Below are 1,153,433 nucleotides of genomic sequence, written 5' to 3'. Positions count from 1 at the left end.
CCGTAAGAAATTTTCTCCAGCAAAATATATTTTGCAACTGCAACTAATCTCTTTTCTCAGTGAAGATCCTCTTTAACTTGTAATTATCTAGGCTCCAAACACATCACAGTCTAACGAGGCTATATGTAAATAGATACTCCAAGATCACATCGAAATCTAGGACTGTTAGCTGAGTTTCGTTTATCTAAAGTATTGCTTTTTTTCCTGTGATGTCTGCAAAACAATGCAAAGTAGTAGTTGAGTCCCCTTCCATACCTGAGCAATATACTTGAATTCCTTCAACAGCTCTTCTTGCATACGTTTCTAAAAAATTCCAAACACAAGCAGTTCGAAGTGTGGAATCAAAATCTGGGTCGAAGAAAAGAGCGTTTTTGATGAATGAGGAGGTGGGAAGACATGGCGTGCATATGACACGTTATCAAACTTCTGAATCTGTCGTCTGCTCAAGTTTTTCCTTTACATAAATCTGTCAAATCCTCGGTAGGTTCTTGGGGAAATGGGTCGCTATTCATATCTTCGAATTGACATGCGAGACGGAGAGAGCTTGTGTGGTTTCCCCGTCTGCATCTCTTTGCGAGCAAGGGTTCAAGTTAGGGGAGGAGTTGAGTGAGGTTTATTCTTTAATGCAACCTACGAAAGCCATTCCTCTTCTGCTAGGATATCTGTTATTATTTGTTACTTCTAAATTGTCGGGCGAAGGCCAATCTATCCAGTCCTCCCCACAGAGTAAGCAATTTCTATGTTGTTACCTTCCTCTCTCCACACATTCAGTGTTGCCAGTCTAATGTCTTACTTCAGAATAACTTAAAATTTGCATTTTTTAGAAATAATAGTCCATATGCTGGTAAAATGCCATCAATAATTACTTATACTGGGTAATATCTCTGCTGCAGGTAATGCTGAGGAAGCCCATGCTACTAAAAGTTCAGTTTGTGTTCAGACGAAGCCTAAGGATGTATGCTGTAAGGAAATTAGTAGTTTCTTCAATTCTAGAGCTTCCCGAAGTTTCGGAGAAACTTCATTTAGTCTCAGTGAAACAGAATGCCTGTTCTGCTCTTGAGATATTAAGCCAAGAGCAGAAATGTGATTGAATCGCCTGGATTCGTAAATCACAACTGAGATTCAACTGAAGAAAAAATAACTCTAATCTGACCTTATTCTTTCAATACACCAGATCACAGAAATCGCAATGAGAAAATTGTCAGAAAAAACACAATCGTTTCAGGTGTTCAGTTACTGATGTCTTCATGTGATGAAACGCAGAAAGCTTTTCTCTGAAGAATATTCACCTCCACCTGCACAGGACGCTGAATTTTCTTCAATTTTGAAACTTATTCCTGCTAAAACGCCAGTTGCAGAAATCGCAGTTCGGAATAGCTGTGTTTCACTACTAGAAATCGCGGTTTCTGAACATAACTAATTCACTCCTTGGAATCCAATCTTCATCGACGGAGCTATTTCTAGCATGGTGATTATCAAAGACATTGCTTTAACTGTGTGTGTTGCTACGTATCAACACAGCCTACCCTATGTGGAGGTTATTTATAGTGATAGCGTCGTCGCCTTGTAATCAAATGATTAAGAGTGCTTTTCCCTCAGCTTCAGCAATAGTACGACATTGGGTGGTTTTCACTGCTCTAGATAGTAGCCAGTCAATAATATGTCAGTTATACTTGAGGTTTTGTTGGGGTCTAATGATGAATTGCGATAACATGAAGTTGGTTAAAAAATAACCACATGCACACATAGACGGGGTACAAGACCCACAGGGGATTATGCTGGCTAAGAGTCAAGACGCCAGAGCCTCGTTAGTCTGCAACAATACAGTCCAGGGTGTACTATGTGGAAGTGAGGTTGACATCAGGGTGTCTTTAGATAGGGTCACCCTTGTTTACGCGCAGGCCTCATCTCAGGAGGGTAACAACTAGGGGCAAGATCCGGCACCTACCTACCTACCTCTTGGGTAAGAATGAATTAAGCCATGAGCTTAATAAACCTTTTCCTTCTCCCCCAAAATAGGCAATAGTTAGGCCGGAGAGTTTAATGAACTAACGGATCTCTAACTACGCACTTGTTGGTAAGGTCACCCATGCTTGCCTTGAATATCTATGTAGAAAATACTGTAACGCTAAGCATTTTTAATGGGAGTTGTCTGTTTGGCTGTTCCTGTTTGGTTTATATGTTCATTTATGCACCACAAGAATGTTATTGCATTTAAGATTGCTAAATTACACCTTATTTTGCGTCTAACTTCCTCTAGAACAAGCATCCCATTAGTTATTTATGCATATCTTACAGCAGAACGAAAATGCTGCCATCTGCCGGTTAATTTCTTAAAAACCATCTGCTTTACGGCAATTGCCTTAAACAAGCCTCGGTTTAAACGAGATGAGAGTAATCCAGCATTCTCAAGCTTTGTCGCCCGATTCTCATTTGTTAATTAGTCTCCCGTGAGTGACACCGGCGTCGCTACTAGCTAATCTCGCACTAATTGGTATCACTTATGCTCTGACGTTGTGTTCGCTCCACTTAGGACGTTGCAAATTGTCCCCCATTGCGTCGAGGCAGCGTTTCAAGCGGTAATTTTTCGAAAGTTTCCGAGAAAAAGAATATCTGGAAACCCTGGGGTTAATTAAATTGGCAGACGCGTCAATATGGAGCGAACACGATTCTCGCATATGTGATCCTCCTATTAACGCCTCATCAGATTCATTAGTTGCGCCCTCTAGCCGCTTCGACTTCTATTATAACGTATGCATATGGAAGCAGTGTTGCCAGGAGATGATTTTTTTTCAAAAATTAATCAAGATAACTTAATTTAACAGAGCATGTGATTGTGGCGTATCTTTTAAGGGCCCTCTTGTCCCTTAAAATAACCCAGATGCGTGAAATATGATAAAATATAGTTTGGCTATGAAAATTGAAACTGTAACGCCTTCTGCAGAAATTCAGACCATATTCATGCAGAGAAGGTTCAGTGGTCTAATTACTGTCGCGCCACTGTTGGTTACGGGTTCGAGTCCTGGCTTGAACATGAGTTTCTTGCGTGTGTGTGTCCCTTTATCACTGATTGATTTGTTTATTTGGTTTATTTTACTTTACTTTCCTCCCGCTTTTGTCTAATTGCTATGAGAAGGAGCGATATGATTAACTTAATGAAGGGACACTCATAAAGAACGCTCATGAACACGGCGGGATTCGATCACATTAAAAACTGAACAGTATACGTTACTCTTTTGCACGTTCCCCATGCTTTGAACGACTTCAACGCATCATAGCGTCGTAAACACAGTAGTTCTCACAAATCTCACCAGATGGCATATCGGATGATTTGAATCGCGAATAGGTTAACTCTACCTCTCGCTCCCTACATTTGCAGACGATACTGCCATTTTACAGAATGATGGCAGTGTTGCCATAAGCAGTACGTTTACTCCAAATGTGGTCCACGTCGCTATTGGATTAACGAGGCGGAAAGTCGACGTAGAATTTTAAAAAAATATGTCACTGCTTACAGGACTCATTTGGTAAAACCTGATGGTAAGAGGCCAGTAGAAAGATCAAGACGAATTCGACGGTCAGTAACCAAGTTCAAACAATCCAGGAGGATATTTTCCATTTTGTTTTCCAACTATACTTTCTCGATAACGAAGACGGGGATCCCATGCCCCCCCCCCCCACCCCGTTAGTAAACTGTAGCTTATTTTAGAACAGTTTTTGTGGTTAACTGCTACTTATACATGGAACACTATATTCTTGGTAAAATGACTGAACATGAAAACACTGCTGTAATGCATCAAAATGTCACTTTCAGGTAACCCTTTAAAAAGTATAGCTATTTTGAGTAAACACTGCCATCATTAGATAAAACAGCAGTATCTTCTGCAAAGGTACAGAAGCGGGAGGTAGAGTTAATCTATTCTCGAAACATTTCTGGCCATATCGTCTGGAGAGCTACTGTGAAAGTCTTTCCAATTGACATTCCAAAGCAGACTCCTCCCATTCGACGTTTTACGACTTCTAGGCGCATGCGCAGGAGCTTACAGCGCACGTCACTGCACAGGCAGTTCTTCTCTATACTCTATCCCTGGAATCTCTGGAGCAAGGGAAAGAAACAAGCCTCTAGGCAAGTAGGGACTCGAGAGGGCTTGGCCAGATAACGCGTGAGAGGAGAAAACGGGCTGCAGCTACCAGCCGTTTGCAGCATCACGCACTGCTTTGCTCCAGCTCCACCCTTTCGGTTTCCCCCTTCTCTACCGTTATGCGCGATCTTGCTATATAGATTTCCGAGACAGAGCGTAGGTTCGCTATAGATGCCACAATTATAGAATTCTATCCAACAAAGTGTATGGTAGTTTCCCTACGTCTGGCAACCCTGGAATTAACTTCCAAATCTGTGGAGATATGAGTTTACTCCAGACTCCTTTGCGTGTTGCCGTGATTTTCTTGACGCTTCCTCATAAGGTTCGTGCAAACCGAGGCCGGGATGAGCGACTAAGAACATCACGCAAGCGTATGTGCTGCCATCTGTTATCGAAATCTTCCACTGGACAGTTAATACAAACGAATGGATTGAAAGAAAAATAGATTCCATTCTCCCATTGTTGTAGAAATCAGATTACATTGTTGTGAATACGTCCTTTTCCCAGAGGGAAGAAAGAGAAATTTTCCTTCTCCTTTGTGATGAGTTTTATCGCAAAAGTCACTCACGAATGATTAAAAGAAGAAAAAATAGTAATCTTTGAAGTTCTTTCGCTTCACAGACAAGATGAAAGTAATCGTGAAAATCGTCGTTTCCTTTTGAAATGGTCTAAAATATACATCCATTTTAGATGTATTTTTTTCAGCGCTTGTGAAATTTTGTAGTGTACATTAATAACAGGAGAGGCAACAATGGCACGCTTAATGGGGCGTTAGATGTAAATAAAGTTTATCTCAAGATCATCTATTTTCTTTTACTTATCGCCTGAATTCGTGTGAACAATTTTACTGGTTATAGCCACACAACCACTAAAGGACAACCTTTGGTTATTGATTTTTCCATGGGCCCTGTGTGCTTGTAAGCGGGGAAAACACTACCTGGTGTATAATATTTTAGCATGGAACCGTATAACTAATGATTGTGTGCTATGTCACTTTTAGAGGCAAGTGGTCTTCTCGTTAAACCTCACCACCACTCCCATTAGTGTATATTGGAATACGACAACGTTAACCACTACCCTATCCTGAAGCCAGTCGATCGGAACAATTATGGAGTGTGGTGCTGATCACAGCTCCTATGTACCTTACTAGTTGATTGATTGATTGATTGATTTTGCTTTATTTTACTTCACTTTTGTGCCACTTTTGGCTAATTTGCGAAGATGGGGATGAGTGATGATATGATGAAATTCATGAATGGACACTCACACACATCCATGCCCCAGCCAGGATTCGAACCCGGGACCCCTGGCGTCGTAGCGCGATGTGCTAACCACACTGCCACGGGGGGCAGCAAACCTTACTGGCATGTTGTTATATACTAGGAGTGACCAATTCAGAATAAAATTTTATCCAGATATCGGATAATTTTACATTCCGATTTCAAATATCCGGATATCGGATATTCTGATACCCAGATATACGGATTATCCAGATATCCGAATTGTCCTGATTATCCGAAATTTCGGATATGCGAATCTGTGCATTATCCGGACAGTTTTATCCGTCCATGTTTAAGGCTATCCACATATTCCTTATTCTTAATTTTCGTATTTGACTGTACGGATTTTCTACAAATCCTTGATCAAATCTGTTCTATCCGAATGTCTGGATATTCGAGGTATCCTTTCCATCCGAAAAGGGTATTGAATAATTTCAAAATTCAGATATCATTATTTACTGATTTTGTGGCCTTAATATATATATATATATATATACATATATACATACATATATACATACACACACACACACACACACACACACACACACATATATATATATATATATATATATATATATATATGTGTGTGTATATACATACACATATATGGGGGTGAGGGAGTACCCCACATTCCCAATCTCGTCCATTTACGCAGGTTATGTGATCGACTGCACGCTCTCATCACCTTCAGCCTCCCAGGTGAGGCTAGGCGAATACCAGAGCCGGTCCATGCAGGGACAAGTCTAACAATTCATAACTGTTACATCATCCCGCTCCAAGAATGAACCCATGGTCTCCAGCCTGGCAGTCAATATAGGGGGACCCCTGGATTACAAAGCGACATCGTTAGCCACTGGTACTCTGTACAACCTCCGACACTCCTAGATCTTAATGACAGTATCGCACGGTACTTATGTCCATCCGCACTTCCGGATCGACCTCCAGCTTGAAACTTTTATAACAATTTTTACGTCCTCGTTTCGGGAAGGCCACAAGAGAGGTCCTCACAAAGCAATTTCAAAATGGCGACTGCACAAACACGATACATCACTTCACAAGTTTAGATGCTAATAACTGTTGAAGAAAAGGGGAAATAATGTTTTCCTCAACAAAGAATAGAAAAATAGCATATGCAGCCCGTAGCAGTGAATGTAAATACATAACAAATTTTATTTTAACCTGATTTTGCCACTTTGCACACACACTTGTATAAAGTTTGTATATGTATATTACAATAGAGGTTGCATATTGTAGCTTTCCTTTGGGTGCGCGCCACTGGATTACCACGTCACGGTAGCTGCCCAATCCCCGTGTGCGGCAGAGTTATGAGACTCCCTTAACGTTATTGCTCCACTGAGCAGTCTCAGGACGTGCAGTTAGAAAATATAACATATAACTAGCTTCTTTAGTGCTTTCACCAGTTTGATTGTGTAATGAATATACTGCAACTCCGAAGCATATTATATTTCAGTGCGAACTCTATGAAGCATACAGAGAACAATATTTACAGGACTTGTACAAGAGTGGACAACAAGCGCCACTGACATTGCCTTGTTTACTGACTTCTCCTTCATACTCGGTAATCTACATTCTTACAAAATATCTCAATAAGTCGAATATAATTCTGTAAATGTGTAATGAAATTTTATAACTATTTATTATGAAAGAAATAACTATGTGTAAATATTATGTGCATACATGTATATAATACCAATTGATAAATTGTTAACTGGTGCATGAATATTGTCCACAATCAATGGATATTTTACATAAAAAAGCCTAGCTTCTTGCCATTGTACGACGTTTAATAAAATAATATTCCTTTAAACATTCACTGCAATATAATGCCACTTTACTCACTACAGCAGTCACATTACAATAAGCTGCGGCTTCTCTTTTATAACAGCATTTTTCACAAAATTCTCATCATCTCACGCAACTTCTTCTTCTTTATTTTTGGGTCACACCTCGTTTGCGATTTCTAGCCAAAGTTGCTGAATTCAGGTACTATTGCTATTACCGTATATGTGTTCCAAACTGTTGTTAAATATCATTCACTTTCTTCGAAACACTAATGACTTATTGAGTTATGATATAACGGTTTTTCGAGGTCTTATTGATTTAAATTGTCGTGCGGGTCATCACGACTGTCTAGATTGTAAACCTATGTTTTCTAGCGAAGCTATAAAGAATCCAAATAACTGCAATGCGAGGTTCAGATATAAATTTTAAATCTCACGCAACTCAACTTACATTCAGTCTTTTTACATACTGTTGTCATGCCAACTAAATCAACAACAGATATAACTATGCCAGACTGGATATCTTTACAAATGTCTACAAACCGGAAATGACTTCCGCTTGCGGTATCATTTTTAATAACACATAAAACCAGAACGTATAAAGTTGATAACCCTAACAACAATATTAACGCAAACAAGTAAATCAAACATATTACTGCGAAAATTGCAAATAAAACATATACATTGTAAAAATAAACAAGGTGTATGAATCTTCCAATGAATCGCTCTCCGTACGGTTTTGAAAATTATTCCCCAATACGAACTAGTTAAATAAACTACATAAACTTTGCAACAATATTTAAGTTGATTACATTCACGTTACATTTACATTTCTTTGGGCATAAAATACTTACTTTGAGATTTACTTTGAAAGCCACGAAGCAGTATTTAAGTACAGTAAAATCTCGTTAATCCGGACCCCGATAAGCTGGAACTTGCTTAATCCGGACAGGCAAAAAAAAAAAAAAAAACAACAGAATGCAAGGTTTTTATTGTGGCTAGAAGTCAACAAGAGAAATTCCCAAAGAAAAGGCAGTCAACCACTGAAGAAATTCTGTTTCCCGCAGACTTTGTACTGTATAGTGTATTTGATTGATTGATTGATTGATTGAGTTAAAATTTATGGGTGCGTCGGCACTTAAGGCCATTTCGCACCCTTCTGTGTATAGTGTATTTAGGCCTATAACCTTTAAATACACTATAATAAACGTGTTTTGTTGCTATAAACCGAGTTTTAATGCACTTTCTACTGTTCTTTTAGGTTATTTCAGTTAATTCGTACTTTCGTTAAACCGTTCAATTTATCCCCCATTAGTCCGAATTAACGAGGTTTTACTGTAATTGAAAAACAATAACCATATATCAAACAACACTACAGATTTATTTAATGCAGTGGTACAGCACAGTCGGTATTACAGTAAGCATGCGCGTTCGTACAGTTCAAAATTTTCGAATGGGACTCTGCAATAGTAACAATATACCAGTAGAAAATTTAGACACGTGGACTTTTTATATAAAACAACCATAATTAGAAAACTCTTCAAGGATTATAATAAACCGTTTCCCCATGATGCATTGGTCGTAAATTATCTAAAAAAAAGTTGCCTAAAATAGACAGTCGAACATCTATTGCGCTTCCTTTTGTTTTTATTCCTGTTTTAAGTTGACCAGTGCGCCCCTCAGCGTGTTGGTAGTTTATAACACCATTAAGCCTTGTCTCCATGATATAAAAACTAAATATGCTGACCAAGGCAGAAATTTAATTTATTATAAAACATAAACTAAACGTAACGTTTCAACCTTCTAGCAAGGTCTTCTTCAGACTCTGTAGCAAGTAGCTCTGTTCCAAGACTCTGTACCATTTTTTGGTAGTTTAGTGTACATGATGTTTTTAAACATCTATAGGCACCAGCTGTAGCAACTTGGATATATATATGCTAACAGCACCAAAGATGACCTGCCTAACCTACTCATGTATGCATCAAATAGCAGAAATAAACATGTAAATATGTTAATTAGGATCGGTTTCGCTTATGTTTGGTACGAAATGCATGCATGAGTTGGTTAGGCAAGTCAGGTTTGGTTCTGTTAGCATATAGTATATCCAAGTTGCTATAATTGTCGCTAGCCGTTCGCTGTTTTTATAAAGACGGGTTTTTAATTCGGTAAATATGCGATAACGCCCGGACACCTTTAACTCATTTATTTCCTTAATTTTACCACTGGTACTTACTTTTTCTGCATTGCGGAACATTCTTTAAGGTGAAGTTATGCCTTTTTCCATAAAATAGTGTCAACTTTTCATATTAAGAGTGATTATTTGTCTTCCTTGTTCCGCTTGGATAACAGACAATATGGCATGCGCTCGTCATGGATCATCGCGCCGTGCTTGTGTTTTGTCGTTTTGGAGTGGGTATGCAGTGTTTCAACCTTCTTAACAGAAAAATACCTACTTTCGTGTTCATTATGTCATCACAAACCACTGACGGATAGACCCAAAAAAACATTCACGATAGCCCCACAAACCATTGCCTAATAACCCCAAAAACCATTCACGATAGCCCCAAAAACCATTTCTGGCAAGGTTAGGTTAGGTTGGGTTAGGTTAGGTAAGAATAGTTAAAAAAAAAAGAAAAAAAAATTCTCGTAAAAAAATGCACGTCTGGAAACACTGACGAGACCGTGTGACTTTCGACGCGCTCGTCATCTGCAGGTACACAATGGAAACAACGGCATAATATGGCAGGCAATGCAAGTTTTTAGTTTCCCGTGAAAGAAAATACCTCCAAGAACGTCCAGAATGCTAAACAAACTCATTTCAGTAAGTACTTTCTCCTGTAAATTTGAAGAAATCCGTCCGGGCGATATCGCATATTTACCTTTAATTCTGTCGGGAAATGAGGACGAGAAAGCTCTCACATGATCTCGAAGTAAGGAAACTGGCTGTTTATCCTGAACTGAGGATTAATTTAAGTACCGTGCGCTACTGGCTTAACAATCTAATTTACTTTCAATGGGGTCATTATACTAATGTATACGACATCAGAACCAATAATTAGTTCGTAATCGTTGTGATGATCTTTGATTAAATTTGATAATAAATACAATAAATAACTTTTGCCCTGTGGTAGAGCCATCTCTTGGGAACTTATTAGTATTTTCCGAGCAGAAGCATTGAAAAGCTCTATCAGAGTGGTGCTTTGGAGGACAGGTCATGTCATATAGAACAATTCCCATTATGTCACTAATCTTCCATTTGTGCCATTTAGTGTAATTTGCAGAGGGCGAAAAGTGTTTACAGATTGTTGATTTGTTTGCCGCACCTGTGCCCGGGGAGAGTCCTGAACCTGACTCCCCCCACAACCTGACCCCCCCATTTAGGGGTCAGCAAAATCGCATGAATATTTGAAATATTTCGACATTAACAAGCAAGTGTGCGGGGGCGACGTTAATTTGATTTCGGTAAACACGTATGTTGCATATACAGCATTTGTAGTGGGTGAGTGAGGAGGGGAAAATGCATGCGCACGTACAGGGAATGCTTCTTTCCAACCCGAGAGGATTGGATGCAGTGTGTGCAGGCAGGGTTGCCAGTAGTATGTAAATTTTTGGTGTTTGACATTTTTACGTCGCTTTTCTACCTCTTCAGATTCACGGAACAAGCACAATCTTTCTTTCTCTAATATATAAAAATGGATGTATGTGTGTGTGTGTGTGTGTGTGTGTGTGTGTGTGTGTGTTTATTTGTTTCGGCATAACTCTCGAATGCCTGGAGCGATTTCAACCAAACTTGAAAACTTGGTACACATATCACTTGCAATCTGGAAAGAAGTTCTTTGGGGGTAAGACAATCCTGGCACCCCTAGGGGTGGGGGTGGGAAGAGGATGACATGTAAAAATAATCGAAAACGACCGATATTAGTGTGGAATCCATAGTTTTCGGGGTCGCTAAGATGAATAGTGACACTCCCAATGCCGTTCAGCTCCAAGACCCCTCTGGCACCCCTAGGGGTGGGGTGGGAAGAGGATGACATGTAAAAATAATAGAAAACGACCGATATTAGTGTGGAATCCATAGTTTTCGGGGTCGCTAAGATGAATAGTGACACTCCCAATGCCGTTCAACTCCAAGTTCATTTTAGACTATAGTTAGAATTCATTATGTTTATGTCTAATAGAAGATTGGGATAAATAAATACCCGGGCAACGCCGGGGAATCAGCTAGTGACTTACACTCCTCCATAGAGAATGACTTTTGATGTCGGAACTGAACCAGAATTCCTTGAAAGAGAATGAAGAAATCGCTTGTTGTCTCGTTTAGTCACACATAAAGGTACATGCATGAGAGAAACAGAGTAGGAGATAGAAAAACATGGAAAGAGATCAAGGCAGAGAGATTGACGAGGTGAAGAGGCAGGAAAGGGAGCAGATAGAAAAGAATAAGTACGGAGAGAGGGAAAGCACGAAGATTGCGAGACCGAGGAGAAACAGGTTTAGAAGGCCAGAGAGAGAGAGGGAGAGAAAGCTAAGATGAGAATGAAAGAGGTGAAGAGAGACATATGGAGGAAAACGAAGAGTGAAAGATGAATAGATGGAGACGAGGGGAGAAATATGGAAGAACATGCATGGAGAGGGAGATAATAGGGCGAATGATACAGAGAGAGATGGGGGTAGAAGTAAAGATAGAGAAGAACAGGAAAAAGCAGAAGAGAAAAACCTGGTGATAGAAAAAATGGAGGAAAATTCAGAGATCAGGTGCATGCAGAGAAGCGAGTAGAAAAGAGCAGAAAGGAAAAGAGGAAGCGAAGTAAATGAGAGACAAATACAAACAGAGAAATAGGAAATCAGGAATGAATATGATTAGGAGAGCAGAGAAACATAAACGTAAACATAAACAAAAGATGGATACAGACGATGACATGAAGGTGGCCTATCAGGGCTGGATTTAAAATGGTGTTACCGCCTCAGACTATATTTTTTTGTTTTTGTAGCATGTGTTGATGCTTAATACTGAAGAATTAGCTGAGTTGTTGATGTGGTAATAGACATGAACAAGATAACAGAGAAGGTTACAAAGGTAAAAGAGGAGAGCGGAAATAGGCGAATGAGAGAATATATGTCGAGAGGGAGAATCATGGAGAGAAACAAATGCAGATATATGGATAGTGGTAGTAGTACCATTGGATGGATTCAGGTACAATCATGGAAAGAAGTACAGACGGATAGATGACTACTGGTAGAAACATGGATAGGAACAGAGACGGATAGATGAATTCAGATAGAAGCAGGTAGAGAAGTACAGAACTATAGATGGAGACTGGTAGAAACATGGATAAGAACAAGGACGGATGGACGGATAGTGGGAGTACCATGGATAGGAACAAAAACAGATGGATACAGATAGAAACATGAGGATGAACTAAGAAGTTGATATGAACAGACACAGGGAGGGTGTAGGATGGAGACAAGGAGATAGAAACAGATTCAGAGAGGGGTGGGGGTGGGAGTGAGACCAAGGCGCCGGGGATGCTTCTCATACTTCCACCATTCTCTTAAAGAGAGCAACAGGGCCTGGGGAGTCCTAAGGTTGCTCTGCTCCTCTCCAGCGATAAGCCGACAAAAGACTAGCAACCAGGGCAAAGCATTCTGGGAAAGAAGGAAAGCAAGATAGAAAGAGAAGGGAGTCCTCTACAGAAAAGGCAGAAGAAAGTCGTTTGTCTTCATTTCGGGGCCCCTCCCCATTCTCAGGAAAAGTGTAAGCTGCAAGAGGGAACAAATTGGAAGAGACTGTACGGCAGTGTTTCCATACCAGTGAACTTGTCACTGAAGTTTCTACTTTATCTTCCCTTCCCTCCCGTTACATGGATTTTTTACAACTCGAAGAACGTGGGGGAACTTACCGTAAAAATATATCCAACGTAGGGATTGCATCGAGATAGAGGCAGAACTCTTCAAAACGACGAAACCAGACCAGACCAGGCTTTGGCATATAATATTTTTAAAACTTGCAAAAAGTCCTTCAGACGTACGAAGTCGATATCTCCTTATTATTTACCGATAAGTCATATACATTACAGCCGGATTGCGCACACTTTTCCGGTTTTATCAGTGGTATCTGATAAGCCGTTGACAAGCTGTCACAATGTACAGGATTGCGCACAAGAAAATGAGGCGATGTTGTCAAGGTGTAAAATGTTCTCAAGCCGTTCTCACTTATGTTGTGTTTGTTTGTGTGTGTGTGTGTGGACTTACACGTGTTTTTGATGGAAGGGTAGCATTAGATAGGCATAGAGGAAGAACCTTATTGGTGGAATAGAATGTAATGGTCGGTGTATCTCCGTATTTATACCGAAGGTCACGAGCTTCGATTGACAGAAGTTTTTGTTGTGCAGTCATTAACCTAACCTAACCTAACTTTTGTTAACCTAACCTAACCTAACTTTTGAGTTTGAGTAAATTGATATGAAAATTGTATCTTGAACACATCAATAGTGGCTTACTGTATTATGTAAATTGGTGTGAAAATTGCATCTTGACTTGCTACATTTACTGGTCAAATTATATTTTTTATTTAATCCTTAAGAGATTTACTATTTTATTTCTATTTTCTCTCTTCTTGTCTAAAGAAACAAAACAGTTTTGCACACAGACTTCAAATCTATCAAAGTGGCAACGTTCGATCAAAATCTGTGCGCAAAACAGGTCAGTGAGATTTGTGCGCAATCCTGGATCTAAAGTGTGCGAAATTCGGTTGCGGCGTTACAAATCAATCCTTTAGTCACCCTTTTAAGCTTGTACTGCAGGTTTCTAAATATATTCAGGATAAAATTTAAATTTTCGAGGGCTTATTGTTATAAAGGCTGTCATGAAAGGCAGCATAGGCGTAGCTACTGGGTGTGCCGGGTGTGCCTAGGCACACCCTAATGGGCTGCTTTATCAAAGAGAATTAAAGACTGATATATCAATAAGAGAGAAAATAAGCGGCAGTTTGTAAGAAGTTGAAAATGTCATTACTTGGTACAAACGTGTGCATTATCGCTGATGAAACGAGTGTCTATAGATTTTCGATTTTTTATGTCATTGGAGAAAGAAGATATTTACTGCATTCTACTCTGTACTGCAGCGCTTTTCTTCTGTACCTGTCACAAGCTACACGTGAGAGAGAGAGAGCTTTCTCCAAGCTTACCCAAGTTAAAACTAAATTAAGAGCAACTCAGAAGCAGGATAGATTGGAAGCCCTGCTCTTGCTATTTGTGGAACAGGAAAAAGCTTAGTCTATTGATGTAAATGAAGTTATTGATGAGTTTAAGAACATTGTGCCTTTTGACAGACGTCTCTTGTTATAGATGACGTGTATTTTGATGTATTTGTTTGTAACATATTTTGTATGTGAGTAATTTATATGCAATTTGATTTTTTTCTACTACATATATTCAGAAATTTCCAACACTGTCATTTAGTGAATTTATATTCCTTTACAAACATCGGTGCAGTTAAAGAGCCAAGTGATTATGTTGCAAAATATGCTATCAAAAAGGTACAAGACCTCATTTTTTTTCTTTGTGCACACCCAAATATAAAGTTCTAGCTACGCCTATGAAAGGCAGTTGTCGTTCATATGTAATTCTATATATTTCATTCATTTATATACGACCACTCCGATGACGTAGTGGCAACGTCGTTGCATTGTACTCGTAAATCAAGGGGTTTGGGGTTTGATACCCGGTGGAGGCACATGGGGGTTCGGATCCCACTTTAAACTGTAGGTCCAGTCCCGATTACCCTGTCTGTGCATAAAGTGCACTTGAAACAAGCACTCGAACAAAAATACTCATCCATTTATTTGAATACACATACGAGGGTGATTCAATAATTATTGTCCCCGGCATACTTAAAGTATATGAATTGCAATGAATGATGGGGATATTGTAGCCTAATGTCTTAGATGCCTATATGCAAAATCTCAGAACCGTAGGTGCTATAGTAAATTTGTTTTCCTCGTTTTAGGTATGAGAGGTGGCACTTAGTTTGAAAAATAGAGAAAACCGAACAACGAGCTGTCATCAAGTACCTCCAGAAAAAGGGGCTAAGCCCAAAGGAGATTCATGAGGACATGGTCAGTGTGTTGGGTGATGGGGCTCCTACTTACCAGGTGGTAAAAAACTGGTGCCGCGATTTCCGTTGCGGCAGGGAAAGCTGTCAACAGGACCCTGGTGCTGGTCCTCCAACAACAGCATCCACCCCAGAAAACATTGATGCTGTGCATGACATGATTATGGCTGACAGAAGAATCACGGTGCAACAGTTAGCAGACATCATGCACATCTCTGTAGGCTCAGTGGAAACCATTGTGCATGAACACTTGGGATTCAGAAAGGTGTCAGCGCGATGGGTCCCCAAAATGTTATCCCGTGAACAACAGAAAGATAGAGTTCAATGTTCAAGGGCTGGTTTGGAGCTGATGGGGGCAGACCTGAAGCAGTTCTGTGATAGATTTGTGACACTGGATGAGACATGGCTCCACCACTATGATCCCGAGTCCAAACGACAGAGTATGGAGTGGCGGCACAGCAATTCACCTCCCCCCCGCAAATTCAGGGTGCAAGCATCAGCACGCAAGGTTATGGCCACAATTGTTTGGGATGCGAAGGGTGTGCTCCTTATTGACTACCTGGTGGGACACACTGTTACTGGGGACTATTATGCAGCCCTAATCCCTAAGTTACGCGAAGCAATAAAGGAGAAACGGCGTGGGATGTTGCGGCGAAAAGTGCTGTTTCACCACGATAATGCTCCAGCACACAGAAGCCATGTTACTGGTGCCGCAATCCATGCTGCTGGTTTCCATGTGTTGGAACACCCTCCCTACTCACCCGACCTCGCCCCTAGTGACTTTCATTTGTTCCCGAAGTTGATGGAGCACCTCAAGGGGACGCATTTTCCCTCAAATGCTGCTGTTATGGACGCTGCGGAAGAATGGCTCACGGCTCAGCCACAGACATTCTTTGAAGCTGGCATAGTGGTTATACAGCATAGGTGGAAGAAGTGCATTACTGTGAAGGGGGACTTTGTGAAAAAATAATACTGCTTATATGTCAGGGACAATAATTATTGAACCACCCTAGTATTTATAAGGGAGATTGGGGTATTATCGTGCATTGAAACACTGAAATATGTTTCGGGGGGGGGGTCTGAACCAAGTGTCTCGGGATTAATAATAATAAAAATAATAATAATGTTTAATTTAAAATAATTATATTAAATCAAATTAATACTAATTACAATATATAAATTAATATTATATTATTATTACACGAATAGGTAAAAAGACTGTATAAGAATAGATATAACAGAGCATATTCTTTACGTAGCTTACCTGTAGTTAAGATCGGAATAATTTACATAAAAACAAGTGCCCTGGCAATGAATTAATGTCAAATAGATGAATAATTGAATTTTTATGAAATAACAAAAATGATGTTACATGTAGTTGGAGAAAAGTAAGTTTCTGATTAATATTTTATTCATATTGAGTAGTAGTGTACATAAATCTTCTTTGTAATGTCATTCAAAGCCGTATGATCCCAATATAATCCTTGCCTTCTAAAAGGTTCAGAGGAAATTAATAACCATGGATTATGCAACAAATGCTAATATTTTCATTACTTAATTTTAGTACTTGGTAAGTCTTTCGGAGGGCACGGATCCCTGGAACCCCCTAAATACGTCCTTCCTGTCCTTCAAAGCCCTATAATCCCAATAAGTTCAGAGGAAATTATACAGCAAAGGTTAAGCGAATGTATTTTTCATTATTTAATTTTAATGCTTGATAAGTCTTTCGGGGGGGTCCGGAAATGATTTGATTTTATCTCTTGTTATTTAGCGTCGCTTGTGCTGCCACTTTGACTAATCGCGACCCGGGACTGTGCTAACCATTCAGCCACGAAGGTCACATACACGAAAATGAAGCCCGCCAACGTGTTTCACTTGAAATTCTAGGCCATTTTCATAAATAAAACTAAAGTAGAATCCAAGATGAGATGGACGCCATATTGGTGAACCACCCTATCCGGTTTCCCCCTTTCCTGTACCACGTATCGGTAGGTTTTACTCGCGTTTCACCGTCCGTATTGGTTTTAAATGGGTGTCTCCATACTTGATATATTGCTTGATTGATTTGATGGATTGAATTAGTGTTTTAAGTCCACTTTATGCACAGTAAGGCTAATCGGGACTGGACCTACAGTTTAAAGTGGGATCCGAACCACTATGTGCCTCCACCGGGTATCGAACCCGGGACCCCTTGATTACAAGGCAACGACGCTATCACTGCGCCATCGGGAGGCCCCACTTGATTTGGTTCATTTCGCTTTTCTGTCACTTTTGACATACTGCCAAGATAAGGATGAGTAATGACATGACCACATTGATGAAGGAAGACTCACAAAGAACATCCATACCAAAGCGCTAACCACTCCGCCACAGGGCTCGGCGTCTTTGCTTACTCATGAACCACCTTGTGTTTCGAGACTCTACTCGAGACCGAGACGAGAACGAGACTGCTGTTTACAAATCGGGACGAGGCTGAGAGAATGAAAAATATCGATACCATCTCTAACCAGGAGCATTTCTGCAACTACTTTTAGCCGTATAACCTGTGATTCTTTCCCCGACACGGAAATCCCCTGACTTTGCACAAAGCAACTGCTGATAGGAAAGGGTTCGAGAGCCAAAGGGAGACAGAAAAAGGGATTGGGAAAGGGAAACGGAAGAAAATTAACCCCCTCAAATAGGAATTTGATGCTTCGTCGTTTGCTCTTCGTAGCATATTCCCGTCGAGAGAACACCCTCATCAGCGGTAATAGTATGGGCAATTTCGGCCTCTTGGATCCTCTCGACGGTGGCGCCATCATTGACCGAACGGCAGTAAATGGAAACACCTCTTGGCCGTTCTGTGTCGTCCGCAATGATGCGTTCCAGCTCGTTGTTACGGCCAAGATTGCATCGCGGTCGGTCAGTGTTGCCAGCCGGCATATCTTGTCACTAAAAAAAAATGTGGTGTAGTTCTCTCACCTTAATGCAAGGGTATCCATGCCCCTAGTCGAATCGTAAGTCATTCTGAAAGTTTAATCATGATCCACGCCTGGCATAATCTGCCACCTGGGTGGTTGATCACATTAAGTAGTGTGTTTTGAAGTCTACTTGAGAGGTGCCAACTTTTGAAAAATATTCCCTGGGCTCAAACACTTGAGTTATAAGTTCACAAAGAAAATTCTCAACACTTCATTGATATTGCACATGAACAATGAAATCTTACTTATTGCTTAGAAATCTGTTACTTACTAATTTCAACAAGCACCCCAGCACGAATCACGATACCAAATTTATCATAATAATAAAAAAACCACAACAAAATATTGGGGAAAAACTGGCGCCACTGATCTGCTTTATGAACAGAATGAATAATCGGGACTGGGCCTACAGTTCAAAAAATCCTTCCCCATGCATTGACCTTTCATGTTTCATTTACCTTTGCTCGAGAGCGCTCGAACATTCCCACTGACAGGAATGTCTTACTTCTCATTCGTTGGCCATTTCCGTTGTGAGTCCTGAATGACAGTGTGTTACGAAAATGAGATCCGCACCATTATCAACGTCCACTGGGTATCGAAACCGTGACCCCTTGGTTACAAGGTGACGAAATTACCACTACACCATCGGGAAGCCCCGACAAGTGTCTTCTCCCTCGAGCTTCACCGATTTGATCTAATCATTAAGTGTATTTTTGTTATTTAGCGTCGCTTTCTGCAACATTTGGATAATTGCGACGATGAGGATGAGAGATGATGAGACAAAATTGATGCAGGGACACTCACAAGTAACACCCATGCTCAGATTCAGGTTTCGAAACGGGAAATGCGGTATCGAAATCGGAAGTCGACCACTTAACACACTCGTCAATTACTAAATGTATTTTTTTGTGTGATGATGATGCCCTCCTCCACACACATATGCAGTGGTATGTGTTTATCGCCCTAGTTTCTAATATGATACGCTTGGACGTCAGTTTGCATCTTGTTATCAATTGTTGTTTTTTTCTAAAAAAAATAGTATACACATTTAAAATAATAATAACAAAATAATACAACATACAGGAAGTGAAGAAAATAAACATAGAACATAGCATTCCAGCTGCTTTAAGGGTTGTTGGCACTGCGGTGCATTTCCAAATAGATGCTACAAGTTCCAAATGTACTGCCTAACCTTAGCAATCCTGCATCCAAACCTTCCTAATTCGATGGGTGTGGTGTAATCAGCATCATGCTTCAGCCACCTTTAACCCTCACCGTTACCCACAGATGTTCACTGACTAGAGGCCGAGAGAGCCCCAGACCCGCTTGACGAGAAACTTACATTACCTACATATTTATAACGTTGGCCGCGGTGGCTCAGTCGGTAACGCGTCTGACTACCATGCTAAAGGTCCCGGGTTGGATCCCCGGCCGGTTCAAATCCGGGAACTTTTCTAACGATGGAAGCGGCCCCGGCGCCCACCCAGCGTCGAATAACATGGGTACCTGGGGGAAACCCTGGGGGTAAAGGCGGTCAGGGGCGTGATGCTGATCACATCACCCCCACTCACGACCGGATCAAGAAAGTGTGGGGCGTTACCCCCACACCCCCTATACGCCTTCATGGCGTGGTGCTATGCACAGGGGAGGACTTTACCTTTTTTACCTTTTACATATTTATAACTAATTACCTGAGAAGGTATCTAGAAGACAATCTCACTTCCACGTAGTACATCTTGGTAAGTTCAATCTTGCAGGGCAACGAGGCTCTGGCGCCTTCACGGGTTCCTGTGTTGGTTCATCTGTGTGCTGAGTGCGCCCTCTACAGCCTAAGCTTCTAGGTAGGGTATCAAAATTTAACCTCCGAAACAGTATAACTTTATTTTTTGCTAGTAAATGTATGATTTTATTAGTTTTAAAAATTGAGTGAGGGAGTTCTTGACAGACAAATTTTATTTTCTTGTTAAGGTCATGGCCTCTGTATTGCATGAGAGGCTTATTCCTGTATTCTGTGACGGACAGAAATTGCCTATTGCAGAAGTGCCTATAAATGTCAAAAGACAATCAAATCCAAAGTACCTGACCAAAAACAGCAAAAGATTTCGTTTATTACTGATCAGCTTATCGTGCTACGAAGTCACGGGCATAAGATTTACATCTTTATTAACCAATGCCTTCATCAATTCATCATTCATCTTCATCGTTTGGATTCACTTAAAGAGTTCGTAAAGCAACATAGAATGAGATACGAACATACATGTATGCCCGTAAAATATCAAACGAATGTTTTAATCCCATCCGTCACCGACTGCTCATCGCCACGGTTGATCTACAGCGCAAAAATGCGCGAAGGTACATTATCACGAGACTATCCAATTAAGAAGACCAGTTCTGGTGGTTTTTTCCTTAGCTGAGTTGGCAACGCCGCGCCTCCAGGTCTGGTCTGCTCTTCAAAGGTACGTGAGGATTTCGAAAGACGTCCCCCCCGGAATGAACCAATTCCTGGCAATGAGAACGGCTGTTTTAATGCCTAATACCTTGTAATATCCTTGTAATGTTCAATTGCTGCCTGGAACTCCAGCCATTTTCCAACAATGAAAAGGAAACGGGTTGTTCTGTTCTCTGCAATTGTCTTCCTATTCTCAACAATGCGACCTTTGCAGCAGCAGGAAGCTCCACGAATGTGAAGTAATTTTTCGTGAACTTTGATATATTGCTTTACTCTACGTATATACAAAGGAAAGGTATACAGACATAAGGAATAAGTAAAGATTATCCCCTTTCTAGCGTTGTTCCTCTTATTTATATCTCTTTTTCCTTTTTGTATCTTTTTTCCGAGTTTCTATCTTCTTCTCTCAGTTGTAGTATCTTTTCTTTGTGCTACATCAAGTTTCTTTCTAAGTTTTTCCTTCCATTTTGTATTTTTCCTTGCTCTCTCTCTCTCTCTCTCTCTCTCTCTCTCTCTCTCTCTCTCTCTCTCTCTCTCTCTCTCTCTCTCTCACTACCCCATTTATTTTTTTGTTACTCCTCCTTCTTTTCTTTTCTATTTCTCCTCATCATCTTCCTCTCTCTTGTCTATTTCTGTTTATTTCTCTATCTAATGCTTATATTTCTCTTTTCTTTTAGTTTACCTCACTCTTTCTCTCTCTCTCTCCATTTACTATTCTCTTCCTTTCTCTATCCATTCTCAATTACTTATATTTTTCTTTCATTTCCTTTTATCTCTCTCTTTCAATCTCTGTCTTCATCGACTACTTCTCTTTATTTATTCCTTATATTTTTCTTTCCTTCCCTTTTATTTCTCTATCGATTATTTCTCTCTCTTTCTCTACCTATTCCATACATTTATCTTTGTCTCGCTTGTCTATTTCTCTTTCTTTCTCTGTCTATTACTTACATTTCTCTTTCCTTTCTTTTTATCTCTCATTTTCTCTCTCTCTCTCCCCCTCCATTGACTATTTCTCTTTTTCTGTAAATTGTTTGCATATGTATTTTTTTCTTTTTATTCGTGAAGGAAATGCACAAAGTGTACAGTGCTTGGGTCATGAATATACAGCACTAGATTGTACGATAGTTATAACTCAAAACATGATTGTTTATAGTACTCTACACTCAGCATATTTTCTTTTAACAGTTTTCCACATAAAGTTCATATTTTATGAATTATTTGCAGAAATATCCCCGCGATATGAAAATACTAAAAAATGCATTAAAACACCATATTTTTAATAGTTTGAGAAACCGCATTCTTCTGTGGCATATATAGTTTGCTCTCGACAATACTTTTTTTTTAAGGAAGTACAGCTATTCAATACGGCAAATTCCTTTCGAAATGTTGGTGAAGTTTAAACGTAATTTTTTATATTAATCGGGATTTAACGTTCAGCTTTGCTGTTGTGAATTTATTTCCTTAATCATAATCACAAAGTCCTATAGTGAGAAATGCTACACAGCACCAAGTGAAAGTATCAGAAGAACAAGGATTTCTAGCACGATAACACTCCTCCCCATCTCTATGCCTTTGGCTTTGTTGAGCAGTTGAGCTGGAAATTAGTATACAGTAAAAAAAAGAAGAGGGAAGACAGAGAGGAAGCTAGAAAGAAGCGACAGGCGAGATTTTATTGAGAAGAAAAATAAATAAAAAAAAGAAACTCACGTTGCGTCAGCTAAAGTATTCTAATTTCCCGTTTTTTTCTGGCGAAAGAATGAAGCAGGGCCAATGGCAGATTGTGTTGAATGCGATGCTCCAGACGAGCTGGAATCTATCAGGGAACACGGAGAAAGCGAAAAAAAGCGGTTAAAAATGAGAAAACGGAGAGATAGAGAAAGAAAGGGTTTATGTGGAGGCGGGGGAACGGGTGAAAGTGGCAGACGTAAATCGATCAGCGCGCCATCAAACGGAGATTCGAGGAATCAATAGCGGAGCGTGGTTGGTGACATCATGAATGGGTGCCGGCGGATTTTTTTTTTTTCCTTGTACACGTGCCACGGTAGGAAGATCTCACCGAGTTAGAACGCTCACCGAAACGAATTGAATTTTAATGTCGGGTGTGGTGGCAGGGGGAAGGGGGTGTAGGTTATGTATGTCCGCTTCTTTTGAGGTTTTTCCACCCCGTTTTCAGACCACCCCGGTTCGCCTTCCCCAGTTTCAGCGTCCGTGAAGTGGTTGGGCGCAAACGGCGAATTTACAACGGGCTGAAAGTTCGCGACACGGTGCATTTCCCGGTGAAGTTATGCAGCCCGGAATGCTTCCCAGCTTTGCGGGATGCATACACTGCGGGGGCTTCTAATATGGAAAAGAACTGTTCTTTGTAGCTTTATTAGTGCTATGTTCCCAGGTTCTTCTATTTTACTTCACTTTTCTACATCCTTAAGCTATAATCTGTCCAGGGAATCTCTGTAGTGAACGAAAGCAAAGTCTCTGCCGTTATCCGCAGCTTTGCTACAGATAGAGTATAATCGAAACCAAAAAAGTGAGGAATGATTAGATGAAATTTATGAAGGCTTTGTTCATTAGTAGTGCTAATGATGAAGAACGAATCTCTCAATAACTTGCCTATTGATAGAGTACACAAAGATATAGCTTCCCCCTATGCACTGCAACATGCCATGATACATATCGGAGGGGTAGGCCCTCACATTAACAGTGTCCTTCATTTGTGTGGGTGCTGTGACCAGCACCACGCACCCGTTGCCTTTACCCTCAGGAAACCATTCATTAGAGGCTGGATGAACCAGAGAGAAGTTCCATTCATGGACACTGCTTGAAAAAATTACACCCACTGAAGTAATAAGAATACACCTTGAAAGGTCCACCTGTCCTCACTAAAAGAAGTGAAAACTAATTCTGATTTGTCCTTGAAAGTGTTATTTTACATTCTTACAAATTTTTACTGAACTTTGAACAGGAGATTTTGTTCAAACATCACTTCAGATATTTCTTAGCATCCTAGCTTGTAAAGTGTGATATAGCATTATGATCAAGACACACACTATAACTTAACTACAGAAGAAATGGTTCGTTATTTCATGCGACATGTTGAAACAAAACTGAATGTAATGTTTCATCAACACGCAGACAAGGAAAACTATTTCAGCACCGTTTCATATTCTCCCTTACACAACCTTGCCAAAGTCATCCTGACGGCGGGGTCTTGGGTTCGAATTCCGGTCTGGGCATGGCTGTTTTGAGTGTCCCTTCATCAATTTCATCGTATCATCACTCATCCTCATCTTCGCAATTAGAAAAAAGTGGCAGAAGTGCGAAGTGAAATATACCCAATTGATCAATCATCCCGACAGCCTTTCCTGGCCATGCCCCTGTAAAATGCGGTACTACTGCAGCGCACTCAAGTGGGATTACTGGAGATATGTGTCGTGAAGAGCTTTCACAGTGAAATAACTGTTGAATTTGTGCCGAGTAGTGCATTAATTGTGAGACTACTGCAGAATTTGTGCAGTACATTGACTTAAATTTGTGCCGTGGAGTGCCTTCATTGTGAAAATACTGCAGAATTTGTGCAGTCCAATGTCTGCAATGTGAAAGTAAGGCAGAATTTGTGCATTGCAGTACCTTCAAGTAAACTTACTATTGAATTTGTGCCAAGGAGTGTTTTAACTGTAAAATTACTGCAGAATTTGTGCAGTGCAGCTTTAAGTGAAATTACTGTTGAGTTCCTGTAGTGAAGTACCTTCAAGTGATAGTGAAATTACTGCAGAATTTGTGCACCGTGAAAACCATAACAACCACTGTATTGCTCCGAAATACGTTAAAATAAATGTATCTGTTGGAAAAGTATAGTTTTGATGAAGAGAGGGTGTATTCATAAAGTCTTCAGCTCTCTATCCGTTATCCAGACATTATTCTGGAAGGGAATTAACTTAAGAAGAACCATCAGGATGACTAGGACAGGAACCAAACCGTTGACGTTCCTAATGAAGAACTCGTAACAGAAAATTACTCTACCCTGACGCGACAGAATTTCGGAATTCCACCATTAATATCCTTGATTTAGCCTCCCTTGTTATTACTCAATTCTCGTTCCAATTCGGTTAAAGTCGGCAATAAAAGTGGTTGTCGAGGGCTTGGAATATCTACTCCGGGAGGGTGTCGATAACGTGAACCCGCCAGTCGATATCCAAAATCTCGAACCAGATTACCATTCTCGAGATTTAAGCTGGGGGGAGGGGGTGGGGAGGAGGCTCCACAAACGAAGTGGATTTATGGTTGATAATATCAGCACTGCGACTTCATCCCAGTCTCCAACTTACCTTGAGGCGATCCCTATGTCGACAGTGGCGCTCTTCCTAGACTGTGAGGACAGAGGTGGAAGTTGAAAGTTGCTTAAGAGAAAGGGTTGGTTTGCTTCGCCTGCTAACGTTTGTCAAAAACTAGAAAGAGTAGTCCCCCTTAAGGAGGGAAATTTTGTGCTGTTCTGTTACTGATGACCTCAACTGAAGCGTAAAGCTAAAATGACATCGATTTGTGGTGAAAAAAAAATAATACAAGTGTCACTGTCAATCTTGTGCAGTTTTACCTTATGTTGAACTTGGGTTGTAAAGGGCGGATTTTACAGAAGGCACTGAAGTGTCACCCTCACTTGCAGGCAGTACACCCTGGTCTCCATTGTTGCAGGCTAACAATGCTCTGACGTCTGGACCCATGGCCATGTATGTGCCCTGCCATGTATGGTTTTGATTATTTGATTTTGATTTTTGTTATTAAGCGTCCCATTTCTGCCACTTTTGGCTAATTGCGAAGATGAGGATGAGTGATGACATTGCAGCACTAGTAGGGTCCCGATACTACCATTAGGGTTATGTCGTTCAGTTAGTTAGGCTTATAGCTGGAAGATAATACATCTATTATTTGGTAGAGTCTTAATACTAAGTAGGAGAACCTGTGGGGGTATAGTCACAAATACGCACATAAGTAATAGTTAACAATAACAGATTTATTATAAAGAGTAGTTGTTATTGATATATGAAGAGTATCTCTATCTAAGTGTTAAGTAAGCTGCTTGGAAAGAAAGGTAGATTAGTGAAGCGTACAGATCCTTGTCCATTGTCTAAGTGCCTGAAGAGAGCCTGGACTTAGCCGGGTGGATAACCATTCTGGGTCGGAGACTGGACGGCGCCTCAGGCCGCACTTCAGCTCTGCTGGTCGACTTCCACACCTCTAGTTCTGTGACTAGGGTTTACATACTTCGGGTGTTGACTCGTGTCGTTCTCAGGAAGTCTAGAAGGTCAGGGATACGTGGACAGAGGATCCTTGCTATCGTGTCATCGGGTCGTTCTCATGTGGTGTCCTCACATGTAGCGCTGCTGTCATGTGGGGTAGCTGATCGCAATCTGTTCCAAGTAACCAACGCAGTAACCACACCGCACTGAAGGGTAGAGTGTGCATGTGGACTGAAGACAGACGAAGATAAGATCCACAGCGCCTGTTGTGAACCGCATCCAAATCCAAGTTTGCGGAAAGTCATGAACGTGCGGAAACTTGCACGTTACAATATCATGACATTGATGAATTAACACTCACAAAGAGCATCCATGCCCAGGCCGGGTTTCGAACCCGGGACTCCTGGCGTCGTAGCGCGCTGTGCTAACTACTCCACTATGTTTTTGTGATTATCTATTTATCTATTTCATCTCATCACTACTCATCCTCATCTTCGCGATTAGCCAAAACTGACAGAAAAGCGAAGTAAAATAAAACAAATGAACAAATCAATCATTATGGCGAATTCTTAATTGATTGCAACAGCGTTTCGTTATCTTTATGATTGCTGAAACTGAAATTTGTCCACTTTAGTGCTTTCACTGTAATATTATCGCAGAATTTATGCAATGAGATGCCTTCACGTGAAGGCACTCCAGAAATTGTAGTACAGTCTCTCCGTCATGAATGTACTGCAGAATATGTACAGTGAGCTACCTTCACTGTGAAGTAACTGTAAAAATATGCAGCGCAGTGCTTTCGCTGTAAAATAACTGTTGGATTTGTGGATTTATTTTGTGTAATTACCATTGTGAAGTGTAGTTTATTCATTGTAAAATTGGACTTCACTTTATATATATATATATATATATATATATATATATATATATATATATATATATATATATATATATATATATATATATAGATAAAAGTACCTTCGTCATAAAATTATGGTTAGAGGTGCAGAACATTGCCTTCATCGGAAAATTACAGTTCATTTCATACAGTGCAGTGTCCTGTTCACCATAATAATACGGTGGCTCATTGGAGACCGTTCAGTTTCTGACCTGAAGTGAATGGAAGATGTCGGAAGAAGAAACGAACGGCCAACCAAAGATAGCAATATGTTTACTACAGAATTGAAGAGAGGAAGTAGAAGATGTAAAGATAACCACGATAACTGCAAGAAGAGGAAATATAAGGAAGTGGGAAAGAAGCGAAATCTTTGTCCCGTTTTTTTCTCCACGCCCCTTCTCTTTCCCTCTCATTCAAGAACGAGCGCACGCGCGCTATCTGGAGAGTAATCTAAGCGAATAAGGCACTGCTTAACAACTTGTGAAATAAGAGGCGAAAAGGAACAATCAGTTCCTTAAGGAATTTCCGACAACTGTTCTTCTACAACCCCCGCTAATACCGACACTTATCTCCCTTTTCTGGAGTACTGGAAGCGATCCAGGAAAAGAAATGGGACAAGAAGATTCGTGTCTCTGGAGTAGAGAGGGTTCTTGAGGCTCCAACAAATGTGCTCCTTTCTTCCCTCTGGAATTGTACGCTGAAATGGTAAGTTGAGGGAATTTTATATTAGGAAAGGGATATTTTTCTTAAAATGGCGAAGTATTTCTTGTAAAACGAGACATTTTAAAGAATCGTATTTTTTAAAAAAAATTGTACAGAAAAAGTTACTTCTTTGTCGCTTTTAAAAACAAGAGGTTATCATAGTAATCCTCTTCTGCGTATCAGGGACTTAAAAATCTTTACAGAAGAGACAAATATTTTTACGCTCTTATAATTTTTGCTCAATTACACCTAAAAATCTATACAGTCATTTCCTCACTTTTAGAGCTGTGATAATTCAAAATGGTTTTCTTGACAGAATTGGCCTAAACATCTCTTCAAATTTTCTTATTTGACCTTGTATAGGTATACTTTGTGCTTTTAAGGCGATTCTCAGCAACATACACAATATACACAACCATACATTTTTTAATCCTTGTCCCGAGGTTCAAAACTTGCAGTACCTGAAGTTCTGTGGATGCTAGTTTAGGCAATAGACACGTACCTCTTCAAATTACAACTTAACGCCCATTTCCTTTTACATATATATAGGTTTATTCATATTATGTTTACAGAAGTTAATTTCTTGACCGTTATTCACAAAAGTACATTCCCGTGTACCCTATCCCCCCTTCCCGAAGAGAGTGTGTAGACTCGCGTAGCCACTGGCTCCACGAGTAAAAGAAAAATAACCCTTCAGTACCAAAAAAGGTGGCTAAAGGTATGTGTATATGTACCCGGTTTCCCACATGAGATGTACTATTGAATTAAACGTGAAAAAAAGATCAAGTGTGTGTATTATAAGCAAGAAAGTAAGTTAAAGTATCCGCCGACTCATAGTATCAAGAAAAATTCTTCGCTTCACCCCATAGAGAAAATACACCTCTTTACCTCGCCGTATTGCACCAAAACATCTGAGGCCGACTGCTCCCTTCCCTTCCTTTTATAGGCCCCGCTAATCACCTAACCCTTACTGGGAACTTTCCGCTTGTCGGCTGTCCAGAGACACACCTACCTACCCAACGGCCAAGAATACGCACGTACATGAATACATAGACATCCACAACATTACCAAAATACATGACACTAAAAACCGACCGATACAATTTAATTAATTAATTACACATATCAAATAAAAGTGGATCAAGTAATGATTCGCCTCATTACAACCTTTGACCCATTCAATATTTAGAGATCTTTACAGGCATCCTCTCCTTGCACAGTTTGAGTTAAATATCTGTACAGCCGTTCTATCTTTGACTAATTAGACTTTTGAAGACCTTTACAGTTATTAGTCTTGATCCCTGTTTCTGTCCAATGAGAGACTTAAATGCCTTTACAATCATTTTCTCATTCACCAGTTAGAAACTTTTACAAAGTCGTTCTGTCCTTGATCAGGTAGAGACTTAAGGCTTGGTTGGACCTTTGGCATTCGAGTGGTCGAATTTTCTTTATATTTTCCTCTTCATTAGAAAAACCTTTTGGATATTTCAAAATATGAAAAATTACATACGCTTAGAATTCCTTCTAGAGCATTGGCGGGAATTTTCGTGTAGTTAGTTTTCACTGTTGTCTAGATATTCTCAATAGTTTCGCGATTACGTAAGTCTATTAAACTATTGATAATATCTAGACAACAGTGAAAGAAAACTACACGAAAATTCACGTCAATGCTCTAGAAGAAATTCTAAGCGTATGTAATTTTTCATATTTTGAAATATCCAATGGAGAGGAAAATATGAAGAAAATTCGACCACTCGAATGCCAAAGGTCCAACCAAGCCTTAAAGGCTTATTACAACCATTCTCTCCTTGACCAAATAGAGATTATATACATTTCCAGTTGTTCTCTCCTTCTCAAATTAGATACTTAATGAACATTTACAATTGTCTCTCTTTGATCAATTAGAAAATAAAAGAACTTCATCTCATTGACCAAGAGACTTGAAAACCAAATGAAAATTACTTCCAGCTTGTAACGTCATTCTCGCCTTTTGTACATCGGTATGAAATTGACCGTGTTTATTGATTTAATTAAAGTGCGTAATCATTTCAAGTGCTTTTTAAAATATTGATAAATTTTAAGTAAGTCATGAAGCTTTCCTGGTGAAGAATGATGAAAAGATTCTCTCGGGCTATCGACCAGGTGAGTTGTGGGAAGGATTCCAAGCTTTTGAGAGCTACACTCACTCTCATCTTCAAGGTACTTCTACTTCAGAATACTTCTACTACAGCGCCTTGAATAACGTAGTGTGGAAAACGGCACGGTTCTGGCCCCTCTGGATGGTTCCACTCGAAAATGATACCGCTAGAGGCGCTGGTGTTTGTGCATGGTATTCGTCTGCTTATAATGGAAGTAAATGGAGTTTTCGCTGCAACGTCTGATTCTTTTACATGAATCATTTCTATGAATGTGATAATTGCTATGATATTTGGTACAGTGGTCGCGAAGATATTAACGAACATTCCAGACAGTCGACCACGTCCTGTTATCGTCATACTTTCGTTAATAATACGGGAGAAAAAATACGCGTGGAATGCTCTTGGTAACTAAATTTACTGTCTCTTTTCTTCCGCTTTAAACTAATCGCGGCAATGATGATAATGATGATTGCATGAAACGACAAGGGGAAACGCACGAGTCTAAGGAAACTTTCAGACCAATGGGACAAGCGACACGGGATGTTCACACTGATGTGACTAGTGAAACTGACACTTCCAGACTGTAAAATAACATTCATTGCGCATGAGGGTCGAAACAGCAAACGATACGTTCATATGTCGTATTCGCATGCTACTTGTTACTTCACTCGGAAATCTCCTTAAAGGAAGGGTGCTCAGACCGAAGCTACAGGGGGAGTTCACAACTAAGTGACAAGCGACAGCCTTGAAGCGGCACTTCAGTCTATTAACAAGCGTTTTCTGCTAATTGTGCGAAGAACAAATCTGGGCGACACGATAAGCCACACGTGTCGCTTTGTCGCTTGTGTGCCGCTGAAACTGGGCAATTTCCTCAATAGCTTGCAACGTGTTGCCGTGATTTGTTGTTCGCGCATGCGCGATTCAATGAGTATCTTGCTTTAGGAAGATTGCTCACCAAAACGGCAAGCGACACTTATAGCTTGAGGATTTCACCAACAGAACGCTGGCCTGTACTGCCCGTCATGCCTTTACAATGTGAAATGGTGTTCTTGATTGGCTCGTTTCCAAGCGACATGTGTCGCGTCTCGCTTCGGTATGAAAGTTGCCTTGGACCGAAGGACCCGTGTCGCTTTGGTGTGAAATCCTCGTATCGTTTGTCGCGTGTCGCTTTGGTCTAAAATCTCCTTGAGGAAACGGTGCAGTCAAAGCGTGTATCCCTACGGTTCGAAAGGCTGCATTGATTACCGACTGCTCGCTTCCAAGCGACACTTGTGGTTTGTCGCCTCGGTATGAAATATCTTTCAGGATACTATTTATATTCTAATAACATAGAAAAATAAACTCTAATACACAGTCCAAGACCTGACGTCCGGAATCACATTGCGATGTTTCTTCTTGTGCTATTTATTTATTAATTTTATTTTACTTTTCTTTGAAAATTAATACCATTTCGTGACTGCAAATCACTCCACAAATATAACTGTTTCCATCAATTCACTTACCGCCTTTCAAGACAAACAAATCTACACAATATATTACAAAACTAACTAAGCCGCATTACTTTCATTAGAAAATTAGCACCGATACTGATCGCACTGCCATCTATGTTTCTCATCCGTCTCGGGAACCAGTTTCTTGGGTCGTTTTCCTCACTACGTTATTCAAGGCGCTGTACTTCTACACTGATTATGAGAGTGTCGTTAACTCTCGAAAGCTTGGAATCCTCCCCACAACTCACCTGGTCGATAGCCCGAGACAATCTTTTCATCATTAATAATATTGATTTAAATTTAAATTAGCACAAAGCTTGTAGTTTCCAAATGTCACTCACTAAACTCTGAATTAAGCATCACCTAACATTGGATAATAAGGAACGTAACTTATGTTAATAAAACATTAAAATGCTAACCAAGGCTAAATTTATTGTAATAAAAATAATCAGTAGCAACGTAACGTTTCCACCCTCTAACAGAGTCTTTTCAGACGAAGATTCACAAAAAAATGATGAAAGATCCAACCATCATCTTATATATACACTCCCAGAACAGGGTCCATACACAAAAGAAGATGAAGGCGCCAGTCCTTATCAGAGAACATTTCCTGTCAGGAATTCCTGAGTATGGAACCTCCTGACAGGTAATTGACACTACCTGACAGGTGATTGACAGGTTCCTGGTGAGAGTTTGTGCCCTATCAATTCCTCAAGGTCTGGATGTGGACAGATTCCTTATCTCCTGGACTCCTTCTCTCCTCTTTTCTTTTTGCCTTCTTCTTTCCTCCTTCCTTTCTCTCATCCTTTCCACTCTTTCTAACACTCCTTTCCATTCTTTGTTGATTTTCAGTCCCCCATTTTTTCGGCATATGGAGGGTAACAAGGAGGCAGCTGGACATATTTATGAAAGAAATGGAAGATGAAGCACGAGGGATATCGCTGGAGCTGGAGCTGGAGCTGGAGGAAGAGAAGATAAGTTTCCTAGATATAAGAATGAGAAAGGAGAGAGGAAAGGAGATTGAGACCACTTGTCATCAGAAGAATTGTGCAGCAGGGAGTCTTCTGTTACAAGAGAAGTGATGTGAGTGAGGGGACAAAAATAAATTTTATAAAGAATATGGAAGACAGAATCAAGAAAATATGCACAAACGATGAGGAAAAAGAAAGCAAAATAGAGATGCTATGGAAGCAGTTAGAAAAGAATGGGTACGAAAAGGAAGACAGACTTGACGTAAACAGAAGAAGGAAGAAATAAGATAAAGAAAGAGGAGATGGAGAAGAGAGGGAAAAGGAGTATGGGGAAAGCCACAGAGACGATAAGCAAAGTACTTAGAAAAGCGAGCATAAGAACATACAGAAACGGAGGCCGCAGCATTTTAAGGATAGCGAACAAGAAGAAGGAATAGAACAGAGAAGAGGAAGAGGAAGGGATTATCTATGAGGTTCAGTGAAAGGAATGTGATAGTGTGTACATAGGGGAAATGAAAAAGATACTGAAAGAAGGTTAAAGCAACATAAGGATGACGTAAGACTAAAGAGGGAGAAAAATGCTATATTCAAGCACATAAAAGAAATGGAACACAACATAGAATGAGAGGGAGAAGAGAGGACTAGTGAGGAAGTGGAAAGAGGCCAAGGAAATAGAGAAAAAAGGAGAGGAAGAAATAATGAACTGGAATGGGGGACTGAAAATCAACAAAGGATGGAAAGGAGTGTTAGAAGAGTGGAAAGGATGAGAGAAAGGAAGCTGTAAAGAAGAAGGAAAAAAGAGAAGAGGAGGGAAGGAGTCCAGGAGATAAGGAATCTGTCCACATCCAGACCATCAGGAATTGATAAGACGCAAACTCTCACCAGGTACCTGCCAATCACCTGTCAGGTAGTGTCACTTACCTGTCAGGAGGTTCGGCACTCAGGAATTCCTGACAGAAAATGCCCTCTGATAAGAACTGGCGCGTTCATGTTTATTTTGTGTATGGACCCTGTTCTGGGAGAGTATATATAAGATGATGGTAGGATCTTTCATTAATTTATTGTGAATCTTCGTCTGAAGAAGACCCTGGTGGAGGGTGGAAACGTTACTTTTTTTGTGTATATTTTTATTACAATAAATTTTGCCTTGGTCAGCATTTGAATGTCTTATTAACATGGAAACAAGGCTCAAGAGTGTTAACTAAAATATTTATGTATTTGGCGAATTAATGGAAGAGCAGAATGTTACCCAGTTCATAAAGATTGTACAGATAACGCTGAAAAAACCTGCAGAAGTCGAGTGCTGAAAATAGTACGCTTATTGAACCGCCATGGCTTGTTCTCCTTTACAGGCTCCGAACGTTACACATTTCGCTGAGACGACACCCGACGCGAATCCATTTGCATCAGAGGAATCCTTCACAATAGGATGGCAACACTGGGCTCCCCTTGTCTTTGAAGATTTGCTTGTTCAAGTTACCACATTATTTTCTCCCTGAGAGTTTCTCTGGTTTGCGAGCGACTTGTCTCCACGATTTGCTCCTCGCCGCGCGGCTCGTAATTACTCCGGCAACCGGGAGCAGGAGGTGTAAGCGCGAGTGTCTCGCTAACAATGGAATCACACTGTCCTCATTTCACGGAGTACTGCATTGTAGGTTCCTTGTTAGAGTACCTGAGCCTCGGCACCCGCCCATCCACCCACTGCCTTGTGGTTTCTTAATTAAAAGACATCAGGGTGCTACCCTCCCTCGCGGAGCGACACGGCAAACACAGGTTGCCTCAGTGCTACGAATTTGACTTAATGCATCCGATTCTGGTTGTGGAATTGCTGATGTGACTGTCATGGGTGGTTTAGGGTTGCGAGGAGATTGAATTCGGACTCTAATGTTTCTATTTGTATCTCCTTGTCTAGGAGTGCTGCAGACGTCTACAATGCTTAGAGCTTCATGTGTATTCTATGGAATCTACAGATGGGATTGGTGTTACTTATGGCGGTGTCTTGATCATTACCAAATCCATTACAATAACTGTTCAGCTATGCATAATCCTCATGCTACTCATACAGAAGCTGTTGCATTGGAAGTGAAACCAGGAAAAAGTATATTGTATTGTATTGTAAACTGACAAAATATATCGGGTGGCCAGAATTAAAGTTACCCAACTGAGAGCCCTCTGTAGCCTGTTTGAGGCATCGTAGAACGCTAAAATTTTGTAAATCCACTATGCAGACCATGGGAAAGAGGATGGCGATAAAAAATATATAGTTCAATTTTCCGGCATTGGAAGTGAAACCAGGAAAAAGTATATTGTATTGTATTGTAAACTGACAAAATATATCGGGTGGCCAGAATTAAAGTTAGCCAACTGAGAGCCCTTTGTAGCCTGTTTGAGGCATCGTATAACTCTAAAATTTTGTAAATTCACTATGCAGACCATGGGAAAGAGGATGGCGATAAAAAAATAGTTCAATTTTCCGCCACCAGGTTAAAATGTGGCGCTGTGTTTCCATGATGTGTTGTACAAATAATCACATTAACTGATTTAGCTGATTTATTAATTAGAAAGACATTTGTTAGTGGCTGGAAGTTGCGAGAAAATAATCTCTCGTTTATTCCAAGGTTGCAAGGTAAAGGCAAATCCATAACCAATTGGAGCAGTTTACGTCATTATTACAACCCATTATGGAAGTACAGCGCCACATTTCAACCTGGTGGCGGAAAGTTGAACCTTTTATCGCCATCCTCTTCCCTATGGTCTGCATAGTGGATTCACCAAATTTCAGAGTTCCACGATGCCTCAAACAGGCTACAGAGGGCTCTGAGTTGGGTAACTTTAATTCTGGCCACCCTGTATATACTCTTTACTGGTTTCACTTGCAATGCAACAGCTTTTGAATGTGTAGCGTGAGGTTTATACTTATGGCATCTGCCATGTTACATTAATAACATTACATTAATAAACAAATACTGCAATACGGTAATTTCTGCTAATGCCAAAGTTCCTTCTCTAACATTTTTCTCCCATTCGCTTCCTCACCCTTTATCTGCGATGGCCCAAGTTCTAGTTCTAGGAAATCATACAGTGAAATAATAATGTCTTCTTGAATATAGTAGAATTGTTTAGTGGTTCCACAAATCCTAATTCCTTGTTTACTTGTTGTAAATTATAATTTGCAATAATCTCGATTCTTAGGGCAGAAGATGTCATGTGATAATTTTCCCTACAATATCCCTGAATAAGTGGCTCTAGGATTCACCTGTCCTCGATGCAACGGCGATCTTGAGAAGCATAGTAAAGATGCCTGGAGCGTAGATATGATCACAACATATTAGCTATAGACGAGATCGAGAATGTGTGGTGCCTTACGTTCGTATTCATACCCCCTTCGTTCCTTCATGGTACGGTACAATGCTCTGGGAATATTTACATTTTCTAAATAGAACTGTATGAGAAATTAAGTCTGAAGATAAGGACAATATTGTAATTAATATAGATGGCGTTATATGTAGCACACGGCAAATAATGTTCTGTTGATTTAATAATCTTGGTATAGATTGTAATGTGTAGATTATACTGTTCGGTATGTTACAACCTTCTCCACGAACCTATTTCTTCGTGTCTTTTAGGTCCTGAGAATTATACCATATTTCCAAAAATGATTACCAGCTTCGGTGACGGATTGATCAATAAGAAGTCCCAGATTTTAACACGGAATATGGCACTTTGTTTTTCCAATCATCTGCCAACCATCCTCATCGTTGCGAGGTAGAATATCAGCGTAATTAACAGCAAAAAAGCCACAACTCTTGAGGGAGCATTTTTTACATGTATATATAATACTGCAGACCAAAAAGTGTGAACGTCGTCACCTTTCAATCAGGTTCGATACCCAAAGGAGACGCATAGTTCGGATCCCTCTATAAACAACTGTAGGTCCACTCTCGATTAGCCTTTCTGTGCTTAAAGTGGACTTGAAAAGAAACTCAACAACAATAACAAGAATTATGAAACTTTACAGTGCGGGGACACGTCCCATGTATCTCTCCCGCTAGCGACGCCCGTGCACATAACGCAAATAGCATCACCTTTCAGAGCGGTCCGCCACATTCAAGCAAATCTTCTTTCTGGATCACCACAACCTGCTGGTAAGCAGTCTCCCCCTCCAGTACATCATCCTAACCATTACCCGCTGTTTTATGTTCGACTTACCCGAAGATAAGCCTCCCCCACCCCCTGCATCGTGGAAACTCATGCCGCCAGTTTCGGCCTTGCGGTTTCACGAAACGTTCACCTCAGATAGACTTCTTGGCTCCGCAGGCAATGCACAAATCAATCCGCAGAGCAACAACAGCATCCTTAACCCCCAGGAGATAAAGTATCCTTGTTCGTTGGCAACCTGGATTGCACGACATGAGGACGGCCGTAGTTTGTTTATAACTCTCCAGTCTGTACTTCCGGATCTCATGCGGTGCCAAAGAGCAGAACATGGACAGAATAAGGCTGGAGCTACGTTCACGGCTCATAATCATGATATCTAGTGGGTAAACTAAGGATGATGCAACGGATTCTTCCTCCAAATTGGTCCAAAAATCCATGGCGACCGATTCTTAGTTTTCGTTGTCGGAAGAGCTGGAATTCGATTCGAGAGGAAACGAAAAGTACCATTTTTTTTTAAGACGTTGGTGGTGATATATGATGCAGAAAGTGATAAGGATCAATACGTTTGTGATTTTTGTTTATAAGAATACCTCTTACGGTTTATTACGTATATTATAGTACTATACCATATCCTGGGCCAAATTCCATAACACCTTGCTTCTATATAATTTTTCATTCTCTTGAAACTTATGCTCATATTATATACAGGGCGATCCCCAAAAATTAACCGACATACTAACTGGTTAATTCTTCCGTTTACATTTCTGGCAACCCTGGATTTGAAGAACTTGTAGGTATAGTGTAATGAAACTTGTAATACAAAAAACATTTCTAATTAACATATACTTAGTTATTCGCACAAAACAAATGGTATTTCAAAGCGCCTTCTTTCCTCTACATACTGGGATGTCTTGAAAATCGGAAACGGTGGAATCAGGAAGACGTGATTGGCGTGAGTAATAATGTACTTACTAGCGTTACATTACGACACACAAACAACAATTTCAGTGTCGGATAATAATGTGTAATTGGATCGCAGACAGGGGTAATGTACGTTAACAGAGATAGTTACTGTGTCGTTTACTAAGTGGTTATTTGCGTGAATTGCCTGATGATTTTTTTTGTACGGACATATATTTTCACTTGACAACTACATTTAAACATAATTTTAAAATTCTGTCAATAAACTTAAAAATGATCGAATGTATTAATCGAGTAATACTCTTTATGATTATTCCAGAATGTATTTGTTAATGTTTCATTTCAAGGTCACGTATTAACTAATGTGTAGGTGGGTTTATGTGACGTCAGGATGAGTACAGCCGCCATGTTTGAGGCCAATTTTATTTGTTGTCTATCACAGAAATATCCACTTCGATTGTTAAATCTGCACGTACTGCACGCTTGTTTTAAATCACGAATGTCTGTGTTAGTATAGATCCATCAAGCTTTCTGAAACCTCGGAAAATTTGCGAACTACAGGCTTCTCCGTAACTTTAACTAGCGACACTAGCGCCACTGCTCCCGCGCCTACTAGCTTGAATTCCGTATGCTTGCAAGAACTGGCCTCAATCATGGTTCCTCGACGCCACAATGCAACAGTTTGTGACATTTTGTGTGGTTCACCTACAAAGCTAAAAAATAAAATAGAAAGATATTTACCAGTAAAATTGTTCGCGTCGGGGTATCGATTTTTAAAAGTATTTACCGGGCGCGACTAGTGATGTGCCGTAGACTATAAGTTTACGTCCACATGAGTTGGCTACACGTAATCTACGCGTATATTACATTGGGTTGTAGTTTACATAGACTACGTAGACAATCTAAAGTGCATTAAAATTAATTTTCAAGGGTTTCATGAAGGGAAAGTGACATTTTCAACTATATTGGTTCCTACCGAACTGAAAAGAATCCTATTTACAACAAAATTTCTCTTCTCTTCTTTCATCAACTATGGAAGAAGATAAATTGTATGCAAAAAACAACAACAGATGGTAGTCGTGAGGTAAGAGTGGTCTTTTCCCCATAAAACACTAGAATATTTCCTATGTTAGGTTTTTTCCTAGGTGAGAAATTGTTCTAATATGGAAGAAAGAGTATGAAAAGTTCTCCTCACACATCAGCAACTGATACGCAGTATATATATATATATTTTTTTCACGGCGCCCTTTGCTAAGTTATCACCTTTCGCCATGTTGTTTACATAGATTACGTCATCTACGTGTATAAAATAGTCTACATGTAGAATGTAGACTATCGTTGTTTACGCGTAGGCGCACATCACTGGGCGCGACCTAACGACGGTTGAGAGCCACAACTTTATGTGGTCCGAAAGTAGCCATTTGCGCGCGAATATTAAAATATAAGAAGTGTAAACTACAAGCATAGGAACATTCTCGCCCCGGGAGAAGAAATATCCAAGCACATCCCTGCTCTGTGTGCGACGCATTCGTCCATTTATGTTCCGCGTGCCCCCCGTGCATCCCAAAGAAGCTCCTTCCCCGTCACGGATAGGTCGATAGTCACTTGTTTCTTCCCTTCCGCCATTTTCATTTTCATCGCAAGTAATGCAATATCCCTCTATTTTTTTCTTCTTTTCTCGTAACGATAAAAGGGTAGGGAGAAACGTTTTCTGCGTGATATATCTTACAACCCACTTTCGTAGTTTTCCTCTTCTTCTCTCCTTCTATTTCATTTCTTCAATTTGTTTCGATTATCTTTCACGAAGACTTGAAAAAAAAAGCCCCCCTCGTATATTTTTTTTACTTCCCTGCAGAGACTGAAAGAACAGAACAAAAGACGATCTATAAATTTTGCGTGACGTAATTCATCCTACATTTTGCATCCCCAGTGGAAAAAAAAGGGCGGGGGAGGGAATGTTATACACCCGTTTCTGTTGCCGCTTCAGTAATCGCCGCGGAGCGGCGCTGCAATCGCGTTAAACGACAAAAGCCTATCGGAAAACAAAAGAATACGTAAGGGACGAGCAATCACAATCTCCCCCTGCAGACGCGGAAATTGCAGGAACGTGCGCACTGCATTGTTGTCCCGCCTTCAATTGTTGCCGTATTCATCAATTGTAAAAGTTTTCTCCCCGACCCCTCGCTCCATTGTTGCGAAAGAAAACCGAGAATAATGTGATATTTGGAAAATGGCTATTGTTATGGTGAATGAGTTCTCCTCTGTTATGTGGTATGCATACCTTTCACGGGTGTAACGACTGTCCAACAATCATAGGTGTTTTTACTGCCCACTTTGAATATATAAGCAACAATGCCTCTGCGAGTATATTATTTATTTTGCAAAAGCTCTTCACACTTCGAATTGGCGAACAATGCTCCATATTTTGTGTTTTTGAAAAAGCAAATTGATAATTGTATGGCTAACTTTAAATTAATGCCTCGTGCCTCCAGCCGCTTGAATATAAACATTAAAACAATCTGGGCCGTGCATTGAATCTACGAACAATGGATTCAAATGGTGGAAAACGCATACATGAAATTTTCATCAGTTTTTTTTTAAAAAAGGATGGTGTTTCGAAAGTTTCGTCGCCAATTTTTAGGTTTCGAAGCTGAACTATTTACTTGTAAAAAACGTTTGCCTATTTTAATTTAAGCTCTACCAAAGTGCTGGCAAATCGTGAAATAAAGTGGACAGGCATTTATTTTATCCTCTCGCTTCCCCTTAGTTTGTAGCCAAGTGCCCCAGTGTTGCCATACGTATAATTTCCCTCTCTTGCGTCTCTGCTTTCGATGCCTCGCTAAGACCGCCTGAAGCTTGGTAGTAACGTTTTGTTCCTTATCTAATTTAAATTAAAAAGAGAGGTACAACTTATTACATAAAATTGATTATATTAAGCTAAATTTTCCCTCTACGGTTATCTTCATGATGATACAAACGTTTGACAATGACTGTGTGCCCAGAAATTTTTTTCAACATTACAAAAGTTTATTAAGAATCGTAGAGGAGATGGTCTAAATATGGGCGAAGGTTTAAATATGAGTGTTGGAGATATCAGCGCTCCCGGGTGCTGCAGCCTAGCAGAGGCTATTGGAACTGTTTATCTGTGAAGGACGAAGGTTGCGGCGCCAATTCGCAAGAGAAAGTGGTGGTGGACGTTGTTATAGAATTGCGACCTCCGAAAACTTTTTGCAGGTATGTTTTAACTCGGCGTTTTCTGAATTCTCATCTGCTTTGTATAAATTATGATATTAGCGGTACGTAAAACAAATGTGGGCTTTTATAATGCCATGATTTGTTTGTGAAATACGTACCACAAAGAGCGAAAATAAATTGAAGAAGAAAAATAGCGTGATGGTCTAAATATGGGCTATGACATGATTTCTAATGTTGAGATCACATTTTCAACAAATATTTGGATGTTTTTCTTAATTTCGGTTTTTCCCATTCCACGTGATTTTCAAAACAACAGATTATTCATAAATATGAATTTTATAATATTTTAGCGATAAATTACTGTTTTTCTAAATTTTAATTGCTTTTTGTAATATTGCCACTAGTAGCCCATATTTAGAACCCATTTTCAAATACATAATTTTACCACTTTTTGCAAATTGATTTTTTTTAAAAAAATGGAGACCTTGTATACTTTAGCATGCTATTACATTTAAGTATATATTTCATAGATATGCATTTTAAAGGCAGGTTCTTGATATATTAATTTTTTCACTCCGAAAGTGACAACATAAAAAGGGGGGCCCATATTTAGACCTTTTCCTCTACTATATTACAGTTACAGCTGCATGACCTGTGGCAAAAGAAAGAGAAACGCACAAAGTTTTTTTTCCCGTTATTCCATGTATTTATTTCTTGAGAAAATTCCAGACACAGCACAGGTGGCCATGTTACACTGAAATTGCCAACAATGAAAATGGAATGATAATAATAATAATAAGCCAAAAATATAATAAAAGTAACAAAGTAACACAAAAGTGAATAGCAAATTAACAAAAAATAAGTAGAAAAGGTCACTATTTCATATTATTAGAAACATGTTTTCTAATAGAAGACCGAAAGGCAAACTCGGAGGAAAATATATCGATTCTTGATGAGAGATCATTGTATTGTGTGGCAAGTCTGTAAAGGATAGATCTTTTTTGAATTTCAATTTAGGTTTTTCTGTATAAAATAATCTTGTATTGCGAGTTGAGCGCATAGGTACTCTAAAGCGGAATTCATCAAGATGTGTGTTGCTGCGGATTTCGCCATTCACAATTTTGTAAAAATAACTGAAATCATTCTATAAACGTCTCTGATATGCAGTTTGTAAGTTTAGAGAAGGCAAGAGATGCGGAGATGAAAAATTGCGTAATGAGGGAACCCTGTATCGAACTATAGCTAGGAAGAAGTGAAAGACTGAATCGATTCTAGAGAGATGAGTGGGACATGCCATGGACCAGACGGGAGAGCAGTATTCTATTATTGGGGAAATGAATGATTTGAAGTACAAGGTGAGGGCTGAGATGTCACTAATTTCAGTGAAACGGTACAGAAAACGGTACAGTAAACATGGCCTCTTTAGTGGTGCCTAAAATTTGTTCCTCAAATGTGAGCTTTTGGTCGAAAACAATGCCTAGGTCTTTGTGAGAGGATACTGCTTGGATGTTATTGCCAGAGACGGGATAAGATGACTTTAACAGGTTCTTCTTGAGAGAGAGATGGTGATAGTAGTACACTTTTCAGGATGTAATGTAAAGCCCCATGTTAGACACCGGAAAGTAAATGTTGATATGTCATTCTGAAGAATATGAGTATCGTAGGAAGTGGAGATTTCTCTGAAAATGTTACAGTCATCTGCGAAAAGAAGGTAATTGCTAGAGGCAGCTGTGAGATGGTTGGCAAGGTCGTCGACGAATAATATGAAAAAGAGAGGTCCTAGAACACTGCCCTGTGGAACTCCAGAGAGGACAGGAAGAAAGTTAGATACAGTTCCTGGAAGAACGATACGTTGTTGGCGATCGCTAAAGTAACCTGTGAGAAGGGTTAGAAATTGGCCATGAATGTTGAATCTATTGTAGTTGTACAGGCTGAGTTGGCATAAGAGGCGCTGCAGTCGCTACAGCTAAAAATGGCGTCAACGCATAGCTTGAACACCCACCCCTCTTCAGTTAGAGATTGTTCCAAATTTCGTCCAGGGCAATTTTTTCAGCACGACGATACTCCACCTCACACAGCACTTACGTACAGATCGCGAATAAACTATCAACGTTTCCAAGAAATTACCAGCCTGAAGCAGATCTGAGACATCAAACGAAGGATGACACACAAACATTTCCCATGATGCGTCACTGCCGCCCCCTCGCAGCCTCAGAAACGGCCCTTTCTTTATCGTCCTTCCAGAGGAGCCGCCTGGAAGAAAGCATTTTCTAACTGACTGACCGCGATATGAAATTCTGTCGCGTCATTTCCTGATATTAAAAGCGCCTTAACATAGAAATGGGGGAAGGAGTCGCTGATGAATTGCTGCTGCAAATGTCACTGGCTTCATCGAAGTCGGATAAGGATTGGACAAGCGTATCTTCGCTGTTCACAACGCGCATAGGCAGCTTAATTATAACGAATGGATTTTTCATGCAAGACCTGTCGCGATCTTCAACTGTCTTGTTAAGCTTTTAATGGCCTATCGTTACGTCTCCTCCCCCTTTTTTTAGCATTTTTTCCCTCATTTTTACAACTTTCCGGCAATTAGCTTTTGATCGTTTCTTCCATCAGGCGAGGGGAAAAATTAAATAATAACTCAGAGTTGAGTTAATTAGCCATGAACCTGGACTTAATGAGGAATTAATAAAAAAAATATGATCTCCTGATGTGTTGAGAAGGAAGAAATTATGATAGGGAATTCACCCCCATTATCACGTAGCTACATGGTGTGAGTCAATCTCAACAGAAAAGCTTCCTCGGTATAAAACAGTGTCGTCTTGTAATCAACGGTTCCCGTGTTCGATTCCCGTTGTATTGTAGAGTGCTTCAGGTTCCACTTCAAGCTGCCGGTTCTGTGGCTGAGCGTGTTAATGCTCGACTTTCAATTTCGCTACCGAAGTCTCGGGTTCGAGTCCCTGTCCGGGCAGGGAGATGGATTGATTTGGCCTATTTTATTTCGCTTTTCTGCCACTTTAGGCGAAGATGGGGATGAGTGATGATGTGATGAAATTGATAAAGGGACACTCACAAAGAAAGCCCATGCCGAGGCAGGATTCGAACACGGAACCCCTGGAGAGAGAGAGAGAGGAAGAAGCAGAGAAGCGAGAGACAGAAATATCTCTCATCCTCATTCTTTCATTCTCTTTCTCTCTCTTTCTCTCTATCTATTTTTCTCCCCTCTCTCACTTTTTCTTATAGGTGTTATTTGTGAGCTGTCCTCCATCAATTTAATCTGATTTCCACTCATCCTAATATTCCCGATTAGCTGAAAGTTTCAGAAAAATGGAGTACAAAAAACCAAATCAATCAATCAATCAGTCGATAATCTATGTGAGAAGAATCCGAGTTACAGTATTGTAACGAACCTAAGAATTTAAGGTTTTATATTTGTAAGAAGTTAAGATTTTTAAAATGTATGTTACTTCAAATAATGTGCAAGTTGACACAGTCAACTATAGTTAGATTGATACAGTTGTGGTTGGAACTTGTGTATATGTTTATAAATACGTCATAATCTGTTCGTGTTGACGTCACTTTCCCATCTCAGCAGAGGAAGTGAACCCACCTGAATGTTTTTCACCTGACGACAGACTCAGTCAGAAAACAAGTGAAGGTGAGAAATCAACAGAAACGTGGTAACGGTTAAGGGAATGCCCGAATAGCGTAATTGGTAATTATTTTCGTTTCATTCTGGCTATACTCGGAAATAATACTTAAGTGATGCTATAGAATTGTCCTTTACGTCTCTTCAGGCAGAAACGTAAGCAAATCTGTACCTTGCTTGTAAGTCCACATACGATAGGAAATATGAGTGATTATAAAACTGCGTTTAACTTCGAATGCTGTGTTGTGTTTCTTTTCTAGGAGCGAATTAACAATATAGAGAAAGTCTCCAATTTTGTTAATTTTCGGTATACTAACTAATTTTGACCCCCTAATCACGAATCTGTTGTAAAAAACCGGGGATCACGTCTGGAAATTTTAAAAAAAGCCGATTGATTTTTTATATATATATATATATATAGGTCTATATGCGTAGTTTTACGAACGAAAATGTAATCTCCTGTCATTGTTTCTAACCACGCCGTTGTTTTACAAGAAAATTATTTATGATGTTCAATTCTAGTACGAACCCTATATTTTTCGATGAATTTAGGGGTGAAATGAGAGCTAATGGAACCTAACCTAACAGGCCTAACCTAACCTCGTGTGAATGGTTCGTGGGGCTACCCGTGGATGGTTTTTGGGGCTAACGTCAATGGTTTTTGGGGCTAACGAACAATGTTTCATCAAAATGTACAATTTTCAGACGTGACCCCTGGTTTTTTGCAACAGATTCGTGATTAGGAGGCAAAAATTAGTTACTATACCGAAAATTAACAAAATTGGAGACTTTCTCTATATTGTCAATTCTTACCCTTTTCTACCCAGCAAGCCCTGATGATTTGCAAAGATTCTCATGTTCCTGACTAAAGGAGTAGCGGACTAACTTTCTGACGACTTGTGTATAACCGGGGGACGTTGCAGTATCTTTTAATGGAGCTCTAAGAAGCGCGTTGCTTTCCACTAAGAGAAGTCACACGTCGATTGCAGCCTGAGAAATTTGTATTTGCCGATGTGGAAATTTGGAGAGTGGTTGACTGAATTAAGTTATTTTACGTCGCTTTCCTGCCACGTTTGGCTAATCGCGACGATGAGGATGACTGATGATATGATGAAGAGACACTCACAAGGAACACCCATGCCGGGATTCGAACCCTGGAGCTCTGTCGTCGTAGCGCGCTGTGCTAACCACTCCGCCACGGAGGTCGGCTGGAAGGGTAGTACACGATCCAGCAAACCGCACACTCAATGACTGAGACCGTCGTTACGCAAGGAGACCGCCACCCAGAGCAGGGAAAGAACGATACCATCATAAATAATGCACGCTACAAACCTTCTGCTTCACGATAACGCACCTCCACATCTCTTCTAAGCTGGTGAAAGTGTCTACTGGAGGATTACCTTTTTTCCCGCGGTCCTCAGCGCACAGCTTAACACGGCCAGCTACCAATTTATTGATACTCCCGAGGCTAAAGAGTGAACCCTCCCATCCCCTCCGCTACCCTCTCTCTCTGCCTTTTTTTTTTCAGTAGAACGAATCTGGACTTGTTTTTCGGCTACGACCAACTCAAGGGTTAATTGACATTCGATGTTGAATTCTGCATTATTCATCCGGCCAACTCTGACCACTATCTGCATCGTTAAATTATTCACAAGTTCAAACCCTGGCTCCGTGGTCCCACGCATTGCCATATCCCACTCGTCTCAACACGCATCAGCCTTCGGATGACCACACAAGCATTTTTTCCCCCCGTGCATTTGCAGTTACGTCACTAGATTGCTTATAATGCATGGGTGGTAAAGTTTTATCCATCCTGGCAACCCTGCAGTGGAGTTGATAAGAGTGCGAGTTTATAATTGATCAGAGGGCATTGATGCTTTTTTCCAGAGAGGATGTGTAGGTGTGGGTTCACTTAACCCCTAGAATACGAAAAATTGTTATACTAATTTCCGTTCCTGTTTTTCTCTTTGTTTGCCAACTCCCGTGGCGGAGTGGTTAGCGCTGCGCCGTCAGGAAACCTCGTTCGAATCCCCAGTCCTTCGTCAATTTCACCATCATCCTCTTCGTCGCGATCAGCTAAAAGTGGAAGACTCTAAATAACAAAATCAAATGAAATCCAACCCTCTTTCTGTTTTGCTTCTTTCTCCAAATTTTCGCCTTCCTACCTATCTTTTAGTATTTTTCTTCTTTCTTACTCTCCCTCCTCCTTAATTATTAATGTATTTCCTTTCATGCCGTTCCTGTTCATAAAGCCAGTCCGTCCTCATTTCCGGATCGTCCTTCAGCTTGAAACTTCCATAAGAACTTTTACTCGGGCGCCTAGCGGCAGCCTTAGCAACTTGGGAGATATATACTAATGGCCGCGTGCACCAACGCCGATTATTTCGAAGTTCAGATGAACGAGATCAATTTTAATCCACTCTAAATGAACTTGGTTTAAAGATTTGCATTGCACCAACGAAAAACGACGTTCACGAGATTCCGTTCAACTGATCCGAGATTAATTTGTAAGGCTATACCTGATTGGTTGGCTAAAACAAATGACAATCAAGAACCCCACCGAATAGTGTGATGTGTTAAAGTATCAACGTGTAGGAGAAGAAAGTAATTCGAGTCGCAAAGTTATCTGAATTTGAGAGATGTACTAATCAACCTTGTCAATATGTACAAGGATGTTGTGGAGTGTAAAAAAATAATAATAATAAAAAAGAACTGACGGCACAACACAAAAGGAGAAGGAGAAAGCATGGAACCTTCTTCTACGGGACTTTAATGCCTTACGAAATGCATTCGATATTGAGAGAACAGCGTACGCTGAACCTTGCCCGCTCAATAAAGATATATTATTATTATTTCTGTTATTATTATACTGTGGTAAGTATTTGAATTTTTCATTTCTTAATTCTTATAGCTATATTTATATTGTCGTGTCGTGTAAATAGCCAGTAACATTATATATATTTTGTGTTCTGGGATAGAAAGTACAGTATTTAGAAACATTACCACTTTGCACCACAGAACCACAAATTATTATTATTATTTTGGCAGTTTTTAGTTTACATAATTCTCGAATTATCAGCATTGTACATCCAACATCTCTATCGTTTGCACTCCCTCGATATCACTTTCCGCTCTTTTTATATTAAAAAAAAACAACTGCCTGCAGTCGAAGCGTCAGTATCGTGAACCAGGATCAGCCACCAAAACGGTGGCGAATGGCCGATCAGAAGATAAACTCACTTTGATGTTCCTAGATCGCGATCAAGTGTTGAACCGTCTTCGTGCAATGGAATTTTCCAGTGATGCTTTCCCGATCCGAGTTTAAATGATCTTCGATCGTGCACACGGCCATAACAGCGCCAAACCTGACCTGCCTAACCTATTACCACGTATGCATATGATAGCTTAAATAAACAAAACTGCACCTGCCTAACCTCTTTACATGCTTATTTCTGGTATTACATGCCTACGTGAAAAGGTTAGCCAGGTCAGATTTGGTGGCACATATCTCCCAAGTTGCTACGCTAGGCGCTTGTAATTTGTACACCTATAGTTCGGGAAGGCATCGAGAGGGGTCTCCACAGCAGTTTTCAAAATGACGCTTGAACAAACACGGTATCTCACTTCGCAAGTTTAGGTGCTAGTAAGTGTTAAGTAAAAGGAAAAATAATATTTTCTCCCACAAAAAAATATATTATAACATATGCACTATATGCACTGTTGAAAAAAATTCTGCAAACCAGAATCGTGCCTAGGACGCCAAATTATCTAGCTACGGTGGTGGAATTTGTCCTAGAAACTATGTAAAAACGCTTGAAATTGATCTTGACACTAGTAAGCGCATTTTCCCCAGGAATATCTCTTGCAAAGCTGTGCGTTTTGGGTGGAAGGAACTGAACATTACGATAATTAAACCTGACACCTAGTTAGGGACAATGTTTTCCCTGGGTATGCAGCACGTTTAAATTGTTTTCTTCTTCTCTCCCTACGCCGTTCCCGCGCGCGGGAAATCCTAAGGACAAAAGCCCCCTCTGCAGTAATAACAGTCTTAAGTGCCCTTAATTGGCAGCCTTCAATAGCTCGGTTTTTTAATTCAGAAACCGTCCGCTAGGAGACGACAAAGTCCTAATGGCCCCGATTGACCACACAATGCCCCATTTGGCACGCACAACGGGCCCAGTTTTTGGGGAGGAAACAAATGAAAGAGCAAATTTCGATCGTGTTTGCTCCCGCCCTTTTTTTCCATTCGTTCGTCTCTTCGTTGTTAGGAGGCGCTGATGGAAGGGAGTCACGTGATATTGCGCTAACTATTTGCATATGAAATTGGCACTGGTAATTTTCGGGGACTGTTTAGCATGTCGATTGCACTGTCCACCCGCTGAGTGTGGGGGGCTGGGGACGAGGGCTTCCTTTTGCACCAATCGGACACCAATGTGTGTTGTTACACAAAGGAAAGTGTGCGGGCACGTCCTGGATACTTTTTCCTAATGTCCGCATGACCGCACCCACACCTGCTTTGCATTATGACAAAGTTGGTGGTCAAATCGAAAATCTTCCCACGCAGGAATTTCATTGGGCACCGTAATTATAAACGTGGAAACCTTAAAGTTATGTAAAAACCATTGGTCTCTCATGAAAAAATTATCTCAGATTGCAACACTATTTATTATAAAATACGTCATGAAATTCTGCTTTCAATTTTCAAGGGAAATCGAATGGATAAATCTCCAATATAAGTGTGACGTTGGCTCTCGGAATCTCTGAATGTTCTCCAGAATGTTCATTGCGGTAAACCGAGAGGACATCTTAACTTCTCTCCCTGAAGATGAGAGATGCAAGCTCTCGAATTCTTGCAATCCTCTCCAGAATTCGCCTTGCGGTTAACCGAGAGAACATCTTCACTTCTCCATATGAAGATGAGATTGAGGCAAGCTCTTGAAATATCGGAATTTTCTCCTGAATTCTCCTTACGTTAACCGAGAGAACATCTTCACTTCTCTCTATGAAGATGAGAGTGATGTAAGCTCTCGAAATCTTGTTTTCTTCTCCAGCATTCCCCTTGTGGTTATACCGAAAGAATCACCTCTTCACTTCTCTCTATGAAGATGAGAGTTCGGTAAGCTCTTGAATTATCTGAATCTTCTCCGGAATTCCCGTTGCGGTTAATCCGAGAGAACACCTCCACTTTTTCCCGTGAAGATGGAAGTGACGCTAGCTCTTGAAATCTCAGCAACCTTACAATTACTCATTCAGTAGTTCGAAATGGCAAGATAATCGGAATTTACTGTATCTTTCATTCTAAGTAGAAGATTTTGAGGTATTAATTGCTAAGTTGGCATTGATTGTTGACAATGAAGTACTATTTCAGTATTAACATTTCAACTGAACTGCTTTGTTAGGTGAAGAAATTCTGACGCATGTCTTTCCTTTTTCTTACAGGTAAGGACCAAAATTCATCTCTTGATTTCAACCAAGCTGGACTGGATTCGTAAGTGAAAAGAACAGCTTTTAATGGTGCATTTTATATCAACCAATGTCAGCTAGTAACCCCCATCCGAGATTAGGGGTGCGTATCTTCCGTGTTTAGGTAGCTGAGAGTCTTGCAATCAGACAGACCCGGCAGTGCAGAAGTTCATCCGAACCGGTTCCGTTCAGCTTGGTCCAGTGAGTGTACCATAAACCGGTGCCAGAACGGCACAGCATGATGAGTTGGAGGAGCCAATGCCAGTACATACAAGCAGAAGTGTCCATGTCGTAGGAGGTGTATTTTCCTCACACTCTGATCCTTCTCAGTGAAGCTACACTTCCATCTCCTGAATGGAACCTGTTCGACTGAACGCTTTCTCTGCGCGCTACGACGTCAGGTGTCCCGGGTTTTTTAATCTCGACCTGGACATGCTTGTTCTTTGCGAGTGCCTGTTCATCCCCAGCGTCGCGATTAGCCAATAGTGGTAGAAAAGTGGAAGCTAAATCATAAACATCAAATCAAAATCAATTTAATGTTGGTTAGTAAATTGACCAAGTTAGTACCGTGTACACAACTTTATTTTTGTATTAAATATTGTCTGTACGGCTTTATGATTGCAGAAATAATAAAATAATTAAACCTGTGAATTTTGTCAACCAACTCATGGCCACCCTGTATAATACATATAATAGGTAATGTTAACCTTCTTTGAACAAATTGTAGTTTTCGCTTTGCAAATGCGAGTAAAAACATATCACCAAAATTATTACATTATCCAGAATACATACTCGAGCATCAGACAAACATCAAATCAATCAATCTATGCAATAAATAGTAATTGTAGTTAATATGCATAATTTATAATGTAAACACAGTGCTCATACGAACATTTCACGCTTGCTTTTGCCTGAAGGGACAAGCAAACATATCTGCTCAGTTTTCAACCCCAAAACTACCCCTCTCTCGCCCCCCCCCCTTTCTCACACCTATACGGACATCAATGAAATACGCTCCGCATAAAACAACGATTATCTCAACAAGCGTTGACATAATGTGACGTTGTTTGTCCATTCTGCGGGTTTGTTCGTGACGTAAATTTTACCGTCCTTTTGCCACGTGACCAGCTCGGTAGGAATCGGCTAATCCCGCTGATCACGTGATAGCGTGTTGGGAGTGATTTGCCGCTGGGATTTTTTGGGACCAAAGAATTATCACTTGTCACGGTATAGCTCTGTTTACGTCACTTTTGCTTAACAAGTTGTGTTGCAAATGCTTGAATTCTCTATTATCTGGGCCCGTTTTCGAGTTGACACCTGCATAAATTTCTCTTTGTAGTGGGTGAGACACAATTTCTCGAAAAGTTCAATTATATTTTTTTTCTATTGTGTACGAGGTCTGTTCAAAAAGAAACCTAAATATCATCACTTCACATTCTTTTTAGTTTGCACCATTTCGTTCCTACATTCTCGTTTGTTTTATTGATTTCATTCGACTTGACGCTTTATTTTTCCTAGCAATTAAATAAAATGCAACATCTGTACAATATATATTTATTATTAAAGCCACGGTTAAGTATATGGATCACTTTGCAGGACAAATAACAAGGTAAATATTGCTTGTGCAACATAAACGCACTAACAAATCTTTCTTACGTGTGGAATGTCACACTTTCTAGCCATGTTTTAGAGAAAACCCGTGCAAAATGCTTTGCAAAACTTCAGAATAATAAAAACGTAAACAAACTGTCAATAGTTTGTAACATACATATCACGAGCCCCATTCTTACGGACTCCCGCCAATAAGACTGCGTGAATCGATTACTCGCCCCTCTAGCGGAAATTCCCAACACCAAACAAACAAGAGAATAACATTACACGACACACAGATATCTGCTTCAAGTTGTACAGACAAGATAGAGAGATACAAATCAAAAACTTTTCAACATTCGTAATAAGAATACAGTGATGTTATTTTTTCTTCGCAGAATGTATATTTACCTATTACACAGATTTATTTGTTCAAAGTTGTTACAACCTTATTCGCGTAACGTTTAAACATGTATAATACAAAATTTGTTCATTTTGGAATTTCCATGTCTGATGACTTCATGATCACAGTTGAAAGGTCTATATGTGTTCTCCTGTATGTAATTCACTGACGAAGGAATGTTGGCAATTCTAAAATTTTTGCATGTTTGTTATTGTGTTTCCGGTACCAGTTAGATATACCGGAAACACATTTAACTTGTTTATTTTTAAATAAAATTCATTTCTACTTACCTCATATGCATAGCCGAACATTTTTCAACTAGGGATTACTTTTTTTTCAATGAAAAAAGCTTTATTTTTAACATTATAAGTATTTATTGGTCGTTGCTTATTGGCGGCCAAATTTTGACTCACGTTGTCTATCGTCAGCTGATATGCTGTGTCGTCAGCTGATATGCAGTGTTTCCAAACTTATGAATCGATAAATGCCGCACAAACTATTCACAAAAGGTTTTTAAGCGAAAATTGATCCACAAACCATTCACGGAAGGTTAGGTTAGGTTCAGATAGGTTAGGCAAACATAGAAAATTGAATTTAAAAAAAACGCTCACACGTCATCTTGTAAAACTACCGCGTGGTTGTTACACTAACACTTATTAACCGAAAAATGATTGTTTTTAATCCACAAACCATTCACGGAAGGTTAGGTTAGGTTCAGTTAAGTTAGGCAAACATAGAAAATTAAATTGGAAAAAAAATTCCCCTCACACGTCATCTTGTAAAACAACCGCGTGGTTGCTATACTGACAGGGGGTTAGGTAATCGAACGCACGGAACATTTGATTCACGTAGTCGACGGTAATGGTGGCACGAGCTATCGTGCAACGGAGATACATGAATGTCGAAAAATACCTTATTTACAGGCCGAATAACTTGCACAATTCGAGAAAACACTTTTCACAGCTTCAGAAAGTCCACAAGAACTAAATTCCGTAAGTACTTTCTCATCTTTTCTCCTGTAAATTTCAAGAAATGTGTTTCCGGTATATCTAATCGTTACCGTGTTTTCATCTAACATAATGCTATTATGATAAAATGAGAGGGTTACGATGTTAAATGGAAATAAAAGGACGCTCCAACAGGAAAAGGATAGCATATATTTTATTGTACTTATATTTGGTACACCGGTTACTCTGGTGTAACTAAATACTAAAGAAAGTAAACAGTTTCGCAAACGAAAGGAAACTTTTGGAAAGAAAGTAACATGCTATTCCTGCAAGCAAAAGTGAGGCCCAAGTTCCTTTTGTTTTACTGCGATTTGATCATGCTACGATTGTAATTTTTGCATGTTCCATTTCGATTTACATCTGTTAACACATACTGCGGAGTTTTAGTGATTACCAGTGATGTGCGTCTACGCGTAAACAAGGATAGTCTACATTCTACACGTAGACTATTTTATACACGTAGATTACGCAATGTATGTAAACAGCATGGCGAAAGGTGATAACTTAGCAAAGGGCGCCGTGGAATTAAAAGGAAATTATACTGCATATCAGTTGCTGATGTGTGAAGAGAACTTTTCATACTTTTTCTTCCAAATTCGAACAATTTCTCACCTAGGAAGAAACCTAATATAGGAAATATTCTAGTGTTTTATGGGGAAAATACCACTCTTACCTCACGACTGCCATCTGTTATTGTTTTTTGCGTACTATTTATCTTCTTCCATAGTTGATGATAGAAGAGAAGAGAAATTTTATTGTGAACAGTATTCTTTTAATTTCGTTAGGAACCAATATAGTTGAAAATGTCACTTTCCTTTCCTGAAACCCTTGAAAATTAATTTTAATGCACTTTAGATTGTCTACGTAGTCTATGTAAACTACCACCCAATGTAATCTACGCGTAGATTACGTGTAGACAACGCATGTAGACGTAAACTTATAGTCTACGGCACATCACTGGTGATTACTTAAGATATTGTTCAATATATGCTTTCGTAGTTAGGTTAAGCAGGTCAGGTTTGGTTCTCTTAGCATTAAAAACAGTCCCTAAAATCCGATTTACTTCTACATTAATTCCCACTACTCTAAGGTACTTACAGTTGCTTGTCAACGGAAAGTACAATGTTCATGAAAGCGTACATGCTTGCGTAAGGTAATTTTTAAGATTTTCCTTTTCAACATAAATAACTTCAGTAACAGTTTCATACATCGGAGACACATTTCTTCATTTTTACAGAAGAAACTACTTACGGAAATAAGTTTCTCTAAGGTTTCCAACTTAGTCGAGGTATTTTCTTTCATCGTGGTATCTATTTGACCGGGAAATCATGTCAGTGTTTCCAATACCTTTCTCTTAAACTATGCTTGCCTAACCTAACCTTATCGGAATGGTTCGTGGGGCTATCCGTCAGCTACCCGTGCATAATGTACAATTTGCACACGTGACGAACACGATAGTAGGTATTTTTCTGTGAAGAAGGTTGGAAACACTGATATTAGAAAACAAAAGAAGCTATATCATTCGCAAAGTAAGCGATATGCACCGTTCGGTAGCACTTAGAAAAATGCGTTATTTTAATAGAAAAAGTGTTTCTTTTCGTGTAAAAAGCATAATGGCACCTTGAACTATGTTCCGCAATACACAATTGCTAAGTACGAACCATGCGAAACACAAAATATCCGATTTTAATGCGTCTCCGATCTATGAAACTGGTACCATAACTTCTTTTCGAAATCCAAACAGTGCTCATTACTTTAAGCAAGGTTCAAATTTTGTGTGACAATGATTGCCAAAATTCTATGATAATTAGTCTCTCTGCTGGGAGAATTTGAAAAAAGCGTAAAACAATCGAAACCGTTATCCAAAGTGACGTTAACGCAAAGGTTTAGAAACAAGTAACGCTTTAATGTTAGCTATAGCACGTTATTTTCTCTACATAACTGTCTTGTTACACAATTGGCTGCCAAAGAACAACAGTTATAGAGGTTTTTAACGCTCGAATATATATTGTGTTCCAATAGTTGTAGCGGGTACTGAAAGATCCATGATGCACCATGATGCAGTTGACATATTCAGGAAGCTACGTTGAATGATGTTCTTTATCGCTTGCTTTGCTGAGGGCGTATGTATTGACAATATATAGAGACAGTGTACCAGCTCGCAAAACGAATTCAATTACTGACGGGACTTTTTTTTAGGCTCAAACTGAAGCAATGCGACAGGAAATTGGTTCAGGAAGTGGCCAGGCCTCTGTAAAAAGCAGAGGAAGAGTAAAATGTGGGGGCGTTCAATCGGGGTGGCATGAAAGGGTTGGCACAAAACCGGTCATGAAGGGTGGACAAAGTGAATGGCGCTGGGGAATTCAATTTGGGGGATGTAATGCCGATGGGATACTGCCTGGACAAGGTTCGTGTAGGTATTACAAGCTATGTCAAATATAACGAAAAATATGGATGTCCTTAGGTCAGTTTTCCTCAGTACAATCTGCATGAACAAATGTGTTGCGTACCTCCACTAGAGAAATTATCACTGCAACAGCTTGTTGTATTTCTTCATCTGTTTTCGTCTCTTTAATGACTCATTTCGCTTTTGTAGTGATATTAACATAGCACTACATGGAATAATAAGCAAAATAGATAAAAGAGGAACAATATTTACGAAACTTAGCCAAATTAACGCATATGCCGACGACGTAGTTATAATATCCAGAACAGAAGAAGAATTAAAGAGAACATACAGGATATTAGATGAAGAAACAAATAAAATTGGGTTACAGACAAACATGAACAAAACTAAATTCATACTACTGACACCAAAAGAAGGTAAAAATCGTTAGCACCAATTTAGAATAGATGCCAAGAATTTCGAAGCAGTAACAAACTTCAAGTATCTTGGAATGACGATAAATTACCAAAATAATATGCATGATACAATCAGAGAAAGAATAAACGTAGGGAACAAAGCATATTATGCCAATATAGAATTACTAAAAAGGAAGTTAATTAGCAGATATATACTGTAGTGCCACCCTAAATTTTTTTTTTTATTATTTTTTATTATATAATTTTGGCTTTTCGTTTGTTTTTTTATCAGTTAGTTTACCAGTTTTTTTTTTTCAAAGTCGCACCCAGTCCCTTGCTTGGCATGGCGAGAGGGAGAACCGGGCTCTTCAGGCAAGTTACACTGGCTAGGGTGTCCTTTTTTTTTCTTAGTTTTTTCTTCCTTTTGGGTATTTGTGTGTTTGTGTGTGTGTGTGTGTGTGTGTTAGAGCCACTGTACAAGGCTAAAACCGGCAACATTGGAAGAACACAGGGGAAGTTTGGGCGTCTTTGGGGAAAGACGGGACATAAGGATATAGAGGTGAGACGAGTGAGGAGCTGTATTTCGAAGTGTGGCTAAACTTTGCGTATGGCATCCAGCGATGCAAGGAGACACGTTACCAAAGTAGGTGAAGTGTGGCTGTTGAGCAGCCGGCAGGACCGTGCAGCGGAAGGAGCGGTGTTTTGTTCCTGTGTAATTCGAGCTACTTCCCCGTGTTAATCACAACATGTCGCAGGAGCATCAGCCACCAAAGTAGGTGAAGTGCGATTTGTGACAGCTGACAGCACAGTGCAGCAAGAAGAGCTGTGTTTTAATTTTGTGTAAATGGAACTACTTCCGTGTGGTTACTGAACAATACATGAAGCAGATCACACCATGTGACCGGAACATCAGCCAACCTGACCTGAAGCCGTGAACAATCCTCTTTTACCCCCTTCAACAACGAACCACAGCCATCCCCTTCAATCTAAAGTAGGAGCAGTGTGTGTGAGGAAGTGCATCGCATAAGTGACAATAAAAGGTAAGGGATCCCAACAAACATTTACTTATGGCCATAAGATACATAAAGGTTATTTATTACTTGTGTTTGTATTTGTATGAGCTATGCCGGGTTAATCTACATATTTTCTTAAGATCAATAATAATCTTCAGAACAAATTTCATGTTATTTACATATTGCCCCACCACAATACAAAACTATTGATTTACAAAACGCTTATAAGACCGGTAATAACTTACAGTGCTGAGGTATGGACAATGAATTTAGAAGATGAACAACAATTAAGGAAAACAGAAAGAAGAATAATCAGAAAAATATATGGACCAATCAAGGATGGAGATTTTTGGAGAAGTCGAAACAATGAAGAGATAAATTCCTCTTAAACCAAAAGGATATAGTAAGATTTATGAAAGCCAGAAGAATTAGTTGGTTGGGTCAACGTATGAATAAGAATAGAATGCCGCGAAGAATCATGTATGAGAGAATGTACTCCACAAGAAGATGAAGGTAGACCCAAACTAAGATGGCGGGATAGTGTTGTACAAGATCTACAAAGAATGGGAGTCCATGGATGGAGGGAGAAGATATTGGACCGAGATGCTTGGAGGCTGATAGTACAGGAGGCCAAAGCTCACCCTGAGCTGTAGAGCCAGTTGGTAAGGTATGGTAAGGTAAGTGATATTCTTAGTCTTAAGGCTTTGATGGACATTTCATGTACCTCAGTGAAGCCGATTTTCGCAAAAAAAAACTCTTCTTTCCCAAAACCTGTATGATCTTCCAATTCTGAAAAATCCCATCTGCTTAGAATCACTTTCAAACTTTCAAAGCTTTCACCTGACACTTCGTGTGGACATTCAAACTTTAAAAGCATTCACCTGACTCTTTGTGTGGACTTTCAAACTTTCAAAGCATTCACCTGACTCTTCGTGTGGACTTTCAAACTTTCAAAGCAATCACGTGACTCTTCGTGTGGACTTTCAAACTTTCAAAGCATTCACCTGACTCTTCGTGTGGACTTTCAAAGCATTCACCTGACTCTTCGTGTGGACTTTCAAACTTTCAAAGCTTTCACCTGGCTCTTCGTGTGGACTTTCAAACTTTCAAAGCATTCACGTGACTCTTCGTGTGGACTTTCAAACTTTCAAAGCATTCACCTGACTCTTCGTGTGGACTTTCAAAGCATTCACCTGACTCTTCGTGTGGACTTTCAAACTTTCAAAGCATTCACCTGACTGTTCGTGTGGCTTGCTTTCGCTGTTGTCTAGATCAGTGTTTCTCAACCGCCGGGCCGCGAGAGGTTTTCCTGAAGTTTGTGACTTGCAGTCCGAGCTGGCAACCACCTGGGAAGATGACCTTTCGTTCGGGGTTCACCAGCGGTAAGAGGAAATCATTTCTCGCCAGTGCTGGTGAGAAATCAAAGAGAGGGGATTGTCACCCGTGCAGCCTCCAAATTTGAGTTTTAACGGGTGGGTATTTCTGAAAAAATTGGAGGCTCTAGAATCACACGGCCGTTGCGATTTAGTAAATGTTAATTTATTAGTTGAGAATAAATGAGACATTGCCTTCTACAACGTAGTGGCAGCCCAAGTTGTGAAAAAAAGGAAAAGAGTTCGAGGAAATGTCAAAACAGGCATTTTAGGCAATATTACACAAAATAGGCACTGATCCTCAAAATAGTCATGTAAAGGCACTATAAATATTCGTCATTCGGCTCCAAGCAACATGAATTGAATTTTAAACATTGAAACCTATGTTTTACTACATAGGGATAAATCAGGCACAAATGCGACCTTTAAAATATAAAGATTGAAGTACTCAAATTAATGTATCAGAGCCTCCTCGGTAGTCTAGAGGCAACGTCATCACCTTGTAATCAAGGAGCCTTGGGTTTGATACCCGGAGAAGGCACGTGGCACAGTAGTTCAGATCCGACTTTAAACTGTAGGTCCAGTCCCGATCAGTCCTTCTGTGCATAAAGCGGACTTAAAACAATTAAAACAACAATTCAATTCAATTATTGCACAAATGTCAAAGCAAAAATATTATGTCAAGGCAATAATATTATATTATGATTTCAGGGACCATACGATCTTTCGTTGTAATGTCAGATTTCAATCAGTTCTGCTAAGTTTCAAGCTTTCATAAAAGTTTTCTGGCTTTGTGTCAGAGGTAGTAAAGAGGAAGGAAGATTTCACTGTGCTTTTATTGGTCGAGGGTTGAGATAAACCCCAGAGAACACAGCACCTAAGACCAAAGCTCTCACGAACAGCGATAAAACATCATCAACTCCGATACACACTTATCTCTTCATTATGAAATCGGCTCACCACATAAACCCCTGCTTTCGCTGAGATAGACAGGCTCGGAGAACTCAAAAGAACACGGAGACCCTTTGACGGAGGCAAGAAATTGGCAACCGCCAACGTCAACAGAGAGAAGGGGAGAGAGGGAAAGACGAGAACGAGAAGAAAACTGATAAAGCAGTCCATAAAGGACAATAAAGCGACGTAGAACATAAGCCCCGCCAAGTATTTTGATGTTCTGTTAAGCACTTCATCAAGAAACGTCAATTATCCTTGTCTCCTGCAACCCGCACATCTCGCTCCGGCCCCTTTAAGGTCCTCGGATACGCTCCGTTATGCTTCGGCGTCCTTGTAAGAGCAGCAAAGGAGGCCGATGAGTTTTTCTTTCATTAAGAAACTAATGCCTTCGTTGTTAAAATCTTCTAGGGGAACTTCGGCGCGAAGTTTCCTCCTACGTCAGCTATTTTAATAAATTATCCGCCGTCAGGAGCTGCAGATCTGTTGTTTGATGATGTTCCGCGGATATCTTGAGAGTAGACTACATGTTCTGACTCCACAAATTCTCTCTGTGCACTCACCTCATTTAGTACTCAGGCAGTTTGTATCTTTATACAGCCTATTTGCAGATGATACAATTCAAACTACAAGTGTATCAATATACGCTGTATAAAACACACCTCATTACTAACTTTGTTGACCCTGTACATATTTCTTGCGATATTTAGCAGTTTATTGACATCTTATATTTTCAATTTTGTTCTTAGATTTCCTGTTTCCATGCATTTTCTGAGAATCTCTTTCGTGCTGCCATCTTTCATCAACTTTTAATACTTATTTACTTGCAATTCTTTTACATTTGTCTAGATGGAGCAAAAACAGAATATTAATTCCTTAACAAATTTTGTTATTTATATTTCTCCCTGAGAAAATATTTAGTCTATTATTATCAATTTTTTCTCGTAATTTCAGTTTAATTTAATTTTTAGTTTTATAACTATGATACGTATCGTAATGGTTGGGTAGGTCCTGCCATCTAATGCCTTTATTTGATACCATTTAACAAAATCTGCGTAACTAATCATACACATCATATGCTAAAGTGATTTTATTTGCCAGAATAGCATACAATCCTAATTAGACATTATTCTTCGTCGAGTTTGTCCACTGGCTATTGAAATAAATAAGATTTAACCTAGAATAATTACGTATGTATGAACAAGACTATGGATAATATCAAATTCAGATCGTATACTTTGAAAGTCACATTTAGATAGATATTTAAGTTTTCGTAACTGGCAGTGCTACATCATGTACTGATTTTCTGCCTTGTTTCATCACTGTGGTCAGTGATCATGTCATGTGGTAGAGTACGTGTCGAAAAAAACTAGATGCTAACAGATTATTACGTTGCGAATGAATTTCTCGTGTAATAATTGCCCTCAATTTTTTAACTTCATGTCTGTATTAACGGTAATTATTTTATTACCACATTTCCTTATATTCTAAGCGTAAGATGAGTGTTCCATCTACTGTAGTTTCCTTTTTATGTATCTCTATTACTTCAGCTCAACAACTGTCCTGTAAAACGTAACTCATGGTATTGTTGTTGTAGTCACCGGTAATAAAATGGGACAGTCAAAACCTGAAATTTTCGCTTCCCTGCATGTGTTGTCTAACTCTAAAGTGCCAATCGGAGCTTGCCATTGGAGATTTCCTATTGAGGTTCTCTTATAGCTGTAGAGTTAGGCAACACACCTTACGCCGTACAGGGAAGCTATTATTTCAGGATCTGTCAAATTTTTATTGCTGGTTATTGTAATGCAGTGGCGTCAAACGAAATTTTAATTTTCTTCAGAGAACCTTCGATGTATATCTTGAGAGTAGACTGACTACATGTTCTGACTTCACAAATTCCCTCTGTGCACTCCCCTCATTTAGTACTCAGGCAGTTTGTCTCTTTATACAGCATATTTGCAGATGATACAATTCAAACTACAAGTGTATCAATATACGCTGTATAAAATTACAGCGTATATGAAAATGTATCCTGAATTTATATATTTGTAAATACGTATCATCTTGTCATTACGCTTTTCGTTCTACTAACAGCATATACTACAAAAACTGGATATTTGTGGCATGCATTTATGAATATTTATTAAATTATTTTCCAACTTCAACCATTCCTTCTAATTACTTTGATCCTTACTTTCTTCTTTTCTAAAAGTAGTTACATACTTCCATCTATCGTCTTTTCTTTGAACTATTTAAAACATTCGGACTATTCATGGATATCAAATGCCCAACGTAATTTTATTGATTCAGCTTTCGCAAATACACATAGTATAAGAGAAGATGGAAACACTGATTCAGTCTCGTGCCGAGTTCGTAGCTTCGCACCCTCCGGCAGAGAGCAGCACTTGAGGGGGAACATGGAATGTTTCTTTTCCCAGAGAAAAACGATGTTTATTCAAAAGGAACAGCAATATGCATCTTACGAGTGGAGAGAACGAAATAAGAATTCCGGGCTAGATGCTCTACGAAGGGGAAGGGGGGCTACTTGTGTTGTTATTGTAAACTTGAAATGACTTCTTGAGTCAATCTTAAGGGTTTTCCTGCCTTGGTTTATATTAAACTAAGATTGCAACGTTTCGGTGGCTAAGGAGGAGACACATGCTAAACAAATGAAAAGCAGTTTTGGGAGAAATGTTACAGTATCATTCCCCTTCTGAAGCGATTTCGTTAATCCAATATTCTGCTTGTAGTTAATCTTTTCTCGTGTAGAGGACTCTTGCGTTTTTATCTTACGGAACGGAATTCTCGAGAGAGACCATGAAACTACTGGCGGATTAAAAAAATATAGATACTAGAGTTTGGACTCGAATTAAAAATTAACCAGTAGACCTACATAAAAACAAGCTACATCAAAATTTAGCTTATTCAGTTCTGCGTTAAGCTATGCTAACCAAATTTTTTTTCGAGTGTCGATTTTTTATCGTCCTGAGAACAAGAAAGTGCCTTTTTTTTTAAATTTCACAAACGGTCGCTCTCTTTGAAATTCTATAAATAGAAAACGGTTTGTCTGATTGTTATGGAATTTTACTACGGTAGAGGCAGAAAGGTCTTACACACAATAATTTTCAGATTTTTAAAATTTGTGAAAGAAACGTTCTTATGAATTTTTTAAAACAACTTTTCCTTGGTATTGGATAGTCCTACAAATACATATTGGTCTTTGTTTTGAAGCTCTTTGCGTCTGTTTTTAAGACTCATTATCATTGTCAATTCACATTCTGAAACCGATTTTATACAGAGTTTTATTGAACGAAATAAAGATTGGAAGAATTTGGCAACCCCGCACACAGCGATGTTCGTTGAACCGTGGAAACTGCGGGCTGGCACAGCGAGTCGGTGCGTACGTTGTTGCCACGTTCTACGTTCATCTTTACTCGGTTGAATAAAAATCTGTATAATATCGGAATTTTTTAATTATTCTCTAATGTTACTTAATAATAATTATTGAGCTGTATTTTTAGAAGGAAGAAGCTTTGATTTTGTGTGTAAACTTTTGCAAGGTTGTTTCGACATGAAATAAAAGACAATGGTGTTTTCAAGCAAACCGTAGACGAGGTATAACCAGTGATGTGCCGTACACTATACATTTACGTCTACATGGCGCTATCTACACGTAATCTACGCGTAGGTTACATTCGGTTGTAGTTTACATAGACTACGTAGACAATCTAAAGTGAATTTAAATTAATTTTCAAGGCTTTCATGAAAAGAAGGTGACATTTTCAACTATATTGGTTCCTAACGAACTGACAAGAATCATATTTACAACAAAATTTCTCTTCTCTTGTATTATCAACTATGGAAGAAGATAAATAGTATGCAAAGAAAACAACAGATGGCAGTCGTGAGGCAAGAGTGGTCTTTTCCCCATAAAACACTAGAATATTTCCTATCTTAGGTTTCTTCCTAGGTGAGAAATTGTTCGAATTTGGAAGAAAGAGTACGAAAAGTTCTACTGAAACATAAGCAATTGATACGCAGTATAATTTTGCTTTAATCCACGGCGCTTTGCTAAGTTATCACCTTTCGCCATGTCGTTTACGTAGATTACGCCATCTACGTGTAAGAAATAGTGTACGTGTAGAATGTAGATTATCGTTGTTTACGCGTGGACGTACATCACTGGGTATAACACACTTGAGTGAATGTTTTGAGTTAAGATAAGGATTAAGTTAAGCGTTAACTTAGTCTAGGTGTTAGAAAGTCGATAAGCCTAGTAGACCAGGATCTGTTGTTGATAGTTAATGCTGTCGTTGGATGCAAAGGATGTGAAGGCTTATTCCCAAAACTTCTTTCAGCCGGTCCCCGTGGCGTAGTGGTTAGCACTGCGCGCTACGACGCCAGGGGTCCCGGGTTCGAAACTTGGCCTGAGCACGGGTGTTCTTTGCGGGTGTCTCATCATCAATTTTATCCTATCATCCCTCATCCTCATCATCGCGATTAGCCAACAGTGACGGAGAAGTGACTTTTTTTCTTGCTCAAGAGTAGAGTTTCTCACAAATGACCGTTTGGGACATGTCACTTCCAGAGAGAGAGAGAATGAAGCTAATTTTGGATGATTTTTTTATCATCAATTCGAAAATAATAATGTTACACATGACATGCTACAAGGACTGAGATTCCACCCTTGAGTTAACTTGATTTTTGTTACTTCTCGTGGCTTTTGTACCATTTTTGGCTAAGGATGACTGGTTTTATGATGAAATTGATGAACAGACACTCACACACAACACACAAGTCCAAGCCAGGATTGAAGCCCTCCTATCCATAAGAGGGGCCTCCCCGATGGCGCATTGGTAGGGTCGTTTCCTTGTAAAAAAGGTGTCCCGGGTTCGATTCCCGGTGGAGGCACATAGTGGTTCGGATCCCACTTTAAATTGTAGGTCCAGTCCCAATTAGCCTTACTGTGCATAAAGTGGACTTAAAACACGAACAGTCGGCCCCCTTGTCGAAGTGGTTAGCACATCGCGATACGACGCCAGGGGTCCTTGGTTCGAATCCCGACATGGATGCTTGTGAGTGTCCATTCATCAGTTTCATCATATCATCACTCATCCCCATCTTCGCAAATTAGCCAAAAGTGGCACAGAAGGCGAAGTAAATTACAGCAAGTCAATCAATCATAAAAACACCAACTCAATCAATCAATCTTCCATACGAAGTAACACGCCACAACTGGCATTGTATGTGATGAAAATTAAGAAGCTGAGCGGAGCGTCAACAAGTGGTCGATCATTGCGCAACAACGGCAACCTTTACTGCAGTTACAATCGCCGTAACAATACCCTCAGAAACAATATATAGATGTCGGCGGTTTTAGAGAGCCGCACAAAGTGGCTTGGCTGTGTACGGGATTCATACCACGAAGCCATAACACTGGGTTGAGTGCCTTCGCCATAGCAGCACTAAAACTGCACGGCGTTTGATGGCCTCGACGAAAGTTACCGGTTAACGACCGATATAAAGCTGTACTTGGGAATGAGCTGTAAAGCACGCAGGGAATTTCCCAGAACAAGGGTTTTGAATTGGGCGGGAAATGAACCAGCAACAGGACGTTAAAGGAGAGAGTTTTTTTCCCGGCAAAAGAACGTGATGGTTCATTTTACCCTTTATCGCGTAAGTATTGCCTGTTGGTGGGAGGTGAACTGGGATAAAATGTTTCTCCTGCGTCAAAGACCACGATCCACAAAAGGAACGGCAGAGTAATTGAAATCAAATGTCTCTGACTCGACCTAAATTCAAATCTAGTTCCTAAACTTCTTTCTCGATCTTCATTTCAACATAAATGATGAAATTGTAATATTACGTGTACCATTTGCATATGGTACACGTAATACGAACTCTCCGATCTGAAATGCCAAACAGAAATGTCTTCATTACTATAGGCGACATAGCTTTAGTTAGGTAGAGTTTCATACCCGTTCAGTATATCATTAGATCAGTGTGTCCTACATGGGTGTAAGGCCGTTCTTCTTGTAAGGCGGGGCCTCGCCGATGCCGCAGTGGTATCGTCGTTGCCTTGTAATCAACGGATCCCGGGTTCGATACCAGGTGGAGGCACATAGTGGTTCGGATCCCACTTTAAACTGTAGGTCCAGTCCCCATTAGCCTTACTGTACAGTTGTGGCGATTAGGGGGCAGTTGCCGCTTCGCCCCCCCCCCCCCCGTACTATGCTATACCTTATGTACCAAGGGAAAGTAAACTGTCCTTGTCCCCATCCTATTGCACCAAGCCGCCCTAATTTTGGAACGCAATCGTCGCCTCTGTTACTGTGCATAAAGTGGACTTAATACACCAAATCAATCAATCAATTCTGTTAAGGCACCGAAACGTCAACCTCACTGCCACTTAGTACACCGCTGTAACTGCTTCTTTCAAGTTAACGAGGCTCTGGCGCCTCAACTCATACCCAATCCTTTTGTGGGGTTGAGTTGTCCTGTGTTTGCTCTTCTGCGTGATGAAGGAAGCCTATTACAGCCCCAGATTTTAATAGGTAAAGAGATTCTAGTCCTCAGAGACAGTGTATTTATAGTTATTGTTACATGATGAATGAATGAATTAGTTTTAAAAATTGAATAAATTTTAAAATATAGTTTTATTTTTTTCTTACAAGCCTGTCTTCAATATTGTTTTACTTGCAGGGCTTAGCCCCGTATTCCGTGATGGGCAAAAAAGCCTTTGGTGATGTGGCCCTGTAACTCCATTCCTCGCTTGCAAAAATCTGAATCAGATTGTGTGCTAGTAGTTATACTCTGTCCCAGCTAACTGTGGAGCAAAGCCGCGCATAGCGTCAGAGAAGCGAAGGAAATCTATTGGCCAGAGCGAAGCAGTAAACGCTGCTGGGAAGGCAGTCGCTTTCCCCCCACTCCACGTAATTCCGTTCCTCTCGCGTGTTCATTGGTGGAGCCGTCTCGCGTCAGTACTTGCGCAGGGACTTGATTTTGTTTGCCTGCTCTGCAGATAGCTGGGACAGAGTATAGTCGTTTTTTTGGTGGGGGAAGTATTATGTCACATGTCACGTGACTGATGGAAGGGAACCCTCTCGCGTTTGAGTGAAGGGCCTCTCTCTCGTTCTGTTCTACCTTGGATTGGTGGAATCGGTGTTTTCTGAAGTGATCGTCTCGGTAATGGTAGTATTAATAATATACGTAATAAAGTTTAATTTAAAGGTTCATCTATTCATATTACATGCGTTAGTTAATTATTTTTCTTTTTTGCGCTATTTGATTATTTTGTGTTTGATACTATCATTTCTCAGATGGTTATTTTCGATTTAATCAATATCTACTAATCATTCACGTTCATTTAGATTTAGAATGTCTCCCTTGCAAAGTGCTGATTGATAGATATTTTCAATTTAAAAATAAGACAACGCATTGAACCAACGTCAAAAGGAGAAAAGAACTGATTAACATTAATAATTATAATCATAAATGCTTATACAGGCCAAATACGCGTGTACCAGAATCAGATAGCGCAAGTTGGACCCAACGTCTGCCAGAGTGAGTGAGCAACGAGAGCCCCCCCCCCCAAAAAAAAAAAAACCCGACGAACTACTAGCACAGACCATACTGTCAAAATCAACCAATCAGTGTGTATTACACAAATACATATATTGGACCTGGAATTAAGAAATTGATTGAGTTGGTGTTTTAAGTCCACTTTATGCACAGTAAGGTTAATTGGGACTGGACCAACAGTTAAAAGTGGGATCCGAAGCACTATGTGCCTCCACCGCTGGAATTAAGAAAGATCTGTATTGTGTAGTATGGTGTGCATTGTGAACGGATCGGAAATGTGAGCATGCTGTGCAGTATTGGAACATACTGAAAGAATTTGAAATTAGGATTTGGATGAGAATGATAAGAAACAAGTGCTTGGAGAAAATTAAAGAAGACAGAACTTAAAAGTGATACTCTTTCCTCTCAGCAATACTGAGGAAGGAAGGGAAAAAAAACTCTTGGATGATTTGATGATAAGAAAGGGATACGAAGTATTATAGATGAAGTCTGTGAATAGAGAATGATATGGATAACCCTATCCCTATTTACTCAACTCATCAGTGCCTCTACTCAAACAATACAAAGTAGTCGATATAGTGAAGTTCTGCGAAGCAACCCTGGGTTTTCCTAAGATTGTTCATCTGCTGTGTCTGTTGATAACCTTCCTCTCGCCAAAAGATCTGGGCGAGATAACGAAGATGATTTTGTCACAAATGCAGCATCCTTTATGGATCTCCCTTGGGGGAAGACGAAACCGTGGCCAGAGAAGATTCTTCCTTCGCCGCGTCGATTAGATAAGCCGAAAAGAAACATAAATAAATCCTTGGAGAGAGTCACTTCTCCAATTTCCGTCTATCTCCAAAAGTTTGTGTGAAGGCTGCTTGAGTAGATATTAAATATTGCAGAGGACGCCGCCTCGCTTTAAGAGGGAAGTGCTTTAAGCATTAGCTCTTCGGTGAGCAGCCAGCGCCTAAGCCTTGCCTTATTATACCATGAAATTATTATAGCAGCGAAGGAGTGCGCCTGATGCTGTGATGCTGTAGGCTTCTTTTTTTAATCTTCTGGGTGGGTTCCTCATTTGGGGCGAGAGCGTGTCTCTTGAAGAATAAACTTTTGGAACATCGTTCTGTGTTTTTACTCAGTCGTTACAGGCAATTGTGGCATCACAAAACATCCTTGTTGCGTTATTCTGGAAAGTTTAATTTCTTATGTTCGGGAGCGCCGACCGAATTCGGAAATTATGGCGCCCAACATGGGCTCCTTTTCTCGTGGACATTAGCTCATTTCAGGACTTTATAGTAGAATTCCACATATTCAAATTTCCAAGGTGGAGTAGTTATGGCATGCACTGCAAAGACCAGACCTCTTGAGTTTCAATCCTGCGTATAGCATATATATTTCATTGTATTAGTTCCTTCAGCTAATTCAGCAATTCACCATTCATCCAGTAATCTAGAGGGAGGAGTAATGGAAAATAATGAAAATCCAAATGAAATATCCAAATGTATACTAAACCACTGATCCATTAGTTTTTTTAGGTACTGGTAGTGAAATATTTGTACGCCATTTGATATAGATTATTACCAGAAATATAAAAATAATAAAATATTCAAGTAAACATGAGAAAGAAATATGTAGAGAAATCGACAAGCACTTTCTCAACATTTGTTATGAGGTGTAAAGGGTGAGATCGGAAGGCACAGATATATCTAACTCTTTACCAACCTCCCTGCATTTTGCACAGACTAAAAAGGCTCTGCCGTCTGAAACCTCAGCCAGTATAATCATCTGTTGTAGGACTTCTAGTTTTTCCTATTCATACATGACTTTCCTTTTATCAGTTTCATCTAATCATCTTTCATTCTCCACAATTTACCAAAAGTGACACGAAAGCGAAGAAAATTACATCGAGTCAAATGAATCAACATTATTTAGTGTTGATTGAAATCTTTGTTGTTCTGTACACTGTGTTTTCCATATATCCTTGCTTTATATGAAACTGTATTCCTCATTGGTGTTATATGTATTTTCATTGCTGATTTTAGGGGGTCTCACGATGGTGTGCTGGTTCTCTAGTTGCATCGAAATCAAAGGATCCCGGCTTCGATGGTCGGTGGAGGCACATAGTGGTTCAGATGCCAATTTATACTGTAGGTCGAGTCCCAATTAACCTATCTGCGCATAAAGTGAAATTGAACTTGATTACTGATTTTAATTTACTCACAATTAAACTACTATTTCCTGCTTGAACTGCCTTTGGTCCCTCTTTTATGTTGCCCCATACTCCCTCCGTCCTTTGTCTTCTGCCACTACAATCTCATCCTCATTCCTTTTCTCCTTTTAATAATCTCATCTTTGTTATTTTTTCTTGCATCCGTCAGGTGTCTTAACTTGGCCAATTCACAGATCTTGCACTTTTTTATTACTCCTTATTATCAATGCATCACATTCTTACATTTGTCCACAAATCTTTCAAACGATTTTCCCTCAACGATTATGAGCAGTATTTTCCTCAGCTGTTCCCCTAGTTCAGTGGAGACCTATCCATCTTCTTTTCTCCTCTTTTCCTGGGCAATTGTTGCACCTTTTCCACCCACGACTTTCAGAAGTCTAGGTGATGGGAAGAAAAATATATTCAGCCATTCCCAACTGCTGATTCACGTGTAAAATCCATATCATCTTGCAGATGCGGTCTTCTTTGTGCCAGGCGCCCTCTAACCATTTCAGTTCCACTTAATAAACACTCCTCCCATACAAAACCCACAGAGGATGTGATCTGTGCTCAGGTGCCTTGTGTAATTCCAAGACGAGGGTGGAACTGCGATTCCACATATCGCAGATAAGTCCAGTTATGTCTGAGGCTGGCGTGTTGCTGGGACCGGAGGCAGTTTCTAAAACACGAAGAGGTGTGCTAGGAGCTTATACATCGATCCATCTACTTGGCGGAGTGTTTGCTGTAGCACGTTGGAATTCTAGTTTTGAATCCTAGGTATGCATATTTCTATGTGCTTATTTCTGTGTTAATTTCCTCAATCCATCTTCGTACTCGCGATTGCTCTAAAGAGAAACACAAATCAATTGTAAATTGCTTCCTCTCGCGTGTGTGTCCCTTTCTTTTCATCGTCTCCAGTTTTCCTCATAGTGCGACTGAACGGTACAAATAAGACACGTTAATTACACCAACCCTCTTTTTCACCTTTGCATGCGAGATCCATAAAACTATTTTTTCTTTTACATAAGGTATTCCGAAGTTTTCAACCAATTCCTTTCAGAGCCACTGCTCTTGAAAGAAAAATTCATTCATTATGTAATGTTAACACTGTATGCACGTCTTATCTCGTTTTTCTAAGTCTTGAGAGCTGCAGAGAGTTCAAGCTGCGTTTGATTAATGGTCCAAGGTCCATTCTTATAGTTAATATTCTAAAGCACGCAGCGAGAAGTTGCGGTGTTAAGAATCTTGACTTTGTTTGAACATGAAGGATAAGGCATTAACCCTTGAATAACAAGGAGTGGCACCTACTTTACCTGATCGATACAATCTTTGTTCAACTCATCATGACAGTAGCTTATTGGTGTCTCCTCTCCTTCTTTTTCTAAGACTTCTTGCTCTTTAATTTTCTTACCTTTCCATGTCCTCATTGATTTTCTTCCTTTCCTTCTCTTTGTCTAGGTTGGCTTTTTTCTTCTCTATCCTTTGTCATTGCCTCCTATCTTTTTCCCTTCCTCTTATAGAATCTTCTGCTTTCTTGAATTTTTCTGCTTTCCCTGTTTCCCTTTTACATATTATCCTTTCGCTAACATTTCGTAGTCTTCTGCTGTATTTCTCTAAGTGGCCGCGGTGGCTCTGTCGAAGTTTGATGCAAGAATTCAGTTATGTGGTGCTTCCGCCAAAAGGTGAAGAGATAAAACTCTCTCAATACTTATATACACTGTTTCACAAACAGTTGCAGATACCGACTCACCGCATTGAAAAACATTTTCCCAATAACAGATGGCAAAATATTTAGAAAAATTTAAATAAGAAATTTCTGGATACATTAGTGTATGGTGTTTGGTACAATGTAATACATGATATTATACCAACTAATGAACGCTTACATAATATCAATAGACTAACAACTAATAAATGCCACATATGTGGAGAGATAGACACCACTGAACATAGAATAGTAACATGTAATGGAGTACAGGGAATTTGGAAATGCCTAACGACATATCTAGGACAAATATGTCGAACAGCACCCCAGTGCCTTCAACCGTGTGAAAGTCGTCGCCCCCCTAACCCTCGTTTCTATCCGGCCCTCTGGATTACTTCCTACTTTCATCCCTCAATCTCTCCTTTCACCTCACCCTGGGTGCCAAGCGAGCAGATTATATTTGCGCCGGAATTACAAAAGGGGGGGTTTCACATAACAATTTATATTTGTATGTCCCTGGTTCGTTTACACATATACAGCAAGTGAATATACAATTGGTTAAATGGACAGTACCGCAGTTCTTGAAATTATAACATTCTCGTAGGATATATTGGTTTATTATACGTAGTTATATATATACATATTTTACAGAACGTTTCCATGAGTGTCTTGCATAGACCAAAATTACCAAATCTCTAATAATATAGTTGCGCACCTATGGCATAACCATCGGCACTTCCCTTACCACCGAGTTAGCAAAACTATCTCGGCGGGCCTATCCTCAGCTTAAATGATATTCCGTTACAAATGCGTTTTCTTACGCCTTCTCTCTTTCTTTTGGGCATCAATTAATCAAATCCGGAAATATCCACATAATCAAAGCTTTTTTCTAAAAGGGGACTTGGGACAGCAACAGGGGCTGGCATAACCAGATGCTACAGTATTTTATCCAGTCTAGCCACCAAAAGTGGACTAAACTTGAGGAGACGTTCCTCTTTCGTCGATCAATGGGGAAACACTGTTTTTTGCTAAAGCCCACTGGCCTTTTTATAGCCGGGGTAAACGTCCGTGGACGTGGACCCCGTAGTGATGGAAAATTCCACTGCCAACGGTCTTTTGTAAGACAGCTAGCTCCCCCAACCGGGGAGGTAAAAACAGGGGAATCTAACATCCAGCAAAGCACAATCCAATAATATACACTTACATGCAATAATAACATAAAAGTACACTCATGGAAGCATATTACTAAACCCTACACCTTGTAGCTGGCCAGCAATTAATTATTACAATATACCAAAACCAGTAATGGTCAATCCGACCGTTACATAGTTCCCCCCTTCAAGAGGAACAAGAAAAAACAATACACTCAAAACAAGATTACCATATTTACAAAATTATCCAACACAATTACACAATACCCACTAAAGTATTCAACTGTTCTCAGAGTATCTGAAAAATGAAATAGTCACTAGTTCATTCACTTTATCACATTGTCCACAATGTTCACAGATTCACCAAGCTTCCTCTTCCTTGTGAAGTCCGCCACTGAAGTATCCTCTCTAGGATGAAGTCTTCCTGACAGCATCTTCCTTGAAGTTGGTTTTCTCTGGTTCCTGGTTTGACTCCACAACGAGTCCCTCGTTCGACTCCCGACTGAGTGCCTGGTTCGACTCCCGACTGAGTCCCTGGCTTCGACTCCCAACTGAGTCCCTGGCTTCGACTCCCAACTGAGTCCCTGGCTTCGACTACCAACTGAGTCCTGAATGTGTCTTTCTGTTCACAACTTGGAGACACGCAAATAAATAAACAGTGTTGTGAAAATGAAGAAAATGGGGGTAAGTTATATACAAATGAAAACTAAATAAAAAATAACAAATAAAAAGAAGATCCGCGGTCGGCTATTATGAGAGCTGGGATTGCTGGATAGGCGGCCAGACGGTAGTCTTCCTAACCCTCATTAGGAGTTGTCGCGTGGCTCCCCTTGGCTGTTTTCTGTCCCTCCACCTCGCAGCAAAAGCTGGTGGTTTATGGCTGGACAACTGGCCTGGTTCAGCTTCCACAATCGGACAATCCTTCCCATTCTTTGCCCTGAAAGTATCTTCTCTTCTCTAATCCTTCCAGACATTAAACATGGACCTGAGTGTCCCGTTTCAAGTTCACCATTAACGCCACGCAATCTGCCAGATGTAGTGTGCTCTTTCAGCCACACCTTGTCTCCAATGCGAATTTTACATGGCTTACGTTTGATCTCGTTCTCTTCATCCTGGAACACCTGAAGTAAGGCTGGGCTCGTTTTCTTATATTTCGGTCTCACTTCTTTCTTCATTTCGCTGGAAACTGTACAGGGAATGCAACTTCTGACGTAGCGAGCGGTATCTCGTGTCATTCCAAGCCACGAATATTTCTCCCTGACTTTCGACAAAGTTTTCCGCTTCCCATTGTGTCCTGCAAATTCAGAATCGTGATGTAACGTCAATATTTGAGATTTCAAACTCAACGGGACCCATATCTTGGCTGTTCCCTTAGAATCTTGCTTGCAGACTATCCTCCTGCACAAAACTCCCTCGTCATCCAAAAACGACTGATTAGCCAACTTAGCAACTTTCTCCTTATACTTCCTACTTCCAGAGAAATGCTTTCCCTTCAGTTGTTTCATTATATGAGATAACAAACTGTCTCTCATTTGCTCTGAAACAATCGATGAAGTTTCTTGTAGCCTCTCAGAAACCAGTAATTCATCATTTTCATTGTCCTCTAAAGCAAAAGGCAAAAATGATAATGCATGGTTCTTCTTGTCCGTAGAAATGGAATTTTTTCGAGGAAATTTGCATTCCCTTTTTATTTCCTTCCTCCGTTTTCTCTTTACCTCTTTCGAGATTTTCAGAGAGCATAATGCACCAGCGTTTGCAGTCTTCTGAACTTCGAGTCCTTGGGAATCCACTAATTGGCCCGTATCCTCATTCGTAGACTTCCCGCTATTCTCTTGTGCATGTGTGTTGCATCCATCCAGGCTCGAGGGATCTGACGAGTTATTCCTTTCCTGTACCACGTTATTTCTTTGCATAACTGTAACAGCGAATTCTCGTTTACATGCACGCTTCGAGAACGTGTAAATCACGTCGCTATCCTTGAACGACCAACCGTTCTCCTCAATGTGCAAAATTATCCCACTCTGCTTCAAAAAATCCCTTCCAACGATTATGTCACGGAAACAATTCTCAAGGATGATAAATTTATGCTTAAATTTCATGTTATTAATACAAACAGTAGCATACATTTCGCCAACTGATGTAACGCTGCCCACAGCCAATGAAATGTTCCATTTTCTCGTTTTCATGAATTTATTTCCATCCCTCTCTAACAACTTGGCTGTCTCCAAGCTTAGCGTAGAAGCTGAAGCTCCCGTATCTGCAAATAATACAAAGCGTTTGTTGTTAATCTTACATTGAATGAGAGGTTCGAGGTCTTGCTGAAAACAGCCTTCTCCATTCAAAAAACGGCCTTTGTTTCTGCGTTTTCTCCCGGCGGGCGACAGAATGTTTATTTGGGGACGCTGCTGACCCCCCTTTCCAGCGGGTTGGTTCCTTTTATTGGCCTGTTGACATTCCTGAAGTTTATGGCCCTCACTACGGCAACCCCAACAAATTATCTTTGCAGAATTTTTATTGGCCCCCGCTTGTCCAAAAGTCGCATCAAAAGAGGGTCTCTTTTGCCCTACGGTCGCATCACCGCCAATGCCCCTTCTTAGAAACGCGGTTGTTTCACAGCCCTTGATCCTTTTTCCTAAACCTGGATTGAGAGAGCATAACGGTAGCTGGTCACTCTCGGTTCCCCCTTCGCTTGCCCTCGCGGACAAAGCCAAATGTTTTACTCCTGTTCTTCGCGAGGTGTCCTCTTCAGTGTTGCAAACTTCAGAAAAAGATAATTCCGTCTCACCGGCGAGTGGTGAATAATAAAGCCTTTCTGAATACAACCTCCTCTGAACAATGGCTGCTTCAGATTCCAATTCCTGCAAAGTCTGAAATTGCATTCCATACAAATGCCTTCGGAAACTAGGGTGTGCATGAGATAGAATATGCTCGATAACTTCACATTCCTCTGTCTCTTTTTGCCTCATAGAAAACAGTTTTCTCATTCGACGAATAAACAATACAAGAGATTCTTCGCTCATTTGGAAGCGATTCAGAATCAAACGGTCAATTTCATTCTTATAGTCTACAGAATAATATTCTTCTAAGAAAGCATTTTCAAAGCTCTTGAAATCTTCAAACGGGCGTGAAAATCTAAACCAATCCCCTGCAGCCCTCCTTAGCGAAAACGGAAGAATCTTGTCAAACAATGACTTCTCCGAAATGCTCATGACATCTTTATAATTCCGCAACTCCTGCAAATAATCATGCGGCGAAATCTTGTCATCGCTCCCTGTGAAGACTGGAATCGGTAAATTTGACTTATCGAGAATTTTCTGAACTTTTTTCTCCTCTTCCTTAGCACTCTGCTGTTCAGTGCGAGATAAAGCAAGATTATTTAATTCCCTAATAATTTCCTCCTGAGATTTATCGCTTATATCCTGATTTCCCAATAGCTGTCCAAGCAAATCTCTATCAATTTGTACTGCCATTTTTTCTACTTTACTTTTTCCACTACGTAATAACATTCACTTCTGTACGATCTTCGTTGTAACAATTAAAAAATATATCCGTCCGTCAGTCCGTCTATCTTTCAAACCTATAGACCTGACGACAATTTATACAACAAGATATATCCTGGACAATAGAGCCCCCATATGTGAAAGTCGTCGCCCCCCTAACCCTCGTTTCTATCCGGCCCTCTGGATTACTTCCTACTTTCATCCCTCAATCTCTCCTTTCACCTCACCCTGGGTGCCAAGCGAGCAGATTATATTTGCGCCGGAATTACAAAAGGGGGGGTTTCACATAACAATTTATATTTGTATGTCCCTGGTTCGTTTACACATATACAGCAAGTGAATATACAATTGGTTAAATGGACAGTACCGCAGTTCTTGAAATTATAACATTCTCGTAGGATATATTGGTTTATTATACGTAGTTATATATATACATATTTTACAGAACGTTTCCATGAGTGTCTTGCATAGACCAAAATTACCAAATCTCTAATAATATAGTTGCGCACCTATGGCATAACCATCGGCACTTCCCTTACCACCGAGTTAGCAAAACTATCTCGGCGGGCCTATCCTCAGCTTAAATGATATTCCGTTACAAATGCGTTTTCTTACGCCTTCTCTCTTTCTTTTGGGCATCAATTAATCAAATCCGGAAATATCCACATAATCAAAGCTTTTTTCTAAAAGGGGACTTGGGACAGCAACAGGGGCTGGCATAACCAGATGCTACAGTATTTTATCCAGTCTAGCCACCAAAAGTGGACTAAACTTGAGGAGACGTTCCTCTTTCGTCGATCAATGGGGAAACACTGTTTTTTGCTAAAGCCCACTGGCCTTTTTATAGCCGGGGTAAACGTCCGTGGACGTGGACCCCGTAGTGATGGAAAATTCCACTGCCAACGGTCTTTTGTAAGACAGCTAGCTCCCCCAACCGGGGAGGTAAAAACAGGGGAATCTAACATCCAGCAAAGCACAATCCAATAATATACACTTACATGCAATAATAACATAAAAGTACACTCATGGAAGCATATTACTAAACCCTACACCTTGTAGCTGGCCAGCAATTAATTATTACAATATACCAAAACCAGTAATGGTCAATCCGACCGTTACAACCGTCGATGTGTACAAGACCAGATTTCAAATATTTTCCTGAAAAGAAAAACAATGCAGTAGTTTGGTTAATAGCTAATACAATATATTATGTATTTTGTAAAAAGTATGAGAGCAATAGCATTTTGTTCACACAGTATTTAAAAAGAACCAGATGGAAAATGCTACAATATCCAAAAATGTATGAGTATTTTGGAAACTACCTCAGTGTTGTTTAGACAACAATAATTGTATACTTGTGGTGTGAAAGTGTAAACAGGTATTTTATATATGAAGAAACGTATATTTGTATTACAGGTACAACTGCATGTTTACGCCAAAAATCTTGTATCAGATAGCGAAAATGGGACTCTTACTATATTACTTACTATGTTAAAAATGCTATACAATACTTTTAACAGAATTTATGTAAGAAAGCAGATCTATTTTGTATATATGCTGATAAAATAAAAGTTTGTTAAAAAAAAGAAAGTCGGTAACGCGTCTGCCTACCATGCTAAAGGTCCCGGGTTCGATCCAGAGCCGGTTCAAATCCGGGAACTTTTCTAACGTTGGAAGCGGCCCCGGCGCCCACCCAGCGTCGAATAACATGGGTACCTGGGGGAAACCCTGGGGGGTAAAGGCGGTCAGGGGCGTGGTGCTGATCACATCACCCCCACTCATGACCGGATCAAGAAAGTGTGGGGCGTTACCCCCACACCCCCCTATACGCCTTCATGGCGTGGTGCTAAGCACAGGGGAACACTTTACTTTTTTTTTTACTCTTGTATCCTCGATTTTCTTACAATACTACTTACTAACTCTATATTGTATTCTCCTACTTTTCGTTCAAGCTCTTCTACATCCCTCTTTGATTCTCTCCTATTTTCCGATTCCAGAGACACACCAGGAATGTATGGAGCATGAAACTGAAAATAACAATTTCCAGTTCTGTAGCTAATTCAGTGGTTATTAGGAAGCATAAGAGGATAATGTAGTTCCATGAGTTCAGTTAAGAAGGTCCATTTCCTAGCTAGTTCAGAGGTTCTAGGGTTTTAATTTGGAACTGTAACTCCGAGGGCAGTGAGTTTAAGACATGTAAGAAGTAAAGGACTATTGCAACTAGGTCAACCGCAACAGTGGCAAAGAATGAAGTGAGGAAGCAGCCAACTGACCACATGATGTTAATGTTGATTTCAGAGGATGCTAACCGTAATATGATATCTTGAAAAACAACTTCAGGGGACTGTTCCGTCCGACCTTCCTTTTGGCCCCAGAGGAAGGTCCAGGACCTGGGAAGAACTTATTCCCCCAAGCGGAAAGGACTACAGGCATTCCTCATCTTCCGCCAATATTCTTCCAGAATTTCCCTCTCCCTCCCCTTTATCCATAATAATCCGAGTAGGTTCCCGGAAAATCCAGGAATTCAGGCTACTAATTGCTGCTAATGTTCCCCCTCCTTTTGTCTGAGCGGGAAGGTGTCGGAAGGAGGGACGCCATTTCCTTGGTGGAGCATCCTCGCAGTGTTTCCATCTCATTGCGGAATATGTGCCCAAATCTTCAACGAAAGAGAACCATCTAGCAGCGTCGATGGGACTAGATGCACTGACTACGCGGCAACCAATGGAAAGCCACATTGCAGGTATTGGTCCTCAAAAGGATGTTGCTCCAAGGAATTTAAGTTCTTTCCTTTACTTCTTATTGTGAATTGGAGTTAGTTTAACCATTTTTGTCTTGGATTCAACGCATCATATCTATCCCAAAGCTTCGTGCTACATGTTTTCCTACAGATTAGACTCATATGTCATGGGCGCCGATTTTGGGTGGGTGTGGCAGGAAGAGGAACACGCTGCCTTCCATTTTTCTAAAGAGGCATATATAAGGTATGCCCAAATGAAAAGGAGACCTTTGCTGTAGCGGCGTTGTATCTAATCGAAGAAGGTAAATATGATTGCCGATAGATGGCGCGGTGTTTGTCCCAGTTTGCAGGTGTAGGAAACGTCTTCGCCTGCAGTTTCCTCAGTTGGCGAGAGTTGTTTTGCGTGGACGGGTGCATTATGGATTCCTCCAGATCAACGCAGAGAGCTGTAATCCAATTTCTTCGCGCAGAAGGCGAGCATGCTTCACAAATTTATTGCAGGCGGTACAGCAACACGTTGCTGATGCTTAAACAGGGCATCAAAAATAAGCGTAGAGGTAAGCTCTCTAAGGGGATAGTGCTGTTCCAGGACAACGCTAGGCCACATGTGGCCAAGAAGACACTCGACCTGCTGAGAACATTTCAATGGAAAGTCCTCACACATCCTCCATACAGCCCCGATATTTCCCCATGCGACTCCCATATCTTCGGCCCCTTAAAACAATCACTGACAGGTCAACTGTTCACCTGTGACAAGGAAGGCAGAACACAGTGGAAAACTGGATCCGTAAGCAACCAAGGAGTTTCTACACTGAAGCCATCCACTCACTTTCTACGCGCTGGGATCAGTGCATCAATATCAATGGCAATATGTGTAGGTATCATGTTACATATTAATTATAATTCACTTATTATGTAATGCAAATATTCTGTAATATAATACTCTTTAGATATAACCGTAGTCTCCTTTTCCTAACGGTGAAAGCGGCCCCGGCGCCCACCCAGCGTCGAATAACATGGGTACCTGGGGGAAACCCTGGGGGGTAAAGGCGGTCAGGGGCGTGATGCTGATCACATCACCCCCACTCACGACCGGATCAAGAAAGTGTGGGGCGTTACCCCCACACCCCCTATACGCCTTCATGGCGTGGTGCTGTGCACAGGGGAGCACTTTACCTTTTTTTTTACCTTATATTAAACATAACAATATCATGTGGCGCTACTAGCGTATGTACTCTGCGTGTATTCTAAAATATCGCGTATTGGACTTCAGTTTCATCTCATCATTGTTTTTGTGACTGCCGTTTCATCAATTTCATCCTCCTCTTCGCGATTAGCCAAAAGTTACCAAGAAGCTAATCAGTGAATCGATAGGCGAGCTCTCGTAACAAATATAATCCTGTAATATTATGACTAGAAATATAGAACGAATCAGAAATTTGGAAATATCAAGAGAATTGGATTTGAAAAGTGTGTATTTTTCCTTATAAATTTTGTGGGCGGATTTAAGGAGTGTATGGGAGGGAGAGGGCACTCCCTGCGACCCACAGGAGTTCTGGGGCTTATGCCCACCCTCCCCTCTGGACGTCTAGAGCGCCATGCTTTTATGATTAGGATTTATTTCTTCTTTGGGGTTCCACTTAAAGTACTATGTTTTTCCTACACAATAAAGTCTTATCAGATTTCACGAAGATCCACATATGCATTAACTTTGGTTACAGCCATCTGTAGATGGCAACACTGAGCATAAGTGAGCAACCAGGGACATCTACGAAACAAGAGAAAGGGCAGGCCGAGAGAAGAGAAGAGAAGAGAAGGGAGCTAGGAAGGATATGAACAGACGAGGCAATTTGGGTGCGCATTTCAAAGACGTTTTCGCTGGAGTTAATAGTTCATGACTCTTCGATTCTTCGTTTGAGGCCAGCCGCTAGGGGCAGCACCGTCTAGTTCTTGGAGTTACAATGGCCATTCGTGTGAATTACGTGGAATTTCCTTGGCAAGGTGTCAGGTTGTTCGTTGACTTTTACAGAGAGATGGTTTCGAATTGCTAAAATGGAGATCTCCAGTAATTAATCTCAAGTCCCTAGAGATCCAGCATCCTCAAGAGGTCCTTCAACTTGAACCTGCGTCAGGTTACAACCACGTTTACAGCTCTACGTATAAGGTTTACAGATGTCTGCTATCTCCCCACTTGGATCCAATTTGCACAGGGCATTTTAGAGAAAATGCAACGAATATTGCATATAACGTGGACTTTGAAGAAAGTCCCAAGATGCATAAAGACTGTGTGTGGAAGGTCATAACTTTCTTTAACTATAGTTTTCTTTCTCTTGTGTTCCTTGAACTACTGCGATTTGATTTCAAACCGTAAAACGTGTGTGCTAAGCACACTCATGGAGAGAGGTAATGTTTGGAAAAAAAAATACTTCAATTGCTTTTTTTTGTATAATAACTCAATTGTTTGTTTCTTTGAGTTTCAAGTCCCCTTTATGCATACATGTATGACAGACTATATTAAGTTTCAATTATCTTTAAATTCTGTCGATGTCGGTTTTGGTTTGTGGAGACCGGACAGCAGGTCTAATTTCAACCTTAACGCACGAGTTTTATGCCATTTCAAATGCTTTTCTGGGATTTTTTTTACAGATTCTCTTTTTAAATCCACTTAAAACTTGACGCTTCTATCTATGTAATTTTCCGGTGGTAGGATTAACATAGCAACCAAGGTTACAACGATCTAAGAAACTGTAACATCACATAGTAATACATCTACCCATCGACCTCTGAATAGCAGTTACCAGTATCACTTGATAAACAATCACAGTGGCTCCAACACCCATCGACCTCAGAACAGAATTTACGAGTATTACTTGATGAACAGAGACAATTGTTCATTCACCCATCGACCTCCGAACAGCAGTAACGATTATCACTCGATGAACAAACACAATTGCTCATGCACCCATCCACTTCCGAACAGCAGTTACGATTATCACTTGATGGACAAACACAATTGCTCATGCACCCATCCACTTCCGAACAGCAGTTACGATTATCACTTGATAAACAAACTCAATTGCTCATGTACTCATCGACCTCCGAACAGCAGTTACGGTTATCACTCGATGAACAAACACAATTGCTCATGCACCACCACCTCCGAACAGCAGTTACGCACTTGATGAACAAACACAATTGCTCATGCACCCATCCACCTCCGAACCGCAGTACAATTATCACTTGATAAACAAAAACAATTGCTCATACACTCATCCACTTCCGAACAGCAGTTTACGATTATCACTTGAAAGACAAACACAATGGCTCATGCACCCGTTCATCTCCGAACAGCAGTTACGATTATCCTTTGATGAACATACACAATTGCTGATGTACCCATCCACCTCTGAACAACAGTACAATTATCTCTTGATAAACAAAAACAATTGCTCATACACCCATCCACTTCCGAACAGCAGTTACGATTATCACTTGATGGACAAATACAATTGCTCATGCACTCATCGACCTCCGAAGAGCAGTTACGCACTTGATAAACAAACACAATTGCTGATGTATCCATCCACCTCTGAACAGCAGTACAATTATCTCTTGATAAACAAAAACAATTGCTCATACACCCATCCACCTCCGAACAGCAGTTACGATTATCCTTTGATGAACATACACAATTGCTGATGTACCCATCCACCTCTGAACAGCAGTACAATTATCTCTTGATAAACAAATACAATTGCTCATACACCCATCCACTTCAGAACAGCAGTTACGATTATCACTTGATGGACAAACACAATTGCTCATGTACTCATCGACCTCCGAAGAGCAGTTATGTGTATCGCTTTATGAACATATGCAAGCTCATACTCTTGAAGTCGAAACGTCAAAATTTTCAAGGGGGCGCGATTGTGATGTCCCTCCAGGAGAGTTATGAAGAAATTAGTAAGAAGTCGCCCGCTGCTCGGTGGCGCCACAAATCACCAAGGACTTTAATAAGAGAGGAGAATGATGTCGTCCCCGCCTGCGGCAATAGACCTTCGGAGCCCAATATGGCGGTATGATGGGGTGATCGTGGTGATGTGTGGGTCTCCGAAATGTCCTTTTTAAGCCCTCGACACTTTGCTCCCTCCGCATCCCTTGAAGATGGTGGATTAAGGACTGAAAGGGTTCTCAAGATGGAAGTTCATCTTGGGGCTTGATCGCAGGTTGCAGCTTCACCAAGGTTCTTCCACGCTCACTCTGGATGCAAGAGATTATGAGTGTCATGTACTCTTATTTCAAAATCTTCACAACGTAACTCTGTCTCCATCACCGAGAACTGAGCTACTCTTAAACATGTGATTTCTGTTACTTCATTGCCTTTTCTTTTGGTAATAACAGGGTCCAAAATTAGTGATCGGTAGTCGCAATATGCGACAGTAATTACTAGTTGACGCCAATCTTAGTTCACTAGATCGCCAATTTTGGCGACTGCAAAATATAAACTTAATGGAAATTTTACATTAGGAGTACTATGAAGGGACCACAAGGAAGAGAAGCTTCAGCAAGAAGCCTTTGCTCATCTTCCCCACCATGCGTTCAGCTCGGACCACTCACTACTCCTCCAACTGAGTGCGATGCGCAGGTTTTCCTCTCTGTGGTCCCACTAGAGAATATATGATGTTTTCAGGTAACTAGACAGTGACGTAACAAACGTAAAAGTGTAGAGCTGCAGAAAGGCTTAAATCGATACTATCTTTTTTTGCTGAAAATTAAACGTTAAGACTTGCCTTACTATTTGGGGGGGCGATCGGCGTCGTTCAGTGAGAGAAAAAGCTTTCAACTTACAGCTTCGCACGCAGATCACGTGATCACTTCAAAACCAATAGCAGGTTCCTTCGTGGTCGATAGTAAGTCATAGCCACGCATTCCGTTTACTTCAAACAGGACGCTGGAGCCAGTCTGGAACTTCTACCGTGTTGGTAATTACACTCAACATTTTCATTAATCAGGTTAGTTGACTTTCAAGCGGTGGTGGTATAGGTGTAGCCACTTCACTTTTCAAACTTCTGCACAACAACCACTTGGATGCATGACGCCAGGAAAACAATATGCTAAAGACAACAAAATATAAAGCGTGTTCCGTATACGACGCCGAATTAGAAAATTAAATAAAAATATGGAAAATATCATGAAAATAGTTATATTTTACATATATGTAAGCAGTAACATGTACCATTTACGTATGAAAGACAATGTCAGGCATATGTCCACCCCTACTGAGGTAAAAAAAAGGTAAAGTGTTCCCCTGTGCATAGTGCCACGCCATGAAGGCGTATAGGGGTGTGGGGGTAACGCCCCACACTTTCTTGATCCGGTCGTGAGTGGGGGTGATGTGATCAGCATCACGCCCCTGACCGCCTTTACCCCCCCCCAGGGTTTCCCCCAGGTACCCATGTTATTCGACGCTGGGTGGGCGCCGGGGCCGCTTCCACCGTTAGAAAAGTTCCCGGATTTGAACCGGCCGGGGATCGAACCCGGGACCTTGAGCATGGTAGTCAGACGCCTACTGAGTCCGCATGCATTTATACGCTCCACAAAATTATTGATAACCCTCTCGCAGATGTCTGTCCCGATGCCTCCAATCACCCGTATGATTTCCGCCTTCAGTTCCAAAAGGGTTCGTGGTTTGTTGGCGTACACCTGTGATTTCACAAACCCCCGTAAGAAGAACTCGTAGGATGTAAGATTACATGAAAGGTCATTCCTGGTATTCGTCTTGTGCCAGTGTTAGGCTTCACAATAAGAACACGCTGCTCAATCGTAAACAGTTCCATATCGTAAGCACAACAAACGAGTCAAAACAATTGAGGCTACATTAATCGGCATGACAACAGATACCAACATTGGTAAGAACAGGTCTGCCAACCTCGAAACAAGACAATAGCACTCGATTCAAATTCGGCATCCTATACGGAACACCCTTTACTGCTCCCGTGAATATTAGGAGCGGGATTTCGACCTCAAGTAAAGCATCTTCATATTTTGTTTCTTATGACGTGACTTGTCAGAGGTACGCAACCTAATTTAACCCGTTAAGGCTCGGCTGGACATTTGACCGACGGCAACGAAGCTGTTTTTTAAATTTTCTGTCAGTTCAAAAAACTGCGGCAACGAAGCTGTTTTTTAAATTTTCTGCCAGTTCGAAAAACTGCTGTGATACTCCAAACTCAGAAAAATCGCATGTGCTTAGAATTTCTTCTAGACCATTTATGTGTGAATCTCCATGCGGTTTGTTTCGCTTTGGTCTGGATATTCGTAATAGTTTAATAGGCTTACCTATACACAAACTATTGAGAATATCCAGACAACAACGAGAGCAAACCACTCGAAGATTCACACATAAATGCTCTAGAAGAATTTCTAAGCACATGCTTTTTTTTTTGCGGTTCTGGTGCGGGTCACATCCAACTGCTAATAAACCACTAAAATTAATTGCTAAAAGATCTAAACTTAACCGAATATGTATTAACCCTGTTAGAACTAGCCAGAATTGTAGGTTAGGAATTGTTTAGATCTTTTAGCAATTAGTTTTAGTGACTGTTATAGAATTTTCAGATTTTGGAATATAATGGCGGTTTTTCGAAAAGAGAGGAAAACGGCTTCGCTGGCGTCGACCAAAAGACCAGCCCAGCCTTAGTACAGGATGTCCCAAAAGTCACATAACCAAACTTTTGTACAAAAAGCGATATGGACATGAAACTTATACTGGATATTAACTCTGTGTATGTGGATATTTTTTTCGGCAAGAAAATCGTGCTCTACATGAACATTCGGTATGCGAAAAAAGTTACTAAGGTGTAGAAAAGTTTTTGTAGAAAGTAAATAGCATGGATAAAATGCAGCCGTGTGTGTGTGTGTGTGGATAGTTATCAAACTCATAAAATATGATACATTTTTATGCATTTTATGTAATGTGGGGATGACAAATTTATTTAAAAAAGTATATTTTTCGAAATTTCGAGGAGGTGTACTGGCAACATTGGCCATGTCAGAGAGCAGTACCGGGTGTGCTCGACACCTGGCTATGTTTTGCAAGCAATACGCAGATGATAGCAAAGATTTGAAATTTATCGTACAAAGAGATATGTAGGTTAGGTTCTTCTGCGATACATTCCTTTTTTCTAAGAAAATTGATATTTTAATTCTTACTTCATGGTTACGTGTTAAACAAGAAATAAATTTTACTGACTTTTCACCAGAGGCGACGCCTGTTGTTTTCCCCTGTAACTGGATATACAAATCGGTTTTCACGCAGTTTCGTCACGTTCTTACCCCTTTTGACCCCCGTACGGGAACGATTTTCAATAGTTCCATTCGCCCAGCCTGGAGCAAAGAGTTCATCTTCCACAACAGATGGTCGCTGCCTGGCTCTTGCCGGAACACTCCCTGCGGTACGTCAGTTCAATACCAAGTAGCTTCGACTACGTGCCACACGCAGCTCCACTCCACCTTAATGGCTGGAACAAGCTAACGCCGCATATAAAGCGTGCATTTATTTCAATCTTCTCAATTATATCGGAACAGCGGGGAGGATTTGTGACGTTGCTCCTTGTTACGTCGCCGTGTAAACAGGGATTTATATGCAATTGTTAATGCAAAGCGACACTAGCCCCATCCAGTGTGTAGAAGATCATTGTGGTATACTCCAGGCAATCTCTGGAGCAAGTCAACGAAAACAACTCTCTGCGTAGGTAGTGTCTCGAAAGGGCTCGAGCAAATAACACTTAAGAGAGGAAGAGAGTATATGGAGGAGAAAACGCTGCTGCAGTTACCACTGCGTATGGGGAATCTTAATGGGAATGTAGCTCACTCAATCATTCATCCCTGATGGTAGAGCAACTAGTTGCTCATTGTGAGCTCGATGGTAAGGAGCTAGAGGTACTAAATAATAGGGTACATTAGCCAAGAAATAGAAGTAACTAGAAATGACAAACAGTTAACATTTCGATTTTGAAACCTTCGAACCTGAATCATACATGGTAGGATAGGATAATTACCTATCTAGATGAAGTCTGATGATCAAGTTGAGATGAAGCTATAGAACGAAGTGTAAGCCTGTACTGAAGGCTTGCTTGTCAGGCTAAGTCAGTAACACTGACTTCGTTCGCAGATAAAATCGGAAAGCTGTTGCTTATTCTCCAAGATTCCAAAGAGTAATCCTTCTACCTTTCTCCTCTGTCCCCGTTGCCAGTGGAGACTTCCTCCATGCTGATTCGTCAAGTTTCTGACTTCCTATATCTTAGGAAAATTACAACCTGTTTACCTGTGAGCAGAACTCCAGGAAGTATCTTTGCACTTGATTCTGCATATTTGACATGCCTAAGAAGAGCAACTGGCTGGTAGAATAAGTGAACGACCCTTGGTCAGATTGAAGCTTTCAAGCTCCTAGAAAATGTACAGGCTTACGCTTCGTTACGACTGCTTTGCTCCGCACGCTCGCTTTCTCTCCTCTACCGTTATGCGTGGCTTTGCTGCACAGTTTCCAGACAGAGTGTACATCCCAAAATCGCGCATTGCAGTAGAGAAGGGGAGAAAGCGAGTATACAAAGCAAAGCAATGCTCACTTATGCAAACGGCTGGTAGCTGCAGCCTCGTTTTCGTTTTCCCTTCATGCAATCATCCCTTTCTCTCACACGCGTTCATTCGTTGACACTCTACGAGTCACTACTTGCGCAGAGAACTTGCTTTCGTTCGCTTGTACCACAGATTCCTGGAGAAGAGTATAGCTGCGCATGCGCTACCAAAACACCGAGACGACATGATGCACGTTTATTTTACTTCGCTCTTATACCATGCAGGCTAGGACTCGAACCCAGGCCCAATGAAGTCGTAGCGCGCTGTGCTAACCACTCCACCACGAAAGTTTCATGGGAGTGGTGGTGGAAAAACATAGACAAAGTTGGAAAACTCAATATGCTAACCAAGGCGGAAATTTATTTTATTTTAAAACATAAACTAAACGTAACGTTTCAACCTTCTCGCAAGGTCTTCTTCAGATTCTGTACCAAGTACAAATTAAGCAAAGTACAAAACAGAAAGATATATATATATACACAAAAATTACTCCCCTCCAGACACAAGATTATTGGAAAGTTGTCTTTTCTGGAACATTCCAGCAGGTCGCCTTCCCTTGTCAACTGTACTTTCACCTGACAGGCGATTTAGCTAAACATTTCCTATCATCTGGAAAGTGGTTGGATTCTTTTATCTCACGCTCTATTTCCTTCATTCTCCTCTCCTCTTTCTCTCTTGTCCTTTCCACTCTTTCTAACACCTTCGTCCATTCTTTGTTTATCTTGAGTCCACCATACCAGTTCATTGTGTCTTCTTCACCTTTCTTCTCTATTTCCTTGGCCTCCTTCCATTTTCTCACTAGTGCTCTCTTCTCCCTTCCTATCTGCTTAGCCTCATCCCACTCTATGTCATGTCCTGTTTCTCTCGTGTGTTTCTCCTATATACACACTCTGACATTCTTTACACTTCACTTCGTAGATAATCCATTCCTCTTCTCTGTTTTCCTTTTTCTTGTTTGCATTCTTCGCTATCCTTATGATGCTTCGTCCCTTCCTGTAAGTTTTAATGCCCGCTTTCCTAAGCACAAGTTAAGCAGAGATAAATAACAGAAAGAGTATTAATAGGTGCGATTTGGGCACTTTTAATGTATTTTATTAACATTGGTGATCGTTTATGAACGTCAAAGTGCACTATAAATGTTACTGTGGCGTCAGTTGCGCTGATATAAAAATTTATGTTTTTTACAGATTGTGACGAAAATTTGTGTGCACCCTGCAACCCTGTTTTAAATTTCGATCAATGCCCGGAACACTTTGAGAACAATATAAAGGTTACGGTGGTGAGCTTAATGGTCAGAGAACTGTTTCGTTAGGGATACGGGGAGGTGGAATAGAGAGAGACAGGCCAAGTACAAGGAAGAAAGTGGAGGATGGGGGAGGGGGAGAGAAGGTGGAAATCCAAAACAAGAAACAGAATCGTGTAAAACTTTGGGGAGAATGAGGTATCGGGGGTTCTAGGAGACCGCCGGGCGTGACTTAATTTGTTTCGAACTGCAGAACTTGGTTCATTTGGGAAAGTGACCCTGAGCTCAAGTTTGAAGAAGTTGCACTGAAGTAATCCGTTTTCTTGTTCTTTTCGTTGTTTGTATTGTTCCAGGTAGATTGGGTCATGTTTCAGTGTTGAGGCGATGTCCAGGGTATCATTGCGGGATTTGCAGAAAAGAAAACGAAATTTAATTAAAGGTATCTCACCGCGTATGAACCACACAGTACTAAATTTCGCTGCCATTAGTGTAACTACATTTTCGTAGATCCAAACCCTTATACCCCGGGACTGATTTTCCGTGTTTAGGGGCCTACGTCTGGGGGGAATTTAAAATTCCGCAAGGTTCAAAACAACAACAAAATATTTCGGGAACTGCAGACCCTAGAGTTGTAATTATTGTCTCCAGGGGGACAGGCAAAGTTCAAATTTCTTGAACTTTTATAAAAAGCTTCCTCCTTCTTGTAAGTAAAAATATAAAATTAATTTGGGACAAAAAAACAAGGTACGATTTGTAATTCTCCCATTCGTAGCGAACTACCAAAATATTAAATTAGTCTAAAGCTGCAGAAAATTTCAAATTTCGCGCTGAAAACACGCTGGGCAATGATGCTAGTGCAACGTTAATAGCCTGAGCGTTTAAAAATTAATCCACTTTCAATTTAATTTAATCCAATGTTTATATCAACAACGTTAATTTAAACGGGCAATCCATCAACAGTGTATATTTTTCGAAGTCATTACCTGAGTACACTGAAAACTCTTAGTGTAAGATTCTCAGTTTAGCGTTTGGAATGATACAGAATTGAAAGAGTAAACGTTAGCCTCCGCGATGACGTAGGGGTAATGTCATCGCCTTGTAATCAAGGGGTCCCGGGTGGAGACACATTGCACAGTGGTTCGGATCCCACTTTAAACTGTGGATCCAGTCACGGTCGGCCTATGTGTGCATAAAGTGGACTCAAAACAACAATCAATTCAATTCAATTGTTGCACAAATGTCAAGTGGAAAAACTGAGCACTCGGCAGAAATTCGACCGCACACCGAAACACGTTAAATCGGAGTTTCACTGTAGACGCTCATCCGACTGTCAAATGCCGGGATCCTCTTCTGGGAGACTGATGCGGTCTTTACTCACAGGGAGCCACCACAATTTCAGATGCGGCCGTGTTTTATCTCCCGAGAGGACGATGCGAAGGAGCTAAATTTACCACGACGGGGAAACGAATTGATGCTGCGCTGTTTCTCCAAATCAAACGCACAAAAGCTACGGTTTAGAGGCTCGTAACTTCCCGGTTCGCGTTTGAAGAATAATGAGACGGAATCAGCTGTTCCTCCCTCAGACGGAGAAGCCGAGGGAAAGCGATTCTCATTCCGTTAATGGTACGCGGCTGCTCCTTCATTTGTCTCCCTTGCAAAACAGGCTAGTCCGAGAAGAAACACTACTTTCTCTCCCCCCTCTCCCCTCTCTTTCACCCTCTTCATCCTCAAACGTTTCTGCGATGCTGGAAAAGATGGGGCAGAAAAAAGTGTCGTCTCTGTATCTACAGTGGAGAGGAGAAGCGACAGTGAAGAGCTGGCGATATAAGGAGAATAACTCAGAGCTGACATATGTTACGATTCAAAGGCGCCACTTTGATCTAGAGGTCCCTTAAAAAGAGATACGGTGCATCTCTGTGAGGGGGACGATTGTCATTTGTCGCCGATTTTTGCTCTTCTCCTATCATAAGACTGTGATTGAGATAAGAGGCCTTTCCTTGACATGATAGTGTCTAGGGTGACGTACCATATTTCTCTTCCTAGTGCCTCCCCGATGGCGTAGTGGTAGCGTCGTCGCTTTGTAATCAAGGGGTCCCGGGTTCGATACCCGGTGGAGACACATAGTGATTCGGATCCTACTTTAAACTGTAGGTCCTGTCCCGATTAGCCTTAGTGTGCATAAAGTGGACTTAAAACACGAATTTAATCAATCAAAATAAATAAATAAATCAAAAGCAACCAATCAATATCAATCAATAAATCAAAATCAATGATTCAATCAATCATTTCTTTTCCTGTCGCAAGATTTCGTTTTATTGTTATTATCGTCCTAATTAATTGTTGTTGTAACATCACAACAAAAGAAAGAGGGAAGCTTACCTACACAATGCCTCAACTGTCATGAACATTGTACAAGTAGTACCTCAGATATTGAACTTTTCAATCATACTCATTGAGTTTCGATATGGATTAATGTCATTGCATATTCATTACCTTTTAACATAACATAACCCGTGCCGCTACAGCTCTGGAAGAGCCTTGGCCTATCTCCCGACTGCCAGTCTCCCTCTGACAATCCTACCTAGAGGTGTGGAGATCTTCAATCGGTAATGGGGCTACGTGTGGTCACCACGTCGAACCCTCATCCGCTATAGGGGATTTTCCAGACCGGGTTACGCTACTCACTCGTAGCTTCCCAAGTTCCTCACGATGGTGGGTTGCCACCGGTCCTATACACAGGTCGAGAACCCAGAGACTGAACCCAGGCGGACTCGAACCCATGCCGTCCCGCAGTCGGAGCCCAAAGCACAGCGCCTTAGACCGCACGACCACGGAGGAGGACTATAATTACCATTTACGTTTATTAAAAACATAATAAAATTATCGACAATGATTAAAAAGTGTCACCTCAACAATAACTTCCTACAGTTAGTCTTCGCAACAATCTGCGAGAAAAGAACAACAGAAGGCCGAGATAAATCTTTGTTGAATCGACAATGGGATACAAATACCAACTTTCTACTCGTTAATACTCACTTGATAGATAATGCAGGCGCACCTACCACTCGTCATACTGCAAGTAGTAGGGAAACAGGGTACCTGTAGGTTAAACAAGTATCCAAATAGCGAGTTTCTACTCTCCAATAAGTTCCATGGATTGGTTTACATATGTTGTGGACGGTTTGTATTGGACGATGCTTTCCTTACATTTACAAACATGCAGAGCCGAATTCGCTTATTGCGTGGATTCGTCTTTTTATACAGTAATACCGCTTCTAACCATTGTAGCTGCTAATATCTTATTATGTGAGTTGGAAGCTAACATTTTGCCAAACCACACCTCTTTCTATAGAAAAAACAAAACATTCACATCACCAAACGTTGCAAAGGGCTATAAGATCCATCTGATCTCCATCTCTTGCAATAAAACCAGTCCGCGAACTTTCTGAACGAACCTCGTATATAAACACGAACATATAATCACGAACATAACGCAGCTGTACCAGCAGCTATTAACATTTCTTATCAGTACCCAGGAACCAATATGCCCTTCGTATCGCTACAGATCTCCCAAAGGCCTTTGTACAGTTTCTCCCCTTGAAGAGGATATTGAATGGAGAGGGAACAGAATCTGCATTTGCTCTTCATCTTTCTCCCATCCGGACCAATAAGACGAAGTGAAAAGTTTTCCGTTTTAGTTCAGCCCGCGGAGGGAAGCTTGAAGGGAAAGAGTTTCTCTTCTTCATCTCTTTTTTTTCCCTCTTCTCTCTCTTCATCCCCCACCGCACCACATATCTGAAGATGAGATAATAAATTTAATTTTGCTTTCCATCCGGGACTATTGATCTACGAGTATTAATATAAAGATGGTCGCTTCGATAGATTATCGCTCTTGTGAAGATTGTGTTGAGTGGCGGGATCGGTCTGAAGGGTTCGTTCGAATGGAAGCGTGTATTAAAAGTTGCCTCCTGTGCTGTGAAGGCGGGTGAGGTAGGCAGAAGATAAGGCTCCACACATCTCCATCTCGGCTATGTGGAGGGTTTTTTTGTTGTTTGTTTGCTTAAGTTCACTTGTGCTCTATAGGCTAATCGGGACTTCTAAGTAATTTGTATTACAGTATACTCTAAATTCCAATTATGATGTCTTATCCAAACCTAGAACACTACAGTCCGTAAAATTTACGTATGCTTTGCGTTCAAATCCCTCCCCTACCTCCCACCTCGCACCCACTCACCCCTCCACCTAGCAGTTCCTCGAGCAGTCTGTCAGCCAAAAGGCAGCACTGTGGTAAGGAGGGTGCAAGCGCTGATCGTCTTGATTTGGTCTGTTATGTTGTGCACTGTACATCAATTTTTCGTAGCTCTATTAAAACGAGAAAAATCTTTCACGTAATTTTGGCATTCGTAAATTCGATTTGGATAGTTAGATTTTGAAAACAAAACTTTAGAACCATGCACTATTTTCTTGTAAGACTTTAAAATTACTTTTTGCTTTCATTCTTAATGTACGTCAATCAAGACATTCTCTTAAAATATTCTGTGTTAAATAAAACCATGTTTATACATTTTAAAGTGAAGAATAAAATTCCAATATAAGGAAAAATAAACAAAATAATGTTCACAAAGAATCGTCATTTTGTTTTCATGATGTAGAGGTTGTGTTAAAAATAGATTCCTTCATGTACGTAAAATTTACGTAGCGCAAGTTACACTGTAATATTGGAACACGACAGTGTTCTATGGTTAAACCGAAAACAAATTTCACATTTTCTAACAACAACCATCAATATACATAAACAATTTCTAGAACTGAAACAAAACTAAACCAAGATACTTAACTCAAACTCTCTAATTTTAATTTGCAATTACAATTTAGATTAAAATAATAATAGGCAGTACAAAACTGAGTGTGTAACAGACCCGTACTGGATCCCAGAATAGACCTGGAACAAAATTACTTTTGTGACAAATTGTGACATGTAAGCTCAAATGTGAATAGGCACGCGTAAACGGGGGAACCGCAAATCAGAGAAAACTAACGTCTTGGTATTTATTTAAAGGCACCAGGGCAAAAAGCGCCACCTCCTGAATGTTCACGGGTGGGGGCGGGCTCGTCAGGTGGACCACCACTTTTTCTAGTTTAAAAAATGGTATCCGAACCAATGTAAGCAACTCATGGTGAAACAGGTGTATCTGAAAAACTCAATATGCTGACAAAGGCAGAAATTTATTTTATTATAAAACATAAACTAAACGTAATGTTTCAACCTTCTAGTAAGGTCATCTCTTCATTCCTTATTAGTTTGTTTATGATGTGCCATACCTAGAGTTCATCTCAATTATGAATAACTTTGACGATAACAATATTGTTCGTCCCACTTTAAATTGTAGGTCCAGTCCCGATTAGACTTACTGTGCATAAAGTGGACTTGAAACACCAAATCAATCAATAAAATCAACAATATTGTTCGCAATTCTTATGTGAGGTCTTTCTACATTACAACTGCAGCATGAACAAACCCTCCAGAAAAATTCGCATCCACACGGCTAATTAAGAAAAGCGAGGGACTTTACGGAAGCAATTGTACTCTGCAAACAAGCAATTAATATGGCAAGTACGAAATCAACAGCGATTTCTCGAGAATTGTCTCCGTGTTTCAAAATTAAAGCAAGCAAGATTGGACCCTTAACATTACCCAACTTCGTCTTACTTGGAACTTAGGCGACTTTGTTGATTGTCGCCTCGTCCGACTAATCGGGAGAAGTAATTATCAGTGTTTGCCCAACCCTCCACCCCCCACAGGCAGGAGCATCCTGTCTCATTTATGCAACACTGGCTTCAACCACTCTTTTTTATCCACCGTTCGGAGCTTTGCACCAATTTGCATGTTTGTTTGATCAAGCGAGAGATTTGCCTGTTACATGTTTTATAATAAAATAAATGTCTGCCTTGGTCAGCAAATTGAGTTTTTCTAATCATGGAAACAAGGCTTAAAGGTGTATCTGCTTCTCGTCGTACAGCAATCAGTGGTCAAACAGAGTACCTATCCAAATACCAACGTTATACTCCCTAGTGCACACTCGATGGGTGAAAATTGTGTGTCAAGTTTATTTTAAGTGTCATTCGAACAGGACCTGCAGTTTTAAAGTGGATGGGGGTGACCCCTAACTCGGTGACGAAGTAGTCATCCTCTGATTGATTGATTTGATGTTTTAAGTCCACTTTATGCACAGTAAGGGTAATCGGGACTGGGCCTACAGTTTGAAGTGGCATCCGAACCACTATGTACCGACACCGGGTATGAAACCCGGGGCCCCTTGTTTGCAAGGCGACTACGCTATCACGGCGCCATCAGGAAGGCTCGATGTAGTCATCGTAGCGTCCCGGCTTCGAATTCTGTATAAGGTAATCTACGACTTCACCAAGATTCGAAACCGTCAGGCTACGATGACAACTTCGTTACCAAGGTGGGGTCAGTGACATCGCAAATGTGTGTGTGTACATATATAAGCTATAAATATATACAGGGTGTCATTTTAATGGCGCCCACGAACCACAGATTCGTATAGAGGACATCAAAACAAACAACTTTTCTTAGTAACACTTTTCTCGTTGGTGCGTCGATTGGACGCTACAGTCGTTCAAAAAAGACCGTTTTGCCGCCTGGATGCTGGCAACACAATACAACATTTGATCGTATCTATGACGTCATTTCCTGTTGCGAAACAGCGCACGGCAGGGTTGCAAGGAACACACAAATTTTGTGAAAAATGACAAACTACCAACCACATTATTAGCTGTAAAACGAAGCGAGAAACGCCTCCAGAAGACCGAACGTCATAGCCTACCAGCCAGAAGATCAGCAGTCATCTCAGGGGAAGGGGGAAGTGAACCATCGATATGGAAATGGTAAAAAAGTATTGAAAATGAAGTGTCAATATCGGATTTTGTCTCAGCCTACATGTTAAATATCAACAACAATACATTTTATTGGTAAAGAAGGTAAAGTGCTCCCCTGTGCTTAGCACAACGCCATGAAGGCGTATAGGGGGTGTGGGGGTAACGCCCCACACTTTCTTGATCCGGTCGTGAGTGGGGGTGATGTGATCAGCATCACGCCCCTGACCGCCTTTACCCCCCAGGGTTTCCCCCAGGTACCCATGTTATTCGACGCTGGGTGGGCGCCGGGGCCGCTTCCATCGTTAGAAAAGTTCCCGGATTTGAACCGTCCGGGGATCGAACCCGGGACCTTTAGCATGGTGGTCAGACGCGTTACCGACTGAGCCACCGCGGCCAACCAAATTTTATTGGACTTACAGCTTATATGTGGCTGTTTACGCCCAGCTACATGTCAAATATTTGCAAATCTCGTTGCAAGGTTGATATCTACATGTTTGTGTCCATATGCCTTGTGGTACTTTTGTGCTTATAACGGAAGTATCCGAGGTTCACGTTGTTACATGACGGCTAAAACACGTACAACCACAGTAACAATGTAATGATGAATCAGTAAGGAATATACTGCCCTGTTCACAGTCGCAAACAATTACATGTGTATCCGGTGCATAGATAAACACAGTCGTCTCAGAGCTTGTATTATTACTATTTATATCCCTTTATTTTCAACCATTTTTCTCTCTTGCCTCATAATGCTCTGAATATACATTATATTATGTGTTGCTTACCTTTGGAATTTTGAGTTATTTCATATCTATTTTGTCATCTGTTCAGTGTGTCACAGACAACTAGCATCAGAAGGACGAAGTGGATAGACTAAATTGTAGATGCCAACTTGGTAACTAGATTTGCAAATATTGGACATGTAAGCTGAGACAAAATTCAATATTACTACTTCCACTTGGATTCTAATTTGTTTCTACCATTTTTCGTATCGTTTGTTTACTTCCTGTTAGGTTACAGAACGTGTTTTCTTGTTTTGTTTTACGGTACATATTGTGGCTGATTGTAGCTATGTCATTCTTCACAGAATATGTGTGTTCCTGGCAAACCTGGAACTCATAGCTTCACGCCGGGATATGACGTCACAAATGCAATCAAATGTTGTGTGTGGTTGCCAGCATTCAGGCGGCAAAACGGGCTTTTTTGAACGACTGTAGCGTCGAATCGACGCACCAAGGAGAAAAATGTTACTGAGAAAAGTTGTTTGTTTTGATGTCCTCTATACGTTTCCGTGGTCCGTGGGCGCCATTAAAATGACACCCTGTATATATGAGTGTGTGTGTATGGGTGGGTAGGTGTGTATATACGTATATACGAGGGACGTTCCGAAAGTAAGTTTCGTCATTTTTTTCACAGGGAAGCTTCATTTCAATCAGAAGAATAAAATGTCATAACAAAATACAATCTTTGGCTATTTTTCCACATAGTCGCCACCGAGATTGATACATTTGTCGTACTGTGAAATCAATTTCAATAAACCATCCTGGTAAAGATAGGTGCCCAGCGATTTAAGAAAGTTCTTCACAGCCTGTCGCACCTCTTCGTTGCTTCCGAAGTGACGTCCCGATAGTGCAGGAAAAAGGTGGAAGTCTGATGGGGCAAGATCGGGGCTGTAGGCCGGGTGATTCAATCTCTCCCATCCCAGACGACGAATGTGTTCTGCAGTGACCCTTGCTGTGTGGAGTCTTTCATTGTCGTCCAAGAACAAAACCACTCGATTAAGAGCCCTGGTCTCTTGCTTCGAATGGCGGACTTCAATTTGCTTAGTGTGTGGCAATAGCGTGCCGCACTTCCATTTTTGACCACGTTTCCAGCACACGTCTTTCTGACATACTGGTTTGCACTCGAATGAGCTCGAGCACGTCGGTCTGCTGCTTATCTCTATTCTTCGCCACTCTGCGCATGCGCCATCGCTCCTCTACTCTCGCTCCTCCTGTCGTGAATTCAGAAAGGATTGTCTTTTGTTATGGCAATGTGCTTTCTCACTTTGTAATACAGCTTCCCTGTGAAAAATAATGACGAAACTTACTTTCAGAATGTCCCTCGTATATGTATGTATGCATGTATGTATGTGTGTGTGGGGGGGTTGGGTGTGTGTGTGTGTGTGTGTGTAAGTATTGAAATCGTTCCCTGTTTGGCATGGAGATTGTTTGTAGTGCTCTTTTCTATATATATGTGCATTAATTTATAAAAAAGAAACAGAAAAAGCTTCGGGAAATGCAAGTAAAAAAATACATTTGTTCCTTTTGATATGAATGGTACCGAGTACCATTTGAAAAAAAATATATATACAAAACGATAGATACATATGGCTGATTATGCCTCTTCCTTTGTTCACGTTTGTTGGGTGAAAGAGAGAGAGAGAGAGATAGCTGCCGATGCTATCTGATAGATGGATCGCTCGCTTTCACATGCGTGGTTAAGGTAGGGGGGTGGATTATCTGCAAATGAGACAGTGTCGGTTTCGAAGTGTGGGGGTGGGGGAATATGCATACACGCTAACTGCCCTAGCTTTCTGCAATTTCGTAAGTTATCTTTGTCGAGCAGGCGGCGTGCCGTAATCCAGCGCCATTATAATAAATTTTTCCGGGAGCGATTTCGTTGTTTCTCCCGCTCGGCATTAATGATCTCGTTCGTTCGTTGGATGTGGAGGTGCGGCGTCATGTTGGAAACAAAGCGGTGAGATTTTTTTTGCCGGGCTTTCACGCTGTACAACCGATGACATTAGTGGTTGTGTAATTCTGGGAATTAAAGCGTGTCGGCGCTGCTGTCGCTTGTGGACCCGTGAACTATCGATGTACAGTGTCAGTCTAAGGGAGATAAATCATCTGTAAGGAGTGATCTAAACATAACGTGGACTTAACTGGCTACAGTATGGAACATAGTAGACCTTTGATTTAACTTGGAAAGATGAAATAATAATCCTTCATTTCTATTGAAACACAAATTAAATATTCGTCTTTACCTTGTATTGCCTTTACTTTCATTATTCCCTTTAGCTTCTTTCTTCTTCATACTTTTCCTTTTCTGTAGCGTTTTTCTATTTTTAGCCTTCATTGCTATCTCTTTCTGTGTATCTTCCTCTTTCATGTATCCTTAGTACTCTGTTCATCTTCTTTCTTTCCTTCTCTTTCTCACATTTCTTTTTAATTTCTCCCAATGTCTTTCTCTGCTTATATTTTTTTATATATCTCTCTCCCTTTTTTCATTTGTATTTGTTCCTCAGTTTATGTTCTTTGCTTCTTTTCTTCTCTTTCCATCATTCTCTCCTTTCTATTCATTTCCAAGTTTCTTCCTTCCATTTCACTCTCTCTCTCTCTCTCTCTCTCTCTTTCTCTCCCGTTATTTTCTTATTTGTATCTTCCTCTGTCTCATTCTCCACATCTTATCTTTTGTATATCACCCATAATCTTACAGCGAGATCCTGTGTTTGTCTTTCTTCCCCAGTTGCAATATCATATTTTCTTTTTCTATCATGACTTCATGTATTTCTCTCTATATATTTCCTTCTCTCTTTCTTCCTTCTATTTTTATAAATTTATCTGTTCTTGTGTTTCTCATTCTGTCTCCCCTTGTACCAATTCCTGACCTGTCGTTGCTGCAGGCTGTCTTTAAATTTTATTCCTGTCTCTCTCTCTCTCTCTCTCTCTCTCTATATATATATATATATATATATATATATATATATATATATATATATATATCCCACACACGCAGATAGAGAGTTCTACTGAAAATTTCTCACGTAGCCTATTGGGACGTATAAGAAGAAGGAGTAACACAACATCATGATGGGCTACAACCCACCCACACCCACCAAGAGGCAACGCCATTGCCAAATTAATACAACATTGAAAGAGATACACGAAAAACCCAATCTATTTCCGATCCAGCATCCGACGGTACTAGAACACATTGAAGCGACGGGGAAATCCATATTCAGCGGTCCTCAGCACGAAGGAGATGGGGGAGGGGGTGGTAATGATTACCTTGATTCATTCTCCACCTCCTTTTACCCCGCTTTCCTCTGTATTTCGCCCCTTCATCCTTCACCGGAGGTCCAATATCCACACCCTTTGTTCCACGTAAGGTATGTTGAAACGGGGATGAAAGCATTTTTAAACCTCCTCTCTGCAACGCGGGGTTATTGAATTCTGCCCCACCTTTCCCGACCCCCTCTTAGGTTTAACCGCGGTGCGACACCCCCTTCCCCTCACTCAACCTTTTCGGACCGGGCTCCGTCAGGATTTCATCGCGTGCCTTGCACTGATACAGTTCTCTTCATCTCCCTTGTTCCCATCTACACAGCATCCCTTTGTCCCTCATAGTCCTCAAGGTGTTTTATTATATTGAATCAATGAATGGTCTCCTTTTTTTAAAGAGAAAAATGTAATTTTGAAAGTGAAAAGTTATTTTCTGTCCTCCTCCCTCTCTTCATTATTTTCTTTACTGGTTTCTTTCTCTATTTTTCTTCCTCTGTTTATCTTCATTTACTCCTTCTATCTCTTTTCTCTCCCTTTTTACTTTGTTTATCCATTTATTTCCTATTTATATCGGTTCCATTCCTCCTTTCTCTATTTCCTTTGATTTTCTATTTGTATTTCATGTTCTTTCTTTTCCTACTCTACTTCTTTCTTCCCCTGTTCCTCTATTTTTAGTCCTCTGTTTATCTTCTTTTTCTCCTTCTCTCTCTTTTCTTTCCCTTCTTTATTTCTTTCTTTCCCTATTTATTTCCAATGTTTATCTGTTTCTTCCCACGTTTCTCTCTCTCCTGTTATTTTTGTATCCGTATTTCATGTTTTCTCTTTCCAACTCCCCTTCTTTATTTTTCTGTTTCTCCAAATGTCTGTCTTTATAACTTTCTCGCTGTCTCCTTCTTCAGTTGCTTTTCTCTTTCTTTCCACCTCTACTTTCTTTCCTTTTTCTCGCTCTCTTTGTTTGTTCTCAAGTTTATCTCTTTTCTCTCTCCCTTCTTTCTTTTGTATCCTTCTTCGTTTCTCTTTCATCCTCTGTTTATATTCTTCCTTTTTTCGGTCTCTCTGTTTTACATATCCGTCTGCATTTCTTTCTCAAAATAGTGTAGTGTAGTTTCTGTTGGAAATCAATGAGTGACGTCACAGCAGGATTGGTCAACGAGATGTCGCTTTTGATCCTTTCTTTGATGTGATTCAGGCTCTTAATTTTCTTATCATTCACAATGGCCTTTACTGGTCCCCACAAGTAAAAATCCAGTAGCGTTAGTTCTGGCTACCCTGGTGACAAACCACCTATGTAACCTGACTTTTGACTCATTCTGTACTGTGACTCATTTTAACGTTTTGTACAATCACGCTTGCTTGTAACGATCCCATTGAGAATCAGTGGTGGCGTTGCAACCCACAAAATGTCCATGACTGTAAGAGCAATTAGGAAAGTTAATGCGTTCACCAAGAGAAACTAAAATTAATTACACGAGGTGACTGAAAATTCTTCTCTACACCTTCCTTCCTCTGCTTATCTTATTTCTTTCTTACGCTCCGTCTCATTTCTTTCTTTATTTGCTTCTTCTCGAATTCTCCATCTCTCTGCCTTTGTTTATCTTCTATCTCTTTCTCTCTTCATTTCTTTATTTACTATCCTCTGCCTCTCCGTCTTTCTTCATCTGTTTATCTTCTTTCTACCCTTCTCTCACTTTTTCTTTATTTCTTTTTCCCTATGTTCATCCACATTTCTTCCTCTGCTTCTCTATTTCCTTTTAATTTCTATCCTTACTTTCTATCTTGTCTTCCCTTCGTCCTTTCTTCTTCTGAATAAAGAAGAGAATTGCTATGGAACAGTTTACTTACATTTTACCTCACTGTAATGAAAGATTGCTTATAACTATGTACAGCCACCTGCAATAAAATGACACATGGAGATTCTGCAATACTCGTTTCATTAAAGTGTTTTGTGTACGACGATGAAAGTTGTCAGGCTATTTTAGGTCTTGGAGGAGATTAATGGGGAGGATAGGAAAACAAACATACAGAATGCAATGGGAATGAAGGGATGAGAAATAAATTAAAGTAAAGGAAATAATGGAAAAGAGATTTGATTTTCCGTTGTTTACCGACGCTTTTCTGCCTCTTTTCGCTAATCGCAACGATGCGAATAAGTGATCATATGAGGAAATTTATGAAGGGAAACTGACAAAAACATCCATGTCCAGGCCGGTGTTCGAACCCAGGACTTCTGGCGTCATAGCGCGTTGTGCTGACCACTCTGCCACAGAAATCGGCGCGTAAAAAAAATAAGTTAAAAGAAATGAGGAAGGTGAAATAGAGAGATATTCAGTTTACAATGCTACAGAGCAAGTATTATGCTTTTCAACTTTGCATTTTAGTTATAATGTACACTTGCAGTAAAATTGTACATATTACATCATAGGTACAGTGCACTTCATTAAAAGTGGTTTTATATGCGTTGCCTACGTAATATTGTCATTTTAGAACTCAGCATATCAAAATAATGAAAAAATACTATTTTTAGTTTATAAAGAAAACAGATACTTGAATTGTGTAGGTAACTTTACATTGAGACCTGAAGAATTACAACTCGTATAATTCCTCCTGTAATATAATTCGATTGCATGGTCCGTTGACTATGTATTTAGGATAGAGCTATGTAAGGAATTATAATTTTTCGGAATTAAGGACCTCGGGGCGTTTGATTAGACATTTATTTAGCGTCGCTTTTCTGCCACTGTTGGCTAATTGAGTATGAGTGATCATATGATGAAGTTCATGAATGCGCACTTGCAAAGAACACCCATGCACAGTCCGGTATTCGAACCCAGGACTTCTGGCGTCGTAGAACGCTGTGCGAACCACTCCGCTGCGGAGGTTGGAACATCATGGCATGGTTGTCCTAAATGATCTGTGGAAGCACGATGATAACTAGGAAAATTCACTATTGTCTCGAAAGATGCTGTGTTGTTTATTCATCAAATCACACGCCAAAAGTGTAGATACTCTTAATTCACAATCTACAACTCACAACAAAAAAATGTTGCGCAAGTTTCGAAACACCCTGTTCTTTCATACTGATTAATTTCACACACAAACGTGCAAACATGCTTTTGTTTTCTGTTCAATGTAAAAGTTTAGCTTAAAACTCATCTGCTCGAAGAGACATCTGTACGTAAAAGAACGAATCGATATAATCACCTTCTTTGTTCTATACAGCGTTTTCACATTGTCCCGTTACAGATCTAATTGAATTAATTCCTGACATGTGACATACGAGCGAATTTTCTGTACTCAACAAGCTATTTCACTAATGCATTTAAAAATTCTGTTCGTTTGAATTACAGTGCTAAGCCCTTTCTATTCGATGTGTTACTTCGTAAAAATAGGAAAGAAAAAGCAGTAAAACAATTTCGCCCGTTCTCCGCGTTAAGCTGCCCGATCCTGTGAGTTCCAAGGAATTCCGCTAGATGGCAGCACTACCATCGCATCGAGCACAGATTTTCCTTGGAAAAGTGGTTATTTCAGCCGTTCAACAGATGGCGACACAGTGTGCAACTTTCTCCAGAAGTGGAATTTGTTCAGGAGAGAGATTAAATGAAATTGTAGTTGAAAAAAGAATGTTCTTACAACTGTCTGTGCAAAAGAAGGTACGTTTTTGGTCCGTCGAGTTAAAAATATTTCTAATTCTAGTTTCCACGTCAGCGAATTCTCCCAGTAATATCTTTAATATTTGTGCTTGTATTTGTTATTTCACAGTAGCCAATTAGTACGGTCTTGAGTGTCAAAAAGTCTATACCATTCCTTAAAATGTAAATTACATTGAAAAAATTATATTCCAAAGTGAAGTGCCATTACAATTTCTGAATTTAAGCCAACAGAATACATTTACGTTCGGAATGTTCTTCTTTTTCAAGTGGCTCTCCAAATGCTCTCACCGTCCAGCGTCAACATCAGAATTTCAGAGCTCCCACCGCTGATCAAACCCGGTACAACTCGAAACAATGACGAGAGCGCTAGCAATTCTGCTAAGCGGAAGAATCTAGGGAAATCGAAAACTGTACCTCCGAAAACAGCCTAACTGGAGTTACATATTTTCGCTTATTTCCTGTAGAGTATGCAACCTAAAATACTTGAGATCACAGCGAGTTGCATAAGATCACGGCGTTTTCAAATAATGCGATACAAAGTATCTAACCGAAGGCAGAATTTTTACTTTGGGATCTGTGCTTTGGGGTTTGTAGAATATTTTATTTAATACAACTACAGACAAGGGTGTGTGTGTGTGTGTGTGTATATGTATATGTATATATGTATATACACCCTTATCTATACACAACGCAAAAATGGAAACAAGAATGATTGGGTATGATAAATACACATCGTAGAACTCACGGTTTTATTTTCTTAATACCTAGGAACATGTTGGCAGAATGGAATAAATGCTCACTTTAAATAAAGTGATTTTTTTGTCGGTTAAACAGGGGAGTTGTTAAATATTTCAACTTCACAAGAGCTTTGTAAATAGTTCTGCAAAAATATAGAATATGAAGATATGTATACAAATGTTCTCTTTTCTTCTCTCTCTTTGTACATTTTTTACTTTTGTTCTCTCTTTCTCTCTTTGTCGAACTTAATCTCTTTAATGCTTTCTCATTCCCTCTCTCATCCTCCATTTCCTACTCTCTATCAATTTCTCTCCTTCTTTACATGGTGTTATTTTTGTCGTCCTTCTTGTATCTTTCTATTATTATCTGTTGTCTCTCTCTTTCTCGTTTTTTAGGTCTTTGCCGTTCTTAGTTTTCTTTATTATTTCTCTCTTACCCCTTCATCTCATTCTCTTTCTCACCATCTTTCACTCGCTTTTTTCGCTCTTTACCAATCTTTTCGTCCTCTTTTCTGTCTTTGGGTCTCTTTTTGTTCCTTTCTTTGTATTTCTCGCTGTCTCTCTCTTTATCTTATTTTCTCTATTGTTCTGCCTCTCGATCGCTTTCCCTCTCCATTTCTCTTTCATTTCTTTCTAGTTCTCTAACACTTTCTCTCTTAATCTTCTGTCTATATTGTGGACTCCATCTCTCCCTTCTTCACTCTCTTTTTCTCTCTTCCTTTCCTATCTTTCTCTAGCAGTCTTTATCTCTACATTATATTGCTCCCTCTTGATTATTCTTCCCTCTCACTCTGTCCCTATTTCTTTTCCTCTTGGAGTTTCCTCCCTCTTCTCTCTCATTCTCTCTTCGCGTCACTTCAACTCTCTCTCTCTCTCTCTTTCATTCTGTCTCTATCTCGTTCTATTTATCTACTTCTCTCTGTATTTCCCCTTTTCTCTCTTCTTACATCGGCATCGCCTTGTAAACAAGCTGTTCCCGATGCGAAACCCTTTGGAGCCACATAGTGGTTCGGATCCCACTTTAAACTGTAGATCCAGTCTCAATTAGCCTTACTGTGCATAAAGTGAACTAAAAACAATTCAATCTCTTCTTATAGTTTCTTTCTTCATCGATTTCCTTTGCAAACTCCTTCGTTCTCTCTCTCTCTCTCTCTCTCTCTCTCTCTCTCTCTCTCTCTCTCTCTCTCTCTCTCTCTCTCTGTGCTTCTCCATCTTTTCTCTCTCTCACTCTTCCTCACAGTCCATAAAGGCACCCTCCCATATCGCATCCCCTCCAAGAAGTCCAGCTCCAAGTGCTGAATTGCTAAATGAATCCTCGCGAGAGAACAAGCAACCAAGAGCCCCGTAGACATCCCCCATTATATCTTGAGACACCGGTTGTTCATTCCGTGACAGGTGGATGAACTAAGGCCGTGCCTGGAGAAGTCAAAAGGCGTTCACTTAACTCCTCTTCTGTCCGTTCCGATTGTTCACGTGGGAGGGTTCTGAATGCAGGGAACAATGGACGAGGAACAATTCCCACCTACGGAACCCTCCGGATCGTGTTTAGGGCAGCTATTGTTGCCCGCACTTCACCGGAATCCGGCATTGTTGTCCTGCTAGGTCTTCAGATTGTTCGCAATTGTTGTGGAGACGATGCGCGTGTCTTTTGTTGGCGGAGGAAACTGCGGAAAGGTGTCTGGAAGCCTAACAATGGTTTGTCGTAGGACAACAATCAACCTGGCTGAAGCTTTGAAAGAGCTGGAACTCATGCTAGGCGTAGCCAAAGTCTTAAAGTCGTCCAGGTGTACAGTGGGTGCCTCTTGGTAGCACAGGGCATAACAGATTTGCCTTATGATGTAGATTCCGAGGTTCGATTCCAGGGATTGTACTTCAAACTGTACATCCAGTCCCAGTCCCGACGGTCAGACGATGCTCTCTTTTCTCTTCTTTCTTTTTTCTTTTCTCTATCTATCTCTTTATTGTCCTTCTTTCCCTGTGTCTCCATCTCTGTTTTCTTTCTCTCTGTGTTAAAGATTTAAATTGCCTTACTTTAAATCCAATGTCGCCTAGTTGGCAGCCCAGAAGCAAGGTAAGAATGAATAGCAATATATCAGTGTTGCCAATTATAATGAGCAGAATACCATATTTAAAAAAAACGCTTGAAGCTATGGCTTTAAAAATGACCGAACTCAACTGGAGGTATATAAGTATGATATATATACAGGGTAATTCAAAATGAATGTAACAACTTTACACAGTTATCCAGTTACTATTTATGATAGAAAATCAGATAAGGCATCGATATAAAAATAAACCCTGTAAGTTTTGTTCCCACTTAGCGGGCTTATTCTGCTTAGCCGATGATCCACCAGGATCGCCAGTGTCGCAAAATGGGTAATGACCAGTAGAAGGCGTGTTGTGTGTTGGAGCTATCGGGAACTGATTCAATCACAATGGTGACATTTCCGCATGCTTTGCGGTAGTAATGCATATGTTTCACCCTTCAGAAAGATTTGCCAAAGTTCCAACTGCGAATTGTTAGTGCCTTCGAAACCGTTGACAACGACTTGCTGTCTCGTGCATAGCAAGTACTTGATTATCGCTTGGACCTTTTCCGCGTTAAACGTGGTTAGCATGTTGAATCTTTATAATGTGAGTCCTGTGAGTAAAATTTACAGAGTTCTTCTTAATATTGACGCCTTGTATGATTTTCTATCATAAATAGTAACGTCATAATAACTGTGTAAAGTTGCACCATTCATTTTGAATTACCCTGTATATTAAATATGTAATACAGTTTACATATCCAGCGGGCTTGAAATCATTATCCCTGGTTGGGATGTGTCAATTAAACCAGAAGGCTCAATACAGGGAGCAGATCCTTCATTCCCCTGTAGTGGCCATGTCTATTTATAACGAATCTGCAAAATTTGCAGCATGTGTTTGTTTGGTATTTTGTTATGTTGTGAATTGTTATGTGACGGGGAAGGCGATGTTTAATTGTTTCGTATCGACTAACCTGTATGTAATCCACTAATTTCTGCAAATTGAAAATGTATTTTCGCTTTTGGAAAGAGACAAAAAAAAATGGATAGAAACTCAACTGTTAGAAGTTATAATGTTCAATGAACGTATCATCAAATAGTTTATTTTAGTATAAAGATGATGATGATGATGATATAATCTTGGGTTCAGACGGATTGGAGCGTAAAAGCTCTGGTATACAAACACTGACAATTCAAGAGTACTATAATTTCCTTTCTAACGTCTGGAATCTCTAGAGTAGGCCCACAGAACCTCCGTGAGTGTAAATAGTTGGCTTGGAAAGTCCAGGAGGGTTCAGCTCAGAGAGTTCTAATATTATGATCATTCTGACTGGAATCTTTAGTCAAGTACTGAATAAACAATTCTAGACCGAGTATCCTGCTGAAGTATGTGTTTTTACTCTGACTCCAGTGTGTGTAAGTTATCTCCTCTAATAATAAACTGACGTCACTGTGTTCGAGTTCCCTGTTTCCATGTTCCTGGGGTGGCCTCAGAGTCGACACAGGGTAGATCAATGATTCCCGCATCAGGAGCGAGGTGTTTCCTCAGTGTTGGATCTACAAATTTTGGGCCCTCCCGCAAAATATTAGCAAAGCTCTCCCTCTTATCATCTACCTGTACCTCTCTCTCTCTCTCTAGGCCTCCCCGATGGCGCAGTGGTAGCGTCGTTGCCTTGTAATCAAGGGGTCCTGGGTTCGATACCCGGTGGAGGCACATAGTGGTTCGGATCCCACTTTAAACTGTAGGTCCAGTCCCGATTAGCCTTACTGTGCATAAAGTGGACTTAAAACTCCAAATCAATCAATCAATCAATCTCTCTCTCTCTCTCTCTCTCTCGTGTGTGTATATATGTACCGGGTGTTTCATAAATATTTGAGGGGTTACAAAGATTCATTTCAAGTAAACTATTGAACTTCTGTTAATGAAACCAGTCCAGGATGGTCGAGGAACGAAAACAGTTTGTGCGTGTAGGTTTTGTTATGCTGAGAGTTCATATTCCAGCCGCTAGGCGGCACTCAAATCGCTCACAGAGTTTTGTGAAATATTTTGGTCCTCCAGATCACGGGACCTTCCACCGTGTGACTTCTTTCTATAGGGTTTCATGAAAGACAGGTTATTCGTCTCACCAATGCCGCAGCTCTAAGGGAGCGTATCATTGCAGCGATGGACACTATCGACAGGCCCATATTGATGCAAGTGTTGCATTAACTAGACTAGCATATGGATGTGTGCCGTGTCATCCGTGGCGCACGCATTGAACATTTGTATGTGTTAAAAAACTGTTTGAGTTCCTCGTTCGTTCTGGACTGGTTTCGTTAACGTAAGTTCAATACTTTACTTGCAATGAATTTTGGTAACCCCTCCATTATTTCTGAAACACCCTGTATACATATGATAGGAGAGAGAGAGAGAGAGAGAGAGAGACGCTACAAATGTTGATGAAATCAACGAAGGAACAAATATAATGTATTCACTGTCTTGTTTCGAACACGCAGGCTATAATGTTATAATAATATATTTATTGTAAATTTATCCTAGGTGTGTTAGCGCACTTGCAAATCGAGTCCACCCCACATAATACTGGTGCGAACCCCTTACTGAAAAGTAAATAATATTGAGGGCTTTTGCAATAAAATGAAAAACTAAGTAATTCATTATCTTTGTATATGTATGCCCCCCAAATTGAATAGTAATTCTTTCCATCCACGGGGTTTTCGTCCCTTGTTCTGACATGCTGGCTTTCTAGTAAGGCCTCTTTCACCTCAGTTGTACGCACAATCTCAACTAGTAGCCCCATACCACAGAGGCATGGAAGAGAATGTTGTTTATACGGAACATTAAACATAAGATATTAACCGAAAAAGTACTGCATGATTGACAACCTGATTGAATAACAAATCGTCTTACCTTTCAATATTTAGGTGGTTCTACCTTTGCCTACAGTTCTGGATAAATTACTTCTTTATTGTTTTACATGCACACTTTTAATACGAACAGTATCTTCCATACATGGCAAGGTTCACCCTAAATGCTTGCGGGGTTTTGTGGTTTGAAGATGCGTCACTGCTGTTACCTGTAACTGAACAGGAGGAACGTTACACCCCCCCCCCTCTTCAAATCGCACTCTGCTTAGTACAGTCAACGGCAAACATAATGGTAAGCAAATTGTCCACAGCCATTTTCATTACGTTTTTATTCTACATCCTGTGTTGTTTTAAGGAATTAAACTATGTTGCTTATTGACGTCATTATTTCAATTCATTGTCATCACATTGTGTAATACAGACCGAATGAAAAAGGTGGTGGACAATTCGCCTACTGTTTCTTTCGCCGTTGGGTGTACCATGCTGCCCGGGGGGAGGGGGTGGTGGAATAACCGCTAAAGGGATTAAGCGCGAAACCAAAAGTGAACACAGGAATAAGCGCGATAGTAATAACAGCGAAACGGATTAATCGCCAAACCAAAAGTGAACACAGGAATAAGCGTGATAGGAATAACAGCGAAACAGATTAAGCGCGAAACCAAAAGTGAACACAGTAATAAGCGCGATAGGAATAACAGCGAAACGGATTAAGCGCGAAACCTAAAGTGAACACAGTAATAAGCGCGATAGGAATAACAGCGAAACAGAATAAGCGCGAAACCAAAAGTGAACACAGTAATAAGCGCGATAGGAATAACAGCGAAACAGATTAAGCGCGAAACCAAAAGTGAACACAGTAATAAGCGCGATAGGAATAACAGCGAAACAGATTAAGCGCGAAATCAAAATAGAAGACAGGAATAAGCGCGATAGGAATAACAGCGAAACTGATTAAGCGCGAAACCAAAAGTGAACCCAGGAATAAGCGCGATAGGAATAACAGCGAAACGGATTAACCGCAAGAATTTCACTTTCGCGCTTCATCCCTTTTGCGGTTGTTCTGGCGACCCTGCCCGGGACCCCTGTGCCCAATCAGTACGCCCCTGCCTCGAGATTTGCTCCGAGGAGAACACTGAGGGGACAATCCTTCCAGGCCTCCATTGTGACTCAGATTCAGTCGCTTTCCTTTGTCCGTTTCCGGCCAGCGGAGGAGAGTTATTCTCCGGCGACCTTTTGTAATTCGAAACTTAGGTGCAGATCACGTTTCAATTCGGAGGGGGAGAGATTGGAAAATAGAGACGGTTAATGAATGACTCTCGCGTAATTGCCCCGGCGGTCTCCCAGAACTAGTGGAGACGGAATTGTGAATGCGATAGAGCGCCCTGCATTGGTTGGCTTTCGAGTGGTCCCCCCATGGCAGTGTTGCCAGGCCAATATCGATAAATCCTCACAATTTAACACTGTAACATTAAAAATTCCTGTTAACCTACAATAAAACACGATATTGATAGGGATTACAAATAGTCCACAATACACAAACACACACACACACAAGAAATGAGATCTCTAATGTTGGGTTTGTAGAATTCACTTCTTCAATTCTTACTGTCATAGGATCTTTTATACTTCTTTCCTTATCATCGACAGATGTGTAAAGAGTAACTTTTTCTAAATATAGCTACCCACATAACAACTCATCTTCCATGTAGTGCACCGTGGTCTGCATTTTAAACACTAACAATGTTCTACGTCTCGACTCACAGCCAGTATAATCCAGCTGAAAAGCAAACAAAAAGCAGTTAAATCAATAAATTATTGCATCCTGAAGCTGCCATGAACCCTCCCGGGTGGTGGAATTTGATAGAAAGCCAATGGACTCTGATGATATAGCTTTACAAGACATTATAGTTTGGAGTTGTTCTTGTTCGTTGTGTAGTAGATGTTCTCTTCTCGGAAGAAGAAAAGATTGGAATGTCTCTTCTTCATTATCCTCATTTATTTACATGATTATGTTGCTAGGTCTCTCTTTTCCTCCGTTGCTACGTCCTGTTGGTTTCTCCATTGCTAGGTCTTGCTTTCCCTCCGTTGCTATGTCTTGTTGGTTTCGTTGCTAGGTCTTGTTTTCCCTCCGTTGCTAGGCCCTGTTCTTTATACCCGTTGCTAGGTCTTGCTTTCCCTCCGTTGCGACATCCTGTTGGTTTCTCCGTTGCTAGGATCTTGATTTCCCTCCGTTGCTATGTTCTGTTGGTTTCGTTGCTATGTCCTGTTGGTTTCGTTGCTAGGTCTTGCTTTCCCTCCGTTGCTACGTCCTGTTGGTTTCGTTGTTAGGTCTTGTTTTCCCTCCGTTGCTAGGTCTTGCTTTCCCTCCGTTGCTACGTCCTGTTGATGAGTCGATCCTTGTATCATGGTCTTTGCAGCAGCAACGCCAACCTCTCTTCAACGGAGCACACCCTGAAATCTGCATTCATGCAGTCTAACAAGGCTGTGGCGCATTGACCTTTCCATTGTCTCTTCGTCCATTTCATCCCCTCGCTCTTCATCCACATCATGGCTATTAGTAAAATGACAGGAGACCAACGTACTGCAAACAACTTCAGCAACATCCCAACATTTTTCTTCAATGCACGTGGCAACACTTCTAAATCTGTGATTCTCTTACGGCCGCTATCGTGCTCGATAACTGCAACCCTTGCAAGGTCTGAAGGGGGGATCGAATGTCGCAAATCCCTTCTTTGTTTGCTGAAATTCTTTCAGCCAGGTTTCTGAAAGAGTAAACACCACCTTTCCTGGGAGCGAGGCATGCCTCTTACAAGAACACTCCGAGTCTAAACAGCGGAAACTCTGATAGGAACCCTTCATGCGTAACGCTACTAAATATTCATGTATTCCAGAGGTTTGCAGGGTTGCCAGTAGAATGAAAATTATGATTTTTCTGTAAAAAAAAATATTGCACTTCAAAATAACATGCACTCAAGTAGGAACAAAATTTGAATATTATAAAACTAATTGTTCATACTTTATTGTACAAATTTTCTTAATATCTGGAATAATCTTTTTCCATTTCAGGTAAGGAACGCTTTTCTCCTACATAGTAGAGTACTGAACTACCGTGTGAAAGGTATGTAACATAATATTAGAAACCATTTATTTTAAACTTTTATTTTGAATACTGGCTCATATACGAATTCTATTTTATGTCGCGTATTTTGTAGCCTAACGAGGTTTTGGCGTCTGGATTCACAGTAGCCTCTGTGGGGCTCGTGTTGTTTCGTCTATGTGGGTTTGTGATTGTCCTTGCACCAATTTCATCTTTTGCCAATTCATCCTCATCTTCGCGATTAGCCATAAGTGGCAGAAAAGTGACGGGAATGAAATAAAATCAATGAATCTATATTCCATGTCATATCGTTCTAGAACTAGCTTCGTGCCTTGGAATTGTCGTATGTGGCGCTGTGGTCGGTTAACCATGTAATTGGACCGAGCGGTATGTAGTACATGAGAAAATGGGAAAACTCGTAGTAAAAAAGGATGTTTTGTTTTTTTAACATGAAGTTTGTTGTGAGTGATTATTAGGAAATAAATAATGCATGATTATGTAGTACAGCCACGGACACTTTCAATGGTATCGTTACATCCCAGAAGTGTCCGTAACTGTACATGTTTGAAGTTAACTCGACATCTTGAGTATGATCTGCGCGTGTTTGGATAGACAACAGTGATAAAGGTTTCCCTGGTTCGAATCCAGGTTGTAACATTCCTGTGGTTTGTGTCCCAGTTAAAATCTATAGTCGACCCCGTGTCGGATTGTTGCGCAGTGTGCTACGACGACAGGGGGCCCAGGTTCGAATTCCGACCTGGGAATGGGTGTTCTTTGTGAGTGTCGCTTCATCAATTTCAACATAGCATCACTCATCCTCATCTTCGTGATTAGCCAAAAGTGGTATAAATGCGTGGTAAAGTGAACCAAATCAATACAATTAAATTCCAGATATGTTTTTGATTGGTTTGGAGTAGTGTACGTACTTAATACAATCTGACAAACTGTTTATTAAAGGAGTGTATTTCAAATGTTTTTCCTTGCTTGGTTACAGTCCATGCCATTCTTGGATAGGCTAGTTTCGTTTGATTGATTGATTGATTTTGTTTGTTGTACTTCACTTTTCTGTCACTTGTGGCTGATCGCGAAGATGAGGATGAATGGTGACACCATGAAATTGATGAAGGGTTACTCGCAAGGAACACCCATGCCCATGCCGGGATTCGAACCCGAGACACCGCGAGCACTGTGTGTTAACCACTCAGCCGAGGAGTGGAGATAGGCGTATAGGCTACATGGGATTGGACCTAAAGTTTGGTTGATTTCAAATAGGCACTTCAGCATTATCACACGGTAAAAGGACAAGTGCATAGTTAGAAAATGGCTTAGTTCATCTATTTGCCTATTTGAGTAGGGCAGGCAAAATGCAAGCAGTCTTCCTTGACTCTGTCTCATCCACAGTGTTGCCAATGCCTGGGTTTTTCTCAGAATGAGATGGTTTCTCGGAGAAATATCCTGTTTCAAGATTGAAGCAAACATTTCATGTTGATTGGTTAGGTAACAATCACTTTGCACATACTGAAGATTGCATTGCTATTGTTGCAAGGTCCATTATATTGTCATCCTTCAGGGATATCTAATTGGCCCTTGGACGCTGCACGTGTCCTTACCCCTAATGCTGATTGGCTCTGCTTTTGTTCCCCTAAAGATGAGACGAAAGCTTGCGGTGGAGAAGACTCGAAAGGAAAGATAAATTAGCTGAGAGTAGAAGATGAAATTGATGACGTCATGACATGTAATCCTATTTATGGCATCAGTCCTGTGATGATTTGGATCTGTGTGTTCTGGTATAGGGTGGGGTGAAATCCTATTTTGAGGAAGATGATCTCCAATTTGCAGCTGCTACTAATCTCGCATGCTTCCTGTTAGCCTTGTTGTAATAATTATGTACGATTGATTCATTCTGTTTATCTGTGTTGCTCACCAGCGTCTCCACGATTTGTCTGTTTTCTACGTTGCTGCAGCATATTTTCGTGTTTAGATGTTTCTAACTTGTTTGTGTTATATTTTCCCATGTTGTCCCTGCTTTTCTGTTGAACACTGAATTTTTCCATGTTTTCTTGTTTATAGTTTATGAGTGCATACTTTTTTAGGTTCGTACTGCTTGTAGGTTGTGAGAGCTGCAATTTGTGTTTTTATCGTTGTTAAGTCAGTTCTGCAGTTTTCATGTTTTCTCTGTTAAATTGGAAGTCTGCATTTTTTATCTCTGTTGTTAGTACTGCAATTTTACATGTTTAGCCTGTTCTTAGGTTGTGAGTGCTCCAATCATCCATGTTTTCCCTGATGTTAGGTTGTGAGGGATGCAATCATCTATGCTTTCCAAATTGTTGGGTTTCAGTGTTGCAATTTTCCATATTTTCCTGTTGTGTGCTTGTGAGTAAAATAATTTTCCATTTTGGATGTTGTTAAGCTTGGGAATTGTGTTCGATAAACACTTAAATTAGGAGGCACAAGTAGAATGTATTGTGAAAAGCTGTATGGGGAAACTTAAATCTTTGTATCATACTCTGGACGCTAATGTTAAAGATCGCCTTATGCAAGCACTCGTCCTATCCACAGTAGACTATTGCGCTCCAGTGTACAGTACAGTAATATCTCCTAGGGCCTAAATATGTATCCCCCTATTTAAAGACACTTTCTTGGCTATACATTAACAATAGAAGAAAATACTTAATACTCACTTTGATGCACAAAATACTTAAGAGTGCCCACCAAAATACTTATTCGATAAGATCTGTTCTCGTAGAAGATCGGTCGAACAAAATATCCGCAAAAAGCACAATCTAAAAATCCCGAAACATAAAACCGCCACATATAACAAGTCCTTCATTGTTACAGGGATAAGGGAATGGCAGTTTGTTCCTGCACCATTGACTAACATTATTTGCCATCAAAGTTTTTAAGGAAAAACTAAAGAACTTACTATTGTCCCAACAACTACATTAACCTTCATATATTAACAATTGCACCTGTACTTACAACCATACAATGCATACCTAACACCCCCCCCCACCCGCACACACACACAATGAACTACTGAAGACTTATTACTTATCTTTACACCACAGTATATAGTATACTAATCAATTCAATGTATCATTTTATTATTGTATAATCTTCATATTATCTTTATTGTATTATCATGATGAATGTGTTTTTTTTCCTCTTTGTTTTTATTCATCTATTGTATCTTTGACAAGGGTTGATTGTAAGAACGGCCCACGAGGCCAAAACACGCCTGCTTAAATAAAGACCATTCTATCCTATTCTATGTTGTGAGTGATGTAATCATCCATGTTTTCTCATTTGTTAGATTGTCAGTGATACAATCGTCTATGTTTTCCTATTGTTACGTTGTGAGTGATGTAATCATCTATGTTTCCCAAATTGTTATGTTGTGAGTGCCGTAATCTTCGATGTTGTCGATGTTGCTAGGTTGTGAGCGCTGTGATCGTCTGTATTTTCACAGTTGTTAGGTTTGTGAGTGATGTGATGTTCCATGTTTTCGGATCCAATTTTACGTTCCACTGCAATTGCTAAATTTTCATTATGGCGTTCAATTGCACGCCAAACGCCGTGCACAGTTTCTCATATAACTCTGTTCCTGAGCAATCTATATGCACAAAAATACAATAACTGCATATTCCACAAGGTCCATAGAGTGGTGTAAGTAGTGAATAATTGGAGCAGGCCTCTCCGATAGCGCAGTGGTAGCGTCGTCGCCTTGTAATCAAGAGGTCCCAGGTTCGATACCCTGTGGAGGCACATGGTGGTTCGGATCCCACTTTAAACTGTAGGTTCAGTCCGGATTAGCCTTACTGTGCATAAAGTGAACTTAAAACACCAACCCAATCAATAATTGGAGCACCCAAACAGCGTAATGACTACGGAACGGAAGTTTAGGTAAATAAATGTTTTCTGCGATAAGATAGAGATCCTCGTTTTTGCCAAAATTCTGATCATAGCCTTATATGTCAACACAGCAAATTTTATTTTACATAAAAACACACATTTTCCAGTTTTCCGTATGCAAATACATATTTTGCGGATTTTCATTTTAAATACATAAAATCGCTCATTGACTTCAGCTACCTCGAAATCCTCGAAGGAAAAATGTTTATTCTCCTCACCTCTTTCATATCGAGAGTGTTAGGTTTGTTTTGTCTTTGAACACGCTCGCTGGCAGACTTCTGACGCCTCGTCTACGATCTTATTGGAGGAAAATATTACCCCCACTGGATCTAGCGCACAAGTGATAATGTCTAAATGTACATATATTTTTGGGAAAAACCAAGGTTTTCAAACTTTCTGCCAAATTGCACGTGTTTTGGAAGGAGGTGAAGTAGAGGAAGAGGAAGCTTTGGAAAACTTCAGCGTTAGTGGCATTTCGTGCTTCAAATATGCAAGAATTGTTTCTTGTGACGTGGAGCGATCTTTCTCACAATATAAGATGCTTTTTAGAGATAATCGTCACAGATTTACAATGGAGAAGTTGGGAAAAACTATGGGGATCCACTGCAACTCTTCCAAAAAATAGCTCACTAGGAGGTAAGCATTTAGAAACTGATTTCAGGTGTTTAAAATGCGTGTAATATTTTGTTTTTGTTACCAAATGTTTTTTATTTGTGTCACATAGTTTCCTGTTTCTATCACATATTTTCAACATTTATGACACATAAAAACATAAATATTTCTGATTTTTTTGCACATAAAGTTCCGTTCCCTAGTAATGACCAATACCGCCTCCCTATAATCAGGTTGTCTCCAGAGTTACATTCATGGGGGGTTTATTTAACTTCCGGACCAGTCCTGAGTAGTCTTTGTGCCGAAAGTAAACTCAGCCTGCGGAACCCTTCTGCAAGATGCAACCCGCAAATAGCCTTAGAACCTCCACAGCCCTTCATTTTCCAAGAAATGCATTAAACAACTGAATTATTTAGAGAGAATACAGCTTGATTAAAAATGCTGATAGATGAAGGAAGAGAAGGGGAGGCATGCAAGCATCACGCACCCTTGTCCGTCATTTGTTAATTAGCTTCCTCTGACTGACACAAGGCGGCGTCCCAGTCGCATTAGAGCGAGGACCATGATCCCTTGCGTTTGGTCACTCGCATCTCCTGGGGAGACCGACAAAGGATAAGTTGATTGGCTTAGGAGGAGGGAGGAAGGCGCCGATGGCAAATGGGATTGCGGGAGAGTGCTTATGTCACTTAAGCCTGTTTCAGGTTTGGCCTTACTGTAACGTTACACCTCTTCCCCCTTCCCTATCTTTTACGTGTGACGCATTTCACTTAACGATGGTTTCATGCGGGGTGGCTGTTGACACAGTGAAGCACCACTTCTAGAGTCGCTAAAAAATGGTGGTGCCTGGTTGAGGCTTCATTCTGAGCGGGTATTGTGTACTTTCTCGTCTATCCATGAATTTCTCCATTTTCCATATACAGTAAAACCTCGGACCCCGATAAGCCGGACTTCGCTTAACCTTTAAACAGCCAATGGGTCATATATGACCCATGGTGCCGATTACAACATGCACGTGCTTTTAGGACCTTCATACTTGTATGTGAGGTTGTAAACGCTGACAGATGTTGAGATAAGACTTTGAAATGTCATGTGGAAGAAAACCCACCCCCTCCCCCTTTCTCTAATATGCAAATTAGCTATTTTTAGCCAAAATGCAAATTGTACATATTGCGTCATGTTTCAGCCTGTATGAGAACTAGGGACTTGAAACAAGTTTCACTTTGTTGCAAAAGGTCTACTCTTTGAAAACAATGCACAAGTTCGGCCGAACTCCAGGTTTTTTTTTCATTGAAAATTGGGGACTTGGCCCCTTTCAACCCCGTTTTTCTGACTTGGGCTGTCTGAATTGTACACGGGCGCGTGCTCCGATGTTCTTGCTTTCAAACAAAAGCTATCTGAAGTAGATTGCTCAAGCAGTCTCAGAGATATAACGTTTTTCTGAAATAAATGTAAAAAATTAAAAATCGCGCGCAAAGGCCGCGTTGAGAAAGGGGTTACCGGCTCGGCTGTTTAAAGGTTAATCCGGAAGTGCAAAGAAAAAAGAGAAGAATGAAACGTTTTAAATGTGGCTAGAAGTCAACAAGAGAACTTCCCAAAGAAAAGGAAGTCAACCACTGATGAAATTCTGTTTCCTGCAGACTTTATACTGTACTGTATAGTGTATTTAGGCCTATGCCCTTTAAATACACCATAATAAACATGTTTTGTTGCTATAAACGGAGTTCTAATGCACTTTCTACTGTTCTTTTAGGTTATTTAAGTTAATCCGGACTTTCGTTAAACCGGTCAACTTATCCCCCCATTAGTCCGGATTAACGAGGTTTTACTGTATTTTCAAAGTTTCCCTGGTGTATGCACTCTTCTTACGTTGCCATGTGAGCATTTATTGGAATTTCTGGCTCTGATTCGTTATGGGAAATTGTATTCACACGTCCTCCGTTTAATTTTAGTAGAACACTTCTGGATATATTTCCCTGAGACTTTATTTCATATTATTCCGCTCACATTTCCCGCTGGGGGCTTGGAAACAACCAATCAGCGATCAGTTGAAATTATCTTCGACTGACATCGAATATTTTCGTGTCATAAGACACCAGTGTTGCAACAAATTGATGGTATAATTTCCCTCTGCTGGGAGCAGAATTTTCCTTTTTCGACTAATTTTTGCTTTCATCTAAAAATATAATACGCATAATAATAATAATAGTTTATTTTAAGTAAAGACAATAAGTAAATAATAATAATGTAAATAAGTAGTAGCTAGTAAAGTATTTTTGTTGGTCCATATTCGCATTTACGAATATTTATAAATTAATTAAAAATATTACATAATCATGCCAGATTTCCCTGAAGTGTTGGTATTTTTCATCAAAATCTACTCTTCCCTTTTTGCTTAAAGTTCGGTCCGATTTCAAAATAGGAAATTTCCCTTCATGTGGCAACACTGCAAGAGACCCGAATGTTGCTGGCCGGATGAAACAAATGAGCGTCGGATACACAGAATGTTGCCAAACGTACTGTCAACCGGGAGAGAAAGAGAGAGAGAGAGAGAGAGAGAGTTGATTAGTGCCGTTGCTGGGTAAAAACTATTCAAAGTACACAAAGCACGGAAAAATAGTACACAAAATACCCCAAACACTGTACAAAGAAGCTAATAAAAAACATCTGACATAAAAAGATGTACGCTTGGCAACGTTGTAACGGGAGAGCGATGTTACCCCTACAGCTTTAACTCCGCAACTGAGGTTGTTGACACTCATCGAGCTCCACACCTCCAAAGACGATTGGTGGACAGGTAGCCAATAGTAGGTCAGCCGTCATTTGGGCCTGCGATTAGTATAAGTCCGATTTTCTCGGGACATTATTAAGAGAAGCTCTGTTGAGATTATCTCCGTTTATGAATCCTTACTAATGCTCTCCCGGTGTATTCTTCAACAGAGTTTGAGGTTTCAAAGTTTATCTCACGCACCGCGGTAGCTCAGTCGTTAGGGCGTCTGACTACCATGCGAGAGACCCGGGACTTTTTCAACCTGTACAAGAAACTCCGGCGCACACCCAGCGTCGTATAAAGTGGGTACCTGGAGGAAACTGTAGGGGGGTAAAGGCGACCAGAGGCGTGGTGCTGATCACATCAACCCCAGCTCTGCCGAGATCAATAAAGTGTGGGGAGTAGAGAGGCAGCACTTCGTTCCTACGCGTCAGCAAAAATTCGATGCGACTGGTGTTATGTTACATCCGGTGTAGCGGCGTACGAGCTGTTTTATTGTTGAGTCAGCAGAACGTGTCTGATCAAGTTGAAGACATCGGAAGCGGTGGGGGAGGGGGTCAATGGATTTGTCACGTTGTTTCTTGATGTATGCTAACCTAACACGTGCGTATGTTTGTGTGTGTGTGCGTGTGTGTGTGTCTGTGGAGGAAATGCGCGCGCAACCATTGCGTATGATGCAAACACATGAAGAAATGATTTAAAGATGACGCCGAATTTTGCTGTACCCCGAAAGCTTAGCGGCTGAGGTTATTGCTCTGTAAAACAACAGGCGACGAGGGTTCGATTCCTGGTAGAGTCAATATTGATTGATTGATAGATTGAGTTAGTTTTTTTAAAGTCCACTTTATGCACGGCAAGACTAATCAGGACTGGACCTACAGTTGAAAAGTGGTGATTCAGACCACTATGTGCCTCCACCGAGTATCGAACCTGGGACCCCTTGATTACAAGTCGACGATGTCAATATTGAATGATTTCGATTAGCCTGTGTGTACATAAAGCCAACAAAATGGCCGAGTTCGAAAATCGAGTTGGGTTAGTGGTTAATGTTGTCACCTGGCAATGAAGAGGTCGCGGGTTCGATTCTCTAGGTAGTTAAATTAGGCCAATTGTTTAATCCCGCCATTATAGGTCGCGATTAGTCCATCTGTGCATAAATAGTGATTGAATAAAATCAATATGGCGGCCTTGGGTTAGTGGTTAATGTTGTCGCCTGGTAATGAAGAGGTCGTGGCGTTCGATTTTCTAGGTAGTTAAATGAGGCCAATTGTATTGTCCCGCCATTATAGGTCCCGATTAGTCCATCTGTGCATAAATAGTATTTGAATAAAATCAATATGGCGGCCGCGTTTTGTGTTTAGCGGCGGCGGCGGCGCGGCGAGGGCGGGGCGGAGCGGGGCGGGGCGGCGCGGCGCGGGGGTTGTTTTTTATTCCGCGAGATGTTTTAACCAAGTGGTTGAGGGTTCGATTCCCAATGTTGGTGAAAATTGGGTATTCAATTGTATTTGTTTAAAAGTTCCGATTAGCTTTTTTTTGCACAAAGAGAAAATGAACTAATTGGAAGTAGGATGTTTATGCTGTAATGAAAAGGTCCCGGGGTTCGATTCACAATGTCAAATTGGCTGATAATGATGTTGTTTTTAAAATAATAAAAAAAGAAGTGCGTTGAGTCCCCATTAGTGTTTATGCAGGAACAAATATTAAAAATCAAAACAAAATGCCTTTTGATTACAACGCAAAGATAAATTAGAATCTGTTGTTTTGCCGTGTGGGGCCCCAGTACCGATTAGCTTAAATGCATAAAGAGTAGGTAAAATAAGCAAGATGGCCGTCACTATTGTTTTGTGATCAAAGAGGAGTCACAGGTTCGATTCAATCAAAGGAGGCAACATTCTATGTTTCAATTCCATGTAAAAGTCTAAAGTTATGTTTCGATTAACCTCAATGCATAAAGAGGAATTAAACAAAAACAAGCAAAATGGCGACAGATGTGATAAAAGAAAAATTGAATTAGTTTTTTTATAGTGACAAGAAAAAATAGCGAATCACTGTTAGAAATAGAATGAAAATAAAGATACTTGCCTTTGCGTGTCCAGCGCTGTGCAGAAAAGCTCTCATGCTTTATCTCCGACAAGTCCACAATACGCAATTTTTTTTATTGTATAGTTAATTATTAATGTTGTTATTAACACAGATTCTTACCAGTGTGAAGAAAAGCTCTCATGCTTTATCTCCGACAAGTCCACAATACACACTTTTTCATTATATAGTTAATTATTAATGTTGTTATTAACACCGATTCTTACCAGTGTGAAGAAAAGCTCTCATGCTTTATCTCCGACAAGTCCACAATACACACTTTTTCATTATATAGTTAATTATTAATGTTGTTATTAACGATTGTTACCAGTAAAAATATAAACCATGAGGATTTTTAAAGGGGTGATAAGTGAAAAAAAAAAGCCAAGACATATATTTTATCCCTGTTTATTACCAATATTTACAAAATTCAAAAGAGCCGCACACACACACACATACATATGTAAAATGTTTATATTGTGTCACCAGTTTATCAGCATGTTATTTAACAAGTTTTTATTCTTCAAGTTTGTTCACTCACCCACATAAGGAATTGTGTCACTATCATATCCATTTTCTGCTGCAACCACTGAATTAAAATGTTTCACTATTTTTTCCACAAGCATGTTCTCGCAAAAAACAAACACTTCTTTGGAAAGTATTTTTCCGTCGATGTTTTGTATAGACAAAGGCTCAGGTTTTGTACATCCATGTAGATGGGAAAGCACAAACTTCTCCTTATTACATGCATGGACAGGGGAAATATCTGTGCAACCGAAACATTGTTCGCGAAGGTCGAGAATGCAAGATTCCACACAGTTTCCAAAATATGATTTCAGATACGGCGACACTGTTTCACACATAACTTTCGCATGCTCGATGCACACAAATATCTTCATAAAGTTCCGCCACGAACTTTCTGCGATGAACACTATCTCCAGGGAACCGTAAGCTGGTTTCTTCCTTATAATGATCTGACGGCGATTGTACAGTGTGGTTATCAGCAATTCATGTTGCTCACTTAGTGGGTAGGAAACACGAGGCTGCTCACCTGGAATAGCGATGTAATTGTCGATTACTGGAAACAATTCCTGAAAAGCGTGCCACTCCTGCAACTGTAGTTCAACACCGGCCGCCCCGCTTCTGTGTAGCCTGACCACAGGTTGGAAATCCAGATGAGAGGAAAGTCCGATTGAGATAACCTTTGTTTTCGAAGCATTCAAATAGTAGACGTGATCAAAAAATATCGACTGGCGTATAAGACTAGTTACTTGTTTTTGTTCTTCAGGTAAATGCTGATCGCTCTCTTTCTGAAGAACCCCCTTGAAATTAGTGTACGGTTGAAATCTTTTTTCAGCGGCATCGAAATAGAGGATTCCATGACTAAGAACTGCGAGATACTGCATGTCGCAGCGTGCAGGTATACATTTGAAGAAATGCGTGGGTGTGTTTTTGAGACGCATGCGCGCGTAGCAAACCAAGCATGTGCTGGACAAAAAAGGTGGAGGGGGCGGGGCCTTACAAAGATCAATGGTGAGAGAAAAATCAGCAGAATATCATAAACGTCATATAGAGGAAATATTGGGTAACAAATATTAATTAATTTAATTAAAGCATCAACCGCATTGTCGATCTGAAATTAGGTTTATGGACAGGGGGCAAAATGGAAAATATCGACGATGTTCTAGTATTGGATTGTTTCTGTATTTCCATCGGTATAATCCTCCACCACATTTGAAGCATACTGTTTTATCCTCTTTTTGAATGTAAAATAATCCTGCTTCGGACAGAGCTTCTACAAACGGGAATTCTTTTGATTGCCAGTTTCTGAAAGAGGACAATCTAGCATTGAAAGATCCCATCTCTGGATATTGCGTCATTGTTCTGTAAAGACACAAAACAAGATAAATATTATAAGTAAGCTGTTGTAAACTGTAACGCTACAAAATTATTAATATACTATTAGGACTATACGTAATTTGTATAAAATTTCAAACAGTATTTAGTGTCAATATTTTCTAGTGTACGTACCGAGTATTATAAATTTAATTTACGAGTCAGCAAATAAGTTGTTATAATATTGTCGTTTTTTATCGGTACTGGGAATAAAATTTGAAATTTATGCATGGGTTTACCAGAGGCTCTATAGAATAAATACAGAAAACAGTAATGCCCACAGTACACAGACCCGTAACTTTGTATCTGATGAGTGTTGTACGTATAGAATTTAGAGTTACTTTCCAAAAATCGCAAATGGTTATGCACATGTGGAGGTTTTCCGTAACTATCAAAAAATTCCCCCCGGGAGTTACTGTCTATGTAAATTGCTACCCAGTGCTTCCCGGGGCTATCTTTGGGGTCTGTATTTACAATCAACGCTGCTGGTAGTTCCACATGTACAGGTAATTCATTAGCTGCGAAAACCCCCACATGATGATTGTCAAAGGCTCTATTTGATATTAACCCGTGAAGCAAATTTAAAGTCGACAGCATTGCTGGACACTAAATAGTAATATTGTGCAACTCACCTTTTTATACTTCAAAGTAGACGGTACACGTCGCAGTAGATTCCAGAACCAATTTGATCTCGACCACCAAGCTGTTTATCGTTGTTGAAACAATGGAGAGCTATCTAACACAACGCTGATGCTCGGAATATGTAGGCGGGTTTTACAAACGCGCATGCGTACAGTGTTAATGCTACCTGGCATTTGTTGTGCTGTTGTAAAGTGAATTTTGTACTATAAGAAAATTGTCTCTATGTGTGTGTCTGTATATATATATATATATATATATATATATATATATATATATATATAGAGACACACACACATATTTATTTATTGATGTAGTATATATATATATATATATATATATATATATATATATAATACAATACAAGATAATATATATATATGTGTAATTTGAAGATACAACATATCAGTAAAATCTAACAACTAGAAAAATATTCATAACATTCGATTTTTATATTATATGTAATTTAAAACATTCTTCACAGTTTGAGAAATGGAGTGCTTGTGGAAACACCCGTTCTCTGCAATATTGGCTGGTCCATCAGGATGCGGAAAGACATATTTTGTGAAGCATTTTCTCCAGTGTTTACCCCAAATGGTAAATGTAAAATTCAACAATATTTTGGTGTGCTACGGGGAATGGCAATCTGCATACAATGATTTCCCTGGTTTTGTACAATTTCGGGAAGGAATGCCTAATATTGACCAATTTGTGCCAAATTCTGGACCTCATCTTATTATTATCGATGATCAGATGAGGGAATGCGATCAAAGAGTCACAGATTTATTCACAAAAGGGTGTCATCATCGTGATATTAGTCTTTTCTTTATCACTCAAAATCTATTCCATCAGGGAAAAGGGAATAGGGATATATCTTTAAATAGTCATTATATTGTATGCTTCAAAAATCCAAGAGACAGAGCCCAAATTAATTATTTATCTAGACAAGTATACCCGGAGAATCCAAATTTTATAAAAGATGCATATTACAATGCCACCGCTGAACCCCATGGATATTTGCTGTTTGATCTGAAGCAGAACACTCCGGAAGAAGTACGTTTTCGGTCGTGGATATTTCCCGACGATGATATCAATTATGTATATATTCCTACAAAAAAGCAAGCATAATCACTAGTCGTTTATTCTGTCATCATGGCTCCAAGAGTGAAACACGCTAAAGTGCTCCAAGTTTTGTCGGATGCTAAACCAGCTCTTCGCACAGCGATATTACAAGCTGCTGATTCTTCCTTAGTTAATTCAATCTGTGAGTGTTGTTACAATGTTCTAAAAGGGAATGTTCCTCTTTCAACACCTCAGAAAACTAGATTGAACCGGTACAAGAAGGTGATACGTAATCTCTCTGCCAAAGGCCACTCTACAAAGCAGAAGAAACAGATACTAGTGCAACACGGAGGATTTCTACCTGCGTTATTAGCCCCTTTAATAGGAGGTGTGTTATCAAGTTTATTTAAGTGACAAAAAAATCTGCACATGGAGCATGCCAAAAAAAATGGTTATAATACCTCAATAATTTATGGATAACATAAGACATCCTGTTATGTCTGCACCGTCTACATCCTTATCGCAATTGGATCAGGATATGCAAGTAATTTTGAATCTCAAAGGTCTTTCGGATGATGAAAAATGGAATCGTTACAGCATTGTGCTTCAAAAATTTCTGTCTATTACTCGAAAACAAAGAGAACCTGTGTCGCTACCGATTACAGAATCTACTGAGAAGTTGACTGATATGAAAGAAGAAATTCTAGCTGCTACACCTAGCATGTATCGTAGAAAAGCCGAACTGTTGTATGAACGTCTTTTACATAATAGTAATATTGATTGGGATAAATATGGGGCAGTTTTTATTAACAATAATAAAATTGAATGCTCAAATATTGTCGATCTAGTATCGGATATAATTCGACCACGAAAAACAAGCAATCCTGTTGGATGGCAACTGTTCAATAGAGCTCTGGCGTTATCTAATATTCCTCAAGAATATATTGGAAACCCCCGGAGACAGGATTTTATTCAACAGATTGTTTTTGGCGACCCCGGACGCCATGTTCCGCTGTCCGGAGCTAACCAAGAAGAGGCACAAGAATTAACAGAAGCAGAAGAAGAAGAAGAAGAAAAGGAACCAATTTCTTTTGTATCATCATTTCCAGGGCATAAACGTAAACGTACTGTTCCAGTTTGGTCAAGATACAAACCATGAGCGAAAAAATATTAGAGAATATCTGGTACAATCCATCTCATCCAGCATCCTATTCTACAGCTTCAACACTATGGAAAGCTGTAAAAAAATCCATACCATTGTCAACAATCAAACATTGGTTGACAAAGCAAACTGCATACACTTTGCATAGACCTGTAAAGCGTCGATTTCCGAGAAACTTTTATTTTGTGCATAATATCGATGACCAATGGCAGGCTGACTTGAATGACATGCAGAGTTTGCGGAATCACAACAAAGGGTACAGATATATACTCACAGTTATCGATATTTTTAGCAGGCATGCTTGGGCTGTCCCTGTAAAAAATAAAACTGGTGTATGCATAAAAAAGGTTTTCCAGCAAATTTTCAAACAAAGCAAAAGAAAACCTTTGAAATTACAAACTGACAAAGGGCGTGAGTTTACCAACAGTATTGTGCAGGAATATCTCAAAAAACAAAATGTAATTTATTTTACAACAAAGAATCCTGATATTAAAGCTAGTATTGTTGAAAGATTCAACAGAACTTTAAAGGAACGCATGTGGAAGTATTTTACTAAGCAAAGAACCAGCTGTTATGTTAATGTACTCCCAAAGCTTTTGAAAGCTTATAATCATAAAATTCACTCGAGTATTAAAATGGCACCAGCAGATGTTACTCCTGAGAAGGTTTTGAAAGTATGGCACAATATGTATGACAAAAAACTCAAATCTGATTCATCTCCACTATTGTCATTGAAGATGCCATTCAAAATAGGAGATACAGTGAGAATAACAAAAACCAAAAAACTCTTTGACAAAGGTTACATGGAAAATTGGACAAGAGAAATATTTGTGGTGGAACGTATTTTGAAAAGAAATCCTCAAGTGTATGAATTAAAAGATCCAAAAGGACATAAAATCGATGGAACATTTTATACGGAAGAGTTGCAACTGGTCCGCTTACCGGATATGCATGAAATTGATAAAATCCTTGCGACCAAAGGTAAAGGAGCCAGTAAAAAGTTGTTAGTTCATTGGAAAGGTTACTCCAGATTATTTGACAGTTGGATTAGCGCATCGTCCTTGGAGTCAAACAGAGAGAGAGAGAGAGAGGCATAAATTTTTGTAGGTATTCTCATCAGTGGTACAAATAACCTTCATAACACATCATGAGAAAAGCAAACGCTTTCTACCTTACTTTGCCTAGTAACAGTTCCATGAAATATATCCCAAGTAATACTCTAACTAATTACACCACAAAGCTTCAGAACCGTGTGGAGTTGGACACCAACAAATGGGAGATGGCATTGGTAGAAGTGCATTATCCTTATTCAATACTAAACATTACAAGATTTAACAACTATATTCAATATAAATCTATGGATGATGTCAAATGGAACGAACTTCGAATATCCGAAGGTTATTACGCATCTATAAACAGCATTGTTGCAGAAATCAATAAATATTCTGAAACATTAAATTTTAGTCTCCGAAATCATCCTGCGTACAAACATGTGACTGTTGATATATCTACCAAGCAGAGAAACATAAATGTACGATTGTCACCTCAACTGGCACGGATATTAGGTTTTAAACCGACCGATGATCCATCAGAAGTAAAAATTGGACGCTCGCCTCCAAATGTTGTGAGAGAAATTCCTTCCCAGATGTATATTTACACAGATATTGCGGAATCACATATGGTGGGAGATGTTGTCGCCACTCTATTACGTATTATAAACATTAATCCTATGGAACATACTTTTGGAAGTGATGGTGTGCAAATTTTCGATTTACCACATTACATCCCAGTGCAGAAACATAATTTCGAACAAATAGAAATTGAATTAAGGGATAGCACTGGTGCACACATCCCATTCTCCTTCGGACTAGTGTGTTTGAAACTTCATTTTAGACGTTGTGGTGAAAAGCTCTGATTATGAATGACCCATATTTTCAATACTACCATCAACAAGCTGGATCTGGTGTGGGTAACATATATTACGGTGCTGCCTATCAAAAAGGACATGGCATTGGAAGGTTTCTTGGAGGACTTTTTCGGTCAGCTTTGCCTCTTATCAAGAAAGGAGCGAAAGCTGTAGGGAAAGAAATGTTAAAAACAGGGGTAAATGTGTTAGGTGATGTTGTAGACAAAACACCCCTAAAACAGTCACTACAATCCAGAATTTCGGATGCCAGATCAAATCTTAAAAGAAAAGCTGAAACAAAGCTAAAGGAAATGATTGGTTCAGGTTATCAGGGGCATAAACATTTCAAAAGGAATCACTCTGCTTCGGGACAGCGAACTGGAAGGACCGCTCAGAGAAAGAAGAGATCCAGTGCCAATACAAACACCAAGAAAACAACCAAACGCAACCGTAAGAAAATTCAAATAACATCAGATATTTTTGATTAGATATGGCGCTAATTAGGGAGAAATCATGTGAGTGTTTTAAAAGTGAATTGGATATTTTCTCGGTAAGACCTACTCAGACAAGCATCTTAGAACACCACACCATCGGATACAAACCTGTTAGTTCTCTGGCAGATAATGCCCCCACCGAGTTTGTAATACCTGGACATGGTGATGATTATATGAATTTAGCACACACAATGTTGAATATAGATGCCAGAATTGTAAAAGCGAATGGTCAGTTATTGCTACCCACAAATAAAACAATTGGGCCTGTCAATGATTTTCTCAATGCAATGTTCAGCGAAGTACAAATCTACTTAAATAACAAACTCATCTCGTTTCCATCTTACATGCACCCATACAGGTCTTATTTTGAAAAAGCACTGAACTATGACAGATCTGCAAAATCATCTCATCTCCAAAGTGCATTGTGGTACAAGGATACAGCAGGCGCTTTTGATAACGTTTCGGAAGACAACAAAGGCTTTACAAAACGTAACCAACTAACAAAACAGAGTAAAACATTTGATATGTTTGGTTACTTGCATTCTGATATTTTCAATCAAGAGATATTTTTGATCAATGGAGTGGAAATGCGAATAAAACTGATTCCTTCGAAAAACACTTTCTGCTTGATGGGATTAGATGACAGTGAAGGCAAAGTGGAAATTCTGGATGCTACACTATATGTGAGAAAAGTATCGGTCAGTTCATCCATCAAACTTAGTCACAATCGCATATTGCAAAAACATACAGCAAAATACCCTCTAACAAGAGTACAACTTGAAGCTGTGACTATTCCAAAAGATATTGTTTCAAAAACAATTGACAATGTGATACTTGGACGTCTTCCGAAACGATTAGTTGTGGGGTTTGTTACCAACGATGCATTCAACGGCACTCAGTCTACAAACCCATTCAATTTTCAACATTTCAATTACAACTTCTTTACTTTATATGTTGATGGAGTCCAAATTCCCGGCAAACCACTTCAACCAGACTTTGAAAACAACAAGTACATAACAGCATATCACACATTATTCTCTGGAACAGAGATACACTATATGGATGAAGGAAACAATATGTCGCGTGAGGAATACCCCCAGGGATACGCATTACTTGTTTTCGATATAACACCAGACGCAGCTGCAAGTGCCATATCCCACTGCAGTCTTCAACGGCAAGGGGCTGTTAGCTTGGAAGTCCACTTCAAATCGGCTTTGGAATCTACTGTGACTTGTGTTATCTACTCTGAATATGATGCGCTCATGGAAATTAATAATCAAAGAGATATTCATCTGGATTAATTGTATAACAAGGTGAGTTGCACAATATTACTATTTAGTGTCCAGCAATGCTGTCGACTTTAAATTTGCTTCACGGGTTAATATCAAATAGAGCCTTTGACAATCATCATGTGGGGGTTTTCGCAGCTAATGAATTACCTGTACATGTGGAACTACCAGCAGCGTTGATTGTAAATACAGACCCCAAAGATAGCCCCGGGAAGCACTGGGTAGCAATTTACATAGACAGTAACTCCCGGGGGGAATTTTTTGATAGTTACGGAAAACCTCCACATGTGCATAACCATTTGCGATTTTTGGAAAGTAACTCTAAATTCTATACGTACAACACTCATCAGATACAAAGTTACGGGTCTGTGTACTGTGGGCATTACTGTTTTCTGTATTTATTCCATAGAGCCTCTGGTAAACCCATGCATAAATTTCAAATTTTATTCCCAGTACCGATAAAAAACGACAATATTATAACAACTTATTTGCTGACTCGTAAATTAAATTTATAATACTCGGTACGTACACTAGAAAATATTGACACTAAATACTGTTTGAAATTTTATACAAATTACATATAGTCCTAATAGTATATTAATAATTTTGTAGCGTTACAGTTTACAACAGCTTACTTATAATATTTATCTTGTTTTGTGTCTTTACAGAACAATGACGCAATATCCAGAGACGGGATCTTTCAATGCTAGATTGTCCTCTTTCAGAAACTGGCAATCAAAAGAATTCCCGTTTGTAGAAGCTCTGTCCGAAGCAGGATTATTTTACATTCAAAAAGAGGATAAAACAGTATGCTTCAAATGTGGTGGAGGATTATACCGATGGAAATACAGAAACAATCCAATACTAGAACATCGTCGATATTTTCCATTTTGCCCCCTGTCCATAAACCTAATTTCAGATCGACAATGCGGTTGATGCTTTAATTAAATTAATTAATATTTGTTATCCAATATTTCCTCTATATGACGTTTATGATATTCTGCTGATTTTTCTCTCACCATTGATCTTTGTAAGGCCCCGCCCCCTCCACCTTTTTTGTCCAGCACATGCTTGGTTTGCTACGCGCGCATGCGTCTCAAAAACACACCCACGCATTTCTTCAAATGTATACCTGCACGCTGCGACATGCAGTATCTCGCAGTTCTTAGTCATGGAATCCTCTATTTCGATGCCGCTGAAAAAAGATTTCAACCGTACACTAATTTCAAGGGGGTTCTTCAGAAAGAGAGCGATCAGCATTTACCTGAAGAACAAAAACAAGTAACTAGTCTTATACGCCAGTCGATATTTTTTGATCACGTCTACTATTTGAATGCTTCGAAAACAAAGGTTATCTCAATCGGACTTTCCTCTCATCTGGATTTCCAACCTGTGGTCAGGCTACACAGAAGCGGGGCGGCCGGTGTTGAACTACAGTTGCAGGAGTGGCACGCTTTTCAGGAATTGTTTCCAGTAATCGACAATTACATCGCTATTCCAGGTGAGCAGCCTCGTGTTTCCTACCCACTAAGTGAGCAACATGAATTGCTGATAACCACACTGTACAATCGCCGTCAGATCATTATAAGGAAGAAACCAGCTTACGGTTCCATGGAGATAGTGTTCATCGCAGAAAGTTCGTGGCGGAACTTTATGAATATATTTGTGTGCATCGAGCATGCGAAAGTTATGTGTGAAACAGTGTCGCCGTATCTGAAATCATATTTTGGAAACTGTGTGGAATCTTGCATTCTCGACCTTCGCGAACAATGTTTCGGTTGCACAGATATTTCCCCTGTCCATGCATGTAATAAGGAGAAGTTTGTGCTTTCCCATCTACATGGATGTACAAAACCTGAGCCTTTGTCTATACAAAACATCGACGGAAAAATACTTTCCAAAGAAGTGTTTGTTTTTTGCGAGAACATGCTTGTGGAAAAAATAGTGAAACATTTTAATTCAGTGGTTGCAGCAGAAAATGGATATGATAGTGACACAATTCCTTATGTGGGTGAGTGAACAAACTTGAAGAATAAAAACTTGTTAAATAACATGCTGATAAACTGGTGACACAATATAAACATTTTACATATGTATGTGTGTGTGTGCGGCTCTTTTGAATTTTGTAAATATTGGTAATAAACAGGGATAAAATATATGTCTTGGCTTTTTTTTTTCACTTATCACCCCTTTAAAAATCCTCATGGTTTATATTTTTACTGGTAACAATCGTTAATAACAACATTAATAATTAACTATATAATGAAAAAGTGTGTATTGTGGACTTGTCGGAGATAAAGCATGAGAGCTTTTCTTCACACTGGTAAGAATCGGTGTTAATAACAACATTAATAATTAACTATATAATGAAAAAGTGTGTATTGTGGACTTGTCGGAGATAAAGCATGAGAGCTTTTCTTCACACTGGTAAGAATCTGTGTTAATAACAACATTAATAATTAACTATACAATAAAAAAAATTGCGTATTGTGGACTTGTCGGAGATAAAGCATGAGAGCTTTTCTGCACAGCGCTGGACACGCAAAGGCAAGTATCTTTATTTTCATTCTATTTCTAACAGTGATTCGCTATTTTTTCTTGTCACTATAAAAAAACTAATTCAATTTTTCTTTTATCACATCTGTCGCCATTTTGCTTGTTTTTGTTTAATTCCTCTTTATGCATTGAGGTTATTCGAAACATAACTTTAGACTTTTACATGGAATTGAAACATAGAATGTTGCCTCCTTTGATTGAATCGAACCTGTGACTCCTCTTTGATCACAAAACAATAGTGACGGCCATCTTGCTTATTTTACCTACTCTTTATGCATTTAAGCTAATCGGTACTGGGGCCCCACACGGCAAAACAACAGATTCTTTATCTTTGCGTTGTAATCAAAAGGCATTTTGTTTTGATTTTTAATATTTGTTCCTGCATAAACACTAATGGGGACTCAACGCACTTCTTTTTTTATTATTTTAAAAACAACATCATTATCAGCCAATTTGACATTGTGAATCGAACCCCGGGACCTTTTCATTACAGCATAAACATCCTACTTCCAATTAGTTCATTTTCTCTTTGTGCACAAAAAAGCTAATCGGAACTTTTAAACAAATACAATTGAATACCCAATTTTCACCAACATTGGGAATCGAACCCTCAACCACTTGGTTAAAACATCTCGCGGAATAAAAAACAACCCCCGCGCCGCGCCGCCCCGCCCCGCTCCGCCCCGCCCTCGCCGCGCCGCCGCCGCCGCTAAACACAAAACGCGGCCGCCATATTGATTTTATTCAAATACTATTTATGCACAGATGGACTAATCGGGACCTATAATGGCGGGACAATACAATTGGCCTCATTTAACTACCTAGAAAATCGAACGCCACGACCTCTTCATTACCAGGCGACAACATTAACCACTAACCCAAGGCCGCCATATTGATTTTATTCAATCACTATTTATGCACAGATGGACTAATCGCGACCTATAATGGCGGGATTAAACAATTGGCCTAATTTAACTACCTAGAGAATCGAACCCGCGACCTCTTCATTGCCAGGTGACAACATTAACCACTAACCCAACTCGATTTTCGAACTCGGCCATTTTGTTGGCTTTATGTACACACAGGCTAATCGAAATCATTCAATATTGACATCGTCGACTTGTAATCAAGGGGTCCCAGGTTCGATACTCGGTGGAGGCACATAGTGGTCTGAATCACCACTTTTCAACTGTAGGTCCAGTCCTGATTATTCTTGCCGTGCATAAAGTGGACTTTAAAAAACTAACTCAATCTATCAATCAATCAATATTGACTCTACCAGGAATCGAACCCTCGACGCCTGTTGTTTTACAGAGCAATAACCTTAGCCGCTAAGCTTTCGGGGTACAGCAAAATTCGGCGTCATCTTTAAATCATTTCTTCAAGTGTTTGCATCATACGCAATGGTTGCGCGCGCATTTCCTCCACAGACACACACACACAGACACACACACAAACATACGCACGTGTTAGGTTAGCATCATACATCATGAAACAACGTGACAAATCCATTGACCCCCTCCCCCATCGCTTCCGATGTCTTCAACTTGATCAGACACGTTCTGCTGACTCAACAATAAAACAGCTCGTACGCCGCTACACCGGATGTAACATAACACCAGTCGCATCGAATTTTTGCTGACGCGTAGGAACGAAGTGCTGCCTCTCTACTTGGGGCCCTAACCCCACGCCCCCTATACGCCTTCATGGCGTGGTGAAAAGCACAGGGGAGCACTTTACTTTACAGGTAGCTAATCGGGACTCCATCTACAGCGTGCTATGACGTCAGGTAACCTGGGTCTGACTGTTTTTGTCAGTGTCCCTTCATCAGTTTCATCATTTCGTTACTCATCCTCATCGTCACGATTAGCCAAAAGTGACGGAAAAGCGACGCTAGATAACAAAAATAAAAAGTAGGTCCCGGGTTCGAGTTTCGGCCTGAGCATGGGTTTCTTTCTGAAGGTTTGTAATCGATTTTGTACAGTCTGGGTTGTAACAAACGTATTGACTTTCAATGAGATCGTCGCAACACAGAAATGTCCGTGACTGTACAGTCAAAGGATTCGAACTCGTGGCTTGTTACTTCGTGACAAGTAGCGCTAACCGATACACCACGCAGGGCACTCTGCTTAAAGGGATTGTAAGGGTGCGATGCGATCTGATATACCATAAAGGGATTGAGGATTCTGAGTTGGCCAATTAAATTCGAACACTTCCATTTCCCATGATCCTTTTTTTGGAGGAGTGGACCGTATTTCGGTCGCGCAAGTAAAAAAGAGGGGGTGAGGAGGGTAAAACGAGACAGAAAGAGAAGCTGAGGAAAATTGGTGCGAAACAGAGTGGCGACTGGGAGGATTAGAAGTTCGCACACAAAGAGCGCATCTCCTCTCGCCTCTGGTGTTCGATACCCGTGCGATAATTTGCAGTCTATCGTTGCTGGTTGCCGACCAGCGTGTCCGATGAGGGTCACGTGATTATCAAGGGTGTATTGGCGCAGCTGTCAGTTTCACAGGGGGGCACTTTCCGCACCCCCATCGATGCTGCGGAGTCTGGAGCAAAGGACTCTAATTCCCTCCCCAACACCCAAGGGATTATTTCAGATAATGGGGTAATCTTGGTTTTGGGTCAGAGCCGTTCTGTGCAGCGTTGGGAGGAACGGTTCTTTACGATGAATCGGTTCATTAAAATCTGTTCGCCGTCTTTTAAGACTGAATAATATTGCTCGATATAATAAGGAACATTTGGCCTCCCAGGTGGCGCAGTGGTAGCGTCGTCGCCTTGTAATCAAAGGGTCCCGGGTTCGATACCAGATGGAGGCACATAGTGGTTCGGATCCCATTTTAACTCAGTCCCGATTAGCCTCACTGTGCATAAATTGCACTTAAAACGCCAACTCAATCAATCAATAAAGAACATTTATTCAGGCTCTCACAAGACTTTTAGAACTGAATGATTTATTTATTTAACAAAGGATTCCAAATACAGCAGTACCCATTTCACATTAGAATTGCATTTAATAGAATAATGAATACTTATTTAAGATTTCTAAAGGTTTTTAGAACAAATGTTCCAAGTTACATTACAGTACATTAAGCAATCTTGACGATTTAAAAACTGAATAATGTTACTCGCTGCATTATAATACAGGGCTAGCATAAATGATTCATTCGTTTTGAAAAGGCTATATTTTCAAAAGTATTACACGTACACACATGAAAGATATATGAAAAGAACCACAAAATCAACAAGTTTATACACCCTCTACAAATGTTCGATTTGTGCCCCTTTGGTTACACGACACACGTCCAGACGATACTCGAGCTCATTCCATACATTTTGTAGCATAGTCCTGTCAATGGTCTGCACTGCAGCACTGATGTGTTCTTTGAGCTCGACTAAGGATTGCGGTAGAGGGGGTACGTAAATAAGGTCCTTAACGTACCCCCACAGGAAGAAGTCGCAGGACGTTAAATCAGGAGATCTGGGTGGCCAGGGGAACCAAGCTAGGCCATCCTCACAAATACGCCCAATCCAGCGATGCGGAAGTTCATCGTTTAGGTAGTCACGAACTGGGATGTTCCAATGAGGGAGTGCCCCGTCTTGTTGGAAGAAAAAATCCCTGAAGTCAAAATTGAGTTGCGGGAACAACCACAACTGCAACATATCCAGGTAACATTTACCGGTCACAGTTTGCTCAGTGTAGAAAAACGGCCCATACATCTTTGTTTGTGACACTGCACAGAAAACATCACCTTTGGCGAATCTCTTTCAACTGTCACGACTGCACGTGGATTTTCTGTGCCCCAGAATCGCACATTATGACGATTCACGTTCCCGGATAAGTGGAACGTTGCTCCATCGCTGAATATCAACTTGGAAGCGAAATAATAGATAATAGAAAAAGATAATGATCTCGTGCTGCCACCTGTAATACACAATACAAACTTGGTGAGTTTGTGGTTCTCTTCATATATCTTTCATGTGTGTACGTGTAATACTTTTGAAAATATAGCCTTTTCAAAACGAATGAATCATTTATGCTAGCCCTGTACTATAAAACCCATTTTTTAGACTTTCTCAAGGATTTTAAAACTTAATAATGTTCCTCGTTGTACTATAATACTAAAAAGAAGCTATATTTTGGCTTTTCCTCTTCTTCCAAAACTCAGTAAGTTTCATAGGACATTGTAATACAAAGAAAACCTCTATTCAGACTTTTTCCAATATGAACAGTTCCAGCGACTGTGAACAGTTCTTACAGAATAGATGAGTTGAATCGCGCCGTGAGCGATTCTTTTAGTTCTATTGAATTTAAATTTCGAATGAATTGATTGTTGTTGTACCGAACAGAAACTGAGAGCGGTCCTTGCTCACATACCAGTTGCGTCGTTAGAGTGATTCAAGTGCGTCGTTTCTTGATTTGGCGGAGTGGCACCATTGTGTAATTTTGAATTGACCTCTTATTATTTTTTTAGCAATCGAATCACTTAGAATTTACTACCAAGAGAGTTGATGGCCTGCCTTACTATTTCACGGACTGTAGTTCCAGATTCGAGTCTTCAACTGGACATGAATGTTCTTTATTTCATGTTCCTTTATTAATTTGATCTTTTCATTATTCGTTACGGGTCGAGCGCAGGTCTCATTAGGCTAACCGCGACGGTAAGGATAAGTGATCATTAGTCAGAATTGATGAAGAGATGCACCCATTCTTAGGCCAAGACTCGAACCTGGAACCTTTGTAGACAAGTTCGTGAGTCCACCATTCGTCGCGTTCAGCCACCGAAGCTGCTCCCATTCGATAGCTTCAACGACCGGTACCAAGGGCTCCTGCGAAGCCAGATGACGCTCTCACCTTCGGTGAGACCGGTCCTGGGTTCGGTTCCTGGTGAAAGCCCAGGACAAGTGGAGAACTACTTGGAAATAAGTAGCGGGCTCTGGTCTCGAAACCCAGAAAAAACAGCAGCGATGGGACCAGTGCCGGATCTACAAGCCGCAAAACCCTGCAGTGCGGGGGGCCCGGAGATAAGTAAACCTTTAGGGGGCCCTAAGCCATTGACATAGTAGTAGTAGAACGAAATTAGTTACTCAGGGGTACAGGAACGAATACAAATATATACAGGTAAATGAAAAGCTAAATTCCATGTGCACATAGCACCGTGCCATTAAGGCACATTTAGGGTAGGGTTCCACATATTTTCAATGTCGGTCATCTTGGATGTGATGTGATCAGCACCACGCTGAGGCCGCCTTTACCCCCCGATACCATTTGATTTGAGGCTGGGTGGCCCCTCCACTTTATGTGGAGACAAAGCCGGAAAAATTTCGACCTTAGTCACACACCCCAGATTTCCCGCGTGACAGTCAGACTAGATTCAAACCAGGCTTCTACAATTTCACGAGAAATGCAGTGGTGAAGTGAAGGTTTCTTCAACCTATCTTTAATCAGGAAATAGTTACGACTGCATGATTGTAACAAATGTATCGTTTTCCAGGTGTGAGAAAACAGTGTACTATATATATATATATCACATAACCCCCTTCCCATTTAAAAATTTTTGAGCTGGGTGGGTGTGTGTGGGGGTAGGTAGATGGTGCCTTTGATAATATTTTGCGGGGGGGTCAAGACTTGTAGATCCGCCACTGGATGGGACTCCATACGCTGACTGCCCGTCACCCCATGAAAAATTTGCTCTGCCAGGCCTTAGAGGTATATTGCGTCATGAAGAGAAGACCGATCCAACCAGAGAAACCTAAATTACATTCTGATGCCAGAGAGGAACAGCAAAACTCGCAGTGTTCAACATCGCCAGACCATTATGACGTCACATGGTACCCGTTCCGACAACAGAATGTCCCTTGCACCCACCCTTCCCTGCAAGAGATGGAGAGAGAGAGAGAGAGCGAGCGAGAATAAAAACCAACGAATAAAGATGCAAAGAAGAGAACAACGGTCATAAATTGTTTTGTCCATCTTGGCGTAACACGGAAGGGGAGTAGCACCGAAATGATTTACTCCCAGTCTCCATTAAACCCCGCTGGATGGCAGCACCGTCGCGGCGGGCCGAATCCATTAAATTGGGTCCGTTATTAGCGTCGGGGGTTAATACAACGCCCGCCACCTGACTCCGTTAATCCCCTGTGCATTAGCATCTCATCAAGTGTCATTGTCGGTCGCCCCTCACTTCTGCATCACGCATCGCAAGAGGAAATCTCTCAACAGATGGCCCTAGCGCTCTCTATGTTATAAGGCAACTAAAACGTGATCACGAAGTTCAAATATGCAGTAGTAGGTCTCTACGCATTCAAATCTGAATGAAGTGCACCATTCTATTAAAATGCAACAGGTTTTCTCTTCATATTCACGTCTGAATAAAAGTTTTTCATACCCTGAACTTTTATTCAGACATTCTCTGCGTGCTTACGTCTGAATAAAAGTTTATCAATCTTTTAAAATGCAATGATGAACCTTTATTCATGCTTTCTCTGCATATTTACGTCTGAATACAAGATTATCATTATGTTAAAATACAACCGTGAAGTTTAAACCACTTTCTCTGTATGTTTAAGACAATAAAAGTTCATCCTTATATTAAAAAACAACGAATAAAGATGCAAAGAAGAGAACATTCAGGCTTTCTCTGCGTATTAAAGTCTGAATATTTGTTTGGTATTATAATATAATCATGAAAATAACTCAGACTTAAATACTTAGAGGAACACGGAATGAAGGTTCTTAATTGTATTTAATGTAACAAGGAACTTTATTCAGACTTAAACACGTTGTAAAATCCTGAACAAACATTCAGAGAACGTTTAGTTTTTCCCTTTCAATCTCACCATTCAGGTCTCAGGTTCGAGTCTTGGCGTGGGCACGGGTTTCCCTGTGTGCGTGATCCATCTATAATATCATCTAATCACCGTTCATCCTCATTGCCGTGATTAGCCGCAGGGACATAAAAAAGAGGAAACCATGTCTATACAAAATCTCATTGAGATCGAAGTGCGTAGTGAGATTCTGAATGAAGGTTTGTCATTGTAGAGTGCAATGATGTAATGGTAAAATCAAAGTGCAACGAAGGCTCACGGGGCTCACACCCAAATAGTACACATAAGAACTTTTTAGACTAATATTTATAGTTGTGGAAGAATATTTTACATACAGAGGGACGTATAAAGGGTTAGAAAAGAAATAGAGAGGAAGAGTGACACAAATAGAGAGGGAAAGATGGGAAAAATAGGGCACGACATGAAGACAGAAAGGAAAAGAACCAAGGGGATAGATGGATAGAGAAGCACAGCAAGAAAGGGACAGAGAGAGAAAGAAACAATGAAAGAACCGAACGAAGGGAATGGAAGGTATAGACAAAGTGAAGACTTAAGAGGCAGAAGGGAATATAGCGAAATAAAGTAAGAAGGAAAACAAAGAGGGGACGGGATGGGAAGAAATAATGAAAGAGAAGTAGAGAGAAATTAGCAGAAAAGAGATGGAAGGGGAGAGAGGGAGAAGGAGATAGACAAGAAAAGAGAGTGGGTGAGTGTGGTGTGTGTGAACGTGAACCAGACCGCAGAAACAGAGTCCAGATCAATACATAGGCGTAACTTGGCGGGAGCAAGAGAGGAACTTGCCCTCCACCTCCAAAATTGCAGATTTATCATTAAATTTTCCTTAAAATTTACAAGTCAGTGGTACTTTTATTAACCTCCTCGCACCTGAGAACCAAAGTAATGAGCAAAATTTATGATTTCGCAAATTTAACAGTTACTTGGAAAATTATTCTTGCGACGCTATTGTTATTCGATAGAACAATTTTTCATTCTGCACCCCCTCCCCAAAAGTTAAGACCCAAGTTCGATTCTGTCCTCCCAAAATTAGGTTCCACGTTACGTACATTACTTTAAATATTTCGTCCATCCTTGTCAGGGGTTGCTTTATGTCCAATTTATGCACTGATAGGCTAATTTGGACTGGATATACTAGAGTTACATGGAACCACTTTCTCTCGTCCGTACTTGTTGAGTCTGCCACGGTTGAGCGTTTACAATGGAATATCATTTTAATATGACAAGAGAGAACCCACAGCACAGTCCACAAGCATCCGTTTCATTTTCATATTGTATTGTATTGATAAGATAAGAGGCGTATACTGTGCGTTTTGCCTGTCCCAGTGTTAGGCTCGCTTTAGACGAAAGCATTTTCTTTAACATTTATGCCATGACCAAAATGCTACCGTGCAAAGTGAAAAATCTTATGGCTTTTCAGATGCCATGGCATATTTCATGGCATTTATCAAGGATAGGCTCGGCCCGTATCATTTTTCGTAGCGTAACCAATCAGAAGCGACCTGTAGGTCAGGAGTGCAGTTGTAATGGCGGCCGCGTGAGATGTAAACAAAGTATCACTTCACATTTTTAAATGCCGATAACTATTGAACCGAGAGGAATATCGTTTCGTGTAAAACGTCATTAGGTATAAAACAATGGCGCTGCTTAAATACATACTTTACAACGTTTACTGTACACGTATGGAAGAATATTTTAGTTGTTTCAATTGTAAACATCGTGCATTCAGCATAGATGGTGTAACTCGATGTGCCTTTCATGCTGTATATGTTATACATTGTAATCGCAAAAGCTAGCCGAAAAGTTACATGAAATGTTTGCGTGTAAAATATCTGCTATAAGATTTTTGGAAGCTTTTACATAGCATTTATGCTAGCAAAAATGCTAAAGGAAAGGCTTTCCTCTAAAGCCGGCCTTATTCGCTCGAGCAAAGAAGCTCTCAATTCCGTTCCGTACCCCATCTAGCGTCGTCCGTAAGAACTATTTGGCGCTCCAGCGAAATGCTCTTCCTACAGCACTCTAGGACTTTGAACCATCATGGGTTCCTCCAATGGGATTGAACCCGGAACCTCCTTTATCCTTGACGCCCCCCAGAAGAAAATTATATCCCGACACCACTGACAGTGGAAAAGCGACATAAAAAAAAAACAACTAAAAGTAGCGAATAGTTTTCATTAAAAGCCCCAGCAGGTTGATAGCCGGTGCGTTCGTTGCTGCGACACGCACCATATTAACGCATGGGAGCGGAGGGTCGCATCGACAAATACGGGACGCGTGGGTTCCGCGTCCCTGCGCCTCCCGAGGGACCCCCAATTAGAGCGGTCCCCCACCGACACTGAGTCACACACGCATGTTTGCGAAAAGTGCGTACGGCGTCCGAAGATCTCGCTAATTGAGGAGACGCGTGTTTGCCGATTTTGGCAACGCGGGGGCTAACGTCGTTTGTTGTTAGTAATGAGTCTGTGCTGGTTGGCGATATTCTGTGTTCGTGTGAGAACGATATGGTCTGCGAAGAACAGGACTTGCGATGTGATCAGGCTCGTAGTCGAGGAGCACGTTCAAGCTTTCTCTGCTTATTTACGTCTGAATAAAGCTTGTTCATGTATTGAAATACAACGAGGAATTTTTATTCAGGCCTTCTCTGCCTATTTACGTCTGAATAAAGCTTGTTCTTGTATTGAAATACAACGAGGAATTTTTATTCAGGCCTTCTCTGCCTATTTACGTCTGAATAAATGTTTGTCCTTGAATTGAAATACAACGAGGAGCTTTTATTCAGGCTTTCTCTGCCTATTTACGTCTGAATAAAAGTTTATCCTTGAATTGAAATACAACGAGGAGCTTTTATTCAGGCTTTCTCTGCCTATTTACGTCTGAATAAATGTTTGTCCTTGAATTGAAATACAACGAAGAGCTTTTATTCAGGATTTCTCTGCCTATTTACGTCTGAATAAAAGTTTGTCCTTGAATTGAAATACAACAAGGAGCTTTTATTCAGGCTTTCTCTGCCTATTTACGTCTGAATAAAAGTTTGTTCTTGAATTGAAATACAACGAGGAGCTTTTATTCAGGCTTTCTCTGCCTATTTACGTCTGAATAAATGTTTGTCCTTGAATTGAAATACAACGAGGAGCTTTTATTCAGGCTTTCTCTGCCTATTTACGTCTGAATAAAAGTTTATCCTTGAATTGAAATACAACGAGGAGCTTTTATTCAGGCTTTCTCTGCCTATTTACGTCTGAATAAATGTTTGTCCTTGAATTGAAATACAACGAGGAGCATTTATTCAGACTTTCTCTGCCTATTTACATCTGAATAAAGCTTGTTCTTGTATTGAAATACAACGAGGAGCTTTTATTCAGGCTTTCTCTGCGTATTTACGTCTGAATAAAAGTTTGTCCTTGAATTGAAATACAACGAGGAGCTTTTATTCAGGCTTTCTCTGCCTATTTACGTCTGAATAAATGTTTGTCCTTGAATTGAAATACAACGAGGAGCTTTTATTCAGGCTTTCTCTGCCTATTTACGTCTGAATAAAAGTTTGTCCTTGAATTGAAATACAACGAAGAGCTTTTATTCAGGCTTTCTCTGCCTATTTACGTCTGAATAAAAGTTTATCCTTGAATTGAAATACAACGAGGAGCTTTTATTCAGGCTTTCTCTGCCTATTTACGTCTGAATAAATGCTTGTCCTTGAATTGAAATACAACGAGGAGCTTTTATTCAGGCTTTCTCTGCCTATTTACGTCTGTATAAAAGTTTATCCTTGAATTGAAATACAACGAGGAGCTTTTATTCAGGCTTTCTCTGCCTATTTACGTCTGAATAAAAGTTTGTCCTTGCATTGAAATACAACGAGGAGCTTTTATTCAGGCTTTCTCTGCCTATTTACGTCTGAATAAAAGTTTGTCCTTGCATTGAAATACAACGAGGAGCTTTTATTCAGGCTTTCTCTGCCTATTTACGTCTGAATAAATGTTTGTCCTTGAATTGAAATACAACGAGGAGCTTTTATTCAGGCTTTCTCTGCCTATTTACGTCTGAATAAATGTTTGTCCTTGAATTGTAATACAACGAGGAGCTTTTATTCAGGCTTTCTCTGCCTATTTACGTCTGAATAAATGTTTGTCCTTGAATTGAAATACAACGAAGAGCTTTTATTCAGGCTTTCTCTGCCTATTTACGTCTGAATAAATGTTTGTCCTTGAATTGAAATACAACGAAGAGCTTTTATTCAGGCTTTCTCTGCCTATTTACGTCTGAATAAATGTTTGTCCTTGAATTGAAATACAACGAGGAGCTTTTATTCAGGCTTTCTCTGCCTATTTACGTCTGAATAAAAGTTTATCCTTGAATTGAAATACAACGAGGAGCTTTTATTCAGGCTTTCTCTGCCTATTTACGTCTGAATAAATGTTTGTCCTTGAATTGAAATACAACGAGGAGCTTTTATTCAGGCTTTCTCTGCCTATTTACATCTGAATAAAGCTTGTTCTTGTATTGAAATACAACGAGGAGCTTTTATTCAGGCTTTCTCTGCGTATTTACGTCTGAATAAAAGTTTGTCCTTGAATTGAAATACAACGAGGAGCTTTTATTCAGGCTTTCTCTGCCTATTTACGTCTGAATAAATGTTTGTCCTTGAATTGAAATACAACGAGGAGCTTTTATTCAGGCTTTCTCTGCCTATTTACGTCTGAATAAAAGTTTATCCTTGAATTGAAATACAACGAAGAGCTTTTATTCAGGCTTTCTCTGCCTATTTACGTCTGAATAAAAGTTTATCCTTGAATTGAAATACAACGAGGAGCTTTTATTCAGGCTTTCTCTGCCTATTTACGTCTGAATAAATGTTTGTCCTTGAATTGAAATACAACGAGGAGCTTTTATTCAGGCTTTCTCTGCCTATTTACGTCTGTATAAAAGTTTATCCTTGAATTGAAATACAACGAGGAGCTTTTATTCAGGCTTTCTCTGCCTATTTACGTCTGAATAAAAGTTTGTCCTTGAATTGAAATACAACGTGGAGCTTTTATTCAGGCTTTCTCTGCCTATTTACGTCTGAATAAAAGTTTGTCCTTGTATTGAAATACAACTAGGAGCTTTTATTCAGGCTTTCTCTGCCTATTTACGTCTGAATAAATGTTTGTCCTTGAATTGAAATACAACGAGGAGCTTTTATTCAGGCTTTCTCTGCCTATTTACGTCTGAATAAATGTTTGTCCTTGAATTGAAATACAACGAAGAGCTTTTATTCAGGCTTTCTCTGCCTATTTACGTCTGAATAAAAGTTTATCCTTGAATTGAAATACAACGAGGAGCTTTTATTCAGGCTTTCTCTGCCTATTTACGTCTGAATAAATGTTTGTCCTTGAATTGAAATACAACGAGGAGCTTTTATTCAGGCTTTCTCTGCCTATTTACGTCTGTATAAAAGTTTATCCTTGAATTGAAATACAACGAGGAGCTTTTATTCAGACTTTCTCTGCCTATTTACGTCTGAATAAATGTTTGTCCTTGAATTGAAATACAACGAGGAGCTTTTATTCAGGCTTTCTCTGCCTATTTACGTCTGAATAAATGTTTGTGGGCAAGTGCCGACCCAAAAATTCCTGTGCCCACCCAATCAAATTCAATAAATATATACAATTAGGAAATGTAAATGGTTCTGTAAGTATAGGCTGGTCTTCACTCCATGCATATTTTACTTGTGAATATTGTCGATACTAGAAAGTTCACAAGCTTCATCCCATAACAAACTTTGATGTCTAGTAAGTAAGTTTACGAAAATTTGAACAAATATCCTGTTGAAGGAAATCAATTTAAGCTTTTCTTTCTTAATTTTGTCATTGGAAAGCTAAAGGTACTATCGGAACTCTCTTTTAAAATATGATCTAATTAACACTGCTATGATTAAAAGCAATCAAAAGGCTTTGTAAGTTATATGGGACACTCACAATAGTGGGCTTGGGTGTTCTGTGAATGCCCGTTCATCATTCGGTGTCATTAGCCTAAAAGTAGTCATGGGATAGACTGGCTTCGACAAAATTGAGTGGATCATGTAGCATGTATTTACAGTAGATTTAGTCGCAGTCAGTTCATCTTTTCATCTTCCATCATCGATTGTTGGAACATCGGAGTGGATGAATCGATTTGAACAATGAACATTATCCGCTTAAGAAGATGCATTCAATCCTGTGGCCACTCTGTCACGCTTTTATTTTTTTTAAAAGTTTGTTTTCATCCTTCATCACGCGACCGGCCACGTCACAACAATGGCAACGTTAACAATGCTTTTTTCAAAACCGTTTCCCCATTTGTCGAAACGTCCTTTGTGTCCGCCGCGCCCCCATCAAATTAATCTTCGGCTTCCAATGCCGCCGACGGGTGTGGTCGCGAGCGCTTGGGATAAATTGCTGTTAGGGGAGGCGAGTTTGTCCCAGAGCGCGCAAACAACACCTAAAAGTGACTTTTAATGACCCCTAGACTTGAGGTTCGGCGTTCAAATGTGGATAATGTGCTTTTGGGGGCACAGGTAGGGGCGTTGCGTCAGTTAATTTCTTTGTTCCAGCCGTCACGACTACAGGAAGAAGGTTTGTCTGTGGTGACGTTGAACATCCACGTGTGACCTTGAAAAGTTAGGTTTTCGCAATTTTTCTAGATATGTTTACGTTTTATTGGAAATTTGAGGCTAGGATTGCATTGATAACACTATTGATAAACCAATGTCGCCATTTTGTTGATCGTACCTGGCCGTGTCCGAATCGACAGCTGCCGCCACTAGAGTCCGAATCCGCAAGAGGTGGAAGGCGCGACAAGTGAACGCTTCAACTCGCTATAAAGGCTACAGGGCTTCGCTCGTCAGCCATATTAGAACTTTCACTTTGTAGAGCCGACGTTTTCTGAATAGACAGGTTTACCAGGCGTCCTTAATTTACCGGACATGCCCTACATTTCAACCTTATGTCCGACGTCCGAGAGGAATTTGAAAAAAAAAAAAAAAAAAGATCATAAATGTCGTACATTTTGAGCATCATATAATTTGAATATAAGGAATGCATGTTTCTGATTTCGCACAGAGAGAAACCACAGGGAAACAACATTCAAGTTGCAAGTACATGGACTGTACTCCCAGACTCAATAGTGAAATTGATTTTGATATAGTATGCAAGTTAAACTGGCTTGTTTGATGCATACGAACCTTGAAGTAAGCGCGCAGTGGAAGATTTCCGCCTTAAAGGTCTACTTATTGGCTGTGGGCCAGCTATGCTATTCGAATGTACAGGTACAACACTGTTCCAGATTATGCAAGTTTATTTCATAATGTGCAAGCACAATTACACTACATAAATAAAGTTTGTTCGACAATAAACTCGCTGAAAGAAAAATATTGCCATATCACTTAGGCCAGGTTGATGGATATTCGTTTAACTAATTAACAATGAACTAAATCTGTCTTTTGACTGTCAAGTCACTTCTTCACGTATAGAATAGAAGAGATAGATCCTGAACAAAATATAATTGAGTGAGTGCGTGCAAGATCGGAACTTAAAACATTACTGAAAGTACTTATCTTTCCTTCTCCTCCATATCGTGGTTCCTCGGACACCTTCTCAAAGTGTGTACCTTGAGGGAAACAACTTCCTCTCCCTGGATCAGAATCCAAAATGCGCAGCCTGAAGGGCACACTGCAAAAAATAGTGTGTTGTGCGATTACAAAGACCGAAGCTTTGAACAAAGTTTTTGGTGCACATTATATTGATGTCATTGTTCAATGTCTGATCATAATTTCTTGCTTTGGTATTTATACCGACGGAAGTAATCATGGATCATATACACGGTGTTTTCCATTCTCATTCAATATTTTCATTGTAAAGCAGCTGGTGAACTGAATAGTTACTGCACCTCAAGTGATACTTCTGGAACCATTTCAAATTGGTGAATATCTGTTTGCCATTCCAAATCAAAACGCAAAATTTCAGAGAGTATTTTCATTAATTTCAGCAGAATGGACTATTGAGAGAAATAAATTTCTCGTATTCTGTAAAACGGTTGGCACTGGTTTAGTATTATTTCAAAGAGTATATTTTCAGTAAATCTGAAATTTTGAGAAAAATTTGCTCCTCTCAGAAGTACGACTGAAAACAAGTGAATTAAGGAAAGTTGTGTTTAATATTAATTAAAAGTTTTGGGAATTTGTATTTATTTATTGAAATTTCCAGTACAGCAGAAGTCATTTTAAACAACAGTAAAACAGTAGACTACCAAGGTAAACAGATAAGTTTCACAAATGCATTACTTATGTACAATTTTTTTTCTACGTTCGGTGATAAAAGATAAATATGAACTGAATATATTCACTTGGTTTGAGATGATATTGAATTGGTTCGGTAGCCTATGGAATAATGAACGTTGTATGAGTGATAGTCTGGGAGTTGCAGTGTGGAAAGTCTCCTTGCTCCGTGTTTTATGTCCAGGCACTCTGAGAGAGAGAATTCGTGGAGTGGGATGCTGCATCTTAAGTTTTCATTAATGATCTTGTATAGCAATTTCATATCTGCAACGTATCCACGAGTTTCTGGAGTATTTAAGAAATAATTTAAAAAATCAGTATTTTTAAAAACTGAAAATGTGTCAGTTTTACACTATTTGCTAACATGTTCTACATGTGTGTTATTTTCTGTGAATGATTTTTGTCCTACATTCTGGGACAGCGTGTGCTACTTTTCCTTATAGTGATCTGGTAACGCTATGAATACAGGTTCTAAAACTTGCTTCTACCTTCACATTTTACCAATGACGCTTCATCGAGAAGATCTGTATAGGAAGAAATATCGTGCCACAATTTCAATGTAAGTAGTAAATAAGTTGTAAGCATTGCAATATTTGGTTGACGATTGCCTTCTGCTTCCGTACTGTGCACCTGCGCTTCAGAGCATGATGAGCTTAGATATAAGCTAACAACACCAACCTACTCAGGTATGCATGTAATAGCAGATAAACATCTGAATAGGTTAGGTAGGTTAGGTTTTGTTTTGTTAGCGTCGCTTGCTCAGCATACAATAGATACATTACGTCACAACATCACATTTCCCAAGTTGCTCCGCTCGTGCTTGAGTCCCATTACACTATTGATCACCCAAGGCCGCCATTTTGCTGGCCCATTGTAGTATGTTTGAAGACTTACTTGTATTGTTCTACCGATAAGTGAAATGATCTGAATATGAGATGGAATCAAAGTGGTAAAAATACTAAGTTATAAGCGCGAGAATATCTAAACGACAAACGGAAATGGTGGACATTGTTACGTTTCATCCAATAGGAAAGATCACCAGCTTATTTTACAGAAATTTGGTACACATCGCATGGAACACATCTGAAAAATAGTCCGCTAGATGACTCCCATGAACCTGTCGTCGGATGAAAAGGAGTAACAGATCTGCTCGGCAGATGGCACTGTATTCCCGATGAACCTAATTAGGCGCACGCGAACTAATATGACGCAAATATGTTCTCTTCTTTTATTGCTAACATGTGAGAACTTTTATTTTAAACATTACGCTTATCGTATTTTAACTGCTGAAAGCTTTTATATGGATATAAGTCAGGGTTTCTTGAAAATATCCACGACCAGAAGACTTGGAAGTGGATATTTATTTCTTCAGTTAATTTGTCTGTAAAGTGTAATCCTTCCTTGGGCAGGTACTGTACATTGACTAATGTAGTTTAAATTTTCTTTATAACTTCTGTAAATCCTGAGACTTTTCAGATTCTACATCCCATTAACAAATATTTACACAATCCGTATGGATGAAATGCTTTTTATAATTTAGAAAAAAAAGTTTAAATTATTTATGTACATCTCTGCCCTGAATCTAAATTTGCATTCAAAACCTAGAACCAACCAAATTTCATGAAATTAAAATTTATGTCATAAAATCTTAAACTTACTGATGAAAGCAGAAATTCTGAATTTAAATTTACATGATTTTTTTTTATAAATTTAATAAACTTAGAAATTCCAAGCGATTTCGTTGGGTATTTACCCTACCCATGACATAAATATGGAAACAAATATACTTCTGTAAATTTGGAAATTAGAGGGAAATTCATAAACGCATATTTACATTCCCTAATAGCAGGCTTGTTAAAGGTCCAGGAATATTAAATAAATTCAATTCCGGTCCAGGAAAATTAAATAAATTCAATTCCGGTCCAGGAATATTAAATAAATTCAATTCCGGTCCAAGAATATTAAATAAATCCAATTCCGGTCCAGGAATATTAAATAAATTCAATTCCGGTCCAGGAATATTAAATAAATTCAATTCCGGTCCAGGAATATTAAATAAATTCAATTCCGGTCCAGGAATATTAAATAAATTCAATTCCGGTCCAGGAATATTAAATAAATTCAATTCCGGTCCAGGAATATTAAATAAATTCAATTCCGGTCCAGGAATATTAAATAAATTCAATTCCGGTCCAGGAGAGAACATCAGCAAGCGTAAAGGAGTTCTGGACCGTAAAGAACCTTTATATCTGTAAAATATTTCAATTCGGTCCAGGAACCTTTCTTCCGGATGAATTTAAATACGGTCCAGGGACCTTTTTTTTCGGGTCAATTCGAATACGGTCCAAGTTCCCTATTGAACTGAAACAACCCCTTTTTTTCTAATTTACCACATCAAAACTTCGCACAGATATTAGCTTACCGCTCATTTCACCCCCTCATTTCCCAACCCTTTCGTTAACCCTCCAGCACTTATGGACGTTATATATGTGACATTCCGTAGCGCCTCCCCTAGAGGGGGGAGTAAATAAATTTCCACAGACATGCCACTTCAATTATGAACGTCTGCATATAACAAATATATTAATACGCGTACCTTGCGTGGATGTGAGATGTGAAAAATGACCACAGGTTATTGCGAATCGTTGTATCGTCTGCGTACGGGGTATGTTTGGGCGGCAGGGCTGCTACTCATACGAATAAAGGGGTAATTATCCTTCTATATTGGGGTTTATTGCAGAAGGGGGAGGGTATTGTTAACAAACTATTGTTGCGTACAGCCCCCTCCGTACTTTGTCATATATTTTATGACACTTATTGCTTTCGATGACTTCAATGCTCTCTGATGAATATGATTTGGTTTTAGAGGTACGGGCTATTTTCTGCATTTAGAGTACGGGATATTGTTAATTGGGCTATTTTGAAACAGTAAATGCCACCCTTACACACACACGCGCGGAGGAAGTGTTTCGTTTTGGGATCCATGCGCTGAGTGGATTTGCTGTTGCGAATAGTGACGTAACCACTGTGAATGGTTTGAGTACTGAACTTGCTGGTCGATGTATCTGTTGGCCGGTGCTTTCCTGTAGCTATGATGTAATCTGAGCGGATTAATAAGTAAACGCCATCGGTAACTAAAGCAGAAGAATGAACCAATGCAGCAACAGGATTTGGGGCGGTTTTTGCATCAGGGAGTCAACCAAATAATATAATCTGTGCGCATTTTGTTATAACCGAAATAATAATAATAAATCTAGTAATTAATATTATATCAGAATCAGAAATTATTCACAAATAATAAATACAGGGTGTAATACAGTGGCGGCTTGTAATCACACATTCGCGATTATCTCGAAAACGGCTCGTTTGCAGACCCATGTTTACTGAGACTTTTTTGCTTCTATTATCGTTTCACCTGTGTCAGTTTGCACTATTACTTTTGAGACACCCTGTATAATTCCATCTTCCGTAATTCAATATCCATGCAATAGATAATAAAATAAATACATCCCGAATTCCAGCAGCATAAGAGCGAACATTTTGATAATAAATTACTAAGCAATATGAGACTAATCCTGGCCCATCCCATTCCAGAATAATTTTAATTATATTAGGAGCAATAGTTAGAAATATCCAACAAATAATAAAACTAAATTAATAAAACGATTTGTTATAATCACCCTCTATAATATATATAATAATATATATAACTAATCCTTTAAAAATTAAAGATATCCAATCAACCAATTAACCATTTAATCTAACAATATTTCACTCAACAAAAATTATTTAACTCAAATTCATCTAAAAAAATAATGTTTTCAATTAAAAATATCGTTCCTAATAAAAATGAAACTAATATACTAATAAATAATCCCACTGAACTCACAGCTGTAGTAGAAAAATTAAAAATCGTTGATCTGAGGATTATATTAATCCCTGTTAAAGAGACATACAAAGGGGATATGTGTGTACACACACACACACACACACACATGTACACAGAGAAAAACGCGAGATGAAAAGAAAAATACAGAGATTGTGATGCCATGAACATTTCATTACAATTGTTTGTTACTTATATTTGAAATTTTGATTGATCGATTGATTGATATGCTTTATTTTACTTTGCTTTTTGTGCCACTTTTGGCTAATTTGCGAAGGTGGGGATGAATGATTATGTGATGAAATTGATGAATGGACACTCACAAACATCCATGCTCAGGCCGGGATTCGAACCCTGAACCCTTGAAATTTTGAGTTCGTTCATATTTTATGTTGTCAACTACACAGTGTGTCATGGACAACAAGTACCAGAAGGACTAACCTGTAGATGCCAACCTGGCAACGAGGTTGACCAATAATGAACTGAGAACATATCATCATTTATTTAAAATACACATTTTGAAATCTCCGAATTGTGACTGTGTTAAGGGGTGATGCTCATCATATTATTTTGGAATGTCCAATTCACTCAGAGAAAAGAAAGACCTTATATAAAACTTTGTCAAAAATCAATGTTCCTTTTCCCATTAATATGACTTCAATGTTGTATGCTCTAGATGTTAGAATTGGATATGTTATACTTGCTTTTTTGAGAAAAGCTGATATAAAATTATAATATATTTTTGTTACTGAATGAGTTAATGTAGTAATATAAATTTTTTTTAAGAGCGTTTATGAACTTTGTGTGAAACATTTATATTAAAAATCTTATGTACTTATAATGTATGCTGGGCATAAACAGCCACCTGTAAGCTGTAAGTCCAATAAATCTTAGTTGAGTTGACTTGTCAACAGTCTTGCAATATCCATGGCAACGAGTTAACAGACATCTGGAAAAATACCGACGCTGACTTTTAATCATGTTCTCTTAATCTTGTCAAAACGTTGTACGTGAGTATACGAGGAATGAACCTTTTATTAAGGTTGCATCGAGTTTCGTTTATCTCCTCGTGAGATTATCACTCTGTTTGCTCACATTAGAAGATACGGGTTAATTCCTAGCAGACACTTGGAGGTGTGTAAGAAGATAAGTATATGTAGACACACACAGAACAGAATGTGATAATTCGTCTCTCGATTGTCTTGCTGGTCTTCTTTTGTTCAGATAAGTGGATTTGTGTTTGAAAACGATGCCACATCCTGAAGCAGAAGACGCTTGACCATTCCTTTAAAGTGTAAGTTCAAGTTTGTTTAACTCCCTTTTCCTGCCGATATTTTTACTACTGTACTGCACAATGTAGGTACATACAGGCAATACTGCATTCCACCTTTTAATTATATTTCTTTCCGGTGCTTCCGTCTTTTCCAATGTTATTCTACATAGTCCGAATTTTTCTTGTAATTCGAGGTAGTCTAGGTCCCTTCCAGCTTGAATTATCGAGAGTCTACTGTGTATATATATATATATATGTATGTATGTATGTGTGTGTGTATGTATGTGTGTGTGTGATGTGTATGTGTGTTGGCTAGCTATATGTGTGCAGATACAGTGAGTCGGATACAAAGACAGAGAGAAGAAAGGGAGAAAGAATGATACAGAGGACGAGCAAGAGAGAGAGAGAGAGAGAGAGAGAGAGAGAGAGAGAGAGAGAGAGAGAGAGAGAGAGAGAGAGAGAGAGAGAGAGAGGGAATGAGAGAGCCGCTTTGATGAGCGACCAGGTTGAGTGTTCGACTCACGACCTCATCACTAAATTGTTCGGTTTCGAATCTTGGCCCCTGAGTGTTCGTTAAATTTATTTAAACGTTATTCGTCCTCATCGTCGCTATTATCCATAAGTTGAAGAAAAGCAACATAAAATGCAAGAATATCACACATGTAAGCCGATCTGAGCACAAAAGTGGAGTTAAAACAAAGTGTTGGAAACTTATCGTCCTTCGTGTCACCCCTAGCTAGGATTTTCCATAAGGCACAGAGATTTGCTCTTACAAATTCGTAAAAGCAGCAACTTGAAACGATTCTAGGTACTTTTTTTGGTATCATTTGGCTCTTTTTTAAGAACCTGGTTTGGCAACACTGTTTAGAATTGCATACTTAATTAAAATATATCTCTAATTAAAAGGGGAGTGTTCTGTCATGTACAGAGGATGAGGCGCATTGATACCAGTAAGCATATAATGATGTACCTCACTACAACATCTCTACGGGCAAAGCAGCATCCCATCTTCTTTTGTCTTCATGTGTCATTCTCCCTCACGAAAATCTCATAAAGACACGGCCCCACCTTTCTCCAATCACTGTCACCCCCTTTACGAGATTCCATTCAAATCGCTTTGATCGGAAATGAGGGGAAAATGGTGAAGGGGTGGCGAAGGAATTCCCCTCCTTCATCCTCTTTCGCGGAGACCACCTTCATCCACTTCCGTCGTGTTTTCCTTCGCTGTCGCTGCCCTTCCAGCTTCGCAGGTGATTCATGGGTTGAGGAATTCGACACGAAAGGCCCTCCTGACTCTTGGAATGCTCTCCGGGACTGCGAGAAGACTTGATTGGGGAGGACGGAGATAATGGCGTGGCGAGGATGTCAGGAGGAGCATGTCGAAGGACGGGAGACACTCTTGAAGGACATGATTAACAAGGGAAAGTGACGTTGAGTTTGATGTGAGCTCCTTTCGTTACAGAGGGTCCTTGCAGTTGCTTCTTTTGTTTTGACCTGCCTTTTCATTTTCTCTTTTCAATTTATGATTCCCTCTTTGGCTCTTTTCTTCGTTCCGAATCCTTCATCCAGCAAAGGCAGCATGATCTGAATGTAACGTTCTGCAATTTTTGTGAATTGTGAATGTAGCATCCTACAAAACGATAATGTTTGAATGTAGCATCCTACAAAACGATAATGTTTTGAATGTAGCATCCTACAACACGATAATGTTTTGAATGTAGCATCCTACAAAACGATAATGTTTTGAATGTAGCATCCTACAAAACGATAATGTTTTGAATGTAGCATCCTACAAAACGATAATGTTTTGAATGTAGCATCCTACAAAACGATAATGTTTGAATGTGGGATCCGACAAAACGATAATGTTTTGAATGTAGCATTATACAAAACGATAATGTTTTGTATGTAGCATCCTACAAAACGATAATGTTTTGAATGTAGAATCCTACAAAACGATAATATTTTGAATGTAGCATCCTAGAAAACGATAATGTTTTGAATGTAGCATCCTACAAAACGATAATGTTTTGAATGTAGCATCCTACAAAACGATAATGTTTTGAATGTAGCATCCTACAAAACGATAATGTTTGAATGTGGGATCCTACAAAACGATAGTGTTTTGAATTTAGAATCCTACAAAACGATAATTTTTTGAATGTAGCATCCTAGAAAACGATAATGTTTTGAATGTAGCACCCTACAAAACGATAATGTTTTGAATGTAGCACCCTACAAAACGATAATATTTTGAATGTAGCATCCTACAAAACGATAATGTTTTGAATGTAGCATCCTACAAAACGATAATGTTTTGAATGTAGCATCCTACAAAACGATAATGTTTGAATGTGGGATCCTACAAAACGATAGTGTTTTGAATTTAGAATCCTACAAAACGATAATTTTTTGAATGTAGCATCCTAGAAAACGATAATGTTTTGAATGTGGGATCCTACAAAACGATAATGTTTGAATGTGGGATCCGACAAAACGATAATATTTTGAATATAGCATCCTACAAAACGATAATGTTTTGAATGTAGCATCCTACAAAACGATAATGTTTTGAATGTAGCATCCTACAAAACGATAATGTTTGAATGTGGGATCCGACAAAACGATAATATTTTGAATATAGCATCCTACAAAACGATAATGTTTTGAATGTAGCATCCTACAAAACGATAATGTTTTTAATGTAGCATCCTACAAAACGATAATGTTTTGAATGTAGCATCCTACAAAAAATAATGTTTTGAATTTAGAATCCTACAAAACGATAATGTTTTGAATGTAGCATCCTAGAAAACGATAATGTTTTGAATGTAGCATCCTAGAAAACGATAATGTTTTGAATGTAGCACCCTACAAAACGATAATGTTTTGAATGTAGCACCCTACAAAACGATAATGTTTTGAATGTAGCATCCTACAAAACGATAATGTTTTGAATGTAGCATCCTACAAAACGATAATGTTTTGAATGTAGCATCCTACAAAACGATAATGTTTGAATGTGGGATCCTACAAAACGATAGTGTTTTGAATTTAGAATCCTACAAAACGATAATTTTTTGAATGTAGCATCCTAGAAAACGATAATGTTTTGAATGTAGCACCCTACAAAACGATAATGTTTTGAATGTAGCACCCTACAAAACGATAATATTTTGAATGTAGCATCCTACAAAACGATAATGTTTTGAATGTAGCATCCTACAAATCGATAATGTTTGAATGTGGGATCCTACAAAACGATAATGTTTTGAATGTAGCATCCTACAAAACGATAATATTTTGAATGAAGCATTCTACAAAACGATAATGTCTTGAATGTAGCATCCTACAAAATGATAATGTTTTGAATGTAGCATCCTACAAAACGATAATGTTTTGAATGTAGCATCCTACAAAACGATAATGTTTTGAATGTAGCATCCTACAAAACGATAATGTCTTGAATGTAGCATCCTACAAAACGATAATGCTTTGAATGTAGCATCCTACAAAACGATAATGTTTTGAATGTAGCATCCTACAAAGCGAGGATGTTGTGAATGTAGAATTCTACAAGGCAAATATTCTCCCAACGTAGCATGTTGCAATGTGATGATGCTGTAGGTCTAACTGCGGGTTTGAAGCATTTTTTATTCCAGGGAAAACAAATTTGAATTAGTCGATTATTTTATGCAAAATGTATTCAATTTATAATGTTTCGAAAGCGCACACTCACATAACAAGTCTCGGCCAATCTCCTCTTGAATTTTGGGCTGTGTTATCGATATCGTCCAGAATTCGAGGGAAGACTGAGATTTTTCTCAGTACCACCCCTCGCACATAATCACGTTTTGGTCGAATGATGAGCAAAGAAATAGACAAATTGGTAATACTTTACAGCGGTACGTACTATCCTAACCTCTCCAGAATGTTTTTGAACTACCCTGTAGTCTGGCACCCTCACTTTGCAACCACCTTCGCATGGAAAAATATGGCTTTATCGACCAGTCCTGCAGTGCTCAATGATGAAAAGAGTCGGAATCCACTAAAAACAAAAGAATGCGAGGGGAAGCGGAAAGAAGAAGGATGTCGGAAGAAAGACGAATAGATTAAACGATGAAATATGTAAAACTACCCCTAGGATATCTCTTCATCTTGTAAATAAAATGTTCAGAAAAATGTTTTCTCTGAGAGTCCGCCTCGGGGCTAACTTCCCTTCGTAGAGGATCTGTGGAAAGACTCCTACGAAAAGCTTTTTTTGTCTTCTGTAACCAAATGTGCTTGGGAAGACATGGGATGAAGAAGTACCATGAAATGCTATGGTCTGTGCATTAACTACTCAATTTAGCCCCTGTTCTCGTGTCTCAGGGGGTGCATTTGTAAGCTGACCCCTCCCTGGGGTGGCATTCAACCCCATCCGAAAGTGAGGAGCTACCCTTCTCGTATGGATAAGGGAGGTGGCAGTGCATGTGAAATCGCCTTAGCAATGGCTGCCAAGTCTTAAACTGGACTTGTAGAATAATATATACTTTATAGAGAGTTGCAGAGTGACCACCAAATTGTATAGTTGTTTTAGAGTACTAACACGCTTGGCAGCATGGAAAAGATAGTTTTTCTTCTACTGGTTTTCTTTAGTTTTTCATTTCCCGGACTTTGTTTCAGCAGTTTTTTACAGTTTCTTGTACGTTTCTTTGAAAATCTTTATCCTTGTTTTAGTTCCGCTTTGTTCATTTTCAATTTCTGTATATTCTCTCTGGATTTTAAACGTCATTTCTTACTTTCATAAATGTCTCACTTCCTCTCTCACTCTTATCTTCTTGTTAGTTTATTTTCCTACTTTGTTATCTCTGTCTCATTTCCTATCTCTGTTATCTTCTCGCTTCTTCAGTCGCCCTCATTCTTCCATCTCTCAGTTTTGTGTTGTACTGCCGTAACTATTGCAGATGTTTGCTCCTTTCTATCTCGTGTACGTGACGTGGACTTCAACGTACCCAGTTTCGAACGCACCTTGGTTCTGTCGACCCTTTCTATTAGAAGATTATCTGCAGGCAACGTGGTTGGAAGTTATTAACTCCCGAAGCATAACATTTTCAGGACAACGTTCATGTGTTAAGGCGAAGAGGGACAATTACGCACCAGGCATGCATTTATTCCAATATCGTCGGAATGAGCAATGCTACTAAAAAGATCTCCGCCAGAAATGAAGAGTACGAATTTCACCCCATGTGGCAAGTGGAAGCGGTTTCCTAAGTTGATTATTAAGCCTTATACGATCATCAACTTCAACTTCAAGTTACGGCTCATCAAATGGGAGTTTCGACTTTTCCTACTGCTATGACATAGTTCAACGTGTCCTTTTTCCGTCCGTGTACTTTTCCACGTCATCGGATGTTTGATATTCCCGAGAGAACGAATAAAATAATGCTCCCATAAGCCTAGTGCATTTCTCCTTGCCTCCTACGGCCATCCTGGCAGTGTTGCCAAACCTGATGAGCTAAATTTCACCATTAATATAGCTAAAGAGGACTTTCAAGGAGCTAGATTAACGAAGGCTGCATAAAGTGCCTACTAGGGTAATTTTAGTTGTCAGAGGTGTGGGGCTGCTACTATTACCGTTAGTTTTAAAGTGATGGCAATTTATTCTTAGTTTTCACCGCCTAGATTTGGCGGCATCACCCATCTCAATAATCCAATGATGTTAATATAAAATCGAAAATAAAGGGTTCCCGGATAAAAAAAATTGTCATCTTCATCTTAGCCACAGCGCTATATATAAAAATACATGGGGAGGAAAGAAGAGGTGGGTGACGCAGCCTATAGCTATACGAATATCACGTCACGTGCAAAATGTACACTCATGGCAAACGTTGGTATTTATGGGCCGGAGCCAGTGGTGGCATCATAGTGGGGCAGAGAGCGGGTGTCACAGTTCACAGTCAAACGAGTGCACGAAAGAGCCAGATCTGACTCCAAAAGAGCGAAGTTGGCAACAGTGATCAGCAGCTGTCCCAGCGAGAAAGACCTATGGGAAATTGTCCCTCCTCGCCTTAAGGTAACATTTTCGTTCTGTATAAACGACTCACTACGCTAACAATCCACTGGCCATAGCACGTAGCGCTATAGGGTAAATTTTTCTAAGAGCTCGCGGCTTCTAAGAGTACGCAGCTTGATTTTTGAAGGTTGGCAGCATTGCAGAACGCTGCCGTTTAGTCATCAGAAGGCTCCACAAGTTGACTGTGTACACGTCGTACAAGGTGGAGATTGTAGTGTTTGGCGTGAAGTTATCGGCAAGTTTCTGTCTTTTGTCTGTTCACTGTAACATTGAACTCTCACATTTCAAGGGTTATGATCTGGTAATGGTAATAACTTGTTTTAAGTATGGTAATAAGTGTTAGTATACACCACAACGTCGAACATCAGACATATTTGAGAACGACCCCCCTGCATGCTGCTGCTTCTGGCCGATGAATTCTGAACCTCGTCTTGTTCCTTTAAGAGTACGCAGAGCATGAATAAGTCAGAATATCACAAGTTCTCACATCTTCACCGTACAAAAAACTTACTTCTAGCTTCAACTTCCGGGACTTTGCAAAAACGGAACGACACAGTGTAACAACTAAGCCAGTACCTTCAAGGAAAATTGAGCGAACCCCTGATGACGCAACTACATCAACGTCAGCACAAGAGAGTTTCTTCTGCTCTGGGTGTGATGAACAGTGTGTGGAACCCATAACCGAAGACTGGGTTCAGTGCGTAGGTTGTGTTCAATGGTGGCACGAAGCATGCTTCTTTTGTGAGGGTATGGGTATATTTAAATGTGACATTGGTTACTGCGTACTCTTGAAGAACCTTGTGCGCACTCTTAGAGGAACGGTCCTCTAAGAGTGCGCAATTACATTTTTTCATAAATGTTTAAAAATAATAAAAGTTTATTATTACCTGGAGCTTTCTTCATATGTATTCGTAAGTCAATGTATCAATATGTCTTTTAGTGCAAACTGTTTGTCGCTACAATTATTTATTTAGCTTCTGTGAGGTTGCAAAGTGCGTACTCTTAGAGGATTTCCCCTTATGTATGTAATAATTCTCATGACACAAAGCGTAATGTCAGATCTATTTATCGCTACGTTTAATTAGTGATATTATGAATAAATGCTAATTTCGCTGTTATGATAAATGATCGTTAGTTTTCTTCGATGTAGACTTCTGACTCAATCTGCCTTCTACCTATATCGTGTCTCTCTCTCTCTCGCTGTAATGAGTCTTTTCTCTCCCTCTTCTTTTGTATTATTCTCTCGCACACACAATTTCTTACTTTCATTTTTCCCCATTTCTCCTCTCCCTCTCTCTCCACATTATTATTCCTTCCTCTATATCTTATTATTTTCTTTCTTCTTTCTTTCTATTATCCTCTAATTCTCCCTCTCTCTCCAGGTTGCTTCTTAACCTTCTTAATTTCTCTCTCTCTCCCTCTCCCTCTCTCCCTCTCTCTCTCTGATCCTTTCATCTCCCATCTCTTTCTATCATTTCTTTCCCTCTCTTATAGTTTCTTCTTTTTCTCAATTCTTTCTATCTCTCAGTTTTTCCCTTTTTCTATCCAATTGTTTCTTAAAGTTTCTAATTATTCTCCCTCGTAAAAACAAATTTTTCAGGTTAAATCTGAGTGTTATGACTGACGTTTTAACCGGTTCCACCTAATTGAGCGTCTACAAAAATGTAACAAATGACATGTGACATGCCCATAATGGCCATTAAAATAAATTTTGAATCTTAGGGGCTATCAGACCGGACTCCCTCCGAAGTGTCGTATAGTAGGACTATGAACATCTGTGTGTACTCTTCTATAATTCCTTTCTTTGTTCTATCTTTTGTCTGATTCTTGCGAGATGCATTGCTAGGATGTAGATAGATTTCTTGAGCAAGTTCTCTTTTTCAACAGTATGCCTTCCCTACAACCTGATAAACTCTCATGAAGTAAATATGATTGGGAAATACCAAGATAAGCTTTAATCTTGGATCTGAAGCAATCTAAAATTCTCCGTAGCCTTTTCCGGGTTCTAATAATAGCAGATGATGAGTCTGCGAAAAATTTTGCCAAGCGTAAATCCCAGATTGGAACGCTATTAAACGTGTTTGTAAACGATTGCTGGAGTTTCTTTTGCGTAATCGAGGAAAAGATGAGGAGGAAGAGTTGGGGAATCACTGGGAAACAGAGAGATAAACCAGATTCCAGATGTTCATTTGTTACAGCTGCTGCGAAACACTTCTTTCCCCTCCCCCCGAAGAAAAGCAAACAACAGGATATCTTCTTGATAATCGTCTCTCGAAAATACTGTTCACATTCCTTCCTTCTCCATAGAGTCCCTCCTTCCCCTTTCCAGAAGTTCTGGAATTTATCCAGTCGTGTTGGCACGGTCTCCGGTGGATCTTTTTTAAAGAAGCTGGGAAGAGATTTTGGAATCTCATTGCGTTGTTCTTTGTCTCCGTTCCTCTCCGGCTTGTTTGTTCTTCCCCCTCTTCTTCTCTCATTTACTTCTCCGTAATCTCCTTTCTCCGGGATTACCGCACTCAAAGGGTACTTGGGCGGGCTGCAATGCCAATAAAGCGGGCTAATAGATGAAGTGGACTTCTTAAATAACTTTGTAGCGGTGGCGCAGATGTGCGCGGGTACCTCCTCGAATCTGCTTCAGTATTTTCGCCAGAAGATCGCTCCTCTCTTCAATTGTTTCATGGAGAAGAAGCCTGGGGCTTTCATCAGATTCGTCCTGTTAGAACTAGATTTGAAAGAGTTTTTCACAACATGTCTTCACTTAATGAAGAGATTCTCTCAGGATATCAGGCTGGTCAGTTCTGGAGGAGATTCAGAAATTTCGAGAATTGTTACTTATCTTCAGCGACTGAAGTTAGGAGTTTCTCCCTGGGTAACTACAAGGTGAATTCTGGAGATGATTTCGAAAGTTTACTTCACATTCATCTTTATGGACGGAAGTAAATATATTCTCTCTATTTTAACCACAATGTGAATTCTGGAAAAGATTTCCAGAGTTTACGTCTCTCTCATCTTCAGAGACTAAAGATAATTCTCTCTACTTTAACCACAAGGTGAATTCTGAAGAATGTTTCGACAGTTTACGTCACTTTGATCTCTAGAGACCTTCTATTGGTTTAACCACAATGTGAATTCTGAAGAAGGTTTCGACAGTTTACGTCATTTTGATCTCTAGGACCTTCTATTGGATTAACCACAATGTGAATTCTGAAGAATGTTTCGACAGTTTACGTCACTTTGATCTCTAGGACCTTCTATTGGTTTAACCACAAGGTGAATTCTGAAGAAGGTTTCGACAGTTTACGTCATTTTGATCTCTAGGACCTTCTATTGGTTTAACCACAAGATGAATTCTGAAGAACGTTTCGACAGTTTACGTCACTTTGATCTCTAGAGACCTTCTATTGGTTTAACCACAATGTGAATTCTGAAGAAGGTTTCGACAGTTTACGTCATTTTGATCTCTAGGACCTTCTATTGGATTAACCACAATGTGAATTCTGAAGAAGGTTACGACAGTTTACGTCAGTTTGATCTCTAGGACCTTCTATTGGTTTAACCACAAGGTGAATTCTGAAGAAGGTTACGACTGTTTACGTCACTTTGATCTCTAGAGACCTTCTATTGGTTTAACCACAAGATGAATTCTGAAGAAGGTTTCGACAGTTTACGTCACTTTGATCTCTAGGACCTTCTATTGGATTAACCACAATGTGAATTCTGAAGAAGGTTTCGACAGTTTACGTCACTTTGATCTCTAGGACCTTCTATTGGTTTAACCACAAGATGAATTCTGAAGAAGGTTTCGACAGTTTACGTCACTTTGATCTCTAGGACCTTCTATTGGTTGAACCACAAGGTGAATTCTGAAGAAGGTTTCGACAGTTTATGTCACTTTGATCTCTAGGACCTTCTATTGGTTGAACCACAAGGTGAATTCTGAAGAAGGTTTCGACAGTTTACGTCACTTTGATCTCTAGGACCTTCTATTGGTTGAACCACAAGGTGAATTCTGAAGAAGGTTACGACAGCTTACGTCACTTTGATCTCTAGAGACCTTCTATTGGTTTAACCACAAGATGAATTCTGAAGAAGGTTTCGACAGTTTACGTCACTTTGATCTCTAGGACCTTCTATTGGTTTAACCACAAGATGAATTCTGAAGAAGGTTTCGACAGTTTACGTCACTTTGATCTCTAGGACCTTCTATTGGTTTAACCACAAGATGAATTCTGAAGAAGGTTTCGACAGTTTACGTCACTTTGATCTCTAGAGACCTTCTATTGGTTTAACCACAATGTGAATTCTGGAGATTTACAGAGTTCACGTCGCTCTCATCTTCAAGGACTGAAGTGAAGATATTCTTTTAGTCCAACTACATTGTGAATTCTGAAAATAGAGATTTCAAAACTTTAGGTCACTCTCATCTTCAGGGACTAAAGTAAAGATAATTCTCTCTAACCACAAGGTGAATTCTGAAGAAGATTTCGACAGTTTGCGTCACTCACATCTTTAGGAGTTTCTATTGGTTTAACCACAAGGTGAATTCTGGAGAAGATTTCCATAGTTTACGTCCCTCTCATCTTCAGGAACTAAAGTGAAGATATTTCTCAGTCCAACCACAAGGTCAATTCTGGAGATTTTTCGAAATTTCAATATTTTTTTCGTCAATCTCACTTTTATGGACTAAAGTGAAGAGAGACTCTCGGTTCAACACAAGGCGAATTCTGGTGAGAAATTTCGAGAACTTACGTCACTCTCATCTTCAGTCCCTAGAGATGAGACTGACTTCAGGTTAGAATTTTAACTGCCTGGTTGATATCACAATGAGTATCTCTTCTTCATTCGCCACCACGAAAGCTTCACGAAAGTCTTCACTAATCTAACACAGCTAGACCCAGGGTAGAACTTGACCGCAAGACTAAATTCCCGGAACGTCCTCTACCCATGTAGTACCGTACAATTGGACATATTTTAGGGAAAAATCTGGCCAGAAAATAAAATTGAAACCTTCTTGAATATGATTCTCGAATGTCCCTGAACGTATCCTGAGAAATTCCAGGATGAAAAGTCGACAATTTTGAAAAAAGTTAGCATATTTTGGATTCTACAACATCGGTTAATTTTCAACATAACTCCTATATTACTCAACATAGAGAAGAGCCTCCATCCATTATCGTTCTTTATAATATACCCAGTATAAAATATTACATCCTTTTCTCTATGTGCAATCATTTTTCTCATTACAGAAGTACTGTAAGTAATAATACACAATTGAGGTGAAAGAATAATTTTCGTTACAGAATATTTGTAGAAGAGAATACCACAGATGGAATGGGGGGGAGGATTTGTAACCTGTTGCCAAATGCATTCAAGGTGTCTGGATTTCTATATTAACGTGCGGGAAATATTGATCCGATGGTAGAACAGCGTGTAGAGAAAATGTAGGGGGCACAGGTGTTTTAATCCGCCTGATGTTTCAAAAGGGTTGTCGTGAACTCTATGGAGTGACCGTTTTTAATATTTCACCCTCTCTTCGGAATTTCGCGGCTGAACACCTTATATATATATATATATATATATATATATATATATATATATATATACATCCTTTCAATTTCCCTCCCTCCAACCTAGGGTGAACGTGCGTGTGCGTCAATGATGGAAGCTAAACCGATTATTTCCCTCACCGTAGAGAAATCTCCCTCCTCAAAGAGACATTTCACTCATACAGGAGTATTTTCTTCGTTGTGGAAAAAATTCCCTTCCAATGTCAAAATTTCCCTCTCCATATCAAACTTTCCCTCTCGATGTCAAAATTTCCCACTTAATGTCAACATTTTCCCCATTCATGAGAAATTTCTCTCGTTGAACGAATGTGCATCTTCGTGTGGGTAGATTTAGCCTACTTCGGTGTAAATTTATTTCATCGATCAGGAATATTTCCCTCGTGCTAGGGATTAGTCCATTTCAGCAGATCATTTTTCCTTCCGTTTCTATCGTCGTAGAGAAATATTTTCTTCGTAGTAATGCTTCCTCGTAGTCAGAAAATATCCCCCATTCTTAATACTTCCCTTCTCATAGATACATTTTCCTCGTAATATATATCGCTTGTCGTAATTCTTATTTAGCGTTGGAAGGAAAATAATTTCGTAAAATTTTACGTAATTTTCCCTCGGCATGGAAATATTTCCCTCTTGGGAAATTTCAGTGGGAATAAAAATTATCTTCTGTTGAAGATTATTCTTTGTATGGGAAATTCTAGTCAGTGTACGAATTTGGACTGAAACAAATACAATACTCGTCGGAATTTTTCTTAATTTATGTACGAGAGAAAAATTGCTCGTAAAGGGATTTTTTTCTGATTCAGTGTGGGAATTTCTCCCAAATGAGGTTGCCAACGCTGTCTATGAGGAGAATGTGCATCCCCGCTCGTGTGTCCGACAGTGGAGGGAATTATGGACCGAATGGCGGTAAACCAACACTTTTATGGGCTTTCAGCGGGAGTTCCCCTTCACGAACGTATGGAAACCTTTCGAACGGCAGGATTATGTTTTAATCTTGTATGCACTTTGTGAACCCCAGCGGACCCGCTTTATTATTTTTTTTTTCATATAAAAATTGATCTTCCCCAGAGATGCCGAAAATACATTTCTCCTACGGGTGGTCTGGATTTTATTTATTTTGCTCCGAAAGTCAAACCTATTCCAGATTTGCGTGTGACAAATTTCTTCTTGGTCTGTAAGAAATTCTGAAATGCAATGTGTTTTCAAAGAGTTATGCAATCTGTAGTACAGAGACGTGTTACGGGATGCATAGATATCAAGGGTAACAATTTGACATTATGCGCATTTTCAATTTGCGTATTTGGAAGACAAGAGAGAGAGAGAGAGAGAGAGAGAGAGAGAGAAATATGGGGAGGAAGTTAGATGGACGGAGAAATAGATAAATGTAGAAATATAGAATATTTAAATCGAAATGACGTAGATGGACAGGTCGTGTGTACAGGATTATTGTTGGGAAACCTGATGGTAAGAGACCTGTAGGAAGGCCAAGACGAAGATGGAGGAATAACGTTGAGATGGATCTAAAGTAAATTAGTAAGGATGGAACAGATTGGATTGATCATTCCCAGCATAGGGTTAGACGGAAGGCTTGCGTTGTTACAGCCATAAACCTTCGGGTTTTAGAAGACTAGAGAGTTAGTTAGTAGGAGAGAGATAGAAATCAGAAGAGAAAACGAGCAAGAAACTAATAATCAAACTCTCTTTTCTCTTCATATCTTGCTCTCTTGCACCATTGAGATGATAAACTTCATCCTTGAACAAAATTTATGAAATATGTTTGCGCTGGGATGTATCCAGAAAGATGGGATTAAGAGCCCAAGTGGTGCATCTCTAATCAAGACAGTTTTGATAAAAAGGCACATTTGTAGATAGCTTTGGACTATGTTTAGCTATTGGAGCACAATCATAGTGTTGGATCTATGAGCAAGAATTTTAAACTTACTTCTAGCACTGAAATGTTCATGCTTCACAGTTCTAAGATACACATGGATCTCCATTTCCATGAAAAGTGGAGTTGCGCCCCTTGCGCACCTTGCGCTCTGAATCCCTCCTGTAGTGTGGCAGAGAGACAAAAAGGCAGGACGCTAGAGTTTTAGAAGAAAACTGTGGAGAGATAGTTTTATTTGGAAATTATCGAAAGATTGTGAGAGACAGGGAGAGGGTTTCAGACGAATTTGTGGAGAGAAGGTAAGAGATTGTTTTGAAGGAAATTATGGAGGAAAGGAGGAAAAAAGCTTTAGAAAGGAATTGTGGAGAGGACGAGATACAAGATCTTAACATACTTCAAATTATTTTTTTTACTTTTCTAATAAAAAAGTAGTTAATATATACGTGAATGAATGAATGAACTTTCTTGTTTAATAAGTGAAAGTGTTTCTTTTGATTTGAGTTTCTTTCTGTTCACTTTATGCACAGGTGTGCTAATCAGGAATGGACCTACAGTTTAAAGTGGGATCGGAATCACTTCTGCCTCCACCGAATCAATGTTTCATCAATAAATTTCTTTAATGTCGTAAATATATGAAGACCTGTGTACCAGAGAAATAAGTGATACACATAAAAGTCTATATATATATTAATTATATCACAATTATTATTAACTAGCCTTCTTAAACCCGAAGGTTCATGGCTCCAGCAACACAGGCCTTCCATCTGTCCCTGTCTTGAGCAAGATCTATATACCCTTTTCCATCCCCACCGATTTCCTTTAGGTCCATCTCAACGTTGTCCCTCCATCTTCGTCTTGGTTTTCCTACAGGTCTCTTACCATCAGGTTTCCCAACACGAATCCTGTAAACTCCTCTTTCCTCTCCCATTCGTGCCACATGGCCTGCCCACTTAAGTCTTCTTGATTTAATCATTCTAATAATATCTGGACATGAATACAAATTATTTATTTATTTATTTATTTATACATACTCCCCATAACAGAGCTATTGCTCCACTTACAACGGGGGCTTACAAGTAAATAAACTATGGTACATAATATCCATATACATAAACATATATTAACATATACATAAACATAAATATTAACATATACAAACACATAAACCAATTGCATATACACAAATAATTAAATGATATTAATGCCTATTTTCAGTTTGTGTTATATTATATTGTATTATAAAATTATATTTAGCATTGATAAAATAACTTGAAATATAGAATTACAATTTTTTAAACAAAATACTAATTAAGAATAAAATTGTTTAATGACAGATAAATATTTCTTGTAGGACATAGCAAAATCAATATTAACATTATTTTGTATTAGTACATTATGAGCTTTACATATTTGAACCATTACTGAATTCTGATGTACAATATTTTTAGAATTAACGAAAGAAAATGGCAAATAAGAACGAAGCGTTCTAGGTTTAATTGTGAATCCTATCAACTGAAGACAATCTTGAGCATCAATTAAGTTATTTATAAATTTATAAAGTAAAATATGTTTGGCTAGTTCTCTTCTTGATTGTAATGAAGAGAACCCAAATTCAGATAAAATAGTATTATAGGATATTCTTTCTAAATATGAAGATCTTTTAAATTTTTTGTAATATAAATATCTTACGAACTTATTCTGAACATTTTCAATTAAATCACGGTAGCATTGAAAATAAGGATCCCAGATGACACTAACATATTCTAACTTACTTCTTAATATCGAATTGTATATTGAAGCAATAGCTTGAATATTATTAATTTCTCTGGTAGTTCTAAATATAAAGCCTAAAATTCTAAATGCATCCGATACTAATGTTTGTACGTGCTCTCTGTAAGTAAGCCTTGAGTCGAGTAAAAGTCCCAAATCCTTTATAAGTTTAACTCTATTTAAAACTATTCCATTCATAGTATAGTTATGAGTATAAGATAAGTTATGTCTGCTAAACGTAATAGTTCTGCATTTACTTATATTAAAATCTAACTTATTGGTGACACTCCACTGAAAGCAGTTGTTTATATCTTTCTGTAATTGCGCTAAATCACTTATATTTGTAATGGATTTAAATATTTTTAGGTCATCAGCATAAAGCAGATAATTAGAATTTTTTATAACAGAGGATAAATCATTAATAAATATTATAAAAAGTAAGGGACCCAAGTTTGAGCCTTGCGGAACACCAGATGTAACACAATATAAAGGGGATGATTCAAAATTGTAGGTGACATAAAATTTCCTATTTTTTAAATACGATGCTATTAATTTTAACAGTGGAAACGAAAAACCGAAATTTGCTAACTTATATATTAATATATCATGATCTAACTTATCAAAAGCTTTAGCAAAATCTGTATAAATAGTATCAACAGAGTAACCATTGTTAAATGAGTCTGCCAAAAATTGGGTAAATGAGATAAGATTAGTTAAGGTTGATCTTTTGGATATAAAACCATGCTGATGGTGAGTTATATACGGTTTAACATGATAACAAATTCTATTATATAAAATGTGTTCAAAAATTTTTGCTGGTGTTGAAATTAAAGATATAGGCCTATAATTGATGATTTCATTGGCGTTACCAGATTTTGGTATAGGAGTTACTTTACTTATTTTCCACCTATCGGGGAAAATTTGGGTGGTTATAATCAAATTAAATATGGTGCATAGAGGAAACAATAAGCAATCAGTACATCCTTTAAATATGTAAACTGGTATACTATCTGGACCACTAGCTTTCTTCGATTTCAGTTTTCTAATAGAAGTTTCACATTCAGATTCAGTAATACTATCTAATACCAATGGTTGATTTACTATCATAGGTACTTCACTAGGAATTGAGTAAGTTGGAATAGAATCATTAAAAACGCTCTTAAAGAATTGCGCAAAACCATTAGCTATATCTTTGTTATTGTCAAGTAATACTCCATTATAGGTTAAACTACACTGATTATTAGTTGATTTCTTTTTACCCTTAATATAACTCCAAAAAGACCTAGGATTATTTTTTATGGATTCTTCAGAATTCTTTATGTAAATCTTGTAAGCTTTAGTTATCATAGATTTTGATTTTCTGCGTAATTCAACAAATTTCTTCTGGTTATATTCTGACAATTTACGTCTATGTCTATAATATTCTTTATATTTAAGTAATCTTATAATATCCAGTGTAAACCAAGGCGGGTAAGATTTTCTCTTATTACGCTTCCTTATGGGTACATTATTACGAATAATTTTATCTAAAATTTCATAAAAGTAGTCCAATGCTACGTTGGGATTCTTAAATAATGTTAAAGGATTCCAATCAGTTTGATTAAGATTTCTATATATATTGAAAAAATCGGCATTACGGTAATCATATGTATAAATAGAACGTGACTTAACATTATGAATAGTTTTGTCATAAAAGCGGTGGACTTGAAGTAATAAGGGAGGATGATGAGCATCAGGGCTTAGAAGAGGGAAAGAGTTATGATTAACCACGACATTGTTAGACAAGTTGGTCAGTACCAAATCCAACGTTTTTCCGTTGTTATTTTTTACATTATTTATGCTTTGTAATTCCAGTAAACTTAAAAATCTAAATAATGTTAAGGAAAGAGGACAACCATTTTCTAAGTCGTAATTAGAATCTACAATTTCTGGAATATTAAAATCTCCTACAATAATCAGACCACAAGAATGTATATTACATAGCTCTTCCATTCTGGCAAAAAACATATTGTAAATTATAATTTAGTATTAGGTGGGAAATAAACTGTAACCACTATAATGGAAGAAACACTAGTTATTATCTTAACACAAACAATCTGAATATTTTCTATAGTTATTTCAATGTTCTTGGTCCTCAAAGTACTCTTTACTGCAATTAATGCGCCACCACCTCTTCTATGTAACCGATCTTGCCTAAATACAGCATAGCGAGTATCAATAAATTCACAGTTGTTAATAACATTGGAAAGCCAAGTTTCTGTAAAAACAATTACATCATAGTTTTCATTTAGAATACTTAGATATACATCATTAAGCTTAGTATTAATACCTCTTACATTTTGATAGTATAAATTCAATTCATTATGTGATTCATTATAATCCGTGACTCAACTCACCATGATTACATAATATTTTGTATATCTGTTTCAGTTTTTATTACAAAAACTTGCCTGTCATTTGGGGTCTTTCTTAAACGAATAGAGCCAGAACTATCAATCCAAAGATAGGCATAGTTTTTTTCTCTTTGTAATTTCCTAGCTTGTCCGAAAATGGTTTTCCTATATGGAGTAAGGCTATGATTAATATATATTGGCTGATTATTCGTAAACCCCAGATGATTTGTATTTAAATTTCTTTTTACCTTGCGCTTTTCAATCATTTTATCCTTATCCACTCTTCTTACAAACTTTACAATTATACCCGGAGAATTATGATTGCCAGAATTCTTAAGCCTATGACATACATCTATCATTTCCTCTTTAATTTCCAAATCAAGGGCCCTACCAACATCCATAACAGTTTGATAAACATTTTCGTTAGATTTTCCTGGAATACCAATAATTTCCAATGCATTCCTTCTGCTATATTGCTCCAATTCATCAAGTTGAACTTTAGTGTTTTTTAATTCTTGTTTCAACTCGGTATTCTCCTTTTTCAGTTCTTCGATGTGGGCGAGGCAGGCATTGATTTTGTCCGACTGGGATTTTATTAGATTAGAATTATCATCCATTTTTACATGTAAGTAACAGTTCTAATGATTTACCAAGTTCAATTTCCGTCTCCTTAGTTGTTTTTTTAACATTAATAAGTTCTTCCTTTAACTCTTTCACGGAATCAAAAATGTTTTGCAAAGAGGGAACACCTTCTACTAAAGGTTCTTCAGAATGCATAGATCGTCTTTTTTTAGAGTTGCATGATTTACACCTCCATGGTCGATTTTCAGATTTATAAAACTCCAGATCGGTTTCATTAATGTTCACACATTTAATATGCCATAGCTTGGAACAGTCAGTACATACTATTTTGGCGTTAACATCATTCCGAGAAACTGGTTTATTACACTCACCACAATTGCTCATTCTTTACGTTAGAACAAACACACAAACACACAGCACAGTAAATGTCTATATGGACAGCAACTGAGCACCCACTAAAGCACAAGAAGGTGATAGTCTGTGAACTCCGATGCAGATGAATTGGCAACACTGATAACAAGTGAATGTTTGTTTATCAAGACAGTTTAACGAAAAGATCAAGTTTTACGTTCATAACTCATTGAATATGCACTTATATTGACTTTTAAGTAAATGTCAATAAACTTAGTATACTTACATAACAAGTCTCAGCAATATATAGTCTTCAGTTGCCTGTTGTAGTATTAAAATAGAATTTCATCGGAGCACACACCTTACTCACTTATCACATACTCGCCATGATGCTGATCATGTAGTTCTAAATTATGTAACCTTCTCCACTCACCTGTCTCCTCATCCCTTTAAGGTCCAAATATTTTCCTAAGGATCTTATTTTCAAATACTCTCAATTTATGTTCCTCTTTCAATGTAAGGGACCAAGTTTCGCATCCATATGTTAATACAGGCAAAATTACGGTTTTGTATATTTTAACTTTTAGTTTCTTAGATGTTAAACGAGAAGACAAAAGTTTATGAAGAGAAAAGTAACATGCATTTCCTGAATTAAACCTGATTTTCATTTCCTCTTTAATATCATTATTATTAGTGATTACTAATTATGTCTTACTTTTCAAGTATAGTAAATGTGTTTGTCTTTACAAATTAGTGGGTCCCGGGTTCGAATCCTGGCCTGGGCATGGATATTTGTGAGTGTCCATTCATCAATTTTATCATATCAACTCTCATCCCCCATCTTCGCACAAAAAGCGAAGTAAAATAAAGCAAATCAATCAATATTCACAAATTAGTAACTTTAACTGTAACTCAGTTACTTTTTTAACAAAGTAACTGCAACACAGGGATTTTTAAACAGTAACTTTCAAAACACTGGTTTTGTAATGATGGCTTGACTAACGGCAGAAACCAGAAAATTTTGAAACCGTGAGTATAGTTTTGGGAGCTTCTGGACAAATAACACTGATTGCGGTTTTGCAGAACTTGTTTCACCCGCACATCGCAGAATTCTTCCCCACAATGAAACATCCAGGATCACCAATCCCTTTCCTTCCTCTTCCTGTTTTTATTTATCGACCTCATCCCGCTTCTTCTGAAGATTCATCTCGATTTCTCCCGGTCGTTCCTTTTGTCTCGATTCTTTATTGGTCCTCCTAATAAGAGATAGCGCAGGAGACAAATGCTCGAAATAAGAGCCTTCATACAAAAGGTAATCTTGGTCTCCTTTTGAGGGATGTTCCCTTTTTGCCTCCTCTAGATTGCGGGAGAGGAAATTGATTTGGGACTACAACGGGCGTAATGCAATTTGTTAGGTTCCAGGTAGCCTCAATTTGGAGTCGGTTTTTCTTTTCGAGTGATAATCTCGTTTCATTTCCGGCTGTGCTGGAATGCAAAAGGTACCCAGTTAGCATTCCTTGCGTAGACGGATAGATCTCCGAGCCATAAGTGTGTAAACAGCCTACAGTGGGAGCTCCTATATAGCATATTGGCTAAAGCTGTTGCCTCCTAATCAAGGGTTAGGTTTCTGGTGAATTCGCATTGGATCGCCAGAAGAACCGCGAGAGGAATTAGAGCGAAGCGGATTAATCGCGAACGAAACAAGAGCTAAGGAATAAGAGAGGAAAGATTAACCGCGAAAGTGAAATTCTCGCGGTTGTGCCTTTCGTGTTCAATACGTCTCGCACTTAATCTTTCTGCTCTTGTTCCGTTCGCGATTAGTCCGTTTCGCTATAATTCCTTTCCCGCTTAATCAATTTCGCGGTTCTTTCTTTCGCGCTAATTCCTGTGTTCAAATTTGGTATCGGTATTAATCCTGTTCGCTGTCATTCCTTTCGTGTTTTTTTCCATTTCGCGCAAACTCCTTCGCGTATTCCGTTCGCGCTTAATCTGTTTTGCGTTCAATCCATTTCACGCTTAATCTTTTCACTCTTATTCCTTCGCTCTTGTTCTGTTCGCGATTAGTCAGTTTCGCTCTAATTTAATTTCCCGCTTAATCCCTTTCGCGGTTCTTCCTTTCGTGCTTATTCCTGTGTTCAATTTTGGTTTCGAAATTAATCCGTTTCGCTGAAGTCCCTTTCGCGTTTAATCGCTATCGCGCTTATTCCGTTGGCGCTTAATCCGTTTCGCGTTTAAACCTTTCCCGCTTTTACCTTCGTGTTTATTCCGTCCGCGGTTGTTCCGCTTAGCTCTTGCTCCTTTCGCGTTTAATCCTGAGTTACGTTTCGCGGTTGTGCCCTTTCACGCTTAGCCTCTTTCGCGGTTAATCCACCAGCCTGGCACATTGCATACATACTATTTCACTCAGAGCTCAAAAGGTGTACACTCTGCTTCGTGAATCTGTGAAAAAAAGGTCGCGCGTAACGATAGAGAAGTTGAGAAAGCGAGTGGACGGAACAAAGCAATGTGCTAACCAATAACTCTATGACGCTCCATGGCTGTCAAAAAATAAACAGGTTAGTTCAACTGAAGACGAGAGTAAACGTATTGTTTCGAAGCGTCGTGTTAGAGAACAACTGTTTAGTTCACCTGAACACGAGAGAAAAAGTACTGACTCGAAACGTTCAGTTATAGATCAACTGTTTAGTTCGCGTGACGACGAGAGAAAATGTACTGTCTCGAAACGTCGTGTTAGAGATCAACTGTTTAGTTCACCTGAAGAGGAGAGAAAACTTACTGTCTCGAAACGTTGTGTTAGAAAACAACTGTTTAGTTCACCTGAAGACGAGAGAAAACGTACTGACTCGAAACGTTGTGTTAGAAAACAACTGTTTAGTTCACCTGAAGACGAGAGAAAACGTACTGTCTCGAAACGTTGTGTTAGAAAACAACTGTTTAGTTCACCTGAAGACGAGAGAAAACGTACTGACTCGAATCGTTGTTAGAAAATAACAGTTTAGTTCACCTGAAGACGAAAGTAAATGTACTATCTCGAAACGTTGTGTTAGAGAATAACTGTTTAGTTCACCTGAAGACGAAAGTAAGCGTACTGTCTCAAAACGTCGTGTTAGAGAATAACTGTTTAGTTCACCCGAAGACGAGAGACCTAGCCTAGCCTAGCCCTTGGCAAAGTAGGAAACATATCGAAAAATTCCGAAAATTTTTGGACGGTTCATTTCATATCTATTTAAATTCACCCCCCTCCCACTAGGCCCTCCTTTGAAAAAAATATTTAAAGTGTTTTTTGGAGCTCAGCCACACTTAAAACATACTGTCTCGAAACGTCGTGTTAGAGAATAACTGTTTAGTTCACCCGAAGACGAGAGAAAATGTACTGTCTCGAAACGTCGTGTTAGAGATTAACTGTTTAGTTCACCTGAAGACGAGAGAAATCGTACTGTCTCGAAACGTCGTGTTAAAGAACTGTATACCGCGTTTGGTAGAACCTGTCCCGTTTCCCGCGCTAGGGAGCGCTCTACAGTTTCGGTGCTAATGAGAAACGAGGAAAAAATCGTCTGCTGGGCAGCGAGGAGCGAATGGAAGCCAGAAGAGAGGCGCTTACGTAGACGCTGTTGTGACGTTGCGTATTTTAATTGGCTGCCTGGCTTTGACTTTCCCCAGCACAGAGAAAAGGGAGCGACCAGCTAGCGCGGGAACCGGGACAGGTTGTAACAAACGCGGTATAGTTAGAAGCACTAGACAGTGGATAATGTAAAATTAACATTACATGCTAATGCAGAACCTGACTAATTCAAATAGAAAGAAAATGGAAAAGAAGAGCATTTTTCTGTGCAGCTACTTGAGACATATTCAAGACTTCCATCCACTGACATTTGTCTAATGCTACTTTGTCTATGAATGAATTGTCGTGATAGGTCTCGCAAATTGTAACTGGTGTCGTAAAAACAGTTCCAACGTTTTCAGCTTTTTGTTGATACGAAGACAAACCACCACAATATGGCTTCTCTTACATAATTTTTTCTGCAGCGGGTTGTAAGCCAAGAATTCCCTGGTTGCATGTAATACACTAAACAACAGGCAGAAGTGAAGTTAGCCCCGAAGTTCCCCTCACCAAAGGTTTCAGGTTTCACCTGGCAGTAAATCGTCGCGAAAGAGGAAGGGGACGATGAAATAGTACGCCGCCGTCCAAGTGACAAAGCCAGCGCCAGATAATTGTTTATAATTAGCGACATAACGCCGGGATTTCACTCAACACCACTTGCCCTGATTTTGATTGGAGGGGCACAGACGGAGGGCTGTTTCAAAACGACGATTGGGGGGGATGCTCCCCCTCCATTCACAAATCATCACTAGTGGTTCTGCAAGCGACGGAGTGGATGTTTCTGAATGATGCTTGAATCGGAAAGTTTCGCAACTGCGAAATTTCTCTGCCGCTACAGTTAGGCGGTGAAGTTAGCCCCAGATTTCCATGGCCAAAACCGAACCTACAAGCTTCTTTTGTCATTACGGTTTCTATCATGACAATTTTAATTCATACTCATCATCATATTTACCTAAGCGTATGTTCAATCTCCTGCCAACCGTACTAGATTAACTTATATCTGGTAAAATTGTTAACAAACTGAAGTACTTGCTTTCCTACCAGCGGCGTCGTCACAAGATGAGCGAGGGAGGCCTAGCCCCCCTTCTTAAAACATACAAAAAGAAACCAGACTTTAATATATTGCATAAATTTGAAGAATAGTTACAGGTGTATCTGTGGCCGACTGTTGAAAACATCTACTATATTGCAAAACGGCGGCTCCTGGAGTGAATGTGTAAATTCAGAGGTGCCAACAAGCCCTTTAATCATTCCTAAGGACCCAGAAAACGAAATATATTGGCAGGGTCTCTCTAACATGCTCCCCATGATTGAATTTATATGCATTTTCTTCAGTTTTCATCTGTTACTAACATAAAATTCCTGTATAATCAAAATATTGAAGTGTTTGCGTCGATATCTTGTATTCTTCACAGTTCTAATAAACTCGCATCATTTTTCTAAACTTATTCTTCACCCGTACATTTGGAAGTTTACTGAAAATGAAATTAGCAACGTGCGGTTTCAGCAAATGGTCACTAGGCTACACCATGCAGTGTCAATGAACTTACTGGATACACGTTTTCGATGGATCGAAACATCTCGGAAGGCATGTGGCCATCTCGTTCTCCGGAGCTAATTCCATCGGGATTACATTTCATTATCGATTTTGCCGGGAACATGTTCGGATATTGGCTGACAACATTTGCAGCAATTGCTGTGAGGTTAAGTCGATTGTTAATCTTCTTGTTGTGTTGGATGACAGGTGCATTGTTACTTTCAGAAGATACTGGTCGATGGCTAACCCCCTTTCTAAATGAAACCTAATTACGCCACTGGCACAGCATCACTTAATTGCCTTAATTTTGCACAAGAAATTTCGTGTAGAGGCGATTGGCGCCGTCCTCAACAACATTTGCGTTGCTAGCGTCAGTCTGCACATGTTCATGGGACCCGTAGCTTTAATAGGAAGCTCTGAAAACGAAATCAAAGATCAATTAAAATCCTTTTGGCTTTTTTGCGAGTTTTCAAAGGCATTCGAGGTTAATGACAGTTTCCGTTTCGTGCCCGAGTACAGAGCGCGCTGCGATCGCTCCATGAAGCAGTTGATTCCAGTCTTTTGTCCCTCGTCGTCTATTGACTGGTTATGAATAGCAACGCGCCAGGCCTGTGACCGTGTAATAGTTACCATGGCTATAGTCTTTTTTGGCCAGACCTCAGGGGTCAAACTGTTTATAAACAAGTCCACATGAGTTACAATCGATCCCAGGAACGCCAACCACAAATGAATAGACACGACCACCACTACTACTATTGCTAATAATACTAATAAATGCCCCTTAAAATAACAATGGTAATTATAATTATTACTATTATTTTTAATGACTATCTGATTACCCGGCGTTGCCCGGGTATTTATTTATCCCAATCTTGTATTATACAGGAAAATAATGAATTCTAACTATAGTGTAAAATGTAACTAATTTTAAATGTGATCGTGAATGTCGCCGATTAGCTTAGCGACTCCGAAAACTATGTATTCGACAGGTCATTTGTGGCATTTTATTTTTCACCCCCTCTCACCCCCTATGCTGATAGGTCATGAATTTGAAGTTGAACCGCATTCGGAGTGTCACGACAACTATGGATTCCATTCGCAACACCGCCTGAATGTTAGACAACCCGAGAAACTCTATCGTTGTGCGGATTGCATAGAATCACGGATGTCTGTTTGTGCAGAATTTAAAATCGCTTGTTCTTGATTACTTTTACATGTCGCCCCTTCCCACCCCACCCCTAGGGATGCCAGGGGTGTCTTATCCCAAAATATTATTTCCAGATTGCAAGTGATACGTGTACCAAGCTTGGTTGAAATTGCTCCAGGCGTTCCAGAGTTATGCCGGAACAAACAAATATCCACACCCACCCACCCACACACAAACATCAATTTTTATATATATAGATAGATATTATCATCAGTGTTTTTTTTTCTGGGAAGAAAGGGTTTGGTACCCTTGGTATTATTAATTGTTATTGTGTTCATCATAAAAACTACTCTAAGTATTGTGGTACGTTCATATACCATGTACAGGCACTTAGTGGTTTGGATCACACTTTAAACTGTAGGTCCAGTCCCGATTAGCCTTACTGTGCATAAAGTGGACTTAAAACACCAACTCAATCAACAAACCATATAGCCACATAGACACACACACACGTGCACTTTTCGTTTGCTAAAATAAAATGTTTTTAGTTTTATCATCACATACAAAAGGATGCAGTATCGTGTATCACCAAAAGAACCAAGGATTATTATTTTATTATTATTATTATTATTATTGCATCTAAAGTTAAATATAAGCACAAGCTCTATCACACCTGTCATTGCTGGAAATTAGGTTCTTTGAACTTAGAAAAAAATATTATTTCTTATAAATTTCCGGACCGCACACCGACGAGAGAAAAATATATTTATATATTTATATTTTCCATTTCATCTATTGTTTACAAGACTGACACATTGCAGAGTGATTCGGATCCCATGTCCAGTCCCGATTAGCCTATCTGTGCATAAAAGTGGACTTGAAACTAGGAATTAAGAAGACAAGAGTCTCGGAAGGGTACTTTATAATCGTTTAGTCTACTTCGGCGACCTGTATGTTAAAAATGACATATTTGTCAGAAATTTATAATTGCCACATGAACTTCTTCTCGATATAGTCACCCAATCATTGTTAAGAGACTTGTGTTGCGTATTTGGTTATTTCTGTGTTCAGTTGGATATTTAACCAGGGAATCTTTTTTTTTTTTCGGCCTTATGTAGGAAAATCAATTCGCAGGCAACAGTTTCAAGGTAGCTTTATTTAAGGATGTTTATATCCAGTTTGGGACTATGTAGTTTGGAGACCAGTAGGGTGTGTACACTAAAAAGGTAAAGAGGTAAAGTGAGTGGGGTGATGTGATCAGCACCACGCTCCTGACCGCCTTTACCCCCCAGGGTCTCCCCCAGGCACCCATGTCATTCGACGCTGGGTGGGCGCCGGGGCCGCTTCCAACGTTAGAAAAGTTCCCGGATTTGAACCGGCCGGCGATCAGACGCGTTACCGACTGAGCCACCGAGACTCAGTGTGGTTAGTAAGAAATATAATAGCATGAGCTTAAATAGGAAGATAACATTTCTAAATCGGTGCCAAGTTCAGCGGCTAGTAAGGAATTAGTACGAAATCTAGTGCGGAAACTAGTGGTGAAACTTGACACTGTACTTTGAAAAACAATTTCACCAACGAGTTGAAAAAGCAAGGAAAGAAGGCTAATTTTCAGTTATGTAAATAGTTGAATGGGTAGTGAGGCAATGCCTTCGAGAATATCTTTCTAAAAACATTCAAAACCGAGACATCCTGTCTTGGCTTGTTGAGACTTCTCAAAAGCATTTGATACCGTTCGGAGCAATTTGCAAAGCAGGCTGAGGTAATTAGAAAACCATTTCGCTTCGTCTCGGAATCCAGGCAGACTCGGATCTGTTTGACGAAGCGTGAATCTCTGCCCGCTTTAAAATAAACACTCCCCCTCCCTCCCTTCCAAGGCATCTACGTCTTGGATTCCGAGTGTCTGTCTCCCTGGAGCGAGAGGGAGGGGGTGAGGGATGCTGCTATTGATTGACTGGGTCAAACTGAGCGAACACAAAGTCTTCAAGTACAGACAGTTGAGAATCAATAGCGGAGAGAGGAGACAGACGTGGATGCACCGGCTTTCTTGCGCGTCTGACTACCCTAAATGTCGTTTGCTGAGCAGGGTTGCCAGCTGCAGTCATTTTATTCGAAGCAGTGGAAGTTGTACCGGGAAGGGATAAAGTTGGTACCGAGACTAGACGAGATTTTACCACAGGCTTAGAATCCTGTCTCGTTATCGGTTTCGTCTCTGTCTCCAGGAGGTAGGAAATCTCGGTTTGGTCTTGTACAGTCAACGGCAAAGATAATTTCATTGCTATCTTATTCTACATCCTGTATTGTTTTAAGGAATGAAATTATGTTGATGTGAAGCAGGTGACATTACTGGGGCTCGGAAATTGAGGAGAATTCCTTTTTTTCCCCAGTGTCCGAAGACTAGGCCCAACATAATATAGGTATGTTCATTTTGGGTCATTGTAGGCCAGAAAAAGGTGGGTTTTATTTGTCCTTTTTTGCCTTTTTCGGCGTTTTTTTGCTTATTGGTCCTTTTTTAGCCTTTTTTTTAGGACTTAACGGCTTTTTTTGCAACTTCACCTTCTTTCGACTTCGTTTTTACTGCCCATTCTCAATTCGAATCATCATCAGTTCATCACCTCTTAAACATCCTTTCTGTAGTAAAGAAATGATATATATATATATACCCAACTGAGGTAAGGTTTCCGAAGGCCTATTTCTGTAACCCTAGTGTTACAAATATGATTCTTCAAATATGATTTTTCAAATTATGTTAATCTAAAAAATATACAATGTCTGAAAGAAGATGCATTTCATTCATATTTTTTTTCGCACTGTGTGTTCCATACCACCAGAATTTTTTATTTTTTTACGCATTAAATATGTAATTAAAACTGAAGTTATTAATTAATTTGGATCACATTTATACGTCCTTTTTTCCGTTTTTAGGTCCTTCTTTTATATTTTTAGGGCTTTTTATAGTTTTTTTTTTTGCAATTTATAGGTCTTCAACTTCCGAGCCCTTGTTATGACTCTCTGCTTATTGACTGACGTCTTCATTTCAATTTATTATCATCACATTTTGTAATGCAGACCGAATTAAAATGCCGTTGGGTGCACTATCCCTAAAATGGTGGTTAGACCAGGTATCTGGTGACGTTAAGCTGGGCTGCAGACTTTTTCCTATTTGCCATTTATGTTCCTTCGTACATCATAGATTATAATGTGTTAAACCCGTTCATAACTCATTTCACATTATCTATAAATACTGTATATGTTTCGAGGTTCCGTGCATATTTTACATAAACGTGCCTATATATGTAGTTTTTTGCTTATTCTTGTTTTCTTCCGCCACTATTGTCTGAGAAGGCACCCAAAACATCGCACATCCCGGTTACAGCAGTATTGCAGGCTAATGAAGCTCTGGCGCCTGGATCAACAATTGATATAATCCTCTGTGCTGCTTATGTTGTTGCCCAAGTGCGTTTGTGATTGTCACTTCATATTATCTCAGTTTGTCCCCAAAAGCGGCCAAGAAAACAACCTAAAGTAAATCAAGTCCATCGTCGCGATTGGCGTTGATTTTGTTGTAGGGTTTGACAGTGTCTGTTTGATACAGGAGAACAAACTTGTCTCCTACACGTAGGACATCATAGAAACTGCATTCTTCAAGTCTGACGAGGAGATGCTCTGATGTCTGTCAAAGTCAAGACAACCCGATGTAATTTTGTGTGTGGCATAAAGTCTGGGTACAATGGAGTATTGATGCCAAACGAGCTTCACATGTACCCCACCAGTCTGAACACACTTCCACAAACGGTTCAACAAGTTTCCTTGGTATATTTTTAAAATCTGAGGATGCAGAGAGCACGGATACGATACACACAGCGCACTTTTCGCAGCATACACTTCAGATTTGATGATTCCCCATTTGGTAAAGTGCATGGGTTTGAGGTGGTGTTCATTCTACAAGGTTCCACGGTGCTTTATTGCCATCCTGTACTGTGAGTCCTTTTACGGCCTTAGCATTCATAATTACAGAAGGAGCTGTTTTGTTTGGCCTCTTACACATATTGCTTTTAGACTTTATGAGGAAATGATCATGGAGAGATGAGTTTAACCAAAATATCCTACTTAAACTCGTGGAGCTGTATCGAATCTGCATAACGTTAAGGAGTTCAAGAAGCCTAAAGGCTAACATGTCCTTAATTTTAATGCCAATCATTCTCGAGCATGTATTCTCGTATACTTGCTCAGGATCCGAGCCTAGGAATCTTTTGTCTTCGCTGTACGACATACCAATCCTGCATCACCAACACTAAGTTGGTTGGTGCTTATAATGTTACTGTAAACTGGTTAAATGAATCAATAAATTCTCGACAACCAAGTGCAAGATCAATCACCCTTGGACCTCCCCCCCCCCCCCCGCCACTTGGCAGTTACGTCATCTTCTGACTTGAGCCTAGTTGCTCAGAGGACTATTTTCCAATTTCGTTTTTCTAAGAAAATAATTGTCTGAAATTCCCACCTACACGTGGAATCTAAGCAGAAATACATTACCTTCTTTGTAAGGTAATGTATTGAAGTGGTGTATTTTAACCCCCTTTGCTTTTACTTTAGAGAAATAATTCAGTGAATCATTTTCATTATTATGTGTTGACAAAAATATTACATTGACCCATCAAGCAGTTATTAACCATTCGTCTTTCGAGTGCACAAATTTAGTTCGAAATACACCATGAAGTGCAAATTTATGAAAGCTTGCAATCAAGGGATGTCGTATTCGAACCACGTATTGGTTCGGATCCCACATGAAACTGTAGGTCCACTACCGATTAGCCTATTCTGTACACAGTGTTGACTTAAAACACACTTTGACTATGGCATACCTGCCAAAAATTTATCTGTAGTGAACATGATAATTTCAGCACACTCGACTGGCAACAGTGACGGTGGAATCCCCCTGTCGCAATAAGCGAAGAAAGTGCGAGTTGCGAGCTGCAGGGATCGACGAAATTGACGTAAAGCAAGAAAATGAAAGGCTTCTCCAGAGTGAAGGATGGGTAGAACAAGGAACAGAAGCGAAATGGAAGAACGTTACACTCGCAAACTCTGCTTTGGGTCTGAGCCACATGTTTGTAAAACGTGCGATAATATTGGAAATAGTCCTTACCGCGTGTACTTTAGAGTTAACAGAATAAAAACATAAAGTAGAACAATTTGAAACTTGATGCTGGCAACGAAAGCTGAGTATAAAGAGGCGCTGATGTGGATTGCTGTGATTTTTTCTAATTTTATTTATGTTATTTCGCGTGTCATTTCTGCAACTTTTGGCTAACCGCGACGATGAGAATGAAATTGATGAAGGGACTCTCACAAAGAACATAAATTCCCAGACCGGGATTCGAACCCCTGGGTGTCCTGGCGAGCTTTAATAACGAGAACCAGAGAGATGCTTACTTACCAGCCGGCCCCCGTGACGGAGTGGTTAGCACATCGCGCTACGAAGCCAGGGGTCCCAGGTTCGAAATTATATTTCTTCCTTATATTTCATTAACAATCAAGATTGCGAAATTTAAATTAATTCCCATATAATACAAGTTTAGCCTTCGGCGAGCGGAACTGATGTTATATCTTTCAGTAGTTGATTGATGTTAGATTCTTGGTTCTGCAGCATCGGTGGACAAATATATGTAAATAAGGACTCAAAAACATGCAAATTTGTAAATTATTTTCTCCGTTATGACCTGTATATATATTATAGCGCTAAAAATTGACAACATTTGTCGCGACTAAATCTCTCTTAAATTCATTGCCGAAAGCTGGCCACTCTACTGTATTCGAGGGCGAGGTGAGAACGAGACAGGCATTTATCACTCGCGACGAGACCGACACAAGTAAATCTCGGCTCGATACTAATCCCAGTTTGCGGGATGAGCTAAGTTGGAGGTCTAAATTTATCTTCTATATACAGGGTGCCCACAAATGATTGAAGCGGTTTCACGGTGTTTCTGTGCGTGTATTATTGAAAACATCGTGAAGTAACTTCACAGTTTTGTAGAGAAACTCAACAAGTTTTGGTGTCCCCCTTTGTGATTTTGCAAACGTCAACTCCATAATCAAGTTCTTCCCAAACGCAATGCAGCATGTCGCTATCAATTCGATCAGAAGCACTGCAGCTCTGCTAGAGCACTCGATAACGTAAGCACAAACATTAAATCCTTCACATAAACCCACACGCAAAAAAATCACACGGAGTTAAGTCAGGGGGAGCGTGAGGCAATGGCAGCAGTTGTTGATCATCATTTCCACAACGACCGATCCATCGGGTTGACACTCTGGCGGTTAAACATTCGTGGACATCGTGATGGAACTGGGGCGGAGCACCATCCAACTGGTGGATAAAGTTCTCACTGCCTGTCTCCAACTGTAGCATGAGCAAATTTTCTAACATGTCAGGATACCCGCATTCTGTAATGGTTGTTCGCTGAAGAAGCAGGGGCCGTAAACTCTACATTTTGAGATTGCACAAAAAGCATTGAATTTCGGAAAGTCATGGATACGCTTAACGTCGCCACGGAAACAGAAAACCCCCATAACTTGTAACGTGTCACAAAACCTAATAAGTATCTCTACAAAACTGCAAACTTACTTCGTGATACGTTAAAAAAATACATGTACAGTAACATCATGGAACCCGTTCAATCATTTCTAGACACCCTGTATAACCACGAATTGGACTGTTGTGAAAACTGTTCCGAGAAATTTGGAGCGGTAGGGCGTGTGGGTAAATTACTACCTCAGAGATCCAAGCCCCAACAAGTGGTTCTTCCTTAGCTGAGGTGTCTTCACAATTGTCTTCACAAACGTAAAAATTTTGAATCGAACCCGAGATCACTCGCACCAGATATGAGAGCTGCGCAAGATCCGGTACTAACTTTATCGAGGCATGAGTCCCGTCCTGTTGCTCTGCTGTAGAGTGTGTCTAAATGTGCGGGCGGTGGCCGTCATCCGTTTCCACACTTGTGGAACGCAAAGTATTCGTGGAATGGCACGGTTCCCTGCTCTCTCCACTAAAACATTGAACGCGGAGGAAATGTGAAATGACAAGACCGGGCATCTGCCCCTCCACGTACGCCGGGATCCACCTCTAGCATGCCTCCTGACGCTGTTGGACATCATGCTGGCGTGTCTGTGCTAAGTATGTATTTCCTCAGCAATGTCAGTAGATACGTGACCACTAACACTCACTATCGTAAATATACAGGGTGTCCACAAATATCGTCTGCGGTCAGGCCCGTATCCAAGTGAGGCCAAAGGGAACATGTCCCCCTCGAACTATGAATTATTTTAATGTGAACCGATGAACAAGCTACAAAAATAACTGACAATGTTTCCGATCTTGGAAGTTTTGTCCTTGGATAGAGGCAGTCTACACAAGTCTGAAGTCTTCAATATTTAGTAATTTTAGTTTTGTAACCATTGATACAAGGCTGAAAGTTGTTCCGATTTAGTAGGAAGTGTCCATTCTTCGTATCGATCTTAATCGAGCTGCAGTCGTGACTTGAAAGTATTTTTTTTAAAGACACGTTCTTGATTACAAGAATCATTTTTAATGTGCATCATTGAATTTATAAATACATTTTTTTTCTAAACATAGAATTATCATAATTGTTCAATGGTACTGGTATAAGACAATTAAAGCAAATTTGGATACACTGCTAATTTGCGGAATACAGTACTGTTCGAATACTTCAGAGAATTGAATGTAAACAATAAGCACCCAGCTGTATACCATGTGACAACAGCCTTTGTCTACGAGTGACTGCTTTACTTATTGTTGGGTCAGGGATCTGTGGGTGAGTTGAATTTTTCCTGTTACTTTGGATTCTAATATTGCAACACTACAATTGTACATCTAGCTGAAATACTACCATAGCGTTGGTTGTCAGATCTAGTGGGGCATTTCCCTGCCTCCAACGATCTTGTTCTGAAGTCCACCTCCACTAAAATTTTCGGAAGAGTTGAGTTCTTGTTATAACAACAAAGGTAAGCAGTTTGTTTTGACTTCAAATGTACTTTACTAAGAATAATATCGAAAACACACCCAAAGAACGAAGATCAAATAACAAAGTCTGTCATTGTAAACGTTGCATATGTGTATATATATATATATATATATATATATATATATATATATATATATTTGTTTCCTTCTTTCTTCAGAGCTGATAACAGCAGTAGGTTAAAATGTAGCGCTACACGTGTAGTCATAGATTAGATTTTAAAATTACTTCAAATTGGACTAGTAAGAAGAAACGGAGCTGTACTTGCGGGGGGGAGGGGCGGTGGCCCCAAGCGCTGAGGCAAAGAAAAGAGTCCCAATTTCTAAAGATACTAAAGCCAGCAATGATGGGGCTACAAAACCATGTCCGGCCATATGACCGATGTACCTAGTCACGGTAATCGTTATGGCGCCCGAACAGGGACTCTAATCCTGGAACCCTACTTGCCATGTGCAAGGCTCATTAATGTGCATTTATTGAACTTTGCTTTTCTAAATTTTAATCCCTCCTCATAGTTTACTGTCATATCTAGCGGAGGCGCCACGGTGAAATAGCAGGACTTAATCCCCCTCTCTCTTTTCAAATCATGCATGTATGACTATCAAGTACAGTCACCGCCAATAAAATCTGGACATCTATGTCCTGAAATTCTCGCTTGCCTGCATTGCGTTGTATGTGTTGCTAACTGTACGGAGTTGACGGAAATTGCCATTGAAAATTTTGCTAAAAAAAAAAATCACTTATCTCCTTAGAGTTAGGCAACACACACAACGCTTTAGAGAGAAGCTAAGTTTTTTTTTCTATTTAAGGATCTAGGTGTCCCATTTTTATTGCCGGTGGGTGTACATATGTTTCTTCTGATGCCTTGATGCTTTCATTGCATTAAGTACAATTGTAACTGTGCTGCACGGTTGCATACGTACTGGGTTAAAATTACCATCTTTTGGAAAGATGTCAAGAAGAAAAACGTTGCTAAGAAAAGTTATTCATCTAATGTTGGCTACACGCGTGACAGAACCTCACACACAGCCTCATTCAGCTCACAGACATGTTTGTCATAAGTTCACGACGCAAATATCGTTACGTTACTCTTCCCCCGGGCAGATCTAAGATGGAAGTCTTAATTACTTAATTAATTCTGCAAGCGACAGGGGACCCCTGTTTCGGATAACTTCGATCGGGAGTTTCGATCATCCCCGCCCTTTTCCACATCCCACAGGCGACAGGGATTAAAGGTCAAAGTTCAGGAGTCTTTCGGGTTTGTAGGTGGGAGAGTTTCCAGCTGGAGGTAAGGATAGAAAAATGGATATTTGTTGTCTCAGATTTGTGGTCATGGATTTTAGAGTGTTGAAACCCAGAGATTTACCATGAATTATGAATGTGAGAACATTTTTGAGGGTGTGCTTGTAACTTTTGTCCAAAATTGATCACCGATTAGACGTTTGTGGAAAAAATTTCAGGTTTTTCCTTTATATTATATACAGGGTGGTCCTTTTATAATGATAAATATAAGTATCTCAAAAAATATACGTTGTACGGAAATTATTCTACAGCTTACAAAAAAAAACACATTTGAATTGGCAAGTGAACCTCTCTCCCCTCACAACAGTACGATCTCGATGCGTTACTCATGCGTTAGGAACGTTCTGGCACGGTTTTCTCACACCAGGATTTGAATTTGAATATAAAAGTTTTTGTGTGTCAGCACTTGCGCTATGTTGGTACCGTCACATAATACGGGATCCAGCCCCTTACCGTAACTAAAATGACTGTAATGCCGTGTAACTAAAATATTTAAATATTCTGACTTCTGTTAAAAGTTGGGACTGCACACATAAGGACAAAAAACAGGACAACACACAGAATTATACTGGCCATGAAGCCAGACGCCGGAGCCTCGTTAGTGTGCAAGATGCAGTCCAGAGTGTACTACGTGGAAGTGAGGTTGACAATTGGGTGTACTACGTGGAAGTGAGGTTGACAATTGGATGTACTACGTGGAAGTGAGGTTGACAATTGGGTGTACTACGTGGAAGTGAAGTTGACAGTTGGGTGTACTACGTGGAAGTGAGGTTGACAATGGGGTGTACTACGTGGAAGTGAGGTTGACAATTGGATGTACTACGTGGAAGTGAGGTTGACAATTGGGTGTACTACGTGGAAGTGAGGTTGACAATTGGGTGTACTATGTGGAAGTGAGGTAGACAGTTGGGTGTACTACGTGGAAGTGAGGTTCACAATTGGATGTACTACGTGGAAGTGAGGTTGACAATTGGGTGTACTACGTGGAAGTGAGGTTGACAATTGGGTGTACTACGTGGAAATGAGGTAGACAGTTGGGTGTACTACGTGGAAGTGAGGTTGACAATTGGGTGTACTACGTGGAAGTGAGGTAGACAATTGGATGTACTACGTGGAAGTGAGGTTGACAATTGGGTGTACTACGTGGAAGTGAGGTTGACAATTGGGTGTACTACGTGGAAGTGAGGTTGACAATTGGGTGTACTACGTGGAAGTGAGGTTGACAATTGGGTGTACTACGTGGAAGTGAGGTAGACAATTGGATGTACTACGTGGAAGTGAGGTTGACAATTGGATGTACTACGTGGAAGTGAGGTTGACAATTGGGTGTACTACGTGGAAGTGAGGTTGACAATTGGGTGTACTACGTGGAAGTGAGGTTGACAATTGGGTGTACTACGTGGAAGTGAGGTAGACAATTGGGTGTACTACGTGGAAGTGAGGTGGACAATTGGGTGTACTACGCGGAAGTGAGGTTGACAATTGGGTGTACTACGTGGAAGTGAGGTAGACAATTGGGTGTACTACGTGGAAGTGAGGTTGACAATTGGATGTACTACGTGGAAGTGAGGTTGACAATTGGGTGTACTACGTGGAAGGTCACCCCTTGCACCCCTCTCACACCTGGAACATGAGACAGTTGAATGGAACGACAGGCAAAAAAGCCTGCGCAAACCCGCGACTCCTGTGCATGGTACTCCCGGGTATAGGGGAGGGACAGAGTGGAGTATGCTTCCTTATGGCCCGAGTTGAACCGTGAGAGGGGAAGGTGCGCGGAGACTTTTTGGCCAAAGGTTATTACTTTGTGGTCGCTGTGTACGATCATGCTAAGTTTTCTCCTCCTCCTACGACCATCCATCGCACTGACCTCTCGCGGGGTAAGGATAGGTAGGGGAGGAGCAGTTCAGGGTCCTCGCGTCTGGCTGAATACGGAAACTGTTCCTCTTGCCCTTAAGGACATTCTGGCTCATTCCCACAACTCCTCGGTTCGACATTCAACGTAGAACGCTCCAGTAGCTTCCGAGGCCACAAAACACCCAAGATGGCCGATACCTGGACAAAATCAATTAAGGAAGAGTCGCCTCGTGGCAACGAAACACAGGATCTTCCACAGGACCCTTCCGCCTCCTGAAATTTTAAAACCGGGAATAACGGTTCCCTTAGTCCCAAATGGGCATTAGCACCGCGGGGGACGCTAAATCCTGCAAGTGAACGTAACGTCTCCGTCCCACCCTCGAGTTGTCGCAGCTTCAAGACCCACTAAAGACGGTTTTATACCCTCTTTACAGAGGACATCACTTTCTGGAAATGCTTCTAAAGGAACGTACGTCAGGGTTTCCAACTCCATCAGCAAAAATATCACTAAATTGTCGGTGACACTTACTAGAAATTCAAATTGGCTAGCGTGTCAAGTCACTAAGAAAGAAGGGTGTACAACTTTAGTACATATATTGCGGACAAAATTTACAATATGGAAATTACTGTGACTGTAATGAAATTACTCCAATATCTTAGAGTTTACTATCCACATGGGTATCGAAAGGAGGATTGAACCAGTCCGTCGATGCCCCCCCAAAAAAACACACGCAGAAACTGACATTGTTTATTTCAAGTTACAAAAATCCACAAATCCTGTTGTTTTTATTGTTATTATCAAAAATAAAATTCAGATTGTAAGTGTTCGAAGAGGATAACGAATTAATTACCGGACCACTCTTTAATTTCTATGAAATTTCACCTACTCACTAATTGTGAACTCCTGATCACGAATCTACATGTAATAATTGGCGGTCGAGTATGGAAATCGTTAAAAAAACTAAACAAAGTATGTTTTCTTAACGTAACGTGACCCTACCATGAGAACAGTAGCTCCACGGAACACGCCATTCCCCCCGAATGGGTGTTACTTATCGCACAACACTTTAGCAACGGTGTTCTGACGTCACGGGAGAGAGCTTTTTCATGTTAGGCAAGACAAGGTATGGTTCTCTTAGCCAAAATATTATTTTTTTCTTTGTATTTATGATAGTGGAACCTAACCTAATAGGCCTAACCTAACCTCGTAGGCATTCCTCGTCTGACGTCAATATTCAAGGGTAGCAAGATTGTTGTGCGTAAAGGAAGACCATTAACGAATTGCGAAAGAAAAATGGTTCCCAATTGCTGTGTATGGACAATGACCGTGGTAAATCGCAAGGTTATTTTACAAGTTCTACACGTAAATGTACCATTTTAACAAGTGACCGCCAAATACGTATGAACTACAGATACGTCATCAGGACACCGAAATTAGTAAGTAGGCGAAATTTTATAGAAATTGGAGAGTGGTCCGGTATTGTAAACTCATGCCAAAAATGCTTTTAAATCGAAAGGAAATTGGTGTAAAATACAGTATAAACTTTATGTTTTTTTATTCTACCCTTTAATCCAAAGAATGAATGGTTTCACAAGATTCAAAATTTCAAAACTTAAGAGTTTTATGAGAGGTCACACAACATAAACACTGTGATTAAAATTTTGCCCTATCTTAAAGTTTTTTTCTTAAAAAAGGGGTGTAAAAGTTAAATAAAATTAAATAACTAGCCATTTCAACACAACAACCATACGAAATGTAAAAAAAGTAATAAAAAACAGTTGTGCTGGATATTCACTTATCTGATGAATCAAGTAGAAAAGTCTCCCTCCCAAGATACAACAATAAAAATATAACAACAAAAACTCTATTTTTAAAATTAAATGCAATGCTGTGATTTTATTCTACCTTGTTAGTCAACAATCTGAAATTGTCATTAGAATAGGAATTCAAGTATTAAACATAATTAATGTAGAAGTTAGAAGTATTTTACATATTGTTCAAATATAACTTTTCGATTTACTTTTGTTTTGTATTGTGTCCCGCCCGATTTACTTTTGTTTTGTATTGTGTCCTGCCCGATTTACTTTTGTCTTGTATTGTGTCCCGCCCGATTTACTTTTGTTTTGTATTGTGTCCCGCCCGATTTACTTTTGTCTTGTATTGTGTCCCGCCCATGACACCAAAAACCAATTCCTCCTCTAACTATTACATTTCCTCTTCAACACCACTTCCTCTCTTTGTCTTAAATAATTTATTTTCATCATTTGAAGATTCACATAAAATAAAATAAAGTACTTGTTAAGGAAAGGGATCTGTCGCAACCGTGACAATAAATTACTCACCTGTAGCTATTAATCTGAGAATCTAAGGGTAAGTTATGTTCAATCAATGGTGTTTAGTTCTATAATTCATTGGACAGATATTGTAAGAAAATGTTTGCTTAACTGTTGATAGAACAGTAACTTAAATGTGAAAAATGTAGTCTATGCGTCTCAAACCATGACAATTCAAGTTTTATCAATGGCCTGACCCCCCCCCCTCCCTTTCCCCGATATCAACATTTCTGGCGACGGCCATGACTTTATATTCCAATTTAGTAAACTCTGAAAAGAGACGTCTCGAGAGGTCAAGTCTTGTTCTCGTCTCGATTTGATCAATTTTGAAATCATCGATTCAGTTTCGGTTTCGTGTCGAATCCTCCTATCGATACCATGCACTGTGCAAGTATCACATCCTCTCCCGATCAGCAGAACAGCGAGATGCACGATGGAGATATCCGTGAAATTGGCGAGCAGCACACTCATCAAATGGTCCCGGACGCCGTTCGAACACAATGCCTCAACGGCCCCAGACGAGGAACCGTGCTATGATGGATGAAGCGGCAACCACACGTCGATAAACGACTTAAGAGTCACGTGATGGCGCCCTCGCAAAGAAGTGAAAATCCTTTGCGAAAACTCGCTCGCGTGTCCCGGATTTTCCGGTGCAGTGATCCCGCGAAGGTAGCCTGTCCGATCGGATAATGTCAATATTTAACATGACGTCATTCTTAATGATTATATATGGCTTGCTCTTTGCTGTAATCTCTCGCTATGACTGGGCGTGTTTTCTCCCCAATTTCCTGCCGCTTAAGCTTCTTTTCCCATTTATATATTGGGGAGAGGGCAAGGATATTGCATAGGGGGAATATCCCAATCCTCTTTTTGTTGCGTAGGTCAGTTTCACTCTACCTGACTGTTCAACCATTTTTAGATATTTACTCATCACTTCCAATGTTTAGAAGTACTCAATGCTAAGTTTCGCCCTGCCTTCTTGTTCATATATTTTTTTGTTACTCATCACTTCCAATGGATAGAAGTACTCAATGCTAAGTTTCGCCCTACCTTCTTGTTCATATATTTTTTTGTTACTCATCACTTCCAATGGATAGCAGTACTCAACGCTAAGTTTCGCCCTGCCTTCTTGTTCATGTATTTCTTAGTTACCCAACAGTTCCAATGTTTAGAAGTACTCAATGATAAGTTTCGCCCTGCCTTCTTGTTCATATATTTTTTTGTTACTCATCACTTCCAATGGATAGCAGTACTCAACGCTAAGTTTCGCCCTGCCTTCTTGTTCATGTATTTCTTAGTTACCCAACAGTTCCAATGGATAGAAGTACTCAATGCTAAGTTTCGCCCTACCTTCTTGTTCATGTATTTTTTGTTACCCAACACTTCCAATGGATAGAAGTACTCAATGCTTAATTTCGCCCTGCATTCTTGTTCATGTATTTCTTAGTTACCCAACAGTTCCAATGGATAGAAGTACTCAATGCTAAGTTTCGCCTGCCTTCTTGTTCATGTATTTTTGTTACCCAACACTTCCAATTGAAAAGAAATAAAACAAGTCACTGCGCAAGTGCTCGACTAATAAACGTTTGAGAGGGGAAGTGAGTGCACTGAGAGGAAAACGCGACTGCAGCTACCAGTCATTTGCAGCAACGCACACTTCTTTGCTCTGCTCACTCGCTTTCTACCCTTCTCTGCCGTTATGTGCGGCCTTGCTCCACATATTTCCGGAACAGATTATAGAAGTAGTGAATCTTCACAACTTCTTAGGTAAATTTTCAGTATGTCTGCCTATCGGGAATTTGTTGAATTCCGGAACTTGTGAGGGAATTATTTTCAAAGGAAATGAAATGTGTATTTTGGGTGAATTTTGTTCACTAAATTGAAAACTTAGATGCACCAATATTTCATTCTAAGCAAATAAAACGATCACTGTATATTCGCTAGGTTGATTCTTGTTTGTGTACAACAAGAGAGACTTATATTTAGGGTGTGTTGGAAATTTTGGGATGAGTGTGGGAGTGGTGGATAAATCATTGACACGGACAAGATGGTTAGAACCCTTCCATTCATCCAAAGATGTTAAGTGGCCTGAGAGAGGTAAGTTGTAAAAGGAGTGGAAATAGAAGAAAGTAGTGGAAAAGGAGAACACAGAAATGGTGTAGAGAGAAAGATAGCAGAGTATGATCTCAATGGTAGCCGGTATGAGAGCGTTATGATGATGACTGGTATTAATCAAGATGATATTTCGAATAGTTTCGCAAGAAATATCCAAAAAGAAAAGAGAAAGGAACTGGTTACACCTGCCAATATTTCTAAAAAATAATTTTTAATATATAGCAACTGCATATTCTTTGAAGAACTGCCTAAAGTATAGTACAGTGAGTTGCAAAATCTTGAACGGGCTGCCAGAGCCCATGTTCTCGGTACAGAAAGCCTTGTAGGAAGGGTCGAGACTTGGACGGTGGATCCAAACTAAGCCACCTTCTGGTTTAAGATTCTGATTTACGCTCCCTAATGCATCCCTGCAATTAATCTTTCGGGCGTCTCGATTCCCCCGGGGGGTTATTAATGGTGGCCACTGGCCGTTGCGGCCCTAATGCGGTCGGTTATTAATAACGGCCCTTGCGAACGTGGCCAGTGATTCCACGGGAAAACAGTGTGGTTTGACGTCAGCGATGCAGTACAAAGCACTACTGTCGCCTTCACTGGAATACAAGTCTCTTCTTAGCCCTATCTTTTCTCTCTGCCTACACCTATTTCTCCTTTCAGCTTTCTTCGTTTTACCTACTGTTCACAATTGTCTTGTGCAGTCACTTGAACCTTCCCTTTCCTTATCTGAAATTTTCCTCTCCTTGTATCTTTTCCTTGCACTCCCGCATTTTTTTCCTTTGCCTCCTTTTCTTCAACCTTCCAGTATTCTCCCCTTCCTTGGTGATTTCTTCCTTTGTACTACCTGCACTCTCTTTATCCAACTTTCCACTGAAACTAATTTGCTTCTCTTGAAGTTCTTTTCCGGTCTGAACCAAGTTGGTCACATGTTCTACTCTTTCCGCCGTGGAGATTATTCGCCTGTCATTTGTAGTATGCAGGGTTTCCCCGGTGGCGTAGTTGTAACACTATTTCTTCATAACCAACTGAGTTCCACTTTACACTGGAGGTCTAATTCCTATTGACTTTTCTGATTATAAACTGGACTTTAAACAAACATTGACAGGCTCTGGCTTCTGATATGGATAACAGTATGGTATAGTGAAAACACATTTCACTCGTTTATTTCCTAAGTATTTACATTTGTACTTACCTGTTATGCATAGCGGAACATTTTTGAACGTGGGATTATGCTTTTTTCACTGAAAATAGCGTAATTTTTCACATTACAAGTATTTTTTGTTCGTTGCTAATCCGCTTTCTTTACACACAATATGGCGGGCAAATCTTGACTCACGTTGTCTATCGTCGGCTGATATGCAGTGTTTCCAAACTTATTAACCGAAAAATGCCGCACAAACTATCCACAGAAGGTTTTTAAGCGAATATTGATCCACAAACCATTCACGGAAGGTTAGGTTAGGTTCAGTTAGGTTAGGCAAACAGAAAATTAAATTGAAAAAAAAAACCGCTCACACGTCATCGTGTAAAACTACCGCGTGGTTGCTACACTGACAGGGGGTTACATAATCGAACGCATGAAACATTTGATTCACGTAGTCGACGGTGATGGTTGCAAGAGCTATCGTGCATCGGATGTACAATAATGTCGAAAAATAGATGATTTACCGGCCGAATAAGTTGAACGAAGGGAGAAAACACTTCCACGAGCTTCCAAAAGTCTACAAAAACTCAGTTCCGTAAGTAGTTTCTCCTGTAAATTTAAAGAAATGTGTTTTCACTATACCATATGATATATGTTCTTTGACGGAGCAAACAATATATGTGGCAACCGTGAATTTTGCACTGTTGTCTGGGATAACAATACTGGTTTCGAAGGACAGATAACATGGTAACTATACTCTGTCCCGGTTATGTCTGGAGCAAGCGAACGAAAACAAATCTCTGCCCAAGTAGTGACGTGAGACGGCTCCACCAATGAACACGTGGGAGGGAATGGGATTTCTTGGGGGGGGGAAAGCAACTGCAGTTACCAGCGTGTACGGCTTCGCTCTACCCACTCGATTTCCTCCCCTTCTCTGCCGGCGGTCTTGCTCCAAAGATAACCGCGACTGAGTATAGATAGAGTTGTTGATTTCAGTCCACTTTATGCACAAATAGGCTAATCGGGACTAGACCTGCAGTTTAAAGTGTGATCCGAACCACTGTGTTCCTCCACCGGGTATCTTACCAGAGACCCCTTGATTACAAGGCGACGGACGACTAGTGGCGTGCCCATGCGGGGTGGTAGAAGTCATAACATCCCCACCTTTGGTCCAGAATTCCTAAAAAAGAACGTCAAAGGTAGGAAAAGATGGCAAAGTGGCTACTAACGCCCCATTTCGAAAATCTTTGGCACTCCACTAGCGACGACGTTATCACTTGCAACGTCCCCCGGTTGTACACCAGTCGTCACAAAGTTAGTCCGCTACTCCTTTAGTCGCGAACATGAGAATCTTTGCAAATGATCAGGGCTTGCTGGGTAGAAAAGAAACACATTGTTTTCAAAGTTAAACGCAGTTTTATAATCACTTATAGTTCATAATCACTTACCAATGAAGACACTAGAACATTCAATACTAACGTTAGGCAATTTACTCACATATAGCGAAAGTCAAATTACATAATTAATTGCTTACTTTCAACTTATCGGCAAGAAGAAAACTCGAAAACCGAAAATCTATACTTGAATTCTCTCCGTTTCCCAGTTCTTATTGATTCTTCACCTTCACCTGTTTTCCAAACTCAGTCTGTCGTCAGGTGAGAAACATTCAGGTGGGTTCACTTCCTCTGCTGAGATGAGAAAGTGACGTCAACACGAACAGATTATGACGTATTTATAAACATCAATACAAGTTCCAAACACAACTGTATCAATCTAACTATAGTGGCCTGTGATCATTTGCACATTATTTGAAGTAACAAACATTTCAAAAATCTTAACGTCTTACAAATATAAAACCTTGAAAATTCAGAAACATATATGAGGCCAATTAGAGTTCTACACTGCATTCAAATTACAGTTTTCTACACTTGCAGGAAACAGGGATCGTCCCAGCAGTACACGTGGATGTCAATATATTTTCCAAGAAGACCTCTTGCACAGCGAGGTGAAAAAGCGTGGAGGTCTCGCGAGATAAGCAGGACTCTCAGGACCTACAAAGGTTTCTGAAGTGGGAGGAACGCATGAAGTGTTGATGAAGCTTTCGCATCCAGCAATTTACTCCCGGCTCCCTGTAATGGAGCTCCAGAAGATGTGGGTGGAGGAGGAGGGAGGAGTGGGAATTTGATTTCGTCCCCTCCCTCGTCACTCTCTAACGAGGCAGGGGCGCGTGACGTCACTTCTTAACATCTGCGAGATGCCGGTAATCGAAATGTCAGGCGCAACTACAGGAGGACCTTCTTTTCAGAAAATTAACCCCCTTACAGCATGGAAGAAGCCGGTGGAGCTTTGTGGAGAAAATTCTCGTGCACCATGTTCATACCTGCTAGGCAGCAGAGTTACCTCCCTGCAAAGTTCGTGAATACATATCCTTGGATTCACGAGATATTACCAACCATTTTGATATTCCCCGTCTGAAAGTTGTGGAAGAGCTATTGATCTCTCTACATGTCAGTTGTACTTACCCTCTCTCAAAGATCAGGAACATTTTTCTCGCAATGTCTCACTTATATCCATCCCCATATGGTTATTATCCCACTAACTCTAACTTTTTCACCCCTTTCCGTGTAGCTACACTTTTTCTATGAGTACCTCGCTAAGTGTATTTTTTACTCCTTTCCCTGTAACTAAAGATATTTTCTCTGCGTACCCCCTTTCTCTATATGGTTAAAAGTATTTTTCTCTGTATATGTTACCAACTCCAACTTTCACCTCCTTTCTTCCCTACAGACATTTTCTCTGCATCTGATTAACTCTTTAACCCTTAAGCAGAAACATCGGTCTGTCAGACCTTTAGTGTTTTGTAGTTCTACAGTGTGGCAACACTGATCGAGCTGCGTCTCCCCCTCCACAGTACCTTATTACCAACAGCTTGCTTACACTCTGCACATGTCACTGCTCAGTTTGTGACTGTATGCTACGAGACACTTATTGTTGTTTGACAACGTGCAGGTCTAACAGACCGGCTATTTCAATGCCAAGGTATGATCAAATGAGTTAAAGTTGGAAGTGATTTACATAATACATTTTCTTAATTTTGTTCCCATGTAATTTTAGTTTTCAATAAGTTTGAGTTATTGATCATGATTTTGCTCTTTTATTGTCTAAAAAAAACTTTTAAAAATGTAATAACAAATATTAAAAAATAAGGTATCTCAGACCGCATGTTTCTAATTATGAAGTAAAGACCTATGTCTCTATTTAAGGGTTAATACCCCTTTTCCCTAAGGTTAGATTACTCCCATTCTCTCTCATGTATGTATGTATGTATGTATTATATGTAAACTAATTCCAACCTTTACACATTCTTTCCCTATATTTGCTTATTTAATTTCCTTTGTTTTCCTTCCTTCTTTCTCCATCACTACACTGCACAGAAAGCCCATATGCTGAAGAACAGATTTGTTTTATTCAGCAAATAAAAACAAATATAGTACACGAATACTACAACCTTACCACCAGTCAGCACGGATCGCAGAAAACATCGTGCTCCGCCCACAGTCTGTACAGCAAGTGGCTGACGTGAATCACTCGACCCCGTCGGTCAGCTGTTGCCACTTGGCAGTGCTGCCCTCACACAATGGCGGAATTTACATGTACTACACACCTTATCGTAACATGGTCACATACCTTTCCATTTTATTATTTACCTCCCGCTATTGATTTTCTCGTATTTCTCTTCCTTTCTCGCCGGCACATCGCGCTACGACGCCAGGGGTCCCGGGTTAGAATCCTGGCCTGGGCAAGGATGTTTGTGAGTGTCCATTCATCCATATCATCACTCATCCTCATCTTCGCAAATTGGCCAAAAGTGGCAAGAAAAGCGAAGTAAAATAAAGCAATTCAATCAATCAATCTTCCTTTCTCCTTCTCTTTCTCTCTCCCTTTCTATGGGCGCTTGCATGTGTGTTTGTATTGTTTGTTGCTTAGCGTTGCTATTCTGCCACTTTTCGCTAATCGCGACAAGGATGATCATGATGATCATGTGATCATGAGATGACATTGGTGAAGGGTCTCTCACCAAGAGCACCCAAGCCAGGAGTCAAACCCGGAAACTTTGATGGCGACATCGAACGTGTCTATCACTTAACTACCTAGCTAGCTCTATGCGCCTGCGTGTCTTTTAATGATGTTGATTTCTTTAGTCCTGCATACTTTATGTTCTTTCCAGGCCCGTAGCTAGAGGGGGGGCATGGGGGCAACTGCCCCCTTGAGACCCTCCTTTGCCCCCCCTGTGAAAAATACAGAACACATTCGTACCTGAAATTCTCACTAATGTTTACAACTATATCAGGTGTTACTCTAGCAACATAACAAAGACACTTATTGATTTTGTGATTTATTAGGGTATATGGGATCCCGTATAATGTCGTATCAGGATTGGTGGGAAAACTTCAGGAAATGATTTCACAATTTTCAGTACCTAGAACAGTTGTGACATTTTAAGTAGTCTTCTATTAACGGTGCCGAATGTTTTTCTTGGGTGTGTTGCTATGAACGTGGAACTGCATAAATTTTTGTTTCCCAAGTCTACCTTTTTGCAATAGTGATTCATGTGGTAGAGGGAGGGAGTGGATATTTGAATTTTGTTACTTAGCGTTGCTTTTCTGCCACTTCTAGCTAATCACAACAATGAATGATGACGTGAAATTGATGAAGAGACACTCCCCATTCCCCCGACCTTGGACGGAAGTCCATTCTAGGGGAAGCAAACATTGAATTAAAAAACAAGTCTAGGAGAATCTAAGAATAGCAGGACTATTGGATACCCATGATGGAATTAGTTTTTACGTGTTCCTTGCATTTTTCTTCCAGACGGCCAAGGGTACTTCCAAGGGGCACAGAGGGGCAATTGGCCCCCCTCGATTTCAAATTTTATACAAATAAAAATACAATTTGTAAAATTTTCTTCCTCGCTTCGTTCGCAGTCTCTACTATTCTTTTAGTCCAAGTTCAGAGCCATAGCTATGGGGCGGCGGGAGTCGGCCCTGGGAGCCAAACGATCCATATGAAAAAAAAATATATTAAAGAGAATACCATGGCACCTGGAAAGGTCATTATCGAAATATTGCTATTTGATGTTGCTCGAAGTTTTTTTTCTTCATTGCAGTTTCAAGATATCATCCCTTGTCTGTTACTTATAACTTTTGGGGGAGGGGTCAAGTGCCTCTGTGACTTTGCCCCCCCCTACAAAGAATTCCTGGCTACGGGCCTGGTTCTTTCTCTCTCTCTCTTTAACTGTTTTCTTCTTGTCATGAAACGAGGACATCTCAAGTTTTTGATGTTGACCACTCTTGGGGAAATTCTCTGCAGTCGCCCACGGTGTCACAAAAGAGAAGCATTAAATATATTTGTAATGCTAATACACGTGCATAGAGAGGCATTCGTGATGCATTAACAATGAAGCAACGAACGAGAATTGTGCTAGGGAGAGAGAGAAGGAAAGGGTCTCTGAGTATAAACACTTGCAATCCTAACGAGAGGAGACCCAGCTATCCCCAACTCATTAGTCTAAGTGGGCTAATTGAAAAGCGACAAGCGTTCCGAATCAATGCACACTCTTAAATTTCCTCCACCCAACCAGTGGACATTTTGATTTATGTCCCTGCATTCTCTGGCTAATATATTCGCATTACGGTCCAAATGCCTCCACTCCATACACTTTCAAACCCCTGAAGGAGCGCGCCCGATATTGAGAGCCTGTAGCGACTCCATTGGCGATAAAACAAAAGTCATTTGTTCAAACTTCACCAGCTGTAGCTGACACCACGCAATCTCCACTCTGAAAACAACCCCGCTTCCTCCCCACCCGCACACCCCTTTCCATCAACCCAACCACTCTGTCTCGATCCTCGTCATTCAGGGAGGACAAGGCTTTAATATTCCCTCCAATGAGAAATGGTTTACCATAATGGTTCGACCATTACACTGTTTTCAATTAATGTTTTCCTCGCTTGGGATTAATTGTCTGTGGTTCAGCCTCTATGATCTCTTGTTCTAGCTGGATTTCTTACTCAAGCTTCTGGTTTATTCGTTTTGGCTGGCTTTCTGGTAGTTTGAGACTGATCTGGAATCATTGGCTTCTCCTTCTTCATCTGTAACATGATTGTTTATTGTCTTGTCCACATTGTTTCTTGATAACTCGTCCATAACCTTTCTTGCTTCCCAATTTCATGAATTATTGTCATTTGACTAAGTTTTCCCCGTTCATTTCTCCTTACTGCTACTATACTCTTTCACTATTTATCCCTTTTCTGCCATACTAATGCTTTTTTGTTCGTTTTGTCAATATATTTTCTCCCACCGCTACTTAAGTGGATTTTTCTTCTACACTTCCTTTCCAAGTTTCTCCTTTCCGTTTTGCCTGTGACGTTGTTTCTTTTTCTCTACTCTTATTCCCTTTCACTACCGCTGGCTGCCTCGATCCACTGTTTCCATTTTTTCTGTTCCTGAATATCTCTTTCATCTCTTGAAATGTCTTCCCTGTTTTGTTTTTCTATTTCTTCAAAGAAGAGTGATTTTCCTTGATTATTTATTCCACTATTTTTCTTTTCTAACTTGTTCACGTTTTACAAGTTTGCTTTGTCAATAATCTTGCTTGCTTCTAGTACACTTTCTCAAATTTTTCCTGTTCACTTCGACTACAATTTTTCCCTGTCTATCTCGCCTGTGACTTGTATTTCCTCCATCTCATACTTGGATTAAATTATTCCTTGTTTGCTTTGTCCATGGTCAGTCATTCTTCTCTACCTCATGAAGTTTCTTATTCACATCGCTGTCTGTCTTACTCTACGATTAGTCCTAGTTTTTCTAATGCGCCTCATTGATTATTGTTTATTTTTTCTCTTCACTAACTAACAAACTTTCCAGCCTTCTTAAACCCGAAGGTTCATGGCTGCAGCAACACAGACCTTTCATCTATCCCTATCCTGAGCAAGATCTATATTCTCTTTTCCATCCCTACCGATTTCGTTTAGGTCCATCTCAACGTTATCCCTCCATCTTCGTCTTGGTTTTCCTACAGGTCTCTTACCATCAGATTTCCCAACAAAACTCCTGTAAACTCTTCTTTCTTTTCCCATTCGTGCCACCCTAAGTCTTGTTCATTTAATCATTCTAATAATATCTGGGCACGAATACAAATTATGTAGTTCTAAATTATGTTAACTTCTCCACTCACCTGTCTCCTCATTAGTTTTAGGCCCAAATATTTTCCTAAGGATCTTATTTTCAAATACTCTCAAATTATGACCCTGTTTCAATGTAAGGGACCAAGTTTCGCATCCATATAATAGTTTCTTATATATACAAGTTGTATATAGTTTCTTAGATATTAAGACAAAAGTTTATGAAGAGAAAAGTAACATGCATATCCTGAATTAAGCCTGCTTTTCATTTCCTCTTCTTTCGCTTCAAGTATGATTATTAATTTACTTTTCATCTGCAACTTGATGTTCTGAATTTACACACGATTTTCCTCGCCTGCGTTGCTTTTGCTTGTCCGCTTACACGCAACATTTTATTGACCAAGTGGTTCTCATTGCTCACAGTTTTCTTCCTCCATGTCTCAAGATTATCCTTCTTCACATCACCTCTGTGTGTCCGAGGCATTTCACCTAGTTCTCTACTGTAACTCCGATGCTGTTCGCAACAATACACGCATTAGTCGAAGGTAATTGTTTACAATAGATTTCACGTTCCTGATCAATACAATTGCAATCCAGCTTCCAGCATAGCAACCTCACTGCATTACTGCACATCCCGGGAATGTTAAAATGTCAACAATCATGCATCCGCTGTATAAATATCCATGGAATTCATCTCCGACTCCAATTATGAATGTGATTAAATTCTTCCGTTCCCTCGTATTGATCCCATTGGCACTTGTCAACATTATTAATGCATATCGAAAACATCTGTTGTGTACGCCATGATTGCATACCTGTCATTCGTTTCTCTGTTGTTTTGCGAGTGGGGAAGAAACGTAACGTTACCTTTTTTTGGGTGGGTAAATGCCGTAGTTTCGTGTTACAGGAATTTTATAAGTTCGGAAAGTAAGTACCGAAAGGGTGTAAAAAATAAAGTTAAATAGTTTCGTACCTTTTTTTATTTGCATTGCATTCTACAGACCTTAAACTACTTTTCTACGTAGTTTCCACCATTGTTAAAGCATTTATCGTAGCGTGGCACTAGGTTTTGTATCCCATGATCATAGAATGTTCCCGCCTGTGACGAAAGCCATCCATGCACTGCTGCTTCGACGTCGTCATCCTCGTCGAAACGCTGACCAGCAAGAAACTTCTTCTTCAGATGAAGAAAGAGATGGTAGTCACATGGTGCCAAGTCAGGGCTGTTGGCGGATGAACAAATTGTTCCCAGCCGAATAACGTGATGAAATTTTGAGTTTGTTGGGCCGTATACGGACGAGCATTGTCGTGAAGCAACACAATGCCTTCCCTAAGCATCCCGCGTCGTTTGTTTTGAATTGCACGACGCAGCCGGATTAATGTGTCACAGCAGGCATCTTGTTACTTTACTACAGTAAGAACTGGCTGATTTCCTCGCTGTAACGAAGAGGAACAGAGATTGATTTCTTACTAGTGAAGGGGTGTAAGGAGTGACCATTTGAGAAAGCACCGTAAGGTCAACATCCAGATAGCTACAATCTTGCAGGCTCATGAGGCCCTGGCGTCGGGACCTACGGCCAGTATAATCGTCTGTAGGGTTGTTCATTGTCCCGTGTTTTGTCCTTCTGTGTGCTGAGTGCCCCTTTGCAGCCTCGGCTTTCAACATATATATTTTAGTCCTCAGAGATGAGTGCTGAGTTTAGTTACGGTTAGGGACTGGTCACCGTTTAAAGTGACACCTGCAAATAGCCTATACCCTGTCCCAGCTAACTGTGGAGCAGGGTCGCGCATAGCGGCAGAAGAGGAGAAGGGAAATCGAGTGGTGGCTGACCGTAAATCTACGGAAATTTCATGACATGTACGGACGTACGGTCCAAACCTTAGTCCGTACGCTAAATGCACGGCTTATCAAAATTTGCGCTTGCCATTGTATCCCTAATATTTCCCTAAGAAATTCTTAAACCAACCTTACTTACCTGGAGACAAGAATACGGCCGTGTGCGTACGGTATTGTCGCTTTCGAAAGTTTGCAACACTGCAGAGCGAAGCAGGGAAATCGGGTAACTCCCGTCGCCCATTACGCAATCCCATTTCTCTCCCTGTTCATTGGTGGAGCCGTCTCGCGTCACTACTTGCGCAGAGACTTGTTCTCGTTCGCCTGGTCTACAGTTAGCTGGTATGGTCTGTAAGCACTGACGCACCCACAATTTTAATTTCAATCAATGTTACAAATGAAGTAGGTTATGGTATGCGTTTCTCAGCTCATATACACATATGAGCGTAAAACAAGTCACCCCTTTTCATCAAGCGGTTTCGACAACACTGCTTTCTGTACTTTTGTCCACTCAGGCATTTAATTAATTTAATATTATCGTCGCGATTATCCTGTAGGGACATAACAAGCAACGAAAAAACAACAAAAGTAATTTTGTGCAGTCTTGCTTCTTTCCCCTATGTGAAATTTAATTTGAAGAACCCTTCCACACGAAAAAAAAAAGTGTTGGGTGGGGGAGAACTTGTAACATCTCTTCTGGAAAAAAAGGGAAGGCTGTCATAATTGATTTGGGTTCCCCCAAATTTTCTCCTCTTAATTCTTGCGACATTTCTTGGTAGCGTGATTAGGGCGCGTGAAAGACAAATGAACGAACATCGCTATATGCCAAGAGCAGAGGCTATCTGGGATTATTTATTGCCGCGGAGCACGTAAACCAGTTACTGCAATTAGAGCAGCCTGACCTATCTGCGAGCTGCTACGTCTTTATCGCCCGCTTCTTGCAAATAGCCGGGCCGGGTCGATTAAATGAGGCTGACGTCACTGTAATTAATTAACTTGGCATCGCGGAAACTGAGACGTGACGTCATCGCGGCGGGTGGAGGTTTCCGGTCGTGGATGTTTTTCACGCTGCTCCTTCGTCCATTCATATTTTTCCAACGGGTCAAGTAGAGTCAAAAGAACTAAGCCCCGCGACAAGTTAAGTTTGCAGCAACTTTTCGCCCATGTAGAACCAAACGTGCGCGCAGAATATAGTTCCGCTGCAATACTGCCGTTTTTCTCACTGCCTGTGATATCAACAGCTCGGCGGTCGAGGCAAAACTCGCACGGGAATTGCTGAACGCTGTTCTCGCGCGGATGAATACATAAAACCTGCTGTAAACTTAACCTGTCGCGGTGTATAGTTCGTAAGGTAGAGTAGGGACACAGGTCTCGTCTCGAGATTCGAGAATTTGTCAAAGTTCAGTTCAATTCAACATGATTCTCTAACGAAGGAACGGATCCTAGAGTGAACTGTTTGCCGAAATGACTCATAAGAATCGAATCTTCCGAAAGACTCAAATTGGCTTCTTCCATTCGTTCAAATGTCCCGTCTCCAGACTAGACGGCAGTGTCGGGGATATGCCCCCACCAAATAAAATATCCCCTTCAAAATACCATTATTTTTATCCCTGACAGGGTATGTTTTTTGTCCCCTCCCTCAAAGAAAATTGAATTGAAAGCATTTCATACCATTTCTTAACAATGTAACAAGCACCATTGAAAAATCATGCATGTCCATTGTTGGTCCATTAATCAAAGACTTCCCTATCGCAAAGTATGCAGCAGGGTACGAAATCCTGGGGAGAGTTTTTCTTCCAAAAAAAAAACAAAAGATAAGCAATTACTTTTAACTTCAAGTATACTTTATTAAGAATAATATCGAAAACACACAAATTAGTATAGATGTGAGCATTCAATGCCATTTCTCTCGCAAGAGTTCATGAACAAATTTACATCAATATGCACAATAAAAGTAAAACAAGAATGCAAAACAATAATAACTATGAAATCTAATTGATTTATATTAACATAAAGCAAAAGCTAAATAACAATTTTACATAATGAAACCACTTCAACTATTTCATAATTTATTAACATCTTTAACCAGTTAGTAAGGAAATTTGTTTGCTATGTTATAATATCTATTATATGTAAAAGTAACAAATTATTTTCTTTGTGTAATTAATAATAATAATAATAATAATATATTTTTAATTTAGTAACTAATTTTTACTTTTAATAACATTATAAATATGTATATCGTCTAATTTATATGTATGTTTGTGGGGGAGGGGGTTTGTAGATTAAGATCTTTCTTCCCCCCCCCCCCCGCCAGTCTTACGAGTAACGCTGGTATTTTACATGTATTAAAGCGTACAACAATAAACTTGTAGGTGCGTTAGAAGGACATTAAGTTTGAACTTGGGATTGAAGATTTGGTCAAGTTTCCGGTGCTTCGAAAGCTCCTTTTTGTACAATGGGATCCATGAGTGTTACCATGCAAATTGTCCATGACTATTCTCATAAATTTCTTCCATCCTCTGTGTTCTTAAACGATGGATTTTTATGCATGCTGGTGCAGAATTTGCCAACAGCTTGTTTTGATTTTTCTTTCAATTCTGGAAGCTCTTATTGGATCAAATAAAGTGCATGAACATGGTGATGGTCAATTTGCACAGTAATACTCATGGATCACACTGTACGACTTTGGGTTTTCCTACAATGTAAATATGCTATGTGTTTCTAAGTTACGTGTAGGTAATTGTTGTCATAAGAATTAATGATCTAGGTTAGAATCAATATTCTATGTACTTAGATCCGCAAGGTAATAGTTTAGTTTACTGATTGGTAACATATACAGGGTGTATCATAAGTAAAGGCGCAAACTGACACAGGTAAAAGTACACGATAATAGAAGCAAAAAAGTCTCAGTGAACATGGGTCTGCAAACGAGCCGTTTTCGAGATATTAGCGAATGTGTGATTACAAGCCGCCACTGACTTCATTGTTTGTAAACGTCGTCCTAGTTGGTAAAATGCTAATAATGTGTGTGAATGTGTGGTTAGAAGGCGTCACTGATTGCATTTTGTAAACACCGAGTGCTTTACTCCTTGAACGTTCCGAGGATTGTTCTTTGTTTACAAAACAGAACATTTCCGAGAGATGGCGTTGTAATCAAACAGGATGGATACAATCAGTACAGAGAATTGTACATGCTTGTGACCAATTCCGAAATGATCCGGGGGTGTTCGAAAGAATTCGAATCTCAAAGCGGAATCGCGTACAGTATTGCATCCAGATGCAAGGACTACACTTTGAACACCTCCTTTAACCGGTACGAGAATACAGTAATTGTAACATGTAACATAGTAACGTTTGTTAAAGTAAGTAGAATGTTTAATAAAAGCAATGAGATCTCCAATGACTTTTCTTACTGTATTATTAGCATTTTACCAACTAGGACGACGTTTACAAACAATGAAGTCAATGGCGGCTTGTAATGACACATTCGCGATTATCTCGAAAACGGCTCGTTTGCAGACCCATGTTTACTGAGACTTTTTTGCTTCTATTATCGTTTACTTTCAACTGTGTCAGGTTGCGCCATTACTTGTTCCATTTATTTGCATAATATACTTTGTTTCCTGCAGTAACTCTTTTATTTATTCTTCTTATTATTTTTTTTACTATTACTTCACCTTATTCGAACCATTGAAGTGATCTGATAAGACTCTACAGATAAGTTTGAGTAACGATTCAATTGAACGGTTCTTTATGGATCCGTTCACAAGAATCGAATCTTCAGAAAGACTCCTTGATCTGGTTACTAGAGCGCAGAAATATGAACTCAGCTGGCTTTCTCGACTCACTGAAGTGGTCAGATGGAGTATGCAGATAAGAGCTGCTAACGGTTCTCCGTATAGTTGGTGCCCATTAATTGATTGCATTCTTTACTTCCGGAAGCGATTCTTCGCGGCAGAGATCTTATCTCCACAGCTCGGCCATTATCCTAGCTGCTCATGGCTTCTCGTCATTTCGTTTTTAGGTCTTTAGTATATTTTCCGTTGGTTCACTTCGTTACAAGCGAGTGGGACTTTGCGAGCAGAACCATAGCAGGAAGAGACTCACCGTACAGAGTCATTCTAGAATTTGTTACCGTATTTTCTGTCTTGTTATTGAAATCTAAGGAAGCTTTCAAACCGAAGCGACAAGCGACATTTGACACGGGCCTCGTCAGTCTATATATGATTTGACTTTTGTTAATTTTGGTCGCATTTCTGCCACTTTTGGCTCATCGTGACGATATGATGGAATTTATGAAGGGACACTCACAATAAACACCCATGTCCAGGCTCGGATTCGAACCCAGGATCCCGGGATCGATACCCAGTGGCGGTACATAGAGGTTCTGATCCTACTTTCAACTGGCCCCGTGTAATTCGCTACACTTTTTGACACCAGGCGTAGTGCAGGTGTCAGGCTGGTACACACAAAGAAATTGCGTTCAACCAAGAAGACGCTGTATGGAAGAATAGCGGTGTAGATTCACCGAACGCTTCTCGGCTGCTTTAAATGTATTTTGTACGGTCAATAAATAACCGGATTAATGCTGTGAAAAAAAGTGACAGAGAGATGAAACTTACGGGATATGTAGGCCAGGCTGGGGTACGCCACATGTCTGCGAGACGAGTTCGAGACCTCGTCGCTAGGTGGCAGCACTGGCAGGGAAGGTAGGTTGTGTATGTGTAATTTGCCTCCAAGGCGCCAGTCAGTCATTCAGTGAGGTGCGTGAGTCATGGCGTTCACAGTGGCAGGTGCCTCAACAACGTAGGTGAGTATGCCATTACGGATGAGTCCATTTCTGCCGTCGTTGACCTCATACGGGAGTGTCGGGGGAATTAGTCTGAACCAGATTGCAACCGCACTCGGCATTAGTCATGGTACAGCATACACTATTGTTCATGAACACCTTCACTATGGTGTTGCCTTCTGCCGTCAAAAACTGTATCAAGGATCGCTGAACCTCCTTTGTGGCACCTGACACTGAGAATGCCATGACTCTCTCACCTCACTGAATGACTAACTGGTGCTTTGGAGGCAAATTGCACATACACAACCCCCCTTCCCTGCCAGTGCTGCCACCTAGCGACGAGGTCTGGAACTCGTCTCGCAGACATGTGGCGTACCCCAGCCTGGCCTACATATCCCGTAAATTTCATCGCTCTGTCACCTTATTTCACTTTTTTACAGCATTAATCCGGTTATTCATTGACCGTCCCAAATTCATGTGATTGTTTAGCACGCACCACGTGACCCTCGGTCGTACATCGGTCCAGAACGTGGTGCAAGCGGTGCGGACACCAAATACACTACGTGAAATCATATCAACGAAGTAGACTACTCTGTGTTGCTCTTTGTAACGAACTACACGCATGAGTGAAAAGAGAGTCAAACAATGAAGCGAACTAGACGAGGCTATCTTAAGTTTTGTCCCGATCCTGTCCAAGAAACGCACTTTAAAGCGAACTCAACAAATTCCAAACGAACCCGCTCACCTTTCCCCTTGATCATCTAAAATGCCATAGCTCTTTCCTAATGTATTACACTGAAGAAAGCCTGTCACCAAGTGACAAAATTTTCCAACCGCCCCCACGAGAGTGGGTCGTTAATTCGCCACTGTAATTGCATGGTAACTGTTAAGGTCATGGTGAGCCATCAGTCCGCGTTAACAAGAAAAAAATCCTATAGTTTAGAAAAACCTCTGTGATTTTTCCAAATTCTCAAAAATTCCTTCCGCCTAGAATTCCTTCTAGAGCATTCAACTGTGTGGTTGTGTCCGCTATTGTCTACATATTCGTGATAGTTTCTCCCACAGGTATCTGGACAATGTCGAAAGTAGGAGGAACTCTAGACATATGTAATTTTTTTAAAACGTTTGGCTTATCATGGAAGTTTCTCGAAAGGGAGGAATTTTGTAATACTACCTCGAAGCGTAGGTAGAAGTTCCAACGCATCCTTAAAACCTATCTGTTAAGGGTAAAGAATACCCCTTAGTAGGGCTATCAGAGATGTCGTGCAATACGATTTGTTCAAGCCCGCGGCGGATCATGAAATAAGCCCCTCCCTCCCAGTTCTCTGCATGCTTTTGGGAACCGACAAAAGTAGCCTGAAATATGGGAAAGGACGGCCAACATACGTCTACTTCCGGCGACCATTTTCTGTAAATGCTATCAATTTGTCTCCACCGTCCACAACCATTTTCCAGCATGAAAGAAGGAACGGAAAAAAAGTTATAAGTTGCAAGAGAAACAACGGGTTATCCTGTCATTATGCAACCACGCAGTGCTTCCCGGTATGAAAGCAAGAGCTAGGATTGCACATGAGGCTTCTACACGGTCTCCCTCTACTCTTCCCTCACTAACTTGTCCCACCCGCCATTAAAATGTTCCCCGCAACAACTTCTGAATAAACAACAGCTGCGAAATCCACAGAATTTGCAGCGACGGTCTGGATTTTGCTCAGATGTACGACGAACAATAGCTGCAGGACCCTTTGGCTTCCGCATGAATTGTTGTTCTAAGGCTTTGCTACCTTATCTCCCGTTTTCCGGTCGCCAAATTCACTCTCCTCCCCCTTTTCGGCGGGAGCATGACAAGTGGCGCCATTGTTTAAGCGGCCAGAGCCTCAACCATAACATGGCGGCGGGAAAATCGAATTCTGTGTCCACTGGTTTCTAAAGTGAACGACAGAGGACTATAGAGTTACTTGTGAGGGCCTGGGGATTCCTGTGTCCTCCAAATTACGCCGTGATCCGTTATTTACTATTTTTCAAGCTTACGTAAGTGAAACAAAAATACATGCGGCGATATCCAAAAGGGAATATTCTGTAGGGTGTGAAGGTACTCGGATGTACGTGATTCCTCAAAATCCCTGCAACGAACAAATTGTACGAGTCGCACCTCAATTTTATGACCTTTCTAAGAATCTTTCTTTCTAAGAAAATTGAGAATTGTATAAATTTAAGAAATGAGTTCCACCTCTATTTTGGAAAACTTACTTTAGGAATATACTTTTATTAGTTTATTTCTTCTCCACCCGTTTTCGCTAGCATCGCAGACCCTATATAAGGGCGAAAGCTTGGCTGGCAAGTTAGTTAGACTCCGCCTGCGGGCGAGAGAAGGTGTGCTCCGATACGGCGAGAGACCAAACACCAGAAAGGGAGAAGGACTCCGCTTTCGGGCGAGATTAGGTGCGCTCCGCTCCAGCGAGAGACCAAGCACCTCAAAGGAGACTCACTCCGCCCTATCCAGCGAGAGACCAAGAGTAGTAGGGGTCCATCTTCGGATGAGAGAAGCTGAGCTCCGTCTCCGGACGAGAGATAAGAGGTTGGACTCTGTCCTCTGGTCAGAGAATCCGCTCCACTTTCGGGTGAGAGATAGCCTCGCTCCATCTTCGGATGAGAGAAGTTACGCTCCGTCTTAGGACGAGAGAAGTGAACTTGGCACTGCCAAGAACACACTCCACCCTCGGGTGAGAGAAGTGACTAATCAGCTTTCCTTTTACTTCCCCCCCATCCTCCAACCGCGAGGTAGAAATTTATGCTCTAATAGGAATATTATTTTAGGAGATACATTAGTAACAGGTTTAAAACAGTAACACTCAAAAACATTCAAAATATTAAGAGAAGGCTTGTTTCACGTTTGTCCGGCGTATCGAGCACTCGAAAACCTTCAAAAGATTACGAGAAGGCTGGTTCGACGTTTGTTCCGTGTATCGAGCACTCAAAAACATTCAAAAGATTACGAGAAGGCTGGTTCGACGTTTGTTCCGTGTATCGAGCACTCGAAAGCCTTCAAAAGATTAAGGGGACGGTTGTTTCACGTTTGTTCCTTGTATCGAACATTCAAAAGCCTTCAAAAGATTAAGTTGACGCTTGTTTCACGTTTGTCCCGCGTATCGAGCACTCGAAAACCTTCAAAAGATTAAGAGAAGGCTTGTTTCACGTTTGTCCCGCGTATCGAGCACTCGAAAACCTTCAAAAGATTAAGAGAAGGCTGGTTCCACGTTTGTTCCGTGTATCGAGCACTCAAAAACATTCAAAAGATTACGAGAAGGCTGGTTCGACGTTTGTTCCGTGTATCGAGCACTCGAAAGCCTTCAAAAGATTAAGAGAAGGCTTGGCTCACGTTTGACCCGAGTATGGAATACTCAAAATCCTTCAGAAGATTAAGAGAAGGCTTCTTTGACCTTTGTCCTGTGTATCGAGCACTAAAAAATCTTAAAAATCTTCAGGAAATACTTTTTTTATATAAAAGATTTGTCTCGTGTATCGAGTAAAGTGCTGTCGCTGAGTGACCGATGTGATGTGATCAACACTGGGCTCCAAACACCTATACAGTCAAAAGACACATTTGATTTTCCTCAGACTATTGTCATGTAATGAGAAAGTCCTTGTTTCGTTTCCGAGTGGGATCTGTTCCTTTGTTTGGAAGCCCACAAACTGTAGATTCAGGCCCACTTACACTGGATGGGGCTGAGTTGATACCAGAGCTGCTTGGACGAAGCAAAAGTGTTCAAATCTCCGATAATTTCCTCACAGTCCTCCTCTCATAGCGGATAGTCTTCCAGCCGTGGCTACATTTGACCAAAAGCGTAACCATAACAGTTCTACCAGTTAGAAACGTCTATAGATGACATAATTAAATCACATGTTACGTCCATGCGTTTTCAACGGTCTAGAGGCTTTCTAAACACCCTGTACTCTCTCCTTTGAAGACACTGTCCATCATTTTGGGAGGTAATAATTTTCTGCGACAAGCTTTTGCCTCGTACGTCTAGAATTTAACTTCGTCACAAAGGGTCACGTGGCCAAGGAGGCAGGAAGAGTCTGTGTTGCTCTATACCGAGCTCGCTCAACCGTCGTAGGAGATAATTCGATTAGAGACGAGGGACGTCCCTTGTAGAGAACAGGCCGCCATCTTGGTTCCCGCAGAGGCGATCCGAGGCGAGGCGATGCGATGCTAATTGGGAGCTGCATAGAGAACGCCGTTGCTTCGTCCGTAGACATTCAGAGCCATCTCTTGGTAAGCAAGCGAAATTCTTCAGTGTACGGTAGGGTCTTAATTCAATCTGCGGAAACAGGTCGTAGGGAAATCGTACATGTGTACTGCATCTGTGTGATGATTTGATTTTTCTTTTATAGCGTCGCTTCTCTACCACCCATCGCGACGATGAGGATGAGTGGTGATGAAATTAGATGAAGGTACAGTCACAGGCAATAAAAGTGGGACACATAGTTCCTGAAATACTGGCTTCACTGTAGAGCGTTATGCGTGTTCCCATTGACTGTACACTCACATAGGACAACCATGCCCAGGCCGGGATTCGAACAAGGGACCCCTGGCTTCGTTGCCTACTAGTTAGGCTCTGGAATCTATGCGTGCGGTGTATATTTCAACCAATAAAACACCGTGATTTACATGTTTATTACTACCTGTTTGCAGTAACATTGTATTTATACTTGCATTATTTATTTTGCTTATTTTATAAGTATACAGTAAAACCTCGTTAATCCGGACTAATGGCGGGATAAGTTGACCTGTTTAACGAAAGTCCGGATTAACTTAAATAATCTAAAAGAACAGTAGAAAGCGCATTAAAACTCTGTTTATAGCAACAAAACACGTTTATTATGGTGTATTTAAAGGGCATAGGCCTAAATACACTATACAGTACAAAGTCTGCGGGAAACAGAATTTCATCAGTGGGTGACAGCCTTTTTTGGGGGGAAGTTCTCTTGTTGACTTCTAGCCACATTTAAAACCTTGCATTCTGCTTTTTCTTTTAAACACAGTCAAAAAAGTTTTGCATCACCCGAGAAGTGATGAAAATAGTGTCCGCAACGTGCCGAAGCGGACAGGAAACGATGAAGCAGAGCTCATTGTGCGAAGTAACGCGGTCGACGTGCAATACCGATCACCACAGACGACTACCGGAGTCGGTAAGCGCATGCGTGTGTTCGATTGTAGCACCACGTAGTCGGCGAAGGTTAGTTAGGCGTTCCTTGTGTCCAGTTAGCGAAGGCGAGCGAGTGCAGCTGTGTGCAAGGCATGCCTAGGCGTACGATAGTGCTGTTTGATCGGGCCAGGATCATCACGCTACTGCAGACTGGCATGTCACAACGGGCTGTAGCTAGGGCTGTTGGAGTGGCGCAAAGCGATGTCTGTAGGACCTGGAGGCGGTATATAGACACAGGAACAGTAGCAGATCGTCAACGGACAGGTCGTCCACGGGTCACAACACCAGCACAAGACCGCTATGTACGACTCTCAGTTCGGCGAAAGAATACCATGACGGCAAGGAACATTCCTCCAGGCAGCCTCTGGTGTGCGTGTGTCAAACCAAACTGTCCGTAACAGACTCCGAGAAAGTGGTTTACGTTCCAGAAGACCTCTAAGGCGCCAGTACCTATTGCCACGACATCGACTCGACCGTGTGCATTAGGCCCGTGCACATCGAAATTGGGGACCCGATCATTGGGCTCATGAGCTCTTCACCGATGAATGTAGGCTCTGTCTAAGGCCAGATTCACGAAGAGGACGGGTGTGGCGAGGCCATGGACTGCAGGAGCGGCTTCGTTGTGTCCAGGGGGTCATCCATACCAAGGAAGAGGAATCATGCTGTGGGCAGGGATCATGCTCGGACGTCTAACGCCCCTAATTCCTTTTAGAGGGAGATTCTACAGACGACTGTGGAACCATTTCATCAGGAAATTGGTGACGAATTTGTCTTTTTGGATGACAATGCCCGTCCACACCGCGCACAGATGGTGCACGATTATCTGCAGGCGGCGAATATCCGTCGCATACTCTGGCCAGCGCAAAGTCCCGACATGAATTGCATCGAACATGCATGGGCGATTGCAAACCGTCCTGTGGCTCCCACCAATCTTCCTGAAGTTCTTCTTGCGGCACAGGACGAATGGGATCGCTTACCGCAAGATCAGCTTGATCGTCTCATCCTCAGTATGCCACATCATGTTCAAGACCTTCTTGCAGCCAGGGGAGGACACACCAGGTGGTAGACAATGTTTCTGGTGGATCCGCTATGACGATCAGTCTTCTTGTGGCAGTTCTCTGTTTTTTCGCCTCCATCATGAATTGTGCCATTTTCGTTTTAAACACATTTCTGAGAAAAAAGTACGTTTTTTGTTCCCTTTTCATTCAACATGTCTTGTTCTTCATCTTTTTATTAGTATTCTCACTGTCATTGTCAATTAACCTTGTGCTTCATATATCATTTGTCATTTTCCGTCCTGATGCAAAACGTTTTTGACTGTGTTTATTTATTTATTGCCTGTCCGAATTAAGCGAAGTCCGGCTTGTCGCGGTCCGGATTAACGAGGTTTTACTGTACTTAGCAGTTTTTTTCCCACACACATGAAAAGTATAATGTTAATACTTCCCCAATATAGGCTACTACTGTATAAGCAAAATACAGATAATGAAAAAGATGCTTATAAAATTAAAATAATAGATATAATTTCGTAAGTGATTTCCATAAGCGACTGACTGTAAATCAGTTACAAAAATTCCTGATCCAAAATCGACAGTTTTCAAATAGTAGTTAATAAACTGTAATTATATTACATGCAGGCTAAGCGGGATTGGACCTACAGTTTAAAGTGGGAAGGTAGCGAACCCGGTACGTCTTTATTACAATGAGACGACATTTCCACTACGCAATCCGAGGGTAGTGGGGGCGGTACAATAATGCAAGTATTGTTGAAACTTACATGCAATAAATTAATTGTAAGAAACGTAGTCGACCCCACCACTGATTTGAATTTTTCTTGTGAGAGTCCAATCATGGATTTCATGTAATCATCACCCATGCTCATCGTCGCGATCCAAAGGTGGAAGACTAACTCTTACTTAGTTACTTCTATTAAAAAGAAGAACCTTACAAAGACTGAAACAGAGAATCAAACGAAGTCCTCAATCAGGGAACAGTTAAGAGTAAGAGAATGGGGGAATAGGTGCGCTGGCATGGTTCAGACTAGGGGGATGGAAACAATTAAGGAAGATAAACGAAGACGGGGAAACGATATGTTCTATGTGCGATGGAGAGGAGACGGACGAGCATATCCTCCTGAACTGCCCTGTCCTTCTACACGTGATCTAAGGGACAAGTTTCTGAAAAACTTAACAGGGAGGGAGGTGATAGAAGTGGTAAACGATAGAATAAAGACAAAAGAAACGGGAAACAAGTGGGGAAGGAAGAGAACGGTGGGGGAATGCTATTAGAGAAGACAGCGAAATTTGTGATCATGCTCAAACCAAGCCATCTTTATACTGTAACGTAAAGTGTGAACGCCCCTTATCACATAAAGAAGAGGGGAGAATGGAAGTGTGAAAGGCAGCCCTAGAAATAGTGCAAGGGGAGAGTTTGTGTGGGAAGTGAAAGATTGGAATAGAGGTATATAGAGACTGGACACCAAAGGAACCACACACATAACTTTATTTGATTGCTAAACTATACTTATTATGTCTAATTTTCATATTTTCTTATATCTGATCAACTACTAAGAGTATCTGTATATTAACATAAAGAGGGTAAAAGAATGTCTAATTTTCATATTTTCTTATATCTGATCAACTACTAAGAGTATCGGTATATTAACATAAAGAGGGTAAAAGAATGTCTAATTTTCATATTTTCTTATATCTGATCAAGTACTAAGAGTATCTGTATATTAACATAAAGAGGGTAAAAGAATGTCTAATTTTCATATTTTCTTATATCTGATCAACTACTAAGAGTATCGGTATATTAACATAAAGAGGGTAAAAGAATGTCTAATTTTCATATTTTCTTATATCTGATCAACTACTAAGAGTATCGGTATATTAACATAAAGAGGGTAAAAGAATGTCTAATTTTCATATTTTCTTATATCTGATCAAGTACTAAGAGTATCTGTATATTAACATAAAGAGGGTAAAAGAATGTCTAATTTTCATATTTTCTTATATCTGATCAAGTACTAAGAGTATCTGTATATTAACATAAAGATGGTAAAAGAATGTCTAATTTTCATATTTTCTTATATCTGATCAACTACTAAGAGTATCTGTATATTAACATAAAGAGGGTAAAAGAATGTCTAATTTTCATATTTTCTTATATCTGATCAACTACTAAGAGTATCTGTAAAGAGTAAAGGGTAAAGGGTAAAGGGTAAAGGGTAAAGGGTAAAGGGTAAAGAAGAATGTATGTAGTGCGTACAGCTCGCACAAGGAAAATACAAATAAAATATTCCCTCATCCGTCACCATCTTACCCTGGCTCCCACACGACACTTTCCCTTTCCTGTGAAATATTCTAAGCCCAAAGGAGTGGGAAGAGCCTCGCCCTGGTCAATTTGACAGGAGGGAACCTTTTAAATTGCATTGGTATGTGCGACGAAGACAACAACGTCACGGGAATTAAAAAAAAAAGAGGAAGAGAGATGTAACAATTGAAAAGATCTTTGCGTGTTCTGACGAAATAACATAAGAAAGCGAGCATCTGCTGCAATTTTCTTTCTTCCCTCCCCACCCTCTTTCCTTGACCCACTCAGCTCATCCACCCACGGGATCGGTGGACTCTCTGTGAAGACCAACGCGCCTTGGATGCTGGGGAACTGAAAACATGCTCGAAAAAAATCCACAACTGATCTGTGTTCGTACTTCAATTTTTTTTACAATGCATTTTGTAGAAACAATCCCAGCATGGAACTATTTAGACATAAATGTAGCTTATGTTCTATTTATTGAATTGCTGATACAATGCAAGGACATATTTAGGGGGGTCCAGGGACTCCGGACCCCTCCGAAATACTCACCAAGTATGAAAATGTACTTATTGAGAATTTGTTAGAAAGGTTAACTATTTCCTTTGACAAGGATTATTTTAATGAGTTCAATCCTGCTTTTAAGAACACTACCAAGGAACATATATGCACACTACTGCTTTTGATAATATGCATAAAATATTGATCAGAAACTTAACTTTTCGTCCCTTTCTTATTATTCAATAAATATTCAATTTCTTAATTTTTTTGACATTAATTTCCTTGTTTCATACAAATTTTGACGATCTTAAGTAAATACAAGATAGGTAAGAAAATACGTGCTTTCTTATACCGTCATTTCACCTATTCATGTAATATAATGTTAATAAATGTACATATTTTAATTAATATTAATAATTAATTAATTACTTTAATTTAAACATTATTAGTAGTGTAATTGGGCCGGTTCTACGCCGTACTTGGTACGAGCCCTTTTTTTTTATGGATTTAATCTCAGTGGTAGCATATTTTGACGATTTTTTTGTTGATTTTATAGCGTTTGACGACTTTTCAGTGCAATTTTCACCGCATCTCATTTTTTTTCCCACTCGTACTTGGTACGAATGCCACGATCTTACGTGATATAACTTAACCTATCTTTTTTTTCTTACGATTTTTTAATTTTTTTTACGATCTTATGTGATATAACTTAACCTATCTTTTTTTTATTTACGCACCGAACTAACCTACATTGGATTCTGTTTGTTTTAATATTTCAGTATTTTAAGGTTCTTTAACCTAAAATGTGTTGGATGTTGATTGGTACGAACCCTTTTTTTTTTTTATGGATTTAACCTCAGTGGTAGCATATTTTGACGATTTTTTTGTTGATTTTATAGCGTTTGACGACTTTTCAGTGCAATTTTCACCGCATCTAATTTTTTTTCCCACTCGTACTTGGTACGAATGCCACGATCTTACGTGATATAACTTAACCTATCTTTTTTTTTCTTACGATTTTTTAATTTTTTTTACGATCCTAAGTGATATAACTTAACCTATCATTTTTTTTTTATTTACACACCGAACTAACCTACATTGGATTCTGTTTGTTTTAATATTTCAGTATTTTAAGGTTCTTTAACCTAAAATGTGTTGGATGTTGATTGGTACGAGCCCTTTTTTTTTTATGGATTTAACCTCAGTGGTAGCATATTTTGACGATTTTTTTGTTGATTTTATAGCGTTTGACGACTTTTCAGTGCAATTTTCACCGCATCTAATTTTTTTCCCACTCGTACTTGGTACGAATGCCACGATCTTACGTGATATAACTTAACCTATTTTTTTTTCTTACGATTTTTTAATTTTTTTTACGATCCTAAGTGATATAACTTAACCTATCATTTTTTTTTTATTTACGCACCGAACTAACCTACATTGGATTCTGTTTGTTTTAATATTTCAGTATTTTAAGGTTCTTTAACCTAAAATGTGTTGGATGTTGATTTTTTTTAGTATGTGACAATTTTTTTTTTACGAATTTTTTAAAACTGTTCCGTCACCCTCTCGTTCTTCACGTCGTGGACGAAGGACTTCTCGGCGACCAGGATGACGCTGCACACGGTGTCCTCGGGCAAGGCTTCGTGGAACTCGCAGACGATCTTGATGTTGGTGCGATCGTTGACCACCACCTGCTTCCTCTTCGTCGTGTTGATGACGAACATCGGCCTGCGGATTTTGAATTCGCTGGGAGTGTAGTACACGTCCACGCTTCCCTCGGTCACGCGCTTGTAAGCCGTGTAAGCTTCGTAAAGTTTGAGGTAATCGTCTTTGGTCATGTCGAGGTTGTAATTCTCGCGCGGGAACACTTCGTTGCGTCCATTCTTGAGATAAACATTCTTGATCTTGCAGTCGTCGAACTTGCTGGAATCTTTTTCCTGGTTGTTATCGCGCCCGGTTTGAAAGAGCACTACGACGAAATCTGGCATGTCGAACTGTATGTTGTTGAACTGAGTCGTCACGTCGAATTCCATGTGACTTCCCGACGCCAACTTCTGCACGCACTGGTAACCGTGAAAGTGAATCGGCACCTGCGGACTCTTCAAGATCTCCGCTTTGTACTTGAGGGCGTAGTTTGTTTCGTATTCCACGATCGGCATTCTCAATTCCATGCTCCGGATGACGCACTTGGCTGCTTCGGGTAATGTGTTGACTATCGGCGTGCCGTCGGCGTTCAAGTTGGTGTATCGCATCAGTGCGTCGTTGTCGTTGGCCGCTCTTCGAAACGTGACGCGCAATCCTCCCTTCCACATGATCTCTTTGTAGTCGGAGAAGAATCCCGGTAGCAGACGCATGGGAAAGAGCACCGTGTGACTTCTCGTCGATATTTTCGTTCCCGCTTCGAATCCTCCCGCCTGGTAGTATGCTGCGTCCGTTTTGGATAATTTCAATGTTCCCACTGCCGTCGACGTGATGCCTGGATAATCGATTCTGTCGATGACGGTGTTGTGTTTCCTCACCTCCACCTGCGAGAACAGGTGAGGCACGAAGTTGTCCACGAGTTTCAAATTTGCATTGGGCGGAAATGCTTCTCCGCTTTCCTTTTTCACCACGTCGAATTGAAGGTAGAGGTCCGCTCTGTGAGGATGAACAAACCCGTCCCCTACATCCACGTCGTATTCGATCTCCCTGTTCGCTTCGTTGAGATTAGCGAACGTGCGACGGTTGGGAGGGAAAGATTGCAATTCGTAACTTTCGATTTGCTCCATTTTTACTATGTATGGTTATTTATTATACGTTGATCTCCACGATGGCCGTCGTAGTGGCACCTGCGAAATCCACCACGTCTCCTTTCTCGTTCGTCACCACCAACTCTATGTCGTCTATGCGGTTGCGGCATACTGGAAAATAGATCGGCGAAGAGGGTGTGTAGATGATCGGTTCCATGAATTCGGAACTGGGTTTGAATGTGGCGATGATTCCCGTCTGCTTGTGACTTCCCAGCAACTCCCCGTCCGAGGATTTCGTGATCATGCCTTCCGCCACGTTGCAGTGAACGTTCAGAGTCTCTATGGCCAGAAATTTAGGAATGTTTGCTGCCGTGTGCTTGATGCCAGCTTCGAGTTTGGTGTCGTTCTCGAAACCTAAAAGTTCTCCCATGGTGCCCAGGTTTATGGTCTCCGTCGCCGATACGATTTCCACTCTGTGCGTGACCGAATTTTGAGAAAAGTACGTGCCTTTGGGTAACTGAGCTTGCAAAGTGGAAAGATTGTATTGGCCTGGCGTGACGACGATGTGTTCGCTTCCGACGCTAATTTTGTTGTTGTGCTGCGTGACGTTAGGTATGAGGTACATGCTGTAGAATGCACGCAGAGCTACGGATTTAGGATAGACGATGTCGTCGTGCAGCGTGAGTTTCAGGATCGAAGATTCGCTCGTGAGATGGAACACGCCCATCGTGTTTAAGATTCCACAATGCTTTCTGAAAATGTTCCACCGACGGGTTATTTATTTTAGACATGTATGCGAGAACAGAAAGGCAAAGGTGGCCACAGTTAACATCGGTGAAACCCTGGATGCGTTTGTCATTGTAGTAGAGGTTGGCAACACTGAGATACTTCACCAACCTGGCAGGTGGTGTGCCACCGAACGAATCGAAAACAAATGCATTGTTATCGTTAATTTTGAGGTAGCATATCCAATGTGTACCAGGATTTTTGTAACTGTCCAGGTTGACCACGCCATACTCCTTTTTCTTCACAGCAGAGGGTAGAGAATCGGACATGAAAACACCCCTGAAGTTTTTTATTCCCAACAGTTCGATTAGAGATTCAATATCGAAGTTGGACAGGGCTTCTTCTTTTTTTTATATTTTTTCAAAGCATCGAGGTTGCTTTTTTGCTTTTTGGTTATACCTTTCCCCTTCTTCTCCATAGCCAGATTGTGACGTTTTTGTTCTTCCAGTTCCGCCTTGTTCTTCTTCGAGTCGATGACGGTTTTCGCGATGGCGGCGCTTCCGCCGGCCAAACTTCCAACGGCCCCCAATGCTGCCAGGATGGCCGGGATGCTGAATATGAAACCTCCGATTTTTTGCTGTTTCCGCGAACGCTGCAAGCGTCTCAATTGAGGGGTGCTGAGAAGTAATTTCATTCCGTGTCCTTTCGTCAAGCAAGAACGTTTCTTCTCGCGTTGTTTCTTGGTGAGTAACCCATCGAGGGCACCTAGATTTTTCAGATTGGAGTATGGTATCTGGTACACGACACCCTTAGGCTTCATGTTGATGCTCTATATGTTATCTTCACGGTATGTTATTTATATATATGTTCTGAGATTTTTTTTGTTTTGTGTAATTTTTTTCGGTATGTTATTTATATATAAATGTTCTGAGATTTTTTTTGTTGCGTGTAATTTTTTTTTCAAGGATATACTCCGCGCAGAGCCCTTACACAAATTCTATTACGTGCTTTGTTTTCTTACCAAGAAGTTCCTTTGTACCCTTGTACACGATTTGAGTTTTGTTCTCGATTAAAATAGCTAGCTTCTCGTCGGATAACATGTTAGCGTATCGATCTGGTAAAAATAGACTGTATTGTGCGTTGAGCAACAAACGCGCCTTGGGACCATACTGGGTAGAAACAATTGAACCGGAAGTTATCGTGTAAGGTTTGTCCACTTCCAATTCCTGAATTTTTACATACTCTACTGACAAATTTAGCATTTGTTTTAATGCTTGGAGGTCACTCATTTTTTCAGTCGTCATATTGAAGAGAAATTTTTAGTGTGTGTGTTAGAGAAATTTAATTTTTTTTCACAATGTGTGTTATTTATACATACACTGAAGATTATTTTTTTTTCACGATGTGTGTTATTTTATATATATTTTTTTTTCACGAGATTTTTGTATCGAAGATTTTTTTTGTCTGTGTTAGAGGAAGAAAGTTTGTGCTTCGGAAAATGCGATGATGTGCGTGATGATATCTTCCATCTCTTGTTTCGACTTATGCCAATCATCTGTGAATCGTCTTCTCCCCTGCCTCGCCTCATGCAGTTCATCTAACCTATTGTTTAATTTTTCCCCTGCGGCCGAAAAAAGAGTGTCGAGATCGTCGCACCTCATGCCGCTAATTTCCCGAAGATAATCCTTGACAGCTATTTCACAAGGGATGCGAAATTCCGGCGTTGATCTCGCTACGATCAAAAATTTTCTTATATCCTCACAATCTCCGTTTACTACATGTTTGAATATTTTACACAGTAGTTCGTGTGGCAAGTCGGTTATAGCAGACATGATGTTTTTTTTTTTTTTACTGTATGTTATTTATATACCCCACCCAAGTTTTTGTTTCGTGTTCATGGCGATGGTGGTGCCCAGTGCTGCAACTCTTTCTCCCAGCGAAGCGTCTCTGCTAACGAATCTTTCGAAAGCTGCGTGCTCTAACTTTCTGTCTGCTTCGTGACGTGCATCCAGATCGGTGCGAGTGGTGTTGTAGGCGATGTCGTGATCTTTGCATGCGGCGTCCAACGGATTCACACCCTTGTCTCCTCTCTCCAATCTTTTCTCGAGTTTGGTACCCGGTCCGCAGTACTGGTAGCCGGGTAAATGCATCTCGAAAGGTAACTTGTTGATGATGTCGTTCACGAGTCCCTTTCCTTCGACCATGTTCCAGAATCTCGGAGGCAGCGTGTTGATAATTTTAATGAGGTAACCTATGCCCTTGTCGTCGTTCACGATGAAGTTGGAAAGTTTGGCGCTGATCATGTCCACAATTCCTACCTTCTCGTTGTAGAAATTACGATTGCCTGCATTCTCCTCTCCTGCAATAACCAACAATCGGTCTATGAGCTTGCGCACGTCGTCCACCCAAACGAACTCTTTGGGTAGGGTGTTGTAGTTTGACGCCGCTGCCTGTTTTGACCTGGTTCCATATCGGCTTGATGAGATTTCTGTACTTCTCGCCGCTGCTCGATTTCACCCTATTCTGCGAGGCGTCGTTGTTCTGGTACAAGGCATCCGTCATGATCAAAATTTCCTTGTAACTCTGGTAATCTTCGTCGGTGTAATCTTTCGGCTGCTTTTTGGCAACGAGTTCCCACAGTCCCACCGTACCCGGATACCTGTTCCAACTATCCTTCTCGCCTAAATTAACTTTAATGTCATTGCCTTCGAAGGTCACCTTCGATTTTCCAATCTTCCAAACCACACCGCCGCCCTCGTTGCTCTCCATGCTCGGATACAATCCGAACACTTCATCCTTGTCGAATTTCCCCGTGCTTAGGTAGTCTCGTGCCAAAGGTCCCAACTCGATCTTATCCAAAGACGACGACGTGCTACCTATGGCTCGACGTCGTGCCGGTACGTCCCTTAGTTCGAACGGCGTCGAAGGAATGCTCGATATAGGCGTGGGTACGGTGTAACTTTTAGCTGCAAGTGGTACGAGTTCGTTGATCAAATTTTTATTTTGTTCCGTGACGCCTTTAATTTCTTTACCTAGATCGCTGATGGCGTCGATCACAGGTTGATCTTGACGTTTCTTCTCTTCGTAGAATCCGCGATTCTCGGATTTCCAACCTTTGAAGCGTTTCGCGAGGTAATCGCGAAGCTTGAGATTTTCGTCTTCGATTTTTCGTTTCGACATAACGTTATTTATACACGTCGTTTCTCACAACGTTGCAACGTTTAGAAAGTCGTTGATTTTGTTTCTGTATTTTCCGTCGTTGGGTTTTCTCGTCATGTCGATCGTCGCGAATCCGAAATCGTCACTGTTCCAACAGTGGGAGCAGCAGCGTTCCGAAAATTGATTGTAGTTCATGTCTCCGCTTACGTAGTCATCGTACGCGTGCTTGAGGTTGGTGTGATCTTGACGAAACAAACATATGAAATTAGCGTTGTCGCGTACTAACTGTTTTGGAATTTTGGAAAACGTTTGAGCTAGGAAGAAGCAATCTATTCCTTTGTGACGACCTTGCGTGAAAAAGTTGCGAATTTCATTTTGATTTTCCAGGATGACATCGTCGAACACAACGACTGAATTTTCACGACAATCGTCGAGTGGCTTTATTTCCGAAGCGAACGTTGCAATGTCCAGACCATCGTACAGTTTCATCAGTTGCTGGTATTTGGATTGCTCCAAACTTTTCGAGAACACGTACAGGTGCCTATTCTTCCAATCTAACCAATTCGGTGCGAGGAGAAAATTGTCCACGAGCAGTGTCGTTTTCCCACACCCCGAAGGACCTACGATTAGACAGCGGATGCTGTCGGGAAGCAACTCGCCGTTCCTTTTTTTTCGATTTTCCGAATCAGGTAGACGTTTCACGACATTCCACGCACTCATAGAATCACTTCGTTTGAATCGATCCAACTCGTGTCCGGAAGTCCCAGCCATTTCACCAAAAGTTTGTCGCCTCTCTTACGCAAAACTTTTTCGATAAGGTACGTGTCGGGGTATTTAGTTTTAGAGAGTTCCTCCTCGTAGAAGCGCCCCAATAAAATTTCACCGCCACTGTCCTTTATTATATACGTGTGACGGTTTCCGGGTAGAACTCGAACCACGGTAAAAAGTTCCGTGCTCCAGTTTCTTGTGAAACCCCTGTCGAACGTTCGCTTCAATTTACTGACCCTCACCTGGTCTCCAATTTTATATTTAGGTTTTTTTGTCGTGGGCGTGTACTTTGGACAGTAAATGCTGGAAATTAATCGCTGCTCGTCGGACTTGGTAACGTCAGCTGGCTTCATGCCTATTGTTCTGTGTACCGTGTGATTATAGGTATCGACGAGTTCCGGCAGAATATCAACCCACTTGTAGCTTCCCTGAAGCGTGAAGCGTGACCACATGTGCGATTTCAGAGTGCGATTAAATCTTTCCACGATGCTGGCTTTGATGTGACTGAAAGTCGAATAATGTCGAATGTCATGTTTTTGAATAAACTTTTGGAATACGGCATTGTAAAATTCTTTACCGTTGTCTGTTTGCAAAAACCGTGGTCGTCTGCCGCCGCTTTCGCGAAAAATTGTCTTGAATGCTTCCGTGACGCACGTCCCCGTTTTCGCCTTCAAAGGTAGAGCCCATGCGAATTTCGAAAATGTGTCTATGACTGTGAGGAGGTACTTGTTGCCCTTGTTCAATTTATGTACGTTTTTTAGATTGCCGCTGCTCATCTCCACGAGGTCACTTTGCCAGAGGTCATCGATGCCCTTGGTTACCACCGCCAAACGTTCGTAGTTGCGGCGTGCAGGTTTATGCAATTCTTGGACGATGGCTTGCCTAGACATTTTTTTAGAGATTACGTTTGAAGAGAAGCACCAGCGTGATGGGATTCAAAGAGGGTGGCACCTCACCTGTGTTTTGAACGATCAGCTTATCGCCGGCACTTACGTCGAAAACGGTAAGATCTTCGTCTTCGTGTATTTCATATACGTTGCGCGTTTCGTTCCAACGTGCCAGAGGAATGTTTCCTGCTTTCTGAACACCACGATTCGATATTAAGGTCATGGTGGGAACGCTAGCTTTTCTGCCGTGAGACCAGTACGAAAATTCGTTTATCTGAATCGTGCCATCGAGGAGAAACTTGTAGTACGGATGATAAGGATGCAACATGTACAGTTTGTTACCTTCGACGAACGTGGAGATTCTCTGTTGATTGGGTACGCTGTTGATTTCGATGGCTTGCAGAGAATGCAGTTTAGCGAATTTAGTATCGACGCTAACGAGGTTGCTGTGAAGCTGTCCCAGTGTATTTTGTACGGGCAACAAATGCTCGACTATGGTATCCGTTACGGTAGAAAATGACGGTTTGATTTTCACTTCCACGTTCAACTGCTTGTAGTTTTCGTTAAGTTCTTGTAACTTGGCACCGAAAGAGGCCAGCGTCGATTCCTGCGTGGATTCCAGCACTCCAACTTGATCCCTGATGTTGACGACAATACTCTGAAGGTTCTCGACTTGATTCAATTTCGAGCTCTTCTCGGTAAGATCGCTCACGATGCTTCGCATCTCGGTAAACTGCGTGTGAAGGTCTGCGACGCTCTGCGAAGTGGGCAGCGTTGACACCAGCGAAGCAAGTTCGTCTCGAATCTGTTCCACGTTCGCCGTTTCCGTTTCCAATCGTTTCAGCATACGTGATATGCTCCTTTTTAAAGCGTGTAATTCTTTGGAGGTGGGGAGATTGGCCACCCTACTCTCGAGATCGCTCAACGAACTTTTGATGTTGCTCGATTCGGATAGTGCCGTCACCGCCGTTTTCAATTTTTCCAAATCTTCGCTCGAAGGCACGCTCGTCCGTAACGATTCCAAGTCACCCTGTATGTTGTCCAGCACGTGATGAAAATGAGCAAGATTGGATTCGACGTTCAAATTTTCTAAATATTCGATCTTCTGCTGAACCGTGCTCAACGTGTCTTGAATGCTCGTTAACGCGTTCGCTTCAGCGTGAATATTTTTAATTTCTTCGTTGATCAACTCCAGAGACGCCTGAAGCGTAGCGATGGTGGTTTGAATGTGTTCGAAATCTTGATAAGCCTCCAATTGAATTTTTATGTTCGCGACGCTTTTGCCGATGACCTGCAGTTCGTCTGACGATGGTAGGTTCGTCATGGTATCTTCCAAAGTTTGTAACTTGGATTTAATTTCTTCCAACGTGCTGGTGAATTCTTCTTGTAATTTGGAAACGACGACGTGCAAGCGTTCTACATCGATATCCTTCACGACGGTTTGAAGTTCAGAGAAATTCTTTTCGATTGCGGAAGTTCGTTCTTCGATTTCGAGTTTCAATTTTTCCAAATCTTCATTTTTCGATTGAAATTGCTGTAATTTGGCCAAATCATTTTGAAGCGAATCCACGCTCAATTGTATATTTTGAACGCTGTCGTAAGAAGGTACGTCGACATAATTTTTTATGAGCGTTTTCAGTTCGGAATCGATTTTCAGAATGGGGTCGAGACATTGCGTTTGGAGCGTAGCGATCTCGGACTCTAAACTTTTGTTTAAGGTCTCCTGCAAAGCGATCAAATCGCTCCTCAACTTTTTAATTCGGACGTCCAACATAAGAATCTCTTCTGCGTGGTCTACACGCTTGGTGTGGCCGAAAATATCGTTAGGCATTTTGGTTAACGGTTATTTATAATAGGGTAGACGATTCGTAATTCTACGAAGAGAGGAACGAGTTTGTCGTAATCTCCTAGGAGTTCCACGTATAAACAATCTCCTGCAGAAACATCGTACGTAATGCTAGAAAGCATCTTGTCGTGCTTGATTCGAAAAATGTTCTTGCCGGCAGATATTTTGATTTCGCCTGCGTTCTCCGGATTCACGGTGATCCGAAGTTTCCCGTCGATCGGAATTTCGTAAAAATGTAAATTGTTATTGAAGACGTAAAAGGTTTTACCCACGTCCTCATCCAATTTTGTCCAAATGCTGTTGAGGTGAATGATCAACACACCGTTGAGTTTAGTTAACACGGAAGGTAGAAATTCATGATCTGTCGTGCGGTGTACAGTTTCCATTATTTGCTTTCGGAAACCAAAGAGATTCATTGTCCTTGCTAGTTATTTATTGTGTATGTGAGACAGTTAAAGTTGTTTTTTTTTATTTAAGTTATAGTTATTTAAGTTTATTTTTTTTTCATTTGCATTGCCTACAATTTTTACTAATTTCTAAACAATAGTGTCCCCAAGGCAACGTGTGGATTCCACAAGACAAAATACATCTTTTATCGTCATTCGGATCTAATGCTACTTTCCTAACTTTGTTTGTGGTAAGCACGTGGTCTACGCTTTGTATCCTTGTCTCCAAACGTAGAATCCTCGACTGTGAATAGAGGCAATTGATGTAATCCTCGAACACAAGCTTGTTTTTCACGGTATTTTTACCAACACCTTTGGCTTTTTTGGTGATGCTGGTTTCTGTTTTCACCACATACATTTTGGAACGTAAGCCGGCGAACTCCAGAATGATTTCTCCGTTGCATTCATCCTTCATTTTACCAAGCACTTTTTTATTGCGAGAAGGGAGATCAAATCTGTTTGGTTGAGGGAAGGAAGATGTGTCGAAATGATCAATCATTTTCGATTGTTTCAAATTGTTGTAGAGGTCAGATGTCTGTACGGAATAAATAAAACTGTCCGTGTCCGTGTACAAAAGTGTTATATTTTCATTATAGAAGGATTTCATGACATTATAATGAAATTCAAACATATGCAGTTTAGATAAATCCAAAACCGTCGCCCCCACGTAGATTGGTTTCTTGAACTTGATTATTTTTTTATCCATCACAAACAGGGTCAGGTTTTCATCATATATATTTCGTGATTTGAATGTCGGCGATGCTATCAATTTTCTACATTTATTTGAATCGAGAACTAATCGCACGTCCACGTGCTTCCTGACGTTCTCCATTGTTTTTCCGTAAACAGCATTATTCATGAGTTTAAAAAAATCTTTATCTAAATCTGACGTGGCGCGTGTTCTATGATACGTATTTTTTTCAATGTAAGGTTTTAACCACTCGGAATGTTTGAATTTCATTATTCTTCTCACATTTACTACTTGAACTCCCTTCTCAATTAAGAATTGAAGATTTTTGTAATGGAGAACGTATCTCTCTTTCCTATCCAATGTTAACAGAAGCTTACGTTGATTTGAATCAGGAGAACATTTTAGTTCGGGTGCAGGAGGTAGATCTTTGAAGTAATCGTGTAGATGGTCGGGGAATTCGAGGTCCACCTCTATAAACAAGCCAAATTCACAGTCGTTGAAATTATTAATGTTAATGGAAGTGGTATCCACCCATTCGAACCCGCCGTAAGGAAGTTTTTGTATCATAGCATGTCCGTATAAATTATTTGCATCCACATAAAATATGTATTTCGATTGTTCGTTAGGATCGTATTCTTCTGTCATGTGAACGTTATTTGCTTTTGCATGTCTCTGTACGCATTGCACCATTCCACCTCGTATCCCTCTCTCGATAAAATATAACATGTCCACGTCCGGTATCAATTCGAGTTTTATTTTTGTCTGTAATAACATGGCAGACCACGCTAAGCCCGAGAGACCGTAAAAATATGCAGGATCTAATTTGTAAATATTCGCCGACGTTTTCCTGAATGCTTGAAAAACATCCGCGAGTATTGTCACGTCCAGTTTTAAGTAGGCATCGTGATAATCGCCGAGTGTCCTACATCCTAATTTGTCCCACATCCGTTGCGCGTGTTCGTATTCATCGTCCGTGATTCCTTTCTCTCTCAGTCGACTGTAAAATTCTTTTTGAGGTGGGAGGGTGTCGTCGTTAAATTTAGAATTATCACTGACATATTCGTAAGGATAAATACCTTTACGTCTAATCATTTCTATGTCTACGGTGGGAAAATTAGCTCTCGTTATTCTAAATTGTTCAGCCGAAAGTTTGCTTGCAAGAGCGTCCAAGCTCGCAGATAAAAATCTGTAAGAATCTAAAAATCTCATCTCCACAGTTTCGTTTGTTCCCGGAATCAATACTCGCTTGCTGACACTGATGTACCTTTCTTCATTCTCTGCTAGAATATTTACTTTTTGTCTATCATATCCAAGATTCCGTATTAAGAGATGGAAGTCGTAACCGCTGCCATTATGAAGGTATATGGGGACAAACGTAGGTTTTTGGATCTTTAGATTACACGTGTTACAGATTCCACCGATGTAGTTTCCGGTGAAGTGATTATGGTGAAATACTTTCCGGTTCTCGTCGGTGAAACGTTGATCGCACACCGGACACGTTTCAATGTTATTGTGAGATTGAAGTTCATCGCTGGATAATGGAAGCATTGGTTTCGATTCGCGTAAGAGGCTGCCAATGGTCTCAACCTCTTCAACCATCTTTTCAAAAAAATGTTTGATTACGTCTGGTCCTCGGTAAACATACGGTTCATCTATCCTATCCTGTCGCACGACAACATATCCGAAACTCGAGGCTTCGTGCAACTGATACGGTGTTGTGGAAGAAAGTTCGGGATCTGGTTCGCAGTACGACAACGGTTTGAGAAAAAACTCAAAATCAGCAATGATGATTGCGGGATGTTCTAACAATGCCTTGTGCATTTTGAATTCTTCGACCTCTTTTGATTTCGGCATCAACATGCGAGTCGGTCTGTTGTCACCGCAATAAATTTTATGTTCGGCCAGTTTCTCGATAGCAATTTGACGACTATGAAGATTTTGATGATCACGTCGGTCACGATCGTCGAACGTGGTTAGACATCTCGGGCAAACTTCGATGCAATGTTCATGCTTGGTTGTTTGGCTTCCTAGTAATCGAGACATTGAACGAATTAGCGTGTAGTGATGAACACTGTCGTTTGAAATTAGAAGAAGATTTATTACACAAGCATCGTCATCGTCGATATCGCTTATCCTGACGGGATGCACGAGATATTTATCTGACGTGAAGGAATATACATTAATAGCGATGCGTTTTCCTGCACGATTTTCGAACTTTGTTATATCCGACAATGTCACCGGGTATTCAATGTCAGACATTACACTTTGAAAGTCGGTCTCGTATTGTTTGTAATTAGAAACCCGTTCTGGATGATTTGACCAATGAACAGGATGCAGTGCAGCCAATATACACCAAAGGAAACACTTGTTATCGCTGTTCTGTATATTTAACACAGCCCTCTTGTGTTGAATGTTCGGTGGAAGAGGAACGTAGCTGGAAGCGCGAAGAGGCGAGAATTGGTTCACGTAAACGGTTAACGTGTGAGGACTTCCACACAGAGACCATCCCGACCCTTTAGCCTCGAAATCGTCGTGTTTCTTAACCAGCTCGTTGGAAACTTTATAATAGAAGTTGTCCAAATTTTCGACGTCAGCAAAATAAAGTGTCTGGTTTTTTGTACGATGATAAAAAATACTCGTTGTGCCATCAACTTTCTCGTATTCAGAAAACAGAACAACGTATACTTTTATAGAGTTGTTTTCAAGTTTATATTTCAAAATATTTAGTACAGATGTTTTCATTTCGTTCAAGAAACTTAGAATGTCACGGCCTGGTTCTGACTTAATTGAAAAATCCTGGAGTTGGTCGTTGAATGCAGATCTAATTGGTTTGCATTCATTAGATAATTTAATTTGCTTGGAAGTGGAAGCTTCCGTTTCTGAATTATCGATTTTCCTTTTCGATGCTTGTCCGGTCGATGGTTTGCAAATTTTGAGGTGTTTACTTAAATTTGTGATGCTAATCATCTTTCCGCATCGAGCACAAGGCTTAGAAGGTAACGAACGATTAATTCTCGAACCTGTTTCGCTACATCTTGCCCTGTGCTTGCTAATATTAGTTTTAGATATTAATTTTTCGCAAGTAACACATTCGATCAAACTGGTGGATTCCATTATGCTTTCTCCAAAATCACAGAAATCAAAAAGTCTAGTATATAGCGATACAATTTTCAGGTATGTTATTTATATAGAATTTCTTGGGTGCGAATACAAAACTGAAAAATTCAATGTACTGTGAATACAATTTTCAAGTATGTTATTTATATAGAATTTCTTGGGGTGAATACAAAAACTCAAAAATTCGATGTACTGTGAATACAATTTTCAAGTGTGTTATTTATATAGAATTTCTTGGGGTGAATACAAAACTCAAAAAATTCAATCTACTGTAAATACAATTTTCAAGTATGTTATTTATATAGAATTTCTCGGGGTGATTACAAAAATCAAAATTCAACTTAACATAAATATAATTTCCAGGTATGTTATTTTATATAGAATTTCTCGGGGTGATTGCAAAAAATCAAAATTCAACTTAACGTAAATATAATTTCAAGTATGTTATTTTATATAGAATTTCTCGGGGTGAATACAAAACTCAAAATCCGAGACAGTTCAGTTTTAATGTGTTCATATTTGAAAAAAAAAATTTTAAAAAAATGCAAAATACCCCGACAACGTTTCAGCTACTAGGACCTCATTACCATGAGCCTAATCCTAGTAAGCCACATACACACCTGTTCTTCGTATCGCATATGCTAGTAAGTCAGATGACATCATGGGAGAATCACATTTCCCCCAATGATCCCACCACAACAAACGTCGCACATGCTAGAAGAAACAGGATCAGGATATTTTATGCTAAATTTACGGCTGCCTGTATGCAGTTATAGGCAAATCATTAAAAGAGCGCTCTAATATACAATGATTTCTCCTACCATGTACCCTAACATACAATTTAACATAACAAGTAAAATTTCGATTCGTCTATATATACCCAACAAAACTCAGAAACTGTCATACGCGAGAGCTATATATTTTGCAACAACTATAATTACCCAACACTAGCAACAAGAACAAAAAAAATATATCAATTACTTGTATAATATTAATTAGTAACTTTAGATAATATTAATTATTACTTTTCAGTTGTAATTAATTTTAAAAAAACAATTAATAACATGTTAGGTGATGATAACCAAGTGCAAAAAGCATTGCATTCTTTTTTTACACACAAACAAAGCACCACTTAGTTCACAAAACCTCTAACAGATGGCAGATAGTTACATGGTTCTAGTTAGGATGATGATTTTTGGGTTGTTGGATTGGGGTTGAAGAAGACTATTTGTTGTAGTGCCCACAGTATTGTTTTTTTTTTTTTTTTTTGTGTGTGTGTTTTCTGTTCTCTTACGAGAATTAATATAGGTTGTCATAGAACCCTCCAATTCATGACTTAGGAAAAATCTGTTTAGTGATTCATCATGTACACCTATATGTGAGAAAAAGTAAGAATATAACCTATGATCGGAAATCCAAAATGGCGACCGGAAGTGGGATTATCTTGGAAACGGTAAGACTTAGCAAGAATCTGTTTGCGGATTCATCATGTACACCTACACGTGAGAAAAAGTATGAATAGAACCTATGTTCGGAAATCCAAAATGGCGACCGGAAGTGGGGTTATCTTGGAAACGGTAAGACTTAGGAAAAATCTGTTTGGTGATTCATCATGTACACCTATACGTGAGAAAAACTAAGAATATAACCTATGATCGGAAATCCAAAATAGCGACCGGAAGTGGGGTTACCTTGGAAACGGTAAGACTTAGGAAAAATCTGTTTGCGGATTCATCACGTACGCCTATATGTAAGTAAAATGTGAATAGAACCTATGTTCGGAAATCCAAAATGGCGACCGGAAGTGAGGTTATCTTGGAAACGGTAAGACTTAGGAAAAATCTGTTTGGTGTTTCATCATGTACGCCTATACGTGAGAAAAAATATGAATAGAATCTATGTTCGGAAATCGAAAATGGCGACCGGAAGTGAGGTTATCTTGGAAACGGTAAGACTTAGGAAAAATCTGTTTGCGGATTCATCACGTACGCCTATACGTGAGTAAAATATGAATAGAACCTATATTCGGAAATCCAAAATGGCGACCGGAAGTGAGGTTATCTTGGAAACGGTAAGACTTAGGAAAAATCTGTTTGCGGATTCATCATGTACGCCTATATGTGAGTAAAATATGAATAGAACCTGTGGTCGGAAATCCAAAATGGCGACCGGAAGTGAGGTTATCTTGGAAACGGTAAGACTTAGCAAGAATCTGTTTGGTGATTCATCATGTACACCTATACGTGAGAAAAAGTATGAATAGAACCTATGCTCGGAAATCCAAAATGGCGACCGGAAGTGGGATTATCTTGGAAACGGTAAGACTTAGCAAGAATCTGTTTGCGGATTCATCATGTACGCCTATATGTGAGTAAAATATGAATAGAACCTGTGCTCGGAAATTCAAAATGGCGACCGGAAGTGGGGTTATCTTGGAAACGGTAAGACTTAGGAAAAATCTGTTTGCGGATTCGACGACTGCAAGATCAAGAACGTTTATCTCAAGAATGGACGCAACGAAGTGTTCCCGCGCGAGAATTACAACCTCGACATGACAAAAGATGATTATCTCAAACTTTACGAAGCTTACACGGTTTACAAGCGAATTCAAAATCCGCAGGCCGATGTTCGTCATCAACACGACGAAGAGGAAGCAGGTGGTGGTCAACGATCGCACAGTAGTAGTATTTACGGTACTATAAACCCGAGAAAGTATGAACCCCTCCTCAAGCAGATTTGCTATACTTAAAACAAGCTTAACATGAGCATATGAGCTTTTTGTTCAAGTGTGGAATCTTGTCTAATCTAAGATTTTTGTGAAAATGCCCTCGGGAATTTCCTCAGAAAGTATGACCCTCTCAGATTGATTTGTTTATACTTACAAAAGGCACTTCTGTGAGATTGTTATCCATAAATTTGTTAAAAATATGCCCCTCTTGATATTGTATGATATCTTAAGTATAGTAACTGTTATAGTGCCCTAGCATGTATAGATTTCAAAATATTAACAATTTTGTTAATATTGCATTTTTCAGAAAATTCTATTTATAAAAATTGGACATTTACAGCTTAAGTATTGCATATATCAGGAAAATTATAGAGACATAAAATGTAGAGAATCATGTCTAAAATATGCCTACAAAATTTCAAGTCTCTAGTACTGATAGTTTTTGAAAAATCTCAAATCCAAAAAATTATCGATTTTTTAACAAAACTTCTAAATCTCATCCAGAATTGAAATAAACAACTCCCATGCCTCTATCTTGAAAAATAGGTAAGTTATTTAAGATCTAGAGAACAACAAGATATTTTGAAAAATTTATAGAGACCAAAAAGTTGCATCTTGCCATGCCCAGTCCAAAGCAACAAACCCCATGTCTCTAGGATTCATGGTTCCAGAGATAATCAAAATCCAAAAAATTATCGATTTTTTCAAAATTTGAGTATGTTGCTCAGGGGGCTATGCTGAGTCACCCCATAAAATATTACTGGCCTAGGATCAAAATTAGTGAAAATAGCAAAAATAAAACAATCGATTTTTTCAAAATTTCAGTATGTTGCTCTGGGGGCCATGCAGAGTCACCCCATAAAATATTACTGGCTTAGGATCAAAATTAGTGACAGAATGCAGAAACAAAAATTATAATAGGGCTTGGATACAGCTACCAGCCACTATATTTTTATTTTGAACACAGCACTTAAAACTAAGCCAAGATGCACCCCCACTCCTACCCACCCCCACCCCTACCCATACACACACATACACACCCACACATACATACACACACACATACACACATACACACATACACACATACACACATACACATATTTATTTCTGGTTTAAGTTCAATTGGGCACCAGGTTCAATTTACATATCTAATATTAAAACAATGTAATTCTTCTAGAATTGCTCCGTGACAACAGACCCATCTATGTGCAAATGCCTGAACTCGGTGAATACTTGGGAACAAGTCCATTTTTTTCATTATGTCAACATTTTTAACTTCTTTTGCCAGTAATAGGGAAATGGTAGCAAGCATTAGACAAAGTACTTTGGAGCTGAATATTCCTTTTCTTAGACGTCGTATATTACTAAAATATTTTCAATTCACATATTTCTCATACCGCTGTATCTTGTTCTATTAGGCCTCTTCGAGAACATTGCCTATTAGGACTCTTCGAGAACATTGCCTATTAGTGAAATAATAGGACAAGCATATGGCGGTATGGGGATATGTGAATTGTTGGTTTCTTCAATTCACATAAAAGGATTGAATAGAAACTAGGATATTTTGCATTTGTTATATTCAATTTATTTGTTGTAATCTGTTCATATATAAAATCAAGCCCCGAGAAAATATAAGATCAATACTTGAACAATATGTGCGCATGACGGCCCCAAAGCGGTGGGATCGATACTTTCTGCACAGCGATCAGTTCATTTCGAGCCCAGCACCGGCGTGTCGATCAATATTTGGAGCAGCGATCCTTTACAAATTAGTTCCAGACAATTCCGCTCCCCTAAGCGTGGAGGCGCTGCGGTCGGGATTGCATGTACGCTCAGCAGAAAAACGGGATACACTCAGAAGAAAGTACTTCGGCAAAAATGTTAGAGAATAGCTCATGTTTCTGAATATACCCCTACAGTGTTTCTATTGGCTCTGTAAAACTATAAAAGCTAGGGTACAGTGCAGATTCTTCACCATTGCTGGATTGGCAGTGGAACCCACTGCTCCACCAAAGTATAGGAGACTTGAAGCATATAATTTGGCGGAATAATCCAAGTAAGGTCATATATACATATACATACAAAGCACAGTGCTGAACTCAACTGATCCAGCATAGAGTTTTGAATTTGAACCCCAAGAAATTGTATATAAATACCAAAGCCAAAACTATTAATACACATACACACATACACACACACACAAAGCACAGTGCTGAACCCCAACTGATCCAGCATAAAGTTTTGAATTGAATCCCAAGAAATTGTATATAAATACCAAAGCCAAAAAATATTAAGTGTATACACGCATATATACATACACACACACAAAGTACAGTGCTGAACCCCAACTGATATTTTTATTCAGTATAAAGTTTTGAATTGAAACCCAGGAAATTGTATATAATAAACAACAACAAAAATGCCGAATCAAAAATATTGTAATCAATGCAATAAAAATATATCCAGCCCCAATTGGGCCAAGCATCAAAAAATTTGTAATCCAGACAAATACAAAACTCCCACAAAAATTTGCCCCAAATGCAATAGAAAATACAACATGGAATATTTCACATATAAACATAAAGATACTTGCTCTGCATTGCCCTCTCAACCATCTACATCTGGTCTGAAAAGAAGGCACGAAGCACCTGTTAATGCCAGAGCAGCAAAACAGCCACGCCATGAACCTACCCGTAGCAGTTTTAATGCCCAACTTAAGGATTACCAGTTTGTATCAGAGCTAAGATGCGGCATTGAGAATTTCTTGAACAGTATAAATTCTGATCTGCAGGCAATTCTTAATGCACAAAATGGCTCTTATAAGCTATCCCTCAAATTGTTTGTACAATATAAGAAACCAAATGGCACAAAATTTACACAGCCCCACATAACAGAAACTGTACCGGTATATTCAAATGCAAATTCAGACAAAATAATAAGCAGGTTGATTGATCAATTAAATATCAAACACTCTGAATTTGCGGCAAAAGAGTCCGGATGGAGCCTATGCGGTTCATCACACAAGTTATATGTTAATATTTCTGAATTCACTCCATTACAAGGATCCACTTATCTGCCTTTACCTGCCAATATTAAAAACAGAAGAGCCGTGGTTAATATAGAAAATACCGACCAGAAATGTTTTCTGTGGTGTATATTAGCTGCTTTGTTTCTAGTTTCAAGGCATCCTGAGAGAATAAGTTATTACAAACAGCATGAACATATTTTTGACGATGCAATGAAGGGTTTAGAATATCCAATGTCAGTTCAGAATATTGATAAATTTGAAAAAAGGGCCAGGCACATCAATGGCAAACAATTATCTATTAATGTTTTTATTTGTTCTACTGGACGTGGCAATTCTTTGATAGAACCTCTCAGAATCAGTACACTTGATGATGAATCTGCAATTCCGATTGATCTGCTCTTAATTGAAGGGGATGGCACATATCATTACACTCTGATACACAGTCTTGAAGCTTTAGTCAGAAAACAACTAGACAAAACTCATACAATATTCAAGTTGTGCAGAAGATGTTTGACTGTATTTGATGGTCAAAAAATGGTGAAGGGGGTTCGGGAAGAGAATGCAGAAATTGCAAAAAACAAGTTAAAAGAGCATCTGAAATACTGTGGCAACCATAAACCTGTTCATATGGTGATGCCCAATCCAGGTGAAAATTGCAAATTCAAAAAGTATGAAGCCCTGTTGGAACACCCAATATATATTGTCTGTGATTTCGAATCGAACCTCAAACCTATTGCATTCTGTAGCCCAGATCCAGAAGAATCATCAAGTACACCATACCAGCAACATGAACCATCCAGCTTTTGTTATGTGGTTATACGGGACGGTGTTGTTATTAAAATAGATTCATACATGGGAGAAGATGCCATCAAAGAATTTGCACATAGAATGGAAAATATGTGTCGTGACATAGCATCTAACATCTTATTAAAATCAAAGCCTATGTTGCCTTTAACAGAGGAACAGATTGAGGATTTCAACAATGCAGAAAAATGCCCGGTATGTGATTCTGAATTTTCAGATACAAATATCAAGGTGAAACACCATTCTCATACAGATGGTAAATTCTTAATGGCCCTGTGTAATAGCTGTAATATTAAGATCAAGAGACCAAGATTTATCCCCATATTTTGCCATGGAGCATCCAATTATGATTTCCATCATCTGATCAAGTACGAGGGGTTTGAGAAGCAGAATTTAAATATTTTAGCTGAAAATGATGAAAAATATATATCTATTAGCAAGATAATTAAAGTTGATGGTGTTCCTATTCAATTAAGATTTCTTGATTCTTACAGATTTTTACCTGCTAGCCTGGCTACACTGGCCTCTCAATTATCTGATGATGACTTAAAAATCACACGTGCATTGTTTCCAAATCAGGACCTGAAATTAATTAGGCGGAAGGGTGTATATCCATACGACTATGTCACAGATTCTTCTAAATTTGATGAGTGTTCCCTGCCACCACAAGAAGCATTTTACAGCAAAATCAGAGGATCTGGAATCAGTGATGAAGATTATCACCATGCCCAGTTGATGTGGGACAATTTAAATTGCCAGACATTTGGTGATTATCACATGGCTTATTTGAAACTTGATGTCACCCTCTTAGCTGATATAATACAGATATTCAGAAAATCTTCTATGCAAAATTATGGACTGGACCCAGTGTATTTTTACAGTGCCCCGGGCCTAGCATGGGCTGCAATGTTTTTCAACACCAAAAAGCCATTGGATCTGATCCACGATCAAGAAAAGTATCTGTTTATGGAGGAATGTATAAGAGGGGGGATGGTGCAATGTTCCCAGAGATATGCCAGAGCAAATAACAAATACATGCCTGATTATGATCCAACACGGCCATCAAATTATATACTGTATGGAGATGCAAACAACCTCTATGGTCACGCTATGATGGATAAATTGCCATATGCAGAGCTTGAGTGGGTCGAAGATTTCAATATTGAAGATCTTAAGGATTTTGATGACAGTGAGTATGGCCTCTTCTTAGAGACTGATCTGACAATTCCTGATCATTTACACAACAAATTTTCTGATCTGCCCCCAATTCCCGAGGTTCAGTGCTCACCTGGCTCTAAACAGAAGAAGCTCATGACGACACTGGAGCCGAAACAGGGTTATGTCATATATTATAAAAACCTCCAATTCCTGATGAAACATGGTGTCCAAGTGACCAAAGTTGGCAAAGTCTTGAGGTTCAGGCACTCAAGATGGTTGAAACCATACATTGATACAAATACGGAGCTTCGAACATCTGCAAAGAGCGAATTTGATAAGGGCTTGTTTAAATTGATGGTGAATTCAGTGTATGGCAAAACAATTGAAAATGTCAGGAAACATACCGATGTTAAAATAATTACTGACCCCAGCCGGAGCAAAAAATTGGTTGCAAAGCCCAACTTCAATTACAGAAGAATTTATGATGAGTACATGGCACTTTTCAACATGATGAAAACAAAGATCAAGTTTGATAAACCTATTTATGTAGGGGCTGTGATATTGGAATTGTCCAAATTACATATGTTAATATTGTATTATGATGTGCTGAAACCTTTTTACGGTGATCGTGTAAAATTATTGTACATGGACACGGATAGTTTTATTCTTGAAATTCAAACAGAAGATGTTTATCAAGATATGTCACAGCCTGAATTGTTTCAATACTTTGATACCAGTGAACATACGAGAATTCAACAACACCACAACAAAAAGGTGCCTGGCAAGTTAAAAGATGAGACACTTGGTGATGTTATTGTGGAATTTGCTGGGTTAAGAGCCAAGATGTACAGTTTTGAAACATGTAGTGGTGCTGTTGCCAAAAAGGCCAAGGGCATTGGCAGAGTAACTGTTGAAAAAGAGCTTGTATTTGAAGATTACAAAAATTGCATCAAATCACAGAGTTCAATCAGAACATCAGAAAATAGAATTCAGAGTGAGGATCACTTGTTGACTTCAAATGTTGTAAGAAAAGTGGCCCTGGACCCTCATGATGATAAGAGATGCATTTTATCATGTGGCATACATACTCTACCATGGGGTCATTGTGATTTGAAAAATGGCAAACAATGCACAAACACAGAGCATGATTTGAAATAAATAAACATGCCCATGAACTTATTTGGGTTCAAAAAACAGGCTATTATGGACCTGCCAACACCACAACCCTCTTCTGATTTACAATCTGTAATGTCTAAACTGAGTGGCTTGTTAATTATTCATCTGAACAGCATACTTACAGATATTGATGATGAAACAGGCAAAATATTGTACATATTTAACAATAATTTAAATCATTACCAATTACCTGTAGGTGGGCAATTGCAATTTATTACAACCCCTGAGGGTGATGTTAAAATTTCAGTAGGGAGAAATATTTATAGAATTAAGCACTCAAACATGGTTTCTGGCACTGTATATACTGTTTCTGCTGGTGACTGCTTATATATTGAGGTCCCGGGATCATATGACAAGCTTATACCCTTTTTTATAGAATTAAGAATCAGATACTCTATAATAAATAACTACTAAACAAAATGCCTAATGATATATTTGGCCATACAAGGCATGAAGATCACAGTGATGAGATTCTGATGCTTGATGTCAGAGTCAAGAAATTAAGAAGTGATTTACAAGCTTTACAAACCACACTCAATGCCAGTCTTCAATTAGAAATTACAAATTTACAATCACAATGCATGGACCCTCTTCTCAAAATTGATTCCGAACTCAAAGTGTTGCTTCAGAAATATACTGATCTGGCTACATTGGATAATTTTCAAAGTTTGGAAGAAGCTGTAGCAGCTCTTCAAGCAAAATTTAAGACCCAGGCCACCAACTCTGAGCAATTGAAACAGCAATTGGAAGAACAAATAAATAATGTCCAGACACAGCTCCAAACAATTGTCAAAAGCATAAAATCACAAGAAGATTTTGATCTAGTGATTTCCACTCTAAAAGAACAGATTCAGTCACTCCAGATACCTAATCTGGATCCTCTGCACAATGCCATAGCCGAGGTTAAAGAAAAAATTGAGACACTTGAAAATTTTATGAACAACTTGCCATCTTCTGATGCTTTGAGTGCAATAACTCGGAGTGTAGCAAATATTAAGCTGCAACTTGAAACATATGAAGATTTTGGAAAAATTCAAAGTACCATAACCCATCTTGAAGGTACAATAGCAGCAGTGCAAAATGATTTGGCAAATGTACTAGAATCTCGCCTGCCTGGGATTGTAGATACCCTTGTCAGTGTCCAGCAACAGATCACAAAGCTTGAAAACCTCAACACTGAATCTGAACTATCTCATTTTCATCACTTGATAGATGATATCCAAACAAAACTTGAAATTTTACAACAATCAACACCCTCTCAGGCAGATATAGCCCTGCTCCAAAATGCTATGCAAAATGTGGCTGATGCTTCTGAATTAAACAATGTAAAATTGGCACTTGAATTTTTGCAGAATACTGTTTCAAATCTTCCCACATCACAGGAACTTAAAAATATTAAGAGGGCAGTGAATCGCATATTGAAATCAGAAGATATCAAGAATATCCAAGCAGAGATCAAACAACTCACTCAGACAGTGGCCACTCTACCAACAAATCAACATATTAATGAACTGCATGCCCTGTTTGAGGATATCAGAAGACAGGTCCATGATCTTACTGCTCAAAATTCAAAATTGGCAGTTGTTGAAAATTTGCAACAAATTGTAGCTAATATCAAGCAACAGCTAGGAACCATGGAATCCAATCAAGCAAATGCCCTGTCTGTTTTTGCCACCCAGCTTCAAGAGATTGTGCAACAATACAAGAGACTTGCTGTGGACATAAAAATAAAGCCAGGCCATGATGATGTTGTTAGGACCATCAATGAGCACCTTGAATCTGTAACAAGCAGATTGCTTACAGCAGAAAAGGAAATAACAGGCATAATCGAGAATCCAAAACATACAGTAATTCTTGAATTGTACAGCATCCCCAACAAAGAATATGATTCACCATTTACACCAGGAGGCAAAATATATATGCTGTCCCCTGCACAATTTTATTATCAATTTTTTGTTGGAGGCACATTGAGACCAATCAAGATCAAATATTGGCATCAGCCACAGTCACACCACTACCCTACCTTATCAATAACAAATGCTGACAACAAACCAAAAATCACCAGTGTAGAGTTGGAGGATTTTACAGACCCCAATACATTAGAAACAGCCTATGCTGAAGATGATGGATCTCTGGAATTTAAAATACAAATAGGGGATAAATTATATTTAGAAAATCCTGCAGTCTCAGCTGCTGAATACCCCATAGTTGCAATATTCTTGTTTTCATACCATGTCTAGACAAATTATCGTTGATGAATTACACAGACAAGCCAGACATCATTTTAAGAGACTGCCAGTAGTCACAAAGGGCATAGATGATTTATGGCAGAGCGACTTGATTGAAATGGCAAGTGGACAGTTGAAAAACTTAGACAAAATCAACAAGGGCTACAAGTATCTACTCACTGTGATAGACACATTTTCAAAATTTGCCTGGGCTGTGCCACTCAAATCCAAGACTGGAAAATGTGTTACAGAAGCCTTCAGGACAATCATCAATCATTCAGGAAGATCCCCGCGCTATTTGCAAACAGATAATGGCAAAGAATTTTATAATTCAGTGTTTCAACAATTTATTAAAAGCCAGGCAATAAAACATTACTCGAGTTACAGTGACCTCAAGGCCTCAATTGTAGAGAGATTCAACAGAACCCTAAAAAATCTTATGTATAAACAATTTACACTTCAAGGTAATTATAAATGGCTTAATATTCTTCCAGAACTTCTACATAAATACAACAACTCGGTCCATTCCACAATCAACATGAAACCCTCTGAAGTAACTCCATCTGATGAGCAAAAATTGATCAGGACTGTTTATTATCCTAGATACCAGCCAACAACAAGAAGGGCCAAATACAGGGTGGGCGATCAAGTAAGAATCAGCAAATATAAGCACTTATTCAAGAGAGGCTTTACGAGAAACTGGAGCACCGAATTATTTACAGTAGTTCAAGTTAAACCCGGGACCCTTAACACATATATAATAAAAGATCATCGAGGAGAAATTCTCAAAGGCAGGTTTTATGAACAAGAGCTCAGCAAAACTAAACAGCCTGACACATATCTCATAGAAAAAATCATCCGCAGAAAAGGCAACAAGTTACTTGTCAAATGGCTGGGACTTCCAGAACACAGCTGGATCGATGCAAACAAAATAATAATATGAGCACCTGGGATGTTATAAAGAGGCTGCCAGAACCTGAACAGCAGAATAAGAGAAATGGAGTGCTGCTGCCTGATAATATTAGGTGTCTTATTGTTGGGCCATCTGCTTGTGGTAAAACTACACTAATGGTTGATAATTTTTTATTGGCACCCAACTGGTTAGACTGGAAAAACAGGCACTTGTATGTCTTCTCTAAGAGCTTGGAACAATTAAAATATCAGCAGCTGATGAAGCTATATGATGGACTGGATATAGCCACTTTTGAACCAGATGTTAAGCCACTTCATGAATGTCTCGATAATTCTGTTGTTGTGTTTGATGACATTATACTGGATAATCAAAACAAGGTTAGAAATTTCTTTACACAGGGCCGACACAAGAACATTGACTGCTTCTACCTGGCACAGACTTTTTCTAAAATACCGAAGCAACTGATCCGGGACAACAGCAATTTTATATGTGTGTTTCATCAGGATCATACCAACCTCAAACACATACACGATGAATATGTAGGTGGGGACTTGAGCTACAATGATTTTTCCAAATTTTGCAGCAGGTGCTGGAGCCAGGACAGTTATGGGTTTGTCACTATTGATATGACAAGAAAACCCAATAGTGGCAAATACAGAAATAAAATCAACGATTTTCTAGACGTTGAGACATAAATAAACAACCATGAAACGACCAGTCATTGATGATCTTAAGTTAAGAGATTATCTTGTAAAAAGATTTAAGGGATGGAAATCAGAGAACCGGGGAATTTATGAAAAACACAAACAAACAGAACAGCCTGTCATTGATGCTATTAATAATTTAGGTAAGAATATCAAAACTGTTACAGAGCAAAATCAAGATTTGATCACGGAGCTTGTGCCTGTAGCTGCAAGGAACATATTAGATTATCCATTCACCCCACTTTCCAGCATTCATACACCTAGTCCTGTTGCCCCTCGAAGAATTGAAGCTACTCAGGATCCTATTGAATTGGGTCTTCTTGCTCAAAAATATTTAACCACACCTAAAGACAACAAAGATGAGGTGTTTGGCTTATATGCCGACACAGAGCTTGATGGCAGTATCATACACAGAATTGGTAATTTCAGAGTAACTTTTATGGGAGATGATCTGATTGTTTATTCAGAATCTCGTCTCGGAGAAAAAGGTGGTTTTGTTAAGTACCCCGGAACACCTGGATTGTGGGAACTGATGACTAGGAAAAGGCCTGGCAGCTATACAGATCAAGATTATGAGCATTACAAAGAAATATTAATAAAATCAGATGCTCTATACCAGAACAATGATCCCACACAAAAAAGAGTCAAGTCGAGCAGTGGAGCAAAATACAACAACTTAATCAAACCCATATGGTCACAGATCAAGACTGGCAGTGGAATCAAACAATACAATACTCTGCCTAAAGAATTTGTCTGGGTTGATGATGTCAGGAAACTTGTAGATAGGTTGCTGGTGATAGCTGGGGAGGAAAATGCTGGCAACCACAATTTTTACAATGAAAAGGTTGGAATTATGGACATGATAAGCACCAAATTGTCTAATTTTATAGTGAATGACCCTAAGGGGATTGGATATCTTATAAAAATTATTAATACTCTACCACCTAAATTTTGGAATATCTCTGAGGGTCGGGGCCTTGTTAATGACATTATAAACAAGCTGCCATTTGAACTACACATTCCAGGCTATCAGTATTGTGGTCCAGGCACAAAATTGGATCATAGATTAAACAGAGGTGACCCTGGTGTTAATCCTTTAGATGCTGCTTGTAGAGACCATGACATTGCATACAACACACATTCTGATCTTGACAAGAGACATGTTGCAGACAAGAAATTAGAAGAGGCTGCATTTGGTAGATTTGTAAGCAAAGATGCTTCTTTAAGTGAAAAAATAGCAGCATTGGGGACCACCATAGCTATGAGCACCAAACAAAAACTGGGGTGGGGGTTGTGAACATGTATATAATAAACCTACAATGAAGGCCAAGGGTGTTATGTATCAAATACCTTATGCAGGTCTCAAATCTCTTAAAACTATTGACAGTCTTTTGACCAAAAAGCAGCGCAAGAAAAAAAGCTCTTGTATTGCAAAGGGGCATGGTATGAAATTGTTGCTTAGTACCCCCCAATTAAAAAAATTACAGCAATCAAGGAAAAAATCACATGTGGGGGGTTTCATATTTACTATCCCGGCCATCTTAGCTGCTCTCGGGGCTGTTGGGAGCTTGGCTGGGGGTTCAGCTGCCATAGCAAAAACAGTAATAGATGCCAAGAAGAATAAGGCAGAATTAGATGAGCAGAGGCGCCATAACCTGGCCATGGAGAAAAAGGGCAAAGGTCTTAAGAGAGCCATGAATAAGTTTAAAAAAAACAAGAGGCGCTTACAAACCAAGATATTGAAGCTTTAATCAAGCCATTGGGCATCAAACATTTTAGAGGTGTGTACATGTCTGATTCTTTACCGGAACAACCACTCAACAAAGAGTGTGGCATTGTTAATTTGGATGAGTACAAAAATCAGGGCACTCACTGGATTTGTTATCTTAAATATTTAAACGATGAGGCATTTGTATTTGATTCATTTGGAGGTGTTCCACCTGAAAATTTAATAAAATATCTAAATTCAGCTAATCTTTATTACAATAATGCCCGTGTTCAAAACTTCAAAGATGTTAATTGCGGACATTTGTGTTTATCTGTTCTTAGATATATGTCTCAAATAAATAAACCATCAATTGAAAATTTTCAAAAAGCCTTGTGGTATCTGAAACATCATGGGGGTATTCCATCTCACCAGCCAAAATTCAATATTAAAACTCAAATTGCATGATGATATAGTGTATCCCAAAACAATAGCTCTCAGAGCATTTTACGGCATGTACCTGATCCCTAATATTACACACCACAACAACACAATTGCAGTAGGGAATCAAAAAATTGTCATCACTCCAGGGCAGTATAATCTGTCCACTCTAAATGCTCAATTACCCAGAGGTATAGTATTAAGTCAAAATTCTGTCACTCACAGAGTAGAGATTGTATCTGCTACCGAAACAGTGCAGCTGGGTACTATAGGAGAGCTGTTAGGCTTTGAGAACAACACAAAACTCGAACCAGCCATCAAACACACTGCTATGAATATACCTAAATTCTTAGCCATAGAGACTCTGAATATTCACTGTAATGTGGCCGAGGGTATGATCACCAAATCAAATGGCATAGGCACTCACAAACAAACCGGCATCATTGCAACATTCAAACCTAATTCTGAATTCATGGAGCCCATCATCTACAATCCATCCCCAACATTATATTTTCCTGTGTGCCATAATAGAATAGATTATATTGAATTGATGGTCACCAATGAAAAAGAAGAATTAGTTGATTTTGCTGGAGCCACAACAACTGCAATCGTAGAGATTAACATTTAAATAAAAATACATACAATGGAAAATATTGAGAGTTATGAGCTACAATCATTCCCCCCAAACAGGAGGACATTTGCAAATTTAAATCAACCCAACACAGAAATTGAGGTTGATCTTGATGTAGGGGATGGATTTATACACCCCCACAGAGCAGATCTATACATCAAATTTGATGTTGTAAAGCTCGATGGTACAGATTATCCTGCAAATTCAAATATAAGATTGGTAGATAATTTTGTGCCGCATCTGTTCTCTGAAATTGAGATCAGAAAACATGGTGTTGTTATAAACAGAATAGATTATCCCGGTATTACCTCCACAGCTTTGGCCACACTAAAATTATCCAAGACCGAGGCTTCATACTACCAAATAGGTGGATTTGAGGCTGGTGATAAAATTTTATCCAAGAGCCACACAGTGCTATTTCCCATGCGCCTGTTGCCAGGATTCTTCTCGGATTACAAAGATATTATGTGGAAGGGTGGTTTAAGAATCACATTTAGAAGAGCTGCAAATGATAACAATGCTTTGATGAGGTACAGCACATTAAACCCTACAGGAGAAGCTCTGCCTAATACCTTACCAGATGCAGGCAAGTGCATTATTCAGACTATGGAGCTAAGAATCCCGGTTGTTGAATATGAGGCCAGTTACGCTCTTAAATACAAAGCAGATATAATAAAAAATCCACAGATTCCTCTGCAATTTTACACATATCAATGCGTACAGAAGCCCGCATCTGGTACCTATTATGAGTTTGATGCCACAAATTCATTCTCCAGTATTCAATACGACATGCCGGATTTTGTGGTGGTATTGTTTCAGACTGGAAGACACAATAATCAGGAAAAAAATTCAAGTAGATTTGATAACTGCAACATCAAGAACATATATCTTAAAAATGGCAGAAATGAGGTCTTTCCTAGAGAAAATTACAATTTAGACATGTCCAAGGATGATTTCCTCAAATTATATGAGGCTTTTTCGGCTTTCAAAAGGGTCACTACTGGCAGTACTGATATGTATTACTCACCAGATGAATTCAAAACACGGAGACCCATGTTTGTAATCAACACTTCAAAAAGGAAACAGGTTGTAGTTAATGACAGGACAAACATTAAAATTATCTGTGAATTCCACGAGGCATTACCCGATGACACCATTTGTAGTGTCATTCTCATAGGTGAAAAATCATATGTTTATGATGTAAGAAATGAGAGAGTCACGGAGCAATTCTAGAAGAATTACATTGTTTTAATATTAGATATGTAAATTGAACCTGGTATCCAAGAACTTAAACCAGAAATAAATATGTATGTGTGTATGTGTGTGTGTGTATATATGTGTGTGTGTGTGTGTATGTGTGTGGATGGCCAGTTTTAAGTGTGGCCACAAGAGGGGCATATTTTTAACAAATTTATGGATAACAATCTCACAGAAGTGCCTTTTGTAAGTATAAACAAATCAATCTGAGAGGGTCATACTTTCTGAGGAAATTCCCGAGGGCATTTTCACAAAAATCTTAGATTAGACAAGATTCCACACTTGAACAAAAAGCTCATATGCTCATGTTAAGCTTGTTTTAAGTATAGCAAATCTGCTTGAGGAGGGGTTCATACTTTCTCGGGTTTATAGTACCGTAAATACTACTACTTCGCACCAACATCAAGATCGTCTGCGAGTTCCACGAAGCCTTGCCCGAGGACACCGTGTGCAGCGTCATCCTGGTCGCCGAGAAGTCCTTCGTCCACGACGTGAAGAACGAGAGGGTGACGGAACAGTTTTAAAAAATTCGTAAAAAAAAAATTGTCACATACTAAAAAAAAATCAACATCCAACACATTTTAGGTTAAAGAACCTTAAAATACTGAAATATTAAAACAAACAGAATCCAATGTAGGTTAGTTCGGTGCGTAAATAAAAAAAAAAAATAATAGGTTAAGTTATATCACTTAGGATCGTAAAAAAAATTAAAAAATCGTAAGAAAAAAAAATAGGTTAAGTTATATCACGTAAGATCGTGGCATTCGTACCAAGTACGAGTGGGAAAAAAAATTAGATGCGGTGAAAATTGCACTGAAAAGTCGTCAAACGCTATAAAATCAACAAAAAAATCGTCAAAATATGCTACCACTGAGGTTAAATCCATAAAAAAAAAAGGGCTCGTACCAATCAACATCCAACACATTTTAGGTTAAAGAACCTTAAAATACTGAAATATTAAAACAAACAGAATCCAATGTAGGTTAGTTCGGTGTGTAAATAAAAAAAAAATGATAGGTTAAGTTATATCACTTAGGATCGTAAAAAAAATTAAAAAATCGTAAGAAAAAAAAAGATAGGTTAAGTTATATCACGTAAGATCGTGGCATTCGTACCAAGTACGAGTGGGAAAAAAAATTAGATGCGGTGAAAATTGCACTGAAAAATCGTCAAACGCTATAAAATCAACAAAAAAATCGTCAAAATATGCTACCACTGAGGTTAAATCCATAAAAAAAAAAAAAGGGTTCGTACCAATCAACATCCAACACATTTTAGGTTAAAGAACCTTAAAATACTGAAATATTAAAACAAACAGAATCCAATGTAGGTTAGTTCGGTGCGTAAATAAAAAAAAGATAGGTTAAGTTATATCACATAAGATCGTAAAAAAAAAATTAAAAAATCGTAAGAAAAAAAGATAGGTTAAGTTATATCACGTAAGATCGTGGCATTCGTACCAAGTACGAGTGGGAAAAAAAATGAGATGCGGTGAAAATTGCACTGAAAAGTCGTCAAACGCTATAAAATCAACAAAAAAATCGTCAAAATATGCTACCACTGAGATTAAATCCATAAAAAAAAAGGGCTCGTACCAAGTACGGCGTAGAACCGGCCCAATTACACTACTATTATTATTTTTTTCTTGGTTCGGACCCCAACACCTTAGAAATATATTTCTACATACATGCCTTTTACCATGTAATTGAATTGTTGATTCAATTAGGACACCCACTTTCGGATGTCTATGTGCAAGTCTCGTCTTTCCACACCATGTTTGACCGGTTTCCATTTTCACAATGTTAGCAATGTCCGCTTCACTACCACAAAGGCGTAAGTTGAGCCGAACAAGAGTTGACAATGAGTGTCGGTAGTCCTTCCCACCATGGGTGTTTATTGCTGTCGATTTGCAGTCAAGCTTCAACGGGTTCAAATCCTGGCTGAGACACATTTCAGTGCCTCAGTCCATGGCTGTATTTAGAGGGGGGGGTTGTTTCTAGGGTTCAAACCCCCCGAAACTTCTGACATGTTGGATTAATGGAAGTTCAGAAACCAAAATCTGTAACCCACTTTCAATTTTTTTTTTCGAAGAATCACAAAAATACATGGAGACAATGTTGAAACGATCGAGCTAGAATTTTCATACATTTGGAATTCTGAAACATGAGTGAAACAGGATTTTTTCTCGTAATCGTAGCCCACCCGCGACCCCTCCATTTTCACTTCTGCTGTCCCCTTTCCAGTGCTGTTCCTGCGTCACAAAGAATATAGACTGGAAATTCCCTTATGATTGTCCCAAAATTCCCTTTCCAACTTTTTAATTCCCTGCCCGATAAAGTCGAAAATTCTCCTTGATAGGAGTTCAAACATAGGATCTCCAGTTTTCTAGCGCATTTAGTTCGCGATTGAGGTTACAATCCATGCACCAGGCTAAGTTCTTAAAAAGAATAACTGGTTCCACACTTTTCAAAATTCCAAAAACAACAAAAACTTTGACTAAAATTTCCATCTAACTTTTAAAGCTTTTTCTAAAAGGTAACTAAAGTTATAACAAAGTATAATAATTGTGCATTTCAGTACATACTGTATGAAACGTATGCTGGATATTCATCTGCTGGATGCTCATCCCCCTCAAGGGTATAATAATAACAATAATAATAATTATTATTATGGAATAAAATTGTTTTATTATTATGAAATTTTAATTATTATTGTAGCTATAACTATTGTTATTATTTCTATTAATCAAATTACTGGCGACGCGCATGGGAACAATTATGAATGACCCCCCCCCCAATTTTTTCCTGCCTACAGCCATGCCTCAGTTGCCAGTCCCGGTTAGCCAGTCTGTGCGCAAGAAGACCTTGAAACGAGCAAACAAACTTTCGTCAGCTTTTGACAGAAAACACACCACAAGGTTCGTAGGAGATGTGTGATTGTGCGAACACGCATCCCTTTTGTCTGGTGGCGTGCGGCTGGGTGATAGATTGAGACATCTCAACCTCTCCCCACCCGCGCGGGGGATTGTGGGTCCCTGGAAACAGCCACACGTGCTCCGTGAAGTGTTTTACGAGAAACTCAGCCGACGATGTCTTCCTGGAAGGCCCTCAAGAAAAACACAGAGAACGGGCTTCCTGATGGAGCAGCACAAAGCAACGGGATAATAAAGACTTGGGGGGAAGGAACGAGGGAAGATGTTATCCCGTGAGCGGTTCAAATTAAGAATCTCCATCTCTCTCTCCGTGTTAAAATTAAACCGAAATATACTCATTTTGCGTGGAGTTAATTAATAACTGCTTCTGGCGATTTTTCTTGCCCCTCTCTGTACAGAAAACCTCTTGCCTTTTGCTCCAGAGTATGCGTTACCACTACTTCATTTTATGTGCATTTATAACGAAACAGCAGGTTTCGTGTATCGTGACAGAACAGCCATAAAGACCTTGTAGTTTCGAAATCACCAACAAAAAAAAATGGCTTGTTCTGAGTTGCCAATATCCTTTTCACGTTTCCTGGGATGAACACTCGACATTTTCCACTTGTCCCATCAAACAAGGTGTAGTGAAAGAGTCAAAACAAACAGTGGGGGAAATTTTCCTCACGGCAGAGAAATATAGTTCATTGTAATGTTATATACCTTCGGTATGTGGTGCTTTTTTTGAAAGGGCACGTCTGTGTGAGAGGATATGAAAATTTCCCAAATTCCACGCATCAAAGAAATTACAAGTAAGAGTAGATTTCAGAAAACAATCAATCATAAGCAATATGTGATAAATTAGACGCATAATATCTTATATACAGAGTGTCCCACAAAGGGGTTTACACTATTTGAATGTTAATAGCAGAGTAAGTATTACAGATAACATGATGGAACTTCTTGTATCTGGATCTGTCATGATTAGTGCTTGTTGTCATTCATTTGTTTTTCTTTTCTATCAGTTCAGTTGCAGATAGTGACAAGTAATTGACATGATGGCTGGGAACCTTTCTGGTGAGCAACGGAAGTGGATTTTAAAGTGTTTTTGGAAATGTGAGAACATGAAAGTAGTGCAGAGACGATGGCGGGCAGAATTTGATGTATGGACTTCTTGGGGGATCTTGTGAAAGTTTGCACCACGGCTTCCATCCCTCTCTCGTCCGATACCGATTTGTTCCATCCACACCGTTCCTGATCACACACAGTTCCTTCCCTCTCAAACTTGTCGCGTAATTTCGTAATTGTTACACGTGACGGTGGCGCAGTATCAAATTCTGCCCGCCATTGTCCCTGCACTTCTTTCATGTTCTCACATTTCCAAAAACACTCTAAAATCCACTTCCGTTGCTCAACGGAAAGGTTCCCAGCCATCTTGTCAATTACTTGTCACTACTGGCAACTGAACTGAAATGAAAGAAAAACAAATGAATGGCAACAAGCACTAATCATGACAGATCCAGATACAAAAAGTTCCATCAGGTTATCTGTAATACTTTCTCTGTTATTAACATTCAAATAGTGTAAACCCCTTGTGGGACACTCGGTAAATGTATGTGTGTGTGTGTGTGTGTGTGTGTGTGTGTGTGTGTGTGTGTGAATACGTAAATAGATATGTGTGGTTGTAGATGAATGTAAAAGGTATCCAATTGTACAACAATAAATAATGAAGTTTTTTCGATAGTAAGGAGAATGAAAATTACAACTTTGAATAAATTCTCTGGGGCAATCGATCAGTGAGTTCTGGAGGGATTTCCAACCTACCCCGAAGATGAGAGTGACGTTAAGACTATCGACCAAGTGAGTTCTGGAAGGATTTCCAACCTACCCCGAAGATGAGAGTGACGTTAAGACTATCGACCAAGTGAGTTCTGGAGGGATTTCCAACCTACCCCGAAGATGAGAGTGACGTTAAGACTATCGACCAAGTGAGTTCTGGAAGGATTTCCAACCTACCCCGAAGATGAGAGTGACGTTAAGACTATCGACCAAGTGAGTTCTGGAGGGATTTCCAACCGACCCCGAAGATGAGAGTGACGTTAAGACTATCGACCAAGTGAGTTCTGGAAGGATTTCCAACCTACCCCGAAGATGAGAGTGACGTTAAGACTATCGACCAAGTGAGTTCTGGAGGGATTTCCAACCTACCCCGAAGATGAGAGTGACGTTAAGACTATCGACCAAGTGAGTTCTCGAGGGATTTCCAACCTACCCCGAAGATGAGAGTGACGTTAAGACTATCGATGAAGTGAGTTCTGGAAGGATTTCCAAAGTACTTCGAAGATGAGAGTTGCGACACCTTGGAAATGTTTCCAGAACTCATCTGTTCGATAGCCCGAGAGAATATATTCACCATTCGTCTCCAGGAAAGATTCTAGACTTAACTTTAAAAAAATACATTGTCTGCTCAGGCGACACATAACAGTATTGGTATGCTTATATCTATTTTACAGACTATTGTAATCTACAGAGTGTAAAATAAATTTCTATGGCCATATTCTATCAGGTTGTATAACCCCTTATTTATTCTGGAGTCTTGTAAACATTCTTATCTCTTGTTTTTGACGGTGAAATATTTTACGCCTGCAAGATTCTGGGCTTTAACTGAAACTTTAATGAAAACAGAAGCCTGGTTGTATCTTTAATGAGGCACATAGTCGCACGGAAATCCATTTTGTTTAGCTTCTTACGCCCGCAGCGTTTAAGTTAGACAGTTTTTTGCTGTAACAGTTTACTTATAACACAGCATCGCATCTTCCGATGTTGTAAAAGAAGAATAACGTGTAAGGCGAGATGTCTGTGAAGCATCCCACGCGAGCTGTCATATATCCATCGTCACGTTTCGAGTAAATGTCAGGAAGGTCTCTGGCGGCGTCTTGCAAGATTTTGGAGGGGGCGGTGGGGCGAATCCCCTGGCATCAATGGGCCGTCAAAGGCCTATTGATAGCAACAGTCCCCACGCAACACAAACGGCTCATCGTCGCCTGCGTTCCGAGAGAATAAACAAAAGACTGCGCTGACGGAGGGCGCGAGAAGCATGACTCCTTTCTTGCCGCCCCTCTGCAAAGGAGGTTGTTGCAAATGCCACCCACTTGAAGGTTAATGTGGCTCTTCGAATCTCGTGGTCCTTCGTAGCTCACGGAGACACTGGTGAGCATTCGGCAAATTTCGAGGCGAGACCGTTCGAGACGTGCCAAGACATGATCAACAACGAGACCTGCTGTTGTGTGTGAGCTGGAGAGCTGTAAAAGATTTGGAAGGGTCAGATCTTCAAATAACAATATATTTTCATGTTCATGTTTTTATTATGTTATCCAAGCAAGGAAGATCACAGGCATATTCTTGACTATCTACATTTTCATTTCTATTTAAGTATATTGAGTTTGGGTGGTCCATGCCCCACTCCACTTGTAAATTCGGGACGAGACCGAGACTCTCGTTCAAGACTTGAGCATGATATTTAAACATTTAACCTTAGGAGTACCGCAGAAAAAATATAGCATTTGGTACCATCTGGGTCTCTCAGATCCATTACACTGGTCTACGTCCATTTTGCTGACTGGAGGCTGATGGTTGTTCTTTAGTAATTCGAGGGTGGTAAATCCAAAACTGAAATCCGTTTTTGTCTATCACGTCAGGTTTCGGAGGAAAATAGAACATTATCTAATATTAGGGATGTATATTTAGAGCAATGAAACAACGTAGTCCGTAAAGAGGTCACAAGATGGCAGCACATGGAATATTATAATGATTATTATTTAAATCAGTTATTCGAACATTGTCAACCCCAAAACAAAGGACAAATATTACTGACTTTGTAAGGAAAGCATATAGTGCATATTTCGGAATTAAATTGGGTGACCAAAATAAATCCTGGACATCTCATGAAGTATGCAGGACCTGTGTAGACTAAAGGAAAGAAATATGTTGGCGTCTGGAACAACCTTCATGTATCGGGACAGAGAGAAGCATCTTTTAAGATATTTTCAAAGGGACGAAGAATATGTCTATTGTACAGATGTGAAGGGACTACTTGGAGCTATGGGATGTACGTATAATGCAGAAGAATGGAGGCTTTTTATTGATAGCTCGAAGAGGAGTTTGAAGCGTGTGTTGCTGCATAATGGCAATAAGTTAGCATCCATTCCTGTTGGCCACTCCGTACATTTGAAGGAAAGCTACGAAACAATGAAAGAACTGCTTCGATAGAAAAAGTATGCAAATGACAGTTGGCTTGTGTGCGGAGATATCAAGGTCATTTCAATGTTACTTGGTCAAGAAGCAGGTTTCACGAAATATCCATGCTTTTTGTATTTATGGGACAGTCGAGCAAGGAACGAACATTGGATAAGAAGACTGTGGTCTGCCAGGAAAAGCTTTGAGGTCGGGGCGAAAAACATCCAGAACAAGCCGCTTGTTGATCCTAAGGAAGTGTTACTTCCTCCACTGCACATTAATTAGGGATGAATGAAGCAGTATGTAAAAGCTCTGGATAAGAATGGGGCTTGCTTTAAATACATTTGCTCAAAATTTCCTGCATTGACGCATGAGAAAGTAAAAGCAGTTATTTTTGATGGTCCTCAGATAAGGATGCTAATGAAAGATGAAGAATTCTTACAAACAATTAACCGCACAGAGAAAGTTGCATGGTGTGCCTTTTCTGATGTCAATGCAAACTTTCTTGGAAACTTCAGGGCGCACAACTACGAGGTTCTAGTTGAAAATTTGTTGGTGACGTTTCAAAAGTTAGGAGTAAATATGAGTGTCAAGCTTCACTTCCTGCACAGCCACTTAGATGTATTTCCGTCCAATCTTGGTGCCGTAAGTGAAGAACAGGGCAAACGCTTCCACCAAGACATAAAAACCATGGAGCACCGATATCAGGGGAGATGGAATGAAAACATGATGGCCGACTATTGCTGGTGCTTGCAGAGTGACGTTCCTGAGGCCACCTACTCCAGAAAATCAAAGCAACGAAAATTTTTGCCTAAGTAGGTATGCATGTTGTGCTATTCTGTGGTGTATTTTAAGTTTAGCATAAGTACAGGCATCAGGTGGTGACTGTATGTGCTCGTGAAACAAATTGATCAATTTGCCGGAATTGACTAAACTTTTTGTCCTATTGAGAAAATAGAAACGTATGTTTGTTAAACAACGTGACATGATACTCTGCATGGACATCTGACTACGTCGCATTCTCTTTGCAAGTGCTGTTGGAATGTAGCTGGATATAATTTTCTAAAAATTTTGAAATGTGACTTGTCAAACAATGCAACTTAATTCCTGTTATCAGCTCCGCCACCTATGTATAGTCCTATAATTTCATTATGTGCAGATATCTATATGGAAAATTGTTGGAGTTTAGCCCAGTATTATAATATTGTGAAAATTTTCAAATGTGATTTGTGAAAAATTGTGACGTGATACAAATTTTCTGACTACATATTTGGAATCAGCGACCTCAAATTATATAGAATCAGTTAAAATATCTAAGTCAGCAGAATTTTGTTTTTCATATGTAGACCAGTGTTATTAAACATTGTGGTATTTACCTGGGAGAAGTATAACAATAAACAGATTTTGATTTAAGAATCTTTATTTTATGTGATTATGTTTTTATTTATTCATTTATTGCACTTTATTACATTTTGTTACAATTACAGTTCTACTATATTCTGTTTTATTACATTATCATGTGTTATTTTATTTATTTCCGTTTTGCTACATACATATTCATATGTTTTATTACACTTTATTCAGTTTTGTAACATTATTATTTTGTTTTATTACAATTTTTATTTTTATTTTATTTGTTTCTGGTTTTATTACACTGGTACAAGAACTGCTGCACAGTATGCAATTTATCATCTTCATCAGAATTTAGCAAATCTTCTTGAAGTAAGTCTGCTAGTCGAGACAGCTTGCTGACGCAGGCGAAAATTTCGTGTTTGAGTTTGCCAGTAGACTTCTACAGAATATAATAGCAACTGTTACCAACTAGGCCTTTGAGACCCACTGATATTTCCCATTTGAATATGTAGATGGCGCTGGGGAAATGGTGCTCGTTGACCTGAAACTATTTTGCTATTTGTCGTAATAAAAATGTTTCTTGTTGTATAACATATTTGCATTCAATTAGGTTCCTGTCTTATTTGTAGCGGACGGTCTTCAACTTGGTGGGCACCTTCTCTTTTTGATCGCGCAAGTGGTTTGCTCATAATAACAAATGATAGTGTGGTCTGCGCACAAATTGTGTCGTACTGAGAATCACTTACACCGAAACGTTGATTTCTTCATTCAATTTTCTAAATTTTCGCCAGCGTCAGCAAGATGGCTCGACCACTATGTGAAAGCGATATAACAGACTTACTTCAAGAAGACTTGCCAAATTCTGGTGAAGATGACAATGGAAGTGAATATGTCTCTTCCACGGATGAGAATGAAGAAGATGCTGTTATCCCTTTCGATTCTTCTTCCGAAGATGAGGGCAGGGACATTCATGACATTAGTTTCAACCAATCCTTCTTGCACTTGCATATTTCCTCCAGCAGTTGGCGTCGGAAGAACAGCAAGAAAGAGGAACTTTCACTATCGCATTCTCTGCTGGAAAATCGGCTCGGTCCTGGTGGGTTCTTGATAACATTGCATCTGCTGGCTCTGCCGGATGGACCTGAATAAGGTTCTGCCAACCAAACTTCTTCGCCATTTTTGTGATAGATAGGAGGTAGCAAGGCTATTGATGGATTGGTTGAAACTAGTGTCATCAATGTCTCTGACCTCATCTTCAGAAGAAGAATCGGAAGGGATAACAGCATCTTCTTCATTCTCATCCGTGGAAGAGACATATTCACTTCCATTGTCATCTTCACCAGAATTTTGGAAGTCTTCTTGAAGTAAGTCTGCTATATCGCATTCACATAGTGGTCGAGCCATCTTGCTGACGCTGGCGAAAATTTAGAAAACTGAATGAAGAAATCAACGTTTCCGTGTAAGTGATTCTCAGTACGACACAATTTGTGCGCAGACCACACTATCATTTGTTATTATGAGCAAACCACTTGCGCGATCAAAAAGAGAAGGTGCGCACCAGGTTGAAGACCGTCCGCTACAAATAAGACAGGAACCTAATTGAATGCAAATATGTTATACAACAAGAAACATTTTTATTACGACAAATAGCAAAATAGTTTCAGGGCAACGAGCGCCATTTCCCCAGCGCCATCTACATATTCAAATGGGAAATATCAGTGGGTCTCAAAGATCCAGTTGGTACCAGTTGCTATTATATTCTGTAGAAGTCTACTGGCAAACTCAAACACGAAGATAATCTTAACATTTAATCTTCACCGAAACTGCAAAGTCACATGACCTCATAGTCCCTGCAAAATTCCTTGCAAAAGTACAGACATATGAATTCAGTTATGGGTCTCAGAGATTCGGTTACTACTCGGAGGGTTAAACCAAATTTTCTTTGCTGTGAAGGAAATTGAGATGAAGAGAGAGAGGAACAGAGAAGAGAAAGAAATAAATAACAAGAGAAAGAGAGAATGAAGTAGATAAATATAGAAAGAAAGGTGAAGAAAAAGAGAAGGGCAGAACGAGAGAAAGCGGAGAATAGAAAGGGAGAGAAAGAGATGTAGAAAATGGAAAGAAACAAAGGGAGAGGAGGAGAAAAGGATAATGATGTTTCGACCACTCAACGTACTGGGTCACCAATATGGCGTGGGGTCCTTGATTTAACCTCACATCCCCAATATTCCCCCCTCAGAGTTTCGCGACACTCCCTTAAAAGTTTCACATCAGTCCAATTTATAGTCATTCTGGAGATAGATTTGCTTCATATCCTCCTAAAAACAACCTCACAGTCCAAAGAAAGGAAAATTCTGGATAACCCTCTGCACCCAGATGCAGATAAAATGAAGACGTGTAAAAAGAAACGGAGACTTTAGTCTGTAACCTGTGGTCTTACTCATAATAAATATTTACCTCAGGTCGTGTAGGGTTTGGGTATGTGCCCACATTACCCCCTTTATGTCTACCTCTCTCTAGTCACTTGAACCTTGTTGTTAGTTATTAGCTTTGAAGATTGACAATATTTTCTCATTTCTTACAGGTAATGTAACCTAACCTACACACAGGAGGAGACGCCAAACTCATAATCCTTTTACCTTGTCACCAGGTAAGTGTTTCTCTCGAATATGTCTTCCAGTGGTGGTGGTACGTCAGCACCAAGTTTGCAACTGAATCGAAGTCAGGAATTCTCCAGTGATACGTTCAATTTGCCCCATATGCCATTTCTCCAACTCCAACAGTTCTTGCGCCAGGAGACAGTGTGGCGGTTGCAAAATATGATATTATATTTTTTGTATATTTTCACTATATTTTGTTGATTGTGGTACCGAGACGTGAGTGAGATCGTCGTTTTAATATTCCAAGGATGCGACAGATCTAAGTGACGAGAGAGATGTCATTTCATCGCTACGAGATGAACCATAGTATTCGAGACTTTCTTAAACTATAATGTACGATTTTTTAACTTAATTATTTCATATTTAATCCGTTGTTCCATAGCAACGTCTGTTTCCATGGTCAACAACAAACTTGGTAAAGTCTAAAGAATTGTTTGTTATTATACCTCTAAACATTTAATTAAAACAACCACGATGTAGATATTTTCGTATTGAGTACCAATATCTAGACTTGGATTGAATCGCGTTATGTAGATGTCACTCTTGTTTGAAGCACCTTTTCTAACCAGGAATTTATTCATCTGTGTGTTATTGATCTGTGAGGTAAAAATGTAGAGACAATGAAGACTGAAGGTAACAATGTGTGCTGCTGAAAATGCCAATTGAAACGGACGATGCTAAGGACATGAAAAGGGGCATTTTGACCCTTAAAATATGGCTGAGTGATTTTTAAATTTTCTCGGCATTTTGGGACAATTTCATGGGGGTCGTAATAGAGCATTTTTTGCCTCCGGGGCTTCCTTCATGGAGAACATTTATGTCAGTGAGTGAGTGAGTGAGTAAGTGAGTGATTGGTGCGATTGGGGCATTATATATCCGGGTTCATAGGGTCAAAACGAGGAATGAAATAGAAAAAATCAGTTCAGAAAATTCGTTTCTTTGAAGGACTTTTATTTGTCGTGAAAGTTTGAGTGTAGTGACACGCTGCATATATTGGTTATACCAGGGTCACAGAAATTATGGACCGCGGGCCACACCTATCCTGCCATGGTTTATTACGTGGCCGCCATTGTACTTATAACAACACTTTTTTTAAAATCTGTTGTGTATAATTAAAACGTAATATTTGCTTGCTACTGCAGTTACTCGCGTAATAATTGATCCTGTATGTATGTACGTATGTAGGCTGGGTGTGTGTGAGTATGCCTATACACACACACACACACACACACACCATAACACACACATATACAGGGTGTATCATAAGTAATAGCGCAAACTGACACAGTTGAAAGCACACGATAATAGAAGCAAAAAAGTCTCAGTAAACATGGGTCTGCAAAGGAGCCGTTTTCGAGATAATTGCGAATGTGTGGTTACAAGCCGCCACTGACTTCATTGTTTGTAAACGTCGTCCTAGTTGGTAATATGCTAATAATACAGTAAGAAAAGTCATTGCAGATCTTTACTTACTTTAACAAACGTTAGTATGTTACATGTTACAATTAGTACACTCGTACCTGTTATAGGAGGTGTTCAAAGTGTCGTCCTTGCATCTGGATGCAATACTGTACGCGATTCCGCATTGAGTTTCGAATTCTTTCGAACACCCCCGGTTCATTTCGGAATTGGTCACAAGCATGTACAATTCTCTGTACTGATTCTATCCATCCTGTTTGATTACAACGCCATCTCTCGGAAATGTTCTGTTTTGTAAACAAAGAACAATCCTCGGAACGCGCAAGGAGTAAAGCACTCGGTGTTTACAAAATGCAATCAGTGACGGCTTCTAACCACACATTCGCACACATTATTAGCATTTTACCAACTAGGACGACGTTTACAAACAATGTACGCTACCATTGCGCCATCGGGGAGGCTTATATATATACGAGACATGCATATAGTATATTCATGCATTTATGTGTATAAGTATGTACACGTATGAAGGGTCCTGGTTTCGATACCGTGAGGAGGCACATGGTAGTTCGAACCCCACTTTACCCTGAAGGTCCAGCCCAGATTACCTTATTTGTGCATGAAGCGGACTTCAAATTACAGACAAGGCTGAGAATTCGACCCAGCAGCGTCCCTTCTACAATTTTGTCTAATCACTATTAATCTCCATCGTCACTATTAGCCAAAAGGCGAAAGAGGAAGGGAATTACAGACAGGAAAGAGAAAGACGAGGATGAGAACAAGGGTAATAAAAGAGAGAGAAATAGAAAGTGAACAAGTATTGTTTGATTTGTTGTTGTAAGTCCACTTTATTCACAGAAAGGCTAATCGGGACTGGACCTACAGCTTAAAGGATCCGAAACACTGTACAATGTACATCTCCCAGGTTTCTCTCCATTACAAGGCGACGACGTTACCACTATGCCATCGGGGAGGCCCAGAAAGTGAAAAAAGATAAATGGAATGTAAACAGGGGAGAAATAGAGAGAGAGAGGAGAAAAAGAAGATAGGTGGAAGAAAGAAAAATAGAAATTAGAGAGGGAACAAAAAGAAAACAGAGAAAAGAAGAAGAATTCTACGAGAACATGATCGGAGACCACCAGAACGGAATTCTGTTACGACACGCTGCCATGCGGAGAAAGAACCACAAGATCATCGTCAGGAGAGGTCTGCAGAGGTTTCCAGGCCCATCTGCCATTGATTACGCAGTTGTGACGTCGCACGCAGCATGCGTACAGGGGTCAGGTCACGCAACGACAGGTGACATTGGGGGAAGCCCCTATCCGGAAGGCACGTGGATTCTAGAAATGGAATTCTCAGGGAGGAGCCGAAAGAGAAATTGCCGACAATGCGTTTCTGGAATTTCCCAAGAATATATACCCATGGAACACACACACACACACACTCCCTGGGGAAGTAAATTCCTTTCAGCTTCCCTTTTTGTCTTCTTCTTCCTTCCTTTCGTCAAACCGCAAGCGGATTGTCTTTCGTCTTTTCGTAAAAGAGGGAGGAGGACAAATGATCTGCCTGGAGATACCGGAAGTTGGCTGTAACGATCTTCAAACGACTTCCGTTCGTTAGAACAATTTCCCGTACGGCGCGCGTCTGAGATATTCCTGAGGTACTGTACACTGAATTGCATATGCAAGGAATTTCCTACATAAGTTTGCGACATAAGAGATACAGTACCACATTGTAACAATATCAGTAATAATGGGTCGACGTCCGTGGCGAAGTGGATATCCTGCAACATGCCAGACTCTTTAGCCCACAGGTTAACGAAGTGTCGAAACTCCTCCACGGCATGGAACAAATTGAGAACAATGCTCAGTCGTATATGCCGCACCTCATTAACAAAGTTCAAGGACACAGATATAGTTTTCCCTGATTTCAATTTGTTTCCACCAACAAGACAACGAGCAGTACAATGGTTGATAACTGAATACTTATTATATATATTTCACAATGACGAGAGCAGTTTTCAGAAAATAATTCAGTATTTTCTTGCAAGAACAATACGAAAAGATTCATCTTCAAACAAGGAAGAAATGGTATGCAAATGTCTCAATAGTGCTTTATACTTAATTTAGGTCAAACAAAAATGTTAAGGTTTTAACCAGAAAGAAATACAAATTGTAATAGCAGTAATACATTTATGTAAACAACAATGTAATCCCACAACATGTATATCAGAATCAGGAAGAAAAAGAAAAAGTGGTTAGCACGGCGTGCTCCGACGACAGGGTTCGCCGATTCGAATCCCAGCGTGGACATGGGTGCTCTTTCTGAGCGTCCCTTCAACAGTCATCGCCAAAAAGAGGCAGGAAAGCTAAATACAATGAACGAAATCAATCAATAACAGTAATACAATTGATTATTTCCCCCATGTCACATCTCAATAGATATACAGTCTGATGCAAATGTTTGTACAAGTATCAAGAAATAATTTCATGACATGTCGTCAAGCTAAATTTTCACAACACATAGCGTTAAAATTAGGGAACGAATTTTAAGATGAAGCACCTTTCAGAAAATATAGCTGTTTTCAAACCGATCGTTGTGAGATATGTATTTTAGGACATGAAATCAAGTATAAGGAACACACTTTGTTGCACCTTTTCCCATCCTTTTCTTTCATGTTTTGTTAAAAAAATTGGTTAGAAAAATAAATGATTTTCACTCTTCTTGAGCAGCTATATAAAATCCTATAGTCTCATTTTGTAGAGCAGAACGAGAGCAATAAAATGGTATAATATAATCATTGCAGCCCCAAAAGTTTCCAAGATAATGTAGCATAACTAGCTAGAGAAAAAACAAACTTCGACAAAACCTGTTCGGCATAACCAACGTTCTCTCTGCGGTCCGCGCGCATTATATACAGAAGGCGCAGAAAAAAATAGCATTGAATAAATACATTTTATCAGCACCTTTTTTTTTGCACCTTCTTGAAAGCATTTTCAGGACCTTTTTATCCCCTTTCCCAACCATAATTTTGCACCTTAAAATCCTTTCCCTAGTGATGACTTTCACAACATGGTTTCCATGGTTAATATAGGGTGTTTATGCAAGCGAGTGCCGTGTCCTGAAGCGTACAAGATGAAACAGTATCCTGCCCCGTGAGTGTTTCTGCTATTGGTAATATACAGGGTGTTTCACTCGGGGCGGAACGCTGTATTTCGGTCACTAATAAAGATATTACAACGAAATTTGGAGTGGACTTACCTCCGTTCATGCGAAGTCGGGTGACATCATAACAAGTGTTGGAAATGGCCACCATTGGAGTCCAGGCAGCATTGGACGCGGCGTTCCATGTTGTGGAAAGTCCGTCTCAGTACGTCACGTGCCACTGCTTGGATGGCCGCACTGATGTTTGCTTTCAAGACCTCTATGGTTCGCGGTTTGTTGGCGGAAACCTGCGACTTCAAATGTCCCCACAAAAAAAAAAAATCAGGGGCCGTGAGATCGGGCGAGCGCGGTGGCCAAAGTCCCCGGATTTCGGCCATGCTTGCGCGCGAGGTGTGCAGTGTTGCTCCATCCTGCTGGAAATAAATAATAGATAATTCCTCATCGTCCAGTTGGTTCACAAAGCAGTTGAAGATGTCTAGGTACGCTGCTGTATTGATTGTCGTGTCGAAGACTCCAATGGTGGCCATTTCCAGCACTTCTTATGCTGTCACCGCATGGACGGAGGTAAGTCCACTCCAAATTTCGTTGCTCGTAGTGTCCGAGTTATGACCGAAATACAGGGTTCTGCCCCGAGTGAAACACCTGTTATATGTAAGAAGCGTTCGATTTCGTTACAGTGCGAAAATACAGAAATATGTTTTCATAGAAAAGAAGACATCTGCAGTTCCAAAAGGGGAAAATACAGGGACAGCATCGTTATCTGTTTTGTTTGAAAGTTTTCTTGCACAAAAAGTACTAGGAAAATCTATTTTTGTTTTAAGTGAAGCGACTAACCGAGTGGATGTCTACAAAAATAACTAGAAAACGGTAATAAAATTAGTTATGCGACGAGATATTTCAGACCGAAGTTACAAGCGCCGCTTGTCTCTTAGGAACGAACCTGCTGAAATAAATGCAACTTTTCGTACTGAAGAAACATGGCACGTGTCGCTTGTCGTTTGCGTGGTACTCGGACTGGGGCGTTTTGCCCAATGTCATATAAATCGTGTCGCATTTGTCTGTTGGTAGTGCATGCGCAGTGAAAGCTTGCTTTTAGTAAGATTTCTGACGGAAGCAAAAGGCGACAAGTGGCACGTGTCGCTTGGAAACAAATCCCCAGTAATAAATTCAGCCTTTCGAACTGAAGAGACATGACAAGCTGCACGTGTTGCTTCTCAGCTTGGGCTGGGCCGTTTTCTCAATGACGTGGATCATGTCGCTTCGGTCTGTCGTTGGCGCATAATCGCTGAATGTTTTGCTTTGGAATAAATGGGCTCATGTCGCTTGCCGCTTCGTTCTCAAAGCTTCAATAGACCGAGAAGGTCGTACGTCGCTTGTCGCTTCGGTCTGAAGATTGGAAGTTTTTTCGTGCGTCGAAACAGAAATTGAGTGTACAGCTGATATAGTAATTAACGGAAAAAGGGAGACACACTTCTCTGACTAATAAACATACCACAACACCTTCACAGAAATAATTGGGCCCTGAATTCACCTTGTGTTTACAATATGCGGATGATATTACACTCTGATGCACAAAACAAGACAAGGCAACAGGTGAACGCCCTGTATATATGCAGCCGGTGGGAATGTTCGAAGATGCATCTCCGTAGATGAAGGGTGCACTTATAAAGCTGCACCTTTGAGCTTACAGCATCCGCCACGTTTTATTCATAATCTTCTCCCTCCCTTCTCCATTTTTTCCTCTGTTGACTCTTCGTTAGTCCTTGTCACGAAGACGCCTACCGTCCTGGATGCGACACTTTGAGGTCTTTTCGGTGTCGCTGATGACGTCAATGATTATGCACGTCCCTCACGCCCATTCGCTGTTGGTAACCTCTCTATGACGTCAGCGACGAAGGAAAAACCAACATTAATATTGAACAGCCACTCAAGGCACCTTCTCCTCTTGCAAGGTGTCGCTGTAATCAGGTAGGTCAGAGTGTCGCAGAGCAGAGGTTGGTAGAGGGAATTATTGCTTCAAAAAGGGAATTTTCCTGACAATGTGGGAATTGTTCTACGAAAGAGGGATTTTTCCAGTGAGATCATTCTACGGAAAATAAAACTTGTGCTTTCAAAAGGATAGATTGTCCTTAGTAACAGAAGAAAAAATAGAAGTGAGTCAAGGCGATGTTAAAATGCAAAATTTAAAGTTATTGCACAGTATTGTAAATGGTAATAACAATGGCTTTTGAATAAGAATATTTTTTTCTTAAATTTGGCAGGATTCTGCCGTATTTCTTCAGAGATGCCACTGAAAAATACCCTTCCAATAAGGCAATTTCTGTTTCTAAAATAATAAAAAAATTCCCACGAAGGGATTTTTGAAGGGATATTTTTGCGAGTAAAGGGTTTTTTTGTGTGGTAAAAGGGAATTTTTATAAGGAAAGGGAAATTTTAAAGGAGAAGTGAATATTTCAATGTAAACGAATCTCTCGTCACTACCCGGTGAATTTTTGAATCTCAAAGAAACGGAAAATATTCTGGAAGAGAGTTGGAGGTTGCCTTACTCAGTTTTGTATTAACATAATGCAATAATGAATCTTAAACGGAAATAGAGGTCGGCCCCCGTGGCGGAGTGGTTAGCACATCGCGCTTCGACTCTAGAGGTCCCGGGTTCGAATCCCGGCTGACACGCACGTATACTGTTCCTCTAGAGCCTTGAAATTGTCACAACTAAGTTACCCAAATCGGACTCAGTTAGCTAATAGGGTAAACAAATGACAGGCCCTGACTGGTCACTGGTGTCGGATTTTATACCATTCTTTTAATTTGAAATGAAAGGTTATGAAACTTCCAATAAAGTTTGATTTATTATCTTTTTAAGCACAGTATACAACAAAACATATCCACTGGTAATCCTGAATCGAGTTGACAGATGCAGATCTGCATACAAATCTGTAACACTTCCAAGATTATTCACGGTTTGATGGTATCGCAAGAACCCAGAGCATGAAATTGTCCCAAGCATAAGCAGAGCCCGACATGGGGCACAGTCAGTTCTCCCTACGAGGTTAGCTTGTGATACCAGCCTAACAGCAACCGGGTAAGAAAGCCGAAATATACAGAAATCTTGTTCTCTTTTATACTGAATGCTTGTTTACAAAATACCAAGTAAACTTAGTCGATATTTACACGTATCCATGGATTTCCTCAATTACATCATGTAATTTAGACTTTTACAATATTTACATAAAGTTATTAAAGTTGTAAATTACATACCTTCATAAAATAGTTTTTCAATGCCTAAAAAGATCACTTTATAAATAATTTTGTTATCTTAAGAATTGCAGATTAATTCCAGAACATTCGAATCTCGTGCAAGTCACAGATAATGTATGCACGCGCAGATGATGAGCTCCTGCTTTATAAATGGAAGCATGACCAGATTCGACTGGGGCGACACACGGCTTGGGCATGAACTTCATCATATCATCCCCATCTTCGCAATTAGCCAAAAGTGGTTCAAAACCGAAGTAAAATAAAGCGAATCATAAATCAAATCATAAAACAGAACTTGAAAATCTTGCCTCATTCTATTTTTTTTCCTGATTACATCATTTGACACAAAATTCATCCACATTCTTGCCAGTTAAAACTCCCATATCATAGTAATCAGATACTGAAGCCTCCGAAAGTGTCTGAAATAAGAGCATCACCTTGACCCGACACACTTCGCATCTTCGCTGCCTATTTGTGATACTCAATCCCGGCGGCGAGCTTCAAAGGACATCCCCACAAACATGGCCGCTGTGTCACGCGACGCTGCAAGTGGATGAGAAAACCTTACATCAAAGCAGCGCCGTGATGTCATCGGTCACGCAGCTACAAGGGCGACATCTGTCAGGATGTGTGAGAAATCTGCGGGAACACAATGGCACCTACTGATCCAGATATTGCAACATCTCAAGGGGGAGAAGGGAGGGAAAGGATCTATTGTTGGGGTTGGGGATTGTTAGAATACTTGCCAATCCATTAGTGCGTTCTTGTGCTGCTTTTCCTCTCTCTCTCATTTTTTTTACTAATTCTGCTGTCAAAAGTTTGTGGTGAAGTGAATCGTTACACTTTTCCTCTTATACAGTGTTTCCAACCATATAAATATTTATTAGAAAATATGCCAGTGTTTCCAGTCATGATAAAAAAACTTTGTTAATTAGCTTCACACACTTTTATCACTAAGATAATGCAGTGTTTCCACCTCGTAAATTATTCTTAAATGTTGGCATCGTATTTCCATTGTTAAACCAACGTTCAGTGTTTCCAATGCCCATATATTTCTTGATTAGAACTTGATTAATTTACGCTAAGTGCTATGTTGGTGGGACAGCCTCTTCCAGTGTTTCGGGCCTCCCCGATGGCGCAGTGGTAGCGTCGTTGCCTTGTAATCAACGGGTCCCGGGTTCGATACCCGGTGGAAGCACATAGTGGTTCGGATCCCACTTTAAACTGTAGGTCCAGTCCTGATTAGCGTTACTGTGAACAAAGTGGACTTAAAACACAAAATCAAATCAAATCAATCTTCCAGTGTTTCCAACCCTATGAATTGGTTAACCTCAATCTCATCGATTGATGGATGAAATCGGATTATTTTACGTCGCTTTTCTGCCACTTTTAGGTAATCGCGACGGTGGAGATAAATGGTGCTGCGATAGGATGGATGAGGGTAGAATCAAAAACATGTACGGACGACGCAACACATATCCTACAGAGAATTATCATGAGTGCAATTCCAGGCTTCAGAGCCTCGGTAGCCTGCAAGCAATGGTGCACTAAGTGAAAAAGAGATTGACATTTGGGTGCCTTCCGAAAGTGTCACCCAATACGTACGCGCCCGTACGTTCGTACAGTCACCGACAAAAAAGGGATACCTAGATCCTGAATTGCTCCCTTCCCTACTGTAGACGTCATGTGTGTTGCATAGCTCTACGGCGGCAGGAGAAGTTGCCTTTGTAAATTTGCTGTTAGATTTAGGCCACAAGCATAACACCTTGCAGTGTCCCAATTTTATTGCCTGTGACTGTACATCTAGACTCATTGGCGAGATTTTAGCATGTTTGTATGCTCGGAAATTAGATGGGGTTCTTCATAAACGTACAGTAAAACCTCGTTAATCTGGACCGGTTTAACGAAAGTCCGGATTAGCTGAAATAACCTTAAAAAACAGTAGAAAGTCCATTAAAACTCCATTTATAGCAACAAAACACGTTTAGTATGGTGTATTTAACCTTAGGACACTACCGTGTTCCAATATTACAATGTAACTACCGCTACGTAAATTTTACGTACATGAAGGAATCTATTTTTAAAACAACCTCTACATCATGAAAACAAATTTCTATTCTTTGTGAACATTATTTTGTGTATTTTTCCTTATATTGGAATTTTATTCTTCATTTTAAAATGTATAAACATGGTTTTATTAAACAGAAAATATTTTAAGAGAAGGTCTTGCATTGTAAATGTCGTACATTAAGAATGAAGGCGAAAAGTTCGAACAATGAAACACAAACAATAATACTATTCATAACACTGTAAATAAGGAACAAATGTAATTTTAAAGTCTTACAAGAAAATAGTGCATGCTTCTAAACTTTCGTTTTCAAAATCCAATTATCCAAATCGAATTTACAATTGCCAAAATTACGTGAAAGATTTTTCTCGTCTTATTACAGCTACGTAAAATTGACGTACAGTGTACAGCATAACAAACCAAATCAAGACGATCAGCGCTTGCACCCTCCTTACCACAGTGCTGCTGCCTTTTGGCTGACAGACTGCTCGAGACACTGCTAGGCAGAGGGGTGAGTGGGTGCGAGGTGGGTGGTAGGGGAAGGATTTGAGCGCAAAGCAATCGTAAATTTTGCGTACGGTAGTGTTGCAGGGTTAAAGGGCATAGGCCTAAATACACTATACAGTACAGTACAAAGTCTGCGGGAAACAGAATTTCATTAGTCTTTTATTTGGGAAGTTCTTTTGTTGACTTGTAGCCACATTTAAAACCTTGCATTCTGTTTTTTTCTTTTTCTTCTTCTTATTCTTCTTCTTCCTGTACGGGTTAAGCTAAGTCCAGCTTATCGGGGCCCGGATTAACGATGTTTTACTGTATTTCTAGTTTTGGAAAATACAACTTTTAAGGCGACATAGACACTTATGATCACATTTTCTTATAAGGTCCCAAAATTTTAGGAGGGAACAATTTTTCTCCATTGCAACCTAGAAATCCCATGTAGTGTCGAGCAAAATCAACAGTGTGTCCAACCTCACGAACGACTTTTCATTATTCTGTGTTTCTAGAGCTTACCCAAGTTTTCACAGTGTTTCCAACCCTAAAATTATTTTCTTCAAGTTAGTTCATTTGCATTGCACATACCCGCTACTTTGACGCGCACCTCACGTGGAGTTATTTCGTTCTTGCACTGCCCTCGTGGTACAACCGCAAAGTGTTTGTGGGGGCTGATGTGTGGAGAATGGTTCTCTCGGTTCTTGACAAGGATACGTCACCGCTTTGTGTGAGTGGTCTCGTGCCAGGCTAATGAGAAACAAAATTAATGATGCCCGGATGACGACGCGGAATTTGGGTTGCAACGGTATTATACAGTAAGGCACATGCAACCTCTGACAGTGTTGCCAGCTCAGGATCTTGGAAAAGGCTACGAGAGGACTTTCCTCTTATACAGGGTTATTCCAAAAGAAAGAGCAGATTTCAAATGTTTATTTCTCACGAACTATAAAAGATAGAAACATGTGCCATACATCAATGAATAGACGAAGGTTCAAAGTTTCATTGTTGAAAGTTGTAATGTATGCACTCAACATGAGCACCATGTGTTGCCCGACAAACATCAAAACGGTACTCCATTTCTTGCCACATACGAATTAACTGCTCCCTAGTCATTGAATTGATAGCTACAACAATTCGATGTGTATTGAATGGAACTAATTGGCATGATTATAAAACTTTGAACCTTCCTCTATCCATTGAGGTATGGCACGTGTTTCTATCTTTTATAGTTCGTGAGAAATTAACATTTGAAATCTGCTTTTTCTCTTTGAATAACCCTGTATTTTCAATTTCAGGCACACTAGCAGAAAATTAATATTATCGGTTTGAAACACTGCTACCACATTGCTACACCCACCCGGAGCAATAGGAGTATCCTTCAACATTCTAATTAAATATTTTAGCACTTTTTTTTAATATCCTGAGATGATTTTAGGATCATAGGGATTGTGTGGATGATTGTTCTATACATGGAATCTATATAGAAACAAACATATCCATGGCCTTGCCTAGCTCAAGACTGAAATCAAAGTTTTGGTGGCGAGATCTTGAATTATGTTCGGCCACTGAAACAGTGCTACGTCAACTGGGTGAAATATCCGTCGTCTGCTTCCTATGTAATGAAATATACAATCCCCAATGCAGGGCACCATTGGAATTTCCATGCCATAAGCACGGAGATTTCTTTGGAAGAATCGTTTACATTCGCTGCTCCTCGGAAATCACTCTCGTGTCATTCCGGGTATCTTCGTGCAGGTCCGGCGTTTCTTTAAGGCAGTTGTGATAAAAACACTGCGTTTCGGAGCGGAGCGCTCCATGGGCTTGTCTAGACAGAAAAAATATCCCGTACATCGTTTCAGAACGTTGCAATTTGAAGCACCATAGCCTTGTGGATGACATTCTTAAACTGTGTCAAGTAAATGTAACATTTATTCAAGCAATTCAATGTTTAAGCTTCGATGAAGTGAAGCATGCTCCTGCTTTCAAATATAACTAATTTCGTCAGCAATTATACATGGTATCCATGAAGGTTGTCTTCTAACCCTTCGTACACCAAGGTGGGTTAAAAATTGTCCACACTTTGATTCGGATAAGAATTTTTATGGATATTTCTTTAGTATCATGTCATAACTCAGGTTTTGGGTCAAAAATAATATAAATTTTATTTTCTGTCATTCAATACTTTTAATTTCTAGAAAATAACCCAAAATTTAAAAAAAGTTTTCGTGGTGGACATAAAGTACCCACCCTTGGTATAACGTGTTACCATAATGTGCATGTAAAAGAACCGAGAACAGGAAGAGAAATATGTGTTCTTTGTTGCAAAGAAGCCAGATCAAAAAATGTACAGTTGAACAAGTTTGCAAAAACAACAATTGTATGTGGAAAATGTGAAGCCTTTGTTTGTAGAAAACATAGTGAAGAAAGTAACGTGTGCCGCTCTTGCAAACGCAAGACTATTGATTCAGAGTAACCAACAATGACTTTTGGAAAGTAATATAAGACAATAATGTTTACTCTGTAGCTTCCAACAACAAAAATAATTTATGTCTGTAGTACTACATCATTGCTCTTATAATTCGGGAAATATGTGAATAGAATTTCCATAATGTTAAAATATATTGAAAGAATAACAAATAATAAAGGTGATATACTTAATACCTGCTCTGTTCGTAGCCTTCAGTTGTCTTAGTTTATAGTTACTACAAAATAGAGGAGAATATTAAATTTTCTGGGACAGAAAATAATGATTTATGTGGTGGACATTTTTTAACCCTCCCTTGGTGTGCGGTGTTACGCGTAACCCCTTTGTGTACGTAGGGTTAATCAGAGGGTGCAGGGTTTGATACCCGCAATGGAGGCACATTGCACGGTGATTCGGATCCCACTTTAAATTATAGGTCCAGTCGCGATTAGCTATACATGTATAAAGTAGTCTCAAAACTCAACTCAACCAACTCCAAAGAGTTTTTATCTCAGATTTTTCGCCAAGACGTCGCACCACCACACGGTGAGAGACGTCCTGAATATAGATCCTACAGCACGTTGGATTTATATAGCTGGTCCATCACCTGGCCTCCTAAGTCTCCTGATTTCACACCCCTGCGCTATTTTACATGGGGTTATGTAAAGGATAAATTGAACCAAACTTGTGCTTAATCTTGATGATTTAAAGACCAGAACAGACAATGCTACTGTTGACGGAGACAGGTATATGGACAGCGTTGAAATATCATTAGATGAACATGCAACCAGAGGTGAACTGTCAAAAGGCATACTTCGTATTGTCAATTACATTCTTGGTACTAAGGTGTGAAATTGTAAACAACCTTTACGGACACCCTGCATGCTTAATTGCTTCAATTAAGCGAAGGACTCCTCAGCACACAAATGCATCAAATCATCGCCGCAATACATCAAGACGAAGACTTAATTCATCAAGCTGAAGACTTCATTCGAGAGCAATTTAATATTTAAGTATGTCAGTGTGTTTGGGAGAGAAACGAAGAAGCGTCATTTCCCACGTAGCGCCATGAAATTTATATAAACGCGGCTGTTCGCTTTGATTTACGATGTCTCCGCCAGGATCGCCCACGTCGGCTTCTTTATAAGATCCAACCGGTGATAAATCATCTTGTTGTCTACATAGACAGGCGTTTGTCTTCTCCTTGCTTTCTTCAACTTCTTTCTTCACGCCGTTTTGCCCCGCCCACTTTTCTCACGGGCTCTAATTTGACACACAAACAAACAATCGCTAATTGCTTTTAATCTGTGTACAACGGTGGCTTTCGGATTTCAGGCGGTAAACTGTGCAGGAGTGGCGAGAAAAATCATCGTCGTGTTTTCTCATTGTGACGTCACGTCATATGAGTTCTGTGCCCAATGGCGTTGTTTGTTCTCCAAGAAGTGGGTTAAGTTTTTTCTTTCCGAATTTGTTTCCTGGTATGTTTGTTTGTTTTACCACCGATAGAGATGGGATTTCCGCACTTTTGTTGGCCCCAATATATTTATATACGTGTGGTACAGAATAGGTCCACAAATAATGATGAATTAGGAATGGGCTCACAGTGTACAGTGCGATTCTGAAGACTGACATGTGTCTCCATTGGGAATGTAATTCGGGCGGTAGCGTAACTAACTCGCTCTCCCCCCCCCCCCCCCAACTTTCAGTTGTGCGCCCCTATTCATTTCAGAAAAAAAGTTTTCTTTTCTAAAACATTAATTCATGCCTACATTTATATTAGGTGTATACAAATATGAAAATATATACATGATAATTAGGGAGCGGAAGTTGATGAAATGTCATCTTTTGTCTGACTTATCGGACACGATGCCAATTAAATATACACAATATTACACTTCGTCTAGAACCCAAAAAAGGTAATTTTAAAGTGCAATTGTTTGGCATTTTTTGCATATTTTCAGGTTTTAGGTAATTTTCCCGGATTTTCGGCATTTTTCGCAATATTCGATGCATTGTTTCGTCATATTTTGTTACTTCTTTCATTTTGTTAATATTCTTGAGTCGCAGGATTGCAATTTACGAGCAAAAGAAATACGAACTGGTGACAGTCTTTGCTGCATCGAGGGAAACCATCAGGTGCCCGTCTGGGGCAAACTCAGATATTTCAAACAATTTCTGATGTTAAAACTTACTTTTCCGATGTATTTTTTCCTGGGGCGGGGGGCGTGTCTATGAACCCTTTCCCGGATGCGTCCCTGATTTTGTATTCCCTATTCTTTATACAATTTGTTAAATTTCTAAACAAAAATTGTCTTACGTGGATCGTGATAATTTATTTTTCTTTACAGTGCAACAGAAACACACCACATTAAATCACCCAGGCAAAGATGCGGGAAATTAATGCCTTTTACACCAATTCATTTAGTCTATACGACTTTTTCATTAAATTGTTTTAAAATTATTCGGTTGAATCCATTGGAAATCCTCGTTGCATATGTTAATTGGATATGCATGTGCTTTCATTTGGTGCCTTTTTTTTAAAAAAAAAAGAACAAAAAAAAACAAGATTGCATTCTTTTCATATCAATTTTTAACCTGAAACAAACAAATGGAATGGTCATATTTTGCATTTTTTACGTCATTTTTTCCAATTTTTTAGGATATTCTATAGGTCATATACCTATATTTTTTAGGTCATCAACTTCCGCTCCCTAATGATAATCAATGTAAAAACTAGTACGAAACGTTCAGACAACAGAAAAACTGTAAAAAAAGTATGTATTGTAATTATATATGAAATTATCGTGTTAATACAAAAATTACGATATTGTTAAATGCACATTACCAGTCCTCTGTTAGCCTTCTTGTGCTAGTTTGGTCAAGTCCAGTTTTCCAGCCCGATTGTTTTCGATGCTTAATAGCGCCACTGCACTCAATCTCACTCTTGTCATTTTGCTTCTCAAGTAATTTTTGATCATTTGTAGCTTGGAAAAAGGCCTTTCAGATTATGTGACAGGTAGGGTCAAATACATCAGCAGCTCATACGTCAGGAATTTGTATTCTAGAAAGAGGAATTCTGCAAATTTGCTGATGTTCGACATGATTCTTCTTTTGATTTCAGTTGACACTACATTCCGAAATCAAACTATTTCTGTAGCTGTAGTGCAAGATAATCCTGTTCCTATTTCTTCCAGAAATTAGTAGCGGATTCCACAACTACATTGCCAACGCATTTTCTTGCCTGTCGTCAACCTTTCGGTGATACAATCAATGACTTGAACTATTCAGCTCATGAAGGTTCACATTCAACTTTTCTAGTGATTAACATTTTCTGTTTGAAGTTGTAGGGGCATAAAAATATATATTTTAACACCGAAAGGAAAACTTTTGTGAACTATCGGTCTTTCTTAATTTTTCATTCTTACTGCGCCCCCGAAGGTGATGCGTTCCCCGCACCACGGGGGTTGCGGAGGTCTTATTGACGCCACTGCTGGAACCCTTGAAAACAGGCAGTGATTTATTCACTGCAGTGAAGGGCTCCCGGTGGAGGCATATGGTGCAGTGGCGTGCCCAAGGAAGGGTTGGTGGGTGTGATAACTAGGTGTGATAACTCTGACACGTTGCCCATTAAATATACCCACTATTACACTTCGTCTAGAACCCAAAAAAGGTAATTTTAAAATGCATTTTTTTGCATTTTTTGCCAATTTTCAGGTTTTAGGTCATTTTCCCCGATTTTCGGCATTTTTCCGTCATTTTTCGCAATATTCGGTGTATTGTTTTGTCATCTTTTGTCACTTCTTTCGTTTTGGTAATATTCTTGAGTCTTTCCACCAAGGCGAACAAAGGCCTATATATCTCGCAGGATTGCAATTTACGAGCTTCTTCATTAAATGGTTTTAAATTATTCGGTTGTTTCCATTGTAAATTCTCGTTACATATTTTAAGTGAATGTGCATGTGCTACCATTTGGTGCCTTTTTTTTCTTTTCTTGAAAGCAAGATTGCATTTTGTTTAATTTCCTTTCCATTTCAATTTCTAACCTGAAACTAACAAATTTAATGGTCATTTTTTGAATTTTTTACGTCATTTTTCCCATTTTTTTAGGACATTCTATAGGTCATATACCTATATTTTTTAGGTCATCAACTTCCGTTCCCTAGTGATAACCATCCCTTTGGCCGAATATTCGTATACCAACGACAACGGCATGATACAAAAAATCAAAATGAGGGGTGACTACTAAAGAAGAGTTCACATAACCCTCCCCTTTTCTAACATTCTGATCACACCATTGAGTTATAATATTTTGTATGTTCCGTGCTTCTGTGCTGTTGTTCTCGGTAGTGTTAAAAACAATAGCAATAAGCCTCCACAGCCCCACCTTTCGTCCAACCCCTGTAGCCAATTTCACGTCCATTACTCTAGACTTACGGGCATTGGGGGAGGGGGAAATTGCACACAGCTGCGTTGTGTTGGGGTGGGAAAAAAATGGAACACTAATGATTCTACCTTTGGTGCTCCCCTCCGCAAACATTAGCCCCCTCTGCCCCCCGCTGGCAGCCAGCAATTATATTCTGCGGGTACTTTGGCGATGTCTAGCCTGAAGGCTGTCATTATAGGAAGAAGCACGAAATGACTGACTGACTGAGGGACAGACGGACGTCCCGATGAATGGCCTAGAAGAGGAGGAGGGAGGGAGATGAATTATTGACATGGGTGTAAACTTGTGTCTGGTGGGAGAGCCCAAATGAATGAACGCCAGGGGAGTTGTTCGAATTGCTCGCTAGATGTCTCTATCGCCGCGTGTCTGCTTTGTGGATCTTTTTTTGTTCTGTTCTGCACATAATGGCGGTTGCTTGCCAGGGGAGAGAAGTGCAAATTCGTTTGTTAGAATGCAATTCTGCGTATGTTCCGTCACTGCACCTGAGCGTGTGTGGCTATTGAGGGACACGTGTGTGTCGCGTGGAAATATTGTAGTGCAGAAGTTGTAACTAACGACCTTGTACAATTATAACAAGACTGGACATGCAGCTAGCTATAAGTTTGGGCGATGGATATAATGTAGACCTGCGTTTGGAACTAACAAGTTAGTCATATTACATATGTGTGAATTAACGAGGGATTTCTCCCACAAAAGAGGGAAATATTTTTTTTCCCTGCCAGGGATATTTTATAACCCCCCCCCCTCTTCCACAAAGAAAATCGAATTGAAAGTATATGGTTTATGTACATTTCCTTACTATGTAACAAACTCAATTGAAAAATTATTCGTGGTTAGTAGCCGCGATTAGGGGGGGGGGAGTTGCCCCCACTTTTCGCCACTTTTGCCACGGCATTATGCGAAACTTTATCTACAAAGGGAAATATACTGTCTTTGCCCCCCCCCCCCGGTTTTGGAAACCAATCGCCGCCACTGTTCGTGTCCATCATGGTTCGAAAGATTTTCATGTCGAAAATTTTGCAGCCTTGTGAATTAGAGAATTACACCATTCTGCAACTCAACAACTCACCGAAAGAAAGCAACAGGCTGAAGTTGTTCACAACAAACTTGTAGATTAGGTAGGTTAGGTGGACATTAAGCTTAAACTTGTCAATAGAAAATTAGGTTTAAGTTTTCGGTGTTACTAGTTCCATAACTCTTTGTGTATGAGTTTGAATTTTCTTAGAATGTAAATACACTGTTTCTAATTATGTGTAAATGTTGTCACGATTTTATGATGTAGCTTTTAGAGACAATGTTCTAACATACTTAGAAACTGAAGGCAATAGTTTACTGACTGTAACATATGTATAAATTTGCATACACCCCCCCCCCCCCAAAATATCCCCAAAGTGAAATCACAAACACGCCACTGAGGTGGCATTCCCTCCAAAGCAAGAAGCTTAATTCGCACACTGATAGACAGTATGGTACTATGGCATGGAACAAAACCCCCAATTATATCCTTTCATTCATTGTAAACATGGAAATTTGTGACACACAAGTGAAGACACGGTGACCCTAACATGAGACAATAGTGAAAACACAAACATTATTCATACATTAAGAGAGACTGTGTGATGTAAAGGTTTGTATTTCTACTTTGGAACATTACAAAAGATTAGTAAAGGATTGAAAACTAATGAGAATAAAATTTACCTTTCAAATCATGCAGTATTTTAATTCCATAACAATTTTTTTTTAAAAAATAACTTACATGAACACAAGTAATGAGGGAAAGGAAAATCTTGCATTATTTGCTTTGACAGTAAAGGCACAAGAATGAATACTGATTTTCCTAGACTTTCTTCAATTTTTTAAAGAAGTTATAAGCATTGTAAGGGTTTGCTGCCACTCTTCCGTCCTTCAGTTATAACTTTTTAAGCCTTTTATCTTTTGACTAATGTTTTCAACTTCTAATATGGACTGGAATCAAAAGTGTATTCTCCTCTTATTTCTTTCAGAACCTTCAGTTTTTTCCCACCACGTTTTCCTTGTTAACAATCGTCTTATCTGTTACAGGTGGATATTTATTATATTATTGTGGCGTAGGGACGTGACAACCTCATCGCCCAGTGACTTGTTCACTGCAGTTAGTCAACCAACAGAGTGAAATGGTCAACATTTTGTGCATGAAGGTTCCTTTCACGTGAGTCCCTTTGTATTCGTCTAATAAAGACGGTAATACCTAATGGAATTTTAGTTTTTCTTGTATGTACGCTTTGCTCGCATTGTAGAATTATTTTCCTGTAGTTTACGGTTATTACAAGCATAAGAAAACAGTTTTTCGTTGTGACGTTTCAGGAGAACACACGCTCCCTTTATCAGACATTTATTTTCATTTTGTCTAAAGATACAGTTATAACAATGGTTAGCAAATTTTTTAAACAAAAAGAATCCGTTATATAATGGATGTTGTCAATGTTACATTGTTGTAATATAGCAACTTAACTGTGAAAAGAAGCAGTCTGTTTTATTTTTATTTCAGATACAAAAAGAATTGATCACATTATTTTTTTATTTAAAATTATGAATCCCAAATATCATCAGGTAATTCAAGGTCATCATCGTTTTCACAAAGTCTCTTGATGTTTTCTGTTATATTAAATTTTAAAGATGGTGGCTTGTATTTTTATGTTTTCTTATGCTTGTAATAACCGTAAACTACAGGAAAATAATACTAAAGGAATTTGTAGGCTTTGTATTCTTTTTTTCAGATCATCCCTCGTAATTTCAGAATTGTAAAACTTTAAATAAATTACAATAGAATAAAGTAATGCATCATGCATTAATTCTGAAGAAAAGAACTGGCATGTATTTTCATATTTAAATTGCGTATGAAACTTTTGAGATGATGAATCACCTCCTTACTAATGAAAGAACAAAGGAGATAAATTTATGTTACCAAGTGAGGGTTAATATAGTCGCTTTATTTATTTATCAATACATACCCGCTGCCCAGCCGCCTTAGTAAAAGCTCTGCCACCTGCCATGTTCCCAGAACGCACACCAAATTCAATACTTCTTAATCAACAACAAGAAACCAACTTAACAGCTTGTGTCACGTATGCTGTCAACAATATTCTGTCCCCTCCACCATTGTTAAACCTGTCTACCATTGTTCGTTGTTGCCAAGATGCAAAGATTAGGCCAAGGTATTTTGCATAGATATTACAGGGCGCCGAATCGAAAGGAAGTGTTTCTGCTTGATTCCAAGAAGTATTCGCAACGCGGGAAAACGAACAAAGGACGCCGCCAATCTCTCTTCGCTGACTCATGGTCGGGCGTTACCCTGCTACTGTTGACAGTCAACAATGGCGCGTGGGGCAGCTGCATTATTTAAAGGGACAAGATATGGATTATTTATTGTTGACCCATATTTCATATACATCTGTTCTTGGTGTGCATTCAGTGTTTGGTACTGGACGGTTGCAACCAGTGGCGGCGATTGGGTTCCAAAACTAGGGGGGCAAAGGTGCAAAATATATATGTATACTGATGATGGGAAGCTCATACGAAAGGTGTAATATGTAAACTGTGAACACATTGAAGACAGTTTGAAACAACATAGGGATGATGTACGACTTTAGAGAGAGAGGAATGCGATATTTAAACACACGAGAGAAACAGGACATGACATAGAGTGAGATGAGGCTAAGCAGATAGGAAGGGAGAAGAGAATACTAGTGAGAAAATGGAAGGAGGCCAAGGAAATAGAGAAGAAAGGTGAAGAGGACACAATGAATTGGAATGGGGGACTGAAGATAAACAAAGAATGGAAGAAGGTGTTAGAAAGAGTGAAAAGGACAGAGCAAGAGATTAGAAATGAAGGAAGAAGAATGAAGAAAGAAAGAAAAAAGAGAGTTATAATATAATAATAATATAATATAATATATGCCTTGGGCAGCATATTGAGTTTTTCATATCATGGAAACAAGGCTTAATGGTGTTACATTTCTCTCGATTTAAAATTCAATATTTTTATACTCAAATATTGCAAACATTTTGTGTAGAATAATGTACAAAATACTAATCATGTTAAACCGAAAATAGTATCATTATCATTAATATATATATATATATATATATATATATATATATATATATATATATATATATATATATATATATATATATATATATAAAGAGACAGAGGAGAGAGGAAACACTCACCGGACAAAGAAAAAATTCAAATTTTCGTGATGGTATGTCACATCTTCAGGAGTAGAGAGACGTTGTAGAACTAAGTGACTAGAGGGAAGAGTATATATAATGTTACAATTATAAAGTACATCTAGAATGTTTTATTTTATTGGAAGAAAAGTTACTGAAATTATGTAATATAGTTTCATTAACACGCTCAACAAACATTTCCATAGTAGGTTCATATATACAATATCAGAAACCGAAAAATATATATTTTCGTGTATTTTTTTAATTTCCTTTAGTGAAACTGTTCAAATGTTTTATAGGGCCTTTACTAGAAAGGGCCTCTCTATAAAAGAATATATATATATGTATATGTATGGTGTCAAAAACAATAAAAGCAACTTAAAACTGAAAAATTGATTTAAAGTAAAAAATCCGATTTAAATTTTAAAAAAATCATCAATAATGATTTTTTAAAATAAATGATTTTTTGTACTGCAATTTCTGATTGCATAACAGGTGTTGTAATACTCTGATGTACTTCTTGAATATTTTATTAGAAAACTCTCATAAATTGATGGATAACATTGCAGTGGAATGCTCTTCACAAATGTTAATCGTTATATTCAACAACTTTTAATTGTTACAATTTACAAGCATCGGTGTGAATCGGTCAGGGTATCGGTACGGGTATCGGTATCGGTTCAAAGTGGTATCGGATCAGACCCAATAAAAACCTAAAGGCTCTTGCCAGTGGCGGCGATTGAATTCCCAAACTGGGGCGTCAAGGAGAATTTACTTCCAAAATTGGCAAGAAGTGGGGGCATCTGCCCCACATCCCCCTAGTCGCCAACATTGAGAGAGAGAATTCTACAGCTATTAATTGCCTTAGGTGGGCAGGCCATGTGGCACGAATGCGAGAGGAAAGAAGAGTTTACAGGATTCTCGTTGGGAAGCCTGATGGTAAGAGACCTGTAGGAAGGCCAAGATGAAGATGGAGGGATAACGTTGAGATGGACCTAAAGGAAATCGGTGAGGATGAAAAAGATTGGATTTACCTTGCCCAAGAGAGGGGTAGATGGGAAGCTTGTGTTTCTGCAGCCATAAACCTTCGGGTTTAAGAAGGCTAGAGAGTTAGTTAGATATTAGTTGCCTTGCCTTCAAATTGAACAAAATTAAACTAGAAGCCGCGAAACGAAAGGTCTGTGAAGGGCAGGTCATGCCAGGTGATTTTTCGTTGGTTAGCGAGTGGTCAGCACATCTAGTCCCACCTAGGTGCGGCAACACGAAGGGAAATTTCACTTGGTGCAGAGGGAAAAGGGAAAATGTAAATTTTGTAAAAAATATGAAAGATTTAGGGAAATTGAAATATATCCCTTTAATTTAATTAAAATTTCTAATTTAGCTCTGAAACAATCAATAGTTTTCCACTATTAAAATTATTTTGACATCACAACTAAAAACGTGATGAACATTTTCCAAATTCCTATACCTTACTCAAAGTTGATTCGATGTTTGTTATTCAGCGTCGGTTTTCTACTACTTTTGACTAATCGTGACGATGAGGATGAGTAATGAAATGATGAAATTCATGAAGAGACGGACGGTCCCAAAGAAAATCCATTCGAAGGCCGGGATTCGAACCCGGGAACCTTAGAGACGTAGCGCTCTGTGATAACCACTCCTCACATTCATTCAATCAATCCTAGTATTCTTGTAAGTTAACGTTTTTATTGTATGAATTGAAATGATAGTTTTGTCACAGACATTTAAATTATTCTGAGATGAATATTTGTATGGAAAGGGATTTTGTGCTCATTGCTTATGGCAACGCTGGTTCCACATTTGCTGTTGCCTGTTGTTTTTTTTAAACCGGAAATGAGATATAATATAAATTAAATATAATTCTTGATAACTTCGTTTCTATGTTATTGTGGAAAATGAACATTTTTCCGTTACTTACTTTCAATATGAAAACCTCTTTGTACGTATTCTCTCATCCACATCGCCGCGCTTAGTCTCTGGAAATGCAGTATAATAGAGCCGGTGGTTGCTGATGAACGCAGGATTTTAATGGCGAGGGTCTGGAATTAATTGATTTGCTTTATTTTGCTTCGCCTTTTGTGCCAATTTTAGCTAATTGCAAAGATGGGGATGAGTGATGAAATTGATGAATTGACACTCACAAACAACCATGCTCAGGCCGGGATTCGAACCTGGGACCCCTGGCGTCGCAGCGCGATGAGCTAACCACTCCGCCAAGGGGGGCAGTTACGAGGGTATGGAATTATAAAGGTGGGTAGTACGTATTGTACACTGGTTTCTAGGGGAAAGGTATACACAATAAGATATTTCGTTTATTTAAGACTTTCCACTCTCAAAAATGGCAATCCAGTGTTATTTTAAAGGGTTTTTCATATACCACTCAGAACCTCCCCGATAGCGTAGTGGTAACGTACTCACTTTCGCTTTGTAATGAAGGGGTCCCGGGTTCAATACCCGGTGGACAGGCACGTATCTAGAAATATGTCCGAATCAAGTGTCTCAGGAATAATAATAATAATAATAATGTATAAATTAAAATAATTATATTAAATCAAATTAATACTAATTACAATACATAAATTAATAGTATATTATTATTACACGATTAGGTAAAAAGACTGTAGCTATCAAAATAGAGATATAACAGCGCATATTCATTACGTAGCTTACCTTTAGTTAAGATCGGAATAATTAACAAAAAAAAAAGTGCTCTGGCAATGAAATTAATGTCAAATAGATGAAAAATTGAATATTTATCGAATAACAAAAATGATTTCACATGTAGTTGGAGAAAAGTAAGTTTCTAATTAAAAAAAAGTTGAGAGGAAATTAATAACCATCGATTATGCAACAAATGCTAATATTTTCATTACTCAATTTTAGTACTTGGTAAGTCTTTCGGGGGGTCCGGACCCCTGGACACCCTCCTAAATACGTACTTCCTGTCCCTCAAAGCCGTATGATCCCAATATAATCCTTGTCTTCCAATAAGTTCAGAGGAAATTATACAACAACGGCTAAACGAATATATTTTCCAATATTTAATTTTAGTATTTGTTAAATCTTTCGGAGGGGGAGTCCGGACCCCCTGGACCCTCCTTCAATACGTCCTTCCCAGTGGATGCACAGTCGTTCGGATCCCACATTAAACTGTAGGTCCAGTCCCGATTAGCCTATCTGTGCATAAAATGTACTTAAAGCAACAATTCATTCACCACTCTAGTTTTTCCCGAGTTCTTCACAGCTTTTATTAAAAAATGTTCTTTTTCTCAAATTTCGAAGGGGGCTGTAGCCCCATCAGTCCCCCCTCTGCGTACGCCATTGCCGGTGGTGGCCACAACCACCTGCGTTCGGTCCTTCTCGTCTGCGAAAAGGAACGCGAAATGCAGAAAAATGGCCAAATATAGGATTTGATTTATTGATCGGTTGTTATAAGTTAAAACATAATAATAATAAATAAAGGCATGGCGCTGTCTCTGGTAAGCCGGCCGCGACTCGAACTCGGAAACTTGGGTGGCGAGATTGAAAATCAGACCCACTTACTTCGTGAACACCCTATTGTTTACATGCCCGACAAAAACACGTCAGCAACGTGTAACTTGTCCCACGAGTCTAGGATTTTCCGCATTCCTTGTCTTATCTCACGGCTGGTCCAAGTGCCAAGTCCGAAGTTTACAAAACAAACGTTGCCTGTGTATTTTCTTTTTTCATACACACGCCTTTTTTTCCCTTTATCAAAGGCAGATAATCTTCAAAGCCCCATTGCCTTCTTCCGAGCGAACCAGCAGAAGCGAAAGGACAGACAAGGAAAAGTCGAAGTTTCCCAGTTCGACCGGTAGATGACGCGCCGATCGTCGAGCTGGCGTTTTCTGTTGTTCTGTGACGTAGACCTTTTCGTTTCAGTCGGTGCGGTGATATCATGGTGTACGGTTCGCGTTGGACGAAGTTTTCGACTCGATCAGCGTGTTTCTGAATATCGCGTTTGTGTTTATTTTTGTGTTGACAGTATTTTCTTTGTGCAGCAATGGTGGATAGCAGCACGATTATTGAAGGGACTGTGAAATTTCGAGACGGGAGAAAGGTAAATATCAACACTAAAGTTTGGCGTAAGTTTTGTAGAAATTGAAAGTATTTTTAGAGTGTTTTCGCGTGTGTGGCATTTTCCTTCCACCATTTTTATGGAAACTGGTTGTAGGTCAAGAATATTCAGGCATACATAGAGCATTTGCTTGCTTTTTACAATATCCCAGTGCAATATAGTTTAACCAACGTTTTTTACAGTGTTAAATGGAAGAGGATAAACGCGGCATGTACCAAATAGCGTGTAATTTTTATTCTTATTTGACGTCACTTGTTAGGCTCTCTAGGCTGACGACTAGGGAGCGGATTAATAAGCACAAAAAACGTGTAAAATAGGCAAACAAAAAAAAAGAGCGCTGTAATAGGCACTTCTTACAAATTTTATTTCTCTTGTATTTTTATTTTTGCATCGCTTTTTCGCTACTTTTAACTAATCGCGACGAGGAGGATGTGTGATGATAAATTCGTGAAGGGACGCTCGTGCAGAAATCCAAAGTATCGAAATTTTGAGTAGAACCAAAATTACTAAACTTTGTGTCTTTTATGAATAATTTTGAGGGCGTCGAAGAAATTTGAGGGGGTCTTGGGTGCATAAATCACTGATAACGAAAGAGAAAAATACTGGTAAAAGATTGTGCTTGGTGCATATTACGAGGCACTACAACACGAAACGATGAAGAAAACAACAACATTAAAGCCCATGTTTTAATACAAAGAATGAAAATGGCATACGGGGCAAAAATCTGCCCGTTGCTGACAACCGCATATGCGAAATAGATTAATTTGAGAAAGGGACTATTGTAAAAGAACAACCATGTCCATACCGTGACTCGAAACCGGAACATTTGATGACCGGGTCGTGAGTTGACTACGGATTCAACCCAACTAAAGATATTATATCAGGCCCGTAGCTAGAACTGACCTCCAGGGGGGGCTCACGGCTTATCAGGGGGGCTTTGTAAACCAAGTCCATTTTCAAAAGTTTAATAGTATTAAATGAAGGTAAATTATGTGTGTCGGAGTCATTAAGTTAATTTAAAATATAAAATTTAGAAATATCATTCAAATACTAGTATTTTTTCTTATATATATCTTCTAAAACATCTCTTGAAGTGCTAATGAATGCTACTGACACCATCCCTTAATACACACTTCAATCATAGTGCCTAACGTACATTCCGCCCCCGGCCAAAGCAATAAACCTTGGGATCTGTTGAGATTTGACGCAAATGCGGAAGGAATGTGGATAATGACATCAAAGTCCCAGATTTCTGTCAAACGAGTGGCTGCAACAGGGGCAAGGAAGGTACAGATAAAAAGGCTCCCTATGAAGGGACTTTCTAAAGTCTGGAGAATCTTCTAAACACTTGCCGCTGCTTAGACTTCTGCTCATAAACAAGATGAACGAACGAAGTTGTGAACAAAATAATATCTGCTGTCTACATTTTCACTCTTCACCTCAAACAAATTAGAATACAAAATAGTTTTGACTAATGTCAAGGGGGCTGGCGACCCTGTTAGGGGGGCTGAGCCCCCCTGGCCCCTGCCTGGCTACGGGCCTGTATTATATAGTAACCCTATAGCGCTACAGCCCAATATTGGGCCCTGGCTTACCTACCGACTGCTTGCCTCCCTCCCACGCGGTCACCAGGGGGTCGTGTAGATCTGCAGCCAGATTAGTGGGACGGGTGGTCAGCCCGACCAACCCCCAGCCGTGTTATATACTCCTACTAAATTAGGTACGCCTAAAACAGAATTGCTGTTCAGAAATTTGTGTGCAGAAGCTTTACTTTCTATTTTAAGTAATATTTGTGCTCATTTTTATGCCCATTTTGATTTCCAGACGAGATAGTGTGGTGGCTATATATCGATTGGTGGCGATGAAATGGAACGGACCCCCCCCTTTCTACATGCCCCCCACCAAAATAAGTGAAATTCGAAATTTATTGAAGTCCGTTTTATGCTCGCATAGGTTTAATCGAGACCACATCTACAGTTTATAATGTGATCCGAACCAATGATTTTCCCAAGTATGGAGAATTTTATATGCCGAACATTACAGTAAAGAGAAAAAGGAAGAAGAAATTAGACGTCATACACTACACATTTTTTTTACTCACGGCTGCTTCAGTTCAGTGGCGGATCCCGAAGTTACAGTTGGGAGGTGCGAATTCATTTGGGTACCTCACCCAGAATCAATTCTAACCTTCACTTGAAATAATTTATATAAACAAAATAAACTGTAAACAGGAACCAAGCTGACTTGCACGTTCTAGAGATTAGCGTATTGTTTTGCAATTCGTTCGGGAGGGCGTCCGAACCACCAAGTGTTTCAGGAATAGTAATAAAATTAAAATAATTGTATTAAATAAAATTAATACTAATTACAATACATAAAATTATTATTACACGAATAGGTGAAAAGATTGTATAAGAATAGAGATACGACAGCGCATATTCATTACGTAGCTTACCTGTACTTAAGATCGGAATAATTTACATAAAAGCAAGTGATCTACCAATGAAATTAATATCAAATAGATGGATAATTAAAAAAAAAAGGTAAAGTGCTCCCCTGTGCAAAGCACCACGCCATGAAGGCGTATAGGGAGTGTGGGGGTAACGCCCCCCACTCTTTTTGATCCGGTCGTGAGTGGGGGTGATGTGATCAGCATCACGCCCCTGACCGCCTTTACCCCCCAGGGTTTCCCCCAGGTACCCATGTTATTCGATGCTGGGTGGGCGCCGGGGCCGCTTCCATCGTTAGAAAAGTTCCCGGATTTGAACCGGCCGGGGATCGAACCCGGGACCTTTAGCATGGTAGTCAGACGCGTTACCGACTAACAAAAATGATGTTACATGTATTGAAGAAAAGCAAGTTTCTGATTAATATTTTATGCATATTATTTTGAATAGTACTGTACATAAATCTTCTTTGTAATGTCCTTCAAAGCCAAATTATACAACAAAGGCTATAATAATATATTTTTCATTATTTAATTTTAGTATCTGTACCCCTGGACCACCCCCTAAATACGTTCTTGGTTAGACCATATTACTGTATGCCGATGTCATAATTCCTCTCGTTGTGGCAGTAAACGGAACGTTAAGACCAGGAATAAACTGAAAGACAAAAACATATTCTCTCAAGAGGTCTCTGGTTCGATTCCCTTTTCAGGAATAATACAAAGTAGCTCTGTTCCAAATTTAAACTGTAGGTCCAATTCCCATCAGTCTATAACGAGCGTAAAGTGCACTTATTCCTCTTGTAGTGGGATGTGATCGGTTGAAATGCCGTATTTGGTTTAATCTGAACTCGGCTGATTAATTGAAATGAAAAGTATAAGAACTTCCAAGTTACAAGTTCTAATTCATGGTGAAGTCATTAAATAAAGCACATTTTGTAAATTTAGTGTCTAATAGAAACGAAATAAATTACGTACATAGTACAGTCATGGACACTTCTGGGTTGTAACAATCACATTGAAAGTTAATGGGATTTTTAGAATCTAGAAGTGTCCGTGACTATACAGGATTTATCCACCACAATTAACATACCAATAAATGACACGCATTCCTCAAAGTGTTTACAAGGACTAACTTGACACTAAAGGTGCAAACCTTCTAAAATCGTTATCGAAATCTCCGGATAAATCTTCAAGCGTTTTTTGTATGTACTGGAAAGAGGGAAAGGGATTGTTTTGGAATACGACAGGGAATTTTCCCTCTCAGCCAGGAAAATCACTGATCCGAACCCGTGAAATATGCCTCTTGTTCGGATCGAACCCGGTCCTCTGCATTACAAGTCGACAGCATTTCCACGACGATATGGGGGGGGGGGGGGGGGAGCAAACCAGTGAAGCATGTATGACGGCCTTGTTGATTCTGACTACTCTCACTAAATATTCACACCTCCTACAGTGTCACCCATAGCAGTATCTCTTAACGTCGTTTCTAATATGCATATGTGCTTTACAGCTTCATGTTTGACCTTGAAAATTACGCTCTTTAAGGCATTTGTGCTTTACAGCTTCATGTTTGACCTTGAAAATTACGCTCTTTAAGGCATATGTGCTTTACAGCTTCATGTTTGACCTTGAAAAAAAATATGCTTGTAATGTATCTAGTGTATTCCACGTCATTTTCCAACCTTTAGGTTAATCGTAACTGTGTGAATGCGTGGTCAATTAACGACACATGAAAAGGGGTGGAACGTCCCAAGGACGTATTTAGGGATTGTTCAAGGGATCTGGACCCCTTCCGAAAGACTTAAATACCAAAATTAATGACAATATACTTGTTTAGCATTTGTTGTATAATCGATGGCTCTTAATTTCCTCTGAACTTATTGGAAGGCAAGGATTATATTGGGATCGTACGGCTTTTAAGGAGAGTACCAAAGATTTATGCTTGCACACTACTGTTTATGATTATATGCATTAAACCAGAACTTTACTTTTCGCCAAGTGGATCTAGCATTCTAATATTCAATAAATATTTAATTCTTTATCTTTTTGCCTTCTGACATTAACTTCATTATTTTTATATATTTTTTACGATCTTTACTACAGGTAAGCTAGATAATGAATACATGCTCTTATATATCTATTCTTATGCCCTTTTGTACCTATTCGAAGAATAACAACGATACAATATTAATTAACATATTTTAATTAATATTTAATTTAATAAAATTATATTATTTTAATTTAAACATTATGATTCCTAAGACACTTGGTTCGGACACCCCGCCCCCGAATTATATTTCTAGATACGTGCCTTGGACCGTTCATAGGGTTCGATTGATTGATTGATTGATTTAATTTATTTTACTTCGCGTTTTGTGCCTCTTGGCTAATTTGCGAAGATGAGGATGAGTGATGAAAGGATGAAATTGATGAATGGACAAACAACCAAGCCCAACCGGGATTCGAACCCGGGACCCTTGGCGTCGCTGCGCGATGTGCTAACCGCTCGGCCACAGGGTGGGGCTCATAGGGTTCGAACATGCGACCCCTAACTAAGGTGTGCCCTACGGTAACCACTTCGCAACTTGCAATCAAGGGTTCAACACTCGGTGGTCGTTCGAATCCCACTTTAAACTGTAGGTCCAGTCCCGATTAGCCTACGCTTGCATAAAGTGGATTTAAAACTGAAACAAGATTCGGACTGGCCAGTTTTCATGAATTTGATTGCGTTATGACAATCAAGGGTATAATAATATGGCTGCTCTATAGTTTTGTCACCCCTGTCGCAGCCTAACTTGCTTACGATGATTTTACCAGTCAGTGTTCGAGGCTAAGAAGGGTTCTGGGTTCGAGTCTCGAGTAAACACAGTTGTTTGTCAACATATTCTCTCCGTCGAAAACAATATGACGCCTATAAACTTAGAAATGCAATACAATAACACATAATACTGTCAGCAGCATGATTTGTTACTTTAGGTGTCCCAAGTTCGGTTCATACTGTACAGGGTGAGTCAAAAGTCCCTGACCACCCCTTATAAAATGAAAGGGAGTGTATATTGCAGCAATTGGTCATGGTAGTACTATGTTAGGCCTAGGGGAAAACGTTTTGGTACATGTCATGACAACGTCCGCCATCTTGGTAACCGCCATATTGGATTCAACTTCATTTCCTTAAATGGGAAGGGGGGCATGTGGGGTATGGTTTTGGGCTAGAATTTCACCAGGAATTCAGTAGTGAAGTCGGATTTATGAAAACTTTAGAATGGGTCCCGTTCGCGAATTTTCTTTTTCCAGTCAACTTGTGAATGCTGTTTCATTTCTTGTTCTCTGATTGGCTGTTGGAAAGTTACGGTGCTGTGATTGTGAGAATGTCTTATTTACTATTTTAAGCGCAAATTTGCTGCTTTCTAATCTAATCTAACCTTACCTAACCTAACGTACAGCGCAAACAAGATATTCTCACAATCACAGCACCGTAATTTTCCAACAGCCAATCAGAGAGCAAGAAATGAAACCGCATTCACAAGTTGACTGGAAAAAGAAAATGCGCGTCCCGTTCAGCCTAATTGATGTAACGTGGATTTAATTTGATGAGGTTGAGTGACATAATTACATGTAAGGACACTGGCAAAGAACATCCATATGCCCAGGCCGGGATTCAGAACTCTGAACCCCTGGTGTCCTAGCACGCTGTGGCAGCTAGTATTGGGTGTCGGGAAAGGGAGGGGAGTCGAAGTGGTCCGTGGATCCCCCCCCCCCCGGTGAAATTGGCATAGTTCATATCATGTTGCTGCTATTTTAGGAGAAAGTTTATTTTTATTGAAACAAAGTTCATGTAGTTAGTATGCAAACAGAATAACAAAAGTAAAAAAAATGCATTAGATCGAAAGAGATTGAGTGAAAAATACAGGAACCAGGTTGCATTGTCATGTTCTACAGAATATTAAGTCACAAAATAACTGGTTCCACAAATTTCAAAATTATAAAAATTTTAGCTTTGAGTGAGCTCACACGATATAGCCTATACCTTGATTAAAATGTTTCCTTAAGTTTTAAAGCCTTTCTTGAAAGATGTGTAAAAGGGATTACAAAATACAAAACTGAATTTCAGTACACTAATCGTATGTTATGCAAAATAATAATAATAAATAGATAATTATTCAAATCAGTTGTGCCGGTTCTCTAATAACAATAATAACATCACATTTGAATACAATTAGTTTATTTTTATTAGTTAATAATATTTATTATGTGATGAATTGTAACAATAATATTAATAATTATTGTTTTTATTTCTACTATTCAACTTTTATCAGTGGCCTGACCCCCCCACCCCTAATTTCTGGCCACATCCATGTGAGAACCCCTTGAATGTAATCGAATCGTGATCCTCATCTTAAAAGGGACGTAAAATAATACAATACAAGTAGAATAACATTTTTACAAATCCTTATTACCACCAATAACATATGGCAGTAGTAGAGAAATGCACTTAAAGAGGAACCATAATTCAAATAACAAATTTTACTTCGAATGGTGATGTATAGATGACTCTGTCAATTTGTAAATAAAACAAGATTTTTCCTAAAATCTACAGAATGGTGATAAGTTTTCTTTTAGTAGCAGAAGAAAGAATTAAATACTTTATGCCAAGAAATGTTCACATGTTTGTTCACGCAGCGAAGTTAAAATGTATTCTCTACAATGTTCGGCACACGCTGTATTATCTTGCGGCAAAATTGAGATAAAAAGAATGGCAGCCAACTTCTTTTCATTAAAAGTCGTGTTTTACATCACGATGGGATAACCCAATTTTACACGACTACTTTCGTTTCAACTTCTACGTAACGAAGTTTTTAGTACATGTATAAGCCGTTGCGATTGGTTTAATTAACCGTCCCCCGTGGCGGAGTGGTTGTCACATCGCGCTAGGGATCCCGGATTCGAATCCCGGCTGGGCGTGGATGTTTGTGAGTGTCCATTCATCATGTCATCACTCATCCCCATCTTCACAAATTAACCAAAAGTGGCACAAAAAGCGAAGTAAAATAGAGATAATCAATCAATCAATTACGTCGTTTGACGGTCCTGGATTCGAACCCGGATCTTCCGCATTGTAGCCAGATGCTATACTAACAGAGCTACAGTGGTTCGTTTCTTTCGTATATATGATGCTAATTTTGAATTGCATCGTTTAACTTACCAAGATGAATTGATAAATAGATTTGGTTATTACTTCGCTTTTCTGCCACTTATGGCTAGTCGCTAAGATGAGGATGAGTAATGATGTGATGAAATTGATTAAGGATACCTCACAAAGAACACCCACTCAGGATTCGAACCCGGGACCCCGCCCGAACCCTAGCCACTACGAACACTTTCTCTACATGCTCTGTGCCATTTTACATAATACAGCTGATAACCGTTGCGTCATGTAAGAGAACGCGCCGCCATTGGTTGTTGCCATTATCCATGTCCAGAGTTGCGATTTCCGCATGGGTTTTGTAAATATGGCGTTCAGCAAAGGTGAAATCCCTGATTATTCGGCTACGCAGGAAACTAATGAAAAACACACCGTTAGTCTTAATTATGCACGAAGCTGGATCCAAACACACCAATCTCTGCCAAAAATCGTGGCTAAAGAACCGGACAAGCGCCAAGCCATTGCATAAGGTCTCGATTGCGCAGTTCCGCTTAGCGTTACGAGGCGACGCGACGCCACGCGAATCGCCCAGCCCGACCGTAACGCCAACCTATATCGCGAGAGCGTAATGAGAAATTTAATTAATTCCCCCTCCCCCCCTTTCTCCCGGCTCCCTTACATTCGGAACGATTAACTCATTTCACCCTCCCTTTCGGGCGTCCGACAAACAGCTTTCTGCGTAAACCGTTTTGTTCGCAAGCGGTGATTACTTGCCCTTTCGTCGCTCGCTAAACAATCGCGCCGCATCGCGCTGGCTCCTTTTGTGTTCCCTTTGCCAAAATGAGGCCGATTAATTGCTCGGTGCGTTTGCATAACGTCGCCTGATTCTGCCCGTCGGGATGACCACGGCGATGAGTTCGTTTGTAACCCACTGAATCCACAGCTGGGCTAATCGGGGCTGTAGAGTGAGAATATTTTCGTAACATCCCTGTCCGTTTTGCATTTGCAGCTTGGGAGCGAGTCAAAAGGTCCGAAGCCTCCAATCAAGAAGCGAGCCGCTGACGTCACTTCAACCCAGCACCTATCGCTAACTCTCCCGCTCACGCTCTACACTGTCGGTAGGCTCGTTTGCTGGACTCGAACAGGAAGATGGAGATGTTTCGAAAGCAATCGGACTATACCTACGGTTTAAAGTGGGATCCGAAGCAATCACCGCCGGGTATCCAACCCAGGACCTCTTGGTTACAAGGCGACGACGTTACCACCGCGCCATCAGATCTCTAGATGCTATCAAAACGCCAAATAATCAGACCCAGACATTCCACTGCTGATTTCACTATAGTTAGATTAAACATTTTTTCCCACGATTTCCAACTAATCGCTGAACTAAGTAACCAACCTACTGGAAACGAACCACTCCTTAGCTAAGCCTCCCCGGTGGCTTGTGATGGCGTCGACGCCTTGTAATCAAGGGGTCCTGGGTTCGATACCATAACACATAATGTTTCGGGTTCCATTTGAACTGTAGGACCAGTCCCGATTAGCCTATCTATGGGAGTGGTCGGCTGTCCTGTACGCATCTATGCTGGAAATACCGTAAGAAGGGATGAGTGTTCTCAGTTCAAGCTGCCCCTTGAAAGTTGCTAAAAGGAAGAAATCATTGAAGATTCTTACCCGAAAAACTAATTGCATTACATTTCGAGCTAGTCAATCAAGATAGTGTTGTTAGTAACTTTTTACTACTGGCTTGCCCTGTGAACCTGGACGATGAAGATGAATTTATGAAATAGATAAAGTAAGAAACACAGTGAAACTTTCGTAGCTTACTCAGATTTCTGACTACAAAGCTCTCCATTTTAACCACTAACTAACTTATTTCCACTAGATGTGAGAAATGATACGCGAGAATAAAGAAAAGTTATCCCTTGCCCATTGCATCGTCCTATGGGTACACATGCGGTGTGTGGAGATGTCTTACGGCCCTACACATCCTAATCTCCTCATTGCATTACTCTCCCTCCTCCCAGGTAAACATTGATCAGTAGCCGCGTGAAACCCGGAGTCAATTTATACAGTGACATTATCAGATCAATTTAACGGCCCCGAGTTCCATTACGATTGCTGGGGTGGAAAGTCACCTAGGCGAGGTTTGAACCTGCCCCCCCCCCCCCTCCTGAACGCAAGTTCGTTATCTTTAACAACTTTCCCAACCCGTACGATTTACAAACGTTGAGAAATTTCCGCCCTTTCACTCCCATACAAGATTTCAGGCACCTCTATACGCAGACGATACTTCAATTTTCGCAGTGCAGTAAAAACTGCTATTAGTTTAGCCACTACAAAGAGTGTAGTGGTTACATATGCACCTCCATCGAACCCATCAGGCTCGAGAGTGCATTAAAAAAAGGCCAACCTCTTCACGGAAATGGGGGCATCGCATCCTAAACGGACCGCAGACGCGTTATCGAATGTCTGCTCCAGTTTCGTAAAGGTTGAGTGGCTGGCCCGCGTCCAATGTTGTGAGTTCAAACAAAAGGGGACTTTGTGTCCTAGGTGTTTGCATTGCGCACGTGGCCCACCGATGAAAAAGAAGTAAGTCCCTCCACAAACACTTTTCCGCAACGCGGAGCCAGAAGTTTATCTGGCTTCTGTGTTGGCAGTCTTCGCCCAAATACTTGAAGATGTTCTTTCCCGCCGCTTCTTGGCGCGGTTTCTAGACTTCACTGGGTTCTGGTGCTCCACAGAGCACTCAAATCCAAAGCAGAGAGTTAGAGGGTTCGAATTTTGATCGTAATCAAGAACATTCCCCTTTTAAGCGGCTCTTTCTTGTTAATCTTTCTCTTTCTGACCCGACCCCTTCAGCAATCTCTCACCTCCTGAGACTGGGATTATTCAGTTCTTCCTCCTAGATGCTGCTGTTTGCCTTCAAAGCCACTACCTTACCAATTGTTCTACACACTTCATTTCTTGCATATCAACATCTTCATACCTTCTCTTACCCTTCTTCCATACGGAAGATGTGTAATTTTTTTTCTCAACAAATCACAACAAAAAAACTGAAATTGAGATGTTTCATGACCACTTTAAAGCTTTACGTATGCCTGAATATTTTAGTAGTCTGATTGTTAGACATTTGCAGCTTATAGATAAGAGGACAGACAGTATATATTTCTTGATACTATAGGGTGTTTTTTTTAGAGTGATAGAACTTTGAATTGAAATAAAACCCATAAAAAAAAAAAGTTTGAAGCCAATTGTGTTTTTATTTGAAAGATAACTTTCTGACTTTTTTTTTTACTTTTTGAAAATAATTTCCGGCATATGTCCACCACGACTAGCTGTGATGAACCGGATTCGATCAGTCCAATTTTAAACCACTTTTTCAAGTAATTGGGGACGTATGTCGTTAATAACACGAGTTATGTTGGCTTCCAAAGCGTCAATTGTTGCTGGTTTATCAGCATAAACCAGAAACTTTACATATCCCCAAAGAAAATAATCCAGTGGCGTTAGGTCACATGATCTTGGAGGCCAATTCACCGACAGCACTGATATTTCCGAAGTGCTCTATACGTTTGGCGAACAGAACTTGATTTTGGAAATATATTTCCACAATTTATAAACGTTGTTGGGGCGTCAGTCTTTCCATGATCATTTGCCTATGCTCACTGATATGAAATGACAAAACAACATGTCATCAAAACAAATCAAATGACAGCTATCCCTATCGAAAGTTCTATCACTCTTAAAAAAAAACACCTTTATTTCCAAACATAATTGTCAGTAATTGTGCATTCTATACCCTCAAACTTTGTTGTCTGCACCTCAAAATAAGTGTGTGTTTTTTAGAAGCAGCTGCGGTCTTGTCATGGTTAGTTGTATGTATAATAACTTCATGTAAGATTCAGCTGTTGTTAATATACTAAATTATATAGTTTGACTTGCTATCATGAACCATCATCAACACACTTTGTCGGTGGTTCAATTGACTTCTTTACTGATAACGATCCATCTTAAGAAGTACTCAATTTATTAATCCTTGCTCAATTAATCATTATGAATGATGTATCTTTTATCAGTTCGTTCACTGATGTAATCACGTTAATTTTTGCGAGTTTCAGCCATAATCGATTGTAGCTTTTGAATTTATGCTGACGAAATGGATTTTTGAAATGTTACAAATTGAGCGCATGTGATCGATCTGAAGCTCTAGTTACGTAAGATGGTATTAAGGACTCCGGCTACCACAGATCTTAAAAGAGTAGTCTGCACTTTAATGTAGCTCATTTCAAACACAGGGTTTCTGTGTGAATGTACTTAAATAACATGCCCTAATTTCTGTCAAGTGGGCTCATTCTTGAAGTGTGTGTCCAAATGCAGAAAGAAAATGAGGGTTTTGTCCCCTCCAAGAACTGTTGGAGGTCAAACGAGTCCTCAGTTTCTCCTACTTTAGACACAACCTACCATAGGGCCCACTAGACCGTCACGTACTGTATGCTAATCAACTACAAAAGTAAGGTCCGTTTAATATTGAGGGAGAACTCTGAAAACAAACTTTGATATTGCGAGAAGATTGTAGTTATTGTATGAAGCACAGTGGATACTTAAAGATATTGAATATTTGGTATTTTATAGTGACAGTATTCTCAATTCTGCAAGCAAACCAGATAAATTCTTAGGTGAAATAATGTTACACTCTGCTGGCGCCACACTGCGGACAACAAATATACGTAATACACATTAGTAAATTGAGGCAAGCATGGATGCGTTTCAGAAAACACTCGCATTCGTTACTTCTTTATTCCTTGAGGGCGTCGTTTGTGGAAACATAAGTTACGGTAGAATTAACTCCATCTGCTTGGATGCATTAACTGATTGCATATTGTTCCTTTCTATTTACAGTGGAAGTCAAGATGGTGTGTTATGCGGAAGTTGTCTCCAGTTGCAGGTATGTGTGCATACGTGCGTTCACTTGTTTTTTGTTCCTTCCAGTGAAGCTTTCTGCTTTGTTAAACAAGAGGATTACAGATATGTCTGTGTTCTTCAGTTTTTCGAGTTGTGACCTATGCTGTAATTTAGAGTAATCATTGTGGATCTTTTAATCAGATGTTTCATCCACCATGATGCTGTTTATTGTGATTTCGATTCTTGGATTTGTCAGTAGATTACTTACAGATGGACACCCAATTAATTGGTGGTTCAACCAAATTTCACAAGCTACGTGTTTGACAATTTGACAAGCTGATACTTTAGATCATGAGGTCTGTTCCGTGGGTTTATTTCACTGAGGATATTTTAACAACGTAAGTGCATGTATAACCATTGACATGAATTATATTTATTATGCCATGTTTGATGGTGCAGTTTTTGACTTGATCAAACATAGACTTCGAGGCCATAGCAAGTCATTATCTGAGGGGGGACTGCGCTTTTCAACAGATATGCAGGGTTGTCTGAACCGAACATTATTTGAGGCTATGGCAGCTGTCTCTGAGACCGAAACGGGGCGGTTTCTGGGGCCGTCTCTTTGGTCTAACTGTGTCTGTCTCTGAGGCCGAGCCGAAAATGTCTCTGAGGCAGTCTGTTTGGCCTAACTACGTCTGTCTCTTTGGCAGAACCGAGGCTGTCTCTTTGGCAGAACCGAGGCTGTCTCTTTGGCAGAACCAAGGCTGTCTCTTTGGTCGAATTGGGGTTGTATCTTTGGTCTAACCGGGGCTGTATCTTTGGTCGAATCGGGGCTGTCTCTTTGGCAGAACAGAGGGTGTCTCTGGGGTCGACCGGGGGGGTGTCTCTGAGACCGAGTTGGGACTGTGTCTGAGGCTGTCTCTTTGACAGAACCGAGGCTGTCTCTTTGGCAGAACCGATGCTGTATCTTTGGCAGAACTGAGGCTGTCTCTTTGGTCGAACCGGAGCTGTCTCTTTGGTCGAACCGGGGCTATCTCTTTGGTCGAATTGGGGCTGTATCTTTGGTCGAATCGGGGCTCTCTCTTTTGATGCTGTCTCTTTGGCAGAACCGAGGCTGTCTCTTTGGTCGAACCGGGGCTGTCTCTTTGGTCGAATTGGGGTTGTATCTTTGGTCGAACCGGGGCTGTCTCTTTGGTTGAATTGGGGCTGTATCTTTGGTCGAATCGGGGCTGTCTCTTTGGCAGAACAGAGGGTGTCTCTGAGGTCGACCGGGGGGTGTCTTTGAGGCCGAGCTGGAACTGTGTCTGAGGCTGTCTCTTTGACCTAACTGCGGCTGTCTCTTTGACAGAACCGAGGCTGTCTCTTTGGCAGAACCGATGCTGTATCTTTGGCAGAACCGATGCTGTATCTTTGGTCGAACCGGGGCTCTCTCTTTTGATGCTGTCTCGTTGGCAGAACCGGGACTGTCTCTGAGGATGTATCTTTGGTCGAATCGGGGATCTCTCTTTGGCAGAACGGAGGGTGTATCTGAGGCCGAGCCGGGACTGTGTCTGAAGCTGTCTCTTTGGCCTAACTGTGCCTGTCTCTTTGGCAGAACCGAGGCTGTCTCTGATTCCGAACCGGGCTTGTCCCTTTGGAGGCTACAACGGGGCAGTTTTTAAGGTGCTAGATCAAATAGCAATTTATTAAACCTTACCACACCCCTACTTCATCAATTCCTGTCAATCTTGGGAAAGGACCCTGGATTAATATGTTTCCGTCTCCTAAAAAAATGCAGTGAAGGAAGCTAAGTCACTTACCGTCCACGCAACTCTCTTCTCTTGACAGCATTCTATTTACTACTAGAGTTCCAGCGAAGAGCACTGGGCGGAAAAGAAGGAGTGACTTCATAAATCTAGATGTTAAATAACCGGCTAGGAGAGCAGATCGTATTTTTATGCAATGACTAATGACTCTGGTAAAGTATGGCGTTGTATATGACATCATTTTTTTCTTCTGTTGTGTGTCCCATTAGATTCTTTGCTGAAAGCTTCAAGATGGTGGATTTTGAGTGTTCTCCCCCCTTTAACTCTATGCGGCTATTGGCTAAATATTATCATTGCTCGCGGACCCGTTCCGGGGAAGAATCGCTTAGCAGAGTCAATTAGCCGGAATGTCAACTTCTAAAATAAACAACGTAACATATCTCTCCCTCCTTTTCCGTGTTTTCAGTTCGTTGTCGCCGAGTGTTGCCAACTCAGAATAGAAAATGGACAATATTTTCAGACTGTACTTCACCGTTCTGTGGCGTACTGTTGGTGTGGCTGGGTGCCATGTCCTCACTTCTGCTACAGTCAGACTCGTAAGTTATTTTCCCCTTCAGATGAAGCTTTGCTATTTTTAAAAATCATATGTCATCAGCATATAGACAAAGTAGTGTTCGACAATTGGGGGGGAGGGGGTACCGTCCACAATAGAATCTGTAGTTCGTTAATGGCATATCCTTAGCTAATAAGGCATTGGCTATGTTCTGAGTTACAGATTGCATCCCAGAAAGTCCCGATTGTATTGCCGCAGAGTAGGATGGTTGTGTAATTGGATGTTCATTTTTTTTTTTAGTTAGATTGTCGTACTTGCACCATGCACTACTCTCTTGTTTTGCCAATTGAGAAACCCGTGTGGGGTGACAGAACTTTCATTTCAAAAAGCCACGTTGCAAACTTTGAGCTTGAAGTCCATTTTATGCACAGATAAACTAATCGGGACTGGGCCTACAGTTTAAAGTGGTGTCCGAACCACTACGTACTTGAACCAGGTATCGAACTCGGGAGCACCTGATTACAAGATGATGGAATTTACCACTACACCATCGGGGAGGTCCACGGTGGAAGCGGATGCATTGGTTGCGGTTTTCTCCCGTCATTTTGTTGTACTGCGCATGCGCCAACCCCTCCGAAGTAGCCACAAGGTTCACGTCAGAAAGCCGCGCTGCCAAGTGATGGGTCCAATACAGCTATACCAGGGATCTAAGTCAGCTGATTATGTGAAGATTGAAGGTAGGGGGGGGGGGGGGGGGGTAAGTTCGATTCACATGGAGGCCCTATATTTCTACAGTGAGATCTCACAGTCTCGGTGAATGTGTGCGTCCAGTGGTCGACTCACGACTCCGGGTTCGATTCCCGGCTTGGACAAGGGTGAATGTTCCTCCATCATCGCGATTCGTCGAACAGTAGCAGAAATAAACGCAGAAAATTGGGATTTGGTTGGTTCTTTCAGTCCATATTAGTGGTGACGTCACAACAGATAACTTGAGCATGATTTGAGTCCAAACAAGACTGTCACGTGGTTTGGTCGTAAACTTTAGCATTGGAGTTTTCATCGCAAGATGTACGTAGCTTTAAGGGTTGTGACAGCAGTTACAAAACACAATTGTGACGTATATCCATATAAAGGTGAAATTTCGGAGAATACGTCGATATTAGGGCTGTACCGATACCTTGAAAATTGTAATAATTAAAAGTTTTTTCAAAATAATAATAATAATTCCACTTTCTCTATGCACAGATAGGCTAATCGAGACTGGACCTACAGTTTAAAGTGAGATCCGAACCAATGTGAAATGTGCCTCCACCGGATACTGAATTCGGAACTTCTTGATTATAAGACGACGACGTTGCCACTGCAATATTAAGTTATATGTTATCACAAAATTCAGTTTTTTCACACAAAACTGGTACAAAATAGAAGAAAACTTCGAATTTTGCATAATTTACAGGATATTTAGAGTCCGCGAAAGATTTGCGCGACATTTTAGCGGAGCCCGTGAAATACTAAATTCCGGAAAAATATGGGCCGGTATCTGCTAATAAATTCCAACCGAACCTATAGAAAATCGAGCAATTCAGTTTCCGAACACAGCCGAAGCTCAACCGTGCCAGGCCGAGCTCACCTCCAGCGACGCTGCCGATATGAATTCTGGGAGTTCACAAGCTCACGTGACTGCAGCGCCGCCGCCTATTGGCTGCTGTTTCGTATCGGATGCCACTAGGAACATTCGCCTTACTCGATTGCTTACTCCACTAATTCTTTTAATTCTCCTCTGTAAAGTATATGCAATAAATCGACGCATTCTCCGAAATCTTATCTTTATATCACAATTTTATCTTAATAACTGCTGTCAGAATTCTTATCGTTGCCCCTTGCAATGGTAAGCCCAATGCTAACTCATAGGGCAAAACCACGTGAGAAGCTTGTTTGGACTCAATCTTGCAGCGTGACGTCACACAAATACTTACTGCTAGGGGCGGTACATGACTCCCGACGTCCTTTTGCGAAAGAACTGAGTTCCGGCATGACAGAGCTTCGTGCGTAGTGGAGAACTAAAAAGAAGTATGGGGAAACCAGCCCCACTCTCGTCACGTGCCGGTGCCTTTGTAATGGATTCTCAAGGATGCAGGAAACGTCACAGAGTACTCCTTTCGATATCATGTCGTTAATGGAAGCGAGAATCCAGCTCAGCAAAAATCAAATTATGTTTAACGAGATCTTCGCGTAGAAGCTAAGTGGATTTACAAACACTAGATGTCACGTGGATCTGAAAAAAGGTAATATTACAGCGTAGTATTCTTCATGGGTACTTGTATGTGTATCTTTTCTGTATTCTTACTCAAATGCCCTACTCGCTACTTAACTGGGCACCAAACTGGAAGTTGATCTCCCTTATTTAATTGATTGATTTATTTTACTTCGAGTTTCTGCCACTTTTGGCTAATTACGAAGATGAAAATGAACGGTGGTGAAATGAAGGAGATGAAGGGACAACACAGAGGACTATACTGACCATGGGTCTAGACGCCAGAGCCTCGTTAGTCTGCAAAATGCAGTCCAGTATATACTACGTGGAAGGGAGGTTGACATTTTTGGGTGTCTTTGCGAAGGGCCACCCCTTACAAACAGATCTCGCTCACGGAAATACTACTTACTTAAAAGGCTTACTGGCCGCTGAACTAGATAGCGATCTGGAAATGAATCTCATGTAAGCCCACGCATGCGCCTGATTTTTAGGAGTGATAACAGAAGAAATCCAGCTGTGACATTTGCTAAATCGCAATTATTGCTCTTACTTTGCTACTAGGGACGTTCAATATATAAGTTTCCCTGTGCTATAAAATATTGTATAAAGCAATGCCATTAAAAAGAAGCACATGGTTGACAAGCGCCATCCTTCGTCTACAAGGAACAACAATCGATTCGTTATCAGACGTGAAGGCGCAAGGCTCAAGGGCGAAAAGTAAATGCTTGTTCGGAAAACGCGGGCTCGCGTCATAAGGAGTTCAGAAGCATGGATGCTAAGGGCGTTGTGCTTAAGGACTTTTTGGAAGGAGGAAGAACAATTAATGCTGACCGTTATTGTAAAACATTGAATAAACTGTAAAACGCAATTCGACATAAGCGACCAGGTCTCCTGTCAGCTGGTGTCATTCTTCTTGACGATAACGCTCGCCCCCACTCAGCAGTGCAAACACAACACAAAATTGAAGACTTGGGGTGGGAACGGCTGCCCCACCCTCCAGACAGCCCCGATTTACCGCAGAGTGATTTCCATCTTTTTCCGGTGTTATAGTCTGAATTGCAAGGTTACCGTTTCGAAACAGAGGAAGAAGTGAAGCGGAATGTGAGAATAGTGCTCAATAGCCAGAGCCCTGATTTTCTTGCAAAGGGTATGGACAAATTGGTGCAACGGTGGGACAAATGCCTGAATCTCTATGGGGATTATGTGGAGAAGTGAGGAAGGATCCTCCTACACATGTATGTATAGTTTTCTAATGTATCTAAAAAATAAAAATTTTTACAGCATACGGAAACTTATATATTGAACGACCCACGTATTATGTTTAACCACCTAGAACCTGATCCAGGAGGTTAAATAACCTGAAAATTTTGAGTAGGCAAGTTCCCCTCCATTGCCCCCGCCAAGAAGCCCACCGAACTATACCAAATGCCTAATCCACTGCCAGCTGAATTGTGGTGACCGCGGATTATTTCACGGTGAATAGTGGTAGCCAATGTTTGCTCCACGGGTGAAGATGAACCCATCTTTTTCACCTTCGCCTATAGATGTACACAAAAGAACAACGCAAAATACAAACCCAGTGGTTTTTGATTATGCACATGGGTGTCGTTGACACAATCTGTCCGTACGATTATTTACGATAAAACCGCATTCCTCTTGAACAGGTCGTCCTATTCTCGTAACTACATTCGTGTTAACAGCTTGTTGGCTTCCACTTGAACCGTTTTTCGTCAATTTATAAATAGGAGAGAGGAGAGGGGGGGGGGGCTGAAAAATACCCTTTGTCCTCACGTAATTACTTCTGTTCCTTCAACCCTTGTATCTTTATTTTTATCCCCTCTTCTCTTCTGATCCCGTTCGACGGTATTGGATGCTGAAGACATTTCCAAGGAGGAGAGAAAACATCGTCATCTATCTTAGCACCTCCAAATTGCCTCCTAGGAGGAGCGGGGTGGTTTATTAGAAAAAAACAGGTGCTTAACAAATGTGTCAAGATCCTTACGCCGCCCTCTATTTATCGGAATTACAGGGTTCCAATAAGTTGGCAGGGGATGGGCTATTTTTAACGGCACACCCTAGGAGTTTGCTTGCTGTATATCCCGTGGGGGATGAACCGTAACGTCCCAACGGCTCCTTCGATTTATCGTTTCTGTTTAGCAGCGTTCCTTATTGGAAGACTTGCGTCCTGCTTGTGGTCGGCAATTTGTGGTGATTAAGGGTGGCTGGAGGTTGCCAGGTTTTGTGGAGGGTCATTTCTCGGTACTAGGAGGAACAGCAAGGTTCAATATTGAACGCCAAATAATATATATATGCTCCAGCTGGAGTTCAATTTTTGACTTGGTTATTGTGGTCCACGAACCAGAATCAACTGTATTTAGGGCACAGCTTTTGAAAATAATCGCTGTTGTTATGATTTACTTTTGACATGGCTGGAAACGGTGAAGACTTACTAAACTATTTCTAACTCTCTCAAAGTATAATTATGTAAATTCTTTTTACCTGTGCTTCAGTTCCAGCGCGTTGAGTGGATGACTTTCGATCTCGCCAATAAAGTTTCCGTGCTCGATCCCCTGCATGAGTATAAGTATTCTTTGTGAGTGTCCCTTCACCAATTTCATCTAAACTTCAACGTCGCTATTAACCAGAAATGACAAAAAGTGAAGCTTCAATTTCTGTAGATGGATATTATGCATCGCTATTGATTCCTTCTTTTCGTTTCATATTATCGTCAGCGTGGCTTATTTCCTCCCAGTTTTTTTTAACTACTCGTACCTTCTCTGTTATATTTCCCGATTGGGATTTTCTTCCCCGTTTCCTTTTACTGTAATGTTCTTCCCCGCTTCCGTTTTCTTTCGCAGTCGTTCATTTCCCCCCATTATCTTTCGTAGCTGTTAATTTCTTTCCCATTTTCTTTCGCAGTTGTTCTTTTCTTCCCCATTTCCTTTCGCAGTTGTTCGTTTCCTTCCCGTTTCCTTTCGCAGTTGTCCATTTCTTCCCTGTTTTCTTTGGCATTTGTCAATTTCTTCCCCGTTTCCTTTCGCAGTTGTCCATTTCTTCCCAGTTTCCTTTCGCAGTTGTCCATTTCTTTCCCGTTTCCTTTGGCAGTTGTCCATTTCTTCCCCGTTTTCTTTGGCAGTTGACCATTTCTTCCCCGTTTCCTTTGGCAGTTGTCCATTTCTTCCCTGCTTCCTTTGGCAGTTGTCCATTTCTTCTCCGTCTCCTTTGGCAGTTGTCCATTTCTTCTCCGTTTCCTTTGGCAGTTGTCCATTTCTTCTCCGTTTCCTTTGGCAGTTGTACATTTCTTCCCTGTTTCCTTTGGGAGTTATCCATTTCTTCTCCGTTTCCTTTGGCAGTTGTCCATTTCTTCCCCGCTTCCTTTGGCAGTTGTCCATTTCTTCCCCGTTCGTTTCCTTTGGCAGTTGTCCATTTCTTCCCCGCTTCCTTTGGGAGTTATCCATTTCTTCTCCGTTTCCTTTGGCAGTTGTCCATTTCTTCCCCGTTTCCTTTGGCAGTTGTCCATTTCTTCCCCGTTTCCTTTGGGAGTTATCCATTTCCCCGTTTCATTTGGCAGTTGTCCATTTCTTCCCCGTTTCCTTTCGCAGTTGTCCATTTCTTCCCCGTTTCATTTCGCAGTTGTCCATTTCTTCCCCGTTTCATTTCGCAGTTGTCCATTTCTTCTCCGTTTCCTTTGGCAGTTGTCCATTTCTTCCCCGTTTCATTTTGCAGATGTTAATTTCTTCCTTGTTTCCCTATTCTGCTGGTAGTTTCTTCTTCGTATTATTGCGCTGTTATTCATTTCTTCCCTGTCTCCTCCGCTATGATTCATTTCGTCCACGTAACCTTTCTCTCTCGTTTATTTCCTCCCTGTTTCTCATCACTGTGGGAGAATAGAAACAGATGTCCTAGTTGACATAATCGTTTTAGAAGTAAGAAGTTGTATTTTTAGAAGCAGCGAACTGGATAGGAACTAGTTCCTTTTTTATCGCAGTGAACTTGATAAACATCTATTTCTTATGCTTATTGCTGTGAACTTGAGGTGGAATAGAGTTTATTTTCAGAAGTAAGGATCTAGGAGTAAAACCAGTGGAATATTTCGATGAACTTCCAGAATCTGATTCACAGTGTAGAACATTTTTTGAAAGTTTGAACAGCCGTGATAATGAATTTGCTTTTATCCGAAGAGCAAATACTTTTCACTGCTGTACGTCGCGTGCAGAAAACACAGATAGGGAATTTCCGTAGGTTGTAAATGGCGTTCGAATCGTGGTTCCCAAACACATAAACCAGGGAAAAGGTATTTCGGAATTCATGAATGGCTGAACGTTGCCCTGGGGTTGTGTGTGTAAAACAAGCAAGCGCCGAGAACTGCAACACGCAGCCACACGTCATACGTCCAATAGCTTCGTTCTGCATCAGTGTTGCTATTTGATTTTCGGAAAATGTCCAAATTTGGACAAGAATTTTCAATACCCATATAATATTTTATGCCAGTTCTGATATTGCATGGGGAAAATTCTGTTCCTTCTCAAACTCTACACCAAAGTTTCTTGAAATATATGAATTTATACACGGTTCAATGGTCTCTAGTATTGCTCTGATTTTCATGAGATGGAATTCCTAACTACTGTAGCAATAACTATAAACTCGTGGGTCTGTTCTCATTACAAGATTACTTCCCAATTGATTTTTATTAACCGCAATTGTAACAGATTTATGTAATCCATGACTAAACCTGTGTGTTTATAGAAGCAATAACTGTAAATTTTGTCTTCCTTTACGGAATAATTGACTGTAATTGCTGTGTTGATTAACTGAATCGTCGGCTGCTGAATTGGTTGCCTTACGGATTCGTCTATCGTAACCGCTGAGAGTTTCTTTACCGATTCGTCTTGCGTATCTAAGGAGAGTTGCTGTTCGGAATCGTCTATCGTAAGCTGCGGAGAGTAGTTACTTTACGGAATCGTCTATCGTAAACTGCGGAGAGTAGTTACTTTGCGGAATCGTCTATCGTAAACTGCGGAGAGTAGTTACTTTGCGGAATCGTCTATCGTAAGCTGCGGAGAGTTGTTACTTTGCGGAATCGTCTATCGTAAACTGCGGAGAGTAGTTACTTTGCGGAATCGTCTATCGTAAGCTGCGGAGAGTAGTTACTTTGCGGAATCGTCTATCGTAAGCTGCGGAGAGTAGTTACTTTACGGAATCGTCTATCGTAAACTGCGGAGAGTAGTTACTTTACGGAATCGTCTATCGTAAACTGCGGAGAGTAGTTACTTTGCGGAATCGTCTATCGTAAGCTGCGGAGAGTAGTTACTTTACGGAATCGTCTATCGTAAACTGCGGAGAGTAGTTACTTTGCGGAATCGTCTATCGTAAGCTGCGGAGAGTAGTTACTTTGCGGAATCGTCTATCGTAAACTGCGGAGAGTAGTTACTTTGCGGAATCGTCTATCGTAAGCTGCGGAGAGTTGTTACTTTGCGGAATCGTCTATCGTAAACTGCGGAGAGTAGTTACTTTGCGGAATCGTCTATCGTAAGCTGCGGAGAGTAGTCACTTTACGGAATCGTCTATCGTAAACTGCGGAGAGTAGTCACTTTACGGAATCGTCTATCGTAAACTGCGGAGAGTAGTTACTTTGCGGAATCGTCTATCGTAAGCTGCGGAGAGTTGTTACTTTGCGGAATCGTCTATCGTAAACTGCGGAGAGTAGTTACTTTGCGGAATCGTCTATCGTAAGCTGCGGAGAGTAGTTACTTTGCGGAATCGTCTATCGTAAACTGCGGAGAGTAGTTACTTTGCGGAATCGTCTATCGTAAGCTGCGGAGAGTAGTTACTTTACGGAATCGTCTATCGTAAACTGCGGAGAGTAGTTACTTTGCGGAATCGTCTATCGTAAGCTGCGGAGAGTTGTTACTTTGCGGAATCGTCTATCGTAAGCTGCGGAGAGTAGTTACTTTGCGGAATCGTCTATCGTAAACTGCGGAGAGTAGTTACTTTGCGGAATCGTCTATCGTAAGCTGCGGAGAGTTGTTACTTTGCGGAATCGTCTATCGTAAACTGCGGAGAGTAGTTACTTTGCGGAATCGTCTATCGTAAACTGCGGAGAGTAGTTACTTTGCGGAATCGTCTATCGTAAACTGCGGAGAGTAGTTACTTTGCGGAATCGTCTATCGTAAACTGCGGAGAGTAGTTACTTTGCGGAATCGTCTATCGTAAACTGCGGAGAGTAGTTACTTTGCGGAATCGTCTATCGTAAACTGCGGAGAGTAGTTACTTTGCGGAATCGTCTGTCGTAAGCTGCGGAGAGTAGTTACTTTGCGGAATCGTCTATCGTAAACTGCGGAGAGTAGTTACTTTGCGGAATCGTCTATCGTAAACTGCGGAGAGTAGTTACTTTGCGGAATCGTCTATCGTAAACTGCGGAGAGTAGTTACTTTGCGGAATCGTCTATCGTAAACTGCGGAGAGTAGTTACTTTGCGGAATCGTCTATCGTAAGCTGCGGAGAGTAGTTACTTTGCGGAATCGTCTATCGTAAGCTGCGGAGAGTAGTTACTTTGCGGAATCGTCTATCGTAAGCTGCGGAGAGTAGTTACTTTACGGAATCGTCTATCGTAAGCTGCGGAGAGTAGTTACTTTCCGGAATCGTCTATCGTAAACTGCGGAGAGTAGTTACTTTCCGGAATCGTCTATCGTAAACTGCGGAGAGTAGTTACTTTGCGGAATCGTCTATCGTAAACTGCGGAGAGTAGTTACTTTACGGAATCGTCTATCGTAAACTGCGGAGAGTAGTTACTTTGCGGAATCGTCTATCGTAAACTGCGGAGAGTAGTTACTTTGCGGAATCGTCTATCGTAAACTGCGGAGAGTAGTTACTTTGCGGAATCGTCTATCGTAAACTGCGGAGAGTAGTTACTTTGCGGAATCGTCTATCGTAAGCTGCGGAGAGTAGTTACTTTGCGGAATCGTCTATCGTAAGCTGCGGAGAGTAGTTACTTTGCGGAATCGTCTATCGTAAGCTGCGGAGAGTATTTACTTTGCGGAATCGTCTATCGTAAACTGCGGAGAGTAGTTACTTTGCGGAATCGTCTATCGTAAACTGCGGAGAGTAGTTACTTTGCGGAATCGTCTATCGTAAACTGCGGAGAGTAGTTACTTTGCGGAATCGTCTATCGTAAACTGCGGAGAGTAGTTACTTTGCGGAATCGTCTATCGTAAACTGCGGAGAGTAGTTACTTTGCGGAATCGTCTATCGTAAACTGCGGAGAGTAGTTACTTTGCGGAATCGTCTATCGTAAACTGCGGAGAGTAGTTACTTTCCGGAATCGTCTATCGTAAACTGCGGAGAGTAGTTACTTTGCGGAATCGTCTATCGTAAACTGCGGAGAGTAGTTACTTTGCGGAATCGTCTATAGTAAACTGCGGAGAGTAGTTACTTTGCGGAATCGTCTATCGTAAGCTGCGGAGAGTAGTTACTTTGCGGAATCGTCTATCGTAAGCTGCGGAGAGTAGTTACTTTGCGGAATCGTCTATCGTAAGCTGCGGAGAGTAGTTACTTTACGTAATCGTCTATCGTAAGCTGCGGAGAGTAGTTACTTTACGTAATCGTCTATCGTAAATGCGGAGAGTGGTTACTTTACGGAATCATTCACCGGAGCTTCTTAGTTTTTTTAGTGACCGTAACTGTAATTGTACGGTAGCTATGAAGTTATTTGTAGTGTTCGAAAGCAATGACTAACTGTGAGTCTCGTTTGAATGAGGTTTCATTTGGTGTCATAAGCAGGTAAATGAATAGGCGAAACTAACTTTCACAAAGTAACAACACTTCCTTTTCAATCCATTTCGTTAGCAATATGTGACTAAAGCAAGCTATTTATCCACACAGTTTGCAACATTGCTCTGCAGTCTTCATGCTTAGCAAAAATGCTTCTTTTTTCAGGTATGAATTTCGGAGTTGGGGAGAATCTTATTGTAATTTTCCTTCTACCCACAACTACCTGGTGTTACGTGGTGTGGCGGAAAGAAAACAAAAAATTAAGAAAAAAAATATATCTTCAAGGTTGCCGGTGGCTTACATAACAGGTTTTCATGTATACGAAATAGCATTTTATATGCGGTGACAAGTTGAAGGTCTGTTTGTGTGGCGTGGTTTTCCCTTTATCTTCGTTCTGCTTTGTTCCGAGGTTATCGCAGATTGAAATCGACACCCCAGACATCTTTGCTCTCTTTCTGCTTTTGTTTTGGTTAATCTGGAAGGAGGGAATTCTTTGTTTTTGCAAAGAGACTTGTTGACAATGGAAAAAAGTTGTAATCTGCCCAGGAAAACAGTGAGTTAGAGCTGCGCTTTGTATTGATGTATTTTGCTAAATCCGGCTCACCATCTACCTCAAAGTCGTACGTTCCAGGTTCCAGTCCCGACTTTATTAAGTCCAATTCGGGATTTAGTATCTCGGTTGACTGATTGGTTTGCTTTATTTTGCTTCGCTTCTTGTGCCACTTTTGGCTTATTTGCGAAGATGGGAATGAGTGATGATATGATGAAATTGATGAAGGGAGACTCACAAATATCACTGTCCAGGTCGACTTTTAGTATCTCGGAACTGGATGTCTACTGTGTCATGTCATCACACTAATCCTTATTGTCGCGATTAGTCAATTGCCCTATTATTAAGGCTTGGAAGCTGAAGACCTTAAAATAGCCAAACAAAGAGCTATAAAAAGACCTAAAAATATAAAAAAAAAAGGATCTAAAAAGGGAAGAAAGGACGTATAAATGTGATCCAAATTAATTAATAACTTCAGTTTTAATTACGTATTTAATGAATAAAAAAAATCAAAATTCTGGTGGTATGGAAAACACAGTGCGAAAAACTGAAAGCTTCAAAACAAGAGAAAGTTGCCACTTACAGCGCGACCTTCCAGACAAGTTAGGGTTAAAGGACCTTGTACCGTACCTGCTTCAGTCGTTCAAAAATATATTTATTTATTTCTTTTTCATTTCTTGTCTACAGAAAGGATGTTTAAGAGGTGATGAACTGATGATGATTCGAATTGAGAATGGGCAGTAAAAACGTAGTCGAAAGAAGGTGAAGTTGCAAAAAAAAAGCCGTTAAGACTTTAAAAAAGGACCAATATGTAAAAAAACGCCGAAAAAGGCAAAAAAGGACAAATAAATCCCACCTTTTTCTGGCCTACAATGACCCAAAATTAACATATATTATGTTGGGCCTCGTCTTCGGACACTACGAAAGAAAAAAAGGATTTTTCCTCAACTTCCGAGCGCTACCTATTATGCTACAGTGGCGTATGCTGAGTCTTAACACCTGTACTACGACACCTGGTCCTAGACTATGGAGGAAGGGAGAAGACTAATATAGTGGAACCACAAGCAAAAAAACCTGCGCAGAAGCACATCGCGCCGGCGGGTGTAAGAAAGGGCAGGTGGAAGCAACATTCGCGCTGGCTCACGTCAGCGTTGCCAGGCCTATTGATTTCTCGGGAGAATTCCTTAATAAACTATTGCTATGGAACCTCCAACGGCCAGCTCAAAAACACGTTTCCTGCTCATCTTACTTGAACATGGAGGGGTGATGTGGAGTGGAACTCCACTCAGCCGTGAAAAGTGCTGTTTGAACTGTGAAATTATGTCAAACGCTACTCAATTGTGCTAGGACATTATTTTATTACTTTTACTACATTACTATTTTTAGATGGGTGTATTTTATCCCACCCCAAAATCTATTTCTATTTTTTTTACTTTACGTCGCTTTTGTACCTCTACGGGTAAGTACGACAATATGGATGAATGAAAAACTGATGAAATGGCTGATGTGACACAAACACAGTGAAACGTCCTTGCCTTACGAGGTAGAAACACTGACTTCGTAGCGTGGGCAAATTATGTTATACATGTATGTGTTTGTGGGTGTGTGTGTGTGTATTTCTAGCAGACGGGGAGGATGGGTGGCACCCTAGCATAAGCGTTGCTATCTTGAATTATTGAGGAAGACATGCGGTCTAATTCACCATATATATTTCACATACGTAATGCATTTTCTCATTATGGTGCAGGACGCGTGCCCACCCCTATCGATAGCTGTACACCGAACACCAGCAGAAGGCAAATTGATTTGTTATTGTTAGCATTCGACTTGAAAGATTGTGGAAAATGGCCGACAACGAAATGCGGTACGTTAGCTTCATCTGTGAACACAACTTTCTACCATTTCCTGTCATAAAAATTCCTCGCGATAATAGAGGCATCGCAAACCCCTTGTGTCGGTGCTGAGAAAGGGCAAATTTGAGGGTGTTTTCCGGAAAATGCGGAAGAGATGAAAGATGTTGGTCGGTTCCCTCGGGCGGTTTACTTTCTTTTGTTTGAAACGTGTCCACTCCTGAAATGGAGATCTTCGGTATATTTTCGCCAAACACAGGGTGCTGGGTTTAGCACCATTGTTACAAAAGTATCTGTGACGTTTACAACGTAAACAATGCGCGCCACTCCCTTTGCCCCCCCCCCCCCCAATGCGCACGACAATACCGCCCCTCCGCCCCCAAGAACGTTGTTCATCCGCTACTATTAGATCATCGGATTTTGTAGCAGATCTTATGGTTTCCCAAGGAACAATCTCCCGAATTTTTCAAATCTGACCTGGCAACACTGCCCCGAACACCGATAACGGCAGGGAAGTTGCGCGAACGCTTTGGACGGAAGGTTTTTTCCTTGTGGTCGAGCTATAGTAATAGGCTCATTCTTGACATCTTCAAGGAAGTCACGTTGCCATCCCAACGGTAGTCAGGTTGCAAACTTATAAAAGTTCAGGTGGCCAACTCCTAAGAATTGAGGTTGCCAACTTCTGAGAATTGAGGTTTCCAACTTCTAAGAATTGACGTTTGCAACTTTTAAGATTTGAGGTTGCCAACTTCTAAGAATTCAGGTTGCCAACTTCTAAGAATTGAGGTTGCCAACTTCTGAGAATTGAGGTTGCCAACTTCTGAGAATTGAGGTTGCCAACTTCTGAGAATTGAGGTTGCCAACTTCTGAGAATTGAGGTTGCCAACTTCTAAGAATTGAGGTTGCCAACTTCTGAGAATTGAGGTTGCCAACTTCTGAGAATTGAGGTTGCCAACTTCTGAGAATTGAGGTTGCCAACTTCTAAGAATTTAGGTTGTCAACTCCAAAGAATTCAGGTTGCCAACTCCAAAGAATACAGGTTGCCAACTTCAGAATCGCCATTATCTTCAGTATTTTACTTTCTAGGCTTCAGGCTTCGCAGATATCCTAGCTAGCCTGCAATATACGCTCCTGTTATACTATGTATATCAAGTCTGATTACTGTATTCATATTAGCCTAGATGTTGTGTAACATATTAAACACATATACCAGGGAGCTGTGGGGATCTATTGGGTATGGTGTCTGACTGCCACGCGAGAGACCCGGGTTCGATTCTCGGGGTGGGTGACCTAAGGTCGGAATTTTTTGGGCCTTGTCCCCGCATAAAGCGGCTCTGGAGCTCGCCCTTCCTCAAATCATTGGGTACCTGTGGGCAACCTTGGGGGTAACGCAGTACCTGTGATTTCCCTAAATCACCATTAGGGACTAGAATCACAGCTTATTCGCCATGTTGGTTCTGCCTGCTTCGAAATGGCCGTCTCACTGTTAACCAAGCACCTGTCCCTGAAGAAACCTGGCCGGAGAGAACGCTTGCTTATTCAGACGAAGGAACAACAATTATTCTACGCCTCGAGCAAAGCTAACGGTTTCACTGTGCCGCCACCTGTAATTATGTAGTTTCTCTGTCCGTGGTGATTTTGGTCTTGCCCTGTCGACAGTTTTTTTCTCCGCAAGACTTGTAACTGGTGTTTTCGTCGGACTTGACCGTCGGTGTCAGAGTCCTAATTCGGCGATGGGCGTTCACAGGGAGCTGTAGCGCTGACAGTGCCACCTGTGAGCGGGAGTGTGCGGTACTGCGTTTCCGGCACCGTTAGTACATTGTCAGGTAAGTTAATTGCTCTAAATTAATATCTCTTCCTTACACCGCAATTTCTTTGCAGTGGGTTTGAAGTTCCCCATATTGAAACGCGTTGGTCAATTTTCCCCACATGCAGTACCAGAACTGATCATCTTGAAACGCGATGATCAATTTCGGTCTGATTCTAAACCAGACCTGAACATCTTGATACATCTTGAGAAGCGTTAAACAATATCCCTCACATGCACTACGCAGCCAAGACAAAGGTTTGAAAGTAATGGAATTTGGAGCTATGAGAGAGATAGAGAGAGAAAGAGAGAGGATACAGATATCTGCACTGTAGAGGGTGCGGAAGTATGGTCGCACACATTCTCGCTCACGGCCGCAGCACAGACGATGTAATCAGCGGCTTCCTGATCCCTTCCAGGTACACATTGATTAAGAACCAAGTGACACCGAGGGACATTTCACACGTGACAATCAAATGTTATTAACTTTTTTTTTTATTTGGCTTACCACGACAATGAAACTGAATGATGAACAGTATAATATGATGAACAGAATGAAATATCCATGCCAAGGCCAGGATTCGAACGTCGGCCCTTCGTCCGTCATCGTAGAAACAATTTGACCAATATTTTGTTCAAATGCTGGTTCTCAATAAAGATTTCATTTCGGACTTTGCACCTTTCTAATTGGGTGAAATTTGTGCCAGCATAGACGTCCACAAGAACAGGGGGCAAAGGGGTCACTCCCCCTACTAGAAAATTAATATCAGCCAACAGTTATAATTTATTCTAATCACAGTAACTTTTCCAGCCACTGACAGTCGTTTCAGCAACTCTATAACTTCCAGTTGAAGCAGCGAACGGTGTCGTCCTAATTGCGAACAGTCCTAATTGCGAACACTTCCTGCCTAAACAGGATTAACCTCGAAGGGCAGTGTCCTAATTGCGAACAAAATTTCTGCCTTTGGACCTACAACTTTCTCTTCCACTTCTTGTGTTTTTTTAACGAATTTTTTCAGGGACTTTCAGACTAGTCGTTGTGTAGTGTAAATAATTTAATAATAAAAGTGTGGCCTATTTTATATAACAACTACATACTGCACACTCCTTAACTGAAAAGAGCTTTGTCATTTAATAATATATTAATAATTTCAAATTCAAATTTCAAAACATATGACACTGTACTTAAAATTTATGTAAACCATCAATCCCCTCAAACGTGTTAGTGCTCCTAACAACTTTTTCGTAAAAAGAAAGAAAAAAAAATCATCCATCATGATAAGTCAGTCAGGTTGGCTATTGTTGCTAGTCAAACCAGCTGTCTCTCCAAGTCACTACCCATATTACTTTTTGAAAACAGTTTTTTCAGTTACATGTGTTCGCAATTAGGACATGGAAGTATTTCCTCACTTTTGTGTGTTCGCAATTAGGACACAATCGGGGAGAGTTGGTTACCGCTTGCACGCAAAACCCAGAGGACGTCCACGGGTGCTAGGTAGCCGGAAACGCAGCTCGAACGTGTTTTCTTGCACTTGCATATCCTCCAGCCTTGTCGGTGTCGTATGGACACGCCTGGTGTAAAACAGGTTTCATTTCACAAGAGAGTGTGAACATGTTTCACACCCACACTCGAAGGCCACGCTGAGGATAAGTCTGTAAGGTCAGGAGTTGGTAAGAAAAGTAAACGCCTCGGGCACTAACCACAGAGCACGATTTTCGCGAAGGGATACGCAGGAGGCGTGTATGGGAACAAGGTGAAGGAATGCTCTGGATAGACGAAACAGGATTTGGTCACTCACGATGTTTCCTCCTTTGTCTCGTGAGTCACCAGGTGGAATTTACCTAAGAAGTGTTGTGGCGACTTTCCCCTTTGTGTATCGCCAGAGAAGGCAGAAATTTATGGAGATTGATTTTACTACTTGTGTTTTCTTTTTAATATTGCTGCCAATGGAGCTTGTTGGAGATTATTTTATTCTCTTGGCGTAGATAATTAAAAACAGAATTCTCACACATTTACCCACATGGACGTTACGTACGATCCACTAATACAATATTTCACATAAAATATTCAATACGAGTTGGTGTTTTATGGTAAGTCCACTTTATGCAGATTAAGGCTAATCGGGACTGGACCTACAGTTTGAAGTGGGATCCGAACTAGGGATGGCCAGATCCGGATCCAAAAATTTTTCGGATCCGGATCCGTTTGGCCATCCCACATGAGCGCTTCTTTGGAAAGAAAGAATGTGTTAATAACATATTGTTACCTGCTAATATATATATATATATAGTGCGTGTGCGCGATTTGTAATTAATACACGTTAGTCTTACACTTTGTAATTATATAACACTGCATATATTATAATGTTTTATTTTAGTTTTTAAAACTAACTGTATAACAATTGTATAATTTTTGTATAACATTTCTATCTTGTTAAATGTGTTAAAGGTTTCATCTCACATTTATGTGTGTTTCCATTTCCATTACATTCGAATGAATACATATTCGTTTCAATGGAATTTACAAAATCACCTCTGAAATTTTATGTTAAACAAGTAAGATTATTTTTGTCCACGAGTGCGTTAGCCAATGAGTAGCAAATTATTTTAGGAACAACACTTGAAAAAAAATCTTGTAGGACTAACAGATGAAAAAATTCTTTGTAATCGAAGATCATAATACCTTTTAAGGTGTGGTAATATTATAATGGGATTGAGATACGAAACTCTCGGATCCGGATCGGATCCGATTGGCCATCCCTAATCCGAACCACTATGTGCCTCCATCGGGTACCGAACCCGGGACGCCTTTATTACAAGGCGATGACGCTACCACTGCGCCATCGTGGAGGCCGTAAAATATTCAATACATCTGGTAAAGGTGTGTTGTGTTGTGTTGTGTTTAATAAAAGAATGATTGCCAGCACTATTTGCAATATACAGTATTAGGAGTTTGTTCAGAATTTTGTCTCTGGGGTTGGGAGTTGGGGGTGGTAAGTTCGTATTCAGAACCAAAGTGATCATAAATGGCGTTTATGAACAATTCTAGGGTGTGTTGAGGAAATTTGGGGGTGTTGGGGAATGTGGATCACTGTATTATTGTATTATGGTTACAGTGTGAGAACCACTACTGTAAATTAACTATTTTATTTGCACTAATATTGTTTTCGCTTACGTTCATACTGGACTGGTGTTGATATACAACTTTTTCTTACCAGTACTGTAGTCAATTATTAATTTCTTGTAAATTTTATTGTATTTTCCCATGCATTTTCTCTCAAATTATGAGTTGCACTCCAATTGTGTCTTGAACAATCTTTGAGTCTGTTTTACACACTGGAAGCCCAATCGTTTCAAGAAGAAGAAGCGTTCAGCATACGGATTACGCTATACAGGAAAACGATCGTGATAATTCGAGATTTGTAATCATATTACGCATTTCGGATATCATTTCACGATTGTCGGCATTATTTTAGAACAGATCATTAGTTAAAACCAGGGTTGGCATGTTTAAAAAAAAAGGTTTTAAACAACTTGTTTTAAACGCTTAAAACACATGGCTTTGTATTTTTTTTCACATGTTTAAAACAATTTCAGACTTGTTTAAAACACATTTTGATCCTTGATGGTTTGTGGCTTATTTGCGTGTTTTGTAACAATGCTTTTTCATTCAATGCGTGCCATTCTGTTTACTGTGTATAGAAATCTGTTCAGTGGTTGAAAATGTATATTGAATTAACAAGGAAGCATATCGTGATGAATACGCGTGTATCACGTTTAAAGCATCTGGCACTGCAAAACGTGCACATTGTTGTAAATGTCAATGTTTAGTTGCATTCACGATAAAATGTCGCATTAAAAAAACAACAGAGGACAGCTATTACTTGGACTGTTGGGCCTGGCAACTGGATTAGTCAGTTCTCAAACTGCCTACGTACGAGGTTTAAAGGAACAGAGTCCATTCTTGGATGATTAACAGATACCTTATTAATCATTCGTGTTAGAAAATAAGTCTTCTTGGCATTATGTTTTAAACATTTTATTTGTTTGAAACATGCTTTTTTCGGTTCTTGTTTAAAACACTGTTTTTAAAAACATGTTCAAAACATAAAAGACTTTGTTTTGTTTCTTTCCAACCCTGGTTAAAACGTTTAAGTTCGCATATTAAGTAAAATCAAGTGTTTATCTATAGTGTCGGGATGTAATGATACTCTTTCCAACATTCCTTCCACCTTGTACACCCTGTACTGCAGACTAGCGAGGTTCTGGCGTCTGGTCAGTATAATCCTCCGTGGGGTTCGTGTTCTTTGCTGTCCTTGTGTGTTCGTCCTTTCATTCCTTTTATTTTATTTCCTTTCACGTTCATCTTCGCGATTAGATAAACCAAGTATGTAAAATCAATCAATATTTTTTACGTCGCTTTTCTTACTACTACTTGGGTTAATCGCGTAGATGAAACCGACAACTAGACAAACTATCTCATTCGCAAGTATTTTGTGCCTCAGTCAGTCACGTAGCCAGGGGGGAGGGCTACGCCCCCCAGAAATCCTACAAATATCTAATTGGAATAGTATATAGTTGCCATTAATGTTACTTCCTTAGCAAGATTAAACATTAGATCGAAAAGTTTTAATGTATAATAGAGGAACCAGTTTATATTCTGCCATTCAATCCAAAGAATAAATGGATGGATCCAGAGCTCCAAAAATGAATCGTTTTCTCTGTGAGAGGCCACACAATATAAACTTTGAGTAAAATTTGCCCCTAACTTCTAAAGCCATTTTTTGAACGGAATGTGTTAAATGTTAAAGTTAATAACAAAATACAATAACTAAATTTCAGTGCGCTAATTGTACGAAATGTAAGAAAATTAATAGACAACAGTGTTGGATATTCATTCATACGGTGGATCGAATAGCAAAGCCTCTCCTCTCCGTTCGTATAATAATAATCAGGAGCCTATATTCCAGGCTAGCTAGGCTATCTGCGAAGCCTGAAGCCTAGAATGTAAAGTACTGAAGATAATGGCGATTCTGAAGTTGGCAACCTGAATTCTTTGGAGTTGGCAACCTGAATTCTTTAGAGTTGGCAACCTGAATTCTTTAGAGTTGGCAACCTGAATTATTTGGAGTTGGCAACCTGAATTCTTTGAAGTTGGCAACCTGAATTCTTTGAAGTTGGCAACCTGAATTCTTTGGAGTTGGCAACCTGAATTCTTTGGAGTTGGCAGCCTGAATTCTTTGGAGTTGGCAACCTGAATTCTTTGGAGTTGGCAGCCTGAATTCTTTAGAGTTGGCAGCCTGAATTCTTTATAGTTGGCAGCCTGAATTCTTTATAGTTGGCAGCCTGAATTCTTTAGAGTTGGCAGCCTGAATTCTTTGGAGTTGGCAGCCTGAATTCTTTGGAGTTGGCAACCTGAATTTTTATAAGTTTGCAACCTGACTACCGTTGGGATGGCAACGTGGCTTCCTTGAGGACGTCAAGAATGAGCCTATTAGTCTTCTCCCTTCCTCCATAGTATAGGACCAGGTGTCGTAGTACAGGTGTTAGACTCAGCATACGCCACTGATAATAATAATAATAGCAACAACAACAATAAAGTTGGATTAAAATTGTTTTCTTTTTTAATAACTTACAATAGTTATTATTGTAAAATGGATGGTCTACCCCCTCCCTCTATTTCTGGCGACGCCTCTGCTGATAAGGGATGATCCTCCCCCCGAAATAAATTTCTGGCTACGGGCCTGGCCTCAGTATTATTCGTTCATGTAATTTTCGAGTACATTACATGTCCTCACCGAACAATAACTGTACCGATAACCTCCGACTAGGTGCACCAATCACTCGCATGCCATTTCTGGGAAGCTATATTGATTGGCTGTCAACGCACCCCACCTCAAGAGGAATTTCCCCGTGATAAAAAATGGAAATTGAAAGGCTTCATTATCCCCTTCGTTATATTGCTAATTAATAGGTCGAACCGCGTTAATGTTTTATTTAACTCTCGGTTTTATTGAAAGTCCCCCCCCCCTTCTTTTTCTATTAATTTCATGAGAGGCGAAATGGTTTGCGCAGGATGAAAGCATGGCCTGCGGCGCCTCGTGTATGTCCAAGCGATGTGAGCATATGAATTTATTCGTCGCATTTTCTGACGTAGTGGAATTAATAATTGATCACGTAATATTGCAGCCAATGGTGGGCCTAGCTTTGTAAGGGTAGCCTTCCAACCTTCACTGATTAGAGATGTTTCATTTTGTTGTTCAAATAGTTTTATTCCTATCTAAGCTGAAGTGGCGTGTCCAGTTTATTGTAAAAACATTGTCGGTTTCGGAAGCCTAATCCCCGGATCGGTCTTCGAGGCAGAGACCCCCGGATCGGTCTTCGAGGCCGATTCCTCCGGATCAGTCTTCGAGGCCGAGTCCCCCGGATCGGTTTTCGAAGTCGAGCCCTTGGATCGGTTCTTGAAACAGTTTTCGGTTCCCCAGAGTGGTAATTGATTTCTTATATGCATATGTTCGGTTTTCAAATCCGTTTTTCTATTTTTTTTGTTTTCGAACCAAATATCCGGTTCTTGTTGCATTTCTTTACAATATGTAAAGGAACATAGGAACAGTGCTAACCTTTTATTGTGTATTTCATCAATGAATTGAGAGGGGGTTGCGCAATATATGGATGTCGAATCGATATTTTTAACACTCGATTATAGATTCAATGTAGATTTTTAGTCGATATCGAACTTTGATATTAAATCGATATCGCACAGCTGAAATGGGTCCAGATAGTTAGGACACATTTTGGTCTAGCTCAGAGTGGACATGAGTGTAATGAGGAAACTCTAATTGATTTGAAACAGGAGTCGATTGTTAGCAGGTCACGATAACGACAGCATCGTTGCATGCCAGACATCTGATAAGAAACGGTTTTGTGTTACTGAACCACTTCCGTTGAACGATAAGCACACTAATGCAGTCTGCGGAGACATTCTGGTGAAGAGATAGAGGGGGTTGGAAACCTTGACGCACGCGACACCGTGTGTGAAAAAAGCACATCAGATTTCTTTGTGTGTGTGTATTGCAAATGACTTCATGTTTCACGATTGTCTACGTGTTTCGAGCCTTATCGCTTGAATAATTTAAAATATTAAATTGAAACTGGCATGTTTTCTGAGCCGTTTTGACAGATTTTCAGATATTTTGTTTTTGACGTTCGCTGTTTAGAATGTGCGCATGCGCGATACATCCTCTGCGCCATATACTTAGCGAGGAATTGCAGGTTGAATACATGCATTTTAATTGGCTCCTGTGAAGCAACGGGACCGGATTTCATCTCCAAAGGTGACAATTGTTTTGAAAAGTGTCACAATACAAAATGTTTGAAACGTGATAGCAATAACTTGTATTTACTTGGCCTAAGTGTTATTTTCTTGAATTTTTCTTATTAGGGTCGATTTGCTGCCATTTTTGTTTAATCGCGACAATGGTGGCTCGGGACTTTGTCCTATAAAACTGCAAAATATGTATGTAATTATGTCATAAAAATTGAAAAATATGTAATGAAAAATTAAAAATATCAGAAAAATGCAGAAATATTTGCAGTAAGGAAAAAATACACACAACAGTACTTTCGAATTTCCCATTATATGGGATGTCAGTATCTTCCAGGGAAGCGACCAGGGTGGGTGGGGTATTGAATGAAGTCAGAATTTCTTTAACCGAAGAATTTAGTGGGGAAAATACTGAAAATATCATGATCTTCACTGCAATTTTCCTGTTTCATTTACTATTATGTCAGATTTACATCTTTCTGGAATCTAAAACACAATTGGCAGCTCGCTAGAGCTGTGGTAAATCTGACTGATTGTTGTGAGAAGCGAAGAAAGGTAAATAAGTTAGAACAATTGAAACTAGTTGATTTCCCGTCCGGTGATTCTCGTGCCCGCACAACAATGACAGAGTAAATTTTTCCTCAATAATGTTCGCATGGCTATCAATTGTCAGCGGAATAAAAGAAATGGCGGTATTATTGTTCTGTACTAGTTGATAAGAAAATACGGAATCTGCTCTTAATTCCTTCGTTCGTAATTTCCTTTTCCCGCCATCGATAATACGAACTATCCGTTGCGCTAAAGGTACGAAGAATAAATTATAAAATAACCTATTACATGCAAGATAATTATGAAATTATACAGAAATATGTCTTATTACAACAAAATTGAAGAAATATGTTGTAAAAACACAAAATTGCTAAAATATGTCAAAGTATGCCTTATCAAGTTCGACTATTTCGGCTGATGTTCATGAGATATGTAAAGATCTGACCCCAATATTCGATCCGAGACCAAATAAAAAATATGTTATAACATAAAGTCTTGGGCCCTAGTGATGAGCATAGGCGGATCTAGAATTCTTTTCTACAAGGCGCACAGTTATATGTGCAGATTTTCCATAAACTAAAAAGAGCGTATACGTAACGTTCACAATTACAAAGGATATATTTGGTCCAATTTCTGTTCTTATAAACTAGTTATGATTAATCGATATACCCGGTGGAGGCACATACTGGTTCAGATATCACTTCAAACTGTTATATGCCCGTTTCGCCTTATGCCTTTAGAGCACACAGAAACCGCTTGCTTAAAACCAGAGAGAAGAAAATAATACACCGAAGCAAGAGCGCCCGCAGAGGAAAGACTTCATATAATTCAAATTTTGAAATTGTAGCGTGAAAACATGGACTTGTAGTGTCGCGAAAGACATTAGATTAAGTGCCTATGCAAATTATTCTAGTGCTGGGAATGCTTTATGAGAATTCTCTTAACTGGGGGAAAGCATCACACCACATTTACCCACCTTTATGCTATTGTGTTCATCTTTGAGATGTGTAATTAATTGTTCATGAGTTTTATATTTCCATTTGCGTTTAAGTTACCAAATGTTTAGAATAAGTGTATAACTGATATAAGTAGCCCTATATAATACAGGTCTACGTATCGACCTGAATTCTTTGGAGTTGGCAACCTGAATTCTTTGGAGTTGGCAACCTGAATACTTTGGAGTTGGCAACCTGAATACTTTGGAGTTGGCAACCTGAATTCTTTGGAGTTGTACTAAGCATGTTAACTGACACAGTCTGCCTTTTTCTATGACATTTGCTTCTCCAAGGCGCCCCACTAACGAAATTCCACCACCCTATTGGTGTTTCCAGTCCTCGCTTGTCTATGTCCCCTACCTCAGATTCACTATTGTACAATACAGAGTGGCCCAATAAAGGTAACTTTTTTTGGGTCACCCTGTATGTACAATATGGTAACTTTAAATATGTGGCAACACTGAGTACCAATGTTTACCGTCTTGAAGTACGAGAAAGCAATTAAATGCTCACTTCTGTTAACTCGCCGTCGAAGATGTTTTTCCTAGCTCAGCTTCGAGAGAAAACGGGGTCACATAACATGTCCGCTTTGCGATGGTCGTCGCCTGTCCAGAAAAACATGTATATCACCTTCCGCATTCTGACTTCCCTCTCCACAAGCGTATTTTGCACAATACTGTTTTCAGATCGTTGTTTACGAACGGAGGGACAACGTTGCTATTGTTTGCCTACTCGTCAGCGTTAATTAGGCGTCAGTCATGGCGGCGACCGCTCTTCGGGTGAATTCGGTCCTCGTCCCGAATGTTTCCGAAGACTGATTAACTCGGAGACGAGCTCCATTAAATATCGAAATGTAAAATAGGTCAGCACTTCAAAAAGAACATCAGGGATGTATCCTTAATGCCAGGGGTGTAAATCCGTATTTAGGTGGAAGGGGATATCCCATTTCGCCTATAATGGCGACCAGGTCATGAATCGCATTATCTCGTGCTGATAAGCAATTAGGCGAGACGGGACTACACGCATTCTACAGGACCGGAAAAAGACGTCGAAAATCTGTAAAAGGATACATAACAGAAAGAAGGGAGTAAGCAGGAAGAAACAGATGCTAAGAAGTAAGAAAGAAACCTTAAAATAAGCGGAAGAAAGGCAGATCAAAGAAATACAGCGTGTTTCAAAAAGAATCATCCGATTTCCAAGTCATTTAACTCAGTAATCGTTCGCTAAAACACATAGAACGACATACTGTTAGGAAGAGGCTATTTGTGAGTTTCAGATGATTGCCGGCAGGTAGCAGTAGCGCGCTCCACCCCCCCCCCTCCTCCCCGCGCTCGCATCAGATTCAAGCACGATGGCGACGTCGCAACAAAAAGCTTTCTGTGTACTGCGCTTTGAAGTGTGTGAATCTGTTACAACAGTGCAGCGTTAATTTCGGCGACAGTATGGTGTTGAACCTCCTATACCGCACAGAGTATTCGACATAGGTTGTCTGTGCAAAGAGAAATCAACAGCAGTGACTCCAGACATGCTCGCATCTGTATGGGACGAATTCTCCTACCGTATGGACATATGCCGAGCGTCCAAAGAAGGTCACATTGATCACTTATGAAAAAATTAGGTATAGCTGTGTATTTTAAAGGCAATCCCAAGTTCCTGGTTTGATAAATAAGAAATATATAGCCTTTTGAAATCGGATGATTATTTTTGAAACACCCTGTATAAGAAGCCGTTTTCGTTATTCTAGCTGAAGCAGTGCCCCCTTTTGACTCTCCGTGAGGACACCACTTCATAAAATAAGAACGTGTAAGTGAGCAAGTAATGGTAGCCCTTTGAGAACCCACAGAACTATACCCCCCGTGAACGTCTCCTAGCGTGTCCATTTGCCAGTCTTCGTAAAAATATATACCTTTGTGTTATTAACAGTTCGCTTGCCTTTAAGGGGCCGATATTTTCATTCATTCTTTTTGTTCTTTTTTTGCTGGGATCGTAACCGTCACGCACCAACCTACAGTGATCCACACACGCACGAGTCTGCACGCATGTCAGTGTGGCCAGAACTGCATGCGATCTTTCCTCACGAATGCCAGAGTTCGGAAAACACATGCTTGTTTGTTCTGTGGAATGGAAGGAACTTGTTTCTTGCCGCAACCTGCTATTAAGTCCCTCTGCAATTAGGGTATCTCATCATCTGGCACCCATGTGTGAGACAGGGTTTGTGGCCAGTTTCTGTGGTGTGTTTTAGCAACCTTATTTGGAACCAGTGTTGCCACCGGAAGGGAAATTTCCCTCGAAGCAATACCTTCTGAATGAAGTTGGAAATGCATTTTCCTTTCTTTTCTCCGTAATTTTATTAAAATATTTCAAATTAGCGGCTTGGAAAACTTATCCTCACTATCATATAAACTTTTCAAATTATTCCAGTGCCTAATTCATTAAGTATAAAATAAATCTAATCTTGGTGACAAAGTACAATTTGCTATCAATATTCTCATTATTGCCTGATTTTCATGTATTCAACATTGCCTATTCTAACATTTCCAGGAATCAAGCGATTTAGAAATTATACTGCCGCAGTTAATATAATAATAATAATAATAATTTATGATTGCAATTTCAATTTATCTTATATCGGAAATTCCACGTAAAGGGAAATTTTGAAGGGAAATTGTATTTCTTATTATGGCAACACTGTTTGAAACACTGTTTTCGTTTGTCGTCGCAGAGATGTTCGGTTATAATTTTCGGTGAAAAAATCTAAGGGGGGTTAATACATCAAGACTACATGGACATTTGAAGATAGATATTAATTCAAGTATGAGATTCAAATTCTTCGAAAATTTTAGCCAATTTTTTAAAATATATTTTTCTGCACTATACATTCTACAGTCAACTATGGGCAGCCTATTGAGTCACTGCCTGCATATGAAGCTCTGGGGCTTACCCATGGTGCAGTGCACAATGGATACCTTAACTTTTAAATTTCAAGTCAAACATCTCTAAAATATGTTTTCTGAAAGAACAGAAAAGGAAATCTGATTCACCCCTCTTGATCGAACGATTTGTAAGCACTTGAATTGAACTTTTCTAAATTTGAATGTTTCTCTCCGCTCCAAATGGGAAGAAAATGGCGTCGTTTTCACAGCACTTGGCCGTTGGCTGCGATAGACCCAAAATCTCCCAATTCTTAAAACTTGCATCAGGAGCCTAAGAATTATTCTCTCCGCCTCGGAATAAAAATCTGGACCCGTTCGATTCCCCGGGGTTCGATCTGGAGACCAGCGGTGCGAAGCACTTGGTGCTTCATAACGTCCAGCGGCTGACCTGTGGGTCCCAGCGGGCCTATAATGACTCGCCACATAAACCTCAGGTTCTTTATCCTCCCTCGCGAGAGGAAATCTTAAAAAGCTTGCGGTCGTTGCTCTGTGGTTGATGTTCCGTGGTGAGCTCGCTTGTCGTCGACTTTGGGGGTGTAAATTCTGATCTCGTAGGGGTGTGTTTTCAGCAGGGAGTCAGTCACCCCTTTATCCATTTTTGCTGAGAGCTGCAGGGAAAGAGTTGTTGAAATTGGTGGATTATACAGGGTGTTTCCGGGATGATGACACAAACTTTCAGGGATGATGGAGAAGGGCACATGTATCAATTTGAGACAAGGAACCATGGTCCGGAAACGACTTAGTCGAAAGTTATAAGCGAAATTCTGCGTATGAAGATGTAATACTTTTATTACCTGCACAAGTTTCGCTGCAGGCATGACATCGTCGCTGACGTACCCGTTGGAACAACCCCGGAATCGTTCGAACAATGTCACAGGCAGCGAGAATTCTTGCCAGGAGATCCTCTCCAGTGTACTACTGGTGTCTCGTACACAAGACTTTTCACATGACCCCACAAGAAGAAATCAAGTGGGGTCAGATCAGGTGACCGAGCTGGCCACGGAACAGCTTGTGAAACTTATGCAGGTAATAAAAGTATTACATCTTCATACATCGATTTTCGCTTATAACTTTCGACTGAGTCGTTTCCGGACCATGGTTCCTTATCTCAAATTGATACATGTGCCCTTCTCCATCATCCCTGAAAGTTTGTATCATCAGCCCGGAAACACCCTGTATAAACAGGATAGGTTTGGGATGACGTGTGTGTCATCTCTCTATTCTGCTCGACTTTTCTGTACGGCGGGGACCTCTCCGATGGCGCAGTGGTAGCGTCGTCGCCTTGTAATCAAGAGGTCCCGGGTTCGATACCCGGTGGAGGCACAGTGGTTCGGATCCCACTTTAAACTCTAGGTCCAGTCCCGATTAGCCTTACTGTGCATAAACTCAATGAATCAATTTTCAGAACGGTGGACACCAACTGGAAACTCCAGTCGTCGCTGAAGAGCTTTGGTAGCCGTTGGAACATTCTGGTGATCGTTGGAATGTAATGGTCATTGGAATATGCTGGTGTTCGGCCATATGGTCTGGTGGTGGTCATTGTTGGAATGTGAAGGTTGTTGTAAGAATGGTGTGTGTTAATTTCAATGCGCTATCGGTCATTGAAATGTGCTAGCAGGGTGTCCAAAAAGTCGCGCAACCGAGATTTTGACTTGAATCTTGTCTATATGGATGTTTTATGATTCTCTACACGAACGTTCAGTACGGCGAAAAGTTGCTAAGGTATAAAGAAGTTTCTTTACTAAGCCAAAACAAACATGAATGAAAGGCAGCTAAGGAGTAGCTTGCAATTATTTTCGATGTGTATTGATGGTGTCTGTGAGTATTTATTGAATTGATGAAAGAGCGATACATTTTTACGAATTTTGTGCATTACAGGACGATCTAAGGGGTTAATTATGACATTCACAAAAATGTGTTTTTTTTTAAAAAAAATTACGAGGTGTAATGGCAACATTGGTTGTGTCAGAGGACAGTACCAGGTGTGCCAGGCATCTGACCATGTTATTCAATCAATGCCATGAAATAAAACATTTGAAATTTATCGAACATGTGGCTAACTTACTTCTCTTCTTGTACGATAAATATCAAATCCGATGAATTAAGACATTTGAAATTTATCGAACATGAGGCTAACGTACCTCTCTTTTTGTACGATAAACTTCAAATCCGATGAATTAAGACATTTGAAATTTATCGAACATGAGGCTAACCTACCTATTTTTTTGTACGATAAATTTCAAATCCGATGAATTAAAACATTTTAAATTTATCGAACATGAGGCTAACCTACCTCTCTTTTTGTACGATAAATTTCAAATCCGATGAATTAAAACATTTTAAATTTATCGAACATGAGGCTAACCTACCTCTCTTTTTGTACGATAAATTTCAAATCCGATGAATTAAGACATTTGAAATTTATCGAACATGAGGCTAACCTACCTCTCTTCTTGTACGATAAATTTCAAATCCGATGAATTAAAACATTTTAAATTTATCGAACATGAGGCTAACCTGCCCCTCTTTTTGTACGATAAATTTCAAATCCGATGAATTAAAACATTTTAAATTTATCGAACATGAGGCTAACCTACCTCTCTTTTTGTACGATAAATTTCAAATCCGATGAATTAAAACATTTTAAATTTATCGAACATGAGGCTAACCTACCTATTTTTTTGTACGATAAATTTCAAATCCGATGAATTAAAACATTTGAAATTTATCGAACATGAGGCTGACCTGCCCCTCTTTTTGTACGATAAATTTCAAATCCGATGAATTAAAACATTTTAAATTTATCGAACATGAGGCTAACCTACCTCTTTTTTTGTACGATACGTTTCAAATCCGATGAATGAAAACATTTGAAATTTATCGAACATGAAGCTGATATACCTCTCTTTTTGTACGATAAATTTGAAATCCGATGAATTAAAACATTTGAAATTTATCGAACATGAGGCTAACCTACCTCTCTTTTTGTACGATACATTTCAAATCCCCGATGGCGTAGTGGTAGGCATATCGCCCTGTAATCCGGAGGTCCGGTGGAGACACGTAGTGGTTCGGAAACCACTTTAAACTATAGGTCCAGTCCCGATTAGCCTTTCCGTGCATAAATAGTACTTAAAAGCACACTCCATCAGTCGATAAGGATTCGTGATGGTTAGAAGGTACTTGTGTTAATTGTATTGCTCTATTGGTCATTGGAATGTGCTGGCAGCAGCCGATAAGGATTGATCGTCGTTACCATGTCTGTGTGTTAATTGGAATACGCTGGTGGTCGTTGGAATGTGTTGGTAGCAGATGGCAGTTCGAATCCAGTGGAGGTCACTAACAAGCTCTGGTGGCCGTTGAAATGTGCTGACCAATTTTGAATATGCTTGTTGACGTTGGGTAATGAGGGAAATTATGAAGCAATTTGATGGAAGTAAAAAAGGGAATTTTCTCAGGGGAAAATAGTGCGATTACCACACATTTATTTTGAAAGAGGTTATTTCTTTCAGTGTCTCCAACTTTACTCTTTCCAAAGAGACGCTCATCAGTTCGTTGGTTCTAGCAGCTCCCTTTACTGATGCCTAAACATTTTGACAATAGCATCGTAAGCATGCACCTTCTAGAGTCAAGTATAAAGGAGGATTTTTGTACATGGGCAGTTTTTTTCTGTATACCCATCGTGAAAAAAAAGTTCTGGTACATGCATTTAAAAGTGAATTATGGCTAAAAAGAATTGTGCAGGTGTAGTGTTTTTTTTTTTTTTAAAAAAGGGAAATTTTTCCCTTGTGGGAATAAATTATGCGATAAACGCACGTGCTTACGGGAGAAGGGGAATGGCCCCTCCTTGCTCTTGGATTGTCTGCTTACGCCACGGTGTTTAGAAAAGAATTTAAAACGAAAAATTGATTTCAGGTCGTGAGGTCATCAAATACAATGCAAAATTTACTGAATTCTCTATGGACTGTTGGATTCACGTCGAATAGCCTGTGCTCCATGCTGGACAAAGGAGATTTTGGGGTGCATCAAGAATTGACGAAAGCGGACATATTTGTCTTGCGCACCGCCGCGGCAGGGGGTGTTGTACTCGCCGTACAATTTCCGCCCCATTATGAAACTGTGCCTCGGGGACCTTCTCTCCTGCACCACCGAATTAAGTTTTCAAAAGGTCCCGTTGTTATTTTGCAGGACGTTTTTTTGTTCTTTCATGTGCGCCCCCAACCGAAAGTGGCTCCACAATGATCCAGGGTCCCCAAGCCCTGCATGGTAATGGGCTATGGGCGGCTGCCGTACAGAGACCTTGGCGGTTTATGGTGGGTCATAAAGGACCTTAGGGGCTCCCATCAAAAGGACCTGCGAACGCGTACGTTTTGCGGGGCGGTCTGGTGGTGTTCTTTTTGGGATGGACAACAAGTGGGCAATTGAGTGATACTGCTGTCAAAACTGCGATGGAGGGTGGAGGAGGGAAACCTGGAAGGGGCTGGTGTGGCGGGATAATTTGCAAAATGGGAGAGGAGAAATGCGAGTAACAACCGCCAAAGGGAAAATGAGGAAACGAAGTTTGAATGCATGACGATCCTCCTTGAGAACACAGATAACACTGGGGAACAAAAAAAATATTTTATTTTATGGCATAAAGTTTAATAACAGTTTCAGCACACAAAACAGCTGTGATTGCCAATTGTATGATTGGTTCAGTTGAATTGACTCCAGTTATAAAAATAAACACACCATGGAAAATGTAGGAGGTAAAATTACTCCACACTTTTCTCGGGAATATCAAAATTTGATAATGGGCTGAAATTACCATTAAGAAAGTTATTTATTTATTTGTAAATTGTTGTAAATTGTTGCTAGGCAACTTATGAATCATTGCTAGGCAATATATCTCTTGATGTTTAATTTTGTAGTATAACTAAGCGAGATGCGTTTAATCTGAATACATTGGAAATATGAGTTCCTCACGTAGTAAGTGTTTCAATAACCCAAATGTTTTTTGCTATATATGTGGAATATATTGTCTACCATCACAGAGAAGCAATATAACGGATGTAGTGAGAGATTTGTATCAGGCTTATTTTGCCAAAAATCTGGGACAACAGAATAAAAAATGGGCCCCACATATAGTTTTCAAAACTTGTTTGGAATCACTTCGTTATTGGGCCCAAAGCGGACGAAAGGGACTCAAATTTGGAGTGCCCATGACATGGAGTGAACCAAAAAATCATGTCAATGATTGTAATCACAAAAAGAAATATTAAATTGTTGTTGGAAGTTCATTTATATGTATGTCTGATGTTTCCACCATTTTGGTTTAGTTGCATTTATTTCATAAATTAGAGCCAATTCAGGCAATATATTATTATATCATTATTCAGCAGCATGAAATCGCCCTAAATTAGCTCTCAAACACTGTGCCGCAATTTCACTGTTCCCCAGTGTAATAGATAGAACATTTTGAATATCGAAACTTTGACGCAGCTCTTTGCTTTGGGCGAAGGATATTTGGAATACGCATTGTAGTCATATCAAGGGATGTGAAAAGTCGTGATAACAAAGAAGGCCGCGTTGAGCATTGCAATAGACGCAAAATGTCACATTGAGCATTTTAATACACGTGAAATGTTACATTGAGCATTTTAATACATGCAAAATGCCGCATTGAGCATTTTAAAGCATGCAAGAGAACATACTGGACAGTTCAGTGGCCCAAAAACACCGTGCCGAACAGTTCTTTGGGCCAAGAAGACCGTACCGAACAGTTCATTGGGCCCAGAAGGCCGCGATGAACAGTTCAGTAGCAGTGTTGCCACACGAATGGAAATTTCCCTTTTGCAGGGAAATTGGGACCGAAAGTTTAGCCAAAAGGGAATTTCGATGAAAAACACCACAATTGCAGGGAAATTTTAAGGTCATCTGAGTACATTATTACAGTTTATGTTAATTTTGAATTTCATATCTACATTTTTATGTTATTTATTTATTTTGTAATTCCTACTTGTTTCTGCTCCTTTAACTTTATTGTACGTTGCCTTTATGCATCTTTGGATAAATAGTAAGGATGAGGATTAACCTGCGACGTCTGGTTAGGAAGTGAGGAAACCGAAATGTGATTTTTTAAAAAAATATTCTTTATTCAAACGAATAACGAATTCAATGGAATACTTAACTGCTTCCACCACCACCACTAATAATGCTGCTACTACCACTACTACTAATTATTATTATTATATAATTTGCTTAGGTGAAGGGAAACAATGGTCCAAAAAGGGAAATTTTGCTCTTTGGAAAGGGAAATTGTGGCAACACTGTTCAGTAGTTGCTAAATCCATGTTTAACGGAACAATAGGTACAATACAACAAGCAGTGTGCGTACAACAGTGCAATAAGCGCAGGTCATGCTGAACAGAGCAATTGCAGCCAAAACCCATGTTCAACGGTGCAACAGATGCAAGAGGCTATTTTGAACATTGGAATAGACACAAACGTCTGTGTTGAACATTGGAATGAACATGATTTGAGAACGAAGTAGGCGGCGTGAAAGAAACAACCACGGACGTGACGATGATGAATGATGACGATAGGACACTCGACAACGAGACATCCATGCCCAGGCCATGACTCGAACCCAGAATCTTCCGAGGCGTTGTCGCTACGAAGCCATAGATCCTACCTTTGTCTCTCCTCAGTAGAATCACCCCCTAAATCCAATCTCTTCGTCACGATTAGGCGGGAAACGTGGACAAATCCTCAGCGTTCTTCTATTGTTCGGTCATGGACATTTTCCCTCACCTTCCCACCAGCGCCGATCAGTTGATAGATGTCCACAGGTGCGAGAATAATAATCCTGCCACGTCAATGTTTGCATATCCCCTCCGCGTGACGCAAGCTCGGGATCAGTTTGATTGACAAAACCGTGAACATCTCCCGACAACACTATGCGTGGGTGGTCGCATATGGCGCTTTCCATTGATACATCGTTAGCTCGTGTAGCGAACAAGTGCTGCCGCCAATAAAACAAATTCGCCATGCATTGTGGGTATCGTCAGCTCGTTCCTGTCAGGCATCCCCCCTCCACGAGGCGTCTGATATCGAATAACGGCAGATTATTGGAATAGGCGCGAATGTCCCCAGTGTATGTTTATTGGCGTTCGATTAAAGTTAGGGATGGGGGAAAACTGGCCCGAAATAACCACCCGGCGTCCGTATTTTAACCGACGGATAATTCAGTTAATATCTCTCTTGCGGATATTCATAGGCTATCCAGATGTCCGTCACGTGATGTCGCGCTAAAACTCTTTCTTCAACACATTCTTTTAGTAATAAACATTTTGAGTGTGTTTGTTGAAAATTGGGAGGTTGGCTATTACAGCAACTTACTTCCCACGTGAATTATCGCATTACTTTGATATTAGTGCAGAGCTCATACCGATGTCTGTGTTATCGGTATCGGCAAGTATCGTTGGATTATATTTGCAGATACTGGTCGATACTTTTCCGCCGTTTTGGGGCCGCAAAATGTTACGAAATACTATCCTGGAAGTTATGCAAGATTCGAAGTTTCCATCGATTATGTGTAAAAGAAACTGTTTTTGTGATTACATAACCGGTATGTTTATATCCTGACATATAATTTTCAATATTTTAAAGGAAAATTCTGGTAAATTGGAGGGCTATAATTGGGGTGGGATACCTATCCACTAGTGTCGAGCTTCCGCAAACAAAAGAACCTCAAGTCAAAGCCTTCGCGCATCTTCCCCTCCATCCGTTCAACTCTGCCTACAAGGAAGCATGCTCCACTCTCCTCCTTCCCCCCACGCGAGAGTACGATGCACCTGCGAAGGTTATTTTGCGTGTACTAAGCTATAAGGTAATACACAGCTCCACGCTTGGAGAATCTATAGGCACCGTCGACGTCATCAGTGTTTCAAAGGCAGCGGCTCCCGCTGTGGTAACACTGACAATTTCACGCAGGTAAAGGTGAAAGAGCAAAGACGAAAGTAGGAGTAGCTTAGTATACCAGAGACTCGGGTTCGAGCCCTGGTCGAGCCAGCATTCCTCTAAATTTCTACGTAGTACATTTCCTGTGTGCCAAAGTATAAAGTGAACATGAATATGTAACTTCTTTATTATCTTAATGTCTTCCTTCCATATTCTAACAGTTAAATATTTTTCAATATCGTAACAGCTAGATATCTGCCGTCTGGATTGCCGTAACAACTTGTCATCTGCTGACTGGATTGTCGTAACAACTTGGCATCTGCTGACTGGATTTGTCGTAACAACTTGGCATCTGCTGACTGGATTGTCGTAACAACTTGTCATCTGCTGGCTGGATTTGTCGTAACAACTTGGCATCTGCTGACTGGATTTGTCGTAACAACTTGTCATCTGCTGACTGGATTTGTCGTAACAACTTGGCATCTGCTGACTGGATTGTCGTAACAACTTGGCATCTGCTGGCTGGATTTGTCGTAACAACTTGGCATCTGCTGACTGGATTGTCGTAACAACTTGTCATCTGCTGACTGGATTGTCATAACAACTTGTCATCTGCTGACTGGATTGTCGTAACAACTTGGCATCTGCTGACTGGATTGTCGTAACAACTTGTCATCTGCTGACTGGATTGTCGTAACAACTTGGCATCTGCTGACTGGATTGTCGTAAGGCGATAGCGGACAGCGAAAAGAACTAAGAAACCGCATAAAGTGACCCTAGCTTGTAATACGTGTACTGTGGATCCAGCATTGTGCAATATATATATATATATATATGTTTTTTTTTCATACATGTGTAAAATGAATGACCAATGTGAATCATCATGTAGTGCGTACAGCCAGCGGCTCGCAGAAAGAAATTCAAATAAAATTCAAAAATAACTATAGGCATCTGTTGACTGGATTGTCGCAGTGTTCGAAATCATTGAAGACTAGTGGGGGAGAAATATCTTAATCTACAACCCCCCCCTCCCCCACAAACAAATATAGGTTTATAAATTATACGATATGCATATTTATAATGTTATTAAAAGTAAAAATAAATTACTAAATTAAAAATATATTATTATTAATTACATTTAAAGAAATTAATTTGTTACTTTTATATATCAGATATAAAGTAGCAAACTCATTTCTTTACTAACTGGTTAAATATGTTAATAAATTATGAAATAATTGAAGTAGTTTTATTATGTATAAGTTTTCATTTAATTTTTGCTTTATGGTAATATGAATCAATTAAATTTCATAGTTATTATTGTCTTGCATTCTTGTTTTACTTTTATTATGCGTATTGATGTAGATTTGTTAATAATCTCTTCAGAGAGAGAAAGCATTCAACACTCACAACAACACTATGTGTGTTTTCGATATTATTCTTAGTAAAGTATATTTGAAATTGAAAGTAATTGCTTACCTTTTGTTTTTTATAACAAAAACTCTCACCCTCGGAAATTTTTGGTGGGGGGATTTTTGATGCCAAGATTGTTGGCGGGGGAAAATCCCCACCGTCCCACCGCCGGGATTTCGCACCCTGCAACTAGGTATCTGCTGACTAGATTGTCGAAACAACTATAGTGGAGGAGGCCTTAGAAAGAGCGCTTCGCGGGCTAACAGCAGACGTCGCTCGCACACTATTGCCGATACTCTCGTGTCGTCTGCTCCTCAGCCGAACAAACAGGCCGAGGTAGCAAGAGGCAGAGGTCACTCACCCTTCCAGAAGGATGCAGCGAGCTAGCTGTGGCAACCGGGCTCGCTCATTCGCGGACCTGATTGGTTCTCGCAGACACACCCCCATATTGTCATCTGCTGTAAGCCCGCGAAGCGATCTTTCTAAGGCCTCCTGCACTATAGGCATATGTCGTCCTTATTGTCGTAACATCTACGCATCCGCCATCTACCGCTTGATTCATCGCGTTATTAGCGTAACTCAAACCTTCATTTCGAAGTCGTTATCACAGCGCGCTACGACGCCATGGGTTCCGGGTTTGAATTCCGGCTTGGGTTGGTATTCTTTGTGTATGTCCCTTCATCAATTTCACCATATCACTCATCCTCATCGTTGCGATTAGCCGAAAGCGGCGCTAAATAACAAAAATCAAATCAAATCCTATGTCCCTAATTGTCAGATAACTGTCATTTGTATCATTGTTATATATAGATGGCCGTAATATCCAATACCTGACATTGGTGGGCCTCCCCGATTGTGTAGTGGTAACATCGTCGCCTTGTAATCAAGGGGTCCCGGTTTCGAATACCCGGTGGAGGCACAAGTGGTTCGGATCCCACTTTAAACTGCACGTCCACTCCCGTCCCGATTAGCCTATCTGTGCTCAACATGGACTTAACAATTCAAACCTGACATTGGGATAATGAGAAGGTCGAAATATGTATGTAATGTAAGTGAAACATACGGATGAAACCAGGACGTCATTACACTCGTAGCAATAATAAGGCAAGTTTGTTCATCTGGAAATTTCCAGCATTTTTTTTAGCAACCCGAGACAAAGTCGAGAAAGATCTTCGCGTAGTCTCGGTATCGTGCCCAGAACATTATGAATTCCAGACGATTCCACGGACCGACGCGGAAGAGCCTGGGGTAAGGGTCGCGGGAGAAAAACGAAGAAAGAAACGAAGAAGAGATGGAAGAGGAGTGTTTGCACTGGATCTTCTCTTCTTCCTTTACATTTCCTTTCAGCCTCCTCCGCGGCGTTGGCGAGAATCCGCCACTCTCCAGAATTTTGAAAGGGACCTGGAGGTGGTTGGGGGAGGGGATCTCTTCACGAAGCTCCAGACGATCTATGGAAACCTGGATAATAGTGTTTTGAGAGCTTCCAGAACAAGAAACTGGTCTGAAGGAAACGGCGGTTGCTGGTTTCTTGAAGACGGGAGAAGAATTTCAGTCCAGACGGGGTTCAAATTTCCCTCCATTTCACCCTAAAAATGTTCGTTCTTCTGTGGGTAATTTGATTTCTAGAGCTTTCGCTTATATTAATATCCATATCACATGCCTTAGGCCAACGTTCCGATATAATCCAAGTGATATAAGGAAAGCATTTGTCACTGTGAGCCTTCGGCGATCGCTCATTGGAAGTGGCGATGCTAGCGAGACCAAGGTGTCCATGTAAAAAAAAAACGTTTGAACGAGACACACCTCTGTAATATCGAGACGAAACAGTCATGCACTCAAAATCTAGTTGTTACGACAATGAGCCGATGAGTCACTCCAAACGACTCCTCCCGCCTCAATTCAGTCACTCCAAACGACTCTTCCCACCTCAAATCAATCACTCCAGATGACTTCATATGTCAGTTCAGTCACTCCAGACTACATTTTCTTCCTCTATTCAGTCACGCCAGATGACTTTTCCCATCTCAAATCATTTAACTCCAAACGACTTTTCCTATCTCAATCAAGTCACTCCAGATGTATTTCCTATCTCAATTCAGTCACTCCAGGTGCCTTTTTCTGTCTCAATTCAGTCACTCCAGGTGCCTTTTTCTATCTCAATTTAGTCACTTCAGATGTACTTCCTATTTCAATTCAGTCACTCCAGATGTACTTCCTATTTCAATTCAGTCACTCCAGATGTACTTCCTATTTCAATTTAGTCATTCCAGATGTACTTCCTATCTCAATTTAGTCACTCCAGATGTACTTCCTATTTCAATTCAGTCACTCCAGATGTACTTTCTATCTCAATTCAGTCACTCCAGATGTACTTTCTATCTCAATTCAGTCACTCCAGATGCCTTTCATGTCTCAATTCAGTCACTCCAGATGCCTTTCATGTCTCAACTCAGTCACTCCAGATGCCTTTCATGTCTCAATTCAGTCACTCCAGATGCCTTTCATGTCTCAACTCAGTCACTCCAGATGCCTTTCATGTCTCAATTCAGTCACTCCAGATGCCTTTCATGTCTCAATTCAGTCACTCCAGATGCCTTTCTTGTCTCAATTCAGTCACTCCAGGTGCCTTTCTTGTCTCAATTCAGTCACTCCAGATGCCTTTTTCTATCTCAATTCAGTCACTCCAGATGACTTTTTCTATCTCAATTCAGTCACTCTAGATGACTTTTTCTATCTTAATTCAGTCACTCCAGATGACTTTTTTTTATCTCAATTCAGTCACTCCAGAAGACTTTTTCTATCTCAATTCAGTCACTCCAGATGCCTTTTTCTATCTCAATTCAGTCACTCCAGGTGCCTTTTTCTATCTCAATTTAGTCACTTCAGATGTACTTCCTATTTCAATTCAGTCACTCCAGATGTACTTCCTATCTCAATTCAGTCACTCCAGATGTACTTCCTATTTCAATTTAGTCATTCCAGATGTACTTCCTATCTGAATTTAATCACTCCAGATGTACTTCCTATCTCAATTCAGTCACTCCAGATGTACTTTCTATCTCAATTCAGTCACTCCAGATGCCTTTCTTGTCTCAATTCAGTCACTCCAGGTGCCTTTCTTGTCTCAATTCAGTTACTCCAGATGCCTTTTTCTATCTCAATTCAGTCACTCCAGATGCCTTTTTCTATCTCAATTCAGTCACTCCAGATGACTTTTTCTATCTTAATTCAGTCACTCCAGATGACTTTTTTATCTCAATTCAGTCACTCCAGATGACTTTTTTATCTCAATTCAGTCACTCCAGAAGACTTTTTCTATCTCAATTCAGTCACTCCAGAAGACTTTTTCTATCTCAATTCAGTCACTCCAGATGACTTTTTCTATCTACAAATTCAGTCACTCCAGATGACTTTTTCTATCTTGAGTGAATCACTCGAGATGACTTTTTCTATCTCAATTCAGTCACTCCAGACGACTTTTTCTATCTTGAGTGAATCACTCGAGATGACTTTTTCTATCTCAATTCAATCACTCGAGATGACTTTTCATATCTCTATTCAGTCACTGCAGATTACTTGTACCCTTTGATTTAGATATACTCCATTCGCACTTTGATTCAGACCATCCTCATATTTTCTTACTCTGTCCCTCTACATTAACCTGATTAGGATTTCAAGAACAATGCAAGTGCACTCTCTTGTTGTAAAGCCACCAGCACTCTTTTTCAAAGCAAGAGAAATGATGTTGCGCCTTACAAACCTAAAAAAGTGCAAGGCCTTGTGAATTTTCCTCTCTCCTCTTAAGAATAATTGAGAGGGCGTAGGCATAGGACTTTCGCCGCGAACGGGCACCAACGCGGAAAACATGCAGCCCTATTATCTTCCTCGGGAAAATTGTACGTTGCGTCTCGATCTCAGTGCCAGATCACGTACGAGAACGTCCTTCGTCTTCATGAATTAGCTCAGATCACATCAGGTGAACTGTTATTGCTTGTAACATAATGTGCGACTCTATAGCAAGAGCATCAGTCGAGAAAGTCACTCAAACCGCTTTTGACAAGACAACGCGCCGCCTCATTAACCTCCATATCATGTGAACGGTGTTACAAAACCCGTGGCAAAGCAGGTGTGGTAGATTTCTGCATATGTGACACATACTGACGTTTGTAATGACGTAAGAGCTACCGGCTGGGTTATTTATTCTTGTCGTTCACGCTTCGAGGCGTCAGCTGGCGGAATATTCCCACAATGCTTTGCTCGTGGCTTGAAAGTAACATTGTAAAACTGGGGCAGTGATTCTCAAAAGGCATGGGCGCGATACGGGCTGCTTTAAATTTGACCATGGTGTCCAGAAAACAACAATCACAATTTCTGTCAATGCTCTATTTCGGGAATCTTTGGAGCAAGGTCACGCATAACGGCTGAGCAGGAGAGTAATTGAGTGGGCGGAGCAAAGTAGAATATTCTCCTGCAAACAGATGGCAGCTGCAGTCGCTTTCCCCTCGACGCTTTCATTGGTCAAACCCTCCCGAGTCACTTGCGCAGAGACTTCGTTTTCATTCGCTCGCTCCAGAGATTCCTGAGTCAGAGTAGAGCCACGATATTCGTGATTCTTCGTTGCACTCGAGAAGCCATTCTGGATTGTTCATCTGTCTGGACGTAATATTAGACACTCTTCTTCGAACCCGACGCAACTTTCGGCATTCTTTCTTAGACTCAACGCGACTTTCGGCATTCTTTCTTAGACTCAACGCGACTTTCGGCATTCTTCCTTAGACTCAACGCGACTTTCGGCATTCTTTCTTAGACTCAACGCGACTTTCGGCATGCTTCCTAGACTCAACGCGACTTTCGGCATTCTTTCTTAGACTCAACGCGACTTTCGGCATTCTTCCTTAGACTCAACGCGACTTTCGGCATTCTTTCTTAGACTCAACGCGACTTTCGGCATTCTTCCTTAGACTCAACGCGACTTTCGGCATTCTTTCTTAGACTCAACGGGACTTTCGGCATTCTTCCTTAGACTTAACGCGACTTTCGGCATTCTTCCTTAGACTCAACGGGACTTTTGGCATTCTTCCTTAGACTCAACGCGACTGTCTGCATTCTTCCTTGGACTCCAAGCGACAATCGGCATTCTTCCTCGGACTCGAAGAGACATTCGGCATTTTCCCTCGAACTCGAAGCGACATTCGGCATTCTCCCTCGAACTCAAAGCTACTTTCGGCATTCTTCCTCGGACTCGAGGCGACATTATACATTCTTCCTCTGACTCGAGGCGACATTCGGCATTCTCCCTCGAACTCGAAGCGACATTCGGCATTCTTCCTTAGACTCGACGCGACTTTCGGCATTCTTCCTTAGATTCAACGCGACTGTCTGCATTCTTCCTTGGACTCCAAGCGACATTCGGCATTCTCCCTCGAACTCGAAGCGACATTCGGCATTCTCCCTCGAACTCGAAGCTACTTTCGGCATTCTTCCTCGGACTCGAGGCGACATTGTACATTCTTCCTCTGACTCGAGGCGACATTCGGCATTCTTCCTTAGACTCGACGCGACTTTTGGCATTCTTTCTTAGACTCGACGCGACTTTCGGCATTCTTCCTCTGACTCGAGGCGACATTCGGCATTCTTCCTCGAACTCGACGAGACTTTCGGGATTTTCTGTTGGTCTTGTCAAAAATAAAAGAAAGAGAAAAATAACGTTTGGATGGAATTTCACTCTGCTGAAGAAATCGTTGTAGTTAGTTGGCAACACTGCTCTGTCTAAGCTTCATTTCCAATACTTCACGAAAGAAATTCTTAACTTCCCCATTTAAGGGAGATAAACATTATCACTTAATGCACCCTTAACCATAACGCACCAGTGTCTTTGAATCCTTCACATCTACATTACAAGATAATAATTGCATATTTTGCGTAACAATGGCGTCTCAACAATAAATCCGTGCTTGATTGTTCTCATCTTGCGGCAAATTTGACATTTCGCTTGATGTAAACCAGCAAACCTGCGTGTTTGATGACTGCAATAAAGCGACGTTGCGGGCGCACCTGCTGCTTTATGGAGGTCCCCGGCGTAATTGTTATCGATAAGCATTATTGGTAGCTAGTAACGCATGCAACAATCGACTCGTAATATCTTCATTTACGACGGATTTCCCACGGTTTGGGCAGGCCTTAAAAGCTGACACAAAGTTCGCCGATGCATGGGTCAAACAAAGAACCTGGATGGTTTGAATAAACGAACGCAAGATGGCTCTGTGCACGGTGAGAGTTCACATTGATTACCTCGATCCTGTGTTAATATTCATCGGTACATTTATTGAACCCGAATTTACAATGCTCACCGGAAAAGCGGGGGTGGGAATCGTTTTCCGCAATCATAACTTCCACAGGTAAACCGGGACAAAGGGAGGGGTTGCCAGCAGCATACTTTTTTACCGTGTTTAACTGATATTTCCGAACCGGACATTAGCTTCATGATTAGTTCCTCATTTGTTGTACTTTTTTTATGTAGAAAGAGGAGATTATGGATTTATATTGATGTGCAGAGATTACCTTTGACAGTCAACACCTGTCAACAGTGGCGGTGATTAGGGGGCAAGAGGTGCAGTTTCCCCCACCACCACCCCTTTTGCCCCCGCGCTATGCTAAACTTTTATCTACCAAGGGAAAGTAAAGTGTCCTTGCCCCCCAGTTTTGTTAGCCAATCACCGCCACTGCCTGTCAACTGTTTTTCTTTTTCCCATTCGGCGACGCCCAGTGGCGGTGATTGGGTACCAAAACTAGGGATGGCGACAGGGGAGTTTGCTTTCTCTTGGTAGACAAGGCTTAGCACTAAGAAGGCATAGTGAACAGGCAAAAAATGAGGCCCGTAGCCAGGCAGGGGCCAGGGGGGCTCAGCCCCCCTTTACACTAGATAAACTATTTTGCATATTTGTTTTCAGTGAAGAGTGAAAATGTAGACAACTCACAACTTTAAGGATAAATCCACAGAATATGAACAGTATCTATTACATTCGCTCATTTTGTTTATGAGCAGAAGTAGCTGCAAGTATTTAGAATATTCTCTAGACTTCAGAAAGTTCTTTCATAGAGGAGCTTCTCTATCTGTACCTTCACTGTCCCTGTTGCAACCTCCCGTTTAGACAGAAATCTGTGACTTTGATGTCATCATGCAAGTTCCCTCCGCATCTGCGTCAAAGGTCAACAACAGCTCCCAAGTTTTGGGAAGGAAGGGGAGTTTAATTGCTTCGGCCGGGGGTGTGATTAAATATTGTGCGTTTTTTGAGTGTGATATACATATCTGTATCATCTAAAATAGTATGGGGTGTGTAAGGGATAATTTCAGTATCAGTCAATTAGCACTTCAAGAGATGTTTTAAAAGATGTAGAAAAATGTAGTATTTATGTAGTATATGATATTTATAAATGAATGAGCGCCCCCCACACATAATTTACCTTCATTTGATATTTTTTTAAAAAAATGGATTTGGTTTACAAAGCCCCCCTGATAACCCGTGAGCCCCCCCTGGAGATCAATTCTAGCTACGGGCCTGCAAAAAATGCGTGTGTAGGGGAGGGGGTAACTGCCCCCCATAATGTGGCGATGCTCCATTTAACTATCTTGCGTAAAGTTCGCTTTTTCTTTCAAGTAACCAACAGTTGCCCCCATGAACATCGACCAACACCGACAGTTTGGAACCCCTCCTAAAAAAACTGATCGAACCCGGTACCCCACACACCAAAGGTTTGAGCTCCAACCATTCAGCCATAGCCTTATTTACAACCAAACCAGTTTTTTGTTCCTTAATCAGAAGTATTTGAACACAATTTTTATGTAGCAATTTGTTTAGCGTGAAACACCGTAAACAATTAATTTAATCTGGCGCGGGGCTTCGGGCAAGTGCCCCAGTTGCCCCTGGGCCATCGTACCCATTAATTTAATATGATATACTTGATCAGTAACACAACATTACAATCCCAACCTCCGTACCCACAGTTCATTGCAACCAGCGGTGCACTATGGGTAAACAAATTCACTAACACTAATTTCCGAAAAGCAATCGACACAAGGACCATCTTCAAAGGGGACCTGTGTTTGCATAATTGACAAATCAATATCGGCAGACCAACAATGAGGGAGGGGGAACTGATTGTTGATCATAATAATAGGGAGAGATCATTGCCAATACACGGCTGTAAACTCGCATTGGAAATTCTGCAGCGGAAACCTATTTCAACTTTAAATGTTAATCATGGAGGTCGCCACTTAAATAATCGAAACATTCGCAGCTTTATTGCTATTGGATATTTAATTAACATCGGTCTCTTTCATTATTAGCATCGTTTTTTGATGAGGGATGATTAAATATTTTTTTGATATTTTGATGCAGGGAGCAGAAATCTTCTTTCATATTTGACCAGCTCCACTTCGCGTCTATAGTTTTAATAATCTTCCATATCATATATTCACACAACTGAAATATGAGGCGCTGTTTTTTTGGGATTTCCGAGTCTGAAGTCGGAGGGGATTCTTTCCTCGCTCCGTGTTTATTTGGCCTTCCCAATATTTGCCTTGCTTCGTCTCTCCCCATATATTTATCTTGCTTTGTGTTTTTCTCTCGTATATATGTCTTTCTTTGTCCCTCTCTCTCTCCATATTTTATTTGCCTTGCTTTGTGTGTCTGTCTCCATATTTACTTTGCTTTGTGTATCTCTCCCCATTTTCGCCTTACTTTGTGTCTCTCTCGCCATATTTATTTGCCTTGCTTTGTGTATCTCTCAACATATGTATTTGCCTTGCTTTGTGCAACTCTCACCATATTTATTTACTTTGCTTTGTGTCTCTCTGTCTCCATATTTGCTTTGTGTATCTCTCCCCATATTCGCCTTGCTTTGTGTTTCTCTCGCCATATTTATTTGCCTTGCTGTGTGTCTCTCTCGCCATATTTATTTGCCTTGCTTTGTGCATCTCTCGCCATATTTATTTGCCTTGCTTTGTGCATCTCTCGCCATATTTATTTGCCTTGCTTTGTGCATCTCTCGCCATATTTATTTGCCTTGCTTTGTGTATCTCTCGCCATATTTATTCTCCTTGCTTTGTGTATCTCTTAACATATGTATTTGCCTTGTTTTGTGCAACTCTCACCATATTTATTTACTTTGCTTTGTGCAACTTTCACCATATTTGTTTACTTTGCTTTGTGTCTCTCTCCCCATATTCGCCTTGCTTTGTGTTTCCCTTGTCATATTTATTTGCCTTGCTTTGTGTCTCTCTCTCGTCATATTTATTTGCCTTGCTTTGTGTATCTCTCGCCATATTCATTTGCCTTGATTTGTGCATCTCTCGCCATATTTATTTGCCTTGCTTTGTGACTTTCCATTCGTGTTCTCTTAATTTTCCCTCTTCCTTACGTCAACTACCTTCTTTCTTTGTCTCCTCTCCCTCCTCTCTTTCTGCTTTGCTTCACTCTATCTTCCCGAAGTAATTTTATCTTCGCTTTGTCTCTGCGCCTTTTGTCTGCTTTTATTTCACCGTGTTTCGTTCTGTACATGTAGACTGTAATGGTAAGCTAATACCTCCTCACACAGGATGACTCTTGGAGGCAATCACAAGATATCAAAGAGTAATGTAATCATTTTCCCTGGTTTATGCCTATTGTTTTGAAGCCAGATAGGAACATTACGTTCAGTTCTCCAACAGACAAAACCCGAAAGAACGAATTACCGGAGGTTTTGCAGATAAAATTGCACGTTTTAGTGATCGCTCGCATCCGCAGACCTTGGAGCGAGAACAATCGCGTCGCATCGCATCGCAGGAACCTCCCACGCGGGTTTAATCAAAACGGAGGGGAAAAAATGACAGACCGAAAAAAAACAGAAGGCAGTAAATTGACTGGCGCAGTTGTTGCGGAGGCCAAAGCAATTTCCGGCGATCAGGTATGGCTTCCTCTGCTCCATTGACGTACTTTGTAATGATACGTTTCGAGTAGTCTGTGCATATCGTAATGCTGCAGCGCGTATGGCATGCGGTTTATGTAATCTGAGCGATTTGCAGATCATTTTCTTCGCCACAGTGTGTGAAACGTTTTACGAAGACTGAAAAAAGGGGAAAAATACTCTCGAGGTGGTGCCTGTCTGTCTCAATTGTCGATATCTCGGGAACTACCAGAGCTAGAAAGATAGAATTAATTCAGTTGTATAAAATAACTCAATTTAGTGGCGGCCACTCAGGTATAGTAGAGCAGGGGCACTTGATCACATATTAATGTACCAAATGTTTTTATTAAATTATACTTACCACGTATATTAGTATTCAAAGAAATGTTTTTGTGCATTGTAGTGTGTTATAGTTGAAGCCCTGACTCGAACGCCACTTTCCTTCAAAGAGAGTTCTGAAAGATCAGTTCCCTCTGTCACAGGAGTAAACAACCACCCGTTACGTCCGCGTGGAGACCAATATATCCTCCCCTCAAACCTTTCTCACCAACGGCGTCCGTTTTAGGAACTGACAGCTTTTGTCAAGTCCACGTGGAGTAAAAGAGATGTTGCCAATTCAGTTTCTTTAGAGATTTCTCAACGTAAGGTTGCGGTTGCGTTATCTTGGCTAGGTTTTGTTACCGTGTTGTGCTATTTTCTTGGGGGGGGGGGGGGGCAGTATAACGTCGCAGTGAATTAAAAAAAAAAGCACGCGTCCGGTCGGCTTCCTCTTGAGCTGTGTCAAAGATACTGAACTGGCGTTCTAATCAGGACTTGAACTATACACGGCGCGCCCTCGACGACAACAATTGCATCACCGATCCATCTCAAAGTGCATAGTTCTAGTTGGGAAAGCGATATTCATGCACATAAAGGTAGCTTTGTTACGTTGGTTACCATGACGACCGTGACGAAACTGCTTATACGAAAATGAGAATGTATTGAAATATCTAAATATAACAATAATGCTGTTATTAATAAATTAAACTTACCGAAACGGTCCGTCGCCGTGTCTAAAGCGACTGAACTGGAACGTTCCAGATATTCACGTACCGGAACGCCGTTCCGGTCCACTCCGAGCTCTGGTCAAAATTAGAAAAATTCTAAAGAAGTCAAATTTTATATGAAGCCTAGAAATGGCACGAGGAGTCCTCGTATTGAAAAATTGCCGTCACGTAGAAAGTACGCGAATCTCAAACAAAATTGGAAAGAAGAAGTTTTATATCACAGAAACGCTCGGAAGTTCTAGTGTAGCTTCATCTCACAGTTGGAATCACTGCCGACCGATTGACACTAGTGTGACGTATATCGCATCTACCACGTAATCATTCTTTTGAGATGCAGCTTTGCGATCCCACCTACGCCGAAGGTTGCAAGATAAGCTTGCTTCACACGTGTAATCATACGTAATATGCATTCGTGTAGGTCACCAAAGGAGGGGAAACAGCTTCGAAGCAGTAAAATGTGAACAGCTGATAAAACCAGTGAGCTGGGTTGGAAAATCGTGCCTTCGCCTCGAACAACTGATTGTAATCTTAAGGTTGATTATCGCGTGGCTTTCACTGGAACAATGAACCTTATGGAATCTACTAACGTTTCATGATAATTATCAACATTAAAAGTTGTTTTGAAGGTGAAGATAACGGTACTGATTTGACCATTTTCCATAACTCTTTGTTCGGCTATGTTTTTGGAGCTAAAGAAACGAAACTCGCAGGAATATCAGGGCACCATTTGCAATGTGGTTTAGCAGGGCCATTTCATGTGAAATCAAAACGTCCTTAACCGTACATTTTTGATTCATTTGAAACTTGGCAAACTGATAGAGCCACCTGTGGTAGGTAGGAACTTGCAAAGTTGCAAATCCATATAGTTCGTATTTCTGAAATTACAAGGGTGCAAGATGTGCGATTTTGACAATTTTTCACCAGCTTGTTAATTTTGCAATACTTAGGCAATTATGGTACCTATGGAAGTGATTCAAACGCCATCGGAAAGGTTCTGAAGAACTGTTTCGCACAAGATAATACTTGCTTATGTCAGGTGAAAATTATCTTAAAGGTGGCGTGATCAAAACTTGGGTTGCCATTTTCTCAAAAACGGGTCTCTTAATTTTTTAAAAAAATGTACATGCCATGTATATACAGGGTGTCTCAAAAGTAATAGCGCGAACTGACACAGGTGAAAGTACACAATAATAGAAGCAAAAAAGTCTTAGTAAACATGGGTCTGCAAACGAGCCGTTTTCGAGATAATCGCGAATGTGCGATTACAAGCCGCCACTGACTTCATTGTTTGTAAACGTCGCCCTAGTTGGTAAAATGCTAAAAATGTGTGCGAATGCTTCTAATGTTTGATTGCAACGCCACCTCTCGGAAATGTTCTGTTTTGTAAACAAAGAGCAAACCTCGGAACGCGCAAGGAGTAAATCACTCGGTGTTTACAAAATGCAATCAATGACTGCTTGTAACCACACATTGTTAGCATTTTACCAACTATGACGACGTTTACAAACAATGAAGTCAGTGGCGGCTTCTAATCACACATTCGCGATTATCTCGAAAACGGCTCGTTTGGAGACCCATGTTTACTGAGAATTTTTTGCTTCTATTATCGTGTACTTTCAACTGTGTCAGTTTGCGCTATTACTTATGAGACACCCTACCCTGCTATATTACTCAGTACTTCAAAATTTGAAAAGCAATGCATCAGGAGTTAGATTTAGGTTAGGTTAGGAAATGCAATACCCAGTGCCGGATCTACAAATCTTGCCCCCCCCCCCCCCCGCAAAATATTACCGAAGGCCCCTCTACCTATAGCTCGACCACAAGGAAAAAAGTCTTCCGTGAAAAGCGTTGGCGCATCTTCCCTGCCGTTATCGGTGCTCGGGGCAGTGTTGCCAAGTCAGACGTGAAAAAATCGAGAGATTGTTCCTTGGGAAACCAGAAGATCTGTTACAAAATCCGATGATCTAATAGTAGCGGTTGAACGACGTTCTCGGGGGCGGGGGGCGGCATAGGCGTGCACACTGGGGAGCAAGGGGACGTCCACTGATTTTTTCCAGCGAAGGGGGAAACAATGTATTTTTATCAGGTGGGTAAACGAAGCATATTACCCCGCAATATGTTGCCCTCTCAGAAAACGCCACTTGAGTTTGAAATTATCACGTTCCGACATCCCTATTATAATAATGGATGTAAATTACTGTGACTGAAATTAACTCGTACATCTGAAATAATTGGTACTTTTACGTCAACATTCATTTTCCAGAAGGGGGGCGACCATCCTTGCACTTCCTTCTGGAAGGCCATGCCGCTATATAATTTTGTAGAAAATTAAGTATTTAAGAATAGTATATTATGGATAGAAAATTAAGTATTTTCAAGCCGATGAAAGTTTATCTAGCAAATTTCTTGTTATTTTCACTCACATGCTTTATTTGTCAGTTATGCTGCCTCTATGTTGCTGCATTCAATATATATACACATACATACATACATACATACCTGTATAAAATAATTTGCCCACACTACGAAGTCAGTGTTTCTACCTAATAAGGATAGGACGTTTCACTGTGTTTGTGTCACTTCATCCATTTCATCAGTTTTTCATTCATCCATATTGTCGTACTTACCCGTAGACACACAAAAATGACGTAAAATAACTAAAATAGAAATAGATTTTCTAAAAATAGTAATGTAGTAATAGTAATAAAATAATAATAATGTCCTAGAACAATTAAGTATCATTTGGCATAATTTCACAGTTCAAACAGCACTTTTCATGGCTGAGTGGAGTTCCACTCTATCTCTCGCCTCCATGTTCAAGTAAGATGAGCAGGAAACGTGTTTTTGAGCAGGTCGTTGGAGGTGCCATAGCAATAGTTTTATTATGGAGGGTTTTGCGGCTTGTAGATCCTGCACTGACAATACCATAGGTTAGGTTATAAAATTCCATCAATATCATTTATTCTAACCACTAGATCACAGGCGACAAGGGTCATTTTATTAAATACATTCACTACAAGAATATGACAACATTTGTACAGTGGGATCCATAAGTATTACCAAGCAAATTGCTAATCACTACGTTTACTCTCTTTGTTTTATGCAATGAGAGCTTCAAGAACTGACACAAACCACCAATCTAGCTGCTTACAACCTCTGAACCAGTATGCGTACAAATACAGTCCTTAAGAATACGTAGGGTGAAGATATAAACCAACGAAAATAGTCATGGACAATTTGCTGAGCAATACTTATGGATCTCACTGTTCCAAAGTAGGTACATATATGAGCAGTTTTGTGTTCGGAAATTCCACGTTGATTTTTTACTAATACATGTAGGTCTAGGTCGCAGCAATATTTTTCACTGATATTTCTTACCTGCAACAAGCGTGCGGTAACTAACGCCATCTAAGTGACAAGCATTTGAATGCGAAAAGGTCTGAAGTAATACATGTAGGTCTAGGTCAATATATGACGTCAATCTACAAAGACGGTTAATTTTCTCTTCAACGTTTGCCCCTTTATGTGTAAGGATGTGGTAATATTTCAAAGTTGAAATAAGTATGTACTGAACATGGGTGCGCGTGAATTTGACACCAAAGTGATTCTAGCACATGCGCCCTTCTGCTCGAACGCATAATATTTGCCCCGGGTAAAGATACCTCTTTCTGACCTGTCAAAAAATAATAAAAGTATAAAAAGATACCCAACATTTGTGAAGCTGTCAGTTGCCTGCCCTAAACGTAATCAGTCACACGGGGGCTAGAATCGGATCCTTCCCCTCGATGAATATGGATCATCACACATCACCCCTAGCAACACCCAACGGACGGAAAACACGTGAATGGGAGCGGGGGAGGGTGAAAAGGAAGGGTAGTTGTAGCGGACATGCTTCATCGAAAGTGTGGTAACCAAGGTTGCCAGTAGTAGGTTAGTGTTTCGTGTCTTATGCTGTTGGTGTTCTCATTGGTGTATATATAGTTGTTATGTCTTATTCAAGAGTGCCCGGGGATTTTTTCTCGGGGGTAGAGTCACAGAAACTATTATTATTATTATTGCTATTATTATTTTATTCTTATTATTATTATTACATTATTATTATTATTATTACTACTACTTACGTTTTTTTAAAAATTACATACATTTGTAATTTCCATATTATGTATATATACAATTTGCATAACTGTATACTTAACATTAATTCATGTAGGACAACAAACTGTTTTTTTAAATCAGTGTAAAATAGACTAAGTTTAAATATAACCCTATTTCAAATAATAATAATAATAATAATAATAATAATAATAATAATAATAATGATGCTGTAACTTACGGCCTGTAAATCACAGAAAACAATATTTTCTGTTATAAAATATCTCTACAATGTTACCATTCGCATTACATTAACGGGCCTCCTCGATGGCGCAGTGGTAGCGTCATTGCCTTGTAATCAAGGGGTCCCGGGTTCGAACCCGGTGGAGGCACATAGTGGTTCGGATCCCACTTTAAACTGTATGTCCAGTCCCGATTAGCCTCACTGTGCATAAAGTGGACTTAAAACACCAAATCAATCAATCAATCAGCATTACATTAACTCCTTCCAGAAATCTCAAGGGGAGGAAGTGGCCCCCCCCTGGCCCCTCCCTGCGGACATTCATGGTCTTAATCTTAATGACATAAACATAAGTACACATGCCAAGAGTGGAACTTCATAAATAATATATTTTAACTGATAGCAAAGTGGATTTACATCTTAACATTTAAATACGTACATTAAACTTACACATAAACACGGTGCATATTAGTTGCTATGCACAGACTAATGCACTTGACCATAGCTGCCAGTTCACCATGCATAATAATGCATGTTATGGTATATAACAGTAGTGGATAGCGCTGTCGCGGTGGTTCTGTTCACAATGCTTCGGACCCCACTTTAAACGGTAGGTCCAGTCGCGATTAGCCTGTCAGTATTGGTTAGACGCGATCATTAAATAATATATATATTTACTTATACTATTTTTGTTACACGTATTTGCTGCACAATTTTGTTTCAAAATATTTTTCTGCCATTGTAACAACACTTGACGCATAAGAACACCACATTTTTTTCACCCCTGTAGTACGATATATATATATACAAGATTTAGTACATAATGTTTGTGATATTTGCACTGTAAAAACTTTGTTCATTGATTTCCGTTTAAATTACACCACTACGTAATATATCTGTATCTATATATTTACTAATAATATTTTATGACTGGGGTCTATTAAACCCAATTGCTGATTAAATATTTAATAGGTTAGAGTGCCGAGAAGAGACACTAGTGCCATCTTCTGTTAAATGTCTGAAGTATCCAAACAGAAAGTAAATGATATTTGTGGTGACGTCACGAGCAGGCAACTGAGCAAACTTGTCCAAACCTGCCACTTCGCTTTTACGTATGCGATATCATTGTATTGTGCATCGTAAGGGGTAACTTCTTAAATTGTGGCAGCGGTTATGAAACAAAATTGTGATGTGCATCGTATATCAATATAAAGATGAGATTTCGTAGAATACGCCGATGCATTGCACATACCTTACAGAACTTAAGGTAAAGAATAATATATGCATTTTTATTGCCACGCCGATGCCGCAATGGTTGCTGGGAGCCCAGCAGCCTCACGTGACCGCAGCAGCGCCACTTATTGGCTGCAGTTCCCTGATCCGATGTCGGACCATCACCTGACAGGTTTGTTTGGACTCATTGTGACGTCACACTAGCCGTGCCATAGATACGCTTTGTTTTTGTCCTGTGCTGCGTTGCCAAACGTAATAGCCTTGACGGATTAGCATTAGGGGATGGGTATGAATGAAAGCAACGAAGTGGCAACACTGCACCCACCCTTGGGCTCTCATTCATTTGGAAACATAAACTCCGGTTCTGTGGTTCTGTCCCTGCATCAGGTGAACTGTGTGAACCTCCCAGTTCTAATTTGAGTGGTCCTGTGTTCCGCTTAATATTTTGCCGGTGGAAACAGAAAAAAAACAGTGGTGCTGGCAACATTGGCTTTTATGTTGCATCTCGTTCCCCTTGTGGGTGGGACTCTCGGCTGATGGATTGGTCGTTCCGGTGTTTTGGACGAGATGAATGCATATACGGAGAGAAAAGAGAAGGTTCTGCCGGCACACGTTTGCGAGTCCTGTTCTTGAAAGTTTCCGCGCGTCCATCTGCATACAACTCCCTGCCTGGTTGATGGCTCGCCGTGAAATTAGTAAGTTTCACTTTATGCGCGGCAGATGGCGGCGAGATCGCTTAGGGATGCGTGACGAGGCAAATAGTGGCACGGATGTCACTCAGATATAATTTCAGGAAGGGTGAAATGGCCATGAATGATTTAAGCTGCCAGAAATGTTTGTGAGAAGTGAATTTGCGAGATTAGATCACCTTTGTTCCCTTTATTTGAAAATCTCGCCAGTGCAAACTTATATTTTTACATGAAATACAACCGTTTTAATCATAATTAAATATGTATGTCTTGAATCACAATACAATGAACTGTGCACCGTAGTTGCATACATATCTTACCAAAGTAATCAGTAGCGGGTAGTGGGTGCTCGAACTGAAGAGACAAGGACAAGTTCACTTTCTGTTCGTAGACAAGACTTAGCAGTAACGTCGATGTCTTGTAATCAAGGGGTCCAGGGTTCGATACCCGGTGCAGGCAGTGGTTCGGATCTTACTTTAAACTGTAGGTCCAGTCCAGATTAGCCTATGTGTGCATGAAGTGGACTTCAAAAAACAAATCACACAAATTTAAGGCCACAGATAAAATTTTATCTGGATTTCAAATATCTGATTTGCCCGGATATTCGAATGTGTCCATTATCCGGACTCGTTTATCCGATTTACGGGTTATCCATGTATTCTTTTATTCGTCATGTTCGTATGTCTGTATTATCCGGATACCCGTACTATCCGGATATTAGGATTATCCGATGCATCTGAAACGGATATCGGATAATTTGAAATACGGATATTCGTTATCCGGATTTTGTGGCTATTCCTAATCTCGACATTTGGTCGAACTGTTTGACTGGCGAAGATCTCGCGATACACACACACACACACACACACAGATGCCCCCTTCAAGGCCGTGGACGCATCCCCCCAAAGTCGTTCATCAACCCCCCCCCCCCAAAGAATTGTTCATCATACCCCGCCCCACAATACACACACGAATATAATTTGGATAAACAGTTGTTGATTTTTGTTTGAATGTGAATAATTTTATTTCATTTTTTTAAAAAATATGTTTTCGAAATATGTAAGCTTTAGACAACGAAAACTGACATTATTTTACAATTATCCAGTCAGTCGTAGCACAGAAACAGAAACAAGCGAAACTAATCGTGCCTGAAATCATCCAAACGCCAAAACTGAAAGAAAACACCAGGCATTGTTTATCGCTGGTCGAGATGCCAACAATCGAATAGCGCATGACATTCGAAACATTTCATTGTAGTTGAAATTAAATTACTAAAGAAAGAAAAAGCACGGCTCACTTTCAGTTTCATGTTTGCTACAGGAAAGTAGAGTACAACACACATATCTTTGCCGTTGCGTAGATACCAATTTTCGTTTCGTCTCCCTCTCTCTTAGCATCACGTGTTCTACCCTATTCGCCAACCTTCGCAATTGTTGCCATATTGTCATTCCATTCCTGGACACACTCGCGCAAACATCATTGAAAACAATTGAATAGCGCTCCAGCTCGCGGTTCACACCGTTCGGCAGGGACGGTAATGTGGCAATATAGCACTCGTAGTGGTTGCTTCTTTTATGCAGTGCATGTTCATTGGCTAGCTAGTAACTAGTGTTGCAAACTGTAATAATGAAGCACTATTTCTGTCACGGAAGGGGAAAGGCAGGTAATATGACGGTGAGTTTTGTTGGATTGGAAGCACCATATTTTTATTTTATACTAAGTATTTGACCGGTTTGACGTTGTGTGCGAGTGATTCTGAACTGTAGACAATTTACCGAACCCATAGCTGTGTTCAATGTTATCTACTGGTTATAATCAGGGCTAGGATTTATAGGTAAATACATACTTTTAGTTTGACGAAATATCGCTGAAATTTTGTGATATCTTTGCGAATAGTAATGTTTGTAGTGATTTAAGGTACATTTTATTGTCAATATTTGTCCATATTTCTAACTTTAATAAATACTTACTTTTACATATTTAAAATATACTTAATTTTACATATTTCAACAGGTTTAATTCACAAATTGTTCATATTTCAAAATTGTGGAATTGTTCAAAAATAAATAAATTATGTGGCTCCAACAGCATTTCAACTCTTGGCTCCGGCACGTGTTCTTGTAGAAATTGCATAGAGGAGGCTGTCATTTTTGCTGCTTAATGCGATGCATATTGTTTTCTGTGTTAAAATTGCCATGCTTTGATGGGTGAACGAGTTCATAGCAAGGCCGGCGGAAGGGGAGGACGAACCGTGCCACCGCCCAGAGCGGCAAATTTTCAGGGCGGCAGAATTTAAAGAGAAGAAAAAAATAAGCCTATTGAAAACTGTGATCGAGCGAGATATTCTTTTGCTCTTAATAGTATTGTAATAGCATAAGAAGTCTCATTATTTATTTTATAGTTTGATGTTTTACTTAGGAATATATTGATTTTCAATTTCCCGTTGCTGCGTAATGACGGGGGGGTTCGAAATGGAGCGGCATCTGCCGCCGCCGCCCAGGGAGGCAAAATGACTATCGCCAGCCCTGGTTCATAGCAAAAGAAAAAGCCGCGCAGCTTATCGTCTAGTGGCAGTATATGTACTTGTTATTGTTGTGGAAGCCGGCATCGTTTGTAAATGTACACAACAAAGGCAACCGACTGTCGCTGATCACAGAGAGGCAATAATAGTGCTTGAGGAGGAGTGTTGTGGTCCAATTGTCGCGGTTTAACACGTTCGCATGTTATTAGTTCTCAAAGCAGTGGTAGTGTCGGTCGTGTATTAACTGTCGTTGCAGTTCCGTACCAGTGTAGACGATTTTTGGGAGTGAACTGTTAGAACGTGTAACATTCCAAATATAATATATTCAATTTGGGAATATTACTCGTACCTTGTCGTACGTCTATAGAGTTTATTTTGGAGAAAACAAACTCTCCACCGCAAAATACGATAACGCTACGGCATTTCGATGGTGTTGCCATCTGTCGTAGATAAGCTAAACTATACTCTCCTCCCCCTTCCCCTTTTTTCTTGCACGATACCCGATCGTCAGTAAAACAGTTCGCTTCCGGCCTTCGAAACAGCCACGTACAATCGACTAGTAGCGGAGCAGGATCGGCTTGCCTACACGCAATTCCTTCGCCCACGTATTGCAATGGTGAGATGGGAATACAACTTTGGAAGCCACGATTTCTAGACTCGTGAAGAGGCGTACGAATGCAGTTACGTGATCCAGACCATGTGCTTGTGATTGTGATAAGGACCATCAGAAGGACTGCATTAAGGTATAGTGGACGTTTATAGATTTCGATCCTGTTACCGACTTGCCCCTTTTTGAACTGTACAATTACCCCCCTCTCTTGTGATTGTCGAGCGAGCTGTTTGTTTGGAGTTTCTTCTCCAACATATTACCCCCCCCCCTTTTTTGACTTTTTTGGATATAAATTAACGTGCCGAGTATATTGGTACAGTGCTTCAGATAGTGAACTTTAATAATTTATGCACGCATTTTTTGGAACTGATAATAATACCAAGTCAAAGTGCGCCCAACACGAAGCGTTAGGCATTTTTTACTCCAATGTTTCGTATAAAAGTCCAATCCCAAAGAAAGAGCGATTAGCTGACTATCCTCATGCCTTTTGGAGAATGAATAATCGATTGTGACAAAAGAAAATAAATTTGTTTTCTTTACGCAAGGAGTTGCTGTATAGACCCAGTTGAAAGATAGGAAACAACGGTTTAAATCACGTTCGTCAAATGACACTGCTCATTTTTGTAATTCTTCCCCTTTTCCCCTCTTTAATAAGTCATATCCCCGGAACACCTTAAACAGTAGCCTCAAAGCCATGCACAATATATATATATATATATATATATATATATATATATATATGTGTAATATACGTTTGCATGATTGTACGTAATTGTTAAAGATTCGTTGTTGTTGAAGAACACCTCCATAGATTGTTATCGGCCCTGTGTTGCCTTTTGTTAAGTAGTACAGTTACGGGAACGTAGATTTACAATTGGACGTGTTCCTTGTACTCGTTTTTGTAAAGAATAGTCCCCCTCTTAAAAAGAGAGGTTGAGGGTCATGTAAATAATATTTAACTTTTCACGTTGTTATTAAAAAAGGTTAAGATAGTCTAAAACTGTTGAAATAAAAGGAGGTTAAAATTGAAGTCCTTTTTTCTTTTATCTCTGCTTGCTTGCTTCCGTCCTGTTAGAGTTAAATCGAGCACATTGAAAGAATGCAATATATATAAATATAGGTTTTTGAATAAGAACAAGGATACTGCCCTTGAATGGTTAAAGTCATTTACACCTTTTTGACTGTTCTCTCCCCCCCCCCTCTTTTGCTTCTTTTGAAGATTACAATGATTATTAAATTATGCATTCCTGTTTGATCAATTAGTATTAAGAGGGTTAATTGTGATTAAGTATTTTTGGTGTCGTCTTTTGTTACAGGAACATTTCTGTTGACAGCATAAATAAGCAAGGTAGTAATTGGAACGGAATCTTCGTGATTTTTGACCGTTCCTCGGTTTCCTGCGTTTAGCGGAACATGACGTTGCCTTTCTGTTGATGGTTTACGTGTTTGGAACATATATGCCCAACGGAAACGTAGCGTCAAAAGGTGTTTGTGACCCTTGCATGGAGCAGGCACTAACAAGGGTATATTTACCACGCGCTTCCATTGACTATCATTAACGTACCGGGTTAGTTAGTTGCCTTAACCAGACAAGCGTCACAAAGTTTTGGTAGCAGAGCATGGTTTAGTGATTTACTTTACCTTTGTCAAGTAACCTTGCAGAAAGAAGAAATTTTTACACAACCCCCTCCCAAAATTTTTTTCCCTACTTAATTATTCTTGTATTTTTTTTCTTTTTTGACATAATGACTATTGATGTACCATCCCCGTATGAACAATCAACGTTACCCCCCCCCCTTCTCCCTCCGTCTTGGATTTCCTTCAAGGTGTCATTCTTCCACAAAATTCCTCGCCTTTACGAGAAACAATTCGTTTCCAGACGGCATCCTTCCTGTTTAAGGGAGTGTCTCCTATCACCGGTGAGGATCTTATCCCTTTATATAATTTTTTGACCCTTCTCCATAAAATCATTGCCTTGGATTTGATGGATATTGAATCTCTCCTTCTAATGGCGTTACCATTTACCTTACACCCTCTTCGCGAAAGTTGGATGGAAGGTCTCCGACAGAAGTTGCCGTGGCATTCATTTTTGACACTGATCTGGCTCCAACTTATACCTGCTTCAGACATGCAAACATTTCGATTTTCTATCCTTCACCGTATGCAAAAACCAGACGAATCTCTGTATTCTTTTCTCCGAGATGTGTACGATGCTACCCAGGTGCTGGCCGTTGAGTGGTCGGAACAACATTTGCTTGAGGTTTTGCTAGAAGGGGTGAATTTCCCTGCTCGTTCTTTACTTTTATGTTATCCCCGTCCCCAAAATATCCGTGAGTTTTTTAACTTGGCTCAACAAATGTTTCAACCTGAATTAAAATGGCATACGCACATGTATTCAGAGTCCCATACAAAAACGTGCCCATCTTCTCGTTTTGTAGATGCTTCGGATAGGCCTTGTGAACCCCCCCCCTCATGTTCCTCAACATAGGGTCTTGGCAAGTTCGCCGCCCTCAATTTCACATATCATGGAGTCTCCCCAGGAGTACTCACACCCTTCCTCTTGTTTGCCTTTAATACAGTCTGATTGTCCTTCATTCCTTCCCTCGGTGGTACCACAAGAAGTAGTTACGGATTCTCCGTTACCAACGAGTTTAAATACCTCGTTACATGATCCTGTTCCCTCTCCTCAGTCATCCTTACGGAGTTCTGTCGGTGAGGATGCTCCTCCGCTTCAATTGCATACAGAACACCCTTTTTCCACCGACAATAGTTTGTTCCCAACGATTAAGGTTCTGTTAGGAGATCAACCGACAGTTGCACTTCTCGATACCGCTTCATCGGTGTCGCTTGTTTCTTCTGCATTGTTGGGACAGATTAGAAGTGGTTATTCTATTGATCGAAACGCGACGATGGATTTAAAGGACGTAACATATCGGGTATTTTCTTTGCACTCTCGAACTGAACTTACGCTCCATTTGGGTCATTTATCCTGGAAATGGTGTTTTTGGATAGTGGATTTGTTACCGTATCCGCTGATTTTGGGAATGGGTTTTTTTTCTCATGCGAAGGCGACCATTTCTTTGGAATCTTGGATTATTTCCTTCCCTTATTTTCAACAGGGTCTGTCATTGGATAAAAATCCCCATCATGTGTCATTTCCCTTTTCCAAAGAAAGTCCTCCTGTTTCTGGTCGAGAAGCTCCGCACCTCCCTTCTTCTTCCTCTCAATTACCTCTTGATTTGCAAACTTTATTAAATAATTTCGCTGACGTCGTTACGGATAAGGTGGGTGAATGTACATTACCTCCGGTGTCCATTCCTTTAGTATCTGATATTCCCTTTCGGGCTAAGCCTTTCCAATTGAACCCTGTTCAAACGGATATTATGCGCACACAAATTAAGGAGTTACAGTCCCAAGGTATCGTGGAGGTTTGTCGGTCACCTTACGCCAGCCCGGCCTTTTTGGTGCCGAAGAAAAATGGTGGTCATCGTTTGGTTTGTTCATTCCAATCCTTAAATCGATTAATTGCATATGATCAATTCCCACAGCCCCGTATCGACCTATTATTCCAACATTTGCAAAATGCCGCAGTGTTTTCCTGCCTTGATTTATGCCAGTCCTTCCATCAGATTAGGTTGGACGAAAGGAGCAAGGACTTAACGGCATTTGTGACGTCCTTTGGTCAATTTCGATATACGCGCGTTCCCTTTGGCATCAATTTGGGTACGCAAATGTTGTCCCGCGTACTGGATGAAGTTCTGGGCAAGTTTAAATATAAATTTCTCCTTACGTATGCGGACGATTTGTTGGTGTTTTCCCCTGATGAGCAGTCCCATCTTTTGCATTTGAATGAGATACTCTTGGCTCTTCGGGAAGCTGGTCTTACGGTTAATCCGGTTAAATCTACCTGGATGGCCAAGGAAATCAAGTACTTGGGATATATTATCCGCCATAAACAAATGGTCATGGACCCTGAACGTATTTCCGCCATTCAAGATATACCGCCCCCTAAATCCCAGCGAGGAGTGGCACAGGTCATGGGTCTTCTTTCATATTATTCCCGTTTTCTTCCCCGGTTCGCTGAACGGACTAGCTTCCTTACTGATAAGCGCAAAAAGAATCTATCTTTTGTTTGGTCCAAAGAGGATCAGGTCCGTTTTGATGACCTAAAAGCTGCCTTTTTGAAACATACTGTATTGGCCTTACCGGATTTTTCCCAAGAATTTGTTCTTCAGACGGACGCTTCGAGTTTAGCCTTGGGGGCTACTCTGAACCAGCGTGATTCGGAAGGTTTTTTACGACCAATTGCATTTGCTTCCCGCAAACGTACTCTTCAGGAACGTCGGCAATCAATTTATGAAGCTGAATGCGCGGCTATTGTCTTTGGATTTAAGAAATTTGAGACGTATTTAACCTCCAAACATTTTACACTTCAAACAGATAACCAGGCGTTGTCGTGGTTGTTGAAACACCCCGAACAATTCGGTAAATTTGGACGTTGGTTATTGTACTTATCTCGTTTTTCTTACAATGTGGAACATATTCCCTCGTCCAAGAATCCTGTTGCTGATTGTTTATCACGGATGCATTCTCCGGAAGATTTTGTCATAGCTCCCTCTTCAGTTACTAGTCTGGCATGCGCCGCACCTAAGTTTAGCATTATCCCCTTTACCAAGTCCGATATTATTGCCCTTCAGGAGCAGGACTCTACCTTACGTCCCATTATGGAACAACTCCGGGATAATAAAACAGTCCCTAATTTTGGTCTTTTCCAGGATCTATTGGTTCGTTCTTCACCACGTTCTACTACTTCTCAGGTTGTTATACCTTCATTATTGCGTAACGTTATTTGTCGCTATTACCATGATACTCCGGTGGGTGGTTCTCACCTCGGAGCTAACAAAACAACCAAGAAGATTTCTGCGCTTTTCTGGTGGCCTAATTATCTTGCTGACATTCGACAGTATGTGCGCTCATGTGATGTTTGTCAAAAGGCCAAATTGGCTATTCGTAGGCCACAGGGTTTACTTTCTTCTGAAGTGATACGCCACCCTTGGCGGCGTCTTTATATTGATTTAGTGGGTCCCTTGGTTCGTTCCACTCGTGGACATACATATATTTTGGTGGTTGTGGACGCTTTTTCCAAATGGGTTTCCCTTTATCCCCTTCGTTCGGCGACTTCGTACGCCATTGTTGATAAATTGAAATCCCTTTTTCTTTCCTTTGGAGCTCCATGCGAATTAGTATCCGATAATGCTTCCTATTTTCGTTCACAAGTGTTTAATAATCTCCTATTCGAATCTAATGTTCGCCATATATATACCAGTCCCTATTATCCAAATCCTTCCTTGGCAGAGCGATTTATTCGTAACCTTAAGTCATCCTTAATTTGTTTCCACTCCAAAGATAACTCCAAATGGGATCTCCACTTAAGTAGTATTGCTTTTGCCTTTAATACTGCTATGCATGATGCCACTCACGCTACGCCGGCGAAGTTGATATTTGGCCGGGATATTGACGGTCCTCTGAATTTTTTTTGGGACTTACAATCTGAGGAGGAACTGGCGGCCCCCCCATCTTCAGATCGGGCACAAGCTTGGGGTGAGGCTTACCAACACTTGCTGCGTTCTTGGCATTCACGCCGACGTAAATATGATCATCCCCGTGTTCCGGTTTCTTATAAACCTGGGGACATGGTTCTATACCGTGTTTTTCCCTTAAGCAACGCCTTTAATAAAACTTCATCTAAACTTCAGGAACGATGGTCGGGTCCCGTACAAGTATTCAAAATGTTAACACCGGTGACGGCCTTATTGGTGGATCCCGATACTCAACAGTTGATCCGTAAGGCACATGTGACTCATCTCAAACCGTATATTATACGGAACCTTGACTCTCCTGTGTCACCTGTGGTCTTGGCACATACACAGGTGGGTCAGACACTACATAATTCTGCTGCCCCCTAGACCTACTTATGTATCAACCTTTTTGGTTTTTTTTTTAATTATTTAAATTGCCAACATAAGAAGTGTCTTAGATGTAAGGGTATTATGGTAATTTTTATATGCATTATTGTTATTAAGTGTATTATCCATATAAATGTGTTTGTTTTTCAATATGGAGTGATATTATGTAAAATTCTTATTGTCTATAGTTGGGTATTTTGGTTACTCACAAATATTTGTAATGCATGCGCTCTGTAATGATGCTACTTCCTTCTCTTCCTTCCTTCTGTAGGTTGTAGTCTTAACTTTCCTGTTTCTCTTTCTAATTTCTACCTTTATTATTCTTGATTTGATTCCTTTCCTTTTTTTTCATATTTTCGCGAGACTACGACTATTCTACAATTACGCCATGGGAGACTTCCGTTGCATCCTTGCTAGTGTGACCATCTTGCGACGAGTGTGTACTACGCCTCGGAACATTTCGCAGTGTTGCGCATCGCTTTAATTAATGTGTAGGCCTTTGCCTGGTAGTGATTCTGTGTTCTGGCGTCGCCCAGTTTGAAAACATTTTTGCTATCTGTTTTGCTATTTGATCTAAATGTGATGAAATTGGTAATTTTTGCCTGGGTATGATCTCTTTGCAATATTGGATCCGGGATGGCCAATATGGAGTTCCAGGTTAATTTAAGTGTCTTGTGGACTTTGATATATCATCTTTGTTGATATTTATGTAGGCATTTTCAACCGGTATGTTATTATACCTTGATGGATTTCTTTTTGCCACTATTAATATTATTCTAACTATTCTGGGTGTTATACTCTGAGCTTGATATTCATATTATGTTTTGGTTCAATTTATCATATGTAAACGCTTAGGAATTTTTTCCCTGCAGGTTCCTTTTGGGGGATTGTACATTGTTGGTGTGCGTTTCTATTTTAATTGTATTTTCTCTGCTCATACATGTATTCTTGCGTTAAAGCTGAGAAAATTGTCATTTTATAAACTATATATACTAGGGTGGTTGTTTTATGCATATTTTCATAATTTAAGTTCAACTCTTGGCTTGTAAGACTTTGAAGCTACTTGGTCGTTTAGGCCATTGTTTCCCTGTTACTTTATTTTGCGGGCAATTTTTCTTTCTTTTCCCAGGGCCCGGGAGTTTGTAACATTCCAAATATAATATATTCAATTTGGGAATATTACTCGTACCTTGTCGTACGTCTATAGAGTTTATTTTGGAGAAAACAAACTCTCCACCGCAAAATACGATAACGCTACGGCATTTCGATGGTGTTGCCATCTGTCGTAGATAAGCTAAACTATACTCTCCTCCCCCTTCCCCTTTTTTCTTGCACGATACCCGATCGTCAGTAAAACAGTTCGCTTCCGGCCTTCGAAACAGCCACGTACAATCGACTAGTAGCGGAGCAGGATCGGCTTGCCTACACGCAATTCCTTCGCCCACGTATTGCAATGGTGAGATGGGAATACAACTTTGGAAGCCACGATTTCTAGACTCGTGAAGAGGCGTACGAATGCAGTTACGTGATCCAGACCATGTGCTTGTGATTGTGATAAGGACCATCAGAAGGACTGCATTAAGGTATAGTGGACGTTTATAGATTTCGATCCTGTTACCGACTTGCCCCTTTTTGAACTGTACAATTACCCCCCTCTCTTGTGATTGTCGAGCGAGCTGTTTGTTTGGAGTTTCTTCTCCAACATATTACCCCCCCCCCCTTTTTTGACTTTTTTGGATATAAATTAACGTGCCGAGTATATTGGTACAGTGCTTCAGATAGTGAACTTTAATAATTTATGCACGCATTTTTTGGAACTGATAATAATACCAAGTCAAAGTGCGCCCAACACGAAGCGTTAGGCATTTTTTACTCCAATGTTTCGTATAAAAGTCCAATCCCAAAGAAAGAGCGATTAGCTGACTATCCTCATGCCTTTTGGAGAATGAATAATCGATTGTGACAAAATAAAATAAATTTGTTTTCTTTACGCAAGGAGTTGCTGTATAGACCCAGTTGAAAGATAGGAAACAACGGTTTAAATCACGTTCGTCAAATGACACTGCTCATTTTTGTAATTCTTCCCCTTTTCCCCTCTTTAATAAGTCATATCCCCGGAACACCTTAAACAGTAGCCTCAAAGCCATGCACAATATATATATATATATATATATATATATATATATATATGTGTAATATACGTTTGCATGATTGTACGTAATTGTTAAGGATTCGTTGTTGTTGAAGAACACCTCCATAGATTGTTATCGGCCCTGTGTTGCCTTTTGTTAAGTAGTACAGTTACGGGAACGTAGATTTACAATTGGACGTGTTCCTTGTACTCGTTTTTGTAAAGAATAGTCCCCCTCTTAAAAAGAGAGGTTGAGGGTCATGTAAATAATATTTAACTTTTCACGTTGTTATTAAAAAAGGTTAAGATAGTCTAAAACTGTTGAAATAAAAGGAGGTTAAAATTGAAGTCCTTTTTTCTTTTATCTCTGCTTGCTTGCTTCCGTCCTGTTAGAGTTAAATCGAGCACATTGAAAGAATGCAATATATATAAATATAGGTTTTTGAATAAGAACAAGGATACTGCCCTTGAATGGTTAAAGTCATTTACACCTTTTTGACTGTTCTCTCCCCCCCCCTCTTTTGCTTCTTTTGAAGATTACAATGATTATTAAATTATGCATTCCTGTTTGATCAATTAGTATTAAGAGGGTTAATTGTGATTAAGTATTTTTGGTGTCTTTTGTTACAGGAACATTTCTGTTGACAGCATAAATAAGCAAGGTAGTAATTGGAACGGAATCTTCGTGATTTTTGACCGTTCCTCGGTTTCCTGCGTTTAGCGGAACATGACGTTGCCTTTCTGTTGATGGTTTACGTGTTTGGAACATATATGCCCAACGGAAACGTAGCGTCAAAAGGTGTTTGTGACCCTTGCATGGAGCAGGCACTAACAAGGGTATATTTACCACGCGCTTCCATTGACTATCATTAACGTACCGGGTTAGTTAGTTGCCTTAACCAGACAAGCGTCACAAAGTTTTGGTAGCAGAGCATGGTTTAGTGATTTACTTTACCTTTGTCAAGTAACCTTGCAGAAAGAAGAAATTTTTACACAACCCCCTCCCAAAATTTTTTTCCCTACTTAATTATTCTTGTATTTTTTTTCTTTTTTGACATAATGACTATTGATGTACCATCCCCGTATGAACAATCAACGTTACCCCCCCCCCTTCTCCCTCCGTCTTGGATTTCCTTCAAGGTGTCATTCTTCCACAAAATTCCTCGCCTTTACGAGAAACAATTCGTTTCCAGACGGCATCCTTCCTGTTTAAGGGAGTGTCTCCTATCACCGGTGAGGATCTTATCCCTTTATATAATTTTTTGACCCTTCTCCATAAAATCATTGCCTTGGATTTGATGGATATTGAATCTCTCCTTCTAATGGCGTTACCATTTACCTTACACCCTCTTCGCGAAAGTTGGATGGAAGGTCTCCGACAGAAGTTGCCGTGGCATTCATTTTTGACACTGATCTGGCTCCAACTTATACCTGCTTCAGACATGCAAACATTTCGATTTTCTATCCTTCACCGTATGCAAAAACCAGACGAATCTCTGTATTCTTTTCTCCGAGATGTGTACGATGCTACCCAGGTGCTGGCCGTTGAGTGGTCGGAACAACATTTGCTTGAGGTTTTGCTAGAAGGGGTGAATTTCCCTGCTCGTTCTTTACTTTTATGTTATCCCCGTCCCCAAAATATCCGTGAGTTTTTTAACTTGGCTCAACAAATGTTTCAACCTGAATTAAAATGGCATACGCACATGTATTCAGAGTCCCATACAAAAACGTGCCCATCTTCTCGTTTTGTAGATGCTTCGGATAGGCCTTGTGAACCCCCCCCCTCATGTTCCTCAACATAGGGTCTTGGCAAGTTCGCCGCCCTCAATTTCACATATCATGGAGTCTCCCCAGGAGTACTCACACCCTTCCTCTTGTTTGCCTTTAATACAGTCTGATTGTCCTTCATTCCTTCCCTCGGTGGTACCACAAGAAGTAGTTACGGATTCTCCGTTACCAACGAGTTTAAATACCTCGTTACATGATCCTGTTCCCTCTCCTCAGTCATCCTTACGGAGTTCTGTCGGTGAGGATGCTCCTCCGCTTCAATTGCATACAGAACACCATTTTTCCACCGACAATAGTTTGTTCCCAACGATTAAGGTTCTGTTAGGAGATCAACCGACAGTTGCACTTCTCGATACCGCTTCATCGGTGTCGCTTGTTTCTTCTGCATTGTTGGGACAGATTAGAAGTGGTTATTCTATTGATCGAAACGCGACGATGGATTTAAAGGACGTAACATATCGGGTATTTTCTTTGCACTCTCGAACTGAACTTACGCTCCATTTGGGTCATTTATCCTGGAAATGGTGTTTTTGGATAGTGGATTTGTTACCGTATCCGCTGATTTTGGGAATGGGTTTTTTTTCTCATGCGAAGGCGACCATTTCTTTGGAATCTTGGATTATTTCCTTCCCTTATTTTCAACAGGGTCTGTCATTGGATAAAAATCCCCATCATGTGTCATTTCCCTTTTCCAAAGAAAGTCCTCCTGTTTCTGGTCGAGAAGCTCCGCACCTCCCTTCTTCTTCCTCTCAATTACCTCTTGATTTGCAAACTTTATTAAATAATTTCGCTGACGTCGTTACGGATAAGGTGGGTGAATGTACATTACCTCCGGTGTCCATTCCTTTAGTATCTGATATTCCCTTTCGGGCTAAGCCTTTCCAATTGAACCCTGTTCAAACGGATATTATGCGCACACAAATTAAGGAGTTACAGTCCCAAGGTATCGTGGAGGTTTGTCGGTCACCTTACGCCAGCCCGGCCTTTTTGGTGCCGAAGAAAAATGGTGGTCATCGTTTGGTTTGTTCATTCCAATCCTTAAATCGATTAATTGCATATGATCAATTCCCACAGCCCCGTATCGACCTATTATTCCAACATTTGCAAAATGCCGCAGTGTTTTCCTGCCTTGATTTATGCCAGTCCTTCCATCAGATTAGGTTGGACGAAAGGAGCAAGGACTTAACGGCATTTGTGACGTCCTTTGGTCAATTTCGATATACGCGCGTTCCCTTTGGCATCAATTTGGGTACGCAAATGTTGTCCCGCGTACTGGATGAAGTTCTGGGCAAGTTTAAATATAAATTTCTCCTTACGTATGCGGACGATTTGTTGGTGTTTTCCCCTGATGAGCAGTCCCATCTTTTGCATTTGAATGAGATACTCTTGGCTCTTCGGGAAGCTGGTCTTACGGTTAATCCGGTTAAATCTACCTGGATGGCCAAGGAAATCAAGTACTTGGGATATATTATCCGCCATAAACAAATGGTCATGGACCCTGAACGTATTTCCGCCATTCAAGATATACCGCCCCCTAAATCCCAGCGAGGAGTGGCACAGGTCATGGGTCTTCTTTCATATTATTCCCGTTTTCTTCCCCGGTTCGCTGAACGGACTAGCTTCCTTACTGATAAGCGCAAAAAGAATCTATCTTTTGTTTGGTCCAAAGAGGATCAGGTCCGTTTTGATGACCTAAAAGCTGCCTTTTTGAAACATACTGTATTGGCCTTACCGGATTTTTCCCAAGAATTTGTTCTTCAGACGGACGCTTCGAGTTTAGCCTTGGGGGCTACTCTGAACCAGCGTGATTCGGAAGGTTTTTTACGACCAATTGCATTTGCTTCCCGCAAACGTACTCTTCAGGAACGTCGGCAATCAATTTATGAAGCTGAATGCGCGGCTATTGTCTTTGGATTTAAGAAATTTGAGACGTATTTAACCTCCAAACATTTTACACTTCAAACAGATAACCAGGCGTTGTCGTGGTTGTTGAAACACCCCGAACAATTCGGTAAATTTGGACGTTGGTTATTGTACTTATCTCGTTTTTCTTACAATGTGGAACATATTCCCTCGTCCAAGAATCCTGTTGCTGATTGTTTATCACGGATGCATTCTCCGGAAGATTTTGTCATAGCTCCCTCTTCAGTTACTAGTCTGGCATGCGCCGCACCTAAGTTTAGCATTATCCCCTTTACCAAGTCCGATATTATTGCCCTTCAGGAGCAGGACTCTACCTTACGTCCCATTATGGAACAACTCCGGGATAATAAAACAGTCCCTAATTTTGGTCTTTTCCAGGATCTATTGGTTCGTTCTTCACCACGTTCTACTACTTCTCAGGTTGTTATACCTTCATTATTGCGTAACGTTATTTGTCGCTATTACCATGATACTCCGGTGGGTGGTTCTCACCTCGGAGCTAACAAAACAACCAAGAAGATTTCTGCGCTTTTCTGGTGGCCTAATTATCTTGCTGACATTCGACAGTATGTGCGCTCATGTGATGTTTGTCAAAAGGCCAAATTGGCTATTCGTAGGCCACAGGGTTTACTTTCTTCTGAAGTGATACGCCACCCTTGGCGGCGTCTTTATATTGATTTAGTGGGTCCCTTGGTTCGTTCCACTCGTGGACATACATATATTTTGGTGGTTGTGGACGCTTTTTCCAAATGGGTTTCCCTTTATCCCCTTCGTTCGGCGACTTCGTACGCCATTGTTGATAAATTGAAATCCCTTTTTCTTTCCTTTGGAGCTCCATGCGAATTAGTATCCGATAATGCTTCCTATTTTCGTTCACAAGTGTTTAATAATCTCCTATTCGAATCTAATGTTCGCCATATATATACCAGTCCCTATTATCCAAATCCTTCCTTGGCAGAGCGATTTATTCGTAACCTTAAGTCATCCTTAATTTGTTTCCACTCCAAAGATAACTCCAAATGGGATCTCCACTTAAGTAGTATTGCTTTTGCCTTTAATACTGCTATGCATGATGCCACTCACGCTACGCCGGCGAAGTTGATATTTGGCCGGGATATTGACGGTCCTCTGAATTTTTTTTGGGACTTACAATCTGAGGAGGAACTGGCGGCCCCCCCATCTTCAGATCGGGCACAAGCTTGGGGTGAGGCTTACCAACACTTGCTGCGTTCTTGGCATTCACGCCGACGTAAATATGATCATCCCCGTGTTCCGGTTTCTTATAAACCTGGGGACATGGTTCTATACCGTGTTTTTCCCTTAAGCAACGCCTTTAATAAAACTTCATCTAAACTTCAGGAACGATGGTCGGGTCCCGTACAAGTATTCAAAATGTTAACACCGGTGACGGCCTTATTGGTGGATCCCGATACTCAACAGTTGATCCGTAAGGCACATGTGACTCATCTCAAACCGTATATTATACGGAACCTTGACTCTCCTGTGTCACCTGTGGTCTTGGCACATACACAGGTGGGTCAGACACTACATAATTCTGCTGCCCCCTAGACCTACTTATGTATCAACCTTTTTGGTTTTTTTTTTTTAATTATTTAAATTGCCAACATAAGAAGTGTCTTAGATGTAAGGGTATTATGGTAATTTTTATATGCATTATTGTTATTAAGTGTATTATCCATATAAATGTGTTTGTTTTTCAATATGGAGTGATATTATGTAAAATTCTTATTGTCTATAGTTGGGTATTTTGGTTACTCACAAATATTTGTAATGCATGCGCTCTGTAATGATGCTACTTCCTTCTCTTCCTTCCTTCTGTAGGTTGTAGTCTTAACTTTCCTGTTTCTCTTTCTAATTTCTACCTTTATTATTCTTGATTTGATTCCTTTCCTTTTTTTTCATATTTTCGCGAGACTACGACTATTCTACAATTACGCCATGGGAGACTTCCGTTGCATCCTTGCTAGTGTGACCATCTTGCGACGAGTGTGTACTACGCCTCGGAACATTTCGCAGTGTTGCGCATCGCTTTAATTAATGTGTAGGCCTTTGCCTGGTAGTGATTCTGTGTTCTGGCGTCGCCCAGTTTGAAAACATTTTTGCTATCTGTTTTGCTATTTGATCTAAATGTGATGAAATTGGTAATTTTTGCCTGGGTATGATCTCTTTGCAATATTGGATCCGGGATGGCCAATATGGAGTTCCAGGTTAATTTAAGTGTCTTGTGGACTTTGATATATCATCTTTGTTGATATTTATGTAGGCATTTTCAACCGGTATGTTATTATACCTTGATGGATTTCTTTTTGCCACTATTAATATTATTCTAACTATTCTGGGTGTTATACTCTGAGCTTGATATTCATATTATGTTTTGGTTCAATTTATCATATGTAAACGCTTAGGAATTTTTTCCCTGCAGGTTCCTTTTGGGGGATTGTACATTGTTGGTGTGCGTTTCTATTTTAATTGTATTTTCTCTGCTCATACATGTATTCTTGCGTTAAAGCTGAGAAAATTGTCATTTTATAAACTATATATACTAGGGTGGTTGTTTTATGCATATTTTCATAATTTAAGTTCAACTCTTGGCTTGTAAGACTTTGAAGCTACTTGGTCGTTTAGGCCATTGTTTCCCTGTTACTTTATTTTGCGGGCAATTTTTCTTTCTTTTCCCAGGGCCCGGGAGTTTGTAACATTCCAAATATAATATATTCAATTTGGGAATATTACTCGTACCTTGTCGTACGTCTATAGAGTTTATTTTGGAGAAAACAAACTCTCCACCGCAAAATACGATAACGCTACGGCATTTCGATGGTGTTGCCATCTGTCGTAGATAAGCTAAACTATACTCTCCTCCCCCTTCCCCTTTTTGGAACTGATAATAATACCAAGTCAAAGTGCGCCCAACACGAAGCGTTAGGCATTTTTTACTCCAATGTTTCGTATAAAAGTCCAATCCCAAAGAAAGAGCGATTAGCTGACTATCCTCATGCCTTTTGGAGAATGAATAATCGATTGTGACAAAAGAAAATAAATTTGTTTTCTTTACGCAAGGAGTTGCTGTATAGACCCAGTTGAAAGATAGGAAACAACGGTTTAAATCACGTTCGTCAAATGACACTGCTCATTTTTGTAATTCTTCCCCTTTTCCCCTCTTTAATAAGTCATATCCCCGGAACACCTTAAACAGTAGCCTCAAAGCCATGCACAATATATATATATATATATATATATATATATATATATATATATATATATATATATATATATATGTAATATACGTTTGCATGATTGTACGTAATTGTTAAGGATTCGTTGTTGTTGAAGAACACCTCCATAGATTGTTATCGGCCCTGTGTTGCCTTTTGTTAAGTAGTACAGTTACGGGAACGTAGATTTACAATTGGACGTGTTCCTTGTACTCGTTTTTGTAAAGAATAGTCCCCCTCTTAAAAAGAGAGGTTGAGGGTCATGTAAATAATATTTAACTTTTCACGTTGTTATTAAAAAAGGTTAAGATAGTCTAAAACTGTTGAAATAAAAGGAGGTTAAAATTGAAGTCCTTTTTTCTTTTATCTCTGCTTGCTTGCTTCCGTCCTGTTAGAGTTAAATCGAGCACATTGAAAGAATGCAATATATATAAATATAGGTTTTTGAATAAGAACAAGGATACTGCCCTTGAATGGTTAAAGTCATTTACACCTTTTTGACTGTTCTCTCCCCCCCCCCTCTTTTGCTTCTTTTGAAGATTACAATGATTATTAAATTATGCATTCCTGTTTGATCAATTAGTATTAAGAGGGTTAATTGTGATTAAGTATTTTTGGTGTCGTCTTTTGTTACAGGAACATTTCTGTTGACAGCATAAATAAGCAAGGTAGTAATTGGAACGGAATCTTCGTGATTTTTGACCGTTCCTCGGTTTCCTGCGTTTAGCGGAACATGACGTTGCCTTTCTGTTGATGGTTTACGTGTTTGGAACATATATGCCCAACGGAAACGTAGCGTCAAAAGGTGTTTGTGACCCTTGCATGGAGCAGGCACTAACAAGGGTATATTTACCACGCGCTTCCATTGACTATCATTAACGTACCGGGTTAGTTAGTTGCCTTAACCAGACAAGCGTCACAAACGAACCAGTGCATTAATGCAATGAAAAATAATATTTTTTAAATTTTGTTTGAAATCACTCAAATAAGGAATCGTATGAAGAAGTCTTCTTTGCAGCATTTTTGGTAATTTTACGTATGTGTTAGTTCATATTTTGCTAATTTTTAGTCCATATGTATGTAGCTACATACAAAGCCACTTGTTAGTACATATTAATCCTAGTCCTGGTATAATGCATGACGTTTAAAACTCAACGTTAGATAGACCTGAATTCTCTAATTTTCTTGTTGTGCGTAACAGCTGTGCATCGGCGCACTGCAGCGATTTTTCTATCTGCTCCATTAGCAACACTGCTTCTTGAGTTGTGTCGCGCATCGCACGGCAGAAATATCTGTGTTGGACTCTAGTATTGTTGTGGAAGTTGTTAAATCATGAAGTAGATGCTGACCATCTAATAACCATAACTCAATCAAACGGAACATTTTTGTGTGAGTATATGTAGAATTGGTATGTAGGTATGCAGGCGCATCACGAATCCCCCCTGTGGGCACCCCCGCACACACACACACCCTAACACCCCCAAATTTCAGCCCCGCTAAAATTTTCCAATTTATGGTAATTTTTGCATTAAATTTGCACTTTAACCCCACACCCACAGATGGAAATTTCTGGACAAACCATTGCGTCACACACACACTTAGAGCCTCATATGCTGTGCACCTCTCCTAGCATAACACTGAAAATAATTGAATTAGTTAAATCAATTTATGTTCTACTGTGCCCTTGCCATTTAAACCGTTGTTGCAGACTTTGTAAATCAAAATTCACGTCCAGAAAGTGCGGCTACGACAAAACTCGCCTTGAGAAAGGTCATATACCACTTTACCAATAGTCCCGCGAACTCATAACACGACAGCAGCGCCGCACAGCGTTGATGGAAGGTGGCGGCAACTCGCAGAAGGGAAAAGGTGTGAACGTAACAAAACCTCCCCCCCCTCTTTTCTGCTAAACCATTCTCTGCACGCGCCGAGGCAAAACTTCACCTCTGGTTTGTCATCGGTCTCGGAAAATATGGGCCTGCAAGAAAGGTATATTTCCAGTAAAAGCGGTTGTTTGAACTACTCGAAGGGGGGTTTGGGGTAGATCCCCCCCATACAACCACCCAATAAGAGAAATATGGGGGAAAACACTTCTCCATTCAGAGTGTTGGCTCTGTGAGTGCTATATCACGTCTTTCAACATAAATATTTCAGGGTTTCTTTTCTGTATTGCTCACGACTCCCTCCATGCCAGGGTTGGCAGTGTTTTCAAGAACATTTCCGTATGCTCATCTTCAGCTGGGGGCCTCCCCCATGGCGTAGTGGTAAGGTCGTCGCTTTGGAGTCAAAGAGTCCCGGGTTCGATACCCGGTGGAGGCACATATTGGTTCGGATCTCACTTTGAACTCTAGGCACAGTCCAGATTAGCCTATTTGTGCATAAAGTTGACTTCTGACTTTAGTTCAATCCCGCGCAAAAATTACTGGCGACGCTCGTACTCTGTATCCACGGAACATATCACTCCAATCCGTAAACACAGCTCCAACATGCAATTAGTAAGTCTACCTGTCAAGCCATGTAGAGAGCCTGACTCATAATCTCGTCAAAGACGGATCAAGGTTCGAGTCCTGATTTGGGCATGATTCGCCCCGCACCAAATTTCATCACCACCCCATATATTTTTCACAAAAGCCTAATTTATAGTCACTTATGCTTAATCTACCCTTTCAACCTCTTAAATACGAACTTACCCCCACCCCCACCCTTTCCCTGGACAAACCTCTGGGATGTTGGTTTCTGTGTGAGCGTCCTTTCATCTCATCCTCATCGTCGCGATCAGGTATTTATCTAGAAATTTCCATCTGACGGGGGTGTAAGTTCGTATTTACGGTGTTGAAAGGGTAAATTGTGAGCCAAAATGATTATAAATTATGCTTTTGTGAAATGTTTTAGGGTGTTGACGATATTTGTGTGTGTGTGTGGATAAATCACTGGTCGCGGTTAGCCAAAACTGGCAAAACATCAACTCTGAACAAGAGAAATACAACATTCGCAACCTAAATAGCACACAGATTACGAGTATCCGCGCAGACGTGCATGTTGATGTGAAGTGCTGTGCGCCTCCAAGTGGCCAAGCCTGAAACGAGTGATGCCTATGTAAAGCTTGCTCTTCCACAGTATTTACACAGCGGTAGCATTTATCCTGTCCAGTTAATACGCATTACGTAATAGAAGTCTTTTCCTCCTGGAGCAGAAATGAAAGTCAACGACCACTAGTTATCAGGTGAGCAGTGTAGCAATCTCGCATGTGAAATGGCCAGGTAAAATCCTTCAGCGTAAGCAAACTAATATTGCTACTCTGCCTGATCCTCCTAGCGGCCCTGCGCCCTCGCTCGTATAGTAAAGTATATTTGAAGTAAAAGCAGTAGCTTATCTTTAGTTTTTATAACAAAGAAACTCTCACTTCTGATTATTTTAGTGGGGGGGGGGGATTTCTTAGGACAAAATATTGTTTTTGGAAAAGCCGCACCGTACCTCCGAAATTGGGTTTCGTTATGATTAGTGGCGTGCCAAAGGAAGGTGAGCGGGGGTCGTAACCCCTCCTTTGGTCCAGTATTCCTAAAAAGGGACGTTAAAGGAAGGAATAGATGGCAAAATGAGAACTGATTTGATTGATTGATTGATTGAGTTTATTTTACTTCGCGTTTTTGTGCCTCTTGGCTAATTTGCGAAGATGGGGATGAGTGATGAAATAATGAAATTAATGAATGGACATTCACAAACAACCAAGCCCGAGCGGGATTCGAACCCGGGACCCTTGGCGTCGCAGCGCGATGTGCTAACCACTCGGCCACAGGGTCCGGCGAGGAATGACTACTAAAGAAAAACGTATACATAATGCCCCGCTTTCGTAAATCTTATGCACGCCACTGCACTGATCATAACATCATAAATATTACAGCAATAATAATAATTACATTCATAGAACTTGAATAGTAGAAAAAATAATAATTGTTATCATCAGTCAGTATAGATAAGATATTCCAAATACATTATCATTATTATTATCCTTGGAAGAATTTTGTTCCCAGTTCACCAGATGAGCTAATATCCAGCATTAGCCGTTCTCGTTACTTTTTTATTTTTTTATAACACCTCATGCAGTGTACTGAAATGCCTATTTATTATTTAGTTAACTTTTATACAACTCGTTAAAGAAAGCTTTACCCCCAAAAGTTGGTCTTTACCCTCTTACATAAAATTCTAATATTGCATTTTTCAAAACTGTAGAACCATTTATTATTTGGATTACATAGTACAATGTGATAAAATCTTATGCTGGTTCCTGTATTATTTTATACTCAATTTTCTCACCATTAAGCCTTGTTTCCATGATTATGAAAAAATATAAATATGCTGACCAAGGTAGTAATTTATTTTATTAAAAACATAAACTAAACGTAACGTTTCAACCTTCTAGCAAGGTCTTCATCAGACTCTGTATCAAGTACAAAAGTCTACTTGTAAAGTCTACAACTTGTACTTGATACAGAGTCTGATGAAGACCTTGCTAGAAGGTTGAAACGTTACGTTTAGTTTATGTTTTTAATAAAATAAATTACTGCCTTGGTCAGCATATTTATATTTTTTCAATTTTCTCGATCTGCTGATGCCTGTTTTACTTTGGTTCTTCTGTTTGAACCAGTGATGTGGGTCTACGCGTAAACAACTTATAATCTATTCTACGTGTAGACTACTTTATAACGTAATCTATGTAAACAACATGGCAGAAGGCGCTAGATTAACCAAGGGTGCTGTGGCAGTATAACAATTATACAATGTGTCAATTGTTGAAGTATGATAAGTAACCTGTGTACTCTTAGTTACAATTACGAGCAGTTTATGAATGAGAAAAAAAAAGACAAATGGTTAATATTATAGTGTTTTATGGTGAAAACCTTACTTTTGCCTCACGACTGCCATCTGTTGTTTGAATACAATTTAGCTTTTCGCTACACTTGATGATAGAGAATGAAAATAATATTTGTTGTTGTAAATAAGGTTCTTGTAAGCTCGATGGGAACATATATGATTGTAAATTTCACTTCAATTTCACAAAAGCCTTGGAAATTATTTTTTAGTCTAGTTTATATTTTCTACGTAGTCTATGTAAACTACAGCCAATGTATTCTACGCGTAAATTACATGTAGGCAACGCATGTAGAGGTAAACTTATAGTCTACGGCACATCACTGGTTTGAACACTAACCAAATGAACTTTGTTACTAGTATTAACAATAAAAATATGAAACTTTCTGGTTTTTTTTTTTTTTTTTTTTTTTTTTTTGCAATTTGTAATGAACCATGCCAATTTCCGGGTGGAGTATTTGTGGTCTCCCCCCTCCCCCTCTCCCGATACCCGTGTAAAGAAGCGACGCGAAATAACAGAAATATAAAGAAACGGAAAGTGCTTCAAGATAAGGCAAGTTGGAGAAAAGTGAATATCGGCGGTCGACCACCCTGTCCCGAACCCACCTGGCCACTTCCCCCTCCCCTTGCAACCGCCTGTTTCCGCTCCGGTTGCTGTTTTTCTAAGGGTTTTGGAACGCTGCTCGCATTGCCTTGGGTTACAGCAGGTTTCTCTCGGTGCGGGAACAGTGGTGCCGCCTGGGATCAAAAAGTGCAAACTGTCAAACTGGGGAAACATGGAAGTACATCACAAGCTGAGGAATGTTAACCGCATTCTTTCTTCCGGGCAACGCTCACGTCCCAAGATGTGTAAGGCTAACTGTATATGGTTAGTTTGTAAGACTAAAATGTGATTTTCCCATTTGATGTCTAAATTCTGGTGGTTACAAAGACTGCCAATGCAATGTTCATGCCCTTACTTTGTGTTCATCATGATTACATCCGTACAGGGACGTTTGTGAAAACGCTGCCGCTTTGTAATCAAGGGTGACACGCACCTTCTGCCTTTAGGGCTTTATGTTAGTCGGTTACAACCAGTGATGTGCCGTAGACTATAAGTTTACATCTACATGCGTTGTCTACACGTAATCTACGCGTAGATTACATTGGGTTGTAGTTTACATAGACTACGTAGACAATCTAAAGTGCATTAAAATTAATTTTCAAGGGTTTCATGAATGGAAAGTGACATGTTCAACTATATTGGTTCCTAACGAAATAAAAATAATCCTATTTACAACAAATTTCTCTTCTCTTCTATTATCAACTATAGAAGAAGATAAATAGTATGCAAAAAACAACAACAGATGGCAGTCGTGAGTCAAAAGTGGTCTTTTGCCCATAAAACACTAGAATATTTCCTATATTAGGTTTTTTCCTAGGTGAGAAATTGTTCCAATTTGAAAGAAAGAGTATGGAAATTTTTTCTTACACATGAGCAACTGATACGCAGTATAATTTTCTTCTAATTCCACGGCGCCCTTTGCTAAGTTATCACCTTTCGCCATGTTGTTTACATAGATTACGTAATCTACGTGTATAAAATAGTCTACGTGTAGAATGTAGACTATCGTTGTTTACGCGTAGACGCACATCACTGGTTACAACCCTTTTAACGGACTTCTCAAAGGCTTCTTAGGGTTAGAAGGACCAAGCCCTTGCGAGGTCTGTGGAGCAGGATTTATTTTTAACTATCACCTATGTAGGTTTGAAATGAAAGATCATTAAGATATTTTACTCGAAGATTTATTTAAACTTCCAATGATATGCAAACACTTTTCAAACAGACAATTCACCCGATACAACTTGTAGGCCTAAACCTATTAGTTGTACCGAAGTTTATAACCCTGGTCTTTTTGATGATGCAGGAGAACGCCTTATTCAGAGTTGGGTTTGTGAAATATCTGCCAAATGGAGCACAAGTACACCAGCCAATCCGAAGATTGAAGCAAGATATTACCCAACGTCCCCTGAACCATCAGCCTTTCGGCAACCAGGAGAATGTCCCGTAGGCTTACAAAAGTCTAGCTCTTTTATATAATACTTTTGTTTACAATTTACCATGGTTACTACATAGTTGTTTTATATTTCCATAGTTTCAGTATTTTTTATTAAGTTAAACAATTCATTACCTATTGTAACATTAACAATAATATTTTTATGGCAAGAAATCGAACAATCTTTAGAAAAAAAGATTGAACACTAATTCTTAACAACATTCATTTTTATAACATAGACTGAATAGTTTAGTGCTTAAAAGGCATGTGTTGACAGGGGCGACACAAGGAGTCAGTGACGTCACAGGACAATTATATTCCTGTAAGCTCAAGGGTGGACTTTCTTTGGTTGCCATGGGTACCAAACTATTATCTCTCTCTCTCTTTGTTCATCTGCTTCTATCCATATTTCTTCCTCTCTTCCCTCCTGAGTGATTCTTCTGTACTATAAATTACAATAAAATTGTATATGTGGGTACGAGGCGGGGGTCTGTGCCCACCCTCGCTCACCCGTTGGTGACGCCACTACAATACTCTCGAGAACCCGGCTGGAGGAATATAGCACCCTTTTTCTGACCCCAATTTAAAGTATAGGTCCAGTCCCGATTAGCCTAACAGTACATAAGGGAACATTTGCATTTATCCAAGCACCCTGTACAAATTCATGGTTGCCAGTGATATTTCTTATTTTGGCGATTATGAAGATCGATAGTTCGCTTTGGAAACAGTGTCATGGCAGCACGTAAGGGGAAGTCGCTATTTCCTTAATTATTGCATTTCTTATGTTGCTCTTTATATTTGATAGTTTCTGTATGAAAGTAAGGTTCGGTAAGTTTTATACCGAGTTATCAACAATGCAGACGATTGTCTTTGTCTAGATTAGCAACTAGTAATAATACAGTCATACCCCGATTTTACGTTACCGGATATTACATTTTTCTGCACCATGCATTCATTCAATCTTCACTGCCCAATAGAGCCCAGTATAATTTTTTTTCCGCATTTTGCATATTCCCTCATTTAATGTTTGTTTACAGTGGTCCTCTTGAAAAACGTAAAATAGAAGTTTCACTTTACTTTCAGACAGAAAAGTAAATATCAGTGGCAACCATGATTTTACGAATCGTGGTTGCATACATACAGGATAGAAAGTGATGGTTATTTTTTACCGGGTCTGGTAGCATTCGACATGAGGCTTGAACGACCAAGAGCTGGGTACTTAGAAAGAAATTAATTACAAATTCCAAAACTACGGCTCGAAACCACTTCATTCTGAAAAGCGTTTTAGCAGTCTCTTCCCGGACTGGCAGAGGGAGAAAGAGAGAGAGGGAGAGGGGAAAGAGAGAGAAAAAACAGTCCTCTCTCCCTCCCCCACATGAGACAAATCAAGTTACGAACCCCGTCTCACAGAGACAAAGGAACGAAACAAGTTTAGGAGCGGCTCATAAGCCCACAATCCTCAGCCTAGAACCACTGAAACCGTGGTTTTTTTTTATCCTCCCATTTTTCGAGGAAAGAAATAGGCTTTTTGCGACCGGATGCTGTATATGTTCGGCACAGAGACGCCGCATTGGTTTTCAATAAAGGATCAATACGTAGTGTAATTTCCGACGCTGCCGAAACATTACCAGCCAATTTGTTTTGCTGTGAGTTCTTGCGTGAAGCGAATAGCAGACGTATTTTGCGTGGGGAGAAACTCTCCTACCAAATGCTAACTTTATCTGGGCTGACGTGAGTGTTTTCAGTTCCTCTGCAATACTAGCTGTTGTGCACGGGTGGAACTACTATTGTACGGTCACGTACACTTCTGGGTTGTAACAATCCTATTGACTATCGGTGGGGTTATTACAACCCAGAAATGTCTGTGACTCTACATCCATGTTTTTTTCATTCGGAACGGCAATGCATTGTAGTTGAAATTTGTGCTTCAGCAACTTCAGCTTGTCACTGGAGTCGATACTGCAGCAACTGCATCTCATCAGTGGAACCCATAGCCACAGCGGACTGTAGCTCGTTAATGGAGTCGATGCTGCAGCTTGTGCCTCGTGTTCTTTGCAGCAGCTTGTGCCTCGTGCTCCTTCCTGCAGCTTGTGCCTCTTGCTCTTTGCTGCAGCTTGTGCCTCGTGTTCGTTACTGAAGCTTGTGCTACTAGCTCTTTGCTGAAGCTTGTGCCTCTTGCTCTTATCTGCAGCCTGTGCCTCTTGCTCTTATCTGTAGCCTGTGCCTCTTGCTCTTTACTGCAGCTTGTGCCTCTTTCTCTTTGCTGCAGCTAGTGCCTCTAGCTCTTTGCTGCAGTTTGTGCCTGGTGCTCTTTTACTGCACCTTGTGCCTGGTGCTCTCTGCTGCAGCTTGCGCTTCGTGCTCTTTGCTGCAGCTTGTGCCTCTTGCTCTTGTCTGCAGCTTGCGCCTCGTTCTCGTTGTTGCAACTTGTGCCTCGTTCTCGTTGCTGCAGCTTGTGCCTCTAGCTCTTTGCTGCAACTTCAGCCTCTAGCTCTTTGCTGCAGCTTGTGCCTCTTGCTCTTATCTGCAGCCTGTGCCTCGTGCTCTGTGCTGCAGCTTGTACCTCTTTCTCTTTGCTGCAGATAGTGCTTCTAGCTCTTTGCTGCAGCTTGTGCCTGGTGCTCTTTGCTGCAACTTGCGCCTCGTGCTCTTTGCTGAAGCTTGCGCCTCGTGCTCTTTGCTGAAGCTTGCGCCTCGTGCTCTTTGCTGCAGATAGTGCCTCTAGCTCTTTTCTGCAGCCTGTGCCTCGTGCTCTTTGCTGCAGCTTATACCTCTTTATCTTTGCTGCAGCTTGTGCCTGGTGCTCTTTTCTGCAGCTTGTGCCTGGTGCTCTTTGCTGCAGCTTGCGCCTCGTGCTCTTTGCTGCAGCTTGTGCTTCGATCTCTTTGCTGCTGAAGCTTGTGCCTTGTCCTCTTTGATGCAGCTTGTACCTCGTGCTTGTGACTAAAAGTGACTTGTAAAAGTTTTAGTAAGTGTCTTTGCTCATAATAACTAAATGATGCAATTTACAAGCCATTGATTTTCATCCCAGCAGCAGCAGGGGCTTCTGCTACTGTTACTACTACCATTTTGTACTTGGCTAGTATTCAGTGAATTGTAGCTGAATCGTTTTGAGGAAAATTGTAAATCCGTTTCAGTATCTTCTGAGGGTGGAGATCCCACAAGACGCGCTGTGGAGAGACCTGTATTGAACCTAAATTTATGTCCCTGTGTTTCCAGAAATTTTGATGTATGGCCCTTCACCTGAAATGCTACAGCTCGCGAGGAAATTTTCCGAAAGCACTCGATGCTTTGGAGGGCTTCGAAAGCCAAATGGATCGTGATGCGGAACAAACATCGTTAGCGTTGCCCGCTTGGTCGCTCTGAAGGGGCCTTTTCCTTCCGCTCGCTGTGGAACAGCAATTAACAGGGAATTTGTTACTTGTTACTTTTTTTGAACAAGAGAAGGCTCTGCCTGTCTTTAGCATCTATACACAGTTTTACTCTCTCCTTCCGGTTAGTGGTCTTCGTCTTTCCCTATGCTATTATTCGTGGAACGTTCACGAAACAGATTAAGCTAGGAAACAGACATTTTCGCGCTTATTTCGCTTCCACGCTTATCCCATTCTCTTTGCTTCGTGTTTGTAGGTCTGGTTTTCCGTTACACATTCGTTGCTTCGCTCTTCTTCCGTTTCGTAATCGTTGCTTCGCCCTTCTTCCGATCCGTAATCGTGTTTCGCCCTTCTTCCGATCCGTAATCATTGCTTCGCCCTTTTTCAGTGTGTTTCACAGTTCTTGCCTTTCTCTTCTTTCCGTTTTGCAGTTGTTGACTCTCACTTCTTTCCCTTTTGCAGTTGTTGCCTCTCACTTCTTTCCCTTTTGCAGTCGTCGCCTCTCTCTTCTTCCCTTTTCGAAGTCGTCGCCTCTCCCTTCTTCCTTTTTCGCAGTCGTCGCCTCTCCCTTCTTCCCATTTCGCAGTCGTCGCCTCTCTCTTCTTCCCTTTTCGCAGTCGTCGCCTCTCCCTTTTCCCCTTTTCTCAGTCGTCGCCTCTCCCTTCTTCCCTTTTCGCAGTCGTCGCCTCTCCCTTCTTCCCTTTTCGCAGTCGTCGCCTCTCCCTTCTTTCCTTTTCGCAGTCGTCGCCTCTCCCTTCTTCCCTTTTCGCAGTCGTCGTCTCTCTCTTCTTTCCTTTTCGCAGTCGTCGCCTCTCCCTTCTTCCCGTTTCGCAGTTGTCGCCTCTCCCTTCTTCCCGTTTCGCAGTCGTCGCCTCTCCCTTCTTCCCTTTTCGCAGTCGTCGCCTCACTCTTCTTCCCTTTTCGCAGTCGTCGCCTCTCCCTTCTTCCCTTTTCGCAGTCGTCCCCTCTCCCTTCTTCCCTTTTCGCAGTCGTCGCCTCTCCCTTCTTTCCTTTTCGCAGTCGTCGCCTCTCCCTTCTTCCCTTTTCGCAGTCGTCGCCTCTCCCTTCTTCCCTTTTCGCAGTCGTCGCCTCTCCCTTCTTCCCTTTTCGCAGTCGTCGCCTCTCCCTTCTTCCCTTTTCTCAGTCGTCGCCTCTCCCTTCTTCCCGTTTCGCAGTTGTTGCCTCCCTTCTTTCTGTTTTGCAGTCGTTGCCCCTTTCTTCACGTTTCGTAGTTGTTGCCTCTGTCTTCTTTCGGTTTCACAGTTGTTGCCTCTCCCTTCTTTCAATTTCGTACTTCTTTCCGTTTCGTACTTTTTTCTTTTCTTCTACTTTCCAGAGATAACTTATCCTTTCCCACCTCTTTACCTTTTCGAGCTCCTCTGTTAGCTCCTCCTTTCAGTCTCCCGCTTTTTCTTCAACGTCTCTTCAACTTCAACACATGCTTTTGAACACACCACTCTACATAGTTTCAACAAAGAAGAGCGTCAAATGCATTATTTCATTTGCGTTTTTTGGGCACAGTTCTGAACTGAATTAGTGGGAATGTTGATTACACCTCTATGAAAATAAGCTTTGTCGCGTGCAACAGGTCAGGCGACTGTGTTTGTGTTCACAAGAATTTTCCTCATTTAACGTTTCTCACTTCCTAGTTTGTGTTGCGTAACAGTTTTTAATTGATGACCTGGGAAATTGGGGCATTTCCGTGCATTTTGCGTGACTAGTGTCTGCGCATTTGTAATGGTTAACGTTTGACATTCTTTATGCTTGACCCACTGTGTATATTGAATAGTGCGGTGCACGTAGTATGTGTGTTGTTGGGAAAATTTACATTGCGTTTAGCACAGATAAGTACAAGTTTCAAGTTCTTGGATGTGGAATATTTAATTTGTTCCCAAATATCTTTCCCAAATGAAATTGCCACTGGCACGAACGTTTCTGGAGAACGGTAGCAAGACGAGACTAAAAATCTCTGATTTTGGAATCGATTCTCTAGACTCTCGAATGAAAGTCTGTAATATGTACAAGAAATTAATGAAATGCTTATTGAAACAAGCTAAAATGAAAGTTGTCGATATTAGAGAACACACACAACCCATTTTATTCATCATGGAGACAGTTGTTGTGTTTACGTACCTGTGATATAAGGAAGTTATTGTTATTCACTTGCCAGGGATTTAACGTTTACTCTGATTTCTTCTTACTTTCTTAGCCTAAAGTTACAATTTTTATTAAGTATTACAACGTTCAATATTACGTTTTAATATTGTTCATATTATTCAATCTACCTTCCAGTATTTTGAGATTTTCATGGTTCTAGAAGCGACTTCTTTTGCTGCCATCTGGGAAGCCTAGAAGTAAGCTTCCAGTCAATAGCTATAGAGTAAATGCCCTGTTATTTTCTAATTAATAGACAATTTATTATTATATCTTTGGGGACACTTTTAAAGATTTACTAGATGAGTTACTATCCATCAGAACAATTTTTCTGTACTTTTTCATTTCATCCAGTTAAGAAAATGAAATATATAGTGGTGCTGTTCTTGTTATTATCTTTTACATACTACGTTGAAGAAATATCTTGGAAAGTTAGGGACGAAATTTTGATCATCAAAAGTCTCGCATAAAAATGTCATTCCTTGGACTAGGTGGTCAAAAATGAAAAAAGAAATGAATTTTTGACCTTGTACCAGGCACGTATCTAGAAATGCATTTGGGTGGGGTCCGGCCCAAGTGTCTCAGGAATAATAATAATAAATTAAATTAATTACATTATAATTATATTAAATAAATACTAATTAAATATTTAAGTTAATTTACATTATATTATTATTACACGAATAGGTAAAACGACGGTATAACGATATATAGACATAACAGCACGTATTCATTGTCTAGTTTATAGATCGACCACAAGGAAAAGGACCTTCGGTGAAAAACGTTCGCGCATCTTCCCTAACATTCTCGGGGCTATGGTGCAGTGTTGCCAGGTCAGACTTAAAAAATGGGGAGATTGTTTCTTTGGAAACCAGAAGATCGGCGATAAAAAAACTAATGATCTAATAGTAGCCGATGAATGACGTTCTGGGGGAGGTGCATGGGCGTGCGCACTGGGGGTAAGGGGGGCAATTGCTCCCTAATCTTGGGCGTCCACAAGGTATTTTTCCAGGAAGGAAACCAAGGTATATTATTCCATCAACTATATCTGAAATAATGTAAACCTGCTTCATTTGGTTAACATTCATTTTACGGGAATGGGGGCGGGGGAAGGGGGCTATCCTTGCACCCCATGCCGGATGTCTGTAATTTTATAGAGAATTAAGTATTTTCAAGCCGATGAAAGTTCGAAGCAACTACGGGGACGGGGGGCAGGCTGTATTATTTTCTTTGTAATTGAACAGAGGTTCTTTCTACCTAGTAAGGCATTAACGTGTTATTTTGTTTGTGCCATCTCAATTCATCAGCTCCTTCGAGCCTCCCCGATGGAGCAGCGGTAGCGTCGTCACCTTGTAATCAAAGGGCCCCTGGTTCGATACCCGGTGAAGGCACATAGTGGTTCGGATCCCACTTTAAACTGTAGGTCCAGTCCCGATTAGCCTTAATGTGGATTTACAACACCAGCTCAATCAATCAGTTCTTCATTCATTCTTATCGTCGCACTTACCCGTAGAGGCCCAAAAGCTATGTTAAATAACCAAAATAGAAATGTAATGAAAGAAAAAAATAGTTATTATTTTATAATATTATTCTTATTATGTCCTAGCACAATTGAGTATCGTTTGGCAAATTTCACAGTTCAAACAGCACTTTTCATGGCTGAGTGGAGTTCCACTGTACCTCTCCCCTCGATACCCAAGTAAGATGAGCATGAGCAGGCCCTTGATGGTTCTATAGCAACAGTTTATTAAGGAAATCTCCAGAGAAATCAATAGGCCTGGCAACACTGACTCGGACCGCGCTGAAGGATCCTTCCCCCTGTCCTCCTCCACACCCGCGAGCGCGATGCGGTTCTGCGCAAGTCTTTTTCCCTGTGGTCTCACAGTTATGCCGGAACAAACACACACACACACACACACACACACACACACACACATCCATATATATATATATATATATATATATATATATATATATATATATATATATATATAGATAGATAGATAGATAGATAGATAGATGAACGCTAGCGGCACGCGGCTGAAGTGTATAAACCTCCACTCACTCGAAACTTACATCCTTTCTGCATATATTACAACAAACTGCTCAGAGATGCGTGCATTAACCTATTGTACACAACGGTTTACTTTTCTGACATTTCAAACGGATCACTCGATATATTCTGTTGACTCCTTTCTAATTTGATATGAACGATGCCATCCATCCACTCCCCTTCGCAACACGCATAGCATGGACATATTAATGTTTCATATTACTGGAATATTTAATCATTTTTATCGACATGTCCATTCGTAGTATCTCTTTAATTACTCCCTGTAACCGATCTTGCAGCCCCACTCGTGGCACAAGCCTCAACCAATCTCCCGCCTTCGCGACTTCTGACGTCTTCCGAAATTAATTCATTGTTATGCTAAATGTCTTTGTTGTTAGGTTAAGCTTGTTGGGCTTAGTTCTCTTAGCATTCATTGTTGGCGAAGCCCCGAAAAACTGCAGACAAGGTGATAGGCGGGGAGGTAGGTTGAGGCTTGTGCGATAAGTGAGGCACCTCGACTGGATTTTACAAGAACACCGCCATCTTAGAAACAAAGAAAGGAGAAAAAGAAGAAAATACTTGGCCGGGGATGCGTTGTTTAGGCTGTAATCTCTCCCCCTATATCTTCCAACGAGACTGATAGTGTTGTTTTAACGGAGTTGGATTTACGTTTCGTTTTAACTTTTTTTTTCTTGGTTCCGAAGTCTGGCTTATTCCAACAAATGACTAACGCTTTGAAGCTTTCCTAAGCACCCTCTTCTCTTTCCGAAGAAGTTCATCAGTTTCCGACTTGACTCGACTTCGCGTGGGAAGTTTCTGGCGGAGGCCATCTTTCTTTCTTTCAACCCTGTCTTTCGTTTACGCCACAATGAGTGTTTTCGTTCCATTCCACGTCGTCTTTTGTTTTTACCTCCAGGTTGTTGGCGAAACGTTACTAATCTTCCCTTTTCCAGAGATGAAAAATTGCAAACCTTTCATGTAAAGTAGCGCGTGTTCCTTTCTCAATTAGCGTTTAGAGGCGTTAGAGCTGCGGCTACGGAACTGGTTCAGTTATCATTGGAGTTATTCCCTACGTAGTGTCTCTGAAACCCATGATACCTGTCTAATGTTGAAACGGAATATTACCCTCGACGTAGTATGTGCGTTTCCTGCCTAGTTTAAGTCTCATCTGTGTATTTTGTATGATCTTTCTGCTATTGTAGACTCTGGTGTCTGTACGTTGTACTTTGAAAGATAAACATGCAGATCCGTGTGTACTGTTCTGTGTGTGTGATATTCTTGACTTGCCTTGCCGATCATTCCTTGGCGCTCGACGTAATCGACGTTGCGAACAAGCCAGGGCGCTCGACGTTCTCGACTTGTTGAACAAGCCAGCGCTTGACGTTCTCGACTTGTCGAACAAGCCAGCGCTTGACGTTCTCCACTTGTCGAAACAAACTCGGATGCTCGACGTTCTCGACTTGTCGAACGAAACAAGCCCGGATTCTCGACGTTCTCGACTTGTCGAACAAGCCAGGATGCTCGACGTTCTCGACTTGTCGAACAAGCCAGGACGCTCGACGTTCTCGACTTGTCGAACGAAACAAGACCGTATTCTCGACTTGTCGAACAAGCCAGGGCGCTCGACGTTCTCGACTTGTTGAACAAGCCAGCGCTTGACGTTCTCGACTCGTCGAACAAGCCAGGACGCTCGACGTTCTCGACTTGTCGAACGAAACAAGCCCGGATTCTCGACGTTCTCGACTTGTCGAACAAGCCAGGGCGCTCGACGTTCTCCACTTGTCGAAACAAACTCGGATGCTCGACGTTCTCGACTTGTCGAACGAAACAAGCCCGGATTCTCGACGTTCTCGTCTTGTCGAACAAGCCAGGACGCTCGACGTTTTCGTCTTGTCGAACAAGCAAGGACGCTCGACGTTCTCGACTTGTCGAACGAAACAAGCCCGGATTCTCGACGTTCTCGACTTGTCGAACAAGCCAGGGCGCTCGACGTTCTCCACTTGTCGAAACAAACTCGGATGCTCGACGTTCTCGACTTGTCGAACGAAACAAGCCCGGATTCTCGACGTTCTCGTCTTGTCGAACAAGCCAGGACGCTCGACGTTTTCGTCTTGTCGAACAAGCAAGGACGCTCGACGTTCTCGTCTTGTCGAACAAGTAAGGACGCTCGACGTTCTCGTCTTGTCGAACAAGCCAGGACGCTCGACTTGTTGAAACAAGCCTGGATGCTCGACGTTCTCGACTTGTCGAAACAAGCCAGGGCCCTCGACGTTCGCGTCTTCTCGAACAAGCCCGGATGCTCGACGTTCTCGACTTGTCGAACAAGCCCAGCCCGCTAGTTCGACGTTCTCGACTTGTAGAACAAGCTTGGACGCTTGACGTTCTTGACTAATTCTGTATATATTTACTTGCAATATAGTGATTGCTGATTGATATGCAACAAAATGTAGAAACTCCTGTTCGCTATTTTCTTACAGCCATGAATAAAATCATAACAGTTTATTTTTTGCTCTTACAAATTGTACCATAACAACAAATCAAGAACTCGAATATTTGTGTAGGAGATTTAGTCTTGAAACGCAAATGGATTGAATTTATGCAAACCTTTCACGAGTTACGCGTCGTAGTGGACTAATCGAATGAGTGTGTCCGGCCGTATTAATTGCCAGTGATTTCCTTTAACGATGTCGTCCAGCCGTTGGATGGCGCTAGTGAGGCCCGCCTTTATCTTGCTACATAGAACTGACGCATCCTTACATAGATTATTGCTGGTTTAATCTGAAACTGTATGCTGTGAAACAATGATGCATCGGCATGCTACCCCAAGCAAATATTTTACATGTTGCTTTTCTCATTGGATGACTCCAGCGGAGTGCTTATTGTCACGCTCTACGAAGCCAGAGGTTCCAGGTTTGAACCTTGGTCATTGTTTTTGTCTTATCATTCATCATTATCGTCGCGAATAAGCCAAGATGCACAGAAATAACGCAAACTAACCAAAATGGAAATAGTACTGCAAGACTAGTTGTTCAATTTGCTTGAACAAAAGACAATCGATTTCAACCCTCACATAATTCTATACCTTCTATATTCGTTGCTGTCAAAATGTTTTAGAGACTACGTTGTATTGTAGATATGAATGGAAAATTTTTAGGTGTATTTACGTTTTGATGCTCGGTTCAATCGTGGCTGTGATATATTAATCACAGTCTTGCAATGTACTTAACACCATCTGTTCTTTATCTAATGTTGACAACTCGATAAAGTTTTCGTCACCCAAACCAACTTTTTCTTTCAGAAGAGCACTGTTGGAAACAAAAGGCGAAGTTCTATTTTAAACCTCAAACTACCAAAATAGCTACCTTATGGCACCCTGAGAGGTCTTTCCTTTAATCTTCCTCCCAGACTTTCGCGGGATCAAGGCGCTTTTGTTTTCGTCAAACTTTCAGTGATTAATGTCCCCAGTTTGAAACACTTGCCGCGCGCTATAAGAGTGAAGTCAAATCTCCTGATCATCGTGAGGACAGCTATGTCACCTCGTGTAAACCCTATGATTGATGGGACGGCTGAAGATACTCGATCCTAGAGAGGAGGAGAGGGGGTGATGTAACGTAAACAAAGCATAACGGAGTGCAATCCTTTTGTCCCCCCCCCCCAATGCAGTTTATGCTGTTATCAATCAAATCTTTGACGTCATGACTATTTTGAGATGGGAGTAACTTTGGCTTTTTTTCAGGTGATGTCCTGTTTCTTATAGGTTCCCGTTATCGTATCAATTAATCAATATTTTTCCTTATCTTATGAGTGCTAGATTGCCAGAATTCAAATAAATATGAGCATTTCACTTTATTTTAAAGCATATAATTGTGTTTACTTAGTATTTTGGTTACAAAAGAGTACTTATACTATTTTTTCTTCTATTTTTAGGTAAGCTGTGAGGCCGTGCATTGTCGTGTTGTAAGTACTTGATTCAGTAGTTGATCCGTTGTAGTATGTCTTTTTAAGTCTGAGGGGAAGAGGGCGGCGAGTAGAAGATCAGTGATTCTGGTGGTTGATAGGAATTAATTTCACACAATTTATTGTATTTAGGAGCAGTGGCGGCTTCTGTCTATGCGCACAGTCGGACGTGCACACCCAAATAAATCTGTAATGCGATTAATTTTATTTCTTCGTTGTAATTCAAAGTACAATTTCGGACAACTGTCACCACATGCTCCTTGGATGTTGTAAGACAGTGGTGGTCGGTGGATAATTCAGTTTCGTAGGGAATGTTCGGAAGGTGGCACGAGAGAAGAGGCCGATGGAATACAAAAATATGGCAACGCTACAAATTTAGCACCAAACTGTATTTCCAAACTCTCTGTTGGGGAAGTAGGGGAGGTTCTGTTGACTGTACCTGATATTTTCTTAGTTTTGCCCGGACTTTACGTAATGACCTCCATGCAATGTGAAAGTCCTCCCCCCCCCCCCAGTGAGACAATGTGTGTATTACATAGAAATTTCAGCGACCATGACTCGAACCTGGGTCTTTGATATACCCTATCATTTCTCTACCAACTGAGTTACTGAGCCAGTCCTTGGCTTCGCCTGATTTTTCGCTCTTGCTGTTTGACTTGCGTAGAATTGTCACTGTTGGTGTTACCGCAACGGGATCTGTTGCCTTTGAAACTCTATTGATCTGGACGGTGCTTCGATTCCCCACCGTAGAGCTAGATGCGGTGGCTGCGATTGAGTTTCAAATCTAGGGGGACAAGGTGCAAAACGTCTAGGGGGGGGGGGTAAGGACAGATTACTTTCTCCTTGGTACATAAGGTTTAGCATAGTGCGGGGGCAAAAGTGGCAAAAACTTGGGGGTGCACCTGCCCCCTCGCTCCCCCTTATCGCCGCCACTGGCTAGCTGTATATTACAGTTGCAATAGCTTTGATTAATTGATTTATTTATTTTTGTTATTCTGCGTCGCTCTTCTTCCATTTTTTGGCTAATCACGACTTTGAGGATGTTTATTTATGCCCGCCTTCCTCCCAAACAAAATAGTGCCGCGTCTGGCTTCTTTTAACTAGCATGCCTCGCCGTCTAGAGAATAAAATACAGGAGAAAAATCGATCGGGAAATGTAAATAATATTATTCATATAAGTGAGATGATGATGCTGATTCTGGAGTTGGCAACGTGATTTCTTATGAGTTGGCAACGTGATTTCTTATGAGTTGGTAACCTGATTTCTTATGGGTTGGCAACCTGATTTCTTATGGGTTGGCAACCTGATTTCCTATGAGTTGGCAACCTGATTTCTTATGGGTTGGCAACCTGATTTCTTATGGGTTGGCAACCTGATTTCTTATGGGTTGGCAACCTGATTTCTTATGGGTTGGCAACCTGATTTCTTATGAGTTGGCAACCTGATTTATTAGGAGTTGGTAAATTTATTTCTATTCATAGCCTAGGACCACGTGACATAATGAGATAGCCCATATCTTGGACTCAGTATACGCCACTGCTGTTCATGGTGCCCTGTATGTATTCTACACTATTACTTTCTTACATACACCGAATAAATATATAACCTTGTTTTAAATATCTATTACCTTACACCTCAGTTTAATTTAATTATTACAATTGTCTTTCAATTTACTCTACTTCAAATATTGTGCATGTACTAGAAGAATATGTCCATAGGATGAGGATGAATGACATGATGAAATTGATGAAGGGACTCTCACAGAGAACACCCAGGTCGGGATTCGAACCTGGGACACCTGGCGTCACAGCTCGCTGTGCTAACCACTCCAGCACAAAGGTCTGCACAGTTGGAGCAGGACTGACAGAGGCAATTCCATCACAAGTAAAATCGGTGAAAGCTGACAATCAGGTGAAACCAGGACTGGCTCGGTAGTGAAGTTGGTAGAGAATGGCACGATCCCGGTTCGAGTCCTGGTCGTGCCTCCATTTTTCACAGACATGTCTACGTAGTACATCACCTGTGTGTGTGCCAAAATATACTGTATACAGGATGCACCATAAGTGATAGCGCAAACTGAAACGGTGAAAAGTACACGGTTGTAGAAGCAAAAAAGTCTCGTTAAAACTGAAGACTGCCGAACCTGGAACATACTGTACAGTACAATAGTTATTTATTGAGTTTGTGTTTTAAGTCCACTTTATGCACAGTAAGGCTAATCGGAACTGGACCAAAGTTTAAAGTGTGATCCTAACCACTATATGCCTCCACCGGGAATCGAACCCGGTGATTACAAGGCGACGACGCTACCACTGTGCCATCGGGGAGGCTGTATAGTACAATAGACCTTTGTATTAAAAGCAACAGTAATGTGTAGCCAGGTGAACCTCTTAATTCTGTTATTTGTTACTAAGTAGAACTATGGTATGTGTAAAGCATACGATGTGCACAACCAATCAAGTCAGAACCATGGAAACGGTTCGTTTTCTTTAGATTCACCTCAACATTATCCCTCCATCTTCGTCTCGGCCTTCCTACAGGTCTCTTATAGTCAGGTTTCCCAACAAGAATCCAAAAATATTGGATTGATCTTGCCTAGGTTATGGACAGATGGAAGGCTTGTGTTACCGCAGCCATAAACCGTCGGGTTTAAGAAGGCTAGAGAGTTAGTTAGTTTACCTATCTTGCACTTTTCACCGTTTCAGTTTGCGCCATCACTTCTGATTGATTTGCTTTATTTTACTTCGCTTTTTGTGCCACTCTTCGCTAATTGCGAAGATGGGGATGAGCGATGGTGTGATGAAATTGATGAACGGACACTCATAAACATCCATGCCCAGGCCTGGGTTCGAACCCGGGACCACTGGCGTTGTAACGCGATGTGCTAATCACTACGCCACGCCACGGGCTATCACTGCTGGTGTAGTGGAACCACAAGCAAAAAATCCTGCGCAGACTCCTGCGCACCGTACTCCCGCGTGGAGGGGAGGGGCAGAGTGGAGCATGCTTCCTTATGGCCCGAGTTGACCCGATGGAGGGGAAGGTGCGCGGAGTCTTTTCGACAAAGGTTCTTTTCCGTCTGGTCGTTCTATACACCCTGCATAATTCGTGGCAATACCAGAACGAGACGAGCTTTCAAATCGAGACTAGAGCGAGAACAGGACGAGCCTTTCAATCCGAGACTAACTAGAGAACGAGAGTGCCATGTCTGGTCTCTCTCTCTTATGCTATAAACTCTGCTGCCACCTAGGGAAAAGCGAGGTTTTTATGTGAACTAACTGACGTAACGAAAAAGAGGCAAACTTCCCATAGCTCCGTACGCAAGAAGCGGAGACTTACTGGAAGTTGATCTGTGGGGTTTATGGACCCCCTCTTTCCATAGCCTCCTCCTTCCGGGACTTCAGGAGAGACTTAGCATCAGTTGGTTTAATCCTCTTATAACCGGCTTTAGCTTGTACTTCAACTCTCTCGACGCCTTCCTCTATTTTTCCGCTCGTATCTTCTTCGCAGATGCTAATTTCGGTGCGCGTCACAAAATGCGCCCGAGATACTTTGGACCCCTTTTAGGAATGCGAGGATCTCTAGTTGGGCACGGGAGCGTGCGTCTTGCCTTCCGGATTCATTATCATACGTTTCTCCCAGGTACCGGATTGCATTTGCATCGGAAAGAAACTTATGGGAGTTGTAAATAATTTATTTCTCTTGCTTTGCATTGTGGTCGTGTGCGCGTTGCTTCGAACGCCGTCACAAAGTAACGCTTACTATTTTCGTATTGGAGCTTACAGATATTTTCTTGTAACTGCGGTTACATGTAGTGAAACAGCTGTTGTTATTTTTTGGATTGGCGATATACTGTTTTTGGAACAGCGGTTACCCTTGTCGAACTGTCATTACGCTGTTTTTGGGACGGTGGTGGTTATAATCTCGGCAGACGCTCTCTGGAGGATGTTCTCTTTTTAGAGCGGCATGTTCTTCTTTTTTTAAATTAAAGCTACCTTTGTCTAACAATAGTGACTTGTCTTTTGTAACTGCAATTACCTTTGTCGAACGGCGGCTATTTTTGCAGGATAACAGTCACTGTCTTTTTGGAACGGCATACGCTATTTTTATGAATTGGCTCTCCTTTTGGAACATCTGTTATGTCTTTTAGAACGGGGCTACATTTGACGAATGGCGGTTATTCTCTTTTGAATGGTGGTACTTAACGAACGGCGGTTACTTGTGTCTAACAGCGGCTACTGTGTTTGTGGAACGGCGGTTACTTTTTTTGAACAGCGGCTCCTGCCTTTTTTTTTTTTTGGAACGGCGGCTACCTTTGTCGAACAGTGATTACTGTATTTTTGTAACTGCAATTACCTTTGTACGACAATAGTCACTGTCTTTTTGGAACGGCGGTTACCTTTGTCGAAGAGCGGTTTGTCTTTTTTGCAACGGCGGTTACCTATTTCGAACTGCGGATACTTTTGTCGAAGAGCGGTTTGTCTTCTTGTAACTGCAATTACCTTTGTAGGACAACAGTCACTGTCTTTTTGGAACGGCGGTTACCTTTGTCGAAGAGCGGTTTGTCTTTTTTTGGAAGGGCGGTTACCTTTTTCGAACGGCGGATACTTTTGTCGAAGAGCGGTTTGTCTTCTTGTAACTGCAATTATCTTTGTAGGACAAGAGTCACTGTCTTTTTGGAACAGCGGTTACTGTATTATGGAACGGCATACGCTATTTTTATGGATTGGAGAATGCTCTCCTTTTGGAACAGCGGCTCTCTCTTTTAAAACGGTACTACCTTTGACGAACGGCGGTTATTCTTTTTTTGAACGGTGGTACCTTTGACGAACGGCGGTACCTTTTGTCCAACAGCGGCTACTGTGTTTCTGGAACGGCGGTTATCTTTTTCGAACAGTGGCTCCTGCCTCTTTTTGGAACGGCGGTTACCTTTGTCGAACAGAGATTACTATCTTTTTGCAACTGCAATTATCTTTGTCTAACGGCGGTTACTTTTATAGGGCAACAGTTACTGTTTCTTTGGAACGGCGGTTACCTTTGTTGAACCACGTTTACTGTACTTTTGGAAGAGCGGTTGATCTGGTTCTGGAATTGCCATTACCTTTATCGAACAGTTGTTACTGTCTTTTTGGATCTGCGGTTACTTTTAACACTTACACAGACATCTCCACTGGACTTGACACGAAAATTCAGCTGAAGCTTCCCCAAATGATGTTTAATTTTAATTTTTTGATTTGATTTACTTTACTTAGTTTTTTGTGCCACTTTTGGCTAATTTGCCGAGCAAGACTGGGCGCTCGACGTTCTAGACTTAAATCCGGTACTTCCCAATTGTCCAGAAGACGTTGGGTGAGTGTCGAAAAGATAATTCCTACGCGAATCGAACCCAAGAGCATTGACCATCAAAAGTAGACTTTCTTTCAAAATTTTACAGGTGCTAGAACTGACTGTTCCATGAATCAGTTCGTGAATCAGTTCGTACGACTTGAATCTTCAGAGAGCAGCTCCTCACACGACCTGGTCCAGTGTTGCAGGGTGCATTATTAATTCTAGCGATGCATCGATCTTGTGGTGTTTTTTACGACCAGTTCATTGAGTGGTTCCCCCGTTGTTGGTCTCAGGTGCGAGAAAACCGCATTTTCTCGTTTCCTTGACGCGTTGAATTCATTTTTCCTAGAAAAAGCCAGCTCTGATTTATGCATGGAGCGCTCGCAGCGCCTCCAAGCGGGGGGGGGGGGAGCGAAATTCCGTGCATCATGCACTGCCCCCCCCCCCTCTTTGAGGCGACGCCTGCACTGCAGGAACTAGGCAGGTAATCGATTACGATCGAGAATAGGGTCGACCAAAATCGAGGTTCAGCCAATGTGAGCGTGAGATGCGATTGCGTGCTCCAAAGACACGCACAGTGGTTTGTTTACATGTTGGTGCACTAGTCTGAAATCTGTTCGTGTGTTTATGGAGTATCTTTCAGGACTGTTATGCACGTAGTTTGCATTAAAAAATAGGAGGAGGATTGTAACGTTTACGCAGGTTTTTCTAGCTCTGGAGATTGATCGCGAAGATAGGATTGTATAGTAAATTTCTCGTTTGGTCCCCACATTTCCAGTTCACTACATAGTTCAGAAGCCAGTAGAGGATGTAGTTCCCCGGGCTTAATGAGCAGGCGTGTTTCTCGTATAAACGCACTGCCATGAAATTAGGCGGGTGGCAGAAGTTTGCGCTGTTGCCACGTCGGAGCACAACCTCGTGTGTTCGGAGGTTAAAGAGAATAAAAGATCTCGTTGTAGAGTTGGTCGTCGTAATCCATGTGATACAAACTGACAGTATTTGCTCGAAAGGCCAGGTACACAAAAGTCTCCCAGAGAGAAGTCGGTCTGACGCTCGAACTAGGCAACGCACCCCGGTTGACGTTGCCACACAGAGCGCGGGAACCAGCGACTTTTGTCCCGCTCTCGCTTTTCTTTTCCCCAGTGTTGCCACAACATGAGCACACTTTCCCTTTCCAAGGGGCAAAATTTCCCTTTTTGGACCAATTTTTCCTTTCACCTAAGCAAATAATACAATAATAATAATAAGTATTAGTAGTTGTAGTAGCAGTAGCTGTAATTATTATTATTATTAGTGGTGGTGGAAGCAGTAGTAGTAGTATTTCCGTTTTTTCATGTCAGTGTGAATGAAAAATGTTAACATCGCTTCCTGAAATGTCCCAGGTTTGGTTTCTGGCAAGGAATCCATTTAATCGTTAATCCTCATCGTTACTATTATCCGAAGGTGCAGAAAAGCGATGTACTTAACAGAAATATAAATAGATGCAGGCTATATTCAAGGGAGCAGAAAAAAGAACAGAAAAATGTGAATACGAAACTGGAACTTAACATATATTGTAATAATGTAGTCAGTTGTCTTAAAATTTCCCTGAAATTGTGGTATTTTTCATCGAAATTCCCTTTTGGCTAAAATTTCGGTCCGAATTTCCCTGCAAAAGGGAAATTTCCCTTCATGTGGCAACACTGCTTTTCCCATATGTGGCACCGGCGCAATTATGCCCAGCCCCCTATTTTCATAGCCGTGCGTTTAGTATCGGGAATCTGTGCAGCAAGGCCGTGCACAACGGTAAAGAGCAACTACAAACAAAAGAATCTTCGTCTAGAAGCTCTCACGAATCTCCCTCTTCATCCGTTCAGCTCTGACCACTGGGTAGCCTGCTCCACTCGGCCACCCTCCCTACCCGCGCGAGTACGATGCAAACGACACGCGGTTCTGCGCAGGTCCTTTTGCCTGTGATCCCACTATAGAGGAGGGGAGATTGCGCGTGGGCGGAGCAACGCAGTGCGCGCTGCTGCAAACGTCTGTCGGCTGCAGCACCGTTTCCCCCGTTCCTTGGCCGAGCCCTCTCGAATCCAACTCGCTCAGAGGACTTGCTTGTTGTAGTTCGCTTGGTCCGGAGACGATTGATTGGTTTAGTTTATTTCACCTCGCTTTACGTTTTGAGTAATCGCGTGTATGAGGATGAATGGTAACAAGATTAGATTGATGAAGTGACAATCGGAAACATTTATTTAGGAGACAAGAGCCCCTGGACTGCAGTGATAGTAGCGTCTTCGCCTTGTAATCAAGATGTCCCGGGTTCGACACCCGGTGGAGGCACATAGTTGTTCTGATCCCACTTTAAGCTGTAGGTCCAGTCCCGATTAGCCTTTCTGTGCATAAAGTGGACTTAACGCTCGGCTGGACGTTTGGAATTCGAATGGGCGAATTTTTTCAAATGTTCCTCTCCATTATCAATAGTTTAATAGACTTACGTAATTGTGAAATATCTAGACAACAGTGAAAGAAAACTACACGAAAATTTACGTCAATGCTCTAGAAGCAATTTTAAGCGTATGTAATTTTTCATATTTTGAAATATCCAATAGGTTTTTCAAATGGAGAGGAAAATTTGAAAAAATCGCCCAATCGAATGCCAAAAGTCGAGCCGACTGAACCAACCAACCAACAACAAGAGCCCGTCACAGGATTACACTGGCTGCGAATCCAGCCAGATGCCAAAGCCTCTCAAGTCTTCAAAATGCAGTCCAGGGTGTGCTCCGTGGAAGGGACGTTGACATTTGGGAGTCTTCGGGAAGGATCACCCCTTGCACCCCTCCCGGAACACGAACAAAGTGTAGTTCAGCGGACAGTAATCATTCTAATAGAAAAATCTGCATTTAGTGAGTAAAGTGGGGTTCGTTGAATGATTTTGAACAGAGATGCGCTAGAAGAGGATAGAAGCCTGAAGGGGATGCACAAGATGAGCGAGAGAGATGGTGAAGCAGATAACTTGAAGACAGCCCACAGACGATTGTTTGTAAATTCTTGGCTGGTGTTTTCTCTTGGACACCTGGTTATGTTTACACAAGGAGAAAATCACTTTTCTCCCCTCTCTTTCCTTGGGGGAGGAGGGAGAGTTGGCGTGCGGCGTCCCTTTGTCAGTGAAGTGGCAAGGAGAAACTTTTTTAATTCATCCCCGTGTTTGTAATGGACTTCGCTGTCTGCTAAGCTGTTATGGATTACTTCTTTCATCAGCGGACTATCGTTGTTTACATATGCTGTTAACTTTCCAAGCCTTTGAAAAGACCTCAACGGAGTTCTGTTGCTAGAAGTATTCATGAGGTGGAAGAACTTGATGAACTGGTTGATAGGAATGGTATAAATTGCCAAGACGACCAGTCCATTGTATCTCTGCCTGTACTGTGCGTTGCACCGTACCATGAATACGCACACCTTGTGGAAGGGGAACCTTACACATTCTCAACAACAGCCATTCTAGAGATGCTGTGAACCGCCTTTACACCCTTCCACCCGAATTTCCTCAGTTTTAAGGTAAAATGTCAGAATTTTCCTTTCCGAATGATTTTGCGCGATAATGAAAATGGAAAAAGGCAAATTTCATTTGAATCAAACTTCTAAAATACGAAAATATAAACTTTTACACGAAACATGTACAGACTTTTGCGAAAAATTTCACCCTTCCTGAACTAAAATGTCCCCTTTCAGCAACAAATTTCCCTAATCGAATTTGCTTTTGCAAAGGGAAAAAATGAAAACATTTTGCAATAAATTCCGCTCACCGCACCTCAAATTTCCATTTTGTAGATTTTTTTTTATTATCACGACATCCTCACTCAAAATTTCCCTTTTCGCAAAAATCCCACATCCTTTACAAAAAAATCCCTTTTGTGGGAAATTTTTCGCCACGAGGGAACGCCATGTGGTGCTATGAGGTTACAAAACTTATGATAGCGCTTCCAACATCGATCACATTCCGCCACCTAAGCACGCTCTCAAAATCCTCCGCAGAATTTTAGAGAAAGAGAGAGCTCCGAAGGAAATGAAAAAAAATCCGAAATCTGCCTCCCATTTTCATTTCCGTCGGCATCCAATTCCATTGTCCCGGGTTTTCCCTCCTTAAAAACCTCTTTTTTTCCCTCGTCCTCATGAAGAATGCGCTGCTAATTAAACAGAACGGGCGATGTGGTGAAGTTAGGCTGTGCATAATCCGTCCAGAAACTCCTGCAGAGCGTTTTAGCGAATAGCTGGGCATTTTTTTCTTTCTTTTATTCTTTCGTCAGAAAACTAATTTTCGATATTAGTTCTCTGAGGTTTCCTCCTCCCGTTCGCTGACGTGTGGGACAGGGAGCCGTCATAAGCGGAAAGTTGGTTTGGCACGCTTTGAATGTTTTCACTTCAACTCCTGGTGGCAGTTTTTTTCAATCTCTGACTTTTCACCGGAGTTCTTCCTGAGCCATAATTGCAGTTTTTCCATCAAAAGGTTATCATCCATAGATTTTTTTTTCTTGTGAAGCCTGAATAGAGTCCATTAAAATATGTCTAAAAACATCGCCATTCTTCTGGTGTTCATTTTCTTCCATTGCATTCTATCGAGTCTGTTCAACTCTACAATACCTCTGACTTTCAAATCGTCCAGTATTTTGTCCATCACTACCCTGTCCCTCTTGAAACTACTTGATTCTTAATTTGTTTTCGTCATCTGCTGTCTTATCCATCTTCTCGCTGTTGTTTGAATTTGTCACTTATCTAGTTCTTTATTTGTGTTTATGTCTGCCTCAATATCTTTTCTCTTCATTTCTTTCCAAGTTCTTAATCACTTGCTGCGCCATCGAGTTTCGTTTCGTTATTGTGTGCGTTTGGTGTCTTTAACTCATTTCTTGTCCAAGTTTTTTTTGTGTTTCGTTTCTTTCTTCTTCTCAAGTACATTTTTATTCCATGCAGTTCATTTTTCCAGATGTTGTCATTGGCCATTAGTTTATCAATTCTTCCGACCTCTTACTCAATTGCTATTTATCAATTTCTTCGTTGATTTTACTGTACATATTTTAATCCTTTTCTCTTAAATTCTTCCCAGATCTTCATCCTCTGCTATCCATCAAACCCTTCGATATTGTTTGCGTCTATTACAGTACATATCCTGCTATTCCTCGTAGGTGCTTCACAATTTGTCATCTATCTAGTTGTAGTTTTCTAGAAGTCATTAATCACCCTTTATCCTCAATTCCTCTGATTTGACATGTCTCCATTTTATTTTTGAACCATGTTGTTCACTTCAGATTCATTGTCTTTCCAGTTCCCAGTTCTCAACGCCAAGGTCCCGGGTTCGAATTCCGGAATGGGTGTCCTTTGAAATTGTCCCTTCATCAGTTACATATCATCATCATTCACCCTCATCGTCACGATTAGCTAAAAGTGGCAGAAAGCAAAGAAAAACCAAATGAATCAATCAGTTCTGAGGTATACATACCTCTTGGTTATTTCTCATATCCATTCACTCCTGACAGTGGCGCAGGAACGTTTTTCATTTGGGGGGGTACAAAATTCAGCCTCCCATATATATATGTCCAATCAAGTGTCGCAATAATAATAATTAGGATAATTATATTTAATTAAATTAATATATTAATTAAATATGTACATTAATTAAAATTGTATTGTTATTATTACATGAATAGGTAAAAGATAGTAAAAGAATAGAAATATAACAGCAAGTATTCATTATCTAGCTTACATGTAGTTAAGATCGCCAAGATTTGCACAAAATCAACTGCCCTGGCAAGGAATTCAATGTCAGATGGAAAAAGAATTGAATATTTATTGAATAACAAAAAAGGAGTTAGATCCAATTAACGAAAAGTAATGTTCCTGATTAATATTTTATGGATATTATCATTAGTAGTGTGCATAAATCTTTGGAATCCTTCAAAGCCGTATGAGCCAAATTCCTTGCCTTCCAATAAGTTCAGCGGATAAAACCATCGAGTATACAGGGTGCAGCAGAAATAACTCCCGGATTTCATTCGTGAATAACAAAGCAACGATAGATGTTATGCAAATTTTTTATTTCACAGTTAGAAAGAACAAGGATTACCATTTTGTTTCCCATATGTACCGAGACAACTCCATGAGGAAGACGGCACGCAGTTAATGTAACGTCTGAACGTGATGTATGGATGTTACGCAACTTCCTGCAGCCGCAATCGAACGAACATGGCAAATTGGCTGTGTGGTTTCAACAGGATGGTGCCACAGCACGCGTATCGATGAACGTGCTACGTGAAATGTTTCCAGGGCATCTGATCTCACTTTTAAGTCACCTTCCATGGCCAACTCGTTCCCCCGAGCTCGCACCCTGCGACTTCTTTCCGTGGGAGTACCTGCAGGCTAAAGTTTACCAAGGAAGGCCGAGGACAGCCAATGATCTGAAAGATGGTATCAGACAGGAAAGAGCGGCAATACCGACCAGACATGACTAGGAGGGTAATGTAGAACTTCAGGGCGAGACTTCAGAAATATGTACACTGTGCAGATCGGCATTTGGACGATATCCTTTTAATACAAAGTCAACTATGTCACCCAAAATGGTGACTTGTGGCAATTTTGTAAAAAATAATTGGAACATTTTGTTCTTTGCAAATGTGCAATAAAATGGTAAACCTTGTTCTTTCCAACTGTGCAATAAAGTTTTGCATAACATCTATCATTGCTTTATTATTCACAAATGAAATCCGGGAGATATTTCTGCCGCACCCTAACTTTTAATTGTTACGCTGTTCAAGCATGGTATTGGCAATGATGAAAATTTAGTATAACAAATGCTAAACAATTATATTTTGATAAATTACTTTTACTACTTGGTAAGTCTTTTGGGGGGAAGGGGTCCGGACCCCCTGGACCCCCACAAAAACGTCCTTGATACCTAGGAATAATGTGAAGCCATGAGAAATATTTTCTTTTAGAACAGCACACACGAATGTCCTGTTATTTAATGCAAAATATGCATAAATATTTTTCATTGTTTTTGTTAGAATTTAAGTTAAAAAAAAAAACAGATTTTAAAATCAGATAACAATTCTGAAACCTATAAGGCTAAGCTCTGGACCTCATTCTGGGCTTATTTGGATTTCACGGAACAATTTATGGCAGGTGTGTACCATATCCAATGCCTTTTAGAATTTGGTATTTTCTCAGACATCTATAGGGTGTTGTATTAAAAAAGAAAAAAATGAGTTCAGATGGTTCCCAATCAACTCGTAAGAAGTCTAACTTTGAAATATTTGTGAAAAATATGACAAATCATTTATTTGTAATATAATTAGCTGTACCTAATGACGCTCTTCAAGTACTGAAAGTAATTTCATTCGGTACATTTACAAAACCGAAATCCTTCAGCTCTCAGAGGAAGCAAGGAAAGCCATACGCTCAAAAGTTTATTCTTTCTTTTCAATTTTTGGTGGACAATGTGAAGAGCCGGCCAAGGTTTATTTTCATATGTAGTGGTATTAAATGCAGATACGTGCGTGTGTTTTAGGACGACATGTCAATTTCTCGTTTATGTGAAAATGTAAACTTTAATGTAAGCAGAAGCATGTGCGCGTCACAGTTAAAGATTTTCGCATCTACAAAGAAAATCCAAAACACATTCCCACCTCGCCGTACTCCGTGGCGGAGGGGTTAGCATAGCGTGCTATGACACCTGAGGTCCCAGGTTCGAATCCTGGCCTGCCTATGGGTGTTACTTTTGAGTGTCCATCAATTTCATCATACCATCATCACTCATCCTCATCTTCGCGATTAGCCAAAAGTGGAAGAAATGCGAAGTAAAATAAACCAAATCAATCAATCAAATATTCCCATCTTACTCCCAGAGACCTTGTAAATCCAATCCAAAATCTACCAATAGAACCTGCAGCGAGTCTCATTTATCTCGTGTATTCATCTGACTAATGTAATTTTCTTACAATTTGACTTTAGAGTTTAACATAAAATGGCGTTGTGTTTGTGTTGCATTCGATATCACAATTAGATTTTAAGCAATTTATGTCCAATTATAAGTATACCTAATACGTAAGTAGAAAATAGTCCCCCCTCTGATAAAATCGCAAATTGCACCCTGTTTAAATGTCTAGGAAAGATTTCATTTCACCTAGGAATGGTATCGCGATGCGATGAGTCGAGAACTGTCACAGCCTCATCTTGTATCCTGTGTGGTGAGGTCCTTCTCGTTCTTGTTTGTGCTTATTTTTCTTTCGGTTTCCACTCTGAAGTTATGAAAACTTATTCCAAATTTACCTCATTCTCAGATAGGCTAATCGGCACTCTATTTTTTTAAAAAAAATATATCTTAATATATAGGCTTAAGTATAGTTTTCCCAACACCATCTTACAAATTTATGAAAAATATGGGTGAGGTACAGGAGTGCATTGTAACCCCCCCCCTAGTTGGTCTGTCGTGTCTCGTCTCGTTCATGTAAGTGTTCCGTTTCGGAAAATTCCATTATAAATATTCAAAAGAAAATGGGGTCAGTCATATACTCTTCTGATGAAGATTCGTATCTTATCTTCGAATCGACGCGACCACTGCTTTAGAAATGTGTACCCCCCCTTACGCAAAGCAGCAATCGTCTGCAGCGTAATTGTCTGAGAGTCAATCTGATTCCATCGTGCCACACACATTTTAAACAATTTTCATCTCGTTAATGAGGTTTCCAAGAACTTAGGTCCATGAACTAACTAGTAGCAAGCACAACGTATTATAATAAGTTTACAATTAAATGTTTTGAATTTCTGTGGTAAGGACTATAATGCTTAAAATTTATAAACAATAATACATTTTTTATTGGGCGAATTGATAATAGGTAATTTTAACAGTAGCACCTTCCGTCTGCTGTCAAATTACCAAAGGGGGGTACAGGGGGTACAACTCGATTTACGGATTTAGGGGGGTACAGTACCCCCCTTCAAACATTTGCGGGGGTACAATGTACCCCTGTACCCCCCCGTTCCTGCGCCACTGACTCCTGATGCTGGGATATAAGAGTGGGACTTTTTCGCAAGTTACTCAGATGACAACCTCCCTTCCAGTGTTACACCCAGTGTTGCCACATGAAGGGAAATTTCCCTTTTGCAGGAAAATTCTGACCGAAATTTTAGGGAAAAGGGAGTTTTGATTAAAAATACCACAATTTCAGGGAAATTTTAAGACATCAAACATTCCCGGAACAGGGTATAGTTCTTTCCATATGGTATTGTACTATTGTTTCTCTTTAATCCTGTTCCATTTTCCGAGAGTACTTTCTCATTTCTTAACGGATTTATCAGTTCCTCCTGTAATGTGGCGTGCCCAGAATTTTCGAAAGGGAGGTGTTACAAATAGTTTCTTTTAGTAGTCCACCCTCATTTTGCCACCTTTTCCTACCGTTGACGTTCTTTTTTTTTATAGAAATTCTGGGCCAAAAGGGGGGGGGGTTATGACCCCCACCAACCCCTCCTTGGGCAAGCCACTGCTCCTGTACTCATATATCCCTTTACGTGTATCTTTTGCTGTACTCGACTCTACCTCACAAGTTTCTCCTGTACAGAAGAAACACCATGATGGAAAGCGTTTCTTGCAGCCTGCGAACACATTGCTCTGTTTGCGAAACATCTGCCAAACGCAACGCCGCTATTGAACGCGTACAAAATGCTCCTTGAAGTTACATCCGGAAATCGGTACCACCTGGCCGCATCGTGATCAAAGTGAAGTTCCTACTTCGGTGGGGGCGGCGGCACATCCTGTGTATTATCGAGCGTCCATTGGAGGGCCACATGCTTCCTGCAACAGTGAGTTCCTCTGGGAAACGTCAAAGCTGACGGGATGTTCATGCTCGCCAAATGCCCCATGAAGCCATATTGGAGGGATTAGCAGGGGTAGAGCGGGCTAAGTGGAGACAAGAGTTCGTCTCCGGACAATTGGCAGGTGGAGGGCAGTACTTGGAATAAATACACTGCCAGCGAATACTTCAGGTCGGTTGGGATTTGGGCGAACAGTTGTTTTGAAGCCTTTGTGTATATATTCCTTGCCTGGAAATGGTTTCTTTGCGAGTGTTCATCGGTTCATCTAATCATCACTCATACTCACTGTTGTGATTGGGTAAATGCAGTTTGCAATATAACGGGGAGGATGCCAATAATTTTATCGCCCGCAAAACGAAACTTATTTTTATCCCTACCAGGAATGTTTATATCCTCCATTCTACTGGCTGGTAACACATACAAATTTACATACCCCCAAAAATATGCCCTCCTAATTGAAATCACAAATACGCCACTGAGTTTCATCACCCCCCCCCCCCCCAAGCAAAAAGCTTAATTCGCACAGTGGGTAAATATGACAGAAAAGTGCCATAAAATGAGGAAAGGAGGATTACTTAGTTACTTGCAAGATTGAGGATATGCATATTCATGGATTATATACTAGCACTCCGGTCACTGGGAGTATTTTGACGGCTACATCGAAGCTATGGAAATGTGAAATGTATTGGTGTAAACGCACGGAAACGTGACATTTAATGGCGTAAAACAATTGGAACCTGAAATGTATCGGAGTAAAAATCATGGAAACATGAAATGTATTGGCGCAGACGCCACGGGAAAATGTATTGGTGTAAACGCCGTGGTAAGTGAAATGTATTGGAGTAAAAATCATGGGAAGTGAAATGTATTGGAGTAAACGCCGTGGGAACGTGAAATGTATTGGGGTAATAGTCATGGGAAGTGAAATGTATTGGAGTAAAAGTCATGGGAAGTGAAATGTATTGGAATAAAATTATGGGAAGTGAAATGTATTGGGGTAAAAGTCATGGGAAGTGAAATGTATTGGAGTAAAAGTCATGGGAAGTGAAATGTATTGGGGTAAAAGTCATGGGAAGTGAAATGTATTGGGGTAAAAGTCATGGGAAGTGAAATGTATTGGAGTAAACGCCGTGGGAAAATGAAATGTATTTCCGTAAAAGCGCCGGTAACGTGAATGTGTTGGCGTAAAGGATATTTGTTGGTGAAATAAATTGCCTTAAATGCCATGGGAATGCAAAATGTATTGACAGAGATGAACTGAGCACTTGGAATTCTCTGCCAGGAACTGTCTGGCTATTTAGCACATACACACATCTAATTTTACACATTTATCAGTACCCGCGCATGTTTGTCACATGATTTATACAACACACGGAACAAGAAAAAATAAAAACGGGAACAAAAAGTAAATTCGCATACACTCAGATCTCGGAAGAAGCCGTCTTTAGACGCGCAAGATGTTGTACAGTAAGTTAAACTAATGATAAATCCTAACCCAGTTCCTATGCAATCCAGCAATGCATCAAACTTGCGAAATTTGCAGGAGGCCCACACTGGGCTCTCCAGTGCTCAACGTTGACCACTTATTGCCGTTATTACCCCCTCATAATTGCCGACTCAGGCATGGCCTCTTGCAAGGGCCGAGAGAATAACCGCCCTTTCGGGAGAAATTCGATTTAAATTAATAATCTGGATACTTCACTCCCTCTCCCCGTCCCCACGAACCACGTATTCATTAAAGGGAAAGTAGGCGCACTTAGTTCGAGAATTTCGCCGTCGAGTGGCGCTGAGAGTGCTTCAAAATTGCCGTCCAAGCGGGCAGGGGAGTAAGCAATTTGGGAGGCCGCTGGGCCAATTCTCGAAGCCCCCCATTTACCTTCGTTTAAATCAATAATCCCCCGGCCTAAAATTTAAGTTATTTCAGAATTATTTACAGAAAACCTTGTATTTACAGACTTCACAAAATGGCACATGCTAAGAGGAAATCCGTATTTTAGTCTAAACAAATTTGAGATGGCGTAGTGGTAACGTAACAGCCTTGTAAGCAAGAGGTCCCGGGTTCGATCTACAGTGAAGCCATGTTAGTCCACTTTGTGCACAGATAGTCTAAACGGGACTGGACCTACAGTTTGATTGATTGATTTCGTTTATTTGCTTCGCTTCTCTGCCACTATTGGCTAATGGCGAAGATGACAGGCATGAAATTGATGAAGGGACACGCACAAAGAACATCCACGCCCAGGACGGGATTCGAACTCGGGACCCCTGGCGCTTTGATAACCATACCGCGACGGAGGTTGGCGGACCTACAGTTAAAAGTGAGATCCTAACTATTATGTGCCTCCACCGACCACTAACCCTGGGAATGAATTGGACAGAACAAGCGTCGATTACGTTATTTTGGTCCTTGGAATTTTATGTTTATATCTTTAGTAGTATGAGTAATTGATATGTATAGGATTTTTTTTAGAGTGATAGAACTTTGAATTGAAATAAAACACATAAAAAATTAAGTTTGAAGCCAATTGTGTTTTAATTTGAAAGATAACTTTCTGACATTTACTTTTTGAAAATAATTTCCGGCATATGTCCACCACGACCAGCTGTGATGAACCGGATTCGATCAGTCCAATTTTGAACCACTTTTGCAAGTAATTGGGGACGTATGTCGTTAATAACACGAGTTATGTTGGCTTCCAAAGCGTCAATTGTTGCTGGTTTATCAGCATAAACCAGAGACTTTACATGTCCTCAAAGAAAATAATCCAGTGGCGTTAGGTCACATGATCTTGTGAGGCCAATTCACTGACAGCACCGATATTTCCGAATTGCTATATACGTTTGGCGAACAGAACATTGATTTTGGAAATATATTTCCACAATTTGTAAACGTTGTTGCGGCGTCAGTCTTTCCATGATCATTTCCCAATGCTCAATGATCTGAAATGACAAAACAACATGTCATCAAAACAAAACAAATGACAGCTATCCCTATCGAAAGTTCTATCACTCTTAAAAAACACCCTTTATGTATTGACCACAAGAATGTAACAGAACTCATGAGAGATTATTGGTATTTTATAGATGGAATATTTTACTGGATATCTCAATTTCAAAAAAATATGTGGAATGCGAACTTTGGATTCTTTTAACAAAAGAAAGCCTGCATATAAAAATAAAACAAGTATCGTGAATAAAGTAAATACGGAATAAGGATGAAATATACGAACAGAAGCGGAAATTCAGAACTAGAATCTCGAAATAGGATGAGGAGTCGTCAGACTTGAATTCAAAATCGTAAAAAAGATTGATTCATTCATTGATTGAGCTGGTGTTTTAAGTCCACTTTATGCACAGTAGGGCTAATCGGGACTGGACCTATAGTTTAAAGTGTGTGCCTCCACCGGGTATCGAACCCGGGACCCCTTGATTACAAGGCGACGAGCACCATCGGGAAGCACTCGTAAAAAAGAAAGGGCAATAATCACTTTTAGGACTTTTGAGAAAAGGGGTTAATTGCACGAAGCGATTTGGAGATATGGCGTCTGGAATTCCGGATGATTTAAGGTGGACAATTTTGTCGGTCCCAGCACAAGCAACTCGAGGGCTCACCCAGCCCTTAACCTGGTGGTCACCCTGGGGGAAAAAGAGGGCACAATATTGATGTTGATCACATCATCATTACCTTCACATCCATACCCGCGTTCAAAACAGTGCAGTGCATATGGAAGAGCCTTAACTTTACCTGCACTGTTGAACTCAAAATCGTAGAGGGGACACTGATTTAGTGTTTTTTCATCGTCCACTTACGTTTTCGTACTTGAGGATGTTACTTAACCTCCCAACTAAGTTTAATGATTGCCTCGTTTTCCTTTAAGTTTTTTTCCGTGTATATTTAATACCGTTACACGACCTCCCTTCTCTTCATGTCTTGGAAAGTCCAGTAATAACCTTTCCCTCGGCAGCCGGAAGTGCCCCTGGCCGTAAAAGTCAACCGTAATTAGATATTAAGGCAAAACCAAGGAGAGGAAAGAAATTGAAAAACTTCGGCCAAAACTTTTCCCCACAGCCTCCTCGTTGCAGTGGTGTAGAGGGAGTATTAAGCGTGCCCTTCCCTCTAAACAGGGTGAGTTTTCAGTTTCCGTGCTTGCTTTCCTCCCCCCGTGCAAGGTAGCGACATGTAAATGTGCTTTGGAGGGGCCCAAGGGCCTGACAAGTTGTAGGGTTGTCGAGGGAGGTAGTTGGATCTGTTGTTGCTGCACCGGATCAGTGATGCTGACACGCTGACAATTTTCTTAACCTCGGAGGAGTTTAAGGTTGAAATGTAAAGTTGAAATAAAGATTGTAAATTCTGGGGAAATTTTAGCCCAATAAGGTACAATTTGGGGGGAAATTGAGACTAAAAAAGGAGAATTCGAAAAAAAATGACCACAGAGGGATATTTTGAAGAAATTTGTATCCATCAAGAATGTCTTAAGAAAATCAACACTGTAGATGGAATTTTTTTTAAGTATCGAGGCTAGAAATACAATTTTGGCTACAGAGAAAACGTTTGACGAAAATTGAAGTTACAAAGAAAATGTTGGATGATAGTTCAGGTTGCAAAGTAAATGTTAGACGAGAGTTGAGGTTACAAAGAAAGGGTTTGACTAAAGTTCAGTTTACAAAGAAAATCTTTCACAAAATTGAGATTACAAAGAAATGCCGATAACTGAAGTTACAAAAAGTAATTTTTAAGAAAATTTAGGCTATGGAAGGAAATTTGGGAAAAGATGGACCTTCATACATGACTGACTCTGTAATTTCGTGTAGGACATGATGACTACTGCATATTTCTTACCTTCATAGCAATGTGATTAGTGTAGTACACCAGGGTTCCTAGGTTCGAATCCTGAGTAAAACTTTATTGTGTGATTGCATTTGTCCCTTCATCTACTTCGTCAACTCACAATCTCCGCGATGAACCTAACGCGGTAGAAAAGTGACAAAGTAGCAAACCGCCAATACAATGTATACCAATCGTATGTAGGAGATCCCCAACACAGGCTGGAATAAATATTTCCTTTATACTTTGTCCCAATTGTTACTGGCTTTCAACGAAAAATGACCCCCTTTGGTCCCTGAAAATAATAAATTACTGCCCGCATTTTACAGAGCATTGATGTGTTTCAGAGCAAATTATAGACTCTGATCTCAATAGATGAGTTGAAAAGTTTATCTGAAAAAGGAAAAAAAAATGGACACACTTTATACCCGTATGAAAGCAACGTCTCAATTAAGACATTTAGAACGCGGGAAGGGGCAGGCCTCTACAACTTGAACTTGCAAAGAAATGAAGTCTATACGGGTAGTAAAATAGAATGCAATTACATCTATGCTTTTAGCGTGCAGGAAGTTCTTATTATGGCGCCCAACGTGGGGCTACTTTCCCTGGGGCTCGGTTGGTACAAAGTGTAATTCATATCAAGCTCGCCACACAGGAGTGACGACAGAGTCGATAAAGGCATGAAATAGTCTGCTTCAATTGATTATTAAAATTCATATTGTACACACGTAGAGTAATTGCGTCTGCTTGTTCAGAAGTGGGCTGTGAATCACAGAATTGCCAACCTGCTGAGTTTGCTTTTATTATATTTACACTTTCGTATTGTAGAATGTCGGGAACATAGCATGGCAGGTCGAAATGTGCGTGTACAGCGTATGTACTAGTCCTTCCTGAGGATTTGGCAGCGTTAGCATCTGCACTTTCTAAACTGTAACCACACGACACCCACTTACCTCACTGGAAATTGAAGCATCAGGTGTTCCAAAATTTCAATGTTGACCCAGGATCATAAGGACAATTGAGGATCTGCTGGAAAGCAATAGTAGCAGACTCTGGTCTCGAAAGCCAGAAAACAGCGGGAATGGGACTCGATGATCTGACCATGTATCACCCAGTGACGGCCCTAAAAGGAATATTGCGGCACGAAGCAAGGAGTAGTAATCGTTGCTCTTTCTGTCACCACAAATGGGAAGAATGCATATCAATCACTTGGTTACAAATTGCTTTAGATTGTTCCACTGTCGCACGTTTTTCAGCCATATGAGTGAGAGATACCTGTGGGAGACTGCGATATGGAATTTCCCCTCAAATCTGATGGTATTCTGATGAACAGTTTTGGCTGTACAGGAGACGAAAGAAACCTCCCTTTGGTATACCATTGCAATTCGAGACACCCTGATGCGAATCTCTAATCTACATAGACTACCCACCAGCCTTCGTACAGTACTATTGCTGTACGTCGTCGTCACGGTAAGGTTGATGAACGGAAATAAACCTTCGTGGTACCGCTCCTATGAACAAGTCTATTATTTTAGAAGAGAACTAAGTAACTATTGGATGTCGTAGGAAAATTCTGAATAACCTGAGCATATTTCTAAACAAGGTGTTGCGCTAGTTGTTCGCAACGAGACAATCCCAGCAAAACCCTGACAGGATGCCAAGGGATGGCAACACTGATCGGAGGAGAGGGAATTGAAGACAAAGTGACGTTTTTCCCTGCTTCGTAATAAAGGTTCCCCGTGCTCGCTACATCTGGGGCGAGTTGACAATGGTTCCTGCAGTGATGGGGAGGGGGAGGAATTTGTCTCCCCTTCCTCGACGAGGCAGAGTTTTGGGACACTAATGAGAACAAGCAGAGCGACTGTCTATTGTTTTCTGGCCTGTTGTTTCCTCCTGTTTGACACCTTTAGCAGCTTTGCAGTTTTTCTGCCCATGGTTGCCATAGTCGCGTTCTGGATTGTTTACTAAACATAAATTATATCGTAGTAACTAAGCTAGTATTAAGCAGTTGTTATAAATAGGAAGACAGACACCTCCTCCGAGTAAGAATCACAGTGGAGCAATGTCTATCTTTCCGAAATCTTCATGTAATTTGCATTGAGATATACTAAAGCGTTCAATGGAATGAGACTGTAGAACAAAACTGCTTGGTTGTAGCCGCGTATTTCGGAAAACATCGAGGCTTACTGGTCACCACCATCCTAAAATCTGGTGTTTAACCAGAATTTTCCATCGGGTGGTGTAAGTTCATACTGTATGGATACTTTTAGAGGCATAATACACATAAATTGGGCCTTCGTGAAAAATTAAAGGTGCTGTTGAGGAAAATTTGGGATAAATTAAAATAAAATAAAATAAATCGGCAATATTCATACCAAGATATAAATTGATGTATATTCACTGTTTTACACAGATAATATACCCCTGAGCCCAGGCCCGTACACAGAATTTTATTTCAGGGGAGGGGCGCTTATCCCTTATCAACAGCCTTCATCCAAAGGCGAAAAAGTGGGGCAATAGAAACCCTGAAGATAAATTTGTCCGTATATTCAACTTATTATGCAAGATGTTTAATCCTGCTATGGAAGTAAAAATTAATTTGGAGTGGGGCTTCAGTCCCATGAGCCCTCGCCATGCCTACGTTCCTGTCCGAGGCAGATCTCTCTCCATACGGAAACGAAACCCGTGATCCCATGACTAACGTCCGACACGCTGTATGACTTTTGTTGTCACCTTACTTTTTGAACACACCTCGTATCTTGTTCTTTAAATCGCAATATCAATAAAGGAACCGATTGAACTAGTTGTGGAGAACGGGGTTTCTCGTTGTACCAGGAGAGAAGGAATCTATTTCACCGGAAATCCAGTTTCTTCCTCAGAGCATATGGCTCTCGTTCAGATAACCTGGGAGAACTTAATAATTCAATAAAAACACCTCCTTATCTGCAGTATGGAGAGGCAGGGAGTTCTCAACACGCTATGGTATCAGAGGATCGTGACGCCGATATCTAAGTGGCGAGAATTGGAAAGAATGAAGCCAAGATAAGGTTCTCCTGGAGGAAGAGTAGGCTTGGAACCTCCAGGAAATCATGTTAGGAAGGGGAATTGATGATGTGCAGGAAGCGACTGAGGTGGGGGGGGGGGAGGAGGGGAATCGGATTCTGAAAGACGTGGTTTTGCCGGGTAGACGAATGTGTGAGCTTCATCCTGCGAAGCCGCAACCCGCATCAAATATATTTTTCTTCCTTGTCGCAGCGGACGGAAAGGGAGGGGCTGGGGGGAGGGGGGTCGAGGAAGGAAAGCAATATCCCCGGCAAAATCGTCCGCACCAGATGTACAGCATCTTGGTTTTCACTATTTCGGGTAGTTTCACTGTCATTTAATGGATGGCGCTGGTGTACACTTAGAAATATGTCCCATGCGGTATTCTGCTGAAATTTTGGGTCTCTTTCTGCGGTTTGTATTGATATGATATATATCGACAGTGCTTGCGGGCATAAGAGAGGGACTTATGCGGACATCGAGTGTGCACATCTTGAAGAAGCATTATTCGATAGCAAATAGGAACAATATTTCTGCTCTTCAATATGCAGTAAAACCTGTCTATCCCTTCTTATACAGGGTTGACTTTAAATACAGTATAGAGCGCTGCAGGAAATAATGGAAAGACAGATTTACATTTCGCATTACTTATAATGTAGAGTACTAATGCATGTACGTACATGAATAAAAATGCGATACATTCATCGATTTCATCATATAATCACTCATCCCCATCTTCGCAAATTAGCCAAAAGTGGCACAAAAAGCGAAGTAAAGCCAAGTAAATTGGACACTCACAAACATCCATGCCCATGCCAGGATTCGAACCCGGCACCCCTGGCATCGTAGCGCGATGTGCATAGAGGGAATGATAAAGATTGAAAGATGGAATATGAGAGGTGAAGAAAGATTGAGATAAAAGTGAAGAAAGAAGAAAGAAACAAGGAGAGATAACAAGAAAAATAGAAAGATGTCGAAAGAACAGAGGAGAAATAGACAATAAAAGGTGGAGAAAGAGGGTAAGAGATGAAAGAAAGAAACGGAATCATAACAGCTATGAGTATTGTAGCGCATTCTTTCATATCGACAATGTTACCGATAAGCGAGTGGCAACAGAGGTGTGTTCCACTTACAGTATTGCATTGTTTTCTTGCCAGAGAACAAAATAAAGGAAGAAATTTCCGTCTTACTGAGAATAAAAACATCTCGTTGGTGTTCCGTTTCTTAAGCAGGTCATTTTCAGGCATAAAATCGGTCCGTTCTGGGGACTATTTTTTCCGTATTTACAGGTTTCCTTCTTATAGAGGTTCCGGGATATGCGGTTTTTACTGTATAAAAATAGTTACAGGTTTCCGAAGCCTCGTGTTCGTAGTCAGGGTAACTGTTATATGTCTTAGTATTTTTCTATCCTTCTTTCAATGTATGCCTGCAGAAAACCTCAAGCTTTTAATATACACAGTATATTTATGTATTGAAGAGGGACAATGTTTCGTGTGTTTCGTTTGGTTAGTATATCAACTATTTATCACAATCCGCAGTACAGACGCTGCGAACCTTTCTGGAGAAACACCATCTGATAATAAGTGTGCGCCCCAGAACCTACGAAGCCTTCGGAAGAAACATAATCAATGCGCATGCAGTGTAATGTTGCTCACGAGACGAGACACGAGACGAAACGGAATTTTCATGAGATGAGACACACCTAAGTCTCGTCTCCTCTCATGGACAGCATTTGTGCAGTGCAAAACTTTTAAAGCCTTTTGAAAGAAAATAATCTGGTAAAAAATGTGCAGTGCAGAATTTCTGAAGCCTCGAGAAGGAACACAATCTGATAACAAATACGCACGGCAGAACCTGTGAGGCCTTCGGAGAAAAACATGCTCTGATAATAAATGTACAGTGCAGAACTTCTGAATCCGAACGCGATCTGATAACATGTGTGCAGGGCAGAACCTGCAAAAACGTTGGAAGAAACATGCTCTGATTATAAATTTACAGTGCAGAACTTCTGAATCCTTCAAGAAACACGATCTGATAACAAGTGTGCAGGGCAGAACCTGCAAAACCGTTGCAAGAAACATGCTCTGATTATAAATTTACAGTGCAGAACTTCTGAATCCTTGAAGAAACACGATCTGATAACAAGTGTTCAGGGCAGAACCTGCAAAAACGTTGCAAGAAACATGCTCTGATTATAAATTTACAGTGCAGAACTTCTGAATCCTTGAAGAAACACGATCTGATAACGAATGTGCAGGGCAGAACCTTTAAAAACTTCGCAAGAAACACGCTCTGAGTTGCGTTTGTATTGCGTCGGCAAGTATTATTTTCCGAAATGTATCTTCTCTCGAGAAATGAACCGATATTTTAAACTCTAAAGAGGTAAATCTATTTCCAATTCCTTGTAGGGCTTTCAGAAGAATCGTTTACATTAAACAGTTGTTACAATCGACAAACAGTTCACTGTTTACGTAGAATTTAATGAGTTGTACTGTTTGTTCATTTACATTTTCGCCGTGCTGCAAAGGTACGAATGCTTTGCAGCTGATCAAGTTTTCAGCACACCTCTTAAAGGGGACCGCTTGGTTCGAAATCGTTAGGGAGGTGTTCACAGACTCCGCCGGTTACAGGGAACTGAACCATATTGGGTTAATACGGGCAATATTTCAGCTCCTGTAAAAAAATACCTCTTGGAACTGAATTAGACATATTTTAAATCGTTTTCAACCCCTTTCCGCCGAGTCCAGTCTGTATAATAGCCACATCCCGACTGGCCGATCGCTCCCCAGGCTATAATGGATAAACCAGGTAACTCCATTACCGAAGCTCCAATTAAGACTCGATTTTAAAGGGAGGGTAAGAGTGGGGTGAGGCGGAAGGAGGGAGAGATCGGAATGGTTCCCCCCAACCATCTTGTCATTGGAGAGTCCAGCGGCGTCGACAATGGAGACAGTGGACCGTGTAGAGGTGGGTTTAGGCCCGGAGGGCATTTTCCTTTGTCCTGGGAAAAGAGATGTGGAGAGAGAACATTAATTACTTCCTGGTCGTAAAGTTGCGTAAGTTTTCGCGTTTTTTTAATCTCCTCTGCTGTTTTTGTGAACCTGCGTAAAGATGCCGGTGACAATTTTCTTCCACAGCTGTGAAGCCCATACAACGATCTGCCAATATTGTATACAAGGCATGCATAACACAACATAGAATAATAGTGTTACACTGCACTCACTCTCCTCTTTTTTCTGTTCCATTCATATATGTTCTTCTCTCGCCATCGTATTTCTACGTTTCTTCTGCTCACTTCCTATACATATATATGTTCGTTTTCTCTCTTCATCCTCCCATGCACTCAATATTTATTTTTCTCCCTCCCCATCTCATTTTGTCTATGAATCTCTTCCTCTCTCTCTCTGAATCTCTTCAGTATCTCGTCCTCTATCTTTCACTCCCTCTTCTCTTTCTGCGTGTCTCATTCTCTCTCAATCTCTATCTGTGTCAAACTCTAATCTACCCATATCTCTGTCTGTCAATCTCTTGCACAATCAATCAGTCATAATGTACTATCTACTTCTGTGGCGGCCTCCGTGGCGGAATGGTTAGCACACCGCGCTACGACGCTATGGGTCCGGGTCCGAATCCCGGGCAGGGCATGGTATTTTTTGGAGAGCCCATTCAACAATGTCACTCATCCTCATCTTTGCGATTATCCCAAAAAGTGTGGCAGAACAGTGAAGTAAAATAAACCAAATCAACAAGCCTATCTACTTCTGCCTCTCTCGACGAATACCTTTGGCTCTGATCAACGAACTTGCCGAAAACAGCTTCTACATATGTATTCAACAGAGAGAACGGGATAGTGAATCAAATATCCAGTCATCAAGTTGTCATTTCCTTGTTTCTTCAGTTTCCGATGTCACCATGACCGTCTTTTAATGCGAGTGTTCTATGTTTTGGGATGTGTTTCTTACAAATCTTATTGGACGTTCTTACTTTTTCTTTTCCTGTAACAAGATTCAACAGACTTCCTTTTCTCAGTATTGTCTACATCTTTGTGTGTCTCTTCCTATCTACTTCCGAAAATGAGGAGGTGAAATGACTGGGAATTTAATGGCGAACCATACTTCCTATTCTGAAACCTAAGATTGACTCCTGACAAAATTATGCGGACTCGGAAAGAAGACATTCAGTGATGAAACTTCCACCTCATTTTCTTCCTATGAAGAGGAATATTGCGAGCAGTTCGTTTACCCCGCGGCTATCCTCCGTCCCCAGAAGCAGTCTCTAAAAGGGTTCATCTTTCCCGTCGTTATCACCCCAACCCAAATCGACGCTCAATCCAAGATGGCCGACCGACTCTTTCCTATATTATCACGCCACAGACTCTTTCTTTTTTTTCTCTGCCACCAGCACCAGTGGATGAAGAGACTAACGGAAACGGTGCACCCAGTCTCCCCCACCCCCAAATCCTGATCACGTGACCAGGATGAATCCGTAGGATCGATTGGGTATCTCCGTAATTGCCAAGTTCCGTAGGGCAATTAGCAGGGATGAGAAGCCCCTGCGGGGGGGCTAGAAGGGGGCTTGAGGGAGACGCAGCAAAAGGGATGCTGAAAAACATACAAAGATGATTGCACAGGGTGGGTGTACGATCCGCGGGGCGAGAATGCAAGTTGATCCGAACCGGAATGCAATTACAGACCGGCGGGGATGACCCTTTGACGTCACGGCTCTCTCACGAATTACCTGCAATCATTACGGGCATTGAGATCCGGTATAAGCCGCGGTGCTTTGGAGACCTTGAACGCGGCGACCCATTTCGAAGAATGTTTTCCGGGTTTCCGGGAATGACATCCCGTTTTCCGAATGGTGCCTGAATGGTCCTCTGGATTTCATGACCGCGTCCGTGGATTTTTGGGAACTGTTTTTTGCCGCTTGTATTACAAGAACTCGAGAGATGGAAAACACATTCGCTGTCACAATATTAACTTTGTGGCTGTATGTTTGGTGTCAATGTACTGTCATCGAAAAAGTACTTTCCCCATAGAGCCTTAATTCCAGTAGTCTTATGGGGGAAGCATTTATTCTCACGACTGTACACCAAAGAGCAAAAGTGCGCTATAATAATACATTTCATTCTTAAGTGTTTCGTACTATGTTTGGTTTACCCAAGTTCGTTTTTTGCTGTTCTAGAATTTTACTCCTTCCTCCCCATTATTTCCCTGCTTACTTCATATTTGGTAGCTTTTCGGGTGCGAGAGTGGCAGTTGCCTCCCACTCGTTGCCAGTTTTTGCCCCTGCACTGTAGCATCTTAAAATGCTAAGACTTGTCTACCAAGAGAAAGTAAACTGGGCACCAAATCGCCGCTACTGTCTTCTCTTCTTTCTTCCTTGGCATTTCTTTCCAATGCAATGACGGGAGCTTGTTAATATTACGTTATTCTTACTTTGTTGCATTCCTGTAACGTATTTATTACTCTGCACCTTTCGCAATTCACATCTTGAACGATTTGTTTGATATATTCGATCTTGGTCTCGCTAATGTGGGGGTTTCTCTTCTATTCTTCCCTCAATTACTTTTCATGATTCCTTCATATCTCAGTATATAGCCTACCGTAGTGCATCTTCTCTGGGAAATTGATTTCCAAACGATTCTCTTGTTTTTGCACGTCTCAGAACATCCTCGTTTGTATATCTGTCTGATATTCTACAAGCCCTTGTTCTGAGCGAAGGAACTCTCTCTCTCTGATATTCTACAAGCCCTTGTTCTGAGCGAAGGAACTCTCTCTGATATTCTACAAACCATTGTTTCGAGCGAAGGAACTCTCTCTCTGATATTCTACAAGCACTTGTTCTGAGCAAAGGAACTCTCTCTGATATTCTACAAACACTTTTTTCGAGCTTAGGAACTCTCTCTGATATTTTACAAACCATTGTTTCGAGCTCAGGAACTCTCTCTGATATTCTACAAAACCTTGTTCTGAGCTTAGGAACTCTCTCTGATATTCTACAAAACCTTGTTCTGAGCTTAGGAACTCTCTCTGATATTCTACAAACCCTTGTTCTGAGCTTAGGAACTCTCTGATATTCTACAAACCATTGTTCTGAGCTTAGGAACTCTCTCTGATATTCTACAAACCATTGTTCTGAGCTTAGGAACTCTCTCTGATGTTCTACAAACCCTTGTTCTGAGCTTAGGAACTCTCTCTGATATTCTACAAACCCTTGTTCTGAGCTTAGGAACTCTCTCTGATATTCTACAAACCCTTGTTCTGAGCTAAGGAACTCTCTCTGATATTCAACAAACCCTTGTTCTGATCTCAGGAACTCTAAAGCAAGCAACACTACACGTTGAACGATGAAGAATTCGTGTTATGTATATTTCTGAGTGCAACTGTACTTTTTACTCAGTATCTAAGGTTTTATGCATATACCACGAACTCAGCAAAATTGATGTATGCTAGCTTCAACAAGTTATGTAATAATCAAGGACGAATTCAAATATTGAGGAGGGCCTCCCCGATGGCGTAATGGTAACTCCGTCGTTAAACTGTAGGTCCAGTCCCCATTAGATTATCTGTACATAATGTGAAGGTGTTTATAGTATCCTGACACACTAAAGTAGCCAAGGTATTATATTTACTTGTTTTGCACTTGTCAGCAGACAATGAGTAGTCGATTAGAGCGAGAGAAAAGAGGACTTGCTTGGCAAGGTTTGGTTTGTGGTGCTATTTTGAGTATTGCTTATGTTCAATTAACGTTAGATGACTTCATGTGTTGTGTTATTTCTATATTTTCAATAATGTTTCAAGTAGTACTACTGACTCGAGTTCTCTATGTTGGGACTTCTTTTCCTAAATTATATTTCTACAGTACGGTAGATATTCGTAATGATCAGTTTGAAACCATGTGTACTAACAAGGGTTTTAAGGATAGGAGGTTGCACATTTTGTCTGAACTTCATTTATTTATTTATTTATTATGCTTATATTTCTTAATGGTGCCAATATGTAAAGTAGGAGGTGTTAAGTCCAGTTTTACCAAGTCATATTATGGTGTCGGTAAATACTGTAAAACGCTATGTTGTCCAGTACAGTATATTACCTGTGGAACTCTTACATATCGTCGCTCAAGAAAACCTCTTTTTTTCAAGAGTTGCAGACAGCTAATGTTTCTTTCTGTATGGCTGAGAAGCCATTCAGGCTAAAATATTCAAACAGATGTACAATATGCCTTGATTACCTTATTAATACTCTATGCCTGTATCTTTCTATTGCAAGCGTGTTCATATCAACACAGCAATCCGATCGTTACGTTCTATCCCTCATTTTCTTGTCTCCATTTGGAGGCAATTTGACAATGCCCTATCATTATACAGGGATAGGCGAGCAGTTCCTACTGCGAAGTTGGAGAAATACATGCACGGGGCGAGGGAGTGGACTGTTACTCCCCATACATCATGTCTGACGCATACAGCGGTAGATTGCTGCAAGATAATGCGCCTCCTCGTAAATAACAGCTACCTGTTTCTCCATGAAGGGTGTGTGGCGTTACGATGATTTATGGTCTGTATGTGTAATCGGGGGAGTAGGAACAGTTGTCCAAAAATGAATTTTTCCCCTCTGCTGTTTCTGCGTAAGCCTCCCCCGCTGGCTTATATCTTTTCTGCGATGTACTAAATTCATTATACAACCTGTCCTGAATCCATGGATAGCTACACGAATCGCTAGATAAGGAACCTACACGTGACCTGAACTTCGTACACTGTTTGGGTGTACCAGTCCAGGACCGATTCCAATGGAACTTACAGACAACTTAGGCACGCAGATCTTAAGCTGGTACGAATTGAAGCACGTTGATAGTGACGAGTCCAGGAAAGTTTAAAGAGAGGGGCTTAAATATAAAATCATGCCCTGTGGTCTAGTTGTGAAAGCTCTCACCCCATATATATATTTCAGTTGTGTTTTCAAATTTTATTAACGCGATCCCTAGCAAAACACACCAGCTAAGGATGGTATCCAGCCAAGAGAAGTCTGAGACTCATCTCGAAAATCCGAGAGGTTGCCATGACGACCTGTTGAAAATCTAGACGAGAACAAGACTTGTCGACTCTAAGCCGAGAAGAAAACTTCTGTAAAATCGAGATGAGAGTCCAATACTCTCTCGGCATCTACCCTCTCCTTTTTCTATTTACGTCGCTTCTCTACATCTTGGTTTAATTGCGACGATGAGGATGAATGAAGAACTCGATTCGCTCTGCCGTGGAGGCTGGCGAAACTCGAGGTATTGTTTGAGGCTCTGGCGAGTCATAACATGAAGAAATGTTACTTTGGTATGATACCATTTCAGCCACCCCAAGCAGGCCGTCTCTAACAGCAGCACACAAGGGTGTTCTGAATGATTTGGGTGCAACGGCACCATCTTTAAAATGATGGATTTTAATTGACAAGATTTTGAAATGTCAAGGGGAGAGCTCGGTCTTAATGGGTCCATCCCTAAATCCGCCCCTGCACGGATCTAAAGCGGACAGAAACAGAGGCACACTGAACTCGAGCGGATATGAACTGCAGCACAATGATCTTCACCGGGTAGGAACTGTCCCACGTTGATCTTCAGCATCAAAAACTGTCCCACTCTGATCTGGAGCAAGCAGGAACTGTCCCACGTTGATCTTGAGCGAGCAGGAACTGTCCCACGTTGATCTTGAGCATCAAAAACTGTCCCACTCGGATCTGGAGCGAGCAGAAACTGTCCCACGTTGATCTTGAACGAGCAGGAACTGTCCCACGTTGATCTCGAGCCTCAAAAACTGTCCCACTCTGATCAGGAGCGAGCAGAAACTGTCCCACGTTGATCTTGAGCGAGCAGGAACTGTCCCACGTTGATCTTGAGCGAGCAGGAACTGTCCCACGTTGATCTTGAGCGAGCAGGAACTGTCCCACGTTGATCTTGAGCATCAAAAACTATCCCACTCTGATTTGAAGCAAGCAGGAACTGTCCCTCGCTTATCTTGAGCGAGCAGGAACTGTCCGACGTTGATCTTGAGCATCAGAAACTGTTCCACTCTGATCTGGAGCGAGCAGGAACTGTGGCGCCCTGATCTTGAGCGGGTAGGAACTGCGGAACACTGCACTGGTAAGAATTGAAACACAAGGTATTCAGAAGATACGAACCGAGGCACACCGATCTTGAACTGGAACTGAAGCACATGTAGATTTTGGCGTTGTTTGGACAAAGAAAACACAGATCTTGAAGAATTGTAGAAAATTATAGCTACGTTGCCGACGCATAGTACCTAATGCAAATTTATCCTTACCTTTTCAATTCTCTCCTAAATTCGCCCCTGATACTTGCAATCAATCAGTTAATTGAAATACACAAATGTTTTCCAGAATATTCTAAGACTGGTCCTAAAACGTCAGTGCAAAAGAAACTTCATACGTGGTCCTTCACATCCTCCGTTCTGCTTGTTTACATGGCAAGTTTCCCCGCGGGAGTAACTGGGTAAAGTGTCATTTCCGGTGCTCATTCACTGATCTGCGTGATCTGCCCAAAGATTCGACGACCGTTTATCGGAGAAACGTCCTTTGTTGTCCGGCCGCCCGACAAACATTTCGGAATGGACAAACTGACATTGTCCTCCTACCTGCTGATGAGGGAAATTACAGCCAAAGCGGGGGATCGAAGCCAAGATCCGAATCGTCAAACACGAATTACCGTATGCTGTTTACGTTGGCGGAAGATATCCGGCCAGCGCGGACCGCAGAGTAAACCGCTCGGCGCCGCGCTCACATTGGTCTGATTAATCGAGGGCTTTTCAGTTGCCTCGGCGCTGGGGGGGGCTTAACCTACGGTTTGCAGACCTCGTTAATTACATCGTCGTAATTAATTAATTAGGATGCAAGGTCGGGCCAGATTTTCAATGCTCCTTCCAGCATTTTTTTTTTCGTTCGTGCGTATATCCACAGTTGTACATCTTTCCCCGCGTCGTCCGGTGCCCTCTGGAGTCCATATATAAGCCAGACGCTCTCGGACGAGAAATTGAATTTAATATTCGTCCGCCGTGGCGCAAGGGCTGTGACAAATATCTGTCCTGGTTGGCTGTATTAATCACGAGAAGCTCTCGGCGTATAATCCCACTTAGGAGACATGCATCGTTTTGCGTACTGAAATATGCGTGCACTCTTTCTCCCCAAAACTTGCGTACTAAGGCGGCTCAATTATCTACAGGATTTGTGTTTCTTCCATGATTAGTGCGTCTGATCCTGCTGATACTCGAACGATAAATCTATCGTGTAGAGATATTTAGCTATTTGGGTTGAATGTTCCCAAGGTCTGATTACTGTGTTTCATTTGATAATCGTATGAGTGCGCAAGCACTGAGGCTACATGCACAATCTATGAACACCATACCGCGAATAATGAAAACTGCAATTAAAATTTGAAATTACTGTATTGGATCTGCATGGGGGCATTCAGAACAAATAAAGAAAAAAGCCAAATGGACCATCAGATGAAACTGCTGAAGAGACAAAAACACAAAGCAATACCCGGACTATAGCCCAGGCTACTCCATTGACACGATTGATTGATTTGGTTTATGCTACCTACTATTGTGCAACATTTGGTTAATCGCGAAGATGAGAATGAAGGGTGATATGATGAATTGGTGAAGGCCTGGGTTAGAACCTCCAGCGCGGAGGTTGACTATCATTGGCATGATAATGAGTGGACGTGCTAAGCCACCTCAACGTGTGCAGCAATATAGTGGTAAACAATATGGTATTTAAGCAATAGTTCCTGTGTTCGATTCATGATGCATGATCATGTCAAAAAAATAAGACAGGGGTCACGAGTTCAAACCCCGGCCTGGGCATTGGTCTGGCCTGGGCAGTGCCCCAGAAAAGCGAAGTATAAAAAACTAAATAAATCAATAAGATTAGAAATGAGCGATCGATGTTGAACCCGAATCTAGTGGAACTCAAATCTTGGATTCGTTACCCGGTTCTAAATCCAGGATTCGCTACGTGATTACCGCGGTTGTCGAAATCGATGTCCAATGCTTCAAGGAAATGGCTCCTCATATTTCCAGTCCATGTCCTATTTTAAATTGTAAGCTCTGTCCATTACTTTCGAAAGACGAGGCAGGAATATTATAAAAATATTGAAAGTTAACCATCATCACTTGAAATTGATCTATAAGTGCACAGTCCTCTCTACACATAATCGGACTGGCTAAATTCGTTGCATCATTGCCTGCGTTTTGTTATTGACGAAAATGGTCCAAGAAGAGAAAAAATCCCAGTTGTGTTACCGTAGTTTCTAAGAACATTCGGACCTCTACCGCAAAATTTGTAGCATCCATTACTTTAAAACAGGCAGTTTCCTCTTCGTAGCCTAGAGCAAGTAGAGCTCCCTCTCAACCTTAGGGATTTCCCCCCATTTGCGAATTCCAATTAGCTACATCTCCCTATGCTATCAATAACACCAGATCCTGTGTTTCAATTTCAAATCCGAGAGATCTGTTGCTCCATAAAAAACTGCTTTTTTCACGCGTTTCTGGTCAGTTGGGTGCGCGAAGGGGCGAACCTCGTGGCTCTGTAATATCTGTTAGCCTCTCCACCTTCGCGGGCGTCAGAATGAATGGGTTTTTGGTGGAAATTTCCAACTTTGGGTTGCGTTTCTCTGCCTCCCACCCCTGTCCTTCCTTCACCTCCGCCTCTCTTTCTGGTCCATCCCCTTCACACCGTGTGCTAATTTACAAACCCCTGGATCCCGTGCGTGGATTATGTTTGTGGATGGGGATTTCTGGGAATAGTAACCTGCAGTGTTGCTATGCTTTTTTATGCCTAAAAATACAAGGGTCGTTCAAGGTTGACCGGGACTTTTATTTCTGCAGAGGAAATAGGTAGCAGAAGAAACACCAAACTATGTCAGTTTTTCAAAGTATTCTCCGTGCGCGCCGAGGCACCGTTGCCATCGTTCTGGCAGCTCCCGAATTCCTTTGGCGTAGAAAGAACTTGGTTGTTGTCGTAGCCACTGGAGGACATCGCTCCTCAGTGCTTCGTCTGTCGTGAATTTCTTCCCTCCCAGATGGTCTTTAAGGGGTGCAAACAAATGATAATCACTGGGGGCTAAATCCGGACTGTAAGGGGGATGGGGCAGAACTTCCCAGCGCATGTCGGCCAGAGTTGTTGTTGTCACATTGGCCGTGTGAGGGCGGGAATTGTCATGGAGAAGAATGACATTTCCAGACAACATCCCAGGTCTTTTCTTGCGAATGGACTTTCGTACAGCACCACTCAACAATGTGAAGTAATACTGGGCATTAATCGTGCTCCCTTTGTCCAGAAAATCCACATGGATAACGCCCTTCATGTTCCAGAAGACACTTGCCATGATCTTTCCAGCGGACGGCTGCGTTTTGCTTTTCTTGGGGGGCGGGGAACCTTTATGCCGCCACTCCATGCTGTGTCCTTTGGTCTCTGGGGTTGAATTGTGCAACCATGTTTCATCACACGTGATGATGGATTGCAACAATTCATCACCTTCTGCTCGAAACCGATTCAGAAGCTGTTCACAGACCGTCCTGCGTGTCCACTTCTGATCGAATGTCAGCTGGCGGGGAACCCACCTTGCACAGATTTTTCGGAAGCGTAAGTGGTCGTGAATGATTGTCTCAACACTCCCGACACTGATATTCACCGCGGCAGCAATATCCCGCACTGTTACTCGCCGGTTCTAAAGAATCATTTGCTCAACACGTACGATATTCACTGGTGTGACTGCAGTCAGGCGAATGTGTCCATGTGCTTCATTTGTCACCAGCTCCCGTCCTTCGCGAAACTGCTCACACCATTCGTACACTCTTGTCCGCGACATCGTTTGTTCACCATACTGTGCTTGCAATCGTCTGAAAATCTCAGCTGGTTTCACTTTCTCCTTCACGAGAAATTTGATAACACACCGCTGCTCCACAGCCACAGACACACTGCTTGCCGCCATGTTCGCTGCAACTGCTGCGCATGCGCGAAATACGTCATGCCGGGCGCTAGTTACTCGCGAAGGAATACATTACGTCACCCGCACGTTTCATCATGATCCGGCTATTCATCGATTTTTTACGTACGAAAATCCCGGTCAACCTTGAACGACCCTTGTATTTCCTCGTGGTTCGTTTATTTGTGGGTATAGTTTGATAACTGAAATTGAGACAGGTGTCAATATAAATGCCAGATTAATAATCTATGTTGTACTAGTTATCTGCAGGTTGAATTTTCCTTGGATACTCAATCTTAAAGCTAATGATGCAGAATCAATGTTTAGGACCAGTGTCACCTGCAAAATCCATCTCAGGATGAATGCCAGCCAGCTACAGCTACGAGACTGAATTCCTTTCGCTGGGTGACAGTGAATTCACTCTCTCAGAAAAATTACCGCTGGTAGGCGACAGTGAATTCACGCGTCCAGCTTAGCTGCTGCGCTCGAGGAACAATTCACTCGTTCAGCTGAACTGGTTATGGTCTCCGTAACTGAATTTATTCGTCCAGCTGGACTACTACAGTAAATTCACCCGTCCAGCTGAACTAGCGCAGGTGAGCGACAGTGAACTCACCCGCCTAGCTGAAGTGCCACTGGTGAGAGATCATGAATTCACCCTCCCAGCTGATGAGCGCTGCACATGAGATACAGTGAATCCACTTACCCAGCTAAACTAATGATGATGAGCGACACTGAATTCTCATCGCCCTAACTCCTGCTGGTGGGTGCAGCTACTCTCTCACCAACAGCTACGGGTTTGCGGACTGCTTTATCGCAGAAGAAACTGAATCGCGCTGAACGAACAGGGCAAATCTGGTTTTGGATTACAACGTGACGTAAAATTCTGAACAGCAGCAATAACTGTACAGTTCACTCATTAAATTCCTTTTAGTGATTGTATAATTTATTACAGATACTGCACCAGTATTCCCTCTCGGATCCAAAAGAAAACAATGTGTCCGTGGTGCCATCTGTGATTCGTAATTGAAACTTGGGAGAGAAGTCGGGAAGTCATACGGAGGGGTCCACTATACAACACAGCTCTGGCTCCGAAATCCAAGGCTTTGTCGATTGATTTCTTTTGTCTTCGCAGTCCGCACTCACGGAGCGTCATCTGTCTCTCGACAAAGCTGTTTTCTTTTTTCCGTCTCCTTCACATCGCGACGTTCGTCGTCCCTTTAACAAGTTCTTGCGTCGCGAAAAAGCCGGGCTGCGAGGGAAGGAGGGAGGGGGCGTACAGATCCAATAAATAAAAATCTTCCTCACGCGGGTGGAAATGCGTTTATTTTGATGAGGAACATCCTGTCTGCTCCCACGGGACAAAATCCAAATTCGGGAACTACTGCTTGTGTTCTTTTTCCTCGATTCGTTGACAATCTCCTCTCGCAGCGTCCTTCTGTGCCCACATCAGTGGCTCGATTGAAGATTTGACGCAGGTTAGTCACCTGAGTTTTCTCAAGAAACCGGTATACAGGGCGCACCAAAAAATGACACCACATCTTTAAAGCTCTCCTGTATTTTGGTTCAGAGCCCAACGTGATGGGTGATCGAGTCGTAATTTATTCACCAGAGAGTTCGGTTCGAGTACCGGCTTGTGAATGTGTTTGTTTGTGTGCCCCTTCATCATTTCTTTTTTTCTCTTTCTCTCATGTCTCTCTCTTTCACACACACACATACCCTCTTTTCTGTTCCTCTCTCTTATTCTCTTTTGCCCTTCTCTTGTCCTCTTTTCTCTCTCGTCCCCTTTTCTTTCTATTCCTTTTCTCTCTCTCTCTCTCTTGTCTCCTTTACTTTCCAGTCATTTTCTCTCTCCCTCGTCCTCTTTGCTCTCTGTCCTTTTTCTCTATACATATTCCTTTTCCTCTCGAGTTCTCTTTTGCAGGGCCGGACTGGCCAATCGGGACACCGGGCAAAATCTCTGTACGCCCTCTCAGTGCTCTTCTGAAAACACACATTTGGCGTCGTTTTCCCCCCAAACTGCTTACAATCGGCGCCCTGTTCATGAAAATTTCCACCGCCCTCTTGGGAGTTCCAGTCAGTGTTGCCACATGAAGGGAAATTTCCCTTTTACAGGGAAATTCGGACCAAAATTTTAGCCAAAAGGGAAAAGGGAATTTCGATGAAAAATACCACAATTTCAGGGAAATTTTAAGGTCATCTGACCCTACATTACTACAGTTTATGCTAATTGAATATCCACATTTTTATGTTGTTTTATTTATTTCTTTTGCTATTCCTACTTGTTTCTGCTCCTTTAAGTTTATTGTACGTTGCTTTTATGCATCTTTGGATAAATAGTAACGATGAGGATTAACGATTTTTGAATGGATTCCTGACCATGATTCAAATCTGGGGCATCTGGCCAGGAAGTGAAACTAAAATGTGAATTTTTTCAAAAAATATTTTTTATTCATCGAACATGAACCAACGGAATACTTAAGTACTTAATACTACCATAGAATATGCTACTACTGCTTCCACAACCACCATTAATAATGCTACTACTACTACTACTACTACTACTAATTATTATTCGGCCATTATTATATACAAGGGTTGGATAAAAAGTAATGGCAACACTGGCATAATTGCTACTTGACTGTATTGGCAGAGGAGCACGTGTTACATTCCTTCAATGTAATCGTCCCCCCATCTCTACGACCTTCTGCCACACGTATGGAAGGCGTCGTACACCGTCAGAGCGTCCATCTCTGTCGATGTTCCGCAGTGACCGCCCTATAGCACGTATGATGGCTTCGCGCGTGTCGTAGTGCTTCCCGCCCAGTGGTTCCTTCATTTTGGCAAAAAGGTCGTAATCACACGGTCTCATACCGGTGAATACGGCGGATGTTCCAGTACCTCCCACTACCAGTGATGCAGGAGCGCCGTCACAGTGTTCGCAGTGTGACACCTTGCATTGTCAAGCAGGATGATGGGACACCGTGCCGTCGCTTCCTTCTTAATGCGAGACGAAGGTGGTGTTGCAAGAAGGTGCAGTGGTAGGCTGCGTTGACCGTCTGCCTGAGAGACGTTGTTCTTCTTGCCTAAACATATTGTTAGGGCGCTTGCACTCTCGTCCTCTGCTTCAGAGCACTGCTGTTTTTGACTGAATAACATACAATCGCTCCCACTCACTATACTTCCTCGTCTGACATTCCTTTATCAGCCACGAAACGGTTGTGGCGCTGTGACTCGCCCCTTTCACGGGACAGCAGTGTTGCCATTACCTTTTATCCAACCCTTGTAATTTGCTTAGGTGAAGGGAAAAATTGGTCCAAAAAGGGAAATTTTGCCCCTTGGAAAGGGAAATCGTGCCCTCATATTATGGCAACACTGGTTCCAGTCCGACAATGCTCTTTTGTCTGTCTAGTTCTCTTTTCTCCCCCTCTTGTATTTTTTCCTCTTTAGACCAGCGGTTCCCAACCTGTTCTCCGCAGAACCCTTAGGGCTTAGTACTTCCCAGGGGATCCGCGGTCGCTCCAGGAAAATAAAGTAAAAATAGAATGAAATTAAAGATTAAGAAACAAAAAAGTACAATCAAAATTAGAAAATTAAAAATTACATTCTGAACGGAAATCTATTTCCCAATAAAAAACAGAGATACGAAGAAAGTTACTTGAATATGGGATTCAGAGAAACAAATGATGGTCGGCCTCTGTGTGATTTGCGGAAATGTGTTGACCAACAGTCCCATGTTTCTTGCTAAACTGCGGCGTCATTTCGAGGGAAACCATCCCGAGTTCCAAGATAAACCGTCGGAACATTATTTTCCAACAGCCTCAAGACAAGGTGCTTGATGACTTACTGAATGTGTTCACCGTGAACAAAAAAAAAACAAAAAAAAAAAACCAGCTTAAACCAGCGAAATACGAGATCTTCATAGATTTGACATCTCGCAGGGAACTAAAAATCGCGTTTCAAAACCGAAGTCTACCGGAGTTTTGGCTTCATTTACAAGATGAATTGGAAATCTAGTCTGAAAAAGCAGAATTAGTATTGCTGCCTTTCTCAACTACATATCTCTGTGAAGCGGGATTCTCCGCTTATACGGCTACCAAGACAAAATACAGAAGCCGCTTAAATGCAGAACCTGACATTCGTCTTCAATTATCAAAAAATGTGCAAGAAAATGCAACCACAGGTGTCTCATTAAACGTTTGTACATTATTTTAAAGACTTTATTGTTGCTCTCGCCAACAATGTAAAAATCTATTGTAACTGAAATGGTTTGATTTATTGAAGTTTGGAAGAACTTTTATGTATGTCCAAGTTTTGACAATATCATGTGTATTGGTGGTAGTTGAGAATGAATTGAGTATTATGGTAAATTTCGAAGTTTTTAAAATATAATTTCATTGCATGGACATTGACTTTGCTTTACATTCCCTTACTATCTAGCCCCCCCCCTCTTCCTCAGCTCCGTAACATTACTTCTAAACACCATTAACTTGTAAGACATAGGGTATAGAAATTGATTATAAATAGGGCTCCGCAAGTCAAAAAGGTTGGGAACCACTGCTCTAGACCTTCTCTCTCTCTCTCTCTCTCTCTGTCTGTCTCCTTTCTGTCTTCCTAGTTTTTTTGTCTCCCTCTCGTTCCCTTTCTCTTTCTTAATTTTTCTATCTCTGTCTCCTTCCCCTGTTTCCCAGCATCCTCTTTTCTCTCTCATTCCTTTCTCTTCCTCAGCTTCCTCCTTTCTCTTCCTCAGCTTCCTCCTTTCTCTGCCTCACTCACTTTCCTTTCGCATCGTTCGCTTTTCTTTCAATCTCCTCTCTGCTTCAGAAGACGGAAAATGCTCTGATAGTGCAAACTTCGATGAGCTACTCCTGTGTAGAGTTGCACCTAAGACAGTGTAGGATGCCGTAGCTTTTGTGCAGGAGCTCCGCGTATTTTTTAACTATTTTTTCTGCTTTCGCCTCCCTTTAGGCCTCTTTCTATTAGGTTTCCCCAATAAGGATTCTTTCTAAACCAATTTACAATTCATATGCTTTTAGTGAATCTTACTTGCAGTCCTGCAGACCAATTTCAGCGAGTGGCTGTTTGAACAAATTTCACAAGACGGTTCATTTAAATATGATCCCTGCGTTGGGTATTTCAAATTGATTTCCTTTCTGCCACTTTGGGAAAACCACTAGCGACGTTATTTTGTTACATTTTGGAAGGCAGAGAGTTATTTTCAATCGCTGCCACCCATGATATGTACTCGGATATGGACACCACCCGTCCCTTTCTCCACGTGCGGATCATTGAATAGGTTCCAGTCGCTCAGGAATCCAGAGAGACGGACAATGGCTAGCCCTCAAGGCTCTGTCCGTTCCATACGCTCGCTACATGCCCAGGAGAGACTTCAACCTGATCGAATATCTATCCATGGATTCTTTTCAATAGCGATCTGTGCTTCCAGCAAACTCATGGCTGGAAGATTGAAGCAATATAGCCACTGGTATTATCGGGGAAGAAGATTTGTTTCTCTGTTACCTGTAGGCAGCAGCGACGACACGATGATCATTGGCTTTTGCAGAGATATTGAAGTAGAGCTTTGGTTGATCTACTCATGTTGAAACAGAGCGATGATCAATGATTGACATTTTGGCACAGTGATGTAGAGGTTGAGGGATGGTAATTATTGCAGAAATATTACAGTAAGTGATGATCATTTGTTGATGCAGACAGGCACGTATCTAGAAATACATTGGGGGGCGGGGGTCCGACCAAGTGTCTCAATAATAATAATCGTAATAATAATAACTATTATTATATTAAATAACATTAAAACCATATTAATTAAATAGGTAAAAAGATGACAAAAGAATAACTAGAGATATAACAGCATGTAATAATTATCTAGCTTACGTGTAGTTAAGATCGCCAACATTTGTATAAAAACAACTGCCCTGGCAAGAAAATTAATGTCATATAAATAAATAAAGAATTAAATATTTATTGAATAACAAAAAAGGAGTTAGACCCAATTGTAATAGCCAAAAATAATTGTACGTTGATCACTAGAGCCCGGATGTTCAGGCACTGAAAAGTACGAGGAGCATGCCGAAAGTTTTTAGCAGCGCAATAATGTAACATCGCAGCAACTGTGCATGTGTTGCATTTGACAGCCTGATGTTTATTGACCTTGAGCAAACAATGGCTAGAGTGAGTCAGCGATAGTGGGGTGAGGGGTAAGAGCGATAAAGCAGCGCGCGTCGTCCATTGTTGTTGTTAGTCATGGAGTTGTCAAGACGTGACTTTCGTGCCACGCTTTTGATCGATTAAAAAAAAAGGCTTAACCGCAGAGCAGTGCGTTGAAAGTTTAGTGAATACTTTAGGGGAATCTGCCCCTTCACGGGTATAACCCTATGTGATCGAGGGGTTATACGGGCCAGTGTTAGAAATTGGTTTCAAGAATTGAAAAGGGGTCGTGTGTCACTTGAAAATGAACCTCGTGCCGGACGGCGTAACTGCAGTGACACCCGAAAACATCGAAGCTGTGAGGCAAATGGTGAAAGATGATCTCCATATTTTTTTATTTTTTTTTGGAGATAGAAACGACTCTCAACATTGGGTCAACAGCAGCACAGACAATTGTGCATGAACACTTGGGTCTCAGGAAAAGGTGTTCTCGCTGGGTCCCACATTCACTCAAGGAAATGGAAAAAGAGGGGAGGGTAGAGTGGTGTGAATTTATGTTGGAGAAATTCAACCAAGGTGCAAGTCCTGATGTTTACAACCTCGTCATGGGTGACGAAACGTGGATTTGTTTGCCATTACGATCCACTTACAAAGCAGCAGTCGCAAGTGTGGTGCTTCGAGAATGAAGAACCCCCAACAAAAGTGAAGAGAACTTGAAGTGTTGGAAGTTTCCAAGTGTTGGAAAGAAAATGGTGGAATCTTTTTTTTCTCACGGAAGAGAGATATTGCGACAGTTTCACTTGAAAATCGGCGTACAGTGAATTCTGAGTGGTACTCAACAGTTTGCCTTCCCAATATGTTCACAAAATGGAAGGCCCAACACCCAAGATCAAAACTTGGTCATCTGCTGCTGCATCATGACAATGCAAGTTCCCACAGTGCTGCAAGAACCGTAGGCTTTTTGAGGAAGGAGTCAGAGTGTTGCCACATCCACCCTATTTGCTGGACCTGGCCTTGTGCGATTTCTTTGTGTTCCCCAAAGTGGCTAACGGATAATCTTAAGCTGCTCATGAAACTGAAGGATGGTGCGCTGCGTAAATACAAGCGAAGCAAATTAATTTCACATTGGGACGAATATAAAAGATTAAGAAATTTTACCACCTCTGTTATGAGGCAAGAGAAAAAAGCTTATTTTTCTTTTATTGTAAATAACAATAAGAGAAATTCAAAGAATATGTGGAATAGCCTGAAAACAATTGGTATCGGTAGCAAACGGAACGCGGGAGAACTTCCGCCTCACCTGAGCAGTCCCTCTGAAATTAATAAACATTTTGCAAATGTCTACGACAGTGTTCCTCGAGACAAAGCTATGATTCCAAAGGAGTGCAAGTATTTCTTAGAGAACCGCTTTCAAAACGATGCAAAAGAATTATCCTTTCGCCAGGTTCAAGATTCTGAGGTTGAAAAGGCAGTGTACAGTATTCGATCAAATGCTGCAGGAGTGGACAACATTACGTGCAAAATGCTTAAACTGGCCCTTCCCTTCATACTTACGGCACTCACTAACTAACTAACTAACTCTCTAGCCTTCTTAAACCCGAAGGTTCATGGCTGCAGCAACACAGGCCTTCCATCTGTCCCTATCTTGAGCAAGATCTATATACTCTTTTCCATCCCTACCGATTTCCTTTAGGTCCATCTCAACGTTGTCCCTCCATCTTCGTCTTGGCCTTCCTACAGGTCTCTTACCATCAGGTTTCCCAACAAGAACCTTGTAAACTCCTCTTTCCTCTCCCATTCGTGCCACATGGCCTGCCCACCTAAGTCTTCTTGATTTAATTATTCTAATAATATCTGGACATGAATACAAATTATGTAGTTCTAAATTATGTAACCTTCTCCACTCACCAGTCTCCTCATCCCTTTTAGGTCCAAAGATTTTCCTAAGGATCTTATTTTCAAATACTCTCAATTTATGTTCCTCTTTCAATGTAAGGGACCAAGTTTCACACCCATATAATACTACAGGCAAAATTACTGTTTTGTATATTTTAACTTTTAGTTTCTTAGATATTAAACGAGAAGACAAAAGTTTATGTAGAGAGAAGTAACATGCATTTCCTGAATTAATCAGGACGGCACTCACGCATACCATAAATTTTTCTCTGAAAACCAGCCAATTTCCAAATGCATGGAAAGAAGCTCGAGTTATTCCGCTCCCCAAAAAGCAGACGTTAACCTCTCTAAGCGATTTAAGACCAATCAGAATTCTATCAATATTTTCAAAAGTCACAGAAAAGATAGTATCTATACAATTAAAAGAGTACATTGCAAAATATAAAATCTTACCTGATTCTCAATCAGGTTTCCGTACTTCTCATAGTACAACCACGGCATTATTAACTGTCACGGACAATATTTTACGTTCGATTAACAATAAAAAACTAACTATATTAGTATTATTAGACCTTTCTAAAGCTTTCGATCTTGTCAATCATAACCTTCTCCTAGCAAAAATGAAATACTACAGTTTTTCGAAGCCTGTAATAAACTGGTTCCAATCATATCTACACGAAAGAAGACAAAGGTTTTTTTTATCCTGCCGACACCGGATCATCACCGATAACATTAAATGGAGGAGTCCCGCAAGGTTCCATTCTGGCCCCCCTTTTATACACCTTATACGTCGCTGATATATCAAAGACCATCAGCCATTGTAATATACATTGTTACGCGGATGATACGCAGTTGATGATATCGTCATCACCATCGGATTTGTTAAACAAGATAGATAATCTAAACAATGATCTACATACCCTTAACAAGTGGCTCACTGCAAATGGGCTCGCAATTAACCAGAATAAATGCGTATACACAATTTTAGGCTCTAACTATTATCTTGAAAAAGTAAATTATGATACAATTAACATCAAAATTAAAAACCAAAACATAATTTATGCACCAACCGTTAAAAATCTAGGCCTTACTTTCGATCCCAAATTTTCCTGGGCAGGACATATCTCAGCGCAATGCACAAAAGCACTAACAATAATGAGATCACTCTACAGGAGAAGAGACTTTTTCACTAGAGAAACGAAATTATATCTCATCGAAACCCTAATATATCCTATTTTCGATTACTATGATGTGGTGTACGGCACGAATTTACAACGTAAAATATCGAACAGAATACAAAAAATACAGAATTCTTGCATTCGTTACGTTCTCTCGATCAGGAGAAATCAGCACATCCTACCCTTGCTCAATACATACAAAATCCTTAACATGTCTAGGCGACGCCTCCTGCATCAGTGTTCTACAATATATAAGGTATTAAAATTGCAAACACCTATATATCTCCACGAGAAACTGACATTTAGAAATTCCATACATCCATACAATACTAGAGGTCGGCGAAAAATAGACATTCCCCGCCACTCTGCAGTCAGTTTCGAAGGCTCATTCTCCCTCTGGTCTGCAAAGGTTTGGAATGTTCTTCCCGATTATGTTTCTTTTGCTACAACACCCAAAAACTTCAAAGAACAAGTCGTATTATTTTTATTGCAAAGACAACAATTGAGCATTAGCTCGTACGGCTAAGCAACAGGAATCAAGTAAAGTAAAACCATGTATTTTGCAAACACTTATCTGACGCAACGAATATTTCAACCTGTGTGCATGCTATTTTAGTATCGATCTGGAAATTGCGTATGTACACGTGTGTATGTGTGTGTGTGTGTGTGTTAATGTATCTGTCATTGCACTCTCTTATAATTTTATTATTTTTCATTTATGTCGTATTCATTCATGTTATGTTATTTGATTTCAGTATTATTCAGTATTATAAATGTATGTATTGTAACTTTTATTCACCAGAGTTAGGTGGTACAGCAGCCCAAGGCTGAATCTCGCTCTGTAGTAAATAAAAAGACTTTTCAATTCAATTCAATTCAAAAGTGAAGGAACAGTTGCGTGGATGTCGCTTTCATCTGATGATGACGCCATTGCTGCTTATTTGGAGGCTGTGAACAACATTGCCGAAAGTGTGTGGAATGAACAATTTTCTAAGTGGTTTCAAAGGATGCAAAAGTGTATTCGTGTCCATGGAGAGTACTTTGAAAAAGTGTAAATGTCTGGTTTCAGTTGGATGATTTTTGTGGGCAGAGCTAAAAACTTTTGGCATTAAAAATGGCAGGAAAAAAGGCAACGAAAAACGAAATCAAATAGAAGAAGAGAAATATAATTTTAAAAAAATTCCTTGTCGGAATGCTAAAAGAGGCAAAAAAGGGCAACATAAAGTATTGTTCAGAATGTTAAGAACCTTCGGAATGGTGTATATTTGGGATCAATTTTTGTCTACCAGCGTCGGAAACGAATAGGCGTTTTGCCTAAAATCCGGGCTCTTAGTGATCACTTTTAGTTCCATATTACAACTGACGTAATATTTTATGCATATTATCATAAATCTTCTTTGGTACTTGAAACCTACACATTTGTATCAACATAAAACTAGATTCCAATATTAATATTTCTTGTATTTATAACTTAGATATGGTACATAGCTTTTTACAAACTGCTTACTATATTCGATAGTCATGTGTTTCATTTTGAACACGTACGTTCATAAATTCACATTACAAACTCACCATAACTCAACATAACACAACATTGTAACTATTGTGCTCGTCACATACTGTTCTTCAGAGCACATACAATTCTTGCCTTCCAATAAGTTCAGCAGAAAAAAATAACCATCGATTATATAAGAAATGGCTAAACAATTGCATTTTTGATTATTTAATTTTTGTACTTGGTAAGTCTTTCGGGGGAGGGGGTTGGTTAGTTGCATAGATTTTGAAGTACGTAGAGGGACGATATGTCTCCTCTCTCAGACTTTTCGATCTAGGAGGGTGTAAAGGCAAATTTGGCATGATGGCCTGTGCGAATACTTTTATGGAGGCGTGTCACAAAAAAATGATTGGTTTGTTAATTGGGGGTGGAAAATCTTCTGCCACTATTTATTTCTATTAGATATTAAATTTACAAAATTTGTTTTACCCTCACCTTCACTATTAATTTAACTTAAAAATTCTTACAATTTTCATTTTATTTAATCAGCGGAGTTCAGACTGAAACTGAAGACAATATGTAAGGTGCTTATATTGCACTAGAAGAAACAGTGAGTTAAAAACAAGTAATTGTGTAGTGTATTGTGCATAACGTCTAATTTCCTTGTTTCTTACACATTTTTGGATGCTTTTCTCCTTTTTCCTTTCATGTAAGGGAAAGTTTTGACTCCGAAAGGGAAAAGGAGAGAAGCATCCGAAATGAATAAGAAATAAATGTAATATGTAATAGAAATATTAGTACAAGATTTATCCACCCCCAATTAACATACCAATCAAGTTTTTGTGACATGCCCCAATAAAAATGTTAAAAAAAGGACTAACTTGATGCCAAATTGGCCACAAAAATCGTTCGTACACCCTCCTAGATCGAAATCTCGGCATGAACACCCAATAAAGTGTTTTGTGTGTGTATTTTTGTGAGTCGAAATGGGAAATTTTCGAAAGACGACAGGAACGTCACTGGCTGCTCCAAAGTTTTTCTGTGCTGGAAATTTTCCTTCAGTTACTACAATTACCCTTGCCAGGATCCAAATTACCTTGTACAAAGCCAAGTGTGGGAATCGTGGACAAACCCCCCGCTAGGGCTGAAAGTAGGTAAGTCCAAGATCAAAAGAAGCTTTGTCTAGCGTTCCGTTATGAACAGTGGATCTTTCCCTTCCTCCTTTGCCTGTTTACAATACCCCCTACAGCGAGCAAAATACGGCTTTCCCTTTTTCCAGGGTTGTGTGGGGCTTGTCATAAATTTTTGACTTCTCCCCGGTTTTCTCCAAGTGCCGCCGCCTGACCTCCTGGCAGCTGCTGGAGACCAATTTTCCGTCCGCGGTATCGGGTGTCAAGTCGAGGAGAGAACGCGCTGAGGAAAATTGGTGAAGCCGTCAGCGGGCAGGGGCTGTGGAACTCCTGAGCCACCCTTTTCTCTTTGCAAGGGAGAGGGGGTCGCTGAGGACGTAAAAATTGTGGCGTGTGAAAAGGCAGGGTTGCCAGAACACGCTACCTGATTTTCCTTAGTTCCCTACCTGATGGGTGGTAAAGTTTTTGTTTTATTTTCCTGGAACATAGAGAAGAAATTTGTTTCTTGGATTGTGACAAAGAGAGGAAATTTTTCACTTAGCCTTACGACGAGAGTTTCGTTTTGTCGGAATGTCATGAGTTCGTTTTTTCTCGTAAGTTGACGAAGAAAATTTCGCTTTTTCTCGGGGTGTAACGACACAAGTTTAATTTTCTCGGGACGTAACGACAAAAGTTTTCGTTTTCACGGGACGTAAGAACGAAAGTTTCGTTATGTTTTTCTCGGACTAACGACGAAAATTTAGTTTTGTTCTGGACACAACGATGAAAAATTAGTTTTGTCTCTGGACATAACAATGAAAATTGAGTTTTTATATGGACATAACGATGAAAATTTAGTTTTTTTATCGGGACATCACGATGAAAATTTAGTTTTTTATCGGGACATCACGATGAAAATTTAGTTTTTATCGGGACATCACGATGAAAATTTAGTTTTTTTATCGGGACATCACGATGAAAATTTAGTTTTTATCGGGGCATCACGATGAAAATTTAGTTTTTATCGGGACATCACGATGAAAATTTAGTTTTTATCGGGTCATCACGATGAAAATTTAGTTTTTATCGGGGCATCACGATGAAAATTTAGTTTTTATCGGGACATACCGATGAAAATTTAGTTTTTCTCGGTACGTAACGAACAAAATTTAGATTTTCTCGGGACGTAACGATGAAAATTTAGTTTTTATAGGGACATAACTATAACGATGAAAATTTAGTTTTTCTCGGGACATAACGATGAAAATTTAGTTTTTCTCGGAACATAATGACGAAAATTTAGTTTTTCTCGGGACACAACGATGAATAATTAGTTTGTCTCTGGACATAACGATGAAAATTTAGTTTTTATCTTATCATAACGATGAAAATTTAGTTTTTCTCGGGACAGAACCATGAAAATTTAGTTTTTCTCGGGACGTAACGACGAAACGTTCGATTTTGTCGGAACGGCACGAAGTCTGGTACTGGAACGGAGCGAAGAAAATTTGTTTTTTCTCGAAATGAAAGGAAAGTGTGGTTTTCCTCGAAATGAGGGAAAATTAGCTTGGTTTGTTTTTTGTTGCAATGGGACGAGAAAGTTTGGTTTGGCTTTTCTCGGTATGGGATGAAGAAAATGTATTTTTCTTGGAGTGTGGGGACTAAAAATCTTGCTTTTTTCTGAACAGGACGATAATAAAACATTTTCTCGGAATGGGATGATAAAGACAAGTGATGGAAGCGTATTGCCAGGTATTTTAATAGCATTTTCCGTCGATAGAATGGACAAATCGAAACATTCGCCTTTGTGAAACATTTTAGGTAAACAGTTGAGTAAATGTTTTGGGGGAGTGACATGAGGGGGTTGCTGGGGATGCGTGGATCAATCACTGCTTATTGCCCGTTTCCAGAATTCCCTTCAAATATTAAATACAAAGTGATGATTATTTCAGACTTGCTGTAGAAACTAGTAATATTTCCCATGTACTGGCAACACTGCATTTCATAGTGCATAAAAGCGATCTGGCGATGTCGAAAGCAGTTGGCAGCCCTGGTGTGAATGACATGGGGAGGGAGGTGGCTACCATGGTTACGATTGCCTTATTCGTGGGACATCTGCGGTCTACATAAGACCTGATGCCTTGTCTCAAAGAAATATAAAACAATCATTAATTTTCACCATGGCCTCCAGGAATTGATATACGCGACACATAATGGCCCTTGGAATGATAAACTCTTGACTCAGACCGCTATAGTGCAGCTGGATATATGGAGTTTCCCCCTTTTCATCACTGTGAGGAAATTGGGGCGAGAGATGTGCTTTTGTAGGCGTTTCCTCGTGAGGTTTTGTGCACTTCTTTCTTCCTGAATCACACAAGATTTTTGAAAAATCCACCTAAATGTCAGCAGTGGTCACGTTGTGGGTTTGACTTGATCAGGCGCGGATCCACTTTTTGGATACATTATTATGCAGGCCCGTAGCCAGAATTTTATTTCCGGGTGGGGGGGGGGGAGCTCATCCCTTATCAGCACGGGCGTTGCCAGAAATATTTTGTAGAGGGGGGTCAGCCCATACATAAAACTTGATTACTACAAATAATGATGACAATAATAATTGTTATTTTACAATAACTATTATAAGTTAATATACCAATTTCAGTCCAAATGTATTGTTATTACTACTAAAATGGAGAGACGTTGCTACTCGATCCACCGTATCAGTGAATATAGAACACAATTGTTGTCCATTATCTTTCTTATATGTTGTACAGTTAGTGTACTGAATATCATAGTTATTGTATTTTGTTATTAACTTTTACACAATCGTTGAAAAGAAGGCTTTAACACTTAGTGGTAAATTTACTTATAAAGTTTATATAGTGTGACCTTTCACAACGAAAACTATAAATATTCGAAGCTTTGGATCCATTTATTCTTTGTATTAAACGGTATAACCTGGTTTCACTATTATACACTAAACTTTTTTCGATGTAATGTAGTTTTTACTGTGGTTATAACTTTATGTTATTGACAATAAGAATAACATTTAAATTAGATATTTGTAGGATTTCGGGGGGGGGAGCTTCAGCCCCTTAGCCCTCCCCCTGGCTACGTGCCTGTTATTATGCCTAATATTTTTGAAGACTCAAGTGTTCTGAGTTTTATCATCAAGTATAACAGGCTCGAGAATATTTTTAAAAGTTTATTTAATATCCATAACATGCTCATGATAGGCTAATCGGAATTTGACATAGAGTTTAAATTTGTATCCGAACTACTGCATGCCTCAAAAGGGAATCGAACCTGAGATCCTTACAGAGAATAGATTTCGGTCTCCTTATTTTATCCTTCAGTTACTGTGGCAATCGTCAATTTGGTCTATTTTACTTCGCTTTTCTGCCGCTTTTGGCTAATCGCGAACTACTGTGTCAATGTGATGAATTATAATAACGACATACAATAATAACGATCTATTCCAACCATAGACTCCTATTTTTGCAAAACAATACTCCAATCTCTAAAACACGGAAGTCAGCTTGCTTCCTGGTTATGTAAAACACTGGAAGTGTAGGTTATAATTGAAAGTAAACTTTATGTGATTAAGTTGAGTTGGAAACTTTACTTTGCGCGGATGAATTGAGTTGGAAACTACTTTGCACGGTTCAATCGAGTTGGAAACTTATATTGCACGGTTCAATTGAGTTGGGAACTTATATTGCGCGATTGATTTGAGTTGGACAGTTTATATAGCGCAATTGAATTGAGTTGGACACTTTATATAGCGCAATTGAATTGAGTTGGAAACTTTACCTTGCGCGATTGAATAGAGTTGGAAACTTTACCTAGCGCTATTGAATAGAGTTGGAAACTTTACCTTGCGCGATTGAATAGAGTTGGAAACTTTACCTAGCGCTATTGAATTGAGTTGCAAACTTTACGGTACTTGATTGAATAGAGTTGGAAACTTTACCTTTGCGCGATTGAATAGAGTTGGAAACTTTACCTTGCGCGGTTGAATTGATTTGGAAACTTCACCTTGCGCGATTGAATTGAGCTGGAAACTTTACCTTGCGCGATTGAATTGAGTTGCAAACTTTATATTGCGCGATTGGACACTTCATATAGCGCAATTGAATAGAGTTGGAAACTTTATATTGCACGATTGAATAGAGTTGGAAACTTTATATTGCACGATTGAATAGAGTTGGAAACTTTATCTTGCGTAATTGGATTGAGTTGAAAACTTTAATTTGCGAGGTTGAATTGAGTTGGAAACTTTACTTTTGTGCGATTGAATTGAGTTGGTAACTTTAATTTGCGCGGTTGAATTGAGTTGGAAACTTTATATTGCACGATTGAATAGAGTTGGAAACTTTATCTTGCGTAATTGGATTGAGTTGAAAACTTTAATTTGCGAGGTTGAATTGAGTTGGAAACTTTACTTTTGTGCGATTGAATTGAGTTGGTAACTTTAATTTGCGCGGTTGAATTGAGTTGGAAACTTTATATTGCACGATTGAATAGAGTTGGAAACTTTACCTTGCGCGATTGAATAGAGTTGGAAACTTTACCTAGCGCTATTGAATTGAGTTGCAAACTTTACGGTACTTGATTGAATAGAGTTGGAAACTTTACCTTTGCGCGATTGAATAGAGTTGGAAACTTTACCTTGCGCGGTTGAATTGATTTGGAAACTTCACCTTGCGCGATTGAATTGAGCTGGAAACTTTACCTTGCGCGATTGAATTGAGTTGCAAACTTTATATTGCGCGATTGGACACTTCATATAGCGCAATTGAATAGAGTTGGAAACTTTATATTGCACGATTGAATAGAGTTGGAAACTTTATATTGCACGATTGAATAGAGTTGGAAACTTTATCTTGCGTAATTGGATTGAGTTGAAAACTTTAATTTGCGAGGTTGAATTGAGTTGGAAACTTTACTTTTGTGCGATTGAATTGAGTTGGTAACTTTAATTTGCGCGGTTGAATTGAGTTGGAAACTTTATATTGCACGATTGAATAGAGTTGGAAACTTTATATTGCACGATTGAATAGAGTTGGAAACTTTATCTTGCGTAATTGGATTGAGTTGAAAACTTTAATTTGCGAGGTTGAATTGAGTTGGAAACTTTACTTTTGTGCGATTGAATTGAGTTGGTAACTTTAATTTGCGCGGTTGAATTGAGTTGGAAACTTTATATTGCACGATTGTATTGAGTTGAAAACTATAATTTGCGCGATTGAATCGAGTTGCAAACTTTACGGTACTTGATTGAATTGAGTTGCAAACTTTACTTTTCGTGAATGTATTGAATCGGGAACTTTATGTGATTTAATCGAATCTGAAATATTGTTACGTGACTGAATTGAGTCGGGAACCTTGCGTCATGTAAATTTCGAGAGGAGAAAAGGTAATGGGAATGTAACTTTTTTATCTGTCGCTTAACGGGAGCAATTTTTTACGCCAAACGTATGGAAAGGGTGAGAAGTGATTGCATTTCAGATGAATTTATATAGTGATCTTCCTCTGAACATTTCATTAGCCGTAATGAATAGCTTGGTGCTGATGCACTCCTACCCCAAATTAATTGAAACGGGACCGCGTTGTTGTCCTTTTTTTTTCTTCCTATTAATACGACTCCTCGCCACTTCTTCTGAGCAGGCATTCCTTTGTTTTTGCTGCTTTTTTTATAACCTTGATATATTAACGTTGAAATCTTATAGTGTCTAATGGGTCCTCTGTTTAAAGAAACTATCCCCCACCCTTCTGTGATATTGTTGCCAAGTTCCTTCACATATTTCTCTATATCGCTCCTAATTAAAGTGAACTTCGCCAAGAGTTTGAGGGGTTAGGGGAGCAATCGCAGGGGGTAAGAGAGACAAGATTCCAAGGGTGATAAAAAGGGGGGGGGGGGTAGAGGAGCACTCTCTCGTCGCAGACATCTCCTGATCTGTAAAAGTTCAGCAGGAGGGAGGGGTTGGTTCACTAAGAATGGTTCGTTTGCAAGTAATTAGGTGGTGGTTGCTGCCAGACTGCAGTGTTGCCATCTGGTGTCCATGTCGGGAACAACACACTGCATAATAGTACTTTCGTTTAGTACCGTCTACATGCTCAAACCAGTCACATTGCCCTATAAAAACTAAATTTGCTCAGTAGATTTCTCGGTGATTTTTATTTTTTTGTTACTGAAATCTTGCGTTCTGAAAATCACAGCAGTTTTTGTCGTAATGGATCGCTCATCGCTCACGGTGATCATTGTATCGCTGTTTGCTCAAAATCACAGCGATTTGTTTCGTATGCTTTTCGTTTACCGTCACTTTGCTACCGAATGTGGAGCGTTACCTCGCTTTGAGTTCGGCAGGGTTTGAAATATCATATCGGTTTTAAATTATGTTCTGATGAAAAATTTTGGGGGCATGTGGATAAATCATTGTCGAAACTTGCCGATAATCACGGTGGTTCGCTTCATAACTGCGTCTCAGCTTCCCGAAAATCACCTTGACACGCTTCTTTACTGCGTCACAGCTTTTCAAAAATCACTGTGACGCTCTTCGTACTGCGTCGCAACTTCCCGAAAATCACGGTAACACGATTCGTACTGCGTCGCAGCTTTCCGAAAATCACGGTGTCGAGCTTCGTACTACGTTGCAGCTTCTCGAAAATCACGGTTGCACGCTTCGTACTGTGTCGCAGATCTCCAAAACTCACGGTGACGCGCTTCATACTGCGTCGCAACTTCCCGAAAATCACGGTGACACGCTTCGTACTGCGTCGCAGCTTTCCGAAAATCACGGTGTCGAGCTTCGTACTACGTTGCAGCTTCCCGAAAATCACGGTGGCACGCTTCGTACTGCGTCGCAGCTTTCCAAAAATCACTATGACGCGCTTCGTACTGCGTCGCAACTTCCCGAAAATCACGGTGACACGCTTCGTACTGCGTCGCAACTTCCCGAAAATCACGGTAACACGATTCGTACTGCGTCGCAGCTTTCCGAAAATCACGGTGTCGAGCTTCGTACTACGTTGCAGCTTCTCGAAAATCACGGTTGCACGCTTCGTACTGTGTCGCAGATCTCCAAAACTCACGGTGACGCGCTTCATACTGCGTCGCAACTTCCCGAAAATCACGGTGACACGCTTCGTACTGCGTCGCAGCTTTCCGAAAATCACGGTGTCGAGCTTCGTACTACGTTGCAGCTTCCCGAAAATCACGGTGGCACGCTTCGTACTGCGTCGCAGCTTTCCAAAAATCACTATGACGCGCTTCGTACTGCGTCGCAACTTCCCGAAAATCACGGTGACACGCTTCGTACTGCGTCGCAACTTCCCGAAAATCACGGTAACACGATTCGTACTGCGTCGCAGCTTTCCGAAAATCACGGTGTCGAGCTTCGTACTACGTTGCAGCTTCCCGAAAATCACGGTGGCACGCTTCGTACTGCGTCGGAGCTTTCCAAAAATCACTATGACGCGCTTCGTACTGCGTCGCAACTTCCCGAAAATCACGGTGACACGCTTCGTACTGCGTCGTAGCTTTCCAAAAATCACGGTGACGAGCTTTGTACTGCGTTGCAGCTTCCCGAAAATCACTGTGGCACGCTTCGTACTGCGTCCAAGATCTCCAAAGCTCACGGTGACGCGCTTCATACTGCGTCGCAACTTCCCGAAAATCACGGTGACATGTTTCGTACTGCGTCGGAGCTTCCTGAAAATCACGGTGACGCGCTTTGTACTGCCTCTTGCTTACAGGAAATCACGACGTATATCCGAACCTTCCAGAACTACTCTCCATTGTGTGCCATTGTAATTCAAGCATACCATCAAATATTCTGCGGTTTTAATATTCATCCCTCTTCCCCCTTGCCTCCTTTAGAAACTCCCCCCGCGAATTTATTGCAAGTTCTCTGTGACGGTGAAGTACTGAGGGAGGGGTAGGCTGTAAAAACCTTGCATCCACCCTCTGCCGACCGGGCCGTGAAATGACGCCAATTACGCTGCAAATGACTGTCGTAAATATCCATCTTCCGAGATCTTGTTGAAGGAAAAATGCACATTGCGACAGTTCTGTCATCCATCGGGAAAATTCCAAAACCCAATGGGGTTTTATTCCTGGTGGACTTTTATAATTGGTGAAGCATTCTGTGACATTTATTTTAGCCTGGTTTTGCGTGGTTTTTAATGCATATCAATAATGTAGGAACGTCAGCTGGTGCTTTTAAATATTCTGTGCCATTTAATGTTACAAGGAACAGTGTGTGTTTTATGATCCGTCCGGATTTGTTTTGTGAAGCGAAAAATCTATGAATTAACCTTCACGAAAGCCACAGCAAAAACTATATAATATGCTGATTCAATTATTTTCAAATTATACAAGCTGTATATTAGAATCACTCTAACATCCCAGCAGCGTTACCCATGCATACATACATACTACATGTAAAAAATCACAGTGATATATGAAATACGTGTTGTCAGAGCTTCCCATAATATAGTGTACATTACGGAATCGTCAGTGTGTGTATAAAATATTGACAGGTCCACCTATACGTAATACACATGATCAGTGGCGGCGATTTGGGCTGGGGGGGAAGGTGCCTTAACTGGGGCACAGCTTACTTTCCCTCGCATACGTGGGTTAAGTCATAAGTCATGGCAACTATTTATTTTCTCGCGAACAGGGGACAACACTAAAAATCTAAGATATACACAGAAAAAACTGGTTTGATTGGAATTACCAAAAGAAGTTTGGTTGAGCTGTTTGGTTATGCTTTTTGTTTCCGATAACCAAATGTTGCTTGTAATTACTAAATAATTTTGTTTAAGAATACCAAAAAATTTGGTCAGACGAAATGTGGTACTCGTAAACAAAACGATACATATGTAAGTAAAGAGAAACAAAACGTTTGGTTAAATTTACTATATGTGCGTGAGCGTGCTTTCTAATTTGAAATAACGATTATCCAGTTTCGTCGAGTGTAGTATGAAAGTCCTTTGTCGAAAATTGAAACTCATATAGATAGATAATTACTCCAAGAGAGTCTTTATGTTGTTGTGTAACCTAATATTCTGAAAAAAAAAAAGCTCAGAATATACTTACTTTATACCGAGTTTCCTACACCGGCCGCTAGAGGGTTCTGTCAAAATGTGTTGAGGAAACATAAGATTTTGTACAACAAATAATGGTACGTTTGATTGTAATCATAGTGAAAAATTGTGCATTAACATTCTTCAAAAGATATGTGAACATCAAAGCTACAAATTAAAGAAGAAAATGTACTGCAGTAAACGGTTAGTTCATGTGAACGTTCTATTCTGAATGTTTATTTTGAGATCAGTTAGTTTCTACAAACTATCCACCCTTGCTAAAATTTATTTAACAAATCGTTTGGTAATTTTGACTAAATTATTTGGTTTTTCTAAACAAATGGGCTACATTTTGTTAGGTTTACCAAAATATAATATTTAGTTTTGGTAACCAAAATATTGTTTACGACAAACCAATAGAACTTGACCAAATATTTTGGTACTGGTGAACAATTGTTTGGTTGATGCCTATTTAAACAAACGATTTGTTCACCACTACCATTTTTTTGGTTAATACAAACAAACATTTTTCTCTGTGTACGTTTGAAAGAGTATGGAATGTATTTTCGAAAGAAGCCACCAGATGGTGTATGTGAACAACGGTGGGGGTAGTAAGCACGTACCCAAGTTTAGTCTGTGAGTGACAGCGTACGAGAATGGAGGTCATGAAGCAGGAGCAACGTTCGTACGTTAAAATAGCAGTTCTCCGCGGCAGAAATGCATGGGAATGTTATACAGAGCTACGGGAAGCATTGGGTGTGCATGCCATGCCCTATCGAACAGTGGTTAACCAGGGTGAATACTTTGAAGGTTGTTAAACAGTGTAGTCTTGTGTACTTGTTGTTCATGCCATAATAAAACACTGTTGTCCAACGTCCTGTGTTCTGACTCTTCCCTACGAGAGTCTCCTGCATCCAGACTTCATCTGGTGACTTCATTCGAAGGATCATTCCATACACTTTCAAACGTATATCTTAGATTTTACGTGTTGTCCCCTGTTCGCGAGGAAAAAAATAGTTGCCATGACTTATGACTTAACCCTCGTATAAGGTTTAGCATAGTGCAGGGGTAGAAGTGGCAAAACGTGTGTGCCCAACCCTAATCACCGCCACTGCACATGATAGAATCACTATGGCATACAAGATATGGCGGCTGTTTTCCACACATATTGTAAACCACAGAATCACCATGGCATACATAATGTATTGGCAGTTCCTCATAAATATTGCACCTCACACAATCACCATGGCATATATAGTGTATTGACAGTTACCCACACATACATATTTCACCGCATGGATACTCAAAATGATTTATTACTGAACTGTCTTCGGTGCAAGAGGATGCACGGAATACCCTTGAATGTACGTTGAAATCGAATGAATTGTCCATATTGACGCACATCATTCTTCGAGACAGTTTAAGGAACATTTTTTTTTGGGTCTGAAAAGAAAGTTTGCTCATTAGTTTTTATTGATTGGTGCATTATAGTCGAAATTTTACACTTGAAGAAATTTCACTACGGTGTTGCGACGAATGGACTTAACAAAATTTAATGTTTTGTGTGCAAGGATCGTCTGCCGCTATCATTGGTTTCCTTATGAAAGGCTGTAAACCAAATTTTGGACTGAGAAAACAGGGTGCGATGATTATGCGGAGAAGTACGTCATTGCACATTACAAAATCGCTATAATATGCTAGCGCACACAGCATATTCACAGAATAAACGCAACGTATATAATGTCTTGCAGAATTACGCACATGGTAACAATACACTACTTCTTTCTCGCTTAATTCAATTTTCTGGCCCGCAGACTGCAATTAACTCAATTGTCAGCAATTCAACAAGCTAAACATGACTTTTTTTTACCTCTCCATGCCCGTCTCTCAGCACCCGAAACTACCAACAATGCAAGTGCTCTTGCAACAATCGTTCTCCCATTGTGGCGTAATGAGATTCGCGAACCTAATTTAACATAGCCCGGAGTGAACCTCTCGGCCAGGAGTGACGTCACAGCGCCATAAATTTGCCCATTTTGGAGTTACATAGCTCGTGCACGGTGTCGTGAACGCAGAGCGTTGTTCTTTTGTTTCTCGTTGTCATCGAAAGCAGGGATTATGAATTTTCAGACGCAGGAGCCGAACTCGATACTGAGGCCGTGTCCCAAAGGTGGAAGACCGTACTTGAAGCGAGCATCCCCCAAGTATGGTCTTGGAGTGCGGTCTTCAATTCGTGGACTGGAAGTGAAAGTCTTCCGATTCGACTGCAGCGCCAAATACGTTCAGCAGATAAAACTGAGTACTCGTTCTTTTCCCCACGTTTTAAACACTTGTTTTTCACCATAGAAATCATGTTGCATTTTCAAATGTTCGTACACTTACATTTCCACACATTAGAAGCACTTTAACCAACAACTTGCTGACCCATAACGCATATTTAACCCGTGTTGCTGGCTTTCTATCTCCGCCATTTAAAACAAATGAACAACGAGTGTGGATATCACGTGACCTAGTCACCAACCATCTGCGCTGCGAGCTATGTACTTGCGTACTCCTGTTCTTGACGCTTTCGAACTGCAGGGTGACGTCACTTCCGCCAAAACCATGCTTCAAGTACGTACTTTGTACCATTCGGACAGAGCCTCTAGCTCCAGTGTTTAGAAACGTGTTGGTTCTAATTACGGACGCATGGCGGCGCGCTGTTTTGGCCTAACGTCGTTCTGTGAGTGGATTTAAGCTTAATTGGTCTAATTCGCTACTAGACTAAGTGTATTGAGGGGTGGGTTCAGAATTAGTGCCGTCATCAAAACGCTGAACGGCTTTGTCAGTTTGTATGCTACGGTTCGATTTCCGATCCTGTTGGAAATAAATGTCTTGTCTTTGTCTTAGATTCGAATGCCCTTCTCATTTGTCTATCTTCCTGTCAGTCTATTCGCCAGTGGTGTACCCAAGTTGGTGGGAGTCATACCACTCACCCCCTTGGCCCAGTATTCCTAGAAAAATGGACCTTAAAGGCAGGCAAAGTGAGGGCTGACTACTAAAACATATAGTAAAACTGCGATAGCGTCCCAACACCTCTCAGTCGTTTATTTCGTCATCTTTAACATTCGTACTTACCTATTCTGCATTGCGAAAGATTCTTCAAGGTGCTATTTTGCTTTTTTCACGAAAAAGAGATCAATTTTTGACATAAACCATTGACGTTAGCCCCAAAAACCATTGACGTTAGCCCTCGGGGACGAGGTATGCCTACGAGGTTAGGTTAGGTTCCATTAGCACTCATTTCGTTCAATTTAGCATATACGGACAAGATCGTTTTTTCTCGATGAAAGACAATACCAACAAGAACTTCTAAATACTACAGAAACTCATTTCAGTAAGTAGTTTCTTGTGTAAAAATGAAGAAATCCGTTGGGACGCTATCGAACTTTTACCTCGAAATGTGAAGTCCGGCCTCCTTGCGGAAGTGGCAAGCACAGCGCTCTACCATACCAGAGGGTCCCGGGTTCGAATCCATGACTGGGCATGGGTGTTCTTTGTCAGTGTCCCTTCATCAATTTCATCATACCATCACTCATCTTCGCGATTAGCCAAAAGTGACATAAAAGCGATGTAAAATAAACAAAAGCAATCGAAATATGAAAAAAAAATTGATTTGTTTAGAATTCTCCCCTGGAGTTTTAGGAGAATCCTTGTGAGAATCTATAAAATCAGTATAGCTCTGATACCGGCAAGATCTTGTCAATGTGACACAAAGCAGCTAGCGATAGGCTAACCTTGCGAGAGCAACGTCACCGGCTAATTTCGCACAATGCAACTTGACATCACGCTCCGGACTCCCGACCGAGAGAAACAATTTCCAGTAATGATTGGGTTTGCTTGCATTGGATTGCTCCGTAAATTGTCATCGCCTTGGTGATCCCGGATGCTCCCGCAAGAGGACGTGACCGCACGTTCCACAGAGGGCGTTCGTGACGCCAAGAATCGCGCGAATCCTAACGTTTTGAAACGTGCTCCAAGCGTGGGGATAAACAGTGATTTTTCAGTCACCGGTGGAATTGTTGCGATTTTCTTGTATTTCTTACAAAGATGCATGGAGTTCGTTTCACACACGTATTCCGTTTATGGATTTGTTCATTCCTTTCAGGTTATTTCTTTCTCCCATACTTATTGAGATCGTTCTTTTCTCGCATGCTTCTTTATTTAGATTGTCCTCTTCTCACGACCCCTTCCTTGTGGTTGTTCCCATCGAACGCCGCTTTCCTTCTTGCTGTTCTCATCGAACGCTCCCTTTCCTCCTGGTTGTTCCCATCGAACGCCCCCTTTCCTCCTGGATGTTCCCATCGAACGCCTCTTTCCTTCTGGTTGTTCCCATCGAACGCCGCTTTCCTGCTGGTTGTTCCCATCGAACGCCCCCTTTCCTCCTGGATGTTCCCATCGAACGCCTCTTTCCTTCTGGTTGTTCCCATCGAACGACCCCTTTCCTCCTGGATGTTCCCATCGAACGCCTCTTTCCTTCTGGTTGTTCCCTTCGTATGACTCCTTCCTTCTGGTTATTCCCTTCGTATGACTACTTCCTTCTGGTTGTTCCCTTCGTATGACTCCTTCCTTCTGGTTGTTCCCTTCGTATGCACACTTCCTTCCGGTTTTTCCTTCGCACGCTCCCTTTCTTCTGGTTGTTCCTTCGCACGCCGCCCTCGTTCCGGTTGTTCCTTCGCACGCTCCCTTCCTTCCGGTTGTTCCTTCGCACGCGACTTTCATTTTTGCTTGTTTCCTTCGCACGCTATCTTCCTTCCGGTTGTTCCTGTTGTTTCTTCACACTCCTCCTTCCTTCCGGTTGTTCCCATCCTCTTGCTTTGAGGTTGTTCCCATCGCACGCTGCCTTCTTTTGATCTTGTATCTTTCTTTGCACGTTACCCTTCACATAAGCCGTTACGCACTTTCCCCTACCCCACCCTTTCACTGTATATGCAACGACAATCCCAGCGCCCCCTATCGTCGAGCGAACGACCGTTTCCATCTATCCTCCTCCACAATCCTTCGCTCCTAACTCTTTTGCGACAAAAGCTCCTTGTTCCCTCTCGTGTTAGCTTAGAGTGCGTGGCAGGTGCGCGCTGGATTACGGATAGACATCTCCCAGCATCCATCTCGTTCCTGGTCAGCGGGAGACCCAGAGAACCTGATTCCTCCATAATCCTCGGGATCAGCTGGAGACGTTGCCGGAAATTCTATCCTCTTGAGTCTCTCACTGGTTTGCACCATCCTGATCTCGTCTGTCATTTTTTTTGGGTTGCATATCCCCCCTCCTTAAAGTGATGTTACACTACACTTCCTCAGATTGTATGTGATGTCAGATCCTGATGCAGCTGCGGGTGAAAACACGGTGAAGCAAATGCACATTGCACAGCACACTAAACTCACGGGGAAAAGTTCAGTGTAAAACACACTGGAAACGCGGTTTGATTGTGAACCGCTTGTGCCCCCTTCCCCCGCCTCTCCCCCAAAATGCACTTCGATACATTTGCTCCATTTGAAACTTAATAGTTTACATTTTGGTAGTGATTCCCAGTTACTTCATACGTTTCAGAGCAACAAACCCACAAGTAACGATAAAGTGTCTACTATAGCTGAGGCGGTATCTATTCCGATACTCTTACCCACCGATACCGGTGCTTGAGAATTGTGACAAAAGTTTTCAAAATATTGGTTAGAATTAGTGTCACACTATGTATTCCAATCCAATATCTGAACATCAATTTACCAGAGTTTTGCTTTAACTATTTTAAAAAATTACATCAGGATACAAAAAACACCTGATTGTACAAACTCATTTGATACTTCAAAATTATCCGACCGATAATCCACGATACCGATACCACTGGTATCAGGTCGGCCCTAGTATCTACATTTCAGTACGTTTTTCCCCTAGTATCTACATTTCAGTTCGTTTTCCCCCTAGTATCTACATTTCAGTTCGTTTTTCCCCTAGTATCTTCATTTCAGTTAGTTATCCCCTAGTATCTACATTTCAGTTAATTTTTCCCCTAGTATCTACATTTCAGTTCGTTTTTCTTATAGTATCTACATTTCAGTTCGTTTTCCCCCTAGTATCTACATTTCAGTTCGTTTTTCCCCTAGTATCTTCATTTCAGTTAGTTTTTCCCCTAGTATCTACATCCCAGTTCGTTTCCCCCCTAGTATCTTCATTTCAGTTCGTTTTCCCCCTAGTATCTACATTTCAGTTCGTTTTTCCTATAGTATCTACATTTCAGTTCGTTTTCCCCTAGTATGTACATTTCAGTTAATTTTCCCCCCAGTATCTACATTTCAGTTCGTTTTCCCCCTAGTATCTACATTTCAGTTCGTTTTTCCTATAGTATCTACATTTCAGTTCGTTTTCCCCTAGTATCTACATTTCAGTTAATTTTCCCCCCAGTATCTACATTTCAGTTCGTTTTCCCCCATGTATCTACGTACATTTCAGTTTATTTTTCCCCTAGTATCTTCATTTCAGTTAATTTTTCCCCTAGTATCTACATTTCAGTTCGTTTTCCCCCATGTATCTACGTACATTTCAGTTCGTTTTTCCCCTAGTATCTTCATTTCAGTTTATTTTTCCCCTAGTATCTTCATTTCAGTTCGTTTTCCCCCATGTATCTATGTACATTTCAGTTCGTTTTTCCCCTAGTATCTTCATTTCAGTTAATTTTTCCCCTAGTATCTACATTTCAGTTCGTTTTTCTCATAGTATCTACATTTCAGTTCGTTTTCCCCTAGTGTCTTCATTTCAGTTAATTTTTCCCCTAGTATCTACATTTCAGTTCGTTTTTCCTATAGTATCTACATTTCAGTTCGTTTTCCCCTAGTATCTACATTTCAGTTAATTTTCCCCCCAGTATCTACATTTCAGTTCGTTTTCCCCCTAGTATCTACATTTCAGTTCGTTTTCCCCCATGTATCTACGTACATTTCAGTTTATTTTTCCCCTAGTATCTTCATTTCAGTTAATTTTTCCCCTAGTATCTACATTTCAGTTCGTTTTCCCCCATGTATCTACGTACATTTCAGTTTATTTTTCCCCTAGTATCTTCATTTCAGTTAATTTTTCCCCTAGTATCTACATTTCAGTTCGTTTTCCCCCATGTATCTACGTACATTTCAGTTCGTTTTTCCCCTAGTATCTTCATTTCAGTTAATTTTTCCCCTAGTATCTTCATTTCAGTTCGTTTTCCCCATGTATCTACGTACATTTCAGTTTATTTTTCCCCTAGTATCTTCATTTCAGTTTATTTTTCCCCTAGTATCTTCATTTCAGTTCGTTTTCCCCCATGTATCTACGTACATTTCAGTTCGTTTTTCCCCTAGTATCTTCATTTCAGTTAATTTTTCCCCTAGTATCTTCATTTCAGTTCGTTTTCCCCATGTATCTACGTACATTTCAGTTTATTTTTCCCCTAGTATCTTCATTTCAGTTTATTTTTCCCCTAGTATCTTCATTTCAGTTCGTTTTCCCCCATGTATCTATGTACATTTCAGTTCGTTTTTCCCCTAGTATCTTCATTTCAGTTAATTTTTCCCCTAGTATCTACATTTCAGTTCGTTTTTCTCATAGTATCTACATTTCAGTTCGTTTTCCCCTAGTGTCTTCATTTCAGTTAATTTTTCCCCTAGTATCTACATTTCAGTTCGTTTTTCCTATAGTATCTACATTTCAGTTCGTTTTCCCCTAGTATCTACATTTCAGTTAATTTTCCCCCCAGTATCTACATTTCAGTTCGTTTTCCCCCTAGTATCTACATTTCAGTTCGTTTTCCCCCATGTATCTACGTACATTTCAGTTTATTTTTCCCCTAGTATCTTCATTTCAGTTAATTTTTCCCCTAGTATCTACATTTCAGTTCGTTTTCCCCCATGTATCTACGTACATTTCAGTTCGTTTTTCCCCTAGTATCTTCATTTCAGTTAATTTTTCCCCTAGTATCTTCATTTCAGTTCGTTTTCCCCATGTATCTACGTACATTTCAGTTTATTTTTCCCCTAGTATCTTCATTTCAGTTTATTTTTCCCCTAGTATCTTCATTTCAGTTCGTTTTCCCCCATGTATCTACGTACATTTCAGTTCGTTTTCCCCCATGTATCTACGTACATTTCAGTTAATTTTTCCCCTAGTATCTACATTTCAGTTCGTTTTTCTTATAGTATCTACATTTCAGTTCGTTTTCCCCCTAGTATCTACATTTCAGTTCGTTTTTCCCCAAGTGATGCGAAACGTCCCCTAAGATTGGCGCTGAACATCACAGCGTTCTCTTGGTATCATTTTTCTCCGAGACCCCCCTGATGTGGTTTTCTTCAAAGTAGTGAGTGATGTGCCCCCACAGCCAGCAGGGGTCATTAGTGCGCCGACTTAGATAAGACAGGGTGCTGAGGTGGCATCAGAACTTGATAGCGTGTCATTTGTTCCCGAGGAAGCGTCCAGATATTTCTGACACTTACATTCTCTCTCCCCTCTATCCACATCTTCCATCTCCGAATGTGACAAGTTGCAGCATCCGACTGGAGCAATTAGGTGGAGGAGGGGGAGGGTGTCAGTTTGGGTGACAGTGCTCTCTTCGGAGTTCCTTGTGTGGTTTCCTTGGTTCGTGACTCCTTACATTGCTAGGCTGTCGTGCTGAGTTTGAGAAATTCGCTACTCTTCTTTTTTCTCAAACGGGCGGTTGAAGGTCACGTCGTCGCTGACACTCAGTGTTGCCGATTAACCATTTTCACCAGAAGATCTGGTAGTTTAAACTTGCGTACCTGTATTTTGGGCATTATTGCCGTGTCCGAAAGGTGTAAGACCAAGATGAATAAAAATCATGAATTTTATTAATAATATCATATTTAATGATTTTTTATGTATAAAACACACTTAAAATTGCTTGTGTGTTTTTTCGCACCACACACAAGGATACATGTTTTTACAGAAAATATTTGAACAGTTTCATTAAAGCAATTGGAAAACTATAGAGTCACTCGGGGTAATATGACCATCGGGGTTACTAAATGCCCACCCCCTCGTATCTCGTGCAACGTTAATGTTATGGCAACTCTGCGACTCTTGTTTGAAAGCGCCCTCCGTGGTGAGACGAGGCAGCAGGTTTGGAGCTTGTGAGAAGAATCTGAAGCCATTCAGGGTTAATTTCATGAGGTAAGAAGACAATTTTTGAGGCAATAATTTTTTGGACTTTGCTGTATTAACAGTGTGCAATAATATTCCCAAGAGAGAAAGAAACAATTATATTTGATGTAAAGATCAAGAGTCAGGAAAACATATCTGCAGAGTGAAACTGCCGCATGGTGCTCAGAGTTGCCAACCCAGTGATTCAATTTTCTGCTTGTAGCTGTGGGGTGATATGCTCACAGAAATTAATTACAATATGCCTATGGGCATTATTATGAGAAGAAAGGACCACAATGTGACTGGATCCAGTGTATTCGTTGTAGTATGTGGATGCATGAAATATGTATCAAATTCACGTCCATGTGTCCAAAGGGCAATGCAATTTCTCACAAATGTAAACAGTAAAAGAGGCTATGGTAAATTCAAAATAAATGTCTTAGAAACGCTATGTTTGTCTGTACATATGATGTTCTGTTTATTTTCCTTTAAATATGTCATGTGAAGTATTACAACAATTGTTTCTTGTATTGGGCATTTTACCCCTAATGGGTGGGCATTTTACCCTGAACACGGGGTGATTTGCCCGAATTGACGTTCATCTGTTTATTTTTCTATGGTTCTTTTGCTAAGAGACTTATAGTAATAAAACTTATAGGTAGCAATAACAAAACATGTAGATTTCATTTGACATCGTTTTCATTGCGACACTCCTTCATTTAGTGAAGCTATAAACCGCCAAAAAAAAAAAAAAAAGTTGAGCGTATTCCCCCGAGTGACTCTGCAATTTTTTTGTTTCTGATACTGTATATATGAGCCTACTATGGAGAGGTTTGTTGAGTGTGTTAATGTAACTATAATAATTTCATTAACTTTTCGTACAGTGAAAATAAAACATTCTGGATGTACTCTATATAATTGTAACTTTAAATATTTGTTATAGTCTTCGTAGCTGAAGTTTGGCAATTTTTTAAATGAAAGTTTGCAAATTATCAGCTGCCACGTTTATATACAGTTTAATGATAATGAGACATTATTAACGGTTTAACATGATTAGAAATTTGTATGCTACTCTACACAAAGTGTTTGTTGTTTTTGCCTATTAAATTAATGAGTTTTAAATCAAGAAATATTTACATTTCCTTTCGTATGAGCTTCACCCCGTCTGTACATGTATTTTGTTTCCTTTCTTAGAGCCTAATAAATACCATTAAATGATTACGAGATTAATGCACGTTCACCACAAGTGATTCTGATATCTATAAAATCCTTGTGTACATTATTGTATAAATTATTTATTATTGTTAGCTATTGTTGCGAGTGTTAAGCTTCATGAAAGGGTTGCCGAGGAAACTTCCTACAGTTCATTTTTACTTCTTTCCAGTTCTCTACTTTGTAGGACTTTAATGCGTGTTATAAAATTATGAGCGCAATGCACGTGCAATTGCCTAGGTCAGCTACTGTCAAGAGTTGACAGCTCTCGCTCGCCCAGTAGCAGTCCAAAGGGCTTTTCTGCCGCTCGCTGAGGAACCTCGGTGGAAGAAGCAGTGCAAGGTGTATGTTAGATTAGATTTATTTTCTTTTTGTGCGAGCCATAGGCTGTACGCACTACATATTTTTGATTTTTCTACACTATTTTGTTACATTCAGTTTTCGTTTAAGCTGTCTCTTACTTTGTTCCCTATATACACATTCTTCCCCTCCCTCGGAAGTTCTTCTTCTAGTCTTTCTCCTCACTTCTCTTTTCCTGCACTATCACCAAAACACGCATACATTTTGCTTTCCACACACTTACACTATAAAGATGGCTCGTCTGTAGCATGATCACTCATTTCGTTGCCTTCTCTAATATCTTTCCCCCGCCGTTCTCTTACTTCTCCCAGGTATTTCCCCACTTCCTGCCCCGCTTCCTTCATCTTTATTCTGTCGTCTACCACTTCTATCATCTCCCTACCTGTTAAGTTTTTCATCCATTTGTCCCTTAGGTCACGTGTAGAAGGGCAGTTCAGTAGGATATGCTTGTCCGCCCATCGCACAAAGGACATATCGTTTCCCGTGCTTCGTTTCTCTTTCTTAGTTGTTTCCATCCCCCTAATCTGAACCATGCCAGCGCGCCTCTTTCATTTTTTCCCACCACCTGGATATATTTTGCTTTCCCCCATTCTCTTACTCTTAGCTGTTCCCTGATTGAGGTCTTTGTTTGGCAGTCTGCTATTATTTCTTGCCTGTCTATGTCGAGTAACCTGTCCCTGATTTGATTTTCTGTTGAGATGCCCCCCTTCCTCCCTCTCCCCATACTCAACCCATTCCGCTATTATATAAGAGATTTTTCACTTCCAGGCCCCAGCTGTAAACGTTATCCTCTCTTGTCTGTATTTCCAAACATTGTCCCCTCAGCGTAGTTTGGCCCTCTTCTGATAATCGCATCCAATATTTAACAACCCTCATCCGTGCTTGTACCGCGTCTCTGTTCAGTCCCAATTCCTTAAGAATCCCACAGTTGGCCGTGCCTCTGCTTACGCCCATTACTCTCTTATAAAATTATGTTTGTATGCCAATTATTGTGTTGTCCCCCCTTAAACCCACAGTTCTATTCCATAGTTTAATGTACCTAATACTATTGATGAATAGATGTATTGAATGACCGGGAAAGGCATTTGAGGTGCCTTATTTATTGTCCTTATGACTTGTTCTATTGCAAATTTTGTTTTAGTTTTTCTTGCCCTTATGTGGTGTATCCAACTCCCTGTCATGGAGAGTGTTACCCCCAGGTATGTGAAGTTTTTAACCCGCTCGATTAACTCTCCCTCGTATGTTCATGTCTCTTGTCTGCTAAATATGTAGCCATTTTTGAAAGCAATAATTTTTGTTTTTTTAATGTTTACCTTCATTTTATATTTGATGCACCCCTCATATATGCTATCTATGCCCCTTTGAAGCCCCTGTATTGTCTCGGACAAGATGACTATGTCGTCTGCATACACAAGGACTGGTATACTTTGCACTCCTATACATGGGATAATTTCATGCGCTACCCAATCTATGAACAATGAAAATAGCACTGGTGAAAGGATGCATCCTTGTTTCAGTCCCCTGAGCGAAGGCTGCAGTGCCGAGACTTGGTTTCCTTCGCATCTTACTCCGAATTCTACCCTCGCATATATTGCTTGCAGTGCTCTGATCATGCGCGCGGACATTCCCTTCTCATACAATTTTCCCCACAAAATATCCCTATGAACTTTGTCGAATGCTTTTTCAAAATCAATGAAACATGCGTACAATTTCCCCCGCTTCTGTTTTATTTTCCTCTGTACGAGAGTTTGTAATATGAATATGTTGTCTAACGTGCTGTACCCTTTCCTGAAGCCCGCTTGTAGTGGTGAGATTTTGTCGAATATTTCTGTCCATTTCTGGATCCTACGGTTTAAGATGTGTGTGTAAATTTTACGGGAAAGGTTACGAAGATGATCGGCGAGAGTCGAGGAACCAGCAAGAATTCCCTTAATCAGCGATGCCAACCCCAGCTAAATGTTACTAAACCAAGCACAATTTGATCTTTGTTGGCACTTAGCACCGTTTCTAGCATAATCTGCAAACGCCAATCCCTGCGAGAGGGAAATCGAATTCAAAGGAATATGTTTTCAGGAAATAAAAATAAAATTATATCCAAATGTCATTTCTACTTCACCAGCGGACATGTTTCAAACGAAAGGGAGTATGCTGATCCAGCGGAAAGTTATTTTTACAACGATGCCACGATCCATCCTCTGTCACTTCTTCATCCTGCCCGATTTAGTTCATCAGGAGATTTGATGGCAGGGAATCGGTAGAAAGTTGTGGGTAAACAATTTTCTCAAACCCTTTAAGTTCGATGTTTTCAACCCATGTCGTTTGTTGCACCGCTTTAAACAATTTTGGGGGGAAATTTACACTATTACATAACTGTTAAAAATAAGTAAGGCAAGTTCAAAACTCTAGAAAAGCAGATGCAGAATTACAATTATCCGAAAAAAAGTAAATAATTAGTAATAAATCCTACCAGAATTTAGAAGCATTTAGCATTATTTCGAAGTTGACATGTCCTTCCCGGACGTATGAACAGACTGTTGAAGTACACCATCCCGCCTGATAGATATGAATCTTGGATGGAAGTTACGAGATTAATGGAAGTGCATGAGAGAGAGATTGTGCTGTTACTGTGATTTTTATTTGTGAGTTTCGTTATGATGTACAACTTTGGTTCTTTTTAAATTGCATAATCAAGATAAGTAGATTCTGAATTCATATGTTAAAACGTAAGTTCTGTGTTTTTGTTTCTATTTACTGTAAATCTTAATGTTTTCCGTGCCCTGGGAGGTATCACGCGTATACCAATATACAGTCTCATGTTGCTTATTCTCAATTTGTATTGGGATAAATATATTCTTATGACTATTAATAATATCCTATGGTTCACTCTGGCACGACCGTGTCAAAGTTTAAGCAACACTTTTTATTATCGTCATTCTACACGACAGGGAGGGGGAAGAAAATATAAATTCTTGCAAAATCTGAAATATCGTCAATGTTATTTTCGTAGATTTTTTTTATGTTAACATTTAAATATTTCGTAGTTCAAAGTGAGGAGCAAGGGCCTCTTGCCACACCATGAGCATGGGCCTGCAGCTAACATTCTAAATGCAATGTGTAGTACAGGCAAAACGTGCGAGTGTAATTGAAACCATTTTTCAATCCTCGGTTTACCATAACTTCTTCCTACACTCCGAAAAAGCCACGAGTCGCTACTGGCGTGTCGCTGCGGTCTGACGTGCATTTCACCATAACATAATACATAGATAGACGATCCACATGCTTGCAACAAAAGGCAAGTCGCACAAATCACAGTGTTGAGGCGGGTGTCAATCCTTTCTTCGCTCTGCTTGTATCAATAGGTTTCATGTCTCTACGTCCTTCGGAAACCTTCGAAGTGATACTTGACTCAATAAATTTGTTCCTTACCGAACTGCGCAACCATACACACAGAAAACTAAATGCATCATATCGATCGATGCACCAGAATGCATCGATTGATGCACTAAAGTGTGTTTCATGGCTTCTTCAAAGAATCAGATTCACATTTGATGCATTTGGATGCATTTTTGTATGTCGTGAAAGAAACACCAAAGTGCATCATTTGATTCAAGTGAGGATTTCTCTCAGTCGAGATGCACTTCGATGCATCAGTTGATGTTCCTTGATGCACCTTCCTGCATCTTTTGGATGATGCACTCAAACGTTTGGTCTTAGCTACAGAGTTTATGTAGCTCAGACGAAACGTTTAAGGGCATCATCAAAAAAAGATGCATTCTGTGCATCAATACGCATCAACTGATGCATTAAAGTGCATCTCGACTGAGAGAAATCCTCGCTTGAATCAAATTACGCACTTTGGTGTTTCTTTCACGACATACAAAAATGCACCCAAATGCATCAAATGTGAATCTGATTCTTTGAAGAAGCCATAAAACACACTTTAGTGCATCAATCGATGCATTCTGGTGCATCGATCGATATGATGCATTTAGTTCTCTGAGTGTATGCTGCGTCATGAGGGGACAACATTTTGTAGTTTAGTTACAAATTCTATATATCTTCACACAAAATGGGGGATCGTTTCGTTCCATTGACTTGTTGTTGATTTTTAATTATGGTTATTATGTACAGTTTTTCAACCTGCCTGTGGTGATCGCGGGGATGGGATTGAAATAAAACAACACCTCTTTATGCCTTTAGAATCGAATTGGAATGGGGTGAGGACGTCCTGTTCGCATTAATACAAGGTTAACCAAGCAGACGAGCAAACTATTAGGAATAAGGTTCAGCACACTAATAATTTTAAAAGTGGTGCAAAATCAGGAAATTTTCAATAAGTTTGCTGCAACAACTTTGCAGCGTCAGAAGTTATCATTTATGTAAAATGTTATTTCAATCCAAATCAAAGTAACAGGACAATATACATTGCTTAAATATATCTGAATTATATTGTTCCACAAATTTTGCCTCACCAAAAAAAAATTGAGTAAATAATTGTGCATAAAGGGGGAGGAATCTTCTACCTTTTGGGGGGGCTGTCATAGGCTTTGGGGGGGGGGGATGGGCACCCCTGTGCTGCACAGCTGGCACCCTTTTTCCTTGTAAAAGAATCTCCACTGCGCCGTTTCTTATTAACGTCCATAGCATCGTCAGCGTAACCGGATGTTGAAAGGGAACCAGATGAGTGCGCATGCTCCGCAGTAGCTTCACCTTTTTAACCGTCTATACTCTGTCCCGGCTATCTATGATGCAAGCGAACGGAAACAAGTCTCTGCGCAAGTAGCGACGCGAGACTGCTCCAACAATGAACACGTGAGAGGGGATGGGATTGCGTAGAGGGGGAAATCGACTACTGTTACCAACCTTCGCAGCTGCGTGTACGGCTTCTCTCTGCTCACTCGATCCCCCCCTCCGACTGCTGCTATGCGCGACCTTGCATCACATATTCTGGGAATAGAGTATAGTCACCCTTCGCCAGACCTGGAAGTAGAAGGATGGGGGGGGGGGGGTCAAGTAACCCTCCCATCTGCTTTAATACCACCTGTTCTTCCCTTACACAAAAGTTATCATTTTATCCTGAATATTATGCAACACGTTTAACTTGCCTGCGACGTTTGGCCATTTGAAAACTTTAGAATCACTTCAAAGGGATGGTCTTTTCAAGTCTCGTAATGCAGAGGTAATGCTGCAAAGAGGACAGACAGAAGTCGAACATTATGTACTGTAATATTCACCGTTTTCAATTTTGTTCCAGTGCTTCGTTACGCGGATGACGTCACGCGATACTCTGTGGAAGCAATCATGGCCGGAGCGGAAGTGGCGTGTAAACACGAAGCACCCAGCCTGATGACATCATGAAAAGGGAACACACGCACACGCGTAATAGTTAATGACTCAGTGTCCTTTCCACGGCGTAAAAACTGCTCTTTCTAAATAATTACTCGTCTCTACGAATGTTCCTTTTCTCCCAGTCCTCTACGAGTCAAAAAAATTAAAGAGGTTCCAAGAAGTGCGTCCCTTACCCTCTACGCACTTTGTAGACTGCGTGTGTCATGTGAGAGCCTCGGTTGATGGATGAAAATTGTTATTGCGTGCGAAATGTTGAATAAACCGTAAAAAAAGGGAAATGCAGTCGTTGTTTTCCCCTTTTTTCCAGCTCTGTTTTTGTGTCCTGTCGTTTCTTCCTTTGTGAATCACAAATTGAGACGCTGCGGATCGGATTACAGTAGACGCGGGCTGCTTTGGAGGTAGAAGGAATGCCTAGAGGCATGTGGATCTTTATAACCAATCAGAAACTATTCCGCTTATGCGTTAGGCGACTAGATTATTTATAACCTAATTCTTCTGTATCGAAAATAATTCATAAGTTTGTGTGTCTGCTCTTTGATATGCCTATTTCCTACAGTGAACCGTTTAGACTGTTGATCGAAAGGATTCAGTTCTTCACTCTTTCTCTAAGAATAGTGATCTGCTTCCTTCACAGTAAGCCCTCAACTCTGTCCTCTCTCTACCAGTCTTAACTTTCACCTCTCTCTGTGTTATTGTAGCCTTATGCGAGCCTTGGACTCTTACACTATCAATCTTTTCTTCCATTTCTCAATCTTCCTTCTGTCGTCCCTAATTTGATCTCTCTCTTTGACTCTACAGCCGTTGATCTTCAGTCAACCTCGCCTCTCCCTCAGCCTCTTAATATTCACATCTCTTTCTCTCTCTAAAGTGGTTCCAGTGAGAGACTGGACTTGAGGAAACTCAGACTTTCCGCCTCCAGTTCAAGGGGGGAAAGCGGTGTTGCTACCGGTTGCTACACGCCTGATTTTTGTCCAGTCGTACACGACACCTCTTCCTGTCAACAACGCCCCTTCGCTCGCATTTGAGGGAGAGGCAGGGAATGGGCATCGTTATGGGAGACCCATTCGCTTGCTACGCGGAGGCAACCATGAGGCTTCGCCGTGCTAGCTTTCATGAGGGTTCCACCTGTTTCGAAAACGACCCAAAACGAAAAATTTGGCAACGCAGAATACCCCGAGAATTCCCCCTCACCACGGCAACTGGACAAAGCCGATTGGTTCAGCTGTTCATGTGAACCTCCTTGGCTTTGGACGGAAAAGACAAAAATAGAATTTCCAAGTCCGTTCTCTCGCCGGAACCACTTTAGCTTCCACTCTTATATATAGTCTATAGCTCTATAATCCATCGGCGATCTCCTTCTTTCACGGTAAGCCCTCGACTATCTCCTCTTTCTCCCAGACCCTTAATTTTCACCTTTCTCTCACTACAGCCTGTGGTGAGCATTGGACTCTTCCACCATAGGTCTTTTCAGTTCTTATGGCGGACGCTCTAGAAGCTGGTAAGGGAAGTGAGGAGCGGGGGATTCGCCACAGACCAACCAGGCAACAGCAGTGGCGCCGAGAGATACGACGTGGTGGAAATCTACTGGCTGCTGCGTTTCTAATCGCTCTGGATTGGTCGCTTCCGCGCTCCCCATTTCCCTTGCCAGCTTCTAGAGCGCCCGCCATAAGAACTGTAAAGAGCTATAACAATGTTTTCTTATATTTTTCAATCTTCCTTTTGTAGCTCTTAAATTTTATCCCTCTGTCTCTATAGCCATTGGTGATCAGCTTCCATTACAGTCATCCTTCACCCCTCTCCTCTTTATCATTCTCTTAAAAATCACCTGTCCCCCCCCCTCTCCGACAATACTACCTTTCGTGAGGCTTGACCTCCATCCTCAAATCCTCCCTATTTTCTGAACCTTCTTCAACGTCTTATCATCATCACAACCCCTCTCTGGTACAACCACCCTTGTCGAGGAGCCTTGACTTCCCACATACTCATCGACACCAGCATTATGCAAATTAAGCTTTTTGCTCGAGGATTGGGTGGGGGGGGGGGTGATGCCCACTCAGTGACGTACTTCATTTTGCGAGGAAGGTTTTCTTGGGTATGCAAATTTATGTTACCTTACCAGTCATTAAACAAAACTATTGCCTGCCAGTTCTAAGTATCTCAGAACATTGGTTCCAACCTACGTCATTAAATCTTTCGATAACATTTACACATAATTTGGAAACTTTATATTTACATTTTAAGGAAACCCAAACTCTTACACCAAAGACCTATCGAATTAGCAACACAGAAAACTTGACAAAATTTCTATTGCCAAGTTCAAACTTAATGTCCATCACAAGTTTGTTGTGAACACTTTTCCATGTGAAATATCAACACTATGCCATGACAACTTAAGTGGAAAACAGCCTGCTGCGTGTTGGCTTGGTGAATTGTTCAGTTGCAAAATGTTGTCCTCCTTTAATGTACAAGGCTGCATAATTTTCATGATTTAAATTTCTATTGTGTTTAGCCTATTACGTACGATATGCTTTGAATTTATTTCATTTTCTTTGAGAGGGATAATTTTTTTGTGTGTGGGAAAATTCCCGGCATCCCTTCCCGTTAATTCGCACACTGTATACCAGTTTTTCATCACTTGATATCTTTTCATACACTTACGGCCAAAATATTCTACAGTATTGTTTACCCATTGAACTCTATATAGTTCAATGTGTTTACCTCTGTATCAGAATTTATCAACAGACACCTACCAGATATAACCAGGGAAAATAGTGAGTGATTTTTTGCTCGTAACAAATTTGGCCATTGGGAGCCTCTAATATATGGAAACGATCAATATGTTTAAAGTGACTATTGGTAAAACTTTTTCCTCTCTATGAAGATTAGATCAACAATGAAGCTTAGGGACATAACCATATTGAAGGGAAAGTATTTCTCTATTAACTGAGGAGCCACTATGATTCTCTGCTTAAAACATGGCTTTATTGTTGCGCATGCTTGAACTTGCTGCGGTGACGCCATCTAGTTATGAGCTCAGATAATTCAATCATGTAGCTGCATGGCGTGAAAACTTTAAGTTCCTGTAATGACCCTTGTTCTTAACATGTAGTATATCGCTGTGCAGTTTCTTGAATGTAAGTTTGAATTTCTTTTTACTGTTTGTGTCGCTTGTTTTTCATTCCGATTGACGGGTTTTATATCTTCTTTCCAGGTATGTATCTGCTTGAGTTATCCTAACGGGGAGGTTTTCAACACGAAAGACAAGTAACTTGTTTCACTGCTTGGTTGTCACACCGTTGACGTCACTTCCGCGTAAGTACAGGGTGATCTGTAAAAACATGCGCATTTTCTTGTAGTGAATGGATAAGCATCCTAAACACACGTCTTTCAAGTGATATGTTAAAATGGTTGTAGTCATTAAGGTTTGATTTTTATGTTGCGTCGTTTTTCTGCATGGTTTGGCTAATCGCGACGATGAGGATACATGATGGTATGATCAAACTGATGAAGGGACACTCACAAAGAATACACATGCCCAGGCTGTGCTAACCACTCCGCCACGGAGGTTGGCTTAGTTATTAAGGTTCTGGATCTGAATTGTCAATACATTGATATTGTTTCTCTTGTAGATTCCATGATAAACGTGTCTTGTAATCAAATTTCAAGCTTCGACACACTCATTTCTCTGCAGTGAATCATATGAACAGCTCTTTTGAACGGCTCGATGAACCGGTTCATCGCGAATTGGTCGATGCATTGAAATGAGGCCCTCCGTCGTTGTATGACCTAGGGAAGCTAAGAGTGGCCTTCCCTTTTGTGAACCAATCTCGGGCGGAGATATTCAGGCCCCAAGCGCATAAAGTTCCTTATGAGGCACCCTGCTGATTCACTCTACGGGACACGAGCAACAAAGAAATGAAAGGGTTACCAGAACAAACAAAAGGCCAGGGGATCACAATTTCTTGCCTTCGCAGTGACCTGCTCTTATGGTTGCTTGTGTTTCGTCATTCTATTGTCTGGAAGAACCTTACATTTTCTCCCCGCCTTTTGAACCAGCCCGTGGAGCTTTTGTTCGGCACTGTTTTTCCCAGCCACCTCCAGATGTCTCTCACTCTCTCCCCTACTTGACTGTCTTGTTTTTTTTTTTCATTCTTTCTCCCCCCGTGGACAAATTGGGTGGCGGAGGGCGATTGTGCCGAACCCTGACCTAGGCAAGCTTCCTTGGACGCTCCCGGAATTAATGAAGTTGATAAAGATGTCGGAAGCAGACAGGCGGACCCTGGGTTGACTCACTTTGGGGCCTCAGGATTCTCAGTTCGTGTGTGTGGTGTCTTTTTTATTGCACGTCAGTGTCAGGGGTTGGGTTTTCTTCTCTTCTCCAGTTGTGTTACGCTGCGTTCCTTCAGTAACTTCTAATTCCCCAACAAGATTGCAATTGGCGTTCTTAATTTTATTCAGCAGAACCGTGTAGCAATCATTCAAATGAATCAGTCGTTTGTACGATCCGTTCTGTGGAATGGATCGATACTGCAGGATCCGTTCGGTGGAATGGGTCGAAACTGCAGGATCAGTTCGGTGGAATGGATCGATACTGCAGGATCCGTTCGGTGGAATGGGTCGATACTGCAGGATCAGTTCGGTGCAATGGGTCGATACTGCAGGATCAGTTCTGTGGAATGGGTCGATACTGCAGGATCAGTTCTGTGGAATGGGTCGATACTGCAGGATCAGTTCTGTGGAATGGGTCGATACTGCAGGATCAGTTCTGTGGAATGGGTCGATACTGCAGGATCAGTTCGGTGGAATGGATCGATACTGCAGGATCCGTTCGGTGGAATGGGTCGAAACTGCAGGATCAGTTCGGTGGAATGGATCGATACTGCAGGATCCGTTCGGTGGAATGGGTCGAAACTGCAGGATCAGTTCTGTGGAATGGGTCGAAACTGCAGGATCAGTTCGGTGGAATGGATCGATACTGCAGGATCCGTTCGGTGGAATGGGTCGAAACTGCAGGATCAGTTCGGTGGAATGGATCGATACTGCAGGATCCGTTCGGTGGAATGGGTCGAAACTGCAGGATCAGTTCGGTGGAATGGATCGATACTGCAGGATCCGTTCGGTGGAATGGGTCGATACTGCAGGATCAGTTCGGTGCAATGGGTCGATACTGCAGGATCAGTTCTGTGGAATGGGTCGATACTGCAGGATCAGTTCTGTGGAATGGGTCGATACTGCTGGATCCGTTCGGTGAAACTGGATGATCCGTTCGTTGGAATGGATCGAAACTGAAGGATCAGTTCGTTGGAATGGATCGAAACTGAAGGATCAGTTCGTTGGAATGGATCGAAACTGGAGGATCAGTTCGTTGGAATGGATCGAAACTGGAGGATCAGTTCGTTGGAATGGATCGAAACTGGAGGATCTGGTGGGTTTAATGGGTCGATACTGCAGGATCCGTTCTGTGAAACTGGAGGATCAGTTCGTTGGAATGGATCGAAACTGGAGGATCAGTTCGTTGGAATGGATCGAAACTGGAGGATCTGGTGGGTTTAATGGGTCGATACTGCAGGATCCGTTCTGTGAAACTGGATGATCCGTTCGTTGGAATGGATCGAAACTGGAGGATCAGTTCGTTGGAATGGATCGAAACTGGAGGATCAGTTCGTTAGAATGAATCGATACTTCAGGATCTGGTGGGTTTAATGGATCGATACTGCAGGATCTGTTCGGTTTAATGGATCGATACTGCAGGATTCGCTCGGTCTAACGGACCTAAACAACCGCAGCACACTTTCGGTCAAGTGAATCAAAATTGTAGACCTAAAAGCAAATATTGGCAGAGCACGGTGCTGTTCGCACAATCTCCAAAGAGGCTTACGTTGAGAATACCACAACCCTTACATCTTTGGAACTTTGTGTCCATAATTAATCCAATTCCCGAGAGCCCACCCTGTACACAGAGTTTCATCTTTATGCTGTTACTGCTGTTGCCTAGTAACATGAGCGTCCCTTGTAGAATTCCCAGCTCAGACCCTGCAAAATTCTTCACCAAGATGGCGTCCCCTTTAACTTGAAAATTATTTCAACGCTTTTATCGCACACCTGTTGAATTTATCGCTAGCTTTGTATTTTCTTAACAGTCCTCCGTCTTCTAGTTTACTAGAAGCGACTACACTTGGAAGAAAATGGCAGATTTACAGCGAGGGACTCGAAAATTGAAACGCACGATAGGCACCAGGAGCACCGTGTCACTTCCAGAATCCCCCGCGGCTGGCGCTGGCATCGCCGTTGGCCCTTAGCTGGGCCGGAAGCAAGATAAGGCTGGCGATGCTCTTATCCCAAGTTTTTCGGCGTTGACGCAGCAACCGAGAAAGGACCTGCACGTTTATTCTTTTTAATCTCGCCTCTCCAGAGATCCATTTTGGCTCCTTAACCTTATCTCTGGGTTTCCTCACGACCCGCTCTGATAAACCTGGCTCTCGTGTCGTATATCTTGAAAACTTCAGCCGAGTGCGGAAAGTACCGGAGATGATGCTAGCTCGGCTCATACGCAATTCTGGTGCGGGCGTTTAGAAGTGAGCTGTTCGTTAAAGTATTGCTCTTATTGAATTGGCTGCTGTTGAATCGTTGATAGTGAACGGTTCAAAAGTATTGTTTGCGAAGAATTGATGAATCGTATGAAAGAACAGTTCTCGGTGAATCAATCACCTTAGAGAACGGTTCATTCGCCCGTGAACAGCCTGAGCGAACGGTTCATTCGCCCGTGAACAGCCTGAGCGAACGGTTCATTCGCCCGTGAATCACCGGAGCGAACCGTTTGCACCCCTTTCCCCTCGTCACAAACACCATCGGCGTAAGCCTGAATGAAAAACCTGGCAGGGTTGCCTCCCCTAGCCTCCATAAACAGCGTCGTCATATGTTTCCCACATTACACCTTGCAGTGTTGCAATCTAAATTCGTATGTTACTAGGATCTGTTTTTGCTTGTAATTAACAATTAATAATACCGCGCGTCACCTACGCATCTGAAACGTGATTACCAGAGAAGAAAATTAAAGAGCAACTCCTAATTTTTGGAAAGAAAAATCTGCGGATAATATTTGGATCAATTAAGCTAAATGAAGACACATTCCTGTGTTTTGATAATGGATAAGGGATATGCAGACAGAAACAAGACCCTAGAAGATAATTTAGTTTGGTCGTATTGAAAGAATGGATGAAGCTCGAACTCTTAAAAGGGTAACGAATTAGAAATATATCCATTTGCATGACAACAGAAAAGGCACGAGAATCCAACATACATGACAACTTAAGAGAAACGAAAGTTAAAAAACAAAAGCAACAATGGACAACAACATTGAGCAGGCCAATAGTTTTACTGCCATACATAAAACTCATCGGACGTAGAAGAAAATGATTCGTTCTCCATAATGTTGTCGTTTCATTTCTCTTAAGTACTCTTTCTGCCATAATAATATTGAAAGTAGTTTGGTATTCATGTCTGTTATCAGTATTATTTTTAGTTTAGTAATAGCGTCTTAGTTTCGCTTCTAAGCTATTATTTTAATGCAATAACGGAGCCTCAGTTGCATAAAACTCTTTATACGAGAATCAGGACAAACGATTACATTGTGCAAGAGCGTGCGTGCTGCCATCTACAGTTATTTTCCTAATCAAGCTGATGTGGCAACATTGACAGGCGCCTGTCGAACACCTGCCCAACCCCCAATTGTGCACCTCGACCCTCGTTCTGTTTACGTTGGGCAGTGAGTATATTATGGCCTGTACCCGAAACACTCGATTACCAAGCCAAGTTACACAGGGGGGGATTACAAACCGGAGATAATCCTTGTTTTGCTAGTACATATTTTGATCGAGTGGAGGGCCTTAGTTCAAACAACGGCCACGTGGAGGCGTCCTTGGAGCGGGACAGGTAACAGAGCGTTTGTTTGCTTTTTTCATGTTGTCCCAGAGATTAGCCTGTTGTCGATACTGGAGCTATCACGTATGTGCGTGTTGAGAGTCCAGCCACAGCACATTTTCAACGGTGATATATGATGGTTAAATAATTTGGAAAATACCTTTTTCTCGTTAGACGTAGAATGAGCATCTGATGCTCGCTGGAATTCCATAAATTCTTCAACCAATCAACATACTGCTTTTTGAACCAGTTAACGGAATAACGATTATTCTTTCACCAACTAACGGAACGTGGATTATTTTTTTTTGTCAAGTAAACGGAACGTCGATTACTTTTTCACCAGTAAACGGAACGTCGATTACTTTTTCACCAGTAAAGCGGAACGCCGATTACTTGTTTCACCAAGTCAACAGAATGTTGATTACTCTTTCACCAAGTAAAAGCAACGTGGATTACTGTTTTCACTAAGTAAACGGGACGTCGTTTACTTTCTCGTAAAGTAAACGGAAGGGCGATTTCTTTCTGATAAACAAACGGAAGGACGATTTCTTCTCGTAAAGCAAACGGAAGGACGATTACTTTCTCGTAAAGCAAACTGAAAGACGATTACTTTCTAGTAAAGTAAACGGAAAGAAGATTTCTTTCTCGTAAAGTAAACGGAAAGAAGATTTCTTTCTCGTAAAGTAAACGGAAAGACGATTTCTTTCTGGTAAACAAACGGAAGGACGATTACTTTCTGGTAAAGCAAACTGAAAGACTATTACTTTCTAGTAAAGTAAACGGAAAGACGATTTCTTTCTGGTAAAGTAAACGGAAGGACGATTTCTTTCTCGTAAAGTAAACGGAAAGACGATTTCTTCTCGTAAAGCAAACGGAAAGACGATTACTTTCTCGTAAAGCAAACGGAAAGACGATTACTTTTTCGCCACGCAGCGGAACGTCAATGATATTTTTAATCAAGTAAAGAGACGTCAATTACTATGTCATCGAAGGATTGGAGGTACCATGTTAGGCTTTATGGCCAAAGAAAGTCGCAGGAGCGTGTGACATTGGCCTAATACGATTGAATTTGAAAGTATTCCACAGGTCTTTGGGCAAAATATGGACTCATATTCGCTTGTTTGCTTTCTGATGCATTTCATCAATTTGACATCTGCCCTTATCGCCATGACTGGACTGGAGAAGTTGATACACAACATGTTGTTCGACTACAGAAAACGCACGTATTTCGAGTAGACGAATCGAAACTCGAGAGGGGGAGTAGGTAGAGTGACGTGCCAAAGGGGAGGTTGACCCAGTATTCCTAAAGAGAAGAACGTCAAAGGCAGAAAAATATAGCAAAATGAGGACTACTAAAAAAAGTATACCCACTCCTTTTTCGAAAATCCTGGGCAAGCCACTAGAAGTTACGCCAGTGAGTTTCTGATCAGTATTTCACTCCTATGCATTTGGTAGTTATTTTCTTGTTTGTTTGTGATTTGTAGGGCGTGGAATTTTGCCTATTTGCCCCATCATAATTCCTTTGTATTAATACTGTAAATAGGCGTTGTCGTTCTGAAATTGGTCTCATGATTTTCGAGGCTGATTACACATCATAGTGCCTATAAATGCCTATTTTGTTATATTTTTGTTTATCCTCGCTTCTATCGTCACGGTGCACTGTTCATCAGTTTCATCATTCCTTCATCAGTTTCATCTAGTCACCCTTCATCAATGGCAAAAATAATTTTAAAGTCATAAATTTGTAGTTGACAAGGAAAATTATTATACAAGTTCGTGTTCATTGTCTATTTTCGGCCATTAAGTAAGTGCCTATTTGGTCTGCCTGTTTTACACTGCCTCTAAATCAGCAACATGATGATTTGTGATAGTTGTTAACAAATCCTAACAAACTATTTTGAAACTGAACAACGTTGATATTAGCGGGATCTCATACACGTCTCAGTTCCGCTTGCAACCATCACCCCTATTGCCGCTTAGCGCATGCGCGCTTGCGTCGATTCTCGCGCGGACTGCAACGGGGCACGTGCAGTACGTGGAAAAAAATATTAAGGTTTGCGAACTTTTGGATCGCACCTTCGCCTCCCCCACCTGAACCCCAACTGCGGTCGAACACAATTTCCCCTCGAGGAGTCGACGAACTGGAAACCTGGGAGAAGCGCGTATTGTGCGTACAGTGATCCTCAAGCTACCCCCCCCCTCCTACGCACCCTTACGCAAGTAGAGAATAAGGGAAGGGGGTGATCGGTATTCAAATATCAACCCCCCTCCCCTTATGGCGCTTAGTAGCTGTGTCGTCGAACTCTATAACAACCCTTGTGAAATCCGACACCCTTTGCCACCGTCGACGCTGTAACGGTAGAAGAGGTTTTTAGGGATGTGAGGATTGGGATGGAATTGTGTGGCGTAACCCCCCCCCCCTCTCCAAACTCTTCTTCTGTAGGTTACTCCGATATCATCTCAGGCCCTTTGATATCAGGAGAGCATGGTTTGTAGAAGTGTTTGGTCGATGTAGACCTGAAGCCTTTCTGGGTAGCAAACAAAACCAGAAAATTTTAATATCTTCATCGGATAGCACGTTCTCTACAGATAGTATAACAAAGTGATTTGTCTTGCTAACAGGCAGTGTTGCTCCCAGCAGGGAATTTTCCCAGGAAAGGGAAATTTTTCTGCCTGGAATTACAGGAAAGCGGACAAATGGGAAAATAAATATCCCGAAAAGAAATGTGCATGGAACAGGGAACTTTGACGTCTCATGCATTAATACACTGCACTCCTCTTCTAGTAAAGTATACTCATCTGAAATGTCTTATTTCGTTTCGGTTTGGATTCAGCAGAAAAATTTGTGAGAAAAAGTGTAAGAACGTTCAATAGCTTGAAATCTATGCAAAAACCCTCACTAAGTTTTTTTTTTTTAAAAAAAAAATCGTTTGGGAAAGGGAGAATTTTAAGGTCGGAAAGGGAATTTTTTGGTTCACTGCAGGGATATTTCCCTCTGAGCCAGGAGCAACACTGCCGGCAGGTACGGCTCGCCCAAGATGAGAAAACCCCTAGCAAACTCGCGAACCAAAGTCAGTCATTGGTTTTCTTCCGTTGCTTCCCCTTCGCTTGTGTCCGAGCGCCACAGTGTTGCAATATGTGTAACTTCCCTCCTCTACATTGCTGTCAGAAACTCAACAACTTGAAATGCTACGTCTCTGCTTTCGTTGTGTACGGTTTTCCCCTTCGTGATTACGCACACATTTGACATGGCAATTAATAAAGGCGAAGACGATGTGTTGAAGAACGCCGCACATTTTGGCAACTCAGGGGCAGGATTACATGGCAAGCAGCTGATTGCATCGCCCACACTCCCTTTGTGAAGGAGGGTTTGTTCTTATATTGGTCAAGCTGTAGTTTCTGGGAACCATGTGTACCCACTAAGTTTTATTTCTCTAGGCCTTATAATTCCTAAGGTACTGACCGGAAAACTGAACCATTTTCGTGTATATGCTTAACTTTTCCTGAATATAGAAGGCGCTGGGCTGGTAATAGAAAGGGATAACCAACTTTTTAGGTCATACACCCCACCCCCCTCCGGACACTGCTGCTATGTTTGTTTCTTTGAGTGCGAAGTTTCATTCCTTTGTCCTTTGTAGTTCCTCATATATCGAACGAAACGCTTAACCGTGGAGTGATAAAGAATCCAACAATTGGCAACACTGCACAGAGCAGCGACAGTTGACAATGTGGTAGGCCTATCCATTTTTATTAAGAAGTAAACTTTCACTCTTGACAGGTGGCGAACATCCGCAGATTTTCTGTCTAATTGCTCCAGTTTGGAATACTGTGGCGTTATTACAAATCAGTAGATTTTGGAACTACTGTAGTTGGCAACACTGTTTAGAGCAGGCAATTTTTTTGACGCTATTGCGTCCTTTTTATATTTTAGTGACTAACCCCTCTAGTTGGAAACTCTGCGGCTGGCATCCACACCCTTGACAGGACAGACAGGCCTTCAACAGGAGGAAATAAAAAGAGAAGACAGAAAATGGCCGATCGTGGCTTCATAAAGGAATCAGCGAAGCAACAACGTCGGTATTTCTTTCATCCGAATGAATCGAAGCTTGAAAATGACTCCCTGTTTCTGCGATTAGAATATCACAAACATCCGGCGAAGAATGAACAGGAAACCACTTGCATTATTTTCACGGTCGCGGTCACGTGACACGAGGTGCAACAGCCTACACGTCAGCTTAGTTTTTGCCTTTTTATTTTTCAAATAACCTCCCGCACATGGTTCGTTACGTCAGACTTCCACTTTCAAGACTCGTTCATTCAGACCAGCGAACTACTTACTCCATCTGGTTTTTAACTTTGTTGTGTTCTAGGAGAAATTATGCAATTTCGAGCCTGAAACACAGTTTTCCTGCCAATTTTTTTTTAAAGTAGTAACATTTTCTTTAAAATAAGACCCTTGAATGCGTATATATGTAATCTGTAATATATGGGCACCATTTTGATGATGAAATGTGTACAAAATGGCCGACGATAAGTTTTTGGCGCCAAAAAGTGTTTTCAGGCCTTTTTGTCGAAATTACGCAATGCAGAGACATAGAAATAATGGCAGTGAATGGCAAATAGTATTATCTAGACATTCGAGTCTCCGATTTGATATTTGAAACTTAAATAATATATATAAGACTCGCGCACTTTCGACGTGGCCTGTGGCCACGTCTCGTGCGCTCGCCGACGTGGTTCGCTTATTTGGAAAGTTTTGAACGTAAATTTATGTGTGTATGCGCTGTAATATGTACAAATAATCAAAATATTATTGGTTTCTTTCTTAATAATAAGCTGGGTAAGTAATAACAGTTTCAGGATAGTTAGTTATATGTTTTATGTAAAGGAATTCAAAAGCGACACTAAATTGGAAAAGTAACATTTTACTTCTGTAGTCAGTTTTACATTTTTAAACATAATTGAAATAAAGAAATGTTTTCCTTCATTCTTCGCAAATTTCTATCTCTCCTCTGCAATGAATTCTGATGCTCACATTTTAAAATTCGAAAACTCTAATACTGTGCACAAAGTGGACTTAAAACACCAAATCAATCAATGAATCAATCAATCAATCGAAAACTCTAGCATAATTCCCTTACGGTAGCATTCGGGGTGAAAATAAACTTTCTTTAAGTTCCCTAGCAACGTCCGTTTCCATGGTGAACAACAAGCACGGCAAGCTCTAAGGAATTGCATGTCATTATTCCCCCTAAACATTTAGTTGAAACAAGCACGATGCAGATATTTACGCATTGAGTATAACAATATATACGTAATTGTATCTGGGCTGAAACTCCTTATTATGTAGATGTCACCCTTGTTTCAGGCACCTTTTCAAAACCATGAGTTGATTCATCTGTGTGTTACTTATCTGTGAGAAATATGTAGCTGGACAATTAAGAATTGAAGGAAACAATGTGTGCAAAAGAAATGCCCGTGGCAACGGTTGCTAAGGACGTGAGAAAAGGGCATTTTCACCCTTAAGGAAGGGCCGATTAAGAGATATTTTAATTTTCTCGGCCTTTTGGGACGATTTCATGGGGGGTCGTAATCGGGCGTTTTTCGCCTCCGGGGCTTCCTTCATGGAGAACATTTATGTCAGTGAGTCAGTGAGTGAGTGGTGGGATTGGGGCTATATATATATATTGGATACACACATATATGTCTTGCTTAATGATGGTGTAACTTATTTTTAAGTTTCTTAGGTGGAAATTTGGGAACGTTTACTTCCTTCCCCTAACCTTACTCCCTTACACCGGCCTACGTGGCGGAGTGGTTAGAACAGAGCGCTACGACGCCATCGGTCCAAGGTTCGAATCTCAGCGTTGGCATGGGTGTTCCTTGTCAGGGGTTTGTCCAGAATTTTCTATCCGGGGGTGTAAGTTCATAAATAGGTGTGTGTAAGTGAACATTTAGAGCCAAAATCGCTACCAATTTTGCCTTTGTGAAAAAGGTTATGGGGGGGGGGGCTTGGCGAGAAAATTTTGAGGGTGTATGGATAATTTACTGTTCTTTGTGATTGTCCTTTCATGCATCTCATAACTCATCCTCATCGTTGCTATTAGCCGAAAGTGGCGGAAAAATTAATTAAAATATATCAAATCAAATCAATCATCATAAATACGAAGTTTATCTGTACAGTAAGGTATTGCAGACGATAGGGCAAGAGAGAAGCAAGGATGATCCTTGCACAGTGCAATCAATATAGGTGAGTTCTAACTTGGTAGGAGCATTACGTCAACTTGGGGAACACCTCCGAGTATAAAAGACGGAGACGCAACGCCTCGAGCTCTCATTTCTATAACGCTTGTCATCGGTTGTGAGTGCGTGTAAGTGAACTATATCAACCTGGAGCCTCCACGTGTATCGAACCCGGGGCACTTTGATTACAAGGCGACAACATTACCACTACGCCATCGAGAAGGCCCTTGTAAGATACAAGTGCCTAGTGGCGCAACCACAGGGGAGGCAGGGGGAGCATTGCCCCCCCCCCCACCTTGGTCGGAAATGAGTTCTAGGAGGGGACAAAGATTGACGGCCAAGTGTACCTGCAGGGGCAATTACCGCCCACAACTTCAAATTTTATGCAAATAAAAACACTTTTCGTAAAATTTTCTTGCCCGCTTCGCTCGCAGTGCCTCCTTGCGCGGAAAGATCTAAATGAAAAAAGTCGTAAAATTCATTGATTTGTGTTTTTTTAAAGTCTACTTTATTCACAGAAAGGCTAATTGCGACTGGACGTACAGTTTAAAGTGGGTTCCGAATCACTATGTGCCTCCACCGGCTATTGAACCCTGGACCCCTTGATTACAAGGCGACGATGTTACCACTACACCATCGGGAGGCACAAAAGTTATAAATGATATAATGCGAAGGCGTTCCCTGAAATTATTTGCGCCCTATTAAATTACAAATTAGTATTAATTCCAGCCTGCATATATGTGAAACAATACCGTGCATGAAAGTTCTGTTAATGAAAGAAAAGAATTATATTTGGAATTCATTTATCAAGCATTTTCTGTCTTTCAAAAGTAGTTTATGTGCTCGTTTTCCGTTATTAATGTGAAATTGAACGTGTTTAAAAAATAATTCAAATCGTTTGTTCGAACACAAATGCTTTAGCACAAACTTCTACCCCCTTTTTACGTAATTTACGAGGATAATAACGCCTTTGATACTACCACTACTAATAGTAATAATAATGTTGGTCCTGGGTTCGAATCCCGGCTTGGGCATGGATGTTTGCGAGTATTCATTCATCATTTTCATCATGCCATCTCTCTTCCCCATCTTCGCGAATTAGCGAAAAGTGGCACAAGAAGCGAAGTAAAATAAAGCTAATTGGTACGTATATCCTGGTACTTGTCCCCCCCCCCTCCCCGACAAAAATTCGTGGTTGCTCCTCTGTCACTAGATGGGTGCAAATAGCTTCAATGTTGATGAACCTTCAAATCAGAGGCTGGCGTCATTCATGCTCATCTTCAATAGTAACTTCAGAGATGGAGAAACGTGTAACTGAAATGCAAAAAGAAAGAAAAATGGAAGTAAGATTTCCTCAACTGTTGACTTTTTGCAGTGTTCTGTCATTTTTCACATCGCAACCTCGGCAACCGTGCGTCTGACAGGACGAAAAATGGGCCGAATCAAATCTTGGATAATCTTTGGAGGTTGATCCGCTCCTATTGTCTCGGCTCCTTCGTCCCTCTTCTCCTCCCCACTCTTCAGAAATGAACGAGGAGGATAAAAATGATATTTCAGTTAGTACCGCCAAGCTACATGCTGAATTCAAATGGCAGCCATGTTCCTGGTTTGAATTATTCAAGGAGATGAGTCGATGAAGCATTGAAACGTTTTTCCACCCATCTCCCCCCCCCCCCCAACCTCCCCATCCTTGGTGGTAATACTACAGGAACGATTACTGTCACTCCCTCTGCCTCGTTTTAGTTTTTTTTTTTTTGTTCTCTATGTGGGATTTGTTCTAAAGAAGAGGGAAGATTTTTTTTCTGCATCTTTTATGGGCTGTCGCTTTGCATTCCCACGCCCTTTCAAAAATCCTTCACCCACCCCGTTGTCCTGAAAACCGGGAAAAACACATTCTTAACGCAAATTATTTCGCACAGAGAGCAATTTTGCAAGCATTTTTTTCCCATCTCTGAATTAGGGATTGTCAAATCCGGATAATTTTCTATCTGGATATCGGATATTCTGATGTCCGGATTATCCTGATTATCCGAATTATAGGGAAATACTATTTCCGGATATCCCATATTTGCATTATTCGGACAGTATTATCGTTTGTCCGTTTTACGGGTTAACCACATGTTATTTTTTCGTCATGTTCGTATTTTACGATTTTTCTACAAATCTTTCATCAGATCCGTACTAAATTACGTCATGACAAATTGTAGACTAGCGATTTGTTAAAATTGCATACGTCGCTGCTGTATTTATTTATTCAGAAAATTTCAGATACAGCACGTAGCCATTTTATACTGAAATCAGTAACAATGAAAAGAACAAAAATAAAAATAACAAAATATTAATATAAATAAGTCAAGATAGCACAATTAAATATTATTTAGCAACATATGTTCTGATGGTTGACCGCAAGGCGTACACTTGATCGGAGGTCGTTATATTGAGTGGGAAGTCTGTGGAAGAACGATCTGCTTTGAATTTCCAATCTAGGCTTTTTTGTGTAAAAGAGATTTGTGTTGAGTGTTGTGCGCCCAGGCACTCGAAAGTGGAATTCCTGGAGGAGCGGGTTGCCACGGATTTTGCCATTGACATTTTTGTGAAGATACCTAAAATCATTTAGTAAACTGCGCTGATAGGGAGTCTGTAAGTTTAGAAAGGACAAGAGATGTGGTGTTGAAAAATTGCTTAATGAGGAAACCCTGTAACGAACTATAGCAAGGACAAAGTGAAGAACAGAATCGATTCTGGAGAGCTGAGTGGGACATGCCATGCACCAGAGGGGAGAGCAGTATTTTATTATTGTGGAAAATGAACGATTTGAAGTACAAGGTGAGGGCTGAGATGTCACTAATTTCGGTGAAACGATACAGTAAACCTAAGCGACGCATAGCCTTTCTTGCCGTCACTGTAATATGTTCTTCTAATGCGAGTTTTTGGTCGAACGGTATGTCGGGCTCCATGTGAAATACGTAACGAGTCGAATTTCTTCTGAGAAAAAAGTGGCTCGTCTTCCAATTAGGCGACGAATTTAATCCTAATATGGAACGTGCTGAAGTTATCCACTTCTGAAGGCGCTAGTTTGCAAGAAGCACTTCGCATTTGGCACGAAAAGGCGACGCCCGAGTTGCTCTCCTGGAAGACATCTATGAAAAGGGAAGCGGAATCTCTTGCGAAACGAGGTTTTCATATGAAGACCTTAGCAGGAATGGGAAAGGATCTTACTCGGAGGAAAGACCAGCGAAAGAAACTCTTGCACAACGTATTCTCGCAGTCTGCGTAGACCAGTGGTTCTCGACCTTCGTGATCCCGCGCTCCGGTAAATTGGATTTTAAAGGTCGAGTTTCACCGCAATCTGTTTCTTCGATCGAACTCCAGACGCCTCTGAGTAGGAGAAACAAAATTTTATGCGCCACATTTCCACCTGGTGGCGAAAGTTTGAACTACTTTTTTCTACACTAGCGTTTGCTTCCCCATGGTCTCCATAGCCTCTGTACAAAGTTTCAGCGAAATTCGTTGCTTCGATATTGCTCCAGAGGGCTCTGAGTAGAGAATTTTTAATTTCCAGCGCCACATGTCCACCTGGTGGTAAAAATTTGAACTATTTTTTCTCTCCTTAGTATACGCTTCCCCATGGTCTACATAGCCTTTAGTACCAAGTTTCAGCTCAATCCGTTGTTTCGAATGGGCTCCAGAGGGCTCTGGATATGGCAACTGTAATTGTGGCCACCAGGTATGAAGAGGACCAATAATAGTGAGTTATAATTAAAGACTTGCTATTGTTGAAAGTTTTTAGAAAATTACGTTTAATTTTAGACGTCGAACCACAGAGCCATCTGTGACAATTGATGATTTATTTTGTTCGTTTAAGGTGTGTTAAGGGGGTCACCGCCCCCGCTAACCCGCCCATGGAGGGCAAGGAACCCTGGCACTGCAGGGAACCTTCTCCATCGTACCCTTTGCCAATAAATATTGAAGGCGGCTTAGTTCATAATAAGAGTTTGCAAAGGTGTGAGGGGAAAACGCCACCTTGAGTCCCCCTTATATTAACCCATCTTCAGTTTTGCACAAACGGAACCCACCCGCACCACAACCGCCGCCACCACCTCGTTGTTATGTTCTCTTCTGTTATTGGCTTCGTTTCATCAAGGCACGAGCATTGTGATCGAATACAAAGCGAAACGGCGCACAAAATCAATTTGGCTAACCCACAATTCGTCCCCCGAAGCTGTGAGCCTCCCCTTTTCTTTGCTTTTCTTCGTTGTTCTTGTTAACATCGTTTTCTTGGGCTGCTGAGGGGGAGGATGTTTCAATTTATCGTTACATCGTTTAAACAGAACAGCTTTCCCCCCAAAGGGTCTTTAGAAGAATAACGAGCATTTTCCTTGAGGTTATGCTATCCGCATAACTCGTGCAGTGCGCAGGTTGCATACGGGCAAGGATAAAAGCCACTGCATGGAAGCTGCTCGTTAAACGCGCGTTGTTTGTGAACACATGGTTTCGTTCACGTTATTGGACAGATATATTTTGGTAATACCTTCCATTGTATTAAATAGTGAACTAGGCAATTATACAGAACCAAAGACATGGTCAGAATGTATATAACTTATTCTTTAGTGTCGCTTAATGATTATTTTCTTTAAAAAAAAAAGGACTGAATTTCATGGGATGCTATCTCTAAGAAACGCTACAGACACCTTTATAATATTCTAAGCTAAATAATAAGCCTCCTTTAAAACTTCTTTAAACCTACATGTTGGTGAGATGTGCACTTGGCATAAGATCTTACAAGGTTACCCGATCCGGCTTCCTCCCACTTCTCTGTAAATATCAAGTTGTTTCTACACAGCTCATGTGTAGAGCGGTTAGCGCTCAAATTTCTTAAGCTCTGATGATCGTTTATGTGCGAGACTTTCGATTTAATTGCCGTGAAACAAATTTCTTGATGCCTGAAACGGATTTCTTGATGCCGGAAAACAGATTTTAAATGTGAACTTGATTTTTTGATGTGAAACAGATTTTTTGATGTAGTGAAACATATTTTTTGGTGTCGTGAAACATATTTTTTGGTGTCGTGAAACATATTTTTTGGTGTCGTGAAACATATTTTTTGGTGTTGTGAAACATATTTTTTGGTGTAAAATATATAAAAGATTTTTTAATGTCTTGAATCCGAGATTTTTAATGTGAATCCGAGATTTTTTAATGTCGTGAAACCGAGAATTTTTAATGTTGTGAAACCGAGAATTTTGATGTGAGACAGAATTTTTGATGCCGGGAAACCGATTTTTTGATGCCGTGAAACAGAATTTTTGATGCCGTGAAACAGATTTTTCGATGTCGTTAAACAGATTTTTCGATGTCGTGAAACTGATTTTTCGATGTTGTGAAACAGACTTTTTTATCGTCGTGAAACAGATTTTTTATCGTCGTGAAACAGATTTTTTTATCGTCGTGAATCTAGATTTTTCGATGTCGAGATACAACAATTTGTTGCCTAGACACGGACAGTTTTTGCTTCGTAACGTGTCCTTATTTTCGACATGACGGAGTGCTGTGATAGTGTACAGTATCGTCGAGAAACTGGATATTATTATCTAGTAACGATTGTCTCTGGTTGGGAAAAGGGAATTGTCGCCGAGGAACGGGTTTATTTTATTTGTTCGACGAGAGGGAATTTCTTGGCAACGAACCCACGATGACTGACTCTACCGACTGGGCTCCCCATCTGGGGCAATCACTGGGCCTGGGGAACGATTATGCGCAAGAAGGGTCTGTCAAAGCGATGCTCAGTTGTTCCAAGCCACCCTTTTCTTCCCCCTGAGAACGCCAGAACCTTTCGAACTCAGGCGACGGGGTTATTAGGCAAATCAAAAACTGGTCTCACAATAGTGATTAATTACCTATTGGGAATTCCGCCTTTTCTTAACTCCCCTTCCCCCAACCCTCCCTTGGACCGACTTAGGCGGCTAATGCTCCTAATGAACCCTTCCTATCGAATGTCACCGCATGACATATCCCCTCCCCATCCTTGCACTCTCAGTGTTGCAAATCCCGGTGGAAAAAATACACCAACACCAATGCAGAATTAGAGGGGTTCGGAAATGAGATTAAGATGAAAAGCTACAGGGAAGAGCAGAGAAAGGAAGTGACGAGCTAAATAATGCTAAGCTACATAACGAGAAAAGCAATGTAAAAAGTAGAATAAATAATAAAGACATGCGAATTTGGGAAGAGCATAATTAATGCAACAAAAGGAATTGATTAAATAATAAATAATGAAACTGAATTAAGTATACGAGAAAATTGTATCGGAAACGTACAAGGCGAAAATAAATTATAGTGAAATACATAAAGGAGAGAGAGAACTAGAATTAAATTCAGAAGAGAGAGCCGCAGTGAAATGAGTAGAGGAGACTGTGAAACAACTATGAAATCACTACAGGACATAGGAAGACATAAACAAAATAAACAAACAGAAGAACGTCAATGAAATAATGGAGACGGGAAAACAGGAATGAAATAGATTCTGAAGACGGGAAAACAGGTATGAAATAGATGCTGAAGACTGGAAAAGAGGAATGAAATAGATGCTGAAGACGGGAGAACAGGAATGAAACAATGCAGGAGATGAGAAAACAAGAATGAAACAAATGCAGGAGATGGGAAACAGGAATGATGCAATCGCAGGAGACCGGAAACAGGATTAAAGCAAATGCAGGAGACGGGAAACAGAAATGAAGCAAATTCAGGAGACGGAAAACAGGAGTGAAGCTAATGCAGGAGACGGGAAACAGGAATGAAGCGAATGCAGGAGACGGGAAACAGGAATGAAGCAAATTCAGGAGACGGAAAACAGGAGTGAAGCGAATGCAGGAGACAGGAAACAGGAATGAAGCGAATGCAGGAGACGGGAAACAGGAATGAAGCAAATGCAGGAGACGGGAAACAGGAATGAAGCAAATTCAGGAGACGGAAAACAGGAATGAAGTGAATGCAGGAGACGGGGAACAGGAATGAAGCGAATGCAGGGGACGGGAAACAGGAATGATGCGAATGCAGGAGACGGGGAACAGGAATGAAGCGCATGCAGGAGACCGGGAAACAGGAATGAAGCGAATGCAGGAGACGGGAGAACAGGAATGAAGCGAATGCAAGGGACGGAAAAACAGGAATGAAACGAATGCAAGGGACGGGAAAACAGGACTGAAACGAATTCAAGGCACGGGAAAACAGGAATGAAACGAATGGAAGGGACGGGAAAACAGGAATGAAACGAATGCAGAAGACGGGAAAACATGAAAGAAACAATGCAGAAGACGGTAAAACATGCACGAAACAAATGCAGAAAACGGGAAAGCAGGATGAATATGCAGGGGACGGGAGTACAAGAATGCAATAAATTCGGAAGAGCAAGAGTCTTATTTCTTCTGTATTTCAAGAAAAATGAACAGTCCAATCTCAAGGCAATACAGTAGAACGTCAATGAAGTTATGGAGCCAGGAAACAGAAGTTCATCAGTGCGAGAGAAATTAAAATAATAAAATACATGTACGCTTGCTTGAGTGGCATCGACATTACATAAAATAGTGAACATTTCCTTAAGCAATCATATAAATATATAAAGCAGAATATGAGCACTGCCAGAATAAGATAAACACACGATACGAGTAAGAATTACGTCACAAGGAAACAGAACTTGGTTGAGAGTTTAGTCTCAGGTGCGAAGCTTGCAAAACTGACTCTCAGCGCGAGCATAAGTTAAAGGCACTCACTTTTCTCCCCCCACACCTCCCAGTAATACCCAGCATCGCCTCATTTCTTCCAAAGTGTCCCCCCCTATCTTCGATATTCGCCCAAGGTTGCCAAAAGAGCCGCTCATTCAGCGCCGTTTCCATGCAAAACGTGAATTTCTCTTCCTTTCCCCACCGATTGGTTTTACCCGTCGCCAAACATTTTTCTTCCTACCCCAATGTCTACCTTCCCCCCTCCCGCTTGAACCGGGATGCTCCTGGATTCCTGCAGGATTGTTGGGAGAGCATCATGGGAAATTTCGAGGGAGGTTATTATCGTCTAGGCCGAATAGATCATGGTGGTAGCATCACAGTGGGAGGGAAGTAGTTTCGACGTGGCAGACCAGTCTCCTTCTAGGAAGATGATCGTCTGCACACACCTTACATCACTCTATCATACTTTTTTATTTTTCACATATCCTCTCTGCTCACCTATTCATTCGTTAAAACTTATTTCACGTTCGTTCATTGATTATAATTATTCCTTGTGTTGTGAAACTTTGAAGATGCAGCAAGACCTCGTTCATCCACTACCACTTGATGATTCTTATTCTTCTTCTGTCCAGCTGTTGGAAGATTTCAAATCTTCAATTCGTCTGTGTACTTTATACACAGGCAGGCATGCACGGTTTGTTTGTGCCATGGTGAGGGCAGTTTCATTACTACGCTACACCTCCTTGGTTCAGTAGTTTTCAAAGGAAGGCTTATTAATATCTGAACAAGTTAAATGATTTACACTTATTTTGCTGTAATGCAAACCAAAATACCAGAGGAGCTTTGCGAGAAAATAAAGAAAAAGTTTTTAGGTTATGTTTCGATTTTAGCCCTCTTAACTTTTGCACGTCTGGCTCAATCAATCTGCAGAAACACTTTTCATTCTATAGTTATTCTTCAACAACACTTCTCGCTCATAGTCACACCGCATCAATATTTATCTCTCTCTCAGCAGTCATTCTGTATCAGCAAAAAGCGTTCTATGTTTGAAACTGATTTATTAACAAATCTTCAAAAAAATATTTTTTGACTTATGGATTTCAGTGACTGTGAATATCTAATGTTAAAAAAAAAAGAAATAACATACATTTATCATGAAATTTCAAGTACACGTGAATCGGAAAATGATAAATGATAATGGTATAATTTCTGTTCGAAAATCCTTCTAATTGTGTGGTGGTAGAGTAAAGGGGTGAAGAGTAGCTAGGTTCATAATAATTGTAACAAGTACTTTGTCTTCTATCTTCAAGGAACATTCCCACTGGTATAAATATGTATATCCAGAAGGCAGACCCTTGCAAACACCCAGTTTCTTTCCATTCGAGAATACTGTGTTGTCTCCACGCCATCAACCTCTGCTTAAATGGAAATTTCTACACAATTATCGTACTCTAATGTAACAAGAAAACAATCCGCAACTAACAAAATTGTGTAGGAAAATTGACCAATCAGAACCCTTCCACCGATTCAATCGGAATAAGTGTGTGAGGGAAAGAGAGATTGCCTCTTCATCCGCTTTTTTTTTTAAATGACAAAACTAAAACAAAAAGAGCTTAAGTAATATGTTTAATGAAGGTGGATTTGTGACGCACAGACACAAGATAAACAAGGTGTGTGAGAGAGAATGGAGAAGAGCAGGTTTTTAAATCTCCTATCGATTGGATTTTTGGTGCTGACGCAAGAGAAATATCAGGATAATTCATCTGCTAAAACTAGGAAAACAAATGATATACGTCACTTGTATGAAAGCCAGGAAGAGTGGAGAGAGAGAGAAAAACAGAAAGCTTTTTATCTCTGCCCATGCCAGACCACCAACCGATTTGGTCCAGTTTCAATAATACACCCAATGAACTGCCAGCTGTTAATTTTGTCATAACGAGATATGCACTTTGTCAAGATCAGATTCAGTTCATCGGATCCAATTTTTGTGTGTGTGTGTGCTTCTATTCCCTTTTTTTTTTTCAATTTTGAAGGGAGGGGAAAATGTTCTGACCAATCCTTCGTTTATTGAGCTTCCATTTAGCAGATTGTGTACTGTGTTTCTCTTGTACGAATGTGAAGAGGGATGGAGAAAATCTAACAATTTATTATCCAGCTACCGGTGGAGAAATCAGCTCTTCACAAAAGACCTCATTTTTCGTTTTCATCGTTGATGATTTTGTGTCGTTTCCAGATTGCTTTTTCATCAAGAATAGATAAATATTTTCCCTCTGAATGAAACTCACTTTCTTTCAACACGATTAAGCTCCTCCTCACGCTTTATACTAAAACATTTCGCGAGTTTCAACAAACAAAACGCTCCATACTTGAACACATGGGCGAGGTACACAAGAGCTTATTTTACCAGTTTAGAGGGAGAAAAGTAGCTGCTTAATTAGATATTATAGGATGACGTGACGTCTAGGTACATAAACAAGCGTTTTAATTTAATTTCGTAAAACTAGAAGTGAAGATCGGAAGAGGTTCGAGATAGTGGAGTAGTGACTCTGCAAGGTGGAACAAGCAGTTGAAGAGAATATGTTCAGAGAGACTTTCAATGAGAACATACAGTGCTGTAAGAGTGGGAGAAACGACAGAGAAGGCCAGGGCTTCGGTCAGAAGAGTGGGGTAGATTGGTTTCTTGCTGGCTTGATTTATTTTACTTCCCTTTTCTGTCACTTTTTGCCAATCGCTTGTCCCTTCATCAGTTTCATCACATCACCACTCGTATTCAACTTCGCGATTAGCCAAAAGTGACGAAGGGAGAAGTATAATAAATCAAAATCAATCAAACCAAACGCCAGCGAAGAGTGGGTAGAGATGCTTGTGGGAAGAGAAGAGAAGGATTGGAACACAGTAGAAAGAGGAGAGTGGTGGAAAAACACGACGATAAAGAAGAGTGGAGAGTGTGATAAAGGGGTCAGATTCGAACACAGTAAGTAGTAAGAAAGGAGTGGTGGAACATTCGATATTGAAGAAAAGTGGAGTGTAATAAGAGGAGGCCAGAATTGGAACAAAATAGTAAGAGATGAACTGTGGAACGACAGAGATAAATTAAGATGTTTAACTTCTGTGCTGACCCAGCCAGGGACAGGATACTGTTGAGAAGGATAATGAATAACCTTCACGATACTTAATTTTAAAATGTGGATTTATTATAACAACATAATTTTGAATAATTTGTAAACCATCTTTATCTCGTCTTGACGTGATGGACCTGCCTCGTGAGGCTTGTCAGTTATTTTCCATGCATTCAGAGTTGTTATATATTTCTTTCCGCACCTTCTGCAAACCTCTGGATACTTGGAAGAGTAGCCGGCTGCTTGCCTCTTTCTGCTGTTCTCGCAGAAAGATCTGGTGATAATGGAGTAAGGGACGATAGACAGTAATGGGAAGTGGGAATTGATTGGAAAAGTATGTTTATGGACTAATGGAGGAGGAGGATAAAACTGCAAACAAATACAGATTTATTATAAACGTAACACATTTCTTTGCCAAAGGGTGCTTTTTTATAATTAAGTAACGGTAATTATATATTTATTCTGATGCATTACGTAACATTTTGTGTGAAAGCCCAGATTATTGTTCTATTTTGGGAGCTTGGTGCTATTGAAGATAAGCAGTATTTCGGTAATGAGGCAGCATGCATAAATTGATAAGACAGAGCTGCCATCTGTTGTTAAGAAAAGTTAACTTCTTATTTTGTCGGTGGCGGATAAATAATTTGTAAGAACTTGTTGAAACAACTTGCAGTATCTTCTTCCCAAAGGCGAATCGAGGGGACAAACTACAGGAAATTGAAAAATTACAAGGAATAAGAGAAGGAAAGGGTCGTCGAGACAGAAATATGACTGAGAATTTCGTTGGGGTGGAAAACTTTTCTCTGCCCCGGGCGTGGAGCTTTCGTTCTCCTCGGTTCAAAACTGCTCCTCGACTTTGCCTAACGAATCCCTGATCCAGGGAAACGAGGGAGGATTGAAAGGATTCTCCATGTTGACAAAGTGAATTACAGGGAGAGCTACGGGACAAAAGGGAAGATGTTTCGTAGTGCTCTCTGCATTGGAATAGCATCGCTCCGGAAGATGCATCTGCCAATTTCGGATAATTTGAGTTCCAGCAGCTGCCAAATTGACTGGAATATATTGGAGTTATGAAGATACGGGTCTGGGAGAAGAAGACAAACTTTTGCCATCTACTAAGGAAGGGGCGCTTTAGAGGCTAATCAGGATTGGAGCTCCGTGACGTTATGGGTTCACTAGTTTATGGGCCAACTGAAAGGTTGGATCGGTGTAAGAAAAATCTTCAAAAGGGTAACTTTTTGATCTACCAAAAGTTGTCTCCAGGTCAACTTTATGCTCATAAAAGCCAAGGAGGACTGAGGTTAGATCAGAACCAAGCTGGGAATCGAACGTGGTACGACAGGTTCATGAGCGCTCGCAGAAAATTTTCTGAAAACTCATGTGTGAAAGGGAAGAGAAAGGATTTCCAAAACGCAATAGAGAATGAGAAAGAGGCGAAATGAAGAGCCAGACAACTCAGTAAAGAATATGTGAAGCTGAAGAAAGATACAAGGAAGGCACAGGAAAAAATATTACAAATAAAAAGGCTAAAGAAAGAGCAAATAAGCAAAATTTTTCATTTTCCACAAGGGCTCGAATGAAACTCTCTGCTGGACCTAATGGACGGAGTCAGCTATTACTATGTTCAGCAAATCCAAGAGAATTCTGATAGATTTCTTACGAGACGTTCAATGAAAGTTACGGGTTTCGTTCCTTCAGTTGGTAAAGAGTTTACTTGGTACAAAAATCGGAACAACATTTCATGCAGTTTACTCAAATACTCACACGATCCTCAATTTATGAAATAGAAAACGTACGCTGGATTGTTCATTTAGCAATCCAAAATAGATGCTGTTTTATGAATTAACTAGTGAGTATCGGAAAATTTCGGATAGACGAGAAATATTTTTAAAATAGCAGCGAAAGCAACATGAAGGCACAAGAAGTTACAAATGCAAATTTACATGTCTCAGCTGGGTGTTGCTTCCTATGAAGTACATAGAGGAATCCAAACTCAACATGCAAAGAAACGGAAAGGGATTTAATTTAACCTGAAAATACAAAGGGTGTTCAATAAGTTTTGCACAGATGGTTATAATATTTTTATTAGTTGCAATATGATGATGACATTTTAGGTGAACATACTTCGATCCTTTGGCTAGAAGACCGTGTCACTCAATGTAGCCTCCATCTGCTGTGACGCATCTCGTCCAACGTTCTTTCCATGCCTTGAATGCACTTTCGTAAAATTCAGGTGGCTGACTTTTACACCATTGTTTCACACAAGAAATGAGGTCCTTGTCACTGTCGAATGTTTTCCCCCGCAGGTGGGCCTTCAGACGACCAAACAGGAAGAAATCCGAAGGAGCCAAGTCCGGACTATAGGGAGGCTAAGGGACGACTTCTTATTCCATTTTCATGATTTTTTACTGTGTCATAACTGCTGTTTGAGGCTTGGCATTGTCATGATTGAGTTACGACGTGCTCTCCAGACCAAGAGACTGGAGCTGCAAGGTAAGGTCATCAAACTCCATCATGACAATGCAAAGCCTCACACAGCAGTGATGACACAGCAAAAAATCATGAAAATCGGATGGGAAGCCGTCCCTCAGCCTCCCTATAGACCGGACTTGGCTCCTTCGGATTTCTTCCTGTTTGGTCGTCTGAAGGCCCACCTGCGGGGAAAAACATTCGACAGTGACAAGGACCTCATTTCTTGTGTGAAACAATGGTGTAAAAGTCAGCCACCAGTGCATTCAAGGCATGGAAAGAACGTTGGACGAGATGCAACATCAGATAGAGGCTACATTGAGTGACATGGTCTTCTAGCCAAAGGATCAAAGTATGTTCATCTAAAATTTCATCATCATATTGCAACTAATAAAAATATTATAACCATCTGTGCAAAACTTATTGAACGCCCTTTGTATAAGTACTTTCAGAACTCTTGTTTGGCTTTACCAGATAGCGCCAAAACTTGCTTGCATTAAGAGTCGTGTATTAAATTAAAAGGGATTTGCAAAACACCATTTCTGATATAAGTGATCAAAGCAACTCTCTTTCACTTTCTGCAACGAAGTCCCTCTTTAATTGCATTTCCACGTACCTTAAAGCATTTATGATTTGTTACTCTTCCCTTCAATATACATTGTTTACTCTCTCCCGTCAGCGATTGGCTTGACCAAGCTTTCCTCTTTTTATCGCGGGGGAGGTAGATGTAACGATAAAGAAGCGAGCCTCTATATCTGCCTTTGTTACAGCCCTAGTGTCTTCCCTTTGATCACCAGTGAAGCTCGAAATCGAAAACACTCTGCTAATACGGCAATTTCAAACCACTCTTCTCGTTCCTTTTCATCCTTCGTATCTCCATGTGTGTGTGTGTTCTGTCTTCTCTTCCCCCTCTCCGTAATTCCATTTCACTTTTTCTCCCTTCTTGTACCCGGTGGTCCATGTGTGCTCAGAAGGAAAGAGGAATGCTTCAAAGTCAGACGGTCACTTGGGGGTTTCCCCTGGATCTTTTCACATTGATTTCGGAGTTGGCCTCACAACGCTGATGCCGCAAGAACGCTGATTCCGGAACACCAAACCGTGACATGGTGTATGTTTTGCAACACTAGATTTCAAGTGGGCCTTTGTAATCATAAGCCATGAGGAGACAGTTTTCAAACTCTGTACTCGAGCTCGAAAGACTGGCTGTTTCACGGCAAAACAGTTTCGATCTAATAAAACATTTGAAAGTTCCTCTTAGTCTTGCCATATTAACAGTGTAACTGCACTGGCTGATTAATCGAAGTGTTATAAGAATTTTGGATTTCTCATGATATTCAAACCCACATGTTCGGTATCATATGCTTCTCGATCTTACTACGGATTGCCACTTCAACGTGTCTCAATTCCACTTAAAATTTTATGTACAAAACTGTAAAATGAACTCAAAGTCCACTTCCCTGAAATAAGTTAAGAACGGTGTCCGAAGGAGAATTTGGAGTTACATCTGTTCTTTCTACTCTGTGAACATTTAGGATGAAAAATGCAAGTCTCCAAGAAGATGGTGTTTCCATGAACTATCACTCTTGTGTGTGAACAATACTCATTCTTGAGAAAGCTTAGTGAAAAGGCAGAAGCAGGCACTCCTGGCGAAGAAGAACGATGCGAAGCCTAATTAGTCTTTGCTGCTCCCAGAAAAAAGAGAGAGAGAAAAAAAAACAATGATCAATTCACCTTAAACTGGTTCCTGTTATGTGGTTTTATTTTTGTCCTTTTCCTATAATGCTGTTGAAGACACTTCAGTAGTAAGCTCCTATTTTTCAGACATAATCTACAATTATTTTCAGTCTAGTTTCCTTTCATAAAGTTAGAAGAATATATGACTTTAAAGACTCTTTAAGCCACTTCAAGTAGGACTTAGCATTCAGATCGCCACTCGCGGAAGACCATAGTAAAAGAGGAATATATTATATTGATCCTTTCAAATACTTTGGGGAGCATGAGTGAAAAACTCATTTAAGCCACTTCAAGGAAGTGCTCGGTCGTTGGACGTAGCCTTTATAAGAAAGACATTATCGTGAAATCTGCATTGATGGAGAATGTGGCTCAGGTTTAATTCACAGTTCATGCTTTTCCCAGAAAGCCTCATAGCCTACTAAAATTCTGCAGTCTATAGTGCTTGGAGAACAGTGTGACTAAGGTAAGTCATAGTGTTTCTTCCAAAAGTGACATTTGCGACCGACGAGCACATGGCTTCCCGGTGCAACCATCCTACCAGATGCCGGGAAGGGGCAAACTCGCGTACCTAGTACTACCATTGAAGGAGAATAAGGTCGGTCGTCAACACCTGGAAGAAATATTCCGCCTGGAAATTTCCTCTGGGTTGCAGTAACTACTTCATTTTCCTACAACGGTTTTAACTAGGTACATTGACACAGTGGGTGAAGTGCTGAAATGGACATTTCTCGCAAAAAGAACTGGGTGTGTGGCTTTAATCTGTTCCGCCACGCTTCTGGAAACAGTTTATCATCACCTCTTCGTCTCGTTGCAAGAAATACCATATCTTTCGCAGTTCCTGTCCCATTCTTATGTAAGAAATGTCCTCTTCCCCTTCTCATTTCATTAACACAAAGCATTAGCGTTCAAGGTGACATCTGGCGGTGAAAAATGAAGAAACCTACCGCCTCTCATGAGATCCATAATTTCTTTGCAAATGTTAGGCAACGTCAGAGTTCAGCATGCTTCGAGTACGAATAAAAAAATGCTAAGCGTCACGGTAACTTTGGTAGCTTGTAACCAGCATGGAAATTTCAGTCGCTGGCAACAGCCAAGCTGTATGGCGGAAAGCAATTCTGTTGCTGCGTTCTTCATTTCATTCAAGTCGGCCCACCCTTCTTCTTTCTTTACTGTGATTTTTGCCTCTGCCTTTACACCATTATGTCGTCTCGTTTCTGTGTTTCACAATATTATTTTTGAAACATAGTCGCTGCTTGATGCCATGTTGAGAAGTTTCACTTACACTCTATTCCGACAATCTCTGGAGCAAGAGAACGAAAACAAGTCTAGTAGTGACTCGAGAGGGCGCGTGAGTACAGTTGAGAGCTGAGAAGACTGCAAGGCTGAGGAATGCGAAACTGACCTGCCTGTTGTCGCCGTGTGCAGCCAGCTCGTCTTCCCTTCAGGGTGGCAGCGACATAAATAAAAAAGGCATGGTACGAAAACGCATTGGAAATGAATGGAACATATTACATAGTAACAAGTGAAAGCAATACTAATAATGGAATAAAACTTCACAAATCAAAGCAATCTGCTTCCAACGTGACTAAGAAAGTAAGGGTGTGTGCGTGCTTTTTGTGTATTTCCTAGCGTCTTATTAATGCTTCTTTCCTGGACATGGATCAATTAATTTTAACTTATGCAGGGTAGTACATTTTCTCCCTCGTTTGTATTTACATTTTGGTATGTAGCATCGATTTTCTGCAACTTTCGGATTATGGAACATGAAGTTGTAATGTCTCGGCCCCATTGATTTATCCACCAACTACGCCCTAACACCTATGGGCGTCCGCAAGGGGGGGGGGCAAAAGGGGGCCAAGGCCCCCCCTGGAAAATGAATGTGTACATAAAAATTATATAATTCACACATAATTTCATTTCAATCACAGTAATTTATGTTAATTATTATAAATTCGTCGAAAAAACATGATAATTTCAGACTGAAACAGTGTTTTTTGAGGGGGCATCACTATTTTAGATGAAAATATGTGTCCTTTGCCCCTCCCTGGAAAAAAAAATACCTTGCTTGCCCCTCCCTGGAAAGAATCCTGCGGACGTCCATGCTAACACGCCACACAATTTTTATAAAAGGACAAATTTATGGTCATTTTGGCTCTAAGTATACCTTTTCACACCCATAAACACAAACTTACACCCCTCAAATAAAAAAAAATCTGAATAAACCTTTGCTCAACCCCCGAGCCAGATTTCCCGCTTTTCGTTGCATGTTAATTCTATTGATAGTTAACCTTCAGCGACCCAGTTTACTAGATATAGTCTGCTCTATACATATACATTTACTTATACACACACGCCAGAACATTCATTCGATTTTTAAAACAAATTCATTTCGGAAAACACGGAAGAAGTGTGAATTCCTATGCCGTTGCTGGTCTTTGAGATGTCCCGTGGCTGACATCATCCGTGGAGGTTCAAGAATGGTTCCGAACTTTTCCGAACGCCAGACTGCACCTCACACTGTAAGTCCCGATTCCATTATCAGATTCTCACCCTTTCCTACAGGGACTTCTGCATGTCTGGCAACACTGAAAAATTGAACACCAAGTCGAAGCTTCCCTCCCCACAGTACCTCCCCGTTCACCCCCGTACCTCACCCCGCACTGGCAGTCTTCTCAGCTCCCAACTGTACATGAAGAGGAAAAGGCAACTGCTGCTACCAACCGTTAGCTGGAAAGCGTACTGCCTAGCTCCGCCCACTCGCTTCCTCCCCTTTCTCTACCGTTATGCGCGGCCTTACTCCACAGATTCCCGGAACAGAGTATAGAAATATTTGAGTTAACTTGTATCTAGATATTAGAGAAGGCATGTTGAATAAGTTGCAGGATATCTCGAGACTTTTTGCCAACTTTTGTGACGGGATTCATATTGTTATGCATTTCGTAATATAAACGATGTTTGTATCTTTAATATTTAAGTGCCTCTTTCACACCAGTACTAAAACTGTCTTTTCTCTGTTTATTTGCAGGTGAGATTTACTCTCCAATGTCTTGTTCTGTGATTTTCATGAGGGTTGGTGAGTACTTGAGTGTTAGTGATCACTGTATCTTAGCTGCAGAGAATTTCTTCTCTCGTAACAGCAGCCACGGCACCAGAAGTTTTGGGTCTACTACCTTTCGTCGCCTAGATAAATGATCGATCCTCTAGCTCAAACTCAAATATGCATATTGTGTGTGGTATTTAGGCGCACATTAGAGCCGCAATGGTCCAGTCGGTGGAAGTCTGACTGTCACGCGGAAGATCCGGGTTCGATTTCTGGTGTTTGGTGATTTCTTGCAGCAACGCTCTGGGACTCACCCAGCATTGGGGGTGTAAAGGCGACCGGAGCGCGGTGCTGAACACATCGCTTCCACAAATAGCCGCGATTTTGGGCTCTGCCTCCACATCCCATCCATATGCCTTTATGGGACGTTGCAAATATTCAGCGGCAGCTTTTTATTTACGCTTATATTAAGTGTAACCCTCCCCCAATAAAAAATATGAGCCCCAATGTGTGTGTCTAGTAATTTTTCTGGCGCCATCACTATAAAGGAGAAATAAAATTATAAAATTTCTCATGTTGTAGATCATAAAGAGTATCAGTGCTTGTTTGTCATCTTGTATGTCTAAAGCACAGAGTCTGTAAATGTTTACATGTATTATATGTCAACATGTATACTAAAGATTTTTGAGTTTCAATATGTTTTACTCTATTTCTCTTCTAGGGAGAATAACCTGCCTTGGCTCGGCCCATTACTTGTCTTCGTTACTTCCCCAGGCAAAATATCTAGCAGAAACTGTTCAATCGAGTATAAAGACATAGAATAACTACCATATCCATTACCATGGATATTAGGGAAAACTCAGTTCTATTATCTCAACGATACCCAGACGTTCAGTTTAAAAATATATAAAAATAATATTTATTTCGTTGATTAAATATGTACAAAGAATTAAATATGAAGTAACCCCACATAAGAAAATGACATGATCCTCTTTAATTGCAACACTGTAATATATATATGAGAGGTTCGTACGCTGGTCTAGACCAGCAGTACGAGTTAAAAATGTATCTAGCTTGTCACTATCATACATGACACGTTTCTCTAATTCCCTCCCTGTCTTGTTTATAATGAAAATTGCCACGCAACAGTAGACTATAACTTGGTTGAAATTGCAACAACTGATTATGCGCTGTTCTTGAAAATATATAAAAGACCAAACTGATACGATTTTTCCCCACGCTGTCACTGTCCCTTTAATTCCAGATTAAATAAAAACCGGACCCTTGACAGATTCGAATCAACAAATTTAAACCAGTGATGTGCGTCTACGCGTAAACAACGATAGTCTACATTCTACACGTAGACTATTTTATACACGTAGATTACGTAATCTATGTAAACAACATGGCGAAAGGTGATAACTTAGCAAAGGGCGCCGTGGAATTAAAATAAAATAATACTGCGTATAAGTTGCTGATGTGTGAGGATAACTTTTCATACTCTTTCTTCCAAATTCGAACAATTTCTCACCTAGGAAGAAACCTAATATAGGAAATATTCTAGTGTTTTATGGAGAAAAGACCACTCTTGCCTCACGACTGCCATCTGTTGTTGTTCTTTGCATACTATTTATCTTCTTCCATAGTTGATAAGAAGAGAAGATAAATTTTGTTGTAAATAGGATTCTTTTCATTTCGTTAGGAATCAATACTGTTGAAAATGTCACTTTCCTTTCATGAAACCCTTGAAAATTAATCGTAATGCACTTTAGATTGTCTACGTAGTCTATGTAAACTACAACCCAATGTAATCTACGCGTAGATTACGTGTAGACAACGCATGTAGACGTAAACTTATAGTCTACAGCACATAACTGATTTAAACTAATACTTTTGCGCAACCAGTTATTTAGTTTTTCTGACACGCATGGACATATGCTGTACTTGAAATTAAACGTGTTCCTTAATTCCCTCGGGTACGACGTTTCTCTAAGAATAATTCAAATGTCCACCGAAAACTAAGCGTTGGCTTGTCACCAAACGAATAGAGAAAACATTGCGTGGACTTACAAGGGTCGTTCAAGGTTGACCGGGATTTTCGTACGTAAAAAAATCGATGAATAGCCGGATCATGATGAAACGTGCGGATGACGTAATGTATTCCTTCGCGAGTAACTAGCGCCCGGCATGATGTATTTCGCGGATGCGCAGCAGTTGCAGCGAACATGGCGCCAAGCAGTGTGTCTGTGGCTGTGGAGCAGCGGTGTGTAATCAAATTTCTCGTGAAGGAGAAAGTGAAACCAGCTGAGATTTTCAGACGATTGCAAGCACAGTATGGTGAACAAACGATGTCGTGAACAAGAGTGTACGAATGCTGTGAGCAGTTTCGCGAAGGACGGGAGCTGGTGACAAATGAAGCGCATGGACACATTCGCCCGACTGCAGTCACACCAGTCAATATCGCACGTGTTGAGCAAATGATTCTTGAGAACCGGCGAGTAACAGTGCGGGATATTACTGCCGAAGTGAATATCAGTGTCGGGAGTGTTGAGACAATCATTCACGACCACTTACGCTTCCGCAAAATCTGTGCAAGGTGGGTTCCCCGCCAGCTGACATTCGATCAGAAGTGGACACGCAGGACGGTCTGTGAACAGCTTCTGAATCGGTTTCGAGCAAAAGGTGATGAATTGTTGCAATCCATCATCACGTGTGATGAAACATGGTTGCACAATTCAACCCCAGAAACCAAAAGACGCAGCATGGAGTGGCGGCATAAAGGTTCCCCGCCCCCCAAGAAAAGCAAAACGCAGCCGTCCGCTGGAAAGATCATGGCAAGTGTCTTCTGGGACATGAAGGGCGTTATCCATGTGGATTTTCTGGACAAAGGGAGCACGATTAATGCCCAGTATTACTTCACATTGTTGAGTGGTGCTGTACGAAAGTCCATTCGCAAGAAAAGACCTGGGATGTTGTCTGGAAATGTCATTCTTCTCCATGACAATGCCCGCCCTCACACGGCCAATGTGACAACAACAACTCTGGCCGACATGCGCTGGGAAGTTCTGCCCCGTCCCCCCTACAGTCCGGATTTAGCCCCCAAGTGATTATCATTTGTTTGTACCCCTTAAAGACCATCTGGGAGGGAAGAAATTCACGACAGACGAAGCACTGCGGAGCGATGTCCTCCAGTGGCTACGACAACAACCAAGTTCTTTCTACGCCAAAGGAATTCGGGAGCTGCCAGAACGATGGCAACGGTGCCTCGGCGCGCACAGAGAATACTTTGAAAAACTGACGTAGTTTGGTGTTTCTTCTGCTACCTATTTCCTCTGCAGAAATAAAAGTCCCTGTCAACCTTGAACGACCCTTGTATCTATGTATTTCGATGTAAGAAAATGGTTGATCCGTGACCGCTAGCCATTTGACTAGCCCCGTCACTCTATCGGCACCGATGAACCTTCCAAAGGTCTCCTCCTCTTGCCCAAAAACACGTAAGAATGCCAACCCCCGTTACTCAATCGGTTCCCTTATATACGCGATTCGAAAAAAACCAAGAAACGGTACTTTTTTCAACCCCCTTCAGGTTGAAAGGACAAGATTTTAAAACTAACAGCCTTCTGCTAGCTGGCTTTCACCGTCACGTAGGCCAGTCCTAGTAAGAGGTTACATTGGAAACTGCATAAAAAAAGAAGCATAGCTGTCACTAAAAAAAATAACATTGAACATACATAAAAACTAATAATAGAAAGGATCTTGTAGTGATTCTATCATTACAAATTCAAGTATTCTAAAACCCATGTCTCCCCATATGTGATAAAGATGTTGCACTGCATAACAACTAGCACTTCATATTGTGATTAATTGATAATTGTCTCTCTCCACAATCAGTTGGAGACTTAACCGTATGTGCAACACAATGTAGTCAGTTTATATTTTAAAAGACATTGCGTGATTTATCTTATTCCTTTATTGTACGTGCATTTAGTGATTCAGTGATTAAAGCCACAAAATCACAAATATCAGCTAATCACAAAATATATAACAAACTTAAATTATATTTATCTTTGATCTGTGAACATTGTACTGATATTGGTTACAGAAGTCACTGGCAACGTGCTGTATGAAAATCACAATTCCAGAAATCACAGTGTAACCTGTGATCGACTTCAACCTAAGTTTTTCCTATCATCTATGACTAAACCTACCTGCTACTTAAAAGTAAGCAAACCGCTCCCTTGACGTATGTTTGAACTCTATGTATGGATTACCAACTCGATTTTAATAAAGCTTCAGGTTTAGTGATATTCTTAAAGATGTATAACTCACTATTAGATGTGCTGAATAAATCAAGCTAATGGCAAGTGTTTGTTGTAAAACCCTAGCTACAATATAAACGTGAAATAATTTATCTGAAGTGCTTTGCCACCCCGCGTAAGATCCATGAGCCAGAAACTGTACAAGAGAAGCTAGACCCTGGCGCCATCTCTTGATCGACAGGTGCAATTTTCATAGGCCATAAAAGCAGAACAAAAGAAATAATATTTCCTTTGTCCAGGCAGAGGGGAAAGAAGCCATTTTGGATCCATTTCAAAGAAAAGGGGGATTTTCCCGGGACAATCCCAGGGGAAGTCCCAAAGTTACCGGGAGGAGATAAGTGAAAAATTCTTTGCCATTGTATTCAGGGGGGAAGGACTGCGTAAACGACGCGTGTGTTTGCGTGGAATGCGTGTTTTGGGTCCGCAGGCGCCATAAGGTCGGATTAGCATACGCAATGAACCCCTCCCCCCTGGCCCCCGTCTTGGAAACCCCCCAAGGCATAGACTGGAGGTGGAAAAGTGGATGGTCATTACGACCCTTTGAATATATTGGTCTCCCTCGAAAAGAGAAGTCGGGTATTTACGGAAAGCTTTCGTTTAGATTATTTCAATGCCAAGGTTTAACTTGGTCCAGGGGTTCCCTATGATAATCAGAGTTTAACGATTCGGGGTACTTGAACGAGGGATTGGTCTGGCTTATTATATCAAAATTTCGATCATATAAATATATCACGTAGGGCTGTGTGGTCAATGTGTACTATTCGGTTGCGAGATGGGACTTACCAGTGTGTGACGGCTCGTATATCATGATGCCAGGACGCCTTCCTGGCTAATACTTAATGTTTATTGGGGATGTAGGCACCAGTCGTAGGCTGTGGTTCCTAGTTTGGTTATTGTACCACTAGGTTATCCTCAACAGCGAAGAATGAAAATCAAGAGCTACAGCTACAGGTTTTCATAAAAGCACAATCCCTGCAGTCGTTACCAGTGGACAGCTTGCAACACCGCGACGGAATGCTGGTGCAAAGTGTCCAATACAAGTTTTACACGAAATTTGTTCGGAATATTAGCCTCGTACTTATGAAAAGCCTTGTTCAGCCCCTGAATGCTATCGTTGACATTGGGAGGATAACGAGTCGGGAGCGCAAGTGCACAAGTCAATGCACAACAAGGTGAAGCAGACAAGGATTACTGATGACTAGATGCTATTTGTGATGGTTTTGTTCGTAATGTATTATATTCTTTAACATGGCGTTTGTGCTGCTGTAGTTTAATTGTGGCGAAATGTATCCCTGCAAGGAAAGAGTCTTGACGATGGTGTGGTTCTGCATACATGTTTCTTACGATGCACGGGTATCCCGACGACACTGCGGTTCCGCATGCAGCGAATACATACAACTCCGGTTCCCCGTGCAGGGAATCCCGGCGATACTGCTTTACCACATGCAGGGAATCCCGACGGTACCTCATTTCCGACGATGCAGCGGTTTCGCATTAAGAGAATTCCGACGATACTGCGGGTCCGCATGCAGGGAATTCAGAGGATACTGCGGTTCTGCATGCAGGGAATTCAGAGGATACTGAGGTTCTACATGCAGGGAATTCAGACGATACTGCGGTTCCACATGCAGGGAATTCAGACGATACTGCGGTTCTGCATGCAGGGAATTCAGAGGCTACTAGTGTTGCCCACGAGACGAGACTTTGGCCTGTCTCGTCTCGTGGAAATGCTGTGAAATGCTGTCTCGTCTCGAAAATATACGTTTGTCTCGGGACACATGATCAATCTCGTCTCGTCTCGAAATTTTAAAAGCCTGTCCGGTCTCGTCCCGTGGGCAACACTAGAGGATACTGCGGTTTCGCATGCAGGGACTTCAAACGATACTGAGGTTCCGCATGCAGGGAATTCAGAGGATACTGCGGTTCTACATGCAGGGAATTCAGACGATACTGCGGTTCTACATGCAGGGAATTCAGACGATACTGCGGTTCTGCATGCAGGGAATTCAGAGGATACTGCGGTTTCACATGCAGGGACTTCAAACGATACTGCGGTTCCGCATGCAGGGAATTTAGAGGATACTGCGGTTCTACATGCAGGGAATTCAGACGATACTGCGGTTCTACATGCAGGGAATTCAGACGATACTGCTGTTCTGCATGCAGGGAATTCAGAGGATACTGCGGTTTCGCATGCAGGGACTTCATACGATACTGCGGTTCCGTATGCAGGGAATTCAGACGATACTGCGGTTCCGCATGCAGGGAATTCAGAGGATACTGCGGTTCCGCATGCAGGGAATTCATACGACACTGCGGTTCCGCATGCAGGGAATTCAGAGGATACTGCGGTTCTGCATGCAAGGAATTCAGACGGTACTGCGGTTCCGCATGCAGGGAATTCAGAGGATACTGCGGTTCCGCTTGCAGGGAATTCAGACGATACTGCGGTTCCGCATGCAAGGAATCCAGACGATACTGCTGTTCGCATGCATAGAATGCAGACAACGCTGCGGTTCCCCGTGAAGGGAATCCAAAGACACTGCTGTTCCTTGTGCAGGGAATCCCTACGACACTGCACTTCCGCATGCAAAGAGCCTTGAAATCCTCTTGTTCCTCAACGAAAGTGTCTTGGCGATGTTTTGACTCTGCAGGCAGGCAGTTTGTGGCTCTTCCGCATTCTACACCATTTGCGATGGGAACTAACTAACTTGCTACTCGTCTGCAGAAAGTAGATTTTGAAATATGAATACATATATCACAATACGAAGAGTTTTACATAAACAAGCGAGGGAAATAGTACAGAAAGTCTCAAATGTCTGGGGAGCAACAACTCCTTTGACCCACTCTCTTACACTATCTTTACTGCAAATGCAGAACATCTGGTTTACATTGAAAACAGTTCTTATTTCTAAAGACCATGTTTAGTCTTTCGTTCCAGAAATACAAAGGAGAAAAAAAAAACTCGTAGTAAGAAAGAAGCGGCGTAAAGTCACCCGCACTCAATCATAGTTTCTTTTGTCTCGAGCCACGCTTGCACTGATTGGCAGGTCGTAACGGGAGGTCCCATGGGCATCCCAAAGTTTAGTTGGGAGCCTTGGCGATATTTTTACCCGGTAGACTTCTCGAGAGAAATTGATGGCCAGCAGTTTTCGGAAGGAGGAGACGCCATGAGGATGTGACGTCAGCAATAACTCAGTCTTCCTTCCCGAACCGCCTTCGGATCGCTTGTCTCCGGGAAACAGAAGGAAGGAATTCACTTCTTGGGGGAGTGGTGCTCATTAAATTACACTAAGTACGTTATTCCGTGGATGCAAGACGATATAAATGGCGCCTCTCAATGCGCCCTTTTTCTCTTCTAGACGGCTCCTCAGAAGAATGTTTGTCTGGTTGTCTTCTGCGTACGATATCTTCAAGATGGTGGAATTTGATAGGTGGATTGTTCTCTGGATTGGTGCCTCTCGGAAGTGTGCTTTTTCGCGTGTTTTGTGAAAAATCTGGAAATGTTTCGACTGAGGTTGCGAAAGTGCGTGTTGACCACTTTGAAGAGTGTTCTGATGTTTGGATTAAGTGAACGTGTTTGTTATAAATGTTGACTCTCATTGTGAATGAATTTCAAATACTTGTATTCAGTGGCGGCCGGCGGCAACTATGATGGGTAGTGCCAACGTGATCAAGAAATCGAAAAAAAAAAAATCCGCAATGCCCCTCCCCCTCCTTGAGGTTGCGCCAGTGACCAAGATGTTTATTCTCGTTTGGTAACGTGGAAAATAATGTGTGTTTAAGTAATAACGTACTAATCCGACTCATCTTCACTCACTAACCTATCTTTATACACTACAGGAAACTTCCCTAAAAATATAACAATTACAAGAGGAAAGGAAAAACAAATCCTATCACCTTCTCCTCCCCCATGCACACATATTCTAACTGGATGTCGAAAATATCTTTGTTATGAAAAGAAATTGTCGAAATGCCAAAGGAAACTCGCATCATCATAGGATTTTTTACTTTTATATTTTTGAAAAAGTCTGGATGGCGCTCTATTATCAAAAGGGTTCATTTAAGTTTGGAAAAACACTAGGTTCGTTTCTCCAAAAGTAGGCAGAAATCACTTCCCCAACGAGTCTTACAAATCAGTCGTATTTAGCGACTTTTCTCTGAAGGTGGCAACTGTGTCATCACTGCGAAAATTCCCTCGCCGTGCTAGGCGAAGACGGGCACGGTTTCTTATGGGCTAAGCCCGCCCCCTGCCACTTTGTTCTCGGCTCATGGTGGAAATGTTTCTCGCTGAGACTTCTTCAACCCTCTGCACGTGTCAACTTGGTTAGGTCCATGGGTTAGGCCAGCTCTTGGGCGGCACGGACTGTTGCCTCGCGAGGGTACGAACGAAACAGCTGGCGATGCAGTGAGGAGGTTGGGACGGTCGTCACGTCAGCTTGACCGATTGCAAGATTCGAATCACCTTGTTTGTAAACTATCAATGTATTCATTTAACAATACTTGGCGAGGTATGCGTTTCTTCTGAGGGTAGTGCCATGGCAAGGCGGCTCTACCCTTTGAGCCGCCGCTGCTTGTATTTCGACTCAGCCTACGAAATAGTTTCCGGGTTTTCGACTCTGACTGAGAAAACGTTACAAATGTTTCGGTTTAGCGAAAGTTTTTCTGATGTTTCTCCACTCTGGTAGAAGATATTTTCTGATTCGGATTTAGTTAGAGAAGCATCTCTGATGTTTTGACTCTGGTCGCGAAAGAGGGGCTGATATTTTGTCTCTCGTTGAGAAAGAGTCTGATGTTTCGACTCTGGCTACAAGAGTCTCTGATGTTTAGACTCGACTAAAGTATCGTTTGTTGTTTCAACTCTGGCTAAAAAATTCTCTGGAGTTTAGACTCGACTAAAGTATTTTTTTGTTGTTTCAACTCGGCTAAAGTGTTTTGATGTTTCAACTCGGCTAAAGTGTTTTGGTGTTTCAACTCGGCTAAAGTGTTTTTGATGTTTCGACTCGGCTAAAGTGTTTTAGATGTTTCGACTCGGCTAAAGTATTTTGGATATTTCAACTCGGCTAAAGTATTTTGGATATTTCAACTCGGCTAAAGTATTTTGGATATTTCGACTCGGCTAAAGTATTTTGGATATTTCAACTCGGCTAAAGTATTTTGGATATTTCGACTCGGCTAAAGTATTTTGGATATTTCGACTCGGCTAAAGTATTTTGGATGTTTCGACTCGGCTAAAGTATTTTGGATGTTTCGACTCGGCTAAAGTGTTTTGGATGTTTCGACTCGGCTAAAGTGTTTTGGATGTTTCGACTCGGCTAAAGTATTTTGGATATTTCGACTCGGCTAAATTTTAGATGTTTCGACTCTGGTTGTGGAAGAGTTTTGATATTTCAAATTTTGAATCGAAAATTTTACTGTATGAAATCGTTTATGGTAATTACAGTGACGGGTATGAATGTTGAGTAGATGACATGTACATGAAGCAACAGCCATGTTTTCCCCTGACAGCAAATGGAGAAGGCAGAAAGTGCCACATATTCTCCGGTTAGAAATATTTCAGTCTTGTTCCCGATTTAAGGAAAGCATATATTCAATTTCATTTCAAAAGTATGAAATATATTTTGACTTCCTTTCGGAAAATATCTAGAATGTTCTCTGAATGTTTGAGATAGACTTAAGCAAAGCGTTTGTTCCTATTTAACTTTGCTTGAAAGACATTCATATACTTCAGACCGAAGGGAGGAATTCCGTAGCTGGAAGGGAAACGGTAAATAAATCTTCCTGAGAAATTGACTGCTCAAACCAAAATTTGCAGTCGCGGCGAAATCGACCACTGAAAAGTGGAGAATATTATTTCTACATCACAGCCGCCTCGGATGTCCTCATTACACCAAGCCGGCGCCAGTGTCCCCTAAAAAAGAAGGGAAGATATTCTTCCTCCCTCTGTTATTCTGTCCCGGGCAGACCCTCTCATACGAACGAACGAATGGACAGATACGAGGAGAGAACATTGCAGAATTGGAAGTACTAAATTAAGTCCTTCTTGCCGGAGCTAATAGCTATTTGGACATCATTCGCATGCAGAGCACGAAGAGACTGCTAAAGTATAAGGGGGGAGATTCGACCACTGCAACCCCCGCCTGGGCACCCCTTTACGCCTCCCTAAATCAATATCCTAATGGTCCAGACCAGCGACATGTGCTGTTAATGTTAAAACTGGCATGTGTGGTGCAATATTACCACCCCTCCCGTCTGGTTACCCCTTATATCCTTCGCCAGTGGACGGCTATTATGGGCAGTAATTATGGGGGACCTTCTGCCCCCCTCCCTCGATCTCCCTTAAACGGGGAAAAAGGGCCAATGGAGAAGTTAGTGTGTCCTAGTAATAAGTACTGGCTTTCCCCAACTGACACTCCTCTCCCCCTCTATGCAAAAGGAATCCCTTCTGTAACCCTTGATAATATATTAGAGGTGTAATTCCGCTGTGCGAATTTTTTTGCGAATGCTCTTTCTTCATGCACTCAGGCTGGGATCGCTAAGGGTTGGAAATGTTTTGACTGGTTCTAAATCTCGTAGAAAATCGTGGGTGTAGTTGCAAAGGTGATGGAATTGTTTTGAAGGACTGCCAAGATAGGAGGATACTTATAACTGCAGTCAGTATTATCAGCTAACGTGACTTTACAGGGAAGTGTCTTGGGGACATTGCGGCGCTGCAGGCAAGAATATTGGCGACGTTTCGGCGCTGCAGGCCAGGGTCTTGGCGACGTTGCGGCGCTGCAGGAAAGCGTCTTGGCGACGAGGAAAAGGTGTTGGCGACGTTGCGGCGCTGCGAGAGAGGGTCTTAGCGACGTTGCAGCGCTGCAGAATAGGGTCTTGGCGGCGTTGCAGGAAAGCGTCTTGGCGACGTTGCGGCGCTGCAGGAAAGCGTCTTGGCGACTTTGCGGCGCTGCAGGAAAGCACCTTGTCGTCTTTGCGGCGATGCAGGAAAGCGTCTTAGCGACGAGGAAAAGGTGTTGGCGACGTTGCGGCGCTGCAAGAGAGGGTCTTAGCGACGTTGCAGCGCTGCAAAATAGGGTCTTAGCGACGTTGCAACGCTGCAGAATAGGGTCTTGGCGGCGCTGCAGGAAAGGATCTTGGTGACGTTGCGGCGCTGCAGGAAAGGGCCTTGCCGACGTTGTGGCGCTGCAGGCAAGAGTTGTGGCGACGTTCCGTAAAAACATTATTGTAGAAATTGTTGGAGGATTGGTATTTGTGTTTCGAACCGTTGCATTGTAGAATTGAAATTTTGACTTGGATAATTGACTCCTGGGGTTATAATTCTCAAGTGAATCAAACGTGAGCCAATAAGTATTGCAGATGCCACTTTTTTTAACAGGAGTTACAGGAGTGCACTAGTCGTTAGTTTACAGAAACTCCAAAGTCAAAGTTTAAGTCCACTTTGTGCTGAAATAGGCTAATTAGGACTGTACCCAACCGTAGCACACACATAAGGCTATAGACAAATTGTCAACTTGTTCTAAATATGTCAAATTTCTATAATATTTGAACGTTACGAGCAGCATAAAAAGCGGACTCGATTAGACTTTGATCCTAATTCGTCTCCAAAAACAACATAACTTGGTTTCAATACTAATTCTGCTCGTATCTTCCACTGTTGCAGACGTTGCATTTTCCTTGTAATGAGGTTTTCCCTCGGCCTTTCTGCTAGGCTGTTAGCACATGAGATTACAGCTTATTCCCAACCCCTCACACAGAACTCGACGCCTTCTCTTGTTCTCTAGAGAGAAAAAAATTAGAATTAAGAGATGTGATTACTCAGTCCGAATTCGCTTGTCCTGTTGTTTGTACAGCGTCCTGGACTTCAAACAATGCAGAATCATCTCTGCGGAAGATCCTTTTTTCCTCCCCGGCGAAGGGAGAAAAGTGTTGCCAACTGTCGTGGAAAATTGCAACTCGACCTTAACTTTCCTTGTGGTCACGCTGTCCGTCGAGTTAATGGATTGTGGTGGCGCCTCGTACTTGGTTCGTTTAACGCTCTGGCTCGGTTTTGAAATTTGCTGCTTTCGGCTTTGTCGTGCAGAGGGGATTGTAGAGGGTTTCTTCAGCGGTGCGACGCCTCCTTTGCTGAAAATAAAACTGGTGCAAGGCGCTGTCAGCGCCATGCTCTGCAAGTGGTGATCACCCCTAAAGTGCAAGGATGATGCCAGAACCTCCATTCAGAATTCGTCGTGACAAGAATGGGACTTGACGAGACCAGAGACTTGTCGAGACAAGTTTCATTCTGAAGGAAAGTAGATAGACCCTTAGTCTGCTCTCTCTTTCAGTGGCGTGCTCAGGATTTTTCGTAGGGGGGGGGTTATGTTATGTCTTTGGTGGTCAGTCCTCTGTCTTACCTAACATCTTTTTCTTTTTTAGGAATTCTGGTCAAGGCTGCGGGAGGTGGGGGATGACCTCCACTAATCCCCTTTGGGTACACCACTGTTTTCGTTCCAGATTTCAAAACTTAGAATGTAAATTATATGAATATTCTAATTAAATCAAAATTCCTTTTCCATGTAATCTAAGACATATGAAGGCGGTGAGCTTTCAAGAGGTGCAAGGAAGTTCTGAAAAAAATCGAAGGGTGTTAAGGGCGTGTGTGTGTGTGTCGATCAGAGCACTGAGAGAGGTATATCAAATTGGAGGCGACACAACCAGACTACCATTTGCAAGACGGTACCCAGAACAAGATGAGATGAGATTAACGTGATTTGCAAAAAGAAAAGTCTGTGATGATTCTTTTGACCCTGGTCTATGAGAGGGGTGCCTGAAGTTTCGACTCTGGTCGAGAAAGAGTCTCTTACGTTTCGACTGTGGTCGAGAAAGAGTCCCTTACGTTTCGACTGTGGTAGAGAAAGAGTCCCTTACGTTTCGACTGTGGTAGAGAAAGAGTCCCTTACGTTTCGACTGTGGTCGAGAAAGAGTCCCTGACGTTTCGACTGTGGTCGAGAAAGAGTCCCTTACGTTTCGACTGTGGTCGAGAAAGAGTCCCTTACGTTTCGACTGTGGTCGAGAAAGAGTCCCTTACGTTTCGACTGTGGTAGAGAAAGAGTCCCTTACGTTTCGACTGTGGTCGAGAAAGAGTCCCTGACGTTTCGACTGTGGTCGAGAAAGAGTCCCTGACGTTTCGACTGTGGTCGAGAAAGAGTCCCTTACGTTTCGACTGTGGTCGAGAAAGAGTCCCTTACGTTTCGACTGTGGTCGAGAAAGAGTCCCTTACGTTTCGACTGTGGTCGAGAAAGAGTCCCTTACGTTTCGACTGTGGTCGAGAAAGAATCCCTTACGTTTCGACTGTGGTCGAGAAAGAGTCCCTTACGTTTCGGCTTTGGTCGAGAAAGAGTCCCTTACGTTTCGGCTTTGGTCGAGAAAGAGTCCCTTACGTTTCGACTGTGGTCGAGAAAGAGTCCCTTACGTTTCGGCTTTTATCGATAAAGAGTCCCTTACGTTTCGACTGTGGTCGAGAAAGAGTCCCTTACGTTTCGACTGTCGTCGAGAAAGAATCCCTTACGTTTCGACTGTGGTCGAGAAAGACTCCCTTTCGTTTCGACTTTGTACGAGAAAGAATCCCTTACGTTTCGACTTTGGTCGAGAAAGAATCCCTTACGTTTCGGCTTTGGTCGAGAAAGAGTCCCTTACGTTTCGGCTTTGGTCGAGAAAGAGTCCCTCACGTTTCGACTGTGGTCGAGAAAGAGTCCCTTACGTTTCGGCTTTTATCGATAAAGAGTCCCTTACGTTTCGGCTTTGGTCGAGAAAGAGTCCCTTACGTTTCGACTGTCGTCGAGAAAGAATCCCTTACGTTTCGACTGTGGTCGAGAAAGAGTCCCTTACGTTTCGACTGTCGTCGAGAAAGAATCCCTTACGTTTCGACTGTGGTCGAGAAAGAGTCCCTTACGTTTCGACTGTGGTAGAGAAAGAGTCCCTTACGTTTCGACTGTGGTCGAGAAAGAGTCCCTGACGTTTCGACTGTGGTCGAGAAAGAGTCCCTGACGTTTCGACTGTGGTCGAGAAAGAGTCCCTTACGTTTCGACTGTGGTCGAGAAAGAGTCCCTTACGTTTCGACTGTGGTCGAGAAAGAGTCCCTTACGTTTCGACTGTGGTCGAGAAAGAGTCCCTTACGTTTCGACTGTGGTCGAGAAAGAATCCCTTACGTTTCGACTGTGGTCGATAAAGAGTCCCTTACGTTTCGGCTTTGGTCGAGAAAGAGTCCCTTACGTTTCGGCTTTGGTCGAGAAAGAGTCCCTTACGTTTCGACTGTGGTCGAGAAAGAGTCCCTTACGTTTCGGCTTTTATCGATAAAGAGTCCCTTACGTTTCGACTGTGGTCGAGAAATAGTCCCTTACGTTTCGACTGTCGTCGAGAAAGAATCCCTTACGTTTCGACTGTGGTCGAGAAAGACTCCCTTTCGTTTCGACTTTGTACGAGAAAGAATCCCTTACGTTTCGACTTTGGTCGAGAAAGAATCCCTTACGTTTCGGCTTTGGTCGAGAAATAGTCCCTTACGTTTCGGCTTTGGTCGAGAAAGAGTCCCTTACGTTTCGACTGTGGGCGAGAAAGAGTCCCTTACGTTTCGGCTTTTATCGATAAAGAGTCCCTTACGTTTCGACTTTGATCGAGAAAGAATCCCTTACGTTTCGACTTTGGTCGAGAAAGAATCCCTTACGTTTCGACTTTGTTCGAGTAAGAATCCCTTACGTTTCGATTTTGTTCGAGAAAGAATTCCTTACGTTTCGACTTTGGTCGAGAAAGAATCCCTTACGTTTCGACTTTGGATCCCCGACATTTCGACTCTGGTTCGAGATAAAGTACCAGAAGTTTCGAATCAGGTCGGGAAAAAGTATCTTCAATCGCAATACAGTTTGATTGATTTAACTGATAAGTTGTTTTAAATTGGCTCACAAGGAGTTTGGAATATTGTTACATTAGCCATAACAAGTTTGGAATATTTTATTATATTAAGGAAAACGTGATAGGCACGGTGGCATATATCTGCGAAAAGACGAGGACGTCCACCTGACACATACCATGTGTTGTTGCGTTTCAAGACTGTGTCTATCACCTATTGTCTAATGTAACAATATATCAAACATATTGTGAGGAGTGTATTTAGAACTAACTCACTCTCTAGCCTTCTTAAACCCGAAGTTTTGTGGCTGCAGCAAATCAAGCCTTCCATCTGTCTTCTATATTTAAAACTAAATTATGCTTTTCTTAACTTCCAGAAATGACCTACGACTGCTAAAAGTATATTTTGTTAACATTACACAGCTCTGGATTCCATATTTTCGCATTTTGGAGTTACAAGAAAAAATCTGACCGTATTAATACCATACAATGCATCCTATTATAAAGAGTGTACACTAACGGACATTTCTTGGTTGAAACGATACCATTGACTTTCAATAGAATCTTTTGCAACTCAGGAGTGCAATACGTGTACATTGCATGAACTTCGCAACCGTTTTAATCTGCTTAGTGTGAATGTGCCCGCATGTGACGGTTCCGCGTAGCCGATTGTTTATCGAATGAGTATGTATACCCCTCCCCCACTCTCTCCCTCCCCCTGGCCTTTACCACGCCACCTATGATCGGGTGAACGTCCTGCTCAAAGCTGTGTGACCACCCGTGCATCACCCCGCAATCATTGTCCGACATTATGCAGTGTGATTGCAAGACAGGTTTGCGAGCGAAGGTGAAGTGGATATTTCTTTTCGGTCCGTTATTTTACTGAAACCTTTTTTCCTTCGTTGTTACCCTTATGTTGCATTTCGTGTTTAACCTCTTCACTTTTCTCCTTTTGTGAAGTTGTTTTATTATAATTTTCTTGTTTTTGCATCTTTTTTTCCTTTCTCGCTTTGCATTTTCCTGTATAAAAGTCCTATTTGTTTTAACCTTTCGATTTTTATTGTAATTGTAGTTTTTTTTCTTGATTTTTGTCGCTCTAATTGTCTTCCTTTCATAATTGCTTTCACAAGTTTTGTTTTCACCCATTTTCCTTTCTCGCTGTAAAGCATTTTCTACCTCGTTTTCATTCGCTTATCTTTCGAGTTTTGCCCATTTTCTTTCTAGGTTCTATTATTTTTTCTTTTTCGTTCCCACCCATTATCCTTTTTCGCTTTCATCCGTTATCATCTTTCGTTTTCACCCGTTATCCTTTTTTTATTTTCACCCGTTAACTTTTTTCCCTTTTCACCCGTTATCCTTTCTCGTTTTCATCACTTATCCTGTTTCCTTTTCATCCATTATCCCTTTTCGCTTTCGCCTGCTATCCCTTTTCGTTTTCACCCGTCATATCCTTTTTTCGTTTTCACCCATTACCTATCCTTTTTTGTTTTTATCTTTTGTCCTTTTCCGTTGTTATTGTGCAATAAATTATTTTTGAGCTTCAAAAAGGCTAAATTTATGATATGGGATGCAAAAAACTTATAATTTCTGTGAAATTGTTATACCTTCAGTAAAAAAAAGTACCCGGAATTTGGCTGGTAAAAGTCCCACATTGGAGGTATCGAGAATTCATTCTGTCCGTAGGATGGCAGCACTGTAGTGAATAACCACGTGGAGGGGTAGAGTATCTATCCATCAATTTGTGCACGGCAACTGTTTAGGTTAGTTGTGTTGACAAGTGTCCTGCGATTTGCAGAATGGAGACAAATATCGAGCAAAGAATTTGTTTGAAATTTTGTGTTGCCAACGGACTGTCGTGTGCTGAATCGTTGAAAATGCTACAAAAGGCCTTTGGTAATTCGTGTCTCGAAAAAACAAGCTCATGCATGGTTTAAGGCGTTCAAAGAAGGCAGAGAAGTTGTTGCTGATTTGCCCCGTTCTAATCAACCGACGAAAACGTCGGAAAAATCAGGACAATGGTGCCTGAAAACCGGCGTGTGAGTGTGAGAGAGGTGGCTCGTGAGCTTGACATATCACACATGCCCGTTCACAACATTTTGACTGATGTGTTAGGCATGAAATGCGTCGCGGCACGAATTGTTCCGAAGGAGCTGAATTTCCTGCAAAAAACACATGGGATGTTGCTGAAGACATGATTTCGCGAGCCTCTAGTGACTCAACCTTCAAGAAACGCATCATAACTAGTGATGAGACATGGGTGTATGAGTATGACATTGAAACAGGTCAACAATCTTTGAAATGGCGCTTCGAAAATGAACCAAAACCCAAAAAACCACGCCAAAGTCGCTCAAAAATTAACGTCATGCTCATTGTTTTCTTTGATTATCGTGGTGTTGTGCACTCAGAATTCCTTTCAGCGGGACAAACTGTGAATAAAGAGTTTTATGTGACCGTTATGAGGCGTCTGCGTGAGAATGTTCGTCGGAAAAGACCAGAGTTATGGAAAAAACAATTCTTGGATTTTGCACCACGATAATGCGTCGTCGCACACGTCGACTCTTGTTCACAAGTTTTTGGCCAAAAACTCAACACTTGTTCTCGCCCAAGCTGCATATTCTCCAGATATGGCTCCGTGTGATTTTTTTTCTTTCCGCGAATCAAGCTACCACTTCGGGGAAGGCGTTTGGAATCAATTGAATCCATTAAAGGAAATTCGCAGAAGGAACTCAGGGCGAAATCGTATTCTGCGTTCGAAAAGTGTTTTGAAGACTGGGTTAAGCGTTGGCATATGTGTGTTGCATCTGATGGGGCCTATTTGGAGGCGACAAAATAAATGTTGATGATTAGCCACGTATTTTGTGATTTATTCACAAATTCCGAGTACTTCTTGTTCGTAGTAGTATTTTTTTTTTTTAAAAAAAAACCTTTTCCTTTTCAACCTAAAGTTTTATCGTAATTTCTCCAATACAATTTTGCCACAATTTCCCTTTCTACTAAAATTTTACAATTTTTCTTCCCATAAAAGTTTTATCATAAATTCCCTTTCCGCAATAAAAAATTGTCATAAATTCCATTTCCACATAAATGATTCAGATATCATTATAGGGGAAACCGGGATGAGTTGACAAAGTGTTTTTTTTTTTTTTTTAATTCCTACTAGAGGAGAGTTACCAACATTTCAGGTTACTGTGAATATGTGTCAGCTCTAGAGCCAACTCACAACTAAGAAGTTGAGTGTCTTGTTCACGAAGTAATGTAGTGCATGACAAATAACATCAATTCTTACTTGCGAAGTAAATTTTCTCAACTCTATATTGTTTCTTATATGTTTTTAAAGTAAATAAGCACATAGTTTATGGTCAGGCTATCCAGAAGACTATGGTAAATTGTGCCGATACAACATTTGGATACTTTGTTAAACTGCAATGTTTAGCAGCGGCACGACCAGAAAGTCCAATATTGCGATCGGGGTGAGTTGACGATAGGAAGGAAGAGGCTAGTTGACAATTCTGTAGGCCTATTGAGAAAATTGTTCTTCAATTAATTGTTTCATCAGAAACGTCTTAGCATATAGACACATTGTTTGTAATAATATATATTAGATTAGGATTATAGGACAGTATATTGCATTTGTATTTGTGATATAACAATAAAAATAAAGACTGGGTAAAAAATTCAGTAAACACTTTTGCAAACTTTTTTTTTTTTAATATTTGGAACATTTATATCTCATCTTATACTGTTCATTTGAAAACATTTTTGTAATCTGTAATTTTTAAGACAGTATATTGTTTGAAATAAAATATTGCAATTCATAAAAGGGGTAGAATTACACCGTATTGTCAACTGACACCGCACATATAGTCAACTCACCCCATATACGGGGTGAATTGACAATACTGACACGCTTCGAAAAAACAAGCAATAACTTTACAAGTTTTAGCATCATGGCGTAATAAAAATTCACGGTGGTCAAGGAAACTACAGGTATTGCTCGTAGCATTTCATCAATAGTAGACAGCCCGACCCTGTGGCCGAGTGGTTAGCACATCGCGCTGCGACGCCAAGGGTCCCGGGTTCGAATCCTGGTCGGGCTTGGTTGTTTGTGAATGTCCATTCATCAATTTCATCATTTCATCAATCATCCCCATCTTCGCAAATTAGCCAAGAGGCACAAAAACGCGAAGTAAAATAAACTAAATAAAAAAAAAATCAATAGTAGACAGTAATTTTTAAGAGCTACTCACCCCGGCCTCCCCTACAGTCCATCCATGATTAGCTTATCTGACCAAACGTTGCCAAACTTTTAGCTGTCCTTTGTATCTAAAATTTTGCCTTAATTTCCCCCTCCACCTAAACTTTTACCTTAATTTCCCCTTCCCCTAAAATTTTGCCTTCATTCCCACTCCACTTAAAATTTTGCCTGTCTCCCCATCCATATAAAATTTCCCCTCAATTTCCTCCTCCACCTAAAATTTCCCCTCAATTTCCCTCTCCACCTACAATTTTGCCTTAATTTCTCCCTCCACCATAAATTTTGCATTTTCCCCTCCACCCAAATTTTTGCATTTTCCCCTCCACCCAAAATTTTGCCTCTATGATGATACAGTGGTGAAAACAATTTTTGCATATTATGATTGCATGCAGTTTGAGTCGCGATATCCCCAAAAGGTATACAATGTTCATTATGTGAGCAATGCCCGAGACAGAAACCGACATAATGCGCCAAGTGAGTTCGATATTCCGCAGATAGAGGGCAGTAGTTGCCACATGATCCCTTAGCAGATTTGAAAGCAGCCCGATGGGAGGCATTGTCCGTGTTTTATCCGCACTTGTAAGTTGGAAACTGCACAGAGAGCGGGTGGAAAACGAAGGGCAACATGCCTCGAGCAACCATTTCTGCTACGGACCGGATTCGAATTGTAACGCTGCTGCAAGAGGGATACGGCCAAGTAGACGTCGATGCCTGTGTCGGAGTAAGCCAAAGTGATGTCTCTCGAGTGTGGAAGAAGTTCAGGTAGACACAATCAGTTGCTGATCGACCAAGGACAGGGCGGCCACGCAAAACAACACGCAGGGAAGAGATCGGCACGTCGTCGACCCACTGCAACTGCTACCAGTTTGTGCCAAGATCTGCGGATAGCCTCAGGAGCGAATGTTTCCAATCAGACAGTGCGGAATCGAGTTCATGAGGAAGGATTGACGTCAAGAAGACGCATACCCAAGTTTCCTCTTAATCCACACCATAAGAGAGACCGTGTAAGGTGGGCAACAATGCACAGTGAATGGAGTCAGGAACAGTGGGAGCACACGCTGTATACAGACGAGGTCACCATCAGTTTGCGCCCGTTAAGCAAAAGCATAAGGGTTTGGAGACGATCAGATGAGAGATTGAACGAGCCCTTCATCCAGGAACGTCACCAACAGCAGGGGGGCTCCATCATGTTTTGGGGGTGGAATCATGTTTGGTCGACGTACGCCCCAAATTCCTCTCCAGGGTCACGTGGCTGGTCTGATGTACAGAAACGCTATTCTCGAACCCGTGGTAGCAGATTTCTCTACAACTGTGGGGGATGGCTTTACTCTGGTGGATGATAACGCTCGACCACATCGAGCCAGAGTGGTTCAAGAGTTCCTTGATGTGCATGGCATTCGACATATGGTGTGGCCGGCGTATTCACCAGACATGAACTGTGTGGAACATGCATGGGGACACCTGAAGCCAGCAATTGTCAGCCGCGAAAATCCTCCTGTGAACAAGGTGCAATTGCGGGAGGCTGCCATTCAAGAGTGGGACAGTCTTCCTCAGGAGAAGTTGAATGATCTATCTTATCCTTAGCATGCCCCGTCGTGTCCAAGCATGCCTTCGGGCTCGAGGTGGCTAAACACGGTACTGAACTCCCATATGTTGATCCCAAGCATACCTGCGAGCCGTAGGTACACGGCATTGTACTGCCTTCTTTTGTGTTTCGCATCCCACATTTTCAATCTTGTTCTTGTGGTGCGATTCTGGTATGATTTTGTTTCAACTGCATGGCTGCACTGTTTTCTTCCTGTTTGTATGTCTCCCCTGTACTCTTAAATATGATTCCATGTATCTAGTACAATAAAATGATCACAAACCCTGAATATGCAAAACTTTTTTTGAGCACTGTAATATGATATGATAAAAATTTTCCTTCATATGAAAACACTGATGTCTGGGATTTGTCCAGGCCACTGGGGACTTGGTTGTCTGGCGACCTCCGGGGCAGTCGTCTCCGCATTGCTGGAACTGGAACGGAGGCTCCGGGTAAATGGCCACGTTCTCCTCCAACGTCCTCCAGTAATGGGTGGGGATAGATATTTGCTCTTTGCCATTTTTTTTTTCCTTCAGTGTTCTCGGACGCTCAAAAATACATTTCTGCAGAGCGTTGGAAGATCCTCTTTGTCTTCTCTTTGAGAACTCGTTCGAGTGTGAAAAGATGGCAGTGTTGCCATAAGACACAGTGAAATTGTCACTGTTTAGAGGACTGCCCGATCTTGGAGTACTCTACAGTTGCTTTTAGAAGTCATGTTCGACGGGGAAGATATATTCCTTTTACAGGAATAGCAGTTATTGAACTTCATGACTTATTTTCTGTATTTAAACACATTTTATTCTAATCGAATAAAGTTCTTGACCTCCCCGGTGGTGCAGTGGTAACATCGTCGCCTTGTAATCTAGGGGTCCCGGGTTACATACACGGTGGAGGCACATAGTTCGGGTCCAACTTTAAACTGTAGCTTCACTAGCGATTGGCTTATCTGTGCATAAAGTGACTCAATCTCGGTGAGAATTTCTTAAACATGCAGTTAGTAGAACACTACGACAGGTGAAATAGGGGAAAAGTTGGATGCACTGTCGGGGGGAAGCTAGTGCCAAATGTTCAGGGAAGGAAAGTCGGGCAAACCCAACTGTTCGGGGAAGGAAAGGTTGAGCCCAATGCTTCAGGAGAGGAGGGTCTGAGCCCAACAGTTCAACAGAAGAAAGTCTAAGGGATGAAAGTTTGATTCCAACGTTTCAGAAGGAGAAAAGTCTAATCTTAAGGGTTCAGGGGAGGAAAGACTGTACCAAACGGTTCAGGGGAATGGGAAGACGGTGCCCAGCGGTTCAGGGGAAAGAAAAACTGTGCCAAGCGGTTCAGGGGAATGTAAAACTGTGTCCAGCGGTTCAGGAGAAGGATAGACGGTGCGCAGCGGTTCATGGGAATGTAAAACTGTGTCCAGCGGTTCAGGAGAAGTATAGACGGTGCGCAGCGGTTGAGGGGAATGTAAAACGGTGCCCAGCGGTTCAGGAGAATGTAAAACTGTGTCCAGTGGTTCAGGAGAAGTATAGACGGTGCGCAGCGGTTCATGGGAATGTAAAACTGTGTCCAGCGGTTCAGGAGAAGGATAGACGGTGCCCAAAGGTATAGGGGGAGGAGAGACGGTGCTCAGCGGTCCAGGGGAAGGATAGACGGTGCGCAGCGGTTGAGGGGAATGTAAAACGGTGCCCAGCGGTTCAGGAGAATGTAAAACTGTGTCGAGTGGTATAGAAGAAGGATAGACGGTGCCCATCGGTTCAGGAGAAGGATAGACGGTGCCCAGCGGTTCATGGGAATGTAAAACGGTGTCCAGCGGTTCAGGAGAAGGATAGACGGTGCCCAACGGTACAGGGGAGGAGAGACGGTGCTCAGCTGATCAGGGGAAGGATAGACTGTGCGCAGCGGTTCAGGGGAATGTAAAACAGTGCCCAGTGGTTCATGGGAATGTAAAACGGTGCCCAGCGGTTCAGGGGAGGAGAGGCGGTGCTCAGCGATTCAGGGAAAGGAAGGACTGAGCCCAACTGTTTAGAGGGATGAAATAATGAACCCAACGGTCCAGGGGGAGGAAAGAATGAGTCCAACAGCTGAAGAAATCCAAGTTAACAGCGGAAGTGATCATTTAATTGTTGTGTAAATTCGTTGTTGATGAAAGTTTCAAGCATTGCACCTACCCAACTGTAACTCTTCAAGTTGGTGGATTATATTGTTAACCTGAAAGTTACTTTCTTTATGGCAACAGTGATACAGTCTCACAAAAATGCAACCAGATTTAGAGGCAAACGAACATGATTGGCAACCCTGCCGGAAACGAATGGCATAGTTATTCTCCTCCACTTACCGGTTCGTTCCGTCGCGGAGACGGGAAAAGGATGATGCTGCGGAGTCCTTCTGGTGACGTAGTTTCCGCCTATCGTCCCGGGAGCGACGCCAGAGAAAGAAAGAACAGTCTTCAATGACGTCATCATGGGGAAGCCAACTTCTTTTGGAATTGGCCATCAAAGCTAAGAGCTTCGCCAAATGGGGGAAGGGGGAAACGTCGCTTACGGTCTGATAATGCGATGATTTCTATGGGATGTCTGCATCATCCTTCATCCCCTTGGCTCCGGTCGGGGGTTTTCCTGTGATGCAGAAAACTGTGAAATGGGCTGCTTGGAGTCTTTTCTCCCTCAGTATGCAGTAAGATGTCTGTCTGTATTTGTAGTTTCCTCGTACCCTTTCTACCTCTTAGGGCAAGCCTGGACAACCCGCATATTTGTGAAAGAGCGCTTTCATGTGCATTAGGAATGTCCACAATATCCGGATATCGGATTTCAAATTATCCGATGCAACGGATAACCTGGTTAATTCGGATATTCGGATAGTACACACAGAAAACTAAATGCATCATACCGATTGATGCACCAGAATGCATCGATTGATGCACTAAAGTGTATTTTATGGCTTCTTAAAAGAATCAGATTCACATTTGATGCATTTGGGTGCATTTTTGTATGTCGTGAAAGAAACACAAAAGTGCATCATTTGATTCAAGTTAGGATTTCTTTCAGTCGAGATGCATTTCAATGCATCAGTTGATGTTGCTTGATGCACCTTCCTGCATCTTTTTGGATGATGCACCTGAACGTTTGGTCTGAGAGCTCAGACGAAACGTTTAAGTACATCGTCAAAAGAGATGCATTCTGGTGCATCAAAACGCATCAACTGATGCATTTAAGTGTATCTCGACTGAAAGAAAACCTCACTTGAATCAAATGATGCACTTTGGTGTTTCTTTCACGACATACAAAAATGCACCCAAATGCATCAAATGTGAATCTGATTCTTTTAAGAAGCCATAAGACACACTTTAGTGCATCAATCGATGCATTCTGGTGCATCAATCCATATATGATGCATTTAGTTCTCTGAGTGTAGAGATTTGATGAAGGGTTTGTAGAAAAACTTTACAGTGAAATACGAACATTAATAAAAGGATATGTGCATAGCCGGTAAAATAAAAACAGAGGACAATCGGAATATAGAATATCCCGACAATTTGAGCACCCTGACAATCAACACATTTTGGATATCCGAATAGAGTATGCCGACCTCCGTGGCGGAGTGGTTACCACACCGCGCTACGACGTCAGAGGTCTCCGGTTCGAATCCCGGCATGGGTGTTCTTTGAATGTCCCTTCATCAGTTTCATCATATCATTTATTTATTTATTTATTTAATAGAAGATTCCAAATACAGCGTTAGCCATTTTACATTGGAACGTACTAACAACAGAAAATAACAACAAAAATAATAGTATAAAATAAGAAAAAATAACATGAACTAAACTTATATACATTTGTTGAAGAGACTCGCATACTTCTAATCAACAGTCTTCTAAAATGTGGCAGATTATCAAATATGTCTATTTGGCTTTTCAGATTATTATATTGGCTGGGCAGTCTATGGAACAGAGAGCACTGGATGAGGCACAATCTCGGCTTCTGAGAAGCGAAAAGTTGAGTGCTTCTTGTTGAGCGGGGCGGGGCGGGGCGGCACTCGAAAGGGAATTTCCTGAAGAAGGCGGTCACTTCTGATGTTACCATTCACTATTTTATGCAAGAATTATGTGGTCAGCCAGCCTATGTCTCTCGTGAGGAGTTTGGATATTTAACATCTTCAGAAGATCGGGCTTTTGCAAGTGTTTTGTGGATGGAATTCGGTGACGAACAATGGCCAGGAAGAAATTTAGGACGGAATTAAGTCTATCTAAATTTGAGAGCCATGCCATAGACCATATCGGAGAGCAGTATTCAAGTTTTGGTGAAACAAAACATTTGTAAAAAGCGCTGAGAGCAGACAGGTTGTTTATTTCGGTGAAACGATAGAGAAGACCCAGGATACGCATGGAGCCCTCAGTGACTGCAGAGATGTGGTCAGAAAAGGAAAGTTTCTCGTTAAATATGACGCCCAGATCCTTTTGTGCGGCAACTCTTTGAACACAATTATTATTTATGAAATATTTAATATTTAATGTGTTTTTATTTAAGGAGAAGATCATCATGGTAGATATTTGAGGGTTGAGTTTTAAGTTCCATAATTCACACCACTTTATTAGAGAATCCTAATTCTTTTGCAGAAATGCCATGTCACTGAAATTTGAGATTTTACTATATATTTTGCAGTCATCAGCGAACAAGATAAGATTTTTACATGAGTCGGAAAGATATTCTGGAAGGTCAGAAAGGTGCAGGATGAAGAGAAGAGGTCCAAGAACACTGCCTTGGTACACCAGAAGATACAGCTTGATAAAAAGAGCAGATTCCGGAAAGAACAACTTTCTGTTGTCTATTTTGGGGGTAGTGTTTGATCAGAGAGAAATTTTCCATGAATGTTGAATCGATGAGATAATTTATGTCGTCACTCATCCTCATGTTCGCGATTAGCCAAAAGTGGCGAAAGAACCAAAGTACCTAAACCAAATCAATCAACGTGTATGAGTATCCAGTGCTCGATGTGAGGGGGATACAAAGGTATGGCCCCCAGGTACCAGAATTTTCGCAAAGCATCTCCCATCTGTCTCATTGCCACCACGTTATACCGCAGATAACATTTTCCACTCCAGACGCTGGGAGCATCAGAAGTTTTTCTGAATCGCCTGACGACTTTCGATGCACCCTGCGTTTCGCAGACGTCTTCCTGCTCCCTTGGATACATACAGCAACTACGCAGCGCGATTGAGCTGCAAGATGTGGTAATATGTGCGTCAAAAGTGCAAGCAGGGGTGAGATTTGCGTAAAAATAGGCCGTGCGTGCAGCTCTTTCGCATAAATTTAGTCGTGACTCTATGTTCGGATGCGCCTTAATGAAGTCACGTGGTCGCCGGCGGAGTATGTTGACACCTGCTCTGAAATTCCAATGAGGATGCATCATGCGATGCTTTAAGCAGTGTCACCTCTGCTCTCCTTGCGCGTATGTCATTGTCCGTTTGCGTGTACAGTCGCGAGCAAAATTGTGTTGTCTCTGTACAGTCGACAGCAAAAAGTTTGCTGTGGAGGATATGGATAATGGAAGTTTCCCACCTTGAGCAGATCTCCGGTTCGATTCCCAGCCAGGGCGATCTCAAGGAGGAATTTTACAGTTGCGTCAACCTCTGTTCTGGAGTAAAACGAAGCGGAACCTGCATGTATGCATGCATACCTCCAATCCATTCTATTCCTTTATGGCACAGAGAACATCTCTAACTTTCCTATTATTGTGTGTAAGACTAGAATAAGCAGAAAATTCTCAGATGTGATACCATTCCCCGAATTCAAATATATATTTTTAAATATTTTTTTTATTATTTTGTATCATGCCGTTGCTTACGTTTCGATAGATTTTCATATGATTGTGTATTTTATCTTATTTACATCTCTTTTCTGTCACTTTTGCATAATTTTTCACATTATTTTGTGCTTTTTATTTTGCTTTTCTCCTATTCTCGATGCTATTTCATTTCATTTTGTGTTTCTATATTATTTTACGTAAATTTTCTGTCGCTTTTGGATAATCTGTTTAATATTATTTTGTATTTTACTTATTTTAATGGGTTTTATGCTATTTTGGATAGTTTTTTCACGTTCTTTTGTATTTTTATTGTTTCGTGTCACTTTTGGATACTTTCTATTTTCATTATTTTGTATTTTCACATATTTTACGTCTTTTTCCCGTCACTTTAGATAATTTATTTCACCTATATTTTTTCATATTTTGCATAGTTTTTTTTTTTGCTATTTTTGAAATTTTTCTCATTATTTTTACGTCCCTTTCCTGCCAATTTTTGATAATTTTTATTCTCATAATTTTGTACCTTTCTTATTTGAAGTCTCTTTCCTGCAACTTTGGATAACTTACTTCACACGTATTTTGTATTATTTTACCGTTTTCTACTATTTTGGATAATTTTATCACCTGGTTCTCTATTCTTATTTTGCGTTTCTTCTCTGCCACTTTCGGATATTTCGTATTCTCATTATTTTGTATTTTCCTTTTTTACGTATCTTTTCTCCCACTTCGGATAATTTATTCCACCTGTATTTTGCATTTTCATAAATTACATAGTTTTTCTGCCATTTTGGATAATCGAGTAGATGTTAATGTGTGAAGATACAATCGATGAAGCGACACTCGCATATAAACACATGTCCTGGCCAGGACTCGAACTCGGTACCTTCAGTATCGATATCGTGATTCGACTGCTCCTCGCCACTGAAGGAGCTATATTAATTTCCGAAATAAGTTACCCTTAAAAAAAAACAACAAAGAAACGACAAAAGTAAAAACATGCACTTATGGCAACACTGATTTTGCGTCTAGCCGAAAACTCGCGAACGCGCTGAACGAAATAGCAGTGATGCTGTTGCAGAAAGTTTCCAGTGAGAGGGACTCTGTTTCGAGCTAAGGGCAGAGGCCTCCTGAGTAGATTTGAATCGTTGCCAGATCCACACTTTGGGCGAATGAGAAATTGCTACACCGTTAAAAGTCCTCTAGAAAAGCGTCGGAAATTGTTTACAAGTAGCAGTTGCAGTGTGCCAAGTCTCATCTCCAAGTTTAGCGTCTGTACAGCCGCTGACAGCTTAAGTGAGTATGGGGTTTCGGTTTCTCTGTGAAATTGTTTACTAAATCGTACGTTCTTGTGCCTGTTCATATGGTTTATGTACAGCGTGTCCCTGATTAATTTATGACAATATAGAGGACAGTCTTGTCACACCAGAGCTGCCATCTCCTTTCTGGGAATGAATTTCTTAGAATGAATTGTCTATTGTCATCTGACGTCTGTCTACGTGATTCTCGTCTGGACGAATTGTCGTCGGCGGTCTACATGAGTTTCGTCTGGACAAATTGGCGTCTGTCTGCATGATTTCTTGTCTGGACGAATTAGCGTCCTGCCTGCATGATTTTCGTCTGGACGAATTGACATCTGTTTACATGAGTTTCGTCTGGACGATGGCATCCGTTTACATGATTTTCGTCTGAATGGATTGGTGTCTGTCTACATTATTTTCGTCTGGACGAATTGACATCTGTCTACATGATTTTCGTCTGAACGAATTGGTGTCTGTCTACATTATTTTCGTCTGGACGAATTGACATCTGTCTACATGATTTTCGTCTGAATGAATTTACATCTGTCTACATGATTTTCGTCTGAACGAATTGGTGTCTGTCTACATTATTTTCGTCTGGAAAAATTGACGTCTGTCTGTATGATTTTCGTCTGGACGGATTAACATCTGTCTACATTATTTTCGTCTGGACGCATTGACGTCGGTCTGCATAACTGACATTTGAACGAATTGACGGGAGTCTTTATATCTACGTTTTGAGGAGGTAATATCCCGCAGTGACAAGTGGACAACCAACTTCATACATTGAGAATTTTTGGATGCATAAACTACGAGGTTATTTCCACCCTTTGCATTATCATTTGGTTTGAAAGGTGTACTGGAAGGTAGAGAGGAAGACATGTGCCTTTCATGCATGTTACAATACTAGAGAGAGGACTTGATCTTCACCTCGTAATTTTATTTCTGCAGCGTGCAAAACTTCTTTCCATTTGCTCCTCTTCCGCCGTCCTCTATCAATAGAAGGAAAGAAGGGACAAAAAGATAGAAAGGAGACAAGTTTGCGATCTCAAAAACCAAACAACGACTGTAGAAGACGGGACCTATTTAAATTACTTTCAATTTCCCATGACGCCTTTCGAAAGAGCGACGACATTCTTTTTCTCTCTCATTCTCCGATTGAATCTTACTCTTCACAAAGCGGAAAAGAGTCGGAGTGAGAGGGACGAGAAATAAATAAAAAGGCTGAAAAAAGAGAATAAGATAGGGATGGGGGTAAGGAATACACAATGGAAACTCCAAATGGATTCCTTACTGAAATGAGGAGGGGCTCCATCATGCTGAAAGTCGCGGCCTCGCGAAAGAAAGGAAGACAAAACGGAATCAGCGCCAGATGTTGATCTCTCGAGGAAATTAATGATTAGAAACAAAAGAAGAACGAAACTTTTGCCTCTCGGGCGTCTCCTATCTCGGAGGAGAATTCGCAATTTTATCCTCTGCGTGAAGATGCTATTGGGTAGCTATTCCATATGTGAATTTGTAGTTGCTTTCAGTGCCTGTAAGCTTGTGAACGACCCAGGGTATTGTATAGTATGAAAGGCAGTGCTCGTTATGCATGTGCTTAGGTTATTTCGGTACCGAGATGTCTAAAAGTTGGTCTCGTGAACGAGAAAACCTCTCTGGGTGTCGGTCTCGTTACAGTGTTTAACTACTCCTCTTAGTCGAAGGATAAGTCTGCATTAAATTTGTAAGTGGGGGCAATTTCTCCTTCTGTTCCCGGGCGTACGTCGCGTCCCCCGCTGTTCCAACGGAACGCGTGCCATTTTGCCCCGCTGTTTTGATGGAACTAAAGCCATTTCCCCCGCTGTTTTGACCGAACTAAGGCCAATTTCCCCCGCTGTTTTGACGTAACTAAGGCCAATTTCCCCCGCTGTTTTGACGTAACTAAGGCTGATTTCCCCCGCTGTTTTGACGTAACTAAGGCTGATTTCCCCCGCTGTTTTGACGTAACTAAGGCTGATTTCCCCCGCTGTTCTGGCGGAACGTGTGCCATTTTACCCCGCTGTTTTGACGGAACTAAGGCCAATTTTTGCCGATAAATTTTGTAGGAACTGAGGCTCATTTCCCCCCTCCCCCTGTTTCGACGTAACTAAGGCCGAGTTCCCCCGCTGTTTTGACGTAACTAAGGCTGATCCCCCCCGCTGTTTTGACGTAACTAAGGCTGATTCCCCCCGCTGTTTTGACGTAACTAAGGCCATCTCCCCCCGCCGCTGTTTTGATGGAACGCCCACCATCTGCATCCGTTGTTTGTTCTAACGGAACGCGCATCTCCCCGCGCTGTTTTGCTGAAGCGCGAGCCATTCCTGCTGCTTTTGCTTCATTGCGCGCCATCTCTCAGCTGTACCAGAATCGTGTGTTACTGCAAGATTTCTCATGCTGTTTGCAAATCGTGCGCAACTTCTACTGCACTGTAAGTATTCGTATGGATTGTGACACAAGTGCCTCAGTTACCGGATCAATAAATAAAGCAGAAAGGAGAAGTTCAATGGCAACAAAAATATCTGGTGAAACTTGCGATTAATAAGAAACCACTCTGCACCAACCGAAGCCGCTCGTCAGGTGAGAAGACATGCTGGAAAGAGAGAAAGAGAGAGAGCGAGAGAGCAAAAAAATGTCTGTTGCCGGAACAGCTGACAGCGACACGGCGGCTTTTGTGGTCTGCCGTGGATAAGAGGATTAAGCCGTTAGTGAGGCAAAATCAGGAATTCCTGAAGCGACGGAACGCCAAGATAGAATACAGGACTACATGCTCGTGAATAAAAAATATAAAAAAGGTTAGCAACACTGTAATCTCTACCGGAAAGTTTTAGACAAAGAAGAAAACACAGCAAGTTTTGTATATATCATCGCAACATGTTCCAACAAAACACTTCATTCTTCTCTGGTCTCATACAGGGCGTTTCAGCAAACCATGCCGATCCTTTGGCGTTTATGTTTCGGATATCCAGGATTGGTCTTGCACTTCATGAAGCGTTGCTCACAAAATTGTTTCCTTCTCAGAAACATCAGCCTCTGCCAGGTAATATAGTATCACTCTGACACCAACATTGCAAGTCAGCGTGACAGACTGCCGTAGGTCCCAGGTTCGAATCCTGTTCAATATATTCCATCCACTACTTCACCAGGTCATCGTTCAACCTCATGGTTGCGATTAACAAAAGAGGCGATGTTAAAATGTGTTACGTCAAAAGAAACTCCTCATTTAGCCATTTAATAATAATAATGTAGAACATTTGTTCCTAAAATAACTTTGCACATTGGCACTTGATAAGAACGAAAACGTCTCGGTATACATTTACTGAGCTAGAGGTATAAGTGAGTAGTAACAAGTATTTTTGTTATGAAAGTAGCCATTTTTGTCTTCGAAAAGGGATTTTTATTGGCAAGGTAAATTCCCACTTCGTCAGACGAAATTCCCTTGACACGAAGTTAGCAACACTGGAATCCAACCAAACTACTCCTCTACAACTGTAGTCCACAACGTTTCTCCCCCGAACAAGCCCAAGCGATGTTAAATTTGCTCATGTATTTGTATCGCGGATTACTTTCTTCGATGCCCGACTCCCATTCAAAGTCCCAGAAGACTGAGTAAACGTTGATAACGGTTCCCGGATTCTTCCCCCGGAAATACCGTTCAGTTCCGGGACAATGGATTCCGGTAAACCACGGAAACACCGCTCCGAACAAAGGTGGGATTAGAGACATTATCTTGAGAGCAGAGCGTGGTTTGTGTGCGCGGGCTTTTCGTCCCTTTGTCGACTTCCGAGGGTTGTGGATCTCTGTCCGCGTTTCGCAGCCAGTCTCAGCGTGTTGTGTTGTGGCCGAAGCTCAAAGTTAAGTTGCAGCCCTTTCATTGGCTGGTATACTGCGCGCTCTAGGGTCACTTCAGAAACTTGCAGCGTCGTCATGTAGACACTACTTGCTTCATAAGCTCCATTTTCACCAGTTTTCGACATATGATTAGTTCGCAAAAGATAGTGTTGGTCACATCTCGTCTAAAAGAAAGAATTCGGACTGCAGTTGTATCCTAACAGCTGCAGAAAGAGATGAGTTAACTCTGATGGCAGATACAGGTTCAGATGTGTTAACTATTATGGCATCTGCAGGTCGAGATGAGTTAACTCAGATGACAGCAGCTGCAAGCCGAGGTGAGTTTACCCCAGATGGCAGCTGCAGGCCGAGGTGACTTAACCCGGATGGCAGCTGCAGGCCGAGGTGAGTTTACCCGGATGGCAACTGCAGGCCGAGGTGAGTTTACCTGAATGGCAGTTGCAGGCCGAGATGAGTTTACCCGGATGGCAGCTGCAGGCCGAGGTGAGTTTACCTGAATGGCAGTTGCAGGCCGAGATGAGTTTACCCGGATGGCAGCTGCAGGCCGAGGTGACTTAACCCGGATGGCAGCTGCAGGCCGAGGTGACTTAACCCGGATGGCAGCTGCAGGCCGAGGTTAGTTTACCCGAATGGCAGCTGCAGGCCGAGGTGAGTTTACCCGGATGGCAGCTGCAGGCCGAGGCGAGTTTACCCGGATGGCAGCTGCAGGCCGAGGTGAGTTTACCCGGATGGCAGCTGCAGGCCGAGGTGAGTTTACCTGAATGGCAGTTGCAGGCCGAGATGAGTTTACCCGGATGGCAGCTGCAGGCCGAGGTGACTTAACCCGGATGGCAGCTGCAGGCCGAGGTTAGTTTACCCGGATGGCAGCTGCAGGCCGAGGTGAGTTTACCCGAATGGCAGCTACAGGCCGAGGTGAGTTTACCCGGATGGCAGCTGCAGGCCGAGGCGAGTTTACCCGAATGGCAGCTGCAGGCCGAGGTGAGTTTACCCGGATGGCAGCTGCAGGCCGAGGTGAGTTTACCCGGATGGCAACTGCAGGCCGAGGTGAGTTTACCAGAATAGCAGCTGGAGGCCGAGATGAGTTTACCCGTATGGAAGCTGCAGGCCGAGGTGAGTTTACCAGAATAGCAGCTGGAGGCCGAGATGAGTTTACCCGTATGGCAGCTGCAGGCCGAGGTGAGTTTACCCGGATGGCAGCTGCAGGCCGAGGTTAGTTTACCCGGATGGCAGCTGGAGGCTAACTTGAATTTATCAAGCCAGCAGCTGTAGGCTGGTGTGAATTTGTCCAGGCAAAGAATCTCAGGCTTCGCAACTGCTTTGAGGCTTGCAATTAATATGTTGTACATGTACAGTCACAGACACTTCTGGGTTGTAACAACCTAATTGACTTTTAATGGAGTTATTACAACCCAGAAGTGTCCGTGACTGTACATGACTTGCCTTGCGGAGATTCCTATCAACGTATTATTCATTCTGGACTTAGTTTCAGGTATTCTTGTCGTTGCTTTGGAAAGTAGGAAAATGTCATTAAAATAAAAAGAGAAATGTAAAAAAGAAGGAAAGAAAGAAGGAAGGAAAGAAGGAGAGAGAAAATTGACCCCCATTTTGTTAGATCTGGAGCCAATCAAGTGAAGATATGCATACACGTTCTGGGCAAACGTGTCGCCGCTATCCAATGTAGGACATACAAGCAACGTTGCGGGGTATCTTATAGAATGATAAACTAACCCTTTTCTTTCGTGTGATCTAGTCCCACAGGCCACCATCGGTAGAAGCTAGATCGAAGCAGTTTACATACCAATTACAAAGTTATACTTTGTTGGGCCTGCGCTTGAGGTGTATTTTTGTTGCTCAACTGAGTGTATAGCCTAACAATTATGCGCACAGTGTGACCAGGTAGAAACAGAAATTGTGACGTTTGCTAACCAAGCCTAGACATACATTGAACCATCCTTGGAAAAAATCTTAGTCGGGGTTAAGAAACTCAAAATGGTTGAACCTGAGCTTAAGAAAACCTTTGGTCAGATCCTATGGAGAAACCCCGCGGTCCCGATTGGCTCTCCGATGAAGATTTTGCCAACCGCGCAGCTAACTTCCCGACTTCATTTGCGCCTCGAGTTGGAAGCCACATGAACTTGACGTAACTCGATAGTTTCACTTTCAAACGCTCCCAACTTGGAGGTTTTTTAATTCCTCCCTGCCTCGTTGCTTCTGGGTGAGTAATTAAATTCAATATGGCGTCCGCCCTCGCATAGTTGCGTCTGCTCTGGATGTAGCCCCGGGACATTCTGGCAACTCCCAGCATTAACTCTTCGGGAAGATTTAATTCATATCGCTTCACCCAGAGGGCAGCGTATTCGCTGAAGTAAATTCCTCAACGTTACCCTTCCCGCCCCCTCTTTTACCCCTTCCACGGCTCCTCCCCTCCCCAGCCGTGTGATCTCGGAGTTAGTTAACAGTAATTAAACAGTCTCTTCCGAAAGTTCCTTATGAGTTGCGAATCATAATGACAATTCTGCAGGTTAATATTTAAAGGAAGCTACGGTAACGCCATCTATTAGCAGTAAATGGAAGCTTTGGTTTGTCTTGGTGGTCTTAATGTGCTTCTGTACCTTCCTTAATGACTTTACGGTTGATACTGACAAAATACAATGGATTAACTGCATTGTTTTGATAAGTTTCTTCACATGCGCATATATTTTTAATAAAATTATATAAGAATTGTTGATATGTAATTATCATAGTATTTTTAGGAGACCTGCTGGTCATGCTACCAATCAAAATAATACAGGAAAAATTTCAATTAAAAGGTAAAAGAATATAGTGGACAATTAAAATATGTTAGAAGAAAATAAATAGCTAGTGTAAAGAAGCAGATGTAATATTTATTTTAATATTTAAAAAATAATAGCCATTTATATAGTTACATAATTGTATTTAATCGAACAATAATGGATTCTTCAATTTCTTGCCGCCTTATCTGACGTCTAAAATTTAAAACCTCCTGAAACAATTGAGAGAGAGAGAGAGAGAGAGAGAGAGAGAGAGAGAGAGAGAGAGAGAGAGGGGGGGGGAGGGGGGGGGCATTGATTCGGTCCTCGCCCTTCCCATCTAAAATAAATCGATCACCATTTGGGGACGACGTCTAGAAGTAATACATAAGACTAAGTAGTGATTGCTCCTTTGGCGTCTAAACTTATGATCGCCCCATGGTGTCTAAAATGTAGTGATCACCCCGTGGTGTCTAAAACGAAGTGATCACCCTGTGGTGTCTAAAATTAAGTGATCACCCCAGTGCTGTCTAAAATTACGTAATCACTCATGGTGTCTAAAGTTAAATGATCGCCCCCGTGATACAATTGAATGAATACTTCGTGACACACCAACAACTAACATTAATCCCTCAATACATCTAGTAGGTGGCTGCTAGAAAATTGACCCCGCCCCCCTTTGCAAGAGTGGGTAGTTGATCTGCCATTGTATCGGAAGTTTCTCCATTTTTGGAATTGGCTGAAAATTCAATTTAGTTGTTCGATAGGTTATATATCATGTCGTCCACATTTCTAATTTTTTTTTCTTCAATGGTCATTACTATACCTCTGATTTTAGGTTTTTAACCTATTTTTTCCTTTACAGGTAGGTAAGAAATAATAAGATATGTCAGCGTTTCGTTAAAAAACGCAACAACTGATGAAGTTTTATAGCGCCTAAAAAAGAACCTATTTTATGTTCATACGCCTAAATCAAGCCTTTTTTTAGGTGTTTATATATTTTTAAAGGGTTTACAGGATCTTTGTCACACAGAGGCATTCGCTTTGTTTGGTCACGAGAAAATTCAATGACGAACGTGTTTGAAACCTACTCTCTGTCGATTTCCCCTCCTCCAAGTCCATGGTGATGTTTCAAAGCTCTGAACAAAGCAAAATGTCTGGTGCCACTGATACCTGTACAATCCAAAGTGGTCTGATCTGTGTGATCTTGCTCACTTTCGCGTCACTTCGGTTCTTTTTGGCATTCACGCCTTCCAAACTAACATTTCGGCATTGAAGTTTGCACCACTGACTATGTTTTTGTTGAAAGATTATTTTCAGCATATACGAACATGATCCTCACAGACAAAATTACGGAGTTTGACTGTGAATAACATGAAAAAAGATTGCTGCCTAACTATACGGCGAAGAGTGGATTTTAATTGCAAATTTCCAATGGTAAGTTCTGCCATCGCCGTAGGGTTAGGCAACACACACAACGTTATGCAAGATAGTGCTTAATTCAGGATATAGATGTCCCATTTTCATTGCAGTGACTATACCTAATCAGCATTTTTCAGGAATTTTGAACTACGTATTTTAAGTTTTTTTGAACCTACTTTAGGTTTTTCGAGGCTAACAAGGTTTTTAGGACCTATTTTAGGATTTTCAGAACCTATTTTCGGATTTTTAGAGCCTATTTTAGGATTTTTAGAACCTATTTTCGGATTTTTAGAACCTATTTTCGGATTTGTAGAACCTATTTTCGGATTTTTAGAGCCTATTTTAGGATTTTTAGAACCTATTTTAGGATTTTTAGAACCTATTTTAGGATTTTTAGAACCTATTCTCGGATTTTTAGAACCTATTCTCGGATTTTAGAGCCTATTTTAGGATTTTTAGAGCCTATTTTAGAATTTTTAGAACCTATTTTAGGATTTTTAGAACCTATTTTCGGATTTTTAGAACCTATTTTAGGATTTTTATAACCTATTTTAGGATTTTTAGAGCCTATTTTAGGATTTTTAGAAGCTATTTTAGGATTTTTAGAGCCTATTTTAGGATTTTTAGAAGCTATTTTAGGATTTTTAGAACCTATTTTAGGATTTTAGAGCCTATTTTAGGATTTTTAGAGCCTATTTTAGGATTTTTAGAATTTTTAGAACCTATTTTAGGATTTTTAGAACCTATTTTAGGATTTTTAGAACCTATTCTCGGATTTTAGAGCCTATTTTAGAATTTTTAGAGCCTATTTTAGAATTTTTAGAACCTATTTTAGGATTTTTAGAGCCTATTTTCGGATTTTTAGAACCTATTTTAGGATTTTTATAGCCTATTTTGGGATTTTTAGAGCCTATTTTAGGATTTTTAGAGCCTATTTTAGGATTTTTAGAGCCTATTTTAGGATTTTTACAACCTATTTTAGGATTTTTAGAACCTATTTTAGGATTTTTAGAACCTATTCTCGGATTTTAGAGCCTATTTTAGGATTTTTAGAGCCTATTTTAGGATTTTTAGAGCCTATTTTAGAATTTTTAGAACCTATTTTATGATTTTTAGAACCTATTTTCGGATTTTTAGAACCTATTTTCGGATTTTTAGAACCTATTTTAGGATTTTTATAACCTATTTTAGGATTTTTAGAGCCTATTTTAGGATTTTTAGAACCTATTTTAGGATTTTTAGAACCTATTTTAGGATTTTTAGAGCCTATTTTAGGATTTTTAGAGCCTATTTTAGGATTTTTAGAACCTATTTTAGGATTTTTAGAACCTATTTTAGGATTTTTAGAACCTATTCTCGGATTTTAGAGCCTATTTTAGGATTTTTAGAACCTATTTTAGGATTTTTAGAGCCTATTTTAGGATTTTTAGAACCTATTTTAGGATTTTTAGAACCTATTTTAGGAATTTTAGAGCCTATTTTAGGATTTTTAGAGCCTATTTTAGGATTTTTAGAACCTATTTTAGGATTTTTAGAACCTATTTTAGGATTTTTAGAACCTATTCTCGGATTTTAGAGCCTATTTTAGGATTTTTAGAGCCTATTTTAGGATTTTTAGAGCCTATTTTAGGATTTTTATAACCTATTTTAGGATTTTTAGAGCCTATTTTAGGATTTTTAGAACCTATTTTAGGATTTTTAGAGCCTATTTTAGGATTTTTATAACCTATTTTAGGATTTTTAGAGCCTATTTTAGGATTTTTATAACCTATTTTAGGATTTTTAGAGCCTATTTTAGGATTTTTAGAGCCTATTTTAGGATTTTTAGAACCTATTTTAGAATTTTTAGAGCCTATTTTCGGATTTTTAGAGCCTATTTAAGGATTTTTAGAACCTATTTTAGGATTTTTATAACCTATTTTAGGATTTTTATAACCTATTTTAGGATTTTTAGAGCCTATTTTAGGATTTTTATAACCTATTTTAGGATTTTTAGAGCCTATTTTAGGATTTTTAGAGCCTATTTTAGGATTTTTAGAACCTATTTTAGAATTTTTAGAGCCTATTTTCGGATTTTTAGAGCCTATTTTAGGATTTTTAGAACCTATTTTCGGATTTTTAGAACCTATTTTAGGAACCTAAAAGCACACTTTTTAGAACCTTAAAATCCAAGGTCTAGTTATTACAAGTGTAACTTTGGGAAAGGTCACCCCGTACACCTAAAGACAGTCAAGTATTATCATCTTAGGCACAACATCGTCGCCTTGCAATCAAAGGACCCCGGGTTCGATACCCGGTGGAGGCACCCAGTGGTTCGGATCCCACTTTAAACTGTAGGTCCAGTCCCGACCAGCCTTACTGTGCATGAAGTGGACTTAATTAAAATCTGAGTCAGAAAAGCGACATAAATCCATTCAAAAATTTGTAACACCGGCCTCAGAGGCTACGAAGCCAGAGGTCCCATGTTCCAACCCTCGTGAGGCGCGGATGCATCATTCTTCATTCATCCTCATCGTCAAGATTAACTCTAGCTTCCTCGAGGTTGTAGGGGGCTGTCAGGCCCACCTTTTCCAATTTTTCAACTGTGAATTTTTTATTAAAAATGAAAATAAATTACATTGTTCTCTATGGTGTTCAATATATCTGTATTAATTTTGTTCATAAAAGCAACTGTATATAGCAGGCAAAATGCACTTGTTGGGTCTATCAGGCACCATCTTTGAATGCGTGTCACTCATGCTAGCGACAGTGTACAATTGGTTGGTAATGAAGGTAACTTTTGCAATTATTATAATTAATAAACAACTGCACCCCAAAAACATTAATGAAAAATTATTGTTTTTTGTGAGTTTTAGTGAATGGTAAATTATATGTGTGAAACTCATGCAATATATGGTTATTACTTCTTACTAATGATGGTAATTTTTGTAATAATTATAATTAATATATAACTGCATCTGTATCGTATAGACAACAAAGGAAGCAGTGATTCAATAAAGAAAAGTAGTTTCTTGAATTTTAGTGATAAAGAAAGTGTGTGGGCGTGTGAAACTCCGCCTCCCCTCTCAGATAAGTAAGTTTCTTGTACGGCGGCACGAGTAACTTAGGGTTAACCTTAAAGGTAGAATTGCGGCATTAAAGAACATGTATATTAACGAAGAGAAGGAGTAAATGTGATTGGAGAGTGGTGCTGATAACATCGAATTATGACAAAGAGATCGGATATAGGCATGAAATCGTCCGCGCGCGCGAGAGATATGTTTGTAAGGAGGATCAACAGGGTTGTTACTAGCCTGCCCCCCCCCCCCCCCCACACACACACACTTTACCTCCGCACTCGAGGTTCGGTGCACTTCGTACTCGGCTCAGATTTGTCTAGGGGTATCTTTCTTTGTACGACAATGCACGTGGGTTGCTACAAGTCAACATAATTATATAATTAACTACAAGGGACAACGGATAACCTTTGCGAAACCTTATTGCTATAGGGGATAAATTACCTTGTCCAGCATCTGTGAAATTAAAAACTGAAATTTTGGATATTTTCTATAGTTTAATTAACGTAAAATTTGAAGTATATACAAGTCGTATCCGAACGTTCATTTCTCCAATTATTTATCGGGCCAAAACTCTAATTTTGATGTTGGAATCTCTATTGTTTGTAACTGGATGCTTTACATTTCATGAATTACATCTGAAGTACGCTTGTCACAAGATAGACTCGCGTTACTCCAAGAAACGTCTTAACAGGCGCGAGGTCGCCCGACGTGTACATTTCTCAACCTCCACGGTGACAAGGCACTAGGCTGCCCGGCGCACCGTAATTACTGCAAAATAACATCCAGTACAAAATACCTTTTTACCTGTAAACTGGACACCAAGGCACTAGCTTGCCCGGCAATCCAATCTCTTACAGCATCCGTTTCAGGAGACCTGTCCTCCGGTCCTAGCTGACCGAAGCGAAAACAGCCTCTCCCTTCCAAGTCTCAGTTCCAACAGCCACCTCCCCCACTCTCATCTGGGAGATTATATATGTTTGGTTGGCGTCTGTTGCCAACCGCCCTTCTTTCAAAATTTTTAATCTTTAACACCTAAACTGCCCGCCTTTCTTTTGAACGTTCGAAACACGAAGAAAGAACAGACAGCTACATGGTATTTATACATGGAATAATACGAATCTAAAAATGCATAATAAATTGATTTACACTAATCACACATGTTTATACACTTGATTACCCAATTAATTTACATATTAATAAATATTTCAATAAGGAAAAAAAACATTGTTGCCCTGACATGGGGGCAGTGTAACAGGGTATACACTTAAGTGTGTAAACACTACCTTAGGGAAGTTTCATATTTGAGTAAAAAGTGCTACACCGGTTCCTGTGACGTCATGGCGTCCCGTGAGGCAATTTGCGATAACGATGCACGCCGCAGATGTTCATCTGGTGGTGATCTTTCAGACAACGCTCCGTCATCCGTTTGTCAGCAAGCTGAATAAACATGAACATGAGAGGGAGGAGGGGGTGCCCTCCTACTGCGTACTTATAATGACTACGCCAATTTGTCCTTTTTGTGTGTCTGCGCCACTCTCTTCAGTGATATGTTCGGCAATTCAGTTGGAGAATAAAGTTGCATGTTAGTTGGCAACGCTGCAGTTATGGCGAAGCCGCAGGTGTAGCGATATAATGGCCTAGTGCCATGAGATTGTACACTAACGAGGAGAAATGAGCTGCAGTTCAGATAACTAAGCTATAAGGAAAGATTTGATTTTGGTGCATAGCTACCATGGTTACTACCCATAAGATTTTACAATCCCAGAGGAATAATACTTGCAATTCTTTATTTTGTATGAATGTGTTTACTGGAAGTGTGAGACAGAGAGAAAGAGAGAGAGAGAGAGGAAAAAATCACGCTCCGCCCTCCTTTACCCCCCAGGGTTGTTCCAAGGTACCGATTGATTTGAGGCTGGGTGAGCACCGGAGCCGCTTTATGCAGGGATAAGCCCGGGAAATTTCCGACCTTAGATCATCCCCCATGGGAATCGAACCCGTGTCTCCCGCGTGCCATGCCTGCTGGACCACTAAACTAAACAGAACGAAGATTAATATTGAAGGATATGATATTTTCGTAACGCCACTGTTGCGCAGATAAATTCGTTTTCATTTGCTTGTTCCATAGATTTCCGGGGACAGTGTAGCTATTATATTATAACCTTTTGAATCCCAAGGTCATTTTCACATGTAACCCCCTTGGTGCCCAAGCCGATTTTGAGCAAAATGCAGTTTCAATTAAATGAGTGTAGATCGGAGACTAATTGCCCTAGAGAGATGAGTGATATACCGTTGTACGCGGAATGAACCAGAGATTCAGACTATATGAAATTTATGCAAATTCGGTGTATATATGGAGGGGGAAAATGGGGAAATCCCCTGAAAATACTTTTTTTTAAAAAATGAGGTTTCGGCCCCCTTCGCCCCCCGAAAAAAGGATATGAAAAGTTCAAAATGCACATAGAAATTATCGCTGGCATGTATGGAACACAAAAATATTTGCATTATTATCATATGACCAATGTAATTGAGTTGTACATCCCAAAAAGGAATGGTCGGCACGCCACTGATTCAAGCTTCAAAATGCAGCGGTACCTTGAAATTACTTTAGCTCAGAAACTAAATGCCCTAGAGATATGAAAGATATACCGTTGTACACAGAATGAATCACAGATTCAGACGATATATAATTTATGCACATTCGGCGTACATATGGAGGGGGAAAGGGGGGAAATCCCCTCAAAAATACTTTTCTTAAAAAAATGGCGTTTCCCCCCGCCCCCCCCCCCAAATATTTCAAAATGCATAAAATGCAAAATTTATGCAAATTTGGCGTATATATGGAGGGGGAAGGGAGAAAACCCCCAAAAATTATTTTTAAAAATTGTTGAAATGTTTGAAATTTATATTTTCCCTTGAAAAGAGAAGTCCCTTTTCCCGCCTTTTCAACTCCATTTTCATGAAGAAAAAAAAGGTGCAAGAAACATTTCTGTTAAATACATGTGTTAGGAACAATATAAAAAAATTGAAATTCTACCCAAAAATAGAAAAGTTATAACGTAAAAACTACGACCTTGACACAGCGTCTCGATCGAGACGCTTGGGACCGTGAGGATTACAGTTGGGTATCTCGTTCGAGACGCTTGGGATCCAAAGGTATCTAAATCAGGACTGGATTGTGTGTGTGCCAGTGGTATCAACTTCGACCGGGAATCGAGCCAGTGAATGTTTCATTACTACAAGATGATCGTATTCTCCCTTTCGCCTTGTATTGCTCGTTTTATAATAGTTCCATCTGTGACGTCCTACATCTTCGCTTCTTTCTTCACTTCATTTTTACGCTCTTGTTCATTCGGTTTCTCCTACCTCGTCTCGGCCTCCCCTTTGAGCCGCACGAAGGAGCGGTACAAGAGGAAATAATAATCTCTCAGAAAAAGAGAGGCGTCCGCCCTTTCGCCGATACTTAGGTCCAATTTGAAACCCTTTCCCTGCAGCCTTGCACAATCCCTTTACGAACGCCCTTTTGTTGGTCCCAAAGACCGCCGACCATTTCCAGCGGGAACGGCGGGGCGAAAATTGCAGTCCGCAAGGTGATCGAGGTTTCCCTTGCATCCTCAATTTTCCTCCGTTTCGTTGGAGGTCCTGCACAGTCAGCAAGGAAGTTGTCTTTTGCTACAAAGCCCTCTCCCCCCCCCCCAACCCTCTTGCCTTCGAACCGAGCTTTTCCTATTCGTTTCTTGTAGTTTTGCCTTGTTCAGTGTCCAATGACGCAAGTTTCTGCAGAAATCCAATCTCTCGGGACAGTGTTGCTAATCGGCTCACGGTTTCACTCGATATAGTTCTCTATATTGGGTTTGCTAATAACGGCGAAAGCTAGAAAAGAAATAAGAGCGATATAATTGCCCCGAATTACCTGGCTTTTCCTATTCGTAAATTCTAGAGCTTTTCCAAAATTCATGTCACTATCTGTTAAAATCTCTCTTTATCTCCAATTGTTTATATACCTTACTGTTTTGGAACTTCTATTTCATAATTTTCATCACTTTTCTATTTTGGAACATCTATTATCTCTAAATTTTATTTCCCTTACTATTTTGGAACTTCTCTTATCTCCAAATTTTATTATTAGATTGTTAGTTTGGAACTTCCCTTATCTCCAAATTTTATATATTTTATAATTTATTGCATATCTTCGAGAATACAACTTTCTCCTTTGTCGTTGAAAGTGCCTTAGTGTGATAGCCTGAAGCGAAACACGTCTGTTAGTGACACGTGACAGCAACAGTGTTGCCTGTGTCCCTCGTAATATTGTGAAAACATCATTTTTTGGAACAGCCCATTTATTCCCTTGTGCAATGTTTTTGAAACTTCGTCAAAGTTCGTTTTCTGTCAAATTCAATAGATGGCCATCAAAATTGTTCGTTGGTATTGTGAAATGTTGCAACAATTTACCTCAGTGAGTTCTGTGCATCAATACACACGATTAAAAAAAAAAATCCGCCTTTGGCAACACTTTGCTTATTTGTTATTAAAACATACATGTTCTTACATATGTTTGTCTCTCTAAATTTTCCATATATATAGGGCATTCTCTTGGCAGAAAGCTTTTCTTCTCATTCTGTTTCGCTATTCCGTTATACGGTCGTAAACACCGGGTTGCGTGACTTTTCGGACACTCGTTAGTTTTTAAACTTTATCACCAAACTGTATTATTTTGAAATCTCTTATCATTTGTGCCTTTTGATGATACAACGCCATACAATAAGAAATTTCTTTATTCTCTAGTACATTTTTCTATCATAAATTCTATCACTTCTAAGAAAATGAAGACATTTCACTATTTATAGAAACTACTTTTTCTCCTAAAAAGAAAATTACAATCTCTATTCACTGCCAGTACTTCTATCGTACTTGATATCATTACTGTCTGATACTCTGATATATCTCTCCGCAATGTGAAATCGTTTGGTTTTCCCATATTCATATATACTTTTTTCAACATTTATTTTCTGTAATAAATTCTGTAATTGGTCTAGTTTTTTCTGCTTTTCTCGCTTGATTGGCTATACATTTGCACATTTCATTTCCCTTGAAATTATGTTTTTAATTTTACGAGCCACTTATTCTAAAAATAACATTCTGTGATACTGTGTTCGATTATGTGAAATTACATATTTCTATTCCATCCTCCTGAAATATGAAACTTAATTGTAAGTATGAGGAATATGAGGGGGGGGGGGCTGATTTTGTAATAATCTAGCATTCTATATTCATTAGGTTGCATTTTACAAATTGAAACATGCAATTTCTCAGAATTTATTGCTAATTAGAATATTTTGGAAACTAATCATATCTCTAAATTTAGTAGCAATTTCAAAATTTTACTTTCCATTGAATGGTATGTACGACTTCATCCAGTTAAATTTTCTGAAGTATCTTATTCACTCCCCGATGGCGCAGTTGTAGCGTCGCCGCCTTGTAATCAAGAAGTCCCGGGTTCGATTCCCGGTGGAGACACATAGTGGTTCTGATCCCACTTTAAACTGTAGGTCCAGTTAAAAGTGGACTTAAAACACCAATTCAATTCATCAATATCCCTGAACTAGCCACATCCTGTACGAAATATGTGTGCATGTTTTATAATTTAGATTTCTCTTCTAAACTTCTAGTTTCTCCAATTATTTTTTTTCACCAATCTTCAAAATTTGTATCAGTATTTTATAATTTTATGTTCCTTCAAAATTGTTACTCTTCAACATTATTCATTCCTCTTCTTGTGGATACGCGATCTCGTACATTTTCTTTGTCAGGTACCCTTCTGGAAATGAAACCTTTCTAAATACAAAGCCAGGCTTATCGTAAAGTATGCGGAGAAGCATTGCCGTGATGAAACTTGCAAAAACAAAAGAGCGATTACAGTATGGAAGAATGGCATGGAACAGATCAATATCGCGTAGCTTTGTCTCTCAGTAGAAAGGTACTGGTAACCCTGTGCTTCAGTTTTCGAACTCCACTTGCAACACTGTCCATCAGTTTGCGTCTGATGGGATGATATACGACCTGGATGAAACTCGGGAAAGAGGTCGCAAATAAATGGCGGATGATGGAGGATGAAAAGGAAGGGAAGCAAAATGGATGGTTGATGAATTTTACTGCTATCGCAACCTGGAGGACAAGACAATGCTTTCTCTTCTCATTTTTTTTTGCCATTGGCTTGGTTGGATGGATGCGAGATCTGTCGTGGAGAAATGTGCCCCCATGTGGCCCCGCATTTTTTTGGTCGTTCCATTGGATGCTTTTGATGCAGAGCTTAAATGAAGCGTGCCAGTTAATCTTGAGTTTGCAATTTAAATATCTGCATGTTAATCCGTCTATGTTTCTGTCTCCCTGTGCATTGTGTTTTCATTCTCGAAATTCTTCTGCTTCTCTATCTTCACAGTTGCCTAACCTTTCTTGTTTCTCGTGCAGTCTCTCTTCTATTTCTTTGATTTTTCGTATCATTTCCTCCATACTTTCCCTTTCTGTTGTTCCCCTTTTAATTTATATCTCCCCTTTCTCTTTATCCATCTCCATGCATTTGCATTATCTTCATCCCAATTGCGGAAACTAAGGTGTCTTCTCAATTTCTTTATTTTGCCTATCTTGTCAAGTACTTACTTCTCTCTCTCTCCACTAACTGTTCTTTCCACATACACATTGGTATTCTCTTTACCCATTCATTTCCACTCCTTGTGCCCTCCATGGACCTTCCCTCCTTTTCGTATGTCCTATCCTACTCACTTCCACTGCCGTTTTTCCCACAGCTGCATTTTGGGCTTCACCTTGACTCATTCTCGCCATTTCTACCCCAACTGCTAGTCTTTGTGACACCATAATCTATCCTTATGTTGGTCTTACCTTTTTACTCCTTCCAAACTCCTTATGTACTCTCTGTCAATTTTTCTGGTCCCATCCTCATCATATATCCATTCTACTTCTACTCTTGACTACTTCGTGCTCCACCCCCATCTTGACCTTCACTTTGGTCCTCTTCCACTTCTCGTGTCCTCCTGGGAACCTTTCTTTCCCATCATCTTGCAGAAACCACCTCAACCCTGTCTGGCTTATTCTATCTTTCAGCTTCAGTGCCACTTAGTTGAATCTTCCCATTCCTCAATCTGCATTTTTTGGTCATCGCTAGTAACATCTTAAAAAAAGAAGACTTCTCCACTACCTGTACCTGGTTTCTCTATGTGTTCGTTTCATTGCCCTCACTTCTGCTCCACAGTAATTTTATATAAGACGGATTTATGGGTCAGAAACGTGGACTTTAGTGAAAATGGATGAGGACTTGTTAAGAAGATGGAAAAGAAAGATCTTAAGAATTATTTTCTTGGATCAGTTGGAGAAAATGGATTGTGGGAGAATAAGACCAAACACAGCTGCTTGATCTACGTACATAAGGGTATAAAATTTAGTGACCGAAATGAAGACAGGGCGAATGTGATGATTAGGACATGTGTGAAGAATGGATGAGAAAAAGTACTTACTAGCAGGAAGACCAGGAGGAAATAGGAAGAAGGGAAGATCACGGAAGGGATGTATTGAATACATTGAAGCTTTAAGGAAACTGGGAATGAGAAGATGGAAAAGAGAAGTAAAGAATAAAGAGGAATAGAGGCTGGTTGTTAAGGACGCCAAGGTTCTTCATGGGATCTAGCGCCAAGTAAGGACCATTGTATATATTGTATTTTAGTAACATACTTGGAGATTTATGTTAGATATGGAGGAACTTTCTGAAAACTGTATACGATGATTTATTCTCTCTGTACATCTTCAAGCCGTTTCACTCATTAATCGGGATCATCGAAATAAAATTCCCCGATTGCCCTGCCACTCATCCCGAAGGAGCGAAATACAAGATGGGGAGATAAAAGCCCACCAAATCAGAAATTCATCCTTATAAGGGAAGCAAAAAAGGGGTACTAAGATTGATGATTGCAGTAAATATTTTGCGGAGGAATTTTTGCAGGAAACGCGGGTCATAAAGAAGAGGAAACGACTTTCTCGGAGAAATCACCCTCCGATGGGGGGGAATGGGGGGCGGGGCCCAGAAAGATTCTGCGGAGGATGAGAGAGTAGCAGTCAGTGTTGCCACTGCATAGTAGACGGAAGAAGAGTTTCAAAGAAATTGTCAGTGCATGCAATGTTTTTTTATATAAATGCTTATGGGTTTGGGAAATTAGTTTTCGGTGTTGCCAGTAGATCGTTAAAAACTCCAGCTGTGTCAGTGTTGCCAGTAACCTCTTGTGAAAGGTGCCACTGATAGAGCTAGTTTTGGTAGTAGGTCTTGAAGATGCTGTTGGAGGCAGCAGCAGAGATCTTAGTGTGGCAGAAGCCAAATTGTAATTAGTGGAAACTTGGGCATGGGTGTTCTTTGTGAATGCCTTTTCATTAATTATATCATAATCATCACTCATCCTTATCGCGATTTGCCAAAAGTGGCAAAAACGCGATGTAATGTAAACTAAATCAATCAATCTTCTTCTTCTTTTCTATTTTTTTTTTATTCCACTTCATCTAGACATCTCGACGTGTGTCTTCCTTTTGGTTCCTCGTATATTGTGATGTTCTCTCCCTTCCCTGACTTAGCAACCTTGGTCTTTTTGAGAATGTGATTGTGTCCTTGTACAGTCAACGGCAAAGATAATTGTACATTGTTATTTTCATTACTTTTTATTCTACATCCTGTGTTCTTTTAAGGAATGAAATTATGTTTGTGCGAAACAGGCATTGCTCTCTGCTCATTGACGTCTTTATTTCAATTCATTATCATCATATTGTGCACTACAGACTTAATGAAAATGAAATGGTGGGACAATTCGCCTACTGTTTCTTTTGCCGTCGGGTGTACCGTTAGTGCTTGTAGGGACATGATCAAGCCACGTATGATCTACAGGAGGAAGTAAAATGAAATCGAAATTATCGTGACGTCGATATCGTCATACAAACCATGTCGATCATCGATATCGAATGGTATTCATTCAGAGGCCGAATTGGAAATAATTTACTGCCGGTATGCTCGTATGCATAGACCTATATTTTGATACAATCCTTTTTGTGTGTGTGATTTCTTAAATATTACTATCGATTCTCATTCTCTCTCTTTTATAGCCACAAATTGCGCTCCTTTGTTATTTGTGCCACGAATGAATTCGACGGGTTAACGTTACAGTGGTGTAAGTCACTTTTTTTAAAAAAAGACATAGACACAGAAACCAGATCTATACGAGGGCCACTATTTATATTTTGAGCCTTGGCAACACTGATTGAAGTTAGGCGCGATTTGACGTTTGGAATCGTCTGGCATTATTGACCATAACGTACTTCAAATGTTTTGTCAATAGCTTCATTTGTGTTGTTTATGTTGCCTTGGAGATTGCACGACAACAATAAAATGGAATTAACTCGTGAACATTTTCGTGCGATGATTTTTTTACGATTTTTGACGTGGATTATCAAGACAAGAGTGCATCGATCAACTTACTTCCACATTTGGCGATGAAGCCCGATCCTTTGCCACTGTGAAACGCTGGTATAACGAATTTAATCGTGGCCGCCATTCGCTCACCGACGAGATTCGCGAAGGTCGTCCAAAATCAGTTGTTGTTCAAGAAAACATTGATGCTGTGCAAAACCTAATACCGCAAGATCGTCATGTGACATATCGTGAGATTGAGGCAAAAGTAGGCATTAGTTCCACCAGCATATATAAAATATTACATGATCATTTAGCTGTGAGAAAGGTATGTTCTCGTTGCATCCCACGCAATTTGACAAAAACTCAAAAAGACGCTCGCGTCAATTGGTGCAAACAAATGCTCAATAAATACAATCGTGGTGCTTCAAAAGACGTATATAAGATTGTAACAGGTGACGAATCGTGGATATATGCATATGAGCCGGAACGTAAACAGCAGTCGACTGTATGGGTGTTTCAAGATGAACCCAATCCAACAAAAGTTGTTCGCGCTCGAAGCACATCGAAACAAATGGTCGCCTGTTTTTTCGGGAAAACTGGTCATGTGGCAACTGTGTCTTTAGAGGAACGTAGAACGGTCAACTCTGAATGGTACACAACAATTTGTTTGCCAGAGGTCTTCGGTCAAATACGGAAAACAAACAAACGCCGTCGGATCATTCTTAATCAAGACAATGCCAGCTGTCACACATCTCGTCTAACAACCGACTTTATGAACAGTCAAAAAATCGAATCGATGGGTCATCCGCCGTACAGTCCTGATTTGGCACCCAGTGACTTCTTGTTCCCGAATGTCAAAAATAAATTGCGTGGACAACGATTTTCGTCGGCGGAAGACGCCGTTGATGCGTTCAAAAACCATATTATGGAAGTGTCTCAAGAAGATTGGAAAAACTGCTTTGACAAATGGTTCGAACGAATGCAAAAGTGTATTGACCATAAAGGAGAATACTTCGAAAAACAATATAGCAGTTTTCAATGCCAAATTCCTGTTTTTTCATTGTTAGGCTCAAAATATAAATAGTGACCCTCGTATAAGTCAGTCTGTTAACAGAAAACGTGAAGTAAGTCAGAGATTCATTCAACTGTCAACAGATGACAGTTTAAGGTCTAGTGATAAAAGAAACAACTGTTGTGTTTATCAGCAAAGTGCAGTGAGTCAGACCTTTTTTTTTTTTTTTTTTAAGAAAGTGACTTACACCACTGTAACTTTAACACGTCCAATTGTAATAACTAATAATGTACGTAGGTATTAGACATTAAACCACTGACTACTGCAGAAGTTCCTAAGAAGACAAGAATCAGCCACAGAATTAACATGCATGATCACTGTGACGTATCCTGCCAACTGATACATTGTTTTCATTAGATTATCCTCAACAGCCTCTGGATAATATTCATTTTCCTCGTTATTCGCACATACTCAATGGGAAAGTTATTAATTTATATACGCAGATGGATCTGAAAGTGAGTCAGGAGTTGGATGTGCAGTGTACGATCCACAACTAAAACAGACCTATTATTTCGGCTTCCACAAGAATGCTCAATATTTACAGCAGAATCTTACGCAATTTACCAAGCTTTATGTCCAAAAGTTAAATTTCCGAAAGTTCTTAATACTTACTGACTCGCAAATTTTATTACAGGCCCTTAAATCCTCTTACAAGAGTCTTTACAAATTATCCCCTTACATTATAAATTGCATACAATTAGTCCAAACAATACAAAAATCTGGAAAACTATTGAGTTTACTTGGGTTAAAGCACATAGTAATATTACAGGCAATCCTCATGTAGATGAATGTGCAAAGAAAGCAGCGTGTCTTCCAAATATTACGAACTTATCATTATACAATACTATAGGGATCTTCTCCCTAGAGTACAGAAGAAAATTCTGAATGAATGGTTTGATTGGTGTCGAAATGAACTTACCAAAGTTGGAGAATCATACAGAACATTTGCTGAATTCAAAACACACAAACCATGGTTTTATCATGTAAGTGCTACAAGAAATTTAATTGTATTAATTAATAGACTGAGATGGGTTCATTTGTGTACTAGGCAACATTTATCCAGAATTGGAATAACGAACAATATGAAATGTGAATGTGGCTGGGAAAGTTCAGATGTACAACATATAATACTGGAATGCTCAAAATATAATAGAGAGAGAAATATCTTGTATAAAACTATATAATCTAAAGGTTCAATTTCCAACAAATTTGTTTGGTTGTTAATCCAGATGTGCGGAGGTTATAGTTTATCATTTTTAAGGAAGTGTAGCATACAATTGTAAAAGCCAATGTTTTTTTTAATATAATACAGTAAAACCTGTCTATCCCGGAACATGATGGTTCCGAGCAAAATTTTCCATGTTAACAGTTTTCCTTCTTATACAGGGTTGACTTTAAATACAGTATAGAGCGCTGCAGGAAATAATGGTTGATTTGGTTGATTTGTTTCTTTAAGTCCACTTTATGCACAGTAAGGCTAATTGGGACTGGACCTACAGTTTAAAGTGGGATCCGAACCACTTGTGCCTCCACCGGGTGTCGAGCCCGGGATCCCTTGATTACAAGGCGACGACGCTACCACTGCGCCATCGGGGAGGCGCAGAAAATAATGGAAAGACAGATTTACATTGCGCATTACTTATAATGTAGAGTACTAATGCATGTACGTACATGAATAAAAATGCGATACAGTCGCAATAAGCATAGCAGAGATTACAATTATGTAACTACACAACATGTTGGTACACTTTTTACAGTATTGTAAGAACATACAGTACGTACTTAAGTATATTTTCGAATCCGGGACCCCTGGTGTCGTAGCGCTATGTTTTTGATTTGATTTGATTTAGTTTATTTTACTTCGCGTTTTGTGCCTCTTGGCTAATTTGCGAAGATGGGGATGAGTGATGAAATGATGAAATTGATGAATGGACATTCACAAACAACCAAGCCCGACCGGGATTCGAACCCGGGACCCTTGGCGTCGCAGCGCGATCTGCTAACCACTCGGCCACAGGGTCGGGCTCGTAGCGCTATGTGCATGGAGGGAAAGAGAAAGATTGAAAGATGGAATAATGTAAAACAATTATGTACATTTTATGTGTGTATTGTGATGGACAAAAAAAGGCATAGAAGCTGTTAGGTTCAAAATAAAGGAATGAATTAATGTGGTAAATATGTAAAACTTACCAATATTCTACACACGTTACTGGTTGATTCTATGTATTCTTAATTTCTTTCGCGGTAGTTCTGGCAACCCAGTGTGTTAAGTTATTTCCCTGTTTGATTCAATTTAGATCTTTGTAGCACATTCTCGGCGCTATCGTTGGTTTGTCATGCAGTACGATCGACAAGGAACGTTTGGCCATGGACGACGTGGAAAGAGTGCAGAGGCCTGTACGGTACTCAAACGTGCAAGAAAGAGAGAGAATGATCAAGTACATTGTTGGCCATTGCGTAGCTACTTGTACGATCTCCTCCTATAGATAAGTTCCAATTTTAAATATTTTCTGCCGGTACTTTTTGGCAACTTAATCTACTACCGGTCGGCTCATGCCGGCCCAATTCGATCACTGGGAGTATTGAAACTGGGATCATCTTGAATCGAGGTGCATATGTCATGAAAAAACGTAACGTGGCTTAAAGCCTTGAATTTGATTTGATTTGATTTAGTTTATTTTACTTCGCGTTTTGTGCCTCTTGGCTAATTTGCGAAGATGGGGATGAGTGATGAAATGATGAAATTGATGAATGGACATTCACAAACAACCAAGCCCGACCGGGATTCGAACCCGGGACCCTTGGCGTCGCAGCGCGATGTGCTAACCACTCGGCCAAAGGGTCGGGCTTAAAGCCTTGAAGGATGCACGTAAGGATTGTGCCCAGTGATGTGCGTCTACGCGTAAACAACGATAGTCTACATTCTACACGTAGACAGTTTTATACACGTGGATGACGTAATCTATGTAAACAACATGACAACTTAGCAAAGGGCACCTTGGAATTAAAAGAATATTATACTGCGTATCAGTTGCTGATGTGTGAGGAAAACTTTTCATACTCTTTCTTCCAAATTCGAACAATTTCTCACCTAGGAAAAACCTAAGGTAGGAAATATTCTAGTGTTTTATGGGAAAAAGACTAATTTTGCCTCACGACTGCCATCTGTTGTTTCTTTTGCATACTATTTATCTTCTTCCATAGTTGATGATGGAGAAGAGAAATTTTGTTGTAAATAGGATTCTTTTCAGTTCGTTAGGAACCAATATAGTTCAAAATGTCACTTTCTTTTCATGAAAGCCTTGAAAATTAATTTTAATGCACTTTAGATTGTCTACGTAGTCTATGTAAACTACAACCCAATGTAATTACGCGTAGATTACGTGTAGACAACGCATGTAGACGTAAACTTATAGTCTACGGCACATCACTGGTTGTGCCTTGGTTAATAATGCAGCAAAAAGAGATTTAAAAACAACAAAGTCTCGGACACGGGAGTCCTGGAATATAGAAGGAACAAGTCAAATAAGAAAGGGCACAGAGGACAAAGGAAGCGAAATTAAAGTTTCACTAAAGGTGAACGACGAAATGGAACACTCCTGAAACATTAATATTTATTGCATTCTCTTTGTGTCCCATTGTTTTCCCCTATTCAATTCGAGACAATAGAAAGAGTGAGAAGTGAGGGGAATGGGGTTATTTCCTTGTCGTCACTTGGAATCAGAATTATATATAGTTCTGTTAGCAGTTCGAAAAGCATGTCATCTCATTCGTTTCGGTTTTGATCTGGTACTATAGTATTATTATACAGGGTGGTCCAAAAGTGTGGAGACACCCGAATAAAAGTTGAATGACATAATGTTCCGCAATACTGGCATTGTGGGTTTGTAATAGGGGTGGGAGAAAATGTTATAGGACATATGACGATGACGGCCGCCGCCATCTTGGAACCCGCCATCTTGAATTCAACTTCAAAATTTTAAATCTGAAGGGGGTGATATGATACATCAAATCAAGCTAGAATTTCACGAGAAATGCAGTGAAGGTTTTTCGACGTATCTTTAAGCAGTAAAAAGTTATATCTGAATTCTTGTACCAATTTTCTCCTTTTGGAGGTGTCAGAAAAAAGCATTAAAATGTTTTTTAGCGCGTCAGTAACGCATCGAGATCGAAGTGACTTCTAAGGAGAGACGTTCGCATGCCATTGTATACGATTTTAATCAGATACGTCCACGAAGAGTTGCGAATTACGAATGGTTCTCTCGAACAATTACAGTGTGATGCTTCCATTGAATTAAAAGTCCTTCACAGTGACACAGTTCGAGGGTGGGGTGGCCTTGGCCTCCATGGCCCCTCCCCTGGGTACGGGCCTGAGTGCAAGGTTGGGTTTGTTTTTCAATTGTAATTGTTAGTGGTGGGACTATTACTATCTTGTTCAGAGCTTTGGAAACAAGCTATCCTGAGGTTCCAACTCAGTGAAAGAATATGTATGTCTCGCTGGTCTGTTTTATATGCAGACGACATGCAGTTTCACAGATCCTCAACTTGCGACGAGTAATTAATCACTCGCTGTGATTGGCTGAGAGAGACATCCCTCGACCTGTCTTTACCGTGGAAAACAGGCATTGTAAAATGAGGATAACCAGGGTCTGCTTTGTCCCCCTGTGTATACGCCACTGAATTCAGGGATTGGCTTCTTTAGGGAAAGTTCAACCCATGTGAGAGGAACAGAAAACGCAATGAAAGTGTAGCAGAAGGCACCATACCGGAAATAATACCGAAATGCCTCTTACGATTCGAAATAAGGTCTCCAGCCCTTTCCCCCCCGAGTCCCAGCCCTTATCAAGGCTCCCCTTGGTCCCCACACCCCCTGAAACAGACTCCCTCTCATATTTGCCGACTCTCGCCCCCCTTTCACAGATAGAAACGGAATTGTTTGCTTTATCGGTGTGTCTGGTGGGATTAATTGAATCCCAGCTCTCCCCCTGCCCCTATTCCACGCAGCCACCTATCTTGAAGTACTATATCTTGATATGTGCCACTTATCTGCATTTGCGTCCGCTAGATGGCTCACGAGTGCGTCGGTTGTTTTATGGGACAGAGTTTCCAACTCTGTGCTGCCATTTTCAAAGCAGCCCGTTCTGAAAGTTGGCCTTTTTGTGTCCTTTTTCACAGTATTGATTTTCAAGAGGTGCCCTTGCGTTTGCTGTACTCAAATATGCAACATTTATTGCTGGTTGCTGGGATTTCCCTGTGGATGTTCCATGTATTGATTTGTTAACATTTTACTCCGATGAAGAGACACATCTTTGCCACCTTCTCAAGCAAAGCTACATTATTATTGGGAATAATAACAGTAATAATGTAGATATGAGAACCAAGGAACTGATGTGCTTCTCTTTGCAACTGTGCCAGTGAAGCATGAGAACAGGTACGGTGTGAAATAGTTTCCAAACTCCCTAATGTTGCAAGCAATGTTTACTTCAGCCAACCACACAAGGATGCAAGTAGGTTTGAGTAAATCCAAGATAAAAATGTGTTTATATCCTACGCAAGTACAGAGTTACGCTTTCCAAATGAGAAATTGGTAGTATATACGCATAATGAATGATTAAGTCCTCTGTTCTGATTGTTTTGTGTTATGGCACTTTTATTACACCTCCAACTAATCATGAACATGAGGATGAATTGTGATAATATGATGTGGATGAAGGAACAATCGGAAACACACATGGGAGGAACACAAACCCCACAGAAGACGTCAGGTACTAGTTTGCCTACAAAAATGCAGTTTTCAGGGTGTTTGTGTGCAAGTCCCCTGTTATCTCATACACGATAAACTATATGAACACACCAAGCAATTATCAGGGTGATAAGTTGAATCGGAATCCACTGTGAATTGAGCACCATTAACACTCACATTGTGGGAATTAAATAGTGCATCGCAACGCTTCTTTTAAAAAGTTTTATTGTTCGTTTGTTTTGACGAAATATAAATTTTGCAAGCAACAGTTGCTCACAAGGTGCTCAGAGCACAAACTTCCTGTGGGTTCAAGGTACCACGAAGACTACTGTAAACGCCTTTCGAACAGTTTGCCAACTTCCGAGGGAAAGTTTCAGATAAAGCTGTTGCAAAGTTCATGAACTTCACAAGCACTAGCTGCCAGGATCTTTCGCCCAAAGCGACCTCTTAGAATTAAATGGAGCGAGAAATATGGTGATAACGGCTGCGCTTAAACTTTGCCAAGTGTTGATAACGGCTACTCATCGAATTGCTGACCCATATTGACTGACCTGCATAAATGCTATTCTGCTAAAGGTCGGTTAAGGAGATACACACACTGATACACAAATTTCAGGAGGGAAATGAAGTGTACAGGATAACGTATAGAATTTATTAAGAAATGTACATAGAGAAGTCTGCAAAATATGAGCTTATTTGAAGATGAAAATATGAGATGAACACAGAATTAAATATGCATGTATACAATAGCATTTCCCCTTTAGGGAAAATGTGCAAAATGTTCAAATTTGCTGCAAGCAAATTGAGCAAGAGTAGAGCATTTTCCCCCTTTAGCAGCATAACCGATTCTCAAAGGTCAAGACACCGCACCGAATTATTGCTGCGTATTCTGCTGCCAAGGAGTCCAAACGCACATCTTAGATGTTTAAGTTAATTTATAACTCGCGTAAGTTAATCGGAACTTGAGTTACAGTTGAAAGTAGGATCCGAAACACCGTGAATCGAACATCCGCTGAGGATCGAAGCCGGGACTCTTGGCCAGAAGGGACAGCGTTACCAACACCCCACAGGGGAGACACACCACCTTCGAGGAAGTACTTCAACCTGGGCCTTTGGTGAATGCTACAAGTGCTGGTTGAAAGATATAATCCGAGAGGCTTTTCTGTCACGGTATCTAGTGACATGTAAAACGCAGTTCGATAAAAATTATTTTTGTTTATTGATTCATTTATGTTCAAATATAAAAGTGTGAGGTTCTTTATTTTGTGGATAAATTTGTATCCGAGCCATACGTCGGAAGTTGGGGACGGGTTTTTCTTGAGTGACAGCGGAACTGTCTTTTCGGCTTAGGACATGACATATTTGCACCGACACGGAGATACGAAAGGAATATTTTCGTCGAGACCGGGCTTCAACTCAGCGGGCGGTCGAACCCATGTTCACGGATGACCAGGTACACCAGCTGGAGCCCGAGCCTGCAAGGATCGAAGACGCCTCGGTGACCGAGTTTCAAGACAATGGACACAGGTCATTCGCGTCTCCTCCAAAAGCGAAGCCAAGCTACCTGAGCGTGGGTTTCAACGGACAAATTTGATTCTCTTATAAATACGCGGTGCTACCATCCCAGACACAGTTTTTACCCGGATTTCATAGAGAGAGCATCTCCGCGCTACACTCTCGCGTGATCATTGCTTTGTGTCCGTGAACTTTGTTTCCTTACGTACGGTGAGCGACTTGCAGATAGAGAATTATCAGTGTGCGCCTTATTTTGGTGAAGATTACGCGGTGATTTGTTTTTGCCAAGCGTGGACTACATAAGGATGGAGGGCTAAAGAAGATAGAGAAGGGGGGCGTCGCTTCCCTGACGCCTGCAACGATGCATCGCCATCTTCCGATGAAGCCAGTCAGCCAACGCCAAAGACGACATCAAAACCAAACACTGCCCAAAGCCCGTTACCAGAGAGAGAGAGAGAAGGACGTTTTCCAGCTCGACGTTCCAACTGAAGCCCGCTACCAGAGAGAGATGATTGCAGATCGACGTCCAATTGATGCCCGACACTAGAGATATCCCGACCGGCGCGTGACCACGTACATCCGACGCTAGTGGCAAGAGGAACGCCCGAAGTACTAAGGAGGTGCAAGTACGCCAGATCGTCGCAATTATTCTTCGTCGCGATCGACCTCGGAGGACAATTTCGCCACAAAGGAACCGTGTGCAAGTCCCGCGTTCAGGAGAGATGAATGACCACGCCATGTAGCAGAGTCTGGTACAGTATACTTCAGAGGGTCTCATGTACATGTAAACGTGCGTCGTTAGTATCAACACCGTACAGTTAACGCCGAAGCCTCACTTATTAGCAAAGTTACTCAGGAAAAACCTAAACCTAACCCCGCGTCTGATAATTTTTGGTATTGTTATAAAAAAAGAGTTATTTCATGTTCAGATGTGCTAATTTAATTGTCTGCATTCAGCGTTAGAAGCTCCATTTCATTTCTTTAATATTTAGTATAAATTGTGAAAGTGTGCTCCATTTCTTGTGTAACCGACCGCCCCGTCGCGCCATTTAATTTGTCGATAGTTGACTGGTGAGTCCCTTTTAATTGTGGAAAGCGTAGTTGTTTTTATTGCAAGGTCGTGTGCGTGAAATAGTATTATTTGTTGCATAGTGGTTTTTAAGGTAATTTTTGCTCGCGCCGACGATTGATTAGTGTATTCCGGCAGCTGGAGCCAATTAAGTTTTTGCATCATTATGTAATTGAGTAGTTGTTCTCATGGGACGAGAGAGGCTTGTGTGTAATGCCCCCGTCCGGGAAACTTGTATAATGTCGAGCTTGCGACTCGATGCATACGTTCATTCGAACGAAAGATTTAACCACGCCGACCCAATTGTCTTAGTTAACCGCTTTCCGAGGGCTGGCACTTAAGTTAAATTAAAAGAGCACAGGAGCTGGCAGACAAATGCCCTAAATTCACATAAAGGTTTAAAAATTAAAAGGAATGATATGTTAATGAGATCCGTAATATGTATTTATACTTCATATGTAAAAATACCTCATGTGTGTGAAAGAGAGATAGAGTGAATGTTGGGAGAGTTTGAGGAGGCTTTGTAAACAGTTGTTGATTGCAATATTTTTGTTGTTACAATATATATTCACTTTTTTACCGTTCGTCAGTGTTGTTATTTGACGTTTTTCAGGTACCAGATATTATGCTATTAGTGTTTTATGATTGTTCGAATCTACATATCAAAGGTAAACAAAACAGTGTAACATTTCAAGGTATTAATCTCCGCCTCGCAATACTATGACAATAAACGACCGTCTCAGTACCGAACTTGAAAACCTGGACCGAGAGTCACGACCGGTCTCCCGTACACATAACGACGTTTGGCCCCGTGCCGGGGTATGATTGACACGTCATTTCGGGGATCGTGAGTGAACTCGTTACATTTCTTTGAGAATAACAGCTCCTATTCTCAAGTGAGCAAAATCCTTCGGCTTACATTTTTCCCAATGCACCTCCAGCATCCATATCGATGCGCACATTCGCTCTTATCTTGTGTCTGCGAAGCAAACTCCTTCGTACGGGAATTTCGGAAGTCTGCTTACATCATTGATTAACATTAGCATCTGGTATTAGTGCTGATTTCCCACGAGGCAGAGTGCAAAGTTTGATTTCTCGAGCTGAGCAAACAGAAGTTCTCGTGACCGCGAGACCTTGGTTCGTTTGATACAAACATACAGGAGTTCCTGGTGCCATCTCTGTTTAGGAATGTAATGTTCGGTAAGGTAGGTGGATCTACGTGTATCCAGTGTAGATGTTTCTTCTGGGTATTTGCAAGTTCAGATAAAGGATGGCTTGTTGATTTGTATCAATGTTTATCAGTAGACTACGCTTCGAATGCTATTTTTATAGCAATGAAATTGTGTTTTGATGCACATCTGTCAGATTTCATCAGAATTCTGAATTCGATACTTATTGGCAGAATAAAGGTTAGCCAAACAGGAAGTGACAACACAAATCACGTATAAGATTGTGTCGCCATTTTGTTAGTGAAAAGTACACATAGAGCGTAAAATGAGCAAAATGTGACTAGTGAATAACATAGCGCAAAAAGGGTCAAATATGAGTGGTGGGTAAAGGTGAAGTTGTATTCTTGAAATCTACTGTCACGAATGTACAAGGTTACACAATTATGAAACTATGGTTGTCTCGATGCCTTTCTTAATCGAAGACCGAAATTTTACCTGTTCACATTGCAAGTAAAATGGCGGACTAGGCCTTCACTTTAGTCTTTTTCTGTAAATATATAATCTATCCCACTTTTGATGGTGTAAAAAGTAGTGAGCAGAACCGAGTGAAAAGTCACGAGACCGTCTGACATCATGCGCAGGGATGCCTGAATCTCGGTCACTTCTGCGCAGCTTGACGCCAAACTCCACAGGACTCCGTTTACATCTCCTGTTTATGCAGCGGCTCTTTATCCTTATTGATTCCCTCGCTAATAATCTTCATTCACCTTCCTCTCACCCGATCTATTTGTCCTCCCACGGCGGGTGATCGGGAATGTTTGACACTCGGGGTTCCGGAATCCCACCGTGTCTTCAACCACTGTCGTCCCTCTTTCTTCTTTACGTCACAGCCGAAGACACGTCTCCCCCCTCCCCCACTCCTCTTTCTTCGATTGTCAAAACCTTTTCCATTAAAGGTATGAGATGTCGGCGAGAGATGACTTGGTAATGAAAATTGATTAAGAGTCTGTCCGCCAGAGGGATTCCTATTGAAAGGGTTCTAATGATGTTCTTTGGAGAAAGCCCAATGTCAGTGTTGCCATCTCATTCTCACCTCAGTGGTGACATTTTCTCTTCCTTCCCCGTTTCCAAGTCGTCCCTTTAAATCTTCATCCGCCTCAGGAATGACTTATTCTGAGAAATCAGATTGGTTAATTTTTTTCTAGACCATTCTGAATAATATTTTTGTCAAGTTTTGTGTCACAATTTCCTGATGGTCTAAACGCATCTTCTTTTACTAAATACGTAGATATAGTAAGGTTATTTGACATTGGTTCTCTCTCTTCATCTTCATCTTAGTTGTAAGGTGGATGAATTTGCTGTCGATTTTCAACAGATTTTGGCTAATCGCGACGATGAGGATGAATAATTTGTTTAATTGAGTGGAGAGGAGAGGATCTCTGTCTCCTGTTTTTCTCCCTTCCTCCATCTCCCCCTCTTTCTCTGAGAGCGAAGAGAGAGAGAGAGAGAGAGAGAGAGAGAGAGAGAGAGAGAGAGCAGAGAAAGCAAATATTGGAGAGGTTAGAAAAAGCAATGGATAGAGAAGAGAGAGAGAGAGAGAGAGAGGACAGAGAAAAATATATTGGTTCAAAACCGAAACCTATCAACATTTCAACCCTCTTTGGCACAGAGAGCTGTTGTGGTTCTCTGGTACTGATCTTGCTCGAAGACTATCGTGAAGTAGGCCTCCCCAATGGCGCAGTGGTAGCGTCGTCGCCTTGTAATCAAGGGATCCCGGGTTCGATACCCGGTGGAGGCACATAGTGTTTCGGATCCCACTTTAAACTGTAGGTCCAGTCCCAATTAGCCTTACTGTGCATAAAGTGGATTTAAAACACCAACTCTACTCTTCTACTACTCTCTATCGTGAAGTGTTTCTTATTTGCAGCCTTTTCTCGCTGCCGTAGTTCCGTACTTGTAGATGTATTCCCTATATTTTCACCTACTCTCTTCTTGTGAAACAGATTTTTACTCTGCACCCCTCCCACACCCACAAATACATACGTTCATATAAGTGACAAATATGTGCATGGCAATACATTACTTGTTTTGTCGCTCATTGCTATTTGCTGTAGATAGGTAAAGGTTGCAACACTGTTGGAAGTTCTTCTTTCAAACAAGAAAAACTTGGGAGGCGAGGAAAGTTCAACCACTCAGTGACGCGTTTACAACTATTTTTCCACATTATCCATTTTTCACCTATTCGCGTCTCCTTCCTTCCCTCTTTTATCCGTTTTTGTTTTGTTGCATCCCGCTTCGACACGGAGCACAATGGGAATCGATACGTAGGCGATGATTAATAATTCAGTGACGTCAGAGGGTGCTTTTTTTGTTTGTTTGCCTTTATGCTCCCTCGGATCGTGAGCAAGAACAGGGTTCTCATGTGACAAGCTCTATGTCAGGATTGAGCATTTATACATTCAAGTCGCAACTTTCCTTCTATGTTTCCGTGTCTTCACTTGAAAACTTTCTTTAAAGAAATCCAGTGTTATTTTCAAGCTTTAACTAAGTGTCAAAAGTAAGATCTGGCAAGACTGATGCTTCTCACCAATCTTACATTTTGTCACATTATATTTTATCGGTTGTCCAAGGCGCGTACTTTCAGACAAATCACTGATGGGCAGTGAACGATCACTGGTTGACGAAATGACGTCACTTTAGGACGTGAAATTTTGAAATTCATGAGCAAGACGATGACCAAGAAGATTTCACGGAATACAGTACGAGAAATCTTACACACAGACATCAAGTTGCATACAGAGGCATGTTTGTAGCCAATCTCTTTTCACTCTCTGCTTGGTGGCGCTAGTGTTTGGAACATTAGTTTTCCAGAAGATAGTGACCCATCCTATTTTTGGGTTATTTTGGGGGGAAAGTGTAGAAAGACCGATGGAGATTTGTAATTGGCACATCGGTTATACTATTAAGTAATTTGTACCTTAGTCTTTAGCGCATTGCATAATCATTTGAAACAACGAAAGCTCGTCGTTGCAAGGCAGCAAACTGGCAAACGCTAAAGCAGTGTGCGGTATTACAGTATTGTGGTTACACACCACTGACGTAATCGAAGACGAACTTTGAGTTTTGATTTAGGTGGAAGTTTGCCTAAGGAACGTCAAAGATTGTGTCGACGTTTTGGTAGTGAGAAGTACACTTAGAGCGTGAAATGAGCAACATGTGAGTGGTAAATAACACAGAGCGTAAAATGGGCAAATGTGAGTGGTGAATAACAGAGGGTAAAATGGACAAAATGTGAGTGGTGAATAAAACTGAGCATAACTTGAGCAAATGGTGAGTTGTGAATGAAACAGAGCGTAAAGTGAGGAAACTGTGAGTGGTGAATAACATTGGGCTTAAAGTGGGCAAAATGCGAGTGGTGAATAACATGAACGATTAATTTGGGAAAACAACAACTCTTCATTTTCAAGTACAGAGTTGTTGTACCAACGATTTACTTCAACAGACTTTGTATTACTTGTGACTTATTAGGAAGCACATACTTCCCAAGTTCCATCCGTAGATGTAATCCTCGTCAGCGTTTGACGTAAGTTCACCCCTCTCTCCCTAGATGTCTCCAGTAGCGGCTCGTGCCTAAAATAACAGGTGAAGAAGTACATTTATAGGCAATGAAAAACAAATAGTAAGTTGAACTGAATCATGCTTGACTCACCTACGTTTTGTAGATCAAATCGATCCTTCTATCTTTCAGGGCTGCAAAACTTAATGTCTTCATGGAAGGGGTAACGTTCAATAAGTTCGTTCAAGAGCTCCTTTTGGATTGAAACGTTCGCCAAAGATGAAAGTCGGTTCTGTGATGTAGCGCTTCTTGAGTAGGTTTTTATTCTCTTGAGGCACGAGAAACTCCTTTCCACTGATGCACTGGTTGAGGGTTCGACCAGGGAGAAGAGTTTGTAAGTTTCCTCGAATACATCTCGATTTGCCCTCAAAGAATGAAGAACTTCTTCAGGTGTGCAATTTTTGTACTTTAAATGATCATTGTAAAAAAGAAACAGCTCAATTTTAAGACGCTGAGGCTTATTGAATATTTGGGGATAACACTGTTGTAGCTGGCATAGTGCATCGGAGAGGAAATTAATGGAATGTGTCTGAAATTTCGATGTGTCTACAAGACAGAGGAACTTCAATTTGTCACAGTCTTGAAACCGAACACTTATTTGCATCAAAATATTATCAAGTTTTTCAAATAGAGGATTCTATAATTAAGGAAAACTTCTGATTGTTCTCTTCCGGTAGTCACACTCGTGAGTTTGGCTGCGTTTTCAAACAATGTACCGAAATATTGTTCGTTCCTTCTTGCCGTTAGAATATCAGTCGTACTCTTGATTTTAGCCACGCAGAAACTGATGTCCAACGATCTTTTCTGAAGAACATCGAAAAGAACGTCAGTCATATTAAAAATGTCATTGAAAACTACGGCCAGGAAAGTGAACTGAAAACTGTTCATTTCATGAAGAAAACCTTTGCTTGATCGAATGGCCTTTTCACCAGATTCTGGATCGTCCATAATTATTTCAAATACATGTTTCAGCCTGTCCCAGTCTTCAATGATCACACGAATGAGTCTGGAATGGGAACTCCACCTCGTCTCAGTTAAAGTTGGAATTCTTTTGGCCAAAACTGAATCAAGAACATGCGTTCGTTTGGCAGATTTGTGAAAAAAATTTGGAAAACCACTGATACTCGCAAAAAATATGCGGCATTTTGAATTGCTATTGCAACTTTGTTTCAGAACTATATTTAGCCGATGGGCTAAACAATGGACAAACATTGCTTGAGGTGCTTTATCCTTAATTCTTTTCTGCAGTCCGTTTAAGTGCCCTGACATTACACTTGCCCCATCGTAGCATTGCGCAACTAATTTACGTTCATAATCAAACTCTTTCAATACACCGCCTAACAAATGAAAGAGTGTTTCTGCAGACCTATCAGCACTTGCGTCAAAAAAACTAAAAATCGTTCAACCAGATTCCCCTCTTCATTAACATATCTCACAATAATGGAGCACTGTGATATCTGGCAAATATCTGTGGTGTCATCCACTTGATCAGAAAAAAAAACCTGAAGCTTTAATATCATTCCTAACATATTCCTGTAAGTACTCAGAAATGCATGCAATGAGTTCGTTTTGTAATGTCTTAGAGTCACCACTGAACACGTTTTTTTTTTCTTGCAATGGTTCTGTATTTCTAACGAACTTCTCGATATTAATAATGCAACAAGTTCCTTGAAATTCCCACGATTAAGCGAAGACACGCTTTCGTCGTAATCCCTGAACGCAAGTTCTTGTTTAAATAAATACAGCGTTGCGTCAACTATTAATTGTAGGAAAAGCCTATTTAATCTTACATTTTCATTGAACCGTACATTTAAAAGCCTACTATTTTCTTGAAGGGCATCTGCTATGGTATTCCTGTTTTTTTTTTCAAAAACTTTGAATTGTAATTTACACTTTAAATGTTCCACCGAATCATGCTTATACAGAGAACGCGTTATATTGACAAAATCGTTATACCCTTCTTTATTCCACACATTGTATTTGTTGCTAAACAGTAAACAAAGCCAGCAGAACAACGATTGCAAATATCGACTACTACACAATCAAGGAAAGTCGACAAACTAGGAACTTTTAAATTTAATGTTGTACGATTTCCCTGCCTTTTTGTTCTCTCGCTTAACTGATATTTGAAGAATGTCAGTGGGCCACCCACAATTTAAAACGTCTTTTTGCCTTCATCCGTCCATCTGGAAAATGGTGTCTGCAACAAATTACACACTAAGTCATTTACTGGGTTCATTGTAGAAACCACAGCTCAACACATGAACACAACACACGATAGGAAACGCGAAACACACACGCGGAACAAGATCTCCCGAGAACGCAAAGATTTTGCCACAACCACTGGATGCTATGTTTTCTCCGACGAGAGAACTGCTGCACCTAGAAGGCGACACCCGTTCAAGGCCAACGCTAGGTGACGTTACCGTTGCCATGACAACCGGCTAAGTTTTCCGCAACCTGGCGGCGTTTGCTCTTGGGTTGTTTATGCTACGACGAACTCTTCACGTGCGTAGCGCCGAGCGGCGAATTATTTGAGTATTATCGTGTGCGTTCTGATGGGAAATAGTTTAATTTAACAAGCAAATGAAAAATATCAATATTAATTTGAAAATTAGGTGAAAACATCTGCACTTGTTGCACTTGGCCAGCCGCCACTGGATGTCTCTGTTGTAGCGAACGTAAGGGTGCACCCTCCACGCAAGAACCATTCCCACAATTCACCTTGGAACAAATGATTCTTTCCCTCCTTTCCTCCTCTCCTGAGGAATGTCTTTCACTTCCTGCATTTCTTCTGGCTTTTCCCTCCTCCCACTTCTTCTCTACCCTTCTCTTCCCTTCTACTCTGGTTCCGAACTGCCCGGAGGAGCATTAACTGTCCCAGCCAGCTTTTTACGGGGTTGATAAATTTCGCGAGTGATGTCTGCTTGTGAAAGGGTGATGCTACCGAGATGTTCTCTCTTATCCTTCTTTTGCAACCCTTAACAAGTTTGACTTCAAAGATTGGCTTACCGTAACACAAGGTTTGTTTACGGTGCTTAGGTCACTAATTTTGTTCAGCGGAAACTCTTGTTAAGATAGTCCCTTAAAGTAGAATCAGAGCTGCTTTAGCCTTAAAGACACACCAGAGGTTCATTTCTATTTCTAGCTGTTAAGCTTCCAGAACAAATGAAACGTAGCTACTGAGCTGGTACTCTATTTCTTTCAGTTTTATACGAATGGACTCTTGAACTTTCGATGTATTACATAAGTAAATTCAAAATGGAAACTCAATATTTACTTCTTTTGTCAGTTCTACATTTTTAGACATAATTGAAAAATGATTGGTTTCCAGTCAAAATTCCTATGTTGCCTCTGTAATAAATTCTTGGGGTCATATTTTGAAATACGAAAATGCAGGTATCACTCACCGTAGTTTTCGAGGCGAAAATATCCTATCCTTAAGTTCCCTAGCAACGTCCGTTTTCATGGTCAACAACGAACATGGCAAAACGACATTGTTACATCTCTAAAAAATTTAAAACAGCCTAGCTATTTTTGTATCGAGTAATAAGTTTTACATAACTGTTTATGTAATCTCTGGACTGAATCTTCTTATATAGACTCTTGTTTATGCATGTTTTTCTACCTTGGAATTGAATCAACTACGTTATTCTTGATCTCGAGGGTACAGTGTGATAATTTTTTTTCGGATTTTAGCCCCTGGAAACGAACGTGAAAAGAGGGCATTTAAAATGGGGGTACGTAAGTGATTTGTAAATTTTCTCTGTGTTTTGAGCATGTTTTGCCTCCGGGGCTTCCTTCATGTGTCCGTGAGTGAGTGAGTGGTGATATTGGGGCTTTATATACGAGGGTTACGGCAAAAGTCATGCCACCTATTTTTTTCCCGCGATAATGCGGGTCAGGGAAGAAAATGTAAAATATACAATTGGAAAGTCACGATATAGGCTAACGTTTAATGTATGAATTTTGAACAACGTAGAGATCTGTATCAGGATAGAGAAAAAGGCAAAATAAGAAACGTCAATCGTTCGTAACAAATGTCCTGAACGTTGCATGTCGGCAGTTGCTTTTCTTCCACGCCCGAATGCTGCTGCCCACCTCACAACAGTTCGGTATGGTGTAGTGGAACCACAAGCAAAGAAACCTGCGCAGACCCGCGACTCCCGTGCACCGTACTCCCGCGTGGAGGGGAGGGGCAGAGTAAGGTATGTTTTCTTATGGCCCGAACTGAACGGAAGAAGGGAAAGCTGCGCGTTCACTTTTCGGCGAAGGTTCTTTTTTCTTGTGGTCGATCTATAGAGCATCACTTCCTAAAGCTTCCACAAGCTCAGTGTGGCATTATCTCGCATTCCTTCCACGGAGAACTGCTATTTTCACATACGAACGCTGTTCACGCCGGGTCACATTCACCCTGCACGACTGTTAAACAACCACTGACTTCCCATTTCCCTCTGTTCAATGTCTCGGCAGCCACTGCCATCTAGTGGCGTCACAATACATTGCATGTGACGGGGTCTCCACTGTATATTTTCTGACCCGCATTATCGTGGGAAAAAAATGGTTGCCATGACTTTTGCTGTAACCCTCGTATTATGGATGGACCAACATAATTTTAAAAATGTCTTGGCTCAGCGTGCATCTAGGAAATTAATTGTGCATATGCAACGAATACAAGTGTACTTAACCAATTCTTTGCGTTCCTTACAATTTGGAGCAGATGCTAGAGGGATGCCTCTAAAGGGGATGTCTTCATCCTAGAGAAACAGGATGAGGTGTGTAAGGGGTGATTTCTGAAGACACCCAACCTCCCTTCCACCCAGTAAACCATGTACTGCATTTTGCAGACTAACGAGGCTTTGGCGTCATTCCACATGTGTTTGTGACTGTCCTTCCATCAATTTCATCATATCTCCATTCATCTTCATCTTGACGAGTAGCCATAAGTGGCAAAATCAAGAAATAGGATGGACCATAGCTGTCGACTCCACCTAAGAAAAGAGAACCAACCGACAAACACTCTCTATTACCACCAATTCGCTTAAATTCACAGACTCTGGTGCTAGGTGGGTAGTATATTTACCTGCATATTCTGAAGCAACCTTCTCTACTCTCTAGCGACCTTCCTCTCAGCACAACTCTCTATCTTCCTCCTAAACTCTTGTTCATTCACCCCTCTTCGTCACCCTTACCACATCTTGCCCTCTCACCGCTTCTTCCGTACTCTTGGGCTTCCCCGATGGCGTAGTGGTAACGTCTTTGCCTTGTAATCAAGGGGTCCCGAGTTCGATACCTCGGTTGAGGAACACAGTACTTCGAATCTCACTTTTAACTGTAGCTGAAGTCCTGATTAGCCTACAGGGCCTACCCGATGGCGCAGTAGTACCGTCGTCGCCTTGTAGTCAAGGCGTCCCGGGTTCGATACCCGGTGGAGGCACATAGTGGTTCAGATCCCACTTTAAGCTCTAGGCCCAGTCCCGATTAGCCTATCTGTGCATAAAGTGGACTTAAAACATCAAATCAATCCTGATTAGCCTATCTGTGCATAAAGTGGACGAAAAATTTAAATTCAAATTCCACCGTACTCTTCATTTCCTAACACACCACAATATATTCTGCAACGTACTTTAAAAGGTTGCACACCATATTTCCTAAAAAATAATGCTCAATCAGAACACAATGCGATTATCTCAACTCGCGAAGACAGTGTTCTCTCCGTGCAAGACTGCCGAGTGTGTCTCTGCCTCCCAGATGGCGCAGTGGTAGCGTCGTCGCCTTGTAATCAAGGGGTCCCGGGTTCGATACCCGGTGGAGGCTCAGTGGTTCAGACCCCTCTTTAAACTGTAGGTGCAGTCCAGATTTGCCTTACTGTGCATAAGGTGGACTTAAAATACTAACTCAATCAATCAATCAACCAAGTGTGTGTATTCCATTTAGCAGAATTGCGATTACATACTCTCAGCATGGTCCTCTTGACTGTGACTGAAGTTCCCACAGCGTGGTCAGCCAGAACTAGTGGCAGATTCAAAATTTGAAGGATGTTGCGTCAGGAACCCACAAAAGCAACCCCCCACGTTACTGCATTTGACTTTACACAGTTCCTCCCAACAATTAACCCTGAAGTTGGAAACTCAGGAGAACATAATTCGATCTTTACTTTCTTGTTTGTTTTTCATTTCCTCCTCCCGACTGAAAAGTCCGCGGAGGAAGAAATTTACGTCTTTTTAAAAGTAACAACAAAAGCAGGAGGAGAAAGTAGAGAAAGAAGAAAGTGTATAAATATACCCACTCGGAGATGGTAATCTGGGAGTCCATTACTTCATTTATCTCTTTTAAGTGACTTTCCGAGTTTGTGCTGGCCTCTGGAACTCTTGCCTTTTCCCTTCTTTCTGGAAGAGAAGTCAAAGAGAAGAGACATAGAAGCGGGTGGAGATCAAACAGGGCGTCTGTGTAATTGTTTCCCGGCCCCGGATTTTCTTAGAGTTTTGGAGTTTGGTAAATGGCTAAACTTCATGGGACCTGGCTCCTTTTTTACTGAACGGCAGACGATTTGTGCGTAAGTTTTCTGTGGAGGCGGTTCTTCTTTTCAAAGTACTCGCTGGTTTAAAGGGTTTCTGATGTAGGAGTAACTCAAAGAAATGTACAGTACAGCAGGCCTTTCTCTCATCAACGTTTTCCAGGAAATTTATGAAACTACAAAGATATAGGAGGGCTTCGTTGATGTGCGTTTCTGTACACTTCCTTCGAAAACGGCCCCCTCTCTCTCTCCCGTGCCAGTCAGATTCGCTCTCGAGTTTCCAACTCTTCGAGAGCCAGCGTCAAAGATGAGATTAGAATTATTTAAAACATGGTAATTAACTCGAGATAAATTTGAGTTATTTTCAAGAATAAGTTCATAGATCCACTATGAAAATTAGAAGTTTCGTTACAGTTTCCTCTTAAATAGCAAGCCAGAAAACCCTCAATATCTCTCCGGATCACCACGAGAGGGACATCTCGAAATTATCCAACTTGGGGTCTGTCCTGAGTCTTTGCTCCGGATAATTATGGATCAGGGTTCACGATTATCAATTTCCAATCAGGGTTTCCGATTATCAGTTCTGGGTTCTCGGTTCTCAGTTTCGAATCACGAGTTCCCGATTCCCAGTTTCGGATCAGATTTCCCGAATCCCAGTTTCGGATCAGATTTCCCGAATCCCAGTTTCGGATCAGATTTCCCGAATCCCAGTTTCGGATCAGAGTTCCCGATTCTCTGTTTCGGATCAGAGTTCCCGATTCCCGGTTTCGGATCAGAGTTCCCGATTCCCCGTTTCGGATCAGAGTTCCCGATTCCCCGTATCGGATCAGAGTTCCCGATTCCCCGTATCGGATCAGAGTTCCCGATTCCCCGCATCGGATCAGAGTTCCCGATTCCCCGCATCGGATAAGAATTCCCGAATCCCGGCTCTAGATCAGGGTTCCAGGTTTTCCGGTTCCGCATCAGGGTTCCAGGTTTTCCGGTTCCGCATCAGGGTTCCAGGTTTTCCGGTTCCGCATCAGGGTTCCCGGTTCCGGATCAGGATACCCGATTATCGGTTCTAGATTCGAGTGCACAAATTTCTGTTCCGGACTCGACTTACCCGGATTCGAAAATGTTTTTGTCATCCTTACTCGACCTTTTCCACAAAACATAACTGATCTTCCGCGGAAGACGTCAGTAGAGTCAATACAGTTAGAAGTATGATAAGCTCACAGATCTTTACTGAAGGTCTGAGTGACGTTAAATCTTGGAAACCTTTAAGCTTTGTTAACAAGTAAAGCAGGCCTTATTTCATAATCTCAAGTGGAGTTGTTCTGTTCTGGAACTAATTATACCCTAACGTGCTTGATAATCAGTAATCATCTACTGAGAAAAAGTATAACCATTCAAGTGATCGAAGATTGAAGTGGGGACCAGCACTCCTACATCGAAAGTTAACCTCTTCACGTTGTTACATTCGTTGCTGTCACAAACTCCTCCTGTTTGATGCCACCAACCCACGCACCCTTTCTGTTTGTCGAATTTGTTTTCGCTTGCTCCGTCCCTTTGACTAATTAGGAAAGCTGACCATGACGGTGTCTCAGCGGGGGGAGAAGACTTCTTTGATGTTCCCCTGCGCGGAAAACAGGACAAACAGAACCGAAAGTAAAAATGTCCACTCTTTTCCTACGAAGGGGAGTGACTAGATGTTTGTGCAAAGTTTTTTATTTTATTTTTCGGCTCCATGATGCTCAAAGAACCCGTCGTTTCTTATGAATATTTTAGTTCGTAGGGAGTAGCAGTGGTGTCCTCTGTAAAGTCAAAGTTCCGATCTTTATTTATCTAAGGGAAGGGATATTCCCCCTGGGCTTAGCTGTATGCTATGATGTGGAGAATTGAAGCCCAGACGAACATTGAACCAACGTCAAAACATCTCAAAAGTTTTTCAGTTTTGAAGGATGACCACGTTATTCAGCATTTCGATAGAGGTGCATCTGTCTGCTTTTCATACAACTGGAAGGAGGAAAGGCTTTTTAAGAATGCTTTATTAGTGTAGTCTTTGGCTTATTACTCTTGTCGGTTAACGTATCTGCTAAGTAAGCATTTGTCGCCTGTGATTACCTGGTGCGCGTCCACGTACCTGACTGTCCGCCTGCGGGTACCTGGTGCGTGTCCACGTACCTGCCTGTCCGCCTGCGGGTACCTGGTGCGCGTCCACGTACCTGCCTGGAAGCCTAAGGGCACCTGGTACGCGTCCACGAACCTGCCTGGCAGCCTAAGGGCACCTGGTGCGCGTCCGGGTACCTGCCTGGCAGCCTTAGGGTACCTGGTGTGCGTCCGCTTACCTGCCTGGCAGCCTAAGGGCACCTGGTACGCGTCCACGAACCTGCCTGGCAGCCTAAGGGTACCTGGTGCGCGTCCGCTTACCTGCCTGGCAGCCTAAGGGCACCTGGTACGCGTCCACGAACCTGCCTGGCAGCCTAAGGGTACCTGGTGCGCGTCCGCTTACCTGCCTGGCAGCCTAAGGGCACCTGGTACGCGTCCACGTACCTGCCTGGCAGCCTAAGGGTACCTGATGCGCGTCCGCTTACCTGCCTGGCAGCCTAAGGGCACCTGGTACGCGTCCACGAACCTGCCTGGCAGCCTAAGGGTACCTGGTGCGCGTCCGCTTACCTGCCTGGCAGCCTAAGGGCACCTGGTACGCGTCCACGATCCTGCCTGGCAGCCTAAGGGTACCTGGTGCGCGTCCGCTTACCTGCCTGGCGGCCTAAGGGCACATGGTACGCGTCCACGTACCTGCCTGGCAGCCTAAGGGTACCTGGTCCGCGTCCGCTTACCTGCCTGGCAGCCTAAGGGCACCTGGTACGCGTCCACGAACCTGCCTGGCAGCCTAAGGGTACCTGGTGCTCGTCCGCTTACCTGCCTGGCGGCCTAAGGGCACATGGTACGCGTCCACGTACCTGCCTGGCAGCCTAAGGGTACCTGGTGCGCGTCCGCGTACCTGCCTGGCAGCCTAAGGGTACCTGGTCCGCGTCCGCTTACCTGCCTGGCGGCCTAAGGGCACCTGGTACGCGTCCGCGTACCTGCCTGGCAGCCTAAGGGTACCTGGTGCGCGTCCGGGTACCTGCCTGGCAGCCTAAGGGCACCTGGTACGCGTCCACGAACCTGCCTGGCAGCCTAAGGGTACCTGGTGCGCGTTCGCGTACCTGCCTGGCAGCCTAAGGGTACCTGGTGCTCGTCCGCTTACCTGCCTGGCGGCCTAAGGGCACATGGTACGCGTCCGCGTACCTGCCTGGCAGCCTAAGGGTACCTGGTGCGCGTCCGCGTACCTGCCTGGCAGCCTAAGGGTACCTGGTCCGCGTCCGCTTACCTGCCTGTCGGCCTAAGGGCACCTGGTACGCGTCCGCGTACCTGCCTGGCAGCCTAAGGGTACCTGGTGCGCGTCCGGGTACCTGCCTGGCAGCCTAAGGGCACCTGATACGCGTCCACGAACCTGCCTGGCAGCCTAAGGGTACCTGGTGCGCGTTCGCGTACCTGCCTGGCAGCCTAACGCTATGTCCAACGTGGATACGGGCAGCACGGTGCGTGCGGGGCGATGCGAGCAACGCGGCAGTCGTATCCGATCAAACCTGTAGTCAGAAATGAGCCCGTCCTACGTAGACACGTGACGCGTGCGATTCGTCCGCTCGCAACGCACGCAACGTTTGATTTTCAAACAGGTTTGTTTTGTATCGCATTTGCCGTCCGGTGGCCAGTCGCCGAGAAAGATGGAAGGACTTATTGCAGAAATGCAAAGAAGAAATGTGTTGTGGGATAAAAGAAACCCTCGTTACAAAGATCGTTTAATTGTAGATACGGAGTGGGATTCCGTAGTTAAGAGTACAGGAATTAATGATAACAAGCACCATCCAGTCTTTTCACAATATAGTCAAAGGTGTTTATTGTCATTCTTGTGTACTGATGAAATGCATTTTCATCTGCTCGTAGCTGCGGATACAGATGATGAAATTCTCCATACGACAACTTATTCCTGAAGATTGTGTGCGTCTTTTGTCTGTGACGTCTCTTGTGTTCCTTCAATATTTTCATTTTAATTACACTACTTTCCATTAATAGCACGGAGCGCACCGAACTGGAAGCCATGTTCGTCGCAACTGCTCAACACAATCGCACGCAGTAACGTTGGACACTCCCTGCGTTCACGCACATATCTGCGGTGCGGCGCTCGCATCACACCGCACGCACCGCGCTGCCCGTATCCACGTTGGACATAGCGTAAGGGTACCTGGTGCGCGTCCGCGTACCTGCCTGGCAGCCTAAGGGTACCTGGTACACGTCCGCGTACCTGCCTGGCAGCCTAAGGGCACCTTGTGCGCGACCGCGGTCCTGCCTGGCCGACTGAAAGTGCATGGTGCGCGTTCAGGTACCCGCAGTATCTCTCAACATAATATGAAATAATACGCAAACATTTGTATTTCGAAATTCAATTCTGATTTGTTCGTATGTTTTGTCTTTCCAGGTTAGTATCATGCAAATTCAGTTTCGACCTTTGCAGTCCTGCGCACAAATCGAATCTTGCGATGGCTGAATGTAGCTTTCGGGTTTTGCGAAGACATAACAATAGTATGTGCAACAGTGGTAAGTAGACGGCTTCAGTTTTTTTCATACTTGACCCGTACAATTTGTAGAGATCACATATGTCTATCGGTTCCTGAGATATTACTAAGTTCCATATTGTCGATTGTTGACACAGATGAAGATGATATGCTTTATCTGGTTCCGTTTCCAAGTAATTGGTAGTTGACACGATCCCGACAGTTTGAAAGCTGTACAGATTAATAATACAATGGGATTGGTAGTTAGTCCTCACCAGCCGATCATTGCTAGGACTGGCGTATTGGAAGGGTGTTTTGTAAATAATATTTACGTACAATAGTAATGGCCAATCTTTTACAGAGCGTTTCCAATACTTTGGAACATAAATGAAAACAGTTTAGTTGCCGAATTTAATTCTCAAGCTCCGGAGACATGTTCCACCCCTTCTTACAAACTTACATTCAATGTTCCCTCAGGATAAGAGGTTTTTGTTCTATCAGATCATTACTTGTGCATACTTGGTTGCGCAACGAAACTATGAACGCTGGATGCACCAAATTTGGAGGTAAGAACGACAAAGGACCACTGTATGAGGGTGTATAATGATCTTGCCCCAACTTTGTGAAAAACCGGAAGTTTCGGCGTCCGGAAATTTTGCGGGTATTTGCCTCCGCTTCGACGCGGAGTCAATAAACAACATCTAAACGCGTTCACCAATCTTCGACAGGTAATGAATGCATTAGTAGTCGACCGAGGGTGGTCGAACACTGGATCCGAGTGTCGTAGGAATCTGAATTTTAGACCTGACTCATTTTTCACTCCATATACTGGTCATTGGTAATGTGAACTAGTTTTATTTAACATGTCCGGTATTTGTATTTGTATAATTTGTATTCATGCCCAGATATTATTAGAATGATCAAATCAAGAAGACTTAGGTGGGCAGGCACGAATGGGAGAGGAAAGAGGAGTTTACAGGATTCTTGTTGGGAAGCCTGATGGTAAGAGACCAGAAGGAAGGTCAAGACGAAGATGGAGAGATAACGTTGAGATTGACCTAATGGAAATCGGTAGGGATGGAAAACCTTCGGGTTTAAAAAGGCTAGAGAGTTAGTTAGTTATGTCCAGTATTTAACACGGGTGTCGAACTTTGGAGCACTCATAATATTCTTGTCCCAATGTTCGACATAGTTAGTCAAAGTCTTCGATTTTTAAAGTGTCAAAAATATTAACCTACATACAAGCACATTATATTGAAGTAAAAACGAAAGATGGAGAATTAACTGTCAAATAAGTTACACTTACCTTCAATAATATTGTCAAGGAAACCAAGAAAAACAGTCAAAATTTGCGGTAACAATATTGTTATCTAGACAACAAACGACACTCCTCTTGTTGAACCGGCTATTGTTCACACGACAGAAATCGGGAGTTGTACGGTGTTGCCAAATATTTTCGAGTGTTGCCAGGCTCTCACATTGCCTTGTTTCTTGACTTTTAAAAATGATCGATTACTGGTACATGGTCGAGCACTGGGATATTTTATCTTACCGTTCGGTGGAATAGAAACTCGTAACGTTCGGTGGTATAGAAACTCGTAACGTTCGGTGGTATAGAAACCATTACTGTTCGGTGGTATAGAAACTCGTAACGTTCGGTGGTATAGAAACTCGTACTGTTCGGTGGTATAGGAACTCGTACTGTTCGGTGGTATAGGAACTCGTACTGTTCGGTGGTATAGGAACTCGTACTGTTCGGTGGTATAGAAACTCGTACTGTTCGGTGGTATAGGAACTCGTACTGTTCGGTGGTATAGAAACCATTACTGTTCGGTGGTATAGAAACTCGTAACGTTCGGTGGTATAGAAACTCGTACTGTTCGGTGGTATAGGAACTCGTACTGTTCGGTGGTATAGAAACTCGTACTGTTCGGTGGTATAGGAACTCGTACTGTTCGGTGGTATAGAAACCATTACTGTTCGGTGGTATAGAAACCATTACTGTTCGGTGGTATAGAAACTCGTACTGTTCGGTGGTATAGTAACTCGTACTGTTCGGTGGTATAGTAACTCGTACTGTTCGGTGGTATAGAAACTCGTAACGTTCGGTGGTATAGAAACTCGTAACGTTCGGTGGTATAGAAACTCGTACTGTTCGGTGGTATAGAAACTCGTACTGTTCGGTGGTATAGGAACTCGTACTGTTCGGTGGTATAGGAACTCGTACTGTTCGGTGGTATAGGAACTCGTAACGTTCGGTTGTATAGAAACTCGTACTGTTCGGTGGTATAGAAACCATTACTGTTCGGTGGTATAGAAACTCGTAACGTTCGGTGGTATAGAAACTCGTAACGTTCGGTGGTATAGAAACTCGTACTGTTCGGTGGTATACAAACTCGTAACGTTCGGTGGTATAGAAACTCATAACGTTCGGTGGTATAGAAACTCGTACTGTTCGGTGGTATAGAAACTCGTACTGTTCGGTGGTATAGGAACTCGTAGTGTTCGGTGGTATAGAAACCATTACTGTTTGGTGGTATAGAAACTCGTAACGTTCGGTGGTATAGAAACTCGTAACGTTCGGTGGTATAGGAACTCGTAACGTTCGGTGGTATAGGAACTCGTACTGTTTGGTGGTATAGAAACTCGTACTGTTCGGTGGTATAGAAACTCGTACTGTTCGGTGGTATAGAAACTCGTACTGTTCGGTGGTATAGAAACTCGTAACGTTCGGTGGTATAGAAACTCGTACTGTTCGGTGGTATAGAAACTCGTACTGTTCGGTGGTATACAAACTCGTAACGTTCGGTGGTATACAAACTCGTAACGTTCGGTGGTATAGAAACTCTTACTGTTCGGTGGTATAGGAACTCGTGCAGCTCGTAAGTATAAAACATTCCTACAGCTCGGGAGGTATAAAGCGTCTCCTGGTGCCTGAGGGAAAAGTATTTCTGCTGAATGGGAAAAATTCTGCCTCTTACGTCGAATATAATTCTCCTGTAGGGAACTAATACTCTTTTGCCGTTCGTTGAAAAATTCTGCTGGTACTCGAGATATATATATATTTTTCCGCCTCTCTAGAGCAGATAATTCTCTAGTCTTACGATAAGTGCAAAGATAGTAACGCGAGGCCCAATTTGGCACAGAACCTAGCCTCACCAATTGGCCTGCATTCCGCTGTCAGGATCTATCTCCGAGGCGGAGAGATCGAACAAATTGTTGCAGACAGTGACGTCAGGCGCTTTTGCGGACCCCCGACAGGGAAAATTCTTCGAGTCAAGCTTGAGACGAAAGCACAAGGACAGGAATTTGCGCATATATGCGTCAGGGAAGGAGGGAGGGGGGGGGGGTTTGCTACTTTTGTTTCGCTTGGCTGTGACTTGGACCTTTCAACAAGAAAGGTTTTTTGCATTAGGGGTTGAGATCCATGAGATTTGTTCAACAGTATTGCTTGGGTTGTACTGAGGCTCTTGTGGAAACTAACCCCCGCACCCTCTCAATATTCGCGCTGTTCATATTGAACACTTGCCGGGGAGATGTCAAACGGCGCTGGAGAACTTCCACGAGATAGATCTCGGTCGTTTGCAGCATCCCTCATCAGACCCGCAGGAAATTTATTCAGAAAGATTCCCGCCTGCAACCCGAAAGGGTTCCCAAGTTTCCCTCCCATTCATTAAGGGTAGGTGCTGAAGGGGTGAGGTGGCTTCAGATAAGATGCCTTCCTAACTCTGGAGTTCTTGGTCCATGCTTCTTCCCCTTTTTTTCATCCGTCGTCTTTCAGTCTCCTCATCTCTTCCAGAAATTTCCACTCGCGTTGCTTCTGAGTCTCTATCTTCTCTTCCGCAAACTCACAGTACTTGTAACTTCTTGCCCTCTCTCTTCCTCTCCCACACGAATTTCAAAGCAGTGTTGCCAGTGGTACAATTATTTCACTGCACCAATTGGAAGTTACGCTCGAGACAATTGAATATAGAACGCTTTGTGCGGACCGACATTTCCTTATATATATATATTTTTTTACATTTTCCTCTATAAAAAATTGTCTCTACCCACCACCAGCAGCGTAACTTGAGACCTACCTAAAGTCCCTATCACACGGAACTGGATTTCTAGTAGGGATGCCCTAGTTGGCGCTGAACTAACTTTCTAGGTAGCAATCATGGCCGCCTGGCTGACTGCTTGACTGGCTTCGAGGATAAGGACATGTTCTAATTGCTACATGCTTTCCTCGACTGGATTCTGTGGAACAGCCAATCAGAACAAAGTTTGGCCATGTGAAGATAATCTGTGAGTGTGCAAAGGAGCGTTTTTGTCTGTGGTTTCCGAGTGTTACTCCAGCAATGTATAACGTATACAGCATGAAAGGCGCGTTGAGTTACACCATGTATGCCGAGTGCACGGTGTTTACATTTGAAACAACTAAAATATTCTTCCATACGTGTACAGTAAACGTTGTAAAGTATGTATTTAAGCAGCGCCATTGTTTTGTACCTAATAACGTTTTATGCGAAACGTTATTCCTCTCGGTTGAATAGTTATCGGCTTTTAAAAATGTGAAGTGATACATTGTTTACATCTCACGCGGCCGCCATTACAAGTTCCCTCGTATGGGAACAAATGTCTATCGACAAGTACGCTGATAAGTATCGTGTGAGGCGAAAACTAGCAAATTGGTAGCCAGTCCAGCAAAAACTAGGGCATACCTACTGGAAATCCAGTTCCGTGTGATGCGGGCTTTCGGCAGTGCGGAACACGAACTCCAGGTCCCAAAAGTTTAAGAAAAATACCCTTAGCTGGTACATTTTAATAAAATTGAACATTTGGTTTTATGCTTATTTAAATCACGCCTACATGTACTACTCTATTCTTCAAAGAATATAGCCGGCCCCTGTGGCAGAGTGAATAGCACATCGCGCTACGACGCCAGAGGTCCCGGGTTCGAATCCCGGCCTGGACATGGATGTTTGTGATTGCCCATTCATGAATTTCATCACATCATCACTCATCCCCATCTTCGCAAATTAGCCAAAAGTGGCACCAAAAGCGAAGTAAAATAAAGCAAATCAATCAATAAATCAAAGAATATATTCTCAAAGAGTACCTTACGAGCATTTTATCCCCAACCTCTGTTTGTATGAATATAGATTTATTTCCTTCTGCCAGCCACTTTACTCCTCATATTTAGCAGTTCTCTGTTTACTATTTACTCATTGCTCCACACAAATGGTTGGTTCTTCCCTTCTTCTCATCCTTTCCGGTGATGTAATGAGTGACTGACTCTTTCTCAAGACACCCAAATGTCAACATCTCTTCCACTTAATGTACCCTGGAATGCATTTTTCAGACCAACGAGTGCGTCTAGTAGTATCTGGACTCACAGCCTGTATAGTCTTCTCTGGGACTTCTGTGCTGTCGACGTGTGTTTCTTACTTTCCTGTCATCAGTTTCATCTCACCACCTTTCATCCTCATCGTCGCGATTAGCCAAACGTGGTAGAAAAGCGAAGTAAAATAGTCAATCAGTCGAAGAACATGCCACCCTCTGAAAAGTCCCACTGTTGCTCCAACATTTTCCCCAACAATAGTTACCTACCGTGTCACTCGTGTTTCATATCAGGTTTCACTTTTATGATAAATTATGAGCTAGACGTTGAAGGTTCTGGATTTGGTTCCCTTCCTTGTTTGTCTACCAGTTTCATCCAGTCACCATCAGCGACAATGTCAGAGGGGGGCAGGGGGCGGGCGCCTATCCTTCCGCCTCCCCCCCAAACTGATGTTAATTAAATCAAATATATTGGATTACTGATCGAAGATAGTATGAATTTTATCATTTCTAAGTGGTGTATTCTGCATCCTTGACTAACAAAGATACATACACCATCTGCTTGCTCATGATGTCTGTCCCATACACCTGACACAATTGAAGATGGATTTGGATTGGTGCTATGCCTTGTATGCCTTGTGCGTTCAAAAACTTTATCACCGACCGAACCTCAGAGTCAGCGGGAGATGGAATAAGAGCCGCTATCACGGTGCTACTGTGAGTTGTCATGGAGTACTGCCTGTTGCATACGATTGCCACGTCATGCATCTCTCACGCATGCGCACTAACTTCTCGCAACGCATGGCCATTCGGGAAACTTACTTTCTGGATCCGCCTCGTGTGTATATATATATATTAGTATACGTAACTGTCCCCTACAATATTTTCTCTCCCTCCCTCCCGTCACCTTTCCCTGGCGTCGTCACTGGTCATCCTCATGGCTGCACCAGTTTTACGTACAGGAACGAATTGCACATGGAATGTAATTCACACGAGAGAAAACCTGGAGAATCTTATTTCAAAACTTCGAGGTCGTTCCAGAATCCTGAATGAGGTACGAATGTGTGTCCTTATCATCTGTTTCATCAGTTCATTCTTCCTCAACATCTGAGATCTTGATCTGTTACTGCACTGACTGCTTATGACTTCGTGTCATTCTTTAGAATGAAGGGATCTGAACCAGTTAACTGATGGGGTGATGTAACTACTCATCATTCATCCTCTTGATGAGACCACTCGTCATTGACATGACGAGTTATTGCTTGGCATGCGAAAGGTACAAATTACTCAAAGGAAATAAACTACTGAAAAGACAATGGCAACTCGTTGGATTTTGTGAACCGTTGAACCTGTATCATGGCTGGGTGTAGGATAATTACCTGTCTAACTGAAGTCTCTGAGCTGAATGAAAATAGCGAAGTCCTCTGTATGCTTCTAACTTGTTGACCAAAGCGGGCTTCCACTCTCGACCTCCTGTCTTGCTGACCTCCTCTCTCTACCAACTCAATTCCCAAAGTCCAGTCACTTCCCAGCTTGTCTCACCTCTATATTCCCTGGCCATCGAGCTCTTCCTCGATGCCGAATCGCCGAATCGTGTTTATTATAATTGCTACCATGCAAACCGCTGACACCAAACCCAGAAGTATTACCTGCTTCCTGAATACTCAGGAGGTTTGCATGGCACAACACAATGCATTGTAAACATGCCTAAGAGGCTTGAGACAGCTGAGAAAAACAAGTGAATGCCCTGGTCAACATGAAGCGTTCAGAGAGACTTAAAAATAAACATACAATCTTAGGGATTGATACGTTCGCGCCCTCTAGGAAAAATTTTCTTCTTTGAAAATTTAAAAGTCAAATCGCAAAGCTTGACATGACTCAGGTTCGCCAATTCCATATATTTTCTTAAAAAACCCAAATATACAAAAGAAAATCCACCAAAACATAACTTCCCTTGTTTGCCGTAGCCTGAAGGAAAGAAAAATTTTTATTCCCTAAACTCTATAATGAATAATACCCTTAATACTAACAAATTCGTATGTTTATACGATGTAAAAAACAATAATATATACTATTATAGGACTAGAAATCACAAAGGTTCGTGTCGTTAAGCGAAAAACTCTTAATGTACCACATTTTGTGCGTACGTACTGTTTATTATGTATAATTGCTCATCCATTTGCTCCGAGTCAAGAGTCTGTGATGCCTCGCCACGCGGTAACGACTCTGTGTGTTCCGCGAAGCTAACGGCTGGAGGGAGCATCTTGCAAGATTGAACGAAATTCACAATGTTAGTTTATATTGTCACTCGATATAGACTCTTCAAATAGATAGAAAACCGTAACAAGGTGCACAAGTAAGTACACGTAAGTAAGCATGTAAAACATTGTCACATCTCACTGTTTTGTCCGTGTGAAAACCTGATCATATCAAAGTACAAACTGCGTAGCCACTGTACTCCTAAAATCGTTGAATATATGAGCTTGCACGGCTGTGTTGCACATTCCAAGGTAGTATTATTATACAATATTCAAATGCATATAGTGAGTTACACTGAAAACTGTCGCTGGAAAAACTTATGTATAGCGTTCAATTTTCTTTTCTTCGTTTAAACTGTACACTGTATACACAACTATGGCGTGGTGAATACCTTTGAATGACTGCACACAAAATTAATAATCTTCCAAGTGACAAAACTATGTGCTTAAGTTATAAATATTAAAAATGTTTTGCGAACAAATATGTCGCTTTCAATATTCCATGTTGGTGAGAAGAAAGAGAAAAAAAAAATAACAATAATACCTGCATGCGACAAACATATGCATAAAATATTGGCACTAAAGCATGCTTTCTAAAATGTTCGAAAGTGCTATAATTATGTTATTTGTGTAAAAAAAAATTATGCACTAATTGATGCTAACACTGGTCAATTGACACCACTGGTGCGTGTCGCTTCCTTGTAGTATGATGTACACTTGCATGCATATAAAACTAGTTCTTATGCATGACACAAAACTAAAAAATGTATATAAGGGCTATGGAAAAGTATTGTTTCCCATAATGCATGTTAAATAACCAAATAGATACACATGATAGGAGCTCGCATGTGTATGTGTAGAAACACTGTAGCACAATTCTGTAATTATTGTTTGTGACCAGAACTGCTGTTTGTAGAATGTATGTTTTCTCTGCTTCCTCTTCTTTCTGGATTGCTTGTCGTCTTGACTGCATTGGGCAATGTAAAAATGTAGTAAATTACCCGTAGAACTTGGGAGATGGGGAAAAGTTGTAGTTCGAACTGCAGTGTGGAGGGAAATTTATCTAGCTCCATCACTAGCTGTTGTTGATAATGTGTAGTCTGTTATACTGGGAAATGTATGGTTGACTACATCCTTCCTGTAAAAGGTAGTCTCCCTGTAGTAATTAGAAATGTCTGCATGTCTCCCTCAAATTGGTGGTGACGAGTCTCTTCTTGAAATAATATTTCAAATGTCTGCATGTCTCCCTCATAGAATGGTAATCAGTCTTTCTGCCTGGTAATAGACTGCCTGCGGATGTCCGTCACGAAAAATGCCCATGGATGGTGTAGGCATTGCTTGTCCATGGTGCTCCGTATAGACAGGTTAGGTTAAAAGGAAAAATTATGACAAAGAAAGGAAATTGCAATAGGATGGGTATATATAATTCAAGTATGCATGTACACAAAACCAACTAATTTCCACTGCCTTTTCTTTAAAATTAAATTAAATTGTCTCATCAAAATTAAATATAATTAAAATAAATAAATAAAATAATTGCCATAACTCTTTGAAAATAAATAAGGAAAATTTAAATAAAATATCCAACCGTAATTAAAATATTAATGTCCATGATTAATGTGTTGCCTTAACCTATTAATTATTACTGTGCTGCTCTGAATTAATCTGTTTCGCAAGCTGATGATGCTTATAAAAATAATATCCTAAGGTTGCGGTTAATAACACATTCCAAATAACAAAAACTAATATAGACATAGGCAAAGGGTTTAGAATTAATTCTTTAAATGAAATGCTCTTACTAATTGATTGATTAAGTTGTTTTAAAGCAAGTTCAAGCGAAGTCCATTGGGGAATAGTGAAATCAGATAAATTCTTGGGAATATTAGGTAGTAACTCAATTTTCTTCATTTTGACTTGTTCGAAAGCTAAAATTCTTGTGTGTAAAATTTGTTGATCCACAATAATTTGCGAAAAATCCTGATAATTAAAAAATAAAGATTCCCCTTCGTTAAGCTGAATTGATCTGTGTGTGTTCAAATTATTATTCAAATTCTGAATAACAATAAATTGACCTGAACCGGATATTAAAATACCATTACGTGTCCTAATAAACTGAAATAATTTATTGTCAGTAATAGATTTCACTTCAAAATTACAAAATGTAAAATTAATAAACAAAAATAAGTGTTGCAAGCATGTTCTAAATTCCGTTGAAAATTATAAAATAAATTATGTTGTGAACCCTTAAAATAAATATATAAAATTTGTGTTGCGCAAAGCAAGCTGTTAGAATCTAAAAGGTTGCTTTGGCAAACCTCTAATGGCCTCCTAATAAATGATAGGCCGGTGCAATTTGCCGTGGTTCATAAATATGCAATGTAAAACAAAAAATTCAGTAAAAGCTACTTCTGACTTTTGTTGAAACTCCAGGTGATAACAAATATGGCATTAGGGAATTAAAAAGGTGATATTCAAATTTGAAACACAATAAAAATAATAAAAAACTTTCTCAATTCCAAATTTTCTTTAAACAAAAGAAATTTAACCACTCAAAACTTCTTGAGTCCGCCGTATACCTCAAATCACTTGGTCGTGTAAACAGACCCGCCGCGGAAAAGTATACTTGACCCATATAAGAATGGTGTGTCAATCCCTTAGGTATGTTTAAACAAAATAGATAGAGAATAGTTATGCAATATATTAAAATATAAATAAAAATTAATAGTTATTACCTACTGTACTAACATTAACATGAAGTTAATCAGTAAGAAGTAATGAATTTCTTGATGCATTGTCGAATAAGGTGCAAATTGGGTAAATGAGCTAAATTTCCTAATAATAAATATTAATAATAATAATAAATTCTCAAATGATAACATTGTGGTAAACCACACTGTTTAAATTTGGAAAGGCTAACGATGCCATGGCGACTTTTGCTGCACATGCCTGTGCCAATCACCGAGGCTTAGCCTGGCATGTTGCTAAAAATCTTGATTACTCTAAGTGCATAAAGTGCTAAAATTGCCCTTTTGTAGAAATTTCCCTGATTTTTTCAAAATTTCGTTTGACTTTATCCTGATTTAAACCAAATGTACGTCGATTTCCCAAAAAACTTACTTACTATAAATATCTCTATGAAAAACGGGAAAATTTTGCGAGAAAAACGCAGAAAATTCGTCGTGTTGTTCCTTTGAAAAATTATTGGTCGTGATTAACCTGAAGTGCATAAATGCGACGTTTTACGGAAAAATTTATCTATATAGAACAAAATATCCCTAACATTGTTTACATGAACTTCTATCGTAAAAATCAAATTCTGATGGCTATATGCGTAACTAAACTGATTCCCTAAAATTTTACTGAACGAACGCCACTAACTCAAAAAAAATATTCAAAGCTTATGGTAAGTGTTTTCTGACTTCCAGCGTGTTCAAAGTACTCGGGAGAGAGCTTGAGTGCAGAAAAGGAATTTGCAAATTCAGCTGCAATGTATTTCTGCTTATCGTTGCATTCTTCGTAGTCGCTTGGATGGACTGAACAAATTTCTTTACAGCGACAGGCGTGATCGGCGACTTCGGGGAAGTTCGGGTTCCGTTCGGGAGGTGGAGGGAAAAAGGTCGCTGCTTCGGGCAGCGGGCATAGAAACTGAGAAGAAAAATGCAACGCCAGGATTCGTTGATACCTGGAATGACGCGTAACTGTTTACAAAACTTTAACTTACTACGAACAAAGTCTAGTAAGCGCTGCGGGAGTTCGAAATAAAGTCAAGGTCTTTGAAATGACGTAATAAATTGGATGGAAAGAGAGAAAACTTCGTTGTGCTTGCGACAGCGTGTTCACTTGAACACTTTCGTGCTGGTAAAATAACAACAGTTGGGAAGCTGTTAGCAAACTAAATGACTAATAAACATTGCATAAGGTACAATCAAACGTAAAAAATGAATTATACTTAAAATTTGAATCGTAATTAATATAAAATTCTAGTCGAACATGAAGTCGTAGAAAATATGGTCTGTAAACGATACAACAGGTTCGGAAACCTGAGAATTTGGCTTACTTTCTGCTTTTAAAGTAACACTTGAAACTTTCTCGACTTTTACGGGTGACTGATTCGCAAATAACTCTTTAACTTTGACAACTGGCTGAACACAGTGTGAAATAGCCAATTCACTTTCCATTTTGCAACTGTTTTGAACAAAATTAGGACCCTTGTTTACGGCAAATTTCTGAACTCTATCTTTAACGGATAAAATATTCTTAGGCAAATCTATACTGTCGTCTTTAGTGACTAAACTATTTCTGGATAAATCTTGAACTTCTTGTTGTACAATATGTGGAATAATAATGGACTGAGGGAGTGGAGAGGGGAATTGGCGGGTGACTCGTTTTTAATGGTACCACTTCAACAATCGGTGCAATATCGTCGTAAATCTGCTCAATGGGCGGTGAATCATTATTAAGTTTGCTTAACTGTAATTCGTTGGTACACTCATGGTCATAAGTAATAGATTTCTTGCGCTGACATTGAAAATAACAGATTATGAAAATTATAAAAATACTAATAATAAATGTTGTTAATAATAAAATTGTAATTATATTATAAGGATAGTCAAAGGACTTGTTCAACAGATAAATAAAATTAGAAGCTTTTACGTATGGAAGAAATCCGTTTAAAATAACTAAAATCGCAATGATTTTCATGTTGCTTAGGCAATCAAAACAAACAGTTCTTCAAAGCTAATACGTACTTTAAGCTTGCCTAGTCTAATTAGTAGATATTTTAACTCAACTTTTAATTATTTCTAACTCTAGGCTCAATTTATCTGCGTGATTTATTTATTTAATATAATTTATTTATTCTCTAAATTTATTAGCACTGTTTAACTTATGTTATTTTAAATTTTACTGCAAACTTCTCTTATTCTGATTTCAGGTGTTATATTTAAATACTTAAAATTAATTGAACCGTACTAAGGTACAAGGTAAGGAAAAATTGAGTCTGATTTACTCCTGACTACCTGAAATAAAATAATAATTATTATTTATGCGATCTTTAAATGCATTAAAATACTAACATCACTAAAACTTGAAGAATCTTTAATTCTCTCTACTCATTCTAAAATATGCTGAGCATATTATCGTGGCAAAGCTTTAAACTAAAACCGTTGTGGTTTAATCATAATCATTCTGCGATGGCAGAATGGATTTCCAGGATTATCGGTTGCAATCCAATATCCGAAGGAAAATACTTGTAACTGGAGCGCAATAAAAATCTTGACGTCGACGTCTACATATTCATATAATATAAATATTCTCATAACTGGCGCTTAAAATAAACTTTGCTAATATAATCATATACCTTCTTCTGAAGAGTAACTATAAAATTCTAGTGATGTATTCGCTGAGCTAGTATTATTACATACTGCAAAAAACTTTTGTGCCTAAAGCACATTATTAAATAATAAGTCTGCTTTTAATTGTTAATATTATTAGTGCTATTCTATGATAAATTATTATTATTATTATGTCATGCAAGTGAAATTAAAATGTTAAACCTGTTACTTATATGAATTTTCAATTTTAGTGACCATTATCCGTGCGTGAGCCCGCGTTGTCCTCTTGATGATCTTCATCTTCACCTGCCAAATTCTCTTCGCCTTCACCGTCATCAGGCGCATAATATTTTTTGAGTCTCTGGACGGCAATAGAGTCCACTAATGTCTTTCCGCGCTTGTTTTGGAATTCCACCAGGTATGTATTGGGATTTTCTTCTCGAATAACTGTGGCTGGGCCTTTATAAATACCTGAAAAGCACCGTGCGGTTCCAATTTTCTGGGTGCTGTCAAAAATTAATACTTGATCACCTGGTTGAAACTTGATCTGTTTCCTCTTCTGATCATAATATTTCTTCACTTCAACATGTCGTTTTGCTAAGTTATCCGTAGCATTGGTTCTTGCTTTCTCCAATACTCGGAACCGTACGTCATTTTCCACATTTTCACAGCTTGGTGTGTGTAATGCAAGCTCCCAGGGCAAAGTGGGTTGGAATCCATGTACTAAAAAGAATGGGCTATACCGCAAATTCTGATTCCTGGTAGTATTGTAACTAAATACACTTGGCTGTAAATATTGGACCCAATCTGTGTGTTTTGAATTGACATAACACTTCATTATACTCTGTAATACCCCGTGGTTACGTTCCGAAAGACCTATCAAATTATGAAGACCGACTGGTGAAAACTTGATGTTGATTCCCAATTTATTGCCAAGTTCCTGGAAAAGCTTAGATTTAAATGCTGATCCGCGATCCGTGTAAATATCCTGTGGGACTCCGTAGCGTAACACTATCTCTTCATACACAAATTCTGCTGCTGTACTGGCCGTGCAATCTGCAACTGGTTTGGCTATTAAATAGCGCGTCCCAAAATCTGTGGCAGCGATTATGTATCGATGACGAAGATTGGATGAAGGAGGATATGGACCTGAAAAGTCCAGACAAATCCGCTGAAATGGCTTCTGTGCTGGAAAAGTGCACAGTTCCCCTGCTGGTAAACCTGGGCGGCGTTTATTCTGCTGGCATGTTATACATTCCCTAATTTTCCTCTGTATAAACAACTTCATATTTGGAAAATAAATTCTTGGTAAGGCCACATTGTAACACTTGGTAAACCCAAGATGAGAACCTCCTATGGGTGAAGCGTGGAGTGTCTCAACGACAGAATCACGTAATGTCATCGGAATGCATAATAATTTCTTGGTAGTAGCTCCTAATTTCTGTTGTCTATACAATAATCCATCTTCCAACACATGATGATAGACCTGCCTCTGGATGTATAGAGGTAATGTTCCATCGTCCCTGTCTGGGTCCTCCAAAACTTTAATAATTGGGCCAAAAAATGAGTCCTGTCTCTGATGTTCCGCGACATCTGTGCTTGCATCAAATAAAGTAAGTGTCCTGGGTTCGGGAATGTCCTCTTCAGTGTTGCCATCCTCTACGTTTTCTCCACATTCTCTGCTGAGGGGATCGGCGATGTTCTCCGTAGTTTTAACATGGATCGGTGTAAATGAAAAATCCTCCAAAAGGTTGCTCCATCGAAGAAGCTTTGAGCTCAAATTACGAGATGTCCTAATGTACGTAATTGCTTTGTTGTCCGTATATAAATCAAAATGGCGCCCAACAAGATAAAATCTAAATGATTTGAAAGCATATAAAATTGCTGTTAATTCTTGCTCAATAACACTCAATCTTTTTTCAGTGTCGGTCAACGTTCTACTACAGTACGCACATGGCAAGTACTCTCCTTCTGCATTGGGCTGCATTAATACGCCACTGACCGCATGAGATGAAGCATCGGTGAAAACTTTGGTGTTCTTCGCTGGATCGTACGGTAACAAAACAGGTGCAGTAATTAGAGCTTCCTTTAATTTCTCAAATGCCGATTGTTGTTCAGGACCCCATGTAAATTTCTTGCCCTTACGAATTAAACCCTGTAATGGTGATGCAATATCAGAAAAATTCTTGACATATTTCCTCACGTAGCTGCAAAGACCTAAAAACATTTTAACCTTTTTTGTGGTGGTGGGAACCTTATAATTCTTAATGGATGACAGTATTCTATCACTTATACGATAGCCATATTTGCCCACATTGTGGCCCAAGGCAATTGTCTCATAATATCCAAATGAACATTTAGGTACAGCCAATTTCAATCCGGCAGATCGTAAACATTGAAACATTTTCTCTAAATTGACCAACATATCCTTAAATGTATTGGCAAAAACAAACATGTCATCGATATAAAAGGCGAAATTATTGTCGTTCATCCCCGCTGTAGCGAGCTGAACACATCGGGTCATTGCCGCGGGAGAAGTTACATGTCCCATAGGTGTAAAGTTCATCGCAAATTGTCCCCTGGCTGGTATAGTAAAGGCAGTGTACTTTTTCGATTGTTCTTCTAATGGTATTTGAAAAAATCCTTGTTTCAAGTCAGCACTACAGTAGTAGCTCTTACCGGCCATATTGTGCAATATCTCTGAGATGTTTCCTATAGAAACTGCATCGAAAACAGACCTAGCATTTAATAATCGGAAATCCTGCACCATGCGATAAGCTCCTGATTTCTTCTTGACAAGAAAAACTGGTGAATTGTACGGTGATGTTGTAGGACTAATGACCCCTGCTTCTAGCAAGTTGTCAATTTGCTGGTTAATTTCCTTACGCAGGTGAACTGGTATAGGGTAGGCTGGGACGTGAAATTCCGAATCGTCCTTTAACTTTATACGATGCGTATAATTAGTGGCACAACCAATGTCCTGCTCGGACCAAGAAAATACATCTACATATTTCTCTAATAATTGTCTAAGTTGCAACTTCTGATCGGGTTCTAATGCTGGATTTATGTCAAATTTAGTAATGTCGTGCACTGGTTTTGTCACGGTGCCAGTCTCCTTGGTCACCATAACGTTAGGTCCTTCGTCGTCTGCAATATGACGCGAAGCTGGTACTGGATTTTGCCATGCCTCTGCGGTACCTAAGCGTGCCCCTTTCCTAATTTTAATTTTGTAAGAATTTGGATTAGTAATCCAAATTAAAAAAGACTCCGGATTTACAATGGCTCGAGGCACCATTAAGCCTGTGTCCATTTGAAACTGTAAATCTGGTTCCAAATAAGTTAAGTTTTGATTACTAGAATTTGTCAATTTGACAGGAATACACAAATGAGATCTAGGTTTGATTCTAATTTGTCTGGAAGTTACAAATTCCGGCACATACAAATCCCTGATCAGACTAGCAACTTTTATGGAAACGTCAAAGGTCTTTCGGTGTTCCGTCCTTAACTGGTTTCGCGGAGGAGTACCAAATCTCCTCAATGTGAGTCGATTTTGATCAAAATCCAAATTTGCTTTATGAGCTCTTAAAAAATCGTTTCCCAGAATTGTCCCATGTTCAAAATTTGGAATCATCCGAAAAGGATGGGTAAAATTGCGGCCGTTTATTGCAAAAGTTAATAGGACAATCTCTTTAATTTCAATTTGTTCTTTTGCTACTCCCCTTATGGCCGTATGAATTTTAAATCGTTTGGCGGTTGAAGGAATGCCTCGATCACTGGTGACGGATACTTGGCTTCCGGAATCCACAAGAAACCTCTGGCGTTGTCCCCCTAATACTGCGTTAATATAAATTAGTTCCTCATAGGGGAAAGTAGAGACTGATATCTGTTTGCCAACGAAATCTGCGCATACGTCTCTTCTATGGGCAGTCACTGTTCGTTTAAAGCCTCCGTGTTCTGAAAACAAGTGGCTGCTGTGTGATTAGGGTAATTGCAAATTGAGCAGCGTGGTCTCCCCCGTTGCTCTTCCCTGTTTTCCTGGTCTCGCCCTGCTGACGACGAGGAACCCCGCGAGTTCTGGCCACGGAAGTTTCCACGTCCTCGCCATTGTTGGGAATTTCCATATCGCCTATTGCGATCTGAGTTGTTGCCATTATTATTACGTCCATTCCTGTACCCCCTATTGAATTGTCGTCTATTATTATTACCCCGATAGGAGCCTCTATAATTATTACTTGACTGACAATTATCCTTATTATAATGTTCTCTAAATTGTTTTGGAGTAGATGAGTCGGTGCCAGGGTTCTGCTTTTGATCCTTCATGCTATCCAATCTCAAAGTGGGACTGGCTAATCTCGCTTCCAGACCAGTTTCCTGAGCCTGGACTTGAGCTTTGGTATTGTGAGGATTGTTAAATAATTTTAGTTGCTCAACCTCCTTTTGCAATGCTTTGAATTTTGCCTCAAAGTCTGAAGTGGGTCGCGCTTGCGCTGACTCAGCAGTAGCCAGATTGTTACTCTGCAGTAAAATCTGCTGCTGTTGCGAAAGTGCTGATGGATTATGCAAAGGAGAGAATAAACTCTCTCTTTGATCTTCGTACCTCAATTCCTTCAGCTTGCGCTGTCTCATCAAAAATTGGAGTTTCTCAAAAGATTTTAAATCTTTAAGCAACCCATGCACGGACTCATACTCCTTATGGTGGATATCTTTCATATAATCCACCTGTAAGCCTAATATGATCTGTTTGATCTGTTGTTGGATACTCATTTTAGGGTCTGCCTTGAGTAGAAGTAATTGTTTGTCCCGAACATAATTCGTAACTGGCTCAGTTTCTTTGTGTAATCTATATCGAATTTGCTCCTCGATCTGGAGTTGATCTAAGGACCCTGTAAATTCGTCTTTAAATTTCTTCTGTATCTCCTCGTAAGTAACTTCCTGATTTTCTGTACCATCCTTCCAGGTCTGGTACCATCGTAATGCTGGCCCGGCCAGAAGGGCTGGAAATAATTCCTGTTTACGGGCATTATTCCATCCATTTAATATGGCAAGGCTATCCACTTTATCTAAAAATTTGGAAACGTCCTCCCCGGCTATCCCCTGAAATGGGATACCCTCTAAAATAGTTGGGGGAACAAACTGCGACTGAGCCATTGTTGCGAATTGTGTTTGGTCTAAATCTCTAAAATCCTGATCTTGTAGCTCTAATTGTGGTTCACATTTCTGTTTTTTCAATAATTCTCGCTGAAGGCGTCTAGTTAAAATTGGGCTACGTTTAAACTTGGGGGTGGAACTTGCAGCTGGGCCGCTGACATCTAAATGAAAACTTGTAGTCCCTCGTGCTATATCTAATAATTGATCTAAAGTTTCGTCGAGTTCATCAGCAAGGTGAAAGCTCGACATCTATCATGGCACTAGTAAATTCTTCTCCCCCCATAAATGCAAAAGCTTTAAGCCCTATGTATTTTCAAAATGAATTTTGGCAAGGATATACCAAAAAACTAAACAAATGAGCAACATTTTAGGGTGGGTTTGAATTTAAAACCATGTAACAAAATTTGGGGTGGGGTTGAATTTAAACTGGTTAAAATTTAACTGCAACTCTTTTCATTTTCTGAAAGAAAAAAATGAAAAAGGCCCGCAACTCTACCACGTGTCAAAATTTTGGGTGGGGTTTAAATCCTAAACTGGTTAACAAACTCTTTTCTCATCGCATTTCCGAAAAACTGCATGAGAAGCCCTAGCAAATCCACCACGTGTCATTCTTTAGAATGAAGGGATCTGAACCAGTTAACTGATGGGGTGATGTAACTACTCATCATTCATCCTCTTGATGAGACCACTCGTCATTGACATGACGAGTTATTGCTTGGCATGCGAAAGGTACAAATTACTCAAAGGAAATAAACTACTGAAAAGACAATGGCAACTCGTTGGATTTTGTGAACCGTTGAACCTGTATCATGGCTGGGTGTAGGATAATTACCTGTCTAACTGAAGTCTCTGAGCTGAATGAAAATAGCGAAGTCCTCTGTATGCTTCTAACTTGTTGACCAAAGCGGGCTTCCACTCTCGACCTCCTGTCTTGCTGACCTCCTCTCTCTACCAACTCAATTCCCAAAGTCCAGTCACTTCCCAGCTTGTCTCACCTCTATATTCCCTGGCCATCGAGCTCTTCCTCGATGCCGAATCGCCGAATCGTGTTTATTATAATTGCTACCATGCAAACCGCTGACACCAAACCCAGAAGTATTACCTGCTTCCTGAATACTCAGGAGGTTTGCATGGCACAACACAATGCATTGTAAACATGCCTAAGAGGCTTGAGACAGCTGAGAAAAACAAGTGAATGCCCTGGTCAACATGAAGCGTTCAGAGAGACTTAAAAATAAACATACAATCTTAGGGATTGATACGACTTATAACTGGCAAGCTTACTTTTAAACTAATGTGATAGCATAATTGAACTTGTGGTTTCTCTTATACAGTCATTGAACATCGTGTAATACTTGCAAAGAGCCATAGGAGCTTTCTTGGTCCACAGCAACATTCTCTGGAATCGAATAGAACAATTGTATTTATTGTTCCAGTAATCCAACGCACACACTGATGAACGAATTAGGTAATTTTCATTAAAGCATTCAGATATATTTAAGGAAATAAACATTTATTTATCCAGCATCAGCCGAGAGTGGTTAGCTCAATAAATTGTAACGCCAGGGGTTTCAGGTTTGAATGCCAGCCTTGGCATGGGTGTTCTTCATCAATTTCATCATATTACCAATTATCCTTATCGTCGCGATTAGCCAAAGTGGCAGAGAAGCGATGCTAAATAACAAAAATATAATAAAGTGTCTCTAGAATCATTAGTTCTGAGATAAGTTCCATTAAGATAGTTGAACACATCTGCCGAGAAAGCAAAGCAGCATTAGAGCTGAATCGAGGATATCAGCAAATCGTCTCCTGGAAGAAGCAGTCTTCTACCTCTTGGATACACGAGTGGAAAACATGGCAGAAGTTGTTAACTTTGTCGCCCCCTTCTGTACGCCTTTGCACAGTGAGCTGTGAGGAAGTCTTGGGAACAGAAGACGAGATGCAAAGGAGAGAGAGAGAGAGAGAGAGAGTTAGTTCCTTCCCTCTTCCGAGCATGAAGTTTCTTTTCAGGGAGGACGGAAGTTAAAACATTGTTCCTGCCATTGTTCATCTCGTCGGAAGGATGCTGCGGGAACTTCTGACACTTTCCCCTTTCTTCGTCTGACGTCTGCCAGGTAACTAATTATGGGAGTCCAAGTTTGCGCGAGGAGTGGGATGATCTAACTTTGCTCCTACCTGCCTTTTTCCGTTCCTAGATGTGTCTGATTTGCAGTTAAGGAGATGAAATGTTGATGGAAGGGAATTCTGTTCTCCCATCCCTGTGTAAGAAGTCTCTAGCTCGTGTGAACGCGTGATTGGTCATATCCCGCTTGTCTTCTCAGCTTGAAAATCTCAGCTCTGTACCCGGTTAGTACCTACCCAGTAGCTGACACAAGCTTACGTACTAATCTAACCGCTGTATGCTATCCGCTTTCCCGATCCTTGTGGATGCAAGGTGCGAAACCTTAGGTTTCAACTTGCCATTACCCATTCGATGGTTTGAACAGGTTTACCTCCAACTCTATTCATTCCATCGAGTCCTGTCATATTACCATTCTGTTGGAGGAAAGTAGAGATATCAGAATTCTGACCACTCAGACCTTCCAGGTGTACCTGATACTGTCCATTACATTGAGTGTGTTCCTATCGTAGCGCACACTGGTTTGCAATAATAGCTTATTGCCCGCTCATTCCCACTAGGTTTACTGCTACTCCATCCATTCAATAGATTGCGGCCCCCTTTCCTGCTCTCTACTCGCCTGTACTCGTCAGGTATGTGATCAAATATCCGCTACTCACCCTACTCGTGCTGCATCGAGTATCCGCATGTACTATACTATGTAGAAACTAAGTGTTACCTAACTTTATATTCGCCTAGATCCCACAAAGTAGCTGAAGTAGGTTTACCAGATACTCGATCTCTTCTACCGAGTACTGTACTATTTCAGCTTTCTACTTGCCCATACCCAACGGTGTCAAGAGTAGATTCATTTGCTATTCGATCTGTTCCACCGAGTACTGTACTGTTAAAAGCTATCTACTTGCCCATACCCAACGGTGTCAGGAGTAGATTCACCTGCTATTCGATCTGTTCCACCTAGTACTGTAGTGTTTCAAGCTTTCTACTTGGCCATACCCAAGTGTGTCAGAACCAGATTCACCTGCTATTCGATCTGTTCCACCGAGTACTGCACTGTTTCAAGCTTTCTACTTGCCTATACCCAAGGGTGTCAGGAGTAGATTCATTTGCTATTCGATCTGTTCCACCGAGTACTGTACTGTTAAAAGCTATCTACTTGCCCATACCAAACGGTGTCAGGAGCAGATTCACCTGCAATTCGATCTTTTCCACCGAGTACTGTACTGCTAAAAGCTATCTACTTGCCCATACCAAACGGTGTCAGGAGTAGATTCACCTGCTATTCGATCTGTTCCACCGAGTACTGTACTGTTAAAAGCTATCTACTTGCCCATACCCAAGGGTGTCAGAAGTAGGTTCACCTGCTATTCGATCTGTTCCACCGAGTACTGTACTGTTTCAAGCTTTCTACTTGCCTATACCTAAGGGTGTCAGAAGTAGGTTCACATGCTATTCGATCTATTCCATCGAGTACTGTATTGTTAGAAGCTATCTACTTGCCCAAACCAAAGCTTCTATTTCTCTCATTACATTTAATCTCTCTCGCTTTTTGTGGTAAGTAAGTGCCTACCACTTTAGACACTTAATTTGAAGAAGCAAGAAAAGAGTGCTGACAAGGGGGATAAAGTAGTGATCGTTGTCCATGTAAGATTTCTGTACACAGTAATTAGTACAAAGAAGACTGACTATTCGTGATGATACTGGTATACTCAGTACTCATGTAGTGGCAGCGATAACATAATCTTTAAAATGGATGAGATGTGACCTCAAAGCCTGTACATGAGACTAAATGTGATAGCATCGGATCCATTCCTAGTCAGTGAGGTCACTTTCTCCACACTTTCTTGTGCACACTTGATTCTTTCGATCCATTGGGCGATAGAAGGGTCTCTGCGGTTTGAGTTGAAGGTTTCTCTCAGTTTTGACAGCTCAATCTTTCTTACCTCCCGTCTCCTGAATGGTTAGGTCATCAGTATTCCGTCCGTGGTCCCTCTGCGATCGAACCCTCGGCAGCTGTCGGCTTGGCCAGACGATTGTTCCTCGCACCGCAACAGATTTTAAATACGAGGGGAGAAATCCGTCACGTTCCTCTCCCTTCAGTGATGTGGAACCAGGAAGCCGGTTCTGGAAGACACGTTCAGGTGATTTGAATGGTCGGCTGCTGAGGCATCCAACACCCCATTTCCTCATGAAAGTGAATATGTTGATACAGCTGGGATAATACTGACACGTTGTGAAGGGATGGACCGCTGGTAGCTGTCAGGGATGATTTGGAGAAGGGTAGTTTATCTTTTTTTTTTTTTTTACCGAGGGAGTGTTGATTTAGTCACCCATAGAGTGGCGGGAACATTATTCCGAAGCGGGTACAATGTAAACATACAGTAGATTGGCTAAGGTTAACGGGGGAGGTCAATCTGAGGATCTGTCTAAGAACTTAGAGAATTGTCCGCTAGATGTCAACACCTTTCTCGCAAGCGCGCGGAATATGAACCGCGAGACACTGAAAGTGTCATATTGATGGAACTTGAGGCTCGAAATAAATAATAATAAATTCATACTCAACGTGGTTCGTTCACATTTTAGCTTAATGTGCACATATTGAGAGTATTTTTATCTGAACATGAGAATAAAAAAAAACAACAGGTATTGCCTGTCTGTGGGTACTTTCCATCTAGGTTATTTACCACGTTTTTCTGCCTCATGTGTTGCTCGCGACGGATCATTGATGAAATGTACGAGGGCAAATCGAAAAGTCTTTGCCCCATTTTTTTTCAGCCGAAATAATAAACATGCAGTGAAATCAAAATATAGGAATTGTTCTATGTACCTTGCATTAGTTTTCCACATAGTCACCACAGCGGTTAAGGTCCAATCGCACCACTAGTTTGGAGATGCCGCTGTTGTAGAATTCGGCCGGTTGATCTTGGAACCACCGCCGGACAGCGGTCTTTCTCATCGTTCCACCTTAAACCGTTTGTCTAGACCTGATTAGCTTTTGCCAGGTTTAGTTCAAATGAATGCATTTCCTAATTATGAGTCACTAAGATCATTGCTTACACAGCTGTCCCTACTATCCGTAGTGCATCCTGAGATATGTCACTCGACACGGACCGACATAAGGGCAGTTTTTCAGCCAGACTGATTAATACCCTTCAAAAAATGGATCTAGGCCGCATTGTTCTCGAACAATGACAAAAGAAAGACGATAAAAACTTCGATTTGAGCACTGAAGCAGCACACCCCAGCTGCGGGGGGTGATTACGGACTGGGGCGCCTACCCCAATGACGAAATTGTTACCCCTGTGAGGCAAGTAATGGAGAATTTCTTCTGCATCCCTTGAGGGGTGGAAGAAATGAGGTGGAAAATTCGCTATTTCATTATGAACCGATTTTATTCGCACACTGGGGTGAGTACCCCCCTTGTGTCATTGCCCTTTGTGCGACGTCGCCTCGTCCGCGGGGTTGTAGGGGAGGAATGTTAATGAGGGGAAACTAATTTTGGCCTTGCACCCTCTGGACGAATTCTACATACTGTGAGAAACTGGTCTGAGGGAAGGTGACTACTGGAAACTTGGGCACTTTCCCGGATGTCTTAGTTAGGCTCTTGTAATGAAAGCAAGTAGTTCTTAGTAGGATATTGTCCATTGTTTAGTATACCCTTTAACTATTCCCGATGAAATTTACCACTTTTGCGCTACTTCTGTTTGTAAGTCCATTTTATGCACAGATAAGCTAATAGAGACTGGACCTACAGTTTAATGTGGGATCCGAACAACTATGTACCTCCACCGGATCTCGAACCCGAGGCCCCTTGCTTACAAGGCGACTACGTTACCACTACGCCACTGGAGAGTTATTTTGGCGCTAGTGTCGCTATCAGTAACTGCCATGTGGTATTTGATAGGACAAGATTATATACAATATACTGAACAGCAGATCTCCGTGACGGGCTCGTTAAAACAGCGCGCTACGACACCAGGGGTTCCGGGTTCGAGTCGCAACCTGGGCATGAGTGTCCTTTCATCATTTCCATATTATCATCACTCATCCTCATTTCGCGATTAGCCAAACTTGGCACAAAAGCAAAGTAAAATAAACCAAATCAATCAATGAATGTACGATGAACATTTCTCAGTTCCCAGTCGTTGTCCTGAAATTATTGTTTTTGTGTCATAGAATTTGTGTGTGTCTCTGTGTGTGTGTGTGTGTGTGTGTACAATCACAAAATTTGAAAAATATAGGAAACGTTACTATGGATCCAAAAATATTGATAAACTAAAGCAAACAAAAACTATTTCAAAAATAAGTTTTCCCTAAAAATCCGCTATCGTTACTAATTTGTTTTTATTGTTAGCTGTCATCCCCTTCATCTTTCACTGTTTTTTTTTTCCTATTAAACTTCATTGGTATTTTCTATTAAGCGAATAAAGGAACAGATTGTTTGCAAAGCTTACCATTGTTTTTGGCACATACCTACTCTCTTTCTGTATGCAATTAATGCAATTTTTTTAAAAAAAAAAAAAAATTATCTGAGAGTCAATACCTTTTACCTTTGTGGGGCAGAACATGTCGGTATGATGTGCTACATTCAATATTAAGGAAATTTTGGATTTGTGGAACGTTCTCGTATGTTTCGAATGCAATGCGGGCTGCAGGATGTATAGAGAAGCAGGAAGTTTCATACATGCAAATCTTTAACTTGACATTATGAACAGATTTATAGACAGTGCAGAAAGTTTCATCCAAGCATAGCTTTAATTTGCCATTATGAACAGAATTATAGACAATACAGGAAGTTCGACTCAAGCAGATCTTTAACTTGCCATTATGAACAGAATTATAGACAATACAGGAAGTTCGACTCAAGCAGATCTTTAACTTGCCATTATGAACAGAATTATAGACAATACAGGAAGTTCGACTCAAGCATATCTTTAACTTGCCATTATGAACAGAATTATAGGCAATACAGGAAGTTCGACTCAAGCATTTTTTTAACTTGCCATTATGATGAGATAAATTGATTCATTTCTTTTACTTACGTGTTAAAATCTATTTTCTATGTTGTCTTTCTGATTGCTATCAGTATAAGGATATGGTTTAGATAAGAGCATGACTTGAAGAAAGCATTTGTGCAAGTGAGACATAAGCTTTGTTGGACAGTGACGTATCACGTAGTCCCTGTAGCATCGTCCTGGCGTAAAATTAAGTGTTTTTCGATCAGGGATGATTTATTTTTCAATCTCCACTTCAGATAACCAACTGAAAATCTAGTTAGCATATTCCTCCTCCCCCGTCCTGTCTCCTCCCAAACCGTTGAGAGAAAAAATCCCTCTGGCGGGAAAATCGATGATTGCCGATGACATATGTGGCGCCAGTTTTGGCCACATCACGTCTGGTTCAATGACTTCAGTTTTTGTATATGTATTGCGAGGGTTCCCCCCAAGAAAAAGGGGGGTCCCTGTGGGAGGAAGGGAGAGCCTGGAAGGAAAGTTCTGAAAAGAGGTCGAGTTTGTGGGGTGGGGAATTTTTTTTTCTCCTTCACGACTTTATGCACAAATACAGAAGGACTTACACATACGCGATCGAATGCTATAAATAATAGCAATTCAGGACTGCCTGCTGGAACATGTAGGATAGGAACGAAGGATATGATTGGGGGAAATTGTAAATGGTGTTACAAACTCCTGTGTTTTCTCACCAGTATTAGTTACTTTCTCTGGTTTTTCACCTCTCTTGCTGGTTGCGAAAATTGTTTTTTGGATTTGTAAAGGAATACTGGTGCAAGATGGGCACTTGAGGAACCCCGAAGAGTACTGGTGCCAAATATGCATTTTTAGTAACCCTCAGGAATATTCGTGCCAAATGGCCACTTGAAGAATCCCCGGAAGACTCGTGCCAAATGAGCACTTTGGAAATCCTCAGGACTGTAGTAAAATGACTAACTTGCTAACTAACTCTCTAGCATTGTTAAACCCGAAGGTTTATGGCTGCAGCAACACAAGCCTTCCATCTGTCCCTATCCTGGGTAAGATCAATCCATCCATCTTTACAGATTTCATTTGCCAAATTACTACTTGAAGAATTGTCAGGAGTACTTTTGCGAAATGACTAGTTGAAGAATTGTCAGGAGTATTTTTGCCAAATGACCACGTAAATCTTCAGGAATAATGGTGCCAAATGACTACTTCAGGATCTCTCGGAAGTACTGGTGACAAATGACTACTTGAGGAGTAGTCATAAAGAATATGGTGCCAAATGACCACTTTAGGAATCTGCTAAACTTGTGACAAATAAGTACGTGAGGAATCGCAAGGAGTCCTGTGTGGTTATTTGACGAATTTCAAGTTTCACTTGGGAGGGAATACTCATATCAAATGATTATGTGGCAAGTGTGAAAAAGTAGGTCCCTAGAAGTGAACGAGAAGGACATATATACCAAATGAGTTCCAAGACGAAATAAATCATTTACAGTTAGAACACTTGACTCATGGCACAAACACAACGTACGTTCTGTGATTATTATTGATCTCCAATATCCCTTATCGTATCGTCACATTATCGGAATTGGACATGGCTACACTGGCTACCGACTGAGAGATGGTTGCGTCTAAATCAAGCACATTGTCTGGAGGAGAGGGGAAGTGACGATCCATAAGGGTTGCACCACATTTGCCAACAGGGAGGGGGTGCGGACCCCCCCTTTCCGCCTCAAACGATCGACCCCCTCAGGCCTTTATATTATTTGAAAGGAGCCCAGGGAGAGAGGTTTTCTACAATGTCACCAGAATGGGAGAAATTGTTTTCTGATAAGCAGTGTTGCCAGTGGTCGTGATATTTCGCAAACTGTGGAGATGTTTATAATTTGGATTCCAGGTTACAAATGTTTTGTTTTCTCTATTTTTTTTTCTGGTTTGGGAATCGAGTTAGCCCGCCGAAATGAACCGAACGAGGAAATATTTATTTGTAGGTCATAAAGAGATGGAGAACGTCGATAAGAATGAGATGTAGAATTATAACACCATTAAGCCTTGTTTCCATGATATGAAAGTACTTGGTACAGAGTCTGAAGAAGACCTTGCTAGAAGGTTGAAACATTACGTTTAGCTTCTGCCTTGGTCAGCATATTGAGTTTGTCATGAGATGTAGAAATAGAGCAAGTGACAGATAAACAGAGAATGGGAGAGAATGAAGAAGGAACAGATAGGGAAGCAGAGAAATAAACAACATAAAATAGTAACATAAACAGACAGATATAAGCAGAGGATGAGAGAAAGATAAATTGAGATAAACAATGATATACCACCGAAACATATCAACCTGATGGCATATGGTTCGCCCGTGAGGCCACGTGGAGGAAATTCCGTAGCAACACCTATGATTAAGGCAGCGTTGTTGCCGGATCTTTCTTCAGGAACGTCCCACACTTTTTGATCGCACCTCGTATATGTGCAGATTTTACATAACGAGCCTACCAACACTGATAAAACTCCCAACTGTTTCTCCTTCCGACTTTTATTTCGTTTTGTTCATACATTCACCCCATACCACCTCCCACCCCCAGTCGATTGTTCCACGTGTTTGGTTCTGATTGGGCGTCCATTGTGGCCGTGGGACCGCGAGGGCTGCTCCAACAATTTAAGGGCGATTGGGACACCCGCTGCCCGAGGTTCAATCTAGTTGTGTGGGGTGTTGAATGCAGTCATCGGAGGTTTATAAATTGTCCGTCAGATGGAACCGCTATCGCTTGTAGAAGTTTTCTATGTTGATCCGAATAATTTCCTGCAGAGAATGTAGTAGTTGTCACAAAATACAGTGTTTTTTTTCCACATAATGATAGTGTAGTTAGTGCATGTGGCATTTGAACCCGCGCAGAATCTTTTTTATGCGTCTACCTAACATAATTGCATTTGCCAGTAAGTATAAGATAAAAAATGAATTAAACTTTATGTAAGGGTTGAAGTCTGTATGTTTCTGTTTTCAGGAAATTGTAATCAATAACAACATACAAATTCTCTGTTCAAGTATAATTACAAATATAAACTATAAATTAAAAACAATGAAACTGGAAATTAATTTCATGTACCCGAAAAATGGGGAATAATGGCAACTTACTACTTAGACAAGGTTTAGGCTCTGGGTTACGTCTAGATTTTCTTGACATTACGTATATTAAACAACATTTAACTTACATATATAGTATTTACCTGAATTTTCTATCAATTTAACAAGTGTACATGCACTGAACTTTGATACACCGCTCGAGCGTGTCAATAGAAATAAATTTTTCACATAATCTTCAGTGGATAAGATCAATAGAACTAATAGAAGTTACAATAAGAGTGGTCTTGGTGTATTTCAAATTTCGTTACGGAGGAACTTTCTACACCAACTTGTAACTACAATAATATTGTTAGACTTGGAGACAAGAGTATGTTACTTTCATCACCAAGTTAGTATATCAAATTCTACTGCCATCTATTGAGACACCGAGAAAGCTTCTATAATCTCGCCTCCAGCATCATATTACTTGGAAAGCAAGCGTTCATATTTTGCCAAAATCTTCCTCCTAAATTCAAATAATGGAATATTTCGCTCGACTACATTTATCTCTACTGCAATTTCGTTCAAAAACAAATGACCATCGCTTGCTACAATATTGTGCTACTTCCTTCGTTTCTCTTATCGTTGGGGCTTTTTTGGCACTATCTCCGGACCTCATGCACCCTTAGTGTTGAAGATAGTGCGATAGTGTTCCCCGCTTTGGTTTGAAGAACGGTATATAACGTACTAGAAGATGGCAGAACCGTTATGGTTCATGATAATTTTAAAGTTCAACGAGAAGGAAGGAATGTGTGTAAAGAAGTGTTCAGTTCATTTTAGTGTTCAGTAAATAGTTATTTCTCTTTGCTGCCTTTCATTCTATATAATTTATGACCATTATACTTTTTAATATTCTCAGTATTACTAGCTGAGGTATGTTGTATCCTGTCATGTTAATAGATGTATCTAATTCAGAAGCCAATATTATGATTTCTTATAATCTGGGGCTTCAAATGTAATTTTACCACTTCATCCGTTGCATTCACAATGGACGGGTCCACTGAACTTATAAGTTGTTCAAATTTAAAGGGACTTGTGTATATTTTACCTGTATTATTGTATTGTATACATGAATTTGAATTAGGCAATCATGAAATAACTACAAACAGGAGTCAGTTCAAAAAGAATGACTTCAAATATTGAAGTGCAAAAGAAATAACCACTGACGCAAGAGAATGATAGCAAGCAGAATTTTGCGCAAAAGGAATAACCGATATAAAGATCAACCGCGAAAGCAATAGCCGCTAACAGGATTAAGCGCGAGAGGAATAACAGCTAACGGGACGAAGTACGAGTGGAATAACTGCTAACGGGACGAAGTACGAGTGAATAACCGCTAACGGGACGAAGTAAGATTGGAATAACCGCTAACGGACGAAGTAAGAGTGGAATAACCGCTAACGGGACAAAGTAAGAGTGGAATAACCGCTAACGGGACGAAGTACGAGTGGAATAACCGCTAACGGGACGAAGTACGAGTGGAATAATCGCTAACGGGACGAAGTACGAGTGGAGTAACCGCTAACGGGACGAAGTACGAGTGGAGTAACCGCTAACGGGACGAAGTACGAGTGGAGTAACCGCGAACGGGACGAAGTACGAGTGGAATAACCGCTAACGGGACGAAGTACGAGTGGAATTACAGCTAACGGGACGAAGTACGAGTGGAATAATCGCTAACGGGACGAAGTACGAGTGGAGTAACCGCTAACGGGACGACGTACGAGTGGAGTAACCGCGAACGGGACGAAGTACGAGTGGAATAATCGCTAACGGGACGAAGTACGAGTGGAATTACAGCTAACGGGACGAAGTACGAGTGGAATAACCGCTAACGGGACGAAGTACGAGTGGAATAACCGCTAACGGGACGAAGTACGAGTGGAATTAACGCTAACGGGACGAAATACGAGTGGAATTACCGCTAACGGGACGAAGTACGAGTGGAATTAACGCTAACGGGACGAAGTACGAGTGGAATTAACGCTAACGGGACGAAGTACGAGTGGAATAACCTCTAACGGGATGAAGTACGAGTGGTGTGAAAGTACGAGTGGAATAACTGCTAAGAAGATAAAGTGCGAATGGAATAATCGCTAACGGGATGAAGTACGAGTGGACTAACCGCTAACGGGATGAAGTACGACTGGAAAAACCGCTAACGGGTTGAATTACTAATGGAAAAACCGCTAACGGGATGAAGTACTAGTGGAACAACCGCTAACGGGGTGAAATACGAGTGTAATAAGAGCTAACGGAATTAAGAGCAACATATATAACCGCTAACCTCGAAGGGAATAATCGCTAACAGAATTAAGCGCAAAAGGAACTAGATTTACCGCAATGGATGATCCGGTAACCCTTCTACTATCCACCTCGTAGTAACTTATCTACTTACTTTTATAATTTTGTGCGTTATCGTGGACATCTGGGACTGCCTCATCTCTTGGTCTCCTCTAGCAACTGATTTTGTCTGATTTTTTAAAAGCACCGAGTCTATTTCTCTCCCTCTCTCATTTCTCCCCTCTATTCCTTATCAGCATTCCGACCAGATTAACAAGAAAAATGCGTGTTAACGATTCTTCACGCAAAATGATGTTTTCGTTACAAAAACAGGCCAGCCTCGTCGATCCAGCTCTGAATCCATGCAGGGAAGCTCAGTGTCGCGTCTGCATCGTATCCCAACCCTCTCTAGCGAGCGCTGCATGCTTTTGTTTCGCCTCTCGCTGTTTATCAATTGTTTTCGATCTTCTGTGCGGGCCCGTGCACCTCTTGTTTTGTAAAATTCTGCCCCGTAAATCTTTTTTCCGCTCCCCCTTAAGACGGCAGCTTCCTTTGTTTTGGAATTACGGCGGAGATATTAATATAAGAAGACCCCGAGTTTGTAAACGAGAGTGCATTCGTCAGGAATGTTTGCTCCCAGCGTTAGATGTCACCCCAGTCGAGAACACTCTTCTTAATTAGGTCTACGGTGAAATATAGAGGGCGCCGGCGTGGAGAGGACACAAAACAAGGCCTGCGAGTGGCAATCTTGGTGGTGGAACAAAGGAGAAACGACTCGATGGTGTCTTTTTGTTGCTCTTGCAATAAATGTTGCGTACGCCTTCGGTTTGAATCGTCGTTTGTTATGCGTCACCTTTCATATGGTTCTTCCCGCTTCCTCGTCATTAAGGGAAAACGTTAAAAACGAGAAAGGAAAGGTTGAGAGTTGTGGTTGAGGCTTTCCATCCATGTGCGATGTGTCGCTTTCCGCGTCTGCTAAGGCGTGATGGTGAGGTTTCCGTGTATGGAATGGGAAGTCGTGAGACACAGAATAGCAGTCTCGGAGGCTGAGCGCTTGTCTCCGAAAATTCGAGGCAATACCTACCCTTTGTCTGGATGTTCCATCCTGTACGTTTATTTCATTTCGTCATGGCAATTAACCTGAAAGACCGTAAATAACAAAATACATACAAATAGAGTACGAAATGTAGGAGAGGCAGCATTAATTTAATCTTCCAATAGATTATATCCATTACCAATTTTTCTACAGTACCACATGCAAGTGATCAGAACACCATACTGTTCTTTATTCCTAACACGAGTGATCGTTGTCCTGAGTCACACTGAACACTAATTGATTCTTTGTTCATTTTCTGTCGTATTTCCTAGCATGTTGGTTCACGGCATTGAACTCAATCATAGGCGTAACTTGGCGAGGGCAAGGGGGACGCTTGTACCCCCAAATTTTCGGGTTTATTAAAATTTACAAGTTAGGGTACCTGAGGAGCAATGTTATAAAGAGTAATATACGTCACAGTTATTTAACAAATAATCCTGAATGCTGCTTTTATGGGATGGAAAACTTTTTCAGTCTCTTCCCCCAAAGCCCCAGGTTTCTGTCTCCTCAACACTAGGCCCAGTTTAATTCTGGCCCCTCAAAATTAGGCCTAGTTTAATTATGCCGCTCAAAATTAGCACCAAGTCTGATTCTGCCCTCCCAAATTAGGTCCAACTTTAATTATGCCCCCTCAAAATTAGCCTCAAGTTTAATTCTGCCCCCTCTAACTTAGGCCCAGTTTAATTTTTCCCTCTCAAAATTAGACCCAGTTTGATTGCTCCCTCAAAGTTAGGTCCCAAGTTGCGCCCATGAACTCAATAATCATGTTGAATATTCGCTGAAATGCTGTCTGTTCAAGTGACTCGAGTTACACAATATTCAGCCAATTAACAACATAATTGTTCACGCTTATCCCGTCGAATGAATAGCTTTGTGTGTACAAATCGTTGTAAATCCAAATAACTAGATATAAGATAAGTCGACTAATTTGAATTACATTTTCTATCGTTCTATTTGGTCTGATGTTTTATTTCTTGTCGCCTTTAATATGAATGGTCATAATTTTATTTCCAAGTGGAGGGTCGGGGTTTTGTGTTGGCTGACAGTAGGGAGGGGATTTACACATAATTGTGTAACTCGTTTTTTAAATAATAATCCACTTTCCGAAAGATGACCCTCCAAATTGCACCATCTACTTCAAACTTGTACCAACATATAAATTGCAGTTTTTTGATGTATCTATCACCTCGAAAAAAATTAACCAGCCAAAAATGAAAATGTAGAAAATATAGTTGGAAAATTCAGAAATCTTCGAATTAACCATGGCATTTCAGAACAGCTCTCTTCTCGGACCACGCTGTTATGACGTCACAGCGACGGAAAGACAGGCCTGGAAATCGGAAGGCCCCGACGAAGCGTTCGACCCGAAATACAATGCAAGGCGCGGAGAGTGGCAATCGGCCCATGAATAAAGGGTCCCGATTCGGGTCCAGATGTCCCGGTTCTCAGCATCCGTCTTAGAATGAAACAAAGCTACTTTCCCCCCAACGATCTTCTGCTGCTCCTCGTTGGAGAGATGCAAGATTTTCCTTTATTTCACGCTTGCTCCTCTGTGCTTTGTCTCTTTTAATCAACAGAGACGAGGCGCAAAGCTCGCAACGGGAAATCAACATTAACTCCCTGGAAAGAAGCTTCTGGAATTACGAAAAGTACAGCTCCAAGGAGTCCGCTTTGTTGATTTTTCTATTTCAAGCGGTGCATGAAATGCTAAGAAGCTCCCTGGGAAAATTAAAGCTGGGCTGGCCTTTCAATCAGAACAATGTAAGGAATTGTAAGTGTAAAAAAAATGTACAGAAACAGAGATTCTTGCATCTTCTCTCTCTTCTCCACTGGAGAACGACTGATATGTTTAGTTATTGCAGTTTGCAACAAGTAAATTAGTAATTTTATTGTATCAGTTTGCAACAATTAAATTAGTTGTTTGTTTTCTCGATGGAATGTGCAACAATTAAATTAGTAATTAGTTTTCTTGATGAAATTTGCAACAATTAAATTAGTCGTGATGCATATTGCAACAAGTAAATTAGTAGTTTTCTTTCTTGATGAAATTGCAACAAGTAAATTAAACGTTTGATTTCTTGATGTAATTTGCAACAAGTAAATTAGTCGTTTTTTTATGGATTTTGCAACAATTAAATTAGTTGTTTGTTTTCTTTATGTAATTGCAACAATTAATTAGTTGTTTGTTTTCTTGATGTAATTTGCAACAAAATTAGTTGTTTGTTTTCTCGATGGAATGTGCAACAATTAAACTAGTAATTTGTTTTCTTGATTAAATTTGCAACAATTAAATTAGTCGTGATGCATATTGCAACAATTAAATTAGTCGTGATGCATATTGCAACAAGTAAATTAGTCGTTTTCTTTCTTGATGGAATTGCAACAAGTAAATTAAACGTTTGTTTTCTTTATGTAATTTGCAACAATTAAATTAGTTGTTTGTTTTCTTGATGTAATTTGCAACAATTAAATTAGTTGTTTGTTTTCTTGATGTAATTTGCAACAATTAAATTAGTGGTTTGTTTTCTGGATGGAGTGTGCAACAATTAAATTAGTAATTAGTTTTCTTGATGAAATTTGCAACAATTTAATTAGTCGTGATGCATATTGCAACAAGTAAATTAGTCGTTTGTCTTCTTGATGGATTTTGCAACAATTAAATTAGTTGTTTGTTTTCTTGATAGAATTTGCAACAAGACAGTCGTTTGTTTTCTTGATGGAATTTGAAACAAGTAAATTAATAGTTTGTTTTTTTTGATGATATTTGAAAACAAGTAAATTAGTCATTTGTTTTATTGATGGAATTTTCAGCAAGTAAATGAATCGTTTGTTTTCTTGATGGATTTTGTAACAAGTAAATTAGTCGTTTGTTTTCATGATGGGATTTGCAACAAGTAAATTAATAGTTTGTTTTTTTGATGGAATTTGCAACAAGTAAATTAATAGTTTGTTTTCTTGATGGAATTAGAAAACAAGTAAATTAGTCGTTTGTTTTATTGTTGAAATTGGCAACCAGCAAATTAGTAATTTGAAACAAGTAAATTGGTCGTTTTGTCGTTGCAGTGAGCTGACGTACGTGGCTGAGTAGTAGGTTAGCTAAGCGCGCTACAACGCCGGGAGCCCCGAGTTTGAATCCCGGACTGGGCATATGTGTCCTTTGTGATTCTCCCTTCATGAGTTTCATCATTCATCCTGTCCATCGCGATTAGCCATGAGTGGTGGCAATAAAGCATCTCCGATGCAACCCCACGCTGCCATGCGAGCGATTTGAAGCTCTTGCCCCTGAGTTTATGCAACCTGAAGATCAAAATCGTTCGGTGTGTTGCATAATGCACAGGCGTTAATATGCCGATGGCAGTGCAATGTTTCCAGTTCAGCGGTCGTTGTGAGCATTGGGCGTTCGTCAAGCGCATTAGATTCCAATTGGTGTTTACAACCCGTGTTGTGTCCCTCCCCCCCACGTTTCCGGTACAGTGGGAAGAGCAGGGATGATCGTCACAACCTGCTTGTATCGGTAGGATCCGGGAGCGTTTTTGTAATCATGTATAGGTTCTACGATTGTTTCTTTCTCGATGAAGTGATAATTTAGTCGCAGCTGGCAATCTTGAGCAATACGAAATCCGTGAAAAAATTACATTTTCTGCCGGGAAATACTTATGCGATACTGGCGATTCAGCTGGGTCGCCAGAATAACGACAAAAGTGAATGTCTTATTTCTAGAATTTTCGCAGCTTCTCTTCGCGTCTATTTCCGTGCTGAATTTGGTTTCACACTTAATTCTGTTACCGGATATTTCTCACTTAACCCATTGAGCTTGGATTGTTCGATCTTAAATCTTTCGCATTAAAAAAACAGTGTGATATTCTTCTTCGTATCTGTCTCTGCCAGTCATAATGTCATAACCGCTAACGTGAATAAGTACGATACGAATAACCGCTAACTGGATTAAGTACGAGAGGAATAACAGCTAACGGGATTAAGTACGAGAGGAATAACCGCCAACGAGATTAAGTACAAGAATAATAACCGCTAACGAGATTAAGTACGAGAGGAATAACCGCTAACGGGATTAAATACGAGAGGAATAACAGCTAACGGGATTAAGTACGAGAGGAATAACCGCTAACGGGATTAAGTACTAGAGGAATAACCGCCAACAGGATTAAGTACGAGAGCAATAACAGCTAACGGGATTAAGTACGAGAGGAATAACCGCTAACGAGATTAAGTACGAGAGTAGGCTAATAACCGCTAACGGGATTAAGTACGAGAGGAGTAACCGCCGACGGGATTAAGTACGAGAGGAATAACCGCTCTCGGGATTAAGTACGAGAGGAATAACCGCTCACGGGATTAAGTACGAGAGGAATAACCGCCAACGGGATTAAGTACGAGAGGAATAACCGCCAACGGAATTAAGTACGAGAGGAATAACCGCCAACGAGATTAAGTACAAGAATAATAACCGCTAACGAGATTAAGTACGAGAGGAATAACCGCTAACGGGATTAAATATGAGAGGAATAACAGCTAACGGGATTAAGTACGAGAGGAATAACCGCTAACGGGATTAAGTACGAGAGGAATAACCGCTAACGGGATTAAGTACTAGATGAATAACCGCCAACAGGATTAAGTACGAGAGGAATAACAGCTAACGGGATTAAGTACGAGAGGAATAACCGCTAACGAGATTAAGTACGAGAGTAGGCTAATAACCGCTAACGAGATTAAGTACGAGAGTAGGCTAATAACCGCTAACGGGATTAAGTACGAGAGGAATAACCGCCGACGGGATTAAGTATGAGAGGAATAACCGCTAACGGGATTAAGTACGAGAGGAGTAACCGCCGACGGGATTAAGTACGAGAGGAATAACCGCTCACGGGATTAAGTACGAGAGGAATAACCGCTCACGGGATTAAGTACGAGAGGAATAACCGCTCACGGGATTAAGTACGAGAGGAATAACCGCCAACGGGATTAAGTACGAGAGGAATAACCGCCAACGGGATTAAGTACGAGAGGAATAACCGCCAATGGAATTAAGTACGAGAGGAATAACCGCCAACGGGATTAAGTACGAGAGGAATAACCGCCAACGGAATTAAGTACGAGAGGAATAACCGCCAACGGAATTAAGTACGAGAGGAATAACCGCTAACGGGATTAAGTACGAGAGGAATAACCGCTAACGGGATTAAGTACGAGAGAAGTAACCGCCGACGGGATTAAGTACGAGAGGAATAACCGCTCACGGGATTAAGTACGAGAGGAATAACCGCTAACGGGATTAAGTACTAGAGGAATAGCCGCCAACGGGATTAAGTACGAGAGGAATAACCGCTAACGGGATTAAGTACGAGAGGAATAACCGCTAACGGGATTATGTACTAGAGGAATAACCGCCAACGGGATTAAGTACGAGAGGAATAACCGCTAACGGGATTAAGTACGAGAGGAATAACCGCTAACGGGATTAAGTATGAGTGGAATGACCGCTAATGGGGTGAAGTACGAGTTGGATGTGCTGTTGAGGCACATAACACAGTGGTTCTGATTCCACTCTTCTTCCTGTTTCGATTGGCCTATCTGACCATAAAATGGACTTAAGCATTGACCAGCCATAGATTGAAGAATATGACACAAGGCAGTGCAAGGTCTCTTGAGCTCTGGAAGCGGAAAAAGTATTACTACTGGCAACATTGACTCTGCTTCACAACAGGCAACAGAGAAAGCCACAGTCTCTCCTGGCTCAAAGGTTTTGTCACTCTTTTGTTTTGCAAACAACGTTTTCAGTTTGTTCGCGTTTTCTGTCTCCAGTTTTGTGTTGTTTACCGTTGCTCCTCTTTCTCGGTGTCCTTTTCGTTTTGTATTTTTATTATTTAGAGTCTCTTTTCTTCCACTTTTGGCTCTACTCGACGATGAGGATGAGTAATGATTAGATAAAAAGTGATGAAGAAAAAATCCATGCCCAGGGCGGGACTCGAACCCACGAACTTAGGAAGTCGATCACATAACGCGCGCTCCCACTGAGCCGCTGTTTTCGTAGTTCACTGTGTGGCTATGCTTTAACAGGTGCAGTAAGCAGCAAGTACATAAGATGTCACCGCCACCGTACCTCATTAGAATTCTCGCGTCCAACCTTAGCAAACTTCCTGCCTCAAACTCCTCTGTGCGCAGGGGCGTCGCCCTGGCGAAAACCGAATCCACATTTCCTAACTTTGCGAAAGCTTGCCGCATCGATTCTTTGTCTTCTATTCGCTCACACGTTTGCTGTTAGTTAGCACGGCAAATGAGCTGCAAGTGACGAAGCTAATTACCATCACGGCTTACCGCTTTCGGGGAATCTCGTGTCGTTTAGAAACGCGCGTGAGAAACATTGTTGTCCTCCAATGATATTGGTCTGTTGGGACTTTATGCATTGTCGAGTGCCTCTGCTACTTACTCTAACACTCGAGCGAGAGCCTTTTCTATCGTTTACAAATGTTTTTTCTCTCTCTTTTCCTTCCTCTTCTTTTCACTTTTTATTTTCCCTCACTCTACTAAATTTCTGTATTATTTCAGCCTGTTATCGTTCTTTGTGCTTCGGTCTCTCTCTCCATTACTCTTATTTTTGTCTCCCTCTTTCTTTAATCTTACTCTCTCTTTCTTTGTCATTCTTTCCTACTCTCTCTCTCTCTTTCTTTTCATTCTTTCCTACTCTCTCTTTCTTTGTCATTCTTTCCTACCTCTCTTTCTTTGTCATTCTTTCCTACTCTCTCTCTCATTCTTTGTCATTCTTTTCTACTCTCTCTCTCTTTCTTTGTCATTCTTTCCTACTCTCTCTCTCTTTCTTTGTCATTCTTTCCTACTCTCTCTCTCTTTCTTTGTCATTCTTTTCTACTCTCCTCTCTCTTTCTTTGTCATTCTTTTCTACTCTACTCTCTCTTTCTTTGTCATTCTTTCCTAATCTCCTCTTTCTTTCCTTGTCATTCTTTCCTACTTTCTCTTTCTTTGTCATTCTTTTCTACTCTACTCTCTCTTTCTTTGTCATTCTTTCCTAATCTCCTCTCTCCTTCCTTGTCATTCTTTCCTACTCTCTCTCTCTCTCTCTCTTTCTTTGTCATTCTTTCCTGCTCTCCTCTCTCTTTCTTTGTCATTCTTTCCTACTCTCTCTCTCTCTTTCTTTGTCATTCTTTCCTACTCTCTCTCTCTCTCCATTCTTCTCGTCCGTTTTCCCTCGCTCTTTCTCCATCCGTATCCTGCTCCTTCCCCTCATTATGTTCTCTCTCTGCCTTGAGCTCTTTCTCCGTCCCTCATTTTCTCTACCTCTCCCTCGCTCTTTCTCAATTACTTTCTCTGTCTCTTACCCTCACTTTCTCTGTACCGCTTTCTTTCTTACTCTCTCCTTCGCTCTCTCTTTCACCGTCTCTAATTTCCTCTCCCTCGCTCTTTCTATCTCCATTGTTCTATTGTCCTCTCTCCCCTCATTCTCTCTTGCTCTATCGATTCCTCTGTTGTTCTCTCTGCCCCAATCTCTCTTTTTCCGTCCATCTTTCTCCTCCCTGTTCTCTCCATTTCCCTCTCTGTCTCTTCTCTCTCATCCGCCGTTCTCTCTCCCTCACTCTCTTCATTCCATCTCCAGCGCTTTCTCACTTTCCATCCCTACCTTGTTTTCTCTATCATCTCTCTCTCTCCCTCTCTGTAATTTACTCACGTTTTTCTCCAATTCTCTCTTTCTCTCGCTCTTCCCCGTTCTTTTTAGTTTCTCTCCCCACCCCACCTTATTTTCTCATTTGTTAAAAGCTGCTGGAACCGGGCGAGTCCTTATCTTATCTATCAGAGCCTTTTAGGAAGGAAACAGCATGCGTGATCACTCAGTGCTATCACCCAACAGACATATCTCATGGGTGTGAATATGTTTACGATTCATAAGGCGACGACATGTTAACGGTGCGTGCATTCTGATCGTTTGCTTCGTGGCTGCGAATACATGATGAATGACATCTGTGTTACATATGTACGTGTTATCTTCCTGTGTATCGAATGGAAGCCGCCAAGAGGTGCCTGCAGCGAATCTAATCACTAGAATATTTTAACGAGGTCTGAGGAAGATAAGTTCTTCTGGGGGGGAGGTTTCTGCAGGTTCATAATAACCGCTGCAGGCCACTTTCGTACTCCATGATGTAGTGGCTGGAGGTTCTCGTTTCAAAGCCGAGGCCTGGTTGTAAATAAGTTGATCAGTTGTTTTTTGTGTGTATTTAGTAGGGCCGAGTCGATACCAATACTTGTATAATTCCCATTTGAAACAACAAAGGCTATTATAACATTATATATAGTACAGGGTGTCCCACTCGTAAGGGGCCCCGGAAAAAGTTTTATAAAACTCTTAATAAAAGAGGATATGAAACCAACTTTGTACATGACATACCTTTATGGTTGAGAAATGAAGGTGCATTACAAGAAGTGCTGGAAGTGCCCTCCCCCCACCTGTATACACAGTTCAACACGGCGCTGCATGTTCGTGAATGTTGTTGCCAGAGTATTCGGCGTGACTGCACGTAACTCGTCGATGGTGCGAGGTTTGTTCTTGTACGCCGTGAAATCCAGGCAGTCACGCCGATACTCTGGCAGCAAGATTCACGAACATGCAGCGCCGTGTTGAACTGTGTATACAGGTGGGGGGAGGTCACTTTAACCACTTCTTGTAATGTACCTTCATTTCTCAACCATAAAGGTATGTCGTGTACAAATTTGGTTTCATATCCTCTTTTATTACGATTTTTATAACACTTTTTCCGGGACCCCTTACGAGTGGGACACCCTGTATATATATATTGTTGAAAAATGAGATCTAACATTAAATCATCCGTGAACACAAGAATAATTGGCGATTTACCAGCCCCGGCCGGACACGACATCTAAAACTAACAGTAAAGCTTTAATGTAAAACCAATCTCGTCTCTTTTTTTGTCTTTTAACAAAGAGAATAAAAATTTGTAAACGAAATCTAAGGGGAGAATGATAACTTACCAGTCTCTTGCTTCTATATCAGGCGATTGACTTCAGTACAGTGATATTCCGAAGTGACTTTGCTTTCGACATGTACACTTTCGGCAACTGATTTCTAAAAAAAAAGTAATTGTATAGTTCTATCCATTGGCGTGGAGGAAAATCCAAACCCATCACTACACGTTCCTGCCATCATCTGTCGTTCTAAGAACATTATCCCCTTGACGCGTCCCTGTGTCGAAACACGCCTGCTGAAACTCACTTATCCAGGTCGGGATAAACAAAACTTAAAAGTTGGAAAGGAAAGGGGGATTATCCCAGGTATTTTGAATTTCCACCACGTGGGAGATGACTGTTTTGACTGCTGGAGGTATCTAAGGAGAGAGATGTCCACAATTTACCAGGTGCCTTATTGGCACCGGGACCTTATTGGGATTATTGTTACACGAGACCGCATCTGTGGGAACAAAACGTGGCAGACGTCGAAGGAACTCCTATGCGGATAATTTCACGTTACCCTCGATTTGCAAGATACTTGACCGCGAGTCTTATCTGCGTGTGGATTCTCTGTCACGTACTTGCCGTTTTTCACGGAACTTGAGTCCAACGAACAAATGCACAAATACGTGTTTTTCAATTTTTTTCAAAGCCAAAGGTAAGTTGGAAAAGGTGAATGAACCTTTGAAAAGGAACAAATTTTTGTTTTGGCCACGCTTCTAGCGACGACTCAAAGACAATGGTATCGGTGCAAAAATATAAACCGATACTTTCCGATATCGGTATCGCCTCAGCCCTAGTATTTAGTTGATTAACGCCATTTTCAACTTACTTAGCTTAGTCGCAACGTTGAGGATGGAACAAGGCTATGAAAAACTCAAGGCTGGGACTCGAACTCAGAACCTTTCCTTGGCCTCATCATTCGTCCACTCCGTCATGATTGGCTTAGAGGAAGTGAAGCAACGTCACGTAAATACAGAAGTTGCAGAAACAGAAGAAAATCGATGATTATAATATTAAACTAATTTATATAGATTCTATGTGGGCTGTAAGGGGTGGCCCTTTGCAAAGACACCGAAATGTCAACCTTTCTTCCACGTAGCACACCCTGCACTGCATTCTGCAGACTAACGAGGCTTTGGCGTCTGGACCCACAACCAGTATAACCATCTGTGGGGCTTCCGTTGTGTTCTGTCCATGTGTGTTTGAGACCGTCCTTTCATTAGTTTCATCTTAACACCATTCATACTCATCTTCGCGATTTTCCCAAGTGTGAGAAAAGCTAAGTCGAATAAATTAATCAAATCGAATTTTATGCAATAAGTATTAAATAAATATTAACAATAAAACTATAATAAAATCAGTTGCGCATCCAGGGGAGTTGAAGTTTGTATAAGCTTTTTTGACCCAGCTTCTTCAATTAAGAAGTGCCACACTTTTCTGTAGTGCTTTGTGTTTCATTAACGCAACCGTAGCCAAAGTTTTAGTTATTTTTTTTAAAAACTACTCAAATTTACACTACAAAACCTTAATCTAAATCACCCAAGACCTTCCGTGAATTTCAATAACAAATCAGATTGTTTGAAAACACCATGTGATTCACAAGTTTCGACACCTTAAGCACGGAGCTGCCTTAAGCTGCTCGTGCATTTTGAATCATTCTTTCTAAACCCAATTGAAGATAGCAACATTGACAGTTCCCATTCAACAAGCTCAGTAAGCTCCAGTTAACAATAAGTTTTAATTTAAAACTACCATATAAAAAAGAAACTGTATAATTCACCTTCCACTTTCAGCTTCCTGCAATCTACCCTCGACCCCAAAATAACCTCGTTCCCGCTTGTATCCGTGCACACTACTGCCATCTATGATGGTATCGCGTTAACACTCCCCGCACTGTTACAATAACCTCCCCCTTCTGGTCTGGCGCACCTTTTATGAAGCTCTGGATGATATAAGTCGCCCCTCGCACAACTACAAGGTTGAAAGGTGTTGGTTTAGTGTAGGGGAAGTGCTTTTGTACTAAAAAAAAACATTCACCGTACCGTAATCTTCATTGAATTGACTGCCGAATTCAACAGTGTCATGGCGGGGTTCGTACAGAGCGTCGAAAAAAAGGGGGGAATTTGTAACGTGCACGTTTTTCACTCCAGCATGCTGTACATTCAGTCTGACGTGTTTCATGGTCGTTGTCGATTTATGCCCAAGCATTTAGAGCGTGCTCTTATGAAACATTACAAATTTATCCTGGCTTCAGACACGTTAAAGATACGGTTCCCCACGGAGCTTTTATAAACGGCTTCATCAAGTCTTGAATTCTATCCTACGAGGTTGGTGATTCTTCGTGTGAAAAGACCGCGTCGATCTCGTGCCTTATCGTGGACCTTATGGATGGTGCAATGGGAGCAGTGTTTCCAACCTCAGGGAGCGTTAAAGCAGCTTTCCAAACATGGCCTAACATAACGAGAAATGTCGTGGATGTTCCTTATAAACGTGTAATCACAGAAATTATTATTTACGGTGTTACAGCCGTGTATCTCGGGTTTTGTGGTTCTTTTTAACCATATTTTTATCAGCTAGTACAACGGCGTGCGGAGAAAGGGACTTTTCGAAATACCTTCGACAACTGCCAACTTGTGCCATATATACACAGGGTGTCCAAAAAATAAAACCCGGATTTCAACTTTTCACAGGTTTTTAGTGCACGAAGAGCAGATTCGGTGCAGAGGTACGGAAGCTTAGTTTTCTTCCAGATACACGGAACAATATATTCACGTCACTCCATGCACTCAACGTGGGTACCTCTGAGATGAAACTTAAGATGCCAAAACGGCATTCTGACTTAAGCTACGCAGTTTGTAACATTTGGAACGTGACACCTGCAGTTCCAGGCGTGATGTGTGCTCGCAACGTGTCCAGAACATATCCCTACATATACCCATAGCAAAAACAATTCTGTGTTTTCGTGTGCAACAACGCCACTTCCAAACTCTGCAAGAACAGCACTCCTAGTGGCGAAATTTGGAATTATCCACTTGAATTACAGCAAAACAACCAGAGCATCGGAAAATTAGGGACAACTATAATCATATTTTGGTGAACACCCTGTAGTGTGTTTTGCAATCTTCCCCATTTTTTTCCTCGACAACAGAACTGGAACAATGGTATACAAGTAACCAAACGAGAATGTATTATAACCCGTGGTTCAACAGCCCATTGAGGGCCCGGCCCTACCGACCGAGTGATGACGTGTGGTCAGCACAACGAACCCCGGGTCGTTGTAGGTTTTCATGGCTACTCATTCGCAGCTCCCCAATTTCCTCACGATGGTGGGTGGTCCCATACACAGGCCGAAATCCCTGGAGAAAAGTTGTTACGCTTCCCCCAGGAGACTTAAACCTGCGCACGTCCTGTATTATAGGTAAGTAAGATTAACATCTGCCATACAGTTTCGAAATTATTCCTAGTGCATGTTCATTTTGACGTTTTTATCTATTACTTGCTTATTGTAGCACGTACTGAAATTATATTACTTCTAAACGCAGCAAGATGATTTGTGACATGTAGGGGTGCACGGGTACTTTTAGTGCACCCTGTAGGTTAAAGGACGAATCGAAATCAGGAACAGCATTTCTGCCTCATTTATCCGTCAAATAACTTTACAATTAACAGCGATAAACCATTTTCAAGTACATCTAATTCAGCTTTGTACACCCTTAATGGGTCGACTGGGGCATGAAGAACAATCAAAGCCTTGTTAACGAGTGCTGCTGCGTCGCACGACGAAACAAAAGATAGTCGCAACGCGTTGCGCTGTCTTCAACCGCTGCAAGGACGCGAGCAATCGAGTGGAACGAAACATTAAAAAAAAAAGAGGGGGAAATTTGTAACGTTCCCGCAGAGCGATAATGCTGAGAATCGCTCAGTTTTATTCAATTATCTCCTTCATTCGGGTCGGCGGAATTGGGAGCCCAAATGGTCGGGCGGAAATTGCGGTGAGTCATGGCCTTTTAAACCTCCGGATTGCAATCCCGCTACGCGACTGACATCTATCGACGAGTAATCGGATTATGACCTGGTTCCATTCGCTCTTCACAGCCGGTTGGAGTAAAAGAGAAGGGAAGAAATTAAGTCGGAATTTCTCCTTAAATCTTCCATTTCATGCTTCGCATGGGGTCCACAAAAGGGTAGAATAAATCTTTTGCGATTGAGGGTTGGACTTCTTACGTAGAGGAGGGGGAGATTAGAGTAGAAGAAGAGATTGGTGTGTCAGCACTTGGGCTACTTGATCTGTTCTGATAAGAGAAGCATCTTAACGTAAATTCGTTCTGTATGTCGTTCTTTACATCTTGGTTAATCCAGATAATGAGAAAAGATGGTGGGCGGGATTTGAACTCGGTAAGGATTGTGCTGAGGCAAGAACCAATGACGCAAGTCTGGTCTCAAAGGGCAAGTCTCGGTTATACATATAACATATTTTTATTTTATTTTAAGAAATTATTGTTATACGTACAAAATATTTTAAATATTTTTTTAAAAAATTAATGTTAGGAAAAAAATATTTTTATTTTATTTTAAGAAATTAGTTTTATACCTACAAAATATTTTTATTTTATTTTTTTAAAAAATAATAACACTAGAATGGCAGAAAGGAGTAATTTTGACCCCTCATAAGAAATACATTTAAAGATACCAAATTATTTTGAAATGGGAACCTTATTTAATTTTATTTTAGTTGATTACCCGGCGTTGCCCGGGTGTTTATTTTTCCCAGTCTTGCATTAGACAGGAAAATAATGAATTCTAACTTTTAAATGTGATCGTGAATGTCACTAATTAGCTTAGCGACTCCGAAAACTATGGATTCGACACTACTCTAGGTCATTTGTGGCATTTTATTTTTCACCCCGCCCCCCCCCCCCCATGCCGATAGGTGATGAACTTGGAGTTGAACCGCATTGGGAGTGTCACGAAAACTATGGATTCCATTCGCAACACAGCCTGAATGTTAGGCAACCCGAGAAACACTATCGTTGTGCGGATTGCATAGAGTCACGGATGTCTTTGTGCTAAATTTAATATCGGTGGTTCTCGATTATTTGTACATGTCACCCCTTCCCACCCCACCTCTAGGGGTGCCAGGGTGTCTTACTTCCACAGTATTTATTTCCAGATTGCAAGTGATACGTGTACCAAGGTAGGTTGAAATTGCTCCAGGCGTTCGAGAGTTATGCCGGAACAAACAAATATATACACCCACATACATACATTTATATATATAGAATCAGTGTTTAGTTGGTTTGTGATACATTTTAATTACAAACTGAACATCCCAGAGACTATCATTTCATCACTAGAAACTGCTCCTTGATGCGAAATGTTCGGAGACTCCTTCCCGGTCCAAGAACACTACCTACATGTCGACGTGCATGTGACAAGTGGGAACATGTTCAAGACAGGATGTTACAGTAACCGCAGCCTGACGCTGATATTGCAGCACGTATAAATGAAACTTTACATGGGTCAAAATGACCCCTCCCGTTGTTCTAGAGGTATAACCTGAAATTTCACAGAAAGCATAAAATAGAGTTATGAAAGTTTCAAAATTTCGAGAAACAATGAGAAAAACGGGATAGTTATTTAAAAATACATTGAAGGTAGGGGTCAAGGGTCATTTTGACCCCTTACGCCGTTCTAGTGTTAAAACAAATTAATTTTTGCGTATTTCCCAACACGTATGGTTTATTGGTGACCGAGGCAACATTCGTGGCGGAGTGTTTAGCATATCGCGCTAGAACGCCAGGGTTTCAATCCCGTCCTGGGCACAGTGTTGCCACAATCTGAGGACATAATTTCCCTTTCCAAGGGTCAAAATTTCCCTTTTTGCTCTGTTTTCCCTTCACTAGAAACCTTTAAAAATAATAGTAATAATTTTGAGTTTGTTGTTTTAAAATTAGCATTGAATTTTGGTATTTTTCATCCCATTTCGTTTAAAATTTAGTTCGAGTTTCCCTTCATAAAGGGAAATTTCCCTTCATGTAGCAACACTGCCTGGGCATGTGTGTTCTTTGTGAGTGTCTCTTCATCAACCACATCGTGTTATCCCTCATCCTCATTTTGCGCCTATTTCTAGGATCAAAAAGGAGATAAATTTCTGAATTCATTTGCTCACTTATTAAAATTGCTGAATTCATTTGCTCACTTATTAACTTTCATAATTGTTTCATATACGAGCATATTCTTATTTATCTTAATTGGCTATTTACAACATTTTATGCACTCCTTCTATAATTTTTATACTCTTCCTTTATATATTTTGCATTTATTATAATATATATAATCGCTCTTCTCCGCTCCTAGTTTCTACAATGAGCTCTGCTCTTCTTTATATGGCGTGCTGTCATCTATCGTCGCTTTCAGGAAACATTTGTTCCTTGCATTTTGCATTGTGTCGTCGGAACTGGCACGTGACAGCCAAGAGTGATAAAAAAGGGAAGTAAAATAATCCAAATCGATTAATCGATCGAAATCAAAACCCTAGGGCAGTAATTTTCGATATTACACATCTGTGTCGTTATTATATCGAAGTATATGGCCTAGTTTCCTTCATGATTTTTAAATTGTAACCGCAACGTACAAGATTTCCGAATTGCCTTAATCTCTTAATTTTGTCCTAGCCCACCCTCACGTATTTAAAAAAAAAAAACTCCCTGAGCTCGCCACTGAATCCCCTCAACGGAATCCGCCAAACCTTTCCAACGGCGAAAATCAAACTCGATACCTCGAACGACCTAATCGATATGCCGTGCCCGCTCTCAAAGAGGTCCCAAATTCTATTTGATCTGTCATGCGGAAACCCGCTGCTACTGGAATTACACGGGCAAAGCATTCCGACCATCCTCTGCTACTAAAAAAAAGAAATAAAATAAAGCCACCACAATTCCCTGCCATACGGCCGTGCTTGCAAATCACGTGATTGCGGTGCCTTCCGTACTTCCGGTGATGGCTAAATCCTTGCGCCAATAGTTGCACAATTGCACCGCGTAATAATTTCGGTTCGGGTTGTATTAAAGTCATCTAGGAATATCTACGTACGATGGTAGATTGTTTTTCAGGGCACAGCACTCTGGTGAAATTGGTCATAAGTTCAAGTTTTTAAGGGTACCTCAACTTTTCGGTATTGTTGTCTCCAAAAATCCATTCTTATGCTCGGTCTATTGTTCTAATTATCGAGTAGGAGGACTTAGGTGTTTAATCCCAGACGAATAATACCTTGGAAATGGTGGTAGCAAAACGCACAACTCTGAAAAATGACATTTCATTGTTCACTTTTGTGTCTCAATATTTAAATTGCAAATGTTTCAATTTCTTGCCGGTAGATGGAAGAGAAGTGCTATTTAAAAATTTATTCTGAACTTTAGTCCCACTCACATAATTAGATGGCCTCGAAATGGAATTCTTGACGGAAAGGAACGCTTTCCTTTCGCTAACATCGTGTTGTGTCATCATTAATAATAGTTAATGAAAAGTTAATAAATAGTATGTACATAAACATGAAATATAGGAATTTAGACTGGATTATAATGGTTGCACAACATTGGAGATTTTCTCTTGGTTACAAAATGTGACAAACGTAAGCATTTAACAACAATTACATGCCTTCAACAATGCCTTCTTTTCGAGGACATAAACACTTCTTCTTTTCTGCCTATGTGTGTTTGTTTCGTACTTTTGAGTGTTGCTTTATAATTTTAAAAAAATATCATTCCTTTACAGTTTGTCGATCTTCCGGTCTCTACTGTTGCCAGAACATGATAATTTTCATTTCATGAATGTAAACCCATATGTTGCTATCTTAACACACTCTTTGCTCTATCCCTTCAACTGCAGCTATCGTCTGTTTCTCCTAATCCGGGTATCTGCTTTTTCGATGCGCTTCATTTTATATTTCCTTGCCTTCCTCTTTAACGAGCTTTATTTCCGTTTCCTCGGACCAGTGTTCTACATGATTATTCGCCTGTAACTTCTCCCTTCGCGAAAAAGGGAGGAAAAAATTTACAATAAATTGCAGACGCTTGTAGCTCAGTTGCTGGAACTCTTCCAGGGGATCTGATTCATGGCTTCGCCATCTCCAGCCGTAAATAACCAACAAGATAGCGCACTTTTTCTTTTCTCTCGGCCCTTATTCTTTATTTAAATATGTTTTCTAGTTGTTTCTCCTCTGGAGCCTTTCCGAGGCGATAGTTCATAATTGTCTCGTAGATGGATGCACTGTCGCTGAGATTTGCTGTAGTGTGCAGCTCTGGACATTTTGTCTATGTTGGGAAGAAAGTATAGAGAAACAAGTCTCGCTTCGTAATGGTTGCGCTGCCACGCTGTTAATTCTGGCGTTCACTACTAGATGGCATTACGTGTTAAAACAAAAGGGGTGTAATATCATTGCTTTCATTGGTCAGTAATACGTTAACTATTAAGGTTAAACTAACTAACTATAAAGGTTAATTATTAAGGATTTAACCAATGAGAAAACCACAAATATCGGACACTCTGCTATATCATTTATCTACTATTACCTGTATCTGTTATGTTTATCCTATTCTCTCTCATATACAGGGTGTCTCAAAAGTAATAGCGCAAACTGACACAGGTGAAAGTACACGACAATAGGAGCAAAAAGTCTCAGTAAACATGGGTCTGCAAACGAGCCGTTTTCGAGATAATCGCGAATGTGTGATTACAAGCCGCCACTGACTTCATTGTTTGTAAACGTCGTCCTAGTTGGTAAAATGCTAATAATACAGAAAGAAAACTGACTCCCACAGTACGATTAGACTGTGTACTGATTGTATCCATCCTGTTTGATTACAACGCCACCTCCGAAATCTTCTGTTTTGTAAACAAAGAGCCAACCTCGGACAGCGCAAGGAGTAAAGCACTCGGTGTTTACAAAATTCAATCAATGACGGCTTGTACCCACACATTCGCATACATTATTAGCATTTTACCAACTAGGACGACGTTTACAAACAGTGAAGTCAGTGGCGACTTGTAATCACACATTCGCAATTATCTCGAAAACGGCTCGTTTGCAGACCTATGTTTACTGAGACTTTTTTGCTTCTATTATCGTGTACTTTCACCTGTGTCAGTTTTCGCTATTACTTTTGAGACACCCTGTATATCCTATTATCTTTCTCTCCTATTCTTTCTTTCTCCCCTATTCTTTTTCTATCTCCCCTGTTCTCTTTCTCTTTCTCGTGTTCTCTCTATTCTCTCTATATATATCTTCTATTCTCTTTCTATCTCTCCTGTTCTCTTTCTCTCTCCTATTTTCTTATCTTTTTCTGCCTCCTATTCTCTTTCTGTCTATTCTATTCTCTCTCTACTTCTCCTATTTTCTCTCATATATATCCTATTCAATTTCTCTCTCCCCTATTTTCTTTCTATCTTTTCTATTCTCTATATACATGTCCAATTCTCTCTCTCTCTTTGTTTCATGAAGAACGAGATTAATAAAGAAATGCGGAAAGATAGTCAGAGAAACTTTAAGAGGGGAACAGATCGTTCAGTCTGTCCCTCTTCTATCTGTGTAAAGAAAATGGCAATCAGATTCACACCTTGAGATGGTGATTATTTTACATTGCTTTCCTACCTATTATGTTCATCGAGATGATGAGAATGAACTGATGAAATGGTGATTTGACAAATAAAATGAAAAGTCCATGCAGCCATTATCAAATGCGACTTGATCCTCTTATTATTTATTTATGTTTCATCTTAAGAGATTTTTGTGTCTTATTCTTATGGTATACTTTCAGAGTTGTATACATTCTTCAAACATTTCTAATTTCTTACTTCACGGCGATTTTCTGTCTCTTGAGACCAGTCACAGCGACGTGATGAAGAAACTCAACCCTCTTACCCATTGAGGCTTCAATTGTTTATATAATGAAAACAAAATTTCTATTTCCAGCAAGTTAAATGTTGCATTTGACAGAATCTACTCTCTACTAATTTAACAAAATATTTTCCTTGCGTGTTTTCCTACTATTTGTTTCCACTCGATCATTCTGCGTTCCAGTTTTGAAGCATGGTATTCTTTCGCTGTTACACGTCTCGCTTTTCGTTGCTCATTTGTTAGCAGTCAGCTGTTCCGTTTAACAAATCGCACGTGTACAAAGCAACCGATCATTCTCGTTTACCCCCTGGCGCTGGCGTCACTAATCGCGCTTCATTTTTTTGTCTTCTTTTTAATACATGACCCGTCTTCACGGTATGGTAATTCCGAGCATTCGTTTTTTCGCCGCTTCGTTAACCGGTGGCGCCACCGTCGCTAGGTATCTTCCAAAGCAGGCGGAGACAAATTGGAACAGCTGAAGATCGTTGCACGAAACTGCGTGTGGAAGTCAAAATACACTACAGGGTGTGTCAAAAGAAGACTACTTTTCTTGTTCAAGGTAAATTCAAATCCTCCAGTGTCCAGTAGAATTGGAACACAAAACTGTAAGAAAGAGCTATTTAAATTAACGATGGATTACAGACTTGTTCACGCCAGTTCGGTACATACTGGAAATAAGTCCTACTACCTTCTTGGCGCGAAGATGTTGCCACGTTTAAAGTGTAACAAATGAAAAGCAGCAAGCGCTCACAGCGCTCACTTATTGTTTCAGTGATGAAGGAATGTGAGGTGCACGCAAAAGCACATGCAATGATCGGGCGTAACCCTGAAATGCAGAGGAAGCAATCATTTCTTGGCAATTTAAACAAACATGAATGGGCATTGGAGCCAGACCCGCATTCAGGTTTGGGTCGGAAAATGACAACAATTGAAACAAACTGTCGGTTACTGACAAAGCCTGCCGCATGTCTTACAGCTTCGCACTCATTCTTTACTTTCAATTTCTCAGGTGTATTCGAATATTCTATTCCACAAATTAATAATGTTTTCGCTTTCCTTTGATTCCGCCATATCTGTGCTACTGAATAATCACTATATTTCTATGTTTAGTAAGTAATATATGCTTTTGGTAAATGCACAATCTCATAGATTAATTAAATGGTACAAATAAAAACAACAATTTGACAATACAACAACACTGCAACACGAATAAATCAAGAAACTAACGAAAACACAGAACAACACCGTGATAACGAACACAAGCCGAAAGATTTCAGAGCGCGCTTTTCACCCTCGGAACGTCAATGCGTTAAAATGCACAGAACGGAAAGGCATTGCAAGTGGTTGCAACACCGCTGGACCTCTACCATTCAGCAGACGACAGAGAATCCGAGCTTTCGCTCACCAAGCGCATAAGAGGGCTGGAGGGGAGAAAATCTGAGAGATCTGACATCGTTGTTTTCTGCCCCCACCTCACCCCTCCGTTGCACTACCCCCGCGCTCGCCAACGAACTGATCAAGCGCTTCCGGTATGTACCGAACTGGTCTGAACTGGACCATAGAGATAAATGTATGATTGTCAGGTGTGTAAAGGGAAGGGGGAGTACCCTGTGTCAGAAATGTGTCTGTTCTTCTTCCCAATGCCTTGTCGGTAAGCGGTAACATCAGTCACCATGCTGTTAATTCTAATCCGCAATATAACAAAGAGAACACGTTTTTGTTGCTTTCTGATAAATAAAAGTAATCTGCCTTTCAAGCAGTGGCGGCGATAGGGGGAGGGGGCGTGAGGGAGCAGTCACCCCTTCACTTTTTGCCACTTCTTCCCCCCACTATGCTAAACCTTATATACAAAGGGAAAGTAAAGTGCCCTTACCTTACCCCCACTCCCAGTTTTGGAACCCAATCGCCGCCACTGCTTGCAAGCGATGGTCGAGAAAAGTGGCTTGAGTGGTTAGCACGGTGCACTACGACGCCAGGGATCATGGGTTCGAATCCCGGCCTGGGCGTTCTTAGTGAGCATCATTTAATCAATTTCATCATGTCATCACACATCCACATCTTCGGGATTAGACAAAAGTGGCAGAAAACCTAAGTTCCAAATCAATCAATCATTGAGTGTTTAAAGAGTTAAGCAACATTCTGGACAGAAAATCTAGTGAATGAGAAACTTGATGGCATTTTCTATTCTCTGACGAACTTACCTGTTGAATAGCAACTATGCAGGAGCCTATCTCGCCCGTTTAATGACTTTTTACTCTATAGTGGTCGGCCCAAAACAAATCAAAGTAAGATTTCATTGTACGATTAGCGAAATACTCAGTAGTGGACGTCCGCCAGTATCCGTGAGAGTTCCTTGCCGAGAACTGTTAGGAATCACTAAACTGACTCAACCAACAAACTCCCTCCGAAAATTTCAAAACAAAAGATGAACCATTTATATGCTTCAGATATATTAGCACGGTATTATATTCAAATTCAAGAGTGAAGTATCAGCAAGATATTGAATATTTCCTTTCATTTTGCAGTGTCTAGTAAATTTATCATTCACGCATGTCCTACTTTCTAATGACCATGATTCTAAGGATTTTACCGTCGCAAGAAAAACTCAGCTTTGAGAATATCCTAGACATCAGCTTCTTTGAAAAATGTTTTCCTAATTCTGCCATCTAGCGGTACGATTTGAAGCTTGCATTTCTTTACCTGGCTCCAGAGCAATGTCTGCATCTTGGATGCAAACGGTGCGTGTTGAATGAGTGTACGCACCTTCTTTGAACCCTGGGCTTCCTTCGATTCACCTTCAACGAACGATCAAAAGGGTCCATCCCAGGCATCGCAAAATACGATACGGCGGCGTTGCTTTTAATATTGACGAGTGGATGTTCAAAAGGAAAGGAGGTACAGGCTTTGAAAAAAAATTGGAACCCTTTCTCGGTGCAAAGTTGCCAGTGCATATGAAGTTTTCGTCTCCCATGCACAAAATCGTATATTCAATTCCAGTAACTTGGTGGCCGTTTTAAGCACTAGGAAGTGTCTGAAATTGCTTTTCAATGAGTCACAGCCTTCTTGTATCTTTCTGTTAAAATAACAGCAATTCTGTCGCGTATAATCTCTGAAGGTACAATATTCCATCGCTGCTATGACAGCTGCTCTATCGTCTGCTTCAGTTATTTTCACTGTCGAAATTCACGGAAACCTGAAGTTAAGGAACCATGTGCATACAATAATGCTTCTGCACAGCCTTTATTTAGGGAGCTTCGAAAAACCTACTCTTTTTGTGAAGAGCTTATTGCAGTGGCGAGTGAAAGTAGCAAAGGTGTTGATGCCGCCAGTCTTTTGGTAGGCATCAGTGTATGCATATCTTACCTTAGTATTTTCTGCATAGAGTAGATTGTGTTCTTTTTTCTTTGCTCTACTGTATTACTAGCGTATTCTCTTTTTTCTGTTTCATACTGCCTTCCTCTATTTCTTAAGTTTCTTATTTCTATCCTTCCTTTCCGGTTTTCTTTCCATCTTTGCTTCATTCCTGTTTCATTTTCCTATATCTTTTTCTGTATTTATTTGTCCTCTCTCTATTACTTCTGGCCTGTCTTCCTTTGTTCTTTCTCTTTCTTCCTTAGCTTGCATTCTATGTGTTTTTATCGTTCTCTATTTCTTTTGTCATATTTCTTCCTTCCCTTCTATCTTCACTCTTTTTTCTCTTCCTTCTTTCGTTGTCCATGTCAACTTTCCGTTATCTATTAGTTTCTGCTTTTCATTCTTTTATTTTCTTTCTCTGAGCCTTGGCATCCACTTCCATAGTCAACCTCCAGTCCTATGTATCCACAATCCTCCTTTTCCAGATTCTATTCAACACCCTCAAATCTTGAGAAACCACTCATCTCAGTCCCAGTCTTCCCTTGTCTTCTCACATCCTCATCCGCTCCAAGCTCATTTTTACTGCAGTAACGACAGTGACTCAGCGGTGCTGCAACCGCAGCTTCATCTCCATCACAACCCCTCAGCGAGACTAATTAATTTCCCTCCTCGCCCAGTACAACTTGTCGGAAATGTGAAACACACACTCGACAAAACGATTCAGTGCAAATGAGGGGATAAAAAACCGCCGTTGATAATTTTGTTTTTGCATGTGACAGAATCAGTTGAAATGTTTCCAAAAATTCTCTCTTCCCCCAATCTACCACAAGGGATGGCGCCTCGACCGCTAAATGCGAGGGGAGAAAAAAATAGGTGGCCAATGGACACAGAAGTATGACGTAGCATGTAAACAGAGATCCGTTACAGTCAATTGAATAAATGTTTACAAGCGATATATCTCTCTCCTCTTTGTGTGTTGCCAGCAGAATACCGAATCAGTGGTCTGTCTGCGCGAATTGTGCATTGTTTTGGCGACGAAAAAAGGATCATAAATCTGATATTTGGCGACAAAAATAGAGGCGTAATTGGACGTAATTGACGCCAGAGAGAGAGAACTGGAAACGTGTCCAAAGTGTCTCTGTTCCTGTTATGTTCACTTCACGAGTTAATAGTTATCGAGCTGCTGAGCTCGGCACTCTGCCAAAAGCACTATGATTGAAAATCAGAAGTCGTAATGCTTGATGTAAAAGGTTGAATAATGAATTATGTGCACATCTGCTTTGCAGGTGCTGATCGCAGGGGCGCCTCTGTTTTGCAGGTGCTGATCGGAGGGGCGCCTCTGTTTTGCAGGTGCTGATCGCAGGGGCGCCTCTGTTTTGCAGGTGCTGATCGGAGGGCGCCTCTGTTTTGCAGGTGCTGATCGGAGGGGCGCCTCTGTTTTGCAGGTGCTGATCGGAGGGGCGCCTCTGTTTTGCAGGTGCTGATCGGAGGGCGCCTCTGCTTTGCAGGTGCTGATCGCAGGGGCGCCTCTGTTTTGCAGGTGCTGATCGGAGGGCGCCTCTGTTTTGCAGGTGCTGATCGGAGGGGCGCCTCTGTTTTACAGGTGCTGATCGGAGGGGCGCCTCTGTTTTGCAGGTGCTGATCGGAGGAACGCCTCTCTTTGGAGGTGCTGATCACAGGGACACCTCTGCTTTGGATGTGCTGATCGGAGAAGCATCTCTGCTTTGCACGTGCTCGGAGGAACACCTCTGCTTTGGAGATGCTGATCGGAGGGACACCTCTGCTTTGGATGTGCTGATCGGAGAAGCGTCTCTGCTTTGCACGTTATCAGAGGAACACCTCTGCTTTGGAGGTGCTGATCGGAGTGGTGTCTCCAGTTTGAAGATTCTGATCTAAATACTCGGATTCTACTTGCGATTTTCAGAGCTGAGGGGCGCCTCTGTTTTACAGGTGCTGATCGGAGGGGCGCCTCTGCTTTGCAGCTGCTGATCGGATGAACCCCATAACTTTGGAAGTGTTAATGTGAGGACCGCGTTGACTTTGGAGTAAATTTCGAAATTGTTGAGTGGATGCATCTGGAATTATCCATTTTGTAAGAGACTTGTGTTAATTTTCGTTTCTTTTTATCTGTCGATTTGAAGTCGAGACATACTGAATTAATCTAGCAAATGAATAAAGTGTTAGAGACAAGTACTTTCAGTAATTTTTTTTTTCGAGATAATTATGCCTAAATTCACATGTAATATCTTAGACTCAATTGTAGTAGTGACATTCTAAGTTTACTTTTCAGTGGGAGATAAATTATGAAAAGATACATGTGCACACAGAAAGTCAAGTTTTGTTTCACGTTATCATCTCTCTTCATCTGTAAACCTTCCTATTCTTCTTTCTCTGTTTCCTTCACGAACTACAGAGAAAATGACAAACTGGTTTTCAAAAGTTCATAGCCAAATAACATCCTGGTATTTCAAATTGAATGTTTGAGCTTATTTTCTGGCAACACTGTCAGCATAAGTTTTTCCTAGATACTTACTAAAGGAAAGAAGGCGGATGAAGGAACCAAAACATCTTTCCTTTGGTGTTAAGCTTCGTTTGGCACTGCTTACCTTGTAGACCCAACAGATCAAAGGCTCGTAAGACACGCAACGTCGGCTGGTTCCCTTCTCCTTCGCAGAGAAAAAGCCAATAACGAAAAAAAAAAAAGTATGAGAAGAGATGTTGCATAACCTCCCCTCTTTCGAATAATATATATGAAGATGTTACAGCCTTTCTTTTGGACAAAGAGCGAGAAAAATGAATAGGTAGTCTGCCCAGAGGTATTGATTTTCATTTGTTTGAATGAAATGTAGATGAAAAGGTCAAAGGGTTCAGGTTTCATGGAAATTTTTAATAACTGAGATCAAGATGAGAGCTGCTTCCCCCCCCCCCCCCACTCACTCTCGATTTCTGCTTCGTGTCAAAGGTGGGGAAAATGTCAAGATTTCTGATTGTCAGATGTTAATGAATCAGAATGAATTGTAATCAGAGGTATTTGTATTCTTCTCCCGGTTCATTTTGTGAACATGTGTTCATTGCAAGTCCGTACCCAAGAAGCGGGGGTGGGGGGACACTGGCCCAATATTTTAATGCGAAACTCCTCAAAAAAGGTACGAAATTATATTGACTGTTTTTTCAGATTTTGCAAGAACTCCGCTTCTGGTTACAGAAGTTTTCAGCCTGCAATATTTGGAAATTTTTGTTTTATAGCCATTAATGTAAGCTACCAGACGTTCCTACGTAGTCGAGACAGTCCATTTTTAATACCTGTCCCGATTTTTATTTTCGAATTGCAATCGTGATGGGAAAATGCTCCCCTCCCTTTTTGTTACGAAGGAACTACAAGTTTTGAAAATTCATTTGACCCTAATCGGTTGAGCACTAGTTGTGGCGGTCATTTGAAGGTGAAGGTGAGGGTGATGGTGTGTAAAGGTGAGGGTGACGGTGTGTGAAGATGAGGGTGTCTGAAGCAGAATATGTGGGTCGAACTCATTGTGGGAAATAGAAGACCTGATAAATTTTAATAGTTTGATCAAACACGCACTTTAGCTGCCCTGAATACTTCAAATCCCATAAGATAAGAACCAGAACTTAAATCACTTAGTATTATTTCATACGCTACGATTTCATGCTATGCAAAGCTCGAGAGACCCAGCTGTGCGAAACGAGCCTCCACAAACAATTTGATTTGTTGTTCTTTGCGAGGAGATGCATCCAGAACGACCACCATCTGCCAGAAAGAAACGCAGGCTTTAGTGCCCCATTTGACTACCAGATGGCAGCAACGAACGGCGTGCTTCAAAGAAGATTGGGCCGCCGTTCTCTCGCAGCGCCATTACACTGACAATCTTATCGTTTATGTGTCTTTTAAAACATCAAGTTTCCTCTGCTTGGTTTAAGGACAGAAACGGCGAAATGATTTGGGAGGTAGCAGTAAGTGGCGGCATCCTGTGGGAGATTCTTGGAACTAAACGGTTTACAGCGCTTGCTTTTCACTTTATGCATTTTATATTCGTGTTCCGGTGCTTAAAAATGTTATTCGTTCTTAGAAATTTGCTCAGGCTCTTGGCTGAGAAATATTTTTGCGGACATTTATGAACTGCAATGTTTGCTTCTTCGGTGAGAACCTCGTAGGATGTTTCAATTTGTCCACCAGTGGAAGTTGTCAGTGTATCATCCTACGTACTGCCATGGACAAAGGTGCTTTGTAACTAACCAGGCGTAATGAAAAAAAATGTTGGTAAAAAAGTTAAATAGAAGTTGATTGTAGTGTGTTTCGTACAGTCACAGGTAAAAGTTTCTTGTTTCTTGTAGTCTAGCGTTACTGATATCAGACTTGTCACATTGTCAGTACTGTTCGTTATGGGAGACTTTCTAATTTATTTATCCGATTACCGTTTTATTTCTACACGTTAATCGCGACGATGAGGACCAAAGAAACTAACAAAAGCAGTGAAATGTCTATCCAGTACCTAAGATTCAAATCTGGGGTTGCTGGACTCTCAGCGAGCCAACCACTCTGTATGTCCAGTCCAGATTAGCCTAACTGTGCTAAATGCAAACATTGATTATATACAGGATGGCCCCGAACAGACGGACACAATTCAAATTTGAATACTGCGCCTGCGCGGTAGCTTGTCGTGGCTGGCGGGAACGGTAAAGGAGATGTCTTTGCCACCAACAAGAGGCTCTGCTCAACAGCATGCATACAGTGTCTATTCTGCAAGTGCAAATATGGTTGGGCAACCAGCTGACACCTGAGGCCTGGGGATGGAAACGAGACGGAACCCTCGAATCTATCATGACCAATGACCCTGCAGCTCCTGACTCAATCATGAAAACCATATTTTGCAAATGTACAGCTGGTTGTGGGGTAAGATGCGGATGTCGTAAGGCTGGGATAACATGCACTTCAGTCTGTGGCAATTGGTTGATGAAGATGTAGCCGAAGACCCAGACCAATGAGTTTCCACAAAAACCATTTGATTTTACTTAAAGTTTAATGTATAATATCAATATGATGCTCGGTAATTGTCATAATTTCATTCAAATCTACACATTTGCTGTAAATTTACTTATGAAATGCCAATAAAGGCTTTTTTTTTAAAAAAAAATGCCTATGTTTTGTCTACCCTACAACTTTGAAAGTATCCCTCCTATAAAGAAAATGAATAGGGCCTTTTTTGTAGGAAATTTTGTCTACTTGACTTTTGTGTTTGGATAAATTTTCTGTAGGGTTGATATTTACGGAGATATAAGCAAATAACGAGGAAAAGTTACCTTTAAACAGCTCCACCAACCCCCGCTCGCCCCCCATCCTCCAGGACTTTTAGTATGTTGTACTGTAGGTACCAACGAACAACCATACCAATTTTCAAAACTCTTGGATTTTTTCCCCTCGATTGCCATCTTTCTGTCTAATTTGACTGGGCTAAAAACTATGATCATTCACCTCTCTCCGACAACACGCTTACCACCTCGTTCTTCCTTTTCCACCAAAACTACGATCATTCACCTCTCTACGTCAACACCCTTACCACATCTTTCTTCCTTTTCCACCAAAACTAGGATCATTCCCCTCTCTACGACAACACCCTTACCACATCTTACCGCATTCTAGCTCGTGCTGACGCTTACACTTCTTCGTTCCTCATTCTTTCCAAACATGCCACAATGGTCACGTCCCGTCTCGGAATACCATATTGACAATGTTTGGAAGTAAATAGTTACAAGTAATTCAGTTACAAGTAACAGTTACTTATTTTGAAGAAAAAGATATGGTTTTCACAACATTAATTAACGAACAGCCCCAGTTCTTTTCTATTTTCATTTATTTTTTTATGTTTCAATGCAAGAGGCTCCCTCTGGTGCTACTCTGTTGCACGGAGGCCGATGAGTGCTTCGTGCGATGCGAACTTCCCGCCTGCACAATGCACCTCAAGAGCAACAGAGTAGTACCAGAGGAGGCTTCTTCTTGCATTGAAACAAAAAAAAAATGAATATAGAAATTAACTGGGGTTGTTGGATAAATGTCATCGTTTTCGCAAAACCACCTCCCGTTTCTTCTGCGATGATAGAAGGGAGTGAAAGAGACATCAGATGACGAGAAGTTTTCCATCGAAGGAACACGACCGACGATGCCTCCTGCCCCTCCCTTGCAACGCTACAGCACCCCTGCATTCGAGAACGCTCCTTCACAAATACGGCTGGTGGACAAATCCCGTTTTTCCTATTGTTTTAATTCACTTCATAATCTTGTGAAAACCATATCCGAGCAAGTGTCGCTATTTTATCTTTACAGAGTGTAGTTACTTTTAAAACCAAGAAGCTGTAACTGTTTCCAATAGAAGTAACGATTCAATAGTTACTTTTACAGAGTTGCATTTAGTTACTTCATGACACTTAAGTTGCTATATAAGTATCTTAAATTATTGGTGATTTAGGACTTAAAGGGAAACAGAACCATCGATAAACTACAAGTTTCTGCCGCGATACAAATGTTCATCCTTTCTTACATTAATTCCTGCAAACAATAGAAGAGGAAAAGAGAAAGTTGTTGAACTGAATGTGTCTCCTGTCCGTGGCCAGTCGGTAGGCTCTGGGTTCCACGCATTTCAGAGTGGCAGGTTTATCGCATGTTTCATCTTTCGTTTGGTAGTCCTCAATTCTAAAGCGATATATGCATAACTCGGATGAGGGGTGGATTTCCCAGAAGCAGGAAGATGAGATTACGAGGAGGATTCTTTCCTATTGCTGTCAGTTTACCTTTGTCAGTTGTGTGCTGTGCTGTGTGTCTAGTTTCTGTAGTTTCTTCCTCTGTGGCCTCATAATTATCCTCCTTGTGTAAGCAGCATCCGATAGATTTTTATTAATTTTTATTACAATTTGTAATCCATTTGTGTAATTTGTTTGCAAGAAAATTTCCAGTGGAAAGTAGGTACTCTGTTACTTTTTTAAGCAGGAAACTGTAACTATTTACCTTTTAAAGAAGTAACTTTCCGAACACTGCATATTGGTTTGAAGAAATTTGAAGAAACGTATCATGACTATTAAAAACTAAAACAAGCCATTGTTGACGACGTTTCGGCTATCGATGAGCACCTACGGAGGCGCGTGTACCGCAACTTGCAGACACGCTTGCAGTGCATTGATGTAAACGGAGGCCATCTGCATGTGTATTTCTCAAAAAATAATAAGTGACATAATACTTTTTCTTGTATGTACGCATTGCTTGCATTGTAGAATTATTTTCCTGTAGTTTACGGTACTTACAAGCATAAGAAAACAGTTTTTCGTTGTGACGTTTCAGGAGAACACACGCTCCCTTCATCAGACATTTATTGACGGGGAACACAGAGTTGAATGTCTGGGAAGCTTCGTTCATTGCAGAAGAACACTGGAATAAATTAAATAATGAAAATGGTAACATACATCCAGTATGGAGTTGTTGTTGTTTTTTTTTTCCACAAATGGAGTAAGCCACCATCTTTAAAATTTAATGTAACAGAAAACATCAAGAGACTTTGTGAAAACAATGATGAGTTTGAATTACCTGATGATATTTGGGATTCATAATTTCAAATAAAAAATAATGTGATCAAATTATTTTTTATCTGAAATAAAAATAAAACACACTGCTTCTTTTCACAGTTAAGTTGCTATATTACAACAATGTAACATTGACAACATCCATTATATAACGGATTCTTTGTTTAAAAAATTGCTAACCATTGTTATATCTGTATCTTTAGTCAAGATGAAAATAAATGTCTGATGAAGGGAGCGTGTGTTCTCCTGAAACGTCACAAAGAAAACCTGTTTTCTTATGCTTGTAATAACCGTAAACTACAGGAAAATAATAAATGACATACTTGGACAGTTTCGCTTATTTTCCCGTTTGCATATATCATGTATGACCATTTGATATGTATCAGTCGGTTCGGCGCCACCCTCTACATTAAAATGTGCATAAAATGAACTGGACAAATAAAGATCTCTATCATCGATAGATTTTACGCTAACCACTACATCAAGAAACGGTTATGCTCATTCGTTTAGCATAGAGTAGCCTACCCAGAAATTTTGAAGGTATGCTCTTTTTTTAAAGCAGTTAGTCCTGCATTTGGTAATTTCTTGTAGTAAAGTATGGTCAAAGGATTATGGTCCCTACCAAGCCCGCATGTGCACGCCATTGTTTATCTACTGTTGTAATTATACGACAAAGTTGAATTATATTAAATAAATAAAACATTAAATAAAGTAAATGTGTACGACGTTGCTTGTATACTTTGTTTTATGTTTGTGAGACATTTAAAAAGCTTTTAACAGTGGACTAACGTTTTCTCTCTCTCTCTTTTCAGGTTAGTACACGATTAGATGATGTGTTCTTGTAAGGTAAGCACTGCTCATATATAAGTTTATACGAGGTGTTAACAAAAAGTTCCCCGGAAATCACGCACGAAAGGAATCCAACTAAAATGTTCCCCTGCACAGACACACTTGTTCCGTCTATGTTGGAAAAACTTGTGAAACGCCTTCTTTGGCTTGAACTGCATATTATCTTTGTTGCCTCCGGCTTCTGGGACACGTTCAGCTCCTTCGAGAGTATAGAGCAGCAAAAAGTTTGCAATGCCAGATCAAGCAAGTAAGGCGGCTACAGTATCAGCGAGATATTTTTCATCACCCTGAACTTGGAAGTTGCTGGAATTACAACACTCCGCCACACGCATGGGGCAGAGCCTCACTCGGAGCCCTTCCTCTCACGACTGGGACACATCACAGTCTTCTTACTTGGCACGAGAGCCCTCAAGGTCGCCTTGTATCATCGAATGAAGCACGTTTGGCAGCACCATTCCGGATCTTGTTTTGACAGTACCTTGTATAAGTGTTCATACGGTTGTTTCTCTACCGGATACGTCATGCCATCCAGCACAGAAAGTGGAAATTAACAGAACATGCCATGAGACTTGAGCAGCGATTATCTAACGCGACTTTCCATCTGGTTACGCATTCTGTGTCGTGGAAAGATGACGTACCGCCGAACGGTTGCGAAAAAAGCCGACGTTTCACTATCGCAAGATAGACTAATATGCAGCCACTTGTAGGATATGCATTTCACTTTATTTGCTTCATACGTTCGTTTCAGTGGAGCAGTCTTTTGCATGCGAATCTCTCTTTCGATCCCCGCCAATCCGAAATTCGAAAATTGTGTGTGGAGAAGAAATGTAAAAATTGATCTCGTGGAGCTAATTTGGTTTGCGGTGCAAAATGTTCTGGAACCATCCGATTTTCCTCCAATCACATTCTCTGTTTTTAACGGAGGAAGGGGATGAGGTGGAAAGACACTTGTATCAATAGGTGCCATCTTGTTTCTGGTTCGTGATTAGAATTGCCTCTTGCGATTTCCAATTCATATGCAAATTTTACTTCCCTCCGACTTTCGTACAGGAAATAAGGCCGTTAGGAAAAGAGAGGGACTGTAAAAGTTGTATTTTCTCTCTATCTTTGCTTTAGCGGATGAAGAATAAAGAAAACTGCCAATAAGTTGAAGTAAAGCCATCTATTTGTTTACTAATCAGCATCACTCTTTATCACTGTGCTGTTTTACGTCCACTTTATGCTGTTAGGGTAGCAGAGCTAGTCGAACCATTGTGCAATGTGCTCCTACCGGGAATCAAACCAGGGGCCCTCTTATTACAATATGCCCTTTATCTGGTCTTGATTTCCAACCTGCCTCATGAAGTTTCTTCTACCTTTTGATAGTTACTGAGCTAATCTTGTCTACAAGCGTGTCAGCAAAGTCATTTCCGAAAAGTTATCTCAAAAGGTACGGTTACAGTGTTCCAAATTCCGCATTATAGAATTCCTTCTAGACCGTTCAAGTTAATCTTCGTGGGATATATTTCCGCTGTTGACTAGATATATGTAACAGTGATATATCCACACAAACCTCCAACACCCGCCTGACACCCTCGAAAAAAATATTGTTATTTTGGCCTAACTTTTATACGTTTTGTCTAATGTGACCTCTGAACTTACACGAAGAGACCATCTTTTTTGCTATCTGGTTAATGGAGTTCCTGAGATGTTGGGAAATATTTTAATATCGAAAACTGAAGCTTGTTTATAGGTCATGGGCATTCTTTCTCGCATCTTCAGGTCAAAGACTCTCTGCAGCATCGCCGCCTGTCTGTATGTCTCCGAAACAGCGAGATTGGATATCTCTCTCTTTCTCACCCTCTCTCTCTCTGAAGACCCCGGAAACGCAAAATCGAAGAGTGACCATGCCTGGAAAGGAGAGAGGGGACACGATACCTCTTTTTCGCTACGAGGGTGGAATCCCTTTTTTTACATCGATGCCACCATTTTTCTTTTTTTCTTTTTTGTGCAGGAACTTTTTGCCGAATTTTTGGATACTGAAGAACTGGGGAGACGACAAATGGGATATGCATCATTCGGGTACCTGGTAACCGCCATCTGAGGTTATATTTCGCAGGGATAGCATCCACCGCCAAAGAAGTTTATAACGGATAAACCGGTTTACTATATGCGGATGATCCGAGCTGTCCTCACATGCGAATAAGTTTTATACGTTTGATCCTATTTTTCTTTATCTTTCGATAAGTTTTGTACGAATAATCCGGGCTATCTTGACATTAGGATACGTTTTATAATCGTAGTTTTCTTCATCTGCCAAGGTTTTATGCGGATAAACATTTTTTTCTTTATCTGCAGATTGGTCCGTTACGGATAATCCTGGTTTTCTTCATCTATAGTTTAAGTTTTATACTGATAATGGTGGTTTTCTCCATCTGCAGATAATTTCTCTGATCCTCACCAAAGTTTTCTTTACCTCAGAGAGATTTGTTTTGAATAATTCTGGTTTTCCTTAAGTTCGTTGTGGATAATTCTGCTTTTCTTCATCCGGAGATGTGTTTTGTTACGGAGAATTCTGGTTTTCTTCATCTGGATATATATTTTCTACGAGAAATGCTACTGGTTTTCTTAATTTGAAGATTTGTTTGTTACTGATAAGCCAGGTTTTCTTTATCTGCCGATAATTTCTATATGGATAATCCAGCTTTTCTTCATCTGCAGATAATTTTCATGTGGATAATCAAGGTTCTCTTCTCCTGCAAAAAGGTTTGTTATGGATAATTCTGGTTTTCTTTATCTCGAGATTGGTTTGTTACTGATATTTTTTCTTAATCTGAAGTTAACTTTTCTGATTATAATCAAGGCTTTCTTCAACTGCATATAGGTTTGTTACTGATAATCCAGGTTTTCTTTACGCCGAGTTTCCTATGTTTCCTACTTGTTATCTGTATGTGTACGAAGTTTTATATGGATAATGCGGGCTTTCTAACCTCCGTGGCGGATGTGCAGGATAGTGCCATACGAAAAAAAGAGGTTTTGGTTTGAATCCTGTGTAAGTCGCGTATGTTTATTGTGCTTGTTTTCTCACAAAATTCTTCTTCACTCACAGGATATTCAGGATAGTATCATGTTTTATACAGATAATCCGCAAGACTTTCTTCTTAGTATATGTTTGTTCAGGAGAGAGAGAGCTTTCGTCTTCGAGTAATACTGAGCACTGTGTAATTGAAGGGAATTATACTTCGTTATCGTGTGGGCATACTTTGAGTTGTTACGTAAATGCCTTTCAACTCAACAGATTTTTGTGGCAGGTTGGAAACCTTGTTAACACGTGTGTGATTGTGTACTTGAGCGTTTGGATGACGTCACTCGCGTGGAAAACATATTGGTAATCCCTCGTGTATATTGGATGACCAGTATCTCGCTTGCCATGGGAGGGATTTTTTTGAGGGTGCCAAGGAGAGGATTTATATTGGCTGTTAATTAGTCTGTCGGGAACTCGGGGGAGGTTTTACTGTCGTCCGAAAAAGCGAGATAGAGACAGAAGCGGATTTGTTATGATATTTTGAAATATTCGATGCGAATTTGCCGGCAGATTGGCGCAATAATTCGCAACATATTACGTTTCCAATCTACGAAAAAAAATGGTCATTAAAAAGTACATCGCTCCCCCACCCCCTATATCCCACTGTATGTGTGTCTTTTATACTCTAAGTTTTTCTGTCATGTTTCCTCTCGCACTTTCTTGGGTATATCTGACTCTGTCTTGTTACCTAACTCGCTATTACACACTGTTTTTCTCCCACTCTCTTCAGTCTTACTCCTTTGGTCCTCATTTTCTCTCCATTTTTCCCTTCTGTTTCTCACAATCTACTTTTTTTCTACTCTTTCTCATGCTACCTTGTTTCCTGTTTCTCACACTCTATCTTGCTTCTTATTTCTCGCACTCTATCTCGTTTCCTCTTTCCAACACTCCGGCTCGTTTTGTCTTTCTTACACCCTGTTTTAATTCACTCTGCCTTATTTCCTCTTTCTTACACTCTGCCTTCTTTCTTCTTTACAACACTCTACCTTGCTTCCTCTTTATCACACTCTACTTTGTTTCCTCTTTATCACGCACTACGGTACCTTGTTTCCTCTTTATCACACACTACCTTGTTTCTTGTTTCACACATTCTACCTTGTTTCCTCTTTATCATACTCTACCTCATTTCCTTTTTTTCTCACACTCTACCTCGTTTCTTGTTTCACACACTCTACCTCGTTTCCTCTTTATCACACTCTACCGGGTTTCCTCTTTATGACGATCTACCTTGTTTCCTCTTTATCATACTCTACCTCATTTCCTCTTTCTCACACTCTACCCTGTTTCCTCTTTAACCCACTCTACCTTGTTTCCTCTTTATCATACTCTACCTCATTTCCTGTTTCTCAAACTCTACCTCGTTTTCTCTTTCTCGGACTCTGCATTATTTTTCCCTGTCACACATTGTACTTTGTTTTTTCCGCGTATAACATTCTACCTCATTTCCTCTTTATCATACTCTACCTCATTTCCTCTTTCTCACACTGTACCGCATTTCCTCTTTAACACACTCTACCTGGTTTCTTCTTTCCACGCTGTGCCTCGTTTTCTCTTTCACCGACTGCATTATTTTTCCCTGTCACACATTGTACTTTGTTTTTTTCTCGTATAATATTCTACCTCATTTTTTTCCCCTCGCAAATACCACACGTTTTTCTCCCTTTACCTTGTTTTCGATACCTCTTAGTGAAATATTTCCAGTTTTGCACCTACTGCAGCATCCAATAGCAAGTTTTAAGTAGTAAAACTATTCGCCTGAGCTTAATATGCACGTTTATTTCCAATTTTGCACAAAGTTCCCAGCGCACGATGTGAAATTAGTATTTGAAGGTTGAATGGTGTCTCACCTTAGAAAGTGAATCAAGCACCATACTCTCTCGTAAGGTGCAGAACAGGTGCATCCGAAGCCCTGCCATGGACGGATTAACATAACGTAACTCCAAGTGCTCGCACCGCGGTCTCCATGGCAACCCTTATAGAGAGCGCCCTTTTGAATGTTGTGGGGGGAGGAGGGAGGGTTCTTTTCCCTTCGCTTCTTGTTAATATATACTTCAAGAGTCTTGGCTGGCCCCATTCGGCCTTTGTAACTGAACCGTGGCCTTTTGAATGCCTGGGTACAAAGTGAATATGCCACGGTGCTGGTTTTCAGCGACCAGGATTCGAGAGAGAATTGCAGAGGGACTGACGTGGGTGGGTGGGTGTGCTTCCGTCCGGAGCGAAAATTTCGCGCTTATTCCTTCGCATTTACTCCTCTTGCGTAGAAATGGTACCAGGACGAGATTTTGCACAATCTCATCTCGTTAATGAAAAAAAACAACTTAATATTGTTCTCGGTGTAGTCTCGAATTACTCATTAGAGCAATACAAAAAAAAAACAGTTTTTCTTTCTTTTTTTCATTAAACCAAGTCTTTGTTATGTGTCAAGTAATTTTTAAGTACCGAAAGACGGGAAAGTGCTTAGACACAAAGGAGAAAGTCCTGGTACGACCCATACCTCCCAATTTGAACCTAATTTTCTGAAGTAATTATGACAATTTCCATCCATTTTCCTCTCATTCCGTTACGCATTTTTTCCACAGCTGGCCGGACCCGAAGTAATAAAAAAGAACTTTATTTTACAACTCCGGACCAACAACTCAAGGTCGAGGACGAAACAGGCTTCTGCAGATATAGATCGAGGAACGGACAGGTTCCTGCAGCCAGTAATCAAGGAAGGGGCACGCTCTTGGCAGCTGGAGGACGGGACAGGCTTCTATAGACATAAGTTGAGGACCGGACATGTTCATGCAGCCAGGGATCGAGGATCGGACAGGCTTCTGCCATGGTGGAATGACAAACAGGTGGATGCACGCGCATGGCTCTCAGCCATACGTCAGAGCTCTGACGTCAACATAGTGGCCACAGCCAGGAGAGGGGCTGCTTTTCAGAGGGTGGCAAGTGGATTTTCCGGGTTTGTTCTTTTCTGTACACCATTGAACTGAGTGTTTCTTTTTTTGTTGTTGTCTTCGTTTCACTTCTAGTGAGAAGAATCAAAGTGCATTGCGAAAGAAAATATGCCTATTATAACTGTGCTATTTACGGCTGTAGCAATCATTACAAAAATACGAAAGGAACGAATATCAAGTATTTTGGGTTTCCTGTTAAAGAAGAATTTTGTTACGAATTGTTATTGGCTTGCAGGCGAAAGGACAAAATAAACAATTTTATCTCTCTCTCTCTCTCTTTATACACACACACACACACACACACACACACACACATACACACACACAAATACATATAATATATACAGTATGTGCATGTATTGTGTGCTTTCACGTATCACTTTTTACGTTGCTTTTCTGCCTACTTGGGCTGATTGCGGCGAAAAGACTTGATGGTCATACGAAATTTGATCAAGGGACAAACACAAATACTCTTACCCAGTTCAGGATTCGAACCCGGTAACTTCCGTGGCAATATCGCGAGTCAAGAACCCGGTGCCCTCAATCACCGAAGCGACTCACGTATATGTATATATTCAGTCTTAGGTGTGTGTATATTTACGTATATGTATGTATACGTACTATACATATGTGTATATATAGGGTTTTATAATGCAGTCTGTGTTATATGCTCTTTCGTGCCTCAAATTTATTTCTAAGTTCCCCGTGCATATAGTACCGTACCATGAAGGCACATTTTACAGGTTTTAGGTGTAGGGACACACACATTCTAGATCTCGGCCATTTAGGAGGTGATGCAATCCGTACCACGCTCCGGCCGCCTTTACCCCCCCCCCCCTTTCCCCCGTGGAAGGAAGTCTTCTATAGAATACAGCTGGATCGCGAAACAATTATTGCACAGTGAAGACCCTTCCGTTCCCAACACATCTAATGTTTCTTCTCCCAATATGATCAAATGCTTACTCATTTAGGTATCTCCATTGACGTGCCCAAGGGAGGGTTGGTGGGGTCATTACCCCATTTGACACAGTCCTTAAAAAAAAGAACGTCAAAGACAGGAAAATATGGCAAAATGAGGACTGACCACCAAAAATAGTATGCGTAACCCCTCTCCCTGCCGAAAATCGTTGGCACGCCACTCTTTATCTCGGACACATTTTTAAAAACAACTCGCCAGAAGTTTTTATAATTTCGTATTACAGACTGAAGTAAAGCACCTTTAACACGATCAAATGAATCATGCACAAGTCCTTGAATTGAACGCTTAAAAGGAAATGATGTCGGAGACAGCGCCATTTTTCTCTTGGATCCAAGCTTCGGTCAAAGAATTTCTATTTAGGAATGGTTCTAATTAACGCGCATTTATATCCTCAGTATATTCTAGAACGTTGCGCAGATACATTATTTATAAATATTACCAGTAGTTCGACTCCACTTATTGAAGAACATTCCCTCTCGCGCCTTCCAGAGATTAAAAATTACAACGAATCGCTCTACGTGTGGCGATACCTTTGCTGTGCAGCTTCCAAATGCTGACAAGTCTCTACATAGTTCTCAAGTTTGCTGCGACAATACTGAAAGCTCAAGAAAAGTTTACGTGCAATATTATCAACAACAAGGTTATAGAACATTCTTCGTCTTCCCTTGATAAGTATTTCTCCCCTTAAATTATCGTCACATTATTCAAAAAGCAAAAATCCTAGTTTTATCTAATGTAAACAGAAGTATTACCTGAAGGTGTGTGTAGGGGGGGGGGGGCTCGCGCCCCTTGATTCCCACCTTGGATACGCGTTATTAACAATAACAGGGTTATAGAACATTCTTCGTCTTGCCTCGATAATTGTATCTCCTTAAATTATCATCACATTATTCAAGAAGCCAAGAACCTAATTTTATCTAGTGTAAACTGAAAAATTTCCTTTCCTGGTGAGGGGGGCTCGAGCCACCTGATTCCCACCTTGGAGACGTGCTAGTAACAAGAACAGGGTTATAGAACATTCTTCGTCTTTTCTTGATAATTATTTCTCTCAAATTATCATCACATTATTCAAGAAGCCAAAATCCTAATTTTATTTAATGTAAACAGAAAAAAATATCCTGAAGGTGGGGGGGGTGGGCCTCCAGCCCAATGATTCCCACCTTGGATACACGCTATTAATAATAAGAGGGTTATAGAACATTCTTCGTCTTGCCTCGACAATAATTTCTCCTTAAATTATCATCATATTATTCAAGAAGACAAATACCTAATTGTATCTAGTGTAAACTGAAACATTTCCTGGGGGGGGGGGGTTGAGCCATCTGATCCCCACCTTGGATACGCGCTAGTAACAATAACAGGGTTATAGAACATTCTCCGTCTTTTCTCGATAATTATTTCTCTCAAATTATCATCACATTATTCAAGAAGCCTAAATCCTAATTTTATTTAGTATAAACAGAAAAAAATCCTAAAAGGGGGGCTTGAGCCCCCTGATTTCCACCTTGGATACGCACTATTAACAATAACAAGGATACAGAACATTCTCCGTATTGCCTCGATAATTATTTCTGTCCTTAAATTATCGTCACATTATCTTATTTCACACCACAAGAAACAAAAAACCTCATTTTATCTAGTGTAAACCGAAAACTTTCGGGGGAGCTCGAGCCCACTAAGCCCCCTCCTTGGATACGTGCCTGGCTCAGTACACCATGGTTATGGTTATTCCGCGTGTTTTGAAGTTACAGTAGAGCGTCGATTATCCGAACGTCGGTCAACCGAACGACCGCTTAACCGAACTGTGTACTCGCTCACTTTCAGATATCTGTAATGAAAAAAGTACGTGACTTAGCTGCTCGTAAGCGTGTAGGCTTGCTTAGACAGACCAAAATAAAGGATTTTTTTAAACGTTAATTTTGTGTACTGTGTGTATTGTTCATGCAAAATGCGTATGTAATATGTACATATTTTTGTTTAATAAACTGTACCACATACTATATATTCCTACTAAAGTTGCCTTTGTACGTTACTTTGTAATACATACTTAAAGAGATGCCTGTTTTTATGAATAAATTTACTGTACAGTACTTCTTTTTGGCAAATAAACATGTACAGTTCGATTATCCGAACAAACCAGTTTTCCGAACACCCATGTCCCCCAATTACTTCGGATAATCGACGCTCTACTGTATATTGAGTCTGTAGTTGAAATTTGTTTCACGAAGAACGCTTCACTGTAAAGCGAACGGACTCCCTTTAGTCCTCTCCTGCAACGATGATGACGTCATGCGCCGGAAGGGAGAGTTTTCAGGATCGGCTTGCATCCACCTCTTTAGTCTTTACACCATGGGCTTCTGCAGATATAGGTCGAGGACCGGACAGGTTCCTGCAGCCAGGGATCGAGGATGGGACATGGCTCCTTCTGCTAGAGGCCGATGACCAGACAGGCTCCTACAGATCTAGGTCGAGGACGGGACAGGCTGCTGCAGCTAGAGAGCACGGACGTGGCTGTCACTTGCAACTCTCGGCCAAGAATATCGAGACTACAATCACGAGATGTGTGTGTTTCTGTTCTCAGCAGTTTTTGGCAACACAAGTAAAGAGTACGCAAAATATCACAAAATTACAAGCGTGCTACGATTGATTCATTTGCCTCGACACTAGCGGCAAATAACAGAAAAAAAGCGCGCGAACAAGAATGCGCATATTTTTGCCCAACAGGATAATACGTGCAAGAGCCTCACAAAGCCATGTAATTGCACACATGTCATCTCTCATTGATGTACATGGCCTAACCACCTATCATTACATTTTCAAATTACCCTCTGGCAGGTAAGTACCTAGAAGCGTTATTACCGGTAAAAGGGGGAGGGGTTGTAACGTTTTGTATGCAAATGAGGCCTGCTGTAATCATGCAAGGTCGCTTGTTCATTCGAAGTGAAAAAGGAGCGGAGAGTGTATTGATAGATGATCACCCGCTTGTCATTCGAAGCTAGTGACATCTAGTATTATAACCGCGCAACTTGAACTGTGTTCGACATCACACATTTCCGTTGGCCACGTGATCTATTGAAAGGGCGATGACAGGTCAATGAGGTATAATTCCTCTTCACCCCCCTGGTCCGTTGTCCACGTTCCCCTTCTATTCAACGGCGTCTCTGTGAATGATGGTTCATTTCCATTTCATTTCCAAAATAACTGGTTGCAAATGAAGCTCTATATATCTTTTCTTTATATCCCGTGTTATATCTTTTTGTCCCCAGGCAGAATATAGAATATATTTCAGTCAAGATGAAGTGTCAGTTCCTGTGACATCGCAGGAAATGATTCCTTCAAAAAGATCCGCGGAGCAACTGAACAGTATCGGAGCAGTCTGTTCAGATCAGAAATGGAATTTCAGAATGTCTTTTATCAGTGCGGAAACTAACATCGTTCTAGAAATGGGTTCTAGTTCCTTCGCACACAAACGCTGAAGAGTTCACCTGTGTTCTTTTGTATCGTGAATAAAAAATTCTGTCACGTGTTACATGTGCCTTACATACCTTAAGTATGAAAGTTCACGCACATTTAGAGTACCTGTGATGTGGTCACATACTGTTACTTCAGTAGTCTTCGAATCTCGTATGTAGTCAGTTCAGTCATTGTTGCCTATAAATGACAAAGATCGCGTTTGATTAGAAATGTTGCACATTTGGTTTTGATTTATGTAAGTTTAACTCAGGTTTGGTTGGGAATTTTGCAAGATTTGCTCAAGTTTGATTTGAAATTTTGCAAGGTTAGCTTAAGATTCGTTAGTTCTTTGTAAATTTTGCTGAGATTTTGTTCGATTTTTTTCAAAGGTAAGATTAAGTTTTGCTATTTATTGTGTAAGTTCGGTTTTCTTGCAATTTTTATGTTTGAAATTCGGTAAGGTAAGCTTCGTTTTTGTTCGAATTGTTCTAAGATAAGCTTCGTTTTTGTTCGGATTTTTGTAAGGTAAGCTTCGTTTTTGTTCGGATTTTTGTGAGGAAAGCTTAATTTTTGTTCGAATTTTTGTAAAGAAAGCTTAGTTTTTGTTCGAATTTTTGTGAGGAAAGCTTCGTCTTTGTTCGAATTTTTGTAAGGTAAGCTTCGTTTTTGTAAGGAAAGCTTCGTTTTTGTTCGAATTTTTGTAAGGAAAGCTTCGTCTTTGTTCGAATTTTTGTAAGGAAAGCTTCGTCTTTGTTCGAATTTTTGTCAGGTAAACCTAAGTTTTATTCGAATTTTGTAGGTTATTTAGTTGAGGTTTTTTAAATCCATTTTATGCACATGAAGGCTTATCGGGACTGGACCTACGGTTTAAGTGATACGCGAACCACTTGTGTCTCCATCGGTTATCTGAACCCGGTACCCCTCGAATTTTGTAGTGTCAATTAAAATTCCATTAGGATGTTTGCAATGCTGGCTTAACCGTTGTTGGGATTTGGTTAAGACTTGACCATGTAGTCACGCAACAATTAAACCGCTTCAGCGATCAAGGAAACTTAGGGAAGTCGTCAACAAAACCATTGTTTCAAAGTTGTATGTGAACTCTGTTCAGTTGTTATGGTTTTTTTCTAACTATATAACTGAGAAGAGTAATTGTAGCCAAGAAAAAAGTTGATTGTTCAGGACATGCAGAGCAATAAGGTCCTTCTGTAAGAAGGTTCTCTCTGGTTTTCGCATCCTTCCCCAAAGGAGATCTGGTCTCCTGGAACTCCATACTTATGACGCAGTCTGCTTCTGGAAAGAGGATGTGCATTGGAAAGCGATAGCGCGAGACCCCAGAGGAGACGGCATATGTTCAGTACCAACCCTCTTCACCCAACCAATCGTCGACAAAAGAAGAAAGGAAAATTTCTTGAGAGGGTGAAGCTAATTACTACATTCCCAACTCCCTCGTCGCAAAACTGCTTTTCTTCCCTTCTGGAGGCGGGACCGGGATGCTGTGGGGGATAAGGAGAGATAAACAGGAAGATAAAAAGGCGTCTCTTTCTCCCCACATCCCATGGCTGCCGATAGTTCATGCTGGTGTACCGGGATAGTTCGAAATTCGCCGTCTGGAAGCAGTTCACTGAATGAGCTGTGGAAACGGGTGCGAGAGCTATTGATTTCAGGAGTTGATGAATCGTTCGCAGCTGTCTTTGTTCTGATCGTGTTGCTAAGGGTTGACTGTGAATCGGTTCTCTACTGATAGCAGTTAGAAAGAACCGTTCGTTGCGAACTAGCTGGGGAGCCAGCCATTCCAGAGAACTGTTCATTGTGATTCGGTTTTACATTAGGAGCTGTTCAAATGAACCGTGTATTGGAAACTGGTTCTCTTCTATAATTGTTCATGTGATTCAATCCGAGAATTGATGTCTGTGAATCGTTTGCAGTGCACCCTCAAGGAAAGAGGACATTGATCACCGATTCACACGGTCAGCGGCGTAACAAGAAATATGTTCAAGGGGGACTTTGACTGAATTATAATTCTAAATTTAAAAAATACACGTGGAAAAAGTGCTTTAACGTTAGTGTAATTTTTTCGGAGGTATTTCTAGGTGTTAAACTGCCCTAAAAAAGAAAAATCTCGTCATGTGCGTAATGCAGTTTTCGTACACACGCATAGTGAGAGTGTACAAACAAAATGTTGAACATCCCTTTTGCACTCTGTCCGGGGAATCTCTGGACCGAGGAAGTGAACGAAAACAAGTCATCTGTGAAGCAGGACTCGAGAGGGCTCGACCAATGAACACGTGAGGGGGAAAACGCGACTGCAGCTACCAGTCGTTTGCAGCAGGGCGCGCTGATTTCTTCTGCCCACTAGCTTTCCTCCATATACGAGGGTCACTATTTATATTTTGAGCCTAACAATTAAAAAAACAGGAATTTGGCATTGAAAACTGCTTTATTGTTTTTCGAAGTATTCTCCTTTATGGTCAATACACTTTCGCATTCGTTCGAACCATTTGTCAAAGCAGTTTTTCCAATCTTCTTGAGACACCTCCATAATATGGTTTTTGAACGCATCAACGGCGTCTTCCGCCGACGAAAATCGTTGTCCACGCAATTTATTCTTGACATTCGGGAACGAGAAGAAGTCATTGGGTGCCAAATCAGGACTGTACGGCGGATGACCCATCAATTCGATTTTTTGACTGTTCATAAAGTCGGTTGTTAGACGATATGTGTGACAGCTGGCATTGTCTTGATGAAGAATGATCCGACGGCGTTTGTTTGTTTTCCGTATTTGACCGAAGACCTCTGGCAAACAAATTGTTGTGTACCATTCGGAGTTGACCGTTCTACGTTCCTCTAAAGGCACAGTTGCCACATGACCAGTTTTCCCGAAAAAACAGGCGACCATTTGTTTCGATGTGCTTCGAGCGCGAACAACTTTTGTTGCATTGGGTTCATCTTGAAACACCCATACAGTCGACTGCTGTTTACGTTCCGGCTCATATGCATATATCCATGATTCGTCACCTGTTACAATCTTATATACGTCTTTTGAAGCACCACGATTGTATTTATTGAGCATTTGTTTGCACCAATTGACGCGAGCGTCTTTTTGAGTTTTTGTCAAATTGTGTGGGATCCAACGAGAACATACCTTTCTCACAGCTAAATGATCATGTAATATTTTATATATGCTGGTGGAACTAATGCCTATGGTTGCCTCAATCTCACAGTATGTCACATGACGATCTTGCAGTATTAGGTTTTGCACAGCATCAATGTTTTCTTGAACAACAACGGATTTTGGACGACCTTCGCGAATCTCGTCGGTGAGCGAATGGCGGCCACGATTAAATTCGTTATACCAGCGTTTCACAGTGGCAAAGGATGGGGCTTCATCGCCAAATGTGGAAGTTAGTTGATCGATGCACTCTTGTCTTGATAATCCACGTCGAAAATCGTAAAAAATCATCGCACGAAAATGTTCACGAGTTAATTCCATTTTATTGTTGTCGTGCAATCTCCAAGGCAACATAAACAACACAAATGAAGCTATTGACAAAACGTTTGAAGTACGTTATGGTCAATAATGCCAGACGATTCCGTGCAAACGTCAAATCGCGCCTAACTTCAATCAGTGTTGCCAAGGCTCAAAATATAAATAGTGACCCTCGTATTCCTGGGACGGAGATAGAAGGGCTGCCACGTAGCTTTTGGTATACGGAGTCCCTCCTATAATCTTACTTTAGCCCTCAATTAGAGGTTTATCCAGGATTTTCGACATCGGTGGGAAGGAGGGGGTGAGTTCTTGATTAGGTGGTGCAAGAGTGAATTCAGAGACAAATTTACCGTACTTTGTGGGCTATTTGTGGGGGAAAATTCGGAGGTTGCTGAGGAAATTTTGCGGAAGGGTGCTGGTTGTGTGTGGATAAATCCTTACGATGCTTGTTCAGCTCCGAAATTCTGTGGCTGCCATCAGGATTCGAAGTCAGGGCCGTTGGCGTATCCAAAAGCCCCAAGGTGTATACTGATGCACACAACACACATCTGATATGGAAATGTACGGCGCACTCCCACATCATGATGGTTTTCGTAGAATGCGTATCGTCCCTGTCAGCCCCATTCCCTCACTTTTTTTTTTGCGCAGGAAGAGGTTGGTCGCCGCACGGCCATTAAAAGAAATCCAGGCCGCCTGTCGACAATTGGACCGGCTTCTCGACATCTGACAAGGACCACGACAATATCTGACTCGGCTTCTGCAAAGAAAGCCAAGCGGGGTTGGGAAGGGAAGAGCCCATCAGGCCACTCCCGCTGAGACAACCCTTCCAGAGGACGGAGCCACAAAACGAAGGGAAGAAAAGAGATTTCTCCAGATTGACCAGCAGGGAGGAAGTCTGAGTAATAGTATTTCGCGTTACACCGCGGTAAACGTCCCCCATAATCCCCTTCTTCGCCTTGTTCCTCCACGTAACGAGCCGTGCTGATGTTGATCTGTACCGAAAGACCCGGTCGTCTTCGGAGATTCCCAACAGATGGAGATAGGGAAAGAGGAAATGGATGGTTTTGCGGTGCCTCGCATTACCGAAGCAATCTTCCGTCTAATTTCCTCCTCCCACCCTTCTTCGTTACTTGGATGTCCTCCTCCCTATGACTGGATCTTTTCTACGATGCCTTCTTTCGCGGGCATTTCCTGTAATTTGATAAGCCTCAGTCTGCAAGAAGAACTAGCGAGACGTTAATGAAAACCATAGTCAAACCCATTGTACCTTATAGGTAGAGCCATAGTGGTAAACCTCATTGCACGTTATTGACCTGACAATGCAGTGTAAAGGTACCAAACTAATGAATGAAAGATGATATGAGAACAACAAACCGATTAAATGTTACTGACCAGTGAATCGAGGAAGTAGACATAGCAGATAAACAAATCAGTTGTATGTTTACTGGCCAGTGAATGGAGGAAATAGACATAGCAGATAAGCAAATCAGTTGTATGTTTACTGGCCAGTGAATGGGGGAAGTAGACATAGCAGATAAACAAACCGATTGAATGTTACTGGGGCAGTGAATGGAAAAAGTAAACATAGCAGATAAAGAAATCAGTTGTATTTAACTGGCCAGTGAATGTTGGAAGTAGACATAGCAGATAAACAAATCAGTTGTATGTTACTGGCCAGTGAATGGAGGAAGTAGACATAGCAGATAAAGAAATCAGTTGTATGTTTACTGGCCGGTGAATGGGGGAAGTAGACATAGCAGATAAACAAATCAGTTGTATGTTTACTGGCCAGTGAATGGAGGAAGTAGACATAGCAGATAAACAAATCAGTTGTATGTTTACTGGCCAGTGAATGGAGGAAGTAGACATAGCAGATAAACAAATCAGTTGTATGTTTCTGGCCAGTGAATGGAGGAAGTAGACATAGCAGATAAATAAATCAGTTGTATGTTTACTGGCCAGTGAATGGAGGAAGTAGACATAGCAGATAAACAAATCAGTTGTATGTTTACTGGCCAGTGAATGGAGGAAGTAGACATAGCAGATAAACAAATCAGTTGTATGTTTCTGGCCAGTGAATGGAGGAAGTAGACATAGCAGATAAATAAATCAGTTGTATGTTTACTGGCCAGTAAATGGAGGAAGTAGACATAGCAGATAAACAAATCAGTTGTATGTTTACTGGCCAGTGAATGGAGGAAGTAGACATAGCAGATAAACAAATCAGTTGTACGTTTACTGGCCAGTGAATGGAGGAAGTAGACATAGCAGATAAACAAATCATTTATATGTTTACTGGCCAGTGAATGGAGGAAGTAGACATAGCAGATAAACAAATCAATTGGATGTTATTGACCAGCGAATGGAAAAAGTAGATACAGCTGATAAACAAACCGATTGTATATTACTGACCAGTGAATGGAGGAAGCAAACATAACAGATAAACCTATCCTACACTTTCCTTATCGGTCCAAACATGCACGTCTAAATGGTATCTAAACTTCAATATCATTAGCACTTTGCACGTAGCAACTTGGCTAAAACAAGACATTGTTTTCTCTGTTATCTTCCTCGCTACTTTATCTCTATATCTCGGCTCTTACTGTTGATCCTTCAGAATGAGTTTGTTCATCAACTTCCTTTATACGCTGGTTAACATCTACAGTGGGTTTGTTTATCTGCTATATTTACTTCCTTCATGCACTGGTCAATAACATGCAAAATAGTTTTGTTTATCAGCTATGTCTGCTTCCTTCATGCACTGGTCAATAATACGCAAAAAGTTTATCTTCTGTGGCTACATCCTCTATACGATGTCCTGATATCATGTTTTACATTCACTAGTTTGACACCTACATTTTGTCGAGTGTTCTCGCTTATTTCATGGTACAGTTACAAGATTTGCTCTAAAATGTATGTAAGAAATATGCATTTTGTATGTATTTTAAAACCGACCAATTCGCCTATGATTACAGTTTTTAAGTTTTCATTATTGTTTAGTAATTAGTAACAACTAAGTTCGTTTGTGGAGTAGGACCATTTCTCCAATCTTCAGGAAGCAGTCATTTTTCATCTGTAAGAATTTGCACTTTCACAAGAAAGTGAGCGTTAATCTTTTGCAAATCGTTCCATTCTTATGATATTTAGGAAGTTATTGCGACTGCCATCTCTTGATTAAAATTTGAACTAATATGTTTCCATGCAGTCTGTGCTTCAGAGGTAGATTATTTATGAAACGAAACTTCAAAAACAGCCCATTTATATGATTTTTTCGACCACTTCGGCACTAATGCCCCCTAATCGCCAAAATGCAACGATTTCCTTCCCTTTTCCACCCGCGACAACTTAATGATACATCATAATTACTGTGGCTATATTTATTGCACTGGTTACTCCGCATGTTCCCACTAATTAATATACACGTACGCACACATACTGCGTCCGAAAGTAATTAGGACCACATGTCTCCACGCTGGAGCCCTAACGACTTCGTTTTGCATCAGAGTGTAATTAAGTATTTAATGAAACACCTTCGTTCCGTACAGTGCTTGGTAGACACCCCTTTACAATTGTTTGTAGGAAGAGCCAAACCTGCACGACTGTTCTTTGGGCAACGAGTAGTGAGATGGCTACGTTTCCTTAGCTTTATTTTTCACATGTATTAAACAATCTCAAATTTGGTTATGATTAGTGTGAATGTTAAGTTAATTTTCATGGGTGAAAAGAGTTAGAATTGTTTTGGTTTTGATTGATGGGATATTAAGTTTGTTTTTGCTTTGATTGATGGAATGTTAGCTTTGATTGATGGAATGTTAGCTTTGTTTGTGCTTCGATTGATAGGATATTAGGTTCGGTTTTGCTTTTATTGATGAAATGTTAGGTTTATTTTGCTTTGATTGATGGAATGTTAGCTTTGTTTGTGCTTTGATTGATGGAATGTTATGTTTGTTTAGCTTTGAAAGAACATCAGCTTTCGTTTTGCTTGTGATCATGGGATGGATGGGTGGTTTTGCTTTCATTGATAGAATGTAAGATTGATTTTGCTTTCATTGAGGGGATGCTAGATTTGGTTTGCTGGTTTTTCTTTGATGGCTGCTGGGTTTGGTTTGGTTTTGGGTAATTGAATGTAAGTTTGATGCAGTTTTCTTTTGTTTTGATTGACGGGGCTAGGTTCCGTTTAGTTTTCATTCGTGGAAAGTTTGGTGTAAAATTAGGTTTCGTTTAGTCGAAGGTTAGGTTTGGTTAATATTGTGTGGTCGAAACTTGGATTTGGTTTGATTGGTGAAAAGTTAGGTTTATTTGTTTTATTAGTATTACTTTGTGAAACAATTTTTTTCAAATCTTGTAATTGCCGTTTCTACTCCTCCAGAGCGTTAAATTTACCAGGCCGACCAAACATGCCTGGTAACGTACGAAAGGGCTACAGATTCTATCACTTCTATCCTTTGAAATCTAGAACGCAGGGCACTGCTGTTCCGTGTACTGTACATTGTTAGTATAACTCCTGCTTCTCTTCTGCAGGTTTCGTGTGGATACCAGGTGTGGTTGTCATGTTCTTCCAGAGTGTCAATAGTGTTCCCATGCACCTAGCTAGAAGGAAATGCATGTGATAGTGCACCGTATGCTGCTGTTTTTAATAATGCATCGTTCGCAAACGTCAACGGATATTGCTCATCTGGGGGAGTCGGTCCATGAAATATTGATTCGCGAAAAAGCCGACAGAGGGATCTGCTTTCCTCCTCTAGGCTTTTGATAACGATCCTCCTCCCCTTTTCTCTGTAAAAATTGAAACATGACAAGTCAATAGGAGGCTCTGGATGTTTGCAAATTTGCTCCGCTCGGTTGCACAACGTCGAAAGCGGCTGCTTCTGGAAACAAAAGAAGGAAGAAAATGTTAAGGTAGGGTAATACGGTGCGTCGGCTAATATGGCATGCTATATTCATGGAGGGGAGGGTCCACCAGCTTCTGTCCGAGTGGTGGACACGTCATATTTAGGGGAGGGGAAATTCTCAAGAGGCCTCGGCTTGAGTGCAAGCGTCATTACTTCGACGCCCCTGCCCTCTGGAGACGGAAAGGGGAACCAAGCTCGAAATGCTACCCACCTTGCAGCGTTGTCCGGTGTTGTTATTGCGGGCAGCCTCTGGCGTGTCGTTACAAGTGCCGGGAGGTTGTTTTTAACTCCTACGGTTTGCAAATGGAGGAAGTCGAGAATACTCACCGTTGTTAGAGTAGCTAGATCTGATTGGTCAAATTGCTCTTCTAATTATTATGTGCAGGTCTGATGTAAAACAGAAATGACCAGAGTCTGCGTTGTTGTGTAGCTATCTGTATCACCTCCTGGGAGGGACTTAACGTTTACGTGGGGACTTCATGAAGGGGGCTTACGCACAGTAGCCTCGACAGGTAATTTAGTTTGGTGGACTGAAGTGCTCCGGCTTTTGTAGTCATAGAATTCTCATTCTTTTCCTTTCCTTCGAACTTTACACTTTGTCATTTTTCTCATTTTCTCTTCGCCTTTTCTTCTGTCCTCTCTCTTGTACCCCTACTTTGTTTTCCCTTTTGTCTTCTACTTTTTATTTCTTATCTTTACCCTTTTCCTCTGTTTCTCTTCACATTTATCTTACTTTTCCTTTCTTCTCGCTTCTGTTTCTGTCAAATTTCTTACACTTTTCTTTTTCTTGTCTTTGTATGTTTCTTTTCACCCGTCACTTCCTCTCCTTCTTTTTCACGTCCTCTCTTCCCACTTTCTTTCACTTTCATCCCTTGAATTCTCCCTTTCACTTCGCCTTTTCCTTTGTCGTCTCTCTCTCACGTTTCCTCTTTAGTTTATCGTCCATCTCTGATTTTGTATTCTACAAATTTCTATTTTTTTTTCATTTTATTCTATAGTAATTCTTCTTCCCTCTTCCCCTCCCTTACACCGGGGGCCGCGGTGCCTCAGTCGGTAACGCGTCTGAATACCATGCTAAAGGTCCCGGGTTCGATTCCCGGTCGGTTCAAATCCGGAAACGTTTCTAACGTTGGAAGCGGCCCCGGCGCCCACCCAGCGTCGAGTAACATGGGTACCTGGGAGGAAACCCTGGAGGTTAAAGGCGGTCAGGAGCGTGATGCTGATCACATCAACCCCACTCACGACCGTTACCCCCACACCACATATAAGCCTTCATGGCGTGGTGCTAAGCACAGGGGAGCACTTTACGTTTTTTACCTTTACCTTATTCCGTTTTTCTTTCTTTTTTAATTGAAAATTTGTAACCGGGCTATTTGGGTGAGTAGGAAAAATGAGCTAGGATTATTTCACGGTGGGCTCTAGCCTACTCTCACTCCCTTGGTGGCGACGCCTCTTGGTTCTGCGCTCTCGATGAAGCCTTACTGCCACGTGCATTTACACACCACTGTTTCCAATCATTGTAAACGTTCTTTTGAAAAGAGTTTATTTTACATATTTCCATATCCCTCTTTTGCGCGTTCGGGAGGGAAATTTGCATCCCCCGCCCCTCCTTGGACAATGATGAGAATCGTGTACAACGTGACCTCCAACCCAGGCCCTCATCTCCGCATTAGCATCTTCCAAGTTCCTCTAATTTATTTCTCCGTATCCCGCACCGCCAGATCCTCGCTGCTGCTGTGGAAGAAAATTTGGGTTTTTATCAAAGACTTCGAGATGAGCTTGAGGGGCCGTTGTTATGGAAATTAACTCCGGAAAATTGGGCGAATGAATGCGCCAATCCGCCCTTGTGCAGAATTCTGCCCATAATACGCAAGATGAAACGGTAACCTGCACAGGAATTCGCACGGTAGTAGATGCGGTTCTTCAGGTGGTGTTGTATTTTTTTTCCATATTTTCATGTCGGACTATTTTGTGAGTTGGGGCAGTGGGAATACGTACGTGCTTAAAAATCTACGTTATGAGCATTAGGTCATCCGTAGAAATGGCTGAAATGTAATAACAATGTGAATTGAACCCGAGGACCCTTGATTGATTAGATGGCGGTTGTTGATCTGCAGCAACTTTATTTACAGAGACAATCGCATAAACTCTAACAGGGAACGGAATGAGTAAGAAATGTGGTGAATTTCTCAAAGCATTGCGAGCCAGCGAGCCCACTGAGAAAATAGGAGCCAGCGAGAATTTCAACCATGAGCAAGCAGCAACAGTGGGGTTTCTCACCGGGAGCCACCATAGCAAGAGTGGGTTCCCCACCGTGAGCCACCATAGCAAGAGTGGGTTCCCCACCGGGAGCCACCAGCAAGGGTAGGTTCTCCACCGGGAACCGCCAGCAAGGGTGGGTTCTCCACCGGGAGCCGCCAGCAAGGGTGGGTTCTCCAATGGGAGCCACCAGCAAGGGCGAATTCTCCACCGGGAGCCACCAGCAAGGGCGAGTTCTCCACCGGGAGCCACCAGCAAGGGTGGGTTCTCCACCGGGAGCCACCAGCAAGGGCGAGTTCTCCACCGGGAGCCACCAGCAAAGGTGGGTTCTCCACCGGGAGCCACCAGCAAGGGCGATTTCTCCACCGGGAGCCACCAGCAAGGACGAGTTCTCCACCGGGAGCCACCAGCAAGGGCGAATTCTCCACCGGGAGCCACCAGCAAGGGTGAGTTCTCCACCGGGAGCCACCAGCAAGGGTGAGTTCTCCACCGGGAGCCACCAGCAAGGGCGAGTTCTCCACCGGGAGCCACCAGCAAGGGTGGGTTCTCCACCGGGAGCCACCAGCAAGGACGAGTTCTCCACCGGGAGCCACCAGCAAGGGCGAATTCTCCACCGGGAGCCACCAGCAAGGGTGAGTTCTCCACCGGGAGCCACCAGCAAGGGTGAGTTCTCCACCGGGAGCCACCAGCAAGGGTGAGTTCTCCACCGGGAGCCACCAGCAAGGGCGGGTTCTCCACCGGGATCCACCAGCGAGGGCGGGTTCCCCACTGAAAGCCACCAGCAGAAGTGGTTCCATTCTCCCCATTGTGAGCCACCAGCAGAAGTGGTTCCATTCCCCCCACTGTGAGCAACCAGCAAAGGTGGTTTCCCCACAGGAAACCACCAGCAAGAGTGGGTCTCAGACCAGTGCCAGCGAGGCTCAGATTTTATTTGCAGGAGCCAACGAGAGTTGGTTACGTTGTTTAATCTTGAAATGAAAAGTGGTGTCGAAACCAACGTAACAGAGTCGAGTTCGAGATTTACTGTGCGGCATCCTCTTTTGCGAGAATGTGCCATATCTGGTCTCTCTAAAATCAACTTCAAAGCTCCTTGAACACAAATTACCCACCACTGTTTAGGAGACTCCATTTTACATTCCATGATCTTGCAGGAGGTCAATTTATACTTGATGTATAGAGAGGGTACTTAACAGCTTTGCTGGTACCCTCAGTCCACATTATGCAAAAAAGAATGAGTATAGTGATGGACAAATTGAGCATACTTATCTTTGAACCTAAGTCTCTTATTCCTGGAACAATCTAAGGAACCATGGATTATACGGGGAAAGGGTTAGCCACACTTGCATTAGGTAATGTCTGGGAAATATTGCATGAGATCCATCTACACAGCCAAACGTAAGAAGAGGGTGCCACACTGCATCTGGCAAATCTAAGAAGTCGCAGAGACCGTATCAAAGCTCTCCACACCAGACCTAATGGTATCTGTGCAAACACAATTCTCCCCGTATTCACGAAAGAGGGGAGAGAGAATCCCACGTGAATTTTATTGTAGCATTCTTCTTTCTCAATGCCTTTATCCCGTCTCCCCTCCACACTTCTTCTTGCATCAACTCTAATTCGTCCTCTCCCTTACCTTTCTTCTTCGCTGTTTAATCCTCCTCCCCTGGATTCCTCATTCATTCTTTATTTTCTTCTTTCTCTTCCCTCCCCCTAGTTCAGCTTCCAATCTGTTAGTTGGCAGTTTGTTCCCAGTGTCGCTGTCAATAATGCCAAAAGTCTCCAATCCCTAGGGAATGGAGGTAAGGAAGAAGCGAAGAGGGAAGATTTTCTGGGAAAGGGAGAGGATGGGAAAAAACGGTGGTCCTGTAGACAAAATAGAAGGATCGTGCAAATCTGGAGCTTAAGGAATGAAACGGCATGTTTATCGGTTGAATCTTTTGTCAGCGTACTAAAGGAGGAGGTAAGGTCTTTCAGTATTTGCAGAAGCAATTATTTGTTCTATGATCAACTCTTTTTCAGATATAGTAGGTTTCTTAGATTTGTTCTATTGATGAAGATGACTGAGAACAATAGTCTCCACAGGTTGGATTCCTGCATGTGTGTTTTTGTCCGGGTTAAAAGCTTGTTTTGGAAGTCTCCGCTTTCTTGCTGAATGATAATGGGATGATTGCTAGCTTAACTCTTTCGCTACCAAGTGGGCATTACCTGATAGCTGCAATTCTTCTTGGCTTAGTATAGTTGTTGCAATGGGCTCAACAGGTTTTTAATCTGTCCAGTGGGTATGAGTAAGTTGGGTCAGTTCATCTAATACTTCTTGACTGTCTACACCATATACTTCCATCTAACATTCAGTGACATGCACAAGGAGGGGGTGGGAGTCATGAACCTCACAAAGTGGGAGGCTTTGGCCCACTATTCCTAAACTAAAAAGAAAAAGAGAAGAATACCACTTAGCGCTACGCCATCTGGGGAAACCTAGTTGAAAAAGAGATATTAGAGCAGATAAAAGTGCGTATAGGGGCTATCTACGAGTAAACAAAAACATATCGAACGGCACAATCGATTGTGGAACTGTAGCACAACAACTTCCGGTTCACAGCGGCCGGGTAATTCAAGTGCGTACTTGTGGCCTTTCTTCTCGTTTTGTATACCGGATGAAATGGATCATATAAAAGCACTTGACGACGAGGAGAAGAAGAGATGTATCAGGGCAAAGTAGAGGCCTTTGCATATCAATTGGATGAGCAACTAGGAAGATACGGCATTATTCCAGGATGAGATCCATTTGCTGATCGTCGTTGCATTGGCGATATTTGTACCCTACATATTTAATAGAAAGTAATTTTTCCTACAGAGCGAGAGCGCTTAAAGCATGTAAATCTTTGGATGCATACATTTATGTTTTAAGTGAAAAAGTGCGAGATGTACGGACATATCTAAAACGGAAAAAGGAGCTTTTTGTTCTTCTTTCTTCAGTCAGAGCGAGTCGGAGGGATGCGGTAATGCACACTTGCTGGTTTCGTTCCCGTTTGAATGCAGAAATACAAAACGCTCATTGTTATATTAAGTCAATTTTCTGCTATTTGTGTTAAACATGACGATGAAGATGAATAATAAACTGGAAAAATGAATGATGAGACAAACACAATGACGCACCATTGCCTGACCATGGTGTTCAAACCTAGGACCTCTTCTCTATCAATGTTGAAGAGATTTCCATTCCAAAGACGAAAATTAATAATAGTACTCGCACTTAATTTTCTGGTTACACAAAAAAATATTTCCTGTGGTTGCACAAAAATTTATTTCCTCTGGTTACACACACACACAAAAAAAATCTGGTTACACAAAAATTTAGTACAGTTCGTGTGTACTTCAAGAACGTAACGTGTAACCTATCTGACTATGACCGAGCATCTTTTGAAAGGAAAAGTAATGTTTTTGCTCATATCACTAAAACAGAGACACAATCGAGATTTGAATGATTTATCTTCTACCTTGAATGAAGTGCAAGGGGTACGGGACGGAAAATTTTTGGTTGGGAAGGAAACAGGACGTGGTATTTTTAAAGTCCTGACGTTCAAAACTGGAAAAATAATGTTATTTCCCGACTAAATTGGGAGATTATAGGAGTGGAAAATATTAAACATTACCCGATACTAAAAAAAATGTTAATTATACACACAATTTCATCCTCGGGTGATGATTTATTTTGCATTTCTGGAATAAAAACTTCTAATTTCAATAAATTTCGGACATTTAGTACAAAAAAAATACGTAGGGAATAAACTACTTTTAAACTCTATCATTTTTTCCGAAGATTTTTTTTTTTCAGGACCCGACTTTTTGGGTTCCTGCACATCCGTTGTTATTACTGCGGAGTCTACTTCTGCTAATGGGCTTGCAATTTTCACGACTGACAGCTAGAATGCAATAATTTTGGCGTCTAGGTCTCGAGGAAATGAATGAAGAGAGATCCGTGAAAGATTATTTAGCCCTGATCGTAGTTTACATCCTCCTTGTACACACCCATTCGTTCCTTTCATACATGACACAAACTCAGCTCTCTTTAGCGGCATGTTGTGAGCCTACGAACCGGAAGTTGTTCTGCTACAAGCATGGCGTCCACGCGAAGGTACTTCCTTGCGGTGGATAGCCCCTATAAGCAGTAGACCAGTCTTGGTCAACACAGTGTATATGTGAAAGAGATCTCTCGTATTCACGTGAGGGCTACAGAGCGAGCAGTTTCTGTAGTGTTTAAGAGGGGAGGAAAAGTGTGAGTGAGCGAGACAGAAAGTTTCGTCGTGAAGTGGGAAAGCAGTGTTGCCACCTGAAGCGAAATTTCCTCAGGTACTGAAAAATGAGGCAATATTTTAGGAAAAGAGGAAAAAAAAAAACAATTTTATAAATATGTGCAGCGTGTCTGCAGAAACATTCCGCCATTATAAACACATACAGAATCGCTCTCGGTACTCATATTTATATAAAATTGGTGCCATTAGAAGCAGAAACTCAAAACTTTTAATACCTAACTACCTACCTCAGTGGCACTCAATGTGTGCTCCTCGTGTCACGCTGCAAACATCAAGGCGATATTCCCACTCGTGCCACACGCCTTCCAACGTATCTACAGTTACGGTCCCGATGGCGGCAATAATACGTCGTTTCAGATCTTCCAGATCTTGAGGTACTTATACAAGATCTTTTATCTGACCCACTAAGAAAATTATATACACATACAAGTCAGGGGACCTCGGTGGCCACTTGCAGAACACAGCATCTTTGTTTTCGGAGCGTCCAATCCATCTTCTTTAAGTTTCTCATTTAGAAAATTCCGAACGTCGAGATGGATTTGGGACACGGAGGATTTAGGAATGTTTAACTGCAGGCTAGCTCTACACAATTTGCTTCTAACGACAATGACATTTACAATAACACATTAACAATCGAAAGATTTTTCCTTTTCTTTCCATTTTTTCATTCTTTTATTGTTATGCCATCTATTTTTGTAGTTAACGCCAACAATTACACATGCGCTAAATTTCTTTTGAGTTGTTCTTTCGAATGGTATCAGTACAAAATTCGTAATATACATAATTAAAATTTTGTGGTCGTTTATAATCACGGAATATTTTACCTTGGGTAAATTAACAAATGAAAATTATATGAAAGAGGAAATAAAAAGTAGGCTTAATTCAGGAAATGCATGTTACTTCTCTCTTCATAAACTTTTGTCTTCTCGTTTAATATCTAAGAAACTAAAAGTTAAAATATACAAAACAGTAATTTTGCCTGTAGTATTATATGGGTGTGAAACTTGGTCCCTTACATTGAAAGAGGAACATAAATTGAGAGTATTTGAAGATAAGATATTTAGGAAAATATTTGGACCTAAAACGGATGAGGAGACAGGTGAGTGGAGAAGGTTACATAATTTAGAACTACATAATTTGTACTCATTTCCAGATATTATTAGAATAATTAAATCAAGAAGACTTAGGTGGGCAGGCCATGTGGCACGAATGGGAGAGGAAAGAGGAGTTTACAGGATTCTTGTTGGGAAACCAGATGGTAAGAGACCTGTAGGAAGGCCAAGACGAAGATGGAGGGACAACGTTGAGATGGACCTAAAGGAAATCGGTAGGGATGGAAAAGAGTATATAGATCTTGCTCAAGATAGGGACAGATGGAAGGCCTGTGTTGCTGCAGCCATGAACCTTCGGGTTTAAGAAGGCTAGAGAGTTAGTTAGTTAGTTTTTTATAATCACGGTATGTTTTTGTGGACACGCTGTATATTGATTCAAACTCTTTGAAGTGATTTTTTTTTCTTTTCCTGCGTCAGGTACTTTACACCTCAAATACACTTCGATTGCCTTGCCTCGGGAATAATAACACTGGGGAACAAAAAAAAGATTTTATTTTGCGGCATAAAGTTTAATAACAGTTTCAGCACACAAAACAGCTGTGATTGCCAATTGTATGATTGGTTCAGTTGAATTGACTCCAGTTATAAAAATAAACACGCAAATGGAAAATGTAGGAGGTAAAATTACTACGCTTTTCTAGGTAATATCAAAATTTGATAATGGGCTGAAATTCCCATAAGAAACTTATTTATTTATTTGTAAATTGTTGCTAGGCAACTTATGAAGCATTGCTAGGCAATATATCGGACACTCAACAAACCGTAAGGAAGAATACCAAAACATAAAAATGGTTTTAGAAAAAAATTGAATATGCTGAACATAAGTGGCTCGTGTGTGTGGATTTGAAGATGGTGACAGGACAGCAAAGTGGGTACACAAAGTGTCCCTGTTTCCTATGTTTGTGGGATAGTCGTGCTAGAGAAAAGCATTGGACGATAAAAGTTTGGCCCCCAAGGGAAAATATTACAGTGGGAAAAGCTAATATCATTCATGAACCGCTGATAGATGGGGACAAAATCATCCTTCCGCCACTGCATATTAAACTTGGGTTGATAAAACAGTTTGTCAAGGCCTTAGATACAAGTGGTGATTGTTTCAAATATATATGCCACACTTTTCCAGGACTAAGTATTGAAAAATTGAAGGCAGGAATCTTTGACGGACGACCACAAATTCGTACACTCATAAATGATGCCAATTTTACAACTTACATGTCTTACATCGAATCTGAGGCCTGGCTGAGCTATGTGTCCGTCGTCAAAAACTTTTTGGGGAATCACAGAGCACAAAAGTACCCCGATATAGTTGGAAATATGTTGAAAAATTTTGAGAAATTGGGAGCTAATATGAGTGTGAAGATACATTTTCTACATACCCACATTGACAGATTCCCTGAGAACGTTGGTGATTTTAGTGAAGAACGGGGAGAAAGGTTCCATCAGGATATAAGGATAATGGAAGAAAGGTACCAGGGACGGTGGGATCGCCACGTGATGGCCGACTACTGTTGGAGCTTACAGAGGGATTGTCCTCAAAAGCAATACAGCAGGAAATCGTATAGAAAACGTTTCACATAGTTTGTTACTTCATTGTGTACATATTTTCTTAATTATTATGATCATAGGCCTATATAAATTTATTTTTATAATAATGATTGTAATCACAAAAGGAAATATTAAATTGTTGTTGGAAGTTCATTTATATGTATGCCTTATGTTTCCGCCATTTTGGTTTAGTTGCATTTATTTCATAAATTAGAGCCAATTCAGGAAATATATTATTATATCATTATTCAGCAGCATGAAATTGCCCTAAATTAGCTCTCAAACACTGTGCCGCAATTTCACTGTTCCCCAGTGTAATCAATACTTTTCCATTATCTAACTTGTAAAATTATCGCAATAACTCACTTAACGTTAACCTAATGTTACCTGTTGCCATGGACTTTTTCATATTTCCTAGATTTTTCGCAAAATTTACAATGTGATATCGTTAATTTTGCAGACCTCCGCGGCTGAGTGGTTGTCACGGCCGCGACGCCAGGGGTCCCGGGTTCGAATTCTGTCCTGGGTATAGGTGTTCATTGTGAATGTCCCTTCATCATTCATCCTCATCGAAGTAATTAGATGGAGAGAAGTAAACACTGTAAGCTGATGTGGACTGTAGTTTGGCACACTCACCTGAAAATGGTATACCTCTTCTCGTAGGTTAACTTGGCAGTTCCGCATTCAGAATCTCGAGAGACAAAGATCATGTCCTGTGGAGAAGGTTGTCCCATTCTTATACAGGCTAAAAATATAACCACCACATTCTCCTGCATAAACTTTCATACCTCTGCCCCTCCGCTGCCTCATTCTACAGCTTTTGTTTCTTTCTATGGATCGGATTAGGTGGCGAGGAGAGTCGAAATTACGTCGCGTTCCAACGCGGCGTATAAATTAAATGAAAAACTCCGAAGGGAAATCAAACCGGGACCAAGACTTAATAAATGTCAAATTCCTACGTCCCTTAAATTTGGGATCCTAATTTCTACTGCACATAAAGATCCGTTTGCCACGGAGCAAGCAGGTCTCTTTGGGTTTCATTACCATTATGCAAAGTGAGATGGTCTTGGTGTATTGTTGGGTGTGCGCGTTCTTCAAGATATGCACGAATGTGGAGGGCGTTTGGGGATGTTGAGGGAAGGAATGGTTGAAGTTTTAACCGGACAAGGCGTGATTGCAGCTGGGTGCAAATTGCAGGCGAAACAAATGACCACATTTTTGCGAGGGAATAAGTTACAGGGTTCCAAAGAAAACTTACGACGGAAGGAATCATAGAATTTCGCAGAAATCGACGTCGAACAGAGTCGTAGGTAGGACTTTGCAGAAATCGACGTCGAACAGAGTCGTAGGTAGGACTTTGCAGAAATCGACGTCGAACAGAGTCGTAGGTAGGACTTTGCAGAAATCGACGTCGAACAGAGTCGTAGGTAGGACTTTGCAGAAATCGACGTCGAACAGAGTCGTAGGTAGGACTTGCAGAAATCGACGTCGAACAGAGTCTTAGGACTTTGCAGAAATCGACGTCGAACAGAGTCGTAGGACTTTGTAAAAATTGACGGTGAAGCGAGTCGTATAAGTTAGCAGAAATTGACGGCGAAGCGAGTCTTAGAACTGCAGAGATTGACGGTGAAGCGAGTCTTAGAACTGCAGAGATTGATGGCGAAGTTAGACATGTCTATTTCTGGAAATCGACGCCGAAGTGCCTACGTCCTTAGCCGAGTGGTTATCAGGGCGCACTACGACGCCAGAGGACCCGGATTTGAATCCGAGTGTTCTTTGTAGATGTATGTTCGTCAATTTCATATCATCACTCATCCTCATCTTCGCGATTAGCCAAAAGTGGCAGAAAAGCGAATTAAAGTCAGCCAAATCAATCGGCGACGAAGCGACTCATAGTACTTTGCAAAATCGAAAGCGAAAAAGATCGTAGATGGTGGTGAATAGAGTCATAGAGCCTCGCTGAAATTGACGGCGAAACAAAACCGTTAGATCTGTTCACAAACTGCCGACGAAATATGGTGCGGTAAGTACTATTCACAAACTGTCAGCAGCAAACAGTTTCTTCCAATCGCTCCAGAATATTATTACTGAAACGTTGAAGTACTTCAAGCAGTCGAATCCTTATCATGGTTGCATGAATTAATGCGATTACGACATTCAAAAGGCCACTGGCTTTAGAGGAAAAAGGAAGATGAGTACAGAAGAAGGAATTCACATCGGTTAGTGCGTTTGGTGGTCATCCTAGCGGAAAACAACCTCCTGAGTTCCTCATTGCTTTTGAAGAAGACCAAGAAATTTGATGCGGAGGCTGGAGAGAGAGAGAGGGAGGGAGGGAAAATATTTCTGGATCTTTGAAGATGATGATCGTGTTGGAGGTCGGAGCAGTGTTTCTAACTCGCGCTTCTAAAAAAAATCGAAAAGTTGTCGGGACTTTCGTCTCTCCTAATAGATACGACGGACGTACTAGCAGTACATTGAGGTTGGAGCTGCGATTGCGGCACCTTGTGCGTCTTTGTATCATTATTAACACTTACTTTCAATAAAATACTAATTAAGTCTCTAGGCTTCTTAAACCCGAAGATTTAGCGCTGCAGCAACACAAGCCTTCCATCTGTCCCTATCCTGGGCAAGATCATTCCAATCTATTCCATCTTTACCGATTTCCTTAAAGTCCATCTCAACGTTTTATCTCCCATCTTCGACTTGGTCTTCCTACAGGTCTCTTACCATCAGGTTTCCCAACAAGAATCCTGTAAACTTTTTTCTCCTCTCCCATTCGTACCACATGGTCTGCCACTTAAGTCTTCTCGATTTAGAAAGACTGACTTCCAATTCCATTGGATTTCTCTCCTGATGTTTAAAGCTTCTTGTAGAATATGTTTCTATACGTTTGATGTATGCTTATCTTCCAAGTGTTTTCAGTGCGTACGCATGTCATTTTATGCTCACTTTCTCTCCTTGTGCGCGTTATTTCTGGATATTATATCCTCAATTGAATATGTTGTGTACCTGCCAAATCTAGTAGGTCCTACTGTCATTCATAGCCACAACACAGGTTTCAGTCCTACTAAACAACATTTTTAGATGAGTTTCGTCCATCTGCTTGCATTGTCTATTTTAGAGGTTTTACGGTGTGCTTTGTGTTTTAATATCTAGTTATGTATTTAGTGTCATGAGTGGTCAACTCACAATCTCGATAACGGAGGTACCAGGTTCAAGCCTTGTATAAATTCCTACATCAACTTCAACTAATCATTATTCATCAGTATCGTCACGACGCAATGTAAGAAAAATACAAGCGTAGTTTAGTGTGCATTGTAAAGATGTTAGTGTCTGTTTCCCATGATTTAACGCCGATCTTCGTAGAGGAGTGGTTATCACAGCGCGCTAGAACGCCAGGAGTATGGGTTCGAATCTCGGCTTTGACATGGATGTTCTTTCGGAGTGTCCCTGTGCGAATTTCGTCGTCGCGATTAGGCAAAAGTGGGACAAGACGACATGAAATAGCCTAAATCAATCAATCTCATGTGTTAATGTCTTCCATTCCTACTAATTTAGAGGTTTTGTAGTTTGTCTCCTGATACTCTATTTCTAGTTGTCCGTGCTTGTTTATGTCTTCAAGTGAATATTAAGTAATTTTTTAGAGTCTACGAATGTGTTCCTTACGCACGACCAACTTTATGCTGGTCTGACGCGAAGGACAACGGTTCGGTGACTTGAAGAACACGCGCAGCGGGGCGAGGGAGCATCCCCTGGCAACACTCAACGGCTGGTCCAGATAGCATTTAAGTAGCTCCGCCGGTGACTGCGGAGTGCATAAAGCCAACTTTTTTCCCCTCTTGACATTTCAGGGATCGTGAAAATTTCATTACGGTACACAACCATAAAAGGTCTCGAGCCCTCGTCTCTATTTCCGGTACCCGAGGGCGAGGCCCCAGCGCGCGCCATTCAAAAAGCCCTGGTTCTCCCCCTAGTTCCTGAGGGAGATCTTCTATGAGTCCCGAGGGAACAGAGCTCCTTCTCCCCCTCCAAAAAATGCAGGATTGGGAAAGCGGAACACGGAGGCCGTGCAGTTGGACATAAAAATCCACCAACAGAGAATAATAATTGGTAATTCTCCTTCCTCAGCCTGGTATCTGATTCAGAACTTACCGAAATACAGGTTAAATGTTGGTCAAGTTAAGCCTTGCTATTAGGTCCATCTATACTAACACAAAATTTAGATGCTCGTATATATTGTACCTGTGTATGCTTACAGTGTGTTTTTTGTCATGAATTGGGATATTTTGAGGCTTGTACCTGGTAACATTGCAGAGTAAGATTGTTGTGGCCAAAGAGATATATTCAGATATTTTCTATGCAGTAGGCGTTTGTTGCACTAACCGTAAGCAAATCATTGAACATGTTTTAAGATCAAATTATGCATTTCATAATATCTAAGGAACAGTGACAGTTAAGAGTCACTCCATCAGTTGCCTTGAGTGAACAATCTATATATCACATCGACTTTAAGAACCATACATTCTCCCATACAGCATGCACGTGAGAGATGTATTGATTGATTTGTTTTATTTTACTTAGCTTTTCTGCCACTTTTAGATATCTCTAGTATTATATCAGGTAGTTACATTGTCGGTCAAATCACTCCGCATACGTAAAACCATATAGTGATCAAATCGTTCCATCTGTACTGTCGCCATCTTGTTTAAAAAATATGGACCCATTTGCGCGTTCAGTGTGGCTGGTCGTAGATCTGTGTGTATAATATGAATCTTAAAGGTTGAAAAATGTTGGATTTGTGGTTATTAATGTACGCTTTCTGAAAGTGTGTATTTTCATTTGGGGGAGTTTTTATGTGCGATAAAATCAGGTGTTTTATTTCGTTCTTGCAACATTCAGAATATTTAACTGCGGTTAAACTTGTTCCCTACCTTAAACAGCAATATCATCGCTCAATTGAAGCACACTTGTAAATAGACCTGGCAGGAAGCCATGTTGGAACCGTAATGTTACACCGTGAAGAGAACTTCCCTGAATGTGGAGATTACATGTTCTTCACCGTAATATTGCTCAAGATTCTCACCATACGTAATTTATATGCGCTCTTATGGGCCTTGGGTTGTTTTGCCCTAATATATCATGGCGGACGGAGGTTGCGCTTCAGCCTCTCTATAGCAATTCTAACTCGTTGGGGATTATAACCCAATCCCTGTGCAAGAAGTTATCTCCAAAACAAGCAGTTCTTAGTTAATTCTCGCTCGTGTACTTAGTTTAAACATTCAGCCTGTTATTTTCTTCGTTAAAAATAACGTACAAGTTTCCTTACTCGCAAATTTTGCCCTTGCACGACTAGCTTTAACTTGCGATAACAGGCTTCCGCGGGGGAGTTTAAATCTGGTCATAAAATCGGAGCTTTTCCCCTGGGGATATTCTGGTAAGGCGTCCTCTTTACAAACATGGTTTTATTGCGACTGCAATGTTGCCAAGTTGTGAAAACAAACGACTGGTTCGTACAAGCTGGGATGTGATTGCTTCGTGCACTCTGCCGTCATAAATCATTGAGCGTGTGGTTATTTTGTGCTATGTGTCTGTATGTGCTGGTGTTTATCTTTCAGAAATACCCTTTAATAAAATATTTTTCGAACATTGTAAGCCGAAAGTACATTCGCAAGCACGCCGATGTAAATAGTCTACTGTAGTGATTTCGATTGACCTTCTTTTTATAAAGGTCCAGCGCTTCGAAAATCTCACCAATAGTAGGCCTATTGCCAGATCTTTCTAAATATAAATTTCGTGTAAAAGTAAAACGTCCACCAATAATCTAGAAAATACCGGTTCGATGATCGAGCTCGTTAAACTGTCTACTTTCTATTTCACCACTGAAGTTCCCGGGATCGAGTCCCGGCCTGGGCAAGGCTGTTCTTGGCGAGTGTCATTTCATCTCATCAACACACACATCCTCTCTTCGCGATTAGCGAAAAGTGACATAAAAGCGACGCTAAATAACATAAATACGAATACTTTTCTATATTTTAATTCAAGCCCAACACTATTGATTGCTGTTACGAGCAATCAAGGTTCTATTATATCTAATTAGAAGTAACTTCTTCACTATTTGTTTTTACATCAAATGTCACGGTTATAAAGAAATTAGTACTTTTGATGAACTACTAATAAGATTAAAGGACCTCCCAGATGGCGTAATGGTAACGTCATTGCCCGGTGGAGGCACATGGCACAGTGGTTCGGATCAAACTTTAAACTGTACGTCCAGTCCCGATTAGCCTTTCTGTGCATAAGGTGAACTTAAATAAAACAACAACTAATCAATTAGATTAAACATAATTGATTGGCGAGTTCCCATGTGAACACTACGTAACAAAGTTTCGAACGCAACGGTAGGTGGCATTGTAGTCAAGTCTTATACTAACAGATTACATTTACTGGGTAGGAAGTTTGTAATCCTGGTTTATTATTGATAAAAAAGGCGTATGTTTATTAATATCTTGAAAACGGTGAAATCAGAGAACAGCCAATATAAAGATACAATATTAATATGAAGATAAGCCATGCTATATTTCTGAGGAAGCAAAGTTATGGTAAACATGATGTTGTTGGGAATCCAGAAGAATATAATGAGTGTTATGTAAAAACAATCCAATGCGAAGTAATATACACTTATTTCCTGATTAAAAACTTATCTGAATTTCGGAGTACAGAAAAGACTAAAGAAAGAATAAAAACAATGTGATCAGTAGAGCCCGGAAGTTTGGCAAAATGCCTCTTTTTATCTACTGCATATATTGATAAAATTTTTCCGGATATACGTTTCTTATGTTGTTTCGAATGTTTTGGAAGCCTTTTCATTTTGCCTATTTTGCCTATTTGGGACCCCACTGCCTATTTTTAATAATAATACCTTTTTTGCCTTTATCAATGAAATTTGACATTTTTTTAAAAAAAATGTGTATATAAATTATTTTTCTCCCAAAAAACGTTGTTGGCATTTATTTTTCTTCCGTTTATTATGTGAATAATTTTCGCCTTATTTAAGTAATATTGAACTCACGCATGTTTCAACATTGTTGAAGGAGAAAAGTGTGAGAAAAAAGTATTTCATGCTGAGTTAGGATATTGCCTTTCGGTTAACATTTCTTGTGCATGATTGACTGCTGAAGTGGACAGGTTGATTTCGAACACAAAGAAGATATTTCTGAAATCTCCCTCTCGAACCCGAAAATTTCAGGAAGTTGCGATTGAGCTTAGTTTACCTCAGCAACCAGTCTTGACGAGATAGGGAACCTGGATATCAGCAACTATATATTATGCTAACAACCTTCAAAAAGTCAGTGAGGTGATCGATGCTCTTCCAGAAAATGAAGCGGCTTTAATTCGTGAAGTGAAAAAACTCCTGTGCTATTCAAGTTTACTTTTGCACATTATGGTGCATTGCCAGAGACAATTACAATTATAGCATCCATGAAAATCTTCGAGGAATCTATGCAGCAGATGATGGAAGTGCCAGGAGAAAAGGGGTGAGCTGTTGCGGAAAAGTGCTAACGGGTAGTGAGTGCAAATGAGGACTTGAAACAATTGAAAACAATTTGTGATATTCTAAAAGGTGAAAATGCTGTTACCAAAATGAGTCCAGCTACATTAGCTTGTTATATGTATGCTCCAATAACTTCTGTCGAAGTAGAAAGATCATTTTCTATTATGAAAAACATTCTCTCTGACAGACGACTATCAATGAATGTTTAGAACTTAAAAAGCACCTTGTAGTTATGTGCAATCAAGACGGAGAAAATTGAAATGCTCTTCCCAATTTAGATTTTAACATTTTGCCAGAAATTATAGATAAAAGTAAGCGACTTCTAAATGTGCCTTTTTTCGGTTTATTTTTAGTGCCTATTTACCACATTATAAATGCCTTTTTGCCTGCCTATTTTAACGAAAATAAATGCCTGAACTTCGTAGCTCTAGTGATCAGCAAAGAAAAATTTACGCTATAGAGATTTCAAATGAATGTAATTCATTTCGTAAGTTTCTTTTTTTTTGTGATATTTGCGGCCTTAGAAAATGCTTATGAGAAGTATTTGGAGTTGATGCTCTACAATTTATAAATGTTCGCAGTAATGATACGTAACACCATGAAACAGATGTCGGAATGAGATGAAAGTGTGGCGTCATCTGTAAACTGGTTATTATTAATCCAATATTTATCTAGAAATATAAACATTTTTTTTGATACAGTCAGAAATTTAACTTCAGAATTATTAAACCTAAAACTAGACAAGGTTCAACAAGAAACTAGGGAATGGTTTTAAAAAAAAACAGCACCGCGATGTTGGTCGCAACAGTTTTGCAAGCACTCCACGTAGACACATAAACCCCTCCTCCTTCCTACAGTTTTTATATTCCCAATAAACGTGCGGTTTTTCCATTTTACAGCTGTTTGCGGTTTTCCTCCGCATAGCCCCACCTCCCCCCTTCTGGTCCGAAGCGAGAACCGCAGAACAATTTGGTTGCTTCTGTCTTGGCCGATTTATAGCATTTTCACCTTTGGCGCTGTAAAATACCTGTAAAATCACGTGCTACAACATGAACTGAATGTTCTCACTTGATAATTCCTTGTTTGAGAATCATTACGATATTCTGCAGTGTAATCAGCCAAAAGAAAAAACAATAGACATCCTTAAAGTAAAGGGACATTCCACGAAAAGTGGTCCTACTCCATGTAAATAGTAACAAAATTTGTGAATGCATATAATTTGCACATTTCACCAATAAAAGTTACTAGCATCTGCAGCCTATGTGCTTCACAGACAAATGAAGTCAAAATTTGCTACATTTTTAAAGTTCACACACGTAACGCACTTTTGTTAATGCTTTTCATGCATTCAGCCTATTCAGCCAGTCTTTTTAATTTGTTAGCAGACACCATAAAGTACTTCATAATTCTATGAAATCAGTTCATTATGAATATTTTAGTGCAATCTCATGTCTAGACTCTTACATTTTACGTGTGAAATGTCACACACTTAACCCTGGAACTTTGTAATTATGAACGGGTTCTAAAGAAACAGCACTGACGTGTATAATGATATGTTATCAATGTGCGATTCGCAAATAAACAATATGGATGACAAGAGGAAAACAAAAAACAGTGATTCAAATCCTGGAAAAAGAGAGCTCTCAGGCTCCAGATATCCACAGAAGACTAGCCACAAATGTAGTGGCAGATGTGACCAAACAATGAACGAATTACCTCATTAGAGCTATACAGTGGCGTGTTCAAGGGGGCGGCATACGTAACCCCTACCCCTTGGAGCTATAGGTTAACGTGTTTCAATATGACTGACTTGAAACCTGCCATTACCATTATCTCTGTATCTCTTGAACCAAGATGGATACAGATAGGTTGGTCCATCGGGCGTTTTTGTATGTGTTCAGGAATTTTCGCGTAACGGTTAGCAACGCCAGGTGTCCCGTGTTCGAATCACAGCCTGCACACTGTAGTGTTCTTTGTGAGTATCCTTTATCAATTTAATCACTCACCCTCATCGTCGCGACTAGTCAAAAGTGACAGAAAATCGACGTTGTATAACAAAAATCAAAATCTAATCAAGTAATTGTGACAGTTGACGATACTCGCAAATTTCCACGAAGTGCCTTTTGAAAGTTTAGAATTTTCAAGTATACGCAGTGACTTGCATAAAACCGTTAAAATTGTAACACTATTCGTCCGAAAGTCAAGAGCCTACAGTCTGTAACGTCATTTAGTAGTTGAATTTTCCTGACGGATCCACCTCTACAAATTCTAGCTTAGTCTGCAACTAGAAACGGCAGTTTCAGTGCGTCACAGGGTCGAGTATTGAAAAGTGTAACTGCTGAAATAAAGTAAGAGTTTATAGCATCGCAAAAATCCCTTGTATTTTCTTTTCTTTATTTTTTCTTTTTTAGTTTTACAAACCCAGCTCGCACGCTGAGACCAATGGGAAGAGGGTGGAAAATCACAAAAAACACAAGTCTTTTGTTTCTGCTCGACTCTCTTTTGTTTGAGATTGTATTTCTTCTTCCCGTCGCTTGTTTTTTAACATTACGACTTAACGTGAAACATTGCCCCCCCCCCCCCCTGCTTTTTTGTCCTGTGCTGGAATTCGTCTTCTCACTTCCTACAACCTCAGGCAGCAGACGTAATATGTAAACAAGCAGAAAGTATGGGAGAGGCAACTTAGATTTAGTAGGTCTCGCACTGAGTGGAATTCCCGTTACTATGTCAGCGCCGCGGTGGCAATTACACGAATTACTGGCATAGAACAGATCCTCGAATTAACTTCACTTGTTGTTCTTTCACACTTCGTCCTTTCGTAGGTCGTTTGTCCGTTAATTTCTCTGCCTTTTATAAATGCTGACGTACAAGTTCTGATGACTGAAACGGTACGAGACTTGGGCACAGTCTCGTCTCGAATATCGAAATACGTAGTTATTACAAAAATGTTTAAAGCCAGTCTCTTATCTGACGATATCCTATGTCTCACGAAGTCGTAGAGTTAATCAATTTTGATTTCAGCAAAATGTTTTTGTAATTTCGTTGTAATTTACTAATGTCTCGAAAATAAGACGAGCCTCGGACAGGAAGTCACGTTCTTATCTCGATTTTACGGACTGATATCTGGAAAGCTGGCGGTTGTAGATTAGACATTTTTCTGCCAGAACAGACACTTCTAGACGAGAACTGACCCTTCGAGATTTTGCGTCACCGGAACGAACGCTTCGATACCTTTGCGTCGCCAGAACGAACGCCTCGAAAATAAACACTTTCAGATTTGGTGATGCAGGAACGGACACGATGGAACGACACTTCTAGACCTGGCGAGGCAGCTATGTTCTCGTTTACTTCTCGGGAAGTCTCGGAACTGTCTGTTCTCTTTTAATAAAAGATTATTTTCTCGGTTTAGACTCGCAAAAGTCGGGACGAAAGTAGCTTGTTCCCGCACATTGTGTGGCAACGTCAACCGGTCTGTGTTGCCTAGTTCGAGCGTCAGACCGACCTCTTTCTCTCCGGGGCATTTTTGTGTCATCCCTGACCTTTCGAGCAAATGCTGTCAGTTCGTGTCATGGATTACAATGACCAACTGTACAACGAGATCTTTCATTCTCTTAAACCTCCCAACACACGGGGTGTGCTCCGACGTGGCAACAGCGCCAACTTCTGCCACCCGCCTTATTTCATGGCCGTGCGTTTAATTATATTATATGTACAAACATTTCTGCTTCTAATTGTTGTACCGCGCCTAGTAATCAGTGGGTCTCGGGTTCGATACCCTCACACCTACTTTAAAACTGTAGGTCCAGTCCCGAATAGCCTTTATGTGCATAACGTGGACTTAAAATTAAAACTGGTACGTTTTGTGTTAGGATCTGTGTCAGCGCAGTTCCTCTTCCTCTTTTACTTTTGTTCCTGAAAAAGAAAACCCTTTCCCGTTAGCATTGTGCGTGAGTCTCGGTTTATACACTGTGCATCTCTGTTTTTTTCCTTTTCTTCGAATCGAATTTAATTAAATGTAACCATTCGTTCAACGACTCCCCCGACCCAACATGACCCAATTAACTCGCAGTGAACTAAGCGGCGAACCGAACAAACATTTGCGTCAGAAAGAAAGAAAGAAGAAAAAAGTTTGGTTCAAGTATCTTTCCAGTGTTTGCGTTATCCCAGTTTTGTAAAGGCTTGCTCCTTCAAATTGGATATTTTTTTCCCTTTTTCCGTTCCGCATTTTTCTGAGAAGCGACAGCGAAGAAAAAGAGCCCTAGCAGATACATTTCAAGGGAGGGGATGTTATTAGTTAACGCTGTTGATGCAAAATAATTCTTTCTTCAGTCGAAGCATGAGTGCAGCAGGGCGGAAGAAACTGCTGGGCAGTGTTGCCAAATGGAGGCATGAAAATATTACCAGATGCACGCTTTTTTAGCACTGATAAAATGGGGGCAGATAATAGTTTATTCTACGTATGGTTGTGCTCTGTCTTGTTCAATCGCTAAACAATCGGTCTCTTTGTTGATGTACAGTCACAGACCTGAAATACTAGCTTCTCTGCCAGGCGTTATGTGGGTTGCCTAACTCGAAGTTGTCATTGAAAATTTGCTATTAAAAAGTCACTTATCGCCGTAAGGTTTGGCAATACGCATAACGCCATTCAGTTAAGCGAGCATTTCAGGGTCTAATCGCACGACCATGAAAATAGGCAGCTGGGGGAGAATTGCGCTGGTGCCACACATGAGAAAAGCGCTGGTTCCCGCGCACTGTGTGGCAACGTCGACCGGGCTGCGTTGCCTATAGTTCGAGCGTCAGACCGACTTCTCTCTGGGGCACTTTTGTGTCATCCCTGACCTTTCGAGCAAATACTGTGAGTTTGTATTACATGGATTACAAAGACCAACGCTACAACGAGATATTTCATTCCCTTAAACCTCCGAACACACGGGGTTGTGCTCCGACGTGGCAACAGCGCGAACTTCTGCCACCCGCCTGATTTCATGGCCGTGCGATTAGGTGTTCCATTTGTATTGCTGGCGACTGTACACAAAGATCAGTCTCTTTGTTGATACACTCTTTTGGCATGCCTGAATATCTCCCAGTAGTTGAGCAGTTTTGTGTTGATCGAAATTAGGGATACAGTGTAGACCCTAATAGATGGAAATCTCAAAAGAATGATTTATTTATTTGCTTTCGCTTTTCTGCCATTTTTGGCTAATCGCGAACATGAGGGAAATGAAACCCGCATAGAACATCCTTGCCCAGGTCGGGATTCTAAACCGGGACCCCTGGTGTCGTCGTGGCACACAGTGATAACCACTCCGCCACGGAGGTCGGCTAAAGTCTAGGACGAGACTAGGCGCTCGGACAGTAGTTTTCCTTTTCGTCTCGAATTTCAAGCAATATCCAGATTTCCTAACAAGCAACCGAAGTCTTGTTTTCATGATGTGTGCGAGAAATTATATCCACGTACGTTTTCGGCATCATTTAATTAATCCTAGAAGCTGTAACTAATATATGGAGTTGGTACCACTGAGCATATTTTAAAAAAATATGAAGAAGGGGTGGAAGATTGGACCAAAGAACTGAAGTAGCATCTAATTGGCATGAAAACGAATGAACGAGTCAAAGTGACGGAGAGGGAGAGAGAGAGAATTCGACGAAGACTTTTTGAAATGAAAATGCGACATTTGCTGAAACTTTTCTGCAAGGGGAAAAGCTGATCGATAAGTTGTAGAAAAGATAATGATGGGGAATTTCCCCCTTCCACCCCCTAAAGGTAAAGCGATTTTCCCTCCCCCGCCCTCTTCCCGCCGTCTTAGTTGAAGATTAGAAGCTGTTACGGCTGAATGTTAAGTTTTCCCTTTTACACCGATGCTCTTTTTTCTCTTCTTCTTTCTCAAAACAGTTTCGTTGCCTTTTAGTGATTTTGTAAATGGAATGTTCCGTAGCGTCTCGTAATCGCAGTTCAAGCGATACGTTCCAATGCGAGGCGAGTACGTAACAAGTCAGTCAACCATGCACTTAATGTGATGGAACGTTTTCGGCATAAATTGAAGCAAAGGTGTATCCATTCAGGTTGGTCATTCAGAAGGAAGTAAACGAACATTGGCTGACGAGAGATACGTCGATATAATATATGGGAGGTGGTTACAAAGCGTAAGTAGAAAAGCAAAACTACACGCCTTCAGATACGCTGAAGTATATATATGTTCTTTCGATAAGCAATGACCGCATAGATGCGCATGGTTTAGTTTCAAAGAAAGATGGACATACATACTGTTATTTCTAACAGTTGAACACGATGATTGCATTCAAGTAGTTTTATACATTGAAAATATCAATCTGAATGACAACAAAGAAACTGAGATCTCTTCTAAGTAAAAACCAACCGTACAAAGTTGTAATGAATTAACTTTTGACTGGAAGTTTAAAATGCGATACAGCTGTTAGCTGTTAACGTTGGCTAAAATCAACATAAGGTTGATAGGGCCAGAAGAAAGAAGAAGAAAGTTTAAAATGAAACTAACCAATCAGTGCTGTTATAAATCCAGAGTTGAAGATGTTTCACCGTTCATAAATCGACAGTCATGTGTAGAATTTATTAAATCGTCGTGCAAGAACCAGAGTGACGTAACTCAAAGTTATCAAATGTACAGGATAGAGGAAATAATGTATTCTTAAGAATATGTCTGGCTCTTAAAAAGTCATGAAATTGTAGATACGTGACTCCACCTTACTGCTAACGATTAGAAGTGGAGATAAGTCGATCTGACTCCAAATATAGATCTTCAGAGGAGTTTATTTAAACAAAATCACATTTTTTGGAGCTACGTTCCTGTTTCTCATACGACGAAATTATACTGTTAAAATTGTAATTAATCTTTAGCGTGCGTAAGATGCAGCGAAAATAGTATATTTGTACTGATCTGTGTGCTGGTACTTTCTTTCATCCAATTATGCTAAGAGAAGAATCTGATGAACACCAAATTATCCAAAATATGTGAATCTAAGTAGCTACTTGCTTATAGATTTATGTCCTTTCGATTATGTCGTAGATAATTTTGATAATTATAAAAGAACATTGGTTATTCTTTCTTGTTTGACGTTATCCTGTAACCTTAAGTAGGGGTATAGACCTGTTGCCCCATCTGTTGAGTTGTAACTGGATTATGTTGTCCATTGTCATGAACGGCTAGCGACAGCTATGGCACCTTGGAACCAGTGACTGTTGTGACGACCCATATTTATTGTCTGCTGCCGTGTAAGCTACGCTAAACCTAACTAACTACACTAAACCTAACCTACCCACATGCTTATTTCTGCTATTAGGATCATTCGTAAGTAGGTTAGGCAGGGAGGATTTGATGCTGTTAGCATATATCCTTTGTTATAGATGTCGCTAGCCGGTCGTCTCGTTTAGTCCTGCATTAATTCTTTTTTCATGCTGTATGCAATCTCGTGAAAACTTCTAGTATCCGAATAAAAGTCCTCGGACGTCGGTAAAGAAGATGGTCGCTTTAAACTACAGTGGCACTACCGAAGTTTCATTTGCTTGTTTCCCCGTTATGTAAGGGCGGGGAGGAGCTGATAGGGCATTCACAGCAGGAAATGTTTCCATGAAAGGGAAATGTTGAGTATTGTAGGAAATGAAAAATGGAGAAACATTTAAAAGTAAGCGATACCCCGAAGTTAAGACTCTATACATTCATGCGCTAAGACAATTCTTCTTTCTAACTCACGTTTTATTCCGTTTTCCGCTTATATGAAGTATATACTAACGCCTGAACTACCCAGATCTTCGTCTTTCGTTTGCATTCGAACTCAAGGCGACCTCCTTGTGCGAGTGGTTAGCACAGCGCGCTACGACACCAGGCGTCCCGGTTTCGAATCACGGCCTGGCCATGGGTGTTCTTGGTGAGTGTCACTTCGTGAATTTTATAATATCTGTGATGACTAGGGCTCGAAAGTTGAGGAAAAATCCTTTTTTTTTTCCTAGTGTCCGAAGACGAGGCCCAATATAATATATGTTCATTTTGGGTCATTGTAGGTCAGAAAAAGGTGGGTTTTATTTGTCCTTTTTTGGCTTATTGTTCCTTTTTTAGCCTTTTTTAGGTCTTAACGGCTTTTTTTTTTTTTTAGCAACTTCACCTTCTTTCGACTACGTTTTTACTGCCCATTCTCAATTCGAATCATCATCAGTTCATCACCTCTTAAACATCCTTTCTGTAGGAAAGAAATAACAAAAGAAATAAATAAATATATTCGAACCGATTCCTGAAACGAGAGAAAAACATTTTTGGACGACTGAAGAAGGTACGGTACAGACGGGATCAAATGAAATGTACTTCCCTTTTCCTACCAACTCAGAAGCGAGTTGGAAACTCTTCATTGCTCCTGTATAGATAAGAAAGTGGGGGAGGGCAGTAGCCGACAAGGCCAGCACGCAAACTTGTTTCCAGCAAGCTTTCTGTTGGAGTCTTGGCAGTTTGTGGAAGGATTTTGTGTTCCTATCCCCCGCCCCTCTCTCTCTGTCTCTCTTTCTCCTTGTGTTTGTGTGTGAATGCGTGTGTGTGTGGGCGCGCCGACACATGTTTCATTTTAAGTTTGACGTATTTTATTGCATTGACTAATCGCTGTTGTGACTGGGTATGAACCAGGTTAGCAATGGAGACATACTGAAGGATCAAAAATACAAAAATTCATGGCATGAGTAGTTAGTAGTAGTAAAGGTATGGTAAAGTTCCTCGTCCGTATAGAACCGTGCCATGAAGGCACATTTAGGGGATGTGTCAGTAGGGCGCCGCAAATTCTCGAGTTCGGCCATTTTGGAGGTCAATGATCAGCATCACGCTCCAGCCGTTTTTACTCCCCAAGGATGTAGTAGAAACGAGAAAATAAAAATGTTTTACATTTCGCGTATGTGACAGTATTCTTTGGATATTGTCTTGGAAGTGTCTGTTAACATCCTAATTTTGTTTAAGGATAAAACTGGCTGAAGACCGCGAGTGTTCCTGAGGAGTAATGAGCATATCAATAATGCCCAATAGTTTGGCTTGCGTTTTTCGAAAATAATAATAATAATAAAAACAAAATATACAAATCAATTTTACGAATGCTTACGTCATTGTGACCATGGAGTGCATTTTGCACACTAACGAGGATCTGGCGTCTAGATATAAGGTCAGTATAATGGTCTGTGGGGTTTAGAGACTGTGTCCTATCCATCTACGTTTTTAGTTGTCCTTTCACAACTTTCATCTTAACACACCTTTCATTACCCAAAAGTGGAAGAAAAGCGAAATAAAATAAATAAATAAATCGGTCATTGTGTCCCTGCATTTTTCAATTTATCACCATGACCGAAAATTAATGTTTCACTGATGTAATGCATCACTATAATCATGTTTGATTTGATTTGAATTTAAAATTTTGGGTGCGTCAGCACCAAGGCTATTTTCCATCCGTCACATTGTACGGGGTCCAGCCCCTTATCGTTACACATAACAACTCTAACGTTGCATAACTAAAATCATAAAATATTAAAATCTGCTGACTTTCGTTAAAAGCTGAGGCTGTAAAGGAGCACAGCACAAGTAAGGACAAAAGACAGGGCAACACAAACAAAATTATACTGGCTATGGGACCAGTCGCCAGAGCCTCGTTAGTCCGCAGTCCAGGGTGTACTACGTGGAAGTGAGGTTGACTATTGGGTGCACTACGTGGAAGAAACACCCCTTACACCCCATTATAATTGTGTAAATTATTTTCCGTCATCATCGTTTGCATAGACTCTAACGCTGTTGTCCTTAGTGTAATTGATCTTATTGTGTGGAAGTTTTGATGTAGGCAAAAGAATGGTTAGGAATAAATCTCAATTGATAGTTCGAAATTTAAAATATAATAACTCCGAGGTGACGCATATTAACTGTTCTTAGTTCGATGTCAAAGAACGATTTTTCCTATACATTAAAAAGGATTCCGGCCTCCGTGGTAGAGTGGTTAGCACAGCTTGCTTAATGACCGGCCTTGGCATTGTGTTCATTGTGAGTGTCGCTTCATTAATTTCATCATTTCATCGACCATCCTCATCGTCGCGTTTAACCAAAAGTGGCACCAGAAGCGAATTAAAATAAAGCAAATCAATCAATCAATAGAACATAGGGTTTCCGGTTTCATAGAGCAGTATGCAAAGCACTCGGTCATAAAGGCCCTCAAAATTGAAATAATAATTGCAACAGAAAACCTGATATTAGAGTATTTTAAGAGTTTAGGCATATTAAAAATTTACGTCAACCAACAGCAATTTCACCTGTATTGTGTGATATATGGTTCTGCCCTAACAATGGATTGATTGATTTGCTTTTATATCACTTCGCTTTTTGTGCCACTTTTGGCTAATTTGCGAAGATGGGGAAGAGTGATGATATAATGAAATTGATGAGTGGACACTCAGAAACATCCATGTCCAGGCGGGATTCAAACCCGGGACACCTGGCCTTGTGTATGGGACCGGTAGCCATCCACCGTCGTGAGGAAATTGGGGAGCTACAAATGAGTAGCGTGACGCGGTCACGGAAACCTACAACGACTGAAGACTTGTCTTGCTGACCACACGTCACCCCATAATTCCCACCCAGGCAGGTGGAAGTGAGGCCGGCAGTCGGTAGGTAAGACCTGGCCCTCACGGACTGTTGCGCCACGGGTTATTATTATTATTATCATCTTCAAATAAAGTTTCATCGTTATATATTACCGTATTTCATCGCATAATCGTCGCACCTTGTTTCTTAATCCCAAGAGAGAGAGAGGCTGGGGGGGGGGGGATAGGAACACAAAATCCTTCCACAAACTGCCAAGACTCCAACAGAAAGCTTGCTGGAAACAAGTTTGCGTGCTGGCCTTGTCTGCTACTGCCCTCCCCCACTTTCTTATCTATACAGGAGCAATGAAGAGTTTCCAACTCGCTTCTGAGTTGGTAGGAAAAGGGAAGTACATTTCATTTGATCCCGTCTGTACAAGATCCTTTAACCGTAACTTGTCTGGAAGGTCGCGCTGTAAGTGGCAACTTTCTCTTGTTTTGAAGCTTTCAGCAGGGTGTATAGGATCAGACAGCACGCGCCTGCAAAGATCTCAAATCAGATAAGGAGGTGCTGCGCATATTCATTAAATATGTAATTAAAACTGAAGTTATTAATTAACAGAGTTAGGATTTTTAGGGGAAAATTTCATTGGGAAAAAGGAAGGGAAAAGGTGCTAAAATAAGACCCAAAAAGGGGCAAAAAAGGTGCTGATAATTATACTATTTATTAAAACTTTCCCTCCTATTTTATTAGTCTACGCTATTCACTCGAAGCTGTGTACACATCACACACATGGTTGTGTTACAGTTATGCACCGTAGTCGGGGGGAAAACACAAAGCTGTTGTACCTTATAACATTAAGCATTTCTAAATTTTTAAAAGTGAGTTTGTTCCTTTTCGGAGATAAAATATCTTTATATAAGCTGAAGCTTCTATCTACATCCACAGAAACAAGTGGGGCAAACTTAGTATTCACTCGGAATGGGAACTCTTTGGAAGTGGCAAATTCCATAACATCCGGATTCTTGTCAAGACTAGCCTCAAGTTTGTCTCTGGCAAAACCAAACAGGTTACATGCTTTAACTTAGGGGACAACGGCTTCAATTGGTTAAATGCCGAAAGCATGTAGGGAGCCTGGTCAGTAACTACAACAACAACTTTTTCGAACTGAATTCCACCGGGCCACAGTTTTTGACAGAAATCCATAATGCTTAGAGCTGGGAATATGTTGCTGGATGCGATCTCTCTGGTGTTTTTCATCTAATGTGATTCCCGTATCACAAACAGTGCATCAAATAACAGTTCCATCACTTTCTATGAACTCGTGCTTAAATTCTTGAGCCAGACTGAGAAATCGGGATCTGGGCACTTTCGACATGGTAAAGTACATGCACTAACAGGATCTAACAGAGTGAAAAAGCAGGTAAGGAACTTACATCCACAAACAATATCTGTCCACTGCGCACACATGAAACGTGAAACCCACCACTTCAGAAACACATTGTTGCATTCACTGCTTCCAAGCGTTTCCTTCTATCTTAAAAAAAATAATAACTGCAATCTGGTCATATCAGTAGCGGTCTTTCCATTGTTGATTTCAAATAGGCAACAATCAAGCACAGTTTAAATACATTCAACTTCAGTTAACAATGTGAAAACATCTTAAAGAGAAAAGTGTCACGAAAAAAGAAAATAAAAATTCAATGATTTGCTGAGGAAATATATTTAACAATACCGGTAAAAGGACACAAAAAGGGGAGGAAAGCGATTAAGAACACGAAAAAGGGAGAAAATAGATAAATGTCCCAGAAAAGGGAGGGAAGGGGAAAGATTATCAAAAAAGGGGAAAAAAGGTGCGGGAAAATTAGATCCATTCTCACGTTGAGGCAACATTTCACACACTGAGTCCTTCCAGAGAGGTCTCACTTTCACTACGAAAAAAAGGTGCGCACCTAAAAATCCTAACACTGTTAATTAATTTGGATCACATTTATACGTCCTTTTTCCGTTTTTATGTCCTTTTTTGACATTTTTAGGTCTTTTTATAGGCCTTTTTGTGGCAATTTATAGGTCTTCAAATTCCGTGCCTTAGTGATGACCATTGTATTTTGACTCCAAAACGGGACATCAAAATGATGCCAGGTTACCCCCCCCCCCTTTTCCTGAAAAGTCGGTTAGGCCTTATTATAAAATAATTGTTATTATTAGCATATTACTTTGTAATATTAATTATAAAATAACAAATATTTTATAATTAATAATTTAATAAATTTTATTAAAGTCTGGATCACATAAATGATACATCATAAACAATAAATGAAATACTACGAGGGAGAGTCCGAAAATAAGTTTCCCCTGGCGACTGTGGACAGAGATGGGAAGGAAAAGCAAAAAACGTAAATGAGAAAAGGAATAGCATACTTACTTTATTTTTCCACATAGGAACCCCGGACATTCAGACATTTGTCATACCGCTTGATAAGCTTCAAAAATCCCTCTTGGAAAAAATGAGTGTCCTGTATACGGAAGAAGTGTTGCACGAAATGTGTCACCTCAGCATTGCTTCCAAAGCGTCTTCCTCCGAGAGCCTTCTTCAAAGCCGGAAACAGATGGAAGTCACTCGGCGCGAGATCGGAACTGTACGGCGGATGGGTAAGGCGCTCCCAACCAAGGGTTGCAAGATGGTGTTGCGTAGCCCTCGCCGAGTGCGGTTTCGCATTGTCATCCAACAACAGCACGCCAGATGTGCGAAGGCCAGGCCGCCTACGCCGAATAGCCTGCTTCAATTTGGACAGGGTGTGACAGTAACGTGCAGTGTTGATGGTTCCTTGTTCCAAAACGTCCAGCAACAAAACACCATGGGCGTCCCAAAAAACTGAGAAGCACCTTACCTGCTGACGGAGTTGTCTTGAACTTCTTCCGGACAGGAGATGACGGATGTTCCCACTCCATCCATTCGGCCTTCGATTCGGGTGTGCTATGGTGGATCCACGTTTCATCTTCCGTCACAATCTGAGAGAAAAACTCATTTCCTTCCCGGTGATAATGCATGATATGTTCCATATCTGCCGGGCCACGACTGAGAGGCACCTCCCTCGTTTGCACGGACTACGCTCACGCCATCTGTTGGATCGCGGTCGTACTTCACCCACTGGTGTATAGGTGTCTGTTGTGTTCCAACACGGCCTGGTTTCCCCCATTGCTGTACGATTTCCCTGGCAAAACTGGGGGGAAACTTATGTTAGGACTTTTCCGTTTTCAAAAGATATTAATTATTATAATATCGGTGTGGCTTATGTTTTTCTACTCCCATCTGATGCTCTGATGCTAGTCCTACGATGAAGTTGAGGAATGCCAGAAGCATTCATCAGGACATCTTTATTCTTCACCAACCATTCAGAAAACTCCCCACAAATCTGACACACAATGATTTGTCTTTTGAGTTTGTGTCAAGACAGGAATTTAAATTCTTGTTGCAGGCCAGTATTGGAAACTACATGTGCGCTTCATGGCCATGCTTATTCACTGTTATACAAATAAGTGAACGCACAAAAAAAAAGTACAACCCGTGACGCGAGCTAACTTAAACAGTAAACCGCTGTCTGCTCGAAAGTTCTCCACGATAATGGAACATTTTGATTGTTATGGAAGTGCTTGAAACTCAGACCAAATTCCATCAACGTTGTTTTTAGACTTGGTTTTCAAGATAACTCCTAGACTTCTATAAAACGGGACAAATCGTGCTTTTAAATAACATCGACGGGACGACCGGGACACGCCTCTGAAATGGGACTGTCCCGGTCAAAATGGGACGTATGTTCACCCTAATCATATCATCACTCACCTCATCTTCGGGAACGTCCACAAGTGGCAGAAAAGCGAAGTAAAATAAACCAAATCAACTTAGTTCGAACTTAGTTGATCTCAATTAAGCTGTAAAAAAATAAGTTTAATTAATAATAACGACTGAATATAATGCAGATTTTGCCAAATGTAACGTCAAACGTAAGTAAATATATACATACATTTTAGCGGTTCTATAAATTAATAAAAATCACAAGGATTTAATAGAAACTGCATTTTTTTCTCAATTATTGGGGGAGCCGCGGCCGCACATCTCCCCCGAATAACAACGCTCGTGACTGCAATGGCACAACATTTGTATTTCGGAATTACCACAATTATCAGATCATACTGAAACGAGGAAATAACTTAAATGCTGTCCATTAAAGTCGAAAATACACACGAGTTTTTATCGCTTCGTGAAAATAGCTGCAAGGGGTGTCCAAACGATTTTCTTGTTGGCGCTGTTTTATTGCGATCCGCACTGCTGCTTTTTTGTACAGCGTCCCACTCCCCCTCCTGACATAGACCATGCTGCGAAAAAAAAGTTGAAGGAACATGTGTGAGCGAGATTATACGAAACAATTTCGCAACCGATGGCCGGTGTCCGCTTCAAATTGAAGAACCGAAATGTACTCGTGGGACACGGTTTTGTATTGTTTCTGCAAGTCGAGCGTGGAAAATGAGAAACATGATCTGGCTATCCTGCAGCGCTGGTAGAGTCCTCTAGAGGATCGTTACAGAAACTCAACAACTTCAATACAACTTCGTGAAACATAAAATGTATGTGTTCCTTTACTGCAAAAGGAGAATTGGGTTTGAAAATAACATTTTTTTTCTGCTTCTACGTTTTTGTGTCCAAGGGAGTGAAAATTCTAGCAAAGAACGATTGTGATTGTAGAATTTCGGTATGGAAAGAGTTGAATTCACTATTCCTTTTCGTTAACTTACGGCGACGAGTTTTTATCGAGTTCTTGACGACAAAGTCATCTGCTGAAATCAGGAAAGCTGTGAAAAAAAATGAACCGCTAGCAGATCCTAACAACACGACTGTATAAGTTTTATTCTTAACTCGGAAACAATATGAGAGATAGAGAATTGAATTTTGTAAACTGAGTGACATAACAAGTTCTAGTTTAACGGAAGAAAAATGTTCGCGTCTGCCTGTCCGTGAGGGCCAACAATTTGAAACTTCGTGAAAGAGAGATTAAATACTGCTGTAAGGCCACGAGGAACAGTTTGTGTCCAGCCAGACACGAGGTTAAATCACCCCTCCCCCACCGTCCTTTCCCCACAGCGAGCTTGAGAAAGAAAGCGCTGGATGATTGTAGGAGGGGGAGAAAAATTTGCATTACTCTTATGGGAGTATTATTATACTTGCTCTCTTGGGAATACCAAACTACCGATGGCGTAGAAAAACACATGAACGGAAAGAGGACACGTTGAAGATGTTATTTGTCGTCGAAACTTCTATTCGATTAGCTGTAACTTGAATTTGTTGATTTTATTCTCCATAAGGAATGCATGGCATTCTTATTCATCATATTTTAAACACCGTGTCTAGCTTAAGAATCAACTTGAAAAACCGCTTGCAACATTGGGGAGAAATTCATAGGTACTTTCTTGTAAAGTCGTTTTTCAGTAATAGTACCCCGAAGATATTGAAATAAATGCTCACCTGGTGCATAATGCGTCACGAAGCTCAGTTTGCGTGAAAACGAACAATAGAAAACATTACTCGTAAACGACTACAGCTAGAGATGTGACGTTTGGTACAGTCGTAATAGTGAACCATTTTAATTACTAGAATATTACTAATCGTAAAACATGGTCATTATATCTTATCCTGCGATCTATAATCAATCATTAGTGCACAGCTTATAATATAAAGTCCATAATTATTTCGAAAGTTCACACTGTCAACGTTTAGATCTCGACGCTGTCAATGATTTTAATGCCTGTGTTAGCATATCGCGACAACATTCGAATACCCCACAATAGGTTTTGTCTATCTGCTAAAAAGAAGTAAATTAAATTATTTTCCCTCGATAATGGCATCCGTTGTGAACTGATTGAATGCCGGTGAAAATCAGGTATCCCGTGGTAAATTTCTAAAGCGATTAATTGAAAATTGCTCTCAAAGCACACAATAGATGGCAGCACTTAATTTTTTCCGCTAGGTGGTGCTGTTGTAGAGGTTTTTACCAGAAATGGCCATCCCGGCTATAGAACATCTCAACTACAATGGCCCTTTCCTGCCATTCAGCCATCGAACGTCGATTTTTCTCTCCGTTTCCCCCCACGACTTCCCATGTCCATTTTTTATTTTATATTGTGATTCGTTCGAGTACAGTTGGCCTCGGCGAAATTTGTCCGTGTGCCGTAGCTTTGGAGGAAATAGTGACGTCATCATTTCCCATGATCCCTTTTGATATTGCTATCCCCAGGAGCAAGAAAGCTATTGATTGCCGAATGTGGGTTTAACAGGAGTGGGTAGGAGAGGTCCTGTGTAGGGGGGAAGGGGGAGGTTTTGTAATGGTTTCCAGAGAATCAATTGTGGTACAGAGCGGCGAGAGAGAGAGACCAGTCTACGAGAAATAACATATCGGTGGGCAGTGTTGCCAGCTCGTACAGACGAAGACTGAAACTGTTATTTTTACTTTAAACTGCTATCGTGTGTGATTTTCGTGGGATCGTAGCATCTGGGTTAAGTAACAGCCTCGACGAGTGACGTCAGAAAAGCAAACATCTGACCTGACCTATCCACGTAAACATACAGGAGAAAATTACGCACCGGAAGTAGTTTTCACGCAAGAAATATATATGTCCGTGGTTCTTGGTGCTTTGTTTCTCTGATGTGCACAAGGGCGGACTTTTACCCGACAGTTTCGTCATTTATATTAAATATAAGAGTCTGTCGATAAGTGGCGTAGTTAAGAATTTGATGAAAAGGTATGCGGACGTCGCACGTTTTAGCTGTTTGTGGTATAATTTTAAGCAGACTTCAGTAATCAGTAACCGTAAAATTGCCAGAAAGAAATTGAGTGGGGAAGCAGAGAGAAGGAGGGCGGGAATATTCTATGCAAAGGGCATCCAAATCCAAATTACTATTTCAAAAAGTGTATTTTCGAGTTAAAAGAGCGTTTATCTATCTAGTTGTATTTATTACCCACGCCTTCCATTCCCCCCCTGTCAATATATATTTCAAGACTAGTTCAGTTCATTTTTTTAGTTTTATGGGTATTATCTTATTTTAATGGTGTTTTAATCGATCCCAACAATAAGGACGAGACGAGTGTCGATAGGTAAATTTTACGGAAGGACAAACACAAAGTTTTTGACTCAAACTCAAGAGCCCAAACTTTTGATTGTGATATCGTGATTCCATTACACTCGAGGTGCCAGGTTATTACATTATATTCTAAATGAGAGAATATGTAACACTTAAAAGTTGAGTAAAATACATGTTATTGAGTGAGAATATTTAAAAGGCAGTAAGTAGTGTAGCCTATAACTTCTACTGACAATTTATTTTCCATGTAACATTTGCTGCTTAAATGTAACTGGAAAAAGATGAACAGAATTACAGATTATGCATTAAACACATAAGACACTAGCTGGAAATCTCTTATACAACTATTTGTATTTATAAATTCTATTACCAAGATGAATACATGACCTACAGGTTGGCCCGTTTGCCTTGTGTTGAGAAGCTTTCATGGGATATAGGTTGAACGCCCTCACGATTTTGTACTGCAGTGTCCAGTCGAGGCTTTCTATAGAAAAGCTCAATGTAAAATTGATGCATATGTAGGAAATCAATAACACAAAACTGGTAAAATAGACTACGTTTATTCTGCAGATAGCACAATCCTCGGTGTGATCTTCGGACGGATCCATCTCTATAAATTCAGTTTTCCTCTTTCGCAATCTCGAGCTATCTAACACTGTGACGGTGAGTAACATTTGACCTTTTTCTGCCCAGACACGTTAACAAACCATGGTGTATAAACGAGCTGTTCATCCTTCCCAATATGTTGATTTTTCTTTTGCCACAGCTGGCAACTCTGCAGACGAGTTTACGCAAATCCTAGGCCCCCAGAAGGTGCAAATGCATAATTAAAACTCATTCACCTCCAAATCATTCATTATTAAAACTGCCTGTGTTTGCCTTAGCTAATCAAGCTCAAGACAAAATGTGACGTCACAGAGAGGGGAATCGATTGACGCTCTGTTTACATAGCAGAAAATAAGTGTACAGTAATTTCCCGTGGATGATGAAGCAAGTTTTCTTAAAGTTTTTTTTAACCGTATGCATTGGTGCTGTGTTCACAGCACAAGGTGTACAACGGAGAATGAAAACCATGCAGTGTGCACAATCAGTTTTGAATGTTGTAATGAAGTTTTGATTGGCAATCTCTCAGTCTGTGTTTTGTGTGTTATAAACAGTGGTGGATATGAGCAGATTCACTATTGAGGAACGTCTGGTTGTGAGCATATGCACAGGCGTACGCAGATAGGGACTGATGGGGCTTCAGCCCATATCGAAATTTTGAGAAGATCAAAATTTTCAAATGAAAACCGTTAAAATAACTGAAACCCCACCTCAAAATGACGCCCGGTCATAATTTTTGTCTTTGAACAACCATTAAGACGAAGGTTATAAATGGTGTGAAATATTTTATAGTGTGCCTCCCCTCTCCTTAACAAATCTAACCCTCTCCGAAAAAAGCCTGCATACGCCAGTGAGCATATGGGTGCATGAAAAGCGACGAATAGGTGAGACGTATTATTAAGAAATCAGGGATATTGTTTTCATCGCTTCAATAAAGAAACAGCAGTCACCTTGCAAACACAAGGCAGGAAACCAAAAACATGAGTAACGCCACACGCAGCCACAACGTGGCTTTTAAATGTAGCATATCGGACGGACCTCTCTATCGGAAACTCTGACTCCCAACCACAGCATTGGGATTGACTGGCCTTTATCGGAAAACAGATGAATTATTACCAGACATGTTTGAGGATGATAAACATCCCTTTCAACTTACGGCAACTTTTTACGTTAATTTCGCTTGCGAAAAATACGTTATTGATCTTTAAATAGTATCCGATCGTGACTTTTGGCCCAGGGTATACACGCGTGACATACGAGGTGTGGCCACAAAGAAACCGGACGGTTGCTACAAAATCTTTTATTGGTTATTTTGTACAATACGAACATTATCCCCTTCAAAGTACTCCCCGGTACTATTGATACACCGTTCCATACGAATCTTCCATCTCTGGAAGCAGTTCTGGAAATAATTTTCTGAAACCATGCTCATGACCTCCGTCGCTTTTCTTTTCACAGATCCTACGGTCGTAAATCTGGTTCCTTTCATTGCTAATTTGACCTTTGGGAACAAAAATAAGTCGTACGGAGCGAGATCCGGCGAATAGGGTGGATGTTCTAACACTGGGATCCCATTATTGGCCATAAAAGCCTTGACTAACAATGCCGTGTGGGCAGGAGCATTATCCTGATGAAGAATCCATTACTTGCTTTTCCACAAATCAGGTCGTCATCGCCTTACTAGCTCACAAAGGGTCGTCAGCACCGCTTTGAAACCCCTCAAACACTTGCGTGGGTGATAAACACTCATCTCCGTACACTTCCTTCAACAAACCATACGTTTCTGTGGCGGATTTTCCGAGTTTCATAAGAAACTTCGCATTGATCGCACAGATGTACGGTTCACTTCGTCCACAAGCTACAGCGGAACTGACTGCCGCGCACCCTGGCCAATAACACAGTCGATAGGCAGGATATCACGTTATACACTCATGCACCGCTTGACCTTGACGCGCTTGCCGTTTGTCGACAGCAATATCAATCCAGGTTTTTTTTAGCCACACCTCGTATATCGTTTAGTTTACACATAGAACGTACTCTCATCCTTACTCGTAAACGCACATCACTGCGAGTGGATATTCTTACGTAGATATCTCATTCAACCTATTAGTTCCTGTACTGAGTCGGACGGCAGGTAAAACTGATTCCTGACTGAATGAGTATTAGCAGCTAGATTTGAATTACAATAATTTAATAAAGAGAACTTAGATGGGCAGGTCACGTGGCACGAATGAGAGAGGAAAGAAGAGTGTACAGGATTCTTGTGAGACCTGTAGGAAGGCCAAGACGAAGATGGAAGGATAACATTGAGACGGATCTAAAGGAAATCGGTAAGGATGGAAAAGATTGGATTGATGTTACCCAGGACAGGAACAGATGGAAAGCTTGTGTTGCTGCAGCCGTAAACCTTCGTGTTTATGAAGGCTAGAGAGTTAGCTAGTTTGATTTGCATATCTACCATTTTACTTGCTTCGAGTGGTAGGTCGGAAATAAAGAAATCTTGTTTCGCTGTGAACCAAGTGGACAATAACAGTTAAGCCCCTATCACACGGAACTGGATTTCTAGTTGTAATGCCCTAATTGGCGCTGAACTAACTTTCTAGGTAGCAAACATGGCCGCCTGGCTGACTGCTTGACTGGTTGGAGGAATAGGATATGTTCTAATTGCTACTTGCTTTCCTCGACTGGGTTCTGTGGAACAGCCAATCAGAGCAAAGTTTCGCCATGTGAAGATAATCTGTGAGTGTGCAAAGGAGCGTTTTTGTCTGTGGTTTCCGAGTGTTACTCCAGCAATGTATAACGTATACAGCATGAAAGGCGCGTTGAGTTACATCATCTATGCTGAGTGCACGGTGTTTACATTAGAAACAACTAAAATATTCTTCCATACGTGTACAGTAAACGTTGCAAAGTATGTATTTAAGCAGCGCCATTGTTTTGTACCTAATAACGTTTTATACGAAACGTTATTCCTCTCGGTTGAATAGTTATCGGCTTTTAAAAATGTGAAGTGATACATTGTTTACATTTCACGCGGCCGCCATTACAACTTCCCTCGTATGGGAACAAAAGTCTATCGACAAGTACGCTGATAAGTATCGTGTGAGGCGAAAACTAGCAAATTGGTAGCCAGTGCAGCGCCAACTATACCGCATTTGTTAGAACCTGTCCCGTTTCCCGCGCTAGCGATCGCTCGACAGTTTCGGTGCCAATGAGAAACGAGGAAAAAATCGTCTGCTGGGCAGCGAGGAGCGAATGGAAGCCAGAAGAGAGGCGCTTACGTAGACACTGTTGCGGCGTTGCGTATTTTAATTGGCTGCCTGGCTTTGACGTTCCGCAGCACGGAGAAAAGCCAGCGATCAGCTAGCGCGGGAACCGGGACAGGTTGTAACAAACGCGGTATAGGGCATACCTACTGGAAATCCAGTTCCGTGTGATGCGGGGTTTAGATAGCTGGTGCTGAGTGCGGGTAGTGGGTCAAACAACCTGTTAAACCTGTTTCGCTGTGAACCAAGTGATTGAAACAACAAAGTAAATCCGTTTTCCTGTGAGCCAAGTGGGTATTAACAGTTAGAAAGCTATCGGGCAGCCTGTTTCAGCAGGCCGACCAACAGGAAAACCTTATGACGTAACTGAGTGGACTAATGGGTATGAAAACCCTCAGGTAGAGGTATCCACGCAACAGAAACTGCCAAAATCTCGACATAAGTAAAGAACCTGCGAGCAAAGCCTGTCACACGAGACCGCAAAGCAAACACACCTGTCCTTTGGCATCTTGCGTCCATTCCTACGTGGCCGGACAGTCTGTTTTTGCAAACGGGAAGTTCCTCGTGGCTTCAGTTAGTATCCAGCAGTACCTGCGCATAAATAGTTAAAAACTCGTGAAGTCTTGTTTGCTCTCAGGGTTGGGTTGTTTCATGAATGCTTGATGACCAACTTCCCCCTCCCTCCCCCCTTTCCCCACTCGAGCAGGGGTGGAGGAAGCTTCTCCGAGCTAGGATAAGCCAAAACCTCTAATTAATTCTCTGCTCTGGATTAATTTCTTGCTCAAGACCTCCATTTCCTTTTGTTTCCGTTCATTTCCCGTAAGGACTGTTAGCAAAGTATGACGACTGTCAGGTTTTTTTTTCTGTCCTATCCCTCGGATGTAATGGAGGTAACTTATTGCAGAGCAGTTACGTCACAGCTTTTGACTGTAATGCCCTGAACTTGTTTGATACACATTTTTGGAATTTTGTGTTCAAAAGTTTGTCAACAACTCTTTAGTGTGTATAAGAGGAAAAATTCGTAATGTAATTGTCGTATTCTCTCATTGGTCTCATGTTATCTGGACCAAGTAGATGGACCAACCTGTAGATGCTAACCTTGCTTGTTATTAGGGTATTCCACTGGATAGAACAACCTTTAGATGTCAACCTGGCAACAAGATTTACAAATAATGAAGTTATCAACAGTCCTGTGATATCACGGCATCGAATAAACTGGTATCACTCCCCCAACATTTTTGAAACTTTTGCCCCCGTCCGCCACAGTTTTGGAACCTAATTGCCGCCACTGGGTATCACTGAAAAAAATAGTATAAATGACGACACGGGCCTTACTCATGGTCTATTCTGTTATGGCCTTTTCAAGCCAAAAAATATATAAACTTATATTAAAATTGTAAGCAAATATACGAGGAATGAACCTTTTATTAAGGCTAGATTGATTTTGAGTTTCGTTCACTACTCAGTTGCTCCATCCACACTTATTTTAATTTGAAGGAGTTGGCAATATTGCTACATTTCTTATTTTACGCCGCTTTTCTTTGCTGTTCTGGATGATTGCGACGAAGAGGAACTATTTTTCCCGTTTTATAAAAGTCTAGGAGTTATCTTGAAACTCATATCTAGATTTGAGATCATTTCATGCTAAGAAAGTTGTATTGTTTTATGTGTTTCGTTATTGCAGCTTACGGAATTGCAACTAGAATTTAAAGTTCCTGCGTCTTGACACACATTGTATAGTTGTTTGTCCGATATGTGGGTTAAGGTTTTCGGAAAGATTCATAAACGGTTGATGAAGAATGAAGCTGCTCACAAGAAGATTGGTTCTGCTTGTGGCATTACTCAACTTCTGCGTAGAACTAACAAAGGTTCATCAGAAAGGACGAGAAACTCTACGTTAGTAATACCGAGATTATAATAATTAATACGTTTTGACAACGGGATATTATATTTCATGTATTGTTTATGATGTATCATTTATATGATCAGAGGTGTCTAATGAACGCATGCGTCATTTGTGGGAAAAAGGACAGCTTGCTCTGCGACGACATTCATGAGCATTTCTACATTCTAATTCCTTCATATAGGAGAAGTATTTATTTTACACGAAAGCGCTGAACTAAGCTTATATTACATTTCTTGGATCTGGAGTGAAAGAAAGTAATAATTATTTTCCCACAATTGATGCATGCGTCACTTCAGATCCAAGAAATGTAATATAAGCTTAGTTCAGCGCTCTCGTGTAAAATAAATACTTCTCCTATATGAAGAAATTTGAATGTAGAAATGCTCATGAATGTCGTCGCAGAGCAAGCTGTCCTTTTCCAACAATTGACGCATGCACCGCATGCGTTCACGAGACGCCTCTGTATATGATCCATCCTTTAATAAATAATAATATTACGTTAATAATAACAATAATTTTATAATTAGGTCTAACCGATTTTTTAGGAGGTAAACTGATCTCCTTGGGATGTCCCGTTTTAAGTCAAAATATTATGGTCACCTTAACTAACAATATGTCGATGACACACATGATACAGTGTCTCGTCTTGATGTATAAACATCCGTGACCGTGTCATAGAGTAAGTCTTGGTCTCATAATATAATATATAGACCTTTAATAAACAGTTGGTACGCTGAATAAGTCTCACTTTCGTTATGTGAAATTTTCAAACTTGTTTGCTAAAGTCTCATTGCCAAATAGTGATTACCAGTGCAAGAAAAGTGGAAATTAAAATTATGCCTGGCAACACTGCACATGAACACACCAGTTTTTTTTTTGTTTTTTTTTAAAAAAAACAGGTTTGTGTTGAGAACATGTCAACTTTGTCCTTTCGCGCTTGTAATATTGTTCTATCACTGTTTGTTTCTTCAGAGAAAGTGTATCAATCGTCATCGGAGAGATTGTTAAAATGTGCTACTTCCTTGTAGTTTTCCTTTCATCGCGATCGTTGAGTTTGTTTTTCTTTCAGAGTCCATCCATTTTGACTGTTTATCTGCTGTTAACTGTGCGAGAGTAGGAGGTGACGTGGCGGAAAAGTGGAAGACTGAAGTAGAAGTGTGGAACAACACATTTTATGGAGGCTTATCGGCTCTGATTTTCCTCCTCTACTCTGGAACCATAAAAAGACCTTTTCGAAAAGTTTACTGTCACAGCGACTGAACATTATAAAGACGAGATAATGCTCTGTTCAAAGACGAGGAGTGAAGAAATTTCACATAAACATTGCCTCTTTAAGGCGAATCTTAAAGGACTTCTTGTTACGGACCGTGACGGTAGATGGCAGTAACGTCTGTGAAATTCGCAATAAAAAAAGTTAGGGTTATTTTCGTACGTATCAGAAATTGAATTATTAACTAACTTTTGCATTATTTTACGAAGCGGCGTAAAGTTTTTTACCATTTAATATCTTTTCATGTACTCCACGTAAGCCAGTGAAGGAAAACTGTTCACTTTAAGTAATTAAGAAGCATTCGGTTATGTAACTTTGTTGTGCCATTTGATTTTTGATCGAACTGAAAATATGGAGTCGGTAGTGTGTTTAAATTGGATTCATGTTACTAGCCCAGTCTATGAAGGGGAAAAAAGTCCGTAAAAGCGGGATTTTGGTCATTTGTTAAAACACTACTAGGAGTGCAAAATCCCCTCACCAGTGCTTCCCCTCCAGCGCCCCCACCCTCCCAATCTTGAGAATCACAGACACTCAGTTCCTGACCTATATCTCTGTAACTAATGGTCATAAGCAGATAATCTTTTTTTTCTTCAGTCTTGATCCTCATTGGATAGGCTTCAAAGAAAATCTCTTTGATTTTCCGCTAATGTCAGTGGTTTTGCCGTAATTTAAAAAGTAATCTTTGAAAATTTAACTTTTCTAGTACTTTGTACCTTATAACTTTTGAATAAATTATGTGACAGGAAATTGTTTCGAATAACAGTTGTAGCCTAATTTATAAGCTTTAAAGCGATGTTAGCTTTAATGTACTTTTACCATATGTCGTATGCCATAACATGTGTCCAAATGGCGGATAGTCGCAAAAACTGTATTTATCACAGTCCGGCGGCCAATTCCCGAATAATTGAGTTTTGATAATACCAAGAAAATTGATAGAACAATTATCATACTATGTAAGATATTTTCAGACGAGTAGCCAATCGCCATCTGCGTGCTGACGGCTGCAATCTTGAAAAGAGTCCGCCATATTGGATATTTTTTTTATTTGATATATCTCGGGAACGATGGCACCTATCAACACCCAGTTTCCTCAGAAATGCTCCAAGTAGTGTGAACTTTCACAATAAGTCAATAAATCTGTTTTTGAAAATAAAGATATTACCTTTGTAGAAAAATAAATCACTATTTATAAGCAGGGTTGTTTAAGATTCAGTAACCCGTAAATTCGAATGGGTTCTATGGAGTTCCGTAATAGGACCGGAACTTTTTTCTCGCCCAATTTAAATTCGGTCCAAATTGCGTATTGTTTGATTTCAATACCGAACTTTGACAGTATTTAAATTGATCCAGAAAGAAAGTTTACGGACCGAATTGAAATACCTTACAGATAAAAAAGTTCTTTACGGTCCAGAACCCTTTTCCCCTTCCTGATTTTCTCTCCTGGACCGGAATCGAATTTATTTACAATTCCTGGACCTTTAAAAACCCCTGTTGATAACATTTTATGAAAATAACTGCGAGTTGAAAGTTTTAATAATTCTCGAACCAAACAATTGTTGTTGTTTTGTTTTTTTTAAAAATTAAGGTTATGAAATGTTTGTTAGAAGACTTTCGACGAACTGAACCCTTAAAATACTATTTTATTGATATTTATGAAGCTACCTTAAATAATATTTTAATAGATACAATATACGTACAAATCAATTCGATTCGCTTTTCCAAAATGGTTTATTCCATTGTATCAAAAGTGCTTATTTCTTCGTTGCTAAATACATGTATGGTTATAATTTTCAGATCATCCCTGAACACTTGTGGCGTATTTAATGTTCAGGTCAGTCGTAAGATTCACTAGAGTAATACTCAAGAAGTATTTGTGCTTTCATTCCAAGATTGCGCAATATAATTCTAATTTTCTCTGGTGTTGCAAAAATTGGTAGCAGGTGGCGCGTCTGTACTCACATTGGAAGTAGATGTTCAGTTCACCATCTGTACGATCTGTGGTAAGGAAGCTTTCAAAATCTCAAATCTACCCCACGTACATTTCTATCTAACAAAGAGAAAGAGTCTGTGAAAGATGATTAAGTCTGTAGAAACTACTTTGGGACAGAGAACGGATCCTTTTTCAAATTACGCGGACTCGAAAATTAGTGGATTCATATGCATAATTACTGTCTTACTTAAGAGGGTGAAGCTAATACCGGATGTGAATAACGTTTCCTAAGATGGTTAAATCTTAGATTACTTTGTGTCGGCGGAGGGGGGGGGGGGTTCTGTAAATGGTAAAAAGAGCTTACATTAAGGTGATTTTTTGAAACTAGTTTTTACTCTTCTATTTCATAATCTCCCAGCCCCTTCCCAAATTGTTTCATTTTCTGAGGTGTTTGTGAATTTTCTGTAACATTCCCCAGTGTTCTGAAAGATCATATTTCAATTATATGATTCAATTTTCAATTTAGTAACGCTGTTCTAAGTTTTCAAAGTAGTGCAACATAAATGCTCAACATAATTTCGATTGGTTTGTTTTTATCATCGTCTGACATCTATATTCATAGCCTGGTTATGACCGAGTAAGGTAAAATTGTTGTAAGGTAGCATGATAATCCTTAAAAGCCTCTAAATATAACTGTATTTCAATGTATTGTTCATAATAACAAATCATGTCAACTCAAACTGTATGCAACTAATATCAACTACTGACTTATTTAAGGATTTAGGAAAATAAAATTAATGAAGTCACTTTTGGGAATTTTCAATATTGTGGGTTGTAGAATGAACCTGTAACGTATGCTACAATCAAGATTGCTTAAGGGTATCAACTGCTAGTATTTTTTTGTTAATTTAATGGCTACGAAGTGTATCATGTAAGGTTCAATCAATTTGGTGTTCTTTGTAGACATTTTGTCATGATTTTATTTCAGGATGTAAAGACAATTGTATATCACTCATCGCAATGATAGACAACATAGCCAACGTTCTATTGTACATTTCATGTAAGAATTGCTAAAAAAAATATCGGGAACAAGCTGGCAACAGTGTTTAATATTCCTAACACGCTTGCAAAGTACGAAGCTTACCCCTTTATCTGTTAGATCTTCATTTGTTAACAGTGACGTAGTTGCCCAAGGAACTTTGTTTAACCTCCCCCTTTTCCTACTTGGAGCCACAATAACCACAAAGCTCTTGCCCTTTCGATTCAATTTCAGAGACAATAAACGAGGCTTGGGTTTCAAAACGCTTTTCCGAAAAGGACCAAGAAGGACATTTCATGTGTCATTAAACTGTTCGTATGTCGGTCCTTGTGATTTCTTCCATCCTTAAAACTAATTATTCAGTTGGGTGAACGGGACCTAAGGGCTGATGGAAGCATAATAATGAGATATGAGACTCCCCTTGTACCCCTCTCCCCTCGCTTACTGGTGCTCTTTAATTGCATCGCCCAACCCTGACTTTGTTTTTCCCTCGCTTTCCTGGTCGTGCGTCATAGTTGCCAGATCTGTAGCAGAATTGATTTTTCCCCGATGTTGGTGTTCTGACGTCTCATGTGTTTCTCGTGACTATGGAGTCTCCCGTGGTGTAATGGAAATTTCCACTACGGTATTAAATATATTTTAAATCCATTCTTTTTTTTACTGAAAATGGTACAAAAATGAAGCGTGCAAAATATTTCCGCGATATTTGTTTTGGTTCTTGATTGTTTGATTTGCTTTATTTTACTTCGCTTTTTGTGCCACTTTTGGCTAATTTGCGAAGATGAGGATGAGTGATGACATGATGAAATTGATGAATGGACACTCGCAAACTTCCATGCCCAGGTCGGGATTCGAACCCGGGATCGCTGGCGTCGTAGCGCGATGTGAGTTTTGGTTCTTGAGAAATGGATCTTGAAGCATTGTTGAAATTTACGTCGTATGTCACTGAAGTACGAGTAGAAACATCCTCTATTATAATATTCAGTATATAATAGAAGAATAATCATTACAAATCATAGTAATATTCAGTATTTAATAGAAGAATAATCATTACAAATCATATTAATATTCAGTATTTAATAGAGGAATAATCATTACAAATCATAGTAATATTCAGTATTTAATAGAAGAATAATCATTACAAATCATATTAATATTCCGTATTTAAGAGAAGAATCATTATTACAAATCATAGTAATATTCAGTATTTAATAGAAGAATAATCATTACAAACAGGGTGCGATATCCTGGGGGATTTCCCCCACCAACAATCTTGGCCTCAAAAATCCCCCCCCCCAAACAATTTCGGGGGGGGAAGTTTTTACAACAAACAAAAGATAAACAATTACTTTTAATTTCAAATATACTGTACTAAGAATAATATCGAATACATACACAAATTAGTGTAGAATGCAAAACAATAATTACTATGAAATCTAATTGATTTATATTAACATAAAGCAAAAACTTAATAAAAACTTACACATAATAAAACCACTTCAACTATTTCATAATTTATTAACATCTTTAACCAATTAGTGAAGGACGTAGTTTGCTACTTTATAATATCTGATATATTTAAAAGTTACATTTTTTTTGGTAATTAATAATAATGATATATTTTAATTTAGTAATTTATTTTTACTTTTATTAACATTATAAATATATTTATCGTATAATTTATATGTATGTTTGTGGGGAGGTGGGGTTGTAGATTAAGATCTTCTTAAATGATTTCGCACCCTGATTACAAATCATAGTTTCGTCTACAACTATTGATCCTTCTACCATTATTTCATTAATTAAATCTGTACAGCTCGCAAAACTGCCGTACACGCTGTCTCTTCTTTGGCTCTACCGTGAAGAGCAGACAACAAAGTAGCTACGATTCATTATTCTGTGTAAAGGAAATTACGTATACAACATCAGTAGGTAACTATAGGCTATAACTTTGTGTAGAACGAGTTTGTGTGCAAGATATCTCACGGAAAATGACGGAAATAAATCGAAATTTGTTTTTAGTCCACTTTGTGCCTCCACCGGGGATGGAAACCGGGACACCTTGTTAACAAGATTACAGCGTTACCACTACACCACCAGGAAAGTCCTGCAAGTGTCGAAGAAGATATTGCCGATTTTGTATTTCTGATATAGTTTTTCTGCCTTTCCAGTTTAATCGCTTGACGAATTACAAGGGAATGTCCAGGGGGAAAATTCGGGTAGAAGGGGTAGGCCTTTGATAGGGTCATAATTTTCATGAACGGTATATTGGTATATATATATATATATATATATATCGTGTAGGTATGTATATGAGAGATACTTAGATAAATATTTTTAATGTATGACCATTCCCTACTCTTCGGGATTCCGGCATCAAAATTTAGGGAACCACGATTTGCAAGAACTTCAAATATGAGATGATACCAAGATGATACTCTCTTCGTCGTTTGCAAGGCAAAATTATATTACATCTCGCTTACTTACTGCTTAAAGAAAGCTAATTTTTCGTGCGTAATATCATTTTAGTACTACTATTTCGAAGATACTTGGGGAAGGGCTGAACCCCTAACCACTCCACCGGCACGCTCTTGATGAAATGGATAAAAAACACACACGATCAGAAATATTCCTTCTCCACTGTTCTTGAACATAAAATATCAGCCAACAAAAACATTGCGAGAATTAATAAAACTTTGCCACAAAGAAAAATTCAGTGCTTCCTTAGATGCAATCTGAGTTGTTACTTTACAATGAGAATAAACAAGAAATAAGAATAATTAAGTAATTTGGATGAAATAGCATCTCAAATTCTTCACAGTCCGTTCTACGTAGTAAAAAAATCAATTCAAAACATTGTGTATGTATTGGCAACACTGTTCCGCCAATCCTTATTTTCGAGAGGGTTCTGTGGTTTCGTACCTTAGTCTGAATCATACAATCCCTGGGGCTAACTCACCACACTGACCAACCAATCATAAAGGACTCAATAATTGAAAGTCGTTAAAAATATAGGAACAGAGGGTGGACTTTTTTAGGGTGCAACAAGATTAGGGGAGGGGTGGAGCAAGAACAGAGGACTAAATCACTAGAAGGGATCCCTAGGGAGCTCATTATATTTCGCGCGGTTGGAAGAAAAGAATACGCCAAGATGAAACTTCCGTAATGATTTTCAAACATTCTCATTGTGTCTGACAAGTTAATGAAACGTCAGGGCAGAGACAGTGTAAATTTTGAAAGAATTTTTAAATGTACATTAAATTAGAATAATACTATTCTAGTACATCTTATAAAGTTTCTTACAAAGTTCTTTGTTGATCTGGGAATAAAAAACTACAATAACTGTTGGGCCTTTTGAGCTTGGCATTGGTGTTCATTCTTGCTGACTTTCAAGAAAGATAGATTGCATATACGTGGATCCGCTGGAAATTTTGTGAGTTCATAAATTTACACGAAACTAAACGAGAGTTCTGTTAACTTCAGTTAAGATCCAAGTAGGCATACTATACAGATACAAGAAAGAGACGTAAAATTAATAAAATCAACAGGACGAGACCAGACCCTTCTAGACTAATCGAGACAATACCGATAACGAGACAGACTGCAAATCCTGAACGATATCGCGATTTCCTCTCGGAGAGTTTCATCTTCTTCGAGGCTTGAGTAAAGTGGAATGCAAAGTAATGAAAATTTCGGCAACGTCCAAATTACTTTGTCTTTGGTCGAGACGACATCGAGATTAAGGAGGAGACACGTGTTTGCAGTTTACACGAGTGGTTTCCTACTTCACTACACGAGACCGTACCACCCTATTTTCAAGCATATTTTATCGTAAGTTAATTAGGGCTCGATCATTATGCTTCGAAAACCAAGTATCTCCACGTGACGCCATTTAACCATACGTATTCGTCGACTGACCCAACCTCCATGTATACACTTTTCGATTTGATAAATTACAGCGCTGTACATAAAAATGACGTCTAAAAATTCATGAAAATTCCTTTAAAATGTACTAAATTAATGACAAACTCGCGTAAGAACAAACGGGATGAAAATTACTTCCGGCCACAACATGACGTCACGACGCGCTTCGAACTATGGGGTAATTTCACGAAACTTTGAGAATGTCCTACCTCATTCACAAGATACCTTGATGCACTTGTGTTATAAAGTTTCTGGTAGACCTGAAGGGCGTGCGTAGAGAGCCAAATGAAAGGAAATTAATGTAAAGCAGAGAAGAAAAAAGATTTGCACTGATTCTTAAATCATATTAGACTTGCTTCCTTTCTTTTTTGTCTGCCATTTTAACGTCATTTCTTGTCAGCTCTTGGAAAATTAGATTAGGGTTCAATTTAAAACTTCGCAGCTAAAAGAGAAAAAGGACCTGCTAATTTTATTTCACCTCTTCTGGAAAAGAGATGGCAGGCTTGTATCTCTTTCTTACTTGTGGCACATTTGTTGGTTTCTCATGTATAATGTCCATTTAGAATCAGTGTATACTGCGCACAAGCATAATAATGAAATCTAATAAAGTTATAGCGTGCTATTATTTACATGCGCACGCCCATTAAACCGTTTCACCTAATTTCTTTTCTCTCTCTTTTCAGATTGCCTACATCTTCAGCTATACAGGGATAGTAAGGATAGATACAAACAGGGTCAAACGAAAGCTTCTCTCTCGCTACAACATTTTCTAGGAATCGAATCAGGTAAGTAATATTAATAGCCGTAACAATCTACAGCTCTATTTATAAAATGTCTATATCGTAAAAGTGAGCATAAAAGAGGTGTCACGAAAGCCTGTATTTCTTTATTGCGTAAATCTTTCGAATTTTGAGTAAAATTTAAACTTTTTTTTTTTGGCAGAATCATTTTTTAAATGACCCTTACTTGCAAAGTAATGTGCAGAATATCGCTACTGAAAAACCCATCCTCACGTACAGAAAAAAATAATTGAAAATCTTACGTAAATTATTACTTATTGATTGATTGATTGTTTTAAGTCCACTTTATGCAGAGAACGGCTAACCGGGACTGGGCCTACAGTTTAAAGTGGGATCCGAACCACTATGTGCCTCCACCGGGTATAATGCTGGAAGTTCTATGCCATGTCTTACAGTCTTAATATAAATCTTTCTATGGTCTTAAGGTTTATCCACAGTCTGTAAAAAAAGAGTTAATTGACTTCGACAAGGCGCCACTTCCTGCCACACTTACGTCACTGCGGCATTGATCGGGAAAATCAAAGATGACAAGTGATTTTAGGATTAATTTTGTTATCCTCTATGGTTCAGAACAGAATGTGCCTCTTTTTCTAGTAAAATCTAAAGTCAAGTTGATGTTTAAGTAAAGGCAAGAATATTAAAATTTTCAAAAGTTATTTTCAGGATAACGTGTTATTTAAATATATTTTGCACTTGCCCCCTCCCCCCCCCCCCCGAGATATCAGAAGAAACCTCATATAATTCGTATGGTGGAATTGTAGCGTATTGAGGTGTGCTTCCCATGATAGACAGCAGAATAAGTGGTATCTGTGCATCGTGAAAAAGTACAAAAAGATGAAGCAAAAAAATGATAGATGTTTATGGGAGCAAGTCAAATCCATACTATTTAAATATGAGTGGATTCAAACCTGAACTTGAGAACAACGTCCAGGTATTTTTAATCCAATTTGAATTTCAAGATTTGTGAAAAAAAATAACAATAAAAGGTAAGATGTGAGTTTTTATGACTAAATTGTAAGGTAATGATTGATTTGCTTTATTTTACTTCGCTTCTTGTGTCACTTTTGGCTAATTTGCGATGGGTATGAGTATGATGAAATTGATGAATGGACACTCACAAATATAGATGTCCAGGCCAGGATTCGAACCTGGGACCTCTGGCGTCGTAGGGCGATGCGCTAACCTCTCCGCTACGGGGGCGGCATTAAGATAATGAAATTTTATCTTTGCTCGAAGTGGACATTCCTAGCTTGGGTAGATGAACATGGACAAAATGCGGATGCTTTATGAGAATTATTTTAACTGGGGGATAGCATCTTGCACGTTTCCAATTGTGATAAAGTTTTTGAAGAAATCACGAATATTAGCATCGCGGGTTGAATGGCATTTTGTCGTATCTCCACGTTGCGTCCAAAATGAATTGACGACGTTATCGTATTGCGTACATGTTAATGCATCATGTTCCGAAGCGACGTATCTGAATGTCAAGTGATGTTTATTGTCAATAATAATAATAATAATATTAATAAAATCGCAAATATCGTGTAATGCATTCAAAATCCGTAAACGGCAAACGGTTCTCCTGAAATGTTAGTGCAGATGGACCTACGACAAAATAATATTTAGCTTGCAATATGTGGAATGCGTATAATCGCTTACCTCTCTTCGTGGGACGTACGGCAATTCTCAGAGCAGATAGACTCTGCACAAATACAGAATTCAGCAGCAACGAACTTCTTCCATCACACTTTCCAACTCAACAAAGAAGAAGCAAAATATCTTGCTGTAAGACGAACGATTCCTTGGCTTCTTATCCGGTGACAAACTACATCAAAGGTGAATTCTTTACTAACTTGATTTCGCATTTCCACACTCTCACTATTTTTTTTTATCGTAAAGCCTTTGTTTGCCAATAATTATTTCGTATTCTGCACGCTGATCGTAACAATTTGTTCCACAAGAAAGGTTTTATCAAAATATTACCCAAAACAAGTTTCCAATTTCAAGTATGCAATAATGCGTCTCAATTATTGAAGATATAAGCAAGAACAGGCCAACCTTTTCAAATTTACCAGTCCATTACTTCAATTATATCGCACGAAAACCAAGGTTATTAGAATTATATGACGAAAACTACTATTTTATATGACGTTCTTCAGGCGCGTGGTACCAGATCATACAAAATTTGTACAAAAAATGAGTTTGTTTTTAGAAAATTTGATCATGAATACACATCTTAATAGACATTAACATTAAACAGTTGAATAATGTCCACATTAAAGCATATCAAATACAAAGCCATTCTTCGTCACAAATGAAATATTAACGAAAAGTAAGAAATTAGTGTGTTCTTCCAGTGTAACCATCTGCTAGAAAAGTTACACTAGAGCCATCTATTGGACATTTTTTAGAATTCTTGCAACTATCATTGCTCACGAACAAATTACGTAAGAACAGCACTTACAATGCCATCTATCGACCATCACACATATCACAAGCATCGTTGAGGCACGACACACGGTCATAATACGTACTACTATGAAATAAATGGTTAATATACATGTGCGCTGATAAAATATGTTTTACGGATTTAGATTAAGCATAGAGTTAACATAATAAAATTTTATTCATGTAGTTTTTTCTTCTTGGTAATTTTATAGTACAACCTTGGTGACAATGAAGTTCGACCAGAAAGGAATACGTGATTAAATGCACAGAGGCATAGGCGGTGGAATGGGTGACCCGCAGAAGTGACGCATGTGTGTAAGAGGAGGCGTGTGAGCAGGCAAGAATCGTGATCCCAGCATGTTGCACCCAAGGTCACGTAAAGAACGAAAACGGGGAACAATACGCATGACATTGAACTTCGACCAGGCACCAGACCCATACGGTAAATTCCAGATAGTGGCGCATTCGACGGAAGCATGACGTCACGGACACGATAAGGGAGTCCGCCGTATATAAGCGCGTGCTGTGCACCGAGGAACCGCAGTGCATCATCACCATGGCCAGTGGCAAACTTATTGACAACACCGTGAGGAGAAGAGTGGTGGAGTTGCAACGGGATGGACTCAGTGAACGGGAAATAGGGCGCCAACTGAACTTACGCAAGTCAACCGTCCACTGCATCATCAAACACCACCAAAATACGGGTACTACAGAGCCAGGTAAGGCCCCCGCTCGAAAACGCCTGCTGAGCGTGCGTGACCTACGGATATTTAGGCGCTATATCCAGACCAACAATCATGTTTCTGTGGCCAAATTACGACTGTGGACTCGAGAACGCTTTCACATTGAAGTGTCAACCAGAACCATTCGCCGTTACCTACAGCGATGCGGTTACCGAGTGTACAAGGCGAAACGTAAACCCTTCCTTTCCATGTTGAACAAAGGCAATCGACTACGGTGGGCACGAATGTACCGGGGATGGACATTTCGGCAGTGGAACAGGGTTTTGTGGACGGACGAATCCATTTTCAATGTTGTGTACGGGAAAATACGGAAAACAGTCATTTGTCGGAAGGAGGAACAGAATGAAGCAAAATGTTATGCACGTCGGGTACAGAAACCTGCGTCAGTGATGGTATGGGGATGCATGACGGCATCTGGGGTTGGCCCACTACACGTCTGTGAGGGCATTGTGAATGCACACGCCTATACACGCATACTGGAGCGGCATCTTCCCACAGTGCGAAGGCACCTGTTCCACAGGCGGCGTCTCATCTTTCAACACGACAATGCCAGGCCTCATACAGCGCGGCTGACAAGAGAATGGTTGACTCGCCATCACGTGCGAACTCTGCCATGGCCACCATCGAGTCCCGACCTCTCGCCCATTGAGAATGTGTGGCGTGTTCTTAAGCGACGTGTGCAACAGAGGGGACCCACGACAGTGGCTGCTCTTATCGCCTGCCTGCAGGAGGAATGGCACCGCATCGATGTGGAATACCTTGAACGACTCGTCCGCAGCATTCCCCGACGCATTGCCACAGTTATTCGCCGACGGGGCGGCGTCACACCATGGTAAACAGGATCCCCTCTAACAGTGGTCGAACTTCAATGTCACGTGTAGATGGACGAAAATGTTTTATTTTGTGTGGACACCATACATTGCTGCGTTGCAGCGGAAATTTATGTTTTCCTTTGTTCCATGTAGCCTGCTGAATAAAATATATTCAGCATATGCATGTGTTCTCCTTCTTTCACAACGCACTCCTATATTTGTGACTGGTCGAACTTCATTGTCACTAAGGTTGTAGATAGCTATATTATGCAGAAAACGGTGAACATTGGATTTTGCATTTATTTATGAATATTGTTTACGTACTTTCTTATTTTATATAATGTTATAGTATTCTTTGAGGTGAGCGCAACATTCTGAATTAATAAAAGAGAACAATTTAGCCAATTACGCGTCTACAGTGTGTTGCACGAAATGTAAATTCTGACGTCACGGGAGCTAGTGTGAGGCGGTTATATTTCAAAGGCCCCGATACATAGCCGATATCGGGGGATATATAAGGTCGTTTTATGGGGAGGGGGTGTAAAGATTCAATTTTTGCCAAAATGATGAGGAATCTCGGACTTCGTGTAAAATTTTACTGGGTGTGAGAAATGGTTGGTTTGAGGTGTGTGGATAAATCACTGTGTGGGAAGAATTATAAACAGCTCTAAAATTTCGAAATGAGACACACTTAGGCCTAGTAGAAAAAAAGAATTATGTTATTTTTCAAAAAGTCAATTGTTGATTTTATGGCACTCTATGCTCGGCTAATCGGAACTCGACCTACAGTTTGTCAGATTTCCACCACTCCTCAATGTTACCGGGCAGAAACCCGGTTTCCTTTATGACAAGGCGACAAAGTACCACTATGTATATAGGCCCCTTTTCGTTCTCGGATAAAAAATAAAACAATATTAAATATAAGCCGACGTCTATGGAAATTGCCCACAGAAATAACGGGTTACGGGTTTTATTATAACAGGCCTATATATTTACCGAAAGGAACTTCAGTGTCACTTTCACCATTTTCATTTGACCCCAATCGCGCTACGACGCCACGGGTCCAAGGTTCGAATCCCGGTCTGGGCATGCGTGTTACATAGGCCTATGTGAGTGTCCTTTCATCAATTTCATCATCACTCATCCTCATGGGCGTAATTTGGGGCCTAACTTTGGAGGGGCAAAATCGAACTTGGCACTTAACTTTGTGGGGGGGGGGGTCAAACTTAGGACTAAATTTTTGTGGTGGCAGAATCAAACTTGAGACTTAACTTTCACTTCCGGGGGCAGAATAAAACTTGGGACTTAACTTTCAGTGATAGAATCAAACTTGGAACTTGGGGAGCCAGAATCGACAAGTTTTCCATCCCGTAAAAAGTCCAGAACTATTTTGCTAAATAACTTACATTGCGCAATCATAAAATATACTCTTCAATACTTTGCTACTCAGGTTCCAGGAGGTAAAAAAAAAAAAGTATCCTTAATTTTTAAATTTAGTAGGCCTAACCTGAAAAATTTGGGGGCCAAGTGCCCCCCTTGCCCCCGCCAAGTTACGCCTATGCTCATCCTCATCTTCACAATTAGCAAAAAGTGACACAAAAAGCGAAGTAAAATAATCCAAATCAATCAATTAATCAATTGACCCCAATTTCATTCAAGGAAGCCCAACTGGTAGGCGTATCTAGACCACGTCACATTTTATTCATCGTGTGTTGACTCGCTGTTGTTCATATTTCACAACAAACCGTGGCATTAAAAAGGCTCGCATATATTTTATGTACTGCACATATCTATATCAAATAGGTGATACTTTTTTTTTAAAAAAAAATTAAGTTAAAGTGTACTTGTAAAGAGTTTTGAGAGGTTAAAATTTCAAAACAAAGTGCACAGAGTCAACAATAGTGATACTTTTTCTTGGAAGTTAATACTGGAGCCTTTTCTATGTATGATAACCTAATTTCCACATCCTGTGCCAAGTTACAGTATCCAGCAGCACTGCTAGCCCCAAGACTCAAATTTAAAACACAGCTCATATTTATACTTTCTCCTCTATAGTTTATATTCGACTGCTGAATCTGTTGCCGGGGTAAATCTTGAAACAATCGCTGTAGACCCTATCCGTTTCGCATTGTTGACGAACGAGTTTTGAATGTCCCAGCTCGGTCGGTCCATAAATCATGCACAAATATCCCCTCTGCTTTGTGTCACAATGAAATAACGAACCAGCCCCCGCCTTTTCCCTCTCTTTGCGAAGACATGACGTAGTTTGCTCCCTTGAATACCGCCATTTTCAATCTTGCTAATTAATCATGACGAGTGGCGCAGAGGGAGAAGGGGGCGGCAAAGAAAAACCCGGCTAAAAGCTCCCCCCCCACTTTCACCCCCTTGTCCCTTTCATGTTGCTATTCATACAAAACTCCAGGAATACCGAAACGGCAAACAAATGTAGGTTATACACACACCTCCAGATCCGAATTAATCCAATTTGTCGTGGTCATTAATTAGCAACGATTCTCAAAACCCCAAAACTGGTCTTTGATGTCGTCACCGTGGTGGCTTTGGGCGGGTTCGTGAAATATGCATGTACGTCTACGGCATGAAGGGTATGGGTGATGAATGATGCAGGGGAAGTTTTCCCAGAATGCAAAGTTTACTGAGAAAGATTGATTTTTCATCTCCTTTTTTGTTAAGTTTTTATTAGTATTCTTTCTTTATAAAAAGACCCAAAGGGTGAGTTGTAATGCATATTCCGGTGTGTTACGTCAAAAGCAGGCAGCAGTGCATTCCTACTGGAAAGCCAGTGCCGTGTGATTCGGCCTTTAGTTGTGGCGACTAGACCAATCAGAGCGAACGTTTGGTCATGTGAATTGATTGTTTGATTTGCTTTATTTTACTTCGCTTTTTCTGCCACTTTTAGCTAATTTAAGAAGATGGGGATGAGTGACGATATGATGAAATTGATGAACGAACACTCACGAACATCCATGCCCAGGCCGGGATTCGAACCCTGGACCCCTGGCGTCGTAGCGCGATGTGTTAACCACTCCGCCACGTGGGCCGGCTCGGTCATGTGAAGATAGTCTGTGAGTCTGCATGGAAAAGCGCATTTTGTCTGTTGGTTGTGCGATTTTTTCGTTCGTTTGCTTGATAAAAAAGAAAGTGTCAGAAATTAAGTGCATTTGTGTTTATTATTATTTAGGAATTTATCCACAGCAGTGTGATAAGTGCGTAGTTAGATATCGGTTAGTTCATCGAACTCTCCAACCTAAATATTGCCTCTTTTGGGGGTAGCAGAGGAAGGCCAATGGTAGCACCGTCGCCTTGTAATCAAGGGGTCTAGGTTTCGATACGCGATGGAGGCACAAGTGGTTCGGATCCCACTTTAAAATGTAGGTCCAGTCCCGATTAGACTTTCTGTGCATAAAGTAGACTTAAAACAACAATTCAATCAATCATCTCACCTAACAGATCGCTAGGTGCCGGGGCTTGCCTCGCGTTGATACCTCCCTGGAGATGAGGCCTTCTCGAAAAATGTTTTATAAGGCACAGCAGTATGATGTTACACAACAGATTTGATTACCTGATAATAATAATAATTCCTGGCGCAACAACCCTTGAGAGCCACGGCCTACCGAACCGACTGCCGGCCTCACTCCCACATGCCTCAGCAAAGGTGGACAATCATCCTACCAGTTACGGGGTGACGTGTGGTCAGCACGACGGACCCCCATTCGTTGCTGTAGGTGTCCATGACCCGCTTTTTCCTCACAATGGTGGGTGACCACTGGTCCCATACGCTGGCCGAAATCTCAGAAGTTCATGGGCGTCCGTAAGGGGGGGGCAAGGGGGAGCGCCCCCCCCCCCTGGAAGATGAAAGTAAACCAAAAATTATATATTTCACACATATAATTTCATTTCAGCCACAATCATATGTGTTAATTATTGCATGAATATGATAAATTCAAAATACGATCCTTGCCCCTCCCTGGAAAACAATCTTGTGGACGTACATGCAGGAGTAATGCTTCCCCCAGGAGACTCGAACCAGCGCGCTTCTCGTAGCCCCAACATAAAGCCGGACGCATTAGACCGCACGACCACAGTGCGGGACGAATACCATATAATGAAAATCTTTATTATTCTGCCAGTGTATATTTTTTTAATGAATGCGAATCTCATGTATGAATGCTTACCAGAGTTAATTTAAAAAAAAAAAAAAAAAAAACATGTTGAGTATGCTTTCATTACCATTTGTACTTTCCAGCTAATTTCTAGTCCATACTTTTTTTCTCATCTCTACGTTTTTATGTTGTTGTTGTTTTTTTCAAAATCGAGGAACAAATAAAAACAGCCAACACTCGGAAACCACACACAAGAAACTCTCATTTGGCAAACTCACAGATTATCTTCACATGGCCAGACTTCCCTCTGATTAGCTGTTCGAGAGAATCCAGTCGAGGAAAGCCAGTAGCAATTAGAACATGGCCTATTCCTAAAAACCAGTCAAGCAGCGAGCCAGGCAGCCATCATTTCCGATCAGGTAGCAGTAGTTCAAGTTCAAGTAGCAAATCTAGGAAGAAACGTTACCTCATGTGATTCAGTCATAAGATTCTTCGTAATGTAAGCTTGTAATTTCTGTTTACACTACAAAATATGTAAATGCATTGTGCAGAAGATTAACAATCCATTTTTGTGAATTTTAGGTTTCACTTTGGATAAGGAATCCAATACCATAGCCATCCTATGCCAAGATGTCACAGTAATTCTTGCTTTTGACACCAGAGAGCGCCTCATTCAGTGGCAAGTAAAAATATCAACTAATCTCGGAGAAGGTAAGACAAAAATGCTATTTCTTCCAGTAGATATCTGATACGATAAAATTGAATAGTAGAAACAATAATATTTTTTATGATTATTATACAATAAAAACTAGTATACGTTAATATAAATAAACAAAGTTTATTAGAAATTAAAATTATTGTAAACTTGGCGGGGAGACTTTTTTTTTACTAGATCTGCCAGATGAGATTATTACAGTGGATCCATGAGTATTAGCGTGCAAATTGTCCATGACTATTTTCATTAATTTTTCTCTTACATCCTATGGTTCTTAAGCGATGGATTTTTATGTATGCTGGTGAAGAAGTTGTCAACAGCTTGTTTTGAGTTTTCTTTTAATTCTTGAAGCTGTTATTGGGTCAAATAAAGTGCACGAACATGGTGATGGACAATTTGCAAGGTAATACTCATGGATCCCACTGTACAACCGTTGTCATTATTTCTTATTACATTTACAGTTAGTGTAATGAAATGCACAATTATTCTATATTTGGTTATTAACCTTAACAGCCTCATTCAAAACTGTGGATCTACTTATGGGTAAATTTCTCGTATCGGACAAACGGATTTCTTCAAATTTACAGGAGAAATTACTTACCGAATGCAGTTTCTTTATAGTTGTGGAAGTTCGGGGAAGTGTTTTCTCGCATCGTTCATTGAATTTTGCTGGTTAATCATCTTTTTTTTCGATATAAATGTGTGACCGTTGCACGAGAGCTCTTGCATCTATTTACTTCCAGGTGGATGTAGCCTGTGCGTGATGACGTAATGTGGGCCAGTGTTTCCAAATATGCGTTTATGTAACTGGTCACACGTTTAAATACCTATGATCAGTTGAACGTGATCAACGTTTTGAAAATGACGTGTGCAGGATGCTAAATTGAACGAAAGGAGTGCTAATGGAACCTAACCTAACAGGCCTAACCTAACCTAGTATGCATACCTCGTCCCTGTGATGGTCAGTGGGGCATCCAAAAACCATTGACGTTAGCCTAAAAATTCACGAAAGCCCCACGGACCATCACGGGGACGAGGTATGCCTACTAGGTTAGGTTAGGCCTGTTAGGTTAGGTTCCATTAGCACTCCTTTCGTTCAATTTATGATTCCCGAACACGTTTCCGACATTCGGACAACATCGGCTTCTAGCAGCAGCAATAGCGTGTATTGTGCTCTCGTGCAGAAAGCAAATAGCGGCAGCAGCAATAGCTCGTCGGAAATAGATTTTCGTAGAAAACCACATCCATTCGCATTAAAATGGATCAAAACTTCATTCCCGAACACGTTTCCGACATTCGGACAACATCGGCTTCTAGCAGCAGCAATAGCGTGTATTGTGCTCTCGTGCAGAAAGCAAATAGCAGCAGCAGCAATAGCTCGTCGGAAATAGATTTTCGTAGAAAACCACATGCATTCACATTAAAATGGATCAAAACTACATTCCCGAACACATTTCCGACATTCCTCCTCACCGGTAAATAATGAGCAATTGTGCCGATTTCGCTTATCTTGCACTTTCTACGCGTGGTGGGGTGGAAACATTGCATATGGACTACGGTGGTGAAACTGTGACGGCCATTTCCCGTCTTACGGAAGGGAAGAAGCAACCAAGAAAACTTACTCGATATGTCGCAAATATAGCTATTTTCGGTGAAATTAGCGAATTCTCACCTTCAGGAATGTTTGTGAATGCAGAATACGTAAGTACGAATATTAAAATCAAAAGAAGTAGGAAATTTCAGCTGTTTGTCCGATACGAGAAATTTACCAAATTATCTTCTCTGTGATTTTACCCTCAACATGTTTAGCCGTAGAAATAGATTTGCTATTGAAATTTTCATAGCATTAATGTTTCACACCTGTTTTATTATTGTGGTATTGTTTCCCCACCTCTGGCAACATATGCGACACGTTTATATGTTCATCGATGAATCCATCCCTTTTCATCATGATTATGCTGCGAAAAATTTAATAAACTGAGGGAAAAATCAAGCACAAAAACACATTTTGCCAGTCAATTCAAACAACACACACTGACATGTGCTTTGGGGAATGGGAGAGGGTGCCAGTTAAAGCTGAAATAACATGAACCATGCAGCCACACAGGCATAACAGTTTCAATTCTGTCATGAACAATTTTTCATGCTTGCCAATGCAGAAAGTGATTAGGTCAGGCAAAGCAGTTGTTTGCATGGGAAATTTTGTTGTATTTGAAGAGAGGGGGGGGGGGGGGGAACTCATGGCTAAAAATATAAATTTCACTTAAATACGAAAATAATACCTTCAAATTGTCCATTGCCAACATTTTTTTTCTTTTACATCCCGTATGTTTTTAAGGGATGGAAATTCACTGTTCCTGCTTTTGTTCCATAGCCTCATATTGCATTAAACAAAGAGATTGAATCTAAATTATGTATCTGTACAGAGTTAAGCTGTAACTACTGGTGTAGGTGCAGGTGCTGGCTTGTGGGACACACATGTTTGCTCCCACGAATATCCACCCATAGTTAGTAATTTTTATTTTGAATGGAAAGAACACACATATGAGGGGTTCGGAGCACAAGTGGCGTAACTCCACTGTTCGTAGAAATGGAGTAACATGTTTAACTTAGAACTGTGAAGCATCAACATTTCAGTGCTAGAAATCTCTTAAGTTTGAAATTCTTGTTCATGTTGGTGCTCCAACAGCTAAGCATAGTATTAAGTTATCTAAATGTGCCTTTTTATCAAAACTGGCTTGAGTAGAGTTACACCTCTTGTGCTCTAAACCCCTCAATGTACAATCACCAACAATTCTGGGTTGTAACAATTTTGTTGACATTCAATTGGATAATTACAACCCATATGTGCATATGTATATGACCAACTTGTTACAGCATTCAAATCAAATTGGAGTTTGGTTATCGCATTGCAAGAGCCTTTCATACTGGTGGTTTTTATTTATTATACTTCCTTGCAGGATAATTTGCTGAACAACTAATCATTTAGAGCATGTATCTTCTAGTTCCCAAGATTTGACACTTTGTTTTCTGGTACTGAGATATGAGTGAAACCAATTTACTGCATTTCTAGTAATGCTATAGTAACACAGTAGCCAGTAGCAAGTAATGATAGCCTGGAATCAGATTTGTAGAATGATCGAATTGGAGATCTTCAAATTAATATTTATTTTAGGTTGACTTTCTGTTACTCGTGGTTAATTTCAAGAATGAGGATGAGTTATGATTAGATGAAATTGATGAAGGGATGTTCACAAAAAATGCCCATACCAAGACTCGAACCTAGGAACTACTGTAGTGAGCCTACTTAACATGTCTGGCTACCAAGCCAGCAGATGTGAATGCACATACATTTCATAAGTTCATTAGCCTTACTTTAATTTCTTTTTTTTTTTAAGTTACAGCTCATTCTTTTCCATGGAAAATGACATTTAATATAAATTTTACTTTGCTCAAATGTAATACAAGTGAAGCGAAAACTATAGCAAACCCTTTTGCTTTCAGACCAACAGTTTTTGATACAAATTACAACTGCACCACCAAAGGCAAAGATTGCAACTGGCCCAGCGAGACTGCACGTTCAAGATCAACGATTCTGTATAACAACAGGTGTCCCACCTCGATTGATAGGTTTCTGGGAAATTGGACATTTGAGGTATGGCGTTTCTATAGTCTGACTGTAGTTTTGTCTTTTTGATTGATTACTTATTTTCACTGAAGAAATGGGTGCTTGGAGATCAGTCTCAGTTTCCAGTAAATAATAATTGCTGCCAATACATGTATACAGTTTTGGTGCATTGCTATTTCAACTTGATATTTTTATACACTCTTTGCTTATCAGTTGTATTTACGTATATTAGCATAGAACGATATTTTTTCTATTATCTAAATTCAAAAGAGCGTATGGTTTCACTTTCTTTACAGTTGTTTCTACTCCAGCCCTTAAAACATTTATTTACTGTCATAAATGCATATGTGTATTTCCTTGCTTTTTAAATTGTATTCATAATTCTGTTTTCTTATGAATGAGTTTACTATGAATATAATTCACATTCTTAAACCTACATGTAGATTGGAAACGGATGTTACAAAAGAAGTTTACAATATAATTTTTGCTTTTCATCTTAACTGACCACTTGGAGCACCGCACCCAGTTGAAAGCAAAGTCTGTAAATTTTTTTTGTAATAATTCAGTAATACCAACATACTTAGAATAACAATGTGTAAATCTGTAACTTAGTAAACTTCCAATACATTTTGAGGTTAACGTGGTGCTTTTCTTGCAGACGCTATGGAGTGGTGGATGGCCGATTTTGCTTTGAGGGAGGTTCACGGTGTGGAAAGGGTGAAGGACTCCATGTACTTGTTACAGATCAAGGCGAGGAAATCACACAGACTATTCAGTTGGCATCTCAAGGAAAACTGGCTTCTAAAAGACGGCCTATTGCTAGGAAAATGTCCGGTAAGTGTATATTGATGAAATGTGCTGTGTTATTCTTCCCATCAACAATAAACTAAGCCAAACTCCATGATGCAACAACCCTTTTGCGGCCAAGGCCTGATGTGCAGTTAGTACAAATCACATGGTATAAAAAGTTAGGATGTCATAGTTAACAACAATGGCAGTGATAGGGTTCTAAAACTCAAAAGGGGGAAGAGGACATTTTATTTCCCCTTGGTAGAAAAGGTTTTTCATAGTGCGCAGGCAAAGTGACAACCAGTGGGGGTCCCCCAAGCCTCCCCTTAATCGCAGCCACTGGTTAACAAGGTAAAAGGGATAGAACTTGGAATCTATGTGTCATCATCATTTGGTGTGAACAGAATTCTTTTAACTATAATTCAATCAGGTTTGGAACAACAGAGATCAAACAAACCAGTAAAATTGGACATATAGCTATTTTTTCCATTAGTGTTTAATTTGACGTCTCTGGTGCTGTTCAGTTCTTATTATAGAGCAGCTCCTGCATATGTTATGCAGAAGGGGGACAATTATCAAAATTGGAAATCTTGCATCTTCATATGTCTTACTTAGAAAGCTCTTTGAATTTACTGATGTCATCTATGCAATACGTTGAATATTTTCAATGTCGTTATGCACTTTTAGACCATAGATACTTTGATCTCACCAATGTTTTACTCAAACAATTTCAATTTTATCGTTCCACATGCAAGATGAATCCATCACTGTGATTGTATCGGAACTCCACTTTTATGTTTATTTGCTATACCTTCAATCACCATAGAGCATAATGCTGTAAAGTGTTCCCGGATTTTAAATTATCCTTCATTTTAAGTGTTTTCACCTTGCTCCCATGAAATAATGTAATGCTTGTCAAAAATCTTTTACAGAAGTTAACAATGGACACATGTTTTCTCTCTTTCAGCCATGGAAAGTCCTCGGAAGCATATGCACTCCAGGGCAGAAACAAGAGCATCGGATCTGAGCTACGCTGAATCTTTCCATCCACTTCTTGCAGCTGATCTGAGTCGTAGCTTGTGTGAGGTGTGCTCCGAAAGTTCCCATGGCCAGGAGTCTCAAAGTGCCGAAGATCTGTGCCACTGTGGACAGTCTCCCTTCTGGTCATCGGCCGAATCTGGAAACATGGACCTAGAGAGTTGCGAGACCATGTCTGTGACAGTGAGTGAGATACCAGAGTACCAGGTTCACATGGAGGGTTGGTCGTGTACACCGGACGGACCGCATCCCGAAAGACGGGCCATTCTGGAGAGATGCTCAAGCTGCATGAGCAAGCTCGGTGGTCCGAGAACCACGCAGAAGTCTCAGGATGGTGGACTCTTTAGTCCCGCATGGACAATGGACAGTGTTGCCAACTTCTCACAAAGTGTTCACTCGCAAAACAGCTGCCATAGCCACAGCACCGGCAGTGACAGACTATCGCTCTCCTCGCAAGGGAGCAGTAGCAGTGCTAGTACATCCGAGTATTGTGTACCCAGACCATACGCCGATTCTTGGTATGACAAACCCCGTACCATGGGAATGCCAAATATGCCAATTGTCCCGCCGAAGAGCCCGAAGACTTCTCATCCAAGGGATGTGGTGGCTTTGCATTCAACGTGCAGTCATCCGGCACTGCACCACGGCAGCACCGCACATGAACTTCACAGAGGACTATCAACAACCACTTTGCCAGGTGCTCACAAGTGCAGGTGCATGGTTGCACCAGCAAGGCCCCCGAAAGCCTCTCCGATGTCACCTCCGCAGATGCGATCACCGTCTGTTTCACCAAAGAAGACTAATCAGCCGCATTCTCAAGTTAGCGATGCAGCCAAACTACCAAAAATGGTTCCCCTGCCTCCTTGTCTGTGCCATCAGATGTCACATCAGCAACCGCCTGCTGATCCGTATGAAAACTATGATGTTCCACGGGCAGTTTTACCTCAAGCTTATTTGAAGGTAAGTTTAATCCAATACAACATTTGCTTGGTTGTGCCACCATTCGCTGGAGCTTCACATGGTATATTTACCCCTGTGTTACGTGCACAGCTTTCTGTAACGTACTTGGGCATGTGGATGATTCTTGTCAGCCAACCCTTTAACTACGAATTCTTGCTTTCCTGGTGACATAATTTGAACAGGTATTCTAGAGGTTAAATTGGCATTAGCATCCAGGATTTCAAGAGCATGCACTGCTATTATCATCAGGGAATTTCCTGGATTCTAATACCGATTGAATCTGTCTGGTAACCTGAGAACATTTGTTCAAAATACACTTTAAACTAGGGATGGATCGATATGAAATTTTGGCTGATACCGATAAAGTACTGATATAAAATTTACCGATACCAATAAACAATATTCGTCCGATCCTATATAAAATTCCAATAAAGTTAACATCAGTTTCATGGTTGTATGACAACTGTCTACTACATACTTAACAACCCCAGCAATGCCATGTTCACTTTCAGTCACGTTGTTAATTTCATATTAAATTTTGTCACACACACACCACCGTGCACTGTGCGAATTAAACTTTTTGTTTGGGGGGGGGGATATGTCCACTTAGTGGCGTATATGTGATTTCATTTCGGGAGGTGAGCCTTTTAATGGAGAATTTGCAAATTTGTATATGTTACAAGTCGGTTATTGCCTGGCGGTTCTCCTAGCAAGTACCTTAGAACATTGGTTTTAACCTAGGCCATTAAATTTTATGATAACATTTACATGTAATTTAGAAACACTTAGTGCATATATTTACATTCTAGGAAAACCAAAATGCATACACAAAAACAGCTAACAAATTAGTAACACCGAATAACATGAACAAATTTCTATTGTCAACCTACCTACAACTTTCTTGTGAGCTCAAATACATGTAAAATATATTCAGGGCATAGCGGTAGCGTCGCCGCCTTGTAATGAACGAGGTCCCGCTCCCAGGTTCTATACCCAGAGGAGGCACATAGTGGTTAGGATCCCACATTAAACTGTAGGTCCAGTCCTGATTAGTTGCAAAATAGTTTTCTTTTTTAATTGACAAGGCTACATACTATTCAACAAATAAATCTTTGATTACTGTACCATTAATGGACACAAATGTTTTTCAATCATGTTTCTTACAAAGTTTTTTTTAGGAAATGGTATTCTATGGGTATATGCTTTCAACTCCATTTTCTTTGAGGGTGAAGGGGATAAGAACATCCCTGGTAGAGATAAGAATTATTGTGAATTGAAAAGGTTTTCTCCGTCAATCAGGCAGGTGATTTCTGGCTGTTTGCCCGAGAAAACCTTTTCAATATTTGCCGCCAGGAAAGCTTCAAGAATTATTTAAGAATAATTGTCTTTTGCCAGGTATAAAATTCTTTGTGTGTGTGGGGGGGGGGGAATCTCCAGCATCCCCCCTGTTAATTTACACACTGCCTCCGTATCATCCTCCTTAACCCACTTCCATGGAACATCTGAATCTGCTGTGTGCTCCGTCTATGGACGCTACGACATTTTTATTGTTATGTATTTAGGTGTGTGGTAGACAACTGTAACTCTCACTAACTTTATACTATTACGTCACTCAGAAGTGCAGTAGAACTATGCTGCTGGGGCTTGGAACAAAGAGAAAGTAAGAATATAGAGCTACATGTGCACAATATAGTTCACAGTGTTGCAATCTTGCAATGAATACCAATAGATGACTCTGGTCACCAACATGCCTGACAAAAGCTTAAAGTAGTGTTAGGAATCATCTCCCTCTGGCAAACAGAATTAATGTGCATTTGGAAACTAAAATCGACAACTTAAATTTCCAAACATACAAGGTTCATTCAATAAATAACCGGAAATATTTTTTTGTACAGAATCTATTATTAGAATGGAATACAAACATGATTATTATTCAACGTAGTCCCCCTCAAGTTCAGTGCACCTGCACCAGCGCTCGACAAGCCTCCCAATTCCACGTGAAAAGAATTATTTTGGGCGTGTGCGTAACAGTCATGCACTGCTGCCTGGATGTCTTCATCATCCTCGAACCTTGAGCCACTAAGAGCGTGTTTAAGTGGGCCAAAAATGTCATAATCTGAAGGTGCCAGATCCAGGGGCGGGGTAAGCAGACAAACTTTAGGTCATTGATGGTAGCTAATGTGACTCTAGCAGTGTGTGGTCTCGCATTGTCATGCAGTAACAGGATGCCACTGGACACCAGACCACATCGCTTCTTCAAAATTGCTGGTTTCAAATTTTCACGCATAAGGTTTGCGTATGTCACACTGTTTACATTTTGACCTCTCGGCATGTAATGTTCAGGAATTGTTCCCAAATGATCCCAAAACAAAGTCAACATGACCTTACCAGCACTTATTTCAGCTCACACCTTCTTGGGTCTTGGAGATGAAGAATGTCGCCACTCCATTGTAGCCTGCTTTCGTTCAGGTTCGTAAAAATGTACCCAACTTTCATCTCCCGTGACAATACGGTGAAGAAATGCATCCCTATCAGCCTCGTACTGTCGCAAAAGCTCCCCGCACGCATCCATTTCTTTCATTTCTAGTGTCAAATGTTTTGGAACCCACCTCGCACACACTTTCTTGAACATCAGTACATCATGAACAATATGGTGATCTGATCCGACACTAACGTTCATCTCTGATGCAATCTCACTCACCGTAATATGCCTGTTTTCCCGTATCAACTCGTCAACTCGCAATGTTGTTCTCCGTGACTGCAGAGACAGAGCGTCCTGGATATGGCGAATCTTGAACACTTGTTACACCCTGTTTGAACTTCTCTGCCCACTCGTACACTTGTGTTCGACTCAAACATCTTTCACCATATTGCACTGCCATCCGACGGTGAATTTCGATTGGTTTCAACCCTTCAGCTAACAGAAATCTAATGACACTTCACTGCTCCAAGTTGGTGCAAACCTGCAAGGGTGCTGCCATCTTGTTTCACTGATTCCCAGCACCCCGTTCACGAGGCAGGTGTGCCAGGCCCATTTGTTAATAGTTCTAGGATGCCATCACAAAATAACAAAGAAACACCAAACATGGTCATATTTTCGATTTTTTATACAACTTTTCCGGTTATTTATTGAATGGACCGTGTATATCCAAAGCTTTATTAAAAAAAAAATGCTGAGAGAACCACTTAGGACAATTGAGCCAGAATTTTCAAATGTTTGGAATTCACGAAACTTATGCAAAATAGGAATCACGGCCTAGCCACAACCCTTCCACTTCTGGCAATCACATTTAGTATTCCTGGTTCAAAGTGAAATTTCCCTTATGATTACCTCAAAACTCCCTTTACAACCTTTTAATTGCCTGTGATATCACATTACTCTCAATACCTCACCCCACAGAAGTGGACATAATATACACCTAGGTGGATTTAATAAATATTGCTTGTATAATGAACACAATACTATTGAGTACAGGATTGTTATGAATCTCCCAACTAAAAACCTTTTTTCTGCTTATGGCTATGCACCTGCATCAACAAAGATCCTCAAAATTTCGAAAAATGAAATATCTGTTTTGAATTTCTTTTAGAGCATTCACGTGAATTTTTGTGTGGTGTGCTTTTGAAAAATGGAATTATAGCACCACAAAATTATCACAGATATCTACACAACACAATTTGGAATGTTGTAGCAGTTTTTGAAAAGGAGAGAAATTTTTGAAAAGTCTTATTGATGTACGTCACAGGTCTGGTGAAACCTTAACAGCCATAAATAAGCATGCAATTCTGATGTATTGTGAATTTTGTTATTAACAATATTATCCTTCAATAGGAGCAGTGAGAGTGATGATGTAAAAATATTTGGGAACCACTGGTTTTAAGGTGTTTCGAGAACAACAAATAAAAAGCATTACATACTTAATTTCTATTTAAACTGTTGTTGTAAACTGTAATTAAAATATTTACCTTGAATTATTTCAGGAGCAGAACCACAAAGATGAGCAACAGAAGTGCACAGAAAGCATCATGGCAACCAATCAGAGCTCAGCTGAATATTACGATACACCAAAGAAGGTCAAGGAGTGTCTAGCAGCTTCAGCTGAGAAGAAAATGCATGAAAAAGAAAATTTATCGCAGTTTGCAAACTATGATACCCCACCGGCAGCTAAAACTCTGAAGAAACCGTGTGGATGCGTCATCAAATATGCAAAAGCAGTAGTGCCAGTTCCAGTGGAGCTGAAACTCGCCGAGGAGAACGTGCGGAATGCCGAGTGTCCTTGCCAAAGAGTGATGTGCTGGGCCGAGAACTGGATGCCTTGCAGACGAGGAAGTGGGATGGAAAACACGGGAGTGCCCATTCACAAGGTCAAGCTGAGCGGGGAAGGCAAAATGCCAGTCATGAGCCCAAGTGGAGAAATTGCCATCTATGCCACTGTAGACAAGTCGAAGAAGACACGCAGATTGCTACAGCAGCCTTGCGAATGTGCCGACAATGCTGAGAGCATGGAGACGGATGGCCAAACTGACAATACGAAGGCTGAGAATGTGGCAATGAATGTGGATGACGGTGCAAAACCGGCAAACTACATGAATGTAGAGTGTGCTATGGAGGAGGATAAGCCTGCTCCACCATTGCCGAAACGCAATGAGAAACCTAACTATGCAAATATTGATTTTGCAGAGTCTCTAGAGTATTACGAAAATGCTAAAGATGTTCTTCAAAGAGTTGGGATTACAAAACCGGAAGCTGATTCGGATGAATCCCGAGAAGATCAACCATTACTTACGCAGCATGGCTCAGACTCGGACATGGCCCTTGTTGGTACACTGTCATTTACATTTGACAATGGTGTTAAGATTTGCAACAAGTGTGGGCATGCTGCGCATGTAGTTAACCAAGCACAGAAAAGACCTGAGCCCATACAGCAACCAACGTCAAACCAAGATGAGTACCTGCTTATGGAACCAGCCACTAGGAAGACTTCTGCACCATCGCTGAACGAAACCAAAAATTATCCAGGATACTTAACAATGTCGCCGATAACGTGCAAGACTGAAGGGAGAGGAATGCCTTTCAAACCAGGTTTGATGAATGGCTTACCGGAGAAGTCTGCAAGCATCCCGAGTTTATCTGGGCCATTGGTGGATAGAAGTAGGAAGCGTCATGATTGTGAGTTCCCACGAATCCCAGGTTCTGCTTTGATGTACTCGTCAATGCCTGGTCGGAAGCTCCTCGAGTCAAGTGAAGCGAACGATCAGCGACGAAGAGTGTTGATGCGGAAACGATCTAGCTCAGCCGATTCATCGAGATACCTGGATGAATATGAAGAAGAAGAAAACCTTGTTCAGCCTCTTCCAGACTTCAAGAAAGAGGCTGCAACCTCTCCGGTGCCATCGAACCAAACTGTCAAGTCCAAAGAACAGTCTGAAGACGTCAAGTCACAATCAGATGAAACCAATGTTCCTACAGAGTGTCATAATATTGTTAGAACTAGTGAACCTGCTCAAACAGACTTCGAAGAATCCAATAATAGTGCTTCCCTAAGAACATTAGTGCAAGAGTGTCTCGCCGACCATTTACCCCAGGCTGTTAATATTAGGAGGTCTTCGAGTGTTCCTTGTAAGTCCAGTAACAGAGACTCTTCTAGTTCGAACGATTCCGGTGTATCGACAGGGTCTCCGAAACATAGGGAGTTTGTGGAACTGGATCACAGACTTCTGGCTGCCTGCCTTCATTCGTCATTACCACGCAGGTCAAAGTCCTCTGATCCGTTGCGAGAACTCAACAGCTTCCAGGGGTTGAAGCCTAAAGTTCCACCCAAATCATCATCTGCAGAAGCGGAAGTGCCTATATGCATGAAGAGGGATAGTATCAAAGGTGGGTTCACAATCAGTACTTTTTTTATTGTAGGTTATGAGAATTAAGCTTTAGAATATACTGAGCAGAGCAGATATTAGTGTTGATAAAATCTATAATATATTTCTGTATATGAATGAAAGTATGCATGAACCACAATATTGTACATATCAATCTTGCTAATTAAATTTCCTTGCACTTGCCCATGTTAAGCATAGTATTTATTTTGTGAGCTTCGATTTTTATAATAAAAGAGTGTTCTTTCTTTGGTATCTAGTCCATATTCTCAAGTCAAACCAAAACTTAACATTTTCCAACTTTATACATTTTTCCTTTCTGATCAAAATGCATCAAATGCTCTAAAATTATCTTCCTTGTAAGTTATTTAGCCACAGTCCTGGAAAATAATGGTTCGACTGTAAAATTTTAAAATGTATTAATGCATCTCTTGGAAACTACTTAAATTCAAGATTAATTTATACTGCAGAAAGAACATGGTTTATACATGGAAGTCAAAGTTTACAAAATGTTAACATTGCCGATAATCTTATCTTCTTTCGTTAAAAAAATAGGTTGTTTTCAAGAAAAGACTTTGTTGGGATATTAACAGATCAATTCCAGATAGGTTTCTGAGCTTTTGAGAGGCAATGCCTCTCTCATCATCTGATTAGCTCCCAAAACTAAGAACCCTATGCGCCACTGGCCAGGTCGATATTCTGAGAAGCTCAAAATCTTTTGCTAGGAAAATTTCAAGATGTATTAGGTTGCCTTGTGATGCTACACCTTGAATAACGTAGTGTGGAAAATGGCACGGTTCTGGCCTCTCTGGCTGGTTCCACTCGAAAATGATACCGCTAGAGGCGCTGGTGTTGGTCTCGGTGCATGGTATGCGTCTGCTTATAATGCAAGTAAATGGAGTTTTCGCTGCAACCAGTGGCGGCTCGTGGTGATCCAAAGTGGAGGGGCGATAGCTCACAAATTTGTTCTATTGATTTGCTTTATTTTACTTCGCCTTTTGTGCCACATTTGGCTCATTTTCGAAGATGGGGATGAGTGATATGATGAAATTGATGAATGGACACTCACAAAATCCATGCCCAGGCCGGGATTCGAACACGTGACCCGGCACAAATTTGCTCTACTAGTAATGTGAGTTTAAGTGATGAATTTCGTATAACAGCCAACGTGATAAGATATTGATACGTTCGTGTTTACCGAATATCATGTTTTACATGTTTTAAATTAATAATTATTTAACAGTAATGCGAAGAAGATGGAAGAAGGGATATTAATTTTTACACAACTTGATAAGCACAATGACGAATATTTACGTGCATTGATCGTGAAAATTTCTAGTAAAAAGTTACACAGGAAATGTCTCCTGTCCTAATTGACTAATTGATATGTGAAATAGGGCACCAAAATAAATATCTCACTGGAAAGGTGATATCTCCATTACCAGAAGCTCTAAAGTAAAAACTTCAAACTTACCAGAAATCTTCAGACATGCTTATATTCATCCTTCTGTCCTTCAACGCGAAATTTGCGAGTGAACTCACGACCTCCCTTCTTTGACACTTGTTCTAGATTCAAATTCGGACTAGATTTTTTATGTTTATTTTTCATCCAGACTTCTCAGACTTCTGGTAGAAAAACTTCGCACCAACAATTTATCCACACTGTTCATCGCGACAAATGCACAACTACAGAACACAACTACCGAACAAGCTTCACTTTTCCATGGAAAACGTAGAAACAAACAAGTGTCAATACTATCGTCGTCCGGTCGTTTTATTGCTTCGGGGTTGCTAGACAGTTTTGCCAGATTTTAAGTTAAGTTAGTTTACAGGTTCCCGTAGCGGCTCTTGGTGAGTTTAGATGACGAGTTTCTAATTTATTGAACATCCGCCTTCAAAAAAGAAATTGGAGAACTTTGTCACATTATCAGGATTTTTTTCAAACGTGCTAATCAAAAACATGTATTTAAATCTACATGATGTACTCCACATCATTGTAATCGAAATGTACTTTTCACTAAACTCAGAAAAAATACAATGCATGTATACGATAATTTTGCGTGTAACAAGAATCTATAGCAGACTTCCGTGGCTAGCATACCGCACTACAAAGCCAGGGCTCCTGGGTTCGAATCCCGGCATGGGTATGTGTATGTTCTTTGTGAGTGCCCTTCCATCAATTTCATTATATCATCACTCATCCTCATCGTCGTGATTACCAAAAAGTAGCAGAAAGTGACGGTAAATAACAAAAATCAAGCAAGAGTCTGCACTTTTTCAGTTATCGACATTTTCTTTCCTCGTTGGAAATTGCGTTATTTATTACTCTACTCTTATGTCATAAGTGAATAAGATTATGGAATACAGAATGATTTTTTTCAACTGTTGGTAATTTTCTTTCTTATGTTAACTTCATTGCTTCTGGCAACACTTCATTGTTCACCGTTCTCCGGCCGGAGAGAGGGCCAGTTTCGCCTAGGGGGTGGATTTCGGATGACAAACCCTCCGTCCTCCCAGCCACAGATCCCGCGCGTGCTATTCCTCCAGTTCCCTCGCCTCTTGCCCCTCGTGGCCATGCCTGAGAATGCTCTACGTCTCGTAAAGTGGGAGGACGGCACCCCGCCAGATTTCTCTCGGAGTTGCGTATTCCCCCGCACGGTGGCGTGCAAACTTTGCAATTGTCGCGGAAGAATGAATACAGAACCGACTAACCAATGATCTATAAGCTATGGCATATTTGCAATTCAGACAATGTAAAAGCTAATATATAAATGTTAATGAAATGTTTGTTCACTTGTGGTTGCACACGGCAGTGCGGTGTCCGTATCGTCCTTATGACCGGGTGCCCCTGGCTGCAACGTCTGATTCTTTTACATGAAGCATTTCTATGAATGTGATAACTGCTATGATATTTGGTACAGTGGTCTCCAAGATATTAACGAACATTCTAGACAGTCGACCACATCCTGTTATCGTTATACTTTCATTAATAATGCCGGAGAAAAAATATGCATGGAATGCTCTTGGTAAATTTTTATGTATGAATTAGGTTCATAATTATTATCATCATCATCATTTCTTTTAAAGATATACACACTGAAGCATTTATATTTTTTATATTTACTATCTATTTTCTTCTGCTTTAAACTAATCGCGGCAATGATGATAATGATGATTGCATGAAACGACAAGGTAAGTGAAGTCGACCTGAGTGTAAGGAAACTTTCAGACCAATGGGACAAGCAACATGGGATGTTTACACTGATGTGACTAGGGACACAGACACTTCCAGACTGTAAAATAGCATTCATTGCGCATTAGGGTCGAAACAGCAAACGACACGTTCAAATGTCGTATTCGCATGCTACTTGTTTTTTTGGTAGGAAAGCTCCTTTAATGAAGGGTGCTCAGATCGAAGCGACGTGCTACAGGAGGAGTTCCCAACTAAGTAACAAGCGACAGCCTTGAAGCGGCACTTCAGTCAATTAGCAAGCGTTTGCTGCTAATTGTGCGAACAACAGATCTAGGCGACACGATAAGCCACACGTGTTGCTTTGTCGCTTGTGTGTCACTCAAACTGGGCCATTTCCTCAATAGCTTATACAACGTGTTGCCGTGGCTTGTTGTTCGGGCATGCACGATGCAATGAGTGTCTTGCTTTAGGGATATTGTGCACCAAAGCCGCAAGCGACACTTATCGCTTGTGGATTTCACCAACCGAATGCTGGCCTGTGCTGCCCGTCATGCTTTTACAATGTGAAATGTTTCTCTTGATTAGCTCGTTTCCAAGTGACATGTGTCGCATCTCGCTTCGGTATGAAAGTTGCCTTGGACCAAAGGACCCGTGTCTCTTTGATGTGAAATCCTCGTATTGTTTGTCGCGTGTTGCTTTGGTCTAAAATCTCCTTGAGGAAACGGTGCAGTCAGAGCTTGCGTCCCTGCAGTTCGAAAGGCTGCATTGATTACAGACTGCTCGCTTTCAAGCGACACTTGTGGTTTGTCGCCTCAGTATGAAATATATCTCAGGCTTCCATTTATATTCTAATAACATAGAAAAATTAACTCTAATACACAGTCCAAGACCTGACGTCCGGAATCACATTGCGATGTTTCTTCATGTGTTACGCACGCATGATATTTATTTATTCATTTTATTTTACTTTTCTTTCCAAATTAATGCCATTTCGTGACTGCAAATCACTCCACAAATATAACTGTTTCCATCAATTCATGTACCGCCTTTCAAGACAAACAAATCTACATAATATATTCCAAAAACTAACAAAGCCGCATTACTTGTATAAGAAAATTAGCACAGGTTCTGATCACACTGCCATCTATGTTTTTCATCCATCTGGGGAACTAGTTTCTTGGGTCATTTTCCACACTACGTTATTCAAGGCACTGTAACTTAAGCTTGGAAATTTGAAGTTTATTATGCATATTATCTCAAATTCTTTTTAGAATACTTAGTTTTCTTGTAAACTTAAGACATTACACAGGTTTACAAGAGTTAACAAGCACTCATGAAAGGAAACTACTGAAAATCACATGATGTGTTCATAACACCAGTTATCTGACTTCAAGAAACAATGTTCATTGTGGCCATAATATTTTGACCCATAAACGGGACATCCCAAAGAGATCAGTCCCCTCTCTTCATAAAAAATCGGTTAGTCCTAATTATAAAATTATTGTTATTATTAACGCATTGTTATTATTTATTAAAGGTTGTATTGCATAAATGATACACAATAAACAATAAATGAAATATGTCAAAAGGTATTAATTATTATAATCTCGCTATAATTTACATAGTGTTTCTCGTCCTTTCTGATCAATCTTTGGTGTTAGTCCCACGCTGAAGTTTAATAATATTAGAAGTATTTAGCAGAAGAATCAATCTTCTTGAGAGCATCTTTGTTCTTCATCAATCGTATATAAATCTCCCCAAAAACCTTAATCTACATATCAAACATACAACTCTAGATTTTCTTTTGAGTTTGTGTGAAGATGCAGGAAATTTAAATTCTTGTTGCAATTCCATAAAGAAACTGCTTGCTTATTCACTGCTCTTCAAATAACTGAACACATACAAAACAATGCATCTTTTTGACATGAAATGTGTCTGAAATTTAGACTTGGTTTTCAAGATGACTCCAAGACTTTTATAAATGGTACAAATAGTGGCTTTTTATTAATATGGATGGGACGACCGGGACTGTTCCGGTCAAAACGGGATGTATGGTCACCCTAATTGTGACATATCTTCTAACGTCATAATAGTGTAATATGTTAATAGAAAATCAGCATATTAAGACAGATTGATCTTACCTTCAGAGTGGTTCTAATACATATTCCTTCAAGGTGATATTTGCCATATTTTACTAATTCTATTTCTGTTTTTCAGGCTATGGAAGCCCAGGTACTGATCCATCTATGGTTCCCACGTACATGGATTCTCGAAGCACAAGTAGTGGAACATCAGACATGTCAGACTACATCGAAACACTTTCACTGTCGTCACACAGTTCCTCAGATACTCCAGATAGTCTTAGGTATGAATCTTCACATAGAACTCCTCTCTTTTAGTTTCTTTGTGTATATGCAGTGGCATTCAGTGAAGGCAATGGTTCCAATTTTTTTCACTGTTATACAAGGGCTGTCCAAAATAAAACCGAACTATCAAAATATTGAGAAAATGGTATTATTCACCAATTATTTGGACCTGTCTCCTTCAAAGTACACTCGTCCACTGTGTACACAGTGCTTGCAGTGTTTCTTCCAGTCCTGGAGTGCCCCCTGGAACTCCAGTTTTGGAATGACCTGTAGGTCTCGTAGCAAATTTTTGATCCCTTCTATTGTCTGTAATCTATTACCTTTGAAGGTTGAATTGAACTTTGGGAGGAGAAGTCTGCTGGTGCCAAATCAGGGGAGTAGGCCAGTTGTGGGACAGCAGGTGTCTAGTGCTTTGCCAAAAACCAAAAACTCTTGGACAACAAGTGAGGAATGAGCTCATGCATTATCGTGATGAACCATCCAGGACTACTTCTGCCACATGCTGCACCTTTTCTCATAATTGTTGCATGACGTTAATGTTAAAATGCTGCAACTTAACATGTGAGATGACTGTCTGCACGTATGACTTCCCACACCCTTTTCACGTAATCGATGTTGGTAGAGGTGGATGGACGTCAAAATTTTGCATCATTCTCGATGGAGGTTCGACCTGATCTGAAACATTTGTAACAATGTGTTTAACTGAAACATTCCTCGCCACAGGCTTGATGTAATTTCACACATAGTCACTGCTCTTCCAGTTCCTTCCTTACTGAAAATCGCCATGATCACTCAGCATACCTGCACTCAACGCCATCTACTGTGTTACTGTGGTTACCAACAGTTTTGAAACTGGGCCAAGTTAAAAACTAAGGACACTGCCAGTTCTCTTCAATGAATTTATATACAAACTTTACAAAAAGAGTTTGGTTTCTTTTTGAACAGGCCTTGTATTTCTTCAAATTGCATGATTAGTAGTGAATACTGAGTTAGCAATGTGTGTGTGTGGGTGTAGCCTGCATGAGATGTAATGATTTAATGATTGTAGCCGTATGGTGCAAAAATTGACCAACCAATTCACACAGCATAAGCATGGATAACCAGAAGGAGGAACGGCCATGCACCTCTCCCCTGGAAAATGAATTTCAACTTAAAAATATATATTTCACACACATAACTGAAATTTAGTCACAATAATTTATTGTACTATTTGTCACACACAGTACTATGTAGAAATTTCAGCAAAAAATGCAGTCTCAACCAGGACAGACAATTCCACACAGGTGAAACAGCAACAGGGAGAAATCACACAAAGTCAGGTACAGCTCTGTTTGTAGAGCAATGGCACGGTATGCCAGAGACATGGGTTCATGTCCTGGACAAGGCTGCATTTTTCATTGAAATATCCACAGCAATTTATGTTAATTATTGTAAGGGCATTACAGGAACTTGAAACTTCAAACTGAAAGAGTGTTTTTTGTGAGGGTGGCACTATTGTGTGGGGAAATATATACCTTGTTTGTCCACCTTCACCCCCTTGGAAAGAATACTTTTTTGCCCCTTCCTGGAAAATATCCTGCAGATGTCCTTGATCATAAACTAATATAGTGGAACCTGGATTTAACAGTTTTCAGGGAACCAAACTGAGAAATAATAAGATGCTGGAAAACATAAAATTGTGGAAGATTTTGTAACATTTTACTGTGTTCAGATCAAGAAGATTGGGTGTAAAATCCCAAAACATAAAACTAGGTTTCCACTGTACTAAGAAGGTGAATCATACATTCTTACCTGTTAAAAATCAAGAGTAAAAATCACAGCATACGATAACACATTAAAACACCAATGTTTCACAGTGCTTGAAGTGCAAATTCTCATCTGGGAAAAGAGGAGGGGGGGGGTGCCAGGTAGAGTTTTGGCGAAAGGTGGTGGATGCTTGCATCATCCACATGGAGAAAATTAAGTTAATGAGAGAATGCTTACACATATGTTACACAAATTTTCTTAACTGGGGAGCAGGTGGTGCCCATAGAGGGGATTCATGATGCGCCTGCATCATGGGAATTTATTGAGGGGGGACAAGATTTTATACCAATTCTATGTATCTTCACACAGAAATGGGGGATCCTTTCTTTGATTGACTTGTTATTGATTGTTAGTTGTGGTTATTATGTACAGTTTTTCTACCTACCTGTGGGTGATCGCAGCGATGGAGTTGAAATGAAACACCGTCTCTTATGCCTTTAGAATCAGTTTGGAAAGGGAGGGGGGAACATGCCGTTTGTATTGATACAAGGTTAGTCAAGCGGACAAACTGTTAAGAATAAGGTTCAGTACACTAACAATGGCAGTGAACATTCATGTTAGGAAACATGAAAGCCTAAAGTAAACATATATTGTTCCGCAATTTTTATCTCGCCAAAAATAAATTGAGTAAATAATTCGGCATAAAGGAAGGGGGGCAAGGGGAATGTTCTACTTTTGGGGGGGAGTGCATCATAGGCCTTTGGCGCGGGGGGGGGGGGTGGTCTTCCCACTTAGGCACTAATGTTTAATGAGTTTCTAACTTGCATTGTGAAGGATGAAATGGGCATATTGAAGTAAAGTACCAACTTGTAAATTTGCCAGAAAAAACCTATTCAGTTTTTCTTACATAAGTACAATACAATTGTATTTACCTCTGCTACACAAAATAAAACTTTCAAAATTATTGAAATCAGGAATATCATATTCATTTACAATGCACATTCAGTCTCAAGAATTTCATGAATAGTGTGGTAGCTTCTCTCCCATTTACATATCCCTACTTGCCACCATGTAAAATGTATAATTGTAAGAAAGATATAATGTTGACCAGCAATCAAGAATGAACAGTGAAAGAAAATCATATTTATTATGTATTTTGTGCATGTTAACTCTGTGCTTATTACATTTTCAGGAATGGTCGACAGGCGACCACCACCCTAAGGCCGCGATCTGGGAAGGAGTACCAGAAGATTGACAGGTCCATCCTTGATGGAGATTACAAGGTAAAAAAATATTATATTGTTTCACTAGATTTTGCACTTCCTAAAGTTCAGTAGAAAATTGCCATCTTCAAGAAGAATTTCAGACAGGTTTGAATGGAGAATTAGGAAATACATTGTGATATTAGTTGAATTGTAAATTCAAGGTCACCTAATGTATGATCTGAAGGCCACATCTGACCTGGCAAGGAGCTTCAAGTGGCCCACCTTGGCTTAATTTTAGTGTGAGGCATTATCTTATGTGTAAACAAAATGTAATATGGCCTACAAAAAATTGCTGAAATAGTAGGTTGGCTCCGAATGCAAAAATGTTTGGACACCCTTGGTATAATTTGTAAACATGTTATATACAGGGTGTTTCACTCACTCTTGGCCCCTGATTTTTGCTTGTAAGAATCAATCTATTGTTCATAATGTAGTGAAATATGCTATGGACATACTTTAGTGTATGAGAAGGTCATTGGAGATGGCGCCACAGTTTCTCTAGTTCTTATGTTTTCATACATGTGTGTCTGGGTGATTCTGCCATTAAATGCCAATTGTACGGACGTGTGCTTTCAGTCTGAATTCATGGCCCTGCTGTTGTGACGTGCCTGAGAGTGGTTTGGGTTTGTTCAGGTCAAAGCAGTACTGTAATCACAAACAACTCTCAGGCACGTCACAACAGCAGGGCCATGAATTCAGACTGAAAGCACACGTCCGTACAATTGGCATTTAATGGCAGAATCACCCAGATTCATGTGCATGCCAACACAAGGACTAGATAAACTGTGGCGCCATTTCCAAGGACCCCACCATGCTTCTCATACACCAACGTATGTTCATAGCAAATTTCACTACATCATGAACAATAGTTTGATTTTTATAATTGAAAATCAGGGGCTGGGAGCAAGTGAAACACACTGTATAAAAGAAATGAACTAGCACATGGTAACTGTGCAGCATGTACTCTTAATTTGCAGATTTTCCATTGCATATGCGTTCGTAACAATTTTGTCCATAACATTAACCCTTTCAAATACAAAATTTTACCTTTGAGTCTTACCTTATTATTTTGTGCATTTTCACCAAAGGGTACCCTAGTGGAGAAGGGTTCGATAAGAAGTCTCCCGCAGTACGCCAACATAACTCCTGTCCCTGAAAAAGCAGAGTCGCCATCCCCGGGATACATGAGTGGTTCCCCAGGGCAAGAAAGGGAAGATCAGCAAATTCAAACAAATGACGAGCATCGATTTTTATTCCCAAAGGTAAACTGCATCACATCACATTATTTTTATTTTGAATTTATGTTTCTCAAATTGTTTTTCGAAGCATAGATATTTCTTGGGCCTGTTCCAGCTACATAGATCCACCTATTATATCTGTTATCCTAGTATTAAATGTGTAACTGTCATTGGTGAGAAAAGCTGAATAGTTCTCAAACAGTAAAGGAGCTACTGGAGCTCTTGATCTTCCCATGTGTTGACAAGCAGTGTTACTGCAACATTCATTATTATTATTTGGAAATTAAGACATATCCCAAGTAACACAAAGTGGTTGGCCCAACGTTGAGCCTACAGTACTGAAAATGGTTGGCCAAACGTAAGAACATAACCATTGTGCATCGGTAATTTTGGCCATGGTTCCAACGTTGGCCCAACATATGGTTTTTTCGTTGGGCCAACGTACTGAAAACTATAAAATAAAGATAAGTTTGTGTTCTGATATATATAATATATTGAGAGGCCAAGTATAAACTCTAGTACAAATTATTTGTGTAAAATAAAATTTAAAAAACAGCACTTTCTTATTCATTGTTTTCAAGGAACCTTCAAGTGGTAGCACAAGAAAAACTTTCTAGAGTTTACCACCTTTCATGGAATTTAATCTGCACATAACATTGTTTATTTTACATACATAGATCTTGAACCACCTTCACAAGAATTCATGTAGAAATGTTCTTGTTCTGCTACGGCTAAGCAGACAAACAATAAGCAATTGCCAGCACAGAAACATCTTTCATCCATGGCAACTGACAAAGGACTCATGAGTGACTGCAAGTTACGAGTAGCTTCTACTTTCATTAACAAAATATTATATTTCCAGTATGTGCTGTGACTGAAATATTCAAAATGAAGCACTGTTACATGTCACATATTTTACACACTAGAATTTACAGCATACTCTAGAAAGTTGTCTTAACTGGAGAAAGTAGTTTTTAAAACTGATTTTGACTCACTTTTCCATGGTTAGGCAAGCACTGGCAACAACCGTTGGCCCAGCGTAAGACCAACTTGAATTTGCCAACCAAATTAAACCCAACCTTTCCCAAGTAAAAAAACTCTATTTTGCCCAATGGTTGTGGTCATTTGGGATCAATGTAAGGAATATTTCACATAGAAAGTGACAAGCGATGTGTGTTTCACCGAATTGAAGGCAGGCTTATGTGGTCTGCCACACTAAGGTGTGAAACATTGCTGTTTATTGGTTCTTTTCCAAGTGACATTCCTTGGTGTGAAATCTCCCTTAACCCTGCGTTGGTCTCACACAGTCTCTAGTTCTGGGTGTGTGGTAATGTTGTTATTTATAAATAATTGTTTTGTCAATTACCTTCCACTTTTACACCACAATTTTGTTTTCAGTGTTAGTAAGATATTCGAGCCGCCAGAGGGGTTTCGTTGAAAACCTGGAGTTATACGGGCTTTTATTATGTGGATAATGGGTTTCACACCGTAGCCATGCAGTCTGGGCTCCGGCTATGGGATGCACATAGGTTCGAGGCTTCCTGGGGAAACATAACAATTTTTCTCTGAGATTTTGGCCTGCGTATGGGACTGGTGGCCACCCACCATCGTGAGGAAATGGGGAGCTACGAATGAGTAGCGTAACCCGGTCATAGAAAATCTACAATGACTGGGGGTTTGTCATGCTGACCACACGTCACTGGTTAGATGATCTCCTACCTCGGGTGATTGAGTGAGTAGGATCAGGTGGGACTGAGGCCAGCAGTTGGTTGGTAGGCTCGGGCCCTCAATGGACTGTTGCACCATGTGTTATTATATATTACAGTAAAACTTCTCATAACAGACACCTCTGAATAGCGGACACCACTAAATTACGAAAATTTTTAAATTCCCCGGCAGAAATACATGGGGTTAAATGGCAATATTAAATGGACATTCTTAATAATGGAAGCAGACACTGAAAACTACCTCCCAACGCAAATAAAACTTCTTAATAATGGACAGCCTGAAAGAAAATTCCTGGAATTCGACACAACAATGGCCAGTATTTCGAACTAGCGTGCATTGTTTCATGTTACACCGAACATATTTCTTTGCATCTGAACTTGAAACACATATTGAAAGGACAATTGTAAACAGAAAAATATTGATGATTATTTTGGACAATCTGGGTCTGGCCAGAAATAGTTAGTCTATTGAAAATGAAAGATCATTTTAAATGCAGTAATTTAACAAAGGATTACACTACATGTACTGTATTTTTCTTTTTTGAAATTTGTAATGTATGTAAGGATACTTTAGTAAATTTAAATTCACCATATGTAGTATAGTAGTTTGTTCCTTGAATATAGGGGAAAAAAAAAACATTATGTTCGTAAAGTACGTACTGTAATATGCTTATCCTATTGTGTAACATCCTACACTTTTTTTCTGAATAGCGAACACTTCTTAATAACGGACATTTATTTTTCTTCCGCCTGTCCATTATTGAGAAGTTTTTATTATTATCTTGGTTATCTTCCCTGATAATGCAGAAAAACTGGTGTAAACACCCCTTACCTTACCTTACCTTACCACATGGCGCTACAGCTCTTCATGGGCTTTGGCCTCCTCAACTATGTGCCTCCATCTATTCCTGTCCTGCAATCTCCCACCATCTTTTCACCTTCATGTGACGCAAATCTTCCAGGACACCATCTAGCCATCTTGTCATTGGTCTTCCTCTTCTTCTTGTTGAATAGATTTTTTCTCGCATCACTTTCCTTTGCATTCTATCGTTTCCCATTCTCTGTACGTGACCCAGCCACCGCATTCTTTGTGATTTAATAAATCTCACAATATCCTCTTTCCCTAGTATATGGTTAATTTCTTCATTAGTTCTTATTCTCCAGAAATTATTTTCATTAACCGGTCCATACATTTTGCGTATCACCCTTCTCTCAAATCTGCGCAATGCTTCCTCTTCTATCTTATTCATTACCCATGTCTCTGAACCATATCTTATTATAGGTCTTATTAACGTTTTGTATATGGTAATTTTGAGATTCCTGTTTATTAGTTTGCTCTTTAATAATTGCATAATATGCTCTATTCCCCATGTATATCCTTTCTTTCATCATGCTATCTTTTTTATTTTGTTCATTTATGGTCAGCCCTAAGTATTGGAATGACCTGACTCTTTCAAATTCCTTCCCATTTATTTCTATTCTTTCCTCTCTATATTTGTCAGGTTTTTGGGTAACAATCATGTACTTTGTTTTATTGACATTTGTTTCTAGTCCTAACCTGTTTGCAGTTTCTTCTAATCTCTGGTATGTTTTCTTTAAATCGTTTCCTGTTCGTGCTATTATTGCAATGTCATCTGCATATGCGCATATTTGAGTGCTCTTTGTAAAAATTGATCCTCTCTTATCTACCTTTTGAACGGCCACGTGTAATGCTAGTATGAAGAGTGTGGTTGACAGTCCATCTCCTTGTTTGACTCCTCTGTAATACGGAAATTCTCTACTTGTTTCATTTCCTATTTTCACTTTTGCTCTGGTCTGTTTCATTGTCATTTCTATTAAATTTATTAACTTGATGGGGATTTTTAATTCTTGCATAGCTCTACTCAGTTCGGGTCTCCTTATACTATCAAATGCTCTTTTGTAGTCAATGAATAGAATTAGGAGGTCTATTGCATATTCATAGTGTTTTTCAATTATCTGTTGTATAACGAATAATTGATCTGTTGTACCCCTGCCTGGTCTAAATCCACATTGATATTCTCCTACTATAGCTTCAGTGTATTTCTTCAGTCTTTCATTAATAATACTGGTAAGGACTTTGTACACCACATTTAGCAGCATTATTGGTCTATAGTTACTACATTCTGTTCGATCCCCTTTTTTGTGTATTGGGCATATTATTCCAACTTTCCATCCTTCCGGCATTTGTTCTTCTTTCCAGATCCGTTCCAGGAGTTTATGGATTTCAATTTTCATTGTCAGTCCTGCCATCTTTAGCATTTCTATTATTATACCGTCTTCTCCTGGTGCTTTGTTATTTTTCGCTTTTCTAATTGCTATTTCTATCTCCTCCATTGTTGGTGGGTTTTCAATGTTTCCCTCATTGTATCCATCTATTCCTGTTGTTCCCACTAGATCCTCTTCTTTTCCTAGTTGATCTTGATAATATTCTGCCCATCTCTCTAATTTTCTATACTGATCTATCACTGCTCCGTTTTTATCCTTATAGCCAATTTCCTTTGGTTGGTATCCTTTATTTACTTTTTTGATTGCTGTATATACTTTTCTTGTTTCATTTTGTCTACTCAAGTCATCTATCTCCATCAGCTGTTTCCTCATTATCTCCTTCTTTTTCTGTTTGCATGTTTTATTAGCTATATTCCTTTTTTCTCGATACCTTTCGACATTTCCTCTCGTTTTTCTTTGTATAATTTTTTGTCTAGCTTCGTTCATTTCCTTTATTACTTTCTCACAATCCTCATCGAACCACATTTTTTCCCCTACTTGTTTATCTTCTCCTATTATTTCTTCTGCTACTTCTTTTAGAGTTCCTTGTATTTTCTCCCAGTGTTTCTCGGTTGAGCTCCTCTCCTCTGCTGTCCAACTTTGTGTTTTTTGAGCTATTGCATCTTGGTATCTTTGTCTGATTTCTTCTTTTTTCCCTTTCTGCATATTCCATTTTATTCTTTTTAGTTTTTCTGTCTGTTGTGTTGTTCTTATTCTCTCTCGAACTTTTACTTTCAAAAGAAAGTGGTCAGAGTCACAGTTAGGTCCTCTGCAACTTCTAATATCTGTGACCTACCAAAACATGGTCGATTTGGTTTGTTGTTGTTCCATCTGGCGATCTCCAGGTCCCCAAATGTATATCTTTATGTGGGAAACAAGTGCTTTTTATTATCATTTTGTTTCTAATTGCAAACTGATAGAGTAGATTGCCATTATTATTGCTTTCTCTATGTAAGGTATAGACTCCACTTATTCCTTTTCTCCTATCCTCCTTGCCAATTTGTGCATTAAAATCTCCCATGATAATAATGGAATCATATCTAGGTGTCTCTTCTAATGTTTCCTCCAGTTTATCATAAAATTCTTCTCTCTCTTGATCATCTTTGTCTTCTGTAGGTGCATACACTGTTATAATTGTTATGTTTCTGAATGGTCCTTTAACTCTGAGCTTGCTTATTCTATCACATACTGGCACAAACTGCAGTATACTTTTTCTTGCTTCCTTAGTTATTATGAAGCCTGTACCTCTCTGCCCTGTCCTTTGTTCTGTTCCACTATAAAACATTGTGAAGTCTTTTTTGTCTATTCTGCCCGTTCCAACCCATCTAATTTCCTGTACTGCTGTTATCTGTATACCATCTTTTTCTATTTCTTGTGCTACCTCCTGCAACTTTCCTGGGGCTAGCATTGTCTTTATATTCCACGTGGCCATATTCATGTCCGTTATCCGTTTAGCTGGTCCGTCATCATGTTTATCCACTTTCCGAGGCACAAGTTGTGGTTTCTGAACGATTGATTTTTTCCGGATAAGGTTGTCAGCCTCACGCCAACCCCCAACCTGGAGGACCAGGTAATTTTCTGTTAGGGTTTTCTTCCCTTAGCCTTTATAGATCCCTCTATGACTACAAGGCAGCAGTATTTGGGACTAGGAAGGAATATTAGGATAGGATATGGTAAAGATGGGACGTTGTAGAACACCTTAGTCTGGCTTCTCTTCTGAGACCTGTCCAGCATGGGTGACCCTGCTGGTAGATTCTACCGCTGGCATAGCTCTCAGCTTCAACAAAGCACACAAACCCCTCCGCCCGCACGGTCAGTGCTACTTTAAGGCGGTGTTCCCTGGAGGGGAAACACCCCTTGTAGTTTTTGTTATAAACAATTTAAGTTAGTGTTGTGCAACTTCTGAAACACCCTGTACTAAAATCGTCAAAGGCTTACATAACTCTAGAGGCACTGATGGTATACAGTTAACTTCTCCACAGTTTTCAAACTTTCATTACAAGGGTACTGCATTGGTGATAGAACAATGTAATGTTACTTGCACTTCTTTTGTGTTCATTGGGTACATTGTGCCTACATAATCATCTTTGTGTATTAATGTGTTTCATTCTTCCTAGGACAGTAAGGAGCTAAACTACATGAAAGTACAGCATGCACGAAGTGAACCTTCTAGTCCAATCCATAAGAAGAAAGACATTCAGTATGCCGTTATAGACGTTATGGCGACAAGTGCAGTGAAAAGGACGAATGAAGAACATGCACAAGATCGCCAGGGTGAAAGTGTATAATACATATCTTCTATTGGGTGTAAAAGAACATGTGTACAGATTTTCATGGTGAAATTTTAAGTTAAACCATATCTAGTGTGTAGAAATTAGATATGATGCACGTTCGGACATGCAAATAGTGCTAGGCAGAGGAGATATACCAAGTATTTCACTAAGACTTGTACAGAGGGAATAAATCCCACAAAAACATAAACATGTTTGTGTTTTTATAGATACGTGAACACGTGGATAAGCACAGTGTATTAGGATATTATATAAATATACACACTTCAATTACCTACAGATTAAATGCATCAAATTAGCGTTAATATGCTCAGACCTGCCAATGATACTGTAGCATGAGCTTACGAAAAATGAAACAATAATATTTTGATACCGTAGAAGTATGGCAGATGGACTAAAACAAAAAAAAAAATCTGTATATAGTTATATATATTTCGGAAGGTTTATCTGTACTAATGTATACAAAAGTGTAGAGAGGTCCAACTCCCGTAACACGTGTTCTTCTTATTCGCATAACCACTGCTGGATATTACAAAAATAAGGTAGTAAATGTTCTCATTAAGGTGGTTCTTATTATTGAGGTGATGTTTATTCTGCTTCCCCAGAACTTGAAAGTGTGTAAGCTGCTTCAAGTTCTGGGGGAACCAGCATGAAACATAGCCACGAGAATAAACCCCACTTCAGTAGTTCCATTACTAAATCAAACTGAGAAATATTAACCACTATCCTTGCACATATGGGGTTTTGAAACTGACATACTTTTTCTGTTCATTCCGTTTTGAATGTTTTCAGTTGTGGTAACCCTATCAAATCATTTCATTGCTTGTATATCCCAGTCTGTTGTTTAGATTTTGTTTTTGTGCAGGTTATAATGATTAGAAATTGTTCAGTTTTAATTCTCAAGAAGTGAGAAGCACATTTCACTTGATAGTCAGTGCTGCTGAATGTCGACGAACCATATAGAACTTTGTTTTAGCAAAGTTTCCACTCAGTTACCATGGTAATAATTTTATTGTGTACAGCCAAATGAGTCAGATACTAACCACTTCATTTTATTATTATTATTTTTTGTAAAAGAATTTGGTATATTATGTTAGGTACCATCAGCATATTAAAACGTGAGATAAGATCCAAACACGTAAAACATGCATCTTGTTTTGTCCTCCGAATTTTTTAACTGACCTCAGTCCTTCTTCAGGGATGGGAGAAAAGAAAAGAGTTGTGGAAGGGTTAAAGCATGGTAACAAAATTAAAAAATATAGAAACATGATGTCCTGATCATGTCTCATGTCATTGGACGACAAAACAAGGCATGTGATGTGATCTTATCTCGTATGTAATAATCATTTTTATAGTTAAAAAAGACACAACAAATAAGCAGCATGATACAAGATACTTTAAAAGTTTGTCCGAGCTTATGACTCGATCACAGAGTTATCATCAGGACTGGTCAATGTTCTGAATGTGTACAGATTTTGTACTTCCACATCTCCCTATGCCTTAAAAGGCATGGTGAAATGAGTTTTCGTTCTATGCATAATATTATGTTCGTGTATTATACATTTTCAGTCAGTTGTATTAATGCTATACTAACAAATATGGTACAGCTTCGTTGCAGCTAAATGATTAGCACCTTCTCTTTGAAGCGTACATTTCAGTGTCTCCTCAGTGTTGACACGGCATGGTGAAGACAAAAGCTGCTTGGTAGTCGATAGGTCTCAAAAGGCTGTTGCGCCATAGAATTCATTTTTCGAACGTTTATGTGGCATCATGGCCAATACAATTTGCCCCCCATCTCCCCCGCTTCAAGGCTACAATCTTGGTCAAATAAAATGGCCATGCAGACATATTTCATTCGTAGTGTGTCACAGCTGAGAACAGATCTAATACCCTTTTTCCTGGCCCATGGTGGGATAGTCAGCTCACACAGAAGTCAAATGTTCTACATTTGAACTCTAGTTGTAACATGGATGTGTCATTATGCTTCTCCCATTATCGACATCTTCACTTGATCATTTATTCTCATTTTGCTATAAATTCAAGACAAAGAAATATCCAAAAATAGAAACAAAGAAAGGAAATGCGAAATATTTCTCTTGCAGTCTACGGTTGTTACAAGACTAAAAAAAAAAAAACGTTTTTTGTTGTGACGTTTCAGGAGAACACATGCTCCCTTCATCAGACATGCATTCTCAGTTTGATTAAAGATACAGTCATAACAATAAAATGAGAAAGCAATTGAATCTGTTATATTCACAGCTGACAGTTGTACAAACTAATTCAATACTTATTCTGGCTTCCTCGATGGCTTAGTGGTAATCGATACCCTGTGGAGGCACATAGTGCTTCAGATCCCACCTTAAACTGCAGGTCCAGTCCCAACTAGCCATACTGTGCATAAAGTGGACTTAAAAAGAACACAAACTTTTTCTGATGCTCCCAAAAACATTTTGCAAACTTTATGCAACATCAACTATATTATTCCTAAGTCACGAAGTTTTATTAAAGGAGGACTCATCACCAAACTCTCTCCCTCCACTAAATAAAATTATCAGCACTTAGGCTATATTAAAAAAAAATCCAAAATGAAATTACTACTTGATGAGCTTGTGAACTTTAGGAACGACTTGAGATGACCGGACCCCTCTCCGATATTCTTCATATTTGGATACTCACTAATTGAGGCCTCCTAATCACGAATCTGAGGTTAAAAGTTGTCGGAAACAACTAGAAATTGAAAAATAATCTAAAATAAGGCGTTAGTTTTCGGAATGGAAACAGTCTATTTTCGCGAAATTTTTTGTTTCACAAGCAAATATATATATATATTCCTGATGCTATGACAACACCAAATTTTAACTATGTTTGCCTAACCTAACTGAAACTAACCTAACTAAACGTCAATGGTTCGTGGGGCTAGCGCCAATGGTTCACAATTATTTCCAATTTCTAGATCCTGATACTACCACGACACGAAATTTTAACTATGTTTGCCTAACCTAACCAAAACTAACCTAACCACACGTCAATGGTTCGTGGGGCTAGCATCAATGGTTCGCAATTATTTTGCAATTTCTATACGTTTCCGACAAATTTTAACTTCAGATTCGTGATTACCAGGCCTCAATTAGTAACTATGTCAAATATGAAGAAAATCGGAGAGGGGTCCGGTCATCTCAAGTCATACCGAACTTTATCCCCAGCTGCTGTGGACTTCGTAAATGATAACTATCCTATCCTAAATCTACATTCTGCAGTGCTATCTATCAAGATGATTTGTATTCCGACAACACTTTCATGTAGTGTGTTCATGAAAAAGTCTCCAGCTTACCATATATTTATGAACTATATCAGTATAATAATGATGATCACTTGTATAATGATGATAATACAATCCAAAACAACTAAAGTCTGTAGGATATTTAATAAATAACCTCAACATTTCCTAAAGTGCCGGTAATCTGTACAATAAGAACTTAATGATACATGGGGGAGTGGGGGGTGCATATTTCTAACTATTTCTTGTGTTAAGGCTTTACACAGGTAATGTTTTTTCTACTAAAGATTAGATTAATAAGAAAGGAAAGGTTTGTGTGATAGTTTTTAATGTAACCCTCCTTTGTGCTAGTCATGTGTTTTTTGTGTATTGTTAATGGAACATTTTTTGGTGAAGCCAAGTGCGCTACTGTGGCACTAATGGATTAAGTGGTGACAAGATAATCAATGATGGGCTGCTGCGAGGGATTCTGCACTAACTCTAAGAGTTCAAGTGTGTACTTAAATTGTGTTACCTTCATCATGCCTATATATATATACCCTTTATAATATTTTCGTGTGTGGAGGGGCATTGTCTTGCTGGAGAGGCAAAAATTATTATGCAGCAAGGAGGCAATTATTCTCAGGTCTAATAATAATCCGTATCTTCAGTATGAGGAAGGAAGAATATATATATATTATGTACAGTTAAGACGTGTCCTTATATAGAGCTTATGTTGCAGGATAGTTTATGCAAATTGCCTGATGGTGAATTATTGATCTGCCCTCGTATTTTTCCATTCGGTATGACAGGTGATGTCATTCCCTCTTGTCTGCAAAGCATTACCTTGTAGTCAAATACAATTTTGTGTATTGTGCACAACAGTATACTGTACAAAGTAACATGAAGTATTAAATTATTCAAATTGAGATTATTGTATTATTTCAACATTGCATGGGTCTACACTGGATATTAAACCTGGGATACCTTGATTATAAGGCAACGACGTTACCAAACTGGCCTTGCATGCATGACTTGCTGGGCCAGACAATGGACTAGTGATGTAAATAAACACTATGCCAGGTCTCACAGACCCAACTTCACCATTCTAGGGTTAAACAGGGAAGAACATTAATGAGAATTCCTTTTCATAGTCTGACTAGATATTTTATTGACTAGCAGACAACACAATAGACATTTACATGCTCATAAACAACAATTAAATGTTTACGTACACTTTAAACAACTAGACAGAACAATGATTAGATGTACATCGAAGTTTCTGTATAACAGAAATATTAAATATAATACAGCACCATATTACAAAGATGCATATTTGTGCAAAGTGTTAGTTAGAACTTGGTTTATATAATATACAATTATAATACATGTGACTTCACAGCAGGAACAGTGGGGTGCATTTAGCGCTAGTGCTGTGTAGTAACTCTTGTCGACCAGCATTTGTGAATGAGCTTCCATGTAACTAAATGGCTATCTCTATTGTCTTTGATGCAAGTGGTCTCTGGTTTGATCCCATTAGGAGTTCCAAAATTTGTATTGACCAAGCATCGTTAAGGCAATTGAGGAGTTGCAGGTTCTGGTCTCAAAAGCCAGAAAGCTGCATCGATAAGTCACTCATGTGTACCGACCAGACATTCACCCAGAAAAGAGCAGGACAGGTTCCGGCACCCGTAGGGATGTTGTGCCATGTACTTCAGTCTAGATATATATCTATAATAGATAGAAGCAGTGCTCAAAGCCAGGGGGGGAGGGGGACATGAGGGAAAGCTACCCCCCAGTTACAAAGGATCCACCCCAGCTAGAATAAGTTGCATAAGCATCCCCTCACTTGCTTCATTGTCTCCATGTTAATATACTCCCTTCATATCCCCTAACTCGATCAAGCAAACTCCCAAATGGGAATTTCCAATTCAAGCTTCAGCCTTTATCTATGTTACGGCTGTGCACACGCTACCAACATGTAGTGGAGAACATTCTTTTGCTTTGACTGCTCACTTCCTCTCTCATGTTCTAATAGTTCCCAGAAGAGTGGTTTATTACCCTTATGGAAAAATCCACTGTTCTTTATCGTAGAATGGACCAGTGGCCGAATTGGAAATGAATCACTGCCGTTATGCTTGCATGTACAGACCTGTCTTTTGATGCAATCTTTTTCTTCAGGTGATTTCTTAAAAAAAATAGTTTGATTCTCATTCTCTCTCTCTTTTATCACCACAAATTGTGCTCCTTTTTCATTTGTGCCGCATTTGAATTGTAATAAACTAACAATGTATTAAACATTAAACCACACTACTGCAGAATATCCTAAGACCACAAAAATGAGCCACCAAATTAGTAAACATGATCACTGTGATTTTTCCTGCCAACTGATACATTGTTTAATTTATTGCAAGTTATGTCATGTAAATCTGTATAAGGCCGTCCTTTCTTATCAATATTATATACAAATCTAAACACGTTACTGGTTGATTCTGTGCATTCTTTATTAAGTGTGTTAAGTTATTCCTATATTTGGTTCAATTTAGAACTTTTTAGCACATTCTCGGCGCTATTGTTGCTTTTCTCATGACGTATGATTGACAAGGAGCGCTCGGCTGTGGACAGCGGGGTGGGAAAATAGAATGCAGAGTGCTGTATGGTGCAACTCAAACGTGCAAGAAAGAGGGAGAGAAAGTAAGCGTGTACATTGTTGCCCATTGCACAGCTACTTGTGCGATTAGCTCCAATAACTAAGTGGCAGTTTCAAAATTACTGCCGGTATCCTTTTCAGCATCTTAATTTACTGTCGGTATGCCATACCAGCTCATACCGGCCCAATTCGATCACTGGGATGGACACTTCTTTCTCACTACATACCAAGCTCAGTACAACAAAGGGTCTCACCATGACCAGATGGTTATGAACTGTATGTCATATTGTTTTCATGCATGGAATAGAAATACTAATAAGTTTAGAGGAAATTACTTATGACTCTTGTTTGCAAAGTAATGTCGATTTTCAGTACTTTTCATAATATAAAAGCGAAGTAAGAGTGTACCTTACTGTCAAGCCTTAGAAAAGGTACATTATAACATTTCCAGTTATCTGTCAGAACAACTAACATTTCTAACAACCTGCAGAACTTCAGTTATAATTCAAACCTATCTTCCAGTACAGGAAAGCTATTAGTATACATAATAGCTATGATTTATCAACAAATGCATGACAGTGTGTTCATTAAAATGACACAGTGTTACAATGTTACTTGTTAAGCTTTCTGCACTCAAGCCAGAAATATTGAAGACTACTGCTTTGATTTAACAATGCAGCACAATAATGTGCATAAAAGTCCTGCTGTAGATTTCAAATGGGTAACATATTCCATAATACCCTGTCACTCACGTAAAGTTGCAGTACAAAACAGATTTCAATACCTTTAAATACAAGTGCAAAATGGCTTACTATAACAAAACATGAACCATTCTATACACCATAATGCGATTCCTATAATGCAGTGGAGTTGCAACTCCATGAATTCAATGGTAACATTTTCAGAATGACACTTATGATATTGGCATAAGCAATCGTTGCCAACATACTATTTCAGCTACTAGGCTACAAAGAGGTTGGTGAAAATCCTGACTTATAGAACAAATACACTGTTCAACAAGTGCTATATTTTCCTAGTAATTGATTTTATCCAGTCCAAATAATAGGAAACTCTTGTGTACACTCCAGGTCTGTTCTTCTTTGCACACCCATCGCCCCATGAAATGACTCCCGTTAGCATGAACCTTCCTGGAAATGGAAACTTTTGTTAAAGTATTATCGAATAGATTAGTAGAAAGATGAAGTATTAGACTGTATAAATTTTATTGTAGCCTGTTCAGTTACACACATGCATACTGGTCAGAGGCGTCTCCTGAATGCATGTGGTGCATGCTGCACATGCGTCAATTGTGGGAAAAAGGACTTGCTCTGCAACGACATTAATGAGCATTTCTACATTCTAATTTCTTCATATAGGAGAAGTATTTATTTTACACGAGAGCTCTCAACTAAGCTTATATTACATTTCTTGGATCTGAAGTGAAAGAAAGTAATAATTCTTTTCCCACAATTGACGCATGCATCTCTTCAGATCCAAGAAATGTAATATAATCTTAGTTGAGCACTCTCATGTAAAATAAATACTTCTCCTGTATGAAGAAATTAGAATGTAGAAATGCTCATTAATGTAGTCGCAGTGCAAGCTGTCATTTTTCCCACAATTATCGCATGTGCAGCATGCACCACATGCATTCAGGAGACGCCTCTGATACTGGTAATGATAATACTAAATATTATGAATGGGATCTGTTCCTTAGTGTACAGTACTTTTCTGAGACACTAATTATATTTACAATAACAACATTATTCTTCATTATGTACATTTAATTATTTTTTAAAATTATATCTGTGCGTTCTTATAATTTAAAAAAATATGAGTTATTACCATTTTGCAGTTTATTTTATACATAATGAAAGCCGATACAGATATGAATAAAATAAAATTATTGTCCATGAAGAATATGAAATTATTCATTATATCTTTGGATCAGCTCTAAACTGTTATATTTTCAAAATGAGTTCAAGTAATACCTAGGTATAGTGATTTGAGCAAATGTTGATTCAATGGCCCCGTTGTCAGGCTGATGCAAGAAATAGACATTCAATGAAGTAGACTGATAGCAGTGTTCAAGTTCAGAAGATTCAACAAATACCTGTCGGCTGCTTTAAGCATTAATTTGATTAGTTGATATGCACCACATGACCATACACCACACACTACACTGCTAGTGCAAATAGTGCAGACACCAAATACACTACTTGACTCCAAATCAACGAACTCGATGACTCTTGTGTTGCACCGTGTAACCAACTAGATGCATGATTACAGATAGAATCAAAAAGTGAAGTGCAATACACTAGATGGGGCTGATAATTCTATGAATACAAAATATTTAAGCCAATAGGATGAGGTTTTGACCCCTTAAACCCTGCCCTTACATACAACCATGCCAGTAGCTTGCAATGGTTTGGTAATTTGTAGTGTTGGCTAACAGTATTGCCTAAGCAAGGGGTACTGAGTTTAATTCTCGTGCGGGTAATATTACACCATGGTTTGCATATATCTTTAGAGCAGTAGGGCCAGTCCAGATGAGTCTGTAGCAAATCTAGTTTAACACATTGTGACTTACCATTGACTTCGCAAGCAAGAGGACCACCAGAGTCTCCTCCACAAGCATCCACACCACCTTGCAGAAGGCCTGCGCACACCATGCTGTCTAGTATTGACTGCTGTCTGCCACCATAGACCTCATCCAGCCTGCAGGTCTCGAGATCGAGAACAGGAACGGCTGCTGCTTGTAGAATCCGTGATAGGCTCCCTAAGTCATCAGCTACATCAAATGAGATCAATAGTACATTTCAGTCTCACATTTCATTAATGTTCTATCTTTTATAAAAATGTTCCAAATCATTTAATATCATTGATTTAAATGGCAACATAGCCTGCGAGAAATTTTATATTTTTTTTATTACAATCTATTAACTCCAATGTTAAGTCTTTTTAATGTACCACTACCATTAATTAATCATAGCCATAAAATCAAGGAATTCTGGTCAGATTCACAGGGTGGGTGTCTATCTAGCTTTGTCAACAATATGTAAACACTTTCTATAAAAAAAAGTAGTTTGACACCCCTTGACTATAAGTTATTTTACTGGTGCGACCATCCTGTGACCTGAGCTGTGTCTGACGTGTTTCAGTGACCAAGAAAACGAGTTGTGAAAAACATTATATATGGTGCACATCTGTCTTACTTCGATAAGGGTGTAATAGATGGAACCTCAGGGGGCTGTCCAGTAGAGCAATAGCTGCTAAGCTAAAGAGTCCAAATCAACTTTGGCATTCGTCCTGTGTAAGTGGACGTTAGGCGAACATTCTGGGTTACCAAAAATTCTGGCCAACAGAGATCACCGAACCCCAAACCGTCAGATTATAAAAAAAAACTGACATATTTAATGGTCACCATCAGACAGAAGTTTCAAGCATCAACAGGGGTATCCGTTTCCATTGGAATATTGTGAAAAGAGGCCCATCACCTCTGATATTCAGGCAAAGCATCTTCACGTAAGCACCTTAAGCTCGGAAGCTAACGCTGTGTTTGGATTGCACTGTTGCAACTGGATACTGCAACAGTGGAAATCCATTCTGTGGAATGATGAGTCGAGGTTCACACTGTTTCGGTCCAACAGGCAACTTATATCAATGTGGCAGTTACCCGGGGAACTCCTTCTACTACAGTGCATAGTGTCCACAAGCAAATTTGGTGTTGGTGGAAATATGGCATTGGAATGTTTCACATGCTACAGTGTAGGACAACTGGTGGTTGTTCGTGGCAGCATGAACGCACAGTCATGCTGTACAAATGTAGACAATGAGGTGCCCCAAACATTGTGGCGTTTTTTAAGGAATCGACCTTGTTACTACTAGGATGGCAATGCCAGGTGTCATGTTGCTGATGCTACTTTGTGGTGGTATCAAAACAACAATGTTCAAAGCTTGGGTTGGCCTGCCCTGAGCTCCAGCCTCAATCCCATCGGAACACCACTTGGACAAGTGGAGCAGCAGGTGAAGTCTGAGGAGATGTGGCCATGTTCCTTGCCAACCTGTCTGAGATTTTGCGAGATGAATGGCGAAACATTCAGATGACGTCCTCCACAACCTAATCAAGAACAAGCCTAAGAGGGTGGCTGCTGTTATAGAAGTAAAAGATGGCGCCACCAGGTTTTGACAGAACCTGGACTCTGGACAAACATTTCATGTAGGTGCCCAATTATTGATTGATTGATTAATTTTTGTTTTAAGTACACTTTATTCACAGATAGGCTAATCGGGACTGGACCTACAGTTTCAAGTGGGATCCGAACCACAGTGCAATGTGCCTCCACCAAGTATTGAACTTAGGATTCCTTGATTACATTTGAATAACACCAGTGGCGGCAATTGGGTTCCAAAACCGGGGGAGCAGGGTGCCAAAACTGGAGGGACAAAGACAGTACATTTCCCTTTGTAGATAAAGTTTATAGTCAGGGGCAAAAGTGCCGAAAAGTGGGGGGCAACTGCCCTTTCTCGCCCCCACTAATGGCCACCACTGAATAACGCCGCAGGGTCTGGGAATGGTGGGGTATGCACAGATCATGAAGAGACGGGCTGGGAGGGGGTGATGTCCAGGGGGGCTGATGGTGCTCGTGAAGGAAAGCCTACGTCCGCAACTGACGAAAATAGAGATTGACTGTAATGGGATTTTAGGCGTGCAGCTGTGTATAGACAATATTAAATTATGTTTGATTGCACTTTATAACCAACCAGTCTCGTCCAAGTACCACAATGACAGATTCTTCGAGCGAGTAGCTGATTTTCTGCACCTTGTTGAAGATAAATATCCACAAACGGACGTGCTGTTGCTGGGAGTTTTGAACTAGAGGTCATGAACGGGAAATACGGGAGGGATTTCGAGGGAGATTTCACATTTGTGTGCGAAGCCGGGATGTCTGTGATTGATTATATTTTTAGAACTTGCAGATTGGCCAACAGGGTGGCAGAGTTCTATGTTGACGAGCAGACAGAAATGTTGGTGACCAGAACATTAGTTTAGACTTTATGTTTGTTAATAACTTTTGTTAACATTTTGGCTGCAAGATGCAGACTGTGGAGGAAGTTGTACGCTATGTGGCAGCATGTGTCATTTTGGCGCAACAGAGAAGACCAAGGAGATTCTGGGTGAGCCCTTCATGCGGGCAAGAGCTAATTATAGCGGAAGTGACCTGTTGTTTTTTTGTTTTTAAATTGTGGATAAGATTAGTGTCTAGTCCCAAAGGACAGGCTTCCCGCGGAACAATTCAGCTAAGTTCAGCACTTGATCCTTTGACCACTCCATCTCACTCAAAAGATTTTCCATGATAAATAAATTACAAAACAACACATCTCGCACTCGCTGGCTGGCTGTCACTAGTGTGATGGTGGTGGAAGGGGAAGCGGGGGAAATGTTGCTAACATCGAAAAGGCTCTGTTGACATGTGTTGGTAACAAATGTACATTCTTTGATCCTTACTGACTTCTTGTGGATAACAAAACTTCTGTTTCTAACATGAGATATTGGTAAGAAATTCACAGGCGTTTTTCGAAATGTTACCAACAAGTGTTAGCAACCCCGGTGTAAACGTGGCTTTACGGCTCAAATTCCATCCGGAATTGTTAAAAGTTACGTCAAAAAATGAATCTGTGATGGTGGCCCTCGGTAACCCCTCGAGAAACTTGAAAACTTTTAGTGGGTTGGAAAGATTGTTATTCATATGAACGTTTCTTGTTGTTTTTAGCATGCGGAAATGCATTATAAGCGAGTAATTGGTGATCGTATGAGGTAGAGGAAAAGGTCTGAATATGGGCCCTCCTTGTTCTGTTGTCATTTTCGGAGGAAAAAAATTAATATATCAAGCACCTGCCTTTAAAATGCATATCTATGAAATATATACTTAAATGTAATAATGCTAAAGTATATAAGGTCTCTATTTTTTTTAAAAAAAAACAATTTCCAAAAAATGGTAAAATGATGTATTTCAAAATTGTGGTCTAAATATGGGCTACTATTGGCAATATCACAAGAAGCAATTAAAATTTAAAAAAAAACAGTCATTTATCGCTAAAACATTATAAAATTCATATTTATGAATAATCTGTTGTTTTGAAAATCACGCGGAATGGGAAAAATCGAAATTAAGAAAAACATCCAAATATTTGTTAAAAATGTGATCTCAACATTAGACCTTATGTCATAGCCCATATTTAGACCATCACGCTATTTTTCTTCTTCAATTAATTTTCGCTCTCTGTGGTACATATTTCACAAACTAATCATGGCATTATAAAAGCCCACATTTGTTTTATGTACCGCTAATATCATAACCTATACAAAGCAGATGAGAATTCAGAAAACACTGAGATAAACCATACCTGCAGAAAGTTTTCGAAGGTTGCAATTCTATAACAGCGGACAAGGTCGAAACTAACCACCACATTCTCTTGCGAATTGGCGCCGCAACCTTTGTCCTTGACAGATAACCAGTTCCAATAGCCTCTGCTAGGCTTCACCACCCGGGAGGGCTGATAACTCCAAAACCTATATTTAAACCTTCACCCATATTTAGACCTTCTCTATGATTTATGACGTCATGCACATGAGGAATGCCTACGTTATTAAGTGATGCCTGTTAGGTTCGGTTCTCTTAGCATAAATATCGTTGATTATCTAATTAACTCTCTAGTCTTCTTAAACCAGAAGGTTCATGGCTGCAGCAACACAGGCCTTCCATCTGTCCCTATCTTGGGCAAGATCTATATACTCTTTTCCATCCCTACCGATTTCCTTTAGGTCCATCTCAACATTGTCCCTCCATCTTCGTCTTGGCCTTCCTACAGGTCTCTTACCATCAGGTTTCCCAACAAGAATCCCATAAATTCCTCTTTCCTCTCCAATTCGTGCCACATGGCCTGCCCACCTAAGTCTTCTTGATTTAATCATTCTAATAATATTTGGACATGAATACAAATTATGTAGTTCTAAATTATGTAGCCTTCTCCACTCACCTGTCTCCTCATCCCTTTTAGGTCCAAATATTTTCCTAAGGATCTTATTTTCAAATACTCTCAATTTATGTTCCTCTTTCAATGTAAGGGACCAAGTTTCACACCCATATAATACTACAGGCAAAATTACTGTTTTGTATATTTTAACTTTTAGTTTCTTAGATATTAAACGAGAAGACAAAAGTTTATAAAGAGAGAAGTAACATGCATTTCCTGAATTAAGCCTACTTTTTATTTCCTCTTTAATATAATTTTCATTTGTTAATATTACTCCTAAGTATTTGAATTTGGAAACTGGTTCAAACGAGTTATCAATAATTAGATTTTGATTATTACCTAACACTTGGTTTCGGCCTGTAAGCATATATTTAGTTTTCTCTTTGTTAACTTCCAAACCTATCTCTTTAGCAGTTTTGAAAAATATTTTAGCATTATTCTTAGGGCCGGTTTTTCAATGTTCAGTTAAGGTTCATGTTAGCACGTAACTGGAAGTTAGTGAAAATTTCGGTTTTTCAATGTACAGTTAGCTCATAACTGGAACTCTGGTGGCGATTATCTTTACTGGTACTTCTTCTTGCAGTTACCTGCCTAACTGGAAGTTGCGAAGCAAAATGGATGCCTCGTGCAGCTATCGAAGTTCCACACTCGCAACTTCAATGTCAGATTAAACAAGATATGATTCATAAAACTTTCAAATTGGTACAGAAAAAGACTTGTTTTGTTTGGCAGAGCTTACCAACGTCCATGCAAATATGGAAATTAAGCAGCGTAGTTGCTAGAATTCGCTTGGCAAGGTTGTGTTAGAGAATTTGTGGCCAGGATATCCAGTCTACTAGGCGTGATAATCTCCAATCGGTAATTTGGTGTAGTGGTTAGCGACACCAACTTTCGGAGCGTATTGTGTTTTGTAATACGAGTTCGAGTCCTGGTCACGGGTATTTTTTCTCTTGTCAATTATTTATTACGTGTATTGCATTCAATTCACTCTTTATTGTTGAATGATCTTCTCGGATAAATATTACAGTAAATTTTAAAATTGTTTTTGCTCGTACCTTCATATTTTTAGAAGTTTAGAAAGCATGCTTACTATCAACATGTTGTTTTTTCGCTCAACAACATGCATAGAGAGGTACAAAGCATGCAGTCAAATGTACAATATTTACATATTAATAATAATAGTAGTATTTATATCAACAAACAGTTATTATTAATGTCTCGACTTTCGAGTTCTTCACATTTCTTCTACAAGAAAGTAGCTTCACTTGCGCCTCATAACATCATTTCCTCCACGTGGAATTGGCCTTTATTAGAAGAAAACTAAATTTGTAGTGCTGTCTTTCGTTAATTTATTTCGTAAGCATACAAAATGGATGCGCTGCCATTGTTCATATCGTTTCACAATGCAATAACGTGCTTTCGAGCGCGGCGTGCTCGTAGTTCTACACTTAAACGCCAGGCTGTGTGCCAGTCGACGCAGTTTGAAACTATACTAACAGATGGCGCGCAGATCGATTTCCTGTAATTTCCGTGCTTCAGAATTGCCAACACACTGTTTCGGAGAACGAACCATGGTTTAGTTAACTTGTAGTTACTTTCACATTGAAAAACCCGGTGCTGGTTAAGACTGGCTATTACCTCCTACTGGCAGTTAGTTAACAGAAAGATTAACAGGACATTGAAAAACTGGCCCTTAATTGTATTCACATCATCCCCCAGTAAGTCTACATCATCTGCATATGCTAACAACTGAGTCACACCATTTAATTTTAGTCCTTCTTTAGTTTCTTTTACCTTCCTTACAGCATATTCTAAGGCAAAATTAAAGAGCAATGGAGATAATGCATCTCCTTGTTTTAACCCATCATGAATTGTAAATTTGTCAGACATATTAATACCCACACGAATTTTACTTTCTGTTTCACTGGTGCATATTTTTATCATACTAACAAGCTTCTTAGGTATTCCAAACTCTACTAATATATTATATAATTTATCTCTTTTGACCGAATCATATGCTTTTTTGAAATCAATGAATAGCTGATGGACATTTTGATTATATTCCCACTTTTTTTCAAGTGTCTGTCTGATGTGAAAAATTTGATCTGTAGTTGATCTGTTACGTTTAAATCCACATTGATAATCACCTATAATTTCATTAGCATATGGGGTTAGTCTTGTTAAAAGAATGTTAGACAATATTTTGTATGTTGTTGAGAGTAGAGAAATTCCACGGTAATTATTGCAGTTCATTTTATCACCTTTTTTAAACACAGGAACAATTATGGATTCTTTCCACTGTTGAGGGATTTCTTCTTTATTCCATATTAAACAAATTAATTTATGAATTTGACATATTAATGAATTTCCACCATATTTAATTAACTCAGCTGGTATTAAATCAATGCCAGGTGCTTTGTTATTCTTTAGCCTTTTAATAGCATCTTTAACTTCAGTCAAGTTAGGTTCTAGAACTAAAGGTTCTGCTGTGTGTACTTCATTTACTTCTGATTTATCTCCTACATGGACATTTAAAAGGTCATTAAAGTAGTTCTTCCATCTATTTAGAATATCGCTTGGGTCAGCTAGAAAATCACAGTCTTTATCGTTTATCAAGTTTACTTTAGGTTGCCACCCCTTTCTAATTTCATTTACACCTTTATATAAATCTGATATTTTTATTTTTGCTGTTTGTTTCAATTTCATTAATTTTGCTTTTTAAGTAATCTCTATTTTTTACTTCTAAAGGTGTGGTTCAGTAGCGGCTCGTGCCTAAAATAACATGTGAAGAAGTACATTTATAGGCAATGAAAAACAAATAGTAAGTGTCAGTGGGCCCCCACAATTTAAAACGTCTTTTTTGTCTTCATCCGTCCATCTGGAAAATGGTGTCTGAAACAAATTACACACTATGTCATTTACTGGGTTCATTGTACAAACCACAGCTCAACACATGAACACAACACACGATAGGAAACGTGAAACACACACGCGGAACAAGATCTCGCGAGAACGCAACGATTTTGCCACAACCACTGGATGCAATGTTTTCTGTCGATGAGAGAACTGCTGCACCTAGATGGCGACACCCATTCAATTCCAACGCTAGGTGACGTCACCGTTGCCATGACAACCGGCTAAAGTCTTCCGCAACCTGGCGGCATCTGCTCTTGGTTTGTTTATGGTATGACGAACTCTTCACGTGCGTAGCGCCGAGCGGCGTATTATTTGAGTATTATCGTGTGCGTTCTGGTGGGAAATAGATTAATTTAACAAGCAAATGAAAAATGTCAATATTAATTTGAAAATTAGGTGAAAACATCTGCGCTTGTTGCACTTGGCCAGCCGCCACTGGTGTGGTTAACTTCTCGCGTTATTCTATTATAATTGCTTAGATTTGTATCATCCGAATTATTTAACCACCTAAGTCTAGCCTGATCTCTTATTTCTATCAGATTATGACATTCATTATCAAACCATGGCTTACTTTTTCTTGGTTTATGGTATCCTATGCTTTCTTTAGCTGCTGATTCTATTGCATTACGTATGTGCTCTCAATTCTTATTTACGTCTGTCTCATTTATATTTTCATCATCATTTAAATCCTGCAAAACATCAAATCTATTTGACAGTTTAATTTGGTAATCTTTCTTAATTCTTTCATCAGTAAATTTTCCTGTATCAAATTTTATAACTTTTAGATTTTGTTGCTTATGATTTATCACTGAGAGTCTTTCTCTTAATTTAGCAATTACTAAATAATGGTCACTGGCACAGTCAGCACCTCTATGTGTACGAACGTCAATTATACTAGTATGCCTTCTCTTATCAATGAGAATATGATCTATCTGATTATGAGTTTTACCATCTGGAGAAGACCAGGTATATTTATGGATATCTTTATGTTTAAAAGTGGTACTTTTCACAATTAAATTCTTTGAGGATGCAAAAGTAATCAATCTTATACCATTATCATTACTTAATTCATGAAGACTTTCTTTACCAATCGTGGGTTTAAATGTCTCTTCTTTGCCAATCGTTGATTATCATTCATATTAACGTTTCTCGTTGTTTTTAGCGTGCGGATTTTCAGAACGATTTTGAGCTATGATTTATGACGTCACGCACTAGGAATGCCTAACCTAACGGTTAGGCCTGTTAGGTTTGGGTCTCAGCATAAATATCGTCGAAGTGAATGTCGAGAGTGGAAAGTGTGATATTAAACATGTTGCAACGTTTATACGATATTCAAATTTACGATTTCTTCAATAGAAAGCCTGCGTGTACATTCGTGAGCTGCCAAGAATAAGAAATGTGTGAAGTATAGCAGATGTTATTTTTTAAAATTTACACTTTTTTTTCATGGTGATGGTAATTATGCATTATCCTTCGATATCTGCCGTAGATTTCTTGCGTGTATGACGAGAATTTCTTCAAATAAGTGGCGAAGGTGGTCCGGGATGCGAAGAATTGGAAGTGCCATGGTCACATTTTGAGAATTCTCACTTATTTGTGGTGTCCGCATGTGAAAATCACTTTCAGACACCTTAAGACGTGTAAATGTAGAGATTGGAAAGAAGTAAGTTGGAATTTTCGAGGGGGTACGATCGGTCACCAGCCCCCGGAAGTATTGCGAATATCTAGATAACAGTGAAAGGAAACCATATGAAGGTTCATGTGAATGCTCTAGAAGGAATTCTACGCATATCCTAATTGTTCCGGTTTTGAAATATCATAGCGGTTTTTCGATACGAGAGGGAAATTGTAAAACAGCTGCCCTAGCGTTGGGCAAAGATCCAGCCGAGCCATAAGTTAGTTATATTGGAGTGTGTTATAAACAGGGTGGTATTTGTAGGGGGATGGGGGGATTTCCCCCTCTGCTTGATAAATGTTATCCATGGGGGAAATGTTATATGGCATAAAGTCATTATCTCATGCTGTCCCTAGAATTTCCCTCCACTGGAAATTTCTTAAATATCATACTGGTTATAAAGTTAATAGGAACCGTTTGGAGCGCATCTGTAGGAACATTACGTATCTTTGAACTATAGAATGAGAGTGCTTTCAGATTAAATTTCCAATCTTACGCAACCAACAAAGAAAGCTGCAGGAATGAGTTCGAACGGAAGTGACTCCAATTCAATTCATTACCGTTACCAACCCGAATAAATTCCGAACGTAGTCGTTTGCGGCAGTTCCCCTGCTTGAGCATCTATTCGCGAAAGATTTTTGTTACGTATTGTTGTCGTATTGCAAAACAAAACTCTTGTAGTTTATTTTTTTAAACTTAATTTTTCAAATGAAAATCATAATTGCCAAATGTACTTGCGAGTCTAGTGTTTAAGCTGGGAATATAGTATTTGCGATTGAAATTTACGACGCAAGTCGTACGTGTAAATCCCACCGGGATGGGGGAAAGTATTCACTAGCTTGTTTTATGATTCAAAATCCAGTGATTTATGCATTAACTCTTGGATTAGTGTTTTTCAACCAGCGGGCCCTGGCGTAATTTATTCCGGGCCGCGAGTGATTCTACTGAAGTTTGAGACTTGCGGGCAGAGCTGACAACTGCTAGAAAGATTGACTTTCGATCCGGTTTAGAGTAGTGATGGACGATATCGGAAATTTGATAACGCGATATATCGTCACGGACGATACGATATTTTCTCTGTATTGTGATATCGGTGATATATCGCCAAATATCGTGACGATATGTCGCTAAAATATCATGACGATATATCGCCAACAAGATATATATATCGCCAAATATCGTGACGATATGCCGCCGACAGGATATAACGCCAAAATATCGTGTCTTTAGTTGATATCGCCTCGACGATATTTTTTCAATATCCCGCGGGGGCTTTTCTTCCCGCCTTCGAATTTAAAAGTTGACGAACGAGCACCATATTGTCAATTTATTTGCTCAGCAATTTTCATTAAGAAATTTATTGAAGTGTACTGATTAATTGCAATTTCTAGGTGTCCGAAATGGAACATTTCAATAAAAATCAACACTTTCCAAATTAATTTAATGATATTGGCCAGAGGAAGCCAAAAGATTCTATTACATCCAGTCATTGTGAACTAATTTAAACCAAATTTTGTATTGTCAACATTTTAACCTTAATGTATACAACAAATAAGAATTGTTGACGGTAAAAAAGGTAAATTTTTCAGGATACGCCGCTGGTTCGGACCCCACTTTAAACTGTAGGTCCAGTCCCGATTGATCTATTTAAACTTTTGGTAAAAGCAAACCATACATTTACTTGAATACTCAGGAATTCTAAACAAGTATTTTAAAAAAAATCTGGAATATCATAGTTTTTTTAAAAAAGAACGCCTATCTGGTGCAAGGAAAAAAAGTTCAGTATGAACTTAATAAACCATGTTTATGAAATTAACATTAGAACTTACGTTTTCTAATTCCCCATCCAGTGATTGTACACCAGGTCCCATCTGCATATGCGGCTTTAGTTTCAGGAAGACATATAGGCTTCACAAATGAATTGAAGTTGATTCCTTTCCCATTTTCTGGATAAACTTTAATCAGAGCTATGTCATTGCTGTAAGGTCCAACTGAAAGAAAAACAATATAGTTAGGTGTACCTTTAAGGTGCAGGAACATTTACATTGCAAGCCAGGGTGGGAAATCATTTAAGACTGGTGGGGGGAGATAGATCTTAATCTACAAACCCCCACCCCCACAAACATAGGTAAAATTATACAATATACATATTTATAATGTTATTAAAAGTAAAAATAAATGACTAAATTAAATTACTAAATTAAAAATTTATTATTAATTACCCAAAAATATTTTTTTTTTTACTTTTACATATATCAGATATTATAAAGTAGCAAACAACGTCCTTTACTAACTGGTTAAAGATGTTAATAAATTATGAAATAGTTGAAGTGGTTTTATTATGTGTAAGTTCTTATTTAGTTTTTGCTTTATGTTAATATAAATCAATTAGATTTAATAGTTATTATTTTCTTGCATTCTTGTTTTACTTTTATTGTGCGTATTAATGTACATTTGTTAATAATCTCTTGAGAAAGAAGCACGGAACACTCACAATTACACTAATTTGTTTATATATTCGATATTATTCTTAGTACAGTATATTTGAAATTAAAAGTAAATGTTTATCTTTTGTTTGTTGTAAGAAAAACTCTTCCCCCCGATTTTTTTTGTGGGGGGGATTTTTGAGGCAAGGATTGTTGGTGGGGGTAAATCCCCCCGTCCCCCCAGGATTTCGCACCCTGTGCAAAGCTGTCAGTTTCACTTACAATTGAGGTGTTAAAGGGATTCATTATGAACCGTTGGCATGTTAGGCACTAGACTGGCCTATGATTGACATTGAAAGAGCTCATCAAAACACAAGTTTATAGTAGTGGTTCTAGAGTGTTCGCAAACACCAATGATTGGTTTTAATTCTCAGGGAGGCATTCTAGCCATTCCACTCATGTGCCGATCTGAACTGAAGTGTGTGATGTCATGGGCGGCTCAATATAAAACTTTCACGCGGGTGGAAGTGTAGCGCCCCCATAATTCAACTTTCCTACTCCCTAACACCCTTAAAAAAATTGACTGTGTTACATATTTATGGTTGTAATGAGAAAAAATAAAAACCTTAAAGACTTAAACAACACGTTTATTATGCATGTATGTATTTAATACCTACATAATAATATCACAAGGTTGAATAAACATGATTAATTTAACTACTCCGCAAGGTTGAAGACACACTTATTTATTACAGTGGTCTGGAAAATGTCTGGAAATGTTAGGAAATTTCGGTATGCAGAGTCAGTGTGAACTGAAATATTGTGATAGAAAATCATGAAAACATTCAACCGTTAAGGAACGTCAATTTTTTTTCAGGGGAACAAGCTGGAAAATATTAAAATGTGTGAAAATATAAAATCGAGAAAAAAATTATAAGAATTTGCTACATTGGGACCATCAAGATTGAATGTATAATGCCGGAAAATGTAAAATACGAGAACGTAAAATCGGGGTTCCACTGTATATGTTCAGTATAACCGTTTTTCAGATATATAGTAATAAACACAAAAGGAATGACAAAAATTTAACATGAGAAGTCATTCTGTCAACTATTAGTTCGAATAGCATAAGTTTATTTAAATTATATCATTTTATAACAAAAACCTTAACAATATTCACAAATATGCATACCTCTTCGAAAATCTGGGTGGATATAAAACTTATCAACAGCGAAAATCTGCTCATAGTCGTCATGTTCGTCAAGATTGTAATCGCCAACAATCACTCGCATCTGGTTAGGTTGCACGTCTCGGAGACAGTGAGCTGCTGTCAGGACGAAGTGCTCTCCGATGATGGCGCCACCGCAGTGGTGGTCAAATGCCCCCTTCTCGGGAGGCCACATCTGGATTTCTGCCTGAAAATATCAAATGCTGGTTTCAAGCTAGGGAAGATATTTACATCAATTATGTGTAACGTATGGTGGCCGCGGTGGCTCAGTCGGTAACGCGTCTGACTACCATGCTCAAGGTCCCGGGTTCGATCCCCGGCCGGTTCAAATCCGGGAACTTTTCTAACGTTGGAAGCGGCTCCGGCGCCCACCCAGCGTCGAATAACATGGGTACCTGGGGGAAACCCTGGGGGGTAAAGGCGGTCAGGGGCGTGATGCTGATCACATCACCCCCACTCACGACCGGATCAAGAAAGTGTGGGGCGTTACCCCCACACCCCCTATACGCCTTCATGGCGTGGTGCTAAGCACAGGGGAACACTTTACTTTTTTTACTTTTTACTTTACTTTATGTGTAACGTATGCAATAAGTCCGTGGCACACATCTGCACTGGTGTACGCATTAATACACACTATCCTTAATATTTAAAATCTGGTATTTACTGATTTCAATACGCCAATATATAACAGTAACATATATAATAATAATAATTACACGACAAATTATTGAGTGTGCTCTGCCCTTACGGACACCTACAAATTGGCTTACTGATAGCAGCTATGTCCTCTCCACCTATACAATTCCAGCCCTCCCGAAAAAATAAATCCTGCGTACATCAGTGCATGTCTGCATTTAGAGTTGACGAGCTGTATCTTTGCGGGTGGCCTTGGCTACTCCGCGCAGAGTGTGAGAGAGATACGTTTACGTAGTTGCCACCTACTCGCCCTTTGGGTGGTGAATAGCAAGGACAGACAAAGAATTTTATTTCCTAAACAGTATACAAGATATGGTTACATAGAACGATTATTATTTTTTTTTATGTATACGGATAAAAGTAGTCAAGCTACTTTCGGAGGTATGTGCTTATGCCCTGGTACCTGAAAATTAACCCAGGGCGTCAGTTCCGTGAATTTTTTACGGATTCCCCCGCTTTTCTTTGATTCATCCTTGATTTCCATTATTTTTTTAATTACAATATTTCACTGTGACATTGGCAAGAATGTCCCAGTGTGAAGAACCAAATTTGTTCGGTTTTCCTGAACAAATTTGGTTTCACATCATTCTACAAGGTAAGAAGATTAAGATAAAGGTTAGAAATAGTAGGAAGTAAATAAGTGTTAGTGTTTAACATTAATATTATTTATGATCACAGATACGAAATTACATAAGTGTGTAATTGGGTGGGTAATGTTTTCTTAGGATAAGTTTTATTGTGTGTCGTGTGCATTAGTGTTGATGGATGAGATGAGGAATGGACATTAACACGATTCTATGAATGTTAAGCAGGGTCTATGTTCTAGTATGTTATGTTTGAGATAGTGAGAGTATTATTGGCTTTGAGATGTACGTATTAATAGTAGGAAGAGATATGAAAGAACGAGTGGTACCTGATTCAAAGAGACTTGCGGGAGACCAGCAAGAGTTGGTCGGACTGGGATGAACATCGGTACGACGGTTGGTACCCGGGACATCATCAGGAAGGGAAGAAGTAGGGAGGGATTTCCTGGGAAGTATCGGGTACATTAGTACGTTCGGTAGTGGAAATATAGAGAATTGTCAAGAATCAGTGAGAGAAGTTTGCAGTGTGTTTAGTAACGAGAATAAAGAAGGGGGTGTAAGATTACAATTTAAGAAAGAAACAAAAAAGAAGAATCTTGGTTAAATTCGGTTGGTTCCTAGGTCGAGTCCTTGCAGTGTTATCCTTTGCCTTTCTCCGGGGAGACGTAACCTTTTTTTCGTTTTGGCGTATCACTGTCTTCTGTATTAGTGTCTCCTTCTTGATGTTCCTGTGGGAGGTTCTGCTTCATTATCCTCTTGGTGATCTTAGTCCTAAGGAGGGATGTCCTGTTGTTGAGTTTGTCGAAGGTGGATTCTTTGTGATCTTCTGGGGGGTATATTACGTTCCGGAGGTAGGGGTTGAATGGGGAGGTGAGTGATGCCGGACAGAAGCAAGGATAATGACGAGCAGCCGGTAGCTCCTCCCCCATGCTACTGCGCAGCCGGTAGCGCCTCCCCCTTGCTACTGCGCAGCCGGGCTTGGGCAGGGTCACCCGCAAAGATACAGCCCGTCAACTCTAGTCAGGGTGGCTCGGTCGGTAGGACGTCTGACTGCCATGTTGGAGATCTATGTTCGTTTCCAGAAGTGAATGATCTTACTGTGGATTTTTCCAAACCTGTCCCTGCATGAAATGGTTCTGGGGTCCCCCAGCCTCTTATGAAATAGGTACACTCGCCTCAATTAGCACTCCTGCAGTTTGTTTCTTTATACAGCATATTTGCAGAAGATGCAAGTGTACCAATATACACTGTATAAAGCACAACTTATTACTAACTTCGTTGACCCTGTACCTAGGCTAGAGTTCAATGGCTGAGATCGTGAATGTGTGGAGCCCCGCCCTTGTCCCTTCATTGCACAGTGCAATAGCCTCCCAGATGGCGTAGTGGTAACGTCGTCACCTTGTAATCAAGATGTTCCTGGTTCGATACACGGTGTAGGCACATTGTATAGTTGTTCGGATTCCACTTTAAACTGTAGGTCCAGACCCGATTAGCCTATCTGTGCATAAAAGTGGGCTTAAAACAATACTTCAAACAATGGCACAGTGCAATGAGCACAGATAACCCCGTGGCGGAGTAGTTCTCATGCAAAGGCCCCCAGGGTTTGAATCCAGACATGGGTATTCTTTGTGAATGTCATTCTATCAGTTTCATCACGTTATCACTCATCCTCATCTATGTGATTATCCAAAAATGACAGAAAAGTGAAGTGAAAGAAACATTCCTGTCTCTATGTGGAGTGAAGTTGCTTGTTGACCTTCACATGTCACATGGTGATTATTAGGATTTAATTAAGCAATGTTTCTTTGAATAGTGATGCAAAAAACACTATATCTGACCAGTGGCGTGCGCAAGGGGGAATTGGTTGAGGTTATAACCCCACTTTGGCTCAGTACTAAAAAAATAGAACATCAAAGGTAGCAAAGAGATGCTGAAATGAGAACAGGCTACCAGAAAAAGTGTACATAACCCCTTTTGAAAATCCTGGGTACGCCATTGTATCTGACCAAAGGGAATAAGAATCCTCACAAAGTCTGTTAAATATGCACTTTGTATGCAAAACGAAACAAAATATGCAATATTAATTTGTTTCAATTTACTAACATTTTTGTCACAATGCATGCAAAAAAAACAACATTATTTTGGAAAAAGACTTTCCTGATAAAATACAAACGTGGATCAACATCTTCATTCTAGTAACAAATGAGTAAATAACAGAAGATTTGTCAGGATTTTGAAACATTCTTAGTGTCAAAATACCTCTTGAATACTTGTTCATAATGTTTTGAAGTTTTACCTGCCAAGGGTAGGCTCCATAAGGAGCAGTGACACCACCAATTATCTTAGCAATCGGTCGCCTCTGCTCCCCTGACTTTTGAGGTTGGTGAAAAACATCCCTTGTTCCACAGCTCATTCTTTGGGTGAGAGGAAACTTCGGAAACCCTCCACTCCTCTTGGGGCGAGTTATGTTCCTGCTATGCATTGCTGTTTCCTGTGCTGGATGTTTTGCTGTAAAAACAAATCACCTCTTATTTTCCAATAATATATATTAATACTTCGTTTCCTGTGGATATAAGATGAACTCCATAAGATTACCAGAGTCGTGCAAGAAACTTACTTACTTAAGGGGGGGGGAGTGGAGGCTCAAGGCCCACACATTTTTTAAAACTAAAATTCAAGAAACAATTTTGTTTGATTGATTGATTCGTTTGTTATTACGTAGGTGCAGTTATATAATAATTATAATAGTTACAAACATTGCCATCATTAGTAAAAGAATACTAACCAATTATTGCACGAGTGTGACATATTTCACCATTCACTAAACCTTGAAAAAAAAACATTAATGTTGCTTCAATGCTTTTTTGTTCATATATGTGCAGTTATATAGTAATTACAAAAATTGCCATAAGAGGTGATGTTATGCCAAAAGGCATAAGAGGTGATGTTTCATTTCAACCATATCGCCACGATCACCCACAGGTAGGTGGAAAAACTGTACATAATAACCGTAACTAAAAATCAATAACAAGTCAATCAAACGAAACGATCCGCCCCCCTTTTTTGAGTGAAGATAACACCCCTGGTAACAGGCATGAGTGTCATGTCGGAAGAATTTTGCTCCTATGTACATACGTTACAAAAGTATTACCGAAACGTTGGGAACACCCTAGGGAACGATGTCATTTTTCATTTTTTTAATAAAAATAATTATTAATTATAAAAATAGTTTTTAAAAGTTTTGCATGTAAGTGAGCAGTTCTTTTCAGTATATTAATTATCTTACATTATTATGCTACTAAATGCTTTATAACAAAGTTAGTGGTATTATAAATAACAGATTGGGCCAAATGTGACTCACAGGTTATACTTTGAACTAAAACGATAAATGCAATAGGGAACTTTTCCCTAGGAATTATTGAATATAATATTTTAAATCATACATGAACGGCATTAAACATGTTACAGAAGATAGTTAATAAACTTAATATTTTTAAGATACTGACATTGCTGAGCATGAATGTGCAGTATAAATGAACTGATTATGAAAAATAATCTGCAATAAATCATACCTGACAATAAAAGGTGTGGAGCATTATTGGCAGTAATTGGTGATGCTTCCACTACATGGCATAGGAAGAGGAACAATGCTTGTAATTCTGGGTAGTACATTGTTGCTTCTCTCTGAACGGCCACTACGTTAGTTGTCCCGGTGTACCTGGACTCTCGGCTACTTGAAATATCTTTATGCTGGTTTGTCTCTGCAAAGATGAAGGCCAACAAAGGTCTTAGTGACGTAATAATCGTGGTCGTAGACAAAAAAAACTTTAGGAGAGAAGGTTCATTCATAATTGATCCTAATGCCCGAGCGATCAAACAACCTACTTGAAATTCTATTTTTGGCTTTTCCGTCGAAAGGCAGGGACGTTTGGTCCAGTTGCCAAGGCATGGAGAAATTCATGTGGTATTCTGCGTTGCCAAACTTATGCCTGACAGCAGAACAAAAGGCATCCCCGTCAAGGCCTGCTAAGTCTAAAGGTCATCGCCGGGTAGCAAATGAATGAGTCTCCGATTTTCTGTCTCTCTCTGAAGGGTGCAAGTTGACAGCAAAATGTGTCATTTACGACTGGACAAAAATCAGGCATGTGGCAACACTGCTTTTTACAATTGGAAACTCCCACATCTGGAGACGAAAAGTTTGGGTTGGTTCAAGTTGGTTCTTTGATCGCTCGGACTTTATACTATACTATATAGCTATACAGCCATTATGCATAATACAAACACATGTTTTATGTAACTAAATACAGGTTATGCCTAGGTATACGTGCGGATCAATTCAGGGGATGGGGTTGGCGATCATAATGCGCTACGAATCAGGAGGTGCGAGGTTCAAACTCGTGTCAAAGGGGACTAAAACACCTTATCCAAACAGCGCAGGAAATTGAAGGTCGGAAAGGAAATTTTGGAACAATCATAAGGGAATTTTCAGTTTGGATCGGGCACTGGAAAGATGATGAATATGATTACAGTCAGTTATCATCTGAAGAAGACTGTTAACTCAATGGAAATTTGTGTTAGAAATCAAATGTGTGCCACAACCGATAATACTAAAAGTAAGAGAAAACCAATTGATTAAGGGACTAATTATTATCATTCTTAATAATGTTGGCACAAGGATTAAGCTATGCTTTAATAATTACAGGTAGTTTTTATCTCTTATATTATTTCATTAATTCTGAGATACAGGTATTCATAAGAAATAAGAAGAGGACAAACAAAATTCCTTTCTATCACTGGCATAAGCATGCATTTATGAAAAATATTGGTGAATTGTTAACATCACTAAATATAATAGAGCCATTCGTATGGATGTTTTTCTAGTGGCATTTATTTCTACCTTTCTAGAGGAATCTGCAGAATATTGAGGGCCAGTTAATTCTCCTCCAATCATCTGCTTGTCTGTTGTGCAGTCTGGAAAGAAAGGAGAAAATTGTTTTACTGTTCATTTTATGTACACTTTGGTACATTTTGCAATATTCTCATTAAGTAAGGCATGTAAAATTATTGGCGAATTTGAAGAGATATTCTCCAAGGTTTAGCCTTCTCCCTTAATAAATGTCTTCACTCTCCAATTACTACATATGATTATAATTTGTTGACTTAAATATCTTTTTGTGAAAACACACATACTCCCTATGTGTATAGAATGAAATGATAGTTAGAAACAAACTTATTTATGAACACAAGACACGTTCAGTCCAACAGATTAGCTTTAACACAAACAGTCATATTTTTATATTATCACAATTAATAATCATTGATTATGTGTAATTTGTTTGCAAAAAAAAATCCAACGGAAAAAGTAACTTGATTAATTATCAAGTACCAGTAATTGTAACTGGGTTACTTATCAAAATGAGTAACTGTAACTCAATTCATTTTAAAACTTAATTTTCAGAACATTGGTTAAAATAACTCCCACCCAGACCCTACACAGCACACTACTTATTCGACGAATTACTCCCACCTTAATATTGTTGATGAATCTGATATTTGAACAGTAGCAAAGCGTCAATTTTGACAAAGTAAAGGTCTCCTACCTTGAAATCTTATGATTATTGAGATGCAACACATACTATCTACAAATAATTTCCATACACTAGAGTAAGAGACATTTGATACAAATACCCGTGCCCTATAATAAGAAATACCCTCCTTTGGCCTGGACTATGGCTTGTACTCTCTGTGGAAGGTTCTCCACCAATTTGCGAGTGACGTCAAGCAGAATTTCTCCCCGTTCCCACAGTACAGTCGCGTTGAGTTCCGCAAAAGATTTTGTACATATTGATCTCGACTCCAGCCCAATTCAGCCCATGGATTAAGGTCAGGACTTTACGTGGGCCACGGTAGTCGTTGAACGCCCATATCTTTGCATCATTGCATAACATCTGCAGCTTTGTGGCAAGGTGCGTTGTCTTAATAGAAAGAAATGGTTCATGGTATGGAACCACCACTGTGTGGGATGCATCCTATTGACCAGAATGTCAAGACACTGAGCCGCCATTGTGGTACCATGAACTTTCGACCAGTGGTCTAACCAGTCTCTGGAGTCAAATATACCGGGCCGCTAGAGGTTCTCCTGAAGTTTGCGACTTGCAGTCCGAGCTGGCAACATCCCTGGAAGATGACCTTTTGTTCGACCTTCACTAGAGATTAGAGAAAATCCTTTCTCGCCAATGGTGGTGAGAAATCAAAGCCGCTGAAAGGGGACTGTCACCCGTGCAGCCTCCACCTTTGAATTACAATGGAGCAGTTCTCGTGTTATGGGCAGAAGAGTGAAACCACTTGCAGCATGAGCTGACAACCACCTAGAAAGATGGTCTTTCTTTCTGGTTTCGAGTTCGGCTGCGATAACGGGAAATACTATCGCGATAGTGGCGGTGAGCGATATAACTGGGGGCTTTGCTCCCCGCCACCAAATTTGGAGGTTGACGGACTGGCACTACGGTCAATGTAGTTTGTGAATTATATTTAAGTGCAACAATTTGGTTTCATTAGACTTTTTCAGTGTCTGAAATGGAACATTCCAATGACAATCAGAACTTACCGAATTCATTTAATGATTTTGGCTGGAGGAAACTAAAGTATTCCATTAGATCTAGTTGTTTCTCAAATAATTTAAACCAGATTTTATATTTGTCAACAAGCCTAGACATAATCGAACTGATACTCTTTCTGATTATGCGAAATTATATATTGCTATTAACTTTCAAGAGTGCATATTAATTAACGTAAAGGTAAAAGTTCCCCGTGCATTTTGGACTATACCATGAGGCATATATAGGGCATGCGCGTGCACTCCGGTACAGCAAGGCCAGCAGTGGTGGCACACGGCATAACTGTTACAAATTAATTCTTTAACTTTTGGTTTCTCATTATTTCTTCCGGGTTGCCTCAACAGAATATCAACCTGCAAGCCTCCAAGGCTCGTCCTTTTCCGATATGGGGCCATCAACACCCCCTCACGGCGTGTTGACAAAACATCTGCGTAGTATCACCCTGGCCATCCTGTAGCCTGCAATGCCACCAGGAGCCCGAAAAATCTCCCGGCGACCTTGAAGGATCCAATGGGAGGGTAGGTTGTGTGGAGGCAAATTTTGTTTTCCAACCCGTAAGGGCTGGAAGAAAGCAGAGAGCACTGCTGATGTCCTCAGTGTTGCGAACTGCACGATTAGGTGTCCAAGTGTACTGTATAGTGTTAGCGATGTAGCATATCCACCAAGCTAGTTAAAATTTATATTTATAAATAAACTATAAAGTTTCAAACCACAGGAGAAACACAAAAATATGATTGCTGACATATTCTATGTGAAGATAAACATTTACGAGCGTTCGGTCTATTAAGACAGCTAACATGTCCATGGACACATCCGCCAAAAAGAGTTGGTAAAACTCGCTGGCCGCGGTCACACTTTTTTCAAGCTGTTTGCGAGGTGAAAAGTTACGGTTTTTCAGGCGGGTGAATTTCTATTCGTTTGTTTCAAAAACTTTAGTGTTGGCATTGTTTACTATTTACTACGGAAAGAACTACGTGGTGCCAAAGTGGATTTGTGAATATTGCAACGTGTGAAAATCTTGAAAATTGTTTCAATCATCCGCGATCGTCTGTTGCATTAAATACGTTTGACAACAGACCAATTGAAATTCGAAAAAAATGAACAACTGCGCCAGGACATTCATCTTTCCCCTAAGAGATGTTATGTAAACAGTATCAGGTAGAGTGCTCATTTTTTCATTATAACGTACCATGTAGAAGCAATGAATTCTTGGTTTTCTTAATTTTTTGGGATCTGCTTCCGCAACGGAAAATGTCACCGCACGCCACTGAGGGGATGTGAGGGATAGGACCTCACACAATCTTCGATCTCGTCCACTTTGTGATCAGCGCTACACTCTGGCAGCTTTTGTCCTATCCACAAAGGAATAATAAGCTATTTACGAGTTAAATTGTTGAGATCGGAACGTCGACTTTTATGAAACCAATTTACCGCGCCGTGAGCTCACCACTGGCCTAAGTTCTTGAATGCACTATACGCCCACTGAACTTCTCTGTGGCTGCATGGCAGTCTAGGTGGCCACACACTGGGCGCAGCATTTGATTCGAGACACACTACGACGGGTTGCGATCTACCAACAAGGGCACCCGAAGGGCCCCCCCTCCCCTGAAATATCTAGAAAAAGTTCATGTAATTTAAATGCTGAAATTGTAGCCATATTTTATTACAAATAACATTATTTTCTGAGATTTAAACGCTGTCAGTTATAGCAATTAACTGCCATGTACAGTCATGGACACTTCTGGGTTGTAGCAATCCCTTTGAAAGCATATTGGGCTGTAACAACCCAGAAGTGTCCATGACTGTACAACAAAATAACGAGGAAACGTTTTCACAAGAGGCATTAGAATCACGTTGACTGCTGTAACTAGGGGTGGGTGGGACGGAAAACAATTGGTCGGGACGGATTGAGAAGGAAACATTAATAATTCTGACGTTCGGGACAAATTATTCTCCATTTCTCGACCAATGCGTTGAAAATATCGAATTGTAAAACATTGTTTCCCCTTCAATTAATTGTTTTTGTTCATTTTAAGAAATTTCAGACAATTGTAGTGCAGAAAATATAAAAAATTAACTTCTTTTAAATAAGATCTTTGGAATTTCTTGGTTGTTCGGGATTACGAAAAGTCGGGAAATCATTTACCTAACCTTCATAACCTTTGAATTATTACCTTTTTTGTACAGTACCGGTACCATGAAGGACAGTCGATTACATGTGATCTCTGTTTGATATCTGTGCATTGTGAAAAAGTATAAAAATATAGTGATTCATGTTTTCTGATAGGAAGCAAGTCTATTTCAGTTTTTTAACTAAATAATAGACTCGAGTCTGAACTTGTATGCAACGCCAAAGTATTTACAGTTTAATGAGTAAATTTGGGGGATATTGAGAATGTGTGGACAAGTTATTGCCACTGAAGGCATTTTAAAACACGGAAAGGTACCTACTTGTATCAAGAAAACGTTTCCATTTAAAAATATAATGGGAATATTTATGTTGGAGATGAGAAAGTTCTTTACTTGAGTCAACTGAGGTGGGTACCAGTACCATGCTTAATATTTGAGAAACATAAGTCTGGAACTTCAGTTTCGAAGCAACTGTTCATTCTATTGTTCACACAACTTCACTTTTATTCACTCTGTTTCCACAGTGTGATGATTAGGGAAATATAGCTGTTTTCATACAGATCGTTTGAGATATGTATTTTAGGGCGCCGGCCTCCGTGGCGGAGTGATTAGCACATCGCGCACATACGACGCCAGGGGTCCCGGGTTCGAATCCTGGCCTGGGCATGGATGTTTGTAAGTGTCCATTCATCAATATCATCACTCATCCCCATCTTCGCAAATTAGCCAAAAGTGGCACAAAAAGCGAAGTAAAATACATAAATTTATTTATATATATGTATTTTAGTGCATGGAATCAAGTAAACTTAACACTTTGTTGCACCATTTCGTGAGGTTAATACATTCATCCCCTTTTTACCCCCTCTTCAGCGCCTCCTTCCTTTCTATTCTTTCATGTTTTGTTAAACAATTGGACAGAAAAATAAATGGTTTTCACTCTTCATGAGCAGCTATATAAAATCATATAGTCTCATTTTGTAGACCGGATCGAGAGCTACAAAATAGTATAATATAATCATTTCAGCCCCAATAGTTCCCAAGATAATGTAGCAAAACCCGCGAGAGAAAACACAAACTTCAACAAAACCACAGCTCTCTATGAGGTCCGCGCGCATTATAGTATACAGAAGGGCCAGAAAAAAGAGAGCATCGAATAATGGCATTTTATCAGCCACTTTTTGAAAACATTTTCAGAACCTTTTCTTTTACCGACTATAATTTTGCATCTTCAAATTCTTTCCCTAGTAATGATCATGGATTGAAATATAAATGTCAATAAACATCATCAACATATTTCCATTACTTTAAAAGAAAACAGTATGTAGAGTGTAAACGAATAATACAATTTGCCTACTATTATATTTGCCGCTGGCTGTACGTACGTAGAAACTATGTGCATTTCCCCACCAACGAAGCAAGTTCTTCGTACGCCCAAAAGCAAGTGTCGCGTATTGAGTGCTTAAAACTGCTCCACAATGCGAAGAAAAACTTGATTGAGGATAACATGGGCGGGCGATTCTTCGAATAGCAAGTCGCGCGAGTACAGAACAACAAGGTCACAGATAGACAACCTGGATGTTTCGAAGTAGGCCTACGAAAGTGACACCACACCTCTGTTCGTATCACGCTCAACCCAGTAACAGCGAGGAAAGGAATGTTTGCAGAAAGCTGGTTGCTCGTCAGGCTTTTGTTTGAAGGCACGATGCTGTTTTGTTTTGTGTGATAACATCGGTCTGCTGTCTGGGAATTCGAGGGGAGTGAAACTAGCGATATTTTTACGAGTCACGGTAAACGTGGGCAGGATACAGGCGAATCAAGAAATATATTTCGGGGGTATATATAGTAATAATAATATAAATGTTTAAATCGGTACGTTAATATAATTTATATTATAATATGCAAATTAATTAATATTGTGTTGTTATTACATGAATAGGTAAAAGGAACTGTATACGAATAAATATATAACCACGTATGATGCAAAATTTGTATAAAAGCAAATGTTCTGGCAAGGAAATTGGTGTCAAAAAGATAAGGCATTGAATATTTACGATCAACAAAAAAGGATGTTAGATCCAGTTGACGAAAAGTAAAGTTCCCGATTAATATTTTATGCATATTATTGTAATCAGTAGTGTGCATAAATCTTTGGTACTTTAATTGAAAACCGAATATTTTCAATAAGTTCAGCGGAAATGAATAAATCAACAAATGCTAAATAATATTTACTTTCCGAACCAACCGGACCCCCCGTAAAATACGTCTTTACCAGGATAGTGTTCTGGATATTAAACTTTCACTGATTAAGAATGTAAATAAATAATATTTTTGGTGAAATTCAACATTATACGCACAGCGATGCAAAAATATCACCAGGCGAATTGTCTATCTGTCTTTCGTTTTGCAATGCAAAATCTGGTTAATTTCCTACTATCCAATGTGTTATGAATATTGCGATTGAAAATTTCCTGGTATTGTTATTACTAGGGTTAGGATTTTTATGACATAAAAATCACCAAAATATGCAAAATAAAATATGCTCTTATGACCTAAAATTTTACAAAATATGCACTAAAATTTGAAAAAATATGCCATTATAACTGGACTGTTTCAAACATCAATATCTAAATGCTGAGATATTTTCACTATTTTTAGTTCACTTTATGGGCCCCGAGTTGCAATGCACAATTAATACTTTCTCTAAAATTTCAAATTAAAATAAAAAAGATTTTGCTACAGTCCAATCTCGAGTAAACGTGGGAGTAAGAAAGAATCCACTTCGAAAATGACTGTATATTTCTTGAAAATGCAAAAAATATGCTGAATATGACCAAAAAATCCATCAAAATATGCTCTATCACGAAGAAATGGCCAAATATGCCCTTAAATAGCCCCTTAATTTTATTAGTTTCTTCATAATATGAATTTCTATATGTTTGGGGAACACATACCCTTAGCAAAAAAATATGCTAAGTCTTGAAAATGCTAGCCCTAGTCATTACAATTCACTTTTTTACACAACTCACGTCTTCTATCTTTGTAACAAAAATGTTTGTGGGGAAAATTGTGTCCATGTACATTAGAGGACGTTCAATTATACAGGTCACTCTTTGGGATACATCTTAACGCGGATAGAAATAAGTTACTATTTTCGAGCTAGTTACTTTTTTTGCAATCAGTAACTGTAACTCATTTATTTATTACTTGTGACGAGTAAATGTATTTGATTGATTGATTTTATTTTACTTCGCCTTTCTGTCACTTTTTGGCTAATCGTGAAGAGAGGTTGACATTTTGATGCCTTCAGAAAGTACTGTAACTGAATTACTATTTGAGCAAAGTAATTGTAACATTAACGCAGGGTGCTTCTAACTTCACCAATAATAATACTGGCCTGGATGATGGCAAATTTTCTGTTTTGTTTGTCTAACAGTGAAGTACTCCCCTAAGCATCGCAACGTGTCATGAAGGAGCTGTGGAGGTAGGGCTTCACACATTCTCGGTTCCGTTCATATTGAAGGTGACGTAATCTTCAACAAGCTCCGGTCGCTTTTAACCTCCTCTCTGGAGCAGCTTATGCACGGATAACAAGGGTAACCCGAATCTCCAAAATAGCTGTCAGACATCCTATAAACTGTGATTCCGAGCGTTTCTTTACTTCGCTTTCTTCTTTTTGATTACTTACTTATTAATGAAGACACGGTTAATCGACTATTTGCAACGGAAGATAGCAGATTTACATTATATGTAACTTTTCTATATTTTCTCAATAGATGGAGCGCAAGTCATTACCCACAATAATATGCAATTTTGATAGCAAAAGAAAAGGAAAATATAAAGTAAATAATACAGAAGTAGTCTAATATTATATTTAGTAAACTTTTGTAGCATTTTTAAAAATAAACTGGACATTTTTTTTCAACATTTATTAAAATACTGACTTTCTTGATAATTAAACTGTAGGAATGTATCTATAAAATGCCTTGGCCTTTGTACGAGTTGCTGAAAGTGACATCTTCTTTCGTGTGCATTGATGGGGAATGAGTTAGTGAGTTGGTTCATTGAACTGTCCAGTCCAACAGATCGTTCTCCGTGATGGAGTTGTTGGTCCAGCATCTACGACGCGTGGGGTCAGGGATTCAATTCGCCTGGGCAAGGGTGTTTTTTTGTGAGTGTCCATTAATGAATTTCATCACTCATCCTCATCTTTCACGATTAGCCAAAAGTGACAGAAAAGCGAAGTAAGAAAAACCCAAATCAATCATTGCCCAACCTAGCTAATGTCCGTCTTAGAGGGAGCAGGAAATATGTAATTTAAATTTCCCGCCTTGACTCATTCTCGCCCAACGAGTTGGCAGATACGTGGGTTCTCACTGGAAATGCCCTCTAGTAGATGAGGCTTGGAGGGTTTTTTTCTGGAAGAGGGAGATGGGCACAGCAACACACTGTTTCAGTTCTTGAAGCTCGCATCGAGTAAAAGTAAAAGAATAAATATGGTGAAGGACAATTTGCTTGGTAATATGTATGCATCGCACTCTACCTCAATCCATTAAAGTACTCCTCTGGCTCCGTTTTATTGTTTTCCTCTTGTGGACACCCTGTTCGCGTTCCTGAATCACTTTGAGTATTTCACTACGCACCTGGTCTATATCGAGAAAGGCCTTTTCAAAACCTCCATCTATTAGAACATTAAATCCACCAATACCTCAATATCTTCAACTCCTAACACGTGACGCCACTATAACGACGCTCGCTGAATCACAAAATAGGCCCACCTTTATATTCCACCTTGGATCATTTCACAGAATATTACTTACCCTCAATGTCCGTATGTGGCACAATACGTTTCATAACTATCACAAGCACAGACTATTGCAGACTGTAATCGTTTTGGTGAAGGGAGAACATTTATACTGCAGAAGAGATGTCCTCGTTTTTGTTGATTGGCCAAGATCTTTCAAACTGTGGCGTGGTTTTCGATGCAGGCAGCTTTGCGGTGACAATGCAACAGAAGGGGAAGGGGTTGGCGGGTAGGAAGTGGCAATGAAATACGTGACAGAAACACCGGTTTGAGGGGAGAAGGGAAGAACCACACGTCAACATGGGAGAGTGTTACATCACAACAAACCCGCAGGAACCCCTCTTTTCCTCTCCGTTGTGTTTTCTTTTTAGCAATTACTTTCCCTGCCCCAGTTGTTGGCTTCAATGACAGTGGAAACATTACTTGATAATAGGATGATTTCATCAGACTTTATTTCTGGATTTGTACTGCAATAAGATTGTTCGGTGACACAATTATTACGAATTGAGAGTTTCCTATTCGTGTCATGAATGTGAGCAGAGGATTATAAACTTCTTTCCATACTGAGTTCAGGTCTTTGAATCGGAGAGTTGTAAATCCGATTTGCGAATCTCAGAAATTCTGTCACTACAGTACCAAAGCCATGGGCGTCACCATAAGCTTCTTGTTGGGGGCGGGGGACAGGCCATTGAATAGTAATAATAATAATTATTATATTATAAAATATTAACTATAAAAAGGAATAAAATAACAAATTTATTCCAAATTATGTAGTATTATTGTTACTATTATTTTACTATTAATAAACAAAGGTATAGTAGAAGCTCTTGTTGAAAACTATCGTGTAACTCAAAATGTAAATATGTTGCTCTCACTTGCACATATCACATGTCTTATCTGCGTAATTTTGTACTTTTTTACTTGACTTAGTGGTGTACTAGGTTTTATACTGTGTTTAGAACGTAAACTGTTGCTACCATGGACGTCCGCAGGTTTTTTCCAGGGAGGGGCAAAGAAGGTATTTTTTTCAGGGGGGCAAACAAGGCACATTTTCCCCAATAATAGTGTTGTTCCCTCAAAAAACATTGCTTAAATTTAAATTTATCATATTCATACAATAATGAATACATATTATTGTGGCTGAAATGAAATTATATGTGAAAAATATATAATTTTTGGTTGACTTACATTTTCCAGGAGGGGCCACGACCCTCCCTTGCCCCCTCCCGGTTCCGGACGCCCATGGTTGCTACTACTATTATTCTTGTTATAATCTTGGGAAGACTTTTCTACTCGATGGATGGATAAATATACAGGACAACTGTTTTTCATTATATTTAAACAATGCATACAGTTAATGTGCTGAAATCCATAGTTTTTCCATTTTGTTATTAAGTTTTACACGCCTTGTTCAAGAGAAAGTTTTAAAATTAGAGAGAAATGCTAGTCATAAAGTTTATTGTGTACCCTCTCACCAAAAACTATTTAAGTGTTGCAATTGTGACAACTGTGGAACCATTTATTATTTAGATTAAATGGTAGGATATGAAAAAGCATAAAGTGGCTTTTCTATATTACATTGGAGATTTTCGACCTAAAGCATTTTTTACTTTGTTATTCTGTTCGAATGCTAATTAACTTAACGTTATTTCTGTTATTAACAGTAAAAATAACAAGCTTACTGCTTTTTTGTAAGATGAAACGAACGATCTAAATTTTACACAAACTGAAAATGCATGAAATAACATATCGAAACGTGTAATCTTGTTTTCTTTAAAATTGTCTTGACGTTTGATACATCTTAGTGTGGCAATTCTTTGCCCGATGAGATTTTATGCATCTAAATACATACTTTTCAATTTATGCACATATAGATATGCATAATCACGTAGCAATTGTTTGTTGAATTTACGTATCCCATAGAAAGGTAATCTTGAATGCTGGCTATAATATGAAAGGAATTTTGAAGTTTCAGTGAACAAACTGGTCAAAAAGTAAGACAGTACACTTTATTAAACTCTCTTCTTACACTTGGGACTATATGATTTTTCTTATTGAGTAAACCGAGAATCTCGCCACGTTCTAGACATTAGTAATTATAAATGAAATTCGTATAAAATAAATAGAAATTAAAATTTCGTAAACAAAAATTGCTGTACTTTCGAACTTAGTTGGAAAGACATATCAAAAGGATGCCTATCTGATAATTTTTTGTTATTAGTTTCATTTAATATTTTTTTTTAAAAAAATATTTGTATTATTTCGAGACGGGAAAAAAAATTCTGGAGACTGGAAAATTTTCATTTCGAAACGAGATTTCTCGAGACGAGACCGGGAAGTGAAGCAAGCGGATTATAATTTATCAAGTTTTAAAAATCCTGGAAATCGTTTGCACATGATAGGTCGTGTTGGCTTCATAAAACCACAAAGAGATAGAATCATGCCACGAAGAAATCATTTCTGACAGAAACAACGCAACGTGTGTTAAAGTAGGTCATGGGTTTTCTACTTTTAAGCTTACCCCATAAGCTTATCTGACAACTGAAATTTTGCAATCTATTAGGCTGTGTTTTATACACCATTCTGTGTAACTGAGCATACAATCTGTGTCACGGTTGTCAAAAGTATGATTCAGAAGATATCAAGTCCCATATTTGTAAATGTAGAACAGAGTTTTGTTTACCAATAAGCACACATGATTGTAAGGAAGTGAATAAGTTGAACGAATTCTCCAGTAGTGTGAAATGGCAATGCTCACATTTACAAGTATGATTCAGTTTACTGCATTACGTACTGCTTATTTGAAGACATTTCGAGTTTCGATCGAATGATTTATGACGTCAGTGCTGGCATCTGGTGGCAGTTGTGAAACAGATGCATTAATGACGTAGACGTGGTAAAGATGTTTTTATGACGATTAATGAAAACATCGCAACTTATAGAGTTAAATATTCGTCTTTGTACTGTTTTTTGGTCAGAAGGGATGGTGAGGAAAGTTGGGTTGTTTTTTATGTCATGTACTGAAAGAATTACAGCAATTGTTCAAGTTTTTGCTCACCTCTTATCGGAAGAATTATTTCTCGTTTTGCGAGTGGACGACGTAGAAGATATAGACCTACTTCTTTCTCTTCTTTTCTTTTGTTTGTTGTTTCCCGCTCATTTTCTTCAAGAGTCAAGGACGGTCAATAGCAAGCAGTGAAAGTTGGGTAAATTGCGAATGTTTTTCCAGGCGCTCTCTTCAGTATGTGAAAGTAAGTACTTGCGCACTTAACAGGAGATGGTGTTTTGTTTTGCTGACCTCCCTTCTTTTTTGTGATACGTACTGTTTACAGCGAGTGAAATGCCACCGGTGCGAAAGCTTGCTTCCGGAAGTACACAAATCACAGTTGCCAAACCAGGTCATTAAGAAAGAGCCAAATCGCACGTAAAATAATGTTAAATTGTCCATATTTATTCTCGTTCATTTAAAGGAATTGACTTGTACTGATCCTGGTGCCTGATCCTCCACTTTACAATGGAAGCATTGTATCATTGTATAAATCGCCTCTGCTGTATTAATTGGTAACTTGTGGATCCTTCATACTTGTGGCTAATCGCGGCGATGACTGATGATATTATGCCGTGCATATACAGAAATTATTGGAGAGGTTCAACTTCAAGCAGCTCAAGGATAGCAAAATTTTAATAGTTACAGAAAGTTAATAATAATAGTAATAGCTATTGCTTAATAACATTATCGTTAAGTAGTTTACAATTAATCAATCATGTATGTCCTTTTAAACAATTTCATTGTTTGTATCAATGTTAACCTATTAAAAAACATTGTTATAGCTACTTCATTACGTTTATTGTATGATTGTATTCATATGTCTATTTTTAACTATTGAAAAATCTATCAAAATATGTATGATTTTTTTTGTTTTTGAGACTACATGCAATTAATCATTGCTAATTACAGTATCTTTTTTCCATAAATTCTAAAACGTGCTTAGGTTATGAAGAAAATATGATTTTTGTAATTGAATATGTGACCATCCATTATAAATAAACCATATTTTTTTTTCAAAATTCTTCCAAGCAATATAACGAAATTATTAAGTGTTGATTTGATTGTGTAATTAATGCAAAATATTGACTAAGCCAATGAGAGGGATTGGACCCACTAAATCCTACCTTTACATACAGCCATGGATAATGTGATGCAATTAATGAAGATACACTAAGAAAGAACACGTAAGTGCAGTCCGGCATTCGAACCCGGGACCCCGGCGTCGTAGTGCGCTGTGCTATCCACTCCTCCACGGAGACATTTCGAGTGGCAATTGCCTAATTTTAGACGTCACGTGGAAGATCATAATTTAGGTCTAATTGACAATTTATTGTCAGTGTTAGATGTTGCAAGAAAGGGATCTGCCCCTCCCCCCTTCTCACCCTTAATCACCTGTGACTTTATTAAAATGCAAAATTTGGAGCAAAACTTTCCCTCGGAAACATTTGGTGATTTTAGAACTAACTTAGAGTCAATAGCGCGAAGTTGGCAACAGTGTGAGAGCTTCATCTTTAATTGAAGAGAAGTTAAAGAAATGTGGTCTGTTTTCTATTAGTTTTGTAACTGCTCTTGGCCTTCTGATAGTGAAAGGAGAGAGAAATAAAGAAATCGAATGTGTTAACAGTTAAAATATGAAAAGACGGTTGAAAGAAAGTGACTAAAGACGAAACTGAAGAATATTGATTTAACCTTTTGATAACAAATATAAAAAGAAATTCGATACGAAGCTAGGCAGTAGACAATTCCATATAGGCAGATTAACTATTCACATTTTGTTCAGAAAGAAGACTTCTAGAGTTCCTATTAATATATATGTATACTTTCGCATATTGCTACACTGCATTGTTTAACGTAAACTAGTTCCTTACCGAAAATAAATATCTGGTAGCCAATTATACATTTACTTATCAACCAATGTCCATTAACTAACAATCGTTATATGTATATGTGTGTCTTATTCAGTATGTTAGTGCATTTTATTAAATTATTAATGTTGTTACTTCACTTACATCTGAACCACGTGTAGGATTGTACTGTACTTCTGGCTATGCTATACTCGACATACGTACTCTGTGGACCTATACATTTGAAAGGAGATGCCACCCGGACACATTATATGTAGTGAATGTTTTTTTTTTTCTGAGCGTCTGACTGCCACGCGGGAGACCCGGGTTCAATTCTAGGGGCAGGCCCGTACCCAGGGGAGAACAAAGGGGGCCATGCCCCCCCCCCCCTCGAGCCATGAAATATTTTGATGCAAACCTACAAAAATAACATGGATGTTTTTTGAGATTTTGCAAGAATTTTTCCGCCCTTGTCCCCACATAAAGCTGCTCTTGAGTTCACCCAGCCTCAAATCAATGCGTACCCGGGGGGTAAACGCGGCCGGAGCGTGGTGCTGATCACATCATCTCAAAAATGGCCTAGATCGACATTCCCTAAATGTTCCTTCATGGCACGGTGCTATATTCAAGGGGAACTTTACCTATTTTACTGAATATTTTTTCAACAGTAATGTCTTCCTTTAAGTTATTTGACTGAATGAATTAATAAGTTAACATTTTTTGATACATAGGCACGTATGGTCATTTTGCACCCTTGAAGGTATGCGGGGGGGAAATATTCCTTTATCTAAAATCCTTACCTGTAAGTTAAAAATGGGTGGGTGTAAAGAACCCCTTAAGAATGGTTAAAAGTGCAGGATTTTAAGGGGACATGCACAGGACATTACCCAACACAATAAAAATGTAAGGACACACTTCCCCAGAGACAGTGTAAAAGGCCCACACTTCTCAAAAAGCTAAAAAAATATTTGTTAAAACACTGTCATCTCCTCCCAACATGCATGACAAGGAGTTGGGAAGGTTAAATGTTTGTCTGAGAACAGTAAAATCGACGTATTCTATAAGAATGTGCCGAACATTTTTAAGTATCATTACATTCACGACAGACATTGCAGCAAATGACCATGGGTGAGTCTGTATTTTCTCTCTACCTCATAAAAGCTTAACTGGCAGTGAGTGTGAATATTGGGATTTAATCAGAATTTGCCTTGTGCTCCGAAAGTTCGCGTTCGTACCTACCATTGACGTAATTTCCTTTAAACCAATGGGCGTCAAGTACAGGTTATGGCCCCACCTTCAGCAGCAATAGGGAGGCATAATCGCTTTTTTAAGCAAGGATAATTTAAATATAAAAGACCTCGCAAGGTCGTTATATCATAAGAACATAATGGACAACAGCACTCAATAGTGTTTCGAAAAAAGTGAAAGTATTAATCAACAGTTTGGAACATATAGGTATAATAGTACCTGAACTCAGCACCTTTGGCTAGAAATCGCAAAAATACGCGGTGTGAGCCCTTCCCCCCCAAAAGGATAAAATCTATTACGTGTTTATTTTTCGAGGTCAATGCTCCATAGCAATGTTTGTAAACAAAATGCTTGCCCGCAGACCTAAAATTTCCCCAACAGAAGTGCAAACGGTAAACACGATGCAGTTTTGAAAGTGAAAATATTCTAGGAAGGGCGTCGGTATGACTTAACAATCCACATTCACATGCGGGTCGATTTTTATGTTCTAACGCATGCTCAAAGCTTCTGGCTATGACTGACGTACGAATAACATAAGTTGATATTAGTCTTTTAGATTGGAATGCCGTATGTAGCACGTCTACAGGTTGTGTCCTCAACTTCCTGCTAAGCAAAGCAAGGCTCGACAGCACTAGAAAGGGCCTAGGCCTATCTCCCGACTGCCAGTCTCCCTCCCACAAGCCTACCTACAGGTGTGGAGTTCTTCAACCGGTAATGGGGTGACGTGTGGTTAGCACGTCGAACCCCCAGTCGTTGTAGGAGATTTTCGAGACCGGGTTACGCTACTCACTCGTAGCTCCCCAATTTCCTCACGCTGGTGGGTTGCCACCGACCCTATACACAGGCCGAAAATTCCCGGAGACTGAACCCGGGATCGAACCCATGCCGCCCCGCAGCAAGGTGCCTTAGACCGCACGGCCTCGGAGGAGGACAAACAAAGCATAAAGACTGATTTATTTCCATTTGCGGGAAGGGGATGAGGGCGAACAAGTATTTTTTAAAATCAGTAGTAGAGACCCAAGAATATACACACTTGAGTTAACCTTTGAGAAACAGGAATTACAACTACTAGCTCTGACAATAATAATATTCATATCAAGGTACATCGAACTTGATGAGCTGGCCAAAAAAATCATCAAATTGTGATTATATTGTAACTACTTTATATGTAACTTTTGATTGAGAATTTTTTCATCATCATATTCTATTTATATACGTACTGTAGCCTACATTTTAGCACAATCCTTTTTAAGGGAGTTTAATATCTTCACAGATGCTCACACACATGCACACAAACATATATTTTAAATATTGGTTACGCGTTGTATAAATATGTAACATTAGTTACAGTAATGCAATATGAAGTAACATCATCACTCATCCTCATCTTTGCAATTAGCCAAAAATGGCAGAAAAGTGATGTAAAATAAACCCCAAATCAATCAATATCCGCTCTCGCAATTATTTTCCGTCTTTTTCACTTTCTTCTAAGGGAACTGGATATCCAGTTACTTGGCGCTGAACTGGCTATAACAACTAAGTCCGTCGTAGAAAATCTCTTAAAACATTGTGGTTAGCACAATCGGCAGACTCTTTATACCGAAAAATCGGTGGACACTGCAGTCACGGCGCCAGGATAAAGTGACTTGGGTTGGGGGCGGAAGGGTGCTGAGAAAATATTGTAAGGGGCAGTTACATTAAAACACTGTACAAAGACAGTATGGTATTTTGGGTTTGTCCTTTATGCAGAGTAGCCTAAATTTAATTCTTGATTATTATATCTCCATATGATTCGTTTTAATAAAGGCATTAGTTTTGTTTTTATGCGTGGGAACTGCCGTAAGTTGCATAGTGGTTTATTTCAGTGTTGGGAAAAAGGTAGAAACAGCTCTAAAAAAGTTTTCCCATTTATAATTTCTTACTTGAGATGAAACTATTGATATAAATATTCAAGTTATAAGATATAATTTTCTTGCAAAATAAACATGGAAGGAAATAATTTTCTTCGGCATTATTTATTGCAATTTCCAGTACAGCAGAAGCCATTTTAAACCAGAAAGACACAACAGTTAAACAGTACCCTAGTGTTAAAAAGAACACGCGAAACAAGATAAAATAAAATAAACAAAATATAAACATAAGCAAGCCAAGACAGTACCAAGGTAAACAGATTACTTTCACAGTGCATTACTTATGTACATTTTTTTCTAAGTTGGTGATAAAAGACGAATATGAACTGAAAATATCTACTTGGTTTGAGATGATATTGAATTGGTTCGGTAGCCTATGGAATAATGAACGTTGCATGAGTGATAGTCTGGGAGTTGCAGTGCGGAAAGTCTCCTTGCTCCGTGTTTTGTGTCTGGGCACTCTGAGGGAGAGTTCGTGGAGTAGGATGCTACATCTTAGGTTAACATTAATGATTTTATGTATGAACTTCATATCTGCAACGTATCAACGTGATTCTGAAGTATTTATGTTAAAGTTTATAAGCAGATCTTTCTTAGGTAGGTATCTCAGGGCCGGTATTCTATATCGAACGATGGAGAGGAAAAAGCTGAGAACACTCTCGATCTTGGAGGTATGAGAAGGGGCAGCGATTTTCCAGATGGGTGAGCAGTATTCTAGAATGGGGGACACAAAAGTTTTGAAGTAAATGGAAAGTGCTTTAGGGTTATGGATTTCGGTGAATCTGTAAAGTAAGCCTAGCATACGCATTTCCTTTTTTGTGATGGTTGATATGTGAATATCGAAAGTTAGTTTAGAATCTATGAGGATACCTAGATATCGGTGTTGTGCTTCTTTACTATAGAGGGATGTCGGTGAGTGTATAATTACCTTCAAGAATGTTTTGCTTCAACGAAAGTCAGTTATTGAAGTGCAATTCTCCTATTCATATGTGCTTTGGAAAACGCATCGACCACCTTCGATACGCCCAAGACTTGACATTCCTCCTCCTCAATCGCAAGGACAGCCAAATGTAGGATTCTGTTTCGAGCAAGACTTTTCAAAGGTTTCAAACACGAAAATGTTTTTCAGCACGTTGCACTAGAAACTGGTATTGTTACAGACACTAGAGTGTGAACCTCAGTACCAATACACTTTTCTAGGAAATCGACGAAGCCCCTTAAGTGGACTACTTTTGTTCCATATTTCAAGAGTTTTAGGCATAATCTTCATTTTAGTTTTCAGGGTAATGATATCACAGCAATAAAAATTTGAAACGGGTACAGGTATCTCATATTTCAAGAAATATTCTGACTTTGGTACACTTCTCACTCTACCATCATAGCACTAGCCCCAACGTGTTTGTGCTACACAATTACAGGTATCTGTGGGCATAGGCGTGCGCACGGGGGGCAAGGGGGCAAATGCCCCTCATAATCATTTACGTCCGCAGATTTTTGCCACGGAGGAACAAGCAAGGTATTTTTCCATGGGACATATTGTTGCCCTCTCAAAAAACACCACTTGATTTTGAAACTATCGCATTAATGTAAATTTCTGTGACTGAAATCCGATTATATGTGTTAAATATACACTCTTTAGGTTGACATTCGATTTCTAAGGGTGAGGTGTGCCCCCCCCCCCTTTTCAGGTGTCCAGGTTCCTACATTATTATACTATAACCTAGAAATTTAGTGTAGAGGAATCTTATCGTCGTTATTAAAGGATATTATACTCCAAGAAAATGAAGTATTTTGAAGCCTATTAAAGTTCAAAGCAACTACGGATCAAGGGGTGAGTGGCGCAATCGCAGTGGGGCAATGGGCATTGACCCTCCCCAACCTTGAACGGAAATGAATTCTAGGGGGGACAACGGGGAGCAAACATTGAGGTAAAAGAAAGCAAGACAAGTGGAATCTAAGAGTAGCAGGACAAAAGGATACTCAAGATGGATTTAGTTTCCACGTATTTCTTGCATTATTTCTTCCAGATGGCCAAGAGCACCTGCAATAGGGTACAGAGGGACAAATGCCCACCTTGATATCAAATTTTATATAAATAGAAATACATTTCGTAAAATTTTCTTGCTCGCTTCGCTCGCAATTTCTACTTTTCTTGCAGTCTTGTCAAACTCATAGCTTTCAGAGCTGTAGCTAGGGGGCGTTGCCCTGGATGCCGAACAATCTAAATGTAAAAAAATGTAAAAGAGAATGCCATGGCGCCCCACGATATTTGTTGTGCCATATTAAATCAATATTTTTTCCAGTTTGCAAAAATTTGGATCCGAAAATTTTCTCGCTCGTTTCGCTCGCAATTTTCTTGTTTTCTGTAATGCATTGTAAATTACCAGGGAGAGATGTTGTAACTACTAAGTATTTCACACTCCTTCTGCTACAGTTTTGTGTTAAATGCATTAACACAATTGTTTGGAGGGAAAGGAGCGTGGCACATTTCAGAGGCAATTTATTTATTCGTTATGGTGAGCCTATGTTGCTGCATTATACAGGGTGTTCCGGGAGGAACCGGCAATACTTTGAGAACTGGTAGTATGGGTGATACTAAGCAAAAAAGTTCATATGAACATGGGTCCGATTTTGAACGATAACGGAGATATGAAGAGAAATAAAAATGATGTAGGAAAACATAAACAAAAACAGTAACATGTAAAACATGGCAATGTAATGGTAATTGTGTAAGTAAATACGAGAAGGGACATGCTGATACTAATATTTATTGCATGAATTTGTGGTGTAGCAGTAATTAGTACATGATAATTAAGTAATGAAGCAAGCAATAAATGTAGAAAAATGAAATGTTAACTCCTGCTGGTCAGTACTCACATGAACGAATGTAAGGAGGGAAAAGTCCACAGAAATGATAGCAGGTCACAGCAGATTCTCAAAAATACCACCACCAACATCAATGCACTTCTGAGCGCGTCGGAGTACATCTTGTGTTGCACTACAAAGTTCCCGATGATGTTCCCGGATTAACGCAACAGCATTCATAATGCGAATGTGCAGTTCATCCCTTATATTCACCCTTTCCCGGTAAACCTCCTGCTTCATTCACCCCCATAAACAGAAATCAAGAGGGGTTAGGTCGGGAGAACGAGGTGGCCACGGAACCAGACCACGACGACGACGACAACGACCAATCTATCGATTAGGGTAGGTGGAATTCAGATGTTGAATGATCAACCGACTGGAATGAGCAGTTCTACATTTATTGCTCGCTTCATTACTTAATTATCGTGTACTAATTACTGCTACACCACAAATTCTTGAATTAAAAAGGTTAGTATCAGCATGTCCATTCTCGTATTTACTTACACAATTACCATTACATTGCCATGTTTTACATGTTACTGTTTTTGTTTATGTTTTCCTACATCATTTTTATTTCTGATCATATCTCAGTTATCGTTCAAAATCTGACCAATGTTCATATGAACTTTTTTGCTTAGAATCACCCATACTACCAGTTCCCAAAGTATTGCCGCTTCCTCCCGGAACACCCTATATATATATACACACACACACACACACACACACACATCCATCGGGGTGTAAGGGGTGACCTTCTACGTAGTACACCCAAATGTCAACCTCACTTCCGTACACCCTGGACTGCAGACTAACGAGGCTCTGGCGACTGGCCAGTATAATTTTGTTTGTGTTGTCCTGTTCTTTTGTCCTTATGTGTGCTGAGTGCTCCTTTACAGCCTCAGCTTATAACGAAAGTCAGAATATATTATGATTTTAGTTATACAACGTTATAGTTATGTGTAATGGTAAGGGCCTGGACCCCGTATAATGTGACGGGTGCAAAATAGCCTTAGTGCTGACGCACCCAAAATTTTTAATTCAAATTCAAATTCAAAACACACACCCATCAATGCAATGAAACAAAAAACAGTGAGATAAAATGAAGTTTTTCTTTCCCGACTGAACCTTTGCCCCCCCCCCCCCCCCCCCAATCAGAGGGTCTGCGCACGCCTATGACTGTGGGGTTCTTGGAAAGAAGTTCTTTAATATACGCAAAGAGCAAACTTGCATCTAATGATTGAAGAGCGGCTAATCCTAAAAAGCGTTCTTCTACCTGCCCGACTGACACCTATTTATTTCTCGCGATGTCTTTTGTTTAATCTGCCATCAATGAAAATACTTTCGCTTCTTCCACTTCCTGACTTATTTTGCTGAGAATAAATGTGGACATTACGCAGATTAATTTGTTTTGAATCGAATTGTGAGTACAATTTGTATTTTTTTTAATGCACATCCTATAATAATATTGTCGCATTTTGATATTAGCTTGCAAGAAATATCCTCTGTTAAGGCTTGCCACAGACTCATCATCGTCTGGAAAAGCAAGCCCCTGAATGCAGTGAACTGGCATGCAGTGTCAGTTTTCTTGAACCACCTTTGAATATGTTTCATTAATTACCATAGCCACTGACAATACACTATTAGAAAAACTTAGTAACTTACCCGTACTTCAGATGAAGTTTTGTGGTCCTGAGAATTGTCATGATGTTTCATCCACGTTTGAACGCTCTTTTCCAGTTCTTCAAACTGGTAAAAACTTAGCTTAATCGCGACAATTACAGGACATGAATGAATCAGGAAATCACCTACTATGCCCAGGTCGGCGCTGGAATATTGAACGAGTCACACACACACACACACACACACACACACACACACACACACAGATATATATATATATATATATATATATATATATATATATATATATATATATATATATATATATATATATATATATATATATATGAAGGGCTCGGTGCAAGAAGGAGCTAACCCTCAAAAAGTTGTTTTCGAGATATTAGCATTTGAAAGTTTGAAAAAATCCATAAATCTGAATTTTGTTTGTATTATTGTATAGTTGATTTCAAAAGCATGTCTGAAGTTTCAAGTTTACATGGACACAATCAAATATGGTACAATTATTGCAAAGATGATTCAATTAGTTGTTTTTTTCAGTTCATTGTTTCCCATTGTTGGTTAGATCCTTATTGCATCACAATCTTCGGTGTCAGTTCTGTGGAATAACAACAAACAGGAATGCATGACCATTATATTGTGAACAAAAAAATATACATAAGAATGAAAAATCAAAGTTAATTTTGTAGGGAGAAAAAAATGACATACAAGTTTAATTCATATGCAGTGTCAACCGAAATATTCTCAGCACTGACACCAAATAGTGGCATATGAATGCAGGTCATACAAACTATTCTGAATTCAACTGATCCAGGCCCTCCTATTGTAACAGTCATCACGTCCATCCAGAATTTCTGCACTCTCCTCGGCAGCTACTTCCGTCGGAACAAGGCCGAGATAAAAATTATGGTATATTGGAGGGATCCATTCCAACAGGGACATTATGTCTGAATATTTCCGGACATCTATGGGAATCTGTTCCTTGTACTTGCATGGCAAATCACTTAGGGGTACCTCTGGCAGTGGACAGCCTCTTTTCTTTAAGGTGCACCTAGCCCATACTGGCGCTTCTTTCTGGTATGAATGACTCTCATGCAGAATATGGCGAGTAGCGGATTCAATCATGAACACCGCAGCCTCTTTAAACTTGAGGAACTCCTTACCATCTGTGGTGGTTTTCTTGGTAATTGATGCCACAAGTGGTGCGAGATGATTGAAGTCGGTTTGCTGCATGCGTGTTACATGAAATTTCTTCTTTCTGTTTGCACTGCTGATCACATCTGCCCATTCATCTGTTGTATATTGTATATTATAGGAAAATGTGAATGACCTGGAAGATTGTCCCTTTGTGTAGGAACGTTTCGTATTCTGAATTCTAATATTTTGCATGAGGTATGTGTTCTGTGTTGCATAATCAGCCAAGTCCTAGAATGTGTGAAAAATGAACTCTGCATCCCCCTTAATTTTGTTCCAGCATTTCTTTGGACAAGTACATGGCTCGCCTATCTTCCTGGCTGGAACAACATCCTTTGTGTACCCAGATGTGTACTGCTCCCCTTTATTTCTTCTTCTCTTACGTTTCACTCTCTCCCAGTTATCTTGGTCGCATCGTCTGTATATGGCTGGAGGATGTTTCACAGGAGATCGCTCTGTCGTCCTTGTGATGTGAAGGTCATTCTGAAATGGATCAGAGTAACAAATGTATTTGAAAATGTAAACTAGCACGAAGCAATAACAGTCCAATCCACTCGACAAACAGAAATTTCCGAAACACATCATTTTTGCAAACGACAAAACAATTCTGATTATTTATCTTTACATTATTTCTACAATACCTTTCCTGTTGATTGACTGATTGATTTGTCGTTTTAAGTCTACTTTATGCACAGTAAGGCTAATCGGGACTGCATCTACAGTTTAAAGTGGAATCCGAACCACTATGTGCCTCCACCGGGAATTGCACCTGGAACCCCTTGATTACAAGGCGACGACGCTACCACTGCGCCATCCGGGAGGCCACCTTTCCTATTCTATACGATTTATCGCAATGTCGTTGATGGTACGTTGTCAGAATTTGTCATTATTAGGGAACCATGTACATGTGTCATGTCGATTTCTTCGTGATTAATCATTTCAGCAATATGGTTCTAACCTACATTCATTATGTTAGCAGCAGTTGTCAACAGAAAAAAGTTCATGGTTTTACTGTACCAACTTGCAAGAGGCCTGACGAATGCATAGTGAGCTGATTTGCGCATTAACATGCACATCACGACGCACACTTACCAACCGTTTTCACCGTGCCCAAGTCTGATACAATAAGGTGTTAACCAACATTTTCAAAAAAATACCAAAAATAAAAACTTCTTTCTTACCTCAGAAAGTGTGGGGCGTTACCCCCACACCCCCTATACGCCTTCATGGCGTGGTGCTAAGCACAGGGGAGCACTTTACCTTTTTTATCTCTTTTTCTTACCTCAGAATCGGTGCTATCGCTGCTCGACACTCCACACACATAGTCTGGGTCACCAAAGCTATTGTCACCGCACAGAGGGCCATTTTCCTCATCAGAATCACAAATATATGAGGAGGTGCTCTGCAGACCTCCCTCGTTATCCGACACCTTGTTGCACAGAACTTTCCGTTCGTACGTTCCTTTCGAAGAAGTGTACCATGTGATTGCGCGCGAATGTGACACAGCACCACCTCTTGGTGAATGCAGCAGACGTTCATGCCTCACGTTCTGCACGGTGTATCTCAATTTTGACAGAAGTGGGGGTTAGCTCCTTATTGCACCGAGCCCTTCATATACGAGGTTTGGCTAGAAAAAAACCGGATTGATGTTGCTATTGGCAAACAACGAATGCGCGAAGGTTGAGCAATGCATGATTCTATACTACCATACCCTGCCTACAGAATAACTAATTGCTCTGGGTGCAGTCCTCTCAGTTTCGCTGTGGCACTTGGACAAAGCGGAACGTGCGTCTGTGCTCCGTCGGAAAAATGCTGAGTATTAAAATGGAACAGCGTGTCAATATGAAGTTCCTTAACAAACTGGGGAAATCCGCAACAGAAGCGTACGACATGTTAAAATCTGTGTACGGGGATGAGTGCTTCTCACGCACACAAGTGTTTGAGTGGTTTAAACGGTTTAAAGAAGGACAGGAAATGATCCAAGACAACCCACGTTCAGGACGACCATGCACGTCGAAAACGGAAACAAACATTCAAAAAGTGAGTGATGTGATTCGAAAAGATCGTCGATTGACCATTAGAGCAGTTGCTGAAATCACAGAATAGACAAAGAAAGTGTTCGAAAAATTTTACACGAGAAGAAGACGACGACCTGATTTGTGGCAACAGAAGTCATGGATTCTGCACCAAGACAATGCTCCTGTCCATACGGCCCTGTAAGTGTTTTTGGCTAAATATGGCATCCCAGTGTTAAAACATCCGCCGTATTCGCCGGACCTTGCTCCCTGTGACTTCTTTTTATTCCCCAGAGTGAAGTCCGCCCTAAAAGGAACCAGATTTGAGACAGTAGAAGCTGTGCAAAGAAAAGCGACGGATGTAATGAACATGATCTCCGAAAATGACTGGCAACACTGCTTCCAGCAATGGAAAATTCGTATGGAGCGGTGTACAGATCGTGCAGGGGAGTACTTTGAAGGAGATAAAGTTCCTGTTGTACAAAATGCCGAATAAAAGATTTCATAGCATCAGTCCGTTTTTTTTCTAGCCAAACCTCGTATATACTCTGAAAAGAAATTAATTTTTCTTAGGTTGGTATTGTAAGTAGAAAAAGTTATATCATGCAGAATACCATCGTGAAAAAAAAAAAATCACCATACCCTTACAAATGAAGACCAATATTACTCAATATTACCCTCTGGCGTCATCACTGGACTGGTACAGTCTCGGACACTTCTGGGTTGTAATGAATACATTGACTTTCAATGGAATCAATACAACCCAGCAGGTCCGTGACTGTACAATGCCAAGAAACCAACAGCAGACTGACTGTGATCGTACATTTACCGCTGGTGATGATAACCCTTGATCGTGAACTGAGCGTAGAGTAGTAGATGTGAATTGTGAATAATTCTTTAATACATATGTATAATTATATATTTAAGAGAGTTGTCCGGAATTACAAACTCTCCCCAAAAATTTAGTCAAGAACGTTTGCTTGGTCAAGAACGTTCGTCAAGAAAGTCAAGATAAAAATTAACGAAATGCAATTTTATTATATACACACATTGTAAAAGTTATTTACATGAGAGTTCGCAATGCTTCAATTTTTTTGCAAACTCTCTTTAATTTTTCAATGGAATCTTTAGAGAGTTTTGGAAAGAAAATATTTTCTCATTTATGACATTAAAATTGCCAGGACTAGCGTGATAGTAATATACAATTTTGTAAATGTTTGAAGTTAATAATAACACTGCCATCTAGCGAGAAAATTTGAAATCACAGGAACATGTGTAGATTCTCTGCCTGAAACTGTTGGAGGAAGGCCGGGTTGTTTCTATATGCAGGCACGTATCCAGAGGGGGGGCTTAGGGGGCTCGAGCCCCCCCGAAAGTTTTAGGTTTATACTTGATAAAAGGAGGTTTTTGGTTTCTTGTGGTGTGAAATAAAATAATGTGACAATAATTTAAGGAGAGAAATAATTATCGAGGCAAGACGGAGAATGTTCCGTAACCCTGTTATTGATGATAGCACGTATCCAAGATGGGGCACATGGGGCTCGACACTCTCCCCAGGAAATTTTTCAGTTTACGTTAGATAAAATTAGGTTTTTGGCTTCTTGAATAATGTGAAAATAATTTAAGAAGAGAAATAATTATCGAGGCAAGACGGAGAATGTTTTATACCCCTGTTATTGTTAATAGCACATATCCAAGGTGGGGATGAGGTGGCTCGAGCCCCCCCTTAGGAAATGTTTCAATTTACACTAGATAAAATTAGATTTTTGGCGTCTTTAATAATGTGATTATAAATCTGAGAGAAATAATTATCGAGACAAGACAGAGACTGTTCTATAACCCTATTATTGTTAATAGCACGTATCCAAGGTGGGAATCAGGAGGCTCGAGCCCTACTTCAGAAAATTTTTCTGTTTACACTAGATAAAATTAGGATTTGGGCTTCTTGAATAACGTGATGATAATTTGGGAGAAATAATTATCGAGACAAGACGGAGAATGTTCTATAACCTTGATATTGTTAATAGCACGTATTTAAGGTGGGGTTGAGGTGGCTCGAGGCCCCCCAGGAATTTTTTTTATTTTTCACTAGATAAAATTAGGTTTTTGGGTTTTTGAATAATGTGACGATGATTTAAGGAGATAGACAATTATCGAGGCAAGACGGAGAATGTTCTATAACCCTGTTGTTGATAATATTGCACGTAAACTTTTCTTGCGCTTTCGGTGTTGTCGCAGTGCACTTGAGCACTATGGAGAGACTTGTCAGCATTTGGAAGCTGCACAACAAAGGTAGCGCCGCACGTAGGGCGATTCCTTGTAATTTCTAATCTCTGGAAGACGGGAAAGGGTACGTTCTTGAATGAGAGAAGGAGTCAACTACTGGCAATATTAACGAATCGTTTTATCTGCGGAACGTTCCAGAATATAATGAGGATATAAATACGCGGATTCAATTTTTCGGTTGATCTGTACAAAAAATCGGTTAATGAGATTTCAGAGGTAAGACAATTCATACAGTCGATTGGTGATCAGATCAGTCAGCGTCCTCTGATTGCTTTATAAGATATAGTGATTCGAAAATGAAGACATTGACGACAGCAGAACTTCTGGTGCCTCAGTGTAGTGCTAGTTCGGGTCGAGGGCCGAAGAGATCAAGGCCTGCCTCTGCCTCTCTCTCTCTCTCTCTCTCTCTCTCTCTCTCTCTCTCTCTCTCTCTCTCTCTCTCTCTCTCTCTCTCTCTCTCTCTCTCTCATACATGTCCTGTGTATATCAAATCGTAAGGTGTTGCCTGTATAGTGAACAAGCACAGAAAATATAGGAGAAAGAAGAAAACTGAGGAACATTCCCACCGGTTGAGGAGAAATGTTTTGTTCTGTGGTCAACAAGAGCCTACTTCGAGGTGACAATGACAGTGGCCTAATACGGGAGATTTCACACCGTGTCGCCTGAAGATTAGGTTTGTGCGGCCTTTTGTGTCGCTACGGTGTGAAACGTTGCTGTTGATTGGCCCATTCCAATCGACATGTATCGCGTGTCCCTTCGGTCTGAAACCTTCTTAAGTCTTGAAAATCCAAGTCACAAGGATGGAAAATTAGGGCCTTGTTAAGGTTAGGTGTGAAGGCAGGCAGACGACAGCACCCTAAAGGATCATATCCAAACCTGCAGGAAGAATGCATCTTACTTCAATCTCCAATGCGGAATGATAAAAACTGCTGGTGAGTTGATTTTAAAAAATGTGCCCAGGATTTTCGGAAGGGAGAGGGGTTACGCATACTATTTTTGGCGGTCAGTCCTGATTTTGTATTTTTTCCCCTGTCTTTGACGTTCTTTTTTTTTAAAAAAATAGGAATACTGGATCAAATGGGGTTATGACCTCACCAAGCCTCCCTTGGGCACGTCACTGTAGATAAATGAATAAGCATTTGATCATACTGGGAGACGAAACATTAGATGTGTTGGGAACGGAAGGGTTTTCATTGTGCATTAATTGTTTCGTGATCCAGCTGTATTCGAGAAGACTTCCTTTTTCGTGCCGATATATGACAAGACAGCGGAAGCAGTGACAGGCATTTTTGAACACTTGTGAGTGCTAAGGCCTGAATCTGAACAATTTGGTGGGTTTCGGCTTTTATAAGAGCTGCAAACATGGGAGGACAAGACACGTTAGTGGTGTTCAGGCTCGAATCAGAGAGAAATATTCGAGAGCTGTCTGCATTCAGTTTGCAGCCCACAATTTGATTCTCGCGTTGTCGAGTGGATTGCCCACATCCCGTGCATGTGTAACAGCTTCGTAAAAACACTCAAAGTCACCATAGATATTTTTATGCCTGATGAGAAGAAATGGACAAACACACGTACTGAGATGGTTCCGGCACACAATGTTAATGCATGGAAACAGAGGAGTCGAGTGGTAAAAAATGTTCTGATTTCACGTTCTGATTAAAATGACAACCTTACAGTGGCGATGATTTAAGGGATAGTTGCTCCCCATTTTTTTGCCTCAACATTATGGCCTCTTAATGTTAAGCCTTGTCTACCAAGAGAAAGTAAACTTTCCTTCCACATCCCCCCCCGTTTTGGAACCCAATTGCCACCACTGGTCTTAAACATACAATTATGAAGTTCTTACTATACCCCTTAAAAAAATGGTGTTAAACCCCCCCCCCGAAAGGAATTCCTGGATACGTGCCTGTCTATATGCATTTCACTGTCAATCAGGGACGGCGCTATCGGGGGGTCCTAGAATACGTCTCAGCCCCCTAGATTTTTTTGTAGTACGGTAGACACATTTTGACCAATATCAAAATTTAAAAAACAGAAGTTTACATTTTCCACTAAAAAACATTCATTGGAGCTAGTAAAATATTCAAGCACATTTCCTACAGGTGGGGGAGGGGTAAGGCAGATATGCCTGGATATCAGTTGCCACTGATCATTTGATACTAAGCAATTGGCCAATCATGAGTCGCCATACTTACTACGGAATATGTTACCTCTCTGGTAGGTGCACGGATTCAATGGCAGTGGGATGAGATTGGTCTTTAATTGTTGGCATATACAGCTAAATGGGTACAATCCAGGCACATATTTAGAAATATATTTCGGGGGGGGGGTCCGAACGAAGTGCCTCAATAATAATAATAATAATAACAACAACAACAACAATGATAATAACGGTTGAATTAAAATAATTGCATTAAATCAAATTAATACTAATCTAATATATAAAAATGGATGTATGTATGTGTGTGTGTATGTTTGTTCCGGCATAACTCTCGAACGCCTGGAGCGATTTCAACTAAACTCGGCACGCGTATCACTTGCAACCTGGAAAGAAATACTGTGGGGGTAAGACACCCCTGGGGGTTGTAAGGGAATGACATGTAAAAATAATCGAAAACGACCAATATTATTGTGTAATCCATAGTTTTCGGGGTCGCTAAGGTGAATAGTGACACTCCCAATTCCGTTCAACTCTAAGACACCCCTGGCACCCCTGGGGGTGGTGGGTGGGAAGGGGTGAAATGTAAAAATGATCGAAAACGACCGATATTAGTGTGGAATCCATAGTTTTCGGGGTTTCTAAGATGAATACTGATACTTCCAATGCCGTTCAAACCACAAGGCACCCCTGGCACCCCTAGGAATGGGGTGGAAAGGGGGTGACATGTAAAAATAATCGAAGGCGACCGATATTAGTGTGAAATCATAGTTTTCGGGGCCGCTAAGATGAATAGTGATAGTACCAATGTCTTTGAACCACGAGGCACCCCTGGCATACGTAGGGGGGAGGGTAGAAAGGGGGTGACATGTAAAAATAATCGAAAACGACCGATATTAGTGTGGAATTCATAGTTTTCGGTGTCGATAAGATCAGAATCAGTAACTTGGAAAGGAAATCCCAATATCAAGAATTGGAAGTGTCTGAAGAATCCAGTGAAGTGAAATTTTATAAAATGGGCCCTACAGCGTTAAACAATGGAAATTCTATGTAAAATCACTACGAGGGACCACACCAGAAGACTCAACAACGTAACTCTGGCTGGTGTTGGCAGACATAACAACCAAGGAACCGTCATGAACTAAAAGACGGTTCGCAATTGGCCTTAGTGGACCTCAATGGATAGTGTATTCATGGAAGACTGTATGAGTATCCCTAAGTGTAGACTTAAAAGTAAAGTGTCATATGTGGGTCCTGAGTGTGATCACTCCAAGAAGCCTGGCAATGGACCACGGACTACCGAAACTTCATCCACGGATCTGTCATGAACTTTACATTCATCCATTGGATGACGTCCAGGAACCTCTAGATGCGGAAGACTAAATCCAAGTCGAAGAAAGGAGATTGAAGAAGAAGCCATCATCCGGTCTAGTAACTCCCCTCACTTTGGGAGGCTAAAGGATCTAAGGATCCACAGTATTAATCTTAATTATGTATCAATGTTCTGTGCTTCGTATACTGTATTATATTTCTTATATTTCATATTATTTATTCTATTTTATATCATATCAGATTCTATTATATGTTGCTAAGCAACGACAAGGAATTCTAAATTGTGATTGTGATGTCTTAAATACTTTTACTAGAGCAAACATCATAGGAATAGGTCTAAGGACCATGACTGAATAAGTCAATCATTTCTGACATATCACTTTCATTATTATTTTCTATATTATTTATATATGTTGTTTGAATTTATTAATAGTATTTATTCTTTCATTCTTTCTTATCTTTGTTCTGACACAAATACTATACATAGAGAAAACATCCAAACAGTAAACACACCTTGGTTTTTCAAGATAGGCACCAAGGTTAATTACCTCTCCACCATCACCTGCATCCTCCGTTCATCCTTTCCTTTGGGACACTACCGCTCCTGGTAAGATTATAGCTAGATTAGCAATCGACGCCAAGTACGCCAGGAGAGAGGGTGATATGTGTGAATGGCGAGAGGAGGCTGGAGGACCTCGTCCCTCAGTGTCCCTATCCTGTCGATAAGATAAATAGGGACACTCCCAATGTCGTTCAACTCCAAGACACCCCTGTTACCCCTAGGGGTTGGGGTGGGAAGGGGGTGACATGTAAAACGACCGATATTAGTGTGGAATCCATAGTTTTCGGGGTCGCTAAGATGAATAGTGCCACTCCCAATGCTGTTCAACTCCAAGACACCCCTGGCATCTCTGAGGGTGGGGGTGGGAAGGGATGAAATGTAAAACAACCGATATTAGTGTGGAATTCATAGGTTTCGGGTCGCTTTGGTGAATAGTGACAGTCCCAATGCCGCTCAACTCCAAAACACCTCTGGCACCCCTAGGAGTTAGGGTGGGAAAGGGTTACGTGTAAAACAACTTATATTAGTGAAACAATAGTTTTCGGGGTCGCTAAGATGAATAGTGACACTTCCAATGCAGTTCAACTTATTTATTCTTGCTCTTGGAGGTGGAACTAAAAATGTTGTTCATAAATTGTTGTTAAATTTATATAATAGTGAATTTGTAAAATATATTACTCTATAATTTGTATATTGTACTTATACTTTTAAATACCTGTAAATAAAACTAGTTACATTTTACGCTATAGATAGAATTCATTAAACACCCGGGCAACGCCGGCTAATCAGCTAGTTACAATATATAAATAATTATTGTATTATTTTTACATGAATAGGTAAAAAGGCGTTATAAGAATAAAGATATAACAGCACATATTCATTTTGTAGCTTACCTGTAGTTAGGATCGGAATAATTTATGTAAAAACAATTTGTGCTCTGGCAAGGTTTATTTGCAAAATACTTAGTTCGCATGAACTTTCCAGCCTGATCATTACCAGTGCGTAGTTCGAGATCTGTTAGTTCATTGAACTCTCCAGCCTAATTATTGCCTATTTTTGTGGGAGCAGGAAAAGGTTTATTATCCATTTTGTCTTGACTCATCTCACTCAACAGGTCGCTAGGTGCCGTGGCTTGTCGCGAGTTCATAGCTTCCTGGAGATTGCTCGAAAAGGTTTATTATCCATTTAAAACTTTAGTGTTATCATTCGCTGATAAAAGTTCTTTTTGAAAGTGCAATAAATTAGAATGGCAATTTGCAATTTCACAGCATTGCACGCAAAACGATAATATACGAAGTTAGCAAAGTGCAATCCACACGACAAATAAATCGTGCTAACTGCTAAGCTCGAGAGGTACAATACATACAAGTATGTAGGCGACAAGTTTGTACGCATGCTTAATGTTTCTCTTTTAGTTACGTTTATGAGTAGACCTCGGATTTTTAGGTTTTAAGAAATATGCTTTTAGGTTCCTAAAATAGGCTCTAAAAATCTTAAATTAGGCTCTAAAAATTATAAAATAGGCTCTAAAATCATAAAATAGGCTCTAAAAATCTTAAATTAGGCTGTAACAATTATAAAATAGGCTCTAAAAATCATAAAATAGGCTCTAAAAATCTTAAATTAGGCTCTAACAATTATAAAATAGGCTCTAAAAATCATAAAATAGGCTCTAAAAATCTTAAATTAGGCTCTAACAATTACAAAATAGGCTCTAAAATCATAAAATAGGCTCTAAAAATCTTAAATTAGGCTCTAACAATTATAAAATAGGCTCTAAAAATCATAAAATAGGCTCTAAAAATCTTAAATTAGGCTCTAAAAATCATAAAATAGGCTCTAAAAATCTTAAATTAGGCTCTAACAATTATAAAATAGGCTCTAAAAATCATAAAATAGGCTATAAAAATCATAAAATAGGCTCTAAAAATCTTAAATTAGGCTCTAACAATTATAAAATAGGCTCTCAAAATCATAAAATAGGCTCTAAAAATCTTAAATTAGGCTCGAAACATCATTACGTAGATTACAAAATAATTGAAATGGTTTAATTTTACTGCAAAATACTGATTACGTAAAATCGTTAAAAACATTTCAAAGGAAAGATATAGAATCAACCAAATATTAATTTTTTAACCAAATTTTGATTTGTACACATCATTTTCAAAATTATACTCAGATTATTGTTGTACTATACTTGTGCTGTTAGCACAATATACGTATTTGTTGACATGAAAAATGAATTATGTATGTGTAATTTGCTGCATGATACCAGAGTGGCTATTCACCAGGAACTTGAACGCTCCGGGAATTCTGCGTGAATTTTTCTCAGGAGATACGTATTCTATTTTTTTTAGTTTTGCATGGACTTGGTCAGAGGGAAATCGACAGCGAGTTTGTTTCAAGCACGTTAACCATTGTTTTGGGCACAAACAGAGCTAAATACCTATGTGTGATATAAAAATTATGTAAAACCTTTAAAAAATATATCAAGACCTAAAAAAAAAAGTTTGATGAAGTATATCATGAACCTAAAATAGGCTATAATAAGCAAAATAGGTTATTTTAGGCACTAAAAATCTTTGTCAGTTGCTTTTTTTTTAATGAAACGCTGACGTAAATTGTTATTTCTTATCTGCAAAGGAAAAAAAATATGTTAAAAAACAAAAATGAGGTTGAAGCAAACCATGTGCGGGCTGCAAAGCAGGGTGTTGTTCTTTTGAGAGTATGTGTAATGTTCAAGGGTGCCAGAAGGATTCTTCACGGGGGGGGGGGGGGTGTTAAGATTTCACATTACATCTTGTATTTTTGTGTATAGCGGAGATCTCTAATACGGTTCAAATTGAAACTTTGTAACAATTGTCTTCCTTCAAAAGAAATGCTGAATGGACGTGAAGCAAAGAGGTGAAACTATGGCTCAAACCAGTAGCGTACGCAGGATTTCATCAAGGGGGGGTTATATCTAAAACTTTCTCCAAATTCACATTACCATTGTTTTATTATACTTTAATTAAATAATAATACTCATAATTAATTAATAATACTTATAATTAATTAATTAGTTGAATTACTACTAATAATACCACTACTACTATTAAGTAGTAGAGATCTACATAAATATAGTATTTATGAAAGCAATAAAACGAAATTAATTTCTAGTAATTCGATTTTTAACAAATTCTAGAGCATTTTTTCTTTCTTACGAAATCATTGTCTACTTAACGAGATGAGACATTTTAAGTGTGAAGAAAATCCATAAAAACAAGAAACTATATTAAAATAAATTGAAACAATCAAAGTACGGAACTCATCCAAGAAGCTGCGGGGGTCTGGTCAGTAGGGCATCTGACAACCATGCGGGAGATCCGGATTCGATTCCCGGAATTGGTTGGAATTATAAATATCCCCGATAATTCACATCTGGATTGTCTCACTGTTATTACCAACAAAACATTTTACAATAATTAAGCTTATTGTCATTTGATTTCAGAAATTCAAACGTGCCGCGTGAAGGTTTACTGGTGACTGAGTTATTCTTGTCGGCCTAGCCTTTGTCTATACATTAGCCGCTTTCAACGAACCAAGAACTTTCTTTAGTTAATGCTCATTGTTCACACAAAAAAATAAATGATCATTGAACATTGTCGCAGCAGAGATACAAAACAACGTTTTTGCTCTTTAAAATCATAGTTGCCCTTATATATTATTTTCAAGAATTCGTGTTTATTTTCAAGACATTCACTCTTAAAGACGCGTGTTTGGAATGCTGTGCTTTTCTCCGTGCTGCATGGAAATAATAATTCAAATTATATTATTATTATTATTATTATTAGTAGTAGTAGTAGTAGTAGTACTGTCGCAGGTCCTTGACAGTGATAAATTGGTCATTTTTATTTTTTCCACAGCATTTTTCATAATATTTCAAGAGCTCAAGGGGGGGGGGGGGTTTAAACCCGTAACCCCCGCCCCCTTGAGTACGCCACTGGCTCAAACCAATATTGTTGTCAACTGCTTGATGTTCTTTCGTTCGGGTTTCGACTGTAAGAATAGAAAATCCTTTCCTGTCAGTGGCAGTGATCAATCGAGCAATCGATCCGAAGGGTTGGTTCCTTCCTCCCTCTAAACGTCAACATTTAAAAGAAACCTCTCACATAAGCGAGTTGCTTTAGGCTGGCGCAGCCTAGATTCGATCCCTAACAATCATGCATAAGGGCGGTTATACGCTGTCGACATTTTGAATACTACCACCCCTGCACGTACACGCAAAGTGAAATAAAGTATGCCGATGCATCAAAGAAACATGCGTCCGTCTTCTGCTCCAACATGCAGGAAAGCATCCATTCGCAATATTCTATATTTTCACATTTCTATATTCTATATAAAATTTCTATATTTTCTATATTTAATTCGTAGTGCACATGCAAAATAAGATGTAGTCAAGTGAAAAATTCTGTATTCATGAAATATCTTGTGATTTAGTCACTGATGGTGACTTTTTAATCATCAACGCGAACATGCGTGGCATTCCGAATCTGACTTTCATTTGTTGCAGTAGAGTGCCACACACGTAAATTTGCCGTTGCGTAGAAACGAATTTTCGTTTCGTCTCCCTCTCTCTTAGCATCATGTGTTCTACCCTGCTCGAAAACCTTCGCTATTGTTGCCACATTGTCATTCCATTCCTGGACACACTCGCGCAAATATCATTGAAAACAATTGAATAGCGCTCCAGCTAGCGGTTCCCACCGTTCGGTAGGGACGCTAATGTGGCAATATAGCACGGCGTAGTGCTTGCTTCTTTTATGCAGTGCATGTTCATTGGCTAGCTAGTAACTAGTGTTGCCAACTGTAATAATGAAGCACTATTTCTGTCACGGAAGGGGAAAAGGCAGGTAAAGTGGCGGTGAGTTTTGTTGGATTTTAAGCACCATATTTTTATTTTATACTAAGTATTTGACCGGTTTGACGTTGTGTGCGTGTAATGCGTGTGTTTATGTAAAAGTGTGTGTTTGCTAATGAACGTTAAATTCCATAATGCCTCCAGTTCTGTCGAAGTTGAAATCAAAAACCTTGCATAGCCAAGCTCGGGAAATTCTAAGCAACGTGCACGAGTTCATGAAGGAGGAAGCCAGTCATGGTGTTAGCATCCCAATAAAGCATTTTGGCAAGAGAGCAGCGAACAGCAGCAACAAATTGTTCATATTTCATAATTTTGGAATTATTCAAAATAAATAAATTATGTCCAACATCATTTCAACTCTGGCTCCGGCACGTGTTCTTGTAGAAATTGCATAGAGGAGGCTGTCATTTTTGCTGCTTAATGCGATACATATTGTTTTCTGTGTTAAAATTGCCATGCTTTGATGGGTGACCAAGTTCATAGCAGGGCCGGCGGAAGGGGAGGGATAACCGTCCCATCGCCCAGAGCGGCAAAATTTGAAGAGAAGAAAAAAATAAGCCTATTGAAAACTGTGATCGAGCGAGATATTCTTTTGCGCTGAATAGTATTGAAATAGCATAAGAAGTCTCATTATTTATTTTATATTTTGATGTTTTAGTTAGGAATATATTGATTTTCAATTTTCCGTTGCTGCGTAATGACCGGGGGGGGGGTCGAAATAGAGCGGCATCTGCCGCCACCTCCCAGGGAGGCAAAATGACTAGCGCCGGCCCTGGTTCATAACAAAAGAAAAAGCCGCGCAGCTTATCGTCTAGTGGCAGTATATGTACTTGTTATTGTTGTGGAAGCCGGCATCCTTTGTAAATGTACAACAAAGGCAACCGACTGTCGCCGATCTCAGAGAGGAAATAATAATACTGCTTGAGGAGGAGTGTTATGGTGCAATTGTAGCGGTTTAACACGTTGACATGTTATTATCTGCCGTTGCAGTTCCATACCAGTGTATACGGGTTTTGGGAGTGAAAAGTTAGAACGCCACCAGTGCATTAATGCAATGAAAAATAATATATATATTTTTTTATTTTGTTTGAAATCACTCAAATAAGGAATCGTATGAAGAAGTCTTCTTTGCAGCATTTTTGGTAATTTTACTTATGTGTTAGTTCATATTTTGCGAATTTTTAGTCCATATGTATGTAGCTACATACATAGTCACTTGTTAGTACATATTAATCCTAGTCCTGGTATAATGCATGACGTTTAAAACTCAACGTTAGATAGACCTGAATTCTCTAATTTTATTGTTGTACGTAACAGCTGTGCATCGGCGCACCGCAGCGATTTTTCTATCTGCTCCATTAGCAACACTGCTTCTTTAGTTCTGTCGCGCATTGCACGGCAGAATTATCTGCGCTGGACTCTACGAAGCTTTCCGGATTTTATCGAATTTGACGTCAATTTTGGTGCACCAATCTGATGCATGATGAATTCTCAAAAGCGCGGATAAATTATTTCAAGGTATGAACAATTCATTCTGCAGCCACATAGAGAAAACGCGATTAACGAATAAAGTATGTGCGAGTGTTGATAAGGAATTTGCAAGAGAACAAAGTGCGATAATCCAATTACATAAGAAGTAATGACTCCCCCCCCCACCCCTCGAAGTTGCTTGGGATTTTCAACGGCTTGAAAATACTTAATTTTCCTTAAGAGTGTAATATTGTTTAATAACGGTGATACGATTCCTCCGAACTAAATTTCCAAGTGAATTCTAAGTTAAAGTATTAGGGAGGCAACTACGAACGCTTACCCCCCCCCCCTCCCGTGCGCACGCCTATGCCAACAACTTCAAAAACATTGATGTTTAGTTGGTGATTTGGCCTCACCAGAAAAGTGGCGTATTCCCTGTGTTACCGTGTTTACCGCCAGTAAACCAACTTTTTTCCACATATTTTCATATATGTATTTAGTTTTAATATATGTGTTATTGTTCATTATTTATTGTGCAAACTACAGGGTGATTCAAAAGTCTCTTGCATTTTAAACTAAAAGCATTTTATTGACGAAATTCACAGTATTCCTGAAAAGTACTCTAGAATGGAATATAAACTCAGTACATTTAAATATTGTGGCCCTGTAAGCCTAGGCATAGCACCCACCTCTCTTGCATAGACCCAAACACATGCTCCAACCTAGCTGGCGTGATCTCTCCTGTTGCTGCAGCTATTCGTTGTGTCAGTTGCTCATTGGCGTTGATCTTTACTTGGTATACCCTAGACTAGACTTAATGAAACCCCAGACAAAAAAGTCTAGCGGAGTCAGGTCTGGAGAGCGAGCTGCCCAAAGTCTTGGTGAGCCACGGCCGATCCACCTATCGGGGAAGGTGTCACCGAGGTTGTCCCGAACGATTCTGGCAAAACGAGGTGGTGCACCATCTTGCTGGAAAAGAACAGTGTCTATTATCCTATCCTGCACAACATTCCTTGGTGATATAAGGAAAACGTCAAGAGACTTTTGAAACACCCTGTATTGAAACAAGCTTCTAAACCAAAATTTAAGTAACTTATTTAAAGAACTTAAATATTGGTTTATGTACACCACCGATTGTAAGCGGGAAGGGCGAGGCACTATTTAAGAACACGCTGCCTGCGAGGTCAGCTCCACCGCTGGAAACAGCGTTGGCGGGAGAAAACTGCTTGCTCCTTTCTGTTACTGTCCCGCGCTTGGCAGAAGCACTGTTTCTACACGAAGCGATTTTTTTCTTGGTGAAGGGGTATCCAGGTCCAATTTTCGGCGAAAAGGAAAATTTTATGAAAACTATAGAAAATGCTGGAAAATTTGAAGTTGTCTGACTTCTATTTTCGTTTTACTTGCATGCCTATATTGACGTTTTATTTCTATTATATCTAATTAATCTAAATGGGGTGTGTAATAAATATATGCAATAAATAAAACCAGTGGCGGCGATTGGGCTCCAAAACCGAGGGGCAAGGTGACATAACTGGGGTCAAAAGCCCTCCTAATCGCCGGAACTGAATAAGACTAATTGCAATAAACCAGGTCAAATTTTCAGAATACGCCACTACCAGAAATAAAATCATGGCTACTCCCTTCAGGGGTAACATGCCCCTTGCTTTGCCCCTGGCTACGACCAAGTCTCTACTGAAGGTGGGGGGGGGGATCCCAATACCTCCCTCCAGCCTTTTATTTCAAACCCTGAGTAACTGAAAGTGTGCTTCAAATCTGCGTGACATCAGTTTCAAAATATTGTCAACAGATGGCAGCAAATAGGAGATATACAAAATGAAATCTGCTCATAACTGGACCAGACAGAAATGAGGAAGAGCAAATTAATTTGCAATATAAATTGAGATGAATTGTTTTCCTTAATCCTACAAGATTGTTCTGAAATTGTATGTTCATTATTAAAGTAATTTCTAAGAAGACCAAACTTCTCGGAAGAGGATATATGAATATTTGCTTTATATTTTGAAACCGTTGATTTTTGTTTATCAAGAAATGTATATGAAACTATTATCTTTTTGGAAGTGCAATAAATTGGAATTGCAATTTGCGATTTCATAGTATTGCACAGAAATGTATGAAATGGAGATAACTATACATAATTAAGACAATCCGTAGCCCGAATAAAGATAAATCGTGCTAAGAGAGATGCGAGTATGTAGGCGGCGAGTTCTAATGTTTCCTTCAATTTTTCAAAGTTTCGTTACAAGGTAGAGAAATCAACCATGATCATGGACGTATCCAGAGGGGCCATCGATGATCGCCCCCCTTGAACTATGAAATATTATTATACATAGGCGTGCGCACGGCGGAGAGGGTGCAGTTGCTCCCCTAATCAGGGACGTCTGCAGATTTTTTCCAGGGAGGAGCAAGAAAGGTAATTTTCCAGAGGACTAAACGAGGTATATTGCCATCATCAGGCACGTATCCAGAGGGGGGGCTTAGGGGGCTTGAGCCCCCCCGAAAGTTTTAGGTTTACACTAGATAAAATGAGGTTTTTGATTTCTTGTGGTGTGAAATAAAATAATGTGATAATATTTTAAGGAGAGAAATAATTATCGAGGTAAGACGGAGAATGTTCCGTAACCCTGTTATTGACAATAGCACGTATCCAAGATGGGGCACAGGGGGCTCGACCCTCTCCCCAGGAAATTTTTCAGTTTACGTTAGATAAAATTAGGCTTTTGGCTTCTTAAATAATGTGAAAATAATGTAAGGAGAGAAATAATTATCGAGGCAAGACGGAGCATGTTTTATACCCCTGTTATTGTTAATGGCTCGAGCCCCCCCCCTCCCTCAGGAAATTTTTCAATTTACACTAGATAAAATTAGATTTTTGGCGTCTTGAATAATGTGAAGATAATAAATTTATAAATCTGGGAGAAATAATTATCGAGACAAAACTGAGAATGTTCTATAACCCTATTATTGTCAATAGCATGTATCCAAGGTGGGAATCAGGAGGCTCAAGCCCCCCTTCAGGAATTTTTTCTGTTTACACTAGATAAAATTAGGATTTTGGCTTCTTGAATAATGTGATGATAATTTGGGAGAAATAATTATCGAGACAAGATGGAGAATGTTCTATAACCCTGTTATTGTTAATAGCACGTATCCAAGCTGGGGTTGAGGTGGCTCGAGCCCCCCCCAGGATTTTTTTTATTTTACACTAGATAAAATCAGGTTTTTGGCTTTTTTAATAATGTGACTATGATTTAAGGAGATAGACAATTATCGAGGCAAGACGGAGAATGGTCTATAACCCTGTTGTTGATAATATTGCACGTACACTTTTCTTGCGCTTTCGGTGTTGTCGCAGCGCACTTGAGCACTATATAGAAACTTGTCAGCATTTGGAAGCTGCACAACAAAGGTAGCGCCACACGTAGGGCGATTCGTTATAATTTCTAATCTCTGGAAGGCGGGAGAGGGTACGTTCTTGAATGAGAGAAGGAGTCAACTACTGGCAATATTAACGAATCGTTTTATCTGCGGAACTTTCTAGAATATAATGAGCATATAAATTCGCGGATTCAATTTTTCGGTTGATCTGTACAAAGAATCGGTTAATGAGATTTCAGAGTTAAGTGTGACATACAGTCGATTGGTGATCAGATCAGTCAGCGTCCTCTGATTGCTTTATAAGATATAGTGATTCGAAAATGAAGACAGCAGAACTTCCGGGGCCTCAGTGTAGTGCTAGTTCGGTTCGAGGGCCGAAGAGATCAAAGGTCTCTCTCTAAAGTGAATATTTCAGCAGTACCGGATATTGGAGTGGTTTATTAAAACAGAAATAAACTGCATAGATCAACTGAAAAGCAAAGTTTTGAGTGATGATTTAATTTTGCCAGAACTAAATTTCGTATATGCAGTTCGAGAATTTCATGGTATAAAAAAATACTTTTGTTTAAGCCTACTGGGTTCGAGACACATTTAAACACTTAACTACCATAAAGAGACAGCCGAAAATTTTATGAATGTCGAGAAGAGAAAGCAAGAAGATGTTGCATATGTAGACATTTTAGGCGGAAATTGCAGGCTCTACCAGGACCCAAATCAGGGCTCTACCAACTGAGCCCCCTAGCCATCCTGGACTTCAACCGATTTTTCGTTAAAATGTCTACATAGTTAGGTGTTGCCTGTATAGTGAACAAGCACAGAAAATATAGGAGAGAGAAGAAAACTGAGGAGCATTCCCACCGGTTGAGGAGAATTTTTTTCTGTGGTCAACAAGAGCTACTACTTCGAGGTGACAATGACAGTGGCCTAATAAGGGAGATTTCACACCGTGTCGGCTGAAGATTAGGTTTGTGCGGCCTTTTGTGTCGCTACGGTGTAAAACGTTGCTGTTGATTGGCCCATTCCAATCGACATGTATCGCGTGTCCCTTCGGTCTGAAACCTTCCTAAGTCTTGAAAATCCAAGACACAAGGATGGAAAATTAGGACCTTGTTAAGGTTAGGTGTGAAGGCAGGCAGACGACAGCACCTTAAAGGATCATATCCAAACCTGCAGGAAGAACGCATCTTACTTCAATCTCCAATACGATGATAAAAACTTCTGGTGAGTTGATTTTAAAAATTGTGTCCGAGATAAGAGGCGTGAAGAGAGGCGTGCCCAGGATTTTCGGAAGGGAGAGGGGTTACGCATACTATTGTTGGTGGTCAGTCCTGATTTTGCCATTTTTTCCCTGTCTTTGACGTTCCTTTTTTTTTTTTAATGAATACTGGATCAAATGGGGTTATTACCTCACCAAACCTCCCTTGGGCACGTCACTGGAGATAAATGAGTAAGCATTTCATCATACTGGGATACGAAACATTAGATGTGTTGGGAACGGAAGGGTTTTCACTGTGCATTAATTGTTTCGTGATCCACCTGTATTCGAGAAGACTTCCTTTGTTTCGTGCCGATATATGACAAGACAGCGGAAGCAGTGACAGGCATTTTTGAACACTTGTGAGTGCTAAGGCCTGAATCTGAACAATTTGGTGGGTTTCGGCTTTTATAAGAGCTGAAAAAATGGGAGGACAAGACACGTAAGTGGTGTTCAGGCTCGAATCAGAGAGAAATATTCGAGAGCTGTCTGCGTCCAGTTCGCAGCCCACAATTTGAATCTCGCGTTGTCGAGTGGATTGTCCATCCCGTGCATGTGTAACAGCTTCGTAAAAACACTCAAAGACACCATAGATGTTTTTATGCCTGATGAGAAGAAATGGACAAACCCACATACTGAGATGGTTCCGGCACACAATATTAATGTATGGAAACAGAGGAGTCGAGTGGTCAAAAATGTTCCGATTAAAATGAAAGCCTTACAGTGGCAACGATTTAAGGAATAGTTGCTCCACATTTTTTATTTTTTTGCCTCAACATTATGACCTCTTAATGTTAAGCCTTGGCTACCAAGAGAAAGTAAACTTTCCTTGCAACGCCCTCCTCACGCCCCCCCCCCCCGCCGCCGTTTTGGAACCCAATTGCCACCTCTGGTCTTAAACACACAATTGTGAGGTTCTTACTATACCCCTTAAAAAAATGGTGTTGAGCCCCCCCCCCGAAAGGAATTCCTGGATACGTGCCTGGCCATCATTATAGTGTCACCCTCTCCAAAGACACTGTTTGAGTTTGAAATTATTCCGTTCATGCATCTCCATTATAATAATTAATGTAAATTACTGTTACTTAAATTATATATGTGTGAAATATGTACTTTTAGTTTTGAAATTCATTTTCCTGGGGCAGTGGGGTTATTCTTCTTCAGAACGTCCATGCCCTAAATACTTTCACGTACAAATTTGGTGTAGAGGAATATTATTAAATGAAATTATACTCTTAGAGAAAATAAAGTAGTTCCAAAGCAACTACGGTTGAGGTGTGTGCAGTATTTCCTAAGTAATTGAACTATGATAGGCCTAAAATTACACGAAAGGAATTTTAAGCGGGTCCGAGCACACAGTATATACGTCCCTGTTTCGTACTCGTCAATACAGTGAACAGTATTGATTTGTTGATTGAATTGGTGTTTTAAGTACACTTTATGCACAAGAAGGCTAAGCGGGACTGGACCTACAGTTTAAAGTGGGATCCGAACCACCATGTGCCTCCGTCGGGTATCGAACCCGGGACCCCTTGATTACAAGACGACGACGCTACCACTGCGCCATCGGGGAGGCCCTCACAGTGAACAGCATGAGACGGCCTGAGTTTTTTTTTCTTTTCTGACTGAACATACACCAAGGTTTTTGTCCAGGGGGAGCAATGGGTGGGGGAAGGCAATATTGACAATATTTTTTTACGTATAATGTATATACTTCTTTCGGAATTTTTGGGAGCAGAAAGTGTTTTGCCTCCCCCCCCCTAATTAGAGGGCCTGCGCACGCCTATCATATTATAATGTGAGCTTATGAAAATAACTTTGACGATTTTTCAGATTTATGATTTCGTCCTTACATGGGGGTGTATCGGAAAGTATTGATCGGAATTTATGTACCGATACTAGCCGATACATTTCCGATATTTTGGTGTTACAAAAATGCCGCGCAACACTTTTGCAGAGTCTAATTATCCTTTTTTATTAGCCGGGCGGGTTAAGGCGTTCACTCGTCTTAAGATCGTTCGCTGCGGGACGGCGTAGGTTCGAATCCGGCTCTGGTCGGAATTTATTCGGCCTACGTATAGGACCGGTGGCAACCCACCATCGTGAGGAAATTGGGGAGCTTCGAATGAGTAAGCGTAATCCGGTCCCGGAAACCTACTATAACGGCTGGGGATACGTCGGGCTGACCCCCCGACTTATTCCAATAGTGGTTGCAGATCTCCACGCTTAGAGGTGACGAAGGAAAGCTTTGGAGGGAGACCGGCAGTCGGTAGGTAAGCCAAGGCCCTTCAGGGCTGTTGCGCAAAGGATTATTATTATTATAACAAACAAATTGCCCACCACCACATGTTTATTCTATTTGTGTTTGCAAAATCAGAACTTCAAGATAAACAAGTTGCTAACAATCCTTGTACCAACATACGTAAAAATCATTTCCTTAAAAACACGTTGGTAGTAGTGTGCGGGACAATTTTTTTTTTGTCGGGGCGGGATCGGCACGGGAAAAATTTGCAATTTCCCGGGAAATTTTTGGGACGGAAAATGTTCCAAATTTCCCGAAGCTCTGGAAATCTCGAATTCTACACGTCATTTTCACCTTAAGTCACACCCAGTGATGTGCGTCTACGCGTAAACAACGATAGTCTACATTCTACACGTAGACTATTTTAACACGTAGAAGACGTAATCTATGTAAACAACATGGCGAAAGGTGATAACTTAGCAAAGGGCGCCGTGGAATTAAAAGAAAATTATACTGCGTATCAGTTGCTGATGTGTGAGGAGAACTTTTCATACTCTTTCTTCCTAATTCGAACAATTTCTCACCTAGGACGAAACCTGTTGTTGTTTGTTACATACTATTTATCTTCTTCCATAGTTGATAATAGAAATGAAGAGAAATTTTGTTGTAAATAGGATTCTTTTCATTTTGTTAGGAACCAATATAGTTGAAAATGTCACTTTCAATTCATGAAACCCTTGAAAATTAATTTTAATGTCCTTTAGATTTTCTACGTAAGTCTATGTAAACTATAACCCAATGTAATCTACGCGTAGATTACGTGTAGACAACGCATGTAGACGTAAGCTTATAGTCTACTGCACATCACTGCGCACACCTCTAGATGCAATGAAAATAGTCGTGGAGAATTTACCGAGCAATATTTGTGCATTCCACTGTACAAGTAGTAGTCTCGTAGAATCTTGCTTTCGAGAAGAAAGTGGTAAAATTATATCATTATCACTTGTGCAAAAGTTATGCAACTTACGTGTTTATTAGTGCCTAATATGTAGGATTATATACTAAAACAACTTTAACGAACGAGCAACGACGTTTGGAAATTATTCTGTCGTGAATGGAAATTATAGGTGTTGTATATTTTATAGTGTACATATTTTTTTATGTGTTAAATGGACTTTTGGCGATAGTTAATCCATTTGACGGACAGAACAGTGAAGATTTTATTAGTCTAATCGTGATATTCGTTTCTTTCTTTTAGTTTTACTGTCAAGAGAGTAACAGTTCCGTATATCGGAAACCTATGAAAATCGGATATTTTGGGTTTCGCATGGTTCGTACTTACCAATTGTGTATTGCGGAACATAGTACAAGGTGCCATTATGCTTTTTACATGAAAACAAACGCAATTTTTCACATTCTGAGTGCCTTTTTTTTATTCCTTTCTTCGCTTCCGGAACACACAATATGGCGGGCACATCTTGACTCACGTTGGGGGTATGCAGTGTTTCAACCTTCTTCACCGAAAAATACCTACTATCGTGTTCGTCACCGGTGGAAATTATACATTATGCATGGGTAGCTGATGGATAACCCCACGGACCATTCACGGATAGCCTCACGAACCATTTCCATAAGGTTAGGTTAGGTTTTGTTGGGTTAGGCAAGCATAGTAAAAAAAAAAGGACCAATTGTAATATAATTAAGCCTTGTTTTTTCCATATTAAAACCAATACGTTGCTGACCAAGGCAGTTTATTAAGATAAAACATTTAACACGTAATGTTTCGACCCTGTATCAGGGTCCTGAGGAAGACCCTGATACAGGGTCGAAACTTTACGTGTTAAGTGTTTTATCTTAATAAACTGCCTTGGTCAGCAACGTATTGGTTTTAAAAAAAAGGAGTTTGAAACACTGACAGTGGATTACGTCATCGAATGTACGGAGCATGCAGGGTAACACTTTACTATACCAGAGACGGATTTCTTCAAATTTACAGGAGAAAGTACTTACACAAATCATTTTCTGTAGCGTTGTTGATGTTCGGGAATGTAGTTTTGATCCATTTTAATACGAATGCATGTGGTTTTCTACGAAAATCTATTTCCGACGTGCTATTGCTGCTGCCGCAATTTGCTTTCTGCAGGAGAGCACAATACGCGCTATTGCTGCTGCTAACAGCCGATGTTGTCCGTATATGCTAAATTGAACGAAAGGAGTGCTAATGGAACCTAACCTAACAGGCCTAACCTAACCTAGTAGGCATACCTCGTCCCCGTGATGGTTCGTGGGGCTATCGTGAATTTTTGGGCTAACATCAATGGTTTTTGGGGCTACCCGTGGATGGTTTGTGGGAAATAACGAACAACAGTAAGTACTCGTTAATGTAAGAAATATACATTATTTTCGTTAGAAATTCATTATTTCACCTAAATAAATGTTCTGCAATGCAGAATAGTACGTTAGCAATGTAAAAAAGTGCGAAATAAATCATTGACAGGTGTCTCTGGTATAGTAAAGTAGTACTGCATGCAGTTCACGTAGCGAAAGCAATGGCAATTGTGCGTCAGTGTGTTATTTCTCTTGAAAAATACATGATTTCCCTGTCAAATAGGTTCCACAATGAAATAAAATACCTCGACGAACGTTGGAAAGCTTGCAGAAACTCATTTCCGTAAGTAGTTTCTTCTGTAAAAATGAAGAAATGTGTTTCCGATATACGGAACTGTTACTGTCAAGAGTGGTTGTCTGAAACTGCCAACTTCCAGTTTAGATACAGAAAGTTCCTTGAGCCATGAAAATCTACTTCAGATTATGTATTTTTGTTGTTTTCCATGGTAATTACTAACACATATCATCTTGACGGTAACAGTTCCGTATGGGCTCAACATATTTCTTCATTTTTACAGAAGAAACTACTTACGGAAATGAGTTTGTGTAGCATGTTGACAGTTCGTGGAGGTGTTTTCTTTAGTTGTGGAACCTATGTGACCTGGAATTCGTGTGTTTTTCAAGAAAAAAAAATATCTCCGACGCACAATAGATGTTGCTTTTATTTGCTTACTCTACGTGTACCGGATGTTGCATACGTTTGATGATGTAACTCCCTGTTAGTGTTTCCAACCACAGCATTGTTTTCGTTGTTTTGGAATAGGATTTTTAATTATGTTCACCTTAACTATGCTTGCCAAACCTAACTCAACCTAGTTTGGGGCTAGCCCCACAAACCATTGACAGATAGCCCCAAAAACCATTGATGGATAGCCCCACGAACCATTTCCGGTAAGGTTAGGTTAGGCAAGCATAGTTAAAATTAGAAAAAAATCCATGCATAGTGTACAATTTGCACACGTGATGAACACGAAAGTAGGTATTTTTCGGTGAAGAAGGTTGGAAACACTGCATACCCACTGATGATGCACAACGCGACTCAAGTGGAGCATGTGTGTTACGCATGCGAAAAAAGGTAGAACAATAATTACTGTTAATGTGAAAAATTGAAATTATTTTCGTGAAAAAAGCAACATGCAACCTTGAAGAATCTTGCAGAATACGTAAGTACGAAAGTTAAAAAGGCCGAAATAAATGAGTGAGAGATGTTGTACCCATACGGAACTGTTACCGATTGATTGAATTAGGTTATTTTACGTTGCCCATCTGTCATTTTTACCTAATTGCGATGATGAGGATGTGTGATGATATGATGAAATTGATGAATGGACACGCAAAAAACATCTATGCTTGGGTAGAGATTCGAACCCAGCATCCCTGATGTACCATGCTGTGGTAATTATTCTGCCACGGTCAGCTGTGATGCTTATTATTAGATCTCATTCCTAAAGTTACCATATTATTGGCATTAATTTATAGAATGTGCTGTTCACATTGCATTTCTTAAGTATGATAAAAAATGGCACGTTCACTGGTTCTGTTGCAGTAACTTATGATAATGTGGTTTTAATTATATTTTTGGTAATATGGTCCAAGTTCAGAATGTTTAATTATTTTTGCAGTTTAATTGAAGTATTAGGAAATCTTGTAGAATTCTGGAAATGATTCTGAAAGTAAGTTTGAAGCTTCAAGGAAGTAATTAGCGCAATTTATAGTCTTGTGTAGTGTCATTTATGGGAGATATTTTGATTTCAATTGTACACAAGCATCTGTGCTTCCTAGCGAGCAGCCATTTTCTTAGACACTGTTAGTGGTTCACATGTGGCTCAAAGGCATTTTGTGCTATAGACTAGATTCCATCTGATCAGCAGTTGGAAACTTAGGAATATTATTGTAGTGACCCACTTAACCTAAATCTGAAAGCATTTACAGACAAATTTTAATGCAAAACCGAATCACACTTCATATTACAACTAGTTAAATGGCAGCATATGGGGCCCAAGTTCCTTTTGTTTTATTGCGATTTCATCATGCTACAAATGCAATTTTTACATGCTTCGATTTCGATGTACGTCTGTTAACACATACTGCAGTGTTTTAGCGATTACTTAAGGTTTTGTTCAATATATGCTTTTGTAGTTAGGTTAGGCAGGTTAGGTTTGGTTCCCTTAGCATTAACGTAAGGTCCCTAAATGTATTCTACTAAGGTTTCGATTTACTTCTACATTCATTCCCACGCTTCTACGATATTTACTGTCTCTTGTCGAGAGAGAATATCTTGTCCATGAGAAGTGCATAAGGTAATTTTCAAGTTGTTTCTTTCAACATAAGTAACTTCTTTTTCGAGTCCAAACAGTGCTCCTTACTTTAATGAAGGTTCAAATTTCGTGTGACAATGATTTCCAAAATTCTACGATAATTAGTATTTGTGCTAGGAGAAATCATAAAACAATTGGAACCGTTATCGCATATGGGACTACATGAAGAAAAATCATTCTCTGTTAAATATGTAGTAAGTAATAACTATGACTGTGAAGTGTGTGCAAACAAACACAAATAGAAATTAAACCATATTAAAAATATCTGCATACAAGGATTAGTTTGGAGCAAGGCACATTTTCCCCAAAAATAGTGTTGTTCACTAAAAAAATTGCTTAAATTTGAATTTATGGTGTTCGTGCAATAATTAACACACATTATTCTGGCTAAAATGAAATTATATGTGTGAAATACATAATGTTTGGTTAACTTTCATTTTCCAGGGGCGGACCACGGCCCCCCTTGCCCCCCCTTCATCCGGACGCCCATGTCTGCATATGCATATGAGCAGTAATCGAGCAGGTTTTCTCATTACCAAGGAATGGATTTACATGTAAATACATATTTATGTATGATGCTGAAATCAGTGATGTATTATATTTTTGCATCATGGCATGTAGAATCGAAAAATTCAGTTTTTATTTTCCATGTTTGTTCATGTATTTGCCTCATATTTTTGCATAGTTTAGTTATTTTTACACATTTCACATATTTGCGCAATAACTACATGTTCTCATGTGACCGAAAGAGTTGGATGAATTTCTTGTGAATAACTGACTAAGTCTGAAGCGACATTAAAACATAATAAAGTTTATGACCATTTTTATAACCTCCAATTGTGTTCATTACAAGTTTACCAGAAGTACACCTCCCAACTATTTGCTTTTGCTATTGTAAAACACTTGGAATTCCTGTTTATTTACAATTGTCGTCAACAATAGAGAATGAGGGCTCAAGTATCGGCTCCTTGGTTGTTACAAACATTATTTTGGCATTCTTGGGCATGCAAATTGCATACCCAATAGCAGCGCCAGAAGCAACAATTTTGTAGCACACATTCAGGATTCACTTCAAGACAGTCACGGTAATAATTACAATGCCGAGACTGTATTTTATGTAGCTCGTGTAGTGTCTTATATTATTAAAATAAATAAATCTTTACATATTTAGCACATTTCTACTACATATAAATCCATTCCCTGCTCGTTATGTATTGCATTTTTTTTTTGTTCGGTACTATTTTCTCTCCCTGAGAAAGAAAGGCGAATCAGGTTTGTTGTATTATAATTATGCCTCTACAGAGTGCTTTAAAAGTTTCGATCATTTTTCTGCTTAATACAGTGTTGAAAATGTAGTGGTAACGACTTACAAAATACATTCCAGATTAACAGAATGTCCAGTATGTGGGTGCGGAGCAGGCTACTTGTCAGATATTTAAGTCTCCATCCCTTCCGATGTTTGCCATATGAGGCCACCTTCCAAAATTCAAGATATGAGAGCTCTTTAAGCAAAATACGAGAGAGGGAATCGTATGTGAAGCCATTCAAACCAGTAGAAGACCAGGGAAAAGGATATAAGGATTTTGGTCACAAACCAGTACCGTTGCCAAGAATCACGAAGCTATGGATCCTTTTTCTGTCGACCATTTTCGTCAGTACCATGTTAGACTGGAAATGGTAAGTGTGTAATGTAATGTATGTAGAAATGTGGGAATAAATGGGTATTTTGTAATTCGACTACATAAATTCGTAGGCATTCGTTCCTTTTGCCACAAACAAATGAGTTATGGCCCACATGAACTGATAAGACGTCAATGACTCAATCAAGGCATGTCATATTTCTATCTTGAAGCTCCATATTTTGTCACGTGTTGGAAAGCCTTTCAAGGGTTAATATGGTGTCTATGAATTTATGTGTATGTTGGAAACTGAAAGGTGATCTTCATTTCAGTATTAATGTTGACAGTAATGTAAACAAGAACAAGTGTATTTGCGACAGCACTAATGTTGCTCACAACAACAGCATTGGAAATAATTGTCCATTATTAAATTTAAGTAATTGCAATTCTATTATAACAAACTGCATGAAGTTAATATTTTTACTGAATGGAAATAAAATAACAACTCGAAAACTTGGTGGTGATTAGCCAGAATGCTGCGGTTAGTCAGCTCAAGATGGCCAGACAACGTCTCCTTACTTCGCCCGCGGTCCGGGTTAAAAAGAAACTCCAAATGCATGGAAGTAATATTTCTGGGAACCTTTGAGTGATTATAAAAAATAATTTCATTATTTTCTCCACAACTTTGTCGCTGGAAGTTTTTACTTGCAATTACAGAACAAAAAATGGCCAGCGACGACATTTTCTACTGTATGAATATAAAAAATCTCCACATACTTTATTTGAATATTTTTAAGGCGAATATACTTTAAAGTATTGATAAATTCTGAACACCACCATCAGCTATGACAATTAAAAAACAGTGCCAATTTTTTTCATAATGAATGCTTCAATTTTATGGCATGTTTCAACGTTAGGAATGAAAACAATGTAAAAATTTTGTTTTCACAGAAAATTTGCATTTTTAATTTATCTAAGAATATGTAAGCAAGTTACCAGTTTTTTGTGTTCACCATCGTATTCTCTACAAAATTTCCTGCAAAACTGCAGGTACCGATTTTACGTAAGCTAAATTTTTAAATCGAGAAATTTCACAACAGCGCGCTCGTATTTTCCCATAAGAAAAGCATTGCCCATAAGAGCCCATTGTGTCTTCTGAACGTGAAAACGACTCTAGGAAGGTTACAGTACCATGTTAGACTGGAAAAGGTAAGTGTTGTAATATATGGCAATTTGGCCATGTGTACATTGGGGCAAGTCCATAGTGATGGGTGACATTCAGACAAATTTGCATTCATTTTTTAAAATTATTTTCTTAGCATCTTCAAGTATGTAACTCTTATCAATTCATGTAATTTCGTTTTCCTTGATGGAAGTTTTTTGATATCTGAATATTCCTCCCTCATCTAAATTTTCAGCTAAAGAAAATACATTTTTGTAATTGTGACTTCTGAGACTTGGCTTTGTGACCTTCCTTAGTGTTTCAGAAAACTCTGTGATGGGTTTACTGAAACAATTTTATTTTATTTTCACAAAGCAAACTAGACTCGACATTTAAATGCTTTTAGTTTCTAAAAATATTACTACAGCGTAAGTCTGTACATTTTCTAAAATTACAACCTGTTTTCCTGTGAACAGAACTCCAGTAAGTCTCTTTACACCTGATTCTGCATATTTGAAGGGCAACTGCTTGGTAGAATAAGTGAACGAGCCTTGGTCAGATTGTAGCTTTTAGAAAATGTACAGACTTACGCTTTGTTATGATACTTTTTTCATATACGTTTTTTGCCTGTGACAAATTTTGTGATGGGTGTGACAACATGCACATTATTTACTTCTGAAAATTATTGTAAATATAACTAAGGTTTGTTTTAAAAATAAAGTACGATACTTCAGAGCTTAAGATATAGAAACAATAAATGATGCAATTAGAACGAAATTAGAATGTATTTAGTTTTCTTGTGGTAATGAAACTAAATTAAATGGAGACACCATACACAAAATCCCCATTCTACTATAAAAGTAATATGTTTGAAACAATATGTTATTTAAAAGCCATGAAACTAATGTTTGTATTAATAATTCCAAATTCTGCATAGTTTTCCCTTTAATTTTATACATAATAAGTGATACATACTTAGAATAAAAATAAAATTAATCTTTGTATACTTTCATATGGAATGGCCCATTGATAAGTTTTTTTAATTAAAGCAAGGGCAGTGAGGGGTTTAATTTTCAATACATAAATTTTATTAAAACATTAATGTTACTGTTTTGTTAATAACCTGATAACTAAGGCTCGGATAGTTATGCACTATGACAGGGTCGTGCCAAGTTCAACCATAGGATATTATTAATAGTCATAAGAATATATTTATCTCAATACAAATTGAGAATGAGCAACATATTGGTATACGCGTGATACCTCCCAGGGCACGGGAAAACATTAAGACTTGCAGTAAATAGAAACAAAAACACAGAACTTACGTTTTAACATATGAATTCAGAATCTATTTATCTTGATTATGCAATTTAAAAAGAACCAAAGTTGTACATCATAACGAAAATCACAGTAACAGCACAATATTTCTCTCATGCACTTCCATTAATCTCCTCCCTTCCATCCAAGATTCATATCTATCAGGCGGGATGGTGTACTTCAACAGTCTGTTCATACGTCCGGGAAGGACATGTCAATCGCCCCCTCCATTGAGAAACAAAATCGGCGATGATTCATGGAAGCACTCACAGTCTAGGAGATTTTGGATTCAACCTTCTCAAAGTATTTTCCTCATGTCTGGAGAACAATTAAAAATCTTCAGATTGTCGAAATTCACCTTGCACACTTCCTTACGAGTTTTTGTGTCCAATAACACTGCCGTGTTGAATTTCACTTGGGTAGGTATGAACGGTCCTGTCCACAAATAAAACAACTTGGAAATGGTTCAGTTAACAGCTGAAACTTGGAGGATGACTTCTTAGCAGCACCAGGTCATCCTCCTTCAACTGCAAAGCATGGCACTTCTGCTTCAGTTTCCGCCTCTGCACAACATATCGTTCCCTTAACTGCACTTGAACAACCTTACTCTGCCAGTCTTTCTCACCGTCTTCTGACACAGGCCATGGAAAATCTCTTAGCACTTGTGGTGGAACTGAATGGCGGAAAAACAATTCAATGGGTGAATATCCTGTAACTTCAGAAAGAGAATTGTTAATTAACCAGGCAACTTCATAAAGATGCTTGGACCAAATCTGGTGATCGTGCTGGCAATAAACCCTAAGTAAACGAGTTATCTCTTGGTTTGCTCTCTCAACTAAGTTTCCTTGAGGGTGGTAGGGCGTCGTACACACATGTTTCATTCCCATGGATTCGATGAAACTCTGCCATGACCGGGAAGTGAACTGGGATCCTCTATCCGACAAAATTAGTTTAACAGCTGGATAATGGGCGAAATATCTCTCCTTCATTAAGCGAATTATCTCAACGGTACTAGCCTTCCGCACAGGATAAACTGTGACGAACCTGGAGAAAACATCTATAAGGCTGAGAATATAATAGTACCCTGAAGAAGGCGGTAACTTTCCAATAAGGTTAATGGAAAGCATCTCATGAGGTTCCTTTCCACTAATGTGCAGCTTTTCCTTCATGATACCTAACTTGTCAGGCTTCACTTTTGAACAAATCAGGCAATCACGGATATAGTTAGAAATATCAGGTTTCATTTTTTCCCAATAATATCGGGATTGCAATTGCCTATAACACTTTCCCACACCAAAATGACCGCCGTCATCATGAATTTTTTTCAGCAGCTCGGGACGTCTGATATTCGGAACACACAACTTGTACTGTGGAGCCTCCCCACTAACTTCTAAACAGCAATCCATGATGAAGTTTAAAGGACTTCCGTAACCTGGTCATGCCTGCATCTTCGTTTTCAGTAGGCTGCTGAAGTTTAGCAATCATTTCACTGCAAAAATAATCTTTAGCCTGGGCTTCTTTCCAATCACTCACTTCTTCATCTTCATCTTCTTCCCAGAGAAAATTTATGTGGTAATGCAGACAATCAGACTCCAGCTTACTCTCAGTATCTGCCTTCACAGGATATCTAGATAACGTATCAGGAATAATGTTTTCCTTTCCACTAACATACACTATTTCGAACTGATATGATTGGATTTTCAAAGACCAATGGGTCAATCGACTATTCCAATTTTTACTATTTTGCAGCCACTGTAGTCCTTTATGGTCAGTATAAATTTTAAATTTTCGCCCCTTAAGATAGACTGCAAAGCGTTCTATTCCAAATAATATAGCAAGGCACTCAAGTTCATGAACAGAAAAATGAAGTTCATTGTTATGTAACTTTCGGCTAGCATATTGGATAATGAAAATATCATGTTCATCTGTCTGAAACAAATCGCAACCAAGCCCTTTTCCACATGCATCTGACTGTATTCAAACTTCACATTTTTGGACAAAAAATAAGTAAGTGGTTGCACTTTCACTGCAAAATTTTCAATGTACTTTCTGCTCCAACCGGCAAGTCCCAAAAATTTCCTGACGTCTTTTCTATTTCTAGGTCTAGGAAAATTTAAAATTGCGTCGTTCTTCTTAGGATCTGTTCTGATGGAATCCCCAGAAACAATATGGCCTAAATATAATATTTCCGACTTAACTAAGTCACATTTCTTCAACTTCACCGTCATTCCAACTTCTAGTCTGGTCAAAACATAATTAATGTGCCAGAAATGTTTCTGCAAATCACAATCGAACAGTTATAAATCGTCGATATACTGGGTCAGAAATGAATCAGTTTCGGGCCCAAATATAGAATGCATAGCCGAAACAAAAACTGAAACTGCGTTAGCTATTCCGAAAGGCATTTTTGTAAACATCCACTGTCTTCCTTTATAAGAAAATGCAGTGTATGACTGGCATTCTTACTTTACAGGAATCTGCAGATACCCGGATACCAAATCAAAACTAGTGAAGTACTTGGCACCTTTAAATTTCTGGAGTGCTTCGTCTATTGGTTCAACAGAACTTCTAGGAACAATAACAAACTTGATCAACAACCGAAAATCTACACACGGACGTACAGACCCATCGGGTTTGTCCACAACAATGAGCGGGTTCAAGTACGGAGAGTTACAAGGCACAATTATTTCCCAATCTTTCCATTTTTGCAGCTCAGCCTCCAGTTTTGCCCTTTTTGCCACTGGAATCGGGTACGGTTTTTGACTCACTGGAACGGTACTGGACAAATGAATATCACAGACTAAGTTCTTGGGAGTGCCAGGCCTCTCTGAAAACAACTTACTATGTGCAATAAATATCTCGAACAATTCGGATCTTTGTTCCTTATCCAATAATTCACTGAAGTCAATTTTCTCCCTTATATGCTCTAGCAGTGTAGCCCATTTATCGTAGCTAGCTTCAATCCTCCGGACGCTCATTTGCTTATCAATGGAATCTTCATCATATAGCTTTTGCTCAATTGGCTCTCCATCCACCATTAGATACAACTTTTTATGCTTGAGATTGATCTCTGCTTCATATTTCTGCAGGAACGAATAACCCAATAATAAGTCTGAAGGCAAATCCTTCACAACAAAAATTTGTAAAGGTATGGTGTTCTCAGCAATTTCCAGCACGATTCTGCGCTTTCCCACAACTCGAGTTCGACTTTTTCCAGCGAAATCAATAAGTCGCACCTCTGGAGTAGCTTGTAACATGGCCCCTGGCAAATTTTGCTTTATTTTCTTCCAAATCTCTAGACTCAGAACAGATATTTCAGCTGCAGTGTTCACTATACAAGTTATATCAACATTTGCTACACGTGCCTTGAACTCAGGCGCTCTTCCTAAGTTTTTAGACTGACTAGCCTGGACACAATTTGTAAAGAAACGCACTCTCTTCGTGATTGATAACAAACACGAGCTTCATATCATTATTTACAGACTGGGAAATATTTTCTGCAGGCCCCAGTTCTATCCGAGACCGCCCGACATGAGAAGGGGACGTTTCTATGCCAGGCATGGTGTAAAATCCCGCACCTGGTCGAGATTTGCTCCATTCTCCCAGCAAAAATTTCTGGTCAGCTCGACGCTCTGTTGCTGCTCGTTACTAGGGTACGACACTGCAGCATCTGTTTGTAAGCCACTGCTCGCCACTTGCAATCATGGAGAGCTACGACCTTCTCTCAAAGGTTCACTGTGCTCCGGTGAAGATAAACTGTTCTCAGTTCGTGGTCTCTCACAAGGTTCGTATCTGGCAGCAGCATACTCACGTCTCTGCCTATTTTGGCTTTGTTTACGATAACGATTGCCGTTTCTATATGGACCTGCAGAGTGATTTTCACGGTAATTATTCTGCCTCTGGACCATACGAATCCACGGGTTTCTGTTTGCCGAGTTGCCTAGAATATCTCGGTTGTTCTGGTGAGTAGGATTCTCCTTCCTCCACGCAGTTCACCAAGCATCCTGCTCTTCCGCTTGCTCATATCTCTTAACAAAATCTGCAAGCAAATCAACAGTTACGGGAGCGTGGGCCATACACAATTGCTTCACTCTATAAGGCAATTGGCCGATTATGAGGTTTACCACCTCCTGCTCTGTGTAGTGGCTACTCAGGTTTCTGTAAGCAGAATATACAGACCAAACATATTCTTCCAAACTATTGTCATTGTTTTTGTTGTACTGTTTGGCCCTAACAGATGCCAACTCCCTTTCTTTTGCCTCTGAAGAAGCAAAACGCCTCTTAAACGCTCTACGGAAATCTGAATATGTGTGGAAATCATTCTTATGAGAGTAGAACCAATGATAAGCCATGCCCGTTAGCAAACGAGGAATAACATCCAGCCTGTATCTATGCGGAATCTGAAGGATCTCAAGGTTGGTATCTAATTCTTTGAGATAAATCTCAGCCGAAGTGGCTATAATATTTCCGTCGAATTTCCGCATGGAATTCAGGTCAGCCATCTGGGGAGTCATCCCACTACGCGTAGCATTGGTTCGAGATTTTCTTTCTTTTCTCTTTTCTGAGAAAGTCGACTCGCTGCTTGAAGAACTGGAAACGATCTCTCTGTGCCGTCTTTTCTTTACATGTGTACGGTTTCGTTGCCCCGAAGAGACCTCAGAACAACTATAAGACAGTAACCTTCGAAAAGGTCCACCCACGGTAAGTCTGATTCACCGGAGAGTGGCAACTTGCTTAAAGTGGTTGAAATTTGGGCCACTTCATCACAAAGATTATGCATGTCTGAAGAAAGCTTCCCTTGTTTGGATTCCATATCATTTAGCCACTCTTCAGCATTCTCTCTAGGACCCTCCGTGCTGCTTTTGAGGTTTTCTGCCACCGTCTCTACAACTCGCAAATTCAAGTTTTCTCTCAGCAGATATGCCATACTCGTCACCTGGTTGTCCAACTCTCTATTGGACATTTCTTCCCTGAAACCGCTCTGCGTTTCAGTGATTTCCTTTCGGAAGTCCTCCTTGGTCTGCTCAGCTTCTTCCCTCAACAGAACAACTGTTTCATGGAGTTTAGATTCCAGCTGCTGATAATTTGACTGACATGCTTGACGTAAGCTCATCATCTCAATTTCAAGGCTTTCGTTCAATTTCTGCTGTCCCTCAGACATTTGCAGAGTCAGTTGTTCGATCCTCCGTCCCATCTCTGAATTGGACGCAGCGAGTTGTGAACAACTACGGGACAGTTTCTCCTCCATCCTTGCTTCTAGCCGGCACTCAAGAGTTCTACTAATTTCTTCCAATTTTAGTTGTAAAGTGTGCTCCAAGATATTCATATTTTCCTGGAGTTTATCCTCTAACCTCCTAGAGTTCTCATGTAACTTAGCCTCCAAGCTATCAGAATGTTCCCGCATTCTAGATTCTAGGTTATTAGGATTTTCCGATATCCTTTCCTGGATTCTAAGTTCTAGGTTATTAGCATTTCCAGTAATCTTTTCCTGGATTCTAAGTTCTAGATTACTAGAATTTTCAGTAATCCTTTCCTGGATTCTAAGTTCTAGATTACTAGTATTTTCAGCCATTTTAGCTTCCAGACTGCTAGCATTTTCTGTTATTTTTTTCTGGATTCTAGTTTCCAGGTTGCTGGAATTTGCCTCCAGCATTCGCTGCAACGACGCGAGCAAATCAGCAGTAACAGGAACAACAGGAACTTAAAGTTTTTCTTTGCATGCGAGACATGTTAATTCACCAGGAGAATTACTTTCCTTTGGTGACTTTAGCTTTGCACAATTCAAATGAAAAGTATTGTGACACTCAGTGCAAACAAACGCATCATCAAGCCTTGATGTAGTCTCACAGCAAAACACATGAACTGTGCTTTCATCAACACATGAAGCTTTGCTTCCACTTCTTAATATTTTCTTTTCCATTGTTGCGCATCAAAAGTTCTGAGTCAACTGCAAATCTAAAACACGTTACCAAAGATTAACGTATCTAAAGCACAATGTGTTCGTCGCCTCACGTTCTGTGCGCCAAATTATTGACACGGTCATGCCAGGTCGTGCCAAGTTCAACCATAGGATATTATTAATAGTCATAAGAATATATTTATCTCAATACAAATTGAGAATGAGCAACATGAGACTATATATTGGTATACGTGTGATACCTCCCAGGGCACGGGAAAACATTAAGACTTGCAGTAAATAGAAACAAAAAACACAGAACTTACGTTTTAACATATGAATTCAGAATCTATTTATCTTGATTATGCAATTTAAAAAGAACCAAAGTTGTACATCATAACGAAACTCACAAATAAAAATCACAGTAACAGCACAATATTTCTCTCATGCACTTCCATTAATCTCCTCCCTTCCATCCAAGATTCATATCTATCAGGCGGGATGGTGTACTTCAACAGTCTGTTCATACGTTCGGGAAGGACATGTCAACTAAAAATGCAAAATATGCACTAAAAAGTGTAAAAGATGCACTTAAATATGCACTTTATAAATACTGTATATTAGAAACTATGAAAGATTACATGCCAGGCAATGAATATGTATTATTCTGAATCCTCATTCACTACACAGATTTTTCTCAATTAATATGGTTCTGCGTTAAATGAAACAATAAATACATTTCATAGAATCCAGGAAAAAGGAAAGAAGAAAGATGGAGAAAAGATAAAGAAAAGAGAAGTGAATCGAGGAGAAGAAAAATAAATACAATATATGCTTGGTGTTGGTTGTGGTTACAAAAATATGCATAACATCAACTAATTTTCATACAAATATGCACCAGCATATGAAATATGCATTTTTAGTTAAAAATACTTAAATATGCATTTGCATATTCAATATGCAAAATGCATAATTATCCGAGCCCTACTGATAACTAACCAGTGATCGGAACGCTACATTTTAAAAGTAGCTTCGCTACAGCTACAGCTACATTTACCTAAAAGTAGCTCGCTACGCTACTCCTGTGCGCTACTCGCTACTTTGCTACTTTTTCGCTACTTCTGCATGAACAAAAAAGTCATGAAGATATTTGAAACTTCCCAGCTGTTAGTTAGATAATAGGCAGTTATCACAATACCAGTCAATTGATATATTTTTTGAGTTACCATCTGACTTGTTTTAACATTTTTGGTGGCAACAATTAATTTTTTAATGAAAAATATGAAGGAAGGATTTTGAACAAAAAGTTTCAATTGCATCTTTTCATAAACTCCTAAGAGAATTATCAGGAGCATGAACCCAGAGAACTATGACAAGCAATATCTAAATTTCCTACACATCAATCATTTAATTAATAAATAAATTTTTAGTAATTTGAATAGTGGAAATCCAATATCCTCAATTTGGATGTCTAGGTACCTTTGTATAGTCATTGGATTACCTGACAGCATTAGTCACATTTCGGCACCATGAATGTATAGTAGGAATGAACTGATACAGAGTCCCATACATTGAATGGTATCATAGATGCTGACTGATACTTTTTCCAGAGTCTGCAGAGGGTAAATATCCAGAGACATTGGGAGTAAAATGAATGAGGTGATCAAACGATCATCTTGCGTGAAAATCAATATTCAAGACAATAGCCTAGTTCCACTGGGGCAGTATCATAAAAAATATTACACATTCTGACCTACTTTGAATTATTACATCTTTTCAAGTATCGCCATTATGATGTATGTTGGCACTGATATTGATTCGAAGTAGTATTGGCTTAGCCCTAATATATAGATAATAAAATTATTCAGGTACTTGGTAAACTATACACCTGGATGTATAATATCCAAATACAGTACTTGATTATACATCCTCTACATACTTATTTGTCAATGTATCCAGATATCAAATAACTAAAGTGTGCATACATACATTATCTGTAATATCATTACATCTATCATCTGGATGTCCTTATCTTGATACTAGCCTTCAGCACAACTAAGCATTATTGTCCACTTTTTTTTCTCTACCTATTGGGCTGCACCCTCACTCATTGCATTCTATATCAACACTCAAGTTAATGATTCTGTATTACTGTTCTATATACTAAACTTTCACAATAGATATTTGGGGAAAAAAAATAAAGTTTTAAGGAAAACCTGTCCTGAAGCTAGTTGCTGACAAACTTTTGGTATGAGATAAGATATTAATTTTATAACACTATTGAAAGTCCTATTGCGAATGTACAAACCACTTTATTAACTGTGTATAACATGCATGTTTGGTTTGTCCAATACAAGTTTTTTAAACCAAATTCAACTGTCTGTTGAACTTTAGCAACAGCTGCATTTCGAAGTTCTGGTCGGTCAACCGTGTCCTTCTGCTAGAAAACAAGTTTCCGCCAACACTGAACAAACGCTCAACAGCTCCACTTGACGGCATAACAGTGTTCAATTTTATGAAAATTTCTTTGAAGTTGCTACTGTAACTGTGCAGTGTCTCCACGGGTTTGGGACCATCCTTTAGAAATCTGCACAGTTCTTGTAGTTCGGTTTCCGATTGCGTTTGCTCAAACTTGAAAAAATCTTCAAAATCATCTAGTTGATTCTCTTCATTGTGACAAGCTGAACTTTCCTTCGTATCATGAGATACAGCTTTCTCCATCCATCTCCGTGCCTCACTCTTTTTTTCCGATTCAAGCCATGACAATTTGAATCTGAAATACAATAAAAGTGCTATATCAGGGTATTGGTTAACTACACTGAAGACAAAAAAAAAAAAAAAAAAAATCTTTGATGTCCACTTTGGGGCAACAATTTCAAGTTTATTGCAGGTTTACATTGAACTAATTGATTTTGTTTATTTTGAATATGAGAGGGAGATATTTGAAAAGTACAGCACGGGACAAAATAAGTGAGACAATAAATGACATATTGAGAGAGAGAGAGCTAATCGCAATCGCAAAGATGAGGATGGGTGAAATTGATGAATGGACAATCCCAGGCTGGGCTTTGAACCCAAGACTCCTGGGTATCATAGTATGCTTTGATAACTACTACTGCACCATGGAAGACAGCTGGTTTACATTTGAACACTGAAAAAAATAATAACCATGTTATCAAGTTCTGAAAACTATAAAAGAAAACCTCTTAGGCTATTGAGAAACTGCATAAAATAATATATTTATAAAAACAAATGAGTATGAGACAAATGTTAAAAAAAATAGTGAAAAGAAACAGCTGAAATGTATACTTCACATAACAAGGTATTATTGGCCAAGACTAGATATCCGCCTCTCAACCAAAGACAAGTTTAACATTGGCATGCACTAAATAAAATACAGGTTGCCAAGAAATTATTTTGAACATCAAATAAAGCAACTATATTCTGATTTGAGCACATATGAAAGCATGTAATTGTTATCTTATAAGAGAAGTTAACAATGTTGATGTTTTGTTATGTAAAGTAAAACATCATGCATCTTTCATGTGAATAATCAAGATATAAAAGACACTGCAGTGAATTAATTCCAGATAACTTCTTACCTTGGATGGAAACAAGCAGCTAGCACTGTATCCTTATCCCACAAAATGCCTGCAAACCTTTGCTTGACACCATCAACAATAGCTCTGGCAAGGGCATCACAATGAGCTACATCTCCAGAATCCAATTTCAAACCAAGGATCCGAAGAAGTTGGTGGAGTGTGGGAAGGAGATATCCAATGGACACCTTCTTGTCTCCCTGGAGAATGTCAATTGCTTTGGCTAGTGGTTGTGTAACCTCAGCATATTCCTTCAAAAATAAAATGTACGTTACTTTAAAACATTGTAGGAATTAATTTATTCATTTGTAAATATAATGTTTGTTATAGCAATAAACAATGGGGAAAATATTAAAAACAATTCATAAGCATGATTCCTTCATGTACTTTAAATGTAGCATATCATTCAAAGGAAATCCATTTTGGAAAAACACAGCAAACAGTTTCTAATCTCCACAATAAAAATGTACGTTAATAATTTCTTCTGATTCCAGCACATAAGTGTATGCATCACTTAAAATTTATGAGAAAAATATTATGCAAATTCTGCACTTTGGAATCTTAAAAAGTACACTACAATAATTGAAGGCAAAAATTAAGAATATTATAGCAGTTTGTAAGTACAGCTTGCAATGACTGAATAAGTTAAGAGTATGAAATGAGTGCCAACTACATAAGTAATTTTATCATATCGGACCTACCTTCGAAAATTCAATCTCAAGTGGAGAAAATCTGCACAGGCCAACTGCATCAGAAATTGCATGCACTTTCTCCTCATGCTTTGTAAAATGCTGACATAGTGTCGATACAGCAGAATGCACTGAATTCCACCGTGTTGCATTTGGTACAATCAGACATGCACCAAGCTGTTTTTTCACTATGTCAGCAACCTGGGAAGACTGCCTGCATTTATTCCACAATGCCTGTGCTTTAGCGAAGGCACTTCAGAAGAGCCTTTTGTAATTTGCATCTGATGATGCAGCCTTTTCTGAATCTTTCACTGCAACAAGATGTAAAGTGTGTGCTGCACAGCGAATGTGTGGTGGCAAAGTGCAATCTCCTGTGGCAAGAATTTCTGTAATTTCTTCTTCCACCACATCCGACTCTTGGCTGTCCTCCGGCTCACTTGCAGAAAACTCCTTGAAGGCTTTCACGAAGTTTGATCCATTATCAGTCACCACACCCACTACTTTATTATGAATGTGGTACCTGATAAATATATCCTGCAGCTCTTTTGCCAAAACATCGTAAGTATGGCTTCCTATGAGACGCCGACATGCAAGAGCAGCAGATTTCCTCTCTAGAGACAGTGGATCCAACCAGTGGCAGGTTACGCCTAAGAAGGACCTATGATGTGCAGTCCAACAATCTGCTGTGGCTGAGACAAAACTGACCTTTTCAAATTCGTCTAACATTGAAGATTTCATTCTTTCATATTGCTCCCCCAACTTTTTCTTTAAGGTCGCAGAGCACATCAACTTCTTCTTTGTTAAAGACTGCCATAAGTAATTGAACGATGGTCTGTCCACCTCAGAGAATGGATGCAACCCATCTACTATCCACTCAAGCAACTTATTGTCTATACTCTCTTGATTTTCCCCTACAAATGAAAGGATATGAAATTTGATTAATGCCATGAAAGATTAAGAATTAATTAAAAGTTTCAATATATAATTGTAATTATCAGTATTCAACTAACATGCATGCAATCTTTCAAAAATAAAGGGGGGGTCTGTGTGTGACAAGAACAGTTTACTTTCTCTTGGTAGATAAGGTTTAGCATAGTAACTAGCATAAATAGCGAAAAGTGGGGGGCAACTACACCCCTAATCGCCTCCACTGATTAACAAATTACTGACTGAAATGAAATTATATATCTTTAGATTGACATCCATTTTCACGAGAAGCTGTGCCCCCCCTCCCCCAGCTTGCACTCCCCCTGGACGTCCATGATGATACTTATACTCCAAGAAATTTGTCACACAGTGTAAACATTCAGATACACGTTGCAGTCTCATTGAACTATGTAGTGAAATACAAAATGAAATTATCCTGACCTTTAAAAACACAATTCTTGAACCTTTTTAATGTAACCAGTGGAGTTACAAAATACGAGTGCATAGTACATTGTACCTTCCGTCTGCCACTTCAGGATAAAATCCCATCCCCAATAACTTATTCCAAAATTTTTTCGTGAACATATGGCCTCTTCGTAACAGTTTCTGAAAAAGCCTGAAATGGTACGTTTACTAGACATGTAATGTGGAACAAATACATAGAATGTATTAACAAGAAAACTACCCTTCACATTACAACTTGCTTAAATAACTTCCTGAGCATGACTTGGTGATACCTTGAAAGACCCTGCAATTTTTGCTCCAGTAAGAGGAAGAACAATAGGCGAAAAATAAACCATTTATCAACAATAAAAAAAACTAAAAAAAAAACATAACTCACACCAAGCTATAGGGCAGTGGTTACCAAACAGTTCACTGCGGCACACTGGATGGCTTACAGGCTCACCACGAAATGTTCTATTTTAGTGAAATGACACTCCAATGTATGTGCTTATTTTTTTAACTTGAGGCAAGCAACCTAACCACACTAACTGAGCGTTGCAAGTGTTAGATAGGCCTACATTCTGACTTGGGCACCTCGGAAAAATCTTGAAACACTAAGGGTGCCGTGAAACAAAAAAAGTTTGGGAATCTCTGCTATAGGCGATTATTGAAAACCGCATACAGAGCACTTAATGAAACAAAGGAAGAAAACAATCCTAACAACAATGCTGACTGAAGAAAACATCTGCCGCTGATCTTTATAGAGGCTGCCACTGCATCTCTTTACGTGCTTGCCTGTTGCATACAATAATAATGGTCTTACTTCATTCAGTACCTGACATTCGGTGCTCAATGTGACATGACATAATATACACTCTAACAGTTAGGGTTTTCAGTTGAACGTAGGGGATGCAGAAGAAAATTAAGGGGCACGCAAGCACCCCCTCGCACTGCCCATGGTTGAAGACAAAAGAATTGTAAAATGAAAATTATGAAATTGCCAGTCCCTATGGTGGATTTGCTAGCATTAGCATGTTACTTCACAGGGTGGCCACTCTAAGACCATGAAAAAATTCAAGTATAATTCCCGGTTTTCAAGGCAAACCTTCCAAAAATTCAAGGATGCAAGCAGAGGTTTTCTCTATTCCAACCTTACATACTACCGCCCCTCAATAAAAATATTAACAATATGAAGAGTGTGCGATTCCAATGAATCCAAAATTCCACATAATTCCCAGAATTTCCGGTGAGTAGCCACTGTCGTTCATCAATTGGTTTGGATCGTGGGTAAAGTATGGATGTGACTGTCTCTTTCATTCTCTCCATTCATCACAGTCACAGTTCACTCATGAGTGGTATAAGAACGATGAAAACCAAAATAGAAATCCCAAACATCAATATGCTCTCACAAATAACTCACCTGAAAAAGAGAATCTTCCATCTTTGAGGCTGCTTAATTTTAACTGCTTCTGCCGTTGGTTGCTATCGCAGATCTCTCTTTTTCTCTTTCTGCTTGATTCGATGGATTTATTCAACTCTCCCAACTTCTGCTCATGTTCTCTCTAAAGAAAAAAACATTATGACTATAGGTGCACAAATGAAAGTGCAGTGATACAGTAACAAGATTTAATCTCTGAAATTTTGAACTTCTTACAAAATACTTGGGATTTAAAATAATCACAGGAAATCTTACACATGTTACCATACAGTAAAATGCCACGGGACCATTTATAAGGTTCTAATAAGAATAAAACTTGCCGAGACTGTCATGCATAAATACTGTGGAATTCCATGGCAACTTTCTCCCATGTTACCTCAGAAACCAAAGACGTGAAGTTGTCTTGAGATAAATAATTCTGCAATGGAAACAATATATACAATTTTGGTCCCTAGTGTTTGTGGGAAAACACTTCCCTTAATGTGAATAGCATGTCATGAGAGAAGACATTGGGTATTGCTTCTAGGAATTAATTTGTTTTTGCCTCATGTGTGTGCCTACTAGGGCTGAGCTGATACAAGTGGTATCTGTATCAGAAAGCATCTTTTCTATTTATCAATACTGGCAGATACTTTTTTGTTGTTTGATTGTATGCAGGATCCACATAAATGGCACAAAACACTTTCGCAGAGGCTAATTATCCTGGGAATTATGCAAAATTGGAAGTCGTGCCCGATTTATGTGCAAAAATATTGAATTTTGTATTAGCATAACATAAAATATTCATGAATATTTTAAAGCAAAAACTTTGGTAAATTTATGCAAATAATTAGAGCAGTATAATTTCTGATATCAATCAATATTTCAAAAAGCTTTTATCATTGCAATTCCCAAGCATCCAAGTGATATTGGCTCAGCCTTAGTGCTTACCCAATGGCAAAGTGGTAACATAAATGTTATGTTTGTTTTTACGTTAACGTCAAGTTTTACTGGGTTTGAACACTAGAGGATATCTGTATGGATATATTCTAGCTCTATGAATGTGCACACATTCCATTTAATAACGGAACTGAAATTTGAAGAATGCACTGAAGAAACTGATTAGTCAGTTTCATTTTTTGTCTAGCTATGAATTCCATATCAAAGCAGTATGTAAAATTTTGAAATAAGTGTTTAATTACACTAGAAAGAATGAAAGCTGTGAATAAGAATAATAACTAATAATTTTTTTATTCATTTCCAACCCTTGTGGGAAGGGGGGGGGGGTGGCAGGACGAGGGTCAAGAATTTTGATTCACACCTTCTACAGCTCTACTCTTTCATAACATGTCAAAACACCTTATTCCACGAACTGAAAATCCAGGACCCCAGATTCATAAAGTAATGCAAATGTCTCCAAGTTTGTGAAATCAGATAATGAGAAAATGTCACTTCCAACATCATTCCAGGCTATGGCTACTCGGATACCTATCTGTACACTTTACTCACAGTCTCAACATTTTCACTACAAAAAAGTTATTCTCTATTCATATATATTTTTTTTTTTTATGGAGTAACTATTTTCACCAGGTGGTGAAGCTAGCTTTGGAGGTATTTTCACCAGAATTTAAATTCTCATGTGTATGATCTCCAACCTGGCCTACTACATGTATGCGGGCATTCCTTAATTGTTGATGTGTAAGAAACTTATGTCTGTGTGCATTTATTTTCGTATGGACAACAAGTAATTTTTCTTCACACTATGAAGTTTGAAAAATATCACAAGGTGTTCTAATATGAATTGGTACTGCTAATATGTCACATGATGTAGTATGAAAGGGGCATTGCATTCCTTGTACTTTCATTGTTAGGTTAGGCAGGTCACTTCCAGCATTAAAATTATTTGTAAATACTTCCCAACACCAGATCATGTGATTTCTGGTCTTAACACTTTCTGCTATTCTCACTACTTTGTGACAGTAGTAGTTGCACCAATTTTACTTTAAATTAACTCCTTAGCAGTAACTTAAGTACTACTGCCCAATGAGATTTTAAGTCCACTTTATGCACAGTTTGGCTAATCGGGAGTGGGCCTACATTTTAAAATCTGAACTACAATGTACCTCCACTGGGTATCAAACATGGATGTGGGTAACGGTTTAGATTATTTGATTTTTTGTTGTTTTTTCAAATTATCCTAGCAGTAAGACTAATCGTAGAATTTTGGCAATCATTATCACACAAAATTTGAACCTTTGTTTGGATTTCGGTAAAAGTTATAAATGTTGAAAAAAAACACTTAAAAATTACCTTAGGCGAGCATGCGTGCTTCCCACGGAAGCACGCATGCTCCATTGTGAAGCAACTTAAGTATTGTAGACTAGTAGAAGTAAATCGGAAGTTTAGTAGAATGCATTTAGGGACTTTATTTTAATGCTAAGAAAACCAAACCTGGCCCACCTAACATAACTATGAAAGCATACATTGAACAAAATCTTTAAGTAATCACTAAAACTCCACAGTATGTGTTAACAGACTTAAATCTAAGCATATAAAAATTGCATTCGTAGCATGATGAAATCGCAACGTAACAAAAGAAACTTGCGCCAAATACAATGCTATGGTCAAGTATTTACATTTGTTGGTGAAAATAGCCTTGTATGCTATTCCCACCACCTGGTGAAAATAGTCACTTCCATTTTTTTATGTCTTTTGTGGTCATATCACATGTGCATGATATTAAATGACAATGAACACCACACTGACTTAAGAACTCCACATTGTAGTAGCTCCTGATTAGTGAAAAAGGTATTAAATTAATTATAACTCTAAATTTCAATTTTCGCACTGTGAAATTCTCTGCAATCCCTTTGAAAATTCTTATTTAAGCGGGAAAAAAATAACTTCGATTGAAGACGTCGATCAAAATTCCAAGCAACAAACATTTCGTCTACAATATTTTTTGCTCTTCCAAAAGGGTTGAAATAACAGTACGTTGGACAATTTGCAAAACGGCAGATTAGGCCCAAAATATTACTATATTCATGAGAAAATGATTCGGCCAAGCAAGGAGGTTAGATAATACCGAACTTTATATTCGGGTCTCGCTATTTACGGGCGAATATTTCAAAGTTGAGGTTAACACACACACCTCAATTTTATGGGCACGGAAACTTTGGAAATTACTTTCCAGTACGAAATTGGCGCACAGTTGGAGGTTTCTTCGACTAAAACTAGGTGCACGTTCTGCACAATTTTAAAAACTTATTTCGGAAACTTTCGCATGCTTCAATTAATCCTTCTGAGCACTATCTACATGCCTTTGTTCGAAAGACTGTCCAAATAGCACACAGGAGAAAAACTGTGTAAAATGTACAATTGTATGATAAATGTTAATGGTTACCAACTCGCAGGTAAACAACGTGGCATGTAATTGCATTATTTCTACATTTACACACTTTCAAGAAATTGTAATGAAACATGTGACAGAGTTTATATCTCCCCTTTCATTATTATTATATCCTTTAATTTTACACTTACCTGTAAGTGAATTTTCATATTGTATGTGGTCTTCGTCACCGACAATTCGTTTCCTATGCAGCAAAGATTACAGCTTACAATGTAATTTCCATTTTTCCCTGTCCTCTTGAAAGTAAAAAACTTATTGTATTCTTCCCATGGCAACTTCTCGCGTGGTTTGCTTCCACAATCGTCGCTGTCGATATCACTCATTATTAAAACACGTGTTACTATAAAACAAAGGCGACGCACAAAATTAACGGGCTCATGAGCTTCCACTACTTCTAACAAACAAAATACAAATGAGATCGAGAGACCAAAGACGAAGGTGTTTATACTTTTTCCTTTAGGAACAAACAACAAAGTTAACGCGCTACACAGTTGCATGGCAACCTTTCTTCTTCTTCTTCTCTGGTAAACACTGTTGCCACGTAAACATTTACCTCAAAACTCCAAGAAAAGTAGCGGTAGCGAGGTGATTTTCGCTACAAACTACAAGAATTTTGTAGCGACGCTACTGCTACAGCTACAATTTATAAAATGTAGCGCCGCTACAGCTACAGCTACAAATTTTGTAGCTAGCTACAGTAGCGCCGCTACAAGTAACGCGCTACTTCCGACCTCTGTAACTAACCAATATTTTTATAAAGTCAGGACATGTACAAATGTTGTATCATATTTTCTGCTGACTTTTAAAATTAGGAAGAACAATCTACAGCGAAAATATAAAGGAAAAAGTGAAGCTATTTTGTAAAATTATCAAAAACTTTTTTGTTTGCCATAACACTAAAGAAGTACTTGAGGAGGTTGCCGTATCCAGTGCTAGTTTAAAGTGCAAACAGGAAGTACACATTATTAGTAATATTGTTATTAAAAATTATAATGAAACTTTAAAAATAAAAAAGTAATGAGTTACTGTTACCGTGATTTTGTCATGCGATAATTACATATAATTGTTTACACAAGCATAACATCTGTTTCCTGTAAAGCATGTTTTTTGGTAAAATAAATTTTCCAGTTATGAATTTTACGAAGTAGTGCAAGTAAAGTAATGAAGTACTGTTACAATTGCTCTTTTAATTTTGGTAACAAGTTACTAATGAGAGTACCAAGAGAGTAACATCTTAGTTTCATTGTTACTCCCAAGTTGCTGATGATGTCAGCAAGAAGGATAGGAAGCATCAACATTTAGCACTTCAGTTTCTGTACTCTACATATCAAGATTGTGAATAATTGTTATGAACATTTAGTATTAATTAATAAGTATTCGTTTTCAATCAATAAAATACAGCATGTTCAAAAATGATTATCAATCAGGGTTTCAAGTAGTTGGTATATAGCAACAGATGAAGGCGAATGTTTATATCATGCAGGTAAACAAAAGCAGCTGTGAAAGTTTGCTACCCTGAGCACTTATCATTTATTTCCCATCAGTCAAAGCGGCGTAGGTGTATTACAAGATGACAACTCCCTTGCAGAAGTCCTTATGTGTCGTTAAATTTGCAAGATGTGGTTCTTTGTTCTTCTTGTGGGGCTATGATAAAGATATAGTCTACGTACCACTGCTACCTGTCGACTTGCCAGGCTTGAGAAACAGGATTGTTGCAGCTGTTCAATCTTATCACTCCAGACATGCCGAATTGTTGTTTACTCTCATTTAAGCTTTGTCCTCGTACCCTCCATGTAAGGGGAAAGTAAACGACTATGAAATCCAGATAATCATTTTCGGACACACTGTATTGTAAATATATGCATCCACCATTCCACTTCTTGCTTCTAGGTTGAAGGAGAAGGTGTTACCTAGTGTGGATGCTGCATCCCAAATAGAGAACAACAAACAGATTGAAAGAGTTGAGAGAGACGGCGAAGAAAAGGACGAATCTGAGGAAGAAAGTGGCCGAAAGAAGAAGAAGATAAAAGAAAAGATTGGATTCCGAGATAGGAAGGTGTGTTGTTATTGATAGCCTGGTAAAATATGAATAACCATATGCATTTTCATAAAACAGTATATTTTTCCATCAATGTAACATATCCTTATTGAAATACAGGGTGCGGCAGAACCGACTAAGCAGTTTCTATCGATTACCGCGGGAGCTGTGGTGGGGGTAGGCAGTTGCACGTGGTCTGCCTTTGTTCAGGCGTTGACCCCATTTCAGTAGCTAAGATGGTCTGGACCGGTGCACATCGTGGTTTTGCCGTTCGCGCGTATTATGAAAACAACAGATCTGTGATCGCTACACAACGAGCTTTTCGGCGCCAGTTCAACATTCCACGCAACAATGCCGTTCCTAATGCAAACACAATTCGGTCGTGGGTTCGGCAGTTGGAGGAAACTGGTAGCACACTAAGAAGAGATACACATGGCCGACGCAGATCCATCAGAACGCCAGAAAATGTGCAGTGGGTGAGAACAGCAGTCCAACAATCGCCGCAACGTTCTGCTCGACGACATGCTGTTGCATTGAGGATTTCAGACCGCAGTTTGAGAAGGATTCTGCACTGCGATTTGAAGTTCCATCCTTTCAAAATAATGATTGCTCAAGAATTACGCCCAGCAGACTACGCCAACCGTAAAAATCTGCGTGAGCAAATGCTTGCTCAGATCCCTCCGAATGCAGCTTTCTTCAGTAGTGACGAGGCACATTTTCCTCTTTGTGGGTGCGTGAATAAGCAAAACTTTCGCTACTGGGCTGAACATAACCCCCGCATTATTCATGAAAGACCGCAACTGACAGTGTGGTGTGCCATATCACAATTTGGCGTGGTAGGCCCTTACTTTTTTGAGGAGGAAGGAGTGACAGTGACAGTGAATTCCACACGTTATGTTTCAATGTTGCAAAATTTTCTGCAACCCAGAATGGACGAGATTGTTGAAGAACATGGACTGGGGGACTTGTGGTTCCAACAGGATGGAGCTACTGCTCACACAGCTCGAATTTCACTTGATGTTCTGAGAGAAATGTTTCCGGGACGCCTCGTCTCTTTGAGGGGTGATGTCCGGTGGCCTGCGCAGTCACCAGATTTGAGCATTTGTGACTACTTTCTTTGGGGATATCTGAAGGAAAAGGTTTTCAAAAGCCGCCCTCACACCCTACCAGAGTTAAAAGAGCGGATTATTGACGAAGTGAATGCCATACCCCGCGATATGTGTGCAAGAGCTGCTCGAAACTTCAGGGATCGTCTACAACAATGTATTGATGCTGACGGCCGCCATCTTGAGGACATAATTTTCAAAACTAAATGAATGTAAAATGGTATATTGTACTAATTTAGAAAACAAATACATTTTTTCTCTATATATCCAGATTTACTTTTTATTGCTCCTTAAAACTGCTTAGTTGGTTCTGCCGCACCCTGTAGATACACAACTGGAAAATTGTTTTTTCCTATTTCAGGTACATCTCTGTTTTTTTTGGGAGATTTGTTATGTATGGCTATCGATAAAGTTATCAATAATTTTATTGACCCAATGTATCCATTCTTCTTCTTTCTCTTTTCCCTTTTGGCTCATAGTGTCGGGGTTTCCTCTATCCACTGTTTCCATTTCTCCCGTTCTTCATTTCTCTTATTCCTTTTCCTTTCTTTTGTCCCATTTCTTCTATTTCTTTTTTGAATGTCTTCCAGGGTCTACCTCTTGTTCCCATTCCCTCTGTTCTAGCTTCCATTAATTGTTTTGCTTTTCTATCTTCGCCCATTGTTACCACATGTCCGAACCATTTTAATTGTCTTTGTGTCGGTTTCTCATCTATTGGCTTCTGATTCTTCCATTACATACTCTATTTCTTCTTGTTTGACCAGCTATTCTACGGAAATATTTCATCTGTATTGTCGTTATTTGTCTTACTTCTTTTCCTCTTACTGACCAGCTGTCACTTCAGTACAGTAAAATTGGTTCCAATTTGTTGTGGACGCACTATACTTCAGTTTGATGTGCTCGGAGTTACCAGTATTTACTGTAAAAATGGCACATTAAATACTCTAGGAAGAACATTCATGTTGTCAACTATTTTCAAGAAGTAGTCTACTACAGTAAGTTGATATTGGCATTTATCACCTTCGTGTTGCAATTTTTGGGTTGTGTGTGTGACAAATATGATTAACAGATAATGAAAATTCTTATTATTACAAGTGCATTAAATGTTTGATATACAACCTTGGACAATAAAGTTTGGTGAATGATCCTGAATATCGAAAGTAGACGAATTCTTAATGAAACCTTCCTTACTGTCCTTCAAAGTAGTCCCCTCCCATGGCTATGCACTGTTGAGAACAGCTGTACATGTCCTGGAAACTTTTAGAAAAGTAAAGTCTTCTTTCAGGATGGTGTTCAAGACCCTAGTCATGTTCCGTTGGATGTCCGGAAGATCCTCAAATCTGTGACCTTTCAGAGCAATTTTGAGGCATGGGGGAGAGAGAGAGAAATCTGGAGGATTCAGATCTGGCGAGAATGGTGGATGGTCAATTTGCACCACACCCTTCTTAGCCAGAAACTGTACTCACAACAAGGTTCATGGTTTCTCGTACATGACAATGCTCGCCCTCACACAGCCACTATCGTCCGACAGTTTTGAACACCATCCCGAAAGAAGACTTTTCTAAAAGTTTCCAGGACATGTACAGCCGTTCTCAATGGTGCATAGCCATGGGACAGTAAGGTAGGTTTCATTAAGAATTCGTCTACTTTCGATATTCAGGATCATTCACCGAACTTTATTGCCTGAGGTTGGATTTAGTTGAACAAAATATATTTTTTTTAGGAACGAATCCTGCGAATTTCATGTGTGAATATGCATACCAGAGTTCATTAAAAAAAACTTGTTCAGTATGTATTGATTACCATATTTTGGTTCGAGCCAATTTCTAATCCATGCTTTTATTTTTAATTTTTAATAACAGCAATAATTCTCCTACAATGTTTTTCAAATTGCTCGTCCATCTTTTTAGATTGTCTGCCCTTTGCAATGTCTAGCAAAAACTAGCATTTTGGGTTGCCTGTCCAGTGCCAAGTAGGGCATTTCTACTTGAAATTCAGTTCCATGTGATTTAGTCTGAAGTCTGGAAAACATGGGAAAGTCAGGGAATTTTGGTTTACAATATTGTAGATACCCTGTATAATTGCACAATTCATACATGTAATCTCACAGGACATTAACTCTTTCGCTGTGGAATTCTCTGACACACAATATCCCTTGGCTGCGTAATTAAATTTGAAAATATATTTTTTTTATAAAAAAATAGTTTTCACAATTACATTGCATTATATATGAGAGAGAACTTACAAAAGTTATTCCTTGCACTGGATAACCATTCTGCAGTCCCTAGTGGTATGATATTTTGAAAAATTTTGAAATTTTGAAAAAAAACAACAATTTTTTTAGAAACAATAATTTTACAAACATTTTTTTAGAAACAATAATTTTACACAATTAAATTGCAAAATATGTTATAGAGAACTTACAAAAGTCATTCCTTGCACTGGCAAACAATTCTGTAGTCCCTGGTGGTATGATATTTTGAAAAATTTTGAAATTCCCGCACCTAGATCAATGCTGTTTTGCACTCTCCTCCATGATGTTACGGACGGCGGTACAAATTCTTCATCAGACACTACACAATCACTGTCACCACTTGAAGTCTCATAAAAACTGTTGCTGTTATCGTCACAACTTAATTCACCTCCTGATTCTGGGCAAATAACAGTTGAGTAACATCATTATCAGACAAGTGTTGACGACTTGACGAAGCCATGTTGTTTACATTCGAACATGCATTTGAAACTGACAAGTTCAAATAGTTCAAAATACTATCAACAGATGTGAGAAGGCTACTAAAAGCGACGCACTTCGGAAATGCGACACCCGCAGCGAGTGGAAGTATGAACTCGCAATAATGCGACTTCCACAGAGTAAGGCACCTGGCGTGTTGTACATAAAAGCGACGAACGCAGCGAAAGAGTTAAATTAGGCACATCCGACTAAAACATTCCTAATGGTGCTTGATGTCTTAATAGCAGCTACAATTGAATTGGTCACACAAGCAGCATTACATCCAACAAAATCCAAGTGCCACAGTGGAGAAAACTCTTCCATCTATTCATAAATGTGTCGCTACTATATTCTAGGAGTCAAGAACAATTTTTTTTTCAATTTTAGTCTCCCTCGGCAAAGGTGTTAGTTACAACTGTGTTTCTGTGAACGAAACACAGCTGACATCATCATTCACCAACTTGTCCATTAAGAAATTCCTCAATTCCACCAGATTTCAACAAGAATTTAAAAAACAAGCCCCCAATTTTGTTTTTTCCATAAAAAAATATTAAGAAATATGTGGAGTGTGTATAATATAAGATTTTAATCACTACTTCCTTGTGTTCATTCAATGTTTCTCCGATACACTTTTCTTTCATATAAATAGTTTAGACTGTTCAATAAAATGTATTAAAAATTTGAATTTTATATATTTGCACAATTGACATATTTAACTGCATATTTTGCCATATTTATTAACATATTTTTGAAGTAAATGGTGCAATAAAATTTTGACTAGTTATTAGATATATTGAGTATCATGACTGTGCATCTTAAGGTGGGTGATTAAATTTCTTTCAGATTAAATTTCTTTCAACTTTTATTACATAATTCTGATAATCGCAGGACTTGTTTTCAGGTAATAGAGTACGAGAACAGAATCCGAGCGTATTCTACACCAGACAAAATCTTTCGATACTTTGCTACAGTAAAACTGTGTACTACATCAGGAGTCTCGGAAGTGTACATGACTCCGGATGACTTCCTACGCTCTATTACCCCAGGAATGAAACAGCCGGATGGTAAGACGTCAGCGTTTGCAGCTTGGGATGCCATTTCGGGATGCACTAATTCTCTTTAACATTTGCTTGTCTGCATATGTGGTGAAATGTTTTGTAAGGGTGTGGACTTGCAAAGGTTATTGTTGAGCTTAAGTTGTAATGAATAGTAGTTACGTGATGTAATAATAAGGTCTGGGAAGTTGATGAAAAATCATATTTCTTTTTTCTGAGCTTTGAAAACAAACAATGCTGAAACTGATAGAAGCCTGTTCCACTTCTGTTAGAACCAGAAAATATTGCTTTCTGGCTTTTTGGTAATTTTTCAGCATTTTTTGCCATTTTTGTTGCATTTATCCTGATTTTTTGAGGTTTTTTTCTTCTGTTGTTATGTGAATATTAAATGCACTTGCTAGCATAACGTACATATTTAAATTACCTGACATGGTCTTTTTAGCAAGTTCGCCATTAATTGGAAATATGGTCAATGCAAAATCACTGAAATGTTAGGCAATAGATTAAATAATTAATTGTGGTAAATACAGGGTGATCAGTTTGAGTATCGATAAAATAAAATGGATGTGAATTTTTTTTTGGTCTAATGTAATTGCCTGAAATATTGTATACAAAAGACTGAAAGGTGGGAGTATTTATTTTTGTATACTGGTTTTTACATGGCCTCCATTGCGAACTCTGCACAACTCATAACGGTGATTCAATTCATTCCACATCTGGTGTATGGGGTGATTCTGTCGAAAGCCTGTGTGATAATTTGAGTTTCAAATCATCAATGTCTGTGGGTTTCTGTGAATTGACAGTGCCTTCGAAACCCCAGACGAAGAGGTCTAGAGGGGTTAAATTTGGGGAGTTGGGATGCCAAGCAACGGCCACACCAACGGCGATTGAAATGTTTGTCAAGAAAATCACGAACCACTTGTACCCAGTGAGCACAATGTTCAAGTTGTTGTTTTGTTTGAGTTGTTGCAGTAGAAACAGCTGCAACATGTCGAAGTAAGGCATATGACGTATTGTGTTCTCAGAAAAGAAAAATGGTCCATACACTTTATTGCAACTGACTATAACGAATCCGATAAATGAAGATTTCCACATAAATTGTCATTGAGATTATTTGTGTTTTTGATCATAACACTTTGGCTATTTTGCACCCGTCACATTATACGGAGTCCAGCCTCTTACCATAACTAAAATAGCATAACTGCAATGTCGTGTTACTAAAATATTCTGACTTTCGTTAAAAGCTGAGGCTGTAAAGGGGCACCGAGCGCACACAAGGACAAAAAACAGGACACACAGACAAAATTATACTGGCCATAGTGCCAGTCGCCAGAGCCTCGTTCGTCTGCAAAATTCAGTCCAGGGTGTACTACGTGGAAGTGAGGTTGACAGTTGGGTGTACTACGTGGAAGTGAGGTTGACAGTTGGGTGTACTAAGTGGAAGTGAGGTTGACAGTTGGGTGTACTACGTGGAAGTGGAGTTGACAGTTGGGTGTACTACGTGGAAGTGAGGTTGACAGTTGGGTGTACTACGTGGAAGTGAGGACAGTTGGGTGTACTATGTGGAAGTGAGGTTGACAGTTGGGTGTACTATGTGGAAGTGAGGTTGACAGTTGGGTGTACTATGTGGAAGTGAGGTTGACAGTTGGGTGTACTATGTGGAAGTGAGGTTGACAGTTGGGTGTACTACGTGGAAGTGAGGTTGACAGTTGGGTGTACTATGTGGAAGTGAGGTTGACAGTTGGGTGTACTATGTGGAACTGAGGTTGACGGGTGTACTATGTGGAAGTGAGGTTGACAGTTGGGTGTACTATGTGGAAGTGAGGTTGACAGTTGGGTGTACTATGTGGAAGTGAGGTTGACAGTTGGGTGTACTACGTGGAAGTGAGGTTGACAGTTGGGTGTACTATGTGGAAGTGAGGTTGAGAGTTGGGTGTACTATGTGGAACTGAGGTTGACGGGTGTACTATGTGGAAGTGAGGTTGACAGTTGGGTGTACTATGTGGAAGTGAGGTTGACAGTTGGGTGTACTACGTGGAAGTGAGGTTGACAGTTGGGTGTACTATGTGGAAGTGAGGTTGACAATTGGGTGTACTATGTAGAAGGTCACCCTTTACATCCTTGTTTCGTATTGTTTTTAACAAGTATGTTGATGGCACGTGAATAAGTTTTTTTACTGTATACTCTCTCCTAATTTATGAAAAAATCGAGCTTTCGTTTTATGAACTGAAATGATATTTAGGTCATTGCTTAATAATTTTAAGGTCATCAAACTTCCAAGCCTTAGTAACAATGAAGCATTTTACTTGTCAAGCACTTTCTATTGTTGGTCTATGCGTTGAACCAAAAGTCTCGTCCTTTCTGTGTTATGTTCTCTGTCCCGTAACTTCAAGAGGGTATTGGAGCCCTCTGTACCCTTTTGCATGTGTTTCTTGGTAGGGCTGAACAGAGACCACTTTGAACCAATCCTTGTTGATACTGATGGTTGAAAATTGTAACAATTAAACATTGTTCAAAATATTGATTGTTATTGGGCAAGTATTACACTCTTAATTATAAGCATCGATTTACTGGAATTTTGATTTAAAACATTCAAAAATACCTGTTCAGAAATTGCTAGTTTTTTCACATAATGTTACTGCAAAATTTTGCTGTAATAAATTTTCACCACATATGCATAAATAAATTGCAACATGTCTTCCTTGCCTTTCAGCTAAGTCATGTGGACTTCAGTTTTACGTAACATGAACTGCCTGCCTACTGCTTGCTTGTGTTTCCAGGTGTTCTCGTGTTTCATAAGTACTGAGGATGTGTGAGTCATTAAATTGTACCTTTTTTAAGTATTCGATTTGATTGATTGAATTAAATTGTTGTTCTATGTGCACTTTATGCACAGAGAGGCTAATCGGGGACTGGACCTACAGTTTAAAGTGGGATCCGAACCACTATGTGCCTCCACCGGGTATCGAACCTGGGACCCCTTGATTACAAGGCGACGGCAATATTAAATATTTGAAACATTTTTACTATTCATTAACGCAGAAACACGGAACTTTACATAGGTAATACTGAAGGTTCTGTGTTCGAATCCAGCCTGACTAAGTGCATTTGTTCCTCTGTGTTTGTACTTTTGTTAAATAAATGTTGACATCACTATAAAGTTAAAGAAGTACAAAATAATCTGAAATGTAGACAATTTAATTCCTGACTTTTTAATAAAGCTGTAGATTGAAGCCAAAATGTTAGAACTTTTTAGTTGCTAATTAATGTAAAATGTAACCTCACACATCTTTAGTATTGGATTTTGGTTTTGACTAACCTGCTTTATGTAATGACTTGTGACTTGCTGTGGTGTTAACTGCTTGCAACTAACAATAACCCTATTCTCATTAGATTATGGAGTATGAAAATAGGATTCGGCAGTATTCAACTCCGGACAAAGTGTTCCGCTATTTTGCCACTTTGCAAGTCGTCCATCCGAATGGAGAGAATGAGGTGTTCATGACACCCGATGACTTCCTAAGATCGATGACTCCAGGACTTAAGCAACCTGATGGTAACAGTCTTTTGATGGAGAAAGTTTATATTGTTGGTTGTTTGTGTGCATGTTGATAGAATAAATGTTAGGGGTGAATTTTTTGCAATATTTGGTGTTGGAAAAAGAACTGCTTTCCTGTAGTTAAAGGTGCTGGGGAAAGAACCAGGGAAAAGGAAAACATTGTATTATTTAAACTACCATATGTAATGTTTTGAAATTTACATAAACTCATAAAGATTTTATTACCGGTTGGTCATGAAATGTGGATTCCAAATCCTTGCTCGCTGGCCTCTGTGACAGAATGGTTATGTACTATGAATAAGGTTACAAAACAGGACATTTTTAATATTTTCGTTAAGGAAACACTGGACCAAACTGGATGGCAAAATTTCACATTTTAATATAAATGCAGTACTGTGTAAATTCAGGGGATGGAAAAAAATATGGAAACACCTGTGAAAAGACGGAATGCTGTAGCAGGTGTAGGACTGTTTAGCATCCAAAATGGCCTGCAGTCACTGAGGAAAGGGCTAATACAAGTCCTGGATGGTGGATAAGGGGATCGTGGACTATTCTTCATGCAAAACATGTTCCAGTTCTTATTCCTGGTCACAATGCTCAATGTCCTTCTTCCTCTATGTCACTCAGTGTAGATTTTCACCCACGCAGGTGTGTATCTGATGATGTCTTTCCGGACACACTATATGTCGTCATCACCTTGCATACAGTCCCTCTCGATATGTCAAATTGCTACTTTGGTCACAGAGGCGCCTGCAAGGCAGGAACCAACAATTTGCCCTCGTCCGCGTCTGATTTCAAGTGGAAAAATTGCGTCTATATCACCTATTCCGATGTGGTGTTTCCGTATGTTTGTCCATCCCCTGTAGTTTACATAATATGGTGATACGCACTGCACTCCGATCCAGCAGTGTTTTAGAAATAGAAGTCCTTCATTAATATTTTGCTGACAAATGGATCCTTCTTTTCAGATAACATTTTGCAAGTTTTGACATGTGTGATTAAAGTTCACCTTATTACTCAACACAGCTTTCAAAGGCTGTACTGAAAGACCATTCTTGTCACTTGTCGACAAACTATTATGTACAAAAACACATTCAGTGGTGGGTGCATTAGTCCATGTAAACAGAGAAGAAACTCCAATATTTTAATAAGATTAGAATTTGGTACATTGTTGACATTAAAATGTCAAATAATTTCTACCCAACAATGCCATAGGTCTTAGTAATACTAGAGAGGGTGTATTGTTGCAGTAATTCTATGCCCATAAGACATTGTCACAATAAAGGGACATTTTGGCATCCCGATTTACGTTTAATAAACCGGGCTCAAAAAAGAGACTGTCCGAGCTATGCTTATGCATCTTATCTATGAATCAAGAGCTCCTTGAGTCTAACCCATGTCCGGCATAGACGTATCATTGTTAGAGGCATGCATATTTTGTTCTTGACAGAAACACACAATGCGAAGTAACTCTGTAATGTTAATTTTCCATGTTTTGAAAGGTTTGAGGTGTATTTTCCTGTCCTGTTTTGTTACGTAACTTATTGTGGCTGGGTGTGTATTACTCACTATAATATAAACAATACTAAAAATAGTATAAAATTATTTTAAAAAACTACTCACGTAAGTGACTATGCAATTGTTGAAGAACGACATTTCAGGGTCCAACTGCCCCCTTCATCAGGTTCGCAATTCTTTCTAAGCACTAAAACATAATGCTGTGTTGTAAAGTGTAATATGAGGATTAGGTAGAGGGTTGGGTTAAAAACACTTAAAAACTGTCCCTGACATATTTCAATTTAAAAGAAAAAAATCACTATTTAAAAGACCCATTAAAGCCGAAAACACCTGTATCCATTAAGATCCCTTAGAAACGTGAACTGGTAAAAAAGGATAAAAACACGCACGATTGTACAGCTGGGACAGTATTATGACGTAGTATTGTCTATACATTTTGTTACATAATGATGCAAAACGAACTGCAGGAAGTGAAAAGAATGCCTTAAAACATGAAATAAAGAGTTTATTTACGGACTCGCCACTTCTTGAAGTCCAAATTATTCTATGAGTTATGCAATTCAAGGAAATTTGATTAATTCTGCTGTAAATATCTGAGAAACAGAAATGAACTCCTTTACACAGGAATAAACTTAATACTTTGACAACTACATAAATGTGCTATTAAAAGTGAAAAGTTTATTTTGCGTAATAAGTATAGTTTTTAAATCAAATTTAGTATTACATTCAGCCAGACCCTGTGGCTGAGTGGTTAGCACATTGCGCTGCGACGCCAAGGGTCCCGGGTTCGAATCCTGCTCGGGCTTGGTTGTTTGTGAATGTCCATTCATCAATTTCATCATTTCATCACTCATCCCCATCTTCGCAAATTAGCCAAGAGGCACAAAACGCGAAGTAAAATAAACTAAATCAATCAATCAATCAATTAGTATTACATTCACCATTTTAACACCAAAATGCTATTTTTCTATACTGCTTTCAGTCCCAAAAATACGCTCCAGTTTTTGAATCAAAATCGTGATCTTTTATTCACCATGTGTGGCTCTAATCATTGTGTTTGACTTATTACCCGTTAATCATTAATTGCCATTGCATGATTAACCAAAGCGGCAGAAAACAGACCTAAAATTACCAAAATAGAAATAGAAACATCCACTGTCTTCGTCTATCTGGATTCAAATATAAAATATCTGTATTCAAATTCGTTGATCTCTTTTCACCTTATGCATACTCCAAGCTTGTTTCCAGGGCATGTAATGTAAACTTCTTGAGTTTCTGTGTGTGGTTACATAAATTGCAAGTCAATAAACACAATAGTTCTTGTAGCACAATAGTTGTAGAGATACAGTGTTTTCTTTTTCACTAGTTCATTATCATATACCCTGTATTTCTGCATGTATTAGTTTTAGTACATGCCACAGTATTGTTAATAGTAATGCAATATATTATTTTGAGATTCATAGCACATGGTTAAAATTCACTTCTATCAACTCCATAGAAAATTAAGTAGAAAAAGTATGTGGTCAATTTTGTCTACAGTTGTTACTCATAATTTCAATTTGATTTGCTGTTCCCAAAAGATTAAAATTAAATTAAAAAGATAACCTTTATAGTTCTTTAGTTATTAAAATATAAACTTTGTATTAAGATTTGACATGCTTGAATTAACTTAGTGCACATTCATTCTTTTCTCCTCAAATATTAAAGACTTTCCTTTGTAAAAGAACAATCAAAAAACATTCTTTTTTTTGGGGGGAGGGTGGTAATCTCAAAAGTAATAGCCTATAAGGCCCCATACAGAACTCTTCAAGTTGGGGTTTCCTATAGTTATCCATAACATTATGAGTTTAGATTTTCTTCGATATAATTAACTTAATTCATTCATTATTTATTTATTTATTGTTACATGGTGTCTACTCACTGAGAATTTCCTGGAATTCATTAATAATGTAGGAATTATAGTTGTTGGGAATTGTGTGAATTTTCTTTACAAACTTTCAAGTAATAAGTGCTGTGAATGTACATGTTGTTTGGGGGAAAGAAAAACCTCACAAGTTTTATTTTGTGATCTTTACATTAAAAATTAATACAGTTTAAGGTTCAGACTTATATTTTTGCAATTAACTATTTACAGTACAAAAAAAGGATATTAAGTATTTAAAAAATATTTAAAAATACCAAAATATAGTTTACTTACGGTTTGTGAGTATGTACAGTATGCCAAACTACATTTCGGGAGTCAACTGCTCCCTTCCTCAGGTTATCTCCTTGGCTAGCGAAATTGCTTCATAGCCACGTCAAATAGAAGTAAAACAAGGAGTAAGGTAATAGGTGTTACTATAGTAAAAAAGGTTTCCTAACAACTTGCCCATTCCTGATAAAACTCCCATACCTACAATCCTTTCTTTGTAAAGCATACCCGGAAACGCTATAGTCAAGCCCATGTTGATTCGCGTGTGGCAAGAACTAGACTATTGTGTCGATTCATTCTAGTTTTTGGACTTTTAACCACTGTTATTTTTTTTAAAGAGATTTACCTTTACCTTCTTGGTGGCCTAGGCTCCACCGCATCTGTCGGTCACAATGACCTCTATATACAAAAAGTTGCCAGGTAGGGTTATCAGTGGCTTAGGCTCCACTTGTCAGATGACCACGTCAAGGTCACGATCGAGGCTTCCTGTGGCACTGTTAAGTTTCCACCTTGATCTCCGGGGACTGGATCCTAGGCCACTGATAATCCTACCTGGCAACTTATTGTATATAGAGGTCCTCGTGACCGACAGATGCGGTGGAGCCTAGGCCACCAAGAATAATCCTCCAAGGCAACCATTATATGACTACACGCTAACCTGAAGACGGAGGCAGATTCAGTCTCCGAAACGTAGGTAAATCTCTTTTAAAAAATAACAGTGGTTAAAAGTCCAAAAACTAGAATGAATAAATCACCACTGATTAGCTACGAAGAAGTATCGTGTCGATGTATGCTGTGTCATCCGTGGTGCACACATTGAACATTTCTAGGTGTAAAAAAGAAAAACTGTCCCGATTACCCCAATGGAATTTTCATAATGGAAAATTTTACCAACCAAAACTTCTTGCTCTTTTATTTTCGATCGAAATGCATCATTGGTAAAATTTTACCGTAGTAAAGTATTAAGTAAATACATTTAGCCGGTATTAATTAGATGCCAAGAATTTGACTCTGATATCTGTAGCCTCCGCCCCACAATCCTTTCTTTGTAAAGCTTTTGTTAGCTTTACAAAGAAAGGATTGTGGGTATGGGAGTTTTTGTCAGAAATGGGCAAGTTGTTAAGACACCTTTTCTACCATAGTAACACCTATTACCTTACTCCTTGTTTTATTTGATGCGGGTATGAAGCAATTTCGCTAGCCAAGGAGATAACCTGAGAAAGGGAACAGTTGACTCTCGAAATGTAGTTTGGCATACTGTACATACTCACAAACCGTAAGTAAACTATATTTTGGTATTTTTAAATATTTTTTTTAAATACTTAATATTCCACTAAGTGAGTAAGTAATTCAAACACTCGCAAGATATGAGAAAAAAAAGGAATAATTATAAATTTCAAGCTTTCTTCTAATTGATCAGAATTTCTTTTCTATGCAAGTTTACGTGATTGTGTGATGTATATTTTCCTCCACTTTGAATTGTATTCATCAGAAAGCTTAACAGTATCGCATTAGAGTTGGAAGTTATGTATCAAGTACTACCAAACATGTACACAGTCTTGGTGCCTCATTCTATTTTTAGCCTTGAAATTTTAGAACATTCACGTTGAGAATCGGGAATTTCACTTGAATTTATATTGGTCTTCGAGTAGCTATCATGTGTTATGAAAGAGATAAATGCTAATTATTGGAGAATTTCATTGTATGTTGTTACATTGAAAACTTTCTACTTGATTTCAGGTCTCGGGCTTGACCAGTTCAAAAGATTTGATCCCAAGGTATGTAAATACTTGACTCATAAGTTACTTCCATTGTATTTATTATTGTAAGTGTAGACTGAATGTTAAGATGCTTTGAAGAAAATTCTATTCACATGTTGATATAGAAATTGTGGTGTGCTAAATTTTTTTGCAAATTAAGAAGCTGTCGAAACATACATTAGATATCTACTAATCTCTGATACTTTGAATGTTCTATGGGGAGTATTGGTTGGTAAATTTCTTGCTATACTGTGATAGCCTGAAAATTCTTGAGAAATTACCTGAAATTGTGAAAAATGACCTACAAAGTTACTTAACATATTAACTCTTTCACTGCTCATTATATTTGACGAGATTGTCTGTGCTGAATAAATTTTGCAATTATTGACATGGAAGGATAAACAAATATCAAGATGTCTTCGAAATCACCTTTCCTCATGCAAATTTAAAACAGTAACTCCGCACCGTAAACTAAATATTTTAAATATATATACCATTTAATTTAATTAGAAGTTTTGGATACATTTGAATCACACAGACCCTTTTATATTGTCAATATATGTGTGTGTGTTGGTAGTGTGCGGTGGGAATACGTAAGATTGAAATAGAGAAAATATATACTTGTACCCTTGAATTTTTGGAAAGTTCGCCTTGAGAACCGGGAATTATTATACTTGAATTTTATCATGGTCCTAGAGTGGCCACCCAGGTTATGCACTAATGGCGGGGTTTGATAACACTTACCTGTTGCCTGTTACCTCGTCGCACTCTTCCTGCCATGTGTGAAGAAGGAAAGACGAAGCCAACACATTCTGCAGGTCTCTTTGACATGCCCGTGAAGTTGAATATTATAAATTAATTTTTCAAGTAAAAAACAAAAAAAAAACAATTGATAAAATGCTATATGGAGGTTACACATTTCACAGAATGAATTATTACGATTTCAGCAGTGAAAGGGTTAAAACGTATGCTTGAGTTTTTCATAAATTACTTGTCATGTACTTGTGAAAGTATCTCAATGAATTGACTCAAAGTAACATGTAATGCTTTGAACCACTCAAACTGCGGAAGGGACAATTGCACAGCACGACAAAGATGCAGAAAATGGTCATAAAGCAGATAATTGTATTCATCAATGTGCACCGAATGTTTTAACAATTACATTGTTAGCTTTGTTTATTTGAACGTATCTGTCTTTCAGGGTTAGCACTGGCCTCAAAACCTTGGAAAAATCTGGAAATATCTGTGAATTTTGAAAATAGGCCTTGAAAAGTCTAGAAAAATCAAGAATTTTTCATGCTAGTTGAGATTTGGGAGCAAAAATAAATTTCACTTTTTCTCCAACTGACCTGTTGATGTTAGATATTCATTGTTTTTTCTAGTGTATTTTTAAATTTATTTAATTGTTTTTATTATTTTTTGTTGTTAATTTATTTTGAAATTGATTTTTGTTTTCTTTATTTATTTGGGAGTGAAAATAAATTACACTTTTTTCTTCAACCAGCCTAGATATTATATGTTTTTATAGTTTGTTTTTGTTAATTTATTTTCAACTTTTATTATTATTATTATTTTAGTATTAGTGGAGTTTAACCTTTAGTGGATGGATCCTTGCACACATGTTTTGTGCAGTTTACAAATTTGCTGCGATGTACAAAGAAACCATAGCTCGTGATTTTGTCAAACGTGCATAATGTGAAATGTTCACTAAACCAATGGAAGGGGGTTTAATCTTACCCTTATATGCGAGGAAGTAAGAAACCCCCAAGAGGATTGAAATGCAATATAATAAAACTAGAAATACTGAAAAAAATTAATAATCCAAAAATGCAAACTAGAAAGGGGCTGGTGACCGATCGTACACCCTCGAAACTTTCCAATCGGCACATTTTGATGTTTTAAGGTGCCTGAAAATGATTTTCACATGCGGAAACCACACATAAGGGAAATATTTATCCTCGAAATGTGACCACAGCACGTCCAATTCTTTACATTCTGGACCACTTTCGCTACTCATTTGAAGAAATTTTCATCATACACGCAAATATCGAAGGATAACGCGTAATTACCATCACGATAAAAAAAAAAAAGTGTAAATTTTTAAAAATAACGTCTTCTACACTTCACACATTTCTTGTTCGTGGCAAGTCACAAATGTACACGCAGGCTCTCTATTGAAGAAATCGTAAATTTGAAATATTGTAGAACAATATGGCATGCTTGATAGCACACTTTCCACTCGCGACGTTCACTTCAACGATATTTATGCTAAGAGAAAAAAACCTAACAGGCCTAACGTAACAACGTAGGCATTTCTTGTGTGCATGACGTCATAAATCATAGCTCATAAAATCACCAACTACTCGCTTACAATGCATTTCCATGTGCTAAAAACAAGAAGAAACGTTCATATGAATAATAATCTTTCCAACCCACTAAAAATTTTCAAGTTTCTCGCGGGGGTACGGAGGGTCACCATCACCACTAAAACCAATGTTTGTTGGTTCTATCAGAGAAATTTCTTACCATTATGTTTGGTATTGTCTTCAAGGCCTTGTGGAGGGGACATACTATTTTTCCACTACCGAGCACTGCTTATAGTACTCACTTTGTACAATTAATTGTTACGTTCTCATTGTTGAAGGATTTTAACACTAGGGTCTCTTATGCAAGCAGAGGCAAATCAAATTTCTAGCCCCCAGCATGGTTCGTCCTCCCTTCTTCATACTTCTCCTTAATATATTTGGGTGGGCAGGTATAAATGCAAGGCATTACAGTGGAACCCTGACTTCGTTCCCACATTGTACATTCAATCTTTATGGTCCCAATGTAGTAAAATGCTATAAAATTTTCCTTGATTCTACATTTTCGTATATTTTAAGTTTTTTCAATTTGGTCCCCGGAAAAATGTAAAATCAAGGTTCTATTGTATGTTAGTTGGACAATACTCTTTTTCTGCCTCAATTTCCCTCTCACTTTTTCCTCCTCTTTCATCTAGTTTTTGCTATTAACATACAAAACAAAATTGCTTGTGTTTCCTTCTGTCCTGATATCAGCCACATATCATTTTATGAGAAGCAGAGGAACGCTACTCCAAGAAAATACAGTTTTCGGTTTTGTTTAGCATTTGGAGTCAGATCGACATATCTCCACTTCTAATCCTTAACAGTAAGGTGGAGTTACGTATCTCCACTTTACTGACTCTTAAGAGTCAGACATATTTCTCGGAATGCATTATTTCCTCTCCTCTAAATTGGATAAGTTGGAGTTATGTCTGTCTGGTTCTCACATGACAATATATGTTCAATAACAATACCAGAATGTGTGGGTTCATAGATAATGGTTAGGCATTAAAATTTTGGTTTGTCTAGGAATCAAATTCATGATTTTTATCGTGAAAAATAGTGCTGCTGCTTTAGTTAGGGTTGATGATAATTTTGTTTGGCTCGGGATGTTTTTTAAAATTGACAAATTTGTTTGAATTTTTAAATTAAAATTAACATAACAATAGAAAACTTATGACATATTGTGGCAAAGACATTTCATCCTCACCACAATAGCTTTTTGCAGGTTGTGGACAAAAATTTAATGTCTTAGTAGGGAAGTTTTTAAAACATGTTGAATATACATTATGCATAAACTTGGAAGTTTATCAAATATATTTATTCCTTGAGTACCCCAACCATCTCTGACACTCTCTCTCGGCTTTACTACCAAGTGTTTCATGGGTGATTTAAGGGATTGGAGTGAACCCACCTACATCATATTGCCGGCATATCTTCTGGTGTTTCCCTGGCATACTATTATTTTCAGAATGTTATACAACAATGAATAAATTTCACTGGCAACCCTTTATCTGTGTTGAACTTTAATGTTCACAAATGATCTGGGTAGCCATGTTTTGCTTGTAAAAATTGATATTAAAATGAAATTTCGTTCCATCAGCAGCTAAAATTCTTTACTTTGCTCAATATAATTGCTCATACATAATCTTATCACCATTTGTAGTGCACGGTTGTGAAAATAAAACATTACGATTGCTGTTTTGGAAGATTTTATTGCATTTAAACAATACCTCAGTAACCACATTATTAAGGAAGTCTTTTACCTTGATGTCCACTACATGATCAGGGCTGGATTAAGATGAAATTGGTCCTGATGCTGCATCAATTGATAGCATTAACTTGGAATATTCGGTGAACAATACACACGATGACGTTAGGGTGCAGCAACGTAACTTCCTTTTTTGAAATGCGCGCCATGCAGCCTGTAGAGGTCGTAGCAGGGCGGGAGTGGTCTCATTTGACAGGCGTGAGTCTAAAGTTTCGTTTGCGTCCTGGTCAGTCGCCATCATGCGTTGGAACAGTGAGGAGCGTGCGTTTGCCGTCGAGGCCTACTTTACGAACGGATGTTCTGTTATCACAACCCAGTGTGCCTTCCTAAAGCACTTTCATGTAGCCCCGTTGGGCCCTGTCCCGGACCGGAAATCAATTGTTACCTGGGTCACTAAGTTCAGACAAACCGTGAGTGCGACAAGACTAAGAACAGGAGCCCCTCGCCTCTTCCGATCACGTGAGAACATTGAGGCAGTGAGAGCTTCAATCTTGCGATCACCACGGCATTCTGCGTGCAAACATGCGTCTGCCCTTGGACTTTCCAATCGTTCAGTGTGGCGCATTCTGCACGATGACTTTCATTACCATCCCTATAAGTTGGCGATTGCGCAGGAACTCTCCGAACGCAACTTCACTTCTCGGCAGGATGCATGTGAGACATTTCTCGAAAACGTTCCAGAGGACGCGATTGTATTTTTCAGTGATGAAGCCCATTTTCACCTTAGTGGATACGTCAACAAGCAGAACATGCGCTACTGGGCTGACATCAATCCCTGAGAATTGCATCAACAGCCTTTGCATTAAAGTCACAGTGTGGTGTGCAATTTCCTCTGCTGGGATTGTTGGTCCCTGGTTTTTTGAAGATTATGAGGTCACAGTGACAGTGAATTCAGACTGGTATGTGAACATGTTGGAGGAATTAGTTTCCACAACTGGATGAATTGGATTTAGGGGACATTTGGTTCCAGCAGGACGGAGCAATGGCCCACACTGGAAGGTCATCGATGGCTGTTTTGCGGGAACACTTCCCGGACCGCCTCATCTCGATCGGGCGATTTGGAGTGGCCAGCCTGCTCCCTCGATTTGACCCCTTGCAATTTTTTTTTTTTTTTTTTTTTTAAATCCCGTGTTTATGTTACCCGTCCAAGGACCCTCCAAGACCTGAAGGCCAACATCCGTCAAGAAATTTGCCAACATTCCCGCTGATATGCTGGTTTGGGTCATGAAGAACGCCAGAAACGGCTTCTTCAGTGTATGGAAAATGGGGGGCATCACCTCCCTGATATGATTTTCAAAACTGTGTGAAACATAACTTTAGATATGTACCTACAGTGTAAAAAAAAACATTAAACAATTCTAATTCATCACATGGGTTTTATTGCGTTGTGAAATAAGGAAGTTATGTTGCCGCACCCATTAGTTACGTCACAGCGCAAAGAGTAATAGTAACTGTATAGTAAGTGAAGCTGTGTCTAGGAATCCGAAATTGGGGCTTCAAATTTAATTCTAAGATTTATTTTCAGGTTAATATAGCAAAGCAAAACTGTTCAGCTTTCGGAAAATTCTCGTCTGTTTTCATCTGGACCTATTTCAGGAATGGGCCTAATGCTGCAGCACCCATCTTAATCTGGCCCTGTACATGATATGAAAGTTTGCTGGTGATGTAGGGTGACACCCTGTTATAAATATTACTCTTACCTTCATAACAATGATATAATGTCAGAATTGCGAAAATTAGTTTCAGGCAATTTACGTAAACATCAGAGCAGTAAAATTATTATCAGTTGATGAGAATAATGTTTTTTTCATCAGTTTCTTCCCGTATTTTATTATTCGGTTCAAAAGTACATGCACATAAACAACAGTGTATATGATATGGATCATAAGCTTTTGACGTAGGCATTATATTCCCCCACCTGTAGTTATGTAATGATGTATATTTGACATCATCATTCACAGTGTGATATATTTTCTAGTATTTTGCAAAAAAAAAAAAAAAAAAAAAAAATGGAAAAACTTAATGTGAAAAAAAGTATCATAAATACACAGGCCAGCATGTAAATTTGAGTTCCTTTCCTTCATATGTTGTATGTATCCGGGCATATATGTTGTTGGTCAGCTTCAGTTGAACTTTATATGTGTATATATGTGCTCTGTATGTAGCCTCGTCCTCTTTCTGTACATTGGTGTTGTTGACAAGTTGTGTTTTGGTGCATCTGTGATTTATTGTGTGTATGAAATGTGGTGATGAATGTTGTAGTGTTCTGTGTTTTGTTGAAATTGGACTCGTTCTAGCACAGGTAGTGGTTTTCCACCATGTTGACTGATCTATACAGGGTGTCTCATAAGTAATAGCGCAAACTGATACAGGTGAAAGTACAGGATAATAGAAGCAAAAAAGTCTCAGTGAACATTGATCCGCAAGCGAGCCGTTTCGAGATAATCGCGAATGTGTGATACAAGCTGCCACTGACTTCATTGTTTGTAAATGTCGTCCTAGTTAGTAAGATGCTAATAATACAGTAAGAAAAGTCGTTGGAGATCTCATTGCTAGTCTGTGTACTGATTGTATCCATCCTGTTCGATTCCAATGCCACCTCTTGGAAATGTTCTGTTTTGGAAACAAAGAGCAAACCCCGGAATGTGCAAGGAGTAAAACACTCGGTGTTTACAAAATGCAATCAGCGACTGCTTCTAACCACACATTCACACACATTATTAGCATTTTACCAACTAGGTCGACGTTTACAAACAATGGAATCAGTGGCAGCTTGTAATCACACATTTGCGATTATCTCAAACGGCTCGTTTGCAGACCCATGTTTACTGAGACTTTTTTGCTTCTATTATCATGTACTTTCACCTGTGTTAGTTTGCACTATTACTTTTGAGACACCCTGTATATTCCTGTGTCCATGACATATGTATGTATGCACCATGTAGTACATAGATGGTTTGATGGCATTTAAGGTTGCTGAAAATATCAATTATGCAAAATCTAAAAATACTGTCATATTGGTAAGGTTTGGTATAGAAATATCTACCAGTTTCAATCAATACCAATGAAGATGTATCGGAAAGTATTGTTTGGATCGTTTTATTTACTGATCACAACAGATACTTTCTCTGCATTTGGATCATTTGCAACACTTTCGCGGCCTAATAAGGATGGGCCGATATAAAATTTTGACAGATACCAATAAAGTTACAATATAAAATTAAAAAATATTGAAAACTAATAAGAGGTGTGGCTAGAAAAAAAAACTGATTGACGTTGCTGTCGACAAATGGCAAGCTCGTCAAGGGCAAGCAGGGCGTGAGTGTATAACGTGATATCCTGCCTATCGACTGTGTGATTTCCCAGGGTTTGCGGCACTCAGTTCCGCTGTAGCTTGTGGACGAAGTGAACCGTACATTTGTGCTCCGTCGGAAAAATGCTAAGTGTGAAAGTGCAACAGCTTTATCAATGTGAAGTTTCTTATGAAACTCTGAAAATCCACCACAGAAACTTATGGTTTGTTGAAGGAAGTGTACGGAGATGAGTGTTTATCACGCACGCAAGTGTTTGAGTGGTTTGAAAGGTTCAAAGGTGGACGAGAAGTGATTGCGGACGACTTGCATCCTGGACGGCCTTGCAGGTCAAGAACTGAATCAAGCAATGCAAATGTCTGTGAATTGATTCGAAAAGATCGTCGCTTGAGTATTTGAGCTATTGCTATTGGTGCTGGCGACGCTTCGTGAACGAGTAAGAAGACCACGACCTGATTTGTAAAAAAGCGTCATGGATTATTCATCAGTACAATGCTCCTGCCCACACGGCATTGTCAGTCGAGGCTTTTTTGGCCAAGCATGGGATCCCAGTGTTAGAACATCCACCCTATTCGCTGGATCTCGCTCCGTCGACTCTTTTTCTTCCCAAAGGTCAAATCAGCACTGAAAGGAACCAGATTTGCGACTGTAGAATCTGTGAAATCAAAAGCAACTGAGGTCATGAACATGGTTTCAGAAAATGATTTCCAGCACTGCTTCCAACAATGGAAGATTCATATGGAGCAGTGTATCGATAGTTCAGAAGAGTACTTTGACGGGATAATGTTCGTATTGTACAAAATAACTAATAAAAGATTTTGTAGCAACAGTCCGGTCTTTTTCTAGCCACACCTCGTATTCTAACGATCTGATATAAAATTCCTAATGGTTAATTGACCTAATACATGTATGTTACCAGATAAACCAAGCCTTTGCAATCCAAAAGAAGCTGGTAACACCCTTAAGTCTTGTTTCCATGTTTAATAAAACACTAAAAATGCTGACTAAGGTAGTATTGGTTGTAAAATAACACTATAAATGTAACGTTTCCACCCTGTAACAGTGTTCTTCAGGCAAAATTAGTTTGAATGTTGGGTGGAAACGTTACGTTTATAATGTTATTTTACAATAAATACTGCCTTATTCAGCATTTTTAGTGTTGTACCAAAAGAAGGTCTATGTTTAGACATTTACTTGCTTAAAAAATGCAGAATGGAGACTATTATCTTTATATCCATAAAGAGTATTACAAAATCGCACAATATTGCACAGATTGTAAGACGTAGACGTGTATACACAGATATGCCTATATCAGCCGATACTGATAAAGTTCCTGTTAACTTGTCCAGTCCCTAAAGTTTAATTATGAAAGAGCCGAACCGAGTACATTTTCGAAAGTTTAACAGTATTAAATGAAGGTAAATTATGTGTGTGTGTGTGTGTGTGTGTGTGGCAGGAAAAGGGGGGGGGTCATCAAGTTAGTGTAAAACATAACATTTAGAAATATGCAAATACAGTACTACAGTTTTTTCTATATCTTCTAAAACATCTCTTGAAGTGTTAATTCTGCTGACATCATCCCTTACTACACACTCCATACTACTTTTGATGATTCAGATATTTATATCATACATGGAAAATACACAATATTCAATCATAATGCCTACTGTACATTCCACCCCTGCCCGAAGCAATAAAACTCCCCTTTGTTACCAAAAATTGGGAGCTGTTGACCTTCGACGCAGATGTGGAAGGGGCAGTGAAGGCACAGATAAAGAAGTTCCCTTAAAAAAGAACTTTCTCAAGTCTAGAGAATCTTCTACCTATACTTTGACTCATAAACATTGTGAATGAATATAATAGCTGGTGTAACTGCATTTTCACTTTTCACTGCAAACAAATTATACAAAAAAAAGTTTTATCTAATGTCAAAGTGGTTGATGGCATTGCCAGGGGAGGCTGAGCCCCCCTGTCCCCTGTCTGGCTACGAGCCTGCAGTGATATGCCGATATCTTTTCACAGATATGAAACAAAAACACTGCTTGTATATCACATATATTTATTGTCATGTATTTACAAGAATACGAGAAATAACAGTGTGCCAGAACTTATTTGTTTCTGTAAATTTATTAAATACAAGATATAACTAGATGACACAGATAAATGTTTATTTGCTTCAAGCTCTTGATAATACAATGTACATTTGTTTCATTAGGTTATTTACGTGGACTACACATTGCCAGAATTTGTCATTAAATTTTAATTTTGGTTATTGTTCAATTTCCTCCAGAATAAATTATTTTTTATGTATAATGGACGTAAATGGAGAAATTTAGTTTTGGTTAAATTTACTGTGTTCCAGAACTTCTGAAAAATAAAGTAATTTGATTTTTGGTAAAATTTTGAAGTTTTGTGTATGTTATACAGACATTTAAATTTTACACAGGTTATTTTACTCACTAACTACATTTGTTTTTATAAATTTGTGCAGTTACAAGATAAAATCAGAAAGGATAGTATTTTTTTTTTTTCAATGACTGTTACATACTTCTGATTTGACCTATCACTAGAGGCACATATTTTTGGTAAATAAAAAAGGAACAATTCGGTACAAAAACAGAGTCAATTTCGGGTTCAAAAGTGGTAAATAAAATTTCGCTGTTATAGCGGTGAAAAAGCATTATATAAAATGACATTTTGGTTTTAAAAATGTGAATATAATCCCAAATTTGATTTAAAAACTGCACTTACTACACAAAATAAACATATCCCTTCTAATAGCACGTTTATGTTGTTACCAGAATATTAAATTTATTCCTGTATAAAGGGGTCCATTTTTGCTTCTCAAGTATTTACCCCAGAATTAACAAATTTTATGTGAATTGCATAATTCTGAGGATAATTCTGACATAGAAAGTGTCGCGTCTGTATATAAACTCTAAATTTTGTGTTTAAGAGTCTATTTCGCATTTTGCAGTTAATTTTGCATTATTTCGTGACAAAACAGGTTGGAAAAATGCACTGCACACCTTTCAGAAACATGAAAAATTAACATTACAATGTGTTATTTCATATTTCGTGTTTTCGTCGAAAACAAAATATGCATGCCTCTACCTATCACAAATTTCTACAATACCGTAAGTTACCAGCAAACTGTTTCTTTCTTATTGGAAAAAATGCCTAAACATTTGTCTTATATTGCAAATAACTGAAAGAGTTACCACTCTCATCTTCAGCACAGTTAGAAGCACTTGTGCATCATAATGACTGTATTGAAATGTGGAAATGCTCACAACTGTAAAAGTGGTCTCAAGTTCAGGGTGGCTACTCACCGGGAATTCTGTGTAAATTATTGGCTCCGGGAATTATGCGTGAATTCTAATCCAAATCGTATTCACATTTTATGCAAATAAAAATTATTTTCCTAAAATTTTCTTGCTTGCTTCACTCACAATTCCTCCTTTTCTTAGTCTTATCAAGTTTATAACCATAGCTAGGAGGCGGGAGGAGTCGGCCCTGGGTGCCGAACTATCTAAATGAAAAATGTTGTAAAATTGATTGATTGATTTGTGGTTTTAAGTTCACTTTATGCACAGAAAGGCTAATCGGGACTGGATGTGCAGTTTGAAGTGGGATCCGAACTACTGTGCCATGTGGAGAAAAAATAATTGAAATTGTTTGTTCAAACACAAATGCTGTAGCACGAACTTCTACCCCCTTTTTGCATAATTTATGAGGATAATAGCATCTTTGATACTACTACTACTACTACTACTAATAATAATAATAATAACAATAATGTTGGTCCCGGCAGGTTCGAATCCTGGCTTGGGCATGGAAGTTTGTGACTGTCCATTCATCAATTTCATCATATCACTCATCATCCCCATCTTCGCAAATTAGCCAAACGTGGCACAAGAAGCGAAGTAAAATAAAACAAATCAATAATAATAATAATATTATTAACACTATTATTAGTATTAGTACGTTTATCCTGGCACTTTCTCCCCGCCTCCTCAGACAAAAATTCGTGGTTGTGCCTCTGGTTTTATCATGGTTCTAGAGTAGCCACCCTGAAGTTCGATTTTCAGTGGAAATGCCAGAATTTTGGTGAGGCCATTTGCAGTATATTTGAAAGGAGTAATAGTGGGCCTCTGCCTAGACAGACAGATTATAGCACAGATGGGACATGGTTCTTAGGGGGGAGAAAGTTGGCAGGGATTGGTTCTAAAGGACTATAAAGTTTAGTTTGACGGAGCTTTTCCTGGGGTTTGCTAAATGCAAAATAGCCTCATCAATCACCTAATACCCTGCACCGTGGCCATGCGCATCAGGCTTTGGGTAACATGATGTGCGCTGGTTTGAACCTCCTGGGGAGGGGTAGAGGGTTACAACTTTTCTTCAGAGATTTTGGTCAGTGTGTGTGGCCACCCACCATCGTGAGGAAAATGGGGAGCTATGAATGGGTACCATAACCCGTTCATGAAAACCTACAGCAATTACTGGTGTCGTGCTCAATACGTGTCACCCCACCCCTGCTGAGGCATGCAAGGAGTCGGTAGGCCTTGCCTTGGGGTCAGCACGTCGGACCCCCAGCTATTATTGAAGATATCCGTAACTGGGTTACGATACTCACTCATAGCTCCCCAATTTCCTCATGATGGTGGGTTGCCACCGGTCCTATACACAGGCCGAGAATCCCAGAGACTGAACCCAGACAGACTTGAATCCATGTCGTCCCGCAGTCAGAGCACAAAGCACAGTGCTTTAGACTGCGCGGCCATGGTAGGAGGACTTATTATATATCTATGGATATTCAAATTTTAGATTATCTGTTTGTTTCAAAACAAATACTGGATAATTTGTAAATCAGAATTTCTTGGGCTGTAAATGATGTTCATGTCAAAGTTTATGAAATGTTTAAGATTTCCTTTCCAATAAAAAATATAAGTTTGCTTATAAATTTTTGTATTCAGTAACACTGATTTTGACACAAAGTTTAAAAATTACCTTTTGGAATACAACTAAAAATTGCAGTTGACAAGGTACTAACTATTGGGTGAGCAACATCGAGGAAATATGATGTAATGGCATTTTCTTACATGATTTTTTTTTGCTCGGCATCAAGTATGCGAGAACCTTTAGTCTATTATCCATGTTTCATTTTGGATATGCAGTACTTTAGATAGGCAAATTCTCTAAGTAGACTAACCCCTTAAGCATATATCAAGTTTGTGCTGCCTTGTTGGTCTGGCAGAGTTGTTTTATGATTGTGCTGGTGAAAGTTCCAAATTCAAGCTATGGTCTAATAATGGGAATTCCTTTGTGTTTGATTCATCAAATCATCATTTTTCATTTTTATGATAAGCCTGAGGTGGTTCAATAGCATCGGAAAATATGTGTGAATACAAATATACGATGTTTGTGCAGTAATTGTTGGATCTGATGAAATCAAAAAAGGATAGTAGACTTGGGGAAATAACCCTCAGTCTTCTTCAAAGTACTCCCCTTGGGAATATCACAGACTCATTCCAGAATTTTGTGCACTTCCCAAAGCAATTTTTAAACTTAGCTTTATTGCTGTATTCATTGTTATCTTCTCCACATTAATGTTATTTAATCAACACATTCTTATTGTCATTTTCAGCGCAAGGAAACAGAAAAGTTACATAAGAAAAATATGTACTTTTGAGGGGAGTTTCAAGGGTTTGGGCAGGGGGCAGAGGCCCAGTCCAATACACTTCCCTCCCTTTCAAATATGTAGGAGTCTTGAGTTCCAAGAGAATGTCGGGAGAACAGTTTCCAAAGATGTTTCTCATCCTGTACAATAAAAATGTACGCAAACAAAATAAGCATGCGCATGCATAATAAACACCTACACCAAATATATTATTAATTACTACACTAAAACATTACATTTTGAACTTACCCTGATTCATGATTGATTTACTTGGGTGTGCGCAAAATCTAACTAAGGTGGATTTAGGAAAACTAAAGTGCTTCCAGCACATTGAGATACCTGGTTTTTTATTGCTTATGAATGATTTAAACATATTTCCATAAATAGGTGAGACGATACAATGAAACTTGGTTAATTAAATTTAAAAAAAAGGAAGAGATGATCTTTCTGAATTGTTTGGTACTAATTCCGACAGAAATATTTCTTTCAGTAACATTGATTATTTCTCTCTGCTGCTTTCCAAACCATGAAACTCGTTTGCTTCAATATGATTTATAATTTTTTAGTTACATCATTATAATAAAACTATTGTTATTTATATTGGTTTATTATTTTGTTTAGTTGTTCAGATTATGATAAGTTGTAAGTGCTTGTAATTTGTAAGGTGGTTGCATGTCTTTTTTGTGTTTTTATATTTATTAAGTGTCTTTATTTTTACCCTTGTTAGCATGTAGAAATATTGTTTGGCCATATGCAAATGAAATATGAAAATTAACATACACCAGTAGAAAATTATAGTCTTTTTATAAAAATTAGAAGACTTCTAAAGATTACTAAATATATTACCAAGTTTTCATGTATATTCTTAACTGATTTGGTGACATTCATTGCTTCAGGATATTTTTGATTTGTTGAGGGGGATTTACGAAGTACATATACAGTAACCCCCGACTTACGTAATACATGACTTCCGTAAATTCGCAGTTACATAATAACTGTAGGTATCTGTCACAACATTTTTCTTATTTGAAAGTGTGATTTCAGTTTTTTATATTCTTTTATATATTTTTCGTACTCTTATAGTTCATATCCAAGTAAATACTGCTGCATGATGTTTCATGTATAAAATAATACTGTGTAAATAATGTACATACATATAATAATAAATATTGTAGTTTCTTATGAAGTTACACTTAAGCAATTTACAAATTCGATTTACGTAAAATTCAAGTTACGTAAAGGTTTACAGAATGCATTACTTACGTAACTCTTGAGGGTTACTGTATATTGAAGGAAAGAATAAACCCCACAAAAAATGAAAATTTCTATATTTCGTGGCCTAGCCACATGTTCACTGAAGGAGAATCCTATCTTTTCTTCTTCAGTGAAGATGTAACGTGGTTGTGAAATACAGGTTGACACGTATTGTGTCTACAAACTTCAAACGACAACGAAAAGACTGTGAGTGCTTGTAGTAACTTTACATGGTTATCAAATAAAATATACACATAGACATTTTCATTTTCAATAATACAGTGTGTAATATGGACAATACAGACATCAGTGCACCTTGTAAATAACATCCTCTAAATGTCCTCCTCCGGCTTTCATGATGTGCATCTCAACATGTACTGTAGAAAAGCATGTATTTCACGGCGACTGACAGTTCACAACGCTGCCTGTGGCTCTCCACTGTCTAAGCCACCTCAGAATGTTGCGCATCTCTGAAACAGGTGCATGGCAGTCTTCATTGTTTCGCTGAAGTGCCCGGTGCCTGTTACGCTCTGTTGTATACTAATTGCCTGACTCCCAAGTATCCAAGGATGTAGGTATGCCACACATGTGCAAGTGCATTCTGGCAGGCTTGCCAACTCAAATTGGTAGATACAATATGTGCCACCCTGTATATAAATTTTTCATTTTGTATGGTGACTGTTTACAGCTTCCTTTCATTTTTATCTAACCACCTTTCTCTCAATTATCGAAATAAAATTTTCATAACCTTGTCTTGCCCTTAGAAAAAGGAACATTTACAAAGTAATCTTGCTTTTTTTTTTAAAAAAAAGTTGTCTTATTGACAAAGTAGTTTCAACAGGATTTAGAGACATATATAGTTCCAGAACAGATAACGTGTCTAGCCTCTGTGATGAAGTGGTAAGCACAGCATGCTATGACTCGAGGGGCCTGGTTTGAATCCCAGCCTCAGCATAACTGTTCTTTGCGAGTGTCTCTTATCTTCATTATTGCAATTACCCAAAAGTGCCAGAAAAGCGACAGAAAATAACAAAAATCAATTCAAATCAAACTGAAATAGCTCTAATCCCTATTCCTTTGATTGAGAGCACAGATGAAGTGATGTAACCAGTACCACAATGTAGTGTAATATTTTACTATATGGCCCAAATGATTTAGAATATATCACTCTAATCAATATACCACTTTAATCAATATACCACCCTAACCAATATATCACTCTTACTAACCATTGTTGGCATGGCTCCAGATGTGGCGTGGCAGAATATATGGGCATCAGAAACTTTTAAATATTAAACTTTAGGTTCAAAATGCTCAAGAAAATGTTTATTAGATGTACAGAGGTTGCTTCTATGGTGACGATTTCAAACTGCCCCTACATTAAGAGAAACCATGTCATCACCATCGAGAGTGCTCTATTTGGTGGCCCTGCATCTTGGCAATTGCCCGACAGTGAAGTTTCCACTGTAGGAGACTGGCACAAAGTGTAGTCATGCCCAGCCTCAACCACTCCTCCTGACAGGCTTTCCATAGCCCTTCAACGGTACGGGGTCTTCTCTGAGACAAGGCTCGTTTCAGTAGGCCGAAGGCGCAAAAGTCCATCGGTGAGGCATCGAGTGACTTCACTGGAATGTCTGTGAAAGGAATGACACGAATTCCAGTGTCTTCTGCCATTTGTTGGAGGAAGAGGCGGGTTGAGCGAGATGCGTGACTTGACGCCTTGTCTTGATGCACCCACACACGATTCAGATCCCTCCCGTAGAAATGGGAAATGTCATGGCGATAAACTGGTGTCAGGACGTTAGCCTGATAATAATCGGAATTAACCTTCGTATTTTTGGCAACACAATGTATGGTCAGCTTGCCTTTGTACCAGTATCCATGATCATGAAACCTGTGCCAAAACTTTCCTTACATTCAGTGAACCATCTTTGAAAGTCCCTCGAACCTGTCGATCGATAAAAAATTGCATGTGGTTTGTGGTAGTCATCAAGATAAACATATTCCTCGTCCAATGTAACAAGGAACTTCCATTTTTCACCTGACAGGTGCCGCTCATAAAGCTTTCGACAGTTGGTGCGACGTTCCTGGATGTGTTTTGACAAGAGCTTATGAACACACCCGTTGCGTCGCTTTTCCAAACCCAAATCGTGGTCAATGATGGTGTGCACTCTTCAGTGATGTTTGTAGCCGGTTTGCGCTACTTCTCTGTGTGGCTGGATTCTCCCTGGTGACCAGCGCCCTGACATCCCGATTTGTAGCTGGTGTGCGGCTAATGGCAGGCCGGGAGTTGGCCTGTTTCTGCCCCACAGGAATCATCCCATGCCTCATCTTACCTGCCCCTTTCAACACCTGTGATATGCCATTTCTGGACTGAGTGAATCCACGCTCCTTGCACAGTGTTATAATGGCACTATAACTGTAGTTTACGTCGTAAAGTGCAGATCTGTAACCCTCCCAATATGCACTGATTTTCGGCGGCATTCTTCCTGATACGCAATGACCACACCTGTCACGCACAGTCAACGGTCTAACGTGCCCACACGACTGGCAGCTTCATTCTCTTCACGCTTGGTGGTGTTGCAAAAGGTGTGCAATTTCGTCACTATAGATCGGAAACAACCTCTGTATTAAACCCTAAACCCTAAAACAACAATGATATTGCAACTCGGTTCTCAATACAGTACTGAGTTATATATTTCTCTTCATAGCCTGGTCCAACGAAATCAAAATATTAGAAAATTTTTATGGGTTAAATAAATTTTTCCTGATTTATAAGTTCTTTAGTGATAGTCCCTTAGAAAATGTTTAAACGAGGTTTCACTGTATTTATCTTATTTATAATAAATCATATTGAAACTTAAGAGTAGATCTTGCTGGTCATTTTTTGGGCGGAGGGAATTATGTTGTGGCCTGGCAAGATCTGCAGTGGTCCTATTAAAAATAATTGTTTTCCTAATTTTTAATTTAGTACAATTTGGCTCATGTATCATGTAGTCCAGTTGGTAAGATGTCTGACTGTTACATGGGAGGCCTGGGATCAATTCTGAGACAAATTGTAATCTTTTCCACCCCCCTTTTTTCTATGTGCCTTCATGACATGGCACAATTCTTTTTTTTTTTTTGGTACCTATTGGTTCATAGTCCTACCTTGAGATTTTTTTTTTTAAAAAAATATATTGAATAATATTGCATTAGCACATAATTGCATGCAATTTTATACATCTCTGAAGTATTTTTCACCTTCAAATAACATGTAACACATAATTTACATTCAAAATGCAAGTTGAGACTGAATGCTAAACTAGAGTTTATATTTGCAATTACAGATAAATATTATTGAACAAATGGCTTGGAAATGCAGTTGCAAATTCAGAGTTTCATTGTAGTCAATCACAGTAATTAAATATAACAATCTATTTTTAACTTCCAATCATATTGTGTGCAACCCCAGTGATGTTTTCTAGTGTTATTTCATTGGTGTACGATTCTTCCACTTCCTCTCTATTAGTGGCTGAATAAGAATTGTGTGTTACTATGCCTAATTCGATGAATCTGATCTTCATTAATTTTTCTCTATTCTCTGTTTGCAGTGCGTTGGAGAGGTGATGTCTTTTTCCTTTCTTTGCATGACTTTCCTTACGATTAATCTCTGAATGTGTATGTAATGCATGTTTCTATTACTGTGCATGCATTTTATCTTTGATTTTTCACTTTTTGAATGATTTTCTAATGCACGACTTTTTCTTTTCAGAACGTTTGACTTTTATTACTATCTAAATCTTAATTAATCTTACATCTTGCCTGCCTTTAATTATAAAATAATACTTAAAATATTAATCTAGTAGTTTGTTTGTAACGCTAAGGGAAATGTAGATGGGTTTATAAGGGCTACGTTTATAATGCTGTTTGCCTGAAACATATTTATTTAGAATAGTATAGGTTTCTAACTCTAATATTAATAAATATGTAACGTTTGATTTTCTGGGAGTGTTCACAGAAATTCTAGAAATTTAGAAAGAATTATTGACTCGCCAGACCTTAAATTTAATTAAATTTATTTTTTAGGACACTTTTTTTTATAATATAGACAAAGAACATGAAAGCTAGTTTAATTTTATACCATTTTATATAGTCAAGGAGAATTTTTATGTGAATTACTTATGTCATTCCCAAAATTTTTTGTCATATAATGAGTAGTGTAAATTAGTACAAAATATGAACAATAGAGCAGTTTTACACAAACATTTTCCTAGTTCATGCAGATGAACTAGGAGTATATAATAGTATATATATTTATACTATAAGTATCTATATAAAAGTTTGAAATGTGATTCTATACACAGCAACTTCAAATAAGCTTTTCTTTTAATGGTGTGTTGATGCATGAATAAGATTTTACTAATATGAGCCCACGAAAGCAAGGACAAAGATATTTTTCATGCCATCATGAGAATGATTGTATTAGTAGTACAGAGTTTTTTGCAAACTAGGTAGGCATGCATTGTATGTAGCTTTATATATTTCTCTATTTAAGACCTTTAATAAAAATAAAACTGTATTACAAATTAGACTAATTTTAAATAAATAAAAAATGTCCAGGTTTTTCAGGATAAGGAAAAGGTTAGTTCTGACTGACGAAGATAAGTCTTCATTAATGCATTAATTTTTGTAGATAGTGTTAATACAAAACTGATTCATCTCAATTAATTTATTGCCATATAAGTACAATTAGAACAGAAAGACATCATGGCTAGTAATAGATGATATTCTAGAACCTCATATTTGTGGAAACATTTTTATACATAATCAGTCACAAGAATTTGACTTCTTTGGTTTTAATTCCAATTTTGTCAACCACAAAACCTCTGATTCAGTATGTCTCATGAGAGCATAGCTTCTTTTGTTCGACCTTTATTTCAGAACCAGAAATATCATTATTAATGCACGCTCATCACACGATCATGCTAGAAGTGGTGATTTTTCAGGAATATCATATTTGTGTCATCACCTGATAGTGGAAAAGTTATTTTTTACCACTTGTCAGCAACACATTAAAAATGAGATAAAAATCCCAGCACATAATTTATTTTATCTTCTGAATTTTCAGACTAACCTCAGTCCTTCAAGGATGGGAAAAAAATGAGTTAAAAACATGGTTAAGGGCATGCGAGACAGTCTCCTCCAGGCTTCCCCCCCCCTCCCTGAGTCAGTGTTGCCAACTTAGCTCTCTTGGAGCCAAATCTGGCTCTTTCATGCACTCCTTTGCCCGTGAACTGGGGCACCTGCCCCCCGTGCCTCACTATAATACCATCACTGGTTCCGGCCCCACATAGACCAACTTTTGCCATGATTATACATTTTGCACGTGACATGATATTGTTATATTGGCTGCGTCGCCCCATCCCCAGAAACCTTTTTTATAGTGCTGTGTTGACATGAAATTGGCATAATATTATTATCAGGGAATCCTTTATTTTCGATTTTGTACGACCATGAGATGGGTGATGCCGCCGAATCTAGATGGTGAAAACTAAGAATAAATTGTCATCAATTTAGAGTTAACGGTAATAGCAGCACCCCACCCTTTTGACAACTAACATAGTTTTAGCTCCATTTAAGGTGAAATTTAGCTCTTTTATGCGCATCAGGTTTGGCAACACTGCCAGGAAGCAAGGGGAGATACATTGGGCATATGGGAGTATTTTGTTATTTGTTATCTTGGGGAATATCAAACTTCCGATGGAATAGAAAATGTAACTTGATGTTGAAGTTCATTCTCCATAAGGAATACATGGGATTCTAAAAATTCTTATTCGTCATATTTTTTACAGGTCGTGTCTAGCTTAATAATCAATTTTGAAAAATGCTTCGACCTGCCACATGCGGAGAAATTCATACTCTCTTGTACCCCCACGTTTTTCTTCAGTAGCACTGCCCATTCCGACGATATTCAAATAAATGCACAGTGCGTAACTGTATCTCCTCGCCTTAAAGTCACTTTACATCATTCCAAGTTAGCTGCAAGGAATGACTTATCGTGTTGGTGACAAGATGATCAAGTTGTTAAAAACCATTTGAACTCTAAATCATTCTTTTCTTCCATCCTTGAAGGACTGGTAAATTTGGAGGACAAAACCAGACACATTTATGATATCTTGATTTTAAAGCACCCAATAGGGTGAGATTTAGGCATGACAAGATAGATAGCAGCATGGACATGCAACAACCAGTAGTCTGACTCAATTGTTTGTCCTTGTCATTCGCTTAGGTGTGATGACACTGAAGGATTAGAAATTATGACAAAAACAAAAGGGTATTTGCATTTTGGCAAAGGCAGGACGATGTCCATTTGGTTCGCATTGTTGGTTCTACAACTTCCACTACCTGTCAATTCAGCTTGACTGTCAAAGGTGGTACCATTCCACAGGATAAGCAAATGGTAGAATTTGCAGTTTTTGCATTCCAAATGGGTGGATATTTTGTGTTTGTGGAAATTACCTTTTGTCTTTGAATTTCTAACACTTCAATAATGTGAATATGATGTTCATGAAAATATAATTTTTATCTGTTTGAAAATAATAATGAACTACTCTGAACAAAAATTCGTTAGTGACAGTGCACAAAACATCACAATCTGCCTGAATAACAGTTTGTAAAGCAGGGCTTTTGGTTATAATTTTTCACAATGTTATTGCAGATTAACAATTATACTAACTTTATTAATGTGTGGAAAGTTTTGGAATGAACAAGGATGAATTAACAATTAACTTCTCGCTTCGTAACAAGAAATACTATGCATGCGTAGATATAAGTAAGCGATTGATTGTGTTGCTTTGAGCCACCTTGTTAAATTCAGCTTTACGCTAATTTGTTTCTGAAATGTTTATGCTTAATTCTTAAATGTAAGCAACTAATGGCTTCGAAATTTAAAATGGAAAGCTAATAGTCAAAGAATATGTGCTTAGATTTATGCATCAAGAGCCATAAAGTAACACTGATTTAATTGATATTTTCACTTTGTTTCAGTTGAAAATGTAGAATTTCCTGTTGGCAATGCTCTTGCGTTTGGTAATTTGTTCCTGAATTCCTGGACAGGGTTCCTGCTGGCCTGGAAATCATGGAAAAGTCAGGGCCAAGAGAGAGTATTACATGTGATTGTATTTTGTGATCTGAATGTGAATTTTTTCTCATATCTCTAAAAAGTAACATGCCACAACATTTCACTTGTATGAAAAAGAAAAAAAATGAATTTCAAACCTGTTGAGTTAATAGTTTTACTTTGTAGAGAGGGCTATAATGATCTCAGATGCAAAACCTGTGGGTGGAGCAGTTGCTATCAGCATATTGTTTAGATCAGTGCTTTCCACTGGGCTGCAGTCCAGTACCGATCACTGGGACGTGACAGGTTCTCCTGAAGTTTACCACTTTAGTTTGCACAGCATTAATAAATATTTGGAAGTGAAAATATTCTAATTAATTTGAATTTTTCGGTATGCCAATGAAAATCAGCATTTACCAGATGAATTTAATGATATTAGCCAGAGTAAACTAAAAGGATTTTTAGATCCAGTTGTTGTCATTTAATTTAAATCATATTTTATATTTTATGATTTTGCCATAATTATTTAATTTCAAGGGTTCATATTAATTAACGTATGAAGTAAAAAAAATAGACAGGTATTATGAGTACAATTATTGGGATTGGGGCATCAACTTCTAAAAACACAATTTACCAGGCCACAGGCTCGTGAAGTTTGAGAACCACTGGTTTAGAGAGAGCTCTTAAGCGATTGCTGGTCAATGCTTTCAAATACAAATATGTTGAGTGGGCAGTTGCCATTGGCATATATTATAGAGGTAGCTCGATGTTTGAAATTCAAAGCTTGTGGGTGGAACAGTGTCAATCACCCTTTTCTTTTCTTGGAGAGAGCTTCAAAGTTATTGTTGGTCATGTTGCCAAGTGCGACACTGTTGGACAGTAGCAATTGCCAGATTTTGGATGAGGGTGGGAGTAAGCTAGTTCTTTCAAAATGCAGAGCTGTTGCTGATAGGTGGACAGTTGCCATCAGCATATTTTGTACAGTCTATGCTTTTAAATACAAAATTGTTGGGCGGACGGTTGCCATCAATATATTTTGTAGAGAGAGCTGTAATGTTTTCCAAGGCAAATCTGTTAAGTTGCCATTAGCATATTTTGTAGAGAGAGTTCTGAAACCTTAGTTGGTCCTCATGGACGTCCAGATGGGGTCTGGAAAATTGATTGAATTGATGTTTTAAGTCCACTTTATGCACATAAAGGCTAATCGAGACTGGACCTATGGGGGACGTTTGCCATCAGCATAACATATTTATGCATGTATAATGCACACACTGGTTTTTGATGGAGAAAAGTAACAAACAATTATATATTGTATATAATGTGCAGTACAATCCAGGTTCAAGAAATGGCCTATAGATCTTCTTGTTTTAATAATATTTTGGTTAGTATTAATCCAAAGTGATGTGTTAGAGAAAAGTTGAGAATATTTGAAAATAAAATCCTTAGGAAAATATTTGGACCTAAAATGGAGGAGGAGACAGGTGAGTGGAGAAGGTTACATAATTTAGAACTACATAATTGGTATTCATGTCCAGATATTATTAGAATAATTAAATCAAGAAGACTTAGATGGGCAGGCCATGTGGCATGAATGGGAGAGGAAAGAGGAAAGATTACTTTGCAAAGTGAAAAATCGTAAACTTTTATATGTGGTTTTGCTCATTCATCCTTTACTTTTTCTTATAAAAACTTCAAAATATATACTTTTTCCGTGACTAACCTAACATTTATATGAGGCTCACTCAGGACCCTCAAACAAGCAGTTAGCAGCACAAGATTTCTTCCATTAAGACATTTACACGCTCCATATATATAATATTATTTGGCCGGTAATGCATTTTAATTATTGTTTTCTTTTTCATTCTTTTCTTTCATCCAAAGTACCATAAAAATTACAACGTTCCGTGATTTTGTGATGAACTTATTTCAACCACATTGCACATTAGTGTCACCATCTTGAATGGAATACTGTTGCCATATTCAGAAACTACAAAATTTAAGCTTTACAACGATATATAACATGATAGGGTTCCTTAAACATGAAAAATCAATGCAAGTGTCACAAAATCGTGGAATAATCCTGTACGGTTTCATGTCGGCTGTCTGAATTATTCTGTGCATAATACGCACCATAGTTTTTGGGGGCAAAGATTTTGGAAAAAAGTGTGCATTATACATTAGTAAATACGGCCAAATGCAAAACTGGTGGGTGAACTGTTTCCATCAACATATTTTGTAGAAATCTTTGTTGGCCAATGTTTTCAAATGTAGAGCTCTTGGGTGGATATTTGTCATCAGCATATTTTGTAGAGAGAATTCTAATGCTTTCAAGTGCAGCACCGCTGCATGGGAGTGGAAGGATACTAAGCACCAGCATACTTGCATATTTTGTAGCAGCACCTGAAGTGGAAATGTTAGCTGGGGAAGGGTTGTTTTGGGATGCTTTGCAAAAATGTTGCTAGCTGGAGGGATACAACCCCTCCCCTCCCTCACTTCAAGCATTACTGTGTAGAGTTCAAATGTTTTCAAGTGCTGTTAGCTAAAATGTTGTAGTTGCCATCAGCATACTTTGTAGAGCTCTAATGCTTTCTAAGGCAACTTTGTTAGGTGGACAGTTGTCATCAGCATATTAGAGAGTTTCAAATGTGAGACAGTTCGATGGACAGTTGCTGCTAGATAATTTGGTAGGGAGAGTTGTAAAAGTTTTGCTTGTCCACTCCAGTGCAAATTTGTTAGTCGAGCATTGCATAGCCCATGCTGTCTAAAATCTCATAAAATGCACAGGTTTTTCTTTTCTTAATAATGTTTACTTATTAAATTATTTGATTTCATCACACATCGGACAGTATTTCAATCAAGACCTTTTGAACTCAAGAGCATTGCTGAAAGTAATTAATCTATGATTTGACTACATACTAATACATTCAAATTGAATCGTGAAAAAAATTGTACCTTTATGACTCTTGATGCTTTTAAATATATGTATGTGTCATAACAATTATCATCCATTTTGTACCTTAAGAAGCAGATATGAGGAAGATAGAACAAGTCTCAGGTAGAATGAATCTTAAAGGTAAGATTGTTATTTATATTTGAAAATTGATTACAATAATTGAGTAATTTGACATAATTTAATGAGGGATTAAAAATGATTTCAGATTGTATGCCCAACATTTTTATCAATAAAGTAACCATGTTTGAAACCAGAATGATATTTAACCTGTGAAGAGGTTAAAATGTTTTAAATAAATATCCATGATATTAAGCGAATATATTGAATTATTACTGGAAGCTTCAATGTCCATAGAAGACTCCAATACATGGGTTTGGTGTGAAGGGGGAGGGTTGGTGGGTCAATTGTCGCACATCAAAATGTTTGCCATGTGTTTTATTGGACAGCATGGCAAATTGTAAGAGAGATGATCATCAAGAGATGAACGTGTTAGCAGAAACAAGATTCAAAGGAAGAAAGAAAAATGGAAGTAAACGGTGCTGAGTGTTTTCTGTTCACAGAAAGAGAAAGAAAAAGGGCTTCCCCAATGGCACGGTGGTAACGCTGTCACCTTGTAATCAAGGGGTCCTGGGTTCGATATCCAGTGGAGGCACATTGCACAGTGGTTCGGATCCCACTCTAAACTGTAGGTCAGGTTCCGATTAACCTATCTGTGCATAAACTGCACTTAGAACCCAACTCAGACAATCAGAAAGGGAAGGACACATTTGTAAAAACTACATTTTACCCATTCATAGGGATATTCCACACCACAAAAAATGACTAAGATCTCATGATTGTCCTGTAAATGTTTTTCAACTCTTTCCATATACTACAGTTTAAGCATGAAGTTTGTCAAAATTGGCCAAGAACAAGGATGTGTGCCATACCCGTTGGCTATTTATTTAATGGAAAGTGGTCCATGAAGACCCTCCATAGTTCACGTATGCAACCAGTTCACTACAAGTTTTTGCTTTGGAAGAAACATGCACATATAAGCATTTACTTCACACCATAATGCTGAAAAATAAAATAAAAGAAGGGCAGAATTTTCAACTCTGTTATAGTCTGTTTATACAGATGTAAACTGTGTTTAATTTAACCTGTTATGTTTCCTGCACTAGCGATCGATAGTTCCTCTGCCAATCAGAAATAAGGAAAAGTCATCCAGTAGACAGTAAGGAGCATTGATTTGTTTTACATAATTTTCGTGGAAGTGGTGAGTGTACTGTGCATTCTTGATTAGCTTGTCTGTTCAACAGTTTCCACCCAACTTGGGGATAACAGTGGATAGAAACAGTGATGAATGGTTTCAGCTAGAAAGGTCAATGTTCGGCAAGTGTGGAATCTGAAACAGCTTAGGCCAAATGCATTTTAAGAATGACAAAACTGACAATTTGCCTATTGACTAATACCAATAAAATTCTGATCGTGCAGCAACTCTTTTTGGGGAGCAGAACCCCACTGCCTGTATTGACGATTGATTGACGAATGTGGTACTGAGTTGCGAACCCCAAATTTTCATTGTTAACCCAGCATTAATAGGACCATTGGATCATAATTTGAAATAAATGATAGCAGACTTTGGTTTAGAAAACCAGGTAGCATCTGTAGTGGAACTTGCACTGGCTATATGTTTCCCAATGAAAAGCCACTTTGCAAATTTGTAGCACCATGTAGGTTATAATGTTTTCTATTTTGCTTATGTTACTCTGCTTTTCTAGCTCTTGGGTTAATCACGACAATAAGAATGAAAGATGAGCTGATGAAATGGTGATTGGACAAACACGATGATACATTCATGCCCAACCAGCATTCAATGCTATGACCTCTGGCTTAATTACTCCACCACAGAGGTTGTAATCATATGAAAAAGAGATTAACATGTTATTTCATACTCGTCATAACTACTTTTTTCATGTTTTGCAGTAGTACAATAAATACACATAAGTGAATTACTAACTTTATCCACTAGACTTACTTTTAATGGTTCTATTAATTTCGGTGGCCCCTGCCATCATCCACTTGGGAACAAAACTATTTAAAGTAAATCTATTGGTTAAAGTTAGCCAATTACTTAAGTGTATGTATAACTACTTTTGATTTAGCTTCGTAGCTAACATGCTTGCCCTTTTCCAGAATGTTCACACTAAATTGGAGCTCGCATTGGATCAAGACAGCATCTTTTACAAATTGGGAAGCTCTGGCCTGATAACCTTCTCGGACTACATCTTCCTGCTGACTGTTCTGTCCAGTGAGTACAACTGTTTTTTATTTGTTGGGGCTTAGGCGATAACCATGATGTACCGGTTAGCGCTCAGCATTGTGCGTACAATTACGTCTACTTGAAAGCAGTAGTGGCAGACTGTTATCTCGAAAGTGAGAAAACAGTGGCGATGGAACTCGATGGTCTGATCATGCATCTAGGCTTTGTGCCATGGGAGGAAAATGGTGAGGGAGTTCCAAAAGCCCACATGGAAATTTACATCATTCATTTCATTTGAGAAAAAGACAAAAAGTTTAGTAGTATATTTTAATAGTCCGTAACAGAATAGTTTTCTTTTATTAGAAAGTGTAAGGTTTAGGACGTAAATATTACATTCCAACAGTACCATATCAGTTAACCGTATTCATAGGCTCACGTGTGACACGATCAGAATCTATATATTTTGGAGCGTACACTTTTAATTACTTCAGTGCAATTCTCGCATTTAAAAAATACAAATTTTTGGCATGTACTTACATTACATATAAACGTGGTTCAGCTCCATTTGGAATGTCAGATGCATATAGTCTTTTCTGCTGAGGCATCGAACGAGATTTTCACAAACAAATGACATCCAATTCTGCCAAAGTATTAGTGAAAATTTGATATTTTGCATAATTTGTGGGCACTGTAAAAGTTTGTTTGCATTACAAATTTACAAAATACACACACTTATGCTTTCCAATTTCATACATCTGAATCATCTCAGCCCTAATTTTTGTCTTCTGTAGTTCGTTGCATGTTTAAGGGAGAGTTCAAGCCACATGTCATGTGTCACTTGAGGATCTGGCCAATCAAATGCAGGCTTGTGCAGCCTGTCACGCCACTACGGTGTGAAAAATTGTTGTCGATTGGTTCCTTTTCAAGTGACGTGTTGCATATCACTGTAACTTTGGTGTGAAGTCTTCCTCAGTTGTTGTATCTTTATCGTGCATTATGCATTGTTGTATTGCAGTGGAATAATGTTTGCTGCATTATGTATCGAAAGTTGCAGTGAGGATACAATGTAGGCATATCAAGGTAAAATGGTGCATTTTTCTTCAAGCCCAAGAGAGTTTTTGAGATTGTAGGCAATAATTTGTGTGCTGCATGCTTTACACCATGTTTATGAAGAATTTTGAAGCTGGTTTTGGATAATATTCAACTAGCGATGATTGTGTGTAGTTGATGAAAGAAAGGTTTCAAGATATAACTATGCATTAATAGTCCAGATCAAGGTGTCTCAGCATATCGCATGCATGTCCAAGGACCCCTAGCCACAGAACATAATACTTATTAATTCAGTAAACAAAAGACAGAATTTTGTAATGTTACCATGTTTGATTTTATTTGTATAATATAGGCCTAATATTTACTTTCCTTTAAACTTTTTAAAGTTTAATTAAACATCATTTACATAAACATGCTTCCTAAGTGAATAAAAATTATAAAACAATGTGACACTTGGCTAATAATTACAACAGTCTGGATCTGGAAACTTATTGAGAAAATTCACTTGGTACAGTTGTTGGATCAATGGGACGGATGGTGCTGTTTTCCAGAAACTAAGCGTTGTAGATCTGGTTCAAGGGTAGTTACTTGAAGCCGAAGATCAGCCTCTACATTAGCTCTGTTTCTGTGCTTCATTTTGATTTGTGTGAGAGCAGAAAAGGTACACTCACACAGGTATGTGGTCGTTAAAGGCATTAAACACAGTATTGCCTTTCTAGAAATGGCAGGATATAGGGAACGTGCATGGATCCAGAAATCGATCAGAGACTTGGAGTTGTGAGAGAGGGTCTTCAAAGAAGAGTCGCAAGATTCTTCGGCTAGTTGATCTTCCTCAAGGGAGGGCAGTTCATGTTCAGTTTCCAAGAAGGGATTTCTGATCCACGAGATTTTCTCAACCAGAGACGGAAAATATTGTCCGAGTGTGGATCCTAGCAATTCCAGATGTTTCACCATTACATCACACTGTCTGGTAGTGTTGCTTCATTTGCAGACAGGAAATCACAGTTTGGGAATGGCTGGTCTAGATTGTTGTTTTCAATAACGAAAAGAGTATATGTTCTTTTGCCATAAGGATATATGTCTTTGATCCAATTTTTAGATCATAATAATTGCCTTATAGCTCCCAGTTCTAGTGAAAATCACTTAAGACAAGGGAATTGATACTGCATAGTGATGGCACCAAAAAATTGAACCATTAGGCAGAAGAGGGAGTTCTTGGGCCAGTCATGTTTAACAAATTCCTAAATATCCTAAAAAAAGCATATTTGGGCCAGAAGAGCATTCGTTTATGTAGTTTTTCTTTCATATTATGGGAATGAGAGATGCAGTAATAGATAATACAGGTACTCACATTTTCCGCGAAGCTGTTTTAAGTAAAATTTCTATTAATTTTGGTAGCCACTGGCACCATCCTCGTTGAAATTTGTTGTCATTGCTTGGTGTGTGTCTGCTGTTTCTTCCTAAATTGCCGCTAGGTGTGCTGTTGTCGCCTGTATGTCTGCGTATGTGTCGTTTTTGTTGTTTGCTTGGGTGGTGACTGGTCGACCAGAGCGTGTGCTATCTGGTGTTCTGCAACTCCTGCAGTCAATTATCACATGTACTATTACATTTTTTCAATTTAGTGATACCAGGTCATAGCGTAGTCTAAGAAGGAAAAGTATCCATTGAATTTTTAGTGCAGAACTTCGTATCCGTCGCACAACAGCCCATGAAGGGCCTAGGCATACCTACCGTCTGCCGGTCTCCCTCCCACGCTTTCCTTCGTCACCTCTAAGCGTGGAGATCTTCAACCAGTATTGGAATAGTCGGGGGGGGGGGGGGTCAGCCCGACGTATCCACAGCCGTTATAGTAGGTCTCTGTGACCGGATTACGCTCACTCACTCGGAGCTCCCCAATTTCCTCACGATGGTGGGTTGCCACCGGCCCTATACGTAGACCGAATAAATTCCGACCAGAGCCGGATTCGAACCTGTGCCATCCGGCAGCGAACGATCTCAAGACGAGTGAACGCCTTAACCCGCTCAGCTACGAAGGAGGACAGAACTTCGTATCAGTTGTAGAGAAACAACTGGATACCATGAAAATATATACTTTAAAACATCAGTTTATATAATAACTAGGGCAGAGGCATGGCGTGGTTTCAATAAAATGACAACATTGTTAAATACGTTAATGAATACCGTTGCCGACGAGCAGATATTGCCTAGGACATTTTTTCTGCAGCCGACAGAAGTGAAGAGGGAGGCCATTCCGCTACCCTGAAGAGGCAACAAGGGAGAAGACGGTGCCAATGCAAGGAAAGAGCAGGGAAGGACTTTCGGGCATGGGGTTATTCATATGCCTATTAAGGGGCCCTGTTGCCGTTCAGACCTACCGGATCAGCCAGTGTTGTCACATTGGATTGGCAGAAAAGAGCTAAATCCCGCCTAAAATACGAATACCATTTCTGTGAAGCAACTGTAGGTAGACTGCAGAGCCAAGGTTGGATTGAACTACAACTGAGACCGGTTAGGTAGTAGACGAAAATATATTTCCTTGGTGGTATTTGTGATTTGGACAAACCTTGCTCCAAAATTCTAAGTTGGCAACAGTAGTACGTACAGCTGGGCTTCCCTTCCACAAAGGAGCGGAGTTCTGTCGTCTGCTCAGTGCTCGCCACACAAACATCAAACTGACCCAAGAAAAGTGTGGTTCTTCTTCTTCCCCTTCGCACCTCATTGCAAAGAAACAGAGACAGATGAAGAATTGACAAAGGTCTACCACTATTCATTGGATTTTCGTGGTAACTGTCTCATGAGTGGTAGTTCTTTCTAGGAGTGTTTGTGGCTAAATCACTGTGCTGATGGCAAAACAAGAACGAAATGAACAAATATCTAGCACGGAGACATGTTTGCTATAACGGGGGATGGGGGTTGATAACGTCTAGCAGGCATAATTGTCGTACTGATAGCCGGTAACACTTTTGAAAAAGTCACGCCACGCCACTGAACTAGGGCTAAGATTTTGATGCAAATGCATCTTTTTTTTTTTTTGGTAAGGCAGAAACATTGCATAAGTAGATAGGAGAGTAAAGGTAATTTTTTAAACCTTTTAAACAGTTTGTCATTTTTCGGCCTTTTAAAAGTCATATTCTACATTTTGGTGAAGAAGGGGCATTTTACATGCAAATGTAACTCTTTGAAGGGGAGAGATTGCCGACTCTCGTCTCATTGCCTTCAGTGCAGTTCTGAACAACTGTGTTTGAAGAAACAAAGACATTCTGTGCAGTAGATATTGTTGATACAAGCTGTTGTGTAACAATTCAGCTCAAACAATGTGATTTCCCCCTCTATACATTGCTGTCAAGACGGATTATTGTTTTGTTTTTTTTAAAGAAAAAAGATGGTACAAAGTTTTGTGCTCTGTATCGGACATTTTTTTGGGGAAGCAATTTGCACTCCATGGAATTGAAAGTGACTTAACAGCAAGTGATATTGTTCATTTCAAGTACACTCCTCTTTTGTGAGTGGAAGTCGAGAGCAGTTTTTCCATGTACGTACAAGGCTCTCTTGTCCGACAACCATTCACTTTTGAAAATTTGCATATGATTTTCGTTGTGTACTGCAACTCAGTACTTAAAGTGTAAAAGATGACAAAAAGTGAACATTCTTACTTGTACTATCATACGCAATGAACATGTGATAGATACTGTAATGTTATATTTGTAATTTGAATTTCTCTTGGTAGTTTATAAATTTGATTTACAAATATTTCAGAATTTTTAGGTAATTTTTCTAAGTTTATAGGGCATTTTCTTGCATGTATTAGGTCATAAGTGCATTTTTTAAAGGTCATTTTTTGGCAATTTTAAGGTCATCAAAATCCTAGCCCTGATAATAACATTATAATTCAAATTTTAGATTTTCTTGTGCAAGTGTTGTTTCTATAAAGGTAAAGGTAAAGTGCTCCCCTGTGCATAGCACCATGCCATGAAGGCATATAGGGGGTGTGGGGGTAACGCCCCACACTTTCTTGATCCGGTCGTGAGTGGGGGTGATGTGATCAACATCACACCCCTGACCGTCTTTACCCCCCAGGGTTTCCCCCAGGTACCCATGTTATTCGACGCTGGGTGGGCACCGGGGCCGCTTCCATCGTTAGAAAAGTTCCCGGATTTGAACCGGCCGGGGATCGAACCCGGGACCTTTAGCATGGTAGTCAGACGCGTTACCGACTGAGCCACCGCGGCCACCAGTGTTGTTTCTATAGATCTGTTAATTTTCTAAAGTTTTGTTGAGGTGCATTATGGGGCATGGAGAAATTGAAATTCTATAGTTTGAGGAATTTCTATTTTTACAACTCGCGTGAAAACTTCTTGAAATGTTCCTGAAACATTAATTTCTAGACAAGTCTTTGAGAATATACTATAAAGTCGATACCCAATCATATTCATGCATTATAATTTGACTTTTTTTTGTCAAATTAGAATATATCCCAGATTTTCTAGTTTCCTGCGTTCTTTATCCGCAGGCTGTTTGTTGATCTGTCTCTCTCACTGTGTTAGCGACTCTTGTATGACTCATCTATAGCCTAATCTTGTCTAGGCTAGATATGGAAGATGACGTATTCAATTATTTCATTGGAGCATACCCATACATTTGTATGTATGCTGCATTTTTTATAGAACAAAGCATTTGTCTTACACTTAGAGTAAGATAATTCTTAAATGAAAATTTAGTGTGTTAAAATTGAAAACTAACACAATCACTTGACAGACCAGATTCGAACCCTGGTTAAGCCTTCATTTTTTGCTAAATTTTTAGATCACCACCACTATTTGCTAAACCTAAAATATGTTTGAAGTTACCTGATTCAATAATGAAAATATTTTTGTTAACTACATTTATTTTAAATGGGGCCCAACGTCTGATAAAATGTGGTGAAAAATTGTTAGTAAAATTAGTATCAAAATAAGAACTGGCAAAGTATCTGTCTCACTATGCACATCAATTATAATAATTACTGCATTCAAAAAATACCACTTTGATAAAATGTTATCAAACACATTAAACTTGCATAGCAGAAAATGTACTTTTTTCACAGTTTCTTTGCAAATGTATGTGCAAAATGTGGTAGAATTTACAACAAACACTAACAAACATGATGGATGCATTATTTCACAATTTAGTGTGGATGAAGTATTTAGCATTTAAATTTTTTCACTTGTAAGCAATTTTGAACAAGTTTAACACAATTGTAAAAAATCGGGACCTACATATTGAGCATACAAAAAATCAATGGTTATGTTCTGTTGCATAACATAACAAGCAAGAGCCAATCCAGAATAATTGTCATTTTTCAATTCTGCATCCAAAAATCTAAAATTCATACTTTGGTGCCTGATATATTTAACCAGATCTATTGTACGATGTGGTACATTGTAAGATCTGAAACCATACAGTCACCGCTGTCCCAGTAGCTGAACATACATTTGTAAGTAACTTGTGCGTAGTGGGGCATTAATATTAATACGTAACGGGCATGGTGCCAGAATGTAACGCAAAGGGCGTCACGTGGTTCTGTGGACCATCAAATTGAGTTTACTATTTCTAAGAGTTATCAAAAACCATTAGGGAACTTTTTCACACAAATTATCATTTATTTTGGACCTTCATGCAATTATGATAAACTTTTATCCATTATTTTCATTTTTGCCATTTTTATTACTCGGTTTATGTAACGCTGCAAAAATCTGTCACATATTCGTAAACAGCTCTATAAATACATTGTCATATGACTGTAAGATTCAAATAATGATTTAGTTGTTGAAATATATCAGAACATACATGCAATTATCAAAAGAAAAGTTACTTGGAATTCCAAAATATGAAGCTACCAAAAAGGAGAGTGAAGTGCATGTTATTGCTAAGAGAACGAGAGCGTTGGTCTAGGCCGTGGGTCCCAGGGACCATGCCACGCCCATTACGGGATAACAAAGATGTAGCTTTGCTGACAGCAGTAAATACTAAACTTGTTAATGCCCAGAGCTACTCAACTAATGCCTACTAATACTCAGTGGCGTGTCCAGATTCTTTGAAAGGGAGGGATTATGTATACTTTTTTAAAAATTTTTAGTAGTCATCCCTAATTTTGCGATCTTTTCCTGTCCTTGTCATTTTTTAAAAATACTGGACCAAAAGGGGGTAAAACCACCACAACCCCACTCTATTTAGGCCACCACTGCTAATACTGCTAGTGTAGTGTTAGTATCTTCTGAAGCATACAAAAAAAATGTTGCAACATTGGTTTGATCTGCAGTAACTGTGTGCCGAAAATATGTTATTTTAATACTGGAAAACATTGCTCAATTATCACAGGAAAATGTATGCGCTGAAATTTCCAGGTATTGACTGAAATTTGTGATGTTATTGTGATCAAAATGTGTTTGATTCATCATGCACAATAAGGGAAAGGGGATGTAGGAGTTGTATTATACAAAAAATCTTGTGAGATCCACCCATATTATAGCAGGTAGAAAAATGAGCATTCTTTATTATATACATAGCATTACAAAAGTCTACATTTATAAAGTATGGTAATTTTCTAGTGTTTGAGACAAAATACATGCAGACACAGCAAAGTTGATCTTTGGGACAAACATTGATTGACACTGTTCAGAAGAGGTCTTATGCTGGTGTTGATGAGAATAAATACATGTTATTAGCATATGAAATAACCTCTTAGAATTACGATTTATCATATGAATATTATTAGCTTGCATATGTTTCTTCTCATGACTATAAAGTTTCAAACAACTGATGAACTTTTATGCTAATAATTATGTTATATTAACTTTGAAGAAAAACAAAAGCTTTTGTCACACTGTACCTTAAACCAAATTAAAACTATCACAATATTTTCAGATTAGAGTACTATATCTGTAAATTGCTGCATAATTGTTACAATAAATTGATTTTTTACCATATTTATTCCAACGACTAAATTTTCAGTAAGTATTTAATTGAGTTGTGTGATTCTGCTGAGTTCAATCTATGGAATATTAAGAAAATAGCAAACAAGTTTAAAGAAAAAGTACAGAATTCATAGTAAGAGAAAGTTATACTAAATAACATTAATACAGGGAACAGTCCTTTGATTATAAAACAAATTCTATTTTGCACATCATGGTCCTTCAAATATAATGTCATTCACACAAAATTGTATGTTCTTAATTAATTCAAATGAAGTTTTAACCTATGTTTTCAGTTATTCTGGAACAATGTTTCTTAGACATATGAAAGCACAGTTTTGGAAAAACTCAATCAAGGGAATACGCATGTTTTTAAATATAAAATATATATGTATCACAGTTTTCACCATAGTATACATTTGGCTTCATCAATATACACAAAATATCCATGTCAGATTCAGACACATACAAAATTAGAAAAAGGTAAATATATAGTGAAGAAAATTTATGAAATAATTCATAATTTTGTTTTAGATTGTCGCTAACTGAATCGACTTGCTGTGTATTACTGGCTTTTTTTCATTAATAATAATTATTTTAAATCGTCAGATACCGATACAAAATATATTATGTCAGAACCATTATACATGAATAAATACATTTTAAAAATTGCAAAAAGGTAACATCATTGCATAAATATAATGCATTTAAATTGATTGAACTAAATCACATTGCAAGGCAATGCATTTGACATGTATCACATTTTTATACATATAAAAAATAGATAACTTATAAGGCATTTTTCATTAGAGTGATACTAAATTAAAATCAAGCCTATTGCTATTTAGTTTAAGAAAATTCAACTTGTAAGACATTGCAACAACATGAGCCACTTAAGTTTTTCAAAGAACCAATACATGACAATTATATGTTTAACTTATAATAACATATGATATGCAGATACACACAAAACTAAATGGTTTCTATTTTGATTTGGGATGATTGTCTTTTAGGTGTGCATAAATAATCAATAACAAATTACTCATCTTTCAGGTAAAGATTATACAAAATGAAAATACACTACGAAATTATCTTTCTGTACCTTTATCATATTTTGGAAGCATATTTGGCATTTGTTGAAACTCGGTTTGGTATGCATATAAGCTTGATACTTTTATAAGGACGCAACATGTTCCTCCTTAGAAGTGGAGGCCATGATCTAATGTGATTTGGCTTCACAGCGCTATGTTCACGCCAGCTTGTATGCAAGGATACACTTAAGAAAGAGATCAATAATAAGCATCGCTTAATGCTAAGATGCGACCATATTGAAATATTTGTTGGCATTGTAGTCAAACATTTCAAAATCTACTTTGTATATTTCATACAAATCGTTCAGTACCTCTTCGTCCAGCTGCTTGAAGTAATAATATAAAACTTCTTCGGTTTTGAGTCCAGCCGCAACATTTATCACCTGCGGTTTAACAATTTCCTGTATCCCAGCTTTCTTTATGATGTAATCTTGATCACGATTCAGTGTCTCAGTCTTCGCGACGACAGTGAAGTTCACATGGCATGGAGTGCAGAACCTGTAATATGGAGCCCAGTGCTCATCTGACTTATTTCCTTTAGCCGTATCTATCACATACTTCACAAATTGCTGAAACGACGGCCCTCTTGCGTTCTTACTGTGTTTCCCAACTTGGGGGTAACTCTTCAATATCGAAAGGGCCAAACGGCGATAAAATTTATGCTTGAAGTTCTCTATTTTATTGCGATATGCTGAAAGAAGGCGCTCAAATGGATCACGAACAATTAGGAAGGATAGTGAACGTGGAAGTTCATGCAGGAGTCGTGGCACAGATGGTCGTGGAAATTTAGCACGAGCCAAGAGGAGAGGAGTTTTTCGCGTTCGTTTCAAGTATTGCTCCTTGTAACCACCTGGAACAGAAAATATAATGTTATTGACAGCTATTTTGCAAGTTGTTATGAGATGCATAATACTTACATCACCATATTGTTCATTCACTTGACTTCATACATCATTAATTGATGTATGCATACATCAAGGTAATTTAAAATGTCACAACATGCTACCTAGATGCCACACTACTTCGAGTGTGAATATGATGATCAGTAAAATCGATACCCAAGCATTAAGAGGGGGTCGTCCATCCTGGAAATTTGCATTGTTCATTTCAAGTTACAGAACAAACAACAAACAAACATAAAGCTTATTTTTATTGCTACCAAACTAAAGTTCAGTTAGTTGGTATTTGAACAGAATAACAAAGTAAAATGCACAAATTTAAAAAGAAGGCGTAAAATACAGGAATGAGTTTATATTTTCATATTCTTGCATTTAGTTGCACCAAAGAATAAATGATTTCACAGTTTTCAAAGTTCCAAAAATTAGAGTTTTATATGAGAAGCCACACAAAGACTAAAATTTCTCCCTAACTTTAAAGCTTTTCCTGGAACGAAGTAACTAAGGTTAATAACAGTTGTTGGTTATTCACATTCAATAATTATTACATATTGTTGTTATAATTTCTACCATTAAAGTTTTATAAATGGCTTGGAACGCCCCCCCCCCCCCCCCCACAAAAATTTCTGGTGATGCTCATGTCAAGCACTCTCAATAGCACCCTATAGGTTGATACCAGAGATCTACACAAACCATCTTGCACGTCAATTCACTTCAGGACTTGAAGTCCTATGTACGTTCCTTTGAATGTGGTATTGTGTAGCATTCACTTGATTTAGCTTGCTTTCTTGTGTTTTCTGTAGTTACATTAGATAATACAAATGCCGAAATGAAAACGTAAGTTTACAGATGATTGAATTGTTGCTTTAAGTCCACTTTATGCACAGTAAAGTTAATCGGAACTGGACCTACAGTTTAAAGTGGGATCCGAACCACTACGTGCCTCCACCAGGTATCGAACCCGGGACCCCTTGATTACAAGGCAGCTAATCTACCACTGCACCATCGGGGAGGCCAAGTTTACAGATGAACTTAAGAACAATACATAGTTTTTGAGAAATGAAAATGTCCTCTTTTTCATTTCTCAAATGTGGTAATCCTGATTAAAGTAATTCGAGTCATGGTGGTCTTCTGTAGGGCATTTGACTGCCACATGGGAGACCCAGGTTCAGTTCCTGAAATTTTTGTAGCCTTGTCCCTGCATAAAGCGGCTCCGGGGCTCAAATCAATGGGTACCTGGGGGAGCATTGTGCTGATTACATCACCTCCAAAATGGCTGAGATCGAGAAGCCCCACATAAACTACATGTGCCTTCATGGCACGGTGCGAAATGCACAGGATTGAAGGAATAGATTGATGTGTTACAGGGACCACATCACTGACACTGAATACATTCGCTGTATGAACGCATAATGCTATGGAAAACTGGTATGTCTGAATATCTGGAAGAGTTCTGGAAATCAACTTATGAGTGAAGAAATCAACGAAAATAGTGCCATTTGCTTGTTGATGGGATATATTCTACACAAAAATGTTCTTATAATTTGCTTTGTTCATTATTTTGAACAATTCGGAAAAAACTTTGTTCTCTTTAATCGTAAGTGTAGATTAACATGTTGTAATGAACATGTTAAAGCACCAGAGATTTGTCTGAAAATTTATTCTAAAATTGCCTGCAAATGTTCAAGGAATTTATTTTTCCAAAATGAGTGGTGCTTTCTGTCAGAGGTTTGTTCATAGCTGCTGTATAAATGACAATGAAAATTCCATACCTAGCAAATTAAAATTGTACATCCAGGAAGAACTGGCCGCCTTGAATATGTTACACCAAATAAGGTGGTGGTGTTCATCAATGAAGAATTCCCATGCATTCGGCTCTCCATCCTTATAGAGTTGGCGTTTAGCGCAGACTTCCCATACCCTCTGTCGCCGTGCTTCCAGCTCTTCCTCCAGCTCAGGCACACTGTAGTTCAAATGTTGAGGCAGTCTTGTCTGTGGAGTATCTGTGGCGGAAGACTGAGAGGCACGAGGCTTTATCCTCATAACGTCAGCACCAAATACTGCTTGCACCTCCACTTTTTCTTGCTGTTCCAGCTGAAAGATTAAGAAATAGTTTTAATAGCACAATACTATTGATTCTGACAATAACTCTTTATTTAAACATGCTCTTCAGTACCGTGGGTGACTCTTACAAGTAGTATATGATGACTACGTGTTGATAGTTGAAATATATTTTCTAGAAATAAAGGGGGCTGACCTGTGTGGTGGAGCGGTTAGCACAGCATGCTATAATGCTAGGGGCTATAGGTTCGAATCCAAGCCTGGGAATGGCTGTTCTGTGTGAGTGTCTCTTCATCAATTTCATCACATCACTCATCCTCATCTTCGCGATTAGCTAAAGGTGGCAGAAAAGCAAAGTAAAATAAACCAAATAAATAAAATATAGAAACTAATGGGAGGGGACAGTACACATGCTTTTCCGGGGGCATATGATCCACTTACATTGTGTATCATACAGGTGGTTTACAACTACATTCGCTCCACTGTTAGGACAGTAGACTGTCACGATGCTAGGGATCACAGGTTCGAATTGCGGCATGGGTGTTCTTTGCGAGTGTTGTTTCATCACTCATCCTCATCATCGCGATCAGCTAAAAGTGGCAGAAAAGTGACACAAAATAACAAAAATCAAAATCAGCTGCATTCACTTCATGCAGAAGTTTCTTGTAAGTTCACTTTAAGCTCATAGAAGCAAATTCGGACTGGACCTACAGCTTAAAGTGGGATCAGACCACTGTGCAATACACCTGTTTACAATGTGTAAGCATTACCACTATGCCATCGGAGAGGTCCATTTGTTATGCACAATGCATTATTTACAATAGCAGTGGCCACATATAATATTTAATCAATCTATGCATCCGATGATTTTACTTAGTGAAACATTTCGAGTAAATTTTCCCAGATATTTATAGATTAATTACAACATTAATAAATGTACTTCTTTTCAATGGATTCTTTTATTCACTCACAGCTTTCTGTACACAAGGGATGTCCTTTTCAGGGGGAAAAGAAAATATCGAACAATGTATAAGGATGGCACACAATCAGGTCTGAAACAACACTAGACCAAAAACCAAACAATGAAGCTCAAAAGCATTTACATTACTTAAATTAAAATTCTTTAAAGGAACAGCATTTTTATAGTAACACTGGGTTTCTAGTTACACAAAACAAGATATTTATATTCTTACACAAACAAGATATTTAAATTCTGTGTTCATTAGATATTCCTAAAGTCAGTGCTCGAAGTGAGGGATGATGTGGAGGATGGTATCCCCCCAGCTATAGGCAAATTTTTGCAAGCATCCTTCCAGCTGTTCCGTTATCACCATGTTAAACCATAGGAAAATCCCCCAGCTAACAACAAGACTTAGCCCCCCCCCCCCCCCCGCTAACATATTCCATGAAAGCGCTGTCTATCTTGATCAACTATATCTAATTTCAAATCCCTATGGACAGAATAAATACAGGAATTTCTACGTCAGTGTGGTATGGATTGCAGTACAATTCGACAGAATGAAATATGCATATTTGAAATTGTAAATTAAATAAAACCATTAACGTACTTTAAAACAATAATAGTAATAATTATTACAATTATAGAATAATAATAATCACCTCGGATAAATTTCTTAGTGAAGCCTTGAAATTAATAATGTTCGATTGTACTTTATTTTCTCCTTCTAGCAATATATTTTTAATAGACCCTTGCACTTGCTGAAGGAAAAATGTATAAAGTTACAGAATAAATTATTATGGAAACAATGCTCTAAAAGCTCTCCAATGACAAAGATCCTTGTTATGCTGGGTGCATGAAAGCTGTACTCGACGTAAATGAATAAATTTCCTACGAACTGATATTATCGCGGGGCGTAACCTCTTAAAATACATAAAAACTGACCGCCCAGCGCAAGAAGGACCTAGCCAACATTAGGCCTATTGCCAGAGCGAGCGATGCCAAGTAGGTAACTGGAAAATCGATAACATGGAGCTTGCTTCACAGATTGTATGTTTTCACGTTGTGTTGAAAGCAACGGGCTCGCTTTTCTGTCCGCTGTTTCACCATCCCATGACAAATTATTTATCATTAGAGTCTCGTTTGAGAAAGTACAGATAGACCCCCCCCCCCAATTGGTGAAAACTGTTTCATTATGTTGTCTCGGATCTATGCAGTCAGACGAGTCTGTTCTCTTATGCAACATACGTACTTGTACGAGATGCAATTTAGCTGATTTCATTCGACAGCTTCACAGTAACAAGTTTGGAAAGCATGAAATTAAGTGAACGAACCTTAACGCTGTACACATTATACAGATCTAATCCGTTGCGTTGACTATTCAAGGATAAACATACAGATTACTGTGTTTGTAACAATAATAAATGTAACAAAATTAGTATTCGGTACCTTTGGCTAGAAATCGCTTGAAGGCGGTGTGAGCCAAGAAAAGAGAAGAAGACTATTCAAGGCAGCTACATGCAGGTGGGCCAATATCGGGTTGCGGGCAGACATAGGTTGCAAAGAAATGACGTTAAGTGGAGGCATTAAGAGTTGGGGAAGCACAACGCGCACAATTTTAATTTGATTCGTGATCGTGAACGATTATCTTATCGAAATATTCATAACTGTTTTGAATTATGTTGGTCGAAGTTGTTTCGTGATTGTCTACTACAAAAGCGTTAGGGAAAATTGTCCACAACAAGCGCACTAACTTTTGAGCCAGAAAACTAGATTAATCTCTCCCACTTCCTCTGTGAAGATGTTCTTTTGCTGTTCCTGAGGAAGTCGGAGATGCAGCAATTAAAGGAAGTGACGTCACATTTTATATCTCTTACTGAATGTTGGTTTCGGACACGTTCGTTTTTCTCGATCTCTTTCCGGGTAGATTTTCAAAATTAAGTCTCAATGTCAGGGGTTTTAAAGTATAATGATGATCAAATAGTTTGTTTCTATTTTTTGGCAAAGCATAAATAACGACATACAATCGAAGACATTTGCCAAACGTGTTCTCTTTTTTGCTTTTTAAAATATAAAACAACTCTAACAGTTTCTTTCTAAAACAATATTATGGATTTGAGGTCTAAAATGTAAAAGGTCTAAATTGACGAAATTTAGTTGCGATAGTTGAACTTGTCTATATTTGGGTCTGTAAAGCTATCAATTTTTGTACTCCCAACAGCAAAAGTAATGGTAGGGAAGTGAAAACGTCAATGAGCAGATAGCCGATCTCCTTGGCTGAGTGGTTAGCATAGCACATGCTTCATGGTTCCAGGCCTGGGATGGGTGTCACTTCATCAATTTCATTATATCTTCAATCGTTGCGACTGGTCAAAAGATAAAGAAAAGCGACGTAAAATAACCTCATTCAATCAATTAAATTAATGAGCAAAGGACATCTGCTTCGCACCAACAGAATTACATTCCTTTAAAACAACACAGGATGTAGAATAAAAATATATGAATACAGCTATGGACAATTTACCTACTATTATCTTTGCCGTTGGATGTGCAGTAAAACCTTTAGCCTTGAAATTTGGTACATTTATCCTGGAGTAGGTACACGCATGCCTACTTTATTATTTGTAACCCGGAAAATCAATATTGTATATTTTGTTGCATGCAAATGCAAGCGATCTACGTCAGAAACGTTCCAAACACACGATAAGCCTCATTGAACAACCTGTATGTATCCACCTAGCTCAGATATCACAATCTGTAAGCATGAAGTAAAATGAACTTATTGCCGACGATTGTGGCTTTTTAAAGTAATGATTAGCTGAAGTGTTAATAGAAAAGTGCATAGAAACATTTTGCATCGGAAATGAATACAATAGATTGGATGGCGAGTCAGTTTTCTCTCTTTGTCCTTGTAGATGGCGTTGTAAGCAGGAAATCGCGTCGCATCGCTCGCGCGATTGTTTCGGCAGAGGAAGTGTGCTGGCTGAATAAGTCTTTATATCTATGCGGGGAGTAGGGGTGCATTTCCTTCGGTCAATTTGAAAGATAATTGTATAGGCGGTGGGTGGGTGGAGATTCACGGAATGTTGCGATGCGTTCGTGCGTAGAATTTCTGTTGTGTGGGTTGCAATTCTACTAAATGTTATACATCCGTGCTGTGTGTAAATAACATTTCCTTCCAATACAACGGAGGTCAATGCTTTTTTCACACCCCTCTCAGAGGATTTCATGGCGGACGAATTATACGCACAGTGACTGACCAGTAATTCTTTGAATTGTGCTTGCATTTTGTAAACGAACGTGAAATGTTACTGCACCCAGACTTTCTTCTAAACAGCTGCAGCAAAATAGCCTATGTTCAGGGCGCGAATTTAAGGGAAGGGGGTGATTTCTTTCAAGTGTTATGGCTACATTGAGGAGGATGTGCTCTAGAATATAGTTTTTTGTCCCTGGCCAGAAAATGTAGTCTTTCAAGTTTAAAATTAGTTTCAGGTAATTTCTGAATGAAGTACATGCGTTCTATACTATACTTTTTTTTTACCCGTTTGTCATAAAAGTGCCTATTTCGAAGATGACTGACTTCTGCATTTATCTATTGGCGCCACAGCTGATTACTTAAGAGTCACAAGTGGTGGTAGTATGTTAATTTTACTTCATGCTTACATATTGTGATATTTGTTCAAGGTGTGTACACACAGGCTGCTCCATGAGGCACATCGTATATTCGGAAAATTTCTGACGTAGGTGTGTGTATCTTCGTGTCCCTTTTCTGTCTCTCTAGAATAATCACGACGAAGATGATGATTTATTAATTACAAGTTGATGAAAGGACACTCTCAAAGGAACACTCATGCACAGGTTGGGGCACAAACCTAGAACCTTTGCTAGATCTCATTGTCAGAAATAATGTCTCCGTAACATCCCTAATAAATAAATGGAAAATTTAATGTAAAACGTTGAGTTAATTTTTTTTTATTTTAAGTCCACTTGATGCACAGAAACACTAATCGGGACTGGAGCTACACCGGGTATCGAACCCGGAACCCCTTGATTTCAACGTTACGACGTTACCACTACGCCATGGAGGAGGCCAATATAAAACGGCGAAAATTACTAAATTATAGACTATATTTCAGAGAGTTTCTTTAGGAAAATACTATGTCTGCCTCGAATTTATGATCTCAGTTGCAGACCCACCGTCAAAATCCGTATCGAAATATGTTCGTTTACACATTAGTCCTTTTTTCGTAACAATAACATTGTTTCAAGTACTAGCGAGCGAAAAAGAAACAAGTGCCTGTGCAGACTGTTTTCGTGCAACGTCATGATTAGTAGGCTATCGCAACAAGATAACAGTATATTGCAATTTATCCACACACAGGCGTTCAGACTATCGCAGTTCTCTTCAACACACAGTGCGACCGTGATGCAGATATCGCATTGAGATCCATGACCTACGAATGATGACGTCGGATGTAAACACAGAGTTTCTGCACAGGCCTTTGTTATATAAGAGGGCGTCGGAAAACAACAAGAAAACCCAGATAACAACAGATTTGTCTCGCGAAGAGGAAGTTGGACGTCAGCTGCCCTGAGCAAGGGGTGGATATGTCGAGGCGAGTTTTCCTAGCGACGGTTGAGAATCGTGGAGGATCAATAAAATGCAGCCATTCTCTCGGTCTCTATCGCCACGAGATCCTGGGTACGTGTTGCCTGGCAGAATCAACAATCAGTGTGGACTCTTCGCTTCTCCCGTGCTTATCATAAAGGGTAATGTGCGCCTATGCGTAAACAATGATTGTTTACTTACATATCTACGAATGATATAAAACAAAAGTAAAGTACACAGCTATGTATAGCATCGTTCTAAATTAGAATGGGAATCCACACCAAGGACGTATTTAGAAGGGGGTCAAGGGGGGTTTCGCGCCCTCCCAGCCCAAAATTAAATAAGCAAAATACTTGTTTACTGTCGTATAATATGAAGTATATTTGTTTACGTAGAACTTAGATATGATTGTGAGGCGTATCACTACTACTTTAAAACTATGGTGAAAAAATTGCTATTGGCATATACATTATATTCAGTTAAAGAATTTCGGGGATTAATTAACTTTATAAAATAAATTTAGATTGTATACACTATATAATACTTTTACAGCACTAGTCCACTTAAAAATATAATTTGTCACTGTGTGATTTTACTATTATATTATGTTATACTAATATAAAAACATACTGTCCAATTGATGTATAGATATATATTATGTGCGATGTTAACATGATGTATTTTTATAATGTAGGCTTATGCACCAATGCCCCTTAGGGGTACTTCCGGTGTGAAAATTGCTCAATCAACATTTGTATGAGCCACGCACTGTTTTCTGAACTTCACATTGATTGTATCACTCCAATTACCATGTTTTCTGCTTCCAAATAACAAATTACGAGTACTACACTTAAAAAGTGCTTCTGTTTCAGTACATACCATATAAATGTGATGCACAATGACCCACTAAATACATTTTGAGAGATTATTTTTGGAGAAATGAAGGTTTGAATATTTGTCCCAAAATTATAGCTCCTTACTCAGTGAAAAACCAGAAAGCTGCCCCGTCAAAAAAACAATTTTATGTAAAAATATGTAATGTAAAAAAGTAAAAAAAGTAAAGTGCTCCCCTGTGCTTTGCACCACGCCATGAAGGGGTGGTGGAGTTAGGGCCCCACACTTTGTTGATCACAGTCGAAGGTGGGGGTGATGTGATCAGCACCACGCCCCTGGCCGCCTTATGTAAGGTAAACGGGAAAACCTCAAAATATGTAAAAATATGCAACATGAATGGTTCCTAACATAATTTGCTGACATTTGTAATTTTTGCTTGGCTACATACAAAGGAAAAAAATGTGCAGTACTTCCCAGGACCTAATGATCATCTTTCATTCGCGATTGGCCAAAAGTGGCAGAAAAGGGACGCAAAACAACAACCAAAAATTACAAACACTCAGATTGTGATTACAAACGATGATGGGAAAATGTGCACGTTTTAATACAGGGAATAATTATTGATTTCCGGCGATCGGCGTGTTTAAAAGTGTGGCCAGAACATGTTTCCGGCAGAGCGCACACGCACATTCACTTTGTTCTCCGAAGTAAACGGACAGTTATTGATCAGAAATGATTCATAGGTTCGAGAGCGACAGTATAAACAACAATTACATTGTTCATTATTGAATAGTCTCTTTTTTATAACTGACAGAATGGTTGTGTACTTGCTCTTAAACTTGTTTGTATTCCCTCGGGACAACGCCATAAAAATTACTTTTTTTTAACTCCTTTTTCACATATTTACAACCGGAGACGAGAAAGTGTTGCATAATGTAATGTACTGTCTCGAGTTCACGGTTCCAGAACGACCTTCACTTCACTGTTGCCAACTCTCCTGTGTTTCGAGCTAAATTTTGGTTATTTAAGGCTGGGTGAACCCCAGTGCTGTCCCTTGTAGGGACATTGTTTGAAATTTCCCCATCCGAGCTCAACAACATCGAGAATCGAACCCAGGTCTTTCGCGTGGTAGTAAGACGCCCCATCGACTGGATAAAGATGGGGTTAATAATTTAATTAAAATTGATTAATTTTGGATAGTTTTGGCGGCGATTAGGGGTGCGAGGGGGGCAGTTGCCCCGCCACCTTTCGCCACTTGTGCCCCTGCACTATGCTAAACCTTATATACAAAGGCAAATATACTGTCTTTGCTCTCCCCCCCCCCAGTTTTGGCAACTTGCCCCCCCCCCCAGTTTTGGCAACTTGCCCCCCCCCCCGGTTTTGAAACCCAATAGTCGCCACTGGAGCAGTGAAAGAGACAGTCTAAACGAAGTTCATCCATGAAACATGTTTTCCGAGTTATTTCTGATTTAGAGTATTTTTCAAGATTATTAACTGTAACCAAGTTATTTCTTGAGCGACGTAACTATTAACTTATTTGCCTTTAAAAAAGACTTAATACGCTTCATCCTGCATGGCCGGTTAGTAACAGTTTAGTTCTCTCTAGTTCATATTTAAGACTTGTCTTTGGCTACACTGCTTCGCAAAGTTATCAGCTCGCTTCTTTTATTGTGCCGTATGTCCGGGAGCATATTTACAGCACGCTCTTTCATATTTCCTGATAATTTTACGATTCGTAATTAAATTTGGCATTGGTTAATGGTTCATCAATTCTTTCCCGTTGGTGTAGGCACATTTGAAATTGCACTTAAAATGGTGGAAACGTTGAGGTTGCTTTGAAGTAAGTGTTGTTGAGTTGGATGCGTAAGTATTATAAAGCAAATTGTCCCATCACCACATTCATTTCCTTTGTTTTATGCAATGAGAGCCCAAGAATTGAAAACATGGCGTATTCTGAAAATTTGAGCTGTTTTACTGCAAAAATTCTTATTATATTTATTATACAGGGTAATTCAAAATGAATGGTGCAACTTTAGAAAATCATACAAGGCATCAATATAAAGAAGAACTCTTGAAGTTTTACTCACGTGACTCGCATTATAAAGATTCAACATGGTGATTGATTTGGTGGTTCAAGTCCACTTTATGCACTGCAAGGCTAATCGGGACTGGACTTACAGTTTAAAGTGGAATCCGAACCACTATGCGCCTCCACCGAGATTCAACATGGGAACCACGTGTAATGCGGAAAAGGTCCAAGCTATAGCCGAGTACTTGCTATGCACGAGACAGCAAGTCGTCAGCGGTTTCGAAGGCACTAACAATTCGCAGTTGTAACTTTGGCAAATCTTTCGGAAGGGTGAAACATATGCATTACTACCGAAACACATGCGGAAATGTCTTTGCACCATTGTGATTGAATCAGTTCTCAATAGCTCCAACACGCAATACGCCTTCTACTGGTCATTAGCCATTTTACGACACTGGCGTTCCTGGTGGAGCATCGGCTAAGCAGAATAAGCCTGCTAAGTGGGAATAAAACTTCCAGTTTTTCTTTATATCGATGCCTTGTCTGATTTTCTATCATAAATAGTAACGTCGCAATAACTGTGTAAAGTTGCACCATTCATTTTGAATTACCCTGTATTTTAATTAGTTGTAATAGAAATAAAACACTAAAGAAGCCCAACATCTTGAAAATTCCCGGCAATTTCTGTATAATTATTTCTCTTGTAGTCTGCGTTTGTTATACAAGCATAAAAAACAGTTTTTTGTTGCGAAGTTTCAGGAAAACACACGCTCCCTTCATCAGACATTTATTTTTAGTTTGACTAAAGATGTTATAACAATGGTTAAACATTTTTCAACAAAAAATAATCAGTTATAGCCGGCCTTCGTGGCGGAGTGGTTAGCACATCGCGCTACTACGCCAGGGGTCCCGGGTTCGAATCCTGACCTGGGCATGGATGTTTGAGTATGTCCATTCATTAAATTTCATCATATCATCACCCATTTTCGAAATTTGGTCAAAAGTGGCACAAAAAGCGAAATAAAGCAAATCAATCAAGAATCAGTTATACAATGGATCTTGTCAGTGTTACATTGTTGAAAAGTAGCAACTTAACTGTGAAACAAGCGGCCTGTTTTATTATTATTTTAGAATATTTAACAATTATAAATCCCAAACATCATCAGGCAATTCAAAATCATCGTTGCTTTTTTCAGAGATTCTTGATGTTTTCAGTTACATTAAATTTTAAAGATGGTGGCCTACACCATTTGTGAAAAACTCCATAGTGGGTCTACGTTACCATTTTCATTATATAATTTATTCCAGTGTTCTTCTGCAACGAACGAAGCTTCCCAGACATCCAAATCTATGTTTCCCGTCATTCTTTTTATGCTTGTACCAACCGTAGACTACAAGATAAATAATTATTTATCTTATAATTATAATTCTACAATGCAAGCAATGCGTACATACAAGGAAAAATTCTGTATATATATATATATATATATATATATGTCAAAAACCGGTAAACCAGGTAACATGTGAAACTTCGTAATTAGCGCTTTAACTTTCGGTTTAAGGGTTTCTCAGACAAAAGTGGCCCCCATTTTAAGGGTACTTTGAATTTTCCAGTTTTCCCCCAAAATTCTGTACTGCTTCCATTTGAAAATTTTGATTTTCTCAAAATTTCGGGTCAGCCTTCGTGGCGGAGTGGTTAACACAGCGCGTTACGACGTCAGGCGTCCAAGGTTCGAACCTCGGACTGGGCATGGGTGCTCTTTATGAGTTTCATTCACCTTCGCGATTAGCCAAAAGTGGCAGAAATGCTAAAATCAGTCAAAATTATCAGCCCCCCCCCCTGCTGTCGTTTTCTTCCTCTTTTCCAGACTGTCTACCAGTAATGAAAGTCAAGACAAAGTAAAGAAATCAACAAGTTGGTGAAGTTAATAAAAAGTCAAGAAATTATGCTTGCGGTCAAGAATTTTTCCTATCACAGTGACTAACTGATTGATTTAGTTTATTTTACTTCACTCTTCTGCCCTTTTTGGCTAATCGCGAGGATGAATGGTGGTAAGATAAGATGGATGAAGTGACAATCACAAAAATATAGCTCCACGTAAGATTATACTGGCTTTGAGTCCAAACGCCAGAGACTCGCTAGCCTGCCAAATGCAGTCCAGGATACATTCATAGATGAAGCGAGTCTAATTCTCTTGGTAAATACAGCTTCAGTTTCCACCTTAACCTGCCCTAGTATGGATTTTACATTTAATAAATATTTATTTTCTTATTTGCTAATTTTCAACGTTTTCGAATACATAAAGGTTAAGAAAAAAGAAGAACTTATGAAAAAGTCAAGAATTTTGGATTGGTAGGCACCTTGTTTGGGGGGGGGGGGGTGTAAGAGCAAATTTCGAGACTAGATTAATAAAAACCTGGCCTTTGGGGGGGGGGATCGGGGTTTGTGGCCAATTCACTGCCTGGAGAGAGAGAAGAGCATGTAGTACGAAGGAGACTGATCTTAGAAAAAACGATCCACGAAAGTAATGCATTAGAGCATCCAATAATTTGAACCTTTTTCGGAATCACTTCGCATCTCTGTCGCAAGTGCGTCAGTAACATAAAGCGTTAACAACGTCGCATCACTTACATAAGTGACCTTCAGGTTATCAATTAGGTCCATGTTTTTACTTGCTGTACTATGCCGACAGCTAATCAAGTGGAAAATACCATTAGAATACCGAACATCACCAACAGATCTACTCCCGGGAGAGGATACGGCGCCAGGTTTTATTTGAAACATTTTAGAAAATGTTTCGTTTGTAAGATTTAAAGTTACCAACTTAAATGGTCAAAATCGTCTTGTAATCAAGGGGTCCCGGGTTCGATATAGTGGTTCGGATCCCACTTTAAACTCTAGGTACAGTCACGATTAGCCTTACTGTGCATAAAGTGGACTTAAAACACCAACTCAATCAATCAATTAAATGATCAAAATGGTCCACCCTGTGTGTGTGTGTGTGTGTGTGTGTATATATATATATATATATATATATATATATATATGTACAGTGCGTTCGAAAAGTAACTGTACACTTATATGAACACGATTATATATTGAGGGATTGTATTCAGTTTCCGTGAGCTGTGAGTAATGTTTTCTGCAAAGGTTGGTAATCATGCGTTGTGTGCAGTTTGCTTCTGCGAGCCAGTCAGGGTGGTGCTCTGAGACGAGAAGGTGTGTATGATTCATTGTTGTCCATTGTGTGTTCGTCGCCTTTGAACGATTGAGACAGGTGTATAGTTACTTTTCGAACGCACTGTATAAAATGTAGTATAGCCAAGGTAAAAAGTTCTCGTGCGAAAAGAGAATGGAATAAGTGTCCGGACCAACGGAGTAAATGTATTCGGAGAATCATAGGCGTAACTTTTAGGGGGCAAGGGAGCACTTGCTTCCATAAAATTTTATTAAAGTTTACAAGGTAGTGTCACTTTTGTTATCCTCCTGGAACCTGAGGAAGCAAAGTAATTTTAATGGTTTTGCAAATGTTAATTATTTATGAAAATATTTTATAGGCTTGAAAACTTTTTTCATTCTGCCCCCCCCCCCCCAAAGTTAAGCTCCCAAGTTCGATTCTGCCCCCCCCCCCACCAAGTTAGGCCATACGTTACGCCTATGCAGGAGAATGTACTGATCGCGGCGCGGTTGTCGATTCACCTTAAGTTCGTTGGATTCTGTTCCTGAATTAAACTCAACAGAAACAGTTCATTGGGAATCGTATTTGAACTGAACTGTTCATTATGAACCGCTTTGGAATGAAGGCGAACGGTTGATTCTTGGACAGTTCAAACTTTAATTGATGAGTTTCGTGGGTTATTTAAGGCGAGATCAATTTCGCCCGAGCGATCCCGATGGCCATGAAATAACCCTTCTTAAAATGAACTAAATGGTTCATCAGAAACTGTTAATCAATGACTTGTTTAACTCGGGCCCGTAGTCAGAATTTTATTTCGGGGGGAGGCTCATCCCTTATCAGCAGCCGCCATCTGAAGACGAAAAAGTGTGTTTGTGGGGTGTGGGGGGAGTAGAAGCCCTAAAGATTAATTTCTTCATATATTACAACTTATTATACAATATGTTTAATCCTGCTAAGAAAGTAAAATTAATTACCACTATAGTCGGCCCCCGTGTCCATTCACCAGTTTCATCATATCATCACTCATCTCCATCTTCGCAAATTAGCCAAAAGTGGCACAAGAAGCGAAGTAAAATAAAGCTAATCAAATCAAATTAATTACCACTATACGCTATTTAAATTAGATGTTTGTAGGATTTCGATCGTTTCAGCCCCCGCCCCCTCAGTCCTTTTCCCTGGCTACGTGCCTTGTTAAACTTCAATTATAGAGCTTCGCGTATTATTCTTAGAGAGATACAGAACGACGCCGAGACGAAAGAAAGAAGCAAATCATGATGAACCGGTCGCGAACCGACCCGTTCGTAAAGAACAACTCGCGAACGGTTCATACAGAAGTCGCTTCCGAGCCAGCGACCCAGAGGGCGCAAGAAAAACCGAAACAGCTGCGTTTCCCCCCACTTGGAACTGGCCCAGATTACGAACTGGCAAGAAAATCCAGCGTTGCCAGGTCGCTCTCTCGAACCTCAGTCACGAAGTGGTTATCGCGCCCGCCTGGAAATTTGATTAAACGAAGAATTATCGAGCGAGACAACGACAAAGATTTAAGTAACGGGAAATTGTACGGTATGCAAATTAAGTTCGGGGAGGGTGGACAGTGCAAACCTTTCCAAACGGCTGCGTCCGGCCTATGCTATGTTGCTTTGTTCGTCCAGTTCGACCCCGGTGGGTCTTTGGAACGGGTTTCACAAGTTGAGGACAATTTCAAATCCAGTCATTTATCCGTACACCCCCAACACCGCCCGAAATTTCCTCAACACCCTCTAAAATTTTTCGCGAAGGCCAAATTGTTGGTCATTGTGACTCTAAATATTACCCCCCAGCGCGCGCGCACACATGAAAAATTCTGGATAAATTGTATGATAACCATGGAATAGTAATTTGAAGGTCCGTCTACCCACCAAGTTTCATTTTTGCAGCTTATGTAGTTTCAGAGTTGAACTATCAGAAAATATAGCTACGTAGATTATTCGGTAGCCGAATTTTTCCAAGTTTCATCAATCTGACCTTTGTAGTTCCTGAGAAGAGTTACATGTTCCTTACCTAGTCTCCAGGACTCGCCATTTCATCAAGTTTCATGTTTGTAGCTCTTGTAGTTCTCGATATATATAATTAGAACTTCCAGAACAGTTGCAAGTTCCTTAGTTAACCTTGTAGCCACATGAACCCATCAAGCGCCCTTGTAGTTCTTCATCGACATACATGTCTCGGAGCACGATATTTGAAAACATTACTTAGTTCATTTTCTTATGCGATCTTATCAGACATACCAAGCGTATATCTACAACCTTTGTCAGAAAAGTTCCAGAACTGAGCTCTTAAAAAATAATTTATTCAACTTGGAAACTAATGGTCCTATGTCTTGTCAAAATAGTCCCCTCAGCTATCTATATACAGCTACCACCGTTTCTGGAGGTCATGGAAGCAAACAGAGAAAACTTCATCTGGGATGCTTCTCAGCTCATCTGTCACAGCCGTTTGGATTGCTGCGATATAATAATAAATAAAATCACACGGCGACAGGTCGGGTGAATATGGGGGATATGGTAGAGCAGGGATACGATGCTTGGCCAGATATTTCTGGACTGATAAAGCAGTATGGGACCTTGCATTGTCGTGCAATTAGAATCACTGCTCAGATGCCCACAAATCAGGACGGCGCCGCCGAATTGCTTGACGCAAACGTTTCAGGACGTCAATATAAAAGTTTTGGTTTATCGTTTGTCCTTGAGGCAGATATTCATGGTGATTAGCACAGCACGCTACGGCGCCAGGGGTTTCTGGTTCGAATTCCGGTCTGGGCAATGGGTGTTCTTCCTGAGTGGCACTTCATGATATAATCGTCATAGTCGTGCTCAGCCGAAAGTGGCAGAAAAACTGCGTTAAATAACAAAAATCAAAAATAAATCAAAATGTATTTTGTTTATAGTAATTTAAAAGTCAATTTCTGGGCCTCGCCGATGGCGTAGTGGTAGTGTCGTCGCCTTGTAATCAAGGGGTCCCGGGTTCGATACCCGGTGGAGGCACATAGTGGTTCGGATCTCACTGTAAACTGTTGGTCCAGTCCCGATTAGCCTTACTGTGCATAAAGTGGACTTAAAACACGAAATCAATCAATCCATTGTATAAGGTTAGTGACAATTAGGCCTATGCTGCGTGGTTGCATCGAGAAGTCGTCATTGGTTGATTGATTTGGTTTATTTACTTCACTTATCCGCCACTTTTTGCTAATCGCGACGATGAGGATGAGTAATGATATTAAATTTCATGAAGGGACACTCGCCAAGAACATCCATATCCAGGCTAAGATTCGAACTCGGAACCTGGATCTTGCCCAGGATAGGAGCAGATGGGAGACATGTTGCTGCGTCAACAACCTTTCGCGTTAGGGGATTCATGAGAGTTAAAGAAGAATACCATCCACAATTTGGCAAGCTGTGTGCAGTTGCGATTCCATCTGTGGTGGCATTCCAGTTATTTCCGTGCTGCGTTTTGCAACCCTTGTCCAGCTGTTGCCGGCATGCGAGTTCTAAATCCTACCTATGAGACAGTGGCCGGGTGGATGGGTAAGAATTCAAACCTTTTCGTTCGCTGCGCACGTGTGCAGTTTCTGTTGAGCTTTTACATATGTTTCTAGTTCGCCTTCAGCAAGAATACCAAGACAATGCGTCGAAATCGAGTCGTTTCGATTTCATGGTCGAAGCTGTAGGTAAAGCTGGTCGGTCATACACGATACTAGATTTCCCCACTTAAAGCTCTAGTTGGCGCTGAACGAGGTCTGAACTCAAAAATCGACGTCTTAAGTTCAAGGAACCAGATTTCCCACTTGAAACCCCACACTAGTCGCTGAACTGAATTAGGTTTCCTACAGGAACGTCCTACTGGGCGATGAACTACATATCTTACTGAAAATAAAGTCACTTTTTCTAAGCCCGCAAAACTTGATTTCCTACTTAAACGTGCGAGTTTACATACGTAAGTGCAAAAAGCTTTTTTTTAAATCGAGGAACTAGATTTCCTACTTAAATGTGCTATTAGTCGCTGAACTAGGTGCTGAACTGAAGTACATTTCCTACAGGAACGCCTACTGGCCGATGAACTAGATACATGACTGGAAAAATACATCTCTAGTTGAGCCCGCGGAACTAGATTTCTTATTAGTCGCTGAACTAGGAGCTGAACTGAATTCGATTTCTCACAGATTGATTGATTGAAATTTTGAGACCGCTGTATGAGTTTGAGTTTTTGTTTTTAAGTTCACTTTATGCACAGATAAACCAATATCGGGACTGGCCCTACAGTTTAAAGTGGGATCCAAACCACCATATGTCTCCACCGGGTATCCAACCTGGACCGCGAAACTTGATTTTCTACTTGAACGTGCGAGTAGACAGTGAACTAGGTAACTGGAACTGGAAATAACCACTTCTTTCAAGCCTGAGGAACTAGATTTCCTACAGGAACATGGTATTGGCCGATGAAGTAGGGGTAGCGTGTTGAATAGGGGTTTGTGTTTTCTCTTTATATTCACATGTATGTATGTATGTATGTGTGTGTGTGTGTGTGTGTGTGTGTGTGTGTGTTTTGTGTTTTGTTACTTAGCGTCGCTTTTCTGCCACTTTTGACTAATTACGACGATGAGGATGAGTGATTGGATATTGATGAAGGGTCACTCACAAAGAACAGGCCGTTACTCCAACCAGTGTTGCCACAACCTGAGGGCATAATTTCCCTTTCCAAGGGGCAAAATTTCCCTTCACCAAAAATCTTTAAAAATAATAGTAATAAATAGTACATAATCTGTACTAATCAGTACTATTTTTGAGTTTGGTGTGTTAAAATTACCATGGAATTTTGGTATTTTTCATCCCACTTTGTTCAAAATTTGGTCCGAATTTCCCTTCATAATGGGAAATTTCCCTTCATGTGGCAACACTGACTCCAACCCGGGAACTTCGACCGCCACTTCATCCACTGTGAGCAGAGAGCACATGTCGTGTGAAATCGTACAAAGCAGGAAAAATCTATATCAGAATGTGCATTGTTGACGAGTGTTACAAATGGATAGTTTCACGTAAGCACAAACAGCTATTACGGCCTGCTGACGTCAGTTTTAAATCGACCACACTCTGGGGATTCCTGAAACGTATGCAACCTTTAGATACTCGGTGTCAAACGGATTGCCTGTTTTCGGAAAGCCGCCCTACAACATTTTGGGACATACCTCGACCATTTTAGAACTTCCACTCCAGTGTTTATTATTATAATCTTTTTTTTTTCTTTTTTTACCGAAAGATGGCAGTCCATACGGCAAGAAGAGAAAATACTTTCTCCCACTTACGAAGATTGTAATCCAGGTATAATGTAGAGGAGAGAACGAGAGATATTTGTAAACGAAACACTGCCCGAACGAGCTTAGCATTTGCAAGTCGATATATAACGAGACAGGTATTTTACAACTCGATGCGAGAAAGAACAGGCATTTACAACTTCGCACGAGACAAGACATTTTACAACTCAGAACGAGGAACATTACAGGCATTTTACAACTGTATAGAACGACAGGTATTTTACATGTCGGAACGAGGCAGGCATTTTACATGTCAGAACGAGACATGCATTTTATATTTCTGAACGAGACATGCATTTTACATTTCTGAACGAGACATGCATTTTACATTTCTGAACGAGACATGCATTTTACATTTCTGAACGAGACATGCATTTTACATTTCTGAACGAGACATGCATTTTACATTTCTGAACGAGACATGCATTTTACATTTCTGAACGAGACATGCATTTTACATTTCTGAACGAGACATGCATTTTACATGTCGGAACGAGACATGCATTTTACATGTCGGAACGAGACACGCATTTTACATGTCGGAACGACACACGCATTTTACATTCCTGAACGAGACACGCATTTTACATTTCGGAACGAGACATGCATTTTACATTCCTGAACGAGACATGCATTTCACATTCCTGAACGAGACATGCATTTTACATTTCTGAACGAGACAGGCATTTTGCAACTTGAGGCGAGAACGAGATAGACATTTACAACTCGAGAGGAGACCAGCTGTTAGTCTCTGTACCCCCCCCTCCATATGGGAATCGATCCCCGGAGAACTTGATTACTAGCACATTACCGAGGGTAAAACCATAAAGTGCTCAGTACTCTTTAAGTGCGTGCAGGCATTTAAACCGCATTCGGAAACTTTGGCTTACACGATGGCTATTTTAATTATGCAAGCACGCGAGCTTTATGCGTGTGCCGCCATAATCGATAAAAGAGAGGTGGGACGGGGCCGTTTGCACAGTAAGAAGAAAATTGCAGTTCTTATGGAACCGTTAAAACACACCTTAACTTTCCCATAATTTACGAGGGATGTCCACAAAATCTGTTTGCAAATATTGCTACTGCAGCGCTGCTGACACGATGGCGCGCATGCGCGAATAGTTTGTTGATTCTTTCACCTTATCCGAATCTGTGGCATAGGTGGAGTTGCGAGGCGAGAAGTGGAAGGCGGGACAAGTGCACGCTTCAACTCGCTGTAGCCCTGCGCTTCGCAGTCATATTGCAACTTTCACTTTCTAGAGGCGACACTGTAGAAGAATTATAAAAAGAAATCGCATGCCGTGTGCTCACGTTAATTAGTAAATAGGTGGAAAGCATTGCGGTGTATGGTTGGTGTCTGCCATCTGCTTTCGTACTGTGCGCCGGCGCCGCAGAGCGCGGTGAGTAACGTTTGAGCTGACACCTGGCGGGAAAAGTGACAACTGTGCTACTCGGAAACCTTTCGAATCGGACAGCTTCGGCGGGAAGGAAGGTAAACGGTGCGGTTGCGGATTCGGACAAGGACATTGGCGCCATTGGCAGACATTCGAGCAGTGTTCACGCATCACACTACGTGTTTTTATGTTCTTTAAGAACCGATAATTCACCAGTACGCCACCTTCACTGCATTTTCCACAGCTTTCATGATCACTTCTCAAATATTCGGTACTTACCAAGTAGCGGTAAATATCAAGAGGCACCCATAAATACTTACACCGTGTTTCATTACCTACAGGCATTTACAACCCGAGCCGAGATCGTGCCAAGTCCGTCTCGATACCATCTCTATTTCTATTTTTACGCTCACTTAGTGGTATCGCAATTCTCTTCTTTGTACAGCATGTTTGTCCAATGTGGAATTCGATCTACATTGTCCGACTGTTTATTAGTAGAATTTTCTGTTACTTGATGTACTAAAAAAAAGGTAAAGTGCTCCCCTGTGCATAGCACCACGCCATGAAGGCGTATAGGGGGTGTGGGGATAACGCCCCACACTTTCTTGATCCGGTCGTGAGTGGGGGTGATGTGATCAGCATCACGCCCCTGACCGCCTTTACCCCCCAGGGTTTCCACCAGGTATCCATGTTATTCGACGCTGGGTGGGCGCCGGAGCCGCTTCCATCGTTAGAAAAGTTCCCGGATTTGAACCGGCCGGGGATCGAACCCGGGACCTTTAGCATGGTAGTCAGACGCGTTACCGACTGAGCCACTGCGGCCACCAGTGAAAACTTTTCTAACGAATTTTACAAAACGTTAAGATGGGTGCATGAAATTTGCACTGTATAAGTTACACAGCCATAGGCGCCGACTCCATGGGGCTTGGGGGGGGCTCGAGCCCCCCAATGTTAACGATGTGGGGGCAGAGCCCCCAAATAATTTTGCTTTAGAGAATCTAATGTATTATTTTGCTTCTCTTGTAAAGTTTACTCAGAATTGTGCCACATGAACTTAACTTTAAATACACATTTGAAATGTTCTAGACCATCAATTTGGGGGTTGAGACCGCTAAACCATCAACTTTAAGGGGGGGGAGCTATAACCAGAGACAGCAAAACACATGACTTATTACTATATACTAAGTATGTAATTATGAGTATTGTTAAAATTTTTACTAAAAAGAGTTTCAAAAGACGATGTGCATGATTAGGGTAGTGGATGAGACTTTTGGGCTACAAATGGCTCTAACATGACATTCAGAAGGAGATCATTGATATATTAGGGAGATCTCTTTTACGCTCCGTGGTAGCAGATATTAAAAATCGGGAATATTTTGCTATTATGGTTGACGACACTTGTGAAATATCCATTGGTGGACAATATTAATATTCTGCATTAGAACTGCGAATAAAAATTTTGATATTTTTGAGGAATTCATGGGCTTTTATGTGATTCCGAACACTGAGATCAAAACTTAAAAAAGGGAGAGAGTGAGTCATTCATTAATTTATTTCAGTGATCAGAGCCCTCCCAATAATTTTGACAAGTCGGCGCCCCTGTACACAGCACTAAAGAGAGGCCACAAGCAAAAGAACTAGGGGTGTGCTGGATCCCGAAAAGTCGGGGCCGGGATCGGGAGAATAATTTCCCGTCCCGATCCCGACTTCGGGAAATTGATACCCCGATTTTTCGGGATCCTGAGCAGCCGGGAAATACCGAATGGTCATTTTCAAAATTCGTTAATTCTCGACGTTTTCTGCAATTTCATCATTTCATCCCCATCTTCACAAATTAGCCAAGAGGCACAAAACGCGAAGTAAAATAAAATAAATCAAAATCAAATCGACGTTTTCTGCATTGTAAGTGTCTTGAACGTATCGGGAATTTTTAGTTTTTATTCCAGAAATTCAAAAACAATTTTTAGTTTATATTCCAGAAATGCAAAAACAATCACTTAAGGTAGAAATGACGTTTAGAATTCGAGATTTTCAGAGCTTCTGGGAAATTTCGAACATTTCCCTGGGCCTCCCCGATGGCGCAGTGGTAGCGTCGCTGCCTTGTAATCAAGGGGTCCCGGGTTCGATACCCGGTGGGCGTATTTCACATGTGCACATTGAAATAGAGATTGGGGGCGTGGTTTGTGCATGAATGCTCCCTATTGGCTAGCAGACTGTCTCAATGATAATCTATTGTATGATAGGAAACTGGCATTCTTTTCATTGACTAGTGCGAACACTATTTGTAAACCACAGACTACTATACCCCAGCACAAACAGAACCATCTTGTCGGGGAAGACAACGTGCTCGAATAGTAATCAATACTCGGAAAGCGAATGGACTTTCTTATTGGAAATATTAAAGGAAATAATTTAAGAAATGTTGCGTTTGATGAAAATTCTTATACCATTACTTGTATGGTATAAGGGTATATTGGGTCATTTTCCGTTTTTCGTCAGATGCAAGAAAGAAACATTTTGAATTAAATGTTTAAAAAACATTAAAAAATCTATCAAACCCTTGTTTAGCGCCAAAACCTTAATTTTGACTGTATAAGCGCGCGCCTATTTGTTTTAAAAAGAGTTGTTACAAACCAGATATAACAACACAGAATGAAAAGAAAGGAGTTTCGATAAGGAAGTGTAGATGGCAGCACAAGGTGATAGAATGTAAAATAATCGTTGGAGGATAAGTATCGATTTAGTGAAAGTGATGCTGTAATAGAAATATGTAGAAAAAATGAAAGCAATGTATTAAAAGTAGATAATAGATGGGAAAGAAAAATATAAGGGGTTTTCAGTTTTCAACCAGTTCAAGACTATAGTCAAATTGTTAGGCACGCCATAGAAATACTCAACAAAGTAAAACAAAAAAGGCACTCCAGCCAACCAGAAACTTCTCCATTACAAACCACGTCCCCAATCTTCATTTCAATGTGAAATACGCACCCGGTGGAGGCACAAGTGGTTCGGATTCCACTTTAAAACTGTAGGCCCAGTCCCGATTAGCCTTACTGTGCATAAAGTGGACTTAAAACACCAAATCAATCAATCAGTCGAACATTTCCCTGCCTTTTCTCCTGCATTAAGCGACTCTGGGGTTCACTTAGCATCTAATAAATGGGTACCTGGGGGGCAACCCTAAATGGTAAAGGCAGTCGGAGCGCGGTGCTGTTAACATCACCTAAAAAAATGGCCAAGATCGAGAATGTGCCTTCGCGGCACGGTGCAGTGTGCACGGGGAACCTTACCTTGCCTTGTTACAGCGGCGCGGGAAACTTTAAGTCCAGTCCAGATTAGCCTATCTGTGCATAAAGTCGACTTAAAACAACAATTGAAACTAATACACCCCGTCCTCAGATTCATTCATGCGACTTATCAGCAAATATACATGAACTGCAAGAAAGGAATATTCACCTATTCAAAACCAGCTTGATGAAATATTCAGCAACGTTTCTTCACATTTTATAAAAATACACTCAATAAATCACTCGGCTAACTCACATGAAAGCGTTGTCATTACTTCACACGGAACGTATAAACAGGTCGATTTCGTTTAACCATTAATAAGGAAAACTCCCACCGAAGCAATTCGTTCAATCAATCCTTCAGTAAGCTGCATTCATTTCTCAAACATACCATAAAGGCTGCCCACAAGCTTCTCGCGTAATTGTTTTTCTCTCTTGCACGGTTTTAATTCCCTTCGTAATATGTACAGGGTGTCTCAAAATATTCTCGTCAAGTTTGAACAGATATATCAAGGTTCCCGCTGATGTGGAAATTCTGAAAAGTCTGTAGCTTTTGTCAAACCGCCTCGAAACCTTGAAAAAATCCGGGAATTACGCTCTGTCCCGGGAATCTGTGGAGCAAGCCCACGCATAACGGTAGAGAAGGGGATAAAGCGAGTGTGAGCAGCTAAGTGGTGCTGCACGCGTTCATTGGTCAAGTCCTCTGGAGTCTGTATTTTACATATATTTTCAGTAATGTCGAATAAACTTGTTTCGATTGATAACTACTTACCAATACGTTGTTTTCCAAAACGAATGGCAACCCTGGATGACATCACAGCCAGTACACAAAATAGCCCCGTGTACAGTCCAGCAGAATTAACTTGAGAGAAATGGCCGCTCTGTGAGTGATGGAACTGAGCTCGAATTGGCTAGAGCGGGGGACTTCCCGCTGTAACGGGCCAACGGAAACTCTTAGAGTAGAGTTTCCATTGGCCCGTTACAGCGGGAAGTCCCCCGCTCTAGCCAATTCGAGCTCAGTTCCATCACTCACAGAGCGGCCATTTCTCTCAAGTTAATTCTGCTGGACTGTAGTTCGCTACACTTCTTGACACCAGGTAGATGCAATTTTGTTCAACCAAATAGACGCTGTGTGCTAGAAGATTCAACAAATGCCTGTCAGCTACTTCCAACATTCATTTGATTGCAAGCACGTGCCACGTGAACATATAGCATAGCACACTGTGCACCGCTCCAGGACGTAGTGCAAATGGTGCAGACACCAAATACACTACTTGACACCATATGAACGAAGTAGACGCCTCGGTGATGCACTTTGTAACCAACTAGACATGTGAGTGTAGAGAGAGTCAAATGGTGCACCGAACTAGGCGGGGATGTTGTAACGAAACTTTAACATTGTACACACTTTATTGTTGGGAGTTGCCTCACGTCGCATACTTAGTGCTACTAAAGTTTTTATTCTGGCGCCTATTTTAAGGTATTTGTTCGCCATTTTTTTTAAAATTTTTTTGCGAGTACGCAGTTCTCTCTAACGAGGTGCATTCAAGTTCTAAGGTCTCCTAAATTATTTTGAAAAATATACTCACCTCAGAAAGCTAAAACTGCCTTCACTTCTCAACATAATCACCATCTAGACGTTCACATTTTTCGCAACGCTGACGTCAAAATAGCATGGCCTCTGAAAACTTTTTTTTAGGAGTCTGTTTTGTATACTGAATAATCGCTGATGCAAGAGAGGAACGGCCGGAAAATGTGTGACCACAGACTGTCCTTGAGCGATGGAAAGAGCCAAAAATTGCTATGTGCAAGGTCAGGAGAGTATGGACGGAGCATGTGATTTACTTCAAATTTGTTTTCCATGAAGAGCGTCTGAACAATGGCCGCCCGATGAGGAGGTGCGTTGTCCTGATGAAGGAACACAGCTGCAGCCATTTTCGGCCGTTTCTTTCGCAATGCTGGAAGCAACTTGGTCCTCAAATCAGTTTCAGAGCTTGTATCCATCATTGAGGTACTCTTAGGATAGCAATGCGTGAGTATAACGCCTTCGCTGTCCCAAAACATAACTTCTCTCAGGAATGGAGTAACTGACGGCTGGTTCGTGGGTCCTTTGGTTTGTTTTCATATGACGTTTGACATTATTTGAAATATCGAACCCACCAACGCACATTGTTCACGTCTATGACACCACCACAGCATGTCTCAGTTAATTTAAGATGAATATCGATGGGTGTTACTCCACTCAGGTGAAGAAAATGGATAATATAACACGCTGTTCTTTCGATGTAAATGATGTCATTCCCAGTATCAAAAACATGTCCGTCGTTAGATAGCGCCACTAGCTTCCTATGGGCCGTATCGTGCTGTCATCTGGCCTCATCAACCTTCAGGAATGGATGCTTCTTCTCAAACAACTCTCACGTTTATAACTGCTTCTATTAATGAAGAAAAAAATGAGACCTTAGAACTTGAATGCACCTCGTATATTCAGAGTAGTTTATAGGTGTCTAAAACAAATTCGAATAGGGAAACCGGATCATAGGTCCCCATACATGTTATAGGAAGGGGGGGGGGGTAGTTTTTTGTTACCAGCATGGCGTCTTGAAGTCCGCCATCTTGGAGTCATGGGGTCAACTTCATTTTTCAAAATGGTGAGGTAGGTGATGCGACATATCAAAGTGGGTTACAATTTTACAAGAAACGTGATTGCGTGCTTAATTTCGATGGAACTTCAACCATTCTTCTGCTTGATATCGGATATTGTGATATGCGAATTGATCGGATTATTCGCATATCCGAATTATAGCGATATTCGGATTATCCGTTTTACGGGCTCTGCACATATTATTTCAGTCGTCATTTCACTGTAGGGATTTTCTACAAATCCTTAATCAAATCTGCTCTATCCCGATAGTTTGAAACAAATTACCCGGATATCCGAATTATCCGAAACGGATATCGGATAATTTGAAATCCGGATATTCTTTGTCCAGATTTTGTGACCATCCTTATTCGAAATCACACGACCGATTCTCCACATGGTACACTGAGGCAATGTATTTGCGCCTGAAAGCTGTAAGATAGGTTCTGAACTGGTTCACAAGAAATGAAGGGTAATTTTCTTGGAGTGGTTGTGCACGCGAAGTTTCATGACGAAGAGTTTTTTTAAAAAAAATAGAAAAGGAAAAAGAACCGATTACGACATGCAAAGAGAATGTAAAGCAGCTGTCTGTAAGCCCCATCGCAACAAATAACCTTTGTATATAAGCAACTTACACACATGTAACACGCCTCGTGATTGGAGCAACAGTTAGAATCGAGGCGAGAACGAGGACAGGCATCTGTAAAAACCGAGACCCACTGTGATTGTTATTTCACATCAATTTTCTAGCGGGTGTGTCAATTGCGACGATGAGGATGAATGAATGATGGGATACTCCCATGCTTTGACCTGGGTTCGAACCTGCAACATCTGGTTTCTTTATTTTGTTAATCGCAATTGCAAACTTAACTGTTAACTTGTGTAGCTTGTTTCCATGCCTTCGGGATGAAGAGAGATTTGATAAGGGTTCGCAGCGTCGTAATGAGGCGTCATGCAGGATTTTTTTTTTTAAAAAAAAATGGTTTCCTGTAATGCCTTGAAACACTGTGTAAGTTTGTACCGTGATAAGCTACATACATTGCCCATATTTCGAGACGAAAGCGAGACTTGCTCTTCGAGATAACGAGTCGGGGGACCGTCTCGTCTCTGTACCATACGTACAATATTCGAGAAGCCAAAATACTAACTTGGTACCGGTTTCAAGTCAAGGAGGAGTCGAAACTTTGTTCGGCTGACATAGTTTGTTTTCGTGTGCCAAAGTGCCGAACGCTGCTCGCGGTGTTGTAGAACATAACTTCTGCCGCAGAGAAGATGAAGAAGAACAAATAAAATGGGAAACAAAGCTCTATAACTAATCTGGTAAAAACACAGCGCACAAACACACGAAAACCATACACTTGGCAACATTGCTACACGACAGGACAGGATATCGAATATTCAGATTATTCAAGTAAATTGGGCAATCGGCTTTGTCCATAAATACATCATCCAAACTGTCCGTTTATCCTTTTTACGGATTCTCAGTATATCCTCTATCCGTAAAGTGAACGGTTGGGTTCAGTGGCGTGCCCACCCTTTGGCCCAGTATTACTTAGGAAAAAAAAAAGTATACATAACATCCCCTTCCTCCTTTGGGAGTGCACGCCACTGTTTGGAATGACATACATTTATAGAATCAATCTGTTCGGATAATTTGAACATCAGAATAAGCATTTTACCCTATCCTAATTGTCGCAGGCCATGTGAATCAGATTGATGCACACCATGGAGTTCTTGCACACATTTGAGTAGATGGAACTGTTACTAGAAGGTGTGTGTAATTGTTATACACATGACCTAGGGAAGAATAAATTTATGAAAGTGTATTACACGGGCCGTGTGCATAATAATTACACACAGAATCAATATAGCTCCGGCATCCCGCAAGAAAATACAAAATTCGTCCTGGCAGTTAGTGTTAATAGAAATAAATAACCTTCAAGGTCATCGGCAAGGATGTTGTTGCTCGGTAAAGGATTGCTGAAAGTATTTTATTAAGGTGTCCCATGTGCTGACTCACCGCTCTCGTGATGTTGTCCCTCCTCCTGAGAGCCTGCTCGTAGACCCTGTGGTCCCAGTGGAGGCCCGCGAAGCAGAAGAGGCAGATGAGGAGGAGACACAGGAGCAGGGTCCTGTACTGGAGGAGACGGGACCTCGCCCACCATCTCCTGCACTGGCATATCATCTCCTGGGCATCTCAACCTGGAAAGAGGATGGGGAAGGAATTACGACATTGACAAAAAAATAAAACCTGGCCCATCAACCTAAAATCATGTAACTCTGATCTACATCATCAAGTAATGATTGATTCGAACCAGATCCGAATTTGCATCTGCGCTGTTACAGTCCGAACTACTCTGTAATGAGGCTTCTCGAAATATTTTACAGGCAAAAACCATCGTGTCCCTTAGTCAAACCACGCGGAACTGGAATGCCCTTGTTGGCACTGGACTGGCTACCTGACTGGTATAGGCGACTAGTATAGACCGTGTTCTAATTGCATTCTGGCTTCTCTGCTCGATGCTGTGGTAACAATCAAACAGAGCGAACGTTTGGTCATGTGAAGACAATCTGCAAGTTTGGCAAGGGAAAGTGGTTTTTGAGTGTTGGTTGCGAGATTTGTTTTGTTTTTTTTTTTGCTAAAAAATACAAGTTAGCAGAAAAGAGGTGCATTCGTGTTATTAATATTTAAGAATTTATCCATAGCAATGAGATTTGTACACGACAGATGTGATTAACAGATAATGAAAATGTTTATTATTATGAATGTTTGACATATTAAGTTGAACAACAATCTTTCTTTATGAATGAATCCTACGAATCTTATGAATGACACATACCTGAGTTAATTAAAAACGTGTTGAGTACACATTGATTACCATATCTTATTTCCAGCAGGAAATCTAGCCTCGTGTGATTCAGTCTTAAGTGAATCTAAACCATACCTGTGAAACTGTTCAGGCATGCAGTCTGTATTGGACCAACGTCCTACTAGGTCTGCAGCAAATCTTTGACTCTTGTCCACATTAAACACTTTTAACGGTAACAATAAATAATGCAAACTGCTAGCATAAAAAACACAAGAACATAACATAAAAACATTAACCGCTTTATCGGTAACATATAACATAATTTCACTTTTTGAGACCACAACAGTACCGTTTAATTAACTGTCAACAAATAGGTGATCACATTCCAGGTTAGTCGCTAGGTATCCGAACAGTAAATACGACATAGACATAACACCTGCATAAATATGTCATAAAAGCACATCGGAGTGTGTAAAGGTAGCGCCCCACATATTCACTTGGCCATTTGTGGAGGTGATTTTATGTAATATCAAGAAAGGTATAAACCAAAATGTTAGCTCATGTTGCATATTGATGTGCGTGGCGGCCATATTAAAAAAACCCGTCATATTGGGCTTACGCACGCTATAAAGTAGCATTCACAGAAATTGTTAATTTTTTAACTAAGTGTACTGTACTAGACTATTTCCATTTTTGTTTTTCAACTGTTTTCTTCCTTGCTAACCCTGTCTTATCACAGCCAGAACACAGTTTATAAAGAACTTTTTTGTATTATCCTGTGTAACAGACTACTTACTGGCAGCGTTTTAGCAAACAGAACATTATCTATTGAAGACTTGCCCTTGCACACTTTTGTACAGTGGGATCCATGAGTATTACCGTGCAAATTGTCCATCACCATGTACGTGCACTTTATTTGACCCAATAAGTACTTCGCGAATTAAAAGAAAACTCAAAACAAGCTGTTGACAACTTTTGCACCAGCATAAATAAAAACCCATAGTTTAAAAACACACAGGATGTAAGAGAAAAATTAATGAAAATAGTCATGGACAATTTGCACTGTACGTATAAGAGCTTGTTATCGAACAACTTTGTAGTTTACTCATTGCAAAGCACAAGCCGGAAAGTTTATTTCATTTCGAATATCTAAATATATTGTACATATTTTGTGTAGCAATGTGCCATTTGTGACCATCTAATGATCAGAACCATAGGATGTAGCCACAGTCAGACTTATCTTCAAGCAGATGAAATTGACTTTGTACACCCAACGGCAAAACAAACAGTAGGCGAATTGTCCACCACCATTTTAATTCGGTCTGTATTACACATTGTGATGAAAATGAAACAATGACGTCAATAAGCAGAAAACAATTTGCAGTCCTTAAAACAACATAGGATGTAGAATAAAGAAGTAATTAAAATAGTAGTAAACAACTTGCCTACCATTATCTTTGCCGTTGACTGTACATTGTATTTTAAAATTGAAAATAATGTGAAACACTTAATAAGTCGTCTGGAATTTCTTTCGTGCATACAGTGAATAATGCCTTGTCGATTTGACACATGATAGGCATTATAAACAAGACAGATATTTTTACCGATTCCCACCGATAATTGAAAATTGTACTAATTAAAAGTTGTTCAAAATATTGATACTAGTGTGTAAGTATTCTACTTCAATTAAATGCATCAACTTACCAAGAATTTTGCTTTGAAATATTCAAGAAATACACCATAATGTTAAAATACATGTTATGTACTCGCAATATCCAGGTTTTTCACACAACTTCGAATTTTACATAATGTCAAGGATAATTAGATTACTAAAATGCAGGGAAAGTATCCGCTAGTATCGGTAAATAAATTCCAACGGATATTTTCAGATACCGAGACATCGGATCAGCCTTAGATTGATTGATTTGTTTAATTTTACTTCGCCTTTTGTGCCACTTTTGACTAATTTGCGAAGATGGGGATGAGTGATGAAATTGATGAATGGACACTCACAGACATCCATGCCCAGGCGAGGATTCGAACCCGGGATGTGCTAACCACTCTGCCACGGGGGCCGGCGATCAGCCTTAGAATAAACTGTAAATTAGCTTTAGCATTTCATTAAGAAAGGAAAGGTATGAACATTAACCACCCTTAAAGAGGATGGAATCTACGAAGTCATATTCACCCTTCAGCCAAGGTGCAGTTTGCTTGTAAGATCGTGGATAAAGGTTTGGAAACCTAAGATTGGTCAAATATGGAGTAGATATTGTATATCGATGGACAAAACATGGCCGATGCACAGACTCAGACTCTATCATTAATATCATCATCGCAACAAGGGAAATAGGCTAAAGTAATTTTTAAAAATGAGCAAAACTTACATTAAGCACCCACATCAGATTGTTCGTGTTCACTAAATGCACCAAACGCTTCCCAGAATACGACTCACTCCACAAAATTGCCGCTGTAGACATTATATGCACTGGATGCAGTGTTTCCAATCATTTAGAAATGTCTCCAAGCATAGAGATTTTTTAACGTACTTTACCCAACAGAGATTGGTTGTGCAAATTAATCCAGAGGAAATCGGAAAAACCCTTTTAAAAAAGAAATGTACATATTGAGGATTATTTGCTCCCCTCCAAATTCATCAATGTCCGATTTGATTTTTATTATTTAGCGTCGCTTTTCTGTAACTTTTGTCAAATCGCGACGATGAGGATGTGTGATGATATGATGAAATTGATGAAAGGACACTCGCAAAAACATCCGTGCCCAGACCCTGACCCCTGGCGTCATAGCGCGCTGTACTAACCACTCTGCCAAGGAGGTCGGCAAATTCCTCAATATCGTTTGTGTCATCTTGCTCTCCCAAATTTATTCGAAGTTTCTTGCAAGTCCACTTTATGCACAGATAGGCTAATCGGGACTCAACATTTTATTTGAAGTTTGCTCTACTGACCAGGCAGCTGCACATATGGCTTTTTGTGAGAGATGGTAACCGTTCATTGTAATGGTTGGCAACACTACGCCCATGACAGCCATAAGGAATGCTGATTACGCATAAGTTCAGAGCCAAGTGTGTCACATATATTCTTGTGGACTAGATGCCAATACCGCAAGTCGTGACGTAAGACATTCTGCTGATGTCAGTAGTTAGTTTGCTGACTTTCAGAAAACACTGCGATACACACCCAAGATATCCATGGACGTCCGCAGGTTTTTTCCAGGGAGGGGCAAGGAGGATATTTTTTCCAGGGGGCCAAACAAGGCACATTTTCCCCAAAAATAGTGTTGTACCCTAAAAAAAACATTGCTTAAATTTGAATTTATGGTGTTCATGCAATAATTAACACATATTGTGGCTAAAATGAAATTCTATGTGTGAAATACATAATTTTGGTTGACTTTCATTTTCCAGGAGGGCCAGCCCCCCCCCCCCCCCTTCCGGACGCCCATGAAGATATCGATAATAAGACCATGATGTTCTGTCCCAAAAGGAAATTGATACTAGTGCTGTGCGCAGGGTTGGCAGAAATATAATAAACGTTTTGAAGTTAATTCTGGTTGATGCATCTACATCAATCGAACAATAATCCTAATTTTTCATTGTGATGGTACTTACAATATGTTTTCCTCAAATTGATATTAGCAACAAATATTCCTCAGAATAAATAAATTGAAAATACATTTCGAAGATATTTTCGAACGAGTTGTTGATGACGTTCAACACACTTATTAAACAGAGGCATGTGTTTATTCCAAACGTTTTAACACATTAACTACGCATTGGAAAAACAGTGGCCTTAAGAACAACGTTTGTTTCATTTTAAACTTTTAATCAACTCTTAATCAAAATGATTTTGAAAAATGTTCTCGAATGTTTCGGTGTTCTAAGAATACAATGCTATTGGTAGCAATGTACGTTGGAAAGAATTTATGTATTTAAAGATTAATAAGCGTGTACAGAAACAGACGCGAGTGTTTTAGAAGTTCAAAGTGCCCTGTTCTGGACATTTTTGTCTTAAACATCTCAATACATACCTAATACGATTTGTGTTTAGAGCAGACTCCTCCTAGAAATGATTATATTGAACTAACGTATAACAAACGTTCCCTTGAGCTGAACGAAACACCACGTTGGTCATGGGAACATTTCTGAAGGACTGAAATCAATTGCACCAACTGAGGGACAATTTGACAGAAAGATCAGATAGTCGTGGGCATTATTTCGAAAGCTCACATCACCCTTCACGGTTGAATACCATCGTGGACATTTTGATCGGCAGTAACAGATAGCCTTGCTGCTTCCCATCACGCACTTCCGCCATGTTTGTATTTTTATGACGTTTGTAATACACGACGAAGACGGAAATTTGAACATAAAAGAAACTATCTACAATGTAGTTTTATTGTGAGCAAGGTTTTTGTATGACATTCGTCTCAGCTGCGACATTCTCGTGGAAAATTTGGCTTACACAATCTCCTCTTGTCAATATTCTTTTAGGATAAGAATACCGAATTTACAGGCTAGTTTTTTGCAGTGTAGAAAATAACGAAAGGCATGCCGAGAAGAAGGGTTAGAGTTAGAAATGCCCCGCGAAATATCTGTGCAAGAGTAGTATTCGAAATAAAGAAGGCACAATTCGCTATATTTGCCCACTTATTTCATATTACAATACAGTAGGATACTCTCATTTTATTTTGGAGTTACATAAATAGCTGCGAATTGAAAAACAGTTTGTTGGGAATACCCGTGGCGTGGCGTGGCGTGATTTTTTCAAAAGTGTTACCGGCTATCAGTACGACAATTATCAACCCCCCCTCGGTAAAGAAAACATGCCTTCGAGCTAGATATTTGTTCATTTCGTTCTTGTTTTGCAATCAGCACATTGATTTAGTCACAAACACTCCTAGAAAGAACTACCACTCATGAGACAGTTAACACGAAAATCCAATGAATAGTGGTAGGCCATTGTCAATTCTTCATCTGTGTGTGTTTCTTTGCAATGAGGTGCGAAGGGGAAGAAGAAGAACCACACTTTTTTCGGGTCAGTTTGACGTGTGTGTGTTGAGCATTGAGCAGACGACAGAACTCCCTCCCCTCCTTTGTTGAAGGGAAGCCCAGCTGTACGTACTACTGTTGCCAACTTAGTACTTTGGAGCAAGGTTTTTCCAAATCACGAATCACACCAAGGAACTACATTTTCGTGTATTACCTAACTCGTCTCAGTTGTAGTTCAATCCAGCCTTGGCTCTGCAGTCTACCTAAAGTTGCTTCACAGAAATTGTATTCCTATTTTGGGCGGGATTTAGCTCTTTTCTGCCAATCCGATGTGACAACACTGGCTGATCCGGTAGGTCTGAACGGCAACCGGGCCCCTTAACAGGCATATGAATAACCCCATAGAACACTATGCCCCAAAGTCCTTCCCCGCTCTTCTCCCTTGTTGCCTTTTCAGGGTAGCGGAACGGCCTCCCTCTTTGCTTCTGTCGGCTGCAGAAAAAATGTCCTAGGCAGTATCTACTCGACGGCAACGGTGTTCATTAACGTATTTAACAATGTTGTCATTTTATTGAAACAACTTTTTAATTCTTTACATTTTGCTGTTAACCGCAGCACGCCACGCACAAATTACCAAATTATTTTTGGTAATCGTGTACAGTCGTGGAAAGAAATACTTTCCCCACAAGACTACTGGTATTAACGCCGGAAGTATTTTTTTAGAGTTACCCCTATATTGTGATCACCATATATTGTGGTCAAAATTACTATAGTAAAGGCTGCCAAACTTTTTTGTTTGATTTTGTCTAAAAGCTTAACTAAACGTGTTTTGTTGATTTAAAGATATAACCCCCCCCCCACACTGTGTGACTGCACTATGTTGTTGTGAGAATTTTTCACAAACTTAAACCCCATGCAAATAATTATAATTATATCTCAAAATGTACAGTACCTCTCTTGCAAAGTAAGTGAAATCTAATGCAATTCAAAATTCCGACAGAAAGGGAAATTTTTGTACACTGACCGGCAGTAAAAATGGGACACCTTCATCCTGAAACACTGGCTTTTCCTACAATGCGTTATGTGTGTTGTCTAACTTTACGGCTATAGAAGAACTTCCTTTTGAAAAAATGCTATTAAAGTCGCCGTAGAGGTAGGCAACACACACAACGCATTGCATAGCATAGACTGAGTATTGATTTTCAACTTTGAGATTTTTTTATGAACCCCTTCTAATCTTTTCTGGCGTCACTACTAGGGTGATCACCTACTTTTAGAAGTCAAGTAGGCGATCGTCTTTTTAGAAGAAAAAGGGGGCGCCCCCTAAAGTCTAATTTTCCAAGACATTTGTTACGGTTCAGTGGCCCGACACAGAAAACTAAATGCATCATATGGGTTGATGCACCAGAATGCATCGATTGATGCACTAAAGTGTGTTTTATATCTTCTTCAAAGAATCAGATTCACACTTGATGCATTTGGGTGCATTTTTGTATGTCGTGAAAGAAACACCAAAGTGCATTATTTGATTCAAGTGAGGATTTCTTTCAGTCGAGATGTACTTCAATGCATCAGTTGATGCGTTTTGATGCAGCAGAATGCATCTTTTTTGATGATGCGTTTAAACGTTTCGTCTGAGCTACAAAAAACTCTGGTGCATTCTGGTCCATCAATCCATATAATGCATTTAGTTCTCCGAGTGCACAGTTAAACACTTCTCAACACACTAAAGCATGGCGTCGTACGAATATATAATCTTCGGGACGGGTCGTCAAACTCCAGTAACAGTCGGAAATGTGCATTAACTTTTTTTTCTTCTTCAGTAACAATTACCTCTGGCCTTGAATAACCAGCACCCCTTCCCGCTTGCGTGTTCCAAGGAGAACGTGTATTTTCACTTTTTTAGCTGCGAACCTTTCAGAGACTTTCGTTCATGTACGCCGCCGACCTGCGGTAATGCAAGGCTCGAAGACTTTTACATTGCTTGGACGGGTGCCAACTCAGCTTGTACTTCTCTGGCCAAGATGCATCTACGGCTTCTTCCAAGTCTGTGGGGTTAAGATTGGGGAGCAGTTACTCTTCATACGATTTCATCAAAACCAAATGCAAAATAATCTCTTCTGACGTCATCGAGTGTTCAGAAGTGACCACAGCATGCTAGCCATTACTTGACTAACATTTTTTTTTCATTTACCACCATTACCGTAGCATTTCCGTGGTTATTGTTCCACAAAAAAGTATTTCTGATACTCTTAACCCTCTGTAACCTGCTAAAATATGAAAATCTTGCATGGTTTATAAAGATTGTTGTGTCTGTCGTTTTTAGCTCGCGGAGGTATGTTACGGTATGTGTTACCTTAGCCTGAAGCAGTACAACCCAAACGGGCCAGTGAATATAGCACCCAACATGACAATCCAAAACGCCACCAAACGGGACGTTACGTACCCCTTCGTACTGTATTTCACAGCATAATCGTCGCACCGTTGTTTCAGTCCAAAAATGGGTTTATGCCTTTCAATCCAATAATAGCGGCGCAGAATCTTCGGACAGAGAAGATTAAAATTTTATTAAGTTCATACCTCGCAACACCGAAGTAAATTTTCTCAAGTGTGATATTTCGAATACAATGCACAAATCAATAACAATTAATGTGTTGACTTCTTTTATTTGCTGTCACGAAATAATGACGTGTGTCGATTTGGTCTATTCAATTATTTTTATTCAGGAGTATGCCGTGAATCTTAACCTTGCACCGAAGACAGTTTACCTAGTGATAAATTATTTTTAAGTGCCGGCAATATCCACACATTTTTTTCTTAAAAAGAGATTCAATATTTTTTTTGCAAAAAAAAAAATACCATAAAAGCTATGCGGTAAAATACGGTAATTGTCCCTCGCATAAAGATTGGCTGTATTTAAGACATCAGAATTTTTTTGGAGCGAAAAAAACACATATTGGGGCTAGAATATATTTTAAAACAATTTTTCGCCCCACAGGACTGTAAACTTTCATTTTTATGTTTCACCAATTGTCGCTTTCTTAACTAAAATCACTTTCACAACATACATACTACTAGCAACCTGCCCGCATCGTATCGTATTATTATTTATGTTTGGTGATCAGATGATAGAGAACGTAGGAATCAGTAAGCAAAACCAAATCGTCAAATTTAAGTCACGTTTTCAAGATGAATGACTAACTGATGCATATGGATGTTGGTGGAAGTATTGTTGTCCTGACTTCTATGGTTGACATGGGGCTCTGCTTGCGCTTTGGGATTTGGAGATGGTCTGCAACTGCCGCTTGAGGTCCGTCTGATGTTGATTTGGTGTCCTTAAATGGGCCGAATTCTGAATGAGTAGCAAACCATTAACAACCATTGTTTTACTACAACATCCGTGTGTGCCAGAAATTAGCATTCATTGTAATAATTATGAAGCATCAGCTTAGTACATTATCAGTTAGTATCAGAAATTAGCATTCTTAAGAATAATAGGCTTGTTAATTAGTCCGTTTGTGTAGATCTCTGCCAAACAAAACAACATAGAGATGCGATAATGCGCACAACGCCATCTGTTGAGCACTTTTGTTCTAGGGCTGTAAACCCCCTTAAGGAACTGCATTTCAGAAAATCCCTTCTTAGTGGGTGCTTACGTCATAATCGTAAGACACCCTTAAACATTCATGTTGCTAGGTCCACGGGTTTGGACTATACTGTGAAGATGAGGAACATCTGTGATTTTCAGAGGACCTGACACGTACGTCTTCCTCATCGAATATTTTTACTCAGAGAGAGCCATTAAATATAACTAATCTAACAGGCACGAAAAAGTAGTTCCACCCCTTCCGAGGGTAAAAATGTTCTTTAGTAGATAACGACGTCGAAATAGAGTGTAAAATGTGATTGGGTTCTTAAACCGTAACCCGAAAATGTCCGAGTAGCCATCGTAACGTGCTGCGAAGCCACAGGTCCCGGTTCCGAACCCTTGATGAGGGACGAATGTTTGCAGAAGCGTCTATTCTAGCCCGAAGCTCCGAGGCTGAATACAGAAGAAAAATTGTTTGAGAAACTGTGCATAAAATTGTTCACAAAGAAGTTGCGAAGTACCGGAAGTCCCTCCCCATTCTGGTTTCGTAACATGCGTTAAAGGGGTGTAAGGGGTTACTCTTTCTGAAGACACTCAAATGTCAACATTCCTTGTATATAGCACACCCTGGACTGCATTCTGCAAACGAGGCTCTGGCGTCTGGACTCCCAGCCAGTATAATCCTCCGTGGGACTCGTGTTGTGTCGTCCATATTAGTTTGTAATTGTCCTTTCATCTATTTCATCATAAGTCCATTCATCCTCATCTTCGCGATTAGCCAAAAGTGGCATAAAACCCACTCAATCAATCAATCAACATGCGATAAAAGCAGGGGTCCAAGGATGGAATTTTCCCACGACCGAGAAATCGTGGAGGAGCCAAAAAATTACAGGACCTTCCCCTCGACAATGTCTCCAACTACCACGTTTGTTACTAGATTGAATAGAAAGAGACTAGATTTTTCAACAGTTGAGTAAGGTCATTGTTTCAAAATCCCTCAGCACTACGGAATTGTGACATAGTCCAGGTTTTAACAAGCATACGTCACTGGTTATGTTTGATGTGTGTGTCACATTTCGTCAGTTCACCTTCGGTATCTGGCTACTCGAAGTATTGGAGAGAATGATTTTATGGTAAACAAACGCTCGAGTACTCTAGCGGGCTGATCAGCGGCTGGAGTAGTACTGCTTCTCTAGGCCAATGACTTCCGCTGACTCATTCACTCTCGTGCTCGATGTGTGTCAATACTACTGACCCAGCACAGCCTTCATTGGGAGGATACTCACCTTCACCTTGACGTCCTGCCGAGTAGATGCCGTCTGATGAAAGCAAAAACAACTTTCCCTAGCAAATGTGCCTGATTCGTATTGAAGTAGCCAGTGAATCCACTCTCTCATGCAGTGTTGCTGCATGAAGGTAAAAACTCCCTCAGACATAAAACAATCAAAATTAAGCTGTCATTATGCACGTCTTTAAATCGCAGTGGCAATGTTCCACAGTGTCTTGCTCGCAGATGAAGTGGAAATGTTGTCAACAGCTGATTTCCCTGTTCAGTGGCAGTGGTGCCAACTTTAAGAAACATTGGATGGGCTGAACCTGGAGATTTGTTTTATATTTTTAAGTAGGCAGAGGATTTCGGAGAGCAATATATGAATTTCATAGTTGCCTTTTTGAGTGCCTATTTCGAAGATAATTGGTTTTTGAGAACCTAATCCGGGAAAATGAGTGCCTACTTTGTATTTTAGGCGCATTTTCCTGCCTATTTTGCGAGTTTTTAGTGCCTATCGATGCTTATTTTGACCGAATAATAAATAATATGGACACTGAAAAAGGAAATTATGAAATAATTTGATAACAGTCAGCAATTAAGTTGAGAATTTTTTTTTGGAATGATGAAACATTTTTTTTCTTTCGCGTTTACTTAATATAACAGTATTCAAAACAGGTAATGGATGTGCCCGAGTCTCAGGCCCATATAAGTTGGCTTTAATGTTCAGTGGCGTGCCCCATAATTTTATGATAAGTCGTAACATAATAGGCGTACCGGAAGGTGTGCCTGGTTGTTAGTATATCAAAATAATACTATTGGTTATAATGCACATTAGTTAGTCGTGCGATTCGATATATTTTGATAAAGGTTTAGTTACTATTTCGTTAAGTGTTATTACATGGAAAGGAATTCTATATTTATTTGGTTATGTATATTAACAGTTCGAAAAATTGTCATCATTATAGACGTCCAGAAGGGTGGCGCGGGGGGGGGGGGGGGCACGCCTTCCCGCTGGATGTTACCATAAGCTTATATACGATCACACATATATAATTAATTTCAGTCCGTAATTTTCTTAATTATTGAAAGAGTGTTGAAGGAACATGATAACTTAAATCTCAAAAAGTGTTTTTTTGAATGGGTAACACTATTATGAGGGGGGAATATGTCTCGTTTGCCCCTCCTGGAAAAAAAATATCAAGCTTGCTCCTCCCTGGAAAAATAATCCTGCAGACGTCAGTTTCCACAATTTCCTGCATTTCGCGGTTTATTTAGGTATGTTAGGCCAAATGGAGAGGGGCTATGACCTTCACTCCTTGCATGATGCTACTTTCTTAAAACAAATCTATTCGAAGTAATAAGAATGTAGTTCGCAAAGTTCAGCAGGGCTCATGCAAAGTGAACGAAAACACAAAGTTCATTTTCCCCTTCTTTAGTATGGCGAAATTATCACTCATTTCAAGTTTTGCAAATCACTCGGGGTGCGCGAGTTTCCGAAAAGAAATTTCTATCCCGATTACGGGAAATTTCCTGATTTTCGTGATCCCGAACAGTTCTCGATGTTATTTGCACCATCAGCGTCGATTTTGTTTTTTTGGAAACGTCAATATTTTCTTGTATCAATGCAAAATAGTAGTAGAAATAATAATTTCAGGGAGAAGTACCATGTACATATAGTGTGGTATTTGAATAATTTCCAAGGGGGAAATTTCAGTAACCACTCTTGAAGCATTATACCAGCGGCGGCTCAAGGGATAGAGCCGCCGTGCCATGGCACTATCCTCAGAAGAAATTCATACGTCGCCAAGTATTGTTAAATTAATATATTGATAGTTTACAGACAAGGAGATTCGAATCTTGCAATCGGTCAAGCTGACGTGACGACCGCCCCAACCTCCTCACTCCATCGCCAGCTGTTTCGTTCGTACCCTCGCATCCGTGCCGCGGAAGAGCTGGCCTAATCATGGACCTAACCAAGTTGACACACGTGCAGAGGGTTGAAGAAGTCTCAGCGAGGAACATTTCCACCATGAGCCGAGAACAAAGTGGCAGGGGGCGGGGTTAGCCCATAAGAAACCGTGCCAGTCTTAGCCTGGCCTGGCGAGGGAACTTTCGCAGTGTTGACACGACACAGTTGCCACATTCAGAAAAAAGTCGCTAAATACGACTGGTTTGTAAGACCCTTTGGGGAAGTAATTTCTGCCTACATTTGGAGAAACGAACCTAATATTTTTCCAAAGTTAAATGAACATTTTTGATAACAGATAGATGCACCAAGAGGGCCATCCAGACTTTTTAAAAAATATCCTATGATGATGCGAGTTTCCTTTGGCATTTGACAATTTCTTTTCATAACAAAGATATTTTCGACATCCAGTTAGAATACGTGTGCATGGGGGAGGAGACGGTGATTGGATTTGTTTTTCCTTTCCTCTTGTAATTGTTATATTTTTAGGGAAGTTTCCTGTAGTGTATAAAGATAGGTTAGTGAGTGAAGATGAATCGGATTAGTACGTTATTACTTAAACACATGTTTTCCACGTTACCAAACGAGGACAAACATCTTGGCTAGTGGCGCAACCTCAAGGAGGGGGCGGGGGGCATTGCGGAGTTTTTTTTTCTATTTACTTGATCACGTTGGCACTACCCATCATAATTGCTGCCGGCCGCCACTGCACTATACTATATTATGTATGTAGGTATAGTCCTCTCCAAGAGCCAAAAATTAAACCGAAGTGGGAGAATTCTCCACCATCCCTCTTTAACTATCACTAAGTAATGTGTGCTTGAAAAATATCCCCCCCCCCTTTCCAGAATGTTTTTGTGGGCACGCTCCTGTCATTTGCGCAGGGGATGGCACGAGTGGGTGCGCCCACACCCCACTTCAAAACTTATTTTCAACCTAATGAAATGTTATATGACGTTATGCTATTAAAACAATATCGTCACTGAGAGCGTAGAATGTTAGGTATCGAAGTGATACAGTTATTATTGTGTGCAACAAGCAATCTCTTTGCCCTGAAAGAGAAATCTCATTTACTTTCCTGTAGTGGCGGCGATGTATGGAAATATTAGCGGCTGTTGTCTTTCTTTCATCACCATTCTTGTTAAGAATTTTTTGTACTTTTCTTTATTCCGGTAGCGTTTTCGATAATTGCTTAAAGCTCAGTGTGAGAGTTGTTTCATGTTTTTTTTTTGTTCATCCTGTATTTTCAAAATCGCACTGCAACAAAATTTTTAGTTGCTTTTAGTAGATCATCGGGTTGTGTCCGGGAAATTATTTAACGCGAGTTGTATGGAGATGGTTGTTTTTTTTTCAGTTGTTGTTTATGTACGCTTCTGTTGATTACAGCTCGTTTCGCCTTATTGCGTTTTCACCCCCCCCCCCCAATACAATTTCGTGTGATTTATGTGACCCTAATGTAATAAAACATCATACTACATTGATATAACGTGAATTTATCGCGTGTTTCTTGAACTTGTAGTACAAGTATGATTTTTTTCAATTTTCTAGGTGGATGCAGTATGATGCACCATCTAAATACGCCATTAGGTGCATGTCTCCTGTTGTAAACAATTCTTTCAAACGCTGAAACCTAACCTAATACAATAAATACCTGAACTAATATATATATATATAAAGGCGAAACAGAATAAGGTGAAATGGGATGTCCCGTTTCGCCTTAGAAAGTTCGTGTCACACAAACGCAATAAGGCGAAACGGGAGGACAGGCTTCTGTTAGGGAAGCAGTCTGATAATTACACGAAACTGACTACATGATTTCGTATTTTTTGTACGTGTTATTTTATTTGCAAATAGTAGAATTTCAGGTTGCATAGCGATTTTGTTTTACCCATCGCACACAAATTGAACACTCGGCAGTGGTCTCTGATATCTGTGCATCGTAAAAAAGTACGGAAAGGCTGTTCATCAACAAAATGTTAGACGGAAATGATGTAAGGTGAATCAAGTTTCTTTTTAAATAGTGAGCTCAATCCTGAACTTGGCACCAATGCCCAAGTATTTTCAATTTTATGATTTGTGTAACAACAGCAACAATAATTAAGGTAAAATATAAGTTCATGTTACTCTAGCCCCCTCCCCGGAAAAAAATCCTGTGGGCGCTATTGCATGCATGTAACATCGCACTCCCTAAATTTAATTCCGAACCCCTTCAGCACCCCTAGATGATTAATCCTGGCGTCGCCGCTGCATATACATTTAGTTTTAGTTACATTTTCCGGCATTGCGTGAAAACAACAGCCAATCAGAACTCAAGTTAATGCCATTTTATTTCGCACCCCCACAGTCTATAAAGAACGACTACTTTTGTTTCTGTGAAAATTTCATTTTAGAGGAGTGAAATTTGATAATATTTCGAAGGGGCCCGGGCTCCGTGTGCCCTGTCTGACTACGCTAGTGACCTCAATGATTTATGTACACACCCCAAAAATCTTTCCCAAAGGCCCAATTTATGTTCATTTTGGCACTAAATTTGCCTTTGCACACTTCTGGATAATGAACCTTACGCCACAGATGGACAATTCGGGATAAACCGGTCCTGATAGTCGCCATTTAACTAGATAACAGTAAAGAAAAACAAACGATAATGTACAAAATAGTTTCAGAAACAGAGTACTTACGTCGTAGACCCGGAGATTTTGCAAGCAGCTGCACTTTTGGCCACAACACAAAACTACGACTGCCCTACGATGACACACACTCGAGAAATCGCAAGTACAGGTCCTTGCGAGAGCAAAGCGAAGGGAAGTCGTGGGAACATGGATTCTTTGAGCTGCGAGCTACCACATGAAGAGACAGGTCCAAGGGTTGTTCAACAAAAACATCCGAAGCTACCGTTGCAGACGGCTGCCTGCGCGGACGTGAGACAGCCGTGGCCAACTGACCTTCTCCACTCCACGCGCTACGCTAACGGGTCCCCGTTTTGTTTTTCTTTGTTCGGAAGAAAGGGTGGCGGGAATCAATGTTGCCACCTCGAGGGAAATTCCCTCTAAGGGAAATTTTAATTTTCTAGATTAAGGTGTCCAGGTATTAGCAGGGAGTCTTTGTCCCGATTTTTTTTTTAACGAAAACGGGACGCCAAAATGTCCCTTTGTGGCAATGACCTATCGGAATAGAATTACTGCATTCTCTACTATTACTATGAACTATGGCATTAATGGATATCACATTTCAATGTCAGCATTGTATTTTCTTAATATATTGTGGAGTTTCTTCTCTGTTTACTTGAAAATAATAATCCCACTGAAAGAGTTTTTTTCGTACATGAACAGTGTCGGACTGGGAGCATCAATAGGGCGGGGATTTACATTCAGTAAATCCGCCCCCTAGAAGAAAGTTAACCAATCGGCAAAGTTAGTATTGCATTAAGCTATGGGCAGGTCCGTAGCCAGAATTTTATTTCGGGAGGGGCCCATCAGCAGCAAACAAAAGGCAAAAAAGTGGGGGGGGGGTAGAAGATGAATTTCTCAGTATATAACAACTTATACAAGATGTTATAATCCTGCTAAAGAAGTAAAATTATTTACTACTACACACTATTCAAATTATATATTTGCAGGAGCCCCCCCTGCCTACGTGCCTGGCTATGGGTTACACTGGGTAAGAAAGCGCAGTTAGAAATAACTGAATACAATGTCCTAATCTACTACGTAGAGTGAATAGTATAGCTTATTGAGAATCTTCTTATGAATTCGCGGACAAGCTAATAGCTTAGAAGAATTGGGCTTAAACTGTAAATTATTATCATCATCCAATCACTTACACATAGTATGTTTCTTATGTTTTTTAGAACTCAAAAACATTGTATAAAAGTATGTAGAATAATGATCAACTTTCTAGTTTTTCGCGATGCTTCTACCAACAAAAAAATCATGATCTTGTGCCGCCATCTATGGTCAGAAAATTCAAGCTTCATATGTTTAGAAGGTATTTAATTGTCAAAAGAGTTATCTAAAATTTACGTGTGTTAGTTGGAGATAATAGCATAAACTACGTAGGTTGTTCTTGCAGAGAGCGTGTATACTGTACACTCAGTGGCGTGCCCGAGGGGAGGTTCCCCCTTTTGGCCAAGTATACCTAAAAAAAAAGAACGTCAAAGGTAGGAAATGATGGCAAAATGAGGGCTGACTACCAGAAAAACTGTACATAACCTTCCCTTTCGAACATCCTGGGCACGCCACTGTGTACACTGAGTCAACATTTTTGACGCCCTTTTGGAGACAGAGCGCCATGGTAAGAGGGCGCACCGGGATCTTGCTCAGTGTCCCGGTTGGCCAGTACGGCTCTGTACATGAATGATTTGTGGACAAGTGACAGGAACGCTGTTTCAGTAGCACAAACTTCGAAAGCTATATTGATTGTTAAGGAACTTCAATCAGACGTGTGTAAACGTTTACAAAGAGTTATTTGAAAATAAGACTGTTCTGGAAAATATCCATTCATCGGTAAAATATCAAAGAATGACTTCTAAATGTAAATGACTGCTTGGTTGGAGGGCAAAATGGTTAGCGCTCTTGCCTTCGGTGCGAGCAGTCCAGGGTTCGATACCCGGTGGATCAAGAACATTAAGACATTGACCCAACATCGTAAAGATAATTGGGGACATACTTGAAAAGAAGTAGTATCTGTGACCCCCCTACCAACCCTCCCCTTGGGCACGCCACTGCAAATTTAATAATAATAATAATAATAATACACATTATTTTTAACAATGTCTATTAGTAGTTTTCTTACTAGGACTACGATTTTATTCATTTTGAGATTGTTTCACTTTATGCACATATAGGCTAATTGTGATTGGATCTGAAAATCAGGTAACAAACCCGAGACCCCCCCTTGATTAAAATGCGATGACCTTACCACTACGCCATCGGAAGGCACTGACATAAAATCACTAAAATATGCAAAATAAAATATACTCATAATGTACAATTTACATAACTATGCCATAAAACATAAAAACTCCGAATTTTATAAGTTTCTAATTAATTGATGGCATTTTTTCATGCAGTGTAGGCCTATATAAATGCAAGAATGTAGAACGGAAGAGAAAGAAATAAAACTTGTGGAATTTGAAAGAACGTAGACCTACTTATTTTTCCGATTATCGATACTATATGCTCGGATATTTTCCCAATCTTCTTGCTATACTCTTTCCCAGGAATGTATCGAGCAAGCGAAGGAAGATAAGTCTCTGCAAGTAGACACCCCGAGAGGGCGTGAGAGGGGGAAGTGAGTGCAAGGAGGGGAAAATGCGGCTGCAGATGCCAGACGTTTGCTTTGCTGCGCCTACTCACTTTCTCCCCATTTTTCACATTACACTGTCAACATAAAATATATTTTTCTCCACAGAATTCTACGTTACTGTAAATTTGCCACAAGTAAATGTACTTCATGTTGTACGTACAACAAACTGCAAATAATTGTGCTTATTCAATTTTTACTGCCGAGATTCCCATTTTAATTTTATTAGAAAAAAATATTTTTTTAAAATTTTTATGCTTTGCAATTTGTCGTGGCGGCTAGGACCACCTAGATAGACCCCGGTCTAAATACGCCAACAGAATCGATGCGGTGATGACGCCAAAAAAATTCCCTCGTGAGGGAAATTTCGTTTGCATAAGGGATTTTTGTTTCAAAGAAGGGACATTTTACCCTTCACAGAGGGATTTTTTAAAGGGATTTAAAGGGAAATAACCACTGGTGCGGATAGGGAAGAAAGCTCGCCGTGGAAAATAGCTTTCCGCTTAGATCGTGAAGCGTGGTCCGCTAGAACAAGGTCACGAAGACTCTGCCAACGGGTTGAATGTCACCGCGAGGGAATTTTTGCTACTCATTCTCGCTACTCTTGTTTACCATTACTTCCTCAGATGAAACACTTCCTGTTTTTAAAACAGTGTTTGCGCGACTCAAACTTCGCGATACCGTATTGATTAACGTTGAATGTGATTTCGGGTTCATTGGAAGTGCAACGAATATTCTTAGCCAGGGACAGAGGTGGCAGCTCATGAGGGCAGACCCAGTGGCGTACCCAGGATTTTCGAAGTGGGGTTACATATACTTTTTACCATCGTTTCCTGCCTTTGACGCCCTTTTTTTTAAGGATTGCTGGGGCAAATGTGTGGGGTTATGACCCCCACCAACCCCCCTTGGGCGCGCCAGTGGCAGGCCTCACTCTCATAGGAACGGACGCATCTTTGGAATATATAGTAACATAAGTTATGTAGGGACTTTATGTTAGAACATATTTTTCATTTGGCATCGAATCGTGTACCAGTGATGTGCGTCTACGCGTAAACAACAATAGTCTACACTCTACATGTAGACTATTTTATACACGTAGATGACGTAATCTATGTAAACAACATGTTGAAAGGTGATAACTTAGCAAAGGGCGCCGTGGAAGTAAAACAAAATTATACTGCATATCAGTTGCTGATGTGTGAGGAATACTTTTCATACTCTTTCTTCGAAATTCGAACAATTTCTCATCTAGGAAGAAACCTAATATAGGAAATATTCTAGTGTTTTATGGGGGAAAGACCACTCTTGCCTCACGACTGCCATCTGTTGTTGTTTTTTGCATATTATTTATCTTCTTCCATAGTTGATAATTGAAGAGAAGAGAAATTTTGTTGTAAATGGGATTCTTTTCATTTCGTTAGGAACCAATATAGTTGAAAATGTCACTCTTCTTTCATGAAACCCTTGAAAATTAATTTTAATGCACTTTAGATTGTCTACGTAGTCTATGTAAACTACAACCCAATATAATCTACGCGTAGATTACGTGTAGACAACGCATGTAGACGTAAACTTAGAGTCTACGGCACATCACTGTCGTGTACTGGGGTGACATCTTTACATATCTGATGAAAATCAGCCGAAATATACCAACTTGATAAAGCATATTTTGACATATTTTATCTATTTCGCGTTTTTACAACATACTTCTTCAATTTTCTCATAATAAGACATATTTCTGTATAATTTCGTAATTGTCTTGCATATACTCTGTTATTTTATATTTTTTCTTCGTATATTTAGCGCAAGTGACATTTCATATTATCGATGCCAGGATAAGGAAATTACGAACGAAGAATTTAAAAGCAGATGCAGTCCTTTCTTACCAACTAAAAATAGAACAATAATACCACCCTTTTTTATCCCGCCGCAAACATTATTGAGGGAAAATGTTCTCTCATTGTTGTGCGGGATTCTGGCTTCATTTAATACTCCACCCCCACCCTTGTCGATCTTCCCTGGAAGATACTGAATCCCGTATTATGAGAAATTCGAGAATACTGTTGTGCATATTTTTGGATTTACTGGGAATATTTCTACCTTTTTCTGACATATTTTTAAATTTTTATGACATAATTACATACATATTTTACAGTTTTGTAGGACAAGTTCTGGGCCCTAGTTATAAATATGAATATTATATATTCATTACAATCTTTTTTTATTTTACGCCGCTTTTCAACCACTTTTGGCAAATCGCTACAATGAAAATGAGTGATGTTATGATGAAATTAATGAAGGAACTGTAATCAAGGGGTCCCGGGTTCGATACCTGTTGGAGGCACATGGTGGTTCGGATCCCACTTTAAACTGTAGGCCCAGTCCCGATTAGCCTTACTGTGCATAAAGTGGACTTCAGGCTCAGCTGGACCTTGGGCATTCGAAAAACCTCTTGGATATTTCAAAAGACGAAAAATTACATACGCTTAGAATTTCTTGTAGAGCATTGACGTGAATTTTCGTGTAGTTTTCTTCCACTGTCGTCTCTCAATGACACCCATGCCCAAGCCGTGATTCAAACCCGGACCTGTGGTGTCGTAGCGCGCTGTGCTAACCCCTCCGCCACGGAGGTCGGTGTATGGTCACAGGCATTAAAAATGTGGCACCGAGATCCTGAAACACCCGCTTCCGTGCAAGGCGTTGTGTGTTTTGCCGATCGACGGCGATAAGTGGATTTTTTAATAGTAAATTTTCCATGGCAACTTCTACCAGCGCCGTAAAGTTAGGCAACACACATTTTACACCTTGCAGGGAAGTGAGTATTGCAGGATCTAGGGGTCCCATTTTTATTGCTGGTGACTGTACATGTTGTAAATCAATGATCCTTACGTAATACGCCTACCTTAGCTTTTATAACAAGGTCCAGTCCCGATTAGTCTTACTGTGCATAAAGTGGATTTAAAACACCAAATTAATCAATCAAATCTAGAACAAGATTGTTGGGGGGGGGGATATTACCCATGCCCCTCAAAGAATTTCACACCTAGCCTTCAATTATTCTTTTAGGTTCGATACCCGGTGGAGGCTGATAGTAGTACGAACCCACTTTAAACTGTAGGTCCAGTCCCGATTAGTCTTACTATGCGTAAAGTGGACTTAAAACACTAACTCAATCAATCAATTATTCCTCCTGTTATTCTACTTTCCTAAGAGTGGTTCAGTCGGTAGTGCGCTTGGCTGCCGTGCGGGAGACCCGGATTCGATTTCCGAGGTGGGTGATGTGAGATTAAGCGACTCTAGAGTTCGCCGAGCCTCTGATAATGCGTATCTCAGGGCAACCCTTTCGGGGGAGGAGGGAGCACAGGTGGTCAAAGCGTGGTGCTGATTACATCACCGCAACATCGGCCGAGAACGTGACTATGTGGGGACCCTTATATGTGCCTAATGTTGCAAAGCGCAATGAAACACACACATCTTGGCCAGGGTTCGAACCAAGTGGGGACCTCTTATCACGTTAGGCTGGTCACGGAGGTCAGCAATTTCTGGTATCACTCTGGTTTTACTCTTACAATTCGTAGTTTTTTGCGAGATAAACACCTTTCTTGCACGTTTAAGCGCGTAGCCATATATCAAAACAGAGGTGCCACAAGAATATACGATGCATGTTTGTACTTCTTATCCAGTGTTTGTGGGTTCACCCTGGCACCGTTTAGCAAGCGTGGTTGAGAACAAAGGCATCCATTTATCGCTTTCTTTACAATAGGCTAGATTAAGTGAGCAGCCTTTTATAAGCAGTAAGCATTATGTCAATAGGTGTTATGCAATATGTAGTACACGGCGTCCTCCTCACTTTAAACCATATATCTTATCGGTAGCTTCTATGCACCGTTGTCAAAAAATTGCTGCGTTTGATATCTTCGCTTTCCAGGAACTAATTTACTTAAATGCCCTACTGCCTGTTGACATCGGCACTGCACTGAAAATCAACCTCAAGCCACGGAACTCTTTGTTGAATGCCCTTCTGGTCGCTGAACTATGCACTAAACTGAAAAATCAGTCTATTTTAAACCCACGGAACTAGATTCCCGAAAGTCCTACTGGCTACTGATCTGGGAACTAAACTGAAAATTGATCCTCGTTTGAACCCACGGAACTAATTTCGTACTTGAACGGCCTACTAGGTACTGAACTGAAAATCAATCTTTATTTAAGCCAACGGAACTAGATTTTCTACTTGAACGCCCTATTGGCTGCTGAACTGAAAATCGATCTTTTTAAGCCAACGGAACTAGATTTTCTACTTGAACGCCCTATTTGCTGCTCAACTGGATACTGAACTGAAATTGAATTTATATTCAAGCGCACCGAACTACTTTTCCTACCTGCACACCCTACTGGCTGCTGAACTGAAAATCGATCTATTTAAGTCAATGGAACTAGATTTTCTACTTGAACGCCCTACTGTCTGCTGAACTGGGTACTGAACTGAAATTGATTTTTCTATTCAAGCGCACCGAACGAAATTTCCTACTTGAACACTCTATACTGGCTGCTAAACTGGGTACTGAACGGAAAATCAATCCCTATTTAAGACAACGGAACTACCTGCATTATTATGTATTATTTATCCCTGTATTACAAATGAAATAACTGTTTAGTTGGAAGTATACAGTTATGTCGGAATAGAACCCGTCTCAGCGGAACTATATTGTGCGCGCACGTTTGGATCTACATATGCGAAAAGTTGCTGCAAACTTAGCCTGTCACTGGGCTTGGAAACAAGAAGGAGGCACAAAAATTGCGAAAAGGGTGCAAATTTTAAAAATCCAGAAAGAAAAAGGGGGATTCAACAGACACCCATGTATTCATCCGGAGTCATCAAGCGTGGGTGAATACTCTAAGGTGCCACTCTTCGGTGTGAAAAACCCACACAAGTTCACATCGTTCTTTGGACTCCTCGACACCCACCAGCCCTCAGCTCGCAAGGTTCATGAACCTTCGATTGTTGAGGAAGGGGAAAATATCCATATCGAACTGGGAAGTTCTCACGTGACTTAAGAAAAAATACCGTAGCAGCGACCTAGGATCACGGAAGAGTTCGGCGCATTGTTTTGCTGATCCTGGAGATATAGTACCGAGTCTCGGGCTTTCCTGCCTCAAACGTAGAAGTCGAAGTCCAGTTGTGGAATAAGTGGGAAGCGAATTGAGAAGTTTAGATTTATTGAGAACTTTTGACACTGAAGGTACCACCCCTGAGGGGCATTGGTGTGCCAAAGGGGGGTTGGTGGGGGAAAACTCTCCTTTGGCTCAGAATTCCTAAAAAAAAAGAACATCAAAGGCAGGAAAAGGTGGCTAAATGAGGACTGACTACTTAAAAAAGTACATGTAATCCAGTGGCGTGGCGTGACTTTTAAAAAGTGTTACCGGCTATCAATCAGTACGACAATTATGCCTGCTAGACGTTATTACCCCCCCCCCCCCTTTTCGGTAAAGAAAACATGTCTTCGAACTAGATATTTGTTCATTTCGTTCTTGTTTTGCAATCAGCACAGTAATTTAGTTACAAACACTCCTAGAAAGAACTACCACTCGTGAGACAGTTACCACGAAAATCCAATGAATAGTGGTCGACCCTTGTCAATTCTTCATCTGTCTCTGTTTCTTTGCAATGAGGTGCGAAGGGGAAGAAGAAGAACCACACTTTTCTCGGGTCACTTTGACGTTTGTGTGGTGAGCATTGAGCAGACGACAGAACTCCCTCCCCTCCTTTGTTGAAGGGAAGCCCAGCTGTACGTACTACTGTTGCCAACTTAGTACTTTGGAGCAAGGTTTTTCCAAATCACGAATCACACCAAGGAACTATATTTTCGTCTATTACCTAACCGGTCTCAGTTGTAGTTCAATCCAGCCTTGGCTCTGCAGTCTACCTCTAGTTGCTTCACAGAAATTGTATTCCTATTTTAGGCGGGATTCAGCTCTTTTCTGCCAATCCAATGTGACAACACTGGCTGATCCGGTAGGTCTGAATGGCAACAGGGCCCCTTAACAGGCATATGAATAACCCCAAAGTCCTTCCCCGCTCTTTCCTTACATAGGCGCCCTCTTCTCCCTTGTTGCCTCTGCAGGGTAGCGGAACGGCCTTCCTATTCGCTTCTGTCGGCTGCAGAAAAAATGTCCTAGGCAATATCTATTCGACGGGAACGGTGTTCATTAACGTATTTAACAATGTTGTCATTTCATTGAAACAACTATTTAATTCTTTACATTTTGCTGTTACTTGCGGTAACACCGGCTACATACACGCCACGCCTCTGATGTAATCCTTCCCTTTCAATAATCCTGAGCACGCCACTGATACAGATTATAATATGTTGACCGGGCACATATTGCCTACACGTAGTACTTAAATTGGGCACTATGTTTCTGTAGTACTACAACAAATGCAATATTATGCATGAAATCTCAATTTATTTTTTAAAACTGTTTAATTACTGAAATTCTTCAACTAGATGTACGTACATTCCATCAGTATTTTTTTCACTTTAATTTTAAAGACCACGGTTCTCTTGATATTTTTGTAGCTGTTTGGTAACGAATTGTACAGTCACGGACACTTCTGGATTGTAACAATCCCATTGAAAGCTAATGGTGTCGTTACAACTCAGAAGTGTTCCGTGATTGTACAGTCGCCGGCAATAAAAATGGGACACTTACATCCTGAAATACTCGCTTCCCTGCAAGGCGTTATTTGTGTTGCCTAACTCTACGGCGATAAGTGGATTATAATAGCAAATTTTCATTGGCAACTTCTACCACCGCCGTGGAGTTGGGCAACACACATAACGCCTTCCAGGGAAGTGAGTATTTCAGAATCTAGGTGTCCCATTTCTATTGTCGCTGACTGTACAGATGCATGCCTGTGTAAAACCGTCAACGTGGGGAAGGGAAATACCGGATATTCCAGCTCTCCAAGGAACCTTGATATCGAAGATATGGTCGTGTAAAAGTGTTTTGGGGGGTTCAACCCGCCTCCCCCGACACACATAAACGCCGAAATTTCTAGCGTGTTGTATCAATGCATAAAATGGCAAGGTGGGCCGAAATATTGAAGGAAAGTGGCAAGGTGGGCTGAAATATTGAAGAAAAGTGGCAGAATTGGCTGAAATATTGAAGGAAAGTGGCGAGGTGGGCTGAAATATTGAAGAAAAGTGGCGAGGTGGGCTGAAATATTGAAGGAAAGTGGCAGAATTGGCTGAAATATTGAAGGAAAGTGGCAGAATTGGCTGAAATATTGAAGGAAAGTTGCAAGGTGGGCTGAAATATTGAAGGAAAGTGGCGAGGTGGCCTGAAATATTGAAGGGAAGTTGCAAGGTGGGCTGAAATATTGAAGGAAAGTGGCAAGGTGGGTGGAAATAATGAAGCAAGGGGCAGTGGGAGCTAGAACGCGAGTGTCAACAAAACAACTTAGATTTTAGTGACGATTTCTAAACTAAAGTAACCACAAGTTTGAGTGTCTTTGATGCTTTTCCGAATTGCCTGCAACGTTTCGGAAGTTTCCTTTTGTAGGTTTTCCTGTCATGCGATCTAACAAGATCACCAGGCGACGGAGCTGAATTGCTCCTTGTGCTCAGAGGGGACAGAGTCAACTTGTGGAGCTGATTGGGCCTCATCCAGAGCTGTCAAGTGGTTATTGATTTGCCTGGGAGGACGTGTTCAGAAACAAAGACCTTGCCAGCTATCAAAGAGCCCCGTAGCGCTTCTTCTTCCGTTGCCTAAATCTACTTGCAATGTTCCATTGTTGCAGAGACTGTGTTTTCATGAATTCGCTAAATGATGAAAGCATGAAGCCTAATTTGAGGTGCATATTCTGAAGTAATAGTTAATGAACTTGCAATTGCAATTCTTCAGATTTATCACGCTGAAGTCTCCTCTCGAGTTACAAATGTATATGTCGTTCTCGAAGAGGAAGTCTGAATCTGTGAATAAGTCGTACAGTAAAGTAAGGCTCGCTTTAGACGAAAGCATTTTCTTTAACATTTATGCCATGACCAAAATGCTACCGTGCAAAGTGAAAAATCATAGGGCTTTTCAGATGTCATGGCATATTTCATGGCATTTATCAAGGATAGGCTCGGCCCGTATCATTTTTCGTAGCGTAACCAATCAGAAGCGACCTCTAGGTCACGAGTGCAGTTGTAATGGCGGGCGCGTGAAATGTAAACAACGTATCACTTCACATTTTTAAATGCCGATAACTATTGAACCGAGAGGAATATCGTTTCTTATAAATCGTTATTAGGTATAACACAATGGCGCTGCTTAAATACATACTTTACAACGTTTACTGTGCACGTATGGAAGAATATTTTAGTTGTTTCAATTGTAAACACGGTGCACTCAGCATAGATGGTGTAACTCAACGTGCCTTTCATGCTGTATATGTTATACATTGTAATCGCAAAAGCTAGCCGAAAAGTTACACGAAATGTTTGCGTGCAAAGTACTATCTGCTATGAGATTTTTGGAAGTATTTACATAGCATTTATGCTAGCAAAAATGTTAAAGAAAATGCTTTCGTCTAAAGCCGGCCTACGTTTGAATATGAATAATAAAGAATAAAGGGTGGGAAACCTTGAGGGGGAACAACAATGTTGTCACAAATGAATCCCCGTACCAAAAATGTCGGGGGGAGGGGAAGTTATAACAACAAACATAAGCAATTAGTTTTGGTTGTTTGAATTGTTGTTTTAAGTCCACTTTATGCGCAGATAGGTTAATCGGGACTGGACCTAGAGTTTAAAGTGAGATCCGAGCCACTGCATGATGTGGCTCCACCGGTTATCGAACTCGGGATCCCTTGATTACAAGGCGACGACGTTACCGCTACTGCATTGGGGAGGCCAACAATTAGTTTGACTTTGAATAAATTTTATTAAGGATAATATCGAGGAACATAAATTGAGAGTATTTGAAAATAAGATCCTTAGGAAATTATTTGGACCTAAAAGAGGATGAGGAGACAGGTGAGTGGAGAAAGTTACATAATTTAGAAGTACTTAATTTGTATTCATGTCCAGATATTATTAGAATGATTAAATCAAGAAGACTTAGGTGGGCAGGCCATGTGGCACGAATGGAAGAGGAAAGAAGAGTTTACAGGATTCTTGTTGGGAAACCTGATGGTAAGAGACCAGTAGAAAGACAAAGACGAAGGTGGAGGGATAATGTTGAGATGGACCTAAAGGAAATTGATAGGGATGGAAAAAGAGTATATAGAGATCTTGCTCAGGATAGGGACAGATGGAAGGCCTGTGTTGCTGCAGCCATGAACCTTCGGGTTCAAGAGGCTAGAGAGTTAGTTAGTTTATCGAAAACACACACAAAGAACGAAGGACTGTGTGTGAGCGTTGAACACAGCTAAAACTTATACATAATAAAACCATTCCAACTATTTTGCAATTTATTGACATTTTGAACCAGTTGTTAAAGGAATTAGTTTGCTACTTTGTAAATATCTGATCAGATTTTTCCATCTGGGGAGTGTTAAGTTCAAATTTAGGGTAGGTGTAAGTATAAATTTTGAGCCAAATTCCAGACATAAATTAGGCCTTTGTGAAAAATATTAGGGGTGTTTTGGTGATTGGATAAACTGAATCAATTAATTGAGATGCGACCGATAATCAGGCAAGTCGAGGCAGCATCCACACTTTGGAGGTCTATGACTGGACTAGTGTTAGTTTCAAAAACACAGATCATGTTTTGTTTTAGCTGAAGCATCAGATCTCTTAATACAACACGATGAAGTTTTGATAACCGCTTACTCAAGAGGCAGACACAAATATCACCGCGTGTCCTGTAATTCGCAAACAGGCACGCACTCAAATACACACAGAAGGAAGAGTCACTGCTGTTACATTTCGGGTCAGTGAACATGCAGACAATTTACTTAGCGCAGGCATAACAGCACTGCATAAATAATAACTTTTATGCGCATATGGAGAAAGAAAATAGTTCATTTGCAAGTGCTTCTGTCGTGTATTCATGTGTACTGTTAGCCTGTCTCGTGGAGGATAACTTCCGCAACGAAGGTACATGTGTGTGAACGAAGCTTCGAGAATTATTTTAAGTGTCGTTATCAATGGCGGCGATTCGGGGGTCAGTTGTCACTTTTGCCCCCCGCACTATGCTAAACCTTATCTACTAAGGGGAAGTAAACACCCCCCCCCAGTTTTGGAATTCAATGGCGGGGGACCCAGGTTCGGTCCCTCTGCTGTTGATATCGGATTAGGATTTTTCCCAAACGTATCTACTTGAAGATGCTCTGGGACTCACCCAGCCTCTACTCGCGGATACCTGAGGCTACGAACGCGGGGCCCCTTGGTTTCAAGACGACGACCTTACCACAACACCATCAAAAAATATGTATATTTACATTGAATAAATGACGCCTCCCCTCCTCTTCCCCAGATAGTAAGCCCTAGAAACAAGGCCGCCCGTAGGATTTTTTTTCTAAGGGGGGGAAACGTAGAGTGATGCTTTCCCCCAGTTAAGAGAATTCTTGTAAACATCCTCAGCATTAGGATAACTTCCATCATGTCACTCCTCGTCTATATTTTCAGATTTTTCAGAGTTCAATTTCAAAAATTTGAATTGTATGAATTCTTTACAGATATATCGGGGGTCAAGTCCCCCTTGCCCCCCCCCCCGCCCTTGCCTAGAAACCTTTTGAAAATGTCTTCCTGTAGCGGCGTGCTATTAAGATGCCGAGTGCGGCACCTAACAATGGAGCCAACTGTTTACTTCTTATATTCTCAGGACGAGCTCATTACCAGCAATTACTTACGGGTCGGTTAATTAGCTTTGGGAAAACTCCCACACCGCAAAGGAAATCAACACTGGAGACAAAGGAAGCACCTGCGAGTGCGACGCGCAGGTCACGCTTGCTTGAGTACCTCTATACCATATGTAAGGAGTAATTTGTCCGTGTACGGAATGCTGACATGATGCAAAGGTCAGAGTAGAACTTCGATAGAAACTTTGGGGAAGGAGGTGGTAAAAACCACTTTTGCTTCACTTCTGTAGTCTCCAGTGCCTCATTTCTTCAATGTTATAGCTCCCAGTGTCAACCTTTTTCAATATTGTTACACTTAAGTGCTCGTTGTATTCAACATTGTAGCCCCAGTGTGCACTTTCTTCAATATTTTAGCTCCTAGTACCGACTTTCTTCAATATTGGAGCCGCAGTGTACTTTCATCAGGATATTACCTTCTAGTACCCACTTTAATATTGTAGCCCCGGTGTCCATTTTCCCCCCCAATATTTTAGATCCTAGTACCACTACCTTTAATGTTGTAGCCCCAGTGTTCACTTTCTTCAACTTTGTAGCTTCAAGTACCCATTTCCTTTAATATTGTAGCCGCAGTGTACATCTTCTTCAATATTTTAGCTCCTAGTACCCACTTCCATTAATATTGCAGCCCTAGTGTGCACTTTCTTCAATATTTCAGCTCCTAGTACCCATTTCCTTTAATATTGCAGCCCGAGTGTGCACTTTCTTCAACATTGTAGCTCCTAGTACCCACTTCCTTTAATATTTCAGTCCCAGTGTGCACTTTCTTCAACATTGTAGCTCCTAGTACCAATTTCCTTTAATGTTGTAGCCCCAGTGTGCAATTTCTTCAATATTTTAGCTCCTAGTACCCACTTCCTTTAATATTGCAGCCCCAGTGTGCACTTTCTTCAACACTGTAGTTCCTAGTACCCACTTCCTTTAATGTTGTAGCCCTAGTGTGCACTTTCTTCAATATTTCAGCTCCTAGTACCCATTTCCTTTAATGTTGTAGCCCCAGTGTGCAATTTCTTCATTATTTTAGCTCCTAGTACCCACTTCCTTTAATATTGCAGCCCCAGTGTGCACTTTCTTCAACACTGTAGCTCCTAGTACCCACTTCCTTTAATATTGTAGCCCCAGTGTGTTCATTTTTTAACATTGTAACTGACAAGGCAACTTTCTTCAGAACTCTTGCCCCCAGAGCCGCTAGAATTATTCGGATCTTAGATCACCGAACCCAGGTCTCCCGCGTGGCAGTCAGACCCCTACCAACTAAACCAACGCCACTCTACAAATTCTCTGCAACAATCTTAATTTTTTATGATGAGATTTTAGTGACTCTCAGTGTAAACAGTGAGACTCTCACATTGTAAAAATCAAAATTATAATTTGAAGTTTAGTGTCGACCTATGTACATGCAATCACAGTTATTTTTTGAAATGGTGGCAATATAATAAAAACATTTTTCAGGATGAGGAGAGTACAGCTTATTGTTTCCCCTATGGTACTCCCACACCTTGCGTAACAGGCTCGAACGGTGTACTGTATACGTGAGAACCAACACACATGTGGGAAGGAGGTGTGGGGGGAGGGATGTAGCTGCCCTTTCTCAGAACCTCACTCCTTTTGCGTGCGTTTCGCCGGATAAGTATTCAAGTCATTTACTCTTGAAGGCACTTCCTATTGTTGTCATCATCTCCCTCAAGGTTGCCGTTTCGTGGTGTGGTGTCGTGTCTTGCAAAGTGACCCCAATCGCGGTGTTACAAACAGTCACACTTGGTGTAACAGAGTCTGCCTCCCCGATGGCGCAGTGGTAGCGTCGTTGCCTTATAATCAAGGGGTCCCGGGTTCGATACCCGGTGGAGGCACATGGTGGTTCGGATCCCACTTTGAACTGTAGGTCCAGTCCCAATTAGCCTTACTGTGCATAAAGTGGACTTAATACACCAACTCAATTGGTGTAACAGAATGCTGTTTTGGTGTTTATTTTCTTGGGATGGTCACAAGGTCCGGATAACGGATATCCAGATTTCAAATTAACCGATATCCGTTTCGGATGCAACGGATAGTTCGGATATCCGCCGGATAGGAAATTATTGATGAAGGATTTGTGGAAAATACGTACAGTGAAATACGAAAATGATGATAAAAGAATGTGGATAAACCTGTAAAACGGATAAAAGATAAAACTATCCGGATAATGCATATATTCGGATAGAAAATTATCCGATATCCGGATATTGAAATCCGGATTTGCCAACCCTAGTTTGTTCAGCACCATCAATGGTGTCTCTAATACATAGAGAGGCAGTGTTGCTAACTTATGATACTTTTCAGTGTCTATATTATTTACACTATCCGTGGTCACATTGTTATTAGGAAAGTAAGAGAGGATAAGGGCTTATAACCAGTATGAGGATAGATAGGCACTAAAAGCGATTAGGTTCCAGGATTAGGTTCTCAAAAACCAATTATCTTCGAAATAGACACTTACGACTGAAACAGGCCAAAGCAGTAATTTGAAATTCATGTATTCATTTACGAAATGGCCTGAAATGATTTTTAAACCTCCCCTTTCTGGCCAAGGAACAAAAAATGCATTTTCAGGGTAAATCCTCAGGCTACTTGTGACATCACAAGGTGTATTATTGCATATCAAATTATAAAATAAATCTCAAGAGTTCCCCACCCAGTGTTGCACAAAAGTTGACGCTACTGCCATCAATGCTGTCTTCTCAAACAACACCAAGTTCAGAGACCTTCAACGCTAGATTAGGTGTTGCATTACACCAATAGTGTTAGCTTCTGTTGATTCTTGAAGGCTTCCGCTGTAGCATAGTGGTAACGTTGTCGCCTTAATGAAGGAGTCATCCTCAGCGAAGGTACACTGCACAGTGGTTCAGATTCCACTTTAAACTGCAGGTCCAGTCCCGATTAGCATATCTGTGCATAAAGTGGACTTAAAATCTTAAACGCAACCTTCGTGAGACCGCGGCTCGGTTGTTTTTTTTTCAAGTCGATCCAAACAAATAGTCGTGAACAGTGGCGTGCCCAGAATTTTGTAAAGGGAGGGGTTATGTGCACATTTTTTAAGTAGTCTGTCTTGATTTTGCAATATTTTCCTGCCATTGACGTTCTTTTTTTTAATACTGGACCAAAATGGGAGGGGTTATAACCCCCACCAACTCCCCCTGTTGCACGCCACTGCTCGTAAATATATTTATATTTAACTTTATACATGCCGACCTACATGGCAGAGTGGGTAGCACAGCGCGCTACGGCGTCAGGGATCCCGTTTTCGAGTCCTGGCCTGGGCATGAATGTTCTTTGTAACTGGCTTTTAACAAATTTCATCATCATTCAAAAGTAGCAGAAAAGCAAAGTAAAACAGACCAAATCGACCATGACGGTCGTTTCTGTACGGGGTGAGAAGTTTTCCCACGTTATATACAGTTCGAAGGAATATGTTTCAGCGCCTGTTAAGTCTTCGGGTTTAGGAATTCCAGAGAATCTTTCAAGTCCTGAGCCTATGACCTGTGTAGGAATGGTTGTCATTCGTGCGTCCCACAGCGTGGAAAAAGGTGGCGCGACTCGCTTGAGGTCGAGGTGAGCGGTTGGATGGGGCCTCGGCTGCACTCCACGTGAGCTATCAGCATGCGCAGACAAGCAATAATGACTTATTCAGGAAGCCTGTAATTATAGTCCTGCGCAAATCAAATTTTCAGCGAGTTAGGAGCTGTCGTGACTGAATCGGCGAGCGGAAATAACATGCCTTATCGGACCGGCTTCAGGGTGGATTTGAAGTTGGAAACACTCTCTTGGAGCCACGCTCTAGAGATCCTACCGAGTTCTTTCCATCCAAGGTGTCACGTGATTTGGTTCCCAGCGAGGAAAACTGTAACTTAACCACTGCCATCCAGCGAGATTCTCAAAGCTTCATCGATAACTGCGAACGTATGTGAGTATCGATAAATTCATCACATGTAAGCAGTGGCGGATCCAAAAGGAGAGGAGAATTTCAGTCGGATAGACTGGCGTCACCGTCCGCTAGAATCAATTCTAACCTACGCTTGCAATGCTCTACGTACTGTATATAAGGCAGGAACCAAGCTGGCTTGTTTTGCAAAATTGGAGTTCGGGGCTGGAATCCGTGGTTATTGCATGTCGTAAGAATAATTCCTACCCTTGCCACGGTAAACCAAACTATTAGATATGAGGTGTAAAGTGGATAATCAAATAGAATAATAAAAAAAAAACATTGTATCAAGAGGTCACGGATTCGATCCCACTATGGAGGCATATTACACAGTGCTAAGTCTCTTAACCACATGTAATTTTTCTATGTTATTATTTTTGTTGTATTATGTTATTATTTTTGTCCTTATGTTCTATAAAATCGTTCTAATGTAAATGGCTAACGCTGTATTTGGAATCTTCTATTAAATAAATACAATTGTAAACTGCAGGTTCATTTTCGATTAGCCTATCGTGAACACACAGTGAGCTTAAATATTCTCGAGCCTGTTAAACTTGGTGATAGGAGAGAGAACATTTGAGTCTTCAAAGATATTAGACATAATTATATATCCAAAATCCTGGCAGTTGGGAGGGGCAATCGCCCTTATCGCCCTCCCCGTAGATTTGCGCCTGTATGCAAGTCGGTTTCGCATATCCAAACTACAAACCACAAATGCATCGGCTGAAACAGTCTTTCCGACTGTTTATCATGCATGTTGGGAGCTGAAGACAGTGTTTTAGGAAATGTTATTTAAGCCTGAATCCCACATCCAAGAGGAATGCCCTAGTTGGCACTGGACTGGCTACCCATTTGCTAGTTTTCGCCTCACTTGTTACCGCGTACTTGTCGATAGACTTTTGTTCCCATAAGACATTGCGCAGAGCAGACAATCTGTACTATAAAGATGGACGATCAATTTGAAGAATGTTGTAGGAGAATTACTGATTTGTGCTTTTATTAAAAATTTAAAAAAATTATGGACTAGAGATTGGCTCGAAAATAATCAATGCGTACCGAACAAGCTGTTTAATTAACTCTGGTATGAGATTCGCAGGATTCATTCACAAATTTTAAAAAAATCAAGCATTTAATTTAATACACTTGTAATAATGATTTTTATTTTCGGCTAATTTTATTTATCAGGAACACATCTCATCGCTTTGCATTAATACATAAATATTAATGAACTGAACACGAATGCACTGCACGTCATCTCGTTGATTTTTGTTTTTTTTTATCGAGAAACTAACAAAAACAGCCAACATTCGGAAACCACAGACAAGAAAGTCCCCTTTGCAAACTCGCAGATTATCTTCACATGCCAAACTTTGCTCTGATTGGCTGTTCCACAGAATCCAGTCGAGGAAAGCCAGTAGCAATTAGAACATGTCCTATTCCTCCAAACCAGTCAAGCAGCAAGCCAGCCAGCCAGCCATCACATCCGGGCAGGTAGCCAGTTCAACTAACTGGATATCCAGTTCCGTGCGATTCGGCCTTAACTTTTTGAAAAGTTTCTGTGTGAGGAAGAGTTCCTTTACATCCCTCCCCTCCTTCTGAGGTGAGGGTTTTAGATAGAAGTATTTTCGTCGTATACTTTGAAGGGTGCAAGATGGCCATATGTGCCGATGCACCTATAAATCTTAACTCATTCATTCCATTAATAGTAATTGTGAGCCTGCGTTCCATGCTGCATATATATTCAGGATGAACTTTCTTTTTTCAAGAGTTCTTAGCGTTTAAACGAGGTATCAAACGGAAAAGCTAGCTTTAATGACCTCTTGACACTGTGAAGTTCGTACAGTGGCACTCTGTATTAGGGATGGCCAGATCCGGATCCGGTATTTTCGGATCCGGATCCAGAACTTTCGGATCCGGATCCAGAACTTTCGGATCCGGATCCAGAATTTTCGGATCCGGATCCAGGATTTTCGGATCCGGATCCAAAACTTTTGGATCCGGATCCGGATCCGTTTGCCATCCCACATGCGCTTCTTTGGAAAGTAAGAATGTGTTTATAACATATTGTTAGCTGCTAATATACATATATATATATATAGTGTGTGTGTGCGCGTGCGCGATTTGTAATTAATTAATACACTTACAAGGGAGGTCTAAGTCTCCCCCTCCGATTTCCATGAAACTTGGCAGGTGTATAGAGGCCCCCTCAAATGTCAAGATGAGGAAAAACTGAAGTGGGGATCTGACCCCGAAACCACGTAAATATGGCATAGGAAGAAACAGGGGGCATAGGGCCTCTCTATACACCTGTCAAATTTCATGAGAATCGGAGGGGGACACAGGGGTCAGATGATCCTCACGTCAATTTGTCCTCATTTTGACATTTGAGGCGGGTTTTGCCCCCAAAAACAGTTTTTTAGCCGAAACAAAAAAAAACACGTATTTCTTCATTTGGGCCCGTTTATACACACACCTGCCAAGTGTCAAGGAAATCGGAGGGGGACACAGGGGTCCGATCCTCACTTCAATTTGTCCTCATCTTGAAATTTGAGGGGGTTTTGTCCCCGCTGAAACAAAAAAAAAAAACACGTATTTCTTCCATTGGGCCCCACTATACACATGCCAAGTTTTATGGAAATCGGAGGGACACAGGGGTCAGATCCTCACTTCAATTTGTCCTCATCTTGACATTTGAGGGGGTTTTGCCCCCTAAAACAGTTTTTTAGCTGAAACAAAAAAAACACGTATTTCTTCATTTGGGCCCGTTTATACACACACCTGCCAAGTATCATGGAAATCGGAGGGGGACACAGGGGTCAGATCCTTACTTCAATTTGTCCTCATATTGACATTTGAGGGGGTTTTGCCCCCTAAAACAGTTTTTTAGCTGAAACAAAAAAACACGTATTTCTTCCATTGGGCCTCACTATAAACCTGCCAAGTTTCATGAAAATCGGAAGGACACAGGGGTCAGATCCTCACTTCAATTTGTCCTCATCTTGACATTTGAGGTTTTTTTTCCTAAAACCGTTTTTTAGCTGAAAAAAAAAACACGTAATTCTTCCTTTGGGCCCCACTATACTGCCAAGTTTCATGGAAATCGGAGGGGGACACTTAGATAACCTCCCTTGTTAGTCTTACACTTTGTAATTATTTAACACTGCATATATTATAATGTTTTATTTTAATTTGTAAAACTGTAACTGTAGAACAATTGTATAATATTTGTATAACATTTCTATCTTGTTATATGTGTTAAAGGTTTCATCCTGGAATGGAATGTCTCACATTTATGTGTGTTTTCATTTCCTATACATTCGAATGAATACATATTCGTTTCAATGGCAATTACAAAATCACCTCTGACATGTGTGCACGAGTGTGTTAGCCGATGCGTAGCAAAGTATTTTTGGAACAACACTTGAAAAAAATTCTTGTAGGACTAACGATAAATTTCTTTGTAATCGAAGATCATAATACCTTTTAAGGTGTGGTAATATTATAATGGGATTGAGATACGAAACTCTCGGATCCGGATCCAGATCCGGAACTTTCGGATCCGGATCCAGATCCGAAACTTTCAGACACGGATCCGGATCCGGAATTTTCGGATCCGGATCCAGATCCGAATCTTTCGGACCCGGATCCGGATCCGAAGTTTTGAGACCCGGATCCGGATCCGCGGATCCGGATCCAGATCCGGAACTTTCGGATCCGGATCCAGATCCGGAACTTTTAGACCCGGATCCGGATCCGGAATTTTCGGATCCGGATCCGTTTGGCCATCCCTACTCTGTATAGGTATATAATTATAGATATATAATTCGAGAGACGAGACGGATGTTCACAAATCGATAAGGGACCGAGAACGACACGAATTCGAGATGAAACTTGAGACTTTGCCAGATACCGTTCCAATCGAAACGATGCTCTTATCATTTAGATCTCCTTGCGGCCTACTACATATTCATAGGGTCTGTTTTTATTGGCTTGTGTAAAAAAAAGTTGTTTTTTTTGTTTTTTGTTTTTTTGTTTTTTTTAATTATCTATCCATTTCTGTTATTTCTCATAGCACAATGAATTATTAAGATTCCCAAACTTAACTATCTGCCCTTGTTCAACTCGAAGGTTTATGGCTGTATCAACACAAGCCTTCCATCTGTCCCTATCCCGGTTCCTGGGCAAGAGCAATCCAATCTTTTCCATCCTAAACATTCCCAAACCGTAGACGTAACTTAATAGTTTGAGTGTGACGACTAAACTTTCTCCTAGATATTGAACATACACTTCAAAAATCGCTTAAGTACCTTCGGTCTACGTCACGATCACTGACCCGAAAGTTCCCGAATACACACGAAGCAAGAGCACGGCTCAGAATGCAGTTCCCTGCCGTTCTATCAAGTGAAATGGGAACCGCTCGCGGCAACAAGGAAGAAACACGACCTCCGGATTGCAAAACGACAGTTTCCTTCACGAAATGATTGCATGTCGCAGAAATAAAAGAGTGAAAAAAAAAACGCAAGAGCAGCACGGCAATTTCCAGCCCAACAACCGGAAAAAAAGCTTATATTCGCCGAAGATAATAATAATAAAAAAATTCTCATCACTGTTGATCTTAACGAAGTTAGAAGACAAACAATCCCCTCTGGTCGCTGAAGCGTGAACCAAAGCTTCGACCTCCGGAACGTGAGAGCATTCGTGTTGACGCAAAAAAAAGATCACCGATGTTCCATTTTTATCCGGTGTCACGCATGGTAAACCACGGAAGCAGTGATAATGCTTTGACGATATTGCGAACAACAGCCAGTGTAGACACTGGAAATTTAAAGGGATTTTAGGAAGAGAACAATAGATACGGAAAACATGCCCCGCCAAAAAGGGAATAAACACTAAATTGGGGGAGTAAAGATGGGCACTAAAATTAAGGACATCGTCATTGAAAGAAGGAAATGTTCACTAAGATTAAGTAAACGGGCACTACGGTGAGGTAATGTTCACTAAAATGAATGAAATGGACACTTAAATGAAGTAAATGCCCATTAAAATTAAGAAAATGTGCACTAAAGGGACGTTTACTAAAATGAAGGAAATGGACATTGATGGAAGTAATGTTCACTAAAATGAAGGAACTGGGCACTAAAAGATGTAAATATTTGCTAAAGTGAAGGAAGCAGACACTAAGCATAAGGAAACGGGCACCAAAAGAGAAAAATATGCATTTAAACAATACAAATTGGCAGTTAAGACGGAAATGTTCACTAAGAGAGGGAACTATGCGTATGCGCTATAATGAAGGATATGTTCGCTTAAAGAAGAAATTTGCCTTGGTGGGTTTGATGAGTTGCATAACATTCAGGCAAAAGTTAGGTTTCATAGGAAAACAAATAGGTGCATACAAACATACACATTATTGATACGTAATAGTTAGTTACAGTACATGTTCAATACACGCACCATCTGCTTGAATGAGTGCTTCAATCCGACATTCCAAGTTGTGTAAAGCCTGCTTTAGACGAAAGCATTTCCTTTAACATTTTTGCTAGTGCTACGTAAATGCTTCCAAAAATCTTATAGATAGTACGTTGCACGAAAGCATTTTATGGAACATTTCGGTTAGCTGTTTCAATTACAATGTACAATATATACGCGTACAGCACGAACGGCTCGTTTTATAATTGAAAAAGCTAAAATATTCTTCCATACGTGTACAGTAAACGTTGTAAAGTATGCATTTAATCAGCGCCATTCTTCTCTACCTAAAACCATTTAATACGAAGCGATATTCCTCTCGGTTGAATAGTTATCGTAATTTAAAAGTGTGAAGTGATACGTTGTTTACATCTCACGCGGCCGCCATTACAACTGCACTCGTGACCTAGAGGTCGCTTCTGATTGGTTACGCTACGAAAAATGATACGGCCCGAGCCTATCCTTGAGAAATGCCATGAAATATGACATGGCATATGAAATGCCATAGGATTTCTCACTTTACACTGTAGCTTTTTGGTCATGACATAAATGTTAAGAAAAATTATTTCGTCTAAAGCGGGTCTAAGACGTCTGCTAGTGTGGTGGGGGGTAATTTGGGCGATGGCGCATGTAATTCTTTCTTTGAGGTGGACCAGGCTCCTAATTAACTTTCTTAGCGTACACGATGGTCTTACCATGAAAATTCGTTGGTTTTAGGTCTGGCGACCGTGGTTGCCATTCAGCCTGACTTTTGCCTCACCTTGTAGTATTCTATGAATGCAGTACCTGCAATTGATATGCGTAGTGACAGATGCATTGCAAATTGTTATTCAAATACTATTTCCCCACTAACAATTACCCTGCATGTAATTTACCCAAAGATGTTAATTTCTTTCACTTATTTATTGTTTAATAAATGATGATGGCCGCGGTGGCTCAGTCAGTAACGCGTCTGCCTACCATGCTAAAGGTCCCGGGTTCGATCCCCGGCCGGTTCAAACCTATGAACTTTTCTAACGTTGGAAGCGGCCCCGGCGCCCACCCAGCGTCGAATAACATGGGTACCTGGGGGAAACCCTGGGGGGTAAAGGCGGTCAGGGGCGTGATGCTGATCACATCACCCCCACTCATGACCGAATCAAGAAAGTGTGGGGCGTTACCCCCACACCCCCTATACGCCTTCATGGCGTGGTGCTATGCACAGGGGATCACTTTACTTTTTTTACTTTTTACATTTATTTATTGTTTAATTGTTGTTGAATACGCACGATGTACAATACATTTTCATTGTTATTAATTTCTGTTTTGTTACATTTCGAAAAAATATTCTTTGAATTAATATGATGTAATCGCATTACCTTTAATACAAATTTACGGTGTATAAATTATGAATATGAAGAAATAAAACAAGTGAGTGTAGAAAAATAAGTTATTAATAATACATGCATGAGTTTTCAATGAAGTTATCATGATTCGTTGAAGTTTGAGCAAAAGGGCTAGTTTCAAATCAAGCTTGGGCCCTTTTCCCGGCAATGTCCCTGAATAAGACCGCATTCCCTAACCTGATCGTTCTACGTTACAATGCAAAGAAAGTTAATATTCAGATTTCGTCGACATTACGTCATGGTGCGGTTAGAGCGCCAGGTTATTCTTAGGCACGTAAAATGGAGGATTTCTGTATGCATCTAGAGTCTGTATCCATTGTCTTTCTTAATGCATCGGTGGCAGGACCTGTGATATAATCTCGACATTCTGTGACTTCCATCCTAGGCGATAGCCAATCTCTCCCCGTCGTGGGCGTTTTTCCTCATGGTCGCGTGAAGGGCATTGATAAAGTTGTCCCGTATCAAAGACAAATGGTTGCAGTAATTTATTCGGTTGACATGAATGTTGCAATTCTTCTCACGGAATGGAGTCTTGTCGTGTGGCGCAGGAACTTTTGGGGTTTTCCTTGTCGCACAACAGTTTTGCTACCTTGTGTTCTGACGTCAGACGAGGAATGCCTACGAGGTTAGGTTAGGTTTTAGTAGCATAAATACAATGAAAAATTATTATTTAGACTAAGAGAACTAAACCTAGCTAGCCTAACCTAACAACGTAGGCATCTAGTCTAAAATTAAAAAGCTTTCTCCCGTGACGTCAGAAAACAAGGTTGCTAAAGTGTTGTGCGATAAGTAAGACCCGAACTTTTGTTGGTGCCATAAGTAAGACCCGAACGTTTGTTTACTTTAGAGCAGTGGTTCTCAAACTGTGGCGCGCGTACCCCCAGGTGTACATGAACGACTTGAAGGGGTTGTACGCGATGAGCTCGGAAGAGAAATGTCGAAAATACCCACACAACATTTTTGCTGCAGGTGTGTACAGCAGACTTCATTGTTTCAGACTTCATAGCTTTAACACTCAACGCTGACACTCTTCTCTTTGTTTCATATGTTTTGAAATAAATACTCGTTCGAAATCTCTAATATACTGAATTTGGAACCGAATTTCCCCTTGAAAGTTTCAAGTGCACAACCAGACGTCAGGAAACTGTGGCAGGCACATCCTTTTCACTAGAAACTCTGAGAATTTACAATAAGAACTCCAAAATTGGGCTTGACAGTTTGTTTACCAACCTATTTTTGTCTTTACTTTTTTTTTCAATAACTCTGGTAAATACAAGGTGCGGCAGAATCCATTAGACAGTTTGAAATTAGCGCCATTCACGTCTGCTGATAGATAGCGCGCTGTTTCACTCGTTATATAGTGAAGCAGCTCAAAGCCTTCAGTAGACATGGATGTCTGGTCAAGTGAGCACCGCGCGTATGCTGTGGAGCGGTTTTTCAAGAACTATGACTCGGCTACTGCAAGGCAACGTGACTGCACATGGCCTTCATGCTCGCCAGACTTATCTCCATGCGATTTTTCTTGTGGGGATATTTTTAAAAAAAAGGTGTACGTGAATCGACCCCACACTACCGAAGAGCTGAAGGAATCCATAAGAGCTGACATTCAGAACATTCCCCTGGAGATGCTGCGCAAGACGATGAAATCTGTTATGCAGCATGCAGAGGTATGTTTGCAGAACAATGGAGCTCATCTCACTGACATTATTTTCAAATCGTAAACACCAAATGAAATGCTTTTGTATGTACCTTGCAGCAATATAAGTGTTTGATCATCAGTTTGTATTACAATACATAGTTTTGGAATTTCAAACTGTCTAATGAATTCTGCCGCACGTTGTATGTGAAAAAATCAAGTTTTTTTTAATACTTCCTAGCATACATGTGTTTCACGTTTCTGTTCTTGTAATTAATCATAAAGATTGTAAACGTAGGAATAAAATAATAAATATAGGATTCTAATGTTTATCATCTTTCCACATACAACCCGAATGCCATTTGGCTCTAATGCAGATACACGACTCCAATATATCAAAAATGTCCCACCAATCCAACAGTCAAAAAAATTCCCCCAAACCCACTATTCGGAGAAATCCTGTGGTGAGGCTACATTAGACGTTAAGTTACGACTAAAGGGTACAATGAGAAAAATGTTTGAGAACCGCGCTTTAGAGGAAGCACATGACGCTCACTTTTTTTGTTTTTTTGAATGACATTTACAAGCAATATTCAGGGTATAATTTCAAAGTTTTTACAAATTTGATGTTTTAAGCACTATTCGGGAACAGATTAGCTCCAGACTTCATTACATCATTTTGCATTTTTTTTAAAAAAAAAAACGTTCTTACGTGCGTCCTTGATAGCGTAGTGGTAACGTCGTCGCCTTGTATTCAAGGGGTTCGATGTTCGGGTCCGTTGGCAGGGACTGCTCAAGATAAAATTAAAATTTTCACCTAAAGTTCAAATCACCAACCCGGAGACCTGTAAACAAAACCACGTGCATGCAGAAAGCATTGCAAACTCATAGAAGTAAAATAACACAAGTATGCGACCAATTTGCTTCAGCGAAAGTAATTACATTTTCAGAAAGCTTACCATCATTGATGACAGAAATGACATGTGTTTGTGTGTGAACTTATCGAGGAAACCTAGTTTTGAGATTGTAGTATGAAGTGGTGCTGAAAAATGTCTCACCGGGCGTGTAGAAATCATCCCGATAGTTTCTGTTACACTTGTGGAAGTTATATGTTGCCAACACAGAGGAGAAATATTACTTCTTTCTACAAAAAGACCTACTTGCATATTTTGATGTTCGTCTAGGCGATCAAGACAAAGTCTGGGCACCTCATTACATATGTAGTACGTGTTCAGTGAACATGAATCAGTGGGTAAAAGGAGTTTGGTTGTCCAGTGGTGTGGTTGGAACCTCGAGATCACACAACTGATTGTTACTTCTGTTTATGTAACGTGCAAGGGATAAACAAGAAGAACAAGAAATCCGTGAAATATTCCAATCTTAGATCAGCCATCCGCAACCTTCCACACAGTGATGAACTGCCAATCCCTGCAGCTGGAGGATAACAGTGGTGAATCAGAAGAGACCTCTGAACACGAACATGATCCTTCATTTCAAACAAGTGGTCCTTCTTCTCCTCGTCTGGTCACACAAGGTGAGTTAAACGATTTGGTTAGAGACCTGTATTTACCCAAAATTAGTGCTGAACTTCTTGGATTGCAACTCAAAGAAAATAATTTACTTGCTCCGGGAACTAAGTTTGCTTGGTACAGACATAGGGAAAATGAACTTGCACATTTTTTTTTCAAAGGTGGATAAACTGGTGTACTGCAATAACGTGGTAGGTTTGATTGAAGCCCTTGGAGTCGAGTATAATGCTGCTAATTGGAGGTTATTTGTTGACAGTTAGGTGAGGAGCATGAAAGCAGTACTGCTTCATAACGGCAACTTGCTGCCCTCAATACCTCTAGGATATTCAGTAGTTTTGAAGGAAACGTACATAAACTTGAGGTTCATGTTGGAAAAGATAAAGTACAACGAGCATAACTGGATTGTTTGCTCTGATTTAAAAGTGTTAACAATTGTTCTTGGTCAACAAACTAGTTTTACTAAGTATCACTGCTTTGTGTGTTTCTGGGATAGCAGAGCACGAAATGAACACTGGACGAGAAGACTCTGGCCAAAACGTACTGATCTTTTGCCAGGACAGATAAATGTTGTGAGTGAATCTTTGATTCCTAGAGATAAAGCTGTCCTTCCTCCACTCCATATTAAGTTAGGCATCATGAAGCAATTCATAACAAGTTTAAGCCAGGAAAGCAATGTCCTTCAATATCTGAGGTCAAAGTTTCAAAATAAATCTGAAGCCAAAATTCAGGCAGGTGTATTTGATGGCCCACAGATACGCATTCTTATGAAAGACCAACATTTCCCTAACTGCATGAATGAAGTGGAAAAATCAGCGTGGATGTCATCCAAAAGTGTATGTAAAAACTATCTGGGCAACAAGAAATCAGAAAACTACGAACAGATTGTTGACGAAATGCTACAAAAACTTGAAATTGTTAGGATGCAGAATGAGTGTTAAGTTGCATTTCTTGAATAGCCATATTGATTACTTCCCTGAGATCTTGGTGCAAAAAGTGATGAGCAAGGTGAAAGATTCCACAAAGATATCAGAACCATGGAAACAAGATATCAAGGGCGGTGGAATGAGGCCATGATGGCTGATTATTGCTGGTGCCTCAAGAGAGATACTTCTGTCAATTACAGTAGAAGCTCAGTGAAACGGCGCAAAATATCTTCTGTTTGATCTGTTAGGGTTCACTCACACTCTATGAACTTCTCTTTATGATGGTGCACTGACATCAATGACAAAACTTGTACAAAATATTAATTCCTATGACTTGTTGTAATACTTCAGTTTCATTGAAAATACTCCAAACTTGATTAATGTAACTTACATTAATTTTAAAACGATATTACAAAAGAAAATGACGTGATAGGAGAAAACTGAAAGCAGATCTGAATTCAGCACACATAAGTTTATGTAAATCAGTTCTTACTTGCAGTGAAGCTGATAAAAAGTTTCAAAATGCATACTTGTGTAATCCACACGAAATTCCAGCGTTGTTACAGGATTCATTACGTAAGGTAAAACAACGGCCAATTTGTAGTATGGGATTCGCTGCCGCAAATGACGTCTCACTTTTAACCCAATGGTCTTTTTTTTTTGTACTTATTGCTTCACCTTTATGGTCAACTCTTTGCACCAGTAATCATTTCCCATAAATTTGGCTTCTTTCTTGCATGTGAATTGCATTTTTTTAGACAAAATGATATAACATGGTAATGTATATTTCTAAGGTTTGATAGAGATAGGAGTGTATTTGAAATTTGTTTGTAGATTTTATGTAAATTGTAAATAAAATATATAATGGGCATAAACAGCCATATGCAATGCTGTAAGTCCAATAAATATATTGATGATGATGAACAAGACAAAGAAAGTTCGTAAATTTATTGCAGTTGGAAACTCTGACAAGCATCCTAATAACGATTTTTGTTCCGCCAAACATAGTGCACTTCGTAAAATAACTTTGTGACATGGCAAGGCAAGATAAGTGTGAACATTTTGTAGGAATATGCATTGTAACTTTCAATGAGCTTAGAGATTTCTGTACATAATGATATTTTATAACATTGGTTATTTTCTAAAAATAATCATGTGAACAGCAAGGAAGTAGTGCCACTTTCAACATGGCGAGTTCTATGCGGTAGTCGGCGGTCATGAATCAGCTGACGCGGAGTGATACATCAAATCGGTGAGATGGTTTGTTTACAGAAGGTCTCAGGGTTGGTGATTTACACTTTAGGTGAGGTAGATTTTTGGCGCGCCCTGCTTTAAGTTTCTCCTCAAGGATAAAATAATGGCTTATTATTATTATTATTAGTTTACAATATTTATCATTGTTTACACCACTATTTGCACTTAATGATTTTGCAATCATATTCCCTGATAACTTCCATTAAAGTAGTGGTTGTCACCCTTCGTGAGCTCCGGCCCCGTAAATTCTTTTTTTAAGGCCGATGTCCCAATTCCAACAATTTAACTCGTACATACCTAATTTTTTTTAACTTTAGACTAATTAATATGTACCCTTAAAATTTAATATTAATAAATAAATTATAACAATAATAAGGAATGTTAGTTCGATTATGTCTAAATTAGTGGCAAAATATAAATATTGGTTTAAGTTAGACTGGGTCTAATGGTATCCTTGAGTTTCCTCTGCCCAATATCATAAAGTTGATTTGATACGTGCTAATTTTCATTAGCATGTTCCATTCGGGACAAGGAAAACATTCAAATTAATCAGAATATTTCCACTTCAATATATTTGTTAATGAGAGTAGCTGCGGAAACTAAATTGACCGTGGGGCTTGTTCGTCAACCTCCACATTTGGGGGGGGGGGGGTGAAGCGCCACTCGGTTAGAACGTGTGATCGCTCACTCAGCGCTACAGCCACATTTCCTGTTATCACAATGAAAACTCTAGTGGGAGGCCATCTTTCCAGTTCGTTGCCAGCTCGGACTGCAAATCGCTTCACCCTTCCGACGACCCTGACTCGGGAGCGGCCACACGGTTGTAATTCAAATTTGGAGGCTGCAGGGGTGTCATTTCATACCAGCACCGGCGAGAAAGAATTCCCTCTTTATGGCTGGTGAACCCCGAACGAAGACTTTTATTTCCAGATTGTTGCCAGCTCGGGCTGCAAGTCGCACACTTTATTAGAACCTCTCGCGACGCGTGACGCCTGGGCAGAAACACTGCATTGAAGCATGCAAAGAGTGTGATGCGACGTCAACGACGAAGGACGATATGGAGCCCGTGAAAAACTGGCGCGAAACATGTTTCGACTTGCCTATTTGTTTCGTTCTTCCCCCCTTCCTCAACTTTACATTAGAAGAACTTGATATCTCAATTACACGTAGAAGTTTCCATGTTGATACCCACATCATTCAACACCACAACGACCTTCTTTTTGGTTGCTGCTGTTGCCCTCCGAAGAATGCAAAAAAAAAATGGCTCCTCATCAACTGTTTTATGAGCCATTTTCTTCTTTCTGCAGAGAGGCCATTTACCAGAAACAAAGAACGGCATTCTGAACGAGTGGAGGTTCTTGCGATATTCATGTGCGTCTCTAAAGGAGGGGTTAGGGGTTCAAGCCCCTTAGGAATTTTAGAAAAACGTGAGAAGAAAATTATCACTTGGAGAGAACTAATGTCAGGCTGTTGCTGCTTCTGAATATTGCAGGTTCGTATTCGTAGCTAACATTGGCTTCCGCGTAGGGATTTTAGCCATAAAAACTTAAAGTAATAGTGTTTGTGTTAACCTTTATATTCCTGTATGTGTGTGTGTGTGTGTGTGTGTCTGTGTGTGTGTGTGTGTCTATATATATATATATATATATATATATATATATATATATATATATATAGAGAGAGAGAGAGAGAGAGAGAGAGAGTGACTTTTTCTTCCTCTTTTCGGAAATCGCGACGATGGAAATGGGTGACGATTTGGTGAAATTCATGAAAGTATAAAAGAACACGTACGAATAACACTCATGGCAATGCCGGGACTCGAAATCGGGGTGTAATAACAGGTGGCGCAAAAGTCGTCATCGTATTTGAACTGACCTTTATTTTGACATCTTGTTATTTATATCAGTAGTGTTTTGTCAGTTAAATAGAAGATCCTCACGAAACTTATTGTGTGCGAAAATGAATAATTATACCCCGAATACAGCCCGCGAAAAAAATTAGCTCTTTTGCGTGACACTTTTCCGGGCAGAGTAATGGTCACGTTTTGGTGATTTGCAATGATCGACCAGGTCCCCCGATTTGACCCATCCAGATTTTTTCCTTTGGGGATATTTGAAGTCATTGGTTTATGTGAATAAGCCAGAGACGTTATAGCAACTAAAGAACAATATATTCAGCATGAAATTGAAAACATTTCCCCGCAGATTCTTTCCAACACCACCAACGCAATAAAAAGAGCCCAAATTTGCATCAATTCGGATGGTGGTCATTTATTGGAAGTTATCTTTCAAAATTGAGGACATAAAACTTACAAGTATCAATAAAAGTTATAACACAAAAAAAAACCTACTCAATTTATTTCTTATAAATCAACAATGCAAAATATTTACTGAAGCGATGGGAGGCATAATCGATTCTGGACAATTCAGATTGGATCCATACTACTGTGTAATGTGCCTCCAGAGGGGATCGAACCAAGGGCCCGTGGGTTGCAAGGCGAAGGCCCACGTGGCGGAGTGTTATCACATCGCGCCACGACGATGGGGTCCTGACGTCGAATCCCGGCTTGGGCATGGATGTTTGTGAATGTCCATTCATCATATCATCACTCATCCCCATCTTCGCAAATTAGCCAAACGTGGCACAAGAAGTGAAGTAAAATAAATCAAATCAAGCAAGGCGAAGATGAGTTTGGAACCATTGGCGTCGGGAGGGGGGTCTAACTGGTGCGTTGCCCCCCTCCACCCTGGAAATTTACATCGTTTATTTCAAGTTACAAAAGAGAAGAAAGCTTGTTTTATTGTTAATAACATAAAGAGTTTCAGTTAGTTTCTATTCGAACTGAATAACCGAAATAAAAAAAAATATCTTAGGTCGAATAAAAATGAGTGTAAAATACAAGTAAGTTTTTATCATATTCTACTATCTAGAGTGGAATAATTGAGTTTTAAAAATTCAAAAAATTAGAGTTTTACATGAGATGTCAAACAACATAAATTTTATGACAAAAAAAATCCTGTTAACTTTTAAGCTTTTTCTTGAACGAGGTATGTAAAAGTTAATAACAAAACAGCATAATAACTAACTCATTTTTGTACACTAACCGTGTGAAATGCAAAAGAAAAAAAACTGAAAAAAAAACTGTTATGCTGGATACTCACTCATCTGGTGAAAAAGCCATTTGAAAACTCTCCAAGCATATTAATTACTATTATTATAACTTTGGGATAACATTTGTTTATTTTTATTAGACTGCCAGGCGGGAGACCCGGATTTGATTCCCGGACTGGGTGATCTAAGATCGGAATTTCTACGGCATTGTCCCCGCATAAACCGGCTCTGGGGCTCACCCAAGCCTCAAATCAATGTGTACCTGTGGGCAACCCTGGGGGGTAAAGGTGGCCGGAACGCTGTGCTGATCACATCATCTCCAAAATGGCCGAGATCGAGATTGTGTGGGGCCCTATCCCCTAAATGTGACTTCATGGCATGGTGCTATATGCACGGGGAACTTTACCTTTACCCAATTATTATTGTATAATTAATTTCTACTATTAAAATTTTATCAATGGTCTGGCCTCTCCCCCCCTACAAAATTTTCCGACGACGCCCATGTGGGCCCGATGCAATTCTCCCCCTTACTTAAGAAATTGTTAATTTTGGTGTGCAGCAACAGGGTAACGTTACTTACCCCCTTAGCGACAGCTCTCCCTCCCCGTACAGGCAAATGAGAATTTATTCTCTGTTGAGAAACACACAAGAAAACTTGGCCTAAGCAACTCACCACTTCTCACATCCACACACAGAACATGAAGCAGCATTCCTCTAGTATCCCGAAGAGTACAAAAACACGTCACAGACACAACCTTCCCTTTCCTTGGTCCCTATCCGACTGCAGCAAGGAATATAGAAGTATTTTAGGAAGAGCATTCCGAGACACGGAGCTCTCCCATTGGCCAGAAGCCGCAACGAGCTCTGACGTGACCAAGGGGATCTGTCAAGGGGCGTGGCTCGCGTAGCAATGGAAGCTTACGGGAAATATTTTCATTTTTAATTGTCCATATCTTGGTTCTATTAACCATTTGCAGCAGAATAATAAGCAAAACGCAAGGAATAAGACCTAGGCAATAATATGAAGAAGTTTACAGCACGCAATTACAATAAATGGCGTTATACAAATCAAACAAAAAGTAATCACGACTATCCTCTTATATCGCCCCTACATTGAAATCTGAAGTTGCGTATGGGTAAATAAATACAATTTTACGTATTAAATATTTCGCTACCACACCAATACTTATTATCCTTCATACCTTCAAATTTTCACAGATGTTTGTTATTAATAATTTGTTCATTATAATTTATATATCTAGAATACATAGGATGTCGCTGTCGCTGTTGTTATATGACGTCGCTTTTCTACGTATTTAGGGTAACCGCAACAATAAAAATGAATGATGAAATGATAAATTTGATGGGCTAGATGAGTGTGGCAAGCACTGGTGTACGCAGGGGGGGCTTAAGGGGCTGCAGCCCGCCGAAATTCTTAGAAAATAAAAAAATCAAATGAGGATACTAATGAAGTAAAAAAAACAACTTTAAAATGACCCCCAATAACTATTTTTGTGTTTGAATAACTTTTAAAACGAAGGATTAAAATGGTAATTGCAGCTCGTATCTAATGAAAATAGAACAGCGACAACGGGATATCAGCGAAATTGATTTTCGGCGATACATTCTATGAACCAATCTCATTCTGTTCAGTAAAGGTTAGATTCATGGCACTGAACCCGCGAACAATTTGAATTGAATTAACATAATCCTTGAGTGAGGTGGAAATGGGTTTTGGATATATTTTTTTTTGTAGATGTGATGCAAACATGCATTCGCTTACATTTAAGTTTACACTATGGTAAAATTGCAGAAATATTCTACCTAAACTGATTTGTGTTTAAAAAACCGTAACATCAAAATATGTTTTTTAGAAATAAATAAATAAATAATAAATGGATAAAATGCAATGTCGTGGGAAAGCGTAATCCCTTAATAAATTCAAGGAAACTCGTGCCAGCTCGATGGCGAATCTGGTCAACCGCGTGTTCGACTTTGAATCCCATCACTGAAGTTCCCGACTTGGAGTCACGTCGTGGGCATTGATGTTCTTTGTGCCTGCCCTTTCATCAATTTTATGTTATCAACACTCATCGCCGCGATTAACCAAAAGTGGTAAAAAAGCGACGTCAAATAACAAATACATGAACAATAGGCCTGGCCTCTGTCTTGGTTTAGCAATGTGATTTCTTAATCACTCTACGGTGGAGGCCGAGGCGGAAATAAATATCAGTAAGAATAAAAATTCATTACAACTTACCCTTCCTGGAGACTTATGATTTTGAAGACGATGCTACCCACTGTCATCTTTTTCTCGCTGCACTTGCTTCCATAGACTTGAGTTTCATTAGTTTATTCAAATGTCGAATTCTAATAAAAGTTCTTGTTCTGACATACAGGGAAATAATCTTTTCGTTAACTTCAGGAAATTTTGACTGAAGTACTGTCTTTAGAGTGTCCATAACTTTATGTTGCTTGGAAACAGTTGACCCATGGAAGGATGCAAACACAATTTCAAATTGAATAACTTTTTCCATATCTACGTGCCTCCACCGGGTACCGAACCGGAATCCCTCGATTATAAGGCGATGACGCCACCACTACGCCATCGGGGAGGCCCTCAAAATAGAAATAGATGTGGTGCCAGATTCCTTACAGCCCCAATTGGTACACTCTGCAACAGCACAAGAATGTTTACCTTTGGCACGCTTATTCATGGTACAGACACCGAATACACGTAATACGACCTAAAATTACTCACTTTAATATTCAAGACAAACAGCACAAGCACTTCTGTAAACGAATACCTGATCGCTACTACTGGACCTGCAGATTTTTCTGACATCTGGGAGAAATCTGTGCCTCGAAGTTGGCTTATACCGAACAATGAAAGCCATGTCGCTTTCGGAAACTGGAAGCAATTACTTTCCATTTGAATGTTCCCAACTGCAGGTATGAACCCCCTCGGTGTACGTCAAATCGCTTATCGTATATCCCTTACCTGGAGGAATCGCTAGCGTAACGCTCTATGAACTCAGAAGCGAACCTTGGTTGAGGCATGGGTGTGTCTTATCTATTTCATCTTTCATTTTCATTTCATTGCCCTAGTTTGCTCTATATGTCAAAAAGCGACGTGAAATAATAAAACAGATTGATTGAATTGGCGTTTTAAGTCCAGTTTATGTACATTGAGGCTAATTGTACCTACAGTTTAAAGTGGGATCCGAACCACTACGTGCCTCCACCGGGTACCGAACCCGGGATCCCTCGATTATAAGGCGATGACGCCACCACTACGCCATCCGGGAGACCCTCAAAATAGAAATAGATGAGAACGTTAATTGGTTCAGTAACGATCTCGCTACCCAGCGAAGGTTTAAGGCTCGAGTCCCGCCTGGACATTGTGTCCCTTTGCGGGTGTCCATCTATTTAATCTATTCATTACTCATCCTCGCCTTCCAATTAGGTAAAAGTTATAGGAAAGCAACCCAAAAATAAGAAAAAAATATTTGCCTCGTAATGACGCAATTTGACAAGTACGCCCGCAAGATTTTTTCACAGGAGAGGCAGCAGTGCTCAAAGAGGGAAAGGTTTTGGAATGTTATCTCTCTAGTTAAGAAAATCCTCTTAAAGAAAATTCCCCCACTAGGATAATTTGCATAGACATCCTCCACCCACTGCATTTTGTCTATGATTTTGCAATATACTCGTACTTATTATGTTATGCAGCAGTAACTTCAATTAATTCTTGTCAACAATAAGTCGCCCCTGCAAAGAAGTTGCTGAAATTCTACTGCTGGAAATTTTTAAAATACAACACTACCTGAATATATGTACAATATATTGACATAATTTGATGCATGTTTCTTCCGTATCAAAAAAAAACTACGTGTTAAATAAAAATTAAATAAGAAGGATACTGTTATAGACATTCGTGTTATTGAAACTGATGGCAATATTTGCATTCATACGGCTTAGACGTTTATTATTGCGTAACTGTAACTTCATAATAATAATAGTTTTATTCACACGCACACAACACCGAAATTTTGAAGCTTCCCGTGGATGCAACTCGACAGGACTCATACCACTGCATTTTGCATACTAGTGACTAGCGAGGCTCTGGCGTCTGGACTCGTGGCCATTATAATCCTTGGTGGGGCTCGTATTGTGTTGTCCTTATATGTTTATGATTGTCCCTTCATCCGCCTCATCTTATCACCATTCATCCTCATCTTCGCGATTAGCCAGAAGTAGCAGAAAAACGAAATAATAATAATACATCAATACGTATGTATGTGTCGTTCATTTAAAGACGAATTTCTACTGGGTTGATCACTACTATGAGGATGAATGATGAACTAATGAGTGGAGAATGAGACAAACATTGCTATATGCCTTACTAAGGTTCAAACTGGGGCCTCTGGCTTCCTAAAGCGTTATGCTGTCATGGAGACCCGTTATATACATGTAGAGGGACTTACTTAATCCTTTCCGTTCAATCTTACTCTCTCGATCCTGTTGCAGTTATGTCCACGCTATAATTAATTAAGTTAGTAAACTATTTGCATGAAAATATGCGCACGGGACTCTACTCCCACCCCCCTCCAGCACACGCAGGCATTTAAAATTGTTTCACTTTACGATTTTTCGGGTGTTCTCTATTGTGCTCGTCTCAAGATGAGACTCTCATCTAATAATCATTTAACTTCATTGCTGTGTCTCGTAATCAAGGGGTCCCGGGGTCGATACCCGGTGAAGGCACATGGTGTTCGGATTCCACTTTAACATGTAGGTCCAGTCCCGATTAGCCTTATTGTGCATAAAGTGGACTTAAAACACCAAATCAACCAATCAAGCAACCAACCAACTTTATTGCTGCGTGTAGAAGTGTAGACAAATAGTGTTAAAGAACCAAAGACATGGATTCCCTTTTTGCTGAATTCAGCATGAATTTGTTCGTTTGCCATCCTCAGTTAACTTGAGAAGGTACGGGAAAGCAGTGAAGAAGAACTACATGTTATAAACATTGCTTCCCAAGAGTTATAATCGCCTCTATGAGGCGATAAACTTGTATGATTTTACATGTTATTAAGCGGCCCGCAGCTGAGGGATCCCCTTTCTGACGTCACTCTAGCAGAAGACCTTCACGTGCCGCCGTAGCGCGGGAAGCCGGAATAGCACCCCCTGCGACTGCAGCTCTCTCCCCTGCTGTCTCAGCGTTGCCATAACCAGTGAGCATAATTTCCCTTTCTTACGAACAAAATTTCCCTTTTCGCTAAAGAAAATCCCGTCGTCTCAGGAAATTCAAAATTGCCATCACGAAATTTAACCACTTATTATTGTTTTTATTTTCCAATGATCCATAAAATATCAATTCAAAAAATAATAAACTTCAGGATAAGGTCTTGCCAAAGCGACTTTTTCATTATGTGACGATTGGTTAGTGCATTAGCCACTGTTTTATGGCTTTGGAGGCCGGAGCCGGCTACTTCTATTTTCTTTTAAGATCCCACCGGGAATCGAACCCAGGACCTCTCGCACCAAAGGAAAGAGCGCTAGCTATGTGGTTAGCAGGAGGAGCTTTTCCGGTGGCGCCGCCAGCATAGTTGTGTCCTTAAAGAATTTCGTTCGTCATTTGTTTGCCCTAACATTTACATTGTGATGCAGCTTTATACTATTCTAATATTCAAACATTATTTTCGCCAACCTCCGTAGCTGAGTGGTTAGCGCATCCTGCTACGACGTCACGAGTCTCGGGTTTGAATCCAGACCTGGGCATGAGTGTTCTTTGTGAGTGTCCCTTCGTCAATTTCATCATCTTCATCGTCGCTATTAGCCAAAAGTGTGAGAAAAGCGAAGTAAAACACAACAAATCAATCAGCCAATCAATCAATCATTATTTTCACTGAATAAAGAGTTCTTTGTCTAAATCGATTATAAAAATGTGTTTTTGTATGACATGGCAAAGTCGCATAAATCAGATATTCCCCGTGTATTTTATTTATTTTTTGTCATTTTTATACACTTTCAAAATTATAATTCCCAAATACGAAAGCCCCAGAGTTTGCGAGACGTGAAACAGAATATAATACGTTTTTAATAACTATTCTTCTTGGTAAATTTATATGTAAAACGGTCATTTCACCAAACCACGTCGAATAATGTGATATCATGTAAACATTTTTTTTTAAATGTATGTTAACGACAACAACTGAAATAAAAATACAATCGTTTGGAATTATGTATTATACTATAACGCACCAACTCACACCAATCAAGCAGTTAAATTGTGAAAATTACAAGTGCCGTTGTCAAATACTGTGCGAATTTTAACTTTTTTCTTTTAGTTCGATATCTTTTCTGCTGTTGGCGATAAATAAATCTGACTTCACCACTGAATTCCTGGTGAAATTCTAGCCCAAAACCATACCCCACATGTCCCCCTTTCCATTTAAAGAAATGAAGTTGGATCCAAGATGGCGGCCGTTGACATGACATGTACCAAAAAATTCCCCCTAGTCCTAACATAGTACCACCATGACCAATTGCTGCAATCTACACTCCCTTTTATTTTATAAGCGGTGGTCAGGGACTTGACTCACCCTTTATATTGAAAAATCATTGTTTTAAAGCATTGATTTATAACACTGGTCGACATGGGTTTCGATGTCTCGCAGATGACTGTTGTCTCTGAATAATTTCAGCATGCTGATTCCAAAAATGAAATCCATTTTTTCCCCCATCACGTCAGAATTTCTCACAATTTTACAATCAAATTATGATACTCGCCATTACAGTACATTTATTACATAACGCAACAAAAGAGAAGTTTCGGTTGTTTCCTAATCAGTAAGTGCTTCTGGAACTCTTTTCAATTCTGATCACGGATATAACATCCATTTTTTCCCATTACGTCAGGATTTTTCACAATTTCACAATCAAAAGTCTCATATTCGCCATTACATCACATTTATTACACAGCGCAACAAAATAAATTTACGTGAGGGAAATTTGTTTGCAAACCAATAGCTTATTATGGAAGTACTTTAAATGCTGATCACGCAAATGGCATCCACATTTAATCCACTTTCACATGACACATCAGCAGTGGCGTCGCGTGAAGTAAATCTTTGGGTGTTCACACCCAGCCTAAATTAACAGAAAAATTCTCCCCAGACCGAGATGGGCTACAAACACATAGAAAATCAATCGTTGGTCACAATCACAGAGAAGAAAACGCTAAATTTGAGTGACGCTGATTAATTTAGCATACAAAAAGGTTAACAAATTGAAGAGTACAAGGAAAAAATAATAAAATAAAGTAAAACAAGAAATGTGAATATAATAATGCATGTTTTATGAAGAATACGAGCCAGAGCGCCCAGCGAAAATCCATTTACGAAACACAAGTCAATTTTAATTTATTTCGATTCAGTGGCGGCGATTGAGTTCCAGAACCAGGTAAGGGTCAAAGAACCACAACTGGGGGCTCAAAGCACTACAACTGCGGGGTCAAAGACAGTATATTTCGGGGCAAAGACAGTATATTTTATATTTCACTCTGTATATAAGGTTTAGCATAGTGCGGGGGAAAAAGTGGGGGGGCAATTGCCCATCAAAAACATCGAAGATCTTAGGAATTACTGTAACAATGCATGCAAACAGTGCTTCATTATAATATCTTAACGACTGCTTACTTTTCCCCAATACAGAAGCTAAACCAAACAAAAAATAAAATACCTCGTACCTCGGCCGCTATCGGCATTCTCCGAACAGTTGCTGCCATCTGTTGAGTGTTTTTTTCGGAAGGGCACGTGCTCCGATGTCCAGTTTTCCCTAGTTTTTTTTTTTCTGCTTCTTCCGTCGAGCTAGATAAAACACAGGAAGAATACAGCAGAGGAAGTTCACAGCGCCAAAGGTGCCCCGGGCTCTCGCTGCCTAACCTGGTGAGCTTTTCTTGTAAATAGTCGGGGGAAATTGGGAAATTTTAAGCATTGTGAATACTTTATTAACGAAAATATGTGCTTTGTAAAATAAGTATATTGAAATGTAGTGTTTTATTCTGCAGAAAAGAAAACAAATTGAAAATTTTCCGTTTTCGGTTGGGGGTTTGTGTGCTCCGTGAACCCCCTTCAGGCGACGCCTCTGCACATTAGCATGAAAATTATATTGACTTCATAGTTTTATTTTCGAAATCCGCCATGAATATTTCTTTCGCAAAATGTCCAGTCCTCAATGTTATAATATGGTGAGTTGATTGACATGGAGAAAAATCCTGACCTAAGGGATGATTGCTGACGTGATTGGTAGAAACTGACGTCATTTCCGTGATCAGCATTTAAAATACTTCCAGAATCACGTTTCGAAACAACCAAAATTTCCCTTGTATACGTTTATTTTGTTGCGTTGTGTAATAAATGTGATGTAATGGCGAATGTGAGAATTTTGATTGTAAAATTGTGAGAAATCCTGCCGTGATGCGAAGATGGATGTCATTTCCGGCAACAGCATTGAAACTACTTCCAGAATCACTTATTGATTTTGAAACAACCGAAATTTCCCTTTTGTTGCGTTATGTAACTGTAACGGCGAGCACCATAATTTGATTGCGAAATTGTGAAAAATTCTGACGTCATGGGAAAAAAATGGATGCCTATTAAAATACTTCCAGAAACACCAATTGATTTGACAACATCGGAACTTTTCCTCAAAATGTCGACCAATGTAATCTATTGTGTTGAGGTACCGCATCTCAGGTTAAAATCAAAGTGAACGTGAAATTGAGTATAATAACAGCAGTTCGGCATCAAATTTTCCATGTATTAAAATGGAAGAACAGTTAGTTGTCTGTCTGAATCGAAAGGACACAGATACCGTGCTGCCACCTACAATGAACTTTGCCTGACCTGCCCTATTAATTGTTTGATTGAAAATAAGGAGACTAACAAAGAATAAAAGATTAACGATGTCAAATTACATACAAAATGCTAGAATTTCCATGACAACCGTTATATACATACAAAATGTTAGAATTTCCATGACAATCGTTAACAATAGCTGATTTTAATAACCTGAATTCCCTACACGGAGGGAAATTTCCTTCCAAGTGAGAACACTGCGTTGTGTCGCTCTTGCTGGATGCGACGTTGCCATATTTCTGCCAGCGAAAGGGGGTTGGGTTTGCAGGCGGTGACAAGATCACTTCATGAAGTCTGGCGGGTTGATGGGGGAACTTCAAAAGGCGTAACAAAATTAAGCGCGAGAAAACGCGATTGAATAATCGCGAAGCGGAGAATATCAGCCGGAAAGGCATAATTACGAACAGAATTAAACTCGAAAGGAATAACCGGTAAAGGTTTGAGTTGGTTTGAGTTGCTGTTTTAAGTCCACTTTATGCACAGTAAGGCTAATCGGGACTGGACCTACAGTTTAAAGTGGAATCCGAACCACTTGTGCCTCCACCGGGTATCGAACCCGGGACCCCTTGATTGTAACCGGTAAAGGGAAAGCGCGAAAGGAATAACGACGAAAATATAAGCGCGAAAGGAATAACCACGAAAAATATAAGGGCGAAAGGAATAACGACGAAAAATATAAGCGCGAAAGGAATGACCACAAAAAATATAAGGGGGAAATGGAATAACCACGAAAAATATAAGCGCGAAAGGAATGACCACAAAAAATATAAGCGCGAAAGGAATAACCACAAAAAATATAAGCGCGAAAGGAATAACCACAAAAATATAAGCGCGAAAGGAATAACCACAAAAATATAAGCGCGAAAGGAATAACCACAAAAAATATAAGCGCGAAAGGAATAACCACAAAAAATATAAGCGCGAAAGGAATAACCACAAAAAATATAAGCGCGAAAGGAATAACCACGAAAAATATAAGCCCGAAAGGAAAAACCGCGAACATAATTATATTAGAAAGGAATAACCGAGAACAGGATTAAGCGTGAAAGAATAAGCGAGAAGCAGATTAAGCGCGAAGGGAATAACCGCATATGATAGCTATAATCGCACACAAAATTCATTATGCTTATTGTTTACTCTACTGCCTATTTTTAATCTTAATACCCTTTTTTGCCATTTTCGATGAATTTTTAGAATTTTTTTTCTTTAAATGTATATAACTATTAGGCTATAACTTATTTTTCTTTAAAAAGAACTTAATTAAGTACCACATTATGGCGTTGCCAGAGACAATTACGAAGCGTGAAAAAAGGGGGCGGACTCTTACAGCATGACAGTCTTCGAGGAATGGGTGAAGCAGCTGATGGAAGTGCCAGTGGAAAAGGGGTTAGCTCTTGCAGAAAAGTGCAAATGTAAACTTTGCAAAAATTGAAAACAATTTGTGATATTATTAAAAGTGAAAATTATTTTCTTGACGATATGAATCCCGTTACTATAGCCTGTTTCATATGTAGTCCAATCAATTACTCTTTATCCCGGATATGTCCTACATTTTAACCTTATGTTCGGCTTCCGGGAGGAATTTGAAAAAAAATAATCATAAAGGTCCTACATTTTAAGCCTCACATAATTTTAATTTAAAAAACATGTTCAGGGTGACTACCCACAGGGAATTCCTTGAATTCCGAGAATTATCCGTGAATTATTGACTCCGGAAATTATTCGTGAATTCTGCTTGAATTTTTCTCCGTATACCTATGTTGAAAATTGCAACTTTTATTAATCCAAAAGCATCTTTTTCCTTCCTCGATAAAAATTAAAGGTAAAATGTGAAAATTTGCCTCAGGACATTTATGAATATTATAAATTCAGATAAGATTTGAATTAATGAAAAGGTGCGTTGAAAATAAAACAGAATTGTCTCAATCCATTTACTTTGTTAGTGTCATTTGCAGAACAATCTATCTGACTGACAGAAGATTATTGTAAAATAAAATATGTTGAAGTTTCTTAGGAAAGTTGAGTTTGAATGTTTTATACAATTAATCTTATACAAGAGTAACAATTTTTATGCTCCCAGGGTGGCGACAGACCTGGAAAACCGGGAAAAGTCAGGGAATTTGAGGTGTGAAAAAAAGTCAGGGAATTTTGTCTTGATTGTTTAAGATATTGTTATGGAACTTTGCACGGGAACAGGAAATCTTGTTGCTAAGTTTCGGCCTCAACTTTTAAGCCCTTTTTATGCACAACACAACCACGGCGCCAGAAACTAGTGATGGCAAGGGGGGGGGAGGAGAAATTTCCGAAGGGGCAGAAAATTGTGTTAAGCCTCTAAATATTACGTGGAAAATGCATTGAATTATCATTTTTTCTTGTCTGTATGGGAGTAGTAAGAGAACAGAACTGTCAACAGATTGAGGGGATGGGAGCGGGTGGCGCCGTCCAATAGTTGTTGGACGTCGTAGTAAGGCATTTTGTTGGACAAACTGAAGAAACATTTAAACAAATAGGCTCCATTGATACATACGATTTTTGTCGAATATCGCCACCCGACAAAGTATCTCACTACAACATGCGACAGAAATTGCATGCATGGCACTCGTATGGAATTGATTTTTGTTGGATATCTTCGGACTGCAACATGCAACATCCAACAAAAATCGCATGCATAAACAAGACGAGCTTTAGACTGCAAATATGCTGCAGGAATTTTATTACTCTTCTGGCTCACTTCCCCTTATTTAATGTAGCAGTGCTTACGAAGGTTTTCTTTCATCATCCTGACGTATTATTTATATATTTATCGAACTCAACAGGTACATACCTAATTACAGAGCGCATATGAAGGATACATATTGAATACAATTACATATATTTCTGTAAAATATATATATACACACACCTACATAAAAATACATTTAAAATTATTTCCTATATACACACACACACACACACTTGATCACATATCATTTCATTAGGGCATTATGTGTTTAAACTTAGGTCATTGTGTTAATAGTGGCTTTACTGAGGTCCCTTAGGTTCATAGAAAAGATGTCAATGGTGTTATTCTTGATTAACAATTTATTGTAACTGGTGCACATTCTCCGCAATGGAGATTTCTTTTTAATTTCCGATCTAGCCTTCTTTATAAGAAAAACTTCGTTCTTGAGTCTAGTTTTCGACGACGGGATTCGAAAATTTATCTGGCAGAGTAGTTGTTCAGCATCTACTTCGTTATTTAATAACTTCCACAAGAATACTATTTCCTGTAACGTTCTTCTATGACACAGCTTTCTAAACCGACTTTCATATATTAGGTTGTCGTAGTGTTCAAATGTGGGGTAAACTTTCTGAAATTTGTATTTTAAAAATCTAAGAAACCGTGATTGGACTCTTTCAATTGCTTCACTGTACTTTGCTGTGTCTGTATTCCATATAACAGATGCATATTCGAGTTTTGGTCTTACATACGAATAATACAAAACTTTTAGTGTGTCTATACTCTTGAAATCCCTCCCCATTCTAAGAATTTCGCTCAAGTTAACATACGTTTACAATGACATTGCACTATCCTTAGATATCAAGAAGAATCCATCCAAGAAAACTGGATATATATTGAATACTATCACGAAAAAGTGAAACATAAATCTGCATTGATGAACGTTATAAAGATTGGCAAGTGAATTCTCCCAACCTCAAATTTACTGCAACACTAGTATTGCAATAAAATTAACGCCACACTCTATCCTGTCTGCTTAAACTCGTCATTAATCCCTCACTGAGTGAAGTTAATGTCCAATATTATGAAATAAAATACTAATAATAAATACGTAAATATTTTAATATCATATTTACTCGAATCATTCAATCATAAAAGAAATTACTTTCATCAAGAATTTACTTTTCCTGCCAGCCATGCTAAATTTTCACTTTCCATCTACTGATTTATACGAGGGGTGGTCAGAAAGTAATTTCCAATTAGTAGGGGCATTGATTTTTCGCAAACGCGAAAACCGTGAAAAATGGTAATTGCTGCGAAGTTGTGTTTGTGAATGTGCAGTGATGTCTGGACACATTTTTTGCTTTTTTGCCCATTCGAAAGATCGAAATAATGCGACTTTGGCATACAATGAGAATTGTTGGCGTTTTTACCGATTGTTTTTTTTTTAAAACGTCCTAAATCAACAAAAAATTCCATGAAATCCAACATTCTTGTCTTTTCTAGGCCATGTTTGTGTACATAGAATGTGTAAGTTTACCAAAATTTTATTCAAGAGTAAACTATAATGCTTGTTATACATGGAATAATTCCGACAGCCACATTAAATCATGTATTTCCCACGATTTTTTCAACTTCTATCTAACAGGAGATGGAGTGCGTATCTACTGTCGCACGCTAGCCACATCTTCAGTATTTGTCGCGCGAGATGTGTTTTGAATTACTAAGCTAAGTGCACACCATCGGCATTTGTCGAGCGAGAAATAATGGAGCTCAGTCGTTTAGGCGTCTGACTACCATGCGAGAGATCCGAGGTTGATCCCCTGCGGGGGAATCTTTTCCACCTATTCAAACTGCTCCAGCGCCCACCCAGCGTCATATCAAGAGGGAACCTGGAGGAAACTTTAAGGGATAAAGGTAGCCAGGAGCGTGGTGCTGATCACATTATCCCCACCTTCAGCCGTGATCAAGAAAGTGTGGGGCTCTAACTCCACACCCCTATACACCTTTATGGCAAAGTGCAGGGAAACACTTTACTTTTACTTCCTCAAAAATCTGTTCCAACATATCAAACTGTTACGAAAATACGTAGACCATGTGACCTACAATTTAAAATATTAGTTAAAAGCACAATGGAGTATTAAGTATTTGGCAGAAAAATGTTTTACGTGAGATTGATTGATTTAAATTTTTTGGGTGCGTCACCACTTATGGTCATTATGTACCCTTCAGTATATACGGGGAAAATTCCATTATCTAAAACCCTTACCTTAAAATTAAAAAGGGGGTATCGAAAATAACTTTCCCAAAATAACTTTCAAGATATCAAACTCTCACGAATAGGCGTAGGCCATGTGACTTACAATTTGAAACAATAGTTTAAAAACACCATGAAATATAATTTCAGGTATTTGCCACAAAACCCGCTAAAATGAAAATGTGAATTTTGGGGAAAATAACACCGAACAGTTAAAAAAAATAACAAAAAATCAAGATCCCTACCGATTAGGCATAAATAAAACAAGAATATCAGTAGTAAATTGTAGTAGCAACAGTGAGTCCTAATTTAATTTTCGGCATAATCACCACCGTTCTTCTGGCATTTGCCGTAGCAGGACACTAAATTTTGTATGTCCATGGCATATGTGTCTGACAGCAAAGACTGGAACTATCTCTACCGCAGTGTAGCTGTCAAATCCTTGTCATGCCAGAAACCTCTTCAGTTAAACAAAGAGATGAAAGTCTGTACATGCAAGGCCAGGGCTGTACAGGGAGTGGTCCAAGATGTCTCACCTGAAGTGATGCAAAGGGCCCACGTGTACTCAGCTGTATGGTGTTGTGCACATTCGATTGGCCTTCTGTGAATTGTCTGCACCATCGTCGGACCGTACTATCACTCACGACGTCCAGTCTGCACACCTCACACGATTGCTGGTGCCTCTGTGCCAAATTCTGAGCGTGCAAAAATCTGATTATTACACGTAGGCTACATCGCAGTCGGTGGGAGACTGTATGAGAGCTGCAATCTTTAATCTAGAACTGTCCTAAAATGGCTGCATTGCAACTGTACCAGATTACAGCTACATGCCACTTCTTCCTGCTTGCATGTGTGTGTGTCGCTCTCCGACCACTAGTACTGCGTATAGACACCATTGGAGCTTTTTTCAGGACGCCCCTCGTATATGAACTTTCGGAAGCTGTTATTAACAGAGTGTTTCTGTTTTAATCTGTGGTTAGTTAATCAGGTACCTATACAATGCAATTATATAAATTCCTTGTGTTAAATTTTAATACCTACATAACCTTTTCGTCAGCAATAATGATATAACTGCATGTTGTCAGTTTCACAGTACTTCACTTGGATATACTGTCCTGAAGCAGAAATCCCATTGATAATGTAAGGAAATCTGACACTTTATTTTGTTCGATTCAATTGTTTCACTTATATGCAAGAGTTAAGTTGTTTGCTTTACAGAGAAGGGAGAAGTAGCTTTATGCATTGAAAAATGAGTCCGCACTCATGGTTCTTGCAAGCAGAGGGTCCCAAACCTCAGTGGAAATATCAACATATAATACCGAGAATGTATAAGGAGACTGATAAATTACTAATTGTATTTCTTAATCAATCACTCTTCACTCTCATCTCATTTAGTCGTAGCTTTAAAAATAATCAATTATTTTATTTCAAACTTACTGCGTATGATAAAATTCCGTAATCCTTCCCTACCTTTGAATTGTAATAATTTTCCAAATTCACTATTTTGCTGTTTGAATTCAAATCATAGAGAATAGAGAAATTAACAATTTCATAGAAGATAATATTAGTTCTTAACAAATCCATACCTGGATCTGTATGAGTTAATATTTCCATTTGCAAAAACATCGATTTAGTTTAGTTTGTAATTGTCAGGGAAAAATGTAAATTTTTGTCCTCGAAAACCTGGAAAAGTCGGGGAATTTTATTTCTGCTTGTTTGTAGCCACACTGGTTCCGTTTAATTGAATTTGAATTTTTGCAAACATTGAAATCGCACAGACCCTTTGTATTGTTAATATATTTATGTGTGGGTGGTGAGAGGTGGCGGTACCTAAGGTTGAAATAGAGAAATTATCTGCTTCTACTCTTGAATTCTTGGAAAGTTCGCCTTGAAAACCAGGAATTATACTTGAATTTTATGATGGTCCTAGAGTGGTCACCCTGATGTTACAGTTTAAGAAAGAGAAATCACAGGGAAACAAGTCTATGGACTCCGCTCCCAAACTCAATAGTGATTCCAAATAGAAAAAAAAGTGTGTTCTAATAGAACATAGACCGAAGCTATAAGCTTAACTGTTCCTGGCCCACAGAGTAGAATTTCTACACTTTGGGGTTTTGTACCGATGAAGTAATCATGGGTCCTACAAAGTGTTATTGTTATTCAATATTTTTATTATGAAGCAGGGGAATGTAGAAAATAAGATATTGAACTAAAAACCACTTCATTAGAAACTTCTGGAACCATTTAAAGTCATGTTAACGGCAATATTTTGTCAAACATGTCAAGTTACGTTAATGCTGAATATCTGTTTGCCATTCCAGGTCATAATGCAAATATTGATAAAGTATTTTCATTAATATTAGCAAAATGGAGTGATGAAAGGAACAAATTCTCATAGTCTGTAGAAGATTTGGTACTGCATTAGTATAATTTCAAGGAGTTTCACTGTTCAGAGTTCCATAAGGATATTTCGACGAAATCTGAAATTTAGAGAAAAATTGGCTCCTCTGAGAAAGATAGAATAAATCTGCTTAGTTCCTTTAGTTGATCCTCTGAAAAGTACGACTAAAAAACACGCCTAGAAATAAGTGCATTTATTGTTTAGTATTGATTACAAGTTCGGGAATTTTGTATTTGAGAAGTTATTTAAAAAATCATTATTTTATAAAACTGAGAATGTGTAATTTTTATATTATTTGCTAACATGTTCTACTAATGCGAATGATTTGTGTCCTACATTTTGACTTAAGAGTCCTACACTTTCTCATTATAGTGATGTAGCAGTAACCCTTATCACAAAACGCTTTTCCTCTTGTTCATCTGTCAGCAATCGTGGAACAAACTGTGTGTATTGATTTTTAAGGCTGAAACACACGAAGCTAGATTTCCTGCTTGGACTAAATCCTGAATCACACGGAACTGGATTTCCAGTAGGAATGCCCTAGTTGGCTCTGGATTGGCTACCATGTGCTAGTTTTCGCCTGGCGATAATTATTCATACATGAGATTCGCAGGATTTGTTCACAAATTTTGAAAAATAAAACATTTAATACACTTGTAATAATAAGAATTTTCATTTTCGGCTAATTTTATTTGTCACGTACACATCTCATCGCTTTGCATAAATACCTAAATATTAATGAACTGAAAACGAATGCACTGCACGTCATCTCGTTTTTTTTTTTTATCGAGAAACTAACAAAAACAGCCAACACTCAGGAACCACAGACAAAAAGCTATTTTTTGCAAACTCACAGATTATATCTTCAAATGGCCAAACTTTGCTTTGATTGGCTGTTGCACAGAATCTAGACGAGGAAAGCCAGTTGCAATTAGAACATGTCCTATTCCTCCAAACCAGTCAAGCAGCCAGCCATCACATCCGAGCAGGTAGCCAGTTCAGCGCCAACTAAGTGATATTCCAGTTCCGTGTGATTCGGCCTTTAGACTAGTAATGCTCACCTGCTAATTTTCTGCTCTCACGATGCTCATCACCATACTTGTTGGTATTTGTTTTCACAAGGCTAAAAAGATGAACCAGTGACTTCAGAAAAAAAAAGTCTTAGAAGAAGAGCCACTGTTGCTATTTTCCTTACAATTGCCATAATTAAAAGTTTATGAAGAGAAACAAAAGTATAGACTAGAAATTGGATCTACAGAAGAAATGCTAACAAAGGTGTACTCAACATGATTTTTAATGAACTCTGGTATGCATACATGAGATTCGCAGAATTCATTCATTAAAAAAAAAATCTTTGATGAATTTAATATGACAAATATTTAATACACTGGTAATAATAAAGATTTTCATTATCGGCTATATTCACAGCTGCCGTGTAGAAATCTCATTGCTATGGATAAATTCCTAAATGCTAATAAACCATAATATATTTTTCCACGCCATTGGAATTCACGCGTGGCATCGTATCACCTCCGTTAACGCCCTTCATCCGTCTATCTTGGTTACTTCAAGGATGTATATGTCGTGATTGTCGTCAATTAGAAAGTTCGTCAGGAATCACCGTGGGTGACTCGACCAACAAACTCCATCCCAAAAATTATATTGAATATACACCTTCTAGGTGTTGGAAGAAACTCCGTTCTTTAACATATAATCTAATCTTTATTTGGCTTTTTGTTTCGTGAAGTGTCGCCTTTATCAGGCATGGCTTCTATTTCTGTTGTATCGAGTGAGCTATTGGCGTGTTGGTATCATCTCTGGATTATTTTACTCCTGCCACTGTCGCTTGGAGTTTTCATCTGCGTTGCATATGGATAATAAACCTTGTCCTGCTCCCACAAAAATAGGCAATAATTAGGCTGGAGAATTCAATGAACTAACCGATCTCTAATTACGCACAGGTAATTATCAGGCTGGAAAGTTCATACGAACTAACCGATCAAAGAGAGAGAGAGAGTTAACATCTGCGTTTTTTTTCCCCCCCGTTCATCCGTTTAGAGGGTTATGTCCCTCTCTTCGGTACGTGCTAGATACTTTTAAATATATAATAATAATAATAGATAGGCTAAGTGCACTTCTGCGTTGCATATCCACGCAGAGTTCTCATACTTCATCAATCAAGTTAACACGAGTGTTCATAGTTCCTCATCTCTTGTAGAAAACTACGTTGAAGCTGCCTCAGAAGCTAATGACAGTTTTGCATAACGCATTTTCTTCAATTAAGAAATGTAATTTGCTAATACGACCAATATCCTTCTAATTTCCTTACAATGTCCAGCTACATCAACAACATTTCTAAACTCTGCCATCTAGCGCCAAAATAAGTAATCATGGGCACTTAATATTCTTGGAGTACGAGTCCTTGAAACCTTTTCTAGCTACCTCTTGATAGGATTGCGGTCGCTCTCAGGGGTGCCTCTAAGACAACATTTTCCCCAGGGTGAGATGGATTTTTTTGCCCTCCCTTTAATTCTCGACGTTTTCTGCATTTGAAGTGTTTGGAACTTATCGGATATTGTTAACTTTTATTCCAGAAATGCAAAAGAAATCACTTAAGGCGAAGAGGGACAATTACGCACCAGGCATGCATTTATTCCAATATCGTCGGAATGAGCAATGCTACTGAAAATATCTCCGGCAGAAATGAAGAGTATGAATTTCTCCCCATGTGGCAAGTGGAAGCGGTTTCCTAAGTTGATTATTAAGCCTTATATGATTTTTGAAAAATATGATGAATTAGTATTTACAGAATCCCATGTATTCCTTATGGCAGTGGCGTGCGGTGACATTTAAACTAGGGTACGCAACATGGGCCATCCGAAATGGATTATGGGGGCCAGAACCCCCCCCCCCCTCCCTGGCCATCATGTTATTCAGAAAATAACTTCTTTCTACAATTTTATAATGGAAAATTTCTCGTCCTTGTATCAATATCCAAATGTAACGAGGTAAAATATATGTATGATATTTTATATTCGCAAATATATTCTGATAGCAGCTACGTAGAGTCCAAAAATTCAACTTCGATTATTTCCTGCATGCAGTGCGATGAACATTGAACGGAAAGAAATGGCACACTCATTTTCCGTCCTTTCAAATTTCATGTAATAAATTTGATAAATTTCAGTATCGTCTACTATTTCACACCTTTCGCAGAGGAAACCAACGAATAAGGCCAACAATAAAGTTTCACTGTTTTTCTACTGTCAATCACTCTGTAGAGATATTTTTTCTTCTTCTCAAAAATCAAAATGCCTAATATACTACTTACCATCCTTCACAACTCCTGCCTGAAACAATTCTTCCAACTCAGGATCAGACCTTCCATTTCGGATTGTTTACACTTTTTTCGTAAATTCCGAAAATCCCTTCTCCAGAACGTCATCAATAACTCCCGGTCCCCCTATTTTATCACTTCACAGCACCGACAAACAATAGAGATCCTGTAATGTAAATAATATGAACGAAACACTCGCTGCAAATTTCACACGACAGAAGAAAGCAAAAGTCAACCTCCCACGGTATGTTGTGTCCGGTCCCTCTATGCCCGAAAACCACACGTTCTTGTGGACGAATGAATCGGAGTTGCCAGTCGACAAAGTATTTTGTAGAAGGGAGATAATTAAGGACAAGTAGAAAATACGTCAGCATAGATCCCAGAACAGTAGTGGGACTTGTGCTATTATAAACTCAAGAAAGGAAGAGCCCCCCTCAAGCAGAATTGTCTACACTTAAAACAAGCTCAACATGTCCATATGAGCTTTTTGCTCAAGTGTAGCACCCCTTCTAATCCAAGATTTTTGTAAAAAAGCCCTCATGGATTCCATGAGAAAGGAAGAGCCCCTCAGATTGATGTGCCTATACTTACAAAAAGGCACTTCTGTGAGATTGTTGTCCATAAACTTGTCAAAAATATGCCCCTCTTGATATTTTTTTGGCCACACCTAAAACTAGGCTACGACACACCCACCCACACACACCCACACCCACCCACACCCACCCACACACACACACACACACATACACATACACACACACACACACACACACATATTGACCTTGACCCCGACCTTGACCTTGACCTTGACCCCGACCTTGACCTTGACCCCGACCTTGACCCCGACCTTGACCTTGACCTTGACCTTGACCACACCCATACCCACCTTCATACACACCCACACCTACCCTCATATACACCCACACCCACCTACATACACACCCACACACACCCACACCCACCCACACATATTTACTTCCGGTCTACTTGTGGCCTATTTCTGGTTTATTTATATTGCATCATGCTGTGCAACATCCAATAAATTATTAGATACGTGTTGTTTTCTGATTGGTTGCTTATGACGTAATGTGATTATGTGTTATATTCTGATTGGCCTATTGTTTCAGATGTGTTGTTTTCTGATTGGTTGCTTATGACGTAATGTGATGATGTGTTATATTCTGATTGGCTTATTGTTTCAATGCGGTCCGTGCTTAGGGTATATAAAGAGATTTTGCATTGCATATCAGCCAGTATTGTAAGAGCTGTTGAAGAGTAAGGTTGTATTGTTCCAGTGCTGCTTATATTTTTTAAACACAAAAATATTGCAGATTTGTATAAATTGAATTACAAATCATACTGCTGAACCAAACTGATCCAGCATAGAGATTTGATTTGAACCCCAAGAAATTTTATATAAATACCAAAACCAAAAATATTAACACACACACACACACACACACACACACACACACACACACACACATACACACAGTACAGTGCTGAACCCAACTGATCCAGTATAGAATTTTGAATTGAATCCCAGGAAATTGTATATAATAAACAACAACAAAAATTCCATAGCCATACACACACACATGCACTAGGTATACACACTAGGTATACAAAACACAGTGCTGAACCCAACTGATCCAGTATAAAGTTTTGAATTGAAACCCGGGAAATTGTATATAATAAACAATAGCAAAAATGCCGAATCAAAAATATTGCAATCAATGCAATAAAAATATATTTAGCTCTAATTGGGCCAGACACCAAAAGATTTGTAACCCAGACAAATGCAGAACCCCCACGAAAATTTGCCCCAAATGCCATAGAAAATATAACATGCAATACTTCACATATACACATAAAAATACTTGTTCTGCACAGTCATCAACATTGCCCCCACAAGCATCTACATCTGGTCTGAAGAGAAAGCATGAAGCACCTCTTAATGCCAGAGCAGCAAAGCAGCCACGCTATGCACCCATCCATAGCAGTTTTAATGGCCAACTTAGGGATTATCGGTTTGTATCAGAGCCAAGATGTGGTATTGAGAATTTCTTGAATAGTAAAAAACCTGATCTGCAGGCAATTCTAAATGCACAAAATGGCTCTTATAAGCTGTCCCTCAAATTGTATACTCAATATAAGAAACCAAATGGCACAAAATTTACACAGCCCCACATAACAGAAACTGTACCTGTGTATTCAAATGCAAATTCAGACACAATAATAAGCAGTTTGATAGAACAATTAAACATTAAACACTCTGAATTTGCTGGAAAAGAGTCTGGATGGAGCCTATGCGGCTTTTCACACAGGCTCTATGTTAATATTTCTGAATTCAGCCCATTACAAGGTTCTACATATTTGCCATTACCTATCAATATTAAAAACAGAAGAGCCGTGGTTAATATAGAAAATACCGACCAGAAATGCTTTTTGTGGTGTATATTAGCTGCTTTGTTTCCAGTTTCAAGGAATCCTCAGAGAATAAGTTATTATAAACAATATGAACATATTTTTGACGATGCAATGGAGGGTTTGGAATATCCAATGACTGTTCAGAATATTGATAAATTTGAAAAAAGGGCCAGGGATATGAATGGCAAACAATTATCTATTAATGTATATATTTGTTCCACTGGTCGTGATAATTGCTTGATAGATCCTCTCAGAATCAATAATGATAATTCTGCTGTTCCGATTAAGCTGCTCTTAATTGAAGGGGATGGCACATATCATTACACTCTGATACATAATCTTGAAGCTTTAGTCAGAACACAACTAGACAAATCTAATAGAATATTCAAGTTGTGCGGAAGATGTTTAACTGTACTTGATGGTAGAAAAACAGTGAATGGGGTTTGTAAAGTGAGTGCAGAAATTGCCAAAAACAAATTAATTGAGCATCTGAAATACTGTGGCAATCATAAACCTGTTCATATGGTGATGCCAATGCCAAGTGAAAATTGCAAATTCAAAAAGTTTGAAGCCTTGTTGGAACACCCAGCATATATTGTCTGTGATTTTGAATCAAATCTCAAATCTCTTGCATTCTGCAATCCAGATCCTGAAGAATCTTCTATTACACCATACCAGCTACATGAACCTTCCAGCTTTTGTTATGTGGTTGTACAGGATGGTGTTGTTACCAAAGAATATTCATACATGGGACCAGATGCCATCAAAATATTTGCACATAAAATAGAAAATGAGTGCCGTGACATAGCATCTAACATCTTATTAAAATCAAAACCCATGTTGCCTTTAACAGAGAAACAGATTGAAGATTTCAACAATGCAGAAAAATGCCCCCTATGTGATTGTGAATTTTCAGATACAAATATCAAGGTGCATCACCATTCTCATACAGATGGTCGATATAAACAGGCCCTGTGTAATAGCTGTAATATTAAGATCAAGAGACCAAGATTTGTCCCCATATTTTGCCATGGAGCATCCAATTATGATTTCCATCATCTGATCAGATATGAGGGGTTTGAGAAGGAGAATTTAAATATTTTAGCTGAAAATGATGAGAAATATATATCTATTAGCAAAATAATTAAAGTTAATGGAACTCCTATTCACATAAGATTTCTTGATTCTTACAGATTTTTACCTGCTAGCCTGGATACACTGGCCACTCAATTACCTGATGGTGAATTCAAAATCACACGTGCAGTGTTTCCAAATCAGGACCTGAAATTAATTAGGCGGAAGGGTGTATATCCATATGATTATGTCACAGATTTTTCTAAATTTGATGAGTGCTCCCTGCCACCACAAGAAGAGTTTTACAGCAAAATCAGAGGATCTGGAATCACTGATGAGGATTATCACCATGCCCAATTGGTGTGGAACAATTTAAAATGCCGGACATTTCGTGATTATCACATGGCATATTTGAAACTTGATGTGACCATCTTAACAGATATAATGCAGGCATTCAGAAAATTTTGTATGCAAAATTATGGACTGGACCCAATATATTTCTACAGTGCCCCGGGCCTAGCATGGGCTGCAATGTTTTTAAACACCAAAAAGCAATTGGATCTGATCCAAGATCAAGATATGTATCTGTTTGTGGAGCAGGGTATAAGAGGAGGCATGGTGCAATGTTCTCAGAGATATGCCAGAGCAAATAACAAATATATGCCTGATTATAATCCAGCACTGCCATCAAATTATATAGTGTATGTGGATGCCAACAGCCTCTATGGTCATGCCATGATGCAAAAACTGCCATATGCAGGGCTTGAATGGGTTGAAGATTTCAATATTGAGGATCTTCAGAACTATGATGACAGAGAACATGGCCTCTTCTTAGAGGTTGATCTGATAATTCCAGATCATTTACACAACAAACTTTCTGAGCTGCCCCCAATTCCCGAGGTTCAGTGCTCACCTGGCTCTAAACAGAAGAAGCTCATGATGACACTGGAGTCAAAACAGGGCTATGTCATATATTACAAGAACCTCCAGTTCCTGATGAAACATGGTGTCCAAGTGACCAAACTTGGAAAAGTTTTGAGGTTTAGGCACTCAGAATGGTTGAAACCATACATTAATACAAACACGGAGCTTCGAACATCTGCAAAGAGCGAATTTGATAAGGGCTTGTTTAAATTGATGGTAAATTCTGTATATGGCAAAACAATTGAAAATGTCAGAAAACATACCGATGTTAAAATAATTACTGACCCCAGCCTGAGCAAAAAATTGGTTGCAAAGCCCAACTTCAATTACAGAAGAATTTATGATGAAGATATGGCACTTTTCAACATGAAAAAAACAAGAATTAAGTTTGATAAACCTATTTATGTAGGGGCTGCAATATTGGAATTGTCCAAATTACATATGTTAATGTTGTATTATGATGTGCTGAAGCCTTTTTATGGTGATAGAGTAAAATTGATGTACATGGACACGGATAGTTTTGTTCTTGATATTCAAACAGAAGATGTTTATCAAGATATGACTCAGCCTGAATTGTTTCAATACTTTGATACCAGTGAACATAAGGAGATTCAACAACACCACAACAAAAAAGTGCCCGGCAAGTTAAAAGATGAGACACTTGGTGATGTTATTGTGGAATTTGCTGGGTTAAGTGCCAAGGTGTATAGTTTTAAAACATGTAATGCTGTTGTCAAAAAAGCCAAGGGTATTGGCAAAGTAGCTGTGGAAAAAGAGCTCCAATTTGAAGATTATAAAAATTGCATCAAATCCCAGAGTTTAATCAGAACATCAGAATCCAGAATTCAGAGTGAAGATCACTTATTGACTTCAAATGTTGTAAAAAAAGTGGCTCTGGACCCATATGATGATAAGAGACGCATTTTATCATGTGGCATACATACTTTACCATGGGGTCATTGTGATTTGAAAAGTGGGAATCAATGCCCAATTCCAGAGCATGATTTGAAATAAATAAACATGCCTATGAACTTATTTGGGTTCAAAAAACGGACTGTTATGGATCTGCCAGCACCACAACCCTCTTCTGATATGCTGTCTAAACTAAGTGGCTTGTTAATTATTCATCTGAACAGCATATTTACAGATGTTGATGATGAAACAGGCAAAATATTGTACATATTTAACAATAATTTAAATCATTACCAATTACCTGTAGGTGGGCAATTGCAATTTATTACAACTCCTGAGGGTGATGTTAAAATTTCAGTAGGGAGAAATATTTATAGAATTAAGCACTCAAACATGGTTTCTGGCACTGTTTATACTGTTTCTGCTGGTGACTGCTTATATATTGAGGTCCCTGGATCTTATGACAAGCTTATACCCTTTTTTATAGAATTAAGAATCAGGTATTTAATAATAAATAACTACTAAACAAAATGCCTAATGATATTTTTGGCCATACAAGACATGAAGATCACAGTGACGAGATTCTGATGCTTGATGTCAGAGTCAAGAAATTAAGAAGTGATTTACAAGCTTTACAAACAACACTCAATGCCAGTCTTCAATTAGAAATTACAAATTTGCAATCACAATGCATGGACCCTCTTCTTAAAATTGATTCTGAACTCAAGTTGCTGCTTCAGAAATATACTGACCTGGCTACATTGGATAATTTTCAAAGTTTAGAAGAAGCTGTAGCAGCTCTTCAAGCCAAATTTAAGACCCAGGCCACCAACTCTGAGCAATTGAAACAACAATTGGAACAGCAGATAAATAATGTCCAGACACAACTCCAAACAATTGTCAAAAGCATAAAATCACAAGAAGATTTTGATCTAGTGATTTCCACTCTAAAAGAACAGATTCAGTCACTCCAAATACCTAATCTGGACCCTCTGAACAATGCCATAGCCGAGGTTAAAGAAAAAATTGAGACACTTGAAAATTTTATGAACAATTTGCCATCTTCTGATGCTTTGAATGCAATAACTCGGAGTGTAGCAAATATTAAGCTGCAACTTGAAACATATGAAGATTTTGGAAAAATTCAAAGTTCCATAACCCATCTTGAAGGTACAATAGCAGCAGTGCAAAGTGATTTGGCAAATGTACTTGAATCCCGATTGCCTGGGATTGTAGATACCCTTGTCAGTGTCCAGCAACAAATCACAAAGCTTGAAAACCTCAACACTGAATCTGAACTGTCTCATTTTCATCACTTGATAGATGATATCCAAACAAAACTTGAAATTTTACAACAATCCACACCCTCTCAGGCAGATATAGCCCTGCTCCAAAATGCTATGCAAAATGTGGCTGATGCTTCTGAATTAAACAATGTGAAATTGGCACTTGAATTTTTACAAAATACAGTCTCAAATCTTCCTACATCACAGGAACTTAAAAATATTAAGAGAGCAGTGAATAGGATATTGAAATCAGAAGATATCAAGAATATCCAGGCAGAGATCAAACATCTCACTCAGACAGTTGCCACTCTTCCAACCAATCAACATATTAATGAATTGCATGCCCTGTTTGAGGATATCAGAAGGCAGGTCCATGATCTTACAGCTCAAAATTCAAAATTGGCAGTTGTTGAAAATTTGCAACAAATTGTAGCTAATATCAAGCAACAGCTAGGGACCATGGAATCCAATCAAGCAAATGCTCTGTCTGTTTTTGCCACCCAGCTACAAGATATTGTCCAACAATACAAAAAACTTGCTGTTGACATAAGAATCAAACCTGGGCACGATGAGATTGTTAGAACCATCAATGAGCACCTTGAATCTGTAACAAGCAGATTGCTCACAGCAGAAAAAGAAATAACAGGCATAATCGAGAATCCAAAACATTCAGTAATTCTTGAATTGTACAGCATCCCCAACAAAGAATATGATTCTCCATTTACACCAGGTGGCAAAATATATATGCTGTCCCCTGCACAATTTTATTACCAATTTTTTGTTGGGGGCACATTGAGACCTATCAAGATCAAATATTGGCTTCAGCCACAGGCACACCACTACCCTACCTTATCAATAACAAATGCTGATAACAAAGTGAAAATCACCAGTGTAGAATTGGAGGATTTTACAGACCCCAATACATTGGAAACAGCCTATACTGAAGATGATGGCACTCTGGAATTTAAAATACATATAGGGGACAAATTATATTTAGAAAATCCTGCAGTCTCAGCTGCTGAACACCCCATAGTTGCAATATTCTTGTTTACATATTATGTCTAGACAAATTATTGTTGATGAATTACACAGACAGGCCAGACATAATTTTAAGAGACTCCCAGTAGTCACAAAGGGCATAGATGATTTATGGCAAAGCGACTTGATTGAAATGGCAAGTGGGCAATTGAAAAACTTAGACAAAATCAACAAGGGCTACAAGTATCTACTCACTGTAATAGATACATTTTCAAAATTTGCCTGGGCTGTGCCACTCAAATCCAAGACTGGGGCATGTGTTACAGAAGCCATCAGGACAATCATCAATCAGAGTGGAAGATCCCCGCGCTATTTGCAAACAGATAATGGCAAAGAATTTTATAATTCAGTGTTTCAACAATTTATTAAAAGCCAGGCAATAAAACATTATTCGAGTTACAGTGATCTCAAGGCCTCAATTGTAGAGAGATTCAACAGAACCTTAAAAAATCTTATGTATAAACAATTCACACTTCAAGGTAATTATAAATGGATTAATATTCTTCCAGAACTTCTACATAAATATAACAACTCGGTCCATTCCACAATCAACATGAAACCCTCTGAAGTAATAAGCTCATCTGATGAGCAAAAATTGATCAGCACTGTTTATTATCCTAGATATCAGCCAACAACAAGAAAAGCCAAATACAGGGTAGGTGATCAAGTAAGAATCAGCAAATATAAGCACTTATTCAAAAGAGGCTTTACAAGAAACTGGAGCACTGAATTATTTACAGTGGTTCAAGTTAAACCCGGGACCCTTAACACATATATAATAAAGGATCACCGAGGAGAAATTCTCAAAGGCAGGTTTTATGAACAAGAGCTCAGCAAAACTAAACAGCCTGACACATATCTCATAGAAAAAATCATCCGCAGAAAAGGCAACAAGTTACTTGTCAAATGGCTAGGACTCCCAGAACACAGCTGGATCGATGCAAACAAAATAATAATATGAACACCTGGGATGTTATAAAAAGGCTGCCAGAACCTGAACAACAGAATAAGAGAAATGGCAACTTGCTACCTGATAATATTAGGTGTCTTATTGTTGGGCCATCGGCTTGTGGCAAAACTACACTAATGGTTGATAATTTTTTATTGGCACCCAACTGGTTAGACTGGAAAAACAGGCACTTGTATATCTTCTCTAAGAGCTTGGAACAATTAAAATATCAGCAGCTGATGAGGCTATATGATGGATTGGATATTGCAACTTTTGAACCAGATGTTAAGCCACTTGATGACTGTCTCGATAATTCTGTTGTTGTGTTTGATGACATTATACTGGATAATCAAAACAAGGTTAGAAATTTCTTTACACAGGGCCGGCACAAAAACATTGATTGCTTCTACCTGGCACAGACTTTTTCTAAAATACCCAAGCAACTGATCCGAGACAATAGCAATTTTATATGTGTGTTTCATCAAGACCATACCAACCTCAAACACATACATGATGAATATGTAGGTGGGGACTTGAGCTACAATGATTTTTCCAAGTTTTGCAGCAAGTGCTGGAACCAGGACAGTTATGGGTTTGTCACAATTGATATGACAAGAACACCCAATAGTGGCAAATACAGAAATAAAATCAACAATTTTTTAGACGTAGAGACGTATATAAATAAACATGAAAAGGCCAATCATTGATGATCTTAAATTAAGAGATTATCTTGTAAAAAGATTTAAGGGATGGAAATCAGAGAACCGTGGAATTTATGAAAAACACAAACAAACAGAACAGCCTGTAATTGATGCTATTAATAATTTAGGTAAGAATATCAAAACTGTTACAGAACAAAATCAAAATTTGCTCACAGAGCTTGTACCTGTAGCTGCAAGGAACATATTAGATTATCCATTCACCCCACTTTCAAGTATTCATACACCTAGTCCTATTGCTCCTAGAAGAATTGAGGCTAGTCAGGATCCTATTGAATTGGGTCTTCTTGCTCAAAAATATTTAACCACACCTAAAGACAATAAAGATGAGGTTTTTGGCTTATATGCTGACACAGAGCTTGATGGGAGCATCATTCATAGAATTGGCAATTTCAGAGTAACATTTATGGGAGATGATATAATTGTATATTCAGAATCTCGACTTGGAGAAAAAGGTGCTTTTGTTAAGTACACCGGCACACCTGGATTGTGGGAACTCATGACTAGGAAAAGGCCTGGCAGCTATACAGATCAGGATTATGAGGATTACAAAGAAATATTAATAAAATCAGATGCTCTATACCAGAACAATGATCCCACACAAAAAAGAGTCAAGTCGAGCAGTGGGGCAAAATACAACAATTTAATCAAGCCCATATGGTCTCAGATCAAGACTGGAAGTGGAATCAAACAATACAACACTCTGCCTAAAGAATTTGTGTGGGTTGATGATGTCAGGAAACTTGTAGATAGGTTATTGGTGATAGCTGGGGAGGAAAATGCTGGGAACCACAATTTTTACAATGAAAAGGTTGGAATTATGGACATGATAAGCACCAAATTGTCTAATTTTATAGTGAATGATCCTAAGGGCATTGGATATCTCATAAAAATTATTAATACTCTACCACCTAAATTTTGGAATATTTCTGAGGGTCGGGGCCTTGTTAATGACATTATAAACAAGCTGCCATTTGAACTACATATTCCAGGCTATCAGTATTGTGGTCCAGGCACAAAATTGGACCATAGATTAAACAGAGGGGATCCTGGTGTTAATCCTTTAGATGCTGCTTGTAGAGACCATGACATAGCATACAACACACATTCTGATCTTGACAAGAGACATGTTGCAGACAAGAAATTAGAAGAGGCTGCATTTGGTAGATTTGTAAGCAAAGATGCTTCTTTGAGTGAAAAAATAGCAGCATTGGGAACCACCATAGCTATGAGCACCAAACAAAAACTGGGGTGGGGGTTGTGAATATATATATAATAAACCTACAATGAAGGCCAAGGGTGTTATGTATCAAATACCTTATGCAGGTCTCAAATCTCTTAAAACTATTGACAGTCTTTTAACCAAAAAGCAGCGCAAGAAAAAAAATTCTTGTATTGCCAAGGGTCATGGTATGAAATTGTTACTTAGCACCCCCCAATTAAAAAAATTACAGCAATCAAGAAAAAAATCACATGTAGGGGGATTCATATTTACCATCCCTGCCATCTTAGCTGCTCTCGGGGCTGTTGGGAGCTTGGCCGGGGGATCAGCCGCCATAGCAAAAACAGTAATAGATGCCAAGAAAAATAGGGCAGAATTAGATGAGCAGAAGCGCCATAACCTGGCAATGGAGAAAAAAGGCAAAGGTGTTAAGAGAGCCATGAATAAGTTTAAAAAAAACAAGAGCCGCTTACGAACCAAGATATTGAAGCTTTAATCAAGCCACTGGGCATCAAACATTTTAGAGGTGTGTACATGTCTGATTCTTTACCAGAACAACCACTCAACAAAGAGTGTGGCATTGTTAATTTGGATGAGTACAAAAATCAGGGCACTCACTGGATCTGTTATCTTAAATATTTAAACGATAAGGCATTTGTGTTTGATTCATTTGGAGGTGTTCCACCTGAAAATTTAAAAAAATATCTAAATTCAGCTAATCTTTATTACAATAATGCCCGTGTTCAAAACTTCAAAGATGTTAATTGCGGACATTTGTGTTTATCAGTTCTTAGATATATGTCTCAAATAAATAAACCATCAATTGAAGATTTTCAAAAAGCCTTGTGGTATCTGAAACATCATGGGGGTATTCCATCTCACCAGCCAAAATTCAATATTGAAACTCAAATTACATGACGACATAGTGTATCCCAAAACAATAGCTCTCAGGGCATTTTATGGCATGTACCTAATCCCTAATATTACACACCACAACAACACAATTGCAGTAGGGGATGAAAAAATTGTCATCACTCCAGGGCAATATAATCTATCCACTTTAAATGCTCAATTACCCAGAGGTATAGTGTTAAGTCAAAATTCTGTCACTCACAGAGTAGAAATTGTATTTGCTACAGAAACAGTGGATCTGGGTACTATAGGAGAGCTGTTGGGATTTGAGAACAACACAAAACTTGAACCGGCCATTAAACACACTGCTATGAATATACCTAAATTCTTAGCCATAGAAACTCTGAATATTCACTGTAATGTGGCAGAGGGTATGATCACCAAATCAAATGGCATAGGCTCTCACAAACAAACAGGCATCATTGCAACATTCAAACCTAATTCTGAATTCATGGAGCCCATCATCTATAATCCATCACCAACATTATATTTTCCTGTGTGTCATAACAGAATAGATTACATTGAATTGATGGTCACTAATGAAAAAGAAGAATTAGTTGATTTTGCTGGAGCCACAACAACTGCTATCATAGAGATTAATATTTAAATAAAAATACATACAATGGAAAATATTGAGAGTTATGAGCTGCAATCATTCCCTCCAAACAGGAGGACATTTGCAAATTTAAATCAACCCAACACAGAAATTGAGGTTGATCTTGATGTAGGGGATGGATTTATACACCCCCACAGAGCAGATCTATACATCAAATTTGATGTTGTAAAGCTCGATGGAACAGATTATCCGGCAAATTCAAATATAAGACTTGTAGACAATTTTGTGCCACATCTGTTCTCTGAAATTGAGATCAGAAAGCATGGTGTTGTTATAAACAGAGTAGATTATCCCGGCATTACCTCCACAGCTTTGGCCACACTAAAATTATCCAAAACCGAGGCTTCATACTACAAAATAGGCGGATTCGAGGCTGGTGATAAGATATTATCTAAGAACCACACAGTGCTGTTCCCCATGCGCCTATTGCCAGGATTCTTCTCAGATTACAAAGATATTATGTGGAAGGGTGGGTTAAGAATTACATTTAGAAGAGCTGCAAATGATAACAATGCTTTGATGAGGTACAGTGCAATAAACCCCACAGGAGAAGCTCTGCCTGATACCCTACCAGATGCAGGCAAATGCATTATTCAGACTATGGAGTTAAGAATCCCTGTTGTTGAGTATGAAGCCAGCTATGGTCTTAAATACAAAGCTGATATAATAAAAAATCCACAGATCCCCCTTCAATTTTATACATATCAATGCGTACAGAAGCCCGCAACTGGTACATATTATGAGTTTGATGCTACAAATTCATTCTCCAGTATTCAATATGACATGCCTGATTTTGTGGTGGTACTGTTTCAGACTGGAAGACACAACAATCAGGAAAAAAATTCAAGTAAATTTGATAGCTGCAACATCAAGAACATATATCTTAAAAATGGCAGAAATGAGGTGTTTCCTAGAGAAAATTACAATTTAGACATGTCCAAGAATGATTTCCTCAAATTATATGAGGCTTTTTCGGCTTTCAAGAGAGTCACTACTGGCAATACTGACATGTACTACACACCAGATGAATTCAAAGCACAGAGGCCCATGTTTGTAATTAACACTTCAAAAAGAAAACAAGTTGTGGTGAATGACAGAACAAACATTAAAATTATCTGTGAATTTCATGAGGCTTTACCTGATGACACCATATGTAGTGTTATTCTCATAGGGGAAAAATCATATGTTTATGATGTAAGAAATGAGAGAGTCACGGAGCAATTCTAGAGGAGCTCTGCATATTGCATTGTTTTAATATTGGATTGAGGCTGGGGTCCAATTAAACTTAAATTGGAAGTAAATATGTGTGTGTATGTGTGTATGTGTGTGTGTCTTTGCCTAGTTTTAGGTGTGGCCAAAAAAATATCAAGAGGGGCATATTTTTGACAAGTTTATGGACAACAATCTCACAGAAGTGCCTTTTTGTAAGTATAGGCACATCAATCTGAGGGGCTCTTCCTTTCTCATGGAATCCATGAGGGCTTTTTTACAAAAATCTTGGATTAGAGGGGGTTCCACACTAGAGCAAAAAGCTCATATGGACATGTTGAGCTAGTTTTAAGTGTAGACAATTCTGCTTGGGGGGAGCTCTTCCTTTCTTGAGTTTATAATAGCACAAGTCCCACTACTCAGAACACTTCAAACCCTAAACTACCGTACATCACTTTGCAATGTGGGAGGGGGGCTCATTCAAATCCCATTGTAAGTGTTGTGTTTTATTATGTTTTTCTTTTATCATTCATTCATATCGTCGGGTCACCAATCAACACCCATGCTATGGAACTCAAAGGAAATGTTGATCCCGAAAGGAGATAAACAGAGACTTTCATACACTGAGAATTGTGCGAAACTTGAAAATTGTTCACATATTTTCCCCTCGACACAGTGACAGTCCAGTCTGGTCCTCACCTCCCTACACGGAAAAAAAAAAACTTGCTAGTGTAACTTTACCCTCACATAAATATTTTATATGTGATAGTTTACGCGTATATTAAATATGATCTTCCACCACTACATATTCTTGCCCCCCTCTCTGATTCCTGTATCACTTTTTATAATGTATTTTTATTGCAACCCAACACAGTGATCTATCTACGCGTGGCTGCTAAATGCTAGTAAGCTAAGCATTCCAGAAAAAAAATATATGTTGACTACTGTCAACACTGCATACGCTGTCAAAATCTTGGGTACCCTCGCCGCTTAGAACCGGGAAAAAAGTGGGAGAGAGAGTAAGCGCGGGCAGACCCAAACACGTGGTCGGGGCTGATATGAGCCAGTGGGGCAACCTTCCGAATTTCTAGGGTACCAAGCAGAAGAAACAGCGTCTTTCTGCGGAAATCGGCAACGCGGATCGGGTGGGTGCCGAAGTCACAATCGGGATCATTCGGGACTGCCTTCAGGAAGGCAGCAGCGTGTTCGTGCGGAAATCGGAATTTCTTGCTGTGGAACTGCTTTCGGAGCGATTACTGTTGAATTTTCATGTTCTGGGAAGACGAAAAAATGTTCATTTTTTCTTACTTCGTTGTGGGTACGCAGAGCGTACCTTGCGTATCCCGAATGCACGCCGCTGCCTTATGGGACATGAACTTCAACTTCAAGTTACGGCTCATCAAATTGGAGTTTCGACTTTTCCTACTACTATGACATAGTTCAACGTGTCCTTTTTCCGTCCATGTACTTTTCTACGTCATCGGATGTTTGATATTCCCGGGAGAACGAATAAAATAATGATCCCATAAGCCTAGTGCATTTCTCCTTGCCTCCTACGGCCATCCTGGCAGTGTTGCCAAACCTGATGTGCATAATAGAGCTAAATTTCACCATTAGTATAGCTAAAGAGGACTTTCAAGGAGCTAGATTAACGAAGGCTGCGTAAAGTGCCTACTAGGGTAATTTTAGTTGTCAGGGGGGTGGACGTGCTGCTATTACCGTTAGCTTTAAAGTGATGGCAATTTATTCTTAGTTTTCACCGCCTAGATTTGGCGGCATCACCCATCTCAATAATCCAATGATGTTAATATAAAATCGAAAATAAAGGGTTCCCGGATAACAAAATTGTCATCTTCATCTTAGCCACTGCGCTATATATAAAATACATGGGGAGGAAAGAAGAGGTGGGTGACGCAGCCTATAACTATACGTATATCACGTCACGTGCAAAATGTAGCCTACACTCATGGCAAAAGTTGGTATTTATGGGCCGGAGCCAGTGGTGGCATCATAGTGGGGCAGAGGGCGGGTGCCACAGTTCACAGTCAAACGAGTGCACGAAAGAGCCAGATCTAGCTCCAAAATAGCGAAGTTGGCAACAATGATCAGCAGCTGCCCCAGCGAGAAAGACCTAGGGGAAATTGTCCCTCTTCGCCTTCAGGTGAAAATGATGTGTAGAATTAGAGATTTCCAGAGAGTCGGGAAATTGCGAATTTTGCCCGTCCCGAATATCGGGATTTAAAAAATTTCCCGTCCGTGGCCAAAAAAAAAATTATGTCCCACACATCCCTAGTATGTAAATCGATAATAAAACTGGGTTTAGTAAAGCTTTAAGATTGTGTAACAAATTATAAGTTTCCGAAAATTACAGTCTCCTGAACCTAAGAATGAATATATTAAAACACAACGGTAGGGTAGCTCAAACGGGCTAAATATAGTATGTTTATGCACAAGGATCACTAAACCTGACTTCATTTGGGACGTCTCTAGCTGCCATGGGTCGATAATACAAAAATTTAGATATTTACACTACGCTTTCTTTTTTTCTGGTTGCGGGTATGTGTAAATCCACGGCGGGAGTAGGAATCGGAAAAACTCCCAAGTTATAAAGAAAAATGTATTAAGTGCGCAAGCGCATGATATTTATTTTTATACACACTGAGGCCGTGTCCCAAAGGTGCAAGACCGTAGTTGAAGCGAGCATCCTCCGAGTATGGTCTTGGAGTGCGGTCTTCAAGTTGTGGACTGGAAGTGAAAGTCTTTCGAATTGCACTTCGACTGCAGCGCCAAATACGATCAGTAGATAAAACGAGTACTCGTTGTTTTCCCCACGTTATAAACACTTGTTTTTCACCATAGAAATGACGTTGAATTTTCAAATGTTCGTACACATACTCTTCCACACATAAGAAGCACTTTAACCGACAACTTGCTGACCCATAACGTATATTTAACAGCGGCGTATACTCTGGGTCACCTAGGTAATCGGAGATGACCCGGCTATAATTTTTTTAAAAAGTTGTTTTTTTATTTCTTCACAATATTCTTCCGAACCAATCTTTGTCACATATTTCTTTGCTTCCAGCGCGCAAATGTTTTCAACCGTTTGCCGCGGAATGTCCGTGAGGCTTTTTCTCCAGCTGGTGGAATCTGGTGACGTCAGGGTGAGATTCCACCGGCTCATTTTAAATCCCTTACGGGAGGGGAAGGAAACACTGCTTCTCAGGCGCGGTTATTCCGTGGCAAGGGTAAGCTCCTTCTGAGAGAATCCATCGGTCGCACTCTCCACCCCAGAGCCTTTGCCGTTCCCTCGGTTGGCAGTGGCGCCCCCTTCTGCCATTCTTCCCCGATGGCCTTTGTATCGCAGGAGCTGTGTTGTTTACGACAGGGAAATTTCTCGAAAAAAACAAACAACAGAATTCTGGGTTCACAAATTGCGTACTGAAAAAGAAAGTAGAGAAAATACATCTGAAAATGCGCGAGAAACAGGGAAATCTGAACAACATTTGCGAACCAATTCTATGTTAATTCTCATTTTACATTTACTTCTGTCTTACTGATCTCTGCTATTTCAACAGATATTGTAAAAGGAAAAAAAACTTTATTATTGAAAATGAAGGTAATTAAATAAATTAAAATTTGAACTAGAAATTCAAGAAATTACACCGACCTCCGTTGCGGAGTGTTAGCACAGCTCCCCACGACGCCAGAGCTACAGGGTTCGAATACCGGCCTGGGTGTTCTTGGTAAATGTCCCTTCATCAATGTCATATCATCACTCGTAGTGATTAACCAAAAGTGGCAGAAAAGCGACGTCAAATAACAATTTAATCAATCGATTAATGAAGTAATTAAACTATATGCTTACTTTTTTTCATTTTTGTATTTTAAAATGCGTGATTACTTTCTTTGTAGCCTTCAAAACCAGTACTTCTTTCACAGAAATGAATATTTTTTAAAAGGGAAAGCTATCAGAAATAAATTATATATATATACGTACACATAAATTAGTTAATTTAAGTTGTTTTTCCCCCGCTTTAGATTAATAATGATCATAAAGATAAAAAATGTATGAATAAAATATATAAACAAAAAAAGCAATGATTCCAACTTATAAAACCTTGCGCATCGCAGGGAATTTAAAGCTGGGAAAGGGAATTTTTCAGCATCCATAGGGAATTTAATTCTGAAGCAAGAAGTAAGGAACCACAATAGAAGATTGGCGCAGGGAATTGAATGCGTGTTGTAGGTGGCTTTGTGCCGTTCTTCCTATTAGCGATTCGAAAATGTAATATTTGTTTAGCTGTTAGTGGTTTAGTATTCGTGCTAGTGCTGTGTTTACTGAAGTTAAAAGCAATGGATATAATACAATATTTGCGTGTGAAAATATTTGGAACGGGATCTTTTCCGGAGAAATTGGAAATAGTTAATGTAGGTAGGCCAGTAACCTTGTTGTACACAGGTCTTGAACTTAAACTTCCATGTATACAAACAAAAATCGGGAATGCACGAGTAACTGGACACTGGGGTAACTTGAATTTTAGACTTTAATTAATATTGAGGGTTTTTATTTCACTACCGCATTCCTTTCATATTCTTTGTTACAGGTTTTTTCTTATAGATTTATTATATTTTCTTGTTTTATTATTTGAAATTCTAAACGTAGATTAACTGCAAGTGCAATCACAACAATTATTCGACAGTGGTCGCAACAATAAGGTAACATTTTTATCACATATATTCATAAATCCTGTATGGATGTTGAGGTAAATTTGCAGGGAGACTTCAGGAGTGGGTGGATGAATCAAGTGTCGGAGATTACCCACTAGTTAAAACCAGGATACGCCACTGATATTTAACCTGTGTTGCTGACTTTCTACCTTCGCGATTTTAAACAAACGAACAACGAGTGTGGAAATCACGTGACCGGGAACGGTGCTCTAGGTGACATCTGCTGCCGATTCGGACGCGGCCCGAGTCAGCTTCCATCTGCACTTGCGTACTCCTGTACTTGGCGCTTTCGAACTGTACTAGGTGACGTCACTTCCGCCAAAACCATGCTTCAAGTACGTACTTCGTACCTTTCGGACAGAGCCTGTCACCATGCCCTATCTGATAACTTAATATCAACGTATGTTTTCATTGTATTAAGCAGACATTTTCCCCTTGTATTTTCGTACCCAATTTTTTTTTGTAACAACAATTTTGAAATTATAATTTCTGTAAATATGAAAGCCCTAAAGGTTGCGAGACATGAAACAGGAGATAAAACAGAGGACCATATTTACCAGCCATGTGGAAAACATATGATATCAAGTAAAAATAAGTCAGTTATTAATATCAACTATAAAAATAAAAGTACGGTTGCGCGGAATTATTATGTATTATTCTGTACCGGATTCACAACAATAAAGCACTTAAATTATGAAAATTGCAAGTGACGTTAACAAGTGCTGTGCAAATTTTAAGGTTTTTATGAGTTCCATGTTGACGATCGTTTTTTTCAAAACTCTTACTTTTATAGCACTGATTATTAAACTATTATGTTCAGACATAATTTCTGAGTTTAAGATGAAATTAAACTTGCAATTTAATGTAATAGCAGCACATTCAGCATCAAATTCCCCATGCATTTAAATGGGTCAACAATTGCCCTTCAAAAGCATGGGTACACACAGTGGCATGCCCAAGGGGGGGGGGTTGGTGGGGATTATAACCACCACCCTTTGGACCAGCATTTCTAAAAAAAAGAACTTCAAAGGCAGGAAAATATGGCAAAATGGAGGACTGACTACATAAAAAAACTGCACTTAACCCCTCCCTTTCACAAATCCTAGGCACGCTACTGGGTACACAACAGGGGTGCTGCCACCTACAATAGTTTGCTTTGACCAGGCCCATTGACACGACCAGCATGAAAATGATGCACACCACCTATCACATCAACATCCACATGTTGTTAGCTCCAAATGTTAATGATTACAAACCATTTACACTGAGTTCATTTGTTTCCGAAATCAATAAATAGTAGATATTGTTCATTCTAATCTAGTTATTTTATGCACAAGTGGTCAAAATTTTGAACTAATTTCTTTGTACATTTTACTTGCAGCATCAAGACGCCATTTTGAAATCGCCTTCAGGATGTTTGACTTGAATGGTGACGGAGATGTTGATTCTGAGGAATTTGAGAAAGTAGCTACGTTGATTCGCCACCAGACGAGTATCGGTTCCAGACACCGTGATCATGCCAATACAGGGAACACCTTCAAGGTAAAGCATTGCTTGTACAGTCAACGGCAAAGATAATGGTAGGCAAATTATCCACTGCTATTTTCATTACTTTTTAATTCTACATCCTGTGTCGTTATAAGGAATGAAACTATGTTGGTTCGAACCAGGCATTGCTCTCTGCTTATTGACGTCACTATTTCAATTCATTATCATGACATTGTGTAATATAGACCGATGAAATTGGTGATGGGCAATGTGTCTGCTGTTTCTTTAGCTGTTGAATGTACAGTTACCCCATGTTCCTTTCTTCCAGGCATATCCTACATTCAGCTCTTGAATTGGAAAATGTTATCTGGGGATGTTTGGTCGAGCCTTGGGGTTAGCTGGGGGATGCTATGGTTTAACATGGTGCCAGTGAGACAATTGGGGGGATGCTTTCCAAAAAAGAGTTTGCTAGCCGGGGGATATCATCTCCCTCACTTGATTATTATGTCTGACTTCTTGGAGAAATTTGAAAAGGTAAGAAACATCTTCAGCATTGCTCGAAAGGGGGGTAGGTATCCCCAACAGCTAGTAAAATTTTTGCTAAGCATTCTCCAAGTAGTCTCATTGTCACCATGTTATACCACAGGAGCATCACCTGCTAACCCAAGGCTCGACCAAACATTCCCCCAGGTAACATTTTCCTCTTCAAGCACTGATCCTAAGTGTCCCTCATTTTGTGCATCATATAATATACACTAGGAAAATATGTATTTAAATTAGAAGGAACGGAAAATTGCAGGAAAGTTATTTCCCCATGAAAATGTTCCTCTACAGCCGAGGTGGGGAGCATTGAAATACAAGTAATTCATTATTTGGTAATGTGTTACCTTTTTTTTATGCTTGCATTAGAAACACATTACTACTGTAGTACGTGCATTATTAATGTGTTACCAAAATTGTAATTCTGCAATTTTTATTTGCATTACTTAACTACCTTAATAGATTCATAACTGCAGGCAGTGACTATTTGCACAGTCGCACATGCACACCAAAAATGTGTAATGCGATTGATTTTTATTATACTTATTCATTGAACACTGTCAAAAAGTGAAATGTTCCCACTTCACCTTCCATTTACTTCTGTGCTTCAGAATTTCTGCTTGTAGTCAGTCGCTTGAGATCATATGATGTGACGCTCATACTTTTTGAAGCGATCTACCTCTTGCACGGTTTTTAGGAGGCAAGTAGAAAAAGCAGAGAGGCTGTTCTGGCATGTATCAGTGAGCTTTCCAAATGCTCACTTGCCACAAGAATGATATTAGCTACTGTCTCCAGTATCTGAGCAACGCTTGCTGAGCTAGATTTTCGCTCGTTGAGCAGACAGGTCATTTACTTGACGCTGTTTACTCATTGATCAAAATATCAGTGCCTTTGAATAATCTGTGGTCAATGTGGCTGCATCGAGTGGACAAGATTTCAGTGTTTGAAAAATTGTTAATTATGGAAATAGAATAGTTGATGTGAACAAAACTGTCGAAATTTTCATTTCCGCACCTATTGCACAACTTTCCAAAACTAGGTGTATATTTAATATTTATTATTTGGAATAAACAACACTTTCATTTTAATACGATTACAAGAACTGGAATATTACGTTACCTTCTGTAACTTGAACTTCCTGTGTAATTACGCTATATCGCAAGCTGTTAATCATAAATATTTCCTCATTGGTCACCAAACCACCATCCTCATAAGAAACACAAAAACGCTGTATTCTGTGGCTCAAACCTGTGGTGAACAAGGTTCAAGTTTGCTCAGCGAACAAGTGAACAGTGCTCGTCGAGCAACGCCTATTTGACTGTCAAGAAACAGAGCGATCATGTTGCTCGCTGAGCGCTCAGATGCTTGACACGCCCCTGGCCTCTTCTTTCATGTAATGTTGCAAGCCCATTTCACTCTATTATACACTAAACTTTTTTAGATCTAATGTTTAATCCTGCTAGGGAAGTATAATTAATTACCACTATACACTATTTAAATTAGATATTTGTAGGATTTTGGGAGGGGGCTTCAGCCTCCTTAGCCCTCCCCCTGGCTGCGTGCCTGCACACACACACACACACACACACACACACACACACACACACTAACACACACACACACACAGCTTTGTCTACCCTACCATGCGAGGACATGAGCAGATCACATACAATACGAGGACATGGCTCAACTGCAATTAGTAGCGCTCAAGAAAGACGTTTTATTGAGATGAAACACCACGCGCGTCGGCATACTAAATGGCTAAATAATAACGAAGATATGACAACTTTTCTCCTTACAGGCATGTAACAGACATTACGAGGACGGTCCTCTAACTGTAGGTCATCTGTATAACCAAATGTACACCTGTGTTTTGTGTGCACAGGTCCTCGCATCGCACATAATTCTATCAACGATGCGAGGACATTGATGTCCTCGAACTGTAGATTCTGCAACAAACGAAACGAGGACCTGAGTGTATGTATGTTGCCGCAGCTGGTGCACCACAGGGGGGAGGAAGAGGGTCGGATAAGGAGGGATGTGGCTATCGCGAAGGGAAGTGTTCTAAATGAAGACCACATGTTTCCTTCTTTGAAGTAAGCCGTGTTGCGGTTAGCAAACTTACAACTTTAAAAGACTCCTGAGGGTCTGGGTTCCATTTTAGAAACAATGCCAGAAATGGAATTTCTGATCCAAGAAAAAAAGTTGTCCAGGTAGTTTCACTGAACCTTCTCAGAATGTATAACGTGATACTGTTTCTAATTATAATCTAATTTAATATAATTCATCTTATGTAATAAATTGTATCTCTCTTTTAATCGTACTTGCAAGCAGCCCCCTTTCTCTAGGGATGGCCAAAAAAATCCAGATTCGGAAAATATAATATCCGGATTTCGGAGGGAATCCTGATTTCAGAGCGAGAAGAATAACGGAAGCAAGACAGGTTCTGGAATGATAACGGATTACAGAGAGAAAGCAAATTTTGGAGGGAAACTGATTTCGACCCATATTTTCAATAATTGTCTCATGAATTTAACAATATACTCTAATCTACCAGCCCAATATCAGACTGTCTTCCACGTAGTACACCTGGACTGCATTTAGCAGACTAACGAGACTATGGCGTCTGCAAACATATTCAGTAGACTTAGTTACGTACTATTTAAACATTTAAAATAAGCGTGAGCCAGGATGGATCGAATTCGAAATCTGGATTCCATTCCAAATCCGGATTCCCTCCGAAATCCGGATTCTCCGTTTTTACTATACGGATTCCGGATTTTTTTTAAAAAAAAAACGGATTTGGCCATCTGTACTTTCTACATATGTATGACTTTTCCAAAAATATTACATGGAAACTTTCTTAGAAATATTAGCGAAAGTAGAAATCTTCCTTTCTACTTGTATTCCATTCATTTGCACTGTATGGATATTTTATATCGTACTGATGTGTATGAGACTTTACAATCATCAGAAAATACATTGTAGTGCATGCCAGAAACAAAATATATTTATTTCTAATTTATTTTTCTTATTTTACGTCGCCATTCTACCTTTTTTGTTTAATCGCGACGATGATGATGAATGATGAAATTGTTACTTGAAAGGGTTTATCAAATTACCGAAATCCGATAAAGTTAAAGATAAAACAACATAAATTTCATGAATAAAATTGTCCTTTATTGACATCTGACAAAATACAATTATGCCAGATATTAGCTCATCAGGTGTTTCGAGTGGATTGATTGATTGATTGATTTGCTTTATTTTACTTCGCCTTTAGTGCCACTTTTGCCTAATTTGCGAAGATGAGGATGAGTGATGATATGATGAAATTGATGAATGGACACTCACAAACATCCACGCCCAGGCCGGGATTTGAATCCGGGATGCCTGGCGTCGTAGCTCAATGTGCTAACCACTCCGCCACGGGGGCCGGATGTTTCGAGTAGAGAAATGCACCAAGTTTATAATCATAACATTAATAATGATATATAAAAGTAATGGTTTCATTGCAAATGATGTATTTGGGGGGGGGCAGGGGGGTCTTTTTCCCCAAAGTTCATGGTATTATTTAAAACACCGTCCCAGTTGTATTATTAAGACACAGAATGTACACATGATTCTGATTCCGAAGCTTTTGGATATATTCATGCAGTAGTTCCCAACTTTTTTTTACAGACCACACCCTTCACCAAACCCCTGCAATCACGACACACGTTCATTTGAATTTCTAATTATTATTATTATTATTACATACAATTATATGTAGTATCAGATATTTAACTGAAATGAAGTACGCCCTGGTAGCCGAGCGCTTTGAGTACACTGATAAACAAACACTGTAAATTCACCTTACAGGGGTGACTTTGGTTTGTAACAAATAGACGTCCACAAAAGGCAAGTTTCCTCGTTCTAAACAAAGGTGAGTTTTCCTTCATGAACTTGGGAAGCGCATTTACCCGCCCGCGAAATGAGGGGTGGTTATACTCATCCGAGCTTAGGGGGTGCATTTGCACTGTATGCAGATGAAAGGGTGTAAATACACTCCTTTAGCCAGGATAAGCATGTTCACCACATACATTTGCTAGAGGAATAATTACAAAGCCTAGACTAGTGTGAGAAAACTCACCCGTGATTAGAAATTGGAAACTGGCTCTTTGGGGACTCCTATTTGTGACAAAACTCGCCTCAAAAGTCGTAAACTACTGACTCTTCATGTAGTTCATCAGATGATCATTCATCTTCATCGTCGCGATTAGTCAAAATTGGTAGAAAATCGGCGTAAAAAAAGGTGAAGTCCAAATTGAAATTAAGCACTTTGGTAAAATAGTTGCACTGCTAGCACACGCATATGCCGAGTATAAACTGACTATTACAATCGCACGATAGCAGCAAGCAGGAAAATTAAACTTATCATTGCTACCGGTGTTGACCGTTTGGTATAGATATTCTCAAAATAAAACGACGTATTATAGGGTAGGTAGCAAATAGTATAACAGTAGTATGGAATATGAAACCATTCCAAATGAAATTATATGTATTTCGCCATACACTTACTGGGGTTTCTACACTTTTTTTTAATGTCGTGTTGTCAGACCCGTAGCTAGGGATGGGCGAGGGAGGCTTAGCCTAACCTGGACCGAGACCCCTTTCATCGTATTTCACAATGTCCTTCCATGCTTCTTCTTCACATGCATGTCAGAAAGAATTTATAAGTTTATTGATATCTAATACATTTGCATCTCTTATATCGCAAACGGGAACATTTACTAGGGGCAAGTGAGACGGAACAATGCATTCCCTTCAATTTCAAAATTTTAATAATTTTAATTAATAATTCAGTTTAAATTATCGATTTTTTTCAAAGAAAAAATAGTAATTTGTTCTTGCTCAATACGCTAGCACCACGTTGATTTGTATATTAGTCATATCAACATCATACTTATTACTATGAAAACTAGCCCTCTCACCGGTAAAATTAATATTGTTGTCCATTTTTAAAAAAATAGAAAGAAGAGTAAAAATCTTCTCACTTGCTCTCCTCGCAATGAAAGTGTGCTCTTGAAACCACCACAACAACTTTTCTCAAAAGTAATACAATTCTGATAGAAGAATTTAGTTATATGTATGAATTCAAGAAGCACAGAATTCTATTCTCATTTTGAACAAAAAAAAGAAAAAACATCTCTAGTTGCAGTTCATGTTTCATTTCTGTTTAACTATTGAAAGTATTATGTTTTACATGTTTGAAACAAGCTCACCCCCACTCACCAGTAACCCGTGAACGCCTCGTCAAGAGATCACTCCAAGCTACAGGCCTGCGTGTTGTCAGAGTTTGGCATCTATTTTACCAGAAACACTACCGAAGACAGAATTTCCGTTTGCATATTCATATTGATCTGCAAAAACTCTTTCACGATACTTTAAAAACATCAGAAGGAAATATTCTGAACGTGCGAATTGAAAAAAAAAAAAAGACTAAATAAAAATAGCAATAAAAGCTAAGCAATTTGGAACAAATAGCATATGCACTGGAGTATATAAAAACATGAATATTTTCAGTGGTGGTTATTCAAGAGAATACTCACCCTTCAGTACGTATGATTCTTCCGTCCTCTGAACACTCCAATGTGTGAGCAAATACTGATTAGTTTAAATAAATTCAGGCAAGAACTTTAGAAACTCTAGTGCAGTTTAGAGTCATGCGATTGGTCAGTGTAGGGACACTGAAGACAGACCTTTCAGCCTTATATTGTTTTCAGTGAAAAGCGTGGAACTACGGGGAAAAAAAGGATGCGACTCAAACGAAATGCGTTAGGGGTCAATCAAGTAATTTTCGAAAACTCACTAAAGATGGGGAAAGCTGTCATAAATTACCGATCTTTCGAACCAGAATGTCCAACCCTTCTGGTAAAATTGATGAGGCTGTGATAGGGATGAAAATGTTAAAACATTTAAGAGAGAAGGGTCGGCAGAGAAAGCGTGCAGAGGGATGGGGAACAAGAGGGGTGTTGCACATAAACTCGCAAAAACACAATAAAAAAGGAGCCTGCCTTTAAGAACTGTCCTCAATGAGAGAAACATCCCTCAGATGGTTAAGGGGTTACATAACGGCACGTGTGGAGTTAGCAGGCTGGGGCACAAGAAGAGAAAGTGAAAACCTTCACTCTCTTCACATTTATTGTACTTCCCTTGTTAGTTCTAACACTTTCCCTTCTTGGAGTAAGCACTCTACGAACAAAGGTGGTACCAGACTTCACCCTGTTGGTGAACCACTTCGTGGGGCTTCTTTTAAGATATTCAACGATCTTCAAAGGGCCACAAAGATTATAGATTATATTGATATTGACGGTATTTATGTGCAACCTGATTATCTTTAAGGATACAATAGTAAATCTAAATGTTGAATTGCATGATTTTTTTATATTTCTGGCTATTTTACATCAATGTTTACAGGTTTCGCTTGACCATGAGAAAGAAAGATGAAGTAATAAATTACGGAAGTGCAATTACCGGAATTTGTTTGACGGCACAGAGAACGTCACTGGCATGAGATTTTAAGAGCCTTTGTTGGGTCACTTGCAGCAGAACATATAGTACGAGATTGCGACTATTTTAATTTACTTTATTTACTTGCTTTTCGATCGTTAGAGGTGAAATTTGAAAAGTCAATGAGGCAACGAACGAAATTATGAGTCTGAACCACTGTGCAACGTTCCTCCATCAGGATCAAACTCGATAAGCCTTGATTTAAAAGTCACAATGTTAGGTTCTACATTAACATCGAGATCCATCGTGTACCTCCGTGTCAACCATAGCTTCTGAGACACTCATAAGTGAGTATCTCAGAAACTACAACAGCCAGAGAGAGAAAATTTGGGGGGGGGGGGGTTCCACATAACATTTATATTTTTAGTCCCTGGTTCGTTACACATGTACAGAAAGTGAAAAAATATTTTGTTAAAAATGGACAGTAACTGTAGTTCTTGGAGTAACTTCAGCAAATCATAACATTTCTAGTAGGATTATATGGATTTATTATACGTTGCTATTATTTACATATTTACAAAGCGTTTCCATACTTACGTGCATTTACATAATCAACCAATTTCCTTAATTCAAGCAAAGGTGTACCTATGGCCTAACCATTGGTACTTTCATTAACACAGAGTTAGCCTAACTATCTCTGTAGCCTACCCTCGACTTACTGTATTCCGAGTAGTCTTGCGTTTCCTTACGCAGCATCCTCATTCAGCGCGCTAGGCATTCTGATGCGACTCGGCAATATCGTACAAATGCAAATCTTTTGCTAATTGGGAATCTTGGGGATTTCAAACAGGGGTTAGCTTTACCAAATGCTACATATATTTTCCATCATTAGTTTAGCCACCATAAGTGAACTAAACTTTCGAAGTAGGTTCCTTGGCCAAATGATACATTAATTTCAGTCACCAGTCTAGCCACCATAAGTGGACTAAGACTCTCGAAGCTGTTCATTTGCCAAGTATTACATTTTCTTCTCAATCATTCAGTCTAGCCACCCTCAGTGGACAAGACTTTCGAAGGGTCTTCGTCGTTGTGAAGGTAGTAAAAAACTGTTTTTTTTTTTCCTAAAGCCCAACTGGCCCTTTTTCATAGTCGGGGTAAACGTCCGTGAACGTGAACCCCGTAGCTTCACCCAAACCGGGAAGCTAAAAAACAGTGGAACCTAATATCCATCAAAAATCACAATTCATTAAGCACATACACTTACATGTAATAATTAGAGCTAGGAATTTTAGGTGCAAAAATTTGCCAATAAAGGTGCAAAAAAGGTGCCAATTTTTGTACAAAAAAGGTGCTAAAATAGGTGCTAATTTTCAGATGTAAAATTTATTGTGAGTAGTGCATACATATATGATTCAATTTGTCTGGATAAACACAGAGTATTCTCTGGTTTTAAATCGTTTAATATAACATATATGATTCAACTTGTCTGATAAACACAGAGTATTCTCTGGTTTTAAATCGTTTAATATAACTAAGCAAAGAAAATTCTCTGATACATTAGAAAGCGACATAAAGGAAAACCTGCTTCTTCTTACTTGCTTAGAATTAGTCATCTAGAAAACTGTTAAAATAGATTACATTCAAAATTTCTATGTTCTTCTGAGTGAGGCTACATCTGCGGTCACTAAGCAGATACTTGTAAGTTGAAAAAGAACGTTCAACGTCAACAGACACAAGTGGTGCGTATTTTGTTTTCAACCGGTAATCCACATCCTTGTTGGTTGCGACTTCTTGAACATCAGGGTTTTTGGCTAAACTTTGTTCTAACTTCTCTTTCCCGACCCCTTGCAGCTCTCGTTGCACATTCATCAAAACAGCCCACTGTGCTTCCTTTTCAGGACACTGCTCCTCCAGTTTTGTGATTGCAGTAGTAAGGAAAGAGAAGCCATGTACAATATAGAGTTCATCTTGCAATTCCTGTTTAAGTGCAAGTTTTTTGGCTTTTTCTACAGCTGAGGAATCACTAGGCAAAGCATCTAAAAATATCGATATTGTATGGAAATGATTGCAAATAAACACTGCAGCTTTTAACCATGTACCCCATCTAGTGAGGATGGGAGAGGGTGGTAGTGGAAGTTTCGTAATTTCTACGTACTTCTGTATTCTAGAAGGAGCCTTTTTCAGTATTTTCTTAATGCTAGAAACAAATTCGTTCACATATGTATATTCATCTTTAAGAGCTTCACAAACTCGATGCAAAGCATGAACAATGCAGGTCACATGTTTTAAGTTAGGATACATATTCTTCAGATTAGAAAATGCAGCTAACATGTAAGATGCTTGATCTGTAAGAACTAACCACACACTATCATATTTTACGCCCTCTGGCCACAATACAAAACATGCATCATTGAAACTTTGCATTACACTTGCATTGTCTGTTTTGCCGAGAAAATAAGTTTTTAAAAGCATGGGTTTCACTTGATGTCCATTGAGAGGTGCTACTAAAATGTTCAAAACGTACCTGTTTTGCCTATCTGTGGTCTCATCTAGTATGAAATAGACTGGATGGTCAGCTACTACTTGCCTGATCTGCGAGATTTTAGCTTCATAAAGAGGTTGAAGGTAAGATTTCCTTAAGGTGCTCTCATCTGGAACTGACTTCCCAGTATATTTTTGCAAATATGATTTCATGACAGGATTGTTAAGTTTCGAAAGAGGTATTCCACACGCTATAAATGTCCTTGCTGTCTCACTGAAAAATTCATTTGTATTTCTGGAACTCGAAGATGCAAGCGCCTCACCAATGAATTGCTGTCGCTTCCCACCTTTACCATCTCGTAATTCTTTATTCCTGACGTGCTTCCCACTTTGTAGATGCTGCACAACCCGAGTGCGTTGATGTTTGTCATCAACAGCAATAGAAATATCACACACATCACACCTCAGAACAGATCCATCACTCTGAATGCCGTCACAGCTAAACTGTTTAACGATGTCCTGCAGTTTCCCAACATTTACTTTATGCTTTGGCATGGTGAACAAGCAAATCCGATGCATCGATCAGTCGATCACAGACTGCAGTTACCTTGCTCGCTGAGACGGGAGAAGGAAACGAAAACAAAACAGCTTTCCTACAGCAATTCGTAAACAATGCAGCATAGGACAAAAAGAGCACAACTTCTAGCAATTGTAACGCGTCATTGTTGGCACTGTTTAAAGTCCGTGCGCTTACTACATTAACGTCCAAGAACTGAAGAAAGCCGATTCATTGTTGTACGGTAAACAAGAATCGCATTACAAAAAGCCGTGCGTCGAATGTGGGTGGGGTTAAACAGCGCGCCGAGTTGTATTTAAAAAAATGATAAAGATGCAAAAAGGGCGAAAAGGTGCAAAAGGTTCTGAGATTGTGAAAAAGGTGGAAAAGGTTCTGAGATTGTGAAAAAGGTGCAAAAAGTTGCAACCGAAACACCATGAGTAGAGTTCAATACGTGCTTATTTTGGGGATGAGTCACTTTTTTACCTATTTTCACACAAAAAAATTTAAGGTGCAGCACCTAAAATTCCTAGCTCTAGTAATAATATCATAAAAGTACACACATGGAAAACATATTACTTAACACTACACCTTGTAGCTGGCCGGCAATTAATTAATACAATAATACAAAACCAGTAATGTTCAACCCGACCATTACAACTCCTACTTCTTAATTTCTGTCTAGCTTGGGTATTACTTGACCTTTTATTTGAAAGATTGAGGGGCTCCCCGATGGCGCAGTGGTAGTGTCGTCTCCTTGTAATCAAGGGGTCTCGTGTTCGATACCCGATGGAGGCTCATAGTGGTTCGGATCCCACTTTAAATTGTAGGTCCAGTCCCGATTAGCCTTACGGTGCGTAAAGTGGACTTAAAACACCAAATCAATCAATCAATCTTCAAGGATATTCGAATTTCGAAGATTGCACCTGACAAGTTGGATTGTGGCACATTGACGAGTATAAAGTGGAACTCTAGAAGCTGTGAAAAACATCTGAATTTTTCAATCACATGTGATTACAAACGCATTTCAATGAGTGTACGTAACTATTAAAGGCCGTACCAAAGATGTGAAAAATACTATACGGTCGTAGGACGGACTGGCTATTGGGACAATGCATTTCTCCCCTTGCCCCAACACAATAATCGTCCCTTGTACTTGGCATCAGTCAAAAGAAGAGAAACGTAATGAAGGGGTCCCGGGTTCGCTACCCGGTGGAGGCACATAGTGGTTCGGATCCCACTATAAACTGTAGGTCCAGTCCCAATTAGCCTTACTGTGAATAAAGTGGACTTAAGACACCAACTCAATCAAAACTCAAAAGAAGAGAAACGGATTTACGAAAACAAATGGTTTCTAAATTAAAATCCAATGTCCGTGTGCAACGGTAACAGTTGTCGCTGAGGTTGTATTAACATGTTGCTAGAAAAATTCTGTATTCCTCCCTACTTACACGTTATTTTTTATTTTAAAAAAAAAACTGGTCACCGCACCACAATCCAAAGAAAACCAAGCGCATCTGGAGTACACCAATATGCTTGGAAGGTAAAGCATCCGAAAATATAAATTTGTGTCTGATATTTTGAAATTCCTTTGAAACAATGGCCATGATTATGACAGAAATAAATTGATTTTTTTGCAGGAACAATATTAAGATGGTGGAAATAACCTAAACCTGCTTTTCCTAGATCTATTTGAGATTACTTGATACTAGGTTATTTACGTCGCTTTTCTGTCACTTTTGGCTAATCAAGACGGTGAGTATGAGTGATGATTTATGAAATTGATGAAGGGACACTCACAAAGAACAATCAACACCAGGCAGGGATCCGAACCCAGGACCCCTGGCATCGTAGCGTGATCTGAAAACCACTACGCAAGGAAGTCCTCTCCTATGCCTACCTGAATTGATATTGGTTTATTTTGGGAATCTCTCACACAGTATGGTGTTACAAGTACAGACTTTTACAAAAAATTCTGTTCTCTTTGGTATAATGATACAGCATCTATTACAAACATACTCTCATCGCATGAATTCCAAAAAAATATATAGTGGCGTGCCAAAAATGGGGGCTGGAGGAGATTATTATCCCCCTCTTGTCCAGTAAAAAGAATGTCAAAGCAGAAAAAGGTGGCGAAATGATGACTGACTATTGTAAAAATGTATAAGTGCCCCCCCATTTCTTAAATCCTTGTTACGCCACTGTATCTAGAGTTTTGTCTTTAAACCCAGTTTATGCAAAAGATGGCTAATCGGGACTGGGGATTTGCAGTTTAAAGTGGAATCCGGACCACTTGTACCTCCACCCTGCATAAAACCCGGGACCCTTTGATTGCAAGGAGGTGACATTACCACTACGTTATCCATCGAAGAAATAAAAGCTAAAACTATCCCACAACTTTTCAAGTCATGAAGTGTTCCATTTGGAACAAAGAAAGGGAGGAGAAATGGTCGTTCCTCTTTCTGATAGGAGAGGAAGCGAGATAATTTACATTGACATTTCTTAACATTTTGAATTTTTTTTCCTCGAAAATGGGATGAGGCTCCAACGATTTTTTTATTTCCATGTGTTAGTACATGTATTCAGCTACAAGATGGCATACCATGTTTTTTGCTACCCTTCCGCTGTTTTGAGAAAAGCCTAATTCTAAAGTTGCCGATTTCGCAATTTTTGAGTGTTTATATCTGCTAACAGCGTCAATATCAGGTAGCTTGCCCTAATAGTGTGAGCTTCCATGCCCAGTAAGCAAAATTTTGGGGTAGTGTAACTTAACCAAGATATTAAGGGCCGAAAACAGGCAAAAACTGCATTTTGGACCCTCTTTGTTGCTGCATAACAATGGAAAGCAACAATACCCCATCAAAACAATTGAATGTATACAAGCAGTCTTATACTAACAGTATATCAAAACAAAAGTTCGGGGGTGTTGTAGCTTTCCAAAGATACAGCACTCCAAACGTACTCATGTTTCACTTTTCATGAATAGTGGACGGTTTGACCTTGAAGTATGATATTTTCTACAGGGTAGGGAAAATTTTTCCAGCGTCTGAAAATTGCACCAAATTCATTTCTCATGACTTCAACATATAAAAAAATCACGGAGAACAAAAAATACAACTATCCAAATATAACTTCTTGGTTCGAATTTCAAAATAATGGCTCTTAAATAAATTTAAAAAAAAACGTTATGTTCTATCCTATTTCCCTTTGACAACTGACACATTGCAGACATCAAAGAAAAATAGATAATGCATTTATGCATTCTCACTTTCATTCAGCTATAATTCTTTTAGGTCACCCTCCCTTACACTTTTCATTGTATTTTATCTCCCTTTTAAAAAAAAACATCCCTGAGTAATTTTGCAGTTGGTTTGGTAATTAAGAAAGTCATAAAAGTTTTCTTTACTAGTTCGCACTAGAAACGTTTCTCTAAAAATCCCATCCCGACACCCTTCCTTCAAATACACTACTGTCAAGAGGAACTAATAAATCTTGTTTATGTTCCTAGACAGAAATTGAATAGCTTATTTCAGAAACCCCCAATTTCCACAAATATCGTTTGTGAGAAAACAAAAAAATGCTATTGTCCCACATAATGTTTGAACGCAGTAAAACAAATTGGTCAAAATTAAGTCCCATTGTCCAAACACATATACACGGTTTTTGAATGTTTCCGATATTTAGTAGTGGGGGAATAATTATTTTTCCAATTTCACAGTTTTTTTCTTCTTCAGTGAACCACTTTTGTACATTTATTTTCCGCCATTATCAGCGCGATTTCATAATGCTCATTTATTATTATTTTTTGTTTATGGAGGGAGAAAATCGCAACGAATCACAAATAAGACTTTATTTTATTCATGAAATAGATGAGCGTGAAGAAAATGAAAAAGCTTGAAAACACAAATGTATTGTTTTCTTCATAATAATCATTAGCTATTCAAATTATTTGAGCTAAACTTAAGGGGAACAAAACAAAAAAATCTTCCACGTAAAGAGATAAAAAATTCACATTTTCAGAGAACAAAATAGGTAGTAATCTAACGTACCTAATCTTTCTCCTAGACCAGTGGCGTAGCGCAGTTCTCTGGGGGCCCCCTCAGTGGAAAAGAATAAACACTGAGATGATGCCAGAGTGGGACAGACCAGGCCCGTAGCCAGGCAGGGGCAGGGGGGCTCAGCCCCCCTGACAGGGTCACCAGCCCCTCCCCCTGGCACTGCCGCCAGCCCCTTGACATTAGGTAAAACTATTTTGTATTCTAATTTGAGGTAAAGATCGAAAATTTAGAGAGAATATATTATTTTGTTCACAACTTCGTTCGTGCATCTTGTTTATGAGCAGAAGTCTAAGCAGTGGCAAGTGTTTAGAAGATTCTCAAGACTTTAAAATGTTCTTTCATAAGGAACCTTCTTTATCTGTATCTTCCTTGCCCCTGTTGCAGCCTCTCGTTTAACAGAAATCTGTGACTTTGATGTCATTATCCACATTCCTTCCGCATCTACGTCAAATGTCAACAGATCCCAAGTTTTATTGCTTTGGGCGGGGGTGGAATGTATGGTAGGCACTATGATTGAAGTGAATATTGTACATTTTAACATGTATGATAAAAATATTTGTATCATCAAAAATAGTACGGAGAGTGTGTTAAGGGATGGTGTCAGTGGCAGTCATTAGCACTTCAAGAGATGTTTTAGGAGATATATAGAAAAAAACTGTAGTATTTGTATATTTCTAAATTTTATATTTTAATTTAACTTAATGACCCCCGACACACATAATTTACCTTCATTAAATACTATTGAACTTTTCAAAAATGGACTTGGTTCACAAAGCACCACCTGATACCCCCATAAGCACCCCATGGAGGTCAGTTCTAGCTACTGGCCTGGGACAGATGCACAATAGTTAGCACCCCCCCCCCCCCCTCCAAAGTTGTAAAATGAATTAACCCTTCCTTCCAATTTTTCGACATCGACTTAGGCTTGTCTAAATCTCTCATAAATAACTGGATGAAGAAATTAGAAATATTTTCTCTTACTTCAACGCGGTGGCAAGGCCAAGATTCTTTTTTTAAGGAGGGTGGAGGCTTCACATAGCCAACTATTTTGTTCGTGATCCTTTGTATTTTTTGTTCGAAGCTTTTTTTCTTTAATGTAGGTTACATATAATACACATATATTTAAAAAAATACTTTTTGGGTAAATTGTTTAAAGGATATTAAACACTCCTTTTTTGGACTTAGAGGTGGATGCACCTTAAGCCCAAAAAAGCCATCCTCTGGCTATGCCAGGCCAAGATTCAACGTAAGAGCCTTCACATTACGCTTCTAATACTAATAGTGAGTTATATACTCAAGCAAACTTATCATTTCAGTTACGGGGATTGAACTGGACCTCTACATTGTCAATGGTGACCTAATATCTTCGGGTCAATTGCAATCTGCTGCTAAGAAATAGAGGCGGACTCAAGTCTTGAGAGATAGAAAATTAAGCAGTGACTGGACTTATTCACTGAAAATTTGTCACTCAATGAAATGCCTATTGGAGCGATTGGAGCACTTCGAGTACTGTATACGTTGTATACCCTGCGTGGCGGAATTGGGGCTATTGGACCTAAGGGCAAAGGGAAAATGCCCCTGGGCTCAACATCCCGAGTTTTTGGGCCCCTTTGAAGTAAAATGTAATAGGTGTGGACAATGTGGGAAATTTATCTTATTTCAATCTCATACTGAGGCTTGGGGGGCTTGAAAATATTTGGTGGGAAGTTACATTTTAAATATCACGTAATATTACTGGTAATAAAAATGTCATAAATTATCAACTTTGCTTGTTTAGGTATTGTGTAACAATAAGACATCAACCGGTTGAGCAACTGAATCTTTCTACTCGATTCACAACTGTACTACACTACACTACACTACTATTACGAAAACCACGTAGGTATAAAGGTACGAGATGAGAGAATCTTCCTACCGATTGCCATCTATGAGCAAGTAACTTAATTCTGATTTTCGGAAGAGACCCATAATGTCAAGTTGCCCGGGCCCCTCTGCTTATTATCGCAGACGTCGTCATATGATATGTTACTGGGAACCAACTTTCTGTTTCGTAAATCCATTTTTTAAATAAGCGACAGTAACTGCTGAATTTCTGGGATTATATAAAATTTCAGGATGACAGAGAGATATAGTGGGACCCCTATAACTCCCCCCGCCCCCAGCATTGCGGGGTTTTTGCGGAAGGCGGGTGCTACGCCACTGTCCTAGACCAAGTTGAAGCATTCAGCATGTGTTGTTGGGCACAGCAGAATGTTGTAGTAGAAGTTGTCATATTCTCGTGTGGAATCCAGCAACTTACGAATATCGTCCAGTTTCTTCCTGATTATGGGAACCTTTCCTGTTGGCTTTTGGTGAATTTAGCCGAAGATGAACTTTGTCAGGCAACAATTCACGCAGTGGCGTGCTCAGGATTTTCTAAAGGGGGAGGGATTTGCGTATACATTTGTTTAGTCGCCAGCCTTCATTTTGCCATCTTTTCCTGCTTTTGATGTTCTTTTATTCTTGAATGCTGGGCCAAAGGGGGTGGGCATGACCTCCACCAACCCCCCCTTCCCCTTGGGCACGCCACTGAATTCACGACAATGTTAAACACACCACTCGACAGGAGAACACTTGTTCTTGGATACAATGTACGTAGTATTGCCAACTGTACGGAACGTCCGATTGAATCAGTTGGTACCAACGGAGTTACATCTTTACTGTAGAAACCCTCTATGTTGCGGCGCCTGAGGGGTTTCTGCAGTAAACGGATATTTCAAGGCCACTTGCCTTCGTTACGGATGCAGTTATATGAGCGGTTTCTACATCAAATGATGATGCATCTTGGTAAGGGCTAAATGAAACTGTAAAAATGTCGTTTTGGCCAAAAGTGGTCGATAGGTGGTTTCTTAAAGAAACGATTCAATTGTGTACTGAATGAGCTTTCAAATTGTTTTTTTCTTTATATAATATTATGATATATTGCAAATGCGGAAAATCAGGTTCATGATTGATGACCATGACAGCAAGCGCACGCAGGAAACAGCAAAGGTGTTGTATATAGTATTTCGGCAATGGAAACCTGGGGCTGACGTGACCCTCATAAAACTGTCATCAGTAACCTTGTCCCATTGCCAACCATTCCCCCCGAAAGACACCTCGTCTGTCCTTCCACTGCCTTTGTCGCCCGCTTCAAGCGAAAAAGGACTGGGATAATCGCAAGCTGGGGATGAATGATGAAGCGATGAAAAACATCATTAAATAGACACAAATCCAATACCTCCCCCAGGATTCCAACATGACAGAGAATCTCTGGCGTCGAAGCCTGCTACACTCATAACATCGTAACGGAGGCGGAAAAATAATCAACCTGTACAAATTTTATATTATAATTTTCAATGTATGTTGTATATTGTTTTGATCATTTAGAAACAATGCAAATTATTTTTTAAAAAATAACACACGGACTTCAGACGTTTGTGAAGCAATGGAACTACAGTACTTTTTCTTATTCGAAGTTTAGCATGTTGCTTGGAACATAAATTAGTAACAAACTTTGAGACGAAAATGCGTAGTTTAGAAGGGGAGAGAGGTAAACCTCCATTTTGTAACAACAAATGGTTTAAATGTACTGTAAGCACTGGCGTACGCAGGATTTTTTTTTCTGGAGGGGCTGGAAATTAATAATTGGATGCTTTCAGTGGTGCAAACTTGTAGGGATAATTTGTCGTGTTATTACTATTATATTTGTTATTATGTATTTGCGTATTGAAATCAGTAAATAACAGTTTGAAAATAGCGAGTATGATGCATTAATATCATAATACATGGAAAGGAGAATTTCAGATATTTTCTTAACTTAGAACCCAATGTTATAGAGAATGGCAACTGGGGGTCATTTTATGGGGCTTGCATAGAAAGTGTGAGGCGTTACCCCCACACCCCCTATACGCCTTCATGGCATAGTGCTATGCACAGGGGAACACTTTACCTTTACCTTTTTTTTTTGCATTTACCACTCCGGCTTTTTCCGAGTATTTACAGGGTGTCTACCAGTCAACAATGTCAAGAAAATCAAGAAAAAGTCAAGAAATCAACAAGTAGGTCAAGAAAGTTCAGAAGAAATAGATATCCGGTGGAGGCACATAGTGCTTTGGATCCCACTTTAAACTGTAGGTCCAGTCCAGATTAGCCTTACTGTGCAAAAAGTGGACTTAAAACACCAAATCAATCCAATCCAAGTAGCCTTATAATCAAGACGTTCCGGGTTCGATACCCACTGGAGGCACATAGTGGTTCGGATCCTACTTTAAACTGTAGGTCCAGTCCCGATTAACCTTACTGTGCAAAAAGTGGACTTAAAACACCAAATCAATCCAATCCAAGTAGCCTTATAATCAAGACGTTCCGGGTTCGATACCCACTGGAGGCACATAGTGGTTCGGATCCTACTTTAAACTGTAGGTCCAGTCCCGATTAACCTTACTGTGTATAAAGTGGACTTAAAAGACCAACCCAATCAATCAGTCAACTAAGGTCAAGAAAGGTCTAGTACTAAAGTGTGGAAGAAAAGTTTCAGCGTGAAGAGTAATAATGTGCCTAATGTGTTGCTGAGAATTATGCTGTGCAGCCTGGTACGACGCTCATCGCAAATGGTGTTACCTCGGGACCGAAGTCCCTTTCTTTTATCTTGTTTCTTCCGAACCAGTGATGGATAATTTTGGATGAAATGCTCTGGTATTTTATTTACTTTTGGAGAAACGTTCCTTGTGCAATTTGTGATGTAAAATTGCACTTCTTAACTGTATTTGCTACTTTGCTGGTGCATGAACGATGCGTAATGATAGCATGTTAAGTATGTGTATTCTCGGTGAGCGATAAGTGTATTTGGGAGGAGTGGCGTAGTGTTCATATCAGTGGCAACGCTAAGGGGTGGCCAGGGTTGGCCACAAACCGCCAGACACACGTCTACCTCCTCTCCCCACCCCCACACACGCTTTTCCTGACTCAAAACTCGCAGCGTAGATCAAAGTAACTTTAAGAAAACCGTGGATGTAATGTACTCTAAATTCAGCAAATTTGCTTGTGCTTACTCCTCTCGCAATACAAACCTTTGTAAGGGAACCTCCTATTACTTTGAAAGTACTAGTACAGCAATACATTAATATTGTTGTCGCTTTGCTCGCTGCTCTCACAATACAAATGTTTCTGACTCATATCAACTTAATATGCATTACTTGCCCTATTATTGTTGAAACAAAGAAAACCGTTATTTATTTATTTGTTCGTGCACGTACAATAATAATGATGGCGAACCTTAACCGGAGTATGTTGTTATGTATTATTTGCCTTGAACTCCCTGGAAATCAAAATAGATCGGCTAATATGTCTGATTGCCACGTTTCACTCCCATGGAAAAATGTATTCAGACCCCCTCCCCTCCCCTCCCGTCTATCGTTCGCATTCATTTCATTACAGTAACCTTTCGGTCCACCTAATGGATAGGCTATGCAGTTCCTCCCAAATGAAGTAAAAAAATAGCTAGTTTGAAATGGATGTCATGTTGTTGTTGCACTAAAAACAGTGGAAGCATATTAAATACAATTGTGAAAATATGGTAAGATTAAATTCAAATAAATAATAAATTCTATGGAGCAAAAATGTCCACTGTGGCAATGGCCGAGAATATGTGGAGCCCTATCCTCTGTCTCATGTGCGTCTGGGGCACGTTGCAATGCACCGGGGATTTTTTTACACATATCCCACAGTCCTGCACGAAGGTAGAGAAGCCAAAAAAATAGACTTTTTACTATATTTTTTGTGCCCCCTCCCCTTCACTTGCCGTTCTGGTCCTCTCTTGGCCGCTCTGGTAATTTATTCCTGACTTAGCCACTGGTTCATGTGGTTTGAAAACTGTTAGTCCTCTTTACAATTTTAATGTTTAACTACCAAAATTTTATTGAACCTTTCTCTTAGTCACGTTAATTACCTTGGTGCTTGTTACAATCCAACCATAACATTCATATCGATCACCCTTGGAGTCTCAGATACTCAAACAGGTATCTTCTTTCCTTGTATTATTTGAATTACCCTTAATACAATAAATGGTTACATTGTCTTAGACACCTTACATCATATTATCTTAATATGCTTCCGAATATTTGATTACATGACATTATGACTTCTGGCATCGGTCCGGTTATTGATTTAAGAATTGGGGAGCGAGTTGGGGGGGGGGGGGACTTCGTAAGCTGACGCAACTAGCATCACAGTGTTTGCAATAGTTACTACAACTTTGGAAAATAGAATTGACATTGTCGTATCATTGGAGATGAATAGCGGACAATCCATGTGTAGGGGCTATAGGTAATAGAAAATTACTTTCTCTTAGCATAATCCAGTTTCAAGAAGAGAGAATTAGAGTGTAAAATGTAGTGTTGCCCACGGAACGAGACGGGACAGGCTTTTAAAAATTCGAGACGAGACGAGATTGATCATGTGTCCCGAGACAAACGAATATTTTCGAGACGCGACAGCATTTCACAGCATTTCCACGAGACGAAACAGGCCAAAGTCTCGTCTCGTAGGCAACACTAGTAACATGAAGGCTTAATTTAAGATCTGTCATTGGTTCTTAGACAATGGTCCATAAGAAGGGATTTTCTTCTCATCGGACACCTTGAGGAAAAGTAAAAAAAAAAAAAAGAAGTAAAGTGCTCCCCTGTGCTTTGCACCGCGCCATGAAAGGGTGTGTGGAGAACAGAGCTTCAAGGAGAGATCTTTCAAGGAAAAGTAATGGCAGACATTTTTATATTCGGAAAAATAGAAGTTCTGAATTTAATGAATTTTCGTGCCATTACAAGTAGATCATGTAAGATATATTATTGTCCCTTATGGACAGACGATGGAAGCTACAATTCTTTCATATCCCAATGGACTACTAATTTATTAGTAAATCAGTTTATCGTTGCCTATTTAGTTTTCCTGCTTATGTTGATTAGAGAAACGATTCAAAATCTATACTTGTGCAAGAAGAAGAAAATGGAAAACTTCCCTCGCAATATCCTTTGTAGGTAAAAATTAAATAAAACAAAACCATATCCGCTGGAATTATATTCAGTCATGTTTTGCCTTCTTCCGACCGTTCATTATGCGTGGTATGGCCGTTGGCATGGGTGACATACTTCTTGAATCAACATGGATGGGTGGTCCACAGACCTTGGAATACTAGGTTCGTTCGGAATACTCTTCTGGTAACCTTGAGCGCAATTGTTGTGCGAAGCCCCCATCGTCAAGCCAGGCCAAGGTGTGTTGCTCATCGGATTTCACCCTTGTCGAGGGTAACACATTGTTTGCTTCGACAGGAATGGTGAGGGTGAGGCCAGAGGCGAATCCACGAACAAAAGAGGAAATAAGCTTTCACTTACATCAACCATGTCAAATTCAGTTTGTAAGTAGGGCCGCATATCTTGGAGGTTGGCCCAGGCGGGAGGATTCTAGTGATTACTGTTCCAGCATCGGTATATTATATAAAATATATAGAAAGTCCCCACCCTCAGGTGCTAACAATTAGCAACCGGAGGAGGACGCAACAACCAGAAGGAAACATTCCCCCTCATCCCCCTTCACAAATAACCCTGATTAGAAAGAACTGAATGACTTCATAATTACGCCCGTATGTAATTGTAAAGGAAAATATTTTAATTTTAGTTCTTATATAAAAAGGAAAAAAAGTAAAGTGCTCCCCCACGCTATGAAGGCATATAGGAGGTGTGGGGTTATACATTTTATTGAAATAAAATCAAACTGAAGTATATTTTGGCAGTTAGTGAAAGTATTTTTTATGTTTGTTTCAAGCGTACATCGGTTACAATTGCTGAAAACATAAAAAAAAAAGAGGGGGACAATTCTAGTTTCATGTCCCACAGATTAGACACTTTGTTTTAGAAACCAGATTCTCAATGTCCCAATGTCCGTACTATTTTTTTTTTGTCAGTAGAATATTCTTAATGCATACAACAAATGTGTATTAGTCATTGTTGATCGTTGGGCTCTTTCATTTATCTTCATAATGGAGAACAGGTGTTCACAAAGGAAAATGCTTCCAACATCACTAAAATTCCAGCATCAAAATGACTTATTCGAGGATGCTGCTCTGGAAGATATAAGAAAAATCTAGAAACGCTAACCTTGTGATGATATTTCTCTCTCAATGCGGAGTTGCGTTGTATTTAAAAAAGTTCCATTTCAAGGTCGGAACTTGCACACGCACCATCAAAGGAAAAGGAATTAGCGAATAAGAAAATTCCGCTTAGAAGCCTTGAACCCTGTTTTCAAATTCATCAATGCCGATATCGGTGACAGAGTGGTTAGCACAGCGCGCTACGATGCTGGGAGTCCTGTGTTCGAATCTCGGTCTGGGCATCAATGTTTTTGTGAGAGTCCCTTTCATCATATCATCGCTCATCCCCATCTTCGTGTTTAACCAAAAGCAAAAAGCGAAGTAAAATAAAGAAATCAATAAACAATCAAATTAATTAAGTTTTAAGTTACTTATAACTTGTATGTGTAAATTGTAAAATATATATGTTACTAACTTAGATAAAGGAATACTGTATCTTTGCTAAATGATCTCTACGTCAATGAAAATATTTCTGTTGTGTCACGGAGGGAAATCATGACAAGCAGTTATTCTGTCACACTGAGATGAGACTCGCATCCACGAGTAAATACAGCTAACTGAGCAAGCCCACAGACGTTCATACTTTCATCTATTTGAAGAAAAAAAACCCAACAAAACCATAAAATTATGATTTCAATTTTTCGTTTTGACATAGCTTGTTAAGTGACCAATCCTCTCCTCATCTGTAATTCTGATACTTTAGCCTTTGATTTTATTTCGATTTTTGTTATCTAGCATCGCTTTTGTGTCACTTTTGTGTAACGGCGACGGCGATGATGCGTGACAATATGATGAAATGGAAGAAAGGGCACTCACAAAGAACACACACATCCAGGCCGGGATTCGAACTTGGGAACCCTCGAGTCGTGTCGCACCGCGACACTGTGATAACATAACCACTCCACCAAGGCGGTCGACAACTTTATTTCGTAACAAAGAAATATTTTTGAGTGAATACACGTTATGAGGAAACAAAATATCAACACTTTTCACAACAAAAATATGCAATCTGCTATTTCGTTTGAAAAATTCTACATTCCTCTTCTATAGTCATTTTCTTACTACCCACAAGTATTACGCAGCGGCAAGGTTGTGTGAAACGTTTCCAGAAACTGAAATTTCTTCAAGGCAAAACCTTCGCAATTGTCTCGTTGGCGACAGAAAGTATCCATGCTCGTCTCCACCAGCCAGCAAGATATTTCTATACTTCAGAACCAACCTGTCAATAAACTTGCTTAATAGGCAGCCTCCTCCCCCTTTTAATGGAATGCAAGAATGTAGGGAAATAGGTTAATCTGATGAAGTTTCGATGAGTCGACGCTTGCTTTATGAGGAAAAAACGGGGTAACTTCAATTGTACCGGTATATATAGTCCTCTATGCATGAAATGTAGGTAGGACCAAGGCGAGCCTCATCAAGAGATGCTGCGGGCCGCGAGCTTGACATGGCTGACTTACATCAGTGCCCGATGCCAGGGCCGCTGTTAGGAAGCACGAGGCCCTTATATTTTGAAAAATGAATATGTATACACCTTCAATTCTTCGTCAAATTATACACTAAAACTCACATAGTTATTAATAGGGTGCGGATATGTAGGCACTAGAAATAGCTCAAATAGGCAGAAAAATAGGTGCCCAAAAGGATCAAAATACACTTAAAAAGCACTGAAATAAGCACTTAAAAGGCATCCTAAAATTAAAAATTAAAAATTGCACTAAAATTGGCTAAAAATTCTGCCTTTAAAAAATTGTCACTCTTTGTGAACCGTTATTTCATATGCTTCTTATCTTACGTTGCTTTCTGCCATTTTACTGAATCGCGACGATGAGGATGGAGGATCATTAAATGAAATTGCTGAAATACCGAGTACAGGAATCGCACGCGGAACCTTGGGCCGCCTAGTCCTATGGTATTTTGAAACCAAGGATATCTTCACAAATTTGAAGCGTAGCCACCTTATATCCTTTTACAAGCACAACAAAACAAATGAGTACTGTGACTCCTACAAGCTTCCAGTTGAAATAAAACAGGGTTTTGTCGGAGTACGAGTCAACAACCTATTTCCAGTTTGCTTACCCTGATTAAGCGACATTTGGAATTTTCAAAGATCTGATATTCCCTCAAATCTGTCGAATATCAGATTTCAGTCAGTTCAAATTAAACAAAGGCTTGCCTTCTTCAATGCAGGGTAAGTCAATGGGGGGGGGGGAAGCCGAAGTAAGCAGAAATTGCAGAATAGGCATTTCAGGCACGGTCAAGCAAAATAGGCACTAACCCAAGAAATAGGCAATCATAGGCAGGATGAAAATGCGTTCTTGAACTAGAAAGACCATGAAACGAACTTAAAACATTGAAGCCTACGTTATGCTATAGAAGAATAGAAAAGGCAAGTGGGCAAAAATCTGCACACTAGTTATTAATATTGCGTAATTATTACCCCTTTTCAATTTCCCTTCAACCATCAACGAAATTTGGCTGCGTGTAGAGGATATCAAGACAACAATTTTCCATAATAACTATTGCTACTTTAGGACCTATTTCAGGTCCACCAGCCCTCGAAAAACATAATATTCTTATCTTGTGTATATGTAACCATGCACTGCAGATTCATCGTTGCCAACATACTAAAGACATGAAGCGGGATCATAGGTCAGTCAACAAGGGATGATTTTGGGGTCCAATAAGGAAAGAAATCAGGGAAAACTGGAACAAATTTTATTGCTTTCCTGAAAGGGTTCTTAACAACATATTAATTTTGCACGCCTCTACAACCCGGATTTGGCCGCCATCTTGAAAAAATGGCGCCCAAAATAGGTTTTTTGCAAATATCTATCTCACTTGGAAAGCATTGCATAGCAAAAGAGGTTATGAGAAAAATTAATCTACATAAAATTCTCTACAAAAAGGTTCTGTGCATTTTTCTTCTAGGATGCGCCTTTTGGGTGCTAGATGAGAGAGAAATTTTACTTTTTTTTCCCTCACTCCACTTTGCAAGAGAGAAAGACAAGGAAACGTTTTTGCACTGTAATTTGCATAGGTACTAAAATACCTATTCTAAATGTTCTAAGGACTTTCTTGAAAATGTATTTTCAAGTGGTAATATATGTATATTAATCACTCGTAAACAATAATTTTATAGTATTTAATACAAAACAAATGAATATAATGTCTGTATTTCTTGCTACTGTTAGAAACCAAACCATCCCTTGTCTTTTACCAGCAAGAATTCTTGTAATAAATATGAAAAATATCATCACAGTTGTCGTGAGCTTTCAGATCGAAGCAAAAGTTACAGACCATCATCTACCCAGGGATTTCAAACCGAAGTGATGATGACATGTCCCCCGTTAGTCTATAATAAAACATTCCCCGTGCAAGCGCGAACAACAGACGTGCTACGATGCACGGTATTGAGAACACGGCGCAGTTGGAGCGACACGTGCAGCTTGCTTCGAAAAGTTGCATTTATCTCTTAAGATTAGTTTCCAAAAGACACCTGCAGCTTCCGTCTCTTCTATACTCTGTCCCGGGAATCTATGGAGCCAGCGAAGGAAAACAAGTCTCTGCGCAAGTGGTAACTCGAGAGAGCTCGACGAATGAACACGTGAGAGGAAACGGGGTTGCGTGGCGTGGAAAAATAAACTGAAAGGACTAGCCGTTTACAGGAGCGTGTACTGCTTCGCTCCGCCCACTCGCTTTCTTCCCTACTCTACTGTAATACACGACCTTGCTCCAGAGATTCCCAGGACAGAGGATAGAACAGTGTCGGATTTTGAACACATGAATATATTGCAATGTTCACAGATCATTGAACACTTTAGCCCAATTTCCCTACAGCTACAAGGCCCCTTTTAAGGCTTTTACAGAATATAATGCGAAGAAGCTCAGACTGTGCAGTTTCTTGTCTGTTGTGATACTTTCAGAGAGTGCTACACAGAGATCATAAAGATAAGACTTCTTCGTTTTCCACATTCTTACCTCATCAGCTATAAGGGGTACGGGGCAAGTTTGTACTTAAAGTTTTCTCTGAATTGATCTTGATTTTTTAGTAAAATATTATTTAAATTAAAACTGGATACAACGCATCTCCGATTTTTACTTCAGAAGTGATCGCTTCTGTGAATCTCTCTCATTTTGTTCAAACTTGACATTTGCCAAATGCTCAACATTGAAGACATTCCAACATCATGAGCATTGGAAGGATTGGTTTTCTTATTCCCTATTAATCTTGTAACTATTGGCTTTATACAATCAAAAGCAGGGATCCCCGATGGCGTAGTGGTAATGTTGTCGCCTTGTAATCAAGGGGTCCCCGGTTCGATACCCAGTGGAGGCACATAGTTGTTCGAATCCCACTTTAATCCAGTCCCGATTAGCCATATTGTGTATAAAGTGGACTTAAAACTCAAATGCAATCAAAACAATCAATCAAAAGCAGGGAATGGTGGCTAAGATGAGAATCACTGACAAAAGAACTGAGAGTCTTGTTTATCTCTTTATGTACGAGACTTTCGTGCATCGACATGCAGCTCATCCATTTTATCTGTGAACTGGTAACTAACTAACTAACTAACTCTCTAGCCTTCTTAAACCCGAAGGTTTATGGCTGCAGCAACACAAGCCTTCTATCTGTCTCTATCCTGGGCAAGATCAATCTTTCCCATCCTTACCGATTTCCTTTAGGTCCATCGCAACGTTATCCCTCCATCTTCGTCTTGGCCTTCCTACTGGTCTCTTACCATCAGGTTTCCCAAACAGTTTCCCAATTGCCTATCTGTGAACTAGTAGACATGCCAAAAATCCACTGAGTTAGCATTGAGTTGACCATTCCTCTGCCATCCCCACAACTGTTCTTGGAGCGCATCACGGACGGCTCCATCGTCATATCTGACAAGATCCCAGACCAAACCTTTTCTGATCGTGTTATTGTGGTTTGAATTGTTGTTTTAAGTTTACTTTATGCACAGATAGACAATCGGGACTGGACCTACAGTTTATAGTGGGCTCCAAACCACTGAGAAATGTGCCTCCACCGGGCATTGAATACAGAACCCCTTGATTACAAGGGCGTTTTATTGTGAAATAACCTTTTCGGACCAAGTCAATATGTTCCTTTGAAGTTATCTTCTATTTTTGACAAAATATATTATCTCCTGCACTCAGGGACGCTAAACTATATCCTGTAAGTACTGCATGCAGTGATAAAAGCAATTGAAGAGAAAGAACAAATGTAAAAAATCTAGTATTATAGAAGAGAATTACCACAAAACTTCATGTAAAACATGTTTCCACGAGCTCCGCACTTCCAAATCGGGGCGGAAAAAATACTTAAAATTTCCAGCTCATCTAGCACCCAAACAGCGCATCCTAGAAGAAAAATGCACAGAACCTTTTTATAGAGATTTGTATGTAGATTAATTTTTGTTATAACCTCTTTTGCTCTAAATGCTTTCCAAGTTAGATATTTGGAAAAAAACTTATTTTGAGGGCCAATTTCCAAGATGGCGGCCAAATCTGGGGTGGTACAGGCGTGCAAAATTAATATATTGTTAAGAACCATTTTATGAAGATAATAAAATTTGTTCCAGCTTTCCCTGTTTTTTTTCCTTATTGGACCCCCTTGTTGACTCTTGGTAGCAGAGAATCTGACAGAACGACATTCCTGATTTTAAATTTCTTTCAATTCACGTACGTTGCTTAACGTGTTTGATACCTTTACGTTACATATTTTATAAGTTTTATTAAGAGATATTCATATCCTGGAGGCTATCCTTCCTTGTCTATCAGTAGCGTATTAAACATTTTGTCGTTTTACAATAGAAAAAATGTTAGTGGCATCGGCATGTGATTCATGGCTGTAAGCATACAGGATAAAAGTGGTATATTTTGAGGGCTCGTACTGTCAAAATAAGACCTCAACGAACAAAATGTTATCGAAAAATTTCGTTCACATTGATGTCGTTTACATGCTGTGGAAGGATGTCGGTGTTTCACAACGACACCCTGTGTTAGTGTATATCCATATACGTATATAAATATAAATGTGTTTGCTATTATATCTTTACCAATGCTCTAAGTGTATTCGGGGAGTTGTATTCCCCTCCTCAATAGAATATTTTATGCAAAGAATACCCCCAAGGCTAGAACAACTTCTCTCACCTAACAATTTTCCAGTACGAGCGCTGATCTTTACACATGGTATCGAACAAATATGAATATTTCAGTTAGTATGGTATAGTTGCGTATTTGTAGAACACAATGTAGCTTAGCTCTCCTATAACATTTCTCTCTCACCTTTCTCGCTCACCAAGGCCGATGACGCCCCCCCCCCCCCCCGAAAATCAACAACTGTTATTTTTAACGTTTGAATATCGCGGAAACTATTAGTTTTCTGATTTTGAAATTTAGAATACTGAAACACCTCCTGAACACGAACATGATGCATTATATATTTGTATATTCTCGATTGACCCTTGATAATCTTCATTAGATAACATGTCCTCGTTGGCACGCCCGATCCTTCTTTCAGGTAAATAACGGAATCAATTACAGATACAGAGATAACATTCTATGAACTAAAAATAGTATCACTTTCTACAATAGGATATAATATATCGACCTGCTCGTCTGTCTATCTGAAATGAGAGTTAAAAATTGATATTTCCGATTGATAAAGGCCTGTGGAGTATCGCGTTTACCTTGTAAATGCTGCTGCAACTTGTTTAGCATCTACTGTCACAGTAGGGCGTAATTTTTAGAATTACTAAAAATATATGCTTTTGGCTTCCTGATTTGTCGGCAGAATAGTAAGAACAATTAAATCCTAAACACGAAAACGATATAGAACACGAAGAAATGGAAGTGTACAGTGTACGAGTTACAGAGGCTTAACTACAAACTTAGAGACCCCTGCCAATGTTTCAAGATAGGTCCCCAATTGATTTGTACAAATTGTTCGCAAATTGAAAGATCGTTGAATTTTCAACACTTACGTGCAAAAGAGATGTTCTGAATTGATTTCTATGCCACGCATATGAAAAATACATTACTGAAAATATAATATATCCAAAAATAGATTATATTAATTAATTTCAATTTTCCGGAAAACTGGATGTAGGAAAGTGATTTTCCTCTGTAAGATATTAGAACTCATGCGCTATGTATTTAATTGAATGGTTAAAAATGGTTTATTGGAAGGAAGGGAGGGAAGAAAGAAACATAAATAGCGAGAGAAAAGCGGGTTGGCTCACTTCATATCACGACCCCTGACTCTTGTCATTCCATCCATCCTGCAGTTACGCCCCTAATGAGCTACGAATCAAGCGTTGAAACCACTGGTAAGTTATGAATGTTTTTGTCCTCTTTGGTGTGTCATCCAATTGAATAATTCATATGCGTCTGAGTGAAAAGCAAAGAAAAACAAAGAAGGGTATAAAAGGGAAAATGATTTTAAAAATCATGGCACAGATTACAAAGAGAAGTAAAACTGGAAAATTGTCATTCTTAGTGGTTTCGTCGACATGACCAAAAGGCAAACCTGAAAGGGCATGGACTCGGTGGAAGCTTTCTTCCCAGAAGCGAGGCGAAATTATAGTAAACACATGTCCACGGTGCACCCTGGGAGGTCTTTGTTCCCTGCGTGGAGAGGAGGTGGGGGCGGTAGAGAAGTATTGTGACGAGCACGCGACATTCAGTCCGAGGACTTCACCCCCTCTCGCCCCGGACCCTTGGCGGGCTTTCGTGACCTTGAGGAGAGGCGAGTGTGAAATCCGAGATGTGTTACTTATGCCTACAGACCGTTAATATAGGGACATTTGTGTGAGTGTGTATATCGCTACAGGCACCAGACCTACGTTCCGAGCCACGCCTGGGAAAAGGACCACAGACTGAGAAAGCATTGGGATGCTTGAATATATTGTCGAGACAATCCGAGGACGTCCTCGCATCTACGGTCGGCAAAAAATGTCCTCGGACTGCTGATGTGTTAACACATGGAAGTCCTCGTTTACACGGGTAAACCAACGCGCGCGCGCACACACACACACACACACACACACACACACACACACACACACACACACACACACACACACACACACACACACACACACACACACACACACAGAGAGAGAGAGAGAGACAGATATATACATATAGTTTCAAATAAAGTGGAATACATCTTACAAATACAGCATCTTACAGCATGGAAACACATTGATAAGTGCATAATGTATTTTATTAGAAAAAGACTGATTATGCAAAATTCTGTGATCAATTGTGTAATTACTGTAATCACTGACAAATTCATTATTTTCCAAATGAAAATGTGAAACTTTGAAAATTTCAAATTATTAGCTTACATTTCCTAGTCATGTATTTATTTATGCTAGAGTCCATGGCATATTCACTCTTTTTCATAGTAGTAATGAATGTGCTATTAGGGCATTACAATGGGGCCTGCATGTTTACTTAAACCTACATTTAGGGGCAGTGTGTTCTACTTTAGCTAATAGTGATCTGGTAACAGTGATCTTCTAAACAGTATATATTTATTTTGCTATTATATTTTAAAATCCCTGTATTTAAAAAAAATCTGTTTTCCAGGGAGTTAATTCAGCATTATCAACTTTCTTCTTTGGACCAAGCATGGATCAGAAATTGACTATCGAAAAGTTTCTAGATTTTCAACAACAACTGCAGAGAGAAATATTAAGTTTAGAAGTAAGTGTGCTCTATTTTTTGCTTTCATTATTTGATTAGATTTAGAAATAATATTTGTTAAACACTAATGTTGTTCCTGTGTATGTGACTTGCATGTGAAGATTTTGAGTTTCAAAGAGGCTAATCTGGAGTGGATTTACTGTTTAAAGTTGGATCTGTACCACAATATACCTCCACTGGGTCTATATCAGGATTGGTGATGACACTAAAAGCTGGTTTGGTTGGGTCACATCCTTTAACTGAAAAGTGTCTTATGCCATTTTTAATGAAAAAATATTTTTACGGGGGGTCACTATTTATATTTTGAGCCTAACAATGAAAAAACGGGAATTTGGCATTGAAAACTGCTGTATTGTTTTTCGAAGTATTCTCCTTTATGGTCAATACACTTTTGCATTCATTCGAACCATTTGTCAAAGCAGTTTTTCCAATCTTCTTGAGACACCTCCATAATATGGTTTTTGAAAGCATCAATGGCATCTTCCGCCGACGAAAATCGTTGTCCACGCAATTTATTCTTGACATTCGGGAACAAGAAGAAGTCCTTGGGTGCCAAATCAGGACTGTACGGCGGATGAACCATCAATTCGATTTTTTGACTGTTCATAAAGTCGGTTGTTAGACGAGATGTGTGACAGCTGGCATTGTCTTGATGAAGAATGATCCGACGGCGTTTGTTTGTTTTCCGTATTTGACCGAAGACCTCTGGCAAACAAATTGTTGTGTACCATTCAGAGTTGACCGTTCTACGTTCCTCTAAAGGCACAGTTGCCACATGACCAGTTTTCCCGAGAAAATAGACAACCATTTGTTTCGATGTGCTTCGAGCGCGAACAACTTTTGTTGGATTGGGTTCATCTTGAAACACCCATACAGTCGACTGCTGTTTACGTTCCGGCTCATATGCATATATCCATGATTCGTCACCTGTTACAATCTTATATACATCTTTTGAAGCACCACGATTGTATTTATTGAGCATTTGTTTGCACCAATTGACGCGATCGTCTTTTTCAGTTTTTGTCAAATTGTGTGGGATCCAACGAGAACATACCTTTCTCACAGCTAAATGATCATGTAATATTTTATATATGCTGGTAGAACTAATGCCTATGGTTGCCTCAATCTCACAGCATGTCACATGATGATCTTGCAGTATTAGGTTTTGCACAGCATCAATGTTTTCTTGAACAAAAATTGATTTTGGACGACCTTCGTGAATCTCGTCGGTGAGCGAATGGCGGCCACGATTAAATTTGTTATACCAGTGTTTCACAGTAACAAAGGATGGGGCTTCATCGCCAAATGTGGAAGTAAGGTGATCGATGCACTCTTGTCTTGATAATCCATGCCGAAAATCGTAAAAAATGATCGCACAAAAATGTTCACGAGTTAATTCCATTTTATTGTTGTCGCGCAATCTCCAAGGCAACATAAACAACACAAATGAAGCTATTGACAAAACACTTGAAGTACGTTATGGTCAATAATGCCAGACGATTCCGTGCAAACGTCAAATCGCACCTAACTTCAATCAGTGTTACCAAGGCTCAAAATATAAATAGTGACCCTCGTATTACCAATATGGAAAGCAATAATTAATATGATATACAAAATTTGATATTAACTTTTTGAACTTCTGAAAAGTTGTATGTATTCCACATGTATCATCCTGTCACCACATAAAATTGCTTAACATATGTATGCATAAGCAAACATTAATTACTGTCTGTTCAGTGGAAGCCCTGGATTTGATTCCCAGGACAGGTGATCTCAGTTAGGAATTCTTTAGGGTATATCCCTGCATAATCTGGATCTGGAATTCATCTATCCTCTAGTAACATGGGGTCGGAAAAAAGTGGTCAGAGCATTGTGCTGAATCACATCACCCCACACTGGGCAAGATCATGAATATGTCAAGCCCTTGTCCGTTGCAAAATGCAAGAAAGGATTTACTTTCCTTTACATTCCTGATGGGAACACTTGAAAATAGTGTTCCCGCTCACGTACCAAAAAAAAAAATGCATTGTTGTACACATTCCACATAAAAAAATATATTTTGTCCATATATATGCATTAATAACAATAACCCGTGGCTCAACAGCCCTTGAAGGACCTAGGCCGATCTCCTGGCTGCAAGTCTCCCTTTCACAATCCTACCTAGAGCTGTGGAGATCTTCAACCAGTAATGTGGTGACGTGGAGTCAGCCCGACAAACCTCCAGCCGTTATAGGAGATTTCCGAGACTGGATTACACTACTCACTTGTAGCTCCCCAATTTCCTCATGATGGTGGATTGCCATCAGACCTATATGCAGGCCGAGAATCCAGAGGCTGAACCCATGCCGTCCCGCAGTCGGAGTCCAAAGCACAGCACCTTAGACCGCAGGGCCACGGTAATATATGCATTAAATGTAGGAATAATATTGAAGTTTGACATTAGATTTTAAATAGAGAAATGTGTAGATTTCATTTGCTTTCAAATACATGTATACATTTTAAATAATAAAATAAGATTGACCAGTATCCTATCCTTTAAAAGTATGTTAAATTGTCAACTTATACGTAAAACTTTTTTACATTTTCCAGTTTTTGCGCAAAGGTCCTGAGGATAATGGAAAAATTTCTGAAGCTGATTTTACAGAACTGCTCCTTGCGTATGCTGGCTACCCTCAGAAGAAGAAGTCGCGAATGCTCAAAAGAGTGAAGAAAGTGTAAGTTGCCCACCATTTTTTTCCATCAGTATTTTTTTACAAGATGATTTGCAAATTCAAATAATTGAGTAACATACCCTACTCGTTAATGTTCCAAATATTGTAAATAGTAGTTCAGTTAAAGTGTGTGTTATCAGGAGTGTGCCTATCATTGCATAGATTTGCATATTATCTTACTGTCTTGTTCAATTTTATTTTTAGATTTAAGGACAATCCAAAAGGCATTAGTCGCGATGACTACCTAAAGTTCTTTCATTTCCTCAATAACATAAACGATGTGGATACTGCCCTCACATTCTACCACATAGCAGGAGCCTCCATTGATCAAGGTAAGCATACAGTTATATTTTAAAGTAATAATGTAGGTTGTACAGGGTGGGGCATGGGAACCGGACGAATTTGAAAAAGTCACTACAAAGTTAATTTTTGCTGGGAGAAAGAATTATTTACAGAAATATATAGTTAAGATCATAGCATTTTATGCTATTCATGTGTGGAAATTTACATCGGACAAATGGCGTCCATTTTCGCAAATGCAACTTTGAAGGCGATCATGGAAATTGGCCTCCACCTTCTCCAGCATGTCTTTGTTGATTTGGCCAATGGTCTCACGAATAGCCTTAATCTGATCTAGTGTGCGTGTCCCACTCTCGTAGACGTGCCACTTCAGGTACCTCCATACAAAAAAATTACGCATGGACAAGTCCGGAGATCGAGGAGGTCATGCAACATCACCAAATTTGGAAATGGCACTGTCCTGGAACAGAGCTTCAAGAGCAGTCATTGAGGCTCTGGCTGTGTGAGCCGTGGTGCCATCTTGCTGAAACAACACTGCTCGACGAGTAATTCTCCTCCTCCATAATTCAGGTTCCAAAAAGGTGTTTAACATCTGCATGTAATGATCAGCCTCAAAGAAATAAGGACCGATGATGTCAACCTTACCTACAGCGCACCACACTGTCACTTTTGGGCTGTGGAGGAGTTTCTGATGGAGTTGTCGGGGATTTTCCACAGCCCAGTAGCAATAGTTCTGTTTATTTCCAGAACCATATAGGTGAGTGAGTGATAATCCAACAGAAACAAAACTGCTAGTAACTACTACTAACGGAACATTTGAATGTCTATCATAAAATGTTATGATCTTCACTATATATTTCTATATATTTTTTTTCCAGCAAAAATTAACTTTGTAGTGACTTTTTCAAATTCCCGTGCCCCACCCTGTATTATTTATGTTGAGCCATTGTACATAAAGAAAGTAACATCAATCAAACGCAGTAATAAAATATATTACAAGAGTCAAATGAAAACTTTAAAAGTCCAATAAAATTGTAGGGCAGAGTGTATAAAGTTCAAATTTACATGAGGTATCAATTGTTATTTACAAAATGACCTCAAGGTTGCAACACTAATCAAGCGAGCTTGTTATTTTAAAGATGGAGTGCTCTCTGTCAGCCTAAAAATTACAGAAAGTTTTCGACAAATGAAAATTCAATATCTTTGTGCATGCTTACCATACCAGCAAGCTTACTAATGGAGGAGAAAGTTTGGCAATGGCCTCAGTTCGCAGGCAGATGGGTGGAAAGGCCTTTGCAGTGGCTCATAAGTGACTGCACGTGAGCCCCAAAGATTTTTTCTTCTTAAGGTATACAGGCACTAACTCAAAATTGAAATTATATGTACCTAGTCATATCATAAATTCTGTTACAAAGTTAATAATGAACTACAGGCAGAGTGAGCAAGCTAATGTATAAATATTTAGATGTTACAAAGGTACAGGTCTTGCCAACACAGAGCACAAATCACTGTTCAAAATGGCCACCTCTGTCCTTCACACAGGCCCGAATTCTCTGAGGCCAGTCATCGATCGCAGCACGCAAGATCTTGAGAGGAAAGTCCGCCACTGCCTTCACAAGAGAACGCTTGAGACTCACAAGTTTTGGATACCTCTTCCTACAGACCATGCACTCCAAAACGGACCACAACCTGTAGTCCAGTGGGCTGAGATCGGGGCTGCTGGAGGGCCAATCAGTCGAAGCAATGAAATCGGGCACATTCCTCTGAAGCCACTCCTGCGTGGTCTTTGCCTTGTGGGCCGGTGCTGAGTCCTGCTGGAAGCTCCACGGCTCATTGTTGAACATGGTTCGGGTCAACGATTTCACAAGTGGCTCCAACACTGTTGCTTGGTACACTTTTGCAGATGTTTTCACACCATGTTCAGAGAAGTGGAGGTCAGTTGTGCTATTGTACGAACCCCCTCCCCCCAGACCATCACTGAGGCAGGATGCTGGCTTCTGAGGATCCGTGGCATGTTTTCACAAGCTTCCTGGGATGTCGAGGCATAAACACGGTAGTTTTGACGATTGTAAGACTCTTCAATCGTGAAGATTTTTTCGTCTGTGATAAGGATCTTCCTGTGGCTACCATTTGCATAACGCTCAAGGAGTCTTTTTGTTTTCTGCTTCCTCTGGACCTTAAGCTGTGGAGTGAGGAAGTGACCAGTACTTTGCCGATAAGCGTGGAGTCCTAGGTCACTTCGGAGCACATGTGACATCAAGATTTTCGAAATGTTCATCTCTCGAGCCATCACTGTTTGTTTCCTGACAGGATTTCGTCGAATCTGTGCCACCACTGCTTTCACGAGCTTCTGGCTCCTCACGCTGGAAGATCTACCTTTGCTGGGGCGGTCCTCAATTGTCCCTGTGTCACACTATCGGTTGATGGTCCGATGCACGAACATCCTGCTGATATTCAGCTTTTTCAGGGTGTTGAAAATGTCCGATGGTGGTTTGCCAACTTTGTGCAGTGCGATTACTGCCACACGGTTCTCGTATACACCCCCACTCCATTCGACTCACAGTGAAATTCACCTTTCCGCTACCACAGCCAAACACACAATGATACTGGTTTTTGTTTGATCCAACATTTCGGGGGTTACCTTGCCAACCAGTGTTGCCATCCCTGTCTAAACTTTGTAACAGAATTTATGATATGACTAGGTATATCAGCAATAGGCCTGTGCTAAAATGCAGTAAACTTGTTCAACCTTGCACACAGAAATCTACTAGATAAGAAACAAAAACAAATTCAAGTTTTCAGTTCAGTCTCCTTTCTAGGTGGCATGTGTTTAATGGGTAAAGAAAGCAATATGAAAGTAGAATTATTGATATGAAATTGTCTGTCTGGCAAAAACCGTACTGAAATAGGAAATCTGCATGATGGTGTTCGAGACGAGGCTTTAATTGTCTGTGTTACAGGGTTCCCTCATTACGCAATTTTTCATCTCTGCATCTCTTTTCTAAACTTACAAACTACTTATCAGTGACGTTTGCAGAACGATTTCAGTTATTTATACAAAATTATGAATGGCAAAATCTGCTGCAACACACTCCTTGAGGAATTCCACTTTCGAGTACCTATGTGCACAACTCTCAACACAAGATTATTTTATGCAAAGAAACCTAGACTTAAATTCAAAAAAGATGCCCCACAATACAATGACCTCCCATCAAGAATCGATATATTTTCCTCCGAGTTTGCCTTTCAGTCATCTATTAGAAGAAATGTTTGTAAATAATATCAAATAGTGCCATCTTTTGCTTATTTTTTTGCCAATTTGCTATTCTCTTTGTGTTATTTTGTTACTTTTAATTATTATATTTAAATATCTTTTTGCTTATTATTATTATTATTATTGCATTTTCGTTGTTGACAATTTCAGTGTAAAATGGCCACCTGTGCTGTATCTGGAATTTTCTCAATAAATAAACAAAGTGACAATTTAGATTATGGTTTGTTGTACTTATTTATATGTTAAAGAAAAAAAACATTACATTTTTAAAAAAAAATCAAACTAAAATGCTGGGCTATACCCTCAAATTTCACTTCAATTCTGACATTTTTGTAACATTTTTCTGTTAGCTTTTAATCTAAAATGGAGTTCATCAGGTAAGCTTTTAATCTAAAATGGGGTTCATCAGGCAAGCTTTTAATCTAAAATGGGGTTCATCAGGCAAGCTTTTTATCTAAAATGGGGTTCATCAGGCAAAACTACTTGCAATATCAGGCAAGTTATGTTGGTATACTTGCAATAGGCAGCAGTAGAGATATCAAATTTTTCATGTTAATCACTCTTTTTTTTTTTTTTTTGGTCAAACTCAAAGGAGACATGAAAAAAAATTGAACTAACAAAAACCTGCATTGTTAAAGAAAATGAATAAAACAAAACTACTGTACTACAGTGTAAATAACAACTTTCCATTCAATTTGGCAACACCGTTGCTATGCTCTTGAGCTTTCAGGTGAAGGAGAAGACAGGCCATCTATACCTGCATGTTAGACAGCCAGAATAGGAGGACTTGTGATCCTTGGCAATTTCTGGAAGAAACCAGAACAGGTTGCCAACTCCCAAGAAATCAAGTTGCTAACTCATGTAGCACCACCATCTTCATATCAAAATTTAGAATTTTATGCACATTTTGTTCTGTTTTACTCCCTGAGTTCTGCAATCCTAGCTAACCTAGAATATAAACTCTTGTATTAACATGACTGAAGGATAAACACTGTTACTTGTAACAAATATCAGTTTATATGGCTTGACAAAAATACCATAGAAGTACTGAAATGTTGCCAGTGCAAGAAATAAAGTGCTTATTTATGTAGCAAATTTATTGTCATGAAAGTATAAGTTCAAAATCAAAATTTCCCATTTGAACATATAAAAAGGCAGTGTTACAGCTGCTATATAAATATGTTACATGAGTATTATTTCTAAATATGAATTGTGTGTATATATGTATGTATGTGTGTATGTGTATACATATATTCTTTATTTTTACTCTTTAGCTACTTTGAAGCATGTAGCGAAGACTGTTGCCCATGTGGATCTGACTGACCATGTGATTAATGTAGTGTTCACCATATTTGATGAGAATAGTAAGTTTTTCAATACTTAATTAGTGGATGTAGGGGACTAGCAACTAACATTTTTTAACTTTGTAGATTTAATGATGATTCACAAAGTTCAAGTCGCTAATTGCCAGATTAATTGTGCAAATCTGAAAAGATTTGTGTACATTTATTGTCTATGACCAGTATTATATTGTTTTCTGTATTTGGGAACATTACACTGTCATTGTTAAGAGAGAAATATGAATACAGCAGTTGTTTATTTAAAGAGTTGCAGTGGATATAAAAAATACCAGAGGGGACCTAATTGATATTGATGATATCGAAAGTACCGATATCGACAATCGCGGCAATACCAACACATCTATATCTTTCAATTTGAAGTTTTGTCCCTGCCCTCTTCTGGAGTGCCCCTGCTCGTATCATTGAAACTATGCATTAAACAGAAAAATATTATTCAAAATATTTTGTGCGGTGCATATGCTGTATATCGAGGTGAGACCAAGAACGAGACAATCATTTACAACTTGAGACCGAGTCTTTGCCAAGTATCGTCTCATATTGTATTGAAACCATCCCTATACTTGGGCACGCAAGGGGAATCAGCAAGTTTTATAAAGTAGGAACGTCTATTGGTTGTTGCATGTATTTGCTTTCCTTGTTAATCAGAGGCAATCTCTCATTATTCACCTCCCAAATTCTGTCCCTGTATGGTGAGCGCATTACAAGTTATCTTAACATCCTTATGCTTGTCTTGATTTGTACATAAGGAATGCAACACCACCATATGTCGATAATATTGATATCAATATATCGACATCGATATTTTTAATATTGATATACGAGGGCGTACTCAAAAGAAACCGGAAATCATATCTGGCAGGAAAGCCCGACGTACTTCTGACTTCTGCCGCGAGGTGTAGTGAGGAGACACTATGACGCGCCAGTGTGCTGAGCGCCGTTGCCCTGTGTAGACGTGGAGCTGTGCTATGCCGCACGTTCTTTATGTTGACAAACGTTTGCTGCGAATTTTGCTATGGTGGATCAGAAGGAACAGAGAGAGTGTGTGAAATTTTGTTTCCTATTAGGGAAAACTGCAGCTGAGACTGTAGTGATGCTTAAAGAAGCATTTAAAGAAGACACCCTAGGTAAACGCAAATGTACGAGTGGTTTGCACGTTTCAAAAAGGGGGAAATGTCAGTGGAAGACCAACCGCGATCTGGATGATCTGCCACAGCAAGAAATGACGAGAACATTAAAAAAGTGCGAAATGCTGTTTATGAAGATTGTCATGAAAGGTCAAACTGTTAATCAGGATTTCTACATGGATGTGTTGAGGCGATTGCATAAAAATGTGTGGCGAAAATGTCCACAAATGTGGCGACTGGCTGCTCCACCACGACGATGCCCAAGCCCACATTGCTGTGAGTGTCCAACAGTTCTTGGCGAAAACGAAATGCCCGTTGTTCCTCACACTCCGTATTCACCGGACCTTGTGCCTTGTGAGTTTTATTTATTCCCCCGCATGAAGAACGAGCTGAAAGGCAAACGATTTGCTGATGTGGCTGAAGTTAACGAACATGCACTTCAGGCCTTGAACAATATTCCAGTTGAGGACTTCCAAAAAGGTTTCAAGCAATGGGAACGCCGTTTGGATAAGTGCATCGCGTCAAATGGACAATACTTTGAAGGAGACTAAGGTATTTGTAACTCAAAGTTAATAAAACTCACCTTTTTTTGTTGCAGATTCCAGTTTCTTTTGGGTACTCCCTCGTATTGAGGTTGATATTGTTACAATATCGATGCTTCAATATTTTGAAAATATCGAAATATGGCACAGCCCTACTAAGGGTCAGAAAACTAGCCAGGCTCCCATCCTGGTGGGATGCCAAACTGGGGCACCCCTTTGAGTAGTGCCAAAACATTATTTCTCATTATATAAGTTTGGTTATTTGTTTCAAAAAGAGTTTGATTTGTGTAGACAAGAATTGATTGAAGTTACTGCTGCATAACAAAACTATGTAGCAATTTCAGTTAGAGATTACTGTTATTTTGGTATCACTATGTAGGTACCTAAACTAAATGTGTTCTTCAACAGTCACTTAAATTATTAAAAAAATAAGGCTGTTATTTTCGGTCATTAAAACCATAAATATGTCAGATGCTCATGTGTTTTTATTGAAGGAGGGGGACCTAGGTAAAAAGTTGGTTTCCACCTTACCTGACATTTTTCCACCTTGACATTTTTCAGTTTTTTGTGAACCCATTCCAGCTTCTGAGAGCACATAGTTGCTTTGATTGTCTGGCCAGGTGGCAGCAGCTTGCAATGGGCCGTACCCTAAGCATTCCACCAAACACAAAGCATAACCTTCTTTTGGTGCAGTGGTGATTTCTGTTGTTTTGGAACAGGTTCATGTGATGGTAACCAATGATGCGAGCACCGGAGATTGTTGTAAAGAACCCAATGCTCATCGCATGTCAACACTGTGCAAAATGCACAAAATGCAAAATTTATGCAAATTTGGCGTATATATGGAGGGGGAAGGGAGAAAACCCCCCAAAATTATTTTAAAAAATTGTCACTTCACCCAAAAAATGTCCTCGCACTTGGGCACAAAACAACACCTACGCACAACATTCACGGACGAAAAGCTAGAACGCACTGAAAAATAAGCGCCGATTCTTGCAGCTGCTTGAAATTCTATTTTTAGAGAATGCAGGGTAACCCCTGTCGCAACTTGTGGACACTTGTGCTAAAAAAAAAAAAGTTTCCTTCAGCACGCTTCGAAATTCCATTCTCACAACGCAGATTCAACAACCAGTCTTCCCCCTCCCCCTGCTTGCACCCTCACGGAAAACTTTCATTTTGACATAGGATACTGATAAACAAGTTTCCTTCGAATGCAGTTAACAGACGGGAGTGAAAAAGCATTGCTTTAGAACAACATAGCCCGTCTTCCTTTGTCGGCAAAAATTTGACCTTGAAAAGAGACTCTTAAAAGAGAAGTCCCTTTTCCCGCCTTTTCACCTCCATTTTCATGAAGAAATAAAAAGGTGCAAGAAACATTTCTGTTAAATACATGTGTTAGGAACAATATATATAAAAAAAATCGAAATTCTAGCCAAAAATAGAAAAGTTATAACATAAAAACTACGACCTTGACACAGCGTCTCGATCAAGATGCTTGGTACCGTGAGGGTTACATTTGGGTATCTCGATCGAGATGCTTGGGTCCCAAAAGGTTAAACCATTGTTGCACTGTCCACTCATTCACCACATCATTGCTGGAAGTCTGGCATATGTTATTTTGAGCTGATGTCGTGTTTGTTCCAAGTTCCAAGTCCTGCAGTATATAGTCGTTGTCACATTGTTTAGAGTATCCGCTTCACCCGTCCTCAGCTACATTCACATTGAACTGCACTGACCATATTATGAGGGGAAGTCAAAAAGTAAGGTTCCCTAATTAATATATAAAATCCTATGCCAGTGAGCTGCTTCTTGGCTGAGATGGAACTTAAAATTTGATTAGTAGAAGGCAGCAGTTTCCAATGTCAGTTACACTTGAATCTTGAGTAATACATATTCAAAATGACTACTACATTAGTGAACAGAACATTACATATTAATAAGGGAACCTTATTTTCAGGGTTCCCCTCGTATATTTCATGACAGTTGCATCATATTTGTCAACAAAATTAGTGGAATATATTCCACAAAAGACTGCATATCCTTCAAATGTACACTTTCAGCTATTGCTGAGGAAGTCTGGGGCAATCACAATATATTGTTTCCGTTGACTAATGCCAACCTATGAATAGAATAAGTAATAAAAACGCAATACAAAATAAATAGAATTATTGATATGAAATTGTCTTGCATGTTATGAACACGTGCATGCTCTTGTACTATGCATGAAAAAGTAAAGTACTATATCACTGTACATTAATGCAGACTTTTCTCTTTACTAAACTCCCACAGTGGACGGACAGCTCAGCAATAGAGAATTTGTGGCAGTGATGAAGAACCGCCTTCTCAGAGGACTCGAGAAACCAAAAGATACAGGATTCGTTAAACTTATTCAGTCTGTACTGAAATGTGCACGGGAGACTAAGCCAGTCCTTCTAGATATTTAAAGAATAACCACTTCATTGCTACTAACTAGCTCGTCCCACCTCTTAAATTGTTACCTCCGTAAGTCTTCCTTCTGAGTCTTTAATAATATTACCCAAAATGCTACTATGCATTCTTGATTGCCAAATGTATTACGAGATACCTGCAAATGGTTTATGCAGTTTTCAGATTGCATCTGAAATTAACTTAAGTAATTATTAACAACACAAATTTATATTTAAACCATAGCTCGTTAATTATATTCAGCACTGGCTTTACTAACTCGGACACATGTTTGTTGAACATGTTCAACTTGGATATTTAATTACTAACCCACATTTAACTCTGACACTTAACAGCTATGCTGTAACTCAGTAGGTTATGTTTTTTTTTGGTGACATGTATTATTTAATATTTCTTTGCGTGGCCCAGATATCACAGAAAACTTGCTGCAAGCGTGAAGCAACCTTGCCATGCAGGAAGCTCTCCATGGCAAGCTGTGAGCTCAAGCTTGCATCCATCTATCTATTTCCCATAAGTATAAGTTGCAGCAAACTTGCCAATGCAAGCCTGTACTGCATCAAGCTTGTCATATAGCTGTAAGCTTTTGGCAAACACTTATTTGCAGAGTTCAATTTACATCGAACTTGCATCCAGCTTGCCATATCAAACTTACTTTGACAAGCTATAAGTAAGCTAACGTAAGCTTGACAAGCTTACATGCTATTTGGGAACTTTCATTTCACACTGTATTATCTCCTAAGCAGAGAACTTTAAGATTTATTATGCGCTTGTCTTTTCACTAAACTGTAGATCTACAGAGCTTTAAAACTATAATACAATTTTTAAACACAATCCACCATCCATTACGTAATCTCAGCACATATTTCTACTTAACAGTGCAAACATAATCATCTAATTTTCACTCTTCCTCACTAGGCATATCAGTATTTATGACTTTAGTTTAATATATATAATTTCATTCTAAAAGTAACTAATTACATGTAAATTACTAACTTTAAAATAGCATATAATAATGCATCAATTTTATAATAAATTATAAATCATGAAGTTCTCATTAACTTGACTAACATAAGGTAACAAAACTGATACGAGTAATCTCATAGAGCTATTAATGCACATATTGCTTCTTATTCATACTTTGTGACTTTCAGTTATTACAATAAGGAAAAGTTACCCTAACTGTATTAAAATTAAGCGAGTGTTCATTTTTTTTGTCCATGTTAACAAGTAACATTTGTAGAAGTAAAAAAATAGCAGATTAATATTTATTAACATGAGCTATTTCTGTACCTAATTTATGAGAAGATATGACTGACTCGCTTTTTATAGTGATTAAAAATTATATACATGCACTATGTCCTATCAAAGAGCCTTAGAGTTGCAACAATTGATAATTCCCATGGATTGTTGTAATATAATATTGTAATAATGTATCGTAGTAGTTCATGTATAATAAAAATAGTTTAAAATTATTTTTGTAGTGTTCGAACTTCACATACATATACAGATCCTCCGTAATGTTCCAGTGGTAATGCCATCCATCACTTTTTAATGAAATGGTCGAAGTTTGATCCTCAGTGATAGCATGAAGCACTGTGTTTCCAATTCAATTTTGAATTATTGATCCAGAGACAGACATATATGTATACATAAATTCTTACTGGACGGCACTATACAACACCAAAAAAAAAAAACAGTTTATTATATATATATATATATATATTTACTTATGTTGTTCTTGCACCATTGGCATTGGCTGATTCAAAGTAGCAAGTATTATAAAATAATATAAGCTAAGACTTGATAATAGTTTTGAAAGATAATGAATGGCAGCAAGAGAATCTCCATCTTACACACACACACACACATAAACATACATAACTACAGTTCTAGTCAGAGACCTCTGAAGCCCATTCGAAGCATCAAGTTGTATTAAAACTTGGTGCTATGGAGACCATGGGTAAGCAAATGTGATATATATAAAAATAGTTCAAATTTGCACCACCAAGTGGAATTGTGGTGCTGAAATATGGTGCACAGTGAACATCATCGTGCTGTTACATCTTTAATCATGCTGTCTTCCAAAGTGTCATTCACATTAACGACATGCATATTGAATACTTTTCTAATGACATAAACTCAAAATAATAAAGTTTCTGGCTGTCCGATTTCTGGTTGATGTTATTCCAGTGCCACATTTTCACCTGGCGAAATTTTGAACTTTTTCATCAGCATTTATTTCCCTATGGTCTACATAGCCCGCTCACCAAGTTCACTGAATTCCAGTGCTTTGAACAATCTCCAGAGGGCTGTGAGTAGGGTAACTTCTATTCTGACCATCTGGTACATCCCAAGTAACCAAAAGTGGTTGGGCCAACCGTACTGAAAATGGTTGGCAAAACGTAAGAACATACCGTTGAGCAATAGTAATTTGGCCGTGGTTCCAATGCTGGCCCAAAGTGTGGTTTTTACGTTGGGCCAATGTGTGGTTTTTACGTTGGGCCAACGTGTCATTTTTACATTGGGCCAATATATGATTTTACGTTAGACCAACGTACTGAAAACTAAAGAATGAATAAGTTTGTGTTCTGATAATTTATTGAGAGGCCAAATGTAAACAATAGTACAATTATTTATGAAAATAAGAAAAAAATACACAGCACTTTCTCAGTCACATAGAATCAGTGTTTTCAAGGCACTGTACCTTCAAGTGGTCAACTGTCTAAAGGTTTACTTAGTTTTCCATCTTTCATGGAATTTAGTCTGCACATAACATTGCTTAACCACCTTCACAATAATACCTGTAAGAATGTTCTTATTCTACTACAGCTAAAGAGACAAACAATAAGCAATTCCCAACACATCTTTTATCCATGTTGGCTGACAAAGGACTGGTGAGTGGCTGCAAGTTAAAAATAGCTTCTACTTTCATTAAAAATATATATATTTCCAGTATGTGCTGTGACTGAAATATTCGAAAAGAAACACTGTTACATGTAATTTATTTTACACTCTAGAATTTACAGCATACTCTTGATAAGTGTCTTAGCATGGGAAAGTTGTTTTTAAAACTGATTTTGACTCACATTTTCATGGTTGGGCAAACGTTGGCCCATTGTCAATTTCCCAACCTTTCCCATGTAAAAACTGATGTTGGCCCAACAGTTGTGGTTACTTGAGATATATATGTCAACATATTCTATTCATTCAGCATTTCAGCGAGAAATGCAGGTTTGACCAGGACTCGAACCCAGGTCTCTGACATACTGTGCCATTTCTCGACGAACTGAGCTACCGAGCTAGCCTGGCTTCAGCATCTGTTGCCTTTGAAACACTGTAGACATCGAACTTGCCTTTTAAACACGTCTACAGTAGTTCAAAGATAAGATATCACATTGCGGTAGCATTGGCAGAGATGATTCCACATAGATAAAACAGCGACAGCGAAAAATTATGCGAAGCCAGGCCAGCTCGGTAGCTCAGTTGCTATAGCAATGGCATGGTATACCAGAGAGCCAGGTTTGAGTCCTGGTCGAGCCTTCATTTTTCACCGAAATTCTAGATAGTACATCTCCTGTGTGTTCCAAATCTTCACAAATATTCTCTTCAATTTCACAATCTCAGCAGAAACAGTTCAATAATGTAAGTAGAGTAAATTTTGCAGATGCTATTAAAGCTAATCATGCTGAATTGCTTGATACAGAAATTCGAATAATTTCATAATGAGATGTTCAAACATTTTAACCATTCTAGTAAATTTTTAATTACGCTTCTATTTTGTGTTTCTATTTAATATAACACAATAAAAATCCTTTCTATTTTGAGATAAAACTCCCCAATTTTTATACAGAGTTGCAAGTAAGGGTACCACTCCTTTTTTTGGTTACCTTATTGCATTACTTGTTGCTTATCTGATTTGATTATTTTGTATTGCAGAAGGACCTTGTAAGTATTGTAAAGTAAAAAAAAAGAAAGTATAGTGCTCCCCTGTGCTTAGCACCATGACATGAAGGCGCGTAGGGGGTGTGGGGGTAACTTGTAAGTATTGACTGAATGTATTTACACTCCATATTTTTGTCACTTTCAAACAGAGAAAATATGCTACTGTTCATCATATAGATGATACAATATAAAATGTATACAAATATCCAAATAATTTATGGACGTAATTTATTATGCACAAAAATATACCAGAAATTTAATTTTTTTACAATTTGTCTTACTTGCAAATCATGGCAATGCTAAAATTATTTAAAAATTACATCAGTGATAAGAAACCATTGTAAATGAACAAACAAACCTGTTTCGGCAATTGATAGTAATCTAGCTCAACTATTCAGTTTTGTACATGATGTATGTGTAAAAGCACTGATATACATGTAGATTTTGTCTGCAATTATTTTATGCTCACAGGCTAACATACTGTAAAGATTAATTTCATAATGTTTGTTTTGTTGACAATTGACCATATTGGTGGTGACGTCAATGGCAGACAACTGAGGATGATTGAGTCCAAACAAAGATGGTTTTGGCCTATTCTGTAGCATTGGATTTTCCATCGCAAGGGTTAGCTTTAACACATTCGGGTCTGGCCTCATAATACAGCATTGTTACCTCTGGTCTGCGGTTTTTGGTTGTTTTTCAAAAAATCATAGAAAAAATATTTTAAATTTGTTTTTATTTACCACATATTTTTTAAATCTACAAAACTTCCTCCTTTCAATGAACAAAAATTTGTTTAATTTTCTTTTCATTTTCAGACATTTTTTAATATTTTTTTCAGCAATGTTTTGTGAAGAAGAAAAAAGTACAACATTGTAACAAATGTTAATATAGAGATATTTTAATTGTAATATAATTAAGCCTTGTTTCCATATTAAAACCAATAAGTTGCTGACCAAGGCAGTATATTAAGATAAAAACACTTAACACGTAACGTTCTAGATCTTCCTAGATAAGGACTGTCAACTTGATTTGTTGTTGTGTGTCTTGTGACCCTGCTATGTGTATGTAATCTTTGTGTGTATAGTATATTTCATCATTTTAGTTTAGTTCTTCGTCTGAGGAAGACCCTGATACAGGGTCGAAACGTTACGTGTTAAGTGTTTTTATCTTAATATACTGCCTGGTCAGCAACTTATTAGATATTTTAAATTCGTAATCTGGAAATTTCAATAATTAACTACATAAACTATCAATACATCTTTTGAATCTTGCATAAGAATACTTCTTATGTGCACATAACAAAAAATAATTACAAATTACAAGTAATTATCTTTTGTATGAAAAAGTGGCTGCAGGACAGGACCAGACGATGTATCAGTTGGTTCTGCGTCATCTGTAAAAATTAAACAAATAAATAAATAAACTAAATCAATAAAATAAATTTTCATTTTACATACACTATACAAAATAATAAATGGAAAAACTAAAAATACATCAGTGCATGTAGGAGAATCAAGCAAGAGGCAAGATGAATAGACCCAAAAAATTACCTCTTCTCACTTCATTCATAAAATACTAGAGTTTGCAACACTGTTTATATTGTTGACAATAATTATTACGAATATAACCTACCTTCCAAATCTTCAAATTCATCTGCATCATCAAAATCGTCGCTAACTTCAATGCAGTCTGGATCGAACTACGCCATTCTAAACAATGCACAGTACATCAACCCGACAACAAACAGTCACAGGTGCGAGATAAAAATAGCACATGAGTCACCTAGCGGTCGGAATTTCAACAGAGGGGCTTGAATGAACACGCGCATGAGACGAAGTACGAGCATAGCCCGTCGTTCAGTCGGCAAAACGATTGCATACCGCAGGACGGGCTATGCCCGTCGTTCGTCCACATTGACTTTAAGTGCACTGCGGGCTATGCCCGTCGTGAGACCCCAATGTGTTAAGGATTATGACAGCAGTTACGAAACAAAATTGTGATGTTTATCACACATCCATGTAAAGATGAGATTTTATAGAATATGTTGATATACGAGGTTTTTTTTTATAAGTTTCCAGCCTCTGAAAGAAATTGTGGCAAATTAATGTCGATTTTTTTATAGTTCCCTTTCAGGTTGACACACTTGGCATAACGCTCCTGCAGCAATTCTAACCAATGGTAATACAAGGTTATATCTTGGTGTTCAAACCATGCCTCTACTGATGAAATGACGTCAGTGCTATCCCTAAATTCAGTACCTTTGAGGTACATTTTGAGTTTGGGGAAAAGATAATCTGAGGGGGGCCAGATCGTGGAAATAAGGGGAGTGGCCAATGAGTTCATACTTTAAATCGCAAAGTTTCTGCATTGTGTTGCCTGCCTTGTGGCAAGGAGCATTCATTGTCTTGGAGGGAAAATATGCCTTTTGACAGTTTCCCCCCACTTCCTACTCTTCAAAGCTGAATGCAATTTATCCAACAGGACCCCATAACATTCAGCATTCAAGGTGGTGCCATTTTCAAGATATTCGCTGAGTATTATGCCCTCATGATCCAAAAATAATACACCCATTACTTTTCGTGTAGATTTCTGTCAGAGACATTTTTGGTCTGCTATGATCTACTGTAGCACCACTACATGGATTGATATTTTGTCTGAGGATCATACAATGGAGTTCATCCACTGTCACTATTCTTTCAATAACACTGGCTGCACTTCGTGATAAATGGTCCAACAGTGCCTCTTCACTGTCCCTTCTTTTCTGCTTGTTATCAGCTGTCTAGATTTTGGGCACCCACTTGGAAGGAGATTTTTTCGTCTCCCGATTCTTCATGCACAATGCAAATGAACCCACTCTAAACTGATGCCTAGGGTGTCTGTTATTTATTGCAGACCAATCCTCCTGTCTGCAAGTATCAGGTCGTGGACACTATCTACAATTTCTTCGGTCACTACTGTTCTGGGTCTTCCTGGCCTTCCCATATCTTGTGTGTTTGTTGTCCCCCTTTCTGAAATCCACGATTTCACTGTGCTGTATGAAGGACGGTCATTGGGCATTGTTTGTGTCAATTTGTCTTACATTTCCTTGGTTCCCATGTTCTTTGAGAAGAGGTACTTAATGACAGCTCTCTGACAGTCCATAAAGCTACCCATTGCCATCACTGGTCTTCAAATTATCATGAACTTTCTGCTTATGTTTATTTTTCGGTCTTATTTTCATAATTTGGACCCGCTGAACACGAATATGACATTGCTTTTGCTGTAATGTCAGTTTTCGTCTGATATGGGTCGTTTATTATTTTTTATTCAAAGTGCAATATGTAGCCTATATGTCATATGTATTATGTAGAAAAACATAAAATTACAAACACAGTACAGTCAGTACCCAGTAAATTACATATATAATGAACAGAATACATTAATATTACACATCAGTCCCTTAATTTAGTTCATCTTATGTGACAATGTGCTCAAAAGTGAATATTTGTTGTTCGTTGTCTTTTGTGGGAAACACTCCCTTCTCCTTTGTCATGAACTAATCCCCAAATGTAATCATCCATCATGGCACAGTTCCATCTTCCCTGGTATCTGCTTTCCATGAATTGAATGTCCTTATGAAAGTGTTCACTGTTTTCTTCACTTATCTTTCCCAAATTCTGCTGAAAGAAATCAAGATGTGAATGAAGCATGTAATTTTAGTCATTCTACAGCCCAGTGCTCTATATCTATCAATTAGTGTCTTAACTTGATTGTCAAGAGCTTTACTTCTGCTGTGGACAAGAAATCCCTTCACCAAGTTGTGGAAGGCCTCCCAAGCATTTCTTTCCAGCTCGGTCATATTTTATTTAAGTTCATTACTATTTAGCATGAAATGAATCTGTGGTCCTGTAAAAATGCCACCCACAATTTTTGCCTCTGACAGATTAAGAAACATTTTTTTATGTACTGTAGAGCAGCTGACTCACTATCCGATGCTGTCACAAATTGTTTTGCCAACCCCAGTTTACTGTGCAGCGTTGGTAGGAGAATCTTCTGTCTGAGCACTTAAGCTGCGCTTATCACATTGTGTTTTCCTGGGATTAGCTCTGTTCTTTCAGGCCACACAGTTTGCTCATAGTGCTTGCTTCTTGCTTGACTCTCTCAAGAGACAGAGAAAACAAGAATGTGTTGTATACCCACTTTGTAACCCAAGAAGAAAACCAATTATTTTGATACCACCACATATATCCCACTGGTGTTTCTCATATTGGATTTTCTCAAACATCAACTTCACACTTGAGTAACTTTCCTTCAAGTGGATGGAGTACGCGACTGGAATTGAAGGATACTGGTTGCCGTTGTGTAAAACAACTGCCTTCAGACTGCTTTTGGAACTGTCCATGAATAAACGCCATTGTTTTGGTTCATACTGAAAGCCAATTGCACTAAAGAGACCACTTATATCAGAACAGTAGCACAGCGACTCTTCCACAGGAAAAAAACATGAAAACACCTGGTCTCTCTTTCTTTATTTTGTTATTCTACAGGAAGGAAATAGCAAGTTCCACTCCTTCAGCCATAAAGCTAAAAGTTCAGGTCTCTAATAAGGTCATCTAGCACTTTCTGGTTCAGTAAATTGGGTTTCTTGCTATACTCATCATCAGTAACAGGGTCACCAGAACTGTCCAAATCACTGCCTTCTTCCGCAAACGTGGTTTGGATTGGAGGCAATGGTATAGGAAGATCTTCACTGTGAGGAACAGGTGCTCTAGAGGACGATATGTCAGGGTATTGTAGCTGACGCCTGTTCTTCCCTTTCTTGAAATGTGTCAGGTCGATCATGCGAAAGTAACAATCATCATCATGATTTGTAGGTTCCCTCCACACTCGTGGAATCGCAAACGGCATGCCTTTCCTGCTACCATGCAACCAATGTTCCAGTGTCGACCTGCAGTTACCACACGAAACATGTGGAGCCCATGGTTTGTCCAGATCAGCAACAGCCATTCCAATGTACGTTTTATAGGCTACACAAAATTTTGTCCCTCGCACAATGACATGTTTAACTTGCTTTGGCCTAATATAGTATCCACATACATAACAGAACGAGTCTGCATATAATTTGCACTTCCGACCCGCTGACATGCTGTTCCATAACAAAGCAAATGAGCTTAACGCAGATTAACACACAACCAGACAGAAGTAGTAGACATGGTGGCAAAAAAACAACCTTGAAACACACAACCACAAGGCCAAAGTAGGAATTCAGATGGGTGCTTGTAGGGTAAAGTGCCCAAATATTGTCCCCCTAAGCCAAATCTTCAATTCTGAAAATTTGTTTAAAGTTAAAAATAATTCAACAACTGATTGAAGCAACTCAACTCCATACCTACTAGTGCTGCTGGTGTGATTCTAATAAATAAATATTTCTTAACCAAAAAGAGCAAATAATCAAAGGAACGCAAATTTTGATTTTTCAAAAAAGATGTCCTAAATCCGTCCCCCCTTTGCAGTTCTTATCTACTCATTTATTTTATGGGAAATTTGATTAAAACAGTGTTAAAATCTCTTGTAATAAATTTATTGAGATGAAAACATGTTTGTACATTTTTATACTTAAGTTACATCTTTTTACCCATCCAGACAAACATTGCAAACAAAGGTTTTCACTTTTGTTGAAGATGAATACATCTCGTGGCACCACTGGAAGTATTTCGAAAACTCTGCCCATTTCTCTCCTCGCTTGTCTTGGGAAAAACGCTTTCCACAAATAGGACATAACACATCTTCATCGCTTGAACTATCCTTGTCATCGGTGGACACTAGTGGAACTTGTGTTTCATCCTCAGAGTCGCTTGAACTTGTCATATTTCTTTGTTTTCTTTTTGGGAGGTTTTGTCGATGATGTTCCAAGCTGATTTTAATCTTCAACGATGAGAAGTTTCTTGGCCTTTGATTGGAACTGTTTCTTCTGAAGCTCTTCCGCCATTTGTTTCTTTTCCATAGAGGCTTTTAGAGACATCTTATGTGGACTTCCCATTACCAAGAATGAGGTCCCGGCTCTAGAAGATGTGGAAGGCTGAATTACTGGAACTTCCTAGATGTCTCTTGGACTTTGGACTGACCACTTGAGGTGGAGCTGGAGCATTCTGGTTGTCATCATTCCCTCCATTGTCAGGCACCTCTGGCTCTTCAAGTTGTCTGGCTATGAAGTCATGCTCTTAAAAGACATCGGGATCAAACGGATGAATTCCAGTTTTCCTAAATCCATTGACGATAGTTTCAAGAGTAGTAGCACGAAGGTACGCTTCACAGAACAAATTGGATACTTGTAGTTTCCTCACAATTCTGTTTGGGTTAGAGGCCAACCATTGTTCTATAGCCTTTGCATATAGAGTTTTCAGAGGAAACATAAATACTATATACAAAGGCTGTAGTTTGTCTTTTGATTGAGGAGAAAGGTACACAGGTTTGTTCGCCACACACATACATAAATTTAACCCAATACATTCACTGTTCAATTTTCATTTAGTCCACTCATATACCATGAATATTATCAACCGAGCTACCAAGCCAGCTCTGGCTTTACCTAATTTTTTCACTGGTGCTGCTTTATCTGTGTGGAATTGTCTCTACCAGTGCTACTGCAACGGGGTCCATTGCCTTTGAAATACCGATGACTTCAATAGTGTTTTGTTTCTCACAGCATAGAGAAGATGTACTATGTAGATGTATTTGTGTGTGCTAGATCATAAGGTAAGCTGTATTGTAGGAGGGAAATAAAAACGTTATTTTTTTAATATATATATATATATATATATATATATATATATATATATATATATAATATAGTAGATTTCTGCATGTAGTGTTGCACAAGTTTGGTGCATTTTAGCATAGACCCATTGCTGATCAACATATATAGTACCAGGATGAGTCAAAAGTTCATTCGCTTTTGCACGTGGTAATTGAGACTGGAGACACATGGTGTGAGATCGGACTTTTTTGGCAAAGTCTGTTGTATAGTCTTCTGCTAATGTTCCGTGAGAGCCACGATCCCAAGACAATACCATTCGGCTGGTTTCGAGGCCAAAACTCATGGACTCCCATTTCCACAGCATCTGATGTGTGTAACTGTCGTTTTTGCAGGAAATGCACGAGACAGTAAAACAAATGGTCATCTGATGGCCATATCTTCTGGTCAAGGTTTCACATGAAATATATCAGTATTATTACTCTTGATATTCCATCTTGAAATGCATTCTATTCGCGATTAAAATTATCCGATATGCCATCTGGTGAGATTTTCAGGAACCACTCCACGTAGGACGCTTGTGCAAGTCGATTAAGTGCGAAGATGAAAATAGTTTGAGAATTAATTAATGTCTGTAATCGTAAAGGTAAGTCGGAAAAAGGAAATTGACATGCTAATGTTGCCGTTGCATTCAGTAAGTTAATTTTCAGTGAAGACTGAAGATAGCCTCACTGAAATTATTGTTATTATTATTATTATTATTAATATTATTCTGTGTTGTTATTAAACCAGCCTGCCTCTTTGGGGAAACAATTGCAACGGCATGTTTACATCTTTCTCCTGCCCAAGCTTTGCAATACAGGTGAATTGCTTTATTTTCAAATCATTTCTGAGAGCCCCAGTTACAACCGAGGTGCAGATGAAACAGCACTGCTTTGAAGAACCAGTGCGTATACATTAGTTTCGTCTGCATTTTCAGTGTTATTTTTGCCTATGATAATTAAATGCTTCGCTCTGAGCACAGTTTCACCTTCGTTATGTTGTAGTTCCTGGGATTCACATAGCATTCGCAATATTTAAAAATATCGCCTAATTTAAACGTTTCTTCCATACCAGCAATGACAACACGCTGCTATTACGTACTACTACTGAATGTAAACAAAGATTTATCCTACATGGAGCGGCCATATTGGAGGCGACACTAGCGCTCAGGTGGTAATTTTAATCGCGAATACAATACTGTCACATTCAAACAATAGCGGCGTCTTAATTGGAGCCTTTCAACAATCAGTTCCTACAAGTGCGTTCGTCTGAACATTTAAAAGAGAAGCTGTCGTAGCTTGATTGAGATTATGCACAGAAATGTTAATCGGGACTGGGCCTACAGTTTAAAGTTGGATCCTGACCCCTACGTGCCCTACCGGTTATCGCACCCGGGACCCCTTGATTAGCTGTCATTGTAGAGACTTGAGTAGAATAGCAGTTTTGGTGGGGGAAATGATGCGACGTGAATGTGTCGCGATCTTGTAGAAGCAATATAAGTTAGTCTCGCGTAATCACTTTATTAAATGGTGATTGCTACATTTCATTAGTGAAACCACTTCTTTTTCACTTTGTTGGACAACATCCAGTCGTTTTTCCAAAAAATTAAATTTGACATGGCTATGAACTCATAAAAACGAAAAGAGGGCGGGCGGCCCCCTTCCCTTCCGCCCCCAACTGACGTTAATGAAATATCTTATAATAAGAGACTTCATTTCTAAGAGTATGACGATTTTCACCTTTTCTAAGTGGTGTATTCAGCATGATATCACTTTTCTTGCTTATAATACCAACATGACTACAACAAAAAATAATTTTGTTTTAGTATATATATATATGTGTGTGTGTGTGTGTGTGTGTGTGTGTGTGTGTGTGTGTGTGTGTCTGTGTCTGTGTCTGTGTCTGTCTGTCTGTCTGTCTGTCTGTCTGTGTCTTTCGTTCAAGATTCCAGCTCCGACCTGGGCATAGGTGATTTCGAATTCATTTATATTCTGTAATCGTCGCGATTAACCTAAGTTTTAACCAGTTTTAAGAACTGGAAGAAAGCGTTCAATGTAGATGATTTTGAAACATCACGAACATTCTGAGGACCACAAAACATCATCTGTAGTACGGAAAAAATATTCTAATAGTGGATCGTTAGTGACTACACTAATTAGTGAAAGATATTCAAAGATAATTCAAGGAAACCGACACTACATGTTGCTGTTGTGAATGCATCGCTGCTTCTTACTATTGAGGGATTAGGTTTTCGAGATGATAATGAGTGACGCAGGCCGTAACAGAGGGAATGTCTTGGAACTCTTGAATTTAATTTCAAGGCGAAGCGATATTATTCGGAAATGTATTGTATCTGTAAACATGACAGATATTTGTATCGCTGGCAGGTAAAATAACGGTTTTTAGGATTTGCTGTTCCTCAATCATTAGATGCAGGTTCGCTCTTTGCATATATCAAAATTAAAGAGCAATTTCCAAGATCTCATTAGATGCCTGTAATTGTGTAGCACAAACATACTTTGGAGTGGTAGAGTGAGAGGTGCACTAGGGTCAGAATATTTCGCGAATTATGACATAACTCTTCACGTAATAAGAATATTTTAATTATATTAATTTTAAATTAATTTAAAACTTTGATTTGATTTAGTTTATTTTACTTCGCGTTTTGTGCCTCTTGGCTAATTTGCGAAGATGGGGATGAGTGATGAAATGATGAAATTGATGAATGGACATTCACAAACAACCAAGCCCGACCGGGATTCGAACCCGGGACCCTTGGCGTCGCAGCGCGATGTGCTAACCACTCGGCCAAAGGGTCGGGCAATAATTTAAAACTTAATAATAATACTAATAAATTATTATTATTATTTTGAGACACTTGGTTCGTTAACCCCCCCAATGTATTTCTAGATACGTGCCCGCAACAGGGATCACCTGCTTCCCAAGGATATAGCCCGTGGTGATTATCGTAAAAAGCTCGAATAATGTTGGCCCCAGTTAGCCTCCCAAGTGGACTGACGAAACTCCGCCTATGCCCGGTGGGCCAGTCCGGCTCTGGTTCATAAAGAAATTGGCAACTGTTGCCAAGAAACTTCATTTACAGCTTGCTCGATAAACTTGCTGCACTGCATGATTATATTTTCTGCCGTTAGATGGCAGAGTTCGTAAATACCGTTCTTGAAGCTAGATATTATATGGAAGTTCCTCGAGTAGTGATAGTATTAGAAAATTATATGTATATTTTGAAGAAAAATTCATTACACATACTTCTTGGTAGCCTCTGTTTTAACTTGAATGTAGATTTGTACAAGAGATGAGGAACTATGAACGCTCGTGATAATTGTATTGACTAAGTGTACAGCCGCGTAAATTTCAACGTTCTCTCTCTTCTTCCGAAGCACCGATTAGAGTGGGAGAGTTGAATTTAGGGTGACCAGATATTTGTTGACCAGAAAGAGTATAGTCTATAGGTTGAAGGTGCGCATGCATTTTGCTCCTTCACGGGGTCCGCAAAAATCCCGCGCAACTTCTTGACAGTCTAATTATCCTGGAAATTATGCAAAATTAAAACTTCCTTTTTATTTTACACTAATTTTCCGCAAAAACTATATTTTGTGACTACATAATATCTATTTTAATATTCTGATGCAATTCTTGAATATTGTAAAGCAAATTTCTTGGTATGTTGATGCATATAATTGGAGGAGAATATTTACACACCATTGTTGATCAATATTTTGAACAAATTTTAATTATTGCAATTTTCAAGTATTGGTATCGGTATTGGTGGGAATCGGTAAGAGTATAGGTATCGGTTCAAAGTGGTATCAGCTCAACCCTAATCATTATCATTAAATTCCAATGAATTTGAAATATGTCTTGCTTGCTGATGGAATATGAAAATGACTTGAATTTGTTCATAGGAAATTCTTGAGTCAAGGAGTAAATACTTCAGTTTGTTGACATCTTGACGTTTTCCGTTCTGTGGATTTTAAGGCATTTTTACGCGTAAAATAATGAATGAAATTAAATAGCAAGGAAAAGAGTATATTTGGGGATTTTTGCAAATTGAAAAGAGTATAGAGTATATGAACCTCGAAAAGAGTATAATGCTCTTAAAAAGAGTATGTCTGGTCACCCTATAAGGTGTTTTAAGACTGTATATCATGGAAAGGTCTTTTTCAGAATTTGCCTTCCTCCTTCCGGTAAATCGCGCACAGCGTTTACAGATGTTTTGTCCGGCCTGCTTCGTGAGGCTCCTCAAGAACACGCCTCCTCCGGTACCCGGGCAGTGTTGCCACATGAAGGGAAATTTCCCTTTTGCAGGGAAATTCGGATCGAAATTTTAGCCAAAAGGGAAAAGGGAATTTCGATGGAAAATATCACAATTTCAGGGAAATTTTAAGACTTCTGACTCTACATTATTAGAGTTTATGTTAAGTTCCCGTTTCATATTCACATTTTAATTTTTTTCTGTTCCTTCTTATTTTTGCTCTGAAGCCTGTATCTATTTATATTTCTTCTAAGCTTATTGTACGTCGCTTTTCTGTATCTTCATATAATTGTAACGATGAGAATGAACGAATTAATGGATTCCTGACTATGATTCAAACGTGGGACATCGAACCAGAAGCTGACATGTATGTAAAATATTTGTGTAACATTTTTTATTCATACGAACATGGACCAACGGAAATTTTACCTAACATCGACGTAACTTTGTCCAACAATAGATTACTGGGAAAAGTGAAAGAATGGAAAGTGAATGACATGAAAACTACCAGCGATCACAATGTGATTACTTTTAAAATATCCAAAAATTCAACCGAAGAAGAAAGATCACCAGAAATAAAATATGACTGGGGAAGAACAAATCAACAACTCTTAATTGAATCCCCCAACAGGCGGACTCCACGAAAACGATAAACGAATGGGCAAGAGCGGTGACAGAAACGATACAAAACGCAATAGAAATTGCAACGCCTAAAAAAAGCAGATTAAACATAACAAGAAGCCGTGGAACAAAAAGCTAACTAAGCTCAGAGCATTCATGAGGAAAGCACGGAAAATTTATCAAAAAACAAACATTAATGAAATGAGAATTAAAAACTTGGAAATATACTGGGCGGCCAAAAAAAAGATATGAAAATGAACTGAGATCCTACAAATGTAAACACTGGAAAAATTTCGTTACAAACAAATTAACAATTGATAAATGGGGGCTGCCCTACAAAATCGCGTGTGGGAAAATTAAATTAGGAAAAGTTTTCTCAACACTAAAGAAAGGAGATTGAACACACACAATAGATTTACGAGAGACGGCAGAACAGTTACTGCATGGACTCCTGCCGGACGATGCGATGGAGAATAAGGACGACTACCACACAAATACAAGATTGAAACTCCAGGAGACTTACAACAATGATCCAATTATGTCTTTCGCGGAGGAAGAAGTAGCTCTCCAGATAAAACCTTGAATCGCCGTGTCCGGATAATATTCCAGCAGAAATATTTCAGATGGCGGCGCAGAAGCTCATTCCAAACCTAACCTCATTTTTTAACAGATGCTTGCAAGTCCAAACATTTCCCACTCCCTGGAAGGAGGGTAACTTCTTTATAATAAAAAAGGATGCTGATAGTGACAAAATGCAGTCGACATCGTACTGCCCAATCTGTCTCATAAATGTTCTGGGAAAGGTTTTTGAAAAAAATGATAACAAAAAGATTATTAGAATTCCATGCTTTGAAACCAAATACAGGACTCCAATACGGCTTCACAAAAGGTAGATGCACGGAGGATGCAGTAAATACTTTATTAAACACAGTCGCTTCGAACGAAAACAAATACGTGGTGGCAACACTGGCGGACATAACTGGGGCGTTTGATAATCTGTGGTGGCCCCACTTACTCTGTACTCTCAGGGAGATGAAATGCCCGGGCACCCTGTATAGAATTCTGGAGTACTATTTCAGGGATAGAAAAGTCACCCTACATATTCCGGAACAAGATATCGTTTACGATGACAAATGGTTGCCCACAGGGTTCCGTTTTGGGACCCCATCTATGCGTCGTAAACTTCGAACCTTGCATCAAGACCTTGCAAGAAAAACGGGAAGTAGTTGAGTGCATAGCCTACGCCGATGATCTGATAATTATCACCACAGGAAATTCAAGAGCAGAAATTGAGAAAAATACTACCAACGCGTTATAAAAATTGACACAATGGTGTGATAAAGCTAAATTAAAATTATCGGATACAAAGACCAAATACATAGTTTTGAGAGGAAAATTTAGCCAACATCGGAACCCATTAATAAGAATGAAAGGCAAATCAATTAAAAGGGTAACGGAGATTAAATACTTGGTGGTGGCGCTGGAAGAGGGCTTACTTTTCAAAAGGCACATCGAGAACATAACCTCCAAAGGGGAAGCTGTCATGAACAAAACAGCTAACATTGCATCCAACAGCTGCAGACTTCCTCCATCAGTTATTAAAACATATGTAGTGTCCATTTATTTTTCAATCATCACTTACGGGACATCGGTGTGGGCCTCATCTTCATTGCACAAAATAACTTACGTTCGTATGCTAAGATCTTCTTACAGGAAATTAATTCTCAAAGTTACTGGGGCTTTTAAAACTACTTCGTCGGAAGCGCTGTTTGTCATAATGGGAACTTGCCAATTGATTATCAAATTAAGCTGAGGGCAATAACTTATCACTTCAAATATGGGAAAGACGAAAGGGAGACAAACGAACAAATGGGAGAATTCCTCCCCACCGTCCAGGAGATCAAGGCGAAGATTCATCGAGTCTGGCAGCGATAATTAGACGAGTGCGAGAAGGGTAGAAGACTGCATAATTTCCTCACCTTCACTCAGGAGAACGTTTCTAACAGGGACGTCACGCCATCCAGAGGGCTGATACATCTTCTAACAGGGCACGGACCATACAGGACTTACCTCACAAAAATAGGTAGGCCTAAAAGGGGAACCGACGTATGCCGAGACTGCCGGATGGAAAGAGACACGCCAGAATATAGAGTTTTTTCCTGCCCCGCCTTTGATAAACAGCTAATATCGGCCGGAAGAGACCTGCCGAATAACAACATCTTCGAATCAATAAGGAGCGAACATGTGAAGAAGTTACGCGACCTCGCAGACTTAGTGTCTAATATCGAGTTGCGGATGTACCTGAAGGAACCGGAAACCCGTCGCCCACCAGCCCCTTCCTCCTCAACAGGAGCCCCGCAGAAGCAGCAGGATACGGAACCAAGTCCCCACACCTCCTCCCCGGAGACCGTCACAATCGCGTCGGGAGCAGAGGAGTCGGCACCGGAAGATTCATCCCGAAGGAGAAACTTCAGTGTGTCCAGTGGGAGACGAATAGCCGCCGTCGAGACGAGGAGAGGGTTACGTCCGCTCAATCAGCCTGGGGAGAGCCATGAAGGTTGCCCAGAGAGAAGTCGTCGAAGATGAAGAATGACCCAAAAACCATCTCTAGGGATAAAATAATGTAATAGCATAATAACGATAATGAAAAAAGACAAAAAAAACTAAAATAATAATATCAGAGTCTCACATTAAATCGTGACTCAATTTTCTTTAATAATAAATCCCAGATTAGGGACCATAAACTTTTAGAAATTTTAACTTGAAAATTGCTAAACTTGGAATCTGCTGGAATCCTGTAGGCATGCTGGAATCCAGTAGGCACCCTAGAGACTGCATATAAAAGGAAATTTCGAAAACACAAACAAATTCAATTAAAATTAAATTTTTAACAATATAAGTGTGGTCATAACCATGAACATACATTTATATACTTATTATTAATCAATATAATATAATATGAAAGGTTTTTTATCTTCTTTCTCTTTTTTATAATTGTTATTATTATTATTATCAAGTCTACATATAATTATTTGCGAATTTTATGTCATATTTTTCTATTACATATCTAACAATTACAGTTTCCACATAATTGGTATGCTATCAAAACTTAGTACCCTGTGTTACTGATTGACGTTAAATTATGCGGCTGTGATTTCATTCTGAGATCTCATAGCAGCCGCAGTCTACACGGATATTAAAACCTCCCACGGCCACTGTCGCTAGCGTGGAATGCAGAGTCAGCTTCATGTCGAATAACCAAGTTGACACGGAGAGCTGACGCCGGTACCTTATAGGGCGTGTGTCCTCAACACGTAACTGCAACAACGGCGAGATAAATAAGAAACTACAAAACCTCTTACAGTAAGTGTTGATTAGGAATCGACATCCACTAAATTAATGAACTATTCCAATATTTCAGTGCACTTAACTTCCTTCCAAATAGCAAATTCTCGCCACACACTACAATAAAGCCTGATCTGGAAAGAAGACAGGGAACTTGCGTCCGTGCAGACTAATCCAACCCATCATTCACCCCAATCTAAAGAGTCACCCCATCATACTCTCCCCTCAAGCTTAAAACAGTTCTGGATACCAGAATGGTTGTCCCTCCTGTACATAGCATTCCCTACTATCTATACGATAACTAAAATTAACCAAAAAACTAACACAAATTAATCCATAACTACTATTAATAAGTTTAATTAATTACGAATCATACAAATGCACAGTAAATTTACAAGAAATTTCAAGACTTGTTCCGGTCACCAGAACGGTCTGTTAAAATAATACAAACAAAAAATTATTAAATGTAGCTATGTATAGAATCTCCATGTATTTTCTTTTCTTCTTTGTACTTGTATTTGTATTTTATGTATGAAAATAAAGACGAAAAGGATGAGAATAAAAAGGCTGGGGAACCGTTTAAATTCTGGAAACTGACGTCCTGGTTTATTTTAAGATACCAGGACATTAAGAGCATACCCTCGAAAGTACGCGGGTGGAGGCGGGCTACTTCGGGACGTTCCCCCCTGTAGATATGTATATGTGTCTAAAAAGTATTCTTTTATACTCACTCAATATGTTCTGCACTACTGTCTTCTTCATGTTCTAATTAAGTATTGTATCATGATTCATTCCATGAACTAGTGTATCTTGTATATCAATTAAATTCACAAGAAAAAGCTTTGTAATGAGATGTAGTGAAAATGTGATCCAATGAAATGTATGATAAAGTTATGAATGTATACATTCTAAAGGTCAATAAATGTAGTTCTGCTTCGAAAAATGCTATGGAAATAGGACGTGTCTTATCCTTGAGAAGTGCCATGGCATCTGAAATGACAGGATTTTTCATTTTACACAGTAGCATTTTGGTTATGGCGTAAATGTAAAAAAAAATGCTAAGAAATGTGCTTTCGTGTGAAGGGGGCTTAAGAAAACCCAAACTTATGCACTAGAAGATAGATGAGCTGTTAAACCAGTAACACTGAAAACATTTGTCCAAATTGCAATGTTAATGACATTTGACACAGTAACAGACGTAAAATTGACGCAGATTCAACGAACGCTAAGTTGCGAGTATTTCCTTGCAGATGACAAATTGGCCGCGAACAATCCTAACGTCGCATGAAGCACACATTATATTGTGCTTTGAAATTCCTAATGTTCGTTTAGGTAACGATTTTTGCCTACAATTACTTGCAAGATCTGCAATATGGTAAATGATAATCAATATATAATGGGAGAATAACACGGAATGTAATTATCTTCACTCCAAACTTCATGCTGGTGTTTCTAAAATTAGCTTCTAAAATACTTTTTATATAATACTATATTTTGGAAAATGAAAACCGCTGTGAGACATTGGTTCTGATCTTCCATCAATACAAAAAGTCCACAAATGTTCGAGGCGATTACGCAAAGCATTTTCACATGTTGGAATTATGATGCCATTAGTAGCAGGGAGGTTTTTGCATATTTGAATGTATTTTCGTTGAGGGGATCAATTTATTTACTTGATTAGGAACACACTGGCAACATTTCATAGTGTATATTTAACATTTTAGTGCATAATTGAAGTTAATGTGCTTATTACTGTATTGGAAACAAAACTCTCATGTGAGCGTTCATTTCAAGTTTGCATTATAATTTCTTTTCTATTATAAAGTTCACAGTTACGGTACGGTTTCTACTCATACTGTAATGTAAATGTAATATAATGAAGTGAAAAATGTATAATTTGAAATCAGAAATGTATATCTGTCAATGTACCAAACAAAATAAATCTGCTTTTAAACTAACAACATTAACAAACAGAATCCACTGAACTACAATTCTCGTAGGGGAAAAAAAAGCCGGTAGTTTCATTTACTCCTTGTTTTTCGATGCAAAATAGTTCAAGGAAATGAAATATTTTCTTTGACATGAGAGTGGTAAATGGGTGCAAGTAGAAAAATAATAATCGAAATTTGTCCGTATGGAAAGAAACGTATAAAGAGTTTCAAAATAGGCCGCTTGATGGCAGCATAAACAGGATTTAAATATATTCTACCAAATTAACATCGAGCATGTTGAAGAATAGTAGAAGAATGTCAGAGAATATCACATTTTAAAGTTTTTTCCAAAATTTGGCAGCTGTAATACTCTCAGCCATACATTTTTTGTTTTATGGTTTCCTATAATGGAAATGTTGCAGGTGGTTATTACATAAACGAGTTTAAAGAAGCGAACATATGTGTTTTGATGGTCGCTCACCTACATAAGACATCGAGGTTATTGTATAATCTCGAATTTTTTGAAGACATACCCAGTTGAGTTTTAGCCTTTTCTATTATTCCTGCGTTATGTCTCACTCAAAACAAAAATGAAAAGATTTGAGAGAATAGACTTTACAATTCCACTACGATATGAAGTCCATTCATTTCACGGATATATAATGATGCCAACCCCTGCATAATGGTGATAAACCTAGCATAATTTAACCGTCTTTGGCACCTAGCACTCTGTGTTTGGCGTAACAGCCAAATCTAGCATAATCTGCAACCGTCGATAGATATTGAACTCAAAGGAAAGTGCTCTGAAAAAAGTAAAAATAAAAGTAACTGCACATCTCTATTTCAGGTGTGGACATGTTTCCAACAAAAGAGAGTAAACTGACCCAGTGATCCTGTCCCCCACTAACACCTTTCCCCTCTTCCGAAGAGTTTGTCCTTTCCTAGCTCCGACACAAGGTGTCAGCCATTTGCGGTGCCTGTATTTTCGCGAGGAATGTTTAGTAGAAAATTTCATTGACAAATAAAGCTCATATGGCACCCTCCTTTGTCGGCAAATTTTGACCATCTTTGTCTTCAGCTTGTATTCGGTTCGGTTCAGTCAACTCGATATCTTACCATTTCGGAAGCCGTCTCCCGCGGCGAAAAAAGCGTTGTTCTTGTGCATGATTTTAATTCTTCGTGCGTGCGTCTTTCAGTGTATTTTTGAGCGTGTGTTTGAGTGTATGTATGAGTGTTTTTTCCTGCTTTTTAATTATTTTTATATAAAATATATTTGGAACAATTTCGAAAAATTAGTACTTCTAGCAAAAGAAGTAACTGTGAAACTCTCGAAAAGAAAAAAAAGATCGTGGGGATTTACTAGAACAGCATTTTGTATAGAATATTTTTAATTTTCTTCGGATGGCATGATTGAGACAAGGGGCATTGGCCTCCCTAAATCCAACCTCCAATCTCCAATACACCTTCCCCAACAGGCGGACTCCACGAAAACGATAAACGAATGGGCAAGAGCGGTGACAGAAACTGTACAAAACACAATAGAAATTGCAACGCTTAAAAAACAGATTAAACATAACAACAAGCCGTGGAACAAAAAGTTAACTAAGCTCAGAGCATTCATGAGGAAAGCATTGACAATTTATGAAAATTGATGCACGGAGGATGCAGTAAATACTTTATTAAACACAATCACTTCGAACGAAAACAAATAAGTGGTGGCAACACTGGCGGACATAACTGGGGCGTTTGATAATCTGTGGTGGCCCCACTTACTCTGTACTCTCAGGGAGATGAAATGCCCGGGCACCCTGTATAGAATTCTGGAGTACTATTTCAGGGATAGAAAAGTCACCCTACATATTCCGGAACAAGATATCGTTTACGATGACAAATGGTTGCCCACAGGGTTCCGTTTTGGGACCCCATCTATGGAACGTAAACTTCGAACCTTGCATCAAGACCTTGCAAGAAAAACGGGAAGTAGTTGAGTGCATAGCCTACGCCGATGATCTGATAATTATCACCACAGGAAATTCAAGAGCAGAAATTGAGAAAAATACTACCAACGCGTTATAAAAATTGACACAATGGTGTGATAAAGCTAAATTAAAATTATCGGATACAAAGACCAAATACATAGTTTTGAGAGGAAAATTTAGCCAACATCGGAACCCATTAATAAGAATGAAAGGCAAATCAATTAAAAGGGTAACGGAGATTAAATACTTGGGGGTGGCGCTGGAAGAGGGCTTACTTTTCAAAAGGCACATCGAGAACATAACCTCCAAAGGGGAAGCTCTCATGAACAAAACAGCTAACATTGCATCCAACAGCTGCAGACTTCCTCCGTCAGTTATTAAAACATATCTAGTGTCCATTTACTTTTCAATCATCACTTACGGGGCATCGGCGTGGGCCTCATCTTCATTGCACAAAATAACTTACGTTCGTAAGCTAAGATTTTCTTACAGGGAATTAATTCTCAGAGTTACTGGGGCTTTTAAAACTACTTCGTCGGAAGAGCTGTTTGTCATAATGGGAACTTTGCCAATTGATTATCAAATTAAGCTGAGGGCAATGACTTATCGCTTCAAACATGGGAACGAGAGGGAGATAACCGAAAAAATGGGAGAATTCCTCCCCACCGTCCAGGAGATCAAGGCTAAGATTTATCGAGACTGGCAGCGAGAATGGGACGAGTGCGAGAAGGGTAGAAGACTGTATAACTAACTCCTCTGCACGCTGGAGAACGTTTTTAACAGGGAAGTCACGCCATCCAGAGGGCTGATGCATACAGGGCACGGACCATACGGGAGTTACCTCACAAAAATAGGTAAAAGGGGAACCGACGTATGCCGAGACTCTTGGATGGAAAGAGACACGCCAGAACATAGAGTTTTTTCCTGCTCCGCCTCTGATGAACAGATAAAATCGGCCAGAAGAGACCTGCCGAATAACAACATCTTCGAACTGATAAGGAGCGAACATATAAAGAAGTTATGCAACCTCGCAGACTTAGTGTCTGATATCAAGTTGCGGAAGTACCTGATGGAACCGGAAACCGTCGCCCACCAGCCCCCCGTCCTCAACAGGAGCCCCGCAGAAGCAGCAGGATACGGAACCAAGAAGAAACATCGCAAAGTGATTCCGGACGTCAGGTCTTGGACTGTGTACTAGAGTTTTATTTTTCTATGTTATTAGAATATAAATAGTATCCTGAGAGATATTTCATACCGAGGCGACAAACCACAAGTATCGCTTGGAAGCGAGCAGTCCGTAATCAAAGCAGCCTTTCGAACCGTAGGGACACAAGGTCTGACTGTACCGTTTCCTCAAGGAGATTTTACACCAAAGCGACACACGACAAACGATACGAGGATTTCACACCAAAGCGACATGGGTCCTTCGGTCCAAGGCAACTTTCACACCGAAGCGACACATGTTGCTTGGAAACGAGCCAATCAAGAGCAACATTTCACATCGTAGCGGCATGACGGGAAGCACAGGCCAGCGTTCGGTTGGTGAAATCGTCAAGGGATAAGTGTCGCGTGCCCCTTGTCGCTTTGGTGCACAATCTCCCTAAAGCAAGACACTCATTGCATCGCGCATTCGCGAACAACAAACCACGGCAACATGTTGCAAGCTATTGAGGAAATGGCCCAGTTTGAGCGACGCACAAGCGACAAAGCGACACGTGTGACTTATCGTGTCGCCTAGATCTGTTATTGTAATGTGCGGTTTTTCGTGTCGCCTATCTGTTGTTCGCACAATTAGCAGCGAACGCTTGCCAATAGACTGAAGCCACCTTGTCGCTTGTCACTTAGTTAGGAACTCCCCCTGTAGCGCGTCGCTTCGGTCTGAGCACACTTCCTTTAAGGAGCTTTCCGACCGAAGTAACAAGTAGCACGCGAATACGCCATATGAACGTGTCGTTTGCTGTTTGGACCCTCATGTGCAATGAATGCTATTTTACAGTCTGGAAGTGTGTGTCAGTAGTGTGACAGTGTGAACATCCCGTGTCGCTTGTCCCATTGGTTTGAAAGTTTCCTTACACTCATGTCGATGGCACTAAGAAAGTTTTGTGGGGTTCCCCTTGTCGTTTCATGGAATCATCATTATCATCATCGCCGCGATTAGTTTAAAGCGGAAGAAAAAAAAACAGTAAATATCAAAAATACAAATGCTTCAGTGTGTATATCTTTAAAAGAAATGATGATGATTATGATAATAATAATGAACCTAATTCATACACAAAAATTTAGTTGCCAAGAGCATTCCACGCGTATTTTTCCTCCCGTTTTATTAACGAAAGTATGACAATAACAGGACTTGGTCGACTGTCTAGAATGTTCGTTAATATCTTCGCGACCACTGTACCAAATATCATAGCAATTATCACATTCATAGAAATGCTTCATGTAAAAGAATCAGACGTTGCAGCGAAAACTCCATTTACTTCCATTATAAGCAGTCGAACACCAAGCACCGGGGTCAACACCAGCGCCTCTAGCGGATCATTTTCGAGTGGAACCAGCCAGAGCGCGCAGAACTGTGCCGTTTTCCACACTACGTTATTCAAGGCGCTGTAACCAGAGGAAGAAGAAGAGTCGGCACCGGAAGATTCATCCCGAGGGAGAAACTTCAGAGTGTCCACTGGGAGACGAGGTGCCGCCGACTGGCGAGGGTTACGTCTGCCCAATCAGCCTGGGGAGAGCTATGAAGGTTGCCCAGAGAGAAGTCGTCGAAGATGAAGAATGACTTAAAAACCATCTCTAGGTATAAAATAATATAATAGCATAATATTGAAAAAAAAAAAATTGAAGAAATAAAGATTAATATCAGAGCCTCACATTAAATCGTGACTCAATTTTCTTTAATAATAAATCCCAGATTAGGGACCATAAACTTTTAGAAATTTTAACTTGAAAATTGCTAAACTTGGAATCTGCTGGAATCCAGTAGGCACCCTAGAGACTGTATATAAAAGAAAATTTCGAAAACACAAAGAAATTAAATTTAAATTAAAGTTTTAACAATGTATGTGTGGTCATAACCATGAACATACATTTATATACTTATTATTAATTAATATAATATAATACAAAAGGTTGTTTATCTTCTTTCCCTCTTTTATAATTGTTGTTATTATTATTATCAAGTCTACATATAATTATTTGCCTATTTTATGTATTTTATGTCATATTTTTCTATTACATATCTAACAATTACAGTTTCCGTATAATTAGCATGCTATCAAAACTTAGTACCCTGTGTTACTGATTCACGTTAAATTATGCGGCTGTGATTTCATTCTGAGATCTCATAGCAGCCTCAGTCTACACGGACATTGAACCTCGCACGGCCACTGTCGCTAGCGTGGAATGCAGAGTCAGCTTCATGTCGAATAACCAAGTTGACACTGAGAGCTGACGCCGGTACCTTATAGGGCGTGTGTCCTCAACACGTAACTTCAACAACGGCGAGATAAATAAGAAACTACAAAACCTCTTACAGTAAGTGTATATTAGGAATCGACATCCACTAACTTAATGAACTATTCCAATATTTCAGTGCACTTAACTTCCTTCCAAATAGCAAATTCTCGCCACACACTACAACAAAGCCTGATCTGGAAACCAGACAGGGAACTTGCGTCCGTGCTAACTCTCACCTCATCATACTCTCCCCTCAAGCTTAAAACAGTTCTGGATACCAGAATGGTTGTCCCTCCTGTACATAGCATTCCCTACTATCTATACGATAACTAAAACTAACCAATAAACTAACACAAATTAATCAATAACTACTATTAATAAGTTTAATTAATTACGAATCATACAAATGCACAGTAAATTTACAATAAATTTCAAGACTTGTTCCGATCACCAGAACGGTCTGTTAAAATAATACAAACTAAAAATTATTAAATGTAGCTATGTATAGAATCTCTATGTATTTTCTTTTTTTTTTTTGTATTTGTATTTGTATTTTATGTATGAAAATAAAGACGAAAAGAAGGAGAATAAAAAGGCGTTTAAATTCAGGAAACTGACGTCCTGCTTTATTTAAAGGTACCAGGACATTGAGAACATACCCTCGAAAGTACGCGGGTGGAGGCGGGCTACTTCGGGAGGTCCCCCCCTTTAGATATGTATATGTGTCTCAAAAAGTATTCTTTTCTACTCACTCAATTAGTGTTGCCCACGAGACGAGACTTTGGCCTGTCTCGTCTCGTGGAAGTCTCTTGGAAATGCTGTCTCGTCTCGAAAATATTCGTTTGTCTCATTACACATGGTCAATCTCGTCTCGTCTCGAATTTTTAAAAGCCTGTCCCGTCTCGTCCCGTGATAACACTACACTCAATATGTTCTGCACTACTGTCTTCTTCATGTTCTAATTAAGTATTGTATCATGATTCATTCCATGAACTAGTGTATCTTGTATATCAATTAAATTCATAAGAAAAAGCTTTGTAATGAGATGTAGTGAAAATGTGATCCAATGAAATATATGATAAAGTTATGAATGTATACATTCTAAAGGTCAATAAATGTAGTTATGCTTCGAAAAATGCTATGGAAATAGGACGTGTCTTATCCTTGAGAAGTGCCATGGCATCTGAAATGACAGGATTTTTCATTTTACACTGAAGCATTTTGGTTATGGGGTAAATGTAAAAAAAAATGCTAAGAAATGTGCTTTCGTGTAAAGCGGGCTTAAGGAAACCCAAACTTATGCACTAGAAGATAGATGAGCTATTAAACCAGTAACACTGAAAACATTTGCCCAAATTGCAATGTTAATGACATTTGACACAGTAACATACCTAAAATTAACGCAGATTCAACGAACGCTAAGTTGCGAGTATTTCCTTGCAGATGACAAATTGGCTGCGAACATGGCGGCGGTGCGAATCCTAACGTCACATCAAGCACACACAATATTGTGCTTTGAAATTCCTAATGTTCGTTTAGGTAACGATTTTTGCCTACAATTACTTGCAAGATCTGCAATATGGTAGGTAAATCATAGTCAATATATAATTGGAGAATAACACGGAATGTAATTATCTTCACTCCAAACTTCATGCTGGTGTTTTTAAAATTAGATTCTAAAACACTATTTATATAATACTATATTTTGGAAAATGAAAACCGGGGTGAAACATTGGTTTTGATCTTCCATCAATACAAGAAGTCCACAAATGTTCGAGGCGATTACGCAAAGCATTTTCACATGTTGGAATTATGATGCCATAAGTAGCAGGGAGGTTTTTGCATATTTGAATGTATTTTCGTTGAGGGGATCAATTTATTTACTTGATTAGGAACACACTGGCAACATTTCATAGCGTATATTTAACATTTTAGTGCATAATTGAAGTTAATGTGCTTATTACTGTATTGGAAACAAAACTCTCATGTGAGCGTTCATTTCAAATTTGCATTATAATTTCTTTTCTATTATAAAGTTCACAGTTACGGTACGGTTTCTACTCATACTGTAATGTAAATGTAATATAATGAAGTGAAAAATGTATAATTTCAAATCAGAAATGTATATCTGTCAATGTACCAAACAAAATAAATCTGCTTTTAAACTAACAACATAAACAAACAGAATCCACTGAACTACAATTCTCGTAGGAGAAAAAAAAGCTGGTAGTTTCATTTACTCCTTGTTTTTCGATGCAAAATAGTTCAAGGAAATGAAATATTTTCTTTGACATGAGAGTGGTAAATGGGTGCAAGTAGAAAAATAATAATCGAAATTTGTCCGTATGGAAAGAAACGTATGAAGAGTTTCAAAATAGGCCGCTAGATGGCAGCATATACGTGATTTAAATATATTCTACCAAATTAACATCGAGCATGTTGAAGAATAGTACAAGAATGTCAGAGAATATCACATTTTAAAGATTTTTCCAAAATTTGGCAGCTGTAATACTCTCAGCCATACATTTTTTGTTTTATGGTTTCCTATAATGGAAATGTTGCAGGTGGTTATTACATAAACGAGTTTAAAGAAGCGAACATATGTGTTTTGATAGTCGCTCACCTACATAAGACATCGAGGTTATTGTATAATCTCGAATTTTTTGAAGACATACCCAGTTGAGTTTTAGCCTTTTCTATTATTCCTGCGTTATGTCTCACTCAAAACAAAAATGAAAAGATTTGAGAGAATAGACTTTACAATTCCACTACGATATGAAGTCCATTCATTTCACGGATATATAATGATGCCAACCCCTGCATAATGGTGATAAACCTAGCATAATTTAACCGTCTTTGGCACCTAGCACTCTGTGTTTGGCATAACAGCCAAATCTAGCATAATCTGCAACCGTCGATAGATATGGAACTCAAAGGAAAGTGCTCTGAAAAAAGTAAAAATAAAAGTAACTGCACATCTCTATTTCAGGTGTGGACATGTTTCCAACAAAAGAGAGTAAACTGACCCAGTGATCCTGTCCCCCACTAACACCTTTCCCCTCTTCCGAAGAGTTTGTCCTTTCCTAGCTCCGACACAAGGTGTCAGCCATTTGCGGTGCCTGTATTTTCGCAAGGAATGTTTTGTAGAAAATTTCATTGACAAATAAAGCTCATATGGCACCCTCCTTTGTCGGCAAATTTTGACCATCTTTGTCTTCAGCTTGTGTTCGGTTCGGTTCAGTCAACTCGATATCTTACCATTTCGGAAGCCGTCTCCCGCGGCGAAAAAAGCGTTGTTCTTGTGCATGATTTTAATTCTTCGTGCGTGCGTCTTTCAGTGTATTTTTGAGCGTGTGTTTGAGTGTATCTATGAGTGTTTTTTCCTGCTTTTTAATTATTTTTATATAAAATATATATGTGACAATTTCGAAAAATTAGTACTTCTAGCAAAAGAAGTAACTGTGAAACTCTCGAAAAGAAAAAAAAAAAGATCTTGGGGATTTACTAGAACAGCATTTTGTGTAGAATATTTTTAATTTTATTCTGATGGTATGATGAAGACAAGGGGCATTGGGCTCCCTAAATCCAACCTCCAATCTCCAATACACCTCCCCCAACAAGCGGACTCCACGAAAACGATAAAGGAATGGGCAAGAGCGGTGACAGAAACGATACAAAACACAATAGAAATTGCAACGCCTAAAAAACAGATTAAACATAACAACAAGCCATGGAACAAAAAGTTAACTAAGCTCAGAGCATTCATGAGGAAAGCATTGACAATTTATTAAAATTGATGCACGGAGGATGCAGTAAATAGTTTATTAAACACAATCACTTCGAACGAAAACAAATAAGTGGTGGCAACACTGGCGGACATAACTGAGGCGTTTGATAATCTGTGGTGGCACCACTTACTCTGTACTCTCAGGGAAATGAAATGCCCGGGCACCCTGTATAGAATTCTGGAGTACTATTTCAGGGATAGAAAAGTCACCCTACATATTCCGGAACAAGACATCGTTTACGATGACAAATGGTTGCCCACAGGGTTCCGTTTTGGGACCCCATCTATGGAACGTAAACTTCGAACCTTGCATCAAGACCTTACTAGAAACACGGGAAGTAGTTAAGTGCATAGCCTACGCCGATGATCTGATAATTATCACCACAGGAAATTCAAGAGCAGAAATTGAGAAAAATACTACCAACGCGTTATAAAAATTGACACAATGGTGTGATAAAGCTAAATTACAAAGACCAAATACGTAGTTTTGAGAGGAAAATTTAGCCAACATCGGAACCCATTAATAAGAATGAAAGGCAAATCAATTAAAAGGGTAACGGAGATTAAATACTTGGGGGTGGCGCTGGAAGAGGGCTTACTTTTCAAAAGGCACATCGAGAACATAACCTCCAAAGGGGAAGCTCTCATGACCAAAACAGCTAACATTGCATCCAACAGCTGCAGACTTCCTCCGTCAGTTATTAAAACATATGTAGTGTCCATTTATTTTTCAATCATCACTTACGGGGCCTCGGCGTGGGCCTCATCTTCATTGCACAAAATAACTTACGTTCGTATGCTAAGATCTTCTTACAGGAAATTAATTCTCAAAGTTACTGGGGCTTTTAAAACTACTTCGTCGGAAGAGCTGTTTGTCATAATGGGAACTTTGCCAATTGATTATCAAATTAAGCTGAGGGCAATGACTTATCACTTCAAATATGGGAACGACGAAAGGGAGATAACCGAACAAATGGGAGAATTCCTCCCCACCGTCCAGGAGATCAAGGCGAAGATTCATCGAGTTTGGCAGCGAGAATTAGACGAGTGCGAGGAGGGTAGAAGACTGCATAACTTCCTCCCCTGCAGGAGAACGTTTCTAACAGGGACGTCACGCCATCCAGAGGGCTGATACATCTTCTAACAGGGCACGGACCATACAGGACTTACCTCACAAAAATAGGTAGGCCTAAAAGGGGAACCGACGTATGCCGAGACTGCCGGATGGAAAGAGACACGCCAGAACATAGAGTTTTTTCCTGCCCCGCCTTTGATGAACAGCTAATATCGGCCGGAAGAGACCTGCCGAAAAACAACATCTTCGAATCAATAAGGAGCGAACATGTGAAGAAGTTACGCGACCTCGCAGACTTAGTGTCTAATACCGAGTTGCGGAGGTACCTGACGGAACCGGAAACCCGTCGCCCACCAGCCCCTTCCTCCTCAACAGGAGCCCCGCAGAAGCAGCAGGATACGGAACCAAGTCCCCACACCTCCTCCCCGGAGACCGTCACAATCGCGTCGGGAGCAGATACCAGAGGAAGAAGAGGAGTTGCCACCGGAAGATTCATCCCGAAGGAGAAACTTCAGAGTGTCCACTGGGAGACGAGTAGCCGCGGCAGAGACGAGGAGAGGGTTACGTCCGCTCAATCAGACTTGGTAGAGCCATGAAGGTTGCCCAGAGAGAAGTCGTCGAAGATGAAGAATGACTTAAAAACCATCTCTAGGTATAAAATAATATAATAGCATAATATTGAAAAAAATAATAATTGAAGAAATAAAGATTAATATCAGAGCCTCACATTAAATCGTGACTCAATTTTCTTTAATAATAAATCCCAGATTAGGGACCATAAACTTTTAGAAATTTTAACTTGAAAATTGCTAAACTTGGAATCTGCTGGAATCCAGTAGGCACCCTAGAGACTGGATATAAAAGAAAATTTCGAAAACACAAAGAAATTAAATTAGAATTAAATTTTTAACAATATAAGTGTGGTCATAACCATGAACGTACATTTATATACTTATTATTAATTAATATAATATAATATAAAAGGTTGTTTATCTTCTTTCCCTTTTTATAATTGTTGTTATTATTATTATCAAGTCTACATATAATTATTTGCGTATTTTATGTATTTTATGTCATATTTTTCTATTACATATCTAACAATTACAGTTTCCGTATAATTAGCATGCTTTCAAAACTTAGTACCCTGTGTTACTGATTCACGTTAAATTATGCGGCTGTGATTTCATTCTGAGATCTCATAGCAGCCTCAGTCTACACGGATATTAAAACCTCCCACGGCCACTGTCGCTAGCGTAGAATGTATGCACGTTAAACTTGAATGTTTAATGCATACAAACCTTTAGCAAGCGCGCAGTGGAAATTTCCGCCTTATAGGTCTACTTATTTTGCTATGGGGCAGCTATGCTAATAGAAAGGACAGATACAACACCTTTTCCAAAATATGCGAGTTTATTCATTTTCACATAATGTGCAAGCACCATTAGGCTACATAAAGAAAGATCGTCGGTGTTAAACTCGCTGAACTAAACATTTTCATGTCGTATCACTTGTGCCAGTTGGATGGTTATTAATTGAACTAAATAATTAATAATGATGAACTAAATCTAATCCGTTACAGTCAAGTCAATTCTCCACGTAGTTTAACGGACGAGAAAGATGAACAAAATATAATTTGGGTGTGTGAGTGCCAATTCGAAACTTAAAGGTACTTATCCTTCTCCTCCCATGTCGTGGTTTCTCGGACCCCTTCTTAAGGTGTCTGTCTAGAGGAAAAACTACTTCCTCTCCCTGGGCCAGAATCCAAAATGCGCTGCCTGAAGGGCTGCGACTTCGCACCAAGGTTTCCTTGTTACGTCATTGCGTAACCGATGTTATTGCCCTCTGGTGGCAAAATTAAGAAGATTCTATCCATCTGGCACAAAAATAAACAAAATGACGGCTCCGCGCGCACTACGGTCCATACACTTCCCCCTCCCCCCATGTGAAATAAAAAAAACATGGACACAGTGCGGGCGAGTCCCTCAAACAAGAAAAATATACAAACACAAATGAAAACTTAATAATGGAAGGATAACATTGGAAGTGTAAATCGTTTCTTGCCAGCCCTTTATTGTTGATCGCAGACAGATGGTATAATAGATGGTAGGTGTCGACTTTTCCATGTCTGTCGATTTTGGAGTAAGGCTTTATGGCTACGGTCTTCCTTCTTCCATTTTACAATTGGAATCTCCAGGATATGTTCCTGAAGGAAACAAAATAAATTACCAGCATCATTTGATATTACAAAATTATAATACCCATTTAATTTTTAATTTGTAATTTCCTCTTCCTTTAATTTTACACAAAAACTTCAATTTGTTGTTTATTTATTCCCTTTTATTCCCTAAGAAGAAGAAATTACAAATGGCATTTTGGTTTCTAACTAATGACATTCAATATATGGTTTCAGTTGATCTACATGACAACGTCTTATGTTAGTATTATTTTTAGGATCTTCCAGAAGAACACTATTTTCAGTTAACATTTTAACAATTTTGTATGGGCCTTCGTAAACTAATGACAATGACTTTGTCTTATTTTCTAGCAATGAAGACCTTGGATGAGTTTTTACCAAAACGAAATCATGTATTTTATACTTCGGTATTTGAAACTTTCTTTGATATAGCCTGTTTCTCTTGTTCCATTCTAATTTCATCTTGTGAATTGCCTTATTCCATTTTTCACTCAGATTAACCTTATCCTGCAAGAGTTCCTGTTCAGTTAAACTCCAATTATTTATGAGAGGATCTAAGGGAGCTCTACCCAGGAATAATTCAAATGGAGTAAGATTAAGGGCTTGATGCCAAATAGTATTAAGTCCAAGTTGAATATAATATAAATATTTGAACCATGAATTATGATCATCATAGCAAAAACATCTCAAAGAAGTTTTCAGATTCTTGATAATTCTTTCAGCTAAATTTGCACGAGGATTATAAGCACTGATAGTGATATGTCTTATACCATTGCCCTATAAGAATCCTGCGAAATATTCTGATGTAAAGTAACTTGCATTATCGGTGGTTATTTCAGCACACCATCCAAATTGCAGAAAATATCTTAACAGATAATCAGCTATGATCTTTGAGGTAAGGTTTCGTATGGGTTGAAACCAAACGAAACGAGTTGCGCAATCTACAACTACTAGAATGTATTTATACCCATGGGATTGAGGCAAAACTCCCACAATATGACAGCAAATACGCTGTAAAGGCTTCTTAATAACTTCCGAAGTTAATACATTTGCAGGAGATATGTTAGTGTATTTTGCCTTCTGACAAATTTGACATGACATTACCTTTTGTTTAACATAACTTAACATGTTGTCCCAAGTATAAAATCTTTGCAGTTTCTTCAGTGTTCGGGACCAATTACTATGTATTCCGCCTAATGCATTTGTATGATAGAAATCAACCAATGCTTTAATCATTAGCTTTGGAACTAGAACTTTAAATGGCATATTTTTGTTTTTTGTTTTCTTAAAGACTATACCATCTTTCACAATACAATTTGGAACTTGTAATTTTTGAACCTGTATCTTGTGCAATATCTCTGCTATTTCAGGGTCTCCCTTTTGTTCTTGCCGAATATTATCAATTAATGTACTATTATTCCAAAGTGACAAATATGTTGAAGGAATTTCTTTTTCATATAATTCATCACTCTCAAAGTCACGTTGATCATATAGACGACTTAAAAAGTCACCAACTAAATTGCGACTAGAAGATATATGGATCAAGTCAAATTTAAATTCAGATATAAATTCTGCCCACCTGGCAAATTTGGAAAATTTTTGGGCTTTTCTTAACATATGAAATAATGCCATATTATCTACCCTTAGTACAAATTTTTTGTGTTTCAGATAATATGAAAATTTCTCTAAGCAAAGGACAAGAGATTTTAATTCATGCTCATAAATTGTTCTGTTTTTGGAACTTTCTGGTATCTTTTTAGAGAAAAATGCAACTGGTTGGAGTATCCCATCATCATCTGGTTGCATCAAACATCCCCCATAACTCTTAAGTGACGCATCAGTATCTAATACAAACGTTCTTTCAAAATCTGGAAGGGACAAAATGGCATTTTCCATAAATAACCTTTTAATTTGGTTGAAACTATCTTCGTGAATCGTTTCCCATTGGAACGGTGTTTTAGGCGAACTAAGTTCGTACAGTGGTGTTGCTATTTCAGCGAACCCTGGGAGCCATGTATGAAAAAAATTGAAAAATCCTAGACAACGTCGCAATGCACGTAAATTTTTGGGACGTGGTAAATTCTTAATTATTTCTATCCTTTCAGGATCTATTTCTATTTTGTGATCTTTAATTAAAAAACCAATAAATTTAATTTCTTTAGTCATAAAGGTACTTTTCTTCTTTGAAACTGTCACCCCGAATTTTTTCAAACGTTCAAACACAGTACGTAGGTCACGTAAATGTGTGTCAAAATCCTTACTTATGACAATAATATCGTCAGCATAATATTCTAGGCACTTGCCTCGCAAATCTCCTAATATACATTCCATCATTCTTGCGAGACAAGCTGTACCAATGGTCATACCAAATGGAACCCGACAATATCTTAATTGTTGCGTTGGCGTAAGGAAAGCAGTAATATCTCTACTTTTTTCGTCTAATAAGACCTGGTGAAAGGCCTTTCTGACGTCGAGAACCGAATAGACGTTTCCCCGAGAGAGATACGAAAGAGATTCTTGCATAGGTTGTGTTGGGTATGAATCATACACGATCTTTTTATTCAGTTCAGAATAATCTACTACTAATCGTTTATTGGAACCTTTCCCCTTAACTATAAATGCAGGGCTCGCATAAGGAGAATTACACGGTTCAACGAGCTTTGCGTCTAATAATTCTTGAACGGCATCGTCTATTTCTTTTTGTTTCTCCTTCGGTGCATAATAAGGAGGTTTACGCACAGGAATAGTGTCTATAACATGGATCGTATATTTCCACCCATTGAAACATCCTACATTTTCAGTCACTACCGTATTATAAGAATGTAACAACTCACCAAGTTGTTCTTTCCAGTAGTCCTCATCCTGATTTGTTTGGAGTTTGGTGCTGCCTACGTCACATCGTACTCCTGACTCAGTCCCGAAGTTGAAATTTGCCTGCCCAGGTGTTGTAGCTCTATGAAAGCGAAAGTTTGCCCGGTGCATGTTTGGCTGTCTTCTTCTTCCACCACCTGTTCCGTATCGTTGCCCCGATGGAGTTGACCTTGGAGGCGTAGTACACGGGACTTCCTGCTGCCTGGAATATTGCTGTGGATAACTTGTCTGTAACGAATTAAAGTCTGTAAACAAACTGTTCAAATGCCATTTTATCGGTATTTTCACTTTCGCGTACGGAACCGTAACGCACTTTTGTTGAAAGTCAAGAAGAAGCTTATTGTTTTTCATAAAGTTTACACCAAGCACTATGTCCACTGGAAGGTTTTCATATAAATATGCCCATATAGGCCAAGTCAATGTTTCAAGCTGTACAGTGAATTGTACTACCTTTTTAAGGATGACGTTCTGTTCTCCTTGTGTTATTTTTAAATAACAATCTTGAACATTAACTGGACACTTTGAACGTAACAAATTAAATGTTTTATTACTAATTAAGTTTTCTGTGCTTCCGGTATCAAGACATGCTTTAACATTTATCACTTTGTTTAATGTACTATCTACAAAAACTGCAGTGGCTTTTTCACTTTTTTCTGGTGTTTCTTGAACACGCAAATTTTGTAGCAAGTTAGCATTACGCGAACCGTAATTACACTTTTGTGAGGCTGTATGTCTTGTACTACACTTATGACAGAATTTGGGGATATTTTCCTTAAAATAAGTTACATTCCTTTCTTCGTCTTTTCCTTTTTGTTGGGAACGTCGGTAAAAGTCACTTTTTACCGTGAGGTGCTTTTGTAGTTTTTCGAGTATTATCTCGAATTGAGCATAAGTTTCCGGAATTTCTAGAAAAAATAATCTTTCTGATATATTTGGGAGTAGCCTGTCAATCACAAGCGCAATGAACTGAGATTCTGTCCAATTCACTTGTAGTAACAATGCACACCGCTTTCTATCTAAGAAAAATTGGAGTGGGGATTCCTTCACTGACTGCTTGCATAGCACATATGTCTGGATAATCTCGTCCCTGCCCAATGAGGTCACAAAAACGTCTAATATCTCAGTTACTAAATGTTGCCATTGCACACCTTCTCGAAGATGTTGCAACCACTTTGGCACTAAACGTTCGTGTACTTTGTCTAGTAATGACACAAGAACATCGTGTGTAGGGAAAATTTTAAGTTCTAGAATTTTCTGAATTTCTAGCAAGAAACCAAATATAGATATAGCATCACAATTAATCAAGCGAGGAATTTTCTGTAAGAGATTCTGCATAGAGTTAGATGCTGCCTGCGCTGATATTTTAGATAGTTCTAGTCCCTTGAATATGGTCCCTGTATTCACAACAGACGTGACATTTTCTTGACGAGAAATGGGTTGAAAGTTAATCAAATCTCCCCCACTCGAGTTACCACGGTTTACACACGTGAACTCCATTGCAGATAAAGGATTTAGTTCATTATGTAACGCAGATCTTCTAGTTGAAGACATTCCGGCGAAATGAATTCCTTGTGGAGTATCTAGTACCCCCGTTTCATCTACAGTTACAAATGGATTTAACTGGTAGTGCGCCATTTTACAGAAGTTTTAACTACCCCATGCAATTCGACAGAGAACTACGCTCTGCATCTGCATGCACGTTAAACTTGAATGTTTAATGCATACAAACCTTTAGCAAGCGCGCAGTGGAAATTTCCGCCTTATAGGTCTACTTATTTTGCTATGGGGCAGCTATGCTAATAGAAAGGACAGATACAACACCTTTTCCAAAATATGCGAGTTTATTCATTTTCACATAATGTGCAAGCACCATTAGGCTACATAAAGAAAGATCGTCGGTGTTAAACTCGCTGAACTAAACATTTTCATGTCGTATCACTTGTGCCAGTTGGATGGTTATTAATTGAACTAAATAATTAATAATGATGAACTAAATCTAATCCGTTACAGTCAAGTCAATTCTCCACGTAGTTTAACGGACGAGAAAGATGAACAAAATATAATTTGGGTGTGTGAGTGCCAATTCGAAACTTAAAGATACTTATCCTTCTCCTCCCATGTCGTGGTTTCTCGGACCCCTTCTTAAGGTGTCTGTCTAGAGGAAAAACTACTTCCTCTCCCTGGGCCAGAATCCAAAATGCGCTGCCTGAAGGGCTGCGACTTCGCACCAAGGTTTCCTTGTTACGTCATTGCGTAACCGATGTTATTGCCCTCTGGTGGCAAAATTAAGAAGATTCTATCCATCTGGCACAAAAATAAACAAAATGACGGCTCCGCGCGCACTACGGTCCATAAATGCAGAGTCAGCTTCATGTCGAATAACCAAGTTGACACTGAGAGCTGACTCCGGTAACTTATCGGGCGTGTGTCCTCAACACGTAACTTCAACAACGGCGAGATAAATAAGAAACTACAAAACCTCTTACAGTAAGTGTATATTAGTCCAGTATTTCAGTGCACTTAACTTCCTTCCAAATAGCAAATTCTCGCCACACACTACAATAATGCGTGATGTGGAAACCAGACAGGGAACTTGTTTCCGTGCAGACTAATCCAAACCATCATTCACCCCAATCTAAACTCTCTGGATACCAGAATGGTTGTCCCTCCTGTACATTGCATTCCCTACTATCTATACGATAACTAAAACTAACCAAAAATCTAACACAAAGTAATCCATAACTACTATTAATAAGTTTAATTAATTACGAATCATACAAATGCACAGTAAATTTACAAGAAATTGCAAGACTTGTTCAGGTCACCAGAACGGTCTGTGAAAATAATACAAACTAAAAATTATTAAACGTAGCTATGTATAGAATCTCCATGTATTTTCTTTTCTTTTTTGTACTTGTATTTGTATTTTATGTATGAAACTAAAGACGAAAAGGAGGAGGATAAAAAGGCGGGGGAACCGTTTAAATTCTGGAAACTGACGTCCTGGTTTATTTAAAGGTACGAGGACATTAAGAGCATGCCCTTCGAAAGTACACGGGTGGAGGCGGGATACTTCGGGAGGTTTCCCCTTTAGACATGTATATGTGTCTAAAAAGTATTCTTTTATACTCACTCAATATGTTCTGCACTACTGTCTTCTTCATGTTCTAATTAAGTATTGTATCATGATTCATTCCATGAACTAGTGTATCTTGTATATCAATTAAATTCATAAGAAAAAGCTTTGTAATGAGATGTAGTGAAAATGTGATCCAATGAAATGTATGATAAAGTTATGAATGTATACATTCTAAAGGTCAATAAATGTAGTTATGCTTCGAAAAATGCTATGGAAAAAGGACGTGTCTTATCCTTGAGAAGTGCCATGGCATCTGAATTGACAGGATTTTTAATTTTACAAGGTAGCATTTTGGTTATGGCGTAAATGTAAAAAAAAAAAAATGCTAAGAAATGTGCTTTCGTGTAAAGCGGGCTTAAGGAAACCCAAACTTATGCACTAGAAGATAGATGAGCTATTAAACCAGTAACACTGAAAACATTTGACCAAATTGCAATGTTAATGACATTTTACACAGTAACAGACGTAAAATTGACGCAGATTCAACGAACGCTAAGTTGAGAGTATTTCCTTGCAGATGACAAATTGGCCGCGAACATGGCGGCGGTGCGAATCCTAACGTCACATGAAGCACACACAATATTGTGCTTTGAAATTCCTAATGTTCGTTTAGGTAATTATTTTTGCCTACAATTACTTGCAAGATGTGCAATATGGTAAATCATAGTCAAAATATAATGGAAGAATAACACGGAATGTAATTATCTTCACTCCAAACTTCATGCTGGTGTTTTTAAAATTAGCTTCTAAAATACTATTTATATAATACTATATTTTGGAAAATGAAAACCGGGGTGAAACATTGGTTTTGATCTTCCATCAACACAAGAAGTCCACAAATGTTCGAGGCGATTACGCAAAGCATTTTCACATGTTGGAATTATGATGCCATTAGTAGCAGGGAGGTTTTTGCATATTTGAATGTATTTTCTTTGAGGTGATCAATTTATTTACTTGATTAGGAACACACTGGCAACATTTCATAGTGTATATTTAACATTTTAGTGCATAATTGAAGTTAATGTGCTTATTACTGTATTGGCAACAAAACTCTCATGTGAGCGTTCATTTCAAGTTTGCATTATAATTTCTTTTCTATTATAAAGTTCACAGTTACGGTACGTTTTCTACTTATACTGTAATGTAAATGTAATATAATGAAGTGAAAAATGTATAATTTGATATCAGAAATTTATATCTGTCAATGTACCAAACAAAATAAATCTGCTTTTAAACTAACAACATTAACAAACAGAATCCACTGAACTACAATCCTCGTAGGGGAAAAAAAGCTGGTAGTTTCATTTACGCCTTGTTTTTCGATGCAAAATAGTTCAAGGAAATGAAATATTTTCTTTGACATGAGAGTGGTAAATGGGTGCAAGTAGAAAAATAATAATCGAAATTTGTCCGTATGGAAAGAAACGTACAAAGAGTTTCAAAATAGGCCGCTAGATGGCAGCATAAACGCGAGTTAAATATATTCTACCAAATTAACATTGAGCATCTTGAAGAATAGTAGAAGAATGTCAGAGAATGTTACATTTTAAAGATTTTTCTAAAATTTGACAGCTGTTATACTCTCAGCCATACATTTTTTGTTTTATGGTTTCCTACAATGGAAATGTTGCAGGTGGTTTATTCATAAACGATTTTAAAGAAGTGAACATAGTTTTTTCGATAGTCGAGTACCTATGATGCACCTAGATTATATTGTATAATCTCGAATTTTTGGAAGACATACCCAGTTGAGTTTTAGCCTTTGCTATTATTCCTGCGTTATGTCTCACTCAAAACAATATGATACGATACTCACTCAAAACATACGATATGAAGTCCAGTCATTTCACGGATATATAATGATGCCAACCCCTGCATAATGGTGATAAACCTAGCATAATTTAACCGTCTTTGGCACCTAGCTCCCTGTGTTTGGCATAACAGCCAAATCTAGCATAATCTGCAACCGTCGATAGATATGGAACTCAAAGGAAAGTGCTCTGAAAAAGTAAAAATAAAAGTAACTGCACATCTCTATTTCAGGTGTGGACATGTTTCCAACAAAAGAGAATAAACTGACCCAGTGATCCTGTCCCCCACCAACACCTTTCCTCTCTTCCGCATCTTCCTGCCATAAAATCGAAGAGTTTGTCCTTTCCTAGCACCGACACAAGGTGTCAGCCATTTGCGGTGCCTGTATTTTCGCGAGGAATGTTTAGTAGAAAATTTCATTGACAAATAAAGCTCATATGGCACCCTCCTTTGTCGGCAAATTTTGACCATCTTTGTCTTCAGGTTGTGTTCGGTTCGGTTCAGTCAACTCGATATCTTACCATTTCGGAAGCCGTCTCCCGCGGCGAAAAAAGCGTTGTTCCTGTGCATGATTTTAATTCTTCGTGCGTGCGTCTTTCAGTGTATTTTTGAGCGTGTGTTTGAGTGTATCTATGAGTGTTTTTTCCTGCTTTTTAATTATTTTTATATAAAATATATTTGGAACAATTTCGAAAAATTAGTACTACTAGCAAAAGAAGTAATTGTGAAACTCTCGAAAAGAAAAAAAAGATCGTGGGGATTTACTAGAACAGCATTTTGTGTAGAATATTTTTAATTTTCTTCTGATGGTATGATGAAGACAAGGGGCATTGGCCTCCCTAAATCCAATCTCCAATACACCTCCCCCAACAGGCGGACTCCAAGAAAACGATAAACGAATGGGCAAGAGCGGTGACAGAAACGATACAAAACACAATAGAAATTGCAACGCCTAAAAAACAGATTAAACATAACAACAAGCCGTGGAACAAAAAGTTAACTAAGCTCAGAGCATTCATGAGGAAAGCATTGACAATTTATTAAAATTGATGCACGGAGGATGCAGTAAATAGTTTATTAAACACAATCACTTCGAACGAAAACAAATAAGTGGTGGCAACACTGGCGGACATAACTGAGGCGTTTGATAATCTGTGGTGGCCCCACTTACTCTGTACTCTCAGGGAAATGAAATGCCCGGGCACCCTGTATAGAATTCTGGAGTACTATTTCAGGGATAGAAAAGTCACCCTACATATTCCGGAACAAGATATCGTTTACGATGACAAATGGTTGCCCACAGGGTTCCGTTTTGGGACCCCATCTATGGAACGTAAACTTCGAACCTTGCATCAAGACTTGCGCCGATGATCTGATAATTATCACCACAGGAAATTCAAGAGCAGAAATTGATAAAAATACTACCAACGCGTTATAAAAATTGACACAATGGTGTGATAAAGCTAAATTAAAATTATCGGATACAAAGACCAAATACATAGTTTTGAGAGGAAAATTTAACCAACATCGGAACCCATTAATAAGAATGAAAGGCAAATCAATTAAAAGGGTAACGGAGATTAAATACTTTGGGGTGACGCTGGAAGAGTACTTACTTTTCAAAAGGCACATTGAGAACACAACCTCCAAAGGGGAAGCTCTCGTGAACAAAACAGCTAACATTGCATCCAGCAGCTGCAGACTTCCTCCGTCAGTTATTAAAACATATGTAGTGTCCATTTATTTTTCAATCATCACTTACGGGGCATCGGCGTGGGCCTCATCGTCATTGCACAAAATAACGTACGTTCGTAAGCTAAGATCTTCTTACAGGGAAGTAATTCTCAGAGTTACTGGGGCTTTTAAAACTACTTCGTCGGAAGAGCTGTTTGTCATAATGGGAACTTTGCCAATTGAATATCAAATTAAGCTGAGGGCAATGTCTTATCACTTCAAATATGGGAACGACGAAAGGGAGACAACCGAACAAATGGGAGAATTCCTCCCCACCCTCCAGGAGATCAAGGCGAAGATTCATCGAGTCTGGCAGCGAGAATGGGACGAGTGCGAGAAAAGTAGAAGACGGCATAACTTCCTCCCCTGCAGGAGAACGTTTCTAACAGGGACGTCACGCCATCCAGAGGGCTGATACATCTTCTAACAGGGCACGGACCATACAGGACTTACCTCACAAAAATAGGTAGGCCTAAAAGGGGAACCGACGTATGCCGAGACTGCCGGATGGAAAGAGACACGTCAGAACATAGAGTTTTTTCCTTCTCCGCCTCTGATGAACAGCTAATATCGGCCAGAAGAGACCTGCCGAATAACAAAATCTTCGAACCGATAAGGAGCGAACATGTGAAGAAGTTATGCGACCAAGCAGACTTAGTGTCTAATATCGAGTTGCGGAGGTACCTGACGGAACCGGAAACCCGTAGCCCACCAGCCCCCCTCCTCCTCAACAGGAGCCCCGCAGAAGCAGCAGGATACGGAACCAAGTCCCCACACCCCCTCCCCGGAGACCGTCACAATCGCGTCTGGAGCAGATACCAGAGGAAGAAGAGGAGTGGGCACCGGAAGATTCATCCCGAAGGAGAAACTTCAGAGTGTCCACTGGGAGACGAGTATCCTCCGCCGAGACGAGGAGAGGGTTACGTCCGCTCAATCAACCTGGGGAGAGCTATGAAAGTTGCCCAGAGAGAAGTCGTCGAAGATGAAGAATGACCCAAAAACCATCTCTAGGGATAAAATAATGTAATAACATAATAACGATAATGAAAAAAGACAAAAAACTAAAAGAATAATATCAGAGCCTCACATTAAATCGTGACTCAAGTTTCTTTAATAATAAACCAAGATGAGGGACCATAAACTTTTAGAAATTTTAACTTGAAAATTGCTGAACTTGGAATCTGCTGGAATCTAGTAGACACCCTAGAGACTGGATAGAAAAGAAAATTTCGAAAACACAAACAAATTAAATTAAAATTAAATTTTTAACGATATAAGTGTGGTCATAACCATGAACATACATTTATATACTTATTATTAATTAATATAATATAATATAAAAGGTTGTTTATCTTCTTTCCCTTTTTTATAATTGTTGTTATTATTATTATCAAGTCTACATATAATTATTTGCGTATTTTATGTATTTTATGTCATATTTTTTTATTACATATCTAACAATTACAGTTTCCGTATAATTAGCATGCTATCAAAATTTAGTACCCTGTGTTACTGATTCACGTTAAATTATGCGGCTGTGATTTCATTCTGAGATCTCATAGCAGCCTCAGTCTACACGGACATTAAAACCTCCCACGGCCACTGTCGCTAGCGTGGAATGCAGAGTCAGCTTCATGTCGCATAACCAAGTTGACACTGAGAGCTGACGCCGGTATCTTATCGGGCGTGTGTCCTCAACACGTAACTGCAACAACGGCGAGATAAATAAGAAACTACAAAACCTCTTACAGTAAGTGTATATTAGGAATCGACATCCACTAAATTAATGAACTAGTCCAATATTTCAGTGCACTTAACTTCCTTCCAAATAGCAAATTCTCGCCACACACTACAATAAAGCCTGATCTGGAAAGAAGACAGGGAACTTGCGTCCGTGCAGATTAATCCAACCCATCATTCACCCCAATCTAAAGAGTCACCCCATCATACTCTCCCCTCAAGCTTAAAACAGTTCTGGATACCAGAATGGTTGTCCCTCCTGTACATAGCATTCCCTACTATCTATACGATAACTAAAATTAACCAAAAAACTAACAAAAATTAATCCATAACTACTATTAATAAGTTTAATTAATTACGAATCATACAAATGCACAGTAAATTTACAAGAAATTTCAAGACTTGTTCCGGTCACCAGAACGGTCTGTTTAAATAATACAAACTAAAAATTATTAAATGTAGCTATGTAAAGAATCTCCATGTATTTTCTTTTCTTTTTTGTATTTGTAATTTATGTATGAAAATAAAGACGTAAAGGAGGAGGATAAAAAGGCGGGGGAACCGTTTAAATTCTGGAAACTGAGGTCCTGGTTTATTTAAAGGTACCAGGACATTAAGAGCATACCCACGAAAGTACGCGGGTGGAAGCGGGCTACTTCGGGACGTTCCCCCCTGTAGATATGTATATGTGTCTAAAAAAGTATTATTTTGTACACTCAATATGTTCTGCACTACTGTCTTCTTCATGTTCTAATTAAGTATTGTATCATGATTCATTCCATGAACTAGTGTATCTTGTATATCAATTAAATTCAGAAGGAAAAGCTTTGTAATGAGATGTAGTGAAAATGTGATCCAAAGAAATGTATGATAAAGTTATGAATGTATACATTCTAAAGGTCAATAAATGTAGTTCTGCTTCGAAAAATGCTATGGAAATAGGACGTGTCTTATCCTTGAGAAGTGCCATGGCATCTGAATTGACAGGATTTTTCATTTCACACGGTAGCATTTTGGTTATGGCGTAAATGTAAAAAAAAATGCTAAGAAATGTGCTTTCGTGTGAAGGGGGCTTAAGAAAACCCAAACTTATGCACTAGAAGATAGATGAGCTGTTAAACCAGTAACACTGAAAACATTTGTCCAAATTGCAATGTTAATGACATTTGACACAGTAACAGACGTAAAATTGACGCAGATTCAACGAACGCTAAGTTGCGAGTATTTCCTTGCAGATGACAAATTGGCCGCGAACAATCCTAACGTCGCATGAAGCACACATTATATTGTGCTTTGAAATTCCTAATGTTCGTTTAGGTAACGATTTTTGCCTACAATTACTTGCAAGATCTGCAATATGGTAAATGATAATCAATATATAATGGGAGAATAACACGGAATGTAATTATCTTCACTCCAAACTTCATGCTGGTGTTTCTAAAATTAGCTTCTAAAATACTTTTTATATAATACTATATTTTGGAAAATGAAAACCGCTGTGAGACATTGGTTCTGATCTTCCATCAATACAAAAAGTCCACAAATGTTCGAGGCGATTACGCAAAGCATTTTCACATGTTGGAATTATGATGCCATTAGTAGCAGGGAGGTTTTTGCATATTTGAATGTATTTTCGTTGAGGGGATCAATTTATTTACTTGATTAGGAACACACTGGCAACATTTCATAGTGTATATTTAACATTTTAGTGCATAATTGAAGTTAATGTGCTTATTACTGTATTGGAAACAAAACTCTCATGTGAGCGTTCATTTCAAGTTTGCATTATAATTTCTTTTCTATTATAAAGTTCACAGTTACGGTACGGTTTCTACTCATACTGTAATGTAAATGTAATATAATGAAGTGAAAAATGTATAATTTGAAATCAGAAATGTATATCTGTCAATGTACCAAACAAAATAAATCTGCTTTTAAACTAACAACATTAACAAACAGAATCCACTGAACTACAATTCTCGTAGGGGAAAAAAAAGCCGGTAGTTTCATTTACTCCTTGTTTTTCGATGCAAAATAGTTCAAGGAAATGAAATATTTTCTTTGACATGAGAGTGGTAAATGGGTGCAAGTAGAAAAATAATAATCGAAATTTGTCCGTATGGAAAGAAACGTATAAAGAGTTTCAAAATAGGCCGCTTGATGGCAGCATAAACAGGATTTAAATATATTCTACCAAATTAACATCGAGCATGTTGAAGAATAGTAGAAGAATGTCAGAGAATATCACATTTTAAAGTTTTTTCCAAAATTTGGCAGCTGTAATACTCTCAGCCATACATTTTTTGTTTTATGGTTTCCTATAATGGAAATGTTGCAGGTGGTTATTACATAAACGAGTTTAAAGAAGACATATGTGTTTTGATGGTCGCTCACCTACATAAGACATCGAGGTTATTGTATAATCTCGAATTTTTTGAAGACATACCCAGTTGAGTTTTAGCCTTTTCTATTATTCCTGCGTTATGTCTCACTCAAAACAAAAATGAAAAGATTTGAGAGAATAGACTTTACAATTCCACTACGATATGAAGTCCATTCATTTCACGGATATATAATGATGCCAACCCCTGCATAATGGTGATAAACCTAGCATAATTTAACCGTCTTTGGCACCTAGCACTCTGTGTTTGGCGTAACAGCCAAATCTAGCATAATCTGCAACCGTCGATAGATATTGAACTCAAAGGAAAGTGCTCTGAAAAAAGTAAAAATAAAAGTAACTGCACATCTCTATTTCAGGTGTGGACATGTTTCCAACAAAAGAGAGTAAACTGACCCAGTGATCCTGTCCCCCACTAACACCTTTCCCCTCTTCCGAAGAGTTTGTCCTTTCCTAGCTCCGACACAAGGTGTCAGCCATTTGCGGTGCCTGTATTTTCGCGAGGAATGTTTAGTAGAAAATTTCATTGACAAATAAAGCTCATATGGCGCCCTCCTTTGTCGGCAAATTTTGACCATCTTTGTCTTCAGCTTGTGTTCGGTTCGGTTCAGTCAACTCGATATCTTACCATTTCGGAAGCCGTCTCCCGCGGCGAAAAAAGCGTTGTTCTTGTGCATGATTTTAATTCTTCGTGCGTGCGTCTTTCAGTGTATTTTTGAGCGTGTGTTTGAGTGTATGTATGAGTGTTTTTTCCTGCTTTTTAATTATTTTTATATAAAATATATTTGGAACAATTTCGAAAAATTAGTACTTCTAGCAAAAGAAGTAACTGTGAAACCCTCGAAAAGAAAAAAAAGATCGTGGGGATTTACTAGAACAGCATTTTGTATAGAATATTTTTAATTTTCTTCGGATGGCATGATTGAGACAAGGGGCATTGGCCTCCCTAAATCCAACCTCCAATCTCCAATACACCTTCCCCAACAGGCGGACTCCACGAAAACGATAAACGAATGGGCAAGAGCGGTGACAGAAACTGTACAAAACACAATAGAAATTGCAACGCTTAAAAAACAGATTAAACATAACAACAAGCCGTGGAACAAAAAGTTAACTAAGCTCAGAGCATTCATGAGGAAAGCATTGACAATTTATGAAAATTGATGCACGGAGGATGCAGTAAATACTTTATTAAACACAATCACTTCGAACGAAAACAAATAAGTGGTGGCAACACTGGCGGACATAACTGAGGCGTTTGATAATCTGTGGTGGCCCCACTTACTCTGTACTCTCAGGGAGATGAAATGCCCGGGCACCCTGTATAGAATTCTGGAGTACTATTTCAGGGATAGAAAAGTCACCCTACATATTCCGGAACAAGATATCGTTTACGATGACAAATGGTTGCCCACAGGGTTCCGTTTTGGGACCCCATCTATGGAACGTAAACTTCGAACCTTGCATCAAGACCTTGCAAGAAAAACGGGAAGTAGTTGAGTGCATAGCCTACGCCGATGATATGATAATTATCACCACAGGAAATTCAAGAGCAGAAATTGAGAAAAATACTACCAACGCGTTATAAAAATTGACACAATGGTGTGATAAAGCTAAATTAAAATTATCGGATACAAAGACCAAATACATAGTTTTGAGAGGAAAATTTAGCCAACATCGGAACCCATTAATAAGAATGAAAGGCAAATCAATTAAAAGGGTAACGGAGATTAAATACTTGGGGGTGGCGCTGGAAGAGGGCTTACTTTTCAAAAGGCACATCGAGAACATAACCTCCAAAGGGGAAGCTCTCATGAACAAAACAGCTAACTTTGCATCCAACAGCTGCAGACTTCCTCCGTCAGTTATTAAAACATATGTAGTGTCCATTTATTTTTCAATCATCACTTATAGGGCATCGGCGTGGGCCTCATCTTCGTTGCACAAAATAACTTACGTTCGTAAGCTAAGATCCTCTTACAGGAAATTAATTCTCAGAGTTACTGGGGCTTTTAAAACTACTTCGTCGGAAGAGCTGTTTGTCATAATGGGAACTTTGCCAATTGATTATCAAATTAAGCTGAGGGCAATGACTTATCACTTCAAATATGGGAACGACGAAAGGGAGACAACCGAACAAATGGGAGAATTCCTCCCCACCGTCCACGAGATCAAGGCGAAGATTCATCGAGTCTGGCAGCGAGAATTAGACGAGTGCGAGAAGGGTAGAAGACTGCATAACTTCCTCCCCTGCAGGAGAACGTTTCTAACAGGGACGTCACGCCATCCAGAGGGCTGATACATTTTCTAACAGGGCACGGACCATACAGGACTTACCTCACAAAAATAGGTAGGCCTAAAAGGGGAACCGACGTATGCCGAGACAGCCGGATGGAAAGAGACACGCCAGAACATAGAGTTTTTTCCTGCCCCGCCTTTGATGAACAGCTAATATCGGCCGGAAGAGACCTGCCGAATAACAACATCTTCGAATCAATAAGGAGCGAACATGTGAAGAAGTTACGCGACCTCGCAGACTTAGTGTCTAATATCGAGTTGCGGAGGTACCTGACGGAACCGGAAACCCGGTGCCCACCAGCCCCCCTCCTCCCCAACAGGAGCCCCGCGGAAGCAGAAGGATACGAAACCAAGTCCCCACTCCCTCTCCCCGGAGACCGTCACAATCGCGTCGGGAGCAGATACCAGAGGAAGAAGAGGAGTTGACACCGGAAGATTCATCCCGAAGGAGAATCTTCAGAGTGTCCACTGGGAGACGAGTAGCCGCCGCCGAGACGAGGAGAAGGTTACGTCCGCTCAATCAGCCTGGGGAGAGCTATGAAGGTTGCCCAGAGAGAAGTCGTCGAAGATGAAGAATGACCCAAAAACCATCTCTAGGGATAAAATAATGTAATAGCATAATAACGATAATGAAAAAAGACAAAAAAAAAAAAAAACTAAAAGAATAATATCAGAGCCTCACATTAAATCGTGACTCAAGTTTCTTTAATAATAAATCCCAGATTAGGACCATAAAATTTTAGAAATTTTATCTTGAAAATTGCTGAACTTGGAATCTGCTGGAATCCAGTAGGCACCCTAGAGACTGGATAGAAAAGAAAATTTCGAAAACACAAACAAATTAAATTTAAATTAAAGTTTTAACAATATAAGTGTGGTCATAACCATGAACATACATTTATATACTTATTATTAATTAATATAATATAATATAAAAGGTTGTTTATCTTCTTTCCCTTTTTTATAATTGTTGTTATTATTATTATCAAGTCTACATATAATTATTTGCGTATTTTATGTATTTTATGTCATATTTATCAATTACATATCTAATAATTACAGTTTCCGTATAATTAGCATGCTATCAAAACTTAGTACCCTGTGTTACTGATTCACGTTAAATTATGCGGCTGTGATTCTGAAATCTCATAGCAGCCTCAGTCTACACGGACATTAAAACCTCCCACGGCCACTGTCGCTAGTGTGGAATGCATGTCGAATAACCAAGTTGACACGGAGAGCTGACGCCGGTACCTTATCGGGCGTGTGTCCTCAACACGTAACTGCAACAACGGCGAGATAAATAAGAAACTACAAAACCTCTTACAGTAAGTGTTTATTAGGAATCTACATCCACTAAATTAATGAACTAGTCCAATATTTCAGTGCACTTATCTTCCTTCCAAATAGCAAATTCTCGCCACACACTACAATAAAGCCTGATCTGGAAAGAAGACAGGGAACTTGCGTCCGTGCAGACTAATCCAACCCATCATTCACCCCAATCTAAAGAGTCACCCCATCATACTCTCCCCTCAAGCTTAAAACAGTTCTGGATACCAGAATGGTTGTCCCTCCTGTACATAGCATTCCCTACTATCTATACGATAACTAAAATTAACCAAAAAACTAACACAAATTAATCCATAACTACTATTAATAAGTTTAATTAATTACGAATCATACAAATGCACAGTAAATTTACAAGAAATTTCAAGACTTGTTCCGGTCACCAGAACGGTCTGTTAAAATAATACAAACTAAAAATTATTAAACGTAGCTATGTATAGAATCTCCATGTATTTTCTTGTCTTTTTTGTACTTGTATTTGTATTTTATGTATGAAAATAAAAACGAAAAGGAGGAGGATAAAAAGGCGGGGGAACCGTTTAAATTCAGGAAACTGAGGTCCTGGTTTATTTAAAGGTACCAGGACATTAAGAGCATACCCACGAAAGTACGCGGGTGGAAGCGGGCTACTTCGGGACGTTCCCCCCTGTAGATATGTATATGTGTCTAAAAAAGTATTATTTTGTACTCACTCAATATGTTCTGCACTACTGTCTTCTTCATGTTCTAAATAATTATTGTATCATGATTCATTCCATGAACTAGTGTATCTTGTATATCAATTAAATTCACAAGAAAAAGCTTTGTAATGAGATGTAGTGAAAATGTGATCCAATGAAATGTATGATAAAGTTATGAATGTATACATTCTAAAGGTCAATAAATGTAGTTATGCTTCGAAAAATGCTATGGAAATAGGACGTGTCTTATCCTTGAGACGTGCCATGGCATCTGAAATGACAGGATTTTTCATTTTACAGCGTAGCATTTTGGTTATGGCGTAAATGTAAAAAAAAAAAAAAAAAAAAAATGCTAAGAAATGTGCTTTCGTGTGAAGGGGGCTTAAGAAAACCCAAACTTATGCACTAGAAGATAGATGAGCTGTTAAACCAGTAACACTGAAAACATTTGTCCAAATTGCAATGTTAATGACATTTGACACAGTAACAGACGTAAAATTGACGCAGATTCAACGAACGCTAAGTTGCGAGTATTTCCTTGCAGATGACAAATTGGCCGCGAACAATCCTAACGTCGCATGAAGCACACATTATATTGTGCTTTGAAATTCCTAATGTTCGTTTAGGTAACGATTTTTGCCTACAATTACTTGCAAGATCTGCAATACGGTAAATCATAATCAATTTGTAGAATGGGAGAATGACACGGAATGTAATTAACTTCACTCCAAACTTCATGCTCCAGTAGTGGGGTTTGTGGTATAACCAGGGCGAGAAAGTATGAACCCCCCTCAAGCAGATTTGGCTACACTTAAAACAAGCTCAACATGCCCATATGAGCTTTTTGCTCAAGTGTTGAACCCTGTCTAATCCAAGATTTTTGTAAAAATGCCCTCGGGAATTTCCCGGGAAAGTATGACCCCTCTCAGATTGATTTGCCTACACTTATAAAAGGCACTTCTGTGAGATTGTTGTCCATAAATTTGTTAAAAATATGCTCTTCTTGATATTTTTTTTGGCCACACTTAAAACTAGGCCAAGACACACCCACCTACACACATATACACACATACATACACACACACCCACACCCACCCACACACACACCCACACCCACCCACACACACACCCACACCCACCCACACATATTTACTTCCGGTCCACTTCCGGTTTGCCTACTTCCGGTCCACTTGTGTCCAAGTTGTGGCCTATTTCTGGTTTATTTATATTGCATCATGCTGTGCAACAAATTATTATCCAGTATAGAGTTTTGATTTGAACCCCAAGAAATTTTATATAAATACCAAAGCAAAAAATATTAACACACACATACACACACACACACACACACACACACACACACACACATATATATACACACACACACACAAATCACACTGCTGAACCCAACTGATATTTTTTATTAAGCATAGAGTTTTGATTTGAACCCCAAGAAATTTTATATAAATACCAAAGCCAAAAATATTAACACACACACACACACACACACACACACACACACACACACACATACACACAAAACACACTGCTGAACCCAACTGATATTTTTTATTAAGCATAGAATTTTGATTTGAATCCCAAGAAATTGTATATAATAAACAACAACAAAAATGCCAAATCAAAAATATTGTAATCAATGCAAAAAAATATATCCAGCCCCAATTGGGCTAAGCATCAAAGGAATTGTAATCCAGACAAATACAGAACTCCCACAAAAATATGCCCCAAATGCCATAGAAAATATAGCATGGAATATTTCACATATAAACATAAAGATACTTGTTCTGCACAGTCATCAATATTGCCCCCACAACCATCTACATCTGGTCTGAAAAGAAAGCATGAAGCACCTCTTAATGCCAGAGCAGCAAAGCAGCCACGCTATGAACCCATCCATAGCAGTTTTAATGCCCAACTTAGGGATTACCGGTTTGTATCAGAGCCAAGATGTGGTATTAAGAATTTTTTGAACAATATAAATCCTGATCTGCAGGCAATTCTAAATACACAAAATGGCTCTTATAAGCTGTCCCTCAAATTGTTTACACAATATAAGAAACCAAATGGCACAAAATTTACACAGCCCCACATAACAGAAACTGTACCTGTATATTCAAATACAAATTCATACAAAATAATAAGCAGTTTGATAGATCAATTGAATATTAAACACTCTGAATTTGCAGCAAAAGAGTCTGGATGGAGCCTATGCGGATCTCCACACAAGTTATATGTTAATATTTCTGAATTCAGCCCATTACAAGGATCTACATATTTGCCTTTACCTGCCAATATTAAAAACAAAACAGCAGTGGTTAATATAGAAAATAATGATGATAAATGCTTTTTGTGGTGTATTTTAGCTGCTTTGTTTCCAGTTTCAAGAAATCCAGAGAGAATAACTTATTATAAACAACATGAACAGAATTTTGATGAAGCAATGGAGGGTTTAGAATATCCAATGTCTGTTAAGAATATTGATAAATTTGAAAAAAAAAGCCAGGCATATCAATGGCAAACAATTATCTATTAATGTATTTATTTGTTCCACTGGCCGTGGCAATTGCTTGATAGCACCTCTCAGAATCAGTACATTTGATGATGATTCTGCTGTTCCGATTGATTTGCTCTTAATTGAAGGGGATGGCACATATCATTACACTCTGATACATAATCTTGAAGCTTTAGTGAGAACACAACTAGACAAATCCAATACAATATTCAAGTTGTACAGAAGATGTTTAAGTGTATTTGATGGCAGGAAAATGGTAAATAGGGTTCGGGAAGAGAATGCAGAAATTGCTAAAAACAAGTTAATTGAGCATCTGAAATACTGTGGCAATTATAAACCTGTTCATATGGTGATGCCAATGCCAAGTGAAAATGCAAAATTCAAAAAGTTTGAAGCCTTGTTGGAACACCCAGCATATATAGTCTGTGATTTTGAATCAAATCTCAAACCTCTTGCATTCTGCAATCCAGATCCTGAAGAATCTTCAATTACACCATACCAGCTACATGAACCTTCCAGCTTTTATTATGTGATTGTAAAGGATGGTGTTGTTAGTAAAGAATATTCATACATGGGACCAGATGCCATCAAAAAATTTGCACATAAAATAGAAAATGAGTGCTATGACATAGCATCTAATATCTTATTAAAATCAAAACCTATGTTGCCTTTAACAGAGAAACAGATTGAGGATTTCAACAATGCAGAAAAATGCCCGGTATGTGATTCTGAATTTTCAGATAGAAATATCAAGGTGAAACACCATTCTCATACAGATGGTAAATTCAAAATGGCCCTGTGTAATAGCTATAATATTAAGATCCAGAGACCAAAATTTGTCCCTATATTTTGCCATGGAGCATCCAATTATGATTTTCATCATTGGATCAGGTACGAGGGGTTTGACAAGCAGAATTTAAATATTTTAGCTGAAAATGATGAAAAATATATAGCTATTAGCAAAATAATTAAAGTTAATGGTGTTCCTATTCACTTAAGATTTCTTGATTCCTACAGAATTTTATCTGCTAGCCTGGCTACACTGGCCACTCAATTATCTGATGATCAATTCAAAATCACATGTGCTTTGTTTCCAAATCAGGACCTGAAATTAATTAGGCGGAAGGGGGTATATCCATATGATTATGCTACAGATTTTTCTAAATTTGATGAGTGTTCTCTGCCACCACAAGAAGAGTTTTACAGCAAAATCAGAGGATCTGGAATCACTGATGATGATTATCACCATGCCCAATTGATGTGGAACAATTTAAAATGCCAGACATTTGGTGATTATCACATGGCATATTTAAAACTTGATGTGACCCTCTTAGCTGATATATTGCAGGCATTCAGAAAATCTTCTATGAAAAATTATAGACTGGATCCAATGTATTTTTACAGTGCCCCAGGCCTAGCATGGGCTGCAATGTTTTTAAACACTAAAAAGCAATTGGATCTGATCCAAGATCAAGATATGTATCTGTTTATGGAGCAATGTATAAGAGGGGGCATGGTGCAATGTTCTCAGAGATATGCCAGAGCAAATAACAAATATATTCCTGATTATAATCCAGAATTGCCATCAAATTATATATTGTATGTGGATGCAAACAGCCTGTATGGCTATGCTATGATGCAAAAACTGCCACATGCAGTGCTTGAATGGGTCGAAGATTTTAATATTGAAGATCTTAAGGATTTTGATGACAGTCACTATGGCCTCTTCTTAGAGGTTGATCTGACAATTCCAGATGATTTACACAACACATTTTCTGATCTGCCCCCAATTCCCGAGGTTAAGTGCTCACCTGGCTCTAAACAAAAGAAATTGATGATGACTCTGGAGCCAAAACAGGGTTATGTCATATATTACAAAAACCTCCAGTTCCTGATGCATCATGGTGTCCAAGTGACCAAACTTGGAAAAGTTTTGAGGTTCAGGCACTCAAGATGGTTGAAAAAATATATTGATACAAACACAGAGCTTCGAACATCTGCAAAGAGCCAATTTGATAAGGCCTTGTTTAAATTGATGGTCAATTCTGTGTATGGCAAAACTATTGAAAATGTCAGAAAACATACCAATGTTAAAATAATTACTGACCCCAGCCTGAGCAAAAAATTGGTTGCAAAGCCTAATTTCAATTATAGAAGAATTTATGATGAAAATATGGCACATTTCAACATGAAAAAAACAAAAATTAAGTTTGATAAACCTATTTATGTAGGGGCTGTGATATTGGAATTGGCCAAATTACACATGTTAAAATTGTATTATGATGTGTTGAAACCTTTTTATGGTGATTGTGTAAAATTGATGTACATGGACACTGATAGTTTTGTTCTTGATATTCAAACAGAAGATGTTTATAAAGATATGTCACAGCCTGAATTGCTTAAATATTTTGATACCAGTGAACATTCAAAAATTCAACCCCACAACAAAAAGGTGCCTGGCAAGTTAAAAGATGAGACACTTGGTGATGTTATTGTGGCATTTGCTGGGTTAAGGGCCAAGATGTACAGTTTTGAAACATGTAGTGGTGTTGTTGCCAAAAAAGCCAAGGGCATTGGCAGAGTTACTGTTGAAAAAGAGCTTGAATTTGAAGATTATGAAAATTGCCTCAAATCATGTAGCACAATCAGAACATCAGAATCCAGAATTCAGAGTGTGGATCACTTATTGACTAGCAATATTGTAAGAAAAGTGGCTCTGGACCCACATGATGATAAGAAATGTATTTTATCATGTGGCATACATACTTTACCATGGGGTCATTGTGATTTGAAAAATGGCAATCAATGCCCAAACACAGAGCATGATTTGAAATAAATAAACATGCCTATGAACTTATTTGGGTTAAAAAAACAAGGTATTATGGACCTGCAAACACCACAACCCTCTCCTGATATGATATCTAAACTGAGTGGTTTATTAATTATTCATCTGAACAGCATACTTACAGATGTTGATGATGAAACAGGCAAAATATTGTACATATTTAACAATAATTTAAATCATTACCAATTACCTGTAGGTGGGCAATTACAATTTATTACAACCCCTGAGGGTGATGTTAAAATTTCAGTAGGGAGAAATATTTACAGAATTAAGCACTCAAACATGATTTCTGGCACTGTTTATACTGTTTCTGCTGGTGACTGCTTATATATTGAGGTCCCGGGATCATATGACAAGCTTATACCTTTTTTTTATAGAATTAAGAATCAGATATTCAATAATAAATAACCACTAAAACAAAAATGCCTAATGATATATTTGGCCATACAAGGCATGAAGATCACAGTGATGAGATTTTGATGCTTGATGTCAGAGTCAAGAAATTAAGAAGTGATTTACAAGCTTTACAAACCACACTCAATGCCAGTCTTCAACTAGAAATTACAAATTTGCAATCACAATGCATGGACCCTCTTCTTAAAATTGATTCTGAACTTAAATTGCTGCTTCAGAAATATACTGATTTGGCCACATTGGATAATTTTCAAAGTTTAGAAGAAGCTGTAGCAGCTCTTCAAGCCAAATTTAAGACCCAGGCTAACAACTCTGAGCAATTGAAACAACAATTGGAAGAGCAGATAAATAATGTCCAGACACAACTCCAAACAATTGTCAAAAGCATAAAATCACAAGAAGATTTTGATCTAGTGATTTCCACTCTAAAGGAACAGATTCAATCACTCCAAATACCTAATCTGGGCCCTCTGAACAATGCCATAGCCGAGGTTAAAGAAAAAATTGAGACACTTGAAAATTTTATGAACAATTTGCCATCTTCTGATGCTTTGAATGCAATAACTCGGAGTGTTGCAAACATCAAGCTGCAACTTGAAACATATGAAGATTTTGGAAAAATTCAAAGTTCCATAACCCATCTTGAAGGTACAATAGCAGCAGTGCAAAGTGATTTGGCAAATGTACTAGAATCCCGATTGCCTGGGATTGTAGATACCCTTGTTAGTGTCCAGCAACAAATCACAAAGCTTGAAAACCTCAACACTGAATCTGAACTATCTCATTTTCATCACTTGATAGATGATATCCAAACAAAACTTGAAATTTTACAACAATCCACACCCACTCAAGCAGATATAGCCCTGCTCCAAAATGCTATGCAAAATGTGGCTGATGCTTCTGAATTAAACAATGTGAAATTGGCACTTGAATTTTTGCAAAATACAGTATCAAATCTGCCTACATCACAGGAACTTAAAAATATTAAGAGGGCAGTGAATCGCATATTGAAATCAGAAGATATCAAAAATATCCAAGCAGAGATCAAACATCTCACTCAGACAGTGGCCACTCTTCCAACCAATCAACATATTAATGAACTGCATGCCCTGTTTGAGGATATCAGAAGACAGGTCTATGATCTTACAGCTCAAAATTCAAAATTGGCAGTTGTTGAAAATTTGCAACAAATTGTAGCTAATATCAAGCAACAGCTAGGGACCATGGAATCCAATCAAGCAAATGCTCTGTCTGTTTTTGCCACCCAGCTACAAGAGATTGTGCAACAATACAAGAAACTTGTTGTGGACATAAAAATCAAGCCAGGCCATGATGATGTTGTTAGGACTATCAATGAGCATCTTGAATCTGTAACAAGCAGATTGCTCACAGCAGAAAAGGAAATAACAGGCATAATTGAAAATCCTAAACATACAGTAATTCTTGAATTGTACAGCATCCCCAACAAAGAATATGATTCACCATTTACACCAGGTGGCAAAATATATATGCTGTCCCCTGCACAATTTTATTACCAGTTTTTTTGTTGGGGGCACATTGAGACCAATCAAGATCAAATATTGGCTTCAACCACAGGCACACCACTACCCTACCTTATCAATAGCAAATGCTGATAACAAAGTAAAAATCACCAGTGTAGAATTAGAGGATTTTACAGACCCCAATACATTAGAAACAGCATATGTTGAAGATGATGGCTCTTTGGAATTTAAAATACAAATAGGGGACAAATTATATTTAGAAAATCCTGCAGTATCAGCTGCTGAACACCCCATAGTTGCAATATTCTTGTTTACATATTATGTCTAGACAAATTATTGTTGATGAATTACAGACAAGCCAGACATAATGTTAAGAGACTGCCAGTAGTCACAAAGGGCATAGATGATTTATGGCAGAGCGACTTGATTGAGATGGCAAGTGGACAGCTGAAAAACTTAGACAAAATCAACAAGGGCTACAAGTATCTACTCACTATCATAGACACATTTTCAAAATTTGCCTGGGCTGTGCCACTCAAATCCAAGACTGGGGCATGTGTTACAGAAGCCATCAAAACAATCATCAATCAGAGTGGAAGATCACCGCGCTATTTGCAAACAGATAATGGCAAAGAATTTTATAATTCTGTGTTTCAACAATTTATTAAAAGCCAGGCAATAAAACATTATTCGAGTTACAGTGATCTCAAGGCCTCAATTGTAGAGAGATTCAACAAAACTCTAAAAAATCTTATGTATAAACAATTCACACTTCAAGGTAATTATAAATGGATTAATATTCTTCCAGAACTTCTACATAAATATAACAACTCGGTCCATTCCACAATCAACATGAAACCCTCTGAAGTAACTTCATCTGATGAGCAAAAATTGATCAGCACTGTTTATTATCCTAGATACCAGCCAACAACAAGAAAGGCCAAATACAAGATTGGTGATCAAGTAAGAATCAGCAAATATAAGCACTTATTCAAAAGAGGCTTTACAAGAAACTGGAGCACTGAATTATTTACAGTGGTTCAAGTTAAACCTGGGACCCTTAACACATATATAATAAAAGATCACCGAGGAGAAATTCTCAAAGGCAGGTTCTATGAAGAAGAGCTCAGCAAAACTAAACAGCCTGACACATATCTCATAGAAAAAATCATCCGCAGAAAAGGCAACAAGTTACTTGTCAAATGGCTAGGACTTCCAGAACACAGCTGGATCGATGCAAACAAAATAATAATATGAACACCTGGGATGTTATAAAAAGGCTGCCAGAACCTGAACAGCAGAATAAGAGAAATGGCAAATTGCTACCTGATAATATTAGGTGTCTTATTGTTGGGCCATCTGCTTGTGGTAAAACTACACTAATGGTTGATAATTTTTTATTGGCACCCAACTGGTTAGACAGGAAAAACAGGCACTTGTATATCTTCTCTAAGAGCTTGGAACAATTAAAATATCAGCAGCTGATGAAGCTATATGATGGATTGGATATAGCCACTTTTGAACCAGATGTTAAGCCACTCCATGAATGTCTCGATAATTCTGTTGTTGTGTTTGATGACATTATACTGGATAATCAAAACAAGGTTAGAAATTTCTTTACACAGGGCCGACACAAAAACATTGATTGCTTCTACCTGGCACAGACTTTTTCAAAAATACCCAAGCAGCTGATCCGAGACAATAGCAATTTTATATGTGTGTTTCATCAGGATCATACCAACCTCAAACACATACATGATGAATATGTAGGTGGGGACTTGAGCTACAATGATTTTTCCAAGTTTTGCAGTTGGTGCTGGAACCAGGACAGTTATGGGTTTGTCACAATTGATATGACAAGAACACCCAATAGTGGCAAATACAGAAATAAAATCAACAATTTTCTAGACATTGAAACATATATAAATAAACATGAAAAGGCCAATCATTGATGATCTTAAATTAAGAGATTATCTTGTAAAAAGATTTAAGGGATGGAAATCAGAGAACCGAGGAATTTATGAAAAACACAAACAAACAGAACAGCCTATAATTGATGCTATTGGTGAATTAGGTAAAAATATCAAAACTGTTACAGAGCAAAATCAAAACTTGATCACAGAGCTTGTACCTGTAGCTGCAAGAAACATATTAGATTATCCATTCACCCCACTTTCTAGTATTCATACACCTAGTCCTATTGCTCCTAGAAGAATTGAAGCTACTCAGGATCCTATTGAATTGGGTCTTCTTGCTCAAAAATATTTAACCACACCTAAAGACAATAAAGATGAGGTGTTTGGCTTATATGCTGACACAGAGCTTGATGGTAGCATCATACATAGAATTGGCAATTTCAGAGTAACATTTATGGGAGATGATCTGATTGTATATTCAGAATCTCGTCTTGGAGAAAAAGGTGCTTTTGTTAAGTACCCCGGCACACCTGGATTGTGGGAATTGATGACTAGGAAAAGGCCTGGCAGCTATACAGATCAAGATTATGAATATTACAAAGAAATATTAATAAAATCAGATGCTTTATACCAGAACAATGATCCCACACAAAAAAGAGTCAAGTCGAGCAGTGGAGCAAAATACAATAATTTAATCAAGCCCATATGGTCACAGATCAAGACTGGCAGTGGAATAAAACAATACAACACCCTGCCTAAAGAATTTGTGTGGGTTGATGATGTCAGGAAACTTGTAGATAGGTTATTGGTGATAGCTGGGGAGGAAAATGCTGGCAACCACAATTTTTACAATGAAAAAGTTGGAATTATGGACATGATAAGCACCAAATTGTCTAATTTTATAGTGAATGACACTAAGGGGATTGGATATCTCATAAAAATTATTAATACTCTACCACCTAAATTTTGGAATATTTCTGAGGATCGGGGCTTGGTTAATGACATTATAAACAAGCTGCCATTTGAACTACACATTCCAGGTTATCAGTATTGTGGTCCAGGCACAAAATTGGATCATAGATTAAACAGAGGTGATCCTGGTGTTAAACCCCTAGATGCTGCTTGTAGAGACCATGACATAGCATACAGCACACACTCTGATCTTGACAAGAGACATGTTGCAGACAAGAAATTAGAAGAGGCTGCATTTGGTAGATTTGTAAGCAAAGATGCTTCTTTGAGTGAAAAAATAGCAGCATTGGGAACCACCATAGCTATGAATACCAAACAAAAATTGGGGTGGGGGTTGTGAATATGTATATAATAAACCTACAATGAAGGCCAAGGGTGTTATGTATCAAATACCTTATGCAGGTCTTAAATCTCTTGGGCCCATTGATAGCCTTTTGACCAAAAAGCAGCGCAAGAAAAAAAATTATTGTATTGCCAAGGGCCATGGAATGAAATTGTTGCTTAGTACCCCCCAATTAAAAAAATTACAGCAATCAAGAAAAAATCACATGTGGGGGGATTTATATTTACCATCCCTGCCATCTTAGCTGCTCTCGGGGCTGTGGGGAGCTTGGCTGGGGGATCAGCCGCCATAGCAAAAACAGTAATAGATGCCAAGAAGAATAGGGCAGAATTAGATGAGCAGAGGCGCCATAACCTGGCCATGGAGAAACAAGGCAAAGGTGTTAAGAGAGCCATGAATAAGTTTAAAAAAAACAAGAGCCGCTTACAAACCAAGATATTGAAGCTTTAATCAAGCCACTGGGCATCAAAAATTTTAGAGGTGTGTACATGTCTGATTCTTTGCCAGAACAACCACTCAACAAAGAGTGTGGCATTGTTAATTTGGATAAGTACAAAAATCAGGGCACTCACTGGATCTGTTATCTTAAATATTTAAAAGATGAGGCATTTGTGTTTGATTCATTTGGAGGTGTTCCACCTGAAAATTTAATAAAATATCTAAAATCAGCTAATCTTTATTACAATAATGCCCGTGTTCAAAATTTCAAACATGTTAATTGCGGACATTTGTGTTTATCTGTTCTTAGATATATGTCTCAAATAAATAAACCATCAATTGAAAATTTTCAAAAAGCCTTGTGGTATTTAAAACATCATGGGGGTATTCCATCTCACCAGCCAAAATTCAATATTGAAACTCAAATTACATGATGACATAGTGTATCCCAAAACAATAGCTCTCAGAGCATTTTATGGCATGTACTTGATCCCTAATATTACACACCACAACAACACAATTGCAGTAGGGGATCAAAAAATTGTCATCACTCCAGGGCAGTATAATCTGTCCACTCTAAATGCTCAATTACCCAGAGGTATAGTATTAACTCAAAATTCTGTCACTCACAGAGTAGAGATTGTATCTGCTACAGAAACAGTGGATCTGGGTACTATAGGAGAGCTGTTAGGATTTGAGAACAACACAAAACTTGAACCAGGCATCAAAAACACTGCTATGAATATACCTAAATTCTTAGCCATAGAGACTCTGAATATTCACTGTAATGTGGCAGAGGGTATGATCACCAAATCAAATGGCATAGGCACTCACAAACAAACTGGCATCATTGCAACATTCAAACCTAACTCTGAATTTATGGAGCCCATCATCTACAATCCATCCCCAAAATTATATTTTCCTGTGTGCCATAATAGAATAGATTACATTGAGTTGATGGTCACTAATGAAAAAGAAGAATTAGTTGATTTTGCTGGAGCCACAACAACTGCAACCATAGAGATTAATATTTAAATAAAAATACATACAAGAAGAAAATGGAAAATATTGAGAGTTATGAGCTACAATCATTCCCCCCAAACAGGAGGACCTTTGCAAATTTAAATCAACCCAACACAGAAATTGAGGTTGATCTTGATGTAGGGGATGGCTTTATACACCCTCACAGAGCAGATCTATACATCAAATTTGATGTTGTAAAGCTCGATGGAACAGATTATCCGGCAAATTCAAATATAAGATTGGTAGATAATTTTGTGCCACATCTATTCTCTGAAATTGAGATCAGAAAGCATGGCGTTGTTATAAACAGAGTGGATTATCCCGGCATTACCTCCACAGCTTTGGCCACATTAAAATTATCCAAAACCGAGGCTTCTTACTACAAAATAGGTGGATTTGAGGCTGGTGATAAAATATTATCTAAAAACCACACAGTACTGTTCCCCATGCGCCTGTTGCCAGGATTCTTCTCAGATTACAAAGATATTATGTGGAAGGGTGGTTTAAGAATCACATTTAGAAGAGCTGCAAATGATAACAATGCTTTGATGAGGTACAGTGCAATAAACTCTACAGGGGAGGCTCTGCCTAATACCCTACCTGATGAGGGCAAATGCATTATTCAGACTATGGAGTTAAGAATCCCAGTTGTTGAATATGAGGCCAGCTATGCTCTTAAATACAAAGCAGATATAATAAAAAATCCACAGATTCCATTACAATTTTATACATATCAATGTGTACAGAAGCCCGCATCTGGTACCTATTATGAGTTTGATGCTACAAATTCATTCTCCAGTATACAATATGACATGCCAGATTTTGTGGTGGTGCTGTTTCAGACTGGAAGACACAACAATCAGGAAAAAAATTCAAGTAAATTTGATAACTGCAACATCAAAAACATATATCTTAAAAATGGCAGAAATGAGGTATTTCCTAGAGAAAATTACAATTTAGACATGTCCAAGGATGATTTCCTCAAATTATATGAAGCATTTACATCCTTCAAAAGGGTCACTACTGGCAATACTGACATGTATTACACACCAGATGAATTCAAAGCACAGAGACCCATGTTTGTAATCAACACTTCAAAAAGAAAACAAGTTGTGGTGAATGACAGGACAAACATTAAAATTATCTGTGAATTCCATGAGGCATTACCTGATGACACCATATGTATTGTTATTCTCATAGGTGAAAAATCATATGTTTATGATGTAAGAAATGAGAGAGTCACAGAGCAATTCTAGAAGAATTACATTATCTTAATACTAAATATACAAGTAGAGCCTGGTGCCCAATTGAACTTAAACCGGAAGTGGACCGGAAGTAAATATCTGTGTGTGTGGGTGAGGGTGGCCTAGTTTTAAGTGTAGCCAAAAAAAATATCAAGAGGGGCATATTTTTAACAAATTTATGGACAACAATCTCACAGAAGTGCCTTTTATAAGTGTAGGCAAATCAATCTGAGAGGGGTCATACTTTCCCGGGAAATTCCCGAGGGCATTTTTACAAAAATCTTGGATTAGACAGGGTTCCACACTTGAGCAAAAAGCTCATATGGGCATGTTGAGCTTGTTTTAAGTGTAGCCAAATCTGCTTGAGGGGGGTTCATACTTTCTCGCCCTGGTTATACCACAAATACAACTACTTGCTCCTATTTTTAAAAGCAGCTTCTAAAATACTATTTAAATAATACTGTATTTTGGCAAATGAAAAACGGGGTGAAACATTGGTTTTAATCTTCCATCAATACAAGAAGTCCACAAATGTTCGAGGCGATTACGCAAAGCATTTTCACATGTTGGAATTATGAAGCCAAGAGAGCAGGGAGGTTTATGCATATTTGAAAGTATTTTCGTTGAGGGGATCAATTTATTTACTTGATTATTAACACACTGACAACATTTCATAGTGTATATTTAACATTTTAGTGCATAATTGAAGTTAATGTGCTTATTACTGTATTGGAAACAAAACTGTCATGTGAGCGTTCATTTCAAGTTTGCATTATAATTTCTTTTCTATTATAAAGTTCACATTTACGGTACGGTTTCTGCTTATACTGTAATGTAAATGTAATATAATGAAGTGAAAAATGTATAATTTGAAATCAGAAATGTATGTCTGTCAATGTACCAAACAAAATAAATCTGCTTTTAAACTAACAATATTAACAAACAGAATCGACTATCAACTACAATTCTCGTATGGAAAAAGAAAGCTGGTAATTTCATTTACTCCTTGTCTTTCGTTGCAAATTGGTTCAAAAGAATGAAATATTTTCTTTGACAAGAGAGTAGTAAATGAGTGCAAATAGAAAAATTATAATCGAAATTTGTCCGTATTGAAAGAAACGTACAAAGAGTTTCAAAATAGGCCGCTAGATGGTAGCGTAAGCGCGAGTTAAACATATTCTACCAAATTAACATCAAGCATGTTGAAGAGTGGTATAAGAATGTCAGAAAATATCACATTTTAAAGTTTTTTCTAAAAGTTGACAGCTGTAATACTCTCAGTTATACATTTTTTATTTTATGGTTTTCTACAATGGAAATGTTGCAGGCGGTTTATTTATAAACGATTTTAAAGAAGCGAACATATTTAATTATTTATTGAAAACAATCTACGGGGTTATTCTTTTATCTCGAATTTTTGAAAGACATGTCCGGTCGAGTTTTAGCGTTGGCTATTATTCCTGCGTCATGTCTCACTCAAGATAAAAATGAAAAGATTTGAGAGAAGAGACTTGACAATTCAACTATGATATTAAGTCCATTCACCGATATATAATGATGCACAAACGAGAAGTGCAAAGCAATATTTCCTTGGTGATTAGGGGGAGCGCCAGAAATTTCTGACCGGGTGGCAATGTATAAATAATGCAGGACCGGCTAGTCATTTTGTCTCCCTGGGCGGCAGTGTTGCCACATGAAGGGAAATTTCCCTTTTGCAGGGAAATTCGGACCGAAATTTTAGCCAAAAGGGAAATAGGGAATTTCGATGAATACCACAATTGCAGAGAAATTTTAACGTCATCTAACTACATTATTGCAGTTTATGTTAATTTCGAATTTCATATTCACATTTTTATGTTATTTATTTATTTTGCTATTCCTACTTGTTTCTGCTCCTTTAACTTTATTGTACGTTGCTTTTATGCATCTTTGGATAAATAGTAACGATGAGGATTAACAATTACATGGATTCCTGACCACGATTCGAACTGAAATGTGATTTTTTTTTAAACGAATAACGAATTCAACGGATTACTTAACTACGTATACTACTACTACTAATTATTGTTATATAATTTGCTTAGGTGAAGGGAAAAATTGGTCCAAAAAGGGAAGTTTTGCCTCTTGGAAAGGGAAATTGTGCCCTCATATTGTGGCAACACTGCTGGGCGGTCGTTGCAGCAACAGAAGCACTTCCGTCCTGCGAATTTCCCTGTAGTGGGCTTTACATACTAATTGTATTTCAATAGAAGCAGACAACAGAAGTTCTGTTGCCGGAAATTCCCGTGTTTCGGCACGTATCATTATACGTCAATCTTTACAATGGCGAACGTCAGCATTTTGTTGTTTCCTCCTTCCCGTATTTGTTATTTTTATTACCGGGATCTAAGTATAGGGTGAAGAAAAGGGGCCAGCGAGAGGTTGTGTAAATAGGCTCAGACCTTTATAAGTTCGGAGTGACGCCTCCGTCCTCCAGGTACATACCTGCAGTCTTTCTTCCACGATGTTGACTCACTGAAACCAAATTCAAAACTAATCTCGAAATTTCCTTCCGATCTTCTCAGATCGGTTCGGTTGCTTCGCTATACAAATTCCAATACCTGTCGATTGAGATCCGGCTGTGAGGCTGATACCTTTCCACGGATGAGGTAAGTAATGGAATTTGTAAGGTCTGCATTCCAAACGACGAGAACATCCTGTCTCCGTAATATTTCGTTTTCAAGTACACCTTCTAATTTTTACCTACAAGTCAACATACCCCCCTGTCAAGAAGCGTCATCTCCGATGGTCGCTTGTCTGAGTGTATCATTTATTTTTTTCATACATGTCAGAAATTCCTTTGAAACGATATAATAGTACATCAAGAAACTATCAATCCTGTTATGCAGAAAAATTTTACCAGTACCTATCCATAATACTTATTATTATGCATAAAGAGTGCATAAACAACTAAATACTCATTAAGAACAAAATAGCACTAAGATGATTAACTAAACATATGGATATAAAATTAGTATAGCTCATAATGCATAACCATAACCATTACCAGCACAACAGTTTTTTTTTGTCCACGATGGATTTTTTTTAACTTTGCTTTTGTCTCTTAAATTGATTATTTTAATATTACGTTATCACTGGTGTTCATTGATGCTTTGATTGGACTGTTTGTTTTGTAGCGTTGCTTTTCTTCCAGTTTGACTAATCGCGACGATGAAGATTAATGATGGAATGACAATGTTCTTTCTCATTTTGACTTTCTGTGGAATTATGTCCCTTTGACTTTGACTTCTGTCTCTTCTGTTTCTGATGGTTCTTCCGACATTTCGTCGATTTTATCATTTTCTTCTTGTATTTTCTCCTCTTCTTCGAAGAAGGGTTTGACTCTTGTTATTTAAAACGTGTCGATTTTATCCTTTCCTCGGCCGTCCTTGTAGCTTATTCGTACGCTGTTGGCATTTTCATTTCAAGAACTGTACCATGTATTTTGAAGTAATTTGCGAAGTGCTTAGGTATATTTCGTTTCGGTACTGTGTCTAAAATTAGCACTTTTTGTCCAGGTTGAAATTCAAAATGCCGTGTGTGTTGGTCTGAGTACTTTTTCTGTGTTTTAAATTTCTTCTGGAGATTTTTCTGTGCTTGTTCACGCATCGCTTGCAATATGTCTAGGCGTTCCTTGTTAGAGTGCTGCAACGAATTTGGATCTATTCCTAGCAATGAATCCATAGCATTTTTTGTTTCGTAACCGTACATGAGGTAATGTGGAGAATATCTTGTTCCTGTGTGTACTTCTGAATTTATCGCAAACGTTATGGCCGAGAGATACAGATACCACTGTGCACATTTTTTCATTACATACGGTCTCAGTCTTTGCTTTAGTTTCTGAATATGTCTTTCGGCGAGTCCTCCTGTTTCGTGAAGTCTGTGTTTGCGAATCTGAGTCTGACGTTCAATATTTCACTCAATTGTTCCATGATTATTGAAGTGTGCGCTGGAGCACGATCAAGCGTGATGTTGTCTGGCACACCAAATCGCTAAATGATATGTTCCATTATTGCATTGGCAATAGTTTCAGCGTCAACTGAAGGTTTAGATGTCGTTACCATGTACCTGGTCACTTGATCAACGCAGATGAGAACGTAGCGATGTCCGTGGTTGGCTGTGGCTTGCAGTGGACCAATCCTGCAGCATCCGAATCCAGCAGTTCGAGACATTGGACAAGGCAACCCACATCGTCGAGTACACCAACTCCCACGCTCCTGACCCACTGAAACCAGGGCCAGAACACAACACCAACAATCCACCACGCGACGGGTAAACCCCATCATCACTTGAGGCCAAATTTACAAAGCAACATTAGCTGTAATTTTAACACCTTCAAACTTCCTGAATCAAAGACGACATGATCACCCACGAATTAGAGGCATGGCTTAGTCGATACTCTCCTCACAGCTTCAAGCAGCCTAGGACATGTGTGTGTGTGTGTGTGGGGGGGGGGGTGTAAAATTACACAACACCCTACTTCGAACAAGATCTGTGATCGGTTAGTTCGTATGAACTTTCCAGCCTGATCATTACCAGTGCGTAGTTAGAGATCGGATATTTCATTGAACTCTCGAGCCTATTTTTGTGGGAGCAGGTAAAGGTTTATTATCCAAATTTACACAACTACGTTTTTCATATCTGGACGAGATTATGTTATAATCTCGAATTTTAGAAAGACATGTGCGATATAGTTTTAGCCTTCGCTATTATTTCTGCGCCATGTCTCAAAACAAGAATACAAAATATTTTGACCGAAGAGAATTGACAATTTCACTATGTTATGAAGTCCATTCATTTCACGGTAAATAATGAAGCAAAAATGAGAAGTGGAATATTTCCTTGGTGATCAGGGGCAGTGACAGAAAGTTTCGATCGGTTAGCCACCTATCAAGGAAGGGCGGCGCTAGTTAATTTGTCGCCCTGGACGGTCGTGGCAGCAACAGACGCACTTCCGGCATCCCAGTGGGCGATAACCTGCAGCGACTTCTAGCCGGAAATTCCGTGCATCGGTTCGGCGCGTTCCCTGTAAGGGGCATTACATCATTTGATTTCAATAGAAGCAGACAACAGAAACTCTGTTGCCGGAAATTCCCGTGTTTCGGCACGTATCATTAGGCGTCAATCTTTACAATGGGGAACGTAAATATGTTTTTGCCGTTGATTGACTACTATAATAATTTTGTTGAAGTGAGCACAACAACTAATGTTAGAGCTCTTTTTAAAGCTTGTTTCTCTGTGCAGGTCTTAAGTAAGGTTAGGCCTGTCCTTAATTGTCCAACGTAGAAGTCTGACTTAACATGGTGTGAGATTTCGAAATACCCAGAAAGCCCCGTGTGAAGGTGTTAACAGTGTTATGGTTTTCAATATATTTTCCCCCAAGTTTGTTATTTTTAGTTTTATTAGCAGTATTATCAAAATCATTAAAAGTATATAAACTGAAAGATCACAAAAGTAAGACCAACAAGAAATAAAAATACAATAACATGCTCGCTTGTATCCTATAAAATACTACTTTGTATTCTTTATCTTTAATATTATTATTAATATATGTTTGCACATTTTCATTTAGTTTTGAAAATTTATTCTCTATTATTGTAATAATGTGTTTTATGTCAGTTATGTAATAATCAGTATTTTACCATGAATGACCTTTTCTTGTGAAAGTTAAATGACTTTAATGAAAATATTTTCCCCACCTGTTTGACGACACTGGGCATATACGCTATAAAATATCTCCGAATACAGCCCTCATTTTATATAATTTAACGTATCTTAAATGTGATAAGTATTAATAGACATATGATATGAAGACAAGGCCTCATATTTTTACCGTTGTAGGGCTATGAGACGTATAAGATTGGATTTTTTAATAATTTGCATGCAATATTCTTTTTCGTGTATAATACTATCTTGCACATACATTCTTCATACAGTTCTTAAAATAATAGAATGTGTAATTACATGAACGTAGGTTTTATGTTTAACTAAAACGTAATACTAAGTACTCCTCTAATTTGTACTTAGACCCCTACACTAAAATGTAGTGATAGATATCTATAGCCATTATCTTAATTACCTGAAGGAAACAATTCTTACTTTGGCGCTATAGTTCTTGTCTAGTCTTACGGCGGACGACCTACATGCTGGCAAGGTAAGTGGGGAGCGGGGAATACGCCGCAGACCAACCCGACAACAGTGGTGGCGCTGTCCATTCATGAATTTAATCACACACTGACAATGTTTTTATTTTTTTAAAATTTTTATTGTCTGGTTGGTACGTAATGGAAAGTATTTCACCTCTGCGTGTATTATTTCTAAAAACAAAATATAAATAAAAACTTCACGTCACTTACTGTACCAAAACAGTTTCTCACTGAAGTAAGGTTTTCAGCTTTTATCAGTACCCAGTAACAGTGTGAAACTACAAAGAAAATTTTAGTGGATATATATTTCTGAATCCAAAAACACTGCATGCAGAGAATTTTCTACAACTGCCACATCAAGTGTCTCATCGGAGCTGAATCTGCCATAGGAATTATATAAAGAAAAGGAATGGGGTATGTCCGTCCTCCTGGATACGCCCTTCGCTCTGTAGTGAAACGCTAGTGAAACAAATCGTACTTTAGAAATTCAAGAAATCTACAACGTCGTACTCAGAGTATTAACTGTACTGTGATTGCATATTTTCCCGCTAGATGGCAGGGTTCCGTGCTGCAATTGAGAAGAAAGTTTTCTCCAAATATCTTTAAAATTGTGTTACAGGTCGATGTAAATTTCAAGATAGAGGGAAAATACTGCGAAATCTCGTATGCATAAGTTTTACAATGTGCTTATACAACAAAATAGTGACTTTCAGTGGCTTGCCCAGGATTTTACGTATACTTTTCCTTGGTAGTCAGACCTCATTTTATCATATTTTCCTACCTTTAAGGTTTTTTTTAATGAATACTGGGCCAAAGGCGCGTTATAACCCCCACCAACCAACCCCCCTTGGGCACACTACTTGTAATTTAGAATATACTGAATTTCACTGATCATCATCATCATCCGTGCGTAGTTAGAGATCGGTTTTAGTTCATTGAATTCTCCAGCCTAACTATTGATTGTTTTTGTGGGTGTAGGAAAAGGTTTATTATCCATTTGGTTTGGCTAAACTCACCCAATAGGTCGTTAAGTGCCGGGGCTTGACCCGAGTTGATAGCTTCGTGGAGATGAGGCCTGCTAGAAAAAGGTTTATCATCCATTGTAGTTCTGAATTTCATGACACAAACTTCTCTTAAATATTTTTTTGGGAGGGAGTTTCCCTGTTGTCACCTGTGATTCCGTCCGGGTAGCTCTCTACTATTATACGAGTCATTATCATTTCTGCCAATTACAAGATTAAGAGTAATTTCCCAGTAACAGAGTGTCAATACCCCTTTCCAAATTTTGATCAATACATAGTGCTTGACTTCTGTTGTTATTTCAATGATCCAAAATTATTTGTATCTCTCTTTATCTTTTCCAAATTTTCGAAAGCACACAAAGGTATCATATTGATCTGTATGATTAGTCCCTATATATATACAAATGCATATTTGACATTTTAGTACATAATATGAGCTTTAATGTGCAACAACTCTCATGTGAGCGTTCATTTCAAGTTTGCATTATAATTTCTTTTATATTATAAAACTCACAGTTACGGTACGGTTTCTACTTATACTGTAATGTAAATGTAATATAATGAAGTGAAAAATGTATCATTTCAAATCAGAAAAGTATATCAGTCAATGTATGAAACAAAATAAATCTGATTTTGCTATGAACATCACAAGTAACAACATTAACAAAAAATTCACTACCACCTACAATTCTCGTAGGAAAAAAAAAGCTGGCAGTTTCATTTACTCCTTGTCTTTCGATGCAAAATGGTTCGAGGAAAGGAAATATTTTCTTTGACATGAGAGTAGTAAATGAGTACAAATTGAAAAGCAATAATTGAAATGTGTCCCTATAGAAAGAAACGTACAAAGAAGTTCAAAATAGGCCGCTAGATGGTAGCATAAACGCGAGTTAAACATATTCTGCAATATTAACATCGAATATGTTGAAAAATGGTAGAAGGATGTCAGAGAACATTGCATTTTATAATATTTTCTAAAAATTAATAGCTGTAATACCCCCCAGCCTTATATTTTTTGTTTTATGGTTTCCTAGAATGGAAATATTGCAGGTGGTTTATTTATAAACGAATATAAAGAAGCGAACATATATTTCTCTTTAAACATAAACGCGGTTAAACGTGCGTGTGTATTCTTGGAAAGTGACCCACGAGTACGTGAAACTAGTAGGAACAGTAATATATACATACCAAGTCGGGATACTAAGCGGTAAATAAGTAGTGAGTGTTTTTACTCTGATTTCTCCAACACAGTGATAAAAGCAAGAACGCCTGCTCACGCAGCCGGCCGTGGTCGCTGTCGCGAGCCCCACTTTTCACGAGCCCCTTCGAAGAGGGGAAGAGGCAACCTGAAACTGACCGCAGGTCCGCTCGTCGCCAAAAGGACCTGGTTCCATACCCGCGTAATTTGAAACGTACGCCAGCTCTCTTCTTCCGAAGCGCCGAGTCGGAGGAAAAAAAAAAAAAAAAAAAGGCGTAGTTAAAGAGCTGGGTTGCCTTTCCGGAAGGAACAAGTGACTCCGCGATTCATATTGTGTTTCGTAGGCGGGAAATAGAAAAGTGTAGTGTGTGGGAAAAAAAAAAAAAAAAAAAGTGTTTAGTGGTTGAAACAGTGTAGTGAACGTGCCCAGCAGCAGAAGTCAACCCCCCCCCCCCCAACCTATGAAATTTCGTGTAAATAGTGTTTTGTAGTGTCAAGTGTCCCAAGTGAAAAATCGTGTCCAAAGAGTGAGGGGAAAAAAAAAAAATTGTGACGCGTGTAGTGTAAAAGTGCAATGCAGAAGGAAGGGTAGCAAGTTGTAGTGTGTAACGCGTCAGTGTTACCGTCGACCAGCGACAGGAGAGAAGAGAACGCACACCTACTGTCAGTGCCCTACCATCACCTCCCCCCCCCCCCCCGACCGCACCAGCGGAGGAAAAAAAAAGTGAAGAAAGAGGAAAAAAAAAAAAAAGAAACAACTCATATTAACGACAAGGAAAGTGTGGCGATGAGTGTGTAGTAGTGTAGTGCAAGAGTGCAACAAGTGAGCGTTTTTGTGTAACGAGACGGTGTGGAGCAGTATTAGCTAGTCTACGTCTGCGACAGGTGAGAGGAGAGTGTGCAAACTTTGACAGAAACCCCCCTCCCCCCTCTCGATCCGGCAGGGCGAACGGAATAAATTACCGCGAACAGCATCAGCGGAGGAGGTAAAGTGAACAAAGGCGATATCTCAAACTAACAACAAGGAAGATACTGGACACCGGGCAAGCGAACGTTGCCTGCTGTCACGGAACCACGTGCGAGAAAGAGGAGAGATAGAATCAAGGGGGATAAATAGACTGATCATCGAATAGAAAGAAAAGGAGGTAGAACTGAAAGAGGAAAAATGCGTACAAGAGGTGGGTTATCAAGAGGCAGAGGTCAACAGCGGTGGACAGGCACACGAATGCCCCAGAACGACCTAGAATCAACACCGGACAGACCAACGACGCCTGCAAAAGCGAATGGGATCCAGCCCAAGAACACAGCCAGTGAACATTCCTTCGACCAACAATTAGATGCACTATTACAAGAATGCCAGGAAAAGGTCAACAATAAAGCGAACAGCAAGAACAAAGTGGCACGTGCAGACACAGACAGAGACAATCTACCAACTCCCAGCACGACGAAGACCAATACACGCACACTGGCAAACCAAAAACACGGAAAACCAAGCGAAGCAGAAAGCGATAGCGAATCCAGCACCACAGAAGAGGACGACCCAGAGGAGGGAGAATTCCTGACACCAAGAAAAACAGTGAAGCCGGATATACAAGAAACAGTTGAGCAGGATTTCTTCCACCCAAACAGATTCGCTCCTCTAACACAAGACGAAATACAAACAAGGCCTGACACAAGGAGGACAGGCAAACCACCTCCTGTTTTCATATATGATATAATATCGAAGTACACCTTCATATCTACACTCACGCCAAATCTCGACAACCCGCAAGTACATCCCACAGCGGAGTACATTAAAATATCCTGCCGCAACTACAGCGACTACGACAAGATGATAGCTTTTCTGCGACAAACGGGAAGGTCCTTTTCCACGGGAGTCCCAAAGGCAGATCGGCCGATGAAAGTGGTCATCCGACGCCTACCATACGACACGGACCCAAAGCACATAGAGGAAGCACTCAGAGACGAGAATTTCCCGGTAATCCAAGTAACCCAGATGTCAAAGAAAGACAACTCAAGCAACGAACGGGTAAAAATGCCACTGTTCCTCGCAGCATTCCAACGGTCTCCAATAACCAAGGAGATGTACGACGTCACACGCCTTCTGCATATGCCTGTCAAGATAGAGACGTACCAAGCAAGGGATGCCCTGCAGTGCTACAACTGCCAGAGAATAGGCCATGGTCAGCATACTTGCAATGCGACACCAAGATGTGTCAAATGCGCAGACAATCACCATACGAGGGAATGTCCAAAAACAGATCGATCTACACCGGCCAAATGTGCAAACTGCAGCCAGCCACATCCAGCCAACTTTAGAGGATGCAAAGCCTTCCAACAATACAAACAAACAAAGGCGAACTACAAACCTCCAAAACCCACGACAGAACCAGCAGCCCCTGATTACAACCAACCAGTAAAGAAATTGCCGCCAGTTCCGGCATGGCCAGTCATGAAAAACAAAACAAAAGAAACCCAACCCGATGTACCCCAGCCAACCACGTCAGCGGAGAGCACCACACAAGCTGAACAAAATACTGTAGCTTCCACACCGGCAACGACATCTACAAAAGGAACCCTCGGCGATGACATAAAGAAAATATTAACTCTCATCAATGGCCTGGATATCCAAAAAATTCTCCAGCACATCAAAAGCGGATTCGAAAAACTCCGATCAGCAGACGACACTCCGACCAAAATTACGGTGTGCATTGAAACAGTCATCGCCATGTTCAACGATGGGTGCTTCTAAGAAAACCCAAGTACATCGACACATGACTCTCCTCTACTGGAATGCGGATGGAGTTTTCAACCAAAGACTGCAACTATTACACTATCTACACCAGCAAAAGATAGACGTCGCTCTAATAAACGAGACCCACCTGAAACCCAAGAACAGATTCACCCTACGAAACTACATCATACACAGACAAGACAGACCTACCCCAAAAGGCGGCCTAATGATAGCAATAAAGAGAGATTTTCCCACAGAGGCAATCACCATCCCACAACTGCAGACAATTGAAGCCTTGGCCATCAAAATCATCACACCAACTGAACCGCTGGTCCTTGTTGCAGCATACAAAAGACCGGAAACGAGGGTAGAGCTTCAAGACCTTCAAACACTACAGTCATTAGGCACCAGAGTACTGATAGCTGGAGATTTGAACTCCAAACATCCAGAGTGGAATTCTAGGGTCACCAATCGAAACGGAGTACAGCTGTTCAACCACATACCATTTATAAACCTTGCGGTAACAGCACCAAAGGATCCGACACACTACCCCAAAAATGGAGCTAGGCCGGATGTCTTAGACATCACACTACACAAAGGAATCAACTTTACCGTAGCGCCGTATGTCGTCGCCGATCTCGACTCGGACCATGAGCCGGTTATATGTGTTGTCGCCCATAGACTACTGACGCATCTCACGACCGCACCAACACGACCGCTGACAAATTGGCAGCAGTACAAAACAACTCTTCACGAAGCAATCCAGCTGCCTCTCCACGTTACAACCCCGGAAGATATCGACACGGCCGTTGAGGAAATTGGTGCCAAGATCACTTCAGCAATTCGAAATAGTACCACCAAACAAAACCGTCAAGAGCAACCAAACACAACGGACCTCAAGCTACACATCCTGTTGCACCTAAAGCGATGGATCAGACGCAAATATCAACAGACACGACATCCACAATACAGGCAGCTCCTCCAGAACTTGAAACGTCGAGTGAGAGGACACCTTCAAAGATCAAGGGAACACGTTTGGGACGAAAAACTGAAGAGCTCCGACAAGCCAAATAACGAATTCTGGAAGCTCGCAAGAAATTTCCGCGGACACACCGCCAGCTCAACGACGCCAGTCCTCCACGACCCACAGGGCAATCTTCTATTTCAACCACAAGAACAAGTTGACGCTATCGCTAACAACCTCGAAGAACAGTTTTCTCCCAATACAGAACCATGCGACGAGGAACAAATAGCAACGGTGGACAACTTCCTGGACACATTCAGAGAGCAGCCGCATGCAGACATACCACACCTAATTACTCCCCGAGCGATTCACACAGTCATACGACGGCTGCCAAACAATAAAGCGCCAGGCCCGGACAAAATACCGACAGAAGCCTTGAAGCAAGCCCCAAGGAAACTCCTGATTGTCCTAACCCAAATATATAACGCCATTCTTCTCACTGGCTACTACCCGAGAGCTTGGAAAACCGCCAGAGTATGTTCAATCCTGAAGAAGGGGAAAAGCCCACTACACCCACAGAACTATCGGCCAATAAGCTTACTGTCTCACGTCAGCAAGGTCTTCGAGCGCCTCCTCCTGTACCGATTACAAGACCACGTACAACACTTTGATCTACTCCCAGACCACCAATTTGGTTTCAGGCAACACCACAGCACGACCACCCAGCTGGTGAGGGTGGTCGACCATCTCTCGGTACGCTTCAACTGGAAACACCACATACTAGCCATATTTCTCGACATACAGAAGGCCTTCGACAAGGTTTGGCTCGAAGGACTCATATACAAGCTACACAGACTTGGAATACCTGACTGTTACGTACGCTTGCTGGACAGTTACCTACATCAACGCACCTTCTTCGCAGTGTTTCAAGGAGCCATCTCCACCATTCGAACAACCACGGCTGGAGTACCCCAAGGATCCTCCCTCTCCCCGCTGCTGTACGCCCTGTTTACAGCGGATGTACCAACAGCCTTTGGTTGCCTCCCAGCCACTTTCGCAGACGACACCGCATACTTTGCGGCAGCCAAGGATATTCGTGTTTCCTACATCAGAATGCAAGAACAACTGCAACAATACGATCACTGGGCAAAACAATGGAGAGTGCGAGTGAATCCCGACAAGAGCACCGCCATCGTGTTCTCTCGTAGACGCCGTCCGCGCGAATACCATCTCAGACTACAAGGACAACCTGTTCCCCACAAACAAACCACAACATATCTCGGCATGCTACTAGACAGAGGGCTTTATCTCAGAGACCACATAGCCAAAATCGTCAACCAAGGAAACAAACGTGTGGGAGCACTTTACCCGATGCTACGATCGCCAGGACTGCGGCTGGAAACCAGACTTCAACTGTACAAGGCAATCATCCGACCAGCTCTGCTCTACGCCTGCCCTGCCTGGCAACACCTACCCAAGACGACCCTCCGCAGACTCCAAGTCATACAGAACAGGGTCCTACGTATCATCAGCGGACACGGACGGTATACAACAAACGTCCAACTTCACGAAGACCTCGACATTCCACCCTTAGATGACGTGATCCAGTGGACAACCGCCACGTTCTGGGCCAAACTCCAGGAAAACCCAAATCCAATGGCACGAGCCATTGGTACCGCCAACCCACACAGACACACTCATCGTCTACCAAGACCCTGAGCCGACCAGCCACGACAAGTGAAAAGTGACCACAGCCTAACCGCCACTGCCACCCTCACTTTCCCACCCCAAGCGACAGCTGCAGGAGTGGAATTCAACACCGAAAACATCGCACGCCATTTCAAAAACAATTCAAAGAGGAGGCAAGGTGTCCACAGACGCTGGTACTCCACATCATATTGCGCAAAGCAAGCCAAGACTCGTAACTGGTAACTGGTAACTGGTAACTCTCTTTAAAACGTTACAAATTCCCCCAGCGAGGTTATTGTATAATCTCGAATTTTTGGAAGACGTGTCCGGTAGAGTTCTAGCCTTGGCTATTATTCCTGCGTCATGTCTCACTCAAGAGAAAAAGAAAATAAATCTACTGAAGAGAATTGACAATTCCACTATGATATGAAGTCAATTCATTTCACGAATAAGTAGTGAAGCACAAACGATAATGTGTGATTTTTTTTAATTAGACACTGTGTAAGGTGCGTACTTTTCTGTAAAATTCTCTGTGCTTTAACCAGTGTCCCAATTAACATTTATGTTTGCTTTTTTGGGGGGATGGCCACTCAGTGGCTTATTTGTGATTTTATTTAGAGAGGTAGGTTTTTTGGGTATGCAAATTTGTATGTTACCAGCCACTGGCGTACGGGGAAGGGGGTTGATGGGGCTTCAGTACCTCCAAGAAAATCAAAATTTTCGGATGAAGGCAATTAAAAAAATCGGTCGCCCCTTTAAATGATACACGATTTCCATTTTTGTCTTTGGACAACTTTTAAAATGAAGGTTAAAAATGGTAATTATGAAGTATTTCAAAGTCTACCCTTTCCCCTAGAACGCAGCTATGCAATGATTCGGTGGTTCATATATTAAACTCAATAAATGATGTCCTCAACTTGAAGTAAAGGTATGACCGAAACCGACAACTATTTTTCAATATATTATCAAAATGTAAGAGGAATTAGAACTAAATTAGATCAAGTATACAGGAGTATATTAGCTGCCAATTATGACTTTATATTGTTAACTGAAACTTGGTTAAATAATAGTATTTTTGACATCGAATTTATAGATGATGGATACCTTGTGTTTCGTCAAGATAGAAATTATAGAAATGGGGGTGGTTCATTAATAGCTATCTTAAATTGCTTCCGTGCTCAACAAATTGAATTTAACATTGACAACGTACAAGTGATTTGTATTAAGGTTGTAATAGACGGAAATGTTTACATTATTGTCTCAGTATATTTTCCACCAAATTCAAAAATTGAAACATATCATGATTTTTTTGTAAAATTTGAAGATGTCATTAATTTCAACTCTTATAATATTATACTTATTGGTGATTTTAATCTACCTCTTGTAACTGGTCCAGATTATGATCTATTGGAAGGTGATCGTATTTGTTTAGCATTAGCAAATTTTCTTTCTATGTTTAATCTCCATTCTTTCAATAGTATCAGGAATGGCAATGGAAGAACCTTAGATTTAGTATTAACTAATTTAACTAATATTAATGTCATTAGATCTACTGATACGATTGTACCTGAAGATTACCATCACCCTGCATTGATTGTCGAAATTGTAAATTCTTTTATAAAATTCAGAGAAAAGATCAGTGGCGTACCCACTTATAATTATTCAAAAGAGAATTTTCTTGGCCTATATAAGGACCCGGAGAAAGTAAATTGGGATGAAATAATTAAAACATCATAATCCATATGAAACGTATACAACAATTCTGAATTTTTTGAAGTTTATAGTTTAAGCCCTGGGATATATTACTGTACACTGGAGCGCAATAGTCTAATGTGGATAGGACGAGTGATTGCATAAGACGATCTTTAAGATTAGCGTCCAAACATGCTCTGGACGCTAATGTTAAAGATCGTCTTATGCAATCACTCGTCCTATCCACATTAGACTATTGCGCTCCAGTGTACAGTAATATATCCCAGGGCTTAAACTATAAACTTCAAAAAATTCAGAATTGTTGTATACGTTTCATATTTAACCTAAACAGAAAGGAACATGTATCCCCCTATTTAAAGAAACTTTCTTGGCTAAACATTAACAATAGAAGAAAATACTTAACACTCACCTTGATGCACAAAATACTTAAGAGTGGCTCCCCAAAATACTTATCCGATAAGATCTGTTCTCGTAGAACACCAGCCGAACATAATATCCGCAACAAGCACAATCTAAAAATCCCCAAACATAAAACCGCCACATATAACAAGTCATTCATTGTTACAGGGATCAGGGAATGGAACAAACTGCCTGCACCATTGACTAACATTATTTGCCATCAAAGTTTTAAGAAAAATCTGAAGAACTTACTATTGTCCCATCAACTTAATTAACCTTCATATGTTAACAATTGCACCTGCACTTATATATCATATAATGCATACCTAACCTACCCCCCCCCCCCGCATACACATTGAACTACCGAAGACTTATTACTTATCTTTACTCAACAGTATATATACTAATCTATTCAATTTATTATTTTATCATTGTATAATCTTTATATTATCTTTATTGTATTATCATGATCATTATGTGTTTTTTTTTCTTTCTTTTTGTTTTTATTCATTTATTGTATCTTTGACAAGGGTTGGTTGTAAGAACGGCCCATGAGGCCGAAACACGCCTGCTTAAATAAAGACCATTCTATTCTATTCTATTCTATTCTAAATATTGCATTATCACAATTCTACTCATTACTAGATGCAGTTATAAGTGTGCATGTCCCTAAAAGGAAAAGATATAAAAGATCATATCCAAGCTGGTTCACATCTGAAATAATAAGAACTTTAAAGAACAAAGAATATTATAGGAAAAGAAGAACTTATCCTATTATAACAACATTATGTTTATAGAGCCACGTAGGAATTTAAAGAGTATGATAAGTAAAGCATACAAGTCTTATTTGAGAAATGTTGAGGAAAATATCACTGATAACTCAAAGATGTTCTGGAATTTCATTAAAAACAAAAAGAGAAATTTAAGTAAACAGAAACAAATGACTTATGAAGCCCAAAATCTTGAGTCCAGCAAGGAAATTGCCGATTCCTATACTAAGTATTTTAACAGTGTGTATTCCACTTCTCCCTCATCATATTCAATTCCTGAACCTTCCTATACTGAGGTAACTCATTGTCTTAACATTCACTCACTAACTAATGATGATTATAACGAATCTGTAAAAAAATTAAAATCGAGTAAATCTAGTGGTGCGGATCAAATTCCTACTTATATATTTAAAGCTTGCGCTGACGTATTACGCATACCACTTTGTCATATATTTAATCAGCTATTAAAAACCCAAATATTTCCCGATATTTGGAAAATTAGTAAAGTAGTCCCCATTTTTATATCTGGTAATGCTTCTGATGTAAAAAACTATCGACCTATATCTCTTATATCCGCTCCGTCTAAGATATTTGAACAAATTATTTATAAAAAAATATTTAACCATGCCAAACCATTTATAACTACAGAGCAACATGGGTTTTACCCGAACAGAAGTACTACAACTAACTTGATCACATTAACCGAATTTATTTTTGACTCATTTAATGAGGGATCCCCAGTAGATGTAATATATATTGATTTTGCCAAAGCTTTTGACAAATTAGACCACTCAATTTTGCTTCAGAAATTATCAAACTTTGGCTTTTCCTTAAGTTTATTAAAACTAGTAGCTTCCTATTTAAGTAATCGAACCCAATTTGTAACATATAATCAGGTAACCTCTTTTCCGTTTATTGTGCACTCTGGCGTACCACAGGGTTTAAATTTGGGCCCTTTATTTTTCTATTATATATTAATGACTTACCACGAACAATTAAATACTCCAAGTGTTTATTGTTTGCCGATGATGTAAAAATATACAAGAGAGTAAATCATGAGACTGACTGTCTAGCTCTCCAATCCGATTTAAATAATTGTTACGTTTGGTCACAAACAAATAAGCTTTCTTTTAATGTCAATAAATGCTTTGTACTTTCTTTTGCTCGACGACATATGAGATACACTCACAAATATATAATTAACAGTAATTCTTTAAGTAGAAAAAGCATTACCAAGGATTTAGGAATATGGTTAAACAACAAACTCACCTTTGATACTCATATTGAAAAAGTAGTTAACGACTCTTATAAAATGCTTGGCTTTGTGTTAAGAAACTCCAAAGATTTATTTAATATCAACTCTTTAGTATATTTATTTAATAATCTTGTACGAGCAAAATTAGAATACGGGAGTACGGTATGGAACCCATATATCTCATGCCATATCAATAAAATTGAAAAAATTCAGAATACATTTTTACGATATATTTACTACAAAAAATACAAGAGATCTTCATATGCAGATCGCATCTCCTATGTTAAATTACTAAATGAATTCTCATGTCATACACTTCAACGAAGACGCGAAACGGCTGACCATATATTCCTATACAAACTTATCAATGGTATACTTGAGTGTGAAAATCTTTTACAGTTGATAAACGTTAACGTCAATTATAAGGTATTAAGAGTAAGACAACCATTTTACTGCAATAAATCAAACACAAAATTCCATCAAAATTCTCCAATCATTACATTATTAAGTGAACATAATAATATTGTCCCGAATGGAATTGATTTGGATTTTGCTTTTAATATTAAAAACTATCTTTATAGTTTAAACAACATATTAGATATAATATACAAATAAAACAGATCCAATTCTAGAGTGATATATTTATAGTCTCAAATACAATTTATAGCTTTTTAAATTTTGTATACATATAAACGAATTCAAATTTGAACTTTTGCTTTGTATTGATTATTCCTGTTTCTTATTTAAATAGTGGTATTCGTATAATTTCTTTATTATTCTCAAGCTCTTATAGTTTGTTACTTGTTTATGGTTTGTTTCTTCTGTCCTTTAGTTTTCTCCTCTGTTCAAAATTTGTAATATGTATATGTATGTAAATTTTTGTATTTGTGTAACTTTTGTATTTGTATAAATTTTTGTATTCGTATTTATCTAAGATTTTGTGTAATAATTACTATGTGTTTGTATCATGTATTACATATTTATGTAAATTATATTGTATATAGCAAATTGTAATGCCTATTGTAATTGGAGCATTCGCTCTGTTATAGGCGACTGGTTAATATATAAATAAATATCACCTTTACAATTCCATTCCCCTCTAGAAAAAATCTGCGTACGCCAGTGTTACCAGCTAGTAAATGAAATGATTATCACTAAACTATTACCTTGGAACAGTGTTTCCAACCTAAGGCATTCAATCTTATGATAACACACGCAATTTAGAAATAGTTATACGACGCACGGTTTTAGAAGCGATATTGGGCGGAGCCACGAAGAGGGTGCGCGTAGCGACCAGCCAATGGCAGGAGTGCAACGTTGTACAGTTAGGAAACTGCGGCGCGCAAGTTAAACGACGTGTTCAGTATTTTTCTTGCGGAAGACCCATGAATTTCCGTCGCCTACAGCCGGAGCTATCGTTTCTCGAAGAAACACGGGTAATAACACGTCTCTACACACACATACACACACAAACACACACACACACACACACACACACACACAATGACTCTTTCGTTTGCCTTCCTTTGTTTTTTTCGTTGCCACCGTGTTGACCCCGATGAGTTGTGTGTTGGTAAAGCTATGGGTGTCAAATTCGGTTGAATATGCACAATGACCTTTCACTGTCTTGTGTGTTCACAAACATTGCGAGTCTGGGTCAGTTTTGAGTTCAGCGTTTTCATAACAAGGGCGGTGTAAGATAATTTTACTCGTACGGCATGAAGAACAGTTGTGAGAGGATTCAATACAGCCCTTATTGATTGATTTATTTTACTTCGCGTTTTCTGCCACTTTTGGCTAATTTACGAAAATGGGAATGAGTGATGATATGATGAAATTGATGAATGGACACTCACAAATATCCATGCCCGGGCCAGGATTCGAATCCGAGACTCCTGGCGTTGTAGCGCGTTGTGCAATACAGCCCTTATGCTCGATAGTTGTGCAATAGTGTGTGTGTTGCGTTAGTGTTATTTAATAATGTTGCGCCGGCGCCATTGTGAAGTGGTTAGCATATCGCTCTACGACGCCAGGAGTCCCGGGTTCGAATCCTGGCCTGGACATTGATGTTTATTAACGTCCCTTCATCAATTTGATTATATCATCACTCATTCCCATTTTCGCAATTAGCCAACAGTGACAGAAAACCAAAGTAAAATAAAACAAATCAAATCAAATTAATAATGTCGCTCTCGAAACCTAGTACGTACCAGTAGTACAGGCACCAAGGGTAAAATACTCGTATTACGTTCACAAGACAGAAATCTTAGTTTTAAAGCTTTAAGGAATTGGCGTTCGCAAGACGTGCATGCTGAAACAGTGTTTTCTCAGAGTCGAGAACTTACGGCTAAAGCGTGTGGTGTATGTGTGCATACTGTGTTGCGCATTATAAAACAGGGTAAAGTATCTACAACAGAAATCGGCGAACCCCTATTCAAATCTCCTGGGAAACATGCCAGAAAACAGATACGAGAGCGATGATGATGATGACCTTGCAGTTCCTCTACAATAAATACGTACCTTCAAACTTCTGTCAGGTACGAGTTTCTCTTACATGCTGCAGTGATATGATATAATCCTGTGTAGAATTCTTCACTACATATTTCATTGTACTCAAATATCACGTGCCCGATCCTGTGGCCGAGTGGTTAGCGACGCCAAGGGTCCCGGGTTCGAATCCCGGTCGGGCTTGGTTGTTTGTGAATGTCCATTCATCAATTTCATCATTTTCATCACTCATCCCCATCTTCGCAAATTAGCCAAGAGGCACAAAACGCGAAGTAAAATAAACTAACTCAATCTAACTAACTAACTAACTACCTAGCCTTCTTAAACACGAAGGTTCATGGCTGCAGCAACACAGGCCTTCCATCTTTCCCTATCTTGAGCAAGTTCTATATACTCTTTCCCATCCCTACCGATTTCCCTTAGGTCCATCTCAACGTTGTCCCTCCATCTTCGTCTTGGCCTTCCTACAGGTCTCTTACTATCAGGTTTCCCAACAAGAATCCTGTAAACTCCTCTTTCCTCTCACATTCGTGCCACATCGCCTGCCCACCTAAGTCTTCTTGATTTAATTATTCTAATAATATCTGGACATGAATACAAATTATGTAGTTCTAAATTATGTAACCTTCTCCACTCACCTGTCTCCTCATCCCTTTTAGGTCCAAAGATTTTCCTAAGGATCTTATTTTCAAATACTCTCAATTTATGTTCCTCTTTCAATGTAAGGGACCAAGTTTCACACCCATATAATACTACAGGCAAAATTACTGTTTTGTATATTTTAACTTTTAGTTTCTTAGATATTAAACGAGAAGACAAAAGTTTATGAAGAGAGAAGTAACATGCATTTCCTGAATTAAGCCTACTTTTTATTTCCTCTTTAATATAATTTTCATTTGTTAATATTACTCCTAAGTATATGAATTTGGAAACTGGTTCAAACGAGTTGTTATCAATAATTAGATTTTGATTATTACCTAACACTTGGTTTCGGCCTGTAAGCATATATTTAGTTTTCTCTTTGTTAACTTCCAAACCTATCTCTTTAGCAGTTTTGAAAAATATTTTAGCATTATTCTTAATTGTATTCACATCATCCCCCAGTAAGTCTACATCATCTGCATATGCTAACAACTGAGTAACACCATTTAATTTTAGTCCTTCTTTAGTTTCTTTTACCTTCCTAACAGCATATTCTAAGGCAAAATTAAATAGCAAAGGAGATAATGCATCTCCTTGTTTTAACCCATCATGAATTGTAAATTTGTCAGTCATATTAATACCCACACGAATTTTACTTTCTGTTTCACTGGTGCATATTTTTATCATACTAACAAGCTTCTTAGGTATTCCAAACTCTACTAATATATTATATAATTTATCTCTTTTGACCGAATCATATGCTTTTTTTAAATTAATGAATAGCTGATGGACATTTTGATTATATTCCCACTTTTTTTCAAGTGTCTGTCTAATGTGAAAAATTTGATCTGTAGTTGATCTGTTACGTTTAAATCCACATTGATAATCACCTATAATTTCATTAGCATATGGGGTTAGTCTTGAAAAGAATGTTAGATAATATCTTATATGTTGTTGAGAGTAGAGAAATTCCACGGTAATTATTGCAGTTCATTTTATCACCTTTTTTAAACACAGGAACAATTATGGATTCTTTCCACTGTTGAGGGATTTCTTCTTTATTCCATATTAAACAAATTAATTTATGAATTTGACATATTAATGAATTCCCACCATATTTAATTAACTCAGCTGGTATTAAATCAATGCCAGGTGCTTTGTTATTCTTTAGCCTTTTAATAGCATCTTTAACTTCAGTCAAGTTAGGTTCTGGAACTAAAGGTTCTGCTGTGTGGACTTCATTTACTTCTGATTTATCTCCTACATGGATATTTAAAAGGTCATTAAAGTAGTTCTTCTATCTATTTAGAATATCACTTGGGTCAGCTAGAACATCACAGTCTTTATCTTTTATCAAGTTTACTTTAGGTTGCCACCCCTTTCTAAACTCATTTACACCTTTATATAAATCTCTGATATTTTTATTTTTGCAGTTTGTTTCAATTTCGTTAATTTTGCTTTTCAAATAATCTCTTTTTTTTACTCCTAAACGTGCGGTTAACTTCTCGCTTTATTCTATTATAATTGTTTAGATTTGTATTATCAGAGTTATTTAACCACCTAAGTCTAGCCTGATTTCTTATTTCTATTAGATTATGACATTCATTATCAAACCATGGCTTATTTTTTTCTCGGTTTATGGTATCCTATACTTTCTTTAGCTGCTGATTCTATTGCATTACGTATGTGCTCCCAATTCTTATTTACGTCTGTTTCATTTATATTTTCATCATCATTTAAATCCTGCAAAACATCAAATCTATTTGACAGTTTAATTTGGTAATCTTTCTTAATTCTTTCATCAGTAAACTTTCCTGTATCAAAATTTTATAACTTTTAGATTTTGTTGCTTATGATTTATCACTGAGAGTCTTTCTCTTAATTTAGCAATTACTAAATAATGGTCACTGGCACAGTCAGCACCTCTATGTGTACGAACGTCAATTATACTAGTATGCCTTCTCTTATCAATGAGAATATGATCTATCTGATTATGAGTTTTACCATCTGGAGAAGACCAGGTATATTTATGGATATCTTTATGTTTAAAAGTGGTACTTTTCACAATTAAATTCTTTGAGGTTGCAAAAGTAGTCAATCTTATACCATTATCATTACTTAATTCATGAAGACTTTCTTTACCAATCGTGGGTTTAAATGTCTCTTCTTTGCCAATCTGTGCATTACAGTCACCTAACAGAATTTTCATATCATACTGACAAAATTTATCAAAGACCTGTTCTAACTCTGTATAAAAATCATCTTTAGTATTATCATCTTTATCTTCCGTTGGTGCATGTATGTTTATTAAAATAATTTTACACCACCTACCCTGTAAAACTGCATATGATATCCTATCATTAATAAATTCTACTGTTTTAAGAGCCGAGATAATTCTATAATTTATAAAAAAGCCTGTTCCAAAATTATGATTTTCAGTACCACCATAGAAAAAAGTATAATTTTTAGTTTTACAAAGGCTCAGAACATTCCAGGTGCCTAATTTAATATCCTTATTCCTAATGTAGATCTTATCCTTAGTCCAGGGACCTCCCAAAGTAGTCCCCACCCGGAGATCCGAACGGGGGACTATTTTACCTCCGGAATATTTTACCTTGGGAACATCCATGGCCTTATATTGCTGTTTCTTGACATTTTTTTTTACAGTGCAGAGTTGTCAGCTCTACACCTAACCCCCAATATGAATGGAGGAACTACTAAACAAGACAAACACAAACACATTAGATAGCACAATTACTACACAAGACGAACACAAACACATTAGACAGCACAACTACTACACAAGACACACACAAACACATCACAACTATATTACAATATAAACACAAACACACCACAACTACTACACAATATAAACATAAACAAACTACACACCACAACTACTACACAAGACAAACACAAACAAATTAGACAGCACAACTACTACGCAAGACAAAACAAACATACTAGACAGCACAACTACTACACAAACATACTAGACAGCACAATTACAACACAAGACACATACATACACACCACCGATACTACACAAGAGAATATCATTTTAGTGTGACTAACTCAATCAAATATCACGTGCATTATACCCATAAAAAGCTGAATATTGGACACAGCAAATTCTCTCTGTTTCCCTTCCGCTAGCAGTTGGTTTGGCAACAGCGCGACAGCACTGGCTGCGTATTGGCTGAAGTCATGTTCCTTCTAAAAGCGTACGCCGTATAGTACTTATTTTTACGTTGAAAGGAAACCCAAACTTATGCACTAGAAGATAGAAGAGCTGTTAAACTAGTAACACTGAGAACATTTGACCAAATTGCAATGTTACCGACATTTTACACAGTAGCAAACGTAAAATTGACACACAGTTAACGAGCGCTACGTGGCGCGTGTTTCATGGTGGCGGCGATTGGGTTCCAAAACCGGGGTGGCAATGTGCAAAACTGGGGGTGCAAAAACAGTATATTTCCCTTTGTATATAACGTTTAGTATAGTGCGGGGGCAAAAGTGGTGAAAATTGGGGGGAATTGCCCCCGCTCGCCACCACTGCTTGCAGATGACATACAAATTAGCGGCGAACATGGCGGCGGTGCGAATCTTGACTTCACATGAAGAGCACCTATTTTGCATTGAAATTTCAAATGTTCGCTTAGGTAACGATTTTTATCTACAATTACTTGCAAGATCTGCAATATGGTAAATCATGAACAAAAAAGTTGTATGCGAGAATAACACAGAGGGTATATAATTATGTTCACTCCAAACTTTAGGCTCGTGATTTTACAATACTATCTAAATAATAACACCGGCCTGCATGGGTTTGGATGACTGTTGTCTCTGAAAAATTTCAATAAGCTGATTCCAAAAATGAAATCGATTTTTACCCATCCCATCACATAAATACATCAGAGAACAGCAACATACTGTCTCAATTTCACAATAAAATGTGTAGTTCCATCATTTCCTCAATAGATGGCTCTGTTTAAAGAATTGTAAATTATTGGTACTCTACAATACAAATCCTCCAATCTTAAGTCACATAGAATAGTAAGCATTTAATCCTCTTTCTATCTTCGCAAGACATATTTGCATGAAAATTTTAAAATTTGATTACATAAGTTCCGTTTTCGACATCCCCCATAAAAGTTTCCTTCACAAAATGTCCAAAATTCAATGTTATAACATGACTTCTTGATTGAACTTGATGACGTGGAGGAAAATCCTAAAATCCTAATCTACGAAAAAATTCTTCACATCCTGGGAAGAAATTTGTTATATCTGTCATCAGCATTCAAAATACTTCCAGAATCACCTATTGGTTTGTAAACAACCGAAATTTCCCTTGCTTAAATTTATTTTGTTGAGTTTTGTAATAGGTGTAATGTAATGGCGCATATGAGAATGTTAATTGTGATATTGTGAAAAATCCTTACCTGATGGGGAAAAATGGATGTAATTTCCGTAATCAGCATTCAAAATACTTACAGAATCATCTATTGACTTGAAATATCCTATTTTTCCCCCCCAAAATGCTGGGCTGTGTTTAATATAAGAATATTTTTGCTACTATAACAGAGCTTACTGGTAAAAATGTCCTAAAAGAAGGAGAAACATGTGAACTCGTTTTTAAGAAAAATGTAGCCCAATAGAGGAAATCTAACGTCATATTCAGAATCAGCATACCAAAAAACATAAGAATCTGTGAAAATTATTCATTTAACAAAATCATTGTTGACTCCAAATTTCAGGTTCGTCTTTTTAAAATTGGCTTCTAAAACACTATTTAAATAATAGTATATTTTGGAAAATGAAAACCGGGGTGAGACATTTGTTTTGATCTTCCATCAATCCAAGAAGTCCACAAATGTCCGAGGCGATTACGCACAGCATTTTCAAATGTTGGAATTATGATACCATAAGTGGGAGAGAGATTTTTGCATATTTGCATGTATTTTCCTTGGGGGAAACTTCACATGGTTCCAAGGCATTAATTTATTTACTTGATATGGAACACTGTGGCAAAATTTCATAGTGGATATATACAAATGTATATTTGACATATTAGTGCATAATTAAGCTTAATGTGCATATTACAGCATGTATTGGAAATAACTATAATGTGAGCGTTCATTTCAAGTTTGCATTATAATTTCTTTTCTATTATAAAATTCACACTAACGGTACGGTTTTTGCTTATACCAGTGGCGTAGTTGCCGCCCCTGAAATCCCCGCAATGTGGGAAGACGGGCGAGGTGTAGGGGCCCCGCAATGTGGTTTTGAAACAGCAGAAATTCCACAGAAAAAAAGTCGATTTGACAAACAGAAATCTGGTTCCCAGTAACATCGTATGACGACGTCTGCGAGAATAAGCAGTGGTGCGTTATCTCAGCAGGAGGGTTCCCTCCGAAATGCAGAATTAACATATTCGCTCCTCAGATAGGAAAATATTTCTCATCTCATACCGTTATAGCTACGCAGTTTGTCGTAAACGGAGTGTATTGAGATTCACTTGGTAAACCAATCGATTCCTTATTGCTACACAATAAACATCAAACTTGGTAATTCATGACCTTTTACCGCTAATATTAGTGTTACACGTGATATAAAAAATGTAACTTCAAGGGAGCCCCAAGTCTTTTCATATTAAAATAAGAGCTGAAATAAATTTCCCACATTGTCTGCACCTGATACGTTTTACTTCAAAGGGGCCCAAAAACTCAGTAGGAGGTGGGGTCCAGGGGCAATTTTTCCTTTACCCTAAGGGCCATTATCTCCTCTTCTGTTACGCAGGGTATACAGCGTATGAGTTAAATCTGTCCATTATTTTGTGTAATTTTGTGAATGTGGACATTTCTGTCGAACTAGTTTTTATTTTCCGATGTGTTAAGATTTCTGTGACTTGCAGTGTTCGTAGTGAAAATTCCTAGCTGCGAATTTCCTTGTTCGAGTTTGGGATAGAAGGAAGGATCCTTGTATGGATCAGCTTGAAGACAATGCAGTACACTCTGTCCCTAACGAAAACAAGTCTCTGTGCAATTAGGAACACGAGACGGGTCCACCAATGAACACGTGAGAGGAAGTGGGTTGCGTGGAGAGGGGAGGGGGAAGCGACTGCAGTTACCAGCATTGCGTGTAATGCTTCGCTCTGTCCATTCGATTTCGCTTCCCTTCTCTGCCGCTATGCGCAGCCTTGCTCTAGAGATTCCTGGGACAGGGTATATAGGTGGAGGAGGATGCTTATGCAAATTCGAGCACTGATGATCTATTAATAAAACGGTTCTTGTTTCATGAAAGAAGTCTTTGAAATATATGATCAATGGTCTATCGAAAATAAGTGGCAGCGTTAAAATTATGAATAATGATATTGAGGTCCACTAACACCAAAATTAAACATTGTGTCTGTGGAAACCTTTTTTTTGGGGGGGGAGGTGTTCAGTCCTTCCAGGCAGCATTTCATTGAGAGAAATTTTCAGTGAATATAGTCCTATCGCAGCTTTATCTCTCAAGACAGGAGACCGCGGTCATTTCTTCGTACCAGATAGCAATTGACTTTGTGGGATGTTAGGTTACCACCGACACCCTAGAGGTCCGGTTCAACCCCCATAATTGCAGTGTTAACCCTTTCACCCCCAGACAGAGAAACGTGAAAACACTCTACATCCCAGGTTCTAATGTAAAATCTTCAATAACAAAATCATTTAATATTCCATGACAAATATTGCCTGAATCTTCATTCCAATTAATATTGTATTTCTTTGAACTTAGTAGGAAGTTCAGTAATAACCATAATATGTTTTTGTTTTTATATACTTTGTTATGTAATAGTACATAAAGAAATAACAATACATAATAAACATTCTATAAATAATATATATATTGTATTATATATTGCGTCGATATTCACTCGTAGCTACACATTTTGTAAATATTACATTGTTATATGAATATGCATAATATAATACATATAATACATAAACAAATACATATTAGTATACATAAACGAAGTACAGAGTAGTACAAAAAGTCCAGATGAAAACTTCCTACTTATTCTTGTCCATTCTCTAATTCTTTGTTGTTTTCTTGAACTTTCTGAAATGTTCAGTGATAACGATAATATGATTTTTAGTATTTATTTTCTATATTTATATACTGCGTTATATAATAGTACATAATGTAATAATAATATGTAATAAATATATATATATAATACATAAAAGAAATACATTGTATTACATATTGTGTCTTTACTCACTTGTAGATACAAATTTTGTAAATTTTACATTGTTATATGGTTAACATAATAAAAATAATACATAAAACAAGTACATAGTAGTACAGCAGGTCCAAATGGAAACTTTCTACTTCTTCTTTTCCTTATGGTACTTAGCAAAGTGTTCCAGAGAGAATGAACCAGGTTCATCTGGCAAACCTTTCCACCCATCATATGATAATGGTGTGTCTTCTTCATCTTCCGAAATGGATTCCGAAGATACGTCAGATTTTGTAGAGGCTCCAGAATTCTCCGGAATATAGTCTGAATCACTAGAATCACTAAAAGAATTCATTTTCGGAATGAAAGAAATCAACCGTCCTTCTTCGTCAACTCTCAACAAATAGGCACAACAAACGCTCGTTGCTTTTTTCCATATATGGTCATAAGGGGCGCCACTGTTTCACACTCCTGCTGGTTATTACGGAACGCAACAATAGAACCTTCACGGTAGAGTGTCCCAGAAAGAATTTCCCTTTTCCCTGCCTCAAACCAGATACCCACGTTTACAAAGCAAACAATACGCTACGAACACATCATACGTGATGTGCTTGGTCTGCACGACCATTCTGTCAACACATCATACGTGATGTACCTGGGGGTGAAAGGGTTAAGTTTGCTTGAGTATATTACTCACTATTAGCATTAGAAGGCTAATGTGATCAACTCTTACACTGACTCTTGGCCTGGCGCAACCAGATATGTCTCAGGTGCTGAAGGCGCATCCACCTCAAAGTCCAAAAGAGAAGCGTTTACTATCCTTTAACAATTCCCACAAAACAGTATTTTTTTAAAATATCTGTGTATTATATGTAACCTCATTAAAAAATGTTTCAATCAAAAAACACAAAGGATAAGGAACAAAATATTTGGCAGTGGGAAGATTCCCCCCTCCAAGAAAGATTCCTGTCTGTGCCGCTGCGTTGAAATAAACGAAAATATTACCCAGATTCTTCTTCCAGTTATTTATCAGAGATTCAGATGGTAGCGTGAGTGCACTTTGAACATATTCTACCAAATAAATATTGCAAATGTTGAAGAATGACATAGATGACATAGAATATAACATTTTAAAGTATATTCTAAAGTTTGACAGCTGTAATAATTGTTGGCCCCCACAATGTACTTGGATCCAACATGGCGGCCAAGACATTTTTCTTTATATTTGCCAAGTAGGTGTTGGCAACACTTGTCTTCGAGTGCGCAGCAAGTATGGTTGCAGGACGTCGTTTTGTGTCTACAGTTTTCTCTCTTGTCATCTGTGTGACAGGGAATGTGTAATGTATGTAAACTTATGTGTCTGTCATTAAACATGTAGTTTACATATGGTGAGTGTCCTTTGCAAATTCACCTATCCAACCACCGAAAGTTTTTGGATACAAATCGGAACGGGGCTCGCTCCCCGACATGGTCCTCCGGGCCGGATTTGTGACATTCTGTGAAAGTGATTCTAGTGACTTTGTGCTTTTCTACATGCATACTTGTGAACTGTGACTGTGCATTTGTGTGACAAAGACAGTCTCTGTACAGAACTTCTTATCACACTTTTCGTATTTTCCGTTCGTTAGTTCCTCGCCCGCGAGACGCGAACAAAGAAACTGACGTCATCAAGGCGTGGTGCTGGCCTGAACAAGCATCTTTCGTTACCAGCGTGTAGTGCAATCCGGTTTGCCAATTTTCGGTCGGTTCGCGGTTCGTGAACGCGTCAAAATGGAGCGAATTCTCGCAGCAAACACAGTGCTAAAACGTGAGATTACGCGTCTCGAGAATCGTGTCAATTCCGGAACTTTAGACAATGCCACGATGTCTTTGTGTGGTGATAAAGCGACGCAACTATCAAGTGACTGCAAACAGTTATTAATCGATCTTGCTGCAAGGGACGCTAGTGACTTCGAAAGGTATGAAGGTGAATTAGGTGTGGAAGAAGACAGACTTGATCAGATTGTCTACAAGCTTCGGTCAGTACAATTAACGGCATCAGGAAGTCTTACATCAGTGACGTCGTCCTCACGTGACAGCCCACCCCAGCAACATGTAGGTGACGTTAAGCTACCAAGATTGGAAATTCCTTCCTTCAGCGGATCGCTGGAGGACTGGCTAAGTTTTCATGATTTGTTTAGTGCAAGTGTCGACAAAAACGCGAACTTAAGTGGTGCACAAAAACTTCAGTATTTGAAGGCTTCTCTCAAGGGCGAGGCTGCCTTGCTTATACAATCGTTAGCAGTGACAGATGAAAACTATCAACATGCGTGGGAGTTGCTCAATAACCGCTATTCTAACAAGAGGGAATTAGTTAGCAACACTGTCCAGCGACTGGTGAATCAGCCGCAAGTGAATGAGAACTCGCACACAAGTTTACGTCGTCTTATCGACACTACAAATGAGTGCATTCGTGTTTTAAAGGTGCTCGGTGTACCTGTTGAATCTTGGGACGCGATTCTTATTTATCATACAACAAAAAAGCTCGATTCTGAGTCAAGAAAACAATGGGAACTCTCTCTCACGTCGCAAGAAGTGCCTAGTTTTTCTGAGTTGACCCAGTTCCTAGATCAGCGTGCGCGTGCATTGTCGTCAATGGCAAGTGAAAACAACAATTGGCGGAAGGCGGTGAGTCATAATAAGCCTTCAACCTCTTCCTTTGTAACATCAGCTGTTTCCTTCTGCCCGAAATGCCGCACCAAGCAACACAAACTACACAAGTGTGAAGAGTTTCTTCAGATGTCCGTGCAACAAAGGCACAGTTTTGTGAAAGAGAAGGCGCTTTGCTTTAATTGTTTTCAACAGCACAAATTAAGAGTATGTACATCAAACGGGTGTCGCGTCTGTGGAAAATATCACCATACTTTAATTCATTTTGACAAGGCTAACAAGAATGGGCAGTCGACCAGTTCCTCTCCCCTCAAGTGTCATCTCATGTTGCAGAAAACAAGTTAGTTAAATCCTCTGGTGTATCACAAGTATTGTTATGTACGGCTATTGTTAATGTTAAAAACAAACAAGGTTACTTTCAGCCTTGTCGTGTGCTCCTAGACTCGGCATCGGAAGTGTCCTTCGTGTCTGAGACGTGTTTACAAAGGTTGCAGTTACCTAAGCAACGCACAAACATAAATATTTCTGGCATAACTGAAAAGGGTGTTTACACAGCCAATGCTATAGCCAATGTTCAGTTTCTGTCAAAGTGTAAGACACAACTGTACAGTGTCAGGGCTGTGGTAGTGAAGAAAATTACAGGTAATTTGCCAAGGGTGCAAGCACCAGGGGCGTGCACTTGGTCACACATACAGGGCTTACCCTTAGCTGATCCTACATTTAACGTGAGTGCTCCTGTGGATATTTTACTAGGCTGCGACATTTTTCCTTTATTGTTTGGAAGCGGACGCTGCGTGGGACCTCCTGGTACTCCATCAGCATTAGAAACAGTCTTCGGTTGGGTGTTATCAGGGCAAATTGATGGTAGTGTTGGTAATGCAAATACCAACTCAGTTTCATCTTTCCATGTGTCATGTGATTTGAATACTAACGTACGTAATTTCTGGGAACTCGAAGCATTGCCAACCCTTAATCATTTAACGTCAGAAGAGAAAAAGTGTGAAGCACATTTCATAGCTAATCAACAACGAGAGAATGGTCGTTATGTAGTTAGCTTACCATTTAAGAACAATGATGTGGTGTTAGGGTTTTCAAGAGAAACAGCAGTTAAGAGACTTAAAAGTCAAGAACGCAGACTTTCTCACTCCCCTGAACTTCGTAAACAGTATAATGCTTTCATGACTGAGTATAGAGAACTTGGACATATGGAACTCATCCCCCTGAAGAAATACATAAGATGCCTAGTGAAAGTTATTATTTTCCTCATCATCCTGTATTTAAAGACAGTACGACCTCACCTATTCGTGTAGTTTTTGATGGCAGTTGTAAAACGTCTACAGGTGTTTCTCTTAATGACACTTTAATGATTGGCCCTAAGTTACAAAGTGATATCATTAGTGTGATATTACAATTCAGAATACATCAAGTAGCCTTAACTTCTGACATCTCAAAAATGTATAGACAAGTGAAAATCAATCGAAAGGATACAGACTTTCAGAGAATTGTGTGGAGAGAGGATCCTAGTGAACCATTTCAAGACTTCAGATTATTGACTGTCACTTATGGTACTGCTTGTGCACCATACTTAGCTACGAGGTGTCTGCAACAATTACGTGAAGATGAAGGTACAAATTTCCCCCTTGCTTCAAATGTGTTACTTAATCATGTGTACATAGACGATTTTTTAAGTGGGAGTGATTCTACGGAGGGTGCTATAGAACTGTACCATCAACTAACCCAACTCCTGCTTAAAGGTGGTTTTGAACTTCGCAAATGGTCCTCTAATGATCCTAAGGTGTTAGACAGTATTCCAAGCGAATTGCTTGAAAGAAACGTGCCGTTTCAATTTAATGACAGTGACTGTAAGAAAACATTGGGGATTCAGTGGTGTCCTTCCTTGGATCATTTCTCCTTTAATGTAGTGAGTCCAATTGTGCATTCTGTGTTGACCAAGCGACTTCTCCTCTCAGAGATCTCTAAGTTGTTTGATCCTTTGGGCTGGCTATCACCTACCACAGTGAAAGCCAAATTATTGATACAAGAACTGTGGAAATTAGAACTTGACTGGGATGATGAACTTCCAACTAATGTAGTTGATAAGTGGATTAGTTACTGCAGTGATTTACCAAATTTGCAAACTATTAGAATTGAACGTTGCATCATTCCAAAAGACTATATCGAGCTTCATTTAGTCGGGTTTTGTGATGCATCTGAAGCAGCCTATGCAGCGGTTGTTTACCTTAGGTGTGTGTGTGCTGATGAACAAATCCAGGTTAAACTTGTTGCCTCAAAAACAAGAGTGGCTCCTCTGAAAAAGATAACACTTCCACGACTGGAACTTTGTGCTGCATTATTGTTGGTTCGCCTCATTACTTATGTGCGAAAAGCACTGCCAGTTAACTTCACAACTGTTACCTCCTATTCGGATTCCAAAATAGTTTTAGCGTGGATAACTTCATGTCCTAGTCGTTGGAAAACTTTTGTGGCGAATCGGGTCTCTAAAATACAAGAGGAAAGTGATATAAAGTGGTGTCATGTCAGCGGTAAAGACAATCCTGCCGACTGTGCAAGTCGTGGGATTCCCCCTTCCAGCTTAGTGACACATTATTTATGGTGGCAAGGGCCTCCATTTTTACATCAGCTACAATTGCTTGAAAACAAGTGTGACATACAAGAATGTAGTGAAGTGAGTGTAGAACAGAAGCAGTCTGTTGTAAGCCTTGTGTCAACACAAGACAACCCATTATTTGAGAGGTATTCTTCTCTAAATAAACTGCAACGTGTAGTGGCCTGGTGTAAACGGTTCATTTTCAATGCCCGCAACAAAACTAACAAACTGCATGGTCCATTGAGCACTAAAGAGTTGTGGGACACACTTCTGGTGTTAGTAAAAATTGTGCAACAGAGTGAATTTTCCAGTGAAATTAATGCTCTTAACAATGGTTTACCCATATCTTCAGGGAGTACCTTACATAGTTTAAATCCATTTTTTGATGAACTAGGTGTTCTCAGGGTGGGCGGCAGATTGAAACACAGTAACATTCCATACAGTGCCAAACATCCTATTTTGCTGCCCAAGAAGCATAGATTAACAGACTTAATTATTGCATATGAGCACATTGTTCTTTTGCATGCAGGGCCACAACTGGTTCTTGCAACGCTACGCCAGAAGTTTTGGATAATTCACGGTCGTGACAGAGTGCGTCAATTAGTGAAAAAATGTGTGACGTGCCATAGATATAATCCCACCACATCAAAACAACTAATGGGAAACTTGCCATCACCAAGAGTAACAGTTAATAGGCCATTCTTACACTGTGGAGTGGATTACGCTGGACCAGTAATTCTTAAGGAAATGAGTGGTCGTTCTCGTCGAAGTTACAAAGGCTACATCGCATTGTTTATTTGCTTTTCCTCTAAGGCTATTCATCTTGAAGTAGTGAGTAGTGCAACCACATCAGCCTTTTTAGCTGCTCTTAGAAGATTTGTGTCTCGACGAGGAAAGCCACGTGACATGTACAGTGACTGTGGTACTACGTTTGTTGGTGCAAACAAAGAGCTAAAAGACATCTTAAAAACTGTGAACAATTGCAAGCACAATGAAGAAATAGCTAATAATCTGAGCAGTTTGGGAATACAATGGCATTTCAACACACCTCTAAATCCTCATGCAGGAGGATTATGGGAAAGTGGAATAAAATCAGTGAAATTCCATCTTAAAAGAATTGTGGGAAATACATTGCTTACATTTGAAGAATTGTGCACTGTGTTAGCACAGATTGAAGCGTGTTTAAATTCGAGACCACTCACAGCTATTTCCAGTGACCCAAATGATATGCAAGCTCTTACTCCAGGACACTTTCTGATAGGAGATGCATTGGTGTCAGCTCCAAAAATAGATCTTACCACATATAAACTTAACAGACTTTCACGGTGGCAACTTACACAAAATTTGATGCAACATTTCTGGAAACGTTGGTCTCGAGACTATCTCACCCAGCTGCAACAACGTTCGAAGTGGAGAACACACCAGAAAAATCTTCAAGTTGGTGATTTGGTTCTCATAAGAGATGATCAGCTTCCTCCACAGCAATGGAAACTTGGAAGAATATGTGAGGTTCATCCAGGTACTGATGGACTCGTAAGGACTGTTACAGTGAAAACCAGTACCGGCAATTACAAAAGACCAATTGTAAAGCTATGTCTTTTGCCATTTAATAATGATTGTGAAAATTGAAAAATTGAACATTTACATTCAATAATTTCAAATAGTTATAGTGTACACTATGTGTAAAATTGTTTTTCATATTTTTTGTTTGCAGTGTACCTTTTGATTTTTGTATTTTTTTATTTTTTGAAATTATATATTTCAAGGTGGGCGGTATGTTGGCCCCCACAATGTACTTGGATCCAACATGGCGGCCAAGACATTTTTCTTTATATTTGCCAAGTAGGTGTTGGCAACACTTGTCTTCGAGTGCGCAGCAAGTATGGTTGCAGGACGTCGTTTTGTGTCTACAGTTTTCTCTCTTGTCATCTGTGTGACAGGGAATGTGTAATGTATGTAAACTTATGTGTCTGTCATTAAACATGTAGTTTACATATGGTGAGTGTCCTTTGCAAATTCACCTATCCAACCACCGAAAGTTTTTGGATACAAATCGGAACGGGGCTCGCTCCCCGACAATAATCTCGGCTACAATTTTTTTCGTTTATGTTTCTCTATAAAATATAAGATTTGTTCTGTGAAGTATATTCGTTCTGGATTCCTTTTTCGGTGTACTGGCAAAGCCTGCAAAGTAATGGATGTAAAAATTTTCTTCCTCGCTTCACTCGCAGTAATGTGTTGCCAGGATGCGTGTTTCGCGCTTAACTGTTCGGTTAATAGGGAGTTTTATACTATGGCTGCATTACAAGACAAGCTATATTCTTGATATTCATTAACAACATCACTTATTAAAATATAATGCTTAGTGTTGGTATACTGCTTAATTTATAGCAGGTCCATCATTTGGAAAAAGCTGAGAAAGAAGTTACTTTCGGTAGACACGCTGTCGTAATTAAATACTTTTTAGAGATTACGATATGGTTTGAGGGCGCGAATGATATGATTTTCGAGGGGACGCATGACATGATTTGTTCGGGGAGGGGGGAATGGGCACCCCTGGTTCAAACAAATATGGTGACTAGAACGTTGATAAAACATGATCGGAATGTAGTCAGTAAAAATGACGACGTATGTCCACATGTCCCACTACTGCTGCGACACCGTCCCACACTCGGGAAATGGGAAATTCATCCAAAAATGTCGCTATGCCGTCAGATTACGCTGAGATTGATTTCAGCTAAGTCATACAGAAAGCCCCAGTGGAGGCGCTGGGAGTGTAGGTCACCTGTTACGTATTAGCATTAGTGGATACTACGTAGAGAGTGTAGTCGGCCGTTGTTCTTCCTGTCTGTTCTGCAGGGCCTCCCACATGGCGCAGTGGTAGCGTCGTCGCCTTGTAATCAAGGGGTCCCGGGTTCAATACCCGGTGGAGACACAAGTGGTTCGGATCCCACTTTAAACTGTAGGTCCAGTCCCGATTAGCCTTACTGTGCATAAAGTGGACTTAAAACACCAACTCAACTCAACTCAACTGTCTGTTCTGCGTGTCGCAGCGTGGAGTTTAGTCCGGCATGTGTGTGTGGTAGAATTGCGCCAAGGAGTATTGTACGTAGAGTACGTATTCCAGTGTTCTTTCTCGGTTTGCAACAACTGCGTGGGCACCTGGGTGACATTACGTGGGTGCTAATCACGGTAGTGGTGATCCGTCACTCGGAGGGAAAGTGCCCCCGTTGCTGGTCAGTTCTGGAACAGGACGATGGCGGAGTACTCTACCCATGAGCTTCCTGATAAGCATCCCGTTTATGGAGAGGCAAACCGAAACAGGCGTGAAGCATGGTGTTCGTCGAACGTTTGCCCAATGGACGGTTACCAGCACATTCACTCCTTCAAAGACTTGATGCTCGACTGCATGAAACTGGTCCTCTACTACACCGTAGGTGCAGGGGCGGTGCCAGGGAGTCGCGAGGGGAACTTGCGCACCCCTTAATTTTCTTCCGCACCCCCTACGTTCAACTGAAAACACTAATCCTTAGAGTGTCATATGCCATGCAGTCACATTGAGCACCGAATGTTAGGTACTCAAGTAAGACCATTTTTATTGCAACAGGCAAGCACTGAAAGAGATGCCGAAATACATACTTTCCAGTACTGGCGGCAGTCATTGGCCGTTTTTTTCTTTCGTGTTATGAATTTTTTCTTCCTTTGTTTCTTCAAGTAGTCTGTTTGTGGTTTTCGATAATTGCTACAGATTAATGTGAGTTATGTTATGCTTTCTTTTTCTTTTGCATTGTTGATAAATGGTTTATTTTCCGCCTATTTGTTCTTCCTCACACTGCAGCAAAAAATTCAGCTGCTTTGAAGGTATCATTACCAAGTCACTGACGAATTTGCTGTGCATATCGGGTTTTGTCCTGAGGTGGCAGACGGAATGTACTATGTATTTGGTACCTCCATTGGTTACATTGAAAAGGTTCACAAATTGTGTTTTTAAAGACAAGGATAATTTCATTTTGTATTTCACTACTTAGTTCAATAAGACTGCAACGTGTATCTGCATGTTTACATTGTACGACCACTTTCTTGGATTATAAGACTTAATGCACATCATCATGAACGTCCAGAGGGAGGACAAGGGGGGCACAGCTTCCCTGGAAAATGAATGTCAATCAAAAGTTAAATATTTCACACATATCATTTCATTTCAGTGAGTAATTTATGTTAATCAGTGGCGGCGATTAGGGGTGTAGTTGCCCCCGCTTTTTGCTATTTTTACCCTGCCACAATGCTAAACCTTATCTACTAAGGGAAAGTAAACTGTCCTTGCCCCCCTATGGTTTTCCTTTTTTTCAGCATCGCACCCCCTAAATTTCTTTCCGCACCCCCTCAACACCCTTTGATGATTAATCCTAGTGCCGCTGCTGCGTAGGTGGGATTGTGGAAGACCCCGCACTGTGCGCACTGTGCAATTTGAAGAGGACGTGTTGGACGCGATACGAGACGGTCCTGGCACCAGCACACGTACGCGACAAACCACCATAGCAATGTGTTCCGCGTTCTTCAGGAGGAGGGATGGCACCAATACTAATTGCATAAGATGCACCACATACTGCCCACGGACTTTCCCTTACGCATGGATTTCTGCCAATGGTACGTGAAACAAACTCTTGTCATTCCAGATTTCCCAACAATAGTTTTGTGGACCGATGAGGCAATGTTCAATAGCCACAACAGCCACGTCTGGGATATGGACAATACGCAATTACGCATGCAATCATTGTGCGCCATCATCAACATAGGTTTGCAGTGAATGTGTGGTGTGGCGTAAGAAGTGACCACTTGATAGGCCCGTACATTTTGGCCTCTACGTTGTGTGGTGGGAATTATCGGGTGTTTCTACATGACGTAGTATTACCTGGACTTTTGGAAAACGTGCCACAAACCAACCGCCCCCCCTCCGGGGCATTTCGCCCGGGGAGCCAAGGCCCCTACCTCACACCACTGGATTTCTTTGTGTGTGGAGAAATGAAAAGGCTCGTGTTATTGTGGCTAGAATGAAATTATATCCGTGAAATACATAATTTTTTATTGACTTTCATTTTCCAGGGGGGGGCGCAAGGCCACCTTGCCCCCCCTTCCGGACGCCCATGGAGAGTAGTAAATGAGTGAAAATAGAAAAGTAACCATCGAAATGTGCCCCTATAAAAAGAAGGCCGAGTCTGCTGCCACGCACGTGTCAGCAGTAAGAATAAGCTTCAAATTTGCTCCTGCCACGTAATTCGTCTGCTAATTGAGACGAGAGAAATGCAAGTTTATGATTAGTGGGAATGAATGTACAGGTAATTTAGAACCTTTTTCTTTAGAAAGCATTTAGCGATATTATTTTAATGCTAACAGAACCTAACCTAATTACGAGAGCATTTAGGTTTATTATTAGAAGAATTCTAAGGGGGACATAATCTTAAAACATTTTTGTTTAAGGCTGTGTCCAAAAGGTACAAAGTACATACTTGAAGTACAGTCTTGACGGAAGTGACGTCACCTAGTGCAGTTCGAAAGCGCCAAGCAAACGAGTGTACAAGACCAGAGGACGCAGCACACGAGCGGTGCACACTTGCGATCTGTGCTTGCTTTTCATTTGTTAAAAAAATGGACGTCTGAAGTCAATCAGCTGGTAGTTGTTGTTCTTCCATTGTGTGGAAATGTAAGTAAACAAGTTTTTAAAATACTATGTAATTTTATTTATTGGTTTTATTCATATATGCGTGGTTTCTTACTTCTATAGTGAGAAGTGTTTAAAAGTGAGAAAACAATTTGTTTTTCCGCGATCGTAAACCTGGGGGAAACCCTGGAGGGGTAAAGGCGGTCAGGGGCGTGATGCTGATCACATCACCCCCACTCACGACCGGATCAAGAAAGTGTGGGGCGTTACCCCCACACCCCCTATACGCCTTCATGGCGTGGTGATAAGCACAGGGGAGCACTTTACCTTTTTTTTTACCTTTGCGATCGTAAACCATGTTGCGAAATGTGTGAAAATTAATTTGAAAGAGCAAATTTCTTTCATATTTCTATAATTAATAACGTGCTGTGTTATATAAACTGCACGCCGAGTCATGTGTGTGTTGTTCATGGAAAACAAGAGTGGCACATACAGTCGATGTTTGATAATTTTAGTTTCGAAGCAACTTTTGTTGCAATCCTCACTTGTGCTGGCGCTGCAGTCGAAGTGCAGTTCGAAAGCTCTCCGCTTCCAGGCTTCAAGACTGCACTGCGAGTATGCTCTCGAAGTATGCTCGCTTCAAGTATGGTCTTGCAGCTTTCGGACACAGCCTAAGTAATCGCTACAACTTCACAGTATGTGTTACAGACGTAATTACATACATAGCATGATGAAATCACAATAAGACAAAGACCGAGTCTGCTGCCACGCGCATCTTTGTTGAGGTTCCAGCAGAAAAAGAACGTGGCAGCAGACACTGCCTAAAAAGAAACGCACAGAGAGCTTCAAAATCAGCCGCTAGATGGTAGCGTAAGCGCGCTTTACATATTCTACCAAATAAACATCGAACATGGTGATGAATAGTAGAGGAGTGTCACAAAGTATTACATTTTAAAGCATTTTGTAAAACTTGATAACTGTAATAATCTGAGCTGTGAATTTTTTCTCTTATGGTTTGCTACAATGGAAATGTTGCAGGTGGTTTCCTTATAAATAATTTTAAAAAAAGGAACGTATTTTTCGTATTTATTGATTGCTTACAACAACGTATTAAAAACAAATTTTTGGAAGACATGTTCGGTCGAGTTTTAGCCTTGGCTATTATTCCTGCATCATGTCTCAAAACAAGAATAGAAAATAAGTATTTCCTTGATAATTAAGCGGCCCCAGTAATTTGCGACCGCGTGGTCACTGGCCAGGTATAAATGCAGGGCAGGCGCTAGTCATTCTGCCTCCCTGAGTGGTCGTGGCGGATGCCGGTCCTTTTCAAACGCAACGGGAAATTGAAAATCATTATCAATTCGGTCATCGGGAGATGCGGCGATGACCAAGCATAATAATAAAAATCCTGTATCTTAAATATTTTAGGGAAAAAGTAAAAAAAAGAAAAAGTCAGAATACTCGCATGTGTGTAAGAAATAAGCCAAGCGACAGCATGAAACAGCTCGAAATGCGAAAGAGATTCGCGCATCGAAATGAGGCCCTAGTGCTACAACTCGCGCCGAACCCTCCCGCCAAGTTTTCTATTGAAGCCAATGGTGTTGAAGTCCGAATCACACAGAACTGGATATCCAGTTTGTTTGCGCTGAACTGGCTACCTGCCCGGATGTGATGGCTGCCTGGCTGGCTGCTTGACTGGTTTTGAGGAATAGGCCATGTTCTAATTGCTACTGCCTTTCCTCGACTTGATTTGACTTGACTGTGAGTTTGCAAAGGGGAGGATTTTGTCTGTGGTTTCCGAGTGTTGGCTGTTCTTGTTAGTTTCCAATAAAAAACGAGAAGAGATGACGTACAGTGCATTCGTGTACAGTTCATTAATATTTAGGTATTTATGCAAAGCGATGAGATGTGTACGTGACAAATAAAATTAGAAGAAAATAAAAATCCTTATTAATACAAGTGTATTAAATTAAATATTTGATTTTTATTAAATTTGTGAATGAATCCTCCGAATCTCATGTATGAATATGCATACCCGAGTTAATTATAAAGTTTGTTTGGTACGCATTGATTACCATATTTTCATAATTTCTTTTTTAATTATTAATAAAAGCGTAAAACATTAATTCTCCTACAACATTCTACGAATTGCTCGTCCATCTTTACAGATTATCTTCTCTGCGCAATGTCTTAAGGAACAAAAGTCTATCGACAGTATGATGGTAACAAGTATCGTGTGAGGCGAAAGCTAGCAAATGGGTAGGTAGTCCAGCGCTAACTAGGGCATTCCTATTGGATTTCCAGTTCCGTGTGATTCAGGCTTTAGAAGCGTCAGCTCATCGCAAAATGGTGCGAGCCTCAGCCGGTGCCGTGAAGAGCCGAACGCTTCCGAACAGGCAGACACCCTACAAGGTCCAACCACCTCTACTTTCCCCCCACTCTTGAAGGTCTGGGTCATAACAGGCCCTTTTTTCAGTCACCACCCCATGCTTCCAGCCATGGCAGGGCTTCTCTGCAGTCATCAAGATTCTTCCGAGTGTAAAGTGGCTTGCTCAAGGAGGGGTTGGTGAGCGTTATAATCCCAAATTAGGTTCAATATTCTTAAAAAGAAAAAAAAATGGACGTCAAATACAGGAAAAGATGGCAAAATGAGGAATGAGTACTAAAAAGTACACGTACCCCCCCCCTCAAAAATCCTGGGCACCCCAATGCGAATTTCTGTTATTTCCACTTGTTAAGAGCAAAAACACACATTGAACGATATGAAATCTACTTTTCATTATGAAAACAACAATTGACGGTAGACCATAAAGGTTCTTACCTTTAAACGTGACAATTGAGGTGTTTGCATTTCAGTCTAGATCATATTTAATAATTCTCATCGCATGGGGTAGAATTAACTGTCATTTGTAGTCGTAAGATTTGTGGTATATGCTTTTACATTGAATTGGCAATGACCATGGCGTTTATCCCAGAGAAATATTGTGCCCCCTCTTCCCCCCCCCCCCCCCCTCCGTTGAGAGATCGATCCTGACGTTTGGCAAATCTTGTGACGACTACTTAAAAATGTCACGCTTCGCCACTGTTATCAATGTAGGTCCTCAGTGAAACTTGGAACTTAAGAAGAAAATGAGACATTTTGCGCTATTGCAATGCTATTAAGAATGAAGGGATGTCTCACTCACAGCAAAACTTTAAAAGAATGTGACACTGAACTACATGCTCTGTGCGAATTGAAATTTTTGCTTCGGAGGCACTCCAAAGCCGCCTGCAGAATATTTTTTTTCTCGGGGAAGAGGGAGGGCGTCCTAAGATTTCATATCTTGTCCTTCAGTCATAGACACTTGTATTGTTGTTGATTTTATTATTACTATTGCTATTTTATTATTACTACTACTACTTTGCAAATCATAAAATTCAAATTGAATTTAATATAGTTTGAATTTAAAATAGTTCTGTGCTGTTTACAACTTCAGACTCCAGTCTGCTATCAACATAGAAACTGGATTCGTCTCGCTTCCTTTCCATAAACATCTATCACTTTGTTGATCAACAGTTCTTTGTCTTTTTGTACTTTTTTCTTTTACAAAGCACAGATATTTAACAGACACCACTTAATCTATTGCCGTTCATGCTACCTCTGATCCATCCATGTTTTTACATGCCGAAGAGTACTGTAAAAAAAAGTCATAATTGAAAATGTCGGGGTGTGAATTATCAAGGTCAGATTCCGACTTTTCGTAATTCCGAACAGCCGAGAAATTCCAAAGGATCTTATTTAAAAGAGGCTAATTCTTGATATTTTCTACACTATAAGTGTCTGAACGTTCTTGAAATTAACAGTTTATATTCCATAAGTGCAAGAACAATCACTTGAAGGGGAAATAGTGTGCATACAATTCGAGATTTTCACCGCACCAGGAAATTTCGACAATTTCCTGACCTGGTCGTGAAATGGACAATTCTTTCAGTCCCGAATGTCAGGATTACTAATATTTTCTTCCCAAACCCATCCTTACTAAAAAGCTTCCGTCCCTCACACGCCTAGTTAACGCTGTCAACATGATTCTAATGTATCTTGTGAAAACGTTATCTCGTTATTTTGTTGGACACGGCAGTTGATTTTCTGTAACTGACATGATGTAAATCTTAGAGAACAATATTCCTTGTAACTTTTTCCAGATATCTCAGGAAGGGGGGCAAGTGCCCACACCCTTGCATATTTGTGATTTAATTTTGGAAAGTAAATTTTTTGGGTGTGCAAATGTGTTACCAGTCAGTAAACTAAACTATTGCCTTTGCTATTCTAAGTACCTCTCATCATTAGTTCTAGCCTAGGTCATGCAATTTAGAAATACTGTTTTTACGTTCAAGGAAAACCCAAACTCGTAAACGAGAAGAGTTAACACCAAAGACGTATCCACATTTCCACTGCCACGTTTAACCTTAAAGTCAATTTAACCACCTGCAAGTTTATTGTGAACAAGAGGTTCGCTGAGATTGGTCAGTTTCAACCACCTGTAAGTTTATTGTGAAGAAGAGGTTCGGTGAGGTTGGTCAGTTTCAACCACCTGCAAGTTTATTGTGAAGAAGAGGTTCGGTGAGGTTGGTCAGTTTCAACCACCTGCAAGTTTATTGTTAAGAAGAGGTTCGGTGAGGTTGGTCAGTTTCAACCACCTGCAAGTTTATTGTGAAGAAGAGGTTCGGTGAGGTTGGTCAGTTTCAACCACCTGCAAGTTTATTGTGAAGAAGAGGTTCGGTGAGGTTGGTCAGTTTCAACCACCTGCAAGTTTATTGTGAAGAAGAGGTTCGGTGAGGTGGGTCAGTTTCAACCACCTGCAAGTTTATTGTGAAGAAGAGGTTCGGTGAGGTTGGTCAGTTTCAACCACCTGCAAGTTTATTGTGAAGAAGAGGTTCGGTGAGGTTGGTCAGTTTCAACCACCTGCAAGTTTATTGTGAAGAAGAGGTTCGGTGAGGTTGGTCAGTTTCAACCACCTGCAAGTTTATTGTTAAGAAGAGGTTCGGTGAGGTTGGTCAGTTTCAACCACGTGCAAGTTTATTGTGAAGAAGAGGTTCGGTGAGGTTGGTCAGTTTCAACCACCTGCAAGTCTATTGTGAAGAAGAGGTTCGGTGAGGTTGGTCAGTTTCGACCAAATGCAAGTTTATTGTGAAGAAGAGGTTCGGTGAGGCTGGTCAGTTTCAACCACCTGCATGTTCATTGCGAACAAGGTTTTCGCTGAGGTTGGTCAGTTTCAACCACCTGCATGTTCATTGTGAACAAGAGGTTCGGCGAGGTTGGTCAGTTTCAATCTCCTGCATGTTTATTGTGAAGAAGAGGTTCGGTGAGGTTGGTCAGTTTCAACCATATGCAAGTTTATTGTGAAGAAGAGGTTCGGTGAGGTTGGTCAGTTTCAACAACCTGCAAGTTTATTGTAAAGAAGAGGTTCGGTGAGGTTGGTCAGTTTCAACCACCTGCAAGTTTATTGTTAAGAAGAGGTTCGGTGAGGTTGGTCAGTTTCAACCACCTGCAAGTTTATTCTTAAGAAGAGGTTCGGTGAGGTTGGTCAGTTTCAACCACGTGCAAGTTTTTTGTGAACAAGAGGTTCGGTGAGGTTTGTCAGTTTCAACCACCTGCAAGTTTATTGTTAAGAAGAGGTTCGGTGAGGTTGGTCATTTTCAACCACCTGCATGTTTATTGTGAAGAAGACGTTCGATGAGGTGGGTCAGTTTCAACCACCTGGATGTTCATTGTGAAGAAGAGGTTCGGTGAGGTTGGTCAGTTTCAACCATTTGCATGTTCATTGTGAACAAGAGGTTCGGTGAGGTTGGTCAGTTTCAACCACGTGCAAGTTTATTGTGAAGAAGAGGTTCGGTGAGGTTGGTCAGTTTCGACCACCTTCATGTTTATTGTGAAGAAGAGGTTCGGTGAGGTTGGTCAGTTTCAACCACCTGCATGTTCATTGTGAAGAAGAGGTTCGGTGAGGTTGGTCAGTTTCAACCACCTGCAAGTTTATTGTAAAGAAGAGGTTCGGTGAGGTTGGTCAGTTTCAACCACCTGCAAGTTTATTGTGAAGAAGAGGTTCGGTGAGGTTGGTCAGTTTCAACCACCTGCAAGTTTATTGTGAAGAAGAGGTTCGGTGAGGTTGGTCAGTTTCAACCACCTGCAAGTTTATTGTGAAGAAGAGGTTCGGTGAGGTTGGTCAATTTCGACCACCTGCACGTTTATTGTGAAGAAGAGGTTCGGTGAGGTTGGTCAGTTTCAACCACCTGCAAGTTTATTGTGAAGAAGAGGTTCGGTGAGATTGGTCAGTTTCAACCACCTGCAAGTTTATTGTGAAGAAGAGGTTCGGTGAGGTTGGTCAGTTTCAACCACCTGCAAGTTTATTGTGAAGAAGACGTTCGGTGAGGTTGGTCAGTTTCAACCACCTGCAAGTTTATTGTGAAAAGAGGTTCGGTGCGGTTGGTCAGTTTCAACCACCTGCAAGTTTATTGTGAAGAGGAGGTTCGGTGAGGTTGGTCAGTTTCAACCACCTGCAAGTTTATTGTGAAGAAGAGGTTCGGTGAGGTTGGTCAGTTTCAACCACCTGCAAATTTATTGTGAAGAACAGGTTCGGTGAGGTTGGTCAGTTTCAACCACCTGCAAGTTTATTGTGAAGAAGAGGTTCGGTGAGGTTGGTCAGTTTCGACCACCTGCACGTTTATTGTGAAGAAGAGGTTCGGTGAGGTTGGTCAGTTTCAACCACCTGCAAGTTTATTGTGAAGAAGAGGTTCGGTGAGATTGGTCAGTTTCGACCACCTGCAAGTTTATTGTGAAGAAGAGGTTCGGTGAGGTTGGTCAGTTTCAACCACCTGCAAGTTTATTGTGAAGAAGAGGTTCGGTGAGGTTGGTCAGTTTCAACCACCTGCAAGTTTATTGTGAAGAAGAGGTTCGGTGAGGTTGGTCAGTTTCAACCACCTTCATGTTCATTGTGAACAAGAGTTTCGGTGAGGTTGGTCAGTTTCAACCACCTGCAAGTTTATTGTGAAGAAGAGGTTCGGTGAGGTTGGTCAGTTTCAACCACCTGCAAGTTTATTGTGAAGAAGAGGTTCGGTGAGGTTGGTCAGTTTCAACAACCTGCATGTTTATTGTGAAGAAGAGGTTCGGTGAGGTTGGTCAGTTTCAACCACCTTCAAGTTTATTGTGAAGAAGAAATTCGGTGAGGTTGGTCAGTTTCAACAACCTGCATGTTCATTGTGAAGAAGGGGTTCGGTGAGGTTGGTCAGTTTCAACCACCTGCAA

At 39.8% G+C, this 1,153,433-nt stretch overlaps 5 protein-coding genes across 11 annotated transcripts; 3 read left to right on the top strand and 2 right to left on the bottom strand.

Annotated features, from left to right (window-relative positions):
• Positions 1-283,711: 283,711 nt before the first annotated feature.
• On the top strand, positions 283,712-738,993 carry LOC145997402 (uncharacterized). 4 transcript variants are annotated; one of them, XM_083134404.1, is made up of 12 exons: positions 283,712-283,877; positions 296,390-296,435; positions 697,465-697,566; positions 706,288-706,416; positions 709,925-710,075; positions 710,707-710,882; positions 711,805-712,835; positions 716,817-718,713; positions 724,120-724,267; positions 727,207-727,297; positions 728,368-728,541; positions 734,648-738,993. In XM_083134404.1, exons 1-12 carry the CDS (start codon positions 283,821-283,823, stop codon positions 734,816-734,818), a joined length of 4,173 nt encoding a protein of 1,390 aa, XP_082990530.1. In that variant the 5' UTR covers positions 283,712-283,820; the 3' UTR covers positions 734,819-738,993. The 4 variants fall into 4 exon arrangements, with proteins under 4 accessions (XP_082990530.1, XP_082990531.1, XP_082990532.1 ...); XM_083134405.1 differs by having other exon boundaries at positions 734,653-734,790; XM_083134406.1 differs by lacking the exon at positions 728,368-728,541.
• A 229-nt stretch (positions 738,994-739,222) lies between these two features.
• LOC145997025 (serine protease 27-like) lies at positions 739,223-770,928 on the bottom strand. The gene is made up of 8 exons (XM_083133645.1): positions 770,855-770,928; positions 762,188-762,261; positions 760,863-761,051; positions 759,587-759,798; positions 755,975-756,197; positions 754,186-754,347; positions 743,318-743,518; positions 739,223-741,875 (listed from the first exon to the last, which is right to left on the bottom strand). Exons 3-8 carry the CDS (start codon positions 760,960-760,962, stop codon positions 741,751-741,753), a joined length of 1,023 nt encoding a protein of 340 aa, XP_082989771.1. The 5' UTR covers positions 760,963-761,051; positions 762,188-762,261; positions 770,855-770,928; the 3' UTR covers positions 739,223-741,750.
• Positions 770,929-807,174: 36,246 nt separating this feature from the next.
• On the top strand, positions 807,175-1,043,760 carry LOC145997401 (calcium uptake protein 1 homolog, mitochondrial-like). Of its 2 annotated transcripts, none has more exons than XM_083134402.1 (12): positions 807,175-807,329; positions 812,293-812,585; positions 833,278-833,443; positions 841,711-841,873; positions 847,326-847,363; positions 873,937-874,051; positions 999,426-999,586; positions 1,030,425-1,030,541; positions 1,033,131-1,033,255; positions 1,033,457-1,033,584; positions 1,038,101-1,038,190; positions 1,042,143-1,043,760. In XM_083134402.1, the coding sequence occupies exons 2-12, from the start codon at positions 812,302-812,304 to the stop codon at positions 1,042,295-1,042,297; spliced, it is 1,542 nt and encodes a 513-aa protein (XP_082990528.1). In that variant the 5' UTR covers positions 807,175-807,329; positions 812,293-812,301; the 3' UTR covers positions 1,042,298-1,043,760. The 2 variants fall into 2 exon arrangements, with proteins under 2 accessions (XP_082990528.1, XP_082990527.1); XM_083134401.1 differs by lacking the exon at positions 841,711-841,873 and adding an exon at positions 838,164-838,326.
• Positions 881,470-961,175, bottom strand: LOC145997400 (carbohydrate sulfotransferase 11-like). 3 transcript variants are annotated; one of them, XM_083134399.1, is made up of 4 exons: positions 961,061-961,175; positions 912,350-912,531; positions 885,763-886,084; positions 881,470-883,944 (listed from the first exon to the last, which is right to left on the bottom strand). In XM_083134399.1, the coding sequence occupies exons 2-4, from the start codon at positions 912,512-912,514 to the stop codon at positions 883,316-883,318; spliced, it is 1,116 nt and encodes a 371-aa protein (XP_082990525.1). In that variant the 5' UTR covers positions 912,515-912,531; positions 961,061-961,175; the 3' UTR covers positions 881,470-883,315. The 3 variants fall into 3 exon arrangements, with proteins under 3 accessions (XP_082990525.1, XP_082990524.1, XP_082990526.1); XM_083134398.1 differs by lacking the exon at positions 961,061-961,175 and adding an exon at positions 927,651-927,930; XM_083134400.1 differs by lacking the exon at positions 961,061-961,175 and adding an exon at positions 917,187-917,290.
• A 93,341-nt stretch (positions 1,043,761-1,137,101) lies between the features above and the next one.
• Positions 1,137,102-1,138,232, top strand: LOC145996811 (uncharacterized). The gene has a single exon (XM_083133343.1). The coding sequence runs from the start codon at positions 1,137,102-1,137,104 to the stop codon at positions 1,138,230-1,138,232; it is 1,131 nt and encodes a 376-aa protein (XP_082989469.1).
• Positions 1,138,233-1,153,433: the final 15,201 nt, after the last annotated feature.

Source organism: Lepisma saccharinum, chromosome 13, assembly GCF_977018435.1.
Source record: "Lepisma saccharinum chromosome 13, izLepSacc3.1, whole genome shotgun sequence".
In the NCBI taxonomy this organism is placed as follows: domain Eukaryota; kingdom Metazoa; phylum Arthropoda; class Insecta; order Zygentoma; family Lepismatidae; genus Lepisma; species Lepisma saccharinum.
The sequence above is the reverse complement of the archived record's forward strand: the minus strand, read 5'-3'. Positions and strand labels throughout refer to the sequence as shown.

Coding starts and splice junctions, on each gene's coding strand:
- LOC145997401 (XM_083134402.1), top strand. CDS start 812,302: ATGTCCAGTATGTGGGTGCGGAGCAGGCTACTTGTCAGATATTTAAGT. Junction 1,030,542..1,033,130: donor GAGAAATATTAAGTTTAGAA/GTAAGTGTGCTC, acceptor TACATTTTCCAG/TTTTTGCGCAAAGGTCCTGA. Junction 1,033,585..1,038,100: donor AGGAGCCTCCATTGATCAAG/GTAAGCATACAG, acceptor TTTACTCTTTAG/CTACTTTGAAGCATGTAGCG.
- LOC145997400 (XM_083134399.1), bottom strand. CDS start 912,514: ATGATATGCCAGTGCAGGAGATGGTGGGCGAGGTCCCGTCTCCTCCAG. Junction 886,085..912,349: donor GGGACAACATCACGAGAGCG/GTGAGTCAGCAC, acceptor TTAATCTTTCAG/CTGGAACAGCAAGAAAAAGT. Junction 883,945..885,762: donor GTACAATTTTAATTTGCTAG/GTATGGAATTTT, acceptor TTTCTGTTCCAG/GTGGTTACAAGGAGCAATAC.
- LOC145997402 (XM_083134404.1), top strand. CDS start 283,821: ATGGTGGATAGCAGCACGATTATTGAAGGGACTGTGAAATTTCGAGAC. Junction 710,076..710,706: donor TGGGAAATTGGACATTTGAG/GTATGGCGTTTC, acceptor CTTTTCTTGCAG/ACGCTATGGAGTGGTGGATG. Junction 710,883..711,804: donor TATTGCTAGGAAAATGTCCG/GTAAGTGTATAT, acceptor TCTCTCTTTCAG/CCATGGAAAGTCCTCGGAAG.
- LOC145997025 (XM_083133645.1), bottom strand. CDS start 760,962: ATGTACTACCCAGAATTACAAGCATTGTTCCTCTTCCTATGCCATGTA. Junction 759,799..760,862: donor TCCACACCTTTTATTGTCAG/GTATGATTTATT, acceptor TTGTTTTTACAG/CAAAACATCCAGCACAGGAA. Junction 743,519..754,185: donor TGGATGGGGAATTAGAAAAC/GTAAGTTCTAAT, acceptor CATTTGATGTAG/CTGATGACTTAGGGAGCCTA.
- LOC145996811 (XM_083133343.1), top strand. CDS start 1,137,102: ATGTCTTTGTGTGGTGATAAAGCGACGCAACTATCAAGTGACTGCAAA.